This window comes from Stigmatopora nigra, chromosome 22 (assembly GCF_051989575.1).
Source record: "Stigmatopora nigra isolate UIUO_SnigA chromosome 22, RoL_Snig_1.1, whole genome shotgun sequence".
Lineage (NCBI taxonomy): Eukaryota > Metazoa > Chordata > Actinopteri > Syngnathiformes > Syngnathidae > Stigmatopora > Stigmatopora nigra.
In genome coordinates, this window is record NC_135529.1 from 7,266,328 (window position 1) to 8,409,911 (window position 1,143,584).

At 38.7% G+C, this 1,143,584-nt stretch overlaps 79 protein-coding genes and 9 long non-coding RNA genes across 142 annotated transcripts in view; 41 read left to right on the top strand and 47 right to left on the bottom strand.

Annotated features, from left to right (window-relative positions):
• Positions 1-5,785: 5,785 nt before the first annotated feature.
• LOC144215953 (LIM/homeobox protein Lhx2-like) lies at positions 5,786-13,291 on the bottom strand. Its single transcript, XM_077745186.1, has 5 exons — positions 13,047-13,291; positions 12,032-12,234; positions 11,018-11,388; positions 8,824-9,029; positions 5,786-6,514 (listed from the first exon to the last, which is right to left on the bottom strand). Exons 1-5 carry the CDS (start codon positions 13,227-13,229, stop codon positions 6,224-6,226), a joined length of 1,254 nt encoding a protein of 417 aa, XP_077601312.1. The 5' UTR covers positions 13,230-13,291; the 3' UTR covers positions 5,786-6,223.
• An 18,154-nt stretch (positions 13,292-31,445) lies between these two features.
• LOC144215954 (uncharacterized) lies at positions 31,446-57,917 on the bottom strand. The gene is made up of 4 exons (XR_013330533.1): positions 57,688-57,917; positions 41,603-41,695; positions 36,908-36,980; positions 31,446-32,006 (listed from the first exon to the last, which is right to left on the bottom strand). It is a non-coding gene; the product is annotated as an uncharacterized LOC144215954 (long non-coding RNA).
• Positions 57,918-63,000: 5,083 nt separating this feature from the next.
• LOC144215845 (protein crumbs homolog 1-like) lies at positions 63,001-78,036 on the bottom strand. Its single transcript, XM_077745018.1, has 13 exons — positions 77,760-78,036; positions 74,412-75,107; positions 73,887-74,082; positions 73,157-73,296; positions 72,206-72,391; positions 72,024-72,137; positions 68,377-69,330; positions 67,741-68,282; positions 67,382-67,547; positions 66,406-67,267; positions 66,142-66,258; positions 65,737-65,863; positions 63,001-65,506 (listed from the first exon to the last, which is right to left on the bottom strand). The coding sequence occupies exons 1-13, from the start codon at positions 77,827-77,829 to the stop codon at positions 65,285-65,287; spliced, it is 4,392 nt and encodes a 1,463-aa protein (XP_077601144.1). The 5' UTR covers positions 77,830-78,036; the 3' UTR covers positions 63,001-65,284.
• Positions 78,037-83,856: 5,820 nt separating this feature from the next.
• Positions 83,857-85,255, top strand: LOC144215393 (Golgi-associated plant pathogenesis-related protein 1-like). The gene is made up of 4 exons (XM_077744280.1): positions 83,857-84,022; positions 84,117-84,326; positions 84,516-84,593; positions 84,729-85,255. Exons 1-4 carry the CDS (start codon positions 84,016-84,018, stop codon positions 84,887-84,889), a joined length of 456 nt encoding a protein of 151 aa, XP_077600406.1. The 5' UTR covers positions 83,857-84,015; the 3' UTR covers positions 84,890-85,255.
• A 530-nt stretch (positions 85,256-85,785) lies between these two features.
• On the bottom strand, positions 85,786-91,877 carry LOC144215394 (uncharacterized). The gene is made up of 2 exons (XR_013330420.1): positions 91,819-91,877; positions 85,786-88,506 (listed from the first exon to the last, which is right to left on the bottom strand). It is a non-coding gene; the product is annotated as an uncharacterized LOC144215394 (long non-coding RNA).
• On the top strand, positions 88,567-91,106 carry LOC144215392 (tubulin beta-1 chain-like). Its single transcript, XM_077744279.1, has 4 exons — positions 88,567-88,720; positions 89,497-89,605; positions 89,678-89,788; positions 89,933-91,106. Exons 1-4 carry the CDS (start codon positions 88,664-88,666, stop codon positions 90,994-90,996), a joined length of 1,341 nt encoding a protein of 446 aa, XP_077600405.1. The 5' UTR covers positions 88,567-88,663; the 3' UTR covers positions 90,997-91,106.
• Positions 91,878-92,475: 598 nt separating the features above from the next.
• LOC144215670 (tubulin beta-4B chain-like) lies at positions 92,476-95,201 on the top strand. Its single transcript, XM_077744747.1, has 4 exons — positions 92,476-92,647; positions 93,537-93,645; positions 93,717-93,827; positions 93,909-95,201. Exons 1-4 carry the CDS (start codon positions 92,591-92,593, stop codon positions 94,967-94,969), a joined length of 1,338 nt encoding a protein of 445 aa, XP_077600873.1. The 5' UTR covers positions 92,476-92,590; the 3' UTR covers positions 94,970-95,201.
• On the bottom strand, positions 95,150-96,736 carry LOC144215671 (apoptosis regulator R11-like). Its single transcript, XM_077744748.1, has 2 exons — positions 96,090-96,736; positions 95,150-95,515 (listed from the first exon to the last, which is right to left on the bottom strand). The coding sequence occupies exons 1-2, from the start codon at positions 96,570-96,572 to the stop codon at positions 95,372-95,374; spliced, it is 627 nt and encodes a 208-aa protein (XP_077600874.1). The 5' UTR covers positions 96,573-96,736; the 3' UTR covers positions 95,150-95,371.
• A 13,711-nt stretch (positions 96,737-110,447) lies between these two features.
• Positions 110,448-114,743, bottom strand: LOC144215967 (LIM domain transcription factor LMO4.1-like). Its single transcript, XM_077745199.1, has 5 exons — positions 114,369-114,743; positions 113,303-113,534; positions 113,113-113,209; positions 112,581-112,739; positions 110,448-111,692 (listed from the first exon to the last, which is right to left on the bottom strand). The coding sequence occupies exons 2-5, from the start codon at positions 113,515-113,517 to the stop codon at positions 111,684-111,686; spliced, it is 480 nt and encodes a 159-aa protein (XP_077601325.1). The 5' UTR covers positions 113,518-113,534; positions 114,369-114,743; the 3' UTR covers positions 110,448-111,683.
• Positions 114,744-116,856: 2,113 nt separating this feature from the next.
• Positions 116,857-120,003, bottom strand: LOC144215869 (CCN family member 1-like). Its single transcript, XM_077745055.1, has 5 exons — positions 119,145-120,003; positions 118,849-119,065; positions 118,390-118,752; positions 117,806-117,999; positions 116,857-117,722 (listed from the first exon to the last, which is right to left on the bottom strand). Exons 1-5 carry the CDS (start codon positions 119,214-119,216, stop codon positions 117,423-117,425), a joined length of 1,146 nt encoding a protein of 381 aa, XP_077601181.1. The 5' UTR covers positions 119,217-120,003; the 3' UTR covers positions 116,857-117,422.
• Positions 119,586-125,669, top strand: LOC144215870 (leukocyte surface antigen CD53-like). 5 transcript variants are annotated; one of them, XM_077745056.1, is made up of 9 exons: positions 119,586-119,667; positions 119,746-119,975; positions 124,179-124,253; positions 124,329-124,517; positions 124,616-124,690; positions 124,769-124,870; positions 124,951-125,043; positions 125,137-125,220; positions 125,407-125,669. In XM_077745056.1, exons 2-9 carry the CDS (start codon positions 119,871-119,873, stop codon positions 125,476-125,478), a joined length of 795 nt encoding a protein of 264 aa, XP_077601182.1. In that variant the 5' UTR covers positions 119,586-119,667; positions 119,746-119,870; the 3' UTR covers positions 125,479-125,669. The 5 variants fall into 5 exon arrangements, with proteins under 5 accessions (XP_077601182.1, XP_077601184.1, XP_077601186.1 ...); XM_077745058.1 differs by lacking the exon at positions 119,746-119,975 and having other exon boundaries at positions 119,646-119,667; XM_077745060.1 differs by lacking the exons at positions 119,586-119,667; positions 119,746-119,975 and adding an exon at positions 120,546-120,567.
• LOC144215866 (serine/threonine-protein kinase A-Raf-like) lies at positions 125,666-134,748 on the bottom strand. The gene is made up of 16 exons (XM_077745050.1): positions 134,667-134,748; positions 133,714-133,909; positions 133,003-133,106; positions 132,492-132,594; positions 132,091-132,248; positions 131,840-131,926; positions 131,609-131,753; positions 131,490-131,517; positions 131,290-131,417; positions 131,001-131,203; positions 130,724-130,900; positions 130,532-130,578; positions 130,168-130,286; positions 129,953-130,084; positions 129,663-129,797; positions 125,666-129,236 (listed from the first exon to the last, which is right to left on the bottom strand). The coding sequence occupies exons 2-16, from the start codon at positions 133,819-133,821 to the stop codon at positions 129,096-129,098; spliced, it is 1,815 nt and encodes a 604-aa protein (XP_077601176.1). The 5' UTR covers positions 133,822-133,909; positions 134,667-134,748; the 3' UTR covers positions 125,666-129,095.
• A 280-nt stretch (positions 134,749-135,028) lies between these two features.
• On the bottom strand, positions 135,029-137,714 carry LOC144215600 (U3 small nucleolar ribonucleoprotein IMP4-like). The gene is made up of 9 exons (XM_077744649.1): positions 137,595-137,714; positions 137,268-137,376; positions 137,104-137,187; positions 136,909-137,018; positions 136,660-136,792; positions 136,200-136,354; positions 136,014-136,108; positions 135,829-135,902; positions 135,029-135,386 (listed from the first exon to the last, which is right to left on the bottom strand). The coding sequence occupies exons 1-9, from the start codon at positions 137,595-137,597 to the stop codon at positions 135,274-135,276; spliced, it is 876 nt and encodes a 291-aa protein (XP_077600775.1). The 5' UTR covers positions 137,598-137,714; the 3' UTR covers positions 135,029-135,273.
• A 291-nt stretch (positions 137,715-138,005) lies between these two features.
• On the bottom strand, positions 138,006-146,189 carry LOC144215865 (rab-like protein 6). Of its 3 annotated transcripts, none has more exons than XM_077745047.1 (16): positions 145,929-146,189; positions 144,891-145,250; positions 144,521-144,655; positions 144,149-144,196; positions 143,956-143,985; positions 143,538-143,590; positions 143,288-143,376; positions 142,933-143,073; positions 142,604-142,709; positions 142,405-142,508; positions 141,797-142,327; positions 141,508-141,711; positions 141,061-141,313; positions 140,739-140,922; positions 140,521-140,576; positions 138,006-140,320 (listed from the first exon to the last, which is right to left on the bottom strand). In XM_077745047.1, exons 2-16 carry the CDS (start codon positions 145,018-145,020, stop codon positions 140,132-140,134), a joined length of 2,253 nt encoding a protein of 750 aa, XP_077601173.1. In that variant the 5' UTR covers positions 145,021-145,250; positions 145,929-146,189; the 3' UTR covers positions 138,006-140,131. The 3 variants fall into 3 exon arrangements, with proteins under 3 accessions (XP_077601173.1, XP_077601174.1, XP_077601175.1); XM_077745048.1 differs by lacking the exon at positions 145,929-146,189 and adding an exon at positions 145,766-145,859; XM_077745049.1 differs by lacking the exon at positions 143,956-143,985 and having other exon boundaries at positions 145,929-146,170.
• Positions 146,190-146,303: 114 nt separating this feature from the next.
• LOC144215868 (TNF receptor-associated factor 2-like) lies at positions 146,304-153,031 on the top strand. 3 transcript variants are annotated; one of them, XM_077745051.1, is made up of 10 exons: positions 146,304-146,700; positions 147,337-147,415; positions 147,629-147,727; positions 147,815-147,976; positions 148,163-148,237; positions 148,371-148,445; positions 149,679-150,164; positions 150,259-150,436; positions 150,521-150,669; positions 150,866-153,031. In XM_077745051.1, the coding sequence occupies exons 1-10, from the start codon at positions 146,513-146,515 to the stop codon at positions 151,082-151,084; spliced, it is 1,710 nt and encodes a 569-aa protein (XP_077601177.1). In that variant the 5' UTR covers positions 146,304-146,512; the 3' UTR covers positions 151,085-153,031. The 3 variants fall into 3 exon arrangements, with proteins under 3 accessions (XP_077601177.1, XP_077601178.1, XP_077601179.1); XM_077745052.1 differs by lacking the exon at positions 148,371-148,445; XM_077745053.1 differs by lacking the exons at positions 148,163-148,237; positions 148,371-148,445.
• A 1,503-nt stretch (positions 153,032-154,534) lies between these two features.
• On the bottom strand, positions 154,535-198,277 carry LOC144215395 (tenascin-like). Of its 4 annotated transcripts, XM_077744282.1 has the most exons (24): positions 198,118-198,277; positions 197,695-197,847; positions 170,793-171,347; positions 168,896-170,116; positions 168,448-168,711; positions 168,237-168,352; positions 167,908-168,061; positions 167,015-167,284; positions 166,577-166,762; positions 165,058-165,147; positions 164,066-164,329; positions 161,591-161,866; positions 160,086-160,358; positions 159,002-159,124; positions 158,590-158,733; positions 158,267-158,386; positions 157,965-158,108; positions 157,715-157,845; positions 157,479-157,611; positions 157,094-157,245; positions 156,695-156,791; positions 156,419-156,580; positions 156,166-156,329; positions 154,535-156,040 (listed from the first exon to the last, which is right to left on the bottom strand). In XM_077744282.1, exons 3-24 carry the CDS (start codon positions 171,277-171,279, stop codon positions 155,930-155,932), a joined length of 5,082 nt encoding a protein of 1,693 aa, XP_077600408.1. In that variant the 5' UTR covers positions 171,280-171,347; positions 197,695-197,847; positions 198,118-198,277; the 3' UTR covers positions 154,535-155,929. The 4 variants fall into 4 exon arrangements, with proteins under 4 accessions (XP_077600408.1, XP_077600407.1, XP_077600409.1 ...); XM_077744281.1 differs by lacking the exons at positions 197,695-197,847; positions 198,118-198,277 and adding an exon at positions 179,228-179,436; XM_077744283.1 differs by lacking the exons at positions 160,086-160,358; positions 197,695-197,847; positions 198,118-198,277 and adding an exon at positions 179,228-179,435 and having other exon boundaries at positions 154,536-156,040.
• Positions 155,946-223,342, top strand: LOC144215398 (dual specificity testis-specific protein kinase 1-like). Its single transcript, XM_077744286.1, has 11 exons — positions 155,946-156,078; positions 211,847-212,113; positions 212,602-212,670; positions 217,053-217,243; positions 217,904-218,025; positions 218,180-218,228; positions 218,421-218,570; positions 221,382-221,555; positions 221,638-221,721; positions 221,993-222,079; positions 222,206-223,342. The coding sequence occupies exons 3-11, from the start codon at positions 212,640-212,642 to the stop codon at positions 222,308-222,310; spliced, it is 993 nt and encodes a 330-aa protein (XP_077600412.1). The 5' UTR covers positions 155,946-156,078; positions 211,847-212,113; positions 212,602-212,639; the 3' UTR covers positions 222,311-223,342.
• Positions 223,343-223,900: 558 nt separating this feature from the next.
• Positions 223,901-228,010, bottom strand: LOC144215397 (mRNA export factor GLE1-like). The gene is made up of 15 exons (XM_077744285.1): positions 227,826-228,010; positions 227,431-227,652; positions 227,175-227,306; positions 226,928-227,076; positions 226,787-226,847; positions 226,441-226,686; positions 226,114-226,333; positions 225,891-226,003; positions 225,589-225,801; positions 225,316-225,506; positions 225,106-225,235; positions 224,830-224,934; positions 224,647-224,729; positions 224,513-224,576; positions 223,901-224,317 (listed from the first exon to the last, which is right to left on the bottom strand). The coding sequence occupies exons 1-15, from the start codon at positions 227,922-227,924 to the stop codon at positions 224,249-224,251; spliced, it is 2,097 nt and encodes a 698-aa protein (XP_077600411.1). The 5' UTR covers positions 227,925-228,010; the 3' UTR covers positions 223,901-224,248.
• A 2,501-nt stretch (positions 228,011-230,511) lies between these two features.
• Positions 230,512-246,457, bottom strand: LOC144215951 (NMDA receptor synaptonuclear signaling and neuronal migration factor-like). Of its 2 annotated transcripts, XM_077745180.1 has the most exons (15): positions 246,177-246,457; positions 241,874-241,935; positions 240,905-241,639; positions 240,393-240,465; positions 238,919-238,987; positions 237,551-237,603; positions 236,991-237,080; positions 236,250-236,377; positions 235,945-236,028; positions 235,826-235,859; positions 235,575-235,645; positions 235,207-235,286; positions 234,858-234,960; positions 233,505-233,580; positions 230,512-232,987 (listed from the first exon to the last, which is right to left on the bottom strand). In XM_077745180.1, exons 1-15 carry the CDS (start codon positions 246,284-246,286, stop codon positions 232,890-232,892), a joined length of 1,866 nt encoding a protein of 621 aa, XP_077601306.1. In that variant the 5' UTR covers positions 246,287-246,457; the 3' UTR covers positions 230,512-232,889. The 2 variants fall into 2 exon arrangements, with proteins under 2 accessions (XP_077601306.1, XP_077601307.1); XM_077745181.1 differs by lacking the exon at positions 238,919-238,987.
• Positions 246,458-249,000: 2,543 nt separating this feature from the next.
• LOC144215677 (leukocyte surface antigen CD53-like) lies at positions 249,001-254,467 on the bottom strand. 3 transcript variants are annotated; one of them, XM_077744759.1, is made up of 8 exons: positions 254,239-254,467; positions 253,974-254,162; positions 253,820-253,894; positions 253,493-253,603; positions 253,204-253,311; positions 252,864-252,947; positions 252,255-252,368; positions 249,001-249,247 (listed from the first exon to the last, which is right to left on the bottom strand). In XM_077744759.1, the coding sequence occupies exons 1-7, from the start codon at positions 254,299-254,301 to the stop codon at positions 252,300-252,302; spliced, it is 699 nt and encodes a 232-aa protein (XP_077600885.1). In that variant the 5' UTR covers positions 254,302-254,467; the 3' UTR covers positions 249,001-249,247; positions 252,255-252,299. The 3 variants fall into 3 exon arrangements, with proteins under 3 accessions (XP_077600885.1, XP_077600884.1, XP_077600883.1); XM_077744758.1 differs by lacking the exon at positions 249,001-249,247 and adding an exon at positions 249,347-249,691; XM_077744757.1 differs by lacking the exon at positions 249,001-249,247 and having other exon boundaries at positions 252,005-252,368.
• A 118-nt stretch (positions 254,468-254,585) lies between these two features.
• Positions 254,586-259,091, bottom strand: LOC144215676 (VIP36-like protein). The gene is made up of 8 exons (XM_077744756.1): positions 258,804-259,091; positions 258,022-258,140; positions 257,733-257,850; positions 257,522-257,604; positions 256,591-256,752; positions 256,308-256,419; positions 256,109-256,219; positions 254,586-256,005 (listed from the first exon to the last, which is right to left on the bottom strand). Exons 1-8 carry the CDS (start codon positions 258,940-258,942, stop codon positions 255,863-255,865), a joined length of 987 nt encoding a protein of 328 aa, XP_077600882.1. The 5' UTR covers positions 258,943-259,091; the 3' UTR covers positions 254,586-255,862.
• Positions 259,092-259,455: 364 nt separating this feature from the next.
• On the top strand, positions 259,456-261,693 carry LOC144215679 (TM2 domain-containing protein 2-like). Its single transcript, XM_077744760.1, has 4 exons — positions 259,456-259,847; positions 259,974-260,061; positions 260,315-260,430; positions 260,833-261,693. Exons 1-4 carry the CDS (start codon positions 259,582-259,584, stop codon positions 261,044-261,046), a joined length of 684 nt encoding a protein of 227 aa, XP_077600886.1. The 5' UTR covers positions 259,456-259,581; the 3' UTR covers positions 261,047-261,693.
• Positions 261,694-289,129: 27,436 nt separating this feature from the next.
• On the top strand, positions 289,130-291,810 carry LOC144215781 (uncharacterized). The gene is made up of 3 exons (XR_013330502.1): positions 289,130-289,263; positions 290,838-290,905; positions 291,435-291,810. It is a non-coding gene; the product is annotated as an uncharacterized LOC144215781 (long non-coding RNA).
• A 15,372-nt stretch (positions 291,811-307,182) lies between these two features.
• On the top strand, positions 307,183-381,049 carry LOC144215797 (netrin receptor UNC5D-like). The gene is made up of 17 exons (XM_077744941.1): positions 307,183-307,516; positions 342,487-342,702; positions 349,971-350,114; positions 350,878-350,981; positions 355,099-355,279; positions 355,912-356,079; positions 356,368-356,532; positions 356,942-356,974; positions 357,742-357,927; positions 360,825-361,184; positions 363,021-363,105; positions 366,785-366,956; positions 372,412-372,642; positions 374,920-375,069; positions 377,192-377,356; positions 378,112-378,290; positions 380,555-381,049. Exons 1-17 carry the CDS (start codon positions 307,432-307,434, stop codon positions 380,766-380,768), a joined length of 2,838 nt encoding a protein of 945 aa, XP_077601067.1. The 5' UTR covers positions 307,183-307,431; the 3' UTR covers positions 380,769-381,049.
• A 4,300-nt stretch (positions 381,050-385,349) lies between these two features.
• On the top strand, positions 385,350-390,903 carry LOC144215412 (uncharacterized). 5 transcript variants are annotated; one of them, XM_077744322.1, is made up of 10 exons: positions 385,350-385,441; positions 386,668-386,818; positions 386,966-387,094; positions 387,195-387,306; positions 387,388-387,539; positions 387,658-387,747; positions 387,998-388,026; positions 388,118-388,345; positions 388,990-389,026; positions 389,717-390,903. In XM_077744322.1, the coding sequence occupies exons 1-10, from the start codon at positions 385,418-385,420 to the stop codon at positions 390,010-390,012; spliced, it is 1,248 nt and encodes a 415-aa protein (XP_077600448.1). In that variant the 5' UTR covers positions 385,350-385,417; the 3' UTR covers positions 390,013-390,903. The 5 variants fall into 5 exon arrangements, with proteins under 5 accessions (XP_077600448.1, XP_077600450.1, XP_077600452.1 ...); XM_077744324.1 differs by having other exon boundaries at positions 388,993-389,026; XM_077744326.1 differs by having other exon boundaries at positions 388,118-388,180.
• A 2,373-nt stretch (positions 390,904-393,276) lies between these two features.
• LOC144215413 (lysosomal membrane ascorbate-dependent ferrireductase CYB561A3-like) lies at positions 393,277-397,059 on the top strand. The gene is made up of 7 exons (XM_077744328.1): positions 393,277-393,419; positions 393,567-393,797; positions 394,163-394,367; positions 395,482-395,690; positions 395,919-396,073; positions 396,156-396,324; positions 396,412-397,059. The coding sequence occupies exons 3-7, from the start codon at positions 394,181-394,183 to the stop codon at positions 396,436-396,438; spliced, it is 747 nt and encodes a 248-aa protein (XP_077600454.1). The 5' UTR covers positions 393,277-393,419; positions 393,567-393,797; positions 394,163-394,180; the 3' UTR covers positions 396,439-397,059.
• Positions 397,060-397,128: 69 nt separating this feature from the next.
• Positions 397,129-410,573, top strand: LOC144215411 (lysyl oxidase homolog 2B-like). Its single transcript, XM_077744321.1, has 14 exons — positions 397,129-397,664; positions 398,954-399,298; positions 399,462-399,637; positions 403,983-404,194; positions 404,644-404,860; positions 405,044-405,227; positions 406,550-406,701; positions 407,106-407,273; positions 407,519-407,684; positions 407,931-408,171; positions 408,441-408,556; positions 408,891-409,027; positions 409,111-409,222; positions 409,754-410,573. Exons 2-14 carry the CDS (start codon positions 398,965-398,967, stop codon positions 409,822-409,824), a joined length of 2,286 nt encoding a protein of 761 aa, XP_077600447.1. The 5' UTR covers positions 397,129-397,664; positions 398,954-398,964; the 3' UTR covers positions 409,825-410,573.
• An 820-nt stretch (positions 410,574-411,393) lies between these two features.
• LOC144215414 (golgin subfamily A member 7-like) lies at positions 411,394-442,349 on the bottom strand. The gene is made up of 8 exons (XM_077744329.1): positions 442,297-442,349; positions 419,930-420,033; positions 418,084-418,153; positions 417,568-417,693; positions 416,385-416,537; positions 415,663-415,764; positions 414,623-414,676; positions 411,394-412,836 (listed from the first exon to the last, which is right to left on the bottom strand). The coding sequence occupies exons 3-7, from the start codon at positions 418,090-418,092 to the stop codon at positions 414,635-414,637; spliced, it is 432 nt and encodes a 143-aa protein (XP_077600455.1). The 5' UTR covers positions 418,093-418,153; positions 419,930-420,033; positions 442,297-442,349; the 3' UTR covers positions 411,394-412,836; positions 414,623-414,634.
• Positions 427,184-434,916, top strand: LOC144215960 (secreted frizzled-related protein 1-like). Its single transcript, XM_077745193.1, has 3 exons — positions 427,184-427,896; positions 430,413-430,493; positions 433,870-434,916. The coding sequence occupies exons 1-3, from the start codon at positions 427,380-427,382 to the stop codon at positions 434,193-434,195; spliced, it is 924 nt and encodes a 307-aa protein (XP_077601319.1). The 5' UTR covers positions 427,184-427,379; the 3' UTR covers positions 434,196-434,916.
• Positions 442,350-447,304: 4,955 nt separating the features above from the next.
• On the top strand, positions 447,305-470,634 carry LOC144215386 (zinc finger matrin-type protein 4-like). The gene is made up of 7 exons (XM_077744274.1): positions 447,305-447,430; positions 452,097-452,198; positions 456,342-456,431; positions 460,731-460,887; positions 463,376-463,597; positions 467,074-467,170; positions 468,394-470,634. The coding sequence occupies exons 1-7, from the start codon at positions 447,344-447,346 to the stop codon at positions 468,419-468,421; spliced, it is 783 nt and encodes a 260-aa protein (XP_077600400.1). The 5' UTR covers positions 447,305-447,343; the 3' UTR covers positions 468,422-470,634.
• LOC144215387 (uncharacterized) lies at positions 461,379-503,419 on the bottom strand. Its single transcript, XR_013330418.1, has 4 exons — positions 502,900-503,419; positions 499,042-499,115; positions 478,983-479,070; positions 461,379-461,617 (listed from the first exon to the last, which is right to left on the bottom strand). It is a non-coding gene; the product is annotated as an uncharacterized LOC144215387 (long non-coding RNA).
• LOC144215639 (transcriptional and immune response regulator-like) lies at positions 488,230-489,153 on the bottom strand. The gene has a single exon (XM_077744695.1). The coding sequence runs from the start codon at positions 489,059-489,061 to the stop codon at positions 488,759-488,761; it is 303 nt and encodes a 100-aa protein (XP_077600821.1). The 5' UTR covers positions 489,062-489,153; the 3' UTR covers positions 488,230-488,758.
• Positions 497,726-506,924, top strand: LOC144215384 (zinc metalloproteinase-disintegrin-like MTP4). The gene is made up of 22 exons (XM_077744270.1): positions 497,726-497,881; positions 499,050-499,138; positions 499,427-499,503; positions 499,795-499,873; positions 499,978-500,054; positions 500,304-500,487; positions 500,716-500,778; positions 500,849-500,920; positions 501,062-501,231; positions 501,379-501,460; positions 501,860-501,993; positions 502,056-502,233; positions 503,670-503,759; positions 504,092-504,287; positions 504,417-504,522; positions 504,612-504,768; positions 504,849-504,929; positions 505,375-505,468; positions 505,548-505,653; positions 505,818-505,911; positions 506,001-506,078; positions 506,196-506,924. Exons 1-22 carry the CDS (start codon positions 497,824-497,826, stop codon positions 506,226-506,228), a joined length of 2,298 nt encoding a protein of 765 aa, XP_077600396.1. The 5' UTR covers positions 497,726-497,823; the 3' UTR covers positions 506,229-506,924.
• A 252-nt stretch (positions 506,925-507,176) lies between these two features.
• On the bottom strand, positions 507,177-523,180 carry ppp3cca (protein phosphatase 3, catalytic subunit, gamma isozyme, a). 3 transcript variants are annotated; one of them, XM_077744271.1, is made up of 14 exons: positions 522,489-523,180; positions 518,681-518,878; positions 517,838-517,962; positions 516,391-516,502; positions 514,374-514,519; positions 514,148-514,287; positions 513,877-513,954; positions 513,684-513,778; positions 513,476-513,601; positions 513,277-513,354; positions 512,989-513,073; positions 512,541-512,638; positions 510,864-510,890; positions 507,177-509,409 (listed from the first exon to the last, which is right to left on the bottom strand). In XM_077744271.1, the coding sequence occupies exons 1-14, from the start codon at positions 522,547-522,549 to the stop codon at positions 509,243-509,245; spliced, it is 1,536 nt and encodes a 511-aa protein (XP_077600397.1). In that variant the 5' UTR covers positions 522,550-523,180; the 3' UTR covers positions 507,177-509,242. The 3 variants fall into 3 exon arrangements, with proteins under 3 accessions (XP_077600397.1, XP_077600398.1, XP_077600399.1); XM_077744272.1 differs by having other exon boundaries at positions 507,177-509,400; positions 522,489-523,179; XM_077744273.1 differs by lacking the exon at positions 510,864-510,890.
• Positions 523,181-523,806: 626 nt separating this feature from the next.
• On the bottom strand, positions 523,807-531,846 carry LOC144215711 (vacuolar protein sorting-associated protein 37B-like). 2 transcript variants are annotated; one of them, XM_077744806.1, is made up of 5 exons: positions 531,462-531,845; positions 529,475-529,646; positions 526,441-526,523; positions 526,129-526,281; positions 523,807-526,032 (listed from the first exon to the last, which is right to left on the bottom strand). In XM_077744806.1, exons 1-5 carry the CDS (start codon positions 531,564-531,566, stop codon positions 525,790-525,792), a joined length of 756 nt encoding a protein of 251 aa, XP_077600932.1. In that variant the 5' UTR covers positions 531,567-531,845; the 3' UTR covers positions 523,807-525,789. The 2 variants fall into 2 exon arrangements, with proteins under 2 accessions (XP_077600932.1, XP_077600931.1); XM_077744805.1 differs by having other exon boundaries at positions 523,807-526,281; positions 531,462-531,846.
• Positions 531,847-532,520: 674 nt separating this feature from the next.
• LOC144215708 (ABC-type oligopeptide transporter ABCB9-like) lies at positions 532,521-537,145 on the bottom strand. Its single transcript, XM_077744802.1, has 11 exons — positions 535,926-537,145; positions 535,604-535,718; positions 535,310-535,440; positions 535,033-535,238; positions 534,750-534,947; positions 534,535-534,663; positions 534,239-534,427; positions 533,973-534,146; positions 533,721-533,880; positions 533,359-533,495; positions 532,521-532,993 (listed from the first exon to the last, which is right to left on the bottom strand). Exons 1-11 carry the CDS (start codon positions 536,569-536,571, stop codon positions 532,679-532,681), a joined length of 2,400 nt encoding a protein of 799 aa, XP_077600928.1. The 5' UTR covers positions 536,572-537,145; the 3' UTR covers positions 532,521-532,678.
• A 362-nt stretch (positions 537,146-537,507) lies between these two features.
• LOC144215709 (gypsy retrotransposon integrase-like protein 1) lies at positions 537,508-540,792 on the bottom strand. Its single transcript, XM_077744803.1, has 8 exons — positions 540,361-540,792; positions 539,795-539,988; positions 539,598-539,709; positions 539,381-539,519; positions 539,063-539,117; positions 538,701-538,958; positions 538,500-538,616; positions 537,508-538,236 (listed from the first exon to the last, which is right to left on the bottom strand). The coding sequence occupies exons 1-8, from the start codon at positions 540,578-540,580 to the stop codon at positions 537,979-537,981; spliced, it is 1,353 nt and encodes a 450-aa protein (XP_077600929.1). The 5' UTR covers positions 540,581-540,792; the 3' UTR covers positions 537,508-537,978.
• Positions 540,793-540,958: 166 nt separating this feature from the next.
• LOC144215710 (2-oxoglutarate and iron-dependent oxygenase domain-containing protein 2-like) lies at positions 540,959-543,316 on the top strand. The gene is made up of 7 exons (XM_077744804.1): positions 540,959-541,157; positions 541,232-541,288; positions 541,387-541,497; positions 541,569-541,668; positions 541,730-541,854; positions 541,953-542,210; positions 542,543-543,316. Exons 1-7 carry the CDS (start codon positions 540,999-541,001, stop codon positions 542,807-542,809), a joined length of 1,077 nt encoding a protein of 358 aa, XP_077600930.1. The 5' UTR covers positions 540,959-540,998; the 3' UTR covers positions 542,810-543,316.
• Positions 543,317-543,729: 413 nt separating this feature from the next.
• On the bottom strand, positions 543,730-561,768 carry slc4a5a (solute carrier family 4 member 5a). Of its 5 annotated transcripts, none has more exons than XM_077744799.1 (26): positions 561,570-561,768; positions 559,214-559,272; positions 558,892-559,110; positions 557,959-558,088; positions 557,652-557,812; positions 556,914-557,069; positions 556,477-556,587; positions 555,959-556,014; positions 554,160-554,317; positions 553,989-554,076; positions 553,202-553,356; positions 552,991-553,119; positions 552,411-552,585; positions 552,133-552,266; positions 551,324-551,595; positions 550,390-550,424; positions 549,933-550,124; positions 549,499-549,612; positions 548,798-548,959; positions 548,271-548,449; positions 548,062-548,134; positions 547,592-547,660; positions 547,004-547,177; positions 546,584-546,751; positions 546,451-546,509; positions 543,731-544,587 (listed from the first exon to the last, which is right to left on the bottom strand). In XM_077744799.1, exons 2-26 carry the CDS (start codon positions 559,269-559,271, stop codon positions 544,410-544,412), a joined length of 3,405 nt encoding a protein of 1,134 aa, XP_077600925.1. In that variant the 5' UTR covers position 559,272; positions 561,570-561,768; the 3' UTR covers positions 543,731-544,409. The 5 variants fall into 5 exon arrangements, with proteins under 5 accessions (XP_077600927.1, XP_077600925.1, XP_077600923.1 ...); XM_077744797.1 differs by having other exon boundaries at positions 546,572-546,751; XM_077744798.1 differs by having other exon boundaries at positions 555,959-556,017.
• A 1,830-nt stretch (positions 561,769-563,598) lies between these two features.
• Positions 563,599-569,698, bottom strand: LOC144180882 (tetraspanin-15). Its single transcript, XM_077709031.1, has 8 exons — positions 569,391-569,698; positions 567,577-567,762; positions 567,236-567,310; positions 567,033-567,128; positions 566,678-566,794; positions 565,777-565,827; positions 565,437-565,553; positions 563,599-564,797 (listed from the first exon to the last, which is right to left on the bottom strand). Exons 1-8 carry the CDS (start codon positions 569,475-569,477, stop codon positions 564,462-564,464), a joined length of 1,065 nt encoding a protein of 354 aa, XP_077565157.1. The 5' UTR covers positions 569,478-569,698; the 3' UTR covers positions 563,599-564,461.
• Positions 569,699-573,590: 3,892 nt separating this feature from the next.
• tacr1a (tachykinin receptor 1a) lies at positions 573,591-589,743 on the top strand. The gene is made up of 5 exons (XM_077745066.1): positions 573,591-574,266; positions 579,572-579,766; positions 583,558-583,708; positions 584,323-584,519; positions 586,303-589,743. Exons 1-5 carry the CDS (start codon positions 573,872-573,874, stop codon positions 586,694-586,696), a joined length of 1,332 nt encoding a protein of 443 aa, XP_077601192.1. The 5' UTR covers positions 573,591-573,871; the 3' UTR covers positions 586,697-589,743.
• An 8,696-nt stretch (positions 589,744-598,439) lies between these two features.
• LOC144215591 (condensin complex subunit 2-like) lies at positions 598,440-604,214 on the top strand. The gene is made up of 18 exons (XM_077744630.1): positions 598,440-598,573; positions 599,089-599,303; positions 599,387-599,477; positions 599,568-599,660; positions 599,779-599,896; positions 599,998-600,128; positions 600,311-600,500; positions 600,633-600,715; positions 601,185-601,369; positions 601,447-601,592; positions 601,730-601,836; positions 601,906-602,025; positions 602,216-602,323; positions 602,383-602,523; positions 602,640-602,750; positions 602,876-602,952; positions 603,220-603,295; positions 603,374-604,214. The coding sequence occupies exons 1-18, from the start codon at positions 598,571-598,573 to the stop codon at positions 603,431-603,433; spliced, it is 2,055 nt and encodes a 684-aa protein (XP_077600756.1). The 5' UTR covers positions 598,440-598,570; the 3' UTR covers positions 603,434-604,214.
• Positions 604,215-604,503: 289 nt separating this feature from the next.
• On the top strand, positions 604,504-607,938 carry LOC144215975 (vesicle-associated membrane protein 8-like). The gene is made up of 3 exons (XM_077745218.1): positions 604,504-604,756; positions 606,300-606,467; positions 606,862-607,938. The coding sequence occupies exons 1-3, from the start codon at positions 604,742-604,744 to the stop codon at positions 607,045-607,047; spliced, it is 369 nt and encodes a 122-aa protein (XP_077601344.1). The 5' UTR covers positions 604,504-604,741; the 3' UTR covers positions 607,048-607,938.
• Positions 607,939-610,276: 2,338 nt separating this feature from the next.
• vamp5 (vesicle-associated membrane protein 5) lies at positions 610,277-614,918 on the top strand. Of its 2 annotated transcripts, none has more exons than XM_077744474.1 (3): positions 610,277-610,755; positions 613,057-613,200; positions 614,006-614,918. In XM_077744474.1, the coding sequence occupies exons 1-3, from the start codon at positions 610,753-610,755 to the stop codon at positions 614,147-614,149; spliced, it is 291 nt and encodes a 96-aa protein (XP_077600600.1). In that variant the 5' UTR covers positions 610,277-610,752; the 3' UTR covers positions 614,150-614,918. The 2 variants fall into 2 exon arrangements, with proteins under 2 accessions (XP_077600600.1, XP_077600601.1); XM_077744475.1 differs by having other exon boundaries at positions 613,060-613,200.
• A 189-nt stretch (positions 614,919-615,107) lies between these two features.
• Positions 615,108-634,088, top strand: LOC144215499 (stalled ribosome sensor GCN1-like). Its single transcript, XM_077744473.1, has 57 exons — positions 615,108-615,156; positions 615,804-615,906; positions 616,013-616,076; positions 616,160-616,291; positions 616,383-616,491; positions 617,034-617,132; positions 617,207-617,341; positions 617,429-617,606; positions 617,696-617,770; positions 617,882-618,010; positions 618,067-618,117; positions 618,193-618,291; positions 618,661-618,834; positions 618,941-619,093; positions 619,197-619,289; positions 619,367-619,442; positions 620,082-620,241; positions 620,318-620,507; positions 620,600-620,724; positions 621,211-621,389; positions 621,465-621,558; positions 621,626-621,739; positions 621,833-622,031; positions 622,143-622,295; positions 622,757-622,935; positions 623,034-623,114; positions 623,307-623,450; positions 623,584-623,708; positions 623,801-623,990; positions 624,189-624,259; positions 624,371-624,536; positions 624,944-625,138; positions 625,241-625,487; positions 625,576-625,697; positions 625,797-625,911; positions 626,005-626,184; positions 626,274-626,494; positions 626,573-626,641; positions 626,726-626,864; positions 626,971-627,167; positions 627,313-627,455; positions 627,545-627,662; positions 627,729-627,944; positions 628,033-628,197; positions 628,284-628,445; positions 628,537-628,629; positions 628,695-628,838; positions 628,983-629,252; positions 629,337-629,450; positions 629,996-630,226; positions 630,304-630,497; positions 631,015-631,129; positions 631,454-631,550; positions 631,880-632,028; positions 632,484-632,594; positions 632,764-632,985; positions 633,076-634,088. Exons 1-57 carry the CDS (start codon positions 615,139-615,141, stop codon positions 633,199-633,201), a joined length of 8,013 nt encoding a protein of 2,670 aa, XP_077600599.1. The 5' UTR covers positions 615,108-615,138; the 3' UTR covers positions 633,202-634,088.
• Positions 634,089-634,538: 450 nt separating this feature from the next.
• On the top strand, positions 634,539-640,391 carry LOC144215842 (ras-related protein Rab-35-like). 2 transcript variants are annotated; one of them, XM_077745013.1, is made up of 7 exons: positions 634,539-634,719; positions 634,798-634,905; positions 637,208-637,258; positions 637,492-637,615; positions 638,476-638,600; positions 638,799-638,923; positions 639,005-640,391. In XM_077745013.1, exons 2-7 carry the CDS (start codon positions 634,854-634,856, stop codon positions 639,131-639,133), a joined length of 606 nt encoding a protein of 201 aa, XP_077601139.1. In that variant the 5' UTR covers positions 634,539-634,719; positions 634,798-634,853; the 3' UTR covers positions 639,134-640,391. The 2 variants fall into 2 exon arrangements, with proteins under 2 accessions (XP_077601139.1, XP_077601140.1); XM_077745014.1 differs by lacking the exon at positions 638,799-638,923 and having other exon boundaries at positions 634,539-634,905.
• A 234-nt stretch (positions 640,392-640,625) lies between these two features.
• LOC144215879 (uncharacterized) lies at positions 640,626-659,563 on the top strand. The gene is made up of 4 exons (XR_013330521.1): positions 640,626-640,754; positions 641,650-641,706; positions 657,999-658,059; positions 659,264-659,563. It is a non-coding gene; the product is annotated as an uncharacterized LOC144215879 (long non-coding RNA).
• On the bottom strand, positions 641,409-661,570 carry LOC144215878 (BICD family-like cargo adapter 1). 3 transcript variants are annotated; one of them, XR_013330520.1, is made up of 11 exons: positions 660,786-661,570; positions 659,190-659,405; positions 655,933-656,049; positions 654,521-654,667; positions 653,550-653,729; positions 653,270-653,488; positions 652,951-653,094; positions 652,466-652,596; positions 652,249-652,369; positions 651,714-651,831; positions 643,565-643,713 (listed from the first exon to the last, which is right to left on the bottom strand). XR_013330520.1 is itself a non-coding variant. In XM_077745071.1 (10 exons), the coding sequence occupies exons 1-10, from the start codon at positions 661,155-661,157 to the stop codon at positions 643,537-643,539; spliced, it is 1,824 nt and encodes a 607-aa protein (XP_077601197.1). In that variant the 5' UTR covers positions 661,158-661,570; the 3' UTR covers positions 641,409-643,536. The 3 variants fall into 3 exon arrangements, 2 of the variants coding, with proteins under 2 accessions (XP_077601197.1, XP_077601198.1); XM_077745071.1 differs by lacking the exon at positions 651,714-651,831 and having other exon boundaries at positions 641,409-643,713; XM_077745072.1 differs by lacking the exon at positions 643,565-643,713 and having other exon boundaries at positions 651,602-651,831.
• A 4,167-nt stretch (positions 661,571-665,737) lies between these two features.
• On the top strand, positions 665,738-700,204 carry LOC144215438 (citron Rho-interacting kinase-like). 2 transcript variants are annotated; one of them, XM_077744368.1, is made up of 40 exons: positions 665,738-665,952; positions 676,631-676,725; positions 676,957-677,100; positions 677,493-677,612; positions 680,533-680,703; positions 680,857-680,910; positions 681,075-681,128; positions 681,261-681,401; positions 681,570-681,695; positions 681,946-682,041; positions 682,185-682,301; positions 682,448-682,557; positions 682,676-682,850; positions 683,300-683,497; positions 683,749-683,802; positions 684,596-684,793; positions 687,005-687,198; positions 687,767-687,902; positions 687,990-688,094; positions 688,289-688,429; positions 689,503-689,622; positions 690,087-690,324; positions 690,674-690,832; positions 691,037-691,060; positions 691,846-692,001; positions 692,470-692,650; positions 692,775-692,863; positions 692,949-693,053; positions 693,126-693,295; positions 693,386-693,466; positions 693,559-693,694; positions 693,773-693,912; positions 693,993-694,085; positions 694,385-694,493; positions 694,710-694,838; positions 694,921-695,001; positions 695,079-695,157; positions 695,237-695,410; positions 698,652-698,931; positions 698,992-700,204. In XM_077744368.1, exons 2-40 carry the CDS (start codon positions 676,717-676,719, stop codon positions 699,013-699,015), a joined length of 4,911 nt encoding a protein of 1,636 aa, XP_077600494.1. In that variant the 5' UTR covers positions 665,738-665,952; positions 676,631-676,716; the 3' UTR covers positions 699,016-700,204. The 2 variants fall into 2 exon arrangements, with proteins under 2 accessions (XP_077600494.1, XP_077600495.1); XM_077744369.1 differs by lacking the exon at positions 691,037-691,060.
• An 89-nt stretch (positions 700,205-700,293) lies between these two features.
• LOC144215439 (phosphatidylinositol-3,5-bisphosphate 3-phosphatase MTMR3-like) lies at positions 700,294-714,085 on the bottom strand. 3 transcript variants are annotated; one of them, XM_077744372.1, is made up of 21 exons: positions 713,871-714,085; positions 712,352-712,420; positions 712,165-712,224; positions 710,798-710,887; positions 710,564-710,680; positions 708,357-708,439; positions 707,948-708,114; positions 707,769-707,865; positions 707,394-707,507; positions 707,067-707,257; positions 706,496-706,627; positions 706,303-706,414; positions 706,013-706,208; positions 705,694-705,879; positions 705,346-705,516; positions 705,034-705,179; positions 703,278-704,805; positions 703,106-703,216; positions 702,795-702,883; positions 702,019-702,045; positions 700,294-701,043 (listed from the first exon to the last, which is right to left on the bottom strand). In XM_077744372.1, exons 3-21 carry the CDS (start codon positions 712,165-712,167, stop codon positions 700,884-700,886), a joined length of 3,720 nt encoding a protein of 1,239 aa, XP_077600498.1. In that variant the 5' UTR covers positions 712,168-712,224; positions 712,352-712,420; positions 713,871-714,085; the 3' UTR covers positions 700,294-700,883. The 3 variants fall into 3 exon arrangements, with proteins under 3 accessions (XP_077600498.1, XP_077600497.1, XP_077600499.1); XM_077744371.1 differs by lacking the exon at positions 702,019-702,045 and having other exon boundaries at positions 700,294-701,127; XM_077744373.1 differs by lacking the exon at positions 702,019-702,045 and having other exon boundaries at positions 713,871-714,084.
• A 1,103-nt stretch (positions 714,086-715,188) lies between these two features.
• LOC144215741 (homeobox protein cut-like 2) lies at positions 715,189-798,561 on the bottom strand. Of its 3 annotated transcripts, XM_077744855.1 has the most exons (22): positions 798,181-798,561; positions 765,298-765,408; positions 763,980-764,027; positions 742,801-742,879; positions 732,580-732,696; positions 732,137-732,290; positions 731,648-731,724; positions 731,074-731,140; positions 727,935-727,983; positions 727,048-727,155; positions 726,014-726,205; positions 725,881-725,939; positions 725,751-725,799; positions 725,547-725,646; positions 724,803-725,426; positions 723,408-723,509; positions 721,828-722,660; positions 720,863-721,016; positions 720,485-720,790; positions 719,930-720,118; positions 719,560-719,836; positions 715,189-719,013 (listed from the first exon to the last, which is right to left on the bottom strand). In XM_077744855.1, exons 1-22 carry the CDS (start codon positions 798,241-798,243, stop codon positions 718,236-718,238), a joined length of 4,536 nt encoding a protein of 1,511 aa, XP_077600981.1. In that variant the 5' UTR covers positions 798,244-798,561; the 3' UTR covers positions 715,189-718,235. The 3 variants fall into 3 exon arrangements, with proteins under 3 accessions (XP_077600981.1, XP_077600980.1, XP_077600982.1); XM_077744854.1 differs by having other exon boundaries at positions 720,485-721,016; XM_077744856.1 differs by lacking the exon at positions 798,181-798,561 and adding an exon at positions 797,830-798,141 and having other exon boundaries at positions 720,485-721,016.
• A 2,230-nt stretch (positions 798,562-800,791) lies between these two features.
• On the top strand, positions 800,792-803,430 carry LOC144215424 (serine/threonine-protein phosphatase PP1-gamma catalytic subunit A). Its single transcript, XM_077744349.1, has 7 exons — positions 800,792-801,125; positions 801,246-801,377; positions 801,492-801,722; positions 802,052-802,156; positions 802,248-802,471; positions 802,560-802,694; positions 802,798-803,430. The coding sequence occupies exons 1-7, from the start codon at positions 801,071-801,073 to the stop codon at positions 802,885-802,887; spliced, it is 972 nt and encodes a 323-aa protein (XP_077600475.1). The 5' UTR covers positions 800,792-801,070; the 3' UTR covers positions 802,888-803,430.
• A 303-nt stretch (positions 803,431-803,733) lies between these two features.
• Positions 803,734-809,429, top strand: LOC144215425 (protein phosphatase PTC7 homolog). The gene is made up of 6 exons (XM_077744350.1): positions 803,734-804,541; positions 805,450-805,629; positions 806,270-806,468; positions 807,364-807,487; positions 807,567-807,696; positions 808,007-809,429. Exons 1-6 carry the CDS (start codon positions 804,340-804,342, stop codon positions 808,063-808,065), a joined length of 894 nt encoding a protein of 297 aa, XP_077600476.1. The 5' UTR covers positions 803,734-804,339; the 3' UTR covers positions 808,066-809,429.
• Positions 809,246-812,465, bottom strand: LOC144215426 (cell cycle checkpoint control protein RAD9B-like). The gene is made up of 11 exons (XM_077744351.1): positions 812,343-812,465; positions 812,041-812,111; positions 811,828-811,959; positions 811,640-811,754; positions 811,440-811,539; positions 811,031-811,147; positions 810,844-810,937; positions 810,687-810,751; positions 810,245-810,367; positions 809,745-809,922; positions 809,246-809,572 (listed from the first exon to the last, which is right to left on the bottom strand). Exons 1-11 carry the CDS (start codon positions 812,374-812,376, stop codon positions 809,432-809,434), a joined length of 1,170 nt encoding a protein of 389 aa, XP_077600477.1. The 5' UTR covers positions 812,377-812,465; the 3' UTR covers positions 809,246-809,431.
• Positions 812,466-812,800: 335 nt separating this feature from the next.
• LOC144215847 (ubiquitin-conjugating enzyme E2 G1-like) lies at positions 812,801-817,003 on the bottom strand. Its single transcript, XM_077745020.1, has 6 exons — positions 816,791-817,003; positions 815,595-815,697; positions 815,221-815,318; positions 814,865-815,043; positions 814,672-814,778; positions 812,801-814,360 (listed from the first exon to the last, which is right to left on the bottom strand). The coding sequence occupies exons 1-5, from the start codon at positions 816,831-816,833 to the stop codon at positions 814,692-814,694; spliced, it is 510 nt and encodes a 169-aa protein (XP_077601146.1). The 5' UTR covers positions 816,834-817,003; the 3' UTR covers positions 812,801-814,360; positions 814,672-814,691.
• A 284-nt stretch (positions 817,004-817,287) lies between these two features.
• LOC144215410 (anaphase-promoting complex subunit 7) lies at positions 817,288-820,921 on the top strand. Its single transcript, XM_077744320.1, has 11 exons — positions 817,288-817,496; positions 817,965-818,145; positions 818,221-818,340; positions 818,479-818,590; positions 818,653-818,806; positions 818,909-819,051; positions 819,132-819,249; positions 819,312-819,508; positions 819,569-819,793; positions 819,878-820,028; positions 820,106-820,921. The coding sequence occupies exons 1-11, from the start codon at positions 817,396-817,398 to the stop codon at positions 820,293-820,295; spliced, it is 1,692 nt and encodes a 563-aa protein (XP_077600446.1). The 5' UTR covers positions 817,288-817,395; the 3' UTR covers positions 820,296-820,921.
• A 38-nt stretch (positions 820,922-820,959) lies between these two features.
• Positions 820,960-837,565, bottom strand: LOC144215408 (sarcoplasmic/endoplasmic reticulum calcium ATPase 2-like). Of its 3 annotated transcripts, none has more exons than XM_077744319.1 (20): positions 836,980-837,565; positions 836,026-836,043; positions 835,853-835,935; positions 833,767-833,871; positions 833,512-833,650; positions 829,152-829,232; positions 828,848-828,933; positions 827,626-828,090; positions 826,617-826,705; positions 826,434-826,536; positions 825,958-826,089; positions 825,459-825,875; positions 825,050-825,385; positions 824,712-824,932; positions 824,432-824,634; positions 824,262-824,347; positions 824,040-824,173; positions 823,850-823,967; positions 823,230-823,350; positions 820,960-821,467 (listed from the first exon to the last, which is right to left on the bottom strand). In XM_077744319.1, exons 1-20 carry the CDS (start codon positions 837,095-837,097, stop codon positions 821,454-821,456), a joined length of 3,069 nt encoding a protein of 1,022 aa, XP_077600445.1. In that variant the 5' UTR covers positions 837,098-837,565; the 3' UTR covers positions 820,960-821,453. The 3 variants fall into 3 exon arrangements, with proteins under 3 accessions (XP_077600445.1, XP_077600444.1, XP_077600443.1); XM_077744318.1 differs by having other exon boundaries at positions 820,960-823,350; positions 825,459-825,677; positions 825,756-825,875; positions 836,980-837,564; XM_077744317.1 differs by having other exon boundaries at positions 820,960-823,350.
• Positions 837,566-838,547: 982 nt separating this feature from the next.
• On the bottom strand, positions 838,548-848,834 carry LOC144180890 (intraflagellar transport protein 81 homolog). The gene is made up of 18 exons (XM_077709043.1): positions 848,203-848,834; positions 848,025-848,128; positions 847,779-847,959; positions 847,617-847,706; positions 847,410-847,475; positions 846,989-847,099; positions 846,301-846,385; positions 845,859-846,022; positions 845,699-845,794; positions 845,460-845,606; positions 842,544-842,693; positions 841,475-841,603; positions 841,242-841,331; positions 840,672-840,758; positions 840,481-840,552; positions 840,131-840,216; positions 839,412-839,457; positions 838,548-839,302 (listed from the first exon to the last, which is right to left on the bottom strand). The coding sequence occupies exons 1-18, from the start codon at positions 848,344-848,346 to the stop codon at positions 839,120-839,122; spliced, it is 2,031 nt and encodes a 676-aa protein (XP_077565169.1). The 5' UTR covers positions 848,347-848,834; the 3' UTR covers positions 838,548-839,119.
• A 667-nt stretch (positions 848,835-849,501) lies between these two features.
• On the top strand, positions 849,502-880,593 carry LOC144215423 (breakpoint cluster region protein-like). Of its 2 annotated transcripts, XM_077744347.1 has the most exons (23): positions 849,502-851,122; positions 859,690-859,850; positions 860,380-860,484; positions 860,641-860,826; positions 862,501-862,608; positions 862,809-862,869; positions 862,957-863,009; positions 863,077-863,217; positions 865,350-865,471; positions 865,623-865,788; positions 874,043-874,162; positions 874,324-874,399; positions 874,474-874,578; positions 874,656-874,730; positions 875,421-875,518; positions 875,603-875,734; positions 877,946-878,005; positions 878,083-878,192; positions 878,282-878,421; positions 878,519-878,653; positions 878,733-878,838; positions 879,423-879,585; positions 879,667-880,593. In XM_077744347.1, the coding sequence occupies exons 1-23, from the start codon at positions 849,808-849,810 to the stop codon at positions 879,754-879,756; spliced, it is 3,828 nt and encodes a 1,275-aa protein (XP_077600473.1). In that variant the 5' UTR covers positions 849,502-849,807; the 3' UTR covers positions 879,757-880,593. The 2 variants fall into 2 exon arrangements, with proteins under 2 accessions (XP_077600473.1, XP_077600474.1); XM_077744348.1 differs by lacking the exons at positions 849,502-851,122; positions 859,690-859,850; positions 860,380-860,484; ... (11 more) ...; positions 875,421-875,518; positions 875,603-875,734 and adding an exon at positions 876,970-877,783.
• An 843-nt stretch (positions 880,594-881,436) lies between these two features.
• On the top strand, positions 881,437-894,994 carry specc1la (sperm antigen with calponin homology and coiled-coil domains 1-like a). The gene is made up of 16 exons (XM_077745019.1): positions 881,437-881,615; positions 886,065-886,233; positions 886,309-886,447; positions 886,926-888,550; positions 889,062-889,269; positions 890,105-890,178; positions 890,287-890,462; positions 890,591-890,757; positions 891,251-891,372; positions 891,472-891,562; positions 891,639-891,728; positions 891,817-891,976; positions 892,088-892,190; positions 893,043-893,159; positions 893,261-893,320; positions 893,849-894,994. Exons 2-16 carry the CDS (start codon positions 886,102-886,104, stop codon positions 893,936-893,938), a joined length of 3,354 nt encoding a protein of 1,117 aa, XP_077601145.1. The 5' UTR covers positions 881,437-881,615; positions 886,065-886,101; the 3' UTR covers positions 893,939-894,994.
• Positions 894,995-896,778: 1,784 nt separating this feature from the next.
• On the top strand, positions 896,779-901,755 carry LOC144215490 (adenosine receptor A2a-like). Of its 2 annotated transcripts, XM_077744459.1 has the most exons (4): positions 896,779-897,028; positions 898,027-898,282; positions 898,425-898,652; positions 899,220-901,755. In XM_077744459.1, exons 3-4 carry the CDS (start codon positions 898,618-898,620, stop codon positions 900,043-900,045), a joined length of 861 nt encoding a protein of 286 aa, XP_077600585.1. In that variant the 5' UTR covers positions 896,779-897,028; positions 898,027-898,282; positions 898,425-898,617; the 3' UTR covers positions 900,046-901,755. The 2 variants fall into 2 exon arrangements, with proteins under 2 accessions (XP_077600585.1, XP_077600584.1); XM_077744458.1 differs by having other exon boundaries at positions 898,027-898,652.
• Positions 901,756-902,560: 805 nt separating this feature from the next.
• Positions 902,561-905,280, top strand: c8h22orf15 (chromosome 8 C22orf15 homolog). 2 transcript variants are annotated; one of them, XM_077744464.1, is made up of 6 exons: positions 902,561-903,140; positions 903,302-903,584; positions 903,811-903,897; positions 904,260-904,382; positions 904,835-904,909; positions 905,017-905,280. In XM_077744464.1, the coding sequence occupies exons 3-6, from the start codon at positions 903,819-903,821 to the stop codon at positions 905,142-905,144; spliced, it is 405 nt and encodes a 134-aa protein (XP_077600590.1). In that variant the 5' UTR covers positions 902,561-903,140; positions 903,302-903,584; positions 903,811-903,818; the 3' UTR covers positions 905,145-905,280. The 2 variants fall into 2 exon arrangements, with proteins under 2 accessions (XP_077600590.1, XP_077600589.1); XM_077744463.1 differs by having other exon boundaries at positions 902,565-903,140; positions 903,302-903,677.
• Positions 905,281-905,421: 141 nt separating this feature from the next.
• Positions 905,422-908,821, top strand: LOC144215491 (beta-ureidopropionase-like). The gene is made up of 10 exons (XM_077744460.1): positions 905,422-905,708; positions 906,410-906,581; positions 906,654-906,741; positions 906,809-906,903; positions 907,017-907,175; positions 907,256-907,425; positions 907,667-907,748; positions 907,816-907,858; positions 908,226-908,380; positions 908,453-908,821. The coding sequence occupies exons 1-10, from the start codon at positions 905,605-905,607 to the stop codon at positions 908,534-908,536; spliced, it is 1,152 nt and encodes a 383-aa protein (XP_077600586.1). The 5' UTR covers positions 905,422-905,604; the 3' UTR covers positions 908,537-908,821.
• gucd1 (guanylyl cyclase domain containing 1) lies at positions 908,548-911,344 on the bottom strand. The gene is made up of 6 exons (XM_077744461.1): positions 910,957-911,344; positions 910,771-910,855; positions 910,129-910,294; positions 909,973-910,064; positions 909,655-909,896; positions 908,548-909,208 (listed from the first exon to the last, which is right to left on the bottom strand). The coding sequence occupies exons 1-6, from the start codon at positions 910,961-910,963 to the stop codon at positions 909,117-909,119; spliced, it is 684 nt and encodes a 227-aa protein (XP_077600587.1). The 5' UTR covers positions 910,964-911,344; the 3' UTR covers positions 908,548-909,116.
• Positions 911,345-912,054: 710 nt separating this feature from the next.
• LOC144215488 (zinc finger and BTB domain-containing protein 26-like) lies at positions 912,055-914,300 on the bottom strand. Its single transcript, XM_077744457.1, has 2 exons — positions 914,212-914,300; positions 912,055-913,567 (listed from the first exon to the last, which is right to left on the bottom strand). Exon 2 carries the CDS (start codon positions 913,548-913,550, stop codon positions 912,381-912,383), a length of 1,170 nt encoding a protein of 389 aa, XP_077600583.1. The 5' UTR covers positions 913,551-913,567; positions 914,212-914,300; the 3' UTR covers positions 912,055-912,380.
• Positions 914,301-914,421: 121 nt separating this feature from the next.
• Positions 914,422-921,422, bottom strand: susd1 (sushi domain containing 1). 4 transcript variants are annotated; one of them, XM_077745077.1, is made up of 18 exons: positions 921,376-921,422; positions 920,936-921,015; positions 920,714-920,854; positions 919,982-920,137; positions 919,758-919,910; positions 919,517-919,696; positions 918,813-918,992; positions 918,555-918,734; positions 918,279-918,458; positions 917,911-918,090; positions 917,431-917,595; positions 917,253-917,347; positions 916,986-917,172; positions 916,319-916,412; positions 915,977-916,232; positions 915,864-915,903; positions 915,552-915,645; positions 914,422-914,659 (listed from the first exon to the last, which is right to left on the bottom strand). In XM_077745077.1, exons 2-18 carry the CDS (start codon positions 920,982-920,984, stop codon positions 914,641-914,643), a joined length of 2,349 nt encoding a protein of 782 aa, XP_077601203.1. In that variant the 5' UTR covers positions 920,985-921,015; positions 921,376-921,422; the 3' UTR covers positions 914,422-914,640. The 4 variants fall into 4 exon arrangements, with proteins under 4 accessions (XP_077601203.1, XP_077601202.1, XP_077601201.1 ...); XM_077745076.1 differs by having other exon boundaries at positions 920,936-921,090; positions 921,376-921,420; XM_077745075.1 differs by lacking the exon at positions 921,376-921,422 and having other exon boundaries at positions 920,936-921,210.
• Positions 921,423-923,902: 2,480 nt separating this feature from the next.
• LOC144215886 (uncharacterized) lies at positions 923,903-926,181 on the bottom strand. 2 transcript variants are annotated; one of them, XM_077745085.1, is made up of 5 exons: positions 925,907-926,181; positions 925,670-925,833; positions 924,909-925,151; positions 924,629-924,835; positions 923,903-924,553 (listed from the first exon to the last, which is right to left on the bottom strand). In XM_077745085.1, exons 1-5 carry the CDS (start codon positions 926,152-926,154, stop codon positions 924,372-924,374), a joined length of 1,044 nt encoding a protein of 347 aa, XP_077601211.1. In that variant the 5' UTR covers positions 926,155-926,181; the 3' UTR covers positions 923,903-924,371. The 2 variants fall into 2 exon arrangements, with proteins under 2 accessions (XP_077601211.1, XP_077601210.1); XM_077745084.1 differs by having other exon boundaries at positions 924,629-924,838.
• On the top strand, positions 924,938-928,191 carry LOC144215888 (uncharacterized). The gene is made up of 2 exons (XR_013330522.1): positions 924,938-925,081; positions 927,329-928,191. It is a non-coding gene; the product is annotated as an uncharacterized LOC144215888 (long non-coding RNA).
• On the bottom strand, positions 926,340-926,997 carry LOC144215715 (immediate early response 3-interacting protein 1). The gene is made up of 3 exons (XM_077744811.1): positions 926,830-926,997; positions 926,561-926,662; positions 926,340-926,495 (listed from the first exon to the last, which is right to left on the bottom strand). Exons 1-3 carry the CDS (start codon positions 926,918-926,920, stop codon positions 926,440-926,442), a joined length of 249 nt encoding a protein of 82 aa, XP_077600937.1. The 5' UTR covers positions 926,921-926,997; the 3' UTR covers positions 926,340-926,439.
• LOC144215884 (mothers against decapentaplegic homolog 2) lies at positions 927,534-932,967 on the bottom strand. 2 transcript variants are annotated; one of them, XM_077745081.1, is made up of 11 exons: positions 932,768-932,967; positions 931,724-931,973; positions 931,242-931,331; positions 930,902-931,095; positions 930,520-930,654; positions 930,258-930,332; positions 929,988-930,041; positions 929,693-929,905; positions 929,440-929,577; positions 929,135-929,279; positions 927,534-928,967 (listed from the first exon to the last, which is right to left on the bottom strand). In XM_077745081.1, exons 2-11 carry the CDS (start codon positions 931,957-931,959, stop codon positions 928,844-928,846), a joined length of 1,404 nt encoding a protein of 467 aa, XP_077601207.1. In that variant the 5' UTR covers positions 931,960-931,973; positions 932,768-932,967; the 3' UTR covers positions 927,534-928,843. The 2 variants fall into 2 exon arrangements, with proteins under 2 accessions (XP_077601207.1, XP_077601206.1); XM_077745080.1 differs by having other exon boundaries at positions 931,724-932,077; positions 932,768-932,966.
• Positions 932,968-933,409: 442 nt separating this feature from the next.
• On the top strand, positions 933,410-939,964 carry LOC144215881 (low-density lipoprotein receptor-related protein 2-like). Its single transcript, XM_077745074.1, has 21 exons — positions 933,410-933,557; positions 933,647-933,793; positions 934,230-934,442; positions 934,518-934,712; positions 934,981-935,196; positions 935,279-935,505; positions 935,575-935,707; positions 935,786-935,976; positions 936,080-936,266; positions 936,475-936,684; positions 936,801-936,972; positions 937,061-937,262; positions 937,386-937,550; positions 937,650-937,850; positions 937,948-938,497; positions 938,581-938,700; positions 938,804-938,911; positions 938,986-939,219; positions 939,304-939,658; positions 939,749-939,854; positions 939,919-939,964. Exons 1-21 carry the CDS (start codon positions 933,497-933,499, stop codon positions 939,937-939,939), a joined length of 4,014 nt encoding a protein of 1,337 aa, XP_077601200.1. The 5' UTR covers positions 933,410-933,496; the 3' UTR covers positions 939,940-939,964.
• Positions 939,965-940,385: 421 nt separating this feature from the next.
• Positions 940,386-942,921, bottom strand: LOC144215887 (RING finger and CHY zinc finger domain-containing protein 1-like). Its single transcript, XM_077745086.1, has 9 exons — positions 942,638-942,921; positions 942,121-942,240; positions 941,911-942,026; positions 941,741-941,819; positions 941,599-941,643; positions 941,450-941,508; positions 941,345-941,374; positions 941,094-941,214; positions 940,386-940,968 (listed from the first exon to the last, which is right to left on the bottom strand). The coding sequence occupies exons 1-9, from the start codon at positions 942,686-942,688 to the stop codon at positions 940,780-940,782; spliced, it is 810 nt and encodes a 269-aa protein (XP_077601212.1). The 5' UTR covers positions 942,689-942,921; the 3' UTR covers positions 940,386-940,779.
• Positions 942,922-943,142: 221 nt separating this feature from the next.
• On the top strand, positions 943,143-949,463 carry LOC144215885 (cytotoxic granule associated RNA binding protein TIA1-like). Of its 2 annotated transcripts, XM_077745083.1 has the most exons (13): positions 943,143-943,266; positions 943,341-943,397; positions 944,071-944,167; positions 944,354-944,452; positions 944,879-944,933; positions 945,060-945,147; positions 945,323-945,398; positions 945,913-946,021; positions 946,104-946,202; positions 946,392-946,476; positions 946,635-946,773; positions 946,959-947,107; positions 948,317-949,463. In XM_077745083.1, exons 2-13 carry the CDS (start codon positions 943,369-943,371, stop codon positions 948,453-948,455), a joined length of 1,164 nt encoding a protein of 387 aa, XP_077601209.1. In that variant the 5' UTR covers positions 943,143-943,266; positions 943,341-943,368; the 3' UTR covers positions 948,456-949,463. The 2 variants fall into 2 exon arrangements, with proteins under 2 accessions (XP_077601209.1, XP_077601208.1); XM_077745082.1 differs by having other exon boundaries at positions 943,153-943,397; positions 948,317-949,461.
• Positions 949,464-979,634: 30,171 nt separating this feature from the next.
• On the top strand, positions 979,635-1,012,116 carry LOC144180918 (uncharacterized). The gene is made up of 3 exons (XR_013324565.1): positions 979,635-979,785; positions 1,003,840-1,003,904; positions 1,011,992-1,012,116. It is a non-coding gene; the product is annotated as an uncharacterized LOC144180918 (long non-coding RNA).
• Positions 1,012,117-1,034,297: 22,181 nt separating this feature from the next.
• On the top strand, positions 1,034,298-1,037,284 carry LOC144215991 (zinc finger protein 703-like). The gene is made up of 2 exons (XM_077745266.1): positions 1,034,298-1,034,868; positions 1,035,156-1,037,284. Exons 1-2 carry the CDS (start codon positions 1,034,617-1,034,619, stop codon positions 1,036,626-1,036,628), a joined length of 1,725 nt encoding a protein of 574 aa, XP_077601392.1. The 5' UTR covers positions 1,034,298-1,034,616; the 3' UTR covers positions 1,036,629-1,037,284.
• Positions 1,037,285-1,052,482: 15,198 nt separating this feature from the next.
• On the top strand, positions 1,052,483-1,062,445 carry LOC144215784 (erlin-2-like). Its single transcript, XM_077744922.1, has 12 exons — positions 1,052,483-1,052,621; positions 1,053,413-1,053,579; positions 1,054,048-1,054,129; positions 1,054,271-1,054,317; positions 1,054,416-1,054,477; positions 1,054,552-1,054,677; positions 1,054,938-1,055,011; positions 1,057,057-1,057,115; positions 1,059,218-1,059,309; positions 1,059,395-1,059,484; positions 1,060,117-1,060,196; positions 1,061,172-1,062,445. Exons 2-12 carry the CDS (start codon positions 1,053,473-1,053,475, stop codon positions 1,061,325-1,061,327), a joined length of 975 nt encoding a protein of 324 aa, XP_077601048.1. The 5' UTR covers positions 1,052,483-1,052,621; positions 1,053,413-1,053,472; the 3' UTR covers positions 1,061,328-1,062,445.
• Positions 1,062,446-1,062,571: 126 nt separating this feature from the next.
• Positions 1,062,572-1,065,552, top strand: LOC144215786 (cholesterol 25-hydroxylase-like protein). Its single transcript, XM_077744923.1, has 2 exons — positions 1,062,572-1,063,609; positions 1,064,845-1,065,552. Exons 1-2 carry the CDS (start codon positions 1,063,170-1,063,172, stop codon positions 1,065,197-1,065,199), a joined length of 795 nt encoding a protein of 264 aa, XP_077601049.1. The 5' UTR covers positions 1,062,572-1,063,169; the 3' UTR covers positions 1,065,200-1,065,552.
• Positions 1,065,553-1,066,190: 638 nt separating this feature from the next.
• LOC144215636 (uncharacterized) lies at positions 1,066,191-1,091,020 on the top strand. 2 transcript variants are annotated; one of them, XR_013330461.1, is made up of 4 exons: positions 1,066,191-1,066,335; positions 1,068,084-1,068,237; positions 1,073,683-1,073,847; positions 1,090,733-1,091,020. It is a non-coding gene; the product is annotated as an uncharacterized LOC144215636 (long non-coding RNA). The 2 variants fall into 2 exon arrangements; XR_013330462.1 differs by lacking the exon at positions 1,090,733-1,091,020 and having other exon boundaries at positions 1,073,683-1,073,949.
• LOC144215682 (bone morphogenetic protein 10-like) lies at positions 1,070,542-1,072,529 on the bottom strand. The gene is made up of 2 exons (XM_077744764.1): positions 1,072,067-1,072,529; positions 1,070,542-1,071,572 (listed from the first exon to the last, which is right to left on the bottom strand). The coding sequence occupies exons 1-2, from the start codon at positions 1,072,464-1,072,466 to the stop codon at positions 1,070,542-1,070,544; spliced, it is 1,431 nt and encodes a 476-aa protein (XP_077600890.1). The 5' UTR covers positions 1,072,467-1,072,529.
• Positions 1,074,619-1,090,940, bottom strand: LOC144215635 (rho GTPase-activating protein 25-like). The gene is made up of 11 exons (XM_077744692.1): positions 1,090,786-1,090,940; positions 1,079,309-1,079,517; positions 1,078,879-1,078,996; positions 1,078,594-1,078,698; positions 1,078,108-1,078,312; positions 1,077,149-1,077,281; positions 1,076,998-1,077,071; positions 1,076,762-1,076,883; positions 1,076,482-1,076,636; positions 1,075,669-1,076,165; positions 1,074,619-1,075,416 (listed from the first exon to the last, which is right to left on the bottom strand). The coding sequence occupies exons 1-11, from the start codon at positions 1,090,847-1,090,849 to the stop codon at positions 1,075,236-1,075,238; spliced, it is 1,863 nt and encodes a 620-aa protein (XP_077600818.1). The 5' UTR covers positions 1,090,850-1,090,940; the 3' UTR covers positions 1,074,619-1,075,235.
• A 298-nt stretch (positions 1,091,021-1,091,318) lies between the features above and the next one.
• Positions 1,091,319-1,099,950, bottom strand: LOC144215792 (phosphatidate cytidylyltransferase 2-like). The gene is made up of 13 exons (XM_077744932.1): positions 1,099,732-1,099,950; positions 1,097,518-1,097,660; positions 1,097,233-1,097,329; positions 1,096,745-1,096,842; positions 1,096,162-1,096,301; positions 1,095,782-1,095,840; positions 1,095,426-1,095,508; positions 1,095,197-1,095,284; positions 1,095,050-1,095,118; positions 1,094,779-1,094,931; positions 1,094,388-1,094,507; positions 1,093,533-1,093,636; positions 1,091,319-1,093,468 (listed from the first exon to the last, which is right to left on the bottom strand). The coding sequence occupies exons 1-13, from the start codon at positions 1,099,801-1,099,803 to the stop codon at positions 1,093,333-1,093,335; spliced, it is 1,362 nt and encodes a 453-aa protein (XP_077601058.1). The 5' UTR covers positions 1,099,804-1,099,950; the 3' UTR covers positions 1,091,319-1,093,332.
• A 1,872-nt stretch (positions 1,099,951-1,101,822) lies between these two features.
• LOC144215538 (low molecular weight neuronal intermediate filament-like) lies at positions 1,101,823-1,111,833 on the bottom strand. Its single transcript, XM_077744554.1, has 8 exons — positions 1,111,686-1,111,833; positions 1,109,063-1,109,151; positions 1,108,369-1,108,468; positions 1,107,167-1,107,201; positions 1,105,866-1,106,873; positions 1,104,252-1,104,569; positions 1,104,042-1,104,166; positions 1,101,823-1,103,350 (listed from the first exon to the last, which is right to left on the bottom strand). The coding sequence occupies exons 5-8, from the start codon at positions 1,106,865-1,106,867 to the stop codon at positions 1,103,023-1,103,025; spliced, it is 1,773 nt and encodes a 590-aa protein (XP_077600680.1). The 5' UTR covers positions 1,106,868-1,106,873; positions 1,107,167-1,107,201; positions 1,108,369-1,108,468; positions 1,109,063-1,109,151; positions 1,111,686-1,111,833; the 3' UTR covers positions 1,101,823-1,103,022.
• LOC144215540 (max dimerization protein 1-like) lies at positions 1,109,253-1,118,658 on the bottom strand. 3 transcript variants are annotated; one of them, XM_077744557.1, is made up of 7 exons: positions 1,118,390-1,118,658; positions 1,117,470-1,118,275; positions 1,116,783-1,116,882; positions 1,114,812-1,114,841; positions 1,113,380-1,113,494; positions 1,112,827-1,112,983; positions 1,109,253-1,112,729 (listed from the first exon to the last, which is right to left on the bottom strand). In XM_077744557.1, exons 2-7 carry the CDS (start codon positions 1,117,534-1,117,536, stop codon positions 1,112,533-1,112,535), a joined length of 666 nt encoding a protein of 221 aa, XP_077600683.1. In that variant the 5' UTR covers positions 1,117,537-1,118,275; positions 1,118,390-1,118,658; the 3' UTR covers positions 1,109,253-1,112,532. The 3 variants fall into 3 exon arrangements, with proteins under 3 accessions (XP_077600683.1, XP_077600682.1, XP_077600681.1); XM_077744556.1 differs by having other exon boundaries at positions 1,118,358-1,118,658; XM_077744555.1 differs by having other exon boundaries at positions 1,117,470-1,118,658.
• Positions 1,118,659-1,118,997: 339 nt separating this feature from the next.
• Positions 1,118,998-1,121,558, bottom strand: LOC144215543 (U4/U6.U5 small nuclear ribonucleoprotein 27 kDa protein-like). The gene is made up of 6 exons (XM_077744559.1): positions 1,121,367-1,121,558; positions 1,120,634-1,120,754; positions 1,119,976-1,120,079; positions 1,119,707-1,119,786; positions 1,119,498-1,119,562; positions 1,118,998-1,119,293 (listed from the first exon to the last, which is right to left on the bottom strand). The coding sequence occupies exons 1-6, from the start codon at positions 1,121,401-1,121,403 to the stop codon at positions 1,119,239-1,119,241; spliced, it is 462 nt and encodes a 153-aa protein (XP_077600685.1). The 5' UTR covers positions 1,121,404-1,121,558; the 3' UTR covers positions 1,118,998-1,119,238.
• Positions 1,121,559-1,121,770: 212 nt separating this feature from the next.
• Positions 1,121,771-1,130,741, bottom strand: LOC144215537 (beta-adducin-like). Of its 5 annotated transcripts, none has more exons than XM_077744553.1 (16): positions 1,130,403-1,130,741; positions 1,128,499-1,128,689; positions 1,128,015-1,128,156; positions 1,127,495-1,127,646; positions 1,127,260-1,127,340; positions 1,126,704-1,126,853; positions 1,126,370-1,126,513; positions 1,126,147-1,126,245; positions 1,125,879-1,126,055; positions 1,125,474-1,125,722; positions 1,124,965-1,125,081; positions 1,124,800-1,124,886; positions 1,124,501-1,124,627; positions 1,124,059-1,124,136; positions 1,123,005-1,123,038; positions 1,122,685-1,122,831 (listed from the first exon to the last, which is right to left on the bottom strand). In XM_077744553.1, coding segments are annotated over exons 2-16 (1,785 nt in total). In that variant the 5' UTR covers positions 1,128,646-1,128,689; positions 1,130,403-1,130,741; the 3' UTR covers positions 1,122,685-1,122,830. The 5 variants fall into 5 exon arrangements, with proteins under 5 accessions (XP_077600674.1, XP_077600676.1, XP_077600677.1 ...); XM_077744552.1 differs by having other exon boundaries at positions 1,124,059-1,124,139; XM_077744548.1 differs by lacking the exon at positions 1,123,005-1,123,038 and having other exon boundaries at positions 1,121,771-1,122,831; positions 1,124,059-1,124,139.
• Positions 1,130,742-1,131,519: 778 nt separating this feature from the next.
• On the bottom strand, positions 1,131,520-1,135,077 carry LOC144215541 (factor in the germline alpha-like). The gene is made up of 5 exons (XM_077744558.1): positions 1,134,662-1,135,077; positions 1,133,907-1,134,053; positions 1,133,740-1,133,829; positions 1,133,341-1,133,496; positions 1,131,520-1,131,849 (listed from the first exon to the last, which is right to left on the bottom strand). The coding sequence occupies exons 1-5, from the start codon at positions 1,134,845-1,134,847 to the stop codon at positions 1,131,835-1,131,837; spliced, it is 594 nt and encodes a 197-aa protein (XP_077600684.1). The 5' UTR covers positions 1,134,848-1,135,077; the 3' UTR covers positions 1,131,520-1,131,834.
• LOC144215536 (hexokinase-2-like) overlaps positions 1,134,942-1,143,584 on the top strand; it is an 11,755-nt gene continuing 3,112 nt past the window's right edge. Inside the window, exons 1-14 of one of the 2 annotated variants that reach the window (XM_077744546.1) lie at positions 1,134,942-1,135,356; positions 1,135,900-1,136,062; positions 1,136,766-1,136,914; positions 1,137,287-1,137,406; positions 1,137,645-1,137,740; positions 1,138,063-1,138,162; positions 1,138,603-1,138,786; positions 1,138,892-1,139,053; positions 1,139,587-1,139,820; positions 1,140,255-1,140,559; positions 1,140,703-1,140,848; positions 1,141,634-1,141,753; positions 1,141,876-1,141,971; positions 1,142,405-1,142,504. In XM_077744546.1, coding sequence (XP_077600672.1) covers positions 1,135,297-1,135,356; positions 1,135,900-1,136,062; positions 1,136,766-1,136,914; positions 1,137,287-1,137,406; positions 1,137,645-1,137,740; positions 1,138,063-1,138,162; positions 1,138,603-1,138,786; positions 1,138,892-1,139,053; positions 1,139,587-1,139,820; positions 1,140,255-1,140,559; positions 1,140,703-1,140,848; positions 1,141,634-1,141,753; positions 1,141,876-1,141,971; positions 1,142,405-1,142,504 — 2,035 coding nt within the window. In that variant the 5' untranslated portion in view covers positions 1,134,942-1,135,296. The remainder of the gene's footprint in view (positions 1,135,357-1,135,899; positions 1,136,063-1,136,765; positions 1,136,915-1,137,286; positions 1,137,407-1,137,644; positions 1,137,741-1,138,062; positions 1,138,163-1,138,602; positions 1,138,787-1,138,891; positions 1,139,054-1,139,586; positions 1,139,821-1,140,254; positions 1,140,560-1,140,702; positions 1,140,849-1,141,633; positions 1,141,754-1,141,875; positions 1,141,972-1,142,404; positions 1,142,505-1,143,584) is intronic. The other variant, XM_077744547.1, reaches the window with a different exon arrangement.
• LOC144215544 (uncharacterized) lies at positions 1,137,130-1,141,903 on the bottom strand. 2 transcript variants are annotated; one of them, XR_013330447.1, is made up of 6 exons: positions 1,141,873-1,141,903; positions 1,141,704-1,141,785; positions 1,138,861-1,138,943; positions 1,138,644-1,138,727; positions 1,137,634-1,137,723; positions 1,137,130-1,137,220 (listed from the first exon to the last, which is right to left on the bottom strand). It is a non-coding gene; the product is annotated as an uncharacterized LOC144215544 (long non-coding RNA). The 2 variants fall into 2 exon arrangements; XR_013330446.1 differs by having other exon boundaries at positions 1,137,634-1,137,758.

Consider the following 1,143,584-nt stretch of genomic DNA (forward strand, 5'->3'; position numbering starts at 1 on the left):
CCTCTTTCAGAAAAAAATGAAATGATTGACGAATTGAAGCATCTGTTTGTTTGTACACTATATTCTTTCGTTGAGTGAAGCAAGAATGCGGCGCAAAGATCCCACTCAGTAAACATGTGAATCATTATCCATTCATCAGGATGTATTGTTTGTTTACTGTGGCCCCATTTCCAGAGAGGCAGAAACCATGCCTAGTGGAGAGGGAAGCCCTGAACAAAGGCTTTTCTTTCCCGCCCGCCTGGGCCTCAGTGACGCTCCCCACTCAGCCAGCAGCGAGCCTTTCACCAAGCTTTTGGCCGCACATGAGTGACAGCTGAATCACCGACAACTCTTCTCAAGTACAGGAATTGGTTGGTTACACTGTAAAATGTGTTTGCGGAATACATTTTTACATCGAAGTTCACGTTTTGTAAAGTGTCTTAATACTGAAAGTTTTTTTTTCAATTTATACATGTTTCGTTTTTTTTTCTGTTCATTACAAACACATCGTTTTGAGTGCAGTAACAACATTTTTTCTGTATCTACATCCCTATTCAACTTACGGGACGCCATCAAAACCTGTTAGCACTGTTTATCATGTTCATCTTAAAAACAAAGGTTACAAGGGTACGATGACGATACATTTTACAATGCATGAATGAACTTGGTGGTATGGAGAGCTGAGTCCAGCTGCTTTGCTGGGAGGTCTGCCTATTGTTGGAACCTCATAAAGGCAGGACAAGTTGGGAACAAGGCTTTTCAACTGAGCTTGCCTCGGCTGCTTTCAGAATGCCTCCACTCACTGACCAAACCATTGAAACATCAAGACAAGTAGCGCGATGCTCTTTGTGACACAAATCTATTAGAAGCACAGCAGAATCTCGGCACTGAAAAATTCACCGAATTCAACTTTTGCACAATAGTGTTCACATGTACATTACTTCCGAACGTAACGAGAAATAAATCCATTTTGCAGGGATTACAGTATGACAGACTCCTAGTGATTGTTTGTGTTAACCTCACACTAACTGATTCATTGCTTTTGTGTATTCAAAAACTCTTTAACAATAGATGTCTGGAGTATGTTATGCCTCAAAGAAGCCTCTGAAAAACATGTTCACCTTCTTCTGACCAGGTGGGAATAATGCTGATGGATAAAAGAATCCTAGGACTGTCAATCATTCTTTGTTCACTCTCACTGAAATGTGTAAGCTTTCCAAAACACTATCCTAATCGTTGGGACACGCTAAATAAAGCACAAAGAATAGAAAGCAATTAAGATATTGTTAAAATTATTTTGCTTTCAGAAAAGTAAGAGTGCGATAGCATTTGCACAACAGAATTTTAATCTTAAAAGAATGGCAATTCCAACAGAAGTTGCGTTTCATAAATTGATGAATAAATAAATTGTTCGCTTGTAAAGTTAAGCTTGGAAGGGGAAAAGACATCTTGAGATTTGTCCTATATGTATTTGGTATATGTCATATTATTGTCTCTGCACTCACAACTGCTTAGGTGATTCATGTGGCTTGTATCACATGGCCTGCTTTCTGACCTGAATGTACAAACACAATGGATCAGCGTAGCGCTAATAACGGGATCCTTTGCCTGTGGCCTTTACATTTTGCACAGAATAAAGTTCAGGTGTCAGTAGTTCAACTGATTTATAATGGTGAAGAGCCTGTGATTAAGCTCTGGTGTCATAGGATTCCTCACCACTCATTTGGGGAATCAAGTAGTTTGTATCCAAACAAGATAAATGGCCCACTGGCTGCTTGTAACCTTTCTTATGCGCACTTTCCCTCCAATCATGTGCCACTGCTCCCTGGCTCCATGACTAACTTTATTTATAATGAGACCCTTTCGACATATGTTGATGATTTTGTGCATGCTTTGCATCTGTGCCTTGGAAATGTGATTTCACAGTTTTTTTTCGTTCTTTTTTTGCATCTGTGCTGCAGAATCTGTGTTACACCCTATCCTGGAGACCCAAATAATGAAGAGGAAAAATAGTATTTTTGTTAGATGGACTGTCGATAGTCTTTAACGGTTGTGCGTGTGGTGCTCTTCTTTCGAATGGACTAAATACGTTTTGTAAAACCAGTTGAAGGTACAATATAATGAGGATTTTCGCAATGCATCCAAATATAATGTCAATCTGACATATTTTTTAATGTTGTCAAGTTATTGTATTCTCCTCCACATATAGATGTATGACAAGGAACTGCTACATTGACAAAACACTGATATGCTGTGTTTAAAAATAGAGCTTCTTCCATTGCAAATGTTAACATCTCCAATTTCACTCAACTAGCTTGCTTGTTAGTTGAAACACATGTCCAGAAGAGCTGAGCTCGTCCAAGAAAGCTATAACATTTGCTGACATTCATTAAACATTATCCTATTTTTAATAAATCAAAGTTTTGAAATTTTGTACGATATTTCACATGTATTTGAACCTCATGTGTACCAATAATGGTCATACAGTCATGAATCATCTTCATGTTTTTTTCTTTTTAAATGAACATTTAGTTACTTGTCAATGCAATACTTTAACACAACTTGTGGGTGGATGTGAGGAAAAAATGTTCGCTTACTGTTTTCTTTGCATGTGTCATAGTTGGTCACATGACCAGGTGGTTGCCCACATGCTAGAGGTCTTCAATTACACAGGTTATGTTACACTTCCTCACTAAGTGTCTCAGGCAAGTTTTCACATTACCAGGTGAATCAAAATGCCAGTGACACCTATCCTGGGCTCAGATGTCATGGTTGAGAAAACAGGGTGTCAGTCTGGCTGTTCTCCTGCTGCCTGCAGACAGCCTCTGTCAGTGTCAGACCAGGAAATGCCACCTCTCTGCTGACAGCTGTCTGTGCTGCATTCCCACTGACATCCAGGGGGAGAACCTGGCGAGTTCCCACATCCACTCTGTGAGCTGCCATGCAAAGTTCACATCCTCAAACTTGCTTCGCACAGCTGTGCAGCTCACATTCTGTCCTGACAGCACTACGTTTTGCCATAGACCAAGAGAAAAAGGCCTGGTCCTGGAAAACTTTTACATTCTGCTCCATTCAGAGAGGATTTGTCGCTTAGAGAGCAGGATAATAAAGCTGTGTTTCTTCTCGGGTTGCTCAAGGCGATCTTTCCAGCAGACATTGGGATAGCTGCATTGGATTAAATGAGCTCTCTTCCTTGTCTGTCAAGGTGAGAAAAGATGAGGATTGGGAAAATGTAAGTTTTGTGCTGGGGGTATTTTAAATGAGAGGACATGTAGGGTTAGAAAATCGATTGCTTCATTTTCTAATCCTTCATGTAGATTTTCTCCAGGAAAACAGATTTACCTTTTCATACCTTTTCCCTAAAATGGAAATTGTGGATGGTTGTTTGTCCCTTTGATTGACTGCCAATCAGTTGAGAGTCCAGCTCACCTTCTTTGCTCATTCACCCCCAAGAACTCCATGAAGATAGGACCTACAGCAAAAAAATAAATGCACAAACATTAACAAAGCACAATTTATACAGTTGTGTGTGTGTGAAGTAAATAAAAAATGTGATCAAATTTCTTATGTTGACATCTTTTCTGGCCAGGAAAACATTGCACACATTTTAACATAAACGCAAATTAATGGCGACCCTTTTCTTTACATCTATAACAAGCCAAGTGTCTTCCGATAAATGTTCCTGAATGAAGACACATCAACAAATCCGTCATGTATTTATGTATGTCTTTTCAATGCTAGTTACTCCCACTAATTGGTCTTAATTGTTGGTAATACCCCCACGTCAATCTCCTTTAGGTCACTCGGCATGCTGCTAAGGAGATGCCTTTTTTATTGATGTGACAGCGTTAAATTGAGAACCTTTGGCGGTATGTCAAAGCCTAATTAATCACTCTAATTTCATCTCTCCATGCTTCCTCGGCCATTGAGTGAATGTGATCAGAGAGAGAGGCATCACTGTGTTAGCTAAGCCTCCTCATGCTAATTAGTTTGTAGCCCAGAGATGAAGAGGCCCTACGGGTGAAAGGCGAGATGCTAAAGCTGGCCTAAATGGCCATATAATGACCAAGGGAACAGTAATCGGAAGCCAGCTCGTTTTCATTACATATTACATTCAAGTTCTTCACCCTTTTCACCCCCACCCGTCTCCATTAAATGGCACAAGTTTCTGAGATGATCCAAGGATAATTTGGTCGTCTGATCCGTCCCTCATCGGGCATACTATGTCTGAAGTTCCAGACATTTCCTTACTGAACCATCATGTTACTCCAACAATGGTCTTCATGAAGGAGGACTGGAATGGTGAACTCATAGAAGTTCTTCATATTAAATACTAATGTGAACATCTACTGTAGCCTCTTTGGAAATATTGAGGTGGCCTACATTTACATACAGTTTAAATGATTTGACGAAGAAAGTCAGATCCGAGTCGCCTTCAACAAAGAAGGATTCCGGAAGCAAATTTTGATGAACTCTTCTGCAAGATGGTGAATCAGAAAGATTGAAAAAAATCTTTCGATTGATTTCAAAATCAATGATGATCTATGATCTTTTGAAAACCAGCTCTCTCTAGGAAATGCATGCAATCTTACCTTAGTTCCTTAATTTGCTAAATTCCAACCTGTGCGATATTGTTAAATGAATTAAACAACAAGGATAATCATCAATCTTTGTCATTGCACCGGAATGTATTCCACAAATTAAAACATGGCGATATTATAAAATGTGAAGTCTGATAATTCTTCTATTTTTTTTACGTTTTACCATTTGGAAAATGTGCGAAATTCCTTTTTAATAAATTATGCAGAACCCCTTTTTTTTATAATGCCTATCCTTCCGGATCCTCTCTATTAAAACCTTCAGCAAACCCCTTTTTATGTGACTGTGGGTACATCCGGCTAATGTATTTGTCATTTAATGATTCTGTCTGAGATTGCAGGAGAGCTAACCGTTCTCTAAGTCAAGCTATGCCTGGTAGCAGAAACATGGCAGAACCAGCTGCTGATAGGAACTTGCAGGATAAAATTTGTGTTTTTTAATGGCAAATTGCTGCAATCACAGACGTACATAGTTTACTGTAAACTTGAGTCCCCATTTTAGTTGGTAAGTTAAACGTGCTCTGCATTTGATTTGAAGTCTGTTCACATTTTATTCAGTCATATACGTAATACAAACCAAAACAGGCTTTGGCCCACAGACTGTTTGAGGAAATCTGCATACAGTTGACCCCTTCAATGTGAAAACAAATCTTACAGATGCATGTTTTGTTTGTGTAGATATTATTTTTATACAGTACATAATTTTAACTTTCATGGACCGTAAAAGAGGATCAAAAATAAATTTTGGATTTGATATCATCAAAACTCCAATGCTTCAACCGCTAAATATTCCTTTTTTGGGTTTATTCTAACTCTGTCTCGTATTGGAAATGTCCATCACTCAAGACTGTTCGGATAGTGTTTGTATTCACAATTAATAGCATTTTATTTTATTGATGCTGAAATCTCTGAGATGGGTCCGTTGTCAATATTTGGTTGAAAACTAGTTTTGCTACATATATGCACATGAGGGCAACTTTGGGATTTAGTGAAAGCTCTAATGTCAGAAAAGTAGAAAGAATACTAGGTTAGTCAATTTTCCATGATGTGTATTTCTGTAACTAATAATGGAAAACAAGCACAGGTAAATGTTGGAAATGCGCCCAAGCACACATTACACATAAACCACAGAGGCCATTTTCTCTCCTGACACGAATCAGTCATGTGAGATTTTGTGCTTCCGTTAGAGAAAATAGACTATAGGCATATTGCAGTGAGAGGGTACTGTAACCTGTGTTTAATCTCAGATTTTCCCAAAGAAAACAAAAATTACAATCCATCTAACAATGACTCTTTTACAACAACATAAATACTGTGTTGGAAAAAATGTATTCCAAAAATTAAGCAGTTTTTACTCCCCTTCGTCACTTTCTGTAAACATTGAAAAATGCAAATCAAGTCTTTTCAGTTCTTAACAAGACAACAACATCTAAATAACAACAACAGTTCCATCTGTGAGGCTTGACTTCTTCATTATGCCAAGTATCCAATAGGCTCAGATAAAAAATGGAACCTTTTTCTTCTTTGTGTGTGTGTGTTTCTTTTTCTTTCATTTTTCTACTCTTAATGTTCAAAGGAGTCAAGTTTGTTTTAAGATTCAGCAGGGCGTAGCGGAGGGAGTGTGCTTGTGGTCAAACAACTGTCCATCAGAAAAGGCTAGTCAGTGTGGTCTGTGATGGGCTCCTACACTCATGGACATCCATGCCGCCCCCGACTGAGGTGAGCACAGAGGTGACTGTGGGCATTGTAGGGTTAGTTAAGTCTGTGAGGGTGGTGGGGGTGCTGGAAGGGCTCATGGAGGCATTTGATATTTCAGAGGCTGGCCCTGACGGCGTGCCACCCTGCAGTGTGGATCCGTCGGACGTCTTGTCTCCACCAGTGCTTTCTTGTCTCAAAAGATTCCTTCTGAATTTGGCCCGAGCATTTTGGAACCACACCTGCCAAGAAATAATATGATATTGTTCAATAAAATAAATTGATGAACAGCCCAATGTATAGGATGTATATGTTAACTGTTCTCACATAGATTGTTGTCAATATTCTCATAGAACTACTAATAATTTTTATATACTTTATTTTTCTGACTCTAGGTCTCACCAGCCAAGGAATAAACAATAAAGAGGAAAAATCATTATATAAGTCGCACTGGAGTATAAATCGCAATTTTGTTTTTCTGATCAGAAACGAAAACCAAACATACGCTAAAGTATCAACAGACTAAATAGGCATCTGTTAACATAACAGCTTTTCAAAAAACTATAGTCTAAAAAAAACAGCCTATCAGTGGTGAGTGAGGAAAAAATACATATATTTGTTTGCATGTTTTGATTTTGAATCTTTTTGTACAGCAAATATAATTAATGTTCAGCACAAGTGGAAACCAGGTTTGATGAATCAAAAAATAACCTTGATAACTGCAAGTAGTGAATAAAAAAATAGTGATTTAGCCTTTTTATCTGGTGTAGCTTTCTTTCAAACGAAGACAATTAAGATAAAAATACATTCATACTTTTGAAATGGGGAAACTAATGAATGAAGTCTCTATAATAAAGGTTGTAAAGCAAATGGGTTGTTTAATTAAGTATGAAAATGACATTCTTTTCAAAAATGCTAACCCATTATTGCATGTTCAAATTTTGATTACTCATCAACCTAGTCACTAAGCAAAATAATTCAAATCTCTTCAAAGAGAAAACAACATGTCATTGCACAAATTTTCCAGGTCATCCGATTGTCAGAAAAATAGTCTTTGTAACTGTTTCTCAAAAACAAATGTATACCCTTTAATAACAAAGAATGGATGGCTTAAAATCTCTTTAAGTATACACAGTGGAAATATGAAACTGTCAAATAAAGGTTTGTCTGCATCAAGCGGAAATCCGTTTTGAGACCTCTGGCGATTCTCTGTTGTGCAGTTCTTTGAAATTTTAATTCACTAACACGACTCTGTTGCCCATTTTGATACACTAAATAAAAAATTAAAAAATATATATGAAGAGTGTTGACTTGATTAAAGACAGCAATTATAACTTGTGATAAACAAGTGGATCTCAATGTCATTTAATCATACACAGCCACTATGGTCAGTTTAAATTTAAAACAACCAACATATTCACTAATTTTACTGAACAAATTTAACAAAAACTAGGTATATTGTTTATTATTTGACTGATTATTGTGTTCATAATCATTTGTTGGTGAAACTGTAATCAGGCCACCTTTATTATGGACATTGCCTTCTAAGCGAAATGATGCCGGTCTTTTCCATAAATAAAAGGAAGAGATCTTTCCTACATTTTATTCTTTTCCTGAAAGTAAATTCCGCCTGTTCCTATATTCCAAAGTCTACTTGGGGAGGCATCAGCCTGCGCGTCGCTGAGTGCATGTGATGGAATCATGTATGCAGCCGTGGGAAACGAGCAGGGGGAGCCACACATCAGCTGGAATAGCAGGCGTGAAAACTGGAAAGCATCAAAGCAAAACGACTGCTTTGTCTTCGCCAAGCGTTAATTAAAACAGTCGGTTGGATTGTCAAATTGTCTCGTCCCCATGATGATTTTCCTTCTCGTCTGTGGAATTCTGTTGTAATCTCTCTCTTCTGTTACATTAAACAGCTTTTGTTTTTCATCCCTCTTTTCTCATCATATCACTTATTCCCTTGATATATTTCATGATTTCCCTTTCAGATAAATTCTAATTTATACTGCAGTCTCACTTCATTTTAAGTTATTATTATTATTATTAAGAGGAGATGCAAAACATAAATATTTCAGAGTGCCGTTTCTCCCAAAAGATTATGAATACAAAGCACTTATTCCACCCACTTCTGTGTTATACAATTAAATCCAAAATTGTTTTAATTGATGCATGATTCTAATATTTCTTTTACATAATCCCACAATGGATTTAGATGAAATAGAACCATTAAGAAGTCATTGAAGTCAACACGTGTGGTTAAAATTTGAGAGTAATTACGAAGAACATGGAATTCATAGGTTTTAAATTATAAACAAAACTTAAAAAATACCTAATTTTAATATTCGACTAGAATGCATAGACATCAGCAATTTGTAAGATTCGACCTTTTGACACCATCTTATTTCTATTAATCTCTAGTCACTTTTGGTATTAATAAGTGAACAGCAAGAATTATTCATTGGAAGGAGATTTGACATCTGATGTTGTTATATAAAGCCAAGCAGATTGGTTTTCTATTTCTGTGAATTAATTGAGAATGTGTGTTTACCTGTAAAACCCGCTTGGTGAGGCCTGTCTTCTGAGCAAGCTGTTTGAGGTCCTTGGCGTCTGGGTTGTGGTTGATGGCAAAGTAGGACTTCATGGTTCTCAGCTGGTGGTGCTTGAAGGACGTCCTCATTCGCTTAGTCTTCTGACTGCTGCTATATTGGGAGTCCCTGTCCATGGACTCGCTGTCATTCTCATTGCAACTCAGTGCTACGGGCCAGCAGGGAACAAGAGGAAGATATGATTACACAGCGGCAACAGTCATCTGATCATTAATCATCATCATTTAGAGTTTATTTTTCGATTCCTTTCACATTACATTTTCGGTTTAATTGCAACTACAGCAACAACACTCTTATTTCCATCAATGAGTGTTTTGAGTATTTATTTATCAATTATCCTCTTGAGCTGGGCACATCAATCAATCTTCATGTAAATGTGAGCCGGAACAACCCTGTAATTTCCCCATTTCAAGGAATTGCCATTAAATGACTGTTATTTAAAGAATAAAAACAATCAGATCAAACTCGACAGTGACGATAACGTTTGTTATAGGCTCCCTTGTCAACCTTGCTGATATCTGTCTTTACCAGGAAGAGGTGCTTGCCAGGCTTTTTAGTACGTACACACACGTATGTGTGTGTACTTATCCTAGTCTGCAAATCTCTTGGCAATGGCAAAAGTGTTGCTGCGTTCATAACAGTTCGCGTTCAATATCACAACGCTGCAAATATTGAATATCAAGTGAGTGATAGGCATCAGAATAACACTTCTCTTAATTACTGCATACAAAGCACACAGAACAAATGCTGCTTTTGAGAAATAGCATATGCTGCAATATTTTTTTTGACCAAGACACAATCTGTGAATGTGCTGTCTTTGTCCTGCCACCGTGAGCCTCGTCTACAGTGAAGAATTTCATCCATACACATTGCTCTGTCCCAAAATATGCTCCACAGGTGAAGTTGGCTGCGATTTCTGGTTGAAAACAGAAGAGGGCGCGCTGCATCTTTACTGTCCTCCTATTGTATAGTAGTTTCTTTCCAGCATATGCTTGAGTTTTTCCCTACCTTTTGTGGGTCTGATTTAAATCTAAGTATTCAATCAGAATCTCAATTACAGTATGAGGAATCATGACTACTTATTCAGTAATGGTATACATGTTTACATAAATATATGTGTTATTTTAGGTTCTGTTTTAAACAAAAAAGGTAAAAACTTTAAAGCCCTAAGCAAAAAGAAAAAAAACGGTGAACTTGTTCTCTTGTCCAGTGAACACAACACACACACACACACACACACACACACACACACACACACACACACAATGATCTTTCTGGGAGTTTGGCCCCTTCCCAATGCACCAGGGTCTTCAGTAATGTGTGTGATGTGTGTGTGTGTGTGTGTGTGTGTGTGTGTGTGTGTGTGTGTGTGTGTGTGTGTGTGTGTGTCTGCCTGTGAGTGTGTGTGAGTGTGTGAGTGAGTGTGTGAGTGAGTGTGTGAGTGTGGGTGTATGTGTGTGTGTGTGGGGGGGGGGGGGGGGGGTGCATAAGGGAGGTAGGGGGTCTGCAGATGTCGATAGAGCCAGACAAGTGGAAAGGGTGAAAACTGGCGGAACATCAAAAAAAGTTCCATTTATAATACCAAAGACGACAGGTTAACGCTCTAACAACCTAAAGAAGATTTTCCATTGTGCAGAAGTGGATTTAGACTTTGCTTCACCATTAAAATTTCATGTTACTAAAGCTTGTATGTGTGTAAGTTTTTGTCACGTGAACTTTGGAGGACTGTTTTACACACGCTGACATTTATTCTGTAGACTGATTCTATTGGTGGTTATTCATTTCATTCTTATAGAAAAAAACTGCGAAAGAGGTCCATTATGACTCTTCTAAGAATGTATATTTTTTCGATCATTTTGAAGGCAGACGACTGTTCTATCCAGGGAACCATCAATAATACGTTTTTTAAAACACATTATACAATGAACAATACAAATTATACTAGAATAAGCGTAGTATTTCCTTTTTCCCTGCATCTGCACACGAATATAATTAAAACAATGAATTAACACTCGTTAAATAATAACAAAAATAATGATGATAACATAATAAAACAAAAATATGTTATTTAAAACATGGAATTAACGTGTTATCTCAAGGAATGTTATTTCATTTTATTGTATTTATTTATTTTACCTGCATTATAAGCTGCCAGCTCTGCTCCAGGTCCAGGGCTCTTCCTCTTCCTTGGCCGGCCTTTCTGCACTGTTCCTACCCCGTTAAAGTAGGATAGTCCGAGCGTGTTGGCCGGGCTCAGGCCTTTGTTCAGCACCACATCTGCGTGGTTAAAATGTGTCTGATAGTCCCCTTGGATGAGCGTCTCAAAGTGCAGCCGACAGTACACCAGATTGTCCTTCATGCCAAAGTGGTCCCCGGTGGTCAGCATCTTGCTGCAAGTAGTGCAGGTGAAGCAGTTGAGGTGGTAGACCAGGTCCCGGGCTCGCATCACCATCTCCGAGGCAGAAATACCGAGATGGCACCTTGCGCATCTCTGCACCGAAAATCTTCTGCGGGCAACACATAACCCCATCAGCGGCTGGACACACACTCACACACTCGAGGCATCCCCCTCACAGCTCTAAACACAACTCTATGCAACTATACAATCGACGCAGACCAAAGTTTCTTGCGCTATACGTTCTACTAAAAATCAACACTCAATTAAAAATACATATGTACAATACACAGGCACACTGGCTGTGTCCATAAATATGTCTGTTATGAGCAAATATTTTCCCCATTTCCTAAAAATAATAATTTTAGTCCCATTTATTGTGTACAAATTGGCTAATCACATTAGTATACACACACTCACACACTCATTATATATATATATATATATATATATATATATATATATATATATATATATATATATATATATATATATATATATATATATATATATATATATATATATATATATATATATATATATATATATATATATATATATATATATATATATATATATATATATATATATATATATATATATATATATATATATATATATATAAATAAAACATTTCACAATGTATTCTCTCTAACATAAGACTGAAGATGGTCCACAACAGTATGAATTTTCTTTCTTCAATCCAGATTAAGTGCATCTTTTGTGAGTGTATGGAGCTTCTGTGGGCCTCCTACCTGTAATAGTCCTCCTTGCAGTAGATGCTGCCATCTTTGCTGAAGCAGGTGAGTTCAGACTCCAGGTTGAGTTTGCACTCACAGCACTTGAGACAGCGCATATGCCACTGCTTGTCCACGGCCAGCAGGTAGTAGCGGTCGGCGATCTTTCTCCCGCAGCCTGCGCACAAGGCCACGCGCTCGGTTGTTATGCACGGCATGGCCTGCAGTCACACGGGGGAAAAGACACGAGGACACGGTCAGCATACAGTCAAGGGTTTGCAAAATCCACAAAAGGCAACCATGGTCATATTTTCGTTCGAGATTTCTTAAAAAATTCCAACTCTGATCTTAAATACTGTAAACATTAAAGCTGTCACTAGACTCACATACCTAGAGTTGATATGTACTACTTTTGTGATGAAAATAATCATTTTATTGTCGTGATCATTTAATATTGAAACAGTACACGTGTGGAAACAATAGAAAAAAAAGGTTATTTAGAATTTGGAGGCACAGTTAAATTCAATGATATTTATACTCATTATAAATAATTTGCATTTAAGTTGTGAATTGTCCATGTGTTCTGAAAGAAAAAAATATGTTTTTACGGTTGTTATTTAAACATATCACCGATTACAGTTTTTTATTGTTTTCTTTTTAAAATTGGAGCTTGAAAGACCTTTCAAGCATTTCAACCCTTTGCAAAATTCAAATATATGCACATTCTATTTTTCATAATTGATCTATTTTTATTACTATCATTCTAATTACTATTACTACTATATATATTGACAATTTGCATTACTTCGTTGGCCAAACCTAAGATTGAAGTGAATAAATTATACTTTTTGCCTTTCCTTTCCTGAATCTAAAGTTTGATGCTTTTAAAGCCAGCACTTCTCCACACAGCAACAATAATTTCATACTCCCCTTATGCACTGAAATCAAGTACGAATCCCGGGTACCACACATCCCCAGGCCGCTATACAGTGTTCCCTAACAAGCCAAATAGAATGAAATAGATGACCCTCACCGTCTCCGACTCGCCCATATCGATGGCTGAACTGATGGCCGCTGATTCGCTCTTTCCTCTGCGGTCCATTTCTTCCACCACGCCGTGCACGTCGCCTCCGGGGAGGCCGTGGAAAAGCATGGTTGCAGCCGATGGGAGAATATTATAACTATTCTCTTCAGATCTAAAAGCCAAGATGTCCATCAGAAGAAAAACTCGGCTCAAAAAAAAAAACACTCGCAGTTCAGGTCCTTTCTTTTCTTGTTTTTGTTTTTTCTTGTTTTTGTTTCCTCGTTTACGTGAGAAGTTAAAAAAAAATCCAGATCAGGATGGAAAAAAAATTGAGGGAGGAATTGGACACGTGTTCTCCTCAGTATATCATCTGCCAATGGTAACACTTTCCCGGATACCATTCATTCTCTGACAGATGAATAATTCGAAATGAGAAGTGAATATGGAGAATTTTGTCTTCGAGATGATATCTATATTTCTATGAGAAATGTCAAAAAATAATTCTGCCATGAAATAAACATACCACACAACAGGGTTATGTAGCTCTCTTGATCCCGATGTCCCTTCCAAGACAGTCTTTCAAAATTTCTCCCCTTCTCTCCAGGTTATAAAAAAACTGTATGCAGGTGAAAAATGAGAAGTGGAGACTCCCTGCATCTCCCTATTAAAAAAAAAACCCCAACAACAAATAATCAAAGAATAATTCAAAAAGAAAATAAACAATCCAAATGATATGACAACGTTCGTCCTTTTCTCTCCTTCAGCTTCAACAGTCCAGACTGTTATGTCAAACGACATATAGTTGACACATTGAAAAATGAAATATTTTGCATCATAGAGTCCCTTCTTCCCTTCACGGTTGTCTGTTTACGTCTCCTGCCAGTGAGGCCGCATACCATGTGCGCACGAGAGGAAGAAGAGGAGGAGGAGGTGTCTGTGCGCGTTCCTCAGCCCCCCCACCCCCAACTAACCGCCGAGCCTCCTTCTCACGTCCACTTTGGACTCCCTGCTCCTTATCAACGAGGCCCGGTTGCGTCACAACGCAGGGGTCGTGTTCATTGGCTGGGCTGCCGTCATCCAAGCGCTCCTAGTTTGAGGAATGAGCGCTCCGAGCCGTATGAGCCGCATGTCTCCAACCCCACACACACCGCCAACTGTAGCTCCAAATAAAAGTCTCAGCAAAGACTGTTGGGACCTTTTTGGAGTCGTGACGCACATCAGCCAGAGAAAGTTTCACCAAGCAACCTCACTATGGCAGCAATACTTGCTGGATGATTAATTCATCCTGCTTTTCTTTCATTAAAAACCCCACCCACTCCCTATTTCTTTTAAATTTCATTTCAGGATTTGTTTTATTTTAGTTTCTATGGCAAAAATTATACACTATTGAAGAGTTTAGCCTTTAAAAACAAATTAAAACTGACCCATTGTTTTATTTTTAATAAGAACTAAAAGAATATGAATAATAATCATCTTCATAATGATAATCATTATAATTACATCAATATAAAATTGAATGGTATGAAGAATGTTTTAATTCAATGTCACACAACCAACTTTAGTCACTAAAACACACATAAATATAGTGTGTATATATATATATTTATATATATATATATATATATATATATATATATATATATATATATATATATATATATATATATATATATATATATATATATATATATATATATATATATATATATATATATATATATATATATATATATATATATATATATATATATATATATATATATATATATATATATATATATATATATATATATATATATATATATATATATATATATATATATATATATATATATATATATATATATATATATCTATATATCTATATATCTATCTATATATATATATATATATATATATATATATATATATATATATATATATATATATATATATATATATATATATATATATATATATATATATATATATATATATATATATATATATATATATATATATATATATATATATATAATTGTCATCTGTTCATATGAAAGTAGACATTAAGCAATTGTTTTAGCAACAGGAACTTCAAAGTTCAAATTGGCAGACCCACTCCTTCTAATTAGCTCTCTGCTCTTAATTGGGCGGGGACAAGTGGACCTGGTCATCAGTACTGACACAGAGAGCTTTGAACAAGTACGCATAAATGATAGGTTATCGCATCACCGCTTGGCCTTTTGTTCTTCACAAGTAAAATCTGTAAGTAATCTTGTAATAGGTCATTTGAATTCAGCCAGTCAACTTTAATGATAGTGTGTGTTTGCTGCACATTTATGGGTTAAAACAGTGTAATAACTCACAGTTGTGTGTTTCAAATCCTTTTCTGCTCCTGGCCTTTTTTTTGAAAAATACTTGCTGTCACCCCCTCCTCACATAAAAGCTCGCATTTAGGCTATTGTGAGGTAGTACAAATATGATGTTAAGCTCCTAAATCCTTATGCAAACCACCAGGTCTAATACCCCTAATTGAATACATGCATATTTATCGTCTGAAATTTCTAGCTGCTATAGGGCTGGCTTTATACATTAAACATAGCGGGAGAGGGCATGTCTGCAGGCGTGTATGAAATATGATATTGAATGGCGCTTGAAGAATTTTAAGGATGAGGGCCATTTGCTCGTGTCATCAGTCAGGTTTTGAGAATACGTATATCTGAAGGTTGAGAGTTCATTTTGCGAGGAATTTTACTTGAAAATAGGAAACTTGTTTCTATGTGATATAAATCCAACTGAAAGTTAAACCAGGTTTTGTAATCTCTCTCTCTCTCACTCTCTCTCTCTCCCTTTCACTCTTTCTCTCTCACTCTCACTCTCTTTCTCTTTCACTCTCTCTCACTCTCTCTCTCTCTCTCTCTCTCTCTCTCTCTCTCTCTCTCTCTCTCTCTCTCTCTCTCTCTCTCTCTCCCTCTCTCTCACACTCCTCTCTCGCTCTACTCTGTGCAGATAAGGGAAAGGAAACAGCTCTTCTCTTTTTTTGCGTTCAATATCAATTAATCATAAACCTACATGTCTTATTTTAAAATATTATACATAAAATGTTGAATGGCTATGAAAATTAATCTGAAATCTAATCAGTGAAGCTGGTAAAAGTCTGAAAGATTCATTCATCATTTTACATATTATGTTTAGGATTCTAAAATGGATATTAGAACAGAATTTTAATCCTGTAACTTTCTTGAATGATACAATATAATGAATTAGTTAAGATGACAATTTCTGGAAAACTGTTGGAGTCTTTTGCACTGCAGAATTAGACAAAACTGGGAGAAAAAAGCGAATTTCTGATAAAGATCAGCTCTATTCATTTAGAGTCTCTAAATTTATATATTAGTTATATTGATAATAATACACAAGCAAAATTTTGCACGTGCTGACCCATGAAGGACAGCGCTTCATTCAATTATGAGCCGATTTCCTAAAAGTTTCAAAAAAGATGATCAGATATTGCTGGTGTTTAGTGGACTGCAACACTGTTTAATTGGCTAAATCTACAAACAACATGCCAGTGAAGACCAGCTCTAATGACCACTGTGAAACTAATAAACTAACAACGTGAACAACTATCTGAAAACACTTTGAGGAAAAGTGTGTCTGTGTGTGTGTTTGGGCTTGTCAACGACTAAAATGCTGATGCTGCTTATTAAGCCCTGTCCCATAATGATTTACAAACAAGGCAACCATCAATAGCACAAATCTGCATCTCTCAGAAAAGCATCACCCTCGTCAAGCTCCTGGCATCTTTTTGATCTCGCCCACATTTTTAATTGTATTTTGCATGAAGGTGGTAAGCTATCGGGTGTGTGGCCTTAATGGGATGCTGCTGTGGAAGTGGGGGAGAAGGTTACAAGCTCTCTGAGGAGAGCTCCGTCGTAATTAAGAAGGGGAACAAAGCAGACAAGACTAAAAACACATGAAAGGGAAGAAGTAGATCACCTAATCGGTGTACGTACACAATCCACCCAGCCTCATAAACTTTGAATACATGCATTAGAAGTAAGCTCTCACAAGGATACAAAAACAGAAGTTTAAACATCACACCTGCATCCCTTAGATATCAGCCTCCACTGTTTGAGAGCAGTAGTGCTTCTTATCAGAAGCCTGAAGTGGAAATGACTGAGAAATTCATTTTCAATGTCTTTTGTACAGATTTAGTGGCAGGTATCTAGACATAATGTTATTCCCTGTGTTCCTATTTGTGGGAAGTTTTATACCAACTCTTATCCATCATTTGGGGAAAACAAGCATTCAGGTTTATTAAATGGTCGCCTTATCTTTAGTTGTGATTTAGTGGCATAACAATTAATTACTGTTGTGGTCAAGATCAAAATATGCCCTAGACCAAACCTCACTTCAAACCATGACTTTTAGGAATCGAGTTTGAGTTAGAAAATAAATAAACAACACAATGTTTCAATCATGATGGAAGTACAAAAAGCTCCCACAAGAAACAAAAGAGGAAAGAATGTGCATATTTCAGTGGGAAGGTGATAGGCGAAATGGGTTGCCCAATTTTAACAAAAAACTAATTGGGATTTCACAACATTCTTGCATAAATTACTGTATGTTGACAATTTTGAGCACGCATGTTAGATCACGTGTGTTGCAGTGGCTACTGTGGCATGTGGTTCAATAATAGCTGTAAACTCTTGATGATTCAGAGCATCACAAACGTTGTATTAGAGGTGGATTACACGGGTGAATTCATAAGAACATGAATGGCTTAGGTTTCATTTCATATTTCCCACTTTAATTGATATTATTACAACACCTCATGTTAACAATCAACACACTTCCGTGGATACAGCTGCATCCCATAAAGAAATGGTAATAGATAAATAGCCCTAAACGTTTGGCATTGTCTATTTGTTGCTGTTAAGTAGTGCAGCACTGGGTTTTTTTGCCTATTTTGTTTTGGACGAAGCTCCCATGCTAGTCCCTGCAATCAGACCCAGACTGAGAGATTACAAAAGAAACTCATTCTGCCACAGGAGCCCCTCTTTGGAGAGTAATTCTAAAACTTACATGCCTCTTATTTGTTGGGTCAAAGGTTAAATTGCTGACCCTCCCCTCCATTCCTCCCTCTCACTCTCCTCACCACGACCAAGCTGTACCCTGAGTCTTATATTTACATGGATTAGAGTCCTTTCACACTGAAGAAAGGAGCTGGTTCACAGTCAAAGCCCGAGGAGCAGTCCATGCTGCCCGAGTGGCCACATTATTCACTGCTAGACAATGACCATATTGTAGTTATGTGAAAAAGGAGGGGGTAGGAGGAAAGAGAAATCCCCCACTTTGCCATGGCAAAGTCCTACACTTGTGCCACAGAGAGGGGGGCTGAGCCCCGGTGGCTTTTTCAAGCAGAACAAACAAAGGCTGCCCACTGTGAACAAGATGAAGATGTCAAAAGCTTTTAGGCTGGGGGGTGAGATGGGGTTTAGGGGATAAACCAACAAAACAAGTGAAAAGGTCTTTTCTCAAATAGATAATTCCAACTAAGTCTACATTTCCACATCAGATTTACACTCTCCTGAACGCCATTTCTCCTCCCATTCTCAATTGCCCCGGCCTGAGAAACTATATTGATCAGGTAGGAAGGCATTTGAGTTTTAAATGAGGATTTTTGCGTATATATGTCAATTGAAGAAGAAAAAAAAACTTCATGTCAGGTCTTTACATTTCCAAAACCCATCTCACAATTAGAAGTACAATGCAGGTAGATTGAAAAATGATATTGAAATGAAAATAATGTCTAAATGATACACTCAAGATGTGTAATGTTTGTACATGCTTAGTCTGTTTCATGTATTGGGTTTTCCCTCACATATATTTCTCCATAAACCAAACCCGGCACCTATGGCAGTATAACACCTAAGAGGACCTCGGCCTGAGGCATGGCAGACTGAATGACATAAAGAGACCTGGTATAGAGCCACAACCAATTCATATGCAAATGGTTTGCAGTGCACTGACTCTGATTAACTCCCAGTGAGTTCGTAGTTTCTCCGTTAACAAAGATTTAGCTCCTTTTGAGTGAAGTAGTATATTAAGGGGGAAGAGAAAGAGGGAAGGGAACTGCTGCAAACCTTACAGTAAAGCCCCCTCACGACATAATGCAACCTCCATCCCAACGTCCTAATCTGTTTTACAGATGCAGGATAGATTCAGACAGGGTACAAGGAAGGAAAGAAAGGAGACAAAAGAAGGCAGCAGTCTTATTCCTAATGCAATCCCAGCAGCAAAAGTCCTCCAAAACCCCATGACTGAATTGAATGAATGACTTGGGTTTGAGCCAGTCAAGAGCTGTGTGCCCAGTCGACCTTATGAATAAGAATGACTGAAGCTGCGAGAGAGAACTGCCTGGATATACTTTGCAGGATCATATAAAGTATACTGTATATACAGTATGAAACTCACCCGTTCTTATAGTCATCCGTGTGTGATCTTCACCATGCCTTATGATCACCTGTCCCGATTTCGCTTCCCACACCTGTCGTGTACTCTTCATGGCCGCGTGCTTAAACGTTGTAATGTCCTGTAAAGAAATTAATCCAATTTAATGCTGCATTGGAGAAGAACACTGCTGAAACAACAGTAAGTTCACTTGGAAAAATCATTATTTCATTTTTTTCTCTTTGCAAGTCCCAGTAATAACATGTCGTTTCAGCATTAACACTTAAATAGAGACAATTAGAAACAATATTTTGTATTAATTAAATGAAGAAAAATGATAATACATTTAAAAAATGGCAAATTCACAACTATATTGTACTTTATTAATACTATTATCTCTCATCTCATTTTCTGAACTGATTTATCCTCCTTGGGGTCGTGGTACAATAATTATGCCATTTATTAAAAGCATTTTTTTTGGTATGCAAACTTGTATGATCTTTAGGAATACTTAAATCTGTCTAAATGTTGTTGCACATTCATTGGGATATTTAAAAAAAATCGTCGTCAATTTTTGAATGATCTTCTTTAGAGGTTCCACCAATAATTCCAGATTCATGGAGCGGGCCAATGGCATGCGTGGATGTTGAGCCAAATTTATCTCAATATACCTCCTTTTTTATATTCCACCAAGTCGTAAAAATGACAGTCGCTTTCCTGAAAGATAACTTCATCGGCAGAACAAACGGAATAAACTATGCCAGAGATGCGAATAGGAGGGCCCCCAGAGGTTTATAAAACGAAATAGCTTTGAATGTGACTTTATGCCTTTTGTACAGCTTTGCTACAACAGGCTGGTCGCTAAGCCACCCTTAACACTAGCAGGAGCACCTTGCTTGCTAGTTCTCTACTGGTGTGAAACCAGGAGAATGGCCTTTGTTAAGGTGCAGTCGCTTCAATTCTCACTCATCTCCCCTGGTATTGGGGTGTTAAATTATATGCGCCAGAGGACTTCAATAATATATTTTTAGGCAAACGGATTCTGAACATCTCCCCTGCCATGACAGTTTTCACAGTCAGGGATTTCGACCTTTATTCCTATCCAAGTACCGCCTGCTCTCTCCTTTGCACCCTTTGCGACACACAGAGGCTCATGTCTACCCCCCATCATCTTTCACCAATTCCTGCTCTCTCGAGCTCATCGAAAGCCTCTAAGTCGATGGCTGGGTGTGATCACAGTATAGTTGCTGCGGGTGTAAGACACCAGGCATCACAGGGCTTTGACAGCACAGCCTTTGGCTCCCTCAACTCTCAGATGGCTTTCCTCTGGCCTCTGCTACCAATCTAAGGAACATTCATTCAATCGCCATACTGTCGGCGCCTTTTCTAACATTGCATATCAATCAATGCTGATCCTTGTACGTGTTGTCATTTTACCTTTCGACCTTAATTGTCAAGGTTGTTCTTTTTTTTTTTTGCAGTTGCCCTATTTGCATTGTCTTGAACTGCATGTGTTGACATTCATACATTTTCTAAACAGTTTATAATAATTGGGTCCAGGGGTAATAGTATGCTATACTTTGGGGAAGAACCAGAGTATATTCTATATTTCAAATATCATTTGAGTGTCACACTTTATGTATTTTACTGTCATGAGTGTTGACATATGTGTTGATTTAAAATAGTTATATCATGTTTATAAAAGGGGTTCATTTTTCACTGCTAAATGAGGTTATTTTTCATGTAGACAATGTGGGTTTGATCCGCAGACGGTGCCGTGATACCAAAGCTTGGCTGGCTGAGCCCCGGATAAAGAAGGTGTGGGTTGAGTCAGGAAGGGCATCTGGTGTAGAAAGCAAATATGTGCCAAAAGTTACAGGGTGGAAAAGGAACTTTAATTCGACTCTAGCAAGTAAATTTCTAAATAAAATACAGGATACTATAATTGTATATATGTTTCGGAGGATTTAGGCACCAAGTTTGTTGCAAATTTGAGGGTTTGCATTTCAAAACTTAAACTTTCCTTAATGGTGTAAACCTATATATTAATATATACATGCCCTTAAACACACACATTTTTTAGGTGAGTGAATTTTTTTAAATTTTGAGTACAGGAAGTACACATTCTGTCTTTCATGTGAGTACTCTATAGGGGGGATTTGTGTCCTTGACATCCAACTTTAAAGCATCAAAAATGCAGAAAAGTCAAACTAATTGATGGCACATCTGATTAAAACTAGCAGCTAATGAGAATCGAGCCGTGAATAATCGGAGAGGAACTCTCTTTAAAATAAACTTTTAACCTTTCTGTTGGAGGGCAAACCACTTTGATGTTCTGCAGTCTTTTCATCATGGAGCTTTTTTTTGGTTATGAAATTCCATTCTCAAAGCATGAAAACAAGGTTCACATTTGTAATTTGTCACCTCTTCAAGAACAAATGTATGTCTGAAACACAGTTTAGTTGGCAGAGGGCAACTTCCAATAAAACTGCGAAAAATAATTAATCACTGTTCAGCCTGACTTTGTACTTTATCTGCATGCTTTCATTAATATTAGACAGAGACTGGCAAATAATCAAGACTGTCCATATACTTTTTCATATTACCAGAAGTAATAACGTGCATGCATACATATACTTATTTTTTTGTCTTTCATTTACTATTCTTTACAGATTTCCACTTTATGCCACTATGACATATATATAACAAACAAACTCAAACTGCTAAATATCATTTTGCCATTTTAAACCATACAAGAAAATTAATCAAATGTTTTCTTGCAGTTCACATTGGGCTTGTCTGGGCATGGCAGATGTCAGAAACACTGCTCTGCTCTGAATTGAGGGCTTCATTTCAAAGGCCTGTTTACTTCGCAGCCTTAATAGGAAGTGATTGTAAAGTGTTCTTTTAAAGATTTTGGTTCCTAAAGATGTAATATTCTTTCGGGATGGTTGCTATGTCGAATAAAATCAACAACAAAACAACACAAATCCAATCGAAAATCAGTTTCTTATTTTTCTTCTTGGCTTCTTGGCCTTTTTCTTATTAATATTATCACTATTATTTATGGCACTTAATACAGGTTTACAAGTCAGAAGTTATTACACAGTAAAAATATATATGATACGTATATATAATGCCATTTTATCCCCTATTGGACTGTTTATGAGTGTGTCCACGTGCTGATGAATGTTTCTGAGAGCAAATACACAAGGACACAACAGCAGTATTTGATACAGGACTAGAGAGTGATGGATTGGTACCCACATGTCTCTTGTGTGTTCATTTTCAGCGTCCAGCCGGTGGCTCAGGTCATCTCAGGGATCAAAGGGTATGAGTCGATCACAACAGCATCCCTCCCTCTGGTCCATGGCTTTGCAGACTTCAGCTCTCTCTTGGAATGAAGACAAATAGAAATACATATAAAGCAATATATATAGTCTACTGTTTGGAAGCCTATTCATTGTGGAGTAACCATTACGTTTGGAGCCACCAAATTCTTATTAATAAAATTTACCAAATGACAAAACCGAGCATATTTCCTAAATGCTTTGGTGTTTCAAAAAATTCAAATATTCTATTTAAAGTACCAGGACATGCTCTCTTTATGATACAGTTCTGATCAGGTCTGATTTAGTAGCCTAAATTAAGTTCAGGGTTGTGCCCAAGGCCCTCAAACTATCAGAGCTATGCGCCTAAAGGTAGTACGGTTCGAAGCACTTTACAATATGCAATTTTGTTGAGAGATTAAACTCTATAGGAGTTCAACAATCGTTGGGAACTTTCCCATCAATACCCTTGTTTATTGCAATCTCTTTCTCCTTTTGCCAAGTAGGGTATGAGAGGGGATAGATACTGGGGATAAGCTCTGCAGGCTAAAACTCCATGAAATGGTGCAATGGGATTTAAAGTCTATGTATAAGTCCCAGACATTCCACTCTTAAAAGATTTGTCTTTAATCAATACCCGGCTTGATCTCTATGTGTTCTCTTGATATTTTCTTAAATGCACCAAATTATCAAATCAAACAAAATTTGACTCTCTCGTCTTTTTAATTTTATTTTCATTTTGCAAAATGAACACTTAAGTATTACACAGAAGGCTGCCTTTTTTTATTCATTTATATTTATGCAGTGGTAGTGTGGCAAGTTTGAGTATGCAAAGGCAGAGATTTGAGATTGCCTTAATATTAACTTTAACCCTGCAAAAAAAAAAATTAAATCCCCTTAAACCTGACCTTTTTTTAGAACAGTTCAATTACTTTTAAATTCAAGTATTGAAAACACCTGGTTAATATGAACCATTAAGATCATATTGGAGCATAAATTAAAGCAAAAGGCATGCCTATTCTCTGCTTCGCAACATAGTCCAGGTAAAGCACAAAGAAGTGAAAAGACAACATAAGCCAAGGTCAAAGCATTCAAGACAATCAAAGTCCAACGTTGTGCTGTTCTCATGAATCAATCTGAGGGGTATCATCCAATGAGAAGAATAAAAATGATAATTTTTTAATAAGACTGGGAAAATTTAGCAAAAACGGGTGAAAGTTGTAATTTGGATTTTAAATACTTATTTGTGAAACCATTCCTGGAACTTTCCTGAGCCATCTCACAGTTGACCCTTATGAAATACACACAAGTTCCAGACAGTCTTCTTCACAGCATGATACTGTTTAAGTCTCCAAGCTAGCAGCCCTATATCCTATCTTTAAATTGAAATATTGTGATTATTCCCTTGGTTCAGGGGTGGATAGCAGTAATCACCAGACAAATGATGCAGAAAACCAATAAAAGGCCACTCCCTGGAGACTCTTCTGGCCGAGTGACACGGGCTATGATAAATAATAGCAGGCGATTCGTCTATGGAGAGTGATCCAAGTCGGAGCAAAGCACTGCCTCACAGTCATAGATCTTTGCCGCTTAAATGGGATTTGACTAAACAAATGGCAGCATATGGTAGATGAGAGAGAGTGGCAAGTGAAGAGAGGATGAGGTAGCATTGTTGTCAAAGAGTAAAGAGAGAGAGAGAGGGGCGGGGTGCAGGGGGTCCAGGGTCCTGCCTCACCTCCCCTCTTCAATCTTTCATTATGTTGTCACACTCTAGCTGCGTGATTCCAGTAACACTTTAATTAGCCTCCACGAGTTTAATTGTGCATATATGTCTGCCAGCTTGTTGTGCTGCGTAAATCTGTCTTGTTTGTTTTTCATTTTTACCCGCTCAGTGTTCCACTGCTGCCGCTGAGGGGAAGATATTCAACTGTTAATTTTAGCCAGATTTATTGTATGTTTTTTTTATAACTGCTATTGTTTCATAGCTCCTCATAAAGAACTGTGCCTTTCACTTGTAGTATGTGTAACTCAAGAATGAAAGGTCATTAGGCCATAACAAGTGTTCCATTGTGATCGCTAACTGACCCCTATGTCAAAGTTTTACCGTTAACGGCTGTTTGACTTGAGCACATTTTCATTCGGGTTACCACAGTCGTAAAAATTGAAAATATAAATACTAAGTGTTTTGAAAGGTCCTGGTAATATCCTCTTTTCTTTTTGTGCATGTCTATGTATATCTATATATCTTCCAAAATGAAAGGTATACTCATTTAAGGATGTAAGCTTGCAGGTCCTCATAGTGCTGTGTAAATAAATAAATAAAAGCCAACCTCTCTCTATTATTATTACCAATGAGTTAGTTCATTTGAGGCACTTCCCTTAAAGCCATTGTCTGTCTTTTATCCTAGTAGGACTGTCTCATAAAAACACCATAATACCTTCAGCTGAGTGCAAGACTGTGCTTAAACATCGTAATGAAAGGGGGGCAAAAGCGATCAAAGGGACTCCGGAAGTCTTCTATTTTCCTCCTCTGTCCTTCTTTATTCTTTGTGGGAATATAAGGAGTTGGCAGTTTTCTAGCAATGAGTGCATTTAGCAGCCTGGAGACCACTGTTGTGTGTTAGGATTTGCTGTGTATGTGTGTAGAGCTACTGTTGTTATCGCTGGTGCTGCTACTACTTGCCTCTGTCTCCTCGCTTATCATGCCTAATCAACAAAACAGCCTCAGCTGCCCCTTCGGATCCCCTGCCAGGGTCCCTATCATCCTCTGATCAAATATTAATGTGTGATACTCAGCTTGCTCACTAATCCAAAGCCAATTAATATTATCTGTCAATTATTTACAGATCCTGAGGTGCAAAGCCAGATCCCTGAGGACTACATCGGCCAGGTTCAGAATACATAATTGACTTCCTTTTTCTGTACCAATCATCCCTTCACTGCACCCTCCCCTTATCTTCACCTCCCTTCATTCTTTCTTTTTTCTCACCATTTTGCTTTTTGTCACTCTCCTTGGTCTGGTTTCATGGCACCCTTTCTTCGTGTGTCTTAAACGGATATCTTTTTATCGGATGAGTACGAGAGGAACGGGGTGATGTCGATGTATCGGATGTTATGGTGTGTGTCGGTGGGATTCTGGCTCGTATACTGTGTATAATGACGTCACAGATGTGCAAAAATGGCAGTTCTAGTACTCTCATGGAGTAATTTGGATTGGCAGCAACAATCATTTGCATTATTATGCAATTTGATAGTCTGCTTTTGCTATATCACTGTTTTTTTTTAAATAATTTTTCATCATGTTTTCAAACAAAATCTGAAGAATTTAAAATTATAACCACAAAATAATGTAAATGTTTCTCACAAGTTTTTTTTTTCTACTTAGCAATGTTTTTTTTAAAATTAACATCCTTATTCAGCATGTGGGAGTATCATTCAGGTATCATTATGGTACACCTGTTACACAATGGACCTTGAGTTCAGGAAATTAAAGTGTTTGCAGTCTGTTAGTGTAATGCTGTGCGCAGGGGGTGATGGTGGAGGGGTGTGGTTGAGGGAAGGAGCGATGGTGGCGGGGTGGAGGCCAGACTGGCATCTGAGGAGAAATAATGACGGCCGCTCGAGTGAATCCCTTAAGCTACAAAGCTCGCTCCTCTCGCGCTACAGCAGAAAGAAGAAAGGCGATGGAAGAAAGGAACGATGAAAGAAGAGGGAGTCCGTCTCAGTGTGTTTGTACCGCTTCTAAACTCCCACCACCTCCCATAATGCACTTTGACCCAGGGACTCTAATTGGCTGGCTCAATAAGAGCTAGAACTATTTTATCTGTTTATCTGGTTTGCCATTTTGTCATCATATCATTGTTTTTTTTTTGTGTCAAAATCTAACATGAGATTTTGTGTCTCTATAGCTTTCCATCAAACTTGAGAAGGAAGCCTTTTTTTTAATAAGTATACCTTTACAAGTCAGAGTTCACTTTCAATTTTACCAGAGATGTAAATGTCGGGTTTGGTAAAAAGCAAATGTCTAACCAGAAAAGACTACTGAGTCTTTCTGTCTTACTTGCACATGTAACAACAAAGCTTGTTTTGGCTTCCTTTTTGTCTGCGCTCTTTCTTTCACAGTCTGACGTCCTTTCCTCATCTCACTATCTTTTTCCCTGCACCCTGTTTATATGATCTTCGATTGACGCCACCGCAGCTCAATCTTAACTTTTAAATGTTTTATCCTCTACATATTTGGTTGCTGCGGATTTTGTCACAGCTGCCACTCTAACATACTGTATGTTTGTAAAATTTGCGATAGGCTGTATGAAGCCACACTCTTTTGAAGTGGTGTATGTGAGACTGTTTTAACTGTTGGGTAAAAAGAAGACGAAAGACCGTTATGGTGTCGTATTCAAATAACTGACCTCTAGAATGAAAGACCCAAGGCACCTTGAATTGAATAAATGATATGCTTTGTCCAGGGTGTTGATATAAAACCAGCTATTTGGAAATTAGACTTGAGTAGTGAAAAGATGAACTGTTGGAGATGAATGAGTTCTTATTGCGACTAAAAGACAGTGAATGTTTGTTGTAAATATATTTGGCAAACACTAAACTCGAAGGATGAGATCAATGAGCTGGTTATCAAAGGGAAAAGCACTTAACAGTGATCCTTCTATTCTCCCATTAGACTATAGTGACAATATTGACTTGATATTATTTCATTACTACTCATTCATTATGCCATTTCTGTTTTTCCACACTGATTAAAATATAAATGTATTTGCATATGAAAATCCATTAATAGTTATTATAATGCTTGTTTTGAGTGGGGAACTACTTGCAGCAATAATTGCACAGCCACAGAAAAAAAAGTGTATCAGCTTATTGTGGGTCAGTACACAACAGATAAAATAATAGCTTACACAGCCATTTTTATGGGGTTGGGAAATGCTGTCGCACGCTGAAAATGCGAAAATTGGCGCATATATTTCAGCGTCGCCAAAGCTATACTTGTTGAGTAAGCATTTCAGAAGCTAACAAGAAAATATTCATTCAAAACACGTGCCATAGCACGTAGTATGGCTCAAAACCTTGATGACATCAAGCTGGCATTGACAGGTTATCTGCCCTTGTATACTGCACTTGCATAGGCAGATTAAGTGATGCATTTTGCGTATTTACCTATACACCTGTATGCAATCTGATACAAGGTCAGGGCACCAAAACTTTTGGCCCTGGAGAACTCGTGGGGAGGCTTGTGGTTGGCCTTCTACTAGGCCGAGCTTTATTACAGGAAGCCCACATTACATAAATATAATATGAAGGAGAGGAAAAAATCATCAAATTGACTGGACCAGCCCTATAATCAGGAACTAAGTATTTTTTTAGCAGAGGTAACAAAATCAACATATCTGAATTGGATCTACACATTTAAAATACAATACCAATATGCATTACACAAGATTAAAACAGATGAGCACATGACCCAAAAATTCTCGCTTCTTTGATATTGCACATTCAACTTCTGTGCACCGCTATGTTGACTTGATATTCTCCTAATTAATTTGTCTGCAATCGGGCTACCTTGATGAAAGATTGCATTCGGTGGGAGATAACACCTGGTAACATATGCTGCAGGGACTGATTGCAGGCAACTGAGCGCCAGCTGCAGCTAACAGCCAGTACGATTCAGCAGATTGTGGATATGTTTTGAAAAGAGGACACACGCACACACTTGGACATACACACCATCTAGGATCTTAGAAGTGTTTGGGCTTGACATCCTTCATATTTAGCAGCATTAGGTATTGAGTAAACTATCGGGGAAGTTGCGGCCAAAGATAATGACCACAACCGCTCGGCCTATGGTTCAATATTCTTTACTTGATGCTTGACGTCAATTAGCAGCAATATGTTTAAGATTCAAAGGTTGTTGACATTTAATCTAAAATACCAAATGTGGACTTTTGAAAAATAACTGGGTTCAAATATATATGTAAATGTATGAATCTATCATTCTTGTATTTGCTATTTTTCCTCTTATGTAAGAAGCCATTGTTATACAGAGTGCAATACGAAAGCAAGCCTTTCGTTCGTCATTCTCAAATCCATACATTATTGGACAAACTACTGTAATTCCGCACATATCAAAAGACAAGAGTATTGATTACACTTGAGTGGTGAACATTCACAGTTAGATTTGTGTCAGCACACTATTGAGCAATAAGATGGAGCTCGACTGGGGTCTGACGCCAAATCCCACTATGTGTTACAGATCCTGTGAGGAGTGCCCCAGCAGCTGCCTTCCTTCATGCCTGTTTGTCAGGAGTTGTCAATAAGTCCTGCACTCGCTCCACGATAAAAGGGAGGGGATGTAACGGCTGAAATAGGATGCTTCCTGCCCTTTAACATGCCAGAGGCTTCGTTAAGGGAACCTGCGAAATCAGTTTAATAGGCTGACATCACCCCTGGGCCTCAGTGACCTGGCTCTCTTGAGACCCCGTTCTCCTTTTCTTAGACTTTCTTTGCTCCTCAACCAACTTCTCTTCCTCATTTCACTCTGTTATTGATTGTCCCCCTCATTTCTTTCCCATTCTAATTGAGCTTCCCATTTTTTACTTCAGCATTTAAGTGTATCGTTGTTAGCCACTTCTAATCGTTATTATATATTTTTTACTTTCTTCTCAACTCCTTCCCTAAGATCTTCCTCATTAAACATTTTTGCATCCACAGTAACTGTGTTTTAGCCAGTCCAACTGTGAAGTAACTCATTTTTCATCGAGATGACCTGGATGAAATAGAAGATCAGGCTGGTTTCATGAACGACCCTGAAACGCCTGAACTCACCTGACATTAGTGAATAAAATATAGCATGGGCCTTCCGTTATGTATAGCGAGTGCAAGTGAGCTCACTCCACCTTTCATTTATTCTCTTTACCTACTTCTTCAGACACTAATACCGGAAATGTGACATTAATGTGCCTACTGGCTTTTTGAATAGTTGAGCACAGGTCAGCCACTTAAATAGAGCGGTTCATACCTCTCTCAAAGAGATTGCAGCCCGACGCCTCCATTAATGTAGAGTAGAATTGTAGCCATAAAACAGCACTTCCTCATGTAAGTCTGACCTGGAAGGTGTTGGGTCCATGGTTTGCTATCCTTTATCCTTCCAGAATTATTGCGACTCCAAAAAAAACCTTCCCAACTGTAGTATTTGTTGGTTTTGTCTTACTTTCTTCTTCTAGGCTTATTGTGACTATATATGTGTTGTGAATAGTTGATCCTATGGATACGGTATAAGGGGTGCATTTAAATGTCACACAAGCACTGGGGTCCCGACACTGCCTGGATGATCATGGTTGCCCATGACTGTGGGCGAGCCTTGGGGGTTTCAGACTCACTCCTGTTGGAGATAAAAGCAGGAGGCATCTGGCTGAAGCAGCGCTCCAAAAACCTAAAGTAGGCAAAGATCCCCCTCTCCTAGTTTAGCCAAACAAGCTGGACTAATCCCAACTATCAGGGGATGCACTGTCAAAACAAGCAGCAGGGCCCTAAGGCAGGCCCATCCACTGAGCAGTGAAGGGCCGGGCAGACAGGAAGGAAGCCCCCCCCTTATTAGCATAATGCCTCTCGGTAGTGAGTTGGTGTGCTGGCCTGACAGTCTGAGCACAGGGCACAGCATCTTACCGTGAGTTGGAGCTCAGAAACGGGGCAGAGGGGGCAGCAGTAGAGATGTGGGAACTCTCTGGTTGAAATCAGCAAGGGTCAAAACCCAGGCTGGCAGCGCCTCCTCTTTTTCTTTCACAGTTTCAGTGATTTCTGTTTATTTTTAGCAGCCTTCATCCTCCAAAAAACAGGTTGAGTCCTCTTCTGTCTGAATATGTAGTCTTATGCCCTGGGCTCACGTTCACTCATCCTATTCACCAGCTGGATCACCACTGTGCAAAGCTATTCTCATACTCCTTTCCCTGGCTTGTATACATTTTGGTGGATTTTTCCAAAATGGGTGGGATTTGATTAAAAAGTAATACATTCGATACTTCTAATTAATTGTTCTTGATTAATTGGATAGCAATACTTGATATAAACCATATTCTTGTGCCTTGACAAATTTGATTCAAAATTGTGGAAAATGCCCAGTATTCATGGAGTTATCTTGTAAAAAATGGCTGGGATTGAACGAGTTAATGACGTCACTGAAGTAAATTGTAGAATAATGAAGTGAGGCAACACTCTGTCTTCTTTTGTCACCATCCAGTGTCATTTAAATTTTAAATTCTTTATGTAGAACGGCCAAATGAAACAAATGAGGTTGCTGTTTATGTTATTGCCTCTAATGGGAACATAATGGGGTTGGCTAAGGTCACTTAATAATGACTATCAATATGAGCCGGTCTTTTTATTAAAGCATTGCATCATCTCTCTGACAATGGAGCTTGAAAGTGAGTTGAAGGCAGTGTGGGGTACACTGTAGTTCGATACTTTGCTGCTACACACTGGAGCAAGTATACTACATATTGTTTATGTTTACTGTTGGGCTACAATTCATTCTAATAACTTCCAATGGGGTGAATGTTTTCACCATTTTTTTGTTATTTTCTTTTCTTAAATCCGTGCAATGATCAGCCCTTTCAGTTGTTAATATTGATGACTCGTAGTTGTTGGCGACTCCGACACAAAAGTGCTATTAAAAGTAGGAAATCAGCATTGTCTGCCTGGTGTCCAGCTGGTCCTGCTGGGATTGTATTTGGACTATATCCAGTTGATTATCATTTTAACTCACTGTCACTCATAGTGAAGCTAGTTCCCGGGCCCAATTATCTTTGAAAACACAACCACACAGTCTGGATGTGATCAATGAGGCCGATGCCAGCGTCAATATGCTGCGAGTCAAGCTTATTGATTAGTGGATGTGTATAGACAGATGTTGTGAGCTGTATAATGTCAGAAGGCTGGTGGGAGTGAGGCTGAGGAGAGAAGTGGAGAGAAAGTGCGCTAAAAGGGGTGGAGTTGGAAGGCGCTTGACGGGGGTTGGGGGCTGGATGCAACGGGCGAGAGTGCCAGGAGTCTCAGGTGTGCGTCGTCAAGAGGAAGAGGTGACTGTTTGCTGGGGTGGCGTGCCCCTTGGGAGAGGATCAGGACCTGCCCTGACTCCCAGGCTCCCAGCTCACGACAGCAGGGTGACGAGGCGCCCCGGTGGCCCCTCCTCCAACTGATACTGCAATTAAAAGTCTGGCTCAGTTGCTGGCCAAAGCACAATAAAATACCGAGCACAACAACCTTCTCACCTTACGCTCTGGGACTGGGACACACACACACACACATAGACTTTGAAGCATGAGGTGCACACACACACACACACACGCACACACTTGATTCTGTGAATGACTCAGATTTGCTCTAAATCAACTTCTATTTTATCTCTTGAGTGGTTCTTTCAAACTGTATACAGAAAGCCAGCAGCTAAATACAGTATCTCCTTCTGTAGTCCGTAGTAAACCTTGAGAATGACATCAAAACTACGAATAAAACAACTTATTTTGATGACATACACATCGCATCAAAAATGGCTGCACAATTGTCTATCCAAAATGTATACCTACATAACAAAATATTAAATAACTGTACTGCCTAATTGTGAGCCTTTTTCTTTTTTTGTCCAAGATTATTTAAAAACTTTGGAATTCTATCCTTCGAGACTGCAGTTTTCTTGTTCTCAGGTGTCTGTTTTTAACACTATTAAAACATGCAAAGCCGCTTAATTGAAGACTTGAATATTAGAAAAATTTAAAATTGTTAGGATGAATGTTGAGTCTATCAAATTGAAGAGAACAATTTGTCTTTGGCTTGGGCTGATGTCTCACATTTATAATTTAGAAAGCACTAACTCTGACAATTGATTATTTGTTTCCCTCCTCTTTCGCTAAAATTCCTCACGAAATAGAGTAATGGATTATGGACTAGTTCAAAATAAAGGGCTGGTTATTCCAATTAAGTAACCTTTCTACAGATTCCTTTTAAGGTGAAATCACTGATGAGTTTTATACAAGCGACTGGAATTTCGATAGTTTCATAAAGATGATATAACGGTGGTCAACCTAATTCTGTAGAGCCAAAGTGAGATAAATGATGCCCCTTTAAGGGAGGCATTATGTATTTTTACACGAGCTCGTTCCCCTGTGTCTTGATTAAAGTTCTCGGACATTATTCCATCTAAAATAGAAGAGTTAAACCTTTTGATTAGCTATCAAAGCATACCCGCTAATTCCAGCATAATACTATATTCGTTTCACAATTTATTTTATGTGAAATGAACATAGAATTCAGCAACTTGTTCTTTTATTATAAATGTGTACATTTAATGTGATTCTGCTTTTCATTATTTTCATCAAAAAAAATCCTTTGCATCTAATTCCATCAGCCAATAGTTACTGCACACTGTTTAATATCAAATAAAATTCACAGCAACTTACACATGTTGTTTTTAAGAGGATGACAACAAGAAATAGTTGGGCTACCTGTGATTTTATAGGGAAATTCCACCTCGGAGCGTTGGCATGACGTCTATTGTCTCAGAGAAGATGGATGATTGAGGAAAAGGGAAAACCTAATTTTTACTTTTACTTTACTAGAAGAAGACAGGTGGTACTCACTTTTAGCCCCAGGAAAAGCAGCTTAATGTTAGCCAAGGCTGCTTTCACGGCCCCAGGCTAAAAAGAGGGACAGAGATGGAGCAAGCAGCAGGTATTTGCCTCCATGGGGAAGATTTAACGCTTGTGTTAAGTCTTCGATTTGGTTTACTCACACACACACACACACACACGCAAGCACAACCCAAACAAGGACCATAAGCTTTAATTTGATCAGAACAGACAACACAAGTAGAGTTTTAGAGATCATTAGATTAAGATGAAACTTCAGTTAGCAGGCTTGGCAGGTGGCCAGTGTAGGCAGCTAAAGATACCATTGTACTGAAGCTGCATATGTTACTTGCACAGTATGAAATGTTCTTGGTGGATGTGCCACGTAGTTGACTGGCAACCGATCTGGGTAACGCTGCCATAAAATCTGCAGCCGCACTTCCTTATTAAAGTGCTTTGTGTGTGTTAAATTTCTGCATTCTTCTACCTCACATTGAGAAACATTAGTGCACTTCTCTGTCACTGCTTTAAAAGGAATGAGGAGACAAGCAAAGATTGCCTGTGAATGGAATCAGTGTACAGTATATATCTAACAATCCCACAAATATTATGTTAATAAGATGAAGCAACCTTTGAATTGGAATGTCTGAAAAAGTAATGTGTCAGCTCCTGTGTATATTTTCTTTTGGTGTGCAGAATTGTACCTGTTTTTGGAAAAGTGTAGGCTTCATTCGCTATGCAATGTGGTCAATTTAACACGCAAGTGGAATGAGTTTGGCCTTGCCACTTTGCACTTACACTGTGTTGTCATGGATTCCGTGATGACTCTTTCCTTTCCGTTTTATTGGGCAAGTACATCAGTTGTGGATGATTATACGTGTGCGCATGTGATCGTTTTTACCTTTGTCATGACTGTTTTGTGAGTGGATTGCTTTTCGTTCTCATTTTCCTTAGTGTATTGTAAAAGTGTGTGTATGTGTTTGTGTGTGTGTGTGTGTTGTCTTTGTTGTGTGCGTCTAATCCCCAAGTCCCCAGGGCTCCAGAGGAACAGCTGAAGCAGGGGCAGTGGTGGCTTGTCAACGTGGAGCTCCCGCTGTTTCCCTCCCTTTCACTGCTCCCCATATGGTCCTGCAGCACCGGATCCCCAGGGGCCTGTTAACGCCGCACCACCCAGGCCCGAGCGCTGCCACCAGGTCTCTCGCACCTCCTGTCTCACCCCTGCCCCGGGGCTCATCGTCACCCCGATGTCCCCTCCACCCTATGCCCCTACGGCCTCCATCTTTTTTATTCCGTGGTGTTAACCATAATTTGCTCTCTATTTCTGTTGAGCCATGTTAAACGGGCATACCGCTACCTCTATATTTTTTCCTTTTCACCTTTGCATTGACATTTCTCATCCCCATAACCCATTTTCACAAGACTAGAATGTTTTACTCAATCAATTTCTTTCCACCATTTAAATTTTTTTCAACAAACTCACCATTCTACCTGAACAGCGGCTTGGCATGTTCTTGGGGTCTGACCACAGCATGGTCTGACTGCCAACCCAGTGGCTCCCAGTGACGCCAATTCTCGCTGTCTCTTTAAAGAGTGATTTAAACTCCATAGACCCTCGGCAGACCTTGCTGCTCGAAAGTACTTCAGTTTATCTTCACCATCGGAGCCCCAAGCGTCTCTAAATCAGCTGTCACTACCTCTCAGGGATTAGCGGGGATTTATAAGTGAACGGGGAATGCTGTTTCACACAAGTTATCAAACAGATCATAAACCACCATCGTTGGGATTTGACTATTTGGTTACACATGTTGGAGCTGTGCCTTATGGTAATGCTCGTAGGTTTGCTGAGTGTTTGCACTAGAGTGAATGTCTGATGTTTTCTCCTTTTTTTTTTGTCTTTTGCAATTGTGTCTATTAATGCATACTTAACAACATTCCGTTGACAGCTTGTTTAAGTAATACACAAAAAGAACAGTGCAGTTATTTTATGCATTCACACTATAAAACATCATTTTAAAACACAGTTGAATCATTATATAGGAGTTGCACAATTAAATGTGACATTCATTTTTGAATGGTGAATATTTAGTTTTAAAAATAGTATGTCAATTGGGGTTTTAACTAAGCCACATACTACATCTTAGCGCCCTCTATTGACAGTATATGGGAACATTTTCCACAATGCACGGTCAAATTTGAACGACTAGACACAGTTCATGTAGGCCACAATATTTGCAGTACAATAGGCTGAATGCATGGCCTACATGACCAAAAATGTGTTGTCCAAGGGCGTGTCTCAGATATAATTAAATATCTGTGAGAATACATATGGGAAAATATCATTGTTAATAAAAGAAAAACTCATAACTTTAAAAGGACATACTTTGGCTATCATTTTTAAAACAAGGAAAGAAAAAGATGCAGTGTACCTGTACATTCTCCAACGATAGATTATCTGATACCAAAAAAAATCATTTTTGATTAGGAATATCTATATTTACGTGTTTCAGAATTTTTGAGTCATGTGGGGGCGGGGGGATGCTGGAACTGTACACAAATAGAGTGAGGAAGGAAATTCTCCTGCAAGACTTTGAAACTCAATCCCTTCGATTTGCGTGTTGTGTCTCGGGGTGCAATATCCTCTGCTGCTCTCTTGCTGTCATCAGCTGCCTTTCTCTGCTGCTCCCATTCCGTGTTTCTACTTCCATCCACTTCAACAAAACCCCTCTACACCCCACCCCTTGGCCCCAACGTACAGGAGCCTAGTGGAGCCTGCAGCTGGCCAATGCCTCCCATCCTCCGGGTCACTGCCTCGGCAGGAGGTTGGGGATCTGGATCTATCTTAGAGTAAAGCAGAAAGATCAAGGACAAGACTATGATTCGCCATCTAAACACTTCTTGTTTAATTCTGTTTAATAGTGTACTTTGGCATTTCAATTATTTGTCATACCATAATCTGGACACAAAGACTGATGTTAGCCTTTTTATTAATCTATATCTGAGGATCTCATGCTCTGTTTTGCTTCCTGTGTCTGTTTTTTACCGATTGAAACTGATAAAGTTATCTTTTCCAACTGTTCTTGTCAGGCACATTCCTTCAGTCTTGCTCCGATTACTTTTCTGTCATTTTCCCCAATTCCTGTCCAGTTTTCTTCATGGTGAGTGTATTTAAATGTATATGACACTTACACCAAAGTGAGTGTTTCGGCATCTGACCTTGCAATTTGGCAGAGTGACTTCCTATTTAAAGCAACAGCTGGCTGACTACACTAAGGGAATATTAGGTGAAAGAAAGGTAATCAAAATTGTCAGAAATTAGCACTGGTTGACACCGTTATCAGCATTGAACACTAATTATCAACAAACCCTTAATTGTGTGGCAATGTTGAGGGCACTAGAGTTTGACAGTGTTATTCTGGTAAATTGTGATTAAGTGATGACTGCATTGTTAAAAACACGAACTGGGCTTCATACACTTTACCTGCCACATGCTGTCATGGTAACAGAAACTTTTCTCAGGATTAGCGATTCAATAAGGAGGCATGGTGGTTTTTCTGCATGAGAGAGAAGCAAGAAGAAAAATGCCATTTTATAGAGGGGCTGTTTATAATGAGGTCAATACTACTAACAACCATAAATCATCTTTAAATTCTGACATGTTATGCACTATTTTTATTTTCACTTCAGACCAATCCTTGAGTTAATGTACTTTAGCAAAACCACCACTTAAACTAAAATCAACATAAAGATTAAGATTTAAAAACAAATCTTGTGACTCGTCATGCGATACTTTTAGTATCCAAAGCGAACACATTCACCTTCACAAATCACAAATGTATCCATTTATTTTGGTATATTTGTAGTACTTTTTCTGTGTAATCAGGTGTATGTGCTGTACACGTGTGTGACTTTCCCTAGCGACGAATGTCTTTCTACTCCGCCCCTTTCACTCTCTAGCTTCCATACATTTTCCATTTTTTCACTCTGTTCCTCTTTGGGCCACATTCTCTTATGTTTCCTTCGCTCCTTTTCTTTATCTGTTTTATTTGCAAGGTGTGATATTGCTTTAATTGAGCAGAAACATGTGGAAAGATCAGACATATCTCGGGGGATTAGAGGAAAAGCTCAGAGTTTGTGCGACTGGCAGCCTGTGTTTGGAGCAAGGGGTCTGCTGGGAATGAATGTAGTTAGTGTGACCCTTGACCCTGCGAGCTGTTGACGTGGAAGCTGGCCAAGAGAGGTCCAACAGAACGCTTTTGTTAATCTCATTCAGGGTTCCCTGTGAACTATGGGCAGGGGGAAAGCTGGCAGCTCAGCCCTGTGGAATGTAGAGCTCTTTATTCCCATGCTTTGGAAACAGAGGTGGGCCCTGGAACTAGCAAGGCTCCTTCAGCAAGACCTCTTCCACTCAGCTCAATCGACACTGACAGTTTCCTGGGTTAGACTTGCCAACTGGCAGTGCAGCAGTGCAGGGGGGACAAATGCACCTCACTAGGGCTGCAGGACAGAACTTCCATCATGCTGCTTCAGCATAAGATACAATCAATGTCATTTCCTTAGCCAGATTAGACAGGAATACATCAAAATCCATCCGCTTGGAAGACAACAAAACAATGTGTGATACCAATGAATGTGATGGTAAGGTACCGCTAAATCAACCCAGATTGGAAAGACTATCAGGACACATAGTGCCCATCAACAGTATGATAAAACTGCAGTTATCCAGTCCAGCAAAGTACTTTATTTTCCCAATCCAGACACACTGCTCAGGTGATGTGAGAAACCAGATAACCTCATAGTACTGATGTCTTGCATGTTTAAATTTCAAGTGAAGAAAGGTTGTTCTTAAAGTTAATTGCACTGAAGATAAGAATGCTTTTCTCAACTAAATTTGCACAACATGAATATAAAACTTCTCGGGTAATTAATTCTATGATTATATGTCGCCTAATAAAATTTTTGCCCCCAGGAGAAGTATTTTGGTCCAGTAGTTGATTGCTGAATGGTGACATGTATCAACAGCATTTTCAGATTATGTCACAAATGTTTGGTCGGATGTAGTTTACTGTAGCTGGCTGGTGGATGAAAATGCCACTTTAAGATATCACAATTCTTTGTTTTGACAGATTCTTGAGTGTATTTAGATGTTTATTTTGGCTCATTATCTCATGGGGGGACCCATTAAGTGTGATTGGAAGCAAGCCTTTTGAGGCTGGGCAGCCAAGTTGTCTCTCTGCCTTTTAATGGTCCAAACATTTAATTGTCCCCTACACAGATTCAAGGCTGTGTCATACTGTATGTCAGATGCAGAAATGCCCAAGAACATACATAGATGTATTTTCTTCATTGAGTTAAATGTTATTTTGTTTTATTTTTTTAAACATAGCAAAACAACAAACATGTATTAAAAGGAAAGGCCACAATTACCACTGAATGAATGTATTGGATACAATGGAAAGTTGACAAAATTCATAATTACAAACTACAAACTTTCTTAAACTGGAAACACCTTACTGGGAATGTTGTGCCAGTTAATCAGTATATGCTGTCCATGCCTGCAACTAATCGTAATTTGCATAAGTGATTAATCAGCCTTTTTCTTCCACTTTCATGAAATTTCCTTCCATAAGCTCTAATGAAATGGGTCACTGAGATAAAAATACTACAACCAAAGTACACGGTGAAGCTGTCATCCTTAAGAAAAAATAAATAAGTGCAACGTCAATGATGCAACTGATATATCAAGACAGATTATTCTTATTTCCTGAGTTAGGAAAAAAAGATACTATGTATACTAATTATAATATAGTTATTCAAATGACTAAAGGCAAGCCACAGAGTTGTTGCAATGAGAAACAAAAGTTTTCCAGAAGACATAATGCTATACCTTCCTCTTTATATTGTTGACTGATAAACAGGAAGTAATGAGTCAGCTTGAACTGTTCTTTCTCCCACAGCATTTTCATTCAACTGAATCCACTGCTCAGTGGCTACGGGAAATACCTGCTGTTCTGCACAATGGTGCCGCTGGGATTACATGCCCCTACGCTGGTGAGCAGACTGGCACTGTGGGATGCTAAAAGAGGATGGAGGATTGTGCACGTTAGCTGAGCCTTTCTAGATATGGGACTCATTGTTTCTGTGGGAAATGTTTGATTCATTGCGAGTGTCATCACATTGAAGTGGACTTTCCAGAACATTACTGTGTCCCATGAAACAGAGCCGGCTACCAACACACTCAGGCAAAACTGGCCCCATCTTTTATGTTGCCTCCTTGCTGTTTGTCTCATACACACACAAGCCTTTTACGCGCCCCATATGGTGAGGAATGGGTCATAAAAAGCTTCTAAATGTGACAGCGGTTGTAACAGCAGCCTAGGCCTCCGTGCTGTTTATAGCACAGAGCCAAGCAGTGTTGCCTTCACGCTGTAGCAGCTACTCTACATCTGTTTGATCGAAAACTGCTGCAATTAAACAAAAATCTGATGTGAGACTGCAGAGGCCTTAGCTGGATTCATTTTGAATATCTCTCCATAACAAAAGGTAACATAAAGTAAGGTTTTATAAGTGGTATCAGACAGATGTATGAAAAAGTGAAGGTGGTGTTGCTCAACTCTAGTTTGCAGCCCTCGGTTCGTTAGTTTTATTTATTTTTTGTGGGGGGGGAAAGAAACTAGTGATGCCATTTCAACTAATTCAATACCAATGTTTATACCTTTCGGTTGTAAGTATTTGGCTACTCAGAGAAATTTTGCAAGAAAGAAAGTATGGATATAATATATTTACAGTAAAGTCCAATGTAGTGCTGAAATTGCCAGACATATTCTGCATGGTCCTAGTTGAAGGAAAAGGTCTGTCCACTTTTAAGTCCTTGCACTGATCAAACCCACCTGCCGGATATCACAACTAAACCTTTTATCCCATGTGCTCAAAGTTGGAAGCCACCGCGACACCCCCAGCACTGACCACGGAGCAAGCCAGCACTATGTTTCCTTTGTTTAACCCCTGACCTGAGAAAACACTCCAAGATTCGGACTTCTGAGAAGGCCAAGGGAAACAGGAAGTCTTTGGTTACAAATTAAATATATGTGTGTCTTGAGTCATAAATCGGAAAGCCTGACAACAGTGCTGCTACTGAAATAGCATGTGGTACCAAGACGCTCACCATAAACATTTAAAACCTGACTGCAGCCCTTGCTTTTCAAAGGCTAACTGGATGCCTGGACTAAAATGGAGATAGATGCCTTGCCCATGTGTCTGGCATAGAAGAAAAAAGGAAGGCATGCATGCAGTACAGTTTTAGGCACAACTGTATGTAATGACAGAAAATAAGGAGCTTCAAATCACAAATGTATCCGACAGCTTGATGAAGACAGGAAAATTATTCTAATTTAAATCATACATAAAGTATGCAGCATTTTTTATTTTGCAATAATGTAAAATTATGTTATAGTCAACTTAATCAATGGGAGTTGGTTAAAAAGAATTATCAAATTGATTAGAGCTTGTGATTAATCATATTCAATTACGCTTGAATCAATTAACAGCAGTTGACCCAAAAATCTACTTTTTCTGTTTGAAGACCAGAAGGCCAAACACAAAGAACTGGCAGATAGAACAAAACTTTCTTCTTTAAGAAACATAAATGCCTTTTTGAGAGGGAATTTTCAGAAGGTCTTGCCAAATAAATGAGTTCTTCATAGACCACTTTTATGAAGATATTTTTTTTGGTGTACAATAAATAATCTTAAAAAATGTATATAAACAACTTGACCAATAACTTATTATATCTTATGGGTAAATGGCATGTGGCTTTGTGTCACTTTGGAACAGACAGCTGTCAGCTCCTGAGTAATCCCACAGCTTTGGACCTGTTGACAACTGAACAACACAGCTTGTGTCATACAATGATGACTGATATCATTTCTGAAAACATGTTGCTGTTGGGACTCAATCTAATACTCTTTATCTCACCCTGATTGATGTGGGTTATAGTAGTGCATCACCATGAATAAATACTGTATCGCTGTACTGTTTTTTCAAAAAACATTTAATGTTTTGTCTTCAGCTGTTATTGTTTTTTTTTGCTGCTGATTAATGATGATGTTTCAATCTTTAGTGCAAACAAACCAATAAACCAGTAACAAATTGCTTCAAACAGTGCTAAAAACACTACCTTCTGGGTTATGTGTTGAGTGACACAGATCAGGTGTGTGTTGTCCAGTCTCTAATGTGTTTGTATGAGGCGGGAGGGGAAAGCAGGGGGTTCCTGGGGAAACAAGGTCATTCTTGTGTTGGTGCAGCAGTCACAATCTCCCCCTTGGGACGAGTAGTGATACACACGGGCTTGAATTACTCAGTAAAGAATTTTTGCAGGTATTCAAGAATTACTGTGTATTCTATACTTGTTTGATGCTTGTTGCACATGGTTAACCAATTACCAGAGGGTAAAAATATTTGTTTAAACATGTTACTGTAATCCTAAAATCATTTAGGATTATTACACAAGCAAACACATCCACAGCCTATTCTTTCAATTTTACAAATTGTCGGCTCACAGTTTTCTAGTAGTATAAAAACTTTTAATCCACCTCTTCAAGTTTTTTTATTTTTTTTTTCAGAGTGCCTCAATTTATTTTACCACGGAGCCTATCCTTTAAGAAGTGCATGCTTCACAGACTTGTCTTTGAATATGTGGAAAATGAAAGTGAAAACAGGATTATACACTAATCCTCTTGAATGTTTGTGACTCTGATTGAGTTCCGCTTTTAAGAAAGACAAGGAGCGAGAGAATTATAGAGACACGGAGAGTTCAGAGACTGATATGGTGATAGAAAGAAAGAGATTTTGCTTGTTGCTCTCCAGTAATGAGCTCCAGGAGAGGGATAGAAAAAAAAACATGGATTTATTCATGGACAATTGAAGCCAGCAATTAAGGACGAAAGAAGCTAGCTTCAGTTGCTCACTTTGGATCTTTTAAATCTACGGTAAATACGAACGTTTCTCGAAAAGTGAAGTGTGAGATATTCCAAATGAAATCCCTTCTCACTAATGAGGTTGTTGTGATATTTCTATAGCAAGTATCTCTGCGGTACCCAGTAGGCAGTTCTTTCTCTTGTTGAAATGTTTTAATCAGGTTGAAGGAACTGGGATTATGATATAACAGTGTTGGTGGAGACTCGTCTTCCTCTGTTTCCCACATCAAAATAGTAGTAGTGTTTGATCTGCTTAGGAATGTATACCACTGTGGCTGTCTTAATTAGCTAAGTGTGTGTAGACAATATATCATAGGTAGCAAATTGCTGCCGTTGAAATGTCAAGGGGTAATATCGGAGAATCGGCTCCAATTAGTAATGCACAAAACACGTCTAAAATACAATTAAACCTCATTGTTGTATTCAAAGATGATTTTGATAAAGCAAAGAAACTGGATAAAAAAAAACAACAACAAAATTTTTATAGTTCTGTTCATAAAATGTCCTCAAAATTGTAAATTGTTGCTTTGAATGATGCTTTTTTGAGGGAGAGCAGTGGAACTTTGTTTCATCCCATCTGATGAGGCTTGATCACTTTTTGGCCACACATACTCTTGTAGAAATAGGTCAGACAACAGTAAGTTTTGTGAGGCAGAAGCTCAATCCTTTCAATGCCCTGGACTAAACAACATTTTGACTCACAATATTGTTTTGGTGTTTGTTTAGGGGGAGTTACAGGGTGTTTTCTTGACACTGAACAATCTCCAATGAGCTGTTTAATATATGGGAATGCACCACGACTGGACATGAAACAAAGAGGTTGGTTTGAAGTTGCAGGGGATCCTTGTGGCTAAAACTCAGTGGTTTCATCCATTTGCACTGGATAGAGAATTTCTCTATGGCCTTAAGTGGAGGCAGTAATTAGCCATTATTTGTACTGCCACAGAAATGCATCCAATTATCGCCATTTAAGTGGCTATTTTTGACAAGTAATAGCTAAGTGGGTATTATTGTCCGTTGATCTATTGGGCAGGGCAACAGCACATGAATGCCGATTGGAGCCTTGAGTTATGTCGGATAGTGTATGGCGGTGTGTGTGTGTTGTGTGTGTGTGCACGTGTGTTCGTGTGAGTGTGTATGTGCAAAGGAGCACTTTTGTGATGTTCTTGGTGAATGGGTCAGTTCCTCCCTGTTTCGCAAAAGAAAGATCAAACCTTTTGAGTTTTGGTCTTGACGGTGTAATAATGGTAAGTGATATTATAAGTGTATTTGTTATTAAAATAAATAAATAAAACTCATAGTACTCTTAAGGATATAATACAAAAGGCATGATGCTATGCCGTCTTGAGAAATATTTCCTCCAGTGTCTCTACTCTCATCCCAACACATGATCTGGGATCTTATTACTTCTATGAATTTTTACGTATACAACATTTCATTTGAGCTCACCAGGCGGAAAATAAATCATTTCTAAGTGATCAAAAATAAGATCATGTCAACAAAAGACAGATATTGATCTTCCACTGCAACTTTATTGTACTTCTGGAATCCTTTGAAAACCACAATCCTCACCTGGCAGCTGGAAGTAAATTCCTTAATCTCTGTCTCTCTCATTTTCTCTCTGATCCAAGGTTTTGTTTTACTTCTAGAGTGATGCAAGATGAGCGTGTGTGAGTGAAACTGCCAGTTCTCTCAGAGGACCGTGCGGAAGCGGAGGCTGTGTTTGCGCTTGCTGCAGCTGGTGGCATTAGGTGTCAAGGTCGCTCCATAATGCAACCTGCTCCCGAGCCTCTTGAGAGTTACACTGCAGTGACTTCACTTAGAGACTGATGCCATAGACACTTTTTAGACTAGCGCTCATCATGCATTGCGTCTTAATAACCACTCAGAGCAGTTTGCCTTATATAGCATTTCCTTCAGTTCACTTCAGGTCATTTATTTCTCTTGAAAGATTGCCATCCATTGTGCCACTTTCCAATAGAACATTAAGTTGGGCTCTCAAAGGTGGCCATGTTAGAGAGCAACGGTCACATAGTACGTCCATCTTATCCTCGGACCTCACCACTCGCTAAGCTGATGCCGGCAGACAGGAAACAGTTGTCGGCCCCTGCCGGGTCAGCAGCGACTTCAGATGATGACCCATTCTATTAGGCTGAAAGTCTGAGGGGGCCGTCTGAGCATCACTAGTCCCTCCCCCAGCACCCTTTCCTCCCAAAAGTCAATGTGCCTCCTCTGGGCTTTTGTTGCATGATGGGATATGCTCAGCTGCTTCGTCCGGCTGGTCTGGAGGAATGCTGCGGGAGCCCCCCTTTCCATGGATTGGTCAGTGGAGCGGAGACGGATATCAAAGCTCAGTCAAGGAGGGGGCGGGATGTGGGCTGAAAGGGTCATGTCTCATTGGGCAGAGAAAGGGGGGTGCTGAGCCCGTCACATGCTTGATGGCTGATTTACCACTCCACTGGAGAGGTGAGGCCTCAGAAGCCACCTCTCCTTGCCCACTAAGGACGTGTGTACACTCTTCATTGACAGATAGTCTTTGCTGCTCTGGAGGTTTAAATTGTTTTAACAACCTTCAACATCTATTTGCTTTCTGTACAGGTCAGGGAAAACTAGACTTTGCAGTGTCATTTATATCTGATGTACAAGGAGAAAATGCATTACATGGAAAACAGCATTATTTAACTCTTCAGTGTAGGGCCTGTTTACTGCAAAATTGCTATCCATTATTCACACCATTCACTCTTAAAATTACACCGTCCCTGAGTAGGAACCCAAGGTCCATGCCAGAAAAATGTAACATTATGCCTTTGGTTATTCAATTTATATTACAATTATTTGAATATTCACATAAAACGGACAGTTATTGCAGGCCTTTCAGTATCTTTACAAAACTCAAAATATTTGTGAAAATAAATTTGTTCCAGAAATCCAAAATATTAGAATATACAGGAGACCCATTCATCAAACCTAAGATTTTGTTGTGCTCTATGAATTCGTAATAGTAATTTTCAAGAATTCAATGCATTTCCACAAGATCCATGATTCTGAAAACATAAAAGCTTAATTAATATATTATTGTTTTTTTCCTTGCTTTTTATTCTTGCAATCTACCTTCTACAGTTTAACAGTCATCTATTCACTACCATACCACATACGTTTTGAATTTGGCATGTGACTATGGGCTGTCGAAGAAAAAAAAATGGGGCCTTTTAGAGATAAAAGAATACTCCTCTTTCTCTCTGTCAACATGTAAGTCTTAAATGGAGCTGAATGCTAGCTGGGATTCCTGTCTGGTATCCTGTCTGACATGAAAGACTGCTCACTGGGACAGAAGAAGGAACTCACAGAGAAGTATTCCCGCTGGACCCTCCAGCAGATGGAACAAGAACACCTTGAAGGAAGGGAGTGTCGCTGAGCCCAAGTATTTTTTCTTTTTTTCATATTTTTTTTCTCCCACGCTGATGAAACGTAATCTGGGGCTGCCTCAAATCTCAGGATTTGTGTGTAAGTGAGTGACACAGAGAAAGCACCTGGATCTACAGTGGAGGCAAGTGACAGAATAGTTTACCAGATAGAATCATTGAAATGGAGCAATAATTCAATAACCAGATAAGTCCTCAACCAGAGAGAATTGTCTCGTGGCATCGTTTATGAATGACTAGATGTGTTTTTCAATATTTATCTGGTAAATAAATATTTGTGACACCCTTCTTAAAGATGAAATAAGAGCCAAGTCTGATTCATGACATGTTGGATTGAAAAGAAATTAACACAATGAGAGCATTTTTACGTTCAAAAGCAAATCATTGAACTGTTCTGCTTGTAGTCTTGTCTTTAGAGTATTCTTGCCAGTTCCTTGTAGACAAGTCAGATCACAGTGACAAACTAGACAGGGGAGTTTGCGGTAAATCTTTTGTATGCAGAGATGTGTCTTTTGTCTGTTTCCACTTAAAGGCCCTTGGAGGGGTTTTTTTTTCTGCTCAGCCACCTTCTCTGACCTGTCACTCACTCTTCTGACAGCTGCGAAGACACTCTCCTCCCTTTCCTCTATTTTGCTCCTTCAGCCTTTCGGTCCTCCGCGTCTAACCCCGATATTCCTGCATGTGAATTGTTGGTCTCATTTTCGTATGTCAGGAGCACCAGTCAGTGTGACAGCTCCCTGTCTGACTGTCTCATTAGAAACAGCCAGCTTGGTTTGTGAAGCAGCAGCAGGAGAAGTTCTCCTCTACCAAGCCATGAAAATGTGAGATCAGTACTGTTACCATTTGTCAACTGGCTCATGATTGGTCACAATGTCGGCTACACGTATCCACAAATTCATTAATTCAAATCTTGGTTTAGCCATGAGTATAACTACTTTAATTGTTGCAATGTCCTTGGTATAGATGGATCTGTAACTTCAGAACCCATATAACAACAGAGTTATGAAAAAATAAATCAACTACGGGTGTAGTAATGTTGCTTTTGTCAAGGGATGACTCTTGATCAATAGAAACAAAGGTGTTTACTTTTTAGACTTGCATATCAAATGGCCTTGAAGGGTAAATTTATGTTTGGAAAAAAAAACCTTATACATCAGAACTCCATAATTTCCACTGCTTTATTGTTTGTCCTTGAGTACTAATTGTCAACACATAGAGGCAACCATTAAGCAGGCTGGCGTTTGATGTTTTTGATGCGTAGATGTGAGATGGTGAATGGTTGAATTATAATTGCATGTGTGTCGTTATTTTTTTTGGGTATGCTTAGTGCTCCTGCCTTTTAATGAATGTAATGTGGCTATCTAGGAGAAGAAAGAGTAGATATTTTTTAGTTAATAATGAACTGTGAATGTACTTTGAATATGTATGAGGATGTAAGACCCAAGGCATAATGTACGCAAGCTCCCCTGATGGGCATGAAGTTGATCATATCATTTCCTTCCAGAGAAGTAAAACACGACTAATAGAGTATAAAACCTGGGATCATTGTAATGTTTCCTTCCTTTGAAAAATAAATTAAGTACAAAGAAGCATAGCAACATGATGAGAACAATTAGTTTTAATCTAGAGTCAACAATAAGCTTGTTTGAATATTACTTTGCATTTATTAAGATTTTATTTGTTTTACATTGACTATTCTGCCTATGAAAAAACTTTATCCCACCCGTAACAGTTGCTTCAACAAAAGAATAAATAGAATTACACGTTGATTTACAATATCAATCAGATCAATAGAACACTGCTCAACATCAGGACCACTTCATCACCCACAATTTAGCATGCAATGGTGTGGTGATCTTCCAATTCTCTAAGTGATGAACCTTCCACCTACAACATTTAAACCCTTGACATCTCCCTTGAGAATAACGTGTTCTTTAAGAATGCCCTCCAATTTAAAACCCATATGAAAAGGTAATCAGAGCTCTATCATCACCCTAGAGAAGAGAGCGTTTGATTGACCCAATGCAGCTCCTGTTTTTGACGGCTTCCTCTCTCTTGCCAGCAGGTGTCCTCTGCCAAACAGAATGGGCTTTACATGTGTAATTAACACATTGCCGCATTCACTGCCTCCAACCTGAACTCTCTGTAACATTTTACTTCATCTTTTCTTTCATCTTTTTTTCCAAGTATATTTTTTGACCAATTTTTCTCTCTTTTATTAAAAGTCGTCATGCTTCTAGACTGCTTTTTATGCTTAATATTGGCAATAGAAAACAACAATCGGAAAGTTGGAAATGTATAGATGAGCTGTTTTAAAAAAAATGGTTCTTTATGCGCACTGACATGGATGGAGTTAACAGCTTGCTGCGTAGGCCAGCTAATGCCTTAAACCCACCCCCACACCATGAAACCTGTAATTACCAGGGCTTTGTTAATTAAGAATGAAACAGAGGAGATGCAGCGGGCTAATTGGGGCCGACATGCTCTGTAATTAGAGTAAGTCACACATTGGGATTTTATGAATGAATGACTTGGATGTCAGTCTTTTTACAGCAGTTCATTACATTGGTCAGTCCTATAATACGACTTATTTATTTCAAATGTATACAAAGGAAACAATATGTTACAGTTGTTTTTATTTATTTATTTTCTTTAACAAACTATAGTTTTTCTCTTTGGGCGTGGGGCATTATTAATTGTGCCGGTGAACGATGGTTAGGGGGCTGGGGGGTAAGAAACATGGGGGTTGGGGAAGTCCAATTATTTTTCTCTTCTTCTCTTTTTCCGCCCCCAACCTTTTTTTCACCATGTGCTGCTAGCTGCTGGGGGATGGAGGTAGATTTCTGTCTCTCATTTGCAGAATGTGGCAGGAGTTAATCATTTGGTAAGTCGTAAACATAGACATGACCTATTTCTGTGATGCCGCTGGCAAAAGTAACAAGTAGTTTAAAGCTATGAACATTTTTTTCTATACTATTTCTTTTCATATACTTTACAACTGACAGGAAAAGCAACTTTGGGATTGAGAAGTTACCCGTTCATTAAGAAGGTGACTGATTGCCGATGTGGTGTTCAGTTCAAACATCTACACTGGAAACATCTTAGTAGTTTTCTGCCCAATTCACTTGCAGCAGTTTTGGAAAAGTGAGACAAATCTCTTGTTAATTTCATTCACACGTGTCACATTTATTTTTATCATGGGCCAAGGTCTGGGCTGTTGTGGACTTTTGTGCTTTGACTATCATTGTGTTTTTGATTCGGTTTTGTTTCATATCAATGGGAAGTTTGTGTTATCCTGTGTTCTGTATGTACCTTTCTTTTCTGCTCACTGGTCTTTATGATCACTTAAAGTATGGATAATGGATAGTTTTTTAAAAATGCATTTATAATATAGTTTAATTTCAACGTCTTTCCTTCAATCAAGACAGTAGCAGGATTAAAATCTGCACAACTAGGTGAGTATTTTCATGAAATGTTCTTCTCTTTTCTGTAACACATCTACTGACTAGAGTGAAGAGAGAATTTTGACACCTCACCACAGTTTGGATCCTTTCCTGTGAAGAGGGGAAAGGCCAGAATATTGATTAATGGAAGCCATCACAGGAACAGGTCTACTACCTGTGGCTGATGTATTTGCCTTTTTATTGCCTCATTACCTCATTTGTCTTGGTGTGACACTCTGAAACCTCATAAAACCAATCAAGAGATACTCAACACATCCTACAGTTTGTGTTTCCTTATGTGTGATATCTTCACTTGTGTGCATTGATCTCCAGCTTATTTAGAGATGTGAAAATATTCACCCTCTATGCTAATTCCTTATTGAATGTTGAAAAAACATAATAATAAAATAAATAATCTTACAACTCACAACTCTACACGACAGTCATACACATGTAACTTTGTAGCGTTGGTAAGAAAATCATGTAATTGTTCATTAGCAATGGCAAATGAATGAACATATCAAGTTATTGTCAATGAAATTATTTTTTCACCCAAAGAAATGGATTTGGATCATTTACGGCGACATACCTGATGATCTCTTATTGCACACGGATGCCATGGAAGAAGACAAGGCAGGCCGGCCTGGACCTTGGCTTCAGAGTACACCATGATTTGGTCGCAAACCCCCTCTATCATACATTTTTTGTTATTCCCTATGTGAATAGGCAGGCTGATGCCAGCTCACAAGTTAACACTGAATACCCGTGTGGCTTACACTAAAATGGAAATTTCCAATGCAGCTGCTCTAGAGCCACACTAACATCAGCAAATATGGCCTTGCTACAGAAAGAAACACAGCCTTTTCATTCATATCAGATTCAAAGAGAGACACTTGCTGAATATGGAAAATCATATGCAATGCAAGTAAAATGATCAAATATGTGGATTAATGCGTGATTTAATAAATATAGCAAAGTTGTTGGGAAACATATAAAATGTATTAGAAATCAGCACACAGCATGTACTGTCATAGGTGTGACTGCTATAAACATGTAAAACACTCCAGCAATCATTGTCCGCTGCAGGAGTCCTGTTAGAATTCATTCCCAGCATGGACTCTGATCTCAAATGTCAAATCATATTCTTTGCTGTCTTCAGCAGTTTTGATTTAATATGCTACCTCCTCTCTTATTAGGGTCAAGTTCAAAGACAGTATAGCAACATGTATTTTGTGTGGCCTGCAAAACAAACAAATTGATTCTTTTCACATTCATTTATTTCTAGGCAGCGTACAGATTCAATTCTGGGAAGGCTTCCTAAATATGTCCCACTCCCCCCCCCTTTTTTTTTGTTTGTCTGTGTTTTTCTGTTTCCATTCCATGCTTTCAGTGGTCAATATCCTCCTTAAGACTCTGACTATTATGACTTTCATCTTTGCTGTTTCATTTACTGGAGTGTTTTCAGCTATTTACACATCACTGGCTTGTGTTTTTCCTTAAATGGATGAGACGCACTCTTGTTTTCCCTCTTTTGTCTGTGTGATAACACAAGAGGAAACTGGCTTTGAATACACTTCACTGTGTAGTTTTGGGCCATGCTTATCAGTGCCACCTGTTCTTGGAGTAGCCTCTTAATAAGGTGATCAAAGCCTGTGAAAAGGTGCTAAGTGGTCCGAAGCTGCACTGGCACGCTACTAGCCTTTGATCCAACCAAAACCCCTCTGCCTGAATCAATTTGGATATGGTTAGAAACCTGTTTTGGACTTCAGCACTTTACCTTTCAAATAACATTTTCAGTTATTGCATTCTGTTTGATGTGAGCGACGGGTTATGTTTGACAAAAGGCAGCCGTTATTTACCTACAGACACACATGGTTTCATGCATAAGATAGGTCACTACAATCATTGAACATGTATCTAGAGTACGTTCTTCACCAAAAATGAACCAAGAGCAGTGAGTCTGGGTATGAAAAATGAATAGATTGTATTCCAAAATTAAAATTGAAAGTGCTCAATTCACCCATTGCTTCCAGTAATACAAAAATGCAACCAGCACATTGAAGAAAAACAAAGCACTAGGATCCCAGTCCTCTTCCTGACTTTAACTTTTGCAAGGTAAAAACTGTCCTCCTCTGTGCACAGCTCATCATCACAAACTTTTAACCTACCACAAAATCTTATAGGATTCAATGGTCACAGTGTAGGCCTGAAATTGTTATAATGTGGCTCCGGGGTTCCTTAGACCTGGTCAACGAGAAACAAATCTGCCACGAAATAGGTTTGGGACCGCTGTCTGAGAGTAAACACAAAACTTCATGCTTTGTAGGATGCAGACACCGTGCATTGTCTTCTGTATGAACGTGCTAAATCTGGTCTAGTCAGCCTTGTGAGTGCCAGAGCACCTCTGTCTTGTATTAAACCAGAGACTGTTTATGAGAGGACCACGCAGACTTAGCTAAAACAGTCAGAGTCTTGTGTCACCAGATGTTTTATAGGGTCGGCGGCATGGCAGAGGCACATATTAAACACGGAGGCAGAGGGGTGCCGGCGCTGACTGGGCCAGCCGTCAGGTGCTCTGCGTTCCCCTTTATGACCCGGTCCACTAATGAAAGTAAGGTTCGGGGACCACTGTGGAACATCAGAGGCCACTCTACACTGCCAGACCCGCACCTCCATCTATACAGGAATGTCATAAAGCTTTAAGAGAGCCCTCCTTTTCATTATTGACTTCCGTCTCCGTTTCCACTTAGCTTGCCTGTCTACTGATTGATTGGTTTTCATTTCTTGTCATGTTCTTAGGTGGCTGTTAAGGTGTTTCCTCGGCTTCATTGGCTTGACACAGGATGGAAGCAATAAGTTATGATGTAGAAAATGAAGTGTGAGAAAGCCCAGTCACAGTTGTTTGATAAGAGAGGTGAGCTGCACAACTCTTAACAGAGCTTGGCATATGGTCGTGTTGAGAGGCAGCAGACACATGTGGAACAAATAAGGAGAGGTTTTCTGTAGACAGATGAGCTCTTGACACTGAAGAAATGTTCTTTGTTACAAATCATGGAATGAATCTTTACTCCCCACCATGATCATCAGAAATGCTCACTTTATCCACCATCTTTAGTGTCTCTTTACCCCAAACACACGCACACACACAGACACACACACTTGCCCCAACACTGTTCTGTGTAAGTGTGCTCAGGGGCAGTGGGTGTTGAGACCGAGGGAGGGGAAGAAGGGATTGGCTCGGCATTGCTAGGTCGGTCATGCGAGAGCAGCTGGAGTGCTTGTGGTCATTATCAGAGCAAGTCTCTCTATGTTGCTGCACCAATTAGTTTTGACCCAGAAGGAACATTCTGTAGAGCAGAGTCAAGCAACGTTTCATCTTTACCACATCCGGATGGACATAAACATATGTACTATCCATACATGACAACGAAACGTCACTCGATACAAAGAATATGTGCATACTGAATACGTATCACCATTTGTAGTGACATTGTGTTCCTTCTTACAGATCTTGCCCTGCGCATATACATCACACAAAATGCATCTTACCTAATCCCTATGCTATATAAATTTACCACTATAAATGTGATCTATTATAAGTATAATGTATAGTTTACTCAATACAATATTCTGCAGACTAAACCATAGCCCCCAAAAATGAAACAACAGGAAATTGGAAAACAATTCTCAAAAGCAGAGTAAACTTGAGTTATGAAACACTTCCCTTGATAGTAGAAGTTCATTGCATCACTTTTGGCCAATGAGGTCTGATCCTTTCCCCCAAATACAGACTCCAAATGCCAAATCAGCCAACGAGCACGCGTGTAGTGTAGTTTCATAGGTGGCATTGCTTATCAACACAGTAATTCTCATCCTTACTCCTGATATCTCTCATGGCTGCTAGTTTGGCCCAGGAAAACTCCTCTCTGATTTGTTAAGGTAATGATCTAATCTGTGGTCATTAGGGAGCTCAGCCTTTAGTGTTTAATGTGTGGCCAGGTGGTCTTGCTGCCAAGCTCCACATATTAAAGGTCCCAGGCTCGGCAGTAATGAGTAATGAGTTGCATTTAAAGATGCCTTACCTGAACCTGCTTCAATATGGCCTGGTTAAAAGGAACAACTTGTCTACTTTTCCATTTCCCAAGATGTGAAAAGAGACAGCTTCCATAAATGAAACATAAAAACCAGATACAACAATGTACGTGAAAAGTAAATAATAGATGGTTGGAAATCTTCCGTTCTTTAATTTCAAAAGGATATAAAATAACTATTTAAAAAAAACTCTTACTTTTACTATCACCCGAGTGTAATCTCATCAACTGTAACGGTACTCTTCGTTGAGTAGATTATTTTTTAAGTGGTTACTCTTTCCGACCCTGCCACTAGAGGAGAATAGTTGAATTTTGTCAGTGTCTGTGCCCTTTCAGGACATGGTTTGAACTCTACAGCGATTTCAGGCATGTACAGTTGAGAGCTGTCATGAAGCAATGTGATATGAATATTCAGATGACTGTTTTAATTGAAGAGAACAAGCGTTCACACATGGCAGTACTGGCAATGTTGTTGAGTGCCTGAGGCCTTCTCCCCGAGTGGCCGAGACCCATCTGATCACAGCTCAATGGAGCCCACGAGCCCACCAACACTACGGCAAAACCCTGGCTCCTTTCAATACCCCCAGGCTTCTCGCACGTTCACATTGCCCTGCACTCACGCACACACCTGCACAGCGGAGGGAGGGAGGGTGTCAGATGAATGAAATTTGTGTAAAGATCATTTAATACAACAAATATATTATACATGCACAACATCTATCTAGCTGCCTGTCTGGGTGAATGTACTACGCTCCATTCGATGTAACAATTTATTAATACGGTAATTAAAAGCGATTGTTATTCTATGAACACTGCTCAATGGATGTCTAGGCTAGCAATTTTCCAGACTTTAATCAATTCCTGTTCCTTTAATTAAAACTTCCGCTGTCACCTTATGGGGTACTTTAACTTGAAGGATTGGACTTTACTGAGAGACAATAGTTAGTCCTTTTTTTAACTAAATAAATGGAAAAAAACGGGTTTCATCCCTATTTGAATCTTCTGCAGTTGGAAGAATTGTATAAAAGTGCTATAACATGAAAACTGCGGATATACATTTTCGTTCAACCAAGAGGTGAGAGCCTATTGGATTGGGCACATCAAGAAAGGGCACAGGACAAAGTAAGTATTCTATCAATCAATAAATTTTTGAACCACTAATCCTAATTCTGTCAAGGACATTGTGATACCAGTCTGGACTCACAATATATTTAAGAAACCGGGTGGCCGTAATTCCATTTTTTTTTCCAATTCAGCTGAAAACATGGCAGAGCTGAGACTGATATAAAAAAAAGCTATGTAAATAAATAAAATGGTGTATTTAAAGGGATGTGGGGGGGTTGTTATAAGGAAAGAACCAAATGATACTTCTTTCTTCCGACCTCATCACCCCCACTCCTCCGTGGGTGCTCAGGCACCTCTTGTCCGCTACGAATCACCCCTCCTCAACTGCATTAATTGGCTGTCAAAATGTGCTGAATTAACAAATTAATGAGCTTGGAGTTGAATCTTAAATTTGGCAAAAGCGGGACTGTATCCATGTTGTGGCACAGGCTATAGCCGTGCTTCCCTTTTTTCGTGTGCGTAGGCCTGTTACAGATATGCATCCAGGACATTTGAGCGGATTGCATTTCATTAGTTTGATTTGAGCGGACAGCACTAAGCTGCTGAGGGCTCTGCACTGACAGCTAATTACAGGAATCAGCCCTGTCCACTGATAGAGAACAATGGCTTGGGATGAGCTTGCCTAGCCAGGAGGACTGGCCCCGCATACAACAACAGTGTTTGCCTAATAAAGTCTGCACAATGGAGAACCATTACTCATTTTAAAAAGCAATGGAAACATTAATTGACTGTTTACCTGCCTCATCACCTTCAACTTTGGACGTGAAGCGGAAAGAAAAAATATCTTTTAAGTCCACCTGATGTAGTAGCCTGCTTCCCATTACTCACAGCAGTTTACATTCTTTTAACCCACGCCTGCACACAGAATGGTTATAGTATCTGTCTGCTATGAGGCTGTCCATATTAAAATCATCTACTTTAAAATAAGCAGCTCGCTCATGTGGACGCTTTCCCCTGAAAAGAAAATTAAGTGGATTAGGGGAAACGTCAGTAAATTTAGCAGTGCATTATCCAAGCAACATTTGACAAATGACAGATCACAGTACAAGATTATTTGAGGTTTTGCATCCTTCTCTGTGTGTTTACATATATTTATGATGATGCACTAAATTTCTTTTTTAATAATGTAAAAAATAAGTGCTTTTGGAACAACATTTTGTTTCACAGAATTAATTTATTTCAAAGTATATACTTTTGTATATATTATATATTTCTCTGTTGTTCAGCCATCTTTGCAAGTGTTTATGTTGTTTAATTTTTAATCTCCAATTTTTCTTCCACTGTGTTTCCCAAGTTACTTTTATGAGGACACAAAAAAAAAAAGATTTTTGACAGGATTGGTTTTGCTCTTGTTTGTCGCCGTTGATTTGGCCAGTGGCTAGTGGCCAGGTGCGCTGACATTTTTAGGAACTATAGCACCATCTCAAAGCTTTTTGTGCCATTTCCAGGTCAGACCTTCAGGTCATTTTCTACGACTAGTTTTTACCAGTCATTTTTTTTCTACCCGGCTGATGGAAGATAATGACTTTGGCTGTGTCTTCATGTGGCTGTGTCATCTCAACTCAATGACAGGAAATGTGGTGGTCGGCGTATGCCGCCAGGAAACAGGCAGCGGCCCAATACGTGGTGCGGGGGTCAATGTGAGGTGGCCTCTGCACTGACTGGCAGGATAACATGGTTTGTTAGGGAGATTTGTCCCTGCATCAGATCTCCTGTCTGCCTGGCTGTGGCACTCGTGTCAATTTGCACCCATGCACATCCCTAGTCCGGCTGACAGGTGAGCAATAGAATGGCGCTCTCTACCCCCCTAATTGTACCCCGCAGTCTAGCTTCTATAGTATACGAATACGGTGTTAGCGCCCTGCCGACCCTACCGGCCAGGCCCAGAGCAGCCTCATCAGCATGGGAGTAATGCAAGGTGAGGGTATGTCGCTCTGTCAGCTGCTTGTCTCCATAGAGTGGAGAATGATGGGCAACAGAAGCAGATATGTTTTCCAAGCTTTCTGTCTGCACGTGATGGTATGTACAGCTAACATACATAATATACATGTAAACAGAAACACCCACGCATAACACATGCAAACAATAAATCAAACTGCATTTCCATGAACTCTACAGAGAGGTACATAGATATACATATGCATTTATGCCACGAAAGCTCTATTCTTAAGGGAATTGGATGCTCCGCTTCAGCATGCGTGTGTGTTGGTGTGGGGGTAATTGTCAAATTGTCCATCACTGAATTCCCCATAGAATTGTTTATGTAAATATGGTCCACACAATTTTTAAACTGTATGCATGATGAATGGACAAATAGAAATGCCACGGAATACTGGAAATGACAAAATGTGGCAAAACCCTAATTCAACAAACAATTCCCCAAACAAAATAGCTACAATGTCTGTATCACGATCGATGTTGATGAACTTGTGTGTGCATGTGTGTGCATGTGTGTGCAAGTGTGTGTGCAAGTGTGTGTGCAAGTGTGTGTGCAAGAGTGTGTGCAAGAGTGTGTGCAAGTGTATGTGCAAGTGTGTGTGCAAGTGTGTGTGCAAGTGTGTGTGCAAGTGTGTGTGCAAGTGTGTGTGTGCAAGTGTGTGTGTGCAAGTGTGTGTGTGTGCAAGTGTGTGTGTGCAAGTGTGTGTGTGCAAGTGTGTGTGTGCAAGTGTGTGTGTGCAAGTGTGTGTGTGCAAGTGTGTGTGTGCAAGTGTGTGTGTGCAAGTGTGTGTGTGCAAGTGTGTGTGTGCAAGTGTGTGTGTGCAAGTGTGTGTGTGCAAGTGTGTGTGTGCAAGTGTGTGTGTGCAAGTGTGTGTTTGCAAGTGTGTGTGCAAGTGTGTGTGCGTGGGCATGTGTGTGTTTGTGGAGGGGGGGATTGAGGTGTGCCATTTCCTGGCTCATGGAGGCCTTGGTGCCAGATGCATGGGGCTGGTGCCGCTTCCTGCGGGCAGATGCCTGCAGTGTTGCCTCCATGATCCCAGCTCTGTTCCTGTACCAGCCCCTCAGTCTGCTTCATGCCTCTGGGGGGTATGGTGTCATGGGCAGAAGGATGAATAAAGGGAGGGGGTATCCAATAATATACTACTCATGAACACAGACCTATCCGATGTCTCATACACATAGCACATAGAATTACACGATCGAAAATTGTAATTATACACATTAATATAAACACATCTGAGGCTGTATTTTTTTTATATATACTCACAGTTTTCAGTCCAGGCTGTCAAGAATAGTTCATCCTTCACATGTATATTAGAATATTAAGGAGGATTAAGGAGATACAGTTAGGATCACCAAAAGAGAAGTAAAGTTGGCCATTTCGTTCTTAACATCAGCTCTTTCTCAATCCAGGCCTAACAGCTGCCATTCAACGTTCTCACTCGCACACATCTACCCTACCTGCCTATTTTCTAGCACCAGACTGGCACCCAGAGATCACTATGAGTACTGCACAAGAGCAGAGGCAAACTGGCAACCATATATCTACCAGTGCAGTCGTCTCATAGAGACAGACTAATTAACTACAGCAGAGCACATTCAGACTTCTTTGGAGAAGGAGAGTGTATCTTTTCCTCAAGTTGCACTTTACAAAACCTGGTGATAATTAGAGCTGTCTTCACTTCACATTAACCAAGTAGCAACCAATTACTGTTGAAATGAAGAGTTGGTGTCCACCTCAATTCTGTGTAAATTGAGGAGAATCTTTATTTATTTTATTTATTTTTTCTGGTTGCTTATTTTTCACTTCCAAATACAATGGGGGCCCAGTGGAAAGCATTGTTAACACTTCACAGTTCTGAAAATCAAGGGTTAAATCCCGGGTGGGTTCCAACCTTTTCTCTCCCTGTGCCAGCGTGGGTTTTCCATTGGTACTCTGGTTCCTTCCCATTATCCCAACAAAATGCATGGTAGACTGGTTGAACACTAAAAAATTGTAAAATAAATAAAAATAGAGGAAAATAAATAAAAACACCTGCTGCCACTACAAATAAACAAGGTACAATATTCAAATGATCATCTGTTAATTGAACCATTTTGTCCAGATATCAAACTTCATATTCTCTTTGATTAGTTTTTTAAAAATTAAATTAAAAAAACAAACAGTTGCTGAGTAATAAGAAATGAACAATTAAAATGAATTCCTTTATGTTAAGTGGTTACATGGTAAAATATTTGTCAGCAATGGGGCAGTTTGCTGAGGACTGTGGCGGCTGTCTGAACGCGTTTGCCCATGTGAGTTGAGATGCTCGTGATGAAGTGATTTCCAATAGGTCTTCACCTCCTCTGCTGTTGTTGGCCTGCGGCTCCTTCCGCTTTCTCCTTCTCGGAGTTCAATCAATTGACTAATGCTGCTGACCAGCTCCCACAGCACACTGCCAAGGGAGAGATGTTATTGGATTCGTGTGTATGTGTTAAAGTCCATAGATTATCTCCAATGGGGAAATCTCAACCATTAGACAGGAAAATATACAATGAATTTCAATTTTTATATCATCATATTATTCATTTACGACAAGAATAAAAACATTCACACCTATGGGAAATTATTTAAGTCTCACCAATTAACTTATCATTTGCATTTAGCTAGTATATGCAAGTGGAAATACTGCATAAACACAAAACCAATATGAAAACCCTTCTCATGAAGAGCTGAATAGGATTTGACTGGAAAGCCAAAGTGTGATTTCTCAGAGTTTTAGAGGAACTTTTTCTTTCTGACAAATATGCTATAATAAGTCACCTACACAGGACCCTGCAGAGACAATTACCCACCTGAAGGACGCTCTTGGTTTGAATATTTTTAGCAAATTTACAATGAGTGGGATTTGGCTGCTTTAGACAAGGACTGCATCTTTATTATTCAGTGTTGAATTGCACACTAAGGCTGTGTATCATTCAACAATTCAACTATGTCAAGGAGGTTGTGTGTGAGCGAGCGCATATGCGTGGGTGCGTGTGTATGTCAGTATCTTAAACCTCCCCTTTTGACAGTGCTCACAGTTGAACTTGGTCTCGCTCTCATTGATGTTTTCAAATGTGCACTCTCTGAGTGTTCTTGAAAAGAATATCCCTGTTTTCTTTTTGTGAAGGAGATTTGGAGATTTTTTTCTTTTTATTTATTTCTTTTTATTGTTTCTCTGCTGTCAGGTCCATTAGTGAGTTAGGGAAGCTGTTGATAGCAGGTGCGTGAAAGCAAATCCCGTCTTTGGAGAGCACAAGGTGCCTGCTGTCATGGCCACTAGTACAGGTGGGTGTTAATGTGTAGTCTCTACCCACGGGAGCCCATCAGATGGTGTTTGATACTGAAGATTACATATCTTAATCAGGTAGTCAGACTGCGGGCTTTGGATTCACCATACACATGCATTCACACACTTATTTTTGCCCGGTTACCTGGGCATCCACACTTGGGAAAATTATGAACGCATGATGAACAGGTGAAGTTTTGCAGGCCCATACATGCCATGAGCTCCCTACCTGACACTATTGTCAGGTCATAGGGGACTGTCATTGTAAGAAAAAAAAGTTTGTACAACAAAATGAAGCTCTTTGCACCAATGTCAAAACAAAGGTGTCACACCCTCTGGAGTCCATGTGTTTACTTTACTATATTTATTTTAAAAATAAATAAATAAGTTGTTAATATTTACTTAAAGAAGTATAAATAAACTCTTACCCCAGAGACCTTCCCTTCTAGGTTTACATCTTTTGCAATCAGACTTATAATTATAAGCATTACCACCTAACACGTTAAAATTTAACTATGAACATTTGTCTCCCTAAATGTCTTAAGAACACACCCAATAGGTGTGTATGTCCTCTACTGTCTAACTCCAACCTAGAGGCAACATTAAGTCCGCTAATAATTATTTAAGTTGCTGACAAAAGTTGAAGTCGGGCTACAGGAATCAAGTGGACAAATGCAATACTCTGGGCAGTAGTCTAATGGTGCCAATTGTCCTTAATTGAATGATTAACTTGAAATTGAATGCAGATGGCAACAGAAATGACAATATGTGTATCAGTTTGATAGCAATGAGTGTCAGATCCAAGTGTTTGCAATTTTATTTTGAATTTTTTTAAAGATTTGATCGCGTGTCATTACAGTTGTCAACGTTGAAGGTGAATGGTACTTAATCTCATCATTATCAAGTTTCAGTTTATTGTCTAAACTCAAGAATTGCCTTGCTTGTCATTTTGTTGAAGGCTTTCTTTCACGTTCACGTTTCATTTTTTAAAACTTCCTTTATCTTTGTTCCTACCATCTTCCTAGATGTAGGAAGTGTGAACATTTTATGTATGTGGAGGTCAGTACGACTGGCAGAAAAGACCATTTTCTTCTGGTCTTAATTGAAACATACTGTCAGAGTGACAAAAACATTTGCATACCTTGTGTTTTTCAGTATGCGCCTTAGTCGGATGTTCTACACTCTGTTAATAAGCTCCACAGCTCTCAAGCGAAACATTCACACACATATACACAAACCCTCAAAAATAACTGCATAATGAGCTGTTAAGATTTCTTGTCCGTCCAGACTATGACAGAAAAAAAATATAAAAGAGCCAAATGAAGGGAATGTATATGCAAGCATTGGCCTGATATATTAACTTTTGAAAACTATCTTTCAACATATAGTAGTCTCCAGCCTATATTGTCACAACAGTTCAGGGCTGTACCAGACCAATTTGCTACTATGGGCAACATAAATTGACACTGCAATAATCTAATTAACAATTGGATATCAGTTTGTGTTTCTCTTGAGACCTTGTAGCTATTGACATTTTGTTTTTAAAATCTAGGTTGTCCACAAGTGAGAGAAACAGTAGAGTTTTTATCAAGAAAGTGACGTGGAGGCTGAGAATGTCAGTAAATGTCAACCTAAATATCCATCATTCATTTTGTCGCTTCTGACCAGTGGTTAGTGAGTCGCCCTCACAGCTCTGGGGTCCTGGGTTCAAATCCACCTGTGTGGAGTTTGCATGTTCTCCTTGGGCCTGCGTGGCTTTTCTCCAGGTACTCCGGTTTCCTCCCACATTCCAAAAACATCCATGGTAGACTAATTGGACCTTCCGTCTCCTTGTGCCCAGCGATTGGCTGGCCACCAATTCAGGGTGTCTCTGGCCTGGAGACAGATGGGATTGGCTCCAGGACCCTGTGACCCTAATGAGGATAAAGCGGCTCAGAAAATGAGCTAAGAGATGAGATGGCTGTGGGGAAAAGGCTTATGGCTGACCTCTGGTGGTATTATTGAGAACTGTACCTTGTGATTGAAAAAGAAATTGTATATGATTTTTAACTGCAAATATTAATTGGTGGCCATCCACCAAACTGACCAAGGAAAACTGACAGTGCTGTATAACTGAATGTTATCCTCAGTATGGAGAACATTTGAATTGTTATCGTGTGAGATGAGATACAAGCATTTCCTAATTCAATCAACGTCAGGCCCAGTCGAGTGACTTTTGATGAAAGCCCAACTTGTTAAATGATGTTGTTGTCAGGGATTAGTCTGCTGTCTGATAGCACGTACTTCAGTGCAGACAAATCTCAAGAGCGCACCTCTAAATCCCTCCAACGATACCACCAAAATGACAACCTGCACAAATATTCAACTCTTGAGAGGCCTATTGCAAGAGCATTTTTTTCTCTGACATTATTTTACTTTCTTAAACCTCTTTCTCTCCCTCTCTCTGTGTCTCCTGATGTTCTACCCATCCCATCTTGATCTTGTCTCCTCAGAAGCCATGGCAGCCGGATCATCTCTGTCTCTTAGTGTCAATTAAAAGTGAAATATCTGCATTTGTCAACATATCATTTGTGCGTGTGTGGTTGTGGGGGTATCTGTGATGCACTGCTGATTTGTCGGCCAATCCCTGACACAGGGGAGTGAGTGCTTAGGCAGCCGTCTACCTCATTAGACCCGGATCTGGCACTATGATGGCTGACGCCACTGGGAGATTTTGCTCCTCCCTGACATGATACAAACTCGTGTACAGGCCTCATCTGTCAGTCCTCTCACTTGCCAGCCAGCCAGCCATCCAGTCAGGGGGAACGAGAGGTACATGGTTGGAGGAGGAGGTACAAGAAGGTCATTGGGGTGCTCTCAAAGCATGGAAGGTTGAGAATATAATTACGTTTAGTTCAACACACTGCCACTACATTTCACTGCATTTGATGGTGGGCAATTTTTTGTGATGACAGTTGAGCATACGATATGCCGCTTGCTTTCTGACACATGGTCACGAAATGGCAGTGGTTATTAGCACATGTGACTACACAGAAAGAAATAAGCCTGTTTTAATACAGTAAAGTTTGCTAAATTTGTTTGGTGTTCTAAAATTTACTATCACCATAAAATGGAAAAAAAAACAATTCTCCCCTTATCTCCCTTTTATTCAGGAGAGAATATTCCTACTGTTTCTCCTACTTCACACACACAATATTATGTGAATCACTATTTATTCATTTATCAATTTTTCAAAACTGTATTATAAAAATACATTTCATCTTGTTCACAAGGGGCAACAATTCCAAATATACATATGACATGTGTAACTATCTATTTTTGACCATTTCTGACAGCCCGTAATGACATTTTCTGAATTCTAAAAGCTTTCTTACCCAGTACACACTTTCACTTTTTGAAATGTTTAATCTGAAGGAAAGCAGAACTAGAAACAGATTAGTTTTCCCATCTACTTAATGTGAATCTGAAACTACAATTTGCAGTACAAATTTACAAGTCATACAAAATGAAATCATAATACTTTGGATTACCACTTCCAATTTTAACCTGTAATTTGGTGCAACAGTGACAAGACAACTCCAGTGGGACATCACTACCGTATTGTGCACATAAAACACAATTAGATTTTCTTGTATTGCCTAGAACAGTGTTTGACTGTTTGAAAACAATAACATTTAAAAATGCTATGTCTATAGGTTGAGTCTGTTGTACTTTGTTGAGTTGTAGAGGAATAAATACCCCTAACCCACCCCCAAAAAAGTCCTTATCACAGGAAGTTCCAAAACATCAAGGCACAACTTGCATCTCATCATAAACAAGAGATGTGCAGTCCTTTAGACATTTCACAAGGGCAATAAGCTGTATGAATACCTTCAAAGAGATACCTTCACAAAATCAATAGGAGTAAACATCAAATATAGGAAAAGCACCAGTATAATGGATCATTGCATAATGGGCAAAGGGATAGGTAAAGAAAGACAGAGTACCCAACACATACTGTCTGCACAATGATTGTTAAAAACATACTTTTGAATGCATATCTTTCGTATTCAATTGCACAAAGAAAAGTTTATGAAAATACTGTAAGTTGATCTTTCTAAACACAACTCTTTAGCCCATGAAGTTGTTCCCCTAAAAACCAAACTAATCTTTGTGCATTTAAAATTCTCCTTCATAAATTTCAAAAACTTCATTTTAATGACACATTAGAAAATAAAAATTAACAAATTCTGTTCTCAGGATCAGTTTGGAGGTTTAAATAAAGTACAGGTAAAACAATTTAGACAATATGTAAATTGTCTGTCATTTGGAGCAGTAGTTTGAAGAAAAACACCCTTTTTGTTGGATGGGGCCTTTTTTAACATGTAAATAAAAATGAATGGAAGGGAAACCTGCAATCTGCATCTGTATAAAAAATGTTATCAATGAGTATAATGGAAAACAAATAATGCCAGTTTGGCTGTGATGACCGCTAAAACTACTACAAATCCTTGCTCATTGTTGACAGAAATACAAAAATGTTATGTTAGTAAACACAAACCAACAGTCCAGTGTACCTTACGTTGTAATTTAAACAAATGCTCTGTTTAGACCTAGCATAGTAATTATGCGTCCTGAGTGATCCGATCTCAAATGAAATTTTCATATCAACTTGTGAATGGCTAAAAAAAAAATATGACATTGTTTCTTTGTAATGTCACAAACTAATGGTACTAATTTAAAACACAATCATTTCATAATGCATTTGTCATAGTGCATATATACAGAGTACTTCATATGTGCCTCATAGAAGCAATAATGTGTCCATTCAGTGCTTAGAGAAGAAATAAAAGGATCCATTGTTGGTTTAATACCAAAAATACATAATAGTGATTACTGTGAAGCAACAAAATGATTTTAAAGGTGCTTGAGATAAATCATCAAAGTTACCATTTAATACTTTGTGGTTAAATCTAACACAAAAATGCTGTCAGAAAAAAAGACAAAGTATTATAGAACTTGTATGATTTGCAAATAATCACAGTACAGTGTTTTGGCCCTAGATGGAAAAAATTATAGAACTTGTGAATGCTAACATAGTATATGCAATATATATATTTTTTTTTTATTCTAAAAACATTGTAACATCAGCATTTCCAACATTGTTTAATAAATAAAGATAGTTCTGTTCACTTGTGATCGGATTGGTCAGGACACATTTTTTTTCAACCAAATGTAAACATACAGTGATACTTGGAAGCAATTCATTCTCTCCGGCAACAGGACAGTGTTCCAAATTTCAGTCCAATTCTTTCAAACACTGAGATTGTCTTTGCGACTTTTTCCCATCTTACCAAATGAATCTTTGTCACTTCTTCTCGTCTGACCTATTTGAGTTTATTCAGCTCTGAAGCTTCAAACGTCAGTAGTTTTCCCAAAGTGGAGCATTGTTCATTTAAAGATTCATTTCTCTCTCCACCATATTGGGGCTTGGGGTCAAGTGGGGCACAGCCCTATACTTGGTTTTGCTCTTAACTTTTTTTCCAGACACCTTCTAAGGTGAAGCTGCAAGTCTCAGATTAACCTCTCCTCAGGGGGCACTTTGAGTACACTTCCCATTTCCATCCTGGCTCCAGCCACCTCCTGTGAGCTAGGACTGTAGGTGCCCTCTGATTGACGCTTCTTACGGGCCGTCATGATGAGGAAAAAGATAACTAGGATACCTATCAATACACATAATGTAATGAGGGGGATGGTCACCACCAGCCAAGGAACCCGCTCCTTTTGCTCCTTTTTCTGCAAGGGAATGTGAGAACAACTATTATTTCAAAACAAATAAATTTGAGAGGAACACATTAACATCATGTCAGTTTTTTTTTATCACATTAAGCTGTATTGTGATGCTCACCAATCACTTATATATAGCAATTATTTTGAATACATAGATACATACTATGTCAAGAGGAAAGTTTTCTATGTTTTTTTCAAATTAAGGAGATGGTGTAAAAGATTTTAGTATCACTTACATTGGTCTCACATAGTGTGCCACTATAGCCTGGAACACATACACACTGAAAGTGGTTGAGTCTGTCTAGACAGGTGGCCCCATTAAGACAAGGGCTAGAATCACATTCGTCTATTTCGGTCTCACACCTGAAAGACATCAGCAGGGCTTTAATAGAACACCAAGTGACACACACCTTCACCAACAGCGCTCATAAGCCAACACTTTCCTCTCCTGAGATAAAGCAAAAGCCTTTCTCAACAGAATGTTTGGAGAGGTGAGGTTTAGTAGTCAACTTAGATTTGGAAATAGTCAAGAATTTGATCTTTTAATGAAGTCGGAATTGAAACTATTAGAAGAAAGGCAAAATGCTACTAGAATCCCCATTTACTGTAGATATTTTTAAGGTGGTGTGATAGAAACTCACCTGCCACCGGTATATCCTGGCTTGCAGGTGCAATTCCCACCAGTTTCGCCTCCAATGCAAACTCCTCCATTAAGGCACTCTGTTCTGGTGTCACATGCCACAGGGGGGAATCGCCGCCTATTAGGAACAGAAATCAAATGCAAATGCAGTACATTCAAGGTTAGTGAAACTTTATCCCTGGAATGGAATTCAATATCCATAATTCTTTTCTGCAAAAAATATTTTACAGTAGTCAATGTCAAAAATAAAAAGTGAACATCTTACTGGCAGCGTTTTCCCACGTATCCAGGAAGACATATGCAGGTACGAGTTGTCTCTGTTTCCACACAGATTCCTTCATTCAAGCAGCCAAATTCCAAACAGTTGTCCACTTCTTCCTGACAGTTCCTTCCTATATATCCTGCCTCACAGTCACAATGGTAGTCTGCCAGAAGGTCTGTACATGTCCCATAGATACACGGTCCAGAAGAGCACTCATTTATCTGAGCCTCACATAGTTCTCCTTCCCATCCTGGGTTGCAGCTGCAGTTAAACTCATTAAAATGGTCCTGGCACACACCTCCGTTGGTACATGGCTGAGAGTCACAAACTGGAGCACCCTGGCAACCCAACTGTGGCTCATCCCCACTCAGTCTGGAGAAATAACTTGTCTGAGGAGCATCTGGCACACTGAAAATAGGTAGGTAGGTTCCACCGATTCGCACTTCCCCCAAACATCCAGCGAATTTCTCCGCTAACCAAATATTGGAATCATTAAGGAAGTTAAGGTTACCACCCACTCCAAGGCTAGAACCCGCTGTCTGACCATCTACAATGAGACGCCATCGGGACTCTGACTGCGCAGGGTCGATCATTGTCAAATAGATGCGATGCCACGCGCCGTCTGCGATGATCTTGTCGCTGGTAAAGGCTAGCAGTTCCGCACTTGTTCCGGTGTCCATTTTGACCAGAAGTGTGGAGTTCAGGAGGCCCAAACAGAATATCTCAGGTCGATTTTCGGCCCTCAACAAAATACCATTTTCCTCCCGAGTTCTAATGTCTATTGTAATGTTTGTTACTGGACTCAAAAGGGAGCTGTTGGCAAAATACTCTAGAGCATTGTCCTGAAACATGGCTTCAGTCAAACCTGTGAGAAATAAAGATATAGAGCTTTAGATGCCTGGAAATAAATGCATTTTTCTATGTGAGAAAATGTCATATTCCTCTTCTGCATATAATTGGTAAAGAGAGGGTTACTCACACTCATAACCATCCCAAAGGTCGACACATTTTCCTCCTTCGAAGCAAGGGTTTTCGACACACCACATACGTTTCTCACACAGTCGACCAGAGAAATTAATCGAGCAGTCGCACATGAAATCATTCCAGGTGATTTGACACTTGCCACCATTGGCACAAGGCTCATTCTGTGTACAGACAAACACAAGTGTGTGGATTAGACTCTCACTTGTAAAATCTCTAACCCAAGATGACTGTTGAGGTTCAGAAAAAGCTGCAGAGAAGATTAGGAGTCAACAAACAGGTCAATGCCAGTTAGGTTGAAGACCAACCGTTGGCATGCACGAAAACATTGTGGTGTAAATACAAATGCAACCCTACCTTGCATGTATTGTCACTTTGACATCCTGGGAGAATGTTCTTCTCTGCAGTCGCCGGGTAAATGTCCACATCTTCTTTGTAGTTCACAAAAGACAAATGCTTGTCATCCAGTCGGATGTCTTGTAGACAGCCCTTGAATTTCCCTCCCCAGTCATTTTCATTCTCACTTTCAGGGAGTCCTCCAACATACACAACATCTCCCGCCTCTATGCTTACATTCCCCAGGGCCCGATAGTTCCCCGCTATGGGGAAGAATACATGGCCGTATCTTACTTTGAGGGTCACTAAATTACTTTTACCATCTGATACAAACTTAGCCTCTGACAATAATGTTGTGTGGGGGCTGTAGACGGCGACAGAGGCTTCTTTCAGGTAGACTGTCAAGTAGGACTTTTCCTCTCGGCGAAACTGCAGAAGAAGACCACTTTTTTTAAGAGACCGCATTATGAAGGAGAGGGTGAAATTTTCTCCGTGGGTTTCTGTGATGTCAAAGGCAGCATAGCTTGTGGTGTTTTCATGACCAAAGGTCCAGGATGGGTATTCTGCAAAGACAATGAAGGACACATGCATACATTGTCTGATTGACTTGAATTCCTTCTAGATCTGGTGTTTCAATTCTATTCTTATAAATCTTACCTCTGTCACATCTTTCTCCAAAGTACGGTCGGTGGCATTGGCATTTGGCCACAACCCACATGTCTACACAAAAGCCAAATTGTTTACAAGGGTCGTCATGGCACAAATCCTCTTTGAGACATCCCAATTCCAAGCCTGTGTTCTCCTCTCTCAGAAGATCCTGAGGTAGTAGCAGTTTATGGTCAACTCTGAGGTCTTCCATGCAGCCAATGTAATTCTTCCCACTTAACGTCAATGTCAAATATTCCTTTGGAACTCCTCCCACGTACAGCTGCTGAAAGGAATTTGACCGGAAGAATATCAGATGGTTGTACACTTCATTTTTCACTCGACATCCTCCCTTACAGCCAGGTCCCTCAATAACCATGATCAGTCTTTCATCCATCGTCACAGTAACTCGGTACCATTCTCCGTCGTTGACCTGACCTGGATAGGTGACCTCAATCAATCTCCCGGATTTTAACTTTGCCTGGAGAGACCCTCCCACCAATTCCAGAGAGATAAAGTTTTCCAAGGTACCACGATGGTACAGCAACATGTCAGGCAAAGTGCTCCTGAATCTTAGCTGCATATGGAGTCCAAAGTTGTACTCATCAGTGCCTTGCCTTGCTCTGTTTTTAGAAATGGGCAACTGCATGTGGACATAACCCTCTGAGTTGAAGGAAAAAGTGGTCGAGGTGTTACAAAGTTCTCCCGTCCAGCCTGATCCACATTGACACGTGTAGCTGTGCTCGTCATACGCAGTCAGTAGAGGAATGCAGATGCCATCATGTTGACATTGGTGCTGCTGGCAGCCAATCAGGAGAACATCACAGTTGCGCCCACCCAGTGGCTCACTACCCAGTTCTGGTGCAGGACAGTGACATATATAAGAGTTGGCAGAATCGACACATGTGGCACCATTTTGGCAGGGATCACTATCGCACTCATTTATGTCCACTTCACAATGCACACCTGGAAAGAAACCATAATTTCATCAGCATTCATCATAAAGCACTGATCTGGCATCAGATTCTCTTATAATCCTCACATTGGACACTATAATACACATCCAATGTTGCATTACATTTTCACCATGATCTTGCCTTAATTATAGTGGAGTCAAACCGCTGTTTCTATTTATATTATTAATTTTCATAATATAATATTTGAATTTATTTCTCAATCCATCCACCCATTTTCCGCTTATCTGAGGTCAGGTCACGGACGCTGCAGCTTAAGCAGGGAAGCCATCCCTATCATTTATATATATATACATATAAAATATGTAATATATTCATTAGTACTTCGTTTTCACAAAGGTCACAAGGTGCTGGTGCCAAACCAGCCAATTACAGGGGACAAGGTGAGAAACAACCGTGCACGCACACACACTCATACCTATGGGCAGCTTTGAGTGGTTAATCAGCCTAACACGGATGTTTTTGGCGTGTGGGAGGACACCGGAGTAGGCGAAGAAAATCCCAGCAGGCACTTGGAGAACATGAAAACTCGACAAAGGAAGGTGGCAACCCACTATGGTTTTATTTTTTGATCACAGCACTGTGAATCAAAGGTGCTAACCACTCCTCCACTGGTTTTGGGAGTTACATTTTTCGAAATTGTATATAAGCATGAGCACGTTCATAATCAAACTTTTTCCCGTGTATTGGAAATGAACCCTGACTGATGAACCCTTCATAATTAGAGCCGGAAACAAGCTTTCCTGCATGCAGCCTTCCAAACAAATTTGATTAACGCAGTGTAATTGTTCATTTTCACATGAAGAAGCTTGGAAAGGAAAAAATAATCAGATAGGTCCAATGTAGAATATTGCTCAACCCATGAATTAGAAGGAAGGCCAATGATTTTGTTGGAAATAAAATTTGCAACACTTTCAACTCTACTAACAAGATAAATTAATGTTTTTCTCAAAATCCACTTAAAGCTATTCTAACTGTCGAATACCCTAAGGTTATGTCTTCTAATACAAGCACAGGTGATTCTTGCTATATTTCATGTGTTAAAAGCACTGTACCATGCTGTACCTGTCAGCCGCCATTGCCCGGAGCAGTAATACAGCAGTAGGAGCAGCAGTAACCTCCTTCCTCTCATGTTCCAACGAGTTAACAGGCAATACAATCTCTCTGACACAAGTGGCACAACTGTGTCTTCTCTTTCTTGTTACTCCTTAAACTTAAAAAAAAAATCACAAGTGTGTCTATTCCTTCACTATGGTCCATGCAGAGACCGGAGTGATTATCAGGCAGTCCTTCCCACCTTTTCTGTCTTCCCCTCCTCCATCCCTCTATCCCTAACCTCCCTCCCTCCCTCACTCACTCACACCCTGTGCTCCTAACTGGCTACAGCCCATCCTGAGCAGAGTAATAAGCCTCCAGCTGGCTTCTGTCAGTATTTGACAACAGGAATGCATTCCTGATCCCTGCACTGGCCTGTGGGTGCAATATACTAGTGGCAGGTGTTTCTGAAGTCGACCTGCAGGAGGCACTAAAGCCCAATGGCTTCATGTAACCATTCATTTGAGGCCCTCTCTAATTCAACAAACATCATTGATTGTACAGTGCTGCAATTAAAAACATGTCTTCTGGAAAAGAACACCCCCTCCAATATCTCATATTATTTAGTATTGATTATGGGCTTTTTTGAGGTATGGATTTGAAGATTTGGAACTCCTTTTTCTTTTACAGGTAAGCAAAAGTGTGGCTTTATCATTGCAAGAACAAAGGTGAACTTTACACTATACTTCATCTTGGCTCATTCATAATTGTAATCAATTTGAATTCCTTTCGGACGGAGCGTAAAATGAAACATTATATTGCTATTATGCATTGATGAACAGAGATATTGAATGTGTTGGTTATTGGAGACAAAATTATAAAGCACAGCTTATTTGGCATGGATGGATGGGTTGGAAGTATACCTCCTGCACATGCACCTCTTGCACTTGGGGGGGTCAACCAAACACACACGCATATGGAATGCAATAGGATTAAGTATAGTTCGATATGGAGTTTCCTATTAAATTTTATTAAAACTGAATGAATGAGCAATGTAGAGTTTTAAGGGTGTTATGTTGAAAAGAAAAGTTATATATATATAAACATTAGTATAAAGGCCAGATTTTATTTGCACATACACGGTGTTACCCTTTTGTTTTTCGTCAGATTTGAAATAGGCTTTTAAGCAGCTTTATCATAATCTCTTCTCCCTTCCAACAATTTGTAGACTTCGTTTAATACCCAAGATGAACATATGGGACCTTTTATTGGCTTTGTTCTTTTCTGCTACCCTTCTGTAAACCATATGTATCCCCTTCTGTTTGTTGTGGCCCATGTGTCCTGCTGAGGAGTAAGATTCTTATTTACATAGCACACTTGCTGTTGTCAAATTTTCTTCTTATGCTGTCGAATTATGAGCTTGGTGTGAAAATTTGACATTTCAATTTTGGTCCACGGAATCAAAGTTATTTTTTGGACACCCTCTGCCATATTTTTTAGATCTGGTACTCTATCACACACTGTGTAAAGTGTTTTTATATTTTATGTAGAGACCAATATTTGGTCAACACATTGCGGTGCAGGCAATGTACCGTTTGATGTAGACTGTGGGTGTGGGTTTAGGTAGTGGGTCAGTGGGGGTGGTCCTACCTGTGAAGCCATCCGCACACAAACATTGATACGAGTTGATTGAATCCTGGCAGCTTCCTCCATATTGGCACGGAGCAGACACACACTCATCCACATCGAGAGAGCAATTTTCTCCTGTAACAGCAACATTTGTGTCAATTTACTGATTAGTCAATGTTTTAAAAATAATAATAAATGGTTACCTGTGAATCCAGGTTGACAATGACAGATGAATCCAGCTGCTTCCTCGTAGGAAAAATTTGCTGTACTGAGTTCAGGGAGAACTCCATAGTTCTCAATATCTGAGCGCTGGAAACATTCACCGCCATTTTCACATGGGTATTGCTCACACTCGTCTTCATCCACTTGACAATTCTCGCCGTTGTAACCTAAAACCCAAAGCATTGTAACCTAAACTCTAGCCATGTAGCACCATTACAGAACATAATTCTTGCATATTATTTGAGTGTTATTGGGCAAATAGGATACAATTTTTCATTATGTTACTGTTTTTCAAGCTTCTGGTCTTGGATATTCCAAATTAAAGTTTCCATAGTTAGACCAAGCAGATCAAAACTTAAGCTATTTAATTTTAATTGCCTGTTTTCATAATTTTAACTAGCAAAAGAAGTGCTCTGTTATGATTTCCACACAATTACAGAGCCCGGCTATTATGACCTCATCTGAACCAAAAGTATAATTCTATTGTTGATTTTGATTTGGCCGTGGGAAATAGTAAATAGTCTGCAGAGGAATTAAGCCACATTAGCCAAGATCCTTTAATTCGCATGCCATATTGCACCTTATTAGAACAGATTGATGGTGACTTCTATAGTCCCAACCTAATATGTCATTAAAAATTAGAGATCTGCTATTTGTTTTATTTAAATTCAGTTATCTTTTGTGCCGCTCATCCTCATGATGGCCATGGGGGTGCTAGAGCCTATCCCAGGTAACTATGAGTAGTAAGTAGGATACACCCTGAATGATTGCCAGCCAATAACCAGGCAGAATAAGACAAACAATAATTCAAGCAAAACCACAGGAGCACAGGATTGTATCCTCGATCTCAGAACATACTAACGCAAACGACTTAACTACCATAACATGTTTTATTAACATGATCTAAGTAAATACCAGGGAAAGTTGTTTACCTGTCCAACAAAGGCATTTGTACTGGTTGATCCCTTCCAAGCAAGTGCCTCCATGTTGACATGGACCTGAATCACATTCTGGAATATCCTTCTCACAGTTGTCACCTTCAAATCCTGTCCCCTCACAGTCACACATATATCTAAGGAAAGACAGAGCCATGTGTTGATATTGTAGGTGGGATCTGGTACAACTCATACACTTTATACGTATGATGTTATGTACTCACACCGTTTAAATATTTCATTTGTGTTTGGTTGCAGTAGATAAAAACATAGTATGATATTGCATACATAGGAAAGGGGAAAGAAAAGTGTTTTAAATTCATTGATTAGTGTGGCCTCACTTGCACTTTGAATGACCCTCATCTTTCTCAGTCACCCATAGATCTCTGTTAGCTATTTCCAGCACCGCTTTTCATCCAATGACTCATTAAAATGGCGGGGAGAAAGTGGGTTAATTCTTATCCCTAATGAACTGTAGACAGTAGCCCGTGCAGAACCACAATGATATTTGAATGGCATGAAATGGGGAGCATGTGTCAAAATTTGAGCAACATGTAAAGGAGATTGCGCATTAAGATTGGCCATTGACTTGGTGAAGATAAAAATATATAGTTTGTTTTTCTAAGGTGTAAAACCCAGATGTCTATTTTATAGAAACACTCCGTAAAAAAGTTTAAAACCATCTGCCTGCCAAATGGAAGATTAACATAAGAAAATGGAAGCCTACCTGTTGACCCCATCAATGCAACGGCCATCATTTAGACATGGCATGCTGGCACATTCATCAATGTTGACCTCACAGTCTTCACCCCGGAAGCCATCCATACACTCACATGTGTACATGGCAACATAGTCTCTGCAGGTACCACCATTCTGGCAGGGTTGTACTTCGCACTCATCAATCTCTACTTCACAGTTAATCCCTACAGGGGTGACAGTAGGCCAAGATTTGAAATTGGTACACAGACATTAAATACAAACAAAACAGGAGCGGTTGAGATTGATACAACCACCTCAAGTGTGTTTACACAAAATAATTGCAGCAAAAAATTACATTAGAACCCAATATAGAAAAATAAAATTAACTGTATTTTCCAGACTTCAAATCACACTTTGATTTATCCATGGGTTTCTTTTTTCATTTGAGAAATGCTCCCTCGGCTTGCTTTCTACTTTTTAGGTTTTAGGAATTGTTCAACAATGATACTGAAGATGAATACTTATTGAAGAGTTATTGTAATTTTGATCCTACCTTTGAAGCCTTCAACACAATCACAACTGTAATTGTCCACTTCATCCAAACATGTACCATTGTTTTGACAGGGTTGGGAGGCACACTCATTTATGTCCAAGTCACAGTGGAAGCCTTGAAATCCAGGTACACAGAAACACTGGTAGCCATTGGTGCCATCTTTACAGATGGCACCGTTTTGACAGGGTGCAGATTCACATTCATTAATGTTTTCTTCGCAGTTGGCCCCTTGGAATCCAGCTTCACACTGACAATAGTGTCCTATGTCAGGAATGTCCATACAGGTCCCACTATTGTGGCATGTTTCTTCTGAGCAAGTGGTGACACTGGACTCACAGTTTTCATCTCCAAATCCATACGGGCAGTGGCATGAATAAGCCCCGATACTGTTGATACAGTTTGACTTGATACCTTTGCAGGGGTTGCTCTCACACTCATCTACATCTTGGGTACAGTTGGTGCCAGTGAATCCGTCCGGACAGTGGCACGTGAAGATGTCCGTTCCGGGATTGCTTGTGCAATTGGTGCAGGGTGCCAAGATACAAGCATCATACAGCTCATCACAGTTATTGCCCATGTACCAGACCGGTCCTTTGGGACAAAGGCACATGTAGTTGCCAAGGTGTTCCAAACATGTGGCACCATTGTTGCAGGGTGATGATAGACACTTGTCTGCCGCTGCTGTACACAGAAGACCTGAAAATGAAATTGCAAACATATTGAGTGTATCAATGGAATATTATGCAAAATACGGGATAATAGACAATAACTAACTTTTAATGAGCTTTTAATGAGTTCAAAAATTGAAGGTTTTGCCGTAAGTGAAGATCTTAGCTTTCAGTGTAGACATCTTTCACTCATAAGCTTCCTAGCTGTATTACTTTGTGGCTTATGGGGGGCTACCTGTAACTCTGACCTTTCAAAGTGCTTAGGAACCAATCTGATAATGAAAAGTAAAAAGCCAATCTTTCTTTCGGACTTAGGGTCAACACAGATGGTGTCAAACATATGAGATAACTACTTTAGGAACTGTCAGTTTCCTATGAAAGTTACACAAGCGAAATGTGTTAATTATCTTGTAGTTTAGGTATTAAGATAGCTTATGTTTCCCCTCTTATCTCAGTTTGAAGCTTAAGATGTGTTATTTCATTTGTCTTGCATCATCTCCTCACATCCTACTGAGCCTCCCATTGACCGGAGGAAGAAACGCATCTTTAAATCATTCTAAGGACCACCCTGCGTACTTGTACAACAGAAATCCCGTGGAGAAACATACTTCTAAATGCTCAACTTGTAATGTCATTCATCTTCAAGGGCTGAAAGCTGACAGCAGCTACAAGGATCTCATCAGTCTACACCCCTCTATCCAGACTCCGTCAAGCCCTCACACATTCCAAGGAGATGATAAGAGCACCTCCTAAACATAGCCCAACCCCCAGAATCACAGTGCATGCTGTAGATCATGGTTATGGTGACACAAGCTTGATCCTTGGCACTGACTGGTACGGCTACGTCAACACAGTGATAACACTCAGCAGAGTTGGTCAGTGCTTGCAGGTAGAAGTTGGCGGCAAGTGACGCTATCCAGACTTTTCCATGTCCTTGCTAGAGATTCACATTATGCACATATAACTTCTTACTCATGTGTACAATGGATCTGTTTATCAGATTCAGGTGTATTGGCAGGTTAAGCAAAAGTCTTGGTCCGTAATGATGAACCATATAGTCTAAATAAAAAAATGGCGTGTTGATACAAGAAGGCCAGAATGGTCCAGTTGGATGTCTCAAAATATCTTATTCTCTCTTTTAATTTTTTTTTTTAAATATAACCATTAAAGTGAATGTTTTGCCTTAAAAAAAGGTTGAATATCCCATTTTGGTGAGGAAGTGCTCAATTTCAGACATCTTTACAATTTTTTTCTACTGATAACTGAAGAATGGTAAGACATTTTCTTCTGGTGAGAGAAATTAGTATCCTTTTATTTAATAGTTTCTCTGCATATGCATGTTGCATATCATGATAGAACCGTATATAACAAATAAAAACTCACTACATTACATTAAAGAACAACAGCAACCTGTGTCTTGAAACAAGTAAATAACATATAGACTTACATATAAACCAATAAATAGATTAAAATTTCTGGTCAGTACCCAGTCACAGACTGTGACTCACAGCCAAAAAAATTGCGCTCCGAGCCATTTTGTAGACCATCAGACACTGGCAGGTCTTTTGGGTTCAGCTTTATGCCTCACAGCGGGTGGTTGCTTTGCTTTATACAAAAATGCACAAATCCTCTGAATCAGTCACAGTTACACATTGAGTCAGACAGTGGCATGCACGCTTTTGTCCCTTGTATAAACGGCATTGTCTGTGTAATTCCATATCTAGATTGTGGAAAAAGTTCAAAAGTCATGGCAAAACAGTTTTAGTTTCATGATTAAAGTTGAATATGCACTTCATATTTATTACTGTGGGCATATATTTTCACCTAAAACAATGTGTTGTGTATGCCAATTTTTTTCAGCAGACATTCTACTTGTATTAGTCAGAGTTTTACACAGAAAGATTTGATGCACCTGCTCTTGACTGAGTCATCTGCAGTGAGCAACTGCAAAAGGATTGAAAAGTTATCTAGTTTGTTAGAAAAGAAATGTTTTCTGTTAATGAAGTATTATTATTTTTTATATCTCAACTTTTTCTGTTATTTCCTTCACAGTGCAGTCTACAAGTGCATTAATCATGGGTCTTAATTCTCAACACCACCTCCATTTACACCGAGATTAAAAAAAAATGTGCAGCCGGACGCTCAACTCGTTACCATGGCGATCCTTAACAATGCCACCCAGCCTGCCCCTGCCTTCGATTCGCCAGCGTTTAAATGAGCTTCAGACGTTGCACACAAATAAGGGTCATGGGGAAAATGGGTCAGCGTAGTTTTCAAAAGGTGGAGGGGTCGCCCCACAAAGTCCCACCACCAACCCCCGCTCACACCATGGGACTCGTGGTGGTAGTCTAGAGGGAAATATTACTTTACTTAAGAGTTTTATTAGTAAACTAATTTAACACATCTGAGATAGTTTGTATTAATAATAAAAGACCGACAAGTGTATGTGTTGCAGTCACAAATGAAATAATTTACAGTGCTAATATAGTTGTGTGATGCTAAAAAGGATGAAGACTGTGCATCAATAGCATCCATGATGCCTAAATACACTTTATTTGTTTTTGTAATGCATCTGCAAGTACCAATGCTCTATTCATGTGTTTTAATTATGAAAAATCCTATATAGTTACTCATAAAATTTAATAAGCACGTGTTTTGAAAGTCTTAAATGCAGCCTTACCCAGTTTGAACATCATCATAGTCATCAGCAGTGTCCTCTGATGTCTGGACCAAACTTTTCCAAACTCCATGGCAATGCAGGATGCACAAGTTTCCAATCAGTGTCGCACTATGCTGTCATTCCTCAAGTTCTCCATCCAGCACAATGAAGAAATCCATCCAAGATGCTCAAAGTAGACTCAGAGGGTAAAACAGCCCTCCATGACCGACCACATTGGGCACTTTGTTGTGTTTGTTTGAGCAATTGGCATGTGCGCACGAGTAGTATCTCTGGGGAACAAACTGGGACAGAGTAAATCAGAATAATCACCCCAGCAGAGAGTGGCTAGAGGAAAACGTGAACTGGAGCTTAGGACTGAACTCCACCCACACCGGGTTCAATAAATACAACTTCCGTCACTATTTCTTGGGCAACTTTAGATTCAAAGCATTTCACTTTCAAACAATCCAAAAATATGATATAAATGTCATTCTCACCATTAAATTTCAAAGATATCCAACACAAATGTCTTTTGAAGAACACATAACATTTTACCAGCATCAAGCTGTTTCCCAAATAGTTATCGGTACGCACTTCGGGCAGGATTTTCAAGTGATGTGTGTTCACTGATGTCCACATGGTACATTTATTCTGGTGCGGCAGCTTCCAAAAGGACCTGGGCCTCCAGCCCACTTCAATATTTTCACTGTAGGAGTGTGAATCTTAGATCAATGGATCATTGCACCCTAGTCTACATCACCTCCGACACACAAACGCACACATCCCTTTAGAAGAGGGTGGAAGGGTTTATTTGGTGGAACCCACTCACACCTACCCCCAAGCCCAGATCTTAAGCCCAGCATTAGACTTAACTCCACCCTGCCGCGTTCCTGACAACAAAAAAGTTAATTAAACATTGAGCGAGAAGTGGGCGCTAGGCATCCCTACTTCAGTGCCTCCAACAAGCGACATGGCAGACAGTTGGGTCACAGCAGCTCCACATTCCTGAGGGAAAGGCTGCCGCGTTCTATAAAGCTGTTACACAATAGAGAAATAGGCCGGCGGACGTGTTGTCTCAGCCAGGTTGGCAGCAGGACTAAGAAGCTTGATTGGGACAATGCGCACACACACAAATGTGCTAGACACACATCATTCTTTTCATTTCAAATGCAATAGCATTTTTATTCGGATTCTTCAGTGTCATTCCTCATCAAATACATTCTGATTCAGAATAATCAATACAAAAAAATCTGTTTTATTCACTTCACATTCATTTTAATAATTACAACCACCACCAGCGAAATAGACTTTATTTATCAAATGATTGGTCTGTGCCCAAAATGTTCTTTGTATTCTAAAGAGCTACAAAAACTTCAGACTTTTATCAACAGCTTGTCTTCAATAGACACCCAGCCATAAACTTTCTTTAGATTTTTCTAGTTTTCTTTCTTAGGTTCAAATACTTTCTTTGTTGACACTTTTACACCAAATCGACATTCCGCGACCCACCAGTAGTAAAACGGGATGACGTCTTTGTGAATTAATGTCCCATTCTTCGAGGTGTGCTCTTTGTCATTAAGCCCGTACCCCAAAAGAGCAAGTTCTTTTTTTCTAAAACAACTGACGCAATCCCATAGTATGACTTAAACTGACTTGCCACTGGCAACAATGAAAGGATGTTGCTTTTATCTTGAGTGTGACAAAAAGATGGTCCTTCAAAAGAGAACTTTGAGTTTGCAGAGTCAGTTTCTATTTAAATATCATATTCTGGATGAACACGTCACTACAACTCCATTTGCATCCTAATTGTACATGGTATTTAAATATAAAAGGTATATAAAAAATCATTAATAGGCCAATAACAAACAACAAAAGTGCAATACTACAAATAATGTATTTTTTTCTTCAATCCAGCAGTCGCAGGATTATTTATTTTGACCACCAAATATTTTAAATGCTTGTCCTTTAGATGGCAGTGTGCAGAAAATGGATTTTTATGACATAGATTAGGACAAATTATTTGTAATGTAATATATTCAACTGGACTCAATAAAGGTTAAAGTAAACTGCATTATAGGGTACCAAAAATACATTTGAGCTGTTTTTTTTACAAGTCCATCCATGCAATAAACTCCATTGGAGGTCTTTTACTAGTTGTGTGAAGCGTAGTAACTGGCTGCTAATGGGCAGCTGACGTTAATCCATCTATTGAATGGTAATTGGGTTTATGGCAGTCAGTTATCGCCCACTGAATTGTGTCTGTTCACATGCTATCCTTACTGTCAAAGCCCTTTGAAAATTCAAAATACAGCATCTAATATAAAAATGACATTAAATAGCCTGAATTTAAGTGTTTGATTTGTTGCTGTGGCTGCTCCATCTCAACATTTTCTTTCTTTCACTTAATCTCTCCCCCGTGTTCCGACACACACACTCTTACCCTCCCTTCCACATCTTCACATTCATTCCTGTCTGGGCTTTCTACAACAATGACTTTACAAAAGAGCTCCAAATGCCTTGTGACCCCTAAACTTCACCACTCCTCCTCCTTTATGAAAAAGAGGGGGAAAAGAAAAAAGACCAGCAAGAAGTGCTTCCAGAGCTGAAATGTTGACATATAACTCTGGCTAACAATTTAGTAAAGTCATAATTATATTAGCTCATTGGCGATACATCCAATCTGAAGTGGCCCTTGAGCATTCATTAGTTTGCTGCCAAGTCTCCCAGTTCAAATTGACGGGGCATCCACTAGTGACACAGTCAATTAAAAATTCTCAGCAGAAAGAACAAAAGAGGCACATGGTTGGATGCCCATATTGTGAATAGCAGAGAAGGTGTTAATGGAACAGGAAGGCTATACCATAAATCAGGGATAGGGAACCTATGGCCTATTTTAGGCTGGTGTTCTCTATTTTATTATTGTTACATAAACACACAATTGTTCTTGGTTTCTGATCAAATAAAAAAAAATGATGGAGACGGAGAGCGTGTGCAAAACCATGTTAAAGCAATGACATGGCAGTTGAAGCCAAAATAAAATTGGATGTCTATTACTGGACTTTGCGTTATGATTGACTGGCAGGGTTGTCTGCCATTCGCCCCAAGTCAGGTGGAATAGGATCTAGCACCCCGCACATGGACAAGTGGTGTTAAAATTGAATGAATATTAATGTACAGTAGTAGTACCTCCATTGGGGAGATTAGTGTTGGTAGTAGGAGTTCCACTAAGAGGATTTTTCATCCTAAAGAGAATAGGAAGAAGATACATGATCCCTGAGGTTTCTCATTCACAATGACATTACCTTGCTGTTGCTCTCCTAAATAAATCTCTTTTGTGACTTGACTAATTGCCATGGCTGTCTCTAATACCTGATTAGCACAATAAAGTGATTTGGGTACCAACTGGAGCCTTTGTCACTAAATGTGTTCGTCTACATGGAAGTATTGTCTGTGAATCCATTGCTCGCTTGATGGTACAAAGTGAAAAACAACTTACATTGCTCTTGTTCGTGTTTACAAAAAGGCAGAGCATACACAACTAAGGCTCTACTGGAGACCGTCTGTACTTCTGCTAAGCATCTACCCTCTTATCCAGTCATTGTTTTTCTCTCTCTCTCTCTCCGTTTAAAGAGATTGTCAGACCTCAATCTGTCGGCCAATTCTGCAGCCTCCTGTTCGATGTAATCTTGATGAAGGGTTAATAAGCCAGGGAGACAGCAAGCCCCAGCAGTGCCCCCAAGAGGGCCCCAAGACCTTCAAAAACTCACTTAACCCTTCATTGCCTCTTCCAAAATGTTCCCAACCTGCCCTGAAGGATGGCCGCTCAAATACTCAAGTAATGAAATGGATTTGGGCAGAGCCTTAAGGGATCAAAGCAAACTTCCCCTAGTAATATTTGGAAAGTAAATCTAATAGTAAAACAATGCATCCCGTTGAGCCTTTCAGATTGGGTCTGTCTGTCAGCTAAGCTTTGACATTACTAAGAGAACTCACAGCAGGAGATACAAGACGTCCCAGACAGCAAAATGTTTTGACCTTTTTATGGTGGAACAACCCTACACACCCTTTGATTTCTTACTGCACCTTCCTCAAATATGCCCATGTATTTTACTTTGTATTTAAACTTGATCCTGCATATTCACGGCATATTCACGGGGGTTAGGTAACCAAGCACTCCATTTGGGAACATATGTGCTTTTGCAATATAATGGACTCTGAAGTCCGACTAGCCAACTTAGTTATTTCTGTTGTGTACACAAATGATCAAGCAATTGTATATAAAAACAGCCACGCACAAATGCATGCGGATGTTGCAGTTACCTACAAAATGCACAGGAAGGTGGTTGGTTGTATCCTTGAAACTGAATTGGTGCATGTTCAAGACAGGCTTGCAAAATCATGAACATTCTACAGACTTATACAGGCTCATTTCTGAGAGGTGTGGTTTTCAAAATGGTTCAATTGTTGGAGGCTGCAACATTTACAACACTGTATCGTTTTGCAAAAGGGTTCAAAAAATGTGCAAACTTTTGATCCACCAAGCAAATGTCTACTTTTCTTTTCATACTTACTTCTTCCACTGGAGGGCACCGTAGATTCCACATTGGGACCAATGCTGCAACATAAGTGTATCCAAGAGATGGTAGCATTCCCTGTTTTAAACATATTTGCAATGTTAATTTGACCACGCGTGCAGGAAAGGGGGATCTCCAAATTAAGTCTTTGCATTTTTACAGTAGATGCAAAATAAGAACACAAGCTTGCTTTCAGGGGTGTCAGTTCCCAAGTGTGTTTTATTTGCTAAATTATCATAGCTCATCAAACTCACTTGCTCAGATGTTCCAAGAAAGGTGTTGTTGTTCTCTCTTTTTTTTGCCAGTGAGTTACACTCCAACAATGGTCTAGACTAGTGCGTCGCCTATCGAGGAAACGAGAGTATTGCAGGGGAAAGGGAAATGAATTAGTTCATTGATATTTAGTACTATAATTTGGGCTAGATGGTGCCACTGAAAGTGGATAGGTTTAAAATTTAGAAAATAAACCAGCATTTTCACGTTGTTATACTTTTGTCAAATTACTGAGATACTTTAGAATCATGCCACATGTTCAAACCCACTGTTAAATACTTTGTTGACATGTACAGACAACTCAGTGCGCACAGGCTTCTGCCTGTGTTTATTGCTCTTTAATGTTTTCTCGGGGTATTTGCCCAAACACACTAACCCTAACCCCAGACACATTTTTGTAAAATCCTAATCTCCTTTGTTGTAAATGACTGTAGTAATTGTGGACTCCACTTATGTCATTTCTTGTTTTTATTAGAAAAATTCGAACCACTAATAGTAGACAATCAAGATCAAGCAATCCTAATTTTGCTTGATTATCAAACCCAAATCTTAGACCTTCTCAAATATTTTATTGAATGTAGGTTAATCTTTTGCAATGCTGGAAACTACTATATAAGACAAATGCCATAACCTATCCTTCCAATTAAATTAGGAGAGTTAAAGGTCATAATACAAATGCACCAGTGGATTTAAATCTTGAAGAAAATTATTCCTGAGTTCATGGCCATTTCAGGAAAGTTCTATTGTAGGTTGAAGTACTTAGGGAGTATTGTGAATTCAAGCATAAAGTACAGGGGTGCATGTTTTAAAATGATTTATTGAGGTCCAATTAACTTGGAATGTTCTGCATGCAAGTTAATAATCAGAACTTTGCATTTTATACCAAAAACTTAACAACTGCTCTGGGATTACAGGAAGTATTAACTTCCTTTTTTGTTGCAGGGCTTGTTGCAATGTCTCAATTACATAAATGCTCCAGTCAAAAAGCAAATGAAGCCGTTTAACTTGTCTTAATTACATGTAAAAGGTAGGCAAAGTAGTCTGGCTCATTCCATTCCTTTTCTATTTTCTGTTTTTAGATGAAAAATAGACAATCTACATAGAGATGTTCATGGGTTCGTTTCTGTAGTTGCAAGTGCAAAATAATTTGCTTGAGAGTACAGAAAGCGCAAAAAAAAAAAAAATATGTAAAAGAGGCAGCTGTATGATCCTGGTGAGGTAGTCACAAGCAAAGGCTGGCTGTCCGTCTCCGCCTCCCCATCTCAAACACATAAATATCATCAAGACAGACAAGTTCATTTGTACGTTGGCGGTTTGACAGGCTAACGTCTCAAACGCTGTTTTCTCGTTCCTTCTGCATTTTATTTTTGTCACGTTGCTGTGTCGTTTGGTTTTGAACTGTTTTGTTTTTCATCCTAACATCAGACACAATGGCAGGTGAGTGAGTGCATCCGTTTTTCCAGAATGATTTCTGCAGCCTCTGTAAAAGAGCTTTTTTAAACACAATGATAATTTATGATTTCATCTGCAGATGCCAGCTTTCAAAATGAGTTCTTGGATACTCACAACACCTACAGAGCACAGCACAATGCTCCACCTATGACACTTAGCAGTGAGCTGAATGTTAAGGCTCAGAAATGGGCAGATCACTTGCTGGCTTTGGGTGCTCTAAAGCACAGTGACAGCAAAGATGGCGAGAATATTTTTCACAAGTGGAGCTCGGCACCCGTTAAATTAACAGGTGTATTTCCAATTCCGAACATTCTATTGGGTTTTTATACAAGAACCAAGTATTGCTGTCTCATTTATGACCCTAATGCAAATTGTTGAATAATACAAGATCATGTGAAATATTTTATATGTCTCGCTGTCTTTTATGCGCACAATGTTTACAGTGAAATGTGTAATGAAAAAGTCTGTCTTGTTTTAGGAAAAGAAGCAGTAGATTCATGGTACAGTGAAGTCAAACAATACAACTGGAAAAGCCCAGGCTATCAAAGCAAAACAGGTAAACGCAAAGAAATTGGCAAAACAACTCAGATTCACATAAATGTACATAAAAGCTTACTAGTGCATACAAAATCCTGATTCAAATTTTGTCTAGTTATATATGTATGTACTGTACCCATGTTTTGTCTTGCAGGTCATTTTACTCAGGTGGTATGGAAAGAAAGCATGCAGCTTGGCGTCGGTTTGGCCACTGATGGCAATACAGTTGTTGTTGTTGGGCAATATCGTCCAGCAGGTAACATCAATGTGGAGCAGTACTTCATTGAAAATGTCCAACAAGGTAGTAACCTATGAGTGACCCACTTATTGTTTAGTTCAGAAACCTGCATATTGTGGTTTATTATTATTTTTTTTTTTTTACTAACAATAGTGACATTGTGGTCTGGGAAATAATCTAGCTCCAGGGTTTGGTGATAAAAAATTAATAAGTGTATTATTAAAACAATGTATCAGTCTATTTAGAAAATATATTCAGTCCTAACATGACATGGTTTAATTGTGACAATATGCTGCACTGTTAAAAAATGCATTAAAACTTCTTATGTTGTTGTATTTACTCAATATAGAGTTATATTGATTTACACAAGATGTATGGGATGTTGTTTATCTGTATGGTATACAAAATGTTGTATGAATAAATTCTTGCTTTAATTCCAAGCAGTCTATGATTGTGGTATGCTCTATTTTCAGATTTCTGAAATGGGGGTTGACTCATTTAGGTTTTGACGAGTCACCTAATTCTATGGAATATTACATTTTCGGATTTCTGAAATGGGGGTTGACTGATTTAGAATTTGACGAGTCACCTAATTCTTTGGAATATTACAATTGTTTGGAAATGCAATATTGATATGATTGACATTCATGATTGAAATATATTACTTCAGGTATACTTACATTACTCAATCTGTTATTACATGTCAAAAACACAGTAAACAGCATTCAGATTACTTATAAAATTCAAGAATTCTCTCAAAATTTGATTATTTTTGTCCTAATCTATTCAGTCTTGAGATGTCCTCTTCTGTGTTTAGTTCATCTGGTAACATTCAAGCAGAGGAAATCAAAGTTTAGAGAAATGCATCGAGAAGAACAATTCCTGAGCCAAAGCATACACCACATCAATCACTATTTATAAAGCTGTTCAGCATCGGACTAATACCAAAAACTTGAATAAAGAGAATGTCATATGCAATTAATTACTTTATTTGAAGAGGATCTGAACACAAACATTACGTTACAAAGTTATTTTCACAATAAAAGCAGTATCAACAGACACATACTGTGTAAGGAGACAAAAAAATGACCACAGTTAAACTGTGAAAATACTTCAGCAGGAGTGGTCAGCATATCCACAAAGTCTGCATATTTTGATTCGAATTGATCAACAGGACAGGGCGCCAATGTCTGCAGCTTTCAGCCTGCATTATTTTAGTCCAGCAGTACAAATACAGCATTTTTTCGCAGACCCACCATTTTCAAGCGGTTGATTTGTCCTTGGGGCCATGTGAGGCCCCAGTGCAATGCTTCCACTGCAGTTCACTGCTCAATGCCTCATTGTAATGCTAAATAGTGCCACCCTGTTTTCAAATGGATGTATCACAGCCAATGCCATTCATTTTGTGGGGTAATGTATACAGGGCAGTAACAATTGGGCCATATAGGAGTATTTTCCATCATTTGGTATCATACTTTTCAAGCACATTAATAAACACAAGGCGTAGGAGTAAGACGGTGACGTTGCCCCCTATCATGATTCAGTTATCACGCTGTGTAACTTGATATCCAGAGCTTCCTGCTCTGACAAGATGCATTGTGGACTTTCTTGGCATCGGGCTTATCATTTGTTACGTATTTTAGAATGGAGTTGTGTTTGTAGATTTCAAGATGGATGTCTAAATTACTTCCAAATATGTTGACTAGCTGACTCATTTTTTTGGGCTGAGATCATTTTGCTTATACACTTTGTTTGTAAAATTTTAACATTAGTAAGTAATCATAAAAATGGTTAATTTATTTTTAGGGAGTTAGGTAGACAGGAAGCCGTGGAAGTATATGTGTGTGGGGGCTGTACTCGCCTGTTGACGTGGTAACACAAAAATTGGTTCCAATTACTTCTACCAAAAAATTCACAAAACCATATGTATACTTAGGGCCTGTTATATAGGGCATCTGATTTGAATGCTATCTTGTTTCTTCTTACAGAGCATCAGTTTGTCAGATTTTACAATACACTAGGTTTGGGTGTAACCTCTTTTCAACAAAAAAGCATTCCCTGACATCCTGACACACTTTAATGGGATCTTTGCTTACTTGTGGGTGTGCGATTGTCCGCAACAGAATGTGGGCCTGGCTCAATGCTGCTGAATTATGGAAACTGTAATATGATCTGAGTGAATCACTGGTTCTCTCAGCTGGCATACTGTTCATAAGCCCAGCTGTTCCATTCCAAAAACCCGTCCTTCCTATAACTGGTCCCATACATTTGATTCCTTGCCTTGCAATGTTCACATTAAATAGAGATCACACAAATTAGTAAAGAAGTCTGTTGAGGCCAAATATTTAGTGATGTTAGACGACAGAAGGACCATATGTTTTTTTTTTTTTTTTTTGTTTTGCTATACATATTGTATTATTGGTGTAACAACATTAGCTCCGCTGTGCAGCATCAATTCAGGGTGTGTCCACGCCAGCCGGGCTGGCATCTGCTTCCTCTCCAATATTGATCTGACTGCCGGGGAATGACTACTGCAGTACTCTGAGAGATGCTGAGTCACAAAAAGAACCACCAGATCTATACGGCAGTGTTAAAGGAGCCTTATGTAAGATCGGAAGCAAAAATTGGTACTAAAATCTATGTCTACAAATATTGTGAAGAACCTTTGGGTTACCAGAAGAGCACTTCTCAATCTATTAGTTTCTGCAAGGACTTGTATGTTGTTGTAAACGTTTTGGCCATCTTACCCAGCTTTGGAATTGATTTTTTTGTTAATTGTGTTAATTGATGTTTGGTCTTATTTATTTTGAGCAAGACTACAGAATTTGAGAGGGTTATATGTACTGCTTCAGAATTTGACTAGCAATATGACAAAAGGAGTCTTTCAATGAAACATGTATATTTGGATTTGATCTTAATCCATTCTCTCTGTGATTGTCATCAAGAACACAGATATCTTTTGTGTCACCGCCTGGAGAAGGAAGAAAAGGGCGACCTATATAGCCTACCGTATAAAACAGGTGGTGTCTGCAGAGAAACGCCCCAACATAGACTGAGAGAACATTTTAATTATTTATTCGGTGTATACCGAGTCAGTCAGTGTTTAATAATTCGACTCACCACTTCACAAGAGATCAGCTGCTAGAAATGCATGTCATGCATGAATACTGTTGTTCCAAATCACTGTGAGATCCATACAAAGCTTGTATACTGCGTTTTTTTATGCATAGAATTCTTCCAGCCCCTTGTGAAGGGATTCATTGTCATAGCGACAACCTCAGAGAAATGTACTCCCATCCCCCCAGGTCCTTGCAAACAAGACCATAGAAACTGCAACATAAGTAAACGCCGCATATTTTGCATAAAATCACATGATCGATTTAAAACCCAATCTTAATGTGAACGTTTTACACTGCAAATGTTGTATTTTGGGTCGTGTGCTCCAGACTTTTGTTTAGTCATCGCCATATTTTAATGAGTTGTATCAGTGAATTAATACCAAGATGATATTAAGCACAAACTTAAATCATATATGTAGGTATCATTTGTCGTTTCTTTTTTTTCTTCAATTTCGCCATCTCATCATGGATGAGGTCTCCTGACTTTCCATGCCGGCCGGTCAAACGGTAAGAATGATTGGCAGAGATCTGACCAATAGTGTGAAGCCAATGTAAGATCTTATTGGTTGAGTTTCCTGTGCATCAAAATTGTGTTAGACTCGTCCAATGACCCGTCGAATATGGAGAGAAAAGGCGGGTCGTTGTCTAATAAATATGGTTGTCCCGCCATTGTGAGCGCACTTCCAGCAAACCAAAGAACCAGTAGGACTTGTGGTCGTTTTATCTGACAAAATGAGGGAAATCGTGCATCTTCAAGCCGGCCAGTGTGGAAACCAGATTGGTGCTAAGGTTAGTGAGCATTTCCTGTGGTCAAAAACTGAAGTTTTATTTCCTATTTGCCCTTAAAACCGAGCTTCTAACCAAGTAGTCTGCTTTGTGCCTGTTGGTGTCCTAGAAACCACACCCTAGGATTACCAACGTGTCCTACTTAAGACTATTTCGATATAACGGTACAATTACTTACCTTTAGGTGAAGCCTATCTTCATATTGTATATATATTGTCAAATAAAATCAATTTGGACAGTTTTTTTTCAAATAAGAAGGAGGGGTTTTTTTTAGGTCCTAAAATCAAATCAGGTCGATTTTTGGTTTTTAGTATGTACAATCAACGTAGACTGTTGTATTTTTCATTGGAACGTTTTAATTTTTTTTGTGAAATTTGACACAACTTGGTGTACAATAGATTTGAGGAATGGTGTCAGATTACATGAGCCACTGCGTTTTTGATCGGTAAATATTGTTGACTGACCTTTGCATTTAGTCCTTATGGGTTATAATTATATAAAAATAGCCTGATTTCCCTTCGAAACTCGATGAGGCCTACACCGCATTGCGTCTGTGACTGAGCCCGGCCTTTTTTTCCCGCGAGAGGGCCGCCCTGGCGGTTGATGACGTATGAGTACGTGTTCAAAATGGGGTCTCAGCCAATAAGGGCCCAGGGCGCGCGCGCCCGATTTGCCTGTTTGAATTTAAAACACGTTGAGTTATATATAAGGATTAAGTCATTTTGAGTAAAATCTCATATCTGCCCAGGCAATTTACTAAACTTACATTTCTTTTATAGTTCTGGGAGGTCATTAGTGACGAACATGGCATTGACCCAACTGGCACATACCATGGTGACAGTGACCTGCAGCTGGACAGGATCAATGTCTACTACAATGAAGCCTCTGGTAAGTTGTAATTTTATAATTTTATCAATTATTTAAATATGTAAAATGACTAAATGTGATCTCTTTCCATAGGTGGCAAATATGTCCCCAGGGCTGTTCTGGTCGACTTGGAACCAGGCACCATGGACTCTGTAAGGTCTGGACCTTTTGGCCAGGTCTTCAGGCCCGATAACTTTGTCTTTGGTGAGTTGATTTGAAATATTTTTTGTCGAAGATTACTGCATTTTGACAGGATGGCAGTTTTTTCCCCCCAGCCAAAATGAGTTGGATGCCATCATCGTCTGCCAATGCATAAGAATTAATGTTAAATCTTGATCTGTTTTACAGGCCAGAGTGGGGCTGGAAACAACTGGGCTAAGGGCCATTACACAGAGGGTGCAGAGTTGGTCGACTCTGTCTTGGATGTAGTGAGGAAGGAGGCAGAGAGCTGTGATTGCCTCCAGGGCTTCCAGCTCACACACTCTCTAGGTGGTGGTACCGGCTCTGGAATGGGCACCCTTCTCATTAGCAAAATCCGTGAAGAATACCCAGATCGCATCATGAACACCTTCAGCGTGGTGCCTTCACCCAAAGTCTCAGACACTGTTGTTGAGCCCTACAACGCCACACTATCGGTCCACCAGCTGGTCGAGAACACCGACGAGACCTACTGCATTGACAACGAAGCTCTGTACGATATCTGCTTCCGCACCCTGAAGCTCACCACTCCCTCATATGGTGACCTGAACCACCTGGTCTCTGCCACCATGAGCGGTGTCACCACCTGCCTCAGGTTCCCCGGACAGCTGAACGCAGATTTGCGTAAACTGGCTGTCAACATGGTGCCCTTCCCCCGTCTGCATTTCTTCATGCCCGGCTTCGCCCCCCTCACAAGCCGAGGCAGCCAGCAGTACAGGTCCCTCACTGTGCCCGAGCTCACTCAGCAGATGTTCGATGCCAAGAACATGATGGCTGCCTGCGACCCACGCCACGGGCGCTACCTGACCGTGGCTGCTATCTTCCGTGGCCGCATGTCCATGAAGGAGGTTGATGAGCAGATGCTCAATGTGCAGAACAAGAACAGCAGCTACTTTGTGGAATGGATCCCCAACAATGTCAAGACCGCCGTGTGTGACATTCCTCCTCGTGGTCTCAAGATGGCCGCCACCTTCATCGGCAACAGCACTGCCATCCAAGAGCTGTTCAAGCGCATCTCCGAGCAATTCACAGCCATGTTCAGGCGCAAAGCTTTCCTCCACTGGTACACTGGTGAGGGCATGGATGAGATGGAGTTCACTGAGGCAGAGAGCAACATGAATGACCTGGTGTCCGAGTACCAGCAGTACCAGGACGCCACGACCGAAGAGGAGGGTGAATTTGGGGAGGATGAAGAAGAGGAAGAGATGGCCTAATTGTTTTCACTCTGTCAGTCTTTACCTGAATTTCCAATTCCTACCGTTCTCAAGTCTCTTCCAGGTTTAAATGTTGTCTGCTGTTGTCAAATAAAAGTTCTTGTGCACAATTGCTGTCATTGGTGTCTTTGATTTAATTTAGCTTTAGTCATGAGTTCATAGTGATAAAATGACTTAGGAGTTTGAAACATTTAAAAGGCCAGCAGAATCCTATGCCTGAATTTTAATTTAAAATATACACATTCTACAAATAGTGTGGCATGTTTCCTCACTTGAATTTTGAGGGTGCCATATATTATAAAATGGCAGCAACCACAACTGCACTGCTTCCACTAGATGGCAGTTGTATGCTGGTAAAGTGCTTTTCATTCAATATTCACTTAAAATACATTCTTAATGGTATAGGAACACATTTTCTATGAATGTTATTTAGCTGTTTTGTTAAAACTTACCACTGATGTTTCCATCTTCGCCAATTAATGTTTCCCAAGAGGACCCTAGTTTCTCCCCTTAATACAAGTGACAAGCTAAGCTCTATGACATAATAAAAGAAAAAGGACGTCTGTCTGCAGGCATCATGTGGTGTAAATTTAACTAATACACTGTGATATGTTTACAGATTGAGAAATGGTTGTTTTTCCCTTCAATCAAAAGTTCACATCGATTAATAGACCTTTAAAAATATCTGTTGGGAGGGCACAATTTCACTGTCCGACTGCTCCATGGAAACAAGCTCTATTTTTGCACTTCAAGGCTTTAGAATAATGTAAAAATATATCAAATGTTTGATATGCCAAGAAAGCTGGACTAAAAATACAGTACCTTTTTACTTGAGGTTTAACAGAGTTCAGTTCTCTGCTGGTGATCTGACAGGAGTTGTCCTACTTTCATGAAAGCATTTTGAAGTGCCATCATAAAAGCTACTCATTTTTTTTTCTCCTAAAAAACGTCACACCACTGCAACCCTAGTGTGCGTCAGACAGTGACAGATCATAGGCAATAGTTAAAAGGAAAGGTTATTTTTTAAATATTAAAAAAAATAAAAAGAGGCCTTTAATTGCCAATACATTAAATGTGCCATTTTTATTACAGTGAAATATCTGATATTCAGTTTATTTTATGCAAATGTTTGGACTCATCTTTATCTTTATATTCATGGTATCTCAAAGAGCTTCAAAAAGCAGCATAACCAAAGATAAACCATTACTGTTAAACTATTTGATTAGTGTACATGGGTCTAAACAAGAACAAAATTGCCGATTTGAATTAAAACCATGGTGGGGAAAGAGAAGCAAAATTAAGTAAAAGTTTAATCACAGTAATAATGAAGATGAAAGAATGCAGACTACCTTTATTATAAGAATGCCTGCTCAAATAAACATTTTTTTCAAGATGTAAATGTATCACCACTTGGGGGCAGTCATGCGGCGATAACAGACAAACAACTACAGAGAGAAAAGCGAAGAAGAAAAAGACGCTCATTTGGAGAAAGGGGCGGTAGATTCGCTCACATTCAGACGGTGCACACTTACAAGCATCCACTCTTAGAATTCCTTCAACTTTTGCCGCACGTTTTTATTTGACAAGCCAGAAAATGAGAGAAATTGTGCATCTACAAGCTGGCCAGTGTGGAAACCAAATTGGTGCCAAGGTAGGTACCTTGTTGACTTTATCCTGGTTTTATGATGTTTTATTTGTTATTTGAGCACGGGTATCTTTAGTTAAAAGTACTTGGCATTATCTTTGGAAAAAAAACTGTTATGACTTTTCCTGTTTTGTAACAGGTGCCTTTTTTTTTACAATTTAATATCAGTTTATAGATGTAACAGAGCGTGTGTATCTAAAGACAAAAGGTTGCCCATTTCGTGATTATAATACAGACAATTGAATTCATATTAAAAAGGAAATATATAACAATAATTCGGTATATTGGTAATTTCTTTCATGGTTTTGTTCAGAATTTGAATTAAGTTTGAAGTTCAATTTTAAAGGCATCCTCGTCATCTACAAATTTCGTGCACGTCTTTTGTAGGGAAATTTGGAGGAACAGTTCAACATTTTATTTGGAAGTTTACACTAACTCATCACTTGAAACGGTTGGCCTTATTAAATGCTTTAATAGATAAACTGTAGACTTTTTTTTAAAACATAAAACCTGGTAGATTGTTCGATGTCTTTGAGGGTTTGCGAAACGTTGTGATGTTCTTTGCGAAAAGTTGTCATGTACTTTGCGAATGTTTACATGTTGCGTTCATGCGCACAATGTTTTGATATATAAAAGTTTCAAGGTTGTGTTATATGACGCCAACATTTGGGGCATTAAAAAAAAACATTACCTTCTCACTTTGAAGAAAAGTACATATCTATGTGATATCACTTATATTGGGTAATTTTCTCTAAAAGTTGGACCTTCCATTTTATGGAGAAAAAAAAAGCACATTGTAGAAAAATTGTGATGCAGATGTTGTTTTTCCATATTTTTTTCTTAATAGATCATTTGACATGTTTTACTTTTTATTTACACTTTGGTTTGTCTCAAGTTTTGGGAGGTGATTAGTGACGAGCATGCCATCGACCCAACTGGGACATACCATGGTGACAGTGATCTACAACTGGATAGGATCAATGTTTACTACAATGAAGCTTCAGGTAACATACAATAAATATATGAAAAGACTTGTGATTACATTATTACAATATCTACTGACACCCCATACTAGGTGGAAAATATGTTCCCCGTGCTGTATTAGTTGATCTGGAGCCAGGCACAATGGATTCTGTGCGTTCTGGACCTTTTGGTCAGGTCTTTAGACCAGACAACTTTGTTTTTGGTGAGCTATTTTTGTTGACTTTATTATCAGTATTATTGTTTTTATTCAAATACAGCAGCTAAATCCTCAACTTTTTGACAGGCCAAAGCGGTGCAGGTAATAACTGGGCTAAAGGTCATTACACTGAAGGTGCAGAGTTGGTGGACTCTGTCTTGGATGTAGTGAGGAAGGAGGCTGAGAGCTGTGACTGCCTCCAGGGGTTTCAGCTCACACAATCTCTGGGTGGTGGCACCGGCTCAGGAATGGGCACCCTTCTCATCAGCAAAATCCGAGAAGAGTACCCAGATCGCATCATGAACACCTTCAGCGTGGTGCCTTCCCCCAAAGTCTCCGACACTGTGGTCGAGCCCTACAATGCCACACTCTCGGTCCACCAGCTGGTCGAGAACACAGACGAGACCTACTGCATTGACAACGAAGCTCTGTACGATATCTGCTTCCGCACCCTGAAGCTCACCACTCCCTCATATGGCGACCTTAACCACCTGGTCTCAGTCACCATGAGCGGTGTCACCACCTGCCTCAGGTTCCCCGGGCAGCTGAACGCAGACCTGCGCAAACTGGCTGTCAACATGGTGCCTTTCCCCCGTCTGCACTTCTTCATGCCGGGCTTTGCCCCCCTCACAAGCAGAGGTAGCCAGCAGTACAGAGCCCTCACTGTGCCCGAGCTCACTCAGCAGATGTTTGATGCCAAGAACATGATGGCCGCCTGTGACCCACGTCAAGGCCGCTACCTGACCGTGGCCACCATCTTCCGTGGCCGCATGTCCATGAAGGAGGTGGATGAGCAGATGCTTAATGTGCAGAACAAGAATAGCAGCTACTTTGTGGAATGGATCCCCAACAATGTCAAGACGGCCGTGTGTGATATTCCTCCTCGCGGTCTCAAGATGTCTGCCACATTCATTGGCAATACTACAGCCATCCAAGAGCTGTTCAAGCGCATTTCTGAGCAATTCACAGCCATGTTCAGGCGCAAAGCTTTTCTTCACTGGTACACCGGTGAGGGAATGGATGAGATGGAGTTCACTGAGGCGGAAAGCAACATGAATGACCTGGTGTCAGAGTACCAACAATACCAAGATGCCACTGCTGAGGATGAGGGAGAATATGGTGAAGATGACGACGAAGATATGGCCTAAATCTCCTCCTCCAACACGTTCAAGAAATAAGTTCCAAGTCTTCCAAGTTTCAGTGCCTTCGGGTAAAATCCAAAGTTTTGTGCCAGTCCACATTTTCTGTCTCTTTAAAACCAAAGCTTAAAAAGTAGTGAGTCAAGTGTAGCTACTAAAATACAAAAAATTAAACATTCAGGTTTTTTTGCAACTGATTTGTAATTGTAATGGTGTTTTCCCGAATAAAACATCGATGAAATATTTTGTAAAGCGTGCTTCTTGGGTGATTGGCAGATAGTCATAGGCAATGATAAAAAATCTACTTGCATTATATACATTTAGTGGAGCAAATAAACTTGAAATATAGTGATAATTTAAGATAGTACATTGACAGCAAATACTTATACCTAAAAACGCTGGTTATGGTCACTAGATGGCAATGTTGGCAAAAACTTTTCTCCACAAGAAGTAAATGAGGACGCTTGAGGTAAAAGCCAGCAAAGTCCAGCAGCATACTTCTTTCACCTGAGCCTCCAGGGTCTTTTTTTCTCCAAAGCGTGATACAAAACCTTCCTGGCAAATGAATAACACAATTGTACCATTAAGACATTTACATTCGGATAATAATACATACCTCCTAATAAATCATAATAATGTGCCTTTTTAGATTTCACCTTTTAAAACACTTGAAATTTTAAAGGTCATGCAGACAAAAAGGTAAAAAAATAGCAATGTTGTTTGAGTCATTAAGGTTTTTTCCTGTTAAAGTGAGTGTGTTTAACATTAATATGATTAACATACTGGAATTCTCATCTATAACCAGTAATTTGGGTTGCGACAAATGTTTTTGCTAATGGGTTTGAAATGAAATATTCTATGGTTTGGGAATATAAGTGCATAAAATTTTATGTAAGGTGTATCAACATTTGGAAATTTCAAGCAGTATTGTGTAGTCTTGTTTATTTGAGGGCAGGCACATAAATTAAAGTAATCATAATGAATGGAAAAAGTCTGCTTAACATAAAATACCAGACAAACTATGTATGACATGCTTTGCTTCATCTGAGCTTGGCCACAAATCCAGGAATTTCCCAAATTCTAAAAAAAATGGTCCACATAGACTATTTTCCACATTGTAAATACATACCCATCCTCCATGATCTGTGATATCAGGGCAGATGACTCTCTCCACATAAGCACCCACGCACTCCTTCAGCTGAGGCATCACTGCCGACATCCCATTCTCGTGGCAATGCACGGCCATCTGGCCAGCAAGAATATAAACCGACAATACTGCGCTCCATGCCAGTTCCCGTCGTCGCCCCCTTGGGACGTTTGGAAAGAAATGATCATCCAGGATCCTCACAAGTGTTGGACAAGCTGTATTCTCCGTCACATCCTTGAAGACACGTGGCCAGCGCCTGAAGAAGATGGGGAACCTAGAAAGAAGAACTTCTCCAGCGTAACGGAGTGCCGCGGCACTGGCAGTCGGCGCTGGACCCATTTTGCCGTCAATCCCCCCAGCGATCACATAGTCTATGTAATCATGGGCCATCAGGAAGGCCTCTCTCACAAGAGGGTCAGAATTGCTCAAACCCGTTCTGGGCTCTGGTACCCCTGCCTGGCACATGCGGTAGTTTCCTTGGAATTTTGCTTTACTTGTCACACTGCGGATGTTCTTCAAGTACCTTTTGAAAAGTCATGCCTTCTTAAGGAAGACTTAAAACTCACCTTCTATGAGTGGGGTAGAGTACACACAAAAAAGATTCATCCAACAGGTGAAAATACAGTCCAGTGTCGAGTACGAATGTGTGTTTGTGTTGTAGTTAAGTCCAGTCATCCAGTGTCTCTGATTGCTAAATATAGAGCTCTTCCCGACATGCATCACAAATGTCATGTCCAAAATGTTTCACCTCTTTATTCTCACACTCAGACGTACTATGAGCAGACATTTTTCCCTCTATTTACTTACTTTAGGGCAGTCATTATTAAAAATTGGACAAAGTTTTGGGCAAAACTCAATGAATATTTGTTTTAAAATCTTGTCAATTGCCATTTTTACCATTTTTATATTAAAACAAACTTAAGTTTGGCTAAAGTACTGAATCTGGAACATTCAGACTTACATTTGTTTAGCCGTCATTCAAACTTAGTTTGTTAGTTCATGCCAGTCACCTTATTGTGTTAACAAAAACAACTTTTTGTTACCTCCAGGTTGGTTGCCCTTTATATTGGTGAACACATAATTAATTATGTTTCCACCATTTGCTATGGTGCAATAAAAACTTATAGATGCTAAAAATGAAAACATTTACCTCACAAATCAAAAATTCTTACGGACAGCTGCAATTTGATCTCTTTATAAACAAACAAGACGTACTTCCAAACATGAAAGCTGTCATAAATTGGGAATAATGCCTGTGAGATTTCCCTTCTTGGCCATCAATCAGGCACGCACGGATAAATCCACAAGGTCCTCTTGAGTGCTTCCTCTCTTTTGGTGAAATTGCATTATGTGTCACACGGGGATCAATCAAACTGTATGTATGACATGTGTTCATTGTTAATATACTGATTTATAGCACAACCCGGACATGATCAAGTGGTGCTATTAGCGGCTATGTGTTCTGCGGCCATCTGGTGCAGCATACATTGTGAGTGTGCATGAAGATAAGACTAACCATCCAGAAAGGAGCCCCTCCCCATCTCCTTTATGCCCACTTCCCCCCTACACAAACACACCCACAGTCTTGCATATATGTGACTTGGTAATTTTAATTTACATAGCTTTACCTGTACTTATTTTTTTTTCTTAAACACATATGATGTGTTTCTGAAATGAAGTACTTCATTTTGCATGTCATTTTGATATTATGATAAGAACAATTTCCACATAAAAGGATGGCAAAAGCTCATTTATTTCAGCCTATTCATATGTAGGAAATGCTTAGAATTTTGTGGAGACTCTGTTTTACTTGGATGTATAAGTCATAGAGCAGCATCGATTTTATGATTTAAGGCCCAATGCATTCCTGTTTAGGGATATTGATTCCTTAAATGACACTTGATGTAAATATAGAGGGTTTTGAAAAGTTTTGACTTTTGCATTGGAACTGAGCACGTGTCCCAATATCCGTCGCAAATGTGTACCACGTCCATGCTTGGGGAACAAAGGAAGTGAAATGGTTGATAGCGGCGCCTATCAGTCCGCTCATACGTTCATGTTGCAACATGTGCAAGATCGAGGTGACTTCCCTTTCGTCAGCAGAAAGGTTTCTGATGTGTAGATTGCTGCAGTGGAATGGAAGGTGCAAGTTTGAGGGGAAACAGATGATATCTCCTTGTTTGCTTCTCTTTGACGACAATTTGCAAAGAAAACACTTGACACACTTGCTTTAACTTTGCATACAGACTTAAATAATTCCTCAAATATTTACTGTACTCGCCAAATGCGTAAATCAATTCAATTTACACATGTATATCAATACACCTGATATGTACATTTCTTAGTACTTCAAATCACTAAGCATTCTGCACGTTTGTCCGACTTGTGTAACATCCCATCTCACACTCATGGAGTAGTTTGTTGAAATGGAGGTGCATTTTTGCAACCATTGAGAAAAAAAGTGGACTCCAAGCTGCAAGGTGACAGGGAAAGGTTGAACAAGGCAGATGGATGAAAAGTGACCCCCTCCCCGGCCCTCCCCAGTAAGCCACAGTCAAACAATCGCGATCTCCATGCCTCTTTGTTCAAGCCTCCCATCAGCCTCTCTGTTGGCGGTGTGGTCAGAAAGAGGAGGAAATTGCTTTGAATTTGCGGGTAATTGAAAACACCTATACCCCCCGTTTCTTCTTGCTGTAAAAACCTCCATAACCCATTCTCCTCCCAATCACCCACCGTGTATGCCAATGCACTCCTAATGGCACCCCTTCCCCATCGTGTCCTCTATCTCCCACTGGTCTCAATTGATGCAAACAATTGCGCACCCATTTAGTGTCTAGTGGAGAGCTGACCCACTTGTGTGATTGTGCTCGCCGTCCGTCTCTGCTGTTCCACCTTCTCCCAATTGCAGGTATTGATGCCTCGCCATTGTTTCCCTCTGCCTAGGGGGTGGAGTGGTTTGTTGGAAAATTGGGGGACCCCCCTAGGTGTTTGACGGTGTTTATCGATTCATGCCAGGCTCTTATAAACCCGCTGCTTCAAGCTTTTGAGATATCGAGCAATATCTGCGGATACTGAGGGATTGAAGATGAGTGCAATTGTTATAGCAATGTTTAATGCAATGGCGGAGAAGAGAAAGGAAACATTTGTATTTTTTTTCCATCTTTCTCAAATGCTTTTATCAACAAAATATGTCAGATCCCAGAAACTAATATTTTTTATTGAAAGTTTTTATTTTGGGATATTACTGCTGCTTTTTAAAAAGCTATTTGGATCAAAATTTAATACTGAATGCAGCTAAACATTCTGTCGTCATCTTAAGAATTTAGCTCGTTCTACTGTATTGTAAATATGCTACATACAGGATAATTTTCAAAAGATTCATCAAAAATTCCCAGAAATAAATTCAATTTAATGCAAAACGGGGTTATATTGACAAAAATATTTTTTGGGGTGTATGTTGTTGGTGCGCAAAAGCATAAAATCTGCAATAAATGGAAAATCCAGGATTCATTCAGGGTCACCTTAACATAAAGACAGACACTATAAAATCATCATTTGCACACATATTTCTTCCTACTTCAATAATTGTAAATATCCAGGTTTGTATTTTTTGCATAGGGTTACCAAGCACAATTATACAGTGAATGTGTGAAGAGGCTTTGTTTTGTGATATTCACTGAGGTTAAAAAAAAGAGTATAAGTAATGACATAGTACATTTTTGGTGACAATCAATAGTCGTTTTCAAACATAAGAAGTTACAGGGTTTGCCGCTGCACCAGACACACTCACAGCTGTGGCACTTAAAGAAATCAGACATGCTCACTGGTCTTTGGAATGTGCAAGAGAAAACTTGAGAAAGGTGTGCTTAGCAGCAAACAAACTGAAAATGGAAAATAAGGAGTTACAGATAATGCCTGTTATAAAACTGAACGGGTATGAAATTACTTTCTCTAAGCACTTTGCCACCTGTCACTCTCACAGAGACGGTGGGGGGGATCTTCTCTTCCACTCCATCTTATTTGTTTTGAAACTATATATATATGAAAGAATTGACTGAAAGAGAAATTGTGTACCGTTGTGATTAAGATGACATCTAATTAGAGGCATTGTAAACTGGTCTCATTTAATTATGCCTTTGTGTGAAATAACATCTTATCGGAAGTCCAATTCCAAGAAATACTATTCTCCAATGTTGATGGAGAGGCTGGGCCCACTCCACGGTTGGGATATTTTATTTTGCGTGTGGATAATGTATTGAATTGTATTGTATTGTATTGGTATCGGTGTTGGAAAGCAAGCTGTGCAAACAAAATGCGCTGCGATTGAACTGAGGCTAAAAGGTGGTGCCAACAGGTCTGGACCCCACAGTGTGGAACCAATCAAATGTACCTCTATTTGAATAAAAACTGAACAAATGTTATGAGTTTGTGACCTTAGGAATAAACTTTCCAATATAGTAGAAAGTTTGGGGAATAAAATTGCCCCTAACTGCAAATGTGCATTAACATCCACTCTGCACTGTAATTGATTTTTATAATAGCTCAAATTTTCTGCCTCACATGAATACATAATAGATAAATAATAGTAAAACATAATAACTATAATACAATAGAGCTTAAGAGCATTTTGCTTTTTATTGCATGCATCCTAATTCCTTCACTTTATACATAGTGTAGAAAGAATGTTAGTGTTTTTGTGTCAAGCAAGACACCCTGAACTTTCCTTATTATCACTTGCACTCTTAATAAACCATGTCTTTGATTAACAAAGTGTCATGTCACGTGGCTGGAGTTAAGATGCAATAATTGGCCTCTATTTCCTGTGTGCATACCTTTACTAATGTAATGGCTGGAAAAACAGCTGGAACGCTTGTTCTAGGCTGCTAAAAATCCCCCTAAAAGTTGCCGGTTGTGCGGTAACATTGTCAACTCCTTAAGTCCCCGGGGGCCCAAAGTTTTTTTCTTTCTTTTGTTCTTTTTTTTTTTAATAAGCCCCTAATAAAGGAAGACTTTGGAACACATTGCAGTGGAGGTGTAGTTTAGGTTTCATGTTATGAGTTCCTCTATGGTGGTCTTCGGCTTGGGGAGCTTACTTATTAGGGAAGTGTTACCCTGCTACCTCCCTGAACAGCAAATTCAACCATATGGGCTCGTTTATAGCCTATTAGCACTGTGCTCTGAAAAGAACACTACTGATTCACCTGGCACTAGGTTGCCCACAGATTTTATCCGGCTCAAGAGAAAGTACTGCTAAATTGGAGGTTTGGGGGAAGGGCGTTTGAACTTAAAATTGTCTGTTATTTAACATTAAAAAAGAGATTGGAGTATACTTAAAAATGTTTGCCATGAAAATTTAGATTTGACATCGCACAAGGATAACAAAAAAAGTCAAAAACGTATTTTCCCTCAGCCGACTAGTTGTTATTGTTCTGGAAAAATGAGTGTGCCATTCCTAAAAGTGGAATTGAATCTCAAGAATGCTGCCTTTGCCTCCTTTCCTACCCTTCCCTCTTTTTGCCCTCGTCTAATCGTTCCTTCCATCACTTATTTGGCCTTTATGTGAATTTCTGTGATGGTCCACTTCACTAAACTCATAAACAATACACTCAGTCCCACCTCCACACCTTCGTATTTATGTCTGCTTACGGGCAGAGTGCCTGGCTTACCTACGAGTCATATTAGACCATTTGAGAGTAATTAGTTGAGGGGCTGCAGCACAGCAGGCTATTTTCCTCATCCATGCCAATCATAGGTAGAGAGCTATGATTGAAGTACATATGCTAAATAATAATACACTCCAGTTTTTCATCACCTCATTTTCCTGTTAGCAGTCCACTAATATATGTACAATAACTAACACAGCATTTAAAATGTGCCAGATCGGTGGAGCCAATGTGAGGAGTTCATATTAACACGCCATGTTTTGTTGTGACATGCAGAACATATCGTCATTCTCATGTGTTGTTAAAGTTTAGGAAAGATTTAGATGGAGGCTGATGGTATTCTTAAAGGAACAAACAGGTTACAGTTATACGGAGCACCCACCCAACTGCAACGCGACTTCTACAATTTGTATTTATACTCGCAGTTTGGTGGAACGGTATGTCCCACAGGTCATTCACCAATGATGGCATAGCCTCTTGAAGAAACTCTTACTTCTAATTGTGTTTACAGTCCTTATCAACACTACCAATCCCAACTAGAGCGGAAATACAGAGCGATTTTCCCATTACAGCGGGAGTAGAAAATGAAGGAGAGACAGGGAGGTGAGGGAGCTCTGTTTCTCCAGAGAGAAGGGCAGATGGCTTCATCCGCGAGTTCAAAAACACAGGCAGGAGGGATGGGTGAGGGGCACAGCACACTCGCAAATACTAGATGATATTGTCCTTCCACAGTCGACAATTGCTGCACTTTGACAAAAGGCGGTCTATTAGCTTTAACTGCCTTTCTGGAGGATTTCAATGCCACGCTTACACAGAGCAGTGCCATGGAAGATTTATTTAAATATTTGATCTACTCCAAACTTAAGATGACACTCGGAAAACATTCACTTATCCCAATTATCTATCCCAATGTGAGGGTTTACATTAGAGCAGAGGTATCCAAAATCCGTCCCAGTTATAATTAAAAAATCAGGAAACTGTTATTTTTGAGGCCCGCACAAGAAACTCCAATCCAATCTACATTTTTTTGCACTTTAATGGAACAATTGCTGCCATCCCTCCTCGTCAACAGCAGTCAATGACCCGTCAAATTCAAATACATTTTAAAACCCCTGCATTAAAGGGCCATTGCACTGAACCACCCTTCACTTTGGCACTTATTTTATAGTAGTACTAGACTTAAATGCCCCCCACCCCACTGTGTTGCTTTGACTAACTAAACTGTGGGCCCTACAGGCCATTTAATGCCTGAGCTTAGAACCACGAGAATGCTGTGTCTGTGTGGTTCAGTGCTCGACAAATGCCGCTCTGATTAAAATCTCACAGATCAGAACTCAACTTAAGCTTTACCGGCATCCCAGGCAGACAGGATCAATTTGTCTGCTGCCTCTCTTGAATAAAGAAATGATAAAAAACTCATACAGTCCCAAAGATCCTCCAAAACGTAACACAATAAGGATACAGCGAGGGTTTCATTCTGTGAGTGAGGTTGATTATCCAAAACTCTCCCGTTATCACTGCAGACATCTTTTAAGTGTCTGCCGTCTGGCTCCAGTTGGCTTATCGGTTCGCAATGGTTTACGCAATTACAGAAAATACAAGTGCTTAAATATATCCTTGTGCTTTCATGATTTCTCATGCAAATAATGCAGAAAAAATGAACAATTTGCAGCCCTAATTCAGATTCACTTACCTCATAATTAAACGCTGTTCGAGAAGCGAACGGTAGTTGTTTGTCCTCAGTTTATTCTACGAAACTACTGTTTGTAGTCAAAAAAATAATAAAACTATGATTGAATTTCACCTACTCCTTCCAGCACACACTCAACTTGTGGTGGCAGTTGACCAGCCAATCACCTTTACTAACCTCCAAGTGGAATGGACAATTCCAATTCAGAACAAGATATAGTCAAAGTCTTGTCACCCCTTGAACTACGAAGTTGAATAAAATGTAGTCTTCACACCACTTCCTCCCTCCATGTCCTTGCATTTGTTTTCCACCAACCCAACGACCACCTCAGTAACACATCATCGCTCGTCTTTTGTGTTTCCTACGCAGGTGCATGGGTGCTGATAAGAAGCACATGCCCCCACGTGATTCATTGAGGTGAGCCCGGAATGGGCGCCATCTGCCCTCAGCCCCGCACTGGCATTTCCAAAAGGCCCAAGTTTTTTCCGAGGAGGGCAGAGGCGCCAGTGCTTATCAAACTGGGAAACCACAACCAGACACCTGGCAAAGCCACAGGGACCCCCGCCCCAACTCCCCCATCATCTCTGCTAATATCGTCTCATGGCAGGGTGCAGGGTGAGTCAGGAAAACCACAAGCTGCCACTGTTTGAAAGAGGCCGAAGAACCCTCGCTTTCTGCGAAGGTGCACTGTGCACCTCTCACCCTCTGCAATGATATCTCTGTCTGAAATGCCAAACCACACTCTCTCGGTTGCTCTCACACTCGTGCACACACAAGTAGACGCACACACACAAACGCGTGCACACACAAACCATCTGGCATTTCAGCTAGACGTCGACCAATGAGCACATTCCCGCTCATGCACTTGTCTCATGAAGGCCGTCTATGTTTGAGTGGGTTTTGTTTGCGTGAAGAGCAGAGTGGCTTTTGAATGAATGAATTAATAACAAAAGGAGAATATGACATAACCATTGTCGTCAGTCTGACTTTAATTGTAAAATATGGTTTTCAAGGAAATATTTTCAAGTTCTTTCAGATGAAAATCCGGTATAATAACCGACATTTTCAAACTGACTGTTTATCTTCTAGGCTTCATGATGTAACAATACTAAAACATCACCAATCCACAGAAATTTACATCAGTCACTTACAAAGCCCATAATAAAAAAGCTCATCCATAGACTGCCCTCTTCTGAGTGCATTTTTATGCAATGTCCCTGACTCGGGATTAAAAAACATCATACTTTTTGAGGCAAAGCTGTACATGCATTTGGATAACGTCATCTTTGGTCATCAGTAGTGATGGGGTCTATATATTTGGTACTTCATATAATCAGACAGATAAAAACTGTTGTACACAAAAGAGGATAAGATATAGTTCACTGTATAAATGCTGGGCTTTTTCGCTAGAACGAATGGCTAAATATTACACAAAACAAAATATTTCAAAATTAATTTAAGTCCCAGTCATATGAATTATAACACACGTAAATGTTAATAGCTGTACTGTATGTTTATAGGGCACAACGAGCATGTACTTTATTGTCAAAGCCAAGTAATTCAGATTGATAAAGCGTGAACTGGACCAAAAATTGCACCTTTTACTGATCCCTACAGCTTGCTTACATCTACTTCCTGCCAGACCAAAATAGTCTGACATAAGGGGAATGATATATGATCCTAGTCATTCATCTAAATTGGACAAATGAGGCCCACACATCTGAGCTGTGAACGACGCTGTCCCGATAGCGCAAAATGAATGGGCCACAATGTAGACGGTTGGGATTGTGCATGAATTTAGATACACATTTGCATTTCCACCATGAATTTCCTCATGGTTTTGGTTCAAATGTGTAGCATTTTCATAATGTATGTCGATCTGCCTAATTTTGGTATGTGTGGGTGCGTGTGTGTGTGTGGGAGCGCGTGAAAGACGGGGGTAACGTGAGAGGTGGCGTTGGTGCATCTGCTCCTCATTAAAGGGCGCTAATGAACGCACGTGTGTTCCACCTGGTTTGATGGAGTGGGGGGTTGACGGGGCCCTGGCCTTTAGCAGCTTTCACCAAAATTGTCCCAAGACAAACAGGGCAGCTCCATCCCCAGACGCTCATCTGACAACATTTTGTCGGTTGCTCCTCTAATGATGGAGGTGATGCTTGCCAACAGCCCCCACTGAGCCAGATACAAGCTCTCATGGAAGCGAGAGGAGGACAACCAAAATGCATTGGCAACGCAATCATGGGTTCAATAGATGAAACGAAAGAACATGGCTTTGATTTTAAAGCGTTGTGCAAGGATTACGGCATATTTCCCCGCCTCTTTTGTGACATATGGATACTCCCATCTCATGCAAATAAGCCACTGGTTACCACATGCGCTTCTACTGGAAGTGAAAAAGTCTTGCCAATTTTGAGACTTTGACCTGGTGTTCACATAGCGAGTACTCTGACCCCTCGAGGAATTCAGAGCAGGGGTTGAAGTTAAGGGAGTGAGGGAGGGGGCAGCTGCACCCGGGTGCCGGCCTCTAGGGGGCCTGGTTTTTGGGGGTAAAGAGACCGTATAAAAGCATATGTAAAATGATGTTCAGAGCAATACTTGTGTTTTTCAGTGGGAAAATATCCTCACAATGAGTGACTAGTGTTAATTAGTTGGAAAACAGGCATAATTGCATAGATAAATAGGAGCTCTCCATTTGCTAGAATTATAGTAACTATCTCTCTCCCTTATTTTTTTTCATTTTAGCTATTTTGTACATCTGTAGGTAGTCAATACTATTCAAAGATCAAATATTACATGACTCAATGACCAATCTCTTTTGTTAGACTCTAAATGCGATTAAATTCCCTTTTTTAAAACCATAAATACACATTGAGTACTATAATAGTTGGTGGTTGTGAAGTTGGTGTTTCCATTTGTTTTCCAATGCGTCAAATGGCTTAAATTGCTATCATTGAACCCAAAGGAAGAAACAGATATGGACAAAATGATAAAAGCAACAGAATATAAATCATAATCCAATAAAAATAAAGGGCAAATAGTGTGACAATCAGAGGGATGATAGCAATCAATCAAGCATAAATTTCAGGGGAGTCACTGGAGGTGGCATATTGTTTCTTTTTTACACAGATCTGAGATCTGCCTTGTGGATCTTTTGTTTTGACACACATTTGGTGGATTTCATCAACATTTATTGACTTTATTACTGCAGTGACAGAATGGAAGTCATTCAGTTATTGTATTACAATGTTGGATGTTGTTCCACCAAAGCTGCCTGTGGTGAGAAGGCTTCCCTCGGGCTTCTTCTGAACCCTGCCAGATTTGACATTCATACAACTCCCAAGCATAGACATCATGTGGGCATGCAACCTTTTCAGTGTCCCCGTGTAGCCTGACCTCTTGAAGAGACACAAAATGATCGTTTTTTTTTAAATTTTTATACGAATTAGCCTCTTCAAAATCATTTGGATGGCACACAAATTGTCGTTTTCTTTGCATGCTGTGATAGTCTACAAAAAGATTAACCATACAAGCCAAGGCAGTTGTATATTGTGCAATTGCTGGATTTAAGTTCACATTGTTTAGCTTCTAATTCAATGTTGACAAGCCTAATTTCCAAAATTGCTTGAATTGTAAATTTTCAAAGTGATCCTTGAATTGAGTATATGTGAATATAGTATTAATTTAAAATTTTCTATACATTTTTTTACTCTTAACCTATACTTCTTTATTCTACTGACAAACTATTGTGGAGATAAGAAACGTTATTCAGCAAGATGGATATGTATTTAATAATAATATCATTTTTGCATATGCATATTAGCCAAAATAATTTTGCTGTTACCATCACTTCTGTGCATCTCTGCATCTCAGTGTTTTTGACAATGAATGCCAGTTATAATGACAGTTGAATACTTGTTCACTCCTGATTTACAGTTTATTCAGAACTTATAAGAGCTTCTAAATTTAATATGCGAACAAATTAAATTATCACCTGTCAATCTAAAACTGTTTTAATAAACAAAAGGGGAGGCCACATCTGCTTCCACAAAGCGCTAAAGAAAGTTTGGCTGATGACAACATAAGAATTAAGTTTTAGAGAATTATCGCTGCAAAGACAAACACACGGATTAATTTGAACAAACCTGATTGGATTTGTACAGGCACAGTTGTGCTATTATCTCCCCGCAATCCCCAAAACTCTCAATGGATGACCTAAGCTCAACCTTTGCCCGTATGACCAGCATCGTCTGCTCGCAGTAAGGTGAGCTTGTTATTGGGAGTGGTGGGGGGTTGTATTCTAGGCAGTGTTAAGTGAAGCAGGAACCCTCAATGTTGCTAATTTATTTACAGATTTAATTAGATGGATAGAGCCCTCACAGATATAAGAAAGAGAGGAGATGTTGCCAGCGTTACAGCACTTTAATTATGGTAGCAGGCTCCTGATCCCTGCGCTCCACTGTCTAGGGAGCCAGTTAATTAAAATCCTCATTATTTTACTTTTAATTAGTTCCCCCCTCTTTTGTTTCCTTTCACCATATGGCCGTGTTCCGTGGTCAAATTAACGTAATTGAGCTAATTAAGCCGATCACTTTAATTATTCAAAGCGTTCCGATTGGCCGGGAGAACTTCCCTCGCTCTCCCATTACTGACATTCCTGCAAGACGCCGGGAGTTGTAGACTCTTTGTCATTACCCGCTTCTACTCCCATGCGGAAGCGGTGAGTTATGGCTCCAGCATGCTTGGCTTCCTCCATGTTCTAGCAAAGTCTCATGTTTCAACGGCGTACATTGCTGCAAAGGACAGCTCGGCCACTTCAAAGTCAGCTCTCTCACAAAATGTCTGCTCGTTTAACACTCCGACGTTATGACAAATTAGGTCCTGTTGATTGTTGTGGTGGAGCAGGATCTGAGTGGTAGAAGTCCTCTGGTGTTGCATACTTACTGTAGCTCTGCCAACCCAGGTGGCTTTGGCGAGGACATTGAAACAGAGTAGACTTTGCATTTCAGGCTTTAGAAAAAGAAGAAAGAAAAAAAATCATGAGAACCAGATGGCAGTTTTACTACAAACATACTTTTGTTGAGCCTCGACTGTGGACGTGATTTGTCACTCAGAAATGAGATTCACTGCTAACTGCACATAAATATTGGAACAGTTGGTAGCTTATCTCACCAGGTTTTCTTTATTACTAGTTGTATGAAGGGTTAGGGTTAAGGTTACATCTGGTAAAATATAGATGTTGGATCATTCAAATGGTAGGACACAAATTTCATATCACACTATAAGGCAAGGTATACACTTTTATACCATATGAGAGCAAAGACAAACTACACATTATAAGATGAATACATCTTTAGTACCAAATGATCCTCTGGCAACCTGTTGAAAAGGGGTTGATTTTTTAAAATTTATTTTTTCATCCAAAGATTTGGAATAAGCATGGGTTGATCGGAGAAAAACAGAAAAACCAAGAAAGGGAAGCACATTAAAAAAAAGGAATGGAAAAAACAGTTTTAAGAAATTACCAAGAGAAAGAAATTGATAGTGAAAAACAAGTCAGCTGCAATTATTTTTATTAAGCACATTGTCAAAGTAAAATACAAAAATTAATGAAGATTTTTCTTTTAACTGAAAGACTATTTCATAATATGCTACATGTCTTGTGGAAATCCAATTACATTTTGGTAAGATAGAAATAGATTTTTTTAACAATCACACATCTCCTAACCTAGTTGAATAATGCATCTCAAAATACAAATTTAAGGAATTGTAAGAATTTGGTATCATCAAGTCACAAATCCAAACTCTCTCTCTCTACCAATTGGTGGCCGACATCAGGGAGCTCAAATCGAGAGCGGCACGTGACCGATTCTTAATGCCTGTCCCCAAAGAACGACTTCCCAATTGATAGGGAATCATTTAAATGACATCTTGGCTTGGTGTCACAAGAATATCTGTGTGAGAGGACGACTTTTCATCATGTAAAAATATCCCAGGCATCATCTTGTGCCTTTACACAGTGTGCGGCAGTGGAGCTCAGGCAATTACTCTCATCTCCATGTGTTAATATGATTAATTAGCAGGAATAAACACTTTCCTATGACATAGGCTACATGGTGAGCCACACACCTGCAGAAGCTCTGATAAAAGACAACGCCTCGTGGCGTAGAGTCTTTTCTTGAGACCTGCTAATTGGCATCTGAAAACGTTCTGGCTAATTAGAAAGAAGCAGATGAGGCTTGATTAGTTCGAATGCAAAGTGTAACTTGTGGTGCAATGGGAGTGGAGAATGTGCCGAGGTTTTCGTTCTTTGCCATCACGATACCGAGATAATTGTAATTGTGATCATTTGCATACGTTAATGAATTTGCGTGACGCCCCTTGATCAGACGTGGAATAAATAATTGATGCCGCATCAGCACCTACCGTGACAAGTGGGACATTTTGGGAGAACTAAGCGCATTAAGGTGCAAGTTTGATGGCTGCCCTGCTCCCAGGCAAGGTGCAAAAGTAGAGCAGATGCTATCTTCTGCTAGTTGTTAAGATTATTCCCAACCCTCGCATGGAGTGCCACTTCGAATTTTTACATTAGCCTTCTCAAGAAGGGATCCAGACTTCAAGTTTGAGACATAACCTAATACTAAAAGTACTATGTATTTAACAGCATCTCCCAAAGAGCCAGATGCAGCGTGATAATCAGTAAATATGAAATACATATTTAAGTAAATATCTCAAATTCCTCAATCTAGAAGCTATCACACCTCTTTAATTAGACGGCTTTCATATTAGGCTTTATTAGCGGCAGGCAGCCAGCCAAGGAGCGGGCGAGCCACAGGATATGCCCCAAGTTCAGCCTCCCAAGAGCTCCGCCAGCACAGATACAGGGCTCATGTTTAATTGCTTCTGTAAATGGTCAAAGCTCAAGCCCCCTAATTCCATTCCCCGGGGTAATCAGCCATGTGTTAACCATACAGGGCTAACAAGAGTGAGAGAGAGAGGGAAAGAGTGCTTCAGAAGCTACCAGGAAGTACAGTGCAACATTTGTACTGTTTGGGGGCTCTCATAGTGACGCTAACTCATACAGAAAAATCAGTTTAATTGGATTTTTTTTTCTTCAATAAATTCATCATTTGCTTAAACACATTGACAAATACGGTACATTTCATTATGGAAATTACAGGCATTGACAGTGACAGATTTCTGTTTTTAATAATGTTTAACTCATTTTCTGCCGAACATTTTTGAGCATTTTTACTTATTTTTTATTCAATTAAATGAATAGATTTATTCATAACCCCCAACTGAACACTGTGTTCTATGACTAGGCATACAGTGGACTCCCACATATCACAATTTAGGACCCACAAACCTCTCAATATGTCACTCGAGTTAGTCACATTACGCATTGCCGCATTACATGACCGATTGTGCATCAGCAAAGTGGTATTTGAACTTCATATTTACTGTGTAGTTGGAGTAGAACCTACTTCACCATCAACCCAAATTATGAAAAGTATGATTTGTCAGTACTTTAAATGTTTGGCATTTTACTGACAAGTATATTTTACAATGACAGGAATAGGATAAAAAAAATGCATGAATTATAAATTCAGTTTTGGGAAGAATGAATAGATTTTACAACTGAAACATAGATGTTACTTCAAAGCCCATCTATAATTTCATGATTGAACCCCTGGAGTACAAGGTTTCACATGGACACAAAAGAGAGAAACATCTGAGGTCATTCAAAACGTTGACACTTAAGGAAAATATTGTCACTTGTCACAAGACATCGACAGTCGTTTTACAGCAGTCCATCAAACTCAATCACGCATCTTTTCAATCCTCCCATTGATGACGATTGTAGTTTTTAGGCTTTCTCAGAGGCCAGAAGAGTTTCTGTGAGTGTCATCAAGTAAGCATCTTCCACTTTCATACTAAACACCCTTATGGAGGAGAAATATGATGACATTTCTTAGGATCTTAAAAGACCCTTAGAAAATAGGACTTTTCATTTGTGGCAGTGTTCTGAGGGTCTTGAAGATTGCTTTTCCCCCCCCAGGCATTCCAAATACCTGGTAGCATCAGTGCTCAATACTACATAAATGTGATTTTTAGATGAAGGGTCATGTATTCTCTGCAAGTAAACTGCCCGTCGAGGGAGGCAAGTACGATGGTGACCGGAACTCAGAATGGCAACAGTAGCAAGAGAAAAGACTGAAAGCTTCAGCACACCTATAATGACAGGAAAAGAGACGTATAATTACCTTGAGCTCAATTATACTGTAATTACAAAAGTGCTCATCACACAAAGTGTTAGTTAGTGAGGACAATGTGGCCTTCATTACATTTACATTCAAGGATATCTCCTAAATGAGCTCAGTGAAATTAGAACTTTGAAATAACATAGTATAGGAAACCATTAGTAATTGCCTGATAAATGTGGGACTTTAAATAATTTAAATAAAATATTCTACTTTATAATGTTGACTTGTACGAGTATTATTGAATTCTGGGAATGTTGTGGGACCACATTCCAAATATATATAATTCTATGTACAAAGGTGGTTATGAGATCACCTTCATATTGCAAATAAATAATTAATTTTAACCCCATCACTTGTTTTCAGTTCCAATTATTTCACTGTCAAGAATTAAGATATTTTGATTGGAAAAAGGTGTGTTTGAGGTGTGTTGGAATGCAAACAAAATACTACTCATATATATTTCTCATTTTAGTTATGTCACTATAAGACTTCAGCACACATTGTAAATGCATCTTGTTTTTATGTTTAATCTATAACATCTCATTGTAGACTATTTGGCATTCTAGTGACTATTTATTTCTCATTTGAAGAAGGCAAAATAAAATTTCAATTTAAAAAAAAAAATCTCATTGGTGTGGTACACAGTCCAATCCATCTCTGGCGCAATCAAAATAACCATAAGCCTCCAGGAATAAATATCTCCTCTGCAGACTTGTGGCCAAGACAGAAATGAGTTGGACCAGCAGTTTTTCACCATCAGAGAATTAGCCTTGAAATAACTAAAGGTTTATGGCATGCATGTATTTAATATATTTTGATATTGACCATTAAAAAACCCAAACACGCAACGATTTACCTTCTGATCGGTCAGCACAGAGTTACTTTGAAGCTGTGGCAGGTGGCTGCTGAGCAGGGCGGCACCAGGTCTGTCATGCTCACAAAAGATAGCACCATTCAGATAATGGAAGCGATCTCCAGGCATGAGTCTATTCCTGCACGTGGCGCAGCTAAAACACTAGAAAAATTTAAAAAAATCAGGTCAATAAATAAATCATCAATATCAATATCACCCCGATATAAGCGATTGAATGGTGAACACATAAAAACGATGACCCGGAAGGCAACACTATGTAAATAGTATATACTTTAAATCAAATTTCAGTGTAAAGTGCATCACACCACGTTTTACAGCGCATATTACTAAAAGTGAGTATACTAATCTTTACAAGGCAGAGTTTTTGATTCAGCTTTAGGTTTTATAGAATTGGGCAAAAGATTACTCAAGTCTAAATTTGAGTATTGCGGAGAGAAGCAATGTCCCCAGATGTTCCTGTCAAACACGCAGCAGGAGGAGGAGGAGTACACTGAAGTGGGAGCTGGGGACTTACTTTGAGGTGGTAAACATTTCCCTGTGCCCTCATCACCATCTCATTGGCTGGGATTGACTGACCACAGGCGCTACATGCCCCGCTGTGCCCAAACAGCCTGCAAATTCAAAAAGAAATAATGAAATCCAGCCTCCATATGCTGAAATGGAACCACTTCCTCTTCCGTCTTGCTCGCCACACACGATCTCACCTAATGTAATCACTGCGACACAAAATCATGCCTCCTTTGCTGTAGCAGGTGGTACCAATGTCGCCCAGCTGGGCTTGGCAGCAGGAGCACTTGAGGCAGCGAGTGTGCCAGTAGCGCTCCATGGAGAAGAGCAGGAAACGGTCAGCGATCTTCCCCCCACATCCTGCACATGACCTCAGGGCCGGAGTTACGCCTGACGCTTGGCTGTTCACCATACTGATGTGGTTCCTTGCTGGACACAATACACGTAGGAACAATAAGTAGGAAAAGTGGAAATTGCTCACTACTGGAATAACACACCCTTTATGGCGGAATGTATTGTTTTGAATCATGACGTATGTACATGTACATTAGAGGTGCAATGATAATTGATAACTCAAATTAATCGACAGCTATTTTGCAAATTGAGTAATCGTTTGAAGAAGATTGAAATTGTCCAATTCCTCCAAAAATTCAATCTCCCATCAAGATAACTCAAATTTATGTTGTCCTTTGGTAAAGCAAACAGATTTTATCTTTTTTTCTTTCTTTTACAGATTCACTGATTAATCTGATCACACAATAACACATTTATGTTACTTTATATACACTATATATGCAGATATACAGGTACAGTATACTTATTTAGATATACTGAGGACATAGGTGGGTACTACAGATAAAAAATGCATAATTTCAAATCCATGAGGGATAAATGATGAACAGTTTAGCAACTTTTAATAAAACTTGACCATTCTGCCTAAGAAATGTGGTATCACTTATGATTTTTTTAGGTGGTGCTTTCAGGGAAAAAAAGGCAATCATTTTAAGCAGTGACAATCTGCTCACTGGTGAATTTTTTGAAGTTAGAAGGAAAGCAGAAAAGTCGCCAAATGGGATTTTTGGAAGTGTGCCAGCTTTCAAACGGAAAGTATTCATGTCAAAGCCTTTCTTTGTGAATCTGTTCTTAATTACGTATAAAACATATGGTCTCAGGGTGAACAAAGCGCTTCTAATGGAAACGCACAAGTTTCATGAAAGCATCGCTTGCGGAAAGGAAAGCAAAGAAAGGAAACAGGCGTCTTACCTTATCGAACCAAACGTTTCCCTCCTACGTTCAAGTCTAAACGAAGGAAATACTTCTCGCCAGAAAATGGATACGTTTACGCCTGCGAAACTGGACTTGATCGTGAGCATATTTGCAGATCCATAGCTTTATAGAGGTGCACGTCAAAAAGAAGAGTAAAATCCCAGGCCAGAATGGCGCGCGGACTGCAAATAGTTTGAGGAAAGTCTCCCACTTGGAGCTCTGATCATTAAAAAAAAATGGTGTGGAGGGGGGTGGACTACTACTGGAAGTCTCGAGGAGGAGACAAGTCGCTTTTTTCTTTATTTCCCACTCGCTCATCCAGCTGTCCTCCTGATTACACGCCTTCCACTGTTTCTGACGCTTATGACAGCGACGTTATTCATCAAATTGCGCAAGAGTCTATTTAAATTGCCGAGCGACGTAAAACAGGAGGCGACCAATAGGTGAGCAGTGGGCGTGGTCATAAGTCACATTGATTTATGAATTTCAACTCACTGATTATACAGGTTGATTTTTACACTTAGAATAAAGTGTAACCTAATAAAGACAGAGTATTGAGAATATATGAATATATACCCTGCAACCATTGTGAAGTGGTTCCGAAAATGAATAAATGAATGGATGTTTTGATACTTTCCCGAACGTTCAGCTCAGTTTTAGTTCCAAATGTAGCCGCTAGAGGGCAGTGCAAACACGTGCTTTGTTTGTGGCGCTGTCCATTCAACAGCAGTAACGCACTCATGCAGTATTGTACTCCTTCCTGTGTGACAAATCATTCTCCTGGTAATATCCACACATATAATACTTTATTTAACTTTGCAACTCATGCTTTTCCGTTTAGATTGACGCATTGTTACTTTCATACTGACTAATATATTCTAATATTGTCCTATGTTGCATTTTAGGTACCTCATTTAAGTCTTGTCTAAAGTCAGCTGGGATAGCTCCAATCCACCCACAAACCAAATGAGGATGATGAAGTCATGTATGTTCATTTTACTATATATACACACAAAAGTCTTCTGTTATAATGAGTGTTGCTGTTTTTTAATGCTACATTTATAATTAGGAAAATGCATTGTGTATAACCCTATTAGATAGCCATTGCAAGTGTTATGTTAAGAGTTGCCATTTTAATTTTAAGGGAACAAAAAAACGGTGATGAGGTACATGATCTCAGAGAAGCTGGTGTGGCAGCAAGACTACTTCTAACATCCTGAGAGGAGCTGTGTATACCTGACATATTTCCTCTTCCACTGTCAATGCCTTGCTGAAAGTCACAGTTCTCTGTGAGGCTGAACAACACCTGCAACTTCCAGTCTGCGATCCCCGCCAATACAAACTGTCTACAGAGCATCACAATGTAGTGGATTTCCAAATCCATCAGATCCATCAGACTCTGAGGTGAGGAGAGGTTATTTAGGGTCAGACCGCTTATCTTTCTTCATGACTGCAAGCACATGACATGACCGTCTTTGAGTTCTGACAACTGGAAATATTGTTTTTTTTTTAATCCAGAGAATGAAACATTTCTATTTAATGTACATTGCAAAGCAATTAGTATCTTAGTTTATGAGTATGTTGTCACAAAACTGCCTGAATATTTTTTGTCTCAGGGTGCTTGAAGTACCAGCAAGTGTTGGACAAACAAGTGAAAGGTCAGTTGTTGCCTGTGGACACCAGTTTTTGCGTACAAAAACTCAAATGACACGTTAAGTTGTTTGAATTGACACCAAACAAATAGTGCACAGACATTGCAATATGGTTAGGTATATTAGGCCACTGCAAACTGGGAATGACGTACACAAACGCACAATCCGTTTCCATGGTGCAATGGTTGCATTATGCTTTTTCATTTCTTTCATTTGATGGTGACCAGGGTTCTAAAATCTACTCATTTAAAGTCACTGGGAAGCTGGACTCATAAAAATTGGGGTCAAGCAGAAATTTAGAACATTTTCAAGGATTGGTGAAATGTGTTAAAGGTATTGAAGGTTTGTCATTAATTATACATTAGTATTCTCTATGGCCAGTTGTTAACATTTCGAGAGTCAAAATGCAATCGTTGGTAGAGGTGAACTTTCACGATTGCTTGAATGAAAGTCATCAAGTTAGAGAGTTCGTCCATTATCACAGCAGACGAGAGAAGGCGGGGATGAGGAATTTCGTGTTCCGACGTAATGTTTGAGCTTTTGAGCAAGCCGGCATGTCGTGCAAATCCATTTGAGGGGGAAAGCGCCATGACTTATTTACTGATATTTTTCGACTCATTGGGGCAGATGATCAGTGACAGATGCAACAAAAGAATTGTCCTCTTGTTTTTTGTTTTTTTTATAACGTGACTCATCTAAAATGTTTTTTTATTATCTTTTAGATTTATTCTTTCTGTCTACAATTAGAAGTACTGTTTGAATCTGGAATCCGGAATATTTCATCAATAGACAGATGAAAATGTTAATTTTAAAGCTAAACAAGTTATATGTCATCTTTTTGACTTTTTATTTGATATACAGGTAAGGACAGACCAAAAGTGTGTCTTAAAATTTGCATAATTCTTAATGAATAAAGTACATTGTGGTCTATCTCAACACAAAATATCACACCCCAAAAAACGAGGTCATACTGAAAAATTGCACTCCACAAATAAACAGTAAGTGAAGTCTAAATTAAGCCATGTCAGAATCAATGCTTTAGATTAGAAGGAATATGATGAAATTCACGGAATGACCTTACAGTCTGATGGAAAAACAAATGCTGCAATCTGTGAGAATGGCAATTATCTTAGCATCTGTGTAAATCGAGCAAAAATGTACAAATAAATAAGAAAACAAAGTCTCAGTATGAGCATTCTCCCAAGTGTACAAGAGCTACAAAACATTTTTCTTTTCTGAGCTGCTCTGGTGGTTGAGAGATTAAATACTTCTACTGAAAAGGCGGACAAACTGGTGTCATTGTATCAGGCGTCTTAAAGTGCAAGCAAGTATATTGGGGATTGTTAAGGTTATAGGGGGTTTGTGCAAAGTCTGATGGGCCACAGTTGCCGAGTGAGACTCAGCGCCTGAATGTGTGAATGTCATTGTGGAAACTAAGCAAAGGGCTTGAGTGTCTTCTATGTGGTGGGCATCTTTTACTGCAGCTGCAGCGTTGGATCCACATCATATTTCGGGAGAAGCTCTCGCCATCAGGGCACCGGAAACGCAGCTGGACAGTACGGCTGACAGAGGGCTGACAGCAGCGGCCGTCCGTGCAAGATCCGCAGGTGCGGGGGCGATAGTGCTGTTCGGTGAGGCAACCAGCAAAAGCGATCTGGACCGGTTCCTGCGGGCGAACTGTTTTTTGGCACTTCTTACCCTGGGGGAAAATGTATACTATTAGGTACTTTTTAAAATCAGCATTATGGTGAGTTGTTATATGATTTGATTCGTTTGCAATACCTTCTTGGCTAGAGGAAGTGCCAAGTCACATGTTCGTATCATGCAAAGCCTGGTTTCTCTAATCAGCTGACAGTCTGGTTTATTATTAGTGATTCGACTTGAAATTCCCATCCCGCATGAGGTGGAGCATTCTGTCCAGTCAGTGGTTTGGGGAAGACACCTGGATTCCAGTATCACATCAGACATTGGGATAGCTGTTTTTTTTTAGGTAAGAGATGAAGATCATTAAAATTTCCCACCGAGTCATTAAACGTATGACAAGCAAAAACTGAAAACAAAAGGATAGGGGTTTGCCCTTTGTTTTGTTCACCAATTACTAATTCATTCACAAATAAATCACTTCAGTGAACCACCGATGGATCATGTGCAATGATCCAAAGACATTTAAGACCAAAAAGAAAAAGGCAAGAGTCAGAAAACATTATGTATAAGTTTGCAAACCCTGGCTTTTAAATGTCAAAATATGCCCCCAATATTTTTTGCTCCTGACTGCATTGAAATGTTTTTTTTTACTAAGCCAAAATTCCCTGCATAGATCATGTCCATGCCCAAAAAAAGACATGAAAGAAGACTGTAAACTCTACCTCTGGACGATGTCCCACCAGTGGCAGCTGGTTGGCGAGACTGCGAATAAGATGGCAGCAAAGCACTGATGTGGTTTGGAAGAAGCTGACTCTTTGATAGAGTGGTGCGTGTCAGTTCTACAGGCTCTACTCTGATGTGGTTGTCTTCATCACAAACCCACTCCTCGCAACAGCCGTTTTCCAGCCGTACCAACCGCGGCTGTGAGCAGTGCGACTTGGGCAAGGATACTTGATGAGGACATAGGGGCATGCAGCCCACCACTCCATCAATACAGGTGCATTGATGCATGCAGCTGGGCTGAAAGTTTTCACCATGCTGGTACAACTGTCCATTGAATTCGCAGGGGAGCCCATGAACCTCAGCTGGCATCAAATAACACAAAATACGAAAAAGCATCAGCATAAGTTTAAATAACTGAATGACTACTGATACTACGACCTACGAGTACACACTCGAACCTCGGCATAATCCTCTTTCCGGGTCTCCTCTGACTCCTAGATGACAGCGAAGCCCCTTGATGTGATCGCAGGGCTGAGTAGTGCTGCAGTCTTCATTGAATTGCCTGGCGCATATCTTACAACAGCCACAGTGGTCGGTCACCCAGCTGACACCCGCTGGACACACCGGAGATGAGGCAGCACAAGAGGAGCACACGGGTGGGCATTCATCATCTGCCTAAGGAGCAGCGACAACAGTTAGCCCAAAATCTACACAAAACCCCAATAAATATGGATTGCAGAGCACAATAACTCACCATCACCACAGCACTCCAGACCACAAACAAGGTGGAAAAGATTTGGGTTGGAGTGACAACAAACTGAAGCATCCTTGCTGCAGAGTTGGTGCAAAATTGGAGAATAAAGAAAGCTGTGCCCAAGGTGGTTTCTTGTATTGTTTAGCAGCTTTGGATTTACACATCCACAGGATCCTTATAGTGAAGTACACACCTCAGCTCTTCCATGGGTCTGTCTCACTGTGAGCTCAGCTCTAGCTCATGAAGAGGTTTCCCTCAACAGGGCCTGTACTTATACACACACACACATGGCCACACCTCTTTCTGTGATGTCGCCGCGGCAACAGAGGTAGAGGGTTGGACTGAAAATAATGTGTTCAATCACTGCATACAGCTTCAAAACCACTTGGTTGAACTTAATTAATTAGATGTAAAAAAAAAAAAATCAAACTGTCAAATTAGTCTCTTAATTCAAGTAACCCTCATTTTCCCACAATAACTTTTGAGTGGACAGGTCTAGTCATATTTGACTGAAGTCATGAAGGTAAGAAAAACAACAGGTGTAGTAATGGAAACACTGAAATAGGAAAACATATTCCATCGTGTTGACGTCTCTTAATAGGGGATAGAGTGAATTGGAGAAAGTCCCAGTGAACAATATTGCACTGTGCTGTGGCACATTTCAGCTCAGGACATCCTGTATTTCCCTCCATCCGTCTTCCGAATAGGCCACATTCCAGGAAATCAATGCTTAATCTCAGGTTCTCAAGAGTGGCAGAAAAACAAATCAGCATTCCCTTTGTCATCCATTGTGCAAGTATTAGTTGGAAAGCAGAAAATTCATCACTTCAGGTAAAAGATCTATCTTTACCTACTTGGGGGTCCAGACACACGTCAAGTAAGATTACTTTGATTTCTGTGCAGGTTTTTGTTCTGACCGATCCAATGCAAACAGTTTAACCAATCAGGTTTCCGATGAAACAATAAGCACCTGACTGCAATCACTGATTGCACTTCTAAGATACCATTTTGGTGGAAAGGTTATTATAGGTTGGAACAAAAATTCGCACCCACAGTAGAACTTTCTGGAATAGTTTAACCACCCCTATCTTAGGGGGTCATCAGCAAATCACTTTTCCACAAAGAGGTAAGGTAGCTCTCCATTTGTGTGGCTCTGAAATCTATTTTTAACTCTTCATTTTTCAGTATGCTTTGTTGTCTAGTGCATTGTGGGATCCAAAAAATGTGCATAATAAAGTCATCATGTGATTGGTTCTTGCTAAATCGGCAAGTAGACTGATTTTTTTTCAGCAATCATGTTTCATGCACTTATTTTCAATCAGATATATTTAAAAGAAAATCATCAAAGTAAATTTACCACACTGTTGAAATGTTTTCTTTTGGACTTCGATGCAGTACTTGACTAATACAACTCCCTACTAAGGTCAGTTTTTGGCCATCGTGGACAAAACACCAAATGTACATTTGCACATGAAAAGATGCCAGAACTGTACATCCATTAAGGTACACATGTAGTTGAACCTGTGGTTAGAAAAAATGGAAACCATTACATACAATTCGCCTTCCAAGAGCAGGTGCTGTCACTCAAGTCTAAAGCAACGGTGTCATCATGTGGGCATGTGGGAAGACACAAGCCACAGAGCACAAACTTTGACACTCATGTTGGAGGTTATATGCCTAGGGGCAAAGGAGGTGAGGGCTGTTGGCCAGCACCTTGATGGGCGAGAGTAGAGAGAAAGGCAGCAGTCTAAATTCTACAAATTCCTGGCTCACAAAGGGAGGATGTGTGCGCAGGCCATGCTGCGTCACAGGGAGGAGGGGAGCTCTAAAGAAAATGAGGTCTGTCAATTTGGCAATGTGCCAACCATTGTTTATGAGCTAAAAAAACATGCTAAATACATGGAGGTCAGAGATAGTCTGTAATGTATACCATATATTACAGCAGAAGATCACAAAGTGATTTCAATTTTAATATCTAATGTGTTGTGATCCATGTGAGGCTTGTACACTGTCAGGATGTCAACGTCACGATTTACGTCTCAGGCAAATTCCTCATGCTAGTGTCCTTACAAAGCCTTGGTACAGTCCAGTCATCACTCATACCAACTGTAACCTGAAAGGACTCGGTTTTCCCTCTGTGCACGTACTGTTCAAACTGGGCAGCTGAGTCTGAGTTGATCACCAGTAGTGTATTAGATTTCATAGACGGGTGTGAGTATATTATTTCATGAGTTGTGCAGAACAATTTTTTTTTAGGAAAAGGAAAATGTAAGGGAAAAAGTGGGATAGACATCCTGTTGCTTGGAGGGGGCAAGCAGGTGTTGCAGTAGGCTGCTCTCCAAGAAACAGGCGTAGTTGCTAGTCGTTTGCTTGCACATTCCTTGACTGCATTTAATTGGAGTGATGACAGCAAAGAGAATAGAACACCAGTATGTTCCCACAACGACAGTTAAATGACCTACAATGGCAAATGCATGTCAAAGATGGGTCACGTTAGTGATGGGAACTGCTGCTCCCTTCAAATAACGCTTGGCTTTGTGCTTTAAAAAGTACACACAAAGCAAAATTATTCAAATTGATCACATGTGAAGTCCATTTAATTAAAAAAAATAATCATAAAAAAATGGAATAGGTAAAGCCAGCTATATTAATGCATCCTTTTCCTCCACTGAATCAGAGGTTTCCTGAATGGTAACCAGCATATTTAGTGCTGTCAAGTAAACAAACTGCAATTTCAAAGGGACTTTAGTGTGGGAGTTGCCAGTATTACTGAATGACACAGAGAGCGCCCTGTTTACGGCGGAGGAAAGGTGGCATAACTACACAGCCTTGCCTGTGATTCAGCGAGGAAAATGTTATCACGGTAAACGCGTAAACAGAAAATGTTCCTGGGCTATCCTTTGGGAAATAGGACACAAACACATAAAAGCTCACTGTACTTGAGGTGACTGGAAAGCGGGTCTTGGTATATAAAAACCAAGTCACATTGGGTTGCAGTACCAATTTTGGCCACCAGTTTTACGTGTTGCTCTTTTAAAGCCTACTGACATATTATGTTACGCATAATACACATGATACCAAGAGCGTGCACAACCTAGAACTGACGGCATGTAATGAGGTTAATCCGTTTTTCAAAAAGTTATAAAATTCATTAAAAACAGTTGAGTACTGTTAATCGTTTGAATTATTAATTTGAAGATTAACGGTTGTATTGTGTTTGACTTTTTTGGTGTCTTTTCTTTGTTCCCAATCCACATCACTGTCTTATGAATCAGCTCTTCATCTGATGTCATAGTGCAAAGAATGAAATAAGTATCCAAACTGTTACTGTGTGTAAAAACAAAAGCAAAACAAATATCTCCATTGTTATGCTTCTGTTTATGTTTATTGTGATGTAGCAGGGCCATTGTGCAACAAATTTGGACTTCGTGAAATACACAAAATGTGTTACTTCATTGAACTGCTGCTTTGTTGTCAAAGTTAAACAGTTGTGGCTTACCATGTGTCTTAGTTTGAGAGATCTGCTTCATACAGGAAGGATGTGGAGTAAAATGATGCTACACAAAACTAATACAAGCATAAGGGAGAGTATTGAACATAAGCAGAGTTGTTGGTGCAGAATGCCATCTGATTTTATGGAGTTCTTCTTTTGCCTGACTTTTGTGTGGAAAGCGATCAATCCCCACTCGATTGTGGTATGATTGTGGGTGTGAATAGTAGCCTGTGTCTACGTGTGCCCTAAGACTGACTGGCGACCAATCAAGGGTGTGATATAGTGACTGAACATTAGTGGTCCCTGGTTTGACCCCTGTGGAAGTCCACAGACATTTACCGATTTCAATAAAACACTCAAGATATGAGAACTTGAACCAGTTTAGAGCAGGAGTAAAGAATCGCAGCCAGTATTTTAAGCTCTGTAAGGAGATGCACCTGTGTTCAGGCAGAGCGCTGTCTACATATCATAGTGGGCTCTTCAGATGGCCAGACGATGCCTAAAAATAAAACTAGTCTGGTGTTATTTAGGTTTATTCCTTGCTGAACTTTCTCAGTCACATATTTTCCACCCAATATAAAGAGGAAGTAAGATTGAGCTGAACGCCCAGTTAAGTGCGACGCACTGTTCAGTGTGAAAAGAAAGGGAAGTGTAAGAAGAGCAGAGGTCGCCAAAAAGAAAAGAAAAGAACATTTTAATTTTAAATTGTCTTCAACTGGTAAGAACTTTAGCACTCTTAGTCTTTATTCTTGTAAAATAGATTCTATGGACCCCTGGATGCCAAGGTAAAAAAAAAAATAATAAAAGCTAATCTGTACCCACAGTTGATAGTTTACTAATCTGTCGGAGCAGATTATTTATTTAAAAATATCATCATATTATTTGTTAGAGGCTAATAAATTAGACCTCTTCACCCAATATACATTAAACTTGTATATTAAAGTGTGTTTGTTTTATGTAATGTACAGCCTGTATTGTTTCTAAAGTAAAATATGACTTGCATAGTAAAAGTTCACGCATTAGCCTGTAAAGATATTGTTCCAAAATAAGTGATGTAGTATCAGATGTGAACTGTTACCAGAATTTTCTTTGAACTCGAGCACTGGGTTCAACAGACCGGTATTTGTCAAAGATATAATACGGTATTTTAATTACAATATAATATAACATTGACATTGGATAAATTTTCAAGCAGATTTTCTGGTAGTTTTAAACACAGTCCAGTAAGTAAAATCTCATCTCATTTTCTGACCCGCTTTATACTCATTAGGGTGGCAAGGGGGTGCTGGAGCCTATCCCAGCTGACTCCGGGCGAGTCCGATGCGCTAAACACTTGCCCCTCAAAATGTCAAATCTATTTGAAAGATATTTTCTATTTGTAAATTTGAACGCAAAGACAGGAAACAAAGTGAGTCAGAATCACTTCCTCATGTGTAACTGTTGATTCGTCAAGAGGTCGGTGATTAACCACAATATGAATTTTAAAAAGCCCCTCAGTGTTTGGATTTCCTTTTCCATTATTATGTGACATGTCTTGACAGAGCCATCTCAAGATGACCCACGCGTGCCTCAAGTGTTTGAAGTACACCATGTGTGTCGCCAACTTCCTTTGTTTTGTATGTGTCACAATGGTCAGAACTGCACAGTACATGTGTACACTGCATTCTAAAGTCATTTTTCTTTGGTGTCAGTTATCTGGCGTGGCAGTGCTGGGCTTTGGCGCATATATGATGGTGAACTTCAAATGGGCCGCACTTACACCTTCCCTGGACAAGCTCAATTTAGCCACCATGTTGCTGATCAGTGGTATCATCATCTCGTTTATTTCCTTCCTGGGCTTCCTGGGAGCTCTGAATGAGAACCGCTGCCTTCTGCTGACGGTACAATACAGAATTTTTGATTCGCCTATGCATTTTCTTTTAACTTCCAACAGCAGAGGAGTGACATTAACATAAGACATATTTATATCTGGTGTCAGTTTTTCCTGTTGCTTTTCTTTTTGCTGCTGGTGGAATTGACTGCTGCATGCTTGTTTCTCCTCTACGAAAAACATGTAAGGCTACATTTACAGGTCTTATGATGCACCAACAGTTGTTACGGCAATAATCCACAGTGCTTCTCTCCCCAATAGATTTCTACTTGGGTGGAGAAGGATCTAAACAATGGTTTGGAGAATGCAAAAGGGAACAAATCAAAAGAGGTCTACAATGAATGGGATCTTGTACAGGAAACTGTGAGATTACAATGCAGGAAAAGTAATGATTTTCTGTTTTAATGTTCTGGTACCATTGAATTTGCAACTTTTTCTTTCAGTTTGATTGTTGTGGGGTGCGCAATGTGTCAGACTGGGGAAGTCAAGTGCCTAATTCTTGCATTGACCCACAGACCAAACAGAACAGATTAAAGGTACAGTCGGCCCGCCAAAGATTCATGATCAGAATAAGTCACTGTGTGTTCTTCCAGTTCAGTCCATTTGGTTCCATTCTTTTTGGTTTACAGGGTTGTTTAGACAAGCTGCAGGATTGGTTTGACAAACATTTTCTAACCACTGGGATCTCTGTTATTTTTCTCTGCATGATTGAGGTAAATATATTTATGTATATTGCCCTAATAAAGTAGGAAGGCACTGTCAGGCCTAAATCAAATGGCTACATGGATTTAAGATGCAACAAAGCACACATTTTATGTATTAATGAAGGCTGTCTGTTATCAAATTGAACACTTTTTAACTAGATTAACATTTTTTTTTTTTTTAACTTTTTTTGACAGGTCTTAGGGATGTGTTTTGCCATGACATTGTTCTGCTACATCAGCAGATCCGGACTGGGCTACAAGTTATAAAAGAGACAGTACCATGTTTTTTTTCATTTGTTCAGTTGTGTTCTTTAAAATTCTGATGACCTGGCTAAACAATATTTTTGCTCCATTTTATTTTTGGAAATCTGACATTTCTTTCCTTTAACTGTGTGGAACTTTCTTGAATCAATAGTTATGTTATTAAATTAACAGAGAATAAAAGAAACACACACACATTGTACATATATTTTATTTTAAGAATGAATCCTTGAAAAACCCTAAGATTTCTTATACACTTTACAATAATTTTGTTCTTTTTGAAACCATCACACAAAAATAAAAACAAGTAAAATTTTTGCAATTAAAAAATAAAACCAACAATGAAAACAAATGTCTCTGTACACAGCAGAACATACCACTTATTGCAAACTGAACACCCCGCTCGCCCAAAATTTTATTATTGCAATTCACCTACAGATATGGGGGGGAAACTAGTATTTTGATCCTACCCTCCTTTTCCCTTGCACTCTCGTGTTTTTCCTCATTAAGAGTCCCCTACTGTATACAAATAACTGTTAAATTTCATATAAAACATCGACTGACATTGCTATAGTAAAGCGTTACTCATCTTGCAAATGTTCCAATGCAGCCACTTGAACTCTTACCATTATTGACTAAGATGACACTTTAAAATGTATCTCAAAATTATGCTATTGATGATATCTAGTGAGAAGTCACAAACATGTCAGGTTTACTACATGCCCTACGATTTCAAATTGATAGTAGGGACCAACCGTACCAAGAATCTTCAAGAGTATTTTGTTTTTTTAGGTTGTTGAGTGATCAACATAGCAATAATCAAAGAAATATGTCAATAACTTAAGTTAAAACCGGGATTGTTTTTAACAGTTGAACCCTAAATTCACTGTAAAATGATCTAATATGTATAAGGGTATGTATGTGTTTTAACATGGATTCTGACCTTTAAAGTCTTTACTAACATTTGAAGTGGGCGATTTCTTACTTTACGTACAGGAGTACTAAGTATATATACATTTGTATTTAGTTTACCTAAAAAGCTGTACGCACAAAACAGCAATTTCCAAGTGATTAATAAATAAAATACAGTCCGTCCAAACCATGGTAAAAAAAAAAAATACCCATCTCAACATATTAAATATCATTTCTCAACCCCAACCACGACTCCCCCTATTTAAGTGGAATGAGTAAGAACATAGGGTACCCAGCCCCTAACTGCAATGTAAATATACTGTAGCTCCAGATGCTCAATTGCAATATGCTACCTCTCTTAAATGTACAAAAAAAATCTAAGCACATTGAGAGAAAGGTAAACCCCATGTCAAGTTTATGGTTCAATCAATGTCAAGTTCAACAATTAATTATAGCTATCTTGTTTTAACCCCATCTATGAAACCACTATTACTACTACCAAAACATCAGAATTGAAAGCTAAAGCAAAAAAAAAAAAAAAAAACACAGACCAATCACCATCTAAACACTGCTCTCCTCATACTATTTTCACATTTGCTTTGATAAACAGTATTGTCTCAAGAGAAATTGTTTTCTAAAATTGACACTTTTCCACTCACCCCAAATTATCAAGTGACACTGCACGAGATAATTAAAAAATGGACTACTCAATCACTTTAAAAAATTAACGACGTGATCTACCCAGTATTTTTACAATGTAGTTGTCTTCAATGTGCTACACTAAAGCCAAAATAGATTTTAGACCGAATACACTAAGACATTCTGAACTATAAGATGGTTTGGAGACAGGTGGTATGGATGGACGGACAAGGGGAGGGAAGGGGTGACAATGGGAAAGTTTTAAAGTATTTTTCTGTGTTCTCAACATTTCAATTACACCAGCACAACTTCTAGGCTAGATCATTCTGTCAAACTGTCAATTTAAAATGACTACTTTTGCTGGAGTTAACACGTACGACTAATGAGCACTAAATGGGAATGCCATAAACTCCCCCTTTCCTGAAGAATAATCATTCTAGTTTAATTTTCTTTTTACTTTAAAAACTAATTGCTGTTTAACGCTCATTAAAGAAATTGCTTGATTATTAATGAATGACTTTTATAATTAATTTCAAGCAATACATGTGCACAAAGGAAATTAGGTAAATCTATCATTGTTAGACATTTACAAGTACCAAGTGCTTTGGAAAAAAGTTGTACTGTAACTTTAGTATGATGATAGATGCGGTCTCATCACAAATTTATATATCGTACTTTCTCCATTGTAACGTCCTGTCATATTTTCAGTGTGACACGAGTAGTAATGTCCATGTTCAATTTTGGTGATGATTGTTTTCAGACATTTAGGCATTTTACAGTAACGTAGCATTTCTCAAAACATACGCACAAAGGGGGATTCAAAGTGCGGATTAAAAATTTGAAAAATTAGAGTAATAATGCTGTTCTTACAAGAAACATAAGAGGCAATCCGTATACTCAATTTATTGACAACAATACGCAGCTTGCAATGTTGCAAATAGTACCGGAGAATCACAAACAATACAAGCGCACACTCACACACTTTGCCGTTGTCACTTTTGAGTCGATTAGATATTAGGCATTTGTTATTGAGAAAAGCTTTGTGGCCTTAGGTCTGAAAACAATAATCACCAAACGTTGTGGACAAATGTGTCAAGCTCTCAAAAATGTAGAAAGACTCCTTTGTTATTTTTGATTTTGTGGAGGTATAAAAATATTCTGCTTTTTGATCATCTTTCCCACATGATTGAACAACGAGGGCTCATAAATAGCAGCACTTGGCATGAGAATATGATTAAAAACAAAACAAAACAATTTTTCGGGGCGGGGACAAAAATACGATCCAGATGTTAGCATACTTATTTCCTTTTTAGCAACAAATTGTAATAGAGAAAATATTAAATTATTATTTAGCAAAACGAGTTAAAATTTAAGTAACATGGATAATTGCCGACTCTTAAATATCAGCAACATTTCTCAATCTATTATTTTTCAAAAGGCGCTAATCACAATGTGTGTGGTAGAATCATAAAAGTGTGCATTGCGCTCGCATAGTCAATTTCTCGAGGCTTTGAATGGTTTTAAGTTGGGTCAAATCAATAAAATGCATGGACTGTGCTGTAAAATTAATGTTCTGTACTACTATGAGCAATTTGATACATACTTAAGGAGGTTTAGTGTAGAGTAAAAATGCTTATATGCAATTGTCAAAGCGCTACATTAATAGAATGGCCATTTTGATGTGATCTACTCACAAGAATCCTTTTAAAATCTAAGAATTTATAAGACAATGCAGCGTTTGAATTCCATAAAACAATGGACACTCAATAAGTATCTAATGCCCATTTGAAAGATACTCTCAAACAAACATGAACACGACTGACGATAAAAGTTGGTAAATCCGCTCCCTAAACGAGCTGTCATTTTAAGAAGGAAAAAAAATGAAACTAAAGAGCTAAAGATTATTCCTGCAGTGAGTTATTGAGCACTGGAGCTCGAAGGCTCTGAAAAGTTGGCGATGACGTTCTGCTACAATAGCAGATGAAGCCTTTCAGAGGCACAGGAATGCTCAGTCTTTTTTTTTTTATATGTATAAAAGGGATACATCCTTTTAACCTAGTGCAGTTGGAATCTTAGAGGGGTACCAGCCTAGTGGTGTTGAACAGGAGAGGGTTCAGGTCTTCAGCATGGACGGCCCGATGGAGAGAGGGCTCAGAGCGACTCCGCTCAATTTTGGGCAGCAGATCCTGGACCTGCTCAATGGCTACCAGGATCTGACAGGGGAAAGGAAAATGTAAAATAGTAGCATCAAAAGGGTCTTCTAGAAGTTAAATTTACAGCTAAATAGTAAGACTATAGATCATGTTAGGGCAATCAGATAGGTAATGGACTTTTGCATATAGAAGTTTCGTTTTGGATATTTCTTGAAGAAATTCTGTTCCTTGAGAGCTTTAATGTTCCCGAGTGAGAGCATGTCACAAAATAAACAGTCACTCCCTATTGTATCAGCATAAGATCCGATAAATGATTGCAACTGCTTCTTAAAGAAGATCTATGAGCACTACATAGTGGTAAGTAGTGGAATCACAGGGAGGAATGCAAACTACAACCATAGATTTTCATTTCACATTTTGGTCGCCGGTTGAGACAATATTACTTTTGTGGATGATATTTTTGTAATGGAAAACATAGATTATTACCTGCGGGAACAAAAGCCTCTCATCACGTTTGAATTTTAGGCAGTCGATGATTAGCCTTTTCATTGACTTGGGAGAGGTACTGTAGAGCTTACTGAGGTCTGGGGACAAGTAACCACGTCCCACCATGAATATGATCTGGAGAAGTAAAATAAAAACTGTAAAGAATTACTGAAATACCAAATGTTGTGCAAAAGAAACGAAGAAAAAAATACAGAAAATGCAACAAATGGACGACTTTTTCCCACTTGGCTCAAAATATTTTAAAGACCTCAAATAAAGTGTGGTTTAACCTGATCTCTGTTGTTAATGTTGGAGTAAGGTAGAGTCCCTGACATCAGCTCAAACAGCACTACTCCATAGCCATATACATCAGACTGGAAAGTATATGGGTTGCTGTCTTGCATTCTGATCACCTCTGGCGCCTTAAAAGAGATGAAAATGTCATGTTGTCTATTAATCATTTGTGCAATTAAAAGCAGTGAGATGCAATTGAATAAAATGATACCATCCAAAGGATCGATCCACTTGGCTGCTCCATTTGTTGAGAGCCACTCCACCTAGACTTCACTGTCGCAAGACCAAAGTCCCCTATCTTAACAGTCCACCCTTCGTGGAGAAAGATATCTAGAAATCAAACTCAGGAAATACTGTTGCCGATAACTAGGTCAAATTTGATTATATGTGCAAGGTGATGAGCAAAGCCGTTTTGTTTCGTAGTGATGTTCAGGAAATTGTGCAAAATGGACAAAGCGTGATTTAGGTTCATACTAGTTTAAATATAAGTCTATGGTCCAGCTATAAGACGAACAGCTGGAATCACAATTCAAACTTAATAGTTGCTGCTTGAGGACGGGACAGGAAAAGGATACTGTTTGATTTCAGGTCGCGATGAATAATATTCTTTGCATGAAGGTAACTGAAAGAGAAAAGTGCATTTAGTTTATTCCTTACTATTCTTGTATGGGTAAGTATATGAGGTACGTTTTATAATAATCAGATGTTGTACTCAAGGAGCACCATAAACTACTTAAGTAGTAAGTAAATGCTGAAAAAGATCTTACTCCATGCCCTGTGCTGTTTGTCTGGCCACATCAATCCGCCTCATAGTGTCAAATTTGGTTTCAGAGACATGCAGATGTCGGTACAAGCTACTGCCTTCACACCACTGCGTGATGATAGCGAAATTGGGCTTTGTCATGTAGCCCATGAACAACAAGATGTTGACATGGCGGGTTTTCCTGGGAAAAGGAAAATCATATTAAAAAAAAAAATCAAAAACAGCACATTAGATTTTGCCTGAATCATTTAACTAAAAACAATAATATAAAAAAAACATACCGTAAGACTTGCATTTCATTTTTAAAGGCTTGCAATTGTTCAGGCGTTGGCTCGGTGACTTTCAGGATCTTAATAGCGACATCCCCATGCCACTTGCCCTTGAACACTGTTCCAAAGGAGCCAGCTCCTATTCTCTTCTGGATTGTGACTTCTCGGGAGTGGACCTCCCAGTAGTAACTAGAGTCTCTGTAACCCCCTCGATGCTAAAACACATCCAAGTTGATAATTTAACCTTTTGTCTACGAAAAGCTCCAATGACACACAATACTGAAAAAAAAACATTACGTACTACTTTCTTTTTATCTTCTGAAGAGGAAAGCTTTCTTTCTTTGTGCTCTGAAGGGGACTTGGGCGGTCTTCTCCCAGGTGAGCCTAAAGAAGGTGGGCTGGTAGATGGCTTTGGCGATGGTTCAGGACCTGGAGATATACATTTTGGAATCTTACACATGCAAAATGAACACCAACTACCTTTATAAAAAAGCAACATACCTATCGTGTTGATAGATTTCACTGCTTCCTATAAAAGACAAGGGGTGCAAAAAAATAAAATAAATCCACCTTAAACTCCTCATGGATTTTCATGATAATGTATTTTAAATGAAACTTGCCTCGATAATGCTGGCAGCAGCTGGGTTCACTGAGGTGACCATATGAACATTAGGTGTCGAGGTGGAACGATGCCTTTGGAGAGACTGCCCATCTCCAGTGGGGATGGGGAAGTGAAAGGCTGATGTTGGAGACAGGAGATCCATCCTGAGAGGGCACAATTAAAGTCATCAAATCTATTGAAACAGTAGTTTCAGTTATATTGATAATGGACTGTTGGTATCCAAACTTACCTAGCAGGCTCTGGGGTTAAGGCAATATTACTCCGAGATGGTGAATTTTCTGGTAGAAGTATCTGAGGATACTCATCTGTGCAGGGACTTGGATAACACCCAGTCAAACATAATTTCAAATGTATGAGGAAAAACAAAGACAACAACGTTAAACCGTAACAAGTTTTAATTTATTTATGATTAATTTTGGCCAAACTGATAATTTGAAGGAACTACTTCATCCTTCATCCTATACTGTACATTCAACTCACCGTTGTTTGCTTACTGTGTCCATATCAACACAAACAGTAGGTACTTTGCTACTGCAGTGTTGATGAAATTTGTAGCAACATGTCTGACACCTGAAGCCATTAAATAAAAATTTGTGGCAAAAATCACAGTAGGCCAGCTTGAAAAAGGTTTTCCGTACCTGCATAGATTAAAATGAAACTGTTATTTCACCATTAATTGCGCATTTAAAAATGTAAAAAGAACCTTAAAGTGGCGCTGAAATGTAATTTTTTTTATTCCAATTATTTATTTTAAATAACCTTAGATACAATTTTACTAGGTTTGAACAACAACTTGAGTAGAAATCCACTCCTATTTGGACCTTGAGAAAATTACTTTAGTACCTCTTCAAGAAATAAAACCTGGTTTTGATCCTACTTACAAAGTTGTGCATGGTTAAAGGAATATCATCCAAAACCTCAACTAATAGCTCCTCTCCAACCAATGGGGTGATGTCCGTTTCCCAGTCTGTCAATCTCTTACGACTGTGGGAGAAATTAAAAGACAAAGACTTTTAATTAAAATGAAGCCAAAATATGGGTGTGGTGGAAAATAGTTCAGGTTCAAGAAATACTTCATAGAAAAAACATTTAGATGTTTGAATGAAGCCAATGCAGAGGTGTTCTGGGCTTGCATGTGACAACATTCTTGGGTCCTGGCCCACACTGAAAAACTGCTGACCCAACTTACAATCTGCTGTGTGTGCCAAGCTTTGTAGAGTACTCATTCTTGCAGTCATTAAATCTCATACTCGAGTCTAAAATTGTGTCTGTCTGAAAGATCACATTCTCTCATGACATAGAAGAACTTATAACCTTTTACAAACTCATCATCTCATTATTGTCAAAATGAAACAAATGTACTGTGCACATCCAATAAAATTGTAAGCTTACCCTTCCAGGAGGCGGAATACAGCACAGCAATCTTGACTTAAGCCTCTGACTTTCAGTGCTTTATCTAAACTTTCATAAACTGTCTGTCCTTGGCGAACATTCACCTGTAAAAAATAGAAAAATTGACAGGCAATGAATATACCAATGAAATGCTAGGATGAAAATTGCATTTTTTAAATGACTTTTGTAAGTGGGGTAAAATAAAATATCCATCAACATATACATTTACTCCACTACTATCCCCTTTACACAAAGAGGCAAAGGCATTCAGAATCACACACACACACACACACCACTTGTCAGTCTCCAATTAATCCAAGGTGGTAGAAAGCCAGGGTAGTGAAATCCGTGAAGAATGCAAGAATATGCAAACTCTACACAAGAGTGTAATCACCCAGATTCACGCTCACAACTTCTTAGCTACATGTGGAATATTTGTCACCAATAACCACCACAAAACCAAGCTGCTTTCTATTCCTTAATAAATGCAACAGGCTATGATGAATCTGACTTGAATTATAACACAGACGCAGGGAGGATGATGGAACGCTCCATCTGCCAACCCAAATGTTAATTTTCACACTTGGTGACAAAGTGAGAAAGAAGTCAAATCTGGCTTTAGAATGTACTGTCACAGAGAACCAGAACCCATAAATCTGCCACGTAAAAGATGATCACTTATTAGAGGGAGAATTTAGCCACTTTTCTCACCACAGTCCTCTGCTTGTTGGGGAGGTAGACACGGATGGTGCCCCCACCTCGGGGTACATCCTCTGGGCTAGTTTCTCCCGAGGAGGAGTAGGAGGAGGTGGAGGACATGATGAAAGGAAGCAGGAGAGGGACGCTATACTTGTCACCAAAGCCTCAGGAGATTCATTGGTGTTGGATCCTAATGTTTACTTACAACCTGCAACCAAATAAACCATTTTAATTCAGGGGTATATGCAAAGCAAATTAGATGGTGTCATTGGCATCTTTGGATTCCAGAACAGCAATTGCATTCATAAATATGGCATAAATGGTGTATATTAATTAGGCAAGACAAAAAAAGTGTGCAAATCAACAAAATTTTAATTTATACAAGGAAATCGAAGACCCCACCACAATGGAAAAAAAGAGGCAAAGTTAGAAGACAAGAGTTGAGTGATGCTAATGCTATTTAGCTTGGCGTGGGATTTATCTACTGTATTTGACATTTAGAATGGTTGGAAGCCATGTTACCCTTCGCTGTGCCACTTTTAGTGACTTCAATGTACCTGATTAACTAGTTTAAGAGGTAAGAGCAATCAAATGCTCAATGACATGTTAATTCCATTATAGACAAGTGATTCAAACTTAAACTCGATTGGAAAATGCAGTTGCTGCCGGGATCAGCTTTACTCGTAGTGGAAGAGATTATGTAGCAAGTCCGTGCTGACGTACTTTTCAGCTATTCGCAGGCAACTCAGTTGACAACGTTAGCGAACTTTCGGGGGTTTTACCAGCGCGTCGGATCTTGAACTATTGCTGGGCTTTTCTCCGCTTTATCAGCGTCGACTTGTTACTTTACTACCCAAATGGACGCACGGCGCAATGTTGCGTTCCGTTTATTTCTAGACCGATCCGATCGCTCTAACATCGCCATATAGGTTTATTGCCGTCTAAATATAAATTAAAACTCTTACCTGTGGCAGCCATCTTGAACTCCCTCAATCTAAAGTCGAATCTGTCAAGAAGTTCAGGGAAAGCGGAAAACCTCAGACATGCTATTTTTTCATTGGCCACTTCCCGTAACTGCCATTTCTCATTGGACGACGCAGAGATGGGCGTCGCCTCGCTTCTGTCATGTAAATGAACGTTTACAGTATGCCCTGGCTTGTTATCTGTCCCGATTTTAAAATGACAACCAAGTATATAAACTGCAAAACTATCACCAAAACTAGAAGTAAACATGTAAAATCCTCCATTCAGACTGCATGTGTTTTAACCGATTTAACATCTTGATGCTATCGTTGTTATTTGAGGGGAAAAAAAAGGTAGATACAAATCAGGCAAGGCATTTTATTAAAAAAAACAACAACAAAATGGCCATCAGAAAATACAACTGGTGTATGTCAACATCGATAACTTGAATAACAATACTGACATCTCCAATGGACACTTTGCCACTGTATTGTAGTATTGTATTATAAAGCTCATCAGGGAAACAAACTTATAACAATAAATTCATTCTTTGTGATACAACTGTCTTAAAAACTGTCCAAGCATTTGATTTTAGTAAATATTAATAAACTATTGAACACTGAGGAATCTTCTTTTCTTTGACGTGTTCGTATACACATGGTGTCGCCACTCGACATCTGCCGTCTTCTCGTTCTCCAGAGTACCCAGTTTGATCATGTATACTGGAAAGAGAAAATAAGATTTCATAAATGCAAGTTTGGAGATTATTTTACACCACCTATAAGTGACAAAAGACAAAAAAAAATATCAACACTTATAATACACAAGTTGTAAATTTCCATTGCTAAATTAGTCATTACCACGTGTTGGTGCATGCTTGCTTTTGTACTAATAACTGAGATTTGTACTGCATTTAAGTGGTGTTCAGATGAGTAGCCTCAGAACATGGAACTTAACTATGGTTCATTGGTTTGTCATCTACAATGGGTCTATTTTTTTGTCTGTTGAAAAAGGTTGTTGTGCCATTAATGAAAGAGCACTTATTTTTTCACAAATGTAGAACATATTTCATACACTCCTCAAAACACTAGTTAGAAAAATGTGCTCTATTAGTAAGGATTAGTTTCTTCGCAGAATTCTAAATTTGGCTCAATTCATACTTACACTTCATTTCAAATCTGGGCCCAACTTCTGTCAATTGTACATTCCTGTGGTCGGGTTTGCTGTAGTTGTGATGTCTAAAAACATTCAAATGACACATGAGTACAAAGAAAACATAGGAACACTATCTTTTTTTGTATCTCATCTGAAATATGTTGTGTTCCTTAAAAGGATAACATGGTACTGACCGAAAAGAAATGTAGTCTTCTTGGTTGGCAAAAGTTATAACTCGCTTACTGTCATCTTTTGGCACTGGAAAAAGATACTTGAGGATATTGGATACCTGTGCGGGCAGGATTAATTAGGTGAGCTAACAAACAAATGGTGAAAGACTGTCTCAACGGCATGCGAGAAGGGCACGGTTGAGTACTCACCCGCTTGCCAAGCCGTGAGGTGAAGTTGTGAAAGATGAGATGTGGGGAGGCTTCAGACATGGTGCCTATGTCCGGGACATCATGCCTCATTACCACATTATACAGCGTGAAATAAGCTGTGGGTCCAAATGGCAGGTGGCACACCACTAAGCCATCTGTAGAAATTGATGAATAAACAATTTTGGACCGTTCTTTTCATTCACACAATTTTGTTAATATCCTTATTCATTTTTACAAATTTGATTCTTTTAAACCATGTTTCTACCAAACGGTATGGTACAGGTCAGGTAGTATCTTAGTTGTGAAAGCTATATTATCGTGATACGATAGTTTATCCTATGCACCACTGGCCATAGTTGGAACTTTGGAAAGAAGATTGCATCACTGATTAAACTTAAGGGCAGTGATGCTGTCCCTTAAAATTCTGACACACTTTATTTTGTACAATTGATATACCAACCTGGCTGTCCTCTGGTTTCATGAATGATGACGAGGTCAGAAACGTTGTTAGCTTTGCATGCTTGCACCAGAGCAGGAATCTCATGGTTTCCCCTGTTCATGCGTTGAGCCCCGGGAAACAACAGCTTTACCTCCTGCGGAAGGCATTTTCCCCCCAATTGACATATGTCGCATAGTCTTTTTTTCATATTGAAGGATACAGATTTTTGTATTGATGATTGGAGTTTGAATGTTCTCCCTTTAGCCTAACCTTTGCAAACATTCTGAGTCTGGAACTTGGGTCTCTGGATGTGGTCACCATCAGTTTTGGATCTTCAACTCCAGCCCATTTGTATTCATCATCCATGTGTGAGCTGACGCCTGGAAGGGAGACACATTTGTGATTAAGGAGATCAATATTGAGCAAGCATGAGTATTTGATTATTAGAAATCCCATAACACTAACCTTCTCCACCCTCATCATCATATTCCAAGAGTCTCTGCAGCTCCAATGCATCTTTGCGTACCTCAGAAGGAAGCAAAACGTTTTCTATAGTGAAGAGGGAAAATAATAATGTTAATGTCAGACATCCAGATGTACTGTTTACATAAAGAGCGTGGCATACATACCTTCGAGTGCTCCCTTCAGCTTCTGTTTCTTGTCCTCAATCGTTCGGAGCCTATCTTCTTGTGACTTTCTGTACAAATACTCCCGTCTCAGTCTGACCTCCCGACGAAGCTAACAATAAAAAATCAAGGAAAAACAACAACATTTTAGCAGTACGTTCAAACATCCTGTTTAATATTTATTTGTTCACGATCTACATTTGATGACAGATTTACACTGGCCCATAACGCCATTTCACGAAATATTTTTTACTGAGAATTGGGAACTCGTTCTTATTCGACAATACAGTTTTTTTACCTACTAAATATAAGCGGATCAGAAAAGCTTACCATATTTATACGTTAGGTAGCAGCAGGCTAACAGCAGCTAGTTTCCACATGGAAATAAGTCTTGCGTCGAAGGGTGCTCTTGATTGGCCAATATGGTGGCCAATGGGAGCGCTTAATACTAACCCATTGGAAAAGGATTTCAAAATAAGAGCCAATAAATATCAGAAAAACGCATTCAAATTTGCATGCACACTCAAATAAAGCTCAATTTGTACAAGTTTAATTAATTTTGATTGACTGGGCACATCGATACAGCCAAATATAATACATTTGATAACAAACTTTGACTTTGTAGGTCTGTTACTTCTAAATGGTGGATGAGAGGCATAACATCTCATCTTTTCCAGGGGTAATAAGCCCTAGCTTTCACACATGAAACCAATATTACAAGAAAAAAAGAGAAAGGGAGTGTAATATTAAGAAATATGTTTGTATTTATTGGATAGATCAAACATCATCCAACACACAGTGTAAAGATGGGAAATGTCACAGAGTAGGGAGAAATGATGATATTAATTTCACACCGTTATAACGTATAACCATTTGGAAGAAACCTGATACCTGAAAATGATAAATTCAAAGTGCATGTCAATTCTACAACATACTACTTATGATGCCATGACAAATTATCTACCTAGCATCCTTCCAGTCATGGAAAATCCATTACTCTCACATTTTAAAATAATTTATATTCTTTCCTTGCTGTACATACATTTTCCAAGCTTTTTTATTATCAAATTAGATGGAAAGGAGTAGGGGGGTTTCTAGTAGGTCAATGATGTACAGTTTTGGGTTAGGGTTGCCTAAACCTACCCCAACCCTCAGCGTAACAGCCTTAGCAGATCAAGAGTGTATAAACTGGGAGTGTGGCATTTACTTAAAATATCGGTATGTTGAAAACAGTCTTATCATGATGATAGATTTAATTAAATTAATGGCCTGAAACATACAGTAAAGCATAACATTGTACAGTTTCTTAAAACAAGTGGAAAAAAACCATATAACAGGAGATAAATAATGCACTGTTAATGGCAATTTTGATGAGTTGCATTGCATTTTTAACAAAAATGTACACCAACACAACCATGCCATTCTGTAACACAACTGTAAAAACAAAAGCAAATCATTCAAAATATAAATGTTGTAACATGCAGTCAGATGAACACAAACACACAAAAAAGGGTTTCATTTGTTGTTATTGCAATCTTAAAATAGGGTTTGTGCATTTGAGTCTCAAAAGAAAAAACAGTATTCTGATTGGAAATCTAAGACTAAAGGGACAAATAAACACTTAAAGAGGTCCAAGATACCAGTACACCAGTATTGTTCTACTCTTAAGGCTTAAAAAAACATGTTCAGATATGGACAATACAAGGGAGAAAAGATGGAGTTGGACTTTTTGTTTGTTTTTCAATGACTCTGCAAGAGGCTTCAACACATCATAGAAGCACACAGAATCAAACAGCTGCACTTTTGCTACATCTGCAAATGAGCCAATCTTAAGATTTATGACCAGACATGATGTTGATCTACATTCCAGTCTAAATAAGAATATGCTGCAGAAAGGTCTAAATAGTGTCTGGTAAATCATCTATAAGATGAAAGACACAAGCTAAGTAACACAGATAAGTTGTAACAAAAACGTGTAAAGTCTGACTTTTAGCCCAAGCTGCTTTAAACCGACAGAATTGAAGTGATTAAAAATCTAAAGGAATGAACTATGACATTCAAAACCGACATAATTTTTTGGGGTCTATTAATCTCCATCAAAGATTGATAAAATAGATCATATTGTTGCTCCAACTAAAATGAATGTAAAGTGACAAGACAAACACGAGCTGGAATAGCATGAGGGAAAGTGCTTTTTTTTAAAGACAGAAGAAAAACTTCAATCCATTTAGTAGTCTCCTAATTGTTACTTATCTTATTCCAAAGGCAGGAAGAAAAAGATTGCTGGGCATTCGAATGTAAAATACAGTTTCACTCCAACAAACCTTGAGTTATTTACTCTAGGTTACCTATTAAGATGTAAACCTCGGTATAAATGTACCACCACATGATAAAGCAAAACTATATACAAAGACAGACAGATAACGGGAGGAGTTTGGGAATCTTTCGCATGCAAGCAAACATTATTCCAACTACACAAAGACTGAGACAGAATGGTACAGAGATTCTAATTATAGAAATTATTTGAAGGTGAATCTCTTGGAGAATGTCCAACGTTCACAAATGACCAATCACATAAAAGAAAAAGAAATGACAGCTACTTTGTTGTCTCTCAACAGGTTCTAATTGAAATTAATGACAGTCATCGTACAAGTAAACTTAAAAATAAATCGATTAGACCAGAAGAAACAAACTGGCCAACATCCAGAGTGTCTGGCTTTACCTGGTGGTTGTTGGTGGCCGAGTATATTGCGCTTTGTATGGCTTGGGATAGAACTTTGTGCACATACAAGTCAGGGAACCAGGTAGTGATCTCATTCCTTGCCACAGGTGTCCCCAGATTCAGTTTACAAAATAAAAGGAATATTTTATAGTTCTTCATAATCGCCATCATCTCTTTTGGTGGAACTTGATCCACCTAGAAAGTCTTCCAGCTCATCTACTTCTGTTTTCTTGGTCCTGGATTTTTTCTTCTTTTTTTCTTTATCTTCAACAGCTTCATCTTTTTCCTTTTTCTTTTGTTTACTTGTATTTTTCTTCCTTGTCTTTTCATCCTCCTTAAAAGAGAATAGTGTTAGGAGAGATGACTAGATGGTCTTAACTCAAACACAAACAATCTGAATTTTCATCAGTTTGAAAATGAAGCTAATTGTCTTTCTTGGTTAATCAAATACACTATGTTGAAAAAGATTTGCAAATCATTATATAAAAATGTGTCATGTATAATAATTCAGGAAAAAAATATTGAATAATACACCTCTTTGCTTTTCTTCTTTTTCTTCTTCTTCTCCTTGGAGTGTTTGCTTTCTTTTTCTGTTAATAAAGCAAACACATTATTATTTCTTTTTTGCATTCTTTGACAGATAATCCCTGAGTATAAACTAATGCATGTTTACTTTGTCAATTGTTAAAAGTTGCTAAGATCGCTGAAAAAGATCACATTGAAAAACTAACTATATGTTCTCAATAGCTTGCCTTCTTGCTCCTCGCTGCTCTCTTTGGTCGCTGAGTGTTCTTGTATGCCGAGGCCAAAAAGGTCCGAGACATCCTTTTGTTTAAAGGAGATCACAGTGGGTTTCACAGCTTTTGGTGTCTTGACTGACAGGATGTCATCGTCTGAGAGGTCAGATAGAAGTTCCTCCCTGGCCGGGAATGTACTCTGTGGACAAAAGAACAGAATTAGTCATATTAAATGGCAGATAGTCGTTTTAACTGATATTCTTCTTCTCCTGCACAGGAATAATACAATCTCTGGAGATGCATGCTGAACCTTTAAGTTTTGACCCTTTGAGTTTACCTTTGTTATTTTGGGTGTATCTGATGCTTCAGACTCAAAGTCAGGATCATCCATAACAAAAGAAAGCATCTGTTGGGCCACAGGGACCTCAGGATCAGTATCAGAGTCCCCATGAATGGCTGCGACACCTTTCTTTTTTCCTTGCTGCTGAATGGGCTGTTCTACAGTTGGAATTAAAGTGAGGAGGATGGGAGCTGCTGACTGCTCTCTGGGATCTGGTGCTTTGGATGCCACCTTTGGTTTCGTGATGTAGCTGAAACACAGACATTTGGGAAGATTGATATTAACGATCCCATCATCTTCAATATCTCCCTTATACAATAATTGCAAAAATAGGCGCTCCCACTAACAACTGTTGTAATGTAGTAATAGTGAACCAACAGTAATAATAAGGCAACCTACACAAGCAAGGACAACATGTACTCACAGACAGCCATTTAAACTTACTTTTTCAGTTCTGGTTCACTATCCACATCCTGGTTATTTTGCACCGAAGGTGCTACTAATGTTTGCTCCTCCTCATCACTGGTCAGAGAGAAATCTTTACTGGGAGGCAGCAATTTGGGCTGTGGAACAATGGGCGCCGTGTCATCAGGATCAAGCTCATCTTGGAAGCGAGACACCATGGGGTTTCCCCTGTCTTCAAAATCACTAGGATAGGGAAATAATAAAAAAATAAATCACTGCCACCATCATTCTCAAAATATGGAGAAAAAATATTATACAAAGGGCCCACCTGTCACTGTCCATTGCTGGTGCTGATTGAGACACCTTTGTTTTTGAAGGCAAACTGTCCTCTAGGAAACTCTTGTCCAGTCTATCATCTGGCACAAAGTCATCCAGACTTCTTACTTGAGCAGGACACACTTGTGCAGGCAATTCCTCTGAAGAAACAGAAGCTTCAGGGACAGGTGATGAGCCAAACCATCGTGACATGAAGCCACGTTTCTGGGGGGCTGATGCTTGTGTGGTGACGGAGGACTGAAGGTGCTCTGGTGATTGAGCTGAAAACTTCAATTCAGCTGAAGGCGAGGCTGCTCTGCCCACAGCTTCAGCGACAGCAGGAGCGTTGGGAGCCGATACAGAAGGTGACTGTGGGAGTGGCTGTGAAGGGATTGGCGGGTGAGGTGTGCTGGGGCTAGAGCTTCCTGTAGAAGCCCCACTGGGAGGAACAATGGGGGACTGGGAGCCTGAGGAGGGACTCTGACCGTTGGCTGGACCCGGTGAACCGTAGCCCTTAGTACGGGACTCTAGATTCTCCAGGAAACTAAAAAGTAGAATAAGTTATAAAGAGGATAATAATGGTGAGAAGAACATAAGATGAGTGTGGAAAAGGTACTGTACATTTCATAATTCTGATCTTCTGTCTCCTGCTGCACACAAAGCTCTTCTAGAGTGGCATCCATGTCCAGCTGGTTAGTCTCCAGTTGCCTCAGAAGGGTCTCTCTCTGCACAAACAAAGTTTTACAATGTTTAAAATCTGGAACTAAAAGAATGATCAAATGATTCAGACAAAAAACAGTCAGTAAGGAATGAAGATGACCTGTAGTTGTAAGAAGGGGATGTTGAAAAATCTGTGAAGGTATTTTAAACCAAAACCATTCTTCATGGATGATTCAGCATAGTGGATGTAAGATGATCCTGTTGGTCTGGAAAACACAAGAATTATGAGTTGTATTTTGAATTTTCAAATTCCTAAATGGACAACAAAATGCAGTACTGCATACTTTAGTCTATAATCCTTATAAAGTATGATTTATGTGTGTGTGTGGGTATGTTAAGATTCTCTCGCTATGTTTGTCCAAACCGTGCAATCTGTTTAAACTGTGTATTGATTTAATTTTAGCACTCCTGGTATCCCTTGATATTTACCTGTTTAATCCAGCGATTAGCTCTCTTATGTCATCAGGTAGAATGACCCGATGCTCTCCCATGTCTCTGTGATTTCCCAACACACAGACTGGTACATGAGTGGGCACTTTAGGAAGTTCCCTTAAGATGTAGTTAAACGTCCTGAAAATATATCCATGACAACTCTTAATATATTTAAACAATTTAAACAAAATTCATCAATCACACTAATTCAAAAAATCCCTGGGAATAAAACCTACAGAGCAAAATGAAAACTTCACAACAGTGAAACCTAATGAGTCCACCTCCATGCATAATGTAGCAATTGTGTGTGTTTATGCAACAGATGAATCTACACAGTGAAGAGTATTCTTACCACTGCTTAGTAATGTCAAACATCATGATAACGCCATTGCAATTCTTGTACACATCTAAAAATTCTGCATCAAGGGCCACCTCATCTGACTGCAACACAACATTGACAAAATTATAACAACACATCTATAAAATGCTTCTTTTTGAAACTGATAACAACACACTCAGTATCCCCCTCCCACATCAGTGACCCACATTCTTTGACTAAGCTATTTGTTCTTCACACATGAGAATCATGTGATTGATATTACCTCTTGTGGCTCATTCTCTAGTTTCAAATTGTCGCCACGCTTTTTTCCTTTGCCTGAAAGACCAAGAAATCAGAAGCATTAGTACACATGAAATAACAGGTATTCTTCTACTGTCGTCAGTCCGATGCCTTTTTTGTTAGTTCATGGAAGGGGCAAGCATTGTAGCACTTAGACTCACTATCCTCACGGATGCATTTCAACAAAGGCAACGCTTCAAGTAAATGAACATTGCTGTCAGTAAGCTTGTTCAGTGTGTAGATGATCAGGGTTACTCACTAAACACAGTAAAACAGCCAAACTTAAGTGTAGCCAAACAGCAAAACTTGAGAATTATCATTCTCAAACTAGCATAAAAGACGGTGTGGCATACAGCTGCACACAGTGGCATTACATTTCTACATACTACAGTGGCGCTCACCTACACCATCAGGAAGAGGATATTTTTGGCCTGAGATGAGTGCAAGGGGTTCAGAAAAGAAATAATGAGTAAGGACAAGAAACAAGAAAACAACCAAGCATGGAATCATGAGATTTAGCACATTGATCTGTGGTGATGAGATCAGATTTAACAGAAGCTTAATAGTATGACAGACTTCAGAAACACAATTCACCTTTGTCGACCACGTCCCAGACCTCGACCTTGACCACATCATCAGTAGCTGAAAGACAAAAACCCCAAAAGTGGTTTAATTAGGCAAGTGCTGCACTGCAGTTGAAATTTGTACTAACACACAGATTCTGATGATACTCTCACACAGATTCAGTTACTGTTGTATTATTTACTACGCTACAAGTAGAACAAGAGCTTGGCCAGGGACGAAAGGGCGAATATTCAACAGGTACCAGACTCAAGCTAAATCTAACTAGATTAGGTTACCTTGATATGGAGCCACTGGGATGAATAAAAAGGCAATGGTACAAGTACTGTAAATGTGTGTTGTGGAATAAATTAGAGACATTTTTGATTTCAAAAGACGACCTACTTTTGTAATTCCAATGGATACTTGTAGCTTGGATCTCCTGGGTGGGGATGTACTCCTCCAAAAACTTCTTGCCCTGCAGTCGATACCATAAAGTACTCTTTCCAGTGTTTCTATCACCACGTATGACGATTTTCACTTGAGTGTGGGGATTGAGGGGAAAGAACAAACCCATTAGAATTTACATTTATCTAAAGAATTACAACATTAACTAAATAGACATTTTTATTTTTAATAGGAATTACATGTCATCATTAAACTTTTAAAAGATGAGGAAATATATGGAAAAATGATACAATTCAGTACACATTAGTATATCCAAATCACATAGGAGGTTTATACGTTATAAAAGGTAATTTGTTTGAATACTTACTATTATATTGGACCCCTTTAGCAAAGCGCCTTTGCAAACTTTGATTCATGGACTGCAGGCCAGCAGGAATGTTCTTGTCCCTGAACTGGCCAGGCTCAGACCCAACCAACTTTTTCAATGCTGAAAACATGTTTATAATTTATGACTCAAACTGTCACTGAGGTGGACAGTGGGATCTTCCAGAATCAATTAATCACACAAGAAACTGAAGCCAATTTGCATCGGTGTCTGCTAAAAAGCAACTAAATTTAATTTCCCAGGCTCTAATTTGGTATGATCTGCAATACTATAGTCGAGTTGTTGTGTTTTCCATCCAGTTAGAAATAGAAGACGTCATCGTCATCATTTTTACAGTGTCATCTGTGAAGGAGAGGAAAAAAAACAACCAAAAAACATTAGCAGCAATGCTTTTCACTTGAAGGCTAAAATTATTTAAAGACAATAGTACAAATAAAAAGGAAGAGGTAGAGATGAGAGAGATAAAGATAGAAAGAGACAGACAAAGAGACTCACTTCTAAGATTTGAACGGATGATAAGCTTTTATTATTTTGTTAAAACACAAGATTCATTGAAAGGGCTCCAGTGGTGCATCAAGATATTAACTGTGACATCATCAGAGATGTCAATATGAATAATATGTGGGTGCCGTACACAGACGCGCATTGACAACATGACTACATTAAGAATGGGAAATTATGCTCCTTTATTTAAAAAGATCATGCTATTCTAAAAGTCCAGAAAGCTGCAGATGCCTATATCAACGTAAGCAGCTAACATTAGCTTTCCGGACTGTAATCTTGAACATGTCACGATCACAAAATGTCATGAATGTAAAGAAAATGCCAGGATTCTCAAAATCAAGACATTGACTGACCTGTTAGAAAAGATCTTGTTATTCGTAGTTTCCTTTTGCAACAAATATTAGCGACACAGTGCGCACTAGCTTAGCTTTGCCATATGCGGATATATTTATATAAATATATATGCACCCACCTTGGATGACGCCCCCTTTTTGACAATGGGAAAAATATACTCACGGTTGTCAAGAAAGTGTTTTTCCAACATCTTGATACGATCAGACAGCCATTACTAAAGCAATATTGCAGCTACATTCCTCTGCAAGGATAGTATATGTCGGGTTTGTACCAAAAACCGCGATTAAAATGTATTGTTGTTCCTTTTACTCTTTCACAATAAAACTAGATCTTGTGATGCTTAAGTAGCGTTTGTACCTTCCATTTCCAAAAAAAATACTTCCTTTCCAAACTAACTAGTAATTCAAATTCATTTTAGCATTTTCAAATTTAGTTTTTGATGGCACAAATCTCATAAAAAAAGAACGCTCTCAACTCCTCTTTTTGCGCTTAAGCGCGCCCTCTGCGGGTAGCAAAACAGAATGCATCAATGACCACAGCATCCACTGGCTTTTACTTTTACCACATGACAGGGCGGCCACATATTCTGTATAGTGACCGTTTTCCCTATTATTTTAGACTACACGCAAGTAGAAATGACATTTTACTGGTTTATCGCCAAATCGACTATTCGCTATGTTTGCTACCTTGCTTTCTTGAACATACCCAAGTGAGCGAGTACCCCGATATTGTTCAAGGGGAAAATAATGGCTGCTCAAGAGCCGTCTCCACCATCTTCCCTGGAAGGAAATAAACCAGGCTTCCCCAAGAAAATTTTGGCCAACAGCCTCGAGGACAAGCATTTGTGTAATTCTTGCCTGAAAATCCTTCGAAGGCCCCTACAGGCTCAGTGTGGTCACCGTTTTTGTTCGTTTTGTTTCAACAAAATAGTGAGGTGGGTACAGTGTACTAGTTGCTAACGAGCTAGCTATATTCATTTAGAGATGATATCAAAGCTCTCTTAAAACCTGATTGTAACGTTTTTGTGTGTATTGTCACAGTTTAGAAACTAGAGGTTTCATTAAAGCATTCACAGTGCAAAAAGACACGAAATTCAAATTGTACGGATTTGTTGTTGATCGAAAATCAAAGAAGATAAAACGACAATAACAAACGTTGCTGTGTTCATTTACTGAACATCTTGTTGGATCAGCAATCAAAACACAAAAAATGTTTTTTTCCCCTGATTGTCAAGATTTACACGTTCTTAGCTGAGTCAAAGATTGTGATTTTATCATAAGAAAATAAGATTAACACCCCTTTCTTATTTCCATATAATAAAAATTTACACTATAAAGCACTTTAAAGAGGTCCTTTAACAACTCCATATTATCACTTCAATAATTCGTTGTAACCTTATTACACTATGATATTTGTCAAATTAATGCATTTGTCACTATATGCATATGATGTATATGATTGATACAGATTTATTGCTTATATTATGCAACATTACACCATCGGCAAAACATATACAAAATATAGCACAAAATATTTATTTGTGCAATACTAATAATGTGTTGTCATTTAGTTCTGGACCTGAGAAATGTGATGCTTGCATCAAAGAAGATTTATTTGAGGAACCAACGTCGATTCTCAAACAAGGAGGTGTAAGTACATTTTTACTTCCAATTGATACTGTGGTATAGAAAAAAACATGCAATTAAATGATATGAATAAAATAGTCGTTCAGTTATACTGTGAATTTAAAGTCTGATTGGCCCCAAAAAACAATCTGGATTAGACAATGTTTCTCAAAACTCTTCTTAATGCAGCCCAAAACATACGTGTTTATTGAAAGGATTCATTGCTCTCCTTTCCAGGCTTTCCCAGACAATGCAGCTCGGAGAGAAGTGGAAGCCATGGCAGCTGTTTGCCCCAATGAAGGATGCACATGGACAGGGACTGTCAAAGATTTTGAGGTGTCTATTAATCCACAGAGTGCGACTAACTAATGCCTGTAGTTTGGTTGACATCAAAACACATTTTTTTTTGCTTATTCACTGCAGCTTAGCCATGAGGGCAACTGTGACTTTGCCATCATCTTATGCCCTTCCTGCAAAGAATTGATGAGAGCCAACGAACAAGAACGCCATGATGAGCGAGAATGTCCAGAGAGGACACTCAACTGCAAATACTGCAAAGAACCATTCCTTTTAAAGAACATCAAGGTAAGATGCTATCAAAAGTGTTCTAATATTTTAAGAGGAAGCTCCCAATCTGATCGTATAAGAGGTTTGTCAATAATTGAGGTTGAGTTGACTAGTCAAGGCATCCACTTTATGAATCATATCATTTTACCGATCATAGCCTAAAGACCAAAATTCACACTTTTTTTGTGTAATTTGTTTTTTTAGGCTCATGATGAAATATGCCCGAAGTATCCAATGATCTGTGAAGGTTGTGCAAAGAAAAAGATACCCAGAGAAAAGGTATCCCACATATGGTCCTTAAACCACTTTTTTAATATAAGAGAAACCTGTCATTTGCTCTCATTTAGCTGGGGTTCTAACACCATTAAATAAACTGTAGATCATTAGCTTCTTTAATTTGTTTGTTTTGCAGTATGTGGACCATATTAAGTTCTGCAGTAAATTTAAAGCACCATGCAGATTTCATGTTGTTGGCTGCGATACGTCTGTAAGTAGACATTTTCATCATAATTTGCTCTGTGTGAAACTAGTTAACTGCTCACTCAATTTTAACTTAAACCCATAAAATTAGTTTTTTATCATATGAACACACTAGTGGAAAGAATTTCATAAACGTCTTACATACATCCAAGATGGTTATTTTTTTTATCAGTATACGGTGTATATATTCTTTGTTAATTTATTAGTTTAACACTAATAATAGATAGTAATTTTACTACTTCCGAAGTTGTTAAAACGGCACTCAGAACCTTTGCTAAACTCTGTGAATAAACTCTGTGAACTCACAGCCAACCTTTTCTGTTTAACTGGATTTAAATACATGTTTTTGCAGATTTTTTTAGGGGTGGGGGTTGTTAAATTCTGGGCAGAATTTGTACTGCGTGGGAGGTTTTGTGCTTTTCACCTATTGGATGGGCCTTTTGAGCACAAGGTTTTTTTTTCTTTTACAGCAATACATACATTATAAATATATTTGAACATAAAATGATACAAATATGATGAATTCATGGTTTTGCATGTTGTATGCTTAAGGCTTCCATTATTTATTTGCTGTGTGTTTATTTTTTGGCTTACATTATGTGCATTATATTTTTGCTAGGCTCATGTATTCTAGTGGGCCACCAACATAAATGTAGGTTAATTGTGAGGGTACAATTTGATTTTCCATGAATATTTTTGATGTGATGATTTTAATAATGTGAACATTTGCTGAGATTTATAGAAATTAAGTCAGAGATCAAGACAGCCCATAGATGAGAGGAATTTTACCCTTAAAATTTCACACAGTGGTAGTAAGTTTTTCATCTACTTGTGCATATGCAACCAGTATATTAGCTAATATAAATAATAATTTGGCCAAACCTACAGTTTCATCCAACATCCAAAACATACTTGGTAAGTTATTTGAATACTCAAAATTGGCTGTAGCTATGAGTGTGTGTGTGCGTTTTTTTTTTTTTTTTTTTGTCTCCATGTCCCCTACTCACCTGATTGGCTGGTAGCCAACTCAGGATCTACCCTGTCTACAGTCTATTGTTGGCTGGGATATGCTACAGCGCTCCCTGCGAACCTTAATTCTCAATTTGTAGAACAGTGGGAATGTGACCTACAATGTTCCAATTTTTTTTTCACTTTTGAAAAGATTGGTGACCCCAGTTTTCTTTGAAAAGGCGGTACTACTTTATTTTAAAAACATTTGATTTTCTTCTTCAACAACCAGGTGGAGAAGGAGCAGATCTATGACCACGAGCGTCAATGTTCATACGAACACCTCAACCTACTTCTGCATTTCATCATGGGAATCAAGGTGAGCCTGGAGAGCCTGCAGCCTCAGAGCATGGATATCGCTGGACACAAGTTGCATGAACTCCACCAGTCCCTCAGAGACTTAGAACTCAAGATGAGTCAACTTGGTGGAGGTGGCACCGCAATGTCCATTCAGAGTGCATGTGCGCCAACGCTCACCACCTCGTTCACGCCGCTACCGAGCGCTCTGGGAGCCGCCCTGGAACTCCAACTCCAAAGTGAAAAAACCAAGGTGGTCGAGTTGAGTCGACGCTACCAAGAGCTGGACCTGAAAGTGAATACATTCGAGAACATTGTTTGTGTCCTCAATCGGGAGATGGAGCGCTCCTGTACCACGATGGAAGCCTACAATCGGCAACATCGACTGGACCAAGATAAAATTGAGATCCTCAATAACAAGGTGATTAACGTTCATTCATTCATTTTCCCCAATAATAAGATCCTTTCAACAATAATATATATTTTCCTTTGTTTTACAAATTATTATTTTTAAGGTTCGCCAGTTGGAGAGAACTGTAAGCCTACGGGACTTGTCCATTGTCGAAATGGAGGGAAAGATAAGGGAGATGTCAGCAGCTACTTATGATGGAACATTTGTGTGGAAGATCTCTGATTTTACAAAGAAGAGGCAAGATGCTGTCGCTGGCCGAGCACCTGCTATGTTCTCTCCTGGTAATTATATGATGATGAAACTTGAATTATAATGCTGACGATTATTTCTTGCTATACATTAATGCAAATCCTCATGTTTTCTAGCCTTTTATACGAGTAAATACGGCTACAAGATGTGCTTGCGTATCTACCTAAATGGAGATGGGACAGGAAGGGGAACTCATTTATCTCTCTTCTTTGTTGTGATGAGAGGACACAGCGACGCACTCCTTAAATGGCCTTTTAATCAAAAGGTAAGTGTCACTACAACACAATAAAAAATGAGGACTCACAAGGAGTTATATATTATAAACTTATAATTCATAGTTTCACTTACCAAAAGCACATTTCTACCTGAACCAACTATGGCTCTATTAAATACTTTCAATTTTATGGAAATCCATTTTATAGTCGCCCTCTTTTACAAAAGATTGCTACATTTATACCCAGGTCACCTTAATGCTGCTCGACCAGAACAACAGGGAGCACATAATTGATGCTTTCCGGCCTGATATCTCATCCTCATCCTTCCAGAGGCCTGTCAGTGATATGAACATTGCCAGTGGCTGCCCACTCTTCTGTCCACTCGCCAAACTAGACACTAAAAACTCTTACATTCGTGATGATACTATCTTCATCAAGGCCACTGTTGACCTCACAGGCCTCTAGACTTAAATTTGGCTTTTATTTTTTCACTACTAACTGCCATTTTATTTTAGGTCCTGTCACATGGCTTTGTCATTGGCAATATGCAATCGTTGGAACCTTTTTATCTAGTTTACTAATCAAAGACAATGTTTTTAAACATATGATCACAAATATTTATTTTCCATTTACACAAATGGCTGAGTATTCCAGTATTTATCTGGAATGGGTATTGTGCTTTTTATATATTTTTTATTTGTATTTTTTTGAGCGAACAATTGATTAACAAGGTAACTAGAAAAGAACAGTAACATTGTGCCTGCTTCTTGTATCAGCTGACACTTGTAATGTTAGTAAAATTTAAAATAAGATTCATCATAGGTCATATCAAAGCATTTTTTTGCCTTACATATCATGCACAATAATTTCGAATGGGAAGACAAAAACAATCAACTCATTGAATGCAGTTTATTTTATCCTCACTTTCAAAAGAATATATTTTATCAAAATTAACTTTGAGAACGATATAATAACACCGTTTAGCTTTTTGAACATTTAAATGCAGTGATCAGCAGTAAATATTACTTGAATTCCATGAATTCTAAATGCATTTCCTAAATCATGAAAATTGTATAGTTGTTCGTCTGTGTATCTGAATTGATGGGTATCTTATTTTCTTATTATGTAACAATAGTACACAACAGCAATTGTCAAATTTCACCAGATTACCAGAATTTTTAGACTATAAAAGGCAACTAACTATAAGCCGCACCCACCAAATCTGACAAGAGAACTGTGTTTGTCCATATTTAGCACACATTTTGACTATAAACCAAAAAGTTTCTAACTTGCATTATGGAATATTTACATGTTAAGCTTTCTGAAATTATCCAGGCTAATATTAACTATAATTAGTTCAGTTTAAAGATGTCTTCATGGCAAAGTAACTAATATACTAACTGCAAAACCATTAGAAAACTTTGAAGTGGGATGCTGTTTTTGTCTTTTATCAACACTAAAAAAATAGTGAAGGTCCAGACTGCGTAATATTATCACAAATATCATTATATATTGTTGGTATGTATATATTAACAGAAAATAACCAAATATTTGTAATATTTTTCTTTAACAATTTTTTTATGTGTTTTCTGTCCCTCAAAATTTAACCAATGGTTAAAACAATTTAACAAGTCAGCTTTGATAGTTTCTGAAACATTACCATTAACTGGTCAAAGATGGATTGTCACTGATATATATTCCTGATTTGGTTATTGTATTAAAATGTTAGATTGTAATGTGGATAATGTATCAAAAATGGCGAGCTGGCTAGATGAAGGTGCATACTACTAAATCTGATATGGTATATGTTGTAGTAATCACATCATTCTGAATGTGTACGTTTATGTTGAGGGTTCAAAATGAATGATGATAACGCACATATCCAGGTGTATTTTACCCATATCTATTGTGGTTGTATTTGTGTTGTGGCATGAACCAGACCTGTCTAATCTTGATACTTGTCATAATTGATCATACAGGGTCTATATTTACATGTTACTGGCACATCTGTAACATTACTTTGCAAGTAAGAGTTTTTATTTATTTATTTATTGACACTATTTATCACTCCCTTGCTTACATTTTCAAATGCATTTACTATTTCTTGCCTCTGCTTCATGCACAAACATGAAGGTATAAATTCTAGAAGAAATAGGAGTGATGATAGAGGTGATCAGAGAGAAAAAAAACATATGTTTATGGAGTATTTTTCTGTCTTTGTGACTTTAATGATCTACTATTTGCTTAAAAAGTGCCTGTATATTTTGTTTAATGTTCCATGAACTCACTGAATTGTGAATGTGCTTTTATAACAAATCAATTTTGAACTTGTTTTTGTGTATTTTCAATGATCATTGTTTACTCTTTTTTTTTTGCTGAAGTATCAGTAACAAGCATTTTATTTTTCCAATTTTCAATTCCAAACTTGAAACATGAATGTAATGGAATTAAAGTGAGTTATTTCCATATCAAAAACACTTTGAAATATTTAAAATATTTGTCCTCAAGAGTTAAAATATAACAACTTTTCACTTTTCATACCAACTAGTCAAAACAGACACGCCATTGAGTATTTGTTCCATGCATATTGAACTGTTAAAAATATTTGGTACATCATTTTGGTAAAAAAATTGTAGAAGCCAAATATTATTTATGCTTGTACTTCTAGGCGTTTGACAAAAAAAATAGTATTGCAGTACAAAGTGTGTCCACAGGAGGGCAATACAAGCTCAATGAAAAGAGGAAGTTGACGTCATCACTCAATTGATTTCCACATGCTTTGGGGACATGTGATGTGTTTGTCTGATCTTATTGAAAGCTGGTAAGTACAAAAACTCACTTTAAGACATGTAGTTTTAGAGAAAAAGGTCAAAGCATATATCAACACCAGATTGGAATTTTCAACGGTGCTGTGCCAAAGTATTTGGCCACATAAGTGTGAAAGATTGTGTTTAAATTCAGATCATCTTGCAAGCACAGAAAGGTCTTGCAGGTCACAAAACTTACTTACCCTTGGGTTCTTCAAGCTGATGTCTGTGATTAGAGCTTGTGCATTTTCCATCTACTATGGTCTGGGCTGCGTGTGCATTTTTATCCAGTAGTCATTAAAAATGGGCAATTTTGGCCATTGCTTTAAATTATATGTGCCAACCTAAAACCGACCTTTCCATGGCCTAAAGAAACAGAGTCCCACGCACAAATACATTTATTTTTTTTGTTCCTGATTTCCAGATTTCTATCATGATGGTGGCTTGTGCACCGTTTTTATTTATTTATCATGCTTTCCCTTCAAAGAAGGCGGTCACTTTTGCAGCTGCTCTTTTGCAGATTTTTTTGAAAACCATTTCATAAGATGGAAGGTTGGGCCTGGGTGAATTCGTAAGTGTTTTGGGTAATCAGCTCCAATTCAGATGATAGGCTTTTTGCACAGAATGAAGTGAGGTCATGTCAGATGCAGATTTTGCTCTTTAACAGGTTTTACTTTTCCTCCCCTTTTGATGCTCATCATTTTTGGGTTTTCAATTGATTTCGATGCTTCTTTATGAAGTTGTTTTGTTCCAAAAGCATCATTCTAGAGACCATAACTCATAACTCAAATAATTAACTTGATTGTGATTGAAAAAAAACTAAATTGAGGTCCAAATTTTAGTGTCTCACCTGCCATTTTCTAGTCTCGGAATAAAAATCAAAAAATTCTAAATCATATCTCAATGCTCTTGTCAATAATATCGCTAAGCCTTTAAGGGAGCTTTATTGATCTCTACATTCTTTAGAAGTTGTTTCTAATTCTATAATGAGTAAGATTTTTCTGTACTACAAAATAAATATACACCTTTTAAAACAAACAGTTTTATTGTAATACAGTTTACAGAGAAACACCTGTTGTTCATCCAGTTATAAACAAACAATTAAATCAATAAGAACAAAACAAATTTACACAGGCATTCTTATGATGGTCAGTGGTTTAGTATCCTGCCGTGGTGGGAAACATGGGCTGGAAAACATTTACTGGATTTCTAGTTGGCTCATCCGAAAAGGTTTGAAACAACAAATTGAGCTGACTATTTTTTTTTCTTTTCCCTTTTTTTTTTTTCATATTTCGAGCATTCAACTCTTTCATGTCACAATACATCAATCTTCTTTTCTGAACTAAATCTAGTTATTTGCATTTTTCCAAGTATGAAAAAAATATATATAATCAATAAAAGGTCCTGCCTTGGTTTCATCAAACACATAATGTGAAGGAGTATGTTAGTGTTTTTAAAGGGGAAATATGGGAAACTGCTTGTATGTATACAAGTATTTTGTAGTTAGGTCATTCAGTGACCATCGGGTATAATATTAATAAAAGCAAGTCATTAATTTTGCACTGCCCATTTATGAAAATTCATCTTTGAGGAAGCAGTTTTAAATTTTATCTTCCTGTGACCTAAACATAGGACTAAAACACATCTCCACGGGAATATTTGAAATATATAACTTTTATTTGTACATGTGTATTTGGACCAAGGGACCTTTTAATTTTTTTTATTTTATCAAGCCACAGTTTTAAATTCAGAAGAAAAAAAATCCAAAATATGTCTCCTTTAATGCACAACACTGGCTCGTGACTGTCAGAATGAGTGGAAAGCATTGCAACCAATGTTTTTTTTTTTCTTTTCTTTTTTCATACCTATCCTACCACTGATCAACTTGTGTAAAGGGACATGAGGAAACCAGGGAAGGATAAAGTGGCACTGAGACAACAAGTTTAGTCACACAAAGACCAACAAATGGCAATTTATACGGGAAGTGGGAAAGGGGGACCTTAGGGCCTGTTTTTTATTTGACTTGTGCTATCTCTTTTCCGACGTAATCATCGTTGTTCTTTGCCCGTCGTTAACCTAATTACCAACTGTGAAATCCTCAAGCTTAACATGTCTTGGCTTGTGAGAGGGGTCAATAATTACCGTACATACTGTAATTCCCAAGATGCACACATGCCTCATGACAAATGCCACAAACACAAGAGATTTGGATTATCATGTCTCATATTCTTCAGTTCTCTTTGGTGTGTTACTCAAAATCTGTCTGGGCTTCTCTTAAGTCCAGTTTGCAACATGCATATACATTTTGGCCCAGGCAGCAAGGGATATAGGCAGCCTGAAAGAGAACTTTTAGAGTGTGTTTATCTGCATGGAAGCAGCAAGGGTCTTGGCAGTGGCTTTGGTTGGTGCATGACGAGGGAAGAGGTTTAGGTCTGGGTCGAGATGTTTGTTGGGGAATCCGTGAAGAATAGTAGCAATGTTTTCCTTGCTGAAGGCGATGCATTTAAGAGCGTTTCCTCCGTCCTTCTAGGTTTCTGAAGTTGGATGGCCTGATTTTCATCTCTGCAAACTCAATGGAGTGCTCATGGCCCTTCCAGTGGAACCAATTGACGCCCTGAGGATGAAGAAATACAATCCAAAGTTGAGAAATAGGTAGGCATTCAACATTTTAGTGCGACACTGTAATTGTGTCTTTTCTTCAGCCTCCCACAAAACAAACAAACAGTAAATTAAGTCTACCTTGCTGTGACTGTTATCACCATATCTTCCCATGAGATTGACACGGTGACAGTTTTTATACCAGAAAGCGCCCTTGTATGAAAGAGCACAGTTGGTAACGGCGATGTCATTGTCATGGTCGAAAGTGGAGAATGGACGACCATGGTGATATGTCATTGAGTCACCTTCAAATATAGAAATTTTAAGTCAGTGGGGACTTTTTGAGTAGTGCTTTGTTACATTATGCTAGACTTTTCCGTTGATTTGTTCTTACCTGCCGTTCCACTGTATCCACCCACATGGACTTTGTAGCGCGTCCTGGGTTCAGAGACAGAAAACTTGTCGTAATGAGCATAGGCTGTTTCTCCTTTGTCTCTAAGGTCCACCCGCAGCTCATACTGACCCCCAGCTGTGAGTTTATGTAGGTTGGACAAACCTGAGAAACAAAAAAAAATCTTAATGTGAAAACTTCTCCATATTCAAAGTGATAGGAAAGTAGTCTTCCTAAAACAGAAACTTGTTTGCTTTATCATTATTAGCTCGTATGTACCCAGCCAGAATTCATCATTCATGTCCCCAAAGCCAGCTGTGTAATTCTTCCAGTTTCGGAAAAATTCTAGCCTTCCACTTTGGCGTTTAAGGAAAATCTGTCATAGAAAAATAAAGAAAGAATTAATTTAGCAGGACTTCTGTTATTTTAAAGCTTTTATAGCAACAATAAATCATTTCATATTTATAGAAAATGAAAATATGAATTCCTTCCTGTAAGGCAGTGCTGGTAATGAGATAAATCTGTCATAATTTCATTATAATGAAAGTGAGGTGTATTACTGTGTATAGTCATGATAGAAATAGTTATAAAAGGTCACTGATATAAGTTTTACTAAAAATTCTTTCACTTCAAAGAATGAATAGCAACATATTGTTTGGCAAGGATTATAGTACATACAATCCATCCGCCTCCATCAGTGGTCATGTCACAGTAAACCTGAATAGGTTGGCTCTCATCTCCAGCCAGATAGATGGTGTACAGACCAGATGTGGTATCACCATTTAGCAATGCCTGGGAGCAATCCCTGGGGTATTTGTAGAGTACACCAGCTAAAAAACATGGGTACAAAAACTTATCATGGTATCCGTATGGTTAACAATAAATCAAGTCATTCTAATAACATATCATTTGTAATACAGTTCAATACATTATCCTATTGAGACATTTTAAGCTTGTTTTAGCATTTTCCGAGGTCATTATTGAAAATAATGAATACAGATGTAGTATTCCCCCCCCCCCCCCCCCCCCCAACATTGCTGTGGTCATGAGCTCATCCACTTACTTGTGGTGAAGGCAGTGCTGATAACTCTGCTTCTCTTTGGCCCGGCTATGGCCTGCAGCCTAACTGAGTATTCTGTTGAAGCACTGAGCTGAACCATATTGTAGGAAACTGCATTGGGACTGAGAACCACTTCCTAATATTGGGAGAAAAATATGTTGTGTTAGTGAGTATATTCAATTTTGCAACAAAATGGCAGTGTGTCCTTAAAAAGAAAAACATTTGATGTGTCTATTTACCCGAATGACGCCATCAGTAGACTCAAAACTGAGAATGTACCCAGTAATATCAGCACGTGGTGGCTTCCAGGTTAGTAATCCTGACTCTGTCTGGATGTTGCTGGCTGCCAAGTCATGAGGTGCATCCACATCTAAAAATAGAGTTTTTAGCACTATGGGATTGCAACATTCTTGTCTAATGGATTACAATTTGTTATTTATTAATGTGTTGTAGAAAAAAAACAGATTCTTGTCGAGGAAAAAAACCCACCCGTGACAAATTCAGTTGTTGTTACTGCGCTTTTGGCCAAATCCCTAATGGCATAAACCTTTACAGTATATCGAGTTGCTGGCACCAGTGTGGTCATCACAAACTCTACCACATTTCCTGACACGCGCTCCATCACTGGAGCCACTGGGGAAACAAATGGCAAAAATAAACACCGTGCAGGATGAATATGGCTACGTGGAGTAGTAAATATATTGTATAAAATAGCACTAACTCGGCTAAATCGCAAAAATGCCGTGGTTGGTAGAAGACCAAGTGTGACCTTTCACGCAACGATTTCTTACCTGAGTCTGCACTGTACGTGATAACGTAGCCATCTACAGTAGCGATAGCGGGCTGCCAGAGAAGTAGAGCTTCACTGTCTGTAATATTCACTGCAGTCAGACCACGTGGTTTATCTAAAGCTGCAACATAAAAAGCATGGGTGTGAAAGTCTGGAGGATGTTGAATAAAGACTCAACAGGCCCTATTATGAATGACTTTGCTGTGTAATGGCATACAGTTTGCAGTATTAATGTTTTGGACCTGTATTTAATTCGAATGTACGTGTACCAACTTGCAATTGCTCAAAACTGCGTGTTTATTTTTTCTGCGTAATATATCTTACCAGTAGTAACGCTGTCAGAACCAGGCTCGCTCTCCCTCTGCGCCTTGAGTGCAATGACAGTAACCTCGTAGGTAACACCCGGTATCAAGTTGGGTAGTACAATCTGTGAGCTTGATCCATCCACAGTCAGAGACTTGGCATTTCCTGAGTGCCCAAACAATATGGTGTTACTTGAGAAATATTACTGATATTTCATATAAAGAGTTGACATGAACAATGGCCTTACACACACAAAACGTACCTAGAAGCAAGCACTCAATATCAAATTTATTACTTGGTATAGTTGGTAGAATACAGTAGTTAGAGTACGAGCTGGTAAAATGATTCAGATTTTTTTTTTTTTAATATAATTTCCGACTTTGTGTGTGTGTGTGTGTGATCTTAATGTTGATCGAAAATATATAACACTGACCTCCATGAGCAGGCACATATGTGACCCTGTAGTTGTCCACACGGGCTCTTGGCATAACCCAGTGGACAGTAGCAGATGAATCAGTGACATCAGAGAAACGTATGCCTTTGGGTGGACCCAGATCTGGCAGAAATTTCACATTGGACACACACAAAAAAAAAAACAACAGAAATCAACATAAGGTTGTGAGTCAATATGGTCTTTGCGTTCTCACACTGGTGAGTACTACAGAGCAGAAAGACAAAGTACGTGGGCAAATGGACAACTAATTACGCATGAGATGAAGCATTTTAGCATTAGAACACATTGTTAAAGCAGTAAAAGGATTGCAGCTTGAACACAGTCCTTCTCTAAAAGGCACAAAGTCAGAGGCAAAGAGAGAGTTTGTGAAGTGATGTAGACAGACAAAGGAGACCAGTGGAAGCCAGTGCTGCCACAAGGAACTTCCCAGTAGTGGCCAGTAGTAACAGTATCTTGCGTGACAGACCTGAGGAGATTAACTTGTCCCCATTTCATCCCGAGACAATACATCCGCCACGCAACCCAGGAGTAAAGCCTTAGCCCCAGGGAACAAAAAGGACACCACCATAGACACCAGTTCTATATGACAGAGACAGTAGCCCCACCTCCTTCCATTAAAAAAAGAAGCAAAGACATTTCTGGTAGGAAAACCAGACACAAGAAAGCTCAGTAAAAGACTTAAGTGGTAGCCAACTGACATGTCTAACTCTGAAATATTTAGGATCAAATTTTGGACAGACATTTCAATTCTTCCTTTTTCCAGTGACTACTGCAGTTGACTTAAACCACTGAGGATTATGACACACCAAGCCACAGACATAAGACAAAGCAAACACATCTGAAGTGGTTTCTAAATGAAAACGTATTTAGATTTCAGAGATATTGTTGCACCAAATGGCTTGCACGCGTACTGTTCAACGCCTGGTTAGTAAACAAATAATAAAACATTGACCTTCTTCCATGCTTTTGACGGCATAGGGGAAAAACATTGACCACGAGACAAATACAAATGAAAATCCATTCCCGGATTTTCATTTCTTGACACTACCCTTTCGAGCTGTACCTGTTCTCACCCCCTCGATTATAGACTTGGATCGTCTTCCCAAAATTAGTCCAAATATTTCAATTTGGTACTGTGTGTCTTCGTTGAGGTTTGACACTTGTGCGCTCCTGTCTTCGCCACCCAACACCAGCTCTTGTGGTTGGTCTGGACTCTCAGCCTGGCTCACCATTATGACAAAGGTGTCGAAGGCATCTTCTTCTGCTGTCCAGACCAATCTAAAGCTCTCAGGAGTGATGTCAGATAGTTGGAGAGCCTGCACCTGTGGTTCAGTCTCTGAGTGACAAGGGAAAGTAAGTTTTGCTCTTCTGTGAAACTCAAGAATGCTTTGACATTGAGCAACAAAAAAAGTCAGAAAATTAAGTTTAGCAATGCCAATTTTGAGAGTTTCAAGGGTTTGCCCCAAGCCATTTCTAATAAGCAAAAAAATATCTTGTGGGAGCGCTCACTCATTGTTGCTTTTATTTGGCCAGTGCAACAAAGGGAGGATCACATCTATCTTCATATAAGCACAAACTTGCTACTGATGTCATCTTCTCAACACTGCTACATCCACTTTGTTTCTGTCTTCACACTCCGGTCCATACCGAAGGGGAAGAAAAGCCCCATTCACAAAAGGGACCTTGTTATTGGATGAGGCTATGCACCAGCAACTGCTATAACAAGGGTTTTCAAAGAGAAACTGCTTGCAGTTCCATGTGTCAACTTAACTAGCAGCCTGTGATCATATACTGTAAATCGCTAGTGTTTCAAACTAATACGTCTTGCTGTCTGCAGCAGTTTATGGTTGCGATGGTCATTTGTTACATAAAACTATTCGGCTAATCAAAGATTCCCCGCATAATGTTTTTCATTTAGAAGACTTAATCTCCCTTGTAATGTCTTTCTCCACTTGACTAGTGTTGACTACTGTGCACGACATAATTAAGTTAGTCAGTGCCTGCATTCAGTACTTGGAATGTTAAATTCTCTTGGAAAAATAGATGGTTTGATCAACCATTACATGCAGACAATAGACTGTTGAGTGTATGCCATATTCTGCATGGCCTCGGAAGCCCCTGGCACCCAAGCATTAGAGACTAGAGGCAATGGCAGCCTGAGAATGAAGAGCGGCCCACTCTTCCGAGGACTCGAGATGCATACAGACGAGCAGTCTCATACAAATTGACAAAAGCCTTTGAGTTTTAATTTAATTCCTGTCAGTTCTGCTTGTTTTTCCCCCTGAACAATCATTATCTTTAAAATGTTAACGGATGATTAAAGGTGGATTGACACACTCAAAATTATGAAAATTTGTAAAGAAAAAGTATACGTTGATGTAATTTCCTTTACTGGATTTCCTGAAGAAATAAGTTCTCTCTAAAATCAGAAAGAAAATTATAAAACACTCAACTAACTCATTTGCAAAGTCCCCTGAGAAAATCCCTTGCATAGTCTGAGGCAGCAAGAGAGCTATTAAGGGAGGGAAAGAGTCAGGCCCCAGCATTGACTGTGTTTATTATTTATACCTGTGATGGTGTCTGCAAATACAGGATCTAAGAAGAGGCCCCCGTAGACCCCGTACAGATTGGCTCTGTACCAGGTAGCGGGAGTTAGGCCAGAGATGACAATACTGCGAGCATCGGCTGACACAGTTTGATTTTGCCACTCAGCACCCGTTTCTGCATCTGTAATCTCGATCAGAAACGCTTCAAAGGCCCCTTCCTCTGCAGACCAGGACAGGAGGAAGCTGTCCCATGACACATCGCTGACAGTGAAATTACCCACAATGGGTTTCTCCTCCGCTGGGTGATGAAACACATACCGAAATGGAGTTACAAGGATGGTGACACACAAACAATGAACTATTTAGACGAGTGGTCCGCAGAAACAAAGGCTGCAAATGTGTCATAGTGATGCACCCTACTAAGGGGTCCAATTCACACTTTGTGAAGCTCTGGTTTAAAGAAGTGACAATGTATTATTGAAAGAAGATATTATAGGTTTAACCTTTGCCATATAAACAAAGCATTCATATACTGCAGTGCACATCTTGAACATCCAAACAATGAGTGGAGTATGTGATCGGCATAAAATTGGTCTTGACACTAATTATACCACATTTGTATTTCAGCCAAATACTATTCCTCTAGTTTCACTACAAAAGATAAGGCTGAACAATGCGCCTCAATATTGATAGCTGACTAAAGCCATACTCTTTATTATCATATGAGATAGACGTCTCGTAGATTGAAAGCATAAGGCTTTATACGCAATGCAGCCTCTGCCCATTAATGAACAAGAATTGGCTATCAACATTTGAAGCTGCAGAGTAGCTCTGCCAGGAAGGTAGAAAAGTACCTGACCCATTTCAACCCCATGTGCAAGTATAGAAACACATTGTGTGGGAAAGCATTCCGAGAATTCAAATCAGACTAAAAACATCATCTCAACACCTCATAGTTAATGCACAGTAGATTTCATGAAAGACAAATGAGTGAGTATGAGTGATGGGTTAGATTATGACTGCTGAAGAATTGTTTTTTTTTACACCATTATTTACTTGAAGGGGACCTACTTTGCAAAATTGACTTTCTAATTGTTTGCATACACAAGGCTTATAATTGGCCATACATGACAACACAATTTCATTGTCTCCCCAATAATGTAATACTATTCAAGCATCTGTTACTAAAAACAGTGGCCGTGGAGTACAGGGTGATTTAAAAGTATTTCCCTGTTTTTAAGTACTAGTAATTTATGATTATTAATGAAATGCTAGTGTTGTTTAGTCTTTCTCATGGTGTGTTTCATTTGGCTAGACAGCTTTTTCTGACATATTCGGAAGGTTCTGGAGGCTTGATGATAGGGTTTGCCATCTCTTAACATCATACGATGCAAATACACAAGCCACCAATGGATTAAAAAAAGAATAGCAAAGTGACACATCAAACAAAGGTCAGGAGATCACATGCTGCAACAGAGGGTGGCAGCATTAAAGCTGTAGCAAATTAGAAGTAGTAAAAATGAACTAAACCAACTGGACTGTTCATTTATATTCATTCAGATCAATGCAGAATCAATATATGGTGTCCTCTAATTGGCAAGTCTGCAGTATGTAGAGCCCCGAAACATTGGTCTAACTCCCATCTCCCCACCTCCTTTCTCCAATTCCTCCTGTAAAATGAAACCAATCGATGTTCATGTCTAGAGATGATAAAGGCTGCACAGATCAGCACAGGCTGTGGATTAGATGGCTGCTGATTTTAGAGACAATGTTTTAACAGGAATCCCAGCATGTGGCCTTTTATCTGACAGAGCCAGAGTTCATCGTGGTCAAATCGCACAAAACCAGAGGGGACCAAGGCTCACGTCAACAATTACCACATGAATGAACATTGTTCAATGCTCCCCCTCACCACCATTGCCATGACCCTGCTCATTATACTTAAGGGTAGTCTCCCAAAATATATAATGAACCATTATTTGCAAGCTTTCTAAGGCAGAACTTTTTATATTTTCCCACAAATATTTTTATTGATGTCCACAAACAGCCCAGAGGCTATTTGAGCACTGAGATAAGTGTGAAAGAGCATCTTTATTGGTATTTAAACTACTATGAAAAAAAATTTAGGGAACTTTTTTTTTTTAGAGAATAAAAAGCTTTGTTCTGTAACAATCTTTTTGTCTAAAATGTCTGGAACACAGTTTTCCGTTCTATTAAACATAAACAGCAAAGTCTAAAACAGAAATGGCGAGTCAGAATATTAAATAGATAGAGATAGTCAAATAGGCGTATAACTAAATAGAATGGAGATGAAATCTTAGAATTTGCTGGTTGAATCCTTCATTGGTGTAAAAAAAATCACATTAAATGTGAAATGAAAAAAATCCTAAAATTAGGAAATAGATAATCCTCCAGATAAATAACCAAGGAATAAAAGTGAGGCTGAACCCCTCTTCATTCCTTTGTATTAGTCCTAAAACATTGCTGAGTTACTAACCTGTCGGTGCCGAGATGGTGGTTGCTGCACTTGTCCTGCGGCCCCTCTCGGCGGTGATGCTGATGGTATAGAGCATGCCTGCTGTCAGGCCTCTCAATGTGTAAGACTCAGAAACTCCAGGAACCACCTCCTCTGCTCTTTGACCATCAGCGGAAACATAGACAAGTCGGTAGGAGTCCAGCTTGGCCAGTGGGCGTCTCCACTCCATCATCATTGTTGTTTCTGTCACCTCAATAACAGTTAGGTCCTTTGGAGCATCCAGTGCTGAAATAGAGGGGAAGAGAGTTCATAAATTGGAATTCAATATTCTCTTCAGAGGACATAATGTGGAGGTGAATTATTCACAAAAGTGTAAGTAAAAGTAAAGGTTAGATTTGAAATGGCAAATTTGAATAATCAACATGACTTGATTTGAACCATTTTCAATAGTCTTTTCAATGCTATACACCCAGCAAATTGAATGCTAGAGCTGAACACCAATCGATGGCAATTTAAGTTTTGAGTAGGTGTAGAAAAGCGATCAGAATTCTAATCTCGCATGAGAATGTGTCTTGCATCCGAATATTGTTGTGGCTGTCAATGAATGCAAGTAATTCTTTTAAGAATTTTAATCATCTAAGTCATGGTTTTAAAAATGTATGAGGGGCATTTCATTGCAGTCCAAAATCATTTGCAACTGGCAACTGGAATATCGAATTGGGATATAAGGCACGAGTCTGTGCTTTGTGGCATGCCAAACCAAATGGACGTTAAACTGTTAACTAAAAATGTGAGAGCATTTGTGACAATTTTGGTGTAACCTGAAAAGATTTAAAGAGTTAAAAGTCACTCAAAAAATGAATATGAATACAATTATAGCACCGTCATATGAAGCACAAACTTTATTATAATTGTTAAATTAAAAATTACCACTGCAGTATAATTATGTACACAGACTGCTAATCTACCGGTTAATGTGCTATTGTACTGAAAGACAAGTGAGAGCTTCGTACCGGTCACAGCATTGGTGGTCGTGGGCAGACTCTCCCGTTCATCTTTTACTGCTGTCACTCCCATTCCATACTCTGTGCCTGGTCTCAGACCTAGACAGCCAAGTAAAATACTGCATTTTACACTCAAGAGTTTAAAAAAAATGTCATGAATTGTTTGCTCAAGTCCTGCATTTTTTCACCAGTTGAATAGTTAAGAGGCTGTATCGTCAAGTGGCCAGCTGTTTTCTGCTAATGGTTTTTGGTGGCTGTGGCAGACACAAAAACACTTTCGTGTGGCGTGATAGCACAATAGGTTGCAGCCAAATTGCATTTCATGGTAAGCTTGAGCTCATAGTAGAACACGGCTGGTGTATTTGCATTGATGGATCTATAGGGCCCTTGTCGTGCAGCCGAAACACTACACCCAATGATACAGCTGGCTGTGGAAAGCCTTTGGTTTTCACAATTAAGCCCTCTCTAGGCCCGATCGCCTTTAATTCCTTTATTAACTCCCACAGAGGTCATCACACACAGAGTTCTGCAGCATGAAATTACACCTAATACCCAGGAAACTCATTATCAATAAAATCACGAGCGTGAAGGCAATTACAGATAATAACTGTGTGAAAGCACTACTGAGGTGCGTTTGGAGAAGAGGGGGACGTCTGCTGAATGGACACAATGCTTTATTTCCATGAGATGGGCCTCCCAAGGACAAAGAACTGCGCCAGACAAAGACACTATTAGACAAAGTTTTTCCTCCTTCTTATTGTATTTAATCTAGAAACAAACAGGAAAAAAAAACAAGGCTCAAAGCGTTGCTTTATGATGTCAACAGCATTGATAGATGAAAACATGTCTACTCTTACTTGAGTAAGCGCTCAAAGAGAAGCTGCAGTGTGATTCAATTTAAAATGTGAATGCCAAATCCCCCTGGGTGGTTTTCTCATAAAATGGGACTATTGTAGTTGGGCAAACATTTCATGATACAAAACAAAGGCAAACCATTGTAGAAATGAGATTGTGGAAAATAACACTTCATTAGATCACATGACAAATACTTGTCCAACTAAATTTAAGGGTAGCCATTTTATAGTGTCAATGTTTATTTCTCACTACTCCCTATAACGTAAGGCTGATGTAGGTACCAAATAAAAAAAGAAATGGGAAAACTTTGCTTGCATGATCGGGGCCAATACCTATTTATTAGGTCTAAGATAAAACTGTGTAAGCTATTCTTGTGAAATATCATCATCTTCTGGATTTTCTTTTAGCAGTTTACATTATCAATGATCCTCCCTTATCTTATCATATATGAATTATATTTTCTTTCTCACATGCCTACTTGACTTATGAATTCAATCATATTCCTTATCCATTGATTTTTTTTTGCTTTTGAGCTTTCCATTATGCTTGTGGTCTTTGGGTTTTAGAGACTAACCATGAATAGCAATATTCAAGTAATTTCTTACTGAAAGGTTACAGAAATCTTACTTTGGCTTTGCAATGTGTAATTGATAAATTGTGATAGTGTGTGTACCAATGATCTTGGCGTGAGTTGTGTCTTTGGGTCCGGCTGGGAAGAGCAGTTCCCTGTGTTCACCTCCAGAGAGAGGTCCATACTTGATGCGGTAGTTTTCCACCTTCGCTTGACTATTTTTCCACTCAAGAGTGATGCTTTCATCAGTCAGCTCCAACTTCTCAAGTTCCCTGGGGGCATCCAAGTCTAACATATACAGAAGTTAATTTCATCTGTACACTTATCAATCAAAAAGTTGTTTCCATTAGGTCAAGTAACTAAAACTTCCTAACACAGAAAATATGTATTCATCTCCATTCTGAATTTATGGTATCTGATCCTTTAAAAAGCAACCATAATGAAACCCGCCTCAGTAGGAAACATCCCTCTCTCCCTACTGTAACTAGTACATAATAATACAACAGAGTCTAATCCCGATATTGTCTGGGAGGTTCTCACCTGTGAGGAATGATTCATAGACAGGGACACTAGACCGGTCTCCCCGCCGGGCTGTCAGAGACACTTCATACTGGGTGTCTGGCATGAGTCCTCCGAGGTGGTATTGAGTGTCTGTGGAGGAAAGCTCAACCATGCTGCGATCAGCAGGGCTGGAACTAGGCCCAAAAGAGATGCTGATCCCATCCACATTGGCCACAGGCTGGAACCACGTCACCAACGCTGTTGTGTCCGTCACGTCACGGATGTTCACTTGGAGTGGTGCGTCTATCCCTAAATTAGTAATAAACACAGAAGCAGATAATGTTGTTGTGCTTGTAAAAAATATATGGCTAGATGTAGCACGGGTCATTAACAACTCAATGCTCAACTTTTCCATCTCCTCAGGTTTTACAGTTTTAATGCTCAGCCACATCAGAGAAGGTTAATTGCCTCTGTATGTGTGCATAAAACCTTTGAGCTTTTCTAACTCATGCAACAACTTGCACTTCAATATTTCATTTACTAAACCCAATCCGATTATTTATTTTCTCAAATAATAATGATAATAATAATTAAGGTTAACATGCATTAGTATGAAAGAAATAAAGATCCTACTGTTTTCCATTCAAAGAAGACCCGTCACACATTTTCCTCTCACAATTTAAAACATTTCCCCGGTGTCATGATGACATATGTGACACTTTCAGAAATAAACAACAAAGATCAAGGTCTTATTTGAGGTTCAATGAACCCAGACAGTTTTCAGAAGTCTTTCCTGTGATGGGTCAAAAGGGTAAAACCCTCAAGCCAATGTGTTGGGTATAAATAACTCTCTATTGGCTCATTCCCTATTGGATAAACTGCTAGGTTACTTTTAAGCCCACAGTTTTGAGAGTGTGAATATGTACACTTACTTGTGACAACATTCTTGGAGGCAGGTGGTCCGCGCTTCTTATTTTTAACAACTTCCAGTTTCACTTCATATTCTTGGCCTGGGCCCAAGCCAGACTGTTCAAAGGTTGTGTCTGGACGGCCGAGGGAGCTCAAAATTTCGCCGTCTTCCTCTTTCTGGGAGAGTAGCAAAATAGCATAGAAAAACATTGGCATTAAGCCATTTAAGATTTTTGTTATGGTTGGCTTCTTAACAATTTGCATCATATGAAAAAAAATAGTCCTGTTCTAATACAATGGAACGTTCTGAAAGCGACTGCAGCCTGTAATGGAGGTTTGTCAAAAGACCCACAGTGTTTCTGAAGATGAGGTTCCAGCCATCAAAGGGGATATCCAGAGGGTCCCATTGTACTTCCACGGATGTCTCGCGCACTGCTTTGAATTTCAGTCCCTCAGGCTCAGGAAGGTCTGTAATGTTAGAAACTATTAACTTACACCATTTTAGATAGTGAGACTGTTGATGACACAGTTTTATGATCATTTATAAATTAGAATATTCATACGTGTTGCCACCCTCGCGGTAACAGGAATGCTTTTCTTGTTGTTGAGAATAGCATAAACGCTGATCAGATACTCAATGCCTGGTTCAAGCTCTCTAACTGTGGCTTTCTTCTGGTCCCCCGGAACCCGCACATCAAGCTCCAAACCTCCAGGGGAGGTAGGAACGTAGGTGATGAGGTATTCTGTCACACGCATCTCATTATTCCAAGACAAATCCACCGTCTCAGGTGTGACCTCTTCAACAGTTAGGTCCTTTGGTGGGGAAACTTGTCAAAAACCAAATAAGCCATGTTTAGGAAAGTCATTCTAATCCTACAGAGATCATAGTGTACAAATTATATTTATCCATTTTTGATTAAGTGTTTATCCCTAATCAGCTCTTAGTTAGAAAAGGTTTACAATTACAACAATATTTGAAAGAGGAAGTGAGGATTCCCCCATTGTCCTTACCTGCTGAGCAGTCCTCCCCAACGAAACCTTCATTGCAGATACAAACACCATTATCACATAGTCCCTGGTTCTGGCAGTCTCCAGGGCAGGTTATGATGGCACAATCAATCCCAGTGAAGCCTTCATAGCATACGCAGAGGCCATCATTGCAATATCCTCTGTCCAAACAGTTTTTAGGACATGTCTTCTCACTGCAGTCCTCACCAGTGAAACCCTTGTGACAAACACATTGGCCATTCACACAGTGGCCACGGCCCAGACAGTCATTGGGGCATGTTAGCTCACCGCAGCCTTTGCCAGTGAAACCAACGAAGCACACACACTTGCCATCCACACACTCCCCACGGCCCAAGCAGTCTTTAGGACAGGTCTTGATGCTGCAGTCCTCCCCAGTGAATCCTTTATCGCATATACACTGACCGTTAACACAACGCCCACGATCTAGGCAGTTGTTGGGGCAGGTAAGCTCGCTGCAGTCCTCTCCTTGGTATCCTTCATCACACATACACTCTCCATTTACACACTGGCCTTTGTTGCTGCAATTTTCAGGGCATGATAGAACAGAACAATCTTCACCCTCAAATCCTGGGTCACAGATGCATTTGCCGTTGAAGCAATGGCCTCGCTGATTGCAGTTTTGCGGACAAGTGAGCTTGGAGCAATCTTCGCCAATATAGCCGCTCTGACACACACACATTCCCTTCACACACATGCCACGGTTGTTACATTGTCCTGGACAAGTGACTTCACCGCAGTCTTCTCCAGTGAAACCCTCCTCACAGAAGCAAGTGCCGTTGACACAGCGTCCACGGTCATAGCAGTCGTTTGGACAGATAAGCTCGGAGCAGTCATAGCCCGTCCACGGCTCATCGCAGACGCAATCGTCATCGATGCAACGTCCACGACCCAGACAGTTGTTGAGGCAGTTTGTCTGGGAGCATTCCTCGCCAAAGAAGCCGTCCTCGCAGAGGCAAGTTCCTTCAACACAATGACCGTAATCACCACAGTCCGGGAGGCATAGCTCAATGCCACAGTCATGACCGGTGAAGCCTTCGAAGCATTCACATTTCCCATCCACACAGCGGCCCTGGTCTTGGCAGTCATTGGTACATTCGGGATCTGTGCAGTTGGAACCTTTCCACCCTGGCTCACATACACAGCTGCAGGTGTCAGCGCTCCAGTTTCCACGGCCATTACAATAGGGTTTGGTGGCGACTTCTCCTGATAAAATAAAATAAGCAATATTTTATTTTTATTCTGTGTACATATATGATCATTGTTGTGGATGTAGTTTACTACTGTATCTTATTATATACAGCATTGTCAAAAATTAATACAACTGCCAACCACAATGGAAAAAAAACAAAATCTTTTGTTAAATTAGATTAGATTAGAACTTTATTTCATACTAATGAGTAAATTTTGAATGAATTTGTTTCACACGGTACTTTTACTGGATTACTGTAAGTTAAATAGTACAATAGTAGCCAACGTAAAATGTACGGGTATATCCAAATACAATTTTTAAGAGAAGGAACTCTCAGTTTTCATTTCCATATTGTAAGTTGCAGACATGGTGTTGCTTCAAAGCACATGCTGTCACCATTTGTATGTGAAACAAAAAGATTGATCGTTTTTTTTTGCCGATGGACAAAAGTGACACACCGAGAAATAAAAGCGTGCCACTGAGCTTTTGATTTTCAATTTCTACAGTGAGAGTTGTTTGACGACTAACAATCATATAAGATTTTGAAATGATAGAATTGCTGGAACAGTTGTGATGGATTTGCTGTTCTTTCTTTTCCATGAATGCCTCTGGGGAATTCTTTTATAACAGACTCATTTACATTATATGAACCACACCAAAGCCATTACACAGTGTGTTATATGAACCTACCCGTAACTTGAGATCCACAGCAACCTGCCCCACTGCCACATTGCTCTCTCAGACTGGAAAGTTCCGTCTCCAACATCTCCAGTCTGTTTAGGATTTCTTTTAGATCAGGTGCCTGGTTGTTGCAGCCACACGCCTGCTTAGGGATATTTATCCGGTGGGTGAAGACGATCTGATTGTCACCATCCACCGTGTGCTCCATATGCTCAGTATTCCGCATATCCAATGCGCCATTGTTGTGATTGGGCACAGTGCCACCCGGTGAATCAAGGTCTACAGAACAGAGTGATGTGGAGGGAACATTGATGTTGTAGACATGGTTGAAGACAACTGGCTGGTCAGGGTTTGGCAGGGTGAGATTCTCTTGATTCTTTTTAGGAATTAAAGCCTCTCTGCGATGTCGTATAACTTTCTTTACCAGTCCACTGGCAGAGGGCTTGAGGACCATGGACAATAACACGCAGCACAAGATGAGGCCTTTCATCCCCATGTTGACCTTTCACTAGCACAGAGTGGAGTAGAAGTTGTCTATTTTTCCTCCAATTGTCCTTATGTGACCTTTCATCAAACACAATCAAAACAAAGGGAAGAAGAGTGTGATTTACTCATTTGTTGACTATCATGTCATATCAATATTAACATCATAAAGGCAGTAAATTTTACATACTCTATGTGGAGTAAAACCATTAAATTAGCATTAAAATCATTGTTTAAGTCAGAAATACCTACTGCCCCTAATTAGTAAATGCAATATTTTTTTCAACAAATCTTCACTATTTCCAATTTCCTGACCCTTTTCTGATATGTTTGACAAATTTGCTGTTTTCCATGATAGAATTTCTAGTATATGGACTCTCCGTGAACATGGAGGTCTGAAAAGGTCTTTTTTGACCATGTTAACTTATAAAGAGAATCTTTTTACAGCCCTACAACATCTGCATGGTGGAGAGCAGACTGTTATTGCCTCTGGGGATAAAAGCTGACATAGTATAGTTGTTAAACCATATGTGGGCTGTCTCTAAAACACACTCATCTGCTACCTAGAAAACAGCAGGTCAGCATTCCCAATCAGCTTTTCCGGCAACCATTAAGGCTTGTTTCAGCCGTGTAACATGATTCTTATCTTTCCTAAACCTCTCCATGACATGATTTGTTTAAAAGGTCTGATGAAAAATTTAGCTTTGCTTGTGTCTTCGAGGCCAACTTTAACTCTCTATGCTTAGTGATTCTGTGTTGGTTATTTATCATACACGTTCTAGATTATTAACGGTATTTTTGTGTTGACTCGTTACTTCGCAAAATCTATAGAGATTATTTAAATTCAAGAATTTACTGCAATACTCAGTGTAAGAGACTAATCGTAGCCATCACAAAGCAAGCCATTTTTGAAAAGACTACATATGTGACAGTGAAACAGGGTGGTCAGGGCATCACACTTTGCTACCTCAGAACCTAGACAGATTGCTATCATCATCATCTGAAAATTGGATTCACAAGTGTATCAAGCCATTTGACAGGACCACCTCTCAGCCAAGTGAAGTTTTAAAAGGATGGGTGTTGAAACAGTGCAAAACGGACAGAAGCCGACAAAATGGCTTTAACATAAGAACATGTCTTCTGGGAGGGCTCCAAGAAAGTGAACACCATGAGACGCCACACGAGGAATTCTCAATTTTATACAGCGGCTAATAAAAAAGAAATGACAGTTTAAAAAATAAAAAGTCAGATTTGAAAACATAGCACACTGGGATTGTCGTTATTGTTGCCATAGAAGGGCCAACCAGATGCTGAATCCCACAGCTTTTACACATGCATGAGAGAGACACCCACGTACATAAAAAAGAGAAACATATTGGATGCTGTGTGTGTCAGTATTTGCCTTTTGGGGAAGTAGCAAAAACATGAGGAATTTTCTCCAGTCTGTATGTGTTAAGACACAGCAGGTGCTGGTCCTGGGAGACATGTTCAGTCTTCTAGTCTCTCGGTGTGACGGGGCAACCTGACAGATGAGCTCTGTGCAAAAGGATCTCATGCCTTCACCCGCAAATCTCCTGATTAGGCCAATAGAGATGAGCGCCTTCATGTTTGGTAACTGTAAATGCGATAATGTAGCTTGCTGCTGGGAATGATGAAGATCCGGACCCAGGGGGGCACCGAAAACCTGTCAGCGTCTCCAAACGCTTGTGCTCATTGGTGCATGCACACCATCACAGTAACACAGACAAAACCAAGCAACTTAAAGTAGGGATAAAAATGGAGAAAAAAAAGAAAGAAAATTGCTTTGAGTTGCTGCTCAGGCCTTAGTTGTGGATGGATGGTTGGCTTTCTCACTTTAGATCCTGGCCACTTTCCACATGGAGCCTTAAACAAGGATAACTGGACAGACCAAAGTAGCTTTGTTGCAAATTTGGCTAGGGCAAGATACTGCTTTATTTAGAAATAGATTAAACGAACAAATTCTGAGCCCCATGTTTATTGTTATTCCACTCCTCACTGCTAGGTAATGAAAGGCATTCTGAATTAAAAACAAGCCTTTATTTAGATATTTGGGGCAGAGGAAAGGAAAGTGTGTTTTGAGACTGGATGGGAAAAGATTAAAAACTAAAAAGTGTATAAATGTGTACTGCGGAAATTAAATGGCAGCCAGAGAGGTTAATTGCTATAGTGGGCCACTCTTGCCACCTTAACTACATTCAAATCAATGATCTATTTTTTTTTTTTACATAAACTAATTCTAGCAAATGTCAATATATTTCTACTATGAGATGATGATAATTCCATTAAGGTGATGTGAATCTCAAACACATTTTCATTATCTGTGTATCCTTGATGAAACATCTATTTTTTATTGAATCATAATGACTACAGTAATATATTTTCTTGCGCTCACCTGAGATATTAATAAAATAGCACATATCAGTCAATGTAAATTCAGGATTAATTCAATTTCCTTTTTTTGCTACCTGAACCTAGTTTATTTTGGATTCCTTAACATTTTTGTGAACAAATTCCATCTCGTATCTGAACTCCTAAAGTCAACCAAAACAGGATGTTCACATTTTTAAAAATTATACTTTCAACAGCAAAAATTTGGAAAATGATGATACATTTGCAAACTATCTGCAGTCACCCAACACAGCACAGCATCTGCCTGATTTCTTGACAACAAACAAACTGAATAATAGAGTAACACAACCTACTTGGTGTGTCAGAGCGCTAAATATTTCGTGAATTCAACAGCAACCATTCTCCTGGGATGGATGGTTGAAAGATCTGATGCAATGCACAATTTCTTTTAATTTGTGAAGAATTTGTCAAGCATGTCTTGTTTTGTAGGTCACCCATGACAAAAACTCAACTGCCTTCAATTGTGCAGAATCCAAATCTGGGTCATAGTAAGGCCTGAAAGTGTAATTAATGTCTGGAAATCCTTTCACCTTGAGATCAGGGGTGGACAATGGACGCTTGAATCATCCAATGCATTTTCGCTTCTCATCATAACTTAGAGAACGTTGCCTTTCCACTCAAAATACAGATTTTCTGATCAATATAGCTTCCATGCCTGGAAGGTGAAAGAAATCTAGAGCAGGTGGGTATTGATTTGGATTCTGCATCTCCACCAAGGTCATAGCGGTAGAAGTAGTGAGTTGCTGAGGACAGCATTTCAACTGTGAGTTATAATAATCAAACACAGAAATTTATTTCCAGGAAGAGAACTATTGCTCGAGTCGACGGTTCCGTTGGGATTGATGACTGAGTTTTATGCCGCTTCTCAGAAAAGGTTTTTAACATTTTATCACCGCACGGTCTGGAGGGCACATGCCATTTTCTCTTTCTGCCTCTTATGATTGATGTGGATGTCCCTGTTGTGCTGAACTACCAGAATCGTTGACACCTGAACAAAAAGATATCTGGTGTGCTCGTGGACAAAGAAATGCATTGTTGGAAAATCTGACATTGTGCAGTTTCATTGAAAAGGAAATTAACAGGGAAGATAAGAAATAGCTGCTCACTGCTTGTCTTTCCAATAGTAGAGATAAAAAAAAACATGAAATCATTCACAGTGGTCATAGTTTCCTTGAGGGATGTTCTTCATCACCTTCAGAAACTGGAAATCTTTTCATCTTTAATATCTGTCTGGCCTAAATATATAATACACTTTTGCTATCATGTTTCCTCTCATGATACACATTATCAATCGTTTGACCTGCCAAATAGATGATGAGATGAAAGAGAATGGTCTTGGCGGATCCCATCGAACTGACACTACTCTCAGTTTTGACCCCATTGGGTGTGATGGCACAGATAACAAGGGAGTAGTGGGGGTTGGTGTGTTTTTAGCTGATAAGAACCCAACACAGAGGAATATCTTAGATACCGTGCAGGAGAAACACTATTATGGAAAGTCACTGCCAAGACTGAGCCCTAATCGGCCTAGCTGAGCTACTGGAGTGATGTAGAAATTCACTTAACTTGGCCGACTGATACATCCACCCCAAACTGTTTCTTCGGGCAAAACCAATTTTCGACTTCGACAATAAGATATGGAGAAAGAGTTTGTTGAGCGGATGGCAGTGCTCACCAGGTCAACTGTGCGGCAGTCAGAGCTCAAACCCCTTTGTATTGTTATGTTATTTGGAAGCATTCTCCCTGTGAGGTACATCATAAATATTCTTTATAGCTCATCCCCTGCAGTGCCTCTGTCTTCCGCTTCTGTTCTCCGTGGGTCCAGATGGAGCACTGCACGCAAGCCGTTGTTCATCAGCCCTTTAACAGTTGAGGATCCTGCTTCATTAGTCTATCCCGTGTGTGGTATGTGGACTTGGCAACTTTTGTGGAGCATTTACTCATCCACCTGCTGTTTGGGCCAAATACTGGCAAATCTTTGTTGTTCTATCCACTCCTTCTTCCACAGAAACTATAATTGTACTTGTCTGCGTATTGTATAGAACTAATAAGGTAAATTTAGTATGCTGTTTGCCTATCCTAATTGACCCTGGGGGTTTCGTCACACAGTAAATGGGCTACATTAATCTCCGAGAAGTTATTTGGCATATGTGACTTGGACTTTTACAAGCTTTTAATCACACACAAGTGTATTAAGGGCGTGAGAGGCCCAAACATACTAAAGATTTGTGCGAGAAGATACGGTGGTATTTCACAAATGAACCATTTTATCATCCTAACTGCTTTCCAAAAGAACAACGGCAAAAGGAAATGTCACTCCCTACGCCAATTAAATGATATGGATGATGAAAACACTGGGGAGATTTCAGAATTACATATTGAATGGCTATTCATTACTTCAATTCTAACTAGATAGCAGGAGTATTTTACCCCCTCTAGGAAGGCAATGAGTGAGTTGGCAGTGATACTAGGACATCTGTTAGTCCTTGTCGAGATGAAAGCCAGAAGCGTGTTGTGTCCCACTTGGGAGTGTCATGCATTCAGACACTTGTATGAGTCTAATGACCGTAGTGCCTCAGGTCGGCTACTCATTGGCTTTCATTGTTTTTTTTTTGTTTTTTGTCCAACAGTTTTTCCAATGGAAGTTACTATCTTCCCCTTTTCAAAAGGAAGAGTGCCATCCTTTTCCAAGACCCCTACAGTGTATATATATATTCTAATGTGTGAGGTCATTGATGGAAGCCCAGTATTACAGGCAACACATGTGTTGAACTGTTGGCTGCCTCCAATGGTGGGCTTACCAATACAAAAGCCATCTGAAGGCTTCAATGCCTCAAGACATCCACTTTTTTTTCTCTTCAAACATTAGCATTAGAGAAACATTGTAGGCCATCTGGGATAGTTTAAACACCGAGATACATTTTTGAATAGCGAAGGGCAATCTGTGAGATTTCGTCTGGAAATGTAGTTGCACTCCCTTTTTCTTCTCTCATTTTCTGAACCGCTTTATCCTCATTAGAATGCAGGGCTTTTTTCTTTTAAATCCTAAATCAAAAAATAATTAAATTTGGGGTAAAATTAACTGGGATTCATGAACCAATAATCTGTCAACTGTTCTGCCTCAAAGAACATAAATCTCATTATACTTGTATAATGAAAATAAAAGCATTCAATTAAATTCAATATTTGTGATAGCCTGGCCCATCTTTTTAAAAAATGTCTTTCGAGAGGTTGTAGCAATAATGTATTTTTACATGCACATTTTCCTTTGGAAGTGCTTGTGGTACAAGAATATAGAACAATAAAACAAACATAAGAAAACATAGTGGATATATTTCAGTGTTTCATAGTCTCATTCCAGTAAATTATTCCTAGCTATTTGAAATGCAGAATATATACATACTAAAGAAATAACTGACAGATTCTCCCCACTGTAAAATAGATATTATCTCATTGTATAGTATGACTGAAAGAAAAAATAATTTAGGCTGCACTATGAACATTTCATCTTAGCATTACAGTTGTTTTTGTCTTCTGGCATTCAATTTCTCTGATACCATCTGGCTTGCTAGTGATCCTATTTACAGCTACAGTATAGTCCAGGTGAAATTATCCAAATCGCCATAAATTGCCTCAAGTTAGATTGCATATTAAAGTATGCATCTCTGAATGTGTATGAAAATCCATGGATTTTCCCAATCAATTTGATTCAATCTCATCACTCCTGAGTCTTTCCAAAAATGTATGTCCATGAACATCGACAATTACTGTTTGTGCTCAATCACCAGTCAAGGAGCTAAGTGGGGTTAAAACTGCCCTCTCATCGAGCTTTGTAGGGCACGGGGCATAGGGAGCTAACAGCTGTCCAAACAATGGACCATTTCCCACTCGTCGTTACGCTGAGTATCACAGTCTGACAGTGGGTACTCATGTGTAGCTAAACAATCCTCAAAGACCACCTATGAATGGACAACGTAAGTTGTCCTAAAATTATGACGACATACGGAGACACCTCAGTCAGTATTACATAAAAAATGATATAGCAAAGTTCTGAAAGATATTTTTGGGGGTAGAACAGATTTATAAAAGCCTCATTGAACATCGTAGATGACGAACACTGAGATGCTCCTTTTCTTGGAGTTAGATCTTCTCGTCATACATGATTAGCATGCAGCAGACAATGCCCTGGTATCCTTTTGGGTCTCTTCCATCACTTCCCACTGCTTATTATTGTAAGCCTTCTCACAGTGGCTCACACTTTTTACAATCTTTCGTTTATTTTCTTATTTTCTTCAAACAACGTCAGTGCAGTGAAAGCTACACTCAAGAATGTGTATAATGCTTAGATAGAACTTGTCTAAAATGTCTAACTATTAAGGATATTGTCCACAGTAGATAAAAGTGCATTCATGCAAAATGTAATGGTTTATTTTGTCGTTCATGATCAGTAAACTTAACACATTGGCACCCTCATTAGCATTCAGCACCAGCTCAAGATTCTCTCAACCACAGCAGAACATTCTCTGCCAATTTATAGAAGTACAAAAGTGTACATGCATGTGAATTCTAAACATTTAAAATATAAAACACAAAAAAATACTGAAAGACAACCTGATGCACTCAACCAGAGAGAATATCTTCTGACAAATACCCATACTTTGCTAACCAATTCAAATATCATTTTTTGTCTAACTGATGATGCTGGTGCAGAAATTGATGATACAGAACCACACAGAAAAGGCAGTCAGTAATTGTGTCTGTGTGTATGTAAAGCTGCTGGTTTCCAGCCTGCAGTGTCTACGCTGGAGATCCGAGAGACGGCAGCATCTAATGTAAAGCAGCTGTCTGTTTCCTGGGTTACACAAGCTTACTGTCTGCTGCCATGTACCATAAAGTATACATCTGGACCTACTCTGGCTTGCAGAACACACAATTGGCCATGCACGCAAATCCCACACCTACAGTAGCACTCTGATGTTTCACCAAACCACAACCCATTTGCCTCATTTAAAGTATTGCAATAACATGACTTTGTTAATTCATGTTGGCATACATCAACTTTGAAAGCTTTTTTTGACAATGTAACATGAACAGGTTGATAAAAAAACAGTCCTCACTTACCTATAAAGTAAAATTAAAAATAAGGATCAGACCAAAGCATAGTTTTCCAAGCAATTCACTCCACATCCGATAGTTATGGTTACAAGATAGTCAAAGTGGCTAATTAACTTGTCATTGACAGAAAATATAATCATCCTCTAATTTAATACTACATCAATCCATGTGTGATTGTTAACGAGATCACCGCCAATGAGAAAGATTACACTCTTTGAAAGCAAGCAAGCAAATTGCCCAATCAGAGAATTCCAAAAAAAATGGCAAGATTTTTTCATATTAACCCAGACGAGATTGAAAACAGAAATATGTCAAAAGTTTCCAAATATATTTAAAATATCCTGATCAACCTATCCATCAATTTGCTACATTTTTTTTCATTTCATGGTTGCATCCAGGTAAGGAAGGTAACTTACCTCGGGCACAATGGCCACTCACTTCTCTCTGCTCTGTGAATCTTTACCCAAAAAAGATTGAACAGAAACTAAGCCTATTATCAGCAGTCTGCACGTCTCAGACCACTGACACCTTTGTCATCTTCTTGCTTCTCTCTCCTCTCTTTAAGTGTTTACTAGAGTCTACCTAGAGAGCTGGCTGATGTTGTGCAGGCAGTGAGAAAAGAGAGAGAGGGTGAGAGAGCTAGAGAATGTGGGTCTGAATGAGAAAGAGTGAGCAAGAGAGAGAAAGAGAGACCATATAAAAGACAGAATTCCCTTTCTCTTAAACAGTGGACCCTCTGCGGTCAGACTCCACTCCCACTTACTGCTTTCCTAACGCCCCCCACCCATTCACCCTCTTCACAGCATTGTGACTGAAAGCGAAAGAGCTGAAACGGGATGCCTCAAGGCTGGAGAGAGAGAGAGAGAGAAAGAGAGAGAGAGGGAGAGAGAGAGATTGAGAAAGGGTTTGTTGGGAGGAAAGGGGTGGAGATGGATGGGGTGGCTGGGTGTCAGTGGTCCATTAGCTGCTAATTGTAGCAGCGAGCCAATCGTAAGTGAGATGACAATGAATACGCACCCAACATTAACATAGGGTTTAAGAACAAGAGAGCATTGAGTGCAATGGAGCGGCCTCGGCGCAATTTAACAGGGTGTGTGTGTTAAAGGGCGGCTTTCCCTTGGTTGATGTAATGATCACAAATACACTAGCGAAGGAATAAAAAGTTAAATAAAGATTAGGCTTTTTAGTCTGGTTTCATCAGGAACTGACCCTGTAAAGCTGACTCTCAAATGACTACTAACTGAGGATGGGATAGCCCGTAGTTGATTCTTCTGATTTGTAGGACTGTTCAGGCACTTTGAATTGGTTTTATGTTTATCGTCATCTTGCCCTTTGCATTTGAAACTTGCCAATGCTTCATATCAATTTAAAGCTATCGCAATAATTGTTCTTCCAATCGGCTTTCGTAATTTCCAATGTCCATTGCAGCATGTTGATACATGCTGGTGCAACATGAGTGATGATCCGTGCTGAATGTCAGAATGCATGCATGTGTGTGTATTTATGTGTGTGTGTGTGTGTGTGTGTGAGATGACGATTCCATCCTGGTTGAGTAGAGCTTTTCTCAGCAGGGGAAATGATTGTTATCTAGTTGCTGAGAGCCGCTGCAGCCAGGCAGAAGGATCCTCTCTTATACTATATGGCACACGATCGTACATATGAAGCTTGGCATTTTGGTGATTAAAAAAGAGAAAATCAATGATTTAAAGGGGTGCTAAATTCCTTTTGACCCAAGCCCGCAAGGCAACAAAGATATATATATAACCAGTGGGGAATATAATTTTTAATGACTTTTGGTTATGATGATTATTTGAAATGATGGTTTGAAAGCTTGTCGATCACGCAAACCTGTTTGAAAAGAGTGTCGGAGTAGAGCCGTGCATCCCACCATCTGTTCCTCTTCTCACCTTCCTGATATGCTCTGTCTTTCCTTCACTGCGTTGCAAAGCCTAATGGGGAATTGCTGTTTGTCAAAGCGTACCTACAGATTTATTTTCAACTGAAGTGCGTGGGTTTGATTCCCCACATGACAGCTCCGAATACACACAAAGCCAGTCATCAGATTTCTTTAAAGGAACCCATTTTTATAATTCAAATAAGGCATGACAACGCTCAGTTTACAAGTGTCATTCAACGAACAGAGACTCAAGTGACAGAAATAATCTAGAATAAAATAAACATTTGCATCAGCGCCACACTGAAATTATTGATGTAACTTTTTGTTTTGCTTCAGGATTATGAAATATTCAAGATGGTACAATCTACAAATAAAACCCACCATTCTGGGGAAAAATCCTCATTAAAAACGGAATTGCAGAATTTCTGGATCTGTAAATGTAACCAATCACAAATTACAAATAAAAGTAAAGACTTATGTATAAATTTAATGACTAATAAAGAGACTGTGCATTCATAAACATCCCTCAGAATCCTTGGTGTTTTAGAAAACAAGCAACCGTATCCCAAGTATAAAAAAAAGAACTAAACAGTGGAATTGGATTCACAGTTTTTTACTTGAATTTAATCCGCAGTATAAATATAGGAAAACTTGTGTAGGTTGCCTGCAGCAGCAAGAAGGTTTTCTTGGCTCAGTATAATTGGTAGTGTCTATCCTGAAGCAGAGAGATTGTGAGAAGTGAGACAAGATCTTTCAGTGACAGTGCGACCCAATTATGCTATAGAGTCCCTGTAGCCATAGAGGATGTAGAGGATGCCATAGTGGGCAGTAATAAGGCAGTGGTGAAAACACACCACCCGACTGGGCTATGTGTGAGCTTGCAGGTGACCTGCAAAGACCTGTTTACCTCATTAAAAATGAATCACAAGGTAATAAGGGCCCGGCTCTTATACTCTTCCTTCCACTGCCTGTCCTTCATCCATTATGTAGCAGTGAGGAGGGACGGTGTGGGTTAAGTCCTCAGGGAGGGTCACTTGGACGACCACCCAGACTAAATTCTCCTCTCGGAGCTCCAGCCTTTCTGATGTTTTAATGAGACAATAGCAAAGGGATAGGATGTATAATAATGGTGATGAAAACTCAGGATAGAAGCACAGACATCAGCATATAAGCTATTCACACTCTTAAATTAGACATGGAAAAAGTCTATTGAGCTTTTAGAATTTATTTCAATGGGTTTATAACCCCCAGTAACTTTCAGATATAGGAAATTGAGAGAATTGAGTGATTTTCCCTTCCACATTTCTTCACAAGGGTTTTGGGGGGCGCTAGAGCTTATTCCAGACAGTCTTAACCAGTCTACCTCGCATGATTTTGGAAGGAAACTAGAGTAACCGGACATAACCCACAGAAGCATGCAGAGGGCATGCAAATTCCACACAGGATGGTCCAAGAGGGTATTGAACCCTCAATCTCATAACTGTGAGGCAGGCACGCAAAACCACTCAGCCAATTAATAATAATTAATTGGAGGTCTCATGGGTGAAGAAAACTGCCAGCTGATAATGCCCTTTCCATTCTTGATAAATGTCAATGGCGTTCATGGCACTGACAAAGAAGGATGTTATTTATTTGTTGCTGAATAGTCTCATTCTCAAAACAACACAAATGCCTAAGAGTAGACATCACATTTGTCAAATATCAGGTAAAATCCTTGTTACAATGTACAACCCTAATTTAAATTTGCCTACACGTCTCAATTATTTGAGGAGCACCTATCAGCACACTTTGTTAAAAAAATATTAATATGTCCCCATCGCCTCCGGAAACACTGTGCTTATCTTTTCTATTTTCAGCTTTGCTGAGCATCGCCTATATAGAACGTTATGGCAGATCCCACCCGTTGTCTCCTAGCTGAACCAGAGCTCACATTTAGCATCAAACAGGTGGAGACAGATACAACACTCTATATGTCAGGCTTTCTTGCCTTGTAGATTAAAATGTCAGCGAGTTCAGAACAAGCCTGTGAAGTCGGAGATACATTAACATAGCAGAAGTTTTAAATAGGATGTAATTTTTGCCCCAAAACATAACAGAAGTATAAGCTGAAGGAGTCACTTTTACTCATCAGAAGCAGGGTGCTCTCCCGCAGAGGGAAAATTAAAGTAGCGCATGAAGCAGCTTGTTGAGTGACAGCTGGTCTTAACCTTCGAATAAATGCAGAAATCAATTCACTGAACATATAATTGGTTTTATCATCTTCCCATTTTCTTCCCACTGGCTGCAAAGACTTGAAAAGATACTCAGACTGTCATTACAAAATAAATTAAAATATAATAAAAATGACATCCATCTTAACACGAGCAAATCAAAGCGTGTTGAGATGGATGTAATATAGTATTAGTTTATATAACTATTGATTACCCTGGCATTATTTCATTACCCTCGCAATTAAGGAAAGACAAGACAAAGAGGCTACAGTTTAAGGCTGTCAGGACTGCGTCACTATGCAGTTCCATTCAAGTCCAGCATCTCTTTATGGTCGTTTTACCACAGACTGTCTGGGCAAAGGGTTCAGGCTTGTGTCTTTTCCTCTTTTGTCTACTTTCGTAGAGGACATAAATGGAAGGTTGGGGCACAAACAAAAGGCAGATCATGGGTCTATTGACGGGGACAAATGAGCTTAGTTTGGGTAATGTCAGCCCAAAGGAAAGGGAGGTCTGAGGCTCACCTAGAACCGGAACGGGAGGGGAGAAGAGTTCTTTAGGGTGAACAGCTGAGATCCTCCTTCCACATGCTCTGTCACTATCTGACAATGACAGACTCATAGTGTTTATGGGTGGAGGAAGGGAGAACGCTGAAGGCTGTTGAAAGCGAGTAGAACACCAGCTGATTGGATGTTTCTCTATGGCAACCACAAGCTGTGATCAGGAGTTAAAATGGGTCAAAGGAGCTAGAACCGTAAGCTGCACGTAATGATAATTACCCCGAATCTTACTACACTGGCGTTGTTTCTTCTACACTTGGTTTGGGTTCAGTTCCTGGACAGCGCTTCAGATCTCAGAAATTGCAGTTGATAGATGGTGATTGTTATACGTTTACTAGTGGCTTGACCAATCCACAATTTTACGATCACAAATTTACTGATGCGTTCAATGCCTTTTTACAGAAATCAAAACAGTTCATGGATTAAAGGCCGATGTGCTGAACACTAAATTTTACCTGTAGTTTTCCCAACGGCCTCACCTGCCACATAGGAAATAAATGGCACACAATTTCCCAGCAGTCAGGAGTAATGTTTTTAAAAGAAGTGGAAAATATTTACTGATTCTAGTTTTCTTTTCCCCCCGCTTAATGCAATGTACTTTTCCTGAGTCTCGGCTTATGCCCTCAAGTTATTTTCTGCACCATACTGTAGACCTATGTTTCGAATAAATTGAAATAATGAATAAAATTACATATTTTGCTCATTTGCTTCATAAATGGTCATTAGAGGTTGTTTTATTTTTAGTTTCTCGAGGACAAACAACTTTCAAGAATAGTTTGGTGCACAATCAATAATAATCGGACACATTTTTATTGTATTATATTATTATCAAGATTGTTTTCTGGAATCAATGCCTTTTTTTGCCACATTCTTGGGGCTATGGGGAGAGATTTATTTATTTTTTCAGCACTTTTTGCCATGACTAAAGGCTCCTTCCCAGAACCGATGCAGTTTGCGCCATTAACATAATAATATGGCTGGCATCTACAGTGCAACAATTGCTTTTCAACACAAATGAGTGTGGACAAGTGTTTAACAATGTGGTTGTATCTGCCTGCATTGCGCTTCCCATGTTTTAAACTGTTAAACATTGTCTTTATGGATGACACATGCCACTTATGGTGTAGTGGTCATTTACCTGACTTCACTGTGGCCAATGTGGGGTCAATTCCCATTTGCTGGTGATGTAAATGTGAGTGCAAATAGTTGTTTGTCTCTGTGTGCCTTGCAACTAACTAGCTACCAGTTTAGGTTCACCGCTGTTCATGGTGAAAGAATAGATGACACATATTTCTGGAGTTCTTTGTTCTGTGATTGACTGTGATATGGTTATGTTCTGAGGTGTACCGTTTGTCTGTTGCTCCTAAATTTCATTGTTAGTCAAAATGTCTGTGCTGTGACAAACAGCTATTGTACATCAGGCCCTAGCCAAACACACACAAAACCAATCGGCATTACTCCCACCTTCGATCTGTAAGGGGAACCTCTTTTGGGATGATCAAAACACTCAATCCATCAACTGCTGAGGAAGTCATCTAAGTCTAGCACCTTACTCCAGTTGCAGCCTATTGATTTGAACAAACTGTGTGTCTCCATAATGTATAAAATCTTATCTTATCGTTGACCTTCCACGCCCGGCAATAAGAATCTATTTTATCATGAGGTTTAATATTTTTCTGTTAAACAATGAATAAACATGTACAGTTGCCAGAGACACTGATCCTGCTCATTCTGCTCAGCCTCATTGAGCTATTTTTGGATACTTTGAAATCGATCTTGTGTGCTACTCATGTCCGGTTTCAGATGTTATAACTTGAATTATCTGGCAGCTTATTCTTTCTGTTCTACTCTTAGCTCTAAATGATTCCAAGCACACTCCTCTCACTATTGTAAGATTTTAATTGCAATATCTGTGCGTGTGGTTTTAATTAATCGTTCAAATATATTGAATAAATGAAAATGGCAGTATGACAAGAGGAGAAGGATGAAATAGTTGATTTGGGAATGCACTTTCAGGCCCTTGCCTTGATTTGGTTGTAGAGTTTTTTGCTTGTGAATCATTCCTTCCAACTTCATCAATTCCTACTCAGTGAAGGTGTGATTGTGTGTACAAATAGTTGTCCTTATCCGTGTGTGCTCTACTACTGAGGCAGCCAGTTTAGGATGTAGCTCCCCCCTCAAATGTAATGGGCTTCAGCACCTCAGGACCCTGACAAGTGTATGCGGTGTTGAAAGGATGAATGATTTGCTATTGGATACTTGTGCCTTTGTGTTCTACATAAGAATGAGGTTTCAATTGTAAGGCTGTTTTCAAGGACAATTCGAAAAACATATGCTTGTCGCATAATAATGAGATTGCTACAGGTGCGATGCTGACTGTGATGTGACAGACTTAGAGGTGAGTCCAAGGAAATGTGGTGCTGAATAATGGAACTTTTTTGAGGATATCTGCTCTGAGAAGGCATAGCAGGCAGAGTAGTTCAAGCGCCCATGACTGATGGCCCGATAGATTGGTGATGGTGTTCTTGAATGGGAATGAAATGCCCCTCTTGTTTCAGTCATGTCACAATTTCACAGTCTGGCAATCTTTTCCCTTTCAAGTATAGACAAATACAATGACATTTTCAACAAATTAATTTTATCTCAGTGTTGGAGATTGCTCAGCATACCGTGTTTCGTCCATTTCGGACTGAGTCCAAGGAACAAAGTAATGATTTTATAACCATGCAATTAGGTTCGAGGCACAATACATTTATTCTAAATATTACTTCAATAGTGCATTGGCTTTCCAATATTATTTATCAATCGTCTTTGATATTAGGATTTAAAAGGAGCAATTTGTTGGTTTGAATCCAGCTCATTCCAAAGAAAAGAGCCTCTAAAAAAAACAAAAAAAATACAACAACAATCTACGATACACTGATGGCTGTTGTGATGAATAGAGGTTAAGGTTAAGAGTAGAGAGGTCAGTGGAGAGCAGAAGGTCCAATAGATAATAAAGTGAGGAATGCAACGTTAAGAGGTTGCATTGGTCAAATCACATTAAGCAGCCATGAAATAGTGCAAGTGATACTGCACTTACTTGCAATCCATTAGTTTTTTTTTGTCAGCTTCAAGGATGAACCATTAGCAAACACACGGTGTGTCAAGGTTGTACTAAATACTGAAAGAAATAGAATGATGACTTTGCTTTGGAGAAGGTATATTATTCATGGTTCACAGTAATGTTAGGCTGAGTATTGATGATATTTCTGGGGCAATTACAGTTTTTCTAAGATTAAATATATATCTATAGTGGACTAGCCCATAGACACAGAAAATGCCTCCATTGCTTTAAAAAAAAGTTCACTTTTCATCTACAAAGTATGTCTTCATTTAGTTGGCAGAGGGGAATCGTAATTGCAGTAAGCACTAAGTAATGATAAACAAGCAACTCCAAAGGTCCTCATGTCTTCTATATTTATTAACACAGCCTGGCATCTTTAAGGGAATATACTTCATATGCTTCATTATAAGATCTCAAAAAAGGCTTACAATTCACTCAATTTGGCCATGCAGATTATCTGATCAGAAAAAAACAAAGATTTGGTGGAACTGATCAAGAGTTTTGCTATAATGCAGGCTAACCTGGGCCTCAATGTCACAGTACTCCTGTTTAGCTAATCACATTCACCTCATACTGTGATTATAAATCAACACTTGATTGTGTGGCTATAACAGAAGCCAGCAGGACCTGATGACCTGAAATGACATTAATTGGTCCAGAGAAATGATGCAGACCTTTTGCAGGAAATAAAAAAACTGTGAAAACACTGATTGATGTTTTCTTACTAGTGGTCTTTGTCTTGCCCAGTGCCAACTCTGATAGTTTACAGCTCACCATAACTCAGTGCAGGCTAAGGCTAGCCTTCAAATGATAGGTGGAGCCACCGGCGGTGTTTGCCCATATGTTTTTCATTCATTTAGTCAATACTCACTCTATGAGAGAAGGACATTGTTGGAGCCAACAACAAAGGACCCTATTTTCATAGGCAGAGCAGGTGCACTCGGGCGTAAAAAAAACTGCATACATTGATTTTCTTGTCAACGCAAAGGTCTCGGAATGTGTTTTGAAAGTTGACAGATTTTTACACTGCAAGATATGTATGCTGGCACAGCAAGAGTGTGTTCTTAGAGTCACGCATGATGTATGTTACAATTTGATGGAGAAAAACCCCACTTGCATTATTATCGAAACAAATGGTCTACATTCCAAAGGTTTAAACCAAGTTTGTAAGCTTGCGATTGAGGTGCTGGTCAATCTCACAGGTCCTAAATTAGGGAGGTGCACAAAATGCTGCCATAATGAAGGCTACTAAGCGTTGACAATGTTAGAGTTCCTCACATATATCTGCTGCAAAAGCAATTGCTATGCATCACCTACTGTGTCAGTACAGCAATTTTTCACATTCTGCCTACTGGTAAAGAAAACATTAGCACTTTCTCTATCCCGCTTATCCTTTTCAGAGGTGCATGGTGCTGAATGTTCACCAGTCAGTTTTAAGGCAAATAATTGACAGACAACCTTACGGACTCACGTCCTCCTTGTCACTCAGTATGAACTAAATCCCTCTTTGGTGCAAGACAGTCAGGAACCATCAAGCCAATGAACTATCAGTGACTGATATTGTTTTGTCCCCACTATCTTTAACTCATCTTTGTTGAAAAATACAAATCGGCAGTCAAGTTTTACATTTGTATGCCACCTGCTCACCAGCCAGAAACTGCACAAAATGCTGCCTTAAAGGAAGAGAGGTTGCTTGAGGCTCTGCCTCTTCAGGAAAATAATTCTACACTGCAAAAATATACTTAGTAAAACAGTAGCACAGGAATGTAATTGTTTCCTTGGACTTTATGCTTTCATGTACAAAATTGGCCATATATAAAGACTCCTCAAACCATCAGCTTCCTCCTCACACCATCAGCAGCCAAGCTGTTACATCTGTGTTCTCTATGCATATATTCACACCTCCTAAACACAGTGTTTACTACTTACATGTATAGGTATGCTGTGTACGTGTGTTCTATAAATTCCTTAGCTGTGTGCATTGACGCATGGGCATCTAAGCATGCATGTTCATGTTGCTTACACAAGTCTGGTCCGCTGAGAGGACAAGCTATAGACCCTGTACCAGAAGCATATAATTACAGAGGCAGTTTTGAGAAGATAGCAGAGTGCCTGCTGGGTAATTGCTCCTAAGAGTGCAGAAGGAAGTATGGCTCTTTTATTTTCAGCACTTATTCAAGTCGATCAACTCAAGCAATCGAGTCAAAAAGAAAACTGTATGTGGTGAATATCACCACAGATCTTTTTTGTTGTTAGAAAAACATGGCACCTGTATATAGTGGATATGTAATAATAATCATCTCCTGTTCATGTTTTTAAATAGCACATTGATAGATGTTGACAAAATGGAGTTCAAATTCATACCAATCTTCTTTTTCCTAGTTTTAAAATTGAAAAAGCTTTAAAGGATAACTGCTATTTTCACACACAAACATCTTGTAGTCTGCAATATAGAATAGTCTGGCTACAGATGGGAAGGTAGAAAATTCACTGTAAAATACGTCATTAATAAATGTAGTCGGAAAATGTGATTTCCTTCACAACTTAGTACCCAGAAACTAGAAAAACGTCTGTATTTTTAATCAGACTTAAAAAAAATCAACAAATACAAATCTTGGGCTTCAATGATGATTCAATTTCATTAATATCGAGTATTTCTTTTTACACCAGTCAACTAGTAAGTTACTTTTTTCACTTTTCAGGCATCTGTCTGTTGATACACTTACTGTCAAGTTTAAAGACATTGCATCTCTTCTTTCTGTCTCTCTTCCTTTTTTCCCCGATCATGAATGATCCCTGCCATCCATCCCAGTCAAAATGGACATATAGAATGCCAAAGTAACACATATCAATCCACCTTTTCCCATCTGGTCTGGCCTCTTCAAAGCACCAAGTAATTATAGCCCAAAATCTTTAAGCTTTTGCACTAACACACATGCCTTAGCTAGTCAGAAAAATCTGAAAAATCCCTCAACATCTCCTCAGAAGAAAGTCTTGCCGTTGACACATCTAGGCAAAATTTTCTAGTATAAATTTTATGGATCAGGGTACCGATTCAAATATATTTAAATTCTATTTTCGTGCATGGGAACCTAGGAGTTAGTAGGTCTGCGGATTAGCTGGTTGAAATACTGTGGATTAATTTTGGAGGAAAATGTTTGGAAAAAATATTTGCTCTTCTCTAAATGAATGTTGTAAGAACTCGGACTGGAAAAAAAAGGACTAAAGCCTACTGGTGTCAGAGTGTCAATCAATATGTGTACAACTCATGCTGGGATTGTGAAGAGGGCTTGAGATCGGGAGAAGTACAACTAAATTGGATATAGCATGAACCCAGCAGGGGATTATTGAATATTTTCAAGAGTTCATGTTGGCAAACTCAGCCTGCAGTGGCTTTGGAGTCTTGCAGTGTGATCTCACCCCAGTGGGCTGAAGCAAAAATTTAAAAGTGTAAACTTGTGAAAACTTTGAACAAACAACACAGGATACAGAATACCTCAAAACAATCTTCTATCTGAACTAACCTGACGTATGCCTTGATCTGATCTGAGGTGTAGTTTTACATTCTTTAGCTTTGAATTTACAGTAATTTTGTTTGTGCTTTTCATCATTCCAAGCCCATAAGATTGATATAGTGCTGTGCTTCTTGGGTGATTGACAAGCCCTTTTGTTTTGACAATCTTACTGCATGGATGACTGGGTGAGTGTGTGGTATGAATAAAACCTTTACATGGGGTTATGGACAGAGTCCTTGGCTTGAATAGACCTGTGCTTTCCTCAAGGTGATTTCCACTTCTTTTTTCCCTAAGCTAGAGTATACACAATCAGGCAAGTGCTTGTCGAGTAGTGATACAAAGAGCTCAGTGTGTGAACGTATGGCTGAAGAAAAGAGTGACTGGAACTATATGTTTATCCACTAGTTCTATATCTAGCCAAACACAGACACTAAGACTCCTGGCTTAACAGATGGGGAAAAGACCTCTCAATATGTCATGTCGGCGCACTGGATTTCAAAGTTTTAGTCGGATTTAGAGAACGCAGACTTGGTTATTAGTTGCATTTGAGTTGTTGCATAACTCAAGCTTGGGGGAAGCTGAAAATCAGCATCTCAGTTTTACTGACAAACTATTGATGAATATACTGATGATTTGCTTGATGAACAAGAACAAAAAAAATAGAGTCCAACGAATCTTGATTCAAATCGAATTGTCACACTAACTTGAGTGCCTGATATTGTCAAAATTAATGTTTGATATGTGTTTCATAGTACAAAATGGTTAATATTCCCAAAGTCAAATCTCCAAATTAAAATGTGTTATATAAAATTGTACCGTATAATCACTAGTTCAATTTAAGCCTGGTTTTGAACACCGAGTTAATTTGAGCACCGCCTAATTCACTAGAGCCTTTGCTCTCCTCACAAATTCATGCGGATAGAAAAAAAATCATTTGATTAAAATGAAATGAGTGGACGCCAGTGCCAGCATTATATTGTTGTGAGCACTGAGCCATAGACTGATTGAGGTCTTCTACCCAGACGCTGTGATGACACGTCAACCAAAGCCTGGATTGATCACACGGTTGCTTCGCTGCAGCGTTCGCTCGCACCATCTGTTTAAAGCCCCTATCTCAAGCAATTTCCCTTCATTGGAAAATGACTTTTTAAGATTTGTGGTACAGTCTTGAAATATTGTCCTCTACATATTGTTACAATGTTCATTACATGCCTTCATACGGTATCTTCTTCTGCTCGTCATGAAAACGAGAAAGGTGATAAAAGTTTCACCTTACAATGACCTTACTTTGTCTGGAGATATGTATTTTTTTATCTTGACCAGATAAATTAGCAATTTTCTTTTGTTAGATGAAAAAGCAGTGTCAGCTGCTATTGAATTTTTATATCTTGAGCACAAAACAGACTGTAAGTCAACTAATAAATCTCTGGACTATTTCTTTAATGATAAGCTTTTGCCTCTCCGGTATCCTGATCTACCACTAGAGTCATGCTAAATTTAGAAATAAAACAGGGACATTGGCAACCAATGAAAACAAACCTTTTTGACCCACAGTCAACATTTGTGGAGTGCATGTTACATTATAACCTCTTTAGTATTCATCAGTGCTGGTGCTCTAAAATTTACGACCAGTTCACTTCAATAACTACCTTTGTAAGTGATACCTCTAGAAAGGGTGGAGGTGTATTACAAGAAAATGACCAGTAACAGATCTATTGTAAAAGCACCTGCAGTCTATAAACATACTGTCTTTAGTTGGGATTTTCCCTGAGGGGGTGCTGTAAATTATCTTTACAACTACCTGGAGTCAGAATGCAGATATTGGAGCTATTTTTTTTTTACTGTGGTGATATTACACATATTACATTACTTAAGGACTTAAAAAATGAATACATGTTTTGATCCAGAAATATAATGCGGATTGAATGTGGATTATTCATTTTATCTTTACACCGAATATGGTGTCACCTTTTACTCAGTTTATTAGCAGTTATGATGTGAGTTAATAACAAATGGACATATGTACAGGATTTGAAACACAATACAACATGACAAATACCACACACGATTTAAATGTTGGTAGAAAAGCCTCAGCAAGCATTTTGACATCAAGCAGGAGGCAGGTTGGTAGGTTGCATTGACATACTGGTTCACTGGCATAGAAACCTGCAGTATGACCTTCAACACATCATCATTTGGCCATTAACCAGGCTGGAGGGAAGGAGGGATGCATTTTAACTGCTACTTACTCAGGCTGTGTTTCAGAGCCAAGTCTGCTCACTCTCACCAAGACTCATTCTCTTTCTCATTCTTTGCTGCTTGAATGTGTATCATGATCACTTGATCACAAATCTATTTGTAAATGTCACCAATTCCACTGAGACCAGAGGCTTCTTGAACAATGTCAAAATGAGAAATGATACCTGGTAAAGTTTGGTTTTTATCAAGACAGTATTTTTTTTTTTCAAAATGTATGATTAAAATTTTCACTCGGAATCTTTCACTTGAAAATTTGCATTTTAAAGTTGTTTCTGAGTATGGTGTTTATAGCAGTGTAAAAAAAACCAAAAGATGCATATTCCCTGCTCATTGTAATACCGCAAGTGACAGGAGGATGGCCACTAGTGATTAAAAATAGTACCTAAACCCTCTTAGTATTTGGAGAAAACAGTAGCTGGACTCCCATTGCAACCAATATGATTCAGGTTTTATCTACAAGATGTACTACATAATCATGACTGCACATCAGTAAGTGTCATTGAAAACATCAACTCTGATAGAATAAAATAAATAAAAGTCATCTAAGATGAACACGTTGCTTATGAGCGCTTTGTAGTGTTTGCCAGAAAAGCGGTGCCCTGAAAAAGACTATTAAAAGGATATAGATCTAACTTGGGCAGTAAACATGTCGCTTCACAAGTCTGTCACTCAGCTGCTTGGAAGTGCCGTTTTCGAACGATGGCAGGCGAAATAATGCAGCCGTTTGTTCTTTGTGAATGAGAAGGAGCTGGCAAGGCTTTAGTTCTTCTGGCAGACTATCCTATGGCACGGTGCCACATTCTCTCTGGGGGATTGAAAAGGGTGGAAAAAAGTTATGTGAAACAGTCTTCTTTCTGGGAACAACTAGAGAAAGGGGGTTAAAAGAATTCATTCAGTCCATTTAGCTTACAATATTTGCTGACAGATAAAATCATCCGACAAGTTGTGTTTAAATTAAGAGCAGACCCAAGCTGTGGTGTGGTCAGCGCTTTCGATTAAAATCAGGTCTTTAGCGCTATAGTGCTTTTGGAAAAATAGTCCGACAGAAGAACGTCAAGGTGTTTTTTCTTTTTCTTCTTCTTCTTCTCATTTTCCACCTACTAGTACAAAAATCAATGCCAAAGGCAACTGGCTGCAATAAGTTAGAGTCACAGTTTTGCCCACCCAGCAGGAGCCGGTGGCCAAATGAGATATGCGTTTTGGCGGCTTTCACTGCCAAAATGCCAGAGACCAAGAACACGGATGCTGCACTTAGGTTGCCATTATAGATCAAACAAGGCTGACTTTAGCCCCGAAGAACTTTTTGACTTCCTTCAGAGGAAATCCCTTTTTAGAGCAAATCAAGGAAAACTTTGGATACTCCCAAGGCCAGTCAGTGTTGACGAAGATTGGAGTCTGCGGGTCTTCTAACTAGGTCACTAGATTAGGTCGAGCGAGAGTCAGGAAGCAAGAGATGACTCAATGCAGCACCAGAAACTCCTCACCCATGGCACGCTCAACCGTTAACACACATGCACGCAGACACGAACACACCTTAGGGGATCTTAAGGGGTGGCACAGAAAACTCAAAGGAAATCGTCAATCAAGCACCCCCGGCTAATTTAAAACATATGCAGTGGGTAATGTGCAATTCATTAGACACACTAGTCAACTTTGGGTAGTGAGACAGTCCTCGACATTGCTACACAAACAGTGTTAAAATGTTCTTTAACTAATTACAGAATTACATTTCTGTTTGGGTGCAGATAAAGTACTTTTTATAGGATTCTAAAGCCTTAAAAATATATTTAATTCTCAGGGTTCTATTTCTGTAGTGCAGCTGCTCATAAGCATAAAAAATGTTTATCTTAATTTTCATGTACATGCGTTAATCTGAAGGCTAAAAGTCATTATGATTTTATGCACCTATAAAGCCGGGTGGGCCATGGTTTGGCACAAGGTTTGAGTACCATGAGGATAAGCATTGTAAAAGATGAATGGTTTCTGAATATTGATGTATTGTGTGGTTTTCTGGTCATGTCGTCACTGTTGGAGTTCTTCATTGGTTTGCAAGGTGATTTAATGCTTTTCGTTATGGATTATTGGATCTCAAAGAGTCATAAGGGTCTTCAGTAACCTTAAAGTCTGCCAATAAAAACAATTGTCATAGCCATTTGCGGCAATGGAAGATTTTTGTCATATCCTGGAAAATACTTCCACCTCCACTAAGCGTATAACCAGAGACATTTGTATCTTGGAATAAGACTTTCCTTGAAAGTTCACCCCAAAACTCATTATTATTTTACTGTTGCAGCACATTGTCTGTGATAATACGGCCCTGTATGTTCATTACAAGGATCCATTATGTATTTTATATTATTATTTATATGTTCACGATGCAAAATTCCCCTTAATCAGTCTACAGATTCCTTTCAGCCTGACTAAGATCAAAGCAGGCTTGATGGAAAGCAGAGCTTAGAACTTATGCTGTATCCTCTAAAGACCCTCGCGGATGCTGCTGTCTACTGAGCCAATACCTTCAGCCCCTAGGCCACCTATCCTTAAGTGGAGCAGAGCCTGAAGGCGTGCAAAGGTAACGCGTGTATGGAAAGATGGTTGCCAATCAACTACCGTAGCTGCGAGGGCCTGGCACTTCTACATGGCCATGGTTTCCTCCACCCGAAGCTATTTCTCAAGCTTTGTTGTGCCCCTTATCTTTAGCTGCAGATAATCCTGTATTTGCTGCATAGATCACAGCTGCTTTGCCAGCAATCTACCACCAGCTCAGTATGCATGTTAAACTCATTACATATTCAAAAGGAAACTAAATCTCCTGCATATCTCGTCGCTGAAGGGGCGTGTGCATAAATGTTTGCCAGTGTGTGTGTGTATGTGTGTAAGAGTACTTTGGTCTACTTCATTTTCAAATTGGCTAAGCTACCATTTTCAACCCACATTTTTTTTCTGATATTCCGCTTACTTTTGATCACCACGGAAAAACAGATTGGCCCCCAAATTTGTTTTTCCAGTTGATTGTTGATTGAATAGCTGTAACATAGCAACACAAATTAGAATGGATACAGATGTTTCTCTTGACATAGCAAACATTGTACAGACACCAAGTATGAAGCAGATATGATTTTTTTAAAGTTTCTAAGACTTGGGTCACTCAAGATATATCCCAACTCAAAGCAGTTGTGAAGCAGCCACAAGTTGACTCATAGCAACACAGTAGCAAAATGTCTTAAAAACAATCATTTGTTCTCATAACAAAAATCAGATAGGAACATCCCGGGTAACTATCCCATCTTATTATACTAAAACAGTTTCTCTTAAACATTACATATTTATATTTTTGTGTGTGGATGACATGTATAGTCATATATAGCCTACATGTTGCCAGCATGAATAAATCATATTGTTTCTTTACTGAATATATAAAGCTCTAGATTTTTTTTTAATAATACAGTAGACCGTACTAAGTGATATGTAGCGTTAAGTGGTCCTCTTGATAATGCGCTTGTTTGCATGAATGGCTCAGGCAGTGTCTGTTGATCTAACAGCAAGTCCTCACCTCCACAGCCCCCTTAATCCTGTCCCCAGACAGACTGATGCCAGATCAGCTCGATTCAGGCTGGTAGGACCCCTGTCTTAACAAAAACTATAATACACCTCCCTAGTAGATCAACTATACCTTAAACTACAGCATTTTTTTTCTGCAAAGTCAAGAGAAATATGTTCAGGAATTCTGGCCTCTATCTTATTGCAGGTTCTAAATATTTGAATTGTATTCAATATGAATATTGTTGGAATTCACCCAACAACAAAAAATAATTTATCAATTCATTTTGGGTGAGTTTCCCATTGAGATTCGTCTTAAAATTGCAGTATTTATTAGTTCAACGAGAATGTACACCAGAAACACATAATAAATATTCACTTCTTACATAAATGACATAAACTGCACCATAGATGTTATTGAATTGAATGAATGAGGAATTTTACAGATTTTCAATTAGGATTTCTTAGGCTTCTGAATTATGTCTTCATAGTACATGAAAAAAGCACCGTTCCTTTTCAAAAAGTAAGGATCAAAATTTAAGTATTCTCCTTTGATCTGACACCAGCATATTTTAAATTGTCTCCATGCCCACAGCTTTTTCAGCAGGGCTACATTTCATTGATGTTTGAACAATTCAACTCCCTTCCATCAAAGCGCAAACACACAAAGCACTTTATAACATAGGACCAATTTCACCTTCTGACCTTTGTTATTTACAGGTGCTTAATGGAAACACAGAGAAGCCTAGATTCTGTGTGGGTTTAACAAAAAAGATTGCATGATCAGAATAAAATGATTTGCAGAACATTGCTTGAGAATAAGACATTATCCCAACACTTCATTTAGTTCTATTCACAGTGTTTTTCCAATTGCTATTTTTATGCTTGGCTGATATTTCAAGGTACTTGAAATCCAAATCATAAAGGTTGCCCATTTGCTCTTTTGGGGTTGACTAAATTTGACATGGAACACTTCCCGCTATTGTTTTTTCCGTGGAGTTTTGAAATAGGTCAGATCCAAAGTGATGGGATTCTCTGGCACTCCTGTGACTTGTGCAGAATCCCTATCAGGTACTCTTAGAATCTGGACCCTCCCCTTTTGTGCCCCATGTTACATATTAGAACAACTCCCTCAACACCCCTCCTGCCACCCTCACACATTTTTTTGTATCATTCATTGTCTTATTACAAACGGGTGTAGCTGTAAGGAGCTCTAGGGGTTTGATGTCTCAAAAAGCAAGACATTCTGATGTGAATGCCCATTAGAGTTACAAAAATAGTCTGGATCTGTTACAGTTGCTCAGTGCATGTCAGCATGAAGTGAGGGGGTCCACAAAGCCTTTGATTGCACTACAAAGTCTTTTCTAAATGCACTTGGGTCAATAGAAGGCAAACTTGGATCAATGGTACGCCTGAATCAACAGCCTTGAGGGTTTGTCAACTTGATTAGATTCGGAAGGAAAGTGGGTTGATGAGTAAACATGACAGCATCAATATTACATGAGGGCGAGCATCCAACGATTTCTTTCTTTAATGTCTCTAAGAGATCTGGGTCGAATCTTCTTAATACTCTGCACGAAAACCTCTTTTTTTCATGCCTTAATCTACATTGAGAATCACAAAATATAACAGGGAAAGTTTCAAGTTGAGAGACATATTATTTCAGAAAGAAAAAGCAATTTCTAGTTCACACCACCACCCGGTAACTCCATGAAACATTTTTATCAACCGATAAAACATCATGAAATGCATTCTTTTTCCCCATGGGAACCCCAAAACTGAAGCAAGAAGATGTCTACCTTGTTTATACAGTCAGGGAACTCCAGTTGCAAAGTCAGAGCTGTAGTTGCAGGGTTCTTGTGTTTCCACAAGCAGATGTCACCACAGACACCTGCTCTGGCTCAACCTCCTCCAACGTTGCCTCCACGGCCTGGGCGTCGGGGGTCGCTGCCCTGCCCCAAATTACACCCATCTTTCAGCCCCCTCGCATGCTATTGTCTTAAGCACTACAGCGGATTTATGCACTCATTAATACTTTTCCACACATTTGTCAGCTTTTACACGATCTGAACAGAATGCAGTCACGGGAATTACATCTGCTGACTTAATGCAAAGACATTCAGCATGTAGGTAGAAAAATAATTGCTATGGTAGCTTTGATAGAAGAAACTAAATTAGTGATAAGCACAAAAAAAAAATCTAAGAAGCTTACAGTCTCTTACCAAGTGAGTACACCCAGGCTGGAAGGGGGTGCACGCATGCGGGATAGTAGTGGCTGGCCATCTGTTTGTGATGTTTAACAACGGGCTCGCATCAACGCCTATATGATTGACTGACAGTTGGGGAATCCAATCTCTAATGTTAGAACCGGTAGAGAGTCAGGAACAGCAGCAATGGAGGAAACTGAATCTTGGAGTCTTAACTAGAGAAACAACACCAAATGTTGTATACGTAACTTGCTTGTGGCAGGTTCCTCCTTTAATCAGGCACGAGGAACGCCGACCTACATTCATCTGAATGACAGATGTCCCCAGTGTCTTTGCCACCGAGTAGTAGTATGTGCTGAGTCTTTAATGATTACTGTCGCACGCCATGTGGCTCAAGTATTCACAGCTTCCACAGCAGGAAAGAAAGTGAACGAGGCATTGATGTAATCTAAAATGATACTTTGCATGGAAACGAATGGACTGCGCACGATTTGGCCTCAATTTTTAGAAGAAATCCGGGTATCACATATTGATTTAAGCCATATCACTACCCAAAATATGACAAAGATTAGTCATTATTTTTTTTACAACAAAATTTCAATTAGTAGTGATTTAACAAAATATATCTTTTTACATATGTAGCTAGAGCACTGTTATAAGCTCAAAAAGTACCGGATGTACTTTTGTTGTCTTTCCCTAACCTCTGTTGATCTGACAGTGGATCATATTTAATCCCATAGTCTTTTTATTTGAACATGACAGATGATGAATGCACGTAATTCGTCTTTACACTTCAACAGTGATCTGGCTGTCAAACATCTGGCTGATATATCGGCGTCTGAGGGAAAGGGATACCATTGATCATGTTACACATGTGTAAAGCTGTTCTTTACAATAATGGCAAGGTCAGATTTCATTGTGCGGCGTGCACACACTAAATCAGTTAACAAAACCAGTCACCTAAGACTTGTTCGGTCTTGAACAATTGTTTTTTTTATGTTTGCCGTGTTTAATTTCAAACCATTCAGCACCATTCTCCTCACATGTAGCTGGCTTTGTAATGTAGCATGTACAAATACCAGTTTATACACTGCATATATATTTTCTTTTCTGAACAAATAAAATGTAAATGAATAAGCCATTAAACCATGATGGGCCCAGATGCTGGGGTCTTCTATGTTAAGGGGTTGTGTCAATGCCACTAGCAACAGTAGGTTGAACTTCATTTGTGGCCCAACTAAAGCCACAAAGGAAACACACACTGATATTGGAGCAGCATATGCTGCATTCATGCATATTTTAACGACCGAAAGCTCAACCATATTCTGACACATTTTAATGGAAAACATAAGGATTGAAAGACTTGCTTTCCTGACATTCTGATTCATGTCCATTGCAGAATGTGATAATGAAGCAGGCATTATTGCAAACCGCACCATTTGTCCCTCCCCAAGGAGAAATAGTATTAAATTACGTACACCTGCAAGTAAAACTATGTCCTTTGCTGTTTTTAATTACTATGAATGCAACAACTCGGTAACAAAAAAGACCTAAAAAACGGTACATTGCTAGACACTGTTTTATTATTAATGATACGGAAAATTATACGGAAAATTCACAAGATTTGCTAAATATTAACACTGTGATAACTGGTGTCTTCTAACAAAAACCCTAGAAAAAATAAAATAAAATATATGGCATACCGTAACACGCATCACCTAGACTGGGAATGCATGAAATGGCTTTGCTTCTGGGTTTATGAGCCTCTGGGGTATTTATAGAGGATGTTTGCTGCTGACAGGAAAATCTTGGTCCAAACATGTCACTCATCATATTGAAATAATAATAAAGGGTCAGTTGAAAGTCAGCTTTTTTTTATGCTGGATGAAGTTTTCAATTTTTGGACCAATTTTACTTTGATTTCCAAGGGGAAACTTAATGATGGATGTCCGGGCGGTAGCCTCAAATCCAGACACATCATCACTCTAAGCAATTGAGTTTTGTAGTTGATTTCCATCGTAGGAGTCTCACTTTCATAAACTGGATGGGTGACAAAGGGCAACCTTGGTAGAATTCATTTATTTTGAGGTGAAAAAGCAACATTGATTAGCGCAAAACCTCCCTTGCTATGCAAAGAATGCCTGAGGATATACAATATTTAGATTTTCTTTTGTGTTGAGTTAATTGTTTTTTTTTTAATAGAATCGTCGTTACTCGTGTTATCTTGCAACCCATTTGACACTCGGAATAGAAAGTAGGTTTTTGTAGTGGGGGTGGATCCATTCATTAATGCAAATGGATGTGAATACAGTCTAATTATAGTGTAATACTTTAAAAAGCAAATTTAGGTTACTAGGACACAGGATACTGTCTTGTCTTCATTGACGTCTCTTGGTGGTTGTCTGTTTAACATGAAAGTGATGGAATCTGGGGCTTTAGAAGAAAGAGCTTTTATCCGTTTTATTTTTTTTAAGGGACTCCAATTCTGAGCGTTCTGAAATAGATCATAGCGAAAGTAAACATGACTACAATGATGGCAAAAAGGTATAGTGAAAGTTCCATTAAAAAAAAAACATGTCAGTGTCGATAGATGTAAAGAATGCCCAAACAAAGTATTACTATGGGAACAGTACTGCACAGTATAATGTTATGTTACAAAACAATAAAGGAATGAAAGACAATTTTGGAAACAGGAAAGTGTGGGATTATTTTCCCTAATTTCATCTTTCAACCACTGAACTAGAGCTTGATGGATTTCCATCCGTAGTTCAATGTTTCCTGATGCGCTGTCTTGAACAGTTCTCCTGTAATTCTGCTTAGTGACGCTCTTGTACATCAAGATGACTGCACCATCTGACTCACAAAGAGTTCCAACCACAGACACGTCTTATGTTTCATAGTACATCGTAAATTTCCATTAAAGCGCATCCGTGCTGATACATCGTCCTTACAATTAAAGGTCAGACCTTTTAACGTGTGCTCTGCTTGTATCCTGCCATTATTGCATCTTTTATTTCGTATCCTTCTTCCTGTTAAACATAAATCACTATTTTTAATTCACATACTTTTGCCAGCAAGCACATTTTTTATATTACTATATATTATCTAGTAATGTAAATATTCCCTTTCTACACATGGGCTGTAAATGAGACTCATATATATGCTTTAGCAGAGACCATGAGATGTTTCAAACATTTCACAGCTCAGCACATCTTTTTCTACACATGTGTAAAATGGATGTATTGTTTTTCCACTGCATGATGTTAATCTGCTTTTCATACACCTTTGTTTGATTGAATATAAACCTAAGATTTTCATCAGAATGACACTGCCTGAAAAATAATATTACATAAAGAAAAACATGGTGTGGAAAAGCAATATATCTCTTGTCTGTTCAGTCAAATTTGCAAAGCTGACAAAAAGTCAACAGTATTAATAAATGAGAAAAACGGCATGCACAGTGAAAAATACAGTTGTTTTTCAGACACATTTCTTGTATTTATATTTAGAAATGTATGTTTTATTATTTATTCTTGCTCTGTCTGAAATCACGTTTTGCTCTACTGCATTTTTTTTTATTGTGAGGTAATAGCATGGTAGTGTGAGTGCATGTGGTCAGAATGCCAGAAGGTGGTTCTGGGTTCAAATTTTCACCCAGACAGCTCTGTGTGGTCTTTATGTTTTCTCCACGCGTGAGAAGGGTTTACTGTGGGTACTCCTGTTTTGTCCTATGCATTTTCGGTTCATTGAGCCTTCTTAATTGTCCATAGGTGTCAGTAGTTGGAGTCCATATGTGGCCTGGGACTGACTGGCGACCAGGCCAATGTGAATAGCACACGACCTGTGAAAAATACCTACAAATAGGATTGTGAGCAACATTCATCTCTTTTATTTTTTTTTAAAGGTTAAGAGTTGTGCTCATATCAGCACATCTGTCTTTTAGTCAGATGTTTTTATCATTAAATACAACTTCCTCCATGATATAATGGAAAACTCAAGAAAGGAGTACTGAGGCCTTAGGGAGCGCAACATTCTCAGGTTACCAGGTTGACCGTAACTCATTTTGGACAAAGCGAGGCTTAGGTCAGAGTAGGAAAGACAGAAAGAAACACTTAGTTAACCACTTAATGATTTAAGAAATATAACAATAGCACAATTTGAGCATCCTTTAGAGTACACTTCCATTATCTCCCATTATACATTCTTTACAACTTATTTGATATCCACATTTTTACATCCTGTATCCAAGCCTCAAAATGTCTAAGGCATGACACTTAATCCGTCATCTTTAAGATTTTAAAGCTTTTGTCTTTCAACTAAGCTTTTATTTAGCATTCTGATACACTGTTGAGGGATTAACATAAACCGATTACTTACTTGTCCTGGATCTCAGAGTGAGGTTTTTAATTTACACAATGCTAAGTTTGTAATTAATATGCCATGCCTTCACGAAGGTTTTTACGAAGTTATTGCCATCAAGGAAAGTAAAAAGTTAAAGCTCTACTGTGCAATACCAATACTCTTATCAAAGACAGTTTAAACCTTTTAACCAATAGAATCCAATTGTTTTTAGTGTGTTTTTGAATCACCCATGCCATGTTGAACAAATAATGGAAATCTATGAGGAAACTCCTTAAGATACACATCTTATAGATGCTACACTACACATATTTGTCTTGCTTAAGAAGTCTCCATAGTCAGTTCCCGAGAAGGGATCGTAATGCCGTTGCTATGGCAACGTCATCCTTTAGAGCAAACACGCTATACGATGTGTAAAGACTTGTATCATACTTTTATTTGTTTTGGCTGGAAAATGAATAATCACTTGAAATGTAATTGTACAGTAGAATTTCTTCAGGGTGTACATTTTGGTGACATTTTAGGAGCTGGCCCAGTTTTGGCTTTTCTTTTTTAATCATCTATTGAACTTGCCCTGGGGAACGACCTAATTCTCAATGACCATTGTGTCACTGTGTCACAGCACAAACTCTTGCTTGCCTAAACACATCCTTGCTAACCCCCCACTCCCCCAAAAGAAAAACATTCAAGTGAGAAAGACAAAGAAGCCTTAAAAGGTAGTAGTCACATAATCAAAGCAGGGGAGTGGACTCATTTGACCAATATATACAAGGATTACTGGGGTGCTGGAGCCTATTCCAACATAAACCAGGCAGAAGGAAGGGTATACTCTGAATTGGTTTTCAGGGAACATGAAGACTATCAACTGCATACTCTTACCTAAAGAATGTTTGGAATGTTCAATCCATTTTGAAATGTGGAACGAAACCGCAGTACACGGAGAAAACCCACGCAACCACGGGGAGAACATGCAAACTCCGCACGGGAATGCCAGAATGCTCTAATATAAGAAAGAAATGTAATAAAAAAGAATGTAATTCATACTGTGCGACTGGTATCCTGTTTTGGATTGTTTGAAGGCTTATCATCCCCTTGTCATACAGCAATATCAATGATGAATCACCTACACTATATACTCGTTGAACACTCAGTGAGTAATGATAAGATAAATTATTAAGGCTCCAGGCAACAGCCTACCTTTCCTATGACTTGTCATTGGGAATAATCCTCTGTCATCAGTGGACTAGCGTAATGGACTGAAATCCTCTGAAGCGTTACATGAAGCAATAGTCTCAGTGATGAGACCATCTTCAAAGAGGAACTCGACACCACAAATCCTCATCCTTTTTTTCACCATCAATCATACTATTCCTCTGACTGTAGTCTCGGTTCTTTTAGAGGAGTCTGGGGAGACAATATCAACTGCCGCTGACAAAGTGGGTGTCAAATTTGGTTGAAAATCTTTGCATAATGGTATACTCAAGGAGCTCACTCATGATAATCCTATGATAGCTGTAATCACATTAGCCATGGGTATGTCATTTGAAATAAAACAGGTGATGTTATTGCTGTGATCTGGCATACCTGACTGTTGACACTACTACAATCAAAAGTTAGATATACCGCTATTCACTATCCTAATAATCCGATGTAACACGATTTTATTTATTCAAATGTACACTAACTGCCAGTCAAGTGGTTATTTCACAATAGTGATTTTTTTCTTTTTTTTCTGTGTAAGGGAAGAGCATTATATTCATTAGTAGGTTTCTTCTTCCCGTACTTAGCTTTATTTTGAAATGTTCTGTCATCCTTTTCATGGTTTCCTTATCCCTTCCACCTCAATCTGTTATTTAGTTTGTCCTTGCATGGATATGGGCTTTACACCTTGGGATGTCGTTAAATTTGTGATCTGTGAGCCTGTGAGAACCACTGAGACACTTTGGTGATTAAGAGCTAATCAAATAAACTTGACTTGACACACCATATCGATCAAAAGTCTGCCAACCAGACCACCTTGTTGGCCAATTAGCTGTCTTGTTGCCCAGTTTTCTTCCTATTTTTCTTCTTCTTTTGAACATCTCTTGTTAGGCTCATGGAGAAAGATACTTTTGAGTGTCTTGAAAGGCTGAAACTCTTTTAATGTGCCACATGGAAACTTGGTGTATTCTCATTTTGGTTGTTTATAAAAAGTCACTTCCTAAATCAGATTTGGACTCGAATCCTGATTGCCTGTTTGTTTTTCCACTTAGTGTGCGAACATATTAATCATCAGTCTTTTCAATCTGATGCTTCCCAACCCCAAGCAAATCATCTTTTTACAACATTGTAATATTTCCAATTTACTTCATCTCATATGCTAAAAATACTGCTTGAACACCTAATTCACTTTTTCAGTTGCAACACACACAACTACTTAGCATTTTCAATCTAAAATTACTGCCTAAGGTAAACAAAATGTGTATAATATGCCTGAATGCCTGTTTTTGATTCTGGAGTCTCAATATAGCACAACTGCGCATGATGTCCTTGAAATTAGATGACTGATTTCCACTTTGCCATCTGTGCTGTGTGGCTTCTTGCCAAATCTTTATCAGCTTTAACAAAATTTGAGCTACCCATGTGGCATGTCCTGCAGAAGGTCCCTTGCATAACAGAGGTAACTCATTTGGTGGCTGTCCATCATTTTTATTTATTTAAGCTCAGATACATTGCAATGTCAAGCAATATATGCCCCTAACTCCCATCTGACACACAAAAAAACTTTGTTTATTAGTTTATTCTCGAAAAAAAAAAAACTTTTGAGTTTCTTTGTTCCCCCTGGCCATGAGAATGGAGAGTGAACACCCCCCACGAGACTGACTAGATGCCCCGTACAGTTTCTCTTAACAAAAATGTACGTGTCTGGCAAAGAAAGAATGGCAAATATTGTAGCAAAAATAAGCAGATATGACACTGGGAATAAGATATGTTTCCACCCACACTTTCTTTCTTTCTTTGTCAGCCATCCAGCACCACAGATGGTTTTGTTCCACAACCTTAAACTGCTGTAAACCCAGGGCTTCCCCATATCTAATGACATCATTACTTCATAAATAGTAAAAAAAGAGGACGAAAAGAATCGTCTATTCATGAACTATGAATGAATGGCAGAATACCATTGCGTTAGTTATTTCTGCTGGACATTGTCTTTAAAAAAACATTGAAATGGAAGCCAAACCTTAAAGAAACAACTGGAATAGGAACTTCTTCCGAAAATGAGCTACACACGCTTAACTCTCTACTCAACAGAGACCAGATCTATGTGTATTATTTTGACATTTGAAATAGCACGACCAATTCTTTTTCGCAGAAGCCAAACAATATTCAGGTGTGAGGTCAGAAAATGACCTCGACACAGCATTCCACTTTCGGTTTGCCAATAGAACGTCTCACTGACAGATATACAGTATTTTTGTGACGTCAATAATTACGCTGCATGACCATTTGTGGTTTTCTGCTTTATTCATTATGTAAAAAAAAGGGTTTTTTCAACTCTTAACTTCAGTTTTGATATATGAGTATGCTACTTTAAATGCCACCATATTTGTTGCACTACTCAAGTGAGACTTTTTTTTGTTTTTTAATAGTCATGGTATATATTTTCCAGTCATAAGTCAGTTGGATAACTGTTTAGCATACCTCCTATATGTCTGGAAACCACACCTGGGTTTTGTTGAGTAGTTATCCACCTGCTTCCTGGAGTAACTCGAAATGCTTCCTGGCCTTTTCAGATGTTTGAACTAAAGTTTTGCACGTCAGAGTTAAGGGGTGTTGTTGAGGCCTGTTGACAGACATTAAGCAGAGAAAGATGGAAGCTGGTATACTCAAGGTTAAAGGCAGTGCTCATAGAGATACCATCTAGAAGGCTTTTTACACAACAACAAAAATAACGTTCATACCCATTGGGAAAAGAGAGGAGTTCTGTTCATTTCAAGCTAATTCAACATGGGGAATGGGAGGGTTAAGTAATCAATAAATCCTATATGCCCTTCCACTGCAAGATACAGTGAGCAGTAATGATACATCTTGGGATTTCTACCAACGGTGGCAAGTTTCCTAACAGAACCAGGATTATTTTATTGTCATTGGGCAGGAGGAATAGTCTAGCCAGGTCCAATACAACCTACTGATATTATTATACAGTATACACTAAACTCCCAAGCAGCCGTATTGTGAAATTTCCTGGAAGTACCCACCAATGAGGAGTTTCAGACTCACGGCAAGACATCCAAGCGCCCATGCCTGTAGTTATTTCATATTATTTCTGGAGCTGGACAGCGGGAGAAAGGAAAAGGAAAGAAAAGTTCACTCCCTGCTGTCACATTTTTGCACATACTTGTGCGTCAGCATCTTCTGGTAAAATCATTGGGGGGCATTGGTGGTCAAGGAAAGCAAAACTAAAACATCAGTCGTTACAGGTGTGTGGAGACTCTCGGCAACACAGGGTGTAAAAGCCGGAGCAAGAGAGTATTATTGTTTTTCAATTCTGCTCCGTTATGCAAGGGATGAGATTTTATTCTGACTGATGCTGGCAATTAAAGGGATAAAAGAGTCGGACGCCCAATGAATCTTTCAGTCATTGGTCTCAAGGGGAGTGTGAAGCCTTGAAACTGGTCCCAATGTCTGGTGTCTCTAATTTGATAGCATAAATCTCTACAGAGGCTTAAATCAGGCTTTAGTCCTGTTAAATCTTGCAATCACTAATGGCCAATGCGGAATGCTGTCAAGCCCCTTCCCAATTAGTTCTTTTTAATGGGAATTCTAATCTGTAATAATTGCCATATGTTGTTTTGTCTTTTTTTGTCTCATTATTCGACTACTGCAAGTTACATTGCTGACACCATATATAGATGTTCAATTGTGACTGACAAAAAACAAGTGGTTGGAAATGGGAAAAAAAAAGCAAAGGAAGAACCTCCATAAAACCATAGAGAGAATTTACATCTCCCTTGGGGGCTCTTGATGGCTTGAAATATGTTTATAATACAGTGTCAGGACAAATGTGTCACCCATGACAGTAAAGAGGATATATACTTTATGGAATATGCTTGTGTATTTTATTTTACATTCATATTTTGTCTGTCATATCATGTCTCAATAGAGCGATCAATCAAACAGTAGTTACTTTGTCCCCAACTCAACCACAACCCTCAAAAGAATGATAGCAGAAATCGAATTAAGAAATGAATAGCGACATCATTATCAGCAATATCATCATAGTTGTTGAGTAAAAATAAACGTTCCAAGGCTGATTTTCTGGCCAGGGGGGGATTTGGTAGATTACAGTTCAGAATAATGCGTTTCTTAGGACAATTAATTATTTCTCCTGAAGTAGGTTATTTGGAATTGGATCAAGAGGTTGAAAGTGTATAATATCAAGACTTGAGAAACAGTGGAGCAGTGTTTGGCCCACTACATTTGCTCTAAAAGGATCCAATTCATAGAATACACAAAGAGTCTTCACACTGCAGACCTCAAAGCTCTGCGGCGTTCTTCTCAAAAATGTGTTCCCCCCTGAAATTCAGTGTACATATGTTTATGGAGCGCAATGTGCCATCAAACACTGAACCATAAATCTTTTCCATACGTAAGCTTGAGTTTGACCCTCAGCTATGCGCTACCTTGATTCCAAGGGAGAAAACTAAGATCAAGAGAGACAGAAAATATTATTTTTATCCTATTATTCTCCCCACTGTCCTTGGCTAAAACAAGTTACTTTTGAAATGTATCCTGAATTATTATCTGATACCGTGGCAAAGTAAACCAAATAGTTCCCTAACTCGTGCACATTTCTCTTAATGATTAGATTTATTTCTTTATGTATTTTTATTTCATCATATTCCCCTGCCATTGTACTTGCAGCGAGACCCCCTGACTTAGTACAATCTGTTCAATTTTTTTCATGCCTCCACCAAAACGACCCTTGACAGAGCAACTTATATTTTAAATTCTGATACTTCATCAAGGCTCAGCATTTCTATTGATATGTCAATCTAAACCCACAACTTCCTCACCTCCATTTTGGAATTACACGCTCAGCTCTTCTGTGGTTTAAATCTTATCTCTCAGCAAGGATGCACTGTTTAAATCGTGGCAATGTGACCTCTGATTATTATAATGTCACTTGCACAGTCACACACAGGGATCAGAACTTGGCCCTTACTGCAACACTCTGTCCATTTCACATAACTTTTTGTCACTTTCACAACATAATTGAAAGTTGTAAACCCAGTGGAGCTTCAGGTGAAAGTACATGTCATTCTTTGAAAATAAAAGATAAAAGCCTTTGTGGGAGGTAGTGAAATGCCACACTTTGTACTGCTGGATGTCCAAAAATAAGCAGTACTATTAGACCATATACATTGTAGAAGGCATACATAATATCTCTTCAATTTTTTTTTTTTGCTGAAAGGCCACAACTCAAGTGTGACTTTTAAAGTGGGTGTTTAATGGATAGGAAACATTTCCTTGAAATTCTTATCAGTCGTTTTGGCAAACTTAAACTTAGATTTTTCTGTTCAAGTATTTATAATGGTGAAAAACAGTGAACCACAAACCATGTGTTCTCACCTAATCAATTATGGTGAAAACCGCTGGATTTGCAAACTGTATTTAACTTGGCTGTTTTATTGTTTGGTCTGGTATTCCAAATGTTTTGAATGATGATTTCCTTTACTTTATGATCAAAGCATAGAAAACTCAAATGAAATGTGTAATGTCATGCAATGTTTATTTAAATAATACACAGATTAGTGCCATTTTTGTAGTTAAACATAACAAACATTTATTCTTATCCTGGGATAAATAGACTGAAAACAAATTTGGACAAAAAAGTCTGTTTTTTCCTTCAAGATTTGAGCTACTAAAGATTAACTAAGGCGAATTAAGAAAGCTTACCATTGTTACAACAACAACAACAACAAGGACTAATTCTAAAAACTTTTGTTAAAGTTTATTGCTGGATAATTCAGGAAAAAAGGAACAAACAGTTGACCAGTTTTGTTTTGGGTCATTTTCAACTGGATGCATGGACATGGTAGAGCAAAATGAGGCTAATGAAGTGAACTTCTGTTCCTGCAAACAATCCCTCAGTAAACCTTTGAGGATTAAACCTTTATGGGGATATTTGATTTTACTGCAAAACAAAACATTGTTAAAGCATAAAACAACACACTTATTCTCAAAGTAATATTAGCACTCTGCCTTTACAAGACTACCCATTTCCTCCAATGGCATAGTTTAGAAAAAAAAGAAAAGAAAAAGTGTAAAAAAATTAAAGTAAACAGGGAATAATTTGAGTGAAGAAACACTGTTCATGTAAATACTTCCACTACATATTTTTCAAAAATACTTCCAAATCTTCTCTCAAAAAAGAAAAATTATTGCGATCCGCATTGCAGAGGTGAAAACCCATAAATGAATATGAAAAGGAAGAGGGATCTCTTTTCAAGTTTTCACATTTCTGCAGGGGTGGCTCGGTGGAGCGAGTGATTAGCGTGTCGGCCTCACAGCTCTAGGGTCCTGTGTACAAATCCAGGTCTTGCCACCAGTGTGGAGTTTGCATGTTCTCCCAGGGGCTACGTGGGTTTCCACTGGGTACTCCGGTGTCTTCCGACATTCCAAAAACATGCATGATAGGCTGATTGGACACCTAAATTGCTCCTAGGTATAGGTGTGAGTGTGCATAGTGGTCTGTCCCCAGCCTCAGTGTCAGCTGGGTTATGCTCCAGCACCCCTGGCGATCCTAATGAGGATGAAGCTGTTCAAAAAAATGAGATGAGATGAGACATTTCTGCAGTGATGCGACAATTACCATTCACGAGGATTTGCTGCCACCTCCTGGTCTTTTTACACTCAATTCTTTAGACAATGAAGGAACAGAATATCAACCTGAACAAGATACATTAACGGCAATGAAATTAATTCTGTATCGATCCACTATATTGTGGAATTGATATCGCTCAAATGCACACGACATGCATTTATTTATCAACAGATTATACTTGGAAGTGATTGTGGCAAGTGTCAAGGTCATGTATGTGAGAATGATGACTCCAAGTGGAGGCACAATAATACTACAGGCCCAAAGTATCATTTTATACATTAATTTTGAGCAAAGGGATGTTTATTTTTATTTTCCCCTGATAAAACTGATGTACTTTATAAATATGATACACATTTATGATAAATTATAATTGATATTTAGCTGGATTTCTTTTCCTGAGGGACTATAAAGGCTCAGCATCTCAAAAAAATTCTAATGTATAATCAATTTTTGAGTGGTTTGGACTTTAAAGCGTTAAAATGGCAACAGCAGACTTTTCTTAATAAAAATGGTTGCCATTTCAACTAATGAAAAGAATAGAAAAAGAAGTTCTTCCGAACCAATTAAATAGTATTTATGGTGAACTAACATCATAGTTGGCTGGGCTCCAGCACCCCCTGCAATTCTTGTCAGGATAAGCGCTACGGAAAATTAAGTAATGCATCCTAAGCCAAATCTGAGTGATAGAAAGGAATGTCCAATGAAGCATGTGCATATCCGGTTCACATTCACATAACAAAAATTCCAAGAGTACCAACGAGCACCTCCACATCCATTGATGTCACACTACGTCACAGGAATATAAACAGCGAGAACATTTTCCTTTTGAGATAAGATAACACTATGAAATCAAACCTGACATTTAAAAGCAACTTTAATGATCATCTGGATCCATGTACAGTAAATCCATTTACAAAGTGTTCCCATTTCCTCACAAATCTCAAAACTGACATTTTTTTAACTACTTTTGCCCCAAAACCATGTTCTCCCTAGGCTTGCATGGGTTTTCTCTGGGGTTTTTTCCCTACATCCCCAAAACATGCATGCTCAGATAATTGAACACTGTTCAAACAAGCTGTTGTCAATTTGCAATTTGTTTTTTTTTTTTTAAAGGCATGCAAACAAATGCACCAGTTTATGCTGGTATAAAATACTCAAGCTGTAAACAATTCACTCAAACAACTCAGCATTTGCATGGTTTTTATGTGCTTTGTATTTGAGTCTATTAATTTCCCACACACTCTGAGTAGGAGTTAATGCTTTAGGCCAGAGCTCCTCATTGTTCTTCACAAATACAAACCTCCCCCACGAGTGTAATGTATTGTGTCTGGATACATTTCATCAACACGTATGTTCCTCGGTGAGTGCAATTCAGTTTAGATAGCTGTCGTAAAAATAGATCTTTGGCGGCATAAATAAAATCCCCATGGCCACGGCTTGTGAAAATGTGCATCCATCCAACCCTGAGCTTTTTTTAAAGCAAAAGTCCAGTCCATTTACTCTGCTTCTCCCCTTCAGCCTCCCTTCCCGTGGGTGGAGTTTCATCCACCGACGCACGGCTGGAAGAGCTGGTTCCTAAGACAACCCATGAAACATGCATCCCACTAGTGAGACTGCTTTCACAGCAGCTGCGGGAAACCAAATCTACCACTTAGAACCTGCAAGAGAGAGAGAGAGAGACAATCTAGCTTCACTTCCTGTTGTGAGAGCAAACATGAGAGGATATATGAGGCAGAAACCTGCCACATAAACCTGGCCTAAATTTTGCAGCTGAGAATCATTAAGGTAAGTTTTTATTTGTTTTCATACAAATAGTTTAATGGTGTGGACGTGTGCAGTGGTTCCGAATAATAAATCCAAGCATCAAAATGGCTGTCTTAAACTAATGAACTGCTTGGAGTTCCTCGTTTACAACTCTGGATAACTTTAGTATGGTAAGAGAAACTCCCTTATAGTTTTTTTTACTATTATGGTGGAAGTTGGTGATGCATTGAACCGCTAAAGGACTTTTTGGGACTACAAAGGGGAGATACAAAGCTGCAAAGTTGAGCAAAGACAATGAAAAAAGATCAATGTGCTGTGGTAATGAACCAACCATAGATGTGTCTGCATGTTCCTAATCATAATCATCAAACTAATTGGTGTTTAACCTTGAACCCTGTGAATTCATGTCTACCAATGTCTCAGTTGCCATTGTTTTTAATGTTGCTTGTAATGTTGAACCCTGTGAGTGTTTTGCTCATTTTTCTTGCATGTGTGTGGTTCCTCCTCAGTTTCTGCAGATTTCTGGGTTTGTTCCAGTTACCCCAAGATGCAAATGAATAGTTTACTCAATCAATTCAGTAAGTATGATGGGATGAATGTAGATGTTCAATTTTTAAAAGGAATTGCCTATTAAAATTTTACAGCTAGATATAATGGTCTTTGAGGGCCATCTGATGCCAGAAAACCCCATATTGATGACCTTTGCCATAATGAATTGGCCAGTGAAAAGAAAAATCTATACTAACTGACACAGTATACACAAACAAATTGATATTAGCCAGCAATTAAATGGATAGTTCACCTTAGAAATACATAAATATGTTTTTTAAAAATCTTAATACAACATATTTAGTGTCTTTATGTTTAGAAAACCTCTGTTTAGATGGCTTGCATAGCCCTACTTTTAGCCACTATGTACTATATAACCAGAAATTTAGCAATTTAATATATTTAATGAGTCAATTCAGGAGTGGCCAATAGCAATGTGTCCTAAACATCATATGAGCCTGCCAGTTTGATCTCATTATCAATGGCCAGCCATTAAGCCGGATAAATACCGACCTGGCGGAAGTCATAATTCGATTCGAAGTGTAATGACGGTCGCTTCCTCCCATTTCAAACAGATTGGATCTCTGTCACTGTCAATTGCAGCCATTGTGTTTTGAGTTTGTAGTTTAAAAAGGAAAAGGCTTCTTCCCATGTGGATGTATATTGGCTCGAAATTCTTGTTTTAAATTCAAAAAATTGTCAGAAACAAACAAGCATTGTCAATTAATGCATGAGAAATACCACGTTTAATCATTTCCCAAATACTTTGGCTTTTAATTCCGTTAAAAAAACGAAACCTGCACTCAATTAACTGAGCCCTTTTTTAAAGTCCATTTTTACTACATATTTTATGATTCATGTCGTCTTTGGCCTTGTTTTCATTGTACGTTTTGTTACCCAAATTACAGGGTTTCTTGCGGTGCTCACATAAAACCTGTAATTTTAGTTATAATGAGCAGGCAGTGATTGCATTATCCTTGAACATGTATCATACCTCTTTAATTATCTGGCATTAAGATATACCCTGACATAAAATATGTATGCTTGCATGTGACAATCTTCCACATTACTATCAATCTGGGTTTATTGCTCACCATGTGCATTTGCAGGTCAATATTTTTTTAGTCTGGATTGGATTTAAAGTCATTGATCTCTTTCGGAAGCGTCTATGGATGCTGACATAGTTATGGCATCAATGATAAAGCATGAGGATGCCAATTTTAGATACATTGACTCCACTTAGTGGTAGAGTTTCTTTCTCATTACGTCACTTTAGTAGTGTGGCTCATCATTTGACCTCTTCATTATGTCATGTCATTGATATCCAGAGTAGCTTGTTGAATGGTGCAACACACACATAAGAAAATGCATGATGTTGCAACTTTTTTTTATTAATATACAGGTTTACGGATAGTGGTATAGTATCTGTCTACATATTGCTGCACGTATTTAGATATGTTGCATGAACGGAAAACGGTTTCGCATTTTTTGCGGTACACCACAAAAAAACCTGTCACCGTTAAACACTGTAAAACGTTTAAGTTATATGCGGCAAACCATTGCCACATATTAAAATATTTTTCTTTAAGGATTAAAACATTCTCCCAGTTAAAAAACTTGGGACCTCAAACCTTATTTTACAGCTAAAATATTAAATTCTAAATGCACGTGGGAAAACGTGTTGAGGATTAATATTACGAAGATTGAATCTTTCGACAGTCATCCAAAAATTATGTTCAGCACTACATTGATCATCATCAAAAAAAAATGTTATTTGGGGTTCATTAGAGGCATATTTCAAAAGTTTTCTGTGTAGGGCAAATTGGGAAGCATCTTTTCAACATGGTCTTGAAATCCATCATCACTGACTCTGCTTGCAAAGCGTAATTGAGTCTCTTTGTTTTGGCTGTGATCAAGTACTCCTCATGCTTAAAAAAATGGTTTGCTGTACTTGAAACTTGGCCATTGCATATTTATGTCGTATTCAATGTAATAAGGCACCAAGAATTGCTTAAAAACAAACAAAAAAAGGTGCACACGCAGTAAAACCAGAGCTGAGAGGCACCAAATCACTGTGCTGTGGAAAAGGCACAGATGAATTAAGATGAATGAGATCTCTACTGATTAAATGTTCCGCTTTAATACATTGGTCAGTAAAAAATGCCATGACCATAAATCATTTTTGCGGTAGATAAACTATGTTATGGTTTAGTTCTCCCTTTTGACTACACTGTAAAACACTGTACCAAACCCAGACTTGGTTATGTCTTTTTGTGTGGGTCTAATGTGGTGTCAAAGGCATTAAGGTATTATCCTCCTGTTTGGGTTTGATATTTATATAAATGGTCCTAAAGTAAAATGTTGCTTATTCACGATGGAGAAAAACTAAAGTGTGGGAGTGAAAAATACTGCTTGTATGTGAACTAGGTTTTACTGCAAGCAACATTCCACATGGACAAGAAGTACGTCAGAATGGGGATCGTCAGTTATAATAGTGGCGTTGCAGGGCTGTCATAGGTTAAAATCACAGTTGCTTGTGATCCTCTTTTCTCCCGTTTGCATACGTTGTATTTCCGCTCTCATGTCTTTTCGACGTTCACAAGGTGTTAGGTTGTCAAAAAAAAGTGGAAACTGGGGCAAATATGGCCGTTTAATGGCGTGGTGATATTATTAAATTGCCTGTAATTCAAGAAGAGTGGTAAACCCAAAAACACTACCTTCAGAAAGTTGCACCATGATGTCACTAATGTGTTGTATGCATTTTTCCACAGTTTGTGGTCACTGTTTAGTGAGCTGGCTTAACCAAAACCCACAGTGGAGTGACATAAAAATGCTGCCAAAGACAGTAAGCAGAGTTAACACACACACACTCTGAAGTAAAGAATGGATGTTTTTGTGTAGAGTCTAAAACCATTTAGATATTGAAAGAGTTTAAATTCGTGTTTAAAACCAAATGTTGTATTTTAGTACAAAAAATATTTAAAGTTTCTTTTCAGGATTGATTGAATTCATGGAATTCCTTCTTTTTAAGACCAAGAAATAAAAGAAACAGTCCAATTGTGACAATACAGCGAGTGAGATGATAATGCTTCACTTGTAAGTGTCTCAACGTAGAGTGTGACAATTGTTTAAGGGCCGAATGAACAAAAGCAGCATGAAAAGTGGGTCTGAGTATACACAGTTTGGTGAGAAAAAGCTTTGCCAATTGTGTTAGCGTGTCAGTGTGTGCTTTCCACCGGCATCATCGTGAACACTCTTGTCAAACGAGTCCAACTTTCATGTTGTTACACCAACCTTTGCAGTGGAACCACTTTAGAATTTTATTCTAGCAGCTCTGGAGCGCTTAATATTTTTATTCTTAAAAATACTCTGACTTTTCTTTTTTCTTGAATATTGTTATCGTGTAGAGAATGTGAAGGATGTCATTCACATTCAAGCATATATCCATTTGGATTAAACCTGTATTTACCAATGAAACATTCATGTTGTCAGCATTGCTATTAGTGCATTGGATAATTTAATTAAGTAATTGAAGTCAAAATGCCATGCAAAAAACTCTCTGGGATTGCTACAAAGGTCATGTGATGTGTTGCACTACGTCAGCCAATGTACTGGCCTTCTAAAGCTTATCTATAAAAATGACAATTTATTTTCTGTTCTGCTTATCTTTGCAGGGGTTTTGTGCTTGAATTTTATTTCTTTTAAAAATATTTTTACAGCAAAGTGGCAAGAAAATACTCAATGAATCACATTTACTGTTACAAATACATTTAATGTATCCCCAGGATTAAATAAGATGACATGTTTTTTTTTTGTTGAATGACCGAATGTGTTATCCATTAGCAGAGCCTCTATTTTTGTCCTCGCATTATTCAATGTCTTTGTTTCAAGCTGAATTGCATAACGTTATTTCACCCATTTGAGTTCAGTGTGTGGAACTGTGGTCCCTTTTATGAGCCTCTCTTTAATTCAAGAGACGTCCTGATTATTCAAATGTGTAATTTGCCCTTTTCAATTCCATTTACTCGGTTGCTTGTAACCATTGACAACAAATGTCACTTGGGCTTATTTATCATTTTAACATTTAATATTAATACACCACACAGATAAATGTTTGCATAAGCTCCACTTCTAAATCTACACACACACAAAATAGACCAAACAATACAAAGGCTAAAAATGCACTGATCTCAATGTATAGTGGAATATTGAGATCTATGTTGATGGGAATTGTGGTGCTGAATTAGGACATGACTTGGGTTTTTCTGTCAATTTTTTTTTACCTTTTGTATTGACAATAGTGGGACTTTATGGATATAGTCAAGAATATGATCAAGTCTAATAGACCACGCTGTTCCCATCTAGAAAAACACATCTTGCCCAATAATAACATTATTCGTGTCTTCCTCAGCGAGCATCTCCAGTATGTGTGATGTGGATGTCTCCGAGCCCACCAGTCCCACCCTGTACGGAGAATCTTCAGACAAGTACTACAACGTGGACCGTTGGCAGAAGCTACGCACCGCTGTGCGCAAACTGGAGTTCTGGGAAAATTTTACAGCTGACTTAATCGGAAGTGGCTTCTTCTCCAAGGTTTATAAGGTATGCATTTGAATGTTCATCCCCATTTTTCTTTTTTGTCTGCCATGTACCAGCCTACATGTGAGCTGCCATCAAAGCATGCTTTGTTTCAGCCATTAATTGGGACATTTCTACCATTCCACGATTGGCCCACGAGCTTCAGAACATTGTGGAGGCACAATAACAGCCTCAAGTGAGATATTATGTAATGCTTATTGGGAAACCAGTGCAGCAACAGGGAAACCAAGATTTTCTGAGTTTGAAGGCAAGGAAAAGATCTGGATGATCTTCAAGGAATTGCAACATGCAAATCACACATTTCTTAGAATTATAGTAGGGAAACATCTTCATTTGTAGAACAGTGGAATAAAGATGAGAAAAATCATCACAGGCTATGTTAATTTACACTTTTTGGTGACATATACTTTCTCCTTTTTCCATCTTGGATGCAGACCAATGATGTTTCATATTTTGGGTTTGGCCAGTTGGAACTTTTATCCTTAAATGCAATATATTTGATCACAACTTGCTGTTTAAATTCTTAATTGAGAAGCCCAGAAATATATAACAGGGATATTAGAAAAATATGGCTGTGCATCTACTTATCATGAGGATCGCAGAGCTTTTTTTTAAAAAAATTTTTAGTCTTAGTTCAGCTAAAATGATCACTTTTGTCTTCAGGTGGTACATACTACTAGCCGCAAGGTCATGGTTGTGAAGATATACAAAAATGATGTGGACCAAGACAGCATTGTACGTGAAATCAGCCTTCTTCAAAAATTATCCCATCCCAATATTGTCAGGTAAAAGTCGTGGCTTTTCTCACTTCACTCATAGAAAGTAATCATAAAGATTTTTCCAGTTTATACACTGCCCAATAATGTGAACTTTGCACTATTACAGGTACTTTTTCCATTTATGGCATTTGAACTGACATGCATATTGTCTATTTTCTAGATATCTGGGAATATGTGTTAAAGAAGACAAGCTCTACCCAATTTTAGAGGTGGGTCCAAAAGAGTTTTGTGAAGTGTAAGAGGTCTTTGCTCAACTGACTGCCATGTGGAAAGGTGTTGTTTGAATCTCAGTTGGGAAACATTTCCCCTTAGTTGTTTCTATGTATTTGTTTTGACTCAAGTCATGTAAAACTTGCAAAGTAAATTGCTAAAGATACCTTTTCATTTTTGGCCCATGTTAGTACGTGAATGGTGGCTGTCTGGACGAGCTTCTGGCCAAAAAAGATGTTCCTCTTTGCTGGAGAGAGAAGGTGGACCTGGCCTGTGATATCAGCAGAGGGATGATCTACCTGCATTACAAGAATATTCACCACAGGGATCTCAACTCAAAAGTAAGAAAATTTCATTAAATCTTCATTACAGGTATGATATTGCATACAAAAAAACCCTCACTTTTCTACCAAAGAGATTACATTTTTTTAATAAATAAAAAAAAAACACTAATATTCACCGGCCATTGATTGTTTACATTTTCCAAATAAGGATCAAGTTTTTTGTATTTACATTTATCAGAAAAAAACAGTGCTCTAGAAATAATTTTCAACTCATTGGCTGACATTGATAGCAATGAATATTTAATCTATTTTGAATGGGATGGCCAGGCAGCTATCGATCGCCCTGTATGAGGAAAGCTTTAGTCTCATTTTTCTGAGGCTCTCCCACCTGGAGTTGAATTATTTAGAGGGCAGGAAACTGGCTGACACTACACAAACTTGGTGATCGATAAAATGAAAGACAAATCTATTTGAATGGCACAAAACAATGGATAACATATTCTAGGGAATACTGGACAGATGTAACGATAGTTCACTTAGTTGTTTCTGTGTACTCCTTGTCAAGACACTCAAATGATGACAATAGAAAGTGTAGTCACTTGGTGGCGCAGGGGTTTGTTCACTGGACTCCTGCCTGGGAGACCTGGGTTCAAGTTCTGGTTGGGACACTTTTTCACTTAGTTCTTTCTGTGGACTTCTTCTCAAGAGACTCAAATGATTACAATGGAAACTGTGGTCACTTGGTGGTGTAGTGGTTAGCTCACCTGCCTTCCGTCTGGGAGACCTGGGTTCAATTCCCAGTTGGGACACTTTTTCACTTTGTTGTTTCTGTGTACTTCTTGTCAAGACACTCAAATGATTACATAGAAAAGTGTAGCAAAATTGTGGCCTAGTGGCTAACTCACTTGTCTCTAGTCGGGGAGACCTGGGTTCGAATCCCGGTTCTGACATAGTTTTAATTAGTTCTATCTGTGTACTTCTTGGAAAGACACTCAAATGATTACCAAGGAAAGTGTAGTCACTTGGTTGGCGCAGAGGTTGGTTCACTGGACTCCCGTCTGGGGGACCTGGGTTCGATTCCCGGTCAGTACACATTTTCACGTAGTTGTTTCTGTGTACTTCTTGGAAAGACACTCAAATGATTACTAAGAGAAGTGTAGTCACTTGGTTGGCGCAGAGGTTAGATCACTGGACTCCCGTCTGGGAGACCTGGGTTCGATTCCCGCTGCCGTCGTTTGGCTGAAAATACTTGGAAAGAAGAATTGGTCAATGGAATAAGAAGAAGGGAAAAAAAAAAGAAAAAACTTTTTAATTTATATTAAACACTTAGTCATATTTTTCAGCAAAAGGTTATATTCCGAACTGCCTTCGGCAGTTCGGAAGAATGTTGAAGGACCTGTCTGTGCGAAAGGCGTTCTCGGGTCGGCCTCCGGCCGACCCTCGACCGCTTGCTTGGTCAGTGAACCGCCGACACCGGGGAGCGAACTCACGTTCTCTCCGTGCAAAGGCGAGTGTGCAAGAAAGGCGTTCTCGGGTCGGCCTCCGGCCGACCCTCGACCGCTTGCTTGGTCAGTGAACCGCCGACACCGGGAAGCGAACTCACGTTCTCTCCGTGCAAAGGCGAGTGTGCAACCCACTACACCAACTCGTGCCCCACTTATACATGGGTGTTGAAACGTTTTATCCAAGGTAATGGGGTGAAACACTTAGTCATTTTTTTGTTAAAATGCTTCATTCAACCACTGAATACTTATACTTATACACTTAAACACTTAGACATTTTAACTTATTCTTTTAACTGAATATTTAGAAAATATTTGCCGGCATTGGGAATTGAACCCAGGACCACACCGGTGGCAGACTGATGACTTAGCCACTGGGCTACCAACCTGTGGGAGAAAGAAGTAGCACTTATACTTTTATCCAAGGAAATGGGTTAAACACTCAGTCATTTTTTTGGCAAAATGCTTCATCCACCACTGAAGACTTATTCAGTTAGACACTTAGACATAAATACTTATTCTTTTACCTGAACAATTGTGGGAAAATCTTTGCATGCACTGGGAATTGAACCAAGGACCAAAGAGTTGGCAGACTGATGACTTAGCCACTGGGCCACCACCCTCACACATATACATGGTTGTTGAAACGTATTAACCAAGGAAACTGGGTGAAACACTTAGTTATTTTTTTTTCACAAAATGCTTCATCCACCACTGTATACTTATGCAGTTAAACACTTAGCCATTAGAACTTATTTTTTTACTGAATAATATTGGGAAAATTTGTGCTTGCACTCGTATTTGGATTTGAACCCAGGACCACAGCAATGAGAGACTGATGACTTATCCACTGGGCCACCACCCTGTGAGAGAAAGCAGTAGTACTTGTTTTATCTAAGGAAACTGGGTGAAACACTTAGTCCTTTTTTTCACAAAATGATTCATCCACCACTGAATATTTATTCAGTTAAACACTTAGCCATTAGAACTTATTCTTTTAACTGAATAATATTGGGAAAACTTTTACTTGCACTTGGATTTGAACCGAGGACCACAGAGATGAGAGACAGATGACTTATCCACTGGGCCACCACCCTGTGAGAGAAAGCAGTAGTACTTGTAAAGTTATCTCATTCATTTACCTGAGTAATATTGGGAATATCTTTGCATGTGCTTGCATTTGAACCCAAGACCAAAGAAGCAGGAAACTGATGACTTATCCACTGGACCACCACTCTCCAATATTAGACAGGAGTATTTGTTGTTAACCGCGATGACCGAGGGAACACTGTATACTGTACATGTTTGAATGCCTATCAGAGTCTGCCCTCTTCTGGCCGAATGTCATAACATTGTTTCTCGGCAGAATTGTCTGATCCGCATCACGTCTCGAGGTCGAGAGGCCTTGGTGACAGACTTTGGTCTGGCTAGAGAGGTGGTGGAACTTCCAGTCAAAGACCTGGGAAGAAAACTCTCATTGGTTGGCTCTGCTTTTTGGATGGCCCCGGAGATGTTGCGAGGGGAGCCATACGACCGCAAGGTATCAGATAAACTCTTAGATTCTAATTTAATCTTAATTATTAGATCTCAATAATATTGGGGGATAATTTTTCCTCTCTTAGGTAGATGTTTTCTCCTTTGGAATAGTGCTTTGTGAAATCTTGGCTAGGGTGCCTGCTGACCCTGAGATACTACCGAGAACTCAGGTAGGTTTCATTTATCAGGAATACGCATTGATTTTTGTTCAGACAAAAGGCAGAAAAACATACTGAAAGATTTTGTGAATGTTTTTTTATAGGATTTACAGGTGATGTTGATAGTATGTATAAAAATGTTAAAGTCAGACCCAATATTCTGTTAATTTTTCATTTAGTCTAGAAATGGCTTCTTGTTGTGATCACCACTCAATGATAAAAGTTGAATCTAGTCAAATTGCTCAATTTTCAGAATCTTGTCAAATGCATATTGATATTTTAGGACTACGGGTTGGATAAGACAGCATTCAAGGAGATGGTGACCGACTGTCCTCAGCATCTTTTGGAACTGGCAGCCAGCTGCTGTATGGTAAGTATCTAAGAATATGGTCATCTACCTACATCGCCAATAAAATACATGGGGTCTCTAATTCATGCTATCAAAAAAAGTTTCTCAGAAGTTACCCCAGATAACAGCTGTTTCTTTGTCCGTCAGGTGGAGTCCTTCAGACGTCCAGCATTCACAGAGCTCTTAGATGATTTAGGAGAATTTGCAGAGAGTTTGGAGCCACTGCCAAAAAACGAACTGGCCTTGACCTGACTTGTTGAGGGGAAGAAACAATGGAGGCACGGAAAACAACATCAAGCTGATTGAGACATATTTCACCCAAAACTGCTCAACTGAAGCGGCGCAAACGTACACATTTGCTATTTTCTATGGGAGGAAAAAATGTCTTGTCATGTACATTTTTTTAATGTACTTCATTTATAATATTTGGTGGCATTCAAAGGGGAATACTTTACCCAGATGCCCTTTTCATTTATTTGCTAATGACTAAGGGTTTGCCATGTAACCATATGGACAATCATGTCTGAAGATGCTGGTTCTTCCTTCAGCGATACTTTTTTTTTTTTAATTCAGGATACGTTTGACGACCGAGCGATTTGTTTTCTACTGAAATCAGAACAGCAAAGAGGACAGTTGTACAAATTTCCTTAAAAAAACATCTCTTGAATACAAATGCAACACAGCTTTTCAATCTGAAGATCGTACGTTTGACTTTGCAGACTTTTTGACTTGTCTAAGGAAATGCACTGATTAATTGCTCATCTCACCAGTATACATCATTCAGTGAAACATTCCCAAAAGTGTTCTTTTGACAAAGTCATGTGAAAAACACTTTTTTTCCAGAATAACCTCAAACAGACTACAACAAAACCTTTACTTCACACTAATGACAACAAAAACTTGGTAGAAATTAATGCATTTTATGACAAACAAGAATTTAAATAGTGATCTGGGGATTACATAATTGTTTTGGACTATTATGGGCGGAATAAAGTACAGGGTGTTCTAAAATGTTTGACCCCATTTCACAGTCCAATAATTTTGACAATTTTTGTTGGAATGACCTCAAATTGAGAAACGTTTCAAGTTTTTGTTTATAACGTTTATGGTTCACTTTTAGCTTCCCAAACAAGTGTTAAAATGAGAAATATACCTTGAATAGTTCCATAAAATAAAACTGTAATTGTTTTAAAATCTTTGGCACTTATATCATATCATGAAACTGTAAATATTGTCTATTCGTCATTTTTTAATCGTCTGTTTAGTAATATTTTTATAGTAATAGGTCTTTTGTTCAGATTGGTACAAATAAAAGCTTCTACTTAAACGACATGGCTCTGCAAATTCTTATTAACATAATCCATCGCTCCTCAAGGATCATTAAAAATAAATTAGGCACAAATAGGGCTCTTACTGTGGGGTAATCTATTTAAGAAATAATTTGTTAGATTAACACAGTAAGGTAATGGCATTGCAGGTGGACCAAAATTACAAAAACGCATTTCTACGACACATTTGGCTAAAAAGATGGGTGACATAAATTAAAGTTAAACGAGCATATAGCCCCAAAAGCCACCCAAAACCAAAGGTAACATGATAGTGTGCTAATTGTGTCCATCTTGTGACAAGGTGTGATCTGAGTGAGAATAAGAGTCTGAAATTGAGTTTTGCATGCCATGATTAGACACACTTAATGTAGTTTTGATGACTCTTTTGTTCCAGACTATTAACTTCACTCTAATCATGGAATGGAAGAGAGCTACTCTTTCCAAGTTTTGTTGTTTGCCAACAAAAGAGGATAAGACAAATTTCTGCAGGAATAACAACATGAAGTCAACAGTATTTAAAAAAAAGCACATTTAATGTACTTTAAGACATTCCAAACGCTACACAGTATTGTTTCTGAATGAATGTTTCATAGTATTTCTTTAGTGTATAAAAATAACCTGTCTTTACATGATTGATGTTATAAAAAATGATGGTGAAAAATCCATTGATGAAAGGTCAGGGGAAAAAAGAAAGCACTGTATTTAATTACTTTCAAGTAATCTCCTTTGCGTTGGATGTCTACAACTGAGCATAGCAAATCCATACACCGTGTGAAAGGTGACATTGTGTCTTTGACATTTGTTTTTGTTTTTTGTCTCTTTCACCCTCTTCTAAAACAATCAGGTTCATCCAATGTCAACCTCATGACCTCCAGAACATGGGCATTAGTTCGCCCTTAGGGGGACGAATCTGGCGTTCTCGCAGCACTTTCTGCGTGGACACAACAAAGTATCACATTTACTCTTTCTTCAATGGCAAACTTTATGGTCTGGCGACATATCAGAATGAGTTGTACGCAGTCACTTGCTGTTGCCAATTTTTTTTCCTCGTTTTGAATTATACTAAACAAATCTCTTTAGAGTCAGCCATAGAAGGGGAGATAAATTGGAGCATTGTGTCTCTTACCTCTATGAATACTCTGAGTCTGGAGACCGAGCCCATCTGATCACTGCTGGTCACCGCTTCAATTCTATAATGAAATTCACATGATATTTACAATGCAGCTGAAGATAAACTCAACTATCAACTTGTGTGAGTACCTGGGTAAGTATTGCTCTTTTAGAAGCAAAAAGATTTTCCAAAACTGGCCCTGGTAGCTTTTTAACAAAGCATGACCGCAAACCTGAAGAAATCAAGTGTGTGAATACAAGAAGTGGTAATAGTCCAAAGTACAGATCTCAGCTTTGCTTTTCATCATTGCACTCTTAATCGGTCGGACTCACCTCAAGAAAGTCCAACAGTAGCGTTGCAGTAATGTCTGCAATAGGCTCCATGTTAAGCATCTGAGCCAACCACCGCCAGCCATTACTCAGACCGTGAGCAGGCAACTGAAACATGAATATTAATGTTATGCTATGTCTGCATCCACCTAGATAAAATAGATGCAAGCAACTTTAAACAGAAACAAACTAAAATTAAAAAAACACCTGATATCAATGTAATTGTAGTCTATGTAGTGTTAGTACAAAGACATGTTTGACAAATTAACCAGTTCCTACCCCTTGTTTGGAGTCGAAAGGCCACCTCTGTTGGATGATGGCAGCGTAGAGGCGGATCATGCCGGACATCCTTTTCAGGAAACAGTCTTGGTCTTCAACCCCAGCGTCGGTTACACGGTAACCAAGAGTTCTGTTGAGTTAACACATGACTGCACTCACATTCTATCTCTTGCCCATGTCATCAAAATGAATGTTTTGTGGCAGACCTACCTCTGGTAATCCTCCACAGAAGTGCCATGCTTCATTTGAGGATAATGAGGGACCGCGTAAGGACAATTTTTGTGGAGGTGGCCCAGGAGGAGTTTCCCCAATCGGGGGTGAAGTTGCCAGATACCCGAGGCCGCCATGCCAATGGGGAAGGCCGACTCATGATGTGAAGATACCGCTTCGTCACCTTGTTTCTATAAGAAGACACATTTTAAAGTGTGATCTTCTCAATGTCACAGGCTTCCTAACAGACTAGTCTGCTGACTTGCCACTTACCACAAACCTCTCGGCCACTTTGTAAAAAACAAAATCCGAGCCTTGTGGATGATGGGAGGAGCAAATAGATCTCCCCCCCGACACTATCGCCCCTCCGGAGAGCAGCTTGTCGAGCTGTTCAAAAATTTCTCGAAGCTGAATTCCTGAATTGGTGGAGATTTGATTGATGGGTATGATGGCTGCTTTCTGGAGCTCCAGCCTCAGTCTCTTTGCCTACATAAACAGAAATGTCAATATCGATGATTTATCACATAGCTTTTTTAGACAGTGCCGCGGTCCTGAAATGAACTCCTCCAACTAACCTGGGCGTCTTTTGACGATTTGAGTTCTTCAACAGACTGAGCACACTGGGAGAGATGCTCCTGCAACTCCTTGTACCATTTTAACGTGGTCTCGTCTGCATTGTTCCGCAGACCTGTCAATGGACAAATACACGAGTGTTAAACATTCTGCTCATGGGTGATATTTCGGGTTGAGTTCATTTTAATATTTTTCCTTACACAGCTGTGTGGTGTTTTTTCTCACCTTGCTTTTTTGCTCGCTCTTTGGCAAGCTGCTCTGCCTTCTTTTGTGATTCCTGTTGCGTCTTCAACTCTGCTTGTTTTCTATTGGACTCTTCCAACTCTTTTTTCTTCTCCTCCTCCTGAGCTTTGGCTATCTCTTCTTGCATCAAGCGGATCAGATTCCTCATTTCATGTAGGGAGCGCTCTGCCACATTCATGTCTTCCGTGCTGGGATACTGTCCCTGTGCCAATAAATATTTCTTTAGCTTGTTAGAACACAGGAAAACAAAAGAGGAAGGCATAATACGCCTGTTTTTTTTTGGGTTAAAATCTGAAAAAGGACACTAACATCTGCTGTCTTTCGAACAACTTCTGACACCTGGGAACACAGTTGGTTCCCACGTGTACTGTAGCTGCCATTAGTTGCTGAAGGACCCTGGGTTGAGGGCTCCAGTAGCTGATTGAGCTGCAGGATCTCCTCCTGAATAGAGTTGAGGTTCCGTAGCCTTTCTTTGCCTTCAACCAGCCGCAATCGCTCCATCTCCGCTTCCTTGAGACGCTGTTGCTCCACCTCCCTCAGACGGAGATTCTGAATCTGAGGTGAGGACGACAAACCGTCAGGGAAGATTTATTCTCTAATTTAAATGACGAGTGGAGACGCTTTGCTTGGGTTAATCGTCAAACTGTGAGAATACCTTTAATCTGTGGCGCTGTTCTTCCTTCAGCTTTTCTTGACGTCCAATGCTCTCTTTGGTTCTACAGTTGAGGAATTTAAGGAAGATATTGAAAAAAGCACAACAGGCACACATGTTTGACCGTTTCTCAAGTACTCTTACTCTCTGTCCATCATATCCCGCATGCTTTGGTACTCTTGTCTTTGCTTCAGCTCCAGTAACTCCTCGAAGCGCTTTAGCTGCTCAGACTCGGTGCTCGCCACCACCATCACCAGCTTCTCTTGCCGCTCCTGACGATCTTCGAACGCCGTCTGTGTCACACACGAATAACACCCAAAATAAGGACTGCATCAGAATAAATATCTTGCAAATTAATTTTTGAGGGGGGAAAACATAGTCGGCTTCAGACCTTTGCCTTTTGACATGTCTCCTCTTCAAACATGATAATACGTCCTGCCTTCGCCATGGCTTCGGGGGAAAGCAGGGAAAATGTCGGCGAGGGCAGGGGACTGCAGATTTCATCATCAACATTTTCTGGGTCCTGGTCATTTACAATATTGGTAAAAATTATTTTGGAAGGAATAAATACACTTTGAAAAAATGTAATGCATTGTCAAAGAATATGATTCTATAATGACTTCATTTCCTAGCTCTTTTTTACTTGCCTGTTCCTGCTTCAGTTCCAATGATGGTGTTTCATTAGTTGTGTTGGTCCTAGCACAACTCAATCCAGTAGGGGAACTAGAAACAGTGAGACCAGGACTGGACTGACCCGATCCGAAACCCAAACCGACCACATTTGGTGTTATTTTGGAGTTGAGTTGTTCCAATATGACTCCGGACTGCGATGACAAGCTCAATGTCTCTTGATAACCTGCCAAAATGTCCTACGGAATACAAAATCTCTTAGAAAAGACACAAACCCAGAAACTATTAAACGGTACCAATATAAACCTGTAATCCCCGGATACAGATATGATCATCATTATACAGAGATAGGAAAAACAGTTGATCTAAAGACTAAACTAAGGTAAAAAATAAAGGGAAAAAAGACACTTACTTCACCTCTCTCAGACCAGTATGGATCGTATGTGATCCTTGCCTTTGGCGAGTTTTTTAGAAACTCTAATGTTTCCCAACGCAGATTGTCACTGGGCATTTTGAGAGAAAGCAATTCAAATAAAGTTAGAAAGATTGTAAACAGAGCAATGTTGATTTTAAGCCGTTAATCTTCTTCGAGGGTTTTGTAGGTCTTCTTCGTATGATTCATTAGCGTTTAAACTAGCGTTTAAATGATTTACCGTCACCTGCTGGAAAGGAGTATGTATAGGTAGAAAGGCAAAATAGCCTGTTGATGAGTTATTTGTTTAATTATTGTGTTTTGTCTAGTGCTTATTTAAATGTGTAATTTAAAAATAATTATTTTAAACCATTCCAAACGTTTTTATTCTCTCAAATATAAACCAAATTGGCACACATGCATTTTACCTCTAATTTCATGACTCGTGGAATCCCAAATACATTCCAACATATATCTTATTACTGTAAAGGTACATTCCCATATTTTACCCACAGGCTTTTCTAGATATTTGCTACATCAAAATTTACCAGGCAAAACAATTAATACTCTTGATGCTTTAACAAAGTACATGTCCTGTCCTGTTAGGGAAATAGAGCATGAAGGTCAGTTGTGGTTCAAGCCTTTTTTGGATCAATAATTATATGTAAAGTGATGGGCTGTCAGAAGATGACCTCATGGTCCCTAGCTAAGTGAACTGTCGGATGTTGGCTTGGATTGATTGCTTGTGTGTTGAGGGTGACACTATTTTTAACCAGGCACTTCAGTTGATTGGTCCTTCAATATTGATTGGTCATCTGAAAAACAATTCTTCTGTACTTCAAAGAAACATTTCTGGTTATTTCACTATTTCATGTGTCAATGACAAAACATTCATGGCCTTCTGGAGTAAGAGAATACCAATGTCATTGTGGATGTGCAGAGATGGATTGAGTGCAAAATATCATTTGGGAAAGCAGATGGAGAACGGGCACATTTAGGAGTGATTTGGGCCAATCATGAGGTCCCATTGTAAATTTTATATTCAACCCCAATCCCCTACAAGACCTACTTAACAATAGCGTCATCAGTATTCTATGAAAGCCTTCAGCCTGTATGTGAGCTCTTTTATGTAAATGAACAGCTTCTAGAATTTTGGCCAATGTAAAGTGTGGGAAGGTGTTGCAATCAAAGCAAATAAGGATTCGGGTCATACAGAAGAATATATTGTACATTTTAGTTTTTCCCATGTGATCCTTTTAGTTATGAAGATTTTATTTGTATATCAGCTATCACTTTGCAAAAGTTCTACTAAGGGAAGGTGTTTAAATTGAGTGGGTTAAATTAAACGACCCACATGATTTAAGCTTGTGAGCAAGCAAATAAAAATAAACTTTCGAATCAACTAAATATCGAATAATTAATCATTTTTACTGGAAAATGCAAGTTGAAATGGATTAACTCGTGGTTAGCAATGACCATTAGGTTAGTTGTGCACATCCTACATAGTTGGAGGATTTGTACAGATTGATTATTGCTGTAATGTGAAAGGTCATAGTCTATTTGCGATACTTAAAATCATGTGACATATCTCATTCTTATTATATGGCCAATAAGGGTTTGGCCAAAATGATTTCTGAAAGATAGATGATGATAATTGAGACATTGCCAGCATCTTAATCTGATTTATGACTACTAGCAAGAGAAATGCAATTTAAAAAAAGATTTGCCTGGAAGTAACATTGTTTATATTGATCGATACAGAAATATTGTTTTTCATATTGTGGTGATATTGTTACAAGATTTAATGTGAAAAGAATGAGCCAATATCAGTTATCTGTTCAATGTAGTGAAAGATATCTTAATTTTACATGGAATTTTATGATGTGAGATATAATCCTAAAATTACATTAATTGGAAATGATCAAGTACTTTTTTTGCTGCTATATTTTAAATACTAGTGTGTTGGCAGTAAACAGCTGATGATCATATAGAAGTCAAACAAAGGTCGATATTAATGATGAAGTGCGTTAATGATGCTGAGACGCCAGATGAAAGGAGGAGGATGAAGCTCGTCTAGAAAGTAATTATGACCTTGGTAAAACTGCTGTAGTCAGGAATATTTTGAGCGCTGTGTTGATCATTTGCTGCACAACAATATCAGATGACTAAGAAGAATAAGACCCAGGAGCGTTTTTTGGGTCGTTAGGCTTTAAATGTGTGTTCATCTACAAAAGAAAAACTATTCTATTTCCAGTTAAACATTGAGAGCCCTGACATCTGGCTAATATAACACAACATTAAATTTTCTAGCTAGGTATTTTATTTAAAGCATTAGTATTTAAATTCTCAAAGTGCATTGTAGCCGCTGAATATTGACATGCTAGACATAAGATGACGAATATAACAAATATATTTTTAGAACCCTATAATTAATTTCTCATTAATAGCACCTATTTTACCTAATGTAACATTGAAATAAGTAGCTGTCATTGGGACAGATTAAAAAAATTATACTGTTTGTTAAACCATTATCACTGCATAATCACAGAAAAGACATTTGCAACACTTCATGTTGCTCAAAAATGTGTGAAAACAGCATACCATAGCAAGATAAATTTTATTTTTTTCCACTTTTCTCTCTTTCTGCATTAATCTTATCACTTCATGGACAAGACAACACAACAAATGTTGTTGAATGTAAGTTTAATGACCAGAAGTTTAAAAACCAAACAATTATTTCTTTCACATGGAATCACCAGAAATACATTTCTCAATGCATTATTGCTTTGCTACTAGTTCAGATACAATATATAGACGACCTAATCAAAATAGGAATCTGAATATTAAATTGAACTACCAATATTCTGCAAACCAGTATCAATATTCAAACAATTCACAATACTGTGTCTACCTATACCTACCTATTGTGTCCCCACACCTTTTAATAAAAAGGGGTGCCTTAACCTACATATTTTTCAATATAACTAACAATCAATCTCCTATACCCTTAGTAATATCACGACCAAAGTATTTGTTTATTTTAATGTAAGCATAATATGATAAAGGTGTTTAAAGGTCAGTCTCTAGATTGCTCTATTGGAGTGAGGCCAAATTGATTTACATTTTCATCTACTACTGTGTCCTCAGTGTCACTTGACATTGAAATCTGCAGTATTGTGCATACGGTTTATGACACTTTGCTTGTCTATTGGAGAAAAGATGCCAGTATACATTACATTTTGTACACAAATCAGCTAAAATGTTCTTACGGACATTTTTGACTCAACAAAAAAAAAACCTGCAGTGACATTAAAGTACAGTTGTCACAAATGAGATTTTTTTGGGAAAACAAGTGAACAATAACAACTTGTGAGTTTTATCTTCAACATGTGTATCACTTGAAAAACACAACTGGCTATTTAAAGAATCAGTTGTGGACAGTATGGATGTTTTTTTGAAGAAAATACAATTACTGTTTGTGCTGTGGACACTTACACACTTTGTGGGAACTCAGTCCTATGTTTTGATTTATTTGCCATTGAACAAATATTAGAAGATGATGCAAAATACTATAAATGACCTCAGTTGACACAGCACCAAGTCTGATAATACCAGTTTTGCTACACATCAATGCACTTTTTTCCTTACTGTACTGTATTTTTCTAAATAAATAAATCAATTATATTTAATCCTGAAATAGCACTTGAACAACTATTTGAGCTGTACACAAGGCTTTGCCTGGTAAAACAGATTCAATTAAATATGTACAGTACACCGTAAATAAAACAAGTACGATCATAATTAGCTACAAGCCTAAGTGCAACCAGATGGTTTCTCCAAAAACAGTGCTACTTTGAGCTTGCCCAAATGAATAATCTTAATGAATTATGTCGGCTTGATAAATCATCAAATCTCTCCCATGTAAATTATGTAATATGAATGATGCATGACTATACTTATTTGCTTTAGAACTGTTAAATAAATGAACCTCCTCCCCTAATAGCACAAGCTGATGCCTCCCTTTAATAATGGGAATACAAATCACCGAGGTAATTTGACTTTGCTGACTTGATATAATTGCTCTCAATACATTGTAAATAAGAAGGAAGATAGTTTTCATTTTGAGAGTATCATAAATGTATAAATAATAATAACAATAAAACACTGAAAAACCTGTTCTACACCAGAACAGTTAAAAATATCAGTGTGATGTTCTACTAATATTAAGTTGCTTATGTACTGTGCTGCAGAGTAGTTCAACACACAATGACAATTCCAGTAAAACTGGGCTTGTGCTGTTGCAGCAGGTGAAATAGTACGAGATTTGTGTAATGCTACACAAAATACAGGGCTACAGCTGTCTGTGGTCCAAAAGTATTGCAAACACATTACCAAACCAGAGGAGTAAAATCCTGTCTTCAATCACAACCTAATGTTGCGATAAAAACAGTGAATTTACAGCAATTCTTAATATCAAACACTGGCTTTATCCTGAGTTAATACAACAGTCAGTTCTACTAAAAGACATACGCAAAGTTCTTCAAGTGAAAACTGTTAAATAGAACTCTAATTTGTTAATAAGACTACATGTTATTTTATTTAGAATTCTCGCCGAAAGATGCTCAAAGTCTATTCTTGAGAGCTTCAAAGAAAGAAACAAGTTTCCTCCTGAAAGGAGGAAGGTGAATCAATACGTTCACCTTCAAGAACTGAAGTTCTCCTTTTCGTACACTCAGAAAGCTAACTGCAGTTATCATTTAGAATAAAGATAAAAAGTCATTTTCCTCCATCCTTTTTCCTGTCTGCGCCGACCTAGTTTCTCTGAGTGATTAGCAGGAAGGTAACATTTCTAGAGGTGAGATGGTACACCGGTACATCCATATCTACTCAGCCACTTTCACTTCAGGAGAGAGAGAGAGCATTGTATACCAGGCGAGCTGGTGCCGCTTCCACGACTCACTCTACCTGCGTGCTACTCCGAGGGCTTTTTCATAGCCTCCCTCACAGCACATAGGCTAAGGTATGAGATAATTGGCCTTCAAGCCAGAAAATTGAACTTGAACGTCACAGCATGTCATCATAGTCCAGCATTTTGGAGTGCTGACGGCTTTTCCACAGACGAAATAAGCGGAAGTTAAAGTATGTCTCAATCATTTCTTTACCTGGAGAGACACAATAAAATAGAATGTAGAACTACATCACTACATCACTATTGAGGCTGTGCTTGCAAATTGGCATGCAAATATGAACTGATGACAGTCTCATGCAGCTGAATACAATCTGGTCAATGATCATTTCCTTAAACAGACCTGGCTTGAGAAAACACTAATGGGTTTATGGCTCTTTTGGGAAATAAATTAGAAGAGCATGAAGACCCGGGAGGAAAATGACGGATGAGGGATGCACACACAGCGCAGCACAATTCACAAGGATGTGAGCTCACTTTACTTGATGCGATTTATAGTGAAAAGGTTTGCTGACAGGGACGAATGTCATCGATTAACATACGCAGCTTGTGTATTTTAAATGTGTTTGCTATGGTGCTGTGGTATAGGAATGTTTTTTGTCATAAAGAGTGAATGATTGATGGTTGATCTCAAGATGGGGAAGAAAATATGACAAATGGATGCATGCATACAGTTTATAAACTAGTTGTTTGGGAGAGTAAAGTGATCTCACCCTGTGCAGACAGCTCTAGTGGGGATTTGAATTCAACAGAGGAAGGTCTCATCAGTCTCTTCAGAGTATGAATCAACTGTAAGAAAAGGGAGAGACAGAAAAATTACATTTTAGACATAAACAACATACACAAATGAAATTGAATGCATTTTCAAACATACCATCCAAACCATTTAAGGATGATGGATCTCAAAATGTTAATACGCCAAAGGATAAACATAATTTTTCCTTGTTTTCTATCACAGATGTATTAATTTACAAATTGAGATTGGTTTGTATGCAGAAAATACAGCTTTACACTTGCACTCATACTATGAAAATATTTGCACAACATCTGTAAGTGGAGAGGATGAAACAACATTTGATTGTGTGTGGGCACGTGCTTATGTGATGTGTGTGAGCATATTGTGAGTGTGCGTTTGACTGTGTGGGGGTGGAAGGGTTGTAGCACGGGCTCTGAACGAGGTAGGTCTCTAAGCAAATGTGGTAGCACGCAATAACAACAAAGGTCACTAAGTCCTTATGTGAAGTGAGTGGGCGTGAAGGAGTTTATTTTCCTGTCATGCCGTACTGTGTTGTATCTTTGTGTGAAAGAGTCTTCCTCTTTTTTTTTTTTGTTGTCCTCCCCTGTGTGTGCTGGGCGGCAGCCTAACAGCAGGATAAGAGCAGTTACCAGGAAGCCAAGGTGCTAAAAAGGTCACCATTTACATCAGTGCACTTACTCACTCAGTGTTTTTTCACTGATTTCAAAGATGCACAGGTACATTTTGACTACATTCGTCTAGTGCAAAGGTGTGAAAGTGTTGGCCTGGGGGCCAAATCTGGCCCGCCTCGTCATTTTGTGTGACCCGGGAAAGCAAATCATGAGTGGCGACTTTATTTTAGGAATAAATTAAAATGAAAGAGTATAGATGTATATTAAATTCCCGGATTTTCCCTCTTTAAAATCAATATTCTTAAATTTTTTAATCATTTTTTTCAATATTTTTATTCAAAAATCTTTTTGTAAAATCTAAAAATATATTTTTAAAAAGTTAAAACAAAGATTGGCTATAAAATATACTGTCTCTGCTTTAAGGAAATATCTATGGTTGATTATTCCATTTAGACCGCCTCTTAAAAAGCTGCCTGTCAACTGATATTCTTCACACTGCTGTTCACACCATAAGGCAGCATTTAACATGTTCATCATGTGTACATACTCACAGTTACACTGACTGACTAAGGATGCTATGTATGCAAGCACTCATGGCGGGATATTTTAGGTGTTGTGTTTTTCTTGAGAGGTAAACAAATTGCATGTAGGAGTTCAATGATTGCGAGTCCTGAAGACAACATTCCAAGGCTGACTACCTTTTCTCCATTTGCACTCCCGAGTACATAGCAGCCCATAATGTGGATAAGATTAGGTTCAGGGTTCAGTTTACTCATCAGTCTGCCCAGCTGCCGCCAGAACCTGAGCAGAGGAGAGATGTTATGAAATCAACAAAAATGGGGTTGAAAGTATATGAGGAAATTGTTGGGTATTGTCAAACTGTTCTTTGAGATTGTAAATGATTTCAATGGACAAAGGCACTTCCAAAAGGGAGGGTGTGTTTAAATGGGATGTTGTCACAAAATGATCATACAAGAGAAATTTAGCTTTACAGATTAAATTTATATTTTGATCTAGAAATGGTAAAAACATTGCAAAAAAACCTACTGGATCATATCTTCTTCCTTTTCCACTTTGGCAAAAGTGGCCACTTTATTCTTCAAAAGATACAGATGGCCTGGTCCTCCCTATGGAAAGATAAACTTCCATGTTTATGCCATAGAGACAGTTTAACATGATTATTTTTAATGCAACCCAAGAGAAGAATACAACAAATACTTTCTTTTGGAACCATTTACAACTTATTTTGACAAGGACAAAATATACTACAACCTTTTGGTAGTGAGCTGCTAAATATGTTATTTGATTTCATAGGCCTATCATAGCTATGGTGACTTAAGCGTATATGTTACAGGAAATATGTAACAACCAGAACAAACACAATATGGCTGAATTGCTGCCAATTAGAAACTCACCTGGCAGAAAATAAGCATGTTCCAAATTTTACAGCCTTTTCTGTAGGCGGTCAGCTTCTTCTTGATCTCCTCTGAGAGACAAAGTGTGGGGGAGAAAGAGAGAGAGAGAGGGGTGTCATTTTCACCACTTGAATGATGAAACACATACGTAGTCTGTCCCTTGACAGTATCATACAATGAATCATCACTGCGTCTCAAACACTGCAAATGTGCCACCTTATTTTTCTCAACTTTGTACATGTCATACTCACCAAGGATTTCGTCAAATGTAGCATGTTCATGGTCCTGAACAAAGGGGATCATATACAGTTTTTTAATACAAATGAACAGAAAATTGCAAATCATTAATTAATGTATTTCTTCTACTCACATAAAGGATCGGAATGATGGATGGGTCATCTCTACGAATTATGTTCGGGAGATATTCAGCTTTTGGCACCTTGGAGGATATAAGCTGTGGGAGGTAAAAAATAAATAGATAAATAAAATAAAATGCACAGACTAAGAGCAAGTGAGAAATCATTAGTTCCGTCTACATTTTACCAACAAAATGTCATATATTGTAGAATATTAATTTATTCATTCATTTTCTGAACTGCTTATCCTCACAAGGGTTGCCAACACAGACAATAACATGAACCCTATATTAAATGAAAAGTGATTTATGATCCTTACAATGATTTTAGGTGGGATGAAGTCATCTCCTTCGCAGGCTACTCTCTCCATCTCTTTTTCATCTCCCCAGTCAGCATCCTCGTCCAACCCTTCATTGAGGGTGCCTGACGAGGTCTGGATATCGCCACCTGGCTCACAGGCACAAACAAACATCTGTGTGAACAAAGGTTGAGATGAAAGGATAACACACACAGGATTAAAGAGTACGTGCATCATTTTCCAGTGCTGCTACACCTGAAATCAGATTCTGCGAAGAATAGGGTTTACAAAAACCTCACACAGATGTAAAGATCTGCAATTCAGATGAAACACGTGCAATAAATATTGACAAATTGAAACAAAATTGTATATTAGGGATGTAATAATGATAAATCACATCATTTGATAGCATCCCCGTAGCAACAATATTGTAGGAAAGCTCACAAAATCCGCATCAAGTTTTAAAGTAGAGAGGCACATGTCATGACAGTCAAGTTTAGTTCGTTGGGCAGCATTTTAAATAAACTATTAATTATGTAAAGCACATTAGACCCCTTGTGCATCTATGCTCCATTTAAATAAAACAGCCTTGCCCTTTTTTTTAGTGTTAGCTGGCTGTATCTTGCAGGATTTGTGTAAGCACATTTTCATCGTCCTTGTGAAATATTTAAATATATTCTCGTGGTGTGAGCATGTAGCAAACAATAACAGTGTTTTTTTGCCAGCCTATTGGGGGGTGTGATGGAGAGGGTGCTGACTCACCATCTCTGGAGTCATGCAGTGAGTCAGGCTTGACAGGGGTGGGGTCACTCCACGAACGGTTAAAACTCTTGGCCCGCCGCTCAGCATAGGCTGATAATGACAAGGAGAAGACAGTTATTCACACGTAATTTCACACTCATTTGAGAGCATTAGGAGCTCAGATCCTAAGTCTGTTTTTGGCTAACATTATATAGTAATCCATCCATTTTGTTGCGTATTGATGAAAGATTTACTTTTATGGAGTATGACATTGGTAAGTTAATGCAAAGAACATTACCGGTCAAAAAGGTAATATACTTTTGTCCTTTTGTCCCAGCAGTGATTTAATATGGAGTTCTAGTGCTGCCAAAATACTGTAAGATAAACCAGGGCACGGTCATTGCAGTGTTTGCACTGTGAATGCAGCAGCAGGTATTGTACCTTTGAAGAGCATTAACATATTTTTTTATTCTTCTTTTTTATCTAAATTTATAAAGAATTTTAACCCTGGCAGGAATAGTTCATTGTCAAATTTCTGCACCACTTAGCCATTCAAGCTCGTAATTACATTAATTACTTACTCTGAACTTTGATTTTCCGGCTGCCCACCATCCGAAGGTGTTTGCGAAAGTTTCTATCATGGAAACAGAAAACCAGGAAATACTGTATATTAGCAAGATGCAGCATGAACAATGACACAGATGTACTGTAAACACGTTTATAAAAAAATACAGTTGAATGCACAGGTAATGATCAGGCATTATGATGTAGCTGCTGATACGTCCACAAAAAAAAGAGGGTTACAATGACAATGACCTATTGTAGCTGTACTTTAATATGTGAATGTAGATCCTGATTGCAATGTCTGTGAACTTTTTTTTCACCAAAAGTAATCTTTCAAACAAGCAAAAAAAAAACTGGACCCAAGGGCCTGCCTTACGAGGTTTGTAAAATGAACAATGTAGAGCCTGAAAGTGCTTTATTATTCATCATGACCGCAAGTGTAAGTCCTAGTATTTGTTGATTCTTGGGCAGACAAGCTCTTTGACTAAATAGTCAAAGGCACTCTAGTGCTGGTTGCGGGAGTCTCGGCCTAAAATAGCGGGATGACTCAGAGAAGAGGAGGTTTGATCCGTCATCAGTCAGTTTATAACGGAGTGACAAGATTTTTTTTAAAATAAATCCACAACCACACACCAAATCAAACATAAGCCAAAGCACGTGCAACATATTGGCCCAAACCTTCACCCTGACCCTTGGAAATTAAGAAATAAAACTTGCATATTCACACTGACTGAGAAGCACCTTTCTATTAGAAGCAGAGTGTATTTTCAAGTCTCAACAGGTAGTCTTTTTCACGTCTCTGGTGTGAACCAATTTAAAGGCAACTCCTTGACATAGACACACTCACTCACAAACAGACAGCGACAACCAAGGTACTGAGTCCCTTTAAAACACATCCTTAGTTCAGCTTGTCAAGATACTACATCCTTATCCGTCTTTAAGTAATAGCGGCATATATATTGGACAGTTAGTTCCAAGTATGTAGCCAAGTCAATGGCCTGATCTCAACAAAAAAGAGGGTTTTATTGTTTGTTTTTCTGCCAGAAAGACAAACCGATTTATTGGAGACATTATACATTTTTCTAGAATATGTATATGAAAGCGCGAGCCTATCACGTTGACCGCGACCAATTCCAAAACCTGTTGTTTGACAGACAAATTCACATGCAAACGCAAATGCGATCAACTAAAACACTACTAGACAGATAACGATAACACACTTCAACCCAAAGACACCACCATTTCCACTGTACATATTCTATTGATAAAACAATTACAATTGGGGAAAACGATATTGTTTTCATCTTGGATGCTTCCATTGCTGTGCAATTTAACAGACGGTTTGGCACTACACAGGACACGACAGTTAAGCCAGGATATGGTACCTCTCAATCATGGTGGCTGCATCCTGCTCTCTTTTCCGTCTCTTTTTCTCGGCAATGCCCCGGAAAGCCCTGCCAGAATGTCAAAATGTTATGTCGGGGTTCAAAGTCTATTTCAACTGGCCCTGAACAGGTTTGATTGTCTGAACCCAATCGAAACCAAAGGTTAAAAAACGTCAAGACACTGAGCAGAGTAAGCCCTTTGACTCTAGTTGGATTTGGGCATAAATGAGGGGAAAAAGCCAGCTAGCTATGCTGAGGTAAAGTTTCAAAAGGGGTGTATTGGGTAGAGGTAGACTGGGATCGGGACAAGTTATTAAAAAAATACATATATGCATACTGTATATGCACACACACGCACACACACCAGGAACACAATACAAAACTGAAAAGAAAGTGATATATTGGTAACTAAAATGCTGAATTTTGACATTAGTATTCAAGAAAAAGAGCTTTTTTAAACTAGATTGACTATTTTTGATTGACTGACAAGAGTTATGGACAAATCATAATGAAAGTAAATCTTTTCATTGACTCGGCTAATAAATGCTGTCATTCTATCTTAAAGAAATGGCACTTATATGTCAGCCATAATAATACTCGTGATATAGTGTCTCAAATATAAATATATACCCTGCTCTTGCTTGATGACAGAGCACATAACTATTACTAATGGACTTGTGAAGGACAAGAAATACATGTCTATACAATAAATGTTATGATGGCACATTTGCTTTTTAATTGTCATACACAGACTGGTAAACAATGTGACTAATGAGAACACACTAGAGTGACTAACACAGAAGCACGTGAGGAAAAGATGGAGAGGAAAAAAAAAAAGATGTGTTGCTTGACTTGAAAAGAAACAAACTGGAAGCCAAATACACAGAGTGTAGGTGGTTACTCACGATATTCTAGAGTCGTGATTTGGAAATTCGCCACCGGGGGAGGAGTGGAAGAAAACAGAATAAAAGTCAAGTCACCAGCATGGTCAGACAAATACTGAATACTAGATGTTAGTTTAACTGCAATAATCAAGGTTACAGGTGCATTATCTAGTTTCTAGAAACGTACAAAATTATACAAGTGATGTCAATAACCATAACTTCCTAATCGACATACAAAATGTAATACAAAGAGAGTAAAATTGCGTTAAAGCCTTTTAGTCTGGCTTGCCCGAGGCACACCTGAACAATAAATGTGTTACACTAAGTGAGTTCAGTGTTGCATTTAAATTATATATAAATTATTGATATAGATATATCAATTATATATATAGGACTTTTGATGCGGTTATTGCTTTAGATATCTACACAGTAACAGAACAGTAGTAAGACAATAAAACAAAACAAGGATAAGGACTAACTTAATGATTATAATGTTTGGCTTTATCTTTCGACATTGCATATTGATAAGAACCAGATAAAGAATTACACATGTGGAGGAAAAAGAAATGGAGATTCTGTGCTGTACTTACGCCTGCATTGTGGTAGTTGCTGTCTGAAAGCTGAACATATTCTCTTTGGGGAACCAGCTGTTAGAATTGTCTTCTGTAATGGAGAAGAAATGGAGTTTTACACAAGTGCATGAGGCTCAACAATACACTAGGCATATTTTTTTCCCTAATAGTTTATCTTGAGTACCGTTTCTGATATCTACTACATATCATAATATATTGTCTTGAACATGTATATCTAATCATCCACACAGTCTTGGTTAACCACTTTCTGCATGTCGTGTGTGAGATGTGGATTATGTCAGTTCACATTGGGACAGTGGTGGAACATACATAAAATATAACCCCAGATGAAAAAAAAATGGTTATGCTGCTGCAACAACTAAAACAAAATGCAGGTGTTGGCTGTAAAGAATTATAGTATTTTCAAATTTTAAAATACACATTATGATAATCTAATATTTTTTTATACATAAACCGTAAGGATGTCTATCTACAATTCTGGCGACCTTTTATCATTTCTAATGCCTCACCTTTGTCATCGGTAGAAGTTTTATCCTCACTGTGCATCCTTTGCAATTTCTTACGCTGCTTGCCCCCATCCCTTGATGACATGTCCAGATCTAAAGAGCGTTGGCTTTGACAGGGAGCACGAATGCAAGCCACGCAGTCTCCAGTGCTGTCACCCCTTGAACTTCCTTTCCTCATGCCCCAGTCTCGGATGTTACTGGCACTGTCGGAACTTTGAAGTGACTGAGATGATGACAAAGGACCCCCACGCTTCTGGTGGGCATGGCAATGGTTACTACGGTGATGACTGCTACGGAACTGGCTACCACGGGTAGAGGCAGATGATTGCTGGTCCACGGTAGACGAGTTGTGGCAGAGTGGCTCAACCTTGCTTCCCTGCAGCACTTCCAGCTCTAGGCTTTCCTCACTGTCTTGGCCCAAAGTCATCCCTACCTCTCTTGTGATTGTATACACCCGAGCTGGTTTTGCTGACACACTCCCTTGCCAGTCTCTGGCACTTGGTGAATTTTCTGTGGAGAGCCTGCGCTCAGTAGAGAGCCTACGTTTAGATGGTGCCTGGGCTTTGAGAGAGTTAGCCCGAAGCTGGACTTGGATCTGACCACTAGGTTTGGACTGCCCAGTCTTGTGGGACTTTGTTATGGGAGAAGAGGGAGGCTGTGGTGGCAGATTTTGCTTGTGTTGACTGACGTCTTGGGAGTCACAGCCTTGGCCAGAGTATGTGTCAGACAACAGATGATCTACAGATAAGATTAAATGGAGAAAGGGCTAATTGTGATGACATTTTCCGAGTAAAATTTGAAGACAATGGAGTTTGTGGATATTTTTGTCAAAGTGCATTGTATTTGCAAACTAAAATGGTTTGAAAATAGCTCCAGGATTACATGCTTCATAGAGTTGCATGAATGTTTATTTCATACTTGTGCAATGTGAGACATGTCAAAATGAGGTAAATTCAAAATGACTTTACCTACCTGCTCTGTTGCGGTTCTCGGAATTTGTAGAGGACAAGTAATCTCCAAATGCTCTAGCTGCCCTGTTAGGACAAAATAAGCAGAAAACACGAACAAAATCAAAACATGAAAAAAATCATTTAACACAAAACAAAATTTCCTTACATTGAAAAATTACATATCAACAAGATGACAATCCACAACAAACAGTTGGAGAGTGCTTTCTAACTGAAAAATGTTTTTTTTACGTCTATTCAAGTAAAGGCTGTGTTTAAACATTGTTTTACCAGGACATAAAAATTAACATTCACTTTTATTGCCTCCCTACTGATGATGATAAAACCAATGTGCTGTGTCTCTGTTTCTGGCGCCAATCTTGAATTATTTAAATACTGGACATCAAATTCATTTGGACCTTCTATTGCATATTCTTTGGGTTTATTTTCTACTGTTTAGCAGGAATTTCCCAAATGTTAACAATGACTTTGGCCTTGATTGCAATGTCAGATTTTTTTAACAACCGTGTATACAAAGAAACACTTAAACCAAGTTCTATTCTGGCTTGAGTGGTACAGGTCCAGATTTTAACCAGAAAAAAACTGTTCTACCATAAGATCATCCGTATTTCATTTAAAATGTCCTCAATTTAAAGACTTGGCAACAATTTGTAAAGTTGTTAAATGGCACCAATTTTATATCGTGCACAAAAGGATTCCTCTTGCGAATATGAACAGCTGTTATAGCTTGTGGGGAAGTTTAGGATGTCAAGTTGTCCTTGAATACATCTCCGAGCTGTCCTAGGTTATGGAGGAATTATAAGAATGGGGAGAATTTGAAGTATTTCACTTGAGCTTGGAAAATTTGATGCTCAGCCTGCCATGAGTTCTAAATTCATGCTAAAATATTTATTACTGCATTGCTCAGCAAGCATGTCGCATTTCTGCATACTATGAAGCGTTTTTGTTACTTTATGCAAACAAAACAAACAGAAATTGAACTTCTTAAAGTGAAGAAGATGCGAGTTAATTTGCACCACTAAAATTTTGACAATGTGCTCACTCTAATGTTTTCTATTTGGAATTTGTTGGAGGTTCCCCCAGGGATTCAAAATTAATTCCCAATTTGTTTTTATCTTGCCTGTCTAGTTAACCTACATACCATGGATTCAGTCGAGGTCAATGGCTGCAAATGGGGAAAGAACCAGAGATGTACAAAATCATCTGACAACACAAGTGGGATATTTATAGGTCGATTTTTGCATAGTTGCATTGAAGGGCAGACATAAAAATAAATAGGTTACACTTCTACTGTACTAAAAGACTACAAAGATAAATCTCCTGGGGCTTGAGTCAAATGAAATAGCTGTGTTGATGCTGCCTATATGCCTTCTCACTATGACACTCTAAGTAATTAAATATGAGGCTGCACGTGCAGTGGCGGCATTTCCTGTGAAAGTCCCCTCCCATCTTGGATGAATTGAGGAGGAGATGGGGAAGAGGAAGGAAATGCAATCATCCCTAATCTATCTGCATGACTCAGTGCACTTCTTATAAAAAAATCTATACACTACATTCGAAGAGAGTGATGTCAACATGCTTACAGCCCAGGACATGTGATGTTTAGAGTTTTGACTTTGTCTTCTCGCTGTTCCACAGGACACTTTCAAATGTGAATACCAATGGAAATGATAGGATTATTCATTGTAGAGTAATTACTTTGGTTTCATCTCTTTATTGTATCTTGTAAAATGAGCCATGAAAAATACAGTAGTCAACTCTGTTTGAACTACAAGCTCATCTTTACTACTTATTCCGTAAAATTGAATCACATGGTTGTGAATTTGCCATCCTTTTTAGTCCATGGTGAAAGGCACACATAAAAATGAAAAAATACCATCGATATAATCGTGTGATGAAGCTGTCCGGTTGTGGCTGACTAGCTCATTGCAGCTGCACTATATCACCAGCTCTGCCATGTGCTTTTGGATTTTTTTTCTACTGCATGTTTTCAGCCATGTGACATAAAGGAGGGGGGGGAGGGAGCACAAGAAATACGACGACAAGCATCTATAAGACCAAAATAGAAAGTAAGCACAGAGTGGGAAGTAGGATGATGATGGGCAAAATAAGATAGGAATGTGTATTAAACAAGTATAGAGAGGGTATAGAAGAAGAAATGATCCAGAAAGGGGATTATATTATCTGCTTGGGAGAGGTTCAAAGAGGCACACACACATACACATACACATCATTACTTCCCCGCTGGAAAGGTTAGTAAATGTATATGCTGAATAGAGTCATGTATGGATGCCTCCTGGTGAAAAACATTAGGGAGCTATAGCAAAGAGATGAAGTGATGAGTAAAGTAGTAGTATGATAGGATAGGCATTTTTTGTTGCTTTTATGAAGAATACTACTTTGCATTTGTATTAGGGGAAGAGCTCTACTTTCATCCAATTAAACTGTACAGCATTCCTAAATTCACACAGTTTGTTATCCTTTTCTCCGCTCTGCTGTTAACTAAACTTAATGATGTCATGTAACAAACTTGGCAAATGGATTCAGGTCAGGTCAGATTTCTGGGCACGTATGCAACAAGTATCGTTTTTTTTTTCTATGCGATGTGGGCAGTCCAATACTTTTTTTCCCCCAAATCTGACCTGGTCTTCGTTTGTATGTGGATGTGAATCAGATAGCTATCCGATGCCTCAGGAGTATAAATGGCATCTGTCGGCATTTGATGTAAATGTGACGCGATAATGTGTGTATGCGCACCTGAAGTAGTAATGACCTCAATTTCCCAAAATAATGTGCTTTACAAACATACTTCACACAAGTTACATAAAAATCGGTCAATATTGCAATTTCTTTTTCATTCAACATTCGTTTTTTCTTCACCTTTTTCTTTCAGAGCTCCATAGTCTTTTATCATTAGTATTTGACCCTACCTTGATTTTAACAGAACATTTTACTAAAATTAGAACGTGCATAATTGACAGTGTAGCACTCCATGTACAGATTTATGTGGAAAAATGCTGATCTACTGCAAGTGGTATTGAACGTAATGAAGCAACGTGGACCATAAACCATTTAGAAAGATTAAATTGACAAATGGTTGGCATGTCATTTGCTATGGACTAAATGGTAAAATGTGTGCACTTACATAGATAGTATTTTATCTCCATCACCACAGTGCCCAAAGCACTTTACAGAGGTTAACATTCATCCTTTCACACGCACATGCATCAAAGGGCAGTTGCTTCCATGCACAGCTCTACCAGTCACACGAGGAGCACTTTAGGCTTCGGTGCCTTCCGCAAGGACACTTTGACAGTGGACAGTCAGCATCGGGATTTGAACCTCCAGCCTTTGAGTCAATGTGACAGCAGTTCTTTCTAAACAAGTCGACTTGTAAAAAAAAGTATAAGGAGAAAAAATGTGGGGAAAAATATTTAAAACGTGTTTGGCAGATTCTCCAGCATTTACATTATATATTAAGTGTTAAATCCTTGTGTTATTTTATAATAATCAAAAGTGCTGGGAAAATGCATGTACGGATTCCAAACTCAAACAAATGCCACTAGAACACATCATAGGCCCCCTGAGGTCGGTTGTGTGTCCACAAAATCAAAAAGAATTAGAAACAGCTTTGGAAGGGAGTATACACGGATGTGACACCATGACCTTTTGTTGCAGGCTACCTCACTTCAATGACAAATCTCATTTTTTTCTATCTCCTTTTCTGAACCGCTTTATCTTCACTAGGGTCGCACGGGGTGCTGGAGCCCTGAGAAAACATGCAAAATCCATACAGGTGGACCGATCTGGATTTGGACCCAGGTCCCCCACCGCGAGGCCGACGCGTTAACCACTCATCCAGCCGGGCCGCCCCCAATAAGAAATGTCATCTCAATTAGTTAATGTCGAGATCAATTGAAGGTCATTCTATTTGTCAGTAAAGTCCAAGTCGCACACTTCTATAATTTATATGAAACTTCAACAACAAAAATGTAACTTTAAATTGTATTTATAAAGGTAATTTGGTTCTTTCTGTCGCCTGGCTCCAATAATCCAGATACATAAAATTCCTGATATACAGTGTGTTGGGGTGCACTTCTTTATTAGTATATATAATAAAATAATAGGGTCCTTGTACTTTGTAAAATCTAAGACAAAAGTACATAACTATTATTATAATTATCATTATTAGTAGTAGTAAAGTTAAGGTCATATATTTCAAGCATCAATAAATAAATGAATACTACATCAAACTCAAGCCCTGCACATTATGTTAAACATAAAGAATAATATTATAAAGGACTCACCGAACTTTAGCGGTCACGGAAGATATAGCGTCACTCTTGTGATTCTTCCTTTTGGACGCCGCAGTTCCCATGCTGAAGTGGACCCGACCTTTGGAGAAAGCGCGGACCATTCCACAATGAGCAACGAAAGAAAAGAAACCGATCAAAGAATAACTGAAAAGGGGCAAAGAAAATCATGAGCCAGCCATGAGTTAAAAGTTGGACTTTTCTTCCTGGATCAACGAAGTGACGTCAAAAGTCCGCAGCTGCTAAGATGCGAACTGAGAGAGACGCGATGATCAGATGCGTCTTCATCCGACGGAAAGAAGGAAGCGAAGACCATATATGGTCGAGGAACCCGCCCACCTCGTACACACGTGCGCAGGTTTGGCGTGGGCACAGAAGCGCAAGTCAAGAGGATGCAAAACCAACGGCATGCCTTGATTTACGAGTTTTATTCCTTCGCTGACGGAACGAAAAAGTAACCGGTGCACTTTTCATTTTTATCTCAGATAACATGATTTCCATCACATATTATAGAGAATCTACAATTCGTGATTAAAATAATGTGTGCATAGCTGTCTCCCTGTGTCCATAGTTGACTGGGATAGGCTCCAGCACCCCCTGAAACCCAAGTGAGAATAAGTGGTAGTACAGAAAATGAATGGACAAACTTTCACATTTAAATTCCCCTTCTACATGGGCAATATTTGTGAAAAGTATTCCAAATATGAACTTTTTAGTCATGGATATATAGAACGCAACATTCAGTACACAACAGAATTCCAAGTGAAAAAGTAACTCAGTATATAAAGTTCCAAGAAGTTTCTTGCTGCTGCTGTTATTAAATAATTAATTTGGGTAAGGTTGCACATCCATAATGCTTTCATTAACATTTCAATGTATGGTAAAACGCCATCCCCAGATCCAGAAAGTAGACACTGAACCTATGCAGAATTAGGATTAATCTCAATAACTTCTAAAAGTGTGCACAAGAAAGAGTCTCATTCTAAACCCCTGCTATGATTTCATCTTTTCTCAATTCTTTTCCACTTCTCACTGCTGCTTTATTTTCACTCTTCCCCTCCAGCATGGGTGGCCAGTCAGCAAGCATAAAAACAAATCGACTGTATGAATATTTAAGCACCCATCTGTTTTCCTCTGTCTCAACGTGGCACTCATATCTTACTACTTACCAGTTGTTATTACCGAGCATGTACGCTCACACTCAAATATGTTTATTCTTACCGAAAATGCTGAGCCATTATAAGAAGTGGTAACTTACGCCCCACAAGATGGGGATGGATTTAACTGGTATGCACGCAGCTACAGTTAAAATACATACACAGCATGTTTGGCAGTGCCTGAGGCACAGATAAAACACGTGAGTCAATGAGAGTGCAGATCACATTGACAGTAAATTGACCTCTATAATGCGAAAGTTTAAATCTCTCATTGGCTGAGATGGCAATTAAATCGTTAGCGTTCCCATCTCATATACACAACAACAAATTCCGGGTTAAACTCTCAATTGCTGTCCATGGTACTGAAACCAAGCTAAAGTAGATTTTTTTTAAAACTTGTTGCAGTATTTTTTTTATATTTACAAGCATTCATTATGATTCATTTGAAGTGAACAAAGTCCTTTAAGCCCGCGACCCTTGTGAGGATAAGCTGTACAGAAAATGAATGAATGAATTTTTCTATAACCGCAAATACTAGATTTTTGTGCTAGGCTTAATATTGATAAGAATTTGAAGAAAATGACCTTCTAATTATTGATATTTTGGTCTCGGCCTGGTCTTGGCTGGATGTTAATTATGAGTTATGGTTTACAGTTTTGATTCAATCATTTAAAACACGTTATAGTGATACATAAAGGAAAAATCTTAAAGTGGTCAATGTTCATTTATTTGTGAGCTTGAAATTTGGGAGTGACCTTGTTTTGAGTGGATAAACCAAGACAGGATTAATAGCAGAGCAAATGAATTGATTGAAATGATGTAATTGCAATAAATTCAAAGTTATCATTCAGAGTACACAGGAACACTGGAACAAACGTAGACTCTTGACTTTCAAAATTTAGTAAAATGTTTCACTCTGTTCATCTGAGTCTGGGTCACTCTGACCATTTATCAGCGTAAAGCAGACACTTGTCGTACAATATCAAAGTGTGATGACACCTTCTTGATGAAATGTGTGTATTTAGCCAGCCAAAAAATACATTTTCTTCATGATTTATATGTAAACTCCCACCTCATAAAGTATCACATCAAGGTTTGCATACTGAAGTTTTGTTCCATCCCGAATATTGAGAAACTGATTTATTTATTAATATTTTTCTTTTAAAGCATTTGTTTAAAAGTCTCGGAGGCTAAATGCACCTCAGGCCAGAGGGAATTGATGGTTAGAAGTCAGTTTATTTAAATAAAAATGAAAAACATAATAATTTTGCTTAATTTTTGTATTCATTATTCTACTTTATGTTTAAATTATGATAACAATAGTGACCTCGGTCAAGGAGATGAGATCCAATCCAATCTCCATAAATCAATCATGTGTGGCCAATTAGAAACAAGTGCTAGAGCCTTTGTCTTCTCAAACATACCAAACTATTATATTCCGGACAATCATGATGATAGACTACATCATATGACAGATTGATGTTATAATTTGAACAAGGACAATGTTTAGGAGAACATAATATAATAAGATGGATATGTGTTGACATTTTGGACACCGCCCATGATAGGAGACACCCATGATTAGAAGCCCTTCAGTTTAAATATATGCAAAAGTGAGTGCAAATGAATGTATGGCCGTCCACAAACATGCAAATATCCTTTCCTAGGTTCTATCATCAGGTTAAGTCCCTGAAAATGTTAAACTTGTATCACAACATGATTCCTATTTTCAATGTTACTAGTTCAACTGCACTGCTTGCCTTATATTTGTCAAATAAATGAGGTACACCTCCAGTGAGTGTGTGCTGATCGTCCTAGGAAACGTGCAACGGATGATCTTGACCTAAATAACATGCTGTCGTGTTGCAGTTCGCCGGAGGAGAGTAGCTTGGGAAATGCTGAGGATTACTGGCAGAGAAGCATACGGGAAATGACACGATAGCATAATATTTCCATTTCATGGAAACATATGTGCAATCTCATTAGTGATTGTTCTTATCACTATAAAATGTCGCAAAGGGGCTGTCTTTTGGGGAAATTAGTATGTATATTTTTCTATTCTTACATACAACTCAAAAGCATCAATTCCAAAACACCTTGAAGGGGAGAAGATTTGAAGATTTTTTTTAAAACGGGTGACACTGAGGTCGTGCATTAATTCTTAAGAAGTTTAAGCCTACTGCTTGAAGGTGTAAATTTTCTACATTTGACATAGCAGTCAAGGTGTGATATTTGGCTGTCTGTGGAGCTGTCAGTGGTCATAAGGGCTTTTGGAGCTGTTTTTAGATGTCTGACGAAGAGGTGACGCACAATCACTTTGCACACCATCACTGTCCAAACACTTGAAAATCACTGCAAAAATAGCCACGCCATTACGTCTTTAAACCTTTTTCTGTATTTCTCAAAATAGTGGATAGAATGACACCATAGCTATACTTGCCCAATCCATTTAAAAAGTCAATGTTTTATTGCTTTGAGTTTAAATATGAAATTCGTAAAAATGACAGACAAATAATGTTTTTTTTCTTCCCCTGTTCTTTACACTGTTGGATTTCCTGTCATTTCTTGTTAGAATTTGTACTTTTTATTCTCGCCATTTCAAATTTTATGTAAGAATGTTCAGCAAGTGATTAGTGTACTTTTACGAGAAGAAAATCACTTTTTATATGTATTTTGATTCTTCAAATGGTCTGCCTTTTAGCAATCTAGAGTGGACCATCGATTTGAATTGTCCTCTGTGTGCGATATAGAGGCGTCTGCCGGTCGTCCAATTTGTGGATTTTTGCTCATTAACACTCTCAGGGGAGCCCATGGATTCAAGTAGGAAAGTCAGTTTAGCATCTCACATTCGTGCTAATCTGACAGACCAACTGATGTCACAGATGTCCATCACCAGTATGTTGAGCTTCATCCCAGTGAACAGAATTTAATTACATCGGACAAATGTCTGGAAGCAAAATGCCACCCACAAGTGCAAGGATTTAATTATTTGACTTGCGGATAATGGCTGAAATGCAAGCACATTGCCGTACAGTTCTGCGTTCAGGGGCTTTTCCAATTAAAACTGTTAGTGGATTGTTTCTGGGTGCGTATTTTCTCTAGATTTACTGAAGTGTCTTTAGGAATTTTTGCCTCAGGGAATCACAAACAATGGAAATGTGCTTTTTAAAAAAATGACTCAGAAGTGTAACATAATTGCTTCATGAGACAAATAGTTAGAATCACAATGACCTCTAGCATATTGCTATTATGTGATAATCTTGCTTTCTTAGCTACTGCCACAAACGATCTGTTTTTGCAGCAGCAGCAAAAGCCGCTTTTAACCGTTAGATTTACAGTGCATTCCCATTTTCACTTTCTCCTAGCCCTGTGAATTCCCATAAAGTCAAATATAAAAAATCCCAATGCAGTCATGAACTAACCACAATTTATCATTTCAATGCTTTCCTAATTTATTATGCATAGAGCTGGCACTCATTTGGGACTGTTTTTATCGAGTGTTTAGCAAAGAGTACATATTATTTTACATTCATTTTAAATGGTCTTTTGGCTATTTGGAATAAGAGCAAGTAGCTCAGCTGTACATTCATTATCGGGGAAAGTCTAAAAGATGATTGGAGCCCACTTATGATGCAGCCCTACTAATTACATGCAGCATATATCGAACGTTCTGCACTATATTGCACACAGTGGAATTCCTGACGTTAACATTTTGTCATGAGGAGAATTTATGTACTTGCTAGTGCAACACAGCTGCCAAATGCTTTACAATAATCAAAACAAAAGACAGACAAAAGAGGACATGAACTGAGTGCAAAAGATGGAATGATGGATATGGACAAATTATAGAACATAAAATTCGGGGCCACTTTGCGAGGGAGAACGAACAGGTCAGTTGGCCCTTTGATTGAGTCCCTGCAGAAAAACGTGCCTTGTCGCCACATGTTTGATTTCCTGGCAGTGGAGAATACGTGAGCATGTGGCGCAGCCAGAGGGAATCGAAACTTGTGCTGTGAAATGACCCACTTACCTGGTTGACCCGTTTTTATTATACATTGAAAATGGATGGCACAAAGGGCCAGAGACGCTCAGAGGACAGCTAAGATGTGCCAAGATAAGATGACAATAAAATATTACTTTGAAATACAATGAAGCAGACCTGTGACACAGACTGAATTTGAAATTTAGCCAAGGGCAAGTTGGATTAAAAGTTTTGTGAGCATTTGGACAATGATAGAGCTTCTATGAATTTGTGTTCATCAACTTTTTGTATTTACCTTTGTAAAGGCAACACACTTAAAGGTCTTTATTTTAAAGATGCACTAAAATCTTTGAATAGTATTTATCTTGATTACCTGCCCCGGATGTTTGTTCGGATGATTGCTGATTTTGAATATATCAACATAACACTGATGAGTAAGTGAAGGTTGTTTATGAGATCTCATATAGAAAAACATAGAAAACAGGTATTGCAATTAACATTTTAAACCTTTGGTAAAATATTTGCTTCATCATAACTGCTTATTATTTTTAAAGTTATTTAATTTTATATATTTTTAGCTTGGTGCTTATGGAAAACAATGCAAGGAACAGCAAAACATCTGAATGTCACCTCAAATATATACTTTAAAATATAATAGAATATATATGTACTACTGAAACAAATACAATTATTTATTTTTTATTGATTGAAAATCTATAATCAAATAATTTTGTTAAAGCATACAAACAGTTAAAGAGCTAAGTATGCTAAAGTAGAGATTACGGGGGAATGAATAAAAATATACATGTGAAAAAAACGAACCATACGATAAGATAAAATATACATTTAAATAAAGAAATAGATTTTTGATCGCTTCCTACCATAATAATGAAAAGTGTCTGAATGTAATATTTTGGGGAAAAAGAGACTAACTTGATAAGTAGCAGAGGGTCACTGTGACTTTAGTATCGTGTCCTTTCATAAGTAGCCCAGTCCATTTCGACAAAAGTGGCAAAACAGCGGGATGTTGAAGCATAGACAAGCAAACTGCAAAAAAAAAGAAACACAAGACCCTCAATTAATTAAACAAAAAACAAAATTACCCATTTTTTTAAAGCTATCAGTTCAATATAAACAGTACCCATAGCATTTTACATAAAAACGGTATATTTAAAAAAATCTGATTAATAAAATAAAAATACAACTACCTAGCTATTGTAATTCAATTAAGACAAATGTAATGTATTCATAATGAGAAAATGGATCTCTTTTTACCACTATTGTGTAAAACTTAACAGTTAATTCCCTTAACAACATACAGTAAAATGACACAGTTAAACTATATTGACATGAGCATCTTGGATATTTTGTTGTTACCAGCACACTAAATAAAATCAGGCCACTATTAAGATGCTGGACTTCATTGACTTTGAACAATGACAATGAGGTGAACTCTAATCTCCGCTGAGTCCTACACGTTCTCTTTTTCTTTGACAATAAGTGGAATTTCTAGCTGTAAATATAGATCTTAAGTCACTTGACCTGGATGATGAAGAGCGTGACAACGCCTGCCCCGGTGCTCCGATAATTCCGTGCAAACCAGTTTCTCAGTTTCAAGTGACAACCCTGAAATAAAAGGTGAGAGCAAAAGCAATGTTAATAAGGTGTAGTGCGGAATTAGCACAAACCACCTGTTAATAGTAGATGATCCTTTTTAAGCTTTGTGGTTGCTATTTCTGGCATGAATGGTTTTATCTACCATTATCCGGTTGTTAAGCATGTCTAATAAGAAGCAAACATCATGTTTTTTGTGAATTTTATGGGACTCTGGAATGTAGATGATTTAAATTATTTAAAAAATACGTCTTTGTGAGTGACTAACCTCTTGCCAGTTGCTGTGGTTGAGAGAGTTGCAGGGATCCTCGACACAACAGGAGATAGGAACTTTACCCAACCAGTCTTTCTCGCCATTTACTCCACAACACCTAAACTGAACAGTAGGGAGAAAAAAAAGTCAAAATTGATTGTGAAACAAGACAATTGATTTTGTCAATAGAAAATGTATCCATATAAAGTATTATATTTCAACATTCAGGTGTCTTCAGAACATGTTCCCAACTACTGTCTATTAAAATATCTCATTATATGAATATATTGAGTTTATCATTTACCAGGTTCTGGACGGCATCAAAATCATCTTTAATGATCTGGTTCTCTCCATGACCGGAAAATAGGTAGATCTGCAAGCTTTGACTCAGGTCTTTCTCAAAAAATGTGTCAATCTGCACAGCATACATAGAAATTTTGTTATTTGCTGTGCCACTTCGACATTGAATAGACTGACAGGCACCAGCATGAGAAAAAAATGCTACCTAACACAAGACAATAAATGATGTGTCTGATTTAGCTGTCCATGGTAACTAGTTATTAATTAATGAATTAGTTCATAAAGCTGTTGGTGTGATTGTTTTTAGAAGTGGGTATAAATTCTTTACTACCATTCCGCCATAAACCAGGAACACACAGGCCATTGCCAACTCTACCAACATCAGGATAAAGAGCAGGGTGAAAAACTGCAATGGGGGAAATAACATTTTAATACAGGTAGTGTGAGTATTATCGTGAATGGCAAATCTATGTAATCAGACTCACAGTAATAAGAAGGCAGCGATTCTCCTTCATTGCTCCGAGCACACCCAGATAACAGACGCAGGTAACAATTGTACCAGTGACCACCAAAGTGTTGGCAGGGTAGATGGGCCAGAAAGTTGGGACCAGAGACTCAAACTTTGAGTGTATGACCTGAAATACCCCAAAGCCAACGACGAACGCACCACATAACTGAAACAAAGATGGAAAACAAGGCATGCTATTATTATGACTTCCCTCATTTGCCATTTGCCATTTTAGTACTCACCCAGCATAGGATGTTAAGAAATACCATCAGGCTTTTCAAGCAATTTACACAGGAGCGATCCATTTTTTTGCTGTGGAATTGCAAACAACTTGTATTAACGTAGACCTATTGAGGTCTGTTTGACAAAATAAGAGTGCTCCTTTTGGTAAACTGTGTTTACACCACAAAGGTGTTTGATATGGTGACAGCAAGCCACAAGCACAATGAGCATGTGACCTATTTGGAATTTATTTCAACATTATGGGTGGTGTTTATGGGCTCAATTCCATGCAAGGCTATATTTAAAGCAGGTTCATTGTTCAAATAGACACTTATATGGACTGTAAACAAGGAATGAAACTAAATAGTTGAATTGAACTAAACAGTGTCTGCTTTCTTTATTATTGCTCAACATTTGACATGGCAGAGATTAGACAGTGTCATTTACAAGGAGGACATAAAATTGGCCGTGTAGTACTTACAAGAGGACTACAATATTGAATTGACAATAGAAATACTAATGAGATTTAAGACCTAAAAGGTGTTTAGTTCCCACAGAACACTAACAAAATCATTGATTCCTACTGACTCTAGAATCAAGCAGGTATTGCTTCTCATTAACCGTATAGATTGGGGTAATGGTGCAGAAATGGGTTGCAGTTTCCCAGGGGAACTTCATGAATGCAAATGATTGCACTTGTCCACATGTGTTGTAACTTGCGCACAACTTTAACATCAACCCTCGGTTCTTCCGTCTGATCCCATTAAAAAAATGTACAATTTCAACTAAGATAAGTACACAAAAGCACCAACAGTCGTTTAAAAAGAGGCAGATTCCGTCCATATTTGAAGTAGCCATTGAAAGACAATACATCTACAATTGCTTGTGATATATTTCTGGTGTGCAGTCAGAAGCAAATTGGCATTTCCCCAGTGCAACAATGGCTCATATTTAGCAGCCACACCAAAGCACAGCAGTCACAGTAACAAAATACATTCGAAAAGGGTGCCTCTGGTTTTTGATTAACGTTTCAAGATAATCAAAAAAGCCTGAGTCATCTATTTTTGTGTGTAAACATGTTTCGTTTTAAACAAACATTTAAGTTATGCCACCAAACTCTTCTTCCGTCACAATAAAAATGACATTATTTTATGATTCAACTCCAATTACATGTGATTTGAGCATGACTCAAGCTTTATATCAGTGCATTTTCACAAAAACCTTCTGAATGCACAAACACTAAGTGCATCAATTTTCTGACAATTAATTTCTTTGACGAAAACATCTAAAATTTTACAAAGATTTGATGACAGCGACATCCACTGGCTACTAGCGGTAAGGATCATTCCAAGGTGAATACTGTGCGAAATTTCACCTGTGGTGATTCTTCATTTTGCATATTTCTGAAGTTGGAAATGCCACCACACCCAATATCACAGTGTCCGTGCTATCAATGTTATTTCTTCAATTAAGTAGCTTTATGTCCTTGCAATTCACAATAATTCTTTTCACATAGGTTGCTCACTAGTTCACCTGTCTGTCACCTGTTAATAGCTACAGTGTTGAGTCATTTTTCATTAGATTGTAAACTTATGGCTGTTCTGTATTGTGGATTCTCTCCACCATTTGCACTTAAAAATTTCATCAATAGAAACGTTTGCGTTTGTTCTGCTTCCAACGTCCATACAAAACCAACCCAACCACTGCCAGCACAGCCAGGCCCAAGATGGCGACCAGAAGGCCGAAGAACATCTGGACCGCACTCATCTGCTCGGTTTCAATTTCCACTGCAGAGAAAATTAGATTACTTATCGGACTTATTGTAGCAGTGGCATTAAGTTGTTTTACAAAAAGCTAAATTTGGGACGGAGCAAAGCTTGAATTCTCTACCTTGGAATTGCCCCATATCATCAACCCTAGGGATGGATGGCTCCTCACGGGGTTCATCTTCATCCTCCCCAGTCAGCTCGTACAACTTCATTGAGATGATGTCATGGTTATCTGTAGCAATAGGCATGTCAACAGCTAGGACTGATTCTATAGGGGTTCAGTATATTCTCATTATTTCATTTTTTCTCTCCTTATATACCTGAGAGGTCTCCAGTGGCAGACGAGGCCCCCAGGTAATATCCTCGAGGCAAATGTAGACCTCGGATACTAGTGCAGTCTTTCCACGTCTGTTGGCCCTCATCAAACATAACCTATACGGGGAGAAAGGGAATCTTCTGTAGGAATCATGGACAAGTGATGATGAGGAAAGGATCAAGTTGGCTTCATTTTTAATTTTGACATGAAGGTACTTTGTCAATATGAATATTCATTATGCATATGAGAATATGTATATAAAACTGTTCTACAAAAGGATTTCCTACCATCAATGTGTTTTTGGAGTATCTGATGAGAAGAAATGTCTCATGTTTCGAATTACGAGCCAGTGCTGGGCAGCCTCCAAGCTCAGTGGGTATTCCATCAAGATTGTGGTCATAAGAAAGGGTCCCATTCCCTAACATCACTGATATATAAGGGAAGGCCCTCTGTAAGTAAGGAAGAGATGGGCTACGTCAAACTGAAACCGAGTCTTTAGATGAAAACATCTCAAGAAGTAACCTCATGTTATGCACGTTTGCCGTTTTGTCTGCACAAAGGCAATAAGGCCAGAAAACAAGTACATGAGTATAAATAAAGGAACTAAAAGTCTTAGATTCGGCTGAATTTATTCCTTGGACAGAAGCGAAAGTGATGTTGTGCATCACTCACCAATAAAGTTGAAGTATATTCTCATGTCCCTTTTAAATAAATGATCACTGACTCGTGAACAGTTCTTGAAAGGTTTAAATGCCGAGTCGACATCTGTGGATCTGCGAATGATCCCAAGCAGCCAGCCTAAGTGGTATTTCTGAACTGGAACTGCTGACTGACACGCATCATAATACTGCAATGATTATTTGTTTGTTTGTTTGTTTTTTCCGCATTTCTCAAGTTCTCTGGTTTAGGGGAAAATCAATATCAATTATTATTCAATTTTAAACTTTCATGTAGGGCTTGTTAGAGGAAAAACAAAACCTAATGAACATACTGGTGAGTACAACACATTATCTATTAAATATGTCAACATCATTAAAGAATATATCTTTGAGAATACTATGGAATACATTATTATGCATTTTTACTAAGGACTTTGGAACAAATGTGTACTAAATTTGCAACTACACAACTTTTTATTTTTATTTTTGTAAACAAAAAACAATGTTTTGTGATTTCCACGTTTATTGATATGATAAGGATGGAAAGAGAAGTACTCACATCTGCCTTCTTTTGAGAATTGAGATAAGTATCCACAAATATTCCCAGACCAATGAACTCGTTTTTGCTCCCGAAAACAGGACCTGAAAGCAAATAGGGACAGTTTATAATAAAAAAAAAATAATCTGCTGCATTATCCTCACTACTACTACTACACCAACTCTTGTATAGATGGGCAGCCCTACAGGGGAGTATATTGTTCATCTCTTACCATCCTGCATGCGATCTTTGGTTAACCAGATGGCAAGACCATCGCCACTCATGTAACTCCTTGCTTGCCCGTGGATTTTAAAGTGCACTTTGAGCTCCCATTGACTTAACACCAAAGGCTATTGAGACAACAACAAAAAGGACCAGGTTAGTCATGTTACTCACAAAAATTGAAGTCATTGATTACAATGTTGTTTGAAACAGGATACTATACTTGTCTTTTTGTTTGAAATCAAAGATAAGGCTGCCACTGTATGTTAATTAATTCAGAGTCGGTGAAGCACACTTACAATTCGACTCCAAACAGCTCCCTGTCTTGCAGGCTGGTCAGGCGTGAGCCTCAGATAATCATTTGTTAACATAGCGGTACCCATCAGATCCCATGTTGGAGAGTTTGAGAAGCCTAGACCTGCAAGGAAAAGGTAAAAAGTAGAGGATGAATAAAAACAGCTGACTCGCAAACAACTGTACCTACAAATAAGTTAGATGTGTCCGCAGTTTGTTTTGGCCTGGAAAAAGACCCTAAGTGTTGTCAAATCCCATCAAACATTATTGGAATTGAATTTTATGTTTGTTAATGCCATCGAATAAATGGCAAAATATTCATTTTGCATGAAAATAAGACTGAAACTTCTGTCTCCTTGTATTATATATTTAAATGATTAAATTAAAACAAACAAAAAATTAAGCCAATGTATTGGAGAAAAATATTTAAAACGCAAAGAAGGCTGCTTATAGTTGCCCTTTACGAGAGGAGGCGGTTGACTTGAAATATGTGACTTGTCCAGTAAAACAAGCGAACCAGTATAACAAGCAAACCAGAACATAAGTTTGGCCAAAATCAAAGACTTGCTTGACCCTGAGTTGACCTTTATACAAAGCAGTCACCCATCTAGCCAGTTTTTTTTTTTAATGTACAATCCAGTTAGTTATTCAATCACTTCTCATCGCAAAAGTCTTCATTACTAATTTCAGATGTTTTTCCCTAGTCAGTAGTAATAAACTGAATAAATCGCAACAGGTGATAGGTACACTGTACACCTGTTTGTTTGGTATAGTGTAGTAAACTCACCAGAATAAGGCTTGGCCAATGAATATTCCCGTTTGAAAAACTCCTCCACAAATTCGTTGTCTTCGGCCCTCGACAGGCTTGGAGTGCGAAGCAAAGTCAACAAACATATTAAGTGGCAAGTGTTTTTTAAAAGATACATCGAGTTAGTAGTTCATTCAACGTCAAAGAGATGATGTTTTGATTTGCGACGGAGGAAGCGATCTATGAATGTCCGTATGTAGTTGTAGTATGAGGACTTTCCAGTTCTTCTTTAGTGGAAGTAAAACGTTGGGGCGAATTATCGCCGTCTATTGGGCTGGAATGTTTCTGCTTCTTAAGACGTTTGGCACCCAAAATAGTGCTGGACTCAATTCAATAAATAACAACTTTGATTTTTAATTTTGAGTCAGATGGGATAGGCTCCAGCACCCCCGCGAACCTTGTGATCATAAGCAGTAAATGAATGAATGAACTTCCTAAATTGCACGTTGAAATGTGCACTCTGATACAGTTATTTCCATTGACACGCGTTTATTTTTACGTTTAATAATATATATAAATGATACAATTAATGATTCAATACTATATAATGAAATATAATACGTACTAATGTAACAGTATATTGTGTTTGTTGCAAAGACATTGTAACATTTTCTGAGAACTACAATTCCCGTCTTGCTCAAGGGCGGAACAGCAAAAATTACACGGCAACACTAAAACTGTCTAACTTGCTAAAGATGGTGTCTTTTGCCCTGTCTCAAATTGTGATCCGGGGTGATGTTTTGCTCTGACGACGATCATGATTTCCGTAAGCTACATCTTGCTCTGCGGACAGTTACTTTTGCTACTTACTGTCATTTTTTTACAATGTTTGGATGGGATCCATTCCCAAAACTCGTCGGCCACTGAAGCAGCTACTGCTGTACCTGGATCTGGTTCGACAGTCCTGCCATTCTCTGAGCAGACGCCCGAAACGGTCAAATATGATGTTCCAGATGAAAATATGAATTATACAGAAGTGTTTGAGTACAACGCTCTATCGCCGGTCGTCCTCTGCAGTTATTTGTAAGTAGATGGATTGTGCGAAATGCTAACAACACGGCTAACGATAGCAAAACAATGACACTATTTCTCTCTAATTAGTCTAATTCAGTCCTCACAATATAATTCCATGTTTTTTTTACTCACCAGGCCAGAGGCGTTCATCTACTGTCAGGATCCAGTAGATCATGCTGGGAATAACAGCGCCTTTTTGGAGATGGGCCACGGTTGTGTAGGGGTAAGTGTACCTTGCCATAACCCATATTGTATTGTTGTGATCACAGGTCTGTATATATTACTTCCCTCAAGAATCTCATATTTTTTTCTTGCCATTCTAGTTAGAAAATGACACCAGTCTATTTTGTGACGACTTTAAGATCTAATTTTCCAAATTTATAGAACATGCCTGCTCAATAACTATAGCGAATCAACAAACAGCCATAAATCTGCTTTGATTCAATAAGTTCCTGATTCAATGTTTTTGTGCATAGTGGGGAGGCCAGACTGACAAAGAAGTCAACCACACTCCAGTTGTCTGCACTGCACTCGATGACATTGAATGCGCTGGACCCAGAGAATTCCTGAGAGGGCGTGTACCCTGCATCAAGTAAGATGGTGAACTAACAAGTGCATACTCGTGTCTTAGATTAAATTGATAGATGGAGTTGAGAAAACCCCACCGATTTTCATAGATGAATGAAATCCACAAACATTAACTATAAATCTGACTATTCTGAGTAATTCTTGAGAAGAAAGGATGCTTCAGTGGCCATACATTGTCTTATTGTTCAGAAAAGGTCATGTAAAAAGTGCTTCCCAGACTGTCCTTTACATTTTCGTATTTTCACCACTAGAGGGCAATGTTGACAAAAGTATTTAGCACTTCACTTTGTTTTAGTTGAACTCAGTCGCACCACTTTAACATACTGACTAACATACTAAGATGCAATGCTTGACATTTTTTTTGGGCTGTGAAAGCATTTCTAAATGGCATTAATTGTTTCCACAGATATACAGGACACTATTTCATCACCACTCTACTGTACTCTTTCTTCCTTGGATGTTTCGGTGTTGATCGTTTCTGCCTGGGACACACGGGTACAGCAGTCGGAAAGTTGCTCACACTTGGAGGCCTGGGAATCTGGTGGTTCGTTGACTTGATCCTGCTTATTACTGGGGGCCTGATGCCCAGTGATTATAGTAACTGGTGCACATACTACTGACCAGAAGAGGAAGGAATGCCTTAACTCTGTAAAACCCAAACCACTAAATAATTGACTGAAAATTCCAATTCTTTGAACTTGAAGACTTTACTGGTCCTTCAGACAAACAAACAAAAACATAAATACAACTTCATACATTTGTATCGTTTTTTTGGTACATCAGGTCATTGTTCAGAGATATTTTTTTCTTGTTGAGTATTTGTGCAATAGTATCTGATTGTATAAAGTTTTTCGGGGGAACAGATAATACATTGCTCATTTGGAGGGCTAAAAAAACTCATGTAGCAAATGTAATACGTTTGGAGTTCTTGGTTCAGTTGGACATATATAATTTCTGTATGGTTTGTAGAACTTTAAAAAGGTAACTTTGGGCAAAAGTATTCAGCATTTATCTGGTTAAATCATTATAATATTGGATGTATGACATGGAATTTTCTTATAAAAAAAAACAATGTTAAAAAACAACACTTTGAATTTATCCTGAATTCAAATTATTTAATTTGTAAATTTGTCAATCATTTCTGGTAACACTGACTTAATACATTGTAAAGTTGTGCTTTTCAAGCATAGCATAGATCTCCATTTGATGTTGCAAGTTGTTAAATTTCCTCTAATTTCCAGTCAAATAAAAAAGACCTTCAACTGCACCAGTTTCTACAAGTAAATTGATTCTCATTGCTTCAAGAGCCTTCAAACCGTAGACGCCAGAAAAATGTTTGACATTGAAAATTCACATCTTTAAATGAAATGACATAATGTTTCTCAGATAGAGTAAAAAACACCTGGGTAAAATACTTCACGTAGCCAACTTTACAATTTAAATAGCTTGCCTGAAAATTGCCAACTTCTCTTATTGAATAGTTCAATTTCATCTTTTTTTTTTGTTTAAATCCTTGTACTTATTTTTGTTCCTGCCACACCTATCTTGAATGCTGAGTGCTTTTTCTTTTTGTTGGAATAGAAAACACTGTTACGAACTCTATGGAAACCCTTGGAAGATACTGTACAATTTTTCTCTTGTTGTACCTGACCGGTTTTATGAATGTTATTTTTTTGTAAAGATTGACTTGTTACACATTTGCATGTTGTTGTTGTGGTTGAATCAGCTATAATACTACTTTAAAATTTAACCATATGTCTCAAATACAGTTCTATCTGTTGTCTTATTTATCATGAGAAAATATATTGTTTGCAGAATGTATGTAAATATACTGAGTAAACTTGCTATCTGTTCATCAGTGGATGTTGACTCAAAGTTTCAAACTAAGATATATGTAGCTCTTTACAAATGTACATAAATTGACCTAAAATCATCTGAGTTTGTGTTCAATCAGAGTTAAAATACTTAAAAAGATGCATCACAGCGTCTTGCTTCACGTGCTATGATTTGTTGGTCCAAATTGCACTGGACTGGAAATCCATTTGAAACTACTAAAAAACAGACTCACTTTCCATATATCTAATAATTCTGTGTTCAGTTTACTGACAAAAAGCTAATCTTCTACTGAGAAATTGACTCTGACATTTAACTCTCCTATTTTGTCTTTTTCTGTTTGCATTCCCATGACCAAGTCAATAATTTTCTGTATTTACAATACCCTGGATACATCTCAAAGGGGACAACTTTATAAAATGAAATGAGCTGATTAAAACATATGATGGACCTATCCATTTAAAGAGGTAATAATCAAGAAGACATTAGCTTTAAAGTAATGATAATGGCATTACAAACTGCCATAAAGGGCTCAATTAAATAGTTTTATGTGTAAACTACCTTTCAATGCGAGTTCATTAAGAGAAGGATACCGATCCATAACAATTTTATGTTTATATTTTACCATGCAATTAGAGTACTTTTGTCCTGTGATAGATTTTTCGATGGAATGACGATGACATCAATCTGCAACCCATAACATTAACCCAATTCGTGAAAGGTGTTAACATGTTTTGCAGTAATGAGACACAAAGTAATTTGAACTGGACTGCACACCTCAGGCAATGTTTCTCCCTGAATAATAGCTACAGTGAAACCAAGTCATGGCAGACTTGGGAATTCCATTTCCGATAGTTTTGTTATGTCTGTAATTACACTAGTGATCATATAATGGATCACTTCAACCAAAGAACCCTTATATAAGAGGCAAAAGAAATGTTCATATTTAGTGGCTGTCATTTCATGTGCTCTCCGGCCTACAAATCCATTATTTCCCTGGGAAAACTCATAATTCATAATCTCATTAGAAAGGGTATGAATTAAAGAGGCTGTGCACATCCGCTGCAATTTCCTGATCAGTAGTGGCCTAGTTTTGAAAGTCAAGAACTGTCTCAAAAGCACTTTTAACTTTCACAAATAAACTCAGTGACTTCTTGAAAAAGAGTTTTTTTCCAAGACTTTTCAATGGATTCTTCCTCGCCACTCTTTCGGGGCTGTGTAGACCACCGTTCGCGAGGGTGCTGGAGACTTTTTGCCTTAATTGTTGAATCTGCTGGGTTTAGTAATTGGCCAACAGGGGGCAGAAGTATTCTCTTGATAATCTGGTTCCAGCAATCTAAATCCGGGCAGCACCAGGAGGAAAAAATACCCTGCTTCGTCTGTAGACCCAGATGCACACAGTGAATTCTGCTGCTCCCAAGGTCAGCTATCTGAGGACCAGTCCTGACCGCAGCTGCTCTCCTCTTTCAATGATGACCGCTCAACTAATTGCCTTTAGGTTGCCTCTGTGACGCCACAATTGAAAGTGAGACAAAATGACAAGCCCTGTAGACAGTCAAAGATCCAGCTTTTTAAAAGGTCCCATACCATATGACAATTGCCAGAGTTGTGGCTGTTTGAGGTCAACTCTCCATATCATGTTATATTAGCCTTGTTTCCTGTAATAGATGAGATGTAATGTGGTAGTGAAGTGGATATTGAAACCGCCTCATTTGTGGTTGCCATCACATTTCATTAAGGGGAAATAGGATTAGTTTTGAGGTCGCTTTTCTTTATGTTGTCACTGATGGAGCGTAATGTATGAAGAGGATTTAGACTTATGTTTGAAATTGAGGTCATGCATTAAAAGTACTAGAAGAAGAAAGCATTTTTCGCTGCTGTGCTGAGAATAAATCTGCTCTTACTCGATGTAGATATTAGTTTCTCTGGTTCGGGAAAAAACTGGTTTTGAGGTAGAATCAACTCGTCTGTGTGTATGTGTGTGTGTGCTGTACATATGACTTTTTATCACAAGTGGACTATTAAACTGAATGTGGCAATGTGGCAATGTATCTAAAGTTTTGCCTTCTATAGTGTAATAACACAAACCTTGAAATCCACTGGTCATTTTTTTTGGTTTGTTGATAGATTACATAAAATTAAACCTATAATCTTGTAAATGCATTACTGAGAATGAAATCCCATTTTGTACTCTAGAAAAAAAAGGATTCAGATCTTTTAATACGTTTCAGCAAATAATGTGTAGCCTGAGTTTCTAAACCTGGGCTTTTCAATTTCTTTTCTGCCTGATCCTTCAGATTGGATATATTGGAAGAACTTTAGGCTATTGAAATGTGAATTATTAAAAGACAAAATGAGTTATTGCAAACGATTTAGGCAACCTTTCGCGAACTTGGATGCTATGAAAGCCTTCATTTTGTTTATCATGTGCAATCATGATTGCATTTGTCACTATTTTTACATTCTAATCCATTATCACTTTATTAAATCTTTGATATTGAATCGTCCATTCAGACGTTGTCATATATTTTTCTAATTAACTTTTTCAATAACCCTGTGAACACATCTTCAGGATGATGATGTTTTACAATTTAATCACAGCAATACAATGAAATATACATGGTACTAAAAAAAATAATAATAAAACAGTTTCCCAGTTAATACCAGGACAGAATTTATATTTGTAAATACACAAATTAAAACATCAACAGGTTCTTATTTAGTTGCCAACATAAACTTTATATTGCGATGATAAAGAGCACAACAAATAAATGACGCTCAAGTATGAAGATCTGTGGGCGGCAATTCTAAATACACACTCCCTCAATAACACTTTAAATAAAACTTTTTGTGGAAAAAAATCTCAAATGGTCAAAACTACTGCACCCAAACCCTAACCCTAACCCACATGACTTCTTCATATGACATGTATGTGGGTACACTAACACTGTGAATAAGTTTAGGGAAACTTTTTCTTTTTGTAGAGTTGCCAAGGGCAATTGGTGTGCATTAAATAGGCTCTCGGAAGCAACGGGCACACCGTGCAGATGGCACAATGCCAATGGTGCCCTCGTGTGCACCGAGCATAAATGCCTTTTCAGACGGGCAATAGCAGCGGGCAGCTTGCTGCACCTAAATCCATTCATTGTTTATGTTGGAGGGGCTGTTTCATAAATGTGTTTTATTGAGCCATACTCAAAAAGTGTCTCTCAGACCTCCCAAGTTTTCACTGAAACTAGAATAGCCGTTTTCATCATAAAAGTCAATTTTTTTTCTCTCTTGTGTAACCATGAAAAACAACTGCATTTGTGCTTTTGACTTTGTTTTTACTTGCCACGGCCAGGTCGGATTTTTTGAAGTCCTAAGCACGAATGCATTTATTTTTTATTGTTGCACAAGATAGCTGTGACTTTTATTATTTCAAGGAGGAAGGTAAGATAGAACAGCTGTGAAAAAAGACAATTTAAGCTTTGTCATCAATTCATCAGTGTAACGTATACAATTTTCTCTAGGAGAACCTAAGGTGGTACTTCTCTTAGAATATGAGAGAATAAATGTTTTCTTCTAAATATGTCATAAAACGATTTTGCATGGTGCAAAAACCCCCTTTGAGGTGTCCAGATGTCAGCTCACTTCCCTCTAAGCTCCCGAAAGCAATTCACACAGTTTTATACACCCTCTAAGAGACAGGCCTTTGACGAGGGTTTACGGTGAGTTCTAGTCTTGTATCGTGCCAATCATTTTATAAATAATCAAGAATAAGAGCTGACTTTCAGGTAATTTATATCTGAATTCAACTTCAAGACTTGATTCATCTGGGTAACAATATATATTGGATTTCTGTCAAGTTTAAAGTGTATTTATGACGGATGAAGTATTATGAGTAATCAGCTTACCTGTCAAGATGATACACTTTTAACAGCGTAGAAGGCAGACTATTTATGTCAAGTGAAGATACAGTAAATGTCAGGGAAGTAGAAGCAGCCCATTCAAGTAGAGCTGAATTAATTCATTTTTTTCTGTTTCCGACCACGTTTTCCATCGTTCCAATTTTCAAAGGACTTGTCAATCATATCATCTTATATTTTCAACATAATACTGTGTCTTCATTTCAAATACATATCATTTATTCATTCATGATATATGCATTAATGTAATGTATTTTGTAAAGGTGCTTTGTACTGTACACATGTATTATTTTGGATGTTTTTAGTCACTTTTCTTGTTCTTTTCGCTGCTATTTGCCAATCTTTGAATCTCCAAAACATCACATTTTTATGAACCTTCCCTTTTTTACACTGCCTTCTGCAGTCCATTTGTCACAGTAAATCACATTCTGACCTTAAGTGCATTGCCTTTAACTCTGATACTTAAAACTATACTTTAATAAGACAAGAGTCCTTGTAAATATCCTATAAAATCTCCAAACTGAAACTTGACTTGAACTCCTTCTGATGTGCTTTGCAGTAGCTACTCTGAATATTGATACATTGCAAGACTTTGCTACTATCATGATGTAGTATCTCACATTTTTTTTAAAAACCTACAGTAGCCTCTCCTTGGCTTGAATACTGAAGGTCAGAGAAGTAAACACGCTTACTGAAAACTTCAGTTGTAACATAAAAATATCATCAATGAACATAGTGAGACCTGGAAGCCATTTTCAAAAATATTTGATTTTGATTTTTACAATGATTTCCACAAATTGGACTCATGCTACCTCGACCTTTTCTGAAAGGACACTCCAAAAAATTCCCAAATAAAAAGATTTGCTCCACTACAGAATGTCCCCCATGACAAAAATCACATGAAATGGAGGAGATCAGATTACTGTAATCAGTAGTAGAGAAGAGCATTTAAAATCAGAGCAGCACATTTATTTTAAGGGTTGCCTGAATCCTCTAGTGTCTGCCACGAGACTTGGGACTGCATCTACTTGGAGCACAACACACTGTGAGGGGTCTCACTGCGGCTACACTTTCATGAATATTTCATATTTCTACCTTTACTGTGGAACCAGACTGTTACATTCCCTTTGCCAAATCCAAAGTGGAAGTACACAAGAGGGAGGCTTTTTTTGACAGTTGGTTTGTAAAGGGACATCATAAGGACAATCCAGCTTGCCCCCAGCATGACTGTAATGTTTGAAAACCATGGTTATGGCATTGTGCAGGGATAGGGATTCCAGCTGGTTGGCATGATGTTTATCAGCAATATAAAGCAAACTATGAAAGTCCCAGACAGCTAGTCATAGAACACAAACAGATGCTGTACGGACAAAACATTCATTTATTCTTGACTTCACCCTTCTAGTTTTCTCAGTGTGTGTGTGTAGGAAGGTAAGAAGAGAGAAAGTTAACATGCTGAGCGCAGCAGGGGTACAACAAGAACTTCTAAGGATGTGACTTGCCTCCTTCAAAACAAACCTATTAGAAAAAAAATGCATAAAAGCTCACTTGCACTCATCATGGGTTTAATTTGCATGATCTTAGGGGGTGATTTACATAGAGACCCGGGCAGGAATTTGCAATGACAGGGTTGCAAATTGAGCCTCTTGTTAAAATGGCGATAGTGTTTTGGGGTGCAACATCAAACTTTTCTGGACTGTGGACGCCATGATGGAGATGTTGCAGTTCTTTTTTTTAACTAAAACTGGTGATTTCGTAGGTGACCTTCTTAATTTAGAGCAATGTTAGTCAAAAATGTCCAATTATGAAATGAATGAGTCCATTTTAAAATGTGACGTCGTTAGTAAAGAAAATTTAATAGGTCGACATTAGTGATTTTTAAAGTTTGAATGAATTAATAACTTGACAAATACTTCACAACTGCAAATAATAAAGACTCATCAATTAAACTAATATGTATGCCCAGGGGAGAAAACATTAAAAGGCATGGAGAGAACATGCCAACTCTAAACGGGAAGGCGTAATAAATAAATATTTAAAGATCACCCTTGTGTCTACTTTAATAAAAAAGAAGAAATAGGCTATGTTTTACCATTGGGCACAGTCTCTAATGAAGTCTGCAGATTTAATTTTGTTGGCTTGGTGTTGAAGTGCCTGCTAAGTTTTCTCTCCCAAAAGTCCCATTAAAAGCTTGCCAAGTGAGAAATGAGCTGTGGGAGATGAAGGAAGAAAAAAAAACACTTTTCATTTTAAGTGGAAAAAAGCTTTGTTTTAAAATGAAGCCAACTTACTAATGATTACTTCTAAATCAAAGTGACGTGCACACATACACATTCAACAAGTGATCTCGGTTCTCAACTGCGAAGGTAATTATCAAATGATTACATTGAGTTAAACTCTAATGCAAGCGGTATTTGAATATCACATTACTAGTTTATTCTTCAATATTAGATGATGATACACAAACAGTTCTGTTCTGCACGCAGGCAGAACAATAAACGCTTGACTGACAGATCAGATTGTTTCAGCGCTCTGCCTTAATGTATTACACGGTCAATAAGAGAAATGGAATAGAAAGTGCTTGGAATAGCTGGGTAAATTTGCTTTTTGGTGTATAGTTAAGTAAAAGATATTACAATTACAGCAGTAGCAAAATGGGTCATTGAAGTATTTTTCATCACCAGAAAAGGTGTTTGAAATCAGCCAGAAAGGAGCTTTTTCTGCGCATAATGGAGACCATTTATTATTTATTTGACATTATTTTTGATGTCGTGCTATCTGGTTTGCAGAGAGAATTTGCATTGGAAAATGGAAAAAATGTCCAATTTCTAGCTATATTACTTAGTCATTTTTGCCTCTGCAAACAAATAAAGTCTCAGTAATATGTCGCTGACTGGGCTTTCATTCATTTCATCACGACTTGTCTGAACATTGGCATAAACAAACAAACTAAAAAGTCGGAGTTAAAGAAAGAAATGGGTACTGCCATGAATATAAACTTCTCATAAACCACTACAAATGTATTCAATTATATATGTACTATATTTGGATAGCTTGTTGTGGCTCTGTCAGAGAACCGAGTTTTACACAGATGGTGTAGATCGGGGGAGGTAAACTCCCTGAAAAGTAGATCTTTGAGCAAAGAAAGTTTCATAACGCTGTCATAAAGGCTGTGTTGAGTGTGATGTGGTGGTGTGATATCACACCTTCACTAAAATCAGCAAAGCAATTACAATTAAATCAAAAATCATTCAAGTCATGCGTTCATTTTGACCTATCATATGCATGCAAAATGATTAAAAAAACGAAATACAATGCAGGATCTACTTTAAAAGGTCAAAACCACACAGAATGGAAAAATTCCAATTTACATTGCTCTGCATGGACTTGGTTGACAAAAGACGGCGATTCTTCTTTGAAGTTGAAAGAAAGGAAATCTTGATAGATGCTGTAGGACAAAGTCCTATGTTGTACCTTCAAAGTAAAAGCACTGTAATTACCGCACATCAGATTTATGGGGATCAAACAATAAAACATTTGCATATCATCCTTCTTGAGATTCTTGAAATGGTTTGGGATAAATCAAAAACGCTTTCTCCAGGGAATGAAATGACTTGACACATTTCTCAGTGCTTTATTATATCATATTTCATAATGGTCGAAGCAGTTTATATGTAAATTGTATTGTAACACTTGCACTAGACTCTCAATCTCAGTTATTAGCAGAATGATACAGTTTGTAATTGAGAAAGTGTCTTTTACAATCTTAAAATGCTGACTTTTTTGTTTTACTACAGTGAGTTTTAGAATAAATCATTTATTACTGTCAATGGAGGGTTAATTCTTATTTATTGGATTACTGAACTGAGCTCAGGATTATCCTGAATAAATTACACAATGAACCATATTTATTGAAATAATTCATGGTATTATTTACAGCGGGAGACTTGGAGTATATATCTGCCATGATAACCACTTTCCGGAACAAGGCACTAAACAGCAGATGAACAGATGTTGTATCTTCTGCACATATCTGTTTGGGTGGCTCCCTTGTGAACGATTACACGGTGATGGTGAGCATGGCCCTCATCTAGAGACGAATAGTCAAAGTAACAGCTTGTGATTGATGGGTGCCATGTATACTGAGATGTGGGTGGAAGAGACTGTCAGAGCAGATGGTATGTGGTATCAGAGTCAGAAAGGTTAATTAGCCTGATAATGGAAAATGCTTTAGACTTGGCTTGGCATTTTTCCTACAACTGCTTGGCAACTCCTTAGGCTTTGCGTATTACCACAAGTGTCACGTCAAGATGAAAAGCGCCATTGCGTGAACTCATTTTCTTCTAATTTCAACATTAAAAACTGCAATGATCAATTCTGCAAGTAAAAAAAAAAGTTGTTAGTTATTGGAGGAACTATGTTCATTCATTTTCATGCTTATCCTCGCAAAGGGTGGTGGGGGTGCTGGAGCCAAATGGGGATTGAGAAGTTTTTGTTTTGTTTAGGACAGAGAAATCCAAAAGTGGGTAATATTTTCTAAGAAATGCTATGATTGGGCCTCTGAGAATCTAATTATTTAACGTATTAAGTGTGTTAGGATCCATGTTGTCTGTGCTATTGCGAATTCGTCTTCCTCTCCGCTATCAACTACGGCTTTTGTCCGTTAGCTTCTCTTTTCATCCAACAGAAGAGCTTTGAACATGTTTGTCAAAGGTGAGCAATCAGCATTAAATGATGATTTGACCCTCTTTGTCTGAATAGTGCAAAGCTTTATGCAATCTGTGATGGCAAGCAGAAGCTTTTTCATTAAGATGTGCTTATTTTCCTAATACCTACTGACTGTGTGGTCTCATCCCTTTCCAATTTGCATATAAATGTATTCTATTTTACTCATGTATTTTGTGAAGGATTTATTTTAAGTGGTGCAGAATACAGATTGAAACTGGTTCACTTCATAATAGGTATAGCTTTCATCCAAGATGGATCTCTTAACCACTAAAACCCAAACACAGACTTTAAGTACAGATTAACTAACTTGGTGTTGATGTCACAGGCAGACATTTTTACATTTCTCATAGAAATGAAATTCTATTGTGCGCAAATCTTTTTATGAGGCCGAATAAGTCAAGGTGCCGAGACGAATCACAAATTCCTACTAAACCGAAGCACATTCTGCATTTCCTCAGAAGCAAGTCCTATTTTTCAAATTGGTTTCTCAAGAATCACCAATACAGTATGTATAATTATATAAAGTGCTTTTTGATACTTTTGACATTTGCTGTTTTTGATTGTTTTGCTATTTAACCATAATATTACAAGATCCAGTACCTTTCTATCTTGCTGAGTAAGTAGTACTCTGTATTTTATGCTTCATTCTAAGCCTTTTAGTGACTCCAATAGCTAGAATATGTAAAAGAGCAAGTTCTCAGGCATTCCTTTGGGCTAGAGAAAGCACAAGTGTCCAAAACCTGCGGAAATTAAATACTCACCTTTGTGAAAAAGAATATTCTCAATTCAGGGCATTGGATTCTGCATTGATTGAACAGGACAGCACCAATTCCCAGAGTTCACAACATTGCTTCATTTCATTAAATGGACTCACCTGCTTTTTGAACAACAAATAACATCTCATCCCAATTAATGAACCACTTTATCCTCACTAGGGTCAGTGGGGTGCTATAGCCTATCCCAGCTGACTTCAAGCCAGGGGCACCAGATATCCTGATTTGGTAGCCAGCTAATCACAGGGTATTCATACCTAGGGGCAATTCAGAGTGTCCAATAAGCCTTGAAAACCCACTCAGGCATGGTGAACTCAACACAGATGGAAATACCTGGATTTGAACCCAGGTCTCCCACTGTGAGGCCGACACACAAACCACTCAACCACCAGGCCACGACAAATAACACTGTAAAGCATTTATCTATCTAATTGTGTGGTTTGTTGAGCCCCCTTGTTATCCTTGAAAGGGGATTACTCCAACTGTTTCTTTTTTTTCCACCCAAAAAATATTTCTTGTGAAGTTCTTTTTGACCTGAGTGGATTGGTTAGAACAGAAGATAACTTTGATCTGAGAGCAGCCTTTTAAGATTCTTTTATGATTGAAAGCTTTATGACTAAACTCTACTTGCAGTTCAAACAGTTGAAAATGAACTGGCTTGTGAAGAATCAGGCAATTTTATTTCTTCCACTTTTTGTGCCATAACCTAACAAAATGAGACCCTGACATGTTTTGCACACTTTAAGAGAAGCATTGTTTTTGTGTGTTGGCAGTGTGTGCGATATTTTCTAAAGGGGATGAAACGGGCAAACTCTCCTTGACAAGTACAAGTTACAAGTTGTTGTGTTGTTTTGAACTCTGAGCTCAAAGTGTTCGGCTACTGACAGTGCTCGCGATCATTTGAATTATTTATCCCGAAGGGCGATACGATATGCTCTTATGATCCTGCTTGTGTTCTTTTTTTTCCCTGTCTTTTTTCGTAACAAATAACAATTTGTCCTGATCATTATTTTATGGAAAAGCAAAAAGCATCCTATATCTGAACTGCACCAGATGTTTTGCCTCCTGACAATTTTCTAGCCATGATGTATGTAGCTTTGGAGATATTGTATTGCTCAAATTCAAACTGAAATACCAATTACATGATACAATCTTGAATTATTTTGAATTCCTTCATTAACTTAAGATTATCTTACTATATATTCAATTTCCAACAATATATTTTGCTAATCAGTTGATAAGCAATTATATATTGATGTCACCTTGTTTATGGGGCTTTAATTTGTTTATGTACATTCAGCACCACCATTAAAAATAATCTGACTTATAACAATATGGAGTTAAAAAATAAAAGAATAGACAAAGGGTAAAGGCTTGACTGGAGGGCTACACTTCAACTTTCGTTCACACAAAGACAGTCTTGGCCGAGTTAAAGAAATCCCTCAGGATAAATGCTTTGTATGCCAAGGATCTGGCGTTTAACCGGCCAATTTTGGCTGGAGCTGATGGCACCGACTTGGCTTCATGTTCCCCATAACGATCGTACAATGATTTAAATCCTTCTCATTACTCTTGCTCGCATAAATTAGTATATTTTCTCAATTTGATGTTTTCTTTTCCTTTTACAGTTACAGCATTCTATATAAAATGTATTAAATAATAAAATACAAAGAATTATGAGCTAAAACTGACAATCTAAAAGTAGGAAATAAGCATATTTAACCAAGTACTATTAAGAAAAGGCAAGATTAGGAAAATCTATACGCAAGTTACATTTTTGTTTAGCCTGGTTCCATCTCAAAATAAAAAAGGCCTCATTACTCAAGCTAGTTTGTAAAGTAGATGATGAGTTATAATGATTAGCATCTGAAGATGGAGTCCTATGTGACAAGTAGTGCTAAAAAAGGGCAAATTTTAATCTTTACAATGTTTTCAAATGTGGAAATGCTACTTACAAGTTCTATCTGAGTGAACTTCAGTGAAATTCTCCTAAGCGTTGCACTCATTCTCTCTGCAGCGCTTCTGTGACAGGACGTATCATCTAAATGTCGCCCGGTGGGAAAATGATATTCTTGTGCACAAGGCCGGGTCATGGATCAATACCATTGCATGAAACAGCAGCAGCTCTCTGCATGGTATTCTCTTGCCCAGCATGGCTATCTCTGATGGTGATGAGCATGGACATGGATTCATTGCGCTTTTAGGTCATGAGCCACGGGAGGTAAAAGGCCGTCCTCAGGTTCAGGCTGAGAGTCCCGCTCTACAAGATGTAGGTATTCTATCATATTCATCTTGCACCCATCTCTACTTTTTTTTTCTTTGGTGTACCACAGTGACACAAAAGGTGTGTGGGTGTTAAAAGGCGCTTAGTCAACCAACAATATGTGTCGGATTTTGTATTCCAATAAGAGTACTATGTTTTGAAACTAGCCTTTAAACACTCTTGGACACAAAAGGTACTTTTATATACTTGTGATGGAGCTGTGATGCTCATCAAAAACATTTAATTTTCATGTTATATTATTTTAGGTTTAGTTATGTGACTTTTTGTGTTCCCTCCATTTATTGTCTTTATTTCGTGTTTTAATTATTTGAGTTTTTAACTGTCTTCATTAAATTTAATGTGACTGATGTATTATTTTATTTTTGTTTCTATTCCCCAAGTGTGTCCTGCTGAGTTTCATTATGGATATAATAACAATAGAACTTCCAGATTACATTTTAAAGGATGTTATTATATTTGACTGTGGAGTGAACAAGAACTTTTGTAGGCTAACACTTTCATATTTCCACGGATCGAAAATATACATTTCATTCTCCATATTTTTAACTGCCTTTCCATTGGATAGCCAGGGGCAGATGATAAAAAATTTAACTGTCAGAGCTTGATAGACTTCATCTATGCAGTAGCAATGCTCTAAAAAGGACAGTTGTCTGTATAATAATGGAAAAAAACAGAAGTTGGCAATAAAATGAACATTTATCAACAACAGCAAAACACTGCTTTACAAACCTGAATTTATTCTGTATACTATTTTCCTAAACTGTTAATGAAGTATGATTCAACTGAACATTAAAGTAATTTTACACTTTCTAAGTAACGACATACACACACAGTTATTGGTAAAGGAAAAACCCCAAATTATGGTGGAGATAACTTTAAACCAAAAGTGTCTAGAGGTAATTTAAACCAGCCCCATCGGAGTAAACTGATCTAGGTAGATGTTCAATATTTAGATTAGGATCAGGACTCGACATGATAGTCAACAGAACAGTCTAATAGCTGGTTCGCAAGCCATTTGTGGAGACTTGAATGCATTTCATGTTTACTATGTTTTCACTTTCAAGTTTTTTGAATAAATATAGGTTTTATTTCTTGTTTTTTTTTCTCAGAAGGGTACCATTTCTAACATTTTATTTTGTGTGTACTTTCCCCGGACTAAAATTTCTAAGTACCAAAATGCATTTGGGAAATTATCTTTTGTTGTTGGACAGTGTACACAGGTGTGGCTTTTATTGAGGGCTATCAGCTGAATTCAATGGGTGGTGATGTGTGTTCTGTGAAGTATCTTACATTAAAGCACTTTGTGGAATAAAGGTTGCCAATACAAAAACAAATGTAACATATTCATCCATCCATTCCCAAGCCTCACGTTGCAACAAGATTTTGCTGTCAAAGGATGCAGATATAGTATACAAAATATATGCATAACACTAATTAAAGTAGATGTTTTTTATTCTGGAACAAATCAGTCCCCTGTGGCAAACCCCAAATATTGACTTTGGATGTATTCATTTGTGAATTTTATTTGTGCAACACAATACTTTAACACATAAATAGAAATTTAGTTTTGGGACTACTTTGACTAATATATGAATTTCTCCTTCAGTGCTGAAAGGAGTAATGTTTACTTCTAATTAGTGAAGTGTTCATTAGCAGCACAAACCGTGGTTTTAATAATATCACATGTGCTAAGTGTCATAACAACTCACTTCTCTTATTCCAATTTAAAGAGAGATGAAGCGTTTTATCTTATTAATCTCAGCGGTCCTGGATAGGCCAAATACAACATTTATTCACGTCCTCAGTTATCCAACATTCTAAAAATCTATTTAAAAGGTGATGTAACCCATCTGTAATCTGAGACTGTCCCAGCTCTTTTAAAACGTACTACAGCCATAAAATCATAAGTGAATGATTATCTGCTCAAATACTACTAGAGTACAGTCATTAGCTGAGATAGGCTCCAGCACCCCGGACGCTTATAAGGACACGTGGTTTGAAAAATGAATGAATAACAAAAAAATACAACCGTATATAGGTAGAAAAACCTCAGGTAATATGATGCACAAGGCATTAACCCTGCCCACCCAGTTCACTTGGGAGCTGAAATGATGGGGAAAACTGAGAACACACACATAAAGATATAACACTTAAATTTGGCATAGAACTAGAATTCATTAAATTTTGAAATAACTTGCCTGCAACCCAGCCCTGAAGAGCTCTACGAGTGATTACTACTGCCGTCCGTGTAGGACGGGTATCTACTGCAGCTGCTTGACATGTGACCCACGCAGCATGAATTTAGGAGATCAGGTAATTCCCTCTAGGCTGAATTCACTCCTGATTTCATATCATGTTCTTCTACTCAAGAACAAATTGATCTCACAATTGCTACTTGTATGCATTTATTTCATTATTATTCCTTTTAATCTCTCAGCAATACTCAGACTTTCAACAAGTGCGTGAATTTAGATAAATAGCAAGAGAAAAAGAATAATAATGTACCCCCCCTCTCCCCCAAAGGCTGTTGATAGAAGATCAATCTTTCCTCTTTCTCACCAGCAGCTGCCAAGAAAGAATTGACCAAGCAGGGGAATTTGTTATTTTCTAATGTTTAATATTTGCAATTTCCTATGTCCTGACATGCAAGTTAATAGCAATGACACATTCACTGATGTAAAATTTAATAGGATGCTGCCAGAAGATGGGAAACATTGTCTCTGATATAATACAAACGTTTTCCTCTTTCTATTATCTTTAAACATTACTCAGAACAGATAGATGTGGCATACTTGCTTGTTTGAATCATCGTCTGCGTTCTTATGCTGCTTTCCCCCCATCAGACATATATAACAACAAGGCCCTTATATTTTATCATCTAGAAGTAAAAAAAAAAGTCAATTTTCTGAATTTTCTTATTTTCTTACCTTATCAGCATCAGCTGACAAAAGCATTTAAATGTGCAATAAACAGTTTTTTTCTGCATTTTATGACAGTATTTTGCTTCGAGGGTGTTTTTTATTATTACTTTAATTCTTATTTTATTACACAAAAAATCTATGTATGACTTCAATAGAAACATCGCAAATCTTTTGAGGTTCGGCTTTTTGGGGCTCTGCTACCACAATATAAATGGATTTTCTTCATATCATGGGTTGGTATACTGTGAAACCAAAGTAAATACTGAGGGCTTTGTAGTGACATTTAAGGTACATATGAGACCTAACGTGAATGTCCTTTTAAGGATTATTTTAAGGCTGATAAGCCACGAGAGGATCAAGGCATCTGGAGGTCAGTTTTAGCCAAGGACAGGTAACCTATTAGACATTTTGAATTTTTGAGGAGAAAAAATGAGCAGTTTGATATTTTTATGAATTTCTTATGTATTTAACTTCATTTTACATGCACAACTGTGAGCGTTAAATTATAGTAAAGTCCCTCTGGGGTTTCTGGCTCATCTGAAGAGCAACCAGGGACATTTGAGGAGCAGTCAGGAGGCGTAAAACCATCAATTTTTCCTGAGAGAGCAATAGAAATGGATGAGCAAACTCACGGCATCATTATTTTGTCAAAAAAAGAGAAAGGCAAAACCTTGGGTCAGAATGGCAACAACAATAAAGAAAAAGATGGCTACACCATAACATCAGGTATTTAAGATATGTCCATTGCGCACCAGGTAAATATATTTTTAAATTCTCAACTCATCATGTCATGTTGAATAAGGAGTGATTGAGATTCAATTTCTATTTGGAGTTGAAATAGGCAGAATGGAAATTTGTTATGTGAAATACTGGTTGGGCTTATTTGAATCAAATCCTGTGTTGTCATTTAAAGTTGACCCAGGTGGTGACCTAGTATATTCTTGAAGATACAGTTTTATGATATTCATCATGTGCTTATGCTTGCAATGAATTTAAAAAAAGAAACAGACAAATAACTTAACTACATGGACAAGGGTTAATGAGACATAGGGAACAGGTGGGTGACACTCAAAGCAGCGGATAGGCTGAGACACATGGGAATGTGACAACAGGTGAAAACAATGAACAATCACAATGACGGGACAGGCAGAAATGTGAACAAGAAAAAAAACAACATGAGGGATGGAAATGTATAGAAAATTCAATCTTGCTTGATCGTAAAAAAGTTTTTTGCAGAATATACACACTCACAGGAAAAGTAAAAAAAGCAGGAAATATGGTACATGGTGTGTCTTTCCGATGCTGACACAAACAATCATGCCTAACCTTAAAACATATTGGTTTCTTTCTATGACCCTCTCATGTCACTGGCTGACTCAATCTAGACAACATCTGTAAACTTTGGAAATTCCACATAAGTCCAGGTACTATAAGAAAAGAGGTTGACATTTTAAACAGATTGCCACCTAATCTCTCTAGTAGGGGAGTCGTGTGATAGGTGAACTTCGAACTTGGAGGGAGATAGCTTTGAAATGTCACAAGCAATGAAAAATAACACAAGCCTTCCCTGATAAAGAGAAATCTCTCCCCGTGTGCCTGATGTAAAAATCACTGGCTGCCTGCCCCTCAAATGTGTGACATTAAAGACTCACAATCAGATTGGTTGACTAGTTTTAAATAAAAGTATAAATATTATGCTGCTCCCTTCATTGATTGTAACATAATGTACTTCTGCATTTGAAAGGTTATGAAAATCAGTATTTTTTTTATGTTTCAACAGCTCTATTCAATTTGCAGAGTTATGTTTTCTCATAACAATTGATAGTAATAGAAATGAATAGTTAGTAAAAGTGGTTATACTGGAGAACATTCATGTATGGAACATTTTTTTTGGGTGGAGAAATGTTCATTTTGTTGTTGTTGTTGCAAGCAACAACATCAGCCTGGATTTGCAAAAGCGGGATGCGGATATTTTACTAAACAGAAGACACCGAAGCAACTGGTTGACTTACAGAGGGATAGGAAACCCGCTGTGTTAAAAGCAGGGACAAAAATCTCATCCCAATGTGCAAACTTTAACATTTTATTTTCTCGGGTCGAACGCAGAGCTCCAGGCAATGCCTGGAGAAATAAAATCTTCATAGAGTCTGATCCAATTTGTGGATGCCATGTTACTGAATTCGCCAAAAAAAACAAAATAGTTTTAGAATTGACATTCTTCAAGGTGCTCTTTGAGTGGATGGATGGGTAGCAATGCCTTTAGGGGCCGGATGGTGTATTTTCTTCCTTTTCTTTTTTTCTTCTTCTTATTTCTTTTTCTTGGAGAACATGAGACACGGCCCCACATGTCAAGTCCTTTAGAATTGCATTTGAATATGATGAAACCTAACATTCCAATCCAGTAACTCAAAATGTGGCTTCCACATGTCAGAAATGTTATGTACTCCTCCAGTAATTGGGATAAAAACATGAGGTTTGGGTAGTGCATATTAATATGTGGTGGGTTGACCTTGAAGATTAAAACTGCGGTCTGCTTTTAAAACCAAGAAATTCTCATTCTTTCCGATTTCTTTGAATCTTTGAAGCTAAACCTACGTCAAATAAGTCATTATTTCAAACTCATGAAGCTTCTGTATGTTTTTGGCATTCCAGTGTCTTCCTGCAAAGCACAGATATTTTTAGCTGTAGGTTTAGCAAACTTTAACATTTTATCAAGGTAACGGACAAACAACACACAGCAGAAGTAGAAAATTAAATATTTTTTGACCCATTTTATCATTAATGGACTTTTAAGGCAGCGTGCAATTTTTTAAAAAAAATCAACAAACATTGCTTTTACCGTAAAGGTGCTATTTAATCATTACTTACTTTTTTGTTTTCTAAATGATAAAAAGACAACAACTGTCTACAAATTCATTAAACGCTCACTCCAATATTGCAAAAACATCTGCAGTGGTGTTAATAGCATGAACATCTCCCGACCATTTTTTTCTATCTACCATGACAACTTTTCTTTCTAACCAGCAGCAACAATGTCACTCTTTTCTGCCTCCTCTGCAAAATACTTGGCTGGATTTTTTTTTATTTTTCATCACTGCCACTTTTTGACTCTTCATGATGATGGAAGCTTCAATCAATACTTTGCAGTCAACCTCAAAAAAGGTGATGGTGGTGTAGCAATAAAAATGTCCATAACATACTCAGAATATAGTGTGCAACCAATTCCTAATGCAAATATGAAGTCACAATTAATAATATATATTTTGTTGTCCTTGAATATTCTAGTATTAACCACATGATTTCTAGCAGTATTCAATGGTGGAATTCATATAAAATATGAAGGCTGTATTCCACTAAGGTTTTCATGTGAGTTAATTGGCATGGTTATAAAAAAAGGGGGGGGTCAGACATTTTTTTTTCAGTTCATATCTCCTTAATGTAACGGTCAACATTTTGAGCTCAGATTGATGTAAAATGAACGACGTATGCTTGTTCAGGATAAGAAAACTTAATAATAAAACAGGATCTTCAAACAAAGGCTATTATTGCTCAAAGATAACTCATGTAAACATGATGTCTTGTTTTAAAATAGTGATTTTATTCTCTCTTTTTTCCATTTGGGAATATATATTCAAGAATGAAAGCTACATGGCCTTGCATGAAAAAGTAATTGCCCTCACAACCCTAAGCTCCAACTGCATTTTCTATAACTGGCAATAAGTCTATCACAACTCAGCAAAGACATTTTTGGCCCTTTTTTTTATCTAAGCAACTTTGGAGGCTTTTCATGATTGGACTTTTTCCCACAGCATCCTAATATAGTGAAATGATCTTTTTTTTATTGTACAACAGATGTTTAAATGCAAGGTCTGTTTAAATGTGCCCTTATCCAGTTACATATGTACCATGATTTCTTATCCAAAAGTGTTTTTGTTGTTGTTGCGTTTCTTTTTGGCTTGCAGTTATTGCATGCTAAATTATTCCTTTCCTACTGGTCACAGCATTCAAGCATACACACTTTCCGTGCACAAGAGAGCTACAATTGAGATTCACTCTATTCATTCAAACTGTGAAATTATTGTAAGTGGGCACAATTTCTATTGCATTGCCTTTTTTAAGGGGAAAAATTAACAATGGAAAAACGGATGACAAAAAAAAAACATTTGGGTGAGTGGCTGACTCTGGAACCCATTTCATTTCAACAATGATAATTGGTGTGAAACACACACACAACAAACACATGCACTCATTGGTGAAATGGTGAAAGATTGATGTTTGTCAAAAGCAGCCTGTTGGTTATCCAAATCAATTCCAAGCAACATGGTTTTTAACAGACTCCCATATGATACCATTGATTGCTCCTTCCCAAATAAACAGTGTTGGTTAGCGCTACATGCAATTACTAAGCATAAAACACCCATGACTCCCTCCTAATTATTAGCCCTTGTGACTAATCGCAGCGTACTGCAATTAATGGAGCAACACTTCAACAGGAACAGAGATAGAGCTACTGCTTACTGCGATAACTTCTAATTTAGCAGGTTTCATCATGCACATCTATTCTGTTTAATTAGACTTATGAAATATGGCTGACCTTCTGATGGCACAGAGGCAGACCCTGATTGCAAATCTTTGTTGGTTTTATCTAGCGGAAAATGCCATCAATCTATTCGTCATCTTTACTTTTAATTTTTTTTTTTTTTACCCGCAAATCAAAATTGAACGTTTGTATGTATGCAGAGTGTGTGTGTGCTCATTTCAATCACTTGGTGTGTGTGTTTGGAGGAGCTTAAATGCTTAAAGAGTGAGGTTGCTAATGGAAAAATGATGAAGCAAAGCCACACAATTTGTTCAAAGTCAGAATCTAAAGAAGATGCTTGCCTTGGTACCAAAGCATAGTAATGTCTGCTTTTGTTACACTTGGATAGTTTTATTGAGTGTCAGGCTAAATATTCGTCAAACATCTGAATAATCATAACAGCATAGAGCAACAGTGGGAGGTCGGCCATGGTTTTTCTCCAGCACACAGAGATCAGAGGCCCTCCTGAATAGGTAGGAGTATCAAATAACAAAGAAACAGGCAGACTTCCAATTATTGGTTCTGTCTTGCTTGGAAAAAAAAACAGCATGGAATACCTTTCTTTTAAAAGTTTGACATGCAGAGAAAGCATTCTTTCCATTTTTGGGGGGCTGTGGCAAACCCTAAAAATAAATAAATGCATACAAATGCATATAAGATGAAAAAACAACAACATGCAATTTAATTATTTTTAAGTGAAAGTGTTTCCTTCAAGTTTTTGTACTAAAATATCTCCAAAAGCTACATATGTTATGGTCAAAGGAAATAAAAAAATGGATATCTAGTCATTGAAATTTAAGATCTAATCCAAAAGTCAAGGCTTTGAATTCAGCTTTTTTTCCATTGAAATCCTGAGGTGTTGAGTGAGAGTGTCCGTGACTTCAAATTGAATCGCACTTCAATTCTGCAGCAGAACAAGAGCCCAAATAGACCAATGCCAACTTTTGAAAATGAAATATAGTTTTTGAATGGGCCTTGTCATATTAGGGTTAGCAATAACCTTCAACTAAAGTTAGTAATAATCAGTTGGCATACATGTTAGAAAAGAGAGGAATCAAAACAAATGAATAATAATAAGAATATTTAAAAGAAAATATTGCAACTGATTTAAATTACAGACACTTTAGACCTTTCAGTCATTAACAAATCTCATATCAAAAGTTTCAATCAAAAATGCTTCTTCAACTTGTTGATATTCTAAGTCATTTGCCTTGTGCTGCTTTCGAAAATGTAACCCAAACACGAGTGCTAATAAACCATCTTTTGGCCTCGTGAATCAAACACACATGACATTGTGCTATGTGGCAAGCTGTTCAAAAAGCAGGATATTCCATGTTTTCTTTACTTTAAATTCAGGAGCGTCTTTAGATTTGCATGCCTTGTCACCGAGGCCACATGGAGGAAAGCCTCGGAGCGTGCGGCAGCAGCCGGCAGCTCCACCAAAGACTGCAGAAACAGCTGTTTTCCTGGATGCTTCCTACTAATGTGCTTCTAAACTTGATGGGCTCGAACAGCTTGCGCTTGTTACATTCTGTTCAGCTGACTATTACCAGACTGTGTCACAAACTGAACATCTACAGCAGGAAGCTGCCAGCCATCTTTAACATGCTTTCTAGCAGAATGATAGGAGGAGAAACCCACTAGAGACAAGGATGGCAGGAGACAGGAACGTCATGACTAGTTGCTATTCTCTTCATTATTACCACACACCTTTCATCTAAAGCAAATAGCATTTTACGATGATGTTTTGTTATTTTCTGGAGTGTTCCGTCATTCCAATGGCAAAGAAAAGCAGTTGAGGATTGTATGAGAGGAATTTAATGCCCAGGTTTAAATGAGTATATTAGTATTGTAATGGGTTATATAAAATACATCGAGGCGAGCTACTCCAGTAAGACCCAGTGTTCAAGCCTGTGAGCTTGTCAAGGACAGGGCCAAATGGATGATTAATTTTAAATATGCTGCCTGTCATATATATTCACAACGAATGACAAAAAAGAAGGGCAGTGTAGTGATCATTACTATTATCTTGGGCACAGTCATGTAATTTGTTCATCTTTAGCGTTGACATTAGGACAATACTTACCAGAATTCCAGTTTTTCCATCACCTTAACTACTCACTCAAGATGGCCCATCATTTTGTTCCTCTGAGCTTGTAGTTCTCGAGAATGAATAGGATAATTTCCTAGAACTCACAATGGGTTGGAATAAGACATATAATATAAATCATTTGTAACTATATGTTTTCTCATTTAATGGTAAATTTAACCATTAGTTTGTCATCAGCTTTCTGGAGGTAAACATTTTGTCCACTGCAAAAAACAAAAAACATTCTGTTTATAATTAATTTCGTCTGATAATTCTCTTGCTTTTTTATTATGATGCTGTACTAGTTGACTGTGCAGGCCTTGTAGGTTCTTATACATATTTCTTATTCAAAACATTTTGATTTTAGTATTTTGGGTTATATAAACATTGAAGGCTTGGACCTAAAATGTCCTCCAAATGTTGAATGCCCCAGCTACTGTTTGGTTCTACAACATTTGAGATGAACCGATTGAGTGCACAGAGACAACTATATACAATTCTTCTCCTGAGGCAAATTGATTAATATTCCAATGTTGAACTATATTGTGCAAGGATGTCACAAACAGTATTTGCACCGTGTATAATGTTGTGTTTTGCCTCACTCGGCAAGGACTAAACAAAATCATTTTTTATTATATCACCAGAGTTCAAGATGCCTGTTTATTGAAAAACAGTCTCAAATAATGATGCAAAACTATGAGATTAAATCCCCTCCCTCAACATTTAAAGACAGCTTTATACAGTCCAGACAATGTCACTTTTCTCATCCTCCTTTTATTAAGAAGTGCTTAATATGAAGAATCATTCTTCCCCTCTGTCACATTGCCATCCATCAGCCACACGAGCACAAGCGTATCAATCATTCAGACGCGATCTCTAATCCTATCTGACATCGCAATCTGTGTTCTGATGGTCTGCAAACTCAAGATTAACAATTGCCAATCAGATTAGAGCTGCACAGCCCCACATGGAGTGGATCTCAGCGGTAGGAACAGCAGTTTCCAAAATGTCTGCATCACTACTTCAGAGACATCAATCAAACCTCGGATTAACATTGTAAAGACAAACCCGAAGAGGACCACTTCCTCGTAGGCATTGCTGTGGACAATTCTGCATCGACCAACGCGGAAGGTTCCTGAGGAAAACAAGATCCCTGCGGGTATTTACCTGCGGCCGTTAGAACAAACTCTCAGAAACTAACATTGTAAAGTACCACATGTGATAACGCTCCTTGACACAACCCCAGGGGCAGATCTTAAGAAGGTGAGGGGTGAGATTCCTAGGGGTGCATCTATGCCCAAGTCCAAGGGAGCCCAGTGGAGGACAAAAAAAAAAGATATATATATGTATATATATATATATATATGTATATATATATATATATATATATATATATATATATATATATATATATATATATATATATATATATATATATGTATATGTATATATATATATATATATATATATATATATATATATATATATATATATATATATATATATATATATATATATATATATATATATATATATATATATATATATATATATATATATATATATATATATATATATGTATATGTATATATATATATATATATATATATATATATATATATATATATATATATATATATATATATATATATATATATATATATATATATATATATATATATATATATATATATGTGTGTGTGTGTGTATACATACATACATATATATATATATATATACATGTATACATACATACATATACATATATATGTATATATGTATATACCATGACTCTGATCATATGTATTCTACTGCCATAGATGAGAACCCATCAAAGTTCTACATATGACTGAGTAGTTCAATCTGCTCAGGATGTGACTCAGTGCCGTTGCCTTGGTAATGCATGCCAATGATTTCACAGGGGCAGAGCTTTGGGGGAGCACTGATGGGAAGGATGCGCTTGTTTTGGGAGTTTGATTTGATCACTAACAAGCTGTCTCCACAACTGTTCCTTAGTACTTGAGTTCATTATTCACTGTATCTTTGAATGGATTTCCATTTGAGCAGTGCATCTCTAGCAACAAAATATGCATCAAATGCTGACTCTGAATATCATTCATTCATTTTCTGTACCGCTTATCCTCACAAGGGTCATGAAGGTGCAATAATCCAATCCCAGCCAAGTATGGCGGACAATTCTAACTTGGTTATGCTAACAACTGGAAGAATCAGTTAAACATGTTTTATAATTACATTTCTTCCATTTATTTATGTAGAATTATTTGGCCCGGAATGTTCCTGCATAATTATATGCATAAACTCAGGAACGCACTATGCTCATTAATTTTGCAGTTTTTGCTTGGCACAGCTGGATTTACACATGTGCATGGTGAATTTCAGAGAGTATATTTTCATACTGACCATATGGCTCTGTCAAGCCCTCCACCTGTGTTTAGTACACACCTTCTACTACTTTGTCCCTTTGTGTGTTTACTTTAGATTCATATGTGTGGGAGTGGGGCGACCATCTGTCAGCCATCACCATGGTTTTCCTTCGCTTAAAATGTCTGCTCCTCTCATCCACAATGCCTGGAAAATAACAATTTTTCCTCCTTTTTTTTTAATATCTGCTCATAGTGCCATCCTAGCATTCTGGGGAATCATTAAGCTGTTTTGACTATAGCAGTTTACACTTTCAGCAGCAGAATCCCGGATTTCAAATTAGGTCTCACAGTTTATAACTACTGGATATGGACTAAAAAAGGCATCTGCACATTCTAATCTGGCTAATATTCTACTGAAACAAACTATGTTAATATTGATATTATATCAATATTATGATGAGACATAAACATATGATATATTATGCTTAAACATAAAATCTGTGCATGGCTGTGTGAATACATAATTATTTACTTCATTTTTTGTTGTTGTATGTGGGTCTCATTGGCCACTTTTTAAATGAGTAAATCTAACATAGAATGCAGCATTATAGTATCTTAAAAATGATATAAAATGAGCATTAAATAAGTAAATCAATTTAATTTGTTGACAGGTTTTTATTGCAGATTATACATGACCAAGATAATATCATAGCTCCATCTTTCTTATATCAGCGGGGGCATTTTTTATGTTATTTCTACAACATTGCTAATTAAAATCCATACAAAATCAATAGCACTAATGAGTTTTAGCATCGCTGTTGGTTGTCATGATTACTTAAGATAAGAGTAGTAAATTGAAGCTCTTTTAATTAAGTGTAAGATTTACTGCAGTTTATGTTGAAGGGGATTTATATTGATTTTCTTTTGGTGTTTGCTCCAGCTACCCGAACATGTATTCTCAGGATTTAAAGACCAAATTTGTTGTTTGAGTTTTTGTTTTGTCATGCTGCACGGGTCTTCAATTATTTGGGAACAAGACTGGAAAGGACCTTTGCATTCTACTTGGGACAAATAGTGAATGGAAGTATTTTATTTCAGTCAAGCGAGGTCCGTTGAACAAGCAACTGAGGGCATAGTCACACTTGGTCCAGTAATCACTGTGTTGATGCTCGATTATTTTCTTCCCCACTGGCCTGCTAAGGACTATTGAGTCTAGCAAAATATGACTTTGACTTTGACCTTCTCCACAATTTCCACGACATTGTTATCCACCACCGTATTGCTGCTTCAGTGCGAACATGGGTTAGTTTAACTTATATTATTTATTTTGTGGGGTCAAATACAGAAAAAATGATGATAGTATCGAAATATAAAGAGTATATACTAGGTGTATTTTAATCATTCATTCACATTTTGCCGACTTTACGACACTCTTCTCTGTTGTGCGTGTTAAATTTACAAGAAGTTGTTTGCCAATTTATGTAGTGTTTAAGGCAATTGCTTGTTTAGAAGAACATTGTCTCCATTTGTCTGCCACCCTCAAGAAATTTATGTTCGACTACCCAGACATTCAGAAGCAGGGCACCATCACGGACATAGCTCAAGTCCAATTTTATCATCAATTAGCAGTAGTTGTCATGTATGGTTAAAAACAATGACAGGACCCTTTACTGGCAGTTATGAGGCACTAGACAGTAGACATTTTGTCTTCCCAATGAGAAAAATATGAAGTTTGTTATGAGCAGTCAAAATCTTTAATGCCATGCAGGACTCATAATATAATTTTCTGGGTTGACCACAGCTGATCATCAAAGTCACAACGCTAAAAATAAGACAATTTGACTTTAAATAAGTCAAACTAACCAGAAAAGGATGAAAGTTCACTTTTTGTTTTTTCACTTTTGAACTGTAGTTAGTAGGAGAATAAATGCATTGCCTTTCAAACTTGCACAACAAGGTTTTACCTGGAGAGATGCTAACTACCCTGATAAATCTCTTTTCCCATTAATGAATAGTAGCAGTCATTCTTCATTCGTAACTTACAAATCACAATCTTCAACATGTTGAATACATTCATATTTAGTATTTCACATAATGAAAAATACATTACAGTCACACAATTGAAGATACATGGCACTTTCACACCAAGCCCAAGGCAACGATGTGAATTCTTACAACAGTAGATGGAAAAGCGACATGAGACCCCTCTGACATGCTATAATAAATAAAATGGAAGGGGAAGTTACTGTCTCCACAATGCACCAAGATTAACGACCAAAACACTACATAAAGTGACCGGGTTTACCTCAAGACTAACAACACGAAACTTGTAAACAAGACTGTCATTATTCTTTCGAGCACTCTACGGCCATTCAGCCACGTTCTATTCAGCAACTTAAACTGAAAGAAAAGCTCTAGAGATGCTTCCACATGACTCGTGTTTAGAATATTGCAATGTATTTGTGTTGTGTACTGGCCTTCTCACTAATAATTAAATGCCAGGTTTTTGTGTTATTAGAAAAAAAGAAGCCATGACCAACATTGGCTTGTGGGAATTATAAAATGCCTCCAAATTGCCACTAGAACATTTGAACTGACTGTATTTGGGGTTAATTAAAGGCACTTTTAAACACCACATAATAACATCCCCTGTTAACAGGGTATTAGACAATATTAGGTCCAGTTGTTTAAATGATTTAGTTTGATATTAAGTTATTATAGAATGCAAAAATCTAGCATTTGAACAGGCATTTGCAGATATTTCATATCAACTGTGTAGTGTGCTGAACATCTTTTATAATGCTTTCAAGGCCTCATAAATGCAGGATGACATTCTTTCCACCCAATAGGCAAAGACCCATTTTTTATGTTGGATAATTGAAACCTTGACAATTTTCATTGAAACTAAGAAACATTTCTTAGCATTTACCAAGAAATGTTGCCAGAAATCTGTCCCTGATGCATTTTCAGTGAAGTGCACTGACTCATCTTTCACACCGTCCATTTTCAAAAGGGTTGCAGGGGTTGCTTGAGCTTAACCCAACTGTCTTCAGGCAGGTACATGGAGCTGTGGCTCCACCCCTGTGGCAAAGCCCTGCCCAGGCCAACACAGCTGAGACAACTTCCCAATCATCCCTCCTCCAATCAAGATTCACTTCCTTCCCTTATTTAAACCCTTTTCTTTTGGCACTTTTGGCTGACTTGCTGGCTTGATTCCTGACTAACTCTCTTGGCTGCCTATGAGTATAACTGCTGAGGCAGTAGAGTCCTTTCTTTCCTTAGAGAACACATGGTTTAGTGCAAAGTAAAGTTTGATTGTCCCAGCTTCACCTGGTAATGTGAGTACGTTACTCCTTGTTATATTTAGTATTTATGTTGGCAAAGTTAAAGTTTTTGGGTTTCATAGGGGGACTTGAGATAAGTTTAGACACCCCGTGGTATACATATAGTTTGTGCATTTAGACACAGTAATTTCCCTATCTAGACTTTGATTACATCCGTTCTGACAGTGGCACCCTTCAGGGAACACATTGTACTGGTTTCTGGTCAATAGTGGGGCACACATTGCCAGAGTGCCATTCAAACTTATATCCCTAACATGCATAATTTAGCAATTCAGGAAGGCCAGTATGATTTATAAGTCCTTGTAGCAATTTATCCAAGATACTGACGGCATGCCATGCATTTCAAAATCTATGACTGTTTATTGACTACTAATCTGGAATTCTTAATGCAAACCATGCCCTCACTTTATCTTTTGGAATTTATTTTTGAGCAGTTTAATAACTAAACTACAGGCTGTTGAAATGATTCCCCGAACTCTCAATTAGAGAGAATATGGAATGAGTATTCAACAAGAAGACTGCCACTATTCAGATGGGCGAAGTTAGATTCCATATTTTATTTTGAATCCTAACATTTACTAATGAATTGTATGTCATCAAATTCATGTTTTCATGCCCAGAACTCACACATACACACCCACATGATAGAGGGGATGGAAATTCTGATGTTCTAATCATCATGCTTACATCTTTATGAGACACTTTATACATACACTCGCATTGAAAAAGACTGATGTATATGATTGACATGTCTTCAATTATTTGACACATGCAAATGATTATAAGTCGTTGACATTCTGAGAGAAAAGAGCCAAGCCAAGGAATGTGACCTGCCTGAAACACCTTTAGATTGTTCATTTTACGCAAGCTCCTATGCCACCTGTGCATCAGCCAAATGCCAAAAAGGTCGAATTGACAGGCTGAGTCAACATTTATAGAGACCATGCCATCTTTGAAGTGCACTTCCTTTTATAATAAATGGGTGTCTGAGTCCCCCATCTTGTCTATGCAGCTGCAAATGTAACACTTAGCAAAGCAATCTATAGCAAGTGGCAGAGGCCACATCAGTCATACAGCTCACGTTATTATTATTCACACTTTTTTTTCACAACTGGCTTTCTGAGACCTAGGACGTCTTGAGTGATATTACTTTGGCAAGCAGAACTATATATATATATTCACACTTATTTTCCAAACTACTTACCCAGAGAAAACCCACACTCGCCAGAGGAGAACAACCTGGGATCAAACCCTCCACCCCAGAACAGTGAGGGGTTTGTGCTAAACCAGGCTGCATATGCATGTCTATATAGTGAAATATTTTTTTAAATTTAAAGGTTTTGGGCTCTCAGTCAAAAAAGTTCATAACTCCTTCTCTCGTGAAAATTAAATGTGCTTTTGATAAATTTGCTGCTAAGGCTAGAACCACACTTATCTCTTTACCCAGTCGGATTTGTACAGAATGAAATTGTTTTATGCCTTACTTGGTGCCTCCTATGGTTAACTTGTTCAGTTACAACCGTAAATATGAGAATCAAACAGTGTTGTAATGACTTTTTTTTTTTTAGATTGAAGCAGCATGAAGCACAAAGCAATTAACCGATTATACATGAAGACCAACTTTTCTCACTGCCAGGCACGTCCATTTTGGAATGAACCATATTGTAATGCTGGCATGTAATTTATTAACTCTAAGCATCATCTGTCAAAACACACTGTTTTTCAGTCACAAAGATTAGGAAAGCGTTTGATATGCTTATTTGTCATGCGTTAGTTTAAAATTCAGCCTATTACAACGACTTGAGCCTGATTGCTTGCTCTATTGTATATTTTAAAAGTCTAAGTACTGTAAAATCCATCCTATAGATGCAGAGCCTAATCCTGAATGACAAATGCAAATTATAGCGATGAAAGAATGTCATTTTTTTCTCTTTTCAACAATATCAAGACATTTGTTTTTTGTACTTCTTAGCAAGACCGACTCATTATTTCACATCTTATTTTGGTATATTTTTGGGACGTTTTTAAAACGGAGCTCGAGGGTATTTAGCAGATTAACATAGCTTTCTGAATTTATTTTAATTTTTCAGGAATTATTGTGTAACTTTTACAAACAGCATTAAACATATCTGGTGTCCTAACTTAGCTCATTTTACCTCAGCCAGGGATTGGAACAGACTTCCGGCAAAATCACCAGTGATGGATTTTCCATGGAAAAGGGGACAGATTGTGATAGATGGGTATGTCCCACAACTATTTCTCAGATGTCTACACCACCTGGGCTATGCTGAGCTAAGTGTGATGCTTTTTTGTTGTTCAGAAAACACATGGGTTGTCTAGTTCGAACCAAAGTCATCACTTAACATAAGTCAAACTTTAGAAGAAAAACATGCATGTGCAGAGATTTGTCAGGTTTGGGTTCTTTTGAGGTTTTGATAATTATCTTATATTTGCCTGCAGCTAGTTCTTATGATTTCCATTAATTTCACTCGTTCTGAATGCCTTTTCTCTCAACCAATCCACTCCTCATGTCACCCACCTGTTTTTATTTTCCCACACTAACAATATAGTGCCAATATAATAATACTTTCATTCTGTAAAGTAAGCAAAATAGTTCTGTCCATTTTGTATGGAAATGGCTAATCAAAAACAGACAGATCTTTTTATGTTACCTTGTAAAATTCTACTTCCATCTTATTTAAACATGCATTTTGCTTGAAAAATTGTACTGTTTAGAGTCGCTATCTCATCGTAACATGTTGCCTGGAAACAGTAAGTGCATACATACATGAATGTATTTTAGGTCCTGTTGCCTTAAGAATTCAATAGGTTTAAATTACAAGGAATGACAGAACCTCAAAAAAACATTGTGTGTCATTCACAATTTTAGAGGTCTTTTAAAATCAATTAACAAGGTGAGAGTCTTCAAATCCACTCTATACCTTTCAATTTTACTATTATAGTCTATTGGTCTCATGCGCTCAATGTCTGGATCAAGATTATGAAAGAAATATTACCAAGCAATGGCCCATCGATCATCAAAGCTGTCTCAGCCTCAAACTAGTCTGGCCCTACCAACAAAGACTCCTTCATATCTTAGATATTGGACCTTAGACTTGTGTGCTTATCACCTATATTTGGGGACACTTCTGCATATGATTCATGAGTTTTACTGATAGACTATGCTGAATAAATATACCTGAGTAATTTGGTTTTCTTTCTCACTCCGGTGGCGCTAAAACACTTTTTTTTTCTCATGTGCTTTCTTGGCTGTTGCTGTGCTTATGCAATAGGTTTTGTGAGTGGTCTCATAATCAGGTGGAGTGTTGCCCAATTGTGAATACGCCCGCATTAGCATTGTGATATATCAAAACAGCACCATCAGGCTTCCCACGTAGATTTTGTATTTCACTTTATATAAAATATATTGTTCAAAAAAAGATGTTTCAGTCGTATGGATATTGTTTCTTTATCATAATTCAATCAGTTTGATTTCTGACTGTCTTTATTTATGATCCTTGGAAATTAAATCAGCACTTACGGAACTTATTTGATGTGGCAGAAGTATGTGTGGGATTTTTAACGGAAAAAAAATATATATATTTTTGGGGGAATAAATGTGTTGATTTTTTGTTTAACGGAACAATTCATAGTTATTTTTCCCACTCAACACCTTTACATGAAGACATGGCATTGCTGGATGAATGTTTATTTAAAAAAAACATTAATTTATTATTTTAAGTAAATAAATTAGTATATTTTTGTAGATTAAAGCATCAGTTGTAAAGACCCATAAACATGAAAAATGCACACAGGGACTGCAAAGACATGACTTACACCCACAAATATACTGTCAATCAAAATAAAATTAATTCTTAATAATAACTTAATAAAGGTAAACTGAACAAGGTTGATACTTAAGATGTATATATCAAATTGATAGCATTACACATTAGGCAGTACCCCAGAAACAGAGCTCACTTTCAACAAAGGTTGCCTAACCCCCCAAAGAGCGAGACAGTCAGACACAAACACACACACACATATACACACACAGACACGCACACACACTCAAACAAACAGAGAGAAAGAGACTTTTCATGTTCATTTGTCTGATCTACACAATCTGTGACAGCACATTCCTTACACACACTGTGCAACAGCCACCCTCAGTAATCTAGTAGCGATGAATAAATTCCACCTGGCAGGCCAATATAACTCAGATTAGTTTCTCAGTAAAGGTACATTGGTGCAGCAGTCGGTAGGCACGTTAAGAGAAAATTAGCATATCCTTCTCGGGCTACTCAATGCTTTTTCAGTCAGGTTCACTACCGTCTCCATTACAGGCAATTCAGTGAAGAACAATGATTTGGTTAGTGAGTATGCAGTTAGAAGTACTGGGTTGTCTTGTGATTTCATCAACGGTCGCATTTGAAGTGAAAAGAGGTTTTAATGACTAAGTCATATCTTCGCAAAGCACATCCTTAATGGATATTGAGTCTTTCTATAGAAGCTTGGTCTTCCAGGAGGGGCTGGAATTAGAGCTATTCTGCTCCTCCACTGGGAGTGGAGTCAGAGGAAGTGTCCAGTAGGCATCTGATGTACTGGACACTTCCCTGGTGGAGCATTCTGGCTTATGCCAACACTTCCTTTGGGAGTTACAACATATTCACTGAATATATATGTACGTTTTAAGGAAACTATTTTGTGCACTGGTATATTCATTGATGACAACTTTCAAATTTAGTCTAGAGTATGACGTGAATTAAAAAAGAAAAATAATGTAAACAAGGACTACATCCAACTGAGTACCAGGACTTGCAGTTCTTTCCAGTCTTTTTAAAAGTGATGTTAGCCTTGCATGTTGCAATGTAATTAAGTGTAAATGGGTGAGAAACATTTTCTTGATTTGGATGCATTATTTATGAAGGCACCTCTGAACGAACATTTGGTTGTTGTGCGCACAACACAGAACGGATATTGTTTAGAATCTGTTGAAATCTTCCATGCAATTATGTGTTATTACTCCATTTATTGAATGCAAAAAAAGGCTTTTTATTTTGCTCTTTGTTGTTCAGAAAGTTCCAATAAATGAAAAATCTACCTAGGGAGGTTAATTCTCCAAATCAAGATATAAACGTAACAATCTGTGTCATAAAGTGTTCCTGCTGGGTTAGTGTTGTCATCGGGTCCCATTTTCCTGTGGACTAGCAACTAAGCAACAAAAAAATACCGCTTTTTCATGGTCCCTCATACCTACTTTCCATTATTAAACATTGAGCCTCAAGGTCTGCTCTATATTCATGACATAAATGTTACTCATACCTGAATATTTGTGAATAGTCCCCACAATGCTGCAGTAAACAGAGACTGCACTACAGGAGCAACACTTGCAACTTTATTGAGCTCCGCGCAATAAAAGAGCACAAAAAGTACGTCTGGAAATGAAATTTTTATACGACAGAATTATGCCGACTGAAATTGCATTACCTTGGCACATTCATAAGTTTTTTTTTTCTTTAACTGAGTTAGGAATTAAATCTGTTCCTGAGGGGGTTGGTGGTACTCACGGATGTTATCTGTAATGTTTGGTAAGCAGAAGATTATGGTGTCCCCACATAATGTATATACGTACAATATATAAATATACATACACATATATATAGGTTAAATGCATATTTTGCTATTTTTTGGCAAAGAATATTGAATAGGTTTGCAGAAAATAAATCCTCCTTAATTTATCCAGAGCTCGTCTAAAGTCTGTGCCAATGTGACCATAAACAAATTAAATTGCAGACTGCATGTAATGCTAATAATTGGCCAGTTATGGCTCTCATGCTCATGTCCCAGTGGTTAATTCAGCATAACGATGTTCAACAAATACAGCAGTAAATTTAGGCTTTGTAACTTAAGTCTCCACAGGGAATTTGGAGTCACATTAACAGAGAGCAGGACTGGCACACAACTCATTCAATAACACTGTACTTTATTACAGACTTTTCCCAGAAAAAAACATGTGCTGGATAGGGTCACTTGCTTCCAGAACTCCTTGCAGGTTATTAAAGACATAGAAAATTGGTCCTAAATTAGAACCCTGCTCAGTCAATATGTGCCTGTGTGTGGCACAATCCACCGGAGAGTCATCCCTCTGCAATATCCGTCAGAGAGTATCTGTCCTGCAATTTCCTCCTGAGGATTGATATTATTGATAATCAAAGCTCAAATCAATTACTATACTGTTATTTCACTCCTGGATCCACAATTGAAATACCATATATTTTTATTTTCAATTCGCCATATTATAAGGGCTTAGTGGCCTGATATACGCATACTATTTTAGCTTTAGTGTAAAAATGAAATATGTTAACACTTCTTTTACACTTTGCTGTATTCAGCGAGGCAGGCAGTTAGTTTGAGGCTCTGTCTAGATCTTTATCTTGTGATAGAAAGGGAACTTGAAATGTAGCAGCCATATATAAATATAGAACTCAGTTTTTTAGGCTTCAGTCACCATGCAATGCCTTAAAGAAGATAATATATTCATCGGAAATGGGGATATACCTATACTGCTGCATCAGAATAAAGGAAAGGAGTGTATTATTGTGTGTAGTGTATAATTAGTGTCAAAACTTGAATGCTAGTTATAGCACAGGTTATATATTTTCACATTTAACAAACAAAAAATAACAGGTTGCCAAATATATACAGACAAGATGTTGACTAATGTAAAGTGGGTTTTCTGTAATTTAAGAAGAGAATAACATTAAACATATTTGAGCAAATTAATGATTTATTTTGATACCACAAGTTGCTTCTCTGCAGTGTCTGCAAACCAACTCAAGTGTGAAATTAACAACGACGTAGATATTTTTTGCTGAATGTCTGTTTCTGAAATGAGCCATTGTGAATTTTCTAAATTGTGTCATCACATTTCTGCTAACTTACATAATAGCAATCAAGTTTTTTCGTAAATATGACTTGGCTTTATAACCTTCTGTGGGGTTAAAGACAGGGATGTAGTGGTGATCATCCATTTTGTTTAAAACTTATCCTAAAGGTCACAGGGGTGCTAGATCCTATCGCAAAAAGTATGGGCAGTAGAGCCTGATTTAGTTCTATATGCAGCACAAAGTGCCACTTAATTTTTTGTTTTGTTTTTTATTTCAACTGGCTACTGAGAAACTTCCATTCTATAAAAAAAATCCAAATTATTCAAAACCTGCTGCTTTGAAACAACTTTGCTGTCCATGATTATTGCAAAGTATTACATTCCCAGCACTGACAAATTGAAGCGCTTCAATGATAAAAAGATTATTCCTCACTTTTCTAAGACTCACGCTCCTTTTTTTTTTGTTTGGTAACTTTTCCACCATCTACTTTTTTTTGGAAATAACACTGAGCAAACCTTCGTAACGGCTATTGTGCAAAAAAAATGTTTTCGTGTTATTATTATTTTTGTATTTTATTTCAACCTTGAAGCCACTGGGCTAAAATGGCCAGTTTTCAAACCAGAAGTGAAAAGTTCAAATGTGATCCATGAAGGAAGAAAATTCCTATCAGATAAGCATCCCCATGCAAAGGGTACTGGGTCATGTTTGTGCTAATGGTTTCTATGGGGAATTAGGCCTGTGATGATCAAGTATCTTCACTTTAAACCCGACAACAACGGATAGGGGCAATTGTCTATGCAGGTATCCCAACAGCCTGTGACTCCTCCTTTTATTAGTTATTATTGCTGGGGTATGCCCTGTTCTAGCCTTCAACATCCAATCTGTTCTCTCAGTCGCCACACAGTGCAACTGGATTAAAGATGCATGAGATTATCCACATGTCCAGCGGTGTGCAATGAGGGGAGATCATTTTGAGCACTTTGGCCTTGTACTACTTATTTTCCAGCCTTTCACCTTTGCAGAGGGATTCTGTTCAACATTGCATGAGACTACTTCATTAGTATCCAATGGACGCTGCCAATTCTATGTGCATTTAAAGAGGAAGCGTCTCATTGCCCGGTCCTCCATTGATTTGATTGTTTCGAGTCATCTCGGTTCACTCTTCTCAGAACTATTTTACTGCTTCTTAATATTTTTGGAATGGGTTTGGCATCCTCAACCCTCATGAGGATGAGTGGATGGAAAAATGAATGAATGAAAGGGTTTGCATAAAAAATGTACAACGTTATTATTATAACATATATTCTTTTCTTATATGATTGTGTTAATAGTTCATGTAATGTCAATATGACATAAAAAATGCTGCTTTGAGTATTTGTTCTTCACTTAGTTATATTTTGATGAGGAGCTTAAAGTATCAACATCTTTTATACATTTGATTCTTATCAAGGATACCAGTATGAAAGATTTAAATGAGTGTGATAGAAAATTCAAAGCATTCTTATAACAATCACTGAAGTATTTTTTTACAGATGAACCATTTGATGGTTTCTTTTAATACATATTTTTGAATTTTTTTGAAAATGAAGGTAAAACAAGCAATTATTTACATCGAGAACATTTCCCAAAATACATCATCTCATTTAAGCAGGAATTGAACCAGCCAATGACAGAAAATCCCTTTTCAGTGATCTATGAGCTTTGTTACATTTTCTGCAACAAGCTCGCATCCGTACTGTTCTACAGCATTCTTCCTTACCTGTGGCATTTTTTGTGTCATTTACGTCTTTGTCCATTTGTTCTGAAGTATTTCCTATTTGTAAACAGGCTGTTCTACCAAGAAAGCATTACAACAAATAAGCCAAAAAAGAGAGGTACGAATGAAAGAACACAAAGCATTGAGGGGGTGGTGGCATGTGTAGGGGTTTTGTCGCAACTGTGAAGAATGCCTAAGCTCACTTTTAAGCATGGTCCTTCGTACAATGAATTCTAAAAAAAATAAAATCATCACAATAGGTTCCAGTACACCCTAATGAGACTCTTTTTGTGTCTGAAACAATGTAATACTTTCACAAAAGAGACATAGGACGCCTATTGTCCAATTTACAAATTCCGTCTCCTGTCCAAAATATTAGAAATACAAGGTAACAATTAATTAAAATGTTTTGCGTCTGCTAATACCATTGTACAATTCCTTTTTGTGGTCATGAAGCCATAATATAAATAAAAATTGTACTATCAAATAATTTTTTAGTTTCCAAAATGAGTTGGCATTTGTGTTGATGCACAATTCCATAATTGTGTGAACGTATTCTGTTATGGTCATGTCATTCAAACTATAAAAACCTCTTTATTAGTCTTGCTTTGATGAAAGAATAATGGTAAGGCAATTCTTTCTATTTTGGCACCTGAATTTGAAGTCACGTGTGCAGCAGCAAAGCTTTCAGTAGCAGTGGATTACTGTAGAGATCTCATCTATCATTTATGCCTTGTTCTCCATTTCAGGTTCATTTGAATGGAGTTAGTATAACCCTCCCGTTTTGAGCTGCAAAGGTCAGTGATTGAATATATTCCTCATGCACAGAGTAACCTAATTTCGCTTTCATAGCTGTGCAGTAATACCCAGGCTGGCGCAGTAAACAACAGCGCAGCCTTGGTACGACTCCAAACCTGAGCATTCATCTATTGCTAGAATTGGTGGGATTACTCTCTGCCAATTTATGCTTTGACATTGTGTTTATTATTCCAAATATGAGCTGTTGTTCTACTCTGTATATTTTGGTGCTTAGTTGATCTGCCCTCACTGATCCACAACTTTGATGATGGTGGTTAAAGCATTAGGTGGCCAGCTGGTGAAGTGGGATTGACTCTGAAGTGCAGTGATCATCCTGTGGTTTTATGCACCTGCCTAAGGGGTTGAAATTAGTCTTTTAAACTACGTTTAAACAAATTTCTCCAGAACTTCCACAGAAGGTGGTGGGGGAGCTCAATGGACTGCAGTTGTCTCCAGCTGGAGGAAGTACTTTTCACAAGTGTCTTACCATCTTATGCCATTAGCAGAGTAATGCCGTCTCAACTTTCCAACAAAATTATGGAGTGTGAAAGTGGAGATTGAGGCCTCGAGCCTCCTTTTGATTTATGATGATCCTTTAAATGGTATATCCTATACTGTTTATGCCTGCTAGTATTAGAGAGCAGATTACGGTGCATTTCACTAACTCCAAAATCCATTTATAACATTAACAATAGTGAAATGAAGTGGAATTTATTGGCAAAAAGAAATGATTAAAAAAATGCCACTTACTTGTTTTGACGACTATTGACTATCACGATTTTATATTGTTTAATACCTTAAAACTGTTTTTCTGTTTCACTTTAGCTGCTACGCTGACAGTGTCATTGCCATGACTTATTTTTGACAATCTAAAAGTCAAGTGACATTCAACCACGTCATTCGCAGCCTTTGAGCTTTGGCAAATCCGTCACCCCGCATCATTTGATTTCCATCCCATTTCCCCCACTGTGGCCTGAAACGTGATTGCCATGCTAGAAAGATGGTAAATATATCTTAACTTTGGTGTCAGCGACTTAATGTCTCCAGCACCATGGTCAGCGACTTAGTGTCGCTGACCATGGTGCTAGAGACCTGAATTACTCTGCGGCATTTTCCCCTCACTACTGCCCTCTGTTGTTAAATATTGATAGACTGCTAGCAGAGAGAATTACAGACGAGTGATGAATTCAACATTGAGAAGACTGAATTTTGTTACTACAACATCTCTGCACATGAAATTGGTTGATTATCCATACCTAGGGAAAGATAGAACTTACTCTATGGTGATTTGGTCATCCTTTCAACCACCCAGACATATTCACAGATCTGTATATTGGCTAAATCCAACCTCATCTTCACTCTCCGCTTACCTTGAATACCAATATCTCCATGTACCATTCCCGCAGAATTACTAACATTTTTATGACCGAAATCAACCATATCTTTTCTGGCCCAAAATGACTGCAATGCTCTACAAGAAATAATAAAACTACTCTCATTCATCCCAGTATCACAAATTAAATAGTTACTTAGGTACCGTCTTTTAACCTGATATGAACAGCTTGTTTATCATATTTCTATTATATACTATGTAAATATCTAAATAGTTAATAATAATAATTATATTTATATAGAATGGCTCGCATTTTTTTCTTCTTTTCTGAGTCTTATTCTCGTCACTTCATCTGTCAGCTGTTTGCAGGTATGTTAATGTAAATCAATCAATAAAATTGCGTTCTTGTGACTGCTTCTACAGTCCAATTTGCTAAGGTTCCATCATTGACCGTGAATTGTCGAGAAGTGAGGGACTGTGTTCAATAATTGATAAATCGTTGCACCTCTATTGCCTGCCAAGAGCAACCTACAATAATGGTTGATTAGAATATCTACAAAAAAGGATGTACTAAAACTCATATGATTGGTTACTTTAACACATTTGGAAAAAAATAATTAAGCAAACAAACAAATTGTACAATCCAGTTATGTCATTCAGTCAAATCACAACGCTGACATGACTTTCAAGACAGTAGAATTGAGTCCTGGCTTTTTTTGTTCCAATTCAAGCCTACTGATTTGCATACTGTTACAACCTACGTGAAATATTATTCAAGGGACTTGGTTGCCATTCTTCCTTCATGCCCTTCACAGAACATCAGGGAATTTAAAAGGTGTAATGAATCTGTCTTAAAGCGGATGTATAGAGGAGCTTAAAAATGCATATGAAGCGAGACTTATTATCATGTAAATGTCGACTATTCCTTTGACATCAAAGTACTGTAATTACCAAACGGCATCAAAGTATATTTATCAGCGTATCGATCACCTGTTTTGAACATACAGCCTTAAGATATTAACCAACTAAATCATTAACACTTCAAAAGCTTTTCATACATTTCCTGCGAAGAAATCCATCCCACTATATTTCAAAATTCACTTTCAATACCCCTATGAGCCTTTAATCTAGTTCTACTTCAAATCAAGTTGTAGGAAGCAGTACCTTTGTTTATGGTCTAAGTACTTGGGAAATATTATTACATTACATTATCGGTTCCAGTTGTCTTAATTTCATACTGCTCGGAACAATAATGAGTATACTAGTATGTAAAATATATATTTTTAATAGCTACAAACATTAGGAATAATTATTATGCAATGAATCATGGTTTGGATGGTTTTTACGCCATCAAAAATGGGTTTACTACTACATCTCTCTTTTCTGGCATACTCTCTTCTTCCTATCTTCTTTGGGGTAAAAGAGCCACAGCTTTAGTTGCCAAGGCCACACACACTGCTGTCGAGCTTCCATTTGATCTTGCTGATAAAGGCAGAGACAACATTTTAAGAAAGATATGACTTTTACTCAGGAAGCATGATTGAATGTGTTAGTGAGGCTTCATTTGAGTGGTTTATAGGTGGCTTTGGTGGTGAGTCCTCTCTTGATTTGCCATTTAATCCTAGAAGAAAAAAAAACTTTATTGAAAGATTGCTGTGATAAAGGGGATTTGATGTATTCACACTCCCAGATGTTTGTCTGGAAGCAAATAATTACCAATGAACACTTTTCACGATGCCAAACCTGAGGGAGGCTAAGCCTAAAGGAGGGTATCACATTTGGAAGAGGAAAACAAAAAGCAAGGGAGCCTTTGATGGGATTAGAGTGATGAGACACAAAAATGAAACCCTGAAAGGATTTATCGTTTTGTTTTTTTTCTCAGTTCTCAGTCCACTCTGTACACCTTGCATTTCCCCTATTTTAAAACCACAATCAACACAAATCATAGCAAGCTTTGCATCCTCACATACTATCTATTGCAGATATAGTCCTATAAATCCAATCTCAAGTATTACGTGAAGATTCTCGTCAGAATATATTTAAATTCTATTAACCCAAATCACATATCTGGGCTCAGAATTGTTGAAATGAAAAGGAAGAAGGCTGGATCAATATTAGCTCCAAAGCAAGTCAGTCAGAGTTGGGGAATTAAGCCTAGGCGTCTGAGCCAAACCCATTTAGACGAGTGCCAGCTATCTTCTCTGTTCTCCCCAAATATAGACGGGGGCAGTGCAGAACAAAAACTGACTCTGATATCATGGTCACCCTGCTGTGCCGTCGATGGTCTATTCTGACAGACCCCCAGCTGTCTCCCTCGGTTGATCTGAGCCTCCCAGCTGGGCTGACCACCGGGCTGCCGGTATCAAAGCGGCTTGATGTGAGGCATAGTCACGACTATTAAAGCGCCTTTTATGAATATTTCTCTTCAGTCCTCATTTGCATTAGATGTGCAGCAGCCATGAATTTATTTTTTTTCCATTCATCTGGTCCCATAATGCTAACTCGATGTAGCAATTCTGGAGCTAGACTGTCATTGTACTTATCATTAATGAGCTCTGGGAGCTCCAATGAAATGTTGCAAAGAAAGCTCAATGTTATTGTGCTTTTTTGTCACATTTTGGATCAAATCATCAGGTTTTTATCAGGCTTCTGCCAAATTTATCGATAGCTTGATCTTTTAATTCTGGCATGTTAGAGATAGGATGCCTTGGAATCAGGTCGGATAGCCACACTTGAGAAGCTGACTTATTGAACCCTTTTTCTAGGATTTCTTGGAATATGAATGAATCAATAACTCTAAAATCTCAAAAATAGTCCTACTGCTTCATTTCTGCTTCACTTCATGCTTAGATTTTATTTTTCACATGGACCATAATTTGCTAATCAATTCACAGCATTACTTGCAAATGCACTTAATCACTCTTCAACATTTAAAATTTGAAGTATACTAAATTACCACTATAATTTCTGCCCCTTGTTAAGATTTTTGTTGAGGTGCTGGTAATATCCCTGCTGTGGATATTGTTTTAGCATGTTTTATGAAAATACCTGACCTATATATTGTACACAGACGATATTTCTGGGCCGCAGCAGCTCAAGGCCATTATTCCCGCACCGTAAGAGTCATCTCCTGCTCCAGCGGCGCAGATCCTCCAGCTGCCACCTGACCCTTCTCCGGTGGTGGATACCCTCCTGCCTCATTATTATGCTATCAATACAGGTTTTGGAAGGGAGTATGGTGTGGGTGAAACTGTCTGTTCCATATTTTCATCGTACATACACCAAAGTAAACTGAAAAAAAGACAGCAACAGTGTATGAAATGGAAAACACAGTCCAAATGTTCATGCATTAATTCTTGTCCTGTGAAAATAACAAATACACTGTTACTCACAAAAATTGGATGAGTTTTAATAAATCATTTTGATTTAATAGGAAAGTCAAATCCAAGAGATCTACTCAATTTAACAACATGTGTCATGTATAGCACTGAGTTATTCATCTGTTAGACATTCTCCAGGGGGACTGACATTAATCTTTCTATATTCAAATTGACTTTCAAATACACTCCCTGCTAGTTTATTTGTGAATTTTCAGCATTTTTCCTTTAATAATTATAGAGTTTATCCCCAAAGGAGGCTTCAATCTACTAAATACTCAGTACTTTTTCAGAATAAAGTGAGGGGAGTGGCTTCATATTTTCATTCTTAATTAATCATTTTGTATTTTATTATAAATTAATGGCATAAAATCTTTGATGAACCAAGAACTAGTAAGTAGTAAAACTGGGTCATTTTCCACACAGGAGGAAATGACAGCTCAAGCAATGCATTCAGTCACTAGAATACTTTCATAGCAAACACGTCTTGTGGTTGCGTTCTTCAAATACCTGTCCATCATGGATTTTTAAAAAAAATCTTTAAAGAAGTCCAAGGTCTTGTCTTTTGATATGCCTACTTTCATTTAGTGAGACATTTTTGAGGGTTTCATTAAGCTTGAGCAATGATTTGCATAGAACTCTCCATTGACTACCTGTTGCGATGAATGTATAATACCAGTAGAACTCTTGTTTTTTTTGGGGTATTTTCACGTCGATCATAACAGGTATGAGTTCTAAATCATTGATTCATATCAGTGGTTGTGTAAAAAATGCTAGGGTTTAAACATAAAAATACAAATGTAAAGAAGTTAACTTTTGGACGACAATGCTGAAGAGGGTTACCAGCTTCAAACAATGAAGGAGTGGGTTAATTAGTTCAAATCCCTCTTCTGTCAAGAATAATTGAACCAATTGTTTGTGTGTTTGTGTTTTTTTTCCCAAAGCATTAACCATCCATAAAAAAACAAAGAGCTGACCACATACTTATATTGATTGGACTCTCAATCACCCTGAATAAAAGGTAAAGCATTTCAAGTACTGTATTGTCTGTAAGTGCACCTGAGCACTACAGAATAATGGCTTGGGACTGTCACTATGGTTAATAGAGGTTTATTTTTATTCGATTATTATTGCCAAACCGTTATCTCGCTGGCTTATTAAATAGGCATGCAATTATGTTTAAACATATTATTTTTGAGGTAACAGCATAACCAGTTGGTTTTCTGATAGCTATACATATTACTCCTATGCACGTACCCAGTTGCTAACATAAGCAAGCATTTTTGCATTTTCAGATAATAAGAAGTAGTCCTTCTGTGCAATAGAACTGGAAGACAAAAGGAGAATTTATAGGGAAATGAGGTTTCAGTATTTTTGTGCATCGAAGCTAGGCAAGCATGCCATTTGAATCTTCACTCTAAAGGGCAAGAGTGTGAGTTGGGCTTTTTATTGGGGCACACTCTTCACCGTTGAACCTGTGTAGAATCAAATGATGCAGACTTGTTCTTTGGTAGATATGCAGACAAACAAACATAAACCGATCAATCAATCTTGGGCTAATAGGACCAGTGATGTAAATATTTGGGGTGCACAAAAGTAACACAGTGAGGAAGGAACAAATGTTCAACTAATTTATGGAAATAAAAGTATCATCTATCATCATCAAATGTTTTGCCTTGGGAACCAATTGGTTATGTATGGCCCCGACAAGCAATTGTACTTACAAATTTGAACGGTTCTACCACGATTATGGGATCTGAAAGGAACAAGGATTCTAACTTTGATCAGGACAACAGTCGCCTGTGGTGATGTATTTGTTTTATAGCATAACAAATTACAGACAGCAGCTACAGATATATAGTTTGTCTTTGTTGGCAATCTGACCATATCAAAATTGCCTTTGCATTGGTATTCATCCACCATTCCCACATTGTATGACATCACATTAAGGCACAGCTTACTGTTTCAGGACTGTATTGACAATTTCTGAAAGCTGAAACCATTCTTAGCAGATTTGCAGTAGATAGTCACTAGAGTGAGCACAAAGATGGATTATATTAAAACCTCGTAAGAGGCCAGTTTATTTCTAGTTCACCGTTGTAATTGCAATGAGCAAGGCACTAAACCCAGCATGCACTTGGGTGCAATGCAATGGCAAGGTCCCAACTCTGACGACTGACTCCTAAAAGTGGAAATTGAATTCGCCCATGTGGTATAATCAAGAGATTAAATTTTTAGTGGAACAAAACAATGTTGGCAACCAAATGTTCAGTGATGGAGAACGGATCAGTTTGCAAAAACTGCATTATGGGATCAAAGCATGGAGACGGTGTGGTGAACACTATGCCCATTGTTGCACAGATCTTGGAATGACATTTCGGAGCCAGCAGCGATTCAATATCTCCTGAGTCTGGGATATCTATCTATCCCTGAGGATCACAACACCGTCCCACACAAGCCAGGATAATCAGAGTATTTCCCAAATTTGGATTTAGAGAGGACAGAACAGCCCGCTCCGAGAACACACGTCAACCCAATTGAACACTTGTGGGATTAGTGTGGACATGGAGGCTGCTCCAGTGGGACCAACCCAACAGCGTGAGTTGACTTCCAACAACACTCCAGGTTGAGAAATTAAGCGTTAAGAAAACCGGATTTATTTGAGAAAATGCTTTTCACAAAGCTGATGGTGAATTTGGCGCTGAGCAATTCTCTTCTAATGATTGGCTAAGACATATAATCAATTTTTCTTCCTCTTTAGGCTGCATTTCATCTATCCTGATTTTGATTCTGACTCATGGCCCAAAATCCAGCTGCCAAACCAAGATAAAATATGGGTGAGTTTCATCAGAAAGTACATCCACTGTGAAAACTGTCCAAAAATCAACCCACTCACAAACTTACAGAAGAGGATTAGGCTCATCGAAGAAAAGAAAGTGGCCAGATTTCTGACTTTATAGTCTGAATTGTGTTTCTATATCCAGAATTTTAAATTAAAACCAACCTTGTTCTTCAGTGCCCCTATTCCTTTTTTAAATAAATAAAAAGTTTATCAATTTATTTTTCAAGGAAAGTATAAACCGTTTAAGGCAGGGATCAGGAACCTTTTTGACGGAAATAACCAAAAACACTTCATATTTTCAAATATTATTCCTTGAGAGCCATACTCAGAATTTAAGAATATAAATATATGACAATATGTGCATTTTTTTTAGTCATTTGACCACTTTTAAAGTAAGAAAAAGTCTCTGAATTATTTTGGACAACATTTTTATGCTGTTCCTAATTAACGAAATTATGTATGCAAAATCTAATGAAAAATGTCAATGCCACTGAACTGTACAGGGCAGTTTTACTATGTTATCTCACAGGTTTGCAGAGAGCCATATGCACCAATTAGAAGAGCCACATATGGCTCCCGAACCATAGGTTTCCTACCCCTGTTTTAAAGGAATATATGTGGTGCTATATTTTCGAAAAAATTCTGCCCACTGAGCAAAATTAGCCAGAATCGCCTCTGTTCCAAATGTATGACTACAAGACACTTTTTTTCATGTATATTTTGAAGCCATTAATTAGCCACTGTTGAGTCCCATTTCCCAAACGACGAACAGCCTTGAGACTTTTCCCTGCTGTGATGGCTTATTGATTAGGACCACTTGTCGAACTGTCTCCTCCTCCTTGTCTCCCTTAGTTGCCATTGGTTAAGCGTGAAACGGGTTCCTGGATGCTTAAGCCTGTTTAGGGGGGGCACTTCAGGCGCACGCCGAGTGGACGCGCTCGAACACGCCACGTTCGAACACGCTGCCGAAAAGAAGAGAAGATGCTTGTTCTCTTTCCTTCAGCTGTTCAGCCCTCCAGCTCACGTCTCTCCTCTTCACTTTCAAAGACTATTCTTGCCGTCTACGCGGAAGGAACTTGCCGTGCCTGGACTGGTCCAGCACGGAAGAAGCGTCAAGAGTCGGGAGCAGTCAGTCTCGTTTAAACGGGGAACAACTACGCGTCGGTATGGGCGCACCGAAGAGAGGACGCTTTGCTTATACGACGGCTTTTCTACTTTTTGCGTGTTGCACGTCATCTGTCATCTCCAAAGGTAAGCAGGATTTCTCCTAGTACTTGTACAAGCACTTTTGGATGAATGTTTGGCACGCGGTACAACATCTCAGTGAAAAATGTTGCGATGTGGGATGCTGCAAACACGCTTTCCAATAGGAGGGGACATTTCTCTTTTTGGGTTGCCTTTTCATCTCCTTATCTAGGATTTTTTTTGTATCAGTTTAAGTTTTTTTTTTTTGATGTGCAGAAGAGGTTAAGGTTACCCCTGCGCATTTACTGGTTCCTGTACCAGTACACCCAGTATCCATCAGAACCTTACTGGTACTAAAACATCATATATTGGATTAAAAAAATGTCTACACCAGATCTAAACAAGTTAGCAAAGTTCTCATATTTGCATGGTATTCATATTTTACTTTAGATTTTAAATCCAGTTATATTCGGCCACCATTTTTTCTTCTTATAAAAGAGGTTTTCTATCTGTAATATTCCTGTCTATAGTGCATGCAGCTTCATTCACAAGTCCTGAAATTAATTTTAGAGGGCATAAATGTACGTTAAGAAAAATACATACAAAACAAAATAACCTGTTACATTACATGCTGGTGTAATTAATGGCTGGTTTCATGGTCTCAACCCGCGCCAATGTTTTTCTTACTGTCAAAGTACAATGACTATTCAACTGAAAAAAAGATTTCAGTATAAACATGAACAGTGTCAACATTGTATATTTTATATGTTTATACTTTTGCGCAAAAAATGATACTAAAATTTTTTATTGAACCTCCTTTTTTTTTCTTGATAAATAATGTACTGGACAGGCAGCTGCATTTTTTGCTTCCCAATTGTTTCTTGTTGCATTGGTTAGTTATAGTAAATAATAATAATAATAATAATCCTCCACAAATCTCCACTGCTAGATTTGTGTTTTTGTTGTGGATATTGCAATACACACTATTAGAGGTGCTAAGAACATGAACATATACCTGCAGTTGTCTAAAGGTTAGGATGAAAACCACCTTTGCACAAACATTTGGCATAACCAATACAACCATTTGAAATTCTGAGCAAGAACCGTTGTTGCACTAGGAAAAACATCCAGAAGGGAAAAAGAATTGTCTAGAACGTCAACCCAATTACAGATAGTACTACACTAAAAGATTAGCTAGTGCACTAGGCGATGCAAATCACCCATTACTTTACCCAATATAAACACGGAGGTTTGACTTACATTTGCCAAAAAGAATATAGGGCATCTTAAACAATTAGGAACAAGGTTTTGTGGAACGAAACCTAGATTAACCTTTACACTTATCTTGCAAAAGCTTCATTTCTGAAGGAAAAATGATTTTGCTCCAATTTTCTAACAGTTCATCTCTGAAAGTCGGTGGACGTAATGCCGTGGATTTGGAAGGTTTTTCTGGTAGGTTCTCACTAATCTTTGAGGAACAGAAGCAAAATGAAGTTGTCTACAGAAACAATTACAAGAAAGATATTAAATATATCTATTGGGGACTAGATATAGTACTCATATGACCAATAATTAGTCCTGTAATCCTGTGGTACAAGAAAGTGTATTGATTACCGCCATACTAATTCAAATACTGGACTGTGTTGATTCCCGTTATTTGTCCCAGTTTGATGCTTTTATTTGTTGGAACAACAGGACACAACTTAGGGCGGGCGGTCATCAAGCTGCAGCCGAGTTGATCATTTATCATCACGCTATCACAGCTCCGTATCACTGTAGTCATTAAACCGTTTTTATGTCACTGGAGAATTGTGAAAGAAATACGAGCCTAGTGCAATAGTGCTGCTGTGAATGTTTCACTTTCGCCTTGTATGAAAATCAATACCAACCCTAAACACACAGTCTCAAAAAAAAAGAACAGACACTAAAATCATTGTTTAAAAAGAGTTGCATTTAAAACCAGCCTTAGGCTATTTTTATTCAGACACATACACTATCTAAAAAATCAAACTATATTTCCACCCCTGTAGTTTTAATGGTTAAACGATCTGCCCAAATATGCCGCCTGCTGACAAATGATTATTATAAATGATTGCATATTTTACACAAAAATCCATGAAGCCCTCATTCACGACACTGGAAGATCAGCAGTGATTTTTTTTTTTTTTTTTAGCCTCTCTCTTTTCAACATTGTCATCATGCTGATAAGCGGAATCAATTATTTTGGTCACCATGATAGCAATATGCCATTTTCATGCCGCCTCTTTATGAACAACAGGTGTCACACAAACATTTTCCAAACAAAGAACACAGCAGCATGGCTGTAATGGGACTTGCACAGCTCGCCTCCACAAGCTCTTAAAGATCAATGGTGATGTTTGCATGCAAGGGGGCTCCTCCTGTGTAACACGAGGAAACACGGAAATGCTTTCTAATGGCTCACTGCATTTTTTTTTGGTTAGAAAGGCGCAGCCAATACAGGCCAAATGATTTGATTTGGTTGGAGATGGAGTCTTTGGTGGTTGAATGTTGGTTCATGCATGTTATATTTAGTGAAAGCTTAGTTGTGTGTACAGAGTAAGAAAACATTAAAATAGCAGGGCTACGGATGAGTTCATATTTGATTAAGGATTATTCAAATTAGTTGCAATTGGCAGTGATGCTTTGCAGGCTATTGCAAATATGTTATACTCGGTTGAATGGCACAGAGTGATTAAAACAGCTGCCCTGGGGAATATGTGAGCATTTTCACAAGGATTTATTTTTTGGAAATATTGCATGATGGTGGCAGGTCTTAAGTGAAGAATAAACATCATATTGCACTTTGGATGTTCTGTTAGAATTTATTTGGTAACATGTTTATTGTCATTCTTTATTTTCTTCAGCTTCAAAATGTATCAGGAAAAAAAAAAATCCAAATGTTTCAACAGGGTTCATCTCCAATGAACAGGAGAGAGTTGATCCATTATTTCCCATCATAGTGAAATAGAAAGTGAAAGGGTTCATATGATTTCCATACTGTTGGCAAGAGGAATAATCATCATCATCATCATCATGGTGTCATTTGTGACAATGTGAACAGTTGAGTGCCCAGATTTACATTTAAATTAAACCAAATGGCCTTCCATTCGAAAATGATATACAGTAATAATGGTTGTAATAGGAGTAAAGAACTCCTATGTAGTGGGCTTGTTGTAATGTGGCATTGCTGTCATTCTGGGCTTGTAAAGTCTTTGCAATCTTAAAGCTCATTGCTAATTAAGTCTGTACTCTTTACATCTCAATAAGTGTATTAATCCATTCGCATCCCAAGAGTCCAAATATAGTCCTCACTTAATTTTATTCTCCTGACAATGTGAATTTAAGGTCTTGAAGTGGATATACAGTAAAATTGAGCAACTAGCAGCATTTTTGTCATGATGAATTATTTAAAATCAAATCACAATTGATGTCCCACAACTAGTATTATTGTAAAAGTGTATTATATATACCCACTAAACATCATACAGATTTAGCCATTTATAATTTAAAGAAAGCAAATTAGCTCAAACCCAAACTTAGAGTTATTGTATTTAACTGTCTATTATTAAGATATTTGGGTTGTGGCCATTTTTGTCATGATAATAATTGCCGCTGAGATTTTTGCTTTGGAAAAAAAAATATTTTTTCCTCTTTGAAAGCCTTGAACAGGGCCGAATGCCTGTGTCACTAGATGGAAGTAATGCCTGTCATCTACTCGACGTCCAGAAACACTAGACACACAGAACTGAATATAGCACTGTACCAGGGCAAGGCTGAACAATCTGTCTGACTTTTTCAATTGAAAATGCTATTATGTGAAAGCCTATACTGTTTCACCACTCTTAAAAAACACCTCTATATCTACTGGAAACCAATTTTTCAATTCCCCACTTTGCCCAAATGTACATTTTGCATGCAGAATTATTACTCCCAACTAAATTCAAGGTGCTCTTGTACGTCACCTGGTTGTGAATAAAACAGACCGAGTAAACCGTGATATAATGTAATTTTCACCATTGCTCTTTCACGGTTTGCAGGGGGAATACATATATTTTTTTTAAAGCAGCAATGTTTTAACATACACCTGTATTATATGTGTGTGTGTACATGTATACATAACCATGTGTGTGTATATATAAGAAATTATTTAATTCATTTGGTCAAATTTCTTGTTGTTGATAAATCTGTACTTCACTGATATTCGCATTTAATTAAAAAAGATTTCTCCACATATTAGGGATTGTTAAATGTCCTCCGGATCGAGCATTCCCAGGGACTGTAATAAATAACATTTAGTTCTCAGTGGAGCTTTTATTCTCAAACAACACCAGGCAGAACATTCTGCAGTAGAAAGCATCACTAATATGTGTTTTCCCACAGTAATTGAGCCTTTTCCATGAATCAAATGGGGGCACTGCATGATTACACAAGCTTCAACTGCTTCATATCTGTAGTTACTGACAAATGGACCAGATGCTGTATTTTATTAGAAGAATTTATCATAGACATTCCTCTAACACCCACTTTCTCACTGCCTTAAGGCCTGTGAGAAAGTGTGCCCTCAAGTAAATGCATACTAGTAAACACACATTTTGCATTTTCACGATGTGTAGTTCATTATGATAGCATCTATCTAGGTCTGCACTTTCATTAATGGAAATGCAAGAGTCCATCTCTTATCAAGCCAGCGACAAAGCAATATTTTTATCCAAGAACATGTCTTTGTAACATATCAGTCGTGGGTGCAATCTTTATCAGACCAATCTCAAGTAAATGACCTTTTAAATGACACTCATTTTTGACAGATGAGCTTTGACCAGCAATCATTTGTGTATGGATTCGTCATTGTAACACCTTGTCTGATACGTAGATCTCTAGTTTGCCTTTTTCCTTCTTGGTGCACAGTTTGCCGACTCAATTGGTTGCCTGCTATTTCTATACTGAGTCTCATGGCCTTGGGATAGCTGTTCAAACCATGTCCTGCCTTCATCCATGGTGCACTAGCACACCCACTGGGACAGAACAGTGCTTCAGGACAAGTTGTGATGAATGGACTGTCCAGCTCCACTTCCAGCTTGCAGTGTCTTGCCCTATGTAAAAGGACTCATAGCTTTGCTAGCGGGTAGATGTTAGTCATTGGCCTGTGCTATTTGTGACCATACCTTGACATACAGGGGTGCAACAGAGCACAAAAGGATTAACCACAAGTTTATTTTACAAATATGTAAGCTGCTCTTATGGGAAATGCATACGCTTACTCAGGTGTTTAGGATACAGTCTGTGTAATCCATAGGTCTGTTATTGTGGTTATACTGTTGGTGTGTAAATATGATCTATTTTTATGGCGGATAAATCAATTGTAGCATGTTGATATTGTTCATCTGTGGGCTAGTTTTTTTTGCGTAATGCCTGTTAGTTGTTTAAAAAATGTTTCTAGTTTTGCTAGTGCTCCTTTCCATATTTGTCTCGACTACAATATTTCCAAGCAAAGGATTATTTGAGGCAATTTTGTTGTTCAGTGCAGCACAAAATATCATGCTTTTTTTTCGGTTGGATTTATTATATGTCGCCATCTCTGGGCCGACTTTACACTTTGGACCACAAATAGAAATGTTCTAGTGGTCTTAGAAGGCATTTCTTCTCTCAGCTAAGTAGATTTCATCAGTTCATGCAACAAGGCTAATGCCCTGAAAATTAAATGACCTGGAGGAATGGGAAAATTCGCCACGATACGCCATGGATTTTTTTCCCTAGTCAATCACAGGGCAAATACATAAAGACGAAGATTTGCGTTTATGCAATCATTGAGCAGAAAAAGATCCTGCATGACAGATTCTGTGAATGACTGCCTACCAATTTTGCTGTATTCATGTGACAAAACAAACCTATTCATGTCATCAGTCTAGCACAAAGCAATATTCTTCAATTAATTCATCTTATTGTGGCTTGTGTTTGGAAAAGTTATGTGGTTTCTGGTTTGAGTTTGTGTTTTTAGGGTATGAATTGTGGTCAGCCCTTTTACATTCTCAGTGCAATAATAAAGAAATCTTTTAGTATTTTTGGTGTGCAGGTCTAGCTGTAGTCAGCTCAACTAATCATTAGAAAGCTGGTCAGCTCTATGTCACCTTGTCTTTATGTTTGGCCTTGCTGTACTTGCACTTTTCTTACAAGATGGATTCATGCAATTTCAAAACAGGTCAATGTTTTAAAAAATGAAAGTATCTTTGGCACAAAGGCAGAAAAAATGAATATATATAATCAAATGTGTCTTTCCTTCAGACCACAGTTTACACAATTGCAATTTTTTTTAGAATTATTGGTCATTCAGTTATTCACATAGCTAACAATTTACAGTTGAATACAGGCCGCTTTCAAGGAATATATAAGGAGACACTGTGAAGCCTCAATTGAAATACCTCCAAAGGTAAATCAAGTTCAAAATCAAACATGCTGAGTTTTCATTATTACGTTTATTACTCTAGCCCATATTCCGATGGGATAGCCTCCAGCACCTCCAGAAGACTCGTGAGATTAAGCGATAGCACTAATGAATTATGTCGTTCATTTGGTTAAAATTCATCAAGTCTGTAACCCCAAAATCCAAAAAGTCAAACAAGTATTAGAGTGACCTTTTAATCAGTTAATCTATTATGTTTTTGTCTATGCATTGTGAATATGCAAAAATTATGTAAATTCCAAGTTGTGGTCGTGTTGTTAAAATTTGACTTTATTTTTGCTATTCATGGTTTGTTAGTGTTCAGGCAGTCTTTTGGTCAAGCACATTCTTTTCAAGTTTTTAGTTAAGCCATCAAAAGCAAAATGGGTCATTGTCTCAGCTTTGACGATTTGGATTGTAGTTTTGACAAAGTTAAGAAGACTCATTGCTTGCATCTTTCTTGTTTATAACCTTAGACCTTTTGTTCATTTGAGATGCCCATATACAGGAATAATAATCACACTCTTCTTTGCTCATTCCATAAGCAGCATATACTGCATTTGATGTTTATCAAGTGTTTATTGTGTGTATTGTGATACAGAGAAAATAATGCAACTGAAGCGATTATGCAGTATAAAGGGACAGTAGGACAGAATTCTGATAAACAACTCCTATGTAAAACATGTGACATAGTATGCACAAAGAGATGGGATATCTTTGATTGGCTATACAGGTCAATTGTTTAAAAAGTTGATGAGAGAGGGGAGAAAAACTGTAAGGATTGGAATGGTATGGCATTGCCTCTTACCAAAAGGTATTTTTGAAATATTCTGCTGATATAGATAAGTCAGTTTGTTGAATCCACTCCCAGTATGACGCAGGGTGGTTCTCAAATACTGTTAACAGTTACAGAGATAAACATTGCATTAATGCTTTTTTAATGATTCCCATTTAATTCGGCAGCTGAATAATAATGAGGGTTAATTACATTATGCGTGTGCTGGGACGAGTCATTCAATCATTTTCAGTTGGTTGTTAATGCAGTTTTGTCAGCGTCTAAGCTCAGACCAAACCGTGCCGCCCTGATCACATTAGTCTTACTCTAGAATAGGTAGTCAAACTTCTCCTTTGCAAGCTTTGCACAAATCTCATGTTTTCTAATCACGCCTCATGTCAGGGTGTTGATTAATGAATTAAAACATGTTTTTATTCTAACGGGAGACATGACAAACGGCAAAGAAAGTAAGCAAAGCAAAGCTATTTATGAGAGCTGTAATCTTAAATTTAGCACCATTGCGCCTTGACAGAGGCCTCCAATCATTTACACCAGGGTTGTTTAATGGTTGCTCATATTTGACTACAGTGTTAAAATTCTGCACATCATACTTTTATTTTTATATTTTCGGTAGCTCTCATCTTTGAATTCCCGCTCAAGGGCACGTTACTAACTGCCTTTCTTTCTTATAGCCTATTTGAATTTGACAGTCTGTTCTCACACTCGAATGGCCAAGTCTCACATATAACGTAACTCACTCAAAGCATCAATGTGGATTCACAAATAATCTAAATCATCCTTTCAAAAGTTGCAGCCACTGTGAAACTGGGGAGAAGCTATTCACGCCTGTCACTTAAGGAGAGACATCAGGTGTTAGGTTACAGTGCTGGTGGTGGGTTTCAGCATATTTCAAGATGGGGTTTGGAACATATCTATATTGTCTATATTATTTATATATTTTATATATATATATATAGATTCATATCATATATCTGTCATATAGTATATCTGTCATGTAGTATATATAATGAATTATACACCACTTTGCTTTGTCTTGGTGGGATGCTTTTGTAACTCATCAGTTCCTGATGTGCCCAAGGCAAACTCCCACTGCTTTCTTTTTATGCTTTAAAATCTCTCTGTTGAAAGTCCTCTTGGCTTTTGATACAATCTCAAAGTTCTTCAGGGTCAGCACTACAGTGGATTGCTTTCCCTTCTTTGGAAACCGATGTTTACTCATCTCAACCTTGTGGGCAAAGCGGGCTCTTTTACTGATTTGCCATGGTTTGTGCCCACACACCGTGGCTCTTTTGTTGCTTTTGTGTTTGACTTTTTTAAACTGCCTATGCCTTCGATTAAAATTTACAGCAGTTATGAAACAATATGCTCTGCAATGGGTTATTGGCCTCAAGCTGCTGCTTGTTTAGTAACCACTTGGATGGGTGTCATTGTCTAATTTTGTCAATTTTCCTATGATTTATGATGTTAAAATAAACAATTGATACTCTGTAGTATTAGCTTGAACAAGCACGGGCGGAGCTTTGGGGTGGATTGCGGATGCATCTGAGCCCACCCTCTAGGGGGGCCGGTTTGGAGCGTAACAGGGCCCTGATTCATTCACATAATCGAAATTTTATCTTTTGTACTCCCATTTTTAGCTGCGCTTTTTTGAGGCTGCTCCTTGGTTTGATAAAGTGTCCGTTCACACTTGCAGAATTTAAGTCTAAGGTGTGTCACGTTTTGTTTATAAATAGTATGTGTACTTACAAAAAATGGAATAATAGTTGCACTTGAAAGTCCATGTAAGAACACTTTTTTTGGGGGTTTAAGACATGCAATTTAATCTTGAGTTCTCACCAGAGGGATGCACACGGAGTGAAAGCTTTTCTCACAATACCCCCTCTCAACTCGGGCCATGTAAAATCCATTTTGGGGCTACAACCCAAAGAGCCCCTGCTAAGTAAGAAAAATCACCTCCCTACAGTAAAATGCTTTTAACTTCACTCAACTACAGATCAGGTGCACTCCATCACTGGAGAGTATGGAGAAAACCTTAACAATGGGTCAGAAATAATTTTACGTAAAATAATTAGGTTCATCATTATGTAGCATTTAATATTTTTTTCTAATATTCTCTATTTTGAATCAAATTAGGTATATCAAAACCATTCATTCATTAATTTTCTGAGCTTTTTTATCCTTACAACATCACGGGGGGTGCTGGAGCCTATCCCAGACAACCATTCATGTTCAACACTCATACCTAGAGGCCATTTACACTGCTCAACCAGTGTTTATGGGATGTGGGAAGAAACCGGAGTACCCGAAGAGAACCCACGCAAGCTGGGGAGAACATGCAAACTCCACACAGTGAGGAATAACCTGAAATCGACCCCATAACTTTTAAGCTGACGCGCTAACCACTCTCCACCAGGCCTGCCATTAAAACTATGAAAATACAAGATTAAGACATCAAGTGAATAAATGATGTGTGTACCTTTTGATGTTTCTTACCATAAATTGTGCTCTAACGTAGAAAAAAAGCTAAGTTGTAGTGCACCAGTAGCATTGGCAATGAGCTTCTTTGCTCAATGGACTGATTCTGTACGGTTGGGCAGATTGAATAGAACAAATTGAAGCCATTCATCAGTACTGCTAGTGTGTCAGTAATGAGTAGCCATCGAGGCTTTATGTTAAGTAGAATAGGAATTCAAGATGAAAAGCATTTCTATGTATTCTTGTTGATTTCAAATGGCATTAGGACATTGAATTGAAAGTTACATTATTTTCTTATACTCCTAATTATTATTCTTTCTTCTTGAAATCCTAATATCTTTAAGTTTAAGCTAAAATGTTAACAGTTAAGTGTCCACAGTGGGATTCAAACTAAATGAGCAATAGTTATTACATGACTCACTTCATAAGTAGTACAAAGCCAAACTTTATTTTTTTTAAACTGACAGTACACAGACTTTAATGAATATTTACAAAATTATTAACATTCTGTTACATGTAAATACTATCATTAGAGAATCTAGAAAGAAGTGTAGTTGATTTCTTTTTCTGAAAAAATATTCCTCCATTATGCTTTAAGTAACTTGCAAATTATTTTTTATGTGGTTTGCCTATACTTGGAAGGAAATTTAGATATATTACACCCTTAATAATATATTTATCTTTTTGTAATACAGATTGTTATAATTAACTATTTGGCATTTATAACTATAATGTGATAAATGTTATTTTAGTTGGAATAGTCACCGGTCAAATGCCTCTTTTAAATGCCATGTTTGTCATAATAAGGTCTTTTCTTCTAAATGTACTGAACCATGCTCAGTGGAGAAGACAAGAGCTTAAATGTCACCAGCATCCTGGATATGAAGCCTCTGCAGTTTTGCAAGGGCATCTTGTGTGGCTCTTTTTGAGAGGCGACAACTTCGAGTGGTAATTGCTTTTTAGTGTCTCGGAGGTTCGAAGCCAAAGCGAATGTAAATATGATCAAATGGGATTCTGATGGTCGCCTTATTGGTGGTTAGAGTGAAACATAATGTGGCAAAATGGCATCACAGGGGACAACAAAATGCAGCAATTCCATTCATTTCAATTGGTCTACTACTTGAGCAATGGATGGAAATGAATACTAAGCTTTCTGTTTTTTTGTGGTAGGTCACATCATTCAGAGACCAAAAGGAAAATCTTCTCAGAATCATATTTGTCTGTAAACAAAAAAAAAAAAAAAAAACCTTCCTTTGTAAGGTCCTTGTTCATTTGGACGCAATAGATTTGCAAAATCGCAGCAATTTTGGCTGAGTCGTAGCCAACTCTAATTCAAACATTTTACTCTATGCCTGCAGAGATTTTCAGCTACTAAAGAAAATTACCTTTTTTTTGTACTCAACTCTGTTCATATACTGTGCCTATGTGTCTATACACAATCATGCATCGAGTCTGTGCTGTGAGATGGCTGGGAAGTAATATATGTCGTCAAAACAAAAAACAAAAAACACGAATGTAAATTGCCATAACAGGAACACCAATTGTAAACGCTTTGCAACACATAAAAAACACGGATATAAATTGCCCACAGCACAAGCGCGAATTGCAAACGCTTTGAAAAGGAAAAAAATATACAAATGCAAATTGCCACAACACGAATACCAATTGGAAACACTTTGCAAAAGAAAAAAAAGCTAAAATGCAAATTGACCCAAACAAATAGCCACAACATGAATGCGAACACTCACTAGATGAAGCCCAATTGCCACAGCGCCAACCCCAATTGCAACAAAACTAATGCAAATCGGCAATGGCACAAATGCAAGTACCCACAAGCCACATTTTGATGCAAAAAGACGACGTCGAAGTTGACTAAATTCCACTGATGTAGACATTAGGACGACAACTAGGGCAGTGGTTGATAAGTAATACGTAAATTAATCGCACTGTTAACATACACACAAACTTGCAGACATGTTTACAGTAATCCCTCGTATATCGTAGTTAATGTAGGCCAGACATGGTCGCGATAATTGAAAAAGCGTGAAGTAGGGGCACCTCTATTATAACTACCTTTTTTCAGTGCTGAGACCTAGTAACAAGTGGCTTCCGCTTACGAGTTTCAGCGTGGATTTTTACATTTTTTTTTATAAACTTTAAAAAATGTATAATTAATAGCAGAAAAAATTTGCAAAGAAGTGAATTCGTGATTAGTGAAGTCGCGATAATTGAGGGAAGACTGTATATGGAACTCACAGTTTTGGTATCTGGAAGATTAATCAACTCTACTAATTTGTGTGCAAAAACTGATTGTCTAATGGGATGCATGGACCAAGAGTCCCAATATCTCCTCAGGAGGTTAACTAATCAACAGTATTTTTCAGAACTTGGCTTGAGACATGGCTGATGTCAGCATTACCTTGAGCTATCTGCTATGTTTTTGAACACATATCAAGATGGCCTGGTGTCCTAGTGTGCGCAATCTATTCCGTATTGGCTTGCATTGGCTTACTGGGCTTGGCTGACTGCTGCTGTCAGCAATTGAGTTCACATGGTTTGAAGCTGTGCTTCACATTTACTCTGCCTCGCCTCCATCGAGGTAAATAAGATGCATTACATGATACTCTACTGTCATTATAGAAGGAAGAAAAAAGCTACTTAATGGAAGGCAGGCAGCACAACCCAACTGGGAGGGAGTGACAAATAAAGGCATCGCTGAGCCTTTGGGTCTGCTTTATTGTTTTGCATGCTGTATTTCATTTCGTGACGTCGTGTTTTGTAACATTCGATACCGGCCAGCACGGAAAATGGGACTGTAGCCAGGGCAGAAATAAGCTTTTCATTACCCTAATATTACTCGCGTGTATTCGCTGCTTTGTTATGGCTCTGATTTTCTTCATTTATTTTTTTACTGGATTTACAGATGTGGCAACTCAATTAGTAATTCATTTGGTGCGGCAATGGTCAATGACTTTTGTAATATTGACTGTTTAAAAAAAAAATCTAACTGCACATTTACTTGTGTGCAATGCTGTTAAGTGCAATTTGAATACCATTTCGTTAAAACATAGCAGTATGTGTCGATTTGACATGTTCCTTTGGTTTTTAGTTCCTAGTTAAATCATTTTGGTAATCGTAAGAACAATAGCTATGAGTTCAACTTGAGTTTTTGACCACTCGAATGCACTTTAGTTGAATAAATGCCCTACATAGTATTTATATATTTAATCATTATTATTCACTTTGGCAGTATAGATTTCTCACAATTGCAAAGTTAGCAAAATTCGCACTGCAATTCCAAGAATGTTTTGACTTTGTCTGTAGTTCCAGGTGACATGTTAACAAAAAAAAAGACTTTGTGAAATTAATTACTGTGAGAATCACCTTGACGTGGTTCGGTCGTATGCCCTTTACTTTTAGAGCAACCTTGCGATTAATATTTAGTCCTCCAACCGACCTTTGCATGCAAGCACATGCAGAATTCATCACTTTTGGAGATAGCGAATATCATTTCAAAGTGGCACATATATAGGCGATAGAGGCAATGCATATGCTTTAGTTGAACTTCAGGATTTTATTCTTGGTAAGATAAATTCATTCACACTCCATTTCACGTAGAGGTTATAGAACAAGTATTGCGATTTTGAACATCTATCTTAAAGGCATAAAGAAATACAGCAAATTGTAGTTTGCTTTGAGAGAAACAAGAGTTTTGTGGTAAAATTGCAATTAATGCAAAAATGTATTATTGTTTTTCCCAAAACACTGCAAGGTGATAGAAAAATATTGTTCCATATACATATATATATATATATATATATATATATATATATATATATATATATATATATATATATATATATATATATATATATATATATATATATATATATATATATATATATATATATATATATATATATATATATATATATATATATATATATATATATATATATCATACCTATTGACATTATTTTTAGTTGCATGATAATTAAAAATTGTTTTAGATGCCATATTTTTGTTCAGTATGCATAATAAGAGCTATAGATAATCATTCCTTTTTACTACAGATTATTTAACTTTAGTGGTAAAGCGACTACTATTTTATGTACTTTTATTGCAATGTAACATTGAATAATTTCTCGACATACCCAAGAAGTCAATATAGGCAATTGTCTAGTTTTCAGATTAAAGGTTCTCTTTTTTGTGGTGTAATAAATGAGCTTCTTTTCTAAAGGATTGTACCAATTACCCTTCAAAGGCAGATTAGGCAAATAAAAAAATCATTGAGGATGTTTTTTTCTCCAAATTTTAAAACCCTGATGATTTCTGAGCAGTCTCTGTGAATTTTCAACGTGTCGCATTAACAAGATTTGCTAGGTCTGAAGAAATTAACCCTTTGGGCCTAATTAACATTTCCCCGATTTGACATATTTTCCACAGTGATGTCACCTCCTATCTGGCACCTTTTCACAGCAACACTTCAAAGCAATTGGTTTGAAGATATCCCAAATTTCCCAATTTCTCTGAACAGATGTGATGCTAAAAATGTCACCGAAATGTAGAGGAGTTCCCAGAAGAACCTGCATTAGAAGATGATTACTTAAATGAAAGAGAGTCGAGAGCATGCGGTGCCATTATCCCTCAACCACTGTTAAGACCAAAGAGTTAATATTTCAGACCTTACCATTTCTCCTCTGGGGTCAGCAGGCGGTCTGTGCTCCTTCCGGGGTTTATTCAATTTTGACAGTACAATGAGGTCTGGTGTCACGTCTTCATCAAATTATTCTGCTAAAAGTGGGGATAAATGACACACATTGTACAAAGTGCCTTTTGTCATGATTAAGTCTTTTAGGAAAGAATCTTGGCAGAACAAACCATTGACACAAAAAAGAGAGTTAGAAAAATGTAGCTCAGTCAAAAAGTAAATGTGAAAATAAGATATTTTACACATATTGAAAGATATGTGGTACATATAATAGAGTAGCCATTCTAACGATCCCTGTAGAAAATATTTAAAAAATAGTCCAAAGGGGTTTAAAATTCACAATAACAAGCATCAATAAACCACAAACCATAATTTCTAAACCATCATTCATTTTCTTAGCAACTCACAAGGGTCACTGGGGTGCCGGAGCTTATCCTAGCTAACAACGGGCAGTAGACGAGGTACACCCAATAACAAGGCACAAGGAAACGACCACACACAATTCTGAGTGATAAATCAGCCTACAATGCATGTTTTTAGATGTGGGAAGAAACCGGAGTACCCGGAGAAAACCCTCACGAGCAAAGGGAGAACATGCAAACTCAACACAGGCTGGAACGCACCAAAGAATTGAATCCATGAACTCAAAACTGTAAGGCAGGCTTGCAAATCACGCAATCATTGTTCCACCAATCCCTAAACAAGTTCATAATATTTCCCAAATGATCTTAACATTATAGATGATTGGATTTCAGAGGAAATAAATGACCTATTCTCTCGTATGTTCTTCTGCCTCCAATTGCAAATTCACTGTGCTTTGCAGTACTTTTTGCCGTAATCATCTCTACTGAGAATACGAGTTGCTTTCTCTTCCAGGTACATGACTGATGTTCTTAAAATGGACTAGCAAAATACCCACCATGTTTTTGAATGGTGTTGGCTGAGAAAATGAAAATATACATTAAAAAAATTCTCTTATGATTTATTTCTGAACGGAAACATTGTTGTCGGAAGGTTTGGTAAGGGCTAAAAACACAAAGGCCTCAACATAATGAAAAAATTGCCCAATTAAACACTTGAACTGAAAGCTTTTGGCCTGTCCTTGGCTAGATTTAACTCTGCAAATTATGGATTACGTCAATGAACAGCACAAATGCACTACCGTTTAACAGGAATAATCAATCATCAGATTTGCAAAGGAAATCATTCCATCTGAAGAAAATTGCTCACATAATAGTCCCTTGCGCTCCATTTCCTAAATTAGATTTTACATTTTATTAATTTATTATAATGCTTAGAAGACTGCAGTTTCCTCATGTTTAGTTTGGCAAATACTGAACCGTTTCAGAGCGAACGTGTTAAATATAGCCTTTTTACGAACACATTTCGGGGACTTTCGAGCACTAATTAATTCTCTAGAATTCTCTGCTTTGTTTTCTTTGATTGCACTCAATGCCGAAAATTTAGTCAACTTCCCTTGTATGCAGGGAAAGAGGACTACTTCAGACAAATGTTTTGTGTTAGGTGCATTTGGCACCTAACTCAGCCAGCAGATAAACCTATAGCTATTACTCTCGTACTGGAGAAAATCAATTATATGATCAGCAAGATCAATCCACGTTTGCTTTTTTGATGTTTGCATTTAAAACAACCAAGGGTGATGGATGAGTTTTAGCCTCAGGGTTTCAAATTCAGCTTTTTTTCCTGTATAGGCTAGTCAATATTTTCTCGGCAGTCACTGTTCATTATAGGTGGGTTTACATGGTGGCAAGGAAGATTGTGATGGGAAAACGATTGGAATCAAAACAGCATGTGTTTGAGGAGATGTAGAGCACAGCTTTTTTTTGTGCTCACAGTATTCTTTTCTAATTAGTTTTCATTTGTGCCAAGATATTGTGTATGGATCAAATATTGTCACTTGGTGTAGTATTATGCTGGACATAGGTGCTATATTTTAATGGATACAATGAGTAAATGATTTGAACAGATTATTCACACTATATTTTGTTAAGCATCCGAATGGGATCTGTATTTGTATTTTGTCATCAGTATCTTCTGCTATGTTTTCAGCAGAACTGTGCACTAAATCAATGTTGCTATATTCAGTTTACCAGACCGGCCAGCCCCAATCACACTAGCAATAACAGTTATTTATATTTGTTTGGTTGTCCCCATCCAGTTTTCTGGCGCAGTGAACCAGAACTGAGCTAATATGCTCCACAGCCAAACAACACAGATTCTTTTTTTATTCATTTTTTTTTACTTTATCTTAATTCAAGATGACTAGGCATTGGAGATCATTCTTTCTTAGAGCAGTGCAACCTATGTATGGTTTTGTAGTTAGGTCATTCCACCATGGGGTGTATAATGAAAATATTTATTCTAGGATATTTCAATTTATCTGGCTCTGCAGGTAAATAGTTTAGTTTTTTTTCACTGTAAAATATGGTTCTCTTTTATACCCACTAAATAGGTTGTTTTGATTATTGGTTACTTTTTGATTGCATATACCACAATTTTGCAGCAACATGCAGTTTTGCCATCATAGTAGTATTAAACCTATTTTTTTTTAACAAACATTTCAATTACACCATTTTTGTGCCACACATTGATGGAGCTTTTATCAGAATAGTGAAATAAGAGATGCGCAGATGAGCAAAATGTGTCCCTTTTTTATGTTTTGAATTGGCAACTAGTAGTTATGCTCTATTGACCCCCTTTAGGCTTTCAGCAAAGAAATATCACGCTGGGACTTCGTTTGTAGGCTGCAAATGGAAGTGTTGGACCCGGCTTACCTTGGTTGATGGATCTCTGTTCAAATGGGATATTGTGATAAAGGTGTTTCATGTTTGAAGTCTGATATTACTGATGTCAGTTGTTGTTTTTAAGGTGGTCATGGATGAATTGATTTTTAATGGGTTATTTGAATATTGTGCGCAATGAAACAGTTGTAGTCTGCTCTCTATTCCAGTTTTGTGATTCTGAGAGAGCTGACTGATTATAACCAACCTGATAAGGCAAACGTTTAGATAAGATAAGACATGTTCTCATTTGCAAACAACTCAATGCAAACATTTGCAACATTTGTTTTTAGAACCTGTCATCTGCAGTGAGGTTGACACTTTATCACTAATCGGATCAACTAGAAAGAAAACCATATATTTCACATAAAATATAACTTTTATGGAAAATACCTATTACAGTCAGAACATATATATTTGCAGACCAGATTTCGTCTGCATCAGTTCTACTGTCTCATCCGTTTGACTTGAAAATCCATTGATAGTTTGTGCCTGTAATCCATTTGAGGAGGCAGGAATTGCCTCCCACAGCTACTATTTGGAGTATACTACTGTCCATCCTCATAAATCTAGCCTTTAATGATGCTCTATGGGTGCTGTTATAGAATACTATGTGCGTTTGAGATGAAGGGAATTCTACCTGATTGAGATGCAGCATTTCATTGTGAATATTGTTTTGGTAGCAAAAAAAGACTACAGTTAATCATGCTCATTCTGATTTAAAAACTGTGTCTTTTTATAGCTGTGAGAGAACCTGCTCTCTGCCCCAAATACTACTATGGATCACACATAATTGTATTTTTTTTCAGTCCAACTTTATTATAAGGTTCTGTAGTCACTGCATCACAACTACTTTATACTCATATATAGCTTAGGTTATAAAATGTCATCTCTGCAGGCTGAGGTGGAACTTTCTAATTAAACAAATTAACTGAGTTGAGAATTTGCACACTTCATACATTGTTCGATATATTATTCATGTAATGTACATTTTTAATCAGTCTGCTGAAATGCCAATGACAAAATGGTTATTCAATTCAGAAAACTGTAGATTAAGTCCTCCTTCATTGAGGTTCATTTTGATGAAGTATTTCTCTTCTCCACTTATGAACACAAGCTATAATGGACACATGACCGAATATCATTTATTCCACCAGCCATTGCTTGTGTGAAATATTTTGTTTAAGGTATTTTGTGTTTAATTTTTAAATTTTAATTCCCATGTTTGTCGCTGAACAATTCCGACACAGATTACACATTCTATATTTAACATGAACATGAGAAATTAACACACTAACAGTGTTAACTTTAAAAGCCACAGGGCCCTGTCACTTTACTTCCACGATAATGCATTCAAAAGTATCTTGCTAATTAGATATGCTTATTTTAAACTCCTATGTTACACATTTGTTGGATTGGACCATGTCAACTGGCAATAATACTGATAATGGTTCATTAAAACACTATCCTGTAAAAGAGGATATGACTGGCAGATATCTAATTCACTCGAAGGCTTAACGGAAGAATTAATCACAGTGCGTTTTCTGTATGCAAGCTTATGATGCCTTACTGGTTAAGTCAAAACAATCGGATAAATTCGTTTCTGCTACATTTTCACAAATTAGTAATCAGCAAACATGAGAGACAATAGGCACAATTTTAGATACATCTCTTCAGATTTCTGACAGATTGGATAAAATAATAATGAACAAAAAGGAGCAAAACACAGGTAATTATTTAGAGCATCCATTTGGTGAATTACATCTGCTGTTCACTCTTCCCATAATAACGGCTGCTGATGAAGCAGTTTTTTGTCTATATTTTGGTGCCTGCCCTTAATCTCCCTTGATCAGTAACAGCAAAAACTTGCATACCTATGCATGTTTTCTGAGAATACAGCAGGATGGTCCAGGATATGGCTTGTAAATCTGATGGTAAAGGCCTGAGATAGGAGGAAAAAAAAGCCAAGCGGGAAAGCAATTATATGCAGGCATCTGGATTAGTCTTCAAAATACGTAGTTAATTTTGTTCCATAACATTTCAGCTCCTGTTTTGTAAAACCTCACTGACCCTGGTTAAAGAAAGTATTTGTTCTATTTACTTCATATGACGACATTTGCCCTTAGAGTTAGCGCTCATTTACTTTCGACTGTGACATACAGCAACTGTTCAAAGTCAATTGAGTTTCTTCGGACAAATTTGGCCACTCCTGCTCCCAGCTCAATCTCTAGGCTATTTTTATCTGTCCAACTGACAGATCAAGTGGCACTGATCAGCACACCTGCTTCTTTGTGCTGGGGGTGTGGGGGCAAAAACTGGAGCTCATACATCAATATGTCACTTGCCAGCAGACCCTTGGGACCACGTTTCCCCCTCTAGGTCCTGACCGGAGTCCACCTTGAAGTTTCATGTTCATATTGTTAAACTATAGGGTCCCTTATCCATCCATCTATCACTTCCCAAAATCATGGATTGATTACGGTTCCAAAAGGAGCTAAACCCCATCTGATTTGTAGCTAATCTCGGGGTTGTTGTGCCGCATGCATGTTTCTCATTCCTGGCTTTGCTTACCTGCTCCTAATTACTTCATGTATACTTATAATTTATGTTTTTATCTCGTTTCAATATTTCCTTGTTTTTGCCACTAAATCATAATAAGATTTTGTAATGATAAGACCTTCCCATTTGACGTCAGAATTGAATTGTTATTCTATCTTCCACTATTTTAGTTATTAATTCCTGGAATAAAGTGTGACTTTAAAACCATAGTCCTGAGAAATTTAAGTTGTGCCATCCCTATTTCAAATAACGCTCCTGCCCATCACTGATAGAATGTGTTGGGACAGTAAATGCCTTTTCCATGAAACAGTGAGATTGGTGGCCTCCCTAAAGTGCAGATAACCTATCAAGCCAGTGAAAACCATCGGAGGATGAGGTTATCAAGAAGTGGTAATGCCATCCATGAATGGTTCTCAAGACTTTTATGACAGTGGCAGTGTGTAGGTCTGACAGATGGAGACTTCTGAGTCTCTTAAACTACTGGCCAGAAAAATCATGTAATTGGAATTGCAGCAGAGACAGTTTGCAGACCACCAAAGGCCCCATCACACAACACTTAGGAAGTGAGTATGGACGTATGACAACTGGCAGAAGAAAATCTAGCCCTTTTTAAAGGCCACGCTATTCAAAAATCTTTTAATGACTCACTTTAAGGTTACAAAGTAATATCCATTGTCTAGATTGAGGATTTTTATCCCCACATCAAACACTTTTCAACGAATCTATCATCTACAATGGAAGCTGAAGCGAGTGCCATCTGTTTTAAGGTAGGATAGTGGTGATGTCTAATTTTTTGGGGGGTATTTATTCTGCCAATTTTCCCTTTTCTTTAGTAGATCAGATCAGCCTGATTTCTTTTTTCCTAATTTGATAGACTTGGATTATGGATCTTAAATGTAGTAGTTTTTTTTTGAAAACGAGACGTCCTGTTTTGGACTATGTTACTTATTAATCTTCCTTGATGATAAAAAAGCTATATAGCTCTCTTTGTGTAAATTAAAACAGTAGTTCACACACTATTTTAATATATATATATATTTTAAACATGTCTTTTCATTTTAAAACATGCTGTTACTTTGTTTGCCATAGGCAAGATAGGGGCAATATTCCTCACAGGAATTTTCATGTTAAACTATCGCTAAGGTAAAGATCACAGTTTCCACTTTCATCTTTTCCCCGTACAAAGCAAGCAATGCATAATATTTGGAAACCCAAGATTTTGACAGGTTCAATCTGTTTGCGATACATGCACTGGCGATTACTGCAGGCAGATAAGGTCAAGCTCTTTTCATGCAACCCGATCCTTACTCAAACAAACTTCACTATATAGAGTTCTAAAGCCTCTCCTGGGTCAACCTTCCCCTGTTGTCATTCCACTTGTTCACTGTGATGTACTGGCCTAATAATCAAAGCCACCAACCTAAAAACATAATGTAAGACACCTTGCAGTGTCCCAAGGGGAATCCACTTTATAGTGGTAAGACAATTTCACGATTCCAAGAAATCGCACAAGTCTTTTTTTCTTTATGTGCTTCCAACCAGTGCAAATCAGATGTCTTAATGTTGTTAACCTTTTGATTCCTTGTACTAGTTCACCAAGAACTGTTGTGGTTGATTATATGATTCTTTACTACTTTTTTTTATCTCTCATTTCATCTTGTTTGCTGAACAGCTTAATCTTCATTAGGGTCGCGGGGGGTGTTGGAGCCTTAGGTCAATGACAACCATAAATTGGATGATAACCCCCCTGAATACTTGGACTCATGTTGTTTCTATGCAGAAGTGTATTATTGCCTGACAGTTCTTTGCAATAAGTTGCCAATCTGCCACCACAAACACCAGAAAAGATTTCCGATTAAGCTGTGAGAACGGAGCAGCATATTGGCATTTTACCACATCGAGGGCTTTGGGTGGCTGAGACTGGTTGATGAATGCCTTGACACATCTGTGGCTATTATTTCAGAATACTCCACCAAAATCAATACTTTTTCTCTGGCTGCCTCAAGCAATGATATTCATGAATGCTTTATTTGCCTCTTTGTGCGTGAACATTCGAAGCGCTATTCACTGTTGACTAATGGATTAACTGGCCTGCCAAATACTGAGTATGGTACAAAATAGTATCTAATCACCTCCAAATGTCACGCTGACTTTTGCACATTAATATTCCATTCACCTCAACTTCATCAATAATGTGCAAGGTTTGAGCTCCACAATGACGAAATGGGAAATGCGTGATGCTGTGCTTCCATCAGGGGCCAAGAGACTTTGAGGCTTGGATGGTCACTATTTTTCAGAGCTTGTTTCTTCAAGCTAATGAGGCAGATGTCAGTCAGGGCAAATGAGGTACTCCTCGGTGCCTTGTGTTCCCAACCAAATCAGGGCGCACCTTTATAATTGGCACCTGATGTGTCTGATGGGTTCGGTGCGCTGACATTCATTACACTTAATAATGCACTCCAGGCACCTTGTGCTGCTCCCTAACCAGCTGTCTGCTCGCAACTCTAATGCCATTAAGCATCGAAGTGATTACGTCAAGTTTTTGACGCTACTTCTCTGTGATAGTGGACCATGCAAGTGTATGCTGTTGGTGCTTGTCCATCAGTTGGTTGACATGGTATGAGTGGTGTTCCACTGAAGAATACTCCCTCAAGGCTGAACTTGTGTAAAACTCCAGATAAAGGCAGCATTAAAAAAAACTAAAGAAAAAGAAAATGTTTGAGCTAGCTGACGTGGACAGCATCAAGACAGTCTTATCTGCCAAACCTTTCCTGTCGTTGGGCGAGCGAGCCATGCTGAGTTCTGCTGCCAGTCAAAGCCCATCGGACTGATACCCCCGCCAGGACGCTGTTGCATATGCCGAATCCAAAACATTCTGCTAGCACAGTGGACAAGCCTTTCCTCTATATTCTGGCTTGAGTTTGCCAGTAATGCTGTGTGCGCACAAGGCATTTCCAGGGAGAGTAAAGCTCCTTCAGCTCAAGGATCACAGATCTACTCTGCTGGAAATAAATAAATAAAGTAAAAAAAATCACCCCCAGCTGTCTCAGATTCAGCTACTTGCACACTGCATGTATGCAGCGTGGATTCTTTGCTGATAATGGTAAATTATGTTTCACGCATTACATACATGGTTAAAATACTTTGAAAAAGTTTTATATATGTAGATTGTACTGATTTCATAAGAGCTCAGGTTGGCAGTAACATTACAACAGTAATAATAAAGTAGCTACTTTATATCAACAAATTTATGTACAGCCAATAGCTTGTGTTGGGAATGCAGAAGGAAACAAAAGTGTGCTTTAAATTATAAAAAAGGAAAGTGGTTGAAAGGATTATGCAAGTGCAATGCATTAAATGGCCGATGAGGGATCTGAATCAGTAAAGAGAGAATTTTTTCATTTCAGTGAACATTTGTAACTTTACAGCAGTAATAGCAAAGCCTTTCAGATTGATTTTATAGAATTAGATTTGTGTAAAAAAAATGCATATTTCTTGACACAAACGAAATTTCCAAATTGGAGATTTTTCTTTCTTCCTCCAAAATACATATAAAACTAGTAGCCCGTCACTTTAAGTAAAAACACGGGGGTTGCTGTCACAAATGAGAAAACAAAACATTCTGCACTAACGTTTTTCACAGTGACCATGTTTGATGTAGCTACTGATGTGCTGTTATTTATGCAGAGCAAGTCCACAGAGACCACAAGCACAGCGCTGTGTGACCCACATTCAGCTTGGACATGAAAGTGATGCATGTTGCCAAGTTTAACACAGGGCAAAAGTAGACAGCATTCCTAATTCATTCCAAATGCACGGCCTCTGCCGCATGTTGATTTTTGCAATAGAAAAAATATATATACACACGGCTCATTCTAGAAGCCTATCTATGTCAGTACTATACAACATTTAGAAACGATTGTTCCACGGTTGCAGAGTTAGATGTCAAACAAAACTCTTTTTCATTGACAACTGTTCAGACAGAGAAGACAAAGGTGGAGCATTGTCGAGATTTGGATTCTTTCATTTCTTTTTTGAATTTTCAGGCCGTACAAACGCCATTGCTGTGTAAACGATTGGGCTCTCTGGTAAAGTTTTTACGTTCAATCTTACCTTTGTCGTGTAGTGGCCTTAACTGCTGAATCATTCAACCTGGTGTATTCTTGTTAATTGGATGTCTTTATTAATGCAACAGAACCACTTTTTCAAAGTAGGATAAGAACCATTGTCAATCAAAATGCGTACTTTATTGATTTAATAATAATAGCTAGTGTTCCTTACATTGTCTGAGAAGATTTACATTAAAACTTTGAAACAAAAATGGACTTGTGGCAAGAACAAAAATCCTTGTCTATTCTCACAATTCAAAGTGCATTTTGTTGTGCAGTCCTTACATTTAATATTTTTTTCATCCCCAAGAGAAAAAAAATAGCAATATTAACACATACTAACGTGGCCACTGTTGTCAAGGAAACAATGCCTCGTTTCTCATAGTTGCAAAGACGTTATGACCTTGAATCCAAACAACAACAACAAGCACATTCCTGAAACTCTGAAATGGCACTACAGGATTCCTTTCAACTATATAAATTAACATTTTGTGTCTGCATTCATTTGTTAGTGAGTATTCTAAATCTATATTGCGTACCATCCAAGCAAAGGGGGAAAGCTGTCAGTCATCACTATCTTTAAATCGAAGTCTAAATCATGTTGCTCTTGAGAAATTTGGACATTCAGCTTTGACAGAATACAGTATGATAAGAGAAAAATGTGGATTCCCGTTGCCAGGTGACAACATTTTTCCTTTGAGTTGTGCTCACAGTCTGCTCCCTTCATACTGTAACAGTTTGCTATTATGGAAAAATAATCACAAACATATTACATGTACAGAAAGAAGTACTTATGTTGTTTTTTTTGTATCGTCTCATGGTTTGGTTTTGATGGAAACAAATTTACATTTAGTGGTACATTTTGTCCATCCATCTGATGAAGGAATATTATTACTTTAAGGGATGCATGTCCAACCGGCTAAAATATGTATTTTTACAGGCTGATAAGATCCCATAATACAAAATGGACAGCTGCGGGTTCTAATTGAACGCGGTTTAAATATGAAGTCCAAAAAAAAAGGTAATTGCTATTTTTAACACACAGAAAACAAACAAATATTTATTTAATATTTCTCAAGCCAGATTATTAAATTTTTATCATCCAAAGAGCAAAGACGATGGTCCTAGTTGAGACTGAATTACAAAATGTATAAAAAGAGGAAAACAAACAATGAATATCGAAGGCAAAAGAGGGATTTCAAACTCTTTTCCAACGCTACATTGATTTATTGCTATGCCCCTGTCTGTAGTGTCACTCATTCCCTCTTTTGGGTTTTAATTAAATCCATGAGTGAGTTTTGTTCAGAATTTCGGATTCCTTCCCTTTTAATCTATATAGGAGCAAAGTGCTCAAAAGAGATGGCTCATTCAATAAGTCCATTTCAACAATGCTTCAAGGCTTGTGCCCTTGCAAAGGGAATCGGCTCCACTACTATGGATGTCAGATGAAATATCTGCCCCCTTGTAATCAACCATCTTGTATAATTCTTTTTTCCCCTCTTGCCTTCTCGAGATATGATCTCATTTTACCAAATTATAATGTGAGGCTTCTCCTAATGGATTGTAATAAAGTTCAAATTATTCTCATTTTAATGAACATGAAAGCGGTGAGGCCTATATCACATATTCCCCCCCTGCATATTTCATCATTGCATATCATTTACATTTATTTCATATATGAGAGATTCATTGCTTGATACAACGTACAACTTAGTTATCCATAGCACACTTTGTACTGTTGGTAACTGTGATCGTTTTTTTCCCTGTATGCATGTTATATAATTTTTATGCACCATAGTGGCCTTTATACAACACATGATGTACTTTATACTGTGTGCCACTTTGCATTAAGAAGGTTTCTTACTAATTGATATCAAGACCAAGTGCAATGCTATTTTCAGTTTATTATACATCTCTTGCTTTTTTTCTTTTTCTTCCATCTGTAATGAAATGGAGAGGAGCAAAACGGCATTCATTTCAGTCAACTGTCAAAGACGATAAACTCCAATTTGGTAATGTGTCATGTGAAATATAACAGGGGCCTCTGGCAATACCATCAATCAATTAAATTATATTGTCAGGTATCAGTGTGATGAAGCTCGCAGATGAAAGATGAAATGCTAATTAGCAAAAGATTGACATATTGACACCCTTGAGTAAAATCATACTATTTCTTCATGTCTATCATTGTTTAATTTTCCTGTATTCTATTGATGAATGTGATGCTACTATGGCTTTTGTACTTAATTATGACTTTCTGTCAAGATCCTACAAAGCACTTGACTAAAATATAGAAGGAAGAAATTCTATCATAGCCGTTATTGTGAGGGACGACCCCCTTGCACAAGTAAAATATTCATATCTTTTGTTTTGACACCTTGAATTGGATTGTCATACTTCATTTTCTTGCAGTCCACTTTGAATTATTGTATTACCCAAAGCTCTGTGAAAGATCTCATGTGACACAAACAATAGTGTGAGGAAAAAGTAGCTGTGTGAAAAGGTCAAGGTCATTTTTTTAGGCGGGCCATAGATCTCCCAAATCAAATAAATTGAGTAATTATATTCTGTGAGGGACTTGAAGCAAATTATTTGTAGCTAGAGCAGTTGAGAAATTCTCATTTTAACCCATCACTTTTAACACAGAAGGTGCAAATTGGAGGTGGACAGTTGAGGCAAATAGTAACTAAAAACGTGTCTACTCGAAAGATAACATTTTGCTTCATTGTTTGGCCCTTCAATTACGTTCTCATCTGGTCTGAACTGTACAATGCTATGTGGCAGGTTCTGGTTGCCCACCGCTCTTTTATATTCAAATACAAATGGAATGTAACAGCATTTGGAAGTAAAATATTATGGTTTATGGTCTGAAAATTACTTTAAATTTAAATGAGAAAAAAAATACCAAACATATCTCAACAAATTCTGATTTCAAAAGTAATGCCATTTTGAAAAGCTTATTACAAGCATAAATGGACAAAAGGCTAGTGTTAGTGAATGGTAAGTGTGATATGTGGTTTACCTGTGTGAGCCTGGAGAGCAGTGTGGCGAAAAAGGCTTCGGTTTTCCTTTACACCATGAAGGGTTAAATCAGTTTCATCTGGTCTGCTTCACTTTCGGTTTAGAGGTCATTCCGTCCGTCTGATTCCTATTGTAGACTCTGTATGTCCGCTGTCATTTAGTTTCTGCATAAATCAACTCCTGATGGTTGGTGGTCGTCTTTTAAGATTTAATTTACTTCGCAACCACTGAGCTACATTGCACTTTGCTCACGTCAGGAGTCAGCAATGAGTGGGATCATTCCCATTTAAAAGATGGGGAGGTGGGGTATATTGTGGTAGATGTCTGCGGGGCTCTGTTTCAAAATGAGCTGGTGTTACAGCTGTCTCAGAGTGAGTTTGTAATTAGTTTCTGGTCTCTAATGGAATGTGTAAGAAATTATGCAGGTATGACGTGTTATGTTTGCCTGCTCTGAAGGTCAAAATCGGTCATTTGAATCGCGCCAATTAAGCTTCTTGAGGTAGAAGCCGCGGTAATACCTGTTTGGATGTCCATTTTTATTTAAATATCAATTGTCACTGCTACATATATATACCTAAAGCAACATTTAGCACAATTGAGGAGTTCAGTTTTACAGTTCCCAGCTATGTGTTTTTGTTGTTACAACCATTGCATTGAAATGTTCAAATTCATTGTTCTGAATGGTATACATTCATAGTATGAAATAACACAGGAATGTATACTATGTATTCTTCTGGGTTCACTTTTGCCCTTCAAGTCACTTGTTTGTGGTTTGCATGCAACACATTATGTCACTTTGAGGTGATTCACACTAGTCTTGTACATGTTTTAGATGGAGTGTATGGAAAAAACTATTTTCCTGACACTTTTAATGTTTTTGTGAGTAGATAAATCTCTCTTTTTTTCATTTAAAGAAAATAAGTGCTATTGTGAAGATCCAAAACACCTACACACAGCTCACTTTTGTATCTTTGCCCTTGCAGATTGTTCGATAAGCCTTTCTTACACAAATCTTTGCTTCAAATGTGTCAGCTTGTCAAAACAGTGTGCATTCAACCATAATGTAAATTGGAATATTTCCAGAAGCTCGGCACAAACACCTAATTTAAGACCAAAAATAGTTTATTTTTTAATTGAAAGAATGGTACATTAGCAATATGTGAGTTGGTTAACTGAGATACGAACTGATGTCGATGATGATGGATTTTGCTGTAATATGTAAAACAGTGTCATCAGTATTTCCGCAAAGAACATCGACTCACCAACTTGAAGCCTAATAAAGGGCAGATTGATTTAGCAGTGCTGTGAGGATTAAGCGAGCAGACACATCATGTTTATGCATGAGCAAAATGTAATGCTGATGAGTCTGCAGCTCACTGACAAAACCATTGGAATGCATTATAACTACGAACATTAACAGACAATTCTTCTGAAGAATGTCATTAAAGCACATTTTAGTAGTCAGAAACAATTGTTCTGTGACATAGTCAGAAACAGAAACACAAGACGTCACCTTCTTTCTGTGCATCTTACTCTCATTAGAATCACTGAGCTGGTGCCTTATGCCATCTGACTTCCCCAAGCCTGTTGCTCGCCAACCACAGGGCTCAATTGGACAAACAAACAAACTGATAATTGACATGCCAATGCACAGAGATAAAGTAAACTAAAATGCTTCTGGAATTTGAAACTGCTAAAGCATTGGGTGAGTTTGCAAACTCCAGAGACCCATGACTTAAGAAAGTAGATCATAGAGCAAAAGATAATCTCTACAAATGGTTAATAAAACTGAGCAATCACACTTTTTTTTAAAAACATTGACTCTTTTATATTCAGCATCTACAGCATTTACAAATGTGTATAATGGCAGTCATTCGTTGACTATTTACTATAAATGTGAACATAATTTCATTCTCTTTGCCCTTTTAATTCCTCTCAGTATAAGAATGGATAGCGAGTTAAAATCAGGTCCACCATTTCAGTGATGTGAAGCCAAAAGTGAAACAAATATGCTCTTAATTTTCCAGTTTACTGTCTTCTGAGAGATGGCTGCCCAGGGAGACATTAAAATAAAATTTCCTGGGGACATACATTGGTTCTGCCTAGACTTTCACTAATAAAGCCCGGGGATTCTCTTACAGGGGTTGAGCAAAGGCCAAAACATAACCTGATGCAACCAGTCAGCCCATTCACAGGCCATGAGGCTATCTCTGAGTGAGGCTTCCATGTCCCAATTAAGAGCCTCTCAAATCTGATTGCACTTTAGGTTATAAACTGTAGTGTGTTGAATTTTTTATTTATTTTTTTACTCCCACGGGCATGATTACTGTCATCAATGTTCAGAGGTGAAGTGCAGATTGTCTGAGGAGGAGACAGAAATTGTGCAAAAAAGAGCCAATCACATGGTACATTGAGACGAACAAGACATTCAGACTCATACCTTCATTTAAATAGAGTGTTGAACCAGCCTGTCCTACTTGTTTTTGGGATGTAGGAGGAAGCCAGAGTGACCAGAGAAAACCCAAGCAGGACCAGGGCAACATGCAAACTCCAAACAAGAAGATTGGAAGATTTTTTTTTTTACACCAGTTAAACATGATTGGCATGGCTTTGACTTGCAGACTGCAGACCCAATAACAAAAGGCTATAGAATGTGCAAAAATAAACAGCATACAGTAGACTTAATATAATTAAAATTTCAATTGTCATTGTACAAATCATGCAATGAAATTAGATTTGCAATTCAACCTTTCTTTAAAAAAGGAGGCATTTTAAGAATAAGAGACTTTTGCATATAACAGGTTGAATTAACGTACCAATTCTCAACATTAACCCACATTAATTTGAACCACAAAGTAGAAAATATAATAGAAAACACTAACTAATGTAAGTATGAAGATACTTAGGAAAAATAGGGTAACTCTGAGTTGACAAATTGGGAATTCTTCTTTAATTACCCTCTCTCGTTTGCCCTTTGTGGGAAGTACAGCAGCTTGTCAATAGCTGTCAGATGCTGTCTTTGTCAATCAGCCCTATAAGGCTGCTGGGGCTTCAGCAGTAACAAGAAGATCTCACAGAAACAACCTATAACTGACACAGTTCTAGATCTCTGCTCTGTAATCACTGGGGAGCCCAGCTCTCAAACTGCAGCCCCGCCACAACGGACAGATGCCCCGTGTAATTGCTTCCCATACCGCTCAACCTTTTAAAATTGATCACAGTCCATGTAAGAGGCTTAACTGCAGTGCCGATTTGGCGAGTTAGAATATTGCTTGCCAATATCGTGTTACAAAATTGTACACAGTATGTCAACCTCCTGTAATCCAATGAGCCTTGACCCATCATCACCAGGCCATTGGTTAAAAGTGTTTCTCAAACAATAGCATTTTCAGCTATATATTGCTTGATCCTATAGAAACAGCAGTTTGAACGACACACAAACGCCATTTTTGGTTTGACCTTCTTCATGAAAATTACAGACTACCCTTTCCTTCTTAGAAAAACTGCATTGTCCCTGCCATATCATCGACACAAAGACAAATAATAAAAACAAGACTTGGGTTCAAATCCAGGTTGGTCCACCTGTGTGGAATTTGCATGTTCTCCCCGGGTCTGCGTAGGTTTTCTCTGGGCACTCTGGTTTCCTACCACGTTCCAAAGACATGCATGGTAGGCTCATTGGACACTCTAAATTGCCCCTAGGTACGAGTGTAAGCGTGAATGGTTGTTTGTCTCCTTGTGCCTTGCGATTGGATAGCCATTTTCCATCTATCTAGCATTTCAAAATGCGGTCATTTAAAAGTAAATACAACATTTTTATCAAGAAAGGGTAATTTGAGGTTACTACAAAACTAAAATAGAGCCATTTAAGTTGGACGATGGTGTGTCAGACATCAGACTGAAATACAGAGCTGGATTTACTTTTAAACCTGTTTGTAAACGTGTGTATTTTGCAGTGATTGTACAAAAAAATAGGACAGGTTGTGTGTGTGTTGTGTGATTATTATTCAGAGCTTCATCTGTCTGCCTCAGGTATATTCTGGGGTTCACTGAGAGGCCGGTGGTGTACAGAGCTTTTTGCTGCACTTTTGCTCAGCTGCTCTCTCTACTTCAGTGTCAAGGATTAGTCTGACATCTCCTGACTCTGCCTTTCAAATACGGTGGAGTCCTGCTGAAATGCTGAAAGGGTGCTCATCATGTAAAGCCAATACTCATACTGCTGATGCTCCCCATCCTTGCCTTCTGCCTATTTCAGCTCCAGTAAAAAATCCATGAGTTATCCCTTGTGGTTTTGTGGATTTGAGAGAAGGAATGTGTGGTTTTAAAGGACTACGGCTGTTGGCAGCTCTATGAAATAGTAATGGTCAGGACCATTGGAGAGAGTGGTTAGATAAGGAGTATTGTGCCATCAACTGAAATTTTCAAAAGCTTGACCAGTGTCTGTTTTTGCTAAGAGTTTGAAAGCAAGTAATGCTCTAACTCGTTCTCAATCTCAATGTGATTGCTTTGGACGCATTTTAGTGCCAGATGGTTACTCACTTCATTGACTTCATGGTTGTTGGCACCTTTACTGACTTCATATTCCAAAGGGCATCTTAATACCGAATAAATAAAATGTCCATTATTATTTATTCTCTTTTTTGTGTCAACATCGACACATCTTGGAAGTTGAACCACAAGATAGAATGTTAATAGGAAATAGAAAAAACATTTTACCTTGAGCATAAATCAATCTAAAAAAATGACTGAACAGCAGAGCGAACCTGTTTCTTAACATATCAGACTATTCTACATTTATTGGTGATAAATTTGCTTCTGACAGAAGAGTACAGTTTTTCTCAAAAATCTGTACAACAATACCAGAGAAGCTGTATTTAATTAGTAGTCCTTGAGTGTTGCTAATGCAACTAAGTATTTTTTTCCGTATTGTTTTCACCCATTCACTGACTCACATCTTACTGATATTTGGTAAAAATGATACCTTAAGTGAACCTTGCCATCACAATAAATTCCAGATATATTTCTTGAAAGCTCTATGAGTACACACTCCATCAGTACAATAAGTACCGGCTAAGCCTATGTTGTCCTAACATGATAAATGACTTGATTTGAATCAGTTTTGTTTCTACGTGGTCCCCTGACTCTAGGCTTTGTCAGCCACTTGCTATGTCGCCTGTATGCAGATTTAAACATGGTGCATTCATCAGCTGCAGGTCGACTGCACGCACTCCTGTGTTAAGTCAGGTGGAAACCTTCGACTTGAGCTTGATAGGGTAGGGGAGCATTTTAGGGCCAGTGTTAAAATTAATCAGTGTAATGAGGAAATAAGTGAGTTATTGGTGCCACAATCTCTTCCTTCATTAAGAGTGATATTTATGACTATCCAAGCAGCCAAGAGGACATTGCTGGTTTATGGAGCGTAGTTTGCCACCTTGTTCCAATTATCCTCTACATTTGAATGTGACAGGACGCGGTGCATCAATAGTTGTTGTTCAATCCGGAGAAAAGGGCAGAATGTGCAGTGGGGGCTTGGCCATGTCACACCTGTTTTGCCATTCATCACAAAAGCAATTTGTTAATTGTGCAATGAAAACACACTGGGAAAACGTGTTTTCATGTTATTACTCCAACAATAGCTGGACTGCTTAAAATGTATCACAATTCATCGAGGGAGGAATAATTTCACTTTACACGGAGCCCTAATGGATTTGTGATGACAATAAAAGAAGCAGTTGTGAATAATTAACATCTTTCCTTTGTTTTGATGATGGTGTCAGAGAATTGTACGTAATATGTAGCCTCAGATGGACAGAAAAATGTAGTCACAACAAAAAACTAATTTAATACTATGACATAAGCAAAGACTTTTCTTCAATTAAAAATAATTGTAGTAGTTTTCCTTTTGTATTTCATTTTTTCCAATTTAATATGTAAACTTGATTATTAAACAAAAAAATAATTGATGCTATACAAACTCAAATAATTACAAAGAATATGGTAATTTCAAATGATAGAATATTTTTTTGTCAACAATGCAGTCAGGAACAACGTTCTTTACAATAACATTGATATGCATCGAGTGTTACCCATGTTATGAATTTGAATTGCAGATTACAAAATGTAATTTCCTGGAGGGGATGAAATGATGGAAAAGGAAATAAATGTGTTAAAATAAAGGAAACACCTATCAAAAAATAAACTATTGAATTATGAAATTACTTCTCACTTAGATGATGCCTAACATGTTTTTCATTAAAGGTTTAAAATGGAATACTTAATCCAAATGTTATTATAGTGATTTCAGTCATAACAATGCACTTCTACCTGGATGGCTTGAATGGGGTGCAGTTTAATGACAAGCATCATACTTGATTATGTAGAATTTATAAGCTCCTTATGCCATCTGGATATATGCCATCATGTAAAGTGCTACAAAATTAGATAACGTAGCTGTCAGGATCAAATTTCAATGCATTGAAAGTCTTTTATGACTCATTGAGCAATATGGATCTTGGCAAAGTGAGTACATGTGCCTGCCCTCACCTCCACATTGCCTACTTTCTGTATTCTTCGCCTGCTGCCTTCCCATAAAATGTATAGCATCATGACCCTGGACACTTCCCTTTAGACTATGTTCAGATCCCAGGTTTTAATGCACACATTTAATCTCTTGTTTTATCTGAGCTTTTTTGGTGACTGTTAACACTGCTTTTTTCCTTGAAACCCATTCAAGTATCATCCATGTGCACTATACTATATATGAAGGGAAGTAAAGTAATATTAAATTGGATAGTAATTTAAATGAAAAAAAAATCTAATCGGGGTGTTTCAGCAGTATGTAATTATGAGCTAAATTCCTATTTTTTGAAAAGATCATTTTAGAGTGTTCTTTAATCTAGTTCAGCCATTTCTGCTGAAAAATTATCTGTCCATAACACCCCCCCCACACTTTTTTTTTTAATCAGTGTGATCGAGTATTTGACCACACCTCAGCACATAGCAAGGACCTGAAGTCTTAGATTTATATCAGACATCCGAACAACTCTTGTTCAGGAGCTGAGTACTGCATATGACCATAAAAGTCTTACTGTCTCTGTCTGGTTTTATGAAAGTTTCCCAATCATTTACCAGATTAATACATGTATAATAGTGTAGCTCTGATTGCAAATGCACCAACTGGAAAAAAAACATTTGTTCTTTGCAAAATCACCTAGGGTAACATTGAAATTTTGTAATATTTAATTTTAAACAGACCTTTTTATTGGTCTAAGGGACAAAAGCTAATATCCAAATTAAGGACTCCAAATTACAGCCTGTTAATTTTTTTTTTATTAAAGTTGTTTTTCTCTATCAGTTACTAAAATTTAGAATCTAGTGAGCATTGTTGGAAGCACTTATTGTTGTGTTTTACACATTTAGAGGACAGTACATGTTGATGAGAAATATTTGCAATATGAATGGATTCCATTGATCTTCAATAGTTTTCTTTAGAATGTGTATCTAGGGTAGTTTTGCAAGTGTGTTGAGCTAAAAGGTGCGGTAACTACTGAAATGTCAACCTCAGCTTCCATTTGGTCCTACGATTCTATCTGTCACCTTGTTTTTGCTGTGCTAGCTCTCAAGGACAACATTGACTGAGAGATGGTGAGGAGGTCAATTTGATTTTAAAGGTCACAATTGGATTCCGTGGTGAGACATAATCACTTTCAAGGTTGTTTATGCCATTGAAGAGCTTAGCTGGAGCTGTTTTCAAGTGGTTTATATTGATATATACGCACACATAGAGATATATTCTGATATACTACCAAAAATATTTTGCTACCTATTGCAATGTGACGTCAATTGGATGCATATAAATTTTACAATTGTTTGGGGAAATTTTACTTCTGACAAATACCATTTTATGTGCTCATTAAAGTATCTTCACCACAAAAAAAGCTATTTGATGATGAAAACCGGGGAAGATACAAACACACTATGAGGAAATGTAAAGTATAGTCTATTTGACAAACAGCCTATTTTTACATTTGATTGTTTCCAATATGTCGTTACAGGTATCCATTCCCCTTAAGTCAATTATCTTAACAACTGAGGCGTTTACTTGCAGGTGCTACGGGGGATGTTCTGCCAGGTGCCCAACCCGCAGTGCAGGGCACCCTGCCGCACTTCATTCAGGAGCCAGAGGATGCATACATCGTCAAGAGCAATCCCATTAAACTGCGCTGTCGAGCCACACCTGCCTTGCAGATTTTCTTTAAATGCAATGGAGAATGGGTTCATCAGAATGATCACTTCTCCCATGAGTATAAGGACCTCAACAGTGGTAAGTAAGATTGAGCTGTGTGATTTCATTACAACCCCCGTAACCCTGACTGTGACTGCACAATACAAGTTGGAAAGAGAACTGCTACTCACATACCTGCAACACATTTTAAATACTAACATTTTAAATATATTACTGTGTAAACATATATTATTAGTTGGAATCATTTTTTTACATACAGTTGTAAGGATGTCATGAGATTATGATGAATGTAATTGTATTCATCTGAAACACCTTGACTGAGGCCTTGTGCAGCGATTTCTGGTATTTCTTTTTGTTATGATATTCGTTCAAAAGATAAAACATACAGGAGTATACGTTCATACATAAACAACACCAAAGTGAATACATTTTTCTGTAGCACATTTTTTACTCTACTACCCGCAATTTATCCGGACAAAATGATGTTTAAAAAGGGGGTAGGAAGCAGGGAAACAACGAAATTAATTCAGATGTTAAGCCCTGAGGTAAGTTTGTTCTCTGTTTGGAAGCTGTGAGGAAGCCCTCTGTCTGGTACTCATGAAGTTTGCTCCATAGGAAAGTAGCTTAATTGCATCTGAAGGTTGAAGGTTTCTTGCTCTGTGTTTGTTGTGGTGTGAAATTGTTATAAGCCTGATCATAGTAAATGTGAATCTTACACTCTTTCAGTTTGAATGTGGGGGAACCTAAACTATAATTCCAGTGTATGACTGCAGTCTAGACACTAAACAGTATGTATAATAATGTATGTGTGATAATTTCAATTATATTGCAGAATCACTGAATCATTGAAAAAAACATTCCTATTGCATGTCTTATGCATTGATGAAATGATGTCTTCATCGAATAATGTGCATTAATTGACTGTGCTTCTCCAATCTTGTCCTATTCTGAATATTCTCACCATAAAGTAAAGATGAAACATGATACATTCCTTAATCTAAAGCTGCCAAGAAAACACTTAAGTGCATGCGGCGCAGTGATGTTGTTGGAGATTCCTTTATCAGCCTGTCCAAGCGAACTAAAAATTTAGGCAGCCAGGGAATGTCCTCACCATGTAGTATCTGTTTGGCATCAGCTCGCCTTATATCAGTAGAAAACACAAGACCAAAGATAAGGATAGTTTTCAGTCCAATGCTTTGTTCTAACTTAATACCCGTCAGCAACATTGCGTATTGGATTTTTCCAGCTAATCAGAGGTGGGGATCAGTGAACAATTGGAATGTTATTGATTTTAACATTGGGCCTCAATGCAACCACCAACACCTGATAGTATCTCTTATTTACCAACTAGCCTGATGACTCACTGACTACTGATAAACGGACAATGACCTTGACATATGAATATTGTGCAATCCAGTAATTATATATTTTGAACCAAAAGAATCCTACTGTGTTCTAAAAGTGTCAGGCAAAGTACAAATGCTTTTATAAATAGAAAAGCAAAAATGAAAATGGGTCTCTTCTTTTTTGCATAGCAATTTTGTTCTAAAAAAAAATCTCAAAGCCCTCCTCAACCCTCTTTCAAGTCATCATATGAAACATGTAGAAATTGATTTATCCTCTAAAATGTAACTGATCTAATATAACATTAATTTGATTTTGCCTTTATGCATGCAGCGTGAATACAATTTAGTTGAGATTTTAGCTGCCCGCAAATTGTGAGATAACTTAGCGGATATATGCAGAGGATAAAACTAATAATCATTAAACTTTCATTTAGTCTCTAGGCTTGATGCCCAGCAAGCCCGCAGTATTATTATAATAATACCCTGCTGGAGTCTAAAGAATAATTTGAATGTCTATTTGAAACTGAAATATGCTTCATTCATCCATTTTAATGTGTCTTCATCCAATTAAAAGTGGTTGCAATGTGAAATGTGAGGTGAAAAGAAAATTAAATCACATATATAACCCACAATGTTTTTTTTTTTTACAAATGATGATAGTGATGCACTGCCCAATAAACAAATTATTTGTGATTTACATTTTCACTGAACCGTCCATCACAAATAAGTGACATTATTTCAAATAAACCAATAGGTGCAATTTATATGAACAGGAATATTACTCTTTCACAAGAAGAGTGAGTGTTAATGTGAAGCAATATTTCTCTCAATGTGTCTTGCGATTGTCTGGCAACCGGTTCAGGGTGTTCTTCACCTCATGCTTACAATTGACTGGCATAGGCTCCTGCACCCCCGCCACCCTTGTGATGATAACCAGGAAAATACACACAGAAAGATCCCGATTACCGCACCTTTACAGATTTGTGTCACATTGCGGATGTTTCATGTCACATAGATAAACGAGATAAAATACATGAACATTTTCCCACGGAAATAAATTCCATCCCATTTTTTTTTTTTTGTCATTTTTTTGGACAGTTCCAAGCACGGTTATCGTAAAACCATCCATGTTTCACTTACTTAGAGAGGCTCAACGGGACATCAAGTGGGAAAGCCGACTGATCCCCAATGTGCTGGGTATACACTGACCTCCTCCCACTCAGCTGTCATTCATATGTGACACCTCTCCTGGAACTCTCCTTAATTGTTATCATCAACTCCAACTTGGGAGTGTGAGAAAAAATCAGCTTCCACGTGGCTCTATCTAGGGAAAACCCTATCCTTGTTTGTTCTAAAAGAGAAGACGGCCATGCCATTAGGACTCTTAACACTCTCCTTTATGTGGCTTTAATTGAGGTAGTTAAGCCTCCCTTTGAGTAATGTAGCTATTTAACACTTAGAGCAAACAAACATCTTTCTCCATGGAATATTATTGTTCACTATTGCCCATAGAGCATAAGGGAAGAAAAAGGGCGGGGAGGGCTTTGACCTTTCTTTCCGGCTTCTGTAGACTGTGAATGTTATCATCTGTGAACAGCAAGCAGACACAGCATCCACCTTCACAGGCTTCATCATTCTCCACATATGTGAAGGAGCTGTTGCTTTGCATAGTGTATTTAAAATATGTGTACATTGTCACACGGGGCAACTGATGACGTGAAAAACTAATGTGCATTATGCCCTGCCATCTGGCATTTTTTGAATGTTTGTATATCTTGCATGTTTGGTTTTGTAGCTTTATTGAAGAGGCTGAATTTATGCACCTACTGTGTAACATAAATACAGTATTTTTATAGTAAACATCTAGAAATAGGGTCTGTGTGTGTGTAATGATGACTCAACTGACAGAGAGATACACAACCTTCAGCCTGAGGAATTTAAAGGAACATATTTTGTTTGCACAGGCAAAGTTGGAGCTTGACAGTTGGATTTGACAAACGGGCGGCGACACCTTACCACCTTTTTAGTGACTTTGCTGCCACCACTGTTCAACTCACTTTTCCGGCAGGGCATGTACTGTATACTTCTGGCTGATACATAATGGTCTCTAAAGCCAGAATTGATGTTATCGTTGCTCTAGGGTTGCTTTGCGAGCCAGTTAATGGGGTTGTTAACCGAATATGGCCCCGACAATGCACCTCACATACGTACACAGTCCCTCATACCTCTGCTGTATACTGCTTGGAGAAATGAAGGGGTGATAAAGTGGCTTAGTTCCAGAGGTTTCATTTGGCCTGACCATAGGTTTTCTGCCAGGGATGAAGATTAGACTTAAGATATTGTTTTATTTCATTTGGTTTGATTTTATTTCGTGATTTCAGAAAGAAATGTCAGCTAGGGAAGTCTTAGTCCTTTGGTAATATTCTAGCTGTATTAAATTTTAACATTCTACTATTAGTTTTTGCAGGAAACACATCATTTAAAATCTTTGGGAACGGTAGTATACATAGCTCAGCTGTCTTTCAGTGCTATTGAACAGGTGGCATTGTAACTAGATGTACGACATCCAAACACAACCTTGAAGCATTTTTACAAAAGAGTGTTCTTTCAAAAATATTTTTGACGGAGAACTAGTGTTTGAAATTCAATAAGGCCAATGCACAATCAGCCTTGGTTACTTCAATGTTGGCAGTTTTAAATTCTGGACCAAAAGAAAAAGAAACATTTCAATAACCAATGTACAAATATTAATGAATGACTATCCAAAGTGCCAATACACACCGCAGTTTTAGAGAAATTGTTTTTCTTGAAGAGGCAGTCCACTTTTATTAGCAACATCTGCCCTTAACAAATCCTATTTCAATAATCAATGTCCCCTTGCATTCTAATTGCAGTTAGCGTGTGCGAGATAGTGGCACCAATTCAAGGTGTTCCCGGGCCTGGTGCTCATTTTTGACTGGGAAAGGCCATGAGCAATACCCCCCACGCCACCCTTGAGGTGGGCAACAGACAATCCGTTCAATACATTTAAAACATGCAATAGCAGACAGACATTCAGACTCTGATTACACTTCCTGCACTGTAATCAGGCAAATGCACACTGCATTGTCAATGAGTCATTAAAATAAATAGAAATATCTCCCTAAAAAAACATTTACTCACATAACATGCATCTTGATTTTAAGCCGAGTATTATTTAGTAGCATGCCGCAATCTCAGAACATTTCCTGGAGGAGTCGGTATGCTTGTCATCATAATGAGCCTTGTTGGTGTGCTGGTACACAGTGAGCCTCTTATGGAAGAAGATGCTAATGTAACATTAACAACTTTTTATGAAATTTAAATATTCAACAAATGTGTCCTCTAAAAGAAATGTAATCATGTAAACACACACATACATGCATATTGATACATATGTATATACCATGCATTCATTGATATATATATATTTTTAAACAACATTGACATTAGTGCTAGAGCACTAAAGATTTTTCAAAGGAACCACAAAGATTGTGACTTTCACGAACAAGCAGAGTTGATGTCCCTTCAACCAGAATCCGATTTATATTCATAATGCACACTCCACTATCGACAGAGGAATCAAAAGTCTTAAGGTCCATGTACTAAGTTAACCTGCAGTAGAATCACGACCAAAGTGAACACACAAGTTGAGAGAACCCGAAATTCAACTCATCTATATTTTTCTTAACACACCAAAGGAGATTGAACGGTTTAATTACTGATACCAACTGATTATGCCACACAGAGACAACAAACACCTTTTTTTTTAGTTCTAGTTTTGCCAATCAACTCAGGCCGAATATAAATGGTGTTATTTCCGTTTTCAAAATATATCTTTGTTGTAGGGTGTAAATGAAATGTTTAATAAGATTCGAGTTGTTCACCACCAGCAGACAAACTCATTTTCGCAAAATTATATAATTAGTATTGTATTATTATGAAATTATATTGTTCTTGAATTTTACAGCAATTATATTGAAGTTATGTCTAAACTTTCCAAAGATGGACATTTTTCAAAAACACTTGTTACCTTTAACCTTCAATGATGGCATTGTGGCATTTGAAATATTAATTAACATCAATTATTTTGCTTTACCATTATTCTCGCAACACCATTATCCTCAACTCATCTACTGCAGTCCATGTTTTTCATATAATGAACACCTTTGAGACCATTGCAACGTAATGAAATCATTTCCATTACCTTGTAATCAGAAAGTCAATGCATGAATGTACTAATTCATTCATATTCCGTACCGCGCATCATTGTACGGATTGCGGGGGTTGCTGGAGCCTGTCCCAGACTACATAAAGTGTACAATGCTATATATTACATAGTATGGAGTATTATAATCTATTTTACTAAACGCTAACTTTATTTTTTCCGTCATGGTAGAAAGTTCCTTTGACGCTAATTTCCCTTCCTTTTAATGGCTTGTTTCACTACTCCTAGAATAGCTTTTGTTAACAGAGTGGTTAAGTTTATCTACGTCTTGACTCATATCAATGAATTTTATTGCTCGTTCACTAACCTCCATAAATGGTCTCAAATCTCCACTGCCTAAGTGCCGTTCTATCAAATTACCATTATTAAATGCTCCTTTTGTAACAATGTATAGTTAATTCAGCAAGAGTCTATTTTATCATGTTTTCTTAATATATTAGACATGTTTCCTGCTTCATACACAATCTCAATGTAGAAATCTGATTACCCACCTATGGATTTATCCCTTTGCCAAAGTCCATTGGTAACTTAAACAGGGAAGCCAAAAGTATTCCCAACCAGGAGAACAAAGTGAAGCAAAGGATGTCTTCCAATGTTCTCTCATGCATTTGTCAGGATGCCATTTGTCACACCTGCTCAATATTTCTGACATTCAAGAGGCTTTTCCATGTGAATACTCCCACAGGACTCCGTTTCCACACATTAGTGCTTAGATTACGCTATTAATACATCTTATTTAAAAAAAAATGATAAAAGTTAACCAATCTTAGATGTTATTGGTTAGAATTAGTAAAATAAGATAATTTGGGGATGTTATAAATGAACACGTCAAGTAGTTACTCTAATGAGCATTGTCAACACTGTTCTGACAATAAACAAATATGGATGACAGACGCCACAATAGCAGCACTCAGCTTTGTATTTCCCAAAAGCCACCTGTCAACACACATCGTTTCAACTTAAGGCATATGTTGATGCGTTTCAAAGCTTGCTGCCTCTCTCTCCCACAATGCCGTCAGTGTTTCCTTTCACTCTTTATTATCTTAAATAGAGGTTTGGGCTTTTACTCCATCATTGAAAGTCATTAATTATATTCTCTACTGCCTCTCTACCCACACATAGACACTGTCACTTGTTACCTTTCTCCTGCTGCTTGAAAAATTAGGAATTATGTTTTATGTCTACTTCTGTACTTGGGCTGTGGCAGCCACAACTAGATAAAAAAAAAGTATGGCGCCTTGATGAATATGATGTTTTATACAATGATATACATGCAACATCAATAATTTGAGTACTTTCATGACATTCAGGGCATCATTTCCTATACTTATGCAAATAACTGTCTTCATTAAATAATGACATACATCTCAAAGTCGTAAATGTTTCACATTCAGAAAGCCAACTTTAAAAGGTGATTGTAGCCTATTCCTGCCAATTATGGGCCCTAAATTGTTTTTTTAAACAAAGTTTTGTCTTGCGTTTTTAAAATATTTGCCATGTCTCTGACTATAAAGACATAGTCAGCACATACGTATACTTTTTGATAAGATAAGATGTTCAAATATTTCACTGGATGAAGAAGTATAGTCTTTGAAGTCTTGCAGTCCACATTTTTATCAAAATAATATTTTAATGGTAAATTTAAGCTCACTATTGAGAACTCATCTCACCTTCTTGATAAACGACAACTCTGCCAGCAGCAACTGGAAGAAAAACTGAAACGATTTGCCAATCCAATTCTCTTCTTTTCACAGGTCTAAAGGTGCGGGAGGTGATGATCAACGTGTCTCGACAGCAAGTAGAGGATTTTCATGGCCCAGAGGACTACTGGTGTCTTTGTGTGGCCTGGAGTCACTTGGGTACCTCCAAAAGTCGCAAGGCTGCTGTCCGCATCGCATGTAAGTATTGATTGCTATTTGATTCCTATGTTGCAACTATACTGCATTACTTAATAGAAATACGTGTAAATAATTCCTTTTTCTAAAACCATCTTGTTGAGGGCAGGCAGCAAGAATATGTTTTACTCAGAGTTCGCCTTTCAACTAACTACTCCTGACAACCAGTTCCTTTTGGTATTAATAAGTTATATGTATTCCTTCTCATCCATATTAATCCACTTGTTTATCTGTGCATCACTTAACACCCATGTTTGTAGCAGTTTTTGTTATTTTAATGTTTTGGAGTATTTTCTTCGAACAGGGATTTTGGGGGGGAACAAGCTCAACCTAGTTTTTAAAAGAGAGTTATGTGTTTTCACACTAATGTTTTTTTAATTAAATTTTATGAAATGTAATCTTAGAATGCCTGTTCGGGTTTTTGTTATTATTGTCTTTGGTCTTAGTCACTTTTGAAAATATGAAACTGCATGAATGCCTTTAAAAAAAGTATTTGGTGCTGAAAGTTAGTTTGCAAATGCAGGCTTTTCTTTAAGTTTGAGTAAAAAGTTATTTTGGATTATTCTATCCATTGTGTCCTTTAAGCAACCTTGTAAACAGATCTCCTAGTTCAAGGTCATGGAATTAACTACTACATATACATAGGTTTTGAAGGTCAGAGCATGCAAGAACAGACAAACGGCGACCATTTTGAGCCGGACAGGATTGATGCAAAGATGACGGTCACACTTGACACCTGACAGTCTCATCTTATCTTTCCTCACAGACCTGAGAAAAAACTTTGAGCAGGACCCCCAGGGGAAGGAAGTGCCAATCAATTGGATGATCGTTCTGCACTGTCGCCCTCCGGAGGGAGTGCCTGTGGCAGAGGTATTGTGGACACTCCTCTTTCCTTCTCCTGAAAAACGAGAAGCAAATACTCCCTCAGAGCATGATGATGTGAATAAAGTGGCTTGCGTTATTCATCATGATTAAACTCCGAAAGCCGGACAGTCGATGGCAACGTCTTTTCTACTTCCGCTGACCTTTAGGAGATTGATATGTTTGTTTGAAACCACTGACACCAGCACTTTAAATAAAAGGGTTTGTTCCATATAGCATTGAGTAAGTAAAGATAACGGAATGATGGTCCAGTTTTGAATAAGTTTACTAATAATTTTGTTATTTTTTTATTTATATCTTTATTACTTTATTTTAATAACCCTTGATGTTCTTTTATAATCTGGACCTAATTTGATTTGGAAATGCCAAGGATGCTCTTTATCAACCTATTCTAGTTGGTCATAAAAGTCTGGCAGTTTAGACGAATGAATCCGAGATGTGAATAAGCTTTGCTCTATACATATGGATTGAAAACAGACTAAAACCGATAGCTGTTAACAAATAGTATCAAAATGAGAAAAAATGTCCTTACTCTTCTTTTTCCATGGTTTGTCAGCGCTACTCATCAAATATTATGCCAATTTTTGTGACAAAAGTATTATAGTAAACCCCAACAAAGGTATGCATTGCTAGCATGTATTTCTATCTATTCTTTGGGACTTGACAATTTTCGGTCAGGAACAAGTAAATGTGCACTCTGTGTACTTTTGGACAGTCAGTCTGAGAAAAAAATGAGCTTAAATTTGGTCAAAACCTGCTATTTCCTCCAGAATAAGATGAAGGAATTTCTAACCTCGTCTGGTTTTGACTGACTTTGGCATTATTACTGTGCATGTCTTGAATGTACCAATGAGCAACATCGTCACCTCTCCTCACATTAGTCTAAAACATAAATGCAATGCCATTTTTTTATATTGATGTTTGTCCTCGACACTACCTTGTATAAATGATTTAACATGGAAATTACCAAATCCACTGTGTGGACAAAAATAGATTAGATTCCTATAGAGCACAATCACAACCTCATATGCAAGCCCAATACAAGTCTGTCCAGCCACAAGAGATAGGAGTGAATAATGTAAAGTCCAATATTCTCAGGCCAGTCAATTTTAGCGCAACTGGTTCCATTAAATATTGAGATGGTGATGAGTGTGGTAGTATCAGGCTAGATTGCTGCTACAGGGGGACAGCTACACAACAGAGATACAATACAAATAAAACTTGTGGTTAGGAAATTAGGAGCTTTTGTCATGAAAGCTCTTCTACATTCTAAATGGTGTCAGGGTAAACAATTCACTTTTCCAGCATATTTTTTTGTTAGAGAACTGAAACGCAACCCTCTAACCCAACCCTCACTCCAGAAGGAAGTCAGGCACAACTCAAAGCATATCTTTTAGCTTTTGGAGAAAGGAGTACACTGCAAACCAATATAATGAGATTCCTTTGAGGTGTAGCTCTGAAAATAAGTGTGAACTGAACACCTAAATGAGAATTTTTTTTTTTTTTTTAATCCAAGATGAATCCTCATCTTCGGAAGTTTCTCTGCCCCAGAATTGGCGCCAAGAAAAATCAAATGCACAATCCTGATCTCTGGCATACACTGTTGTTTGTTAAATTTGGCAAATAAATTGCCATGATCGTCCCAAATAGTTTGTTGAAATACATCATAGTGTCCCTTATGACATCTACCTCACTCTGGCGCAATCATTTTCCCTCAATTTTTATAATTATCTTGTTATTTGCCCATTATTGGCTCCATCGATAATACTAGCCATTCTTGCAATTGGAGGATCAGACCAAGCAAACAGTACAAATCCTCCACTCTGGGATTCTTGTTTTTTAGCGCTGGTGAGATACAATGAGGGAGCAATGTAGTTTGCCATGCCTCAGAAGGGAGGAGAACTGACATTGGGAAACCATCAGGGGAGCCGGATCGCTGATGCAAGCCGACTTTGTGTTTCTCTCCATATCCATTCTGATTAACCCCAAGAATGCAGTGGCACCACTGAGGCACAGATAGCTCCAGTGACGCTATACATGCCGCTATCTGGCTTAGTGCTTATACGCTGAGCCATAAAGCACCTGCAAGCCTTTCTGTGTTTGTGAACTCAATGGCTATACATGTTGACTGGGTTCTGGGAAAATCCACCAAGTGGATTAGATCTGTATCCTCAGGTTTGCTACCCAAAAGGCATCATTAACATTTTCTCCTCCTCAGAGAATTCTGGATGGAGACGTGTAATTCATGAAATGGTGTCAGCAATTACCGTTAACTACAGAGGAATGAGAGTTTCTGCCAGAGGGGAGGCATTCATGCGTCATAAATTGTAACACTTAGCTTAGCATGACTCAGCAGATTTTTCTAATTATATAAAAATTATGGACCTCTGCCTGAGCTTGGTCCCTTTGACTTGAAATGGACATTTGGATTGGAAAAAGCAAAACCTAGGAGGGGGGGGGAGGAGAAAGTCTCCGCTGGCAAGGTCTTAATCACCACCTTAATAAATGGCTGGTGTTTCTCATAAGACTGCACTTCTGTCCTCTAATTTCTCTCTAGCCAACATATTTCACAGCATAGTATAATCATCAGCAAATGTTATGTCGTTGAACCGGGGTGTATCTGCTTTACAAAAAACAATGGGTGGGGTCTAGTCCTGGAGAAGGCCAGAAAGAAGTCACCTTCAAGGGAAGCATGGGTAATAAAATCACAAAGTAGATGCTTTGATGTAATACACCCCTCGTCGAAATGTTGCTGTCAAGGTTGACACTGAAGACCGTATCCAAACTAATACAAATGTGCCAATCAGGCATTCTTTTCTCTTGTTCTCTCTCTCTCTTTCTTAATCCCGTGACTCTACGTACCTGACTGTCTTAGATTTAACCATTTGCTAAAGCAAACAAATGATGTAACCTCCAACACAGTGAGGAACCACTGGTGTGGTTTGGTAATTGCTTCTTTGAAAATGCGAGTCAACAGAAATTAAAACGTACAATAGAAATTGGCTAGTCTGTGGGATGCCACTGCTGGGAACATCTTTTCAGTGACTGATGACTTTAATCACAAAGTAATTAGGTATCGTCACAGCACATGTTTTATTTATTTTTTCTAATCTACTGGTAAGGATAAAGGATTTGCTGCCAATGTATACCGTGTGGAGAAGCTTTTGTTAATTGTCAGGAACACAATATTGTTTGAAAGACAGAGTTTCGCAAAGACAAATATGAAGTACTAGCTGTTTGTTGAGGAAAATGAATGTGTCTCACCACAGCTGTTTATAGAAAGACTCAAGGATGGGCAAAATACAGGAATGTGGCAAATGGTACCAATGTTATGATTTGTTTTACCGTTTTACTCATGTCCATAAATATTGCAATCCATCATGCATATATGTCATTTCTATTTATTCAAGCTTTGCATGCCCACAAGCACTTATATTTACATTCATAAATAATTTGAAAGGTACCCACGCATTTTTTATAAATCCATCAGCCCTGCCTGTTGTGACACATTGTGAAGTCAATTTGCAAATGCAATGATGCAACTATTTTCTCACGCTACAATCTGCAGAGCATCACTGAATTTGCTATTTCTTTGGAGTAAACCACTTTCTTGCTGGTTATTTAGTAAAATATTTCTCTTGAATGCTTAATTGCTTAAATATCATGTTTGGACAATAAGTTGCCCCAACCCAAAAAATGCAATAATGTCAACACAGAAATGTAAACACATAATCGACCATTCCTCATGACCCTACTTTACCTTTGAGCAAAGTCTGTGACAAATTCCATGGCATCAGCGTTATCGACATCTTGGCAAAGAAGTTCACTGATGTGTTCGAGTGAGAGTTCCAAGCACACCAAGACCAACGTAATTCCCGCAACAACTGTGGGAGCACAAGCTCCATTTAATTGAGAGCCAAAATCTAACCCACTCCAAAGTGCTTCAAAAAGAAAAAAACAATGTTTTACAGGCCTGATTTGGAGAGAACATTGTGCAACATTTCTGCACTTTTCGATTTCTATTTTTAGTTTCCACAAAACCCAGATAACGAATATTTCCTTTGTTGCTGCTATTTAGAATGTGTTTTTCATCTCCTTTACACAGGTAGAATGGCTGAAGAATGAAGAGTTGATCAGTTCTCAATCTGATGGCAACATTGACACCAGGGCAGACCACAACCTCATCATAAATGAAGCACGTCTGTCTGACTCGGGAAATTACACCTGTATGGCCAGCAACATTGTGGCCCGGAGACGCAGTGCTACAGCCACTGTGATAGTCTTTGGTATGTTTTATGTTTCTTATAGTGGTCTTCAATGGCTGGTTACCACATGTGCGCTTATTTTGGTATATCACATCATCTTTTTAATACCCATCGTAGTACACCACTTTATTGGCTAAGTTGATGTATTATTTTAAAATATATATATTTTACTTGATATTTTCAAACAATGTGAAGTCACTGAAAGGAAATAATGATTATGAGCCACTTTTCTTATAAATCTAAACTAAATGTGATTTGACCTTTTGCCCTTCTACAAAAATGGACTCACTATTTTCAATCGCACTAAAATTTAATACCACACCGCAGTGTGACTGCTTTTGTTCCAGCGGGTAGTGGTCAACTCCAAGCTGTCGGCTACAATAAATCAATGTTTTCATAAAAAGGAGTTCAATTAAATTATTGAGGCAGTAATTAAATTAAATTTCAAAGCTAGGAATTGAGGGGGCAATTAGGACAACAGGAGCTCCCGCGTCCAACATGCTCACTTAGTTTTTGCCATTTTATAAATTTTTTAATTACTTTCTACTGGTTGCATTGGCAATATTAAAGCTGGTTTATTTAAGGCATTGTTAAATCCCAGTGGTCTACCTGAGTAATAGTTGTTGCCGTCTGCGTTGTTAAACTTTCTTCAGTGAACGGCGGCTGGTCCCTCTGGACAGAGTGGTCAACTTGCAATGTACCATGTGGGCGAGGCGTGCGGAAAAGATCCCGAACCTGTACGAACCCAGCGCCGCTGAATGGTGGAGCTTTCTGTGAGGGCATGTCTGTGGAGAAGATATCGTGCAATGCCCCATGTCCAAGTCAGTACACACATATTGCCATAATTGGGTTTCCACAAGAAAAATGCCTGTCCTGTCTGGTTGCATTGATGTTCATATTATGGGCATAACTTAGTTTAATAGTTTTATTTATTATCAAAAACCTTGAAACCCAGTCCATGCATATAAATTCAGCTGTCATGGGCCATAAACTAGACACATACAATCACCCTTCTAGTGAGGGGGGGGGGATTAATCCTTCTTGCTATGAAATAAAACTTGTATTTTCAGCTGTTGTGATGATTTGATCTTTGCATATTTGCATTGTAGTCGATGGAGGCTGGGATGAATGGAGTGAATGGACCAATTGCAGCAGCCAGTGTGAAAGACAGCGAAGTCGGGAGTGTAACTCCCCAGCACCCAAACACAGAGGCAAGATGTGTGAGGGGGGCTCAGAGGCCTCGGAAAACTGCACTGATGGACATTGTACCGAAAGTATGTTTTTTTTCCCCGATTACTACATGATCAAATGTTGTTTTCAATCATCTCTTCGGTCATCATCATCATCTTCTTACATAGTCTTGGTCAACATTCAGGCTTTTTGGAGATGTGTCTTTGGGAGCAATATCAATGTCCAGGGCATGATAATATCTGCACTTATGGTGTAGGCTGTTTGTTTCTTACTAAATACAATCTAAGTGGTGTCCAACACCAGATAACGTGTCCCACATATTGATGATATTGTACAGTGACTGAATGGGTTGCACCACTTTGAGGCAAGCGTTTGTCTAATCGATGAGCACAGACATTATAGTATTTTCACTATCGTACATTAAATCAAAACATGGACTTAAATCACCACTTTCCCTCTTCTTCATCTTATTCTACCTTTCTGTCTTTACAGATCGAAAGCTGCTACATGATGTTAAACCTCAAAGTGAGTTCCCTGTGGATTTTTTTTAATCTTTGCAACTTCCAACTGAATTTTCTGAATTCACAGGCTAGTGCCAAAACATTTCCCTGTACACTATTTACGTGGTGATGGAAAAACTCCACAAATTACCACCAATCAGTTCACCTTGATCTAAGCTCCTTAGTTCAATCCCAGCAGGTGTTAATTACACATTCCATCATTTTTCAGTGCTCTAACTTTATGACAGCCACACCATCACAGCTGTGTTTCTACTTTGAGCTAGGAGATATATTAGTTGTGACAAGTGGACATGTGTTATGTTGTAGTGGATTAATAGCCTTTAATTTTTTTGCAAACTAGCTAAATTGACCAATTTGCAGGTTTGTCCTTTTTCCCTGTGGCTTTCAATCAGTTGCAGGAGTTTAGGGACTGTCGGGCATTAGCTTGGCTCATTTTATTATCGTGCCATATAAAAATACAAGTTCTGAAAACTTATTTTTGAAATGACTACTTGATAGTTTAATGTATACCATATAAACAGGTTTTCTGCCCAATACTCGCGTTTTAGGTGTATTATTTTCCATGCTAGCAGGTTAAGTATGAAATGCAAGAAGTTAAATTATAACAAGCTGTGCTGCAAAATCCAATGAGACTGTTGGATCATTTCATTCTTTTCCCATTCTGTGTAATTTTTTAATATGTATATCTCTTATTTTATTTGCTGTGGTTTACTCTCAAATGTTCCCATGAGAATAAACTGTGTCTACTCTGCTATAATGTGTGTGTTTTAGGTATGGACAGTTCCAATGATGTTGCGCTGTACTCTGGCTTGGGAGCTGGTATTATTGCAGTGGGTATACTGGTAGTGGCAATCATGCTGTACAGGAAGAACCAGAGTGAATATGGTGTAGATGTCATTGAATCCTCTGCGCTTGCTGGAGGGTTTCAGTCTTTCAACTTCAAGACCACCCGACAAGGTGAGAAAAAACCCTCTAAAAAGTGTATCTGTTGCCTATAGCTCTCTTTATATAGAGGTTTATGTTATTGGGTGGTAAAAGTAGAATTCACAAGAATACATTTTAAGGGAATTGTAGGATGAGTAGTCCATAGTAACTTCTAAAGGGAATGTTTTATTTTATTTTCTTAAGTGTATCTTATTATTGCTCTCACGTGACTTGGTTGTTTCAAGGCCAAAACTTCTGAAATGTATCTTCCTATCAGTTTTGGATTTACTGTATACTTTCATAAGTGGTAAAAAAAAAGCTGTCATTATTTTTCAGTATACAGTTTCTCCTCCCTTGTTATCCAGCAATGGGAGGCAAATCAATTTCAGTGAGAGGCACGCACCACACCAAACTGTGCCACACAGAACAATCGACTGGCTGGAAGACAACCAATTTCTCACATGAAAATTGCATTGAGCCAAACTATTGATGGATACGTGTAGCATTTGAAGCAGTTGTCATTGGATGAAGTATTTTTCCTGTGCAGTGCAAATACGTATGGTAGAGAAGTAACTACTAATGCTCAAGCAGTCCTTGATAAGACATCCATGTTGCGGTCAGGACATTGAATCGATTTCAAGACTTAGACGGTGTTTTGCCTCAGGCTTCATCAGTTCATTCGCATAGGCTAACATATGTTAGTTCTGGCCTCATGTTCACGTGGAAGCCCACCTTTAAGTCTCATGGGTGTGATTAAAATCACACACTAGTCATGAATGATTTCATCCTTTTGCTCACTGAATAGTATATTATTATTAACATATATAATGTGAAAGCAACCAGAGGAGCCCTGTTGTATTCAGTGTGAATAATGACATGGATGATTGAAGATATTCACAGGCATACTGTACAGTACACCTCTGGCCTATGGCTTGTAGTATGAAATGGACAATACACAATCTATGCAATCACCAAGATCTGAGAGGAGAAGTGAGCTTGGTGTGGCAGGTGATGTGAGTCAGGTCCACATTCAGCAGGTCATCAATCCTATTTAAATAGGTCAGCTCCCCCTGAACATGCCTGCTGTGCCCTCCACTGGCCACAATCACTCCATTCCATTTTCTACTCCATCAGCCAGGCGAAATGTGGAATCCTTCCACGTTTTCTTTTAATAAAGCCCAAGTTTGCACAGGAGAACACTGGTAATGCATTTCCTAATAGCCTCGTTCTGCTGTCAAAACGGACATTGCTTATGAAAATCATAAACTCAAGCACCATTAATTAAATGGCGACCGGGGGCTTTATTTCAAAGCTAAAATAGTCTTTAAGAGTCCCTAAATGCTTTCGGATGGTTCTCTGCTATCAGAGCAAATATAAGGCTGAGTGCTGAATGAGTCTTTGCACCTAAATCTGTCTCTGCACATTACTTCTCCCTGTGAGTGATTTTTAATCAGAGGCCCAATTCCTAACCTATCCCTCAAGGTATTCAACCTGAGGTACATTTCATTTACCCCTCGCGCCTCACCGCTGCCATTCCATTTTCGTTGCACCATTCTTAAAGATGCACACCCCAGCGATAATCAGATTGGTCTCCACTCGACCGGAGGGGAGAAATTCAGCAGTGATCCAATGTCAGCTGCAGAAGGCTAATGTCGACTTGGCTCCAGCTCTGACTGAGAAGGTACAATATTCCGCTGCTAGGTTTGTTGACACTTATTGACTTCTCATGCATCTTTTATGTTTGTATGAGCCATCAGTCTTTTACTGAAGAAAAAAAACAACAGAATATATTCGTCTATGCAATATTGCCTTACTCTCGAAACCACACCCCATTAAATTTCTACTGTAAAGAAGTAGTAGTAATATAAATCCAATACAATGGTACCTCTACCTACAAAATTAATTTGTTACTGAAGTGGTTATCTAACTACAATTATTTTTAAGTGAAGACACCTTTTGTTAATATAAAAGCAGTAATTCCTTCCAATAATGCCAACTACACACTTTAAAAACGATAGAAGCATACAAATTTTGTATAAAATGAAACACTGTGTTAGAACTTTGTTACGACAAACGATAGTCAAAGGCACACAGAAAGCATCATGAATATTCCTAGGCAATGGGAGGGTAGTGGGGTGTTAGGAGACGGCCTACATAAATTACATTCAAATTGATGTCTTCTGTTAGGGTTACTGTCATTTGTTTAGCAATTTTGTTTTTTTTCAGTCGTTATAGGTAAAACACTCCATAAATCACTACTCACAAATCATGCTTCCAGTAATTGATCATTTCCATGGAAATAAAGCAACATTAGCCACCCACTTTTCACCCCTAACCAGGGAACAGCTGGGCATCAAGGACAGCAACTTCACAGTTATTTTGGCAGGGGGCACGGGCAGCTCTTGTCTGACTCTGCCAGATCGATGGGGTGCACTCCACACCTTGTTTGGTAGCATCGTCACATTTAATGACCAGATGAAGACTGCTCTGTGGGCTCTTGGGTGCGCCCCGGGAGCTCCCCTCGTTTAAATAGCAGTCACCTAGACCCCTTCCTGGCCCGTTCCCCCCGTCCTTCACTAGGTCAGGTGGGTGTCCAGAAGAGCTGGCTGCAGCAGATGGATTATGGAGATCAAGCTGTGTATGCTAGGTAATTAAATTTTACACTGTAGCTGTGGCTCAGACCTCAAGACTTTCTATCCAGGTTGTCTTCCCTTACCTCAGATGTTCCTTGCATGGACGTTTGATTTTAATTTGTGCTGACGGTTGACTAAACTACAGAGCATGTTTTGGCACGATATGAAGCAGAATATATTAGGCCAAAAGCTTGGTAAGAGGTCACTCTATTTAAAGTTTTGATCCAATTTAGATGTTGTTGTTTCTTGTACCCTCATAACAAAATGTTGGCATGTCTCTGATTTCCATTTGTGTAGGAAACCCCCTACTTCTCAACTCTTCAATTCCGCCAGACTTAACCGTGGGGCGCACCTATAGCACTCCCCTGTGCTTCCAGGATGGTGCAGACAAAGAGCTTTTTGACCCCTTGCCAGACATCAAGGTGAAAGTGCAGAGCTCATTCATGGTCTACGGTGTTGCAGAGCGGGCTGAGTTCCATGCCAAAGCCCCTGTTGAGACCTTCCCACAGGACCTAGGCCAGGATTACCGCAGCTCAATGGACAAACACAAAAAAGGTCTGCTCACCTTCAATGGACCTTTGAGCACTAGTAAAGAGCAGCTGAGGACCACTGGTGTGTTTGGTCAGCATGGAGGACGACTGGTGCTGCCGAACACTGGTGAGTAAACAAGTTTTTAACTTGAAGAACACGATACAACTGAAATTTTTGTATTTGTCTTTGGTAATTACATATAATATAAACACATACTAATGCGGGCTTAAAGATAGCAAGTTAAATGTCCTCTATAGAGGCCTGCTTTATTTAGTTGGAACATTTTAGTCACTCAGTAACTGGGAATTCAAATGCCAGTATTTGAGATGGATTTTCATCAATGTTACACAGGCAGAGTGGCAGACTAAAAAAATCTTGATAAATGAGATACAGTTTCAGTTTCAATTTGAATGACTGGGTTTATTTAGATTTTAAAGAACTTCACAAGGTTTAAATTTAGTGCTAGCATTATGTGATTTTGGTGCCCTGTTGTGCAAATGCAATTCTTTTTGGCAATCCTTGTCTGAATCGCGGTCCTTGACGTGGAGAGAGGACAGGTGAAATCAACTTTCCTCAATGGCCTCTCAAGCAGAGTGGTCTGAGTGGAGGAGTCACTAATGTCAAGTGTACTGCTCGCTTAGTCTACTTGTGCGCTAAGGTTTTTTTTTATTTTTGTTCTTTCTATTTTTTCTTTCTTTTTCTAAATGGAGTAGCAAGCCATACGGACCAGCTGAAAAGTGAAGCTTCTTGAGTACTCTTTTCATTTAGATCCAATATTACAGCACTCTTTTTTTTAATGCATTTGCAGTGGGACAAAAGTGACAAAAATCGGAAACAGAAAAATGAAAGAAAAGGAACAGTCACTATGGTTTAACTTTGGTCGCAATAAGCCTTCCCACAAGATCTTAGATTTTGTACTTCAATGTCTTAGTAAGCAAAAATAATTTACATGCCACATAAATTGCTTTTAGTAAGACCGATAGTATACCAAAACATTGTCACAATTCTCAAACTTGCCAAATGACAGTCAAAATTATGGTTTATGGCATACATTTTTTTCATCTTTAACTCAATATAAATGTACGCTAACTTGTTAGAAATCTACCTTCATATGATCATGTAGAGCCATTAATTTTGTAAACTCCATTAGGACTTTCCTTTATTGTTTCACTCTGTGCCTGTTTTGGCAATTCAGGTCTGTAATGTGTTTTTATCTCTCAATATGGACATATTTCCAACAGTATCATAGCTTTTAGAGTTCATTATGTGTGGTGGCAGTACTGTGTTGTCCATTATAGAGTTGTTGCATAACCAGGATCGCTTGGGGGAATCACTCTCATGGAGGATCAAAGTTACTGCTAATAACATCTTTAGACACTGTCTGATACAGACAGACAATGTTTGCTGCGACGGGGAAGATTTTATTTATATTTAAAATGTGTTTGCCATTATTCGATGTGTCTTCTATATCAAAATACGCCTCCGTCAAACCTCCAAACTTTTTAAGACAGACATCAATGACCAGCTTGATATTTTTAGTTTTAATGTTGAACATTAACCTTTCTTTTTGAATTTAAAAAGGTCATCCTAGTTGCCTCGAATGAATATGCTTTGACATGTAATCTGTTGATTTTTAATTAACAATACAGAAAATAAATTCAAAAATGACATTTTGGTATTTGTAGATAGTAACACAGATTTTATAGCATTGAACCGACAGACCATTTGACTGTTTAAATAACACACAATTTAAAAAAAAAGAAAATCTGGTTTAAAATGTAATTACCAGGTTTTGCATTTGCATTTTATCCGAAGTTATTTTGTTTAAATGCCATGCTTATATAGCCCTTGAACTTTACTTGTGCTTCCATTCAACAATCTGTAATGTTTTATCTTGCCCTACACTGACAGTCTAGTGGAGTTATTGCTTTTTTTTTTTAACTCATGCATGTTTTTTTTCAGGAGTCAGCCTCCTGGTGCCTCATGGAGCCGTGCCTGAAAATATGTCCTGGGAAATGTACGTGGTGATCAATCTGGGAGAAGCAAGGTGAGATCAACCAAACTTTTTTCCAGCATTTTTCTTTTGTGTTTGTCACAGTGTCTATACAATCCCTATCAGACATTTATCCCTCAAGCTCTTTGGCCACCCATATAAAGTATTTATGTATTCACTGATCTTTTAGTTTAGTAATTTAGTCACAGAAAACCATCAGATGCATGAATGAGGTGCAATGCTGATGTGCAGGGTGTTTTGGAACATTGTATTTGGCCTGAAACTGCCCAAAGTACTTTGGACATGTATCAATAACTAGTGATATTACTGGTATTTTGGGTAAACACTTCAAACGGAAAAGTGTTTGACCTTCCCCTTGGCAGGCCTCACATTTCTGTGTTTATGGGCTGCAAGGGTGCATGACAGATGGACCCAGCAAGCGCTCCACCCTCCCTCCTCTCCCGTTCCCTATAGGAGTGTGAATATGCAAACAAATTTGACGAAGCCCTTCACAGGTGGTGCCTTACACATTGATGTAGCGGCTGCTTTTGTGAAACTTCTCGATTGCATTTTTTTGTTCATCCAATGAACTCTGAAGAAGCAAAATCAAACCATCGATCCGCCAAATGGGATTCTCTTCCGACCTAATTGGCTGTCAATATGTAGTTGCATCCATTTTCAGGGTGCTGCAGCTTATCCCAACTAACTTTATCTCCAAATATATTTTGAATATTTGTCGATATTCACTCTAAAATCACATACAAGCTCAGCATTTTTCCCTTCAAGGCATTGTTTTTAAAATATATGGTACACAGAGTAGTAGAGCTTTTACATGTCTCCCATCCGGTGGATATGAAAGTGTATCATCTGGCCGTTCCCTCTTCACTTCTGTGACACAAAATATTTTGGGCACCCGTATGAACAATATTCTGTTTCAGCCCTGAACGCACGTTACACGTTCTTATTTTCCTGTCACCGCAAGAGAAGAAAAATGTTTAGTGGAGCTGTCCATGTGGTCTGTTTTGGACTTTTCATTTGACCGGCTGTCAATCACGTTTGTACATTCTCCCAAGCAACCCCTCGAGAGAATTGCTTCACTTTTGTGTCGGACTCCTATCTCTGCGCAACTGACTTCTCCACATAGACAGGTTCCTATTAAGGCATTTTTTTTCGCCCCAAAAAGTATTCCCAAAGCTTTTCAAAGGCTGTTCTAAACCTTTTGAAGATGCAGTTTTGCTTAGGTCAGACATACTTCCCTTGCAGCCAAGGTTTTATAAATGCATTGTATTGTAAAATAAATCTGTCAAACTACTGAAGCAGAAAACGCTTTGTTCTGGCCAGGAAAGAGCTTCAGAAGAGGATTTCTGTGAGTATTTCTTTTTTCATCTAAAGTGTTTTTTATGTATTTTTATCTTCTTACCTTTTGGTCTAACAAAATATCAATGTTAAACTGAAATATGTCTATAATCAAATGCGCCCTGGTCTATTGTGTTGCTACATAACATGGACTGTCATTTTCACACATGTTCTGTAAATGACTGTTTGTTTTTTGTTCGTTTATACAAATTAGTGGGTGGCCTTCAGTCACTGTTGAACAAAAAGTTATTGTTTTGAGAGGAACAAAGGGCACATTTTGTGTTCTTTTTCAGGAAATCATGCTGTTTTTGTCATTTTTTTTCCTCCTGTTTCCTTAAATTCAATTTAACATGCAGAGGATTTAGATTCTAAAAGAGACTAATTTTACCCTTCGAGGTTTTATTCATATTCTGCGCATATAGATTTGATTCATACTTAGAAGTCAGTTTGTCAGTTTTTCCATTGATATTAAAGTCATGACTCGGCCACTCCTGAACCCCCAAACCTGTGTATTAGGGCTCCAAATAGCTTTTGACATCACATGTTTCATCTACAAAGATCAATCCAAAGGAACCAAAGGAAGCTTCATCTCCTCTATCCATAAAACTTTGTCCCTGAATTTCTGTTCTCTGTACTTTCCAGAAATTGTATCCAAGGCTTCATTCTATTGATGCTTGAAGTGCTCGTAAAGTTTTCTGAAAGCAGTAGATTATAACAACTTGCCTTCCAAGGTTTTTGATAATGTTCCAAGCATTGTTTTTTTTTTTTTTTTGGACCTTCTCTTAAAATATCCGTCATCAACATGTTTGGTTTTATGTGCTATTCTACGTTCTGGCTATTTTATTAATTAGGTTGTCTAAATGCTTCACTTCAAGATGTCTGTTTGATTAATGTAGCAGCTTTCTGGATAGGATGCATTCATCTTAAAAATACACCAAAGCAAACAGGACTAATAGGTTGGGTGGACTGCACGACATTTTAAGTGAGGCTAATGGAATCTGTTGTGTCCTCTTCCGCCCTAGTCCAATTCTTAACATGCCTCTCAGATCCCTGGAGACTGAGTCACTGTTCCCTTTCAATAATGCAGCTCATCTAAGAGCTCAATAAGCTGGCCTTCATCAGGAGGACAAGTGGACTTGAGAAAAGACATAGCAAGCCTGGGGCACTATAACAAGTGGGCTAGAGGAAGCAAGTTATTTAGGGGGCAAGTAGTATTCTCATAAGGGTCTGCCAAGGACATAATTGAAGGGTACAACACTACTCAAACGGTGAAATACACAAGTAATGCCGTTTTAAAAATACTAGTTCAATAATCTGTACACACAACTCACTTTTTAACATTGAAAGTATCTCAGGAGTTTGAATAAGAGAGAGAATTTAGATTGTCCAATCACCCTACCCGGAGGACAACATGCAAACTCCACTCATGTAGACCGACCTGGACTTGAACCTAGGACCCCAGAGCTGCAAGGCTGACACGCTAACCACACGCTCCATCGAGCCGCAATTCCTTAACTGTTGTTTCTTTTAAAATCCAAACAATGTTCCGAGACTTAAGACAGTGCAACTCACCAGCAGATCACCGTGACTTTTTCACCTGGGCAAGAAAAAATGGAGCAGCTTGGCTACGCAGCAATAAACACTGGAGAGCGAACATTCGTGCTTGCGAAGAGTCAAGCCCGAAGGCATGCTTTGTTTGCTGCCCACCTGTTTGCATAAGCTCCTCTCATTACTATGTTATTTTTTGTTTGTTAGTATAGGGGTGTTAAACAGATCGGTTTCTAAAAGAGCAAATAAAATGCAAATTATTTAACAACACTAGGCTGGGCACGTTAACGAATAAACTGATAGTTTAATAGAATTTTTTTAATGCAGTTATTTCTTTTAATCACACATTATTACTACCATTGCTTTTGTCTGATTTTTACAAATCTGCTTATGACTAGATTTAGTTGAGAATACTCTGACTTATTTATATATATTTCCGTGAGCCATGATTCCATTAAAATAACAAAAAAATAAAAGCCTGCATTCTCTCTTGTCATGCTGTGCAGATGTCAGGAGCTCTATAGTACGGTCAATTTCACTTTCGCTTCAGGTCACAGTGACCTGGGTGGAGGATGGGCACGCAAGTCTTTTACAGCCTAATGTGGCATGGATGTTGTTATTGCATCCTCTACTCTGGCTGCAGGCAACGTCTTTCCAAGCGTAATGCAATAGTAAAGTCTTATTATGTGGTCATCTTGTGTGGTAAATCTAAAAGTCAGCAATATCTAACAAGCAGCATTGAACGTGAATTACATAAAACTGACCCACTGCAGTCATCAAGCCTCAAAACTCATGAACATGATGTTTTGTTTTTTTTTTTACTCTCTAGTTTCGATACACTGGAAGACTGTGAAATCCTCCTGAGCCCTGAGGTGATGTATGGCCCTGCCGCTCTGGACCTGTCTTGCCCAGTGGCCATGACTATGGCTCACTGTGCCGAGGTGGACTCTGAGAATTGGAACATCCAGCTCAAGAGAAGAACCCAAAACAATAAATGGGAGGTAAGAGCTGCAGGCACACACTGGTTGAATCAACAATGGCGTTCTGAGATCTTTGCCCTGGCACAGAAATTACATTTGGCTCTTTTGTCTTTTTCCCTTCGTGTTCTTTATTTTGCTACGAAATGTCACAACAGCACCTTATATTTGGAGGGATTAAGCCCAGTGTCAGATTGAAAAGGTTACAATAATGACATTGAAAACAATATTATTGTATACACGCTATACATCCAGACAACACTTGATTTTCTTTTACTACGGCACGTCCTTGTCCTTGCATCGCCCACCGAAAACCAAAGAAATTATGCTGACAAGAAATAAAAACAAATTAAGCAACAGCTGCTGATGTTTTCACACCTCGCCATAATGATATCTGTTCGGCTTTATTTCAGACAATGAAGTCCATCTGTTTTTGCAGCCCTTGCAACTATAGAAAATATCTCTACCAGCCGAATGCATATTTTAAAAGTTTTTTTAGAACATATAAGCTAACACCCACATGACCTTGACTAAAGGTTGTTTTTTTTGTTAGTTTTTTTCTTTTGTTTTTTTTATGCGAAATATGTTGCTCATTATGCAAAGTCTGCATACTGTATTTTAAATTGAAACTCAGATCAGGCTTGAGGAAAAGGCTTTTTTTTGTAGTTAGGAGTCCTTCTGTCCGACCGTCAGGAGGTTTTTTGACAGACTAATTTAATGATTCAATATTGTCAAGTAAAGAGGCAGTGTGAGCTTGTTTTGGTTCCATTAACATTGGATCTCAGGTGCCTACCAAATGATAAATATCTTGGATGTACGCCTCTTGACGAAGTATGCAAATGATTGCCAACATAATAACTTTGTTATCTTAAATTATTAGGGCAGGAATGTTTTTTCTGGTAATGCCTCTAGCTTCCTGGCAAATCGAAAAATTTAAATAGTTCAACGCTTTATTATTATTATTTTTTACAAAGAATAAGTCTACAGGTTGTTGCTTAGTGTTGCCCAATCTGGTCAACACATTCTAGTACCCCCTGAGATTATAGCGGAATTTCAGATTAAAGCTCCAAGGCAACATCCTCAAAGTTATGGAAGTACAATAGCTGAGCTATTGACCAAAGGCGGTGAAAATATTGGTCTTCACACCCCAAAATCAGGAAACCCTTCACAATAGTAAATTCCCCCACAGCATTAATAAAAGGTGTCTGTCTATATGTTGGGCCATTTATGTTTCTGTCCACTTTTCTAGATGTTTTTTTTCTTTTTCCATAGGTAACAAAAATGTACAGCATTAATCTGAACATGTTCAAAGCTTCATGCAACATGTGCAGTCCACAGAAATAATTTGAGTAAAGTAGTATAACTCTTTCACCATTGTATAGGGCAGATTTAAAGACATTTTCTAGCTAACATATATTGCTATAAATTTTCTATAGTTGTGAGTGTGATTGACCGTTTGTCTTAGGAGCCTGACAGTTGTCTGCCGAGGACAGTAAAGTATAACCAGCTTCTCACCCAACAACTTTTGGGATCTGAACTATGAGCTGTATATACAATCCAAGCTTTAGTTGATGATTTATGTGCAAGACATAAAGATGAACCATTGTGTGAGAGCAGAGTTATCCTGCCTTATGTTTTCTGTGTCTAGAGGGTGACATCAAACCACATAAAGGTAAAACCGCAGCAGGAGTAAAATAAAGAAACCATTATAGCCAGTAATAGGTAAGGAGAGGCATGGCTGCTGTCAGTCAGTGCGGGTAACGGTAAGGGAATTACAATAGAGCACATAAGGGTCTGTTAGACAAGGAACATATTGATTTGTGGATCAAGAAAGATCTTGCACAATGATTTTAGACATTGGCAAAGCAGCCAGAAAGTACTGGGCTTGTTTATGTGCTCTCAGCCCTTGCTTTCATGCAATATATTATCCCAGTCCACAAGCAATGCAGGGGTCCTAGCTGATATATCAGATAGACAAACTCTGAAATCAGTATACAGAATCTCAGAATCACTTTAATAGTTGGGAAAAAAATAGCTATATCTGGTTTCTGGTTAAGGTTACATAACATTCATTCGTTTTCCAAACCGCTTAGGGTTGTGGGCGTGTTGGAGCTTAGCTAGTAACTATGGCCACCAGGCTGGGGACACCTTGAATCGCAGGGCCGCTTCAATGATTATTAAAACCTGCAGTATGTGTATATAATATGAAATGGTAAAAGGTGAATTGGCTACTAAGGCAATGGTCTGCGCTCTGAGTGCTTCTCTATTTTATGTTTTCAATTAGATATAATAACATTTAATTCCAAATCATAACAAACGATGTCCTTTTGTGACCATGGACTATTTTGTTTTTTCTGTTGGTACTATAAGTGTGATGACAAGTTTGGATTGGAATGAAAATAATGAGGAGAAAAATTCAGTCAGACAGTCATGTAAATGTAAATAGGACAAAAAGTTTTAGCAAGCCACACACGGGTCAGAATAATGAATACCACAGGTTTGCCTTTGGCTGTTGTGGTGGTTGTCAGCACTTAAAAGAGCTTGTTATTTAGAGCAAGGCTGCTCTCACCATTTTCTTTTCTTTCTGGCACATTATTATTCTCTGAAAGAGGGAATGGAAGCTGCATGAAATGTTTAAGAGCAGTTGAAACTCTTTTGTCTATCTTCCTCAAATGTAAATGTCTTAAGACACTTCTAGCTTTGATTGTTTTATCCGGTTTTACTGAACAGTAGGCATTAGGACATTGTCAGATAGATTTAGTATAAGTAGGCAGGATTGTGCAAGGGAAAAAAAAAAGAAACATTCACAGAACCTTATTATGACTTTATACAATGAAGGCGGCAAAGTGGCTGACTGGTTAGTATGATGTCTCACAGGGCTTCAGTTCAAACATTAGCCTGTGTGGGATTTTTATTGCTCTCTTCACAACTACCCTGAAATCGGCTAATATGACAGTGTTTAAGTGCTTCACATTATCTGCTGTTTTACTTTTCCCTGACTATGATGTAGTATAGTCGCATTTCTGGATCATTTGTGGGGGCATAATTCAGTTTTAGGTGCCCAGGTTTAAGTCCACTGGCATATTTAATGTCATTTAAGGGGAGAACACATACAATCAAGATGGCAAAGTGAAAAGAGAATAAAAGTCAGACAGAAAACATTCTTTTTTATTTTAATATTGATTGTGGGCAGCACAGAGATCATGAAATTTTTCTGATTTGTAATAATATAATAATCCCCTACGGACAGAAATACAGGAGAAAGAAAAGAAAGGACTATTACACCCACAAATACTTGGCACTATTCAAGTTCATGCTTTGTTAAACTACACAGTACCCACAGAGGACCTCTGAGCTCCTGCAGCATTATCATAATATTCATTCATATTTCAGTGTGTTAAAATGCGTATATGAGGGAGGCTGGAAAGAAATTAACATAACATGTGCACAAGAGGAATCTGCTTTACATGAACATCAGTGAATCAAGTAGTTACATTATTCAGACTCATTTTTTTTTGTACCGTACCTTATCTTTCTCGGCAAAAACCAAGTTGTCTCTATTTGTTATTTTGCCAAGAATTCGTATGACTTTGGCTCAAGAAAACTGCAAAATATGAATATATTTTAGGTGAATTTTTAAGAACTGTTAGACGTGTATAGGTAAACTTAACCGTAACTATTCGTTTCTTGCAAGAAAAAGCTTTTCTGTTTACTCAATGTATGAGCTTTTGACCAAATGCACCATATTTCATTTGTTAGATACTGTTTTATAGGATATAATAAAACTAACACTAATAATGCAACTCTATGTCTAGTTGTTTTGTCAATGGGAAAACTTTAATGACATCAAGTGCATGATAAAATAACACCTCGTAAAAGACACTTCTTTAGATAACAAGCTCAGGTCAGGTACCAGCACCAAGTGAGCAGTACAGGTACGAGTTGTTGGTTCGATTTGTGGCTGCTAGTAAGACTGTAGATGGCTACTTACTTCTTATCATTTTATTAGAAGAAAATATTGCTTCTCCGGCATCAACCTAGGGCACATTGTTTTTTTCTCACTGCACCTGTTATGTTTATGATCACACATATTTTACATTGTACTGCACCACACTTGGGTGCTATAAAAATCTATTGATGGTCAGGATTTGAGGATGATAAGAGGCTGTTTTGAAATGTGCATGAGATTTTTTTTTGGTTGTTGTTGTTGTTTGTAGTGAATTATTTTCATTACCATTTCATTTTTTTGGTTTCTGTCGTACCTCATGACATTTATTTGTTTTCAGTGTGCACATGAAAACAAATGCCGAATATAGGTAATGTGAGAATGAAAATGAGAGGGTAAGCCAGGTGTAAACAATTTTTCTTCAGTTGGAACAAAATGAAGTGCTTAGAATGCTGTTGTTTCATGAATAAAAATAAGTGTGTTTTGATCATAATAACTATATATTTGTGTGACCATCTGGTATTGGTATTCTGCTATCTGCCAACATCTTTACTTTCAGAGGGAATGATTATTTTTTTGTCTGCCACAGAATTGTCACCTAGTGTATAGAATGTATTGTTATATTTAAACCTATGTTATGTGGCTCCTATCATGAATATTTGATGTTGTTTTGCTTTTTTAAATTCGATAAAAGATCAATGTAAGTGTGTAAGCTGTGTATTATAAAGCAAGTGTCAGCATTGAGGAAGAAAAATATCAATGTATTTCTTCATATAAGATGTTTTATAGCTCTTTTTTTATCTCTTTAACCTGTATGGGTATAAGTCTTCATGACAAAATTATTATCTTTTTTATGTATGTATCATTACAAATGACATTGAGGCATGGAATGTTGTAATAGAAGTGGCATCAGTGCATCAATGCAGCTGGTTGTTTGTAGTGTTTGTCCAAGCATGGCTGGCTGTATGCAAATGTAACTAGTGTTTATTTCAAAACACAACATTATATAAACTCAATTGGCTTTGTGGTCACGTTTAGATACATTGATCTGTGAGTTATATGTTGTGGCTTTTAAGTGAGTTCTAGCACTGGAGCAAAGACGCTTTTATCGTCCAATTATAATTCCTGCTGTGTTACTGAAGATGTAGTAATTATCCAAAAGAAAAGCATTACCAAAATTAATAAACAGACCTTTTTAATTTGGTCTGTTCCCTACAAACATGTAGGAATTTATTTTTGGAATGAAAAATCCCAGTACAATTTAGGACTGTTACATTATTTTCCCACACTAATCCCAGTATATGTCTGGAGAATTGACGCTTCTTGAATATTATTGTTGTTTGATTTAGATGAACAAATTGAAATTCAAGGCACAATCATGTTAGTGTCTAAGGAAAAAGTGTGAGTTTTAAAAGTATGATTAAAGTTTATGGCGCTTTATATAGGATGGGAAAAGTTTCATGAAGTTATCACTGGGAACATTGTGACATTTGTTCAATAGGGTAAAATGTACACCTTTGTTTTATGATGTAGGAGGTGATGATGGTGGAGGATGAGTCGACTTCTTGTTACTGCCTAATGGACTCGACAAGCTGCCACCTGCTGCTCGACCAGCCAGGTTCATATGCCCTTGTGGGTGAGCCCCTGACACAGGCTGCCATCAAGAGGTTGAAACTAGCGGTGTTCGGGAGCATGGAGGGCACTACTACCATGAACTACAGTCTGCGGGTGTACTGCGTGGATGATACGCCAAATGCCTTTCAGGTAGGGAAACACAATTTCATCCTAATGGTACTTATCCATAAAACAAAGAGAACAGGAACTTTAGATTTACTATTTGTCTCCTGGCTTTGTTTTTTTTAGAGACTTGTGTAGATTGTTCGGATCTTTTCAAAAAAACATTTTTATGTTAATGTTCTCTTTATTTTCATAGAATATAGTGACGATTGCGACATGTTGTGTTTTACAATGGTAGTAAAAAGAGATGAAATATTGTAACGTTTTAATGTATTCACTGTGTATATAGCGGTTATTAAACCAGGAGATTTGTTAGGGAATTTTCCCTCATAAATGCCAAGACGCAAACTTGTATATTTTAGGACTAACTTTTCAAATTTATTCCCTGTTCTATAGCTAGTCATCATATATGAACGTCTTTATTGATGATTCGCAATTTCGAAAAAAATGTGTAGAAGTTGAAAACCAAGATAAATTATAGTTTCACTTATTGTACAACAATAAGACACTGACAAAGTGCTCTTATAATCAATGCCACTCAAATGTTAATCGATAGGCTTTTGTTATCATCACGAGTTGATTTGTCTTTCGACAGCCAGATTAGAGGGGTTCTATGTGTTGAGATCCCTTAAGTGAACATCTGGGAAATCAGATTCCTTGTGATCCCTTATGAGGCCCGACTAAATTGGAGATCTCGGTGTTGTGACGTTATCTTCTCTGCGACCACCATTTTGTCATATAAAGGCTGGCTTTGGAAATTGAAATTTCCAATTCTTGGGGTTTTGTCTGCTCACACTACATCTTTGTTGTGTTTTTCCTAATAATCAGTTTTTTTCTGGTTCTGCATGATGCTCCATTCAACAAAAAGACCTGTGTCTAAATCTCTAATGAACTAAGGTTAATGCAGTTTATATCATAATTAAGTACCCCTCTTTAGAATTTAGTTTTATGAGGTATCTGTCAGGAAAAAAAAAATGGAATGCTGTTGGACGATTAATCAAAAAAGCCCAATTACCAGACAAAGGACAGTTTAATTGCATTTTTTTTTAGTTAAACTATGTTTAATCACATTTCAGAGAACATTTGTAAAAACCTGGCTTCAAAAAACTATAAATATGTCACACAAACCAGAATGCTTAACGTCCTTGTAAATTTTTTCTTGTGCAAACTATGTTGGGTTACGCTTTGCTTTTATACAAAAAATGCTTTGAAAAATACCAAGTGTATCCTGCTGAATGGGCTGCTGTAGTGCATAGTCAACAAAATGGCAACAGTGGTCAAGAAATCATTATCTCAAAATATACTGTTGGTATCTTTTTCTCCAATAATTGTGTGCCAGTGAGATTAAACATTTGTCTTTTGTAGCAGTCAATAAACTGGACACATTCCTAGTCAGTCAATGTAGCGTATAAGGAGAATTAAAGCCATCTTTAGCATTTCCATTCTTTGTGCGGCCATGAGAAATAGAATAATCAACGTGATTTACGTTGTAGGAGTCAAGGGACTTTCCCAAGAGCAGATGAGGGGGCTGTGAACTCTACATTTCCTTTGTGTCACCTTGACATTGTTAGATCTCTTCAAATAAGTCAACACACAAAGTATGCAGCAAGACATGATATGGAAAATGTGACCATTCTTAAATCTAGATAGAAATGAAGGATGAGACCACCTAGTATATTTCAGATTGCTCACAGTCACTTTTCTGTTCCAAATCACATTTGTCATCATGTATTTTCATGCACAGTGAAATTACAAAATACAATTTGGCCAAGCACATTACTTAAAACAAATAGGTACACATGGATATCCCATTGTGTATGTGTTACTTTCAATCCAAGTGACCTTAAATCAGATACACTTGCAATGATTAGGATGCACTAAGAGAGACAGGCCAGACGTAATACCATCCCACTGGGAAACTCAACAGTGATGACAAACAATCACCTGCAAGCAACAACACAAGTGCTCTTTCATCATCACAAATTCAATTTGGGAGAAAGACGTTTATCACTGACACACGCACACACATGCACACACACAAACATGATTCAAATTGTTTTTTTTTCATACTGCCATGTGGAATCTAGGAAATGTGATGCTAATGGAAGCACAGGAGGAGGCTTTATTAAAGTGGAAACAAGTCATTCACTTTGTCGCAAACATTTTAACATTTAGATTTGGGAAGGAAAAAAATAGTATTGCAACAGGTGCTTGTCTTGGTATGCAGAAATATCAACTATTTTCTTCAAGCCTTTTTAATTATAAGGCTTTTCATTTTAATCTTTTCTACTATTTTTCACACAGGGGGTGGTGGCAGCAGAGAAGGGTAGAGGGGGTCAGCTCCTCGAGGAGCCAAAGATGTTGCCTTTTCGAGCCAACACCTTCAACCTACAGGTGTCTATCCAAGATGTGCCCCAATTCCTGTGGAGCATCAAACCCTTTACCACCTGCCAGGTAAAGCTTAGTTTAATGTCTAATTAGTATTCATGAAATTGCTTAATAGGTCCCTTTTACTTCTACTACTAAGCACAATATTCCATTATAAACCTTTACAAATATGGTTATTTTGTGGGCTTGTGGTGATCTGATCCATCTAATTCAGTTTGTATGTATTGTCAAGTGGCAGAAATGATCATTTTCTTATTTGAATGTAAAAAGACACCTTAGATGAAGTCCCTCGCCGCAGTGGTCTGACCAAGAAGAAACGATTGCTTTTATACACATACTCACTCAGTCTCATCTTTTTATCAGCAATTTTCTCAGCACTTCCTAGTGTGCAACCTCGGCCTGAATGTAATCACAGTCAATACCATCAAAGAAAGCAAACTAGGAAACAAAACTGTGCAAGATAAAGACTTGGCAACATCGACAGTGGGTTTAAACAACTAACGCTCGTTAAAAGACTAACATCTTGGCAATTTGTTTGTGGAGAAATGCGGCATGGACTTCTCTGTTGATGTGCCCTTTAGCACGGCACTACCAAACCTGAATTTTGCCTTTTGTGCTGGCCGGTTCTACTGTGGACACATAGAAAAGAGATAATGTGTAATTTGGTAGCATTTAAAACAAATTTTTCGAGAAATGTGATTGAACCTTGTTCCAACCTTCCTTTCCTCTTTGAGGAACAAAAACGTTGTATGTAGTAAGTCGGACAGAATGATACACAGTTGATCACTAATGTTTTATTTATACCTTTTTTTTAAACTGTGGAGGAAATTTCCTGCGCTGCTGAGCTGTGTCCTGACTATACGGTGAATGCAGGGCAAAATCTCCGATCCTCAAAGTCATCCACCTTCTCAACAGCCTTATTTATGGGAGCCTCGGGACAGCAGGCACGCCTCGGTTAGGTGGAGCAGGTGTAGAATAATAGCCGAGCATTGTAGCATACATCAAGTCAGCTTTCAGTGCTAAAGAGCTTCCAAGCTTTTCGCCGTTATGTCACACCACCCCTTCCTCCATCCCTAATTCTTTCGGACTATTATTTTCTCATTTGTGCTGTGCCATGTAGTCGAGATCAAAATCACAAGGGTCAGGTCTTCAGCAGGAAGGTAGGTCACTGCTTAAAAAAAATAAAAAAAACACTGACAGGTCACATATTAATATGCAGATTTGGCAGCAATGGAATGCAGAAAAGGTCAAAGACATTCAAAAGATGTGCTGGGTCTTCAGAAACTAAAGAGATTAAATTAATCTTTCAACACTCGTGTAAAACTGAACAAAATGGCACGTGTAAACGCGGCGGCTGAAGCTATCAGCTTTCTGTTTGTTTTTTGTTTTTTTTTCTTGTCCTTTTTCCGGTCATTGGAAGCATTTACTCTGTATGACTATGAAGAATTGGACAGTTGACCGCCAATGGATAAATTTGGCATTATCAGGGAAAGCTGGCAGAGAAGCCTGGTGGAGCTAATAGGCAGTTTGTCGTGACAAACAAAAAACTCTCACTCAAAGTGCACAACTTGAATGTTTCATTAGGAAGTAAAAAATTAATAAGGATAACCTGTTAATCCAAAATATTTACATCAATGGGAAATATGACAGTAACATTGATCCAGCATATCACTCATTAACAATTAGTGCATACAGGGGAACCCTGTCAATGGCTTGAGGTTGATACAACTGAGATGAAATGGGTGTAATACAAGACATAAATATTATAAGACTAGATATATATCAAGCTGTACAACATTGGAACCTTTTTTTTTTAGCCGACCCCCTATGTTATCATACTTTTGTTATTTTCTATACCAGATGTCCTCATTAGGTGAGGAGTACAATGTGGGAGGAAGCACGGAGAAAGCATGAAACTTAACATAAGGAGTTGACATTTAATACTGAACTGTAAAGCAATTCAGTCAACTTTTTTTTTATTTTTATCCTGTTATTTTTTATCAAATGATTAAATGTTCAAATATATTGAAACATTTTTGGACAACTCATATTTCTCAGGGTTTTTTTTGTTTTTTTGTGCTGATATAGTAAGCGTGGGTACTTCTGGGCTCTGATAGCTGAGTCATTTTTTTTTATTTTTTTTTTACCAAGCCACTTTAGTAATGTGCTATGTCACTGTTTCCTGCAGGAATTCTCATTTCCCCAAGTGTGGTGCAGCAACCAGCAGCCTCTGCACTGTGCCTTTTCTCTGGAGAGATACAGCCCAGCCACCACCCAACTCTCCTGCAAAATCAGCGTGCGGCAGGTCAAAGGCCATGAAGAGATTCTGCAGGTTTACACAGCTGTTGGCAAGGTCAGCCACTTGGGTTGCGGCTGGGAGACTGATGGGACGCTCCACTTTTTTTTTTGCTCAACCTTTATGTAACCTTCCTGCAGTGTGTCCACTGTCAGCAGGCCCAGCCGGGCCCTCCTGAGCAAGGATTGTGTTAATAGATTAAACACACCACTATAATTTTCCTCCCTTAAATTATATAGTAAACAAATAATAGCAGTCAAACTATTTTCTGATCTTTATTCAGAGAGACACTTTGTCTACAAAATGATTTACGACACATAGTCACACGCTTATGAGCACCTGGGAGCTTTTCGGAGTAACAAGAGTCTTCTGTCAGGAGCAGAACAGTTTTGCTGGAGCAGCTTGGAGTTTGAAATGCTTAGTCAAGAGCACCTTGACAAGTGGCTGTTTCGACTGAAAAGAGGGATACCTGTCTGCTTTTTTTTTTTTTTTATACACGGTCACTTGCATACTTATCTTGCCTTCTTAAGCGTTCATCTTCCTGTCTACACGGCTTTTCTGTTTTGTCTAGCATTAGTATAACGCCCAGAATTCCAATTCTCAACCAAAATATGTTGTTTTTTTCAGACCAGGAGAGTAATTGATTTACATGGTCAGTTTAGTGTTTATAATTGTTATTGCAGCTCCATTTTGATTTTCACGTATAAAGAAGTAGAAAGGGCAGGAATATGTGTATATAATGTATTGTATAAATAACACACCTGTTTGTGTTGTTGCTTAAACCTGTTTGAACCTTTTTTGTTCTTCTACAGACTGAAAAGGAATCGGTTCCAATTTTCATGCAGACAGACTGCACCATCACCTCACAGACAGGACCCAAGGCTTTTAAAATCCCCTTATCCATCCGCCGGAGGATTTGTGCCACCTTCGACACTGCCAACGCCAAGGGCAAGGACTGGCAACTCTTAGCCCACAAACTTCACTTAGATCGGTGAGCCACGAGCCTCTCTTGCATTTGAATGCCCCTTTTTTCTGAGATTCTGGCACAGTTGTTATGCTGTGTTTTTAATATAAAAGCAATTAAAAGGTAACTAAAATGAAATTTAAAGTGATTTTTAAAAACTAATCAGAACTAACTCAAGTCAAAGCAAAATAATCAAGTCCCATAATGAAAATGTTAAATCTAATGAAACCATTTGTGTCAATATTCAGAGTTGAATCAAAAAGTCAGCTACAATAAGTTCAAGCCCAAATTAAAGGATAAATTAAAAAGGAATAAATTCATGGATCTTTGTTGATGAAACACAACAAAGGCCATCATACGAGATATTTCCAAAATTAATTAACTCCCAAAATCCAGTTTCCATTTTAATATTGTACCAATGATGCATTTACAACATGATTCTGTCCACTTCTAAATGGCTGCAAAGTCTATTAACAATATGAAGAAATTATTATATTAATGCATAATAACTAACTAGCATCCTAAAAACAAAATATTTAATTCTATAATATGTTTCCCTGCTAAAGTATTAAGTAAGCGTAATTAAAAAGTACAGAAATAGATGGGGGAGCCCTCACCGTGATGGTCATTTAGATACTAAATGTTTTTGGCAGGGTTTTGGATTATGGTAGCTATAATCTGCTCAGCGGATAGTTTGTGAGGGTTTGTTATCTTGGAGTCCTTTGGGCTTCCAAATGATCTCGATAAGATTTCTTCTGTGCATTTGGGGGTGGCTTTGGATCTCACCTGATCAAACCAAAAGCTGCAAGGCTTTTAAGTTACTCAATGCCATTGTCCCTGGAGAGTTCTAAAAAGCTGCAGTGAAACACTGACCCCCACTGGGCTATCTCCACATGACAAACTCATTGGCATGGCAACAAGCTCATTGAAATTTTTCTTGGGTTAAGACTATGGAAGCTAAGCAGCTTTAAGCCTCCTTTTGAGTTATCTTTTGGGATGCTACCAACATATTCTTGGTTATGTTTTTTTTTTTAACACTGGTGTCAATCGGATTGTCATGCTTTATGAAAGGTACACCATTTTTTTTGTTCGTTTAACTATTATACAGTACAAGATCATGAGTAAAGTCTGGGTTATTTGGAATGAATTTTTAGAAACAGATATTTGGGATATTCTGGAATATGCTTCTGTTTATTTTTTTAAGATCCAGAAGACTGAAAGGGATCATCCTGACTCATATTTTGCTGTAATTATTTGCTCTGCATCTTTAGTACAACATATATCCTGGTTGCAGTACATCATGGGGGAAATTGATGTATGCCCAACCAATTAAAAAAAAAAGAAAAATCTTGCGACTGTGGTACATTTGGGCTTGTACATTGGACTTGACCATTTTGACTGGAGGGGCCTTTTAAATGATGTTGTTTCCTTGCAAAGTCTGCTCCTTAGAGGTCTCAACCAACAACTTTTAGCACAGCTTCTCATGATCTCATGAGTGATGTAGCGTGTGAATTTAGCCTTCTGGGGCATTGGGGCTTTCATTCTTTTTGTATCAAAATTGATCTGAAGCTTTGAGGCTTCACTGCCAGAAGTAACAGTGAGATTTCGAACAGAGAAAGAACAGCCACGTCTGGATTGACTGACGTATTAACTCTGATAACTGAATTCAAGCAATCAGAAATTGGAAACAAATCAAGTCATTTCCTTTACAATTATTTACTCAATATAGGTTGGAATAATTGAGTTTGCTGTACTATAGACTTTGTTTCTAAGAACTAAGCTTGACATTGAATTGCCGCATTCCTAATGCATTTGCACGTATGGCTTTTGTGCTTTATAGCTACTTTTTAAACACACTGCAACACAACCGTGCGTTATAAGATTGGGCAGCTAATCAATAACTGTGCACCTCATCTGCCAAAGCAGGGAGAGAATGCCTGCTCCTTCTGCCAGTCACTACAGTGCAGAAAATACATTCCAAGTGTACTAACAAAGCCATGAAAGTATCTGTCCTATCACTATCAAGCCATTAAACATTAGCATGAATAATGAGGATGATGTGGGATTGCCACCACTGCAGCAATCTGTCATACCCAATAAATATGAAGAAATCTAATGAGAATATATTTAGCAGTGGAAAAAGCACACTAGGAAACTCCCTTTTTTTCCCTTCCACTTTAATTTCAGTGTGTGGATTTTCCAATATTTTGTTCCATGAATATTTAGGCACATTTTTTTCATACTGGTGTCTATTAAATGATATTCTATCTTTTATTTGTATACCTTCACAGAAACCTTGGTTATTTTGCAAAGCAGCAGAGTCCCTCAGCCATCATACTGTGCCTATGGGAGGCTCGCCACCAGGACACTGCTGACCTTGACTCTCTTGCCAGTGCACTTGAGGAAATTGGCAAGATCCACCCCAAAAGTTCTCCCGAGGACCGTGAAGAGCGGGAAGAGCAGGAGACGGACTTGAATGAAATACATGCATGCAGTCTGAGATGAATAGGCGCACTCGTAAGGAAGATTTGTCCATGCCATGATATCCAGACGGAGAGAAGAACATCCTGCAGGTTGTGTTGGTCTGCTGCAAATTTTTAATGTAGACAAAACCATCCCAAATGGGAGAAGTTAAGCTTTGCCCACTATGGATTCTTCTACTTCTGTAATTTCTCGTCTTCAACGACAGACCCCTTACCAGCTTCTTAATTTTAGTTTTTTTTCCTCTGTTTCTAATTTAATTGTCTTTGTCTGTACCTCATCTTAGTAAATTGGTGTTTGGGGAATATATTGTGTTACAGTAGTTTCTGAAGTGGCATGAGACCAAGAGAGAATCTACCGTCTCCTGTGGATGGCACAGTAATGGGAGAAAAGGCTAATTGTTTATGTTAATGTTGTATTTGTGAAAATGCAAGGGATTAGGCTGTATACATCTCTGAAAACATAGTTATACAGGATCTATTATAAATATTGTATCCTAAAATTCTGCCCGACAATAACCTGTTTGCAGAGTGATTGGCACATATGGTCAGAAACTATTGGGATAATGATGCTATACTGCTGTTTTAAAGCTGATAACAGTTGTTTTTTTTCCTTGACAGAAATGGAAGTTAATTTCCTAAAGCTGTCAGGGGGTTGTATGACTGTGGTTTATCAAAGAGTTACACTAGTAAGAGCTGTCATGTTGACTCCGCATGAGCTCATCTAATGAAATTCTAACTTCATTTCAACTGGATGAGCAGAATAATACATGTACAATGCACTTTTTTCAGGAACCTTTTGACCCTGAGGTCAGAGGTGATGTAAAAAGTTATTGATGTCAAAGTTTATGGGTCAATTTTTTATGAGTTCCTTCCGGTCACACGGGTGGGGTGTGTGTGTTTTATTACACCATCTTGGATCTGGAGCGTGTCACTTTTTGATCTAGCTGTCAATGGTGTATTAAGGTGTATATTTTAAGGGCTGATTTTTTATGTAAAAAGTTATAGAGAGGGTTAGGGGGTCAGATGTTTATCGAGGTCCATTCGATGTCATGGGTGATAGTGTGTGTGTTATTTTTATTACCCTAAAAGGTGCGGGGGGGGGGGGTGTTTTATTACACCATCCTGGATCTGGAGTGTGTGGCTTGATGATCTAGCTGTCAAAGATGTATATTTAAGGGCGGGTGTTTACGTAAAAAAGTTTTTGATGTCAGAGTTCGAAGGCAGTTGCTTAGTGGGGTACATCCTGTCTCAAGGGTGGGGAATCATGGTTTATCACGCCGGCCGTGCTGATTGTTGTTGTAGATGTCTCATCACATCTCACCTCATCTCATTTTCTGAACCGCTTTCTCCTCATTAAGGTCGCGGGGGGAGCTAGAGCCAATCCCAGCTGAGGCAGGGGACACCCCGAATCAGAGGACAGCCGATCGCAGGATGGACCCGATAAACACCTGACCCTTTACCCTCTCTATAACTTTTTACATATACCCTTAAATATATACACCTTTATACACCTTTGACTGCTAGATCAAAAAGTGACATGCTCCCGATCCGGGACCCCACCCGTGTGACTGAAAGGAAATCATAAAAAGGATGACCCATAAACTTTGACATCAATAACTTTTTGCATCACTTCTGACCTCAGAGTCAAAAGGTCACATTTCTGAAAAAGTGCCTTGTACATTTATTCAGAATGTTTTCCAAATTGTAAGTAAAATATCTTGATCATGTATTTTGACATTGCTTGGATTTTAGGATCTTCAACATTGAGTTACTTTTATGATACATTAGTCAAAACCAAAGTAAATCACAACAATTAACATATTTTCCTAAAGTTGATTATCTCATTTCCTTTTCTCTCATCTCATCCCATTTTCTGATCCGCTTTATCCTCACTAGGGTCGCGGGTGGTGCAGGAGCATATCTCAGATGACTTCGGGCCAGAGATGAGGGACACTCTGAATTGGTGACCAGCCAATCACAGGGCACAAACAATCATTCACGCTGACACTCATATAATACCTAAGGGCAATTGAGAGTGTCCAATCAGCCTACCATGTATCTATTTGGAATGTGGGAGGAAACCGGAATACCTGGAGAAAACCCACAAACGCACAGGGAGAACATGCAAACTCCACACAGGTGGACCGACCAGGATTTGAACCATGGTCCTCCACTGTGATGTAGATGCGCTAACCACTCAGCCGCCAGGCCACCTAAAATTGATTAGTAGAATGATTTAAATATTTCCAGATTGCACGGGGACTGCCTTACTTGAATGTAAAACCATGCAATGGGATAGAATACACAATCTGCCATTGTCTAAAATGTACTATACATAAATATGAACTCCTTTCAGAGCTATGACAAATATGAAGAAATTAAAACAATCACTGTACTTGTGGCCATATGAAAATATGCTGGCACAATTAAGATGAATACACGAATACAAGGCAATTTATAAGATACATTGTTTTGATTTTGCTCACAATTGACAAAAATGTGAGCTACAACTTTTTTTTATTTGGGGGTTGGGGGTGCTCTAACAATTATGTGGTGTGTTGTAAACAAGCATCATTTAGTTAGCTTTAAACATAAGATATGTCAAATATGTGTTGACACTTGCAAGAATTTGATTCCTAACATGTAAGCCAACTTATGGTTGATACTTTGGTGGGTATTTTTAGGAATATTAAATATTTTTGTTCATGTTTTTCAGTGGTTTATCATGGTGTGACTTCTAATAGAATGCTTTGTATGAATAATGACTTTCATCTGGAGAGGTTCATTCATCTTCATATGCAGTTCCAATAAAAAAAAAATGATTATTTTATTTTAATTAATTTAACCACTTTGTAATGTCTGTGACTGTGGGGAAAAAAATGCTTCACTTTTATTTGCCTCAACTAAAAACTGCCAAAATGAGGGGAAAAATCGGTGGCGTATGTTGCACTTAGAGCATCCAGCCTGTGTTCCTCTGCATTTAATTTGATTTGAAATGTGTTTCCTATGTCAACTGAGTCTTTTTTGGTTTATTAAATGTGAAATCGAACATGCAAAATCACGTGTCCTCACTATATCCGTATAATGCTTTGTACTAAAACTTAAGCGTGTTTACGAAGCAAACATTTGAAGTTGTGAAAATGATTTCCTTTGACCAAAGTAGGTCTTTCTGTCGTATATTTTTAAATGTATTTATTTATCTTTATTTTTATTTTTTTGCTGCACGCATGGCCTGTGGCTTCATATCACTATTCTTGTGCCTTGTTTAAACTACTGTAAATGGTGAATGTCGTAAAGTTCACATGGGATTGGGGGGAGGGGGGGGAGGGGGATAACGCCGATAAACATTTAAAGGTCTTAGTTCAATTGTATTTAAACTATAACAGTGAATAGGCTACAGAGCTTTTCTAGTGCTAAACATCAAACGTTTGGTAATGCCTGGGCAGCTTTGTGGTATATTGGATCTTGAATTATGGACATTTTGGATGTTTTCTGTACAGTAGGATTTGCAAATGTATATGGCACCTTTTGGAAATAAATGTAAAATAAATAAAACGGACCCGTTTTTTTTTTTTTTTTGACAAATTGACTTTGTTTGTCCGTTGAGTTACAGTTTTCTGTCATACCACTTGCCTTATCACTTTAAAACACTGGCTCAACTTGCCCATGAGTAAACTGTGCAAGGAAAAAAAATGAAAACAGGAAAAGATGCAGTGGTGCAGCATGGATCGAAAGATTATTTAATAGCAGTGCCATTATGGTATTTTCATAAATATATTAACTTGTACATATAGTCTCAGGTTACCAAATAGGGTGTGAATACCTTCAGTCCCATTGGTCACAGCCTGGTTCTTTAAGATACACTCCATGTTTACAACGCAAATCATGGAATCATTCATACAGAGTAGCCAACACCCAACAACTTTATTTCAGGTTGCGCAAAAGGTGGCCTCTTTAGTCCGCCCTTTCCTTTTTTGGTCACATATCTGGTCGCTGCAGGCAACCGCTCCACAGATAATATTAGCTGGCACATGAGAATGTTATTTTTCAAAACCTAACATTAAGTTGGTTATGTTTTTGAGTCTACACTGCGACTATGCGTTTATCAGAAGATAAATTCAAGAAATTCAGAAATACAATTTACTTTTCACAAGAGTTGTTCTTTAGGCCTAGAATTTGAAAGTCTTTGTTGGTTTTAATGAGAAGTTATGATTTCCATAGAGCATTTAATGGGCCTTAAACAGTATTCATTCATTCAAAATCTCAAGGGTTTTCACAATGTTCTTTGAGGGGGTGCTGTACCCTATCCACGCTGAGAGAGGTAGGATTCCCAGTCAATCGCATAACCAATTTTTAAATTTAATTTTAACTCATATTCTAATTCAGTGTAGATTCATAAAAAATATATAAATATTTTACAATTTATTCACCAAATATACTCACTTGCCTTATAAATGTTAAGCAGATATAGTTATAGCTCACAAGTGTGTAATGTCTGTTAAAATTCTAGTTTTCCATTTTTATGGCCCCGCCCATTATGACGCAAGCAAGTTAATTCATATCCCACCTGTTGACTTCCGGTTTAACAGTCTAAAGAAAGTTTTCGAGCTTGGCGGTTCTCTTGGCGGTTCTCTGTGTCTTCTGGATTCTAAATTGAAAAATAAGCAAAGTATGAAAAAGGCCTTGTCATTTATGGTAAGTTTTATTTGCATCTTCTTTAGAGCAACATCTTATAATTCCTATTGTTGAGTATTACTCGGATTTTTACTGTACTATCTTAGATTGTCGTTATCAAAAAACAACGTCACGTCCATGCTTATTTTAATATTATGAATGATGCCTGCGATTGTGACAAAAGAGAAAATCGACTCTTTTTTGTAGGTGTTTCACGCTGTAGATAGAAAATATGGTGAAACACAGACTTGTCTCCAAGTCTTTGGGACTTTCCAGAAAGTTTGTTTGCGGCTCAATGCCAAATTTTCTACCCGATCACGACTTGCTAAATTCCTCACTCCTTCGCAAAAGTCATTTCATTCATTTACCCATAAAATAAGATAAAATAAAATAAACGTCGTGAATGTTATAGGTTCCCATTATACAAGTTCTTCACCAAATCCTAGAAGTCGTGAATTTTTGGCTTTGCGCGTGTTTTTGAGTAAATTGATCGTTACATCAATTCCAGCATTTTATATTGTATCTACCATCAGTTCCTGACGGTTATTTTCAAAAGTATTCAGTCCAAATCCATGTAATTTAAATCTTAAATTGATTGCTGCAACATTTTTTGGAAGTTTATCAAGCCAATATCCATAACCCACACAACACACTTAAAACCACTTCATTTGGCCAACTTTTTATTACAAATCCAAACTCAAAGCTTATCTGTATAAGTGATCATTCCCAATTTTTAGATCTACCATTGTTAGACTTTCCTGATGAGCAGGTGTTAAACCAACAGGAAGATAAGGCATGATTCATGCGCCACTCAATGCACCCTGCCATAAAATGCACCCTGCTATAAAATGCATTACAAAATTTGCCAAATATGGAGTGTAATGGCTAGAAATCAGTTCCTTGGAAATGTTTGACATCCGTTGTCATAGATTGTCACAGTTGTCACCAATTTAGGGAACATAACATTAAACTAAACATGTATTCAATCATTTAAAAGTTTAATTTTCTAGCAAAAACTGTTTACATTATTTACTGAAAATCCCCATGTTTACCAGAACTTTTTGCTTAGTTACGGCTCACAATCAGAATTCCAATATTGATTGAAAATCTTGATTATCACTTGGAAGATAATTGTACACCCCTAATCCACTGTAGTCTGTTTCTCTATGGTCAGTGTATGTTGTTGAGAGGTACAGGGTACAATTACCTGGTTCAATGACTAAACAGGCACTCTCATTTTCTTGCAGGTGATTCGTGTCTTCATTTTGTCTTTTGTGTTTACTGTCCCATTCCCGTCTACTGGCCTTGATTTGGGAGACATCAGAAGCTGGCAGGAAGTAATCTGTAAAGATGGGGAGTACTGGAGCAACAACATCTGCTGCAAAAATTGCCCAGCTGGTAAGGCAAATGAAAGCTCAACTGTGTTAGCACACTGACACTGTTGGTGTTTCTCACGCAAATAACAAGTCTTTCACCTAAGTGCAGAGGGACATGTTTTCCCTTAAAAGGAAATTGACTTGGACGCTTGGTTACTATTTATTTCAGGTACCCATTTGAAATCAGCCTGTACCGTGCCAGGTGAAAGGGGGCAGTGCGAACAATGTGAAGATGAAACTTACACAGAGCATGCCAATCATCTTCATCGATGTATTGGTTGCAAAAAGTGTCGTCCAGGTACTTCTTTTTTGGTGTATTTTTACTGTTGAAAAGAATGATTCGGAAACTAAAATACGCACTCAAACTTTTACAAATGATTATTATTTTGGTGTCGCAGATCAAGAAATTGTCCAGGCTTGCAGCCATACTCAAAATTATCTTTGCCAGTGCAAAGAAGGAGGCTTCTGTACTCCTGAACAAGCATGTGAGATGTGCAAGAAGTGTTCAAGGTAACCTGTCTACTCTTTATTCACTATTGAGAGATACAAGTCATTGGAATTTATTGCCGATTTTGCCTGTTTTTGCATTAGGTGTGATCCGGATGAAAAGGCCGTTCGGAACTGCACAGCTACCTCAAACACAGAGTGCAAGAAAATCTATTTGCCTTCTGAGTGGTCGCCAGGTAAAGGCAAATTTGATTTAAAATCGCCTCTGTGGAAACAACATAAATATGCAATATATGGTGAATATAAAGTACATTTTGTGCCCATTTCAAATTCTGATATTTGCTGATCAAACTCTTGATGAGTCATGAATAGTCACTCATTGAATTATGGTGCTTATGTGGTTCTCTCTTCCAGTTGCCATTGCTGTCCCAGTCATCATCAGTGTTTTATTACTAGTAGTTGGGGCCGTATATATATACATCCGGAAAAAGAAACAAGCAGGAGGTATGTCAAATGAAATCCTATCTTTGTTTCAAAATGGCATTTCTCGGTGAAAAAAAGCTACAGAAAATAATTACATTCAAAGGAACAAAACAACTCTCACTTATGAAGTGTCAATTTGACACTCACTTTTAAAGTTATAATCCTCTTACATATAAATCAAAATGCTTCCCTTTACATTTTTAAACATTTCATTTTCCTTACAAAGCAATGCAAAAATTTGGCTGATCATAATTGTTGGTATTCTTCCTAGGGTCTGAAGATATTGGGCTAAAAATTGAGGTGCGTTTCTTTTCTCGTCACAATTAACGTCAGAGTCATTTAGAGTTTAATATACTTCGAGGCACACATTTAATGCCAGTTTTGTCTGCAGGAGGGGAAGACTGAACACACTCACAGGATGGGAGGCCTCAGTTTGATCTTTAGTCCGCCGCGGGTGAGCGTTCAGAGTTCAGCTGCTAAAGAGGATGAGTGTCAGGCGCTGTGTGAAAGCCTCAACAGCTCTGCCAGCAACTCACAGCACAATCTAACCGCCCTGCCCCTTGCCTATTCTGAACCTGCTCAACAAGCCCACCTGAAAGCCAGTCAGCCCATTTTGAGGGTGAGAGCCACTAACACAGCACTGCTCCTGCTCCATCTTGCCTTTCCCAATGTCTCTTTGCACTTCACTAAGCCTTTTCTTCTTCCTTTTCCTTAGAAATCCTTTTTTGATGTTTACTTTTAATGCTCCTGTTGCTTTTTCAAATTGAGTAGTTGCGCTTTCTACTTCAAATACATCTAATTCTTCCTTCATTATGTTGTGTTTTTGTCACTTTAAGTGGCCTTTTAAACTGCACACTTTAAAGACTCCTGTGAGAAATGGGATGCCTGCTGAGTGCTTATCTGTGTGCGTATACGTGTAGGTATGTACCTTTTTATTAGTTTGGAAGTGTTGAGTTCCTACTACAACGTGGAGTAGGCACTGAGCTGTCAATCAGAATGAAGCTCCCCATTTTTCGATGGGGATTCTAGAAGTAGGTACTTTTCTAGATAAGGTCCTATACATACTGTTAGGTTTTGGGTTAGATGTGTTCTGCGGGTTCCTAGGCTGAATACTTTTCTCCATATATTTTCTGTGTTTGGAATGGTTCTCCTTTCTTAGCTATTAACTTTTCTTTTTCAACCTGCTTGATAAACAAATGTTGGCAATTACTTCACTAAGCAACATAATTGACACTCATAATGTGTCATGTGTTGTCTTTTTAGCAGTACGAGCCATTCCCCGAGCTAATTCCTGTAAAGGGTGAGTTTTAACAATTAATTTGTACTAATCTAAATGGAATGTTATTGTGGATTGCAGATTTTGGACAGTTCTTTATTCTTAAACCTGTTAGTTCAGTATGCTCTAAGAGAAATGGAATGAATATAACTGATTAGATCTTTATAAATAACATATTGTGATCCAATTTTAAATCATTTTCTAATGGAAAAACTAAAGTACTGACATTTAAAAAGGGAAAAGACAATATTTGTGTAGATATTAGTTGTTTTATCCAAATTCTAGCCAATTGCTTATGATCTGTCATGGATTCAGTTGAAAAGAGAATTAATGGCTTGGATTGTCGTTGTGTATTTATTTAAGTTTATATAAGTATTTCATGAAGTCTTTCAAATTTGCTGCCTATGCCTGACCAAACCATTGTAAGGTGATATTGTTTTTTATAGAACACTATGAAACAGCAATACACATCACTTCATGAATATTCTTTGCTCAAATAAGCTAATGCAATAGAGTTAAAGCTTAAACCTAAATTATTAAAGACATCATACTCTTTTGATGTCTTTCTTTCATCTCTCTAAATTACTATTTTCTTTTAGGAATAATGTACACCAACAAATACAAAACCTACCAAATGTTAAACAGATTAGTAAAGTAAATGTGTTGATTTCAATGTCAGATATTTTAATTTGCATGTTTTAACTTTACTCGCAGGCGAACAGTCTCTCAGGAGCTGCTTCCACTATTTCGAGGAGATCAGCTCCTATCATCACAAGAGATTCTTCCGTGAACTAAACTTGAGCAACAACGTTATCCAGAATTGTGAGCATATGCAATATGAAGATCGGATTGACCATTTACTTGGCATTTGGTATGAGAAAGTGGGCAAATGTGCAAATTTAAATGACCTCCTCAAAGCCTTACTTGACCTTGACCAAAGGCACACAGCCGAGTCCATCCAAGAGAAAGCCTTGGCAGATGGGCATTACGTTTTACAGGAGTCATTATAGTTTAGACTCCAAAATGTAGATTAATTTTGTAAATATGTTGGGACAATAGTTCTCAACCAGTGAAGCCATGTTATGTTATTTATGCTACACCGAACACATTTTTAGGGAGTGTTGTGGTTTCATAACAATGAGAAATCGAACAAAGATATGGTCGTTACAATAACTTGAATTTCAATGGCTGTTGAAAGCATTTCATTTAACTATCAAGAATTTTGTTCAATTTATTTTAGAGTTACAGTGGCAAGTACCCTGTGCTCTTTATTATGCCTCAGGAATGATTTTATTTATTTTTCTCGGGCAAAATGGACAATGGAAATGGTGAAGTTAATAATAATTGTCCTTTTTACTTGATAGTTCTTGAATGCCACAGTTTCAAGTCTGTCTTGGACAATTTCGTTGGTTTTGTAGAGTTTTGGCTTTTCTAACTTTGTGATTTGCATACAGTGTCTTAATGAAAACTACTATGTATGGATCTTTCACTAAAATGTGACAAATGGCCATTATACCATTCACCATAATTGTTAATGTTATGCCTATGTTGAAAAGAAGTATTTGCATTAACTTTTCAATACATACAGGCAATTGTTATTTTATTTTATGTAACTTATTTTGTGTATTACTTATTTCATCCGTTTGAAATTTGGGAATTATTTCATAGAATGAAGGAGAAAAGTTATCAAGGCATTTTGGTTAACAATTTAAGTTATACGATGTTGTTACTGCTCGGGTTGCCATGGAAGTGGAAGGTAATCATATGATTTGGCACTTGTCTAATCTATTGACCATTTAACACTGGATTGTATACATTTCTTACTGCTTGATGTCTTCCAAACGCTGCTGTTAAAATTTGTCCAAGTATCAATTGAATAATAAAAGTTCCATGAGCTTGAACTGTGGTGGGATTGTACATTTGCAAGAATCCTTATGCAAACTTTACACCTAACAAATTGATAAAGACTTGAAACACTAACTTGAACGTGCCACTAAAAGTGAGTGTATCTTTATAACCGGTGTTGAGTCATAAGGGAACGGCACGCTGCCACATTCTTTCTCGACTATCTAATTGGTTCAACAGGTCTCTGGGTAATTTTCCATGTTGATGTGGTGCAATACCTGATTGTTTTTTTTTTTTTGTTTTTTACTCCAAAACTTTTTTTTACTCGATTTTATCTGACCAAGAGTGAACATGACAACTATATCCTTTGTATCCTGGGATTTTCATTAGACTCACAGATATTGATAACGGCTCCCAGATATCCTGGATTTATTTTTATTTTTTGTCTATTGAAGGGAGTGTTTTTCTTTTATCGCTGTTTGGCGTGGGCGGCCCGTTATTAGTTCTATGAATATTTCCCTAAATTGAGTTTTGGGAAGTTGTGATGTCTGTAATACTACAATTTGTCTGCAACTTGAATCATGCCATTGCTCTGCTGCACTCTTGATACTAGATGTGTGAAATTGTGTTGATAGTGATACATGTTTGAATTAGGTTCAATTACAGCCTTTGACAGTTGAATAATCTCATTTATGACACGTATATCATTAACAAAGAGAGTGTTTATTGGTGTTGCTCATCAAATGACTCCAAATATTATCTCATAAAATGACTGGATTGGCGCTTGCTTAATATATACTATCTAACAAAAAGGTGGTGTTTGCCAAGATTTGTCTTTTGTTCACAGAGAAAACAGGTGCAAGGAAGTATGACTCATATCCACCCTTTTTCTGTTTTGTTTACTTAAAATGAAAGTTGTGATTTGTACGTTGCACTCATGCATTTGTTGCCAATGAGAATTTCTGCAAGTCATGCAAGCACAGCAATAGCAGACACCAGATTATTATATGACTTTTCAGCATGATCAATACATTTTCTACACTATATTCCCATTTCCCTGTTGTACTTTGCACTTTGTTTTTACTTGAAAAAAAAACTATTTTATCTTCTCTACCCTTTGTAGAGTTTGCCAATTATTATTTGTTTGTTAGTTGCATTCTTTCCGCAGTGGTCACATTCACAGCTTTAATTCCAGCCCGTGACACGTATTTTGTTTCCAGGTTCTGAGTTTGTGCTCACGGCTTTTAAAATATTGAATACATTCCGGAACAAGGGTGATTATTATTTTTTTTTGTCTTTTGTGCTTGGATTCTTTTTTTTTTTGTCTTTGTTTTTCAAGTTTATGCTGCAACTCAGTTCATTCCATTTGGTTTGATTGTTCAGTCTTTGTGAAGTCTTAACAGGGGTTCATATTGGTCTAATCTTCCTGTCAAAAAAAAGGGAATATAAAGGAAATCTTAGTTGAACTGCAGTCATGATTGGCTTGTTTTTTTATTTTATTTCTGGAAATATGAGCTGTAAGTTCACTGCCACTTTCTATCCATGGATTCCTTTTGTGTCCACCATTACAAATGAAAAAATGCACCATTCCAATGTCTGCTATGCACAGGGAAATAATAATAACTGAAATGACATCACAACTCTATTATATCCAATTCACTGACTGTAGGCAGTGCTGCTTCAAAATCATGGGTTTTGATTGAAGGAGGCCTGATTTTTATTGAAGGCCATGATTACCATGCCATTCAAATCAAGCCTGTAGCTTTTATTTCTCATGTCAAAGGTTCAATTATTCAAAAAATAGGCTTGCATCTACATCTTTATGGTTCTTTGAATTGTTTCTTATATATTATATATATATCTCTCATTTTCTGAACCTTTTTAGAATCCATGATAGTTTTGCTTGAGGAAAGATTTATTGAAGTAAAAACTATTCAAAATTATATTTTTAAGACTATAAATCTGGTATTGTGTTTCCATTACAACAGTTTTTGATCACCTTCCACTAGTTATTGGTAGAGAACTTACAAAAGTCGTCTCTAGGTGGCGCTGACTGATAACACCTTGTAGCTACGTGTACTTTGGCCCTGTATGAACATGTATTTAGCTACTATTTAAGATACTGATGTTATGATATATTTTAAAAAAATAATGATTATAATAATAATAACAACCCATCTCTTTGGCTGGGAGAGGCTGGCTCCTCCCAGTTAAAATAGAATGGACGTCTAGATACGTCAATGGCAAGAGATCAGTATTCAGTAGTACTCCTCAGACTTCACAAATTAATTGGACGTCAATGCAATTTTATTAATTTCTATCTGCTAATGTAATAGCAAAATCGCCCCTGTTTTGGGCCGTAATTCTTATCAAAATGACGCACGATGATGATAGTGTGTCGCCTGACTCAATGTGCTTATCTCCGGACCAGCAGGCATTGCGCGAGTGGCAGGAAGTACCGAAGAAGTCAATAAGGAAATGACATTTGCCCTACAAGAAACACATGCAAACATTTCCCTACTAAAATACACTCAATACATATTTGTCATCTACGATTCTTATATCGACAAAGGTAACCGATCGATTTGTTTCATAGTACTGTGTTTAAATCATTCTACGATTTGATTTGTGTAATTTGGCCTGGCACATTGAGGAGGTGGTTTGTTTACTTGTTTTAAGCACTTCCCCCTTCTTGTCTGATTATGGTTTTTGGTTGCAGGTGCAGAAAGTTGATGCAACTCCTTCTAAATCGGATGTTTTTCGATTTGGCGTCTTTTATACACAACATCGTGAAAAACCGAAACTACAACTCCTAGTAAAAGTGAAGTGAGAGCAAACATGTTGGTCAAACATCAACCAGTGATCATGAGTGCAGGAAATGATTAGCGATCTTTAAAAAGTTGTGCAGAGTAGCAGGTTCGATCGCCCTTTCAAAGCTTCTGCTTACAAGGTAAGGATCATTTTATGAATAAACCATCAAATTAATAAAATATATATTGTGATTTAGATAAGTTTGTCAAATGAAGTTAATCTTAATAAAAAACGTTTTCTTGTTATTTTACACGATTTTGATGAATTAAACTGAAAACCCAGGTTGATGCAATTGTATTTATTTTTACATAGCCTTTAAATTCTATTTAAAACAATATAAAGTTTGTCCAACATATTAACTCTGAGCCTTTATCAAGTATTTTTGATCTTATTCGGTGCCATTGATGGTGATGCAGATCAAATGATGTTTACGTGATATTTAGTCAAACAGAGATGCAATGTTTGCATAAACTTCACAATACTATTCTTCCCGTTTCATCTCAGTCTGCAAGTTTCTCCAAGATGACATCCACTTCCCGCTTTTACGTGTGGCACGGTCTGTGCATGTGCTTGGGTTTGGCCTGCGTGGTGACTGTATCCATTTGGAACAGCCAGTGCCGAGGCGGTTTTGCCTGGGATGGTTCTTCCCTTCAGTTCAACTGGCACCCAGTCCTGATGACAACAGGCATGCTGGTGCTCTACGGGAATGGTCAGTGTTTTTTTTATTTTTTGGGTTTGATTTCAATTTGGCTGCAAACAGTATTTAACTTTTTTCACAACTCTTGTCTTCACTCGGACTACAGTGCATTTAGAATTAGCATAATATAGTCTTCCATATTATAGGCACTTATTTAACTTATGATGATGAGGATGTGAGACATGGCTGATATCTCTGCTAAATAATTTAGTTTTACTATGTGAGGCAAACTGTGGTCACACTAGCTACTGACGTTTTTTTAATTTTTTTTAAATTTTGCTTACAGTGAGTCCTGCATACACAAAAGTAATGAACATTGTCTTCCTATTATGAAAAAAAGAGACCAAAAGGGAGAACTTATCCATCAATTGTTTTGTTCAAATTAGAAAAAAAACAGACCAAGTACCAGGAAAATGTATTTATTTTCTGTTCCAAGAAAGTGCTTCATAATGTGACTAATTCACTTGAGAGCAACATCACCATTAGCAGACACCTGCTGCTCTGGTGATGCTCTTTAAGGTTACGATCGCTAATATGCCAATATTCGCACACAACTGCAACGATGCCCTGCAGACATCTCTCTACCCATTTTTAATGCCGCTAATCATGCAAAACAGAATCCCCGATGCTAAATTGTGGCCTTAATTATGCAGAGTATACTGCAGGGAGCAGCTTCCAAAATTAACCAACAATCTTTTCTGTGACTCTGGTTGACTTCAATTTTCACAAAACATTCTTCACTTAGGGATCAATTATTTCAATTGAAGTTATCATTTTCAGAGTTGGATTGGCAGGCTCTTACAACCTACATTTAAATACTCAATATTTGTAACTCAATCACTGCAGTGGACTGCAATACATAGAATAGAATAGTACAGTAATCCCTCGATTATTGCATATTCACTACATCACATTTTTCCCGCTATTAATATATATATATTTATATATGTATATTTATTTATTTATTTTAAGTTCATAAAAATGGGAAAATCCATGTTGAAACTCACAAATGGAAACCACTTTGAACTGGAAGAAGCCAGCAGTGATCATTTACTGTCAAAAAATGTTCAAGCTGTTTCTGTTTGTGTGTGTTTGAAACACAAAACAATGTTTTTTCCCCCCACAGGAGCTGTGTTGTACAGAGTTCCCCTGACTTGGGGACAAAATAAACTTCCTTGGAAGATGCTGCATGCCATGCTGATGCTGCTTTCACTAATCCTTTCAGTGATTGGACTTTGTGCTGTTTTTGGCAATCACAATGCAGCAAACATCCCAAATTTATACTCACTGCACAGCTGGATTGGAATCACAACTGTAGTTCTCTTCGCAACACAGGTAAAATTCTAAGACTATACTAAACTCCCATGTGGCACATCATGAGAGTTTCACCCTTTAAATAGACTCGGATTTACCATTTTTAGTATAAACAGCATAACGGGACAGTATTTTTTTTTTAAATTAATGAAAAAATATTTCTCTTAAATGGAAAAGACAAGAATAATTTGCGAAAAATCGTATTTAAACAAGTTTTAACGCAATTTTTGATTATTTGTCTTTATCTAGTGGGCTGCAGGGATGGTTGTCTTCCTCTTGCCCTGTTCCTCGGGTCCATTGCGTAAACTCCTGAAACCTCAACATGTGTGGATTGGAGGGTGCTTACTGACCCTTAGCATTGCAGCCTGTATCTCTGGCATCAATGAAAAACTATTCTTTGTTCTGTACGTACACCTCGCCTCCTTTAGTTGCCCGTATCATATCCGTGAGAGTTGATGGTTTGAATGTTTTTAAACCACTTTATAGGAAAGGAAATACCAATGGGTCCAAGCCATATTCTCAGCTTCCTGCTGAGGCTTTGTTGGGAAATTCATTAGGAGTCTTAATTATTGCTTTCGGGTTAGTTGTCTTCAAGATTTTGAGCAATCGTGAGTGGCAGCGGCCGGAAAATGACTCTGCAGATGTGTTCTACACGGTGAGCTTAACATCGCAGGTTATTCACTTAAAAAAAAAATCTTTGATTTTGTAAACGTCTGATCTGTGTTCTATCATTTTTCTACAGCCGTTGCTTGAAGAAGATAATCAATGATGGAAAAGCGGTCTGTTGTGATCAAAGTTAAATCAGGGAATTCAATACAACCAAAGCATATGAGCTTTATAAATGGGTTTGGTTCAAGAATGTACAAACAAGGAGCACTTTGTGATAAATTGAGAAGTAGACTATATGAACATTTGAGTCATTGTGTGTATAAATTAGTGTTTCTTGAGGTTAGTCTCCCTAATCATCTGAAAACAAATATTGTACAGTCATTTAAATTGAGTACAATTGAATTTAGTTACATTTTTTCCTGGAATCACTCCGGATTGCCATAGTTTTACACAAGGTGGAAGCAAAGATACACATTGATTCTAGTTGGTGTCCTTTCTCGTTGTTCTTGTGGCATTCTCATCCGCCATCGAAATACTTGCGAATCTTTTTTCTCCCTAAATTTTGTTTTTTAAATACATTTTGAATCCATCATTCCAAGTTATGCTCAAGATTAGAAGTAATGAAATAGTATGATTTTTCTGTAGACATTGCCTCTCTACAATTCCCATATCAGTCTCACTATTTGTGTTGCATCAATGATGGAGAAAAAGAACACCAGACATCTGTTAATGTTTATGTAAGTTTGTTTTTGGAATAAAATTAGAAGTCTGATGAATGTAACTAGCATGGAGGAATGTGGTATTAGTAGTAACAGTAGTAGCAGTAGTTGTAGTTTTTGAGATGTAAACGGTCCAATTTCATAACTATGAATGCATCATCCTGCATCTGGTCATATTACCGTACCAACTACTGTAGACACGCACTTTTTTTCTGTCCACATCTCGGGTTTTGAAAGCGAATTATTATCATCATCACCCAAGTTAACAACAGCAATGGGTGAGAATAATTTTGTGTCTAGCAGTGCTGTCCTGGGATTGAGTCTCCTATTGGTGTAAAAGAGGTAGCCGATGTAGTTTTAATGTTGTTCCCGGAAAACTTGGTATTTTCCTGACGGCCTTTGAAGGCACCATTGCTGCGTTCACTGTGCTGCTCCGCTTTTGTTGAATCTTGCGTCTCCGTGCGCTCTTTCACGTCCCGGGCCATCATCAGCGAGGTCATTGTAAAGTTAACTGTCAGTGGGTGCGGGTCCGGGTTAAAGCCTGGAACTTGCATCAGAGAAGGGGACTAAAAGTGTAGAGGACAAGAAGATACTTTTTCACAGATTTTTTTCCACACTGGGCTTCTTCTGACCGCACGCAGCCTGCTCAACTTGGACAGGTCGCAAAGTAAGTTTACCTGAGTCTGTCAATAGACATAAGGAGGTAAATGGAATGCTGCATTTATGATAGATATTCAGATGTGTCATTTGGGGTTTATTTAATGCATTTGATTCTAGGAGTCTAATAGAACCAACTCTTTTTGATTGCTTTTACTAAAATGCCTGGTTTTAGTTTATTCATATTCTTTTCTTCTACCAACATGGATTATTCCCTTAGTTATCCAAGCTCTTTTTTTCACATGGATTTTAGGTTTTGTATTTAACACATTCGCCCTATTAATGATGATGATGATGATAATTATTGTTTGTTACTAAACTGGCTGACATTGACACTTGGTTTAGATTTTCAAATATTGGCCGAAAAAAATAATAGTAAAAAGAAGAGAGCAAACAGCTGACACCCTAATGCAATGTACTTTTGACCCTCCTATATATAATCTATTATGGAGACTTCTGGCTCATGGAGAACAATGCTTTCGTAACATTGATGGTTTTATTCCAGGTTTTGGAGTGGGGTGTGGCCATAACACTTATCTATATGTTTCCTCCCAAAATGTTGCAAATTATTGGAAAATAGATAGCTTCCATCTGTTTACTGTTAAATGTTTCTTTCCACTTGTGCATCCAACCACTGCCACGTTACACTGAAGCAAAATAGAAACCCTGAAGCTGTTGAGCTTTTGTGTCAACTTATTGGAATGTGAAATCTGAGGTTATAACGTCATAGTAGTTTTTTTTTTGTTTTTTAATGACCATTCCTTTGCACAGTGGCTGAACAAATCTGAGTGAGGAGGGGGGGGGGTAACAAATATAACTGGGCCCCCCTATTTTTTTTTTATTGCTGATCTAGAAGTGCACTAGTCTTGTCAAAAAGTAGTGCTGAAGAGTGAAAGAGTGCAAAGTTTTCCGAGCTAAATATGTTTTTTTACATCCGTAAAAATTACAGGGTACAAGGTTCCTTTGCAGGGATCTAGAAAAGTTCAAATATCTTAAATGAAATGCTTGCCTGCATGGAAACATACTCAGTGCATGTTCTGCTTTTCAATAGTGGAAAAGCCTTGTAATTTTCTTATCATCAGTCCAGCTTTAGGTAATCTTAGAAAGTTCAGCTTTAGAAGCAAACCAGAGACAGAAAAAAGTCACAAGATGCGAGTAAACAAAACCCAAAAAAGCAATGCCTGTACGTACTAAAACATGAAATTGTTTTGTGCTTCACCAATGTAGAACTAATATTGAAAATTTTCACCCAAACAATCCATTCGAATAAAATATCCCTTTTTTTTTCTTCCTCTTCAGGTCTGACCAAAATGATGCGCTCTCAGTATCTGTCCTGCTGCGCCCTAATAGCGCTACTAAAACTGGTCGTAGCCCAGTATGAGCACCTCGGGTACCCACCCGGACCAGAGCAGGAGTTGTACTCTGCTCCTCAGCTAACACCTGACACACCCAGAATTCAGCTCCGGCTGGCAGGAGACAAGAGGAAACACAACGAGGGTCGTGTCGAGGTTTTCTACAACAACCAATGGGGGACGGTCTGCGATGACGACTTTACGATCCACGCTGCACAAGTCGTCTGCCGGGAACTGGGGTACTTGGAAGCTGTTTCATGGTCACCCTCTGCAAAATATGGGAAAGGAGAAGGTATTTCATTGTGAAGATAGTGGAATGTATTGAGAATATTTCCTGGATTCGAAATCTGTGCATGTGTTTCATAAATTTCGGGGGGACTTTCCATTTTCCATTCGTTCTTTCACACACACACATCCAAGGTGACACTAATGAATATTTATTTTGATCCCATCAGGGGCCATCTGGTTTGACAATCTCCACTGCACTGGCAAAGAAAAAACTTTGGCAATGTGCCCCTCCAATGGGATCGGTGTTTCCGACTGTAAACACAGTGAGGATGTTGGAGTCATGTGCAGCGACAAGAGGATCCCTGGATTCAAATTTATCAACATTCTTCCTAATCATGTGGAGGTACAGCTTGATCATTATTTCAAAGAATTCTTGATGTCATGTGATGAAATCTTTTATTTTATGTATATATAGGGAGAGATTTAAAAAAGGACTTATGAATAACCTGGCAGTGACTGGATGGCCAATTAGTTAGGCTTGAGATCACATTTAAGTAAACATTTAAATTGTTTAGGTCTGTGAAGAAGACATTTTGAAAGTATTGAAGACATCTATCCCCCTCTTAGATGAGTGGGCTGATGTGGAAAATTTAAATACATGCGCAGGTCATCGTCTTTTGCCTTTTAAACAGCTCTGAACACTTGAGGTCAATTGGAAAACCCTGACTCGCAGTTTTAATAACAGTAATTTCTACATGGTTGACAGGCGAGTGTATCAGTGAAAGTCATGTTTAGCTTGTAATTGTTAGGTGTTGGCACATGTCACTGTCAAGAGTTGTCCTGCTGATTTCTGAGCTAAACAATAAGCAGGAAAGAAAATATCTTTCTCTTCACTGTACATGACTCATGAATGCAGACTGTGATGTCAAGATGAAAAAATGCAGCTGGGGCTTCCTATGTGAATGTTAGTATTTATGCCTTTCTTCCATCATTGACCATAATACTTGGTGGGAAGGTTTTACTGCATTTTAGAAATAAGTATACTTCTATCTTAAATGTAGAGAGGTTGACGTAATGGTTTCCCAAGAGGTTTACATGTCTGAAGTCAAGCTGGGTGGTGGTGAAAGTCTTATTCAGCGTTTCCATTATTTCACACATCTGGGCCCCATGCACATTGCATTATCATCTGCAAGCTGTATCCTGGTGAGCCACCCAGCTATACTCTGGAGTGTAATGGTGGTGGGATGGTATAGTAATTGTGGGTTTTTGTGGAATCAGATGATCAGTGGACTCCTGGAGCATGTCAAGGAACCGCAGTCTTTTCTAAAAAAGGGTTTATCTCAGTATTGTTGCTAGAAAATGAGAGAAAACAAGGAAAATACTGTGATAATGAGCTAAAAGGAAAGTGAAACGTGAATCCTTGCATACATGTATTGCTGACCTTTCACTAATGCGGTCAGATTCTTCAGTGTTAGCCTTTAGTTTTTCAATTTGCTTAGGTGGTGTTGAATCTTGAACCTCTGTAAGAATTGGTTGTTGTGTTGCTACACAAAAGTTTCCCATGTAAGACACTGGGTGTGTTTATCACAGGAAAAACCAACAGTAAATAACCGACAGTCAGTGTTTACTGTCTCTGGAGTATTCATCTTTTGGTGCGTGTTTATTTATGTTGCAGCTTAACATGATGCATAATTGGTCAATGGGAACTTTCGTGAGCACGCATTCCATTCTATTTCCAAAGATTTCCCAACATCTAGAAATTCCTGAGTTTATGAAACGTGTTTGGCAGTGCTGTCTTTCATGCAGCATGAAAACCATTCAATTTTGTCTGAAAACATGAATAGTATTATTTATTTTGGTTAGATTCCTCATCGTAGGTCACTCTATTTAACTTTTAACTGTGGAAATGACCCAAAAAAGTGTGTTTAGATTTCCAATGGATGGAAAAGTGATGTATGAAGTGTTGATGGTCTTCTTGGATTTGAATCATTGCATGCAAATATTGTATTATTGAAGTTATACTTTGACCAGTTTGCTATGTTTAGTCCATCGTTTGAACAGTATATAAAATATTTTGACATTTGACAAAGTAAAATGTTAATCTAAATTACAACACAGGCATTATTTTTATTAAACACGACAGTAGTAAATATTATGTAATACACAAAAAATTACATAAAATATTGTAAAAATGCCTTTTCTGGACACCTTTTGATTGGCCAAACAAAGATCAGCGAAAATATATCACATTACTATAACCTGCCAAACATTTATACATTTTGCAAACAGTGAAAAATAAATAAGGTTAAGGAATCATAAGGCAACCACAATTGATTTATGTTTTTTTTTTTTTCGTTTGTCAGCAGTTTTTCCTTATCCTCCCACGCACACACACACTTTATGGGAAAATTACACAGTCACCTCATGGTGTGTACGGACCTCACTTTTTCCTGCCTTAGGTCATTTTCTCCTGAGGACATAAATCCAAATATTCCACTTTACTCCCTGCAAACCTAACCAACTATGTTTGGTTTTAGCTTTAAAAAATGATTGTCTTTTTGGTCCTACTATTTCTATGGATCAAATTTAAACTGAGCCACTGCCTTCAAAATACAGTTTACATATAATGTCAATATTTCTTAGTTCATATGTTCATATAAGCAATGTGGAAAAAAAACCATTTGACGTAGGTACAGTAGCTGTGGCTTTTAATGTCGATAAAGAAAACAATTTCCGTTGTTTATAAGATGTAGTTTACATTGGTGAAGGCTTTTGGAAACATCTGTTTCCACTTTGCCAACATATTGGTTTTTCAAACGGGTTGCTAGCAGTCCATTCAGAAACAAAACAACTACAAATAAATCATAACTTTGCATTGCATCTACAGTAAAAAATACATACACATATGATTGTTTTTTTAATTTTTTTTATGTGAAGGCACACTGGTATCAATTTACAATCAAGAGTTACAAACCTAAAGGCATTTACTTTGGGGTGGCTTCCCATTAATAGCATGCCATTTTTCCTACTTATGAGTTTATTCTGCTGTTTTTGAGAGCTGCTGAAGCCCATTATTGGAAACACATGTTCACGAGCGGCATGTTCTGTTTTTGCTGGCAAATACTCATCTTCTGCACAAGAGTTATGGACGGAAGGTGCGTCACCATCAAAAACTTGAACACCAACAATATTTCACAGTGAAAAATTCAGGCTGTCGTGTTGCCGTGGCATGTGACGTCCAAGAACATTTATTGTCCGAACAAAGATGATGCCCCATACTACAGCTACACCTCCATGTAACATATAGTACTCTGGAGACATATCCATTTTTTTGCTAAGTTACACCCCTGTAGTGACCTGCGCTAAAATGGAAAACAGATTTTACCAGTTGAAGATTATTCATAGAACTATTTTTACTTATACTTGCCTACATCACATGCATGCAGCAGTATTACGTTTGAAAAAAATATTTTATTAAAAGTCTACCGGCAGGTTTAACAAGTTTATTTTCGAGAACATGTCATTTTCTTGAGGCGGTCTTTGCAATCAAAATAGTTTCATCTGGTTAATCAGTTCAACTGGATTTAAAAATTCATTAAGTGAGGAACACTGCTTGTTGTAAGAATGGCTAAAGAGGATATGATTTTCCACCCCCAGAGTGGTCATTTCCCCATCTTGTAATAACATCAACTATGTCGCGTTTAATGTTACATTGTACATTTGTATTTCATTGCTTTTGACTGTAATTGCTTCTGTAAAACTTAAGTATAGTTAACCAAAATGACCACTTTTCATCTTGGAAAACAATCTAGAAATGGCTGAAGAACAATTTGATTGTTGGGAAATTCCAGTTAGTTACAGCTTGTTTAAGCATTACCTTTTTTTCATCCTATGCCGTCATGGCTACAAGCAGTCATTCTTGTGAAGGATATCTTATCCCCACAAGCTGTGAGATATGTGGTGTGTGTGGTAGAAAGCATTCAGTCGGGTCATATTTTCCCCCTTTGCACGCCTACTGTAAAATTAGCCATTTTCAATTCTTTGTTTGAACATTTTTAGCTTCTGTTCTCTTATTCATTGGAAAATTGTCCACCTTATGTACCAGAATTTGGGACATGGTCACATGTAAGAGAGGTAGTAATAGGGATTGTGTGATATATTTTCAGTTTCTTTTCCTGATAAACTATGTAAGTTCTTAGTATATTTTGGTGGGTTAGTTTAACAGTATTATGTTCTACAAGGTGGAGAACCTTCACATCATTTCATCCCTGAAATGGCTTTTCCATCTGTGCTAGTTTCTCCTAAAACAAGACACAGGAAAGGCCCTTATCCCTGGAGAGTGGCTGAACAAAACAAGGCACACGTGTTTGTAATTCTTTTCTTTTTTTGGGTGGCTAAATGTCTCATTTTTGGGCGTAGGAGAACATCTGAGAAATCTGATTTCCACACTGCAAAAGAGTTGTAGTTTTAGGGCATCCAGCGGTAATGCTACCTCGGGAATTGCAACAAGGTGTTTTACTTGGAAAATGTTTGAACATGTTGTGCTGGGAGGGCATAGCTGAGGTGTTATATAGGAAATAGGGTGTTTTATTGTGTATTATGTAAAACGGCAGACAAGGTCATGTGTGATGTCCATATGTTTATGTTCTATAATTCTTCTCCTCATGAAGGGTGTGGATGAGTTTGAGTTAGGTGGGAGACTTTTAGTCACTTGGTCCTCTTTAATATGTTTTTCATATTCTTTGCAGAACCTGGATATCCAAGTGGAGGATGTGCGTATTCGAGCCATTTTGTCATCATTACGCAAGAGGATCCCTGTGACTGAGGGCTATGTGGAGGTGAAAGATGGTGGTAAATGGAAGCAGATCTGCAACACGGAGTGGAGCCAGTTAAACAGCAGGGTCATATGTGGCATGTTTGGCTTCCCTGGAGAGAGGAAATACAATGCCAGAGTCTACAAGTGAGTACGTGGGTGTGTGTGTATCCCTCAGGTGCAAGAACCAAACCACTCTTGGCTATTTCTACGACAAGTAATCATTTTGAAATACACTTTTCTTGTGCAAGAACAACCCCCCTTCTTTATTTTCTTTCAAAACACAGAGATGTTCATAATAATCATAATCTGTTATAACTCCTTGTGTTCTTTAGCGGGCCAATGAAAATACAAACTCAACTGGACCATTGATAGCCAAATGCATATTTACAATTCTACCCTAAAAAAGTGTACATCAAATAAGTTGTTTTGTTTATATAACGTTACATGCAAATTGACATTTGACAAGCAATTCCTTGTTGTAACTTTGTGGATGAAGATTTTTCAGTTTCGGCAAATGATGTTTTGAAAAGGAATATGGGATATAAATGTGTTCAAGCCATCTAGAACTAATGCCTGTGCTTCTCCGTGTCCAGGATGTTTGCCCGCAGGAGAAAGCCCACATACTGGGAATTTGCTGTCAACTGCACGGGTACCGAGGCTCATTTGTCCAGCTGTAAACTCGGCAGGGACGAATCCGCCGGGTCCAACGAAACCTGCGCTGAAGGCTTGCCCGTGGTGGTGAGCTGTGTCCCCGGCAGAGCTTTCGCGCCATCGTCTACGACCGGATTCCGGAAGGCCTTCAAACAAGAGGTACAATCTCAATTCACTCATCAAAATGCTACAGGCTCTTTTGTGTCACCACTGATGTAGTGTGTGTTTGACAGTGCTGTGCTCGTGTTTACTTGTACAATTAAATCCAACTCTGTCTTAGTCAGTGTTTTTTTTTTTCAGTAAGATGGTTGCATCTTTTGAAAGAATGTTTCTCTGTTTTAGCAACCCATAGTTCGTGTGCGTGGCGGCGCCATAGTAGGCGAGGGCCGTGTGGAAGTGTTGAAAAATGGAGAGTGGGGCACCATATGTGATGACAAATGGAACCTGCAGTCTGCTACAGTTGTGTGTCGAGAGCTGGGCTTCGGGACAGCCATCGAGGCCCTTTCTGGTGGTCGCCTCGGGCAAGGTACGTTGTTTTTCAGGACCATAGAACATACATACTCATGCACTCCTGTGAACAAGGTTACAACTATGACTGATAAAAGAAATGAAAATGTGAATACATTTTAATCAACTCCACACAATTGCATGTCGCCCAGCACAATTACTAACTTCTGTTAAACTAAATATTCCTCGATATTGGCCAAGTATATTATAACTTACAATTCTTCAGTGGTTTTTTTTCCCCAAACTGGCAGAAACACTTTAAATTTTCCCTAGATATGAATGTGAACCTGAAAGGTTGTTCCCCTCTCCTTGTGCCTGGCGATTGGCTGCCAACCAATTTAGGGTGCCCCCCATCTGCTGCCTATACTTAACTGGGATAGCATCCAGCACCCCTTCCACCCTTGCGAGGATAAGCAGTACAGAAAATGAATGACTAAACAAAACTGGCTGAGATACAATTTGGAAAAGTATTGCTGAAGATGAGTTAAATGTTTATTAATAGTTTGAAACCCTAATTCCCTTTTAAACGCTAGTTTGACGGCCAAAATCCCCAAAAGCATAGCCTGCCACTGGTATAACATATACGGACGGCATAATCAGATCACCACAGCCAGCTGGCGGAAAAAAAGAACGCCTAAAAGACATATTCCATAATCTACGTGAGTAACCCACCACTTCTGTAATCATGGCTTCCAATGAAAGACTTCCTTTCCAGACACCAAAATGTTTCAACCGCTTGGTATATCAAGTGTGTTCTGGCGTCTCAAAGCCGCCCACTTACACCATGGAAAAATGTAAATGTGCCCCTGACCCCATATCATTTTCCAACTCAGCACATATGGTTTATAGACTCTAATATTACCTGTCATGAGAATTCCAAATAAAATATTAGATTTGAAAAGTAATACAAAGTTAAAGTGTTCAATTGTGCTGGCTGCTGAAATTTGGGTTGTTCTAAACAGGAACATTTTCTTTTGGTGTGTTAATTATATATTAAGGTGATATCTAAAAAAACTAAAAACAGATGAATCCATGTGTGAAATGGTTTCATTACATATACTGTATTTTCACGACTATAAGGCGCACTTAAAAGTCTTAATTTTTCTCCAAAATAGACAGGGTGCCTTATAATCCAGTGTGCTTTATATATGGAAAAAAAAATTAAATGTGTCATTCATTGAGGTTGCGCCTTATGATGCAGTGCGCCTTTTAATGTGGTGCACCTTGTAGTCGTGAAAATATGGTATGTTGAATTATACACTGGAAATAGACTGTTTTGTAATGAAATGTAAAGAAATATTCACTTTTTTAAAACATTGTTTTTATGTTGTTGTTTACAAGGTATGGGCCCAGTACATATGAATGAAGTGGAGTGTACCGGGTTTGAGAAGTCTATTACTGAGTGTTCATTCAACAAGGAGTCTGTGGACTGCAGCCATGAAGAAGATGCAGCTGTCAGATGTAATGTTCCCGCTATGGGTTTTCAGGAAAGGGTGAGTCTCACATTTTATTTCAATATCGTTCACTGACTTGTTATACAAAAGGGATTTGAAGCCGCCACTGTTACCCGGGGCTCGTTTCTAAAAATAGCTCGCCGGTGAGGGGGATGTTGTATTTTCCTAGGGGTGTTTTAGAAGTATTTGAAAATGATATTGATGTTTATCCATCTGGCGAGCATTTACGGTTTAGCTTTTGCTCAAAGTCAGCAGGGATAGGCTTCGGCACCCCTCGGGCCTGACAAGGATAAGCGGTATTAAGAATGAATGAATGTTAAGTGTTTCATCCCTTGTTTAAATCATTGTAAAAACAAAAATTGAAATGATTTTAATCTTTGTGGTTATGGTGCAATTTCAATACTAAAACATGACACTTTGTCGCTCTTCTTTTGTGATTTTAGTTGCGTTTGAGTGGCGGTCGAAACCCTTTTGAGGGTCGTGTGGAGGTGATGGTGGAGAAGAACGGCTCGCTCGTGTGGGGCACCGTTTGCAGCGAGGGATGGGGAACCATGGAGGCCATGGTTGTCTGCCGACAGCTGGGCTTGGGATTTGCTAGCAATGTTTTACAGGTAAGGTCAAAAGAGTTGGAGAAACAAGGACATTGTTATCACAAGAGAAGTTTACTTCACCTAAAATAAGTTTTCAAAAATTTAAATCTGACTCTGGAAATAATTTAAATCTGTTACTAGGTTGAAAATGTGGTTTTGTCATATTGACCTGCAATTTAGTTAATCACAGAAAAATGTCAAAGCCAAAGCTGAATGTGATGTGTTTTTATGAACCTTTATTTTTTCCACCACTGTTGCCTCAACAGGAGAATTCGTACTGGCAAGGCGGTGTGAGTTCGGACAACGTGGTCATGAGTGGAGTCCGCTGCTCTGGTACCGAGATGTCTTTGTCCCACTGCCTGCACCACGGAGCCCACCTGAGCTGCTCCAACGAAAATGGACGCAATGCCGCTGGAATTTCATGCTCGGAGAGTAAGACGGACAATTGTTTTGCTTTACTGCGTTGGTTAGTTTTTTGGTTAGTTTGTTAGTACATTTCAGTTGATTGACTATTTGCAACCATTCCCATATACATATTTAGTTTTTTTAAAATGTTTTACAGCTTTACACTCAGACCTTTTCTGTCAGAACAGTGATCTCTGCCATCGTTTGATACGTCATGTGTATCAGATCACATGTAATGATGCTCTTTTGTGTACATTTTTTTTGTCTCACCAGCGGCCCCTGACCTGGTACTGAACCCTCAGGTGGTGGAGCAGACCACCTACATAGAGGACCGTCCCATGTTCATGCTGCAGTGCGCATTTGAAGAGGAGTGCCTGTCCTCCACCTCGAAAGACATGCCTGCCAACTCCTACCGCCGACTGCTGCGCTTCTCCTCCCAAATCCACAACAACGGCCAGTCCGACTTCCGACCCAAAGCTGGACGACACGCTTGGGTGTGGCACGACTGTCATAGGTCAGTTCCCAATGACCGGTCAGAGTTTACTTGATGTGGCTAAAGAATAGGAATTTTCTCCGATACTCTTTTCGTGCTCAAACAGTAAATCTTCATGTTTTTAAATATTTAACCTAAAACGATTTTACAATATATGCAGTATGATTGTTAGTGATTTCCAAGTTTTAAATTGAGTTTTTATATTCTTGAAGGCTATCATCCAAAATAGGTGTGGGATTTGTTTTTTGTACCCATGGTTATTTTGATTATATTTTTTGTGTGTTGCTTAGGCATTATCACAGCATGGAGGTTTTTACCATCTATGACTTGTTCAGTCTGAATGGAACCAAAGTGGCACAAGGACACAAAGCAAGTTTTTGTCTGGAGGATTCAGAGTGTGATGAAGGTAAGAATGAAAATTTATCAATCTTTATTTAAGATCGGTACTTTTCTGACACAATTCACCAGCCCAAACAGTTCAAAATGTGGCTCGAAGGGAGATGCTGCCTCCAAGTGGCCAAAATTAATGCTTCCTGGCTAATTCTTAAAACTAACTGTAAATGCATTTCAAGTGGAAAACATATAAATGACACTATTTTTGTGTAAATAATTCATTTAGCTTTCGAATTGTTGTTGTTGCTCTTGTGAATATTATATATGATGTCCTCTGTTATTTGTAAACTTGTTGTCTTGAAACTTGGTGGCTAGGCAGCATAATTATTTATTTTATGTTGTTGCAGGCATCGAAAAGAGATATGAATGTGACAATTTTGGAGAGCAGGGTATCACTGTCGGCTGTTGGGATACGTATCGGCATGACATTGACTGCCAGTGGATCGACATCACCGACCTTAAACCGGGAGATTATGTTTTCCAGGTGATTTTTACAGATCATTTTTGCGTGTCATGTAATTTTGTTGTAATGTAAAAAAACATTTTTCTTCTATCTCATTTTTTCAGATAATAATCAATCCAAACTATGAGGTACCTGAGACTGATTACACCAATAACATCATGAAGTGTAGACTTCGATATGACGGTCATCGCGTGTGGATGTACAGCTGTCACAATGGTAAATATGAAGAATCCTATTGTAAAATATTCCAGGATTATATTTTATATATATTCTATTCCCGTACAAAGATAGCCCCAAGAACTTTAGGATTTTTAATAACAATGTGCTTTATTATGGTTTCATGTTAACTAAGTTAACTTTTCCCCTCTGGTTATTGTAAATAAACCACAAACTCGTAAAGTTTAATACTGGAAAAAAATACATGGTCAACATAATACCATTGTGCAATATGAAATAAATGCACAATACTGAATTTTGATGACAAACTGGGTGTCATTTTCAAATCATACACAAGTGGTATATTTGAGCCGTTAGAGGGTTCCTGTGTACTACTGACTCAATAATATAGAATAAACAAATGTAATCAGTTTTAAACACTAATGTTTAACTTAGCTCACAAAGTAAATTACCCGCATGCCATGCGAGAGATAGTCGGATTGAATATATATCGGCCTATAAAATGGGGTCAAAATACTCACTGTATTCTAATGAAGAAAGTTGATGTTGGTATCTTTGCTTCCATTCTAGGTGGCTCATTAAGCACAGAGACAGAGCAAACGTTCCCGGGCCTCCTCAATAATCAGGTCACTCACAGGTAAAAAGCCCTCGAGCCATGCAGCCTCCACCGGGGAGAACCACAGAAAGCCCACTGCCACCACAAGTCTCCATCTGTGGTGCGTCCCTCCTGCCAGCCTTGTCCTTCATGTCTTCTTGTTACCATCCTGCCCGCAAGAGCCATTTAACACTAAATGACAGAATTTGATTAGAAGTTCCAAGGGTTTAACTAACATCAGGGTGTCTCTTCTTGAACGTACGGATCTGAAAGAAAAAGAGCAACACCTCCACGGTAGTGTGTCATTTAAACAAGAAGGCTAAGGCGACAGAGTCTTTCCGGCCTGCTGTGCCTCTGTCTACACACTCAAAAAAAAGGTTTTTTTTCTACACTGAAGGGACTGCGGATAATTAGGCAAAAATGATTAGTACATTCAATTGTCAAAGGAAATATATCTTAGATGGAATAGAATTATTCTATTTAATTGTAATTTGACAGTGTGCATATTTTACAAAGCTGGGGTAGAACATCATTGTGGACTGTAGTGTGTCAAATGATACAATAGAATCCACTCTCTCCCTATATAAAGACTCTTTTTAAATTGTTGTTCGTTTTGTACAATGCTGTGTGAATTTCATGTATTATGGTGCTATCAAACTGGCCCTCTATTTTCTGAGGGTACAGTACCTGTTTTACAAGCTACATTTTGTATACTAACCATATACTTGAACCAGGCATAGAAATATTTGCAATACTTGTTCCATTTTCATGAAGATAAAGAGCAAACTCAAATTTGATGTTCTCTCTTAACTGATTGTCACATTTTTCTGGGATCAATTGCTTAAGTTTAAATGAAAAACTGTGAAAAAACGGGGTTTTACTGTGAAAATATAATCACAGTAGTCCCCCCGAAGTTCGCTGTGACCAACAAAAACCGCGAAAGGCTAAAAACCGCGATCGATTGAAAATCGCGAAAAAACGGGGTTTTACTGTGAAAATATAATCGCAGTAGTCCCCCCGAAGTTCGCTGTGACCAACAAAAACCGCGAAAGGCTAAAAACCGCGATCGATTGAAAATCGCGAAAAAACGGGGTTTTACTGTGAAAATATAATCGCAGTAGTCCCCCCGAAGTTCGCTGTGACCAACAAAAACCGCGAAAGGCTAAAAACCGCGATCGATTAAAAATCGCGAAAAAACGGGGTTTTACTGTGGAAAATATAATCGCAGTAGTCCCCCCGAAGTTCGCTGTGACCAACAAAAACCGCGAAAGGCTAAAAACCGCGATCGATTGAAAATCGCGAAAAAGCGGGGTTTTACTGATTTTTTTTTTTTTTTTTTTTTTTTTTACGGTAATCCCTCGTTTTTTCGCTGTGTACAGTAAAATCCACAAAAGACCAAAAACCGCGATATACTTAAAAAATAGCAAAAACAGGGGTTGATACAGTGAACAATATATCCATAACTTATCCCCTGTTGTAAGACTTAAAAAAAGACTATTTAGAGTTAATGGCTGTTTTTGTTCTAAAGAAAAAAGTAGGTTGAGTTCAATTAAATCTACCTTCAAACAAATCTCTACTTACTCTGTACATTCCCTGCAAGAAATAAACATTGTAATACAGGTGTACATTTATTCAAGCAACAATTTTAAAAATAAAACAACAAACAGACATTTCTCTTCACTTTACATCCATTCTAACAGTAATACTTGAAACCAAGAGCATTAACTATTCACATAAAAGGCCACAACCAATGACTTTGAATCATCTCTGAAAGTAATAAAAACTGATCAGGAAAACATGTTATCACTGCAAAATTGCAGGAATCCCACAACATTTGGTAAGTTCTTAAAACTACAACAGTTGTGGCTTTGTTATGGGTCTGTAAATAGGAATAATGTGGCAAATTAACAAAAAGGAGAAAGTATGGAGGGCGCATGAGGAGTGCACGCCTGACAATCACTTGAAAAAAGAACATTACTGCAGTCAGGAATAAAACATACCACAAAGAACACATTCACCACCTTATACTTTAAAAATGTGCTCAGAAAAGCAACCTAGTTTCAGATTGAATACTGTGAAATATGCATATTTTTTACATCCATTTTATAATTGTCTTGCATAAATGGATGTAATAAAATGCAATCTCAAGATGCGAATAGTCAAATTCTTGATTTTTCACAATAACACTGCATTTCCAATGTAATTGTCAAAACGCTACGTACTGGATGGATCAACTCCCAATTGCAATGAAACCACTGTGCTTGCAGTAGTACTAAGATGATTGGGGTACATTAATAATGATTTGAATCAAACAGGCACAAAAATATCTATTATACGCTTCTTCCAGTTCAAACAAAGCATATCCAACGATAAACGAATAAGTAATGCTTATATCACCAAACATTACCCAGCAAGGCACAGTAAACATGAGCGCTTAAATACAAGTGAATACATATTATGAAGAACACAGAAGCACTGCATGCGTAGAGAGCAAATACTTATAAACCAAGGCATTAATAAAGACAAAAATATGACCACAAACTACGGCGATGTGGCTGGAATGTCCGAATCTGACAACAATCAGCTGTCGGTTACCTTTGGAGCAATTCCAATAAAAACAAGCACAAAATGTTAACCAATAAAACATGGATCACAGACTCACAGAGCCGCTGCAAAGGAGGGGGGAACAAAATAGAATTAACACTGTATTTCGGCTTTTGTGATTGCACAGTTCTATTAAAGAATAGAAATAAAAATCACACAAAAGGTCATTTGTCATGCCTTGAGGAGATTTTCTGTAAATTAGGGGATATTTAGTAGTGTAACAGTTTGTAAACAAGGCAATTTTGAGTGGTGTTGACTACTAAACAAGCAAAGAATAATGACTATGAGACGTATTTAAGCGTTGATTTCTGCACGGTTATTGACAAAAGAGATTGTTGAGACGCAGTAGAGTACAAGAGGACAGGTTCTTTTGGGTGGCGGGGCGAGTACACGTCGAAGTAGGGCCAGAGCAATGGTGCTCTGGCATAAAAAGCTCTGCCCGATCAAGCAGCACCTACAAATGAACAATAGGTGAGTGACGTCATGGAAAAAAATGCACTTCACTGCAAAGATTAAAACCTCCTTTGATGATGAGGCCATAAATAACTTTAGTTCTGCTACACGAGAACTGCATGCAAAATCATTTGTTGTAAATATAATAATAGATGATCATTTCTAATTTCTAAATTAAATTGGTGTTTTCTAACATGAATACGGCCTATTTTATACATGCCAACTGTTGCTTACACTTGTTTACCCCATGTATGTTGCAACATGCTCTTTTCTCAAAAGATTCTAATCAAAGTGCATGGCTGACATTCTTTGAATGAACACATTTATAATCCCTTCATTTGTTTGTTCATCTCATGGAACAAAGTTTATCCATCTTCGGAGATTTGAGGTTTCAAAAAATTATTTTTTAAATACATTTACTAGCATAATAAATACCAAAGTCTTAGGACGGTGCTACCGTGTGAGTGGCCTTTGTGTTCCCTAGGTAGGTTTTTGATCCTGTTCAAAGCCTAAAGGAGGGACAAAATCATTTTGTTGTGGGAAATATGGAATCTATTTAAAACATACAATGCACTCTTGAGGGAAAACACATGGCGGCAAATTGAAAGATCAGTAGATATTGAAAAGCCACATGTGTTTGGAGGGGAAAAAAACACTTGGTTGTTGTTGCCAGTTTTTTGCCATGCAAACAAACAATAAGGTTGCAAGTGTCACTGATAAAAGACGTGATACAAAATGAGCGTGCCTTTAAAAAACGAAACGAGGGTTGGAATATTATTTCTCAGCCTCCCTATTTGCAAAAATCATCGCATTCATCAAATCGACAAGCTTTCATGTGGGAAAACCACACGTCAAATCACACCATAACACAGGTTTAAAGCTTAGTTAACATATTTCAAACGGCCGACCGCTAACAAAGCACATTTCCTTATATAAATTACATATAAGAAAAGTGGTGCGATAAACTATGGCATGAAATAACACCGAAAACAAATAAGCCTAAATGGTCGAACCCTTTCTAAAAAATCTGATAATTGATTGACCTTGGCCCAGTGGTCAATAAGTACGGGGCGAATCTGCGCGTGTTGATGGAACGTTTCATCGCTTTTTGGGTTGAGCTGCTTGGTTTGGCTCATGTTTTGAGAGTGCGGTCCTCTCGGTGAACTACATTTGCATTTACAGTACATTTAAAATCCTCAATAAAGTGACAAGCCAGTGAACAGCAGCCATGTGATTGTCATAAACTAGCTTGAATATCCTTTAATGCGTTATGGAAGCTAACCCCATGATTAAAAAGCAGTTCACTAGGAGTACAACCAGCTGAGGGGACTTAAGGAGAAATGCGTGCGGCTGCAGACAGGGGGTGACGGACCTGCTCTTGATCACTGAACCAGGATTTACATGAACCTGTTAAGCCAGATTCATTTCATAAATCCATCTGGGAAAGATTTGATGCCTCTTTTGCAAGAGCCATTAAAAGATCATTCGATGGCTTCCAGACCTTCCTTGTTCAAATGGATTGGACGTCTAAGACCCTCAAAATTATAATTATTTTTAAACTAAAAACATGTTTTTAAAATGTATACTAATATTAATAATTATATTCATAATTATATTAAATATATTGATATAATACCATACAAAAACAAACAAAAAAGAAAAAATATAAACATAAACTAATGTTTTTAAATGTATATTAATATTAAAAACTGTATTTATAATTATAATAAATATATTGATACTACAATACAAAACATACAAAAATATATTCATAAATTTAAACTTACTTTCGGAAGCTTCTATCTGGTCAAGCTTCGCTCTTCAAAGATGGTGACCTCAATCTTGAAGGAAATCAGTTAAGGAACCACATTAGTCGACATTTGGCTTGAATTCTATCACATGAAATCAAATATCTGACACTTGAAAATGTCTCCACTTGCAACAACATTGCACAAGTTCATTTTCAGCAAAGATCTTCTTTGCACTGTTACTTTTGGTGCGAAAATCTTTTCTTGGGCGCTCATGGGCCTCCCGTGACGGCAGTTGACTGACATTTGAGATTTGTGATGTTGCGAGATGATGAGCTGGCAATTGGGTTGCTGATGTTGAAATAAGTGCTCAGGTGATACATTCCTGTCACTCCCACATGCCTAGCTTTGCCAAATACAGCACAGCGGCTTCCCAGTGTTGGCTTAAATCCTCCAAAAGACTGTCAGCCCAATTAAATCGGGAGGCAAGGCTAGTTAGAAAGCTCAGCTGTGAACAATTTCACTCATATTTTTGTTATCCCTGATCTCCTTTTGCCGCTGAGCACCATTTCATTAGAAAAGTTGCGTCAGTCTGTAACTTCCCAACACATGCTGGTAAAGCCAATAATTTTATGCAGCTGCAATGGACTACCAACAAATTTGGATTCCTTACTCTTACTTAAGAAAACCTTTATACTGCGCTCTATTTTTTTTCATTAGGAATTTGCAATCACTGAAGCCTTTATTCTTCATATTCAATTGAAAAAAAATGTCATATTCATAAGTAACTGCAGCTTGAAAGAAAATAAAAACAACTGTTTGAAATTTCTGTTTCATTTTTTTCCTCCATTTCTATTGGAGGTTTACTACTAATATATTCGCATTAATATCTTTTCATCTAAAAATACATGAGCCCATTGTGTTTAAATTAACAGAACTATTGTTTCCCACTGAGGAATGTATGTGTTTGTTCATTGTTGGCTAAAGTTTGTAAGTGGTTAAACATGGCCCAAAAGAAAGAAAGGCTTCATCTGAAGAAGAGAAAGTGGAGTATTCCATCTCAACTTTTATAAGGATACAACCCGAAGGCCTCTTTCGATGGGGTCGGTGAGCAAGAGACCCCTGGGTGCGTAGATCTTGTCATTTTGCTCCTGCACGTACTTGGCGATCTTTTTTAAAACCTAAAAGGGAATACAGAAAGTCATTTAAAACACAGCTTATTTAAGACAAGACATGCAGACAATTAAAAATACGATTAATATTTTTGTGAAATTGTATCGTTTTAAGACAGATTTTTTTTAATTTTTCCGCAGTTTTAGCTTTCGCACTTTTAAAAAAGCTTTCACTGAGTTAAAAGTGCTGCTCCACATACTACAAAGTAACGATGATCAAAATTTGCATTGATTTTTCAACACGACAATAATAAAAATGGTCTTCTTTTGAAGGTTGTTATATAACATTCCTAGGACCAGAGTTGGCAAAAATAAAAAGATTAAAGTACTGAAAATACAAGATTGTTTCCAGCCTTTCATTTTTCCTCAGCTTTTTGTCTGGCACTTTTTTTTATGTCGAATCCATCACCCCTTGCGCTTGCTTCCACCTCTATTAACACCCTTTTAATTAAACCTTACACAGACGTCTAACTTCTGGATATTTAGTATGCTCTTAATGGCAAAATGGATATGAAAATGGCATGCTTTATTGTCCTTTCCCATTTTTAATACCATGTCAGCAAATGTCAACTTCAATAACTTAATAATTCAGGATAGATTGCTTCCGCTTCCACACACGTTTGACTCACCTTCTCATAATGCGTCTCCATACACAAGAATACGGTATAAGCTGTAAGGCAGGCCAAACATCCTTCAATATAAGAGTGGCTTCCAAGTTTCTCAGCCTCAGCATATAAATTATTTAGGATCCGCACCGTCTCTTCAAACTGCTGTTTGTCGACCTTTAAGCAACAAAAAAATAGGATAAATCATTGAGAAAAGCATATATCGAGCATGAATACATTAAGCATCTCTATTTATTATTAAAAATTGCAGCATGTCCTTCAGATTAATTGTCCTCCAAATCCACCAATGCAATAGTAACTTTGTATTAGTACTTGGATTTTTAACTACAAAGTACATCTCTGATGATTATAACAAGGTTGAGATGCCCTTAAAAATTGTCCTTTGAATGTCCTCACCTTAAAAAAATTATGGCAGAATAAAAAGTGGAATGATCCTGATATAAAAGGCGCCTAAAATGTGTACTTGCAGGCCTTGACTAAGACAGATAGCTCGAAAGATTCCAACTCTCAGCGGCTCTGAAACTCAGCCATGAATAGCTGATACAGTATTTGAATAGGCTGCTTGACAAGGATGTCAATATTAGACTAATGTGAGATTTGGTAAACGCTCATGTGATACTGGAGAGAGGAAAGAAAGAACCTTCAGAGCAGACACGCAGGCATCTGAAGGCGTCTTGTATTTCTGAAAACTTTCCAAATTTCTGCTCCCGGATTGCAGCAACTGACTCCAAAGATCAGCGCTCTCCGACACATTCGGGATACACTTTGTTCTACATTTGTCTGCCAGGGCATCCGTCCATGACATTGGACCTAATATCTAACACGCCTCCAAGTGAGGAGGACATTCTCTCTATTATAACAGTCAAGAAAACAACTTGTGACTTAAAGCTAATTAGACTAAAGCCGTGATTTAATTTTATGGTATATTGTTTAAAATTGTGAGTGCTGCAATTTAGCTGTCAAGATAAAATGTGCAGTTTAATGCATCATAGCTCCTGTTCAGTCACAAGGACCCTTTTAAGTAGTGGGTGCCTAAATGTACAAGCAAATCGACTGTTTTGTTGTGCTGACATTAAATATTTTTGAATGGAACAGTTCATGGAGATACCCTATACCAGACATGAATACAATTTCCTTTATACAAATGACAGGAGGACGCTAGGAAACATCATTTAAGTTATCTTACCCTGTCCTCCAGCTCAGAAGGGAACTTGATTTGAAATTGGCACACAGTGCCATTGGAATAATCTCTCTGGATGAAGACTTTGGCAGCCACGGATGCCTGCTGCCTAATGGGATGCAAACTATGAGTCTGTAAATAAACAAGACACCAAATGACCAATACGGCACATTTGCAGCATTCAAATTTTGTTGCAGAAACAGATTGATCACGTAGAAAAATACAATTTCAGTCACAACTTTGTCCAACTGCCATACATGCAAAATACCAACATTCCTTTGACGGGGGATACATTGATTTCTAAAAAAAAATCAGTTTGGATATTAGTACTTCATTCAATTCAAAATGATCAGTTACTAGCACATCGCCCGTTAATGGAAACAATTGTGCATGTTTACGTCGTGTAATCAGGGGCCAGATTTATTATTTAACACTAAAACACGTGCAGCGCAGTTGTCGTTGAAATACTACACATCAATAATGCATAAAAATCTATACAAATGTAAGCATGATCGCACTTACCTCTGCCATATTGGCTGACACCTGGCTTTCTGTGTATTTTTCTTCCGGTTGCTCCTCTGCGGTAGGTCCACTTGATAGAGAATTCCGTGCGGGAACATTTGCAACAAAAGAAAGGTTCCGAGCCAAAAGCCCTGGGGTTAATATCAAAATAAAATATTAAAACCTCTTGAAAATTAGATGCAATTAAAAGGAAAAGTGACTACTAATATTTGTGCATATATGATGTGCATGTATATATACACCTATATACACATTCTAAATATAATTTATATATATATTTATATATACAATCTTACATATTTATATATATATATATGTTAATTAACATGTTAATATTAAATAAATAAACTCAAAACATTTAACCTTTTTCAAGAAAACTGATTGCACACAGTCTGAGCTGATGTTAATGTCAGAAAAGCTCCGAAACTCTGCTACCACTTTAGCAAAATGTATAGTTAATAGTGTAACATCCATGAGGAATTTCACTTACGTATGTGTTGTATTCTTGGCAGCCTATTATATAATAATGTTTGAATGAGGTCTTTTGAATAAACATTTGAAGATTTTTCACACTGACGGCATGCTGAGGTGCTTGTGTGTCTACATTTGTCAAAATGGGACTAAATGAACCATCAAAGTTTAATTGTCATGCGTTATTAAGCAGAATGAGAAAATAAAATACAACCATTTGGTTAGGTAGAGATACAATAGCAACATCGTAAGCGAAAAATGATACAATAATGAATAATAGCGTGTGTGCAGGCCAGGTAGAAATTAGAGATTTAAAAAAATGTGAAATCTTTTTCTAACTCTTCTATGGAGATTTGCAGGCAAAGGACAGGCCTTGGAAGAACTCCCCTATGAAGGGTGTGGGGGAGCGACCACTAATGAGTGCCATTTGGGTCCTTCATTTACAACAAACATTGGGGGGGTTACGACAATAGTTTTACTGCTGTACTCTTGCTGAAGAGAAGTTGTTCTCTCAGGGGACGAATGAAAGACACCGCAGTTTGATAAGTCATCTAAGTGAATTGTGTTTATTACACGCCTTGTTAATCCTAAACAGTACTTTAGTACTGTTCTGAAGATAATTGAGAATAATGTGTCCAAATAATTCCCCTTCTGGTACAAGTTCTTTCAGTTTTCACATAGAAAAGACTGATTCTGGAATCTCCACCATTGGAAAATAAAATATGAATAGAATTAAAAAATCCAACTAGTGTCAGTATGCAAAAAAATAATCTCAGAAACAAATGCTTTGTAATTTACATATAATTATTACACAATTAAGGTAAAAGGAACTCTATAGCCATATCAGTTTCTTTGGGTTATATTTCATAACTGACTTGAAAAGGATGGTAAATTTGAGCCAATCACAGTCAACTACGGGCACCAGGTGGATGACACCTGAATTTGTGGCCAGCCAACTACAGGGCCTACACAGAATAGATAAGAGTATATGATAAAGCTAGACATTTTGGGTGAATTGGTTACTAATGTTACCGATCTGTAACAGTCACAGACGTCATCACTAGCCAACGTATTTTTATGATAAGTGGCAATGACTCGTAATCATTTTAATGGTCTATAAATGCTATTGCCAGTTTTCGGTCACCATGAATGGAGCACTGTGGAAATCATCTGTATTTGATGGAGAAGGGTGCCAGTCACACATGAGTTTTGTGTAGCGCTCACTAATCCATGCCAACCCAAATTACATCTGTAATGCCATAATGTTATGACCTCACATTCATGTGGCAGTCAAAGCATGCATTCATTTCAAGTGCATATGGACATTTGAACAACTATATTACATCAAAATGCCAGAGAAGGAAATCATACATACCTGTAAATGTTTATTAGCTGTTTAATATCCTGTTAAGGGTGCCTTTTGTCAGTGTAGTCAACTCCATCAATTGACAACTTCCAGTAGGTACTATTTTCCTACATCTTTAAAAAACAAACAAAAAAAACAGTCTTTTGTAAGTATTGATTTTACAGGTCCTTGTGAAGATTTGTCAAAACACCCATTTCAGATGATAAACAGATTGTGAATGTTTGTCATTTGCTTGTTAAAGCTACTATTAAACTTTAAAAAGTGTGCACTTTATCACTTGAATATGTCTGCACGTCTTGTCTCATTACAGCTCAATGACTGGGAGAGACGGCATTTTAACTCAATGATTGCTATTGACTCCGAGTCTGCTAAGACAAACTCATTTAAATTCACAAAACAATGATGGAGAGCCGGACGATTGGAAGCCAGTGAGTTAAATATGTCACGGCTGTTCATCAAAATCTGCTTTAAATCATTCGATATCAATATTCATGCTCAATAATGTGCCCAACTTAAAATAAATCAAAACTACAGAAAAAAACAATTCATCCAATCAGGACATGGCCTCAGTCCTGGGCATGTTTCGACGTCAATTGGTTGAGTTAGATCACCTCATATTTCACTCAGCAGTTTGCAGGGTATTAATCATGTCATTTAAATGAAGACAGTTTTACTGTGTTGTGAGTTGGAGAGAGTACTTATGACCCACATAACTGGATTGCTGACTCAAGACCAATGAATCCAAATGTCCAATTTAACAACCCAAATCTTTGCAGCTGGGCATTCCTTCACAGTCCCAATGACCAAAATGTTCCTCACTAACTCAGCAGGCATTCTGGCTAAGAGTCACTTCAACTGAGGTCTCAACCTCCCACACACACACATGCACGCACACACTATATAAAAATATAAATATTAATACAAAAAACACTTTAGCTCACTCTTTGCCTTGCATGACAGACTGACGCAAAGTCCACATCACTGTGCCTGATGCACTAATCTGCTTGTCAATCTGCTACTCCATTCTTTCCAACATACGTGATTATATCAGCTCTGATACTTTGTTTTCTACATTTTTATGATTTTACAATCCAACCACCATGATTGCAAAAGAGGGTATTTTTCTTAGTTTAGTTGAGGCCCTCAAGTACTTTGCTTTTGCAGCATGTCCAAAACCATTGGCTGGCTAAATTGTCTAACACTTGTGTACAATCTGCTTTAATCATGTACACTAGATGTAGTAGTGTACGTGATTAAAGCATAAGCAGTGTAGATTTCAAAATGATTAAGAAAAATCTCTGGAAATATGTAATGCATCACCACGAGTAAAATGTCGTAACATAATACTACATATATGGAGTAGCGGTGTCCAAGTTTGGTTCAGTTGGTAATTGCAGCACGCAAATCGTTTCCTACGCCCTGCCCTTTACTACAGTTGAAACATAATCGAGAGTTAAACAAGAAATCCAGGCTGTGCTTACATTCAAATGTCAAAATCGGATTTTTTTTTCCTTGCCAAGAAGTTTAGTTGCAATAAACAGTACTATGTGGTAAAAAATATTGTTTTCTGACTAGTGGAAGGCCTATAAGTAGGTGCAATGTTGATTAAAAATGCTTTGATACACATTTTGGCTTACTCACCAATCCCTTTTCAAGCGGACATTATTCAATGACACATGATTTGCAATAAGATATAGTTCATAAAACATTTTTTGGGGGAGAAACTGCTTAATCAGACCAAATATCGAATACCCTCAAACCATATTTTTGTTTCTTTAGATATAATGGCCATGTATTCTTATACTTGTGGTATATTGTATATTGCAAGAGAGAATTCTAATTCTACAACAAACTCTCCCAATGGTCTTTCAGTGTCTACAGATGTTTGCAGGTGAAATAGTAGTATCTCAGTGGCCAGTGCGAGGGAGAAAGGTCCCAATGATCGGTCAATAGTAATGGAAATACCATGTACAATGACCCTGAGATCAGCCCCCAAACAAATCTATGGGTTCTGCTCATGTGGAGCTGCATAGAGGGCAGGAGAGCAGGGGGGCAGAGGAGGGGGGGAGCCATATCCATGTGAAACCAGCCCAAACAAAGACTCCCTGTTTCTAGGGCCAGACAACCCCCAACTCTTCAAGCAAGATAAATAAATAAATACAAATGGAAAAAGAAACCATATACGCCCACTGAAAAGGCCTGTAAGAGAGTGACTGACAGACAATTGAAAAGACAAATTGTTACATTGTCTTAGGTGGGGGTGGCCCAAAAAGTTGATGCGCAAAGGTAATTACAAGAATACGTGAACTAGGGGGTCAGGGGTCAGCCTACATGTCGGTCAGGGGTCAGCCTACATGTCTGACCCCACGTTTTAGGCCAACACTTGAGAATAAAGAAGTTCTGAATTGGGCCAATGTGTCTCCGACCCATTTGCTAACACCCACATTGGTTACCCACTGGAAACAAAATGCCCAAGCTGTCTTTTTCTTTTTTTTTTTTTTCTTCCCTCACTTTCAATACTTCGTCTTTCAATGCCAGCCCTCACGGCAAAAAAAAAAAAATCTTCGAGCTGTTTTTTTTCTCCTTTTTTTTCTCAGTGAGCTGCAAAACGCTGACTAGGCATTTGTCCTGCAGCTACTCACCCATGTTTGATTTAATTGCATTTCCAACCCTCCGCGCAGCAGCACTGCTCTGTCAGGCAGTGCTGGATGCCTAAGGGGAAGGTACTGTTACTTTGACAGTCAGGCAAGGAGACAAGCTTGACCTGACCCACACTCTCTCGGGCTGGCTTTCCCATGGTGCTCGGGCAGCTGGGAACAAAATTTCTGGGAATCACTCCAGCCCCACTCGTCTTACTCTCTGACTTGATTTATCATGATGTCTAGATTTAAAATGCTCTTACGTGCTTATGATATATCATACCCCATGAGAGATCAGCTCTGCCGGCCTCACCAGTTAACCACCAATACATACTGCCTGCCGTTTTGGAAAGGCGGAAGTCTGGTTAAACTCAAGTTCTGAAAAAGAAATGACTAAAATGATAACAGCAAGAAAGCCTACTACTGCTGGATCATTTTTTTCTGTTCACAGTCACAAAAATGTATCGTATTTTCCAGACTGGAATGGTCTAGGTAAATCCACTACCAGGTTTTTCTTGAAACTGATCCAGCAAAGACTGTTTAACCAAAGAGACTTCTTCTCAAACAAGCTGCACCAGCCTGTAAAGAACTGATTACAGTTTTAGGGGATTTTTAGCTGTGTAACCTATTCTGAATTGCAATTAGGAAACTAAATTGACGCTTAGCCAAATTGTGCGATGGTTGATTTTCATGCAGTCACTGGAGGATCAATTACAATTATGTGGGCATAATTGCCAACCAATCGTGGGACACAAAGGGACAATCAACCAATCACAGTTAAAATTCAAATTGGGAGTATTCAGTCAACCAAACATACACATTTTGCGGAAATAAGAGGAACTATTTAAACATTCTTGATTTCACAGGCATGGAATACTCAACAGAAATCCATTATCTGGCATGAGCGTCATCGGATTCAAATTTAGATGATCAATAAATTTCATCCAACAGTGAGTGCTATGTGAAGAGAGCTACATTAATGTCAATTCATAATGTTGTCAAAGAAATGAAAGGATTGAACTCTAAAGATGTCATGTAAAAAAAACAACCCTAGATCAATCTCTCCTTTGGAATTATATGAAGTGATTCAAATTCCACTCACCATGTGCTGCTTTTACTTGAATTATGATCTGTTACTTTTGGGTAGATTTTCTGAGTTTTTTTTTTTTTAGTTCTTTAATGATTTCCTTCTGTTTTTAGGGTTAGATCATTACTTTTGTCTGCATCATATCGTCTCACAATTATTTACGCAAATCAGCTTGGCACATTCATTAGAATAGCTGTCATTTCTGTCTTATCATCGATATTAATTTTTTGACAGATTGTTTTTTTTCTTTTATTCATGATTGAGGATAAACGGGATGGAAAATGAATAAATGGTCTAATTTTTCTATTTTATTGGTTTCAGATTGTTCTTACTTCTATCTCATGACTTGCTGAGACTAGTTTATTTGAATGAAAACATAAAATAGGGCCAATTCAATTCATTTTGTATAGAACTAATAGCAAGCTATTTGTTGGCATGTGATGTTTACATGCATTCCTTCATCATAACAAAAATTGAGTCAAAATAGCTGTTAACATTCTATGGTGAATATAAAACCGGACAGCTTAAAAACGATATAAAGATAACTATTTGATCCATCATAACATGTTCCATTCAAATAAAATATGATAAACTATTTTTGAAATTAAACAACTGACAGTGCTCTATATGTGAAGCCTTTGTATTAAAATTTAACCAATCACATCCAGAAGGTCAATAATTAATGAAAATATGAAAATCTGTGATATTTGAGGGATTACTGCACTTGCTTAAGCCACAGTTCTCCTGCTTTTTTTTTTAACCTTCTAGCTCTAAAATATGACTACATATACATACAAAAAAGTTTTGGAATCATGTAGCTTGTTCTAATTTCATTTTGCAAAAACTGGACATTTTTCCACATGGTTGTGTAGTGTCATGTCCATGTAAATTCTGGAAGATCTGTTTCAAGAAAAGTTTGGACTTTTTTCTCCTCTCTGGCGTTACGTGACAAAAAGCAGGTGTGCTTGTTATTTTTATACTTCGCATTGGTTATAACAGCGCTTTCATTCGTTGGTGACGTCATGTTCTGAGACAGCGCCAGTGTTTACCCAGTGCTCGGTGGTGCTCGGTGATGACAGAGTCCTATGTCACTTCTGCCAAAATGCCCATTTGGCTTTAATCTATTACTTATAGTGGATACAACGTAGATCAGGTGTGTCAAACATATGGCCCGAGGGCTTAAAGCTGCCAACAAGAGGGTCCAATACGGACCATTGGGTTGTTAAGCCTGACAAAAACTTAGTAGTATCGTGTTCATACTGTAATGGGCGTTGTGAAAGCAGAACTTTGCCCAATTTGCTATCTATTATTATTAAAATTCCCCAAAATCAACAGGAATAACCCAGAAATATCAAAAAATCATCAAAAAGCAACCACTTAAAAGGAAGAAAATTCCTCATTTCTCAATGCAATTCACTGATGGCCAATAAGTAAACTTTTATGGCCAAAAATAAACGGGTCCAAACTGAACTGGACACCCCTGCCGTGAACCCTCGCCATTCCCAAACACATTATATTATCTTTGAAAAATATGTAGTGTCTTCCAGTGTATCTTTTTTCGCCAAAGTCTTTTAATAACATTTTGAAATTAAACACCCTGATAGGGGGAGATATCTGAGGCAACTTGATCTTATCGGAATTTTAAACCTAGCTTTCCTAATGTTGTAAATCTAGAAATAAACCAAGCACAGACTTATCACTGGAAAGGCTTTTTGTGGCTGGACTTGCTCGTTACTGTCTTCAAATATGTTTGAAGCAGCCCTTCAACTCCAAACAGGCAGTCCATTTGAGGAAAGCCAGGCTTGACCTAGAGGTGAAACCGTCGTCTGTTCTGGACATTAGTGGTTTGGCGATAGCAACCATCAGTTTGATGCACAGCTAATGCTTATTAAACCATCATTGTACATTTAAAATGTGCGCTAAAGAATTCACAGGAATGCATTGGCCTCCGTATCAAAATACATCACAGCTTAGGCATGTGGAATCCTCGTTGGCGAGTTATTTGACTGACAAGACATTTGAGCTACAATATTTAGCCCATTTTCAAACATCTTTTCTGAATTTAAGAAGAATTTCTAAACAATTTAAGGTTATTTTGACATTTACTTTCTGTACCTAGTAGCAAACTATAGTTACTCTCTTGCTAGAGTATTGTCATATTTCACCGTGCTCATTCATGACATAATGTGCTTAAAATGCACTCTCCTACCGAGCTTTATCTGGAAAAAAATGAAAAAAATCAGGGTGAGTGTGGTAGCTGTAAAGTGTATTCATTAGATAAAGACATTAAGCAAATCTATTATTCTACAAATTTTGTGTTTGCTAGGCCTACACTTAAAATCTCATTAAAAGCTTTGTTTTGTTGGCAGCACAAATTACAAACATTTCCACATTTAAATTGAGGTATTTCTCACCTTGTAGTCTTATCATGGGACTAAGCAAAGCTTTGAGGAGATAGACACTGATAGATAGCCAGCAAATTGACTTTAGTCTTTGGTTTGTAATTAGCATGGACAAATAGTAGTACTTGAGCAATGTGGCAGCCAGCTGATTATATTAACTACTTTGGATTTAATTGAATGTACATAGCCAAGAAATTTTAGTATCTGTTTATCATTTAAAGGGCACGGCTCAACTTTATTGCAACCTTGAGATTTTTGTTTGCGATCCAACATTATAAAATGTTATCATTATCAACATCTGTGTCTTGGCTTCTAGTCAGCGTAGTGATTTACACTTCCATAATAGTTTTTAATATATCAACCTATTTTGAACAGGTTTACAAGAGTCTCTGGTCATAAATTTCAAATTAAAATGTTTCCTGTGGGAAAAAACGTTTTTTTAAGAGAGGAGTTTGTTTTGAATTGAAAGAAAATTCAAATTCAATTTAATCCATTTTGTGAATCGCTAAATGATCCTTTTCCACCCACTGTAAATATTAATCTCATTGCAAACTGCAGAGGGAGTACTGTATCAATCTATATTCCATGACAAAACAGTTTTGACATGCAAATGCATACATGTCACTTGAATTGCCAGCCCGGCTGAGCTTTTAACAGGTTTAACCCCGTAAAGCCCAAACTATTAAATAATTGACAGAATGTTGATATTCTTTGTACAATATACTTGAATCTGGAGCCTTTCATATCCCCCGGCACAAGAAATCCTCTCAGAAAGACTGAAGTGTCTAAAATGTGGAAACCACATGAAAATCCTGTTTCCCATGCAAAAGCTTACTCAATAGAAGTTTAAAAAGCATATTAACGTACAATCACTCAAAAACCAATATAAAATGTCCCACTTCAAGACATGTTTCTTGAGTCACAACAACAAACACACCCTTCCCTTACCACAGTGAGATTTATATGGGCATTTCTATTCTGCGTTTTTTTTGTTGCTTTGACAAAGGATCTACAAGCAGAGGAAGAAAAGAAAAGAAAGCAAAGCAAAGGCTCCCGTTTCTTTTTCTTTTTTTTAAAACATATTGGGCAATTAACTGCTTTGACTGACAGCACCAGGCTGAGAGACGCTCTCTTATTGGCCGAGGCGCACTTTACAATGCGCACTTGTGTCCGAACTGCTAACTAGTTGAGCACCAAAGTAATGCAAGCAAGCAGCACGCTCTAAAGGAGCGCAACACGCAGAGGACTCGGAACCGAAGCGTACCCTGCGCGAGTCACCCTATTTCTTTTCTATTTATTTTCTATATTTTGCCAGCAAAAGCCAAAACAAAATGAGAACTGCTTCTCAGGCGATCGCCTTGGCCGCGACGGCGGCGATACTCCTGGCGTCATGCGGAGGAGCCTCCGAGTACGAGTACCTGAGCTGGAAGCAAGACTCGTACAACGGCGGTCGCAGTTACGGGAAGCCCCCGCAGTGCGTGGACATCCCGGAGGACCTGCGCCTGTGCCACAACGTAGGCTACGGGCAGATGCTGCTGCCCAATCTGCTGGAGCATGAAACCATGGCAGAAGCCAAGCAGCAGGCCGGCAGCTGGGTGCCCCTGGTGCACAAAAACTGCCACCCGGGTACGCAGGTATTCCTCTGCTCGCTATTCGCCCCCGTGTGCCTGGAGAGGCCCATCTACCCGTGCCGATGGTTGTGCGAAGCCGTGCGGGACGGCTGCACCCCTATCATGGAGGCGTTCGGCTTCCCCTGGCCGGAGATGCTCACCTGCGACAAGTTCCCTCAAGACGATGTGTGCATCGCCATGACGCAACCCAATGCCACTGACTCCACAACGGAGACAGGTACGACCTTCCTCCATATCGCTTTCCTAACATATAAAGTGTGTTTGATTTTCTTTTGCCAAGCTAAAGTGGCTCGCTGTAATGATGCAAAAAATAAAATTAAAATAGATCAGGTGAAAAAAATGTAACTTTATCCTTACAAATTTGATTTACTCGTTCACACTGTAAATGTGGACCATAAGCAGACTCACTCTGGTTTTGATTTGGAACTTTTGATAAGAGATAGGACTATGCTCGGTCAAAAAAAAAATGAACCTCATGAAGGAGCAGCGTCCACATATTTGCACAAATATTTGCACAACATGACCCAAAATGTCATGTCCATGTACTATGTGGATGCCAATTCAAAATTAAAATGTTGTGTTGTTATTATTTGTTAATTAATGTTATATCATATACTAATATAATTATACATATTAATAAATAACACTATGATTAAAAACAAATAAACTCTATTTATCTAATGACTATTTTATTTTCCTAATTGTATAAATTTGTCTGTCATCGACAACAATAAACGTCCAATTCATTTAAATAGGGACAATTAGCTGTAAATGCACATCTTGCAGTGTCATTGACGGCTATAGACGTCCAAGCCATGTTGATGGGAGCGGGCGGCAATTATTCTCAACTTAGTCCAAATAAATTGGACGCCTGGAAGCGTCAATAGCTTCCAATGAGTTAAAAGTGTGCTCTACCAAGAGTTAAATCCCCATTACCTTTAACAGCAATCCTAACTGTGTAAGCATGACGTGACTAACATTAAAATAACTCAAGTGCCCTGCTGAAAAAACAAACAGCCAACACGCTTGCCACCTTGTAAAATGTGACAGTCCTGCTGCAGATAAATTGCCTTGAAAATGTTATTTCAGCAGTGTAGGTGCGAATATGTAAATCCTTACCCAAACAAAGCAAGCACAACCTATTGGAAAAGCGCATTCTGCTTTGCAATACCAAACCAACATCTAACATGCGTGCATTTTCTTCTTCAATAAAGTCATTTGGAGCCCTGACCTTACTAAGCTGTCTGCCTGCTATTTACTTAGTGTGATTGATCACTGGATAGTAACACGGGACAATGCTGGTTTGAAAGCCCATGAAAAATAAACTCACAAAATAAAAAAAAAATCAGTCTATTAGGGCAAATAACTGTTGCATGACAAATCAAATAAAAGGGGGGAAGATGTACATCTTAATTCAATAATGCAAGGAAGAGAATTTGAGGCTAAACCCCACCAACCATCCACCTCTCCCTTTTGACCCCCCCTGAAGCCATCATCCATTACTAATGGCTCTCTAGCTGCTCATTCCCCAAACCTGCAGAGACTCTTAGTGTGAGGCTGACTCACACACCTCACACAGAATCAATGAAGGGGAGGGAAAGGAGTTCTGTTCCCACTCGGAGCCAAGCTGACAAATACCAGAGGAACCTTGAAAGATGGCCAAAACCAGCAAGTCTGGGGGAAAGACAAAGTGTGGGTTGATTATAGAAGCAAGCTTTCTGTTGTGTTCCTGTGTGCCCTCGCCACATGCCTCAAGTGAGGTCTCCACTTGGGTCGGGAATGCACAGCCATCGCTTTTATTTTCAACTTTAAAATGGGGGGATTGTAAGGGGGGGTTCCATCATCACATCATCAACTCACTTAGATTTCCATTTGACGCTTTAACGACACCACTTGAAGCCTTTTTGACACTACGTGTGAGCTATAAATGGGGCGACTGTGCATCTTCCAGCAATTACACAGCGCTCACTGTATCTGAAGAGAGGACACGGCTTGTGTGTCTGTGTCGGGGGGGAGGGGGGGGGTGTTATTGACTGACACGTTGGTATGGATAGAGGCCTGTTTTTTTTTTTTCTAGAGAGAAAAACCCTCCCCATTTCAAGTTTCAGGGGACCACACAGATGTCCTTACTTTACAGACATCACCTGTTTTCATTTGTTGCCACTGGGGAGAATTAATATGGGATAACCCAATGGTTTTCCTTTTTTTTAGTTGTTAGCGGAGGTCAGCTAAAAGTGATTTCCACTCTCCTGTTGTTACATACAATTTGGTGATAATTGTTTTAAAAGGAGAAAACATCTCATCAACAAAGAGACCGTGGGACTCTGTAAACAGTGTTTGTTTTCACAAGCTCTTTACACCAGGGTGTCACTTTGACAAACTTTTGTTAAACACATGTAATGGACAACTGGTGGTGGAGAGGAAACTATTTGTTTACCCTCCATTTTACCCCGGTGCGATTGTGAAATCCTGCCAGTGGTTTGGTTAAACGGAAAGCACACATTTAACCACATGCAATCAGAATGTAGGAAACATTGCTTTCTGCCTCTTTAAGTTACTGCTGGCAGTAAAAGTTGAAAACATTCCGAGCTGGGGTCATTTTAGAAGGGCTCACTAAGCATAAAAGACAAAGGAGTAGGGAGTTTAGTACACACGATTTGATCTGGACATGCAGCCAAAATACTGTTTAATGTTTGAATGGTACTTCAACTCTGTCCCCTCATTTCTCTACAGGTTACTCTCCAATTTGCCCTCCTTGTGACAATGAAATGCAAACAGATGCCATGTTGGAGCATATGTGTGCCAGTGAGTTTGGTAAGTTTTCCCAATTTTATGCACATTTCTACAGCATAAACTATAGGAACCAATGTTGTAACCAGTGAGGTACATTTATTGATATTCTTCCATCTGTCTTAAAACAATTCCTAACCACTTTGTATAAACTTTGTTTCAGTCGTTCAAGTAACATTTTAAAGTGTGACCGACTGCTTTAGGTTAATATGACCTTTCTACACTTCAGTCTTTTTCAATTTGACTCAAACAAGCTCTCAGGTTTTATCTTCTGGTCACAAGTCACAGTTTGTCTGGATTGCAAGAGGATTTTGTTCAGTGGCTAATGAAGCGGGGTCATTAAAGTGTTTATGTGACAGCTCCATACAGCAGTAAAGTTGAGTGTTTGTTTTGCTGTCTGGCCCAGCTGTCGTTGACTATCTCCCAATTTACCAAGACTTCCGAGCAAAATTAAATAGCTGGAAGTTGTACAAAGTAAATGACATTTAATTCGTGATCAAAACAGTCTTGTTAAAATATTCGTAAATTACAGTTTTTGGGGGACAAGTTTCAATAACAAAAGAGAAAAATACAACAAACTCACAACTAAACATATTCGTGATATATGTAATTAAAGAAACTATCATATAGATGAATATATACATGTAAATTTGTTTTTATTTGTAGCTAGGACTTGTGAAATACCAGCAGTCAAATATAATGGAATGTTTAATGATACTACCCTTTTTGTTACTCACTATGAATCAGAGTGTGTTGGTATTTGCGATTTATGCAAATCCTGATCATTCGTCACCAAATTGTACAATTCCACATGTATTCATCCTCACTTCAACTTCAAAAGATCAGAACGGCCTTTTAAAAAATTGGATGGACATAAATGTTCTCCCATGGGACAGCAAAAGGTCCTAATATCTGAAAACAGCAATCCAGAATACATGCAGATATATGCTCTATAACTTATGTCAATTTCAACCTCCAAGATAAGACCAATAACTTGCATTGATTAGAGAAAAGTAAATGCAGACTGATGGGCAAACAGACTGACTGACTTTTTTCAAATTAAGATTTATGGATGATCAACTTGTTTGTCAATTGAGAAAACCCTGGAAAGAGCCATTTTATTGCCGAGGATGCAAGCAATGTATACATCCATTGAATTCAAGGGGCAGCTGCCTAACTAAAATGGAAACCAGATGGACTACAACACAAACAAACCATTCCGAAAAGGAAGTTGAAAGAAAGTACTATTAGATTTCAATTTGACAAAGCATCTACCAAAACGTGTATATTTTATTTACTAGCAGCTGTAAAATACCTGGCAAGCTGACTCTCATCATCCCTGACGAGCTAAGGCATATTGAAAACATGCCTTCATCTTGGTGCTATCCCTGCTTGAGAGTGATTGTTTTAGGTTTCCCCTTCTTGTTTGTAACTGAGGTGTTGAGTCGGAACTTCCTGGCCGCTTACTAAACGGATGGTGGTGCATTAGTTCTTGGTTTAATCCTGTATTTGCTTCCTAGTTAAAGTTGTCATAAGAGCTAACACGGACAAATGACCTGGATGAAAGACTCCGAATTTCTGTAAACAAAGCAACTATCCTTTTTGGATGTTTTGTAATCCTACTGCAATCCCACTATAGCATGTGTTAATAGCAGATAGCATTTTTTTGCGGCATCCCGGCCAAACATCTGTTTCTTCTTCCAGCTGGCCAACTGAGAGAGTTTCTCGTAGGACGAGCAAAGTGCAAAATATTTCCACCGGCGTGCAAAGCCAAGCATTACTTCACGGCATGTATTCGGGAAACCAATTAAATCCACACAAATTCCAAAAGACCCACACCGAGATGATGTTTTTCCCACCTATGGCATGATTTGTTCTGAAATTCGACTTGACAGCACAGAATGAGTGACGACAACAGGATTTGGGAGTAAGTTTACAAGCTGACTTTACAGAGAGGCTTGTCTATTTTCCTTGAAGTGGACTATAAAAATGAATGTGTTTGAAAGACTTCCTGTTATTTATTTTGTGCAACAATCCCATGAATAAGCATGGTGGGCATTAAGGAATGAGTCATTGACTTTTTTGCAGAAATGCTTATTAAATATACCCAATTTGGCAGCAGATTGCCTGTCCACTGAAAACCATAGTTACTGGAAGTGGTTGAAAATCTGTTCTCATTTAGAGGTAGAGGTTAAATTGTTGTTGCTTTCTTTCTGCTGTCGTTTCAACATGTTTACACATCCACAGTAATGATTCCAACTTAATGCATAAGCACGTTTCCGCGTGGTAAAAGCAGAACATAACAGAGCCAAGTCAGCTTTTGATTAAAAGTCGCTGAATGTATGGAAGGACTCTGTGATGCCAATAGATCAGAATGGCTGTTGAAAAAGTAACACTTTCTTTTAAGTCATCCCTCAACACGATACCACTCTCTAATGTCTCGGGGATTCTGATGAATTTCCCTCTGTCAAACACAAATCCACGCTGCTCTCAGCTCGTAAGAGATTTACAGCCTGTCCCACTCCACACTTTGTTCCCACCGCAATTTATCTCTCCACGCTTTGGGTTTTATGGAACTTCATTGCCCCCAAAACTCCCAACACCCTTCAATTAAATCCCTCCTGTGCTTTGGACATCTTACTTTGTTGTCATTGCCAAATTGCTTTTCCCCCTTTGGTAAAATAGTGAAAAATGGGGCAGTCTCATATTAAATGACTGATCGCTTAATCCATTTAGATTTGCAGTTTTGCCATTTTGTCAATGGGGAAACAGCATGTAACGTTATGTTGGTTTTATGGCCGTCTAGATTGAATTACCCCCCAAAAAACTAGGTGCCAGATAGCACCAAACAATAATATTAATGGTGAGAGAAATATCCAGAGAGAGTTTTTCAATTGTGGATTAGATAATCTCATATTATAATTTTCTGAGTTCAAAGTTGGACTCTTTAGGTACATGCCTTTCCCAATTTGATCCATTACTTCATTACCCATACCACTCTTCTGGAGCCAAATAACAATATAAGTACTAATCTTAATGTTTACCCAAGAGATTTAGTTATCGACCAGCTAGGTGCAAAGAAAGTTCGAAATGTTAAAGGATTAACAAGCCAAAGTATTTCTCAGGACCAAGTTCTTCAGAGGTGGGCTGGGCTCTATTCCATGACTCTAATTCTCAACATGGTCCATTTTGATTCCACTGAACACTAAGCCTTCTCAGAGATCATTTCACAGACCAAGGATAAGCATCCTAAATCCCAACCATGTGCACTCCTAATACTGGGAGTGGAGTTGGAGTGGATGGGTGTTATATGTTTTTTTTCCATCATCTTTTTCAACCACAACACAAAAATCTTTCAATCTTTTAACTGCAACGTTTAATTTTTCTGTCCTGTCTCTAGCGTTTAAGACCAAGATCAAGGAGGTGAAGCGAGAAAACTTGGACCGAAAGGTGAGTTTCCAGAAGAGAAAGAAGATGCTTAAAGCAGGCACTCTGAAGAAGAAAGATATGAAGAAATTGGTGATGTATCTGAAGAATGGAGCAGACTGTCCATGTCAGCAGCTGGACAACTTGGGGAACCAATATCTCATCATGGGACGCAAGGTTGATAAGCAGTTCCTACTCACGGGCATCCACAAGTGGGACAAGTCCAGCAAAGAGTTCAAAAAGGCCATCAAGAAACTCAAGACACACAAATGTCCTGCCTTCGAGAATGTCTTCAAATAAGATAAAACATCCCTTCAACTGGTCCGTTCCACCGTCATATACGAACTTGCACAAGCATTAAACTCTGAAACTTTAGCTTTTTTTTGTCTTGTTTATATCTATGTATCTTTCTATGTTTTCTTATAAAATATCTCTTTTACAGTTTTGAGTGAGTGATGGCATCAGAGTTGGAAAAGTTGCATTTATTTTTCCATTTGAGAAGCCCTCCTAGTTTCCTGTATTCCAATTTTCATTTTTAGAAATGTTATGAAATTTTAATATCTTTGAAGTAAGATCATTTCAATTATTTTTTTTCTTCAATCTTTGTCATGAGCTATGTAACAATCACGCTCAGGTGATAAATTGTTTCTCGTTCATTTCTACATTTCCTTCCAGATTATTCCAAATAAACTGCTAAAATTTGAATGACGTTTATGATAATATTTGAGTTTTAAGGATTGAACACAAAAGATAACTCGTTTTTAAATGTCTTGCTATTTGCAGTCTCACTATCACAAATCCTCCAGCATCGTTGAGTATTTTTATTATTTTATGTGCATTTGCAGTACTCATTATTAAGCTCAATTGAAATTGTTTTCAGTTTAACATTTTTTAAATCAAAATGTCAAACTATTCTTCTGAGTGTTTTGCTTGATATTTCTGGTCTTTTAGCACTGTTTTGTGTGCATTTTTGACTATTATGTGTACATATAAATTTGACATAAATGAGGGGAAAAATCAAACTAAATTGTGTTGTGTTTTATTTAATTTTAGCTCAGGCTACATCTCTCTGATTTCTGTTGTCCCAGACAAGCAAGCTACTGATAAATATTCAAACTAAATTTGTTTCTGTCCACCGTTACTATACAACAATACAACCACAAACATTTTGAAAACCTAAGGCCCTTATTGTACAAATCAGATCAACTCTTGGCAATGTTTTATCCTTTAAAAGCCAGAAAACCTCTTTCAGATGTGGACTACTTTCCTTATGAATCATCACTTCAAGTTTCTTCAAAAAGAAGTCAAAAAGCAGCAGTCAAAATCCACATTTGTTCAATTAACAAATGATCTGCAAAAAAAGCATCTGGTCGGATTTATGCCTTACTCATTCAAGTCACACATGAACACGCACACCCCCCCACATGTTGAACCCTAAAATGCTCCATTTAAAATGTGTCCACCATTGTTTTGTGTATTAATATGAAGGGAAACAGCTCCAAATGACTCACAGAAATCCTTCCTCACCCCTGTCCTATTGCCACGCCCATCATAGTGAGTTGTTCACCCCCATTTTATCATTTCTATGCTCCTATTCGACTAGAATAGGCTCCAGCACCCTCTTAATTGTATAAAAAAGTGACAAGATCCTAATATCAGACGACAAGCTCCACTGCATTCTAAACAACCTCGTTCTTCAAAGATTTATAGCTGTGATACTTGACTGAACCAAAAAAAATACATCTTAATCCAATTTTCCAATTTGTTTTTGACATCAATACCAAATAAGAAAGACACTTTAGGCTTTAAATACAGTGACGTCTTTCTTTTCCCTTTCAATGCAATAAACCATCCAGTTTTATAGCTTACCATTGGTAGCCAACAACTATGAACTGCTATTTTGGATAGTCTTTTGCGGTTGTAGGTCCAGAATGTGTATATATAAATTACTCGACCACTTACTGTTATGATTGAAATATAGAGTACATTAGTTAGACTCATTATTGACATTACTTATGTAAGGTTAGTGGTAATGATCTATTCGATTCTTGGATATTGTTTGCCCAATCAGATGTCAGCCCTTCCGTCCTGTCTATTGATTGAAATTTATGCTATATTAGCAAGGAGAAGAATTATTACAAACCAATTGGATTTCAAACACCTCAAAGTCATTCATACATTTAATTTTATATTTTTTGAGAGCACATTGTATGACGAATAAATTCAACGCAGGTTTCACTGAAATTCTGGGCATGGAATCAATTATTTTAGGCATATCAAAGTGTTAAGTAGTCAGACTCACAATGTGTAATTGGAACAGGTCTATGAGTCACTAAAATAGGACATTAAAGAGAATAAAAAATGAGAAACAATCATTTTCTTTGTCAGACTCAAGGGAGCGAAAGATGTTACGTCAAATACATGGGCATCTATTCTATTTTCTTTTTTATATTGGCCTTTAAAAGGATGAAATCATTGTAGCCGTGTTATTCCAGTAATTTTATCATGTCTGCGTTGGATCAGATTCTGAATTGACACCTGCAAGGCATAGTTTTGCATTTTTATTGGAGATGGTAGAATTTACTTTGTAAAATTAAAAGTAACGTTAAGCATAATTTTAAGATTTCTGGTGGTCACTAAAATATGTATAGGTGAGAATATCACATAGAAGGCGATTTAAAAAAACACTTAAAAAACACTAAATCCAGATAATGTAGAAATATTTTGGTATATACTAGATCCCTATAGTAATACAATTGACGACAGATGTCATTATGAATACAAATCAAAATAAACTTCAACTTGTGGTAAAAAAATAAACAATTTGGAGCAAGCCCATCCTGTCTCTTTATTTATACAACCCTTAATCTCAACAATGTCTTAAAAGGCCTCATAGAAAAGATGTATGAATGGAATGACTTCCTTTTCAGTCAGCTACTTATGAATTGTATTCATTTATTTATTTTTAAGTGTGTTTTCATGACTTGGAATGTAATCAAATCAAGTGGAAGCGGTAAAACTACTGTACGTCCAAATTATAAGCACTTCATAGTAAAAATTCACCTATATAAGGAGTAATTTGCCACTGAAATAAACAGGCTTCATTTTGTGGACAAAAACAAGCAATTTAGAATGTTTGAAAGACAAAAGCGTAAAATGTTCAGCAGTTTTTTCCATACACGTGTACTATCTTGCCCCAAAGTTCTATTACCTTTTTTTCTGTTTTTACTCCCTGTAGTGTTTCTTAGTAGCATCACCATTATAGTAACGTGACGCATTTACACAATAAAGCCCTCTTTATTTTACGGGGAATTTCCACCTGAGTCAACTTTTAATTTTACTTTCCTGGCAGAGTATCCATTGGAAAAGCGATTCTAGTAATTACTGAAAAGAACACTTATATTTTCAAACTATAATCGGCATATGTAATAAATTTTAATATAGACAGCAGAGGAAATTATGCATGTAAATATTGGACCAAAAAAATTGACCATATGCTGATAGACTTAATTTGAAATTTTTGAAATTGCTTGTTGCTTTTCACCCAGTAGACGCAAAAATTTAACTATATTACATTATTTTGGATACAAAATTTAAACTGTAGCATGAGGTTAAGGTCAGAGTGTAACACAAAGTAAAAAGCAGCAATTTTATGGGTCTTAATTCACATTCGGGCACAATTATATTGTCTGTATTTTTCCACAAATTCAGAAGAATACACTTATACAAAATGCCATTGTAATTGCTTGTTCTGAATCTGTCTGCCCAAAGGGCCAAATTTGGTGTTACTTTAGGGATCAACTTGAAGGGTTCTTATTCTATTTATTTCTCTGTAAATTCCTAAGAAGTATCTTCACTGGAATTTTTCTGTCGTCTTTGCAATACACTGGACCAAAAAAAAAAAAAAAAAACGGTTTGTTCTCCGCCAACTAAAACCGCAAGTGAAAGGGAATTCCACCCACCACCTGAGGCTTGTCAGCACCCTGGGATGGCTACATTGGTGCGATCAAGTCTGTGCTTGGCTTTAAATAGCACTTAACAACTAAGTCGACAGCATTTTGCTCAGTGATGATTAAAAAAGCTTAAATTACAAGCTGGGAAAAGACTCATTTGTGTCATTTTTTAATCCATTCCGTTCCGGTTATATAAAAAAAAAAAAACTTTCCCTTGTTTCCTTTGCAGACACAGTGGCACTCAAAGTTATGCATTGTCGACGCAAGTTACGACAGCGTACACTCAACACACACTTTCTCTGATCTCTTGATCATTTATTAGTTTATTAATATCATTTTAAGTGTATTTATTATTTTGGCAGATTTACTGAAACTATCAATTTAGCAGAGTAGCAAAAAAGTGGTGTTTTTTGACTATGTTTGTGTACATTTTTTGGAAGGTGACGTATTGATTAGAGAATTGATAAAGCAATTTTCAAAAGAGCGGATTAGATTAAAGCGTAGCAATATTTAACTGCATCCATAAACTTCTATGTGAAACTGACATATGAGTTTCATTTCATTTTGACAAACAAAAAACAAAAGGGCTGCCTTCAACAAGCAATAAACACTTTGGAATGTCAAAGAAAAGTCAGGAAAAAGAAATCCAATGACCAAAAACAGGAAAATACTGGAGTTGTCCAATTTAATGGACAGTTGAAAGGAAATGGTTGCATCATGTTGTTTTTTTCTCTTCAAAAATGATTGTTTTCAAACATCATTTCGCAAATTGTTTTAGACAATGTTAAGCCATTTTAGCATGTAACTCAATAACTCTCCAATCCTTCACCAGTTATGACTTCAAAAGTCCATAACAGCCTAATTACTTCAGTGAAATTCACCACAATAGACAATTGTGAATAAATAAATAAAAGATGAAACCCAAATATTATTCTAGAGAATTTACATATAATTCTAAAATGCCAAAATACCAGATTTAACAATAGCAATGATTTCTCACAGGGATTACTGGATTTAAATATGACAATGTTCAAATCATCAAACTTTCAAACAACAATTTATCCATAGCAAAAATGACTTGCATTTTAATGGGGATTTCCCATTTATTTTTCAATAAAGAAAAAACCCATAAACAAGCAGCAATCAAATGCGACTACAATGAAGGCCAATTCTTAAGGTCTTTGTAAAAAAGTCATCCTTGGATGTACTTTTTCAACCATGCAAACTACAAAATGAAAGACAGATAATACCGGACTGCTGAATCATTACTAATAATTCATCTCACTGCATATTCTTATGAGCACCGCTCCTAGCAAATCATTTTTCAAAGGTCGTCGTTCCCCTAAAAGATACTTCACACTTTGATGTACCAAGTAGACAAAAACAAGGGAAACTCCACCTAAAAGGACTGTTCTGAACTTGAAGACAATGATAACTCTTAATTATGGAAAAGCCTGCACAAATCATAGTAAGATGAGTCAGAGAATTGCCGCTTATCTAAGGGGATTTTTATCAAATGGAAAATATCAGCATGCAAAAAGCTTTAAAATCAGACTGGAAAACACCTTTCAACATTCAGTTTTATGCTCCCATATTTTTCAGTAGTCTACAATAATGACTTATAAATCCATTTTGCTAAAATTAAAACAACCTCGACAACATTTATAAGGATATAATCCTACTTTCACTCCATTTCTTTCTCTAGTGGAGGAAATACCGTACATTAACTGAATTTACTGGTGGATGTCCATCCACATTCGAGTGTAATTTAACCATAAAAAGCTTTTCATGTCAGGGTTAAATGGTGAGGAAATCAAAAAGTGAAATCAAGCAACGACTGCATAATAACATGTTAACATCACATTAGTTATGCTACATAGATGGGCAGCGTCCTCTAGTGTATTTCATCAAATCTGCACGGACTATACACCCTCTCGTTCGTTCCTTTGAAAAGAATACCATACCACCCATGTATGTATAGTTTGCAACATATTAACTTAAAAATCGTGTCCCTATAGCATGTATTTTTATGTTTATTATCAAAAATATACTATAGAGAATAAAGATGTTAAGCCAAAGGAGAATCTGATTGCCACAAAGACATCCAACCTACATTTCTGACACACCAATGTCAAACCAACAAGCAAAATATCCATCATATTAAAGTGAAATATTGTCACATACTTCCCTAACCAATGCATACAACAGCATGACTTGAGATAGTGTTTCCTTATTAGTGTGATATCCAATCCCTACCTAAAAGAAATGGAGGCTCATTATTTTTACCATGCCAAGTCTAACAGGCAGCAAAGCTTGGCAGGCGTCCATCTCAAACCAGCAATCTCCCACTATTTTTCTCTGCAGCCTACACAGAGATAGCGGCCTTTTAGATTCCTACTCTGCCCGATTTGGCTTTGCTACAATACATCTTTTTCTTTTTTAGTTCCTAGAATGGCACAACATGATAACAGTTAGTTAAGATTCTTAAAAATATTCCTATAGGCTCCCACAAAGGCCTGCTACCTTTATATAATGACAACCATATTCATAAAAGATGGATTAAATAATCATCGGTATGCTACAGACACTGTCAAATAAATAAATAAAACTATACATTGAAACATATGATCATAAAATGAAATAACCCATAAATTCATCCATTCATCAATAAATCCCTCATAAAAATAAATAACCTTTGACCACTATTACTGGCAGACACAATTCAAATTGTCCACTGGACATTTTTTTGTCTTTTGCCTCAGGAGGGCGCTGCTATACAGCACTTTTAAAGTATCACACAAAGTATACTGCAGTACTCCTACCTATATAAATAAAAAGTCCACGTGGACTTGAAAATGAGCAACACGATAGTTAACTGCTTGAGGTTTCATCAGAGACTCCCGAGAGTCATAGTTTATTCATTATTTCAAATGAGGTGGGTGATCGTGTAGTCTCACGAGTTGCTGTGATTGATGGCTACTTTAAATTTAGCCATCCATCACTTTAGTACATGCAAATGAAGAATGTTCCTTTTCTCGCACTTCAACTGTTGCATGTACAGCCTTACATTTTCAATATGAAACGTTGCTATAATGTAGCATAGTTTTTTTTAGATTTAATTGTTCAAATAAGTGATTTTGTAAAGAATTCAGTAATAAAAGAGGGTTGGGGTTAGGGTGAAACGTGACTACAGCAGCAGTTTGCCCCCACGCTATGGCCTTAATCAGGAAAATTAATGGGCCAAGTTGCTGATAAGGGAAAACCAGCCTTTTGTAATGGCTGGAAGCTATGAAATTGTCCCGCTTGTCTGCAATTGAGGTTAACATGAGGTTAGCGAATGCTACATTTTGAGAAATACTGCCATTGCACAAATCCTGAGCTTTTAGTTCTTTTGTAAAATGAAAATACAAACTCCAATTCCGGTTAAGTTGAAGATGTTATGTAAAAAGAAATCACAATCTTCCAACTATGTACAGTGCAAAAGCTTTGTCTTCTACTAGTGAATGGGGCTTGAGGACAAACTAAAAATGCTTACTGCCGAGGTATTCTTGAGCAAAGTAAACACAAGTCGGGACATAACTCTAACCTTGCCTGTAAAATTTAATATTTAGCACTTTTGAATTGGACCCATAAGGTCAGCACAAAAGTAATGTTAGCACTTTCTACATTGGCATAAATAGTATGGAGTTTACAGTCATTTTTTTGCAATGTTTTGGCCTGAGAGGTGACAGTGTTGTTTAAGATATTTTCCAAATCCACAAAAAAACTAAAAACTGTGGGCATTCAAAAATCATGGTCTGCAAACATGAAATGGAGCGAGTTAAATTAAGATAAAATGAGGCGAAAAAGCCATCTCGGCACTGTTAGACAACACTCCAGATGTCACCTGCTAAATATTTGTCACACATGACATGTTTCTTCCAAAAATGTTGGCTTGAAACAAGTCTGTAAACGTCAAGCAAAGCTTTGTTTCATAAAGCGTAAAGATGCCGCCACTGCACTACATTTAGTCAGTTGCATGCAATCTGTTAGCAGCAAGATGCTGAAACGGGAATAGAGGGAGGGAAACATATGTTTCAGATAAGTGCATCGGGTGTGCAGATTGAGTCTTGCTGAATACAGGATGTCAAAGACTGTTCTGTAAATTTTCCCTTGGGCAGCTAGCTGAGTCTTAGGAGTGATGTAAGAGATTAACTGACATTAAAGTGCATTTAATTGCCTCATTAATGCATAAATTACATCCCAATACATGGACATTGTCTATGAAATTGTAGTTTACAATGATAAATAGCCTATTTGCGCCCGTTCTTTAAGAAATGATAAGAAGCTCAGCCATGTGTGCTTGTATTTAATCCCTTTCTACACTTTGGGGGGAAAGAAAGGTCTTTATCACACAAGATGGCACTCTACCGCTAACATAAGTGGAATAAATAGAGGCAAAAACTCACCAAAACTGCTCCATATGAACGGCCTCATACATCCCAAATGCTCAGTAGATATTTTTCTTGTGTAATCTTGGAGTAGCCTAAAAAGAACAGATAGGAGAATGTAATCTGATCGGTTTAAAAGGAGAACATAAATCATACATCATCTGCTATTAATGACTGCTTTACGGCTATTAAATCGAGCCAAATTTTCGAATTGAGAAATAGGACGGATCAAAATTAAAGCAGAAAGATTGTAGATGCCAGAGGAAAACAGCTGTTTAAACATAAATGAAGTCAAACTGTGACATGTTGCCAAACACTCTTCCATCAGTGGCTTGTTGACATTAAACGAGGAGGTGACATTAACCTCTACCCACAGTCAGAAATAACCTTCTTTAACAGAATGGTGCTATTTCCAATGGATTCAAATAAATTGGAATTAAAAAAAAATCAAATATAGAAGACAGGACTAAAAAAAATAACAATTTAGAAATTTTGGCCAATTTATCTATCTTCCTTATGACAATTTCACCAAACCTACACACTAATAAAAATTTTATTTTGATGGGTTTTTCAAAACAACTTTAGGATGCAAACCTTGATACAAAGTTTCTACAGTGAGAGTTATGTTTTTGTATGTATTTAATCAGGAAATACACATCAGTATCTCTCTCTTTCAACGTGTCTGGTTTCAGTGGAATGGTCGATATTGTATGTGATGCCAAAAGCTAACCACGTGGTGACTTGAAATCACAGGTTTTACTTCAGGGTGATGATTGGAATGTCAACTGACATCCATCATGAAGTTTGAGTTTAATTCAAACCGGGAATAGCCATTTCCCACTTTTCTTCAGCCAGCTCTCTATATGTCCGTCCTATTATATTTGTGCTCTGCAGCTCACAATTCCCCCCTCTCGAAAAATCCTCTCTTTTTCTCTAGTACAGAGACACTTGGTTATATAGATTACAGCTCTCGTGAAACCAAGATGAGGCCCAAAGTGACAAGTAGAACTCAAGTATTTTACTTGGAGTCTAACATTGTTTTTTTGCAGAAATCCCATAGCAACTTTCCATAAGAATTTTTGCCAATGAAGAAAATAAAACCAGCAGAAACACGTACTAAGACGGTCATGTTTTTAACAAGTAAAAAGGTACAAGCAAGCATCAATGCAGAACACAAGGACAATTTACCGAGTACTCAGCATGATGAGTTTTGACCGTGGGGAAGAAAAATGGCCACAACATGCATTGGATCCTTGACTCAAAGCTTCTTTTAGGGCTTAAAATGCATAGTACAAGATAATGGCCTAAGTGTAACTAGTGCGTGCATAACAGCAAAAAATCTTAATGGCATCTAGCAATGACATACAAAGCTTTCTTTGTCATTTTTTTGTAGACAATTCAGACATTAATATTGAAAAAAATATTTTAAGAACACAGTGTGAATGGAAAAATGGGTTTATCTGACCATAACACAGTAGAGAATGTTAATAAAGATTGAAATGTGTCGCTATTATCAAATATTTGAAGTCATTACGCTTCTTTTGTTGTCAACGATCAATGTTGCCTTTTGGGCAACTGCACTTTGTCACTTTATCACCTGTTAGTAATTGCCTCCGCCATGCACCAAATATTTTCAATGACACATTTAACAATGGAGAGCTTGGCCATGCCCAGTCATCATCTCTGTCTGCTGAATATATCTAGCCATTCAATTCAAGGCTTTGTGGGGAATTCTTAAATAATATGCTCCATAGTCCAAGGTCAAAACTTTCCTAATAAAGGCGCCGCGTGGCAACATATCATCGCCATTTTTTGAATACTATTTCTTTAAAGATTATTAGACTTATTTGAAGCCAATATCAAAACACACGGACTACTAACGTCAACCTAGCTCACATACTGATTTTTTTCAATTTTATGCATGCAGCTATGGAAATAACATTGTAATTCAGTGGAATATTCCCTTGAAGTGATAGATTTATTTGTTTTAATATTTGCTAGGATATAGAAAAGGTCAGAATCAAATGAAGAGGAGGCAACATGTACATTGTACAATCCTATGTGGTAGGCGTGTTTGTTCATTTATGTGTATGGGGGTCTAGGGGTATGTGTGTAAGCCTTAATAGCTTATTGCCCTGCTTCCTGCATCAGTGAAAGTCATATTTCACCTGTCACTATATACCGTCTTTATCGCTGTGATGCTCCCCTGCGTTGTGTGCTTTCGGTTAGATGTACGATTTTTCATGTTGCTTAACGCAAAGCTACTCTTTCCACTTTTTTTGTATATAAAATGTTACAACAAAGAAATTCAGCATTGAAATGTTTTGTTATATTGGTTGGCTTTCATCCATTTTCCAAACTAGGGGTTGTCTTTAATTATGATATGTTCTCAAAATGATCATTCTCTATCATCTATCAAAATGTAAAATTTTATTCACTTGAAAAATGGGTTGCTTTGTCAGCATTAAGTTAAAAGCAATTATAATGTTTGATGTTATTTCTATGACATATCTATGGCTACACATAATTCTAGGAATGGCTGTCTTTGTAAAAGCAATTACAGGCACTAATTTGCAACTTCATAAATTCAGAATATACATATAAACAATCACATCCAACTTAATGCAACACATAAACTCTGTCTGATTAACCAAACACTCACATTCATCAATCCCTTGCAGAGAAAGTGAGCCAGTACCATTCATCTTTTGTAAACTGACAATTTTCTAAACAAATAAAATGTGGTTGAACTTTCCTCTCAGGAAAAAAAAGACAGTTTGAAGGCTGTGGTGTTTGTACGCTGCTACAGGCAACAAAGGAAGATTGACTGATGCTGGCGCTTTGTGTGTCAGCTCAAACTGGGGAGGGGGTTTGAAGACAAAATAGCTTGGCAGACAGGGAGGCACGTATGCCGCATGTCAGCATGGAGGGTCCCTGCAAACAAATTGGACTCTTATGGAAGAGATCTTTGCTGCCTGCAGGGATCAGAATGAATGTCTCCATTAGGCTGAACTCTAGGTGAGGATTCATTGTCCATGGAGAAATCTTCCCTGCAGTGATGCTTAGGGAGCACAGTAGAATTATATTCTTACCAGAGGCAGGGATTTCACCCATAAATCCACAACCTTTAGGAATGTCTTCCATTTTATTCTCCTTCTGTTTCTCACTGCTCTTTTTTTTCTCCATTGTGCATTCCTCATCTGCCAAGTGCAATAGCATTTTACAAAACTTGTTAAAATGGCACTGTAAATTCGATCATGCAGCCGATAGAATGTTTAAATCACGGTCAGCCGACATTCCTTTCTGGGCAATGACCTCTTTTTATCGATGCAGTATGGTGGTATATCTGGCACAACTGTAATGGCATTCAAAAGGAAACTACAAATAGATGTATCTAGAGCGGACGCACCGTCTCCTCCTCATTTTTATGTATTTGCAAGAAAATCTCCGCATGAGCTCAGCATGTTGCTGAGGCAGACTTCCAAGTCAGAGTATAACTGGGTAAGAGTTTTTTAGTTCAAGCCAAATTCTAGACTACACACTTCACTATTGGATAAGATGTAAATAACATTGCACAAAAGCTATCAGGTACTTGTAGTCTACATCTTTTGGGTATCTTCTACAGAAGTGGAGGGCCACGGCTGCAGTGAGGATGGGCAATGAAAAGACATTTGCAGTGACATTTACAGATTTTCCATCTCCCTCCCAATGAGATTGACCTGGAATTGTGACCTAGTTGGAATAGTCAGGAGTGAGAGCGAGTGATTTCTCTAATTATCATAGCCGATAAATAATACAAGTGTTGCACTGCAGTCTGACACACGTTACTTCTTCTAGGGCAAGACCTTAAATGATGATAATTGTGCTCCCTGTTCTCGGATTCCAACACACACACATGCGTTTAATGACTTTCTACCTCACCCTGTTCTGATTTGATTGGGGTGATGAGACAGCTTTTAGATTGCTTTCACCCCTCACGCACCACCAATGATTGTAACACAGTGGGGCTTTTAGTGCCGGAGGGTTTCCTAACTTCGGAGTTATTTGGTAACAAATACCTAATATTCTAATTTCTTTGAAGGGGAAAAGGTCAATGACAACTCATCATGGTCCGTCAAAAGCTTGCTACTATCATTAAATGTAAATGTCAACGTACTATAGAAAAACTATTTACTGTTGCATATTTGTCAGCAGACTCTTATTGCAAGGTTACAGCTCAGCTTAGCTCTTGTGTGCTCTTAACCGATATTCATAGATCCCTCTACAAAAACAACACAAGAACACTGATTAAACAGAGCTGGTTGATTTCTACAACACTGTCTCAAAGTAATTTCATAAGAGGCTATATTCCCTCCTAATACACTACACAAATCCTTTAAAATGAAATAATTAAAACACTATGTGCCTCTAGAAGGGTTGAGGGTCATTCCTTAATTCCTAAAAAGCCATTTTGTAGTCTTGTAAAGGAATTTAGGTGAAATAAATTAAAAATGTAAAGAAGATAATAGAAAAAAATAACAATAAAGTTCATTTTCAGCAATTTTAAGCCTTAATCCCTTTAGGAAGAGAGGTCCGCTATTCAAAATATAAGAACTTTAACCCTTCATAAGGCAAGAATCTTGTTCATTTTATCACTAACGATTATTGCAGTTATATATTCATATGATCAAAATACATTCATAAATACATGCAAAGGTAATGCAAGATAAATAGGTAACATTAGACATAACACTAAGGTAGATTTCTTCAATTCATTTAAAGTGGTAGAACTGGTTGTCAATGCTCAGAAGGCTGTCAAAATATATTGGACGTCTACCACAGTCAATGGCAGCTTATGGTTAAAAAGTCCCAATTTTCTCATGAATTGGCTAACGTCCCCTCAATTACCCTAAAAGCAAGGTGAAAGACTCATTCGCATCGTGTTTTGCGCGTGTTGATCAACACATGCAGCCAATAGGAGAACAGGTGGGCGTGGCCTAACGCCAGATTGTACTATATTGTAGTACGGCTGCCAGAAAAAGACGCATCTGCGCTCACTCAGTCGCCATCCTGGCGGCTCTGGTTCATGGATCGGATACTTTCCATTCAAGTAAGACATCAGCTGGTGGTGTTTCCGACGCATTTTTGTCAGAGTTACATCCTAGAGTTACAGGTACTGTTTTTTTTTTCGTTCTTTTTCGATGTAGTCATCTTTTGGCATCAGTCACGGGGGGCGTGCATAAGAGCGAGTGGGACTGATGGGAGAGGGGAGACAACCGCAGGCATGTCTATCCTCTTGTATGTTTATCTTCTTCCACGGCGTGATTCTTGGTGCGTGGTGCGGAGATTTAGAGGCGTTTTTTTGTGTGGGGCAACACGCGCGCAATGAGAGTAGTCACACTTGTTTTGTTTTGCAAAGTATAAGAAGATCAGGTGGAGGTTGCTTGCTTGACACAAGTATGAACCATCTATCACTTCTTGGAGGGTCACTACATTTCTTTAATTGGCCAGGAAAGGCTGTTAAATAGTATTATGGGACAGACTTCTTTTTAAATATGATGGTGTTGAAATGGGAAACAATAGGATGATGTAAGGGAAGAAGTGTTGAAGTGTTTTCAACACCTATTTGTAAGTGGATGGTAACATGGTTGTCTCAAGGTGACATTTAAAAGGTTGTGAGTGAGGTTGCACCTCGCTCACCTTTGGGGCAGGCTTGCAGATGGTAACAGTTCAGCGATATTTGAGTCGGGCCGGTCGATGTTTGGATTTAAAGTCTTTTTTTTTTTAAAGTGGCATGCTGAGAATAGACATAGCAACATATTTTATTATGAAGCATCTGTGGTACATTGTGTTAATAAGTAGTGAATAAAAAGGGGAACTAACATACCATTAAAACCCACAAATTGGACAGAATATAGAGAAAAACACTGATCATTTTAACTCTAATAAATAAATATAAAATGAGATAACCTCCTATCACACAGCATCGGTATAATATATCTAACTTCCTTTAATAAACTTGTCCAATTACAATTCAGTGAACATTTCACTCCCACGTCAACAGAACTCATTTGCCACTAAAACATTTACAGTGTTGTTTCCACCTCTGTTAAGTCCTGCTTAACCGGCTAAAGCCCTAAATCCATCCCCTGAATGTTTTATTTTGCTTTTTTGGGTGTCAATTTCAACGTCTGCCATTTACATCACTCACGCAAGATCCAACCAAAAGTGGACAGCTCTAAGTGCATCATTTTATTCTGCTATCATGATGTGTCTGTCATTATCACTTGATTTCAATTTTATTTCATTGCACTTTGGTTTAACAGAGCCAGAATGGGCGTCACTGAGCGCTGAGCAGTTAACGTACAAATTGCATTGCTCTCCATTTAGATCAGATCTTCTCATACTTATTCCGCAGTGTTGAAAAGAAACATAAAACATGGCATTTTATAGGCCATGAATTCTCAGTTTTGATAGTAAAAGTCACTGTAGTATCTCAGATGATGCAGTCTCATCAACAACTACTTTTACAAACCACAAGAGGGCCCTATCTCGGTTCAACTGATCTTTTTTAAGGACTCAATTCATCTTTACTTATCTGTATTTACAGGTTATTAAACTAAATGTTAAATATAAGCAGTGTGAGCCATTTTAATGACTTTACGTAAACATTTTTTTCATTTTTCTAAAATATTTTGAAACTTCTCAGCATCTGCATTCTGCTTAAATAAGAAAATATTCAATTTTCCTAAATCATTCAGGTAAAGGTAGAATACTACATACATGTATATCTCCTAGGAGTATTTCCATCTCTCACTTCTCTTTAATTTGGTTGTCTGAGATGGATCACAGCATTTTTCTCAACTGTCTGAGCTGAGCTGGCGTCATGTCGTCTCTTTTCGAGAATAGCTAAGCAAAGTCTGATGGATCAAGAAGAAATTGGGTGTTTTGTAAAGGTCATGGATGTTTCCAAACCTTTCCCCCCCAAAAAAGATAGCAGTTGCAAGAGCAATAGCAAACTGCACACTGACTGACAAGTGGAAATTAGGTTTTGGCGCTATAATAGAGTTTATATTGTCTTATGCAAGTGAGATTACAATTCAAGTTATTGGCACACTGCACATTTTGCCATATTAAAAATATGATGGTGATTCCTGTTTTTAACTATCCTCGAAGTTTAGCACGATGGCATACCCTGGTGTGACTTGGAAGACATTAACTTTACAGAGATATCAATTTATGAAAATTGTTGAGAGTGAGACAATGTGTGTGCACTTTTGTGTAATGTTTTCTCTCGGAATATTTTCAGATATAAATACATGTAAATATATTTTAGATGATTAAAAATGAATGTATTTTACAGACAAGTAGTATAATAAAAATGGTTTACATATAAACACAATATTTTAATTAATATAAGTATTTTGTATTTATTAATTCAATCAGATAAGATTACTTGGTTAAATAATCAACAATTAAAAGCTGGTTGATTCCAAATGTCTACTTTGCACTGTCCTTTTCCTATGAATTACCAGTCTCTCCTTTTCCCAACTGTGTTTAGTTTCAACTTTTTTTTTATAAAGTTATGTAAGCAAAAAGCCTCCAAGTAGAGCATCTGCTCCAAAAATGCAATGTTCTTTTCCCTGACTAAGAAGATTTTGAGTTCGCACTTACACTGGCCAACATTAACCTCATTAGGCTGACTTGTGTCACAATTCTGGTGTTGCACGCTCTCAACATTTATCCAAATTGCCCCCAATGGCTTACGAGCAAGTTGATTATTGTACTCGAGTAATAGGCAGACCCCCCCCCCTTCTCTGTTGAACATTTTCATTCAGCACATTTGAGCAGATTTGTAGACAGTGTATGGGACAGCCGACAAGGGAACTAGTGTCAAGTTTAAGAACAAACATAACACAAATGGAAAGATGAGTGCACAAAGCTCTTTAGATGAGATTTGTCATGGGAACATAAATACTGCTCGGATGTGTTATTTTCCACCTGATGCTAGGTAGACTTTCCCTAGTCTCAAATATGTCAATGAATTTTAAAATCATTACAGTTACTGGAAAATGTTCATTATTCTCCACATTTATATTCATGAAATGTGAACATTTTCACTTCCGCATTTACTATTTGCTCTTCCATTTTGCTGTACTTCACATGGTTTGCTGGGGTGCTGGAGCTTAGCTCAGCTGACAATGACCAGTAGGGGGGTGCATCCTCATACTGCCCATTATTGTCATGCTAACGATATGCCATGATAAAATACTATACTAAAAGATGACAATCCTTTCCCCAGTTATGTTATTTCAAACAGACCTGACACAAATGTACTTACTATCTACTGCAATTATCTAACATCTGGCTTCAAATATTTTTCCACGTAGGCATAGGTCTTAATCTTAATTATGTCAATGCCTGGGTGGATATGGCTTTAACTCCAAAGATGAAGTTATGAGAGGAGGCTGGTATACCGACAAGATATATTGAAGAGAAAATAGGTCTTTGTTAACTGGCTTCCTTGGTGTCAAAGTCAGTGGTTTTGCCTCACAACAAAACCACAGACCCGTGAAGCCAGTAATTTGAACTAAGAGCCAGAGGCACACCTTTTACAAAAGACTGGTCAAGCTCAGTTTGTCCCGTTGAATGGATTACAAGTGATCGTTCACTGCTTCAACATCTACTGGGCAATTGCCACTGCGACCTCGGCACCCTTCTACAGCCCCCAGCGATTCTATGTCGTGCATCTTGACTCATTTGCCTGCTGATGAGGGTTCTGGGAATATGCTAAACATTGTTGACTAGGTGTGACATTCAAAGTGGCTTGCTGCTAATTTGAGTGTCAATTTGAGGAGTGTTGCCCTGATTCCTCGATGCTTCCATTGTCCCATCATTCTCATTCATTAAAATGTATGGCCAATGGGATTAGCGAGTTTTGCTAACTTCTATGACTGCATAATCGAAATATTGGTTGCATTTAAACATGGCGGCTGACATGGGTACTTAAATCTAGCAGCAATTCTTAAATTGGCAACAGGTTACAAATGCAAACCCCACAAAAACTAAAAAGATTGACCTCAACATGCTTGGGAATTTCTTCCAAAATAAGTTCCCCCGGCTCCTGTTTTTGTTTGTGCGGGTCGTTTTGCTGCTGCTGCTTAACATCTGGGATTATTAATAATTTATTTCTAACATATGTATAGCCTTTGGCTGTGAAAGGCAACAAAAGCTGGTCATTTGTTTGTATCCCGTAGCGATAATTAAGTATTTCCAAATCGTTCATTTGATGTTCTGAAACGCTTTAAAACGGGAAAACGCTTTTACAGGGGCAAATCTATTTAAAGCGGAATTTAATGGGAACATTTAAAAACTATATACATTTATGAAAGCATGTGTTCTATTTAGGTCATTTTTAAATCATTTTACAATATATTTTAATCATTTTAAATCTACTCTGTGATGATCGACTTATACCGTAAAATCTGTTATTGGATGAGAGGGGGAAAACAGAACTTTAACTCTTAAGAAGCTCCTCAGTAACTCATACAAACCTAAATATTGGATGCAATGAAATATTAAGATCCATGAAATTATAAAACAAGATTATTGTTTGCTTAGGGTGTTAAAAATGGGCTGGTTTGAGGATCCCGCATAGAAAAAGATTAATTTCTCTTGAAATGAAGGTGAAAAAGAACTAAGACCTGGTGGAATGTACCACAATAAATCATTAAAAAATAATACAATAGTTGTTGTTGTGTCAAATCGCTTTGAGTGCCTTTAAGGTTGAAAAACAAGTCGATTCATCATTTAACCTAACATTTGGTATCTTTCAACAGATGAAGTCTACAGAAGTGGACCAAGGGCTATTCACAGACAGCTACTGCAGGGTGTGCAGTGCTCAGCTCATCTCCGAGTCCCAGAGGGTCGCCCATTATGAGGTAAGGAAGACCACTTGGCCTACGTGAACGCAATGAAAACTTTATGATTGTTTTTCACTACTAAAAAAAAATCCTTTACCTTAGATTTTCCTATAAACCATTCATGGCTCCCTCGTTATTATATAGGAAAACATTCCACCGACAGAACATGACATTTGAAGAGGTCCACTGTAATATCATGGCATTATTCACAACAGCACATTTCCTGTAAATTTCAATCTTAATGCAGTCTATTGGAAGCCTTCCTTTCTGAAACGTAATACCTCGTCTATGTTTCGTGTTAAAGGAATTCATTCAATGCATCTGCAATGATATCGAACATTCCATTGGTTTCTCTCTGCCTCAATCAGATTTCAGCTTTACTCCAATTGTGGGTTTACTGGAAAGACTGAGGGATATTGCACTGTCAGAGCAGTTCAAATGGCTTTTTTCCCCAGATGTTATCTCACTACTGTATGTACAAAAAAAAAACATTCATCTAAGAGTACCGTAAGATTAAAGATTGTTAGTGTAGATACAGTAAAAATACATTGAAGGTCTGAAGGGTTAGAGTCTGGTCAGTGAGATTGGGGAACAAATATTTGTTATGTTTTTAGAAAGTCAGTTTTGTTTGTTGCATTCTGAATCAACTTGCTTATTATTATTATTATTAGTTGATGGCCACTGTGATGTACATGGTCATAGTAGCTAAATATAAAGTAGAGTCACCTAAAATGTCCCATGATCACGGGAGAACTGCTTTGTTTTTTGGGGACTTTGCAGGAGGCGGCTGTACCATTTCAAATCAAATATTAATTTTGTTATTGTGTGGTGAATTCTAAGCAGGGGGCCCTTTGCCACCTGGAACAGAGGCAATTTCACATTCTGTTTTTAGCGCAGCAGTTTGGGTTTAGCCGAGTGCATCTTGACATGTTTTGTACATGCTACTGATAAGAGCAAAAAAGGGATGAACAAATCTGCTAATGCATCATTTTTAGTCAGATAATGGTGGCAAACCATCTAACAAATATGTTGAAATATCTGAACAAAGTAGTAATATTCCTAATTATATCTGTCAAAGACATTGTTGCTGACAATTGAGTTAATTGCCCAACGGCGCTCCATCCATGGCACACTATGACAAAACAGTTGAATGATTTGATTAGTCAATCAACTAGTCTTGTGCTAGGATGGTTAAATATCCCAAAGCAATGTTTTTATGTTCACACTTTCTATGTCATTTGAAGCTTCAAATGAATCAATCAAACACAACTTTGAGATTTGACTGGACAGTCATTTGTTAAATGCAACTTGGCCAAAACCTGTTTTCTTTGGATGTTCCAAGTGAATTATTTTACACTTCATGTGATTTTACATCCCTAAAATCTGGTCATTGCAGCAGCTCGCTACTCATCAGCACAATGGAAGATGTGGCAGAGATCGTGTCAGAGCATGTCAGCAACTCGACAAACGAATCTGTATTTCCACGACCGCTCTCTTTGACCTTTAAACATATTGATTTGTGTTGGAGAGGATTAGTGAGTCACACTAGGTTTTACTACACCAACTACTATTCCCTTTAGGCATTATTGCATCGGAGTTCAGACAGTGGGTGCGGTGAGTGTTAAAAAGTGGCTTTGGTTTATATTTGATTGCTTTCTCCATTCGCAGTAGAGCGAATACATCTGGTAATTCATTTGAATAATTATAATCCCTAAAGGGGGAACTTCAGAAATACATTTTACCATTACCGCACGCATGCAAATTGAATACATCCAACTCAAAAGTAATAGCTTCTAGAATCTAGAATTACATCCTTGTCTGGCAATGAGATCTCTCACCCAATTATTTCCCATGGCTCATTAGCTCTTTGAGTATTCCTAATATTTACAACAAGACAAAGTGCAAAACATAACGTATATACTTATTTTACAACAGTTTAAATGATGTCAACACTGTTACTACTGGTATTAATCATTTGCCATCCGTTTGGATAGCTTTAGAGTTAATGGACAGTAAAAAATAGTCTAGCAAATACTGTTGACACAAATCTACTGCGGCAAAAAGTGCAATTATAATGCGGCATGATCAAAAGTAAAGCGACACTGGCGCTTTTCGAACATTTTGCTCAGTTGATCAAAATGAAAAAAGATAAACAACTGACCCCTTGAGGTAACTTTGCGCTAATGAGCAGACTGGTGGAGCTATTTCAAACAATTTGTTGATATATATATATATTAAAAAAACATCCCTCTAACTATAGCTGCTTAAGCAAGTGTGCATGAATGCGACAATTTACACACATTATTTCTCTGTAAGAGCTTTTTACTCAAAAGAAATGAAGCACTAACTAGGCTTTCTAATTTACATTTTCTTTGCGGAGAAATTGTTTTGCTAAACAAGGTCAGGCCAATTTTCTATCAAGATGCCTTTGGTGATTTTGTATTTTTTTTTTTGTTATTGCCCCAAACCAATTTCTCCAAATTGGATGGTAATAAATAAAATATTAGTTTTTAGCTCAGACTCCTCTTTAGTTTGCAATGCGCATCTCTTTAATCCAACTATCTTACTTTTGAGAAACCAGCAAAGAGAGTCAATGATTCCAAGGAACAAAAGCGTTTCAACATTTTAGGGGTACAAATGAATTATAATATTACGAGCTGTCAAAAAGAAAACTCGGTGGAAGAAAAAGTCCTCAGGCTTATCACGGTGACATGAAGATTCTCTCACAGAAATATAATACATTTACGCAACATTAATTTCTCAGTGTTTCTTTGAACTACTCAGCAAAGCTCTAGCTACCATAAAAAAAAAGACTTGGAAAGAAAGTTAGGCTTGCCTGAGTGCACGGTAAGAGTTAGTATTCTCTTACCTTAACTTTAAATCATCAGTCATACATAAGCAGAATAAGAGCATGTCCCGTAAAGACAAAAAATGGCAGGTAAATCGTATAAAGAACTGGCGACCGATCAATAAAGCAATATGCTACATTCCCTAGGCTGGTACTTTTACTGCTTTATTCTTATAATAGAAAAAAACTCTCGTTACGCAGAGCAGTAAACGCGACAAAACCTGATAAAAATCTCTACGTCCTTGCCATCGTTATTTCCTCGATAATCATGTTGGCAATCAAAATTTCATTCTCGAGTTTCTCCTTTACAACAGGATGACAATATCACAACTCTGATTTCAAGTCTGTTTCTTGTAAACTCATTTTATCCCTGAAATATTTCCCCTGATGTGTCTCCAAGAACAGAGCCACAATCAATACAAAGCTTGTAAGAAGACACCTACTAAACCCTTATTGAACTAGCCTCTAATTATCAATTCAATGTTGTTTCAGGCCAGGAATGGGAGGGAGAAAGTACATTTATTTGACTTCCGTTTTAATGAAGCCGATCAAAAAACCAATAGATGTGAATGTGGAAGGGGCAGCAGGGCTCTCCTTTTAACCTCCATAATGATATACTGTACCACAATTGGTAGTATCACTGTGCAGGGTAACAATGTACTGATGAAATTAGACAATAAGGAGCTTAGGGTCAGATGGTGAAGAGGATCAAGTAAACAGTAACTGCTACTAAATAATAGACTATGAAATATAAATAACGTCAACACAATCCACTCTAGTCTGCAGGTTGCCTTTGAGATTTGCCACATTTTATATGATCAAAAATAGAAATTAATCTGTTCTATAGTCAGACTGTCACCATCACAACATTTTTTTGTCGTGTGAAAATAGGTAAAGAAAAGACTGGATTATCCTGAAAAAATTCAAACTTTGACTCGGAGAGATTTAAAGTTTTAGCTTTGAAAAATGCTAATTGTTAACTTCAACTTCTAATTCCATGGGCTCTGTTGATTAAGATTTTCCGCAAATCACCCTTTAAAATCATTCTTCTCTTTTATAATCCCCCTACTTTAACACTAGCCTGACAGGCGTGACTGCCCCATTTTTACACACCCATTCTTGTGAGGCCTCTTGGGTAATGCATTAGGAAATGGCAAGGTGAAATAAAAGGAAGGCACCTTGAAAGATACAACATATTGAAAATGTACATGCGTACATAGGCTATACTGTTTACAGCACTCTGTCTACATAATTAAAAGGAATTTGGCTGCCTTGAGTTACTTTATTCATAACATTTTCCTTTTATCTTCCAGAGTCGAAAACATGCCAATAAAGTACGACTATATTACATGTTACATCCTGTGGATGGAGGCTGCCCTGCCAAGAAGCTCAGAACAGACAATGTAAGTTATTTATGACATATACATGATGTCCGTTGTCTGAACTCACTGAGAAACATGTGTCTTCTGTCGGATCTTAGCCGGCAGATTCACGTTGAGAGCTTTATTGTTAATGGATTTTTGAAGAACCTCCCTTAGTGACTGAATAGCTGAAAGGCTGAGGCCACTATTTTAGTGCCATGAATGTGGTGGCGTCGAGCCGCTAGTTGGATACAAAGCCATAGTCATTTCTCTGCTATCCGAAATATGTAAGCAAAAATGTATTCAATATAAACAATTTTTAAACTATTCGGGTATTCTCATACAATCTTATATTCACTTGCGCTTAATTTAATTGCCATAAAATGTTCTTGGATTTACCTGAAATGTAGGCTGTAATAATTAGAAGTTCGAAAAGTGAGCACACCATGCCTTAAATATAAGTACGCTTTTGCATGAGTGCTGAGCTCCATCACCCCCGCGGCCCTCCTGAGAATAAGCGTCTTGTAAGATGAGTGAACGACTGTAACTGTCTCTCAGTATAAAATCTTATTGTTTTTAAGCATGGCTACTACGTTGTGTCAAAATGTAACATCAAGCCAGGCACAAGAACATCTTTTGGCCTCCTTTGTCACTCTGCATTTGCGTTTTTTTCCCCCAATCTGACCCTTGTTAAAAAGGGGCACATTTCCCGTTGGGAGGGGCATTCTTTGTAAAACTACACAGATTTGAAGTGACCAGGCGGTGCTCATAAGGTGGCACTGTCTAAAAATACACACAGCAGCACTGCCTCCAGAGACTGAGACAGTGCGTACATTGGGGCATAGCCCAGCGTCTGGACTTTTTGGAATTGATTGTATGTGACAACTGTACATGCTGCTGGTCATTCTAGTTGCTGTGATAACTTTTTTTCATCCAGATTGAGTGGGAATGTCGGTCAACCCGTACAGTTACAAGGTTTTACGGGTTGGCTGGTGGCCAGGTTTTGCTTGTTTTTTTTTTTTTTCTTGGCTCATTATGGTCCCGTGTTTCTTGTTCTCGCCTAGTCTTTGTAGTTCCCCATTAGTTTTGCAAATTATTAACCTACTGCCACTCAGTATGATCAATGTCTCGACTTTTTTTTTTTTTTAAATTTCAGGATATGTCTACACTGCAGGTCAATTCCAGTTTCTTTGCCCAAATGCGACACATATTTGATTCAATATTTGATTTGAGCATGGCCTGATTTGTGTGTGGCTAAGAATGAGATGCTCTTGTCTGACAGCTACAAACACATACGCTTGAGTGCGACTCATACGTTATACAAAATTCCAACAGACGCCAACGAGTCATATGAAGGCACAGAAAATACATTTTCTAACTTGTTATGGCACGTGAAATGATCCAGTTTAAAAAATGCGAGTCGCATATGTCCTTGCAATAAGAACGACTACGGAAAAGATTGGAATTATCTGTCAAAATTGAAATTGGGGTCAAGTCCTCTACTGTGAAGGTGGTCTTTGTTTCCTTTGTGACCTTGACAGGCTATTCGTAATAATTTGTTTTTTCAGGAATAAAGTTAGTTTGGATCTGTCTCTTCTACTTGCATTTGGGTCCAGCACCCCCCCCCCCTCGCTCCTTGCTCACCCCCCCTCCCATATGTGAGAGAAATGGATGAGGTCATACGAAGAAAAATATGCCTCAAGAGTTGCAATAAACTTATATCACAATGAATAAATTTACTGAAGCACATTCAAAGTTGTAGAAAATTTTCAATTCGCAAGGCAACATAAATTTCTTTTGCCTCCCGAGGCTCTCATTTATTATTGACCTGTAATCCCCTGCCACAAGACTTAGTAATGCCTTAGTGTTTCTTTGCTTTTACCGCTTGCATTGTCTATTGGTGTATTGGACTGTAATAATCTCATCTCATTTTCTGAACCGCTTTATCCTCATCAAGGTTGCGAGGGGGTGCTGGAGCCAATCCCAGCTGGTCTCTGGACACCCTGGATCGGTGGCCAGCCAATCGCAGGGAACAAGGAGACAAAGGACAACCATGCACACACACCCATACCTAGGGGCAATTTAGAGTGTCCAATCAGCCTACCATGCATGTTTTTGGAATGTGGGGAAAAATGGAGTACCCGGAAGAAACCCACATAGGCCCAGGAAAACATGCAAACTCCACACAGATGGACATGACCTGGATTTGAACCCAGGACACCAAAGCTGTGAGGCCGACGTGCTAGCCACTCGTGCCGCCGGGCCGCCATTACTGTAATAATAAGTACTCTAAAATCCTACGTGCAGAGAGATTATCTTCCTGTCACTTTCTGCATCTGCCGCCTTCCGTTAAATGAAGCTTTCAGTGTTGCCACTGGAAATGTTGGAGGGGAGACAAAGCAGTCATCCTGGAGAAGGCACAGGTGTCTGACACTGCCTTGACGGAACAAGAAGTGACTGAATTCTTGTGCTTCATTGCCCTAACCTTTCTTGGAGCTATTGCAAATTGCAGCAGATTGCACATTTGACGCTCACATTGGTATGAGGTGATCCCATTTCATTTCAACATTTCAAGAAGTGATACATAATTTATGAGAATAATAATAACAACATAAGGTGGGTTGGCTCTCAAATCTTATATCTGGTGCCATCATGGCAGGTTTAAATTACTCTCTGGACGGCTTATTTCAGCTCCAGCAAAAAATATCCGCTTCTTTAAGAAGCGGCAGTAATGACGCAAACTCAATTTTATACTTGACGCAAACATTCTCCGAGTCTTGTAAAAGTTTGAAAGCAGAGACTACAATACAATCAATTATTTCTCAAATTTGACTGATATCCTGTATATTTCAATGATGAGCTGTATTCAAACTGAAAACCCTCTCGACCTACTTAACTACAACGGCTCACAAATTTGGTGGTAAACATGTTAGTTTTCATAAGGTTCATCAGAAGAGCTGAGCATGCAATTATCACAGATGTACATTTTGCTGACTCAGCGTAATTGATCAGAATATCCCACAAATCCTTCAACTGGGTCATCTAGCAGAAGGCTGCCATTCAATATCTTATTCCACATTAAACTATGGCTATAAAGAAGAGCAAACAGGAGAAATGGGAGTTCTCAGATCAATAAGAACAGATTTTTATATATTCCAGGAACTATCGGTTTCGAGCATTTATGTGTGAATTTGGGATGTAGAGTCCAGACTTAGCTCTACTCTGCCCTCCTCTCAGTGAACAGAAATAGACTGCTTTGTCTGCTCAGACCAAGTCCCTTTATCCTTTCTTCGTAGGGGATACCCTTGTACTTAACTGCCCTATTTCTTGTGCATGTGCCGCGGGGGAGATGCACTTGAGTAGACCGTCTTTCCTGGCCCTAAAATAAGGCAAGCTTTATGCTGTGTAAAAAGTCCAGCTTGGATTAACCCCATCCAGACAATCTGTGGCACTAAGATGTCACTTCACAGAGCAGTTCGGCTCTTTGACTTCAACACTAGGCAGATGGCGTTATTTTCAAGACAAACTTCTATGAATCCAATGCAGCCGCAATTAGAAAGAAAAATACTAATTACATTCTCTTATGGTACTTAGCTGCTCATTCAGCCAATGTTTCAAATCATTAACTTTCTGGGATGGACTGCTGACATAGCATGCATGAGCTGTTTTTTTTAATTATTATTATTTGAATCATTTCTGAGATGGTTGATAGTCTGTTCTTGCTTTTGTCACTAAGGGAAGGTTGCTAGGATGTGTGCGATTAGCGCAAATGAAGGACAGCCAAGGACAGAAGGATGGGTGGTGTGTGTTTGTGCGTGGAAGGGGGTTGGGGGTGTCAGAGTGAGTCACAGCAAACCACACACTGTCGAAGGATGAGTCGGGTGCATATCTTCTTGCAAACATTCAATATACTGTAAACGTACAACGTCCGTAATTATGACGTGTGAATTTAGGATATATTTTTTGTTGTTGTAAATACTCAATTCTCCCATACATTATTTATAGGTGTGTTGTATTAAAGCGCAAACTATACCCTCTCAATCATCATCAGCAGGCATCTCTCTTTCTTCCTACCTTCATCAGTTCACTCAGCAGCCTAATTAGTGAAGTATCACTTGACCTCCTACTGATATTACTCGCTACCTAATGGTGCGGAAACACAGGCCAGCTGGAGAAATCAATCTATTGAATTGTTGATTAAAAATTGAGATCATCCTCAGAAGGCTTTTACATAAGCTGTTGTTCTGTCCATTTTTTTCAGGAAAACATATGAAGCAACGTTTATATTTCTTGTCTTTTTTTTGGTTTTGTTTCCTAATTGCATATTGCTTTGTGTTTCAGGGCAGCGATGAAGGGGATGTGGATAAGAATAAATGTTGCACGCTATGTAACATGTCTTTCACATCAGCAGTGGTTGCAGAGTCACACTACCAGGGTAAAATACATGCTAAGAGGCTAAAACTGCTACTTGGAGATCAGCCTTCGCTCACGACCAAAGGTAATGCCCTTTTTGAAAAAACTGAGGGAATGTTTTACATCGAAATAAATGAAAACTATGGATGTGCGATAATCACCCAAAAAACGGTGAAACTTGAAGTCTTACTTAAGACATTCTGTTGTCCCTTTCATTCTACACCGACATTGCCCAGCCAAGCCTTTTGTTCCTTCCACATTCAACCTTAACATCACTGAAGGTGTTCATTTTAATGCCTCAATAAACTCTAATGAGACAACCCTGCTTCTACTGGCTTGGAAGAGCTTCAATAAAATGTAGTTTATGCCTCTTTTCCACAGGACAGATGGTCTACACCATAATTTGGGGGACACACTACCCACTAAGATTTAGTAGATTTTAGACATGAGTCTGTAATTAATAGGATAACCAATTTATATTTTGGGACATCTCATCTGCTAGAACACTTCATGCAGTTTTGCTAAATAAAAATATAAGCCGACTTACTCAGGCGCTTTGAAGGCATTGGTCTGACTTTGAAGGCGCTGGTCTGACCTTGAAGGCATCGTTCTGACCTTGAAGGCATTGGTCTGACCGTGAAGGCATTGGTCTGACCTTGAAGGCATTGGTCTGACCTTGAAGGCATTGGTCTGACCTTGAAGGCAGTGGTCTGACCTTGAAGGCATTGGTCTGACCTTGAAGGCATTGGTCTGACCTTGAAGGCATTGATCTGACCTTGAAGGCATTGTTCTGACCTTGAAGGCGCTGGTCTGACCTATAAAGGGGGAAAGAAAATTCAACATAAGGTTTTTTGGTTGAATTTTAAATTGCTATGATGCAAAGATTTTCATCTAAATAAGTTAATATTTTTAGGTCGGGTCAATAAAAAAATAATTCATTATTATCTAACGATGTTGATGGAATGGTGGCCTTGTATATTTTGATTTCTTCAATGTGGAGTGAAATTACACGTTTTGGCCTGGTTTCAAATGTCCAGGCTGTAGGCACAACGGCTCCCACGAATGTCACTTCCTTCAACATCCTCAATTTTGCTTGGGGAAATGGTTCCCTAGCGTTCATTTAAAAGGAAGTGATTCAGAGAATTTGATTCCAAAAATGTCCTAAAGCCTCTTTTTTGCTTCATATTTTTGGAACTATTACGTGTGCGTGACTCAATGTTTCATCATATGAGGAAGGAGGCAAAGTAATTGTAGACATATATTTTTGAAATGACTTCCATCTGCTTAACTGCTATTTCAAGATGTACCAAAAGTGCTGACAATAATATAGCATTATTATCTTATGTTGCAATTTGGCAATTCATTGATAGTCCAACTTTTTCCTGCGGCATTCGAGTTACAATTGGCAAATGACCTTTCCTGTTTCTGTATTCTCACCCTCATGCTACTGTGACAGTGAAATTCCCCGAATAAATAGGCCATTAACAGACTGTCGCTAGCTGACTTTTGACCCATCTACACGGCGAAAATTAAATAAATTCTGACATCCTGCAGCGCAGTTAAATAGCTCAGTGTTTTTGCCAAAGTCTTTGATTCAAATCCACATAATAGCTACAGTTACAACCAGGGTTTTGAGGTCTTCATTCGCAATTATTGAGCTTGTGATACCGTAAGACAACAGTAATTGATTCAAGTCAGGCGCATTGTCTCAGACACAGTTAAAGGAATTACGCTAACAGCTCTGTTATGCACTGCGGAACACTATGGCAAAACAATAGATGTTCTGGTTGGCCGCAGTGGTACACATGCATTAAGAACTTAAGTGGGTAGCAACAGGATGAGCAGGCTCATTGTTCCATTTGTCAGGTAGAATTCTTTGGCTCCGTTTTAAGGCATTTAATGATGATAACAGCTTTTTTTCCCCACATGACTGCTGGGGGAGGGCTCTGCTTGGTTAATGGGTATTGTTATTTTGCAGTTGATGATGGTTTAAAGCTCTTATACTGCTCTGTCAGTTGCATACTGCTGCCTTTCTTGCACTTGAATAGGCAATCTTGTCTTTATAGCCTATGCTGCATTTAGTCTTGCAAACATCAGTCACTTTTAAAAAGCTATATATCTGACGGAGGGTTTTTTCTTATCTCATCAGAGAATTAACTTGTAGAGTTTTAAGAGTGAGACTAAATGTGTATGGGGAGGTTGTGTGTAGTGTTTTTTCTAGGATTTGTTCCATCAGGGGGAGTAAAATACATTTTGAAATAATTCTAAATGTATATTATTAATAGACATAATTATATATTTATATATATTTTATAAATCGCCATTTTCTGTACCGATACTCCTCACAGGGGTCACGGGGGTGCTGCAGCCCATCCCAGCTAACTATGGGCACTCAGCAGATGTTGCCAGCCAAGAAGACGGATAACCATTCATGCTCACACTCATACTTTGAATGCATTTCTACAAGAATTGAACGAAAACAAACCTGAGATCTATACGATATGCGATATTCAATTTTCCCCACAACTCCAACACAAAGCACAGAACAATATTTAGGTGTTTTATCTCCCCAGAGGCATCTCCCAGTCCTATAAAGAACTCTCCAGAAACATCTCCCATGACCTCTCCTCGACACCGACGTGACTCAGATCGCTACTGCCAACTATGCAACGCTTGGTTCAACAACCCCGGCATGGCTCAACAGCATTATGATGGTAAAAAGCACAAGAAGAATGCTGGCCGAGCAGACTTACTGGAACAACTGGGCAAGACTCTGGACATGGGAGATATGAACGGTATGGAAGCTTTACTCAAAATGAATAATAATGTTGAACAAAAAAAACATAGTGGAAGGTCACCTTTACCAAGTGAGAATAAAACTCTCAGGGGATAAGCTCTTTGTTATCTATATAGAAAAAAGTCATTGTAGCTTGATGAGACCTGTCAGGCAGCCTTATGTCTGGTCCATCCCATACAAGCCCGCGAGCTTGGTAATATGCCCCAACTGGTTTGGACTATGTTTGGCAATGTCATGTAGTACCATATGGGCATAAAAATAGGTCACCTGAAGACTTAACTATAAAACATCTGCCTCACAGTTCTGTTGTGTGGGTTTGGGAATCTCAGTTGTGGCCCCCTTTGCGTCGAGAGAGTGGATTTGTGTTATATGGATGCAGGCTTTTTCTTTTTTTCATGCAACATTTTGAAGCTAGGCGCACGCTCCAATTGACTTATATGTCACAATCTGTTACTTTTACAGGAGAGAAGACAATGTCGCTCATGTCACAATATGTCAATAACAATTACACAATATCTTCCCAGCTGGTGGTCCACTGGCTGCCAGAATACCAGAAGCACCCTAGAGGTGTTAAAGGGCATTCAGATGGAGCTACACTGAATGAGAATGACAATTTGGTACGGATCAGTGCACATGGTCTTCTATACCTCGGCCACATTTAATGCTTTAGCTTAGTTTTTTTCTATTGAAACATTATTAAGGATATATATGCGTGTATAAATATGGAATTTGTTGTTTTTCCTCTCATTGCTTATCAAAATAGCATAATTTATGGAAGAATTATGTATGCAGATGAGGATGCTACTCCTGACAAAGCAATTTTCTTCACGTTTGTTCATCTCTTTGCGACTTTTATCTATTTTGTACTTTATCTGATCTCGCTCTTCCCTCTATGTGACCCATAGCATCATCCTTTCAATCTGCTCAGCCTGATAAAATGTGCAACCTGACTCTGTAGATGTACACGGTATGAAATATTCAGCAGCTCCTATGAAAGAAGTTTCATTACGCTAGAACATGCATTGTTTTAGAATTGGATCTATACATGTAAAGCTGGACAGGTGAAATGAGAAAGGTTAAAGGTATAGTGAGCCTAATGCCACACATTGGTTTAAACACTACAGTTTTCTTTAACAGAATTTCTAAAACTACAGTATTTTTTTATGGAACAGGTGTCACTTCAGAACAGAACCTTTTTTTCACAATTAGGTGAATTCTATGAGACAAGCTTTACGAATACTCCTAGTTATGATTTCCATCCAAACAGTGCTTTGCTGTCATCGAAAGAGAGGTTATAGAAAGACAGAGTAAAATCCATTGACAATTACATTCACAACTAAGTTCATTGTAGAATTTCCAAAGAGTACGGAGAGAAAAGCCATTTCAACAGAACATTCAAGCGCTACACAGAAAAGCCTCTTGACCCCATTATCCGTTTCCAATAAAGAATTGAATTCTAAATCGTTACTTCCAAATAGCCTGTACTTTCCAATGACAATGGTAAAAAGAACAAAAAACATGCATTTTTATCCATCCATTGTACAATATTCCAACAGACTTGACAATAAAGCTGTTGCTTGATGGATGGATGAATGTCTAAATCAAATAGGCTTGCATAATATACTTGAGAGGGGAAGTTTTTTTGACAGATGAATTATTTTATTCACTTGCACGTTGCTATTTCCATTATTTTTCATTTGATTTGTCCATGTTGTATGGTCGGTATCAGGACAATTGGGTTAAACTGTAGCCGTAAGTGGTCAAATTCGTTTACCTTTTTCATGTATTTCTCTATACGTCGTCATGAAGGGGAAAAGGGGAGCGCTTGAGTGAAGTCTAAAGAAATAGGTTATCTTATATTGCAGATTTTACATACAGTTATGGTTCTAGTAATACATATATATTCAGTTTCTGTTAGAAAAATGGGGAAAGGAGAGCTACCACTACAGAGTACTTTTGGGCTGCGCTCTCTATTGATACTGCTTATGATGAATTTAACCAATGCTGTTAGGTTTTGTGTATAGAAATAATACAAGCCCAATAAGGTGAGAGCATGGTAAGGCCAGGTGTCTTCTCGGACAAAAACAGGCGAGAAGAGCCACAGGTGGCTGGAATCGATTGCTACTGAGGCAACTGTATAATCTCATATCCTTTCAAAGATAGTTTTAGAAGCAAGCAGTCAAGGGCCACCGCAGAGCAGATCATCTCCGCTTGCTGCATAAGTCAGGATATAGCAGCTGCGCTGTGTCTGATGAGGTGCATGCAATATTGATAACGTACAGTATATTGGTCGGAAGAATCGTTTTATCCAAGACTCATGCACTCTAGTATCACTCTTGAAATATTCATGAAAAGTAAACAGCTGTTTAAATAATGTTGTTCATGTTGTATGGTGAAAGTAAGTTTTACATGTATATACATACCTATATATAAATGTGTATATATATGTATATATATATATATATATATATATATATATATATATATATATATATATATATATATATATATATATATATATATATATATATATATATATATATATATATATATATATATATATATATATATATATATATATATATATGTATATACATGTATATATGTATAAATGTGTATATATATATATATATATATATATGTATGTACACACATTGTACTTAATTGATTTTCCAATGGAGGGCTCTTCCCATACAGAAACTATATTTTCTCCTTTTATATACAGCGAGCACACCTAGAAAACTCCTTTTGGAGAAGTCAGCACCAGTTGTCAGCATATGCTACTTTGTAAAACAACCCAGAAAGAGAAAATGCATGACTCTTTCTTGCCGGTCAGTCCTCATCCAATGCAGAAGCTCCATTAAAAAAAGTGCAGGATATACAGTATTTTATGGTCCTTTTGTTTATGGTGCTTTAGATACGATAACACGAGCAGAAAGTTCTCGTTGCTGGCCCCCATTTTGCCTGTATCAAGATGCCATCACTTTGCTGGTGTGCATCAACCTTGCGGGTGTAGAATTTTAAGGTGCAAATTCGCCAATTGCAATCACCTCACGTCCAATAAATAACGTGGCGCCTGCTAAATTAAAGAATTTGCATATACACGGCCCAGTGTGTGAGTGGTTAGAGCTTCAGGCTCACGAGGGTACGATCCCAGGTGGGTCCTCACTGTGTGGAGTTAGCATGTTCTTCCCAGACTTGCGTGGGTTATCTCCAGGGGCTCCGGTTTTCCGCCCACATTCATTTGGACCCCGATTAGCTGGCCACCAATTCGGGCTGTCCCCTGCCTGGTGGCCGTAGTTAGCTGGGATAATCTCCAGCACGACCCTTGTAAGGACAAGCGTTTCGGAAAATAAATGAATTCTTATACGCGTCCCTGAACATGGACAAAATAACAGAGTTGATTCAGCAAAAACGCTGCAAGTGAAGAGAAAAGCTGCCTTTTAAATGGATCCACTGTTTGTTTACTTCCAGGTCTGAAACGAAAGCATACCTGCGACGTGTGTAGCGTGACTTTGAACTCGGTGGCACAGTACCACGCGCATCTGCAAGGCTCAAAGCACCAAAACAAGTGAGTGGATCACGCTACTGCGGGCTCCAAAAGTAGAGCTCATTTGCACGTTTAAAGTATTGATGTTGAAGCACGTAATGCTAAATGCTACTTTTCATTTTTATGTGGAGAAAATGCTCTCGTTGGCTTTCATTGGTGCCCTTGAAATCTCCTGCTCCTAGAGCATAGAGAAGGCCTGTGCATTTTAGATACAGGGCATTTCACTCTGTATGCATAAATTACGAGAGACTATTGTGGAACGGGGCATTGCTGAGACTGAAATTTTATAGATGGCTTTATTTGGCTGGGGGCACCCTTGTGGACTTCACTCTCTTTAAAGATTGTATGTTCTATTTTTGGGGCAAAAAAAAACTACATTTTGCTTGCAGTTGACCAAAAGTGATTGAAATTAGTCACATTTGCATTCTGGCAAAAAAGTAGGTCACATTTTACTGAGTCTGAAAAAAGTATTTGTGCATGTCTATTGAATTTCTTCTATTTCCAGTTATTCTAGTATCCCTTCCACCTGTCTTCACTCTCTTTGTTCCAAACATTCATTCCAATGCTCATCAGCCACTTGTCTCAGTGGGTCATTAGCCTTTCCGCTCTCTATGCACCTGACTGAATGGATGGTTGAGCAAGTGATTGATTAAAAAAAAAAAAAAAAAATACTCCAGCTTGGTGACTGGCGGTGCATTGCAGACTTTTCAGTTTCATCACTGGATGGCTTATTTATCCTTCTAGAGCAGGCAGTATAGTTGGAATACAAGTAAAATAGACCACAATTGTATGCCCGTGCATTTAGAGTATAAAATTACTAGGGTTTTCTTTTTGACAAACATCAACATGTAAATTCTACCAGTGAGCATTTACCATATCAGATGTCCTCAATAGGCAGATTGCATTACAGATCTGGACATAGATGGCTTTTTTTTAATCTATTATTATTAGAATATTTTGACTAGGCCGTTTAATTCGACCAGTCCCTTTTTGGGGATTTAAAAGTATAAATATATCCAGTTGTGTAGTTATATAGAATGATTTTAAGAACATTTATCTTTACCCAAGTCCGTGTTTTCTGGAGTTTCCATTTTTAAACTTCATCAAATGCATAAAAGTATGTATTGATGTATTGTTTTTTATTTTTTTAATAAATAATGCCGTAATATACTTGCATTAATAGATTTCTTAATCAAGACCAATATAAATCATGTTTTTTTCTGTTTTTTGGTGCCTTTCAACAGCATGAAGAATCAGATTTGCGTCCAGTGAGCGCAAGAAAAACTAACTACACTCGATTGATGTCAGACAAGCTGTGGTCAGCCCTGCCCTGTTTTTTTTTTCTTCTGCCTCTGCTCTGCAAACTGTCCTCATTCCCTTGTCTGTCTTTCACAATCGGTTTGGCCTCGCCTGGAAAATGAAGGATTTTTGTTTTTGGGTTTTTTTTGGAGGGAGTGGCATTTTTCCTACGGCAACACTGCATCATTTATCTCACCTCGGAGAAATGGAGCTAAGGGACGAACAACTAACTGCAAAACATTGAAAAGATAACCTTTGCATGGTTGGGCACTCAGTGATGTGACACATCACATCAATTGTCATTCACTACACCTCGTCAAAGATAGTTCAGATCTGTTGGTGAATCGCAGCATTTATACGTGATATTAATTTTAAATGGTTGTTTGAGAGACAAAAGCGGTAGCGTCTCTGACTTCTTGACAATAAACAGATTTTATTAAGTTCTAAAATACATGTGGTTTAGCTTTATAGTATTGAATTCAATGGAATTGCATTAAATAGCAATAAGTATTTTGAACTAACAGATATTATTGAATTATGGTTGCATACTACTGTCTATGCAACATTAAATTAAATGACTACAATTGTGAAATGGAGAAATTATTACTGAATGAATTTCTGGTTCATACCAGCTATTATTTTGTGTTAGAAAGTGTCTAGTGTTTACTTGTTGTTAAATCAAAAAATTAAAGGGGTGTGGATGGGATTGTCTTACTCTCTAACTTCTTCCCACATTCACAAAACTACTTGTTAGGTGATCGACAAAAGATTATCACAGCTAAGTTCCCAAATTGTAAGTTGAAATGAAGTTATAATAGATGACAAATCTCTTTATTTAGATGTTTTCTCTTTGAACTATAAGATTTTCAATTCATTAGCTGACTTTTAAATACGTCAATTAATGGGTGTGGCTTTAAAATAGTTCCTCTGGTCAGGACGACTTCTGTCTAGTGTTGTCTTCGTCTCAGGGAGATGTTTTGTACTGTTAAGTGGTAACAGTGGCTGCTACACTATGTACACTTGTAGAATGTGCGGATTAAAGTAACTAAATAGAAAGACCTCACTAAAGAATATCAGATATTGTGTCATATATATACATATTTGAATCAATTATACATTGCTATGATTATAAATATACTGTTCACTAAATTCAAACTGGTATTTCATTGGGTTTTGGAAAATCTATCCAGGAATGCAAATTTTCGGCATTGAATCAGAACAATTTGCGTGTCTGAGGGTGAGCTCGTGTGTTTATGTACTGTACGTGGGGGGTGTGCATGCGGCATGTTTTAGCGTTTAATAGTTTCACATCATAGTTTTAAATTCGACTTAAATACTATGACAATTGTATTCCATTATAATAATTTGTCAAGTCGTCGGATGAAGCGGCGTTGTGTCAATGCGTCTTTTGGTACTTTGCTGCTGGCCTTTCACTCTGTCATGGTAACAGACGACATACACTAAAGAATTCAGTCAAGCCAATGTTCACTTAAATTGAAGCTCTCAGCCATTGAGGATGGGTTAAAACCTAATATGGCTTCTATCACTTGGCACATGAGGTACAGGTACCATTGTTTTTGGGGAAAAAAGGGGGTTTTCTGTAGTTCAAAGATTCTGGTAAAATGTGCTCTTATTCAAAAGATAGTATTCAAATAAGGGGGGCTTTGTGCAATGCTCTGGCCTTGTTCTTATGTAGCATTTCTTTTCAAATTTTATGTTAGATAATGTCATCAGATATTATTTAAGCGATCAATGTCACAATGTTTTCACTCATGCAAATTCTCAATCTAGGTGCTGGATGGTCTGCTATACTATTTGCATTTGTTTAGCTATTCATTTTTTTAAATTACATTAACTGGCAACTGCGATCATTTAAAGCTGAACACATGGGAGTGAAAAGGAAAGACTGCAATGATAACAAAAAGTGTCGCGAGTAAGATGCCATTGCCACTAAACTAAACTATCAAAACATCCTTTTAAATTGTTAAGAACAAGTGCATGTATGACTTAAATTGCAAGTCAGGAAAAAATAATATTTACTTTGAGCAAGAATAATGACTTTCAACAAGTATTATTCAACTGTCACTTATGTGTCCACATCTTTCACCCTCTAGCCCCCCTTGTGCTTTGGGAAATGTGCATTATTGTGTCCGAGGAATCCAAAATAAATGACATTTGCAACCATACAGACTCCGAGCACTTTGTATTGTCTGGTTTACAAGATATATAACCTCTGGATTTCATTGCTATAAGTCGAAAGTTAAGATTGAATGATAAAATATCCCAAAAATGTGTTCTGGCTGCCAATGACAGCAACAGACATTGCCAATATTGTATTTTGAATACACAAATATTCCTTCTTTTGAGATGTACCACAACACAAACGAAAAATATACAGGAATTTAAGGTGGCATTTGAAGTAGAGAAATAAAAATGTTGATTCCTTGACAACTTTAAAGGGCTTTTCTCATTGGAATTTTGACATTTTCAATGTGTTAGCATATTCCCTGTGCAACCCTGTCTTATTTGATCTTACTGGATGGCTGAATTACATCAAGCACCTAAGTAGCCTTATCCTTTTGATATTGAGAAAGATGGTTTCCAGAGATGATATCATTTTGAAAAACTGTATATAGGCTGAGCAAGACAGGAACTATGAAGAGTTGGGACCTTGCGGCTGGAGAACATCTGAGCCAGGGAAATCTGTGGGGGGTTGCTACATTTCTCACTGCCTTTGAAGAGGAAAACCACGAGTATATTTCAAGAATCAGCTCTGAGAGGTAAGTATGGAGATTTTTTTTGTTCCCTGGCGTTTTTCTCCGCTCACGTTGGCGAGGGCGTTCAAAAAATAATGATTTCAAAAAGGCCATTAAGCATATGCTTGCAAAGAATAACTCTAATTGCTTTTTTTCCCCATGATTGAATATTAGCTTACATAAAGTATATTAAGAGGATTGGCAAACTAAGCACTATTTTTTTTTAATCTTCACTTTAAATTTCAAGTGAAGCATTCCATTCAGGGAGCAATTCAAATGTAGCATATCAGCCTTCGTCTCAAATATGAATAAAACGCGGTAATTCACTTGTCTTTCTGTGCAAAACTACATCATCAAGCCGTCTTTGTTCCCAAATGCTTGACTGAAACCAATGTGAGGCCAAATAAAGCGCCTATTTTTGTGATTTCCAAATTTAGAACGAGTGTAATTAAGTCTTTTGTGGCTTTAATCCATCCCCTGATCTATCTCGTTTCACAGAGCCTGTAATGCCTATTCATGAAGGAAAGGGAATATTCTCTTTGCATACAAAGTGGCTCAAAGTTATCTGGGAAAGAACATTAATACATATTTAATGTCATGTTAACAGAATATTTCTAGCATCCCAATTTCCTTTGGGGAAAACGCAGTGATCACTTTATACTACTTTTTCTCATACCCTATCCTTGAAGTACAGTTTTAGTAACGTGTCAATATGCACATATATGATGAGTAAGCCTAACATAAGTCTTTTCATCCCAGGTTTTACTAGATAGCTATAAATTTAGCATTTTTATTTCATGGTCATATGGGCTTTTTTTTCAAGCAACATCCAATCTAATAAAAAAAGATAAAGCATCTAATGGGACAAGCGTTTGATTTATTAATGTGCAAACAAAATCCAGCAAAAATGTATTGAATTATTAACTCTTTCCTAAATGCTACAAAAAGGACACTGATTTCTTTCTATTTATCTTGATTTATTTAGTGCCAAACATCCTCCTGTGTTTTAGTGAGATTTATAGTTCTTTTGAATTAGATTTAACAATGAATACCCAAATATTTTTGCAGATGTCCTTCAAATAAAGTTCATTGTTTATATCGAACTAAGCCTTGAGCAAATGTGAGTGATGTCATGCACAATAAGTATCTGACATCTATGATTGGTTTGATGCTTGCAAGCAATTAAGGCTTTCCAATTCGATGTTTTACTTTGTTTGAGAACTTTAACGCAGCAAAAGTTTTGCCTTTCGAACATTCAGAAAAATGCTGCAGATATTTTGTCCTAATTCGAGTAACAATTTGTTTACAAGATGTCAACTCTTCAACTTCATGCTTTTTCAGTGGGTGTATGTTAAGCGAGTTGTATGTTAAGCAAGTTGTATGAGATTATCCTCAGCTGCATGTTGTACATGATGAGAAGCAAACAATAGCCAGGAGCATCTTTGTCATATGAAATAATGTATGCAAACATGCAGTCCTCGGCATGAGCCAATAATGCATATTTTAATATACATCCCATTATTACTTTTTTTTTATGTGCGCTTGTGGGTGTTGAGATGAAGAATTTTTGCATTATGCCTTTTTTTTTAAGTGTGACTTTCAAGGACAAAAAGACCAGCGTGGAAAGAGGAAACTATTATTAACATAGAAAGTATGGTCATGGTGTATTTTGTTTGTATTGAAATGTGATAGGATTGTAAAATAAAATGCTTTTGTTCTACTGCGGCAACATTGAGAGCAACCTGACCAACAGCATAACAATGAAGATCATTGGCAGCCCTGCAATCTCTTTTCAAGGCTCTATAGCCCCCCGATTCTCCCACACAGCACTCAGCCTTTGAGCCAGCCCACCTCTTTTCCCTCCTACCAACAGGTAAAATATCTAATATCCAAGTCTAAAGGCTCACTCAAAAATGAACTTGCACTGTATTTCATTCATTCCTCTAAAAAAAATCTCAAACATAAATTAAAGTGAACGTTGAACAGTGACAAAATTTGAATAAACACCAGCAAAAGTGGACATAATCACATAAGCAAACAAATTATACATGCCTCTGCTGCTTATCTAAAAATGAATCTGCAGAATGAGTGAGTTCTAATTAGCAATTCATATTAGGTGCACTTGTCTGCCATAGATAATTAGATTAAATTGATATTTGCTTCATTCCATCCATTAGTAATTTGCCTTAAAGACCTTCAAGTTTGTTTTCCACTTGCTAATCAGTATTCCCTTCAATACTGCAACAAAATCATATAAAGTTATGGGAAAATTATGTATTTTTATTTTATATTCAGCCACTTTAACTCATTCAGTGTTCTGCAACTATTTATACTTTATTGTGACCTAAATAAATATTCATTAATGACATAGTAAGTCCCATAAAGTAGGTATTTTAACCATTTTCTTCCAAAGTGAGCCCCTTGCATATATTTAGATTTGTATTGATTTTATAACTTTTAATATTGTTCAATACAAAATGGGTAGGTAATTAAGTTTGGGATTGCCGATCATTGTAAAGGAGGAAAATAGTTTGCAACATTTGTATGAAAATCACACCATCCCAATGACTTTGCCTGCAGGTAAAACTATATAATCATAACACAATGTCATTCTTGGTCATTCGGCAAACGTTAACAAAACCCTGAGGGTTTACTGCACTATCAAAATATCCAATAACTAATATGCGCCTCGATGAAGGTCAGCATGGAAATTTGCTATGTATGATAACGACGATTGAAGGATACCCATTTCAAATCGAGTGTTTAGTTTTAACACAACGCCTCTCCTGAAGGACAAGGTGGCAATATATATTTCCCAGTGGACATTACGGAAAAGGTCTACATTTTTATATCATGTTTTGACCTGTAAATGACAAACTCTGACTGTCATGTGTAATAATTAAGGTAGTTAATGCTTTGAAATTCAATCTTCCTACTAATAATTGAGTTTGTAGACAAGTATTATGAAAAAAGATTCTTAAGAAATAAAATATTGCCTATCTGGATGTTGGTCATCTCCCCAAAAAGTGACGTTAACAAGCTGCAACTGAATCAAGGCTGCTTACACGAGAACCAGACAAGAAATTGCCTCCGCTCAATGAGTTATGGGGGTCGTATTGATTTGTGTTCCAAGACCGCTTTTTACATCAGTCCTATTTGTTTGGAAGTAATTGAACCTGTCCTGTTGTTACAAGTAGCCATTTCAATGTCAGTCTGTTCATTTCTATCTTTTTTTAACATGCCATGTTCTGCAAAGGGCAAAATTCCATAAATATATTGACATTTGTTAACTTGAGGTCGCGTTAATATGACTGAAAGAACAGCTTTGTGAATAAAGACGCATAATGAACGTAGATATGATTCAACAATGAACCGTAGAAATGGCAAAGAATGCCTAGTCAGCAAAATGACTATACTCTTCATTTGCACATTCATTCATACATCCATCTTTCATGCCGCTTCGACTGTATTTAATTAAGTACTTTGATGAGTCGATTAATTATTTTACAATGACATTTCAAGACGTATTCCAAGCATAATCGGTTAACAGAAGGCGATTAATTACTCTGTCACTATACTCAGATGATAAATGGATATATTAAAGATTAAGGATCTGAAAATGGAGAACCACAAATATTTTACTGGTCTTATCTCCTTAGTTTTCACTTTTAAGTGCAAAAAAAAACAGGGCAGCAGATGGTTATGCATTTTTTGGCAATTTCCCTGACTGGAGCTTTAGCGATTACCCTCTCAAACGATAATGAAAAGACGACAAAAAAAAATAAGAACGTTGGCACTGATGGCTATGTAGATAGCCGCTTTTATTGGAGACGAAAGCGACAGCATTTTTCCCAGTGGTGCTTTAAACACGGATGACCCTGAGAAAAGGCAGGATAGATTAAGACCAGCTTGGGGAGGACTGACACCTTGACTGGATTTTCTACGAGTTCTTTGGACCTTACATGAGAATTGTTGCTATTGTGATTCCAAAATGGCTCTCAATGGACATCAGCATTATTTAAACAAACCCCAGAAAGTCATTTGAATTCCAGAAGAATTATTTAGGTATTAAAATCAGCTAATAGGCAATAGAATATATTCAAATTGGGTTAAAATCTATTTGAATACGGAACCAGGCAATGTATGATAAATATAGTGAGTATTTGAGGAAGGGAATTGAGTCTGGACAATTTGTGCTGAAATTGGAAACCGTTCAGGCATTTCTTTAGGTTTTTTTTGTATTTAATGTTGTTTTTATTGCCAGTTAGGTGATAAGCGAACCCACTGTTTGTCTTGTCAATGTAATGACGTTGTTGTATCGCTCAGTGCTGGGGCCACTTGTTCAAAATGATACAGATCAGTAAGGTTGTTATCTTCCATCACACTAATGCCACCATCCAGGTACACGGATGGGGAAAGGGGGGGAAAGCCCTCAAATGAACCTTTTCAAGCATGAACTACACATTAGGTCCTTTAGGGCTTCATTTCATTCCTTTCGGGAAAATAGTATACATTTGTATAGGACTGCATACACGAGTATGAAGATGAATATTTCATGACAACACACGGAAAGATTACCATTCTGAATGTAGTATATGGTATGCGTAACATCTTATTTAAGAATTGAATAAGAATGGATCAGGCCGTCGTTGCTTTCATCCTACGGATGAACGCACAAGATCAACAATGTGCTGCCGAGTGGGGAAAAATGCTCAGACCGCTTTGTGACCGTATGGAATTCGAGACTATCGTTGCGAAAGGGAAAGTACAAAGAAAATTGAATTCACTTATAAGAATGAGCCATAGATTGCAGAATAGGGCACAGCTGAACAACTCTGTGCAGCTTAATCAACTTTACATTTCCACTCAGCAGAATCTTTTCATCTGTGGGAAATGCGAATGAAATCTTAAGGAGAAGTATTTACTTTATCCAGATATAACAAAGTAATCCCTCACCATTTCACGGTTCAACTTTTGCGGCTTCACTACTTTGCAGATTTTTTTTCGGGGGAAATTATTTTTTATTTTTATTAAATTTTAATTTCATAAAAAAACAGAAGCGACTCTTGCCACGAAGACTCAGCAATAAAGAAATTCTATATTATTTATTTTATATAGGGGTGACCCTACTTCACGGTTTTCCGATTATTGCAGCCTTGTCTTGTTCACATTAACCGGGATATTTGATGGATTGAAGTATACAATTATATTAGGTACAATTATTTAATTATTAGCATTCATAGAGTATGAAAACAAGAGACTGAAAAAGAGGAAAAACTGGGATGACACTGAATACTTCTTTTCCTAAGCACCCATTATAATTGTAGCCAACAGGAGACAACCATTGCGTTTTCATAGTGCGATCAACCAGAAAAGACTTCTGCGGGTGGCCCCTGAACAATTGACTTTGGGAATAAGAAAATATTCTGTCATTCAGGTAGGAAGGAGCATGTGTTGGGGTAGAAAAGCCTTTGTGCAAAGAGGAGAGAGAGAGAGATGTACTATATAGGGAGTAACGTGCAGTATTTCAAACAGGGCGGCAAGTCATTCCATTAAGATGGCTGTTCCTCCAACAATAATAACTCACTGTGCTTGTGCTCACTTTGTATTCTGTGCATTCTTCTCTATTTGTCCTGACCTCAAATGACATGTTGTTTAGCCAGTGTTAAGAGCTGTGCATAATTCGTTCAAATTCTAGACAGTGGGGTAGGTTATGCTTCTTCCCTGGCATTAACTCTTTGGCAGCATTGTCATTGGGTGTGTCTTTCTTTCTTTCTTCCTTTCTTTCTATGACTTCAAAAAATACAGTGGCTCATTATATATTGAGCATTCCTGAAAGCACACAAGCCGCCACGTTCCCGGCTTGGCAGCATGAGTCCTCTTTGCCCCCGGTTGTTGTCATTTCAGGAAGCCCCGGTGGGAATTGGCCACTCTCCGCTATGCACTTCCTCTCCTACGCCAGTGTCTCTCCCCGTCAAAGGACGATGAGTGACAAGGAGATCCTGCGAGGTGCCTTGAGGCGGCACATCTAAAGATTTCGTTCTAATTCCATTATGCATCTCCACCATGCTGTAAACGGCAAGGAGAGCTTATCATCCATGTGAAACATTGTTTCGCACCAGCCAAATAAGCCAATCAAGCCCAGCCAAAGTGAGTTTGACCAGTACCGGGACATGTGTTGAGGAAAAATCTCTGATGCGTGAAGTTCATTAACCACCTACATATCCTGTGCATTAACAGCTGCTTGTTTTGGCCTTATGGGATGCCCCCGACTAATGTTTTCTGCGACTTTGAGCTACACTCTGATCACCCTAATAGGGTCGGACAGCAGCACTGCAGGATGTCAAGCCATGTAATGTCCTTTGAATAAAATCAGAGGACAAATGAGACTAGCCATCAGGTCATTAGGCATCGTGCCAAGTATGTCGTATGCTAAATACGTATTCGGGGGAACTGTGAAGCCTGAGATGATGAACAAACATCATCACACAAGCCTCCAGTTTTGCATGGCAAACGTTTATGAGTCACACATTTCACAATGGGTCAGAGATTTGGTCAAAGTAAAGGCTTAATTTGAACTGACTTGTGCTCATTGAAAAAAAATATACCTTATTTTCCTATTGCTTAAGGGTATTTGTTCTATACTTGATAAATGATGATGATGACAACAATGTTCATTTCTATATCAGACCTTAAATCTAAAATGTATCAAGGGCTCCAATAAAATCTAAAGTTGACCACCCACCCCTACAATATTTAAATTCAAAATTCAATTCTATTCACAAACATAGTGTGTGTACATGATTAAACGCAGTTACCTTCACGGTATATTAACATCATCTTAAAATGCTAATGGCACTTTCTAGGAAAAGGCTCCCTTGCTGAGTTAAGAAATAAAGAATGGTCTTCAGGCATCGCAACAAATCCTTTTGATGTGTCTCCATGTGTTATGCGTGGTGGCGGCGACTGTGTAACTACAGCTTTGCTGTCTTCCTAAAAGTCTGTGTTCAAGCGTTACTGTTGATGCCTTAGCTCATCCTAGCTTGGATTGACTCATGTGTACCCAGCCTCTCTCAGTCTCTCACACACTCACACATGCGCACACGCACATGCACAAACACACACACACAATTACAGGACTGCCAAAGGTGATGCTGGCATCCAAATAGCAATTACGGGGGAAATGGCCATGTCAAATCCGACAGCCACAACAATTTCCGTTTGTCTAGATAATTACAAGCATCTCGATCGTGGCACTCAGCTGTGGCAGAAAAGATACAATGCATGGCGAGATTTACCATATAGAACTATAGATATCTATATAGGATATTTCCAGAATACGGGATGGATAAAGTTATCCAATCCAATATACCCACCCCATGAATACATGGCGTCCACATCAACGTATTTTCAAAATAATCCAAAATTTGACATAAATGGACATTATTATTTTGAAATTATTCACCATTAATGTATTTTTAAATTATTTGTGTGTTTTTAATCAATACATAAAACTACATTCATGAAAACTGAACAAAAACAAACACCCCCACTGAGAAGGTTAAGCATCCAATTCAATTAAACTGGGAGGACTGGCATTGTCAATGGCCAATAAGTTTAATGTGGGCTTTATTAAGGGTTAACACTGCCTAAGTAAGAGACCTGTCAGTCTCCGGTACCTGCTATTTTAAATCATTTCCAAGCACAATAAAATAATGTAAATTTCCCTCCACACAGTATTTTCTCTAAAAAAAAGTGTTTGGCAAACAAATTCTTACCTGTTCCAAAGATTCAATTCCTCCAATTCCTCAAGAGAACTTCTTAAACAGTCCTTTGCATTCTTCAATTATGTTTAGGCATTCCATTCTGTTGAGGAAAAATAGCAAATGTGTTATGTTGTAAATTTTCCACATAGGGAATTCCCTATCAAGCAATAACTGATAAGCTTATGTTTGTTTGGGGCAATGCTCCCTTCCTTTGGCAAACAATTGTGGTATTAACTTGGCAAAACAATGAGTTTTGCAATCCATACAAAGCACAATGTAAATAATCTGCATTCCACTGGATAGAAAATAGCTACTGCCATCTGGGTGTGAGGAAATGGAATCCTATTGTTTGAAAAAGAAAGAAAGAAAGAAAGGTAATGCCTCTTTGTATTGTGCTTCATTTCAATATTGTGTCTCTCTTTGCATCCAAATTGCTGTCAAGCAACCAGATTTCAAAGTACTAGTACATAAAATATAGGCTGCGGTGGTAAATTGCATGTATCTATAAGTACCACTAGATGACAGTCTTTTCCTACATGTGATATGTGAGGGCCGCATAGTCCATGCTTCAAATTTTGATATTTTAACATGGTTTTTATCAAATCTGGTAGAACTTTATTTCAAAGAATTTATGGTCATTGTATATATTTTTAGTTAATAGGTTAGAATAAACATTTTAATTGGAGATAATAAACCTTAAAGCACCATTAAGGTGAAATATAACAGAAAGTGTAATTAGATACTGTGCAATATATGAGATGATGTTCTTAGGAGATAGGTTGAAAAAATTAACATTAATATATTAACATAATTTTTATGCTTTAATAAAAAGGGTGGTATTGTTCTAACACCAGATGGCAGCCTTTCTTTAGAAAAGTGCTTAGCCTGTTTGATCACATTTCGATTAGCAATGATCCAAGCTTTCTCCAAGACGTCATAAAGAATGTCATTATTTAGCTGAAACACCAAAAAAGACAAATTTTTATGTAAGGATTTGACAAGGGTGATGTAAATTGATAATTTACCATTTGATAGAAAAAATAAATAAATTAGGTAATCAGAAAAGAAAACAAACCATTAATTTATACTTTGGGGTCATTTTGACTTGTTTGATGGATAAAGTCAATACACAAGACTTTACCCTTTGAAACTTTGGCGCATATTCCTAAAGCATCACACTTACTACATGATCTACTATCTACCAAATCTGCAAAAATCAAAGGAAAATTAAGCAGGAAGAAGTGAATTTTCACAAATTGATACAAGGTTGGGTTAACTCTGACATATCATGCAAATAATTTTTGCATGCAGACATTTTGAACTGCCAATTTAACAAAAAGCTGACCTCCAGTGTGGTTACTTACAGAGCTATAGCATGGCTGAATGTACAGTACGTCTCATAATTGAAGGGATTAACAAGATTAGTCATTTGTAAAACCTTTGCAGAACCCGTCAATTCTCATTCTTTTGTTTGAATGCCCATAATTTCTCAAATTTCTGCAGTTTGTGGGGAATGTGTTAGTTTTGGTCTGAATACACTCAATTTGTTTGAAGAGATTTAAATTTAACACCTGTTTTTAACTTTTTGGGCACATAATCCCAAACTGGACACATTTCTATCATGTAAACATTTAGAACAATAGAATCCATCTTTTCTACACAGTGCTTATTATATTTTGTTAAATCAAACATTGACAAAATGTGAAAAATGAAAACAATAGGCCTATCCACAATGTTTATCAAACAATATGTTTGTATTTATAATTGTGTGCATTTAATCAGAAGAAAGTCAAGAGAAAACTGACAGCTAATTTTAGAATAAGCCAGCAAATTTGAATTTGAAAAAATGGTGTTTTTTTTTTTTACTAAAATTCAAATGTAAACAAGAATCTACTCCTGCCACTAAAAAAGCAAGTCTCATTATGGGGGATGTTGCCGTTTCAGCGTCTGCAATTGCTCGTCTGTTGTTGCCGCCTGACAGATGATCTGCTTATAGGCTTTACTGTAAGGTGCCGGGCTGCCCGGATAAAATTGTGGTGCGCTCTGCTACTCTCTCCAGCTCTCTCCGACTTGACCCCTAAGGTTAATCTCAACTGGTTCCAACCCAGTTGTGAAGGACATGTACTGTAAACAGTCCAAAAATGCCTACAAACATTGAATATTTTCCTTTTTTCATTCCATTACCAGATTCCCACTGAAAAACATGGGACTGAATGATATTCCAGTGCCATTGCCAGCACTAAACGTCAAATTAATTCATATTTTAAAGTGACATGTAAAGTGCTTTGGTTTAACAGTAAATTGCATAAAAGGTCATACGAATATGGTCCATGTTTGAATGAAGTGAACATCTGTAAAACACATTGATACCTCATGCGCATCACCGACATTGAAGCCGGATCTTGGGCCGCATATCCCCCCCCACTCCACCTTCCTGGCAGCGTATGCCTGACGTTAGCCCACCCCGATATGGATCAGCTGTAGAGCAATTGAGCCTTATCAGTTTCCTTTTTCTTTATCGGGTTCCTGTCTTTGCTGATGAGTGATAGGCAGGCAGGTTCATGTGTTTGGATGTTGCTATTGTTTGGAGCTCACAGATTTATCGGGGAATCACATCTAAAAGGGGTCTTGACTGTAAACAGAGGGCATGTCGCTTTGTTTAGTTTGATTGAGTTTGTGAAGTCGCATCTGCGGGATGAAAGTTCATGGGGTTTTTGTCTTTTTTAAAATAGAAAATTAACACAGTAAAGATGGCTTGTAATTACTACACTTTTTACAATAAGTGATAAGGGAATTCCGTCAGCTTTTTAGGGAGGATAATTCTATTGTTACTCTTGGGTCTACATTTTTTTCATGTATTGTTAAATACTTACTTACCATTAAGTTATTAATACCATTAATTATAACATCATTGAACAAATAACTTCAAAAACAAGGCCTCTCTGTCCTTAAAAGTCATCTAAAATGCTGTTTCATTTTCATTCTAACTCATTTCTATATTCCTGATAAACAATTCCATGAAAGCAAGTGAGCGACTTGAAAATTGCTTTGTAGGAATTTAAAAAATAGAACATGCACCCCCCCCCCCCTAAGTGCAACACAAAAACAAACCATTGATCTTAACTGTACAAAGAGGAATCAATTCTAGTTCAAAAATGACCAATTACCGATTTCGAAATACGCAGTTTCTGGGTATGATGACAATTAGGCTTTTGTTGTTGATGACAAAGCCTATGTCCGATTATTAAATGACATTTCTTCTCAGTACAGACCTAACATGCACTCATTACCCTTCCTTCAAGACATAAGAGGTTCAGCCCATTCCACGTAACAGAGGAAGACCTTTTATCTGATTATAATATTGACGTGTTTATCTTTTATCTTTATACACACTATTTACGAGACCCTAAAACACACTATCAACAACACAGTCCACTTCATTTGCACATGTGTCAGTCATGGTTGTCACGGCCAATATCCGCTCATTACATCATACCCTTTATCTGCTCCGCTTGAGATGATGTGTTGGTCTAAAAAATGTAATTAGTTGACTCACTTGCTGTCAATGCCCCAAAAAGGAGATATTGGATTTCAACCGGCAAATTCAGACCAACAATAAACCGCCACCCAACCTCTTGGGTGCTCAGATGTTTGGTCGCTGGTCTTTTGGTCGCTAGTCTTTGGGGTCACTGGTCTTTTGGTCGCTGGTCTTTTGGTCGGTGACAGAAAGTTTACTGTTGAAGCCAGCTCTCATAATTATATTCATAAGAGAGAGTTTCATATCTAAGAGAGAGAGTTTAATATCTAAGAATGAGAGTTTAATATCTAAGAATGAGAGTTTAATATCCAAGTACTGTTTAATATCCAAGTACTGTTTAATATCTAAGTACTGTTTAATATCTAAGTACTGTTTAATATCTAAGTACATTTGACCGGCGACCAAAAGACCGGCAACCAAAAGGCCAGCGACCAAAAGACCAGCGACCAAAAGACCAGCGACCAAAAGACCAGCGACCAAAAGACCAGCGACCAAAATACCAGCGACCAAAAGACCAGCGACCAAAAGACCAGCGACCAAAAGACCGGCGACCAAAGGTCCGGCGACCAAACGTCCGGTCACAAACTTCTATGGCAACACGAGTCCATCTGGACTTGAATAAGACGGAGCGTTGGTCCTTTCAAAGTATGACGAGCGATATGAATAATTATAAAATAATGGCGTGTCTATATAAATAGTAGGCCATGTCTGTTCCAACAGTGGCACTGCCTCAATGCCTGAATCAGCTGCAGCTGTGTGTAGGCGTGTGCGCGCAAACTGCACAGGACAAAGGGAGCGAACGGGGAACAATGGTAAGGCCTTGTGGTGGAACTGAGGCGAGACAGTATGTCTGCGGAGCCGTCAGCCGCCGAGTCTTAGGAGGAACCTCTAGCGCCACACAGGAAAGCTCTTTCTCCAGAGCTGCCGAAAACACACACACACACACACACACACACACTTGCAGGCACACGCAAAGGCACACTGATATACAGACAATGGTGAATAAAAGAGGCCCCCCATCCTGGCCAAGCCCTGGACTTGTCTGGACGGTAACTCCAGGGACTCATCTCACTTCAAGTCAGAACACAGCGGCCGGGCAGACCTACGCACCCAAAGGTCAGAACATTCATGGAAGATTTGACAGATTGAGAGATGTACATTGTCTGCTTACGCAGCAATTTACGGTCAAGGTCTCGGAAAAGGCCAATTACTGTCACCTATTGACCTTTTGTGTCAGTAGCTTTCCTGCTCCATTAAAACTTATACACCCTATTGTTTTTCTCCTATTGGTACTGTACTGTAAAACTAATAAAACATGGAAGAATAACTAGAGTTTTAATTTATTTGTTGGCATTGGGTTTAACTGAACTGGGAAGACTGTTTGATGACTGCCAACCTTCCCAGTTAAAAATGGACTGGACCATTGCCATTTTCATTGATGGTGATGCACTAACAGAGGTTGAAATATATGTGGATCGGGATTAGTGAAATCAAAATTATTCTAAACACAAAACATAACTGACCATTGTGATAGATAGCGAGTTGTTAAGATTGAATTTATGCTTACAATGCTACGGAAACAAAATTGTCAAATATATCAAAAGTGTGTATGTTTTCATTACTTTCGGGAAATCGAATGAGTAGATTAGGTTAGATAACGTTATTCATCCTGTAATCGGGAAATTTCAGTGTCACAGACACGGGAAAAGGCATTTTAGACATAAATAAATTGGTAATAAATTTGTTCATAAATAAATAAGCGTGTTGTTGAAATATATACATACATATATAAATATAAATAAAAAATGTATCCTATTGTACTGTAATGATTATTAAATGTGTGCATTATCTATAAGTAGATTGTTCAAAGACCCATGAATCCAATCAAATCAGATTGTGCAGACTTTGACTAGAAAGTGGTCCAAAGAATGGAAATTGTATCATCCTGTATGTAATTGACGATTTACAGATAAAGGAATGGCATTTTGTTGAGTGTTTACCACGCAGTGGCTTTTGCATGAGACATCATGATAAGAGCAAGTGTTAACAGTTAGAATTTTTATAACTGTTTGCCTCATTTAATTACTGTCTTAAAGTGCGCTGAGGAAGGTAGATCCGCTTTTACAGTCGAACAAGCATCAGCGTATATAGATGTTCCACTACTAAATAAATGTATTGTCATCACTCTTGTAGTGATGTAGCCAGCGATTCTCTAAGGACGAAAAAAACTCTATAAAGTGACATTCCTTGCAAATTTGTGCCATTGTCAACAGTCATTGTTACGCAAAGCAAAATCCATGATGCAGAAGCCCTTTAGAAATTCGCACTTAGGATGTGACGAAAACGACACGGTCCCACAGCGAGTGGCGCACAGGTGACAAATCACGTCACTGGAAAAGCAGACAAATGAAATTCCAGAGTACAATTCGTACAACAGCAAGGGGCATACGCAAACTGAGCCAACAAAAAAAAATCCAGCTGACTGCGAGTGCAACAGCGCCTGCAGGGAGAACATCTGCATAAAAAACACTTGGACAGAACAGTTGGATTGAATGCCAGGAATCCATCTTTGACGCTGCGGAATTGTGTTCCCGTCATGAGCCAATCCGGATGCGGGGGGTAAAAAAACAGTGAGTCAGACAGCCTGGCGCGCTAGCACGACAAGTATACCCCGTTCTTTTTCCTGCACTCATCCTTTGCAAACATAGCATCTTCCTGTAGAAACACAGTTGACATCACTGGAGCTGTCTGACCTTTCCTCTGGATTGACCACTCGGCCTGCCAGCCGCTAGTGACACGTGCCACAGAAAATAGGCCAGCGTTTTGGCTTGAATGATCAAACGCGCTCAAGGGGCATCAACTTTGTCAGTCAGGGTTAAGTAGGAGGCTGCTCGAGGATTAACATGAAACCAAAATGTGACACAGCAAGCAGGCATGTAGGACAGTGTTAGGATCTTTGGCTATTTGGTAGATAGCAAAAGTGAAATGCATCTTCAATCATATTGGGGAAAAATTAGCTATGCTTTACCGGTTAAAAAAAAAACTAAATAATATTGCATTACATGGGTGATTTTTTTAAATGCAAATGCATATGAAAAGATGATTCAAATAGTGATATATTCCTAAAGAAGTTGTTTTTATGGCGCAGCCATTGGCGAAAATGCTGACTAATCTGCAACAACAGCATGTCTTGCTCAGTTCCTCATGCAAGAGCTCAGTTTGAACCAGTTTGCTCTGGAAACGAGTTGCCTACCACTCCCTGCACTGTAATCATTGATATAGCGTTTCTATGCGTCACCCGATTCGTCGGCTTCTGCTACTTCTATTCTTGAAGGGAGAAAAACAAGTTTTGTCTTTGTTCATATATGGAACATATCACTTTGTGAGGGGAAAGAAATTACATGTTTGTTTCCATTATATACCCTGAAGGAAAACTGCATTTTTTTTATCAATTCATTAAAACCATTTAGAAGTTAATTTAAATTAAGATTTTCGAAAAATCAAAAAAATGCAATATTTTCATCTTTTCAATGATTATCAACTAAGTTTATGCTAGAATAAATGGGAGCAAAATCTCGACACATTATTTGAGCTCAAAATTACATTATTAAAATTGTCACACAATAAGATAAATGTAATCTCCCATTTTATAATGAAACCAGTAAGTTGCATGTAATATTTATGAAATTTGTTAAGAAATTTAAGTTTGTTTATGCCATACAGGTAGTTCAAAATAAATGAGGACATTTTACATCAGAAATCATTACATAACATGATTTTTAACACTGTGCCATTTATTATACAAGATAATGGAACCTACAATTGATAAACGAAGTGCAGATTGAACATTTTCTACAATCCAAATGTCAAGTTAGAAAATTTGACCTAGTGAAACATTATTTATGGCTTGTTATCTCAGAATCTATCTCTGATCATTCCCATTTAGAGTTTTTTTTAATTATTTGATTTTATTCGTCTTATTATTTGATATTATTTCTAGCTATTGCACCAACACTTGATTTTAAAGCAGATTCTAATCTTGTGTATCTAAAAGGTTTGTTATTTATAGACTTGTGTTATGGTTAGCATTTCACATTGCCATAGTTGTGATGTAGCCTCTCCCTCCCTACACCCACACCTTTACCCTCTGCCTTCCTCTAACTGACGTCCAGGTCCGAAGGCTGTCCGCCACACTGTCTGTTGACATGAAAGCGGTTGCTGTTTCTAGGGTTGATGAAAGGCAGGAAAAGGGTGGGGAGGACTGAACCAAGTCCAGAACGGCACACCGCAGCCAACACCACACAGACAATTGCTTTGAATATTTAGCTTTCTATTCCTCAACAATTGAATGGCCATAAAAGGTTAGTGGGGGGAATAAAACATCTGTCCCTGAAGTACTTGAGCCAAAAAAATGAGACAATTGAGAGATTGAAGTGTAAAATTAGACAATTGTCAGAGTGAAAAACTGTTAGGTGAGTGATGTGTAGCTAAATTGAGAAATGATAAATAATGTCTAATGACAATGAAAGCATATATACAGATATATGCATATAGATATTCATATCTTTATATGGTTATATATAGATACACCTATACATAACATATACACCTATATACACACGTGTGTGCAGAGTGGGGAGGGTCATTTTAACATATAGTGAGTTACAAGGGATAGCAATGTGTCAAAGGAGAGAGTAGTCACATTTGACCCAAGGGGTGATGTGTATTTCGGCTTAACACTCTATACAGTATGCCACGGCACGTGACAGATACACCAGAGCGGTGGCGTCATGCGAACAACCCAAGAAACTGGTTTGAGCTGGTCGAGTGACTGCTAAAGCAAACAGATTAGGAGCATCCACTCCAACCATGTCATCAGCAAAGCCTTGTGCAGGCAGCACCAGTTACCCGTGAATAAAAAGCCTTAAAAACACACCCCGAATCAACTCGTAAAATTGAAGATTTACAATACGAGGATGATGATTTGAGTAGGCATTGACTAGTGATTTCTGATTTCTGTGGAGAGGGATCAAGCTGAAGTTAAAGACGCAAAGCCTGGCTACGTCTAAAGCTTGTAATGCTACTTTAGCAGGTTCTTATCTAGAGTAAAGGGATGATTAAAAAGACTCCGGCACAAACACAGCGCAGCAGAAGCACCCCACCCTCCCCAGCCTGAGCTGAACTGGTTCTCGCCGGTCTGATGTGGTGTATGGCTGTATGAGGGAAACCCAGGGAGGCTTAATCACATCCTTCTCTGACTAATATTCACCCTCCAATGGGCTCGTCACGTTAGAACAAAGAGAAGAGGGCAAACAAGAAATATGCTAAACCCATGCTTTATGAAGAACAAAAATTGGGCAAAGTTACATGACTCATGACTATCAGGAGCACCAAGCATGCCTCTAATTAACTGTCAATATGCTGACTGTAATATTTCTATGGCAACCTCTGATGAGTAGACTAATAATGACAAATAGTTACTACTATCAGTCATTTTTATGCCCCTATACTTTTGGTGTAATTGCCAATAATTCTATATTCATCAAAATAAACTGCTGATGCGTTTATTTTGTATTTTCTTTGTAGTATTTAGGCTTCTCAAATGAACTTCTTGGCTTTTTTCCCAAAAAATGTTTTGATACATATTGATAAGAGTATTTTGGAGTCAAGTCCACATAGAAACAAGTGGGCAGTGATGCATAAAGAGAACAAAGCAGAAGGTAACTTTTGTAAACAAAGGTATTTATTCAAAAAGGACAAAGATCAGGACATCATTGATGAAAATCATTGTGCTATTTGACACAAGAGTAACATTAGGAGCCACTACAGTGACAATGTTCATGTAGAAAAAAGAAGGCATGTGTATAGGACAGGCATCCATGAAGGTTCTTCTTCTGGCACTAGAAATGTCACATTGTTGCAGTTTTCCACCAGCTCCTCTTTGTCTGCTGCTGCTGCTGCTTTGCAGTGGAGCGTCCACTCGAGTGAATTCGAGTCTCAAGAAAACATTCTGTCCATTATTTCATCAGGTAGCTTTTCTGCTCGCATCCAGTCACGGCGAGATTCTCCATCACCGCGTTGCCGCGAGCTGGCCTCGCCATCAGCATCTTGCTGGCATACGGCCATCGCTCTCGCGGCCATCGGCGTTCGAGTCCCATTGGAAGAGCAGTCGAACGGGTCCAGGGCGGCTACAAGTCGAGCCAAGTGAGAGAGGACCGCGGCGGCTATCGCCGCGCCGAATGACGGCCCGTCAGCGGAATTTCAGCATCTGCCTGAGCATACCGGCGATCTGGAGGAACTTGTCCTTCTTCCTCTGCTTTAGAGCCATCAACGCCCGGGCCGTCTCCTCGGGGTCGTGCGAGTAGGAGAAGATGCTCCTGACCCGTTCCTCGGCCTTCATGTCGCCGGTCTTCTGGAAAAGTCTGGTCAGGGCGTCCTGACTGACATTGTCGAAAATGTTGGCTACAGCTTTCTTGCGGTGAGCCGTGGCAAACTTGTTGCCGTGGACGGAAGGACTGACGCGGCGGCAGTCCGAAGACACGTAGGTGGACATCTCGTCTCTGGCTTTGCGGGGCTCTGAGGCTGAGACGAAGGCTGAGCGAGCTCTCCCGAGCGGCTTGTGAGGCTGAGTGAGTGAAGGAGAGCGGAGGCTGCGTGTATTTATGCTGCTGAGGTGGGAGGATCTCTCCGCCAGCCCGCCACTGGTGACATCAGCAGTTGTGAAGCAGAGACAGGTCGCTTTCCCCCTCTTGTAAAATGAGCGATACGCCTGCCAGCTGGCTTTGTTGTTGTTGTTGTTGAAAATGCGAACCGACCCTACTTTTTACTTGCATGTAAATGAACAATCACTCCAAAATACCAGAAATCCCAACAGTTGCAGGAGTTTAAAACAAAAATCATTTCATCTTTGGAAAAACTGTCTAGGTAGGAGATAGAAATAAAAGATCACGGATCTGTGATGTGATATTTTCCATAACGCTGTAGCTATGAAAGCCTGCTATGTGCAAAAAGGTGTGGGGTTTCAGAATCAAATCACACCACGACAATGTGGTCGCTTTCCCTCACATTACAGAATGCACCTCGATTTGCTTTTAACAAGCCCGAGACCACCTTTCTAGCCTCGGAACAGGTATTTACTCCACACTGCAGTTCGCCAAGTAGTCACGGCAATGTAAAAAAGACAAACTTTTTGTCATGACTCTGGAGCCAACAGTACTGGTATGAATCCATTACAAGATACTGAATCCTAAATTGCTCTTTTCACAAGATATGCATTGTTTTTGTGCTATCTATGAAAAATCTATTTCAAAAACAGATGACGACCACAACATATTACACATGGTTTACCCTAAACTCTGGACTTGTTTATCCATTTAGTTTACCAAAAATGACAGTCTGAAATGAATCAGCATTTCTGGAAACCTTTAGTGAATTTGGACTACAACTTATTTTCTTCAACAAGCAGGGTCTTGAGTGGTATTTCCAACCAACATTGACCTGGGGGCATGCTAACTCCCAGATCTTATCTGCTTAAGTAGAAAAGCCAAATTGTCCAATAAATAGTGAAGGTATGAAGCTGGAAAAACCGTTGCTTACACATACCTTTGCATACTAACATCCTGACTACCTTATATGGCAAAAGAAAGTAGTCTATACCAATGGTGATAAGTGGCACAGGAAGTTTATTTTTTCCTGTGAAGGCAGCACATTGAAGGTCATACACAGTATGCCCGGCATGTGGCATTGACTGCCCTGCAAAACAATGAGCCAGGAATCCTTGTTGGTGAACTAGGATTCTGGTCTTCCTGCCAAACATGCTCCCCAAGTCTGTGCGAACAATGCGTCGCCGCAGGATATCTGTCTGCCTACAGGTGGCATGGCTCGACACGGAATGTCAATGCGCTTTTACAGAAAAAAGAAAAACGTTGGCTGCATATTTATGTCTTCGGGCATAAGGCAAGGGCAAGGTACAATGAGACTACAACAGTAAGACGGAAGCCAGAGCCTTGAGCTGTTCAGGCCATCCTCCCGTGTAGACCAAGAAGTCGCACATTATCTTAACAAAAGCGCCATTCAGTTTACACAAGTATTGAGGCTGTGTATTTGTTGGCCCAGAAGAAGGCGTATTCTACTGGGAAAAGCGTAAACATCTTTAAATTTAGCTATTATTGCATAAATAATGTTGGCAGCTATCTCTAAAATAGACAGCAGGTCAAGGAAAATATGAGAGCCCAAACATAACATTTAGTTTACCTATTTACATTATCTTATCCTCTTATTAATGGTAGAAATAGATGAGAAATCAACAGCTGTGAACTCCGAGCCTAGAGAGGTCTGCAATTTGAGCGTGGACTTCATTTGATAAGATTGCGATGCTCTAAATGGACTGTGAGGCCTGAACCTGCCATTTGGGAATCAACTCAAAGCTTATGTAACACAGAGGTTACGAACATTTTTATAGTGGTCGATAAGGAGCCTAGTTCGTTCACCCCAGTGCTCTGGCTAGACAGGCATGAGTATACTGACTAAATAAAAGCAAAATCAAGTCATTTATTTCAGGAAGTACTCCCTTTCCTAATTAGTTTTGACACTTTAGAGCAACCTACTGGATTTTAAAATTTAAACTTTTATTCCAATGCTGGTGGCCTATAAAATCATTTTTTGCCAAGTGATCCTTGGTAGCCAGATACAAAATGCTTACGAATGACTACAACAGTCTTATGCACAGCACGGTGGGCTACTTGCATTATTTATGCTCAATAAATTAAAGGCCACCACAACTAGTGCCTGAGCCAGTACGCACTATCGGTCTCTGAGACCAACATGGCCATTTTAGGAATATCGGACAGTATCGGATTTTGGTCATAACCAATCCCAGCCAGTATTGAAGTATGTTTTAATCCTTGTTGCACATTTCGGCTCCTGTAAATCAAACCACTAGGCAAACATGTCCTCTGTGTTCGACTACCTATAGATACTACAAACCCAAAGACTAAAAGACCATGAATTATTTGCACCAGAGTAATTCTTGACGAGGTACCAGCAGAGGCAAAACTATATGATTTAAAAAACATATATTTGTTTCCATTGCTTAAAATGATAGGCACGAATTGATATTGGAAAACCGTGCCTTGAAATAAAAATGAAAACCAACGTCAAAACATTGGTGTATTCTCGGAAAACTTATTTTTCAGTTGGCGGCTCTCGGTGGAAAACATTTGGGACACACGCACTCTTAGGGGATGCTGCATCACTTGAACTAACGTAACTGATGACTCCCAGCGGGCACTGGGGTTAAAGGAAAAGAATGTTTGGCCAGTGTTGATACAGTAAGTGAACATCAAGGCCTAACTAGGATATGTAACACGCAACCAACACCCAGTGGTGTGGGTTTGGCCTACAATCGCTTATGCAACTGTGTCAGAGGAAATGAAGGGCATTTGGTGCAGGAGTCACTTCCATCATGTCTATTGTGACTCTTAATTTCAGAACCATTGTGTTGATGTATACATGCAAACACTGTACAAACAACGGCTGATAAAACAACTGTCAATGTTGTTGGAACTATTTGTAAGGGTAAAGTTATATATTTTTTTGTATGCTGATGCTCCAGAGTGGTTAGAGAGTCGGCCTCACACTAGGGGTCCACCTGGGTGGAGTTTGCCTGTTCTCCTCGGGCCTACGTGGGTTTTCTCCAGGTACTCTGGTTTCCTCCCACATTCCCGAAAACATGCATGGTAGACTGAATGGACACTAAATTGCCACTAGGTACGAGTGTGGTCGAGAATGGTTATTTCTGTCCTCGTGCCCTGCGATTGGCTGGCCACCAGTCCAGGGTGTCCCCCACCTCTGGCCCAAAGTCAGCTGGAATAGGCTACAGCACCCCACCGCAACCCTAGTGAGGATAAAGCAGTTCAGAAAATGTAAGCGAGAGAGAGTGCTGATGCTCCATGTCATGAGATAGGCAATGTTAGTTTCTATTAGGTCACCGAAACCCTAAACTAAACCAACATAGTAATGTTTGTTATTTTCTTTTTCGATTTGACTGGTCTCAGAAAATCTCCAGGTTCAAATGCACCGTATTGGAAAGAGAGCCCAGCTCACAGCGGCAAGTGGTCCTTACAACAACTAGCAAACGGAATAGAGTTCACATTTCCTGGGTTCTCATATGGTCTTTGGTTCACTCTATCTAGCAGCAGCCCTGGAGGGACCGACCTGTGCATGCAGATTAAATGACAGAGCATTGAGCCCCCACGTACAAGCAGGCAACGCCGGGCATTATCATGCTGAACCGGCTGAATCCGGCTACCACTCGCTTCCCGGTTGGCTGCACCGCAGGAGCCTGAGGTCAAATGTACGGTTTGTCTGTCCACGCAACGGATCCCTCACCGCGGCCGAATCTACGGTTCTCTCTCAATCAGGTGGATCATATTAAGGTCACTGTTGTACAAGATTCACTTGTAGCCTCCATTGCAGCACCCTCGTTTTATGATATCCATCTCATGAATGCATTTACGACTCCTTCATTGTTTAAAAAAAATTAAAAAACCAAGCACAAAACATTTTAAACAACTAAATACTGGCTTGTGTTTTAGCCTTGCACCCCAAAAAAAACACAAAAATGGGCCAAACTGTTGTTTTAGCAGCGGATGTAAAAAAGAAAAATCTACATTAACATGTAATTAGAAGAACTGCTAAATACTAAGTATGACTTAAAAAAAAAAAAAAAAGGATAACAATTGTAAGTAGATTCAGGTAACTGATGGAGTTTGTTTCACTATTTTTGAGCAAATAAGGTACAGTTATGCCACATATCCTTACTCTGGGCGAATTTTAAGTGCTAGCTATGTACCCAATTTGTGAAAATGTTCACTTTACAAAAGTTATGCACTGCACAAATACACATTTCCAATCCACTACCAGTCAAAGTGGATCTTTCTTTCCACGTGTGGGTCATTTCACTCATGTGTTTGGAAGATTTCCTGCCACCCCTCTACCTGTAATTGCTTTTCAGCCATTCGGAAAGCCTTACGAGACTGGAGCCCTGGGAAGGCGGTGTTACAATCTGGGCCATGTCTCCAAAGGATGATGTGTACAATATCCACACAAAGACAACATAATACAAAAGAAGCACAAAGTGATGAGGCCTGGTCAGGCGCCAAGCGAAGGAAAGTGCTGTAACAGCCCTATTGTTCATCGTGGCAGGAGGGCTAGGTCACACAAGGATGAAAATGATCATTACCAAGTCATCAGCGGTTCTTTCTTGGATACCAAAGCAATGCACACCTTTGTTTGGCTTGATAATTAAAATGTTCAACAGCCTTCCCTGTCCAAAGGTGAAAACTTCTTTTGGTTACATGATATTTGGACGAGCGTTGTTTCTGTTATTTATTTAACAAGGTCAGGATAGCCACCAATTAATTTTGTTATATAAACAGGTATATGAAAAGTGACAAGAAAACAATAGATTACATATCTATTCTTCCCAGCAGATCAGTGACTGTTTAGTAAGGATTTATAAATAGGCTTAGGCTAAAAAAACAACTGGAAAGTAATCATTAATTTCTCAACAAAAGGTTTGAAAATGTCCCGGAATGAATACTGTAACCAAAGTCTACACAAGCACAATTATTCATAACCTATAAATGTTATGTAAAACATGTTATTATTTCTTATTTGGCATAAATATCTCTAAAAACGTATAAAATGGGGAAATAAAATGTGTGACTGTCTATTGTTCTGAAACTAAAGTGTCTAAAAGGAAGTCTAGCAGCTGTTCTTTTAGGAAATTCTAACAGCTCAGAAAGGTTTAGCAGTGCTTATGTGGTGACTTGGAGGTGGAACTGAGAATCCCAGCTAGCCTCAGATTGAGGCTGGTTTAAACCGGTATGCTGGGGAGAGAAACGAGCCTTAAGAGCATGCAAGACAAAGAAAGGCCCTTTCGGTCAGGTGTCGTTGAGACATGAGACACGCTGCGTGCAGACTTGTCCAGTATTTGTCAAAGTAAACAAGTCAACTTTTGCTTTCTGCTCGGGCCTCCAAACACACAATAATTGACAACAAGAGATAGGCGCGTGGCAGAGAAAAAGAGACAAGGGAGTGAGAGATAAGGAAGAAACATTGTAATGAGGTCAACAGTCACTCTGTGCACTGTGCAATACTAACAAGATGTGAAGATGAGAATTTAGCAAGTAATTCCATGCTTTTCATGTTTACCCCCGCCCCCCGGCCCCAGATTGATGCAGCAGCACGTGGCCTATTAAAAAACATCCACATGTGCGGCGTCATTTCAGCCAGAACCATTTTCTCTTGTTATATTCCTTGACATTAAACACATGGATTGATTCCTAACAACATTAATAAGTCATAATCAGAACTGATAGATAATACAGTGGATTATTAAAGAAAATACTGCGTTTTATACGTCAGTGCACGATAGATAAAAAAAATAAAGGATCAAATGATGAATCAGAAGATGATGATTTCAACCTGATCAAGACAGTGACAGTCTTTTTCCACTTCAAGTTGGACGCAATGTAAAGAAAACATCATTGTTCGCAAAGTGATCATCATTAATAAAGAGAATCCCTCCACAATGCAAACATATCTGACTGCCTCAAAAATTGTTTCACTTTTCAATATAACATAGTTGACAACATGGTTAATAATATCCCGAAACATTTATTTTTACTGATAAACCATGTGCCATAAAAGAGTAGTAAACTAAAATCTAAAAATTGAAATTGAGATCAAAGTATGTACATGAATCATTCCAACACTAATAGCCCATGGCCATTTGCCATTGTCCGTTAATGACGTCAATGGAAAACAATCAATGAGACTTGCCCTCATTGTTAATAACTTCACTACTGCAAATGTCCCCTAATTTTGTTGTGTTCGATTCTAAAAAATATTTCAGAAAGAATAACAATACAAAAAAATGCCATATAAATGTTTACAAGTTTGATTACAGATCAGAAATTTCACCATAATGACGAATTTGATATGGATCAATGCCTGCAGCTAAACCCGCCCATCGAACCCACAAATGTACTTCCCCATTCACCATTGCACATTAGGTCAAACCAATTGTGAAACAACTTGTACTATCCCCAGTGGAAATCTATTTTAACATGTTTACTTCACTCCAGAGGTACTACTGGTCTAGATATTTGGGGCCCCTTCAAAGAAAATATCAATTTGGATCCTACCACAACAGCAATACTCCTTTCTAGGACCCTAACAAAAGTTATCACTTTACTTTCCGGGTTATATTGACCTATCTTTTTCATTGAATTTGCACGGCAAGGTTTCCTAAAAAGTTGGGTCATTTCAAACCGCTATCTCCTCGGGCAGATAGAGCAGACGTCAATCAAGCGTCAATGCGCCTGCTGTCTCTTTGAACTGGAACAACTCCAAGTTCGCCCTAGCGGTCCATCTTTAAAATCTGAAAATAGATAAACACCGCTTCCTGGTGGTGGTATTTTTTATTGCAGACTAGTTTACGTCAAAATTTCTGAGTGCGGAGTTGACGTACCGTAAAACGAGGGAAAAAAGCACAATGAGGGCAAGACAGAATCAAACTACATCAAGGGTGTCCAATATACAGCTTGTGACATCTTTGCAGCTCATTTTCCATTTTTGGGAGGGCCCGTACCCTCCATTTATTTATTTCAACGATCCTGAGACATCCCCAGGCCACCCAAGAGCTGTTACCTGTTCCTTGCAGAACATTTCCGCAAAGAACTAAAGAAATTGCTTCATAAGAATGAAGAATAGCCTATCAGAATCTGATATTGTCTACACACTATGTACGCTGCTCTCGGAAGACTAGGTTTGCAAAACCGTGAACTGGTGGGATTTACAGCATAACAGCAACACTGGAACGTGACACTCGAGATAAACACAGAGTAATGTTTGACACAGCACATGATAAAAGGCAAGGGAAGCACTATCTGTTCTTCCAGTTTAATTATCATTGTATCACATTCCACCTGCAGGATGAAAACAATGGTGAGAGGAAGCCTGACAGGGAGCCAGATGACAACAGTTATGCTAACAGTACCATGTCCTTAATAATTGAAGGAATATACATAGCTTGATGTAAGAACAATATCTCATCTTGAACTGATATTTGTCATTTGGTAGGGTTTCCACTGAACTGGGAGGTTTTTAATGGTGTGATTGGGTCTTGGGATTGTCTATCTGATCTGGCAACTCTTCACTAATTAGACAGTATGCCTAAAGATGACACGAGTTAATCGAAACCAAATGAGCAGCATCAAACAGATTATGACTGCTCCATCACAGCAGGGTCATTGTTCCACTCGGTTAACATCAGAGAAGAAACATTCGCTATTAAACCTATGCTTTTTTATGATTGTGTACACACGCATGCGCCTTAAAAACAACCGATAAAACCACTCTTAGATACTATCATAAACCAGGCCCGTGAGGCGATGTCTCTTGGACCTTTGAAGTTTTCTATTTGCCTGTGCTTGTATTCTTTGGGCAAGTCAGCAATATCAATATTTTCAGTGCAAACATACTGGACTGAAATTCCTGCGTCCGTCTGAAAATTGCAGAATCTGATTATAGGTGCAACCCTCACTTTGAAACGATTGGTCAAAGATAAAAGCAGCACTCCATGCCATGCAACTTGCCCCACAAACACTGACCCAATGTTCTGGTTTATCTAGGACTGCCGCAGAGGTAGCAGACACATTGGCCTTATTATCTTCTGTCCTCTTTTTGTACAGTCTGCAAGCATGCATGTAGTGGGTGCAAGACAGAACACGGGGAAGGAGCATATCTGACTAAGGTCACACGCAATCACACTCTACCGAAACTCGGGAACTCGATGACGCGACAGATGCTAAAATAGGAAATTACTCTATGGCGTAAGTTTTCTGAATCCTGTTGCGTCCATTAGTCAGCCGCAATGCTGAAATAGGTAGCCTGGTGCCTTTCAAGTTTCACACACAAAGAAAGAGAAGTGGTGCACATTCTACCTCAATGACAAAGTTGAAGATTTCCTACTAATAAAACTCCCAACTTGATTCCAATCTCTCTAAAAGTACACACTATAAAAGATGTTTGCCATCCAGAAAAGCACAAGTCTTCCTGCATTCCTGAAGCATAGCAGAGGCGTGCACAGACCCGTTGTGAGCACTAAGAATTTATTTGTCAAAATGAGGAAGTAAGCTGTGACGGGGCGATAACGGCGGATGAGGCGTGGCCTCGGCAATACAAAACGCAGGTGGAGAGGATAAAACTTGATCGGTGAGATTTTCTGAGCACCTATAGTTCACTACAATGACACTTAAACTTCTTTTCTGGATATTCGTTCTAGATGTTTTCCTCAAGCTTTCAGGTAAGTCACATTCTCCTTACCTTGATAGTGGATGGGCTAATTAGTAACTAAATTCTGCAATGTTTGTCTAATGGTTTCCAAATGTAAACTGTCACGTATTTCTAAAACTTGTGAAAATACAAAGAAATTGGTCTTGTATCTGACATTGCATTGAACTGATAACTGATGTCATGAGAAATTGGACTGGTGATCAAACTAAAATAACTATTGAAATCTATCCATCATATATTCTGCTTATCTTCACAAGGGTTGCTAAGATATTGTGGCCCATTGAGGGAAATGATAGGCAGGAGGTACAGTAACCCTAATTTAGTTCCTGCAGGTCTAGTATAGTTCTAGAAATATTTCAAAATTGAAATACTAAGAATATAGTGTCTATATATCAATGTCGACAGAATTGTTGTCCTTTCAATGAAGATAAACCGAATTTTGACGGATGGTAAAAACATCCTTTTTCAAGCATAGATGCTAACCCCCCCCCCCCCCCCCAAAAAAAAATTACTGAGTGTTACAACATTATGAACATTTTAGGTGAGGTTCTGAATTTAATAGGGCCCAAATATTAAGGATGGTGTTTTTAAATATTATGTTTTAAGAAATCAAGGGTTCTATTGTTCAAAGACTTGGCATTTTATAAGAACTATTGCTATGATTACCAATATTATAATTACTATTATTGCAAGAGGCTCTTTCAGCAATAGACTACTGCACCCCCTTTGCAGGAAGGAGCGCTTCCGCAGATCCTTCCTCCCATCAGCTGTCAGGCTTTTTAACAAAATAAATGGCTGAATGTTATGTGTATGTATATGTATGAATGTGTATGAGTGTGTATGTGTGTGTATGAGTGTGTATGAGTGTGTATGTGTGTGTATGAGTGTGTATGTATGTGTATGTATGTGTATGTATGTGTATGTATGTTGACAAAGTAAGCATTATAGTTTAAATACTGCACTATTGACTTTGCACATTTGGTGACTGAATATAGTAATGACTTTCATTTCATCTATTTGATAATATATATCATACTATACTGCATGTCCTACAGTGGCCTTTCGAGCATTTGCTTTGTGCATGTGCACATTTTAAAACCAAACATTTTTGTATTGTATATTGCAAAATATTCAGACTTAATGTAAATGATAAAAGTGAACATGTTTTACCTGAACAGACAGCCACGCTCTTGCTTTTGAAGAAGGAAAGGACTATGAACTTGTTCGAACTGTCAGACTTCATTCTGTCAAAAGAAGAGAAACCGGGGTGAGCAAAGATTTTAAAATGCTAGGCTTAGTCATTTAATTTACTTGTTTCATGTTATAATAATGATAGGTGTGTATAATTATTCCTCAGTCTGAAGTGCTAGTTTTGTTAAAATGAATTAATTGACTATACAGCATGTCCCCATTTTACTTAACTTTTTTATGACTAAGTGCAAATGACCAAGATCGTCACATGACCTGAAGTTTAGGTTTATCAAAAAAATAAAAATTAAAAGAGCAAATAGCAAATTGCTTTTATGAAGCAATCTTTTTTTATCTTCCTCTGCAGAACAACAGACCGGACACCATTAAGTACGCGATGACAGTAGGAGGAAAAGACATTGTAATGCACCTACAAAAAAACAAGTAAGTGCTTATTTCGACATAAAATTGGCAAGGATTAATGTATCGTTTAAAATGAATTTTTCAGCTAAATTAAAATGCCATTGGAATTATTTCCATGTCTTTTTTTCTATGAGAAACTTCCTTTCTTCGTCAATGCTTTGACACATTTGCATGTCTGGACCACATTTGCCTTTGGTCAGCACAGATTGTATTTTCTCACACGTATTACTCATGTTACTTCTATTATTTCACACCAAAATGTGCGGTTATTACCATATGACAGATATCGTCATGTTTTTATTTCTATCACAGTGACTTACTCACCACAGACTACACAGAGACATTTTACCAAGAAGACGGCACGCAAGTCACCACTTCTCCAAATGACATAGTATAACATTTTTCTTATTCAGATGTATATAATACATAGACATTGTAACCAGCTGTATGTATAGGTAGCTTTTAAAAGTATGCATAATCATATCTTTTTTGCAGGATCACTGCTACTATCACGGCAAGATTGTGAATGAAAGTGGGTCGACGGCTAGCATCAGCACTTGTGACGGACTTCGGTAAGGCCTGCAATCATCATTTAGTAAATCATCTTTAAAAACATACAATGGCCATTACATTTCTAGACAATGGAATTACCGAAAGTTTACTTTGGTTCATAGCATGTCTGTAAAGGGCCGATAAACCCATTGCCACCCATTGACGATGACAGAACTCCAATTAATAAATAAGCAGAAAAGAATGGCTGTCGTCAATGGTAGCCAACACGTCAGCTAAAAAGATGTGTTTTTTCTTTTTGTCCATTTTAGGGGTTATTTCAGGACATCAGCCCAAAAGTACTTAATCGAACCTCTCTCGGGTGTTGATGAGGGCGACCACGCTGTAATGAAGTTTACTGAGCAGGACAACACACCCGCTGTGTGCGGCGTCACCAACACTACATGGAACACAGATTTCGAACCACCGACAAGCCACTCTCGCTCCAGATCAGCGGTTCGACAAAACACATCTCTGACACTCTTACATATGTGCTTAAAAACCACAAATTGGGAAACTTAAAAACAGCCAACTTCCACCTAAGCAACCATATTCAAACCTTTGCCATATTTCAGTACTATGCACTTCAATACTCATCATTGCACCTACCTTAAAAATCTGAGTTGAACCAATCTACAGACTTGAACACTAACTGTCAGACTTTTTTTGTTAATCATCTTTCAGGGCATTTCTATAGTTCAACAACAGAAATACATTGAGCTCTACCTTGTTGCTGATAACCGTGAGGTAATATATACATTTCCACTTCTTCAAAAATTTGGATTTACCCTGCAGTAAAATGATTCTGTGGTTTCAGTATGTGAAGATGAAGCGGGATCAGACAGAGCTGAGAAAGAGGATATTTGAAATTGTTAACTTTGTCAACATGGTGAGTCAAATGAGTGTGTTTTTGTTGACATAGTATCACAGTTTATTGCCTTGTCTGGATACAAAGGTCTCATGGGGTTCACGTTTATGAACAAGTGTGCTATTGGTTATTTCGCTGACCTGGATATGTTGTTCTTTGCAGGTATACAAGCCCCTGAGAACATTCATTGCTCTTGTAGGGCTGGAAATCTGGTCTAATGGTGACTTGATCTCCATCACTCCTCCAGCAGGAGCTAATCTTAATGCTTTTATGACATGGAGGAATTCTGTGCTGGCCAAGAGAAAAAAACATGACAATGCACATCTTATCAGGTCTGAATAAACTAATAACAATCTGGTCATGAAAGTAAATGAACATTTTCATGAATTATTGGAGGAACAGACCTGGGAAATTAGAATGGATTTTTTTTCAGTTCTATTTTAGTTTTTTTTTTTTAAATGTTTGTGTTTGCCATTTAGTGGAATCGACTTTGAGGGAGCAACAGTTGGACTGGCCTACATCGGGACTCTCTGTTCTGCTCATTCAGTTGGGGTAGTGCAGGTAAGCCTTTGTTAAAGCATTAAACTAGTCTAGTTAGCATTTGGTTGCAAACAGTTTGCAGTACATTACTTGAACATTAAATACAACAGAACTGCACTTAAATGCACCTAAAACTGGAAAATACTTTAACACCATGTACACACAGAAATTAGGTTATGTATATCACAATGTGGTGCTTGTACCACACATTTAGAATCATAAATTGAGAGGCAAGAAACTATTGAAACATTTTCTCCAAAGAACTTTTGTTATTGAGACAATCAATGAAGGTCCTTATAAAATAGTATGTAGGGGAGATGAATATTACTCACAATTTTCTCAAAATCAAAGTAAAAATGATTTTTTGGGGGTAAATCTCATGATGTTGAGAAAGTTCAAATTAAATGAAGTGTCTGACAGGACCACAATGATCGCGCCATTGCCGTGGGGGCCACGTTGGCTCATGAAATGGGCCATAATCTCGGCATGAATCACGACGACTCCAGCGCTTGCGCCTGCACCGGTGACAGCTGCATCATGGCTGCAGCCCTCAGGTAAGGCGCCCCTTAAACATGGCTCAAATCATCAGGTGAATATTTGCCTTCCACCCCACCAGCTGGGACACGCCTCGAGCTTTCAGTAGCTGCAGCAGCAGTCACTACGAGAACTACTTAAACAGCCGTAACCCGAGCTGTATGCTGGATAAGCCGGATTTCAGGAGCCTGGTGCTTCCATCCGTCTGTGGAAATGGTTTTGTGGAGCAAGGCGAGCAGTGTGACTGCGGTACTGTGGAGGTAAATTCACACGCAAGCTTGGAAAGAAAACAGCAAGGTGTATTATTTATTTTCTCGCCATCAGAAAAGATGTGATTTAACTAACCCAGCCATTACATTTGAAGTTGTACCACTTGAGAGGGAAAAATACATTAGGGCTGTATTGCTTGAATTGTGCAGGGCGAGTCCAGCTTTTGGGTCATTAGGTTCTCCAAATAGATTCGGGGAGCTTCTCTGTGGGAGATTTTCTGAGTGTTTTTCTGTTGAACTCTACCTCAGGGATATTATTTTTTGACAAAATAGTGGATTACATCACCTCTCTTGGCTGGATGTTTGCCTTGGGTTTTTGCCCAAATGCAACATCAGGAATTTGACATGAACAAAAAACATTTACAGTTAGATGCTATCAGTGGTTTGTCATTTAGTAACTGCAAAGACCGGTGGTTTTGACACTTGTTGCAAAATTAGGTAACTGTTTTCTTGTTTTTAACCAGTTTAATGGCAGGTAAATATACCAACATTATAACAGATAATAGATTATAGATTTATTGCAAAACGTGCGCACTTCTCAAGTGATGGAAATTGTGTTAAGTCTCATGGGCGAGGCATACCTTTGCAGCTTTTTCCAATAATGCAGCAATCGCGATATTTCTAATATATAGTACATCATGATAATAGGTGACTTACCTTGACTTTGCCAAACATTGATTGGTGGTCCGATCATTTTAAAGTCAGAGTGGAAATGCCCTCCTCTTGTGTGCCCACTCGATACCAAAACTCAATATTCAACACTTCATCCATCTATGAGGCTTCTTTATCTTTCCGATCCGCAAATATTTCCACGTAAATTCATGTTTTTGTGGTCACTTTAGACATCGATTCAAATGTTTTGTCGTAGCTCGCGTGGCAATGCAAACATTTCATGATGGTAATGACCAGCTGTCGTGGACGACTGCAATCAAATATTCGTTTACGATTTTGACGTACGTTTGTAATTTTGTAAAAATGTTTTGAAATAAATCAGTACATTTAAACTAATTTGAATTGAAATAAAATGACTCACTTTAGATTTAAAAAAACGCACTTCTCAGAATCAATTAATGAATAGAATTGCTGCTTAACGGATAGTTTATATATGACAAACCTAAGGGTAACATGTTGCCACTTGGTTGTCTGGTTTGAATAAAAAAAGAAAAAGAGAAAAGGGAGCATAAATAATATATGAAGAAAATCTATCCATACCTGTACATTCCAATGAAATTTATGGGAATCTTTAGACGTGTTGTGATGCGTTCAATGTACCTTGACAAAAAGTAGGTCACGTTCAACAGAAAGGACGACCACGAACTTATTTCTTTCCTCTGAAAACAGCACGTTCTGCCATTATGTCTGCTCTTTACTTTTGAACAGAACATATTGTATCATATCATAATAATTGGAGCAATGTCTTTTCATAGGAGTGCACCAATCCATGCTGTAATGCTACCACTTGCAACCTCAGTGAAGGGTCCCAGTGTGCAGCAGGGGAATGCTGTAACAAATGCAAGGTCAGAATCATTTTTAGTCAAAAAACATGCATTGTAAATTAATCATGTGATGTAGTGTAGCCATCTAGTGGGATAAAATGAAAATGCTACGGAACTCTTGGTTTCAAAGGCTATTGTATAAAAGAGTATACACTTATTCTGACATCCACTACATATATTTCACATAAAATCAATAATAGACTTTCAGATTATATAGATAGGATATAAGTATCCTTTCCAACCCATTTCTCAACTAAACAATACCGTTTAGCAAATAAATTAACAGTAGAATCTTACTGGTAATGCTTAAAAAAAAAAAAAAAAAAAAAAAATCAGCTTTCTTCTCTTTGCAGTTACAACCACGATCTCACGAGTGCCGTAGTAAGCAAGATGAGTGTGATCTTGCAGAATACTGTGATGGAATGACTTCCACTTGTCCCGAAGACGTATTCGGTGTCAATGGCATACCGTGCGACAATGGGGCCGGTTATTGTTATAACGGCCAATGTCCACAAAGATCAGACCAGTGTATCAAAATGTATGGCGCAAGTAAGTTTCAAAGTTCCTTGAGTTGAAAGGAATTTGCACTCCAACGTGCATTTGCCAACTGAGGTCAAATTCCAGTTCAATTTCCAGAAGCCCAAACTTAAAAGTGACAATATTTGATTATGTTATTAGGTGCGATTGAGGCCCGGGCTTTCTGCTACGAACAGAATGCTAGAGGAACATACTACGCCTTCTGCAAACGCCCCTCAAATGATGTCTTCATTCCCTGCCAAAAAGAGTAAACGTTTATCCATCTTTGGCACAATCAAATTTGGCAAAGCCAAGTCAGTGCTTACATTTTCTTTGAAACTGTTGCATTCATTGCAGAGATGTGCTTTGTGGGAAGCTCTTCTGTCAAAATGGAAAGAACAGCCCAAACTACGGTCGCATGGTGAAGTTTGGCGATTGCAAAGCGGCTTTCTTTGCAGATTACACCAACGACTTTGGCCAGGTGGACACTGGAACCAAATGTGGGGCAGGAAAGGTAATGAATGGCTCTATATTTGTCCACAAACTCATTTTTAACACATTCAATCTCTAAAATATGATGGTCGTGTTTTGTAGGTGTGCAGTGAGAATCAGTGTGTGACTCTTCCAACTGCTTACAGAAGCGTCAATTGTTCCAGAAAATGTCCTGGCCATTCAGTAAGTACTTTAAAGTTCACATAATGTACCTTTTTGCTGCTTCCAAAATCTCAACGATTTTGTGTCGACCACAACTTTTTGTAAAAAAAAAAACTGCGTTTTTGGATGCTACTTGACATACATCAATCATGTAGTACAGTTAGCAAGGTAAAAAAGAAACTGGCATACTAAGCTATCCAATCACATGGAAGCTGGCCGTTGCCAGAGCAACGTAGCCTTGAGTTTGACTTGCACAATAATGAGAGGCATTTAAGCGTAGGTGCTTTTTCACAATTAACACTTGACTTCTACAGTGTCAGAACATAAATGTGCCTAACAGGCAAGAATTCATATTGGAAAGATAATGTAGTTACATGAATGGCAGATATGGACTCTACTCCCTGTAGGGTACTCTTATTTCTTCCATTTGTAGATAATATTGACTTTTTTTTTTCACATTACTCAGGTGTGTAACCACAGAAGTGAATGTCAGTGTGAGCCTGGATGGTTGCCTCCTTCATGCAGTTCCAAGGACAACCAGTTTAATAGTCTTTCAAAAGGTAATTTTAGTCATTTATGAGGAAAAACCTGGCCTATAAAAACCCCTGAGAAAATCAATGTATGTTTTTGTAATTGTAGGAGAAACTGCGGCCATCGCGGTGACAATTTCACTCGTGATTCTGGGAATTATTATTGCCGTTATAGCTGTTTTGTGGAAAAAACACCGGAGCTCCATGTTACCAACGTGAGAACCCTTCCATTGAGTATATAAGTACACTTGTGCAGTATTTCCTGACTTCCTTTAAGAAAAAAAAACAGGATTGGTAAATCAGGGTTATTAAAAACATGTACACCGGCCATATCCAAAAAAAAAAAACAGTCTAAACTATATATTTTTTTCCAAAACAGTCCACGGAAAGAAAGAACCCGAGTAGAAGTAGACAGCTCCGCTTTCCGTGCAAACAAAGCACTGGTTCCCGGCCCACCCATGCAAGTGCCGCAGGTAACATTAAATTCTACTCCTTAATAAACTCCCAAATGTTGTGTAACATACCACTCTCTGTTCCCTAACATCATCTCTGATAATTGTAGGTGGGAAGGCCAAAACCCAAAGGAGCTCCACCTCCACCTCCAACAGCAGGAAACCCAAATTACATTGGAGTCCGCCAGGTAAAAAAAAAAAAAAAATCACATTCTTCCATTCCAAAGCTTCTTAATCCATAAATCCTGTATAATTCAGATAGCAGAATATGTGAAGATTCATTGTTTGTTTGTTTTTTTAAATAGGCACTCCGGCCTGTTCCTCCTCCAAAGGTTTAAGCCTGACATGGCAATATTTCCAGCAAGTGTAAACCTATAAGAAAAGCCCACCTTTCCCTGAGAACGGAGTTATTTGTTATGCAGGTTCTCACTGCACTGCATTGCGGTCGAAGGGAGGCACAGAGGAGCTAAATGGACTGGATTGAAGCAAGCCCTGAGGACAAGAAAGACTTTTTTTTAAAGGAAACCAGCTCTTAAATGTCAGTGATTGTACTGATTAGTAGTCATGGCCAATATTTTTCAAGTATTTAGGGTTTCTGGATTTTCATTCATTGGAATTGTTATGTCATGGTCTTAATTTCAAAAACTGAACTCAGCATGACATAAATATAGGTTTTTTTTGCTGTCTCAGGATCATTTGTGTGGTATTATCGGTAATGCAATTATCAGGCACCAGTTTTTGAGGAAAAGCAAGCTCACAAATGGTGTCATTAACATTCAGATCACTCCAAGCTGCTTGGAAGAAACATTCCAATTTTTGGGGTCATGTGTTTACAGTTTTTATGGTAGCATACGTCCTACATGAATGGCAGATAGCAGGACTGCAGTCAGTTACATCTGTATTGTGTTGAATGGAAAAAAAGACTTGTAATTTATATAAAGTGTAAATAATGACAATGAGTGCTCTGTGAGTGCACTTTACAGATTTTCGGGTAATATATACATTGCATTAAAAGAAGATGGAAATAAAAATGTTGTTTCTATTTTCTTTTGGGTCTGTTAGGATGTCAACAAACATACATTATTCACAACCTAAGTACAGTTAAATATTTTTTTGTTTTTTTTAAAGAATGGCAAACAAAAAAATCTCACCAAAAAGTCCTTAAATTGCCCTAAAAGTAACAGGAACCATCAGAAAAGTGACCTGCAAGGGTCCTAAAACCCTGAAATGCATCATCAGTATAGAATTGTCATTTCCAATTTATTTAATAAGAACTAACAGACAAATGAAATAAAACACTGGATTTTAATTTTCTTTCAAGTGATACATCTATGTATAAGATTTCATGGCCTTGCATGATACGTACGGTACACTTTCACCATTAAAAGATTCTGCAGTTTTTCTTGTTTTGACATTCTGCAAAGTGCAGCAGATGACCTAAAAAGGTCACACTATACTGTGCGGGTCAACCAATAATGCCTTATCTTTAAAAAACAAAACAAAAAAGAAAGCATAAAAAAACAAAACAAAAAATCTTTATAATTTACAAGATTAACTTGTTAGGACCGAATGAATTAACATACCTCAATACTTGGGGGTTTTACTGAATTGCGTACAATACTCCACTTGGGAAGTCAGTAGCAAAAAGTGTCGTGTGGCTTGACTCTGTTTACCTTCCACACACAACCAGATCTTCAAGTGTGTCCAGAGTGGCATGGCACGAGTGCAAACATCTTATCAAATGAAATAAAAGAACATTTTTTTAACACAAAGATAGCACATTTCTTTTCCATTGAAGCTTCATTTTTTTTACTCCTATGCCTTATTAAGTGCCCAAAACCAAGCATTAGGTAAATGACAGCACCAGTTGAAATATGAGAGGAGGTCCTGGGCCACATATGAACAGAACGCCCAAAAAAATAGTTAAGCATTGTAGAAATGTTCCTAAAATCAGGATTGAGTTTTTCCTTTTTTTAAAAAAAAAGAACACACAGAAAAACAAAAAAAATATTGCACATATAAATGGCCCAACTCCTCCTCCCTTGTTGCTCTAGTCGAAGATAAAAAGCAAGTCTTAAAGGGTGTCGGTTGCCAATGAATAGAAGTGAAGGTGGTCAGAGCAAAAGTGAGGCAAGCCACAGGAAAAAGTTCACAAACGTCAGGAAATCACATCGACTATAAACGCGGCTCGCTCGCACAGCGGCATGTAAAAAAAAATCAAATCAAATCAAATATTGAGCGGAGCGAGCCAGTAAATGATTACAGTACTGCTAAAGCTTCATCCTCCGTCTATTGTGTCTCCATACAACATATTGCGATCATTTAGAAGCCTTATCTAACAGAGTTGTCACAATTTTTTTTTCTTTAAGCATGCGCGCACACATCTGCATACTGTATATTTAACAATAGATGGAGACACTTAAACAGCCTTAATAAAGCAACAATAGGATTTCAAATGTGTTTTAACATTAACGCAGCAGGTTTAAACTGCTGAATTTCCTTTAGTAAATACTGAAGCATTGCAACCATGAATCAAAGTCCGTTTTTTTTTCTTTCTAGAATGCGAGTTTGTCTGCAACTTGGGCAAAATATGTCCTCTTTTGTTGAAATGGGTTTACGTATCTTCTAAAGCTTTCTTGATGTGCTTCCATCCAAGACGTGGAAAAAAAATAGTACTGCGTATTACTGTACTCTACTTGACATCCCATCATTTGATTTGGGTGAGCTCAAATGTACTAGCTGCCGTCGTATTGAACAACTACCGGGCCTACAGCACAAAAAGCATTGTTATCTTCATTTTAAAATGATTTCATTCACAAATGATAATACAGGATAGCGTTACTCTGATAGAACAAAATACTCGAGAAAATCTTCCCATAACCTTTGGGCTTCATCAAAATGTTTTCATGAACATTTCATAAATAAGACATCGCATTTCTGTTCAAAGTATAAAATAGTACTTTTCCCCGCCCCAACTATACTATAAGCAGTAAACCCCATTTGATATCCTGGCGAAAAACCTCCAATTGAAGCTGCAAAGGCTGCAAGCTTTATCGCAACAAATTCAACATATAAATTTGCTTATATTTCATCTTAGCTTTTCTAACTTTGACATAACTGCAACGTAAAGCAAAATGACCATCACCGGATGCTATTAAATATATCTAATAAATCCCTTTTGATGAATAAGATTCCCCGACTATTGTATGCGGCCTCCTTTTGTTTCCCACCACTAATGTGTCTGCTTGGTTTTGTCCCACCTGATGACATGATGCAGATGATGGACGGGAAAAGGAAAGTGAGGTGAAGCGGGCGGGATGAGTCAGGGATGGAAAAAAACTGCTTCCCAAGCCTATCCATCAGTGCCGTTTTTGTTGGGCGCGTTGCTATTGATGTTCCCGCCGTCCGGCTGCTGCTGCTGGCCATCTTTACGAGGCGGCATCCTCTCGTTTATCCTGTCCAGTCCACGGGCTTCCTCGAAATTACGAATTTTCCTCGTGGGAGAGAAGCCTTGAATGGCTAAAAGGGGAAAAAAAGCAGAGATGAAATTACTTAAGGCTGCAAACGATGAGTTGCTGCAGTCTCTGTTCTGTTCTAAAAGTATCAACAAAAGTATTTTGGCCTGCCGCGGCACAGATGGGGAGTGAATACGGGTTACACATGCACAATAACTTGGACGGGTACAAATACTAGAGGGACGGGCTAATACAATCAAACACCTCATGCTCGTTGGACTTACAATTGTGTTCCGGAACAGCCATGGAAAGCAGGCAGAGAAGGTGAGCAAATGAAAAGAAAAACTTGTGAGGCAAATTACTCAGTCATTGGCACAGTAGCAAGTTAAACAGACAAACATTTAAGGGTAGCATATCTAAAAATCGTACCGAGGATTTTTATTTAACAGTTCTCTTGCACAATCAGGTATTTTGTGGCAATATTCAGCATTTAATGTTCACCATTACGGTCATACTCTATCAGATTTTCAAAATGTAGGATCCAGGCAAGGAAGATGATCTTTAAAACCTCCAGACTACTGAGGGACTGTGCAGTAACCTCAGTCAAAGTCTGCAGAAGGTCCCCACTTTGTGGACTTCCTGAGTGTGGCTCCAGTTTTTTAACTAGGTCTACAATGTCTTGTGTGTCTTATGTCAAGGAACCAAGAAATTTCCCAAAAACGGGATGAAATAAAGTTCTAATTTAAAATCAATGACCTATAATGTACATAAACACATTAATCCCTATATAATCCAGACTGCATTTGTTACAGTATTATTGTATATTGTATAATGTTTATTTTATAAAGTTATAATTTAATAGGCTCAACTAGAACATCAGCGTGTATGTATTTGATTGGGAAACCCTCAAATGAAATGAAAGATGGCTACCATCTCTAGCACGATAGTTTAGTCTGTGTATTGTATTGGCCAAGCAGGGAATGTGGCTTGTTACCCCACAAAGCAAGAGCAATTGGCAGACAATCGATTAACACCCAGATAGTGTAACGGGATTAGCTGCTGAAAATATCCCAGGAAGGGATGTCCCAGGTCTTAGCTCGTTCTTAACAGGCTTTTCTCTGGGTTGGGAGCCACTATTGGCAAGAAAAACCCATGTGAAAACAACAGCAGTAGTTTTACAACAGTACCACCCACAACTACATTAAAAAGATCTCTTATAATTAAAACTAATCATTCCTATACACTATTTGCAATGTTAGCATTTCCCGAGAATGTTATTAAATCTTTTATGTCGGTAGATGACTTTAGGTGATAAAAGTGCTGCTCTGGAATTGCAGTAGTGTAACTATAGTTTGCGTAAGTGTTAAATTACAAAAGTACAAGTCACAAGACACTGATAATGCAAGAGTATCCAGTACATACAGTCAAATGAATAATTCAATAGTATGTGGAACTGCAGATGTGAATCAAATAGAGGGAATACAAACATAAGAAGGGGAAACCAAAAGCCATGCGTACCTTTTGCTTTAGCTGCTTCAATAGTAGCTACGTTAAAATGGAATTTGGGGAAAGAAGGCAAAAAGGGACACGTTAAAATACAGCAAATACAAGAGCAAGCAAATACTTCATTCAAATCAAGCCTCAAATTCATTAACAATTGTCATCTGACGGTGACAGTAACTGTAAAAAAGGTCCAAAAATATGTCGCAGTCAATTTACATGCCAATTCCCAGCAACTGGCTATCAACATTAGAACATCTAGTTGAGTGTTTGGGTGCGAATGAGAAAGTTGGTGCTGCTTGGAGATCTAAGATGCGACTGCCAGTGTCAAAGGGTCATGAGGACTTAGGAATGGAGAGCAAGGGGGGATTTGGCAGAGCAATAAGGGCCTGATTTACAAGATACCAAACAGAGGGCATTCAATTGTACTGTTTGCAGACACTGCATGTAAAAAGTTGCACAAAACTGACAGGATTGAATGTGTTAGTGGAAGACAGGTATTCAGGAATAGAAATCTGTTGCTCTGCTAAATATTGGGAAGCAAGAAACGGTTGAGTGCAGTTCATCACGCTCTTAGAATGTGTGAATTTGATGGATCTGGTGGTCCTGCTGTCAAAGCACACTAAAATCAAATGACACAGATGCAATGAAATGCAGAATTGGAAGTGTTGTTGTCAGACAGTGAGTGACGAGGCGTGTCCCTGATTCCAAGTCAGCCCTGAGCTAAATAATAAGCTTCAAAAGTGACAGAAGTAAATTTGCATTAGTCCCTCCCAAAATGGGCATAAAACCATGCAAAAGAGTGCAATTGGCAGACACCATCTTGGTTGCTTCCCTGTCTAGATCAGTCAGCATGAGCAATTGATTTTGCACATTTTTAGTAAGTCAGGCCCCAAGAGGGAGACTGGGAAATGCACAACAGTGACAAAGCTGGATGACACATTTGGATGCCACGTAGTCCCCGAAAAAAAAAAAGAACTGCAGCACACCTGCTGTCCTAGATTTGTTTAGACATGTAAACACACTCTGTATTTTCTCATTGACAGCTATTGTTATTCCAATTAAACTACAAACATATACTTATATCATTCTGCGTTTTGCTTGCCAATTTTGTCAAAATTGTTTTCACCATGTTAAGGTTGACAGAAATAGTCTTTTTTAATGTGTTAATCATATGGCTTATCGCGAATAATGATCACTATTAGGTGTGTTTATCATTAAAGATGGTGCTGATTTGAATGATAAAAATTCCCATGTAAATGGATTTGTCCACATTGGAGCCCAGAAAATGTGGCAAAAGAAGTCAATGTGAACAATGGCATTCTCCTAAAGGTCATTACATGTGGTCTCTCTCCTAAAGGCTCCACAACTTCTGTAAGCCTCCAGTGTGGCACAGCGTGACACCTGACATGTTCTCTGGGGGAAGAAGGTAAGCGCTAACCTTTAGATCAGAAGGGTCAGCAGCCTTTTGTAGGTGATAGGCTAACCTCTCAAACAGTTTGGGCTACAAATTCAGGGGTTTCTTCTTGGGAGGAGCATGCTGCCATTGATCGAAAGCCCTTTAAAGCTACTACCGGCAAACAGGGGAGCTTTGATGACCTCACTCATGATCTGTACCTCAATGCACGAATCGTCAAACACAATCTTGGTGATACGGATACAAAACAGGCAGACTGTAGATAAAAGCAAACTTACCAGTCTGTAATGTCTGCTTTCCACCTGATAGCACGCCCACTGGAAGTGTTCCAGTTGGGGTCAGGCCTTTGAGAGTTAATACACTCTCACTCTCCTCCCTGGTCCATGAAAACAAAGCGTATATGATGGCACATCTACTTAATGATTTCAATTTATCTTCAAACTAAGAGGTAAAATGTGTAAAAACATTTGGATGCAGCGTTATAACTATGGCGTGACACCTGTCATGAACATCAACGAATGGTTATGACACATGTCATAAGTGTCCTAACCTCAAGTCTAACCTTTAACTTTGCATCAAAATGTGCATAATTTATGTACAGATTGACACTTTTGAGATTGTCAGAAAACGCCTTCACAATAAAGTGCAACCAAACGGTTTTACTAGTCAGCTGTTCATTGGAATCTATTTCACATATATTAGAAAAAAAAAATCACCGACTCATACCTAAGGACTGAGAAGACTCGGGCCATTTTGCCAACTGCACGAATCTTGTTACGAATGACCTCCTTTCGCATCGCTGTGGTACCACCTGGGCAACAAGAAATATAACTCAAAAAGCAAGTATTGACTGAATCGGTGGCTAAATTAAAGTACCACTAATTGTCTTTGTGAGGGAATGACTGCATGTGGCTAAATATACCCCAGTAGCATACAGAAAATCAATGGAAAAGTAGAATATGAAATTACTGGGGTAGAAAATTGTTGATTATCACGTAGTAGCAGCAACCTTACCTTCATACAGATCATCTCCCTCTGACATAAGTTCATCATCGGAGCAAATATTGAGCACATTCACCAACATCTCAGTCACTGCAGAAGGAGAAAAGTTAAGGGTAGCTTAATTGTGTGCTAACTTATGGCTGTAAACTCAACCATGCATTTAATAGCAATTATGAAAGCACACAGTATCGATTATATTTTCCCAGCATACCTTTTTCGCCAACAAATGGCAAAGACCATGTAAAGACATCCATAAAGTTGGGTAACCAATAAGGATGAGGGGAACAGTTGAACTGTCGGATATTCATCACATTGTTCTCATATTTTAGCACAGCAGCTGGAACAAAACAAAATGAATATGAGGATTAATATCTAATACAAATAAATAAACTATTAAATATGATTGAAGAGCAACTGACCTTTGTTGTTGTACACGTCAAGATAATTTGGCGCTGAAAAGATTGTAATTAATGAAGGAAAGCCCGTAGTTTGACTTTTTCTGTACATCCGATAGCTATTTAGCAAAAAAAAAAAAAAAAACACAAAAACAATCAGACACCAGACAAATATATTATCAATTTTTTTTTTTTTTTTTAAATCAAGCCTACTTACCCTGCATCTTGGGCTTCATGGGCTCTAATTACTGACAACAAGTTATTATTTACCAAAAAGTCACAAACTGCAGAGTAACTGCAAAGAGATTCACAAGAAAAAGTGTTAAAACCTGAGAAAAGTACTAGACTTTTTAATATGAAATGTGGCAGCCTTCCACACCTTGTTTTTTGTGTTACATAAGCCATTACTACTAAAGAACAATTCCTTTTTCGAGGACTCTTATTATACCAAAAAAAACATCACTACCAAGAAGATTTAATAGAAACACCTGAAAAAGTAGGAACAGCCTCTGACAGAGTTATGGTTGAAGTGTTCCGTTGTTTTTTCGCTCCCGTAGTCTTCACCAGGGTCGGCCCAAATGAGGTCACACATTGGCCCAAATGCTGGAGGCTCTTTAAATCTATCTAACTGTCAGAAAAGACAAAATTAAGTAGTGTAAGTATATTTTCATGACAATCTATGACTCATGAGCCGATTCAAAGCGTGGGACTTACTTTCCTTATGTCGTCAAGGCAGTTAATTTCTGGTGAGAGTCCACCATGTACACACAGGAACTGTTGATTAAGCAGGGCAGCAAGGGGCAGGCAGTCAAACGCCTCCATACAGGCATCATAGACCCTTTCTGAGTACTTAATTTTACCTGTCACAGACATGGAGAAACAAAGTTCTATTGTTATATGATGCTATCATCAATCTTCCATGGTAGGTTAGTTACACCATGAATTTTAGCATTAAGGTTTTGACTTAAATGTTATGCCTTTATTATAATTACACAAGTCCAATGAGACTTTAAGTTTCACCTTAAAGAGTAGACCTAATAAGTAGGAACAAAGAAAAAATTGTATATACTATAGAAATAAAATGAGGTAGGAAACTAAAATGTTTAGCAGTACGTGATAGAGGTCACTATGTTTTTTTATGCAATTAACCAAAGTACACGACAAAAATTTGCAGCGCTAAGACTAAAGTAAAAATCGGAGAACATTGCTTATTGATATGCATCTGGCAATATGATGCCATTTTATCCTTCAGTGGCAGTTCTTAATTGAGTATGGATTAGTTCCTTCGTCCTTCCTTTAGTCCAACGTATCCATTAATGTGGATAACAAACACACAAATCATTGGCACAATCAACAGCGTTTAAGCCGAGGAGATGCTGTGACTGATTTCTGTGGCTCCTTAGCCAAGAGTCACAATATATCTTCCACAGTGTCACTTGTACAGCAGTGCAAATCAGATTGAGGTCAGGGAAAGCAAACTCATTTCAGTCTGGAGCAGACAGGACAACGCCAAAACAGCACAACACCGCACAGATTGTGCCTATTTTCAGTAAGAAAAGAACCTCACTGCAAGCCTGTAACCTATATACCAAATACAGTATAGAAAATATCCATGCAGTATTGTGCATGTGCTTTACACGGACAAATAATATATAAGGTACAGTGAACACCCATGAAACAACTAGCTACTAGTTCTCTTGGCAATGATTTTAAAAAGAGAAAAATGTGATAAATCAATCATTCAGAATGAACTAACATTGGTGAGAATGTTACATCACACATTCAAAGATGTGTATAGGGTGTAAAGATAACAGTTTTGTGCCTGCAAATGAGGTTGCATGTGGGTAGAGGTGAAGATGTTTTGAATGTATTCAATAGGTACTTGGCAAGGTTGTCTATGTGCTGTCCCATAAAGCCACGCATAGACACAAAAATACATAGAAACGCCAACGCAGGCTACAACCGCCATCCTGTTTAATTGTGTGAAATGGATCAACAACACGCCAGACAGCACTCATCACTCTGGCAGTTTGTCATCTGCATCATTGCAATAAAAAGCCTCCTTTGGCTATGTGGCGTCTCTTATGCAGATAAAGTGTTAGGCTGATCTCACCGACACTTTCTGTCAAAGACAGCCAGGGACACTGGACAATTTATGAAGTGGAGTCTGTAACCATGCATTTGCAGACGGTGGAAATGAAACTCATATTCAAACATTTCAGTTCCACTTGAATGCATTTTTGCCAAAATAGTAAACTACTGAACAATATACACATCTAACCAAAAAGCATGTTGTCAATCCCTTTATTTCTACTACAGAATAAAAAAATGAAAATAAAAAACATTATTTATTGTTGCTTATCTTCTGTGTTTCATATGTTAGTGGGACCCAATATTTGAAATTTGGTGTGGGGAAAGTCTGTTTATATGATTATAGCTGTAATATTTAATAAATTTAACCTATTGGATAATTGTACTTTTGTGCTAATATTTTTGTATATGCGCGAAAACATTATATGTATTGTAGTAGTTCTAATGAGGGTGATCCTACTTTGCAGTTTTTCGTTTATCGCGGCCATCTCTGGTCTAAATTAACCACGATATTCGAGGGATTACTGTATTTCCATAACATACATTCATTATTATATGACAGCATTAGTAACAGAAAAAGATAGAAAGTGGACATGCAGGAAACTGGCATTGATATAGCTGAAAGAGCTGTAGTACTTACATTCCTGTTTGAAGGTGAAGTACTCTGTGAGGTGCCGGCACTCATGGTTCCCTCGCAGGAGGAAGAGTGTGTTGGGATGGTTGATCTTGAGAGACCAGAGGTAGAGAACACACTGCAAAGACAGATAAAGTGACAGGTGGAAATTGGAGAATTGACTGATTTGTGATGCACAAAGCTCGCTGTATATACATGGAAAGTGTTTATCTAACTGTATAAAGGAAGCCAGAAGTCAAATGAAGGGGAGGAAAATATACATCTGCACTCTCCTCTAAATCAGACCAAGGCTAAACGATAAATGCCTTCATCTCATAGTTGCAACACAGTGCAGATATGGGCACATAATAGGATTATGGTGTCAATTATGAATCAAAGAAACATGTAATTGCTACGTCGGTAAAGTAGCTGGACTACTCGCTTGCCCTGAAAGGCTTTTCTAAAAAGGTATAACACTACTTCAAGGAGCACTTTATGTTCCCTAGGCAACCATATCCTTGTATTCAATTTTATGTAGACCAATCACTCATTTTGGGAAGAGCTGTGTTGCCTTTTGTTTAAAAAAAATAAAATTTAATAAAAAGTTGTTATTTAGATTACAAATGATAAAAAGATGGTGATGCATGTGCATATCTAATCTAACTTTCAAATTAATGAGAGATAACGAACACATTTTATCCTCACAATGGTTGCCTGGGGTGCTGGAGCATATCCAAGTTGACTACCAGCACCAGCAAGCATATTTTTGGGATGTCGGAGGTCAACAGGAAACGTAAGACATTACGAAAATGTACTGATTAGTACAATTACCTAACATACAAGATGTCAATATTTATTGATGAAAAAAAGAATCTCGCCGTGAAATGTTCGAGTTTTTTTTAACCATTGCATGCCTAATGATTAGTCATGATCTAACAACTTGTAATTATAATGTTGTCCTAAATTGTATGTAGCTGCCAAGTTTATAAGTACTTTCAGAAATTCCAAAATATATTTTGAAAAACCCATATAATAATAATAACAGGTGGGAGCTCCCAAACATTGCATCACAAATGCATAGGAGAGCAGAAGGATAGTTCAGGGATATTTTGAGACGCTTCTATACATGCTTTGAGATCCTTTTACTCATGAAAGTGGGTCATCATTGCAGCTATAATGAATCCAAGCTTAGTCTAGTTGCCACCCTCCAGCTATAACTCTCACCAAGGCCACTGCAGACCACTTGGTACAGCCGCTCTACAGGCGTCTAGTCCAAATGTGCATCTTATTTTTAACCATTCCAATCACCATGGATGAACCGTGCCCTTTGGAATTGGCACTCTAACAGAAATTTAGCCCAGAAGCACATGGACCATACATTGAAGGCAGCACAGAACAATACTATATACTGAGTGTGTATCATTAAACAGTCCAAACTAAAAGTAATGTAGTTAAAAAAAAATTAAAAACTTACCTCAATACTGAAGTATCCTCGATCTACGTAGTCTCCGAGGAAGAGATACCTCGTATTACTAGGTGATCCTCCCACTTCAAATAACTTCATGAGGTCAAAGAATTGACCGTGGACATCACCACATACTGGTAAAACAAAATCAAGGCCGTTTTTTAAGCAAGTAGCTTGTGTAAAAGGTGGAAAAAGTAAAACTGTCCGTATTGGCAATTCAGCAAGCTGCCTGCCTTGTCTTCCTCCAATTTAAGTGACGTTATAATTTTTTCGGTTTGGCTGTAACTGGAAAATGCATTTTGTGTTTTACAATTTCAATAGAGAAACCTTTTACTTGTTCTCATCGCAGCTTTCAACCTCATTATCAATCTCTGCCAACTTTATATATTTATATATTTATTTATGTATTAATATATATTTTTATATTTATATATTTTGTGTTTATATATAAGCCAGAAGATCTTGAACTTACAATTCTAATCTCATCACCAACTGACTCCAAGTTAGCTGACTCCTAACTCTCAGTTGCTCTTGGAGAAGTCATTAGCCTAGGGGCTACACATACTGTATGTTCTTTCCTTAATGGGTTTCTTTCCACCCTGCATTGTGAGTGCTGTACGCGATTCAGGCCAATAATACAGAATGGCTTTTGTCCACTGTTGTGACTGATGAAAATCAATTTTAAGCGTGTTAAATTGTATAAAGGGAACACATGGGTTGTGTGTCACACTAAAGTGGCTTTGTCAAACACTGTTGAAGAGTTAGCTTCAAACATTACAAAAGATGATTGAAAAAAAATCATTAACAATCAACAAAATGGCATGTTAAAGAAAAGTTGTTTCACAAACATACCTGTAATAGGTGCCTCCACCTCCAACATGCATTTCTCTTGCCGAAGGATGTTGGCTCCATCGTTGATGATCTTAAGCGCTACATCTTCTTCCACCCTGCCCTCTTTGACAAGATGGTTACGTAGCAGCTCAGCGTTGGGTTTGCTATCTTCAAATAGCTCTTTTATAGTCAATTTATGTTGTGGGGGGTATGGCACAGCTGTTGAATAGGAAAACAGTGGATTATTTAGGCGAAAAATGTCTGTAAAAGCACAAGTCACTACACAAATTGAAACTATTTGCATATTCCCAAGCATTTTCAGTATGTAGATTTGGCATGTGAAGTGTTACAAGCTCAACGATGACAGGAAAAGCATAGCCATTGGGAACTGATTTTGAGTGAAAATGAAATCCTAGAAGGAGAGGAGGTACACTCATGAATCTGCATGTCGCCGAGGTACGTAATATGCAAGATGAGGCTGTGCACCTTAACACGACTTGTCTTCCTCCAACAAACTGCTCCGCACCACCCACACAATCCTTTTAGTGATCAGCAAAAAAGGTCAGCTCAATGCGTTTGAGGCCACTACCTGAGAGCTTCATGATTAAAATCCACTTAAAAGCCCATTTGTTCTCACAGTCTAATTTAGCAAAAATATAGTGCCGCAAGGAAGACAACCAACACAACTGCATCTGAAATAAGGAAGATACTACCATAGTGTAAGTATAATCCACTATGGAAAATAAATACAAGTAAAATTGCCAGTCAGTCATTTCACATATATATAAAACTATGAAAAAAATGCAGTATGCATGTAGTCTGGAAAATATGGTAGTTCTCTTGATAAAATAATGGGTGTGGCTTATATTTAGGAGTACCGTCAAGTTGGAAAATTCCATTTTTCTAAAACAAAATAGAGTAAATTTTTGTCATGACTCTTGTAACAATCACATTACAGGGCACTTATTATAGCATGGGACTTGTTTATACACATGTTGAACATTTTTCTATGAAAAATGCATTGACTGCTGCGGTATAAATAACCAATAAGTGCACCTCAGCCTTCAAGGCACGGCCGTGAAGAGAGCCGTAAGCTGAGGTGGTGCAAGCTTTAAGAACAGATTAGGTAAAGCCTCTATTAGCAAGGGCTTCCAGATTCAGGGGCTGTTTACTTAAAAGCCCTGACACACTCGCGACAGCTCTGGTAAGGAACAAAGCAGGTTTTTGAAACTAAAAACAATATTGATGACCTATCAAAAAAAAAGAAAAAGAAAAAATCCTAGCACCACAACCACATTTAATGGCTTCTCCAAATACCACCTTAAAAAAAACAAAGCGACCTGCAATTGATGAAACAGATATCATTCAATGCATAGAAAAATCTAGTCTAGCAAATTAAACTGACAAGTAAGACTCTGACTAGAAGGAAACAAATACGACCACAAAACTTGTGAGCTATTGACCATGAGGAATACATAAGCACGCAGTTCTAAACAGCAATTCATAAAGATAAATGCATCCAAATGTGGTCTGTACAAACTGTTCAAATACAGATAGGGAAGTAGCACTGTCTGTCATTGAACAGTGGCACTTCATTCAAACAGAGTACAGGGAAATAAAACGAGCACAAATGTTTGTTCTCTCAACGAGGTGAAGTAGGCTTTTACAGGCAAGTGAGGAAAAATGTTTTGTTCAAAATAAATAGGTCCCAACGCCCTGCACTGGGATTTTTTTTTTATTAGAGGGATTAATTAGCATTAATGTTTGATGAACTCTTCTTGAAAATGACAGACACACATTGGGCTATTGCTGCACTGCATCAACACCCACGCCGTCTGGCACGACAACAAACGCCTCAAGAAACAAAGGCACTACTATTTACCATCCCGCCCACTCTAGATTGTGTTTGGCCAGTGATATGGTCCAGTACCTAGAATATGTTTGCTATTGTTTTGAAATCAATACGATATAGACATAATTGAATGATAAAGATGTGGCTGAATAGAGATGAATGGCACAGACTGGCTGACTGAATTATAAAACCCTCTTCAGATTGCTCTAATTATCAGTGAATGCATTAATTATCCTTGCATGTTAATCAGAAAATCCTTGAGTTTATTCCTCATTGCCATCAGTCAAAGTGGCTTTGACGGTAGCTTGCAAAATTGGCTTATATAGTCCACTTTTGCTTCATTTTAAAAAGCGGAAATGTCCTTTCGAGCTGTCACAATAGCTAACAAGGGGTTCAAGAAATTGATGGCTAATTATTTGGAATTTCAAACTGTTGTTTAAGTCATTTCCAGACCTAGAATTCTGTTAGTTAGTCAATCACAGGGCACACTGGGGCGAACAACCATTGACCATATCGATAATATTGTAGATATTGTCCAATAATGTGTGTTGTTGAACAAGAATGCTGTTATATACTAAACCCAATGAAACATTGTTGTTTCTTACATGCTTTGTGGTCTTCTTCTTTAGTCTTGAATGGTTTAAACATGCAAGGTTTTGCTGGGTAGTGCCGCTAGGATAATTGACTCAAAGAAGACGGGTGTTGTTTGGGCACAGTCATTGAAGACGCCTACAGCGTTTCAGAACTAACAGGCCAAGCATTTTTCTTCATTTTCAAAGCTTAATTACATACAATAATGAGTGTATTACACGCTTAAGGCATTTTGATTCATCCAAATCTGGCAGGCTTGGTAACAGTCTTTACTTTTGCCCAAGAAAATAATTAAATATTTCCTTCTTGGACTGCCACTCACATACAAGTAGGAATACAGCTAAATGTTGGTTTGTTTGCTTGATTTCTGTTGGAAATAGTAGCTTAATATCTAGGGAAATATAAACTAGGTCAGGGTTCACTCTTCTAATGTGGACCTTGGAGAATGAAACTTTAATGCATGGTGGACTTAAATACACCAGTTACCCCAGAGATGCCATGCTTCCGAAATATGTGGCACAGATTACATTGTATCACAATGGGTGTAATGACTATCCCACTTTAATTAAACATATTAGTTTCGGGCTTTCCCTTAATGACGATTGACTCCTAAGTAGTGTTGTCCTTTTGTTCCTTCTCCGGTTCCTGTTCTCTCTCTGACCAGCATGTGGCTGGCCATGTTGGGAAGATCACTGGGGAGATTCTTTCCACAATTACCTCCCTCACTCTCCACTGGCTCACACTTCAGCATTCCAGTCCCCTGGCAGGACACACTCCGAGTGCCCTTGCCGACAGACATAGGCGTGGGTTTTGCTTGCTTTAAGTAGTCGTACAGTTGGTTTGTATTTGGTTGCGTTGGGTTATGGTTTCGGTTGGGTTGGGTTGGGTTTTGGCTTGGGTTTCCCCAGGGATTGCCTCAACCCTTGCCTTGCCAGTTCACTGGTAGACTAGACACAACAAGTGGTGTCCTGTCTGCTCTACGAAGCAGTGAGACCTCAGGGTGAAAGAATCCATCTTGTCTTATTCTGCTAGCAACCCGATCGGACCTCGGCTATTCCCGCGAGTGAGCCCGACCGACCCTGAAGAATTAGGTATTCCACTGTCCTAAATGTCAAGGACAGTCAGCACCAAGATAGGACTATGACTCTCCTTTGATTTACACTGAAATGCCACATACATAAACAAAATAACTGCAGTGTAGATGATGTACCTATTAAGTTACCAGACATGTATTTGTGGAACAGGTGATTAACAGGTTATGTACAATTGCTCATGCATTCATTTACACAGAGTCAATTTAGATCTGCAAAAGAGGGAGCGGCTCAGATTCAGAATGAAAAATAATAAAATAAAATAAAAAAAACATAAGTGAAGGCCATCGCTCACCTTTAATGAGCCGTTCCGTTGTGGACTGTTTCTCTTGTTTGTCTTTATCCTTTCCTGACATCCTTGCTTCGTTTGTTATTAGTTGTTAAAATGTGGTGCTGCTCTCCTCCACGTTAGCTTGGGACAAAGTAGCGCATCGGTTTCGTGCTCTTGACTTTGGGGTTTAATATTGATTTTACCAACATACAGTGGAGTGTCGGCGGGGGTGGAATAAGAAAAAAATAAGGCTATGCAAGGAGCTGCAGCTCTTTGTGCTGTGCTAGCTTACTTGCAGCAACATTAATGCTGGAAGAAATTTTTCGAAATGTGCAAAATGAAAAAGGGGACTTCCTTTGTTTTGGAGAACGATGTCACTCCCAGCCAATGTGCAAATACCTGAATAATAGCTAGAGCCCAGGGTGGCGTTCCGAGATAATCCGATTGAGTTAGTACTCTATTTTTCGCTAGTTAGCCAGCTAACATATTGAATGTAGTGGCAAGTGGGCGAAGAGGAAAAAATGGCAAATGAAGACTGATCGTTCATCTTCGAGGTACAAGACGCTCCGGGAAGAAGAAGAAGAAGAAAAAAGGACGGCGTTGAATTAACGGGTAAAGTCGTTCCAAGAGACAGAGCAGGTCTTGACAGTGAATCCGTCCTCCTCCTCCTCAGATTAAAGTGTAATCTGACAGTGTGAAGAGGCAACGGTGGATTTCCTACAACATGGTGGAGCCGCCGTGACGTGACTATGGAAACGTGACACGTGGGTTGGGGCTGCGTTCACAAACACTGGGCGAAAATGTCACTTCATACATAATTGTGGATTAACAATTTCACAAATTAGCATTAGAAAGAAAAATAAATCGAGTTGATTGACTGTCATAAAAGTTTACTGAATATTGGTTTGGTAATGACAAAAATAAAAAATAAATTAATAACTATAGATTATGCATCTATAATGGACTATAATGGACTTCATTGAAACCACAAACGCAAGTGTGGTAAATAAATATAGATTATTATTATTTTTGCAAATCTTTTAGAAATATATTCAATTGAAAAAATGTCCACCTAATGGTGCAGTCCCAGCCAATCTGGGTTCGAATCCCACCGGGTGGTGCGAGTGGTTATGTCTGTGTTTGGCTGAGATAGGCTTCACACTATTTAAATAAGTAATACATAATAAGTTTCTAGAAATAGAAACAACACAAATTCATGCATTATCCATCAGAATACACTAGATGGCCATCTTGTTCAATGTGTAGAAAACAAATTCACCCTGATAGGATCAACATGAAGTCAGTACTGAGCACATTATGAAAAGAAACTTAATACAAACACTGATAGAAAAATTCGAGATTTATTTAACTTGAAAATAACATAAAATTCCACCTAAACATACAGAATAAGTAAACACCTAAACAGTACATTGAAAATATCACCAACCACATAAAACCATGGCTACAGGTATCAGGTCAGCTCAACAGCAGCTAAAAAAAAAAAAAAAAAAGTTTTATTTTTCTTTTTTTTCCCAAACTAAGTACATACGCCATGCACAAAATAATTATCCTTTCATCTTTAGAAATGCTTTTTTTCCGTCAAGTCATTTACGATTTATCTTCCAATTCTGACTACTTAAAACTCTTATCTTGAGGCCTGACGCAACTGTGAAAAAGATTAGGTCATTTCCTTTCACGCGTTGTTTGAAAATAAAATAAAAAATTCGCACATGCAAAAATATTCTGTCACGCCACGCACACCTTAGAACAATGAAGGAAGGACTTTTAGGGAAATCACAAGCACCAGTAGGCAGAAAGCCTGATGATGTCACCCTGGCACATGCTCAATGGTCTGGCCTTCTGCCTCTCTCATGTTGAGAGCAGATGATAACAAACTCGACAGTCGCAAGCTGCTCATTTCAGAAGAACAAATCATCACATTTCCCAAACCGGAACAAAGTCTGTGAGCAAAATAGAAGAAATGGAGCAGTCAGTAGGAAGTGGTCGACGCCACTATTCGTGTAGGCACTCGCGGTTCTTAAACAGTGCACAGCAACAGCAGTTAAGGGTGAAAAGTGATGTTTTAGTTACAACACAAAAAATGTTATTTCCAACTTGTGGCTTGTTAAATAAGTTCCTATGAAAAAATCTGCTTTGAACATGTGCAAATGCATTTTGGAATCACATAATACACATTGCAGACAATCCAACTGAAGACACAGTAACACAGAACTTTGAAACAGTGATGCATAAAGCCTTTGGTGCTCAGAAAGATAAAACACGCATATTTTTTTGAGGACAAAAAGTATTGAAGATTGTTGGAAGAAGCCCCAGACCAAACAAAGGGCGCTTAAGACAAAAAGATACACAAAGCGCGGCACAAAAACGTAATTCTAAAGACACGCAAACAAATTGTACTGTATGGCAATATTCAAATCCTTCATCTGGGCTTTAAAAGGCTGAAATAATCGAAAATAATTCAGCCCGCCATCTTTTCCAGTCCCTTTTGACATATTGGACTAAGTGCAAAAGTAAAGCCCTCTTTGAACAAGGCGGTTGTGGACCCTCTGAAACCCCTTTGCATTTTGATTCACCAACCAAAAGATATCCTATTCATGAGTTATCAGTCTAGATTGTTTATCAGACACATATCTAAGTCCTATTCAACAGAATGATGCAGAAATGATGTTATTTTCTATGTACCATATGAATGTGGATAGTAAATAAAATCACAGCGTAGATGCTTTTCCCCCCTGAATATATTTCGGGAAATGATATTTTTGTCATAACACAGTAATTATGGTCTCTGTGCTTGCATACACATAACCAGTAATATATATATTAGTATGATGCAAGTGGAAAACAATGAAGAAGTAAACCTAGTTTCCCCTTGAGTTCCATTGACGTTTAGGGAATAAGTCCGTAGAGTGGAGGGATCAAAAACTAATGGGCTTACAAAGGTGAGGGCACTGAACATAGACAAAATGCTAATAGATGACAACCTCAACAAGCCACACACTGCAGCTTATCGTGATAGGCTTCACCGAGTGCTTTCCTTTGTGGAGATTTGGGCCGGGCTGGTCGTGCCATTTTTGTTGTTGTTGTTGTTGTTGGGAGTGTGAGGTGCGAACAAATCCCCACAATTACAGATCAACTTCAGCTTAAACGTCACCATTGCAGACGGTGCCGTGCTGACCTCTGGTTTGTCTGGGAATTGGTCATAATCGAAACGACGAAAGCCAGAGAAAATAGTTCTCAAAAGAGTTCCAGTGGTGAAGAGTCCTTGGCACACACTGCTAACTCTTTGGGTGGTAATGGCCTTGATTCATTGAATCATGAAGCCAGGTTGCGGGGCCACACGAGAAGGGGGTTTCCTCGGCAAAGCGGAAGGGTACTGTGCTAGGAAAGGATAGCCTGACGAAACATTCGGGTAAGGTTGACCCGTTCGAGGAGGAATTGGTGGATACGGTGACACGGCGTACAAGGTCGAAGGCGCAGGGTCGGCTGTTGGAACTGGATGTAGCAGCGGGGCCGGCTGGGACGGGGGAGCTGGAGGCTTCCTTCTAGGCTGAAGAAGAGGGGATGAGTCACTGCCTGCTTCCGTGAGGAAGGAGACCGAGGGTCGAGCTCCTATTGATATATCCTGAGATCGGGAGTTAGATACCGATGCCTGTGGAAGCTGATGACCCTTGAGCACCATCTCTTGCAGCTTCTCGATCTTCACTCTTCTCAAGTGCGCCAGCTTCCTCTGGTTCTGGTAGGAATCAATAAAGGCTTCTAAGGTCACGTCGCCATCCAAGAAAGAATCGGCCATGTTCTGGGGAAGGAAATCATGTGCAACACATCAGTACATTACAAGAGAGCATGCAATGACAACAAGTACTCAGTCAATGGGTTTATAATGACGGCCTGGTAGGTATATTGAATCCGTACAGATTTGCAGGAAACAGATTTTTGGAGACAGCAATGTCATTACCTCCGTTTCCTCTTCTACTTTGGCTCCCTCTGCTTGTAGTAGAGCCAACAGAATGTCCAGAGACGAGTTGCCAGTTTTCTGATCTAAAACAACAAATAAAGTATGCCCAATTAAATGAGAACGAGTGCTAGGAGACACAGAACAGATTTACATTTATCAAACTATAGTTTTTTCTGAATCAATGAAAGACTTATTAAGGTTGTTTACTTGTCAAATCAAACATTTCATCAGACAACACATCTAGGTATGGAAACACATGATTTTCACAGAGGAAGTCATAAAAGAAAAAAAAAGTGCCATCAGCATATCTAACAACCCCAATTGCTTTCTGTTTGTGCATAACTTCTTCAAATGAAGTGATCACGTTACCCCTTAATCTCTAAGGTTTCGGTTTTGTTTGAGGTCCTATGCAAGTCTGGAAGTGAACACCAGGAATTACTTTGTATCAACACCAGACACCAAAGAGTTAATTAATCGGCCAGGTCCTGTACGTGACACATTTCCTCTTCCAAATGTCCAGTTCACATAAAATAATGGCAAAGATTCAATGAAATATTATGGTACAACTAATAATGAGTCTTCCCCCATTAACCCCAAATGTATTATATCTTAGGTCACCCAGATTCACATCCTTAACAGTCCATGTACATATACTATGCATACATTTTCATACTGGGGCTACAATGTTTATTTTGGGCAGTTGGAATGTGAAATGCCAGAACATATGGTATCTTATTTTACTATCTCCTCTACTGATGCCCCTGAGAGCCTGAACGGTTCATAAATATTTGCCCTAAGTAAGCATAAAGACTCGTAGTGGACAACGTCCTAGTAAACTGGATCAATTCCACAACACTGCACACAGTGCACATCCTTCACCGATTAAACTACCACTTCCAGTAGCCATCCCAAAAAAAAGGTCATCTCAACAAAGGGATAAAGCTCTGACATTGTGTAGAATTGTCTTCAATCCAATGCAGAAGAATCTCCGGTGTATGGATAGCAGAATAAGGAAGTCCAGAAACCAACTGGTGTGTGTGTGTGTGTGTGTGTGTGAACAGTATTTCATCATCATGAAAGATAAACAAATACTGGAAATGTGAGACTTATCCTGTGACTGCCAGCAGCTACAGTCAAACGAGGAATTATAAAGGGAAATGCTATCAAAACCTACTTTATATCAGTAGCATGATAATAAAATTCCAGGAAGAACAAAGCATCTTGGCCTAAAAATTCTGCCTATGGTGATGTAGGGAAAAGAGACAAATGTAATTAATTTTATTTGTTATTTCTATATATGAAGGTAAGATTTGATTTTTTTTTAAACTTTCCCTGTATAAAACGTTTCATAGTTTCTACAAACAGCAATATCCTTTGCAGTCTCATTTCAGGAAATACAATGAATCCATAGACACCATCATTTCAGAACTAAAAAGCCAGTACTGTCCAGTGGAAAACAGACAAAAAAAAGTCAGGCTCAGTCATCCACCATTCGCTCTGCCCACTGCTTATGTTTCCCATCAGGCTTTGGCAGTACAATGGTCCACTGTGCTACAACCTCCAACAAGGTAACGCAGTGCTGTGGCATTGGACAAGGTTTGCCCTTACAGTTTATCTCAATCAAACAAGCATTTTTTTCCGTACCTTTAGATAATAAATACGGCTAAACAGCTAGATTTGGTGCACAAAATGTCAACACAATTTTTCATTTTATTTTTTTAAGGAGCGGTATGCCCACTAGTGTAGACTTGCCACTGCTGGCTTAATGGTGATATGATACTGAAAAAATGTTGCATTAATAGAACAATAAAAACAGGTAAAAAGAAGGTGAAGCAACTCAAAATGTAGAGCTAGAAATTGTGAAACCTCATTTCAAACTAATAATGACTCTTTGACCAGCATAGGTGAAAGGGGAAAATATACAATTCTAGCAAACAGCAATACTTTCTATTTTGCTGCTATTGTTATAAATAAAGCGTCTGGCTGATGATTGAAAGTTTGCATGCCTCCACACCCAAAGCACACAAGTAGTGCATGGTTTGAGTCTAATGCAGCTAAAGTGAAACTTTTGTCACGATAATCTATGGTGAAGAGCTCAAGCTATTTTGAGATAGTTGCTGAGCAACCACTGCGTCAACACAATACGAGTATGGCGACATCGTGGTCGGAAAGCAGTGTGAAGGAGCGTCAGCAATAATGAGACTGCATCAGACTCCATTTAGATTTGTGAGATTTCACTATCTAAAATAAAAGCAGACAAATCAGCACCTGGTGATGTAACAACTTCTCGAAATAAGATATTAGCAACGCCTAAAAGGGAAATAGCCAAACTGGAAAAACAAGTTTGAGAGGACAGTGTTTGTCCAAAAGAACAGCAATACCACAACCAGCATGAGAAATGCATGTTCAAATTAATTTACACTCAATTTGAAATTGAGGAACCCTGCAGCCTATCCCAGACAACTTTGCGGCAGATTGTGAGCAATAACCTGAATTGCTGGTCAGCCAAACACAGGGCACAATGAGACAAACGACCATTCACCCACACACTCATACCAAGGGAAAAAGAGTGTTCAACCGTAACATTTTTTCACTTCTGTATATATATATATGTATTACTAGGTTTAACATGACTTGTAAACATTAACCTCGTAAGACCCAGACTCTTGCAAGGCATGCATTTTTATTTCCCCTTCGATATTTAGGCTAGTTGGAGCCCGATGAGCATAATAACAAAGAATTATAATTTTACATGATGAGTTTCCGAGAAAAATGGTCATAATGATGATCATAAGTGGACGCCAAGACATTGTAGTCCAAAATTTAACATTGTAGTCTTTGACAAACATAAAAAACATGACGTCCACATGTGTGGTAGTACATTTCTCTTCCATAAAAATTGTCCTGGAAAAAAATACATAATGAGTTTATGCATGATAAGATTGGCTCTTGTGATTTTATCTGCTTCAATAAAAGAATGCCAACATCAAGGTTGGACTGTGTTACAGTAGGCATAATAAATGGGCTTTTATACCTAGAGTGGACTTGCGTAGCTGATAAGCTTCAAAGCTTTCTTGAAGGCAGCCATATTTCTTTGTGAGAGTCTCCTTCTTGAGCTCAAGGCCAGGTTGGAGGGCAAGGTTTTTCTCTGCCTGGGTTCTGTTGTTAACAAGTGTTGTCTCTTTGCTCTGCTGGACATCCTGCATCTGGGAAAACATGTCAGCAATATATTAAAGCAAAAGAAAATGAATCAACCCTGCACTTAAGATATGACAAATTAACCATACAAACAATAGAATGCGTTAAAGAGTGACTCACTTAAACACTCAAACTTTGTTCTGTTTCTACACCGAGCAAAGGAAAAACATGTTATACTGGAAAAGTAGCTAAATATATAAAATACCATTGTCTCAAGTAACCAGCTTGCGCTATCATAGAAGATACAAATTTTTCATCAAATTGATAAAAACAATTTGTAATCATTGACAATTTTTGAAGTGAATTGAATTTGATTGTTGTCACAAGCTACAATTACATTATTAATTATTTTAGCGCCAACAAGAATGATGACACGAGTTTTACACAAAACAACAAGCAGATACCAAAAAGTTATTTCTATGGCTAACCATGCTTTGACATTGCAGGCTAGGTATTGGATTCATATAGCACATTACAGTGTAGTGGATCTCTTCATGCTAAAGTTTCAGTCGCTGACCCGTGACACCCACCGTCTTTGTTTACAGTCTTTTTTTGTTTGAGAACTACCCAGAAAACCTTTTCGCCTCTTTGCTCGGCTTCTTTTCTTCTCAAGAATCAAGTCAACAAAAGTATTGTTGTTCGAGCAAATAAGCCCATCCCACTTAGCGGCTTATAGAAAGAGAACCCCATGGAGATTGGCAGACTGACAAGGTGTGGATCAAAAACAGAAACACTGACTCACAACACAGTCAATACTCACCCAATTTCGGGAAGATGAAACCGGTTTAAGTCCTCTACCTTTTATAACACGTTATTGTTTAATTCACATTACAATATCAACACTTTCCACCTTAAGATGTCCAAGAATGTGGCTTTCATCGTTCTACTTATGTCTTTATCACTAGTAGACTTTTAATTCATTTGAACTGGGAAGTTGACTGTAGGTTCAAATGGATAAAACGTCTATTGCTGTCAATGGCAGCCAATGAGTTACCAGGAATCAAAGAATGAAAGTAACAATGAACTTCTGTCTAGTAATTATTTCTATTCACTCAATTTATAACGTATCTAAATAGCTTTAGCGCACAAAGTAAAAACAAAAACAAGTGCAATAAGAAAATAACTAACCGACTGAGCTAATAATAGTGAAGTCGCTATTTTTGGATCAGATTCAAGTATTTTAACACAAAATTCCGGGATCTAAATAAAATATAGTATACCTAGTGAGGCAGCATTTCGCAATCTGGTTTAATGGAAAATACTGCTTTCTGAAAATAGGAAAAATTGTTGTGTGGTAAATGAGACAATGGCAATACTATGTGGACAAGTTAAAATCATAATTAGCATTTTGAGCCTTGCGGTATGTCGAGACGACACGTAAGTGTCGTAGCTAGGAAACTTCTTGGCATGTTTTCTTTCGCGTGACTCACCATGACAGTGCTTTCTTAATGAGGATAGTTCAGTTTTCGCACCGATCCCAAAAGTATTTCAAGTTATAAAAGATCTCCACCACTTACCAACTGTTTTATTTCAGTATAACAAGCATTTACCTAAACGCAAAACATCCCATATGGAACAATGTCGTATACAAGACCAGACTTTGAAACGCTTTACCCATTTGCTTGTCAAGGTTATCAACGTGTACGTTGATCAACAACAAACTAAAATGCATTTAGTTTTGTAATTGTGTTATACAACATAATGACAAATGTTTAAACAGTGTTGATGGGCGTTTAGTAGAAAAACAAAACAAAGGCTTCAGGAAAGGCGAACGACAAGAAGCCAGTAGCTAGCAACTATCGACTAGCAAGACTTAAACATACCTCGTCCATTTCGCCAATTATTTTGGTAAGTTTTTCGTCGTCTTCTAGAAATTCGTTGAGCTGATGCAATGTGTACTCGCTAAACTTGCTAGAAAAGGTCGACATTTCTGCTGCCGTCGTGTATTTTCTCCTCGTCGACAGACACTCGTCTCGCCTCGGTTTGTGACAGCTGACTGAGCTTCTCTTACAGGAAGTACAAGTATACAGGCCCAATGTTGCCTTCAAGTTCCGTCGGAAATAATTAACCAGAATACTAATTTGGGTTCGTAGCAAATTGAGGGATGGTGTTAAATTTAAGTAATTACTTTTTCATTGTATGATCGTATTTTTTCCAAAGGTTAAATTATTTACATGAAGTGTAATCCTGGCCATCAAAGCAACCACATCAGCTCTAACGAATCAAAGCTGTATAAAATATACAAAAGCTCAATTTGTTATTATATAAATACGTCTTAAAGGGTTTATGGGCGGTGGAAATAGCGTAATAAAAAATTAATAAAAGAGAGGGAAAAATATTATTCGTGGTTAATTTTTAACCACATCAAAATTGAAACCAAATAATTGGAAAATGTCCAATTATTCATGAAAGCAGCATTTGGCCTTAATCCAGAGGTATTATACAGGCTCAATGTTTAAATATAAAAAAAAACGGACACACAAATTCCAGATTTCGATAGATAAAAGGTTCTCATTGAAAGTCATTTATAGTGTATTTGTTTAGAGCAGACCAGTGCATAACTGTGGGTCACAAATATTTTGGGGGTAGATCTTTTCACCTGAGGCAGGTGTGATGACACAAAATATATAAATCAAAATATAGTCCATAGAAATGAACACAGAGGTTGAACGAGTTGCTCAGGAAAAGAAAATAGTACTTGCACATTAAAATATCAAAGCTTTTAACCATCTAACTTACACATATTAAACAAGTCCGCATTCTACCACCTGGTTTTAAAAAAGTTTTAAAATTGCCTCATGCAAACAAGAAAGCATTAATGAACTGGCCTTACTGAACAAAGTACTTCACATTAGTAAGAAAATAGCCTTGGTCTGTGCGTGTTTCAAGAAAATAGCTTTGTAGATTTTTTTCTCTTTGATACATATTTTCATTTCAAAACGGTGTCTTTCATGGTAGGAGCCATCGCTGTCATTGATAACATGACATACATATTTGGTAAAAGATTCAACAACAAAACACACATTTGCATCATTTATTTTTAATAGCGAGGATTATACCCTTCCTCACTAGCACTACTGCTATGTCTGCTTCGTTGGTGTCCTCCATCAGGGTTCCAGGAGGAATTATCTGGAAGGTTTAGTACTTCATCCCCAGTCTCAATGCCTAGAACTTGTCGCTGGACCAATTTGTAGTACAGCCCCCCGCTGGCCATCAGCTGAGCGTGAGATCCCTGTTCAGCTACACGGCCTTTATCAATCACTATGATGCTGTTTGCCCTCTCCACAGTGCTGAGCCGATGGGCAACCACTAACACAGTGTGCTCCTTCATGATGTTGTTTAGAGCTTGCTGAACCTGTAACAACCACAAGAGAGTTAAGCAGTTAAAATACGCCTACATTTAACTACCCTAAACCCTCATTTGATTCATTGGCTGCCACTAAAACAGCTAGACGCCATGAGAATATGAGCAATTAAAGTCAGTCATCCTTGTTAAAACAAATGTATTTAAATTTCTTCTTGTTTAATTTGGACTTAAGTGTATAAAAAAATGTTGAACAAAAAAACCCCAAGTAAAATTCAAATGTAAAACTCTTAAGTGTGACTGAAATTTCCACTCCGGGATACTCTGGTTGAACTCCCCAAATGTAGTACTTTTTTTGATGAGTTATGAAATTGCATCATCCATTTTTCATCAGGTAAAAGCAGGCTCTAACTTACAATGTGTTCACTCTCAGCATCCAAAGCACTGGTCGCCTCATCCAGTATGAGAACGCGAGGATGTCGGACAAGAGCTCTTGCAATAGCCACTCTTTGTTTTTGTCCACCTGATAATTGTGCACCTTTTTCTCCAACACCTGCCGAAAAGGAAGATTAAGCGGACAACAGAGCGGGAACAGTTTAACTCATGTTGATATAGAGTAGAACGACATCCTGCAATCTGGTTTTGTAGCACCCTTGTCATACATAGAGTATAAATGACCTACAATGTTCCCGTCAAGCAGAACAACCTCGTGTTCGCCCATTTGACACCACTGATTTAAAATAGATGTGCGAGAGAAAAAAAGATATACAATATTAACTTGTGAGATAGCCATGAGGGAGAGCGGTGATAAAATCATGAGCGTTCGCTTTCATTGCCGACTGTGCGACAGCATCCACGGGGACATCCGTGAGACCGTAAGTGATGTTCTCCTCAATGGTTCGGGCGAAAAGCACCGGTTCTTGGCCCACAAGCGCCACCTGCATGATTCAACATTGTCATATTTTGGTTCATTAGAAATAATCATTAAGGTATCACTGCTATTGTCTGCATACAAATTTAATTTACTGACCTGAGAATGAAGGTCTTCATGCTTGAAGGTGTTCACAGGCTTTCCATCCAGCAGGACATGACCCTGCTGGGGAAGATAGAAATTTTCCAATAGGTTGACACAGGAGCTCTTTCCACTCCCTGAAGGTCCCACCAGAGCAGTCACTTCACCAGGTTTAAGTGTGAATGATACTCCCTGCATCAGAACATGAACAAATAATAATAATAAAACAACTTGAGTCATATAGGATTTGTACATGCATAATTTAAGTTATTATGAATTAAAACCTTAAGAATTTCAATTTCTGGCCGAGTAGGGTAAGAAAATGTGATATCTTGAAACTCCACCAGACCACTGAACGTCTCCAGAGTTTCTGTCCCATCTATTGGATGTTCAGGTTTTCTGTCCAAGTACTCAAAGACCTTTTCAGCAGCTCCAACACCCTGCATAAGGCCTGAGTAAACTGATGCAATGTTCTGTAAAAAAAAAAAAAATGGATTCCACGTGCAATTAGTAACAGATTCTAGACCTGGTCAATGATTTACTGCATACAAACACAATGAGAAAAAAATAGATGAAATACCGCTAAACATTCGCCCATTTCAAGCATGTATATGAAAAATGATAACAACTGGCTGCTTTCCATCTGACCGGTAACCACCAAGTGGCCACCGTAGGTGAGGATGGTGACCTCTAGAGCAAGCTCAGAAATCTGGAAAATAGAAAGAATCCAGATGAAGACCAAGAGCAATCATTTTGGTAAGTGGCATAATGATTGACACATTGTCAGATACCTACACAACTAGACCACATATAGCAAGCATATGCCAGGGCTTGTTTCTTGTTCAGATGGTACATGACAATGAGTTTTTCGTAGTACGAGTCAGCCTCTCGATCCTCATTGGCAAAACTTCTCACCGTCTTCATGGAAGAAATGGTTTCTTCTGCCACTTTGTTCGCCCTTGCAAGAGTTGTTTGCACCTCTTTAGTGAGTTTCTAAAAGTCATTTTAAATGTTTAAATGAAGCAAACTTCCATCCATGTTCAAATACAATAACAATATAGACTTATTGAGAGGTTACCTTGTAGTAATTGCCATAATACTCTGAAATAAGGGCAATAAAGGGAAGTCCCATCATGTTCACTAATGTTAGTTTCCAGGACATTCCAAACATGAATATAAGAAAGCCAACAGCCTTGATGGTGCTCCTCAAGAGCACGTTAATGTTCTGGGAGATGAGGTCACTCACTTGGGTTGTGTCAGCTGACAGGCGAGAAGTGATGTCACCTGAAGAAGGCAAAAAACATGACAACATTCAAGTGCCTCGTTTCACTATTGTGATGACGCTGATGACTTACCTGTGTGGTTTTCATCAAAAAAGCCAATATCCTGCTTCATTAGGGTTCTGAAGAGGTGATTCCTGAACCGAAGATTCAATCGTGCAAATGTCAGCGTGAATACTCCTCCACGCACTCCAACTGCAATTGAACTAAATGGGGTGGAAAATACATTTAAAGCCATTTATTAAGAGATTTTAAATGCAGTCTTGCAAAAAGGCACACTCTCACAATGAAATACAATGCAAGAAGTTTGTTCACATATTGACCATAACATGTTATCAAGCTGAATCTAAAAGGTAACCAAAAACACACCTGGTGAAGGCCAGGACTGCAAGTGTGATGGCAGGTTTAGCAAAGTATTCCATACTCTGGTGAACCACTATGTTATCTATGGCCTTCCCATAGTAGTAAGGTATGAATGCTTCACCTGGAAATGGAAAAACAGAAGCAAAGATTCAAGAATCAAGAAATATTTGAATATACAATAGTCATTGAGCATCCGTGTATTTGGACATCACATATTGAGTCATGTCATAACCAAGGTTGCCTCCATGACCCAAAATGTGATGTCCATGTCAAGTCTTTAGCCACATGGAGAAGAGACCAAACTAATAATCTAACTAGAAATACTCACACACAGCAGAGATGACAAGGAATAAAACAGCGACAGTTAACAGTCCACCATCTTTTTTGGTGTAGCTCAGCAGACGCCCTAGTGTAGCTCCTGTGGTGGTGGACTTTGTTTCCTTTTCACATGGGCTCTCCTTTTCACCGTAATCTGCACTATCTTCTCCTTCTTCACAATCACGTTTAATCAAGTGCTCATTGTCATGAGAATCACCCGATGGACTCGTGCTATTTTCCAACCCGAGTAACCACCACGACACTACAAGTCCCAGTGAGGAGAAACAGGTCCAGCAAATCAGACTTAAGGACCAGGGACGATGAGATAGGGGTTCAAGTTCACTCAGCATCAACAGTTTGGCCAAAGTATACGTTATAATGGACTGGCAGACTAATAGGACAAGGGTGGTGAGTTTAGCTACCCTGGGTGGACCCTCTTCTACATTCAAACATACTCCAATGGAGGCACCGAGGAGAAGGGAAGCTCGAATAAGGACGGTCGCCCAAATATCCAAGGTGGACTTCAGAATGCTGAACTTCACGCTTTCCTCCACAAAGATGTTCCAATGTGTCCCACTTATAAATAACACTGTGGTGATGATGATATCCAGTAAAATGTATGAAATAGTGACACTCACGTTAATTGTGATACCCATGCTTATTTCTTTTCAGGCACACAAAAAGGAAACGGTTATCGTGTATTATTTGGGGATTCAGGACACAAGTTCTGTCAATGGAGTGAATTTCTGACTCAATTCAGTTTTGTAAACAAAATAAATAATAATTGACAGTTCGGATAATTGTTTGACGAATTGTTACCAGCACAATGTCAAAATAGCTTAAAGCAAGCAGGCAAAGTTGAGGTCTTCCCGTTGTTTCAAATCACGACAGGCCCGTGATTAAGTCCCAAAAAGGCTTACCGGTAATTAAGTCACACATTTGCAAACAATTTCCTGTAGTCAAAGCGCTGCGTTAACCTTTACAGGTGCACTCGCAATGTCAAGTCCGGTTCGTTTACTTCGGCGAAAAGAGCTTTCATTACGACTTAGCTTAGCCGTCGTCTAAGCCCTACTTGGAAACGAATTTTGGAAGTATTTGGGCTTCTTGCCGGGTGTCCCCATTCCTCCTAGCGTGGGCAGACTGGCAAAGACACCTGGCCCCGAATGAACATTTCTGCGACGGAAGAAGAGTGTGAAGCTCCGCCCACCGTCTGTCGTCCCGTTCTGGCTCGTTCAAGAACACAAATAGCGGATTTTAAAGAAGACGTCAAGTGATGCAATGAATCGTTACTCTATGATGAAACCTTTTGAAATCATTTACGGCATAGTTTGAAAAAGATGAACTGATAAGTTGCGCTCCTTTCAGTCTCTTATTTTGGGACTAGTCGGATGTGGAAGTGGAGAAACCGGTGGGTGTTTTTGCAATCATTTGCAAGCCACTCAAACTTTTTTGTTGTAAAATTAATCATTCATATTGAAAGTGACCTTTTGCCCATTTGAAACATTTTGCCACGAAATCACACTATGAACATTATTTTAAATGTATCAAATGTTTTTTTTAAATAAATGAATAAAAACCAATCAATTAATCAATTTTATCAAACAATTGAACAAATGTTTTATTTTTTATGGCAGTTTGTACTATATTGGTATTGTTCACACCGCCTTTCAACTTTAATACAAGCCATATATTACATAATGTTTTTATTCACATGTTCTTAAATTGTATAAAAAATCTTGGAACTCTATTGTAACCTAACTTTTATTTTTACATGAAACATTTAGGTGTTGCATACATAACAAACTCAAGGAAGTGTATACACATAAGTCCACTTTGTATACAAAGTGTAACAACAGCTAAGGTAATATACAAAAAATATATAAATAGTATATAAAACGGGCAACACGGTGGAGCAAGTGGTTATTCTGGCAGCCTATTAAGGTATGACATGATTACAACCCCTTTAGTATGTGAGATGGCGTTAACTTAAAAAATATTTCCATCCATAACTTCAGAAATTTGCAATATGCTCTCCTTAATTCGATTATCAAAGTCATTAATCCTCAGTGGACATCAGATTCTTCCAAATGATATGTTAATTCATTTTTTATAACCACTGAGCTGCTTTGCTCCGTAGCCAGCACCGTCTCCACAGGCAAAGATAAATATATACCCTCTTCTTTAATTTTTTTAGAGGAAGAGGGATCTCCCGCGCAAATGAATGGCTTTGTTGTTTTAAAAGTCATTGAGGAATTGTTGGGTGCTTTTCTCTTCATGCTCTTTTGTTCCTGTTTGTAGGCTGCTTTCATGTTGGCAATCACCTAAGAGGACGCACAATGGGAATAAAAATAGAAAAAGGAAAATAATCGGAATTTTTCCATCTGACCTCATCACAACAGTGTTTTTTTTTGTTTTGTACTATTGTGGTATTCACTTGATATTTAAAAGGGCATGAGGAAATGAAAATGCTTAATTTCTACTAAAATATTTTCTTGCAAATACTTAGCATGTAAACAGTCTAAACTATAAAGGTATCAACCCGAGTCCTTTTTGAAAATACTATATAATAAAAAGAAACAATTACCAGCTGCTTTACTGTGTTCTGCTGTTCCTGCATTATGGTCATGTAAGTAGAAGCCTTTTCTTTCACAGGATACACATCCTGCTCCTCCTCATCATATCCAAGTGGGTCATGTATGGCCTCCAAAAAAAAAAGGAAAGGGAAATTACAGGGAACAGAAAAAAACATTGTTCTTTTTTTATAGGTATTTTGCACCTGTCATACCTGGTTTAAAGTGTTGACTTTCCGGTTAAACATGAGACAATAAGGAGAGAACTTGGTGGTGGGGTTTATGGATGTTCTAAAAAGGAACAGTACAGGGTCCAGAAAATCATCCCAGTCTGTCTGCTTTTCCGTCACCATCTGCTTTACGGCCTCCTTCAGCAATGGACCGGTGCAATCGTGTAGTGGGTTAAGCTGAGGCTGAGCTAAGGGAGAGACTTTCTGCAAGATGCCCCATCTGTTGCTCAGCAGATTTGTAACCTACGCAAAAGAGAACCCACAAGACACTGACCCACCAAAGTTCCATATTTTCTCATCTTTCTGTTGTTCAGCTCATTTGAGTTATTTTTTGACTTACATCTCACCTCATCACAGAAGACTGGGCTCTGTGTGCACACAATTGTTTTGGGGGCACCAAACCTGAAATTACAGTCAAAATATGATTCAGAAAAAGTACATTTCCAAATTTTAAAAGGGATCATTGTTACATATTAAATCAACAATAATGAGAAACTTGGTGCTTAAATATGTTAATTTTTAGATATGTTTTTCTTCAATAAGGACTTCAATTTATTAAGGAGTTACCAGAGCCACATTTAAGTCCCTTCAAGCAAGTATAAAATATCTGCCAATCCAGAACAAAGTTAAAGACAAAATTTCACTCTCAAAATGCGTGCTTTTACCTGGACATACATTTGGAAATACACCTTGCTACGGATACAGCATCCGTCTTCTGCACCGGAAATGCCTCGGGCCATTTACTAAAGTAATCGATGAGAACTATAGCATGTGTGTTGCGTTGCTGGGTCTCTGGGAAAGGCCCTAGGGAACAAAAATAAAATCAAAATTCTAAATACACACAGTATGGTTCATTCCAAACAAATAAAATGAGGCAAAAACCTATGATGTCAATTCCCACTATATCCCATGGAGCATCCACTTTGATGGGTCGCACTGTTCTTGCCAGATTTTTATTCCTCTCTGCATGTTGACATGTTTCACATACTTTAATCTGAAAAGTGAGATGATAAAAATCATTGATTTTGCACATCATTTTTAAAAAAGAGAAAATTCCTCATAAGGATAGAAAATAATACCCAGTCCACCACATCCTTGATGATGCCCAGCCAGTAGTATTTGCTCTGAATTCGGTGGACGGTCTTCTTCTGACCTAAATGATGTCCGATGTCATTAAAATGACAGTCGAGAAAAATTTGTCTCTTTCTTTCCGCCTCAATGACAACCTCCCTCTTTTCGTCTTTTTTTGGTCCCACATAGTAGAGTTTTCCATCTTGAGGGGGGGAAAAAAGAAGAAAATAAACAAACAATGTGCAGTCAAGAACATTAACATGTTAGGTTACAAAATAATTGCAAAAGTCAATGCAAATTCTGTGAAAACACTTTTTTGATGTCCCATTGGTGCCATTTCAAAATGAAAAGACAATAATCACGTTTTAATGCTTGAGGGTTATTATTTATTATACAAATTAAACAGGTTTGAATGAATGGGTAATATGCAGTGCATTATGATATTAAAGACGGTATGGTATGCCCTTGAAAGCAAGGGTGATTTTAAATAAACAAGTTTGGAAAACAGTAAGAGTTTTTTGAGAACACACTTGCAAATTTAATGGAATTAAAAGGATATTGGATCAAACCTTACCATCGATGATGAATTTCTGTGCATATCTTTTGAGATTCTTCTTCCTTAAGGTATTCATAGACTGAGGAAAGCATCCCTTGGCTACAAAAGTGTAAATGTCGCCGAGTTTATTGGAGCTGGAGTCAACCACCTCCTCTTCTGCTACCTGCAAAGCGTCCACACTTAACATTTCAGCAAAGTCTTTTTGACAACGGGATAAAAAACAAACATCAGAAAACATCTAAATACATGTTCAGCTAATGCTAAAACATGCGATTGGAGGAGTCTCTTCTTCATTAATGAGGAAAATTGCAAAGTGGATCATTATCGCCACCAACTGTTTCGTAATGCAAACAAGTGAAGCGCACATAGCCAGTATACATTGCTAAATATTATGTGACTTCCTAATTGTTATTGAAATTGAACATGTCCAACGCTTGAGCAGTATTTAATGTTATTGTCATGAAAAGTTGTTTATTTCACTGGAAGCCTTAAAGACAAAAAAATCTACTCCGCTCCGATTTTTATATCATGACTCTGATGCAAGATGGCTTTCCCCATCAGCGCACATTGCAAATCGGACATCTAGCCTAGTATTTTATACACGTGATATCTGTGTTTTGAGCGTCATCTGTTTACGTTTTTGACAGCCAATTATTATGAGTATTTTTATGCGCAATGAGACCACTATGGCATACGAGGGAAATTCGCAGTTTTATATCTGTAGTTGTTTCATGACAGATAACATGTTCCTCGAGGAATACAAGCTTCACGTTCGCTTTAAGAGCGAGAAGCAGTTCAGAGAAGACTATGAAACAGTGAGTTTAGTTGCTCTTTTTAATCTGAAATATTAATTTAAAATATTTTCATTTAAGTGACACTTATATTTTAGATCCTGAAGAGACTTGGCTGCGTCACGGAGGAAGAGTTTAATGATATCTTCAAAAAGGTAAGTTTCTTAAGACAAAATATGTAGTTAATTCATACATGACAGTCTGTCAGTCATCTATAACAGTGTTTTTACTATGTGTGATTTTTTTCAATTAGGTTTCCCAGGAAGTGGACAGACGAATACGTCTTTCTTTGACATCGGCTGACAGAATTGCAGTTATAAAAAAGACATACCAACCTCTTCATCCTCATGTCTACAATCTGCAGGTGTCGTACTTGCTCTTCAAGGTATTATCATCATGTGTCATAATCATTTTTTGGGGTGAAACATGTTTCAGGAGACATTCCTTGCACCAGAATTCAAGAATTTGGTCAATTACTGTCAGAGTCACAACATCACAATTCAAAATCTTTCTGCCATGTTGGAAGAAGAAAAAAGTAAGCTAAAAAAGTGTTGAACATTTCCACTGAATTTATTACTACACTATTCTTTTAAAAGCACCCAGAGTTTATCGCTTTCCAGTCTTTAACAAGAGCTTCTGCGAGGCGCTGATGGATGAACTTGAGCACTTTGAGCGTTCTGCAGCACCAAAAGGTCGACCTAACACAATGAACAACTATGGGGTAATACATTAATTCATTCTTTTCTGGCTGCAATCATGCTCAGTAGTTGTTTCTTAAATTTTAATTTCTTGAAATACCCACAACTGTTTTCGTCTTAGATCCTCCTCAATGAACTTGGTTTTGATGAGAGCTTCATCACGCCTCTTCGTGAGAAGTACCTCCACCCACTCACATCTTTGCTCTATCCAGACTGTGGAGGGCAGTGTCTGGACAGTCACAAGGCCTTTGTTGTCAAATATGACATAAAAGAAGACCTGGACTTGAGCTACCATTACGATAACGCTGAGGTCACACTCAACGTTTCCTTGGGAAAAGATTTCACGGACGGAAACCTTTACTTTGGCGCTATGAGACAGGTGATTGTGTTCACTATCACCAAAGGAGTACTTTGCATTATTAAATACCATATTTTCTCGCATCTAAGCCGTATCTGTAAAAAAAAAAGATGACTGGATCCAGGGTAGGGCTTATATGCGGACAAAACTTGCTATACTCTTTTTTTTTTAACCAATAGAACCAAATTAACATTTACTTTTGTTGGTTATTTTCTGTTTTGCAGTAAGAAAACAACCATTACTAGATGAATTAGTATAAAACAGTTTTTTTTCCCTGTATGTATCCATATTTTATTTCCTCAGTTATGCAAGTGAAAGTAGTCAAAACAAACCATCCCATTGTTTTGTTGCAGGTGCCTTTAAGTGAGACTGAATGTTCAGAGATTGAGCACAGAGTGGGGGAGGGCCTTCTCCACAGGGGTCAACACATGCACGGGGCCCTTCCCATTTCTTCCGGCCAACGATGGAACCTCATCATCTGGATGCGATCTTCCAAGGAGCGCAATCAACTTTGCCCCATGTGCAACACGAAGCCAGCACTCATGGAAGGGGAAGGTTTTGCGGACGGATTCACAAAACACTCCAGTCCACTCGTCGATGCCAAATGTGTGCTCACCTGACGTACTGATAAGAGGCTTATAACAGACAGTGCCTTGCTTGTAATTACTTTTTCATGTTATGACTGTCATAAGATGATTATGTTGCCACTTACAAGAGAACAAAGTATTGGCAAGTCGATTGTGTTTGTGTGTAAGTGGTGGCAAGATGAAGAATGACATTTTTTTTTTTTAAATCTAATTTATTCTCTAGACGTGTTCTGCAAACAGCTATGCAAAATATTGGGTGTCATCTAGTCTACTGTATGTACTTTGTTTTGCATCATTGTCCATAAGGGAATAATTCTTGACATTAAAACACCATTATTAGATCCCAGGGGATCATTAATCTTTTCTAACGACATGGTACAAAATCATCTAACGTGACATGGAAGATTTACATTAAATGATGCAAGTATACATTTGTATACGACTAAGAAGTAAAATTATTTCACATTGATGTTCAAGTTTTGATGGAGAACTAAAAAAAGTGCTGGAAATAAATGACAATAAAAGTAAACTGGAATTATATTGCAACTCAATGTCTTTACTCAACTGGATTTAAATTATGTGGGTGTGGGGTAACTCAAATTGTTTAAAGTGATCAAAATGCAAAAATGTACAAACTTACCAACACTCTAGGATCACACCAAACGTTGATGAAGACACAACAAGAAATGAACAAAGGGAGCTTAATTCTCAGGGATGGGAAACGGGTGGCTGACAAAGGAGGCAGCGGATAGGCTGAGCCATCTAGGGGAGGCAACAACAGGTGTAAACAATGGACAATCACATGGAAGGCAGAAAAACAACACAAAACATGACAAATTTAAGTCCATATATAATCAACTACATTGAAAGAGGATTCAAACTTGAGTTATCTATACCACAGTGCAACACGTACACACCGTTCACACCATTGAACATATCAAGATGAATGGTCATGGATTAACCTGGAATTTTGACACATTAACATACAAAACAGTGTATTTTATAATACAGTATTTTAATAATAGCATATTAGGTAGAGCAACTGGTGGGCATTTTGACACATTTGCCAAAAGGCATACTCCTTAATTTGTTAATCTTTCATTCATGAATTTGCACACCAGAACTGTACAATATGCAAATTAAAACCATAACAACATCAAGACATTTTGGTTGTTTCTTTTTGTTCCAGGTAAATGCCCAGTAAGTTCAACTGACAAGCTTGGGAGAACAACAAATAATAGAAAGAAAACTATTTAAAATGCACAAATAACTTTACAATATTATGCAAATACTCTGTAATATTAAATACATCTCTGAACTGTTGGCCTATTACAATAGCAGAACAATTTATGTCACGGGAAATAATCATTCATTCATTTTCTGAACCGCTTAATCTCACAAGGGGTGCCGGAGCCTATCCCAGCTAACTACAGGCACCAGGCGGGGGACACACCCTGAATCGGTGGCCACCCAATCACAGGTCAAATAACACAGCACGATTATATTTGGCAATATGTAAATACATACAATTTCTATACATTTGTGAGAGTTCAAATGTTTCCAGGGAGTTTCAGAGGGAGTCTGGGCCTCCTTCAGTTTGCTTCACAAACATCAAGAAATCCACTTGGCGATTTCACAAGGTGGTCTCGCTGCTCACATCTCGCGGCCTGCGGTGGTCCGTATCCGAGTCGTCGTCGTCGTCATCTTCGGACTCCATCTCTATCTTGACCTGCGGGACGGGGCAGGTCATTCCTCGCCCCATTGGCATGGCCGGAGATGACGGACAGGAGATCTTCAGGTGGAGAGTAATGCTGAAGGAAGGGCAAGCGCCGATTACCTCACACGCACTCGGGCAAAACCGGGACGAGGGAAGACGCCGAGGGATGAAAAAGATGTATCGAGTGAAATTGTAATGTCCAATTTGCTTTCTTTCCAAACCATGCCTCTTTCAAAGCAATGCAGACACACTAGGCCATTTGCACACAAGGAAAGGGAGATATGTATTGAGAGAAAATGACCATATGGATCATTGGAAATAAATTGGCTGCAAAAGAAACTTTTAGAGAGGAACTTGAAGATAATATGAGGTTGTATAAATAGAAATTGTAGCCATAATTGTGGATTTGGAGTACTGCATTTCACTGGTAGTTGCAGAATTAGAACTTGTACTTGTAGAATTTAGCCACTAGAAGTCACTTGGGTTCTTCTTTGAGTTTATATAGTTGTATTAAATATATTTCTTGTCAAACTACAAGTTGGTCTTCCTAGTACATTTTTTTTCCTCCAACTGAAAGTGAAATTTTGCACTAATTTCACTTCCATTTCCAAGTCAGTTTTTCCCTCTCTCGCCAAACGTAAGCTACTTTTGCAGAAAATTCACCTCCATTATGATCCACTGTACTCTTACTAGGGGAAACAGAAGTGACTAAAGTACCCACAGGATCCACTAAAATTGCTGATTTGGAACATAGATGGAAAAAAAAGAAACAACCAAAATACTCTTTTCCTTACATAGGGTCTAAAATTATATAAGCTAAAAATCTTCATTAACTTCATCTATTTTCATCACTCCAAAACACAAAAGAGTTAAAATTAACATCCTGACAGCAGATATACACCAAACATTGATATATTTACACAGTTTATATCACATCAAACGCAACACTAAGGAAAAATACAATGTCCACAAAATGAATCCCCGTGCACATTTGATGAAACATTCACTAAAAACTAAAGCAAAGGGAGAAAAGGAGCAAACATTACACAGAAAATTGGATTAAAATGATCTGCATTGCCTTAAATTGCATGGAGAGGACATTGAATGCAAGAGAAATGTACAGAGAATTTCTCTTATAGTCGTGTCTTCATGTCTTTGTTATTTACATCTTCAAATACTACAAAAAATATCTTTGCAGGCCATCCAATACTACAAGAATGATTAGAGTATATTATATAATATGATCCAGAACCTTGACTAGAGACACATTTTATCTTTAATTATTACACTCAAATTGGATTTTGGCAACTGAAGTGAATATAAATCGGTAATAATTATATTTGAGGTATTATCCAGTACTTTGCGCCATTTGTAGAGAAATTAGCTAATGTCATGTTATACTTTTTTCAGTCTTTTTCAATTCTTTCAGTAGCATAAATACATTTACTTACTTACTATGTTTTACAATCCAAAAAATATTAATTAATTCTCCCTCAATATGTATTGAATCACTTTTGAAAGTGTTAAATGTGTTAAAAAGTAATGTTGCGGTATTTGAAGTTTAACACACAACAAGATATTCCACACTATTGAGTTGAAAGCAATGTTGTGGTCGAATCAATGTTATTTATGTCTTTAATTGAATTTATTTTAATTCAAATCATTTGATTGGGGGAAAGGCCTTGTCTGCTCACAGCTAATATAACCCTTTTTTTAATCACAGGAGAGAATATTGACCCAAATGAATGCAATAATACATTTCATGTGTATATATGTGTGTGTGTGTGTGTGTGTGTGTGTGTGTGTGTGTGTGTGTGTGTGTGTGTGTGTGTGTGTGTATGTATGTTAAAGAGCATGAGGTGTGGCAGAAGGCTGGCAGTATGCCCCCCACTCAGACTGTGCAACATCAGGATACACCAAATCTTTGTAGGGGATGTGCAGTTTGAGGACACAGTACCTGCGATCCAAGTCTGAATCGGAACTTGGCGAGTGGTTGGAGTAAGGGCTGTACTTTTCCTGAAAATTGCCACACACATAAAATATCAGTGCCTGGCCTGCAGGGAGTAGCAAAATCTCACCTTTCTCCTTACCTCGTCTGCACTGGCTTCTAATTTGGACTTTTTCTTGTCTTTTCCTCCTTTCTTATCATCGTCTTTCTTCTTCTTCTCTTTCTCGGGCAGGAGATCATCCAGCCAAGCCAGGTCGTGCTGGGAGAAGACCATGTCCAGAATTTTGCGGATGAGCATCAGGCCCAGGATCTGAAATTTGGTGCGATATTTTGAAATTCGCGCCAGGATTAGTCTTAAAATTATGTACTTGAATGGCATTTTAAAAACGGCATTAACATGATTCAATTTTATACTCCATATATGTCGCTGGTTGAGTCACGGTACTTCTAAAGCAGGATTAGATTGGACGTCCTTCGCCCTCAGTTGTAGGCGATTAATTATTTGAATAATAAAACGAAAACGCGGAACGCCCAAAAAGTGACTGTAATGATTGTTACCTACCATAACTGGAAAGATGATTGCTAAAAACGTAGATTTGAGCGTCCAAAGTACAGCCAGGCATATAATCTGAACCAAAGTGAACAGGTGGACTCTTCTCAGAGGAACATGGCGCAGATAGGACAGGTCTGGTTGATGCTTGGACGGCATCATGTACAATTTGATCCGGTCCCAGAACTACGAATGGCGATGGGGAAGAAGTGGTATCAGTTTGCAAAAAAAGTTATCTCGGGTCACTTGTTATACAGGCTCAGATGGAATGCAATTTAACAGATTGAATTATTTAAGCATGTGGCTAAAGGGTGAAGAAGTTAATCGAATGGAGACTTCTAAAATGAATGAGCAATCACTGACTATTATGGGCTTTTGCTGTAACAGCTCACACCGGCGTAATCGAATCATCTACAATAAAAGAGCTATGAGGCTGTCCCAATTGACTTATCTTGATTGAGGGTCTTGATGACTTAGATTTCATTTATCAAAAGGAATACATTTCCAATGGTGGACCTGATTGTTATTTGGTTTGTGACTTAATTTTCTGCTTTCCATCAATTAGCAAAAGGAATATAAATGTGTTGATGTGTGGAATACCTGAATTCCGCTGAGGGAAGCTACTCCCATGTAGAGGAAGACACCGTACAACACAGGCATGGGGATGAACTAAAGAAAGGAAGGACAATTGGGTGAGAGTATAAAAAGGTTATAAGATGATGTACAAAGCTAGAATGCAGTGTTTCAATGTTAAATGATGTGTTTGCACCCCCTCCACAAAATTATGTATTGACGGGCTTTCAATAAGAATCAAATAATAAATAGGAAGTTAACAAAATGATTCCCTAATAATCTATGAGATCTGAGCGGCGCCATATTGGGCATTTTGAACTTGAATTGATGTCAAAATGGCCAAACTTCACGAGATCAATGATTCTGTTTATTATTTACTTGACAAACATGTTATAGTCACTCTTTTATTATTAATGTTAGGTGTGGTGTTATAAAATCAAAATATACAACCAGAACTTCACTTTTTTCATTAATTTCCAGTAGTTTTTTTTAAATACCTTTAGAATAGGAGCAAGAAAGATGGAGACTCCAGTCAGAACAAAAACCAGAATTCCCGTCACTCGCTGTTCTCTGCAAAATTAAAATAATCGGCAAACACAGACGAGTCAAAATATGTTCTTTCTCCCCTGATATTAACTTCTTGGCAAAAGAATTCACTCCGCGGGTATATAACTCAGACTTCCAAGTGTTTTTCACGGTTGCTGACCTGACCCCGAGAAACTGAGGCTGCTCTCCGGGGGCGCTGGATTCGCTTTCCATCTTCAAGGAGTCAATGTGAGCGATGGAAATGACGGTGGCAGCTACGTACCAAGGCAGACCCAAGAAAGAGCAAGTGGCCATCAGGACACCCACCCAGAAGAGATCCAAATGGTAGCCGCATCCTTTCTGTCAGGTGTAATAATAATACGGAATTAGTTAAATTCCTGCGGACTATGGAAGGTCTAGTACAGGGGTGTGTAAACTTTTGGGCCTGGGGGCCACATTGACTTTGACAGATGGGCCGGGTCAGGACAAGATAAGATACATATAAAAAAGTGCATCCGTTAACAGTACATATGAAACATAAACAGAAAAAAAGGACTAAAGTATTAACATACTCATCACTCCTCATTAAAGTAAAAAGTATAGTACAAAGTAAAGTAAAAAGGAATGTATTAAGAAATATTAAAATGTCATTTAAAAAAAGATGGTCTAGTACTAGAGTAAAACTCCAGGGTCCAGAAGTACACTTACTTTCAGTTTGTTCTCCTTGCGGTTGACAATGACAGCACTAATTTGCTGGTCCATGAAGATGAGGATGGTGACAAGGAGAGCTGGAACAAAACTGCCCAAGTAAACCCACCATGGGTTCTTCCCAAACGGCAACACAATCCAGCCGCGATCCGGACGAGTAGGCTATTTAGAAAAAAACACAAGCCTTTTCATTTAAGAAATACATTATTCATTAAATATTAAAGCACTGCTCCACTGTGCAAATCAAATGTGGAAACAATTTTACTGATCGATAATGACCAGTAGATGGCAAAGATGATTTATACAGGCATCAATGGAGTACTAAAGGGCATTTAGAAATGAGATATGTATCTGTGAGATTACTAAAAACTGTCCGTTTTATTTTTTCTTGGTGAAATAAGATGATTTATTTGACCCTTTCGTGCGATGAATTACGATTTAATTGAAAACTCCATTCAAGTTATTCATTTAGATGTCTATTTTCACAGTAGTATTTTATAAATAGAGTACCTGAGTCCTTACACTGATGTCATCAATCTTTGAATGTTTCTTCTGTTTAGAAAATGATTTGCAGATTCAAGTTTATGCACTATTTTTTTTTTCATGTATGATCAAATGAAGCTATGCAAAAAACTAACTATTTAAGATAACTGTTATTTATTCAATCTCTTTAAACCAATGTTAAAAACTTAAGAGTGTACCTTGAATTCCGTTGGCACAATTAACTTGGGAGTTTTGAGGCCTATAAGCATGTCAAGGCCCACAAAGGTCATAATTGACATGAAGATAGAAAAGTCACTGATAAGTTTCCTCAGCTGAAACAAAAGACAAAAATAAACAAACAATATTACTAACCACATGCTTAAAAAAAACAATATACAACTGGAACAACTAGACAAAGTTGACAAGATATCATTTAAACAGGGAAAATAGCAACTAAAAAACAAATATTCTTTCCCTGCCCTCCTCTTAGTTCAAACAGTTTGGACATCTACTCATCATAAACTCAATTAAATAGATGTCTATCACTGTCAAAGGTGGTGAAAGAGCTTACAAACACTGTTTATGAGAATAGACGGTAGATATTTTTAATTAAATGAAGGTTGAGGTGGATATTTGTGGATGGCATGATCACCTTGGTGGGAAAGTAGCGACTAAACTTGAATTTCTTGAGGGTGACGGTCATGGAATACGTTCCGAAGAAGAGGATGAAGGACATGAGAGCCAAATCTGGGACATACTTGCAGGAATTGCCCACCAAAGAGCCCCCATACTTCACACACTCCTTCTTACTCAGCTGGCTCCAGTCCAGAGCTGTCACATTTAACTATTGAGTGGTAGTGGTACATAGAAAAAGACAGGGTGGGGGGGGGGGGAAAGGAAGATAACAGTATGAATTTTTTTTGCCTTTGTAATTTCTAAAAGCTTATTTATCAAAAAAGATGTGACATTGCAATCCACACAAGACATTGGCAGTGTGAGCATGATGGGAAGGATGGTAAAAAAGGAAAGGAAATACTTGAATTAAAGGAATGTCTGTAAAACAAAAAAAAGAAGTAAATGATGATAACCCATTGAAAAGACTCACTTACCCCAGAGACACTAGAGCTGTTATCTGGCATGGGAACTAAACCAGTGAAGATGATTTGCAGCCACTGTTTTGAGGCCGAGTGTTTAAGGAGACATCAAAAAGAAGATGAGGAGGGAAACAGAAGGGAATAGAGAAGAAATAATGCACATAATGAGAATGCTGCAAAATGCGGGGCATGCCGTTCAATTAAAAAAGAAAAGGGGGTGGACTCACTTTGAAGAGATAGCAGCCATATTTGATAAGCATGGCAAAACAAATGAGGGACAAATCAGTTACAGAAATCAATGTTTGTTAAAATCACAACATGCTTTATACTTACTCATGCTGTATCATTTACATTTATTTTGAATTTCAAATATCATTTGTGACACTCATCTTTGCTTTTTGTTGTTGTTTTGAGAGCAAATTGTAAGAAAATAGAGTCAAAACCATGCTTGACTTTTTTTAAAATTATTATTAGCATACCAACTATGTGGAGAACTCTTTAAAAGGCAGTTTTTACTCTTATCCCACCTTCCCAGTGACCACATATTTTATTATTATAGATATTTTTACTCTCTATTGTAACTGTAAAATTTGCTACATATGAATCATCACCTATTTATCATAGAAGAAGGAGAGGAGAACAATAATATGCAGAACTTGACATTATAAGACAGTTTTTTGAAGGCTGACTAGGGCAAATTCATGTCCTTGCTTTTATTTTATAGTACTTTTCTAAAAAAAAAAAAGTTAGCCTTGAATGAATATCTCACTCTACCTTGTTCAAAACCTGTTTAACATATGATCTGAATCAGAAACACATCCTTGAAAGAATTTCCATACTTATTTACATAGAAGTTTGTTTTCTTGCTGAGCAGTAAGTTTCTCTTATACTTAATGTGTCAACTTTATGATCAGTGTATACTCTTGCCTAAATGAAGGGATAAACTCACCCGGGTCCGGCGCCAAGCACTCGCACTTGTAAGCGGTGACATAGTCTGGCTTGAAGTTGGTGTTGATGGGGTAGTATTTGAAAGAGCCCACCATCTTCTTGATGGCGTCCGAGATGAAGATGAATGAAATGAGACTGGAGAAGCCCTCTTCCGTGAAACGTGTCATGTACTTGATAATATAACTGGCGTCGGTTGCCACCAGGAGGAAACACTGCAAGCATGAGTGGATGCCGATCCACAAGCGCAGCTCCATGTAATCGATGTTGTTATTCCTTGAGGATGGAGAAATCAGAGGATAAAATCATGCTCAAGGGTGTCAGACTCGGGATGGTTCGCAGGCTCAATTTCACATGCAAAAAAATTACAATTATTGATTTAAAAAGGGGGAAATCAGGAAATTTAATATACATCTATACTCTTACTTTGAATTTGATCCTAAAACAGAAAGTCTGCAGTCATGATTTACTTTCTAGGGCCGGACAAAATGATGCGGTGGGCCAAATTTGGCCCCCGGGCCCCCACTTTGACACCTGTGCTCTAAAATATCAAATAGTGAAGACCCAAAAGTCCGCCAAGGAGAAGGAATATCTTAAGCAGTTCAAGGAATATCTTTTCTTTCAAGAACAAGGATCATCATACTGTAAACAGTTCATTTTTCCTAAATGATCAATTTCAAGCTTGTTCAGATTCAAACGAACCGTTTTATAATTAAAATTTGAAAACAGCATCGGTGTGCTACCACCCATTATACGAGACATCCCATTCATTCAAATCTACTGCAGTGTCTTTAGTTGGCAAACAAGACTCACTTGCTGAATTCAAAAAGGAGCTTTTCAAAGATGAGGATGGGTCCAGTTGAGCTGAGAATGATGAGGGGCTGACCCGCCAGCAGACAAAACACAGACCCAGCAAGAGCTGTACCCAAAAAACTTTCCATCACACCCTGTGAAGGATGAGAGAGACAAACGTGGGTAAAATTGCAAGAGGATGAGTCGACGCCTGAGCCTTTATTTCATTGTTAAATGGGAATCCACAGGAGTTAAGTCTTGATATTTATGCGGCAAAACAAAAAGAATGACTCTCTCACCTGATAGTTGTCTGTGGCGTCACCCAGCAGGCCGCCAAAGGTGATGGCGTTGGTGATGCATCCCAAATAGATGAAAAGTACAGCAGAGATGGATTGAATGTGGAAACCTTCGTAGAAATCGCTTGGCAGGAATGGCAATTTACGCTTGATATCCAGATACAAGCCACCACAGAAGCTAACACAAAAACAAGGCACACAATTTAATGAGCTAAATTGTGAGATGTGGTTGTCTACTAGCGACAAACTCGTGGAAATTCACAGCACACGGATGATTGGACGCCACACGATCATCTTGGGTAGGCACCTTATATCTAAGTACTCTGTAATATGTACCTGTGATGTCATTATAGTATTGGTACTCGCACTAATTTGAAGAGAGTCGTTTATTTTGTGTTAAACTAGTACATCTGCTCTCAAATTATGAGGCAGCGCTTTATTGGTCAACATCTTTTCTAGCTCTGAGGAATGCACGCTTCTTTTAGTGGGTTGTAATTGCAAAACAAATAAATACGGCCCCTCGGGGAAGCCTAAAAAATACAAAAAGGATGACTGAACAGTCATAATGTGTTTGGAAACCCACCGTCCAGTGAATGCCAGTTCCTCTCCCAGTTCATGTTGTGCTGGCATTTCCTCATCCTCAGCCAGTCCTCCGCCTCCACCAGCTGTCCCATTCATTTGCCCCAGTTCGTTTAAAGAGAAAACTGACTTCCTAAAGGAGTCAAAATGAAATACTTTTTCGTAAATCTGTTCAAATTTGTGCACTTCTCAGGGTGAGTCAAAATAAGTCTTACCTTTTGTCGGCAGATGGAATTTTCTTAGGCGGCTCAATACGGATTTTAGGATCCCATTCCCCAGGTGGAAGCACAATCACCTCATCCAAAAACTCATCTATTCCCGCAATGAGGTCTTCTCGGTCTCGGGCTTTGTACGCTACATCGCTAAAGAGCTAAAGTAGGAATACATTATTTCACTTTTTTATATGGTCATTTTCCTAGGGTCAAATAATATAATAAAGAATGAATTATTTGAACTTTTTAGGTAGCCTAGGTCTACAATGTCTTCTGTGTCTGTGCTTACTACTGTCTTGCAACCATACAAATTTCCCACATACGGGATGAAATAAAGTTCTAGTCTAATCTAAAAAGCAAATGTTAACAATATTTTGGAGCTTCAATTCAATCTCACCCGCACAAAACGTGATAATTACATCATAAATGATCATTAATGAACATTGAAAATCATTTGGGTTGGGTCATTAACCTTTAAAGCTATTGAAATCCCTTTTTAAACTATTCAAACTTTAAATAAAGTCATTTAAAATGTTATCACTTTAAGGTAGTGATACTACACATTTAAACATTGATATAGAATGAATATCGGTTTCAGATAGTTGACATACTGCAGGTCATATCCATTTTATCATGTATATTGCCATCTGTAAAACATTATTTTTCTAATATGAACTAAAAAAAAATACACAGGCTTTTACAAACAACACAACCTTGGCATCCTCTTCAGTTTTTGGTTTTCCAGGAGATCATATCAGATTGAATGTCAAAATAACTTGAAATGACTCACATCATCGACCATCAACGTTGCTATGGCTCGGCCTATCTCATTATACGACTTGGCCTTTCCTTGCGGTCCCAAGAGAATGAACAGAAATCTGTGTGGTGATGAGACAAATATGAGCAACCTGCATTGGGACACATTTGCTACGTGACATCGGCACAATATGAGCCATTTCACCTGGTGGGTACGGGCACCTCCGTCAGACCCCCGAGTGTTGTGGCTTGAGACAGGCGAACAAAGGCAACAAAGGGTTTATTGAGGAAATCCACCTCTCCCACCAGCACGTTGGAGGCCTCAGCATCTCTGGGGATTTTCTTCATGAATTTGTTTCTCAACTAAGGAAGGCAGAGGCATAGTGTTGAGACAGTGTTCCATATACGCAAGAGGAATTTTTGATTTTGTTTCAACAAAGACACAGATGGCAAGTAAAGTATGCCTGAGTGACAATATTACACCTTTAAAAATGCCTCCTCACAGTAAAAAAACAACAACAATTTAGCTGAAATCACTTTAACTTCAGTCCCATTTTCACCAAGCGGTACACTTCTCTCACTTACATGACTTTTGGGCATTTTATTTATGTATTTTTACTCTGACTTACATTCATCAGCATGGCATGTAATAGAAAGTTGTCAACTGTATACTCAAAGGTGATTTGTCCTAATGATGGTTTTTCCAAAAAGACTTTACTGACGCTGTTTGGGCACTTACTCCATCACATTCCAATCTGACCTATCATCCCTCTTTTTGTGCATTGCTACCCACTCCCCACAAGTTCTCCCTTTGGTAAAAATATGAATCTGGACATAGTAATACTACTTACATTCCGTGCTATATACAATATTCAATGATGATGATTAAAACCAACAATTATAGTTATGTATCCAACTTTCCTGGTGCAGTAAAGTTGTTTAACAATGGTGCATCTGCGCAGGTGCTTTAACGATTTGCCAGCACAATAGAATTCAATATCACGAGAGCTTTGCCAATAACCCACAGCCTGATTTAGTAGTGCCATGTGAGGACTGAACACGTGTACAATATTCTTCTTTTTTTTAAAGCAGATCAATACTGACACAGACCATGCAGCTAACTATTCCGTTTCCATTGTCACGCAGGGGCGGAGCTTAAGGGGGTGATGGAATAGCATTTACAATTCATGCATTTTCCTCACAAAGGTCCTAAAAAGCCTATTACAGCCAATTTTGGGCAGAAAGGGGAGATACACCCTGAATTGGTAGTCAGCCAATTGCAGGGTACATGCCAAACAAAGTTATTCTAATTTGTTGCTGGCATGTCAACATCTATTCTTGAGCTACTTTTGAAAAAAAGGATAAGTGGAAGGAGTAAGCAGCACATCCGTCCAAACCTCAATGAGTTTAATAAGACACACTGTGTAAGGCCTGGAAATAAATGTGTTATGAGTGTGCGCACTTCCTCTATCACCGGCTGGCTGTCACCTTCAAACAGTGATGGTACTCAGCCTATGAAGCATCAATTCAACACCACAGTGAACTATTAGAGCTCATCTCAACAATAATTCAAAGCTTCAAAAAAGGAAATGAATGTTACAGTGATACGCTTCCAGGCAGAAAATAGATGTTACGAGACTGTAAAGGAGAAAAAAATGAATTTAGGCATCACTCATCATGGGGGATAAAAGGATAGTTTCTATGCTTCAAGGAACTGAAAAAAAGAAGAGCTTGTTTTAGTTCTGTTTGTTAATCTCCTTTATGTCTCGGAAATAGTCTTTGGGGTTGTTGATCAATAATTTTATAAAAATAGGATATTCATATTTTGGCCTATAATTTTATATTTGCTGTTATTACAGTCTGCCAATTGTTTTTGATTCAAGGACCTTACATAGATTTCATATGTATATTATGTCATTAAAGTCAACATGCTTTTGTGGTGAAGATTGATTTCAGTAGCAAAAACATTTACAAATTACAAATATAATGATGTTGAAGATTTACCTGATCTGAGCTGGGAGTATCTGCAATGTCATTCATACTTCGACTTTGAGCATGACCTGCTGGGCGACAACAAAAAATCTCAAGTAATTCCTGAACCGCCAGCTATGTACAAATATCAGCAATCTACTGGATGTGCATTCGCATAACCTAAAACCAAACATTTCATCTGACTACAATTTTTTCATTTAAAGCTTAGCATAAAACACTTCGCCCATGCTAGATATGCAGGACTTCACTGCATAGTATACTTTCAAATATCTATCTAGTACAGGGTTCGCCAACTCCAGTCCTCAAGGGCTGCTATCCAGTCTGTTTTCCATATCTTCCCCTGAATCAAATTATCAACTCAACAGCAAGCATTCCAGAAGCCTTGATAACGATGCTGATTATTTCTTTAGGTGTATTCGAGAAGGGAGATGAAGGAAATGGTTCGATGGTGCCCTTGAGGAGCGGAGTTGGTGACTCCTGATCGAGTAGATCATTCAGAGTGAAGTAACAAGTCGATATTTGACACTCACGCAAGCGGCCGTAGTTCCCGGATTGCTGTTTAACTCGGAGGTCCTCCGTGGATCGATTATAATTGGCCGCCGGCACTGGACCAGGTGCGCCTTTGGGCCCTGCTGGACGAGCTGATAGGCAAGAGACATGTATAAAAACAAAGATACTGTCTAATAGCTTCCACCTTGGATGCTATATATAGAAAACTGATGGCACCTCATCACACATTAAGACATTCACTGTGGGTACCTTGGATTTCACAAATGGAGAAAGGTTGGAATGATAATCAGGTGTCAACATATTCACATTGAAACAAACCCAGTGGAGGGAGAAGAAATAGGAAGGCTTGTTTTGCCTGTAATGGCTTGGTTTATTATGGGAGGTGGAGTAATGAAGCAATTTCAATTCAATTCTCGGGTAACAAGGTTTTTAATGTGAGCATTACTGCAGTACTCACAGGTGGTGGAGGAACTTGACTTTCCCATGTCTGCTATGGAACGATGGATTGGCTTCTTGGTCTGGTGTCGATGTTTTCTTAGCAGAACAAAACTGATTTTGTCTCTCAGCTCAGGCAAAATCATGCCTTCGTCTATCTGTCTTTCAATGATGTCGTCTATAAAAACAGAGATGCTCTGAATATTAAGCAGACAGGAATACATAAACACAAATAGATTTTCATATTAACACGTACACTAAAGTCATACACTTGAGAATGCAAATCTCACATCTATCTATCCAGACTGTGTTAGGCTACTTTCCACAATGTGGCTGATTGGTATTTCTTTATTGTCTGTAATACTAGATAGAGATTGCCATTTAGCAAAACACTTTTACACTCGTAAATTGGTGTGAAATGTCCCTTTAATCACTCTGTTTGAAATATTTGCTGTGTGATGTCAGCATACCCACTAGAACCCATTGAACATGTCTCATAAATTCTACTGCTGTAGCTTCATTCTTCGGGTTAATTCAACTTTTTAAGCAAATTACGCCAAACCAATTCCAATCAGTCAATTAGCGACAGGTGCTGCTTCTTTCACCAAAAAAAAAAATCATTGGTTAAACTGTCTGTTGAAACAAAAAAACTGCACTTTCTTGACCCTTTGTGGACTTGGTCAGACATTTTAAGCTATGACTATGTGCACCCAACAGGTTGAATCCCAATCTACTTCCATCTGAATCATGAATAGCTCACCAACAATTTGAGGCAAAGAATAACCATCCAGGTCCAGAAGAATGGTTCCAGTCTGAAGACATGTCCTAAGTTCAAACAGACTATGCAAGGACAGCGTGGACACGTGTGGTTTGCTCCATCTTTCGCCTCCTTCCTCAACTTTCTCCTCAAACTTCACCCATCTAAACAGCAAAAAACAAGAGAAATATACATGAAAAAATATAAAAGCCTCTCATGTTAACAGAATTTTGTATTTCCAATGGTCAAACATGCTTGCATCCGATTGCAGACAGCCACACAGTAAGTATGCAGTGTTTCGATGATTCACCTTGCAGACTCCTTCCACTCCAACTCGTCCCCTTCTCGCTGTAGAGTGTCCATTTCGGTGAAGAGTGTCGGCGTCGGCATGTCATCATCTTCACTCAGGATGTAGCGAAGCCTCTCGGCTGCCGGAGACACTTGATGGAAATGAGAGAAAAACTAGTAGAACCATCATTGATATCTTTCTGCATACTCCAGCTTTCATCCATTTCCACATAACTACATCCAACACTAACTATTAGGCTTATGAGTGTAGACACTACAAGTGTGACATGTAAAATACACATCAAACTGTTCAGTATTTCATGGTAGAATCATGTCAATTCATGGTAGGAAAAAAAATACTATTCTGCTAATAGTTTGACATGATGATCCATTTTTATTCAGTCATAATTGTGGTGACATCACTGAGTTCCTTTTCCTATTCACCCATCTAGATAGCAGCTTGCCTAAAATTTGGGCTGTCTAGGATGTGCTTTAGCTGACCTTTGACCCAGAAGTGGTAAATATTGGATGGTCTGATGTGTTGCCTGTGTTGAATCTCTTCCCCAAATGGCAATGACAACAAAACTAAAGCACATGCGCACAAAGTCATAACTACATCAGCATTATGGATATTCAATCATGTGACCTCTGAATGTGCAATACAATCCAGTCAATGTTCTATCCTATACGTAAGGCATAATATATAAGCATACCACTAGTGCTATAGGGTAAGAAGCTATATAAAGACATATAGGCAGATGTAAACGCAATACACGTGTTGTCATCAGCTATCAATAATATTGATGCTTGCTTGACAGCAACCTAAGGCTGATTCCATTCATGTTTTTTTTCCTGTATTGATAAATATGTTCCTAATACATAGATATATTAAAATACAGAATATAGACAGCCAACTATAATAGAGCACTTGGAAATATGTAGACTAGTAACTTACTTGTGCGGTTTATGTCTTGGAGACTCTGTTCCCGCGAATCCATGAGTCCTTCCTCCATGTCTATGTCTCTATACTGGTTATACTGGTCAGGCTCATGGTGTCTGTGACGGCTGTAGCGTCTTTCTCTGTCCGTGTTGCTGTCGTGACTTGAACGCCTTCGTCTGCGCTTACGCCGATATCCTCGAGGAACTGGGACGCCAATGTAGATGGACTGATGATCTAATGGGAAAAAATGAAATGTGGCGGATTATATCCATTATTGTTTGTTCATTTATTTTTCAAAAAGGTCCATTGAAATTTCAGATTTTTCTTGATGGCTTACCTTCTTGTTCATCATAGCGTAGGTGCGAGACTCCTGACCCTCTGTCTCCATGCTGCATCCTTTTAATGTAGGTAAGAGTGAGTTAGTAATCATAAAGCTCACATAGGTTTTAAAGTCAGTTGTTCGTTTATGTTTTAGAAAATTTGAAATGGTTTTATAAGTAGGCAAATGCAGTCTTTTTGTTGTATTTGTGACTGAGGCTGCTTCACATTAAATTGCATGTAGAGAATATTTTCCAACAAAGGTTTTATGATAAAAAATACTTTTTTAGTACATAGTCGAATAAAGTTAATCTAAGTGATATCCTGAATCGATAACAAAATGGTTTGTGTTCTTCCTTTTGAGGTCTTATTATTGAATATACTGTGTTTATGCCATTAAACATGTAAATACATAGGTTAATGTGTTGTAAGTGTTTTCTTTGTGTGTTTGTTCTATTGAATGAGAGTCAAACAAGAGCAACAGTGGTAGGGGATCTTGTACACTGACCTGCCTGTTGGCTTAGGCAGTAAATCAATGGGGAAATAATTAAAAAGCCAGGCATAGTCAATGGAAATTTACATGATTGGAACTAACGTGAGTAACCAGAAAAGTAAAAGGCCAACATGTTTCTACTAGGCAGAGCTTAACTACAATGACAAATAGATATGCATCTTATTTACGGTTTACCACAAGCACATTTAGAGCATTAATGATTTTGTGGAACATGTTAATTACCCAATTTTTTTAAAACAATAACAACATAAAAATGTAAATTAATGAGTGTATAGACACATTTCTGGTCATTTGCATGAATTATTTTTTAAATCATTAAAGACAACATCACTGGAATAGGCTCCAGCACCACCTGCGACCCTTGTAAGGATAAGTGCTTTAAGTAAATGAATGAATGACAGTGCCCTTTATATTGTGAACCTACCAGAGGGAATTGACGTGCAAAAAAAGATATGATGTGGTGTAATTTTGGCCTGGCATGGCCTGGGTTGAGTTACATTTTGCCAATGTTTACACTGGTGGCTCCCTGCCTCAATAATTAGTGCTGTCACATCAGTGTCCTTCACACTCAGTAGGCAGAGTGGATCAATGCCATCATCCTGTCAACACTAAACGTGAGCCTCAGTCAAGCTCGCATGTGCATGGGATAGGGTTTTCGTGTGCTAGGATGGCATTCACTATGGCAGGGGTTGGGAACCTTTTTGACAGGGAGAGCCATCAAAAAAAAAAAAACATTTTTACTAATGTTATTTCTTAAGAGCCCTTCTCAGAATTGAAAAGTAAAAATGCACGAAAATGTGTCAATTTTTTGTCATTTGACCTTTTTTAAAGTATAAAAAGTCCCTGAATTCTTTTGAGAACGTTGTTATGCTGTTGCTAATAAATCAGTGTCAATGATATCATGGATGGGGAAAAGTAATCAAACACAAATTTATGCTTAATGCTGTTTAGAGAAGGTTTTCTATTAAATACCTTCAGGCTGGAAGTTGTGAAGTCAAGATTTGACAGAAAATTGTCAACTTTAAAGGAATATGTAAATACATTTGCAATAAGGGGAACTATTTACAGGAGATGTCAATTTTGTGTTATATTGGAAGGTCATTAGTTTGTCAGATTGGAAGGTTAATTAATGGGGTGAAAACTCCTGGGGAAAGCATGTCAGACCAGCTGAAAATGATGCCGCTCATTAGAGAAGAGCTCAAATCTTCAAGATGGTTGACTATTTATTGACTTAATCTCTCAAAAGGAGAATAAGACACTTTTTTAAAAACATTTTTTCCTCATTTTTCACAAATACCAGCTATTTTATCCATGTATTGCCACGGAATTTAAGGCTTTTTACAATTGTGGACTTAAATGACTTAAAGGTTCCTAAACTTTACCAGGAAATTTCAGTTTTAGATATATAGAAAATATGTATAATTAGATATTTTAGGTGACATATATATTGTTCTATATCTGTAATATGTGTGACTAGTTTATTAAATAATAGTGTACAATTAATTAAAATGCCTGTTGTTATTTAGTTTAATAAAAAAGAAAATACACCAACAAAAACAGCAGCATGACATAATAACATAGAAAATTAGAGTATTGTATACATTCAAAAATAGAGAACAAATGGGCACAAATTGCAGAAAGAAATCTAATGGATAAAAATAACAACTAACAATATGGAACGCATTTTTTGTTCTTAGTTTTATGTGAATCAGTTGTTTTTAACTCATTTTGGGGGGCCGGATACAAAACTGATCTGTTTTTCTGGATAACATCAAGTTTTCAAACTGAAGCATCACAATAGTAAAATAACTATAAATATGTAAACATGAATAAAAGAATAAGTATAATATTAAATTCCTACCTGTTTTCGTTTGTCAAGCCAGATGAAGCAAAAGTGAAGAGGAAATGACCTTTACAGCTTGTTTGCTCACATCAGTAAAAACATACTAGTGGAATACCTGCAAATTTATGAATAAGATCAACAAAACAAAGAGGAAAAAACTCCATTCTGCTTGCTTCCTATCATTTTGGTTGTCAAACTGTCTCTCCTTTCCTCTCTGTGTCTGTCTGTTTGTCTTATGTTGATTCAATAACGGGTAAAGTAGGACTGGCAAAGACCCCCAGGCAGGAAGTTATGTCAAAACATGCTGTACACTTGACATCAGCTCGTCATAGGAAATCTCTCAATGTATGCCACCAGCAGGTCAATATACACTTATGTCACTTTATTTGGTAAACCCGAACAATTAAATTAGCCCCCACACAGTAGTTCAACAAAAAAAAACAAAAAAAAGCCCTTTACAACGACCATCATTTTATTTTTGGGCGATTTTGTAGTCAACTGCAGTGGTGTTCCGATACCTTCATACTATTTTTATTTTTATTTGCTTGTGTTATATATTGAGGAAACCATATTCTTAAATAAATTAGGACAACATTTGACTGGATCTCCAAACCTAGGGATTTAAAAGTAAATATCGTTAATAAACAATCCCACTTGTGGTATTTATAGTTAAAATAGTGGTGATCCTACTTTGTGGTTTTTCGATCATCGAGGACATGTTGGTCTACTTATGCACGATATTCGAGGGAATACTGTACTTTGAGTTGTTGTTGTTAAGAACTACATATACCAGGTAGTACGATATATAAAAAAAATCCACTTGTTTTGGAATTGTTTAGTTTGTTTTCAACAAATTATGGACATTTTTGGGTGTAGAACCCAAGCAGATCAACCTCAATTCCCATTTTTAAAACCCACTTGACTCCAATAGCACAAACCAGTCAAACTAAATCAATTGATAGTAAATCACTAAAATCGAATAGTTATCAATTGAGAAGTAATGGTCTAGGACTTTTCATGTACAGTGAGCTATCTTTTAGATGAAGATGCAAATGAAGTATGTCATTTCATTTACACAAGGTCTGCTGTCTTAATATTCAGCAGAACCTTCTGACTAAAAAAGTGAACTGGTCTTTAGACATCTTGGCATATGAGGCATTCAGTGTGAAATTAACTGCAGATTGCTTCATCAACTTTCCCCCACCACATAATGCAAGATCATTCAAAGGTGCTCAAACATGGAAAATTGTCGGCTGCAGCCATATTAAAAAAAATGGAAATTAAAGTTTGCGTTAACTGAGACACGTTACTTATTGCGGTAGTGGGTGACAGACAGCGTATGCTATATTAGATTAGAATTTTATTTCATATTTGGGAAATTTCCTTAGTTGCAGTAGCAAGCACAGACACAGAAGACATTGTAGACCTAGTTAAAAAAATAGAGCCACACAGGAAGTCCAAAAGGTGGATTGAGACTGAGGTGAAATATGCAGAATCACTTTTTCAAGCTGAACCACTCATAATTAGCCTGTGCATGCATCAGAACTAAATTCTCTAAAATAAAATGATAAAGTATCCACAGGGCACTTTTTCCACATTAGCCAATAGTTGTTGACAACTTGCACTGTTTTCTGCCACACTGACAGCTTGAAATATATCTAGCAATTTTCCTAAACAGACCGAAAATTGCATTTCATTATATTCACTCAACACTATCCCAATTTTCACAGCGTGGGCTGCCATGGCATCTGCATATTTTCTCCTGTGATGGCAGCAATTCATGCCAAGATCGGGATGGAAGATATTTGTTTAGGCGACACAAACCAGACTGCAGATATAAATACTAATATGAAATATTTTGCTTTTCATTTTGATGAATTATTTCAGACATTCAATCCAAAATTCTCCTTTTTTTTGAAAATAAATACTTCAATGCAAGTATTTATTTAAAAGAAAACACTACCAAGGGCTTCACCATTAGAAACTTCCACTATTTTGCCTATTATTTTCAAAAAGTCACAATGAATAGAAAATATCAGGGCACAAAAAGCAGTAGACAAATTCCTGTTTATTAACAAGAGCAGTAGTGTTGGTACAAGGCAGGAGATGGAGGGAAGCTTAGAACACTGGTCCGATATTAACGCAGTCCAACGTCTGTTTTTTTTAACAGTCGTTTCCTGTATTATCCCTTTCGTTGTCCTTTTAAATGATGTAAAGAAGTCCAAAAAAAATATGAAAAAACTGAAGCATTCCCTTTGAAAGCTTAAGATGTAAACTGAGAATTATATTACAAATAATTTAATTCATACACAGTACAAAACATGCATTCCATATTATTCCACAACTATCAGTTTTACAGTGTACACCGACTGCACAAATCCAACTGCGATCCAACTAAAAAAGTAACAAACAAAAAAACCCAATTACACCTGTACACATCCGTCACAAATGTTGCACGCATTACATACGGGCTAGTCCTATATGTTCTACACTGAAAAAAAAAACTTCTATTCGTCCACAATTAATTTGTACACAAGATTCATCCTCATCGCTTTTGGGCTGTCTTTGAAACAACCTGAGGTAAGCATCAACACAATAAGTAGCTCGATTTGGAATTAAAACGCTAGATAATGCCACAAATCCTGAAATACGAAACACCAGAAACAAGATGAAATTAAATATAGAAAATAAAAAATTAAATCAAAAAGCTGACGCACGCCGCAGGTTGTTTGTTCTGACAATTTCTGGTAAACAGTACACTCAAAAGTGACATTTTGGATGCCATTGGCTGACCAAATTCCCTAAATCCATCAGTAGAGGTTCAACCGTGACGTAGTGCAACGCAAATGAAAGAAAAATAAACCGATCGGCACGTGGCAAGGGGAATGCAAAAAGGGCCAACGAGGCCTCTTAGTATTCCCTTTTCAGCTTACGGCCCACGTCGACTTCGTCCAGCCCAATGGCCGATCTGGACTGCTGGAGTTCTCGGAGCTGAGCGTGAGTACGGGTCGGCTGCTTCTTCAGTTTCCGCAGATGAATGTCAATGGGATCCAGCTCGGGTTCGGAAGCCGGGACGGGCAGGTAGCCGCCGTCCCTGGGCAGGCACATGCACCAGCCGGCACCGGCCAGGTCCAGCTCGCTATACTGGAATTCCAGCTTCTTCAGCCTGAAGTCCACCATGTCCACAGATTGGCTCATTTCAACCAGAAGGTTCCAGAAGACGCAGCTCAAGATGATGCCAAGTAGCTGACGAATGACACGCACACTTGATCAACCAATATCTCACTCTACTTCATGCAAGCCATTTATGCATGTGATGGGAATAAGCCAATGATTTCATCTGATTTATCTGATGACATAAACCAGGAGCTCCTATCCTTGAGGAAAAAGTGAACACGAGTACAAATTTTGCACTCAACACCTGAACTTCAGGGAACAATAATAGCTATTTGAACTTAGTAATAGCAACATTTTGAGTAATGCGCGTGGAAAGATGTGATTATATAATGGCATTGTTGCAGAGAATGCTCCCAGAGATGAACAATGTAATGTAGCTCTAGTGTCTCTGACTAGGCATTAAAAATGGAATAAACTGCAATCTCATCTGCGTGATTTAGCTGAGGTCCTGCTGTCCGTGTGAAATGAGAGTGGCGCAACCGAGAAAGATAACAGTTCCTAAGAGCAATTCCCCAGGACCATCCAGGCACAACCAGGTTACATTTTTAATGCAAATGTGTAGTTAATCTAACAACATTTGAGTTTCACGGGACCCCGGGGCAATGAAAAGTGACATTTTCCAGCATACATATATACAAAGTTGGTCACCCCTACTGTACACATTAGTCATGTTCCAGAATGGTATTGACGCCTTGACTTTGAACTTACCTGTGGCAATCCTATGGCACAGCACAGCGCGACCGTTATTCCAATGTTGTCACTCATCCAAAGGTTGACGGCGTGAATGCACCCTCGCACGTGGATATCCTCTTGCAGGATTTCACGCTGATGCAGAGAAAAAAGACGTCATTTTTGGCTCGCCATTTCCCATGACGATTCATTTCAAAACGCAACGTCATGTTCTAAATTACCATTCCACGTCATCAAAACGTTCAACTATTTAGAAAATTAACTAGCATGCTCACTTCCTTTTAAAACGACATGTCTACAAATTCCTTAATGGCAACCACACAATAGTCTTTCCAGAAATGACTCCAATTCCACATACCTGTCTATCCAGAGCCTTGGATCCACACAGGGTGTTAATGACCTCTCCTACCTATGGGAAGAGCGACTTTAAAACCAGATACAAAATGTGGTGATATAACGTTTCGGATGCATGCTCCGTTAATGGAGGAACGGTGAAAATTAGCGTGAGGGTGGGTGTCCGTGCCACCCGCCAGCCAGAACATGAACTTTTGTGCTGGAAAACGACAAGCGGTCGTGATATCTGGGAACTGATAATGGCGACAATCTGGCCCGTGTTCTGCCTGGCTAATAAACTCCTACATAGCGCTAGCGAGTGTCAGCCAGGGCAAGCATTCATTATTGCTCTGGCAGAGTTGTAATGCTTCCAGGGACCATATCAGCACTTTGGGGTGGAAGGACAAGGATGATAGCAGTCAATGGGACCTCGGTGCTAGTCTTCAAGGACTGCCATTTCATTTAAAGAGTGAAACGGCAACTATAGGGCGGAAAAAGACTGTCTGTGTGATATAGACTGGGAAATAATTAGAGTCTCCTTCTGCAGTGATAAGGTAACAGACATTTATTATTTTCTACACCATTGGGAAATAAAATGGGAAAAAGTCCCAACCAATAAGGCTAATCCTGCTGTCTATAAGTCCCTTTGGATGTGAAAGTTTTGGCACACTGAAGTTGAACTTTATTATCATTTAGTTGAACTTTACCAGGAAAAATGATTGCAGTATCTGTGCTTAACATGTTGTTAAGTTAGTCTAACTATGCTGCGTTTACATTCACTTCAATGTTTCTCCTCTGTATAAACAGGGACTCACTGGGAGTTAATCTTTTGGATACTCCAAAAACTGAAGCCTTATGGAATGTGATGATGTTTTGTGGGACTTCAGATGCATTTTTTTTTTTAAATTATATAAAGTGACACTCACCTCACGGCGGATACAGCAGGTATATGGAACCCCACATGCGAGTGGGCCAGTACCATTGCAGAAATGGTATTGGTTGACCCCCCAGTCCTTATATTCATCCCCTCCACAACAGGAAAACTAGGTGAAAGGTAAAAAATTAAAAATAAATGTTTAGGCTGAATGTTTTGTATATTGCATGCACTAAAATGATGTAAAATATGTACAAAAAAATTTCATTTTGAAAATTTAAGATGATCAATGCCCTCAGATTTTTGTCTATTGATCAAATGTTAAAATCCGACATTATTTTTGAAATCGGTCTTAAATAAATCATAATTGGTGCATAAAACAGTTCGACTCAATCTGGATGAAATACCTTTTCCTGCACATAATCCAAGATGTTCTTGAAGTCCAAGTCGTCGTAATAGTGTTTGATTCCCTCTCTGATGCTGCTTTGAAACAAGGAAGACGTCTGGAACCAATGGTAACGTGAAAAGGTCAGTAAATAATAAAGAACCCTGGCAAACAAAGACCTATTGTGATGACAGGTGACAATCGGGCTCACTGCCCCGTGTTTACCTTCTTCTCAAAGATGAGAGCTATAACCAAGGCGATAGCCTGGAGAAGAAGCAAGACGCAGAGAACACAGAGAAACTGTGGAGGAACAGAATAAACATTAATACACGGAACATCACTTCACATTTCTCCACCAAAATCTTAGGAGATCAGAGACTGAAGCAGTTCACTATCAGCTAATACGTACTGCAATTTATTGTGAAGCTCATCTTAAATTGCAACATATGGCACATTTTAAATGTTGTGAATGTGGACAATTCATAATTCTAGTTGTGTTGAAAGCTCCAAACTTTTGACTCCGATTGCAAATGAAAAGGAAAAAAGGCTTCTTTTAACATTCTTACCATGTGCAGCAAGGTTTTGTTATCTCGGAGCGAGCCAACCATGCCCACAAGTGACACTGTGAACATTACCAGACCCAGCAGGATAAGCACCACTGCAGGAGCCAGGAAGAGACCCTCCAGGGTTCGATTTTTCTGTCTTTCCACTTCGGCATAAACCCCCACGCAGAGCACACAAAGACCCACCAGCTGGACAAAGAGAATACGATGTTTAGCCTCCCCGCAAATTGTTGCAAAGAATAAAAAATGTGCTATTATATTATGATGAAAACTTCTTGGAAAAATATCTAAAATGTCACGGAATCATTTAGAAAAAGAGGTTGGGGGAGTTTTTATGTTGTTGATAACTTTTACTTTTTCAGAAAAGTGTGTTTTCACAAGAAAACATTGGTATAAAAGGGTAGTTGATTTTTTTTGCAACTTGTGTAGGGTGTGGTCGACCTTTTGCTTCCAATTTCTCATGAACAACGATAATATAAATGCAAGAAACCGACCGTAGACACCTTTCAAAAGTGTAATTATACCGCTTCAACTTTCTTTTATTTCTAAATTGCAATACACTGTCCTCTTTCATGCTTGATTTATAATTATATACTTGGTTGCTTCTGCGGTTGATGTAGAAGTGCAATTTGAGAAATACTGACAACCTTGCAGCAGAATGGGAAAAAAACATTTTTCCTTCTCAAAATGTAAGTTTCTTTTTAAATTATATAGGTACTATCTTTAATTGAAGGAGGGAATATAAATCACATGGACAGCTCTGTTGGATGAAGAGCAGTTAATTAACACTACCAATACACTAGACTCTATATTGTGGACATGTAAATGAAAATGTTTTTATCATATTTATACCATCACAAACAGAAATCTCCTTTTTTATTTTATTTTTATTACCTTGGTTCTGAGGTCTCCCAATACTGTGGCCTGCGAGATGAATTTCATGCAATCTATTTCACATGTCACACAGTGATAGTAAAATTAAAGCTGACTAAGGCATGTTGCAGTTTTGCAAACCATGACAGCTAATAATCTATTAATATAAATTGGTTAGTGGAAAAGCCTGCTTGGGCATGAATGAGCGTGAGTCATTTTGTGTCGGCAAAACGAGAATGATGGTTGCCTTTAAGGGGTCCAACGCCCTGCACCACGGTGCTGATGATTAGCCGGCGAAAGGATGTGTTAAGCTCCCATACCAAATCCCACGCTATACCTTTAATTATTATCATCACTTTACATTCTCCCTCTAATTATATACACATTTCAACCTGTTTCAATAAACACGGAGGATGCTGTGGGTGTATTATTCATAAAAATCAATGTTTTAGCTGCTAGCTAAAATCCTCAGTACAAAACCCCGTTAGCAAATATGGCAATTTAATATAACACCTCCATAGAGTGAATACACATAACATATATGATACAAATATATTCGCTTTACAGTGTCAAGGCGCATGATAATAATTGTTAATACAGACAAATGCTTTAATTGCAACCATTGCTTTTTTGTAGTATTTAAATCATCACACAGTGAAGGCACCGATTCAGGGACTGTAGTCTTTGGTTCAATAAGAATCAGACACAATTTAGAATTATGGCTAAAGCCAAAGACTTCATAATTAATGATGTATATGGAATATTATGTTGACACAAACTGGTGGTTTATAAGGCCAAACATGAGGTTTAAAAAGCACAAGTGTACTGATAAAGACTGGAGTTTAAATACAATTATTCGAAAGTGGAGTCTTGCTATGACGTTTCCAATCCATCGCCATTATATCATCAATTGCAGGTTATTAAATACAATACACAGAACTTACCGAAAAGAGCATTGAATAGACATTGAGGGTAAATTTGATGAAATAATAGAAGTGGTTGGTTTTCCTCATATCAGAATAGGGAGGCATGGCCGCTTGTGGTGTTGAGCCTTGCTAGGCAGCTGGCTTTTTCTACGCTTGCTCCCCCCTTTACTTTCCCAGTATTATAAACTAGAAATAAAAAGGACACCGTTGTAGCATTTCTCATCGATTTAACCGTCCTTTTCTGTTTTCAACATAGATCACGCTGCACTCGATGGGAACAAAAACACTTCCGTGCAGCCGGCTGGTATACGCTTTGTTTTGACTTCTTCCTTAAAGGGCCAGTGCACTAGATTTCCACTGATGAGAAGTCTAGTCATTTGAATTTAATAGATTAAATTGTTGTTGTTTAATAAAATAGTCACTTGAAATGTATATATCTTCTCAACTTGTACACAAAAGTAATCCCTGGCTCTTGCTTCAGGTTGCACCATTTGTTGCCACCACTTGTTGGATATATATTCCAAATATATCATGACTGACGTGTGCACAAATGGGTTTAGGCCACTACCACAAAGCTGCACAGGTGTCAAATTCACCCCAAGAGATTATCAGTGACTGTTTGTTTACTTTTGGGATTTTTTTTCTCCTTTAGTCTTTATTTTCTAGTTGGATTTAATTATCATTATTCAGAATTAACATCTACAACCAGTGCTGTGCAATGATACAGTCGGAACATTTAAATGTGACATGCAATTTATCCACAGGCCGACTAGCATGTTCGGTGGAGACATTAGTTCATTAAATCCCTACTTAAAGGCTACATTAAACCAATTGCAACAGCAAAGTCATCAATTTCAGATCTTACATCGTTTGAAAGGGAAAGAAAAAACCTCTTAGAAGTGAAAAATGAGGATGTTTGTCTGTTTTTCTGACCTACAGTAATGCTGAAAATAATATTTAAACCCCAAAAATCTATTAATTTATAGCTGCAGCCCTTTTGGGACATGCTTCTACTTTAAACCAGTTTAAACCAGTATAACTAAATTACTATCACGTCCTATAACAGAAGAAATGGAAAATAAATTAGCATAACTGTAGACTCTTAGCTCACTTTTATCTCAAAAGTAAGTATAATTTTAAAAAAAATAATTTAAAGGCAAGAAAGCCTAAAGGGAAGGTTTCTGTTTTTACGAGCTGGTTGAAGATCCACCATTTTAATTAAGATTTTCATTAAAACACATTTTTTTATATTAACGGTACATATAAATGATCAAATTGAGAGCATAGCATCTGTGCTTATTCGCCTACATTTCTGCTTAGAACTTTATGCCTTTGGCTTTTGTTTCATACAAAGTATTTTGGTGTCTGTCAAAACACACCCTCACCACAGGTCCAATTTTTTTCTCATATACCGACTATTGTGCCACTATCAACCACAGAGCCTGGGGCATTAGCAAGAAACCAAGTTGGATGTTTGATCGATGGAAGCGCCTGCCAGAAGAATGTGCTTTCCAATCAAATTGTCTGTGGGTGATAATCCAACTTTTAAGGAGTCCCAAATTGTTGGTGCATTAGGAAAGTTCTGTCTCAATCCATTTAAATCCTCCTGTGAATGGAATTTTGTGGCACTAACAACATAAGTCTGTATCCTTGCTGTTGTAGATGGAATAAAAATAAGGTGAAAACAGTTTAAAGATGAAAGTGAAGACTTGATTTGGTTATGAGAATTCAAAACAATGCTATTGTTGTTAATCCTTTCGCCATCTTTTAATAGCATAAAAATGTAGATATCCAAATTAGTAGTACATTTTATAATATATCATTGCAAATATCTTTTAATTCAAAGTAAAATGAGCTTCACAAAAATAAATATTGTAGCTTAATAATAAAAGTCTGTTTTAAGCACCTAATATAATCATGATTTTGTTTGACTTTGAATGATTTCTGCCTGAACACAAAACTTATTAATGCCACAAGTTTTATATTTCAAGCAAACTCTGTGCATGCTGACTTAGATTGTTAATATCTCATGTGTGCTTTGGTGAGAACAAATACAAAGAGAAGAATAATTAGGTTTCCCTTGGAGTGATTATTATGAGTAGACACAGCTATTTTTATTAAGCCAGGCATAAAAATATTTGGGGAAAATCAAGTGTGAAGTGAGTGAGGGGTTATGAGAAGCAGAGTAAACAAAACAGATCATAAATTAGAGTCAATAAGCTATTTCAGAGGCAGTAAGGGACATTTCAGTCTATCTGAAAAATGACCCAAATCAAAAATGCATCATACTAATACCGATAAACACTTTTATTTAAAAGGCCATCCTTCATACAATGTAAAGTTTGTGATTTTTCAATATAGGCTTTTATAAATCGTGTCTACACAAACACTTGGGCAGATAAAAAAAAGGAAAAAATGTCTCCGGAGCTTAATTACAGTTCATAAAATGAATTCAATCTCGGCCCATTCACTTTTGCAATTGAAGGAAATCCCCAAAGGAAAAATCTGCCACTTACATTTTCACTTTACTTTCATTCTAACGTGTCTACTTGCGAGCTTCTCATAAATTAATTTTAAAGTAGTTTCCTCATTCCTAATGAACATGTTATTGTGTTCCTCTATGGACAGATAAAATGAATTATACTTCAATGTTGCTCATATTGCCTGTCAGTGAGACTTTGTTCAATTACTCTAGTACTGCAAAAACGTGTCTTATTTTATATTGAAAAAGAATGAGTCATTTCCTAAATGTGAACCTTTTGACGGCAAAATGTGGTGCTGCACAGAACAAATATAGCATTTTTAATCACCCACAAATACATATAATAACATTCTTTAAACATGCCAGCAAAGGTTAAAAGTGATTGTTATTTTTTTTTAACTTGATAGTACTTGTTAGCTCATTAATCAAATCATTCTGGATGTGGGAAAAAAAACTTCTTGAAGGACTTATGATGCTCAGTGTAGATGATATTGAAAAAAAATATGATTCTACTCTGCACAAATTGTACATCAAATCCTGTGCAGACAACCATGGTGAACCCCAGGGCACCCTGTCCTGGAGGAAGGAATAATTCAACATTTCACATAAAGTCAGACTCTACACACCTTGCTAAAAGTCCATTTTTCCACTGCTTTGGGATTTCCTTTGTGCATAATTTACATTTCGCTGCTGTATGCGTAAACGTCCCCCAACCTGTCCTTTTTATGAAGATAAATAGAGTCTGACATTAGGTGTCATGAGGGTTTGTCTTATTACCTGAGACGTACATCCTCCTGGGCTTTTCAACCTCAGCGATACACTATTTAAAAAAGATTTTATATAATGTTACTATAGAGTTACTTTGAAGGTTATCTGTGTTTGTCATTTAGATAATGAAGTTGTTTATTTGAAAACCAAAAACATCTGTGCCCATGACATCTATTATGACAGTGATTTGTAAATAAGCTGACATGAGGCAATCATCTTGTTCATGATTGTAAATCACCACATTTTCATTTAATGGTTAAACTATCAACTATTAAATGTGTTCAGATTCATTTTCAAAATGTGCTGGCTTTACTATAACTATCTTGGAAGACATGGTGTCATTAAAAATCTGATTAATAAACACTTGTAAAGCATAAGGAGATGGACAATCAGTCACACTCATACCAAATGGCAATTTAGAGAGTCCAATCAGCCTACCATGCATGTTTTTGGAATGTGGGAGATCACCAAAATAATCAGAGAATACCCACACAAACCCAATGTGAAAATGCAAACTCCATACAGATGGACCACCTGGGATTTGAACCCAAGACCCCAGAGCTGTTATGCCAACATGCTTACCACTCAACGACCAGGCAATTGGATGATATCCTGGCTTTTAAATTTGATCAAAAATATGTATACCGGTGTGCTACTTCTATTTCTACTTGATGATCTATGTTGCATTTAACATTTGTTACATGTCAGTTTAATGCCAAAACCAAACCAGTCTTTTAACCAAATAAGGTCAAATGTGTCAATATCGTGATGTAAAATGACTCATATCGTGATATCCCAAATCATACAACACTACGGATGGTTTTGTGAGCGCAATACCCAGTGCCACAAACAAAAATAATAATTTACAAGGGGCAGAAAAATCTTATGGTGGTACCACAGGGGGCAGTAGGAGGCAGGTTATAAATGTACGTGATCTGATTTTCTCCCGTGTGCGTGCGCGTGTGTGCGCGTGCATTTGTGTGTGCGCATGTGTGTGTGTGTGAGAGAGAGAGGAAGACGTAGCATGACAGCTCAGAAATGAAGGAGCAGTGGGAAGAACTCCTCACATGAAGGAGACCATAGTCCGCATCCCCATTGAAACGTGCGTAAAATACGCATAGCTTTTTTTAAACGCACCCTGCAAAAAGATGTCACCCTCTCCATTGCACACTACTTCAACCTTGCATACTTTTACTCGGATGCCAAACTTCTGCACCAGACTAAATTAGAATACTAGTTTTAAAAAAAAATGGACCCGATATTTGACAACGCCGACGAAGTCAACGCTGCCCACAACACGAGCAACCAGACGGGCTACGGGAACCAGTTTGTGCAGCCCCCCTGGAGAATCTTCCTTTGGGCTGTCGCCTACTGTTGCATCGTGGTCGTGTCGGTGGTTGGCAACGTGACGGTGGTTTGGATCATCGTGGCGCACAAACGTATGAGAACGGTCACCAACTATTTCCTGCTCAATTTGGCGTTGGCTGAAGCTTCCATGAGCGTCTTCAATACGGTTATCAACTTCATCTACGCGGTACACAACGACTGGTACTTCGGATTGATCTACTGCCGATTCCACAACTTCTTGCCAATTGCGGCCGTTTTTGCCAGCATTTATTCCATGACTGCCATCGCCCTGGACAGGTAAATGGCGACCATTCATTTTGCCTTTTGTGGACTTTTATGGACTTGATCATATCTCGTTGTGACTTTTTTCAACCCTAAAAAAGCCAGAACAGGTTAATTAAAAAGAAAAAAATCTACATACACAATATTAAAATAGCAATATGTCATTTTTTAAAGTTTAAACCTCATAGGTTCTTTATCCAGATTGCTATTTCTCCATTAACCAAACGATTCATTCATTTTCTGAACCACTTATCCTCACAAGGGTCGCAAGGGGTGCTGGAGCCAGACACCTTGAATCGGTGGCCAGCCGATCAAAAGGTACAATGAGACAAACAACCATTCATAAACATACCTAAGCGCAATTTAGAGTTTTTCTCCATTTTTTTCACATTATCTACACATACGTGAATCAAAGTGGCGGCCCGGGGGCCAAATCTGGCCCACCGCATCATTTATCTGCGGCCAGAGAAAGTAAATCATGAGTGTCGACTTTCTGTTTTAGGACCAAATTAAAATGAAGCGTATACATATATTAAATTTCCTGACAACCTTAATCTACAGCATCTTCAAGACCAAAAATGAGTGTCGCAGTGTGATATTATATTCACATGATAAAAAAAAAGTCTTCAACACTATTCCCAACAGCTGGCCTGGTCTCTGTAGTGGAAACATTATACTCTACTATACTGTTATCTCTGTCAGGAGCATTGACTGAATACTATTTATTTCCGATACAGGTACAATAACTCAGGGTTACATTTTACCTTTGCGACCATGGGCTGACGATGAATAACATTGCTTATTTGCCAAGGGAAATAAAGTCTCTCGGTAACTGTAAACTTTGATGTTGTTATGAGCTAAATGAGAAGGCTGTTTGTTTGTTATTCGCTCATATCTTAGAATAACATACGACATCAAGCGTAGTACGTAAATCATTGAAAATATCATCCTTGCCTCCTGACTTTATTGTCTTTTTCTATTTCGTACCCTTCTACCTCTTTATCCTCTGTGTGTTTTTCCCAGAAGGATCATGATACATTATCATAAAATGATATTCTGGCGCCTGACATCTCTGCACATCACATCTCTTTTTTTCCAAAGATGAATCTTCCTGTTGAAATTATTCCACCTGCCTCACTCTAATGGCATAAATAAAGTGCATTGTTTGAAACCTGACAGTACTTCTGAATACTAAAAGCATGATTGTAATTAAAGGGGTCTTATATTACTATGATATTGTCTAAATGTGTAAGGCTGACATTCACACACTATTAAATTTTATTTGTCTATGATTACAAGTCTGAATGGTACTATCAATACCTTTTTAATTACATTCCAGTACTTGTAATGGATCTTGAATAGATAGCCTTGACTGGTCGCGTGAGGTAATTTGATTTCCTTAAAAAAAGGGCATTAGTGCATCAGTCTAAATCTATTAGAGTCAATGTCAAACACTTGGATATGTTGACACAGCTGCCTTGAAGCCATGTCACCTCAAAGTAAATCAAAATCAGGCCAATTAACAGCTCGTTTTAATTGTAAACACAGTTCTGAAGAGATTGTAGTAAGAAAAAAGCATGGAAACTGGTCAATGCATGTTTCTATCGTTGAAAAAATGTTAATTGTACAGCACATTTGTTTATATTTGACCAATTTTGATGTTGTATGTTTACAACTTGATGACAGATTAAAAACTGGGATTAAGAACGATAAATGTTTAGTCCACGTGTGTCAAAATGGCGGCCCGGGGGCCAAATCTGGCCCGCCGAATCATTTTGTGTGGCCCGGGAAAGAAAATCATGAGTGCTGACTTTCTGTTTTAGGATCAAATTAAAATGAAGAGTATAGATGTATATTAAATTTCCTGTCTGACACCCTTGAATTAGTCGATTCATCAAATATTGACAATTCTGACGATTGCGTCTGATTGTTTTTTATTGAAAGTGGAAAGTGGCTGCAACTCACAGTGGTATCGTAGACTAAATTTTACCTAGATTATTATTCTGCCCAGACATCTTCCCGACATGCAACAGGAGAACGATTTTATAAGAGGATTTTATCCCCAAAAATGTACGAAAAGTTTTACAGTGAATAGCTGAAGACCGGTCTCGAAAAATACCACCACTCAATTCCAAATGTAGAATTATTCGCATAAAAGCAGGAGGAGTGGGGAGAGGTTAGTGAAATTGATTTCGCAGCCTAGTGCAGGAGGGTCTGCTAGTGATTGATGAGCTCAGAAAAAGACGGATCGTATAAAAAATATATATGCTCGAAGTGTCTCATGACAATGTCACGTACAGACTCAGCCATATTCTTGATGGGAATTTCACATTACCTGCTGTAAAAGACACCAAAATCCTGCCAAAAAAGGCCAATAAAGCAGTGAAAACTCATGCTTGATCAAATTGCTGCAAATTTAATTTGTGGAAATAAGAGAAAAAGGAAACTGTGAGGCATTAGGTCGAAGTCTGTGCTGGATTTATTTAGTGGATTGCCTTTTAATCACAGCACACTGGAGGAATTCAGGATGGCAGCTTCATGGTGTTTATATTGAACCACTGTTGTGCCATTGTGGGTTAGGTGAACAACTTTGTTAATTGAATGCGGATATTGGCTTCACTATCAAGCTGACCACACTTGACAATCTTGTGAAAAATGTGAAACCATTTTCTATTTTTGTATCATTGATTAATAAGTAAAATAATAATACATGTAAATAATAAATATAACAATAAAAATAAATAATATATATTTTTAAATCAAGATATAAATAAGTACATTTTCTAATATTGCATTATTGAGGAATACGTATAATCAATATAAATAATACCTATAATAATAAAAAATAAATAATTAATACTTTTTTAAAGAATGTAAAAATATATAGATGATAAATAAATAAATGATTAATATTTTTACATAATGCAAAAATATATATAAATAAATAATAATAAGTGTTTCATCAGAAAAAGTCTAATTCGTTTCTATCTGATTTCGTCTTTTAGTAATAGTCAGTTAAATTTAAGGTTTTCAGCCAAATCAGATACTTTCACTGAAAAAATAGCTCTTTTTATGAACCACAAATGTTTCCATCACCGAGACTCGAACACAGACAAGGACAAGCTTAATCGTAGAATAGCTTGTAAACCAGTAAGAGCGGCGCTCGGTCAGCTTTTGTACAAATGTCGTGGATCAATGCTGCTCGCCGAGGTCAGCCCTCTGCCAGCTGTGCATTTCATTGTGACATCCACAACCCCAACAAAGAAAAGTCCCATGGCTTCCAGAGCTGTTTGAAGTCAGCACTAAGTCAATTTCTCTTTTCCATTTTTTTATACCCTCCTGCAAGATTTCAAAGGATTCAAATCTCTGAAGCAATTAATGTGAAAGGCTAATTAGCCTAATCTTTGGGTCATTAGCAGGATTAAGTTTTCAATTAGACCTCAATGGTTATTCTGAAGGAAAAAAAACTAAAAACACACATTTTCCTAAAGCAATAATGTGAATGCAGTTAATAACCTTCAATTAAAGTATACTGTATTATTTTCTTAAATAATGTGCTGTCTTCCAACAATAAAGCGACACAGTCAGCAAGGATAATAAAATCTCATATTACGTTATAATGTATCATTAGACACAATGAATCATATGTACCGGACAGCCTCATTTATTTTGGTTCCACCAAAGGGCAATCGATTATTCCAACAAAAGTGTTTCAAATGAATTTGTTTTACTAAGAGGCATAGCACTAATCATGTACCAGGTTTTTTCATTTAAGTGGTTGTCTTCTGACTAGGAAATATGATTATGATACACACAATTATTTATCAATGGGTAAGGTTAATTGTCTTGCTTCATATATTTTATGTGGGATTTTTTGTGATCTTTGATATGAAAAATGGTTGGTTTATAAAAGAAATGTTGCTTTGCTTTGTTAGTCAACACCCAAACTATTCAGTGTCATCTTGTCATCTTTTAGTATGATTGCTGTGTAGTTATATTTACCTCACACAGGAGATGATGTGTGTATGTACAAAGAAGAGCTGACTTGTCATAGGAGAACCTAATAATAAAAGGTGATAACATTAATAATATGAACACAGCTACAGTGACTGATGGATGACAAGGAACTGAAAGTCACTAGATGTTTTTTTTGCTTAAGAATCAAACACTTTTACTTTTTTAGCCGTGTTTCAATGCCATTTCTAAACTTCTCAGCAACAAATATCAATATTTCCTGGGAGGACGCTGTGACTAGTCTTGGCTAACATTGTAAAATTTGTCGGAGGAGTCGATAGCGGACAATATTTATAATTGCGTGAACTCTTTGCCCTTGAATTACCAACCAAGCAACACCAGATGGATTGTTTTAATACTGGAGGTCAAGGATTCCTCTATAAATCTCGGCAATGACATTGTTTGGATAACTTAAAAATAGGAACATTGGCCAAATGTTGTTCGCCTCCTTTCGTAAAGACCTATCGGATCATCGAAGAGACGTAAGAATATTACATTACACAGTTAGTGTAAATATTGAATCCTTGGAGGTTTTGTGAACAGCGTCGCAACAAGTGAGGTTTTCGGTCGCCATATTTGTTTCCATATTCTGTCTATCTTGTTGTTAATTTCTCTTCATTTTAACGGCAACAAAGTAATGTGTTAAGCTTCTTAAAATGGCTCTGGATTTTCACTAATCCATGTGCTTTCCAAGGTTGGTGACCCACATAATCCGTAAACATTCTATTTTGTCTAACTTTTACTTTTTACGTGGCCATTTGATGCTTGCCACATCCAAAGTAATCGAGTGCAACTCACAATAAATGGAAGGAATATCAGAAAAACTGCAATACATGCCACAACATATTCTCCTGTTTGGCACATTTTGAGAGGCAAAATTTCAACCATACATGAATGAGCTTTTAAGATATTTTATTAGTCCATTTAAAACTTTCTAAATTTTCCGATGTTGCTTCAAAATGTGATTCACCCAATAAAATGAACACCTTTTCTGCCAGGCGACACGGATCCTGGTTCAAATCCAAGTCGCTCCATCAATGTGGAGTTTGCATGTTCTACTCTGGCCTGCGTGGCTTTTCTCTGGGTACTCCAGTTATTTCCCACATTCCAAAAACATGTATGTCTAAATCAGCTGGAATAGGTTCTGGCACCCCCTGCGATCCTTGTAAGGATAAAGTTGTCCCGAAAATGAACATTTTCTGCCCATTTCTATACAACACAATATCTTATTTGTTATTCAGCAATAAACCTTAAGCAAGAATGACTTTTTAAAAATGTATTTTTCAATTTTTTTTATCCATGGCAGGTACATGGCCATCATCCATCCATTGCAGCAGCGCATGTCATCCACGGAGACCAAAGTCGTGGTCGGAGTGATCTGGATCCTGGCTCTACTTTTGGCATTTCCTCAGTACTACTACTCCAACATAGACCAGCTCCCCGGCCGCGTGGTCTGCTACATCGACTGGCCCGAATACACAATCTGCGATTTCGATAAAATGTGAGTCTTTGTGCAAGTATTTGGCATGAAGTGTTTATTATTTCGAAAGCAGCGTGAATAACGTCAACTGTTATTATAAACTTGTCAGGTTAACCAAATAATTTAGTGACAATCTTGGTTGGTTAGTGCCCTATTTCCCTAGATATCATATATTTCCACAGGTTGCTACAAATAGAACCAAGTGTTGTCCTGTCACAGCCGGTGAAATATTTAAGGCCGAGAATGTGTGTCTTTTGCCGAAAAGATAAAACTAATAAATCTGACATTGCTCTGAAAAGCACACCGGTTGCATCTTACCTTGTCACCATGATCAATGTTCTGATGGAGAGAAGGGGAAATGTGTAATCACGCTGTGTGACTGACGAACCTCTGTAGGTTATCACTGAAATACATGATAGATGCCGCAATCTAGGAAGTGATTCAAGTTGTACCGCCCCTGTAACCTTTCTGTTTCTTTCATTTGTATTTCTCTAATCTGCTGTTCTCAGCATTCCCAGGTTGCGGCCACTTTCCACACAAATAAATTTTAAAAGAGAACGTACAGGGAGCCAATGATGTGCAAACAGTAGTATTTTCCTCTTCACAGTTCTGTCTATGGAGTGTTTTATAAGATTATTCGATAGCTTTATGTCTGAGGTGTGTTCAGAATCTATTTGTCCTGACATGAAAGTCCCAAACGGGTTCGGGCTTGCAACCTTATTGATCGTATTCAATATTTAGGACACAAAAACGTCTCGTGTGCAGGGAAAGATTATTTCTATCGAGGAAAGATTCTAAGAAATGGCAAGTAGTCAAATATTGGAGTAAAATTACAGTAATCCCTCAAATATCGCGGCTTCTCTACATCGCTTTTTTAAAATTAAATGTTGATTTTGTAAGTTCATAAATATGTAAAAATACACGCTGAAACTCGTAAGTGGAAGCCACTCCCCTGTTCTCAGCTTGCCACTAGAACTCAACACTGAAGTGAAAAAAAATAATTGTATTTATTTATGGGGTGACCCTACTTTGCGGTTTTTCGTTTATGGCGGCCATGTCTGGTCTAAATTAACCGCAATATTCGAGGGATTACTGTAATATAAAAACAAGAATATCTTACATAAAAGGGGAAACTGGGTTTATGATAGCAAAATGGGCTGCATTTTCATATGTATGGCCATTACCTCTGTGTTGGAGCGTTTTCTATTTTCTTCAAAATCCCTTTGTTAAATGAACCCAGTAGAATGAACTCCATCCAAAACAAGCCAGAGGGGACTATAGAGCATGCTTGTGCACTTTAGCACATGACACTAAATTGTCCCTTGTTGAATTGCTGGTTGCTTTAAAGTGGTTGCTTGGCCTGTTTGGATATCCCCTTGCTGCTGACTAACAATTTTACTCACTTAGGAAAAGATTTATAAGAACAAAGTGAATCAATGCAATGTTAAAGAAAGCCAGAAAAGCAGCATACTTAGTTACTGTTAACTAAATGGTGGACAATGTATTGAAATCTTAGCTTTAAGTCCTTCATTTCTATGAATTCTCACCATTAATTTAGGTTTTCTACAATACTATCAGGAAGCCAGCAGAGATCCTGTTTTTTAAATGTTTTTGTTCCCTTGATTTTAAAGCAACTGCCTCTCTTTCAAATTCAAACACCTCCTAATTATGCAAACTGATACAATCACATTCATGTTTGAATAACCATATTAGCATATTAACCATGCATATAAATGTGTCCCCACATCACTTAATGTTAACATAATAACTGGGCCAACTGGGAAGTAGTATCCATACAGGAAAAACTGGAATAAAATGTGTTTTCCAAGGATACTTTTCCATATTCCAAAAATGTAATTTTCCAGTGGTTACGGGTATGCACTGACCAGGTTTTTATTGATTCCGCTTGTGTGATAGTAAGGGCAAATAGTGCATTTTTTTGCTGTTATGAAGAATCATCCATCAGTCAAAGTAGGGGATGTGCTGAGCCTCCCTGAAGGAGACCACTGTCTTTTTCTTTGTACAAGGTCATATCTCACTTCAAGTAATCTCAGTTCAAAATAGAGTACTGATTTTCCTCAAATGGGTGCTTTTCTCTCTTTCTATTCGCTCTGCTGGTTTAACATCAGTAATTATTTCGTTTTACAGTCAAGACTTACAAATCAGAACCTCTTATGAGATCGTCATAATGACACAGGAGGGAAAAAAATGGAGGATTGAACAATTTTCCTTACACTTAGACACAAGTGTTTTTGGTAAGGTATTATAACATGGAGAATATTTACTTTGAAAGCTTTTTCAACATTATTGAAAAAAGAAATCAGGAAAACCTGTCGGTTTGTAGAAAGAAAAGCACAATAGTGACATTTTCTTCTTGCTAGAAACCCGTCATTGAACTAGATTAGTGTTTACCCATCCGTCTTTCTCACAAAGTTAGAAAAAATTGGCCTCCTGGAAGAAAAACAGCATACAAAATAGATGGATAGTTTAGTGTGCCGCTTAACCACATTTTCATTTTAAAATAAAACATTCACATCAGAGACTCAATGGTCTTTTTTAAGGTCGAAAACCTAAGCCGTTTCTTCCATAAATTCACACTCCTTTTTTTTGGTTAAACAAAATGCTAATTCAATTGCTATTTCCCAAATTATTTTGCAATGTATGCACAGTGTACCTTGACTATATAGTATGTCTGCGTGCATGGAGATTTTCACCCTGATGAAAGCCACAGGGAATTTCAGAGGATTTAACATAATTGTACTTAATAGCCACGGAAATGGCCTGTGAGGCTCTTCTGCAACATTTACTGAGGCAAAAACAGGTCATGGTTCTTTATATACGCTTTCTCAACATGTTGATACAAACATTTTTACAATATTTGAAGGATTTTTAATACTGTACTGTTTTTGCATCGATAAAATTCAGACAGATTTACATGCAAACGTGGCACAATCACACGTCTATTATTTCCCGACATGACCATGATAAATGACATGTATCTACGTATAATGAATTATGCACAGAAAATGCTAATCGGTGTCGCTGTCACATTTGATTATATCGTTAAGGCTTTAAAATCACTGGACAGTTACTTGAAGAAAGGTTAATATCATACCTCAATTTTAATGACAGTGTAAAACTGCATTTTAAGAAGATTGAAGTAAAAGTGTGGGTAAATTCTGGCAAGCAAAAACAAACCAACAAAGGACAGCCTAACTGATTTTGGATTGAATATCATTATACAAGTATAATGATATTGAAAGCTTCAAAACAAAGTGCACAGATAACAACAACATACAGATAAATAAATAAAATTAAATAATAAATATATAACAAATAAATAAATAAGTAGTCAACGTAATAAGTAGTCAAAAAACAACATGTAGCTTCAAAATATATATATTTTTTGACAAATGATGCCTTATCCATACCTTAAATAATAGTTTTGGTTACCTTTGTTTCTAAATGAGGGTTTTCCATTCAAAATGTTAACAAACTAAAAGTGTACCCTAAATTAAATCTGTTTTTCTTTTATTTTGTAGCAAATCTCCCTCCTGTTTGCGACACTCTCAAAAGCAAATTCTCGCGTTTCTGCAACCTTCAATCACACCCATTCTAGCGAACTTTTTTTTTTACGATGTTCATTTTACTTTCCACATAAGGCCAAGCTTAATGAGTCACCCTTCTGACCTCTTCCACTTCAAGCTGGGTGGCATTCTTATAAACAGTAGACGCCAACCAGTATGCTGCAATGATGAATTAATATCTGATATATCCTTGCTCATTGAAAATTGCCTGTGTTCCTTCCACAGGTATTATGTTTGCGTGGCCATCCTGATCTACTTCCTTCCTCTGTTGGTGATGGGTTGTGCTTATCTAGTGGTGGGACTAACCTTGTGGGCCAGCGAAATCCCAGGAGACTCTTCTGATCGTTACAAAGAGCAACTGAATGCCAAACGCAAGGTAAACTCATTTATTCCATTTAAATGAGTGTTTTCCTTCAGTTGGTTTTCTCTGTTCAAATGGATTGGACGCCCATTGCCATCAATGGCGTTGAAGGAGACAAACATCCTCGTAATTGTCATAATTATTTAGACATAAGGTATATTTCTTAAGTGACGGTACTTGATGAACTTAGCGGAATAATACACTGTGTTGTATCATATAATATTTATTTCTAACCTCGCTGCGCTTGCAATTTGTGTTGTAATTAATTGATAAAGTTGTTCTTCCCGTGCATATTAGATGTGGTACTTAAGTTGACATCTTGCTTTTCTTCTGGTTGATATCCACACGGTTTAAATATTTAATGAAAAGATGCATTATAATGAATTTATTCATTTATTGAATCACAACATAGACACATTGTGAAATATAGATGAAGACAGGTGCAGGCAATTTCAAATCGAATTGCGGAAATAGATGAGAATAATTCATTCATTCATTTTCTGCACCGCTTGACCTCACCAGGGTTTATATTAAGATTAGAATTTGATTTTTTTTTTAAATGCACACAATACCAATTTTGGATGGATTTTGGTGAGAAAGAACAAGACGGTGGTTAATCTGTGTTGCAGGTGGTGAAAATGATGATTGTGGTGGTGTGTACTTTTGCCATTTGCTGGCTTCCCTACCATGTCTACTTCCTGCTATACCAGTTCTTTCCTGACTGGTTTGAGAAAACATATATCCAACAGGTCTACTTGGGCATCATGTGGTTGGCCATGAGTTCCACCATGTACAACCCCATCATCTACTGTTGTCTGAATGACAGGTAAGCAGGTCAACTTAAAACTCATCCCTAATTTTAGGCAGTCTATGAGAGTATATTCTGAAAAAAATAATTAAGGTGATCTTCACTACTATAGTCTAGTTACGTCATTTTTGTCAAAAGTTTACCCGACTAGGTCCATTATATTGCACTTTGTACAAATATTTTCATCATTAGCAAAATTAATGTGTCTAATATAACTTGACTGCACACTGGATGTATTTTTCACATGTTAAATTTACATTTAATTGATATTTCATTGTCAGTCTTGGAGTCTATTCAGCTATGTTGTTACCAGGTTATCAGCCAATGAGAGTAATTAATTGTAATTAAATCCAGTCAAAGATGTCTTAATTTTTGATCAGGCCTGTAATTCAATGAATGCCTCTTTTTTCCTGCTCGAACAAAAAAAATAGACGGTAATTTTGATGACCCTACACAGACATGAGCATGAATTTACAGTAAAAGGTTCAAGTGACATAATCGTAATGTTTCTGCAAATGACAATGTAACATAATTTTTATGTTCCTGCAAGTGACAACGTTCAGAATGAACTCTTTATTTCATGTTTAATTTAAAACAATCGAGGCGACAGTTTGACTTGGGTCTGAACATAGTGTGTGAATATCTTTATCTCTTTTCTCCCTTGGTTTTATGACGTTAAGCTTCGTTTCCATGGTATTTTATATTCTTCGGGCTGAATTTTGAAGACCCAGCTTTCTTCTTTGAAGCCATAATATGCTAAAAGGACAGCAAAAAAAAGGCAAATGTATTCATTAAATCGGAAGTCCAGGACATCGTAACCTGAGGACATTCCTGCATTAAATTTGTGTCTGGTGTGTAATTTCAAATGTTATCATGGATTGCTTTGGAGTTGAGCTGTTGCAAATGTTGTAAATTGGCCGTGTTAAACAAGTAACCCCGTTTGAACTGCAGTGCTAATCAAAACAAAAGCACTTACCTTACCTAAGCACAGATGAATTAAAGTGTGACTGACAATCCGTTGTCATAAACAACATCCTTGCCAGGATTAAATATCTTTAAAGTTATGCAAGTCTTTAAATGTTCGCTTTGAAAAAGTGTCATCACATTTCTAATTTGTCATTTATATGATCGAAAAAGGAATTATTTGTCAGGTTTATTTTTTTCTGTACAAGAATTGTGTGTCACTTATATTGCTTCACTTGACATGTTTAAAGACTGAATATTTCGACTTGGCTCAATGTATCACATGCCAAAATTGAACATTTAAGGTAAAATATAAGAAAACTTCTGGAATATTTGTGTTTTGCTTGAAAAAAAACAGTCTTTTTAGGCTAAAAAAGACCAGTTGGCTGACACTTTCTGATTGAGTTTCGCACCATGGCAAAAACCGTGAAGCCTTTCACGTGGATTTTGTTTGATTACAAACAACACATGGTGTTGGTAGATACAATCAATTCTCTAACATTGCCTTTCTTCCACCTGTTAATTGCTTGCCCTGTCCAAAAAAAGGTGATTTTTTTCACAGTCAGTCTGTTGTTTTGTCATTTGAAATGTGAGCTTTTGAGCCAAGGTTCAGTTTTTCTTCTTAAGACAATAAATAACTTCTATAATTAAAAACAAATGGCACCAAAGCTGGAAGATTGCAGTAACAAAAGAGACACAAGACACACAAGACAATGTAGACCTAGTTAAAAGGATTACCAGGGACGCCATTCCTCTGTCAAGAATTTCGGAGACTGCTTCTGTAAAACTCTTGAAATTTAAATATATTCTATTTAAATTATGTCTACGTTCTCATCAGGTTCCGTGCCGGTTTCAGACGAGCTTTCCGCTGCTGCCCATGTGTCTCGCAAAGCACTTACGAAGGCCTGGAACTCAAGTCTACTCGCTTCTTTCAAACTCAGACCAGCATGTTCAAGGCAAGCCGGATGGAGTCCACTTTGTCAACCGTAGCCCAGGTGGGAGATGAAATGGAACAGTCCAAAGCCAAAGCTAAAGTCGGTCTGGGGCCTGTTGGAGCAGGTAACACAGCGGGAACACAACATTTTTCAATGGAGCCCACTTCAAATGGTCCTTCGTCCCGAAACGTCTGCAAAACCACGTCTGAAGCGTCGGCTTTCTTCTCGCATATGGAACTCCAAGAACAGACATTGTTGAATTCAAACACATTTTTGGTTAGTCAGGATGGAATGTGAGAGAACAGCTGGCAAAACAAACATCATTTGCCTTGAATGTGCGAGTAACTGTGAACAAAGCAGCGTGTCATCGCTGTGAATTCTTGTTTACCGAGTATTCTCATGTAAAGGACTTGTGCTATTCGTCGTTAGTGTTCCGTCCAGTGCCGAAAAAGGAAGGATGAACATAAGATTTCATTCCACTTCAAAGCTGCAGATTTGAGCAGACGCAGTGCCTCGATTTTTCACAGTTTCTGCTTGTCACGTATTGAGAAGGGAACGATGATGACACGTTCTCGACCCCATTTGCTTCATGACTTGACACAGTCTATTTTGGCCATAAAATAGGAGACCGGCATGCCGAATTTCACAAAGCAAATCAGCCAACCGGGAACAATCCAGCTCAGTATCGTGAAGAAGAAAAATGTTCATTTCAGCTCGCTGATCAGATTGCAATTGTCCCCAAACTGGAATTTCCATGTTCTCACTTCAAAAATGAGTGCTTGTCTTTTAGGTTCAAGAGACCTCCAAGAGCCCCCACTGAATGTTCTGCAGAGCTGCCAACCTCTGTCGACCCCATTTCAGCAGTAAAATTGTTCCATTTCTGGAGTTTATCCGGAGTGAATGCAATTCACGCAAAAACGATATACGCTGAAGTTGCACATTACCAAATTTAAATTCCAGTAAATTCCAGTTTACAGTGCAGTTGAATCAAGATGGCGGAAGCTGTAGCCTTGGTGTGAATTTCCAGGCATTTCAATTGGAAATTTGGTACTTTCCCAGAAAATGGTTGACCATTTTTGGGAATTTCCAGAGTTTAGTGAACTAGAACGGAGTAGGCTTTGTATTTCCGGGTAAACTTCTGAAATTCCGGAGTAGTTGGCAGCTCTGGTTCTGCCAATGACATGCCTCACTATCATTCATGGTCATGTTTCACCAGGTTGAAGTTTGATTTGGAAGAGGTCCCCTCTAGTTAGACAAGGCGAACCTGGAGCGCAAAGAACAAACATCAAGCTTAGTCTCAATAAGTAAACTTTTATTCTGATTGAAAACAGCACAGTTTAACGGCCAACAGTATTTATTTTATTTCCTGTTAATGAATCGCATGTTTTTCTTCTTTCCGACTGTGTTCTCTATTGTTTTTTCTCCTTTGAGCCCCATCCAGCCTTCAAGGTAATATCAGTCCAGGCCCTCGCTAGATAAATGTGGCATTATGAACATTTCTACATGCGTCTTTTTTCTATTTGAGGATATAATGTACAGCGATGCGCCACGCTGCTTAGCTTAATGACTGTAAAAGGACAACGGAAGCAGTAAGGCAGCTCGCTCTGCTGGAGTCCGGGAAAAGGACAGTTAGATGACGTGGGTTGCAGAATCCCACCAGGATAATTTTGCATCTTGTCGGTTTGAGTACACATGAGTATTTGTGTGAAATGACAAGCTATGTACCTTGCTCATGCAAATTTATTACGCTAAATATATACAAGAGGTTTTGTGGTTTCGCTCCTCTTGACCGTTTATGTATACAAACAAGCGCCATAGTAGCCAGAAATTCAATCCATCCAGTTTTAGTTTAGTTGGAAAAAGTCCATTAGGCTGAGAGACAATATTTAGGCATCATTTGCAAAGCTGATTTGGCAGCAAGCCTGGTCAGTACCAGACGAGTCCAAAAACAGGGATAGGGGAAAACAAGAGCGTAACGGGTGTTGCTATTGGAATGATCTGATTAGACTCTGAATCCAAAACTCCCCCTTGATACCTTCTTTGCTGAGGATTTGGATTATGAGTTGATTTGCCTGTTGGTTGCTAAGCAGATTGCGGAACCAAGTGGCGGCTCATTAAATTGAAGATCGTTGTTGAAAGTGGAGGATTTTTATTCAACCTCAATCAGTTCTCTTTAAATGAAAAGGAGTAAATTGTAAGGTTTGAACTTCCAAATTATATAATAACCCAAATTTTTCAGTAGGAATGTGGGATTTTGTGAACTTTAATATTTTTGATCCTCTTTGCAGTGCCATTTTTGGCCATCAATCTTACATAATGCTCATTAAATAATGAAAACACTTTGTATGGTTCTGATTGTAACTCTTCTTAAAAATTCATGTCAATATTACTTCAAAAAAACAAAATTCCCAATATTTTAAGAATATTTGAAATCCAGATAGCTTTTTTTTAAAAACTAGCTTTTGCAGTTGTTGTTTTTTCTGCAGTGCAAATATAAAATACTCATATGGTTAAATTTTGTTATTCATTTTGTTTACCCAGTGATAATGCTGAATGTTTCTAATAGCTGTAAAAGTCAAAAACATTACTCAACAATCGTTATTTCAAAGTGGCATTTGGACGCGAACACACCCAACCAAACTAAGTTGTCGGTGCACATTAGACCTAATTCGATTTACTGCAATTCCATCATTTATAGCAGTGTAACCACTGAGAAAACACTGCAAATGAAAGAATAAAAAACATATTTCATAGTTCACAAAAGCCATTTCTTATCTGCAGCCTTGTCAACCCACCGAGAAAAGCACAATTGAATCCGCCATGCGTTCTCCTGCTGTCGCATGCGCGGGTCAAGTGATACAGGTGAAGATGCTAGAGATTGAATGAATGTTTAATCAACTTTGTCCACGGGTGCAGTCTAAATGAGCCTCCGTGCACACGCTGTCGATTAAGGCTGTTGTTTATTGTGGAGAGGCGCCAAGCAGGCTACACTGCAGGGTGTGTGCTCTCATCAGTGTCGTATCTGCATGGCTTTCTATCCATCCCTTGACATCCAATTAAGCTAATTAATCCTGAGAAGACACGTGTAGAGAGACTGTAAACATACACGGGGACTTTTCCGCACTCTACATGGTGTGTGTGTGTGCGCACTTCAATGTAACCAATGTGTAGTATTTCAATCTGGAATAATAAGGGGGAAAATTCCAAAAAGTAAGTGTGCAAATGCTGTCTGCAAGTGAGTGATTTTTTTTTTCAATTTGAAGAATTGATCCTTGCTCCCATCAGCTGTCAGGCTCTTTAACAAAAAAAATGGCTGAATGTTAAGATCAACCGTATGTATACATGTACGTACATCTGTGTATGTATGTAAATGCATATTTCTACATGTACATCTGTGTATGTATGTAAATGCATATTTCTACATGTACATCTGTGTATGTGTGTATATGCATAGTTATACATATATATGCATATATATATATGCATATATATATATGCATATATATATATGCATATATATATATATATATATATATATATATATATATATATATATATATATATATATATATATATATATATATATATATATATATATATATATATATATATATATATATATATATATATATATATATATATATATATATATATATATATATATATAAAACACATTTATTTTTAGGTATTTATTTATTTATTAACTTATTTATTACCTATTTATTTATGTCTAAAATGTCTTTTTCTGTGTCTGTATTCTCACCCTCTTGCTACTGTGACAGTGAAATTATTTAATCTAATCTGAGAAAGCAATGTACAGATGCAGGCAAAGAGTAAAGTCAAGGGTTGTGAAAACACTCCAATTATCGCTTGTTACACCCATTTATTTCGGGATTCACATTTCGAAATGTGAAAAGTTGCTCACGTTGTGTTAAGTAACATTGATATTTGAACTAGAGAAAATTATGTATTGCAGTGAATCATTGGTATTGACTGGAACATCGACATAATATCTATATGAATACTTGGGAATAGATATTTTCTATTATTTTGACTTTACATTTAGCCCATTTGCGACAAGCTCCAATTGAATCTTATTTTGAAATCCTAGATTTCCAAGCTGCAAGTTTACACTTTTTAACCAAATCATGCCTCTTGTGCTGATTCTTTAGAAGAATGTATAGTATACATGTGAACGTGCGGTAAATGTCAAACCTTGCTGAGTAAAGATAGTATGCTTTTTCGACACTGCATGTTGACAAAATTCGCCGTGACTCTGTAACTGTACATTGTGTCTTCTGTGTATTGCAGCTTTTTTACCATCAAAGCAGTTTAGCAAGTTATTAAAAAAGTTTCATTCTTTTGTCATTAGCTTTCTGCTAAGCCAGACTTGTTGTGCTCATGAATTTAAATATTATGTCAACCCTCTGTACGATCACTAATTTAAAATGTGTTTTGCATCTATTCTCGTCTTTGCTCTTATCTGCCGTTTACTGTGCAGTAACTGTATTAGATATTTGTTGCCAAAATACCGCAGGATAAATGTATTACTGTACTGAACTAATTTGAAATGAAGTGATTACAGTTTTCATTCGGTGATCTGATTTGTCTTTGCATTGCTTTATTTGACAAACTTTTATCTAAATTCAATGTACTGTATGAACAGAACAAAAAGCTACTAAAATGTGGATGAAGAAAACCAATACAGTGTATGATGATGTTGCACTTAGAGAGTGGAGGAGGTTTCAATCCTTCATGTTGCTTCACAGTATAGTACTAATGTCTATTATTTCATGTCTCTGTGATCCGGAGTGAGGTTGTAATCACATAGTAGACAGTAGCCACCGACCCCTGCTTCTTTATAACAATGCCAGTCACACAAACATGGTTTTTAGACCACCAGAGGGGGAGGTCTCATGATCTCACTCACTTTATTCTTCTTGTTCTGCTTGCTGAGGATACTCACAAAAATTGTACCAATCAGAAATTTGGTAGCGAAGGGAAATCTTTTTTAAAACCCAGTATTAATGATGAAAAATGAAATTTGGGAATAGAGTTGTTATGCGGGAATGAACACCCACAGAACTTTGAGAAGTATAAGGAGTTAACAGGTGATTTATAATACAGGGTTACTAGAATAGATATATAATAGGAATGGTTATGCATTGACAGTTTTTGTCCCAGTTTTTTGTCACCTGCCAGACTTTATATCATCTGTTAATGTTTGCAGAAAGATGAGCTTGTGATGAGTTAGAAAAGGGAGTCAGTCATATAGTATGTGCATTTATATCTAATACTTTACCTTGGAAATTTCTCATTTGAAGCAGTCCACAAAATGTGAAGCCAGAAAGAGTAGCAAAAGATTGAAATCCTCTCAGTATGAGGATGAAACCCTCAGGCTTGCTTGAATGCTGCATAGATAAAGTCCTAAGTGGATATGTTCACCCCTAGGAATGGATTATTTCATTTTATCGGTAGATTATTATTGTGATCATTTTAGAATTATTCATGAGAATACACAATAACATGTTAAGCAGAATTTAATGGCAGTGCTTGCAGTCGGGCATATGATACTTTAATAGCAGTGGTACTATATAATATGGACTTGGTCTTTAAAAAAAAAACAGGTCTGACTCAATCTCAAAGTCTATATTTTCCTAGATCCGGCGAAACCAATCGCTCCATTTTTCATTGTGAAGGACAAAGTGCAACAATAGAAACAACTTGTTTGAGTGTGAAAACTCTACTGACAGAGTTTTCGACATTGATTTGTGTAGCGTGCCGAGTCATGACTATTAAGTTAGAGGATTCCCCTGGAGAAATGGGGGAGAACTAATAGAGGACAGCGCTAAATGTCAGCAAGACAAACGGCCATGCACTCAGGGGCACTCCTGAATCCGTTATTAATATGGTGGGAGCACAAATACTGACCACTTTAAACATAAAGTCTATCCAAAATAAACCCCTGTTATTATCAGTTTACTGTGAAATGATGGTTGGAGAACCAACACGACACATCCATAGAACTGGCCTCATTTGTATGCCTATGTCCTGTAATATTTCATATTATTTTTTAAATAATGAGACAAAAAAGTTATTCAAAATGATTGGACCCCACCATCTTTAGATTTTAGATTAGATTAGATAACTTTATTCATCCCGTATTTGTTAAATTTAACTGTCGCAGTAGCAAGTGGGTGAGAATACAGACACAGTAAAAGACATTTTAGACATAAATAAATAGGTAATACATATGTTAATAAATAAATGTACAAGATAATCTAATGGTTGGATTAACCATTCTCGCTCACATACGATGTAGATCACGTGAGGTTTTATACAATTTGATTATGTAAATCTCTTCTTTGAGTTTGTGTGTGTGTGTTTGTGTGTGTGTGTGTTTGTGTGTGTGTTTAATGTGGTTGAGGTAAACATGTGTAAATAACAATGGATGTTAAAAAAGCTATTAAAAGATCACCTTGTGTGGCACATATTCTTGTCACATCTCTTTTGAAAGACACTGCTCACAAGTAGTAAGGGGGTACTTACAAGTTATTATCTCATCAATCAATTCCATTAACCACAGGCCCGAGTACATCACTTTCCCAATTGAAATTCTCCTCCTTAAGGTCTGTGTTAATTGAAATCCTGCTTGGAATTAGGAATTTATAAAAATTTAAAATCCCTTTTAGATATGTTTAATCGTAGTATTTTAAATAAGCATTCTGTATCTATTCTAATGGGTATGATCTATGCATATATGTAGTATATCTTTGAGTAGCCTCATTCTGGAGCAGAATGGTGCTATCACTGTAGTAATCTATCATTTCCTGCTTTATTGCTTCAGCAACTCACTTGGACGACCGACGGTGGAAACTGGCTAGTCGCCTCTATCATTAAACACACCAATATATTTTTGCAACAACTGAGGGTGATTAAAACAAAACAAATGAGGGTCATTGAGTACTGGAAGATTGCATGCTGAAAGGGTCAAACAGCTTTAGGTGACTTTTAACAATTCACATTTAATAGCCATAGTTAGTGAGGATGAGATATAGATTTTTTTTAAAATGGTCTTCTCAGCTCAAAAATGATGTTTACAGATGGTAACTTTTAATTGAGTTGTTCATTTGAATGTCCTTCTTAATGTCTTAGCTGGTGTTTCAGACATTTATGTTCATTTTTGCTGTTAACATATGAACCCATTTATAATAATGTTGATTTAAGGATTTTTTTCTCACGGCACATTATGACGTCCATTTTAATGGCTCCCCAATATATCACTGCTGTGTTTTTTGATCAGTGCTTCTTAATATTTGAGGTCTTGGCCAGCTGCAAGCAAATCACTAGTGTAGGAGCTGTAAATTTAATGTTTTGCCGCTGTGCTCCCTAAAAAAATGATCTATAGCTCTTACTTCCTTACCTTCTGCTATTCCTTCTATTAATATAGTACTTACAAACAATGATAATGAGGTTCTCTCTAACAACATGACTATAACACGTCACAATCAATTAAGACATTGGCTGCCATTGACGTCAGGTGAATTGAACATTCATCCAAAATTCAATTGGTGGTTTGCTTGCCACAAAAATACAAAACACTGTTTAAATTCAATAGCTTGAGGGACAGTCAATGAAAACGTAATGAGAAAATAAATCATATGTTTGTAAAAGAGCCTTCTGCACATCCGGCTGTTAAATATTTTACTCCTGCTCTAATTTCTAGTTTACTCGTCAAAGATGTTTTCGATTTGGTGTTAGTGCACTGACTCGGATTGTTCATCAATACTTTGATACACAATGTCAATTCATAGTATGTGGAGTTCACGTATTATCCCCGAGCTTGCATGGTTGAACACTCTAAATTGCCCTTAAATATGAGTGTGAGCATGAATGGTTGTCTGCCTCCTTGTGCCATGCCATTGGCTGCCCACCATTTCAATGACACCATAGCCCGGGCTCTAAAAATACTACCTGAACAAGTGCGGGCTTTTTGGTTTACAACATTGCCTCCAAACATGGCAGGTCACATTGGGACAGGTCACACACCATTAAACTCACGCCTAAATAGACCTTGAGGCCAGAACGCGCCGTTGTTTTCATCTTCTCTCCAGCACCAAATGAAAAGCACCTTGCCGTGACAAATGAAAACAATTTCTATGTTTAGGAATATAAATATGCCATTAAGCATTTACGACAAAGTCTGATAGTTAGTACAGTTGTACCTCAACTTACGAAATTAATTGGTTCCAAAACTTTTTTCGTGACTTGAAAATTCCGTAAGTAGAAGTGTACTTTATATGTAAATTGTCTTAACTGTCAACTAAACTCTTTAAAATTGGTCAAAATTTTTAATGAAACCTGAAGAAACACACAAAAAATAGAGAAATAATGTTGTGTGCATAGTGTGTGTGTGATACATTGCATTTGTAGTATTTAATCACTTGATGTCAACTGTAATACCTTAATGCATTTATTATAGTTCTTTTTTTTTGTTTTTTTACGTGTACCCAATATTTTTGCATTGGAACCCATAAACCGCAGGGGAGCCCAACACTAAGCACCTTACCTGCACTATATTTTATTTTAAGTATCTTAGTGAAAGCCCAAATCAGGGTCATAAAGTTGGACAAGCATAATCACACTCGCAGTGGGACAACTGGTACATAAAGTTTTCTTTTTCTAATAGCCATGAATAATCAAAATGGACCAATTCTCTTCCCAGTGAGCTTTATATTTCATATAGCCATTGCGAGCAAAATAAGTGTTATTAGTTGGTACAAGCAGTGACTTTTATAGAGCTTTATTCTGAGAGAGGAGAGAAGGCTGGCTTGATGGATTATGGTTTGGTTTTTCGCAAAGCCCTCTAAATGTCAAAGCGCTTGACTGGAATGGAGAATAACTTCATCAACAAAACCCCTAAGAAGAGCAAATTGTCAAAAAAATAATTAAAGGTAAGGCCAGTAAGAGAAATGAGATGGATCAACAATTCATTATTTTCCACTTGAGGCTCTATTTCACTGTTTTTCAGAAGCGATGGTCCTGAAAGCAAAGCGCTAATAGAAAACCTAAGAAGAAATCATTTAACCAACCCCCAAATTAATTTTATCTACTAAATCCAGTTCATTAATTAAGTGTTTCATGAGCAAATGAGGGCAGGTAAAACATGTAAATTGTTCATGAATACTCAATTAATGTTGTAAATGGAGTCTAGTTGTGTATCGTGTTTGTCTGATGTTGTTTACGATGTGATGCGATTAGCTGGATTTGGAGATTTGTAGAAAATTTGGCGTCAAATTTATTCCTGTCTAGACATGACTATGAAAAGTATACACTGTTTACAGTAGCATTTATTTCAATGTATCTTGTCAAGCCACATTACAAGCACACACTACCAAATGAGTGCCGATTGGAAATGATGTCTGCTTAACAGGTGCTGTTTATACAACGTTGTAAAAATGAAAAGGCAATACGCACTCATCCTTCCTTTTTCGGAGATACCCGGAACGTGATGGTGCTGGAAAAATAACCACACCGTTTTTTTCTTCCAAAAAAAAAGACAGAACAGAAAAACTCAGGGTGGGGGGAAAAATAGAGGGGAATGAAAAGCAGCAGGTCTTTTTGGAATAAATCTCTTTTTCAGAGCTCCTTTACAGGCATAGACAAATACCAAAGTGGGAAATGGACATTGTCAAAGTTAACAAATCAGTGTATGTTAAGTTAACTCACAGTGTATGTTAAGTTAACTCACAGTGTATGTTAAGTTAACTCACAGTGTATGTTAAGTTAACTCACAGTGTATGTTAAGTTAACTCACAGTGTATGTTAAGTTAAATCACAGTGTATGTTAAGTTAACTCACAGTGTATGTGAAGTTAACGTTCAGTATATGTTAAGTTAACTTTCAGTGTATGCTAAGTTAACTTGATGACTCATTGCACGTGTACAGTTAGACAGTGAGTCATATTTAAACTCAGGGGGGCTTCTTCTAGTTTATTCTACTAATCGACGCAATGTGAGATTTGAATCGAAACCTGTAGTCTTTTTGTCGATTTTTGGTTTTTTTTTTTTTTTTTTTTTTTACCCGACAGGAACACATTACTAGGCATCTCAGTCCTTGGGGGCGTTAATAATTTAGACATTTATAGTTTATGACCTGAATAGGATTAGAACATGTCCCTATGGTGGTAGGCTGCACATAAAATATGCTGTAATTTTTTTTATTCTTTACGTATCAACGTCATTATATCCAAGACATAACTATAGCTTTACATCTTTTCCCAGATATTGGCCTGTGACTGTCATTATTATTATTTCAATCTTTTCTGGCACTATGAAACACATGTTGTATTATAACATACAATCCTTTCAAAATGTTATAGTCAAAAAGAAAGAAAGATTAAAGCATCTCTAGACGTAGTATCTCATCCCTGTCACCAGCGGTTTCCTTATCTTAGCTCACAGGTTAGCGTAGAGCCGTATGCACCCATCAAAAGACCCAAACGTGGCTCCCGAGCCATAGGTTCCCTACCTCTGGGCTAAACAATGCAACAAGGGCACGTAATGGATTCCAACAGTGCATCTGGAGTACCAATGAGGTAAGGTCGTTTGAAAACAAGGCGTCTGTCCACCAAGGTTGTAAATGAAATGAAAATGATTTTGCAGCTTTTTGGAAAATCATCAATGATTTTGCACTAAACAGCAGATGAAGGAATCCGATCAATATTTGGAATTCTGCCACCTGTTTCATGGGTATGAGCCATCTGTATTCATGGCATCACTGGGGCGTTAAGATGGAGGTGAATTAGTACACTGGGTGCATAAAATAGTTATAAAATCCAGTGTGTGTATTCTCAACATCATGTGGGCAAGTGACAGACACTCACCAAAATACATTTTATCTTTCAGCCAACTTTTTGATCTTTCAGGTCAGTCAAAAGTTTTGTTGGGTGCTGGAGAATCTGCAATTATAAGAAGGTGCTAATGAGAACGATCCATTTAAAATATATACATTTTTTGGGTGATATGGATGGGAAAAGTGCACCAAAACATATGAGGACCATTTAGGGAATAATTGAAGTGGAAACCTTGCACACTGCTCCTTTAATTAGGTAGATTACTTTTTAAACACAAAGGTATTCACGGACAATGTAATTACAGAATTACTGTGCAGGAAGGGAGTGAGATTTCTCTCAAGGGATGTTTTAAAGACTTTTCTATTGAGTGGATATCGACTTCACATTCATCAGTGGGGGAGAAACACATGGCTTAAATGCATGTGCCATATTATTCTTCCAGTAGTATGTAAAGTATTTTCAGTCACCATCAGTTTTCTGCAAATTCCCAAAATAATAATAATGAGTATACTCGAGTCAAATAGGTTGTATCTACAGTAAAACACATTTGACACATTCATTCAAAGTGATAACTAGTATTCAAATTATACAGCATACAAATTATGGTCTCCAATCCGGGAAAATATTCATTGAAAGTTACATGAATACTTTATGTTAACAGTTGTCTAAAATGAATCTAAAAAATACAAAACTGTCAGAAAAGAGTAATAGTGCAAATGTAACAGGCTTACAGTACTGAAAACACTTTATTGTAGGCTAGAATAGATAAAGCACAAATAATAATTGAAAACAAATGAAATAATTATAATAATTTGGAGAGTAGATCAACTCTGGTACTGTTGAATGCTTGTGGGAATTTAGTTTAGTGTACTCTAGATTTTCTTTTTTAGTACTAGTTATTTATCCTCTTTCTCCACCTAGCGGGGTAATTTACAAGATTGCCCTCAGAAATAATAATTATAATCGTAATTTCAGTTTATATCTTGTTTTACAAATATCAAAGATCACAAGGCTTGGAATAACATTTACATTCAAGATACAATTCTGCAATTGACCATATTGTTTGTTTATCGTAGGTCTCTTTTGGGTCATAGAAGGAATAACCCATCTAGCGCTTTATATATGATATTCTATCTTGCAGACGGATCTGACGTCGATACCTGTTTCCCCCGTCGCATAAACGGTTCGGCGCCGGATTCAAACGCTTGACAGGAAAGTTTCGCACGTCTTTTTTTATTCATTTTTATATTTTGTCTCATAAACAAGCTCTGGGTTTTATACATTTCAACATACTTTCAGAAAGACTAACACATTTGATGGTAAGTAGTATGCAAAAATGTAACACTATCAACTAGGCAGCCATAAAAGACTATGCGTCCGTGGTTACAGTGCTAAACTTTAGCATTGTTATGCTAACGCTTTGTCCATGATTATTTGGTTTATTTCGTTGTGGCTTCCCCTTTTACTGTTTAAAATAACACCTTACTTGCCTTTGGTAATCCCGTCTGACAATATTTTCCTCTCTTTAATCAAAGGGAATTAATACATTGTGAAATGTTTAAAAAAAAATCCGTTTTAATTTTTTAACTGGTGTTTTAATCCTGAAAATGGGTTTACAACTTGCATTAGTAGTTTCTAATAAAAGGTGATTTTTTTTCTTTGAATATGTTGTCAACCAAGGTTAACAGATATGACCTTAGTGGAAATGAGAAAAACAAACCCAACAAAACATAATAGTACCTTTACAATTAATGTACTATCCTAAGAAATATACAATCATTAATCATTTGACTTTGCTGTGTAAATGTTAATGGTTGTTCTGCTTTCCGATAAGATGAGCGCGCCCTCCACTCCCGTCTCCCGTATAAGCCAAGCATGGATGTCATCTCTGAGGAACAAGGCGATGTCACCAGCAGCGTGTAGCACGCCGCTCCTTGCAGCCTTCCCCGGCAATGACGATGAAAAGGAGCGACGTCAGCGCAGACGCTCAAGAGTAGTTGACCTTCAAACCGCTACGGAATCCTCTGTGAACGAATCTGGAACTCACAGGTATAAGATTGTATATTTTGATCGACAATTGTCCAAATAAATGTGTCAATTATACAAATTGAAGCGATTTAAATTGCATCTAGTGCTGCAGGGACGCCGGCTGCTGTGCCTAAATTGTCCAATGCTCAAATCTCTGAGCATTACTCCACATGCATCAAACTCTCCACTGAGAATGTAAGTATGTGTAGACTTTTTCCAGAGGTCAAAGAATGACTGAATATTAATGTCAACATATCTTACAGTGTTTTATTCTCTTTTTGATAGAAAATTACAACACAAAATGCCTTCGGACTCCATCTTATTGATTTCATGGCTGATATTCTTAAACAAAAAGATTCGGAACTCACAAATTTCAAGGTGTAGTATCTTTGACATGTGCAATCTTGCTTGTGTTTATCATTTATTCAAAAAAATATTGTTAGGAGTATATTTGTATCCATTTTGTTAACATGTTTTTCTGAAATTCTATATACAGGTGGCAGCTGGGACACTAGATGCCTGTACCAAGATCTATGCTGTCCGGGTGGATGCAGTTCATGCTGATGCCTACAGGGTACTTGGTGGTCTTGGCGCGGAAACCAAACCAGGAGAAGGTCGGAATTTAATTACTGGGACGCATTTATTTTGAATTATTTATAACCACTGACTAGCAATTTGACAAATCTCTCTCAATGTATTTTAACTAATACTGTAGATCGAGTAAAAGATGAAGATGAGGAGGCTGAGGTGACTGCCAAGCAGCCAAAGAAGAAAAGACCTCCAAAAAAGACTGTGGAGCAGAACCTGAGCAACTTAAATTGTGCCGACTCTGAGAGGAAATGTGAAGTACGGTGTCATTTCTATCAAATCCTGCATCGACATGTTCAAATATATTTAAATCAGGAGATTTCACTTAACTTGTGAGCCTATCAATGAATGCAGTTTCCCCTCTACATTATTTCATTTAAAGAAATGCCATTTCACAACTGACATTGTCTCAAAAAACTTGGCTTTTCTTCCCACGCCAGGTGGACCCCATGTTTCATCGCATGGCGTCATCTTTTGACGAGAGCAGCACGACCGGGGTCTTCTTGTCTGTCCTCTTCAGTGAAAACAGCCGTTGTGAGCTGCTCTTTCCATCAAGCATGGTCCTTCTGGAGTCCAAGCCCTCGTACTCTCCCCCACCCGCGACCACGGTCCCCGCATCGCCATTCATTGGTAAGCTAGAAGAAAAGGGGTCCGCGAATACGGCGAAAAGTGACTTTGTTTTTTTTTTTGCGCGTGCAAGATGTTTTCCACGTTTATAATGTCATAGATCCGGCGTTTGACCATGTGTTGTTATTTTGACAGCTGGACTGCAGCGATCTCAGGACAAAAGCGACATCTGCCCCTCTCTGAAGGACTTTTCCTTCACCAGCTGGAAACCCGACCAGGTAAGCAAACTTATTGGATTTGTTTAAATTTATATTTGTTTTCGTAGTTCCTAATGAAGTTCGAAGTCAAAACATCATAAAAAGTGCTGTAGAAACAAAGACATTTTTTTCTAAATTTTTCATCATCTCTTTGTTGCATCTTTCCGTACCATTGGCCAGTTGACGTCCAATCGCATGGCTTGAAATGATTTTGTCACTAGTAGACGTCTAATCCATTTGAAACTGGAGATTTGGCAGAATTTGTTTGTAATCAAGAATGATTACATTTTGAGATGTTGAGGTCCTCTAATTTGATGACCTATATTGAGCTAAAATGAGTCTACGTATATAATGTTGCTTAAATGGCTTCTGATTTTTATATATTATAAATCATGTGAAATTGGTGTGATAAAATTATGTTTGAATGCTAATTTGACACCTCGTATATGTCATCTTGGTCTGAACATTGCTGGGACGTATCCACTTTCAGACAATGAACCAACTTTTGGAGAAAATGAAGCAGGGCGAACACGTTTTTGACATCAATGCTGAGCCTGAAGTGGAAGAAGAGGATTACCCGGAATTTGATGGCGACTACCAGGAAGGCCAGGGTGACGAAGAGGGACACGAGGAACTTAAAGACGCTTGTCAAGCTTCAGGCTCTGGAAGAGGACGGTAAGAAAAATATTGGTCTTCTACTCTACTGTGAGATATTTAGGTTTATTAACCAACTTTTTTCTACAATGATCTAGTGATGTGATAGCCATTGGAAAAGGAGATATCACAACCATGTGTCTGCAGCTGTCCTCTGAGCCCAGAGAGTACTCGTACTTTAGTCCCAAGACAATGGCCACGTGGGCTGGACCGGGCTACTGGCAGTTCAAGCCAAAACACAAGTGTAAGTGAAATATAAAAAAATGTGCTCATCATCAAATCAGTGTTTCATTTTAGCCAGAGTTATTTACCTTAAATTTGGAGATGGCAAGTTTAATTTCCATCCATGACTATACTGTATTTTTTTATTCTTCCCTTCAGTGGATCATTTGCCCAACAAGGAGACCCGAAAAAAGAAGCCCAAAAAGACATTCGAAATAGACTTCAGCGCTGATGTCAACTTTGACACCTTCTTCCGTTCCACCAAAGTAACTTTTTTTTTTAATCATTTAAAAGGCTACAGTGTCTCATTGTTTTTTTATTTTTTATTTTTGTAGGCTGGCACCACTCTGAGCAAGTCGAGCCAACGTTCCGGCAACAAGAATACAATTCTACCAGCAGACTTCCAGTTTTCCCCAGAAAATCTCTCCCAGCTTAGCCTTAAACCATCCGTGTCGGTGAGACTACTACATTGCATGTGCCAGCCATCGATTGATTTTGGATAATATTCAATAACTGCAAGTTCAGTTGTTTTTGCCAAACCTAATGTTATTCATATGCAATTTCTCATATTTATCCATTGTCATGATACTGAAAGAAAATCATCACTGTTTTAACTTAAACGCTTTTTTTGTTGTTTTCCTTTAGTTATGTCAGGAAGCAAAGAAGAGGCTATCTGGAGAGCTCGGGGAAGGCATCGGCGACTACGATTACAACAACGCCAACGATACGAACAACTTTTGTCCGGGTCTTGAGGTGGGAATTTCCTTTTTTGCAGCGAATGAAGACCAGTCTTAACCACTGGTTCTCTTCAGGCTGCCGACAGCGACGATGACATGGAAGGAGGCTTTCCTGAATCTGAGGAGACACAAGCTCCAGGCGGAAGCTTGCTCCCGCCCTCAGACGAAGGCGTCTCAACTTATGGTGACGAGGATCTCGTACCCGAGCCATTCAGGGTGGGTTTCTCGGTCGCCTAGAGTTTTTAATACCAAAAGCGTGGGGGCTGATTTCATGAGGAAGATTGTTGAATTCCAAAAAGGATGTTGGTAACTACATTTCTTTGTTCGTAAAGGTCAGCAAAATAGAGATCAACTATGCCAAGACGGCCAAGAAAATGGACATGAAGAGACTTAAGAGCAGCATGTGGACTCTTCTGACTGAAAGTGAAGAGAAATCCACAACGGTAACTCATTCTAGCAGATTACCTGGAGTTCAACTGCAAATTTAGTATTTGTAGCAGTGTTTTTTAACTCTAAATGCTTTTCATCATGTCTGCTTAAATGTTTATTTCAATGATTTTCAATCTAGGAGGCGGAAGTTACGGAAGACCCTGAGGTTTGTGGCGACAAAGTCTTCAGCCAGACCACCAAGACGTTACTTCAAAGGTGGAAGACTTATTATAGTTCACTTGCATTGAGAGAAATTACTAAGTGCCCGTCGTCAAAAGCCATTCTTTTTCCCGCACAGACTTTACGTCGCCAAAAAGCTTTTTTTTTGTGCTTGGATTTAAAGCACTGTTGTAATGGGTTAATGACACTTTTTGTTTATAACTGCAAAAGTTGCAGCATTGCATTGCTTTCCAAAGTAATTTACTATGGAATTTTCATTTTACATGTCCAATTAATAAAAACATGAAAATTCTGTCACCCTAGACTTCCCAACACAATGGCTCAGAACCTGTCAGTACCTTTGGCGTTTGTTGCTTTGCTCCATCTTGCAAATGAAAAGGTGAGTGGTCTTATATATAAATATATATCATGGGGGCATTCCAATTTTCATGTTTATCTGTATGTTGTGTGTTTTTAGAATTTGGAGTTAATGAAGGTTGATGACATGTCGGACATCATCATCAGACAAGGCCAGTGAAAAGAAAAATATTTGCATATACAAATTGTTATCTTCTGTTTTATTCTCAATGATCTTTTATGTGTATATATATTGTCTCTTAGCAGCAGTCTTGAATTTCAAAAAAATGAGACATCAGATGAGATGGCATGTTGCAATTTGTGGATGTGTGTTTTCCTCGCACAAAACCTGACCAATACCGTTCGTTCCATGTTGCATGCTTCTCGCTTTCTTGCATAATTTGTGGTAGCTAAAACCATACACGCTCTGGTATGGCCGATATCTTAAAACAACCAAGTTTTGTACAGTTAAATGTTCTTAATGTGTTTTTGAAGTTGCTTTTTATTGCAAATCTGAGGTGCTGTCTCGTACATTTACTTGTATGTAACGGGAACAATTCTTATAAAAATGTTTAGATTTAGATGTATTTATATAGCAATATATATATACAATAACAATTGTGTTTTATTTATATATTTAGCCTATTTCAGAACAGAGCGGCCTACATCAGTACTAATGCTCGGCCAGCATTTTCCTAATATGAAGAACCAGTTTTTCTGGGCAGGGTAGAATGTGAAAAGACGTCACTTTTCACAATAAGAAGGGAGTCATACAGTTTCACCTAAGTCAGGTATTCAACAAGACAAAGATTATTGTTTGAGGCAAATAATTATCATTAGTTTATTTTTTAGTTATATCATACTTGAATGTTTGTCCTCAAATTGGGTTGCATTTTGACACCACTGGCCTTAAATTGTCATATAAGCACCCTTTTAATGGGACTTGCGATTCTACTTGTTTTTTATACCTATGGTTATCACGCAGGTGGAAAAAGATGGTCATTACGTCATCAGACCGCACCACTGACGTCAGGTTAAATAAACAAGGCCTTCAAGATTTAAAAAAAAATATAAATAAGTTTTTAAAACTACAAATAAAAATTAGTTATTTAAACCTGGACCCATATAGATGAATTCATCACATTGTAAAAGTTAAAGTACAACAAGAAGACAACAGCATTTTCTCAGTTTGTTTTGCACACACACTAGTAGTATTTCGATTCAGGTGCACATTGACTAAAGTGGAATTTGACAGTTATTTTATCCTGCAAACGGCAAAGAAATCAATGATATCAGTGACGGGTGTAGTCAAAAGAATTTTGAAGTTTGAAGGTTAGGGGAGGAAAAAAAATAACGCGGAAGTTGAACAAGAGGAAGCGCACTATTCTTCCGTGCCGTATTCAATTCCTCCCGTACAAGAAATACAGCTTGAGAAGACTGCATTAACTTCGAATAAACGTTAAAAATCGCCTGTGTTTTTTTCCACAAGATGGACTATGACCCGGTAAGTTTTATTTGACTCTTGGGTTCTGTTTTAGTCATTAGACGCTTAACGTTTCATATTTGTGTATTCAACTCGCGAATATAAAACATTGTATGCTTGGTTTTAAAAAACCAATATATGTTGTTTCGTTTCCATACTAGTTGAAATATGGGCTGATTGTTTATGAACTTTTACAAGAAAGTACGCGTCAGCTCCTGTTAAACGTCACGACTTCGCCTCCTTGTCGAAAACAGCCATTTTATATCGCTAAACTCACATTGAAGTCGTTTTTAATGCATACCTGTCAACTGGTACGTTCTCGCCGTAATTGGTACAACTGAAAGCCCATTTTTATATTGGTACGCTGTACACATGAAAATGGTACGCTAAACGGTGATTTTGAGAAAAAAAAATAAATTAAGGCACTTTCTAGCCATTTTTCACCATCCGCCATTGTTTCTTCCCGGAAACGCATGTCTGCCAAGTGATATATGTACCGGCGCCTCTGATTGGCTAAAAAAAAAAGATCATGATAAACATTTCGTTTTGTAACACTTTCACCATGTGATTTCCGTTTCCTGTTCCCTTGTTTATGTTTACTTTCATTTTCTACTTGTTGTTCGTGATTTTTTACAAAAAAGTAAAGTGGTAAGATTTTCCATGTATTTATACATATATGTAAGGGCGAAAACAAAATTTGGTAAGATCACAAATGGTTCGAGGTTGACAGGTATGTTAATGTGTTTAAATATTATTGCCTGAGTTTAAACGCCCCATGTGCGTAAACAATCCTATTTTTAACACATTTGAATAGGGGGAAACGTTCACGTAGATTGGACGTCTATTGTCGTCATTGGCACGGAAGTCTGAGCATATTAGCAGTTAGCCACGTACATTTGGAATGAAAATATTGTAAATAAAGTCAAATCATTCTGTCATGGTAATTTCTCTATATATGTATACATATCCTAAGTGACACCTCTTCAATGTCGACTTTTTTTTTAAATATTAGTGCCAAATGACAAACAGATAACATTACATTTTTTTCTCTCATAACCGACCTTAAATCTCGCAGTACTAGCATTTTTCTTTCGGAATATTACAATGTAGGATGTCTGTAGAAGACAGAAAATGATAACAAAACCTGTTTCTTCTAGACAAGAGGTATTATGTTTACATTCTAGTGGAGACTCATGAGACTCCAGGTCCCAGTAATGTGTATTCAGGAACACGGCTATCATATTTCTGCCATGTAATAATTCCACAGTTGCGTGAGGTCACCGATGACCTGCAGTCAGCTGATCCTAACATGGCAAACCAGACTCAAACGCAGGTCTGCAAGCAACCAAAAGGCCCGTCAGAGACGACAACAGCGAATAATATATGCAAATGTTTTCCACATTCCAGAAAGTTCCAGTTGAAATCGTACCGGCGTAAAGTGTAAAAATGCTACCGCTTCAAATTAGGATAGACTTTGCCAACTTGTGTTTAGTAATGTTTCTATATGATTTATATACCATTTGAGTAAATAAACAATGTTTTTCTTTTTTTTCCCATGGTGTAGGAGTTGGGGGGTGCGGCTGGAAATCCAGAGCAAATCGATAAAGTGCAGTCCTTGAAGAGTGAAGTCGATGGCGTGAAACACATCATGACGCAAAATGTGGACCGAATCCTGGCCCGTGGGGAGAGGTTGGATGATCTGATGGACAAGTCAGAGGGTCTGCAAGATGGGGTCAGTATTTTTATCACTCTCATCTGAAAATAAGTTCGATTTAATTTAAATCCAAAGACAGTGCGGATAGAACACGGGTGTCAAAGTGGCGGCCCGGGGGCCAAATCTGGCCCGCCGCGGCATTTTGTGCGGCCCGAGAAAGTAAATCATCAGTGCAGACTTTCTGTTTTAGGATCATATTAAAATGAAGAGTATAGATGTATATTAAATGTCCAGATTTCCCCCCTTTAAATCAATAATTGTCCTTTTTAAAATCTTTTTACAGTTAAAAAAGGATATAGAATAAATATATATTTAAAAAGCTAAAATAAGCATTGTTTTAGCACAAGTATTATTTTAAGGCAGTATTATTTTGGTGGTCTGCTGACAGATGTTACCCACCACTTCTGTCTAGGCCAAACACTTCAAACACACGTCACAAAAAGTGGCTCGCTCCTATTGGTGGAAAAATGTCAAGCTGGTCGTTGTCATCGTGGTGGTGGTCCTCATCATCGTGCTCATCATTATCCTGCTGGCCACTGGTGTCATTCCTGTTAGCGCCCCCTTGCCGCCCATTGTGGAGCCCACCACCAGCCCTTAAAAAAACGCATCAATTTATATTGTACATACACACCTAATTTAATCATTCCCTTGCACAGTTACCAAATTTTGGGATATGTTAAGATGCCGTCCCATTATTTTCTTTTTTTTTTAGGCTAAAATGATAATGGTTACATTCAGTTTTAAGTATTTTTTATGATTCGGTGTGAGTAACTTCTACAAAAGTCGTTGGTTCAATTTAAATGTCCATTTAAATTGTTTTTACGTCGTTTGTAAGATCATGTTTTATTAATGTTAGAATTAGATTAGCAAGTTATGTGATTCAAAATTGTTGTTTAACTGTGTAACTTGTTACTTTTTCTGCAAAATTCTATTTGTTACGATTACAGTAAGAGTAAAAGTTTTCCCTTGTAAAATTTAGTTCGACAATGTTAGTCGATAGGCACTCTTATTTTGAAGGTCAATTTAATTCCCTTTAACTTGTAAATAGTTTAAATTTTTGCTGTTTATCTGTGTACAACATATATGACTGTCTTTCAGCTTTGTGTTAGTGAATGTCTGTGATTTAGGCGTATTTATTACATAGGTTCTGTTGCACGGTGGCTTTTTAAAAATCAATTTTGATCAGAGTTTGTCACAAAAAGATTTAGGAACAGGCAGCATGTGGATTCTTTGAGGAGAGAAAACCTTACATGCTTTCCAAAAATGTTTCTATTTTACCCTTTGCATGTTCCTGGTGTCCATTTGTGATTATTCTTTGATTTTTATTTATTTTTTTCTTCTCACGGATTCAGCCCGTCGTTACTGTCATAATGACCGACTGAGCCTTGAACATCTAACTTGTGATCTAACTTTTTCTAACTGAAAATCAATTGTCGTATCTTATTTTTTATGTAGTTTTCTTAGATTAAATAAAATGCATTTACTTCTCTTTTTTTATGTCTTCATTTACTACCAACCACTTTTGAGATTGCAGGAAAAAGTCCAGTGTTTTGAAACGCCTTAGTCAAATTGGACTTGCCACACAAAGGTTACATAATTCAGGTCAACAACTAAAAAATTACAGCAGATTGTTTTTTTCTTTTTTTTCAGCACGCTGTCAACTTTCTTTGAAATTATTCTTTATGAATAGCAGCAGTGTTGAAAAAAAACAAGTCATTACATTTTGTTTGCCACTTTTTCACAGTAAGAGCCAGTGATTTTCCCTCTACTTTTTTTTAACCTGACCTGTACTCGTGTCGTGGGAAACAAATTGTACCACATCAGGCTAAAAGAGATTATTTTCACCCCAGCATATATACATTGGGTGAAAAAAACGGGTACAACAACAATATACTGCGTCTAGTGTGTAGTGTTCAAATGCAAGTGAGAAGTCTTGTTCACAATTGCCAATGATGTAATTCTATTGTTTGGACATGTTGAAATGTAGCATTTTTTTGTCCATTAATATTTAAATTTTAAAATTTTCATACACACCCCTGTTTTGATGTCAGGTTTTGGTTTCACAAAATAGACCAGCATCTTTATTTATTTTTTATTGGGGATATCCTCATTTGTGATTCATGTTTATCCAGGAAGTTATTGAAATCATGCAAAAATTATGCGTTATCTGTGTTGGCACAAGATGGAGTCTGAGTCCAACTGAAAAATGTCAGCCAACCAGGAAGGAAATCTAAGAGCAATATTTCACAAGTTCAGTTATCTGCCTATTATGGTGCAAAAACAAAGCCATTAAAGATTAAATTTTTTTTTTTAAATGGCAAAAAATACAAATTAAGAAATGTTGGGGAAAATAACGGTTAATCTAAATTAAATTTTAACATGAACAAACAATTATTAAGCCAGTTGGCTGGTCTATCCCACAAAGAGGTAGAGCTTAAGGTTTTAGCTCATGAAAAATGAGTTTGGGGAATAACGCTTACTTTTAGATGGGGGAAAAAAAGCTCTTTTGTTTGTGAGCACGCTCAGACTGTCATGCGGATGCCAGTCAACTAGCCATGGATGACAATTAGACAATTATGGGAAAACATGGTGCTTGCAATGGTGACTACGGCCTTTGTATCTCTGTCCATTTTCCCAGAACAAGCCTTTTGTTTTCTTCGTCTTTGACCTGGTCAGTTGTAGACAGACTCAGTCTCTTCTGTTTGAATAAAAAAAATCAGCCGCCGCTTATATAAAATGATAACTACGGAATATTGTCCATCTGTTTACATGACAATGACTTAAGAAAGGTGATAATGCATTTTTCTCCATGATAGTAATATGTCAAGTGATTATATGACTTGAGTTCACTATTGTTATTCTGCAATATCAATTGTGTAATATGTTTTTTTTTCATTATGATGTATCTATAACAGCACCAAATACTATGTTCTTCAAAACATGTGTTTTTGCTTATTTGGCAGGCCATATTGGATGAATCAAAGACATCAGGAAATAATTGACATTTTTTATACGTTGCCAGCCCTTTAAAGCGACTTGAAGAAAATCTCCTTTGGGCAACTTCCATTTTGAAAATGTGATACTATATGTACTAATACCTCACATTCCACGCCCTCACCCCAGGTTGAGGTGAGATTAGATGTATCCTTTTTTTCCCTGATAAATTCTCCACACTTATTGATTTCTGTATGCGTGAAAAGTAAAGCATTGTAAATGAAGTCATAATTTCTCTAACATTGACACAGTGGGTGTTTATATTGGGATATTATATGACTGGAGGGAGGGGTCGCAACCCCCTTTTGGCATGTTTGCACCGCACATAAACTGGGGAACACCCATTAGTGGTCAAATGTCATGTAACATTATGCGAGAAGATACAAAACTATGTTTGTAGCCAAAAAATGCATAAGCAAACATGTAGTGTATTAAAAACCCTCACAGCAAAAAGTTCATAATATTGATCAAAATTTAATGCTAAACTAGATGACATTATAGGCATTGGGCCACTATAATGTTTATGTTTATACTTGAAACAAAAAAACCCGCCATATATTATATTTATTTATTTAATGAGTGACAATACCACCTGCATTTCATTTAATGTAGAAAGAAAACAAGAAAATATTATGTTGCGTGTCATCTTGACTTTGAAAGACGACACGTGCCAGAAGAATGTCAGAGTGATGCATTGGAGTTCCCCAGGAAATTCCACAGTCAACATTTGCTTTCGTTTAACAGTCACTTTAGGCTTTGGAGGGGTAGATAATTGCCACCCACCCATTTCTCTGACGTGTTCAGCTGCTTAAATTGCGATTTTATGGCGTTTGTGGCATCACTAAGTCGTCACGCATGCAACACAATACATCTGCTCTCCCGGGTTGCCAGAACGGACTATATATTTACAAACGCATTTTAAAACGGACTGACAGTTTTGAAAAAAATCCTTTTGTTCAAAACCAAACTAGATTAACTTTCTTCCGCCGCACCTGAAACTACAAACAAGGAATTGGTTGATTATTTACAAGTCGTCACACGAGTAAAGTCTCTTTCCCTGCGCCCATCGAACGCATCTTTTAAAGGAAGACCGACTTGTGGAAGAGACGCGAACAAAGTAAAAGCTGAAAACTCGCAAGAAAAGTCAAGCGATTGTGACCAAGTCAAAGCTTGCGCGACCTTTTGCGGGAGGCGAAGGTTTGTGCGTTGCTTCCGGTTGCCAGGGTTCTTATAAAGTGGCTCGCCACTTGTGCATGCAGTCGGTGGATCCGGTGACAGCTGCCGCACTAGAACACACATCCAGGCCGAAATGGTGAGTAGTTCACGGACAAACTCGGAGACTACCAAACTCTCTTTATTTTATTTAAAACATGCTTTTTGACAGTCATAAAAGGTCACCAAAATGACTCTTTAAGTGTTATAATGCTCTTTTAATGTGGGTTCCCAAAGTCACGTAAGTAGTTATCTTTTAAAACTATGGTTGTCAACTTTATAAATAAGTAACACCGTGAAATACTAAAGTTGACTACTACTATTATCGTGGAAAATGCATAAATACAGTAATGTAGACCTAAGTGCAAGGTTTTTATTTTTTATATTCATTAGTGTAAGTCACTGTAACTATTATGCTTATCTAAATATAGCAAAAAATAGTTTGTAAATAGTTCAATTTCAATGTTTGGAATGAAAAATACTGGTCAAAGATTAGATTTAGATGTGTTATAATGTATTTGTAATGCACTTAAAGCTCACTAGAGCACACTACAAAATAGGGAACAAAAATATTAACACATGTTTTGAAATAAAATAAAATTGCATTCTGTATTCATAGCCCAAAGCATTATTTACATTTAATCGATTGTATTTTAAATTTCAATTCCTACTTTTTGTAATGACTAATTCATTGGTGAAGTGGGTAGCACGTATGCTTCGCAATACTGAGATCAACGTTTGAATCCGTTCCGGCCTTTCTGTGGGAAATTTGCATGTTCCTATTGTGTAGGTTTTCTCAGGGTACTATAGATGTCTCCCACATTCCTAAAATATGCATGATAATCTCATTGAGCATGAATGAATGGTTGTCCGTATATCTGGCTGGCGACCAATTAAAGGTGTCCCCACCTACTGTGCATAATTGGGATGAAAGATGACTGAATGAATGAATTCATTGAGTCAGAATTACACTTAAGGCTTGACTCATTTAATTATATTGTGCACTTATTTCCTAGAAATGGGAATGCTATATAAATACTTTTTTACAGTACTAAGTGGTGCTGCAAAGACTAATTGACAAATTATTGATTATCAAACTATGTTTTGCTAGTTCATCACAACCCGATATCTTCATTTTACGTTAATAAATGAGGAATTTAGTGTGTCTTGACCTTGTAGCGCCTTATCAAAATGGCATTGTATATCATGAACACTAAAAATTCCTTCATGTTACTTTTTAACTTCTACATAATTGCACAATTGACTTAAGTTAGTGAGAGCCTTTAAGCAACAGTTATTACCAATGATATAAATGATATACATTGTGCTAGGATTGTAAAAATTCCATAATGACCTGGGCATGCAATAACATGATGTGGGTGTGGTTTCCCCGGATACAGATCTCCATGTCAGGTAACGTTGTTGGGCAATGGGACGAAGGGAGGGAAGAAAGGAAGGAAGCATGGAAGGGAACTGGACTGGCCACTCATTCCTAGGTTAAGAAGTTGCCAGTTTCAATTAAAACAGCCTATTGTTCTTTTATTACCACCATTTGGCAGCCATCACAACATACAAAGAAATGGCACGATTTAGGCGTCGATTTACTTCATCCTGACTTTTATAAGCGTCAGGTTTCCCTATGTTGTTGATTCCATTTTTTTTTTAGCAGGAAATGACATTGAATTATGAAGTGTTTTTGCTTCTCTGGTTTCCTGTGACTGTCAACTTCTAAGATGTGGGCTTCCTCTCTTTCGCACAATGCAAATGTCAAAGGGTCATCATGCTAATTGCACTCTCGGTGCTTCCATCTCAGGTTTTTGGGAAAACACCTCTCTTGTTGACACCATGTTGGAGGAGTAGTGTTGTGAGAAAACCAGTTTGGCTTCATTTTGACAACTTCCAAAACAATGTGACACTTTGTCTTGAAAGGTGTAGCCGTCAATTGAAAGTCCCGAGAAATATTGACCATGTCGAAGTGAAAACGACTGCACAAATGTGTCATTTTACATGTAGAAAAAAAAGAAATTGTATTCAGATCTTGCTGTCTTTTACCTTTTCATAGTTATTTCATCCAAAACAATACACCAGGGAATGGGCAGGTTTTTAATTGGTTTAGTTTTTTTTTTTTGCAGTTCTGTTTTTTCAACCAAAAATCATGCCTAGCTTTCCATTCCTTCACTAGTTATTACGATCAAGTTTCAACAGCGGAATCGAAAGTCCACAGTTAGCAAAAAATCTGCACTTCGTAATGGTTATGACACTTTCAATTTTCGCGGCCATGTCTGGTCTACATTAACCGCGATAATTGAGGAATTACTGTAAACTCCCTTTGGGGTTTGGATAGAATTTTGTGGCTATGTTGCTTATGTATGTTGGATCTCGATTGTGTTTGTTGTGACAGCAGAATGGGAAAAGCCGATTACAGCAGGCCCAAGACGATGCGGAGGAGGTAAAGGACATCATGTTGGAGAATTTGAACAAGGCGGAGGAGCGAACTGGAAAACTGGGTGACCTGGAAGACAGAGCTGATGAGCTGTTAAGAAAGGTTGGCAGGCACATTGCAAAAACGTCCTCCTCATTCATCTTTCTTCTCCAATTTTCTCTTCTCTGGCCTAATGAGTCACTTCCATAGGCATTCACACATCCAAAACGGACATGTCAAATTGATTATTTATAAATAAACCTTAGGTGGAGCTAGAGAGGAAAACAAATGTACAATTTACATCCTGATTGTGTTTTATGGTGCTATTTTTGGAGCGGTATTTCCTTTTGTTTCCCTAAGATGAATGAAGTAAGCGGGTGTCCCTGGGTATAACCGAGCGACTTCAGGACATGCCATGAGGCCAGTGTTTGTCCGGGGGTCAACCTAAGGGTCACGACGTTCCCACATCGGCCTGATGGACGGTGTTATATCACTATATAGGACGGGGTAGATCAAGTTTTAGTTTAAAGATTGTTTTGGATTATAAGAATCTTTGCTCCTGGGGTTCAAGTTAGTTTTTTCTAAACTCCCTTCTTGAGTGGTTCCAATTTCTCTTGTTGATGAGTCATATTGCCTTACAATAATCACAGAAACCTGAACGTGTTCCAACAGCATGAATGTTTTTAACAGTGCTGTCATTGTCAAAAGTCAATACATTATTTAAGGGGATTGATTTTTTTTTTGAATGGTGGTTCTTTTACAGCAAGTACATTTACAAAAGAATACTTTGTCTGAGCTGTTTTTGATAAGCTGACAAACTTGGGCGCTTATGCAACAGTTCCAAGACTAATTGTTCATTCCTCATGGTGAATCCAATGCAGTATATCTACTAACATTGCTCCATTTTGCTTTTTTCTGTCTTCTATAGAGTAAAGCCTTTGAAAAGAAATCCAACCAAGTAAAGGAAAAAACAAGATGGAAGAATAAGAAGATGAAAATTGTTTTAATTGGAGTCGCAGTCGTCGTGGCAATCATCGTAATTGGACTCATCATCTTTTTCATGGCAACATAGCAAAGTTAAAAAGTCACATTTTTGGACTGTACAACCTCTTAAAAGAAAAAGATCCAGGAATATTTTTCCCTGGGTAGTGAAATCTGAATTTCGTTATATTTATGGGACTATTTTTCAGTCTCACGTTTTTGTGTGAGATTATGGTACCTTCAATAGCTGCTTTTTCTCTTTTTCCACATTTTTTTTCATCCAGCCCACATAGGAAATATATTTCTTTGGTGTGTGTTGTTTTTTTTTTTTACTTTGCCAATACTTAATTGGTCAATTTTCACAGTTTGTTATAGACCTCAATGAATTGTCCACATCTATGAAGGAAAATTGTCTCGTTTTCAACACGTTTTATTGAAATTTTAGTAATTTATCGTATAAATTGCTGTATGAATTGTTGATACGGACTCCTAGCACTGTTTAGTTTTTCTTTTTACCCCCAAATTGTGCTCGTTTAGGATTTTTGAGAAGTCAAGTCACATTTTTGCAGCGTCCTCTGCTGGTTGATAATCATTCTACAATCTACAGGGATTGACGTCATTTTTTTTCCCCGGAATAAAACGAGACTGGCTGTATCTGCTGCTCACAAGGCTTTTAGGAGAAGTGTTTTTTTTTTTTTAAAACTACATACGTCATTTAAAAGAAAGTAGTTTTATCTGCATCTTCTTTGATGTTCCTTATGTAAGAATAAATTATGATTTGTGCTGATGCAAGCCAAGATATTCACTCCATACCTGGCCTTGTATTTGAATAAAAGATGTATTTTTAAATATTTACTCAAGGGATAATGAATCAGAATGTGTTTTCCTTCAAAGAGTAAATAAAGTACCGCTAAAGATGCCTGGGATAAAATGGGCGTGTCTCACGCTGTTTCAGAAGCCAATTAGTTTGCAGAAAAGCGTATCCTGCAGCCAATCAAATTTTAGCAAGGTCCTTCTCACCAAGTGGAGTCGTTCCCCAGAAATGACGTGACAAGTATTTCCGGGGGTAGGACCGGCAACATGGCAGCCGACATGCAGGTTTGTGTGGCTGACTTGCTGCCTTTACGCAACACCATTTTCCTCATTCCGTAATTCTATAAAGTAGTTAATCCTTCATATTTGACGTTTTCCAGATGTTGTAAACGATCCTTTGACTTGATCTGTTCCCACTCAATATGAGACACGTTGACAGTTAGCCTAATTGCTAATTGCTATGTGCTACGTTGCCTGTGAATGTCTTAAATCAACATCTGTTTTTGTGACTAACAATGGGAAAGCAATGTAAACATCGGGAACTATTTTTCAATTAAATGACGGTGGATTTAATCAATTATTAGTTCAGGATTGTGAGTTTGATTCATTAGGAAGTAAACACCAGTTAGCGGATTTTGTCTTCACAGACTTAAAATCTTACGCCCAGATGAAAAATGGCTAGAATTATCATTTTTTTCCAATTCGAATCTGATTGAGGTTTTAAGCAAAGCTACGATCAGAAAATGCACGAAGAGTGACTGGCAAAAAGCAATGCATCGAAAACAACTAAACTGAAATATTTTATTGTAATCTGATTGTTTTATTACGACTTGCTATATGTACATCTACACTAGTATCAATAATACATTTATAACATTTCCCAGTGAAACTTATGCAAACACTATTTGATAATACAAATATTTGGAATGCAGGTTTCTGAGACCCTGAAGAAATTTGCTTTAAAAGTGACCACAGCCAGTGTGAAAGAGCGCAAGGAGATTTTTGGAGAACTAAAACAATGTTTAAAGGGCAAAGGTGAGTCGGTGGCAGATATTTTTTGCGTAATTTTTGAGGGCATTCCTTTAAAATCCATATCCACTTTCCCTTCATACTTTGTTATTTTGGCTAATATTTATTTTAGAGTTACCAGAGCCTGCCATCAAAGGCCTTTGCAAGCTCTTCTGCCTGACCCCTCACAGATACAGGTATGGTAAAAAAAATGGCTACATACTCCTTTTAATGTATCCTATCATTTTCCTATTAAGATTCCAATGTTGGTATTTTTCAGGGATGCTGCATCTCGCAGGGAAATTCTCTCTGCCATTGCACAGTTGGCTGAACGCCAGCCCGATGTTCTGGTGATGAGCCTTCTCCACTGCCTTCTCAACAGTGGACTTGTCAATAAAAATGGAGAGCCAGGGTGTGTATTTTCCACATAATTGATATTTTTTCCCCCTCTCCATTTTGTATTCCTTGGCTAGTGCGACTTATAGTCCGCTTGTATTTTTCAGGAAAAGCACAGGCTCGGCTGCCTTCATTGGCCTGTCTTGGACCTGCCTTTTAGTCCCTGCTGTCTTTTCTTCCTCTGAGAAAAGACAAGGACCAACCTGGACTAAAATGGTTAGTATGTACAAAAACGTCATTTTTATTTTGTTAATTTTTATACAAATTTATTACATATTATTGCCCATAGGAGTACATTTCAGACCCAAATACACATACCCAAATTCTAAATAGGTAATAACAAGCATAATTATCAAACATACATAATGTTTGTAATGTGAAAAACATTCAGTTTTGGGATAATGAGGTTAAATATAATGTCAATTAGAACTCATATAAACTTTATTTAAATAGTCTGTGTGCGACATGACTGATTTGAGAATTTTATATATAAAAACAAAAAATTAAACACAGTTTATTTATTTTAACCAATAAATGTCTCCTAACTTACTGCTAACATACATTGTGATACACCAATGGTATTTCTTTTAAGTAGAACAAAATGTGCAGTACAAAAAGCATGAACCAGCTGGTAGTGCCTGTAATACCTCAGTAGCCCAAGTAGTGTGTCAATGGACAGCAAAAGTTTACTATGATGGATAAGTATTGAATTGCCATGCACACATTCTCCACACGAGTTGTTTTGGCTGTTCACCCAGGTTCAGGTTCAGAGTGTGCTTGTGGCAGAGGTTGTGGGTGGAGCCAAATCCACTGCTCAAAAGTCAAGCCTGAAGAATCTGACTCATCTTTGTGAGGAAGTGAGTTCAATGATATCTAACAATGTTTACGCCCAGAGTTTTTGGAGCGGTCTGATATTTGGCTTCTTTCCCAGAATCCGGGTTTAGTTGATCAGTACATCAGCTCCCTGTTGAGCCTTGAGCCGAGCCCTACAACGTTGGCCATGTTGGGTGTCTGTCTAGACTTTTGCACAGCTCAGAAGGACAAAGCCACAATTGAAAAGCATAAGGTCAGTTGTTTGGATTGACATTTCCACTGCTCATACTTTGCTAGGTACAAAAAAATCCAAATCTGGACTCCTTTCTGTTTATTCTAGAAATCAATGTTAGAACTCTACACAAAGTCAGTGCTTATGAGCAAGACTAAAGCACATCAGCATATTCTGGATAAAAGTGGATCCCTGCTCCGCCACGTTTCTCACTCGGAGTTCCAGGAGCTGCTTCTTCCTACCATGCAAAAGACGATGCTGCGAAGTCCAGAAAATGCCATGCGAGGTGAGATGAGTTTTTTTTTGTGTTATCTTAGGAATAAGCAAAATGTTATCAATTAATAACAACATTTCTGTAAATGAACCACTCCCCAGCAATTTCCTGCTTGCTCTCAGCACTGACTATTGACCTTAGTCAGTATGCCATGGATATTGGAAAGACTATAGCAAGTAAGGGATTTTAAAATGTGTATATTTTTAGCTCATTTTTCTGTTTAACGTATCAGAGCTCGAAAAGAAGGTTGACGTTCATCTCTAGTAAATATTTTCCATCTGCTTTAGGCCAACTGAAAGCCAACAATGGGCAGTTAACCGAAGAAGCAGTCCAGGCCTTGCAGAACTTGGCCCGACAGTGCAGCGATCCCACTGCAGTGCAGGACATAGTCACTCATCTTTTCAAGATTCTTGGAGGTGAACTAGATATTTGCTATGTAGACAGTGCTTTATTTAACTGTAAACGTTTTCAGGGTCTGAAGGAAAACTCACAGTTGTCACCCAAAAGATGAGTGTTTTGTCAGGTATGGAAGTTCAATCATTGAAAAGTTCCATTGGTTGGATTAACGACCAGGGTTGTAAATGTTCCTGATTTTTAGGCATTGGCAGCTGCAGTCATCATGCAGTGTCAGGAAGCTCAAGCCAAACGCTGAGCTCTGCAGTCACAATGATGTTCGTCCCCTTTTTACAACAGGAAGGTATGTGGGTCATTTTTTTCTACTCTTTTCATTAAATTACTTGATTTCAAAGTCTAGCTCACTTACTCAATCTTTCCCTTTTTTAATTTTAGACACATTATAGAATGTCATTAAAAATATCAAAACTATTTGGACAATGTGGAATGGTTTTGTGATTGAATTTATTGTTAATTAAGTTTCCAATAGATTTGAGTTTGGCACAAGGCAATTATGAATGACTATTGGGAGGAACATAAAGTTGTTCTGATTAAAAGTATTTATAAGTCTGGTTGGCCTAGATAGATGAACAATGATACTATGTTATTACTTTGTTTTAGGGAGTACTATATAATTTTAAATGAACACATTTTTGATCCCTCCCAAATTTAGTTCACGAGGGCACCTTGGTGCATGGAGTGTCAGTGCTTTCTCAGTGGAGCAGTCGCCTTACCATTCAGATTCCGACTGCTCTGTTAGAATGGATCAAAAAGGCCTTCACCCTCAAAACCTCCACCTCTCTGGTTCGCCACGCTTACATTCAGGTCATGTTGGGGGCCTTCAAAGGTCAGTTCACACCATGGAAAATCATTTTTATTATATTGATTGCGGTATCACCATTTCAGTCTTCAATAAATCTTTCTTCTTGTCCCTGCTTTCACTCATCTTGAAGGTGATACTCTGGAACAGGCGTCAGGGCTCGTACCTCTTTTGCTTCAAACTTTGGAAAAAGCTGCAGCACAAAGCTCCCACTATCCTTTGCTTTCTGAAGGCGTGGCAGCTTCGGTTCTTTTGAGTCGATTGTCCCAGCTTGAAACAATGACAGGTAATTATCAATATTAGAGTGTCTCAATACTATGGCTGGAAGATGAACTTGTTCGCTATTAATGGCAATGTGTTAAGAGTCGATATCCGTTTATTAATCACAGAGGCAAAGTTGTCCAGCTTTTGGATCTTGATCTTGGATGAGAAGAAGCCACTTTTCACAACAGAAAAGTTTGTCGCCACGGCCAGCGAAGAAAGTGAGAAGACGAATTCTTGTCAGTCAATGTCATGTAAAGTTTACAAAAAAACCCCCGTTTCTTTTACTGTTTTTTAGCTCAGCTGACTGTACTGCTACTCTGCGAAAGACTTTTCTTGGACCATGCCCATCGGCTTAACAACAGCAAATCTCAGTAAGTTTTTCAATAATTTTGGTCTTGTTTGTCCGTGTGATTGTGAGATTAAATGTCTTTTAATGTTTTTTAACATGAGATTTAGGCATAAGTAGTGACTATCTTTCAATTATTGCCATCGTCAATGATTCTGACATTAGCAAACACTTAAAATATATATATATATATATATATATATATATATATATATATATATATATATATATATATATATATATATATATATATATATATATATATATATATATATATATATATATATATATATATGTAATGTCTCTATGTCTATGTCTATATACCTATGCCTATATATCTGTCTATATGTCTATAATGTCTGTCTATATACCTATGCCTATATGTCTGTCTATATGTCTATAATGTATATATGTCTATAATGTATATGTCTATAATGTCTATATGTCTGTCTATATATCTATGTCTATATCTGTTTATATATCTATGTCTATATCTGTTTATATATCTATGTCTATATCTGTTTATATATCTATGTCTATATCTGTTTATATATCTATGTCTATATCTGTTTATATATCTATGTCTAAATCTGTTTATGTATCTATGTCTATGTCTATATATCTCTATATCTATCACTAAGTCTGCATGAAATTGCTCCTGCAGGATGTACCACAGTGCCACTGTGGCGGTGCTGTTGTCTCAGAGCTGGCGTGTTAGGAAGCGGGCAAAACAGATCGTCAGGAAGCTGCTCTCCTCCTTGGATGGTTTCAACCTTGCTAACGGCCTTCTTGGGGAACTCCGAGCTGCCATCAACAAACACAAAGTGCGAGGCCGAATTTGAGAACTTTGTTTCAGTGTCTGGAAAAGGGTGTGACATTCTCCTGGTTGTGTTTTGTCAGGTCATGCCCCAGAATGCTTTGGTGTTGGAGTCTGGAGAGCTGAGTGAACTTGGTCGTAACTATACGCGCCCGCGAGTGCTGCTGGACGCGCTGCATGTCATTTGCGCCTCGGCCAATCAATGGAATGATTCAAATGAATCCGAAAACTTGGCCATGAAAATCCTCGTTCTTGCTCATCATCCATCATTAGGTACAGGAGGGAGCACTTTTGGATTATTTCAACTGCTGTTTGCTAATTTTCATGTTTTACATCCCTTTTGTTTTATATTCATCCCTTTTAAGTTGAAGTTCGGAGTGGTTTGTGGCCTTTCCTTCTCTCCACCATGAATATAAAAGCTGAAGAATTCATAGAAAATAATCTGGAAGCTATTCTGCCCTATCTGTTGGAGGTCAACACTGATAATCAGGTAAAGTCTATTTTTTTGTTTGAGAATTTTTTGTTATTTCAACACATTAGGCAGAAAAACTACAAATCCAAAAGTCAATGTCGTACAAGTTAAAAATGAAAGTACAGAAACTTTCTCTCATGTATCATACAGATATAAAAGTATCATAAATATCGAACAGTCAAAATACCTCATCTTGACAATACATGCAGTTAGCTAATATTTCGTACTACATTGAAAAATGCGATTTATTAAATTGATATTTTCATGAATATACAAATGATCAAGCTAAATATATTGTATTTTATATCAACTCAAATTCCACCTTTTTATGACCCCTATTCCAACACTTTTTGGTTTCTTAATACAAACATCCTCCATCTGATTGTCCTCTTTTGACTTTAACCAATGTGTCATTTGGTGGGATATGTTTGCCCCTAATTTCATAAATAATAAATTCCCATTTCTAAACTCTAACCCTATCGGAATTGTCTCATTTTTCTACAGGCAGTGAGAAATGCTGTGGGTGCCCTCTGTGCACTCTCCCCTGACAAACTGTTACCACGCATAATCAGTCACATAACAAAGGAGCTCTCCCAACCTGCTTTACATACTGCCACTAAGGAGGAGTGTGCTATTATGTTGACACCTGAGGGTGAACTTTATGACAACTCCATCATTCAAAGGTAGAATAAAATCTTCCTGGTGTTCCTTCATGTCTTTTGCCTATGATGTTTAACACATCTGCTTTTTTTTCGCAGTGCACTTAAAGAACACGGCAAGAAAGGCAATATCAAGAAAGAGAACAAGGCCTATTCCTACAAAGAACAGATATTTGAACTTGAGCTACAAGCGGTAATTTAAATCAAATGCTGTTTTTAAATACTGCAGGTGTATTTGAATTTTTACTTGGATTTCACAGGAAATCAAAAAGAAAAGAGGCATCAAAGAGGAAGTGCAGCTCACCAGTAAACAGAAGGAAATGATTGAGATGCAACGCGAGAAGGAGGAAACTATTCGGAAAAGACTTCAAGGGGTAATGAAGAAAACATCTTTCTCGGACAATGTCTTTTTTATTTCTCCTACCGTTCAACTTATGGACTGATTATTCGCTTCTTATTTTTCCTAGCTCGATGTCAAGCTACAAAGTGTAATGGGTCTCCTAACAGCTGTTGTCAAAGAGAGACCAGGACAAATTACTAGAGAGCTACCATCGGTCCTCCAGGTTCTCTTGCCACTTTTGCATTCGCCTTTGGCGGCTCCACGTATTCAGCAGATTTTCTTGGACATCGGACTGTTCCTCCTACCCCAACACCTCCAACATCTCGGTACCTAACATGTTTTATTTTATTTTTTTATATACATCCGCAATGGTCAGTTTGACATGTAGATGTTCATTTCAAACCGAGAGTAGATTTGAATAGATTTCTGTTTTCCAGGTGCTCTCGTGGGACATGTCACTTTACGGTTGTTGAAGCCCGAGTGTACCTTGGATGCAGCCTGGGAGCAGGAGGATCTGGACAAGGCAGTGGACCGTACTGTGCAACTCTTGCATAACTATACTGTCCCTCAGAGAGAGGGCAAGACAAGTGGTAAGGACAGGCAGAAGCATCATCTGTCAAATGATTTTTTTTTAGTATATTACTTATTAACGGTGTCCTCATTTCATAGTCGGTTTTGGTATAAGATACTGTATCTGATCCAACTTCAGTAGTAGCAGTGCAACTGCAGCCAATGAGTTAAATACAGTGATATTGAAATTAATAAATCAACCTAAACTGTGATTGGGCACCATCTTCTCAGGGTATTTTTTTTTAATTCGTTTTTATTTTTTTGATGAATAAAACAAAAGATAAAAATGACATATTCTTTAGTACTATTACTATTTAGACATTTTAACAGTTTATTTCATATTTTAAATGGCCATGGGGGGAATGACAAGAGCCCTTTATGCATAACCAAGATGGCTGTTTCTTGTAAAATGAACTCACCAATACTCGATTATTTTGCCATTTTTTTTTTGGTGTTAATTGCATTATTTATTTTTTTCCAGGTGTGACCCCACTATCTGCCCCTGCCTTTTGCTTCTGCTTTCCTTTCCTCAATGCCACACTCAAGCAGTCCTCAGGCAGTACAGAGGAAACTGAGAATTTAATGACTAGATCTTTGCAAGTCATCCATGAGCACTGTAAGCTTCGTACTCAGACAGATGAGGCCATTATCATTGATGAGGTACAGTTTGTTTTTCATACTTAAGTCCCATCCATTATTCACTATGGCCCTTCTGTATTATAAATGTATGTCATTATTTTTTTCTGTCATTCTTTCAGAACGGCCCTGAGCTGCTTCCTCGTGTCAGCATGCTACTGCTACTCACCAGAATTATTTCCACAGCTACGCCTAGACTTCAGGTGACTTTCCCAATCCAAGCATTTTCATGCCAGATCGAATATAATACTTTAATAATACAGTTTTTAGGTTATAAGAACCAAAATTAAGTCATGATCTGGATCTGTTTTTTACTCAAGTTGCCTTAGTTTTTTCTGACTCTTGTGCCATGTGAGCAGTACTTATTTGTGACATCCCGATTCAACTCTCGTCAGGTGTTGGCGTCTGAGTGTCTAACAGCGCTGTGTAACAGTGCCGGAGGAGGTGAGGGCTGCACTGTGGCAGAGCAGCCAGAGATAGATGTCCTTCTCAATGCCCTCCTGTCTCCTTGCTTCTCTGTCCGTGATGCTGCTCTGAGAGTGAGTTTTTTTTCTACCTGAATGCCCTTTTTTTTAGCCATTTCCAGAAAAGACACCAATAATTGGGGGAAAATATCAATGAATCAATAAAGTTGAGCTCTATATGATCTTTTTTTTTCAACTCTGTGTGCAGGGTTTGATGGAGATGGAGTTTGCTTTGCCGACAGACAGTACAGAACAAACTGGCCTGAGTTTGCTTCGTAGGCTCTGGGTGGCAAAGTTTGATGTCGAAGAAGAGGGACGAGCTTTCGCTGAGAAGTATGTGCTTGGTTTTATTACTTTTTTGAATAAATGTTCAATAAGTTCAGCATTGTTTTCAATGGGGAATTTGTCATTTTTGCTGCTCTTAGACTTTGGCTGTCTCTTGATCTGGAGTTGGTTCCAGAGCTTTGCTCCCTGCTGATTGGAGATATCACTCACCATGAAGCCGCTATTCGTTCTGCTGCCGCCGAGGCACTGTCAAGTGCAGTTTCTCAGTATAAGGAACAATCTGCTCCAGTCCTTGGACAACTTTTTGAACTCTACCACAAAAAACTTTTTGTAAGATCCAACGCTATATCCATTTTTAAGCCACCGGTGTTAAACACAGGGCCAGATATGGCCTCACACATATTTTCCATTAGGTGCTTTGACTTCATGTTTGGTAGATATAATAATAAACTACAATGTGGTCCAAGTGGGTTATTATTAGTCAATGCATTTCAACTAGTAAACTGTTATTGTCAATTTTCATTGAAGAGACCACCTCCTGTGCTGGACACCTTGGGAAGGGTCATTTCGGAATCACCGCCAGATCAATGGGAATCAAGGTAAGAGAGAAGAAGGAAAAAAAATCATGCATTATTGTGTTTCATGTGTTCAAGGTGAAATGTCCAACTCACATTCATGCAATTTGCACTTTTGGATTTTCCCCACTGTAGGTGTGGCATTGCACTAACTCTGAACAAGCTATCCCAGTATTTGGACGAATCCCAGGTGACGCCCCTCTTCCTCTTCTTTGTTCCCGATGCTCTGAACGACCGTCACTCGGACGTACGGCGTTGCATGTTGGAGGCAGCCCTCTCAGCCCTCAACACTCACGGAAAGGTGGGATTTGCATTTTAATTTCACTACGTCCTAATGCATAACTGCAGAAAATAAAGGTTATTACAGTAATCCCTCGAATATCGCGGTTCATGTAGCCCAAACACGACCGCGATAATTGAAAAATCGCAAAGTAGAGTCACCCCTAAAAATGACTACCCTTTTTTACCCCTTCTTCAGAGATGAGTCTTAGTAGCGTGGATTTTCACGTTTTTATGAACTCAATTTATTTTGGAAAATAATTAATAGATGAAAAAATTGCAAAGAAGTGAATTTGCAATAAGCAAAGTCGCGATAATCGAGGGAAGGCTGTACTAGCCATGCTAACTTATGAATCCATGCTCATAATTAGCTAGTCAATACTGTGAACGTTACTTAATAACAAACTTTATTTATGCTATCTGTTCCAGGACAATGTTAGCAGCCTGCTACCTGTGTTTGAGGAGTTCCTAAAAAATGCTCCCCAGGATGCAAGCTATGACTCTGTCCGTCAGAGTGTTGTCATTCTTATGGGCTCCTTGGCTAAACATTTGGACAAAAACGACCCTAAGGTCAAACCTATTGTGGCCAAGCTTATCACAGCCCTTTCTACGCCATCTCAGCAGGTAAGAAACCACAAATCCACAAAGTCAACATTTTCCTCAAGAAAATATTCATTGGGACATTGATATATAACGGCAATGTTTTGTTGCCTTTTTCTTGTGGAGGTTCAAGAGTCTGTGGCCAGTTGTTTACCGCCACTAGTGCCTGCTATCAAAGAAGATGCCGCAGGGATCGTCCGGAATCTGCTGCAGCTGCTTCTAGAAAGTGACAAGTATGCTGAGAGGAAGGGCGCCGCCTATGGATTGGCTGGCCTGGTCAAAGGACTCGGTATACTGGCTCTGAAACAGCAGGAAATCATGGCAACGTTGACTGACGCCATTCAGGATAAGAAAAACTTCAGAAGAAGGGAAGGTGAGTTCAACAAGATAAACTTCCTTCTGGTGGTTCAAACTTGAAATGACTAACCACTTATTAATTTTTTAATATGTATCTCTTCCAGGAGCACTTTTTGCTTTTGAGATGCTCTGCAACATGCTGGGCAAACTTTTTGAGCCATATGTGGTCCATGTGTTGCCACATCTCCTGCTTTGCTTTGGAGATGGAAATCAGTATGTGAGAGAGGTGAGTAAGAAAATCAAATCTCACTTGTGATTTTCACCCAGAAGTCAACTCGACAATGCCAAGAACTTAAGTGAATATTCCTTTGTCCCACTCCATTAGGCAGCTGATGACTGTGCTAAAGCAGTGATGAGGAACTTGAGTGCTCATGGAGTGAAATTAGTTCTTCCTTCTTTGCTGGTGGCCTTGGAAGAGGAGTCGTGGCGGACTAAAGCAGGTCTGCACAGACAATAATACACCAAACCAAGCCAGAATTATACATAAGGAAAACAATTTCACATATCTTATCGTCCCTGCTCTTCTTTTCTAGGCTCTGTCGAATTGCTGGGTGCCATGGCTTTCTGCGCACCAAAGCAGTTATCTTCTTGTCTACCAAGTATTGTTCCCAAATTGGCTGAAGTGTTGACGGACTCCCACGTGAAGGTGCAGAAAGCTGGTCAGCAGGCTCTCAGGCAAATTGGTTCAGTCATCCGAAATCCTGAAATTCTTGGTAAGGTTTTAAAACAATGTCACATTTGAGGGTCGAAGTTTTTTGGGCTACATAGCAAGGGTTCATCATTGTGAACATTCTCTTCCCAGCTATAACTCCTGTACTGCTGGATGCTCTTACTGATCCTTCCCGGAGAACACAAACATGTCTTCAAACTCTTCTGGACACCAAATTTGTGCACTTTATTGATGCTCCTTCCCTGGCCCTTATCATGCCTATCGTCCAAAGAGCCTTCCAGGATCGTTCTACTGACACACGCAAGATGGCCGCTCAAATTATTGGCAATATGTACTCCCTTACTGACCAGAAGGTAGGATTATTTCGAATTAAATCAGTGTTTGTGTATAATATTTTATTGAAGGGGTACTAATTATGTATTCTGTAATAGGATCTGTCACCATACCTGCCCAGTGTCATTCCTGGACTAAAGACTTCTTTGTTGGACCCTGTGCCTGAGGTGAGATCATTGGTAGACAAGTACAGCTGTGGTCATTGGTGTGTCCATGCGTCTGAGGCTGATGGTGTAGCTTCCTCTCTCCAGGTTCGGACGGTTTCAGCTAAAGCCCTGGGCGCAATGGTGAAAGGAATGGGCGAGGCTTGCTTTGATGACCTTCTGCCATGGCTCATGGAGACAATGGCCTCTGAGCTGAGCTCAGTGGATCGTTCTGGGGCTGCTCAAGGTCGCTAACATAGCTCATCATATCTGCTGTTTATTAGAAAATACTAATAATCTTTTTTTTTTAAAAAAGACTGAAAATTCTGACCTCACTTTTTCAATGATTTCAGGCCTGGCTGAGGTGATGGCTGGCCTTGGCGTTGAGAAACTGGACAAATTGATGCCAGATGTGGTCCAAACTGCAAGTAAAGTGGACATAGCTTCCCATGTTAGAGATGGCTACATCATGATGTTTATCTACCTGCCTCTCACATTTGGAGACAAATTTACTCCCTATGTTGGGCCCATTATCCCCTGCATTCTGAAGGTATTTACTTTGCTGGTTTGACATTTGGTCATTAGATGTACCTATCTGAATTCACTAACACTTTACAATTGTAAACCACCCACCAAAAGCCATTTACCATTCTTATTTCATAAATTATCCTGACATTTTTGGTCTGCTTTTCCAGGCACTGGCTGACGAAAATGAGTATGTACGAGACACGGCGTTACGAGCCGGTCAACGTATCATCAGCATGTATGCAGAGACTGCTATTGCACTCTTGCTTCCTGAACTCGAGCAGGGCCTGTTTGACGACCTCTGGAGAATCAGGTAAGCCACACTTGCCATTTAGCTTGTTTCAGTTTGCCGTTGCTTCAACATCGACTTCATTGTGGATACGTGTTTGTGGTGTTTTATAGATTCAGTTCTGTCCAGCTGCTTGGAGATTTGTTGTTCCATATTTCTGGAGTGACAGGAAAGATGACCACAGAGACCGCATCGGAGGATGATAATTTTGGAACTGCTGCCTCAAATAAAGTAAAAATATTTTTTGTTTTGGATCAATTTTAAGATCGAACTGATCTCAATTGTCTCCCTTTTTAGGCCATTATATCAGCTCTCGGGGGTGAACGGCGTAATCGTGTACTTTCTGGCCTTTATATGGGACGTTCAGACACCCAGCTGGTAGTTCGCCAGGCATCTCTTCATGTATGGAAGATAGTGGTGTCCAACACGCCACGAACCCTTCGAGAAATCCTCCCAACACTCTTCAGTCTCCTACTCGGCTTCTTGGCTTCTACCTGCCCCGATAAGAGAACTGTACATATAATTTTTTATGCCATTTCCCTCACTTTTGCACTTGAACGGGGATCTATTTTTTTTTAAAAATATTTCTATGTGTCTCCAGATCGCTGCCCGGACTCTGGGTGACCTAGTCAGAAAGCTAGGTGAGAGGATTCTTCCAGAAATTATTCCCATCCTTGAGCAAGGCCTACGTTCTGACAAGAGCGATGAAAGACAGGGCGTGTGCATCGGCCTCAGTGAGATCATGAAGTCCACCAGCAAAGATGCGGTTAGTTCACAGCAGTCCGACACGTATCCTTTTCGGTCAACCTCGTTGATACTAAACCCATTTGACTCCATATTATTGTTCCATAGGTGCTAGTCTTCTCTGAGTCTCTGGTCCCCACAGTGAGGAAAGCTCTATGTGACCCTCTAGAAGAAGTCAGAGAGGCTGCAGCCAAAACCTTTGAGCAGCTGCATGTAACCATTGGTCACCAGGCACTTGATGACATTCTACCTATGTTGCTGAAACAGCTTGTAAGTCTAAAAAAAAAAGTAACAATTCCAAACAATATTCACAGTTAATTTTCTTTGAGCTGATAGCATGCTGTGCTAAATCTTTTAACAGGACGATGTGGACACAGCAGATTTTGCTTTAGATGGACTTAAGCAAGTGATGGCAGTGAAGAGTCGATCGGTGCTGCCCTATTTGGTGCCAAAGGTAAGCCGTTGATGATGTTAGCAATTGTAACAAAAAAATAAATAACTTTATTTTGTGGATTTTAGCTGACAGCTCCTCCTGTGAATACTCGTGTGTTGGCCTTCCTCTCTGCTGTGGCCGGTGATGCCTTAACCCGCCATCTCGGCGTTATTCTACCAGCCCTTCTTTCCTCACTTAAAGGAAAATTAGGAACAGATGATGAATCTGAGGTAATACCTCATCAGTAATTTATGTATATATGTGTTCTGAAAATCTGATTTTGGATAGGCAGGACGTGAAGGAGACACAATAGCTCATTTTCTGATGTCTGTTTATTTTTGCCGTACTGATGCATGTTGTTCAATTTGTAATAGGAGTTATGCAGTTGTCAAACTGTAATCCTCTCCGTGGATGATGAAGTGGGCCAGCGTATCATCATAGATGATCTATTGGAGGCAACTCGAAGCTCAGATTCCGGCCTCAGGCAGGCTGGCGTCACCATCCTCAATGCCTACTTTGCCCGTACACGCCTGGACTACAGTGCTCATACGCGCAACCTCCTGTCTGGCCTCATCCGCCTCCTCAGTGACACCAACACGGCCATTCTATTTCAAAGCTGGGACACTATCAATTCCATCACTAAGGTAGGTTCATGTCATCCAAGGATTGCAATATATAGCTTCTGGTTCCTGGCTCATATGTGGACTTTACTGTTTGTTTGTGCTAAGAAACTCGATGCAAGCAGCCAGCTGGCGCTGATTGATGATCTTCATCGAGACATTAGATCAGCTGTGGCAGATGCAAGGGGAGAATTCTTACCTGGTTTCTGTCTGCCCAAAAAGGTAAGACTCATTCTCTTTGTTCTATATTAAATCTGTAAATATGATTTTATATATATATACACACCTTAGGGCTACCACAATTAATCGACTATCAAATTGAATGACGATTGTTTTGTTAGTTGAGCAATCGTTTTTTTCTTTTAGTTATCAAATTCTCTTTTAATAAATGAATAAAAAAGACAGTTTTTTTTATTTTTGAATGCAAAGTGCAAATATACTTTTATCCTTGAAATTTTAAACATTATTGGTAAATTATCTTTTTTGTTTATTTTTATTTAAATTCCAATACAAAATGTACTTTTTGGATTTAAAAAAAATACAAGAAAAACCGTAAACATAGTTCTATAGTACTTGAATCATTTATCTCAATAAAAAACTCAAGATATCTGAAAAAAAAAACAATTCCCGAGTAGTCGACTCTCCAAATAATCAATTTTAGAACCCACTGCAATGCTATACATTCAGCCAAATGCTACTGTCTATACATTTTGTTCTCAAACATTTAACCTAAGCACACTATATAACTTCTTCTTTTCGGCTCTTAGGGTGTCACTTGCATTCTTCCTGTCCTGAGGGAAGGCGTCCTTACCGGCAGTCCCGAGCAAAAGGAAGAAGCCGCCAAAGCATTGGGCGGGGTCATTAAATTGACCTCCCCCGAGGCACTGCGGCTCTCCGTGGTCAACATCACCGGGCCCCTTATTCGTATCTTGGGTGACCGCTTTGCTTGGACAGTGAAGACGGCTCTGCTGGAGACTCTTACTCTTCTGTTAGCAAAGGTCTGTTTTAATGGTTCTCTTGGAATCGCCGATTCATGGAACCGAGTTGCAGAGCTCCATCTTGTTCCCTATTGCAGGTGGGTATCGCGCTGAAGCCCTTCCTGCCACAGCTGCAGACCACCTTCTTAAAGGCCCTGCAAGACTCCAGCCGTGCAGTCCGGTTGAGGGCTGCTGAAGCTCTGGGTCAACTGGTTTCTATTCACAGCAAGGTCGACCCACTCTTTACAGAGCAACTCTCTGCTATTCGCAATGCTGAAGACTCTGGAGTCAGGTGTGTGCACTTTTTGGCGAGTTGGTATGGAGACTAAAGTATTTTATAGCACTTGATGTGAAAAGAGTCATTGATGCCAAGAAACATTCTAGGATACACATTTCCCAACGTCCCCACCAGAGGGCACAGCTCCACTCTTCAGACCTCTTATTTTGTAGAAAGTAAATAACGAAACCTTGCCTACAAGTAAAATTAAATATAGTAGTCTTATAGCCAAAAACGAATGCTAAAAATGTCATTCTCTTCTTTTTCGAGTTCAAATGGAATGAACTTTTATCTCCACCTTTGGCATTAAAACAATATTAAATGACGTTCCTTCCAGCTTTGCTGATTTTGGACATTTAGATTTATCATTAAGCGTCAATCGAGCTAAGTGAATGTATGTTTTCCTCCAAAAGTTTGTTTTGGGGAATGCTGCATTCCTCATACAGGAATTCCAACTCATCCTTAAAATTTGGATTTACTATATAATTTGTTGGTTGTATTATTCACTTTTGTCTCACTTTGTCTTTAATAGGGAGACAATGCTACAAGCTCTAAGGTTTGTCATCCAAGGGGCCGGGTCCAAGGTGGATCCAAACATCCGCAAGAACATTACCACCACATTACTAGGCATGCTGGGACATGATGAGGTATGAGGCATTGGGAAGAGATAACTTGAAACAGAAAACAAGGTTGGCAGCATTCATTTGATGTTGTGAAAAACCTCAAAAGTAAATGTAGAAGCATTTTTGAACTTTTTCGTGGGTTTGGCCCTTTTTTTGTCAGCATTGTGATAAAGCGGAAGTCAGTGAGACGGGATGTGGTTTGCAACCAAGTTGATTTTAAGTCACTTTGTCAGTAATTGTGTATCTTATCCGCAAAGATTTGGGATTATCAAAATTCCTTGATAGTGAATGAGTTCAAAATTCAAAGTCAATAGATTCTCAAGTCTTTTTACTTGTCTGCTCTTCTAGGATGCCACTCGAATGGCTTCTGCCGGCTGTATAGGTGAGCTCTGCCCATTTTTAACAGAGGAGGAGTTGAAGACTGTCTTGCTTCAGCACATCTTAGGTTAGTATGCGGCTGAACTCAGCGCTGCTGTGAATATTTATTCATTGTTTGGGTTCCACAGGGAGAAAAAAAAATGCTATTTTGGTCACAAATTGGCATGGCATTCACTTTGTTTTCGCTGGTGGTTCTTAAACATTTTTTTAGGAAGTATATCAAAACGCAAATTCCTTTTGGCCTCTGATAGTGGAAGAAATAATGTATATACCCCAAAAATGACATCTGTTACAAGACCACTTGGTATTTTTGGTTATGCCCATTTGGCCAGCATCTTCCGGGAAATATTTAACTAGCAAACTGTAATTGATTAAGAGCTGTTTCTCTGCTTTCAGCGGATATGTCAGGGGTGGATTGGATGGTACGACATGGACGTAGCTTGGCTTTAGCTATAGCTGTCAAATGCGCGCCCGAAAAGCTCTGCGGAAAGGAATACCGCGACACAGTGACGGAGACCATTTTGACCAATGCTACTGCTGACAGGGTAAGCTAAATTTTCGAGTAATGGGGTCCGTGCCTATGGTTTCTGTTTGTTTCTAAATAATTCACCATTGAAAATGTCTTTAGAACAATTTTCATTGTTGTAGCCTACTTCCTACTTTTGTCCTCGCTTAAATGCTTCTGTGTAAAGCAACATCAATTATGCTAAATAAATGATTCATGATAAAAGAACACTGGATTTAAAAAAAAGATGATTTTTAAGAAAGCCAGTGTTTTTTAGGGTAATTTTTCTACCCCGCAATTTATACTATCATTATATTGGAGATGACTAATGTTTTGTATTATGATACCTTTTCATCATTTTACTGTTACAGACATTGCCTTTTTTTTGCATCAATGGCTTGACGTTTGATAGTTAGTACATTTTTAAAAATGTACAATCTAATGACTACACCCAATATGAGCTGTTTTTACGTAGATGATTTGATTCTTCTACAGCTTCCAATTGCCACTAGTGGAATCCGAGGGATGGGATTCCTGATGCGATATCAACTGAGTGTGGATGGAGGCACCAATGTTTCTCAGCGCTACATCACACAGTTTGTCAAGGTTTGTTTTTGCTGTCGTCAATAATTATGCGAAAGACAGGACTTGAGAGACATATTTATGTTAGAATATAACCAAAAGGAGCCTTTTCAATGTCCATTGTTAGAAATATGAAGAAGAATGTAGTGGATGGAGAATTTTTTTGACACTTGCTTTCTGTGGCACCTCGCAGTGTCTTCAGAACCAGTCAAGTGACATCAGGCTGGTGTCAGAGAGGGTGATCTGGTGGGTCTTTAAAGAGCCGGCAGCACCTACCATGGATGCCAATCTCATCAAGCCTTTGTTGAAGACTCTGTTGGACAATACCAAAGACAAGAACACCAGTGTCAGAGCTCAGAGCGACCACACCATTGTCAACTTATTACGACTCCGCCAGGGAGATGAGTGCATGCAGGTCGGACAGTTTATGAAGAGAATATTGCGATTTACATAGATTTTTTATTTATTTTTTGCCTCGACACTCATGACATTTTTTCCGTTACAGACCATTTCGGCCATTCTGGACTCTGCGAGTAACGACCTCCTGTCAGATTGTCACCGCCGCTCTTTGAAGAAGATCGCCGGTCAACTAGACTCCAATGAAGAGATAGATGACACCATATTAACGTGATTGAACTGGACTGACCTGTTTGATAACGTCAGCCAAAACATTGGTCGGCAGATGTGACCTGTTTTGAGAACTTCAGACATTTGATCATGTTGCTCTGTTTTACAGCACAGGAACTCCAAATATCTGCAAGACCAGACGTGTAATTCACCTTCTCAAATTTTTATCTCCGCACCCCTTGTCAGCAGAGTCACAATATGAGAATATTATTCTGCTTTAACTACAGTTATTAATTCTATTTCAAATTCCTATTTGGATGTTTTCTAGTTTGGCATACTCTGCATTTTCATTTCACTTATTCTTTTACAGAGAATAATACCTGACCTGGAATTATTTTTCAGCTCCCTAAATGGTAGAAAATGACTAGTCTTTAAATGTGCCACAAGTTCCTATGCTCAAGAATAACAATTAAGCGGTTCAATAATTCCAAACCTGAATTTCTCTTTATTTCATCCTTTTAGCGGCCTTTCACCCCAAAATATATAGTCAGGGAGCCTTTATATTAAATTGTTTCTTTATCCCTATTCCCCAATTTGGTCCACCTTAGCCATTTTCTATCCAGTTGCATTTTAGAATGAACAACATAATATTAAACAACCAAAAAAAGGAGTACTCCAAACCACACGGTGGCACATTAGAATACAAGCTGGACATGAAAATTAAAAAGGAAAAAAAAAAATGTATTTTACTGGTTATTTGCCCAGTTTTAATGACTGCTATGAGGCCAATTCTTTTCAGAATTTGTTTTTGTTTTTTTACCAAATATTTGGAATCCCACCATAATGCGCACATCTCTTGATTTGGTTGGGGTGCCCACATCAGTAAAGGAGCTTAACCTATTGATGTGATTGTAAAAAGCCAATACAAAATGAAAAAGAATGCATTTCATACAGTAGTGTGAATTATTTTTGAAGTATTTAAACTCAAAGGAATATCTGGGTTTCACATTGTTTTTTAATTGTTCTCGGTCATTTTGCTTTGGAATGACCATGACAAGTGCCACAGAATGTAGTCTTATAAATTAAGCTTATTGTGTGGGCCCTTTCAATGCAATTTTTCTAATTGACCATGAGGCACAGTTTGGACATCCTAGTGTATGCCAATGTGTGTGGACTGTGAGAGTAAGATATTTTTTATGTACATGACAACTTTACAATACTTTACTATATATTTACAATTTTTTAAACCAATATTTAAGTATAAAGAGAGTGCTTTTTACATCTCTTTAGTGTAATCATTTTATTGGCCATGATCACCCATTGAAACACTTGCCTCCATCAAACTATTTCGTTAAATGTGAAGTTGGAGGGTTGTTTAAGTTGTCCCAAAAGTTTGTGGCATTTACAGGGCGGCTAGACTGCTGGAGCCTGCGCAGTGTGCACTTTAGCCGGTTCGCGGGCGCAGGAGACTCGGCTGCAGTTCCACCACCAGAGGAGGAAGCCGAGTTTCCGGCCGCTGGCAGCAGAGGGAGAAAACTCACTACTAACCCCCGAGAAAAACGACGCCGGCTCGGGGCAAACGGTTTCTACTGCCGGTAGTCGGGGGGTCTGGGGTTCAGTTTATTTCTTTTTTTATTTTTTTTTGTTAACGAGGGACTAGAACCACAGACGGTCAAAGAAGCGGCACAAGGTGGGGGTGAGCCACGATCCACCGGCATGGCCAGGGACTACGATTACCTCTTCAAGCTGCTCATCATCGGTGACAGCGGTAAGTCAAGGCCGGGGATGTGGCACGGGAAGTGGGCCTGTCATGTTTTTGCACATGGGTAAATTGATAAATACACTACGGATGTGCTGTGCTATCACGTTATGTGTTTTATAGTTTCTATATCACTTGGGAACTTAATTTTGTTTCTGGTTGTGCAATCTGCCGCCATAATGCCGCGTTTATTGATAGGGCGGAGGTGGTGGTGTCCGGGCTGGGCATGGGTGTCGCTGAGGCCGGATATCGCCTCTGCAACAGCCGAGTTTTCCCCTCAAATATGTTTCATATTTTCGTCATGTAGTCACCAAGATATTCTTCTCATCTTCGGCCAAACACACGTGAAGGTGGAAATATCACAAGAGTGACTTCGATCCCTTTAGCTTGTTTTATGTGTCATTAGCCGCTGCTACTAGCATGAAATTCGTCTAGCTTCATTTTGCCTTGGTCATGAAGCTGTGGGGCTAGCTGCAGGCTAAAATGATTTTATTACAAGGTTAGGACACTTAGCACAACGCTGAACAATTAAACGTACATGTTTTATTATTCCTCTGAATAACAAGTTCTGTTGACTGGGCTGAAAAAAAATGTCGTTTTATGAAGTAAAGCAATGCTGCAGTGCAGTCTGATAAACATCTCAAGGCAGTCACGTTTAAATGAAGTGAGACTATCATGATTGTGTCAAGTAAAGTGTAACTCCGAGAAATTGCCTGCCAAGCCACAAAGTCCAATCACTACTTTCTTTGTAATGTTATATTCATTTAGTCCAGAAAATGTTTTTTTTAAATGTAGCAGTGACTTGAAGTTGAATGAATTTGCCTTTCTATTGGACCCACAGTACTGTAGTGCTCTCTGGGGTTTGTCCATCCAGATAATGGCACAAGGACCATCAATATCCATGGCACACTGATGCCAGTGTTTTCTTCAGCTGTTCTGTGAATTGTGGAAATACTACTGACTCAAATAACAAGTCCCAGATGTAATGACTGCTGCCTATTTTGCTTGATAAATGTGCTTCTAACCGGCCCGGTGGGGCGAGTGGTTAGCACGTCGGCCTCACAGCTCTGGGGTCCTGGGTTCAAATCCAGGTCACCATCTTTTTGGCTCCAGCACCCCCTGCGACCCTAATGAGGATAAAGCGGTTCAGAAAATGAGATGAGAACATTTGCTTCTCTGAATTCACATCTTGGCCTCAGATTCTAATTAACTTACTTGTCCATCTTCTAACTATCCGCAGATTTTGGACATTAAGCAGAGTGCAGGTTGCTATTCAATAATAGTTTTTATTTTTTTTATTAATAGTCTGAATGTTACGGGTTTTGTGTACTTCACATTGAATTCTGTAGAAAATGTACTACTGTTTTTGGCAGATTTTGGCATGCCTACATTTAGTTGGAAAACATTGAGGTTGGTAAATGCAGACTATGATCTCATTTCCCCATTTTTTGTCCGTTATTCTTTATTGTGAAATATTAGAGCATTCAAAAAATGAGATGATGAGAAACCATGCAAATTATCCTGTACTGTGGGACTAGTGCTACTTAATTGTTGTATGTGTTGGGAGTTTAGTGACTTTTTTTTGTAGGTTTGATTCGCTAAAGTACATCACTTCAAGGAACAAAATGAGCCATCAGGCTTTGTTGCGGCTTAATCACCACCTAAATACACAAGCTTATTAATATATGTATAAGAATATATAAAAAGAAGATTAAACATAGGTGTCTGCTTTTACTGTTTGTATTCACTTCATTTGTGATAAGCTTGTTATGTGCATTGCGGGCGTATTCCGATCAGTCACAGCATGATGAATTGACATTTTTTAAGCAAATTGAATTGAAGATTAACTATTACTTTTGGGTCCTATTAGTCAAAATGGATCTTGTCAGTTGACACTAAATAAACCTTAACTCCCACGTGCTTAAAGTGGTGGTTAAATTTAGGATATGTGTATCATTGAAAACAGGCCAACCATTTCAGACTTTTGGAGCATCTGAACATATTTTGCCACTTAGAAACTGGTATTGTTCCTATTAAATCATGGGAGAGGTCATTGTAAACAGATAGCTTTTAAGTTTGGAGCAATGAAACACTGATGTCTTTTTACGGCTGGCAATTTCATTTTCCTCACTCTTCTTTCTCACCTATACCCTACTTTTTCTTCTCGTTCATGGTTTTAACATATCAGGACTTCACTGTATGAATGTCAATACTGTAATGCATTGGTTTCACATTTTATTCCCAAGCTTGTAAATAAATATGTGGTTGTTGACCGTTAAAGCTTACATTATTCCTATGTTTTTTTTGACAGGAGTGGGGAAGAGCAGTCTCCTGCTTCGTTTTGCTGATAACACATTTTCAGGTGAGTGTAGGCCTGAAGAGCAGCAAACTCTGCTTGGACTTTTTCATTGAAATGGATTATAATAATAATTAGAAAAAATAATTTCAATGTTTTTCCCTTTTCAAAGTATTTGACAACAATACAGTTTGATTACAGTAAAATACAAAAATATGCCCTGGAACCTGGTTTTTATCATTTATTATATTAATCATGCAATGCATTAAATCAAATGGGCCCATTTTCTTTTTTTGCAGGCAGTTATATCACCACCATTGGAGTTGACTTCAAGATCCGAACAGTGGAGATCAATGGGGAGAAGGTGAAGTTGCAAATCTGGGATACAGCAGGACAGGAGCGCTTTCGGACCATCACCTCCACGTAAGTTAACCTGTGTGTGGATTCGCAGTAAGACTCTTGTTTTGAATACCAAACCAAGAAATAGGCCTTTGTTTGCAGCTTGTGATTCCTGTAGGAGGGAGTTCCCAATTCAAATCTCTTATCTTCTGCAATACGTCAACATTATATATGATGGCCCTGAGCTCTTGACTCCTCTTTCGGAATTCTTCCATTCATATAAAAAAGAAACAACAGGCGTTGAAAATAGAATTTTTGCTACACATTAGCTTTAGCAATATTCCCGCAGCTCTGGACTTGCTGACAAAAAAAAAAAAATAAAGTCTACCGGTCCTTTGCGGTGGTGTTCAGCACGCCAGCTGTACATGTTCAGACACCACCGCTGACACGCCGCACACATGCACACAAACATCGAGTCGGGATGACGGACAAAAGGTGCTTTGTGTTTGTTTGGCACTGCTCAGCTGCACTGAGGCCAGCTCGCCGTTTGAAGCTCCGGCCGCAGGTTTACTTTCCACTCGTCGCGTCTGCTATGGATGACAGATGCAGTTCAAAAAGGTTTCATGCAGGGGGATCAAATATAATCTTTGTCGCTTGCATCATGTTCGTTAAATTAGGCTGTCAGGATTAATACATTAGAAAATAAACCAAATACTTTTTAAGATCAGAGATTGTTGACTTAAACAATTCATCTTTTTCCTCTTCTTTTTTTAATGTATTTGTTTATTTTTTAATTAAAAAGAAATAAACTGTCATTTTCATTTTAGTAGGAACATCAATTAAATTCAATGCATGCGATTTATTTTTGACAGTGGGTTCTGTTTTTCTCCTGTCAACCTTTTACTATAATTACAAACAGTATGTCTCCTTGTCTTCCTGCTCAGGTATTACAGAGGAACGCATGGGGTCATCGTGGTATACGACGTCACTAGCGCAGAATCCTTTGTCAACGTCAAACGATGGTTACATGAAATCAACCAGAATTGCGACGATGTGTGTCGAATATTAGGTGAGTTTTTTCCTGGAACCGGGTCAGACTTCCATTGCTGTCCATTGGTGTTTTCAATCAATTAAATTATTATTATTATTATTTTTACTAACTCCTACATCACATACTCTGTCACCTGAGTTGAATTAAACCCAATAGAGGTCTGCAACAAAAATATGAACCGCACACCAAACATAGTTTTTTTTCTGTTGTTTATAGTGGGAAACAAAAATGACGACCCCAACTCCAAAGTGGTGGAGACCACCGACGCGCAGAAGTTTGCCGAACAAATGGGCATCAACCTGTTTGAGACCAGCGCAAAAGAGAATCTCAATGTGGAAGAGGTAAACAAACGCCACTGGGAATGGAAAATGGGTCCGAAACGACAGTGCCTTAAAGCATTTTGTTTGCCCGTGGCGGCGCAGATGTTCAACTGCATCACAGAGCTGGTGCTCCGAGCCAAGAAAGAAGTAATGGCCAAACAACAGCAACAGCAACAAAACGACGTGGTCAAACTCACCCGGAACAGCAAACGGAAGAAAAAGTGCTGCTAGCGAGCGGCGAATCATCGGGGGGCCGGCGTCCCGCAAAAAAAAAAAAGCGGATGGGACTCCGAAAGTCTAAATTAAAAGAGCAGATAAAGATTTACGAAATATACGCTAAAGTTTAAAGACAAATCCGCGTCCCCTTTGGACAAAGTAATCACCAAGAAATATATGTACAGATTTTATTATCAAACGTCTGATCGAAAAAGTCTTATTTGGAATTCAAGCGGAGGCTCCTCCTTTTCACAAAGGATCTGCAAAGTGACCACCCAACTGCCAGAACTATCTTGTAATCCCGCCATTGTCACATACGCGCATCTCATCCTTCCTCTTCCTCACCCTGCACAGGACATTCGGCACTCAATGAGGAGAGGGAGGGGCCTTTCTTTCTTGTCTTGTGTATGTAAGTATGTATGTATGTATGTGTGTTTTTTTTCCCCCAGTGTTGTATTCTTTTGGGCTGTGGGAAGGGGAGTAACATAATTTACCGCAGCTCACGCCAAGAGATCACCTTTACATAGCAAAGTGTTTTTTTTTTTCAATCCGATGGGGTGCCGAAGAACCATTAAACGGATGGGCTGATTTCATTTTTCTTTACTTTTGCCAAGCTTTCTTCTAACCTTCATTATTGCAAAGCCAAAAATCATTTGATCCATTTTTTTCGGTATTTTATTTCAATTGCGGCAGTCTTAATTAGGTGTCCCTTTTTATTTTTGTTAATTTTTTTTCCTTCTTTTTTTTTAAGTCATAGCGGAGAGGGTTCCCCTGAAAGGTGATGTCTATCAGGGGGTCCCTACTTATACCTTGTGAGCCCCCCCAGAGATGGACTGAGGTGCAGCCATCACATTAGATTAGATTTATCTTCCACAATCATTGGCCTTGTTGACCTTAGCGGTAAAAAAAACAAACCATTTTTATCAAACCCCCACACTAACTATTATTACCACTTCATTAAGGATATGTGTTTATGAATATTTGTGTTTCTACTCAACACATCACCGATACGGGATAACCCGTGCCCGTGTTTGTTGTTATTGAACGCGTTCATCCAATGTGGTTCGCTGTACACTGGAGAAATTAAAAAAGAAAAAGAAATGTAATATTCCGTTTAACCCGCAATGAATTTAATCCATAATAACCATTTTTGAAAAGAATAAATATTGGACGCGTAGTGACTGAGCTCATTTGTCAGTGACTTGTAGCCTGACTTCATTTTAAACCTGTGTCTATTTTTGGAATCTGTGAATAAAGTGTGGGAGAAAGTGTATACTGGGCTCATGGAAAGAGTGTTTTGTTTTTAACAATGACAGATCATTTTTAGCTATTTGGTCAGTATTTTTATATTAATTTTTTTTTCATTCTAATATGTATTTGAACCATCAGAAAATGCATTTTTTCAAACCAAATTATTTTAAAAATAATGACAGTTCATACTAAGGATGCTTAATCAAATGTTTGCATTATTATGTGATATTTGTGCTAAGATGTCAAAGGGCATTCAGGAGATGGCGCTGCTGAGCTCCATTTGAAGAAAATAGAGAAGAAGTACTACACCTAATCACACCTGGTTAATCAGTTTGGCAGTTAAAGCAAAACAAAAGAAAACATCAACACAATGACTTCTTTTCAGGTAAGACTATAATCTTTTATATATTTAATGTTATTAATTGATCTTTTTTTTTAAATTCACAGTCATGATTAGTTGATTATCTTCAAATCCCTGATTATCATTACATTTATTTGATAACAAAATGACTAAAAGTTTGTTTGGGGATCTTTTGACTGCTTATCCCATCTCACATTGTTTGTGCTTAAGCTGTAAATTATTTTGTGACATATCATTTAGTGTTTGTCAGAAACAGATGGGGACATTTTGTTAAGAAGAGATTTCTCTGAAAAGGGAATGACAAATATTTGCCATGGTTGGAAGTCTCTTATTACTGAAACTAATGCTGTTAGTGGAGGTGAATTGAAACCCTCACAAGGAGCACAATAGACTCACTAAAAACTGCAATCTTACACAAGCAGTAAACAAAAAATACTTAGTGAATGGTTTGTTTTGTATCACGGCCACCCACACATACACAGGCACTCCCAATTTCCCATTAGTTAGTAATGACTCAGTAGAAACAGCCTTGTAAATACTTCCAAACATCTTGTAAACAACGCAAAGAAAAATAGCCATGTCTAATTGACTGGCATTTACTTATTTTTTTTATAATCTTTCACCCAATTTCTTTACTTCAACATATTGTAACACACACAGGCCCATCCAGAAGTGTATTTTTTTATTTTATTTTGATTTCAATAAGGCACTCTTCATAAAGAGTCTTCATGAATGGCTTTCTCATTTTGAGCAGACAAAATGTATTCCATGTGGTCATTTGGAACTACTAACATGACGTCACAAAAAAACAGTAAAACTAAAACATATAGAAAGCAACAAAAAAAAATACAAAGCTTCATACAAAAAAAAAACAGATGTAGAAATACAACAAAATTAACATTTTTCTCATTTTTTACAGCGTCTTGCCTTCAATGCTTATTAAGATCCAAAGAAGTCGACAACCATCTTTTTTTGAGTAAGTCAATAAGCTTCATATGAAATGTTATGACTTGTCCAAAAAATATGCAACAACAAAAAAGCCATGTAAAAACAAAGCAAACAACAAATTAATGACTAAACAAAAAAGTATGGACTTTCTCTTTTATATAAATATATTCACTTCATCCTGACCTCCTAGGCTTGCATTTTTTATATGTAAAAGAAAATAATTCTTTGGGTTTTTTCCCTTCGAATAATGAGCTTAGATGACCTCTGCATAGGTTTTGCGCAAATCAAACACGCTGAGACGTAAACACGCATCCAAAAATGGACCAACAAGTGCCATCATAACTTAAAGTGCTCGTGAATTACCGAAGCAGTGAGAATGGAGGTAGACCCCCGCGCTAAAAAAAATAGTACTATATACTAACTTCATGATATGAAATTGAACATTTGATGTCCTCCTTCTCACGCTTGTGTAAACATTGGAAGAATTTGGTTAGCTAGGAAAATGTTTCAAATAATAAAGGAGTTTTTTTTCATATGTTGGCCATCAACATGAAGGCCAGGAAAGGATTTAAAGTCAAAGAAAAGATAAAGTGCTGAAGAATACTCGGTTATTGGAAGTCCTCTTGTAGGTTTACACAAGGAAAGTTTTCTGTTAGGATTTGGAATACAGTGAACCCCCATTAAATCTTTCTTTTGGAGTGTTTATATTAGGGCTGCATAATTCAAGGGAATATTTAGTTTTATAAATGTTATATTGGTTGGCGTTGACCATGTGAGGCGACCAATCCATTGTGAATAGGAGAGGCTGGTGGAAAATTGAATTGGACTTGTACAGCTGAAAATGATTTAAATATTGTGAAATTGAATCAATATTTGTGTTATTTGAGACCAATGTTTTCAGTCTGTATTCATTTTCTTAGTATTTTTGTTAATAAATGTTGTATTGATTTAAAAATGTATTTATCCATTTCAAAATAATACAAGAAATCCAATTATGATCAATTATATAAACCCCATTTTAGCAAGGTCATGATTAAGTAAAGCTCCTCCCCTCATTTCAACATAGTTGCTTAGCACTATAAAGCCACAAGATGGGGCAAAAGCAATATTAGTTTTAACCCTAGCTCAAAAGTAGCAAGTAGTTTTTAAACCTACAGCAAGAATAGGCTCCACCCTTTTTTGTGCAAATAGACAGGGGTTCACTGCATTTTTCAGTTTGGTGATGTCCTATGGCATTGTTGTGACGTTAAATTAGAAATAGGTGCAGCTTCAAAAATGTAAACTCTCCCAAACAATTTTAGTGAGCATTGTGTTTTCTGTCCCGCGGCCAATCGTATTCCAATCACGCTATTCTTGTAGAGTTAAGTGTCCTTAGCCTGGCACGAGGGATGCTAACGGAAAGCATTGGTAGCTTGGCAGTGGACAGAAGCCAATCGGGTCTTAGGCACAACAAGAAAACCTTTCTCGGTCGGAGTAAACGCGTGGACCCTGATCGTGTCCTACAATTTGGGTTTTAAGAGAGGATCCATGTCGTATCGGCACCGAATTGAACGAGGAGTGTCAGGACAGATAAAGTGCAAAGTTCGAGCCCCCCAAACTTCAGTGTAAGCAAAACTATTTGAGCATTTATTCCATTGACTTGATATTCGACGAAAGGACTTTTTACGGACGTTTTTCTTTACTTGCTACTTAAACCTTTGTAGTATTTAGTAAGATGGAATTTTTACGTCGGATATCAAGGACACGGAATAAAGGCTCTAGAGTTTATCGTGCCGCGGTCTGTCTTCTTTGGCTACGTCGTTTCCATCATTGATGCGATTGTATTTCCTTCCTCGGCGGCCGCTCGTGTCTGGTGCAGTCAGTTCTTTTTGAAAAAGGAGAAAAGTTTTCGGTCCCGCTCCGATAGGCGGAGTGCCCGTCTAGACGACGGGGCGCCGGAGGCTCTCGACGACCTGGACGTGGAGGAGGGGCTGGAACGCCACTCGTCCTGGTGCTTGTCCATTAACTGCTGGTCAATCACTCGGTGCATGTCATCCTGAAAACAAACCCAAAAAAGAGCCACTGAGAGAGTAATATTGGCTTTCATGTGCTATCCACGAAAAGGGAATTAAGTTCGACCTTTAAATATGACCAGCATCAGCCATTTTGACTGTCATTGTTGGGTTTATTCTGTTTTATTATTATAATAGTTATATTAATTCATTTCTTTATTAAATCAATCTCTTTCTTTTCTTTGTATTAATTCATTACTTTGTTAAATCATTCTCTTTCTGTTTTTCAAAAGTCTTGAGGTCACACCAAGTCATCTTTAACCTAGACAGCCTGTTCCAGGATGGTTATACAAACAATCCACCCAATCTGGGTCCTTGAGATTTGGTGGGCCCTTGGTGACGAGGACAGGGCTATTCGGACAATAACAAGAATATTGTTATCGTTATGTAACCGTACACTTCGGGTTTTTCTGTATGTAACGATTATATGATTATGATTATATTATATGATTCTTAGGTCAAGGAGGTTGTATAATTACTCTAATCTAAATGTTGTTAGGTCTAGTCCCTGTTTTTGTTATTAGTAAAATACCTTGATTGTTATTGTAGTCCCAGATGTTGTTTTTACTCATACGTGATGGAATGATCAACAACTCTGTAACTTGTGACCATAAGAATAGGACGAAAATGTCTATTCGAGGAGACGTTCGGAAGTCGTACGGTGACGCTTGCTGTAACTCTCCCTCCGGAGGCTATCTGTTGTATCCATTTCTATTTAATTAAATGTCAATAATTGAATAAGATGTCTTCCTGCAGTTATTGATAATTACGGACGAAGGTAATTATTAATGAACCTGACATTTTGGTCCTTCTGAGCCATGGAGGTCAATATACCGGAGCGAGAACCCAGGCGCTGCTGTTCGACATCTGGTAAGTGACCGTGCGCACGGCGTCTTCAAAACCCTTGGTGGGCCGGAGTTTTTCGACGGGGGCGCCTGGATTCTCGGCGGTTGAAGACTTTTCCTGCTGGAGGGAGACATCTGATGGATCTCGGGTAAGTCCACATTAATGTCTGCATGTTGTGAAGGTGTTTACAAATGCGTTAAAGGGACATTGTATGTGAGGCCCATTGTTGGGCTGGTTTCGCGTCCTGGGTGACGGCGATAAAACCCTGTGTTTATACTAGTCAATGGCAGGTACGGTGGGGCACTTTGCTGGAAAGTGTCCTGTGTCTCAGGGGTAGGCACGAATGTATTGTACTAGAGGTACAATATTGGGGCCGGGGAGTGTCCTGTGTCTAAAGGGTAGGCACGAATATACGTTGTATGTTGTTTGTGTGGTTTCTGCAGTAAAATTAAGATAAGCCTAGGAAATACAGTCGAAGGAGTGATAATAATAAAAATAGATATAATAAAGTTAACTCTGTGAGGCACACGAACTCACTACAAAAAAGTAAAATATGGGAAACACGTGTTGTAAGGCGGGTTTGGATGACGTTCCAAAAAATACGTCTAACTTGTAGGGATTTGAAAAAAAAAATTGGTAAGACAAAGCGCTTTAAAAATATTACACAGCTATATTTATGGATAAATAAATATGGGTTTGCTGGCCAGCTTAAAATGCATAAAATGCAGGATAATATATGCACTAATGCATAGAGGTAATATACATATATAAATAATATGTGAGTGGATAAAAGTGTAACAGCTTGTTCCACAGACACTAATGGAGGTAATATACATATATAAATAATATGTGAGTGGATAAAAGTGTAACAGCTTGTTCCACAGACACTAATGGCGAAATAAGGCCGGGGAGAAGTTAAAAAATACTATTTTGGGAAAATAGTGGGGGCTCCCTCGGATAACGGGGATATATTTAAGACCGTGGCGGCGGGAAAGTACTGTTTGGTAAGGAAAAAATAGCGGGGCCTCCTCGGCTGACGGGGAAAATATTTACCGAGATAGGTGACGGGCGCGGAGGAAGTTTAACAAAAATAAAGGGAGCTAGAAAATTAATGGGGACACTGGTATTTGATTTGGTTAATCCGGGTATGACGTTTTGTGATTACAATAAATTGGGTTTTTTTGTGATGCTTGGGCTTGTATAACAACAATTAGAATGGTTATTTCCAAGTGCTGGTGGTGCTTTGTTAATATAACCTATATGTACTGTCAATTTACAGCAATGTGATGGCTTATTGCAGCTTGGTTTTTGATCCCGTCCGCTAACGGGAAGATGGTGTTTAAAAAGACAAAAGAATATATACAAAATGATCATTTAAATTTTAGCAGGGAATGTCACCTGTGTTTTTATTATGCTCTAGACTTGCCAAAAAATGTGTCAACTGCGGGGGAAGCGTTTCTGGTGCAGCGGCTGCTGATTAGATGGGAGTGAAACATGTGGGCCGCGGGGCAGACGATTTAACTGTGTTGGGCTTTCGGGAGCGTTCGGACCGTGTAAACGACAAAAATTTTGTGATCCCTTCCGTGAAGACATTATAATAATAATAATTGGCCTTGGGGGTGCTGAAGCAAACTTGAGGGCAGAAAATGGGTTTTTGCCATATTGTTGTGCTTGCAGCATACATATTCTGGATATATGGGGTCTTGGAAAAAATATTGTTATGTAGTTGAATATCGGAAGAGGGGTTAATTTGACGTTTTAATGGTTGTCTTCTCTAAAAAGCGTTGTATTTGGGCACAGGGAAAAGCTGGTTTGTAAACATAAGATAACAATGCTGTTTTCGCAGCAAGAGTGGAGGTCATAGTTAACGGCTAATTGCGTTTTCTGTTTGGACTTTTCAGAATAAGAACAATACATGGGCTGCAAGAAATGCAAGGTTATGCGAATGCTTTCGAATTGATATTTTGGGTTTTAAAATGAAATGAAAAATCTGTTCAGTAAAAGGTTGATTTGGTAAAAAGCTTTGGATTTGGGAAATAGACCAAAATAGTCATTTTTGAGCAATTGTGGATTTCAAAGGGCTCTTAGTTAAAGGAAACTAGCTTTTGGAGGATAAAATAATATTAATACTATTTCAGAATTTTTTGATTATTCAAAATACTTTAATCCAGGAGGTTGGCTGTTTAAAAGAATAAAAGGCCAGGATGACAAAATTTACAATATTATGGTATATTGGTGACGATAAGGTTTTTAAAACATTAAAGTTTGTAATTAGGAATTGTCTAACAAAAGGTTGATTTGTCTCATTTAATTGTTGTAGATTTTTGTTTTGGTAACAGGCTATGGGAAATGACTCGTGTCTTAAGTAAACATCATATGAGGTGATTTACAAAGTATAGTAGGTATTGAATTATTTGGCTGATTAACGACATCAGATGGGAAATTTACAATGCAATAGTGGCATGATAAAATTCATGGCATTCATCCAAATAATTAGGTGAATTGTAAATAAAATAATTGGTTTAGGATGAGCATATTTTCCCTAAGAATGGAGTAACATGGAATGTTTTTCAAAGTGCACTTGAAAGAACATTGTCTGTTGTCCTGGCGGGAGGAAATATGCTTTGTCACAGGTCATATTGATGACTTTAAGGATATTACGGATTGGATAAGCATTGGTCAATTGATACAACCAAATAACGTTGCTTTTACGGCTTTAAGGGCATGCAAATTGGTTAGAACTTTAGCAACGATGGGGTTAATACGCCTGAATGTTACAGTGATATCGAGTGACAATAACAAGCTTAGATAAGGGAGGGAAAGGAGAAATTCTCCAAATTCCAGAATCTGGCTTAGAAACAGGTTATGTTAGTCGTTTTGGGTTTTTGACAGGATGTGGTAGTACAGTAATTCTGGGAAATTTTGGGAAATTGGGGACCCCATATCTAAAACAAGTTTGAGACAAATGTGTAAATAGGCTATATTTGGCGCTGGATGCACGAATTCTAGTGGGGCCTTTCATGTTTTGAAACAAGTGACGCTTTAGGTAGATGGGTTGTCTATGAACAAAATGGGATGGGGGAAATTCGCTTACAAATTAGGCGTGTTATCTTGGTTCATAGAATTTGGAGTCAAGGCGACGTAATAAAGGCCATAGGCGTCATGTTGTATAAAATAGGCGTGGATGAATTAGTTTTACAAATGGGGGAGATTATCTTATCACCTGAAACAAGTAGAAACAAAATTGGATGGCCGCATTAAAAGGTGATTGGCATGCTATTAAAGGGAATTGGGATTTTCAAAAAACCTGATAGGGGGCCATTAGGTCATGGCGGCTGTAAAAAATAAAAACTTTAGATGTGAAACTATTCCCACCTCAATTCGGGGAACAAACAGGTAAACGGATAGCATTAAAAAGGATATAACTTTGTGTGAAACTTGAAGGAAATTTTTTACAAACGGTTAAAAGGCTAGAGTGGGGGTGTGTATATTAAAGGATCTACTAATGAATGCGGGGTGGATCCAGACCTTCCGGAATGTGGGGTATTCATGGCGTCCTCGAGAATTTGTGGATTTTCTCCGGGTACTCCAGTTTACTCCCACAAAATGAAATTATGGATGCTAGACTGGTTGAACACACTAAATTCTTCTGTTTATGAGTGTGAGCGTGAATGATAGTTTGTCTTTTTGTGTTTTTTGATTGGCAGACCACCGAGACATAATCTATCAATAAAAGATCAATAAAGAAAATAATTTGGGCTTGAGTCAAGGGAAGACCTATGTCTCGACAAGGGGGAGGTGGCCTTGCTACAACGACACTACAAGGCTTAGGGTTTAAATCTATATGCATACCCACATATCCATTTCAAAAAATACATATAGATTTATTTTATTTTTATTAGATCATATGGATATCATTCCACGATATGGAATTCCAGAAACTATTTATAGTGATAATGGCTCCCATTTTGTTAATATAATAGTTGTCTACCATCCACAATTGGCGGACCTTATATGAAGTCCTGTTTGGTAGACCTTACAAATTGTTATTATTCACCACACAATGACAATTGGATGATGAGGCGAATCTATCAGAGAAAAAAACGCACACACCAAATTTAGACTATCAGAGGGAGATTTTGCTTCTTAACAGGAAACGGACGAAGCGACGGTGATTCTTGAAGACTGGATGCTGATAAGCAGCATAAAAGAAGAAACATCGGAGCAACGCAAAGTGGGAGGGTCCTTGTTACTGAAAGGGGACACGGATGCACCTTTCCCACAGTAAGAAGGTTGTCTAAATTGAAACGTTTCAAGAGGAAAACTCCCTAAACAAAGACAAAAAGTCATGTTGAAAACAATTATTGCTTTTGGGGCAATGAGATTAATGATGATTGTGATTCTATTCCTTTCCACAGTAGGGTTGTTTTCTCCAGTTGGAGAAAAAGGCGGAGGCGTTTCAATTGAGGATACACCTTCTTACGGGAGGGTAAACCGAGAAACATACACATTTACATTTAATTAACATTACCTACTAAATCAAATTTCCACATTGAAAATATATATTTGGACTCGGCGACGTCCCGGTTGCCATACAAAAAGAGATGGTGGGAAATATGTGTGGTACATTAACAGCAAAAAATTAAAGATTGGGAAAAGCCTTGTTGCAGAAATTGGTCAAGATTGGAAAGCTTGGACTGACATATTAACCTGTGAAATTTATTTCTGAAACAGGGATTTCCCAAACGGGGGATAATTGGGCGCTGTTAATGGAGTGTAAAGAAGGCAAGCACTATGTGGAGCTACTTTGGTAAAAGGGTGGTCTCAATTGAAACATTGAGGGGACGGGTAAGATAAACTTTCTGACTTAATAAGATACGGGAAACACCAATATTAATTGAAAAGATTATTGCTCAGCAAGCAATACCATAAAACTATAGGGAACTCTTTTATATTGGGTTTGACGTCTCCATATGGTTTCAATTGAGACTAAACCATCTTACAAAGGATTAGGATAACCTACCAGACAAGGGAAAATACGATGGGGTCTAACAACTCCCTCAATCACCATTCATTTGGGGAAAAGTGTTTTTACAAATGAAAAAACGTGTCCTACTTGGCAAGAAAAAATATTGAAGCAGTGTTTATCCTGTTACGCGGTAAATAGGAAGTCAATTTTTCCACTGTTTAATCATTTTACCTGCTTAAACCTTACAGGGCATGGTCTGAAGCTGGGGGCGATAAATGAGACGTGGTGTACCGGCGTTCTAAAACAAACTACACCCCTGATACCACGTTCTGGCCTATGGTGGCGGGGTGGTAGATAAATTATACGACTCCTGCCGAAACGCGGCAGGACTAGGTACTTTGGTCTCACTGCTCTTACCGGTGTCTGTTTTTCCATCCACAGTGGAGGAGATACAATTGGCGGCTCATAATTCGGAGGTGAAGGGTCGACCCTCCCGACATCGTCGAGAGGCATGGAGGGAAGGAGATCCAACATACATTGATGCGATTGGCATCCCCCGGGGCGTACCAGATGAGTATAAGCTGGCTAATCAGATCGCAGCAGGTTGGGAGTCTATCTTCCTTCTAATCACCCCAAACAAAAATGTGGATAGAATAAATTACTTACATTACAATGTTCAAAACTTGGAAATTATACTGAACAGGGATTTGTGGCCATGAAGGAACAACTGGCAGCTACCAGTCTGATGGCGTTCCAGAATCGCATAGCGGTGGATATGATCCTTGAAACAGGGGGCGTGTGTGCAATGTTTGGAAAACAATGTTGCACCTTCATACCGAACAACGCGTCACCCAGTGGATCTCTCACCAGGGCCATTACTGGCCTGCAAACACTGAACCGCAATATGCAAGAGCACTCTGGAGTAGATACGTCCGCATTGTCAGATTGGTGGGATAAGACCTTTGGAAAATCTAAAGATTTGGACTATAGGCACAATTACCGCTATCCTAACATTGTGTGGGTGATGTAGTATCCCCTGTTTGCGCTCCTTGCTAAGCCGACTTATAACTACTGCAATGGCCCCTACAAATTCTAAAGTACATGAGTTGTATCTTATGGGACGGTTTGGGGAAAGCAGTGAGGTCCAGGAGTACGGTAAATCCGAGGACCAATTGGACGAATATAATTATGTTTTTTCTCTTTCAGACCAGCCATGGGAGTAAGGAGTAGGCGGGAAAAATCACAGTCACCCGACATTACCATTTAGTGATTACTAAGAAATGACTAATAACATACATATTATAAAAACGGGGGAATGTTGGGTTTATTCTGTTTTATTATTATAATAGTTATATTAATTCATTTCTTTATTAAATCAATCTCTTTCTTTTCTTTGTATTAATTCATTACTTTGTTAAATCATTCTCTTTCTGTTTTTCAAAAGTCTTGAGGTCACACCAAGTCATCTTTAACCTAGACAGCCTGTTCCAGGATGGTTATACAAACAATCCACCCAATCTGGGTCCTTGAGATTTGGTGGGCCCTTGGTGACGAGGACAGGGCTATTCGGACAATAACAAGAATATTGTTATCGTTATGTAACCGTACACTTCGGGTTTTTCTGTATGTAACGATTATATGATTATGATTATATTATATGATTCTTAGGTCAAGGAGGTTGTATAATTACTCTAATCTAAATGTTGTTAGGTCTAGTCCCTGTTTTTGTTATTAGTAAAATACCTTGATTGTTATTGTAGTCCCAGATGTTGTTTTTACTCATACGTGATGGAATGATCAACAACTCTGTAACTTGTGACCATAAGAATAGGACGAAAATGTCTATTCGAGGAGACGTTCGGAAGTCGTACGGTGACGCTTGCTGTAACTCTCCCTCCGGAGGCTATCTGTTGTATCCATTTCTATTTAATTAAATGTCAATAATTGAATAAGATGTCTTCCTGCAGTTATTGATAATTACGGACGAAGGTAATTATTAATGAACCTGACAGTCATATATATATTTTTAGAAGCATGAGTCATTATTTTCTGCATTTTTGCGAGTCATGGTAAAAGTTGTAGTTTAACGTGAATGATTTGAGGTAAAAGAGGAGGGTGGGGTTGGGTTGGTTTGGTTATTGGTGTGATGGGATGGTGCATCTGGCTCACCTCTAAGGCAGGAGGGGAGGGTGCCACAAGGGAGAAGAGAGAGTGGTACGGAGGCTGAGAAAGGCCACTAGATCAGAAACCACAAGAGCCAAACTGTAAAGAGCCCTGAGGATGCAAACTGGGTGCAGGGAGAAGAGAGAGGAAAGAGCCACTAGTTAAGGAAAGGGGGTGCCTGGGAGGTGCGGGGGGAGATGCTAACTGTGCTTCTTAAGCAGGGGACACACATTGATTGGTTCCTGATTTCAAAATCTAACAACCATATTGCATTTTCTAAACTTTTGTGGTCGTTGGGTATTAAAATGCAGAAAGTTGTAGAGTATTGTCTCATTTGATGACTTCTATTGTTAGGTTAAGTATTTAAATGGGCATCATTAATGTTCATTTACATTTCTCGGATGTGTGTTCCCGGTTTAAGTGATTTCCCACATTATGATTTTGTTAAAAGAGGGACAGGATTGGTGGAGGGAAAAAAATAAGCCTAAACGTTTGACATCGCCTTCTTGAAGGCGGAAACCTTTCTATTGTGACAACCCACCTGCCAGGCCTCCAGCTGCTGTGACAGATTGAGCTTTTGCTGGATGGCATCCAGAAGCTGACTATTTAAAGACATGATGTCTATTTTACACTTGGCTAGCTCCAGCTCCACTGCCTTCTTCCTAGAAGAAGCAAAGCGAGAAGATTGCAATTAGGTCTGGAGCATTATAATCCATCAAAGAATCATCTCTGTTGTCATGCTTTTGTTGGGGTCCTACTTGGATATGGCGTCATCTCTGTCTTTAATGGCACTCTGAAGCTGCTCGCTGGGTTCTCGGACGGCAGCCATGTTCCTCGTCCTTTCCGTCTCTTCTTGGAGTGAACACATTTCGATCGAGAGCATCGCCATCTGTAGGTTGGATGGTAAATAACATGGACATTAGTAGAACTACTATTAGTAGTTTATTGAACAATCAATGACATCTCATTTTTTGAACCACTAGGGTCCCGGGGGGTGCTGGAGGCTATGCCATTCACGCCCACACTCATACCTAGGGGCAATTTAGTGTCCAATCAGCCATGCATGTCTTAGGAATGTGGGAGGAAACTGGAGTACCCGGAGAAAACCCACACAGGCCCGAGGAGAACATGCAAACTCCACACAGGTGGACTGACCTGGATTTGAACCCAGGCCCCCCATGAATGAAGATATTTTTGCAGGATTGCAGATAACTCCAAACGAGTAATAGAAGCAAATTGTTACCTGATTGTGTAGCTGTAGCAACTCTTCTTTACTGTTGTGTGTTTTGTTCTGCTCGGCTTCATACAACTCCCTGACATCTCTCAGCTCTTCTCCCAGCTTCTTCACTTGTTCCTCCAGAGCTTCCTCGTCACTTCGACGAGAACCCTTTCAAAAGCAAATGCCACAAAAATTACAGTTTTAAACCTCTGCCGTTATTTTCCTTCACGGACGGGCTTGGAATCTCATTGGAAGGGACTTTTGACATTTTCTTATTTGGGTGTCGGAGCGTGGATGTGACTGTAAATGGATGAATGTGGATTTGCATCATCTCCATTCATACCGTCGACTCGTTGCCGTCAAGAAGGTTTTGCGTTAGCCTGCGTAGTTCTAGCATGCTAGCGCGAAGGCTCCCCGTTGGTACGTCCTTGGCTGAGGACGTCTCCGAGGACTTGTCCATGGAAGAGTCTGTGGATAGCGCGGAATCCGTCACGTCGTTCCCTCGTAGATGGGAGCACAGCGAGCGTACTTCACAGTAGGCTTCCCACAGCTGTAGACGCAGCTATGGACGCAGAGACAAAATCAGGACTGGACTTTTTGTATGGCTCACCTGCTGGACTTACCTGTTCTCTTTCCTGTTCTTGCTCCTCTTGCTCCATGCTTTGCTCGATCTCGCACATTAGGCTGGACTGGTGAGGGGTGAGGCTATGTAGGCTAGTTTCTTCCGTTAGCTCCTCCAGACGTGCCGTTAGCTGCCTGTGGGACAACTGGACTTCATGAAGCTCCACTTGATTCTGACGCAACTAGACAAAACACAACCAAAAACGACCTTGAAGACGTTCTTGTTTTGAGAGAATCTATCTCAAAGACTGGTTTACATCCATTTACTGTATTTCTCAGGTTATGGAACTTTGGAATTGAAGTCGTAGAAGTGAATAAATGTGACGTGACAATGAAAAACGTTACAGCAGTGCAGACTTCTCCACCTCTCGTAGTGTACGCAGATTTTAGCGCATGGTTTTGGATAATACTTGGCCCACTGACGGTTCTTTAGCTTAGCCTACTCTGCATTAGCTCTAGGCTTATCATGCAACTTGCCTCCAATGCATTCATGTTCGTGCCTGGATGCTACCCAGAGATTTAATCTTTGTTCTCTCAGTTTCAGAGACAATTTTTGACTGTCCTGATTTCAGTAGTCACCATGTGTAGCAAGACAAACTGTCTTAGACGAGTTATCAAAAACAAGTGCACAGTGTCTCCAAAACACTGGATTTTTTTCTTTTTTCAATTGCGTACCGACAGATACCAGTACGTGGAAGTGCAAGGTGTCTCCAAAACACTGGATTTTTTTCTTTTTTTAAGTTCGTACCGACAGATACGAGTATGTGGGAGCACTGCTACTATTGCCTTGACAGAGATTGTATTCTGCCATGCTAGTAACCATGGTGAAATCAGGATCAACAGCTGATATTAACAATGCATTCGTACAGGCGGTAGCCATTTAAAAAAAAGCTGAGAGTTCCATTATTGTACCTTTTTAAAATGACTATCAGTAAAATATTTCTATGACTTTTTTTCCATTCATGCTTTGTACCTGAATGTCCTTCTCTTGACACTGCTTCTCCAGAACCAGCGTCCTATCTTTAAGATCTTCCACAGTATTCTTGAGTACTTCGTTCTCCTCCAGCATGACATGCACCCTCCGTTCCAGCTCCATCTTCCTCTCTGACAGCATCTTAATCTAACACGTTCCGCGTGGGCGAGAGAAAATGACACCCCATTAAAATAGGAACTCGCAGGGCAACTGTGTTGATTTTCAAACTGACTTGATTAAAGGCTAAATTTTATGCCGTGGCGTCTTCTCTCAGGGCGAACTGGGTTCTTACACTAGATTAAAAAAACGACTCCCACTGGCTTTAAGAATGTCGGTTGCTTAGCAGAAGCGTGGGCGGTCGTAGCCACCCTCGTCTTAGGAATGTCTCGGTGATACGGTAGTACCCACACAAAGCCCGATATTAGCTTACTCAGCAATTGACGACCTTCGACTACCCTTATCATATGTTTTCTTCACGTTTCTTCTTCCTAAAGTAGCATTGTTGTTGCCTGAGTATATTTACGCATGAACTTAACAACCCAATGCGTCTTTTTATAGCTACTAGATTTGATCTACTTCTGATAACCTAATTTACACTGCAGTAAATTAGATGTGAATCTGTTGCACATGAGAAGAATGCACTTTAAGGGCCACAGTCTTTTTTTCCCACACTGGGAAAACAATCAGACGAGTCATGTAAAAATCAAAGTATATGAATAGAGGAACGCAACATTGCAGGATATCTTCAGCTAAAAATAAACCATGCTCTATTTCTCAATTATAGGGCCATTGCAGGGTGTTTTCCCTCCAATCACATGAAAGTAAGAAAAAGGGGCTGCAGACAAACATAAACACATGACTTGCATTACAATGTCTCATGCGTTTTTTTTATTTTCAAACATCTGACCTTTCTGAAAACTGTCATTGCCTTTAAAAAAGAATTTTCATGCATGAGGGAGGTGGAATGCATTTTGCATTCCGTTTTTTTTTTGCTGTTTACTTTTTTTTGAACCAATAATCCAAGATTTATATCTAAAAAGCTTCATGCAGCATGCAAGAAGGCTAGAAAATTGTCGCCAATCACTCACTTCGAATACTTGCTGCTCCAATCAGGGAGGAGAAAAAAGAAGTGAACAAAATAGAGGAAAATGAAAGAATGACAATATGACTATAGTCAGTGTTGTGATAAATCCAATAACATTGCAGAAATCCCAGTTTAATGCCATTTACTTTATTGTACGAACTGAAAACAAAACTGTAAATCCAGTTTTGTGTTTTTTACAAAATTCTGGTCAGACCAACAAAAGATATAGTTTTCTAACTGACCAATGTTCAGTTTGTTGTTTCTATTTAAAAAATCTAGATGCTCCAAATCACATTTTAGTATAAAATCAACTGTGTAGCAAACTCACTTCAGCCTGTAGCGTCTCAAGACGTGTCATGTGCTGGCTTGTGGACGTACTCTTCTCCCTGAAGTCGTCCCGTAACGAATGGACCTGAGTGGACAGCTGCCTCTCCACCTCTGCAGCCTGAATGAGGTGTTAAATCGTCATTGGAATGAGGAAAAATGAGAAAAAAAATGGGAAAAACCACACACACACACACACACACACATACACGGTAACCGTGTACTACTCACATTGACATAGAGGGAGACAAAGCACTGTAATCAACCTCTTAATGGGGAAATTCAGCGGCCTTGTTTATATTGAGTGTCAATCCTCCCACCTAATTCTGTTCCCGTAAATGATAAAATAACAGTTTTCCAGTAAACCAACCATTTGCCTACATTTCAGGCTTTCTTCCAGAGGCGCTAAATAAAGAATTTACGCTTGTGTGCAATCCAGTGCGGGAGCGTCCGTGCTTGCCTCAGCAAATTTTATGGGATCAGGCCACCTGGCACCTGACCGGCCTTGATTAGCGTAGCGCTGTTCTTAGGAAGTTGCCAGTTACAGTATATGATGATCATTGGCATACATAGTATTTGACATTTAAAGAGAGGGGTAACACTTTAAAATATGAGGAGCTGAGATAGCAATTTTGCGCTTAAGCAGCCAAATTTTAAGCAAATATCTGAACTTCATATCAGTAACACAGCAAATTTCACTTCATAGATGAGTCTGTTCTAGGTATGGCAAAATTCCTTTATGACAACTGTGGCAAATGTTTTGTTCAATTTTCATTTTTTATTTCCATCAAAATTTTTGTGCCAAAAAATAACTGTATGATCTGTATTTTTAATTTTCTGATTGAATAAGGGGGAAAATGTTTGATTTGGTTAACATTTTAAAGAGACAAATATACATACTTTTATATAGAAAAATAAAAATACAAATTTGATTTTAGCCGTCCTTTATCAGTTATTGAGGTCTACAAAAATGTAATAAAACCAAGAAATTTCCCAAATACAGGATGAGATAAAGTTCTAATCTAATCTAATCTAACTCTCTGCCCAGATCTGGCCTTGGGCCTTGAGTTTGACAACAAGTACAAGACTCAATAAAGTTGCATTATTTACGTAATAGACACGATGACAATATTGAGATTGTTTCATCAATCGATGGTTGCTACCTGCTGTGAGCAATTATCTTGAGTGAGGGGCTACCGTGTTTTGGTTCCTGTTTCAATGCATATGGCCAGGCTATTACCCTGGATTACAGCCTAATCCCATCTGTGCTGCATTTTACATCACTTCCTCTCAAGGGCCCTGATTCTAAAGCCATCATTTTTATAGCCAATTCAAAAATGCTGATAAGATAACATTCCTGAGGCCCCTTCCATTCCTTAGTTGTTTTCCAATACATCTAAAATCTGTGTTTTTTCTTCATTTTTTCTATTTTATAATACTTTGTAAGACTAAAAGCTGGATTTGAAGTCTCGTCATGATAATTAATGGTAATATTAGGGAAACCAATGCCTATTTTAATAATCGCCATAAATAAATATGAACAACCCCCAAAAACGGTTGCTCTTCTCACAGAAACGGCAAACTTTCCACTCCTAGTAGTGGTTAAGTGTAACAGCACTCTCTATTTTCCCCCTGTGAAATGTTTCCCACTCTTGTTTCCTTCTCATTAGATACTAATCACATGTTTTTAATTCACAAGTCAACAATTACAATTAGAGGATTGTTAGAACGAATGGAAATAGCACACCTCTGTTCAGCATTTCCCTCCAGGGACTTTATGTTCGCACCATCCCATCAAAATTGTAAACATTTGACATCACTTAGTGACAACCCATTGCTTGGTAATGAATAGCGGAGCGTAAATGGGCAAGCCAATTAGAAAAGGGGTGGAACAAACAACCAAGCACTGTGATTGACCCCATTTGTTCTATTATGCAAGTTTCCCATCTTGTAGAGCAAAGGAAATGAGTCGTAAAATCTGTGTCGACACTTAAGAATGTCGCACAATAACATTATACACAAGTTTCCCCTGCCTGTGAATATTTACACTTTCCCGCTTTTGTTTTACAGATGCTTTGACGGAATCCCCGGGCCAGGATGCAGGCTAAAACATGAAAAAGAACAAGTGCAGGTTGGTGTTCTCTTAACATTTACGACCCCCCAGAAGCCTCTTTTCTCAAACAGCGGATCAATGCTCTCACGATGTTGTCCGCACTATTGCAAAAGGGGGATTAAAATGTTTAGCGTTTGAGTACAAGACTCCGGGGCATTCTGCCATGTGCCATTTGTATCCTTTCCTGGCCTCTTTGCTGTGGAGGCTTGGCAATAGCGAGCAAGCATCAAAGCGTCGGCAAATAGTCGGTGCAAAAATGGTGCCCGATCCATCATGCGTGTGATTTGCCATAGCGTTTCCTGACTGACAAATACTGCTAGTTACTAATTATGAGCGTGAAAAGTCTTGCTGGATGAAAGTTAAACTGTACATTTTGGTGTGATTTGTATTATGGCAAAGTTTATTTTACTGATTTAGTTATTCCCAGCCAATTGGAAGGAGTTATTCCCTGCAAAGCATGCTTGAAGTGTCCAAGATCAAGGTGTCAATGCATGAGTTGCAGTTCACAGCTTGTTTACATCAAGCAAGGCAGCAAAACTAGCCAGTGATTTGAGTTTTGATTTTGAGAAAACAAAAGGTAAATGGAGGACCAAGTTAAATACCAATATGATTTGGTTTAGTTTAATGAATTAGACTTTAAAAAAATATATATATATTCCTATCAAATGCTGTTCGTAATAATATTAACATGAAATTTAGGTCTCGTTACCAATCGCAATTTGGAAGCAATCCTTACTAATGATGATCAAAATAATTCCTTTGAAATACCCTTTAATATTGTGAAAGGTATTGCTGCAATCGCTCTAAATTATTCAACGAACTGAGCTTCAGAAGCACACCTTTCACACTGATGAACTGCAGTGAAAATGCCCGACAAGCCGAGGGCCGGCGGATCCTCTCGTGCACCTGGCTGCGCCTCTTCCCTTACGAGAGACTCTCGCCACCAACGTGGGAAGAAATTAACATGTGAGCTTTGCTTGCGTGGGGTTCTCTGTAGCGTGGAGCAGCACTTAAGGCCATGTGACACAAAGCCCAGACTAATTAAATCCTCCATGCTATCTGAAGCTTTACATCGCAAGTACACACACACACACACACACACACACACACACACACACACACACACACACAGACACTTTATTTCTTACCCTACGAAGTTGTTCCAGCAGTCGATGGTTTTGTTCGGATAGCTCACTGATGGCCTTGGTTTTGTCCCTGTCAGCCTCTCTCAGCTGGACCTGGTGTTGCTCCAGTTCTCCCTGCAGCTGCTGGACATCCGTCTCCAGCTCGGCCACCCGGCCCTCCCACTCCCCCTCTCGATTCTCCAGACGCCAACGCAATTCATGCTTCTCCTGCTCCAAGTGCTGCCAGAAGAGACATGGTACAAATTACTCTCACCAGTTACAACAACATACACGAAAACATACATTATTAAATAGGGGACATTAGTTCTATAGCGAAAAATTCAGCGTGACCCCATATTAAAAAAAATGTTCCAAATTGTCTTTGCATACTTGTCAACTTATAAATTTTTCCCATATTTGTATGCGTTTTGATCATTTTAAATTCTGTACGCCATGTAACTTCAGCCGAGTATTTTTTAAAGTACATTTTTTTGTAAAACTGATCTTGTTTTACCTATTTCGGTTCTAATCCAGATCGTATCGGTCACTGGTAGCAGACAAAAAACGTAATCGTCGACTGCACCTCGTCCACTTTGGAGACATTTTTAGACTTTAGTGTGCCTCATGTGAGTAAACATGTGCCACATTTTATTTGTTAATTTTTTTACTGCTTAATAAAGTGAATTGCAATCATTAATAAGGGCAGCAATTGGCTGAAGTTGACAGACATGTAGCTGTGAATATTGAAAGAAGTTGACAGACATGTAGCTGTGAATATTGAAATTCATTGACGTAGGCCCTAGGTGGTAACTCCAGATGTCCCCATGTAGATTTCCATTTTATTAACGTATGGGCTGATCTGATGCCGGTATTTTTAGCCCCTGTGAATATCTAGCAGTAGTTGATTTACAGCAGCCTGAAATGCATCATGGTACAAAAAAAAAACATGCGACTACTGGACCAGATCTGATCTTGTATGTACTGCCTAGTACTTCCAACAATAGATATATCGGACTGTATCAGATTGGGTAACGTGTACGTTTGCAACAACGGCAACGCTCTTCTTAAAAAGAAGGTAAACAAAGAAGTTCAAATTGGGAGCGACAAAACAGTTTAACATCCAAAACATCAATGGGTCTTATATTAAGAAGCGGATTACTTTTCTGAGCTGCATTATTAGGATGAATATGGATCAAAGGGCTGACTGAACAGATGTACAGTAGATTGAGTGAGCCGGGTACGGTGAGAGGATTAGTCTCGTGTTGTTTCTGAGGGCATGTTGGTTAGTGTGAAGGATTTCAAAAACAAGAACAAAAAGCCACACGGTGCTCATTTCAAACACAACAGTCATTCCTCACAACAGTTTGACCAAAGTAATCAGGATTTCTTCTCTACACTAGTTGGCCTACTAATAAATCAAGGCCACCTCTCTTAAAGCAAGCCATAAAAGTGCCTGTAACTTTTCTTGGGGACATATGGTTATGATCCACTCCAATGAAAAATGACAAGCATAAACCCTTAAAAGAAGAAAGCTTGTTGAATATTTCCACAAAATGTTTTGGCATGTGCGAAAATCAAAATCTAAGAGAATCGTCGACCCATGGTTATTCGCTTGATTACCTCCAATTTGTCATTGAGGTCTTTGTGCATTTTCTCATATTGCTTGGTCAAATCCTGGTTCCTCTCCAGTAAAGCTTTGCCAAGTTTGGCAGCTAAGAGTAAATCCTTTTCCTTTTGGCGAAAGAGCGACAGCAAGTCGACGTTAGCGTCCACCGGGAGTTCTCCGGCTCCTTCGTCCCGTTCCTCGCCGAGCATGGCCAGCTCTTCCTCCAATGCCACACCGAGGCCTCCGGAGCCGGTGGAGCCGCCTACAGAGCCTCCCGAGCCGGCGTGGCGCAGCGAATGAGCCGCCGGGCAGCCTCCGGGCTCCGCTGTGTCGCTGTCCAGTTCTAGCGGTGCTGAACCGGCGCTCGGCAGGCAGAACGCGGACATAGTTGGTCTCCTCGGGCCGACGAAGAACGAGCCGACTGGCCCTAGTTTCCCTGCCCCTTTCCCCCTCTCTCGCACCCGTTTTTAGTTGTTTTTTTTATGCCGAATGATCCCACCCTGCGCGGACTGGGTTGGGCTGACCGAAGTGGCCTGTCATGAAGAATTCATCCATTCTAGTTGTAGCTTATTTTCCTTCTTCTGCGACTTCCGTCCTCCGCTGTACTCGTCGTTAACTTATCGCCAGCGAACGACACACCGGCAGGGAGATGACAAACAAGGGCTTTCTCGTGAGATAATCCAGCACGATGCAGTCGGCGACAAGCACGTCGTCGCGGGGCTCTCGGGGTCCCTCATTACTGTAAGCCGGTTCCTCGTGAGATGGTGCGCGCGACCTGCACAATCTCGTCGCTTGCTTGCCTGCCCTTCTTCAATGCGCGCTCCCGCCTGACTCGTGACGTCAGATGCAACCTGTTACAAGCGGGGATCTCATTGGCTGGCTAGGGTAACGCCATATTTTGGCGCTTCGCTCACAGCTGTGTGTTTTGTTTGTTTTGTTTTTGCACTACAAGCGCCTGAGGATTGCCCTCAGATAGCGCTAGAGCTGCCACTGGAACGCGGTTTATTTCATCCGGGGGGTAGTCGGAGGTGAGGGGCAGTCAAATGTCTCCGGCTGGATGAAAAACGTAGGGTGCCACGGTCCTTGTTGGCAGCTCTGAGTGGTATTTGTTGGAATTCGCAGGCCGCAGCGAGCGGCCTCTCAGGAGACACCACGTGAAGGTTTCCAACTTTGTCTCCCACAGCTGTGTGACCTCTGTTTATGAGCACGAGGAAGTGTCATGTCAGCGTGGTAGATCCATTATGGGAGGGAGAGTAGATACATTTTGTTAGGAAAAGGCCAAAACATGAAGGTGGTAGATCGCATGTCCAGGTTAAACTGGGAAGGACTGATAACCAGTCAGTTTTCCCAATTCAGATGGATTGCACATCTACTAGAGATCTTGATTTCATTTAAATTGTTTGCAGAATGAAGAAATTATCCACATGATTAGATGTCCATCAATAGCAAGGAAAGAGATCATTTCAGGTAAAAGAATCCTCCTTTCTATATAGTGTCCTCCACACCATTATTGTCGTCAATGAAGTTAGGGTATATTATTTGGAATGGAACATCATGTTTAAATAAAAACTTTTAAATGGAAATATGCCTCTATTTACATTGTATACTTTGGTCCATACATTCATGAACAGTGTTTCGTGGACAAGGATAGATCTGTAGTTTGTCTAAACTGGGGGGAATGCCTGTAAATACTCATTTTATTCTCACGGTCAAAATGGATTGGACGTCTCAGGCAGTTAAATTATTTTGTATGCTTCCATTTATTTCTGAATATGTTGTAGACATTCTGAAAATAAGGATGGGTTGCCAATAATGGTGAGCAGGACTTAAAACGTCTACAAATCTGTCTTTATACCCTGCTTCTGAATGCTTTTTACTGCTAGAAAGTTTGTTTCTGAGTAGACAATTGCTTGCTTTAACCAGGACTCATAACATTTTATTGCCAAAAATCTATTCATTGGTTTGTTGTTGTTTCATAATATGTCAATCTTGGTGGATTGGTTGTGCAGCAAAGTTGCTTGAGGTGAAATTCTGCTTAAAGTTGATTCCATATTGCATTCAATCAATTGAAAGACTTTTACTCTTATTGAATTCGTATGTCTGTATTTAAGGAATTCTGAATTGTGTCAGAATAACAGAGAGATTAATAATGAACCCGTTATATGTTACATAAATAGACACTACTTTGTTCATTGCGAGAAAATTGATGAAGAAAACAAAACGCCAATGCATCAGTCTGATGCGAGTTTACTCTATGGATGAGGTTGGAAAAATTTACTGATGAATGATTCTAAACAAAGCCTCTTTAGCAGATGAAGATGGCACAAAAGAAGTGGGTCACTGCCTGCTGCTGTCCCGTGGGGGGGGGGGGGGGGCCCATATAACGGGTGCTTTCCTCTGCGCTCATCTGAAGCCCACATTATCCTCATTAGTTGATGCCGTATGTGTTATGGTGATCAAATTTAAAGAGAGGACTATAAATGCCACATGTTATTGTTATTGATTTCCAATGCTATGTTATATCGTCGTATGCAGTATATCTTTACTAAAACTGTTTTTTAGGCAAATGTTTTGTCTCCCAAATATTTTGGTTGGTCTGTTGTGTTTGCTGTTATTTTGACAAATAATTACAAACAGAGTTTATAATTTGTCACCCATTTAAACATGATATATTGTATCTGTATTGCTAAGTGGTCCCAAATCAGAGAATAGACAATTTTGCCTTTGGTTTTAGAAATCAAGGTCCCAAAATCTGGAGTGAAATCACAAAGAAAAACAATGGGATTTTGAGTTGACACTTGGCAATGTTGGTTTTGTTTTAATTTGTGTTACTGGCATTTTGATCAAAATTGGAAGTAACAAAGGCTTGAAACATGTCATTTTGTGCGTAGACATTTATTTTTGGAAACAAGATATTGAAATAAATAGATTTAACTGATATTCAACATTTAGGGGCACACTGTTTTGTAACTGACAGATAAGATCATATGGACTCTAGCTCCCCCTATGGAAAGAACAGGCATTACACTCCAAAACTGCCATAATAATCGCCAAATCTCTAAAAAGTTAAGTCCTAAGTATAAAATGGGAATATTTGAGCTCAAAATTTGCATGTATACATATATTTTACGGTGGATGTGTGTAAAATACTCACTTAATTTCACAAAAAACTGTCTTATCATGTTTGCTGACTTCAATATCAAAATACATTTTCAAAAGGCTATGTGATGTATACCTATTTAATTGGTAGCCCCTAAAACACAAAGAATATCTCAAAATCAGAATACCCATTATTGTAAATGTACATGTATGTCAGTAATATACCGCTAGGCAGCAGTGTTTCCATATTAGTACTTTTTGTGTGTGTAGATTACAGTAGTATATTATATTGCCAAATTGGACTATAGATAGTATTTGTCAAAATGGAGACCATTAATCCCCTAGATGAAACATTCAAAATGATTGATTGGTGACTTATCTTCTCACTGTATATATACAACTAAAAATAGATATAATAAAATTAAAGCTGACCACTTAAACCTATTGCTAAATAATACATGAATCCTCAAATTGAGGCAAATTGGTCATCGGCATTTGACAGGAGGTTCCAAAAGGGAAACCCATTAATAAAAAGGAGTCAGAAAATGAAGAGAAAGCGCAGCATGATATATTTGACATGCACTTTTCTTTTTGTTAACACAATCTGTTAAGTCAATAAAGTCAGGGATAAGAATCTCTTGAGCAGTAAGAGCCCATCATTTCTTGACTAATTACAGTATCTACATGACAGCTTATGTGAACACGTGTTCAAGTCTTCAAGTGGGCGGCGGCAGTGTGTGTGTGTGTGTGTGTGTGTGTGTGTGTGTGTGTGTGTGTGTGTGTGTGTGAGTCAACAATGACTGACAATTCTATCATATAATCCTTGTTTTTGTTTGATACAAATGACGTGTGCATGTGTTTGTGTATAGCCTTGCAAAACCAGGAAACATTTTGAATCTAAACACAAAGTCCCATCTCTCTTTGTACAAATCAATTTAACAAAAAAATCTGGATCTGGAATAAAGGATGATCATTGTTGTAAATAACTTGAAAAATTGCTATGTTTATATGCAACTAGCTCAAAAATGGCACACATTCATTAAGGCAAACATTTGTATTTCTCTATTTGTTTTGTAACTATTTATTCACACAATTTTGTACAATGGGGACAAAATGAAAATACACAAGCCTGTATTTAACTGAATTTTCTTTTGCAGAAAACAAAAATCTGAGTTGAAAAAGTCAGACCAGGGATGCTGCGACAAGTTTTCAAAGCCCACCAATGGCCGCCTCTCAAAATATCAAGGTAATTGCACTACTCGCTTCCTTCTAATATAGAAATAACTCTCCATTACCTTCTTGATTTTGGACATGACGTGAGCCAGTTTTCAGTTTTAGTGATGCTTCTGGGTCATCAATATCTAGTAGTGCTATTTTTTTGTACATCTTTGAGGGTTCTGATAAGCCCGAATTTATGTTAATGATCGGCAATAGTTATCAAATCCAAATCAAAAGCCTTTATTGTCATCAAACACAGCTGCATATAACACAATTGGTGGTGCTACTCCACAAAGTGCATTTCCCAGTAAAACAAACCATAAATAAGTCATATAAAAATATATATAGTCACATCCCGGCAAGGTAAATTCAAAAATATTGCACATTGTTATTGCACACCCCAAATTTATTACACAGAAGGGATTCTGTGTCGTGCTAACGTAAGTTCCGAGTCCTGATAGCGACTTTAGCTTGGTCTCTTTGAATTTCAAACTGCATACATGAATGTGATTATTGACAGCTGCTGCTGCTGCTGCGTGGAGAGCAAGCAAATAGTTAGACGGGGAGGTGCATGGGAGGTGGGAAAAGCTTAGCTTTTAAGTGGAGAGAGAAATAGAGCGAGAGAAAATGAGAGAGAGAAAGAAAGAGACCTCTGTACGATCTGCTACATTTCTATGCCATCCCCTTCTTCTCTCTCTCTTATCTCCCCTTAACCAGGATGTCATGCACAAATGTGATGAACCAGCGAAGCTCTCAGTCTAGCTGGCAGCTCCCGACCCAGACCCCACATGCGAGCCGGACCAGGGGGTGCCGTGTTTGAGGAGCTTTGGGGGATCTCTGCCCTATTCGGCTGCATCGGTTTGAGTAAGTACCTCATTTGTTCGACTTAAAAAAAAAAAAAAGCATGATGCACTCGTCGAATTGAGCTGCAGAGCATGGCGTCTCGCATTTCCTAGCGATGGAGGGGAACACTTTGAGGATGGGATCGCGTTATCGTGGTTATCTTCTGCTGCCGTTTGAAGAGCGAGCAGCATTTTTTTTTTTTTTGTCACGACAGAGACGCCTTGTCTCGCGGCGCTGGGCTCGCCGTTGCGTACTCTTCTGCCGCGCCGTCGGTGGAATTTCAAATGATGTCCGTCAATGTCAAAGTGGTAAAAGTTTTGACAGGGAGCGAATGCCGTCTCTCGGCCTATCGCCTTCCAAATAAGTCTTAGGGTATGTACGGTCCAGGCTGGAAAAGTCAGAAGGGAAAAAAGTGATAAGCGGAAGATTGGTTGGAGGAAAGTATCTCTATGGTAACAGTGGGATGGGGAATGATAGTGGAGGGCTCGCTCCGGCTTTCTCTTGTGCTTATTCAGCTTTATTGCAAATTATTGTATCAATTAGATTTTTTATAACAGAATTAATTTCTGGGGAAAGAAGAAATTAAACTTTTGTTGGTGGAGTGGTGTGATGATATGGCGCAATTCAGACGTTGATTGTGTATTGTTTACGTTCTTTCATTCCTTATTATAATTATGTAGAGACGTGGTGGATATTATGTTTGGAGTGGAAGGAATAATTCTATTTTTCTTATGTTGGGAAAGTACAATTATGATTGATGGTTTAATAATAATGTTCCATTTTTAATTGATGTTATTGAAATCTAGTGGCGGTCTTTGAATTTCCTAGCCACGCCTTCAGCTGTCGGAATCAATCTAATCCTCCAAAATTATTTTATGGCTATAAAACCTCTACTGCAGCTACAGCTGCAGCACAAAAAAATCATCAATAATACCCTCATACAATTGAAATATTTAGGAATATAGCCATATTTTACTCACCAAAAATCATTTTTAACTGTACACAATATCCATCCTCCTTTCTTTCCTCCTCCTCCTATTACCTACACTACACCATCACATTACAGGGCCTCAGAGGTAACAGTTGGAAAAAATATATTCTCTAAAAACAGGTCTAATTAAGGACTTTGGGGAGGAGGGGATAGTTTAATCATACATTTATTCATATCCCCAAAAATGTGGCCATTATGCATTGACGCCACATGCCTCCTGGCATAATGCGACTGAGGTTATTTGTTTGTTGGAGTATTTGTTTTAGTAATGCAGGACTAGGGCTACATAGCATAAATGGACAAAACCCTATTTTTCATCTGCACTTTATGCCTCTTGTCCATCTCTGACTCACACGCCAACACATGATTAAATCCATGGAGAAGACCTCCTCGATGGTGGTCAAGTGGAATGTTGTTATAGTCTTTGTTGATCACATCTCTGTGAATACACAATGTTTGCCGAGCTGTAGTTATATTGAGTTACGTGTTTTAGTAAGAGAATCCATTGGTCTTGGTGGCCAGAGAAAATGTTTACAGAATTCTTTTGGTCAAATCTATCATTTCACTTGTTTCAAACAGGCTAAACATCAATTCTGTGGTTTTGGGTCATTGACCATTTTAACCATTTTACCGTGAAAATAGTAAGTATAAATAGGAGTACAAAAGTGGCTATATAGTATTTGATGTGGACCCCAATTGAAGCAACTCGACCCCTCAATCGTTGGGTAATATATTATTCAATCAATATAAAACCAAGTGAGTATTACTTCAAATTTTGATAGTCGATTCATCATTTGATGTACTGTGGCATTTAGTGACCCTGTAAACTTAAACATATTAAAAATTATTTTGGTATGGGAACAGTAAATATAGTTTGTTTTTTAATAAATAAAGCAAGTATTATCATCATTACAGTAAATAAAAAATCTCAAGTGGCTAAATAAGAAAAAAAAGATTTTTTCAGTGGAAAAAGATGTTTTTTTTTTAAATTCAACACAAAACAAAAAGTAAAGGTTAAAATTGTCAGGTTTAGAACCATATACATTCAATAATTCGGATCAGAGGTAGCACACGCAGAGTCGGCTTGATGAGATTTTCAAAGACATCAGCTGAGGGAGGGGTCGGGAGGTGCAAGCGCTTGGAGACGAGTCCATCTCCTTGCCTGACCAGTTCCAATCCCTCCCTCCCTCCAACAGTTGAGCTGGTTTTATTAACAAAGGGTCATGTGACCTAGGTACAAACATAAGGCGGGAAGAAGTAGACAAAGAAGTGGGTGTCGTGAAAGATGACACCCCCTTAACTAAAAGGTGTCATGATGGAAGTTTCCACTGGGTCATGCAAAATTCTATTCTAGTTACTACACTATATAAACCAAAAGACATAATAATAAGCATAAAATACATTCATACTTCACATTTCCCCCCTTTAGTAACTTTGAAAGAATTTTCATTAAACATCAAGTTATATCCCTCCTATCTAGGTATTAGAATACAAACATCATCAGCAGGTACTTATCAAAAAGTATGGAAAACAATAAAGTCATTTGTGAAGGCAAAGGTGAAAAACGTGAGATAGTTTTAAGGTTATATAGGAAAACAATAAAATCATTTGTGAAGGCGCAGCTGAAAAACGTGAGGTAGCTTTAAGGTTATATAAGAAAATCCCTCTGTGTCCCTCTTTATGAGCGAACACAGTTTTGAAGTTAAGACATGTACAATTACCCGGATGACTCGACATACTCGTCGCATTTCAAAATGGTGGGAGAATCTTCATTGCGGCATGTCATGCGGTGATACTGTATGTCACTGTAAGCTACCAGCGTATGCTGGATAGTATTTCAAACCATAGCTTTCATGCAAGGGATTATACACATTGAGAAAATACAGAAGAGTAACATAATTGCAAGTAACGGCGTTAAAAATTTAACCAGGATCGCGAACCACGACCCGGATATTCACCACGACCAAAGTGATGCACCTATAGCTGAGTGATCCTGGGCCATGGCGTTGGCCAAGGCTTTCATTTCAGCTATTGCACGAATAATGTTACCTACGTCACCGATTTCATCTGGGATGAAAATACAACCGTGTTCTCCGACCATGGCGCACACACCTCCATCCTTGGCTGTTATCAAATCCAAGACCATATGGTCTTGGCGCTCCATTTCTCTAAGGGCTTGTAATTCATCTGCTATGCCCTGTAGAGCCTTGAAAGTTTGGTTAATGAACAGTCCCATACGATAATTCAATGTCTCCACTCGGAGCATAACTTTACCAATTCCAAGCTGAGGAAGTAGTGACAGTATGAATTTCTTTGGGGGGTGGACCATAGTTTATGGTCATCAGGAACATCACTGCCCCAAATTGAGTCATATGGTATGAATTGCACTGATCTCTTATCCCTTGCCTTTACTCCCCTTAGAAGGAAGGCATCCTGGACCATCTGCACCATTGCACACCGACCTGTCCATGCTGTGGGCAAACTCAAAAACACTGTATGGCCGCATAGCCAATACCCATCATCTTGAGGATTAGTGCCCATTACATCAGGGAGAGTGTAATAATCCCTGCAGGTGGCACCCGGGGGCGCTCCTGTGGCATTGAACTGGTCTTTGTTAGTGGTGTTTCGCGTGCACGGGGTAATTACCGGACTGCAGCACTTCATGGGGACTTCCCCCAACGGCATGGAGTGGCCAAAAAGGGACATGATACTGGCAAAACACACGGCTTTAAAACCACGTGGGTATGGGACGTCGTTCAACATAGCAAGATCTGTCCAATTGTATTTTAGGAGTCTTGTAAAATGTCTACCCGCCAAATGTGGTACAGTCGGATTAATTTGGGGAACTGTAGCTCTAATTGCAGCTTCTAGGTACCATGGAGGTGTGTTGGTGTCATAGTCGTAGGGATTAATTGGCTTAGGATAAACTGGCGGGGTGCCTGTGGAAATAGGTATACGACTACACACAACAATTTTCATTCACACCGGACAATTTCTTCTGAAACATCATGAAATTATACCACACATTTTCTTCATAATAATTCTTTTGATCACTCTTTTCATACCACCTCAGTCTTTTTTGCGACAGTAGCATGGGACCATCTCGATTTCCTGCTCGAGTCTCAGTGGGCAGGGCATCCAGCCACGCCCAAGTTGCGGCTGATAGTAGAGTCGCTGTGATGAGGGTGGCGGCAGCTTTCATTTTGGTTTCTGCGCGGGAATGCAAAGTCTACGAAATGTCAAAGTTAAAACGGGGGGCGTTTGGGGCAGGTGAGCAGACGTCTGATGGTGTTCCACGGACAAGGGTTTTGGTACCGTCCGGCTTGCAGTCTACTCACAGTCCCCTATGTTTCGAACCACCTTGACCTGAGATTGGTGAATCTACGTATACCTCTCAGCAATCTTTGCAGCAGTGGAGGTTGGTGAGTTGGGCCACGAATGGGTCTTCCCATCGTGGAGAGAACCAGGACTTCCTTTTTATGACTGGGATCAGCATCCAGTCACCTGGCTTCACCACCTCCTGCAAAGTAGACAAAAGGGGATCACGGCAGCTTGCATGTTCTTTGGACAAGTTTCTCCAGACATGTTACCATCCATTCTGTGATTAGGTCTGCCTTGCCCTTAGCCTTTTGTCATGTTTCACCTTCCCATAGAGGATGTTGAAATGGTCTTCCATGAACATTTGTTTGCTCTACCAGTCCCACACTCTTTGGACGTTGTCCTCGTTTGGGCCTGAGGTTGCCTTGCACACCAGGTCTGCAACAAATCAAACGGTTCCTACAAAAAATTTAAAAGTAGGTATTTAGACCTCTGGGACATGGAACACACGCTGTACCATGTCCATCATCCCCCCTGTTGAGACATGGTTCAATCCATGGCTCAATTTTGGAATAATTTTTGGGAGGCACGCTAGGCCTTTAGCTGTGTACAGGTCTTCTGCAGACTGTTCTGTGTTCTTTTTGTATAGATGCATCTCTACCTTCTGTGATGCAATGTTTTGCATATTAATTAATACTGTTTTCGACTCAGTTTTTGTTGTTGTGAATACTGTGCAGTAAGTGTTTGCGCTGCTGCTTTAGCTGCTGTCGTCTTTAGCGCGTGCTCAACACCTGCATACGGCCACTTGGTTGGGCTTAATTCTCAAATGAACAAAAATCACAACAATCTTACTTATTCAATCACTTTGTTTGCGAAAATCTAAATGTCTTATCATTCAAAAGTAGATATACTAGCTGTTATTCTATTGTGATTGCTGCTTCCTTGTTAAGATCAAAAACTATATTTGATTTTTCCTTTCCTGCAATTACACAAATTAACTAATCATGCTAAAAATATGAAGAATACATAGAGCAAACCAGGCTGCCTTCTCCTCAGGAAAACAGCTTTCCCGCTCTCTGTAACAGTTACATTGACATCAATTAATATCCAGAAACAAATGTATACATTTATAATTCTGAAAAGAATTGAACCTACTAAAATGTAACCACCCCTTGTTTATTAGGGTTAATATTTTCTAGCATAATTGTCTTTTAGGGCAATTAAAATTCATTACTTATAAAAAGCTTAGTAATCAAGTCCCAATTCAATTAACAATGTGTATCGCGTTGCATATTAGACTCAATTATTTGAAATTCAAAATATCCCAAACTAGTAGTATTTTTTATCAAATGTAACATTCCATTGTCTTTGGAGTTTGCCAATCATCTCCTTTAAAACTTTCTTAATCAACATTTTCCAATAGTCTGGCATAAAATCAAAATTTAGTTACATATCTATCCATTGTAGTCTCTTTTTCTCTCTAATTGTTTACTTTAAAAATCTGTAAGAAGGTTTGTTCTCAATTGAAACGCTTTCACTCTTTTATGGAGACAATAAAACCAATATAAAAAGTTCCTTATGGTTTATGGCATTGCTCCTCGAGCAATAATCTTTCCAATCAATATTGGATGCTTTCCATTACGTCTGATCACGTCAATAAGCTTATCTTACCTGTCTCCTCAAACGTTTCAACTGAGAGAACCTCCTTACAGTGCAAAGATGGATCTGCATCCTCCGCTATTTTCATGTCTGCTGTTTGGTCAGCAAGAGTTGTACGGACGTTCTCATTTTGGGTTGCTCGTGCGTCTTCTCCATGTTTCCTGTTGAAAAACACAGTCTTCTTCTGCTAACTCAAAATTAGTGTGTTTCTTTTCTTTAAAGTTTTTCTTTTATACAGATAGCCAGATTAGAGTCATCCTTCAGCTCCAATCGTGTAGTGAATAATGGCGTTTGGTATGGTAACGAAATATGGAACATTTTGTCAATTCAGTCAATTAATCTGTTAACACAATTTGGATGCCATTATCCCTATACATCAATGGTACTTTGGAATTTCATATGATGCACTGTTTTTGTTTTTCTCAGTGCTTCAAATTTTCGCATTGCAGATTTGTTCCTCCAATCCAATGCATTATCATCAAAAAAAAAATTCTTTGGACTAAACTATTTTCCTTGATTTTTCATCGCCATCCAAAAAAAACTTATTGGCGATTTCAGAAATTGATTTCAAATTTCCAATCCTTCGCTGCCATCCCTGAAAAGGGCTTATTGGCAGTTTCAGAAATTGATTCCAATTTGCTAAATCCTTTTCCACCTTGATATCTAAGGGATCAATTATATCTTGGTGGATGGCCAATCAAAAACACAAAAAGACAAACAACCATTCACGCTCACAGACATCAGTGGTCTGTAATTTTTTCACTAGTGGAGAGCGCCATCCCTGAAAAGGGCTTATTGGCAGCTAACCACCTTTTTCTGTCCTATCAGCACTAGTCATTCTCAAAAGAACTAGGTTAATAGTCATTAATATGACTCACACTAAAGCATATTTCATCTAGTGATGGAAAAACAATGAATCATATTTCGTGCACTAAACATGATTCATCTTATTCCATCCTATAGAAATCATGCTTATCCTAAATTAATTATTTTATCTAAACTTGTCAGGTACAATTTAATAATTTGGATCAATGCCATTTCTGCATTGTAAACTTCTCGTTTGATATCATTAACAATTTGGATGAATGCCATTTCTGTCTCCTCTGCCTCTAAATTCTTATCTCCCTCTGCTCTTACTTGGTGCGGAGGTAATTTGAGACGTCTCTGGCCTGGCATTCCAGGAGCCCCCGCAAACCCCCTGGTGTGGTGTGTTTGTAAAAAGGTGCCTGGAATGTTGGGTGAGGAGTGTCTGCATCTGTGAAGGGGGGCTGGTCGTAAAGTGGGCTTCTTGCTGTTGTTTCTTCAACGGGCCCAACAACCACGGCGGCCTTTGTTCAGCCCTTTTAACTTTCTTCTCAAATCTTTGTTCTTCTCGTTTAGTAGCTTGTTCTATCCAAACTTTAATATCGTCTAGCTGCTTACATATTTTTCCTTGCTTTTTTCCTTTGTTTACAGCTTTTTTTTCTTCTAAATTCCTTTGAATAGTTTGCAAAGGTTCCACTAACAATTTCCCCCAAACCATGTGCTTTGTTTTTGAACTTTTTCCAAACAATGGTCAAATGTTACTCTATTAATATATTTCTTTAGGATTTTTTAGGGACGTCCCAACTAATTTATTATCTTATTTACCCGCCTAGATAGTCGTTTATACTCTTATTTTGCGCGGCAATCATCGAGATTTATGACTGCGTCACGGCATATTTCAGGTTCATATATATATATATATCCTTTCGGTTGATATATATATATATATATACTTCATATGAAGATTACTTTTATCAAGCGCTTTTACTCATCAGGTGCTGTATTTTTGGAAGGTTTCCCTTATTTTTAACAATCTCCAAAAATCCTTTACGAGGGATTCTTTCACCCTCTAGTCTAAACCGCGTCACCAGTTTTCCTTACGAATGTCACCTATGGCCGAAGTGTACATTCGCCGCATATCTTGTGTATTCCCTTTATTTATTTTTTTTTGACATACATACTCCCCAACGATATGCAAATATTTCCTATTTATGGAACGTTTTTCTTCGACTTTTTCACGAGAGGAAAAACGGGATTTTCACCAGCCTTGTTATATATAAATTTTAAACAGCCCTACCGTCTCTTGTGCGTGCATCCTCTCTCCGGCCGGGTTCCTTCTTCAAACGGGCCGCGATCGACCGATAAGCCCCCTCTTTCAAAGTAAGAGGGCTGACGTCAGTAATTCTTGGCCTTCAGTCCACCGCGGTCCGAGAAATTCAGAAATGAATTCCCGGGTTTTTCGGCACCAGAAAATGTCAGGTTTAGAACCATATACATTCAATAATTCGGATCAGAGGTAGCACACGCAGAGTCGGCTTGATGAGATTTTCAAAGACATCAGCTGAGGGAGGGGTCGGGAGGTGCAAGCGCTTGGAGACGAGTCCATCTCCTTGCCTGACCAGTTCCAATCCCTCCCTCCCTCCAACAGTTGAGCTGGTTTTATTAACAAAGGGTCATGTGACCTAGGTACAAACATAAGGCGGGAAGAAGTAGACAAAGAAGTGGGTGTCGTGAAAGATGACACCCCCTTAACTAAAAGGTGTCATGATGGAAGTTTCCACTGGGTCATGCAAAATTCTATTCTAGTTACTACACTATATAAACCAAAAGACATAATAATAAGCATAAAATACATTCATACTTCACAAAAATATTTTGATTGCTGTTCTCCTCAATCATAATTTAACTTTCCTAAGTGCGTCATTTATGTTTCCGATGCACAAAAATTAGAAAAAAAATGAGATTGGGGTAGTAAAATAGCAGATAACATGATCTATATTTGAACCAATGAGTCAACTAATCCCCAAATATGATCAGTGGTTACTTAACTATCAAACTCAGTATTTAAAGAAAACCCAGTTATGTGATTTATATATCACAAAAAGTATATTAATGTATTTTTTCTCCCCTTCAAAGCGCATGTACTGTAGTCTTAAATCACTGCCTGTGATCTTTCTGCGATGGGTCTCATTTATCTCCCGCTGCTCACAGACGGCACACAGAAGACGGGACACATGGACCAAAAGAACGCAGTCCATTGCTATGAAACTGTCAGTAACAGCAGCAAAGTGGGCTACACTTTATTTCCACAAAACAAGGAAGGCGCCTGTACTTGAGACTGAGACGAAGGAACGTGTAACTGTAGAGAGAAGTGTACACTTTTAACACCCTGTTCATCACCATCTTTATTTCCCTTCCCTCTACATCACGTCGCCAGCTAAATATATCCAGCGGTGGTGTGAAACGCTGTAATATCAACAGCAGCAACCTATTTCCAGCAATTCCGAGCTAAAAATAGGAACTGCTTTGTTTTGCCAACTCAACAAGGATCTCCTGAAGCACAAAAAGCTATCATTATATATATAAATATATATTATTATAGCTATTGAGTTGTTGTTGTTTGGAATGATTTTATTGTTGACTAATTATCACGACTAAATAACATGTTTTTAGGAAATGGAGAGTAATTAGTTGACTGAGCCTTTTAATTTTTACAGCGATTTTTCTAAATTCTATTAGCAAAGTAGATATTTTCTTAGCCATATTTTGCCACTTTTCTAGGAAAAAAGATTCCACTTTTGTAAGATTTCCAGGATAATTATTCCACTTTGAGCAAATATTCATTTTCAATTGGGTTTAGGTCTGGATTTTGGCAACATTATGCAGAAATGTCCATCAGAATCTGGACGTTCTTGTCAATATGTTTTAGCCAATCAAATGTGAGCATCATAAATAGCTTTTTTTTTACACAATCACATGTACATGTGCTCGAATCTATCAGTGGTTTTGTTCCGATATGTAACTAAACATAACTTTGTAGTGCAAATTTTATTCAATTGGTCAATTTGGTGAAAAATCGAACAAACTGAGGACTCGGGTTAGGTCACATGATTAAGTTTTTTGCTCTCTCTGCTCTGTAATTATTCATGCCGTGGCGCTGCAAACAAGATGGGAGACTGGAGGGGCTATGCTCAGATGTTGGAATAATTCAGCTCTTTAGAGAGACAAACTCAGCTTTGAGGAAGTACTTTTTCATATTTCTAGCAAGGTTGGATTATGTTTTTAGTGGGGAACAGTGTAAACCTTGCTCGCAAGGCCGTCTTAGTCATACATTATTTGTATTGCAGTCTGTTTTCTTGTCATTATTGAGTAATCTGTCCATTCTTAAGTTTATTTTTTTATTAGCATTATTTTAAAGAAATGGACTGAAAGACCCTAGTTTATTTGGTAAAAGGTGTACAATGCCTTAAATGGCCACATTGGAATATGTAATGTCAAAATGGTAAAAGTGTAGCCATAACCATGTAGCAGAATATCCTTTTTTATTTTATATATCCGAGATTGCCGTTATGTTTACTTGGTTTCATCCACTTATGTAAATCTGGACTTGGGTCACGTGCGCACTGCAGACGCTTAACCACCATTGCTGATACATGCAAATATCAACTGGCTTGGAATTCTAAAAACAGAAAACTAAGTTCTTTGTTATCAACTGGGATGCAAAGCTGAAAAGTTTTCTTATGTTTCCAATCATTTTTTCTTCCCATTATCAGCTTGTCTGAAATCTGACTTGTAGAAAAACAAAGGCAAAAGCAAACCAGCTAAAACTTGGGTAGAAAAAGATAAATTCCTTTTAAAATTGACACGATCGATTAACAACTATGTTTCTTCTTCATGAGTAAAATGGATCTCTTTTTCCTCCATCAGAACAGAAGCCACAACCATCAATTCCTTTGTAATAACAACTGGCTTTGGGTGCATCTCAATCTCCGCCTCTTCCAATTGCTAGACACATGTCACAGGTGCAGTATTATTCCCTTGCTATATTAGAAAAATGTGAAAAACATCTATCATTTATAACCTGGGGGGTTTAACACTGTAGTTTTCCCTATAAATGAACATTATCGTCTTGATTTGACTGAAATTGAAGCATTTTTTTCTTTTATTGTCTCTGTAATGTCGTCATAGAGAGCCTAAAATGCTCTAATGCTGTAAAATGGTTGTGTTATTGGGATTTTCTTTTTAATTTCCAGGTAGAACAGGAAATCTTACTTGTACAAAAAAAGATGTCGGACTTGGAATCGGTATTGCAGCAGAAGGACATTGAGTTGAAAGCATCAGAGACTCAGAGGACCATCCTTGAACAGGACCTGGCAACCTACGTTACAGAATGCAGTGTATGTACAAAAGTCGATAATAATACAGAACACAGAAAAGCCTCAAATTCAGCATAATGTGAATAATGAACAGGATGCATCTTGGAAATTCTGGCAAAACCAAGAGAAAATGATCCAAAATGTACAGGAATTGACTCGAAAGTACCCTCAAATGACAAAAGATTGACGCAAAATGAACTCATTAGCTGTTATTGACCCTCCCAGTCCAAATGGATTGGACATCCAGCACCGTCAATGAAGGTTAACTATTCTGGGCAAAAATTAAAGTGGTCTGTCCCTCATGAGTTTGAGTTGGCCCGCAAAATAAACCGAGTTTGACACCCCTGCTGAATAATGTACAATATGCGGCTATTGTTTGTCTTTATGGCGATACTGTTTTATGTGGATTTCAGACTTTGAAGCGGAGTTTAGAACAAGCTCGTACTGAAGTAACGCAGGAAGATGACAAAGCATTGCAGCTCCTCCACGACATCCGTGAGCAGAGTAACAAGTTACAGGAAATCAAAGAACAGGTCAGAATATTCATCATAATATGTAGCCTGTTTATTTTCTAAGGCTATTCATGTAGTATGGTTCACAAGTAATTAGGAGATTATAATTTTTATTTCATTTTACTAAGTTACCCGACCCATATTTGTCTGATTATCAGTTTGAAATATTAGCTTTGATGATTCAATCCAAGGCAAGAAAACTCCACCTTCTTACATTTGCTATCATTGGAAAAAAATCCAACAATATTTGTATGCATAGCCGGTGGAGTGAGTGGTTAGCACGTCGGCCACACAGCTCTGGGGTCCTGGGTTCAAATCCAGGGCATGTCCACCTGTGTGGAGTTTGCATGTTCTCCCTGGGCCTGTGTGGGTTTCTTCTGGGTACTCCAGTTTCCTCCCACGTTGCAAAAACATGCATGGTAGGCTTATTGGACACTCTAAATTGCCCTTTGTTATTAGTGAGATGGTTAATTGGTTGTTTGTCTCCTTGTGCTTTGCGATTGGCTGGCCACTGATTCAGGGTGTCCCCCGCCTCTGACCCGAACACAGCTGGGATTGGCTCCAGCACCCCCGCGACCCTAAAAAAGGGGTTTAGAAAATGAGATGAGATATTTAAGCTTTACATTTTTTCCCATTAGGTCAAATCAATGACTTTAATGATTTTTTTTCACTCTATTTTTAAAAGGTGAAATAGAATCTACCCTCGTATACACTTTTCCCCTACAACTGCTCCTCTACCACCCAAAACATCAACTATTCAAACTCAGTTGTTGTTTCTCTGTTGGTGTAGTTGTCACATTGTCACAATAACAAGATAGGAACATCCCCACTCTTTTATTTTTTATTAAAAGAGTCAACAGTTTTAGAAAAAAAAATAAAAAGCATTTTTTTTGTCAACTGTGGCGCCGGTTACCAAGCAGTGAATACATTGTGCAATGGTTGCTATGGTGACGAAAGAGAGAGAGAGAGCTCTATACCTATGAGCGAAAAGAGCTCTGATGCAGTGGGCAGGCTGGTCGTGATTAGATGCTCAGAGAGTTCGTACTGTTTCTGGAAGATAATTTTCCTCCGCGTTTTGTCCAGAAATCAGCAAAGAGAGCATTTTGTTCTCTGATTAGATTGGAAAAGTACTGCTTTGTGATGTGAAGATAGCACCAGATGATGAACTGCCATCACTATTTGCAGCCTTCATCTTCCTTTGAGTTGGCGGGTGACACATTTACTTGGAGTCTTGTCAAAATGAGTCCATGGTGAAACTAATTGCAATTTTAATCCGTTATATGTAACACAAAAAGATTGAAACATTGCATTCTGTTTATTCAACTAATGTCAGGTTACAAAAAAACAGAAAATACATTCAGAATAGGCTAAAACTTAAGGATTTATTTGGTTATTTGTCATTTAAAATAGTGGGATTTTGTTTTAAGGATGCATCTGACCAGCTTTGTTGGAATTTAAATGCACAAGTCTGTTATTTACCTTAGTTCAAACGGTACCTTGCTCTGTGTATCCACTGGTGGCTCTTTGATGGGTATTTCTGCCAGCTAAATCCAGCATTTCATCTTGAGAAGCATCTGTCTCCCACGCACGTCATTTGACTGCAGAGTTGGGCATTTTCATGCTCAATCCGTGCAGTGTGGGATCGACAAGTAGTAAACAGTGAAGACTGATTCAGTGGCAAAAAATAGCGGCATTTTCCAAGGCCGTCATTATCTTTAACATTCCAGTTACGTATTGGTCTCATCCTCTTCACATTTGTACCCAATCACATACTTAATATTAATTAAGATGCCAATGCTAATTAAACGCTACCACAATTAGCCCAAAAGAATGAAAGCGCTCTAATGTTGTCGAGTATCGGATAGTAAAAAATGGCTGCCGATGCGACCTTTAAAGGTTAACAATGTTAATGAAACGAATAAGAATACATTTCCTCTCTTCTCTTTCCATGAAGCTTCAAAGTTAGGAGATGCTACTTTTTATTAGCGCTATATCATCTGATAAGAAGGAAGCCGTGTAATTAGATCAAGGCTGTGATGCATGACCACTTTTTGACAGACACGGCAATGCTTTGACGACGGCGCTTGGTAATTAATACGACATTCCTCGCTACTAAAGTGTCTGACAGAAACAGTTTGGAGTTGAAAGATTTTTCTACTGTCTGTATTTCTTTTTTTATTCCCGTCATATCCATCCAGTTGGAGCGCCGTTAGCTGCATCACTTATGGATGAATCTGCTTACTGAAAGATGCAGTAGCTTCTAACAAGAATGTTTTTTTCCAGACGGATTTAGGTCGTACATTTAGACTAGAGGTAGGGAACCGATGGCTCGGGAGCCATATATGGGTCTTTCCATGGGTGCATATGGCTCTCCACTAACCTGAGAGGTAAAATATGTAACTCACTGGTGAGAGAACTTAGTCCCGAACGCACCAATAGTAGCGATACTGGCGTTGATATACCTCTAGCACCATTTTAATCATAATTTATTTTTTCATTACTCTTCTGCATACATAATCTCATTGATACTGATTAATTAGCAACAGCATAAGAATGTTTTCAAAAGAATTCGGAGACTTTTTGTACTTTAAAAGTGGTGAAATGACCAAAAAAATCACACATTTCCATCTATTGTTACTTTTCAATTCTGAGAATGGCTCTCAAGAAATCACATTTGTAAAATGTGAATTGTTTATGGCTCTCTCTGTCAAAAAGGTTCCCGACCCTTAATTTAGACAAACAGTAACCCTTTTCCCGATTCCATTTCGTCAAATTATATTTTTTAATGATGGTCATTTGTGAGATTTCCTATGCAATCTTGACTAGACTGCGAAATTGCGGATGCGCTGCTGTGTAGCGTCATCTTATAATTTGACATCCGCCTCTCTTTTTGGGTTATTTACTACTCTTTCTAGCACTTATTTTGGTCTATTCAATTCAGGAATATCATGCCCAACTGGAAGAGATGCGAGTTTCAATTCGCCAACTGGAGGAGGACTTGTCAGCCGCCCGTCGCCGTAGCGACCTGTACGAAGCCGAGTTGAAGGAGTCTCGGCAGGCTAGCGAGGAACTGAAGAGGAAGGCTAGTGACTATCAGCATCGATTGCAAAAGGTGTTACACTTTCAATTTTGGGCCTCTCATTTCGCCAGGCTGAAAACGCTATTCCAACTTTCACTTTTTTTTTTCCTCTCAGTGGTAGTTGTTCTTTGAGAGGAAAGCCAATCACTCACACTCACTTGACTTTTTCTTTTTTATTTGAAATAGGCCAAAGAGCATGGAAAAGCAGAGGCAGATGAGAACATCTCCAAGCTGGAAAAGGTACTACTTCAGAGTCTATTTCCTTGACTACTTTTGAACTAATTCAGGCTTGTTAGCTGGGACGTCCTTCAGCGCCCCCACTTAAGATGATAAGCAGAAGGGGAAATATATGAATGAATTTAGGTCAAAGTTACAGCCGGCAAACTGTGATTTTTGTTTTCTAGACCAATTCAGAGCAGCAGATGAAGCTCCATGATCTTCAAGACAAGCTTACCAAGGTTTCCTTGTTTTAGAAATGAAGTTTTTATGTTTTGTGATTGAAAGTCATCATAGAAATGTGTTTAAATTGTCCAAAGTGAAGGACTTGTATATAAATGTTGAGTTGAATGGGATATGATCTCAATTGGCAGGCATTAAAATCCAGTTCTGAAGCTACAGACCATCTTCAGAGCATGAAGATGGCCAAAGAGCGAATGGAGCGAGACCTAGAAAGGCTCCAAAACAAAGAAGACTCCAGTGACAGTCTTCGAAGACGACTCCGTGAGACCGAGGTGCGTAAAGTTTGTATCATGTTCTCTGCAGAAAAATATATGAACGAACCGCAAAGTTTAATTTTCCTAGCTACAAATAAACAATGCATCAAAATAGGAAAAACTGTCCAAACTGTCAAAATGTGATGACCCTACAATGTTTGCATATGTGTGGATATGTATGTATAGGATGGTAGAAAGACACTGGAGAACCAAGTGAAAAGACTGGAGATTGTTGAGCGACGGGAAACCAAAATGAAGGACGACATTCATAGCAAAGGCCAGCAGATTCAGCAAATGGCAGATAAAATTTTGGTAAACTTCCTTTTTATATCTAAAATAATCCAAACATTTCTTCAAAAAAGGTCAAGGCTTACATTGAATTCCTCATCTTCTCAAAAAGAAGGAACAACTGCTTGTCTATGTTTGCCCTGTCACTCTGAGGTTAATTGAAAATCTCGGGAATGGATAAAATACTCATTCGGTCTCACTATCTCTTGACAGTACAAAATGAGTTAGTCTTTGACCTGTGTTTTTCCGACGGGGTGCTCTGCTTCCTTTGTAGGAACTTGAAGAAAACCTGCGAGATTCCCAAGCAACAGCCCAACGAATGGAAACGCATCTGAGGCAGAAAGAGAAGCTGTATGAAGATAAAATTAAGGTTAAATGAGACCTTATTTGCTCACTCACTGGTGCAATGTTTACCAAAAATCCAGCGATTGTGTTGGAGTCGATCTGTAGCTTTACGCCTCTTTCTCTATTATGCCGTTAAATGATATCCTTCTTTTGTGGGTTGCATGGCAGGTGCTGGAATCGCAGATGAAGGCGGACATGGCCGATAAAGAAATGTTGGAGTCCAGTCAAAGTAAATTTGAGGAGGAGGTGAGGGAGAAATGCAGCATCATCAGTGACCAGAAGGCGGTAAGGCCTGACTATGTACTTTTGGAAGTGGCACTATTCCGGGCATATTTTCACATGTATCACACTGACACAGATTTCCTCTTTAGAATATATGGTTTTGCTATTATTTGTCAAAATTGTTCTACTACTTATCCTTTTTCATCTAGACTATAAATGCAATGGAATCCAAGATGAACAGTCTGGAGCAAAGAATTGCCGAGTTGTCTGAGGCTAACAAATTAGCGGCTAATAGCAGCATCTACACTCAGAAAAATATGTAGGTAGTCATCACTGTATATTTCAAGTGTACTTTTTAATACGATGATCTGATGTGAACTCAAATCTATAGAAAACTTAACTTTTACTAAGCATTTTCCACATGTCAACACGCCCAGGAAAGCCCAGGAAGAGATGATCTCGGAGCTTCGCCAACAGAAATTCTACTTGGAGTCTCAGGCTGGGAAGTTGGAAGCCCAAAATGCCAAACTTGAAGAACATCTGGAGAAAACCAGTCATCAGGAGCACACCCACAAAAGTCGAGTCTTAGAGTTGGAAACCAGACTCAGAGAGGTTCGTATATTACAGATTGGTTGATGTTTACAGGACTACCTCGCCACTTCATGGATTCACCTTGAATCCCTTAATTTGTATCTATGAAAAGGTTATAGTGTACGAACAATAATACAATCATGGGGAAAAAGGGCAGTCACAATTTTCTCCAGATTCAAAGTAATACATTTGTACTCTCTATTAAAACCCTAAATTTGGAGGGGAAAATTGTGAATCAGGGGGCTTATACGAGAGAAATCGTAAAATTCAACGATTTTAAGGCAATTTTAAGGGTACGTTCTACAACAAGGGTTTCAAAAGACCAAATAATACTTTATAGAAACCATGAAAACACTTCCTCAATTGCGGTTAATCACCTGTTGCAGCAGGTTTTGGAACCTATTAACCATGATAAATGAGGTATTACTGTGATATTCTTTTAAATGGTAATGTGGATTCTGTCTTCTTAGATTGGACTGGAGCACGAGGAACAGAAGCTGGAAATCAAGCGACAGGTGACAGAGGTAACGCTGTCGTTGCAGGAGCGCGAAGCCCAGATCAACAACCTGCAGGCGGCGCGCCGGGCCGTGGAAAACCAGCTGCAGCATGCCAAAACTGAGCTAGAAGAGACAACCGCTGAGGCTGAAGAGGAGATTACTGTGCTCAGAGTGAGAAGCTAACAGAAAAAAAGGAGATTTGCTAGAAAAAGGGGGCTCTATTTTTGGAGGCGGCTCATCATGGTTTGGAAACCTGACCGCCGCTACTGTACTGTGAGAATTCAGCACTTTGGCGTTGCCAGGGAGTGCCACCGACAACCATCTTGGCCTGTCACGAAAATAAAGCCTTAGATATTGTTTGATGCCATATTACACTGATATGAGATTGTGATTGTCTGATATGAGATTGTTAAACTTTTCAGGCACACAGAGATGAGATACAAAGGAAATACGATGCTTTGAGAGACAGCTGTGCGGTAAGCAGCATAGAATATTTTATATATAAATTTTTTTACAAAAATATACTAGCTGTATGCTAGAAAACAAGGGTACTGGCTTTAGTGTATCCTCTGTATACACTAAATCCCTAATGTCATTAGGTACTCGGACGTTTGGTCGCCCGGACGTTTGGTCGCCCGAACGTTTGGTCGCCCGGACGTTTGGTCGCCCGGACATTTGACAATACGACAGAGAGTTTACCGTTGAAATCAGCTCTCAAAATTGTATTCAGCCGGGCATGTCATTATCATGCAACAAAAGTGTTGAAGTCGTAATTCTAGTCTAATATTGTGAACAAGGTGATTGGACACCCAAACTTAGGTACCTTGTCTTTATTCTTTGTAAATTAGTTTCCAGAAACAATGGCCTAAAAGTCCACCTCTCCAACATTTATTCTCGGTGCTTTCGCATCTCATTTAATGTACACTACGTAATTTTCATGGCAAGAAATTTTGTAAGACAGACATGTGGAAGCAGCATTCAACCCACTGTTGACTTCTGCACCTGCACTCAAGATACTGCCGCCATTCTCCCGCCTCGGGGGAAAAAGACGTACTGAATCAAAACGCTTTTATACACATATAAGATCTGCTTCTCCCGCACCCTTGACGATATGCACGGTACAAGCTCCCCGCCGAGCTAACAGCGGGGGGCCCAGTTAGCATACCACCTCATCAGACTCAAACTGCGTGGAGAGCAAGCGTCGTGAGCGCGGATGATTAAGGTGGAATGAAAGGGTTGACTTTGGGACTTTTTCGTTACTCGGTGCAGGTAATCACGGACCTGGAAGAACAGCTGACCTCGCTGACCCAGGAAAACGCCGAGCTCAACCGCCAGAACTTCTACCTGTCCAAGCAGCTGGATGAAGCTTCAGACGAGAGGGAGGACCGGCTGCAGCTCAGTCAGGATGTGGACCAGCTGCGGCGAGAGGTGGCTGACAGGGAGATGCATCTTAACAATCAAAAACAGGTAGGCTAACAGCTGTACTGTTTTGACAGGTGGCGGATGTGGGATGCTTGCCAAAGTTTTGGAGTACAATTAATATAATTTTTTGGGGGGTTAAACAAATATGCAGAGCTGGAGTACATTTTGCTTTGAAAATTCTACAAAAATGAGCCTTATTTTCTGATTTTCTTCTTACATATAGATTAGATAACTTTATTCATCCCGTATTTGGGAAAATTCATTCACAGTAGCAAGAGGGTGAGAATACAGACACAGCAAAATACATTTTAGACATAAATGAATAGGTAATACATTAATTAAGTAATACATAAATATTCATATGTTCATCAGTTTGAATGCGACATTCAATCTGGTTTATTTTGTACATGTATGGAAGAAAAAAAGAAGGCAATGGCAAATTTGCTCAAGCCATTCTTTTGGAAAATTGACAAATTCTGTCTTAACAAACTATCTGAATTTTTGTTTTAAGTCATGTGATTTGGCTCTTAGGAAGAGGAATTGGCATATCAGAGAGGTCAATAGATTCATTTAAAATATATATTCATCCATATATTTTTAGAATTAGTTGAAAGACAAATTGACTTTGAATTTAATCATCTTAAGTGTGGGTGTACAACGGCCTCCAATTATGGAATGGCCAAAATGTTAGAATAATTGGTCAAGCAGAATTGAAGTCTGCATATTTTGAATCATCTCCAACGAATTGCCCTATAACGTTCCCATGTATTTATATCAGCCACCAATGTTTTTTTCTTTCTTCTTTTCCGTGCCGTCTGCTTTCCCTTTCCACCTCCCACTCATAGTCAGTCAGACGGCCAGATTTCACTAACATACATTATGTGATAACTCCACAACCTGTGACAGAAGACCAAGACATCACTCCTCACTCTGACAGCGCAAAGTAGGAATAGGCAGAGTTCTCCATGTTGTAATCTGTTTGGCGGCGACGAGGAGGCCGCGCATTGCGCGTGCCTCTCCGGTGGGAGGACGCGCGTGGGCGTCCACTCGCGCGCTCGGTCCTGCCGGTTGTGTAACCGGCAATGGAAGGCATAGACGAGGGATAGGGTGGTGTGTGGGAGGGAGGAATGTGTCATCGCATCACTCCCAGGTCGTGTCAGCTGCGGAAGCGTTGGACTTCAGAGCTTCGGTTAGGCTGTGCAAGACCGGCACCGGCTATATTTATCCCCCAACACTTGAAAACGGCTCTTTGCGTAGGCCAGGCCGGTGATGCAATTTCTCTCTGTCAAAATTGGGTATTTAGCAGGGGTGCCGTCAACAGGAGCCATTGAGTTGACAAGGAAGACATGTATCCCAAACGATAATATTTCCAGTAACCATTTAGTGCTGTCAACAACAGTGTAAAAGAATCCACCCTTAGCATAAACTCAGCTAACCTGACCAAAATTATATTCATGAGAGAGAGTTTAATATCTAAGAGAGAAAGTTTAATATTTTAAGTACTGTTTAATATTTTAAGTACTGTTTAATATTTTAAGTACTGTTTAATATCTAAGTACTGTTTAATATCTAAGCACTGTTTAATATCTAACTACTGTTTAATATCTAAGTACTGTTTCATATCTAAGCACTGTTTAAAATCTAAGTACTGTTTCATATCTAAGCACTGTTTAAAATCTAAGTACAGTTTAATAACTAAGTACTGTTTAATATCTAAGTACTGTTTAATTTCTAAGTACTAATTAATATCTAAGTACTTTTTAAATATCTAAGTACTGTTAAAACCAGCTCTCAAAATATATATATTTAAGAGAGATAGTTTAATATCTAAATATCTACTGTTTTTAACTAGATATTAAACAGTACTTAGATATTAAACTCTCTCTCTTGGATATTAAACTCTCATGAATATCATTTTGAGAGCTGGTTTCAACAGTAAACTCTCTGTCACCATTTGTCCGGCGACCAAACGTCTTAGCACCCTTCCTCATTCGCCTATGCCCAGGCCCGGCTCAGTCTCTAGCCTTATTGATAGCATCTATTCCCCCTCCTTTCTGAAAATGTGACCAATTAGTTGTGATACACTTCTGGAATTCCCTTAGAAAGCATGAAGAAAACATTCATGCCAGCATGCGCTAATTAGCAGTTATGAAGGCTGATTCCACTCCATTATTTCCCCCCTGCAGTTCATTTATAACCTCATTCTACAAATGGGATACTATTCTCTAAATCTACCAAAATGTGTGTTTTCAACAGAATCTGGAGACACTAAAGACCACGTGCACCATGTTGGAAGAGCAAGTTATGGAACTCGAGACGTTAAATGATGAGCTTGTAGAAAAGGAGCGGCAGTGGGACGCCTGGAGGGCAACACTTGACGAGGAGAAGAGCCAGGCGGAGAGGAGGACCAGAGAGGTCCAACGGATGCTGGAAACAGAAAAACAGAACCGGTTAATACCCGTCTTTTTTTCCCCCTAAAGCACATCCATACTTGTGGACTGCAACCATTACTTAGAAATATTGTTTTGACAGTAGTTTTGACAGAAAGCCCATATTCAGTAGGCCTGGCTCTAATCTAATCTAATCTAATCTAATCTAATCTAATCTAATCTAATCTAATCTAATCTAATCTAATCTAATCTAATCTAATCTAATCTAATCTAATCTAATCTAATCTAATCCCAAAACCTGTTGTTTATTTGGAAAGAATAGTAAGTGGCCTTCTCTTTATCGGTAGCTATTGTTTGTTATTAATGTGATTGCCTGCCTCCACCTACACTCGATGAATGCAAATGGATGATTCGCTTAAGGGTTCGTCTCTTTGTGTTCTGGATCAGTTTATTTCGAAAAACAGAGACTGTCAAGGCCAGGAAAATCTGATGTAGAAAACAAAATTCACTTTTAGAAAGTCAGAATAGAGATCCTCGTGATACCGTGATGTGTGTTTTAACATGGAGCATTTTTCGATGGCGTTTTTTATTCTAATGAGCGTTCCTTGCGTATTATTTCGTCTTTTAGGCTCCGCGCCGAACAGCGCGGCTCTGAGTCCCGTCAGGCCGTGGAACTGGCCGTAAAGGAGCACAAAGCCGAGATGTTGGCCCTGCAGCAGATTCTCAAAGACCAGAGACTCAAAGCCGAGAGCTTGGCGGACACCGTGAGTCTTTCCTGCACGAAACAATTGGCGTTCGTCGCCATGTGCGTTCAACTCGGTTTTAAACGACCGGCTCTTGTTTCCCTTTAGTTGAACGATTTGGAGAAAAAGCACGCCATGTTGGAGATGAATGCACGTAGTTTGCAGCAAAAGCTGGAGAGTGAACGAGATCTGAAACAGCGGCTGTTGGAGGAGGTTTATTCAATATTTTCACACATTCTCATGACAGATTTCTCTCAAAAAAACATATTTTGTCTGCCTAGCGCGTGGCCTTGGATTTTTTTCCGCATGGCAACCGTCAGAATGAACACAACACACACTTTTGTCTCTTTGTGGTAGATGTCAAACACGCAAAAAGACTTCATAATGTGACATTTTCTGCTTTATAGCAAGAAAAGCTTCAGCAGCAAATGGATGCCCAGAAAGCCCATATTTTCCGCCTGACCCAAGGCCTTCAAGATGCCCTGGACCAGAGTGACCTGCTAAAAACTGAAAGAACGGACCTGGAATATCAACTGGAAAATATCCAGGTGCTAAAATGAACATCTTATTTTCCAATGTTATTCCTTATGAGCCATACTACAAATTTAAAAGTCAAAATACATACATGTAAACGATCAATTTAGTTTTGTAATTTCACCACTTTTAAAGTGGAAAAAAAATCAATATTTTTAAAATATATTCTTATGCTTTTGCTCATCAATGAGGATGCTTTCCAGAATTGTCTACTGCAAAAAAATGGAGATTAAAACAGTTCTAGATGTAATATCACAATTCTGTCATCAGCAGTTTCCATATTTTAGCTCACAGGTTAGCAAAGAGCCAGATGCACTCATCAAAAGAGCCACATGTGGCTCCTGAGCCATAGGTTCCCTACCCCTGTTATAAAGTATGTATAGTATACACATGTTGTATTTTTTAGGTTATAAATCACACACTGAAGGCCATTTTTATTTGATCCTGAACAAGTTTTTTTTGGTTCACAGATAGAAATGCCACATTAACATTTCCATATTATTGCAATACAGAGCAACAATTGAGTCATTCTTTCGGAAGCCCAACATTAATTCTTATTTTCCCACACCTATTATTTTATATCTTACTCTAGGTGACTCACTTGAATGGTAGCTGGCTATTAAGCATCCATCACTGTTTTTTTTAGGTTTTTTTTTCCAAATCATGATTGTCAACAAGAGCTATTTCCGACAGCATAGGTTAATGGATTGTTACTATTGTATATTATCACTTACGATCCAGTGTTTGTCTTCACCCTCTGTCAGCTTTTTATTAAATTCAGAGCTGCCAACCTCCATCCACCCTATTTAAGTACACTAAGTAACATGTGATGGTGTGAATTTTGAGCCATTTTAATTGCAAATTTGGTACTTTTTCGAAATGGTTGCTCCTAAAAAAACAAATTTTGTTGACAATTTTTGGGGGATTTACGGAGTTTTAGGAGGTTGTCAGGACTCCATTGACTTGCTTGTTCGGAGCAAACTCCTGAAATTCCGGAGAAGTCGGCAGGTTTATGTATACGTATTGTGCTCTGTGAAAAACTTGGTATTTGAGGATGAAATTGACGGCAGTGGTTATGTTCACTTAGCTCCACCTGCAGGCTGTATACTCCCATGAGAAGGTGAAAATGGAGGGCACCATAACCCAGCAGACCAAGCTCATAGACTTCCTTCAAGCTCAGGCCCATGGTGGTTCAAAGAAGAAAAAGGTCAGCTGACAATCATGTCTATGCCATAAATGTGCATGTTGCAAGACAGTCTGCCCTTTTATGATAATAAGACAAAAAAAGAAACACACTGGACATTCTGCAATGGATAATTTAGAAATATACACATTTAATAAGATTTTTAAAGATTTTTTACAGATTTTTTAAAAATATATTCATCTTTTTTTAAGAAATCTTTTTAAATAAGTGATTTAAAAATATTTTATTTTATATCTGGCTGTGTTCAAGAAAATCACTTAGATAAAAATTGCTAATGACTTGATTTTAAAGGTGAAATCCGGGGCAGCCAAGGATGAGTCACTTCTTGCATAAATTCTTATTAAAGCTCCTACTAACTTTTCAACACACTCCTAATGAATTATTCTTTCAATCAAAAGCTTGACCCTAACCTCCGCTTCTTCTCTGCCCTCATTTTTCCCCACATACCCTCTACCTCTATCCTCCAGGGTCTTTTTGGACGCCGACGTGAGGACCTTCTGGCTGCCATGGCTGCTCAGGCCCAGGCTCAGGCCCAAGCCCAGGGGCAGAGTCAAGGCCAGGTCTCGCCTGTATCCTCCATCCAGCCTGTTCCCCTGCAACACAGCGACATGAAGATGGCGCTGGACAAAGAGCGATCTCGCTGTTCTGAGCTTGAGGACGCTCTTCAGAAAATGAGAGCAGAACTACGATCCCTCAGAGAGGAAGGTGAGACCAATTCACATTTGCAGCTCCACCACTATCCCAGTTAGTGTATATAACCAAATTAAATACCATTTATATACATAATTAGGGAGATATGATCATTTCAAAAAACTATGTTTTATGGCCACTTTTAAAGTCGAAAAACCGAAAAAATGACACAAAATCGGATGTTCAGCTCGCTGTGAGCTTCAATCTGTTGCCATAGTAACTAAACCTGAAATGGGGTGTGGCCACACAAGCTCCGCCCCTGACTTGAGTAACGAGGCAGGTCAACCCCAAGAAAATGGAGGCCTATTTACTGAATGGCAAGATTTTAAGCGAGATTTTGACCCAAAATGGATTTTCATCCTAGCGCTGCAATACAAGGACCACAGCAGCTCCACCAATCCAGCAATAGCACGGCAGCAGATGATCATGTCCGCCATGGTGAAGTCTCCCGAGCACCAGCAGGCCCCGCCCAGCTTGGCGCCATCCAACTCGGGCCGCAGGAAGGACGTTGCCACACCCGAGGGTGAGTGACATTGTTGTTGACATTTTCACTCAAAAAGCCAATGACGTGTGATAACGCCCATTTTGCTCCTCACTTGCCCGCAATGTGGAAACATGGACGAAATTTTGGCCATATAGAAAAACAAACCAACAAAAAAAACACATGAAAAAAAACATAGCAAAGGATGCTCTCTTATTGCCCTTTTTTCTTTCACACAACTTTCAGAGAGAAGGAGGGTCACTTTTGAAAGTAAGTTTCCCCAAATTCCCAATTCCTGCAGTTTTCTCCCTCATTCCTTCCCCAAACAGCCAGATTTTTCCAAGTTGTGCATGTCGACACAAGTATTTCAGAGATCATGTCATTTCCGGATAAAGTGACTTTTTCTGGGACCAAATCTAGAAAAAAATGACAATTTCTATATAATTCTTCAATGAAAAAACATTGAAATTATATCTAACTTCGGTTATATACATTTTTAGCTCTGCAGTGCACAGCTTTAAAAATCTGAAGCATTTTTCTCTTGGTTGCTCAAGCTTAGTCCCTCTGATTTGCAGAACTCCACATTGTTTATCTGCCCATCGCATTTCCAATCCAGTTACTCTTCACTTCAACACAGGTCCAACTGGTTGCTAAACGCTGCAATGCGCAAAAGACTCTCATGAATCTCATGAATAATCCCAATCTCAAGGTATTATTCAGTCACGCCGGTTAGAAAAATTGCATCGATGAGGATGTGGCTGTCAGAATTTTCTCGCCAATACAAGAACCCAAGATTTAGAAAAAAAGAGGAGTAAAAGCATGCAGTGAAATAGTAGTTTTTTGGTGACCAAAATATGGCCACTACAACAACCTTTGAAATTCTAAGTGACTGCATGATGCCTTTAAACACACAGCGAGCAAAGGGTCAATTTCCCTTTTTTCCCCACCTCGATCTTGACCATTTTTTTGGAAACGACTTCATGCAACACTGTACATATAGTGAGACGTAACAAAAGCCCCTGTCCTCACGGTGACCCTTCTCTGGTTGTGTTCAGAATATAGCCGTCGCCTGAAAGACAGTCAGAGGGAGAGGGAGAGGGTGCACCACCACACTGCACACCGCTTCACCGTGGGACTCAACATGCGCGCCGCCAAATGTACCGTGTGCTTGGATACGGTGCACTTTGGTCGACAAGCCGCCACCTGTCTCGGTGAGTGACAAAATTCTTCCCGGCAGCAAATGAACAGATATTGTCAATGCCAGCTAATGAGTTCATTTTGGACCATTTCAGGTTATTTACTGTTGACACTGTTCTAATAGATTGTGGTAGTTTTAGTAGTAGTAGGAGTAGTTGTAGTAGTAGTAGTTGTTGTAGTAGTAGTAGTAGTAGTAGTAGGAGTTGTGGTAGTAGTAGGTGAAAGGTCGATTGAGTTAAATGTTCAAACAACCTTATTCTTCAACCACTGCACTGCATTAACAACTGTATTTTTTCTAACTTTTTTTTTTTTTTTTTTTTTTTTTTTTTTTTTTACATTTTGGCAATGTTATACTATGACTTGGTGACAAATGTTGGTGGCCCACTCTTTCAAAAGACACATTTGGCAAGAAAATTAACGTTGTGCTCAGTACATGTTCTCATGGCATTTGTGCTTTTGTGCTATTTTGTCCCCGTCGTCAGAATGTCACGCCCTCTGCCATCCCAAATGCTCGCCGTCCCTTTCGGCAACGTGCGGCATGTCCAGCGACTGCTCCCTGCATTTGTCCGATGGCTCGTGTCGGGAGAAAGGCAACTCCTCGTCGAGCCAGCACAAAGACGCCAACGGTCACCCGCATATGGAGGGATGGATGAAGCAGCCCAGGTTAGAAAGGAGAACACAACAAATGAATGGAAACATTTAACTAACATAAAAGCTTCCATGTAACATGGTGTTTGATCTCTTGGAGCTGATTTTAAAATGAAAATTGATGCTTCTTCCTTTACAGAAACGGAAAGCGAGGCCAAAGCTGGGAAAGGAAATACATGGTCCTGGATGGAACAAAAGTCTCAGTCTATGAGCTAGAACCCAGAGAAGGTTACTTCTAATTTAAAACCTCAATACCTTTTGGATGACTCTTTCACTGTGCTTGATTTTGGCGCCTTAACTTATCTTAACTCAGATTCCCTCAAACCTCTGGAGGAGTTTGACTTGTGCATGTCTGATGGCGAAGTCGAGATTCACGGAGCCGTTGGAGCCACGGAGCTACCCAACACAGCCAAATCGGGTATGCACTATAGAGTGTTTACCTGGGAAGGATTTATCCAATTAAAACCAAGTTGTCATCTTTCCTTAATAGATGTTCCATATGTACTGAAGTTGGAGTCTCGTTGCCACAGTCCTTGCTGGCCTGGCCAATCCATTTATTTCATGGCTCCCAGTTTTCCAGAGAAGCAGCGTTGGGTAGCACTCATGGAATCAGTTGTGGCTGCGGGTCGAGTCTCTCGAGAGAAGGCAGAGGCCGACGCAGTGAGTATTTCTCGTCTTTGGTCTGATTGTTGACACAATTTGTCGTTGTGATCTTTTCCATCTCTCACGATCTAATGCTAATTGCTTTAGAAACTCTTGGGAAACTCTCTTTTGAAGCTCGAAGGCGACGACAGACTTGATATCAACTGTACTCTTCCGCTAACAGATCAGGTAAGCTAATGACCTTACATTTTGATTCTACTTCCTCAAAATTTGGATGAAAATCTCGCAAGGTGATAGCACGCTCTTGCCTGGGGTTCTAGATAGTTCTGGTGGGCTCTGAGGAGGGCTTGTATGCCCTCAATGTGGTCAAGAACTCCTTGACTCACATTCCTGGCCTGGGATCAGTCTTTCAGATCACCATCATTAAGGAGATGGAGAAATTGCTGATGATTGCCGGTGAGAACCCGCCAAGGTGTTTGGAAATTTTCAAATTTTGGCATTTTAGCTTGACACGCACCCGTTTTTCCACGTCAGGAGACGAAAGAGCGTTGTGCCTGGTGGAAATCAAGAGGGTGAAGCAGTCCTTGGCTCAATGCCACCTGCCCAACCAGTCCGAACTGGTGCCGTACATCTTCGAGACGGTGAAAGGATGCCATCTGTTTGCTGCCGGCAAAGTAAGATTTTATGGTAAAGTGAGCCAACTGGAGAATTGCCGCTGGAAAGTCGGGCGAGTGCCTTTTGGTCGTTTTCGCAGATAGACAACGGTTCCTGTATTTGTGCCGCAATGCCCAACAAGATCACCATTCTGCGCTACAATGACAACCTCGGCAAATACTGCATTCGCAAGGTGATACACGATACCTCACATGGATGGAAATTCCTCCTTTTGGTTTTTCCGTGGTTTGATCCGGAACAAAATAAAACCGATTTTTCTGTATGTGGTTATTTATCACATCCCAATTTTTTTGCAAGAATCCCATGATTGGATAACAAACACACACATGGGTGAAGGTTGTTCAATCATTTTACATCTAAATGATTTTTTTTATTCTTTTAAGTACTCAACTGGCACTTAGTTGAGGACACATATTTTAGTGATGAGCTTCAAAACTGCTTTTAAAGTCTAAAATTGTGATTGTTTCATAGGAAATTGAAACTCTGGAGCCGTGTAGCTGCATCCACCTAACGAGCTACAGCATCATCCTCGGGACTAATAAGTTTTATGAGATTGAGATGAAACAGTTTGTACTCGAAGGTACAGTTTTCAACTACTATGTCGTTTTTTAAAAGGAAAAAGCCTTAGTGTACATGATCATTTTTAATGAAAAAAATTCTTACTATACATTGTCATTTTTAAAGAACAAAAACATTACTATACAACATTATGGTCTTGGCCTCTATCATAGTTTCTGGGTTCAAAATAGGGGTTGTCGCATTTTTCAATCTGTGCCGTGTGTCGTCTTTCCATCAGAGTTCCTGGACAAGAACGACATGTCGCTGGCCTCTGCCGTGTTCGCCGCCTCCTCCCACAGCTTCCCCATCGCCATCACGCAAGTTGCCAGTGGCGTGCAGAAGGAGGAGTACCTCTTGTGTTTTCACGGTGCGTTAGTCCACACAAATCTCCTTTCTGAGAAGATAAACTTGGAGTCAAGTAGAGTCTTTCCAATGATCTCGTCTGGCAGAGTTCGGTGTGTTCGTGGATACTTACGGACGGAGGAGCCGAACTGACGACATCAAGTGGAGCCGCCTGCCTTTGTCCTTTGGTGAATATTCTGGAAATATTAGTTATGGTTCATCTTATCTGGAAATTGCTCTGATTTTGGCCTTTTTTGTACTAAAGCGTACAGGGAGCCTTACCTTTTTGTCACCTACTTCAACTCACTGGACGTCATCGAGGTTCAGGGACACTCCGGTTTGGGGTGAGCCACCTTTTTGATTGATTTTCAAAGTGGATGTAGGACTTCGATTTCACACACGTGCTGTCGCTCGTCACCGCAGTCCTTTGGTGTTGGCCCACCTGGATATTCCCAGCCCTCGCTATCTGGGCCCCGCTATCTCTTCCGGGGCCATTTACCTGGCTTCGTCTTACCAGAACAAACTGCGGGTCATCTGTTGTAAGGGCAGTTTGATCCGGGAGTCGGGGGAGCTGCAGAGGACCGGCTCCAGCAGAGGGTGAGTCAGCTTGAATTCTGTCAAATTTGGCGAAAACACAAAAAGAGCCTCGTTTTTTGAAGAAAAAAGCCTTACTATACTGTCGTTTTTTCTAAAAAAAAAAGCCTTACTATACTGTCATTTTTGAAAGGAAAAAGCCTTACTATACTATGTCATTTTTTAGTGGAAAAAGCCTTACTATACTATGTCGTTTTTTCGAAGAAAAAAAGCCATACTATACTATGTCGTTTTTTGAGTAAAAAAAGTCTTACTATACTATGTCGTTTTTTGAAGAAAAAAGCCTTACTATACTATGTCGTTTTTTGAAGAAAAAAGCCGTACTATACTATGTCGTTTTTTGAAGAAAAAAGCCTTACTATACTATGTCGTTTTTTTGAAGAAAAAAGCCTTACTATACTATGTCGTTTTTTGAAGAAAAAAGCCTTACTATACTATGTCGTTTTTTCAAAGAAAAAAGCCTTACTATACTATGTCGTTTTTTTTAAGAAAAAAGCCTTACTATACTATGTCGTTTTTTGAAGAAAAAAGCCTTACTATACTATGTCGTTTTTTGAAGAAAAAAGCCTTACTATACTATGTCGTTTTTTTGAAAAAAAAGCCTTACTATACTATGTCGTTTTTTTGAAGAAAAAAGCCTTACTATACTATGTCGTTTTTTGAAGAAAAAAGCCTTACTATACTATGTCGTTTTTTGAAGAAAAAAGCCTTACTATACTATGTCGTTTTTTGAAGAAAAAAGCCTTACTATACTATGTCGTTTTTTTGAAGAAAAAAGCCTTACTATACTATGTCGTTTTTTGAAGAAAAAAGCCTTACTATACTATGTCGTTTTTTGAAGAAAAAAGCCTTACTATACTATGTCGTTTTTTCGAAGAAAAAAGCCTTACTATACTATGTCGTTTTTTTTAAGAAAAAAGCCTTACTATACTATGTCGTTTTTTGAAGAAAAAAGCCTTACTATACTATGTCGTTTTTTCGAAGAAAAAAGCCTTACTATACTATGTCGTTTTTTTGAAGAAAAAAGCCTTACTATACTATGTCGTTTTTTGAAGAAAAAAGCCTTACTATACTATGTCGTTTTTTGAAGAAAAAAGCCTTACTATACTATGTCGTTTTTTGAAGAAAAAAGCCTTACTATACTATGTCGTTTTTTGAAGAAAAAAGCCTTACTATACTATGTCGTTTTTTGAAGAAAAAAGCCTTACTATACTATGTCGTTTTTTTAAAGAAAAAATCCTTACTATACTATGTCGTTTTTTCGAAGAAAAAAGCCTTACTATACTATGTCGTTTTTTCGAAGAAAAAAGCCTTACTATACTATGTCGTTTTTTTGAAGAAAAAAGCCTTACTATACTATGTCGTTTTTTGAAGAAAAAAGCCTTACTATACTATGTCGTTTTTTCGAAGAAAAAAGCCTTACTATACTATGTCGTTTTTTTTTAAGAAAAAAGCCTTACTATACTATGTCGTTTTTTGAAGAAAAAAGCCTTACTATACTATGTCGTTTTTTGAAGAAAAAAGCCTTACTATACTATGTCGTTTTTTTAAAGAAAAAATCCTTACTATACTATGTCGTTTTTTTTAAGAAAAAAGCCTTACTATACTATGTCGTTTTTTGAAGAAAAAAGCCTTACTATACTATGTCGTTTTTTGAAGAAAAAAGCCTTACTATACTATGTCGTTTTTTTGAAAAAAAAAAGCCTTACTATACTATGTCGTTTTTTTGAAGAAAAAAGCCTTACTATACTATGTCGTTTTTTGAAGAAAAAAGCCTTACTATACTATGTCGTTTTTTGAAGAAAAAAGCCTTACTATACTATGTCGTTTTTTGAAGAAAAAAGCCTTACTATACTATGTCGTTTTTTCGAAGAAAAAAGCCTTACTATACTATGTCGTTTTTTGAAGAAAAAAGCCTTGCTATACTTTGTCGTTTTTTGAAGAAAAAAGCCTTACTATACTATGTCGTTTTTTGAAGAAAAAAGCCTTACTATACTATGTCGTTTTTTCGAAGAAAAAAGCCTTACTATACTATGTCGTTTTTTCGAAGAAAAAAGCCTTGCTATACTTTGTCGTTTTTTGAAGAAAAAAGCCTTACTATACTATGTCGTTTTTTCGAAGAAAAAAGCCTTACTATACTATGTCGTTTTTTCGAAGAAAAAAGCCTTACTATACTATGTCGTTTTTTTAAGAAAAAAGCCTTACTATACTATGTCGTTTTTTGAAGAAAAAAGCCTTACTATACTATGTCGTTTTTTGAAGAAAAAAGCCTTACTATACTATGTCGTTTTTTTTAAGAAAAAAGCCTTACTATACTATGTCGTTTTTTGAAGAAAAAAGCCTTACTATACTATGTCGTTTTTTGAAGAAAAAAGCCTTACTATACTATGTCGTTTTTTTGAAAAAAAAAAGCCTTACTATACTATGTCGTTTTTTTGAAGAAAAAAGCCTTACTATACTATGTCGTTTTTTGAAGAAAAAAGCCTTACTATACTATGTCGTTTTTTGAAGAAAAAAGCCTTACTATACTATGTCGTTTTTTGAAGAAAAAAGCCTTACTATACTATGTCGTTTTTTCGAAGAAAAAAGCCTTACTATACTATGTCGTTTTTTGAAGAAAAAAGCCTTGCTATACTTTGTCGTTTTTTGAAGAAAAAAGCCTTACTATACTATGTCGTTTTTTGAAGAAAAAAGCCTTACTATACTATGTCGTTTTTTCGAAGAAAAAAGCCTTACTATACTATGTCGTTTTTTCGAAGAAAAAAGCCTTACTATACTATGTCGTTTTTTGAAGAAAAAAGCCTTGCTATACTTTGTCGTTTTTTGAAGAAAAAAGCCTTACTATACTATGTCGTTTTTTTGAAGAAAAAAGCCTTACTATACTATGTCGTTTTTTGAAGAAAAAAGCCTTACTATACTATGTCGTTTTTTCGAAGAAAAAAGCCTTACTATACTATGTCGTTTTTTCGAAGAAAAAAGCCTTACTATATTATGTCGTTTTTTGAAGAAAAAAGCCTTGCTATACTTTGTCGTTTTTTGAAGAAAAAAGCCTTACTATACTATGTCGTTTTTTTGAAGAAAAAAGCCTTACTATACTATGTCGTTTTTTGAAGAAAAAAGCCTTACTATACTATGTCATTTTTTGAAGAAAAAAGCCTTACTATACTATGTCATTTTTGAGGTGAGCAAGATCGCCATCTGCTGGCAAGACTATGCTAACTCTGTCTCTGTTGTCATTTTTCAGGAGTCCCAGCAAACGTGGTCCTCCAACCTACTCGGAGCACATCACCAAGCGCTTGAGCTCTGGTCACGAGGGACTGCACCGGGAACCAAGCACCCCCCACCGCTACCGAGAGGGACGTACCGAGTTCCGACGAGACAAGTCGCCGTCCCGCCCTTTGGACCGGGAGAAGTCGCCGGGCAGGGTACTTGACAGCCGCAGGGAAAGGTCGCCCGGACGATTCGGAGACAACAATCGACTGGCAGCCGGTTCCGTTCGAACGCAGTTGGCTCCCGTTAACAAGGTACCGCTGTCTTCCCTTACCTTCGAGGTGTATCCATCTTCCACTGTGTTTGTCTCGCAGGTGTGGGACCAGTCGTCGGTGTGATTGGTCGCCGATTTCCACCCGATTGGTACTCGGCTGTTGATGCCCGTAAACGTTCACGCGTCATCATTGGATCACAAATTTGTGTGCTTTTGGATGGCAGGGAACCCGCAAAGAGCATCTATTTTATGATAGGTCGTCGGCGCTAGTGTAAATAGTACGGTGAGTTTTTATAAAAAGGAAACCGTCGGCCAGTAAAGTCTATTTTTTTGTAAAACGAGAGTTTGTAAAGATGTTGCTACGTGGACATCTGAAATGATTTTTTTTGTGAGAAGCAGGTTGGAAGACTTTGCACATATACAAGTATTGTCAAAAACTTGATTTTTTTTGTTTACGCCACTATGAGAACATTAACCGCTGTTGTTTTCCAAGCTCCAAGTGCTGCCTGATCTTCTCTTGTAGGTCCACAGCATCCCGCGTGTGTGCAGTGACACGTATTAGACGTCAAAAGGTGTCGTTTCGCTAGTGCCTGGTCAACCACCTCATCGAAACAGCATGACGTACGGTATTTCAAGCAATCCTTTTTGCTTACTTTCTGTCAAACTTGTGTTCAGTAACTAAACATAGATGTTAACGCTAACACTTGTTGAATTTTCGATATCAGCACATTATTAAAACCTGCTTGAAAGCAGCTTACCTTGTCTTTTCAGAAAATGTTCACACCAAGTTTTTTGTCTAGTTTATTTTTCCTTAAATTCTACAACAAAGTCCTCTTCAAAGCAAATTCTTAAAAAAAAAATCCAACTTACCAAGGAGCAATTTGTCATGACAGGAAACAGCTACACATTGGTTGTACAGCTTGCAAGTGCTTCAACAGGAGGGATTTCCAACTAAAACACAGGTCATCCATCCCCTTTGTGAGATATCAGAACAGAAAGAGCTTTGCATCCTTCTCCCCAGATCCGAGCACAAATCCGAGTACTTTTGTCGATGAGCGAGAAGGTCTTGATTGGGAAACAAGGCGCAGGTGAGAAAGGGAACCCTGAAAGCCAAAAAATCTCAAAGCAACTATACACAAGTGTACTTAATATGTTAGTAGAGGTAGTGTTGAAAAGGTGAGTGGAGAAAGCCTGCCAAATTCCTTGATTATCATGTGGTAGCTGAATTGTTAAGAATTTAAAGAAACTCCTTGAAATGAAATAAATAAATCAAAAAGAAGAACTAGGGCTTCCAATTCTACAGCATCCAAGCAGGACACTTTGCATGTCTATACTTAAAAAAAAAAAGTAGTAATTAACATGGAAAATAGAAGTACATTTCCCCCCCCAAAAAAACCAAACATTTTGCGTGACTAATTTAATGAGACACTAGTCTTAGCTTCTATACACTTTGTACTTAAATGCTATAGTTGTATCTGAATATATTATAGTACTCTTCTATTTTACAAAATAACCACCACGTGCGCGAGGTGGTTAACGAATTAGCCGTCTGGCCTTTCTGGGGAAGTCCAAAAATAGAAGGGGGGAATCCAAACGGCGTCTCTATTGCAAGGTGCACAAAAACAAGCAATCGGGTTTGAAGGCCAAGAAGCCATTTCCCACGCTCTTCTTCCACGTCCTTCCTCTTCCACATCGCCGCTGTCTTTAAAGGGCCAGTTTTGGCCAGATGACGGGACGGGAGATGACTTTTAAAGTTGTTTGTGGGCCTTAACCTCCACTCGGAAGTCAGACATCCCCAACTTTTGATCACGTTTCCTGCCAATCCACACAGCATTCGTCCTTCTTGAGCTTCTGGATGAAAGCAGACCAAGTGGCAGGACTCCCTCGTCCCATCTCCGCCATCCGAGTGACGCTTTGGAGTCTGCTTGTGCGGGCCATACACACACAGTCACACACAGTCAGTCTTTAGGGACATTCTGGCCGCAGTGGGTCTCAGTTGGAGCTGGCCGCGATGGGTTTGTCCAGGGGCGATGGGACCAGCCGGAGGTTTCCGTAGCAACCCTTGCAGACGCGGGTGGGCTCGAACAGCTGCTGGCTGGGCACCGGGATCTTTTGGTCGCAGCAGCTGCCGCAGAAGACGTTACCGCAGTTCCTGTGGGGAGACACGCAAGAGGTCACTGGAGACTTCTCGGCGCGTGGCAACATCGGACACCTCGGCTCTCGACAAGATGCCAAGCTGTAAATGACAACAGGTTAACGCCATTAGGTTGAAGTGCAAAGTGTTAAAACAAGCCTACTAAAAACATTACATGGCTCTAACAAGGCAGTTTTATAGCTCTATATATATATTCAAACTATAATAATAATCTGAAAATTGAAATAGTGACTTTGGACCAATATTATTGATCGGTGTTAGTAATCACAAAATCACTTAGCTAATAATTTACAAGTGAGGCAAAATGTTAACATAGTACTTCCAATATAGTTGGGAAAATGAACACCGATACTAATTTTCTCCCAAATTCCAGTTCCGGTTGAATGGTGAGAGGCTAGGTGGGGGGGGGGGGCGGCATGCTGCCAGGTATGGTGGGGTGACGATGAGGACAATGAGGGTTCAATGGCAGCCCTCAGCCAAATCACGGCAAAATTGCTTCCAGCCAACAAATGGAGAAGATTTCAGCGCAACACTCACACGTAAGTTCATCTTCAATCTCAAGTGGAATTTTTCTCAGGACTTGCACACAAGGGAAGAACAAACAGATGCAGTGAGGGGTGAATTGGCACCACAGTGAACCCCTGCTAGATTGCACTTCACCTGATTACTTCCTACGTTGGACTGGATGATTGCCAATTTGAGTGAGTATTTTGCACAATATCTTATATAATAAATTACTTTTCAAACAAGTGAAAGTCGGGTAATATGTATATCAATGGGTTTGTAGCATGTTGGACAGATAACTTTTTTTTCTTTCAAGTTTTGGGGTCAGAAACGTATGCCCTGCTCTAAATGGGGGTTCACTGTAGAGGGAGGGAGGGAACAATGCCAGGCTAGGGTGGGTTGGGGTAAGGCATGTACATGTGTGTGTGTGTGTGTGTGTGTGTGGTAGGCAGAGGAGCCGGATCTCACCAGACCTCCGGGACGGGCTGCCTGCCACTGTAGAGGAGAGGGGCAGACAATAGAGAAGAGCTGCCTCAACAGGAAGGACAACAACATGGTAACACTAAAATGAACAACTTGACCCATGTATCGCTCATGCGTCACAGCCACTCTCGCACAATGTGGAACAAACACCACACACACACACACAGACATTTGAAAGCAATGCCAGTGTTGCCAGCAAAATGTGCACGGCGGAAAAACACCACTGAAGGATCACAAGCGCTATCCATGGAAATCACAACACCACAAGAATAAACTGAGTGGGCCCAAATAGAAAAAAAATTAAACACCTTTCACCTTATTCTTCCAAAAGGCCGCTCAACATTTTCACAAGGAGTGTTAAAATGTGAGCTTATTAATAGGACTGACTTGATTTAGCTTTTAAAAAAAAATGTCTGTATTGGCCATTTGATCGTATATTGAAAAAAACACTACAATTACATGCTTGCTTGCTTATATATGTAAAAAAGTTAACTGTATACTATATGTAGATATTTACAGTTCTACATATATATTTTTAAAATAGTTTTTGGCAATTTTCCCCCATATGGGGAAAAATAAGCCAGCTACATTGAAGTAGCTGACAAAGCTGCCTGAACTAAATCTAGTCTCATCCTGCATATCAGTGGTTGCACAGGAAATGGTCAAGCTGAGAAGCCAGTGTGCCACCTCCCGCCTTGCCCGCCACAGACGGCGCCAATGAACCAATCAAGTGGAGCGGCTTAACGCTTCCGGCTGTTTACCTGCAGTGATGCTTCCTGGTGGCCAGCCAGAACCTGCTCTCGCAGCCGTAACACTGGGCAGCCAAATGGTCAGGGTACCAGCGGGTGACCTTAAAAGAGGCCCACAGAGAGTAGCCATTTTAGCCACAAGATAAGATCATAGATCGGCTTGTAAAGCTTTACAAGGAGGTACAACGAGCGTGTTCTACAAATGATTTTTGCCTACTGATTAACAAACTTGTAAGTGTGCCTTGACTTTGAAAAGTTGAAATAAAAAGCACCAGAAAAACACAAGCGTGAGGGAATTCTTTCAAAACATGCATGTAGCCCACCTCAGTGTCCTGCTTGTCCACTTGCTCCCAACTGGCTTCGGAGAACAGTTCCGTACTGCACCGTGACAGACAGTTGGGGTCCATGTTATACTCCGAGTCGGTCATCAAAGTCTGCCAGAAAGAGGAGACGGTCAATTTCCTTTGGTTTTAACCATTTAATTTATCATCTTACCAATTCGTCTCCTCCATTTCCATTGACCCGATGGGAACCGCCATGCTGCTGGTTTTCCAGGCGACTCCACAGCTCCTGCACCTGCTTCTTCAGAGTCTCCACCTCCATCTGATGCCCGGCTTCGATCTGCCTCAGCCTTTGCTGGATGGCGTCCGTGTGCAGCATCAGCCCGTCGTCGTCCAAGTGGCAGCGCGACGGCTGCTCGGGGCTGACGGCGGCGCGTGCCGTTTGGGCGTGGCACCGGCGTGGTTGCGAGCAGCTGCCTCGGTGGTGCAGGATGAGCGAATTGCAGCTGGCAAGAGACGCCTGGCGGCTCAACGGGGCCCGCTCGCCCTCGGCCCTGATCCACTGAGGACCTCCTCCGCAAGGTTCTCCGTCAGAACTGTCGCTGTGACAGAGTCCGTCGCGGGCCAGATCGCCGCTCGCCGACTGGAAGGCACTGACGCAGGGTCGCCTGCCGACCCCGTTGAACGTCGGGAAAAAGACGTGTTCGTCGCTCTCGACCGTTTTCTCTCTCCTGGAAGAGGGCGGTTGGCCTTGGCCGTTGCCGTGGGCATGGCGGTTAGGGCAGACCGTAGGCGGGACGGGGAGTTCTAACCGGCTGCACACTTCCTCCGTCAACGTCTCCGTCGAGCTTTCCATAAGTGAGACCCTTTTCTCGACATCTGTCAAGACTGGGTCCGGGTCGGAAGTGACCGCCGTCTTTTCATCCACGTGGTTTTCCTCGGGTGACCTGTGAGCAAAGCCGTTCAGAGTCCTTTGAGGTAGAGGTGCCTCTGGCTCAGCTGACTCCACATTTTCATGAGCGTACTCTAGTTGTCCAGAGCCATTCTCCCGAACTTGCTTCTCCTCATGCGCAAACATTTGGACTTGTTCGTCGCTCGGACCCTCCAAATCCAAGACAATCTGCGCAGGCGTAGGAACGGCGTCAAGATTTCCGTTGACTTCTGCAAAACCATTTTCTGGATGGTGACCATTGGGAAACATTTCTGGAATCTGGATTGTGTGGAGAGACTGCTCTTCCTCCTCGTCTTCCTTGTCTTCATCAGTTCTTGAGACCTTTGCCTCCGCCTCCATAGCAGCTCTGTTAATAACATGGGTGAGAGCAGCCCTCACAACCTTCTGAGCATCTGTTCCCATGTCCTCATTAGTAGCTTCTTGAAGAATGTTCTCCATCTGCCCCTCGGCCACGCCCACGGCCACAGACAGTTCCGCCGCCTGGGCTTCTTCCCGACACGACGCAACGGCGCGCATGGAGACGCCCTCTTCCGAATCAGAAATCGGGTGCTGGTCGTCATCCAGCTCGGAGTCCGCTCTGTTCGGGTAATGGCTCAATCCGTTGCACTGCATCTCGTCTTCCCGGTCCCCCTCTTCGTCCGGATCGACTGCCATGTTGAGATCCAGAGAGCGTCGGTGATCCTGCCACTTCTCATTGAGATTTGGGTCACTAGAGCGCCGATTGGGAGCTAGTGCGTTTCCCAGCTCGCAAGCGCTCGGCAAATTGTCAAAGGAACGCGTCTTCGTACATCTAAAATGGAAAAAAAGACAAAGAACTTTAGACTTTAAACCTTACGTGCACCTTTCATAATCAGACCTTTGTCTCATGTCAAGAGACGAGTACTAATATTGTGTGGCTACGAGGGCCCAAGGAGAGCAAGATGCGCAAGGAGAGTCGGGGTCGGGAACCTTCAACCGGAGTTTGTCTTACATTTGCGTACGAATTGGGGGGAGTTCTGTGCCAACGTGCCAGGCTCACCTGCCCAGAGGCGCCTCCTCGGAGTTGTTGCCAGGCAAAGGATAGGGAGCACAAGACTCGTCAGAGGGAGTTGTAGGAGAGGAGCTGGGCAGATACACTGCAGTCCACAACATCAAATTGCGCACGTGGCACACGGGGTGGAGAACCTGCGACAAACCATGAATAGTTACATTGACCGAAAATCACACCGTTAAGTCACTGTATTAACAAAGTGTATTTATCTAACTAGCCATGCTCTACGAGTCTACGTCATGAAATTCAAGAGACGGCGCCACTCTATTCCCTAAGGGCCTGGCCCAAGTGTGTACATACAATCTCAGAGTGCGAAGAGTACAGCATGTTCCTCAGTGTGCGGTTGGCGGGTCTCAGCAGGGACCACACCGAGCAGGTCCTCTCTTGAACGTGTCGGTCTTCCCTCTCTTTGCCGCTGTTACACAGGAAGGTGCCGAACAGACAGGAGTAAGCGTGTTGCACCAGCTTTACCTGCGAAAACAACCATAGAGAAACATGTTGAGGCTCGCCAACTCACAGCTGAAATGATAAGCACCAAGGCCACAGTCATGTGACTCTAAGTCTGCCGAATTATTACGACTACTAAAAACTCAAAAGATATGGTCACTTTAAAAAGTAAGGAATAATTTCATTTGACACAATACTTACCAGGAAGGCCTCATTAAACTCAAAGGAGCATGGAAACTGCCTCTGCAGCTGGTGAACACAGTCCAGCCATTGCAGGAAAACGGGGCAGCGTTCATTGACGTCCTCAGAGTTCTCGCCGTGGCCACATCGGTCAGCAAACTTGTGGCCAAAGTCTAACCAGTCCGTCTCCACCAAAACTTGGAAGCCCTACACAAAAGATACCCAATGCATTTACTCAATTACAATATTGCCCTAGCAGTCATATCAAAAACAGCAGTCGACTTAAACCACAGTCCTTTTTTTATATGTTAAATAGAAGGCACCATCTTGGTAGACATACCTCGATAGTGCGGTAATATGGGTCAAGCAGCAACTTGGACAAAGCGACAATTTGAGGTGTCCGATCCCAGCCGTCTGAGCAATGCACCAAAACGGGTCTCTGGTCCCTGTCCACGGCGTTGACGACTAACAGGGCCGACTTCAACAGCAAAGACAGGTGCTGCAACCATTTGGTGCTTTCCAGTGCAGAAAGCCAGCTTTGGGGAAACAGAAAAAGAGCAAAATGTGATAGGACATGTCACAACCATAATACTTAAAACTCCAATAAATACAACACAAAGAAAGCCATACTTTGCTGGATCGGGCATCTGCGTGCAGAGAAAACGTAGAGACTGGAAACTCTTGCGTATGGAGTGAATGTTGGCCATTCCCATGAATACCACCTCACAGTTGGGGTAGTATTCTAGAAGAGACAAAAAAAAGTCAGTTGAAATTGAATGCAAGCTGAGCTACAAAGCACACAAGAAATAAAGGCAAAGCCTACCAGGACATTCACAGCCTCCACCTTTCGCCCTGTTGGCCACAGCAGCTGCATAGGACCTGGCATCCAGAATCAGTAACTTGTGAGGCTGGATTGCCAATGTCTCCACCTCTGAGCTGTTGGTCATTGCAGACTCTGATGCAGTTAGAAAGATCTGAGTTACATATAAATTGAGATTACTGCGGATCCAAGTAGCGTGCTTGCTTCTTTTTCTTATAGGGGTCTGTTAGCTATGTCCACAAAACAAAAATGTGAAAAATGGTTGATCTGCCCTCTGCTTTTTTAAAATTTCACTGCAAAAATTAACCATTAAAAAAGGAAACTACATGAAAAGTATTAGATAATTACATAATACATGGAGCTTTATTTTTGTACGTGGCACAGGTAAAAGCCACAATAAAAAAATTGTCAGGCCCAGACAGGTAGGATTGCACCACCTCATCATCATCATCGTCTACGAACTCACTGACTTCAAAGCTCGAAGAACAATCTGCATCTGCTTGGATGAAAGCCAACGTGTGATTTTTGCGTCTAATCTGGAAGTGTGCGTAGTCAAGCCTGTGCGAGCGCTCACCAAAATCACTATCAGGCAGGTCGGAGCCGTTGGTGTAGTTCCCATTGGACAGGTGTTTGTGAGAACTGCTGTCCACAGCACAAGCCTTGGCAATAGACTGAACCAAGTGTTCATCATCTGCATTCCTCCATCCCCACCAACTGACCTCTGGCTGGCCGCAACGGGCAATCACAGCTCCTGTGCTTACGTGTCTGAAAGTACAAATACAAAAAGTTATTAAACAGACAATAAACTGGATCACAAACTCAATAATGCTGACCGAAACGAATAAGTGGTCAAACATGTTCACCTATAATCGAAAGGAATTATGAAACCAAACCACCTGACCTGTATACCACAGCAGGGAACCTCTTCCAGGACCGGAAAGCTGCCACATTTTCCAGTTCTTTGTCGGTAATCCATGCTGGTACGAGAAGCTGCTGGGGATAGCTGGGACACAACCTGCTAACACAGAGGTAGCAGAGAGAGAGAAGGCATAACAGAAGCCATCAGATCTGACCGACTGAATTAGTGAAAGCTCAACAAAAGTCTCTGTCGGCAGACATTTAAGCCTGGGCTTGCACTTTTTTTTCCCCGCAGCACCAACAGAGTACAAAACAACAAGGCTAAAATGTCTCTCGCATGCTGATTTGTGCACTCAATGCCAATGAAAGCAAAGGTCGCAATCGCTTAGGTACCGACAGGGCGGAATGGAATCTTCACCTAAACTTGCTGTTGATGTCAGATATCCTCCAAGCATTTTGGGTGTCAAAGCCCATCCTCTCGACTTCATTCTTAAACCAGGAGGTCACATGTTCACCTAAAGACCAGAAAAATAGGATATGACCAGATGGCCCCTAGACTGATACTTTGTGGGTGTTTGAATCAGAAAATGGAAGTACCTGGTCTGCAAAGCTCTCCGTGCTGCTCCTTCTCACCAGCGTACACATCCATGCACCAAGCGTGGAAGGCGAATGAGAAGAGATCCTCTAAACGAGAGGGCGGCCGCACCACGGCATTGAGACGCTTGAGCCATTCTTGACATTGCTCGAAGGTAGAAAACTGACACCTGGGATTTCAAGAACAGTAAAACAATGTTTTTTGTTGTTGTGCTCTTTCTGGAAACTACATAAAAAATATTGGCTGCTCCAGATTTCTTCAGAATAACAGTACACCACATTGGTGTCAAATGTGCGGTCCCCGGGCCGCAAATGGCCCGTGAGGGGGTCTGATCCGGCCCGCAAAGTTGTTTTGATGGGCACTTTGTTTGTAGCTCCTATCATATGCTGGGTGTGTTGTCTTTTATCCTACCTGACGACTTTGCAGTCCTTACAGGTGACAAGCAACTGGAACATATCACGACACTCCACATTCTCAATGAGCTGTAGGGGCACCTGTAAAACAAGTGTAGTCAGAATAAGTACACACAAAAGATTAGAATACCTTCAAGATAAACATTAGCAGAGCTCAGGGCAGAAAAACATATTCATGCTAAGACTGGGCAAATGTAATAGCGACATTTATTTAACGTAAAACTCGGTGACTAAAATTGGCAGATTTAATGACTGTTACGCATATGCAAATGCAAAGGGAATAATTTGGGAGATTCTATATGCAAAACATGAAAACAGAGTCCAATGTTGATTATTTGCAAGCAGTTGATGACACTCCAAGTGAGGTCATTTGCTAAGCTAAACAAACATGACAAAAGTATAAAATGTATACTATGTTTCATTTTTCAGGCAAAACTATCTTAATATTAATGTACAATGGCAGATATCATTTTATAAGAAAAATCAATAAAAAAATAAGACAAACCAAGTTAACAAAATGGAAAAGTTTGGATTGAATGGGGAAAAAAAATAAAGATTATTTTTTTTCGTGCCCTATTTCATGCAAAAATAAAAACCTTTAACAGATTAGTTTAAATTATTTAGATGACTTGTTAGTAAAAATGTCCATTTTTTTCATATAACATTTCCTAAACGGCTGTGCTAATATACACAAACAGGATTTTCACTTTAGCTTCAAGTTTTCTACCGAATTAAATCCGATTAGAAGGCGAAACAATTTAATAAGTGCAGTGACTGTAGCGCATGCTTGCAATACTTTATGGAAATACCTAACCTGCTTTAATATAAGCTTTGCTAATTAAACCAAAGTACAGTGCACACTATGCTTGGGCTTCTGTTTGCATGCAGTCTGAATTCATGCATGATTGACATGCACTCATCAGTAGGCTAAATTTTTGTGCCTGAGTGAGCCTTTGTATAGTTAAATGCTTTGTTTGAGTAAGGCGTGGTTAGTCTTCCCACACATCAATTTCCTCGTAGCTCCTGAGAAAGTTGTCTAGGTAGCAATTACATTTCATAAAAAGGCACTCAAAAAATGACAACCATCCCACGCCGTGCATCACTGTTTGATACTTACTGACACCTCACAAGAACAACTCTGATCCAAGACAAGAGAGAAAGAAAATAAGTGCTTAATAAATCTGACCGGGTGTTATTCACTATCTACAAAAGGGCTGTAATCATGTCACATTCCGGATGTCCTTGAATCACGAAGCCTCAATTTGATTGTCGCTATGTAATCTAAATCGCTAATCTGTACGTCAACAAGATTCCGAGGTTACTTGCACTTCCCGGCGAAAACTGCCAAACTGATGTTCACATTTTGTCAACTTGACCAAATATGCGAGAACTTTGGCGGTCTGATTTGGGCAAAGCTAATAAACAGCAATTTCAAAACACACCGATGAATATTGTAGCTTCTGGAAAAAAACTCCAACTAGCACAAATTCAGAAAATCAATAGGGCTGGCGACAAAAAAAATGTTTTGTTTTTGTTGTTGTTTCATAGTGTTGCATTTGTTTTTGCAACTACAACAGCATTTTTGGAGGGAACAGTTGGGAAAAAAATTTACAATGTTTTTTATGCTAAATAACTACAAAAATAGCTGTCAACAGATTCATTTTGACAATTTTGGGGGTTGAATGCATGTCTCTATATTGGTAGCCTGCAGTATAGTATAACAGTTCAAGCTAATGTTTTACACTCTTACATAAAAGTGAAACAAAAACCAGTCATCCCATCTGAATACTAATAAAGGAACCAATTGTAGAGTAATTGAGCACGACAACTTCTTGTGTCTTTCAGTCTTTTCAAAAACGAGCCCACGTGACTAAAAGAGAGGAAGAAGTGAAATTGTCGCAACAGAACTTCCCTGCTGTAACAAGTTGGCTTATCTGACCAGAGCAAGTTTTCTTATCTTGTCTGTTCACTTGCTTCACACTACACAAGCATTGAGGATATATATAGTGTCTTCTAAGTGCTGCCAGAGAAGCTCCTGACAGTCACATTGCACAATCAGTGAGTCTTTAAAAACATCAAAACTCAAATTAATAAAAGGGCAAAAATAAAGCCTTTTAAAAGAGTTTGGGGACATGATGCACCATAGCGCTTTTGTTTTAACCAAGTTAAAATGCAGTTTTCATGGCAAAAAAAAAAAGTACTTACATTGACGACAGTCACTTTGAACTTGATGTGCAGACGGTAGTTGGAAATTGCAATGATGGCGTCCTCTGCCCGTCCCACATACTCGGTAAACTCCCCATGCAGCTCAGGAAAGGGCACCTAGCAACAGAAAGATAGAGTTGACTGCAGCCAAAGCACATGCAGGCAGCATTGGTGGATCTTAATTGGGGGTTATCAATTAGTAATATTAATTATTGCGAGCTAAGGACTCCTCACCTGCATGTTTTCCTCCTCCAGGACAGGGGCTTTCTTAGGGAAAATTTGATTGGCCTGGATGCACTCTGAGCTCTTTTGCCCCTCCTCCTCCTGCATGTAAAAAGACCCGCTAAGCATGACGAACTTCCGACAATTCAAAAACCACAAACTTCATTCTTGTATTTAAAAGGATTTGACTTGGTTTTAAATGCTTGGCATGTAACACTCGGTAGACAATAAATTCACAAATGGTTTGAATAAAATTTTTAGGGGGGTCGTAAGGTTCACTCAAGATGTCTCTGGACATATGAATTAGAAACATTTTGTCTTTTGTTTGTGTTTTACAAGACAGCTTAATGTGTTTAAGTACTTTGTGGTTTGACACAAGCCAAGTTTTTTTCTGAACATCAGCAGTTTTTTCCAAAATTGTATTTATAACTGCTTTTAGTGTCTAAATATAAGCAACTAAAGATTTTTTATACATGAGAAAAACAAAAAAACTGATCTGAACTGAACATTGTGCAGGTTAAATGCATTTGTTATATAACAGAATCTGTAAAGACGTGTTAATCTGGAAGAAAAATATTTTTTTACGGCACACAAATAATGCACAATGTTTTTCCCCTTTGTTTGCTGCCTCAGCGCAAATTTTATACCCACTGAAAGGATTAAGCCAGCTGAAAACAAAAGTCCGAGTAGCCACCCAAACAGTTTATCACGTTGTGGCGGTCACGACTGACGTGACCCAACAGGAAAGCAAATGTGTGCAATAAAAACTCAAAGTTGCCCTGCTTGGTTCGACAGCAGCCCGAGGCAATCTTTGACAGACTAGTCGCTGACATAACTGTCTGCTTCCTGGTTAGCGGCAGATAAAGATTTGAAATCAATACAGAGTTTCCAATGCTACTGACTGCATGCCATGCAGGATCTAGTGCATGCGTGTCCAAACTACGGCCCGCGGCCCACATACGGCCCCGCTAGGCTTTTTAAGCCGGCCCAACGATGTTGTCCAATTTATTTTTTTACCCAAAGATGGCGCCGTCACGCGGAAGCCAGTGGCAGTAGCTCTTTCTACTCTTATTTATTTTCTTGTCTTACAGTCCCTCTATCTTTTTTTAAATGACATTTTAATATTTCTTAATACATTCCTTTTTACTATACTTTGTACTTTATACTTTTGACTTTAATGATGAGTGATGAGTATGTTAATACTTTAGTCCTTTTTTCCTGTTTATGCTTTATATGTACTGTTAACGGATGTACTTTTTTATATGTATCGTATCTTGTGCTGACCCGGCCCATCTGTCAAATTTTTAAAGTCAATGTGACCCCCGGGCCGAAAAGTTTGCCCACCCCTGATCTAGTGAAAAGCAGAGAAAATAGTGTACCATGGCTCCTGTGAAGGAGTGTGGCTCAGGCGAATAGTAGGAAGCCTGGCTGGCAGCAGCCTGTGTAAAGAGAATTCATAATTAATAATCCAACAATGTATATATCACAAACGTTTTCGTTATTGTTGCAGAGGTGAACACAATTCGTTTTAAACTAGACAGAGTGATGAAAATTGTAAAGTCTTACCCCCAGACAATCGATGACAAGCAATGACTAGTCCAGATAATCAGCAGTTCCCGAGTAAGACATGGAAATCTATGGAAATACATGCAAACATTGAGTTGGATTAGAATGAATCATTAATAATGTATCACTGTTATATTATTCATTAAGAGCATGTACATTACAAAGGAAGGATTCTTGTTATGATGAATTGGAAAAATAAAACGGTACTTGAGGGTTGGGAGTGTGCAAATTAAATGTTACTAGAGTACTCGAAGTTGTAGGCCTTTCAAATGACCAGTTATAGTTTTGGGCGTCCCTTTTAACCATTTAAATGCCACTTCAACATCAGATCACATTCCAGAGACATGCATGGTAGGCTGATTGGACACTACATTGCCCCTATGTACGAGTGAATTGTTGTTTTTCTCGTTGTGCCCTGCGATTGGCTAGCTACCAGTTCAGGGTATCCCCACATCAGCTGGGATAGGCTCCAGCACCCCCTGCGACCCTAGTGAGATAAAGCAGTTCAGAAAATGAGACGAGATAATAACACTGCGTCTAATTATTTTTCAAACAAGTCCACCCCTTGTTAAAGACTATATCAGGACACACATTGAGCAGCAAATTTTCTCATCATCCTTGTGGTGGTGGTAATGTGAGGTGGCTAATACAGGTCGGCCGGTACTGCTGGTGCACCCTGATAAAGCCTATCTGTCCATCCCAAAGCACACGACTTTGTTTACCGCGTGGGCCCGTGACCCGTGGCTGCGGCTCAGCGTGGTCGGAGTTCAGTCACCCAGCTAAGCCCCTTAGAGCCTTAACGGTACTGCTGTCCCGTGACATGCCACAGTGCATCACAGACTGGAACATTAGCCAACAAACAGGCCCAACATCCGAACTTTCAAAGAACCGGGATTTGCATTGCAACGTTGACATATTGCTAAATCAACCCCGATGCTAGTCTAATAGAACCAGCAAAAGATCAAATTGCAGAACAACAAAATAATTGGCTATTAAAGTAACTTGAGAAGGGGTAAACAAACAATTATTGAGGCAAAAACATGTCGCCGCTTCGGTTCTTGCGGTAACAGGTTGTGCTACCAGTTCGGCCCCAAGACTTTATGTAAATGGTAAAAATACATAAAATTTAAACAAAAACAACGTTCAGATCGGTGCATATCTTCGCACTCGTCCACGTTGAAAATATTGCAAGGAAAGTGGCCATCGGCGGGCAACGTCTGTAAAATTGTTCATGCTAACGTGCTAATGCTAACACCGATCCTAATGGCTGGGTTAGAATAAGACGATCGGCAGAGAGAAGTTTACGATCGCGATGAGCTTCTTGATTGCCGGTACTTGTGTCTGCTAACCCGTGGCTGGTAGGCTCCTTAGCCCCCGGTTCGCGAGGTGGGCTAACGCATCTGCGTGGACGTGTGTGCAACTGTTTTTGTTGTTGTGAGATGGAGGGCGGACCCCAAAGCGGGCCGAGGCCTCTGTCAAAACACTCGGCGGCGGTGCGATCGCAAGCCGGCAGGCTCACCCGTCAAACGAAGCGTCGAGACGCCAAAATCCAGCGTATCATCCGAACGGCGTGCAGTCGACGATCACAAAACGACCCCGCGGAGGCAGAAGCATCAGTCATATTCCAAGCCGAGGCTGGCTGGACTGTGGCCCTTTCCTGCGCCGAGTCGCCGTCGCCATTATCGCAAATTCTCCGAGCCCAACTTTACGTGTTTGTGACGTCACACGCCAAAGCAATGGGAATGGGCGGAGTTGAGGCTCTCACCCCACGTGGTGCAACCATGTAAACACTCCCCACATTCTGCCTCAAACGCAACACATCATTGGCGGTACCTTTTAATTAACATTGGAATAGCTTGTTTATTTGTTTTTAGATTCATGCATTGCATTTGTTGCCTTTTGTAGGACAGGTCACTACTTTTAGTAATTGCTTAAATTTAATCCTGAAACAAGAATATGACAAATACATGATATCCGCAAATGGAGATGCCAGATTTACAATACAATTGTGCAGATAATTTTATCATCATTGTATTTTTGAATATAACACGATGTGTTTTCAATGATTGAATTTAAATGAATAAATTAAAAACAAATTTCCATCCTGGTTGTGGCACAATAGCACTGCTGAGTAATTTTCTCTAAATAATGTCTTTATATTTACACACTGCCTTTCATTGACAATGATAGATGTTCAATGAATTTAAACTAATAAATTAGTTAAATGCATGCTATATAATGGGGTTAACTTGCATTGTTTTCAACCAAGGACAAAGCTGAGGGAATTAAAATACCTGCTTGGAGTGTTCCAACCGCTAGAGGGCAGTCAAAACAATATCAAAGAAACCTACAGCCACTGTGGTAATATTTTTTAAAATAAATTCTACATTTTACGTATGTTAAAGATTTAATTCAACCACATAGCCCCACAATGAGGTTACACCAAGAATTTGCTTTAGGCCTAAATGATAATGTTCACTATTGCACTTTGTTTATGTACATCATATTCATAATGTTTTTTTTAAATTATTTGCACTTATAATCTCTTAAATTCTAACAATTAATCGAACAAAATTTACCTCTCTTGACCCACTCTCACTTCTACCACTAATTCAATACAGTCTACTCTAACATAAGCTGAGTGACAAAGATGGAGTGAAATGACCACAATAACAGAAACAATGACTAACAGTAAAAAAAAACTGTCAAAAAAACAAAATGAAAAACATGGACTTACATGTAAATGAAGTTAAAGACTGAACATATCTTCTTTCATTCTGATGAGATGGACATCTGATTCTGCTTTTCTGAACAGAAATAAAAACACAACATAGCAATGTCTTTAAACAATTATGTATTGAATGATGGCTTACAACCTAATTTGCAAGAAGGTACGCCGTCCACTCTGACATTTAATTGCGTGGCACGAGTTTTCGACTCATTGTTGACTTCCAAAAGATTTTGCAACCAACTTCAGAGTCTTGTCATAACCATCTCCATATCCACGGCTGAGTGAAAATTACATTTTTGAGGACCAATGACCTGTTTCTTTAGTGACTAATGTCAGTTATCATAGTAAAAAAAACACCATGAATAAGCTTTACTTCACAAAAAGCTTTGCTTTTGCAAATAATACGATGAGAAAACCCATACTCTTGAATAACATCATAAACAATGCAAAACTCCTTTAAGGATAATGCATGGTGTATATGATATATCACCCCCAAACTCTATATTTATATGACAGAAATGTTAACTGGGTTGCTAATGGCTTCTCATTAGAGTGAATTTATGAAGAAATGATCAGTCTGATGTTTAAGCTGCACCATGCATGGACTTCACTATGATAAAAAAGTTGATAGAACAACACAAAAACACTGTCTACCCCTTGTCATGTGATCTAAATGAATCATTTGCATGCAAAACAATGAGATTTTTCATGAGTTGCTAAATACAATTATCTGCCACTTGCCCATGGTTCACCAGAAAAATCCCTCACATCATTTTATGCACCAAAAACAGAAAATGTACGGACGGCTCTAAGAAAAACAAAGTAGAGAGCAAATTCTACCGTTTTTTTCCCCAAAAAAAATTCACCCTATTGGCTTCACACTGGTAGTTTCAGTATCCAATCTTTGACACAATGCTATACAGAATTTAACGGCAACAACTGCTTCCTGAGAAAGTTGCCAAGTTTGCAAAACTCCATCAGGTCAGATTATATCTGAGTTATTGGCTAAAACATCTCAGTGCCACTGAGGAAATAGAGGAAAGACTACCCTGAGAATGTCTTAAATACGGGCAAGCTTGTTCAACCAGCACAAATGGGTTGGGATGATTAAATCTGTGCACTCTATTTCATTAGAACCAGCACATTATATTCAAAAATTGAAGGTGTTATTTCGAGTAACTGCGTAATATAATTCTACATAGTACAATCCCAGTCTTCGGAAACTATCTGAAGACATGTGCAAGTGTTTACTAACAACTTCAACGATTCAGTCGAGGCAAAGACTTGTGGACACTACGGATATTGTTGATATTTTTCTCAAAATCCTCACAGTCGACAAAATTTAAGTGCTGTAAGTAGTTCATACACAAGGTCATGGATATCTAATGATGTTTTTTTTTTTCTTCCGAGTATACAAAAGAAGCAAAATACATAAAAAATAACATCTTATGCAAGCATGACAAAATATTAGGACACACAAAACACAGGTGGTCAAATATAACATATGTGGGGGGTTCGGGATAGGAATAACCGTCTGTCCTGGAATTAAATGTCTATTTTTTTTCTTCTTCTTCTTTTCCAAACCAGGCTAATGAGGTCATAGGGAAAAAAATGATCATGCTGCCTGTGGTGTCATAACATGCGTTAAATCACAAGGTCAATGCTTAAGAGGTTGAGGTGTTTCATCAAGTATACATTATTTTAGCTACAGTACAAGATCCATTTTTAAGAAAGTGCACTCAGTCAGGTGTTGGCTGTGAGGAGGACCTCCCTTCAAATAAAAATAATAATGAAAATAAAACAAAACAAACTTGCTTTCACTGAACAGACATGTTGACATTTTTGCTAAATCACAGTCTGTGTTTTAAGTATGAACTGATTTCTTGGAATCACCAGTTTTGGAGCCTTTTTTATACAAGAAATAAACATTTCAATGTCATTGACCGTGATGTACCCCCAATAACATAGCGGTTTTCTTACTTGTTCAATTTTAAGGACTTTAGAGGTTTTGGAGCCTTTTTTTAGAGGTTTTGGAGCCTTTTTTATACAAGAGATAAACATTTCAATGTCATTGACTGTGATGTTACCCCACTGTTTTCTTACTTGGTCAATTTTAAGGACTTTAGAGGTCCAATCCATTTGAATGGATGTTCATTTGTTGTCAACCCTCCAATAGATTGGGCATCTATGGCCGTCATTGATAGCCAATGAGTTAAACTAATAGTTGGGTCAAACTTGTCTTGTGTGTCTTGGTCACTCTCCATCTGAGAAAGAAGAAACTGTTTGGGTGTGAAGAATTCTATTGGCTAGCAGCGAGCCTAAACACAAAGGTATTCAAGGGTAATTATTTGTTCAAGGAAAGAGGAAAAGAAACTTGTCAAAAGTACTCCACTTATTATATTTCCTTTTTTTTGTGTGTGTGAGGTTTTTCAACATTTTTTTTTTTGTTTATCTGGTTTTCACTCAAGTATTTAGCACGGGAGACTAACTACAGAGGATAAACAGGGTCAAGTGAGTACCATGCTACATCAGGTTTCCAGAAGGCTATTGCAGACAACTCTACAACATGTACAACCACATTTTTATACATTTGAGTTACAAATAGTTTTAAAACATATCACCAAGGAGTTCATTAACAAGATGTTGAATATTTAGAGTCTTATTGGGACTATTTCTCTTGTCGGTGAAAGGATTACATATCACTTGACTTATCAGTCCGGTGGTCTCAAAGACAAAATCTGAAAAATTGCTATTCAAAAAGTAGCAAATTTGGTCAACGTCCCTTTCAAATAGTTCTAGTAGTGCTTTTTAATGGCTTTAAGACAAGGGTCTTTTTTTTAATCTCACCCAGTGGCAATCTACAGGATTTCAGTGTACATTTTTATGACACCATAGCTGCAAAAGTCTCCTCGTCAAGTCCAAATAGGTAAAAGGACAGTTTGCTGCCGTCATACATACAGTAGCTCAAAGTCCTACGCGATAAAAAAGAAGAAAACAAACGTACATTTAGAAACTTTTCAGTTTTTGTGGCAAGGCGACCGACCCTATCTTTTACTCCACAAGTTTTCATCTTTCAAGGCCAGGCCTTTTTTCCAGGAAGCTTTTTTTCTTTGCGACGCCTCGGTACGCTAAAAAGTTTGCCGACGGGGGTACTTAAAACTCCCATTCCAGTGTTTCTTCACGATTGGCAGCTCGCTCCAACCTGTGGATGATATTATTGAGGTTTGCCATTTTCTCATTGCGTCTCTGACTGCTTCTATTGAGCTTCGGGCTTTGGAATGGAGGGGGTGCATTGGGGTCCAGGTTATGATTGGACGGGTTCGGAGGCGAGGGGGATATGGGAGCAGAACAAGAGGGTACGGGAGAGACTGACATCATGAGACCTGGGGAAGATGCAGCGGAAGGAGAGTTAAGGGAGATCTCTAAACTACTTCGGCAAGCTTCTGACGAGGCCTTGAAGCTGAGGGGGTCCACGGGCGACTTTCTGGAGTCTTCCCCTTCATGCCTGGACTTATTCACTCTCTGGGGGGCATCCATAGATGTGTTGTTATTGTAAACAGCCAGCTGACTGCTTACTCCCTCTCCCTGGCCAATCGAGAGGGGTTCCCCGCAGTTGGTGGCAGGGTCCTGGCGCTCGTTTTTACAAGGTGGGAATTGCACTGCGGTGGAAAAACATTGAGCTCTGGTAAGTCTGGCCGAGTCCTCCATTTCCCCTCCGTTTTCTCCGTCCGCTTCCTCTTGTTTGACGAAAGGAAACACGACATTGCCGGGAGGAAGGCTGGAGCGGTTGTGTCCCGAAGGGGGCTGAAGCCTTCTCTCTTCTACGTCAGAGTGGGGGCTCCTCGTCAATGGAGGCGAGTAGCCGAGGTGCTCCACGTCCGTGTCGTTGTCGGGCAGACCTTCTGTCAGTACTTCGCGACGCATCCTGGACCTGTATGGAAGAAAAAAATCATGTTAGACCAGTGGCGGAACTAATGTGAATAGGGGCTGGGGGCAATGAGTGTCAAGGGGTCCTTGAATATTGGTCCTAGCCAACTGATTTCTGTCTAAGATATTTCCACACTGAAAGACAATTGCTCTATAAATCATCTTACAATAATTTTAGACTCTCCTTACCCAACCACGTTAGCTAATTTGGTGATTAACATCACAGGTTTTGCATTTATGGGAATAACTAAGACTTTTTGTGTTTGGTTTGTGACATTCATGATCCATTTGTGATTCTAAATTTGGTCGACAGCAGAGGATAATATAAGACGAATAGGCAACTCAATATCATTTAAAATACAGTGCGGCTGCTCATGAAATAAAAATATATTTTGCATTCAGTTTCAGTCTGAAAACATTAGCTGAATACTTTTCCATCTGTGGACAAAATGACCAAAAACATGTCAAAACTACATTTTTTTTTGTTATTTGTTCCTGTACAGAATCACAACGTGTAAAAATCATCAGTAAGAGTTATATCCAGACTAGCCTGTAGTTGTGGAACCAGTTGATAACCGTGTTGGTTTTGAGGCGTAGCTGGGCTGCGAGCATCTCAATGGTATTCTGAGAAGGGTACGGTTCCAAGAGGTAAACCTTCCTCAGGGCTTCTTTCTCCTCCGCTCCCAGAACCACTCGAGGTTTCTTGGCCTGACCGTACGAGCACAGGTCCAGCGAGGCTAAGGCTGGACTCACGCACTCGGATCGAGTGCTGGGCGAGTCACTGTCCGAGCCTGTGCTCAGGAGTCCGTAACGCCGCTTCAGGTAGGCTGGGATGTGTTTAGTTGGCAAAAAAAGAAAAACAAACAAACACGGTCATTTTGGTGGCCACATTAAGAAAACATAAGGGGCGAAAAGTGTACCTTTCTTTTCCATCTTTTTCATGGCCCTTAGCTTTTCCACATTGTGAGGATCATTAAGCCACAACTGCATACGGACAAATGGCTCCCTGCCTTTAAGGCTAAGTTTGTGCCAAGGTTTGGGCCGAGACAGCAAGTCGGAAACTGAGCCTTGCGTCAGACCCAAAATGGTCTCTCCAAACAAACGCTGTCCTGTGGGTGGGGGAAACAAAATATACACTTGATTCTTAGGGCTTTATGTGAGGTGGTTATAAACACGGGGGTTTAAATAGACAGACAATGGTTGATTACAAAGAACACAACTGATCACACAAGGGAAGAGTAACCATGAGGGACAGAATAGGCAAAAAGCAAATAAACTGTTAGGTTTATCACTATTATAAATTTGCTTGAAATATAATCATATTTGGATATTAAACATTACATATATGAACGCCAAGACCAAAACCAAGACTCCAACTAACCCTAACACTTTTAATTCCATTATTCTCAATTACTGGGTCAGGACCAAAAGTCATTTTTTTGGTGGATCGACCAGCTTTTAAATAATAAACCCACCTAGATTATTGTCGGTCAACACTTCTTTGACTTTTTTAGTGATGACATAGGTGTCGAGCTCAGATGACATGGCTACCAGCTCCTGGATGCCAAGCGGGTTAGTGGGGTGATGTAGGCCTATGAGATTGGCTGTTGACTTGACTCCCTCAGGCTGGGGAGGGAGGCCCAAGACCAGGTTCTCAGGTTGCTGATTCTCTTTGCTGCTCTCCAGGGAGAGGCTCACCGGCTCCACCAGGGGACTCGGCTGACCCTCTGCCGGACTCAGTGGTGGTGACGGGGACGACTGCGTTGGAACTGGACTCTTATCTGGAAGCAAAAATAGTCGATTAGAGAAGGCGATCAAACACATGAGAGGAGTTCTTGTGAAAGCATACTGACCATGGTGGGGGGCCTGATTGAGGGTCTGGCCTAGTTGATCAAGTAACCAGAGCTGCATGCGGATGAAGGGTTCCCTGCCTTTCTGGGTCAGTTTGCTCCAGGGTTTGGGCCGTGAAAGCATATCACTTACACTCCCCTGAGAAAGACCAAGCACCTGCATAACAAACAATTGTAAGATGTATGATATGACACATTTAATAAGATCAGATAAGAAGATAAAGAAATGAATGGTCGTTGAAAAATAAAGCAGTTCAATAAACAGCCACTAGATGAAGCACCACACCGTAAATATGAGAGGAAAATTTCATTTTACAGTAATTAGGCCATTTGGCAGCGACACAGAAGGAAGGTGGGACGCTTCTTTTTTTTTAATATCACTATAAAAGATTTGAAATGAGAGCAACATGAAAGGACTGACAGACTAAATTCGATCAGAGTTGGAGTGAGCTTTTCTCATGATAGTAATTGTCTTTTAGTTTAGTTTTTTTTTTACATATGGGAGGGATTAAAATGACTATCTGAAATTTGATCAATTTCCGTTGATAGTCCGTAAAGTACACAAAAAGAGACATCTCCTAGTCCATTTTTATGGCAATGAATGTTTTTGAATTGCAAGTGTTGAATTTCCCTATCATTTGAGATCAGTAAATTGAACCAAAAATACTGTAAAAAAAACGTGTTTTAAAGCTGATGGCAGTAAAACTACTTTTGCTGTGGTATGACGAACTGAATTGCCTTTATAAAGGATTCTGGGCCAAGAGTTAACATATATATATTTTTAGACATAGTCACACTAGCCAATTTTGGGGAATTTTATCATAACAAAATAATAGTTATTTAGGTGCCTTTGGCCTAATCACCACAACACAAATTGATTACCACTAAAGAATAACTTTGCCAACTATTGAAGTTAGAGTGAAACAAATATGTAAGTTGAATAATGCAAAAAAAGTATGGATATTTACCTTTTCACCAAAAATCCTCTGGCAGATTCCATTTTTTGCCAGTTTTTCCTTCACTTGCCTCGTCAACTCAATGGTATCCACCTCTCGGTACATATACAACTCGTACTGCTCGGGAGTCAGAGGCGGGACGGTGGGCTTCAAAGCCCTGGGAATGTACGCCGGATAATAAGAAAGCCGGCCAGGACTCGGTCCCGGGGACTCGCCGCTGACCGAGGTATCCGACTCCACCTTGACCTCCGCGGGCCTCCCCGGTCCCAGCTCTTCTTCGGCGGCGGACGCCTCTTCGCTGAGACATTCGCCGTTCTCCAGGCGAGGCCAAGGGCGGCTCAACGCCGAGGGACCCGAAGACGAGGAAGACACGGCAGGGGAAACGGAATTAAAGGGCTGGGAGCCCCCCACTCCACACAACCCCACGGAGCCTCGCTCCTGAGACCAGTGCTGGTCGAAATAAGTGCCGACCTCCCCGATCTCCGATTTGACTTTGCGGATGATATTCTGAACGAAGGCTGCTGGGGAAAGGACGCTGAGGGGCGTCTGGGGGCCGCTGATGGAATTGGCCACACAGACAGTGACGCAGCCACCCTCTTCTTGCTTAATGGAGATGGGCAAAGGGAGGCCCCTTGAACGATCGTGGGGCCCCAGAAGTTCCACTTGGGCTGTGGTGCCAGCTGTGGAGGGTCTTCCGCTGCCCTCCAGATCCATCAAGACTTGTTGCTGGGATTCCATTTCCCGCCTGGCTTGCTGTAGGATGTTCTTAATGGTTTCGTCAGAGCTGTTGCTTGCCCCATTGCTGCTTCTGCCAAAGGTGGTGGTCACGGGAGTCTTGCAGTCTCCTAAACAAGACAATTGTGTATCTTTAGACCACATGTGTCAAAGTGGAAGCCAGGGGGCCAAATCTGGCCAGCCGCATCATTTTGGGTGGCCCGGGAAAGTAACTCATGAGTGCCGACTTTCTGTTTTAGGATCAAATTAAAGTGAAGAGTATAGATGTAAATTAAATTTTCTGATTTTCCCCCTTTTAAATTAATAATTGTCATTTTTTAATCCATTGTTTCTGTGTTTTTGGTTCGAAAATCATTTTGTAAACTCTAAAAATATTTTAAAAAGCTAAAATAAACATTGTTTTGGATCTATAAAAACAGAATATTCGGGGATTTTAATCCCGTTCTTTTAATCCATTTATAATTTTAAAAAATCAAAATATTATATCTAAAATGGTCCGGCCCACGTGAAATCAAGTTGACGTTAAAGCGACCCGCAAACCAACCCGAGTCTGACACCCTTGATTTATACCATGTCGTAGACCCCAATCAGCGCTAGAAAAAAATCAAAACTAGGCAGAGTTTGCCTGATCTTAATTCTTATTTTTTTCAACTCCGAACTTATGTTGATTTTTTCAAGTCATAGTATCTCCAGAATGGGATCCACCAATATACAATAGCACTAAGATAGCAGACTTGAATGAATACTGCACCACTGACCCAATCGAATCAGATCTAACTAGTTAGACCCTCAGAATCGGGCGAAGTAAACGATGTGACGAGGACCTCTCTATTTAAATGTGTTGACTCTAGACTCACCACCCCTCTGGGACTGAATCTCCTTCTTGGCTTGCTCCAGGATATTCCTGATGGCGTCGTCTGACCCAGTTTCTGGAGTTCGGATGCGTGGAGTGATGCTCCCTGCCACGGAAAGACAGACAGAGAGCAGAGATGGCGGGGGGGGGGGGGGGGGGTGAGTGGGATGGTTGATCAGAGAGCAGTTTCAAGGCTTTACTTTTGACTGCTAGATCAATGGCTGCCTTTGAGTGTGTGTTGTCTGAGGTTGCCGTATACGGGAAGCTCAACTTTCAAAAGCTGTGAATCTAGGGAGAAAACAAAGTTGAAAAGCAAGACTACAAACATGCCACAGGAAAGTGTGCAGGGAGAAGAAGTCAAGGATGAGGCCCAAGTTCCTTTTTGTCCAGCAAATACAGAGAAGGAACGTCATTGGGACCTTTCTGCTTTCACTTTGGTGTTGCAGTTGGAAGTAAGCATGGACATTTGTTATAAATACAGAGTTTGGGGCTCAGGTGGTCCTCTGATTGAATGACCGAGGGTTGGAATTCTGCCTAGCACTTGTGGATATTGACTTTATGTCCATAGGTAGGACATTGTACTAAACTTGCCTCTGTCCAAGTCACTTGAAAGTGAGCAGGTGGTGGTCAGTAGAGCCAATGCTACAAAAATGGTTGCTTCACTTTTGTCAGTTTGCCTCAAAGCAGCTTTGGCTACAATAGGAGGTTATTGCTAGTAAGTGTGGAGTGAAAAATGTTGATATAGATGGTCTTATTAGTGTCATGAAAAACTACAGTTGTCCAAAAGTATGTAAGAGTATTGTTGACGTATGTTGAGAGAAAAAGGAAAAGACAATCAAGTAGTAATCAAGTATTCAACTGGTCGCATTGCCTTTTAATGGACTTTCTGATCGTGATTGGGAGGAGACGTTAATGCTTGACTTGTATGTATTATATTCACTATTCAAACAATGAATAGTGCACTTCATCCACTTGGCACTTCAGAGCACACAGGCCATTGAACCTATGAACCACAGGTGTCAAAGTGGCGGCGTTGGGGGCCAAATTTGACCCGCTGCATCATTTTATGTGGCTCGGGAAAGTAAATCATGAGTGCTGACTTTCTGTTTTAGGATCAAATTAAAATGAAGAGTATAGATGTATATTAAATTTCCTGATTTTCCCCCTTTTAAATCAATAATAATAATTTTTTAATCAGTTTTTTCTGTTTTTAGTTTAAAAATCTTTTTGTAAAATATAAAATTATATTTAAAAAAAACTAAACTAAACATTGTTTTAGATCTATAAAAAACTGAATATTCAGGGCCTTTAATCTTGTTAATTTAATCAATTTATTAAAAAAAACTACTAAATATGTCTTGCTATAAACTGTAAGCGTTGTGTCCTGTGTTCCACTCACCTCTTTGACGGACCTGAATCGTCCTGAGGGCCAAGATGTTTTGCTCATCCGAGAGAAACTGCTTCATTTTAATGAAAGGCTCTTTCCCTTTCACAGTCAACTTCCTCCAAGGTTTGGGCCTGGCCAAGATCTCACTGACCGAGCCTTGGGATAAGCCCAAAACGTAGTGGCCGAAAACTCGCTGTCCGATGTTATGTTTCAGCAGCTGCTCCTTCACCTGAAAGGCGATCTCCGCCGTGTCCACTTGGTCGTCATCGCCCGCAATTGAGCCTCCGCTTTCCGATTGGTCGCTGGGCAATCCTGCGTCGCTACCTCCCGAACCTTGAGTGGCGGACATGAGAGCCGCTTTGGCGGCGTAGAGTGCGGTGGGGAAAGCCATGTGGCCCTCTTTTTTAAAGTGGGGGGAGAGTAGATGCTTGTGGAGGAGATGGTCCCCGGATAGTCGGTCGCCGGAACACGGCGAAACGGAGAAGGGACGGGCGAGATCGTGACTGGAGGACGAGCCGTCTAGCGTCGGAGGACCGGGACTGGGGGAAGTGTGACCGGTCTCCACTTGAGAGGACGATGAGTTGGAGCCTGGTGGTCTATTCGTTTCTCTTCCTCCATCCTCTGACTGGTCGTCATCTGTTTTCATTAAAAAACACAAAAAAATCCTGAAAAGGATCTATTTTTAAAAACTAATACAACCTGCAAGAAATCATAAGACTGTAAAACGGACTGTAAGAAAATAACAAGGTATGTTACCAGTACTGTGCAATATCCTGGCCTTTTCCATTAAGTATTTGTGAGATGGAAGAAATGCGTCTTTATCCAGTAGGAGGGCCTCGGTGGCTTTTGCAGAATCCTGTACACGTAAAAACTATATTTAGAAGGAATAAGGTACAGACTATTTTAAAAAAAAAATACTTTTTGGTCATTTCGGCTAGTTTTGAGGAAAAGAATGCATACCTGGGATGAGCTGCCATTTGCAGAGGCTAGCTTCATTACTTTTAAGATACTAAAGATAGATAGACATAAAAAACAACATTATTTATCTTGACTTGAATAAACATCTATGATAAATCTGCACAACAATCACCTGAGTTCAGTTTTAATCTCTTCGTAATCCATTTGGGATTTCAGTTTGGCTTCTAATCTCTAAAAACGAGGTAAAAAAAAACATTAAATGCAAATCATGAGTGATCTTCAGTTATAATATTAGTGGCGCAAACCTCAATAGCTTCTGTTTTGTAGGTCAACTGTCGTTCTAGCTCCATGATCTGATTGGCCGAGGTCTCTTGCACTTCCTGTAGTGTGAACTGAAGCCGCTGAATGTTTTCAAGAAGGCGGAGGATTTCACGGTCTTTTGCGAGGAGAGTGGCCTCCAGTGTAGAGCGCGCAGCCTCGCCATTCTCATTATTCTCCTGAAAATGTGAAGGCAGATGAAAAAAAAAATAGAGATGAAGGGTGGGCGGGTATACATAAGATTAATAAGCTCATTAGTAGAACATTTCCATGGCATTGTGAACAAAACACAGTTTAAGAACAGTGATTAGCACATCCGCCTCACAGTTCTAAGATCAAGGGTTGAAACCCAAACTCTGGCCTTCCTGTACGGAGTTTGCATGTACTCCCCGTGTCTGGGTGACTTTTCTTCGGGTACTCCACTTTCCTCCAACACCCCCAAAAGCTGCCTAGGGGGCTGATTGACCACTCTAATTTGCCCATTGGTATGACTGTGTGCTTGTGCCCTGCGATTGGCTGGCAATCAATTTAGGGCAGATGTGGGCAAACTACGGCCCGCGGGCCACATCCGGCCAGCTAGGCCTTTTAATCCGGCCCGCCGACATTGTCCAAATAATGTTTTTTTTTTTCCAAAATAGCGCCATGGCAGTAGCTCTGTCCAATCTTTTTTGTTTTTCGGTTTTACAGCCCCTCTATCTTTTTTAAAACGACATTTTAATATTTCTTAATACATTCCTTTTTACTTTACTTTGTAATTCATACTTTTTACTTTAATGATGCGTGATGAATATGTCAATACTTTAGTCCTTTTTTCTGTTTATGTTTCGTATGTACTGTTAACGGATGCACTTTTTTTTATGTATCCTATCTTGTGCTGACCCGGCCCATCTGGGATAGGATCTAGCACCCTTGTGGCTCTCGTGGGGATAATTAACATGGAAAAGGAATGAAAGAATGGATTCTAGAGGGCACCATGAAGTAAAATATGTAACGTGGCTGACAAACAAGACGCCATTCTTACCTTGCCGGCGTCCTCGACGAATTGACAGTCAACAGCAGAGGCGCTGCTGGCCCCATTGACGAGCTGCTCTTTTAGCCTCTGCACTTCCTTCTGGGCTATTTCTGCTCTCTGTGAAAAAAAGTGCCTTGATTACAATTGTGAGGATGATAGAAATATGATAAAGGAGGTGAAAAAAAGAGAAAAGCCATCTGCTGAAATGACTGCCAAGAAAAGCACAGTGTAACCATTGGTTGATTCTGCCAACGCAGCTGTTGAGTCAGCTGACTATTTCCCAAAGTACCTGCTTTGTCACACCCTTCTAATTATTGATTCATTTTGCGAACACAATAAGTAAAGACTTGCAATAGAAGACCACAAAGCACCAAGGCAAGTAAACACAGTATTATCATTCCACAATTACAAACACAATACAGACACAAAATGCTAAAGTTTCTACAAAAGTTTCCTAATACTCCTCAAAACACAAAATATTTCAAAAGAATACTATATTTTAAAATACCAATCACACCTTCAATACCTAAAAAGACATTTTCATCTCATCCCGTAAAGCCAAATCATAGTCAAAACACATTAAATGTCATTTTCATGATATTTGAATGATTGCTGTCCTTAATATAAACTTAATATTTCCTTTTTGAGGAATGCCATTCCCACATAACACGCACAAAATCACTCACACACACACACATACACGTACACACATACATACACACACACACACACATACACGTACACACACATACACACACATACACACACAAATAGAGGAAGGGCGGGGATTGGGGGGCATTACGGTGTGTGTCTTAATTAAAGCCGAGGCGTGATTACAGAAGAGATTACCCTAACAAAGGAACATCTCAATCAGGAATACACACAAAAAATCTCACCTGGTTCGCCTTCTCAAGTTTAGCCATGATAACGCCAACTTCTTCTACCCTGATGAACACATGAACAAACACAATTAATAGAGCAAAACACACAAATTACCCAAATATTTGGCGATAAAAGTCAGGTTGAATTGTGTGATCCAAAGTTGCCATACAATATTAGGATAATGTAATAACTGTTCTCCTTATGGGGAATTAATAATGTCGTTTTGAGCTTGTTTGTCTAAAAAGAAAAAAAATGGCAAAATTGTTGGTGAGAATGTGATCAGTAAGAGAAGTCTTTGTAATTGGGTTTTTAACATGACTACATTTCACGGTCTTATTAGGGCATGGAATAGACTAATGAATGAAGGATTTTCTTATCTTTACTAGTCACGTGTGATTAGAGTCATTTTAATTGGATGTTAGACAAAATTTAACCAGCGTCTTTCTTGTCTGCGTATATATGATTATTAGGCTAATTTAAACAGATTCTCAGCAGGATTATTCATGAGGTTTGTTTGAAGCTGAACGATTTCTTTTGCAACATGAGACCTGATTTCAAAAGGTAGATAAGGAAGGACTAATAACCAAGACCCTGTGAGGGAATAAAATATGCACATTGCTGGGTTTGTTCAAAGACAGTCTTTTAACTGTCCTGCAATGTTTTTTCTTTGGCAAAACATTTGCCCAGTTCAATGTTATTATCCAAATTTAAGACTGTAATTGCTAATAAAAACACATCACAGTCATTAGCTGGAAATAAAACTGGGCAATATGGGGAAAAATGACCATTTTTATGTCCTGATAACCTGAATATAGTTTTTTTTAAATTACTTGTTGATATATTACAAACAGGCTTGTCATAAGTGTGAAATGCATCTGCAAAAAAAAAGTATCCAATGTGGCACAGTGGTAAAAAAATACTTTTGCACAAGGATGATGATATTTAAGTGTCCACTAGAACGTTTGACTCTATTTAGATAGCATAAAATATTAGATTAGATAATTTTATAACAGGAAAATATGTTAAACATAAATAAATAGGTAAAAAATGATTATATATATATATATATATATATATATATATATATATATATATATATATATATATATATATATATATATATATATATATATATATATATATATATATATATATATATATATATATATATATATATATATATAAATATATATATATATATATAAATATATATATATATAGAAAATATGTTAAACATAAATAAATAGGTAAAAAATGATTATATATATATATATATATATATATATATATATATATATATATATATATATATATATATATATATATATATATATATATATATATATATATATATATATATATATATATATATATATATATATATATAAATATATATATATATATAGAAATATACATATATAGACAAACACATAAATACATACACATACAGTGAACAATGAAGTGCAGACATTGGTATATCATTAATAATGCAATGAATTAGTTTGCCTATGTTCCATGGGTTACATGACTTGCTCTTTTATATCGAACAGTTGTTTCTCCGAATGCTTTGAATGCATCACTCACTGCAGGCGTTGGAAGGCGTAGCGAGCTAGATAGAACTCACACAGTATTTCCCAGCCAGCTTTGCAAAATGTTATCAACTACTCCATGACTATAATTGTTAAAAGTCGCTCTGTGTGTTCAACTCCCCTCATAACTGCTCAATTCTCACCTGTATTTTATTTATTCACCATGAAATTTTCTCCTATGTTACCTAATGAAATCTCCATTTTTTAAAAACGCAAAATTCACTATTATTGAAACTTTCCATCTTAAAAAATGAGTCCTGCTGGGCATCAATTAGTCTAAGAAAAAGGTAAGAATAGATAGCGCTTTAGCTGATAGAAGACACTAACAGGTGTCAGCTACACATTTAATGCACTTACGCAGTACAGAAAATGTTTTGTATCGATTACACCCTCAATGACTCAAGTCGGCGCGGACAGATAGTCTTTGTACGTACATTAAGGAAGTATACTAGCCGTGAGAATAATGGCGGCGGGGCCAGAGTTCAGAGTCTGCGGGTCACCAAGGCGAACTGGCGCCGTGGGTCAGTGAAGCGGTAGTCATCTAAAAGAATGTCGAGCTGGGATAACAGGCGCACTATGAACGTGCACATAAAATTCTAGCCATGAAAAAGCATCCCGTCCCAGCAAAATGCATGGCGGCGGATCTGGAAACATCAGTACAATTGTAGCATGGATTAAGCCTTGGAGAAAATCCATTAGCAGTGGCTGGCCGCGCTCTGGAGCACAACCTGAACAAAAGAGTGTTTACTTTGAATGTCTATCGACATCTTTCATACGGGCCTCCGATGCTTTTCAGGCACGCGCTGTATACGTAGCATTCAAAAAATCAGGACATTGGAGCGCTTTTCTGAGGCAATCTTTAAATGGAGCAATTCTTCTTGATGGCTGTCAAGGCTCAAACTGCCAGTGAAGGCAAACAACGAGCTCTTTCATCGACCTGGCTTAATGGCTGAGTCACTCTCTTGCCCCGCCGTTACAATGGCATTCCTGGGCTTTACACAACACATGAATTGATGTCGACAAAATCAAGTGAAACCGTTTCAGCGCTCACGTTGTCTCAACCACGAGGGGTCACCAAGGCCAAGGATGGCAGTTTGGTGGCCACACGGGTGCCCGTTTCAAAGGAGTTTCTAGATCAGGGGAGTTAAACTCTGTTTGGTTCGCGGGCCAAATTACAGTAATCCCTCCAATATCGCGGTTTCACTACATCGCAGTTTTTTTCGCTAATTAATTTTTGTTGTTTTAAATGCATAAAAATGTAAAAATCCACGCTTAAACTTGTAAGCAGAAGCCCCTCCCCTGTCTTTCACTTGCTACTAGGACTAAAAAAAATGATGATTTTTTTTTTAAAAAGGGGTGACCCTACTTTGCATTTTTTTGTTTATCACGGCCATGTTTGGTCTGCATTTACCCCAATAATCAAGGAATTACTGTAATGCCAACTAGGTGTAATGTGCTAGCAGACAGAAAAACCAAATCGGACGCCCTAGCAGACCACTCCCGGCCCGTGAGCCGCACTTTTGACACCTTTGTTCTAGATGTATGGGCAGCAAAATGTACTTACTTGTTTGTCATTTCCTGGCTATATTTACACCGCAGGTCGAGCAGTTCTCTCTGTGAAGTATCCAAAGCTGTTTGGAGAAAATACAAAATATACATTAGATTGTAAAATATCTAGTCATTGTTTGAACTAGAAAATATTTTTTCTAAGAAAAGTAAACTAGAACTAAACCAGTGGAATCTGTAACATACCCAATGGATTATTTTTTTTTGTATATTGATAAAACTCCCAGTTTATGTTGTTATTTTCACTATGCAGGACAAGCTTCCCAAGCAAGTTTCTCATTATTCACAAGACAGACTTAATCAGTTCACATTGCAACTAGCCAAATATTAAACATAACTAAATAATGACCTCATTGAAAGCCAAATATAAAATGATCATTATCCATGTCAAGAGATTGACAAAGAATTATTATTTTTTTTGGTGCCTGTTAAGCATAATTACTATACTTTCTATTTGAATGACTATTTTTAATGAGTCCTTGCACACCTTTAAATAATTCAACATGTGCACCATTAGTATTTCATAAGATGTTATCAAGTTAGGAGTAGATATCAATGTTTCAGATACTCACATGAATGCAAAATCTTGATTTTCTCTTCAGCCTCTGACAGTTTGTCAGCCAAACTAAGCTCAACATTTTCTTCCTCCCTAGGAAGAAACCATTTCAGTTTTACACCCTATCACTTTTGCTCATGTACACAACTTTATGCCTTGACAGGTAAAATGCTCGTCTCAGTGTAGCCGGCCCCAAAGCGTTCGCAGACAAATGGAGTTTAAGTACCGTTGGAGCTTTTTACGAGAATCTTTGAAGAACCATCTCGGCCAATTTATTTGTGATTTGATTTAACATGCGATGCACTTTGATTTTCTCTGCTAAAAGGGCCTCCTCTCCTCTACTCCACACTGGGAATACCAGCATTAATACTAATATAAGCTTTCCTGGGTATTAGAAATACAAAGCGCCATCTTTATAAAAATCCCTGATGACATTTTGGTGGCGGGGTAGATTAAGGATCAATAGGAGGAGTATAGAGAGCTGGTGAACAAGTTTAACCCGTACCCTTGTCGCTCAGTTTGGTCCTGGTAGATCTCCTGTGGAGAGCCTGGGGCTCCGGGAGTTGGCGTGCTGTTGGGGGTCATATTGGGGGCTGGAGAGCTCCGCTCACGGGGGTCTCCAGGTTCTGTTGTGTCTGTGAAGCCGTTGTCTGTGGGTCCTTTCAAGGAAAGAACAGATATTAAGAAAATGGGAATTATTCACTCGTAATAGAAATCTAAAATATAGTTAATGTTGGCTTATTTTTGAGCATTTCCACTTTGTGCATTGAATGTTTTAACTATTTAAGTCAATGTCGTCTTTGTACAAAAATTACAATAATACCTCGTCGCAATGCGGCGAGGTATTATTGTAAAGGTAAAATGCTTGGTCAGAAAAGTTGCAATTAGATTCTAAAATCTTTGTGCGCTAGTAAGTACATGTCAAAACGAGCATGCAGGAAGTCGGACCTGTCTTTTCGATGCGCTCCAAGTGTTTCTTCCGGTGCCCGCTGTTTGGAACTTCGGTCTGAAGCTCCTGCAGCCTCTCCTCCAGTGTGCGTGAGGCCTCCAGTACAGGCGCCGGATCTACAAAGAAATAAAAATAAAACACAAACTTTCTTAAAGTGTTTTTTTCCAGCGAGGATCGAACGTTGAACTTTCCGCACTCAGACACCTTTGAAAAACGCCAACTTCCATCGACCCAGTTGAATCAAGATGGCGGCAGCCGTAGCCATGGTGTGAATTTCTAGGCATTTCAATTCAAAATTTGGTACTTTTTCAAAATGGTTGCTTCCAAAAAACATTACTGTATTTTCATGACTATACGGCGCATCATATTTTTAGCCGTAGTGTCAGTGACGAGTGCTATTTCAGGCTTCGCCAGGCCACGATACATTGGGTGTATTGACAAAAGAACTAAAAATTCAATCACAATAACAGCGCAGTACTTTTTCTACGGGGAAATAGTACAGTCGGGGGCTACTTGCCATAGTTGTGAGAGCTATAGGAGGATAGTGTACCCTATCGACTGATTTATTTCATTTTATCGTGATAACAATTTTAGTATTGGTCCATATATAAAGCGCACTGGACTATAAGGCGCCCTGTCTATTTTGGAGAAAATGTAAGACTTTTATGTGTGCCTTATAGTCGTGAAAATACAGTAAGTAACACTTTTTTGGGATTTACATAGTTTAAGAAAGTTGTCCAGAGTTTGCCTTGGGTAAACTCCTGAAATTCCAGATTAGTTGGCGGCTCTGTAACGACTGTCCACTTCTTTCTAAAGAGTATATTCTCAACCACTTATGAACGATACGAAAAACCGAAAAGATTATGGTGAAAACAGTGACAGTGTTTAGTGCCAAATATATACATACACCTAAACAAAGTGCAAAGGATGTAAAAAGAAAGAAAGAGGGGTAAAAAAAAAAAAAGCGGATTCTTAGCACAACAGAGGAGCTATTTTGCAATGCATGCGCGGCAGGCAGCATGGGGCCCATGGGGCCAACTAGGAGGCTGCTTCTCAGCTAACAAGTCTCCTCTGTATCATTTGATCATTTAAATTATTATGCCAGGAATTCTCAAGAGGCAGCTCGGCACTCCACATCACAGAGCTGTTTTTAATCTTCGCCTTCTCTTTCTTCCCGTCCCGAAAAGTTCAACGGCTCAGAGAGAGTGAGTCGCTCTTGTTGTGTACCTGCCTGACGAACACCAAAGGAGGTGACTTCTAGTGCCAAAGCGCCGAGAAGGGAAGCTCATGGGAACGCCTTGACAAGCACTTGAAAAACTCTAAAAGAGGAAAATGGCTTCTTTGCTCTACACAAACTTTTTCTCCCTCCACACCAAGCTTTCATGCACGTCTATGTATGGACAATTTCGCTACTTTACCGCCAACAACCGGCGAAAATAAACAGTCTGAATTTCTGCGCAGTGCAATTCGTTGAAATCCTGCTTGGGTCTTTTCATCAGACAAACATTTTGCCCCGTTTAATTGATTGGGCTGTTTTTTTTTTTTTTTTTTTTTGTAGGACCGTTTACAGTCAAGCATTGTCTGCGTTCATTGTTGCGCCGACTGTAGAGATGTTGCATCAGTCACAAGGGACGTCACTATTAAAAGGAAAGGCTCTTCTAAGACAAACAGGAAGAATTGTTATTCCATCCAAGCGCTGTCACAGAAAGACTTTTTTTTTTTTTTTTTAGGTCTTTTCCTATTCATCCTTTTCAACTTTTAGCGTTCAAAGGACAGAGATGAAACTCAGTCGGGGATTATCAATCAGTGCCAGGAGAGTTAGTCCAATCAAAGTTGTGCACAAAAGTTAACCTTTTCAGCAAAAGTGGAAAATAAAGACTTGCAATTTGCACCAGTTTTAGATGAGTGCACAAATACATCATTTTTAAGTGAGGTCCAAAAAATAGAAGCTACACAAGTACAAGCTACAACATTGTATGTATATACATATTTCAGCAACATGTGTATTTAATTATGTATATATATTTTTTAATTAACTTATTTATTTATGTATTTTCAATATTAATATGTGTTTTTTCTTAATTTTTTCTTCAATTATTTATTATTTCTTTATGATTTAAACAAATGTGTATTTATTTATTTATGTATTTATGTATTTAAGTATTTGTTTATTTATTTATGTCACTATGTATTTATTTTTCATATGCATTTACTTATTTCATTAATTTATTTATGTAGTTATGTATTTATTTTTTAAATGTATTTACTTATTTTATTTATCTATTTATTAACTTATTTATTACTTATTTATTTATGTCTACAATGTCTTGTGCTGTGTCTGTATTCTCTTGTTACTGTGACAATGAAATTTCCCAAATACGGGATGAATAAAGTTATCTAATCTAATCTAATTTAAGCACACTAATAATAAATAATATTTCATTTGGTACTCCTTTGACAGAATCCAAAAAGACAATTTTATCCAGTTCAATTACCGACAAATAGTATGTGTGCCCCTTTACACCTGAAAACAGACATCTAGCGTTATAAATGGCAGCCAGTGAGGTAATTGATTCCCTGTACGGGTAAAAACAATTTTTAAAAATCACAACTCGTGCATAAATCGGTGAAAGTAGCGACAAGTGGATTCTCTCAAAGGACAGAGAGCGCTACACATATTGAGGAAGAGTCCAGAAAGTCAGCAGATAATTTTGCAAAATGAGCCTACTAATTGGTGGTATTTATGAGTAACAATATGGCTTCTGACGGTAAAAACCTTCACATTAAAACAAGCTCACAGCTTGCATTTCCATTAATGAACCCCACCAAGCCCTTTAAAGTGTGATATACTCTTTAAAAGAGGATAAACAGTCTTTCTAACTACACCCTTATCTTAGCTTAGTTTGTATAAATTTACACTAAAAGAAAGGAACAGGAATGAATCAAAAATGAACAGAAATGAACCAAATATGAACAGAAAAGAACCAAAAATGAAAAGAAATGAACCAAAAACGAACAAAAATGAACTAGAATGAACAGAAATAAACCAAAAATGACAAGAAATGATCCAAAAATGAACAGAAAAGAACCAAAAATGAAAAGAAATGAACCAAAAATTAACAGAAATGAGCCACAAATGAACAGAAACCTACTCAGAATTGCCCCAAAACTGCCAGAAGTCCAAAAACGGCAAATGCAAAAATATCAACAAAAAGTGACTTGAAATGTCCCTAAAAAATGTCTACCAAAAAAACTAAATCCACAGCATGAAAACATTGGTAAAGTTGCATTCATTAGTCATTAACAATGAATCGTTCAGAAAATTCAAATTACATGAGATGTACCTGAGTGGATAAGCCCAAGGTCCACTAAACTAAAAAGTGTTTTGATCTTGACAAATTGATATCAAAGCCCAAACATTGGTTTTGTTTGTGTCTAAACTCTTAAAAACGTAGCAATGTAAATTATTGCAAGGGACCTTCAAGTCAACTGTGTCTGTATTTGTATTATTTCCACAGAGCTTCAAGCTTGTGTAGGTACTGACTTTTTTTTTTAATGATGTTTTTGCACAACTGCAGTGATGCAGAGTTTCATCATTTTGGCTGTGCAATAATGAGGATGCTTCGGTGTAGTGCTTGCTTCCCCGTGGTCACCCAGTTGCTTTTACTGGCCGATGGATGTGTCAAAAGAAAAACGCATTGCGACTTTTGGGGAAGGAGAGGCCCAAATTAGACAGGTACTTGGAAATTTGGTGGAATGTGTGTGTGTTTGAATGGGCAAATGCGCCGCAGGGGTTTCAAACTTATTTATGTCGTGGGCCACATTGCTGTTAGAGTTAGCTAACTAGGCTATCAAAAGTAATGGTCATTGGAATTGATCATTTCTAAATAATTCCTCTTTAAATTAATTTCAAAAAAAAAAAAAAATTCTGGCCCTGTAATTAGCTGGCCACCTTTTCAAATTCTGTCTATTTTTACTATTGAATAAAAAGGCATTGTGGTAAATATTATTATTTACATTTTAAACGTTATTGGTTATATTTCCAATATAATTTAAAGATATTTTCCATTAAAATGTGGAGGAAAACCCTCATTTTAATAAGTGTTCATTTCAACTTTTTTTTCTAAGGCAAACTACTAAATGAAAACATTAAACATTTCCTATTTTATACTTTTCATTTCTAAATAATAATACTTAACTTAGTAAATATATTTACTTGCATCAAAACACTAGAAATCAGGAAATATGTTTCATTATCTATCATCTTCATATATATGTTTGCATAAAAGATGACGTCAACACTTTCTCTCATCTCATCTCATTTTCTGAACTGCTCATTTAGGGTCACGGAGGGTGCTGGAGCCTATCTCATCTGACTCCAGTGGCCAACCAATCACAGAGCACAAAGAAACAGACAGCCAATCATACCTAGGGGCAATGTAGTGTCCAATCAGCCTACCATGCATATTTTTGGAATGTGGGAAGAAAACCGGAGTACCCGGAAAAAACCTACGCATTCCTGGGGAGAACATGCAAACTCCACACAGATAGACGTGACCTGGATTTGAACCCAATACCCCAGAACTGTGACACCGACGTGCTAACCACTCGCTCCCATCAACACTTTCTCGGGCCTAAAAAAAAAAAGACACGTCGGGCCGGACCTGGCCCCCGGACTGCCGCTTTGACACCTGTGTGCACTACGGTCTGGTGTTGCAAGACAAGCAGGTGCGTGGGTTTGGTCCGTCTTTGCCATGTCAGCGATACGCCATCATTAGGGTGGCGTGGGCACAGTGGGGTGCACCATTAAGTCTCTCTGGGCACTGTGTAATTACGCTCTGACATAATTAACCCACCAAGCCCATTAGCCAAGCAGTAGCTGGCTGGAGTGAGAAAGAAAAAAAAAGCTATAATTATTTGTTGTGCACATGTTAATGAGGCCAGCTGTGTTCTCATCACACGACACGAACAAATTAATTTACAAGCTCGAGGGTTTTCTCTTTTCATTCAAAACAGCCTTGTTTTTTTTTTTCCGTCTCGGACTTCAAGGTCCGTAAACACGTTCCGCCGCAACATATAGCAAGCGTGTTGTAATCATACCGTCAAGGACCAAAAGTAGGTTTACGCCATTTGTAAGATGGCTTTTTAACCTTGGTGAATGCAAATGTTAAGCATTTACAATAATGACCACCAGGGCTTAAAAAAAAACCCAAACAGTACGATGTCTTTTGTCTTCTATGGCGGGCGCTCATTTTAAACGAGAAATAAAGTTACCAGGCAAAGCCAAGTTGACGGAAATGGAGACAAACACGGCCTTTGATTGGTATCCGCGCAGCGCGGCGTGATGTCACCAAGAATTAGCGTCATCTAATCCTTTTGTCTACGCGTTTTTTTTTGGAAGCGGCATTCCGACACGCGCCGACTCTCCCCCTCCGGTCCCTCGGAGGTGTCCAACTCCACAGGGAGCGGTTGAGGAGGAGGCCCGGTTCTTTTATGAACATAATGCATTATTAAGCACCTCAAACATCTCCTGGGCTTTTGTTTATTACTGCTCTTATTAATCACTTGTGCATAATCAGGTCCCACCCATCGAGCTTTCATTCCCCATCAGCTTTTATATGGCTTTATTTTCCAAGAGAGTGCCACAAACATTTATGGCGTTTCCTCTTTCTTTCTCTGGCTACTCAGCTGCACAATTACAATAAAGGCGGCTGGCCGTTGCCTCCCAGCTTGTTCGTGTGTGGGTGGGGGTTGAACCACGGTCTTCTTACCGTCGTTCACCATGTATTTGAATGGTACGGAAACACTGAGGTCAGTGCTTTCTGATTTGAGGATTTTGTCGCTTAAGGGAACGTTGGTTGTGAATGGGGAAGATGTTTTGCGGAATAAAATAGCACGCAACAGAGCTGAGATGACTCAGGGAAGTACTTTGGGTTATTCCATAATTGAAGGATATTTTACATTTCCAGCCTTCATTTTTCAAATAATCCACATACCAAAATACTACTAACATTTTTTTTATGAGCAACTGGAAAAAAAAATAATGGAAAGTAATCCTTGAAAATTCATTCATTCATATTATTTTCTGCTTATCCTCACAGGGCTCACAAGGGTGTTGGAGTCTATCCCAGCCAACAATGGGCAAAGTGTTTTGTGTATCGAAATGCCCACCTGGATCCTTTTTATTGACAGTAATAATTATTATTCACAAATGAACTGTCCTCATCATGTATGAAGCGCATCCGCCTCAGAGTTCTGAGATCGAGGGTTCAATCCCACTTTTCTGTGTGGGTGGCATTTGCATGTTCTCCCCATGCCCTGTGGGTTTTCTACTTAAGCACCAGTTTTCTCCAACATCCCCAAAAAATGTATGGGATGGTACCCTGCCTCTTGCCACTACTTGGTCAGGATAGGCTCCAGCACCCTTGTGGCCCTTTGTGAAGATGGTGAGTCAACCGAGCTATTCGAGTCATCCGACGAAAAAACCTTCCCATTTTAGTACGAAAACATATGGCAACCCTAAAAAAAATTGCAGTAGTTATTTTCCAATCTTGTCCATCCCTAATTCAAAGCCCCCATTAACATCCAAATTCTCCTTAAAGGCCCATAAAGTGAAATTCTACTCTTCCTCTGCACAGTAGTACCACCAGTCGCCACTAGCAAGCACTGTTGCCATTACATTTTCAACTGGCATCCGCACAAACACATACACGCATTTACACACTTATTGGGGAGTATTCAGAACAGAATCTTCACAAAGTCTGATGAGCTCCCCGCTCAGATGAAAGCATCTCTGTTCTAAAAGAGAGAGGGAGTGGGCTAGACCCTCAGGGAGGAGGCGGCGGCGGCGGCAGTGCGTCTATGCGTGTTTATACGTATGTGAGTGTGTGTACATGTGTGTGTGTGTGGTGAGAGGCGGCGAGGAAGAGCAAACACCTGGAGCGTCGGTCTCTGGGCTACGCCCCTGGCGACAGGGCCTCGCTGATCTCACAGAGGCGGCAACAAACGCTGACGTTCAAACAACTCGCGCACATTCCAGGAGGGAAGCGCAGAATGAGACGACGAAGAGTCGAGCTCGAAAAAGACGTGGGAAAAGTTGAGACGCCTCTCTGGGAAGCCGTGAACTCCGGCTGAAGCTGCCATGACTTTTTATCCGACGTGGGGTGATCGCGCCGTGTTTATCGGGGCTGATCAAAACGATGCGGAGGTGATATAAACATTGTTTGGGAAACACTGTTAACAGGAGGCTTTCAAGCCTCGCGCCGGGTTAGCGTACGCAACATGAGAAGATGTCACGGGTATGTCAAAATAGAGCACGTTAATGAAACGCTCCGGTTGGATTGACGTCTATGCTTTGTGGGTCTTTTTGAAAGAGACAACAAAAAACACCCATTTAATAACTTTTTTTTTTTTACAATAAGTTTTGACTTCAAAAGTCGAATGCCATTGCCACGAAATGATAGTAGGCCATATTTTGGACGCAAATCCAGGGTGATGTAAATGTGTTAATTAAAAAAATTGGACCTAATTAGTCGTCTTTGTGACCTCCACCTTGCCGGCAAAAAAAAAATCTCCAAAGATAATATCAAACCTAGAATGAGTTGAGGATTTTTGCACTCAGCTAGCACGCTATTTCTGTGGAGCACTTGAAATGTAAACACAATCATCTATTCTGGTTGTGATGTCACAACCAGAATGTGATGTCACAACCAGAATGTGATGTCACAACCAGAATGTGATGTCACAACCAGAATGTGATGTCACAACCAGAATCGCCCGAAAACATGCAAACTCGGAAGCTCGGAACCCAACGGGAATTGACTCAGGATCTCAAAACGTGGCAAGTACTTGTCCAACGTGCCACTAAAAAACCCTTTTCACAATAAATAAATAACTACTGGCACAAGATGGGTATTCTGTAGCCTCAAAATCAAGTCAACCGAACTATGTTGTGAAAAAAGAATGTGATCTGGACCACCTGACTATATTCAACGTGTGGTTGAAGCCAATAATTTTCCCGCTCGTACCAAATAAGGGCATGAGATGGGTAATGAACGCGAACAAAACGTATAACTGATGTGACCAGATGTTAATGATAGCCACATGCAACAGGTCACATATCGAACGGATGTTGTGCCCCACCTCCACGTTGTTCATTAACTGGAGCAAAAACACTCTAGGGGAGAGACACTGTCAAATAAAATAACAAGAAAAGGGGGGAAAACATCCAGCGATGAATAGTAATAACTGCATTAAGATTAACGAGCGGGTGGAGAAAAGAATGATGGCGGCTGTCAAAGGATCCAAAATACGCGGACGTAAGAAAAACGGGGGTCGGCTTGCGTTGTTTTTGAAAAACAGAGGGGAACCAAGTGGGGTTGTAGCCAAATGACCGCCCCCGCATTCCACCCGCAGTCATCTGTTCTCAAATCGGAAGGGAGTCGTGACCTTGGGTAACTGCCGCAAGATATACAATGACAACCTGGCACAGAGTAAACTGCGCGCTTTGAAAACAGGAAATCTTTTGGACAAACCAGCCAATTTGGCTTCTGGTTGGCTACTGTATTTTTCTGTTTAATATACACCCCCTCTTATTTAATATACCCAGGTATATCAAATGGCATGGGCATATGAAATGGAAGGGGTATATGAAATGGAAGGGGTATATTAAATGGCGCACAAACAGGAGGCTCAAAAAAGCAAAAATCATTTAATACTATACTATATTAAACACCAAATTACGGTAGCTAATGGGATGCCACATTTAAAAAAAGTGCTATGATTACCAAAATACTTTTTTTTTCCAGATCATAACGCCAACTTTAATAAATATGGTAACCCTTTCATGTTATTATTGTTATCTCTGATCTCCCACTTAACCAATTTTACGCCTAGTTTTGTCAAATATTCTAAATTAAGGTACTTTGACAGGTATAATTCTATAGACTTCAATGGATGGAGGCATTTTGAGGGGAAAAACTAAACATTAAGTTAGGCAAATGGCTTAGGAAGGACATTTGTAAAGTGTCTTTGGATGGAGAGAAAGAGCTTGTAGGAAACTTCAAGGCAAAAAAAAATCTTTAAAAAAAACTGCTGCAGACTTTTATGTATCTTGCATTCGTTGCATTAGTCGACGGCTTTTTCTACTCCTCCCAAACGTATTTCTCTGATCTAAAATCAGATCGGGTCAAACTTTCTTACAATCTCCTGCAATAGTGTCAGGCGAAGAAACGCGACAAGAGGAAAAACACTTCTCTCGCTCTGTAGCAAAAATCAGGCTGGTTTCCCACGTGAAATCCGACTTCAACGGGGATTTTAATTGGCTCTTTACAATCAACAGCCAGAATCTCCTGGAGGAGCCACGTTGAGCAGTCTCAAGGACCGAGCCCGGGTTTTTGAAGTGGCCTCACGCGGAGTTCTGGATACCACTCCGATCACGCACTTTTAAAAAATAGATACAAACCACGGGGAGCGAAGCTTTATGAATTTCAATTTCAATGCGGGAAAGCAATATTTTTGGATGTGTCCATGAGATGATGTGTCTCCTTGTAAACGTAATGGACAGTAGAAATGGGACTCATGCTACGATAGATTGGTCTGGAAATCATTTCATAGTATTCAATGAACAAATAATAATAACCCGGAAATATGCTATTTTCATGATTCTGCCTGTGGACTGAGGTAATAGATGTCCAATCCATTTGAAAAAGGGAAGGTAGCAGCGAATGAACCCATTTTAAACGGATTGGCCGTTAAATTTAGGGCCATTTGGGTCATTTTCTGTTTATTTTTTGGTCACTTTCTGTTGATTTTAGGGTATGTACAGGTCACTTCTTATTTATCTTATGTTAATGAATAGGAAGCAACCCAGAAATGTGCCAAGAATAGACTCAAAATCAACTGTAAATGGCCTCAAACCCAGAAAGACTGGCTTTGAATCCTTTCATAAACACTAGAAAATGTTGCTAGCAACCTGTTGATTGTTATAGTTGTTATTTTCTTAAATAGTGACATCTGTTAAAACGAATATATCGATTTTTGGTGGGATAATAAGAACATATTGTCACATTCCCAGTGGAGTGACGGCCATATTTGGTATAACAGATGAGAAATGAATTGATGGACACAGAAGAAGAACTTATTTGCAGAATGGAACTACTACCTTTTCTGCTGGTATTGTTGGAGAAGATAAACATCTACAGTTTTAGAAGGAAACACACCTGGGGCTTCAATAAGCTGTTTGTAGATTCCTAGGAATGCAGACTCAGCCTCTTTACTCCGCTTGTTCAGAGCGACCACCTGCAGGGACAAAAAAAAATGCCATTAAGGTAAGCACTTGAGTACTACATTCACAAAGCATCATTAATCGGCATTTGGGGTCTTGAAACACTTTTGCACAAGAATGAAGGGCAAAGTTATGGGATGCACATACACAACTTTTCAAGTCACCTTTTGGAATCACCGCAAAATTTACAAGGCTCCAAAAAAATGAAAAAAATATCAGCTCAGGAACACTCAAATGTCATTGGTTTAACCGGTTTGGTTTAATGCAAGTGCCTGTTCAATGCTATTGGCGGCGATCAATGACCAATTCAATAGAACTGGGTATGCTGGTAATGAATGATTAATGGTAAAATGCAAATGCGTTAAAGGTACAGAAAAAAAATCTGCAAAGAACCCTGCAGAAAGTATCTAATAAAATAAATCCAGGATTTCCAGAGTGAGTCTGACCTCAATGTGGCAAAAATGTGATCAATGCTGCTATCGTTTTTACCAATCACATGATAGTATCTCATAGGAGTTCGAGCCTAAAATTATATATGTACGTGGGTAAAACTGATGGAAAAAAATGGCTACGGTAGTAAGTGGACTTGAACGGTTTAAACTGGATTGTTTCCATGAATGGAGGTCTAAGATTAAACCGTTTGAGGGACCATTTTGAAGGTCATTGATACTAGGTGTCTGTCCCTTTCAATGTCCGTCTAGCACAGTGAACGACTTGAGCGAAGGTGCCATTTGGCCCGCCGACTGTCGACCGAGGCCTCGCTCGGGAGTGACACGGTCCCCGGCAGCACCTGCTATCCTCAGTGGGTGACGCCAAGCAATTAACAATTCATTAGGAGGGACAAAGAAAGTGAATTAGCTGCCACCTGGCTCTTCGGACAGAGCACCTGCCCCAGTGGATATCTAGGTTACATTGGTTCTCCCACCCGCGTGGACCTCAACCCGTGAGTGAAGGGCGAAACGTGCTTCTCAACACCCTCAATTTAAATGATGATTGTCCATAAAGTATTTGCCATTTGGCTACTGATTACAACCCGTCTGAAAATCATTAGGGTCAAGTTTGGCGAGGTCACAAATACGATGTGTGAGGGTAAATATGGCATTGTTACTGAAAGAGGAACCATATTTTCATGGTTTCCCAAAGAATTACACTACGTTTCTTTCTTTTTGGGATGTTAGGTAAAAGTTCCCAACATGTAGCTGTCTCTAAACTAGGGGTGGGCAAACTTTTGGGCCCGTGGGCAACATTGACTTTAAAAATTTGACAGATGGGCGGGGTCAGCACAAGATACGATACATATGAAAAAGTGCATCCGTTAACAGTACATATGAAACATAAACAGAGAAAAAGGACTAAAGTATTAACATACTCATCATTAAAGTAAAAAGTATAAAGTACAAAGTAAAGTAAAAGGAATGTATTAAGAAATATTAAAAATATAAACAAATAAGAGTGGACAGAGCTACTGCCACTGGCTTCCGCTAGACGGCGCCATCTTGGAAAAAAAACATTATTTGGACAACGTTGGCGGGCCGGATTAAAAAGCCTAGCGGGCCGGATGTGGCCCGCGGGCCGTAGTTTGCCCATGTTCAAAACTCATCGCCGATCCTCCCCACGTCAGGGACATCCTTACTTGAAGAATAAACATCGTGACAGCGACATTCCCGAATGCATTTAAAAAAAAAAAAAGCAGAAGAACATGTGACGGCAACAACTAGACCTCAGGCCCTCCATCATCCTTTAACAAGAGAACACAGAGATTACCCCAGCAATCACACCATTAACCTGCCTAGAGAAGCAAGCAGGCACATCAATCACACGCACACACACACGTAAGCACCCGCTAAGCGTATGGATACCCCACCCTTGCCATCATCAAAGCGGCCCGGGAGGTGGTGGTGCGTAAAATACGGGTTGATCGGGAGTCCTGGCCGTTTTTCTCTTCGATAATCCACCGCTTGCCAAACGTGTGGTGTTCCCAAAACCAGAAGTCTCCTACTGGCAGATTACTAAAAGCACATATGTTTGTTGTGGGTAGAGGCGAAGCTCCAGGACCTCCAATGTTGGCAAAGCTTCTTTGCTATTTTGGCGTTGTGATACGCTCAGAGCACATTCTTTGTTTTTCCACCCGTTTTGTGATAAAGGATAGGGCCACCGCGGGAATGGGCTTGGCTACATTGCGGGTTTACAAGCGAGAGTGAAGCCTGGGGTAGCAGAATGAGAAAGAGAGAGAGAGAGAGCCAGAGAGAGTCAAAGGAAACCTGTTAGCACGCCTCCATAACTCTTCACACGGCTACCAAGTGGACCACATTGCTGTCTTTGGGAGAAAACTGCTAGGAAATAGTAGCAACCTTTGAGAATATCACCCTTAAATTGAGTTTCTGGGCGTTCCTTTCTGTCTTTGTGTGCACCTCAGCGAAAAGATGGTGAGAATTACTGGATTTGCCGGACTATAAATTGCACTTTTTCATAGTTTGGGTGGATTTGCGATTTATACTTGGGTGGAAACTATTTTTTTTCTATTTTTATTCTCCATACAGACAACAACGAAAAACCCACTCGACTTCCAGAATCAGTTGGAATTGGTACTTAAGATGAAGACTGACGAAAGCCAGAGCACCCGGAGAAAACCCACGCAAGGCCCGTTGAGAAACTAAGCAGGGGATGGAAGTCTCTATATCAAAACGGTGTGACTGACTTCCAGTGAATGTATGACTGAATTTGTTTGTTTTTGTTCTGTTATGAAATAAACCCGCTTCAAAATTGGGACTCTGATTTAGTTTTTTCTTCTTGTTTTTTTTTGGGCTGGTGCGATTTACACAGGGTGACCCAAAAAAACAGGCCCCAAATTTGGATAGGCATCATCATATCTTGATTTTTCAACAAAAAAAGACTGTGCTGTATTTTTCTCATCACACATCATATTAAAAATAAACTACTTTTAGCTACAGTCTCTTTATATTCTAAAGGGAGAACAAGAAATAATATGGATCCAAATCCAAGGCCTGTTTCATGTGGGTCACCTTGTATACTCAGGTGTAACTTATAGTCCGAAAAATACAATTTGAACATCTGCTTTGTAAAGATCTGAGAAAACCACCACAACGCAATTATGCAGTCATCAATTACAATCATCCCAAATGATGATTATGCAATTATCATTTTAAATCATCTCCCTCTGCCTTACCACTTTGCCACCTCGGTGATTTGCTTGCGCGAGTCTGAAGGCAATTATTACGACCGGAGCCTTGTCAGGACCAAAAACTTTCCCTGTCATACAGAATGCAAGCTTGGAACATTTTTTTTATTAGCCACAGTGAAAAGAATAAGGGCTTTGGCTCCGGCTTTCCATTTCGCTGCATGTGTGTATACACACACTACGCCTCAAGGTGAATGCGCCTGGTGTTATGGACGAAAGGGGACCGCAATTGTACAGTTCCTTATTCCCTAAGGTCTTGAAATTACCTGTCATCTTCCCCATGATGCAAAGGTCAGTGCACAATCATGGGGAGTCCATCCTACTGTGGAGCTTAAAGAGTGCTGGACCAACCCGCAGGCTGACAGGATGTCACAACAAGCCCTGTCGCACTCTGTGCTTATTAGGCAAAAACTGGATGAAGTGTACTACGAGGCCTTGTCAAAACATCTTAGCAAGAGTCAACTGGATCATTGCACTGGCGCAATGTATGCTTTAGTTTGTATAAGAGGAGAAGCTTTCCAATAGAATTGCTTCTTGTAGACGAGACCATGTATCGTGTTTTCTGGTGTTTGCGGTTCAATCGGGCGCTTCTTTTTGACGGTGGGTTTAAAAGTGATGGATGTGTTTGGTGTGAATGGAGAAAAAAAGCTAGTGGTCAACGCTACTGGAACATATAGTAGTCTAGACGGGGAGGGACTAAGCGCCCACACTTGAACCGGGTCGAAATATACTCCCACGCAATCCACCAATTGAGATTTAATCATGGTGACGTGCATCTCGGAGCAGTCGTGGCAACATGGCGCTAGCTGTGGCCGTCTGGGGGTGCAAAGTGAGATGAGCAGTCAGCACACTGACATACATCTCGTCACCGCGTCAATTCGGATCAGCGCTGCCTGTCAGTCAAAGCTCTGCTCTCACAAATGCCGGATGCCACTTCTACTCATTCACGTGAGAACGGCCCCTCAAACTAAGGGTTGCTATTCGTAGATTGAACGATAGTCATCCACTCCAGTGCAAATGCACAACGCAAAACCACAGCTTCTTTTTTGTAACGACTCCGTCGCTCCTCTGTTGATTTCAGCGGAATATTGTCGATGAGTCGTGAGGAATGCCAGAGAGCCGAAAAGGTCATCTTTTCGCGGAGACGGCAATTAAAGATGATATCGCAGTAGGCAGGTCTAAACTTTGGCACCTATGATCTGAATACTCCTGCAATACAGTAGCTTGAGAACAATTTCCAGGTTTTAGTCAAAGCCCTGACAAGTGAGATTTTACAATGGTACCAATTAGCATTTGGGAATTTAGTAAAAATGATATGGAAATTTATCAGTGGGAGTCAGTATGCTTTTTTTTTCCAGAACTCTTGTCTCTATTTCTATCTCATCAAGCAAAGGAGGTTTTTAGGTAGCAATTTTTCAAATGGAAAGACTGCTGATGTGGTGTGATACGCCCACCAAAGTCAAAGCAAAGTCAACAGCTGAGACGAGACAAACTGAGGGAGTCAAAAATATTTGCAGTCTTTTCTGACTGTCTTTCGAGTTGAAAAGAGACAAAAGTTGTGATTTTTTTTTTAGTGCAGGCTTTCAAGTACTGGCCTTATGCAGCAAATGACCTATACCTTGAGGAAAGTGTGTCTTTCATGCATATCCCTCAGGCGGCGTGTAAAAGGAATAAGGCTGGCTGAAACTGAGGTAAACACAGAAGCTGATGAGCCGAAACAGAGCATACTGACAAGTACAGAAGTGAGAACTTCTGGACTAGATGTTAGTACTAGGAATGTCATTCATTAGAATTGGTGGTACATGGTTACTATTTTCTCCATACTAGTTGCATTCATGAATATTTTCAAAGTGTATTCAAATTCAATAAAGATTCACACTGATCCAAAACTATTGAAATTGTGCAATAAAAAACATTTTCATTGAAAATCATGATGTCATCAAAGCCAAGGATTCAGTCTGAATCAATAGAAATCGGTAGTTGAGACTCAATGAGTGATGTGATGAGTCGTAACAAAAAATTGAAAGTCGGCCAGTAAAGAAGGAAGGAAATTGCGAACAACATGATTCCGGGAAGATTTTACTATATAAGTACACACTGGTGTCATACTACTGATTCATAAACAGTTTAGGGTGTACTTCTACGTGTGCTTCCATTAAAATTGGGTCATATGTGCCTACTGGATGGTAAACATCTCACAATTCCACTTTTCAACTCTCCATAGCTAGTGGAAAACGATTCATTTCTCTTCAGAAAATATGCTAACCCCAATTTTTTACCGGTGCCCTTTTAGCAATGCCGGGCCAACAACGCTGGCAAAAGCTTTGTTGTTCCACTTGCCATGACGTTGCTAATAACTCTTAACTCAACCTACAGCAGATGGGATGTCACAGATAACCATGCCAGTGAGACTCCAAACCCTCCAGAAAGATTGAACTCTGGCAAGCGTAGATCCATATCTGACCTACAGACATGTGTTGACATGGCTTCTCGAGTTCTTCTCCGTACTAGTCAAGGTGAGACAGCGTGATACAAGAAAGGGAGAAAGAGGGGGCAGCACAATGATGGATAACGCTCTCCATCCTCTTTTCCTTGAGCTCATTGGCAAAAGGCTGGTGACTTTCCAGTGAAGCAATTATCATTGTGGAATGCATAATAGCCTAATTAATTACAGGTGTCAGGACTGCCTTTGTTCCTTTGGAGGAAGAACATCACTCTGAAGACAAGCACGTGAAACAGAACAGCGCCGACCAACGATTCTTTAACCGTAAATGGAACGCGGCATCTGCCAAACCAACGGCATTTGACGTCATAACCAGGTCAATAATTTGCTTGATAAACACATTCTTGTCAAATGCAATACTTGGAGTTAAGCCTCCTTTTGTGTCAAGCCGTCTTGACAGGAACATCAACTACTACGTTGCCTTTCTGACAAAAACGGGATATCATTCGTACTGTCAGATTTGCCGATTTTCATTCGTCGTGAAGCAGGAGAATCGGAAACAATTGCCAAGGAAAAAGGTTTTTTTTTTAAAGAAAGGCAAGTGAATGATGGGCTAACCGGGGAGGATAGACAGCAGATATTTCTGTTATTCTTCCACTCAGGAAAAAGACAAGCATGCATTGTGGAGTACCCAGTACAACATTATATTAGGAGTATACGTGTGTACTATTCAGTGTGTCGAGTGCTGAAAGGGGGGTGCTGGGGTCATGGCGGTAGGTTGATAATCCCTTGGCGCCTCCGGGCAGTGGGGCCCCGTTGTAGAGTACATTGAGTCTAATAAGAACAGGCGCCAAAGTCGTGTGCAGCTCTGCCTTCTCCGACTGCGAGGAGTGTTTTACATAATTAATGACTGTTGATGTTTCCCAGGTAGTCGCCCGGCAAATTTACTACAGACTTGGCTGCCACCGTCGAGGCCTCAGCGGAGAATGAGCGACGCAGGAACAGACATCTTACATTAAAAACATGAATAAAGCAATTTTGTAGTGTCCTGAGACGTTACTATGAGAGGGGATTCAGGGCCGATGAATTCAAACGCGTTGGGAAAAATGCTCAGAAAGAGCTTTTTTGTGTCTCTGAGTCTACAGAGACGTTGCTCTTGATAAGTGTTAGAACAGATTCTTGAATGTTAAGTGTGTTCTTCGAAACGGAATCAAGGGTTTTTGTCGGGGGCGCTCAAAGTGCGCTATGAGGAGCAACAGAAATAGTTATGTTCCAAGCCGATACTCAGTAATGGTATTGCGATCGGTATGGCTATTTTTAGACTATTGGACAGAAACTGGATTGGTCACAAGACCATTTGGCAATCACGTGTGTTTTCTGACCTAGGTGCTTTTTAACTATTGTAAATTAAACCACCAGGCAAACACATTGTATTTACTCGCATATAAGCCCCCTCCGAGTATAAGCCGCCTTCTTAAAATTGCCTAAAAATTGCCTAATTTTATGATTTCTCTCATACAAGACGCCCTCTGATTGACAATTTTAACCTGCAAATTCATGGTTTTAACATGGAGTGCAAATGTGATACTTAAGAAAAAAATCATCGCACATGGTATTTCTGAGATACTGTATAAATCGAAAGGATCATCTGCTGTATTGCATATTCCAACAGGGTGTTACCTACACGTAGACAAATTAAAAAAGGAAGTCACTTGACCAGTAGAACCAGGAAGTTGGTCCGTAACAGTCTAGTTTTGTTACACCATCCCAAATCACCACCAAGTGTCTGGATGCAATAATAGCATGAGATACACATTATACAGGTATCAAGGCTGATATTTTAATGATCGACCACAAGACCTTCGATCAGCCTTAACAACTATTGAGATATGCTGACATAATAAACACTACCAACAAATGTATCAAGGCTACCTGCGTCTTGCCAGTCAGGGCACGTTTTACCACATTAAGATGGCGGTGCCCTGAGCAGGCAATGGCAGGAACAACTAAGTGAGTTTTTGCACGTTTTATGCAAGATACAGTTTATTTTTTCTTGAATTTCATTTTTAAACGTCAAAATACATTTTGTTCAGCGTTTTGTCTGTTTATCTTTTTTTCCATTTTGAAATAAATGACCGTATTTACCAAATTGTTGTTTTGTCTTTGTCACCTTGTAGTTTTGTGCATGGTAAGTCTAATTTGTGCGCATATAAGACGGTATATATGCAAGAAAGAACAGTATATGTCGCACTCCACTAAAATTTTAACTTATTGCCTGCCATTGATGGTAGTAAACGTCTCGTTCAATTTGACTTGGTGGTCTAGTAATAATGATTCGCTAGACAGCTAAATATTTCAGGTGGTGCTTGCTCTAAAATACGGAAGAACCATTGGTCTACGTGCTTTCAAAATAAAAGCTGACGGCTCCGTATGAATATTCTCATCGGAATGAATCAAGATGTCGATTTTAATGAGTGAACTCGGTGGGCTGGTTTGAAATGTTCGGGAGAGCTGACAGTCTAGTTAGACTTTGGGGCCGAGAGTATTGCTGGGAGGCAGTCCATATTTATACTAGAGCGTGTTAAATTAAACATTTAAACAGAGCAGCAAGGGAAGGCTATTTTTTACTGCTCTTAGCCCACTACTCATTATTAATTTGTAATAACCTTTAAGGCTTTTTGATGTCATGTATATTTTACAGAACGATATCGCTCCCAGTCAAACTCAGAGCAGAATTGTCAATGACAGGTCTTGGATGCTCGTAAAAATTATCCATTAGATGAACAGGTGAGGGAAAAGGACCGTTTCTAGAGTTTGAATGTTCTCGCTGTGTCTGTGTGGGTTTTTTCCAGGTACTCTGGGGTCCTCTCACATCCCAAAAATATCTATGCTAGACCGGTTCAACTTTTTAAATTGTCCCTAAGGAAAAATTGTGTCGAAAATCAACAAATGAAATAGTACTTAGTTGGAAGGTAGCCATCTTGATGTTGTCCACAATCATATAACCCTCGAACTGCCACTACCTCAAAATTTGAATGACTTAGTGACTTCATTTTTTTCAGTTAAAAAGCGCTGTTGTTGGGTTTATTCTGTTTTACTATTATAATAGTTATATTAATTCATTTCTTTATTAAATCATTCTCTTTCTTTTCTCTGTATTAATTCATTACTTTGTTAAATCATTCTCTTTCTGTTTTTCAAAAGTGTTGAGGTCACACCAAGTCATCTTTAACCTAGACAGCCTGTTCCAGGATGGTTATACAAACAATCCACCCAATCTGGGTCCTTGAGATTTGGTGGGCCCTTGGTGACGAGGACAGGGCTATTCGGACAATAACAAGAATATTGTTATCGTTATGTAACCGTACACTTCGGGTTTTTCTGTATGTAACGATTATATGATTATGATTATATTATATGATTCTTAGGTCAAGGAGGTTGTATAATTACTCTAATCTAAATGTTGTTAGGTCTAGTCCCTGTTTTTGTTATTAGTAAAATACTTTGATTGTTATTGTAGTCCCAGATGTTGTTTTTACTCATACGTGATGGAATGATCAACAACTCTGTAACTTGTGACCATAAGAATGGGACGAAAACGTCTATTCGGGGAGACGTTCGGAAGTTGTAAGGGACACTTGCTGTAATGCTCCCCTCCGGAGGCTTTTACCTGTTGTATCCATTTCTATTTAATTAAATGTCAATAATTGAATAAGATGTCTTCCTGCAGTTATTGATAATTACGGACGAAGGTAATTATTAATGAACCTGACAGCTGTATTATATATATATACGATTAAAATTTCTGTTCAAATGAATTGGGGACATCCCATACTGGAAAGGCCTTATTCCTCTCTTAGAGGGCTAGCCAAGGCCCATCTTGATATCCAGTCTGATGGGAGGCCTTCCATCCCTGCTGGATGCCAGCCTAAAGCTCATGTACACTGGTGCCAACACACCACTAGAGCTGTAAAACAAATGAGATCTGTTTGGTTAATGTACACTGATTGACCCCCGCTGCCAGGCATTTCCTAACAAGTCCTTGTGATCATTCCAAAATATGACAGATGTGGGTGGGAGGTCATTTTAATTGGAGTAAGGGGTTAATGGATTCTGTTGGGACAATACGATGGACTCTTCTTCCAATGTCAGATTCTTTTACAAATCTAAGGACCACAACTACTCAAATAGTAAAATGTAAATCAGATATAATTTCTCCAAAATCCATCCTCCCATCATCGTAAAGCTTCTGTTTTCGTAACAAAACAACTTTTAAGCAAGCTTTATATACAAATATATAGGACCCGACTTCAATGGCGGCCTACAGTTACGTAAGCCACCATATGCACAGAGTGTAGGACAATTCCATGCGGGTTATAAATAAAGAAACCTGACGCACTGCTGCAGCCACTCAGGTTCGGGCAACGTCTCACTTGGGATGTCATGGTTCTGCAGCGCTATCGCTCGTGCTATTTAAAGGCTCTACCTCGTTAGAACATCCGTTGCGAGGAAGTGGGTAAAAGAAAAAAAATAACAAATGACATTTCCTTGACCAAGTGTGAAAAGAACGTTCAATTGGGGACATTCTATTGTTGACCTAAATCCAATGCAATAACAATTTCAGGGGGGGTGAAACAAGTACATATTATTCCATGGCTACCTTTGCCGGTAGTGCGGATTGTGCAATTTTGTACAGAGAGCCTTCCTACAATACACTACCGGGCTGATTTAGTTAGGGGATAGATGCCTGTCCCTCAGATGAATGGGCTGAGATTGGTCTCAATATTAGATGTAATAAAACAAGCCCATCGCTGGATCTCATTGAACCTTCATTTGTCCTTCATGTGTCCCCCAAGAAGAAGTACTTGTATGTTCTCGAATACATGCACAAAAGAACTCAAGGACGGGTATTCTTTTACAAAAACTAAATATCACGTAGTTATATACATTGAGTGGTGATTAGCTATTAAGTATACACTGGGTATAGATTTGATGCTTAATATGCTAGTCGCAAATGTTAGGAATTTCAGGCAGGCATAAAATGCACTGTAATGTTTACGTATTTGAATTTTTCGGGATTTTCAGTGTTTTAGGACATCTGTAAAAAGTATTTTAGGTTGAGAATTGTATTTTTTTGCCCCATCTTTAAATTTCAGTATCCCTTTCTTGAATTTAATTCATGTTTAAGCCGTATAAAGTGGCAGTCTGAGTGTAATAGAAACTGAAATTTTCATAGTTGGCAGTCACGGTATGATTTGCGACAAGAGACATGAGGGACGGAGAGAGATCACAAGAGGGGCAGATTTAAGAAATGTGGAGCCTCGGGGAAGGAAAGCTTTTGGAGTGAGAGGACAACGCACAAATATACTAAAAACATGGGTTTGAAATTTCTGGATTTTTGTCTGTATCTCCAAAGCAAATAGTTCACTTCACTACACTTTGACTTGACTTTGTACTTTATACTTTTTACTTTAATGATGAGTGATGAGTATGTTAATACTTTAGTCCTTTTTCTCTGTTTATGTTTCATATGTACTGTTAACGGATGCACTTTTTTATATGTATCGTATCTTGTGCTGACCCGGCCCATCTGTCCAATTTTTAAAGTCAATGTGGCCCCCAGGTCGAAAAGATTGCCCACCCCTGCTATAGACTATTATTTATGTCACTGGATATACATATTTCCAAACCCCTTCCTGCTCACTAAACACCAAAATTAATTCCCAATTGCCATTTTTCCATCCACCAACTTCTACTACAACTGAAAGCGTCCCCCAGACGAAAAAGTTCGGACACCCCAGTTTTCCAATCTTATCAGTACCATCATAAGAAGTTTCAATGCCAATTAGAATCCATTGAAGAACTAACACGATTTCGTCCATTTCCCTCGTTGTCTTGTTTGGCTATATGGTCGCTCTTCCACGCTAACTGCTAGCATCGGGACAGTGAAGAAGAGCCACCCAAAAAAAAAAAAAAAAAAAAGGTCCTTCAGATGAAGAGCCGCGACCCTTCCGCCAAATCCAGCGAGACCCAATTACAAGGATCTGGGCGAACACAGATGTAAAGTTATGGCTTTAATTGAGGATGTGTTTAACACTCTCCTCAGGCCACTGTGGTCACTTTACAGCCGTGATAAAACAGAGAACTCAGCGTTGGGACTTATAACACACATGTTTGTGACCAAAGCAGAGCTCACTCTGATCGTTGCCTTCACATCTTAAAGGCTAGCAGATGTGATTAGTCCAAGATAAAATGCCCAAATAACAAGATGATGTCTTCAAAATGTTCCAAACTTCAATAAAAAGAATATGTCGCTAAAGTTTCTTCTTCTGAAGACAAAAAAAAGAAAAACATTTCTCCCTCTTGCAGCATCTCATTCCAACAAAGCCACGTGTTAATTAAAATAGTGCTTAATCCCATATTTGAAGCGTTGGCAAGGTGTCAAGTCATATTATAAACAATCGGTCCTAATGTTTGGGGTGCTGGTGACATTTGGAGGCGCTATTTCTTCAAGCAAAAATGTTCCCTTGGTAGTAATTGGCCTACTTTATGATGTTATTCTTTGACTACTCAGTTTCTTCATTATTTAAGATATTTGCCTGGACAAGCATTATTCCCAAGGAGCGAGAACTCACCGAGGAGGGAAGTAGCGTCTCACTTTTGCAAGGTAACAGCAAAAAAAACAACAAAAAAAACAGCAGGACCCACCTTCACGGCCCCGTGAATACAATTTAAAAGAAGAACAAAAGTTCAAAGACTACGCCCGCAGCTAACTTTTCTTCCTTGCATTATTTAAGATAGCTCCATTATTTTTATCAATTCATCGATCACCCTCCAGAAAGATGAAAATGTAAAAATAATGAGGCCGATGAATTGCGCTGCAAAAACACAGATGTGCAAAATTAAATTATCTATCCGAGAAGAGGGAGGGGGAAGAAAAAAAATGCAGACTGTTTTCTAAAACAAAAAGAAAGAGAAAGGGAGCAGTTAATTTCACTGGCTGCATATTTTTAATTACCAGATCAATCATAACTACATACTGCAGCTCAGCAAAGGGAGAAAAAAAAAGTGCAAGTCTGAATGAAAGACAATAGATTGTCTTTAAACTCGTTCTATTGAAGTCTAAATTAAAATGCCAGGTAATTTTAGCAATACTTTTCTTCAGAACGTTCGGTGATTTAATTAGCATGTGGAGATTTTACCTGAATGAAACTTCATAGGCGAGACTCCACGAAAAAGGAACAAAAAATAGGTGGTATTTCCAATTTGAATCGCAGACAAAATTACTTTCTACATCGATCGAGTCATTCCAGATATGGAGGACATTTTACATCCCATAATGTTAAAATTTGAAATGATGGAAATGCAAAATACCCCCCAAAAAATCTAAAAAATGTAAACAAAAATGAGATAAAAGCGCTTGAAACTATTTTAAGTAGAACCGAATCAATCTGGTTTAAAATGCCATGTTTCCATTGGTCAATCCCAATGACCAACTGGAATTTTAAATAAAACTTTTTTAAATAAAAGTTTTTCCCTAATGCAGAGGTTATGGGTTTGATTCCCTGCCCTGGTAACCTCGTCTAAGTGCTCTTAAATGTTGAGATTCTGAACCTCAGGTTGCTCTTGAATGGTGTTTCATTGGTAGGTAAATAAAAGTATAGTTTCTAAATATGTTGACTTAAAAAGAGGAATTGGGGGTAATTTTACAAAGCAAAATGTCGCCCAATTCCGAATGGCTTTCACACATAGAACTTAGTGCCCATCCCCACTGAAACACCAAATAAATGCGCCCATTTGCTTGGAATTCTGCAAAAAAAATGGTGTCTGTGTCTGTTCTATCCGTTCCTCCTCGCGTGCATTTTCCCTGATTCCCAAAACAGTGATTTGACTTCTTCTGGCATCACCAGGCCAGCAATTTCACACATTTTTCAATGTCTAATCCGACTACGACCGACGTGACAAGCACCTTCGGCGGACAGAGCTTCTCCACTAGGCGTAGGTGAAGAAATGCCGAGGAGATTCGTTACCGTCTGATGTCTGCGGGTGTTTTGGTGAGAGTTCAGGAGACGGGAGGCCATGGCCTGTCTCTCCAGGTGACCAGAGTTTAGGGAAACAGATGTAAAACAAAGCCGATAGCCAATAGAGGCGGGGCAGCCGGCGCCATGCGTGCGTTCGTCCTTAAACACGGCTAACATTTGCACAGCGGCGGCAGTCAGGCGTGACGTCTCCGGGCTCTGAGGTTTGTGCTGTCAGGTCGCTAGAAATTAAACCTGGCACTGTGGAGCACAATGTGCTGAAACTCATCAATTCCGCATGGCTTGAGAGCCAAATGCCTATTTATATCAACCCCCCCTCCCCGCTTTTTTTTTTACCTGGCGCGCAACCTCAACTCTAAACAGGCATCCATAATGATCAACACACCAACGGGGGCATCGCTCAGGACGGAAAAATAGAACAATATAGACATACGCAAATGCACCATCAGATCACAGTCAAGCAGAGAAAGAGTAAATCCATACTAGGGAAAGAGGGCGTAAATGTTGAGGAATCTTTGCATAAACCCCGCCCACTTTCAGCTATATGACAATCACAACATGGAAACAAGTTTCATGTCAATATGATACTTTTTCAGACTATAAGTCGCACCTGAGTACAAGTCGTACCTGAGTATAAGTCGCACCTGAGTATATGTCGGACCTGAGTATATGTCGGACCTGAGTATAAGTCGCTGAAGACAAACAATTCATAATAAAAGGGAAAAAAATATGTGTATATTGCATTTTTGAAACATTTCAGAAACCAAATGTCAAAGTAACAATAGTGAAATGGAGAAAAACAGGCTAAATACGCATCTGTTAACATGTGATTTTCAGATAACTATAGAATCCTCCCCCAAAAAAACGACGTAAAAAATACATATATAAGTCGCACTTGAGTATTAGTTGCAGGCCATGCCAAACTATGAAAAAGTTCTGCTTATAGTCCAGAAAATATGTGACCGCTATTCTCACCTTGTTTAAAAAGTCTCAGTAAAATATAAAATATGTCAGGTTAGTACACAGTTGAGGTGCTATGACCCTGGACAACCGTTCCATTTTCTCAAAAGGCCCCTCGGGGAAATTAATGACCTACTCCGGGCCTTTCAGAAGCATTGCACACACAAAAAACAAATCCGGCCTCACCTGAATTTTACACAGCTTGAAGTGGTGGGGCGTGATACATTTCAGCCAAGTGAATTTGTTTCATCAGAATCTTTCGAATAAATATAACTGAAAAGACATTGAATTTGGGGGGGGGGGGGGGGGAGTAGCTTTCAGTGCAAGTTAATAACAGATGAAGACATGGACCCTCTGGAGAAGATGTAAACGGCTCAAGGAAGGTATTATCTAAAGTCCAATTACCCTCCTTTGCCCTGTCTCTCTCTGTCTTTCTCTCTCTCTCTTCGCAGTCCTTTCTATGAAGAGGACGCTAGTGATAAAGCTGGTGCGGAGAGACCTCGGTTTACATGGCCCGGGAGCCCATTATGTAGCCCACAATGGGCTGGAAGCGCGACGTGCTTTGATTATGTAATGAGCTCAAGGGCCTGGAAGTGAGTGGCGGCTTCTGCTTCTGCGGCTGCTTGAGCACAAACGGCCAAGATGCAGAGCGTTAGCAAGACTCCTACCCTAGTTGAACTCTCTAAATTAGGACTGTGATTGGTTGTCAGTCTGGCCCTACCATTAGCTGGCCACCAAGTCAAGGTGTACCCCGCCTGGTGCTCCTAGTGAGCTGGTGATAGGCTACAACATACATTCATTCGTTTTATGAACCGCGTCATCCTCACAAGGTTCAGAGGGGGTCCTGGGGCTTATCCCAGCTGACTCCGGGGCATAGGCAGGAGACACCTGAATCGGTGGCCAGCCAATCGCAGGGCACGAGGACACAGACAAATTAAAAACCCTCAAACTCGTACCTTGGGGCAATTTAGAGTGTCCAACCAGCCTACCATGCATGTCTTTGGAATGTGGGAGGAAACTGGAGTACCCAAAGGAAACCCATGCAGGCCCAGAGAAACTCCACACAGGTAGACCAACCTGGATTTGAACCCAGGACCCTAGAACTGTGAGGCCGTCGTATTATTCACTGCTGGGCTTAGATTCCAGCACCCCATGCTAAACTCTTGTTGGAAATGAATGTTTAATTCAGGAGAGTTATTGGAAGGTAAAATACTCCCAGTCAAAATGGGAGACTTGATCGACTTGCTAGTGTAAGAAGATAAAATAGTACATTAAATGGCGCCCTTAAAGGATGCAATGGCATGACTAAAATACTAAAAAGATGTGGTTTAGTGGCAGCAAAATCTGGCTTTGAGGAAATCCAGTGAAAGCAGCGCTTTGAAATGGCTGTTGACGCTCGTTGGACCCGAGCCTTCCCGCCTTGCCGTCTTCCCAAGTTAGCCATCCACTTGAGCAATCTGTAGCTAATAACCGCAATGTTTAGCCCATAATGAAGATCTGTCTTCATTGAGCTGGAAAAGCTGGTGCACGGCCAAGCGTTTTACCCACCGGCGCAGTCCCTCATCTATGAAAGTGCCATAGAGCCCCTCAGACAATTAGGCGTGGAAAAGCTTTATGACCGTTGGACTCAGTGAGCGAGCGGCGCTCTCACCGCCAGCGTCGCCGTGAGCGTTGGCTTGTGCAGAAAGGTAATTACGAAGCCTCTCATAATGACACAGAGGAAGCTTGCGTCATAACACCCACAGCCTTTTATCACAGGGCTGTAATTAATTATCATTCCTCTACACTTGGATTCATTCCACCACTCATAACGTATTCATACATTCAAGAGAAATGTTCATTTCCTTCAGGAATTCATCAAAAAAGGAGGACCGAGTGTTCATCTGGCAATAGATGATCAAAGAGGGCGTTTTTCTACCTCGCCACAAGAATCAGACCAACGCCAAGCCGCTCTACGAAAACACTTTCCGACATCTAGACTCGGGTCAGGTCAATAACCTGCACTTTCCATAACGGGAATCATCCATCAGCCGTCCATTTTCTAGGCTGTTTCTATCAAGGTTCGGGTCATGTGGAAAACTGCAGTCTTTCCCGATTGGGCGTCCCGGCACTGATCGGCGGGCAATTGCAGGGTAGAGGGTGATTACACAATAGCTTTTTGGTGGAAAAGTGATTTTTTTTTCGTTTTTTAGTGACGGGGTAATGGCATTTGGGGCCTGGAAACGTAAGCGTTTGAAAAGAGGTTTTTTGAAAAGGAGAGCAATGCTGTTTGTATTGACAAATGTGTATGGCGAGAAAGAAAGTGGGTGGAAAAAGTATGTCAAGGTTTTGAAATTCAGAGATTTCAGCGCCTCGCAGGAACATTCGGCATATTTTGTCGAGAACATTTGCAACTCAATCCAAACAAACCTGCCAATGGGAAGATTTTCTCAGTTGCAAATGACAAACTACGGATTGTTTTGATTTCATTATGCAGCGAGTTTCTGCAAAAAAAACGTCTAAAACCTTCCTTAATCCAACCACATGATCAGAAATCAGTTTTCAAACCACCAGAATCAATTTAAAAAGATTATCTTTAAAATATAGTTGACTTCTGTCCATTTTCACATAGATGTAATACTACCCCAATTCTTGCTACTATAGTTTTCCTCCAATTGAATCATTTATTGCAACGGATTACAACATAAAACAAATACATTCAAACAAGGACTGTAAATTACAACGTCTCTTACATACACGGAATCACAAAATGTAATCCTTAGAATAGTGCAAAAACCCCAAACTATCCCAAATTAGGCACACAAGTCATTTAAGAAAGTTGCTCGGCGACAAACTAACAACAACAAAGTACGAAACCCCCCCCTCCCAATAACTCCGCAACCCCAGGGGAAGCAATGGCACAGTTAGATTCATCAACAGGTGTCCACCGCCCCCCCTCACCGCCAGTCGCCGAGTTTTAATAGCGCTTTGATGCTTTTGATGTGTACTCAGCTCCAGTGTACCTTGCGAGGAGATAATGAGGGCCAATAATGATTCCTGAGCTTGAGGGGTTAATGTAATGTAACCAATAGTGTTGCTAATTACATGCTGCAAACTATTTGTCAGGCTTTCCATCTGTTCGATTCGAAATTATGGTGGAAAAGCGGCTTTTTTTGTAATCAATTCTTTCAGTGTCATTGACCTCCAATCGTTTGGCTTTTTTTGGACCTACTAGTTCAAATGGATTGGACAACTAATGCAGTCAATGAGTTAAATAAAGTCCATAAATAATTATGATGAATATCTTTTATCATTCAGATATCTTTAGTAATCAAACCTCAATATTCAGACAAAAACTGTCCACAAAAAGAAAAAAAATGGACGCCCAAGTTGCGCTATTATGAAAATCAAGTCAACAAAAAGGTCATTCTATTATAAGATCAAAGTTGTGATATTATAAGATTAAAGTCATCATATCATGAGAATTAAGTTGTTTTTTTTATGTTCTTGTAAACCAAAAATGGTTTGATTCCATTGGCTGAGACAGTCATCGACATATTAACACCTAAAAGATAAGTGCGAACACAAAAATGGCATTTGGCGATGCTTTGTCGTGCGTTAAAACATGGCCAGTCTGAGCGCAACATTCCATCCATTGACAGGAAAACAAAAAAATGAGTTAACATGAAGCAAATATGAAAGTGTTGGCGACAAAAGAAAGCAACAAGCGAGAAATATGACATTGTTCCGTTTCTACACCTTACAAAAGGTTTTACCCAAAGGGACTTTACACTTGAAAGTGTGAGAAGAGTGCAAATTGCATAGAGTCGCGTGAAACTCGTGTGAACCAACCTCCCGCCTTCTAGCGGGTTCGAATCTCCATCCATGGGTTATTTGAGAAATAACCGTCATATCCCATAGCCCCCAAAGGCACCCCCCAAGACTAGAGAGACCAGAGTGTGGTACTCTTCTTCTCCGTGGATTTTGATTCAACTTACCTTAATTCAAAAACAGTGTTCATTATAAATCCAGAAACGCCGGTCTCCGAGGGCCCGGTGGATTAATAAGGACAGCGATGTATTTTAAGCCGTAAACTCAGTTCCTCACTGTCCTTAATCTCCTTCCTACTTCACAAGGCCAAATTAACACCTCTCCTCAGCTCTGACGGGACCTCATTAGCAAACTTCCAGGGAAAGAAAGAAAGAAGCGCCGAGCGAAAAGAGGAGAAAAAGAAGGGGAAGCGACCAATGACAGTCACCAGCTCTGGGATTAACCCTTTCTCCTCCTTTGCAGGCAAAAAAAAAAAAAAAACTAGGTCGGGTTTCTAATCAGTCGCCTGGTTAGCGATAATTAGACGGCGCGATTGGACCAGAAAGTGGGTGGAGGGGAGGAAGGAGGGTGCTGAAGCTGAAATGAAATGAATAAGAAAAGAGAGAGAAACCTGTCATGTCGCAAACACTTCAAAGGACTTGGCTTTTCCTTCAGAAGTGGCGTGATGAGGGTCCAAACACCACGGGGCGTTCCTTCGGGGTCTCTACACTGGGATGGGCTGAAAAGGGCGGTGGAAGCCAGGAGTGGCTTATTCCCTTATTCTCCCACGAAAACACTCCCGGACTTTTATGTCCTGAACCACCTGTACGGCGCATCTGGCGGTAAGCGTCAGTCCATCCCAAAGCTCCACCCCGGTCGCCAGTTTTCATCTGAAGTAGGAAAACTACCGCTGGTTAAAGTTCAGCGACCTCTGTAAGCCGTTCATGAGCAATAAGGTCAAAAGTGGAGCCGGCAAACAGCATGAGAGAAGAAGCTAGCGGGAAATCATCATGAAAATAATGGCTGAAAATGTCTCTGTCAACAAACTAGTGGAAGTTACACAAGAGAGGCAGAAAAGGTACCCGAGGAGGCTTCCAGCGAAAGAGCAAAAAATAAAAAAACAAGGAAATCATGGCTCATTATCAGCCATCTATTTTATCTACTGTGGAACATCTCTGGGCTCCCAGTTGTCAGACATCAATGGGGCTTAAATTAATCCTGTGGGTTCCTGTTTGCACAATAAAGATACGGAAGGCCGCTTCTGATATTTGTGCAACTTTACAGTCGGAGTAATTGAATTAGCACACAAATCAGCCGACATGGCAGAGTAGTGTATTGAACCCCGTCGCCCCGTTGCCAGGGAACGTATATTGGCTTGGATGTAGTCAATTATAAAGAATTAAAAAGAAGCTGCCAATAATCACTTCCGAGAGAGGCCAACGATCCATGCGGAATGTTCCGGGTTGGAGTTTTTCAACGGGGGAGGGGCCGGGAAACATATTTGCCGTATCGTTTCCAGAAGTGTCTGCGTTGCGGACTCGAACGCAACAACGCAAATGTGATTTATGACCTTGGTTTAATGGCTAGAGGCAGAGACGTGGTAGGTATCAGATGACTTTTTCAATATGGCGCCGTCAAACGGGGGGCTCAGCCAATGCGCCATCACAACAGGAAATGAGGGCTTGTCTCGGCAAGAAAATATGAGAAGCCAGATATCTGATCATCTAATGGCAGATAGATGCTACTTCACTTTGACGCCAAAGGCATCAGTCAATAAGCTCACAATGAAAAATATGCCATGGATTCCTTCATTGTAGCACGTGTGATATCATTGGTCGAAAGAAACGCAGCGGTCTTGGCTGATGACATAGTCAGAATCAATCCGTGTTTCCCGAAAGACATCAAACAAATGGGTCGTCCCAGAATTGGAGAACGTTTTAGGTCCTCCCTTGAAATGTATCAATAATCCACATTTACAAATAAAACTACAAATACTAAAACATGATGTTTTTAGGTCAATTTACTATTACCAAGACTGGAAAAACCTCGAAATAAGTCTGGAGTGGCCCTTAAAATGCCATTTTCCTCTCTAAACAAAATGCTCGCAATGATCTGATCAAAGTTGTAGAAACAAAATTCCCGTTAGTCCAACTCCTATGTTACACCTACTCCTATGTTACTCCTACTCCTATGTTACTCCTACTCCTATGCTACTCCTACTCCTATGTTACTCCTACTCCTATGTTACTCCTACTCCTGTTATTCTTCCTCCTAAGTTACTCCTCCTCCTATGTTACTCCTATTCCTATGTTACACCTACTCCTATGTTACCCCTACTCCTATGTTACTCCTACTCCCTTGTTACACCTACTCCTATGTTACCCCTACTCCTATGTTACTCCTTCCAAATTCTTCAAAACGTTTTTGCCTTTAAAACAAAATCAAAGGTTTTCTTCTGGGAAAAAAAATCAATAAAGATTTCCAACAATTTCAAACGAACACTGACTGACAAGTAAGTACACGTTTTAGACAATCCATATTTGGGGTTATCAAATCATGTCCGAATGTTTTCCTTTGGCATTTTGGTCTGGTCAGATGAAAACTAGAAATGGTCTACTTGAATTTATATTTCTAACTTGGACATTTGTTTTGTAACACAAAAAACAAACAAGTCAAGAACTCACCTGGGCTTGAAAACTCTTGAGAACTGGTGCCACCATCTCCCGGACCTCCTACATGGAAGGAACAAATAAACCATGGTAAATAAATGGCGTATGTTCTTGTTCTGGATATTTCACCTGGCAACATGCGCGATCACGGCGTGGGCATTTACGGCTAAACCGACAGGGTTTTCTGCAGGCGTGTTTGAAAAGTGGGGCTTTCCAGTAGCCCGCGTTAAAGCTCAGGATCCAGACTGTGAGCTCCCACAGCCCCAGGTAAGGGGATTGGGCTGCCACTGATGACAGCCTGATCCCGTCTTAAATGCCTGTATTTTACTGACAAGATTACCAAGCGACACTGCCTGCGTATTTGGGCTGGAAAAGGCGAATGCACCGGAGCGCAGCCGAGGCATATGGCGGCAAAGGTGCGTTTATTTAAAGAAGAAAGCAATAACCATTGTTAATATTTTTATTATGTCATTAAGATTCTTCTCTTTTATTGTTGACTGTAAGTCGCAACAGTCAAGAATGCACAATGAAGAAGGGAAAAATTGATAAGTCGCATCAATGATAGGAAATTGGTTTTAATTTTTCATAAACGAATAACTAACATACGTTAAAGTAACGGTAGCAAAATGGCATTTGTTAAAATAACAGTTTTTCGGGTAACTATAACCTAAAAAAAATGAAACGTGACAGTGGTCAGAGAAAAAATGAAAATATATGTGAGTTGTAGTTAGAAAAATACGATATTTGGTTGTATTTTCTTTTCTTCGCTCTTTGGTTATAGTTTTTTTTAGAATATGTTACATTAGCAGACATAATTTTATCCCAATTCCCTCCATTTTATTGTTATCACTACACTGTATAGTTTGTTTTTGGTCTCTGTTCAAATAGTCTTCACTCACAGACTATTCTATATAATATTTTTGTTCCACTTCATTTTTTAACACATAAATAACAGTTACCTCAAATCTGACTCATATACGATTTTTCCCCCCAAAATCTTGCCTCATTAGCCATCACGACTGTGTAGTTGATCTCAAAATGACCTATTTTTAAATCCTAAAAACGAACCTATCCATCATACCACTTCAACACAGAACCCAAGGAAACATAACACCTTCCCTACTCTTCTAAAATCTTTACATAAAAGCTAAAATCCATATTTTTTGTCTTAACAATAACAATTCAAGGCACGATGAGGCTCATTTTGACCCACAGCACCCAAAAATATCACTACCTGCCAATATCTACAGTACTAATGCACCATACACAAAGGAACACAGCGCTAAATGGTGTGAATGGCACCTACTTTTGTAAATGAGTATGTGTATCTCACCTCTGGTACATTTCTCCTGAACTCCCTGCTCAGTTCTAGCAGATGCTTATGAGAATGTTCACTTTCCTCTTGTCGACCCGCCAGTTCAGATGCTACAGAGTTGAGTTCCCTCTGCAAACAGACAAAAAGACAAACACCATAGTGAGCGGACCCAAGTGAAAAAAAGACAGAGCAATTTACCCTGCCAAAATAAAGCAAGCATAAATCCACCTTGCAATTTAAAAGAAAGGGAATCTTATTATTATTATTATTGCCATAATGATAGTCTAGCAGTACAGATACTTACAGGCAGTGTTTGCCTATAAATAATTAACTCAAATAAATCCGATGCCTACAGTAGCACAAGGCCTTTTAGATAATCAGTATTTGAAATAATCAATATACTTTCAACCGCTATAGCGCCAGTGAGAGGCTGGCCAGTCACGTGTAGAAAACCCAATAACCCAACAAATAATCTTATCCATTAATAAAGCTTCTTCTTAATTGAAGGACTGTTTCAAAGTCTAAACCAGATCTAATAATTTAAGCAATACACCCATAGCCCAATAATTTAAAAAAAAAACACAATACCAATATAAATGCACATTTATTTTCATCCATCGTTATACTGATTGGGAAGAAGTATTCAATAGTGAGTAGCCACTCCCATTGCGTTAGCCCTTCAGCTACAATTGCCCTTGCCTTGTTGACTGCGTAACGTTTGCTTACATGTCAACGCGATAGGAAATGAGAGCTCCACCCAGTCGACATGTCTGAAGCACTATTCAGAGCTGTCCATGCAACGGGGCCTTTTATCAGAACCTGGCATTCATGCCGTACGCCATCCCAAAATCCAATATTATCGATCCCTCATCCAATTCCCGGCTCTTTCAGCAAAGTACAAAAAAAAAAAAAAAAAAAAACGAAAGGCAATTCTAGAATCTACTCACCTACACTGACTATTGAGTGACCAGACAGCTGTATGCTCACATTTTTCATTTAAAACTGTGATTCATTATAACTAAGAAGCTTTTTTAGGGGTATTTTAAAGTACAATGGGAAAAAAAGTGCTAAGGATTATATTAAAAAGGGAGTGTATTTATGAAGGCGGGAAATAAATGGACTGTGTTTTAATTAAAATACATTAGCAGGCTTACTTAAAAGGCAATTTGATAAATCCTTACACACATGAATTCAACTTTAGAGGCCTGGTGGGATAGTAGCAGGTTGTCGGTCAGAGCCGTTAATTGAAGGGCTATAGGTTCAAGTCCCTGGACTGACAAGTCACTGAGCAAATTGAAGGTATAAAAATCTGCAATACTTTATGCCACAGCACTGTATTTTACTCAAGTTGTCACTTTTACAAGTTGTCGAATGGGTTTTTCAGGCCTCCAGCCATGGCGGCCGTGTACATACAAAACCAGTTTGTAGATTTTACGGCATTAAATTGTTTCAGATGAGGTGATGCCAAAAAGCGTAACGCTATATTTGTGAGTGTGAAAATGGAATGGTCACTGCAGATTTTAAGAGTGACGTCAAGTGAATTGAAACTTAAATGTTATGGATGGTAATTTAGCCAAAACAAAAATCTGTGGAAAAATATAGAATGTATGAAGTCTGTCCCGTACTGAAGCAATCAATCGATCGCCTTTCAAAATGATTTTGGATCAATACGTCGTCCAGAAAAGCAAGCTCACCAAGTCCAGATCGATAATGTCGCAGCGTAAGAATATGAATCCATACGTCGATATATTCGATGAGTCATTACATTCCATCCCTAGTGAATGGCTAGACTGTAAAGGCAAAGAAACTCTATACATAATGATAATACAAACAACGGTTGTTTGGGAAGGTGTATTTAGTGTTGTTGATCATTAAAAAGGGATTAAAGTCAGTAAAATAACAACAATCCATCAAATGAAACCTCTGTTACAATGATAACTTGGAAAAAAACTGTCTATTTTAAGAATTACATTGTAAATATACAATGAGTAGTTGTAGCACTGAGGTGATAATCTGTAAAATAAAATAAATAAACGTGAAGGTACTATGTTGACACTATGAAAGAGAGTATTTTCTTTTTGTCACTACACATTTGGATAAATATTGATCTATGCTGTTGAGAAATAACACTACATTTACCTTAAATAAAGTACATTTCTCTAAAGTGTTCATGAAAAATGAATTGAAAACACGCTGTAAAAAATACCACAAAAAATATATATAGACTTGGTCTTTGATCATTTGACAGGTTTTTAAAAAGGGCATGAGGGAGCAAATTTAAAGTGTGTGGCAGTCGGGTCAATACAGAGATCCTGTCATTAAGCTTGTGCCAGTCAAACATCCCGCTATAATTGATGAATGTCCCCTTGGGAGAGAAAAGCTGTCAACGGGGCCCAAGCCAAAGGGAATTTGTGCACAAATTCGCCGCTCATGTCCTCAAGTCAATCAGAGTTGGGATAGCTCACTGACTTCTGACTCGGAAACAAAGACCAAGAAGCCACAAGCTTATTGGCTTTAGTAAGATAGACCTGTAGCGCCTTGGAAGTCCAGAAATGGCTCTGAAAGCAATGTGTATGTCGCTGGAAAGCAATACGTTTGTTTACCCGTGTCTATTTTGTCTTAAAAAGGTAGGTGGGATGTTTTCTGTCCATGTTCTTGTAAGTCTGGACTCGAACTTTACAACATCAACATGGACATCATCAGACAGCGATGCTAGGCACCATGGAAAGGAAAATCATCTATCGCAAATAGGAGCATTTCTAAATCCCAATTACAGTCTGCCATTATTTAGTATGTTGTTAATTATTTATACAAAGGCTATCACATCATTTCCACCCCCTCCCTTCACTTGGAAATGAGATTAAAAAACTTTCCTTAAATGTGAAATAGAAAATGGATTTATCCAATTGAAATAGTAGAGGCAAATTAGCATGTGTTCCTTGTTATGAAATCTTTCTTTTAATCCAATATATATAATATTTCGCCAATATTATTGGGGAAGTTTTCATTAAATGTATGGGCTGACCAAAAAAATATCTGTTATGAGCCATAAGAGTTCAAAATACTCACATATGGTATACTCAGTGATCAAAATAACTACTTACATATATGGTATATTAAGTTGAGTTCATACTTGGAGTGCTTTTAAAATTTAAGACTACATGAAGAGAGTATGATATTTAATAAATGGATTTTTTTCCTGTATATTCTCTATGGAGCATATGGTTTGCTCTAATTTGGTGAACACTGCTGTTTATAATTCCTTTCCATGCATCACTTATTGAATCCCAAATAGTAAGAGTGTATGAGAATTTGTGTTTTATTTTTTTTGTTGAAAACGATGCCCGGGCATGCCTTGCATTGGCATTTTGTAAAACATTATTCATAATTATCTATGTATTTTATTCCCTCTTGTTGGCTAATTCTTTCTCACTGTAGTAGTAGTAGTAGTCCCATTGCGTGTGTTAACTCACCTCATAATTTATTAAGTTTCAATAACTAACATACATACCATATTTTCTACTATATTGACCACTTCCGTGTATAAGCCGTACCCTTAAGATTGCCTCAAAATCGTTGAATTGTATGAGTGTCAATGTTTGAAGGAAAAATCTTGATAAAAAATCATCGCACATGGTATTTCTGAGATAATGTATGAATTGTACGTAGTTTTCACTTAGTCTGGGCGCAATAATCGCATGAGATACACAATACGTAGTTACCAAGGCTGATATTTTAATGATCGACCGCTAGACCTTTGATCAGCCTTAACAACTATTGGGATGTTGTAAACACGGTAAACACTACAAAAACATGTATTAAAGCTTCTCGCATCTAGCCACTCAGAGTACGTTTAAGTATGGTAAAATAGCGGCAATGGAGTTTTTTTATATTTATTTTCTTGAATTTCAGTCATAGAAGTCCAGATAAATTTAGTTTAGTCTAATTTGTGCATATATAAGGCATATCCTTGATTCGGTCATTATTTTTTTAGTTATAAATACGGCTTATATGCGAGAAAATACGGTATATATACGCAAAATAGTGCACAGTCAATAACAAACAGTCATTGTTGCAATTATAGTGATTATAAGAGTTAATTCTAAACATTTTTTTGCGATATATATCATCCATTGAAAGAAAACGCAAGAGTTGATAAATGTGGGGTGTGGTTGCTGATTATATTGAGTAGACCATAAACAAAGGTCCCTCTCTCTCTCTCTATTGTTTGGGGCCCCGCCTTATATGAGAAAGATCAAGTTCGATAGATTATGACATCAGACGATGGTATCGAGTGTAATAAATTTCCCTGGCATGATGGATAAAGGTGTTTTTTTTAGATATTTCTATTCATAAATGTGCAGGGAAGAGGGGTAGAGTTTTCTGCAAGAGGAAGTTTTTAAGCTAAGGTGCTAATGAATTGCATAGCGAAGGTTTGACAGTGATTCATTAAAAAAGGTTCGCCTTGATTACATCTGTAGTAGTAAGCTTTCTTGGGGCTGCTGGCAAAGATAAAGCAGGGTGGAAAATGTTGACAAGTGAGGAGGAATAAAAAAAAAAAAAATCTGCCAAAAGTACCGCACTAAGGTGGCTTGAGTTAAAATCACTATTGTACGCATGGCTTGGACGGCATAAATTAAATGTGGGAAAAAAAAGGGGAGGAGGAGAAAAGAGGCAAAGGCAGATGGGGTATTATTTTTTCTTTTTGTATCCCAACTAATTGCAATCATAGGCAGATGTTGGAAAGTGTGACAGCATCAGCAGAATTGCTGCTGAGAGCACAGAATCTTTGTCTAAAAATAATCAGACATTCTGTGTGCTGCTGTTTGTTATAATGGTAATCGATGCTGGAGGCTTTGAATTCCATCAATTTATAGATCCACTCTGTTCTGCCTGGCGACCGTACGGCTTCACCACCCCCACCGCGTCCACACTGAACACAGAATCGTGCACAGCTCCGAATCAGGGTATTTTATTTTCTATTTATTTATTTTTTTTGCACAAAACAGCGTCCGGCCACTCCGTCTCCGCCTAGCCTGGCGTTTAGATAAGTGTGGTTCCCTTTCATAAAGAGCCTTATCGCCACCTGTCCTCTGTCAGACGTAGCATTGTTCCATAGCTTCCCCAGATTAGCTTTGCATCTCAGATGCCAATTTTAGGAGGACGAATGATCAATAAATCAAACGTCCCCGATCGATGGCCCCAATCATTGCAGTCTAGTCCGTCCTTAACGTTATTACCGCCTCCTGCCGCGGGCATCGGGTCGGGTGGTGAAAGTGTGTGTGTGTGAGGGGGGGCGAATTTTGCGAGCTTTGTAGAAAAGCAAATACATTTTGCAGCCATGTGACGGCCGTAATTTACTCTTATCAGTACTCCTTGGCAGGAATAACTGCTCAAATGTGTACGCGTGGGTCTGTAAACAAGGAAGGGGAGGCTTTGACCTGCTTGACCCGGTGGTCCAATTGCCAGCCGAGAATCGGGGGGGCATTTCTCTTGGTCTGTTTAAGCTATAGCGACCATTCTTTCAATTCCAGTCTGTCAATTTGTTCCAAAACTTGCATTAACACAAGTTTTTTTTATTTCTGTTGTTGATGGAAGTTAAGCAGAGGAAGCAATATAAATCTATAGATGTCCAGACAGAATAAAAAGACCCCAGGGGAGGGTTGACTAAAGACCATGCCACTGTGATGCACCACACTACCTACTGTAGGTCAAATACTATTGACTTACTGTATATTTCCAACACCAATAAAATTCTGCAATTAACAGGGAATGACTTTGTGGTATCTTACTAGATTTGACGGAGTAAAAGTCAATTTTTACCTAAAGAAAATTGGGCTGGTTTAGTCCGGTTTATCATCTTTGGATAAGATGGAATGTTCTCCAGATAAATTCGGGAAAGATGGAGGTGATTATCTTTGGGCCTAAAAAATGGAAGATCGGGACTGCTATAAATCAAGCCAGAAATCTTGTCATAATTTTTAAACTTCGACAGTTCATCACTAAATCTGGCCACCTAAGAGACTTAGCCACTACCAATAGGAAAATAATTACCGTATTTTCACGACTATGAGGCGCACCACATTATAAGGCGCACCGTCAATGAATGACACTTTTTTTGTCCATATATAAAGCACACTGGATTATAAGTCGCCCTGTCTATTTTGGAGAAAATTGAAGACTTTTAAGTGCGCCTTAGTCATGAAAATATGGAAAATCATTTTTTTTTACAATCAAAAACACAAAGAATCCCTGAACTCCATTTTTTTAAAAAGCTCAAATTCAATAAAATATCCTGTTTTTCACCAAACCTAGAAGTTGTGGCAAGTGTCAAAAACACAGTGATACACTGAGATGCTAAGGACTTACCCAGAGTTAAATTCCATTTCATTCTGACACCTCTTTAAACTCGGGACTGCTACGGCTGATAAAATATCCAAAATAATTAATCCCCAGTATGTCAGACTGTCTTCAAACAGGAAGCTAAATCTCACCGAAAAGAAAAAAAAAAGAAAGAAATGACTACGAATGTTGTGAAAATCAGCAAAGGTGTGACCAGTCAGCCATTATTCGTCATATTATTTACACTTTTTGGCACTCCATGTGGAAGAGGACGGCCTACTTGTCAACGTGTCTCCTATTTTCATATATAAGAAAACATAATTACACTTATTTCTTCTAACTCAATGTTGTCTGCAGTCAAAACACTCGCGAATTTTCCGCTTATCTTCGATGAGGCAAATATTGTTAAAATAAATATCGTACATGGAAATATCCTCCGATTAGAAATAGTGTGAACTCGATACAATTTATCAGGTGAATCCTCCAAATGGAGATCTTAAAGAAGACCTTATTTATCATCATTAAGGACGGCCATTGTTCTGCTTCTTTTTTACAACAGTGTAGTTACAATCAGCATGGCTATTTTCATTGTGCAGTACATTCTTTCGGACTAATGACACAGTTGTGTGATTCATTAGCACGCAAGTAGGGTGAAACCAGAAGAAGAGATGATTAACTCATGTGGTAGATGCTGTCTAAGCTGTCTTCAATATAATTGTTTATAATGTTGTAGCAAGTTAAAAATAGAAAAAAACTACCTATCTTAAATAGTCAAGAAATAAATAAGGTCTGAGAATTAAATAGGTTCATCGATATATTTTTCTTGTCTGATTTATAGCGTAGATAGGCACCATTGGTATTTTTATAGAAAGCTAAAGACCTAAACAAAATGTTGTTAAGTTTCTTAACTAACCTCGAATGTTGCATTCAGGCGAGTCTCGTTTTTTGCGGCGCTCAAACTACGCTTGTCGACAAAAAAATTGTAGTCTGCCTGCTGCAAAACAACTTCTGGTTCATGTAAAAATATATTATATCAGACTAATACCTCACTATTTTTCTAATATTACTTTAATCTCTTAACATCACGCCAAAAGCTTTTTGATGAGATAACACCAAAATTCTCAGCTCAATAAAAGAAACATAAGCAATAAAAGGGCATTCATCTCGTAATAAGAATATATTGGTATATAGTACATGTATATGATTTCATTTTCGGGCTATTTGTGGAATTGTTTTGGGACTGCTGTTCTAATATTTTGACAATTGTATTAGTCTGATCATTTTCTTTTTGTCTTTCTTTGGACTTTTGTTGACAGGACCACAAAGTCACATGAATGAGAACGCCTACTTGATTGGCTGATTCTTCATGGACGATTAAGTTGATTTTGTATGGAAAACACAGCCGGTCCGGACATTGCGTAGGGGCCTAATATGTAGCGAATTGGAAGTTGGAGAAGCTCCAAAGAAACGACAACAGAACCACTAGCTTTAGATAGAAAGTTCTCCACTTGAACAAATAAATAAAAGACAAGTTTAGTTTTCCAATTTCCTTTAAAAGTAGGGGGTGGTAAATTGGAGTCGGTTTCTCTCTAAAGCTCCACCATTCAGGTCAGTTGGTATAGGAGAGGCTGTACGAAATGCAGTTGTCGCCGCGATGGCCCACTTTTACCAGAAACGGTGAGTCGGAGCAACGCAAGGCAACGCAAGGCAACGCAAGGCATGGCAGCGAACCTGCAATTGTTTATTCTCTCTTAAGAGATGTCAATCTGTTGGCTCTCAGGTGTGCTGCTCTTCCTCTTGTTTTTGTTGTTTTCTCCCCCGTACTCTTTCACCGTTCCCCCGTCGATTGCGGGGAGATCAAAGCTCGGCTGCTGGAAGAATCTGAATATTTCAGGTACGGGATAAGGCGGCCACGTTTCGCACCACCTGCGAAGCGCCGAGAGAGGTCCCTCCTCTCGCTCAGGCTCCGTTGCGGGACCCTGGGGGCCCGGCGACATAAAACCGAGACCACCTGTCTAAGAGAGAGAGAGAGAAAGAGAGGGAATGCTACTTTACCCTCCTTCTCTCTGCGGTGCTTTCATTTTACAGCATTTGAACCAAAAATAAAATGAATCTAAATAGAGCGGTGAGAGTGGGAATAAAACTAGTGCTGACAACAAGCAGCTCGCCGCTTTTGAGTTCTGTCACAAAGGCACCGAGATCTGTACTCGTGCAGCAGAATGGGAGCAGACACTTAAAAGGGCAGTTTATACATGAATCATTTTGGAATGTGCCATCTTCTGTGGCAAAGGGTAACACTGTATATATTAAAAATTAGCCTGGGCGGGGAGAGAGAAGTATGTTATACGTAAATTGTTAGTTTTTTTAAGGCAGTGTGTGGTTATAGTCAGTTGTAATATATATAGTTGAGAGCTAATGAATTTAATTACAATGATAATTGGGCTGCTATAATGAAATGAGCAAATGAGTCTGATTTTTGGCCATTTTTACGCTTTGAATGTGGTCTCTGTTGCGCACTTTTAATCAAGCGCTTGTTTTAACTAGTGATTAGCCAAACTCAAAGATTTAGGTCGATTGGTAGAACCGGTATGCTGGCAAGATTAGATTAGATTAGAATTTTCAGGAAATGTCTTAGTTGCAAGACAGACACAAGACACACAAGACATTGTAGAACTAGTTAAAAAACCTGGAGCCACACAAGTAATTCATAATCGACCAATTAACAATTATTCTCTTGTTTATCCAACTAATCAGTTCATGTATAAATCATGTGATTTAACAAGTATCATTTACGGACCAGTGCTAAGTGGTTAGCATGTCGGCCTCACAGTTCTGCGGTCGAGGGTTCGATCCCAGGTCGTTCCTTACTGAGGGGAGTTGGCATATTCTCAGAAAATGAACAAATAAATTGCTTTTTCACTGAAAACAATTTTCTTATCCTCTATTCCCAACCAAATATAAATATACTATATATCTGCAACACATCAACACACACCCAGCAGGGCTAGTGAAAATACTTTCCTCTATTTTGCACACACACACCGTGTGTGTGTGTGTGTGTACATGTGCAAATGGACCGTGTACGTAAATGTTGAGTGCGAGACACTGTAAATACAGAGGATGCATACACGTATGAGCTGAGGGGTGTTACTGGTACACGTTCCACGCTAGCGCTTCCTCGCGTTGTCTCTCAAAAGGCCCGTTAAGTCTTAACGGCAAATTCCTTACATTCATCTGTGTCAGGGCACTCGGCGCACATTAGGCGTTTACACGAGAGGAAACAAAATCTATTTGATGCTACACTGCCCACGCGTTGACTCCCCTCCTCCCCATGCAGGAGATCCAGTGTTTAACTTTCATTTCATATTCTGAACAAGCGAGTGGACAGACAAGAGGCTGGAGCCATTGGACTCCATTACACTGTAAATCAGCTTTTTAAAAACTGGGCCTTTCCAAAGCCATAGACCAGCAGAAAGTCTCAAGATATTTGTTTTGATTGGCTTTGGAACGTGCCATTGATTTTTTTTTGCCGTTCCTCCGAATGATCTGCGAACTGCAGAGTAGAAAAAGTCACACTTGATATTTTTTTTGTCGCCAACTCTGACCGCTCCCCATCTCTTACAATCAGTGGTGCTTAAGGAGAACAAGTTGGGGTTAATCTGGAGCAGGTCATTGGCGCTCTGCACATTGGAAATGTCAGCAGAGATATGCAGGCCTTTCTTAATATTCCGCACTAAACCAGCTAAGGTGACGCCACTGAGATGAATGGCCGACCGGGAGGTGTCCTACTCGCCAAAATCACCCCAGCGAGGGAAAAAAATATATCAATCAATTGATTTATAGCCATAAATCAGGTCAGGGTTTGATTGTATCAGCAAGTCATATGACCAATCAATTAATCCAGACCTAGAGGCCCGGTTTTCCACAAGAAAGATTCATTTGGGTGACCGTTTACCCATCAAACGAGGATTGTGTGAAGTCCAGGACCAAAAAAGCATATTTTTATCAATTTCCACTGATTAAACTCAGGTGGGAATCAAAGGACACTTAACTGAGAAGGAATAATTGTCCCGTACTCTCCTTTGATCGTCAAGCTTATATCAGCAAAAGCAAGTACAGTACATAAGTACTTCTAGATCCGTCTTTGACTGAACAAGCAGGATGAGAAGTAGCGACTATACTTCTAAAAAAAAGAGCACCCAGTCTAAGAAAAAAAGGGAGTCACGCGGAACAAATAGCAGACTATTACGAGCCACCCGCAGTCAGGTTTTGGTGATGAGACAAGCGGGACAAAGCCGGGGAAACAGCTGGGTGAACAAACTGTGAAAAAGCATACACGTGGCGGGCGTATTTGTTTGGTATTTCGTCCCAATTGTGAATTCCAATCCGCGTTGTGACACCGGCTTTCTCGGTCCGATGCTTCCCATCTGTAACTCTGGTGTCAGGGTGTCTCCCAGGACGAGCTTGGAGACTATGGGGACGGCGGAAAGCGTCAGGAGCAAGTAGAGCACGACAGAGTGTGCTGCCAGAGTCTTTGCCTGCTTTTAAACGTGGCAGAAGGTTGGAGTGAGGCAGTCGTGCATCCAAAACGAATGAGAAATGTTTCCTAAGGAGAACATTTCTGCTGGGATTACAAACCGACGTCTGCGTCAAAACCTTCATGCCTTCCTCAATTACAGCTAGAATAATGCCGGAAACTGCGTCAAATCTGGCATTCCGTATTTTACGAATTATAAATGCCACTTTTTCACATGGTGTGGCTGGCTTTGCAATTTATATTTTTCAAATATTATACGATATTGTCTGAAATGATAGTTAACACCAGCCGATCATGGAATAACGTCAACTTGATTCCCGGTGGGCCAGACCATTTTAGATATATTTAGATTTTTTTTCATAAATGGATTAAAATAACTGGATTAAACGCCTTGAAAATTCAGTTTTTGATTGATCTAAAACAATGTTTATTTTAGCTTTTTTTCAATATATTTTTAGATTTTACAAAATGATTTTTGAACTAAAAAACTGAAAAAAAGGATTAAAGAATTACAATTATTGATTTATAAGGGAGAAAATCAGGAAATTTAATATACATCTACACTCTTCATTTTAATTTCATCCTAAAACAGAAAGTCAGCACTCATGATTTTCATTTCCAGGCCACACAAAGTGATGTGGCGGGCCAGATTTGGCCCCCAGCCCGCCACTTTGACACATGTGGCTTAGAGTGTACCTTTGAACTGATAATCGATGAATTACTGTATGTTAGTAGGCTGCTAGGAAATGCATGCACACAAAATGATAGTTTTGCTAGTATACAACAATACTTGAAGTGCAGGTAATGTAACAAGGGAATAATCTGCTCTCAAACTCCATCTGAGCCAGTAAAAAGAGAATGTGTAGAAAAGCAGAGGCGGGAATCAACCATATTCAAGACACACACAATTATACTACAGTGGGGATCCATTATTCATCTCAGAAACATTTTTCATTTAAGTGTGGGCCGAATATGAGCAATGATGAATGCATCGCCCAGAATGCAATTTGTATGTAAAATAACAAAAGATTACAGGCTGCTATGTTTTTAAAGCCGATGGAGTTTGTTTGCCATCTAAGTATAAAATACTTTCCTCCAAAAGACAATGAGAACTGAGCTTCTTGAAATCACTTAGCCCTTAGCTATGTAGCTTCCTAGTTATTACGGAAAGGTCAGAATAAAAGGCTCGAGTGACGAATGAGCAGAACAAAAATAAGTATTTCCATTTGGTAGCCATTTGTAAAAGTGAAAAACGGGCGAAAAACAAGCCAAAATGCCCGAACATTTCTCTCATTTGTAGCCAATCAGCAAAGAGTCTCGAAGAATCAGATCCTGCAGACCAATCAACGAGTTCCGTCACTCCGTACTGCCCGTTTCAGTTGGTTGACTTTCAAGGCCTACAAAGTACCTTCCCCTTTCCCATCTATTCATAGCACCAAGATTGAACACTGCTTCCTAACACCAGACATTCCCACCACAGAGCGTGTAATACAACTCATTACTGGGCTTGGAGGTTGCAGAGGGCTCTGATAGGAGTGACAAGTACAACAGACAGAGCATGGAGGGAGGGGGGCTGCTACACAAACATCTCAATCATTCCTACCAGACGGTACCGCTTTAAAAAAAAACAGCTTTAACACTAAAGCAAAGCAATTGATTTCGGAGGTTGGGCTTATAAATCCTTTTAGAATGAAAGAGAAAACAAAATAAAACAGCACCGATGCCGCCATTTCATAGCAAATGGTTCTCCCCACTTATAATGTCTTCTGGAGTCGTTAGCTTACGAGCAAATTGTGGCAAATCGCTAAGACGAGCGCGGCCGATGTATCTGGGTCAAATGCATTGATCTCGGCGCCCGACCTCGCTTTGTGCAGATTTCAAGTGACCAACGGCTTCGATTTGGTTCTGGAGGAAGCAGAGGGTAGGGGTCCGCCAATGTCTGCTAAGGGGGAAGAAATAGGCCAGGAAATATAAGAGCTAACGACCTTATGAACGTTTCCCAACTTCGGGGCAATTGCATCACTAAAGGCAAAGCGATTCACATATTAAAAAGGCAAAAACTTTAAAAAGGGTTGCCGTTTTTAAGCATGCCACCAGAAGGCCAAGGGTGTTGACAAAGAGTTCACTTTTGGTGAACTTTTGCTGGTAATGCAAAGAATTGAACCTCATTTGGTTATGTTTTTGAAAAAGCAAGATTAGAAACAAAAATTTGAGGATATTATTTATCAATTTTCTCTCAAATTGACTTGTAATGACCCTTTGTTAACATAGCATGGTTTTACAGTTCAAATCATTGGCTGAAATATACCTTGAATCCTGTTTTTTTGTTTAAGGGCATTTTTAAACAAATATTTATACTAGTATTGGGCATTGATAGAAAGAATAATCATCTTTAATTATACAAAAAAAGTGAATGACTTTGGTCAAAAGTTGCCATTTGTTCTTCCAACGTATGTTTCAATACATCCGTTTTAAATGTCAACAAACAGTGGCGCAAAAACAATGAAAAACACTGAATACAAGTTTTAAGACAGCTTGAGAGATGAGCTAAAACAAACAAACAAATAAAAAAAATGGAAGTGTCAGGAGATTGGGAAAGGATGTGAGAAGTTGTCAACATCTCCCATTCTGTTGCTACGTTTCAGACGGAGGGGAGCAAATGGGCCTAATTCACACAGGCTGCGTTACGAGCGTCTCTGCTGTCGAGCAGTGTGAGCGGGAATTAGATCTGTGGTTTGCAGCCTTCATCCCTTCCCAGACAGACTTGTTCCGGCTCAGAGGCGCTGGCTAATCCGTAGCCCTCTCCCGCTCGCGCTCCCGGAAAATGACTTCACACAGCCGCCTCAAACGCTGCGCTGCGATTCTCGACTGACTGACTCAACCCTTTGAGAGGGGAAAAAAAAAAAAAACCTCAGCAGGGCCTTTCCTAGCTCATTTAACATCCCAATTCCTCCCCAAAAGCTTACCCCGAGAGATGAAAACAACAAGGAAAACAACTACAGCCCCCACTTGATGATTTAAGGGCCCTTTTCCTCCGGAGAGGTGTCAAAACCAGCAGCGTACAGTAAAGAGGAATTCAAAGAACGAGGAGTTTGTTTGGTGCTAAGTGGTGCTTTTCAGTCCAAATATCACTACGCAGGTATGACATGAGCAAAACTAGTGTATGACATTTGGGTTTGGGTGCTTTTCGGGCATCCAATTGCATTGAATGTCAGTTCATACCAAGGCTATTTGGTCTTCAGGATATAACTATGCATGGAAGAAGGCTTCATCTGGGGTTATCTTGCCTTTTTTTGGGGGTGAAGGAGGTTAATTTCTTGGAATAGGGTGGTCACTTCCTATGGGATTAAGGGAGGAGTAGTGAAGGTCAGTTAAAACGAGATTTAGACGTGGACAAGAAATGTGGGGGGTCTGGGTGTTGGGGTTGCTCAAGCCAGTGGGCAAACAATGACGTTGTAGGTTTACAGCAGAGGTAAGCATTATGTGCTAAATAATAGAACAAAAACAAGTCAAATTTAGTACTCTAGAAATCCACTGATTGTTAGAATTGCACCCTTGTGAGAACTGGACTAGAATATGATTCCAATCCCAGTTGAGAGGGAGAAAACCAAAATAAAATCCAGTATCGTCAGCGGTGCTCGGACGTTTGGTCGCTGGTCTTTTGGTTGTCGGTCATTTAGTCCCTTTTGGTCGCCGGTCAAATGGTGAAAGAGAGTTTACTGTTGAAGTCAGCTCTAAAAAATTATATTCATGAGAGAGAGTTTAATATCTAAGAAAGAGAGTTCAATATCCAAGTACTGTTTATTATCTAAGTACATTTGACTGGCGACCAAAAGACCAGCGACCAAACGTCCGGTTAAGGTCGTCACACCATAAACGCTATGGATCGCAGACCAAAAATCATCCAAAATCTACCATTAAATGCATTTTCACACTCCGTTTTTTTAACATCTATTTCACAGTTTTCCAGTTGTTTTGCCGGCAGAATTCTGGCAGTCACACTACGAGCCTTTCACCATAACCGGCTTTAAAAATACATGCGATTAAAAGAACATCTACCAGACTGTCTTCCCCAATTGAAACATTCCTAACCAGTGAACTGACACCACAACTTCCGAGCAAGTTGTTGGGGCAATTGAGAAAAACCAAACCGACATCACCAGTAAAAAAAATAATAGAAAAATAAAGCCTAATATGGAACAGTACAGCAAGCGAGGAGAAAAAATGTGATTTATCCCTTCACGGCCTTTTGCCGCTAAATTAAACTGTTGAGTCCATTCCCCCCACCCCTGCGCCAGCTAGTTATCTTTCCAGGCTAATTTAACACTATAATTTACATTCCATATAAAATACATGGTGATGTGAAGCTGTCAAGGCTGTACATCATTTGCAGAGCATGCTCCACTTTCAGAGAAAAGGACGGAATTAGATCATATTCATGATGCAATTAAACACTTCAGTGGGAATCGATGTAAAACCGATGAGCCCTGAAAACAATGCATATGGCAGAGAACATTAGAAGACATTACCTAGCCTGGGTGCAATTTTCCAATCCTCCACTCTACTCTCCGCGTTCTCCAGCCACATTCATAACACATGGCGATAATAAAATCATTTTTCAGAGAATTATTCAACTACTAAATTGCCCGTGGTAAGCGAGTAGTATCAGATGAATGTGATGTGAATTATTAAGTAGGGAAACTGTTTGTTCTCACCACGGGTGTAGTAATTGGCCAAATGAGGAGTAGGGTACAAGAGGGCCAGGTTACCAGAGAAAAACAGATCACACATTAAACGTTGGCGTTGATGTACAAACGTCAAAACTCCATCAGACGTTCAAGCCTCCAGCTGAGTTGATGCTATCGACCACTTTCCCGAGAGTGGGGATTTCTTATGGGTTACAAATGAGAAGCTTCTATTTTTCTTTGCGGAATATTCACGTGATGTAACCTGGCGCCGGGTGTGTTTGGAAAAACGGGGCGCTGTGAGGGCAAAGCGATACAACGCCACCTCATTGCGTTTTACATAATCCAAAAGACAGCCGAGTAGACCACATACAGACGACTTCAACTACCTGTCACTGTCGTCTACGCAGCCATCAGACTTAATTCTGACTGGCTTACAGATATGGCTTCAGAGAAGGCTGATGTACAACAAGCAAAGTAAAGCAAAAAAAGGTCTATTTCAAGCCCAATTTCTATCCAAACGGATGTGAAAAGACAGGACATAAGCAATATTCAAACCGTACAACCGTCACTTCTTATAACTTGTAATGTAAAGAATGAACCTCTCCAACTAAGACAGTAACAATGCTTAAATCCGGTACGAGTTGAATACATATACCATATTTTTACGACTATAAGGCGCACTGCATTATAAGGCGCACCCTTAATCAATGACACATTTTAAAAAAAAGTTTCCATATGTAAAGCACACTGGATTATAAGGCGCCCTTGTCTATTTTGGAGAAAATTTTAGACTTTTTAAGTGCGCCTTAATTCACTTAGTGAATTAAACATAATGAAAAACCTGTTCTATTAATACAAAAACTTCCACTACCAATTCGAAATAATATCCTGAAGAATGTTCTGGTTCTAAATCAGATTCCTTGATCGATTATCACAATAATCGTAGCCTTTTCGTCCGGAAATTCCCAGTTGTAAAGGGAAAGGATACAGAGCCTGAGCCAAAACAAGTGAGAACAAATGCCACCTTTGTGTATCCAGAGTCATTTGTACTCAGCTCAGGCAATTCCAGAAGCTAGCAGATAAAAGTCCTGACCCCCCCACACCCCCTTCATCCCCAGTTACCCATCTCCCGTATTTCTTCTCACTGACAAACATTCTCCTTCCCCCTTTTTATAGGCCAGAGAGAGAGAGAGATGAGGGTAGTGTTAAAACAACTCTTGTTGTTCTTCCCTCTGCCGTCAACACTCGTCCCTCCCAGACGTTCCCCCCACCTAGCCACGTCGATACGGAGAAGTGACTGCCGTTTGCTTTACGATTGTCTCGTTTTATTCCGTTAGCCGCGCTTTTTCTCCTTTCTCGGCTCTAACCAGTCGGCCCAGCTACGACAACAGAGCCATTGTCTCCTTAAACGGAATAGACGGAGGACGGCGATTTACCCAATTCCTTGGCTTTTCGTCACTTTATTAGCCTAGCGCCACATTAGCGTTTCTACTAGCCGGCATTGTGTGTTTGCTGGGAACAATTAGAATATGACAAATGATCCGTCACCGCCATCTATCAGGTCCGAGTTGACAGGAATCCTATAGACGGGGCAGCCATTGGTCCCCCGCTCCCCATCTCTGGGGTCCCGTGCTTTGGTATCCATGACAACGCACAAGCCACTTGCCACGCTTGCCACTTCACAGTGAGAGATGAGCGCCCGTGAGTGGCTTTGAAAATTAGCCTTTGACACAGTGTTCCTCTGCTCTTCCGCCCTCCGTGCCTACGGCGCGGCCCCTTCGGGGGCCCGCCGAACATTCGCTGCCCTTTTACGCATTCTGGCCAACACAAACACAAAAGCCACACAGCCAGACTCTTGCATAAACAGAAGTTTCTACCATGCCTGAATATTGGAGCTCAGCTAGACCACATTTTCAGCATTAAAGTCACCCGGTTACTGTATTTTCTCGGCTATTGACCGACTCTGCGTATAAGCCGCGTCCTTAAAATGGCCTTTAAATCGTTGAATTTTACGAAAAATCGTCGCATGCTGTATTTTTTTTGTAAAAAACGCGGCTTATATGCAAGAAAATATGGTACCTATCCAATCCAGGAGAAGAATCACCACTTTATAAAGTAGGAGGGTTAATAATTGGACAAAAAAGAAAGAGAAAGCCACAATAACACATTTGTGAAGCAGACTCAACCATGAATTTTCTACTAAACTGAAAATTATTATCATATTTTGCCTTACTGGCTGTATGTATTGAATGACTTTTTACTATTCACGCAACTCAGAATGTGAATACTGCTACAAATGAGCATGTGCAAAAATAAATAAATAACCAAGTTAAATAAACCAAAGCGCTTAGATATTCAATTTGATTGTTTTTAACGTGAACTCAGACACACCTCTTTAAGACGATGCATTTAGCAAAAACTGCACTTGGCAGCTTTGAATCCTGATCGGAACACACAAAGCTGTGAAAATGCACTACTCTTGTCAGAAGCAATGCTTGTACAGTGTATGATTAATCATATTTGGAGAAACATTAAAGGGAAAGGAGGTAAGAGTGTCAACTGATATAACCCGCCACTGACATCAAGCAGAGGCAGCTAGCTCATTGATGTGGCAGCGTCTCATTTTCACCAAGCAGACAGTTTTGCAGCGCCTTGCGGTTCTTAATTATCTCCCGACTTTGTCTAATTCAATCAACACAACTCAGATCTGGGTGCGAAATGGCACTCGCATCCCCTCAAGCTCAGCAAGTCAAAAAAAAAAGAGAAAAAAAAAAGAAAAACACTGAATAAGTGGAACAGGCAAAGTGACAAAATGGCATAGCACATGAGAAATTTGAGTTATTTTACCTCCCGGGCTGAGACCTCATCCGAGGGGAAGGGGAGCTTGACAGAGGGACCAATCAGCTTTTTGTTTTAAGTTGCAAAACCGCATTCAGCGGGAGACGTGGGAGTCAAACGCTTTGATGGGACTGCACATGCTGCCATATTGTGGTGCGTGAGGTCACTTGGCCGCCGTTGGCTAACGGCATGGGATTGTACGGTCTCACGTCGGCCGCTGAACATTTTGAACAAACGGCGATGGGAGACTAAACGTCAAGCCATGGCGTGTGCATATGGGCCGCTCGCGTGCAGTGAATTTAAAAGGTCTTTGGTGATTAAAGTAGCTGGCAAAAAGTAAGTGAGTCAATGAGGAGAGTCGGCCTACCACTCATTGGCCTGTGACTCAATTTGAGAGTGCTCGGACGTTTGGTCGCTGGTCTTTTGGTTGCTGGTCTTTTGGTTGCTGGTCTTTTGGTTGCTGGTCTTTTGGTCGCCGGTCTTTTTGTCCCTTTTGGTTGCTGGTCTTTTGGTCCCTGGTCTTTTGGTCCCTTTTGGTCGCCGGTCAAATGGTGACAGAGAGTTTACTGTTGAAACCAGCTCTCAAAATGATATTCATGAGAGAGAGTTTACTATCTAAGAGAGAGTTTAACATCTAAGAGAGAGAGTTTAACATCTAAGAGAGAGAGTTTAATATCTAAGAGAGAGTTTAATATCTAAGTACTGTTTAATATCCAAGTACATTTGACCGGCGACCAAACGTCCGTTCACGAATTTGAGAGATACCGCAATATGATCATTCCATTTCAAGAATATTCTCTCAAACAGCAGATGAGGCCCAGTGTCATTCTAAAGCATTTACTTGACAATTAAGTGCCAAATGTGTTTTGCACTTGCTCCACACTGCCAAAGCTAACAATGGCAGATTAGCGAAGCCCGTCTCATGTTGCGGCGGAGGTTAATGTAAAGTGACGGGGCTAAGTCGGCTACAATTATGTATGCATAGAACGATATTGTGGCACTTTGTTACATCAGATCACGATTGGATTAAACTGTTTCCACAACAATGGAAGTTTGATTCCATTTTCAGCTGTGGGAAGATAGCAATCCTTGTCAGAACAAAGGCAGTTTACAATTCCTTTTTGTTTTTGCTCTTCCCATTGATATTAATGGGGCATGGCATAGTACATGCTCACGGAGGATGTCAACAATGTAATACAAAGCCTCCAAAGCTCCACAGTATGTTCACGAAGCTCGCCTTGATCGACGGTGGGCTCGTAGCAGATCCCTCAACCAGAAGGTCACGATATCTGACCAATAATCTGCTATTAATCCTCCCACGGTCATCTATTAACCCATCCCATTCTTATCACCCTTGTTTTTTTCTTAACGGGACAAACGAATCAAGTGTCTTTATCTAACTGAGATATAGACTTCCATATCAAGGCCCCATGACGTGAACTTCTCGGAGAATCTGTAGCAAATGTGCCAGTCTCGTGGGGTATTCCCCACCGTCCCGTTACCTTCGATAAATCTCAGCGCTTTACGATTGGGTACATAAAATGAGTCATAGATCTAGACGGTAAATAAGAGCTTGTCAAAGTGGCTGACGCCAGGTCTGAAATCCCTCCCCCTTTCCTTTTGCCAGATAGTCCCTCTGTACACTGACCATCAGACTGCTGCTATTGAACTTGGGCTAAAAAGGTTCTCATAAATAACAGTAATATTTCCCTCAGGGCATGTATGGTACTACGCGGAGTCATGCTTGCATCAGCCTATCAAAGAAATGCTGCAGAATAAGAGCAATAGTGTCAGAGTCCAAATATTTTGTAAATCCAATTTGTTTTATTTTCAAAACTCCTGTTCCCAATCACATTTTTCCGACAAGAAAGAGAAGACGTTACAAAATCCATCCATCTTACGTAACTTCAAACTCTCCGCTGTACTCCAAGACAACATTGATGTCTTTTAATGGACCTTCAATCCATAGTTGCAAATGAAGCATGCAAAACGTCCCATTAAGTAACTCCACTTACAGTGTATTTACTCTGGTTGTTGTTTGGGTTGTTTTTTTAGAAGCAGTCCTCTGCTCGACTCAAAGACGGCAACGGGGGAAAATTCGGCCCGTCTGGGGGATCGGAGGGGGCGGATCTTCTCCAAATGTACTAACAAAATGATGGAGCGTTGCTCGGCAGCCCAGCTAATGATTGCAGCCGTTTGGTTTACACTGGTCCGGATTACTCCCTGAATGACCGCCTTTGCATATTAAACAGACAGCCAGGGCACAACCGGTTAGAGGGCAAGACAGTCACGACACACCGGCAGTGTCACTAGTTTATGCTAAAATGGCTAAAAAGGTACAAACGAAAATGCAGCTAGTAGCCAATTGTTCATTTAAAAGGTGACATATCTGCTTGACATATGCCAACACAAATAAAAGTAGATTTCAATTTTCAATTAATTATTATTAATTAATTAATTAATTATAATTAATTAATTAATTAATTAATTAAGGCAATAATAATAATAAAATAAAATAATTTATCTTGCTTGGTTTGTGTTTTTGCTGCTTTTCTGTCTTTTTTTTATTGCATTTTGGTATTTCGTTTTTTTACCTAAGTCTACAATGTCTATAATGTGTGTCTATAAATAAAGTTTTATCCTACCCTAATTATGAGTAACAACTTCATGTTTCTTGTTAAAATGCCAATTTTAGTGATTATCACAATTAAAAAACATTAAGAAATTGCTAGATTTTTTGTTATCAGTCCCTGTTTTAAAATAAATGGAATAAAGTCATTTTACTGACTTCGTATCTCAAAATTATCATTCAATTTCTTTTGAGGCAATCGGATTGATTCGTATTGACCCTCGAAGTTAACAAGAACTACATAAATAAGTCAAAAGGTATTCAAATACAGCAACTCGTGGTAACAAAAAGTACATTTTAGCAAAATCTGTTTTTGGATTGCATTTTTTAAAGAGAAATTGGCAGTTGGGAATTCAAATCCTGATCATCAATCAGACACGGACACTTAAGTCAAAAGTTACCTCAAATGTAAATCAGGTTGACTCTATTTACACTCCTTGATTTATTGAAGTCACACTGAGTTTCTTTTGTGTGGACTTCCCAACAAAGTCTATTCAGCTTTTAATGCTATTCTAGTTTTTCTTTCTTCTTACACAATCCTGATGAACAGCAATCCACAATAGCTCAACTTAGTTTACCATTTGAGTCTCCCCCAATAATACTTTTGGGGTTAGTTTTAGACATGTGTCCGACAAAGAAATCATTTTAAATAGCATGGCTTTTTCTTTGGACGCAATGTGTTGTTGTTGTTATGTGTTGTGATATTATCGATCTATTCTTTTGACTTTGATAAATGATTTACTCCCATCAGGACAGAACAGTATTGATTTTACAGCACGTTGCATTATTTGACCTTGCTTACTAAAACATATTATTACTTAAAAAGGACACCGTTTTATTTACATATAATGTAAAGGTGGCATATATGGATGTCTGGTTAATTAGGCTCCGCCTTTTTTATTATTTGCTGTAGTGACATGCAGGTGGTCCTAAAACTAAACGGAAATTTTAATGTTATGTGTCATGTCTGTAAATAGAATTGTCACAACATCGTGAGATATGTTTAATAAATCAGAGTATAAGTTACAACTATTCAGCAACCGAAAACTGTTGTTCGATGGCGCATGTTTGTTTTGACTGAAAAAAATGTTGAGAAATGAAAGAACATACTCCAACTCACCAGTATCAAAGTGGCGGACCCTGGGCCAACTTTGGCCCGCTGCATCATTTTGCGTGGCCCGGGAACGTAAATCATGAGTGCCGACTTTCTGTTTTAGGATCAAATTAAAATGAAAAGTATAGATGTATATTAAATTTCCTGATTTTCCCTCTTTTAAATCAATAATTGTAATTTTTTAAGCATTTTTTTCTGTGTTTTTAGTTCAAAAATCATTTTGTAAAATCTAAAAATATATTTTAAAAAAGCTAAAATAAACATTGTTTTAAATCTATAAAAAAAAGAATATTCAGGGCTTTTAATCCAGTTCTTTTAATCAATTTATTAAAAAAATCTAAATATTATATCTAAAATGGTCCGGCCCACGTGAGATCAAGTTGACGTTAAAGCGGCCCGCGAACCAACCCGAGTTTGACACCCTTGCCCTAACTAGTCAAATGTCATCATCACACAAAGTAAAAAAAAAAAGAAGGCACCTAACCCAACAACAAATGAAAGACTTCATTAGTCTAAGCATTCTTAGGCTTGTCCCATTAAAAAAGAAGGCAAACATTCCTCCAAATAAAGACAGCTGTCCAGCAACTGTCTTCCCATCCACGATAGTATTGACCATAGTCAGATGCTCCGCTGATTAAAAATTGATCCATTTTGAAAAATCTAATCAACCGAATAGGATTGTTTCGGACGCAAGGAGGGGCCGGCTGGGCGCGTCGTCGGAGGTGGTGTTTGGGGGGGTGGGTTTGAGCAGCTACTGACAGACCTGTTATTAACCCCTGCACCCCAGTTCACCTCCCCCTGTGCCCCGGGACGAGACAGTGCCCAGACGTTGTGAATTATTCAGCAGTCTGAAAGATGCTCCGGCCACTTGGCCTATTAAAGCCCGCGGCGGAGGCTAGTGGCTCTAATGGACGGTCCAGAGAAGCCCCGTCTCCCTGCGGACAGGCGGAGCTTGTGTGGCTAGACTGCAGGGGATGCTAGAGCCAATTGGACAGAGGTAGAGGTCACGGCAGGTTAATGATAGCGCACGTCTAGACGGACGCTGGACGCACAGCCGTGGCCGTGTGGCCATTGGGGGATTGCAATATCAATTCCGAGTGAGAAGGGGCTCTCGATTATTATGTTTGGGGGGAGTTATCAGAGATTCTTGGTGTTATTGTGTTTAAGCATGTATGGTATGGATGCTATGTCGTGAGAAGAGAATGTTTGTTGATTATATGGTGGTTGATTAGAAAATGGTTGATTAGAAAATGGCGTGCTGCTTTTTTTGCTTTTTTACCTAAATGTTTTCCTAAATGTTTTTCTAGTTTAAAAATGAATTAAACCAAACAAACACTATTGCTTTTGAATGACAAGACATTTTTTTCCTTAAAAGGTATATAGCGGAACTATCAAAATTAAAGGGTCATCTTCATCTAAGCATAATTCAGGGTCATTTCAGTCATATTTGCTTTAAAATTCTTAAAATATAGACCTTCATTTTTATTGCTATATAATAGGTGATAAACAATAAAAGCATTGATTATCTCATCCTACTGATCACTGATTTTAGTTTTATTCCATGATTATTTTTTATGCATTTAAAATATTTAGCATCATGACAATAGCAAAGTTGCAAATTCAAACTGATGTTAGCATTTACTTTGGAGTACCAGTTTATCTTCATAACTGCAGACTAAAATGACAGAAGGAAAAATACCAGTCCTCTTATTGGAACGTATTACATGAGGCATAGTGAGACATTTAATCAAGGTTAACTGTTAGATTTAGCCTCTAAATTTGCTCATAAACTGCTTTTTTAGGACCTTTAATGTGTACTATTTAAAATCTGAAGGGTAGGATGTAAAATATCACCCACTTCTGGAAGGAGCCTCAAATAAATATCCTCTTGCAACAAAATAACATTATTCCAGAAGAATGAAATATTCGTCAATTTGTCATCATTGCAGCAAAACAGCAACAAGCCAAACAGCTGGGGAGGGGGGGGACCCTCAACCCCAGTACAAAGTCACTCAATAATCAGGGCATCTCCCCCAGAGAGCCAACGAGATCGGGGGGGATACGAATCGAGGATGGAACTCATTTGGGAGCAGCTCAGTTACCATGTGTTCAATCGCCGTGGTGATGATGCGCATCCGTGCGAGGTCTCCGAGTAACGATGTAAACGCCACAGGAAACAAACAGAGGAGGGAATATGAGACCCAGGAGTTAGCACCATTTAGTCCACAAAAGCATCTCTATACCTGAAGAGTTAAGTCCAAGTGGACCAGATTGTTGTGACCAGACAACGGTTGACTTGTTTTGAAGCATAGGCTCGATAAGTTTGAGGATTGGGATTGAGTTTAGCCTTCGATAAATATAATCTATGCCGGACTGGGCTAGCACGCTCCTCCTTATCCGTGATCTGATGCCAAGTACATTTACTCTTGAGGTCAAAAAAACACTGGCGTGATTGAACTAAATCAAGGACATCCCGTAGAAGGCCGTCGAGGGGACGCAGACACGCCCCAAACCTTTCACACAAATGTAATCTGTGCAGCTACGGTAACTCAAGGTGACCACGGGCATAATTCACAGATCGTCATAATAAGACAACGTTTGGCGGGTTTCAAAAGGTAGCCCACCAAACTGTCCAAAACTCCACGTATTTTTGCCTGTGTATCCAAAAGAAATACAGTAATCCCTCGAATATCGCAGCTTCAAACTTCACTACATCACGGATTCTTTTTTCTCAGGATTTTTTGTAATTATATTTTTTTAGTGTATGTTCATAAAAATGTGAAAATCCACACTGAAACTCGCAAGCGGAAGCCACTCCCCTTTCCCCCATTTGCTAATAGGACTTAGCACAGAAGTAAAAAATATATATATCTTTTTTGACCCTACTTTGCGGTTTTTCATTTATCTCGGCCATGTCTGGTCTACATTAACCGCAATAATCGAGGAATTACTGTACTGTACTGTAGCTTAAATATGACCTTTCCATGAATTTGCCATTTCCCAAACAACTTTAGCTAATTTCTCTCCAATTCTATATTCAGGACTACAAATACATGGCCCGTGGTTTATCTTTTCCGTTGACCCCCCACTCCACCCTCCAAATTCCAGTTCCTCAAGGCGTTCTGCCGCAAGCCTGGAGCAATGTTTAGCTAAACCTGCTGGTCTATGTAGGCAGCGAGAGTCCCCAGAGGGCTGAACAATCAGACAATTTCAAGATCATGAAGCATTAAACCAATCCCGGCAGGGTACACTAATTAAACAGCCGAGCCCGGCACATCCAACCAATCCCCACAGAGCAATTAAATCCATCCCCTCTAAAACACTGTGGAACCTGTCAGGGGAAAACTGCTGAGGAGTGAGCGCAAGAAATGGAAAAGCGGGAGACAGGAGGAAAATATACTGTAAAATTCATCTGGAAAAGACACTACAGTCAGTATTGCAGTCAGAGGCTAACAAGGGAAATTGAAAGAAAAAAAATGGAGGCTACTTCCATTCACGTCTTTGTTCCCTTTTCACCTATTGACGTACAAATAGACCACATGTCATAATGTTTATGTGTATTATCGCCATTGTGGATGGTAACCTCAACTACTACATTTAAAAGATAAAAATAGTGACCTGCTTACAGTTTTCAGCTGCATATAATTAAGCTTACAAGGTCTTGAAAGCACTCGAGAGACTGGGAAGAAATGCAGAATAGCCTCGAGGACTATATTACACGCTAGCAAAGCTAACCGTTTCAAACTGTAGTCGATACCCCATTGCTTTCCACTACTACATGTGTTTTTTTCATGTCTGAAGTAAAGATTTTATCCCTTCACTACCAAACTGAACAAATATGTGACAAAGGACGTTACATTGTCGTTTCCAGAAACTGAGAAGAGCACTTTAGTATCTACCAGAATTCTCAATACCAACGTTGTGGTACATTTTGGAGTACATAAAAGTACCACCCCCAGGGCTACCATTAACTCATTTGCCGTCTCTGTTGGCATCAGGCGTCCAATCCCATTTGAATGGGAGAGGATAGCAATAAAATAATAGCTGCCAGCTCTTCCAAAATGTTCTGGAAACTGGAAAATACCTGATTTTAGGAATTTTTATAAGCCAGAGTTTGAACATTAACATCTTACTTTGAGTTCAGACAAAAATAATAATGAAAGAGTAACATATTCAAGGTCATACCTTGACATTGTGGGTAAATATTTGAAAAGAAACAGGCGAGGGAAAGACAACACCTACTTGGAATAATAAGTTTAAAAATCGTGAATTTCTTCAAACCAAAAAGAACGAAATTACGAAGTTTAAGGGAACAGCCATTTTGGGATACAAGTGAGAGACCCCATGTGAGTTGGCAATGGCCTCAAAATGCTATATTTTATTTTATTTCCCTTATTATTGCACATTGGGAAAAATTCAATTGAATATTTTTTTAAAGTTTATAATACTATAATTTTTCGGATTACAAATCGTACTCGAGTATAAGCCGCACAACCCAAAGAATGCAAAATGAATATGAAAATATTCATAAATAATTAGCATTTTCAGGCAGGCATTTTTTTAACTTTATCAGGAATCAAGAAAAATCCTATGTTAAAGTAACAAAAGTAAAATGGTAAAATAACGTTTTTTTCTGACAGGCTAAACTAAACAACATAACAGAAGGGTGGAAAAAAAGTATATGGCACTTAAGTACTGTACATAAAAATTTCCGCACAGCCTTCAAAGAACTTGTAACAAAAAGGTAGACGTTTCAAGCCAAACTTAAAGGTGTAGAGTCAAGAATGTAAAAGGACTAAGATTGGAGTAGGAGTGTCTCATAACAGACTGTAAGAAAGTGCGATAGTGTGGACTTGCTCTTTTCTTCCCCCAGAATGAGTCGACATAAATCACATAGGCCAGCTTCACATCTTTACTTCCTCTTCCTCTCCATTAAAAATGATAAACTATACCTCTTGAAGCCACTCGCTCGCTTTAGGGCCCCAGTCTGCACCTTTCTGGTGAAGCAGCACGAGTGCGTGACTCGGATTTATTCCGCGCCCTCACGTTGTTGGGGATGAATAAGGCCGTAATTAGCTATGTTCTACTGGAAAGAACAAAAAAAAAAGAACCTGACATGCAGACCAATCTATCAGCTTTACGCCACTACATACTTTATGTATAATACAGTAGCGCTTTGTAAAAAATAATAACAAGTCGACCACACTCCAAAGACCACCGTGAAGCAAGCCAACAGCTGTCTGGGAAACAGTCGCCAAGCCACAATGTGTAACGAGAACAGCCGAGTTCCCCAAAGAAGGAGAAGCATTGATCTCGGGGGTACCTCATCACATGTTACATGGCCAACAACATAGGACCTACCGTATGCATGCATGTACATCTATGTGTATGTATATATGTGCTTATATATATGTATGTTTATGTGCTTATATCTTATATATGTATGTGTATGTATATATGTGATTATATATATGTATGTGCATATATATATATATATATATATATATATATATATATATATATATATATATATATAGTAGTAAGTATGTGTATGTATATATGTATGTGTATGTATGTTTATATATATATATCTATGTGTATATTTTTTTTTCAGCAACACGCTTATTTATTTATATAGTAATTCATGTATTTATCTAATAACTTACTTATTAACTATCTATTTATGTCTAAAATGCCTTTCCTATTTCTGCATCCTCACCCTTTTGCTACTGTGACAACGAAATTTCAACGAAATTTCCCAAATACGGGATGAATAAAGTTATCCAATCCAATCCAATGCAATCCAAGAACCACACATACAGTCGGAAAGAAAATACAAAGCGCAACATGCGTTCGGCCAGGTGGGGCACGGTAAGTCGAGACTGGGGCTCGTACAATGTGTGTCGGGGTGGCCTTTCACCGGAAATGCTATGATATGAACAAGAAAGGACCGCTGCTCAATATGTGTGCAGTGGCGTCAGCTGGTAAAAACAAATAAAGCCAAGGCCGCGGTGGGGAAACACAGCTCGATATGAACTGGCTGGGTAGAGGGTGGGGTGTGTGTGTGTGTGTGTGTGTGGTGGGGGGGGGGGGGGGGGGCTGTCAACAGGGGAGAGAGGCCACAGCTTTATACTAATGCCGATGAGCCATTGCCTGGCTGCCGATGCTTCCTGAGCGTGAAGGAAGAAGAGGCTGCCCTACAACTAGCAAGCAGTCCTCCCACAGACTAATGTGTCCCTTAAGTTTTGTTAAAGCTGGTTATTTACTCCTGCCGAGCAATTGCTTCAGCCTCGGGGCAGAAGAAGACTGCTGTAAAAAAAGAAAAAAAACATAAAAATAAAAATTAGGCATCTCTGTGAAGCATCTTCATCTAGCAAGGGTGCACTTGGACCAAAAAGGAAAGCTGTCCTAAAAATGGCTACTGCTTTGAGATATCTCATCTCATTTTTGGGTCTTGGGTCGCGGAGGGTGCTGGAGCCTATCCCATCTGACTTCAGGCCAGAGGTGGGGGACACCCTGAATTGGGGACCACCCAATCACAAGGAGACAAACAACCATTCATGCTCACACTCACCACTAGGGGCAATTTAGAGTGTCCAATCAGCTTACCATGCATGTTTTTTTGAATGTGCGAGTAAACCGGAGTAGCCAGAGGAAACCCACGCAGGCCCAAGGAGAAAATGCAAACTCCACACAGACCTGGATTCAAACCCACGACCCCGTAAAACTGTGAAGCCAACACACCAACCACTTACCCACCGAGCCACCCATGTCAGTTATTATTATTATTAGGGATGTTCTGATGCTCATTTTTTGACTTGCTGAAACCAATCCGATTCCTATCCTATAATTTTAAACCAGCAAAAATAATGTTAAAATGTTTTACAAATTCTGCGCCAAGCTTCATCTTTCAGTTTGAACCATTAATATATAGCTACACTAATTATCATCTAATTATCCCCACAGGGGTCACCACAGCAAAACCAAGAAAAACAAAGTGTTCCGATTACACATCCATCCGCTCCGCGATTTTGTACTTTAAAAAATGTGCGTCACGGTTATAAAAGACACGCGTTTGACTTTTACAAAAAAAAACTGATCATGATTCGAGTCGACAGAAAGTACACTGAAGTACAAACATACTAATGAATGGGAAACAGATTTGTAAGCGTGACTTTGAGCACATACGTGTGCGTCGGCGGCGTTAAGTTAGTGAGTGAAGCCCATCACAACGCAGCTTATCAAAACGCGGGCGCATTCGTCGGCGTGAAGACAGGAGCACAAGCGCGGCAAAAATGATTGGATAGGTATGGAAATCTACTTGAAGGAAGGTCAGAGTGATTAAGCTGACATTAATGACAGGCCTAGTCTTCAAGTGTGAATGCTGAACGTAGCGCTCTCTAAACCCATTTGTCATTCGTCTTCCGCCGCTCAAGCATCTGCTTTGAAGTCTCTACCACTAATGCTACACACTGAGGTTAAACAGCTTAACGCTAAAGTCTTTTTCACTCCTCTCACGCTCTAATGTTTTTTTTTTTTTTTGCCGTTTATATACCAGGGGGTTATTGCTCCGGGATTTCACATCTCAATTTACCCCAGATGCTTGTGTAAAACTACTTTTTCTCATTTTTGTTGTTGTTTTTTGTTGCTACTGTCCAAAGGATGCCAGATTGTAGCAGACATGGCCCTCCTTAGGAGTCAAGTAGCGGTAGTATACGTCCTTTTACGTTTGGGAAAGGGCTGCCGACCCGTGAAACAAGTTTCCAAAAAAAAAAAAAAAAATGTAATCAATCATGAACCCTGCAGTACAGTATCCAGAGTGAAGGGCAAGTTTAAAGTCTCGCTGCCAACTGGGCTTTGGACTGAAAGCATGTAGTCATTAGGATAAATACTACAGGATCGGGGGCGCTCAGACAGCTTTAGTCTCCGCTACAATGAGATTAGAACCGAGACATGTGACATTAACAGTAGCAGCAAATAAATATAAAAAGCATGAATGAATGAGAGACAGCACAATTTTCACAGCCAATTTGAGATTGGATGGTTCAAGCGCTTGGAAATGTGTTTGTGTGTGTTTGTGTGGGTGCGCGGAAGCTACTGGCAAACTACGCACTTAGCGCGCTGCCAGCCGAGGCATCCGGCCTGCAAAGCAATTTCACTGTTTGGCAATACTGTTGTCTCTGTGTGTGGATTAGAGATGACACCAGAGCAACTGAGTCATGGCGAATGCAGCGCCGCTTTTGTTCGCCATGGAGAAAAAAAAAGCCTTGCTGCTTCTTACGTTGGGGTGGAAGAGAAGAGCGGGGGAACGGGGTCAAGGAAATGATAAATCATCCAGGCATTATTTCACCAAATGAGCACAGCGTTGCAACATCGTAGGAAACAAGCGGCGTTCTGGATTTAAGACAGCGCCTTTTTTTAGGTTTGGGTAGATATACATTGCGTTTTGACAAATTCTTGGACATGGAAGAGAATGCTAAGCAATTGGACGTAGACGAGACAAAAAAAGCGAAGTGTGATGTATTGGTAAAAATGAAATGAATAAAAAGAGGCGGTCCCCAGGTGCCATGTTGGCCCGGGGTTGTTGGTGACGTCTGGCAGGCGAGACCCTGACCCGTCCTTTTCGCGCCCGCCCACAGAAATGCCATCTGGCCGGTGTGAATGATTACCACAGCAACGGCCGTGTGACCTGCAGCCAGCAGGAAGCAAGGTCACCCCACCTCAGCACCTCACACTCTTTGTGCCCTCTGTTCATCAGCCTGCAGGTGAATTATTTATCCTAGACAACTCCGACATGCAACTCTACTGCGCTAACACTTTGATTTTAGTTACATTGCTGCTTGTATAAATGGCACTTTTTTGTCATACAAATGCAAAAGTGAAATTTACCTGAGAAACTTTATCATGAAAAGGGTGATGCTTACTTTCAATAGGTTGAATTCAAGTATAGTAAAAATAGTGACTAGTCAATTGGAGTATCAAATGGACGACATCAGTGATTAATGATCAACTTTTCAACCACAACAACGGCAAATTCATCAATAATTTGCAAATCTAGATTCAACTTTTGCACTATGAAGTTACCAGACACTTGATTGGTCTTCTCTTTCCAAATTTTGTGAATCACCTCAATTTACCGTGTCAAACAAAACATGCGCTTCGGGATTGTTATCCGCAGAATTCACTCTTTTTATAGTCGTCAATGGTGTTCAAAAAGTCTGTACATTTCTACATTCCCAACTGATTTTTTTTTAAATGACAGGGATAAAGTCAAACATGTTTTCTATATAAGTACAGCCATCCACAATGTAATGATGTCAAGATTAGAATTGGATGCTTTCCACTGTCTGGTATTGCTAATCACAGTCCATCATCTCAAATGCAAACGATGGGTGCCTTCCTATTCAATCCCAACACAATGTACTACTACTACTGTAAAATACTGTGGGAATAACATTAAGAGTCACATATTTAAGCAAGACTGTGCACTGACGAATAGGGCAATTGAGAAGATCTCTACCAATCGCCTCGGTTGAATTTGCTTGAAATGTTCCCCCTCGTGCGATGCTGGTCCCGGGCGGACGCCAGCCAGCAAGACGGGGCGGTCCAGCGGCCAGGAGCCGCAATAACACTCGACACAGCAGATGTGATTGTCCCTGCTCGGTTAGGAGGGCTGGGGGGCTGGTGGTGGTGGTGGGGGGCGCTTGGGCTGCCATGCTCCTGTCATTTGTCATGATGCACGACATCAGTCAGACGGCGGAGATGGTGCCCTTGTGCCGGCCGAGGCTGATTTACAAACATTAGCGGGGAATACAATTACACAGCCCCTCGCCACTGCCGCCACTGCCGCCGCCCCCCACGGTCGAGTCGCCCTATGCGGCTTCGATGAGAGAGAGGGTGGGGAGCCCGAAACGACCATCGCCGCTGCTTTTTTTCCCCTCCAAATACAAAAGAAAAGAACAATAACATAAAGCGATCTTCGCTTTTGTGGATCGCCCGTTCAACTTTGCGGAAAACGGTGCGGTCAAGCCGGGAAGGGGGGGTCGAACAGACAGACACAATGTGCCGTCGCCGTTAGTGGATGAAAAGCAAAGTGCTCGCTCACCTGCCACATTCCTTCCTTCCTTCCTTCTTTCCTCTCGCTAGCCTGCAAGCCACAAAAGTCCAGGTAATAATCGCAGATCTCCCCCGAAGACAAACAAACGTGGATGAACACGGACGACCCTTTTTTTAAATCAACGCTCAAACGTGGAATTCACCGACAACACTTGCACAAACAAACCCAAGCATCCCCCCAAAAAAACTTGCCTTGAAATACTGTCGCTCCGAAAAAAAACAGACATGAAATGAACATTTAAGGCTACCGTCGACACCAAACGATATAAAAAAAGTGAAAAGTTACCGTTGGAGAAGCAAAAGCTGACGGCGTATTAAAAGTTTCCGTGCGGGCGAACTAAGGAGATTGAAGCCGGTGAAAAAGTCCCCCCTCCCAGTTAAAAAAAAAAGCGGTGCTGTCCACGGTGCTGATCCCAGATCGGTGTAGCTAGCGGAGCCTGCGCTGTTCCGCGCTCGCTGATCGATGATTGAACCGAACAAAGGCAGAACACGGATCAATTTCTAATAAGTAGCCATGCAAAGCACGCCGCCTTCACTCTCACGCGCAGCCGAAAAAGAACCGAGACCCCCTCCCCGGAAGACAAGACGAAATCCAGCCTGTTCGAAATCCAGCAAGAGAAGAGAGAATAGCACTAACCTGAAGCCGCCGTAGATCAAATTTCTTCCAATATTGAAACATCGATCCTACATCGGCGGCCATCTTGGGGGATATTGAGGAGATTTTTTTTTCTTCCCGTGGCTGCAATAAATATGTGGGCTGGATTCACCCCCACAGTTAAAGAGCCTTCCTGGTCACGGGAGCCACTTGGACAAAAAAGCGTTTTGTTGACATCGCTCCTCGTTGGAATTTTTTTTTGGGGGTGTGGGGAAGTAGCCAAAAGAGGGGTTTTGGGGGTGGGAGGTGTGGGTCTGAGGACTGACTGGGTCCCAATCTCAAAGTGGGCAATCGCACTTGATTTGGCGTCGGCAAAGTTATCAATACTGACGTCAAGCCCGTGGCTAATCGATGGCGTCTGAAAAAAAAGAGAGAGAAGGGGGTGAGTAGATCAGTGCAGTTTAGGGAATTTAGCCAAGCCCACTTACTCCTTTCTCGAGGAACCCACTTTCCACCAATAAAAGACATTATAGACTCCTGATTCTTTTGAACCAATAATAATCATAAAATATGTCATTTACATCTGAATTATTTTCCTCCATGAACAGAATTTCTGGTTAGTAATAGGACAAAAATGTTGATGGCAATGTATGTCAATTTGTTAATGGCTTGCAAAAATCTCTTCTAATGCAAGTGACTCTTTCTGTTAGTTAAAAAACTGATATTTATCAATTATTATTTATTATTGTATTATTAAATCATTTATATATATTTGTACACAAAACGTATACATCAAAAGTTGCTAAATATAACTATTAAAAAGAAAAAAAACACCTGAAATACACTGATTATGCCCCCCAATGACAATAAAGTTGATTTTAAAGTTTGTTAAAGTTGATTTGTTGTTATAGAACATATACATACATGTGTGTGAATATAAATATACAAAAAATAAAAAAATAATAGCAAAAAGAAAAACACTAGTTATATCCCCCCCTAAAAGTGAAATTATTTATCAATTTATTCCATAACATTTAATTAATTAACTGCCATTAACAACAATAAACATCAATTTTAAATAGAATAGCCAGCACTGAATAAGCATCTCGCATAACGACACTAGATGTCCATTTTATTTTGATTGGGAAGGCTGGCTGCAAAAAAATGGACATCTAGTGAGCAGCCGATGAGTTTCTCATAGCATTTCTGCAACAACATTTCTGATGACCAAAGCGGGACACTTTGACAAACTACTGGAGAGACTCCCAAATTGTTCCTCCACGACGAGTGTGAGGTGCTCGCTCTCCCTGTTGATACCGCAAGGTTAAAGGCAAGGTAATGCCTCAAGAGGTTGAGGGTCAGCTGATTCATTAAAACTTCAAGAGAATATTCCCGCTGAAGTCGCTGGTATTGATTTACACTTCCTTCCTGTTCTGATCACCAGCCTCACAGTTAACCCTCAGCTTTTGCTTGATGTTCTATTTGAAAATAATGTCTTTGCGAGTCATAGTTTAACACCTCAAGGGACTTGAGATCAAATATTCTGCTACATACAACACATCGGGCAAAAGTCAGAGTAAATGATGACGTTTTATCGTTATTTTTTATGACTCGGGTGAAGCTAGAGAAGAAAATTTAAAACAAATAAGTCATTGATTCACCGATGAGGCTTATATTAGTCATATAGTAAATGACTGTCAGCAATTTGGCAAAGAGGATTAGTGAATTATTCATGCTTTCTGTAGTATATTTTTGAATGTTTTTTTTCTGGAAACAGCTGTCATTCAGAATTAAGCATGTATATCAATTGTCATTTCAGGTAATGATGTTTACAGCGTTTCTTTATGAATATTCTATAAGTGGAGGTAGTGCAAAACATCAATTCATCAGGGATAAAGAGTCTAGAACATTCCGTTCTGACTCCTCACCTTGTTTCTTCTAAGGACACACAAAACATCCTCTTGAGATAAGAGGCTGTTGTTGCCAACATTTATTCATACCTCATAAGAAGAATCTGTTTTAGAAGGAGGCCATTGCGTAAGCACCATTGACACAAAGCAATGCAACTATGCATTATTACTCTATTATTGTATTGTATTCTGCAAAGTGATGAAGTTGCCTGCTGTAATGGGGTGTCGGGTTTGGTTTGAATCATTAATATCTGCGTGGCTATACATGCAAGATGATTGTTTGTATATTACAATATACATAATAGACTGAACTCCCTACAGTATTTGTTAATATTTGTGCATTTGTGACAAGTGATTGTCTTGGTAATACCAAAAACTTCACATGATTAATTTATTCATGATTTCATCATCTGTGTCATCCATCCTCATGAGGGTGCTGGAGACAATTAACTAGGGAGAGTAACTAAGGTACACTTTGAATTGGTTGCCAATTTTTGCATAGCAAACATCATTGTATGTGAATGAATGTATGCTTTTTTCAAGCTTTAATAAGGAAATTGTGTTGGAAATTTATTAGTTGGCAACTCTTGATCAACTTGTTCTGAATTTTGTTGACTAGTGCTATCTAGTGGACACTAGAGTTAAATACATTTAGTTGTAAGTCATAAATGAACTGGATACTTGGGACTGCTGTGAACCTCCATGCCAGAAGAGGGCAGTAGCGTAACGGCTCCGCCCTCTTTTTTTGGACAAGGTGCGGCAGAAAAAAAAAGCAAAAGGGGATCTTTGTGTTCCGTATGACCGCTCACGGTGATCCACTTTTCCGAGTCGAATTCAAGACTTTAATGTAGACCATTTTAAGGCTAAGTCTATCGATAATGTTTTCCGTTTTTTAAGAGGCTTTCCATCAAAACAATTGTCCAGTACCGGAAAAGCGGAGTAACATTGGGGTGCTAATGCTACAAGAGCTAGCAGCCGAGACCTAGATTCGACGACGTTGATATTTTTACAGCAACACCGCGATGGCCGATGTCGACAAACTTAACATTGACAGCATAATTCAACGTCTCCTAGAAGGTAAATGTAGTTTACTCTTCTCGACTATATCTAACACAGTCATCTGTTTGTGTTTGACTTGTGAATATTGTAACGCGATCGCTTGGAAATGACGATTGTGATGTATTCTTAACTTACTAGTGAGAGGAGCGAAACCTGGCAAGAATGTCCAACTCCAAGAGAATGAGATCCGTGGTTTATGCTTAAAATCCAGGGAAATTTTCCTAAGTCAACCCATTCTTCTAGAACTGGAAGCACCTCTCAAGATCTGTGGTGAGAAAATCAAATCATTAATTGCTAGAAACAGCCGTGGTGTTACCACGTCAAGTGAGAACAGCTTGCTTGTTAAGTTTCAGTTAATTTTCACGTTTTCTGTTTTTCTGTCAGGCGATATCCACGGGCAATACTACGATCTACTGAGGCTGTTTGAGTACGGGGGCTTCCCTCCAGAGAGCAACTACCTATTTTTGGGAGATTATGTGGACCGGGGGAAGCAATCTCTGGAAACTATCTGTCTTCTGCTGGCTTACAAAATCAAATACCCTGAAAACTTCTTTCTCTTGAGGGGCAACCACGAGTGTGCTTCCATCAACAGAATATATGGATTTTACGATGAGTGTAAGTCATCGTGTCGTCCAGGGAGTGTCCAAACTTTTGTCTCCCAGTGGCCATCTTGAAATTCTTCACTTAATTTGAGAGAAGGGAAAGTGAACTGGTAAAAACTTTACCACATTAATTGGAAATACTTGTTTGATTGACTACCCTATTAAAGTTGAGGAATGCAACACAATGTAGGTTGGATTTGAGATTCTTTTGTGGGCCATATTCAATGACAATTCCATGAGAAGGCCCACTGGCCCTAGTTTGGACACCCAAAGTTCTCATTTTAAGAGTGAATGCTCAATTTTGTTTTAAATTGATTATTAAATTGTTTTTTCATGTTCTAGGTAAACGGAGGTACAACATTAAGCTCTGGAAGACCTTCACAGACTGCTTTAATTGCCTCCCAATTGCCGCCATTGTTGATGAAAAGATCTTTTGTTGTCATGGAGGTGATTTTTTTGTGTCTTTAAGTTATTAAGCCAAATTGAAAAAGCAGTACCAAGAAAGCTGTGACAACAATAAGTATTTTTTTTTGGACAGGCCTTTCTCCTGACCTGCAGTCCATGGAGCAAATCAGGCGCATCATGCGACCCACAGACGTCCCCGACCAGGGCCTGCTCTGTGATTTGCTATGGTCCGATCCCGACAAAGACGTGTTAGGCTGGGGGGAGAACGACCGAGGTGTCTCATTTACCTTTGGCTCGGAGGTGGTGGCCAAGTTTCTGCATAAGCACGACCTGGATCTGATCTGTCGTGCACATCAGGTCATTTTAACGCAATAGAAATACTCCATGATCGGGACTGTGTGTTTTGAAGGAGTTCAGCATTTGACATTTTCTTTCTTTCTCACAGGTTGTCGAGGACGGCTACGAGTTTTTCGCAAAAAGGCAGCTGGTCACTCTGTTCTCCGCACCGAATTATTGTGGGGAGTTTGACAATGCTGGTGCCATGATGAGTGTAGATGAGACCCTCATGTGTTCTTTTCAGGTAAGATTTTGTAATTAGTTTTGCATTTTATAGCCAAAAATAACAGTTTTTTTTTTATCTCAGTCCAATGATTAACTAACTCATCTCCTTCATCTTTTTGTAGATTTTGAAACCGGCCGAGAAGAAGAAGCCCAACGGCAGCCGTCCCGTCACCCCTCCTCGCAATATGGTTACCAAGCAAGCAAAGAAATAAAGGTCGTGGCGGCCACTGCTCTTCTTTAGTCTGTTTCACGTCTGAGGGATTGGTTAACCTTAATGTTGCCAGTACTGAAAAGATGTCTACATCCACCTTATGAAAGCAAAATATGTTGTTTTATCCACCAGGGTCAATTGATACATTACCATGAAAACCTCAGGTGTTTTGCACTCCATTTTGCAGCTACACTTTGCCACATACGACTGTTCTATCATTAACAAATGTTACAATAATGCTTTTTATGCACAGGAATGCCTTGTTTATATAGCTGTGCACAATTTTAGCAGTTTTTCTCCCCCCTCCCACATCATGTTTCATCATTCTTTGCCAATAATGGCTATTAATGAACATATACAAATGAGGTCATCATAAATACCACTTTACTGTAAAGCTATTCAGTCTATTCAAAGTCAAACAACATTTGATCATTGTATTGCCTATACACATTTTTATTCATGTATTGTGCTTTAGGAAATGATCTAACAAGCTCTCTTTTAATGTTTAAATCTTTCTAATAAACTTTGAGTGTATTTAAGGGGATATGGAGATGATTATTTTGTTTCGGAAAAAGTTCCAATACTACTATTTTGAAGTGTCAATGAATGAGTAATAATAACTTTCCTTATCTGAACACCTTTTAAAAGAAATATCAATATTAATACGCCAACTTATTTTTGCATTGCAAAGTATAACAGTATTTTCCGCCTGAATAAATGAACTTGGCACTTGGCCGGCCCGGGGTTGCCATGCTCAAAAAGTAAGGCGTTTGTAATGACTCCTTATATGGCATGGAAGCTTGCGTAAGGACGATGACGTCAAAGCGGTCACAAGACCAAGCGAGCTGATCTGTTAGCGAACGCCTCGGCGAAGGCTACAAAGCAGCTGCTCACAAGCACACGCTAAACGTCTTCAAAGGCTCCGGGTAACAACACTATGGCGGCGACGATTGCGACTAATGCGGCGAAGGCGACCGGGGGGGAGACAAAGTTGGAAACCTTCACGTGGTGTCTCCTGAGAGGCCGCTCGCCGCGGCCTGCGAATTCCAACTAATACCACTCAGAGCTGCCAACAAGGACCGTGGCACCCTACGTTTTTCATCCAGCCGGAGACATTTGACTGCCCCCACCTCCGACTACCCCCCGGATGAAATAATCCGCGTTCCAGTGGCAGCTCTAGCGCTATCTGAGGGCAATCCTCAGGCGCTTGTAGTGCAAAACAAACAAACAAACAAGGCGACCGGGACACGGCGGCACATAGGCGGCGATTCCCCGTCCTCCTCCTCGCATTGATCGTGGTGCCAAAGGAGAGCGTCCCCCAAAGCTCAACTCCTAACCCCGCGCACGCTTTTTTACTCATCCGTCATCTCCAGTCCGACCGACATTTGAGAGCCGACCCTGACCGGGAGGCGTCGGCCATCGGCCGCTCGGCTAGGGTGAGCAGAGGGGGGCAATGCTGTCCGTGTTGTCGTACGGTCGACTGGTCGCCAGAGCTGTCATCGGCGGCCTCTCTCAGACGGATGGTCGAGACTATAGCCTGGTGACGGCGAGCTGTGGCTTTGGCAAGGATTTTCGGAAAGGCATTCTGAAGAAAGGGATGTGCTATGGGGACGACGCATGCTTCATCGCCCGGCATAAATGTGCCGATGTTTTGGGTGAGCTCCGCTTTGTTCTTTCGACGAGCCGGCCGGGGATCGCGGTGTGCAGCGAGTAGCACGATTAAGGCCAAATCTGCCGCAAAGAGTACGATTTAGCTTGCAATTGACTTAGATAAAACATTTGCTTATTTGTGTCAGATTTGTCAGATAACACGGGTTGTTATATTACGGTGTAACTAACACTTTTTGAGGTAAAGTGGTCAAGTCAACACTTGTTTTCTATTCTATGTAGGTTAATAAAATGATTGTAATTCCTAATTTAATCCTAGTCCTGGTTTTCATGATGATTGAGTTGGCTAAAATGTAGATCTACATGTTTGCTTATTATTGTTACATGATACATGAAAGGTTAAATTGAAAGTAAATAGTATATGTATGTCAGAAGCCTCACATATTAGAGGCTTTGGACAACAATATCTTTTTTTCCTCTTGATTGTTTAAAAGCAGACAATGTTGGCCCATCAAACAAAACAATGGGAGTCTAAATTGTTCCTTCACATTGTTTGTATTCACAAGAGTGTGTATTGCCAAGTAAATTAATAGTAACCACCTTTTTTAAACCGTTGTTTTAACTTTAAAATTCTCTGGCCTGCAAATCTCTTGTGTGCTCAAACAATTGGAGTTGTTCACTAAACAAGTCAAGTCGGAAATCAGGAGATCCTCTCAGCAAGACATGTTATTTTTGGACGCTTAGTGTAAAGCCGGCCGGCCAAACATTGGCTGTTTGTGGCCAAGGCTGGAGAGACCTTGGGACTCACCATTTATGGTCAGCAATGTCACTTTTAAGAAGAACCAGACTTTTGCCGTCCTTGGCCGAGATTCATTTCTTAAACGCTGTGAATTGCAATGAGTCTATTTGTAAGCATAACATGGTGGCGTAACCTTTGGCTTTTTTGGTTTTGCAGGTGTGGCAGACGGAGTAGGAGGATGGCGAGATTACGGCGTGGACCCTTCCCAATTTTCCAGCACGCTAATGAAGACTTGCGAGCGCTTGGTGAAGGAAGGGCGCTTTGTTCCCAGCAACCCTGTTGGCATCCTCACCGCTAGCTATTATGAGCTATTGCAGAACAAAGTGCCGCTGCTGGGTATGTAAAGTTTCCTCAAATTTGTTGAAGAAAACATTGGCATTTACTATTTAGCTTGCATGATCTGGCCTAGAGCTTGGTCATTCTCGCCATATTCAGTTTTCATCTGAAATGGCCATTAAAAACCTAAATATGCCACAGTTTCTGTTCAAAACTTGCTTCCAGACAACCATGAGATGCTGAGTAGCAGTACTTTTCCACCCCTTAATCACGTGTAGTCGAGCAAACAACAATGTGCTGTATTGTACTCGACCTTCACATCAAAATGAATGTTCATCTGGGCGGCATTGAACGTTGTATTGTGGTTGGACAGGGAATGCGGCAGGCAGGGAGTGAATGAGTCATAAGCGGGGCTTTCGGAAGGCCGCTCGGTCTCACAGAAAACATTTTAGTTCATCAAGTGAGTCACCAGAAGGGTGTGGCTAACTGCCTGGCGTCTGTCTATACCACGAACTCCTTTTATTGGACTTTTAGAATAATGGAGAACCACATTCTCGGGGCTGTTTGGCCTTTGGAAAGTACATTCCAGCTAATTATGTTTTATCAAATAAAAGGGGAAAGCACTGTAAATTGATCTAACTCAGGCAGGAAACTTTGCAGGGGAAATACTAGTAGTTATGATTTCTTTCTGTTCCTACAGGCAGTAGCACAGCTTGCATTGTGGTGTTGGACCGGCAAAGTCACCAACTGCACACGGCCAATTTGGGGGATTCTGGTTTCCTGGTGGTCCGCGGGGGCGAGGTGGTTCACCGTTCCGATGAGCAGCAACATTACTTCAACACGCCCTTCCAACTCTCCATAGCTCCGCCCGAGGCCGAGGGGGCCGTCCTTAGCGACAGGTGAGTCACCGGACTTAGCGGTGCCATCTCGTATATACTTGCAACTCCACGTCGATTATCTGTACGCCTTCCGATTCCCCTTGAACACTATTGTTGCCAATTATACCGAATTGGTCTGTCCTGGCAATAAGCAGTGCCCACGCAAGAGAGTGGGTTCCAAGAAAAACATTCCACTGAGGGTGCTGAGAGTAACACGTTTGTTTCTCTCCCCATGTTTTGTCTATGTAGAGAGTGCCCAGGAACGCACTGTCAGGTCCACGTGCTGCTCTGTGCCAAGCAGCAGCAATAGCGTACAGACATATTGTACTGTCAGAGCGGCCTGTGGATGCAGGCCAAGCATTCCCTCTCACCCTAGCAAAGTCTGTGCCACTGCAGGCTGATGGGCCAAGTCCACTAGTAGTCCCGCCATCAATTGGGCTCGCTGTTAAAGAGACTGCCACAATTATGGTTGTTTTTACCAAGCGAGTTTTAAATTCAGCCAATGATGGAATGTGGAATTGACAGAGCCTTAGGAGTTACAAAAATAAAATCTATATAATTTGTTGCATGAAAGGGCCAAGTGCCCTTGATTGAGGATGTTCCTTTTCCTTTATATCAACTTAGAATCTAAACACAAAGGCCGGCACATCTTAAAATAACGTCGCTTTGAGACTTTTATGTCACTTTGATTGCATTCCCAAGAGACAAGTTGCATAGTGCAATTATAATAAGATACAGATTGTTCTGATCTTAAAAAACAAGTTTTGTTTCTGATCTCACGTCCAATATATATTTTTTAATGGCACACATGAAGATTTGCAGGCCTGCCCGGTTATAAACCACCGATGGAAACGCGCATCTAAAGCGTAAGAAGATTTGCTCACCTCTCTGACACTGTCTTCGTACGATTTTTCAGCCCAGACGCCGCCGACAGCTCTTCTTTTGACGTCCAGCTGGGTGACATCATCCTCACCGCCACTGATGGATTGTTTGACAACATGCCAGACTACATGATCCTCCAGGAACTGAAGAAACTCAAGGTGAGAAGCCAGAAGATGCAGTGTCATATCACAATAAGAACCAGACGCTGTCACATACCTCGTTTGTCTTTCTGTACAGAGTGCCAACTACGAGAGCATTCAGAAGACTGCCCGCAGTATTGCCGAGCAGGCCCACGATCTGGCCTACGACCCCAATTACATGTCACCTTTCGCTCAGTTTGCTTGTGACAACGGACTCAATGTTCGAGGTGACTGCATCTCCAACTAAATAAGAACACAAGACAAGATTTGAGCATGCTAAAATGCGTTTTTTTTGTAGTATCCATGCATGACGTGATAATAACCAAGTAAAGTGTTAGAGTTATAAAAATGGACCTGTTTAATGTTAATTAGGATTGGCATTTAGGCATGTTGATTTCAACAATAGGTAAAGTGAACATGGAAAAAAGGCATTGGTGTACTAATGTTAAATATTAAAATAGAAGTTAGTTGCTGTTTAGCTTGCTGTTTCTGCTGACCCAAAGCACAAACTTAAAAATATTTCTATTTTATTTCCAGGAGGGAAACCTGATGACATCACAGTGCTGTTGTCCATAGTAGCAGAATACACTGACTAAGGTCTGGACTGTGGCCGGATGGACTGCTCTGACTCCTGCTGGACAGGATGAATGACTGAGGATCACATCAATTGTTGTATTTTTTTTCCTCTCCTGCCTGCATGTCACACTTGTACTTGACCCCAAACCTCAAATGGATGTAAAAGCTGCAGGAGGCTCTAAAAAGCAGCAATGTGCAGAGCTCCTTGGATAAAGGACATACCTGGCATGGAAGATGTTGCAGGATGAAGCTTTTTGGAGGGTTTGTGTCCCCTCAGGTGAATTCTTGGAGTAGCCAACATAGGGAAAGGAGCTTATGCAGGATGGGTCGTCCTTGTGGCTGGATAAACAAAGATGTTAGGTTGTTTTTTTTTAACAGTGGTTATTGGTAAATTTTGTATATGGATGCAGGGAGATGTTTTATAATGTGTTGTATTTTCTAAGAAAACCCCTCAAAACGATCTGATTTCGTGAAGGCATCATTTTAAATACCACAAGACTCATGCAAGTCAATTCCATCAAACAGATGGCCTCCCTTTAATCTTACTGCTGCGTGATGGTGACATATGGTTTCTTTGTTTCATGAGGAATTGTGATAAATGTGTATGCAATGGAAGAAAAAGCTCAAGGCGCCATACGGACAAAAACTTTAAAACGCACAAAGCTGAAAAAGCTAATGGGAAAGCGCAAGAATATTTTTCTATGTTGTCAGAGCAGTTGGTTGACTTTAATTGAACGTAAAACATTGTAATCGGCTAACTTTCAATTTTACATTGTTACTGATTTTGCATTATGAATTTACGGCACTTTTTTAAGTCCATTTTTGTGTAGTGTTAATGACGTGCCTTGTATCAAATGATGATACTGGCAAATCCAAGCCTCAAATTGCAAATAGCCGTGGTCTACATGGTCAAATGTTCTTTTCATCCAGTAGTTATGAAGCCATTAGCTAAAATGACACTTTACAAGATTGCACTAAAAAGACAAAGGGAGATTAAAGTAAAGCAATTCCAACTACTACTTTGAAGCATTTTAGCATGTCTGCAGGGCAACTAGTAGCTTCATCATGATCAAGCAAGTCTCTTTTGGATAATATGGCTAGCATTAACACTTTGCGCCCAGAAGAACATCATTTCCCTCCTCTAAACAAATTATGAAATATTTTTAGATGTACACATCAATGCTGATCTGCTGTACGCTATTTAAATAAAGATGATAGTATTTATTATCTTGTGAGGTATGACTGATGTGATTCCAGTTACATACACTGTCATTAAACATTTCACTTTGAGATTGTATGGATTCAATGGGATAATTTGTCAGGGCTGTTAATAACACGCCTTACGAAAATCATTAAATATAATAAATACTTGTATGGAACAGTTTTTCAACTTTGGGGACTTGATAATTTGGCGATTCCTCCCGGGTCTTCATCCTCCTCCACTTCAGTATCAAAAGCCAGAACAGAGGCGGCGCAGTTGTCATCATCTCGCTGTGATGACGTAGCTCGAAACAGGAGGGAACAGATCTTTGGGAGCAAAACGATAGGACTATAAAAAAACAATAAAATATTTTTCCTCCAAAACTATGTTCTAATCACTGCACACGTTACCACAGACTACCAATCAAAGGACATGTGCCATTACAATTGAGAGGTAAAATATACCATATATTGAACATGTCCTATTTGGAAGGTTTACCATGGAGGAAGCAGGACTACTACTGGTCACATCGGTGGTGCAAACTTGAAGAAGTTTGCTATTATAAAGCAGCAAAAGAGATTCTGGAGGGTCATTGGGGCTGTTCTGGCTGGATGGGACCACCTCCATGTCAGCTCTTTCACTGGAAAGGTCGTCTCTGGCCGTAGTATCTGCACATCTGCAAAACACAAAAGAGAAGCGAGGAATAAAATATCCTCACTTGGAATTCAAATCCAGGCTGTGTTCATCAGTTTTTGAACCTTACATTCTCTAAAGTGCCCTACTTTTGCGTCACAGATTCAAGTCTGGCTGTAACAGTACACCCACGTGAGATTCTAAAAGCAGCCAGTGATAGCCAAGCAGCATGACTCAGTGCCAGAAGAGAGGCTCAGGTGGGAAGAGTCAATTAAACTAGCTAATTCGCGTTCATGCCGAAACCCAGACTGTACGGGTGTTATATCCGGGAATTTCACCGCCCTTGCAAAGTGAGTGCGCCGTACCGAGACATCGTTGGTCCTAGCGTCTTTGTCGGTAGGGGTGGTCCTCCGCTGTCATAGTCATTCAAACTCGCCAGCACCACAGTGACCTCCAGGACGGTGTCCTCCACAGAAAAGCACAGGGGCCTACAACAGACAAAAATGACGACCTGGTCATGTTCACAGTCCTTCCTATGGCAATATAAATGACAGATATCACAATCTATGCAAATGTGGAAAATATTGGAAAAGACCTGCTACGATCTGATACCCCAAAATTAGTCATATACCAATACTGAAATTTTAAAAGCTGTACTAAAGTTTTGTTAGTTAGTTTTGATTCTAGGAGCAATTTGTTCCACTTGCTATTACTGCCACTTTTTTAGAACAATATTTATTTTAATATATTATCACAAGACATTTATCGCTTTTTGGATACATTTACGTCTTTGCCAAGGAGACTCACTTTCCTGCAGCACCAAATTGGAGAGAGATCATTAGACAGAGTGACTCCGCAAAGGACAGCAATGCCTTCAAATGACAGAAATACACTGTGTTATAGCATTGAAGGTGTGACGCTACATATAAAGAGTGCAAATCAAAAAACAGACATGATTAATTACCTTCAGCTCCTTCAGGCAGAAGGTTATGGCTGAGTCGCCCCCAGACTGAAAAAAGTCAAATTCATCGGGGTGTAAGGTGTATCTCGGTGTACATCTTCACGTGCTCTGTGACAGATAACGGCACGCTTCTAATTAAAAATAATTGTTTTTAAATATGAGCGATTGAGAGGTGAAGATAGAATGTAACTTAAGCTCACCATTTCGTCCTTCACTGAAATTCCTCAAACTTACTCGCTGAGGAGATATCGATAGGGTGACTTCCTCCTGATATCTTTGAAAATGCATCACCATATTCGCAAGAAGTCTGCACAGAACAGAAGACAATATTTTTTTAAATACTTTTTGTCCAAAACCTTATTTTGTAATACTCATTTAACCAATTGGCTGCCCTTAATAGCACTGGAACATTCTCAACCAGTCCTCCCAGTTTTGGCATTTGTATATTATTAGTAAATAAATGTTATTGTATCCATACATAAATATACATGTATACCATAACATAATTTTAATTCCCTTTTGTTTGTTTTTTTAACTTAAAAAATGGTCATTTGTTGTTGCTAAATTGAAGACACTACGTAAAAAGGAGGAATACTTGCCTGGCTGGACCTTTGAGCACATTAGGGCAGAAATGGGAATCAAACACAGCCTGCAGAGGAGTGCTCTCCTGGTAACACAGGTTGTGGGTTTTTGTGATGCCTAGATGGGGATGTGGGCGGAGTTAAATCATGCAATGTACAATCACCGCCACCCCGTGGTTATATTTTGTACTGTCGCTGTAGAAGAAACGCTAACCTACCGTGCCGACAGAAAAACTGAACCTTGACTCTATCAGTTGGATTGTCCACAGATATTTGACAACGCTCCACATTTCGCTCGTTGGTAATAGAAGATCGAAAAAGTGGCAGCAAAGACTGAAAAGCAAATTGAAAAAGTCTTGGAGCGATATATATTGGTTTTCTTGTAAAGTTGAGATATTATACCGACCTTCATGGGAAGCTTGCATCGAATGGGTTTAGTGGCTTGGTCTGATGCCAAGCTGTAGTTGTGGAAGAACATTGGCGAGAAGGAGAAGCAGGCATATGCGGTCTCAGACGAATTCACTGACCTCAGGGCCAACTGTTACCATTCGAAAGTGAAACATTAATAATGGAGGAAAATAGCAGTACAAAACAACTATTATTATGAAGACCAGCTCACCCCTTTGACTGTGGGATCAAACCACAGCTCATCTCCAATTCTCGAAAGTGCATGAATAGCCTTTCCAAAAGCTGAAAATATTCGCAGTCACATATTTTAATAAGAAGTGTCATGTATAACGTACTAGTTAACTCTACAACAGCAAAGATATTCGAGTGAAAACGTCTTCCCTTGCCAACCTGTGAGTCGCTAGCACAATATTATAGACACGAGTAGCTACTTTTTCAATTAAAATACGCAAGAAACCGTGGTTTTGGCAAGTGTAGTTTGAAATTCACTTGGCATTGTTATTTTTTGTTTACCTTTTAAGCAGTTTCCTTCAAGAGCACAGTTCATTTTCAGCGAATTAAGGGATGCTAACTATCGGTGGAAGTCAAGCTAACATTGAATGGAACGTCCAATTAATTAGCTTAGACCTACACCTGGGTTCAACTATCGTCAGCATATTTGTTTTCTTTTGAAACATTGAGTATTTATGTCATTCAAAAGAAACGTACCTTATGTATTCATATATATTATATACTATTTTTAAAAAATATGTTTCATTTTTTAATAAATGCATGCAATGTTACTAACAATGGAATCATAATGAATAAAAACAAATACACTTTGGTTGTTTCAATGACTATATTTTTTTAAATTTTATGAATTAATAAAAAGTTTAAAAACCATATAAATTAAAAAAGAGGAATAATCTTAGTTATGGCTCTCAACCAGAAGGCATTCATTAAAAAAAATACATGCAGATAAAAAAAAAGGCTACTTATTTTATACACTTTATTGAGCATCATGTCCAATATACATTGCGCTGAAACAAAATGGAAAACAAAACTGGTGGCAACATCGTAGTAGTAGAATAGGCAAGATTACCCGGACACCATTTTCAGAGTGTATTGCTTAATGAAGTTTGAAAAATGCACTGAATCAGTGCAAATACAGTGAACACCGGTCAGAAGGTCATGATAGAAAATTCTGACGTAAATCGTTGACAGCATTGACGTGATCAAGTTTCCACATGTCTATTAAAGACTATACATAACATTTGCCCAGGATTGTACAATGTAAATAGTATCCTTTAACTTATTCAACTCTTGATTGCATGCGCCAAAAAAATGGTTTATTTTGTGATCAGTCAGTATGGAGAAAGATGGCATGATTTAATCATTACCAAGTCAAATCTTTATAAAGGACTTATTTTCTGACCAGTGTACGTTTTTTGATGTAAAAGTATATGCAGGATTGTATCTTGGGCCAATACTACGTTTAAAAATAAGGATATCGGGAAGTTATTGTGATATATGATAGCTAAATGTGTACCAGGAACACAAAAAAACAAATGAAATTGACCTTTCAACCTACCTACCATCCTTAGCATCTGCACCCAAAACAAAATGTGAAACTTATGACCTACAGAGACATCGCAATGTGCAACAAAATACTGACATCTAGTCCAGTTCTACAACAAAGCCCCCCCCCCCAAAGCATCCCCAGAACTCAACAACTACATTGAGGTAAATTCAGATGCCACAGCAGTCAGTACACACTCCACACCCAGAATGATCACAGTTTGCAGACTTTTCTCCCCACACATCCATTTTTGGTTGTGGCAGCAGACCAAGTCTTCCCACCCCGGGCGCTAATTGCGACATTAAAATCGAATCCTGAGAAATTGGCACAAACCTACTGTTAACGTTAGCCATGCATGTGCAATTCAATACTCGGCCCTTCCTTCGCCGACGACAAATAGCCACAAGATGCGAGAGTTTGATGGGATCATGCATGATGGAGTCGTTGCTATACTTGGATAGCGGATGTGGGTTGCCATTTAGAGGGCGTAAAAGCGCCTGAGCTTTCCGTTTCTGAAACATAAGCGGTGACAAAGCGAAGCCCGTAAAAGGCAACGTTGAGTGAATGACTGTTGAAAAAAATCACATGGTTTTTGACAGGTATGACGGACTGATGTGTGATGTATGAAATTGAAGACAGGGGGATGATGTCAAGGCTTTCATTTGTTCGACTCACTCTTGACCACTAAATTGCATAAGAAACCTGGTAGTATAAAGTAGAAACTGTTCAGCAGCAGATAAAAAAGCAAGTTAATTTACAGTAGTGACATATTTTACATCATTAGTTTTCCAAAATAAATAAAATTAAATATACAATTCCAGGAAGGAAGGAAGTGAATTTCGCTGGTAGTGTTCTGAAATTTGCTCTTCTCGTGACATGTGACAACCGCTCGCAGGAGCCAAGTTGAAAAATTCCTTTTATCTTGCAAAACGAAGGGCACAAAAGTCGGAACGTTTCCCTCTGGAGGCATTTCCTAAAAAGGAGAAGATCAATTCCATGCTCAAGTAACATTGCACAAGTGATGAGAAATAACAAACATAAGTATAGGATTAATTTAAGATTGATTGGTAGACTATACTATCTTTTTTTTACATTACACAGCAAAAGTTGCTGGATTTGGGAGAGAACCACTGTCTTCCCTTCATTGTAAATTATTTTTAAAAATGATCTTTTTTTAAGTTCATAAAAATGTGAAAATCAGCTAAGGACTTGTTATGCTCAAACCTTGTTGAAGGCATTACAGTGATATATTGTAGTCTAAAAAGTGACTGCTTAAATACTCACCCTGGAATTCACAATACGCTCTAGTCAAAAGCCATCTCTTGACTTTTTCTTACACAACGAGCCACTTTCCGCTTAAATTCGCCGTTGGGGTCCTCCCTCCACTCTTTCTGTAAAAGAAACTCGCTTTTTAGTGACCTCGCCCTCGTCACAAGGACAGATTGAGACAAAGTGTTCGGTCCACATTCCAACTCACAGCAGCGTCTACGTTAGCCGGTGAATCACTGTTGGGGTCCGCCAACATGGAGATGACACTAATCATGATTGTCTCGACTGTGTGGATGGGCAGCCAGCGCTCTTCGGGCTTCTCATAACCAAACTTGTCCTCTCCGGGCTCGTGCAGGATGGAGATGCACACATCCCCATTTTTTGCCACTGCATACACACAATGAAACAATCTTCAGAACTCGGCGGACTAAGTCAATTCAAAGTTTTCCTAACAAAATATGTGAATGAGGATTGTATGGTGGATCTGTCATTTGATATAGTGTAACCATAAAAGTGAACATTACTAAACAATAGTTGATGGAAGGAGGCCCTACGTGAGCTTACCGTTTGGGTGCCAGATTTCGGTTATGAACTTCATCTTTGGAGGCCGAAGAGGATAATCGTATGGGAACGTTAAGTATGCTTTAAAAAACCCTCCTTCACTGCAATAAAGATGTCAAAGTTAAAGGGTTGGACAACTGGTGGAAAAAAATAACACTTTATTAGAATGTATGACAGCGTCATGAATGTCAATCTGACATTTGAAACAGTGTCAAGTTTGCATCACAAGAGACATAATTTACTGAATGACACTTAACCATTTGGTTGCCAATGACAGCAATATATATGTGCTTCCATTCCCTTCCAGTTGAAATGGATTGGACCTCAACCATAAGAAACTTTTAAATAAAGAAAGTGAGCTAACTTAGATAACTTACAAAAGGGTGTCTTGGGGGCCGATGATCACGACTTCCCATTTATAAATATCGTCATCATCTATGAGACCTGCCGAAAAGCCCTCCACAGGGTTCTTGTTGAGCTCTGAAAAATAAGAGTGACATTGTTTTTTCCTGAAGATTAAACTTCACAAAACTTCATAGATATATCGAGAGGGGGAAAAACAACAAATGTCTCTTCTATCCCAAGATTATAGCCACATAAAGGGTTTCCTTCATGTCCAAGATTAGATTTTTTATATACTACCAGTATATAGACGTTCATAAATTCAGCAATTCATTCATCGTCTGTTTTCCCATAAAGGTCATGCAGGGTGCAGCTCGAAACCAAAATGATAACTCAAAGCAAAAAAATACTTTTTCTATCCATGAATTATTAAATGGATGAGCTCGCCTCCAAACACGAACGACGAGACAGCTATTTTTCTCCAGCTTGAATTGCTAATGTCGCGTTTATTTGACGTCTGGTGGGAAAAAACAAGTGAAATTTAGGGGTGGGAAAAAGTGACTTCACATTTTTCCTTTTCTAAAAGGTAAATGGACTGTCTGGGATGTCATTTCGTATCGTGTGTCTTCCTCGATGAGTGGGGGGCTAGAATTTGTGGGGGCAGCATGATGAATGCTGTCTGTCTTTCTGTTCATTGCTGTTGTCAAAGAATGCCACCTGGACAACAATTAGTTTGCAATTTAGAGTCAGCAACAACGACCTGCGATTGTCCACAGAAAGCAAAACTCGCCACAATGAATAGAATAACGCCAAGAAATAACAAGTTCATTAGCCATTTAACACAGCAAAAATATCACATCTAGAAATGATCTGTGTCTATTGAACACTGATTTGAACATCGATATTCTTATGTAAACGCCGTTAAAAGCTGATGGTCTCTGTATTGATAATTCCTTTGTTCTGTCAGCTAACTAGTGATGAACTCGCTAGCACGTTAGCAAGGGAATGTTGGTTTTCTGTTATCTGTTATTGGGGTGTTATTTATGCCCTGTTGTACGGTCTGTGAATTTCTTATTATCGCCAGAAGTCAGAAGTTCTGACTGCGCGTTAGCACCATGTTAAGTGGACGTTCCTGTTTTGAAGCGCTAGCTTCAAGTGGCTACATTAGCAGCTAGCTACGTAAACTTTACATTGGATTATTTCCCACCGGAGAGAGTGAATTTCATTTTACCTGCAAGTTGTTTTCGGAGAAGCAACGCTGATTGTTCGGTCATGGTATGTGCACGTGATTGTAAAATGTGGTTTTAGAAATACTCCAAGCGAAATGAAAGCTCGCCCAGATTCGCTGCGTTGCGTCCTGCTTGCCTGCCGTTTTCCCTCTTGTGTTTTGACACAAGCTTCAGCTGCTGGTTTGGAAGCTGCACTGCGCATGCGTACGTGTGATTGACAGCTTCTGAATGTATTGCCTTGCGTTCTTCCTTCACGTCCGCGTAATTGGCTGCTGATTTTAGTGACTTTTTGCAATTTTCACGCTTTTTATGTAACGAAATTGAGAATACATTTGACTCGTGTTGTGAATCAACCGACTACAATTCACATACATCCCCAATCATTGTTCCCATTAATACAAACTGTAGTGTATGTAACTGATGTTTTTCCCTTTTTAATTGCCGTAGTTTTGCTATCTAAACTGCGCATACTCCGCCAAGTGGTCATCGGGCGCCATATTTAATACAGCAAAACTCTGCTAGCAGGTTAGCATTATCTTGTTAGAAGCTAAAACTTTAAAACGCAATCTCCAGGTCAAAATCCAGCCTTAGATTTTAGCCCCACAAAATGAACGTAGTAGATTATGTACGCGATATGGCCGCCGCCGGTCTCCACTCCAACGTCCGGATGATGAGCAGCTTGTTGTTGACAATGAGTAATAACAATCCGTAAGTATATCATATCCACACAGGATCCTTCTAATTGCTGATGTGCAAAACATCATATTTCGATTTTCGTTTCTTCAATTTTAATGCACCGATCTTTGCTTGGCTAAACACATAACCTATAGGGTGTTAATATAACATGTTGATGCAAGATGATTTTATTATAAGTGTTCTATTACGACTCTCAATGCGAGCACTGCGTATACATTTTCCTCACTGACAACTTGACATAATTTAGCTGAATTTCTTTTACGTTCATTTAATGACTATTACGAATTGCATATGCACATAGTAAATGTTACAATTTTTACGCAAACTTATTTTATGGCGCAGCAAGATGGCTTAGATCTGTCTTTTTTGTACTGCTATAGTACTTCAAAAGGACATTATATGACCAGTGGATACTCAGAATTGTAAAAAAAAAAAAACAATCTTTGACCATTGTTTTTCCCATTTTTTTTCTGTTTCCAGAGAGCTATTTTCGCCTGCTCAAAAGTACCAACTATTGGTTTACCATGCCGATGCCATCTTCCACGATAAAGAGTATCGCAACGCTGCCTGTAAATACAGCATGGCACTGCAACAGAAAAAAGTGCTGAGCAAAACATCCAAGGTTCGAACTTCGGCTGGCGGAGCTGCGGCCAACCTTCAGGTACGAGTATGAATTTGCACTTTGTTTGTTTGCAACTCCACCATAATAACTTAAACCCTACATATTGTTTTTCAGAGTCTTCCTTCTGAGATTGAAGTAAAGTACAAAATAGCAGAATGTTACACTATTTTGAAACTGGAAAAAGATGCCATTGCAGTACTTGATGGGATTCCTTCTCGTCAGAGGACTCCTAAGGTAGGTCCTTTAATTTATATATATAAAGCATTTGATGTTTGTTAGGTCACCAATCATATTCTGCTACAATTCCATCTAACTGAAGGATGCCAAACAGGGTTCTAGTACAGAATCTGGTCTGTTTACTTTTGTCCAAAGATCAACATGATGCTCGCCAACCTGTACAAGAAAGCTGGCCAAGAACGCTCTGCAGTGACCAGCTACAAAGAAGTCCTCAGACAGTGCCCCCTAGCCTTGGACGCAATTATTGGTACAAATTTCGCAACATAAAACGCCGAACGTCAAATTTCATGCGTCCAAATCTCTCCGCAGGACTTTTGTCTTTATCAGTCAAAGGAGCAGAAGTGGCGTCCATGACTATGGATGTTATCCAGAGTGTCCCTAACCTAGATTGGCTCTCTGTTTGGATAAAGGCATATGCTTTTATACATGCGGGAGACAATCAAAGGGCTATTAATACCATCTGGTAAGTTACTTTGGTTGGATACGTTTTGGAAGTTCAGCTAATTCCGAGACGCTGTTGCGCATAGCCAATGTTAAAACTTACCGCTGCCGGATTTCCTGTCAGTTCATTAGAGAAGAAGTCTCTGTTGCGGGACAACGTGGACCTCCTGGTGAGCCTGGCAGATGTCTACTTCAGGGCCGGAGACACCAAGAACGCCATCCTCAAATTTGAACAAGCCCAGATGTTGGACCCCTATCTCATCAAGGGTATGGACAACAACAATCGGGGCACTGCCCAATCGAGTCCTGCCTGAAAAAGAACATTTGTGCTTTTTACCCACATTTAGGAATGGATGTATACGGCTACCTTTGGGCCCGAGAGGGACACTTGGAGGACGTGGAGGTCCTCGGCGGACGACTGTTCAATATCTCTGACCAACACGCCGAACCTTGGGTTATTTCTGGGTAAGTGTACGTGCGATCTGAGCAAATGTATTTTTCTACTGACCTAAATGCCCGCGTTTCAGTTGTCACAGCTTCTACAGTAAGCGTTACTCCAGAGCTCTATACTTGGGCGCCAAGGCCATACAGTTGAACAGCAACAGCGTGCAGGCGCTCCTCCTGAAGGGGGCGGCCTTGAGAAACATGGGCCGTATCCAGGAAGCCATCATTCATTTTCGGGAAGCCATGCGCTTGGCGCCTTGTCGCCTTGACTGCTACGAAGGTAAGTCTTCGGCCTTCCCGCCTCGGCTGTCCTGGTGGTTAAAACGACACCTGATCCCAGGTCTGATTGACTGCTACCTGGCGTCCAATGGGATCAGAGAGGCCATGGGGATGGCCAATAACATCTACAAGACACTGGGAGCCAACGCGCAGACGCTGACCATTCTGGCCACTGTGTGCCTGGAGGACCCAGTGACGCAGGAAAAAGCTAAAACGTTGCTGGACAAAGCGTTGGCTCAAAGGCCCGACTACACCAAGGCGGTGGTCAAAAAGGCGGAGCTACTGAGTAAGTTTGAAGGCACGGTGACCTCATAACTCGAGGATGTCGGATTATTATCTAGTTTGTGACGAGTGTCCAATTTGGCAAAAGGTCGTGAGCAGAAACACGAGGAAGGAATTGCGCTACTTCGGAATGCCCTGGCCAATCAGAGTGACTGCATGCTGCACAGGATGCTGGGAGATTTCCTGGTGGCTGTCAACGACTATCAAGAGGCTATGGATCAGTACAGCATTGCGCTCAGGTGAGCAAATTGGCGGGTTTTGGTTTGAAGGTGCATTTTAAAAATGCTGTCGTGTCTCTTTCATATTCTCCCAACAGTCTGGACCCCAATGACCAGAAGTCTTTAGAAGGCATGCAGAAGATGGAGAAGGAAGAGAGTCCCACGGACGCCACTGTGGAGCTGGACGGCGACGACATGGAAGGCAGTGGCGAAGACGGAGACCTGGAGGGCAGTGATAGCGAGGCTGCTCAGTGGGCTGACCAGGAGCAGTGGTTCGGAATGCAGTAGGCGGGGCCAGGAGGAGGCGGGGTCTTTTTAAGGACCGCCCTGGTCACGCTTGTTCAGAGGGATCCAATCCCTATCGCCTCAAGCCTAAACTGACCTCAGCGTTGGCAATTTTTCGTCCATTCTTTGTTTTGACCTGAAAAAGTTGCAACCTATTAATTAGTGTTTAATTGTGAGTGGGAAGTTCGCCATGGAAATTGGCTTTATGGCAGACTGAGGGAAGAGTACAGGGTGACAGAAAAGCAAAAACTTTTTAACAATAAAACTCAGAATGATGAAAGACTGCTATTTTATTCTTAGAGTGAAAGTTAAAACAGGCCATTTAAGAGAATAATGAAATTGTCAAGTTTTTGTTTTTTCAAAATCTCCAATCTTTTTTAAGGGTCACCCTGTTTTTTCAATTGGTGATTTACTAAATCAACTCATTGGTGTCCAATTCAAATGATTGGACGTCTAATCACTAACTCATTGGAAATGACAGCAAAACGTTGTTTGTTTGACTATCTTTGTTTTGATGTTGTCTAGAAAAAAGAGCCTGTTTTCTATCGCATTGCTAAATGTTCAAACTGTTTATATTGTATTTTGTAAATATTTTTTAAAGGTATCATTAAACTTGAAATGCTTGTGGATGCAGTCTAAATTCTGTCAGGCTCACAGACACTTGTAGTAGAGCACTTAGTAAATGTCATTTTATTCACCTGAATTCAACGTCCATGTGACATAACGAACAATCCGACAAACTAGGCACGGAACAGAACGTCACTACATCCGCTCTAAATTCCTACTTGATCATCCCATCAAAGCATTTCCTTAGGAAAAAAAAAACAAATCAACTCCTTGTAGCTTATGGAACACTTGATCAGGTGACTAACCTTGAAGCACTTTCTTGACATTGTCTATGACACAAATCAGCAGCCGTAGCAAACATGCACCGAATGAATGAATGGATGAATGTACACGAGAGAAATAGAATCTTCGGGTAGAAGGAGCTATGATTGAGTACTTGGATTTATGGCCGTTTTGTCAAAACAAGTCTTGTCTTCACTTTTTCCGTCATGCAGCTCTTCGACTGGAAGTGTGCTGCCGCAAACGCACGACAAAAAGAAAAAAAAAAGAAGAAAAAAAACAAAGCCAAGTGATTCGGAGACGACTCCCGCCTGTTTATACGGCCTTTGCTGGGAAGAGAAGAAAAAAAAGTGGCCTATTAAATCAGGTTGCCGGTAATGGCATCCTCTTATAAGCGTTTACTACATTGAGTTTTATATACAGGCAAGTTAAGTGCAGAACTATAATTTGAAGTTAATGAGCTGAAAACTAGACTTGTAGTTCTTTCACACCCTCAAAAAGTTGACCATCAGGTATAAACTGATTTTTTTTTTACATGGTACTATTACGTTTGAATGTGATCATCAGGTAAATACATGAAGAGTATCACAGAAAAATCTGGAAATGAGCATTATCACGGATAAAATCTTAAATATGTCAATCATGACGCTTTTACGTAATAAACAAACAATCATGTAAAAAGGCAATCGTTTAAAAATGCCATATACGTACATTGTAAGAATCGGTGATCATAATTATCATGTTTTAATAAGTGATAAGTCTAATATTTTAGCATGAAAACATGATTATGATCCCATTTTTAAATCTCATCTCATTTTCTGAACCGCTTTATCTTTGTCGGGGGTGCTGGAGCCAATCCCAGTTGATTTACGTGATTATGACAAAATGTGATACAGTGTAATGAATTATCTCAATTTTATATTCGATTGTGTCATGTAAAATCCTCATAAGTATCATGTATAGAAAAATATATGTAAAAACGAGATACTTTATGAGTGGTTGATCATCATCACATAATCGTAATCATGTTAAAGGGGATATTCAACTTTTTTAGGGTGTGTCAACGATCCGCTTATACGACAAAATAATTTAACGTCTTCAGCTCGAGTACCGTTATAACTATATATTACTATACAAGACACGGCACAAAAAAAGGCAAGCGGTTACTGTCATGCGGGTCAAAAGTGGACTCACTCTGCAGGCAAAATTTAGAAAGGCCTTGACGGAAAAGCCCAACGGCACTCAGTGGCGAAAAAAAAAAAGCACTTTTGTCACATATTTTGACAGCAACCATAAAATGGCGAGCTACTACTTTCCGCACATGTTATGTACACAAACACCCTCCCCCGAGCTTCTGCGGATGAAAAGCCAGCCTTTCGTGCCAAGTATACAGTATATTCAAGTACAGTATGTGCACAATTATACTCTATGTTATAAATATTATTTGTTTAAATAATCAACAAATGAAGCGCACGGAAGTCCTCCAAAAAAAAAAAAAGTGTATGAAGGCTTTGGGTGCTTCAAATCATGGAGACAGGAGAAGAAAAAAAAAGTGGTAATGGTTACGGAACAGCGATGAGGTAGCTGTGCAGGAAATAGTCAACTAGGTTGGAAATTAGCATTCTTCCCGTCTCCGAATCTCCCCAAAAACTCTTTATAAAAATGGTGTCAATTTTCTCCTTCGAGCGACACACGATGTATAATAATATAAAAACGCCGACAAAATAAAAATATGGCACTCAAACAAGGACCCCGCAAACACCCACCCAACCACACACACACACACACTAACAAAAGAAGCGCTACTTTTAAAAAATGTCTTAAAAACAAAAACGCATCTGTGGTGGGAGTTTTGACCGGACGGTTTGTGTTAGATGTGCGCGCATACGAGTCCGGTGCCTGCCCGGGAGTGGGGATGGGTCAGTCAGGGCCACAACACGGCAGCCACGTTAGTGTCGGCGCTGTAGATCCACAGCACCAGAGGCAGGCAGACGGCCACGAAAGGCCAGGAGATGCCCTCGGCGCATGCGGACAGAGGGCGCCCTTTGCGACCCGCCGCCGTGGCCGTCGCCGCCTTCTCTGGTCGTTTACCCAAGTCCAGGTGGTGCCTGGCCGTAAACTTGAGCAGCTCGTCCAGCAGGATAACCGGCATGGAGATTTTCAGCACCATCATCCACTGGGTGGCGTCCAGGGGGGTGATCTGGAAAATGACCTGGGGAGAAAAGAGGGAGCCACGCATGTCTGTGTGAAGTTTGAAGACTCAATATTATTTTCAGTTAAAAAATACATATATACATTTGTAGAATCTTTTAAAAAGGCCTCGATCTTTAATAAATACAAACCAAACTAACAAAATTCTCTCTTTTTTGCCAACTCATTGGTTAGCATTCCCAAGTCCAAATTCTATTCTATCAGACTTTCCCACATACCATATTTTCTCACATATAAGCCGCACCTGCATATAAGCCACACCCTTAAAATTGCCCTAAAATCATTGTATTTTACAATTTCCTACAAGTGAGGTTTTTTTCACGTTTTTTTGCAAGATATTGTTGATTTTCAAAATAAATTTCTCGTGCATTATGGCGTTTCGTCCTTGTAGTTCCGTGCATGTCAAGTTTAATTTGTGCGCATATGAGCCATACCCTAGATTCAGTCAGCATTTAAAGCCCAAACGTCCCCAATTTAGAAAAATGAGGTTTTAGACTTACTGGAAGAGGCTCCACGTAGAGGATTAAAAAGTGGAGGGACATGGAGAGGCAAATGGCCCCCAAAAGCCAAATGTTCTCCCAAGGAGGCATTCGAAGCAGGGACTGGTTCTCTGACAAACTTTGTTGAAAAGACAAACGATAAGAAGCTCACTCATTGAGCGCAAACGTTGCTATTAGGAAGCTTTTCTACCTGTTGAGGGCGTTGCACATCTCGATGGTGACGAGCACCGACAGAGCCATCGTCATTGGGTACGGGGACTCAAACACCTCGCAGTCCAGGCCGTCAAAGTCCGGGTTGTCGTCGCTGCACTGGAGGAAGTGACTCTGCGGAGAAAGGCGCTCAATGAATTGTTTTTTCGACCCACACATTAAAACAAAAAAGGTGTCCGGCTGCATTAGCGCATCCACCTACCAGCTGGTACGAGGTGATCTGAGGTCCGTCGTCCGAGACCGTGAACCACCAGGCCGCGGCTCCCACCGTGGCAGCGCCGACGTAACCTGGAAGCAGAGACGTCAGAAGCTCACACTCGGGCGCCTCCCCAAATATCCCGGGGAAAGCTCTCGCCGACGAAGAGTCCTCACCGCCAATAGCCAGATAACGAAAGAAGAGCCATCCGGAAATGAGCGGTTCTTTGGCATTGCGGGGTGGCTTCTCCATGATGTCCAGGTCTGGGGGGTTGAAGCCCAACGCGGTCGCGGGAAGACCGTCCGTCACCAAGTTGACCCACAACAACTGAACCGGGATCAGCGCTTCGGGAAAACCCAGTGCCGCGGTAAGAAAGATACTGTTGGGAAAGACATGCAACATCAATACCATTAAATAAAGACTCCAAAAAGGTGGAATAGGACGTTGCTAACTTACCAGACGACTTCCCCTACATTGGAAGATATAAGGTATCGGATAAACTGTTTCATATTGTTGTAAATAGCTCGGCCTTCTTCCACGGCCGCCACAATAGAAGAGAAGTTGTCATCGGCGAGGACCATCTCCGAGGCCGACTTGGCCACGGCGGTGCCAGAGCCCATCGCAATTCCTATCTCTGCCTTCTTTAGGGCAGGGGCATCGTTCACGCCGTCTCCTGTCTGAAGAACACGAGATCTTTCCATCATTATTACGTATATTTATTCCAGCAGTGCACAAAAATAATTTTATCCGTGGCTCCCAACGCTGGTTTAGAGATAAGACCATAAGTGACCTACCATAGCTGTGATCTCGTCAAATCCTTGCAGGAACTCCACAATTTTGGACTTGTGTGAGGGCTCCACACGTGCAAAGCAACGCGCGGTGATGACAGCGTGACGCTGGGTGTCTGGCGCCAGCTCATCAAACTCTCTCCCGGTGAAAGCCATCTGGTCCACATTGTCGTCCTCGGAGAAGATGCCGATTCGGCGGCAGATCGCCACGGCCGTGCCCTTGTTGTCCCCGGTGATCATGATGACGCGGATGCCGGCCTGGCGACACAACTTGATGGAAGCCGCCACCTCTTGTCTGGGAGGATCCAGCATGCCCACGCAGCCGACGAAGGTCAGGTCCGACTGGACAAAAGGGGACCACAACATTTGTACTGCGCGGCTCTTAAATGAATCTAAAGCTAGAGCGAGCGGTCACCTCGTAAATTCCGAATTTGCCGGGGTCAGATAGTATCATGTCCTCCATCTTGGGTGGGCTGTCTCGTGTGGCCAGAGCCAGACACCTCAGAGTATCTCGACCGGTTCCATATTCACGAATCACAGACATGATCTTTTCCTTGATACTTTTGGTCAATGGAACTTTGCTGTTACCCACTCTGACATGGGTGCACCTCTCGATAACGCCTTCTGGTGCTCCCTGCGATAAAGAGGATGGAATATCTGTCACGCAAACGAAGATGAGGCTGGTTATTTGCATTGTTATGTCCGAGTATACCTTAACAAACATTTTTCCCAAGGAAGAACGGGACTTATTAGGTGTGCAGTAGACTGACATGGACTTTCTGTCTCTGGAGAACTCCAGAGTGCACTCTTTCTTCATCAGCTGTTTGATAACCTGAAGTCCAACCAAAAATAAAGGTGAGCACATCCGTTTTAGACAGGCGAGACGAACAAGAAGGAAATTGGTGTCACTCAACGGAGTTGCAGGCGTTAGCTCTGTCAATCTTGGACAGGCTGTCGACTTCTGTGTCAAAGACGTTCATTTTCTCTACAAGACAGGTCAGAGCAGTCTCTGTCGCCTCGCCCACCTTTTCATACACTCCTTTCACCTGAAACAGATTTCATATTTTAATGATTTAGCATTGAGCATTTTCGAGACCAAATGTTAACTATATATACCAATGGATTGGATGGCGTAGCATCAGAATTGGTTTCTAATTGAGCGAAATATGCCACAAAATAAAAGCTTTTTTATCCTCCTTATTGTGCATTCATTGGATGGTCCAACTTAGTCTATAAAACAGTGTGTTAAAGACACCAATTGTCTGTTTCACATCTCCCTTCTGCCAATGTGTGTGTGATTCTATAACACACTTCAGATCACAGTGACACGAATAAAAATAGCAGTGTGTATACTACCATCTGAAAAAAGTGTATTGGATGCAGTACAAACCTCATTGAAGTCCAGCGACGAGTCATTACACAGTGCACAGATGGTGGCCAATTCCACCAGAGCATCATACTGCGAGGGTTTCACTTTTTTACCGTCCTGGAATCTGTGGATAATTACAGTGAGTCTATCATTGTTGGGCATCCAATTGACTGCCTCTACCACAAATGAAAAGCAATTACTCACACGTCGCCTTCTGGTGCGTAAGTAGAACCTGTGATGGTAAACTCGGACAGAGAACAGTTCTCGCCATCTGCCTTGTTGATAATGAACATCTAGAAATTAAAAAGGACTGCATTAGCAGGGCAAAAATCACATTCGCTAAAATCAGATTTCAAAGACACAGCAGGTGGCAGTAGAAGCCACAGAAATCCCCAGTGGACCTAAGAAGTCTCTTCTTTGAGCCTGTTTTTCACTTTTTTTTTAGATGGTGGCTTTCTGCCTTACATGTACATAGCCTTATGGCAGGGGGTGCATAGAAGAAGAAATAGCCTGAAGAAAGTGCAGGCCAAAAGCTGCATCACACAGGGAGATGTTTTATTCTCCCACTCACATAGACGTTATACAAACCCCCAGGGTGACAAGAAACTGATTATGGCCATAAACTAGTTCACATCTACCATGGCAACTGGGAAACACACTCGTTAGCACACACAAGGAGTATTGAATAGAGATACTCATGGAAAATGCTATGTGTTGGTAAGTTTTTCACATTTTCAGTTAGCTTAGCGTAAGAATGTGGAATAACTTTAAGGGAAGCCTTTGTAGATATTTAACAAATTAAATTTTTTGTGGATCAAAGAAGTAGAACAAGTTCTAATGAACACATTTAAGCTCAAGTAGGTTACCGAGCAGGGAACTAAAGTGTTTTACACTATAATTAATCAGTCTTGACATTGGATGCTTTTCCCAAAGAAACAACGGAAGCACTGTTTGTTTGGCTCTTTTTCAAGATTGATGACGCAAGGTCAGTTATATAAGAGAAGCGAGTCACCCGACGGTTTAATGTAGGCAAGACAAGTGCCAGCATGTTGCCTTGTGGCTTCAAACCCTGATCACAAAGGGAAGAGTATTTGCAAAGTGCTACTTTCGCAAGGCATCGCGGTGAGCCAACTGAGCCAACGTCTTATACAAACACCAGAGGACAAAACACTGACGCCCCATGAACCAAGTTACAAAGTGTATAACGACTTACTCTGCAGACGGACATTTGATTGGTAGTCAACGTCCCCGTCTTGTCAGAACAAATGACAGAAGTGCAACCCAGAGTCTCCACGGACGGCAGACTGCGGACGATGGCGTTCTTCTTGGCCATTCGGCGGGTCCCGAGAGCCAAACAGGTGGTGATGACGGCAGGCAAACCTTCGGGGATGGCGGCCACAGCCAGTGCCACTGCGATTTTGAAGTAGTACACAGCACCACGGATCCAGGAACCTCCATGAACGGGGTCATTGAAGTGGCCGATGTTTATGATCCACACAGCAATGCAGATGAGGGAAATGACCTTCGAGAGTTGTTCGCCAAACTCATCCAGTTTCTGTTGCAGGGGTGTCTTCTCCTGCTCTGTGGCTGCCATCTCATCACGGATTTTACCAATCTCTGTGTTAACCCCGGTGGCCACCACTACACCCACAGCCTTCCCGGATGCAATGTTGGTACCCTGAAATAGTTGGAAATATTCGGTCAAATATTGTGGCCCACATGTGAATCCCAGGTCTTTATGGGATCACTTTTTTGTATGTTTTTAAATTCTGATGTTTGTTAGCCGAAGTGAAGTTAGCAAAAGTCACAGAGTAATACAGGGAGGAAAAATAGGATAGCCCATCACTCTGTTGTATCTTTCTAACTTGACACATTTCAAGAAAATATGTGTATTACAGTACTATGTATCCAAAAAGATGGTGTCAAAGCTCAAGAATGAGGAAGAACCGTACATGTTCTCAACTGTTGAGAAGAATGGATTAACTGAATATTACAGTAATCCCTCAAATATCATGGTTAATGTGGACCAGACATGGCCGCGATAATTGATAAATTGCGAAGTAGGGTCATCCCTATTTAACTTTTTTTTCCTCCCATTGCTGAGTCCTAGTAGCAAGAGTGGCTTCTGCTTACGAGTTTCAGCATGGATTTTCACATTTTTAAGAACTTCCAAAGAAGTATCAATTTTCTAGTAGCAAACAGAAGACAGGAGAGTGACTTCTGCTAGCGAGTTTCAGCATGGACTTTCACTTTTTTTTAAAATAACTAATAGCAGAAAAAAATTGCGAAGAAGTGAATTTGCGATAGTCGAGGGAAGACCGTACTCAACCAGAACCACTCTAGCAGCCCCCAGATGAATTGAGTTTCAAACCGGAGACCCAGAACACTGACATTCAATCAAGAATTTTTTTCACGATTGGCGCTAAATAACTTACAGAGAATAGCATGTTCTTCTTGTCTTGATTGACAGCACGAGGGTCAGGTACCGGGTCTGTATGTTTAATGACAGAGACGGACTCTCCTGCAAGCCAAATACAGTTTTTATTAAGACACCGTTTTTTATTTGAATTCCAAGTCATGCTCATTGTTTAAGAGAGAAAATTAGAGCCTCAAGTCAAGCCTTTAAATTTTAAAAGATTTAATCAGATCAGTGAACTAAAAAAAGAAGCTAAAGGCTTATATGCACATTTTCAGTCCTCCTTTGACAAATGGCTGGATTCAAGTAGTTTATCAACTTACCGGTAAGAATAGACTGGTCCACTCTCAAAGTTGTGGATTTGATTGAGCATATACGAATATCAGCAGGCACTTTGTCTCCAACTGAAAATGTATTAAACATATTTTCATTAGCATGAAAAATACTAGTGACACTGCCACTCTTCATTGTGCGACTTATAGTCTGAAAAATACACAAGTCAGCAGGCCTTTGTACACCAAAGTGTTGCTTTCATAAATCTCGTTCACCGTAATCTACGTGTGCTAACATGCTGGTCATGTAATTGTGATGGAGGTAGCAGAGTGAGCTAATTGTAGAGGGTTGTCACAAGGCCACTGGGCAGTGTTGCAGGGGAAAAAAAGAAAAAGATCCCAAGAATGAAGGAAATGGAGGACTTAAGAGCCATAAATGGCTTCTCTCAAAGGAATAGACCGATTTGGGAGTGCGGCGACCTAATTCATCTTAATGCTGCATAACATGAAACTGGGGAAATGCTATAGGTTCAAACTATCTTCACTCTTAACCAGATCTGGCCCATCTTTAAACAACAAACCCTATTGGTAAAAAGAAAAAATATACAAAACTATATGTATATAATAAAGGCAATACAAGGTAAGCGCTATTGTAATACAAAACCCAAGTGACCTTTGTCATAGAGAAGGGTCGCCAACAATGCACAACGCCAAAAATGGAAAAACTATTCCAATATCTTCCCCAATGCTCTGATCAAGTTTAAATGTGGCCTTATGATAGCAGCTGTCTCCACATCGCATCATTGTGACAACACAAGAAGAGACAAAAGGGCAAGCCTTGCTACTAGATACTGTACTTAGAATACAAATCATCATAATCCATTTCCATTAAGGGGGTCGCTCAGTGTCAGTTTCACTGTCTGTTGTCATTGTCTGTTTTCAGACGTTTTACAGTTGCATGCACTTGGACACGTGGCATTTTTGCTTGAGTTATGATCCTTGGAGAAAGTAGATGCTAACTGGCAACTCATTAGGTGCCGCCAGTAAGGTTGATCTGTCAGCAGCAGCTATTGTCCAATCCTGACAAACAGCATTTCTCAGAAATGACGTTTAACACAGTAGCATCCTAACCTGAGCCGCTGAAACAATAAAAGTTTGACTTCTGAGAAGGTCACCAATACAGGGCTACCACTAGGCCTGGCTCCTTCATGACCAACCCTCATGTGGATAATAATCCATGCACAAAAGTCTCACAAACAATGTCACACAGGAACTAAATTGCTTCCTTGCATGATTATTTTGTGTGTGTGTGTCTATCCACCGTAGTTATGCAACACTTCCTGTCTTCAAGTCATTGCTTTTGACAAAAGCCTGACTTTGCAACAAGGTCGCGTCCAGAGGAATTTTGTGTTTTTAAGAAATACTGGGATTGTCCCGGAGGGGTTTTGTGACACCACAGGCCTGTTCTGAGTGCGTGTGTGCGTAAATCAGCTGTCACTTTATGTCAACATCCTGCTTGGTACCGATCCAAGCCTCTCATCAGCCGTCCGCACTTTTGCATCTCTGTGTTGGCCAACAGGTGATGCGGTCCACAGAGCTCAAACTCGGTGATACATTGTGCCCAGTATGACTCACAGAGGTGCCTTTTAAATAGACCTTTCAACAGCAAGAAAAGCAGTGGCATGGCATAAGCTGGCAGCTTTGACTGGCACCTGCCCTTGCCGTGTGTTTGGGTACAGCATGGGGTTTAGCCGGCCGGCCAGAAGGGTCCATGTGCTGATGGCAGCAGCACAAAAGGTTGACATTCTATCAAGTCAAGAAGGCCATTTCCTAAGAATCGGCTTGACAGCTCTCCAAAGCAGCCTTCCCTAACAGCCACCTCAATACAAACTGTCTCTAAATCAACTGCTAACTACCTGCAGTTTAATTTCCCATCTAAGCAGGTTTAATAAAAAAAAAAGGACAAATGTTTACACACAAGGACTCTGCAAATCCGTAGCTGTATGCTAGCATAAGAGAACCCCTGAAAATTGTAAAATCCACTCATACTGTAGCTGGTATGTAGCTTTTTTGCTATTAATGCTGAATTCCAAGCAGCGCATGTACCCCAAATATTTAGTTATAATAAGCAATTTTCTTTATACATCGAGTGGCCATAAGTTTTGACAGGACAGTCCTTCATTTATCTTCCAGGTACAGTCTCCTGAAAATCCACGAGCAGGAAGGACACTTGTCTGTTTTCTCTTTTGAAGTTGCATTAAATCGCAACACACTCCAGTTTGTTCACGACTGATATCCTGTCAACTCAACTTGCAGATGCCATTACCACAGATGAGTCACTTTTCATTGTCAAAAAACTTATTAATAGAGATACTTGGTAAGTTTAACTAAATGGTTGCTGTTTATGTTTCCTAGTTTAGTTACCTAGAAGGGCACTTATCAGTAATTGGTGGTGCTAAATTTGTCTATTGTAAATAGTTATTTTACATTTATATGCATGTGTTCCATCTACCCCAAATAGTTCCATTAAGAACTGCTATTTTAGCATGAATTGTCATGGAAATTTAGTTTGTACATTACCAGAGGGTGCTTTGACATAACAAAATACTGAGAACAAATACTGTCCACCTTTTCCCAAAATGTTTCCCTCTATTCAGTTAGGGTATTTTAGCTAAATTAATTTGTACACAGTATTATGATACAATTGTTATCATAGAAAATGGCATTGTTGTGAAGATTGATGAACTCATCTTAACACATTAGACAGAATGAATGAAACCCCCCAAAATATCTTCAGTAAACCCTGTTGTTTGTGTGCAGTTGACAATATGGTTGGACTCACATTCACAAAGCTAAGGGACTGATGATCTGGCTTCTGTTATGCAATACTACCAGCGTCTCCTTGAAAAGCTCCGCTTTGCCTTTTGCTGTTATGAATCTCAAGCAGCCACCAGCTCAGCCTCACACATTACATGAAGCTGTGTTGCGGTTCCCATGGCAACAAAATCTAGAAGCCCACAAGCTTGGATCAAGTATCCAAAATTGTAAAATAGTTGCACAAAGGACGTCTAATAATCAAATTCGACATTGTAACTTTAAGGGACTTCAAACAAGTCCCCGCAATACTCCCACTGTATAAAAACCCAAATGACTGAGGTTTATGGCATAGATTTATGGCACAAAATAAACCTTCTAGCTAAAGTGAGATCTGATCTATAATCCTGCTGCTAGTATCACACATAACCCATAAATAATGAGCTCATTACAGATATACAGTAATTGCTATCACCATTAGCAAATTGTTTTTAAAGGAAAGCTACATATAAAATACAACTTTCTAACACAGGCAGTCTGTAATCAAGACGAGAGCATTTATTATATGTCAGTCTTGCTGACAAGTCATGAACCTCGGCCAAAAAACAGCCCCTGGGTGATACTGGACGCTTGGCAGACCCTATGAAATGCCACATATTATACACGGTGTCTGGAATCCTAGGGGAGGGTGCAAAGCTGATGGGTAGGGTCACTGTGCATTGAGCTTGGTGGGCTAGGCTTAACCACAAAGTGCTTCCCTATAAGGCCATCTCTCTTGGACACAATAGGAACAGATGGAAGGAAGCCTCCCCTTTGCGAGCCTTCTCACGAGGCTGCACCACACACTGGCCCAACAGGCTCATGGTCAGCGCAGGACAAACCCGCTGAGATCTGTTGCTCTCTGAAGGGACAGCCAGATGCAACAAACAATGTACTTAATGATCTCTATGTGAGTGTACCAAAGGTTTTTGGCTTCGGCTAAAGGCCAAATAGGATAGCAGAATAAATAAATAGTTTGATCTAATACTGAGTTTCAATTGGTAATTACTCGAGGCAAACATATGTTTTCCTACACACAATTGAAAAATAAACTGTATCGTATTAGTCAGGAAACATATGCCCTTTGCAAGGTCAATAGAGATTCCTGTACCGCACCATGTGTGCTAAAATTTAAACTGAACAGCATATAGTACACGGTTGGGACCAGGCACCTGTTATCTTCTCCATTGCCTGATATAAATACTGCATTCCATAATCCAAAGCACCTATGACGAGCTATAAATAAAATGAAGCACTACACCGAGAAAGATTCTGCATAACTTCCGAGGCTAAGGGTTAAACAGTTGCAAGATATCATGCAAGAGTTCAAAGACTCCTGCATTCCACAAACACGTTAAACAACACAATGAATGAGTGCAAATTCAAATGTAGCAGATGGAGTAAATCCTGTGAAGCTGCTGTCAACATGTCATGAACTCTACAGTCGTGAGTCTCGGGAGCCAAAACTTAAAGATGGATTTCAGCATATTAGCCACACTATGTCGAAAAAAATTAAACCGCAATCGGCCATATGTAAACATAGTGTTGGTTTTCCTACCGGCAATTTCAACAATGTCCCCAGGAACAATGTCTCTGGCCTTGATCCTTTGGACTGTTTTTCTGTCCTGGCGGTACACTTTTCCCATTTCCGGCTCATACTCCTTCAGTGCCTCAATAGCATCCTCAGCGTTACGCTCCTAAAATAATAATCAAGTCAATTCAGTGCACAAACACCGTTCATAATAACACCATTACAATAAAATGGGGCAATCGTGTAACGTGCTTCGAAATTGAATGTATGATGACCACTCACCTGCCATACGCCAACGATGGCATTGGCAATGAGAATGAGTAAAATGACAAAAGGTTCCACAAAGGCAGTAATAGTTTCTTCGCCTTCCTCAAACCAGGCCAGGACCTAAAACATACACACAAAAACATTACTTTTAAAATGACAGGTAACAACCACAGCAGGAACCAAAGGTTTGCTAGTAGAGTGACTGTGAATTGAACCCTTATATAAATGAGTCAGCTAAAAATTTCACTATAAACCCTAAAACAAAACATTCTCACTTTCTCGTTTTTCATGCAAAACCTCAATTAAGTATTCAACATCCCCTTGGCAATTAATTAATATCCAATAACACATTAAACAGCCAGATTGTATATAACAGTGCAACTTGGGCAACTTCAGTTGGGTAATTGCAAATTATTTCCATAGAGCTCATCTACTTTTTATTTTAAACATTCAAATGGGTAAGCTCCCAAATTTGGTCTTGCATGGGGTTCTGTTCCCTTGTCAGACATCAACCACTGACACCTCCCTATCACCTGACTGGCTACTGCAGACTGCATACCACACACATGGCCTGCGGACTAGATCGAAACTAGACTCAATCCTATGCATGGAGTATTCCATTAAATTGTTCATTTCATGTAACTATGACTACCACATCCACATGAGTCCCAATGATGTTTAACTCCCCCCCCAAAAAAATATTAAAAGCCCTATAATAGGTATTCTAGGCACTAGGTTGCGATGCTATTTTAAACACCTTAATGCAGGCACTCTGACTGATTGTCACAGATGTTATCAGAACCGGTCTTTTGACTTCATCTTGTCTAGCTATATAGTAGCTATAGAACTACCGCCAAATGAAAGGCAAAGTTCCCAACAGGGAGGAGTATGATGAAATGAGCGTGGCAAGAAGACACTTTCTTTAACCTTAGTTAACACTCCAATAAACACTGCTTGATGAATGTGATGTCAACCCAAAGCAGTGTGTGAGCAAACTGGTGGAAAGCAGGCCAGGTCTTTGTGGTTGAGTCAATATGTTGTTGAATTGTGTCTTGTTTCTTCAATCATTTAAACCTAATGTCTAACAAGAGTCAGTTCTAACAGTAAAATAAGATGTTTGGCATTTCAAATTTGTTCATAGTTAAAACCCACATATGAAGTAATGCTGCTCATTCCCCAAACACATGTTCCTAATAAATAATAATGTTAATTTAATGGTTTAAGAATTATTGTTGCAACAAAACTACCACATATTACTGTCTTTCCTTTGGAGAGTGTAAGTATGTTGCAGTATAATTTGCTGGAAAAGCAGCAGTGTAATTGCCCGAAATTGAGGTTTTGAAATGTCATCGTCATTTTTTTTTTCTTTAGTGACAATCACAACAATCCTTTTTAAACCACTTCCCAAAGGTTTCCTATTCCAGGCTCCAAAGGTATGTTTTGGGGTAAATGGACTGCTAAAAATAGGTCCATTGTTTTCAGTTAAAACCAGTCTTATAAGTAAGCTACCTCTGAGAGCTTTTAATGTAAATATTACTTAAAGGAGATGGTCACACACATTTACGACACAATCCTAAAACAGATAAAGGAAGCCTTTCCAAAATTACTCACAAAAAGAATGCAAATATATATTTATATCCGATTTAGATTTAAACCATCATTGCAATGAGACCAACACCCGACATTCGGGCATAATAATATTTTTTAAATTATAAATACGAACAATTCTAAACGTCTATATCTTGAGATTCATGTTTTCAATGGTGGAGTTAACTCAGCCATAACTCAGCTGCTGTTGTCACCATTCCTCAGAAGGCTCTTGAAACCTTATTAACTCCTCGACATGTGCATGTAACTTCAGACGACCTAAACAAACCGAAGACGTTCACACTTCAGCACGTTGCGTTGCTTCAACATAACCTAGCCATTCATCACATTGGGCTCAACTCTAATACCGTCCACAGCTTTCAAAAGACATAAAAAGAAACACATATTTTCAAGATGCCTGGCTGCTCCAAGTACTCAGACTAGAAATGTGTTAACAACAGGGTAAGGTTACAATGACAAACATAAGAGGCAATGGGAAATAATGAATACTTACAAAAGAAATACAGGCAGCCAACAGAAGAATTCTTACAAGTAGGTCTTCAAACTGTTCAAGAACAAGTTCCCATAAAGATTTCCCTAGAGAAGAGACAGAGTTAATGAACTTTTTTTTTAAAGAGAGGCATTCATATGCCGTAAGAGAACAGTATAGAATGTGAAAGAAATTACCTTCTTCTGCTGGTAATTCTATTCGTCAGGGGGAGCATTTCAAGGATGGGATAGGACATAGAAATAAAAAAGAATGAAGAAATATATCAGCTAGACAGACTAAATTAGTTTTTCTCAAGAAAACATGGAAACAAAAGGAAGCAGTTCAGGGTCAGATTAACATATGACACAGTAATGATGACTAATGCAACTGTCAAAAATTTCTTTATACTACTTCCTGACTTAAGTGTGCATTTGTTAAAACTCAAATTTTATACATTACTGTTTCAGCAATCTTTCAAAACACTGCAAAAAAATCCAACCAGGGATGGCCAAAGTGATTTAATGTCACCTAATTTGCATAATATTAACATTAACTAATCCAATACTTTAGTGGCAGGGCTTTAAATGCTCTTCTTGCTTGGGACACCAACTAAAAATATATACTACTCCATTATTCGTGGTCAAATCAGAATAAAATTTGATTTTATAATAGATCCCAATTTTTTTCTGTCAGTAGGTTCCCAGTTAGCTCTTCTGGTGTAATTAGCATGTACTATCAGGACTCATGATACGTTCAGGGAACTTGGCCGTCGTAGTTTTTTAGAACTTTTTCATTACATTTGTCAACTTTCACCAAGTGCCTTACTCGGAAAAATGCTTACAATTATACCTTATCTGGCAATGATGGAGTTAACAGTAGTAATAGAGTAAGTAATGCAGAACGTAGACTGTCAAATACATACGCGCACGTGGTCGATCTAGTATTTGCAAGTTGCTATGGAAAACCTCAGCCAAAACTTGACAATATTATACATTTTATTACGCAGACGATGTATGATATCATAACATTGAACAGACAAGTTCCAGAGCAGTTGTTACTAATTAAGGAGCGGTAACATGACAAGTCATCGTTGATTAGTGATTACGTGGTTCATTACTTGGGATGGATATTTAAAGTTTCAAATGGCGTACCGTTCAGGCCGTATTTCTCCCGTTGTCGTTTCACCTCATCCAGAGAAAGTCCCGTGCTTTCATTGACGGAGAAAAAAGTGTAAACTTCCTCCACACTCTTCGTGTGAGCGTTCTCCATGACGGACAGGCGTGCGGACGGCTCCTTTCAGTGCAGCTTCACGCTTCACGCCGCCGTAAGGTGTCCGCGTGGTCTCAGAGATCGCAAATAATACAATTAGGAGTCTTGTTATTGTTGTTCTTGTTATTGTTTTAAATGAAGTCTTATGCTGAAGAACCGTATTCGCCCCTTTGCCCTTGAAGTTGTACTAATCAGTCAGGAAAATGGTTACAGTGAGCCAAATTGTCGTTGCTCCGGCCGGATGAAGATTAATCTGAGAGTCCTGTTAGGTCCAAAAATGGTGGGAGTCTGTCGATTTTAGTGTCCTGTGTATGGAACTGCATTCGTCCAGACTGGTCCAGAGTGTTTTGGGGCTGGTTCCCACCTCAGCTCGGCGCAGTTTTTTGTGGGTGAAAGTGAGCCATTGCGTCGATGACAGCCTGCCTTTATCAAAGCGCTGCTCCGGGGTTCTGCATGTGGACTCGTCTGATTGGACGAATGGTGTCACCTGACCACAAACCAGGGAAACTCAAATAACCGGAAATGTTGTTAAAAAATTATATTATTGTTTTTAATGTAACATCATTCATGCATTTAAATCTCATATTTGCATAAAGACAATAAAATAATTCAATTTCTTTCAAATGTCATGTATTCATTAATAGTTACTATACATCAATTACGGTGTGTTGTTAATAATATTTATGGGAATAAATGTCCAAATGTATAATGTGTAATAACTTGCATCTAAATTGATCTATTTTTGTATTTAATATAACTTTTACAAAACAAATACAATTGATTACACTCCCATAACACTGGCCCTCTCCCAGTCAAAAACGATTGGACGTCTAACACCGCCATTAGCAGCAGTCACTGAGTTCAATGAGTGACGTAGAAAGGGTTAAACAAAGCAGTATTGCTGATTGACATTTAGATAACCTTTTGCCCCAGGCGTGCTCTTCAAGGGCTATCATTGCATGTAACTTGACAGGGATGACGTGCAGCGTCTGTTGTCACAGCCTAGTAAGGCCCTTAGACGAAGATGCTTTAAAAATAACGCCATACTCCACAGTTGGATATCCATGTGTACGAAGGCTGTTTGGCACAAGACCCTCATACATTGACTGTCATCAGAAGATTAGAAAAAGGATATTCCAAAACCGCCATTATACTTGGAATATGAAACATGAGAAGTCAAAATGGGAACAATCAAGTTACAAGCACCTGAATTTTAAAATAATAGGCATGAACATCAGTATCAAAATATGTCTGTTTACATAACTTTGAGGAAGATAATTTGGCTGAGTCAGCTGTTCTTAACAAGTTTTTAAATGCAGATTTCAAAGCGGTTCTCAATTTTTCTGGTTCAGGGCAAGTTTTTTTAATGTACTTTATATGCGTGTCTGTTTTATCAAAATAATAATAAAACATCCACATTTAAGGTAGTAAAATACAAAAGAAACAGGCAATGAGTGCAATATTTATTTACTACTATTATTTTAGTAAGTTTTAGTAATCAGTTAAGATGTGGAGAAAAAACTTGACATGATAGAGGAAAAACTCAAGTCCGTTTTGGATTCCACAGCATATATTAATCATAAAAGGCCGTCAGAACTAAAAAAAATGTTTTTCCATCTTTCCAAATAAGCATGGCCAGCTAAAACTTTCAACAAACACTATGCATACCTCAAAAATACATAAATTCTATCCAATTGTATTCACGACTCCAGTTATCTCCAAAATTGGTGAGAAACGGAGTCCAAGGTCACTTATTCCTGCTATAAATAGTTGATCGTGTCCAACAGTATGTGTGCCGCTATCACTGGACACTTGGATTTAAGTATATTAAAGATAAGAACGTATATAAATATATATACATCTAGTGAGACACTTAAAAAAAAGTCTTCTTAAACCTTATTACAAAATATACTGCTGAGCTCACAATTCCAGTCTCGATTTCCCAATGAAAGATGCTAATAAGGCCTTCTGATTCCACATATAAAATAGATTCATGTGTATGTATAAAAGTCAGATCAGTCCTCACAGCACGAGCCGATCCTCTCCTCCTTCTTGGATGACCTGACCAACAGATGCTTCATTCTGCACTCTTATGAAGCACTGTCTCTTGCATTCCATCAGTTGCTCCAAATCTTGCCACATTTTCATCTGCTCCATGTTAGCACTGTGGCTTTCCCTCACCAGCTTCTGCTTCTCACGTAACTTCTGCGGTCCACATTGAGGCAAAAGGTTCATTTGTCATTTTAAACATTGATTCCATATCTCCCCACTGCAAAAAAATGTTCTGTAGAAATTGACAAAATAAATAGCTCACCTTGCCCAGTAGCTCTTGCTCTGCAATGTTCTTCATGTATGTTTCCCTACAAACAACAAAAATTCACATACAGATCAAAACACACTTAAGAGTAAAAGCAATGTTTTGTGTGTGTCAAAGTGGCGGTCCGGGGGCCAAATTTGGTCCGCCGCATCAGTTTGTGTGGCCCGGGAAAGTAAATCATGAGTGCCGACTTTCTGTTTTAGGACCAAATTAAAATGAAGAGTATAGATGTATTTTAAATTTACTTGATTTTCCTCCTTTTAAATCAATAATTGTATTTTTTAAATCAATTTTTCTGCGTTTTTAGTTAAAAAATCATTTCGTAAAATCTAAAAATATATTTTAAAAAGGCTAAAATAAACAGATTTATAAAAAATTGAATATTCAGGGCTTTTAATCAAGTTATTTTAATCCATTTATTAAAAACCCCTAACCCTAACCCTAACCCTAACCCTAACCCTAAACATGAGAACTAAAATGGTCCGGCCCACATCAAATCGAGTTGACGTTAACACGGCCCGCGAGTCTGACACCCTGGCCGTAAATCATATTTTAGTAAGCATCATGAGCGCTAAGAAATTTCTCATCTATCTATCTGGAATAAAATAATGAACTGGCAGAAGCTCAACTGATTGTGAAGTAAGATGAGCTCTATGAAGGGACAAAAGGTTATTCTTCTTGCAACCCCATTGGTCGGTTTGACACAACATCCTCACCTGATGGCTTTTTTTCTCTCCTGAAGATCAGAGGACACGTAGGCCTTCATCTCCTCTGCCGCCCGCTGGATTTGCATTTGAATAATCTGTGAAAAACAGATGTAAAGTCAGAAGCTCTTTCCTATTTGCGGTTAAACGCTGTGGAAACACTTTCCTAAATTCCTTTTAACCCATCATAAAATGTTTTTGGAGGGTGTATTTGAGGCATCGTAGTCGCCAAAGTGTGCAAGCATTTTGAAAGATTCATTGAAATTCATTTGTACGGTAGGTTAGTGCTGTAAATGTTGTCATTTTATGTTAATATGTTCATATTTATACTGCATTTTCTCATTTGGGCTTCTTATTCTTGCCTCTGACTTGCAGTTGATGGAATGATATCTGTTTTCTTCCTGTGCTGTTTCCTCTCTCAATGCTTTTACTTCCTGAGAAGAGGAATAAAAATAAATATTACTGTCAGACAATCTGAAATTTTTAAGGAAAAAAAATGAGCTAAAATGAGGTCAAATGACCATTTTTGGTACAATATACAACAAAACTATACCTGCTCCAATTTCGATCTGTTACTCTCTAGACCAGCAGCACAACTTTCATACTGGGATTTCTTTTCTTCATATTCCTGATTTAACACCTGGTCAATATGAAGAAAAAAAAATAGGACGTCACATATTTCACCCAAAAAAAGAACAAGATGATTCAAACACCCTGCAATAATAGTACCCCTGAAAACTGAGAATTACTTTAAGCAACTTGACCAACAATGTCCTCTTACAAAGTTTATTTCTGTCCTCAGGTTGCAGAATTTGATTGGTTGACTAGTCAAGCGGAAGATGGAACACATGTAGGAAAATTTAATCCCCAGCCTTTAGCCCAGCAATGCGGGTGGGTCTTTCCCATCATGCATTTTTATTTCTGGATCATGTAAATGATTGTTAAAGTGGCCCGTCAAAGTAATAGACAAAAAATGATTTAAAAAGCTCGGACAAGTCTATAATCGTGAAACATTTTGATTCATAACAAGACTCTTTTTTGGGGCATTTTGTGAGCATTATCTTCATCCAAATATTTTTACAATGGACACCAAGTACAATATTTTCTGAGAAGTTCCGCTCACCTGACACTGCTGCCTCAGTGACCTCAGCTCTTTTATAATTGGAGCAACAGCCGACTTCTTCTCCGCTATCATTGAATTTAATTGTTTCACCTATTAAAACAAAGTCAGAATATTTTCAAAAAATGCTCAAATTAATATGACAAACAGTAAATGTATATAATTATAGTATATGCAATCAAACAATGTCATAAATGCATTCCTCGGGTTGCTTTATTCCAGCTTTAATAACTGACCATTTCAGACATATCATCCAATGTCCGTCCCTTCTTTTCATCTAATTCACTCTTGATGGCTGACACTCTCTCAAGTTCCTCCTGAGTGTTACTGTAGCCAGATATTCCCTTCTCTGCTTCCACAATTTGCTAAAACAATAAAAGAGATCAACATGTAAACAAAGGAATGACAAAAAAAAGGCCTGAAAAGGCAGAAACTGCACAATTTTACGATTGCGCTTTGTATCTTTCCTAGGACTCATAACCTATTTTTACACCGCATCTATTCAGAATCAATTTCCTGAAATTTAGCACAGAGATCAGTAGGAAGACCACATGGAAGAAATGGTGTTTTGACTACAGCTTTTGAGTCTAATAAACATTGGAAATTCTTATAAAAAAAAACAGAAAAGTCAGTCTTATCTTTCACAAGTGCTCTCTGTTGAAAAATAATATAAAGTCAACTTGTATGGTTATATATTTGTGAGTTATTATTTCTGTTTTGGTTAGATTTCATTTTGGATAGCAATAAAGGTGACGATGAACATCATAATTTCATTTTGACTACAGTATTCCCCCGTTTTATGCGTTTTTTTTCCTCAGTTTTCATATATCACGTGGTGATGAGGTTTTCAACCATTTTTCCACAGGCACTCAAATCAGGCCTTGGGTCTTGTCGTCCTCCTACAGAACAAGTGTGCTACTAACTCGTCACATCCAAATGATGTGACTAAAAAGTGTCATAGCTTAACAACTCCCAATGAGGGATGCCGAAAGAGCAGAGGTAGCAGATGCAGCTGTCGCAAATAGCAGTTCTGCATGACTTCTTTCGGGCAGCCTATCAACAAGTCAGGCGCTGGGACCACAAAGAGGTGTGAAGCAATTTCCAGGAAGCTTCCAGCACGCCAATGTTAACACGGGCAGCGTGAACGGGGAGATCAAATGAAGACTGAGGGAGTCAATGTGTAGCGCTCAGTGTACAGTAATTCAGGAGTGCCTTGCTCAAGAGAAATTTGTCTGAGATACAATGCAAGAAAATGTGGGAGTGATTAAAAAAATGTTGAGTAAATGTTGTCTTATTTGTAGTTACCAGTTTTTCTTGGACCACCTCATTCCTTTGCTTGATAATTTCCTCAGTCCGTTGAAGAACGCCATATTCTGCTTTCAATTCGGCGATTTCTTGGCGTTTCTTCTTGTACACCGTACCCTTGCTTCGCAGTTTTGCCACCAAACGTTTTAACTATAGGGGGAAAAAGAAGTCAATACATTTGATACCAGTCAGCGGTCACTATTGGGTCATTACAGAAATGGAGGACATTTTAAATAAAATCTAAATACAAAACCGTGTAGTTTCTGAGTAAAAAAAACAGATCAGCACTGCTCAAGATAAAAACTCTATCTTAGTTTTTGAATTTAAAACCCTGTTACTAGGTCCAATATTGTAAACATAATATTAAATAATGTCTTAAAAATGACACCATTACCTTGTAAACTGGGTTAATCAACAATAGTGGTACTAAAAGTAGTGCGTCTTCCAAGTCTGGAATGACCTTAATAGCTCCAAAATCATTGTTTATAATTCATCTCTCAACTGGATATAACTGTTCAACGCCTAGATAAAGGTTATGAAAGGAAAGGGTTTAAAAAAAAAACAGCAGACGAGGACCCTAGGGCCCATGCCCTAATCTGGAATTGTCACTCGATCTGTCGGGCTCCGTCCGACAAATAACTCCATCTGACAGAATCACTGCTGCAAGTGAATGTTCAATTGGGCCCCACACAGAGTGTCTGTGTCTACCGGGACACAGTGAAGCTCCTCCACAATGAAGAGCAGCTATAAATGAACAAGGACACAGGAGAACAGTCCCAGAAAACACAGAATGTGCTTCATGTCCTTTGGGGACCCGAGAAGCTTCATGCGAGAGAGAAAGAGAGTGGGTGGGGGTGATGGTTCAGAGAGTATATTCTATGTGTATTTTAGGACATCAAGGACAGTCGTGGCTGAGAGAGGTCTTAACAGGGCAGAATAATACTGCATAGTGTGTGTGCATGACAGCGTGTTCCCAAAAGGTATGCTGTTCCCAAACGGGCGACTCACCCGTCGCACTTTTGACCACTTGGAAATGAAGAGAAGGATGAATCTTTCAAATAAATGCAGTGTATATATAAGCACTGTGGTTTCGCGCTCAATTTTGGGATCGACAACCAGCCCGGACTAGATGCAGTTGTTCTTTCTGCAGTTGGAAGGGTGGGTGGGAGGTGATGACACAAGCAAGAGGATGGAAAATACCACTGATAAAATGGTCATCTCCACTGTGGCTGATGGCCTCAACTATGGGAGAGTCTGATAAGAAGATTTTCCATTAACTTTAGCAACCTAGAGAATCAAGGACCCTCTTTGTTAGGACAAGTAATTGCTCATCATCGCTTTAGAAATGAACAAGAGGTTGTCACGAACTGGTCAACAATTGAAAAACTAATTACTCTGAACAATTAGTGAAATTCTATAGCTTCAATATTTGTGCATGGACAATTAAAATGCATTTGAAAACTTACATGGATTCGGTAATGATTGTAAGATAAGCTGACAAAGTTGCTTTTACAGACTCAACAATGATTTGAGGAGAAATCAAGAGTTTTCAAGTTATGTTGTGTTGTTTAGGCTTTTGTGATCTGAATTACAATTTTTAAGGCATGTTAAAAAGAAAAACTATTAACCTGTTGTTATCCGTTTATTTGTTATTATAGTAATGAGCAATCCAATTCAAATGGAGTTGTATATTTGTTTGAGGCAGGAAGAATAGCTGTTTTCTTCCTAATGCGAAAGCAATCTGATGTTTTAATCAAATTGACGGAATGCCTAAGAAAATGCAAAAAAATGCACGTTTAGCCCAAAATAAGCTGTCTATTTGCTTCGTCTTAAAACTGATCCCAGATGCTACATTGAAATGTCTACAATGCAGAACGAATCAAAGAAACGTTGTCCCTTTTCTGGCCCAGTAGCAGATCAGACGAGTCAAGTGTCAAAGCAAAGAGTGCATAAAAATGTGCATGGTCAACAAATAATAACAGCATCCTCTTAGGGCAAGGATTTGTGGACTTTCTGAAGAAAAAAAATAGCCATTTTGGGCCTTACAGATCAGAGAAAATGTGTTGCCATTAAAGACAGGCTGTAAAATTGCCTGCAACATTTTGGCTTCAGTAGCATTTTCATGTTGGGACTGTGGCTATAAATAACGCTATTAATAGAGTTGATAGATATGTCAAAGCTGTCATAATGTATAAAACCCAATTATCTGGGGTTGATTAGCAGCCAGTTCCCTGTACTAAAGGACTAAGACGATGAGGATGCTGCAATATAGCGCGCGTGGGTTTGACTGAGGGTTTCATGTTGAGATCAAATTGGGCTTCACGCTGTGTACATGCCAAGTCAAACTGAACCTTTATATTTTCTGTAAGCTGACAAATCGACAAAATGCTTTCGTTTCCCTGTCAGTGTAACCCAAAAACTATTCATAAAGAAGACATTACGGCCTTAAGATTGGAAATTCGCTGTCATGGAATAAAATAAAGAACAAACTTTATAGCCCTACAAGTTTATTTAAAGTAGTTGGTTGACATAAGCGAGTAAACTAAAGATTTAGGGAAAGTGCGACTTCCAGGCTTTTTTTTTCCAGTAGAGTTTCTTGTTCTGGATTTTCTCAGTTGGATTCTATTTAAAGATTTTTATGGGAATGTGGGGGAGAGTAGGGAAAAGGGATGAGTTCTGTTAAGACACTGAGCAGTCCAAGTTTGGACACAAATAGAAGTTGATTTTTTTTGTTTCTATTCTGTGGTTGAACTATATACACACACAAAACAAAGTAATAATATTATTCCATTCAAAAAGGAAGAAACGGAATAGTTGATTCCAACTCATCTATAAATAGTGTTTGACCTATTTTTTTTTTTAATAAATCTTCCTATTTAAATGTGGCTGTTGTAAACAAATGCAAAAATAAGGTACCTCGTCACCCCGGATGACCTGTTCCCCATTGGAGGTCATTGCCTGGTTGGTTTTCTGTTTCACCTCCCGCTCCGCTGTTGCTAACTCCTCCCTCGCTTCCTGTAGTTCTTCAGCTTTTGCTTCTTTCTTACGAATGATGATAGAGGCCTAAGGGAGTTGTAATCAGTTAGAGTCTAATTTTCCAGGATCAGTCCACACTACAAAGGCTACACAAATTTAGGAAAATCCTAAACAGGCACCTGCTGCCTATAGAGTGTCAACTTGTCATCTATAGGGTCACTTCTCATCATCTTCTTCTCAATCAGCTGGTTTATCTGAGAGTCCACTTCTTTAATCTGCCAAAAATAAGAGTGAACTAAGGTAAAAAAAACAAAATCAAACTTCACGGGGCAGCCTGACCTTCTCCCCCAGCTCCAGTAGATCACCATGACCCATAGCGGGTTCTGAAGCCACTTTCTGAAGATACTGAACAGTACGCCTGAGAACTTCCAATTCTTTAGGAAGTTTCTCCGAAACCATGTAGGAATTGATCTTGATCTCCTCTTCAAGCCTCTTCATTAAGCCTAGAAAAAAGCATTGTTTCTCAAATTGGGAAAACTTAGTAATACCAATCAAATATAAGTGGAATATACTGGACATTAGAAAGTTCCTTTTTTTGGCACTACACACCAGTGTTAGCGGGGCAAAAATAAGCGTGAACTTAGGTCACCCTTGTGAAAGAGATCTTGATGTCAATGGGTTTTAACTGGTTAAATAAAGGTTTAATACATTTTATAGGAGTTCTATTAATAACCCCATAAAACTGCAGTGTAGCCCCACAACAGTACAGGGAAATACTTACTATCTGGACTGGCATCAGCTGCAGCCTGTCTCATGTCCTTTAACTGTTGTTGCAACCTCTGCAGCCTTTGCTCTGCCTGAAAAAGCTGAAAAAAGTGGACCATTTTTACTATCTATGAGAGTATTTGATTTTAATGGTGTTGAACGCATACAAAATAATATTCACTATTAAAGAATAAAGTGTCTTGGTGGTTATTTAAAAAATAAGATGGATTAAGTATAGAGCCAAATATATTGAGGCTGTGAGTAGAATTTAATTATCTAATATTAGAGAATTGGCATATAGTTACATAACATTTCAAGAAATGTAACATTAAATATGAATGTTTGTAAAATGGGTGTAACTAATCAATTTTGAGAACATATTAAAAAATAATTTAAATGTTAAGAAACTTTGCACAAGCAGTTTTTAAGAAAAATATTTGTACACACGCCTGTACAACCCTAAAGCTATTTAATTAACAATTATAATTTCTGTAAAACAGTCAACCTAACAGTCAAAACGTTTTGATGTGCTCGAGTCTCTCTTTTTCCTTCTTTTTTACTTTATAACAAACATTCTAGTTTACATATTCTAACACTATAATTGATTCCTGAAGTGAGTTAAAGTAACAGAAGTAGTTCATACAAAACATTGCAGCATTTGCTTCAATATGAAGGGTTTGAAATTAAAACTGCTAAAGTTTTACTTGGTTCTTCTGTTCTTGCTTCTGGTTGGCCAAATTCTCTTCTCTCTTCTTTTCAACTCTCAACTGTCTGGCTTGCTCCAGCATTTGTTGATGGTTGGACACTGACTCCACCTAGAGGAGAGACAAATCCACTTTAGGGATAGTATCTGTAAGGACCCCTTCCTATCTGAAGGTGGACAGCAGCTCCTAAAAATAAACTTGCAACATTCTCATAGATCAGATTCGACCTTTTGGAATGACTTGGATGTAAGTAAGATCAACAGCTCATTACTAAAGCAACTTTACAAGCTGTCACATCCCTGTCAAGATTTACTAAAGAGGCTAGTAATATATGACAAGGATTAGGATTTAATTCCTCCTAGATTCCTAAAGCCTTATGAGCATTACGAGAAGCAATAGCCCATTGGGAGAGTTGACTCACCCTCTTCTTCAACCTTTCCACACGTTTAATTAATGGGCCCTTCTCCTCCTCCATTGCACTTATGTCCTGTTAAGAAACAACAAAAATACTCATATGGTGTCCTTACCAAAAATGTGTTGTGGACGCCAAGTCATAGGAGGTTAACAATAATGGTGATGAAAAAATTGATCACAATTTCAAGCCAATTTCATTCAAAGTTGAACTTACCCTTCTGATTTCTGCAGTGAAAAAGCCTGATGTTCTGAGGACCTCACATTCCTTATGACTGGTCTTAAATCCTTCCACCAGTTCTTCATACTAGGAACATACATCTTTGTGTTAGTTGCATTGACTTTTCATGCATTTATGGTGAGTTTGGGTGATGAAAACCTGGTGATATGTATCACTAATAACGTCATCTGCCAGGAACTCTGCAGGAACATCAAGTTTTACAAGAAAGCGAGCCAAGTAAGCTCTCTTCTTAAGTTCTGGGACCTTCTGCAGAAGCCAGTGCAGGATGGGATGGACTGCAGGTTTGCTGCCTACCACGAGACCCTGTCTGAAACTGCTCCTAATGTGGAACATGGTACAAATCATGAATCTGAAAAATTTAATTGTGCATTAATAAAAACTTACAAGTCTGACTGGTTGCCAGGTGGTTTGTATTTCAGCATCCCAAGGAGAGAACACATTCTCTTGGCAGTTTGTTCGGGCATTTCTTCACGAATATCAACAGCTTGCTGAAAATAAGACTGGTTTAGGAATTGCAAACTGGCATGGTTTAAAAACAGGTTATAAAAGGCATATTGCTTACCTTAGCGTCTATTTCAGCTAAAACGTCATTTAAGATCTGGAGCAGCTGCATTGGTTCCAGTGAGTCAAATGTGATCAGATTAAAGTTTTTCCTGAACGGATCTTTGTTCAATTGTTCAACAATAAATTTGAGTTGCTCGCTCATCGTGTTTTGATTCCGGGCGACTTTATAAAGTCGCTATAAACCTTTTTGCAATGTTTGCTTCTGTCGTTGGCTAAGCTAAGCTACTCTGCTACGTTCCTGCCTCGAATTGCAAATGGTGCGTTCAAATGAAATAACGTTGTTGGAAATTCTATAACTTCAATATGTAGGGCTATTATTTTTGTCTTCACAGGCGTCTTTAACGCTTAACACCATGCATACCACTCCATGTATTAAATCACAAGTGCTGGCACCTCCAAAAAAAAAGGGTTTATGAAAACGAGGCTTGACACCGGACTAACAAACGCATCAATAAGATGGTTAACATATCCATAAAACGTCCTGCGTATTAAAAAATATACCATAGCTCTAGAAAATTTAGAAAATCACAGAGTGTCCCATAAAGGGTCTGATTTCACTGTTAGAGCAACCAATTCACCCATGTATCTCTATCCCCTCCTATTATCTGGGTTGTAGCTGAAAATCCTGACTTTCCAGTGAAACTAGAATGCACCAACATCATTCCGCGTTAGTACTGTTGCCATGGATACTAGAAAAGTGTTCTGGGTTGGTAGCCAATCGGATCAATGCGTTGCAGCAGTTCATAAATGATGCATAAAGCGCTTTCCCTCTCTCAACTCACAAAAATATATATAAACATATTTCTATTTTACATAAAATGAAATAAAACCCGATGCACAACAGCCAATTTATCTCACATTTGAGTGAACAAAAATCGTTATGTGAGTCAACTTTTGAACGTAAGGTGGCGACGTCAAAGCCTGTATTAGATTGAAACATTTTGGGAGTTTTAAATCCGCACACTGCGTTATGTTGTTCCCCAATCACGTGGAGGGGCTTACAGACTTTATTGTGGCGAAAGAGAAGGTGAATAAAAGTTCTCCATGCTAAAACTGTTAATGCTATTAACACTGTCTCCAACAATATCAAAGGTACGCAACTTCTAAAAAAAATGTCTTTTCACCCACCATGTTGCTAGAAAAAACGCGTGATTCCCTCCCAGTTGCAATTGTTAAATAAAGTAAGCTTTGAACCATAGTCTTTTTAACTTTGTTGCGTGTTTTTGCGTGTATAATTCACATAAGGATGCCCCGCCTCTTAGGCTGCTGCTTTTTCGACGTGTGGCCAAAACAGCAGCTCAGCGATTCAGTCTGACAGCAAACACAGACGACGAAGGATCTCTCGTGAATGATCAGTTGCACAAAAGAGCCAAAGAAAAGCTTCATTTTTCTCCAACTCGCCATTACGGAGTAAAGGAATGTAACCAGTAACCGTAAGTAAAGACTGGGCATCTTATGCATGTGGATCCATAATTTCCCTTCCTTTCCCATCGCACCATGGAGATATTGGGAAATGAAAAGCTAAGTTCATTCTATCCTTTTTCGACCCTTTTTGTCTTTAATCTGTTCTCCACGAGTGTTTGTCTGCAGTAGAAATAGAACTATGGTTGAACCATTGGGGTTTGTGGAAGCTTGGAGAACCCAGTTTCCTGAGTCGGATCCACCATCCATGGAGTTGAATTCTATGGGAGACATTGAACAAGAGCTGGACAAATGTAAGACATCCATCAAAGATTTGGAGAAGGAAGTCAACAAAGAGCGGTTTAGGATGATCTACCTGCAGACTCTATTGGCAAAAGAGAGAAAGTCTTATGACGGTCAACGTTGGGGCTTTAAAAGGATTCCTCAGGCAAGTGATGGAGACCTTCCCTGCGAGCCAAACAGCCCGATGTCTCACAAAGAGGAATTATTAGCAGTACAGCCACAGTCAGCACCTGGGAAGACGGGAAAATGGTCCCCTCATACAGAAGGGGAGGTTGAAGTTGCCAAACATAAGGTTGGAGAGACCGACTTATCCGATTTTCCGGTGGGACCGGGTTCTGTGGCGGCTTTGAGGTCCAACTTTGAGCGTATCCGGAGAGCGAATTCCCACACGGTTGGTGATAGCAGAGGTTTGTCGGTGATCGGAGGGCCAGACAAACCTTTTTATGTCAATATGGAATACCATTACGAGCGAGGACTGGTCAAAGTTAACGACAAGGACGTGTCTGAGAAAATTAGCACGCTGGGAAGTCAAGCCATGCAGATGGAGCGCAAGAGGAGTCTTTATTCCGTACCTGGGAATTTGTCAGCAACCACGGGGGACCTGAACATGAACAAGTGCATTCAGAGGGGCCGGTCCACCGAGGGGAACTGTGGTTTTAACGGGTGCTATGACGAACCAGACGTTAGCCAGCACTTCCTGAAAGATGGTTCCATTGGAGGAAAATCTGAACTACAGTCGGTTGAGTGTCAACCTTACGCCAGTGTGTTCGTCGGTGGGATGATGACTGAGGGGGACACTCGAGTCATCCACATTAGAGACCATAGCGTAGAGGAGAACACTCACCTAACTTGGCCTCGGCGTTCTTGCTCACCTAGCGGTTTCGAAGACGACGGTGGAGGAGGATACACTCCAGACTGCAGCTCCAATGAGAACTTAACCTCAAGTGAGGAAGACTTTTCCTCTAGCCAGTCCAGCCATATATCTCCCAGTCCCACCACCTATCCCATGTTCCGAGACAAAAGTCGCTCACCTTCGCAGCAGTCGTTTGACAGCAGCAGCCCACCTACACCTGTCTCCCAAAAACGTCTGAAACAGCAAGTGGGGGTGATTGAACAGACCAGAGGACATAAAGCAGGCCACCTATGGCCTAGTGATGGGGAGTCCACCACATCAAGTAGGACGTCCCACGACAACAGTGTTCAAGGCGATCTGGGTAAGTCTACTGTAAAGGTCCACATTTGGGGGGTTTCTCAACAAAAAATAAGAAAAATAAACACACAAATAACCCAGAAATAGGTCAACAAGATTACCGTGAAAGCCCCAATGAATAGCAACACAATGGCTTGAAAACAGGATAGTTGATGCTGGTCTTTCAGTTTTGTTTATAAATCACGCCACAAGGCCTAAACGTAAACTTTAGACGCTTTTTGGTGACTAAAGATCTGGAAGTCAGTTTATTTATTTGCCATGCACCCAAGTAAGTATGAAGTAAAGTGCTTTGGATTCCGAATGCGGAAGTACTAGGTTGCATTTATAGCCTATGGACACAATGTCTTTGGCTATGTTCAGCATGATTGCCTTCGACTGCCTTTCCATAGCCCTTCACTCGTTATAGGCAAAATAATGTGAAAATAATCCTACTCACGTTGTTTGTTTTAGAAAAAAAATGGGTGTTCTTTGGAAGAAGATGCAAAATACAGATCTAAAAGCTAAAAAAAGAAGAGATCGATAAGCACTCGGCGCCCCAGAAATAGCAATAGTCAACAAAATTGTGATATCGATGCAAAAACCTACAGAATTCCTGGGTTCTAAGATTTAAAATATAGAATTATAATAATATAGAATATGGTTAAAAACAATAGAATATCAAATCAAACAGTATTAATGGGTTAGTTAAAGTTTCACTTCAGACTTTCTGCCTTTGCTCTAGAATGAGATAACATTACTGCATTCTTTTGAATTAAATTACTGCCTAATATGCTAAATATAGCTCCAAATGTTTTCAGGCTAAGATTATTATGTAGTTATTTATTTATTATCAACCTGGTGAGAAGAAAACTCTTAATGAGATGACCTACAAAATGCTTGATGAAATGCATATTCTTCGCAGCATAATGAGCAAGCAATAAGACACGTTCTCCCCAAAGCCTGGTCATGAATGTTAAGCTCTAATCAGCTTTTGCTCCAAACAATACAACAGTGGGAAGAGATTTTGACTAAGTCACTGTTCATAAAAAAAAAACTTTGATGGACATTCATTGATACAGTAATGTATGTATTTTTTTAAGGTGACCCACACTATTGGTTTTCTATCCACTTTTGTTTTTGTGGCCCATTGAGTGATAGAATGCACTTAGAAAAAGGCCATGACATCGGCTCAATCTGCCCCCAGGCTTCCCAGTCACTTCAACTTGGTCCACTCTCGTGTTTCTGTGTCAGCACACATCAGTGTTGTTGTCCTTCGTGCCGAGTCGTTAACTTAAAGGGGTTTGTCTAGCGTGATAAATTTAGGGAGTCTCTTTTGTAGCGGTAGGTCGGAATGGAAAATCCCTGACAACTCGTTCAAAAAGGGGATTGACTGGCTTAAAATGTCACACAACTTCCAATCGAAATGCTCGAAATCGGGGCTTCCTGTTGTTATGCGTGAACATTTGGGATTGTGAGAAAGTACTGGCTTGGTAACAATATAACAATGTTAAGGGGGATATGGAAAGTTGTTTGGCCAATTGGGGGATCTCATTGGGAAAAGTTGGGAGATGTTTCTTATCTTAATTCGCCGTGTATCAAGAGTGAAGGGGCAAAAATTCTGGGGAAAATTGGGATTGGACTACAGGAAATTGTTTTTCTCGGGCTCTCAAAAATCATCCAGTGTGGGTTGGATTAAAGCAGATGCACAGAATGTGTTGTTATATAAAGTGATCCAGTCCAAAGCTCTTGGACACAAAGCATGTGACAAACAAGCAGATCATCATGCGTGATCTAATCGGCGTGAAGTGTAAGCTAGCACGCCTCTGGGACCATTGCAATGCACAATCCGGCCATCGTAGATGTCCAAGTAGTTTGAGTTCGGAGAGTTGGCAGGGAGTGAAGTTTCAATCAAAGTCAAAGGAGTCTTTTGTTACACAATAAATGTATGTTACACTGTGGAAAGTTGTTGGCAGTTTAGTTTTTATTGTTTTTAAATAGAAATAGCGACTTTTAATATTCTTCTTTTCTGCATTGTTGGTGAATAAGGGATTTCCTTTGAAAAATAATTTGTCTTAACCTAACTATTATTAGTTATCAATTTGGTATATCAAGCTATTTTAAAAATGTGGAAAAAAATCATGCAGAAGGTAAACCTGTTTTTATAGTGTGTATATACTAATTTGTATACAATTGGGTCAAGTATAATTAGCATTTTTTTTCTTTCTTTAAACCAAATGAATAATTTTTCCTTCCTTGCTTTCCCAAACTGTTTACCCATATAGTTCTACCAATTCTTTGATACTTTACACAGTACTGTAAATTGTTTTTGAACACAACAGTATTACACAATTGCCCCTAAGAAAATGAATTGCTAATCTACACTTTAAAAAGCATTACGTCTTACATTTTACTTAAGGCACCATGTTGCCTAATTGCCACACCGCCTTAAAAAAATGTTTTATAGTCATGCCCTAAGTTTTTTTCCCCTAAATTTGCAGCCTTCAAGTCAGGGCAAGTCTTATTACATCACTCAAGACTGTGTTTGTTTATAATTGGTGCTTTAAAAAGGGCCCACCTTCTTGCTTTGGGGTGTTCTTCTGGATTCATGCCCACTGGACTTTTGAGTGTTTTATTTGTGCACAAACTTTTTCCAGGTTGGAAAGCAATTCAACCTTTTCCTGTTTCAAATTTAAACAGTGCAGCCCTTGTAATGTTGATCCTGACCTTGATGTGTAAAATTAATGGAGTGTCCCCGGCCGGCTAATGCACACGACAAAATGCTGGAAATGTTAACGCTACTGTTCTCCGTGGTTGCACCCTGCTTCGTCCAAATAAGAATTAGTGCTGACAAAAAGGCGCAGCTGTTTCACGTGAGCTTTCTATAATGAATTACCAGATGTCTGGTTTCACTGATGTTGTAATAGCATTTATGCGCACGTTGCCGGATTAAGAGTTACTGCTTATTTCCAATAAACTGGCCTTTGTTGTGGTTAGGAACTCGTGGGGGCCACACAAAAGGATGTAGCGGGCCAGATTTGGCCCCCGGCCCGCCACTTTGACACATGGAGGATAGGCTATCCATTTCTTCTGTCTACAAGTACTAATGTTTTTTTTGTTCTCACTATGAACTGCGTTGCTCTGGTATCCTGAACTAAGAGGGATGGTTGTCCCCTGGTTTGTGGTTATCTAGGCCAATTGTCTGGCTGTATAGGGGGACGTTTCTGATTGGCTTAGGCACGGTTTAAGGAGGGCAGTTCTCTGGTGGGCCAATATTGCCATAATTAATCATCATTATGACTTCTAACTGGCAACGAGAGAAGTTGTATTGAAAGCGGCTTGAAGATATATCTGGTTCTTAGGACTGTAGTGAGGCTCAAAGTTTATGCAATTGTGTCAATATACTTTAAGTGCAAAATGGAAGGAATAGTTTTCACTTTTTTATATCTAGGACATACAATTGCAGTTGTATGCACTGCATTACTTGAGAATGTCACTGATTATGTACTTCGTTTGGCTCCTATTCTTTATCATTTGCTGAAAAATGCATATAAAATACATGTTTTTGTGCTAAGGTCAAAGCAGGTTATTTGCTGTTTCCTACAATGTAATATGTTAAACAAAAATATTGTATTGTTTTTAATGGCATCAGATAGAAATTCACTGAGAAGTACTAATATTTTTTTGCCCCCCTAAAAATAGCTATGGAGATAGTAAATTTGAACATCAAACAGCATGATATATGGACATTGGAAGACATCTTTGGCTTCAATGTGTCTCAAGGGAGTTGTTGTCTGTAGGAATTTACAGCGGATTGTTTCCAAATGATATCAGACGGCAAACACCAGGGTTTTCCCTTTACGTATTCGGGTTTTACCGTTGAGCCTTAATACTAGTCTGACTGTCAGCTGATTACAACGTCCTTGTACTTGGAGACATTGATTAAGGCATTGTTAAAGTTTCCTAAACTGTACTTAAATGAAGTCAGAGTCAAAAGTTAATAGCCCAACTTGACAAAAGCCATCATTTAAATCAGTCTTGCGACACGTTCCACTGTCATCCTGCATTCCAGTACTGACACTTTTCTTGACTGTCAAATTTTTGTGTTAATGCCACTTCTGTCTTGCCGTGATTGCTCACTGCATCAACCGGTTTTACACCTAGTCCTTATATGCAGTCACTTAGAGGACTATTTGCTATTTAGGGTCCCTCATGATAGTCCAGACAGACCAATCATTGTACGGAAACAGCAACACCTGAAGCTCAGTGCTTATTGACGCTAAAGAATGCAGCCTCACCCTTTCCGAGCGTAAACTTTAACCCACCGGAGGAAGTTGTGTTGGCAGTTCTGCCTCAGTGTGGAAGTGCGATACACCTGTTCTTCTGTGCAGTGTACAGTGCACACTAGTCAAAAACTGGCAGGCCATCATGACAGCAGGTCCAGCATCGCCAGCTGCTCTCACAGTAAAACCTCTGAATGGGCTCCTTTGTTTTGCCTTATCTTGAAACAAGGGGGAAAAAGTTGTTTAAGATATAAACCAGACTAGACCTCACATTGCTCACGAGCTCTCCCTGTTAGCTTGTTTACACAGACGCTCTGCTGTAGATAATTGGAAAAAATCTTTGGCATGTTTATCAACTTCTGGACCTCCCCTCGGGTTGCTGGTCCTCCCTTTAGCGTCTCTGCTCTTGCTGTCTCAGCTCCCCTCCTTCCTTGGTCACGGTCAAAGAGGCCTCTGTTGCTGGCTGGCAGGCAAGTGCGAAGGAATGTCTCAGCTGCTTGTAGGGGTGTGCAGGGAAACTGTAATAATGAAATGCTAAGTGTCTTACGAGTTCACCTCGCTCTTAACAACCTGACCTGTGGAGCTCCTCGCCTTAGTAGTCAACATAGTTTGTTTTAGACAAACTTGACACCGTTTGCTCAAGTCATGTCTTTTTAGTGCATTGACATTTTACCAATGGCAGTACTTGTAAAGCCAAGAAAATGTAAGTATTCCAGATTGCCCACCTTGAATACACACTGCTTTATGCACCTGTGTTCTAGTCTTTTAGTGTTTATACATGTTAGTTTAATTATGCTGATGTCATGAAATTGCTGCGATTTTACAGACTAACAGCAACAGAATCATAATTAGTAATATTAAAAAAATATATATCACAAAAGAACTGTCCATATTGTAGGCCACAGGTGTCAAAATCCGAGGTGTTGGTAAATGTTCGAAAATAAAAGCATTTACTGTTTTTTCACTAATTCAAAAAGAGGATTTTGAATTCTTTCAAGGCAAATTTTCTAATCTTTTAGCTGGTATTTCTGTTTAGCAGACATAAACAACCTCAGACTGACAAGATTGACACCTCTGCAGTAGGTCTACTGCAATGTAATAATCATATTGGTCTTGAACAAAGTATTTTTTTAAAAAGTGTCCGTATTGCCAATGTTTTTACAGATTGAAACTACTGTGCTTTATTTCTTTTACGAAGCATCTCAAGCCGTAGTCTCACCACCCTGAGCTATTTCGACTCTCTGATGAGTAGGTGCATTGGGTTGGGCAAGCCTACTTACTAACCCATACTATTCACCGACTGGCACTAATTTTAGGCTGGCCTACAGCAGATCAGAGGCACGTGCGGGTGGCCCTCGCCACTTCTAGAAGCCGTCCGACCAATGAATATTTTTACAGTTTGTGACCACAAAGATTGGATTAACCACTTTGTTTCTGTAAAATTCAATACAACTACTATATAATACCAATTTATATGCATTTGTTCTCAACAAATATTCTTTAATTTTCCGAACTGCTTATCCACAGGGGTCGTGGGGGGTGCTGGAGCCTATCCCTGCCTAACTACTGAGACACCCTGAATTGGGGATCAGCCAATTGCATGGCACAAGGAAACCATTCATGTATACTTTGGGGAAATTTTAGTGTTCAACCAGCTAGGCTAGCAAACCAGAGTACCCTGAGAAAACCCATGTTCTCAAATCGCCAGACGTTTAATTTTGAATGCGTGCGAGAAGCAGAAGCCCTTCCCGGAGGTCTAAACACACCAATCAATGACCTGTCAGGCGCACTGGCCTTGGCTTTAGCCCACCAGGCATACACAGGATTATGGATGCCACTATCCAGCTGCCGAATTCAAATCAATAAACCTCTTTGCTATGTTTCATATCGGTTGAATCCTAAAAATAGGTGATCGTAATCTTCGGGGCAATGTTTCTGTTATCAGAGTACACAATTTGTGAAAACTGATGTTCAAATTTGATCAAATGATGATGATGTCGGACATTTTCGCATGAAAAAATAAAACCGAATGATTATCTGAGCGAGTGACTCACTGATTTTGTAACAGTCTCAGATGTACATCTGTCACTGCCTGATACCGTCGTTTATCTCTGTGGATTAGGATTAAGGATTTATGATGTCTTTGCTTTGTCATCAATAGCATCATCAAGAAATCGCCCTTCATTTCTGTCTTTTACAAGCAAAACAAAACTGGTTCAATCTTGCTGTCTTTTTCATGGCATCCTCAAGATGAGTGTGAATTTTAAAAAAAAACACCAAAATCTAAGTGTAGCACCAAAAAAAAAAAAAAAAAACTGGAATAATCGTGAACTAATTGCAGTCATATGAAATTCTTGAAAAACACCAAATTACAGAGTTCAGTTCCAGTCCGAGTCAAATACGGCATCCCGTCGATCCACAGCTGGAGGGTGCAGCACTTATGTAAGGTCATTAGAGAGTATTTGTTTCAGCTTTACTGCACGCTTGAAACAATTTTTTGCAGCTTTAGAAAGACACTCACTGGTTGGAAATGGAACCTTCTCTATCCAGCTGCACTAGATTTTCCCAATACTCTCACTGGGAGATTTTTTTTTTCATTGTGATGTCTGAAAGACATCAAACATCAGTGATTTATGCAGTCCGTCTTGGTAAAGAACCCACAATATTTTAATCGTATGTGGGAACTAAATTCATGCGGGATGGATAACTGTCTATGGAAGGCAGGTGTGGCAAAATTTGTTGCGGAAGTTAAAAATGGAGTTACAGTAAGAATAAAAAATAGAAGACAAGGATATATTATGGGAAAACGAAACTGCTGTCAAATTTTGTACAACAAATTACAATGACCTTATGCAGAAGGTCTGTTTCCGCTTTGATGCCTAAAATGACTGCCTGAATTTCCCGGATAGAACTGCCTGGACACTTCCTCTGTCCCTATTCTTGTTATTTTGACATTTATTTGATATGCCTTTCCTCACCCGAATACAACAAAAACATGTTTACTCGTATCTCAAATCACCGTTTCCCATAGAAATGAACTAAATACAAATTAATTCATTTTGGACCCAGTCTTTCCTTTAATTCTGCACTGACTAACGCAAAACAACACGGAAAAAATGCAATTCTCCGCCTAGTACTCGTAGAGATCTTTGCACAGATAAGATGCGGCGAGAAAAACATTGCGATAAAATCATAAGCAGCCTCTCGTTGTCTCGTATCCTCGCATCTCCAAATTTGTCTATCTCAAGGTAAATATTTGCTCAGAATTTTACTCTTATCTCAAACTCCTTGTATGTCGTGGTACTTGTATGTCAAGGTATTACTCTATTGGAATTTCTGACTTGTAAATGTCAAATTGATGCTGGTGGATGGGTTCATGTATGTAGGAGATAGTGGATGGCACTGAAGTTTCTGATTGCTGGAGGATGTGTTATTCATCCTTTGGCAGACTTGATGGATAATCTCTGTGAAACACAGAGTGGCCTTTCACACAGGACTTCCCCTGTGTACCAGTCCTCGCTGTTTGGACTCTCTCTTACACACACAGACACACATAGACAGAGTCAATACACATCTCTCTCTCTCTCTCTATTTGTCGGACTCCATTGTCAGAGAGCCACTGTGGATGTCACTTTGTTAAATGTGCCTTGGTTTCCCATGGCTCTTGAGAGCAACACCGTTTTATCCTCCCTTCCTTTCCGGAATCCTCTCTTTCCTGTTTGCAAGCTCTTTATGAGCTGCTCTTGGCAGGCCTGTCATTCTAGAGGATGCCTGCTAGTTTTTTTTCTTTTTGAGTTCCAGTCGTAGGCACATTTACGAGAAAATTGATCATTCTGATAAGTGGTAAAGACTTGGTGAGTCATAGACAAATGGCCATAATTACAGGATGCACGGTTCTACATATTGGAGTGCAGTAAATACTACTATTCAGAATTTTCGACTTGTAAGTGTGCATTTTTGCCTTTCAATTCCGATCACAGTAAATATGCATTTTTTAATTGAATAATATAGGGAACGTGCTTATTTATTTATTCATTTAATTATTTATTAACTATTTATCTATGTCTACAATGTATTTTTCTGTGTCTGTATTCTCACCCTCTTGCTACTGTGAGAGAGAAATTTCCCGAATGAAGGATTAATAAAGTTATCTAATCTAATCTTTATACTACAGATAATAACACATATAATAGGCACATTTACTTTGAACTAAACTGTTACCATTTGTGATATGAGGGGTTTTCATACATTTTTACTAGACTGTTGATTTAGAGCCAACTTTAAATATGATATCTGCTCCTATTTTTGACAGATACTGAAGCCTCTCCATCATTTAATTCTTCTGACTTGGAACAGTGTTGTCACGATGCGCTCTCCCTCATCGGCTCTCCTCCTTCCTCGCCTAAACTCCGATCAAAAAGTCGATGCAGCCAAGACACGCACTCGTCTGGTTCCCTGGAGTCTTCTCTATCGGTACTGTAGCTGTACTCTACCCCCTTTTTTGTTTGTTTGTTTTTAAATAAATCAATTTTGACCTCATTTTACTGCCACTTTGAACTGAAAGTTTAAAAATGATGTTTAGAAATGATATAAAAAATCACACAAGTTAAAATAATGTCTAAGGCTTGTTCAATTTCTGGACTGGAAACAAAAGTACCGTATTTTCACGACTAAGGCGCACTGAAAAATCTGAAATTTTCTCCAAAATAGACAGGGCGCCTTATAATCCAGTCTGCTTTATATATGGAAAAAAAATAAAATGCGTCATTCGTTGACGGTGCGCCTTATAGTGTGGTGCGCCTTATAATGTGGTGCGCCTTATAGTCGTGAAAATACGGTATCTTCTTTAAGATGTCACAATGACTTAACACTTGGAATGAGAACTGCTACTAAGTGTAATAAAATGTGTTTTCTCATGTAACACTAATATTTCTAGCAATAATTGTGCAATCAATTTGACAGTTTACACATCCATCAACTGTCATATCTATCTTTATGTCAGGTTGAACTGGATCAGGAAAAAGGTGTGGCGATGAGAAAGTGGGTCCTCTCTGGAATCCTGGCTAGCGAGGAGACCTACCTCAACCACCTTGAAGCACTTTTAATTGTATGTTGAACACACATGCTTTTTCTCTTTATAGTTTCAGCTTTAGATTCAAAGATAATGTTAAAAAAAACACATTTAAAAAAAAAAAAAAGACTGAATTTCTGATTGACATGTGACCTTATATCCTTCATAACATCATATATTTTCTTTTCAAAGCCCATGAAGCCCCTCCGGGCGGCAGCCACGACATCCCAACCGATGCTGAGCATCCAACAAATCGAGACCATTTTTTTTAAAGTGCCAGAGCTTCACGAAATCCACAAAGATTTCTACGACGCCCTCCTCCCTCGCGTGCAAGACTGGAGCATCCAACAATGTGTGGGAGACCTTTTCCAGAAACTGGTATGATATCATTTCAAGCTTTCCCATCTTTCCCTCCCCACCGATTGACTTCAATGACTGACTGAATTGTCCATATAAACAAAGGGAATCATAGTATGAACATTTTAGGAGATTACCAAAGAAAAAGAGTCAGGGTAAAAACATGTTCAGGCTCATTAGCTGTAATTTGGCCCTTTTTTTCTATGATGTCACAGGCGGGTGTGGAAGTTGAAAATTAGGGTTCATTTTGTGCTTCGTCTGAACGAAATGAGAAGAATGAAATTTTTTGTCACGGCCTTTTTTGTTGACTTTTACGTAGACTTTTTTTTGGTTTTTCCAGTGCTTGTGAGTTTAGACTGCCTGGAGTCATTTTTTTTTCAGACTCATAAAAGCATTGCCTCACCACATGACAAGCAGTAAAGAAAAGAGAAAAGGTTCTATAGGAGGTTGCTGGAAAAGAGCTTATTTCATGTTGGCAAGTGATGAAAAAAGACATTCATGGATGGATTTTTATATATACACACAAAACAAATCAGGTCTTTCTAGCTTTGCCTCTATTTTTTTTTTCAATTTGGTTGGAACGACATACACAGCAAATTTCCAATGGTTATCAGCAAGTTTTTATTTTTAACTATTTGACAAGAAGGCCTTTGACCTCAGTGAGGACGTCAAATGTCAAAAATAAAAAGGATGAAGAACAAAATGAGAAATTAAATTGGACTCTCATTCGCTGATCCCTTATGAAGGGTCAGGACCTAGTAGTTTATTTATGGCATGCTTTTTAATTTAATCCTTAATAATCCCTGTTGTCCCTGAATTTGACTTCTCTTCCTTTTTAGAATACAGCAATTGCATTGTGCCTCCCTAATGTTTAGGTTCTTATAAAGGAGCTGATTGGATGCCATTGACGGTGACAGACATGCTTTCCATTTTGACTGGATTGGGCGTCTGTCATCTTTAATTGGTGTTTTGAATGTAAATGTATGGTAGGTCTGCACAAAATATATTGTTTGAACATCGCAAATTTTAGTTTTTCCTCATAAAAGCCCTCATAAAATCCCTTTTATGTATACTAGGCAATCACCATATTCTGAGATGAACTCCCTTAGCCAAGATTAAACGGTTTTATATGAATAGAATGTGGTCGCGGTGAGTTAACCCTAACAGAGCTATTCCATTCATCTGGTGAAAAAAAGTTTCCATTTTTTAATAAGTCACGAGTCACTTTTATATTTCATTATCGTTATTGTTTTACTTAGTACATACACTGTGACAGTCAATAAGGTTAATAGCTTGGTCATTAAATGATCATTCAAGAATTTATAAGAACATAGTCTTGAATGACCGTTCATTTATGAGCAGCTGACTAGTCTTCCTTCGATTATCGCGACTTCATCCATCTCAAATTCATTTATTCACGCTTATTTTCTGCTATTATTTATGTTTTTAAGTGAAAACCCATGCTTAAACTTGTAAGTGGAAGCCACTCTTGCTACTAGTACTAGGAAAAAAAAAATCTTATGATAGGGGTGACTCTCCTTGGCGATTTTCCGATTATTGCGGCTAAGTCTGGTCTACATGAACCGCAATATTTGAGGGATTACTGTACTTTAGATGGGCCATGCAATACACTGAATTTTGATTCTTTTGGTGTCCTGCAATGAATCTCATTTGGAATCTCACCATGTCTTGCAGGCCAGCCAACTCGGAGTCTATCGGGCATTTGTGGACAACTACACGGTTGCCGTGGAGACGGCAGACAAGTGCTGCCAGGCCAACACGCAGTTTGCACAGATATCCGAGGTATGTAATAACAGCACGCACAGCGGGATCTTGCACAACTTGAGCGTTTGATACCGCCTAGCCGCTTGGGACAACTGATGACGAAGCACTTTGTTGTTAAAAGCCACAAAAGCTCTTTGCCACAGCGCTGATTGTTTTAATTATACAATGCTTCGGGGCATTGCCTCCTATTTGATGGTACCATTATGTCTTCCTGACAGAATCTCAAGGTGAAAAGCACAAAGGAGAGCAAAGACCAGTCAGCCAAGAAATCTCTTGAGAGTGAGTATTTTAGTCAAATGACCACCATTCAGTATTTTGAGTCAGACCACTTTTTTTTGCTGACTCCGCCTCCTCTTCTGTCCACAGCTCTTCTCTACAAGCCCGTAGACCGGGTGACACGCAGCACACTTGTCCTGCATGTAAGTCGAGCAGCGTTAATGCTTGCATGGTTGTTTTTGGGATTAAAAATGTCTTGTTTTGGTTTAGGATTTATTGAAGCACACTCCCTCCAGTCATCCCGACTATCCACTGCTGCAGGATGCCTTGCGTATCTCGCAGAACTTCCTGTCTAGTATTAATGAAGAAATCACGCCGAGAAGGCAGTCAATGACAGTAAAGAAGGGCGAGGTTAGTTCATCACCAACTATGGAAATTAATAAGAAATCAAAATGGAGAATCAACACAATCAATAACAGAGAATCCATTTTTACTGGGATAGATACCATGGTAATACTGCACTGTATAATGCCCTAATAATTGAATTTTATAGTTTTTTTTGCAATAATAACCAGTCTAATTTCAGTTTTTGTCACATTATTGACATTCATTGAATTATTGTTGGCAGTAATTGAATTTAGTTTATTGCACAACAAGTAATGTATAAATTGATTTGTTTTGGAATGACTCAAGAAATATTTGGCCAGATTTACAGTCATAAATTCTGGGTTCGATTCTTAACTCAATATGTCATTCTAAATATATTTTAAAAAGTATTATTCAATTATACTCATTTAGTTGTTTTTTAACTATGTGCTAATGTTATTTAAACAAGTGTGCAGCAGGAGAATGCACCTACAAATATACAAGTATTTATATAATTATGTTGTTATAATCATTACTATGAGGTAAAAAAAAACATACAGAACAGCTGGCTATTGCAAACAACGTTTCAGCCACTCGTTTTTTATATTCCAACTGATTTAGAACCTTTTTAATGTGCTCCTTGCTTCAATCAAGCTTTCTATGTGATTATTAAACTATCAAATAGTAGCAAAAGGCCAACCTTAAAAGGAAAAATACAGCCTATTCTGCCAAAACTCCAAATTGAAACAGTGTTGCTTTATTCACTCTTCCTAATGTCAACCTGACATTCCACTAAACGCCAATTCTCCAGCTTGTTTATGGACAAAGGCTTCAGGTAAAATGACCTTACAAAATTCTTCCGTTCTTCCACTTCATGGTGGGTGTTGACGGTAAATTGGTTGAAAGTACAAGGTGTCCGGAAGCTCAAAAAAAAAAGCCACTGACTCATCCAACTGAGTCGGTCTGGTCTGTTTAGTTGTGAAGGAAATGGAGCAAAAAGGAAGCTTATGACTAACCAATGCAAACACAGGAGGCCAGGGTCTCTCAAATGAGGAAGGCCTGTTGATTAGCCATGAGTTTCCTCCCATCCTTCCCAAAATCACTAGTCCAACCCCCCCAAAAATAACCTGAAAAGCCACTTATTATTACTGAGTCGTATTTCTGACTAAATTCGCCTAATGCATATAAACCAGTAGAGTTTAAAGTCCACATTGAATAGCACTCATTTCTCAATGTCACTGTAACCAATGAGTAAAAACAAAAGGGGGCACTAACAGCTGTTTTTTCCATTGGATTATTGAGCATTTGCCGTCCCCGTTGTGTCATCAAAGCAATAAACGGATGTAATCCAACCAAGGTTTTAAAGCAGGGTAGAGTAGGGGTGCCTTCTTGTCTGTCCTGCATGGATTTCCCTTGTTTTTTTTTGTCAGTGCAGTTAGTGTTTGGCAACATGGCCGGCCTCCTCACACGGGCAGTGGTGTCACAATGTAAACAGCCTCCACCCAGAGGTTAAAGTGCGGAGAGCTTGGAGCTGACCGAGAATGCGTCAAACAAGAGTAGCAGAGTCTGATTATAAGATTCAGTACTTAAGCAGAGCCAACATTTTGGGGGTATTTAAAAAATGGAAGGATTCGATTGTGGTAGTAATCCGTTTATATAAACTTGCTCAGTCTCTTTTTTTATGTCAATTTTGTTAGTTTGTCGGTTTGATTTTTTTTTGGTTCCTTTTAGATATATTGACATTCGTGTTGTAAAAATTAATCGGCGTGGAGGTATACATTGATTTGTTACACACAATTAGTAGTGACATAATTTCAGTTTGTTTTGAAGAATGGTTTCCATTGAACCACAAGTGTCAAAGTGCCGGTCCGGGGCCAAATCTGTCCCGCTGCATCATTTTGTGCGGCCCGAGAAAGTAAATAATGGGTTTCTATTTTAGGATCAAATTCAAATGATGATAAATGTACATGATTAAAAGACATTTTCCAATACTAAGAAAAACAAGCTCAAATAAAAATTGCTTTTGATCTATAAAAACGGACTATTACTACGGGCTTTTGATCCAGTTCTTTTAATCCAATTTTAAAAAATAAAAAAAATCTAGATATTAGATCCCATTTCATTGTTAGTAGTGACATAACTTGTGTAGTTTCTGTAAAACTGTTTTTTTTTGTCAGAATCGTCAACTTCTGCGGGACCGCTTCATGGTGGAACTGGTTGAAGGTTCCAGGAAACTCCGTCATGTCTTCCTCTTTACTGACCTGCTATTGTGCACCAAGCTGAAGAAACAGGCCGCCGGGTGAGTGAGTCCCTCCAACTCAAAGCCTCCATGTCATTTGAATATTCCACTGGGTCGCATTCTACGTAAAACTCCCTTCTCTTTCAAGCTGCTTACATTTCACAAAACAAACACGTGGCGTCAACTGAATTCCCAATTTGTTCCATTAAAGGAAAGGACAACAGTATGAGTGCAAATGGTACATTCCATTAGTGGACCTGACTTTTCAGACCATTGAGGACTGCGAATCGACACCGATCCCTTTGGTTCAGGATGAGGAAATTGATGCCATGAAGATTAAACTATCCCAAATTAAGAATGACATCCAAAGAGAAAAGGCAAGTCAGCTTTTAATGCTTTCATTTTAAATAATTGTCAGGTTCATTAATAATTACCTTCGTCCGTAATTATCAATAACTGCAGGAAGACATCTTATTCAATTATTGACATTTAATTAAATAGAAATGGATACAACAGGTAAAAGCCTCCGGAAGGGAGAGTTACGGCAAGCGTCACCGTACGACTTCCGAACGTCTCCTCGAATAGACGTTTTCGTCCCATTCTTATGGTCACAAGTTACAGAGTTGTTGATCATTCCATCACGTATGAGTAAAAACAACATCTGGGACTACAATAACAATCAGAGTATTTTACTAATAACAAAAACAGGGACTAGACCTAACAACATTTAGATTAGAGTAATTATACAACCTCCTTGACCTAAGAATCATATAATATAATCATAATCATATAATCGTTACATACAGAAAAACCCGAAGTGTACGGTTACATAACGATAACAATATGCTTGTTATTGTCCGAATAGCCCTGTCCTCGTCACCAAGGGCCCACCAAATCTCAAGGACCCAGATTGGGTGGATTGTTTGTATAACCATCCTGGAACAGGCTGTCTAGGTTAAAGATGACTTGGTGTGACCTCAAGACTTTTGAAAAACAGAAAGAGAATGATTTAACAAAGTAATGAATTAATACAGAGAAAAGAAAGAGAATGATTTAATAAAGAAATGAATTAATATAACTATTATAATAGTAAAACAGAATAAACCCAACATTCCCCCGTTTTTATAATATGTATGTTATTAGTCATTTCTTAGTAATCACTAAATGGAAATGTCGGTGACTGTGATTTTATCCGCCTACTCCTTACTCCCATGGCTGGTCTGAAAGAGAAAAAACATAATTATATTCGTCCAATTGGTCCTCGGATTTACCGTACTCCTGGACCTCACTGCTTTCCCCAAACCGTCCCATAAGATACAACTCATGTACTTTAGAATTTGTAGGGGCAATTTCAGTAGTTATAAGTCGGCTTAGCAAGGAGCGCAAACAGGGGATACTACATCACCCACACAATGTTAGGATAGCGGTAATTGTGCCTATAGTCCAAATCTTTAGATTTTCCAAAGGTCTTATCCCACCAATCTGACAATGCGGACGTATCTACTCCAGAGTGCTCTTGCATATTGCGGTTCAGTGTTTGCAGGCCAGTAATGGCCCTGGTGAGAGATCCACTGGGTGACGCGTTGTTCGGTATGAAGGTGCAACATTGTTTTCCAAACATTGCACACACGCCCCCTGTTTCAAGGATCATATCCACCGCTATGCGATTCTGGAACGCCATCAGACTGGTAGCTGCCAGTTGTTCCTTCATGGCCACAAATCCCTGTTCAGTATAATTTCCAAGTTTTGAACATTGTAATGTAAGTAATTTATTCTATCCACATTTTTGTTTGGGGTGATTAGAAGGAAGATAGACTCCCAACCTGCTGCGATCTGATTAGCCAGCTTATACTCATCTGGTACGCCCCGGGGGATGCCAATCGCATCAATGTATGTTGGATCTCCTTCCCTCCATGCCTCTCGACGATGTCGGGAGGGTCGACCCTTCACCTCCGAATTATGAGCCGCCAATTGTATCTCCTCCACTGTGGATGGAAAAACAGACACCGGTAAGAGCAGTGAGACCAAAGTACCTAGTCCTGCCGCGTTTCGGCAGGAGTCGTATAATTTATCTACCACCCCGCCACCATAGGCCAGAACGTGGTATCAGGGGTGTAGTTTGTTTTAGAACGCCGGTACACCACGTCTCATTTATCGCCCCCAGCTTCAGACCATGCCCTGTAAGGTTTAAGCAGGTAAAATGATTAAACAGTGGAAAAATTGACTTCCTATTTACCGCGTAACAGGATAAACACTGCTTCAATATTTTTTCTTGCCAAGTAGGACACGTTTTTTCATTTGTAAAAACACTTTTCCCCAAATGAATGGTGATTGAGGGAGTTGTTAGATCCCATCGTATTTTCCCTTGTCTGGTAGTTTATCCTAATCTTTTGTAAGATGGTTTAGTCTCAATTGAAACCATATGGAGACGTCAAACCCAATTTAAAAGAGTTCCCTATAGTTTTATGGTATTGCTTGCTGAGCAATAATCTTTTCAATTAATATTGGTGTTTCCCGTATTTTATTAAGTCAGAAAGTTTATCTTCCCCGTCCCCTCAATGTTTCAATTGAGACCACCCTTTTACCAAAGTAGCTCCACATAGTGCTTGCCTTCTTTACACTCCATTAACAGCGCCCAATTATCCCCCGTTTGGGAAATCCCTGTTTCAGAAATAAATTTCACAGGTTAATATGTCAGTCCAAGCTTTCCAATCTTGACCAATTTCTGCAACAAGGCTTTTCCCAATCTTTAATTTTTTTGCTGTTAATGTACCACACATATTTCCCACCATCTCTTTTTGTATGGCAACCGGGACGTCGCCGAGTCCAAATATATATTTTCAATGTGGAAATTTGATTTAGTAGGTAATGTTAATTAAATGTAAATGTGTATGTTTCTCGGTTTACCCTCCCGTAAGAAGGTGTATCCTCAATTGAAACGCCTCCGCCTTTTTCTCCAACTGGAGAAAACAACCCTACTGTGGAAAGGAATAGAATCACAATCATCATTAATCTCATTGCCCCAAAAGCAATAATTGTTTTCAACATGACTTTTTGTCTTTGTTTAGGGAGTTTTCCTCTTGAAACGTTTCAATTTAGACAACCTTCTTACTGTGGGAAAGGTGCATCCGTGTCCCCTTTCAGTAACAAGGACCCTCCCACTTTGCGTTGCTCCGATGTTTCTTCTTTTATGCTGCTTATCAGCATCCAGTCTTCAAGAATCACCGTCGCTTCGTCCGTTTCCTGTTGAGAAGCAAAATCTCCCTCTGATAGTCTAAATTTGGTGTGTGCGTTTTTTTTTTTTCTCTGATAGATTCGCCTCATCATCCAATTGTCATTGTGTAGTGAATAATAACAATTTGTAAGGTCTACCAAACAGGACTTCATATAAGGTCCGCCAATTGTGGATGGTAGACAACTATTATATTAACAAAATGGGAGCCATTATCACTATAAATAGTTTCTGGAATTCCATATCGTGGAATGATATCCATATGATCTAATAAAAATAAAATAAAATCTATATGTATTTTTTGAAATGGATATGTGGGTATGCATATAGATTTAAACCCTAAGCCTTGTAGTGCCGTTGTAGCAAGGCCACCTCCCCCTTGTCGAGACATAGGTCTTCCCTTGACTCAAGCCCAAATTATTTTCTTTATTGATCTTTTATTGATAGATTATGTCTCGGTGGTCTGCCAATCAAAAAACACAAAAAGACAAACTATCATTCACGCTCACACTCATAAACAGAAGAATTTAGTGTGTTCAACCAGTCTAGCATCCATAATTTCATTTTGTGGGAGTAAACTGGAGTACCCGGAGAAAATCCACAAATTCTCGAGGACGCCATGAATACCCCACATTCCGGAAGGTCTGGATCCACCCCGCATTCATTAGTAGATCCTTTAATATACACACCCCCACTCTAGCATTTTAACCGTTTGTAAAAAATTACCTTCAAGTTTCACACAAAGTTATATCCTTTTTAATGCTATCAGTTTACCTGTTTGTTCCCCGAATTGAGGTGGGAATAGTTTCACATCTAAAGTTTTTATTTTTTACAGCCGCCATGACCTAATGGCCCCCTATCAGGTTTTTTGAAAATCCCAATTCCCTTTAATAGCATGCCAATCACCTTTTAATGCGGCCATCCAATTTTGTTTCTACTTGTTTCAGGTGATAAGATAATCTCCCCCATTTGTAAAACAAATTCATCCACGCCTAATTTATACAACATGACGCCTATGGCCTTTATTACGTCGCCTTGACTCCAAATTCTATGAACCAAGATAACACGCCGAATTTGTAAGCGAATTTCCCCCATCCCATTTTGTTCATAGACAACCCATCTACCTAAAGCGTCACTTGTTTCAAAACATGAAAGGCCCCACTAGAATTCGTGCATCCAGCGCCAAATAGAGCCTATTTACACATTTGTCTCAAACTTGTTTTAGATATGGGGTCCCCAATTTCCCAAAATTTCCCAGAATTTATGTACTACCACATCCTGTCAAAAACCCAAAACGACTAACATAACCTGTTTCTAAGCCAGATTCTGGAATTTGGAGAATTTCTCCTTTCCCTCCCTTATCTAAGCTTGTTATTGTCACTCGTTATCACTGTAACATTCAGGCGTATTAACCCCATCGTTGCTAAAGTTCTCACCAATTTGCATGCCCTTAATGCCGTAAAAGCAACATTATTTGGTTGTATCAATTGACCAATGCTTATCCAATCCGTAATATCCTTAAAGTCATCAATATGACCTGTGACAAAGCATATTTCCTCCTGCCAGGACAACAGACAATGTTCTTTCAAGTGCACTTTGAAAAACATTCCATGTTACTCCATTCTTAGGGAAAATATGCTCATCCTAAACCAATTATTTTATTTACAATTCACCTAATTATTTGGATGAATGCCATGAATTTTATCATGCCACTATTGCATTGTAAATTTCCCATCTGATGTCGTTAACAGCCAAATAATTCAATACCTACTATACTTTGTAAATCACCTCATATGATGTTTACTTAAGACACGAGTCATTTCCCATAGCCTGTTACCAAAACAAAAATCTACAACAATTAAATGAGAGAAATCAACCTTTTGTTAGACAATTCCTAATTACAAACTTTAATGTTTTAAAAACCTTATCGTCACCAATATACCATAATATTGTAAATTTTGTCATCCTGGCCTTTTTTTCTTTTAAACAGCCAACCTCCTGGATTAAAGTATTTTGAATAATCAAAAAATTCTGAAATAGTATTAATATTATTTTATCCTCCAAAAGCTAGTTTCCTTTAACTAAGAGCCCTTTGAAATCCACAATTGCTCAAAAATGACTATTTTGGTCTATTTCCCAAATCCAAAGCTTTTTACCAAATCAACCTTTTACTGAACAGATTTTTTCTATCCTCTTAATACATTTCATTTTAAAACCCAAAATATCAATGCGAAAGCATTCGCATAACCTTGCATTTCTTGCAGCCCATGTATTGTTCTTATTCTGAAAAGTCCAAACAGAAAACGCAATTAGCCGTTAACTATGACCTCCACTCTTGCTGCGAAAACAGCATTGTTATCTTATGTTTACAAACCAGCTTTTTCCCTGTGCCCAAATACAACGCTTTTTAGAGAAGACAACCATTAAAACGTCAAATTAACCCCTCTTCCGATATTCAACTACATAACAATATTTTTCCAAGACCCCATATATCCAGAATATGTATGCTGCAAGCACAACAATATGGCAAAAACCCATTTTCTGCCCTCAAGTTTGCTTCAGCACCCCCAAGGCCAATTATTATTATTATAATGTCTTCACGGAAAGGATCACAAAATTTTAGTCGTTTACACGGTCCGAACGCTCCCGAAAGCCCAACACAGTTAAATCGTCTGCCCCGCGGCCCACATGTTTCACTCCCATCTAATCAGCAGCCGCTGCACCAGAAACGCTTCCCCCGCAGTTGACACATTTTTTGGCAAGTCTAGAGCATAATAAAAACACAGGTGACATTCCCTGCTAAACATTTAAATGATCATTTTGTATATATTCTTTTGTCTTTTTTTTAAACACCATCTTCCCGTTAGCGGACGGGATCAAAAACCAAGCTGCAATAAGCCATCACATTGCTGTAAATTGACAGTACATATAGGTTATATTAACAAAGCACCACCAGCACTTGGAAATAACCATTCTAATTGTTGTTATACAAGCCCAAGCATCACAAAAAAACCCAATTTATTGTAATCACAAAACGTCATACCCGGATTAACCAAATTAAATACCAGTGTCTCCATTAATTTTCTAGCTCCCTTTATTTTTGTTAAACTTCCTCCGCGCCCGTCACCTATCTCGGTAAATATTTTCCCCGTCAGCCGAGGAGGCCCCGCTATTTTTTCCTTACCAAACAGTACTTTCCCGCCGCCACGGTCTTAAATATATCCCCGTTATCCGAGGGAGCCCCCACTATTTTCCCAAAATAGTATTTTTAACTTCTCCCCGGCCTTATTTCGCCATTAGTGTCTGTGGAACAAGCTGTTACACTTTTATCCACTCACATATTATTTATATATGTATATTACCTCTATGCATTAGTGCATATATTATCCTGCATTTTATGCATTTTAAGCTGGCCAGCAAACCCATATTTATTTATCCATAAATATAGCTGTGTAATAATTTTAAAGCGCTTTGTCTTTCCAATTTTTTCCAATCCTTACAAGTTAGACGTATTTTTTGGATCGTCATCCAAACCCGCCTTACAACACGTGTTTCCCATATTTTACTTTTTTGTAGTGAGTTCGTGTGCCTCACACAGTTAACTTTATTATATCTATTTTTATTATTATCACTCCTTCGACTGTATTTCCTAGGCTTATCTTAATTTTACTGCAGAAACCACACAAACAACATACAACGTATATTCGTGCCTACCCTTTAGACACAGGACACTCCCCGGCCCCAATATTGTACCTCTAGTACAATACATTCGTGCCTACCCCTGAGACACAGGACACTTTCCAGCAAAGTGCCCCACCGTACCTGCCATTGACTAGTATAAACACAGGGTTTTATCGCCGTCACCCAGGACGCGAAACCAGCCCAACAATGGGCCTCACATACAATGTCCCTTTAACGCATTTGTAAACACCTTCACAACATGCAGACATTAATGTGGACTTACCCGAGATCCATCAGATGTCTCCCTCCAGCAGGAAAAGTCTTCAACCGCCGAGAATCCAGGCGCCCCCGTCGAAAAACTCCGGCCCACCAAGGGTTTTGAAGACGCCGTGCGCACGGTCACTTACCAGATGTCGAACAGCAGCGCCTGGGTTCTCGCTCCGGTATATTGACCTCCATGGCTCAGAAGGACCAAAATGTCAGGTTCATTAATAATTACCTTCGTCCGTAATTATCAATAACTGCAGGAAGACATCTTATTCAATTATTGACATTTAATTAAATAGAAATGGATACAACAGGTAAAAGCCTCCGGAAGGGAGAGTTACAGCAAGCGTCACCGTACGACTTCCGAACGTCTCCTCGAATAGACGTTTTCGTCCCATTCTTATGGTCACAAGTTACAGAGTTGTTGATCATTCCATCACGTATGAGTAAAAACAACATCTGGGACTACAATAACAATCAGAGTATTTTACTAATAACAAAAACAGGGACTAGACCTAACAACATTTAGATTAGAGTAATTATACAACCTCCTTGACCTAAGAATCATATAATATAATCATAATCATATAATCGTTACATACAGAAAAACCCGAAGTGTACGGTTACATAACGATAACAATATGCTTGTTATTGTCCGAATAGCCCTGTCCTCGTCACCAAGGGCCCACCAAATCTCAAGGACCCAGATTGGGTGGATTGTTTGTATAACCATCCTGGAACAGGCTGTCTAGGTTAAAGATGACTTGGTGTGACCTCAAGACTTTTGAAAAACAGAAAGAGAATGATTTAACAAAGTAATGAATTAATACAGAGAAAAGAAAGAGAATGATTTAATAAAGAAATGAATTAATATAACTATTATAATAGTAAAACAGAATAAACCCAACAATAATCCACCTGTCAAATATGAAAACATGTCATTTATTTGTATATTCAACTGTCCTCAAGGAAAAAATGAATGAATACTTGAAAACATATATTTTTTTTAAGGGATGAGCCTGATTTTATCATACAATTGGAAATTAGTTCTGGTAAAAATAGGTGGCCAATCCATTTTATATGGAAGGGTTGACAGCCAAATGGATTGAACATCTTTTTCCGTCAATGGAAGTGAAACATGATGACTCAATGTTAATCTTGGGTTTCAACAACATAATCCAGGTCTTCTATTATTGTTATTTTAAAAAAAGTTTCATCATAGACCTGTAAAAATAGATCTATTTTTATTGATATATAAAATCATAATTTGTTGTTTTGGAACTGTTTTGCTTGTTCAGAAACCAACAAGTGCTGAATTTTCCTACAGCAATATAACAGAGAATTAATTTTTCTTAATGTATTTCATTTTTCTCAAATTTTGACGCCCCAGTTTGATGAATTATGGATGTAAACTCTCTTAAAATGTATCTAATTCTTCTGTTCATCTCCAGAGAACCACCAAAGGACCCAAAGTGATGGAGAGGCTGAGGAAGAGGTTATCAGAGCAGGAGTCTCTGCTTCTCCTCATGTCACCCAACATGGCTTTCAGGGTGGCCAACAGAAATGGCAAGGTCTGTAATCGGCCTCATTTTATTTTGAAATCCAAAAGCCTTTTTGGAATGTTTTGATTTAGCAGCTCAAATATTGCTACTCTTGAATTTATGTGATGCTGTCATCTGCTGTTGAGAGCTTGTCATTGCAGTACTTGACCACTTTTTTTGTACCATTTCAGGGTTTCACATTTCTGATCTCCTCCGACTATGAACGTGCCGAATGGAGGGAAACCATTCGTGAGCAGCAAAAGAAATGCAAGTTATTGTACTTAAGTATTTATAGAATGATCCTTTTTACTCGTTTAACTCAAGTTGTCTCACTTTTCTAGGTTTTAAGAGCTTCTCTCTAACATCTCTAGAACTTCAGATGCTCACCAACTCATGCGTAAAACTCCAAACTGTCCACACTATTCCACTAACCATGTGCAAAGAAGGTGAGGTCTACCTTTTCAACAAACTAGCACTTGACTAGTTTTGAAGTAAAGCTCAAAATGTGTGTTTCCCGACACAGATGACGAATCATCCGGACTGTGCGGCTTCTTGAATGTGATTGTGCACTCTGCATCGGGTCTCAAACAAACCTCAAGTGAGTGAAATGTTTTTTCTTCGTCCTGCAGTTAATTCCTCCTACGTCTACCAGGCTTGTCAACTGGAAGAACAGCTGCAGGGAAAAGTCGGATTAGTCAGGAACACTGCGTACACATTCTTTAAGCTTCTCTCACTCTTTGCGTCAACTCCAAGAGAGAGCCTTGACATAACATAAGAAAATTTAAATGAACTATGATTACGATGCAGAAACACTCAAAAATAAATTGTATCTAACCTTATACTAAACTTAATTCAAATTTTGGTTTACATTTTGATACCTTTTTCCTCTCCCGGGTTGGCTCTATTGGCCCCGCCTCCTCCCTTAATTTCAGATGCAACCTATCGAGGGTTTTTGCTTTTATTTTCCTTTCAAAATTTTCAGAAAATGATGCACACAAATGTCCTCAAAATCGGATAACGCACGACCACTTGCCATTAAGAAGTAGTCTATACTCCTCTCGTATTAGCGATTGCTCCGCCATTCGCACTAACGGGAAAAACACTGAAATTTTTGTTACTCGTATCTCAAATTGCTCGTATGTCAAGGTATTACTGGAGTTGAAACGTTATGAGGAGAATTTTCATAACATTTATGTACACAAAGCACCTCTTAGCTACATAAAATAGCAAGACCAGTTAGCATTGTTTTGCATTATTAATACCTCTCTAATTTTATTGTATCTATCAGACCTTTACTGCTCTCTTGAGGTGGATTCTTTTGGCTACTTTGTCAACAAAGCCAAAACGCGTGTGTACAGGGACTCGACTGAGCCTAGCTGGAATGAGGTGAGACTTTTAGAGGGAGACAGGATCTTTTGGTTGTGGACTGTTTTTTGACCATTCTGGGCTGTCTGCTGGTTTCTTTGCAAGGAGTTTGAGATTGAGCTGGAAGGCTCCCAGATGCTCAGGCTGCTCTGCTACGAAAAGTCTTGCAGCAAGGCCAAGCAGAGTAAAGAAGATGGAGAGATGACGGACAAGATTATAGTTAAAGGACAGATTAAGGTAGGTTGTCTAAGTTTGTCCACTTAAATATGTGGAGACCTATCATCGTGTATGGATTTGTTGTTTTTAACATTTATTTTCAAGATGCAATGACGCTTGATTGGACAATAATTTTGGGAGCAAAAGGAAAACCAGAAAAAAATCTGAAACTGTCATTTTATTAATAATTAGTTATCAAAAAAAAAGAGTAAAATTAAGTAAAATAGGTTCGTTATTGTCATTTCTATGACTTCTAGCTGTTGGTTGTTTGCAGTGGTGATTGGTCATATTTGTCATGGTTGGTTTTTACATCGTTCTAAAAATGGGGAATAATTCAGTAAGTAAACTGTTTTTTTTTAATCAAAACAAGCACAAATTATGTACAGATTTTTTTAAACAGGGATTCTGCAGTTCAAAAACTTGACGTAATACCAAAAAAAATGGAAATCATTAGACTCCCCACCCCAAAAAATCTGTTACCAACAGCTGTCAGACCTAAAACTACAAAAAAAAGTGTTCATTTGTAATTTAGCATGCTGCCTTATTCAGAAAATGTCACAAATAAAAAAAAAATGTATATTTGGACCACCAAATGTGCAGTTTAAATAGTACTATAAAACTAAAGCACATTGTGAAATCGCCCCTTTTTTGTGGAATAGCTTCACTGTGGCGATTGATCTGCTTTGCTGACCCCAAGCTTTTTTTTTTTTTTTGTCTAATCATGCCTGTGGGTCTCTTGGCCATTGAAAAAGAAGCGACGTGTGTGTGTTAGCTGGTGGGTCACATCGGATTGACCTTTAATAGAATGTTGTGACAGAGGGTGGATTAGACTTTGGCTTGACCAAATGTAGCCGTTGGCATTGGTCCAGACAGAGAATGCCGCAGGGGAGGAAGACACAAAGCCCCCTTTGATCCACTGGTCAAGGGATTTCCCAGTTGTACCATGAGATGGTGGGTTACAACTTTGTCTGCTTTGGAGGAAAACAAGTTTTGTTTTCTTACAAATGGGAAATGAGCACAATAAAATCAAACTCTGTTTTGATGAGTGCATTTTAAAGGGATTTCTTGGCATGGTGCTCAATACATTGATCGCTAAGGTACTATTGGTAGATTGCATTATAGTGAGTTTTGATCCAAGGATTGGATTTGTTAGTAAAATTTGATATTGGACTTTGCTGGGAACAGCGCCACCGTGAGTTCGAGCATGATTACTACCTACACCAAGCATATCATCAGTATACATAACTGCTGTGCTCTGGAAAAAAAAGGGGAGATGGCGCAAAGTTGGCTCCTTGAAAAGTAGATTTCATCTAATTTTCAGAACCAGTTTATCCTCATTAGGGTAGTGGGGGTACTGGAGCCAATCCCAGCTGTCTCTGGAACACCCAGAATTAGTGGCCAGCCAATCGCAGGAGACAAACAACCATTCACGCTTAAACTCACCACTAGGGGCAATTTAAAGTGTCCAATCTGGGGAAAACATGCAAACTCGGCACAGGTGGATTCCAGAGTTGTGAGATCTTTGAGCACTTTGGGCGTAGAGCGTCCATTTGCTTTCCATCGCCAGATTGCCATTGAACACTTGTGACAGTGAGAAGCAACAGCGGGCGTGAGCATGCCGATAATGAGGGTAGGAGGGGATTCGGAAGTAATCTCTCCAATCCAAGTACAAGTAGAACAACACAAAGGCACTGTGGCTCTATTCCTTTTTTCAATCCTGCTGGAATAAGCACTGACTGCCTCACAATGATTTTAGAAAGTCGAGTAAACGTCGATCTGGGCTTCTTTTGATGAAGTTTTTTGACAAGTCATGCAAGATGGACATGTTTGGGACTTTGGTTTTTAGTGCAGGCTCGTTGTTGTTTTGCTTTAGGATAGATAGATGCAAGGACATTTTGGAAAGTTGACAGATTCATGCCAGGAAGGATGAGCGAGTGTTGTCCCGTTGAGGAAAGTGTTTGTCAGATTGTCTCTGGATTGGAGGAAGAGGTCGATATGGCACCCGGGAAACCCGCGAGTACTGGAAGCCGTCTTTGGGACAGAGTCTGTAGTAGTCTGCTTAGACCCAAGGTAAACACACATGGTCCAAATCCATGGATTTGCATAACATACGTTTGTGTCCTTCCATTGTAATTCACTAAATACCTTCAAAATCACTATAATTTGCTGAATGTTAATTTTTCATCAACTATTTTGAAATAAAAAGGACACTGTATTGTTGTATTTTCACAGTTGGATCCCCAAAACTTGCAAAACAAAGATTGGCAGAGGACAGTCCTGGCTACGAATGGGGTAAGTCAGACAAGACAAAGTGGCTTAAATTTAATCTGTTGTCATGTTTAGAAGATATGTTTCAATCTTTCTTTTAGGTTGAAGTAAAACTTTCAATGAAGTTTACCAGCAGAGAGTTCAGTCTCAAGCGGATGCCTTCACGGAAACAGTCTGGCGTCTTTGGGGTGAAAATTAATACTGTGACCAAGTAAGTTATTCATTTATCACACGCAAATGTCGTCGGTTAGCCTGTTGAATTCGGTTTGCTAAGAGTTTTTTTTTCCTGTTCTGTTGCAGGAGGGAACGCTCCAAGGTTCCCCTCATCGTGAGACAGTGCGTCGAGGAGATTGAGCGTCGAGGAATGGACGAAGTGGGCATCTATAGGGTATCGGGTGTGGCCACTGAGATCCAAGCTCTGAAGGGGGCCTTTAATATGAGTGGGTTTCACTTCAATATGGCTTGAACATAAATTGCATCTGATCTGATGACATTTGCGCTGTAGATTTTTACTCCCTTTTTCTGTCCTCCTCACAGACAACAAGGACGTATCCGTCATGATGAGGGACATGGACGTAAACGCCATCGCCGGCACGCTCAAGTTGTATTTCCGCGAGCTGCCCGAGCCTCTTTTCACGGATGAGTTGTACCCCAACTTTTCTGGAGGCATAGGTCTGTCCATTACTAATTCAACTTGATTATTAAGCACTTTTTTGTGTGGGTTTTAAAGAAGTATTATGTCATTCTGCAGCACTTTCTGACAGCGTAGCCAAGGAGAGCTGCATGCTCAACCTGCTGCTCTCTCTGCCTGAACCCAATCTGGTCACTTTTCTCTTTCTGCTTGATCACCTGAAAAGGTAAAACTAACATATGGTGTGTTCTGGAAATAGATGAACGGTTATGTGACTGATTTTCTGTGGAGGGTGTACAGCAAGGATGTCAGATTCAATTTTGGCGCGGTCCATGTCGTCCTTGCGGTTTATTTAATGGAAAAACGTGCCAGTTTTTATCTAAAAAATGCAAATATTATATTTTCTTTACATTTTTACACTATTTACAATAAGAATAGAGGAAAAAGTGAGCTTTTTAAAAAAAATTCAAATCAAACATTATTTTTGGATTGGAAAAAAAAAGGAAAAATGCGTTCCAATGTTTGTTTTTAAATGTATTTTTATTTTTTCACGCCTGTTTCCAAAGAAGTGTAAAACTTTAAACATGGTCTTTTTATTTGTCATTTTTTTTCATTTAAACACATTATTTTGAATTAAAAGCTTACGTTTTAGGGAAATAAAAACATGATTTTCCAAACCGACGTGCCGGGCCGTATCTGGCCCTCAATCCGCCTGTTTAACACCTCTATTGTACATTTAGAAACAAAAAAAATTAACATCCAACAGCAACCAAAAGATTTAACCCCAAATCCTTTATGTCCTCCAAAAAGGGTTTCTGACAATGAGAGTTGTAACAAGATGTCCCTGCACAACCTGGCCACAGTTTTTGGCCCCACTTTGCTCCGTCCATCCGAAAAAGACAGCAAAATCACCGTTAACAGTTCCCAGCCCATTTCCATGAACGACAGCTGGTCTCTAGAGGTCATGGCTCAGGTAGCGTACACTCGGCAGCCGGCCAACTTGGAGTGAAAAGCCAACTGCTCACCCCCATCTTTGTCCATTGATCTTCTTTAGGTTCAAGTCTTACTCTACTTTCTTCAACTGGAAAGCATTCCGACACCTGACAGCAAACGGCAAAGCCTTCTTTTCTCTTCCGAAGTATAGCCATTATTTTTTTTAGGTGGGATGACTGATGCACAATTTTGCCACTAAGTGGAGCCGTCACTTCACCAGTCCAAGAATGCAACATACTGGTTTTATCACTAGATTGTATCTTTTTAATGCATTCAATATTTTTTTTTTATATTTTATGTTTATTGACACAATTCATCCTTCATCCGCTATCTACATATTGTGGATTTGTAACATTGTCGTTGCTTTAATAATCTGCCATGGTGGAATAGTGGGATATAATTGGATGGCAGTATTTGGCTCATAAATATTCGTGCCACAGATTCCTGCTGATAACCAATGAAGCAATCATTTAATTTTGTTTTTATGTCAACTTTATTAGAGTTTAAGTTGGAGATGGAAATGTGTAGTTAGCACTACAACATGCAGGCATGTTGACAACAACTGAACTGGAAGAGATTAGATTTATTTGTCATATTTAGATAGTATATTTTAGTTATGTCTTGCTAAAATGCTTGAATTATTTTTTTTAATTATTATTAGTTGTCTGTGTTTTTTAAGCCTTTTTAGTCAGTTCATTTTTTTGTTGTTGTCCGTAATGTAATTGGTAGTTTTCATTCCACTTTTTGGAAATCTTAGCAAATGTTCTCATATTCAACAACACTACTACTAACAGGCCAATTCCAGTATTCATTTGAAAAATGTATGACAATATACAGTGTTAAAATGAGTACCAAATCATTCCAAGTACTTTAACATCTGTTTGCAGAAATGTTTTATTTTTTATTCCGTGGATGTTTAAGACTGCTTCTAGTGAACACTGACTAAACTGTAACATTTCTGTAAATAAAGAATTACTTGACAACCGGATTTCATTGTAAATAGTATCTTTTTTAATAAAATTGATGGAATTCAACTTGCATGTAAAAGGCAATTTAATCCAGAATTAATTGCACGTGTAAAACACAACGTGGCCTTCTCATTTAAATCTTTGGTGGTCCAATCACTCTTGTCATGTGACCTTTCATCTTTTAATCCACAAATTCCTGGGAATATAGTACAGTATAAAAAAAAAAAAAGATTAAAAGCCAGAAGGTTCAATAAATAGAGCCAAAAGTAAAGTTTAAATGAGCTCAATGTCATGATTAAACAATAAATTGTGCTATATTCGTATTGTTTTATTCTTTGTATGTTAAAATGTCAATGATATCAAAATTATCAATACCAGTCACATTGGGATTGGACGTTTAAAACAGTCAATGGCACTTTATGATCATTCAATGCCAGCTTTCTAACTTCAAATATTATATCTAACATCTATTGCATAACTATTAATAACTACATATACTACTCCTCTTACTAACAACCACAACACACACTTCTATAACCTCAGTTAACATAATTGTAACATTTGACTATGAATGAATCCTGAACAACTACAATACCTTTTAAAAGGCAATTTTTGGCCTTTTTAAAAACGCTAATTATGTCATAAACGCACTCACATTACATTGACAGCAATGATAAATGAAATACCAGTAGTAAGAGACAAAGTTTTCATGGGAAAATGGTATTTCAAATTGATTTTCCCCATTTTTGCACGCAAATAGTCGGTTTAGTTCGATTATTTTAGTTTTGCGCAAGACTTTTTGGCTTTTGTGCAATGCAGTGGCGAGTCCGATGTGCGGCGTGATGCTGAGGTGATGCAGATGAAACCAGAAGAGGGTGCGCACGATCATCGAGCTGCTGTCAGCACAAGCGATCTGACTTCCAAAAACTGATGCTGCCCTCCTGCTTTCTCGCGGTGGGATTAACAACCGGCGGGCAGCCGCTGTCGCGCTTCCGTCAGACATTCAGCAATCCACCCAACTGGAAAAGTAGAGGCCATGCAGGTATGTGCGTCGTTTCTCTTATTGCGGACACTGCTGCTTGTTTGCCGGCTATGCTAGCATGGTTAGCTTCGCGATTGCTTTACTAGCGTTAGCATTGTCCTTCTTCCATGAGCAATTAAAGTCAAATTAATGACAGATCGGACTATTTCAATTTGTGTTTTGATTGGTGGTATAAGGCGGATATTTGTGATGTTTGCGATGTTCGTTTAGACAATGTTAAAGTAGTTTTTTCTGCAACATTTATTTAGGTTTGGAGTTTAGCTTGAGAGAATAGCTTGCATATGTCCTGAAAATTATTTCAAAATAAGTTACTCAACAATCATGCACAACTAGTAATCGAAATAGATTTGTATAAAGTTGTTTTTTTAGATCATTTTATATAATTGATGGATTTATCATGACTCAAATGTAATTCATTTAGACTTTAAACTATTGAACTATTTTTTGGAGCCAGGTTTATGTCATTGTCAGGTGGACTCAAATATTTCAAACTAAATTTGTACTACGAAATTACTTCAATTACTCATACCTGTCAACTGGTACGTTCTCGCCGTAATTGGTACAACTGAAAGCCCATTTTTATATTGGTACGCTGTACACATGAAAATGGTACGCTAAACGGTGATTTTGAGAAAAAAAAATAAATTAAGGCACTTTCTAGCCATTTTTCACCATCCGCCATTGTTTCTTCCCGGAAACGCATGTCTGCCAAGTGATATATGTACCGGCGCCTCTGATTGGCTAAAAAAAAAAGATCATGATAAACATTTCGTTTTGTAACACTTTCACCATGTGATTTCCGTTTCCTGTTCCCTTGTTTATGTTTACTTTCATTTGATCAGCTGTTTCTGGTCTGTTTACAAGTCAAGAATGTTCGTGATTTTTTACAAAAAAGTAAAGTGGTAAGATTTTCCATGTATTTATACATATATGTAAGGGCGAAAACAAAATTTGGTAAGATCACAAATGGTTCGAGGTTGACAGGTATGAATTACTACACATTTAGATTGACACTTTTACTGCTGAACTTCTTGTAGTTATTTATTTTTTGTATTTATAACTTTAACCAGTTTGAGTCAGTTCAGATCCATCCAACGTTTTTTTGGATATTCAATCAGGTTTCTATTAAAAAGTTGTGGGAGGTAATTAGACTTGGTTGCTTTTGTTTTGAAAGCCATTGTCTAAACAGGAAGCTAAATTACTGAAATTCCCTGCATGCCTGACCCTGTAGCTAACTCGCTTGATGGCGTTCCCACTTGGCTTTATATGGTCATTTGGCTTGAAACTAAACTTTTGAATACTGTGTTTTATTGTAAAGCAATAGTTATTAAAGAAATACATTTAAGGGTTTCAATTACACGTCACTGCCAAGGGCGTTAACTGTGATGCTAATGTTGTGGTTGTGGGTGTGTACATGAATAAAATGTCTACTTGTGTCCCACATAAAACAGCAGGAAACCAATGTTCCTCGGCTTTCTGAACTCTTCTGATAATAGAAAGAATGTTTATGTCACTCACTGTTTATTAGTCTTTCTCCTACTTCTGAGAATATGCATTTTCAGAATTATACTTCCCGGCCGCTTGCACAATGTGTGTTGTTCTCCAGAGACAAATATTCAAATGTTATTTCCAGACAACAATAAGTTTTTTTTGGCAAACCGAAAGACAAATATGTCCGCCTACTGACTGCTTCATACAAACTAATGATAGTAACAGAGCATTGTGCCATATTTATCAACAAAATCTTTTTGAGGAGGTACCTTTTTAATGCAAAAATTATGACACATCATTTACCAGTGACTTTTTAAAACAATATTCTTCTCATTTTCTCTCCTTTTCTGAACCGCTTTATCCTCATTAGGGTTGCGGGGGTGCTGGAGCCTATCCCAGCTGACTGGTAGCCAGCCAATCGCAGGCCACAAAGAGACAAACAACCATTCACTCTCAAACTCACCACTAGGGGCAATTTAGAGTCTCCAATCAGCTTACAATGCATGTTTTTGGAATGTGGGAGGAAACCGGAGTACCCAGAGAAAACCCATACAGGCCCAGGGAGAACATGCAAACTCCACACTAAAAAATGTGACCTGGATTTGAAACCAGAACCCCAGAGCTGGAAGCCCGACACACTAACCACTTGCTCCACTGGCATTATTCTCACTGACAAAAAAAATGGTATTGGTATCGACGAAACATTTAAAAAAAATAAAATCTGCATTAGGACATCCTTATTTAAGCACTAATATTTCAATTCTATTTATAGTGCAAGACTCCCAATGAATTTTGACTGGGAGGGCTGGCAACAATCATTCCCCTTTTGAATCACATGAATTTCAGTCATGTATAAGTTGATGCTTACATTTGGTGCTTTGTGGTAGTTGAGCAGATTTTAGCAGATGACTGAAAGCTTTAATAGTTAGTGTGTGTTCTCTCCCAAGCAGTTCACGAGCAAAGTCTGCCTTGTAGGGTTGTTGCTTTGGAGACGCCATCACAGGAAGCTGTTGTTATGGCGAGGAAGTGCCTCCCCGTGGTTGAAGCTTCAATAAAGAAAAAACACAGCAGAGGGATCTTTATGAGCCATTAGCAGTATACTATCATCAGATCCTCATTTTTTCACACACATTTTCAAGTCAACTCCCAAATTTATGATCCAGCCAACCATGACCACATTTTGTTTTATATGAATCTATAATATAGCCCCCTTTAATTAAAAACATATTTTTGTCAACTTTTTAACACACATCCCACTTTTGATCCATATTTGTTAAGCTTTAAAATCTGAAAACTTCCTTTGTACATGATATAATTAAAATGTCGGTTACAGTCCAAAACTGTTCGACTACAGTATGAATGTCACATCGGGTAGAAAATGAAAAGCAGTTGAGAAATAGTCCGTCCCCAGAGCTCACAAGGATTATTCCCTGTGTTCGCACTGTAATCCCACACTGGCTTGTCAACAATATGGAGCTGTGTGACTTTCAAAAGTATTGTGTCAGCAAGAGTTGAACAATGTTTCCAATGCTTGATAATTTAAACATACTAATTTTTTTCTCTATGTTCATTCTCTTTCCCCCAAATGTGAAGACCGTCTTTATCCATGAATACTCTTTTGTTCTTTTGATTTACAATTTTGTTTCATTTACAACGACTCTAGTAGGCCAGCTTCCAGTCAGCGAGTCTTCTACTTACCGTTTATTAAACAGTTCAAGCTGGTGGCGTTGTCTTCTTTACAAAAAACATATTCTACTAAAACAACCGACCAGAGTCGGAGATTGATTGTTGAAGGGCTTCCTGTGTAATATAAATCATTTAGACGCACTTTTTCCCCCCTTTCAAGAAGCTTTGTGCAAAAAAACACATCCAAGTCTGTGCTAAACTACTTACATTCTGCTTCCAGCTGTGTCCCAAATAATTTTTTGGCTCTCACGACATCAAGTAAGGTTCTTCTCAGACCAGGATGGAATCCTTCCTTACAAAACAGTCTTTATTTTTCCTGTCCGACTAACTAACATGTGTAGTTTGTTGGACTGCGCATTATTTGCTGGAATTTGTCATAGTTAAACATGAAATGCTTCCTCTAGATCAGACTCGGGTTGGTTCTTGTGCCACTTTAATGTCAACTGGATTTCACGTGGGCCGGACCATTTTAGATATAATATTTAGTTATTTTTTTAAATAAATGAATTAAAAGAACTGGATTAAAGGGCCTAAATATTCTGTTTTTTTATAGATCTAAAACAATGTCTATTTTAGCTCTTTTTAATATATTTTTAGATTTTACAAAATGATTTTTGAACTAAAAACAAAGAAAAAATGATTTAAAAAATCTACAATTATTGATTTAAAAGGGGGGGAAATCAGGAAATTTAATGTACATCTATACTCTTCATTTTAATTTGACCCTAAAACAGAAAGTCGGCACTCATGATTTACTTTCCTGGGCCACACAAAATATTGCGGTGGGCCAGATTTGGCCCCCGGGCCGTCACTTTGACACCTGTGCTCCAGACCAAACACATACAATACAATGCATTCGTTATTTCCGTCAGGGAAGGTTGTGTACTTGTCTATCGGAACCAGCTGACTTTGCAAGTCCTTTTTACTCTCAAGCTAGTTTGTGATTAGGCCTGTTTCCAATCCAAATCCACCATTGTTTCTTTTCGTCTTTTGAATCCCAAAACACATTTAGATCTGCTTTTTTTTATAGACCTTTTGAGTTTTAATAATCGTTTCAGTTAGTCTCTTCAAAAAGAAGAACAACAACTTTTATACCTTCCCCCGGGCAGCCTGACAAAAGAGAACATATATTCCTCCCGCCGTCAGTTTTTTTTATAATAATACCTTATTTCATAGGAACATCTTGGAAAGAATTCCCCTCCTATAGAAATTGTTGCGATAACCCTATATTCTGACTTGCAATCCCTTTTATCCTTTCTACCGTGTGCACAGACTGAGACGTAAATGTTTCGGCACCAGAGAACTCAGTATGAAGAAGTCAGCCCGGCCTGCGGTGAGTAAGGCCAGTGCTGATCGAGCGAAGGCCGACGCCGCCGCCGCCACCGCCGCCGGAACTGGAAAACCTGCAGCCAATACCCGCAGTTCTGCACAGCTACTCAAGGTATCTAAGACAGTTACAGTCATGGAAACACAACTTTTAAAAAATGGTTTATTCCATTTCTATTTTCTTTTTTAGGTGAAGAGCAATGACGATCTTTTAGCCGCAACAACTGGCGCCAATCCTGTTTCAAGTAATGCTGTCAGCAAAACGAAGAGAACTGCCTCCATCGGGACTACTGCGAGCACAGGGGATAACAAGCAAAAGGCAGCAGCAGGTGTGTGTGTGTGTCAGCATTTCGAGCGGCTAACACTTCTGCATGTTGCATTTCAATTGCCACTTCAATTGTTTGGTTCAATTTATTTTGTTTGGATTGAGACTCAAGAACGAAGGTCCTCAACCTATTTTCTCACCAAGGACCAGTCAAGGTCTTTCTATTTTCTTGCGGACCAGCTAATGGGGAGGGTGACAATTTAAGACACGGGTGTCAAAGTGGCGGCCCGGGGGCCAAATCTGGCCCACCGCATCATTTTGTGCGGCCCGGGAAAGTAAATCATGAGTGCCGAATTTCTGTTTTAGAATCATATTAAAATGATGGATATAGCTGTATACTATATTTCCTGGTTTTCCCCCTTTGAAATCAATAATTGCATTTTTTTAATATTCCAGCATATTCCAACATTATTGATATCACTACAATTTGCCCATTTTGATTAAAAAAATCCAAATGTATTATGCATTTGTTTCTGGATAAGGTTCTTCAAGCAGGCGCATGACATCCTCAACAACGAAAGACCCCAATTCTTCTCGGGATCGTCTTCGGACATCCAGGACGTCAGCTAACAGAAAGCAGCTGTCCTCAGGGACGGCGGCAGGCGACGCGGCCTCGACCAAGCGCTCTCGTGGCCAGGTCTCCACAGAGTCTGAGAGCCGTATGAATAAGTCCAAATCCGATGGGCAGATCAGCGACAAGGTGGCACTGGAGACAAAAGTCAATGACCTGCTAGGTCTTGCCAAAAGCAAAGACGTGGAGATTTTACATCTTCGCAGTGAACTGAGAGACATGAGGGTCCAGCTGGGCATGGATGGAAAGGACTCGCCCCCGCGGCAAGACCCCGACGAGGCCGAAAAGCTGCCCGTCTCGGCCATTACGGCCGCCGACGTGGAGTCCACATTGCTTTTGCTACAAGAGCAGAACCAGGCCATTAGGGAGGAGCTTAACTTGTTAAAAAGCGAGAATCGAATGCTCAAAGATCGCCTCAACGCGTTAGGGTTCTCTCTGGAGCAGAGGCTCGACGCTTCTGACAAACTGTTCAATTACACGTCTACCAGCCCGGATTTGGCGGCATGTAGCGGTACCAGCGAGGGCGGAGCCACCCTGACGTCCTCCGTGGAGGGATCGGCTCCCGGTTCCTTAGAAGATCTCCTCAGCGCTCACCAGCACAGTGGATCAGTGGACAATCTTGACAGCGAATCGAGCGAGGTCTATCAGGCCGTCACTTCGAGCGACGACGCCCTGGACGCACCATCCGGAGCGTCGTCGTCGTCAGAGTGCGAGTCGGCCCCCAGTGGGGAGCGTTCTCGGAGGGGTAGCAGTGGGACCGCCAGCGAGGTTTCGGTGGCTTGTCTTACGGAACGCATCCATCAGATGGAGGAGAACCAGCATAGTACCTCTGAAGAACTGCAGGCCACATTGCAGGAGCTGGCCGACTTGCAGCAGATCACGCAAGAGTTGAACGGGGAGAACGAACGACTAGGCGAGGAGAAGGTCATCCTCATGGACTCGTTGTGCCAACAGAGCGACAAACTGGAGCTGTACGGACGACAGATTGAGTATCTTCGCTCTACTCTGGACGAGCATCACGTCTCTTACGTGCTCGAGGAGGACATCAAGAGTGGGCGTTACATGGAGTTGGAGCAGCGCTACTCCGACTTGGCGGATAACGCACGGTTCGAGAGGGAACAGCTCCTGGGGGTGCAACAGCACCTGTCCAACACGTTGAAGATGGCGGAGCAGGACAACGCCGAGGCTCAAGAGATGATCGGAGCTTTGAAGGAGAGGAATCACCAAATGGAGCGCGTCATGGACTCGGTGAGGCAAGAGCGAGCGGACATGGCGGCAGCCCTCGACGAATACAAGGCTGCCGTGAGCAGCGACCAGGCGGATTTGAGTCGTTGTCGATCCCAGTTGGACCAAGAGAGGCAGAGGGTCGCCGAGCTCTTGTCTCTTCACATAGCGGGCGACAAAAATGATATCCGTCAGCTTCTGGAAGGGGCGCGACTGGGGAAGGAAGAAGCCGAGGCCAAGGCCGCCAAGTCGCAGGATGAACTGGAACAGGCGCAAAATGATCTGGCCCTGCTGCAGGACACTCTCAGTAAGGTTAGTGGATGCTAATGCTTGATTTCATTGGCTATCATTGATGGCGTTACACCAACAGGATGCAGAAACTTTGCAACATTAGCATCACAAACAGAAACGGACTTTGCATTGTTCTTTGAACTACTTTAATGTTATTTCTAATCATATCGGTTAATTGTTATACACACGAATCAATAACAAATTGAAAAGTACATACATACACACTGGCCAAATGAAGTCATAATGGGCTTATAAGGCTATTTATAGCTGGGTAGCATATATAGTAGTATACATTGAATTTTGGTGCTCGCACTTGCCAAAACATGGTACACTGATAAATATTATGTTCATTTACTTAGGGCAGTGGCGGTCCGTGAATTTCCTAGTGATGCCTTCAGCTATCGGAATCAATCCAACCCACAAAAAATATGTTATGGCTATAAAACCTCTACAATTGAAATATTATTTAGCAATATAGCCATATTTTAATTTCTATTTCAATACCTGGATTCCATTCTTTTGTGCAATCCAGCTCGATGGCGAATATCGAGACTACCAGCAGCAGGCGCAACAACAGATGACTGAGCAAGCACACATGCTGGAGAAGCAGCGTGAGGAGCTGCAAGAGAAAGAAACGGAGATCGTCGATATGAAAGAAACCATCTTTGAGCTGGAAGACGAAGTAGAACAGCACCGAGCTCTAAAGCTGCATGATAACCTCATCATCACCGATCTTGAGAGTAAGTGACAAACATTTTTCTCATTGCAGCGGTCTGTTTACCAAGTTTTAAAATCAAATGTCACTCAATTCTGACAAGTTTCTGAAGTCGCCAAGTTTAAAAAAAATAATAATAATAATAAAAACATTTTCTATCAACACACCCCATGAACGGATTAGTTAAAATTATAAAACCCTACTTTAATTGTCCCAAAATTGCACTTTAGGGCATTGAATATAACCAATCATTTTGCACAATACAGGCTTTTGTATGTCTCCAATGGCTAAATATTAATTATCATATATACTTAACAATTTTGAATACAAACCAAATGGCAATTTTTATTTTTTGTAAGACTTAAATTTGCTCAATAAGCACTTCTATCTGCAACAATGAGGGGTAAAAAAAATCGAGATGTAATTAACTCACATTTTATAATGACTATTGTAAAAAGCAGCTGGTAGAATGCGCTAAACAGAACACTCAGCAAAAATACTTGATTGTTTTTGCTGTCTTATTGTCTTTAAAATTTTGACCAAACTGCAAATGAACACACTCTGAAAAGCTCTTTCCTCTCGAGCAGTTTAGCATTTATTTGACAAATACTTCTAAGTGTACACACACTCCACTGTGACATTCACTGCCAGCAGGTTACACTCATACTGGGCAACATTCACACATACAAGTTAAAAGTTCTATAAATAAATGAGTGTGTCTTGCCTGCTGCAGTGTCATGAATAATTAAAATAGGCTCCCATGTTATAAGACTGTTATAATGACATATTTATATCTGTTAGACTTTTTTAAGAGCTGTATTATGTGATAATCTCATAAAGGGTCACCACTTTTTTTACAGACTCTGTAAAAAAGCACCAGGATCAGAAACATGACATGGAACGAGAGATAAAGATCCTACATCGCAGACTCAGGGTAAGTGAAAAAAAATCTAAACTATAATGAAAAATTAAATAGCTTTGTTATGCAGGTATAGCTGCTTTAATGTGGCTAAATGATCTGAATTGTCCCTTGCCGACACAGGAGGAGTCGATGGAGTGGCGTCAGTTTCAAGCCGACTTGCAGACGGCCGTAGTCATCGCCAATGACATCAAGTCCGAAGCGCAAGAAGAGATCGGAGATCTACGGCGCCGTCTACAGGAGGCTTTGGAGAAGAATGACAAGCTGGGCAAAGAGCTAGACGAAGTCAAAAGCCGCAAGTATGCTACACAAACTGGATGTTTTTTTTTTTTTGTTGCTCATCAACATATGCAGGGGAGGGGACACCATTTGTTTGAAGAATTTGTCTATTTTGTTGATATTAAGTAGTGCGTATTCCTACTTCCAGGCAAGATGAGGAGAGAGGCCGAGTGTACAACTACATGAACGCAGTGGAAAGGGACCTGGCTGCTCTCAGGCAGGGGATGGGGCTCAGTCGTCGATCTTCCACTTCCTCGGAGCCTTCGCCAACTGTCAAAACACTCATCAAGAGCTTTGACAATGCCTCCTCGCAAGGTACTCTATACGCTACAATTTGCTTTGTAGTCTTACTCCTTTTTTTCAACAAAAAGAAATGTAGTACTGCTTCAAAAAAAATCATCTTGACGTTTCAATAGAACCAACTTCAATTATGGACACTATGAACTCAATGTTCTGAGTGAATGAGACTTCAGTGAAATTACACAAAGTCCTCAGGTTACGAAATCTTGTAACTACCACTTTATGACACCCACTCGTCTGTTCCCAAAGAAGAAAGCGGGGTTTTCTAGGCTAGGTTCGGCCAAAAGAATCGTAATATCCTTGGAAATGTGGCTTAACATCATAAAAAGAACGAGGAAACAAAAAAAATATAATGGCTAAAGATATCCTCCCTTCAGACCCAAGTTAAAAAGTCAAACAATTGCATTTTGGCTCCATGTTGCAATCTTTCTGCACATTATGCTGTCTTTTCCGACTACTAACTCCACCATTGTGCCTTCATAACATACTTTCTTGTTATAATTTCCAGCTCCACCGGCAACCAGCACCGCCACCGTGACTCCAACAACCCCGGCCACGCCTCTCCCACGCACCCCTCTCAGCCCCAGTCCAATGAAAACACCCCCAGCTGCCGCCGTATCGCCAATCCAGGTACAAAAGGCGCTTTATTTTCTCTAAATAAAATAAAAGACTGTCACAAATGGACTTCACTCATCTCACCACCTTTTTTGGGTGTCCTTTCTCTTTCAGAGGCACTCTGTATCCACATCTCTATCATCCACCAAGCCTCTCTCCTCCCTCACTGACAAAAGAACCAGCTATTCAGACATCTCCATGTCAGGTAAGTTTTCCTTGAAATATCTTTTATTTGTCCAATTTTTTAACGGCGTGTTACTTCAATAATTATGCACTTCCAGCCGAGCACCTTCTCCGAGGAGCCCCAAACAGTCGACCGCCATCTGTCCTCCAGAGGGTCTCCAATATGGACTCCAGCAAGTCCATTTCAGGTTGGCTAATCAATTCGAATGGCACGTTTTATGACGATGACCCAAATGAGTACAGTCTACGTTATTCCTCAAATCAATGTGGCTGTAGTTTCCCGCCGAAGTAGCGAAGAAATGAAGAGAGACATTGGAGCTCAAGATGGAGCCTCGTCATCCTCGCTATTGGCCATGAGCGCCGCTTCCTCGCCGCTCTCGATGTCCTCCTCTTCGCCCACGGCCTCCGTCACGCCCACGGCACGTAGCCGTTTAAGGTATGGCGGATCAAAGTGCGACGGGAGATGATTGTGACCGCGTTAGGCAAAGGAAAAGGTTACCGAGCAAGCACAAAAACATCTTTGTTGTTGTTTATTTTTCTCTCCAAGAGAGGAACGGAAGGACCCTCTATCCGCATTGGCTCGAGAGTACGGAGGCTCCAAGAGAAATGCTCTCCTCAAGTGGTGCCAGAAGAAAACAGAGGGTTATCAAGTAGGTTATCGTCCTGAAACCACACCATGTGTGATTGATGGATTCATATTTTGGGGTTTTCTAAATCTTACCATGGGAAAGAAATGCAAAAAAAACTTTAAAATGTGTCCCTGGGAGTCGATGGTTGACTTATTTATTTCAACCTTAAGGCCAACGGACTGTATGTCGCCATTGAGATGGTGCTTAAATATTACCATAGCCACAAAGATGCTATCTAGGGAGTAGGTGACATTGAACAAAATGAAAAACATGTGCTATGAGCGGACACAGTCAAATACTGTAAGGAAGTATTTGTGTGATGATTTTAATTTTTTTCCTGTAAGACACATTATATATAGATTTTTTTTTTTTTTTATATATAGATTTTTTTTCATTTTAGCCCCCTTTGACAATATTTTGCAGCCTTCATTTGACATAAAATTGTAGTAGTGTTGCTCGAACATATTTTTTAATGGGCAATAAAAGATTAAAATTCATTATTTTAAGAGGTTATAGTGTGGGTTTTTTTTTTTCCAGGTACTTCCATTTGAGCTTTGAAAGAGAAACCCAAACAATGTGACTAAAAGCCTTTTTTTAATCTTTCTATGCCACACCCTTATATTTCTGGTTTTAATAAAGGAATGTTGTCTGGCACATAAAAACACTTTTTTTATGGTTCCATCCCCACAAATCTCTAAACTGCTTTTTGCTTGGGAAAGAAGGAATTTTATTTTACGAGGCTATATTCTTCTAATGCCATAAGAGTAGTAGTTCACCTTGTAAATGTGGCTCTGAAAAAAAGTTCTCTTGTTTATATTTTGGAAATACTTTTTTCATTTTTTTTTTTTGCTGATCTTTTGGCATCTGTTCCAGAACATTGACATCACCAATTTCAGCAGTAGCTGGAATGATGGTCTGGCATTCTGCGCTGTGCTCCACACCTACTTGCCGGCACACATCCCTTATCAAGAGCTGAGCAGCCAAGACAAGGCGAGTACAGATTTGGGAGGGAAAGTCCAAACTTGAAATGTTGAAATAAAAATACTTGGCCTTACTGTTTTTTTCTTCTTTTTTTTCCTTTTTTTTCGCAGAGGAGAAACTTCACTTTAGCGTTCCAGGCTGCAGAAAGTGTCGGGATCAAATGCACTTTAGTAAGCATTCATATCAAAATACATGGATGTTTTTGGACCACATGTGTCAAAGTGGCGGCCCGGGGGCCAACTGTGGCCCGTCGCATCATTTTGTGTGGCCCGAAAAAGTGAATCATGGCTTTCTACTTTCTGTTTTAGGATCAAATTAAAAGGAAGAGTATAGATGTATATTAAATTTCCTGATTTTCCCCTTTTAAATTAATAATTGTCATTTTTTAATCCATTGTTTCTGTGTTTTTGGTTCAAAAATCATTTTGTAAAATCTAAAAATATATTTTAAAAAAATCTCAAATAAACATTGTTTTAGATCTATAAAAATATGAATAGTCAGGGCTTTTAATCCAGTTCTTTTAATCCATTTATAATAAAAGAAATCTTAATATTATATCTAATATGGTCCAGCCCACCCCTGTTTTGTACTAGGCATATTATTTTCTCTCAAAAAAAGTCTTTATCACATAATTATTGTACCAGCCTCAGAAAAACAAAGTTAAATGAACATCCAACTCCATTTTCTCTCCCTTTCAGGACCTTAACGAGATGGTGCACACCGAACGTCCAGACTGGCAAAGCGTCATGACTTACGTCACGGCCATTTACAAATACTTTGAGACCTGACCAGGGTCCAGCCCTACCGTTTGACCCCCAACATTACAACCCATACCTCACTGGATACTTTGGCCAACCCTCGCGTAGCACATTCAACATCTTCACAGTAGTTTGCGACAACGAAACTGAGCCTCCATTTTTTTGAAGAAAGAACCCCCAAATATTGCCAATATGCAGTTTTTCCCAATAGAGCCTTGAAGAAGTGAACCAAGTATGGACTGAAGAAACGTGCCTCAGTGCCTTTTTTTTCTTTTTGCAAGACATTTTCAAGACTTTGGCTGCTCAATTAGCAAAAAGTACAAGGCCCAAGCTACTCTTAGTAAACACACACTACAAATATATAACATATCAGTCCCCTTAGAATTCTTTTGTGTAGAACTCAAGGCAGTTTTTTTGCAGTATTCCAGATGTTCATATATGCTTTGGATTCTTATCTTTGAAAGGATAAAGTGCCTGTTTGATGATGGATTCCCCAAAAGCCAAAATCTGTGTTTTTTCACGACAGCACAAAATCAAGAGTTGAAAAATATTGACAAATATTATAGATTATTTTTTTCTTTGTTTGTTTATAAACTCAAATAAGCTATTTGCTGTGTCGGACATGTTTTTTCATCAGACTTTTCATTTTGAAACAGCTAAAACTAAAGTAGGGTTGACTTCTAAAAAAATTGCATTGTGTCTGAATAGGGCTTAAAGCTTTTATTTTGAAGGTTTTGGTCAAATCACACAGCTAATGTTATTTGAGCTCATTAATAATCCGAAGTAGGCCTCATTTTGTTGGAAGCTCCATAAAAAATGGCTTATTCACAAATACTCTCTTTGTATATTAGAGAAAATTTGCCTTTTTTTTCTTCTACATGTTAAACTTCCTACTGTGACTTCACATTATTGTACAGATGCCGAAAATATATACATTGAGGAGACATTTGTATCAGTCCTACTAGCAACATGGCGGATACTTTATGTCAATTGTGCCTCCATTTAACTGGTCAATATTTATTTGGATATTTCTTATCACTGTATTATGATTTTTGCTTGCAAGTACAAATTTGTTACAAAAAAACCCATAAAATTCCTGGACTAGAGTAGCAACAAAATGACAATTTAGCCTTTTGTGAGTGTGAAACTTGCAGTTTTTTCTTTTCGTGTGGAAAAAATGGATGATATTTTGCCTCTTGAGAAACACTAATAAGGCCTTTTGATAAGATCAGTGCGTCTGGTGCGCATTACTGTATGCTGATTTTTTTTTTTGCCTTAGAGGAGGCAGCCAGCTGGTATCGATAGCAATGGCGTCCATTTCGCAAAACTCGCCGTCACCATCACCGCCATCTGCGCAGCTGCGTTTGACATTCAGTGATTTAGCACCAGAAACTTTGGTGTCTGTATAAATGTGTAGTATTTAAGTGCATTTGGGGGTTAGGAAGCCTAAAGACTTGCTTGAAATCCATTGCCAGAACTATTTGTCTTATTATTCCCGGGAGTGACGGGAACAATTGGATTCTTGGCTCCTGGGGGGGAATATGTTTGAAATGGTGAACGCCTTGGTGTCTTTTTAAGTAAAAGACGTTACACAGCAAGGCCTTGAACATACAGCATTTTTTTTTGTTTCTTTACCAAGTCTGTGTTATGTTTTGCTTGCCTTGGTTTACTTGAAAATTATCCAAGAATTCCACTGAACCTACTTGTTTTTTTTTTATTTTTATTATTATTATTTTTTTTTTGACTGCTTGTTGCCTATAAATAATACAATTTTTTTTTCAGGTTCAAACCGAGTGTGGATTTTTTTGTTTTTGTCCTTGTTTTTATGACATTTCATAGAGTGCCTAAGTGAAAGAATACAAAACACCTTGCATTGATTGATTTTTTTTTTTATCATGATTTATTGTTATTATATTCAAACAGACGTTTTGTTCATGTTTTTTGAGACAATTTAATGCCCCTGAGATTCTTGTGAGGAGTAGTGTTTTTGATGGCCAATGCCAAGTTATATTTGTGTATAGTATCACAATTCAATAAGGTAATTCAAAGTGCTTTATAGTATATTCAGTCATTGGGTGCCATTTTTAATTTACAAAATAACATTAAACAACAACAAAACAAAAGAAAAGACCAAAACTGAACCGCCTATTCAAATAGAAAATCAAAATAAAACACAAAAGTAGTCATACATCATCTTTTTATCAGTACAGTATTTTTTAATACTTAAATGATACTCAGAAGCACAACTCAATTTCACCAAATAGAGAAAAAAATCCATATTTTTATTCGTACAGTATTTTTAATACTTAAATGCTACTTAGAAGCCCAACTCAATTTCGCTAAAACAGAAATAAAATCATTTGCTAGATTAAAAATATACAATAACTATGAAATTAATTTCACAGCATGTTTAGGTCATCTGTACTATGCATGTTTTTATTAATATATATATATATATATATATATATATATATATATATATATATATATATATATATATATATATATATATATATATATATATATATATATATATATATATATATATATATATATATATATATATATATATATATATATATATATATATATATATATATATATATATATATATATATATATATATATAATTTAGCCTTCAACTCCATAAAGTACACTCAATAAAAAAAATATAAATTTCTCAAGACAGAACACATTCATATTTTCTTTCATCTTTGATTGAGAAGTCCATTAAAAGTCTTGTAATCCATTTAAAAGGGAATAAAAACCCTTGTAAACACTCCAAATGCCAAATGTTCTATCTTCTGTTTTGCCATCTGCATGAATAGCCATTGGCCCATCTCAGGTGTCCCAATCTAATGTGTGTCATCAAGAGATAGGCCCACATCTGTCCACATAGCAAGCTTTCAGCTGCTCCTTCACTGGACGGCATAAAGCCACACACTGTATGCAGAGAGGGTGTGCCTCTTCTCCCTGAGTCATAAAAAAAAACAAAGAAAAGCTGCAGTTATCGATCAGTAATATTCCCACAGAGCATGCAAGCTGAGATAAAGCATGGAAGAGATAGATAAAGCATGGTAGCACACGTCACTGATTGCTGATGAACAACAGAAAAATCAGGTAAGTTGTTTTTTTATGGCTCTAAATGACCAATTGGCACCAAATGTCTTTTTAGATGTATTACTGTGAGTGATAAATCAGTGTATAGTTGCAGTAGTGTATTTTCCCCATACACAAAATGATTGTTACTCAAATGTTTGTTGTTGTGGGAAAGTTCTGAGTTCTATGAGGATATAAATGGACTTCATGAAAAAGGGTTGCTCAAAAATAGTTGTTTGCAATTAATAATCAATGCAAATAGTTTATAAGTGCAGCCATTTTTTTAAAAAATGTTTGTTAAACCAAAAGAGTCAATCACAGGTGCAACTAATGAGGAGTATTGACAATCCTCAAGGCAGGTGCTGCAAATTGCAGAAATCTAATAGAAATGACCTCATTAATACGCACTCGTATTGTTTTAATGGAGAAGTATTTTTACAGTTATTTAAATTTCATTTGAGCATGAGGTTTTTTTTTAATTAAAGTGCCTGCCTCCATGCCAGCTGGAGACTTCCCGTAAATACAGTTCATTTATTTATTTTTTTATTTAGCCTCCGTTATTTCAATAAAAATGATGCTTTTCTTTAAGATGCACATTATTAGTTGTATTTATTATGCCCATTTTTTTGGTATGCTTGCAGCAGTTTTCCTGAGTAAGTAGTATTTGTATTTGCACACACGGTATGCTATTATTGACATCATTTTATATCAATACTGTTTGAAAAAGCTTTTTTTAGGGAGAAAACTGAATAAAAAAAGATTACTCTGGAAAAATGCATTGAATTGCATTACAATACAAAACCGTATTTGGAAAAAAACAAATCTTATGTTAAAACTTAGCACACCACAAATCAATCTGTGATTTTCCATCAATTTGAAGCAATTCTTCCGGCAAAACCAACGAGGAACATATTAAAAAATGCAAAAAGTCAGCCTGCTCGCGTAATACGCTTAAAAGGCGAGACTACATTGCACACTTCCTCCATTGTAAGATCATTTCCTCTTTTTCGACTGTGAAGACGAGTCAGCGTTCCATTGGCGCTCCTCGCCGGTATCGTCGCACGCCCTCCAGAGCTCCATGGGAAAACTCCGCCAAGGGGAAGGCTCTGCAGGGATCTGCTAGGAGACAGATTCCCTGACTCTGTCCCGTCACCAGAGACTTGGACTCATTCTGCTTTTCACTGGAGCTTCTCATCATCCGAAAACCCTCCACCGGGTTCCTAAGCGAGGTCCTGGGGCCAAGATGCTGACCTGGCCGTAACCATGGCGGTCGAGGTGAGGCCTCGTCGCTCCAAATCCCCTCCATCATGCTGGAAGAACCCGCTATCGCTGCCCCTTACATGGCGGTGGAGCTTCTAATTGCCGCCTTCTCCGTGCTGGGCAACGTCCTGGTTTGCTGGGCCGTGTTTATCAACAGCAACCTGCAAAACAACACTAACTTCTTCGTGGTGTCGTTGGCCGTAGCCGACATTGCGGTGGGGGTCCTGGCTATCCCCTTTGCCATTGTCATCAGCGTGGGTTTTTGCTCCAAGTTCTATGGATGTCTCTTCATCGCCTGCTTCGTCCTCATCCTCACCCAGAGCTCCATTTTTAGTCTACTGGCCATCGCCATGGACCGCTACATTGCCATCAAGATGCCGCTAAGGTCAGTCATCTCCATCTTGATTCATGCTTTAGAAAATGTCGTCCTTCATGGAGGTCTTTTCCAATTTTGAGTAGGAATGAGAACACTCCGAACCATTTCTTTTGAATTGGGCAAGCGTCGATTATTTTTTATTTTTTATCATATCTCATAGCTTAACCTCCGAGACCGTGTTGCGTTTCCTGTTTACAAATTGACACATTTCACACGTGACGGGAGGAAGGCCGTTGTTGTTGTTGCGACCATGACCTTTGCACTTTGACATCTGCAGAATGGGATCGAAGCAAATGGGGCCTTTCAGCTGCTCTCCCACACTGTGCAACAGTCACCCTGAAAATAGCTTTACAAGGACTTGTTTGTTTATCCTTTTCCCCTCTCCTCAAGACCGGGGGGGAGACCTTCTTCTTGTCCAGAGTAAACTTAAGACCTTTTGGAATGACATTTTCACCGCTTATGTCTCCTTCTCATTGGCAACCCAAACAGACCTTTCGGAAGACAATTCCACTCAAAAAATCTCAGAATTAAAGTTGAACGAATATCTTCAATGTTCTTAACATTCTCCCTCTCAAGGTACAACAGCCTGGTGACGGGCCAACGCGCCCAATGCATCATCGCCATCTGCTGGGTTCTCTCCATCCTCATTGGCCTCACCCCGATGATGGGCTGGCACAAGTCATCCCCAAGAGAAAGCGACGACTGCCCACCAGGCTTGATGACCTGCCTCTTTGAAGAAGTAGTGGTCATGGATTACATGGTGTACTTCAACTTTTTGGCCTGTGTCATGATCCCCCTGCTGCTCATGCTAGCCATCTACTTGTGCATCTTCATGGCGGCCCGTCGGCAACTCAAGCTGATGGAGGTCAAGGCGGCCCATGGGGAAAAGTCCCGTTCCACCCTCCAGAAGGAAGTCCAGGCCGCCAAATCCCTGGCCATCATTGTAGGACTCTTTGCCGTCTGCTGGCTGCCCTTACACATCATCAACTGCTTCACCCTCTTCTGTCCCGAGTGCCAGCGTCCGCCTCTCTCCGTCTTGTACGTTGCCATCATCCTATCACACGGCAATTCTGTAGTCAACCCTTTCATTTACGCCTACCGAATCCGCGAATTCCGCCAGACCTTCCGGAAAATCATCCGCCGCCATATTTTAGGCCGGCGGGAGCCATCAACGGGAAAGGGTGGTCGTCGCGACACGCTTCGCGCTAGCTTTGCCGACTCCATCCGGCTGGAGTCTGATGGCCAGAAGCCCTCTGGCGTCTCCCCCGTGGGAGGTGGTCTGCTGGCGGCGTCCCAAACCCCCCTGTCGCTTGGCATTGCTAGCGGTCCCACAATGGATGCTGTCAGGCTGATTGAAACACCCGTCGGTCATGGTGGACGGAATTTGCTGGCGCCAAGGTAAATAATCTGGAGAACCAGTGTGCCGTTGCCGAGGACCAATCACAGTTAAGCAGGAAAAGCATCTTGAGGGAGTTATCTTGACATGTCAGGAAGTCCTCAACCACTGGTCAAAATGTCTTCAATAGTCCAAAAAAAGCATTCGTGCATGGCGCATTCCAGTATGTGTGGTTCCAGTTTTATCTAGATCTACATTGTCTGTTACTGTGTCTGTGCTCGCCACCGCTACAAACTGAATTGACCCAAATACGGATGAATAAAGGTTCATCTAAAAAGTTTTCTCCCTTTCTTTTATATTTTGTGGTATGGAGTGAGACTTTGTATGTCTAAAATTTGCCTCGGTTTAGTAAAGGTCAGAAAATACTGCTGTATACTGCGAGTTAAACTAAATGATTAAGCGTAAGATTTGGACTGGTGATGACTTTGTGTGGCCACCAGAGAAAATGAAGTGTGGTGCCTCGTGTCTTTTTGCTAATATCAAAATAAGCCCTTTGGGAATAAAAAGATATTTGGCTCCTACTATTTTAGTGCAACCACTTGAAAATCCCATTTTGGTCAGTCATCTGTCCCGAAAAGGATCTTTTACATATTTACAACTGTTCAACATATGTTTCCAACGATTTTTAATATTTGCAAACATACAATTATCAGTTTGTTTCATTCCAATTTCAAAATTGCTAATATGCCTTTTGAACAAAGGCCTTCCTTTCAGCCAACTCTCAATTTCTGTATCTAATTAAATGTGGTTTTTGGGATGTTTGCCTATGAGCAATGCATAATAATTGTCTCTAAAATTGATCACACTGATATCTAGGGCAAAAAAACATTGTTTTATACATCATATTCATTTACAGTATACCTTAAGTTATTAAAAAATGCCTTTTAATATTCATTTTTGACTTTTATGTTCAGCCTATCCTCGCCAGGGTACGTTTAAATAAACACGGAATAATTTAATGACTATTTTATTGAAGGGTTCACATTTCGTAGTATCAAAATGTGTTATTGTTGACTTTACTTCTATTATGTTTAGCTTTATATTTTTTTTCATATTGCTTTGAGAGTTTTTCTTTCCACCTGTCCTCATTTTAGTCTTTCCCATCTGTTTGAGTAATTATTTCTTTCACTTTGTTTATTTTTGTTGATGCTGTTGTCCCTAGTAACCACATCTCATCTTTCTTTCGTACGTGTGTGTTCTACTTTTGCTTTTGTGGATTAAAAACTCACAAAATAGTTTCCCAAATCAGGAAAAGTAGTTCCAACATTGACCCTGTCCTATTTGGATCCCTTTCCCAATTTAGATGTACAATTGCTACGGAAGATCTGGATCAGTCATCCTGGGAAAAAAAGGCATATTTAATTAGCCAGACTATCTTTGGAGTTCTTTATTTTCCCAGCGTTACTTTTAGTTCCCCTGTGATTTGTTCAGGTTAGAAGAGTCAGGGCCTACTTCTTGTTTGAAGTGTTCTCTGGGGGTCTCAAGTACTTTTTAAGACATTCACCCTGAGACCACCAAGGGCCACAGTTACTATTCTGAGTGGACTAAATGGCTAAAATTCCTCTTCTAATGCAAATGTCGAAAATAAAGACATTTTATCCTCGTTTATTGATTGAAATGCCATTGACTTCTGTCTTTTGAATTCAAGCAGTCATGTTTTTTGGGTTTTCAGGTAAATTCAGGTTTCAGGACTGCCTTTCATCATGTTTTTTTTTTAGACTGTACTTTTGTGAATGTGAACAATGAGTGTGTTGTAGCCTGGCCTGTTGTAACTCCCTGTTGACTTCAACTATTCCATGAGAAAGGAAAAAAAAAACTAAACAAAACTCAATAACAAGAACATGCAGTCAAGGATCTCACAATACTGACGCTTGCTGGCTTTTCATCCACACTACATTTTATCATTTGACATTTTATTCATTCATTCATTCATTCTTTGAAGCTCTTATTAGATTAGATTTTATTAGACTTTATTTCATCCCGTATTCAGGACATTTCTTGGTTGTAGTAGCAAGGAAGACATAAGACATAGAAGACATTGTAGACCTAGTTAAAAAAACTCGAGACACACACACTGAAGGTCCACAAGGATTGCAGGGGGTGCTGGAGCCTATCTCGGCTAACTACAATCACCAGGCAGGAAACATGATAAATTGGTTGCCAGCCAATTGCAAGGCAGAATGAAACTGAAAAAAAAACACTGACGCTTGCAAGCACAGCCACCAAGTGGGAATCGAACCCAGATTGCCTGCAGTGAAGTCATGCGGAAGAACCACTGCACCATCATATTTTTCTATTTATAACTGTAAAAAAAACCTTATTTATCAAGTTACATAGATGGCTGCATAATAATAATAAATACCAATATATATTATAAAGAGCAAAAGTATATAGTATAAAGGTCGCCTATAGTAGCCACAAAAATAGCCTAAACACATCAAAGCTTTATTTATAATTTGTCATCTGCTCTAAAGTCTTTTACTTAATTGCCTTTCATTTCATTTTGGTTGTGCTTCCTTCTCCAATGTATGTTTCATACAAAGTTGATTTGTCATCCGCCATCTGGTAAAAAAATGCCATTGCCGTCTAGACCAGTTCTAGAGGAGTTTGTCCATCACCCCCCTTGGTGGAAAACTCCTCTTCCTCTGAGATTTCCGGGATATGAAGCGTCCCCATTTGGTCTCGTGCGTTCCTGCATCTCATTTGCTTCCTTTCCATTGACATCTCCATTTCGGCTTAAGGCGGATCCGCTAAAAAAAATAAAACTATGCGGGTATTAAGTAATCATGGTGACAAAGGAATCAAAGCCAACAAAGGGCCTACTTGCTTGCCCCTTTCTTACCTCTGTCACCTTTATGAAATGTACTAGAAGTGCTTGTTTATTATCTTTGGGTGCTTTTTGCTTTGCTCTAATGTTGTTTGTATCATTTTGTATCCAATGTGGAGATGTTTAGAGGCCAAAAGATAAGAAATGAGTCTATGTGACAATTTTTATGGACCCTATTGTGTGTAATATACATTTTTCAACTTTTTGCGAGTAGTGGGCATTGATTCCAGTTCCAGTTCAACTCCTATATGGACTGAGATGACCGATTTATAAGGTAAGTTCAACCACGAATGTAATTGTGAGCGGTTATGCAAAAACTAGACAATTGTCGCTTAATGTTGTGTTTAGTTTAAAGCCCTTTAAAAGGATTTTTTGTTGTCTTGTTTCTTAATAAGTAAAAATTCAGAACTCTAACCAAAACTTTCTCTGTTGCAGGCCATTAAAATAGATTCCTTCTCAGAGGCCAGAGTTCCTTTGTGTCTATGTGTGGAAAATCCATGGAGACCCCCTTTTCACACATTTACCGGAGCTAGATTTTACAGGATGCCATCTCGTGTGTGTGTGTGTGTGCCATTTCCAGCATCTCATTCACAAAGTGTCGCCCTGCAAGCCAAGTTCTTTGTGTAGAGCACAAAACTAAATGAGCCGCCTCCATTTTGGATCCCCACGTGTCAGCGACTCCTCGAGATCTTTGGCATAAACACAAGGACGAGGCGAGGCAAGAACTCAAGTGAAAAACTGAGGAAAACCAGCTTTTTATTATTATTTTTTTTAAAACAAGGAAAAATGTTTATCACCGTCCTGTTTGGAGGTTTGGAATATTCATATTGTGTACAATATTATTTATGAAGTTACATGTCGAATAACTGTTGATGGTTTTGTGGCATGGCCGAGCTTGTGCCAATTGTAATATACTCAGTTATTTTTGTTTTGTTTTTTTACAGAAAGCAAAATGGAAATGTTCAACATCAATTGTAAATTGATACATTTTGTCCAAAATTTAAAGGAACGTTGTGGCGTCGACTTAAAAGGTACTTCACCCTCTTTTTTTCTATAAAGTCATCTATAGTTTTTCTATAAAGTCATCTATAATTTTTCATCTAAATGCAACTAAACTCCCTTTTTGAGCTTTGGCCATGATACATTATTATCTTCATTTTTTTTAAATGAAAAAACAAGGTTACAACAAATAAGATTTTTAATTTCACATCTGTGCTGCTGGATTAGAAAAGCAAAATCCATTTTTTTAAATATATGTATTTTATTTTTGAAAAGTATTTTATTTGTATTATTTTTTCCCCATTTTATTTTCCATTTATTATGATTAATTTTCTTGTATTTCTTTATTAATTAAAAAAAATCTATCCTTACAAACTGCATTTGTATCTTCCAGACAGCGTGGACTTGATGAATCGCAATGGGACGCTGGTCAATTTAGAAAGCAATCAGCTGCGCGTGGATATGGCCAGCAGCCTATTGGCAGAAAGGCAACTCTATGTCCTTCTTCAAGTGTGCCGTGAGTTCACTTCTCTATCTACAAAACCTATGTAGACATGAATAATTACAATATCCCATAATCCCATTGCAACTACAACCATGGACAGAAATAGGACTGCAACCAGGATCAAAACTATAATGTACAATAGGGGTGCTCCACTCCAGTCAGATAAGTGATTGGCAATGGACAATCATTATAGACATGATCCTACCCATGATGCATTTCAAGTAGAAACGAGAAAATGGCTTACTTTGTTGTGCTGGTCGGTATTCAATTCGTAGTTCCGGGACACATACTTGTAGTACAGGTACTACTTGTAAAGGCAAGTACTTGTAGTACAAGTTATTGTAGGGAAAGAACACAAACCTGAATCACAAGTACTATGTAACTTGTAGCACAAGAACAAGTGTATGACGTACTATATGCATGTATGAGAGGATTAAAATCGTCTTTTTTCTTTTGTTTTTTAGGAAATGATAATGACGAAGGCCTGAAGTATATTTCCCTTTTACAAAATGTTAGCCAGTGTCATCCAGAATTTACAGGTAAACTCACCTGACAAGTAAACTATAAGAGAAAAATATATATCATGGAAAAATCTCTCAGAAATATGAAATTGTGTTGTTTTTTTCCAATTTTTTGACTGGAGCAGAACCCCTGAGGAAAGTGTGCAACCCAGGCGAAGAGCAAGAAAAGAAAGTCAGCTCAGTGCGGAAAAGTCGAGTGAAAACAAAGACTGTTACCAGCAAAAACTTGAGCAAAAGCGACTGTCCAAAGTGATGGTACCTCTTACAATGCAAGTGTCATATCCTAGGCTATCTGGGAACACCATCATGATGTCCTTGTTTTTTTTTCAGAAAATAGCAAAATGTCAGATTATCAACTGTTTTTAAAATGTCCCTGTGGCAAGAAAGCATTTCTCGTCAGTAATTCTTATTTTTTTTACCCTTTCATCAATCCCATCATTTTCAAAGGGACGAAATTGAATGGAAAAGTCAAGTTTTTAAAGCATATTCATTTATTTTTAAGTATATTGACAACAGCAAGCATCCTAATTATTTTATTCCAGCTATTTGCTTAAAAACATCCTTCCCCAAGGCAGGTAATAGCAAACTTAGCAAAGAATATTAAGAAGGTGGGCGAGAGGGTTGGACAGCGTGACGCAACGCTTGACGGTCATTCAACTAAAAGCAAAAGTTTTGGTTGTGCTGAATCTTAAAAGCTGGACGAATCGGCAAAAATGTCCGCCGGCCAATTTGAATCGTTGGAGACGACTTTGGAGACGTACATTCCCATAGATTACCTGGACGATGTCAAACGCATCTTGTATGGCAACGAGACCAAGTGAGTAGAAATTCAATTCACTTTCTAATTTTTTGTTCTTCTGCCTCCTACTACGTTCATGGTCAATAATTGATCCAGATGAGTCAAGCGGACTTTGGACACAGAGACACAAACTGTGATCTTTGCACCCCATTTTGCAGAATGCAAACACAGCCTATTTAAAAAAAAAATACAATTTATTTGTTGTTGGATTCCATTTATATAGAAACTCAATTACTATCAAATTAATGACTTGCAGCACACAAACATTGAAATATTTTGAATATTTTGAATATTTTCAGCCAATTTTTCAAAGATTTTTTTGGATAAATTCATTATACATCAAGGGAATTCATTTAAAGTTGTTGTTTTTTATAATCTGAATGCCTATTTATAAATTTGCAGCCTTTTTTTGAATAAACTGTTTAGAAAACAAACAAATCAATATTGTTTATAGATATTTAAATGCTAAATTGAAGTGTCTCTGGAATTAGAAAAGAAAATTTATTTTAAACTCTGGTGTTTTTCTTTTCCTTTTTACAATAGCCCTCTCCTATGGGGTTTAGGTCGGGGGAATTTGTTAACCAATTAAAGGGAACCATTTTTTCCAGGAAATTAGCTGAGTCAGCAATCTTCTGTAATGGTGAAGCTTACTGAACCCGATTAAGAGACCATTCAAGGGCCTAAGAAACATTTTTATCTAATGTTCTCCACATTTTCAGGTTGCTAGACCTTCCATCTGGTGCAGTGGAGGCCGCACAAGAAGCTGACTTTGAGCTGAAAGGCTACAGGTTCGAAGCTAACGAGGAGCAGCTCAGGCTTCCCAGAAGAATCCGAGTGGGACTTATCCAGAACCGGATTGTTCTGCCCACTGATGCGCCCATCCTAGACCAGGTCAGGGAATAAAAAGTAGAGAACCAGACTAAAATCACTTAAATGACCCAGAAAACTCTTCCGTCCTAACAGGTCAAAGCCATGCACAAGCGGATCGGGCAAATTGTGGAAGTGGCGGCCAAATGTGGCGTGAATATCGTCTGCTTTCAGGAAACTTGGAGTAAGTTTTGATCAGGAATTTATATGTCTTGATTGTTGTTTTTTAATTGAATTAATGTCATTGGCAGCCATGCCTTTTGCTTTTTGCACCCGTGAGAAAGAACCGTGGACAGAATTTGCAGAGTCTGCTGAAAATGGAAATACCACACATTTCTGCCAGGAGGTGAGCAAAACAAATTTATCACATATGTATGTCCCAAAAGTATTGGGACAGAAAACAGAAATCCAATGCTACAAGTCATGCTTAATGAAGAATGGTTGGACTCTTCTTTCCAGTTGGCCCAAAAATACAACATGGTGATTATTTCTCCAATTCTGGAACGCGATGAATTGAATGACACTCTGTGGAACTCGGCGGTGGTGGTCTCCAACTCTGGAAAAGTGCTCGGAAAGAGCCGCAAGAATCACATCCCTACAATTGGAGACTTCAATGAGGTTGGTCTACTCTTTCTATTCTACATTCGCATCTCCAATGCATACTTTTGGGAAAAAAAAAGTCCTTTTTTTGCCCTTAGTCAACATATTACATGGAAGGCGACACCGGTCACACGGTATTCCAGACACAATTTGGGAAGATAGCTGTCAATATCTGCTATGGGCGCCATCATCCCCTGAACTGGTTTATGTACAGTATGAATGGAGCGGAGATTATCTTCAACCCTTCTGCTACGGTTGGTGCCCTAAGGTAGGCAATAGAAAAAGAAGAATATCAATTACAAATGTTCCTATTCGATAATGTTATACTTAATCTAGTAGTCGAGACAAGAAGCTTTGGTTCTAGATCCTAGAACCAGAGGCTACAATAACCAGTGTCACTGTAGAATTGAAAGTTATATTTGTTATCGTAGTTTACTAAATTGCCACAGTGTCAAAACTGTTAATAATATTAGTGTATATATATATATATATTTTTTTTTTAATTCTAGTGAGCCCATGTGGTCTATTGAGGCCAGGAATGCAGCCATTGCCAACCACTGTTTTACCTGCGCTATCAATCGAGTTGGCACAGTAAGTGAGCACGACAAGGTAACTTTGTTTGGGGTTGATATGTGTTGACACACTTTGTCTTATGCAGGAACATTTCAAAAGTGAATTTACATCTGGAGATGGACAAAAAGGTACATTTAAAAGTTCTATTTTCAACATTATGCGGAAAATTTGAGATTGTAAAGGAGTTCAAACTACGAATACATCTTTTTATACTCTTACAAGTAAACAAATGTCATTGGAATTATGATTATTGTGTTTTTCTATAGTCTTGGATCATATACACAACAGTGTTTGACAGTTAATACTTAGACTGTACTGTTAATTTCTTTATATTTCCCCCATCATTTCTTTCCAACATTGTGATTTTGTCGATCAACCAAGCGGTTTTCAGTCTTTTTAGTCTTTAGATTGTCGAACTGTGAAGTGACTCTGTAAAATTAATTGTCTGAATTCACATCTTAACGAATGTATTTTGTTTTTGGTTGGTGTCTCCAGCTCACCACGACTTTGGCCACTTCTACGGATCGAGTTACGTAGCCGCTCCCGACGGAAGCCGCACACCTGGACTTTCTAGAACTCGGGATGGACTGCTGGTGGTGGACTTGGACCTCAACCTAAACCGTCAAATTAGTGACAAGTGGAGTTTTAAGGCAAAAGACTGCAAATTGGTGAGTAGCCATTGATAGAAAATGATTTTTACCCTTGTTTTTTTTGTTCTGTAGATGACTGGGCGTTACCCTGAGTATGCCGAAGCGCTCAGCAAGGCTGTAAAACACGATTTCCAGCCTCAAATAGTCAAGGAATAGACGAGACAAAATATGGGAGTCATCATTTTTTATGTTGCAACTCAAATTTACATAACCGTAATGAAAAAAAACCCATTAAATTAATACATATATGACAGCATCCATAAAAACTGCTTATTATCATTATAAGGCAAAATTGAATTACCTGAGACTTTCAAAGCTCAACTAGTTTCCCTGTTGCAATAATCACGTTACCAAAATGTGACATTTTGCAAAAAAACAAAAACTGTTGACTTGAAAAAACAAAAAATGAATAAAATTACATTACTTCCTGAAAACACCTCATCTAGGTCTGGTTTAACCACAGAGGGTGTTTTATTATTATTATTTTTATTTCATACTTCTCTCAAGTTCATCAAAAGTTATTCTTTAAAAAAAAAAATCTGAGTGTATGTCCATAGTAAAATGTTCTTCTGGTCTCAAAAAACAAAGCATTAAAAATGGAAAAAGTTGTTTTCACGTGAGCAGCTCAACTCATTAGCACCAACGGGAGTGAGGGGATGGCGATATGGATCACATCAAGTCTTCTTATTTAATTGTGATAGTGTTCATTCTTCAAAGTAAAGTCCAAAAGTGTCTCTCAGCTGCTCTTAAAGATGAAGAGGATGTCCTCGTCTGTCCCGTAGCTCCGCCGAGCCTCTTCAAAGTTACCGACGGTGGTGCAGCACACCCCTGCAGGAGAAAACACACAACATAAGGTTGGTCCTCCAATAATGACGTATTTTGGACACTGCTAATGTTAGCTTCTTTTATCTTAGCAAGATGCTTGAAAAATTGCAAAACGTATCATGCTGCACATGTTCCATTCAGTTCTAATGCTAATGTTAGCTTTAACGTCAACTCTATTTTAAGGCCGGACCATTTTAGATATAATAAGATTTTTTTTATAAATGGCTTAAAAGAATTGGATCAAAAGCCCTGAATATATTTTATAGATCTAAAACTGTTTATTTTAGCTTTTTAAAATATATTTTTGGATTTTACAATGATTTTTGAACTAAAAACACAGAAAAAATGGATTAAAAAAATATAATTATTGATATAAAAGGGGGGAAATCAGGAAATTTAATATACAGATTTGCATGTAATTGCAAATACAAAAGTATCACATTACTCACGGTCAGAATATGCAGGGTTGTTGTAGAGAATGCATCCGGTGGTCCTGTTGAAGCCACGTAGAACCACAAAATGTCCCTGATACTCTGGTTTCCGGCAGAAACACTTCTGACCCACGGGAAGGAAGCAGCAGTATTTGACGGGTGCGGAACAAAGTTCACACGCCAAGATGACGGCGTTAACCAGCACGATGGCTACGTGGCTCTCCTCCAGGTGAGACTCGATTTCCTCAATGCTCACAGAGCTGCGGGATTAGAAAGCTCTGCAGTGATTTGTGACAGTCGGCCATTTGTTTGTTTTTTATATTCATTAGTGCCCACCATTTCTTAACCACCACACCGTTGTTCTCCGCCTTGAGGAAAAGATCGTTGACTCGGTCTTCTTCGCTATCAAAGTGCTTCTTATAAAAGGACTGCGAGGGAGAGCGGAAACATCAGGTATGGAAATGATGGGAAATGTCATAGTTGAAATGGTACCTGACTCCGAAAGCCCTTATCGACTCCCAGCGTCTGTGTGTAAAAGCAATGCTTGATTCCTAGATGGCACATGAGGTAGGCCAGGTCAATCGTCCAGACGCTTTCAGTCATTTTCAGCTCCCAGCATGCTCTCTGAAAATGCTCGTCACTGATTGGGTGCAAGTACCTGCCAGGCCAAAAATGCACTTGCTCTGTTATACACGTAATGAAACTACAATTGGAATACTAATACCTAGTACCCACCGATTATTGGATGCATTTTACTACACTGGTTACAGTTCAGTGATAAATTTGTATAGATTAATACACGTGAGTACAGATTTTTTTTACCATTGGCTCGATATGATAGGCATGCTTTTTCATAGTTTTTTAAAATAGAATTGAGAATGCCGTTGCTAAAAAAAATCTAACAGAGAAAAACTACAACTAGTTTTGAATTCTTCACCCTAAACTTGATCAATCTGATGATTTATGAATGAATCAATTTGTTTGTTTCATGTAATTTAGTTAAAACAGCTGACAGACCTAACGCAACAGTAAGTATATTACAATAACACTGTATAATAGTATTGCAGTACTACTAAAAACGTTTTCCTCATTTCACTAACATAATATATACACTTAATTTAATATAATGCTTACTTGAGTACCATCCTGGAGCATGCTAAACCACAATCCCAGTGGTACAACTGCTGAATGACAGGCACATTCAATAGGACGGCATCATCTGGTAGGAAGAAAACATACTATAGTATAGTACATACGTTGTGCCCCATATTGGGGGTCGTCGTCGTCGCCGGTTTGTTGACATCTTTCGATGTCACTCACCTGTCATTCTGCTGACGTCCCCCGAATGCAAGCCACCAACTAGCTTCCCAGATTCAAGATTTGTTCTTTACAATTGCATTTTAACCGCTGGATTTTTCCATTTTGGAATTCTTCTCAAAAGAAGAATCCTCCTCGAGCGAGATTATATGGAGCAGCAGCCCAATATAGTATTAAAATCGTTGTTCTCAAAATGTAAACTGATTTTAACGCTAACTTATGGGCTTGTAATAATGATTCAATATACAAAATAGAAAAACACGAAAACACGCATGTACCACGCAAAAAAATGGAAAAATTGGAGCGACGATTCCTGAATTGGGAGTTTTCGGACTTTCCGTAGCGTTTCTTGTTCGGTTTCTCTTAAGTAGTGACAAGCAAAGGCTATGCACATACCGCCACCTAGTGAGCCACTGTGGTACGGATATACGTTTTACACTAGACAAAAATATACAGAAACGTAATATATTATGATTTTAACGGTAACAAATCGCAAGTAATTGTCATTAAATTCGTAGCTTCTGTGAAATTGCATTATTTTTAAAAAGCATGAGCGCATTTTCCTATCAAAAATCACAATTCACACAAAAGGTCTGGCATTCCATTCATTAAATTTAAGAGAGGCATTTGGTATTTGTTTTCACATATATTTGTATACACATTAAAGGAAAAAGAGAAAGGGTGTATAAATACAGTGTATATATAATATACATAATGGCACAATAATGTTTCTGTGTTAGATATGATCGCTAAAATTTACATTGCGGCACTGAGTGCAAAATGATGGCATCAACAATATGATGAAATTAACAATATACAAAGAGTTTAAGAGCTGGGAGGTTTTTTTAAAACATACAGTACCATTTTGAACCCCGATAAACAGGCGTTAAAATGTAAAACTACGGTACAATGGACGATAGCCAAAGTCCCTTTATATAAGTTCAATGTTGTATGTTTGGGAATATACAGTTTGTTTCGCTTCGATTGGCATTATAGGCACATTCAAAAATAATTAGTAGAGGTTTTGTAAGAAGAAATGGCGAATCACATTCATATTTTTTAACAAAGTTTTTTTTTAAATCAAGTTGGTTAACCAATGTGAAAAATTGAGGCATATTAGTTGTAATTTTCTTGACTTTTTTGCTACCTATGTACATTTCTGTTTCAGTAGTGTAAATATCAATTACATCCAAAAGAAATACTGAATGTACATTTTTCCTGCAATATCCTTGTCGCTTTCAAATCCTTCACTGCCATTAACATCAATTCAATTATAACAGGGAATGCTTGAATTGAGGATCATATCTCACTGCCAGTGACGGTGACAGCTGACAACCCAACCATCAAATTGGATTAAACGTCTATCAGCGACGCCGTTTTTCGTCTCCTAAACCTTAAAAAAGTCAATTTCCCATAGTACTTCTCCTTCAAGTCTGTCTCGAAATTATTGGAGTGGAGCAAAAATCGTGCTGGCTTCCCTCATTGGCGTTTTCCAAGCTGTTCTTGCCATGGATCTGTTTGAGATGCTTGCGTAGCACGGGCTTGTGTGCAAACATCATGTCGCAGTAGTTACAACGATGAGGCTTGTCTCCACTGTGAAGGTTGAGATGATCCAGCAAGGAGCACTTCTGTGTGAAGGTCTTGCCACAGATCTTGCAATGGAAGGGTTTGATACCCGCATGGACGCGCATGTGTCGGTGCAGGTTACCCTTCTGTGTGAAGGTCTTGCCACACAGGAGGCACATGAATAGCTTATGCATCTTCAAGTGGTTGGCGTATTTTTCCAGTTGACGGAAGACTCGGCTGCATTTGGGACACTGGTGGTACCACTGGAGGGGTTTGTCGTAGTTGCGCTGGTGCACGCTGGGTTTCACAGGGTCGGCCAAGTCGTCTTGCAACTTTAGGGGCGCGCAGGTTTCGCTCCCGCGACTGTCTACGGTTGAATTAATAAGGGAGTGTTGGGGTTCGGGTGAGTGGAGGGCGGCTGGAGGGCTGCCGGGAAATTTGGCGTCTACGGTTTCCACTTTCACGGTGCTTATGTTGTTATGGACTGGTTGGGCGTCCAGGATCTGTGGCGGGGATTTAGGTTGGATGAGGACGTCGTAGTCGTCGCTGCTGATGCTGATATCTTCCCCGACGGCCGATTGGACGCCGCACAGCTCTCTCGGAGTGTCCTCTCTGTCAACTTCTAGTTTGTGAGGAGCCTGTGGCTTGATGAATTTGTTGAGTGCCTCCGTGCACTGTTCAACAATGTGGTCCATTTGGAGGAAGCTGGCAACAGTCAGGTAATTGACTAGTTCCAGTTCAGGAAATTCCAGTTGGCCTGTGTAGCAGGAGAGTAGCAGATGCTGGCCTACTTTGGCTTCCTGGATCATGGAGATCTGGACTTCTGTGGAGTCCTGCTGTAGGGTGAACTGGTCTCTGAGGAAGGATGATCCTGCGGCAAATACCACTTTGTGACCGGGGACAGTCAGCTGGTTGATGCGGATGGTGACGTCGCAGAAACGGCGTTGATGTCGAAGGAGATTCATTTTTTGTAGCATGGAGTCTCCAAATGTGGCAAAGTGGAACTGCAGGATCACCTGGTTTTGGTCCATTGTGAACAACAGTGGACCTGTTGGAGATAACAGTCATTCTTTTTGGTTTTCCGATTGCAAATTATGAATAGAGGTATTAGACAGAGACAACAGTAGTAAACTGTTGAATTCATTTTAACTGAGGCTGCGAGCATCTATTGTCGTCAATGGCAACAATCAAAGACAGTCCTCCATGCTTTATTTCTTTCGAAGTAAGTGTTTTTTTTATTATGAAATGTACAAATCTGGCAAAAAAGAGTCAAACTCTTGCGATCCTTCATTTTCAGCAGTTTTATTATGTACATTCTGTGAATCTGATTAATTTATTGACTGTTTATTTCAATAAATTTGCTATTTTTGTCATTGGAATTTTTTTTTGTATTGGAAAAAGCCCATTTTCCGTTAGAAGTAAACTTGCTTTGTAAAGAAAAAGAAATATTAGGGACACCTAAATTATACATTAAATAGACGATGTTTAATGAACATGTCTACAGGCTTATAAACGTGTATATAACGACTTGCAATAATTGACAGCGCAATCACAAAAGACCAATTCAGGCTATATGCTAACGATGAGTTCCGTGCGCGGTTCTTTATCCGTTTATCCGAAACTACTGTTTTTACAGCACACTGCCTTTCTCGTTAGTAATGTGTTGGATATTTGAATTATGGAGACACTCACTGTGGTATTTTAGGATTGTAGCCTCGTAAACACAATGCTGTTCCAAGCCCCGTTTCCACTGTTATTACGGCAAATTTTGGGGGTCAATGTTTACTGACCACAGCGCCCCCGTCTGCATTGGAGTAAAATAGCCAAAAAAAGCAGTTTATGTCGGTTTATTGAGTATTGATTGTTTATGAACAATGACAGTTTATTGATTTTAAATAAGAATTACGACAGTTACAAGTTTCATTGATAAATAGAAAATAATATGAATTCATGTATTTTTCCCATTCATTTCCCCTTCCAAGATATTTTTATTGTCAACTTTGATATCAAATGGATGCTCCAGAGTACAGTCAGAGAAAATATTACAACAATATGGATGAAAGGTAGTTCAATGAGATATAATTGATGATGAATTCATTTCTAAAGTGTACAAAATGAGAGTCACGTTTTCTTGAAAAACCTGGAAAAAATAATAAAAATAGATTAAGTTTGCATATGAAAGTCCAGCAAAATAAACAAAAGTACACACAACTAACTTGATTTCAACTCACTAACAAAAGTCAATATCAGAACCTTAGCTATTACCAACGTTCCCTCTAAGTGGCGCAACTGCAAATGCGCAATTACGCACTGGTCGCACACTTTCTGCGCACAAGAAAACATATCCAGCGCAGGTGTCCAGTCCATCATTGCACACAATGCAATCACTCTTAGCCAATCAAAGCATTGAGCGTACTTGCGCATGTGGCAAAATCTAACTCACCTACGTCATCATCACGTCGACTCCCCAAACCAGCGTTAAATACAACTGTGCATATTTTTAAGTCCAAATATCTTCTGGAATATGTGCAAATAGAAGAACAAGCGTTGAAACTGCGGGACATCTATTTTTTTTCGAGTAAGAAAGTTCTGTTCTGCATAACATGCAGTGAATGTAAAGTTGTGAACGAATTTTCCAATGGAAAAACAGGGACTCATTGGAGCCATACTACTAAAGACAGACGTGGAAGAATAGGGTAAGTCAAATTTGTGCAAATTCTAGTGCCATTTATTAAGATGTTTTATGTATGGGTATTAATAAGTAAATGTTATGGCTAGATCATTTATGGGTAGGAAAAATACAACTGGTGATGGCAGCAGTGATACTGGTTGTATGTGGATATAGTGGGCACTTCTGATGGTATTCACACTGGTTAGTGTACTCAGGTAGGTTATGTGTATACCTAGTTACTTCAATAATTAGAGGGAACATTGGCTATTACTGTAAAAAATAAATAAACCTTAAAAGACACACCTCAGAATTCTACATAAATACTTGAGTAAATATGTCATCTTAAATCAAATTATCTTACCGAGTGTAAGCCAGTCCAAGCAATACTATTAATGCAATTAGTCCTACTGAGGCAGCAGCACACAGCGATGAAATCGTCACAAAGTAGGATGTACCTAAAAAAATTTTTAAAAATACAAAATTATTCAAAACTAAATGATAGACAACTATAACAACTCTCATGCGTACTTTGCTACTTTTCCATCGCCTATCTGTGACTCTTTCAAATTATTTCATTTAATTAAAATACTAATATTATATAACCCTAACCCTAACAATAAAAACATGCATAGTATCTATAAACATTGCATAATTTTAGCAAAGTAGTAAATACCTGTTACTTTAGCCCAGAGGACGCACAAGCTCTTTGAGTCCTACAAGAAAAAAAAAGGATTAATTTTGAGTCTAAATCCACACAATTCTATTTTATTTTATAGTTCCATTTACCTTTTTCCACTGACTCACAGCCCTCAGGATGACATAGTAGTTCCTGCCTTTCTCAAGAGGAGCATTAAAAAAGCCTCCATAATGGAAACCATCTCCCACGGTAAACTCTATCTCGGGTCCTACATGGCTAACTCGCATCTGGGCTACAATTTGTCCCTGCGAGGATGCACTTTTGCCCAAAGACTCCTCATTCATAGGAGAGGAACAGTCAAACACCGTCATTTGCTCGACAGGGAGTACAAAAACTTGGTAGAAACTATCAAGAGAGAAAAAAAAGAACAACAGTTTCCATATCCAGTTTTCCAAAAGCCGCCAAATATTATAGCTCAGGTCGGTTATTACCATATTGGGTCAAGAGTATTTGCTATTCTCTTCAACCTCAGAGTTGGTACTGAAGTGTCATATTCTCTGTAGTGGACATCTGGTACCGCAGGTACTGTCAAATGGTGACATAATGCAGTGTCGGAATAAATTTGTAGAGTATGAGATGAGTGTAAATGGGCCTCTGAGAGGCCATTAATCCACCATGACAGTCTCTTCAATTGTAAATGAAAAATTCTGTTGGAGTTGGACCAATGTGAGGTCATGAATAACCTACAGATCATTCATTTTCTGAAACATTTATCCTCACAAGAGGTGCTAGAGTCTATCCCAGCTAATTACGAGCACTAGGCGGAGGACACGTTGAATCGGTGACCAGCCAATCGCAGGGCACAAGGAGATGGAGAACCAATCATACCTTGGGGCAATCTAGAGTGTCCAACCAGCCTACAATCATAGTTTAGGGATGTGGGGAGGGATCCGGAGTACCCAGAGAAAACCCACGCAAGCCTAGGGAGAACATGTAAACTCCACACAGTGAAGATCCGCCTGGGATTGAACACTAGACCCAAAAACTGTGAGCTAAACGCACTAACCAGTTGGTCCGCTAATCACATCCATGTTTTTTGGGGGGGTTTAAATCTGAAACTCCTACTTTCAGTTTTGCTGATCAACCAATCAGTGATACCTGTCAAACTGGTGTTAATGGTAGTGATGACTGTGAATCCAGAAGACAACGCGGTGATGGAGACGCTGTAGTTTGTGGCTGGAAGCAGTTTCAGGCAGACCTCCAATGAGTCTGCCTTGGAGCTCACCATTTGTCTCCTTTTTTCAAGGAAAGTCTTTTGATAGTCTCTATATCCAGTGTAGATAACCTAAGGTTACCAAAATAAAAAATCCCAATTCATTCTCTTTGGAGGTGGGGTCGGTTTCCTTTTGGATTTTTTTGTATTACCCTGTACATTTCTGTTTCCTCTTCATACTTTTCTACTCTCCACTGCAAACATTTTTCATTTGAAACAAGGAGGTGATGAATGGGCGGCTTGGATTCTAAAAGCAATATGATCACTTTTTGAATCTCTGCGACAATGCAATCATTTATGGAGATTTTATAGCCAATTTCCAGGACTCACCAATGCATTTGAGCGTAGCTAACCGCCACACACCAGAGCTTCCACATACGGAGACGTTGCCACCCCTCCGCCAATGATAGCCGTTGACACAACGATAAGTCACCACGCTTCCCTTTTGCCAGGCAATTTCGGAGTGGGCGAGGAGCGGAGCCGGGCCACAAATTGCTGGGAAAACAATAACAGATAACAGAACAAGTTTGCCAAATTTTATATTCTGAAGCCAATCCTAATTGAAAAAATGTCAAAATTAAATATTTTTTGGTCTAATACTTACCATTAAATAGTTTACATGTGAAAAGTGAATTATTAGAACTACTCCGAATGCAGTACATTTCACTTTAATAGTATGAAACACATAACATGAACATTAAATTATGAACTGAGTCCTAGAATAAAAACTGTAGCCTACATAGTATTACTTTGTGTTATTTTTTTTTTTGTATTTGATTAGAAAAGAGCATGGATGTGAGTAAATGATACCTTGGCAGTTTAATGACACGTTTTCCCATTTGCCTGATGTTAGACATGTAGAAATATTATCTCCACCATCCTGGTAAAATCCATCCATGCACTCATACAGCACGACACTGCCAGGTTTAGTAGAGTTGTTCCACAGGAGGTTAGTATATGGGAGGTTTTGTGGGGGTCCACATGTTATTTCTGAGGAATTAGTCAAGACAAAAGCATATTAAGCAAAAAGTCCCTAATCTGCATTCAAGTCATGTATTGTAATCCCAGAGAATATAATGATATGCAGTTATGTTGTCATTTTTGTCCAAATTAAAGTGACGTATATTGTGAAATTTGACACTACTGTACAAATACTAGGTTCACTTTAAGTGTTGCACCTTCACACCAAAGATCAATTTCCTCCCAAAGTCCATTCTTTCCACACACTGAGAAGTTCCTTCCGCTCCTTGCGTAATATCCTTCATTACATTCGTAAATAACCGCACTGCCAACATGTGACGTGCCATCCCATCGCCTTTGAGTATTTGGGATGAAAACAGGATCCTGACATTGCATTTCTATAACAAAAAAACAGCAAAAACATCAAATCCCACCAATTACGCCAAAAACGACTAATTTCGAATTATTTCGATCCTTTCCTACAAGATTATCACCTTGACAGAGAAAAGATGGCGTATCCCAGTCCCCATTGTCGCCGCATACAGTTTTATTCCTTTTTCCCACACCGTAATATCCAGATTGGCATTGATAAACAACCTGAGAGCCAACCGTGGTGATGTGATCCCACAACAAGATGGCGTGGGAGATCACAGGCGGAGAACCACAGTCAATTTCTACACAAATGGACAAGATTATTTGACATCATCTGGCAAAGTTGAGGACCAAAGTCCATCTCTGTGGACTGTCATTACCTTTGCAGGAAATGTTTGTCTCTGTCCAGTTACCATCAAGTTTGCACCTTGATACGCCATTGCCCTCGCTTTGATTAAATCCGGGTTTACAATAATAGTTAACCACACTTCCAGGAGTGGAAATGCCATTCCAAATATGTCCAGTGTATGGCACTTTATGAGGATTTCCACATAATATTTCTAGGAAGTTACACACACACACAAAAATGCTTTGAAAAGTAAATGTACTGCACCATACAATTGTATAAAAGCTATATTTGCATGAGTAATTGGCGTCATTTTCAGTTCAAGGGTGCTATAAAGACACTAAAAAGCAACAAAGCCAAAATTGGTAGAAATATGGATTCTCAAAAGAAGTATTTAAAGATAGAAATTAGCCCATGGCTACAATCTCGCATATTTACACGTTAATTAGCATAAATTTGAATATGTTCATTAATGTGCTGTCCCGTATTAAATAAACAAACCCTAAAATCTTACATTTAATCTACAGTAAACGCACAACATGAATTGCAATCACAATCATCGAAAAAATTCAAAGCCAAACTTTGACCGCAAGCCATGTTTTTGTTAGCATTTGTTAGCAAAGTGGCTAGTCCTTGTTTCAAACACACATCAGCGTTAAATATTCAGTCCAACGACTCAAATTTCTTTCCATCTCACTTACATTCTCACTTTAAAAAAAAAAAAAAGTATATTCTTACCATCACAGATCATGGTGGTCCTACTCCAAAGCCCATCAGCCCCACAGTGCGAGGTGTTGGTTCCACTCCTCCACCGAAATCCTTGGTCACACTCAAACACTGCCATGCTTCCAAATACCGTCCCCGTTGTGGATCGCAGAACCGAGTGCTGCTGCGAAGTGGGCTGGCCACAGTCCACCACTAAATCGGGAAAAACCATTAAAACTTTCCCCACCACTTAAGTTCAGATCACGCGTCCCACCTTGACAAGACGTCTGGTCTTTCCCGGGTCGAAAAGGCTCCGTCCCATTCTGGACTCGATACCCCAGATGACAGCTACAATCAAAACTGCCATCTAGATTCCTGCATTGGCCTCCTTCGCCGCAAAGACCCTCAACCAAACACTCGTCAATATCTGTAGGACAAAAACTATCAAATTGTATGTACATTTAGTCAACATCTCGCTGTTTCTGAGAAGAAACTGACCTTGGCAGTGGGTTCCATCATTTGGAATAAAAACAGGCATATTGTTGGACGCCATATATCCAATCAGACAGTTGCAGTAGTAGCTGCCATATGTATTGTGGCATGTGGTGTGTTGCCCACAGATCTTGGTGGCTCCTATCTGGCACTCATCTTTATCTAGATGTAATAAAAATATTTTTTTATGAACTGCTAATCTTCACGGGGGTGTCGGAGCCTATTCCAGCTAACCAGGGAGGGGACACCCTGAATCGGTGGCCAGCCAATCACAGGGCATGAGGAGATGAAGGGCAACCAATCATACCTAGGGGAAATTTAGAGTGTCTCACTAGCCTACATGCATGTTTTTAGGATGTGGGGAGGAAACCGGAGTACCCGGAGAAAACCCATGCAAGCCTGGGTAGAACATGCAAACTCTACATAGTGAGGACCCACCTGGGATCCAAACCCTCGACCCCAGAATAGTTTGAGGTATTCAGGCACCAATACTTACTTTACTAAAATTATTACCTACACAATAAAGATGACTTACAATAGATCATACATTTTATGCCTTTTTATGCCTTGTAAACTATGACAGTTAACTTCTAATTTGGTTAATATTTAAATATAAACATATTGTATTTAGCAATAACGAAAATAAGCAATATTTTTCAAGCTAACACCGGGGTTTTTACATTTTTAGGGCAAACAGTTAAATGAAATGTATAATTTCTTAGGAGTCATATTCTGTACCTTGGCAAAATGTTCTTCCATTTCCAACATAACCATATTTGCAATTACAAACTTTTCCAGAGTTATCAGGTTTGTCATCGCATGTGGCATTGTCGTGGCAGCTGGCGCACACGTCCATAATATTTGCAAAAACAGGCGTTACTGCGAGAAAAAAGCACTTTGCATACATATAAAAAAAGGACTTTGTATGATAAATAAACATTTTTGTCTCCAAATACTTACCTGAAGCCAAACAAAAAATAAGAACCACAAACACCCGCGTTCCATCCATCTTCTTCTTAACCTCCTTACTCTTGTTTTCACTGCGTGGGAAAGTCACCGTTACCTCAACTTCTTCTTTTACTTCCAACCTTAACGTTGACAGCACTCTAAGGAAACTAATATGCATATTTAAGATAACTAAAGCTGAGATCATGCTAAGAGGAAAAAATTTTCAAATGTCACCAGTATTATTTTAGCTTTGTGGTTTCATGTGAAATGCTGATAAATTCTGTCACCCTTTCACATGGAGGATTCTCGCTATGTGGCAACGTATTACATCATTTTGTATTATTGTGACAGACCTGTGAAACTAAAAAATGATTTCCCTTTTTTGTTAAAAATCAAACATGTTCAAAATCAAAGGAAATAACCAAATAGAAGAATAAATTAGTGAACTTTACCTGATAATTTTGGGAATCAAACACACGTCCAGCAGCCGTCACCCACTTTACATTTTAGCTAATGGGTGTGTTAAGAAAACAGGCTTTGCCATTGTGACAGGGTTTGGGGGGGCTTGGCGGGGGTCCGTTAATGTACAGTGGGAAGGGGAGATAAGTCATATCGACTCTTATCTCTCAATTCAGTTGAGTTGGCCTAACTGGTGTCTGTCACTCAAATTAGTTGCTCAATGCCTACAACAGGGTCGCCTGCTTTAGAATGATAAACGATGCTATCAAGAAAATTCTACAAATACATAAACAAGACTGACAAGATTTATTTACAGCTGTGTAGTTGACCTTTTGAAATGGAATCATAACCTGGGATGTTCAAAATTGACTTGAATATGTATATAGGAATACATATTTTAATAATTGGAGTGAAAAAAGTCTATGTAAAAGTGTGTTTTTCAACTGAGGGCCTAATTTTATACACCACTTAGTTAAAAAAATTCTGTATCATATAGTACAATAATCGAATGATAAGGCCAAGAAACTATATGATGATTAATTTTCATTTTCAGGGACAAGGTGGTCCATAATTCAACTCAAAAACAGTAATTTAGAATGATTAACATAGCATATGGTTGAATTAAATACATAATATCAACATTCTAATGACCAAAACCAAATTATTGAATTTTTTTCAGGGGAAAAAAAAATCCTAATGCATTTTCTATTAAAATAAATAGGCAATTATTTTTTAAAAATCACTGTATATGTTGAAGATATCCCAAAACACACCAGTGGGAATCGAACCCAGACCTCACGCATTAAAGTTAAGAACCGCATACATAAAAAAAATGACCTTTAAAAAAAAAAAAGACTCAGAAATGCCCTTTTATGGACTTTAGTCCTATTTTCCCCCAAATTCAAGGTACCAAGGACAGTTCCACGACACCCCTCCTAATTCTGTTGATTATAGAATAGAGCAAGTGCAACACTGTTTATCTCCAGAAGGGCGCTCAAACTCGGGTCCCTGACCGTCCGGTTGCGAAAATCCCCCCTTACAGTCATACGTCGAGACCCTTGAAGTGGAAAGCAATCTTCCACAAACCAGATCCGCGGCGTTCCCGTCCATGACCGTCAAATTATGGACTGTTTTCTCTCGGAGGGACATGTCGCCATCCTCCTCGTCATCGATCAGTACAAAATCTTTCAAATAAACCATTGTTGTCCCGTGGACATTGTGACACTCTCTTGGTTCCCGCAAGGCGTGCCCGTCGCCATAGTTCAGCGTTGAGGTATCTGTTGGGGTCTCTGGGCGGTCTATGGAGTGGTCTTCTAGACCTGAGTAGGCCTGGGTGCTAGAATCAATGGTCCATAAGGAGAGTCTTTGGGTACTGGAATCTCTCATAGTGAACTTGAGATCAATGCTGTTGCATGATGACGTGTCTTTGAGGGTGAACTGCTCCTTGGTGGTGTCTTTGGCGTGGAAATTTTCCGGGTGCATCTTGAAAGACACTTTCGAGAGCCGTCCTTTTCTAGCGTATTCATCTACTTGATGCTCCAGAAAGAAAAATCAAGTTGAAATTAGTTATGATGTTGTTTGGTGTGGTTGTAAAGAGAAATTGAGCAGGCGGAAGAAAAATGTCCTCATTTGGACAATAGTAAGTTGTGTGACAGAGCACAAGACTGACCTTCTTTCACTTGACTGACTCGTACGTAGTAAGCATGACAGAATCAGGACTCTATGAATAAATGATGGAGAACATGTACATGTTCAAGCTTGCTCATCCAATGTGCTTTTGGCTGAAAAGCAATGGGAACAATACAATAGATTTCAACACTAAGTCTCCTTTGTCTTACAATTCATGGCAAGTAGCTCGCTGCTTAAGTCAGAAAACTTTGTGAGGATATTTATCATTTGGAGCACAACAAAAAATCTTGCAGTTAAAAAACAAGGTCTTATTCACAATAAAATATTTCTAAATTCTTTCAAAAATGATAGACGAGGAAGTTATTGTCTCCAATCTCAATTGTACAACTTCAATATCCAACGCACTATACATCACCAATACAGTATTCCATAGTATAATGATCTTTTGACATCTAGTTAAGAAACAACAATCAAAACAAAAACATGACATTTTCCCTTACCAGGATCTTCCCAGCAGCTTCTGTAGAACCCCTCCAAACCCCATAAAAAATAATCACATGGCATAGGAGGGAGAATATTGTGCGGCGCTTGAGGCAGATGAAAGATGAACATCACTTTGTAGTCCAGGCAACACTGATCCACTACTGTACCCGCCCTCACCACATCCCATTAAGACCCCCTTACCCCCCACACACACACACTGCTTAACTCCCTGGCATTGACCACATCAGTCTGTAATTAACATATATTTTTAGTTCTGTTATTATCAGAATTGCAGCTTTCTCTATACTATTTAAACAAGAAAATGTGTTCTTGTGGCAGTATGCAATAATTTCAGGAAATGTTAGAAAAGTGCAGGAAAGCATGAAAATCCATTTATTTCCCCTTCTACAGAGTGGAGGTGTTTCAATAAATAATCGTGTCTTACATACATGAAAAATGCAAACGGCATTATGTGAAGGATCAAATATTCAAATGCTTCCCGTCCAACACGAAATGAGCTCTATATTAAATTAGTCAAGCATGTCATGAAATGAGAACACTTTATTTGCTGTTATATTGTTTTTTTTTTAGAAGAAGTATTAATATTAGGGCAAAAAAACACCATGTCTGATATTGTAATTGGATATAATCATTGGGATTGTCGTTTTCAAGATGTGAAAGCCAAAACGTATATTTATTCTTTATGAGAAATGTAGAAGAGGAACTAATGACTAAGGCAATGAATCTGGAATGAGCTATTTTGTGTGGTTTTAAAGTTTTATTCTAAAGCAAAAGTCAGACCATTTTAGATATAATATTTAGATTTTTTTTAAATAAATGGCTTAAAAGAACTGGATTAAAATCCCTAACATTTCAATCAGGTCTTAGATATCATTCCCACTAAGTGAAACTGGCTGCCTCCAAATTTCTCCATCCGAAAGCCGAGATGTCCGTCCGAGGACGGACATCTCCAAAATGAAAGCGTCACTTTTCCCGGCGCCAACAAACGTTCCTTAAACTGGGCCGTGACATTCAGTGGGGCTGTAATGACTCCAACCCCTGTAGACATAAAAACAATGTCAGTAACAGAAGTGATGACAACTTAGCAACGTAACGGCAAGGCTCCAAAAGTACCATTGTGCTTTTCTATTTCTGCCAAGCAGACAGACAACATCCACAAACTTGAAATGGCTCGTAACTTGAAGCCAAAAAAACTGCTTGGCAGATAGAAAATCCAATGGAAGATCCAATGGTCCAAGAAGGACAAAGCACGAGGAGGGCCGGCACTTAATGGAACTCTGATCTCCACTTTTTTCACATTTTCCTCTTCATCCTTTAGACCTGCTAAACCATATCAGTGAAATTTAAAATGGAAATTCTCTTAATTTCTGTCGTGGATTGACGGAAAACTCACAATAATTTCCATTCTCTCCTTCAGACTTGACTGCACCTTGCTGATTATTTTCAGAGAGTAATGTCAGGGTACTCTCCCACACCAGGCTCTCAAACCGGGAAGTAGCAGACAGCAAAATGTCCACCTCCACGCCGACGTCCACCGTCCTGTACACGAGGACTTGAACTTGCAAGGTAAACGGCCCTTTCTTCAACTCGTCAATTGGCTGATGGGTTTTAATGCTCTGACGCACACAAACCAGACCTAGAGCGGTTTCCCATAAAACATATTGACTTTGAGAGCGAATGTTCATATTTCGGTGCCACTGACAGGGTTAGACGTCCAATCTATTTAACCCAATGGGTTGGACGTCTATCACTTTCAATGGCAGGTCATCCAAATTCTGTGATTAAAAACACAATGTAGGAAATGTAATCATTGCTCCAATGAGTTTATTAGGATTCATAAAGAGTGGTTAGTGTGTCGGGCTCGCAGCTTTGGGGTCCTGGGTTCAAATCCAGGTCAGTCTACCTGTTTAGAGTTTTCACGTTCCCTCCCCAGGCTTGCGTGGGTTTTCTCCGGGTACTCCGGTTACCTCCCACATTCCAAAAACATGCATGGTAGGCTGATTGGACACTCTAAATTGCCCCTAGGTATAAGTGTTAGCATGAATGGTTGGGTGTCCCCAGCTGGGATAGGCTCCAGCACCCCCTGCGACCCTAGTGAGGATAAAGCGGTTCAAAAATGAGAGATAAAGACTGGAATAATGAATTATTAATTACCAATTGGGCTCAGCTGGAAGTTGCGATCAGTAATGGTCATAAGCAGAAGAATATTGCAAAGATTCTCAGGGAAACAAAGAGGAATGTCTCTGTATTCGCTGTCTGGATAGTCCCAACCATAACCTGCAACACTGCAAAATTTCCTCAAAAGCTTTTTGTCCAACCTGTAAATGGGATGAAATCATTTTTTTTATCTTAGTTGTATACTGTTGTTATTTGTGGAACTGTAAATCTTACCTGCATCCGCTTAGGGCATAAATAACGTCGCATTGTTTCGTATATTGGGGTTTATATAGGCGTCCTTTTCTCCGACTAATAGCTTTGCTCATGTATTTCAGAAACAAATAGGAAATTCTAGGAAGTCTACCGAAGCTAAACTTTTTTCTTTGCAGTAATTTGTGAGAACAGTAGAAGTGAATGTATGTATAATATATGGAGACTAAAGACAGGGAAGTTAATACTATATAACTCTGAAAGTTTTTCATTGTTTTTCCACTTTTGCATTGTTTATATATGGCAATAGAGGAAGTAAGTTGGGTTCATTTACGGCAATTGTAAAGGGACAAACAACAAAATGCGAAAGGAAAATTAACTTTATTCGGAAATTTGAAAAGCAAAGAACTTAAAATCACAATTATGTCAAATGTAGTGTCAAAAAATAACTATAGACTTCTGTACAAAAAAACATTTTTATTATTCATTTGCAACGCCAATGTATATTACACGCATGTTGACACGTCACATCTTTTCCTCTTGGTCCTTTTCTTTTCTCATCCGAATAGCAGCAACAATACGATACAAACAGAATTTACTGCGATCAAAGGCACTGCAAGAAAGCAATAAAATATGTTATTGTTAGGGATGGAAGTGGTCAATAATGGCGAAGCTCACCTCTCATAACAGTCCGAACAGATCGAATCAAGTTCATCAGCTGAGCTTTGATCCCTGGTTCATCACCAAATCCGCCAACGCCCTGGTCCACTCCCCATCCAACTAAAAAACAAACATAAATCCACAGTAGTATCATCTTCGTATTTGAAAATATAACCAGGTCTAAATGCTAATTGTGTGGCAGCTAGCCACGTTGCTAACATTAGCAGAACAAACGACAAAACGTGATTTTTAGTGTCTAAATGCTACGTAAAGTCACCATGACATACTTCGACTTAGAAATCGTTCTTCGTGTAGTACAGCTACAGAATTCACGCATAAAATTGCGGCTTGAAGGAGTGTGTAGAGAGTAAAAGCCATGTTAACTCAATGTCTAGTTCGCAAGACTATTTACGTTTGACGTCTGCTATGGTAGCCGAGGCAGAAAAAAAATATTGCAAACCGCGTTATTAAAATGCTGTATATAGACAACTTCCTACTGTTCTAAGTTAACCAACATTTACTTCCACCACAGAAACATGAGTCATGAGATTAAAAACTTTATTATTAGTGTTTTATTAAGTCTGCATAATATCCCCCACGCCTGAGATGCTAATGATCATAGAAAAAAAATACTCTAAATACCGCCCCCTACTGGTAAGTACTGTAATGATTTTGGCAAAAAAAAAGAAAATTGTTAAATACACATACTGTATACTACTATCTTGTGATTTGTATGTATGGTCCACATCATCTTTAGTAATGAAGGGTTTCACAATCTTGTTGCAGGCCATAGATAAAATGATGTAACACCAGAACCTCCAAACAGATGGCGTATGTTCCCAAATTCAAATGTCACGAGGTATGTACACTTAAAATACAATCACTGGTGCCTCAAGGTGAATACTTTCACATCAAGGAGTTGCAGGTAAGGGGGACATGTTTAACTTGCACCGGTAACATATTCACGGACAATAAGGGAAGAGCAAATAAGTGTTGTATTACCATATTTTATAGACAGAACAAATACAATACATTTAACACCAACTGTCCCAGTGAGGGAGCACATTAGCACTTTTCTTGAAATAGGAAGAAGAGTTTATCTCCCATCTTTTTTAAAAACACTTTGAAAGCTAGCTGACGTAAAATCTTGACAAAGCACAGAGACTAGTAATGTGGTCCTTGTGTAGCGATGACAGAAGAGCCACAGTCAATTTCTATATATTTTTTCTTCTTTTAACTGATAAAAGCTGCAGATGAAAATTATTTCTACCCGAGCCTTTTGGGTCAGGTTGACAACTGTGGCTTGGAAAAAAACAACTTACTTTAATAGTGTGAATGACAGAACATTTTAAGTAGATTTATATATTTATATATATAAAAATACATGAGAATACAAAAAAAGTAGCAAAACAATTGGGATATAGGCTAAAACCAATGATGAATACTCATTGATACCTTCAATTAATGCTGACGAGACAATTACATGCCTCTCCTTGGAGAGTGTTGCTTCATATAGACAAAAGAAGCTCTTGCGAATAGTTAATACTCTAAAAGTCCCCATAAAGTCTAGTTTGTAAACCAGGCGATATTTTGGGACATGAGTCAACTTCACCATGGACACAAATACTGCCATATAATGACAAAGAAATTAACAAACATACTGAGCTTTCAGTTTGTTTAGGGTTTTTTGGATTTTTAAACCAACATTCCTATTTGTCAGTTAAGTAGTATGTCTTACAACGACACGAGTTTTTTTTTAAAATAATAAAAAAGGGTGGGGTGGGGAGTTCAAGTGTTGCATACAGTGAGTTTGATATCATATATTTTTTTAAAGAAACTGTCCACTCCATGGCCAACTTCACAAAGCTAACTGAACCCTGGTTAAAATTTGGGTAATATTTCTCTGAGAAATGAAAACATTAAATTCAGAACAATGATTGGCAGGGGCCACAACAAATTATTTTATAGATCACAAGCCATCAGTGAAGATATTTTTGGTATTTTCCCTACTTCTGGGGCTATTTTTTTTAAAGTTTTTAAAATTAGCTTATACCACAAATAGAATTATCTCAATAAATGATTTTGGGAATAGCAATTTAACAAGGTGCATGAGAAAAATGATGAACAAAGTGCCAATTTCTGTACTGTTTTTCAGAATGTGTGTTTTTGTTTTTAGGTCAGTGGAGCAAGATGGCATAAACTAGGAAATGGACAATTAGAATTTTGCTGTGATTTTCCTGATGGGACTGATTTTTCTTTGTAATTATTTTCTTTTGATGGAGTGTGAGGTTCCGTTGTCGTTTAGGACATACTGGAACAACGCGCAGATGGGGACCCCATCTGGGTCAGCACCTTGTCTAGCCATTGTAGAGGTCCATTCAAATGCAACTCGATCCAGCATGGAGTGCTTGTGACAGTCTGCCGTCTGTAATTAAAAAAAAAAAGCAAAGAAGACATTAGGAAAAAGTACAGTATATTTTTCAAAGATCAGTATACCGACAACAGGAACTCTGGTTACCAAAGATGGACGTAAGTATTGTGTCATTGACTATTGTAAGACTTCAATATTTGTCAATTAATTGATATGATCACCTGTATTCTGCTCCCCAGCCTTTGACAAAGCTCATGCGGATGGTGCACATCCTAGTGAGTTGGTACACTGCTTCGAAGCCTTGGTTAACAGACTGGGCCAACAGAGCAGCAAACTCTTGATTGTTAAAGATTTTTAAATTGCAACCTGTAAAGAAGCATGACAGAGTCAAGATTAATCATCAGGCATGTGGTAAGAACATTTGAGATTGTCAACCGTTACATATTGCACAACGCTGTTCTGCATTTTGACCAAACAGAAATAAATAGCAAGACCATGACAATGTGAGAGAGCTTTGGCTTGTTACCTGGCGGAATTTTACACACTGTTGCTGGATGCCATCCATATCGCTGATTACAGTTTGGACTCTGAACAAAGATGGCGCTATCACTTAGACATTCAGCAAACACTTCCCCGCCAATGTAGTACAATCTAACTCCTCTTCCTGTAAACACAAAATCAAAACTCTTAACCTATCCAATTTTACCAACCCAATCACATCACCTAATTTGCTCAATGTACCAAAAACTCAGCCATCATTCCAAAGCTAAAAGTCTTACCTATATGCCTCCGAGTCATCTCCACAGTGGCATTTCTGTTGACATTTGAGAGCAAACCCAAGCAGAATCGCTCCGAGTTTGAGGGGTCAGTGAACCCATCCACTGTCAACGAGGGCTGTGAGGCGTGGAACGTTTCTCCTACACGCTGATTGAGCTCGTAGTAGGCGATTGAGCACCAAAACGCCGGTTCTGAGTAAGTCACCGGTTGCAGGTCTATAAAGACAACGAGAGAAAAATGAATACTATAGTCCAATAAGTTGAAAAAGGATCATCTTTTAAGATATATCTCTCTTACCCATGCTGTGATTAACAGGTGACAGAGTACTAGGAGACATCTCTGCTGGTGAACCTGGACAAGAACACGAAATCTAAAGCAAGTTTCCACAAAGGCACTTAAAAGCAAGACCTCTGTTAATATCTGTGATGGAGAAAAAAACTCCTTGATTGACTACAAACATTAGAATCATGCTTTGCCAAAGATCCATTGTAGGATTTTCCATAGAATTGTAGTGAAATTTAAAAGGGAGAGAGCAAAAGAGTTCAAATAGAAAGTATGAAAACCTACCTGTATCCATGCTTTGATTCATCTGTTGATCACTGGTCTCTCCATCCTCACTGATGTAGCCAGGCGGAGGAGTTTCTGTTTAATGGGTGGGATGAAAGAACAATGAAAATGCATTGAAAAGCTACATATATTGACTTCAATTAGATTATTAGATAATGCATTTGAAATGACAGCAGTCCTTTGTATTTGTAGATCATACGGGTTTAGAGGGCATCTATGGTGGTAGTGATATATGTTTTTTATTTATTTTCTATACGCTCACCTGGTATATAGTTATTGGGAGGATCAATTCCTGCAGGAAAGTTTGTGTTCTCAGGTATGGAATGAGTATAGTCATCTAGAGGTGGCAACTCGGTCAAAATTTCAGAGTGTCTCGGCACAAGAACTGGAGGCAGAACTGTGGGAAAAGTTTAATCAAGGTTCAGTTATCTCCACTTTAAGAAACTACTTGAATAGCTATCAAATTATATATTTCAATAGCAAAAAATGCACTATTGTAATGTGGAAAAACGTATTAAAGTGGCATTTTCACTGAGTAAAAGAAAGTCGAATTAGTAAAACTAATAAAAAAAAGAAAAGAAAACCACATTGGTGTACAGTCTGTACTTTCGATGATAGCAATGAGATATACGAAGCCATCTTACCTGGCGTCTCGACCCTCTGATAATGGTAGGGGTTGATGCAGACCTCATCCTTCTTGAGGTGAAAGGCATACTCACAGGCTTCGATAGCACGCAGTTCGTGGTGGCTGTGAAGGTCTGGCCACCGCCACAAACGGCAATAGATAACATGGGGGAGTCCCTTCCTGTGGGAGACTTGTAAGCGGCCATCAATGGATCTAAAAGGATGGAAATGGACACCGACCGGGGAAGATATCACTAGACCCGATCCTTAAATCCTTTCATCGTGTGCCGTCTTCTCACGTATTGTGATAATTTAGTGGCAAATGTGCATACAGGGTCTTTAAGAGTTAAGAATATTTACCTCGTTTGGTCGGAATAGCTGTAAAGGCCTGAAGTATCCCACTGTTCTATCGTATTTGGTGTACTCAGTCCCCATATTTCGGAACAATTGCTGTGAATAGAAAAAAAACTTTTTTTTTAGTTATCAATATGTTTACTCATCCGGCTAGCCTCGTATTTGTAACACAGGAATTCTGCTGATGTTTGTAGTAAGCATTCTACCGCAAAAAAATCCATTCACGTCAAGACACTCGCTGTATTTCCAAAAAGATAAGAGTGAGGTCTTGAACAATTCTCAGGCGATAACCAAAGTGTTATCGAGAGACATACAAACATTTGAAATGCTCTTTGCCAGCCTATCAGTGTTCCCACTGAACATGGGTCGGGTCATCAAGGTTGCAGACCAATGCAAAGAACATCCTTAAACAATGCATATTCCCTTCCTTTACATCTTTACGCCATTTTAATGATGGGAGAAAGGCATTACATTAGTAGATATCATACCTGGGGATAGTGACACACTTGGTGTTACAGTTCTGTGTGGTGATGGCTTTCTCCAACTCGTCCAGCTGCCCAGTTTTCTTGAGCTTTTTGACTAAACTCTTCACAGCCTTCTCGCACCATTTCTCCTCCTGGCCATTCTGTTCGCCACCGCCGGCTCCTCCTGGTCCATTGGTTGATTTCTTCCAGCCCAAAAGCCTCTTGACCACAGGAGGCGTAAAAGGCAGGATGGAGGACATCTTGGCCGGACAACCTACAAGTCTCCAGAGGACTTAGTACACAAGATGTGGGGGACCTATTGCTACACTGTGGGCCCCTGCCCTCTAAAGATGAAAGTGTCACCAGATGAAGCCAGCTCTAGGGGGTAATGGGACATAAAAATGCGCATATTAATATGTAAAAGTGGATCAGTGAACAAAAAGTACAGTTGTTTTTAATGGAGATCGACCCAGAGCGAAAAACCAACTGGCTTTAATAGGCCGACATTTCGGCTACCTGGCGAGGGGAGGGGGGCGCTAGACTCCAAGAACAACATTAAACTCGACGCAAGCACAAACTGTGAAACGGTGAAAACTAGAGCAACCTTTGGCAAAAGAAAGAAAACGACAACTACACGTAGTCTTAGCATCGTTGTTAGCGGACTATTTTATATGGCGGATGGCATCTGGCTGGATGGGCTAATGTTAGCATAGCTACCAGCTTGTTATCAAAATCCTTTTGTTGTCATCCGCGGAAAACAAACTGCGCAGCGGTCCATTTCTTCGCTTCGAGTCCCTAAAGTCAATTGGGAAACTTCTTCTAAATGTAACGTGTTCGTTAATATAAAATATTGTGTGATCGACACTATAATAAAGTTTTAATTCAGGTAAGCAATCAAATGTTTAGGAGTATCGCTAAAGTAAGGAAACGGTCCCAAAACGGGTCATCCGCAAGAACGAACTATTGCAAACTGGGCTTTGGATCCCGCTGGCTAACAGAGCTATAGCGCCCACACAAAACAGCATCATTTAAAGCTGAGAAAACGTTGAAATAGCTACGGTCACTCACCAAGTGTAAAACTCCGACACCGCGCGGTAGTAGGCAAACGACACAAGGTCCAATAAACACCCAATGTGTTAAAATGTCTGGGTAATATGATCGCGGCGTTGTATTTGACTAAGCTTGACGGCTTTTCTCAAGTTGCTACCAGTGCTACTGGAGCGAGTTAGCCATGTTAGGTAGACCGGAAGAAGACAACACACATGATTGGTACACAAGGAACCTTAAAAGAGTACTGTTACGTGATTGGACGATCGCAAAATTGCGATATTTATCTTTAAAAAGTAAAATAGGTTTATATTGTGTCGTTTGGATTGGTTCAAAATTCCAATGGTTTAAGAACAATGTCAATTGGACCAATTTGCAAAGAGGTATCATCTGTAAAATTTAATGTGGAAAAGTTGGAGTGGGAGGCATTAGTACACGGAGGCCATCTTAGAGCAGTGGAGTTATCGGCTGGACGCTATTGCAATTCATCTAAAGTAAGTCATTTTCTCCACCTAAATACTCTGGAGCAATTATAAAATTGGTAGAAATGGATCAAGATAAATATTTGATCAAATTGGACTATTCTGTTATGTTTATCGAAGGAAACTGATACAAAAAGGGCGACAAGACATTTATTGGCTCCACCCACAACCCCACGTGGTCAATTAGGATTTATTGATAACACCTGAGAGATTCGAACACACGTTTTCTGCGCGGTGCTGTACGTGCCGCTTTATTTTAATTGTTGTTATGGCTGTATATTTGTGTCTTTTTGCAGTTTTGTTGCAGTTGACGGTCCCCTTGCTAGCAGGTAAATTGTGTATAGGATTATTCTAACATTTTCAAATCTTCATTTTGTATGTGTCATTGGTGCATATTTCTGACTTTGCTTGTTTTTAGCTGAAAACAATCCTGTGAAGTGCAGCCTTGGTGCCAGGCAATGCAAGGATGGTTTGGAATGTGTGCTCCACAGCCATGTATGCGATGGGGAACCTGACTGCAGTGATCAATCTGATGAAGAGGGTTGTGAAGTAGCTTGTGGTAAAGGTACTGGATCATTGAACTCAAATTAGTTGATTTATTAATTTTTGTAACTTTCAACCTGCAATGCATGGCTTTATTTTATTGTGCACGATCTTGCCCCTGCATAATTTAAGTTTTTAATCGTGTTATTTCATCCTTAGACATCTATTAATATCAGGTGTGCCAGGCAATTTGTGTAAAATGTCAGCTCAAATTATTTTGGCATCCACTGACTATTTTACTGAATCCAATTTAAATTCACAGGATAAAGATAAGTGACTTGATTGGATGTATATAGTCAATGGCATTGACTTATTATGGGCTGTTTCTATCATCATAAAGCAGGATTACTTTTTTTGTTGATTTGCATTCAATCATTTGACTTTTTGCAAACTCATGCATTCTCCATTCACCACATAATGAGGATACTAACTAATGTCAATGTGTTTCTTGTGTTCAGACCAATTTCAATGTGCCCATGGGAAAATGTGCATTAACAAGGATGAAGTGTGTGATGGTGTAGTTCAATGTCAAGACCGGTCAGATGAATTGCATTGTTCAAAACCAGAAGGTTGTGTTCATCTCTGTGACAATAACAACCGCTGCTTACCCGAAACGTTGCTGTGCGACGCAGAAAGAGACTGTTTAGACGGAACAGATGAGGAAAATTGTGGTAAGGTCAAACTGAATAATATCTGAAATGATTTTGTGGAACTTTTCTGATTGTGGCTATTGTCTGTGAAATCAGAAAATGGGAATGAAGAAACCAGTTTAACCACCATAATGCCAGACAAGTTTGTGTTTAAACCTCTCAAGTGCTCTTTGGGTGCACAAGCCTGCAAAGACAACAGTGAATGTGTCCTCTTTATCCATCTCTGTGATGGAGAAAATGACTGCACCGATGGTTCGGATGAAGAGGAATGTTCATCTACTTGTGAACACGGTCAGTTATTTTAAGCAGTACATGTATAGGGTCTATTCTTTTCATATTTTTGGCAGTATTTGGACTATTCCAATGGCCATGGTTTAACAATTAATTTTACAGCATTTCTTTGTCAACCCTTCCATATTGTTTTGGAAATAAGCTTTCCTTTAAAGACAGTTTGTCACGCATCATTGAAAACATTCATAAATGGAAATTATATATAATGCTCACACCCTTCTTTCAACTTGATTAGAACAGTGCAATTCTGATTGACTGTTATCTGCAGATCAGTTCCAGTGTGCCCATGGTAAAATGTGCATAGAAAAGAGTCAAGTGTGCGATGACGTGCCTCAGTGTCAGGACCGTTCTGACGAGCAGAAATGCAGTAAAAGTGACGAGGAGTGTGCACATTACTGTGATAGTGGAAACAGCTGCCTTCCGAAAAGTTTCCTTTGTGACGGGGAGATCGATTGTTATGATGGGACTGATGAGACAAACTGTGGTATGTTGTGTATAAGAAAAAAATTCTGTAGTGTTTTTATGGTGGTTTTAGATGACGAATGTCTTAATTGCCTCCTTTTTAGTTAAGGACTGCAGTCCAAGTGAGTTTAGGTGCTCCAGTGGTCAGTGTATATTAGCTACAATGCATTGCGACGGTCACCCAGACTGTTGGGATCAATCGGATGAAGAAAATTGTTTAAAAGCACCAGTCTGCATGACCAAGCACCGTTGTCCTCAGAGCAAGGAGTGCCTGGTGCAGGAGTGGCTCTGTGATGGGGAAAATGACTGCAAAGATGGCACAGATGAGAAGGTAACACGCACGATTGATTTTTGAATTCAAATTATCTAAAAGTGCCTGCTTAACCAAATGCTATTTCAGGATTGTCCTGATTTGGAACCACTGACTTGTGGGGATTTTCAATGGTCATGCCAATCGAAGACCATGTGTATCCCTCTTGCCTGGAGATGCGATGGCACAACAGATTGTCACGATGAAAGTGATGAGATGGACTGTGAGTAACTTACTCTGACAAAATTCATCTGTCTGTTTTGATGTTAGGGAATATATGTAACTTGTTTGTGCATACCAGGTGGATTGGCTGCATGTCTTCCTCATCAGTTCCAATGTGGCAGCCTTGACTGTGTGGATCCATCTGTCTTCTGCAACGGAATCAGAAATTGTAGAGACGGTTCAGATGAGGATGGAAGCTGCCAAATAAACTGTTCTGAAGCCGATATCAACCGCTGCTCCCAAGGTTGCTTCAGCACACCACTTGGTCCGGTAAGGAACGCCATATAAATGGCTTAGTTGCTAGAAAAATGTAGACTCCTGTTTTGGAGCATAATGGTCAACATCAAATAAACAAATGTCTTATTCTGTGCAGCGATGCCGCTGTTCAGTGGGTTACAGACTCTTAAAAGATGGAATGACTTGTGTAGATGTTAATGAGTGTGAAGACCACCGATCACCCGTTTGCAGTCAACTGTGTATAAATACTGAGGGCTCCTATAATTGTGACTGTCAAATCGGGTACATTATTGACGCAGATGGACACGGCTGCAAAATTAAGGGTAAGTTGATTTGTTGATTCTCGTGCAAATTTGAATGTTGTGCACAAATGGACTCGTCTTGCCTGTTCACTCCTTGCTTGGTCCGCATTAGAAAAAAATGTAAGACCTGTGATCTGTATGTTTGTGGTCTTGGTAGACTAACAAGAAGATGAATATGCTTGGGGCCATATTTTTGTTTCTTAAATATGACAAACCTATCATCCTACAGGGGAAGTGTTACTCTTGTTGTCAATCCAAACGGATCTGTTCCTGTATGGCTTGCGCAGTGGTCACTTGAATCTTTTGACTTCTGCCAAGAAGCCAATTTTATCCCTGGACTATGACTGGCATGAAAGGACAGTGTTTTGGGTCAGTCTTGAAAGTGACACCATCAGGTGGTCCTCCATGGATCAAAAGACCACTGGAACGCTAATTAAAGGTAAAGTAGCTCATCCTGAAGACATTCTGTACATTTCCAAAGAACAGATTACTGGATAAATTTAAATGAAATGCTGGATTTCAACCTATAAACCTCCTCCATTCTTGTGTTCCAAGATGTGCGGGCTGATTCTGTAGCCTTGGACTGGTTTGGGAGAAATTTATACTGGGTTGATGGTGTGGACAATCAAATTGTTGCCATTAAACTGTCTGGTGGTTCTCAATATTGCGTTATCCTTGATGAAGATTTGGATCAGCCTCGCTCCCTTGCACTCTTACCAGAAAAGGGGTAGGAAATCAGTAGTTCAATGAGAGAAACCTTGAAATATCATAAGATACTCAAATTTGGCTTTCGCTCACATATTTTTCTATAATAGATTGATGTTCTGGACGGACTTTGATAATGTACCCAAGATTGAGAGGGCTGGAATGGATGGCTCAGAGAGACGCTTGGTGGTTAATGCCAGTTTGGGCTGGCCTGGTGGAGTGGCAGTAGATGCCCTTACTGACAGAATCTACTGGACAGATGTGAAGCTAAAGGCAATAGGGTCTGCAACGCTTGATGGCCATAACATTCGGGTAAAATTTAATGGAAAAAGTCCAGATTTTTATTTTAATTATTATTATTTTTTTTTTTTTACATAACCCAGAGTTGGGTGCCCTTGCCCCCACAAAATACACTGTGTACAATTTCTATTCCAGATCTTACAGATGAAAGAGACTACCAACCCGTTCTCCCTGGCTGTGTTCAATGACATGCTCTACTGGTCTGATGCCAAGAGAAGAGTGGTTCTGGCTGCTCATAAAGTAACTGGCAAAAATGTTCATGTTCTATTGAAGAGACCAAGACAACCTTTTGCTGTTAAGGCAAGTCGGCAATGTACAACTTGTCATTCAAAGTAATTTGCCAATTGATAATGTTAATTTTAAATTGAGTTTTTTTCTTAATGTCTTATTCTGTTTTAGATTGTCCATCAAATATTACAGCAAACTAAAGGGAATCCCTGCAAGAAGATGGAATGTTCACACATGTGCGTTTTGGCCCCTGAACGCAAATCTGTGTGCAAGTGTCCCGCAGATCTTATACTTGCTGATGATGGTCTGACTTGCACCAACCTGGTTGATACAGCCTTCTTGTTGCTCTTATCTTCATCCACTGTCACCAAGGTTGTATTTTTTTGCCTCTGTTCTTCCTAAGTTTAAAAAAAAATCTAAAATGTTGTTAAATTGATATGGTGTGATTGAATGCTATCGTTTTTGGCAGCTATACCTGCAGGCCCGACACAATTCGGAAGTACTGAAAGGTTGGCCAGAACACAAAGTGCTGCAGATACCAAGTGTCAATGAGGCAACAATAATGGACTACAGTCTACATGAGCACACACTCTTCATAGCTGATGATGGCACAACTTCCATCAGCGCCTTCAAGCTGAAAGACTTCAATTTGATGTCTGAAGGCCAATTTTTTAAGCTCCTTGGAGACACAATCACTGCTATGGCCTTGGACTGGGTAACCTTCAATCTCTACTGGAGCAGCAACAAGCAACCTCGCCTGCATGTCACCTCCAGTGGTGGTGTATATACGGCTGTTTTGATAAATGACGGTATTGGCGCCATGGAATCCATTGCCCTCCACCCACCACGGGGCAGTGTTTGTTTCACCAATAAGGTTCTGCAGAATGCTAGCACTGTAGCTACTATTGAGTGTGCCAACATGGATGGTACTGAAAGAAGAGTCGTGTGGAAGAATGATGGCCGACCAAGCTCTCTGGTCTTTTCCAGTAATGGAGAAGCTATTCTCTGGGCTGACACTGGTAAGAATTGAATTTGTCTGAAGTTGTTTTTGTTCTGGATTTATTCAAATATAAATGACAGATTTAAAATGTTTTTTTTGTAGCTCGCAATTTGATTGGGTCTGTTCGACTTGATGGCTCTGAATACAAAGAACTGAAGGTAGCAGATGGCTTGGTTGCGATTGCGGTTAAAGACGATGCACTGCTCTGGATGACTGTCAGGGGTAATGACAACTGCTTCTACCCACATGGGAATCTCAAAGCAAGTTTGGAATTGCTCATGACTGCAAGATTCATTTTTTTTCTCTCCCCCATTTTATCACATAGATAAGACCAGACTCTGGTTCAGTGATGACCAGCAGAAAGACAAGTTGTGGTTTGAGGTTGGCACAGCAGTCATTAGCATTAAGGCAATTGGCAAATCTAGTGAGGCTGGTAGGTGCAAATTTGAAACAGTTTACTTTAACGTGATAGTAAGTTGGAATTTTAAGTATTTTTTTTTTTGACAGGTTCCAACCAGTGCAAAGTAAAGAATGGAAACTGCCAGCAGTTGTGCTTGGCCACTCCAGTCGGTCGGACATGTAAATGTGCTAATGACTACATCAATGTTAATGCGACCCATTGTTCCCCAGAGCACCGTTGTCCCGTCGGCAGTAGGTCTTGTTTGAATCAACTTTCATGTCTGGCAGAAGAAAAGTTCTGCAATGGACATGTGGACTGTTCAGACCATTCGGATGAGAACTGTAAGTACATTTTAGTTACTAACTTGTAACTTTGGCGTCCCTTTTTGACCGATTTCTAAAATAAGTATTCCATTTGTCCCCCAGGTAACTATATAAAACCCACGCCTGGTGTCAAGCTACCTGATCTTACAGCCTCACCAATCCCTTTCACTGTACCATCACTTCATACAGACTCAAATTTTTACACTACTTCAAAAGTCACTCCAAGCCTTTTAGATTTGAATGCCGAAACGTGTGGCAAAAGGCGTTGCAGTGGAAAAGGGTTGTGTGCGTACCAAAACAGCGAAACAACTTGCGTGTGTTCGTTGGGATACAGTGGTGATTCGTGCCAGGTTTACTCTCCCCCAGTTGCCATTTTATTTGCAGCATTTTTCTCAGTGTCAGTGGTCTTTATTGCTGTGATTGCATTGATAATCAAGTGGAAGAGATCCCGTGCAAGGTTTGATTTTTAGATTTGCATTGAAAAGATCATTGACCATAATGTTGAAACTTGGAACTCATTTCTATTGTACGTGCTTCTGTACTACAGGGTGGCTTATCCAGACGGCGAGAAAGAAACCAGTATGACTAACCTAAAGAGCAAAACTGCAGTGGCTCCCTCTACAGAGACCCCAGGGGGAAGCCAGGAGAATAAGGTAAGACAAGTATTAAAACATGTTTGCTAATGTCATGGTATAATTTTAACCTATTTTATTTCAGGATTCTACTACTGGGGACTAATTACAGTAAATGTTGAAAATAAAGTTCACTTCATGGTTTTCTATATTTGTTTGATTTTTTTTTCTTTATTTGATAGTCAAAATTCAGACCATTAAACAATGGTTGTAATGGCCAGCATATATATTTACGCCTTTTTTTAAAATTTGATCTTAAACCTGCAAGAATTACAAAACTGCTTCAATTGAGTTAACTCTAAAATTAGTGTGTACTAAAAACTTATTCTGACCAATATACAGGCCGCAAAGTCTCAGGACGTTATTGGTAACCCATGTGTACAGTAAAATTATTTACTTTAATTATACATTATCATAAAATAGTATAATAAAGATAAATCTGGTTAAGTTAATGTAATCTACCTGTTTGTTCCTCATTTTGAAGTAAATGTCCATTTCTATTGCATATAAAATTTCATTAATGCAATTAGTGTATCAAAACTTGATGCAATCCAAGTATTATAATTCTCTTTATTTATACATGCATGCTCTGTACAAATGTCTACTACAATCAATTATGTAAAATATAAAAACATCACTTCACAAGTCGATGGTAAATTAAGGACTGCAATCATTTCAAAACCATTTGTAAAAGTATGTTGATCAATTGTGTGACTAATTTTATTAAATCCTGTCAAAATTAAGTGGGGAACAAAATGTCCAACTACATATTTTACATTAATCCAATAGCCACCCTTTTTATGTCCATGACATTTAGGTCATTGGTGAGCTGGAGCTTTAGCAGTTGACTATTGATGCAAGGTCCCTATCCAATTGCATCTTTTAATTTGAAGTCAATGCAAGAAAAGTCCATGAATACATAAGAATCTGGCACATATCACTCTGTTTAATCAAATTGTTGCTGCTCAGCATCTGTCGCTGGCTCATTGTCATTGTCTGGCTCAGGCTGCTGCTGTTCAGGTTGCGGGATGAGACCTCCATCCTTTGCAGTATTATACGAGCCGCAATCCTTGCACTTCATCCCAAGGACATGGAAAGGCACCGTACAATGGGCTTGACAGTCATTGCACAAAATCTTTGACAAAAAAGAGAATACAGGAATTAATTTGAAACCAAATTGATTTTTTTACACAATGGTAAATACTCCATAGTCTATTTAATTTTTCTTACAAGTTCTTAATTACACAGGATGCAACTTACTTTGACTGTGGCGCCCTGGTATTCCGTTGGCATTGGTGACATAGCAATTTCTTTGTCAATTTGTTCCCAGTGATCGGTCATGTTCCAAACAGAGTGCATGCAAAGTGGGCAGCGGTAAGCACTACAACAAAGAGGGGGAAAACATATGTTTCTTCCATTTGTAGATAACTTTCCTTCAGAAATAATTGTAGAAAGCTTAGACTAAAGTCCCTTTTTTTCGTCTGTTCTATAATCTGAGTGTGTATACATACTTCGTTCTGACCATGTCGTCGAAACAGCTCCTGTAGAAACAAATATTATTTCGTAGTTTATAGCTAAAATTGCTGATAACTGAAGGTAAAATTTAAGAGCTATACTTATGGAGAAGATGTCCACAGGGAAGAACATGTGCTCCAATTCTAGATGTGTGGATATCCTGTATGTAGACACAATTTGCAGTGCGTAAATAAACATGGTAGCTATACGTACTATTTCTGCTCTTATTATAACCATTTTAAATCATTACCTCCATGCAAACTGGACAATTCTGCCTGGAAACATTCTCAACGCACTGAAAGTTGAAATATTGGGGAAAACTTAATATACAATTCCTCATCCTTGAAAGTATGTATTGTTTAAAATTTAAGATTATCAGATATAATACTCACTTTGTGGTTCCCTTGCAGGTCGAGTGCTAAACACAAATTGCACTTATCACAATGGAAATATTTCTCTTTTGGACCAATCCTGAATTGGTTAATAGTAAATTAATTAAAAACAAGATTGCAATTATACATTGCAGAAAAACAGAAACGTTTTGCCTTTTGTGTTAACTTACCTACAGATGCCACAAGGCTGACAGTGATATTGTTTCTTATCCTTATCAAACAAGTGGCAAATATTACAGTAATACTCCCCAAACTTCACATGGCACTGCTGACACGTCTGTTGTGCCTAAAAAGGATAATACGATCTTAGATGGTGATTAATTTTCTGATATTACAAGAATACTGTGATAAAAAAATATATATATCTTGAAATAACATACCTGCTGTAATGTTAGACACTCAGAGCATTGTATCGATTCCACTTTGAAGCGATCCATCTGGTGGTTCTCCTCTGCATCGTGGCATAGCCTACACACATACAGTTTACCACAGCATGGGGCCTGGATAACACAAATACATACATTATGATATTTTAAATATGATAGTTATATTTTGAGTGATTTAGATAGTTCCTGAAATCCGTATCAAACCCATTTCTTTTAGTTGTGGCCAACATTTGCGTACCATTTAATGCCAATCAGATTTAATGATTGCCATTAATTGATGATTAAATATCATGAGGGAAAAATTATGTATACACTACCACGCAACTCGGTTATTGCACCTGATTAATGAAACGTACAATAGTACATTACTCTCGGTCTAAATGCGTAGACTAGCAGACATAAGGGTTTGCATGTGTCCAACAGAAATAATTACTTAAATGACAGCATTCGTACATTTTAATGGTTTATAAACAATTTATGATCAATATAGCGATGACAAAAAATAACTCACTTTTAATAAGCAACTCCGCGCATAATGTTCACAACCCATACGTGCCGCCATGTTTTCTGCCACCCAAATGCTGTTTTCTTCTCCTCCAAGTAAATTGCGACAGTTTGCGACAATTTGCGACGCTTTCTTCTTTGTTTTTGCAGTTTTAAGTTATCCGGCAACTTTTATTTTATATCGCCTCCCATTGGATGTAGATATGCTACCCGCAACTGTAATATCCTCAAAAGTCACTATAAAAAATAATGTAAATATAAAAAATACATGTTGCAGTGACAAAAAAAGTCGAAAAATACATCTATAGAATGAACTAGCCCTATTGGTTAGCGGTGGTGTCAAGGCGTTGCAGGTAATCAAGGGTAATAAAAAAAAGAAAAATGCAATCTCCTATTAAATTACAGTTGCATTATTCCATCCAACATGTGGGCAATGAGCTTTTTATTGCACAGAAACGCTGGTTTTAATGTATTTTTTGTTTAAACGGGTGCGCTTGATTTTAATTCATTAGGGCGCGCAGGGTGACGCTGCTGACGCCGCTCTTCCGCCATCTTCAACTTCCTATTGTTTGCATCAGACGGAGTCTGTCTGAATGTCCTGTGTGTGCAAGCGGACTCAGCCACGGACGTTTTCGGGTAGTTTTGGCGCTCCAGACTATCCCCTTCCGTCGCCCAGGTCACAAAAACAATTTGTATGTCATTGATTTAAGGACCTCTCAGGACGCGACCACTACCTTGATGATGGACGACGACCAACCCCGAACACTGTAAGTGCAAATGGCCCCGTCTATCTCCTGGAATGGCAACGCTGCCTGCTATGGCGCTTCAGAAACATCCACGTTGTGACTTCGGAAAGATTTACCACGCGGATATTTAAACGCAGTTATTATTCTGCTTGTAATATATCCTCTCAGCGTGTACTCGTTGGCCGTGATAAATTATTCGTATGTGACGAAAAGGTTTTATTAAACCGCGCGAGGCACCGGAAACGAGGTTTTGTGCGTTATACCGAATGGCTAACCAATGCAAGTTTACGTAGTAAGTGTTGTATTTCGCATTCCAATAAGCCGTAATTATGATTTTTAATCGTGTTTTTACTTGGTTAAATTCAAAACATCTTTAATAGAAATGTTTGAATTAGATGAGCGCCTACCACGGTTGCCGTGGGACTTAGCACGAGGCCCGTTCAAGCCGGCGAGTGTTATCTAAAAGCCGAGCCACGTCAACACTTGTCGGGACAGCCTTAAACAACTTAAGTAAAGCGGCTTTTCCGTTTTTATGCTCGGGCTCGTATAAATCATCCCCTTTTACAATTTTTTTCTACCGTAAAATTGCAGTCGAATTCACCAAAAAAAAGCTAGCCCGGTCCCTCGCCTTTGTTTGCATGCTACTTCCTGTTTGGCCAAGCCTCGATTTCTCCACCTTTACCTTCTTTTGTAGGTACGTGGGGAATCTGTCCAGGGATGTTACGGAGCCCCTCATTCTACAAGTCTTCTCCCAGCTAGGACCCTGCAAAAGCTGTAAAATGATTTTTGATGTGAGTATATTCTCTCTGTAAGTATTGTTTTGACAATGGGATAGCAGGCCAGAACTAGGTATACTGTATGGGATGTGGTCTTCTTCCAATGGCCATCGTATCTTGTTGAATTGTGTATTGTTTCATCAAGAACGACATGGCATGATGGGTTTTGACTTAATGTCAGCCTTGTTTTCCGATCAACAGACAGCTGGAAATGATCCATACTGCTTTGTGGAGTTCTATGACCACAGGCATGCTGCTGCTTCTTTGGCAGCCATGAATGGAAGGAAAATAATGGGTAAGGTAAGCTATCGTAACTACAGGGTGAGTGGGGATGGGGTGGGCTTGGGTTTTCTAGGGTAGTTAGTTGTCTAATTTGGCCAATTTTATACACATACACAGGAATATTGGACTGGTTATGTGAGATTTTTTAAATGTGATGTGCCATTGTTGCCATGGAAACCAGTCCTAATACTTAAATGATGGGTGTTTGCCCCCAACCGATGAAATTCTAGTCACATATCATTTTCAATTACTGTAGACCAACATCACAGTATCTGAAATGTGTATTTTATGTCTGCCTTGAATTTAAAATCGTGAAAAATAATTTAATTTCTTATTTTTGGTCAATCCTTTACATCAATTGTCAGAACGTCAACTGGCGTGATCCGGTCACAGGTTTCTTGTTGTAAATCCCACCCCACCTGGCCTTTTTTTGTCTTTCTGCAGGAAGTTAAAGTCAACTGGGCCACAACGCCAACAAGCCAGAAAAAAGACACAAGTAGTAAGTATAAGTGATTGGTACTTGAAATTATTATGATTATTTTTTAACAGACGATTGCCAATTTGTGACCCCCGTCTTTTTGTGAACAATATTAATGTTGAACATAACTTTCTGGTTTTTGGAAAGATCACTTCCATGTCTTTGTTGGAGACCTCAGTCCAGAAATTACTACCGAAGACGTCAAAGTTGCCTTTGGGCCATTTGGCAGAATATCGTAAGTCATTTTTCATACAATGATTACAGTATTACATCCAATTATTGGCAAAAGGCAAAAACCATTCCGCTTAAGAGGGATCAGGCTATTTCCTCTTCAGTCTTGGAGCAATGAGTGATAGTTGCATTACATGTTGGTGTTCGTTTTTGTCAAGTTGTTCTTTTTCTCTCCACAGTGATGCACGTGTTGTGAAAGATATGGCAACAGGGAAATCTAAAGGCTATGGCTTTGTGTCTTTCTTCAACAAATGGGTATGTCCATTTTTTTTTTACTTAAATAAGACATAAATACTGAATGGGGATGCTCTTCGCCAATGGACATTTTGGCCCCAAAATGACAAACTGCAATTTATGATGTTTATAGTTGGCAGCGTTTAATTCTGTGAACAAAATATTAGTGTACCGTTCCAAAATTCCTACTTTTCAAGTGCCGATAGTTGGCCGACTCACTGAAGTCTTTTCCGGATAATATAAATACATATATTTTTTCACTTCTCTCCTTCAGCTCTGCAGGTTATTTTTTTCTTCTTTGTTTGGGTTATGTATAAGTTGAAGGTCACATTAATGATTCTTGTTTTATCTGGCCGGATGTTTTTTTTCTATTTCATCGCAAGAAATGTGATGTTAACAAGTTCTTGAAGTACTCTACACATAGTGATATGGCCAATTTTGTCCAAAGACTGAAGGCACCTATAAACTTGCTTGTTTTTATTTTCTAGTTAAATGAAGTGTGAAATTATGTCATTTGTTATCCTTTTTATTTCAGGAAGCGGAGAACGCCATTCAGCAGATGGGGGGTCAGTGGTTAGGAGGCAGGCAAATCCGAACTAATTGGGCTACACGAAAGCCCCCCGCACCAAAAAGCAACTATGAAAGTGTGTGATTGTAAATATCTGGCTGCCATTTCCACCCATGTTTGTAGATGAACTACAACACTTTTTATCCTCTGCCTTACAGCTGGGAACTCCAAGCACCTGTCGTTTGATGAAGTAGTCAACCAATCCAGCCCCAGTAATTGCACTGTGTACTGTGGCGGCGTCAGCACAGGACTGACAGGTGAAACATTTTTAGCATTTTTATCTTCTGTCTCTTTCCTTTTTGTTTCGGGAGGGTGCGTAATTAATATCAAATACCTAAAAAAATGCTTTAATTTTAAGGACAATCCATTTCTTGTTTGATTTGTAGATTTCTGGTCATTTTTTGGTTAAGTCCAAATTAACCTTACATTAAAATTTTGCTTTCCAGAGCAACTAATGCGGCAGACCTTTACACCTTTTGGACAAATTATGGAAATCAGAGTTTTCCCAGATAAAGGTTATTCATTCGTGAGGTATGTGAAAACGCTTCAATTGTGAATCATTCATATTTTATTTTTGGTGTGCTTCATCATAACATGACTTCAATCTATTACAGTGGAACATTCAAGTCTATGTTAAAGTGTTACGTTTGAATTACTTATCAATTCTGTCTTCTTTTTTTTATATTCAGGTTCAACGCACATGAGTCAGCAGCCCACGCCATTGTGTCTGTGAATGGGACTGCTTTAGAGGGTCACATAGTCAAGTGCTATTGGGGTAAAGAGAACCCAGAAATGATGAACCCGGTGCAACAAATGCCTGTGCCTCAGGTAAGTTTATCTTTTTTTAACAAAAATGTGGAATTATGTTAGAAACTGATATTATTACGCATTACAATTCTATAAAACTGCAAACGAACCATTCATTCCTTTTCTTAAATTTATCATCACCCATCAATCCAACTTTTTTTTTACTCTTTTACAACTTTACTTGAACTACTCATCCCTCCACATAGAACAAGATGAGCTTCCCCGCAGCTCAGGCCTACAACCAATGGGGCCAGTGGTATGGCAACGGGCCTCAGATCAACCAGTATGTCCCGAATGGGTGGCAGGTTCCCACCTACAGTGTCTACGGTCAGGCCTGGAACCAGCAGGGCTTCAAGTAAGTAGCACATCATGCGCAGGGCCCTCCTTCACCACCTACTGCTACTCAAGCACCCCCAAGATTGTGGCATCAAAGGCCAACTCTGGCTTGAGAAGGGGAGCGCTGACAATTCTAGCTCTCTCTCAACTCCACATCATCCACCTACTTTCCCACCAGCACCGCACCATGACCATCTAAACAAGATGTTTGTTTTTTTTTGTTGATTTTTTTTCTTACCCCCTGTGTGTTATACCTCCTCCGAGCATTTCACATCAGGGTTTTTCTGATGTTGAATTTCTGTTTTTGACACTTAAATTGTAACTTCAGTTTTCAGAGTTTCTAAACAATAAAATAAGTGATTTAAACAAAATTTAATTCTAAAAAGGAGTTTCATTCATTGTCCGGACCTAAAGGTCACAAATGTGCCACATGAAGAATAGCGAGACCTGGTGCATAATATCTGACTGGTGGTCATGTCTTCCTGGTACTTTACAAATTATAATTTACATTTAAAACTAAAAGTTATTTGAAAATTTCAGTTTCCAACAAACCCTGCTTTGCTTTGCCATCAACTCTACAATCCACAATATATTATTTTAATTTGTAATAAGTCACCCATACTGCATGTTTGGGCAGGTAGGTTTTATTTCAACATATCAGAATTGTGGTGGGTTTTTCTATCATCTATCAACACACATTTGATACTGTATGTTCATTTTCCAACACCGCCACAACGTGAAAATGTGTTTTATTTCATTACATGTATGTCCTCCCCATCCCTACAAATAAAGCATACATTTTTGTAAAGTATACACAGTATAAATTCTTGGTAACCATGGATTGAAAGGCTTTTTAGTAGAGCATAACAATAGAGTAGAATTACAGCTCCAAATTCTTCTAAAAAATGAAAATCCCTCCAAATTCATAATCACTGTTTTCAGTCATGTTTATGTTTTGGCCAAATAACGTTAACTTTCCAATTGAATGGCTCTGAATTGGTAATCCTTGCTGTGTTTATTAGCCTGTCTGCTCTTCAGTCAACATCTGTAATTAACTTCTTTTTTTTGCATTGTCTGACAAACTAATAACTTTGCTTTCCTAATTCTAGCCAATCTAATTTCTACTATCTCTAATGTGTATTCATGCTTTGGCTCCCTTTTTTCGCCTAATCACTTCTAACCTGCTTGCATTTTGTTTGTCTTTTCTCTCTACCTCCTTTTTTTGCAGTCACTTACCGGCCAATGCTGGATGGACTGGCATGAGCGCCATCAGTAACGGTGGGGTTATGGAGCCCACCCAGGGATTGAATGGGAGTATGCTAACCAACCAGCCTGGTATGGGAGCTGCAGGATACCCCACACACTGATAAAAGGGGAAAAAGTGCACGTGTTGACGTCAACAGTATGCCTTTTTTGGGGGGGCTTTAACTTTTGGGGGGCTGTGGGACAACACCTTGTTTTGGCAGGACTAAGACTTTTTACTGGAACGTGGATCTGATTGGAAGAATTCACCCCTGGCCTATGTAAATGGGGAGGGATTGCAGTCACGAGATTAAAGGTGGCGCTATTTGACCCAAGGCTGGTATTTTGCAGCCTGTGTGGAAGCCAAAACTGTCTTCAGATCCCCGAGCTCACCCCCCATTTTTTTTGTTGGTGAATTGTAAATGACAAAACTGTAAAGGATTTTTTTTCCCAGATTTTACAAAAGGCTTCCATTGTTGTTCCTCAAAATTAGGGATAGTTTTTTTTTGTTAATTATTTTTGCCAAAATATGGCTCCTTTTTTTGGAGGAAATGAAAACATGATTTGTACAAAAATTCTGATTTAATGCAGGGATTCATTTTCCAATGCAGCTTCTCTGCAGATTAAAATTGCACAATTCCCTGCCCAATTTATTTGGCAAAGCCTTTTTTTTGTTTGGACAGCCTGATCACTTTTAGCCACGTATAAGTATAATTCACCATTTGATATGCAAAAACTAAAAACTGTTAGCTGCGGGTGCTTGCTTTCATTTTTGCTTCAACAACCCTACAGTTAACTCTCAGAGTTGTACTGCCAAATGTGACACTGACTTTCATGCAGGGAAAAAGACAAAAGTTGGACACAATCCTGATGTAAAGAAATATTTGACATTTTTTTTAAAGATCTGTTGTGATGATTTTTTTTATATTTACAAAACTCTTGAGTGAATTCAACCTTTACACCTGCTCTGTTTGCCAGAGAAGGGGAGGCCTACATTGCTGTTGCCTTATAAAGCGCCTATGTTTTAACTGATAGGATTCTACTACTATTCCATTTTTAGGCAGTGCCTACAATTGCTTTCACACTTTTTTTTGTCTAGAGAGCTTTTAGCCCTGAGAAATAATGACTGCTACTGTAATCAATCTTTTCTTGCTTTTGTCCTATTAAAATGATCATGAAGAAAAAAACGACTGTTTTTATTATGGCGAAGTGTACACAAACAGTTAACCAGAAGTGACGTTTGCATCACAAGCTTTTTTAAAAAAACTTGTTTTGATCGTTTGTATAATTTTAGACACCAGGGGGCGCCATAAGCTCATTTCCCACACCTGCGATGGTGATTGTTATCCCTTGCTTCACCGGTTTAGGAATTTGAAGACTTTTTAATAAAAATATATATTTTATTGTAAGATACAAGAATTATTATTATTCACGTGATGTTTCAGGCAAACTACTGGGTATACACAGCGGTTTTGACCTTGCATATACGGCATTCGGTTTGAAATAGTCACGCAATCTGGCTGGCTCCTAAAAAAAAGAAGTTTGACAGGCTGATAAATGGTTTGTCTCTTGATAGCTTCTTAGCCAGGACTGGACTGAATCATGCTTGACTGACTCTGTCAGAGAGTGAAGGATGAGCACGTTATAAGTGGAATCCATTCAAGTGGTGAGGTTTGCTGTCTTTGTCTGACTTATGTCATCTCTGATCTCATCTGGGGAAAAAGAAACAACAACAACAAACATGACATTATCTCACAACTGCACAATTCCACTGCCTGAGTTCCCATTTACGAAATAAAAAGATCAATTGACAAGATTTGGATCATGCCTATATAAATAAAACCAGGAAGAGATCCTTTTTAATGTGTAATATAGTAAAAAAAAAAAAAACCGTCAATGAAAGCCGCACCCCTCTCGGAAGTGATCACAATTGTCCTAAACAGGTGTTTTTTCAAACAAATTATACACGTGCATTTTCGATCGTCCACGATTTCTCTTTATGAGTACCCATATTTATATAGATGCACGGGTTTTGTTTGTGAAAAAGATCCGTAAGTGCTCCTACTTATGTTTAATTGTTACATGCACAGATTTTACTTTAATACACGAGAAAGAGTTGGCTACAAACTTTTTGAGCCTTCAGAAGTCTCGAGTGTATATTCGGTCCATCTTTGGTCCAAAAATGTGAATCAACCTTCATATATGAGGAAAAAAATGTAAAAGGAACTCGACATCAAATCAGGTATGGTAACATTAAGTAGTACTTTTGGATTTTATTCATAATCTTTATAACTTGAAGTCTATCATGCTGTGCAATAACTCTGCCTCTCGTGAAATGCGCACAAACATCAGCATTTTTGTCATTCATATATGTAACTTTACGTAATATATTGATGTATGATAAACGATTTCTAATGTCACTTAGTCATTTTCATGGGGGATCTTTCCGATTGTCATTTACACTAACATAAATAAAACAACAGGCGACCTATGACCTTCAGTGATGAAATCATTTGGAAATATTACGGTATTTGGAGTTCTTGGTGAAATGGATAATAATAATTAAAACGTTTTTTGTATCAATGGCATCTGACTGAATGGAACAAGTACATTGATGGATGGAAATAGTATTGAAAATAGAGAGCTTTAGTAGCACAATGCATTGGGTACCCCATGAATTGCTAGTGTGTGTTTCCACATCGAGTGACAGCTCGCTACAGCAGTTGACAGCAAATATACATGTTCCAGTAATTAACCTTGACATACCCAATGTGGTGCCAACAGCAGAAACCTGCTAATGACACAATTAATCCATGATTAAGGCGTCCTGTCACATTAAAGCCACGCAGTCACTGAACATTTTGTGTGCACACGTCAGATGGGAGCATTTAAAAGATGTGAAAATGTGGGAAAGCCAAATAAATGTGACCTTAGAAAATTCTTCTGAGAATGAATGGACAAAAAAATATATCATTCTAAAATACACATTGACCAATTGCTTTTAAAACTTTACAAATTAGTGGAAACTCTGTTGGTTTGGTTTCATGATAATAATCCTCTTCTGACATGGGTGTCAAACCTAAGGAGTGTGGGCTGGAACTGTTTCACCATATTTGGTCAAATTCAATTTGTGATACTGATCAGTGGGTCAATTTTTGTGCAAATGTGATAGAAAATAGTTAGAAATGACTTGGAACATATTTTCATGGGTTCACAAGCCTGCATTGAATATTTTTGTTTAAATTAGGAACAACAATTGGTGTAAAAAAAACTGTCTAAAATATAACTATGGCAATTCTTGATAGGAAAACACTTTAAATAACTCAAACATGTCAAGATTTTAAATTCAGCATGTACATAATTGAGGACTTTGTGTATTTGTAGTAATACTCAAGTAATTTTGCAACCGTACTTTTACTTAATCATTGATTTTCTCTACGCCATTTCCTGATGAGGTTCACGGGTGGTGCTGGAGCTCAACAGAATGTCATTTCTCTACTTTGGCTTTCTGCGAGCATGAAATCCTTCACTGACAGACGTGCGTCAACTCATTATTGAAGCTGTCAGTGCTGAAGATGGACATGAGGAGATGAGTCTTTGATCAGGGAAGCTGCTAGGCTCCTCTTAAGCTAATATCACATCCTGTGTGCACAGATGCATACTTTGGAGTCTCTCAAAGAAGTCTTATGTAGGACAAAGGCAGCCTGCGGCTAACTCATCATATTACTACTGTCTGTAATGCTCCACATGGGAAAAAAATCCTCCATCTGACTTGAATCATCTCTCATCACTAGCACAGACTGAGGAGAGCTCTATGGATCAAAGACTGTGTGTCACATTCCCACCCTTCCCGAAATGGATGAAAAAAATTGCCAGAACCGGCCTTGTGTATTGGATGGGAGAAGCTTGCCAAGCTCCTTGACTTCAAGCATGTTTATGTACTTTGTCACTCAAGGAAATGAAATGTGTAAATCCAAATGTCAGCAAAGAAAAGGACGTTTTTGACAGGACAGGGTATTATGTTACCATTTTTTTTCTTCCCCCTCCAGTTTTATTTCTCTTAGTCCACATAAATATTGGTTTCCTGGCTTCACCATTGACAGATTTATGGCAAAAACAGAAGAGCTGAGCATTAAGGAAACGAAAAGAACGAAGGGTCACGCTTTGGAGAATAGATAGGCATTCAAATCTATAATGGACAACAAAAGGACGGCCATAAATGTGGATAACCAAACTGAGACTTTGCTGCAGTGAGCCAGTAATGGAGGGGAGGATATATGTATGTGGCCTGTGTGTTTTTATCTGTCACCAGCACTCAGTGGCTGTGCCATCCATTTGCGCATCCACAGAGTTGACAGCCCCCGCTTAAATATGTCACTCGACATTACAACACAGACAGATATTAGGGAAGGGCGGGATAGAGGGGAGGAAGGGCAACTGGCAAGCAAGCAAACGGCTAAGGAAATAAGTCAGGTCACTTGCTTATTCCAATATTCTATGGCATTAAGTACTTTAGCAAGGGAAATGAATTTATGGACTGTAAGCTTAAGTCATGTTTCATAGAAAAATGCACATGATGGAAATTACTGGGGAAAGGAGTCACCCTAGCTTTGTTATGTTCCAATGTCCAGAGTGTCAATCATTATGTTTTTATAGTTAAATTGGCTATTCAATGAGAAGTAATGACGGTAAACTGAAAATTTGGCATAATTGTTCACCTTATTACTTACCCATGATACAAAGTGTGTATATATAGTAGTAAATTTTAGGGTTGGGTGTTATGAATGATCATAATTCAGTTTTTGGCTTGGATAGTTCCCAAAAAACCAACAAACTGCACTAAACCGTTTTTTTAAAAACAGTATTAGAACCTCTAAAAAACGTATCCAGAGGATTGAATGACAATATTTATTGGAAATGATGATACTGCAATTGGTATTTTTATTTCAGTGTCTTAAGGGTTGGCACTCCTCTATTTTGAGGCAGATGGTTGTTCATTATTTATTTGTTAATAGTTTATAAAATGAATTACTATGTACTGTGTTTGACTTTGTGCCCTCTCATCCACTGTACAGATTTTTGTTGAAAATGTGAGTCATCTCTCAATTTTGCTCCCTCATCTCATGACAAGAGAAAAAAAAAATAAAGGTAAGATTGATTTTCTTTAGTTTTTTTGTTACAGGTTATTGAAACATACAGTTGAAGTTTAGTACATGTTGTATTATTCAAGGTAAGGACCACACGTCAAAACATCTTTCAACTTGCTCTAGGGCCTTGTAATAACAATAACTACTGCTTGGAAATCCAATCAGCACCATTCTTCTCTTGTCACTCAGTTCCAATCTAAAAGCACAATCAACAAGCCTTCCTCAATTTCCCAACAATGTGCATGCCTAACAGAAACTCAGCTATGCATAACAACGGGCAAACAAAAGCTTGTATCAGTCACCGGCAGTGACGCAAAACATGCGGTTACATATACTAGAACTTTTATTTTTATTTTTTTACCCCCTTGTGCCAATCAAATGAACAACATGTTTTTTCTTGGTAATTGTAGGTATAATCAACACAAATTTGGGTTTGTAATTAGTGGTACCTCCTGAATTTTCCAACATTTTTAATAAGGAATATCTCAACAATCACAAAACCGCACTGTTTAAAGTACCTCAGGATTGTCTACTATTGCTAAAAGTGTAGTTTTTGGATAATCTACATAGTCACGATCTTAGCAGGGCTCCAAAAATAGCGTTTTGGAGGTATAGCACCAAACCATCTATCAACCATTGTGCAATAACGTGAGCTTTCTTGTAATTATCGTACTGTCTTTAATATTGTGATGTCTTTAAACTGTGCTGTACAGATCCTGGGGGTATTGATCTACATAATATACATTTATATTACTGACCAATATCGTAAAAAAACTCAAACATGCATCCTCCCTACTAATTAGAACTGTGAAGTCTATTCCAGGTGATTTTGGCAAGAGGTAGAATACTGTACTTATTGCATTAGTTTCACAGTAGGTACATAAACAACAAGTTGCAATCACAGTCACACCTAAAACATTTCTGTTAGTCTAACATGGAGGTTTTTGGAATGTGGGAGAGGAAGCCAGTCTACCATGTTGTAGAGTGTGCATAACCCACATGGGAGGGTTCAGTCCAGATTCAAAACCACGCGCACACAACTGTGAGGCAGGTGGCTTACCACAAGGCCATGGTGCTTTCCTTAAATATGCATTTTATTCTTAAAAACTCAAAGACAGACTACTGCAGCAAAGTTCACCGCTTGTCACGTAACACATGCCTTTATGTTTTGAAAATTAACCTATATTCAGTTTTAATATTTGAAGTGATGTATTTTTGTGCCTTAATGCCTATTCGCAGGGCATATAAATGTTCAAAACACGTACTTGTTTTTGTTTCATCATTTGAGCCTGAGGCAAAAACACAACAGAAATCCCAAGGCATCATATTTTCTAATGAGGAAATGGTGTGTGTGGGGGTTTTTGGTTTGTAGTCATGCTTAAAAATATTTTCATTAAGGTTCAGAGTATATCAAAGCAGTTTTTGACCTCTATTTTTTGCTTCGTTTCAATGTACATTGTTCTGCTCCTTCTGGTGGGATTATTTAGTCAATCGAGTCGGTCACAGCTTTAAATATATTAGTTATTTTTCATGGCCCCCAAAAAAAAATCACATTACAATACATTTTTCTTCTTAGCTATAAAATCAAATGACTTTTCTATATGTCTATGTGGTCGTTAAATGTATAATTTTGTGTTTATAAGACTTCAAGTACTTGAAACAGAAACTGAATACGTTTAGTTTTACAGGCCAAATAGTAAAACTGCTTTTTTGGCAATAACTAAAGAATGTCATTAACATTGCCAAAGGTCGAGGAAAACCACTCCGATTAAAAATGCATGCGTTAATAGCACCGTGAGGCCATTTGGACACAAATGACAGATATTATGTTCCCGTTTCACAGGCTGCTCCTGATTAAACATTGTAAAATGTATACTTTGAGAGGAAATACTTCAACTTCCTTTGTGAAGGATGGAAGAGAGAAAATAAAGGGATGAATAGATACGTTTGATAGACGGCACATTAAGTGGATATTTGATAGCTCTTGGACTCCTTCGCGATGCCGAGGATTATAATGCGACGCGGAGCTACTTAGTGCTTCGTAAAACCACTGACTGGCACACGTCGGTGATATTTGAAGAGCCTCAACCATTACAAGTCAGATAAGTCAATCAGGCTGAGTGAAGAAACATGTGTCTGACACTGTCATCATGAATTTTGCATGAACCCTTCCTTGGTTGCAGTTGTAGGGGAAGTGCCATTTATTGACTCCTTTTAAAATGGCTCCAAAGTAGTGGTAAATAAAAATATCCGCATAGTCTTTTTATAAAAATAGTTTAGGGATAGTTGTGTATCTTGTTGATATCGACCAATCCAATAAGGGTTTTACGTTGGCCTGTCAGTATACTTTTTTTGTTCCTAATACTAATGTAGTGCAGTTTAAGGTTGAATTTATCATTCCGTCTTTTAAGTAGCATATTATGGAAAGAGCTACCTGAACAAAGCGAGCGAGGTTGACACATTCGACAAGCGCTTTGGTGATTTCACAAGACATGTCTGACGTCTGAGTATTATGGTGAAGAAGATGTCAGGTGTGCCGTGACTTTCCATTTTTTCTTTTACATCTTTTCAAGTCAAGCCTTGAATAGATGTAAGAATGTGCTCGTACATTTTCCTGCCTGCAATTGTATTCATTTCATTTTCAATAGATTGATTGATGTGACAAAGTGGTTGTAAAACTATTAACTGAGACATTATATCCACCTTTTGTAGTGTAATGGCTAACCCTTTTATTGTGAAGTGTATTCGATTACTTTAGAGAAAACTGCTTAATAACACATTTTGTTGTTTTCAAATATTTTTGGGGGACTTTTCAGGTGTGAGCTACATATGTATTTTTAGATCTGGCAGAGAGAGGCCTTTAAACTTGTTTGGCTGTTGTTTTTCTTGGGGAGGACACAAACCAAAATTGCTAGACTGTCCTTATTTGTTGACATATAAGAATGAATTTTGGTAGGTGTGTTTTAGGGATGTATATGCATTGATCCTTGGAGATGGATTTTTAAATTATTTTTGGTTAAGGATTAATTTGGGAGTTCAGAAAACTACTCTGGTGGAGTGAAGCAATTAGATGGAGAACTGGGCATTTTTAGTTCATCTTTAACATTGAAAGTCACTATTTCCTTTTGGTATAATATTATAATCTCTCACAGATGATGGCTTAACTTTTTGAACACAGTATCACAAAATAACTATCTATTTTTTTCTTGGAATAAAAAGAGACTAAGTGTGTTTAGCATTTGCACTGACTTTTGTGCAAGTGGCTTGGTTGTGATGACGGTTTAATTTTGTACTTCTCTTGACATATCTAGGCAAACTAGGTTTTAATCAGGGCTTTTTCAAAATGCGGATACAAATGTGATCTTGTCGAATCAATGGTCAAATCAGATACAGTGTAATCTATCAATGTGGGGCTGATGAAACATGGAATTGGCATATAAGCATTCACAGTAATATAGTTCCCAATTTGAAATAAACTGGTTCAAGTTAATCATGCAGACTGCAATTACTGGGTAATCACTTCTCTTAAGCATATCTAGAAAAGAAAGCTGAAAAGCAAACCTATTTGTAAAATACATCACTAATTTGCCATAAATCAACTCTATTACACCAGCTGCATACAAAACGTTGGAACGGACGGAAAAAAAAAACGTCATTTGATCACAGTAGATTGCACATTCACTCACCAAGCTTTTATTTTTAAGTCAATAGAACAAAACCCTGCACTTCATTTCATGTCTGCCAGTCTCATTCAAGTATTTTTTTCAACTACAAAACAAAAATCTGTCTGTTTATGTTTTTCCATCCACTGGATGTGATTTCACAGATATGTTTTCATGCATTACTCTCTGGTATGCTATGTTTGTGGATAAATTTCAATCCTAGTGATCCCATCTTAGCCAGACATAACATGAAAAAAACTGGCGCACTGTCATCATCATTGCTTGAAACATAGTCATAGGCCATTGTTACTCCATTGCACACATTTATACCAAATAATATGGCTTAGCTTACTGTTTTCCATCTTACTTTATTCAACCCCCAAAACCTCCTTTTTACTCTCTTTCTATTTCATCATTTCTGCCTGGTATTAATGTAGGAGTGATGGAAGAGGGCTGTATAAGAGGTCTGACAGTACTCATCTTTGGCCTATGATGCATTGCTTCCCTGGGCCTCCCTGTAGCCCCATTACACCCTGATTAATTGGGCCTGCTTAAGTCAATAACTCATCCGTTAAAAAACAAAAAGCTCCAGTGGCGAGCATGAGGAGGAAGATAGGAGGAGTTGAGAAGAGGCCGTGAAGGACATAGAATAAGGGCAAAAAAGAAAAAAAGAGAAATGGATGTGAAAACTATGAACCCAGGCAATATGAAAATGGGAAATTCTTGCTTTGCTTGTAAGTGTCTTGATAACACGTCTGTGGCATAGTCATGTGTCAAAGTGGTGGCCCGGGGGCCAAATCTGGCCCGCCGCATCATTTTGTGTGGCCCGGGAAAGTAAATCATGAGTGCTGACTTTGTGTTTTAGGATGAAATTAAAATGAAGAGTATAGATGTATATATACATTTCCTGGTTTTTCTCCCTTTTAAATTGATCATTGTCATTTTTTAATCATTTTTTTCCTGTTTTTAGTTAAAATATATATATAAAAAAGCTTAAATAACCATTGTTTTAGATCCATAAAAACAGAATATTCAGGGCTTTTAATTCATTTAAAAAAAAATTAAATATTATATCTAAAATGGTCCAGCCCACCTGAAATCAAGTTGACGTGAAAGCGGCCCGCGAACCAACCCGAGTCTGACACTCTTGATATAGTACATACGATTCAATGGTAACTAAGATAAACTACCACTATAGCAATTTTAAATATCACATTCAATAATACATGTTTTCATATTTTTCCCCCCCGGCTCCTGTTAAATTGTTTTGCTCCGCACAAAACGACGTCCCCTCAACAACACCTAGCGGGACATGAAAAGTAGATTATACCTAATAACTAAAGACACGTAAAGCATCACTCTAATCGTATAACAACTAAGATATGAACAACATTGGATTTGACAGCAGTCTTATCATTTTTAAGGTTTGAAGAGCTGACATATTTGACAGCAGCCACTGTCAGTCGCAGTGTTGTGACTTGTCTGAGCCACCGTGGAAAAAGGCCAACTAGGGTAGGCCTAACAGATAAGAAGGAATAAAAGCAATGAACTGTACGCCTTCATTGTCTGATAGCTGAAGAGGCTTTTATTCAGGGACGTCTCTGGATTTGTAGACTTGTGTGTGTGTGTACGTGCGCTTTACTGGATAAGAAAGGCAAAAATATGAGGGGCGATGGCAGGAAGATTTAACAAGTTAGCAGATCATCTTTCCATCATTTATTCTTCCTCCTTCAGGAGATAACATAGACTGTCTGGCTCCTTCCTGCTCTGCACTCAAATGGGTCTTATATCACAGTAGCGCACGCAGAGTGGCGCTGGAGCGGAGCTGTCAAAGCACACATATGAGTCTGGCCTGGCCTCAGAGGAAACACGGCCCAGCTCCAGTCATAAATAATAATGGGATTGGCTACATGACATGTTGAGTGATGGGGCCCCTCTCAGAACTCATTTACATGGCTTTGTGTAGCAATCATCGGCCCCCTAATGTAGCGCTAAGCAAATGAGCCTTTCAGAATATTGTGCAATTTATCGCAAGTCAACTGGCACCAGGCGGGCGCTCTATAAATCACACTGGAACACATGCCCTCAATGACAGCTAAATCAACATGGAGTAATTGCCTTGAAATGTGGAGGAAGTGAGCTGGCAGGCTGGATGAATCTGTGTGGTCAGACCGGGGTTATGGAGGCAACCTCATGGCCACTCTGGAAATGGAACACGTGCCTTTTTTTTAAGACTTTGGAAAAGGCAGGTGAAAGTACATCAGGAATAGAAATAGCATATTTTGTAAATCACAGACTTATCAACAAGATTTTTTTACATTGACCGCATAGTTGCTTAGTTTTAGACATACAGTAGATGTATAGAGAACTATTTCAGGGATGAACACTAGACAGTGTGAAAATATATTTAGTTTTTTGGGTCGGTTTGTCTTTACTTGCATGTTTGTGTGTGTGGGAGAGAGTGTGTGTGTGTGTGTGTGTGTGTGTGTGTGTGAGCGAGCAAACATAATCCTGTCCATCAGTGTCCATTAGCCTGACAGCAAGTGAGATTAATGATCACGGGGTCAGAGGCACACAACCCCACCCCATGAGAATACACAAATGCACACACATACACATATGAGCCATGGGTGTCAGTCATTCTCTTGTCTGCCTCTGTTCACACACACACACACACACACATTGAGTGAGTGACATTGCTCACCATTGCAAATAGCCCCAAATCATCCATTTTCAAAGCCCTTTTGAGAGATCACTTATATAACAGACTGCTAATATAACACTGTAAAGTCGTGGATAGAAAAAAAACTCTCTTTAAAAGAGCTGTGTGTAAGAATGACATCTAAATGGAAAATTAAATTGCCCTAATATTCAAATGTACATGAAAAAGACGTTTTGGGGATTTTTTTTTCATTTTAATAGTGGATATTCAGCCGTTTAGTTTTGATTTTGTGTTTACAGTCAGCCAATTACTAGATAAGTTCTTTGTTTTCGTTTAGGTTGCCAGAGTTCAGCAGCCTTTGTAAGATATGTGCATTTTTTTTGTACTTGTACTACTATTTGTAGTTAATTGCATCCCACCATTGCTACTTGTACTTTTAACACAAAACACACAAAACATTCCCTTTTTTATAACCCTTTCTTATATCAACGGTTTTTAACAGTATTGTACTATTACATTAAAAGTACACAACATAATGAACTTAGAATGACAAGGTTTAAAAAAAACAAGGTGGTAATAATACACATTCAAACAGAGATTCTCATAGAAACTTGAGTTTTTTCAATGGAAGATGAAAATTTTTTTGGCCAGACTTTAGTCACCAAAAAAGAAGAAGAAGAAGAAAAGGCTAAACGTCTCTGTTAATAATGACACGGGGCGCTCAGCTATCTTAATTCCATTTGCATAATGAGCCAGAGCTGATAAGTCACTCATCAGAGCTAATGGAGTGCCTTTGATTAATTAAAACATCTCATTCCCACTGCTGCTTTCATTACTCTGCCAGATGGTTGTCATTACGTTGCTGTTTGTCAGTCATGACACCACATATCATAAAGGCTTAGTTAACATCTGTAAAGTAGTTATGGGAGTGCTATGACTTTGCCTATGGGCAAACTTTACAGGAAGCTTAGCCTGATAAATTAACTCATTGGTGGCCAATACATTTTGACATCTTGATAAAATGAGCCAAAAATGATTCATTTATATATAAAAAAAAAAAATCAGAAAGTAAAACAAATGAAAAAAATATACCTATTTTTAAAAAAAGACGAAGTAGAATGAAAAAATAATTATATTATTTCATTTTCAAAAAGATTAGATGTGATTTTTCATTGCTATTCACATTTTTATTTCCAATTAACAAATCTGTCTTTGTTTTTCTAGCATTTCCCACTAAAAAAGATCAAAAAAGATAACCGTTGACTAGGGGCCATTGATCTTTAAGTTCTTATTGCTAGTTGGAATTAATGAGATACAATTTATGAGTTTGTGTAGAAGTAAGTCCACCATTTAACTTCCTGACTCGTTCAAATAGAACACACCAAATTCCATGTCATTTAAATGAATTCACACAGTTCATTTTGCACCATTCCTCAAAATATTGACCGCCAACCCCTGGTATTTAGTCTCCAACCGCCCTCATAATGAACAAACCCATAATTCACAACCTTAACAGCATTTTTTTCCCCATAAACTCAACACAACAACACTCTGTACTGATCCGAGCGGATTTGACTCCCCCTTTGGCCTACTCTCGCGATGCACGCGAACGATGCCGACGCTCCGAGGACGAGCGCCTCCAATTAGCCCGTAATGGGTCCTCTGCCCGCCCCGCTTTCCCCGCCTCCAGCGCCCCCTCTCTCTCCGGCGTCCCGACGCCCGAATCTGCTGTCACAGATAATCGAGCTGCTACCACCTCCCACCGCCACAGACAGGCCTTGTCACTGGCGCTCGCTCGGCAAAGGTCGCAGCGTGGCAATTAAAGCCACCCTCTAGGGAGTGAGAAAGGGGAAGCCCAGAATGGTGACGCTTGCCGAACTGCACTAACCTCCCAACATGATATCCAACGGGATTAGTGGTTGGCCGCTGAGATTTTGACATTAGAGCGCACGTGCTTGCCTATACAAAAAGTAGCGCTGTGCTTGGAAAATTCGGAAAGGCTCAAAATCGCATCACTTTGCCTTTTATACTGATTTTAGAGGACAATGTATATCTAGAGCATGTGTCAAAGTGGCGGCTCGGGGGCCAAATCTGGCCCCCGGCATAATTTTGTGTGGCCCGGGAAAGTAAATAGTGAGTGCAGACTTTCTGTTTTAGGATCAAATTAAAATGAGTATAGATGTATATTAAATTTCCTGATATTTTTATTCCCCTTTTAAATCGATAATTGCTATTTCTTAATCCATATTTTCTTTGTTTATAGTTCAAAAATCATTTTGTAAAATCTAAAAATGTTTTTAAAAAAAGCTAAAATAAACATCGTTTTAGATCTCTAAAAAACTGAATATTCAGGAACTTTAATCCAGCTCATTTAATCCATTTATTCAAAAAAAATCTAAATATATATATTATAAAGCGACTCGCGAACCAACCCGAGTCTAACACCCCTGATCTAAACAGTCTTGTTAAAATAAAATAGTTGGTCCTTTCTAAAATGCTCATCAAAATAAAAGTGCTAGAGCATCTCTGTGTTTTATAGTCCACAAACCTCTGTCCTTGTGCTTCTTACATTTTATTCTTCCTCTTGAAAAATATACTTTGCAACCCCCCCACGCCCTCCTCTAAGAGGTCCATCATTTCCAGCCACACTAATCTGTGCTCGTGGCCCCTCCTCTACCATCAGTCAGAGTCTTCACATTGTTTTGACGTCTAGTTAATTCTGGCCCGGATGATTTATCAAACTCTTATTACGGTCTGCTGAAAGCCTCATTTATTGTCCTGATGTATGGTAATGATAGCCTCGCTCCACCGCCTGCCCTGAATCTTAACCAAAACACTTTTGTCCTCTCTTCCTTTCTCGGCGGATCTTTTAACCCTCTCTGCAAATGAATGACGAATTAAAGGAAACGCCAATATTATTTTAGTAAGGTGTTGGGCCAGAAAGAAGTTGTTCTTCTAATAAGATCAATGTTTTAACACTGTGACCTCTTGTCGAGTCCTCATGGTTGGGTAATTCAGCTCCCCTCCAGTCCTCTTGGTGGCAGTAATGATCATTTAAAAACAAGGATGAACAAATTCAATTTAAAAAATTACATTAAAAATAAGAACTTCTCTCCTCACATTTTTTTGCTATTTTTAATACAAAATAAGTAATATAATGGGACAAAGATATGATTATTTTTTCTCTTAGCCACAAAATGTCAAATAATAAAACAATAACAAATAGATAAATTCAAAGAAAAACAACCAAACCCCAAATTTAAAAAAAATTAAACAAAACTTTGTCGTTTAATATATTTATAAGAAAATTACTTGGTATTGAGAGAGAAAAAATAACATTTAGAGATTCTTCTGAAACCATATTTTACTTGTCCGATCTAAAAAAAGAAAAAAATATGTTAGAGACTGTAACGAGACTAAATGCCTAGTAAAAAAAATCCAACCATTGCCCTTCCTAAACTTGATACCAACTCTCCATGAGCCGACACGAATCAGATTGATGGATATTGGAAAAAAGTCACATGGCTACCCTGAGAATAGGCCTTTTACTCCTGCTGCACATCATCAAATATCACCAATCTCAAGTTACTCCACAGCCTTGACATTAAAACAAAACGCTCTCCCTGAATAATTCAGGCTACGGTGGGATCCAAGGGGCTTTCGACATCAATGGAGCACAATAAAAGCTGGTGTCAAATCAATGGAGTCAGACTATAGCTATTGTCCACAGTGCAAAATCCATTCTGTGTTTTCTGATCGTTTAACTTGAAAGCTTGTCATTTATTATGCTATCCTTTTGACGTTTTACACCCTCGGGCCTAAGAAACAAGTTTATATTTCATCAATGACCCCTTTACAAATCCAAACGGAACAAAAGCATGCTTCGTTCCAAAGTAGCAGTTCGACATTTTTGCCAATGTGTGGATCAACCGTGTCATTCAAAATACTCCAAATGAACCTTGACTTTCTTTCTCCCTCCATCTTTGTAGCCTGCGGTATTCTTCGTCGTAAACCTTAAAACATTTGATTGACCTTTTGCATTAGCCAAGTGTCTGCTAGCATCTCATTCAAATGGCAACTAATGAGGAGTGAAAGCAGGTCATGTTCTGCTGCCCACAGCAATGCAAAAACACATGTGGCTCCAATATTTGCCTCAGGTGTGTTTGCTTGTGTGTACACGTTTGTCACTTCTTATAACGCTAGTGCGTAGTCCGGGTATTAGTGCAATTGAGTGTGTGTATGTAAGCATGTATATATGGCATTGCGTGTACCTACCAGGAACCTTGGTGAAGGTAATGATTCCTGACAAACTGAGGTGAATTTACCAGGAAATGGAGTTCTTACTGGCAAAATGATAGACTGGCTGTAGTAATGTGCTCATTATATGCACGGAGCAAACGTTTAACAGAGCGTGAGACACGTGTTTTGCATGTGCTGAAGGGCAACTACTGTACGAAGAATTGTTTTATTTCTGGTGGTAGGGTAGTAAAGCTCACCGATTGGCTAGGATTGGGGCTGAGTAATGGTGGAACATGCATGTTGGGGGCATGAATTCTTTCATTTTTCGTATTGCTTAGCACAGATATGGGCAAACTACGGCCCGCGGGCCATATACGGCCCGTTAGGCTTTTTAATCCGACCCGCCGACTTTGTCCAATTGTTTTTTTTTTACCCCAAGATGGCGTCATCATGTGGAAACCAGTGGCAGTAGCTTTGTCCACTCTTATTAGTTTATTGTTATACAGCCCCTCTATCTTTTTTTTAAATGATATTTTAATATTTCTTAAGACATTCCTTTTTACTTTGCTTTGTACTTTATACTTTTTACTGTAATGATGAATGATGAGTATGTTAATACTTTAGTCCTTTTTTTCTGTTTATGTTTCATATGTACTGTTAACGGATGCACTTTTTTATATGTATCATATCTTGTGCTGACCCGGTCCATCTGTCAAATATTTAAAGTCAATTTGGCCCCCGGGCCGAAAAGTTTGCTCACCCCTGGCTTAGCATCACAAGGGTTGGGGGGTGCTGGAGCCTGTCACAGCCAAGTCTGGGAGTAGGCTGGGGACACCATGAACTGGTTGCTCGCCAATCGCAAGACCGGATGAGACAAACAACCATAGCAAGTACAGACAATTTAGCGGGTTCAAGGATGTTTTTGGCGAGGTGGGAGGAAACCAGAAAACTCACGCAAGCCTTGAACTCTGAACTTTTTGTCGGATATGCACCGTCATACATTTTCTATCCGGCTTATCCTCACGATACCGCAATTTTTTAACTAGAATGATTATGCATTACCCCTAACCTCACCCAGACAGCAGCCACTGTCAAATGACGGCACTTTACTGATGACTTCATTAAAGAATATGTACAATGCCAGTTAGACGTCAATAGGTCACCTTTTGGAGTGTCTGGGCAATCCTCAACCCAATTCCCATTTCCACATGAATCCAATCAACGCTCTGATTCTTTTTCTGTCTTTATCCATTCTCCATCTTTCCTCCAAATCATCCAGCAGTCCTTCTTCATCCATTCCTTGACCTAATTAAACAAGACACCTGATCTTTCACCTATCCTCCGATGCATCTCGCCATCACTCTTTCTCCGTCTCCCACCTTCTCCCTTGTCTCCCCCCACCCCACCCCCGCCATCTTTTCTTTTCTGTGGAATTCACTGGTGCCTGCCCTGTCCATTTATCTTCCACGCTGCAATCCTCTCCCTCACCTTGCCCTCCTTCCCCTTCACTCCACTTCTCATCTCTGCTCTCCTCAGCTCCTTATTGCTCTATCAATCTCTCTGGCAGAAGATCGATATCAGCACGGCGGCTGCTTTTCTTCTCTTTGCTATTCTCACTTTCAGAGGCATCTCGTGGGCTTACTCGGATCCCTTTCAGAAGAAAATGCACCTTTCCATTAGCACGTTGGTGTACTACTATCTGCTATTAACCTCATTGTTCTGTCCGAGACCTGTTTAAGACTTTATCCACAGCTATGTTTCATTAAAAGGTCAATTATGTTTGCGATAACGTCTTATTACACCAATAAACACGTCTTATCTAATAATTTAACTGATCTTTTAATCTCGTGATTTTATAACGTTCATTTTATTAAAGCAAATATTATAATGGCGCACAGTAAATGTAGAGTTGGCATCTAGAAATAGAATTAAATCATATATAGCATTAGAAAAAATGAGTAGGTGTGGCTTAGTGTATTTTTTCCAAATCCTATGCTAATGTTGCCAAGTTAAAAGAATACTATTGACCTTGAAAACAAATTTTTTATCTGTTAAATTGACTTCATTTTTCTTTCATTTGGGTAATTTAACAAAATAATAACATGGAATTATTTCCACAATAAAAAATCAATTTTACTCCATAACAATTGGCCAGCTGTAACCACATTTTCCTGAATGTTTACTAAATGTACTACTTCTCATTCTACACTTTTTACAGTCCTTTTCCAAATTATAGTGTTTATATAGTGACCACAAGAAAACAAAACCCTCTGCAAGATTTTCCTCCATCTGGATGCCATGTTTTTATTCATTCCACGTGGAAGAAACCAGTCCAACATTTTTTTCCCCTTGATTGGACATCGGCATTCTGACACGAAAACGCTATTATTAAACCATTAAGTGCAGTGTACTACTTGTAGACCCATAGAATTAAAAATTTCAAAATGACTTAAAATAACTCCGAAATGAACTTTCCGACCGCAATCATCAAGGCTCTCGTTCGCAAATGTTCACAGCGTTTCATCTCATTAAAAACCTACCGGCTGCACCATAAGATCATTTCCTGCTCTCTCAAAGTTTACACGATTCACGTATTTAAACAAGTACCGCACTTCCATACATCAACACGGTGTAGCTCTTTCGCACTGTAGGTCATCGTCAATACGAGCCAGTACCCTTTACGGTAACCCGAGGGGTGCCGTGCTGTGTCCCAAACCCTAGAGACGGTTTCTCTGGCACGTGATGTCCATACCAAGTCTTGAGTCAATCGCCACCCTGCCAGTCTGTCCAATTACCCAGACATTAGCAAGCAGTGAGCGGCGGCTAATTTGACAAGAGGAGATGATGGCCATTCATATCCAGTCTGCTTCAGTGGCCCAGAGTAAATATTTCCCCAAGCTCAGTTTAAATAGAAAAACAATATTTGAACAGCTGAGAGTGGAGACAGAGAGTGATGAAGGAAAGAAGGTGGGGATCAACTCAAACTCTCAAGCCTTTATTATACATGTAATACATATTTATAAAGTAGCCCGTCCTTAAGGGTAAACTAGAGCAGGAAAGGAATGTTATTTGACATAACAGCCTTTTGGCTGTTGATGTTGGGTTAGATAGTAGTTTGGATTTTTTTTTTAGTAAATAGGCGCTTTCATCTTACATTTTTATTGAAGTGATGAAAAACATGGACTTGGTTTGACGACAATTTACTTTGTTTCTGTATTTCTTGGCAAAATTGTTTTCTTCACTTGCCAGAAAAGAAGAAGAATGTCTACCTTTTAATCTGATTGATAATAGTACTTTGGCTTTTGAGGGAGTCTTTGAAAAATTAGACGTTTTTACATGTATGTTTAGTTTGTATTTAAGGGGTAAGTCATCACTTTTATGACAATGCGATATAATATTTGTTTTTTGTGTAACGAGACAGTGTTGGCGGGTGCGATTTTGATTCAAGGGCTTTTGATCAGTTTAAAATGATATGTACTCATTTAAAAAATCAATTTTGACTCAACATTGGCATCAATGGCGGCCATTAAGTTAGCTTTTTATGGCCAAAAATAAACTGGTCAGACCCACATGAGATCTATTTGCTATGAATATAACCAATCTGAGTTTGACATCCCTGGTTTAGATGGAGATGTGAAAAAAACGTTTTTCACCGTAATGTCCGTATCAAAATACACCAAGATTTCCGCTATCAGGCAATGTCTCACAAAAGGCAAGTAGGAGGGAATACATGAGTGCAGAGCGAGTGGGTGAACGAGTGGGAAAGAGGCGAAAGGAGGAGGAGAAGACGTGAGTAGGAGTGTAGGACGAAATGAGTGGGATGGCAATGACAAAAGCACATTGGCTTGATGATTGATGGGTTAAATGGAAATGGAGGCTCACCTTGGAACGCATTCTCTTCTGAATCTCAATGCGTGTCCACTGAAACATATCATTCACATGATAGGCCCGATGACATGTGGAATAAGTCCTTATTTGTTCAGGATCTTTGAGACTAAATTTACATTGAAGGTTAAAGTCGGCAATTCTGATTTGGGCATTTACTCTTTCAGGTTTGTATGACTTGCTTTTGTCCCCAAAATGATGCCGATAAGACCAAGTTTATTCACATATAGAAGAAACCTGGTTCTTATCTGAAGATAAGAAGTGTCATTTCATACATCCTAAATGACTCATTACATTATCGTTGGTATTTTGCTGATTTACGTTGTTTTTGTAAGGATGTTAGGCATAAATATGCAAATCATAAATCCTAGAGAGCAGAAGAAGCAGATTATTTTCCTCCTTAGCTTTCTCACTCTTTCCATTACGACTTGTATTTCCCTCTCTTGGGTATTACAAATAGTCATCGTCATCTCATGGCAATTCGACCTGCAGGGTCAATAAATCAGACACTCAAGAAGTGGCTTCGTTCCACATGATGCTTTTTTCATGCTGATCAAAGTTTGGTTGTGGTTTCCATCACCAGCAAATATACTCTAATAGGTCTTGGTAATGGTAAAACAGCCAATGAGGAGATGAATGATGCTAGGCAACTTTAATTAAAGACGTATACTGTATCTTTTAAATGAAAACAGGTTGGAAGAATTCTGAAATATTCAGCGCGGTGGCTGTTGTGTGGATTGTGTCGGCTTTAGTTTTTCTCCACATACCCGCAAGCTAAATGAAGTAAAGTCTCTGAAACGATAGCACAAAAGGGCCGCCATTGAAGGTGTTTCTTGTACTTGATCCAGCTTGGATTGTTTAACCAATGAGGTTTCTTCTGAAACAAGCGGCGTCTTACTGTAATCAACTGATTATACTTTTTTTTTGAAAACTTGGACTCACTGCGACCCTGGTTTAGACACCCATTAGGCTCTAACCCAATTTTCCCCAAAAATATAAACTTATGTGAGAATGCTTGTTCTTTTTTCACCCAAATCAGCTCTGATAGGCTCACTTGGGGCTATATTGAGGACAAGCACCTCAGGATAGAGAAATAGTCCTGAAAACCGTCAACCAACGAGACTGGAATTGTTCCATCTAGACAGGAGTGGGCGACCAATCCATTGAACAATTGACTTTCCATTGGCTTACAGGACCACAATTATATAGTTTAACGTCAGCACAATTGACGAGTGTCAGCACAATCCCAAAACCCGGGAACAGAAACGGTCCGTGAATGAATGTCGCTCTCCCTCTATTGTTTCACAGATAAACAATATTTATGACAGGTCGCTCTGCTACTGAAGGCTGCGTACATGGCAGCTTGTCAAGCGAGCCCGTATTGGTCTTAAGCTCTCCAAACATTGTTTTGTTTGCTTTTTGCGATGAGCCGTTTCCACCAACCTTTTTCTCAGGATCGTACCAGGAAAGGAAAACTATCTCTTCAACTTGTTCCACTTTGACATGTTGAGACATTGACATTTGTTCTTATTTTTTTTACCTTTCCAATTGTTTCTGCTGGTTACTTGCCCAACCTTAAACTTAAAAAATATCCAGATATTCCCGATATGTTAAATGAGTACCATAACAGCTTAGGTGTTGATTTTCTGATCTATAAAAATTAACTATTCTACAAAAAAACCTACAGTCACTACTTTGTGATTTTTCTTTTCTGCTATTAATTATTGAACATTTTTTTAATAGTTCATAAAAACTCTGAAACTTGTAAGCAGAAGCCACCCTTGCTACTAATACTCAGCACTGAAGAAGAAAAAAAAGTATATATTTTTTAATAAAAAGCAGTGGCCCTACTTTGCGATTTTTCAATTCTCGCGGCTATGTTTGGTCTACATTAACCGCACTATTCGAGGGATTACTGTATTTGTAAAGCAGTAGAAAATGGATGGTAAATAGGTCACAAAATTGGAAAATTCCCTTTTACCCACTATGAAATCTGATTTTTTTTCCCCATTTGGCAGCTCTGGTATTCTCTTTGTCCAAGTTCCAAACTGTCGGTATCCAAATAGTCAATGTTAAGTATCCAAGCAGTAAGTTTAACATTAGCACACAGTGACAAGCCATTAGTCAGCCAGGCAGACAATGATGTGTTTTATAAGTGTGTGGTTTGAGCAGTGCATTTTAGTTCAAATGTACTCATGCACTGTCAGGATTGTAACGGATCCTAGCCCCAGTTGAGTCTAGAGTCTGTTGCCCGCGGCCCCCGCGATGGAAAGCAGCTGGCCGTTCATCTGACGGCAGCCTGCCGCAGTCCAGGAGAGGAAACTTCTCATTCGCCGTCATCCATCATCTCGCTGGGGTGGGGGACCAGGCACTTTTTGACACCCGGCGTCTGGCCTCTTTCAGACAACCTCACATGGCACATTCATGGCTTACACTCAAACACACGTGCACAAAAGCCTTGGCTTTACTTGGGCTACATACACACAAGCGTACGTGGACTCACTCACATCTGTAAGTGTACTCTGGCTTAGGTTCATGTGTCTTGCCTGTCTTTAGTTTTATTATTCTTTTTGCCATTTGAGCTATTGTGAAGCATGGATCTTAGAGAGAGCAGGAGCAATTGGGACCTTTCCCAATGTGTTAACATGGTATATATTTTGTGAATGTAAGAATAAGCAGACTATAATGAATTGTAAACTGTTTAATACTTTGATTTTTATATTACTCCCACTTTTTTCATAGATTGGCTATGTTATTTATATAGTTAAGTTGTTTTCTTGTGCTTTTTAAGCTACATTTTGCCAAATAACTGTTAATGACAGACAATAACAGACTATTTAGCTTTATATTACTTTAATTTATCATTTTTGTTCTTGGTTTTTAATGAAATTCCAGTTTAAAAAAGGCACCTTTTACTCTAATGCAACATTTTTTCCCCTCTTTATTGATTTTTGAATTTTTTTTTTTTACATTGCTTTATGCAACTTATACTCAGGTTTAACTTGTAGTCCAAAAAGTATGGAATATGACTTATGAAAGAAAAAAATACTTCCTGGAACCCCATTAAATTTATATGGAGCTACAGCTTGATCTGAAATAGGTCCATACCCCCATAAAATGTTATATAGTGCAAGTCAATTTTTCATTTGTTTGACCAGTCATTTTTCATATGAAAAAAATACCTATACTTTAACCCATATTATTCTCCAATATATATTTGTTTGTATCTAAGGATCTCTTTTAAATAAAACTCAGTTTTGAACTTGATGACAACTTTGCAAGTCAATTTGAATACATTAATAATAATAAAGAAATATAGGTCAGTTTAGGGGCTAAATAATAATAAATTAATAATAATAAAGAAATATAGGTCAGTTTCGGAGCTAAAAAAGTTGTTTTTGGTAACCTACCAAGCAAAAGTTTAGAGAACACTTGCCTTTTAAAAACTAGAACTAGTTTATTTGTGCTGTTTCTTTTTTCGTTAAAGGCTAATATTTTTCTTGGAGACATAGTCGCATCTTTGTATTTTTTTTGGTCGTTATGGTTTCCCTCTGATACTTCTCACGAGTGTCCGGATTTGGTCCGTGCTACTACCAGTTTTGAATTAGCAGGATTGGAAATGAAGAGAAAATGTCGGGTGGGAGTGAGAGCGTGACATGTACATGACAGCTGAGGATCATTAATCATGTCTGACCTGAAAGCAGATCAGTGAAGAGCAAAAGTAGGAGGGGGCAATGTTTAACATGCTAGGATGCACACACTGACTCTCCCGCTGCTTCACACATTCTTTCGGCCAGTGTCCCCCCCCCCCCCCCCTCCCCTCTCACTTTTCAAATTCAATTAAGCCTCTTGGGGAAGAACTTTTCTTCGCTAGGAAATAAGAATCCGATTGCTGAAGCCCAGTGATTGGCTGATTATCTTTCTGTAGTGGCCTCCACATGTCAACCTCAATCAGCTAGAATAGCCTTAAATCGGGGGTGTCGGACTCCTTTTTTTGCCATGGGCGACATTGCAGTTATGGTTTCCCTCAGTGGGCCAACTAGGGCTGCCATGATTAATCAACAATGAGTTGACTAGTGGCTAATTGTTGAAAGACAACAATGGATCAATGATGAGTTGACTATTGACTGATCGTTTAAAGGCAACAAAAACATTTTTGATGCCTTTTTAATAGAAATTAAATAAATACATTTTTGTTTTTTTCCCAATAAGAAACAGTGGGGGGAGTTAAAGTAGAGATCCCATCATTTATTTTTAGATTTTAGGATTTATATTACTATCTTTTGCCATTGTTGACTTTTTAATGAGGAAAAAAGGTAGAGTATTCTCTTTGTGTTTCAATTAAAAAATCAGGGGTTGGTTTTTATATCTATATTCATTTTTGCATGATTTGTTTCAGTCCTTAATTTGCTTTTGAGGACTACAGGAATACTATTCCTGTATTTTCCGGACTATAAATCACACCCTTTTTCATAGTTTGACTGGGCCTGTGAGTTAAATATCTTGATGTTTTTTAAGGACATAATTATCAGAAAAAAAATATCCATTGTTTTCTATTTTCTGATCATTACTTTTACACATGTTTATCCTTAGTTTCTGACAAAGTAAAAATTCCAAATATGCAAATCACATTTTTCCCCCTTTCCTTATGTATTCTTCATCTTGTGCCACTACTATACTTGTGTGCAATTTATTAAAATTATTAGATTTCAGCAAATATGAAATCCATAGAAATGACTGACTTTCGCGAGCCGCGCTAAATTTTGCGACTTTTAAGCCCATTGACGGAAACCCACGACAATCTCCTGATTGCAAAACTGGAATTTGATGCCATGCACTGGGCAAAACTACAAAAATAAGGAAAGGACAAGAATGAAGAAATGCTCGGTGATGGGCACACGGCTTCTCACCCGCACATGTATGAGCCAGTGACACTAATAGGGGCTGCCTAGGTTTTAACTCCACGCAGCGGGCCGCCAACGCGCAGCGGGGTCGTCTATTCACAGCCTGTCAGTCGGCACCGCTGCAAGAGGCCGCCACAAAGGGCAGCAGAATGTGGAGCGCACAAAGAAGATGACGGGAACACAGTGACTTCAAATCTCCCGCATGCTGTCCAAAATGCACGCACGCACACACACACACGCACATGCACACGTATTCTTGTCATCCTGTCTTTGCAGAAAGGACAGCAGCTGGTCTGTCCAATTGTCAGTCAGTCAGATGTGAGAACGTTGAGCTATTTGCCAGACAGCGTATCCTCCCACCATGTCAACCTACACAAACACGACCCAAACTGAGGCTTCACCAAAAACAGATTGACTCATCTTTCCTTGCTAAATCACAGTCAATGGAGGGTAAACATAGTATAAATAATAACTTTTCCTGTGTGAAGATTTTATATTTTCCCACTAGGGTCTTTCATTGACATTTAATGATTCGTTTTTGAGTAAATTTGCTTTGGATTGGATAACTTTATTCATCCCGTATTTGGGAAATTTCATTGTCACAGTAGCAAGACGGTGAGAATACAGACACAGTAAAATACATTTTAGACATAGTTATTTATTGGAAAGACTAAAAAATATAATATAAAATTAAAAACTATAGATCTAGTGAGAATTCAAATGACAAAAGGAATTTGATTGATAGCTACAATTGTGAACAGAAATCTTTGCAACAGAACTCCAAATATTATTTTTGGAGTTTGATGATTGGTGGGCGCCATTTTTTTGTTGTTGCAAGTCGTAACTTTGGTGAATGTAAACAAGGTTGTGTATTCCCACAGTCAGGAAGGGGATTTACTAGGGGAAACATGAGACCGCAAAGCCTCGCTACGCTAACTCTATCAGCTGAAAGCTCTCATCTAAGGTGGGAACCGGGAAGACCTTCACCTCTCATTGCGGTTAACACTCACTGGCTGAGACCAGCGCCACCTCCTTGGAGTGAAATTTTCATCGCCCCCCTTCTGCTCTTCCTTCTGTTTGCTCTTTGGCGCCTTTGGATCACAGCAGAAAAGTAGGCCCATCAAAGCGCTCTCAACAGGAGGGAAACCCAGGTCGACTCGTTGCTTCGCAAAACAGAAAATGTTTCCTCACCCAACCCGGGCTTTTTGTTTTTTTGTTTTTTCTGGCAGGCTCAGACTTGAGAGTCAGGCACAGCAAGGTGTCGGAATGAGAGTAACATAAGTAGTCTTCACTTTCCACCATTGCTTAAAAGAGACATGGGCAAACTACGGCTCGCGGACCACATCCGGCCCGCTAGGCCTCTTAATCCGGCCCGCCGATGTTGTACAAATATTTTTTTCCAAGATGGCGCCGTCACGCGGAAGCCAGTGGCAGTATCTCTGTCTACTCTTATTTGTTTTTCGTGTTTTACAGCCCCTCTATCTTTTTTAAATTAACTTTTAATATTTCTTATTACATGACTTTTTACTTTACTTTCTACTTTACTATACTTCTTACTTTAATGATGAGTATGTTAATACTTTAGTCCTTTTTTTCTGTTTATGTTTCATATGTATTGTTAACGGATGCACTTTTCTATATGTATCGCATCTTGTGCTGACCCGGCCCATCTGTCAAATATTTAAAGTCAATGTAGCCTCCGGGCTGAAAAGTTTGCCCACCCCTGGCTTAAACGCAATGATACGTGGCAGGGGAAAAAAAACGAAGAAAAAAAAACCTCGACTGAAGCAGACCTTCAACAACCGTGCTAAAACTGTTCTCAAACCGACCATGGATAGTTTTGTCAAGCGGCCCCCCCAAAAAAAGATTAGCGTGGCTTCTGCCTTCTTTACAGTGGATTACATTCCCGAGTGACAAGAAGCCCAAATGGGACCTGACAGACAGAACCTGATACTGTTGTATTGCTTTTTTTTGTCAAATAAAAGCTTTCAAGTGTTGTAATTGTTGTTCCTACCGAATACAAGTCCATAATTTACGTTCCTGGGCTTTACCTCGCCACATTTCTGATGTCTCTCTTGACAAAGTAATGACAGGGATTGTGGCAGCGCAAGGCAGTTCCTCGCGCTCTGTCCGATTTCATGCCGCGTTGCTATTTGAAGACCGCGGTCTCGAATAAAACCTAAGCTGCGGAGGTCTAGGCGATTGCCATAAAGATAGAAATAACATGGATAGTGAGCCAGGCCATAGACTATGGCAAACATTCTGGGTGGCAACGTTGATTCGACACCCCGGCGAGTCCCACTGCCGTATCCACTGGTTCCATTATGGTCTGGGTACAAATCATCCACATTTCCCCTCTCTTGGACTTTGCTCCCCACAAGCACATCAAATTAACCTTTCCCTGCTGATTTTGGCTAGAAGAGGGAGTTGGACTTCCAGTGAGGTGCATTGTGGGTGGTCAAAAGGGTGTATAAACCAATGCATGTAGATTCAAACACACTGAAATTGATTCTCTTTCAACAGGGTCAACCACAAAATTGCTAGACTTACTCCAATGCCACATTTGCAGATTTTCCTTTCAGCTGAATAAATTTTGAGTGATTTAGAATGGAACTGAGACTTGGCATTTCCCAAGTGTTTTTGTATGACCCACACGTTTTGTTACATCCGCCATCAAGTTCTTTTTGAAAGATTTGCTTGGGTTTGCTTCCTTACGAGTAGTTTTAACATTATTTCGGGAAGAACTGGAGTTGAAAGACAGTTTTTTATTGTAATATGTGAAGGCAGAAGTGGGCAAATTTCCCCAAATATTGTTGATCTCAACTTACCGCTGTTTTTCTTCTGTAATGTGTAAAGAGGCGCTCTATTATTTTCAGTTTGTTTTACTGTGACGGATCAGAGTGAATGTTCAATGTTTTTTGTGGATCAAATCCACTCGGGAGGATTTTGCCAGTGAAAACTTGAAAAGCCCTTGTGTGGATTGTGAAATCCACAAAGTAGCTCCAGTTCTTCAAAGAATAACTGACAAAAGGTTGCCTTAAATCCTGCAAAAAAATCTTTGGGTGTAACGAGAGCTAAAAGGACAAGCACCTGACTGATACTTCCAAGACAATCCAAATATAAGCATAAGGATTCTCAAATTTGTTTGTTTTTAGTCGTTTTTAAAAAAGTAAAATTCATTAATGGATTTATTATTGAAAGGGCCGATTTTGTAGTTTTTGAGAAACATTTAGCCAATAACAGAAACAAATTATGCATGTAGAGATCTTTTTTTAATCAGGTTTGATGTTTTTTAAGTTACTTTTAATTGATTTAATTTCATTTTCTGGCAGAACAGAATTATATTGGCTTGTTACAACAAAGTTTAACAAATAAACAATTTAATCTTATCATTATCACTCTAAATTTATGTACGTACATATTGTAAATGGCTGTAAAAACTACAAAAAAAGGAGTTAAAAGTAGGTTGTTGTTTTTGCAGGGATGGGCACAAACCGAGCTGTTAAAATATTCCCTGCCTATAATTATACCCTCCAAAAAGCAATATGATTTTTTTAAAATGTTATAATAGCCCATATTAATAGATTTAAACCATCAGTGCAGCACATTCCATGATTCAAAAACACTTAAATAAAGTTTCGGATACTTCAAACATTGCTGTTCTCCTTATAGATAGATACAGTATACAAAAAACCAATTACCCCGGGGTTGTATATCGGACGTGTTTACGATTTTGTTTCCCTGACAAACTTGCTGCCATTAAGTGTAGCTGAAGTCCCTTGCTTACTCGTTCGTACTTAACATAAAACAGATTTGTTTGAAGATCTCCGAAACTTGGTGAACTTTCTGTGGAACTCATAAAGTCCAGCAACTTGGCATTTCCACAATCCCGAACTTATACCATAAACGCTTACATTCTGAAGATTACTATAGTTTTCTCCCCAAACGCAGCTGTTCAAACATAACAAAGTGATAAAAATATTGCCTTATAACGACACTAATATACATTATAACGAGAGATATCTGGATGACATTTAAAGTATATCTATGTATGTTGAAGTTATCAACACTGGCATCCTTGGACAAACTATAAAACAAAAAAATCGGCGTCTTATACTCCAGAAAATCCGTATGTCAGTGTATATTTATTTAGATATAATATTTACATTTTTTTTAATAAATGAATTGAAAGAACTGGATCAAAAGCCCTCATTAGGTTCCATATTAAAGTGTAAAACAAAAATATTTTTATATATTTTTAGATTTTACAAAATGATTTTTGAACTAAAAACAGAAAAAAATGTTAAAAAATGACAATTATTGATTTAAAAGGGGCAAAATCAGGAATTTGAATATGCATCTATACTCATACATTTTAATTTGATCCTAAAATAGAAAGTCGGCACTCATGATTTTCTTTCCCGGGCCACACAAAATAATGCTGCGGACCAGTTTTGGCCCCCGGGCCACCACTTTGACTACCCATGTCTTAGACCTTACTCTTATTTTTCCTTGAACTTTAGACATTTTAACACAGCATATACACACACCGACAGAGGCGCTGTTGTTACCCTGTTGTTGCTTTGAGCAATTACACCTCCTTATCTAGGTGAGGATAATAAGGTTACACAGAGAGCAAATTCTATCTTGTCGGCATAATGAGATTTGGGCCCCGTGTCTTCCGTCCCGGGGTCGAAGACGGGGGAGGGCGAGGACCGAGAGAGACTCTGGTACACTCGCACACATGCACGCCGTTTCCTTATCTGCCCCACCTTGTGTCTCTCGCTGACATTCAGGGGAAATTGCTTTGGGTTCCCTGTGTGATGCTGCACATGAATGACAGAGTACCCCCCACTCTCCCCCTACTCCCCCATCCCCCTTGCTCCGCACACAGTCCTACAACACTCCCCCCTTCATGTATTTCAACAAGCCCAGCACCTCTCCTGACAGCCTGTTTGATTTATGACTCCAATTCCCCAGTGCAGACACATAGACTCTCAACTATATGTATGTATTTGAGCTCCCCAGAAGCCCCCCACTCTTTCCCTACTTAACCATACTTGCCCACCTCCCCCCTCTCTTTTCCCTTTCTTGCTCACACACACACACACAAACACACTTTTCTTGGGCCTGCTGAGGTGATTGATGATCCTGGCAGGACTGTCAAGTATTTTTTTGATCATTTTGAAATTTAATATCAGGGAGTAGAAAGGGGATATATCACACATACACACAAGCCAAGATTCTCTCGCACATGCACAACACGTACAGACATTAAAAGATGTTTTTCCACAGTGGGAAATCGTCATAAGTCTGTTGGTGTGCGCATTTGTGCATTTGTGCATTCCTGTCTATAAACACAAGTTCCTTGAGAATCGAATGGAGTATATATTATTTATCCATAATTACCCTCACGTCAGTTTGTCTCTCAGCAAGGGACCGACGGGCACAACAAAGCCACGCAGTCGGAGTGGATGCAATCGGCAACATTACAAGCACGGTCAATACTCACTACTGAGAAAGTGCTTTCCTATTTTTCTCTTGGGGAACATTAGATGGATGTCCAATTAGGGACGGATAAAGTGGCTGATATTAAAAGTGTAGGTTAGAGGTGTCGTAAATGGAGAATCATTAGAACATAAAACACATCAACAATGCTCAGGGCTGTTGTACTAAGCAACATTAATAATATTTTTTAATATGCATTTTATTTTCACTTTGAGATGAAACGATAATTTTGTTTTTGGAGGTTATGCAACATTATATTTGGGTAAAAAATGGGGAAATTATAGAGATTGATTGTGAGTGTGAATGGTTATATGTTTCTATAGGTGCGTTACGATAGACTGGCGACCAATCGGGGTTGGCTGCTGTGTGCATTTTGCCAGAATTTAGCGGGTATAATTTCCAGCGACCCCGGCTAGGATAAGCATTGTTGAAAATAAATAAAAAGTTAATTCATTTAGAACACGAATGTCAAAGTGGTGGCCCGGGGGCCCAAATCTGGCCCGCTGAATCATTTTGTGTGGCCCGAGAAAGTAAATCATGAGTGCCGACTTTCTGTTTTAGGATCAAATTTATATGAAGAGTATGGATGTATATATTACATTTCCTGATTCACCCCCTTTTAAATCAATAATTGTCATTTTTTTATCATTTTTTCTGTTTTTAGTTCAAAAATCATTTTGTAAAATCTAAAAAAATATTTAAAAAAGCTAAAACAAACATTGTTCTATAAAAAAACTGAAATATCAGGGCCTTAAATCCAGTTCATTTAATCCATTTGTTAAAAAAATCTAAATATTATATCTAAAATGGTCCGACCCACATAAAATGGAGTTGACATTAAAGCGGCCCGGGAACTAACCCGAGTCTGACACCCTTGATTTAGAGGGTCGGAGGCTCTAATTTGTCAACTGATGTCAAAATAAATGAGTAAGATGCAATTGACAGACTTAGTATTATGCGGTAGGAGGATTAGTCCAAAAGGGAGGTGACGTCACCTCAGTTCCTTTTTTGCAAAAAAAAAATCTAAGGCCTCTGAGATGAAAAAAAAAATGATTTTTTTTTACTAAACCTCAGCAACTCATTCACAGGCTTTGCACGTTTTCACTTTCTTCAAACGTATTTCATGTACAAATCATCCAAATGACTGCACAGTCCGTTTAAAGTCAAAATGTCCTCCCTTTTTCAAATGACCCATAAAAGCTGTTTCTTGAGTTTTGAACATTGAGATCTGGACTGTAGCCGCCTCTTCCTTTTTTAATGTTGACGCTCCCTTTCCCTTGCAGGTCCTCTCCTCCTCCTCCTCCTCCAGCTCTTCATCGCCGGTCATCCGTCAGCAAACATGGGCCAGTGTGTGGCAGCTCCATTGAAAGGGTAATCCAGGACTGATTAATGACCCAATAATCGGAGGGATCCTCAGATCAATCATGGCTGTGATCAATAACCGCTGGGTAAGGCAATCATTAGCTTGCTAGAGTGCATCCTCTCTTAGAGCTACGGGACAAAATAAAGCATGTAAAAGACAGCCAGTGTAAACTGAGATTGAAGAGTGGCCTGGAGGTGGGCTTTTGTAGTGAGTGCCACTGATAGAAGCACAAAAAGGGCAACAATAAGATCAAACAGGCAGTGGAGAAAGTGTTGACTAATCATTTTTTGTGTGTTCATAAATGGGGAAAATAACCTTATGTTTGGATTTTTCTGATTTCTGGACTTTTGTGCCAATTGTTTACTCTCCCATAGAAAATGAATGAAGCTCAGGTTCAGGTCTCATTTTAAAGGTTCGATCTCAAGTCTGGATTTTACAATGTCCCAAAACTGATAGAAAGTAACTTAGCCCAAAAGTACCTGAAGAAAGTAGCCTGGAAATCACCTTCTAATCAATAGAAAACCAAGTAACTTAGCCCAAAAGTACCTGAAGAAAGTAGCCTGGAAATCACCTTCTAATCAATAGAAAACCAAGTAACTTAGCCCAAAAGTACCTGACGAAAGTAACCCGAAAATCCACTTCAAATCAATAGAAAACCACGCAAAATTGACCTGAAAATACCCTAAAAACACAAGAAAGTGACACAAAATTGACTCCCATCCTGCCACTGACAACAATAGAGAACCAATTAAACTTAATCTGGCTTTGGATGCTAATTTTTCAGCCATTATTTTAGCTTTTTCTGGCCCAAAATACACACAACATCTAGTTGGCATGAATGTGGCCTGCCAACTAAACCGACATTGACACCCCTGATGTATAGAGTTCATATGTATGCAGTCATATATTATGTTTTTTTCTCTATATTTGCATGTATCCCAGTGGGAATACGTTTGTGTTGGCTGGCGCGTGCCTTTTGTGTGTTTGCTTGCGCTCTGCGATGCGGCAGCCCGGCGTACTCATTTTGGATAATGTATGCTTACGAGGGAGGATAAGCAGATGGTGTGTTAACATGGTAAAATATGATCTGATGCCAGACAATATGGTTAGACGCTGCTGTTTACAACACGCAAATTACACCTGAGACTACGCGACAGCTTGTCTTTTCCCCCAACATGGCTCTTCCTTTGAAACCAACCACCTATTATTAGGGTGAAATTACAGTTCACACTTTGTAAAATCAATTTGTCATCATGGACATTTTTCTTTGGCTGAAAAATACTCTTTTGTGTAAGGAAGGCTTGAATATTGCTTTCTAAAGACGTGAAAAATGACCTGGCGTGACCCCTGGTTCATTCCACCAGTCCTTTCACCTTCTGTTGAACCCACCCAGTGACCCCACGCCCCAGCTGGCCGTGACGAACGATGACAGAGGTGTGACAAAAGAAATCAAGCTACTGACTGATGAACAACCTGCGCACACACTGAATACTTCACGTTTAATTTAAGAGTTTTTAGCAAGTATTTCAGTGTAATGAGGTATTTCCCCAATAGCAACATGTTGGCTTTAAAGTCCTTTTGATTTTATTAGAAGTAAAATACGGTCGCATGAGGTCGAGGGGGCCATTGAACCAAAGCTATTTTATAAATTCATTAAAAAATAGAAGCGAGGACATATATTTGCTATACCCATTCTTTTTGAAAACTGTCTGATGACTTTTTTTAATGATAAAGAGGTTATGATAATACAGTGCTGTGCATGCTATGGGACATGTGTTCCAAGGATAACAATTAATAAATTTAATGTTTACCAAAGCAAATGTTAGCATGAGAAATACCAATAAACTCGATAACTATCATATCCCTACTCCAACCCCCCAAAAATTTAAAGTTCATTTTGGTTGATGAGTTCATAGAAAACCTGCGTTTTCGGGAGTACTCCAAACTCAATGAATATTTTAATTCTTTTATTCTTTATTTTTCTCATTTTTTCTAAATCTTGTTCTCAGGGAAAGCAAATTTCCTCATTCACTGCCCTATTTCATATTTTCTAAAATTTGAAAGGCAAAACCTCCTCCAATTGTCCAATGACGCCATTAATCTTCCAATAGGAACCCTCATATTCGCAACTTTTTACTTTTTTTGCTGAGCCTGCAACATAAACTCCTCGCCACACTTCTTCAAAATTCCCCCTCACCTCAAGTAACCTCACTTTCCCACCCCCCCACCCAATGGGGCCCAAAACTAGCTTGCCAGACGATGCCTGGTCATGAAGCTGTTTGTCTTAGGAAGTTAAGATTCCTTTATGTTCCATTGGTGCCAGGGAGCCAACAGGGGATGGATGGATGTTTACAGTGATTTAAACCTGAAACAAAAAATCCCAGCACGGCTACACAAGTTTGGTAGAGCTGCACAGGCCTCTATTGAGCAACACCAACCCAAAAAGCTCCCAGGGTCTGGATACTGTCAGCAAACACGCTGCCGGCGACACACAAGCAGTCACCACACGGTCTTGACCGATCTCACCCCATGTAGCATTTTACTGTGCAATCATCAAAGCACCATTAAATCAGAAGTGACTGCCAATAAAGGGAGGAAATTGCGGCCAGGGATTACGATGTTTGCATGATAAGGGCTTCGTGTGTGTCTCTGTGTGTATGTGTGTCGATGTGGGCCGGGCCGGGGATGTAATCGGGAGGGTGTCGGAAGATTTATGTAGCATTTACGGTGGAGCGAGTCGTAAAGCGTAATTATAGGAGGTGGGTGGGGGGGGGGGGGGGGAGATGTGCTTTCCGAGCTCCAAGTCGGCAGACTGGCAGGAAGGCAAAGAGTCAGTGATCGAGGTCTATTCGCTCACATGATGCACGTTTGGGTGTACTCAGGAAGTGGCTTGTGCTTCCGCCACCCCCCTCAAAATCAATTGATATCATACTATAAAATGTATATTAGGAGTGGGGCCGTGACTTGACTGTTTGGACTTTTGCTGGATGAACTAGCGTCTGCTTTTTGAATGGAAAACAAATTCCGATGGTGTATTTCTACTTGATTCAGAGGATTTAATTCACATGAATGATAGGGAGACACGGAGGTGGTGTTTGGAATGATAAGGAAATAAGTCAAGAAAGGTGGGATAGATTAGTGTGAGTTCAGGATCTTGTTTTGAATTAACAAACAAACAGAAAGGCAGAGAAATCACTTATTGTTGATTTTTTTCTTCTTCATGAACTGATTTAAGATGGGTTATCAAACTCATTTTTTGGTAACGGGCCACTTGGTAGTTTCAATTACCTCTGGAAGGTTGTTACGTCCTCCAACTAGGCTGCCAAAGTTAATCAATTAATGAATTGACAGCTTTCTCGATCGTGCTAATCGATATATCATTTTTGGACATTAAAATTACTACAAATTGTTTGCAATTATTGATTTAAAATGAGGAACAGGAAATTATCGACAATTTTCATATAAATGTCATCATAAAACAGAAAGTTGACACTCATCATTTACTTTCCCGGGCCATACAAAATGATCCGGAGGGCCAAATTTGGCCCGCGGGCCGCCACTTTGACACCTGTGATTTATGGTAACCATTGGGCCCACCATTTTGTCTCATTATATCCTCTTCTGAAAAAAAAAGACACCAGACGCCATCCAATTGTAAAAAAAAAAAAAAAAGATTTTTAGGATTCAAAACCGATTTATATTGAGACTATTTTTACTCTTTAAACTGAAGTATAACCATTCCAATTCTCAGGAGAATATCACTGCGTTGTTAGCATTACTACAGACAAACGATTTCCACAATCCCCAAATATCAAAGCAGTGCACTCTTCAACCTGCTGGGCCCCCGCTGAGTTCTTTGAGGTCACACAGAGATCAGAGGGGTTATCGCAAGGTCAGCTTCAGTTCAAAAATCTGTTGGGTCAGCCGTGGTCTTCTTCTTCCTCCTCCTCCTCCTCCTCCTCCTCCTCCTCCTCCTCCTCCTCCTCCTCTTCTTCCTCCTCCTCCTTCACTTCAGCACATGAATCATTTCTCTCCTCCCCTTGTCCTCCCTCTCCCAGGCCGTTTCAAGCTACACATGCTGTTTTTCTCAGTTTGCTGTCATCAGTCACACACAGACGCACAAACACGAGCACACTGGCACAATTGGCCCTGCTGTTCGGTAACGCCACAGATGTCAAGAAGCTTTCAACACACAACCATGCGTAGTTAGTGAGATAGACAGACTTTGCCCATTTTCTTTGTCTTCCTATTACTCTCTGGCTATCAATGACCTGCTCTGAACAACATTTCATCTGTACTTTCTCATGTTTTGGTCCATCCATTAGTCTATACACATTTTGTAATTGATGAGTCAGCTTGCAAAAAATAAATGAATGAAACGATACATAGTTTAGTTTAAAGTTGTAAATTCATCTTAGGTCAAGGGTGTCAAAATACGGTGTTGGTTCGCGGGCCGCTTTAACGTCAACTCGATTTTATGTGGGCGGCCCATTTTAGATATAATATTTAGATTTTTTTTAAATAAATGGATTAAATGAACTGGATTAAAGCCCTGAATATTCAGTTTTCATAGAACTAAAACGATGTTTATTTTAGCTTTTTTAAATATATTTTTAGATTTCAAAAAATGATTTTTTAACTAAAAACAAAGACAATATGGATAAAAAAATAGCAATTAAGGATTTAAAAGGGAAAATCAGGAAATTTAATATACATCTATACTCTACATTTTAATTTGATCCTAAAACAGAAATGATTTACTTTCCCGGGCCACACAAAATGATGTCAGATTTGGCCCCCGGGCCGCCACTTTCACACCTGTGCCTCAGGTGGTACTTTGGGGAATTCGATAAATTGGATTTTGCTTTGCCACAACCCATTCTTATTTTATTTTGGGTAAAATAAGCCATTTGGGACAATAGTAGCCAATCAAATGCTTGTATCCCACATTCATAACATCATTCATAATCATCGCACCTGTGCCGCGTTCCCACGCAAAGTCAAACCATCGCTAATTAAACCTCACGTGGCTCGTGCTACGCCCATCGGCAAAAAGCATTTTTGTGGTCGCTTATGACACTAAAAGTCAAAAACTGTAAAAGCAAAACATCCAGTTCACATGACATCTTTCACATATAAGTCAGTTATAGGTGTTGCTTGTCCCCTTTTCAACATTCTAAAATTATTTAGTCATGTGGTTTCAAACGGATGATCATTATTTCATTTTGTCATACACTTCCACTTCCCAAATTATTCCTCGCTTTCAATGCGGTCATCCGAAGCTGCAAATTGTCGTCAACACTTTATTTCCCGTTAAATTTATGAGCTGAGAGGAGGGAATTTAGAAGACACAAAGAGAGGTGGCAAAAGAGGGGATTTGTCACAGTAGACGTCAGTAAGTGTCACCTGCGTGCCGGGGGCTGAATTAATGAGAGCGTTCGTTAGCGCCTCGGCCCCCCTCTTCTATTCCGTCACCCCCCCTTTCTACTGGCTGGCTGTTCTGCATAACAATACCCAATGATACCACGCCCCGGTCTCAACCAATTACAGGGTCCAAATAGACTAACATTTATCAAATTTTGACGAGGACGGCAGGTTCAGAGGTATCGGATGACTGAAAGATACAAAACTAATACGTGGCCTTGCATTAAGGAGACGGGCGATCATCAGGGCGCATTACCGAGCCTCCTCTGGAAACTATTAGCACGACAGCGGGAGGTCCAACTTGGTCTTTGAGCCTTTTTATAGCAAATCTTGCATCCTTTCTCCACAGAACTCAAACAATGAGAAGTAAAGTAGGATAAATTAGAGTATGGGTGACAAAGTGGTGGCCCGGGGGCCAAATCTGGCCCGCCGTGTCATTTTGTGTGGCCCGGGAGAGTAAATCATGAGTGGTGACTCTGTTTTAGGATCAAATTAAAATGAAGAGTATACATGTATATTACATTTTCTAATTTTCCCCCTTTTTAAATCAATGATTGTAATATTTTTAATCATTTTTTTCTGTTGCAAGGTTAAAAAAATCATTTTGTAAAATCTTAAAATCTATTTTAAAAAAGCTAAAATAAACATTATTTTAGATCTATAAAAACTGAATATTCAGGGCCTTTAGTCCAGTTCATTTAATCCATTAATTAACAAAAATAGAAATAGAAACCCGAGTCTGACACCCTTGAATAGAATAAATAAATCACCAATGGATAACTTGAGGTGAACAGTGGCATAAGAGAAGAAGAAAACAGAGACTGTCTTTCAACCAGAGCTTTTCTCTCCCTTTAACATGGGATGCATTGAAGGACATTTTGTGCCAGCATACCCGCTTAAGTGTTGCCTTTCGCCCCCCCTCCAAACCCCCTTCAAGTTGGTCTGACCTCCTACGGCCTCGTGACCCTACAAAACGTATCTTTTTTTTTTCCCAGAGCTGGGCCGCAACGTCAAGACACGCCTGCAAAATGGCCTCATTAGAACAAATGATTCGAGCCGGGGCCGAAACGTGCTAAATGCCCGTGTCGGCGAAGTGGCCTTTAAATGGATATAAATAAACAAGAGTTATGCTGACAGTTTGGGTGTGCACCCTGGCAGCATAATAAATTACAGGGTAATGATATTAAAAGCACAGAGTCGTTAAGATGCCAAACGCAGACGCTATAAATCCAGACGCGAGCTTCCAACGGTTGTCCCCGCGCCGAGTAATTAAAGCAGATTTATGGGGCGCATTACATCATTGCCAGATAGTTCATATATCGGCCTCCTTTATTGGACAGTCTGACGGGCGCCCAAAAATATTGTTTGGTGTTCCCCGGCCCCCTCGCAGCCGAGAGGCCTCGCTTGGTACTCCATCTTTTGTTGTGTCAAGCCGGCGTTCTGGTGATGGATGAACCTATCCGCTCTCTCTCTCCTCTTTGGCTCGTTCATCCGCCGTCCTCCACGGGAGACTTGCGACGGTAGCAAATAGCTTCATCTTCACACGGTAGCTCTTTCCTTTGCCTCCCTCGTCTTCTCCTGACTTGGACAAAAACAAAGAGCATGACTTGAGCTAGCAGAATGATGTTTGTTTGCCATGAGGCTGTATTTATTTTTTTTTTTTTACATGGCAGAATTATTTGACATTGGCGAGTTTGGATTCAAAGTTTATGGTTTTGGGCTAATGGATGAAAATGGTAGTGATTTTAGGTTAGGTTAGAGCTTTATTTCATCCTGTGTTTGGGAAATGTCTTGGTTGCAGTAGCAAGACAGACATAAGACACAGAAGACATTGTAAACCTAGGTAAAAAAAAGTGGAGCCACACAAGGGAAGTCCAATACTGAGGTAGTCTGGAGGTTTTAAAGATCGTCTTCCTTGTCTAGATCGTCCTAAATTGTCCTATCACCTTTTGTGTTTGGGGTTGGAATTAGGTTTAAAGTATGGGGGTATTATCCAAAAGGTCAAAGGTCATGAATTGAATTAGAAATTAGTCATTTTTAAATGAGTTATGTTTATTTTTTTTTAAATTTGGAGGCTATTAAGGGGAATATTTTGAATATTTTTTTGTTTCATGTGTTTTCAAAAGGTTTGGTCTAAATTAGTTTCAAAGGAGTTTAGAGTTGGACTTTTTAAAATCAGAGGACGGAACCTTTTATGTTTCATAATTGTACCTAATTTGCAATTAAGATTATGAGTCAAGTATGAAAATACAGATTAAGAAATTGAGCATTTATTCTATAAATAGGTTTGAAAAATGTGGGAGTGGATGCGGTAAGAAAAACGTTATGACTGGGTGTAGAAATATTCAAATTATTTTAACTAAATATAGGATAGTGATTTGTTTTGGTTTATGTAATAAAAAAATGGAAATGTTATGTTTAAAAACAAACATTAAAATGATAAAACAAGGCCCTTACTTACTTAATAAAAGTAAATGAAACATTTTTCTGGGGCGTGGCTTTTTTGAGCCACAACCCACTTTGAATTAGAAATAAATAAATTAAAAGATCGAGGAAGCATAATAGTGACAATGACAAGCAGTGAACTTAACATAGGTATATAAGCCAAACTTTATGACTTATTTCCCATGCTCCCTCAAAAGATACTATACAAAAAAAAAGTATTTAAAACTTTGGCTTCAATTCAAACAGACTCCTGATGAACTGAATGGAAACATACCCAGAAAGCCAGACATCTTAGTAATAGTTTTGGGTGCTTGCAATTTTAGTAGCTCCTTTAATTAGCTTTCTTATTAAAAAAAAAATCTGCTCATAAATCATTTGAAACACTTCCGCACAGTTCCTCTCATTAAAATTCCGTTTTTTTTATGTACACCAGGGAACGTCATTTGCCAAAATTCTTGAAGAAAACCAGTTTCAAATATTTCCTGTTAGAGATTGCTACCCAAGTCTTTGCCGTACACGTTTATTCGAAACAAATGTTGACAGTTTCTTGTGCTCTCTTGTTAACACAACTTTTTTATTTAACAATACTACATACTGTTGTCATGACAACATTTCCGTACATCTCCTGCTCTAATTCAAATTTGCGTACACATTTTCCTGCTGTGTGTGCCCTTTACGTCACATATAATCCCCCTCAGTGTTTGTCACTATAGCCGCAAAACTGCTACTATTTTAAAAAACAACAACAACAACATGGCTCTCAATGTTATAACATTTGCCGGTTATTTTATTCGTCTTCTATTTTATTCTGAACATAATTTGGACATCCTATCATAATATTTTATTTTTACAGTTACGTTTTGGTGCGTTTTCATCTTCCAAAATGTAAAAAAACCCCATAATGTCCGTGTATATTGTAAACAAGGCACACCAAACCAAAACAATGTATAATTACACATTTTTCACTACACTACTACTATTGAGCCATCCATTTTGTTTCCCATTTGTCCTCATTAGGTATGTGGATGACTTATAGTTGGGTCTAGTACACCCAGGATTGGTCGCCAGCCAATATGTAGTCCCAGCTATTAATGGCTATAAAATGAAATATATAGATATTATTTACAAAGTAGAACAACAAGAAAAATGGTTGCATTTGTGTTAATGATGACAATCACAAAATGACCTCACTTGCATTTAATGAGCAAGAAACACAAACAACAAACGGTAGTCTTAAAGCAAGAACATTAAAAAAAAAAAAAAAAATTCCCCAAAACAAAGTGAATTAATGCATCAAACAATAGTTTGGCGTAATAAGAAAAATGCCAGTAATTTATGACTCCCTGCCCTGTTTTTTTTAGGTGGCCACAGTATACTTGCGGTTTAGTGCTTGTGCTTGACTTTTATTGCAGCCTATTGGTTTTGATAGGCTTCATTCATTTCACTCGATCTCAATAGTCATTGTAAAGCCAAGTGTTACGTACGGGTCATCATAATTCCTGGTTTTACCTTTTTTGCAGACCTTTCTATCCACATGACATAACGTCTCTCTCCACCTATCATTTTTCCTTTTTGTTGAGATTTTTCATGATTCTTTTGACATATCAGAAAGTTTAATTCTCTTTTTCTTGTTCAAAACATATCATGTCTTACTCTACTGTTTGTATACAGCAGTAGATGTCCATTTAGATGCTAATCCAGTAACGGTTGCTGTATTTTCTGGACTATAAATTACAAGCCGAGGGGCTTGCAACCAAAAATCAAGTGCAACTTATTTACATATTTTTCTTCTCTCACCACTTAAGGCCTGTTCTTGTTCATGGCATTTCATCTCTTACTGTGCTGTTTGTATACAGCAGTAGATGTCCATTTAGATGTTAATCCAGGAGCGGATGCCGTATTTTCTGGATTATAAATCACACTTTTTTCATAGTTTGGCTCGACTCAAGACTAAAAATCAAGTATTTTTCTTCTCTCACAACTTAAGGCCTGTTCTATTTTTTCCAGGTTGTAGTAGTTTGTAAAACTGTTATGATAACAGATACCTCTATAGCCTTTCCTCAATTTTGTTATTGTTACTTTGACGTATGTTTGTTCTCGGTTTCTTATCCAGATAATATTTTCCCTCCCAAAAATGTGATTTACAAACCAGTGCAAGTATTTTATTGTTTGTTCCCCTTTGCATTGTGCATTGTTTGGCTAGTGGGGCTTATAGTCTGAAAAATATTTACATTTTAAGGAACCACTGATAACATTTGAGTAGAGTTTTAAAGACGAGATACTCATCTAAAGCTTTTGACCGACATAAGAATGAAAGCAAATGTGGATATGCACCCAAGAGTAGTACGACCACTCCATCAGTGCGACAGGCCAGTCATCTCCCTTGCCTTCCACTCTATCTGCTTCTTGCACTTTCTGCTTTCCCTGCTTTAACTCCCAATGGTAGGCAGGGCTGTTTAGTTCACGCCCGTCTAATTTATCAGCCCTCTCCTCTCCTTCTCCCCTTCTGCCGCAGTGCTAGACGGTCATTACGCACACTGACACAGCAATCCGACTCACACCCTGCCTTCATTTATTGTCTTTTTTAGCTCTTAAATGGATTCAGGCCTAAATTCCAGGCCAGGGGATGGACCGACTGTACATAACAATGACAGTGAGTGCACTTATTAAAAGTGCAGGCCAAAGTGAAATGGAAGTATGATGCGAAACAAAGGTTTGAATTAAAAATAACCTCTAAAACTATTCAATTATTAAAGGTGACTTTCCACGGAATTCCATTTTCCGACCACTGTTTCATTTATATGAAAAATGTGACCGTGCGAGCTGAGCTGTAGTCTGTGATTAGATTGCCATCACTCATGGAAGTAATACCATTTTTCATTGGCGACAATGTGACGCCAGACCGCGTTTTATGATGCAAGTACCGGCCCACTTTGTGAGAAACCAGGTGTCCCAATGCAGCTTTTTTGACATGCAAAGCCAAAGTTAGAGTAGTTTATTTTGGAAGGAATCCCTAAGCATTTTGGAACCAGGATTATACTGTAATTAGGTCCATTTTGTAAGGCTTGATTGTGAAAAACGTGCTGGTTTTCTGGCATTCTGTTCCCAAGCCGCATTACGGCCAATACTGTGTACTTGGTCGCCAGACGTTTGGTCGCCGGGCGTTTGGTCGCCGGTCTTTTGGTCGCCGGTCTTTTGGTCGCCGGTCTTTTGGTCGCCGGTCTTTTGGTCGCCGCTCAAATGGTGACAGAGAGGTTACTTTTGAAACCAGCTCTCAAGATTATATTCATGAGAGAGAGTTTAATATCTAAGTACTGTTTAATATCTAAGTACCTTTTAATATCCAAAAACCAAAAGGGACCAAAAGACCGGCAACCAAACGTCCGGTCATGACAAATACAGTACTATATAGATGCCTGGTATTGGTTGTATAGCACATTTTTACCTATTTTATGTGTACTTCCACAAGCGGCAAGCTTTTGGATCGTGTTTATTTGATGCCTGCATTGTACGACATGTGACCTGTCGACCTTTGGTAAATTGCAACAGGTGCTGCAGGCTCTTTGTCCTTGTAAGGGAAAAGTCACTTTATGAAACAAACCACTCTGCTAGTCAAGCAGCTGTATTTCTGCCTTATAATAGTCTCATAAGTAGGCTGTAGACAGATATGGGTCCATTTTCTCCTGCTGCTAGTCCCAGCATGATTAATGAGCAGCATTTGGAATCGCACATGTTGTTGCCCCGAAGCTCTGACATGTATTTCTGGATCAGAAATTTCACATTCTGTGTGAAAAATGAGCTCCTCGGTCTCGTTCATTATGCCGTTCCACTGCCAGAATACTCCCATGCAGTTTGTGCACCAAGATTCTGTCGTGTTCGTACTGTATGTGGGTGTCCACGTCACTTTGCATCTAGCTCACTTATTGGGACAGCGATCCAATAAAATGCATGCAGAGCAATGACTCGAACGGAATGGGAGGATTATCATGAGACGAGTCCATAGAGTATAAGACCAGAGATCTGAACATTTCAGTACTGCAGCCGTGCACATCTTTGTTTTATTTGTTGCATTACCAGAATAAGAGTAATGATGAAAATGCTGTTCACTTGGCATCGTTGGCTTGTTTTTCAACTTGGAAGTAGTAACGCAAGTAACGGCAAAAATACCATGTGGTTTCCGTGGGATCGATTTGATTTTACATCCTGTGGAATAAGTATAATGACAGTGAATAATTAACGGATAACAAACATACCATAGTGTTTCCTGTTGTTGTTTGATGTTGAGTGCGTAGCAATGAGAGGCCAGTAAAGTGTTGGGATATCAACTCTATAATCATATTTTCCTCCAAAATACAGTATAGCAGAAGTGCATTTAGGTCTTTTTGAGATTTTGCATTTCGTAGCTTGGAATATCTTTCCTATCCCAAGACCAAATTCTCCCATTGAGGCTATTTCTAACCTAAATATTTCATAAATAGAGCTGCTCCTCTGTGCTTCATGTCTGTATTTTCCACCATATCAGCCCCAAACAATAAACCAAGGTAATCGCCCCGTCTCTCAATGAAGTAACTCCCATATTTTTGTCACCAAGACAGTATCTACTCAGCACAACCTTAGCATTGGCAGAAAATGAGTCAACAGCCTCTTCTGCACAAACATCAGAGTCGTAAAAGTGTTGTACACACAGATAAACACACTCTCTGCTATTGCACGCTCTCTCTCAAGGGCATGTTCCAATAAAGCGGAATTGGAAAACAGCCATCTGATAGATTGAACCAGAAGAAGGCAGTGCAGGCAAATCCCCTAATGTAGCATAAATAAAGCTGGCGCACTCCGATTGCTCTCCACAGACAATGTAAATTTTATTGACAGGCTCAGCCACTTCCTTTCCCGACGTGCCGCTAACAAGAGTAACCTGCCAGATCACAACAACTGGTAGGATAGGATAGGGAATGAAATAAAATGGCAGTCGACATACTCTGCCATCACAATCCACATGCGTACTGACGGCAGAATTCAAAGTCACATAAAGGCAGATTTCTATGTTTTGATTTCTATCCCCTACACTGAAACATCCTCCTCCAAGCTTTTTCCTCCTCTGTGGCTATCAGTGAAGGTCGATGTGACAGAACAGAAGAGAGGCACTACACACCAGTTCCCCCCCCTTCCAAATCTGCCTGAGGCACTGGGGATTCTCAGGGGGCACACAAACTCAACACTGAGGCCTTTGAATAATGTTAAGCACGATACGCTTGCTTCCATCACGTTCCCCCGGTCTGGCTTTGAAAAGCCGGGGAAGTGAATCGAAGCCAAGGATGGAGAGATTTCACATCAACCTTAACTGGAGCTTGGTGCTTTTTCTCTTCTCTTCACCAAACCGTCTTTTTAAGGGAAGCTTGGCTAACTTTGATGATTGGGGAGAGCCACAAATGGCTTCTCGTTTTGCAGCTTAAAGCGCTTTTCCAGACCACGTAAGATCTAGCTAACCTTGCCAAACTCCTTTCACAGAGAGGCTTTAATCTTGTGAAGGGCGGAGTTGAATCATTTGAGGGTTTTTTTAAACAAAAACTTCTGTAATTGTGTAGTCCAGTCAACACTCGTCCTTCAAGCGAAACGTTTTCCAGAATGATTGTTTTCCGTTTTAGTGGTTCAAATGAAGTCAATTGACATTGTTAAGAATTTTATTAGAGTAGAGACATTTAGGTTACAGAAAAAGTCAAGTGTTCTTTGCAAATAATGTTGAAATTTCACAAATAGCTGCTTTTGGATTGGATTGTATAACTTTATTCATCCCGTATTTGGGAAATTTTAAAGGGTAAGCCTTTGTGAATTTATTATATTTTACTGGAAATATGCATTAGCCAATAAATGTAGGAATATAAACTAAAAAATCTGGCACATTTTTGGAATTTTTGCAATTCCACAGTAGGACTAAGAAAAATAATAGTGAAAAAACAGGAGATCTATTTGACTTATACTATCTTAGATTTTTCACTATGATGTAATATTGTAATGCAATGTAGCACCTGGGGCAATGACATGTTACATTGATGCATCACATTTTTTCCCAACAACAAACAAGCAGCTTGCAGTACTTTTTCTTAGCTGGGGAGTTGCGATACCAAAAAAAAAAAAAAAATACTGTAAAAAATCGTTCTGTGTTGCGTGCATCACTAAGCAAACTGGATTGAGGGGTGGGAAGATTCACGGTGAGAGGTGTGAGTGCTTGTTCGTGTGGAAAGTGAACTGTTTGGTTTTGATTCCATCGACTGTAGCCCTTAGTAGTCACGATTTGGTGTTGTGGAATTTAATCAAACCTGAGAAAACTAGCTAAAGACCAATGTTTGGTTGGAGTTTACTGTCGAAAAAGGCTTTTCATGATGTTTTTTAATAAGGAAATGTTCTGAATTTCAAACTAAACTTGGGAAATGGAGCTACTTTGCACTTTGATATTATATCTAACCAGATACAGTTGCTCGCTGGTTATGTCTGCGAATCCTGCTTCTTTCTCCTGATTGGTTAATCCTCAGATGGCCAAAAATGGATTGACTGGATCAGATTTGTAGGGCTACCTCAGTGTATATTTGCTCTAAAATATTCTTGCAGAAACTGAGGTCAAGGAGGAGCAAATATATGTCGATAACAGATTAATATAGAGTTTTATTGACACCCAATTGCCTTCTTTTGACCAGCCGCCATTGCTTATATAATCTTCTCTGTTTGTCAAGTCTGAATACTTTCCCACCATGCCTTTTCTCCTCTGTCCCAGTATTAGTATTTCAATTATAGACTCCACAAACACGAAAAAGAATAATTGATCAAACTCCCTTTTCTGTTACTCGTACTCTCTTCCCGAATGTTTTGAGAAAAAATGTTTCCGTCACCTGACAGGCAGAATGGATGGGCTCCATTATGTTGGGTTACAAACACATTCCGCCGCAATGAAGGGCCAGTAAATTATCCCGCGAGTCAGCAACCCAGGCCACGGAAGGGCCAATAACCCTTCTTGTTTTTAATGGGGTCGGCCCTTCTACCGCTTGCACTGCATTGAATCACACCGCATTTTTTTTTTTTTTAGCCTGTATGCATCGTACATTACATGCAGAATATTAATGTATACTGAAAATAAAGGGAAAATTGAATTGTGGGTCAACATCAGAGAATTGTCTGAATAATAGATTTGTTCCCACACTGCTACTAGCTCCAACATTTTGATGCTAGAAGGCAAAACTATGGAAACATCAGAAGTATGTCAGGTCAAATCGAGTTCATGGGACGTAAATATTGTTGACAGTTTGAAAAAGCACTAAATAGGGAGAGACATTAGCCTAAGGATTTGTTAAATGTGTGCGTTATACATAAACGTTGACTGTAGAGTTTATGCAAATACTGAAAGGTTAGGCAACTGTGAGCTTTGAAAAAAGCAACAAATCATTTTTTTTCTTTGAATGGGCTGAGCTAGAACTATAAATCGTGTAAAAATATGAACTTTTCTAAAGAAATTAGACATCTTTTTGTCTGTTTGTATCTATGGCAGGAGTTCACTGATTACGGGTAACCTAAAGGCATGTTTCTTATGATTATCCGTTCCATAAAATATGGATTTCTGTGACTCTTCAGACTACAAAAGAGCCATTTAGTTTCAATCTGGATGGACTAAAAATCAGATTTTTTTAAATTTAGTTTTTATTATATTTTCCTTCTTTTTGAGTGTAACCCGGAATAAAAATATTTGGCAAACAAAAATCAGGAAAAACTACCAAGAGGGACCGAACTCTAAACTTCTGATTGAGATAGTGTCTCCGTCAATATACAGTAATATGATACTTATTTAAATAGCTATAGAGAACCCAGGTTGTCTTGAGGTCAGTGTAGTCAAACCTACGGCACGGGGGCTAGAAGTGGTCCCATCCCTGCGAACCAAATTGAGTTTGACACCACCACTATAGGTTATTCAGGCCTTGTCATTCCTTTATCACGACGGTGTACATTTACCTGTGAACTAAGACAGGTGGCCCTTTCCTCCTCACCCAGCGGCCTTCACCAAAGACGGCCAGCTGCAGGGTTTTGCCTGGGGTGGAATGCACCTTAGCGACCCTTCGCATTATACCTGAGTGCTGACAGGAGGGAGAGGGGTCAGCCATGCTGTCAGGGCCAAGAGGGAACACAGGAGGTGACAGTTATGGGAGGTGGAAGAATGGCTTCTCTTCATCAAGGCTTTTTTTTCCCTGAGTGACAGGCAGCACAGCTGAGCCACTTTGGGAGCGTAGCGGCACACGTGGGCTCGAATCCACGCCAGGCCGGGAAAATTGACCTCAGGAATGCAGTGTAGCGGAAATCGAAGTACAACTAGCTGTTTACTCATTATTTCTATTGGCCAAAATAGTCGTTTTCCCAACTTTTAGCTGGTGAAAAACTTTTAAAATGGATATTTTGTGAAATGATGTGCCATAAGCCATTGTATGAGTATTTAAAGGCCGTGTATCATAAGAATAAATAAACCGAAGCACAAGTAGCTGTTTACTCAGCATTTCCATTGGCCAAAATAGTCGTTTTCCCAACTATTAGCTGGTGAAAAAACGGGAAAAGTTTAGATTTTATGAAATCATAAGCCATTGTATGAGTATTTAAAGGCCGTGTATCAAAAGAATAAATAAATCATTTTTATGGTGCAATGACATTGAACAATACTCAATGACTGCATCCTTATCTAGTAAATTTAAGTGATATTTTATGGAAGGTCATTCGTGATTGCAAAAGGAAGTTTAAAAAAAGGCATTTGAACCTACTGATAGATGCACAGGAAACAAAAACAGACAATTTTCCTGTCTTTGAAAAGCAGGAAATTGTGATGAATCACAGTTGGTGCTTGCCGTTGGTCATCCTTGGATCTTTTCACCTATCGGTCATCAGTACTTCCTTTGGGAATGCATCAAATTCTATCTAACACGTGCATTCCTGCAAACAGGGACTAGGCCGACCTGACATTTTGTTCCACTTCACCGGTCATGGTAAAATGAGGATGAATAGCAAAAAAGAGGGGAAAACAATCATTCGTTCCAAGTACCAAAAAAAACAAAAAACAAATCCAAAACGCTTTTCATAGAATCAATTTTCCTAGTGTTTTTTTTCAAATAAACTCTAAAAAAAAGTATCTTTTGGGGAGGTTTTTATTTTCAAGATGAAGATATTCTTACCCTACATTAGAAACTACATGTTTATTGACTAAAATCATACTTGCTCCAATTTAAGGGACGATTTAGCTCAAAGTTACAGATGTTTTTGACTAATTCATCTGCAGCCAATGACTAGACACCCTCACATCCCCTTAAAATGTAGAGTTACAGTTACAGTGGGTAAAGTCAGATTTGATAGACTTTGAGGGATGAGGCTTACCAAATGTGCTGTGTTTTCTACATCATTTTGTGTATTTACAGAATGTAGTTCCTGAAAAAAAAGTATTTTCTCTCATTTTTAAAGCGATAGACGTAAGTGTATTTTGTGCATGCTAGGTGCCTTGTAGAATTGAGCTGATACAGATTTTTGCTGACTCTGTGACAGCCTGTGTATTGCCTATAGGACCTGATCCCCGCTTTCTGGAAATATGCCAGTACTAAACAAATGATTTTGACAGCAAAAATCACAACAAAAGCTCTGCGGGCTCTTTATCTTGATGACAGTTTGTACACAAAAAGTACACACGCATTTGCAGTATACACACAGGCTTTTGCTCAATGTCTGCTGGTTTGCTTCATCCATTTGTGACTACAGAAACACACACACTTGATTTGTTGAGCAAGACAGGATTTGTATCAAGTAGCCTGACTTCATTTATGGATATTTGGGCTCTTTTGATCTCTACTTAACAAAAACATCAATTTGATTCTCAGATAATTACATTTTGGAGGTTTTCCAACAAAGACAAAGAATTCATATTTTGTGCCTTCCCAGTATAATGTTGACTCATTTAATCAAAACATAATTAAAAATTCTAAATAAGCAGGAAGAGTAAGCAGATCCCCAAAAATGATTAAAAGGATAGACAGAATTTTGTCTCATAAATTAAAAAAAAGATCATTTTTCTGATGTGTACTAGTCGAGAAAAATGTCAATTAAAACTAATATTTCCCAGAATTTATCACGCAACATGGGGGCAGACATTGTCTCAGTGGGGTCCTTTTTTAACCAATCAAAGACGAGTATTCCATATTCCTCGCAGTGTCATTAATGCTCAATCTTATATAAAACTGTGTTGTTAATGGGTATAACTAATGGCATAAAATAGTTAATTTAACCTTTCAATGACTTTAAATGAACTTTATTACAACTGAGAATTTTTCTGGCAATATTGCTACTAAATATTTTATATAAAACTTGTAAAAATGTCATTTTTTTGGCATTTGCATGAGTTATTTATTAAAATTTCTACTTTTCCCTTCATCACATTTTTTTCCTTCATTCGTAAGTAGTGCCCTTTTGTGTTTGTGCAATTATTTTAATTATTTTTTTTTAAAAAAGCTATAAAATCCTATTTGATACTTCCCGGTGCACTTCACCATAGGCACGCCCAAATATGGTCAAACTTCCACCGTCACACACACACACATAAAGCAACCCGACAACATGACTCATAAGTATCACTCTTTCCTTTCTTTGTCAGTTGGGGTGTGTTTTCACCTGTGTATGTGTGTTTTTAGTACACAACTCAAGCCTGGAATCTATGGAGGCCATCACTCACACCTTAGCAAAAGAGTGGGTGTCGGACAGGTTTTATTAAAACTCTGTCAGAGGTTGTGTGTTGGCGTGCAGGTTATGTGTGGGTATGCATGTGCTTGGGTTTGCCCCAGGCTTAGAAGAGATATATCATCACTCCCTTGACTGCTTCTTTCATCTTACCTTTTATTTTTTTTTCCATTCGTTGACAGACACCAGTTTGGTTTCCAGTCATTGTTTTTTTATTTTATTTTTTTTAACTCAATCCTCCACATAATCCTTTTGTTTTATGTACTTCACTTGCAATAGTCTTCAACTTCTGAGTATGTGATTAAAATGCTGTAAACGGTAAACCGCAAATTGAGAGTGCATTTCGTAGAACGACTTGTTTTCTCAAATGTCATGAAAGCGAGTTAGTGGTTTTTTGTCATTAGCTATCAAGCTAAAAGTAGGTTGCAATATTAAAAAAACGTTTTTTTAATTAACTAGCAGTGATAACTTTCCGCATTTAATTGAAAATTTAGAACAAATCCGCATGTAAAAATATTCACTCTCAATGAAAAGCACCTAGAAGCCACATGTCAAACGTGTATCGATCAAAATACATCTTTTATTTCATCACAATCCATTCAAAAACACCTTATGCATGTAGTACCATGTATCACCACACGATAACCAGACACACTCACTCCTATCAATAGATCATATGATTTTAATCATGTCATAATGATTTATTTTAGCATCAGGCAATGCATCACCTCATTTCCTTTCATTTTTCAAACAGTTTGTGTTCTCTGGGAGATGATCGATTTATCTTTGGACAGCCCCAATAAGAGTAATGAACTCTGAAATATCAAAACCAGATGTCAGGCAGTCAGGAGATCCCAATCCATTCCCTTGCTTGTCCTCCAACCTGCTCCAATCTTTGGCCTTCTCCTTTTTTTTTACCCAAACCTCAGTGGGTGGGACCATCCTGATGAGAAGCACCACCTTGCAGCGGCTCATAAATCTCATCGTGTGAAGTTAACCTGCTCATGCCCTGTGTTTACCGCCTCATTCTCCACCCTTTTCCGTCTATCACTCGGCACCTTTGCCTGATTTATGATCTCTCTCTCTCTCCTCCCCCTTTGGAGAAGAACCAGCTTACTTATGGGACACTGTCCCTAAAATAGTTCAAAGGGGATGACAGGAAGTAACTTTACTGTATTTAAATGTATTATTTTTATTTTTTTTACATTTTCACTCTATTTTTTAAGGGAAAGAAACTGTGAAATGACAAAAGTAGAGTACAAAACTTTTTTTATTAGTAATATGTATGCCTGATTTTATTCTCCATCAAATTTCTATCATAGTTCTTACTTTTTTTATTAAATTATATTAAATTAGAAGCACATAACTGTTTTTTGTGGGCCAAAAGAATGATATGGTCGGCCCTAATTAGCCCCTGTGCCTTTAGTTTGACACCAGTGGTGCATGACCATATTTTTTTTGTATTCATTTTGCAATTTTTAATGATTATAGCAGCTCTATGCAACAACATAGTTTTACACCTAGCAAATTCTGTTTAAAAAAATCAAAGCAGAGCTCAAGTTGACAAAAAACTCCTGATTTTACTTCATTTTTTTCTCCCCCCCTGTACTAATCTTTGACAAATGTACTTCTCAGTGATTTATGTCACTCTTTATTTCCTCTTGATGTCAAAAATGTTTGGATAGGATGACTTAAGTGGGATCTGAATTTTCTTGCTCACATTCTGGCTCGCACAGCGATAATGTTTCATGCTGGATTTGTGGTGAGAACCTTGTGTCCCTGCAAAAAAAAAAGGCATCGAAAAAAGCACCCCCCCCCCCAAAAAAAGCAAAAAAAAAAATAGAAAAAAAGGGCCCCTGCAGGAACATTGCAGCCTTGACACTTTGACAGTTTGCCATGAGTGATGCCTGATCTGTACAAATTTCAGGACTAATAAATCTACCTGTCAGAGCTTGGGACTTGAAAGGGCCGCAGCCCTGCGGCACAGCTTTAACACAACTTGTGTTGATGAAATTCTGTAGGCTGGAGAATTATAGCTGTCAAAAAAACGCCCACATCAAACCTGAAGCCTTGGCGTGCCTTCTTTCCTCCCCTCCCCAGCCTTTCTCTGCTCTCTCAACACTCACATATTGCTCGCTCTTTGCCTTCCAGACGTCTCTTTCCTTCCTCCTGTTCTTTCACACTTCTTGGAAAATGAAACATAGCCAGCCTTTCATGGCCGGGCCCTCGTTACATCATTTTGACGCCCTTTAAACCTAAGAACCCCCCCCCCCCCCCCCCTGCCTGCTTCCAAAATGGCACCGTTGCAAAAGTAAGCCTTTTAGACCAGAGGTGTCAAACTCATCTTTGACGCGTGCCACATATCGTAATTTGGATTTCCTTTGGAGGGGCCATTATGGTTGCCGAGTAGAACTATTTTGACCATTTCTTGACCTATATACTGCAGAAAAATTTGTTGAATATGCTTTCACATTTCACATAGTATTCACATTTTTTTCTTCACTTTTTTTCTTATTTCATGTACTTATCTTAATAGATTTTTTCAGTATTTACCTTACATTTTCTACATATTTTTTATATAAAAAGAGACAACTAGGTGATAGTGTCAGAATTTAATTTTGAACATTTTTTTACTAAAAAGTTTCTAATTTCTAAGTATTTTTCAAAGTAATTTACAAATAAAAGAGATTTTTTTCTGCATTTACCTTAAATGCTGTAAATACTTATTTTTTAAATTAAAAAAGCGACAACTTGGTGATATTTACAGATTTTATTTCCCAAATAAATTCAAATTTCTATGTATTTTTCTTAGTAATTTACAAATTAATGTTTTTTAAATTATTTTATAAAATTTATTTATTAAATTATTTTATTTTAAACAAAAATACTTCAGTCGTCCCCAATCTTTCATGTGGACATCAGAAATAGCATCAGAATTTTTTCTTGACCAAAAACCACGTGCCGGATTAACTTTTCCGGGCCACCCAAACTGACTTGGCGGGCCACATCTGACCCCTCTCTCCTTAGGTTTGACACCCGTGCCAGCCAGGGGTTAAACGAAAGCAGCAACAAAGTTTCACAAGAAGGCTTGTGTTGTACGTGTGTGATTTAAATACCAAAAGGGCCATAAATCAAGGGAGTAGCACTCCCCTCTTTGCCTCCGCCTCCCTCTCTCCCTCCCTCCTATTTCCACATCCTTCCAGGCCCATTGCCCACTTCTCTCCCTCTCCTTTCAGCAGATTTATTTGTGTTTACCTTTGATCCAGACCAGTTTGCTCCTCATCTGCTTTTAACCCAGGCCGAAGGATCCTGAGGGTGATAAATCATCTGCAAGTGTTTAGACGCGCCACTGCTGCTGCTGCCGTCGTTGCCGCTGCCTTCCCCATAAACGTTTTAAGAGGGGTGGATCATATTTGCATTCTTCAAAGCACAGTTGTCAGTGTTAAAAGTTCACTGGAGTCCCCAGGACAAATTGCAGCTTGGCTTTATTGATTTGAATGTCAAAAGGTGTGTTGTTGTTGGTTTTTTTTATTTGGAAAAAATCCCGGTGTAGTAAAGTGGTCATTGAAACTTGACGTCTATTATTTTTCTATTGAAATGGTTGGGTCAGCAGTATTTATTTGGGTAGACTATCGAGAAAACACATTTAAAATTAACAAGAGGGGTTGTGACTTAACAACAATAGTGCTAAGGTCATTACACAATGGGAAGATCGTATTTTTTCGTTTTATAAGACGCACTTGAGTGTAAATCTTACCAGCTAAATATGCATTAAAGAGAGAAAAACAAATGTTAAAGTCGCACTGGAGTATAAGTCGCATTTTTGGGAGGGATTTTTTAGTTTTAGTTGAAACCAAGAACAAACAGAATTTAAAGCAACATTAAGAAAATGGAGTACAACCGGCATAACAGTTGTTTCTGATAACTATAGCCTAAAAAAAGCAACATCATAACAGGTTGTCGGTCACCAAAGAGAGAAAAAATACTTTAATTTTAGACACAGGCCCTGTCAAACTAGGAAAACAGGTTTGACTTATACTCCATATAATACGGTACATTTCAGCTTCAAAGGTTTTGAAAAATAAGCCTCTACTCTTTACATTTTTTGCCTCATTTAAAAAATTCTCACATAAAATGTCCTCTTATTCCTAAATAGACCAAGATCCCCCTCCTCCCATTTTTTTGTATTTTAAATTTTTTCAATGTCTTATTTCTTTTCCGTCTGCCTGTAAAAGACAATTTGCGGCCTTTGAAAAAAAAAATGAGGAAATGAAATCTCTTTGTTCATTAACCCCACGCTGAAATAGCAGGCGCCATCATTTCCACTCCACACAGCCCAAGTAGCAAAGTGTCAATCGGCGTGCTTGTCAATCACTCGGCGTCTCTGCGGGAAGGCACCTCTGACTGACAGCGCGTGTGATCTCTCCCAAGGGCTGGCATTCTGGCAACAAAAGGCCCGGCTGCTGTAATTGGCCAGATAAAGACATCCCACCAAGGCACCACTGTCACTCATTGGGTTCCACGCCGATGAAATTCGCGTGAAACACGCAATCGCGCCAAAGTGAAAGCGCCTGGTTGACTGTATAAAACGGTCATCCAATCAAAAGCTAGCTAGGGGTCACTTACCCTGTCGACTTAACTGAGCGTTGACCTGTTTAAACTAACACCCCCCTCGTCTTCTACCTTCCCTTCACCTTCTCACCTTTAACAAACCCCCCCTCGTCGCCACTGACCCCCGAGTGACCTGCTCACCTTTTGCTTAGGTCAGCTCTCGCCTGCCTCCCACTCTTATGTTTGTTGCTTTATTCTCATTCTTTACACACCTGGTTCTCATTTGATTTCACTTTCCATCGTCCAAGGACTTCTGTAACGGGGGCGCAGTGTTGTACCGTCACCGTGAAAACATAACTTTCTTTGCGAGATGTCATGTAAGGTGCAAGGAAAAAAAATAACAGCACGAAAAAGCATAGATGTGTTTTGAAGGGAAGCGGTGGAAAAGTTCTCATTGAAATTCTCACTGAAATTTCTCATGAAAGTTCTCACTAAAAGTTCTCATTGGAAAGTTATCATTGAAAGTTCTCATTGAAAAGTTCTCATTGAAAGTTCTCATTGAAAAGTTCTCATTGGAAAGTTCTCATTGAAAGTTCTCATTGAAAGTTCTCATTGAAAGTTCTCATTGAAAGTTCTCATTGAAAGTTCTCATTGAAAGTTCTCATTGAAAGTTCTCATTGAAAGTTCTCATTGAAAGTTCTCAGTTCTCGTTGAAAGTTTTCATTCTCATTGCTAAATAATGCCTAATGGTTTCTTTATATTTTATTATGTTATGTTTCATTACCATGGATGTAGTTTTTCTCATAAATATGGATTTTAAAATGATTGCAAATTGACAATCGAGCTTGTCGCACCGCCAAAAAACTGCCATTTACGGTGATAGATGTCCAATCTGTTTGACCTGGGAGGGTATGCAGAGGTCAAGTCAAAGCATGGGTCTTTTATAGCGGTTAACATGTTTTTCTTGTCCTTGCAGGGACAGTCTTTGCTACAATGGACCGCTAAAATCTTCAACTCTTATCGAGGGAATGAATATTTGGGGTAAGTTATCTTTTTTTAATTTTTTTCCACCTAATGAATTTAACCTATGGGCAATTGACTGTTTTTGGTCATTTATAAGAAAAATGAAATGCGTAAATTAGTATTTTTAGGAATGTTATTGTACTTTTTCTGAGGTTTTTCATAATATACATGTATCCAATGTTAAAAAAACGGATTCCTTTAAATCCAATAAATTAAACTAGAACTACACCAAGGTTAGGGGCACAAGTAACACTCAAAAGTGACCAATAATAATATTTAACTCATACTAACTATCCTTGCGTGGACAGTCAATGAGAAAAACTCCCAAGCCATGGTGAACAAACCTGACCATATAACATTTCCCCGATCTGAGAGCCATCAGTATTCTTTCCCAAACAATAATCTTTTTGCTTCCTGACATTCTACTGAGTTCCAGCGTCATTTACATCTTTAATAGATCTCCGTTCACCCCGAGAGGTCACGTACGCTATCTGTGTACTGTCACAGTGTGTGGCTTACCAGGTCTTCTGTTGCCCTGCGTCTGACCTCCCTCTCCGACCTCTCTCAATCACCCCTGTCTCCTCAGACACCTCTCCTCCTGCAGGATAGCTAACCGGGTTGGGTGGAGACCCCAAAGGGCCCCCCCTGTGCCGCATGTAAAAGCCTCTCTCTCATACATACACAAACACATACATAGTAGGGATCGCTGTCTGCCTGCCTTGTGCTTGACGGGATAGTCATTAGTCATCAGGCAGATCAAAGGACAACCACAGGAAGTGAAAGGACCCTGACAAGGGGGAGTCCATCTGTTTGGCAGCCCATCGCTCTTCCTCAACTGACAGTAGGGCTTCCTCTCCATCTCACTGCTGCTTCTGCTCAAGAATTGTGGATCTTTTGGACAACATCTAGAAAATCAGATGGTTGCATCATGATGTCAAGTGAGAAAAACCTTATCATAAGGCTCAACCCAACATATTTATTATTTAAAGGAGGGTAGCCAGATAGGAATAGAGCTCATTCACAATTAATTCAAATATGAGGCAAGATTAGGGGGGTCTGATATAGTATATATATCAACTTCATTTCATGTGGGCCGGACCATTTTAGATTTAATATTTAGATTTATTTATTTTTATAAAAAGGGGTTAAAAGAACTGGATTAAAAGCCGTAAATGTTCAGTTTTTTTTATAGATATCAAACTGTTTATTTGACCTTTTTGTCTAAGTAAGGAAAAACATCTAATGATCATTTGTTTATCATTTCAAAAGTAAACAATTTTTTAAAAATTCTATTCAATATTAAAGTGGAAAACCCAAAATATTTTTATATATTTTTAGATTTCAGAAAATACTTTTTGACTTAAAAACACTAAAAAATAATTTAAAAGATAGCAATTATTGATTTAAAAAGGGTAAAAAAATCAGGAAATCTATAATATACATCTATAATCTTCATTTAAATTTGATCCTATAACAGAAAGTTGGCACTCAATAATTTACTTACTCGGGCCGCACAAAATGATGCGGCGGGCCAGATATGGCCCCCGGGCCGCCACATTGAAACCAGTAACATATACGATATTATTTATTTTTTTTTTTTATTTTAACCTAGCCCCATACAATGAGAAAACAGCCCCTTTAATATAGTTTTTTTTTTTAAATACCAATTTCTAACAACTTGACATCAACTCATTCTTTCACTGGCCAACATGGACCCTCCCTCCTTTTACAGACTGACAAACCGACAAATTCTTCAGAATTTTAGCATGATCAATAAACATGTCAATGCCTTAAAGTTAAAGCTTTAACTACTTTAACAGCCCAAGTTTATGACAATACAGACAAGCATTCATAAGATACATTTGTCTTTCATTAGTTTGAATTACGAGCCTAATCTCAGTTTTACTCCACAATAAACCACAAATGTATTTTGACATTAGTGTAATGCACATAGCACTGTAGTAAAACTATCTGAAAATACCAAGAGAGACAATAAGGTCGTGGAGGTAGTTGAAACGTTCCAAACGTCACTCCGCATGATAAAATGCCCTCAACAGGTCAGTGAACAACCCCATCAGTCACAAGAGAATATTTGAACAGATGTTCCACCCGCCGAGTGTGTCATAAGCGATAATGTGCGTGTGATTATCCATTAGCTTTAAGTGATGGAATTTAAAGTATAGACAAAAAGCCCATCGCTCGGAGCAGCAAAACCGCTGCCAAAGCCACACCTGCCACAAGTGCGGCTTTTCCTTTTTGATTCAAACATTAGTCATACACAGCTGCAGATGCTGTTGCTCTCATGCCGTCTAATTCATTTTGACTTATAACCATCATAAAAAAATTACACTGCCTTCCAAGTGGTTAAAGCCTTTTTTTTGGTTGTTTTTTTGCCTACAAAATTTGGCGTTCCTATAACTTTTTCCCAGAACCGTATTGACGTCGCACCTCATTTGATACGTAAACGCGTAAAGTCTGGCATTTCTTGAAAGTGCATGTTTTTGGATTTAATTCTTTTCTTCTACCTCTAATTCCTCCATTTTTTTTTGGTTCGGTCTACACCATGACCCCTTCCCTCTCCTTGCCGCAAAGGAGGCATCAATTACAGGCCCCGGCTGTCCCAGTGTCACCGCTATGTAATTAATGGCCTCTCCCCCCGCATTGCGCCATGGGGCCTGGCCTCACCATGAACTCCTCAAGAATTCCGAAACAAACACACACTCAAAGTTATACACACATATGGCATGCCCTTACATGCTAAAATACGAATATAGAGAAACAGGCTGACACCTGTTGATTCGATTTCATCTCTTAAATTTAAACACTTAATTTTTACAGAAAAGTAGCTTCAAACATGGAGTCTATCAGCTCTTCATTCCTTTGTCAATCAAGCAGACAAACAGAAGTCCTCAGAGTTAAAAAGGTCACTGGATCTCATCAGTCTCGTCGAGATGGAACAATTGCACATAAAAATGCAGAAAACGCACACATTCTGGCTTTGGTGGGGAATCTTAACGTGCAATTCATTGGTATTATCAAGCGTATCAGTCTTTACATTCTTGCTGTCTGTCTTTTTAAGTCTTTGACTCCCTCCTTCTAAAGCCCTACGCCTGGAGCTGACACTGAGCATGACCCTGCCTTTATTGTTGCAAAGGGGCAGAGGCACAAATGCAGGGTAGGTAGGGGACTGTCACCCGGGTGATTAAAGAGCACATGTTTTCAGTCAAATGCTTCAGAAGGGGAGCCATCCCGCGGAGAATAGGAGGAAAAGGGCTAGTGCCATAACCTGAGCTAAGCAGCTAGATAAAGACGTTTATCTTGGCTTTCCTTTTTGTCACCAATGAAGAATACAAAAAGTACTTGTAAATTACTTCATGTGACAAACCGTTTCCGTGGCCCATTGTTGTTTAGCGTTATAAATCACGGGCAAGAAAATTCTAGACATTTCTCATTGGCGATTGAGGTGTTCTTATTTTATATTGTGTTGGGTCACCAGTTGCTTTGGCGTGCGGTAAAAAGGGTACAAAAAATACTTGTTTGGATGGAATTTATTTGACCCCTGTGTGTCAGATAGAGTATTTTAAAGATTCCATTGTATGTGGTACTTTATTTCAAGAGTATTTTAGGTGTTATTTGTGGATTCATTCCCCCACTAAAGCTGTAGATTGGGTTTTTAATGAAAGACAAGTTGTCTATCTGCAAAAAAATTTAATTTGGCTAAATCACAATGTGTTTTTAAGATTTCAAAGGCATTTTTATGCGGTGCATTTCTACATCATTGCTGCAAACTACAACTATTCCATTAAAAATGGTGTTATTACTTGATTCAACATGAATTAGAGACCATTTCACATTCAACTCTTCAAATTTAAAATAATCCACATCAATATGATTCAAACATAGAGCTTCTAAGTCAATGTACTCATAGTTAGACCAACTAAAACAATTCGTATTACCATAACTTTATTTTTCCATGTATATTTTATCTATTACCTAGCTAAAAAGCTAGTTTCTAGCTAACTTTAGTACAGTTATGCCTCCCTGTTACCCACAAATTTTACTCTGATTATACCGAATAAGTGCCGGGAAAAAAAAATTAAAAATATTACTACCAATCTGTAACTAAGCACTTATTTTCTAACCCAAAATGTCCTCCAATTCTGCAATAACACTGTTATTATTTGATACATTTTTTTTCTCATGGATCGCATTAGACTGTGAAAGTGAACAAGCACTTTCTACCTGGCAGTGTAGTTAATTTGTTGCTGTTGTCATTTCAGCTCTATATATTCCACCAGTGAGTCAAAGGTAGGACTAACTAAAAAAAGCTTTGTCCTTGGCAGCCGGGATGGAGGGAAGGAGGGAGGGAGGGAAGCAAATATAAGAGCAGCTTGTTGAGTTATGTCTGTGGCTCGGAAAAAGAAAGACTCATACATGTGACATTTTGACCATTAGACCTCCCTCTGCAAAATATTATTTTTATTAATGTGAACAGGAATCGGTTTCTCCTACAACACTCATGAGGATTAAAACAAATAGAGCCGTGAAAGAGCCAGGCAAGGGAATAAATAAATAAATAGCCCAGCTGCCTCCATATTTCTTTTTGCAGTCACCTCCGAGAGCTGTGAGACTCTGTGTTAGACTTCCAAGGTAAACACTTGCAAGTTTGCACAGTCATAAATTAACAGCTTGACAGTCAAAAGTCTTCAAAGTCATTTGTCAAATGTTGGCTCCTTTCTTTATTCTGCCATTTCAATACATCAGACTTTTTGTTGTAGTTGTTTTTGTTCGTTTTTTTTATGTTTCTATTTTCCACCAGTCTCCCGCGTTTCATTGGCTAGATCAGGGGTAGGGAACCTATGGCTCGGGAGTCACATGTGGCTCTTTTGATGAGTGTATCTGGCTCTTTGCTAACCTGTGAGCTAAAATATGGAAACTGCTGATGACAGAACTGAGATATTACATCTAGAACTGCTCTTTTGCTTCTATTTTCAATCGGTCTCCCACGTTTCAATGGCTAGATCAGGGGTAGGGAACCTATGGCTCAGGAGCCACATGTGGCTCTTTTGATGAGTGTATCTGGCTCTTTGCTAACCTGTGAGCTAAAATATGGAAACTGCTGATGACAGAACTGAGATATTACATCTAGAACTGCTCTTTTGCTTCTATTTTCAATCGGTCTCCCACGTTTCAATGGCTAGATCAGGGGTAGGGAACCTATGGCTCAGGAGCCACATGTGGCTCTTTTGATGAGTGCATCTGGCTCTTTGCTAACCTGTGAGCTAAAATATGGAAACTGCTGATGACAGAACTGAGATATTACATCTAGAACTGCTTTAATCTTCATATTTTTTGCAGTAGAATGCATCCTCATTGATTAGCAATAGCATAAGAATCTTTTAAAAAAATATTCATTTTTTTCCACTTTAAAAGTGGTGAAATTACAAAATAAATTGATAAGGCACTCGTTTACATGTATGTATTTTGACTTTTAAATTTGTAGCATGGCTCACAAGGAATAACATTGGAAAATATGAATTGAGATAGATGATTTTGTTACCCCAAAAGCTGGAATGAATTGCTTCTGGCTACTTTTCGTTCGCTGTTAGGCTTGGAAGGAACTCAAGCCATCTCATCAGACGTCATGGCTCATCAACTCGGCAACTATTTTTCTTAATTCATCTGTCATTTTTGGGGGATTGCTAGATAATTGCTATTGAAACGTTTTTCCAAACATGCCAGTACAGAGTAAACACAGATGATGGCTTTGGCAGAGAACTTCAAACAAATGTCAACCAACCAAGCAGGCCGGGTAGAAGGGTTGCATCAGGGACATACACCAAGTTCACTGTAACCTTTTCAGTAACTAATTGCGTCTGACATGACGCACGCACGAACATTCACTCAATTTGGTCTGGTTGAAACAGAGTATTTGAAGAATAAAATGTAGACTTAAAACCTACTGGAAAAGGTTACAAAATACTTTCTTTCTCAGAACGTCAGAGGGAGATTACGATATTATTTTGCGGAATGCTCCAAGTGAGGCTTTGTTAACTACTTAATTTTTATGATTGTACTTTTTTTCATAGCGTGGCATGTTTTGTTTTTCTTCCTTTCAATACAGAATTGCCAGAAGGACAGATTAGGCACACCTTTGACTTTCAGAGTTGGCAGAGTTGTTAAGAACTATTATTAAGACCTATTAAAAGTTAAATAGATTTTGTTTTTAATTGCCGTGAGATTGAGAAATCAGTTTTAATGTGTTGTTCAGGCAATAGTTACTGTGTTTTGATTTGAGGGGCATAAAAATAAATCAATATAAATGCTATTTTGCCATATAGGTCATTGTTATGCTCCACCAAGATTCATTTTTGTTTTCAAAAGATGTTCGATTAGATTAGATTAGAACTTTATTTCATCCCGTATTTAGGAAATTTCTTGTTTGCAGTAGCAAGAGGGTGAGAATACAGACAGCAAAATACTTTTTAGACATCAATAAGTTAATAAAATATAATATATATATACATATCTAAATAAATAAGCTTGTTGCTGATATATATATATATATATATATATATATATATATATATATATATATATATATATATATATATATATATATATATATATATATATATATATATATATATATATATATATATATATATATATATATATATATATATATATATATATATATATATATATATATATGCATACACATACATATACATGTACATACATACACATACATATACATGTACATACATACACATAGATGTACATGTATACATACATATGACAATACACCGAAGACATTATAGACCTAGCTAAAAAAAAATTTACTGTCAACACTAGCTGTTTCCTGGCAATATTTTCCTCTAGAAAATATATTTCTTATCCTTTGACTCTTATGAAGTGAAATTAATTTAAAATATGTATCCTAACATCCACAGTGCATGCAACATGTATCGTATTTTTTCATTTTCTGTCAATGGCACTGAAAAGTGAGCATCCACAGCCAGTTTAAGTAAATTGCACATCTATCATTACCAATTGCAGCTCATTTTGCATCACTCCTATTTACATTTTATTTGCATTTTAGACCCGTAGCGGGCCACCTCCTGCCCGCAGGCCGCACCTTGACATTCCTGGTTGAAGTCATCCGGTCCTTGACATGTGCCCTCATGGTGTCACATTAAGCCCATCCCCCCCATTCCCCCAGACTTGTGTGTGGTCCGTGGGATTGTGCAAAAAAAATGCTTGCATGCTGCACCCAAAGAGACAGACAGGCACACGAGCATGAAATCCACCAGGCTTCTCTAATTCTCTCTGTAATTTATGGCTCTCAGATACATGTCATGCTTGGGCTAAACAAACGCTCCTTTGTCACTGACACAAGCCTTTGATCAAGATGAATCGGATTCTCTCTCTCTCGCCCAATCTGCCCCGCGCCGTTGCCGCTTCTGCCGTCACCATCAGGATTTGTTCTCACTCAATTCCAACACACGTGTTCCCGACGTCTACCCGTCGTACCTTTAAGTCAAATGGCGGCTCTTCTCGTCGGTTTACTTTGAACTCGTGACCTCGGTTAACACCCACCGACACCCCCTTCGTTCTGTAGGATGTCTTTACAGCAGGTTTCTCTGCGTGATTGACAACCATGGGAGGAGTTATTGAGCAACAGGAGCAAGGAGAGGAAGGCAATAAGGTTAAAGATAGGAAAGTCAAAAGAAAATTTCACGATTAGTTACATGCATTTGATCAACAAATTCCACGTTGCCCTTTTAAAAGATTCCATAACCTTTAACTACGGATACAACTTGTTCATTAAAATCATTCTTATTTCTCTATTTTTTTGCCCCATAATATGAACACAACATTAACAGGGGGGGAGTTAATCCCAAGGTCCATATTTCAGATTAGTGGAATTCAATTTTTATTTTTCAAAATTTCAAAACAAACCACCAAATAATGTTCAAGGTTTGACCTTTCAACCTTTCTTTTCCAAATTGTCTTTATTTTTTTACTGGATCCTTCCATTGGTCCTGTAAACAATTTAACTTGTTCATTCATTAATTTTCTGAATTGTTTATCCTCTTAAGGATCTGGACTACCCGGAGAAAACCCACGCGAGCCCAAAAGAACATGCAAAACGCCACCCGTAATCAAACCCTCGATGCGCTAACCACTGGAAATCGATAACACTCCGCCTGCACCAAATTCAGGTAAATTAACTTTTTTGTTTTTGGTACTCCCCAATCATCACATTGTTTTGGTGCACAACACTAATGGAAAAAACATATATAAAATATAGATATATTTTTTTATGATCTTGTTGCCTTAACCAAAAGACTTTAAATTACATCCAATGGACGATTACTTGACATAGTATTTCAATTTCGAACATACGAAAACACTGCATCTTCTATCTAGCCTGCTCAGTGTCAACTTGGACTGCTTTTCAACACATTTGTTCACACTCACCTGTTGGAAGGCTCTCCACTCCCATTATAGTCTTCCACTCAAAAGGAAACAGATGCTTTTGGCTCGGATGTTTTGAAACGGGGGGTGGGATTCTATTTAGGCTGTCAGCCGGAGAAACATGCCCACGTTTGCGTGCGATAGAGAGAGAGAGAGAATGAAAAACGGTGTCGAGTGATTAAGCACGTCGTCGTTGGCCTGTGGGATTGACGGTAACGCCAAATGACTTGGACACACAGGGGAGGGAAGGCTGGGGGCACTTGTGTAACAGAGAGACACAGGCAGGTACTGTTCTCCTGCCGAGCTGGAAACAAACCGCTGTTGACATCCCTGTCACCAACACTCATTTCTAGCGTTCAATGAGATTAGTCTCAACTGCCGCCGGTGGAGACAGAGGCATCAAATTAAACGAAAGAAGCTGACAGTGAGCATGTTCAGCAGCCTTGACTTTCTGCGGGCTGTTTTCTTCCGCTTTGCTTCCCTTCAAATGTTATCTTTTCAGCCCGCCTTTCCAGCAGGAAGGGATCAAACGTTAAGTTCGGGGTAGATTCGGGGAGCCGTTTAAAGGTCGGCGGCGAGTACGGCAAAATCTTAAAGCCTGCCTTCAAAAACGGAGAAAGACGCGTTCAAAACGTGTCAAAAGTACAGCGATCTCATCAGTTGACTTCAACTTTTGACGACTCTGTTGTGATGACACAAGAATAATTCATCACCCGTCAGCTGTCAACGGGTTCCTCTGATATTCTCCGACGTATATCATGTTCTCCACCCACGTGGAGTATGAGACATTTTATCCCTCAAACGCAGCCCCGGTATGCGTGGTATATACTACCCGGCGTACTCACATATTGGCTTCTTGACAAAGTGATGATGTCAGGAATATGGAAAGGAAATGACAGAGTGCATATTTTCACAAATCTCTCCTCCTGGCACACTACATTCTGGCACATGAACTGTCAGTAGCCTGTCGCCTTAGTTTAGACAACCGTGTGTGAGTGCCAAGTACACACTTGTCCTTGGAGTCCTTAGGAGGTGGACAGTGACGAATGGTTCCAACCACAAAAAGCAAGTGAGATATACGCCTTTGCGACAATGTTCCAAAGATCTATGGCTCTAAAGGGGTCATTGTCAAGAAAAGACAGAGCAAGAAATCACAACTAGATATGGATCCAGTGTAAGCACAGCCCTGCCACACTCTAATCTGACCTATGTTATTGTTTACTAGCTGTATCCCCTTCCCATATTGTGTCTCCTTGAACGGTGTATTGTACTTTCTCGTATATAAATACTCACCGATGCGGTATTCACTGACTATATTTTCCTACGTGACCAGATATTTCGTTGCCAGACACTTCGTCCCCCGGACAGTTAGTCCCGGACAGTTAGTCCCAGACAGTTGATCCCCGGGCAGTTCGTAGACAGACAGTTCGTCCCCGGACATTTCGTAGACGGACATTTCCTAGACGGACATTTCGTCGCGGGTTAGAGGATATTGGTTAAGGTTAGGGTGTTTAAATTTTGAGAGAGAGAGATTACCTGGTTGATCGCTTTCAACAAATTATTTATGCAACAAAACAATCGTTCCCAAGGAAGCAAACTTTCGACAAAAACGCTCTTCGACTAAACATCCATTCGACATATCGTCCGGCGACGAATTGTCTGTCAACAAAATGTCCGGCCACAATATTCTTATATCCTCATATGCAGTACTAAATTGTCGGTATTTGCGCATTAAAAAACAAAGTCGTATCTGTATCTTATCTGATGTATACAGGTTTCTTGTATTTATTTTTTGCTAACATGGCCATGAGTCCAAACAGAAATAGATTTCTTTAATGCTAGCTCACGCACACGTTTTGTTGACATCGTTTTCCCCTCATTGACGATCCGGCGATCATTTGTCCGTGAGTAACTCGTTTCTCCGGGGCGCTACTGCCCAAAGACATATACAACGCTACACTCAACTAGCATGGAACAACACACACATTGCAAGCTCTGGCAAGGCAAGATGCAGTTAACATGTACTCCCTGGGCGGCGTGAGGTCACCCCGTTCTCTATTTCAAAGGAGACGGGTCGCCGTTGAGCCATCTGAGGCCCTCTGGAAGCAACCAGTCATGTGCGATTTTCCAGTCCAGTGCTCCGTGATGAGCAGCTCTGACTCTGGTTCGGCCCCGGGGGCCCAGCCCGAGAGAGGGGGTGGGTCGGGAAGGTACAGGGCTCGGCGCTTGCCCACCTTCCGCTACGCCCGTGTCGTATCATGGGGAAGCAAGACTCATCATCGCCTGCCGGCTCATGCCGCAGTCATCATCTGATGCATTCTTTGGCTCTCTGGGGCCCTGACTCAAGTAAATTATGCTTACCCACACCATTATTAGACTCATTATAGACCCATTTGAGTGGCTTTCAGCCTGTCATGGCTGCTCGACTATGTCTTTGCCTTGACTTGATTCCTTGTGACAGGCTTTTCTTGAACTAAAAGGCTAGGGGAGGGGAGATGGAGAGTTAGAAGAAAGAAGAAAATATATCTTGACGGAGTCAAGTGAGGGCTAATGTATGACATTGCTTTGCTTTTTTGATTAGGCAGACATTTCGGGTTATGGCGCTGCTTCCCATAAAATGATTTGCTAGTTGACTTTGAGATATATCTAAATGGTCTGTGCGGCTAGGATAATTGGCAGGTTGAGTCCGTCTTCCTGCTTGTTGACACATTTTTTAAACATGGTTGAGAAATGACCCTCGTTTCTGGAAAGCAAGCCGCATTTCATTTTATCGTGCTTGGCTGACCATTGCCACTCGTTCACATTCCCAGCGGCACCGGCGTCCAATCATTTTCCACGCTGTGTCCCCATCAAGTGCTCTTCTCCATTTTATTATTCCATCATCAGTAAAACGAGGGGAAAATCCCCAACTTGAGAAATGTTCAGGCAAAAAGTGCCTACCAACTCCCTTCCATGTTAAACCAGTACTCGGCCAAGATCAATTTGAAAAGGCTTGTTTGGAAATGTGGCCCTCAGCTTAAGTTATGAATGCCAAACATAATACTTCTTTTTCATTCCTGTCACTGGGTTATATAATTTTTTATTTTTTTTCCTCCTCTCGCCCTGTGAGTGCTGTAGTCTTTTGGACTTTATTTTTTCGTTCAAATTTCCTGTTCGACATTCCTGTGAAGTTCATTTGACTTTTTGGCTTGATTACAATAGGGAATCATTTGAAAAAAAAGTGTGTTGAGTGACACTAAAATGATGGCTTGGCAGTGAGTAAATGATGAAATGTTTCAGTGCTAATTGCTTAAATAGGGAGTTCCAATGGATTGGATATCAGCCAATGAGCTCAAGCTTTGATTTGCATGCTTTTTTTATTCGTCAGCTTACCCATTTACTATTTTCTTATTATTTTTGCACAACTCTAAAAATAATTTAGATGTTTCTTGCATACTTTATATCACGTGTGTCAAAGTGGCGGCCCATGGGCCAAATCTGGCCCGGCGCATCGTTTTGTGTGGCCCAAGAAAGTAAATCATAGTGCCGACTTTCTTTTTTAAGATCTAATTAAAATGAAGAGTTTAGATTTGTATTGAATTACCTGATTACCCCCTTTTAAATCAAATAATTATTTTTTTTCTGTTTTTTGTTCAAAAATCATTTTGTAAAGTCTAAAAATATATATAAAAAAGCTAAAATCCACATTATTTTAGATATATAAAATAACTGATTATATTTGGTCTTTTAATCCAGTTCTTTTAATCCATTTAATAAAACAAATCTAAACATTATATCTAAAATGGTCAAAATAATCATGACATATTTGCGAAAAACTGACATCAAATTTCTATTCCACACCTCCAAACAAATCCAAAACATCTGTCAACTTTCCGTCAACAAAAATCACATTCCCCGTCTTATTCCCTGTTATTCAACTGCACTTTCAATTCCCTTCAACACGATCATTCAATCCCCCCCACCCCCTAAAAAAAACACTTTCCTGATCCTTTTCCCCGTTAAATCCATCCCGTGTCCATTCGTCATTCCGCTAATTACTTTCTTCTGATGCTTCTTGAATTTTACCTCGAAGGCAACCGTCGTGAGTAACTGTGGGCGATACCATTGACATGTCAGCGCTCATTTACATCATTGGGATTGACAGTCGGACCCGGGCCAGCTTTGCGCCTGATAATGACTAATTTAATGCATACCACTGCTCACTTTCTCCCACTCAGCTTTTCTGTTCTTGGCATGGACGTCTCTCGACCTAAAAATGCTCCTTCTTTCACCCCCCCTTACATGTGTTTGCAATTTCCCTCCAGGGGGTTATGATTCAACAGCGGCATCATCTCAATTCGTCTCATAGAAAGTGGGAGACAAGGCGACCCTCTCAGCCTCGCCAACCATAAAAACCCCCCCTTCCACCCTTCTTTTTTTTCAAGGCGAGAGCCCGAGTGTGTTTAGCGGAGTTGGACGCCAGTCTTGCTCTTTTTGGGATGTGAGAGTTTCAGAAGAGAGTGGCACGCTGGCCTAATCACATTATGGGTGCCATATTACGTGTCAAGCTGTCACTTTCAATTTCAGCCACCACGTTGCCGCGCCGACCGTTTGCTTTTATTCATATTCCTGTTTTGATTGCGGCTCGATAGCGGCAGATCTTCCAAAAAAAGGGCCCCGTCGTATGTTTGCTATTAGTGTTGTTGGCGGCCCAGATGATTCCGTTGACCTATTCATACAATGTGTCACGTCTTCTTATTCCACGTCTCCCATTTTGAACCCATGTCACGTGTCTCATCATCCAATCTGTCACAGTCGTCAATATTGAAAGCATGTCCAAAGGCAAGGGGAAGGAAGGGGGAAGGATGATTGTGGGATTATGCCGCCGTCCAGGGGGTCTACAACTATTGGGTCGTGGAACAGTACCAGTAAAAGAGAGGTTTTTCTCACAAAAGTAGCGGGTCCATGGCCAAAAAAAAGGACCCTAGAATTCGGGACTTTTCCACTTGTTCATAGGCAGACTTAGTCTTTTATTTTATTTTTTTATTACTCTCCCTTAACAGCATACTGTATTTTCACGACTATAAGCGCACTGCACCCTCAATAAATGATAATTTTTTTTCCATATATAAGGCGCACTGGATTATAAGGCGCACTGTCTATTTTGGAGCAAATGTAAGACCTAAGTGCGCCTTATAGTTGTGAAACTACGGTAATGAAAAATATATATTATTCACTTAGAAAATTACCCTTATTCGAGAAGAAATTTTTGCAGCTTTTTTTCCAATGTTTCCATGACTTACCTTGAATTAGGATACAAATTAAATATCATTATTATTTCCTGACACTTGGCAGGCTCTCTTGTGAGGATGCATGGTACAAAAGATGAATAAAATATTATTTTTCTTACAACAGTACCCATTAAACACCAGAATTTGTAGTAATATGACAATAGCAAGCCTATATTTGAGTTTTTGATCAGTCTCATTGACCCATAAGGTCTGTCTGTATTGGTTATTACTGCTTATTCTGGATAAACAGAATATTCTAAAAAATCATCCTGCTTTTAAAATAAACATCCTACGGCATAAGAACCAGATAACCCCATAATCACTATCCAAGGAAGCTATCTTAGTCATCATGTTACGTGAGCATCTCATCTCATTTGATTTATTACACCTCGTTTGCATTTCATCTTCTGGAGGAGCTAATGGTCCGTCAAAGCTGCGTAGATAATGAGCATCGATTAAAGAGAAGTTATAGGCACTCGGAATCAATCCAAAAAAAACGGAGTGATCTGTTGTTGCAATAATTTGCATCATTAATTTCAAAGTCACAAAAACCACTCGGATGCTATTTTAACAATCACTTCTTATTCCTCTATAACGCATACAGTTACATTACATTAGTTTATTCCTTCAGGAATACATCTAAAGTTGACAAATAGGATATATTTTAATCTAGGCCCATTTCTCTTCATCCAAAATCCGAAATCTGGCGTTTAACCACTAGGAAATCGTAACATGTAAATTCTAGCCGACATAAATTATAATGGAGCATTTCAAAGTGTGAACAAGCTTAAATCTTTCCGGGTGCTAAAACTCACTCACCTGGACACCAAATCAAAGCCAAGGCAATTAAAATATCAGGCAAAGGAGGACATTCCCGTGGTGCGAAACATAATTACGACAATATCTAGAGGAGGCGACTGAAAATCAACACGCTGTTTTATGAACATACTCAGCAGCTCGCAGTACACGGAAGGGCTTTTAATATTTCACAGGGGAGAAAATGTTACCTACCCTAATAAATATGCACACATGTGCTGCTTGTGTAGAGTTATTGGCATTGGCAGGATACATTAATATGTCATATTAAAACAGACCGCCTGTTGACAAGCCCTGGGTGACCCTGTTAGGGTGTGGTGTAGGACCCCCACCCACCCTCCCGCATACACGTCTACTTGCCCCCTAGTAAAATGTTGTCCCGTATTTTCACGACTATAAGGCGCACTTAAAAGTCTTAAATTTTCTCCAAAATAGACAGTGCGCCTTATAATCCAGTGCGCCTTATATATGGAAAAAAGAGAAAACCAAAAACGAAAAAAAACACCACTGTCGGATATTAAAAAAACACAAACGCCTTAACTGAAACAATACTGTTGAATATGCAGATGCCATCTTAGTTTACAAAATCTTCCATCATATAGCTCCTCCCCCACTGCAAGATTTTATACAAAAAAATCCAAAACATCAACAATGGCTGGCTCTAGAGGTGACTGTGTAGTGAGTGCTTCATACCTGGAAGTCAATAGCAATTACCATATTTTCACCACTATAAGGTGCACTTAAAAGTCTTACATTTTCTCCAAAATAGACAGTGCGCCTTATAATACAGTGCGCCTTATATATGGAAAAATGTCATTCATTGAGGGTGCGCCTTATAATGCGGTGCGCCTTATAGTCGTGAAAATACGGTACTACCCAAACTTTTTTAATAGAAGGCAAGATGTTTGGAGTTTGAAGCCAGTAATGCAAAGCAGATTTTGATATGTGTCAAGCAAGCAGTGAGAGGAAATCACAAGCTTCAGAAAGAAGTGTAAGAAAAGAAATGGAGAAAGACATCAAAGAGAGTCAAAGAGTGTTTTCCATACTAGAGGGCAAGCAGGGTTTCAGATCAGACAAGATGGCTTCTGTAAACAAGCTGCTCAGATCCTGCCGGCAGGAGGTTCCTCTTCAGCGTGCTGCTGCTGCTTTGCCTATCAAAGTGGCTGCCAATGCTACTTGCCACTTGACTCCCTCCTGATAGAGAAAGACTCCTTCAAACACCAACACTGGAGTGAATCACAAAAAAAGAGTTGATTTTCTACTCCGCACCCCCCACCACCACCACTTTCACTTCTACTTACTCTTTCTTCTTTGTGTTATTTGCTCTTTTGGCCTGATTCTATTTCGGAATGATTCCTTCTGATTAGGGTTAGTCCTCAAAAATATTGAAATGTAAAAGTAGCAATGCACCTGAAGGTGTTTTATTGAGTTCTTTTTTTTTTGATTTTTGTGCTCCCTGGAAATTGATTGGCAAAATGATTAAGAGGGCCAGATTTGGCCCCCAGGCCAGCACTTTGACACCAGGAAGTACACCCAAATTAAAATTTGTATTAAGCACAAAAAATGCAGAATACAACCTTCAATTAAATACACTCCAAAGACAAAATATATAATCCTCAAACTGATAAAGCTATTTTTCCCTAGCGTCACTGGGGTGCTGTAGCCTATCCCAACAAACTATGGGCAGTAGACAAGTTACATTAACTTACAATTTTATGGCTGCAACACGTTCCAGAATAGCTGAAATGGGGTCATTTTTTACCAATACCACTGTATAACATCACTTTATTATTAACGAAGATAATTCAGAAGATTTACTTTTATTGCGAGCCACAAAAAATGACAAGTCAAACCAGGTCTAACTAAAGTATGTAAAATGTCTCTCCTCTTTTACAAGGTTTGCTAAATAGAATGTTTTTCTATCTACCTAACTATTGCTCAGCGATTTACATATTTGTGACTTACTCAAAAAGCTACTTTCAAGGCAAAGTCTTAGCATTTCAGCCCCATCCACAAAAAAAAACATCTGACTTCCGCCTTCCTCATAATTGCGTTCCTGACTTCCTTTTTGGTCCTCTCTCCTCTTTTCAGTAGCCTTTTCAAACACTTCCCTACTCTCATCCTCCAGTGATCAAAGCCTGCTAGCACAGATATATTTCCCCTCACAGACAATACCTCTTCTCAAGGTGCTGTCAGGTTCCCTTCTTTGCTTTAATTTCATCTCTTAAACTTTTTTTTTTTAATCCCCGGACCCCCTACCTCCCTTCCCCTCTCCTTCTTTTGTCAAGCCTGTCAGCCATGACAGTTTGTTGCCAGGAGGGACTTGTGGGAATCGAAGGTAGGTGCACTTTTACAAAGAGACGCCGCCCGGCTTCACCTCACTCACACTGTCACTCACAGTCGTCTGACTCGCCCCGACTCAAACACCCTCGCACGCAGACGTACTTACTCCCAGGCAGGGTGACACACCCGCCCGCCTTTCATCCACCGGCACCCCTGTAACAATGCCACGTTGCATTCACCCACTTACACAAGGCGCACACCTTGACCTTGTGTTTGTTGTGTCAAGTTAAGTACCGCGCCAAAGGGGGTTGAAGGGGGGGTTTGGCGGGTCAGCGTTTGGGCTGTCTGGGTGTCTCAGATCATAAGCCAGAAGGAAACACGGAGCGACAGAGCCGTGATGGAGCGCTGGCAGAACCGGCGCTGACGAGGCTTAGATGACAGACACGAGTTGACAGACGCTGACATGGCCCTGTCGCCCCGGGGAGACACCAAGCCCAGAGTGAAACCCGAGGAGTCCCGCTGGCAGACGTAACTACCAGCCAACCCTCGCAAAGCTAATCCCCCCTCAAAGTTCAGTAGAAGACACCCAGGTGACGGAGGGGAAGAAGCAAAAGGGGAAGTGGAGAGGAGTTTGCCCTAAAGGGAAAGAAAGGATTGAGTTTGTGAAACATTCATTAACCCTTTTTTTACGTCACCTTGTGGGAATCTGTTTTTTTTGGTTCGCTTGTGGAGGGGATGCTCAGAGGAAGGTCAGAACAGAGGGAGTGTTATAGAATTTGGGGGTAAACAAGACATTGCAAGATTTGATGTGATGCCCCAAACTATGTTTTTTATAAGTCTATCACCATTATGCTTAATTTATAAGAGTCATTCCAGAATTCCTACATATTTTGACCACAAATTTTAAACAATTTGAGCCTCAAATTGGTATTACATGTATTATTTCTGTGATTTATTTTCATTGTAGTAACTATGCGAACTGCTGTTTTGATAAACATGTTTCAAATATTAGATATTTTCAATATACTAATGTATTTAATTTTTTTTCTTTTCCTCACTTTTTACTCTAAGCTAATTTTTCCTCAATCAGCATTAACCTCCAGCTAAATAGATACCTTCTCCCCCTGAGAAATACCTCATGTTTAATATATTTAGTAGTATTTTGAACCCGCAATACTGTTTCTGTCATGATACTAAATATTGAAAATATCAAACAAAAATGATGACCTAATCAAGCCTTCAATAGCTAATGACTTAATATTAGCATAAAATCTGCAAACTAAAAGGCTCATTATGCAAAATTATCCCCCAATTCTGGAATGACACTCGACACCATTCAAAATATAAACTATAAAAAGAACAAATCAACAAAAGGAGAACATTTTTCTATGAGTCAATGACATTTGCAAATGGACCCGCATTGATGTGGATGGATTTTCATTCCACATGAGATCCCCCTCCATTGCCTTGGTCGACTCACTGGACGAGCGAGGCTAGCCATCGGGTGTAATAAAATCACCTCCAGCACTAGCAAGTTTCATGGCTTCAAGAGATGACTGTTCTGCCTTTTGATGAGCCTCCTCTCACACCTCCGTTTAAAACCTAAAGAGACAGCCACTCAGCTACTAAGAACAAGGATGTCGCCTTGTCAGTGGGGTGACAAGTTTAACACAAAGGGGGCATTTGGCAGGAACGGGTATATTGGCCCAGTCAAAAGGTCGGACCTCGCCAGTCACATGCCATTAATCTCATACCGGCCGGGGCGGGACATTTTACGGAGGAGGATTCAGAACCACAAGGAGGGTTTTGTTTTAGCTTTCTTCTACAAACTCTACTATATTAAGTACTTTCAAAAAGATCAAGTTCACCAGAAAGAAAGCTGTTTTTATCACTATTTTATATCATAATGTATATTTTTAGGGGCAATTTACTGAATTTGAGGTATTTTAATTCACTATAGCACAACCCATAGTCTTTTAACGATGTATTGATCTCTACTATGCAGAAGCAAACCGTGGAAAAGTTCTTTTTTGGCAAAATTTCAGTCATTTTGGATCAGTTCTAATCTCAATCATTTATTTTTGAATGCTATTTGACAATATTCAAGCTTTTTAATGAGAAAATCCATGATATTGCGACTTAAAACTTGATTTTTTTAGCTTTTTTTTTGCGAAATCTTGCAAAACACAATTTCATTGTAATTATGTAAGTATCTGGTAGTTGTTCTTTGTCCCAGTTCTTCCTTTGGCAGACAACACATAACACATGACTATGACTGACAACTCCAATCATTCCACTGTGTTTGCATGGCAATTTCAAAATGGATGTGTGAGTGACATTTGGCTCATTGAATTGCGGGGGAGGCAGGCCTGGAAGTGGGGGGGAGTAGGCATGAAATTAAACAGAAAACAAAATCCTTCTGAGCATGTCAACTCCCCCAACCCCGTCCGTGCCTTCTTCTTTGCTCCCGCCTCCACTTTGTTGCTTCCACTCCATCCTTCCTTCCCCTGTCTTGTCATTCCTTTCCACAGCCAAATCCGTTTTGATAGCAAATCTGCAAGGGCTTTCCAAATGACAGATAATCCTTCACAGTTTTATCACTAAACCCTGTTCTTCCCATTTTTTCTCGCAGCATGCAGAGTACGTACAGCTGCTGTTGTATGATACAATCGGCCAAGCTAATGCGGGTTGAAGCAAATTCCTCCGAGGAACAGAAAGCTTGCCTCACATATATTTTATCTTAATATTTTTTATCCGATTTTTGCTTTTTTTTGCTTTGATATTTCAACTTCTTACCAAAATCTAATTGATTAAACCACAAATTAAATTTCCTGAGAAATTAGACATGGTCAATAAATGGTTTTCCCCAAATTAAGTTCATTATTTTCCTTTTTTTGGCAAAAAATAATCCAATTTTGACACAAACGCATTCTTTTCTGGTGGCCCTATTCTCCATTCCCAAAAGGTCATTCACACTCATTCATTCCTATTGATTTTCATCTTGGACTATAAAAGAAATCTCCATTTTCCAATGTTTCCAATGACAGATATCTCTATCAATTTTAAAGCTACTCGAACCCACAAAAAAATCCCTATTGGGTCCCATTGCCAATAAAATAGGGGCCTCCAATTCAATAGCTGTTCCCTTTCATTGATTCCGAGACCCCCCCCCCCCCCCACCACCATCCCCAAAAAAAACTAACAGTAAATGTGTCAAGCGAGTCATCAAAACAAAAGTATACGACAACAAAGCATCATCATCAAGAGGTCAGTTGCTTTATCTTGACATTTATGTTTAAACTCTTTGAAAACTGCCCCCCACTCCCAAGTAAAAACCATCCTTCAGACTTTAATGCCGGTTTTAACGAAATTTCTGTTCTAAATTTACTCATTTAAGACCCAATTGACCATTTTTCAAGGTTAACATTTCGCATTTTCTTTAACTTTGAATACTTCCGCCACTGTAAAATGCCATTTAAATTACTATGTGAATGACACCTATGTAATTTACCTGTCAGTATCTTTTATTATAATTAAAAGCAGGATTATTGTCAGACACATCTCCATAATTAATGATCTCAAGTAACTAAGACTTTTTTTATTTTTGCTAGCGGGTATATTTCATGCAAAAAGAGGAACGCCTCAAACCACAATCAATGACACATACTTGTGTTGGGAAGCTAATGTGAGCAATTAACTTTGCTCATAAACGATGTACTGTACACCTGCAAAAGGGTGGGAAACCAAGATTGTTTGTACAGAAATAAAACCAGTTCTTGGTTAGGACTAATTCACATGCAAATGCTTCTTAAAGGGAAACCAAAGTTAAATTAAATGTAGGTTCTATATACTTCATTTTAATGAGTAAGTCTTCCGTAATATCCAATCTTTGAAAATTTAAAGTTTGATTAATCTGCATTTTTATGCTAACATTAAAATATCACATCTAGATTTAGAAAACTTTATTCATCCCGTATTTGAGAAATTACATTATAAGCGTTACAAGAGAATACAGACACAGCAAAATACATTTTAGACATAAATAAATAGGTACTAAATAAGTTAATAATGTACAATATATCTAAATGAATAAATAAGTGTGATGTTGCAATATATGTATGTATACACATACATATACATACATATATATAAATATACATGTATATACATACACATTGTACATGTATACATATGGTTGGTGTTATTATTCAGCCATTTTTTTTGTTAAAAACAGTTGACAGTTGATGGGAGGAAGGATCTGTGGACTAGAACTAACATGTTTAATAGTGGTGTGGAATAATTTTTAAAAAGTAGAAACTAGTTAGATTGGACTAACTAGACTATATTCATGTAAATAGAGTGGAAAAAACCGACTGCAAAGACTTCAACAGTTGGAAGCCGAGAATCATTTGACGTGAATTGTTTTTGGCACAAAATGAAAGGATGTGTCATATTTTAAGAGAAAGTTATTTGTGAGTGCCTGCTTTTGATCGATGTGGCGTTAAAGTGCAATATGAGTTTGGAGAAGAAGTCAGAGAAGAAGGGGGAGTTGTGTTGGAGCTGCAGGGAAACAAGATTTATAGGCTGGAACTTTGATCTTCTAAAAGTCTTTGAGCTTTTACACAACAATAATTCTACTTGGTCTCACTTTGAATAATGAAGTGCTAGTGGCAGTTATCCAGACAAGGTTTTAAATTACTCTTGGATATTGAAACAGATGAGGATAAAGGGGGATTTCTATACTATGTACAGTATTTCAAGCTCTTCTTTATAGTGATACAGTATTTACTGTACATCTATTTTACCTCTTGATCTATTAACGTATATTTAGCCCTAATAAATGCCATACTTTTGAAGAGCCTCCATTTATTTTAATTGTAACTATGTATATGTATGAGTGGAATCTGTTTTTTGAGCTTTAGTGATAAGTCTGGCCAATGGTGGCAAACTGGGGCATAATGTCAAATTGCAGTTTTTTGGATAAACTTCATATTTTATGTACAATGTGGATATGAGTGGAGATATCTCAATTTGAACCTGTCTGTCAAAGAAATTCATCACCTAGACATTCCAAGTGGACAGCAATGCTCTGTTCTTGCTATGATTTGGTTACAAAATTAAGCTGTTAATGAGACATCTGGCAAAGTCTAATCTGGGTTTTGTATTTGGGACTGTTTTCCATCAACAGGGAAGCAAGATTTGGTCGTTCGGATATTATCCAGCACTTTATCTGTTTTGCTGATCTTCCAGACATGTGAATGTAGTTCAGTTCATTTGCGCATTCCTTGCGGATTTGACTTTTCCCAGATTTGAATTCGCTCGCTGACCTATTGTATCATTACCAATTTGCCCAATTTGTTATGAATTTCAGACCAATCCATTCAGATAGTTCATGGAACTGCCATTTTACCCCTAAAATCAGCCACATTTATCTATTCAAATGAGCATTGTCAGTGAATTTTCTCAGTTTCACAAATACAAGAAGTGCCTATATATAAGTCTGTACACATTTATTATTTATTTTTATATATTGTATAAAGATGCAAGTAAATGTCCATTTTTAACTACTAATTCGATATATTTTTAAACATAATGGGGGTTTTACAAAACATAGATCTTGCAGATGGATATAATGGGTGCTCGGACGTTTGGTCGCCAGTCTATTGGTCGCCAGCTTTCCAAATTATATTCATGAGAGATAGTTTAATATGTAAGAGAAAGAGTTTCATATCTAAGAGAGCGAGTTTAATATCTAAGTACTGTTTACTATCTAAGTACATTTAACCGGCGACCAAAAGACCGGCGACCAAACGTCTGGCGACCAAACGTGCGGTCACGATATACTGTCCTTCCTTTTGTTCAGTCCCGTGCCAACAATGCTTTTGTTGTTGTTTTTGAAATTCAATTGTGTTGTAGTTTAAGGGCTTTTTGGAACAATAACATTTTTCACTGGAAATGGTTTTTCAGTTAGGTTTTTTTTGTTCATTTACACGGCCATTTGGAAGTCTGACCACACCCACATTTAGTACAATTCTGTACTAATGGATATACTATTGACGAATAAATGTACAGACCAGAGTGGACATTTAAATGTTTCCTGAGAGACACCTACCATAGGTGTTCATCACAACACTATTTAGCTGAAACAAACATCACTTTGGGGGGGTTCCTTGTGCTAAAGAACTTTCTGGTTTCTTTTTTCACAGGCAGCTGGAGATACTCAACTCCGAGTGAGTCCGACATGGAGCTTTGAAATAGCAATCAATGCCTTTATACTGCAGGGAGGACTCGTAAAAGTGTCGCTCGGAGGAATATACCAAGTCGTATTTCATCCTCCCCTCCCTATTTCCAAACACTGAGTTACGACTGTAGAAATGTGCACCCATTAAAGGTGATATGATGTATATTCTGCCTCCTTCGAAAAGTCATTCATCACTCTGAATGAAGAGGAAAACTGCACTTACTCTTTTGCTCCCTCTTCTTCCTCTCCAGGTCCTTCATCCTCATCCGGCTCCAAAAAACCTCACCCTCTAGTTCACAATGTCAAGCCAATACCGTTGCTATTGCAACCTTCTCACATAAAATGCTGCCATCTACTTTAGTTCACCGCTAATGTGACCATTTTGGCCGGGAGACAAAAATCTCAACAATGACAAAGGGTAGGGACTTTATTTATACTTTATATTGTCTGTTTTTCCTTGAGAATACAGTATGTGCACCCTATAATTATCCCCCCCAATGGACAAAAGGTGAACGGAGCTATGGCCGTCTATACATTCTATTGTTCATGGCCTTATTTTTATCTGCACTGATGAATGGCCCTTGTTGCTAAATCGTCCACATTGGCGCATCTGTTTTGGGGATTTATAGCAGGTCTCCTTTTCAAGGTAACAGTCGGTTTGTGAATTAGGTCAGCAAAAAGAACAAATGTCCTTCAACTGTTGCCGCCTATTTTCTTTACCCTTCCATGACCCGTTCGACTTTTGGCCTTGTACGTCAACCCTGGACCTTTTCTTTTGCCCCCCCCCCTAACCTTTGGGCCTACCCCTAAAAATATAATGTGCAAAAGGCCAAGGAGAGGCCACTTGGCAGCTTTAATGATAAATAGGTATGTAATACTGACTGGTGGATGCACTCTTATTTAATAACTCTTAAAATATTATTGGTATATATAATATTTGGTAGTTAGTGCAGGGTTTTCTGACCCAGATTTGGTTGTAATTGGCCAAAATGTGTGGGAAACTGACCCCCAATGAATTTTTTTTCGAGGAAAAAGTTAATATATTCAATCCCTAAAATTGATTTAATTAATTATGGTCATTTTCACAGATTTCGAAGATCTGTGCCCACCGAAAATGTTGAACCAAGTATTTTTCCATTCAAAAGTGAACACAAAGAGAACAAATACTGAAGTTGTCTTTTCGTTATTAAACATAAATTTCCAAGTTTGTTGGTTTTCTGAACCATAAAACTAAACTACATAGCATGTATTTTTCAGATTTTCAGTCATACCTGAATATAAGTCCCATCACCTGAAAAATGCACAATGCATAACAGAACATTAACATCACACTGGTGACTATATCACGTATTTGAGAGGCAATTTTACTTGATTATATATCAAGAAGACACATTCTAGTCGAACAAAATAACAGAAAACAACAGAATTTATAGATGGCTGTTAATATATTTACTGTCATACGCTATTGCCAAAGCAACGCAAAATAAAGTTGTTTAAGTTGTTTACCAAACTTTTGATCACTACCAAAGTCCTAATTTTCCGCTTTAACTCTTAACAACTTTACCAAATCTGGTACATTTAGACCTGCCCCCAATTTTAAGTGACAGACAAAACACTTATGACGTATTGTCCGAATTATCCAGTAATTCTTGTCATTTTCCGCTTTCCTACACTAGGGAAAAATCCTATTTGCATACGAGTATATATTTTCTGCTCTCTTCTGCCACACTTATCAAGTACTACTAAAATAAATCAGGACTAGATGCAATTATTAAAACAGCCTCCCCCGAAACCTGCTGTGCTTATAGTTTTCAGTCACCAGACATAGCATATTTGTAAGTGCGCGTGTGTTTGTTGACACAGTGAATTAATTTTGCTAGCACAGGCAGTAGCTAAGGTCAGCAAAGAAAATATTTCATAACTGTCAGCTTGGCGTATAGCCTGCACAACAATACACACTCGTATAACAAACAGCTGTATGTGACTTTGCTAGCTTGATACTTATGTGTATCTCAGGAGACTTGTTTGATGTATTACTTTGCTTTTATATATCCATCTGAACCGCTGAGTTACTGCCAGTAAGGTGCTTTGTCATCACAAAGACCCGGACGGTCCAGTCAGGCAAATATTTTGGCCACTCTGCGTAGAATACGTTATCCATGACTGCCAGTTCTTTAAGATGTAGAAACCGGATGGGTTTTTTTAAATGTAAAGTCTGAAGGTAGGCAACAAAAGAGCAGGCTTTAAGAAGGCGCTTCATGTGTTGTTTTTCATTTAGCGTGCGTGACAGGTTTATGTATGGCTTTTGTTGGGTTCACTGTATTTACTCTTTGGGAGGCTTTCGTACTCCCACGCAGAGATTAAGGACAATAGGTGGATGGTTTCCATAAATGTTTGTTTGGAGTGTCGGTTTTGAACGATTGGTTTGCGTTGATTTGTCTTTAATTGAGAGTATGGTCTCCCTGTAGACTGGGAGCTTACGTGGACTAGGTTCGATTCAGCCTGTTGATTTTTGACTGTTGTTGCCAAGGTACGACTCCTCCTCATCATGTTTGGCAGGAACTATGTAGATTCCACTACCTACTTTACCTTCTGTTGTAAATCTAGCAGGGTCATGAACCAATTGGATATTTTATGTTCCACCCTTCAAATTTGAAATAATCCATATACAGAATATGAAAATATGCAGTTTTACGAGTCCACTTATCCTGAGAACAAATCTAAAAATCGGAAAAAGTAGGGTTTCTCTTTCAAATACCAGATACATCTGGAAAATATAATCCTGTCTTATCATACTTTACTTAGTGAAAACGCCAATAAACTAGTTCAAATAAAATAATTATATTTTTTGTTGTTGTTGCCGTGTTTCCTGATTGTGAGAACATTTGTTTTTAAAAACAATGTTTCAAATATTTATTATAATTTGTGTCGCACATGATAGTGGACTTGGAAAAGTTAGATTTCTAAAAACTTCACCATAATTCCATCTTCTATTTTTAATAGCTACTATGTATGGTTCGCATTGATTGAATGTCTCACTTAACACCGTGCAACCCTCTTATGCATATTATCAGAATAAGAAATGTATGAATCATGTAATAAGATGTCTGCCTTTAACCTCCTAGGGTCTGGCCTCCACATGTGGACATCACATTTTTGGTTGTCACAAGACTACATCCTTAAATTTTGAACTACAAGGACCTGGTGTCCCCTTAAGATGTGGACATCATCTTCTCTCTCAGAAACTACATCAGGTAAGAAGATCCTTATTTGTATTTACACATCAATTAGCCGAAATATCAAAGATAAAGTAAAAATGCATGCCTTGCAAGAGTCTGGGTTCTTAGGAGGTTAATCTGAGGTTATTCCATTTTCAATAGTTTATTACTTATTGAATTCTATAAGAACTTTGAAGCCCAAAAGCCCTTCAATCTGGAATGACCCAGCTATCACCAGCATCGACTTTTTGTGCTATCTGAAATTTCACACGACAATATCGGACAATCTGATTAGAAACAGGCACTGTCTCGCAGAACAAGCCAACTCCCCCCTGCCCCCCTGTCTCTCTGTGCCTCTCAACGTAGTGGACAATCGCTCCTATTGTCGTCAACCATAGAGCGAGAGCGAATGTCTTGCAGGTGCAACAGACATACACAGTCAGAACTCCGTAGTAATCGGAAATAAAACTTGCATTCCTCGAACGTAGAAGGGAAGCTTTTGTCGCTGTTGTGATTGCATTGCAGACAGATAGACGACAGACAGGCAAGGTTGGATAAGAGCGTTAGCTTTTGAGACGTGACAAGCCGGCACGAAAGACTATCTCCTTTCTAAAGTGAGGCGATAAGGTTGTCAAGGTGTTTGTTACCCTGACACACACACATACACATGGATTAAGCTTACAGTATGAGCACAAAATGGTGCACATTGCTTAGCTCTTTTGTTTGTCAGCACATTACGTTCTATTACCGAATCGGCAACTATACACACGGAGACGAGCACACCCACGTAGGTGACGACGGGTAAACGCATAAAGTACACTGTGTAGATATTGTTTGTGGACCTTTTAGCTCAGGGAAAGCCTTGTTTCAACTGTCTGAGCTGGAATGTTGCCTGCAAGGCTCCTTTTAAGTGTTTGGGTCTAAATGCCATGTCTGCTACACCCCATGAAACTGTCTTAATCCACTTTTTCCCCTGGCTTTTATTGCTGCTGAAGAAAACATGAGGACTATAGCAGGGCCCCAGCCTCAGGCCTCCAACCCCATTCCACACACCCCATAAGTCAGTCACAGATAATTAAATAGGAGTTATTTACACTCGTTTTCCCTTCTTTTCCTCCCCTGGTGCTTTTATCGCTTCTCCCCCCTTTTTGCTTTGTACAGTATTATATTCAGAGTCTGACAGTGTCTGGCTGACACCAGCAAATGCCTCAAGAAGTGCAATAGGTTGTGAGGGACCCACTATTATGCGTTGGATGGGAAGTGTCCAGCATTTTGCAAATTCCTAATGCTTTGCAAAAGACAAAAAAAGACAAAAATGCCATTAACAGTGAAACAAACGCAAACAGCCACTAGAGAAATGCAGAATTGCCACTACAGAGGTAGACTTACAACAGACGTAGACTTAAAAGTTACAACAGTGGATAGATTAACGCTGTGTGACCATTTTTGCCTTGGGCTTTTCAGAAGTAGTCATTCAGAAGAGATCGTTGCAGGACATTAACTTCTAACACGAGTTAGTCAGATGTAAATTTATGCGTATATCCATTGTAAAGGGTTCCAACCAAAGTGTACTTGCACACGAACCCACGGTGACTAGTCAGTTGTACTACAATATCTACTGATCAAGCACACACTTAGCTCTAGTGGCTAGCAGCTAATGTTATACAAACCCCTTTATTGGCTAACTATTTCTGAAGATCAGGGGTCTCCAAACTATTCCAGAAAGGGCCACAGTGGTTTTGGTTCCAACCTGGAAACCTTTCCACCAATCTGGTATCTTCGAAGTGAAATCAGCGGATTGCAGTCAGGTGCTTCTTGTTTGATCAGAAACCTCATTGGTTAAACTGTTTGTTAGATTGGTTGGAATAAAAACCTGCACCCACCCTTGAGGACCACTTTGCAGACCCCTGGTTTAGACAGTCCCAAAGCAATATTGATTGATTTGTACCTAGTAGTCTTACTCTGCTTGCCCTGTATTTGTACTTCTACTGGAAGTCAACTTCTGTTTTGCATTGTTTTCGACATTTTCAACGTTTTTGTTCTCCTTTTGTGTTTGGAATTTGCGGAATGACTGACATTTTCCAGCCTAGAAAAATCTACTATGAACTAGTGTCATTGAACATGGTCTAATTGATCTACAGGTTTTGTTGAAAATATCTTGGCTCCTTCATTCTCAGAGACAGTCTGTTTTCCTAAGAAAGGCTAGAAGGATTCTGCTGCCTAATGTCAGTGTTACAAATATATACTGTGGAGTCAGGCAAACGGCAGCCTTTCAACACCAGGATGAATTAGGGCCCACCACAGAGCTACGACGTCCATTACAAGCCTCAGCAGCTCTATAAATCTCAGGATCACAGGCACACACTCATACACACACACACACAAACACAGTGTCCAGCCCTCCTCGCTCCTCCTGAGCCTCAATCAGCCTCTTCCTGGGGGCTTTGTTTGGTCTCCGTCCCTGGCCCAACGCATTGCTTTGATACGGCCCCCAGAAAAGCATGGAAATGGCCTCGAGGGCCGGCAAGGACCCGAACCTGCTGAGAATCCTCTTTACGTAAAAGTCTGCCCCCTTTTAAAATATCCACAACAGGAAACAGCCATCCGTCATCAACACGCCAAAACAGCTGTTACCGGCCCGTGTGGAGGGGCACTTGAAAGGATTTGCTCCCTGTTGTTCAAGCCCCCCCACCCATCTTTCATTCTCTTACTGCCTTTGTCTGGCTTTTCCCAATCCCCACTTCTTTTGGTCTACTTCAAGACACCCCCCTCTTGCCTTCCATGTGCAACCCCACCCACATGGCGACCACTCACCCTTTTAACAAGGTTGTGGCTACATGAATCGGAAAGCTCACACATGAACTGTCAGGCCTACGTTGTAAAAGAAAGGGGGAAGAAAACGTGTTTGAAATTCACAATGAGCTCTCAGGGTCACCTGTTTACTTGTCTCAACAAGGCAGTGACAGACAAATGTGCACGCTAAATCCAGCACGCACGTTTAGCGCTCGCCGTTTCTTGGATCTCGCCAGGCCGCCGAGGCGTGAGCGGCGACGTGTGGGTGATGAATGGAGGCTAAACCCTACGATGACAGGTCGAACAGTGACGCCGCTGAGTGACAAGCAAGTGACGCCGCCTCGCCTCTCAGCTGCCGATAAACAGTCACGGCGCTCGGAATAAAGAGCTCGTCTCGTACGGCGTTTGTGAACACTAGACTGTGAAATGTCAGAGTGGCTTACCTATTTGAATTCAAAACCCTTGTGATTCATAGCCCTACTTTAAGGAGCATATCCGGATCTGGAGGCAAAGAACATTTTTCAACAAGAATAGAAACTCATTAAATGAAATGCTTGTTTGTTGAGGAAAATGAATGAAGGCGGTTCTTTTGGTTTGATGATGACTTACTAAAAAGGCAGATTGAGCCAATAAAGCAAGACTAAATATGGGATTTGAAAGCAAGTAACAATTTGCTATCACAACAAAAAAAAGTTCTATCGTAAGGGATTAGTTGAAATGGATCCCATTTGATGAATTATAGGCGTGGAGTCACCTTATGATATTAATATCTTAGATTTGTCAGCATTAATAAACCTCAATTTATGAAGTCAAATGACGGAAATGGTATTTTAGCAATGAAGGAATTACACCAGAGAATTCTCTATGTAAATACATCATTAAATTAAGTCAGATAGAAATAATAAAATAAATGCCAACTTTATTATCCTTAATGTATTAATTTATCTCGTTTTTTTCATTATATATTTTACTAATTTCTCTAAATTTACGTATTACCTCTTTTTGAAATCTTCGCTGCATTTTCAACCTACTTTTAACTTATTTATAACTAAGTAGTATTAGAATTTAAAACATTTAATAAAAAGCTAATTCTAACATTCACTAATGATATCCCTTGATCTAAAAAGCCTGTGTGTAAATTAGGCATGCGGTTTTTGAGGACTCACATTTGTTTGCATTGAGGGTGTAGCTATGAGTTAAGCCACGCCCCTATCGAGGAAAAAAAGCCATGTGATTGGCCGACAACGGTCTGCTTGGAAAGAACAGCCCTCCCCTCAGAGATGTGCAAGAAGAAGGAAGGATCGAGCCAAAGCAGTCAGACGGAGACACGCACACCACAGCCAGCGCCTTTCTGCCTTCTCGGGAATATTCCTGACCCAAGTCCATCTTCGTACTGCTCTTCTATTTCGACACCCGGAGGAATACTCAAGCTATAGACACAGTGAAGAGCCTGTTAAAGGATGTCACTTATTTCTCGATAGACCCCGCGTGGTTCCGCACTGCGCACGAGCCATATTTGGATTATCCAACTCTCATCGGATGATTGCAATCATCATGAACCCATCTGGTGAATACATTTGAGTTTGGTGCCGGCTAATTGTTACCTTTTACGGGTTTGGAACCTGATGAGAGATCCCACTAGTGGCTCAAGATCGCCTTTACGCAGCCAGTTGTCGGATCGAATCGTCGCCAGGGTTGGGTGTCGGCGCACAGGAGTGGAAAAGCCGCCCGTGAGCAGAGCGGAATCTTGGTTGGATCCGTCACGTCAGGTCGAGAGGCTTCCCATCAGGATTGTAAAGATGTTGACGGCGCACGGCGGCCACTTGCTCCACCCGGAGTACCTTCAACCCCTTCAGTCCGCACCAGTCAGTATCGAGGTGAGAAGGAGAAAGAAAACTATACAAGAAACTTCATTTTCTATCGTCTATATATTCTATAAAAATCAATTTTAAGAAAAAACCCAACTGAAAAAACCTAAAATTCCTCTCTACTGTTTCCAGTTTGAGAGAAACTAAATGCAATATACATTTCCTTGATGTATTTTTGCATCATTTTCCAAAGCATTCTTACAAAATAAGGATCTGTTGACAACTTTTGTGTCATAGCATGATGACGTCAAAGTCCGACTATATTTCATCGTTCTGTCTGTATTTCTTCTTTGTAGCTGGACGCCAAAAAGAGTCCACTGGCTTTGCTGGCTCAGACATGTTCCCAAATCGGTAAACCGGACCCTCCCTCCGCTTCCAAGCTCGCCTCCCTTTCCTCGGGCAGTCTGGGAGACAAAGACTGCGGGGGCCGATCGTCAAAGTCGGCGGAGCAGCACCAGTCCTCGGAGGACAAGTCCAGCTTCAAACCTTACTCCAAATCCTCGGGCGAATGCCGTAAAGAAGTTCAAGGATCCAAGGGGTCTTCAGATAAAACTTTCCGAGTGTCCAACGGAAGCTCCGGCGGTGTTCCGTGTCCGTCTTTTCCACCTCATTCGAAATCTCCGAGCTCTCCTCAACGCCATACGCCGAGTCAGCCTCACGTACAAAGTCATTCCCCGTCAACCGCACACTCGCAGGCCTTGGACAACAAAGCTTCCAGTCTGGACCAACCCGGTTCGGACAATAACAACGGCAGTGACAAAAAAGACTCCGACACAGTGAAGTCTGCATTGGACGGGGCTCAACTAGCCAATTCCAGCCATGTACGCGCAAGCGCCAACTCCAGTAACGCTAGCTCCGCCAGCAGCCCACGGCCCGAAGGCAAGGCCGATACGCAAACCTCGCAGTCTAACCTGGTCTCAGGCCACATTGCCCCCGTGTCCCCATTCAAACCAGGACATTCGGTTTTCCCTCTGCCTCCTGCTTCAATGGGCTACCACGGCTCTATTGTCGGAGCCTACGCGGGCTACCCCTCGCAATTTGTTCCCGGTTTGGACCATACCAAGTCCAGTTTGGGCTTAGGACTTCCGACTAAACACCCTAGTTCCAGTCCACTGACCGGAGCCTCTCCTCCCTCCCTGATGCAAGGCTTATGCCGGGACCCTTATTGTTTGACTTACCCCAACGCGCACCATTTGGGAGGAAGTAACTGTTCCACTTGCGTCCATGACCCCTCCAGCCTCAAGTCTGGTTTCCCCTTGGTCTACCCTTCCCACCACCTGCACTCCTTACACTCCAGCGCCTTGTCTTCCAGTACCACGCCCTCCCTCTCGCACCCTCTTTACACTTACGGTTTCATGCTCCCCAACGAACCGTTACCCCACGCCTGTAATTGGGTGTCTGTCGGAGGACCCTGCGACAAGAGATTTGCCACGTCAGAGGAGCTCCTGGCACACTTGCGTACCCACACGGCTCTACCCGGCATGGTAGACAGCAAACTCTTGTCAGCGTACCCTTCGTCCATATCCTCCACGGCTTCGTGCCATCTTCATTTACCCCCCCACACCAGCCCGGGCTCGCTGCCCAGCTCCTTCTCTTTTCGAGGGTCCCCCGGCTTGGGCCTGGCCCGCTACCACCCTTATAGCAAATCCCACCTACCCGGAGCACCTGGACTCCCCATGCCATCCATACCATCATCATCGGCTTACTACTCCCCATATGCGCTCTATGGTCAGAGACTGGGCTCAGCCTCGGCGCTTGGATACCAGTGATGTCACATACTGGTATAAGTGACGTTGATCTGGCAGGCACCTGCTGAAGATAGACTACCCGGCGGGCATCATTCTATTAGCTTCAGAACTGGGACTGGTGCTCCAAATGGGGGAAAAATGTCTGTGAGATTTTCCAATCTGCACAGATTCAAAAGATTTGAAGCTATTAATGACACTGATAAGCAAAGCTTGAGAATTTGTTTTTTTTTCATCTGGATTTTTTTGTTTTGTTTTAATGCCAGACACAAATCAAAGTCTAGTATTTATTTTCACACATGCGCTTGCTTCAAAATCTGGGGGGTTTAATCCGTTTTTTTCTATTCAAAATAATCTGTTCATTGGAAATCCAATCTGATTTAAGTATTCTACGGTAATAACAATTACAACACACACACAAAAAAAATGGCTTTGCACCACCACACTAAAGATGGAATATGATGCTTTATTCAGACTGGAGAACTGCATGCCAGTGAGCATTATTTTTATTTGTAAATATGCAAAGATGTCATATTTTTTCAAGCCTATGTGTGGGGCATTGATTTGGGTTTACAAATGGTACAACTATAAAATGACAGAGGTCAAATCTGTTAGTAATGCTTGTAATATTCAACTTGGGAAAGCCTTATTTTATTAAATAAAAGATTGATTGAATTTGACTCATTTTCCCTCATTCTTCAGTATATGTTATACCCTGCCATTTTAACACCCAATCTTCTTTAATTGCACTATCTATAATTCCAATTGATCTGTGTAATATATCATGGCCGCTATCAGTTGACAGGCTTATCCCAGAGAGTGCATTGCGGGTCACATTAGGCCAGTTAGCTGGTTATTGAGGATTCCCACCAGCATTGCTTTCTTTGAGCCGACTGCAGCTTTTAATTGCCGATTCCTGTTTACGAGGCCTAAAAAGAGCCTTTTCAGCAAAAGGAATAGTAGTGTGAAGTAGCCACTGGGACTTCAATAATAGCCTGGACTCTGATGGATAGAGTTGCAACGCAAAAGGCCGTCGCTGACAAAGGGATGTCGTTATTAGAGAAATATTCGTCAAAGTCCTTGATGGCTCTCCTTGGGGAATTGGACCGACTTACTAGAACTTCATACATGGAGGCTTCCATCCTTGAAGACAAATTGTGCAAGCGTTTTTTTTTTTCCATTGGCGTTTTTTTCTGCTTTTCAGCAATACTGACTCTACTCTTGCAAAGACACTGATTTAACAGGAAAGAGCTAGTCCATTTTCTATTAGAGTATTTGGGGTTGCTGATAATGTATCTGGCTCTCCACTCTATTTGGCTGACACGCCATCGTTGGCACTGAGCAAAGAGTCTCCGAGGTGGCTATTGACCCCGACTCCCAGACTCCTCCACTCTCGCGGTTCATTAGCACTCCAGACAGGGAAAGGCAAGCACAGGTGTCACTTGACAGGACCATTAACAAAATGGATGACCCTCCCAAACCACATCAGGCTCCTGCTTCACACCGGCAAGGTCACAACGCCCTGATCGCCGGTCTGGTCCACACATTGGAACGCTACACTAATCATCCTTATTTACGAAAATGGAAAGAACTCCTCAAATTCAAAAGTATCTTATAGTTACTTTGTCTTTTGTGACGTGATCTTAACAAGCAATGAATGAAGCCATTACATGTGCTTTTACATTGTTCTTAGTCATAGTCATGCTACTAAAAAACATAGCATTCTGCTGCCCCCTTTAGTTCCGTTGAAGATGTACACCAACACGAAGCATGGATATGTACCCAAAAAAGTACAAGCGTATACATTGTTATGAAGATTTTTACAAAGGAATGTCATTCATTGCAGGTAGAGCTAAATGTTAGAGATGGTTAACTGGCAGAGGTCATACAGAGGGGAGAACTTTCAATCATGTCTGGAGGTGGAATTAATTTCACTCTTGCCAGTTTGCACTCGTTCATCAAATGCCTGACTATTCTCCCTATTCCCTTGCTCATCAGTCTTCGCCATCTATCTTCCCCCCCCCCCCCCCCCCACACACACACACACACTCTCTTGCAGCTGAGTCAACACCCACACACTCCATTTATGTAGCTTGTGTGGTGCTTGTGCAAGTATGTGTAATCAGCCGCAATCTTTTGTCCGCTCTGTATTCCAAACAAACCATTATTTGTTTTTGTGTTACAGTATTTTTACTTCAATCTGTCTCTATTTTTCCAAAACTGACTAAGAAATATCACCCAAAAAAAAATCCTCATCTCACTAAGGTCATACACATAATCGTTCAATAACCTCTACCTGATACAAATGATAGATGAACAACATGGCCACTGTCTGAAGAATAGATTGATAGTTGAAATCAAAGTAGCTGTGACAGATGGTGATGGAGAGGACTAATATTTTCCCCCCTGTGAGATGCAGAGTGCCACTGTGAGGTCTCGAGCAGCCGGTCGACAGCGCCGGTGATTAATGACGACAGGGTGTGGAGCTGCTCTTCAATTAGAGCCAACTCTTACTCAACTCACCAATGGCGTTGACAGCCAGGACATAGACAGAGACCGAGACAGAAACACAATCGAGAGCACTCTTTTTCTTACGATCTGTGTCTCTGAAACAAAACATTAACCTCGACTCCATGACTACCACCTCTGTGTTTAACATCAGGACTCGGTACAGAGCTTTTGGCATCAGACAGTGACCGCAGTGTTAAAGCAGGCCAGATGGCGTGAACACATCCCTCGTCAGGCTCTGTCACACAAAGTCTGTTCTGTCTCCGTGTCACTCTAAGACTGACCGACCGACTGTTTCAACTGCACTCGTGAAGTCTCATCAGACTCCTTTACTGCTGTCAAGTACTATTCGAGAATATGTGGCGTTCCCCTTCCGTTTAATATTCTTTATAATAACAAGCTTTGACATCTTTGACAGTTGTATTCATTTCTATCATAGTTAAATGAGTCAATTGAGGTGTTGGGGTTTTTTGGGTCACTTTTTTAAAGACGTCCAAGATGAATTTAAGACATGGGTCTTTGATGTTGTTTAGATTATGACAAATTTGACGTATGTAAGGTTTTGTTGAGAGATCAGACAAAATTTGTTGTGGGTGACCCTAACTCTGGACGAACTACAGTCTGCAAAAGAGACCAGTGTGTTTTGAGGCAGGCAACGTTCGTGTAGCTATACTTGGGTCCTCTGCAGGGCCCGACCTAAGGGGGGCACCGGCTTCTAGGGGGGGCTGGGTTGGCAGGCATGAAACGGGTGTGGTTGGGTGAGGTGTTTGTATAAAATTAGGGTGATGTGCAGAGAAATAACCTAGTGTTTTGTTGTTGAAATATGTCTGCCAGGATTTGAAATTTGAAATATATTTTATTTTAGATGACGGTAAAATTATTTCAATTCATAAAGCTATTTTTTAACTTTGGTTATGATAGTACAATAGTTGAAAGTGATGTTTTATAGCATCGAGCTAACCATAACTTCCCATTAAAAATTAGATATGGTATAATAACTGAGTTTTGAGTTGCGTTTGAAGTTCACAGAAATAAAACTATACGTTACAATTTTTTTTGACATTATTAAACGTATGCCATTAAGCCTACTGTAATTATTGTTGAGAAATTTGGACAGTTTAACTTATAAATAAAGGTTAAAAGAAGGATGCTTTTAATCATTTAGATTACAAATCGTCAGTGGCTTGCAATAGTGTTTCAATGAGAAAACTTTAATGTGCTACATTTTTAAAAATTAGAAGCAATCAGTTGTACAAAGTAAAGTTTAGATTAGAAGTCAGTTCAGTAAAAAAACAAAACAAAAATTGAAATAATTAAAACCAGCCTTTCTTCATCATGCAAAACCCAAATATTGTGGTTTTGTTGAAAACTGGAACAGCAGTTTTTGCGCAATAGTAACAGACTGCACCTGGTCTTGCCCGGCTCACCATCAGAGCACTGAAGTACTGTAAGTCTCCATCTGGATTCCATTTGTCTAAAGATTGCAGCAACGATGTCACAAGTCTTCGGAAACGAGCGTGCTTTTGCAGGAAATGAGTGGAAAGTTCTGCTCATTCTGATTGGTGCTCTGATTGACAACTTTGGCTTGCCCTTGTACTGCAGCCTATTTTATTCATGATTGGTCAAAAGTCTCTTTTAATTCTCTCCTGAGTAGATCAGTTGCTTGATTATGATTAGGATCATCTTTTCTGTTCTACTAGAGGACAGGACACTCAGGTTTTGAGCTTTATAATTCAATTAGTGCATGGCGTTAAAAGTGGATAACATCTGACAAGGTTTGATTGCCTCTTGTCCTGTTAGATTTGTTTCCCAGTGGTAAGATAATAGCTTACAAACATTACCAGTGAATGCCAGCTATGCCAGTCTTCTAATCTCACTGCTAGGAAATGAGTTCTGTAAATATGTGTCTTGTATTCCACAAGAACTTGTTGATTTGATCACTTATTGACAGCCATAGACGTCAAATCCATTTTTTTTAACTAAGAAGGACAGAAAATTGAGTGGAGAATAATTTTGGCTTTATTTAAATAGACTATACTCCAATTATATTGCAGTTTTATTTCATGAACCGTATTTTCCCGAGTATAAATGACACTTTTTTTCCAAAGTATGGCGACTAATACTGAAGTGCAACATCTATTTTTTTTCTCTCTGACCACCAAAAACCTGTTTTTTAGGCTATAATTATCCAAAAAAACCTGTAAATATTACATTTTAGCCTGTTTTCTCAGTATAGCTAAACTATTTTTTACTTTAAAGTATATTTTTAAGTAAAAAAATGCCCTCCATAAAATGCAACTTATACTCCAGTGCGTTATATATGTATGTACTATTTACCTTTTCAATATGCATTATTTGGCTGATGTAATTTTTAATTGCATGAGATTGATAGTCTGCAAAATACGATAATTGTTCCACAGAATTCTCTTTATAACTATTCACATTTGAGTGTTAGTGTTTGTTATCTACGATTCAGTGCAATCAACCAATCTCTTTGTTTAATTTATCTGAAGAGTGACTCACTAATATACACATTCACCCTCCAGTTTATATTAGCAAAGCACTTGCGGTTTCTAAAATGAGAGTGAGAGTCATTCCCAACAAACATTGTGATTATAATGAACCTTTTTTTTAATATAGAAAGACCCTCCTCACCTTTACAGTCTCTTGCTTCACCTTTCCTTCTATCATTTGTATGTTACCCACAAGCCGACACAGTAATTACGGCGCTTATACTATGGAAAAAAAAGAGAACATTCTGCATATAGAAGTAGAAGCCAAGAAGAGGGTGGGAAGGGAAGAGAGCTGATTATCCAAATACAGTCATTAAAGGGGAAATGTGTTTTTGAAGCTGTCAAGATGATTAATGGGCGAGAGCAAATCCTCACAAATGCTCTTGTTTAGTCTAACTGGCAGACACGATCCTGCCCATTGATTTATGGCAGGCCTGCTGTGTGAGACCACAGTGAGGTTAGAGGGTGTGAGTTTGGGAGTGTGTATCCAAATGGTATGTGTGTATGTGTGTGTCTTTTGAGAGTGCATGCATTCACGCTTGATTGTGTGCATATGTGTGGCTGCCTCTGCATGTAGTAGGTGCTGATGGTAAATTGTGGCTTTGTGCACAGGCATACGTTAGCATGTACAGTACTAGGTAAATGTCTGAGGTCAACATTAGCTTTGCTTCTATAATCACTCCTTTTTTGCAGCAGTTGGTATTAGTTTTAAAATATGTATTCAGGAAATAATGTTAAAAATGTGAAGATGAGTAGGAAGGTTGTTAATGTATTTGCTTAATTTTGTGGTTGCAAAAGGGAATGTGATAACCTTATTGATTGGTTATGATAAAAAGAGTATAGTTTAAGAAGAAAATCTGGTTTTTGTTAATATATAATAGGACACAGCAGGTTTAGGGGGATAAATACAGATGTAATAATTACAAAAGTACGATTTGGCTATTGTTTTTCAAATGTTTAGAGGTGACTCAATTTAGGGTGGATTTTTGGCGTATCTGGATTTTCATGGCAATAGTTTTATTTTTTGATGTTACGATAATCTTTGTAAGATTTGCAAAAAAGTGTGAGATGTCACATAGCGAGCCTAAACTGCTTAGATCTCACATCTATGATTTGCACTTATTTATGCATATTTATAATAAATGTACCACATATCATTTCCCCATAACTTGAATCCCTCATAACTGGAAAATCCATTAGAGTTGTTCAAGGAAACCATTTTCCATAAATTACGATGAAAAAACAGTTATTACTAGGCACATTAATGATGTAAGAATTACTCATCAGCAATATATCTTAATGACTTCATTAACCCTCATGACAATTTGGCCATAAATATAACGTTCACGTCGCTGTCTTCACACGCAAAAAAAAAAAGAAATGCTTCAGAAATGGTAATATTAATAGCTGTTCTCCGAAAGTAAGTTCCTCATCCCAAGAAGGTGTATATTTGATGGTAGAGCAGTCCAGTGAAGTGAAGCTCTCCTTGGCTGCTTTCAGATGGATGGTTAGCAGCTGTTGCCCCTCCGAACCCCCTCCCCCAGCACAACCATTAGGCCTATCTGTCTGCAATTTCCTCATTCTTCCTCAGTTCCCTCTGAAGTCCACTGTGATGGCTTTCCCACACCCACACAACACAAAATAACACTACACTGTAAATACACTCCAGCTAGATTCAGCCTCAGCAAACCAGAGCGCATTTACGGGAACAATTTTCACCCAGCCACACAAAAAAGCCCTTCTAATATTTCTACACAAGCTCGGGGGACCGCCGAAGCAAAAGACAATTGTTGAGCTATGAAAAATGGGTGTTCAACACATAAAAGATGGGTTTTACACACTTAGAGAAGGTGGAGAAATTCAATCACTCATCTATTAGTATCTGACAGCTGTTTCTGACCACCATAAAGAAATTCAACTCTCTATATTGCACGGTTTGGACAAACATAGCGAGAGAATGTTAACATACACACAAAAAGCATTACCAGGCAGAAGACATCATTAAGAGATGACCAAGATAGCTGAATTCATCACTTTGGATGGAACTATATTTAACTTATAAGTTTGCTTCATGCAAAAATATTTAAACATGATATTTTGTGCTACATAACTACTTTAGGGGCTTTCTCCAGGTACTCTGGTTTTCTCCCACATTCTAAAAACATGCATGGCAGGCTGATTGGATACTCTAAATTGCCCCTAGGCATGAGTGTTAGTGTGAATGGTTGTTAGTCTGTGATTGGCTGGCCACCAATTCAAGGTGTCCCCCGCCTCTGGCCCAAAGTAAGCTGGGATAGGCTCCAGCACCACCTGCGACCCGCGTGAGAGGTAAAGCGGTTCAGAAAATGAGAGAGAAAATAAGGTTACTTTGTTCTCCAAGTACCACTGTGATAATTAAAATGATGGCTTGTTTATTCAAACCATATTTTGCTTCAATGCTAAATTATAGCGTTGTGCTGTATTTGCTAGATTGATGGAGACCATCATGACCAACATGTAGATCTGCAAACAATCAGAGTTGTGTGCACGCCAGGTCATTTAGCAATATGATTATAATTAAAAATAAGTGAGTAATACCTCAAGCATGCACAAATGCTTTTAATCATCTCCATGCTTAGTATGAATGAAAGGAATTCTTGATTTCAAAAAAAAACTAAGAATTGTATGCTAAGCTTGATAATCTGTGGATGTTGACTCCATATTTACTTATAAGTTAAATTTTAAAAGCATCACATTAAGAAAAACATTACATTTTAAGGCAAATTAAGATTTCTTTCATTATAGAATCCATCTGTGGAAACTACACGTCAGTTTTTCTTTTTTTTAGGAGGCATTTCAGGACAACTGAGCATAAAAATTACATTTTAATTTAAGTAAAATATCTAAATTTGTGTCATATAATACATAGATAGATATGTGGTGCATCCCCCTGTTTTAATGACTATAGAATACAATTTAAATCAATTTCATATTAATTCATTATATATTAATACATCACCTGACCCAGATTGGCATTTTCTCAGTGTATTATAATCAAAATTTAACACCATGCGACCCACCTGCGAACTTCTCCGTGTTTATATTAAATATGTACACACCTGCATGTATAGAGGCCTATTATAAACATGATAGTCGGGTTCATTCCAGCCCCCCCTCCCTCGGCCGTGCCCCTAAGCACGTGTGTGTGTCAAAAAGGAATGATTGATGGCCCACACTCTTCAGCTTCCTTCCTTTCCGGTCCACTTGTGTCACACACATCAACACACGTCGGCGTAATGGATGGCAGCAGACAGCCTTTGCGGCTCCTGCTCAAGCTCAAGCATGCAAAATGTTCCTTAACTTCCCAAACATGCAAATACATTCACACAGTCATAACCTGAAACCATGTTGAAAGATTTTTGCACTTCTGTCAAGTTCAAAAATCATCCTATTTTCATCGTGACCTTGAATTGGAACCCTGGTCGTCGTTGTGTTACAATTGTCAATGTTTTGCATCAATGTCAGTAATAAATGTGTTTGGAATCATAGAGTAGCAGCTGAAAAAAATGTTGCCTATTTGCATTGAAAGGAAATGCATTGTTAGCCAAATTCGGGTTTAATCGGACTTTGACAACATAACTGCTTATAAAAGCTCGATTAGGAGTCAAAGTTATGTGCAAAAGTTTGGTAAACAACTTATACTGTTGTTTTTTTATGTACCCGTTATAGGAAAAACGCCTTTTCTCCATTTTGTTGTTTTTACTATAATGCATGTTTTTTCTTGGGCTTTGGTGAAATATAATTCAAGAAAATGCAACCTAAACTCCGGTATGGCTTAAGAATACTTTTCTTTTTCTCTTTATTTGAATTTATACTTTACTTTGTACTTTATACTTTTTGCTTCAATGATGAGTGATGAGCATGTTAATACTTTAGTCCTTTTTTTCTGTTTATGTTTCATATGTACTGTTAACGGATGCACTTTTTTATATGTATCATATCTTGTGCTCACCCGGCCCATCTGTCAAATTTTTCAAGTCAATATGGCTCCCGGGCTGAAAAGTTTGCCCACCCCTGGTATAGTAGTATATAGTAGTATTATTTTTTTGTATTTCTTGCATGTAAATGGAATTATTGTCCATTAATAACCTTTCTACGCCTTGTTTTTCAGATGACACAGTGGTGTTATAATCTTCCCTATCAAACTGCAATGAGAAGGAGCGATTTCAAAAGCAAACTTAGTCCCAACAAAGAAAAAGAATGGAGTGGGAAGATACATAAAGAGCAAAAGAGGGTGTCGAAAAAGGGAGGAAGAAAAGAGAGCCAATGCGCAAGCAAGTGGTGCATGTGTGTAAGTTCCCAGCCCTGTCAGGGCCCTGTCAGCCTGTGATTTATGGCACCGAGACTGGGAGCAGTCTTCGCTGCCAGCTCAGTATTGTTACAACTGACAGCTAATGAGGCCAGACTGGCTTTCAAGCACAGCACTTAACAGAGGCCTCCATCTTCTCCAGTCACCGGTATTCTCTCTTCTCTCTTTCTCCCGTCCATTGATTTTCTTCTTCCAGGATGGCGGCATGCAGCGTGCACAGCCAACGACAATGCTTCCGAGGGTCCGAGGAGAAACTTGTCAGGGAAACTTAGTGTCAGGAGTCGCTGGATCGCCTCTCCTGACATGACGTCACGGTAGTTATCAGCCGTGGCTAATTACGTGATTGGATTATTTTTGGTATTTAAGCATTGTGATTTTCGGTGGACGCCGTTGGATCGTCTGGTTTCGTCCTGGTGTAGTACTGGTTTAGTTCTGGTTTCTTTTCCTGTTAATCCACGTAGTCATTGCTGTTTCCATGACGCCCCGCCGCATGTTGTTTTCGTTTGTAATGAGTGGTCAAGCTAAGTTGTTGAAGTTATGTTACCCCGTTCAATAAATCAACCTACAAGAGCTACAGACCTGCCTCACCTTTCCATTCCTTCGGCGACTCTGCATCTGGGTACAACTTCCCCTCCGATCGCCTCGCATTACGCGGCGGCGATCGTAACAGCACGATCCAACCATTATGGACCCAGCGGAGCGCCACCCACGCTCGCGCCGACGCACTCGGCGACGCAAACCATCCACCTCGAAGACACCGGACTGTTTGGAATGTATAAGAAACCCCTCAGAATCGTTTAGGAATTTTGTAATGGACACACCGTGGTGCGGGGCTCTCAGGCACATCATCGCTAGAGATGAGCCACAGCTAGGAGGAGAGTTAGAGCCGCAGCGTACTCATACGCCCCACCACTGCTATGCACGCCGCCCTGGGAAGCCTTTACCGTTTCATCATGAGGCCCAGGTGCGTACAACCACCAGAGGCCGCCCAAGTTATCTTATGCCTATGCCCAGAGGTATTGATTCACCATGGAGGGAGCCTGAAGACTCTGGTGAGGAGGACATCATTGAGGAAATTGATTTTTTTGCTGGCGTTTCGGAATCCGATGATGAATTCTTTGACCAATTCGGACCCCGAAACCTTCCACTGGAGGAGGATTATCCCGATTGTTCCCCCGATAATTCCTATTACAAATACCCCGACCGGCAATTGCAGAGTGGGCTGGCCACCAATTGTGGGGCGCGGCGTGGTGGCGGGGGTGCTGTGCAGTCCTCCCAGAGGAGGCGCCGAGCGCCACGCCGTAGAGCGAAGCGAAAGCAATGCCTGGACACACTAACCACTGTCCAAGTTACGCGCCCGCCCACGTCCTTCCAAGCTCCTTTTCCGACCACGTCCCTCCAAGCTCCTTTTCCGACCACGTCCCTCCAAGCTCCTTTTCCGACCACGTCCCTCCAAGCTCCTTTTCCGACCACGTCCCTCCAAGCTCCTTTTCCGACCACGTCCCTCCAAGCTTCTTTTCCGACCACGTCCCTCCAAGCTCCTTTCCAAGTGCCCGAAGTTACTCGGCCGACCACGCCTTTCCAAGTGCCCGAAGTTACTCGGCCGACCACGCTTTTCCAAGTGCCCGAAGTTACTCGGCCGACCCCGCTGTACCAGCAGCTCCTAAGGACTATGCAGCCCTCCCCGTTCCAAGTGGCCGAAGACACTCGGCCGACCACGCCTTTCCAAGTGCCCGAAGTTACTCAGCCGACCCCGCTGTACCAGCAGCTCCTAAGGACTATGCAGCCCTCCCCGTTCCAAGTGCCCGAAGTCACTCGGCCGACCACGCCTGTCCAAGTGGCCGAAGTTACTCGGCCCAGCGCGCCGTTTCAAGTGCCCCAAGCTCCTGTGCCAAGGCCACGCAAATTACTCCCGTTGCCTTTGGGGTCGCCGGTCGCACCCGTACCGAAGCCACGGATCAGGTTTCTGGTGACGGACGGCCATTCTAACACCGCTCTCCCTAACACCGCTCTCCCTAGCACCGCTCTCCCTAGCACCGCTCTCCCAAGCACCGCTCTCCCATGCACCGCTCTACCAAGCACCGCTCTACCAAGCACCGCTCTACCAAGCACCGCTCTCCCAAGCACCGCTCTCCCAAGCACCGCTCTCCCAAGCACCGCTCTACCAAGCACCGCTCTCCCTAGCACCGCTCTCCCTAGCACCGCTCTCCCAAGCGCCTGCCCGTCCTGCGCCTGCCCGCCCAGAAGTGGCGACGATGCTCCGGCGCTCGATGAAGACGGGGCCGGCGACGTCGAGAATGGTATTTCGCCGGAGTCCCTGGAAGATGGGACTGGCGACATTGAGAGAGGCAATTCGCCGGAGTCCCTGGAGGAAGGGGCTGGCGACGTCGAGAGTGCCAAATCGCCGGTGCCCCTGGAGGAAGAAGCCGGTGACGTCGAGAGAGGCAATTCGCCGGAGTCCCTGGAGGAAGGGGTTGGCGATGACGAGAGTGCCAATTCGCCGGTGCCCCTGGAGGAAGAAGCCGGTGACGTCGAGAGAGGCAATTCGCCGGAGTCCCTGGAGGAAGGGGCTGGCGATGTCGAGAGTGCCAATTCGCCGGTGCCCCTGGAGGAAGAAGCCGGTGACGTCGAGAGTGGTAATTCGCTGGTGCCCCTGGAGGAGGAAGCCGGTGATGTCGAGAGTGGCAATGCGCCGGAGTCCCTGGCAGTAGGGGCTGGCGACGTAAAGAGTGGTAATGCGCCGGAGTCCCTGGCAGTAGGGGCTGGCGAGGTCAAGAGTGGTAATTCGCCGGAGTCCCTGGAAGAAGGGACTGGCGACGTCGAGAGAAGCAATTCGCCGGAGCCCCTGGAGGAAGGGGCTGGCGACGTCGAGAGTGCCAATTCGCCGGTGCTCCTGGAGGAAGAAGCCGGTGACGTCGAGAGTGGCAATTCGCCGGAGTCCCTGGATGAAGGGGTTGGCGACGTCGAGAGTGCCAATTTGCCGTTGCCCCTGGAGGAAGGGGCTGGCGACGTCAAGAGTGGTAATTCGCCGGTGCTCCTGGAGGAAGAAGCCGGCGACGTCCAGAGAAGCAATGATCCGGGTTCCTGGGAGAAGAGGGCTGTCCACCCCCCGAGCAAACAGGGTAAGGTGCCCGACCGTACTAAACTTCTAATATTTCCTGAAGGCAGGCAGTTTGGCAAAGACTTAAGGGTCCAACTGGGATGCCTGCCGGACCGACCACTGCCTCGTCTCGTTTCTGGCCGACGCGGACGCCCGCCGGATCGACCACTGCCTCGTCTCGTTTCTGGCCGGCGCGGACGCCCGCCGGATCGACCACTGCCTCGTCTCGTTTCTGGCCGGCGCGGACGCCCGCCGGATCGACCACTGCTTCGTCTCGTTTCTGGCCGGCGCGGACGCCCGCCGGATCGACCTCAGCCTCGTCTCGTTTCTGGCCGACGCGGACGCCCGCCGGACCGACCACTGCCTCGTCTCGTTTCTGGCCGGCGCGGACGCCCGCCGGATCGACCACTGCCTCGTCTCGTTTCTGGCCGGCGCGGACGCCCGCCGGATCGACCTCAGCCTAGTCTCGTTTCTGGCGGACGCCCGCCGGATCGACCACTGCCTCGTCTCGTTTCTGGCCGGCGCGGACGCCCGCCGGATCGACCACTGCCTCGTCTCGTTTCTGGCCGACGCGGACGCCCGCCGGACCGACCACTGCCTCGTCTCGTTTCTGGCCGGTGCGGACGCCCGCCGGATCGACCACTGCCTCGTCTCGTTTCTGGCCGGCGCGGACGCCCGCCGGACCGACCACAACCTCGTCTTGTTTCTGACCGGCACGGACGCCCGCCAAACTTGCCACTGCCCCGGCTTTTTTCTGGCCGACACGGACGCCCGCCAGACTTGTCTCTGCCCAGTCTTGTTTCTGACCGGCACGGACGCCCGCCAGACCTGCCACTGACTTGTCTCGTTTCTGGCTGGCGCGGACGCCCGCCGGAGCGACCTCTCCGTCTGTTCTTGGGTTGGTGTGGAAGACCACCGGACAATTCTAGATCTCCCCCCCACCCTCCCTGCTTGTTCCCGTTTCTCATGTTGTAATTGACCTTGGGACGTCTAGAATCCGTCCCTTAGAGGGGGTGTACTGTCAGGAGTCGCTGGATCGCCTCTCCTGACATGACGTCACGATAGTTATCAGCCGTGGCTAATTACGTGATTGGATTATTTTTGGTATTTAAGCATTGTGATTTTCGGTGGACGCCGTTGGATCGTCTGGTTTCGTCCTGGTGTAGTACTGGTTTAGTTCTGGTTTCTTTTCCTGTTAATCCACGTAGTCATTGCTGTTTCCATGACGCCCCGCCGCATGTTGTTTTCGTTTGTAATGAGTGGTCAAGCTAAGTTGTTGAAGTTATGTTACCCCGTTCAATAAATCAACCTACAAGAGCTACAGACCTGCCTCACCTTTCCATTCCTTCGGCGACTCTGCATCTGGGTACAACTTCCCCTCCGATCGCCTCGCATTACGCGGCGGCGATCGTAACACTTAGATCTATGAGCGGCACTGTGTAATTGCCATATTTTCCTTTTTCTTTTGTGCAGACTTTTAAGTAGGGGGCCCAGTGTTAAAATAAATGACTTAGGGATGACTGTATACTGTAAAACAAAGGAAGGGATGCTAAAGCGCTTCTGGTGTTTGACACCCCCCGACTGAGGGTGTGCACTACTGCACTACAGGGCCATCAAAACTCAATGAGTTAATATAAAGAGAGAAAAAAACTTAAAATGACCCGAAACCAACAGGATATTACCTGCAAATGCCAAAAAAAAAAAACTGTAATCGACCTGTGAGCACCCTAACTCATGGGTGTCAAAGTGGCGGCCCGGGGGCCAAATCTGGCCCGCCGCATCATTTTGTGTGGCCCGGGAAAGTAAATCATGAGTGCTGACTTTCTGTTTTAGGATCAAATTAAAATGAAGAGTATAGATGTATATTAAATGTCCTGATTTTCCCCCTTTAAAATCGATAATTGTAATTTTTTAATCATTTTTTGTTTTTAGTTCAAAAATCATTTTGTAAAATCTAAAAATATATTAAAAAAGCTAAAATAAAAAAACAGTGTTTTAGATCTATAAAAACGGAATATTCAGGGCTTTTAATCCAGTTATTTTAATCCATTTATGATTTTAAAAATTCTAAATATTATATCCAAAATGGTCCGGCCCACATGAAATCGAGTTGACCTTAAAGCGGCCCGTGAACCAACCCGAGTCTGACACCCTTGTCCTAAACTGAAGTGAGACAAAATAGTGCATATCCTACTGAGAACAATAGATATTCAATTCATCGAAACTGCCTATAGATACTCATCTTTCAATGCCATTAATGGCACTAGACGTCCAATCCATTTTGACATTTCGCACCATCCGTTAACGTTCACTTCCTGATTCGGCCTACCTGAGATCTAGTTGGCATTCATGTGACCCGCGAACCAAACAGATTTGGACGCCCCTGGTCTATGCGTAGGTTCCCCAAGTGTTCTAACATTTTTTGGGACTGCATGGGACCCTTTGCTATAATGACTAGCAGTCTCTGGCAGTCTCCCTCCCTCCCTGCGCCCCCTTCCACCGCCTCCCTCAGCCTCTAGTTTCTTGTCAGTCGTGATTAATGGCACTAGGGCCCCGGCGCGGCTTACGCTGCCAGTTCCAGCGATGTTCCCTTGATACTTAATGAACTCTGACAAACTTCTTTTCCCTTGCTCTGTTGTTCCCTTTCTCTCCCCCCAGTTCCTCCAACCTGTTTAAAATGCAAAGCACAGAGCTGCCATTGGCACACCTTTGGGTTCACTCTCCTCCTCAGTGAATTTCTCCAGCAGGCCAATGTCTAATAATAAGGTGCCACTGCCATTTGGAGTCAAGACCTGAAAGATTGCAGGTGATGAAGGGTATCTTTTATGTCTCTTTTTGAACATTTTGTTCCAAAAATTGAGTTTTTGTTCTCTTTTTACTTAGGTCTATGAATTTCTTCCCCTTTTGCAGATCTGATTCACATAGTGTGAACATTGGGAAAACAAGTATAGTTGGTAATTAATACTTTACTATATACTGATGCCAAGTTTTTGCTCTATACAGTAAGTATAGTCTTTGAACTGGAGCCACTTGACATAATTATTTTCTGGTCTTTGTCGCCGTCTGTTGTTCGTAAAGGGTAATGCATTTACAATGAGAGTTTTAGTAGATGGAAACTACTGTCACCACAAGTACGGTCATTTAAAAATAACTGACATGTTTGCATTTTCTGCTTTTTTTTAGATGACTACCCGTAATTGCAATTTGTATTACTTTAATATAAATAACGATATAATATAATATAACGTTGATAAAAGTTAAATGAATAAAAACAAAACGTCAGTATATTACGGCTTCAAATAACATACTTTAGTAGATATTTTCCATTCTGTTTAATAGATGACAGATGTCCTATTGATTTAAAGTGAGAGGACTAAAGATTGAATAAAAGTATATAAAATTGGAAAACAATATTAATACATGTCCCAAAATGGCCGCTAGGGTTCAGTAGTGATCCTATTTCCGGAGTAGAATGAAGGCGAAGAAGACACAATTGAGGATGTGATAGGTCTTTCGGTGTTTGTAGCATCGATCAAGATCAAATAAAGGTACGTTCTTCACTGAAAAAAAACGCAACGCGATGATGTTAACATGCTGTCAAACAAATGAGGTTATCACATCCAAGTCGATGACATTTTTTAAATATTTTTTAAACACTGCGTGTTCGTAGATGTGTTGCTACATTGTAGCGATCGCAAAGCTCAATGATCATTTAGCCACCTTTTTGTAGCAAAGGTGTCGCAAAACACAAGGTTGTGAATTAGGAAAAGATAATACGCACTAAACTTAATGTTTTTTATTTAGAAAATCACTCAAGCAACTTTCACCGAATTACAAGTACCTGATCATAAACTCGGATTTATTTTAATGGTGTTATTTTCCAGTGTAAATATTGAAAAATCATCACCTCAATTCATCATTATAATAACTTTAAATAAATGCATGTATTATGTGTTATGCGCATCTAAACTACCCAGTGGGCAAGCAGGGCCAATCCGTCCACATTTCTAAACAGTACATATAGAAAAAACACCTAATAAAAGCAGGTAAGAACAAAACCATTGCATCCACAAACACCGCAGCTAATGCATCAATAAGAATTCCCCTCAATTTTAGTGGATATTTTCCAAAACATGCCACCTATGTGCACATTTTCACACTTGAGGGGCAATCCTCTTTAAAGGTGAAAAGGTTATTCAGTCCCAGCTCATGACAAGATAAGCTGGATCTCAGTACACAAACATGAAGCCGATATGTTTTGTTACTACACATGTGGACTAACTTAATTTGGAACTATTAACTTAATACCAATCATCAGATTGTGGTCTTTTTTTTCCAGAATTCAGAGTTGAACCGGCCACTCTCATCACATGCTGTCTTCCCATTGGTTCATTGCACGATGGCACAATGGGGTGCCGTATTCTCTATTGCTGTGGCTCTTGTCGGAGCAGCACTTTTAGCTTCGATGCACAAGATCGATGAGGGACACACTGGAGTGTACTACAGGTTTGTTCTTAAGGTCTAATATATACACAAGTTAACCTCCTTAGCTGTAAAACAGCCACTTGATTCATACCTGTTGCCAAGGACGTCATAAACATAATGTGAATGACTGTTGAAATTCATCGTAGGAAAAAAAATGGACAAATAGCATCGGAATATTTCTGCACAAAGGTCAAGGAATGTCTTTCTGACCCAAGTGTTTCTTTTGAAATCACCAATAACTTATCAATTTTATATTTCAATTACTTTTTATAATCTTATCTTTGTTTTCCTGTTACATAATATATTCATGCCATAAAAAAATAAAAAGACAAGTTAATAAAATGAAATTTTGTACGCTTGTGAATATTAAACCTGCCCAACCATTCTCACAGCAATTTAGTTTTTTTCCCCAATCCCTAGGCTAGGCTGACAGAATAAATCTTAATAAATTTCCTGACTAAATGATTCCATGTTTGCCATATTGTACAGGGGAGGAGCCCTCTTAACCACCATAAGTGGACCAGGTTTCCATCTTATGCTTCCATTCATCACCTCCTACAAGTCTGTCCAGGTGATTCAAGTTCACACTGTCCTACTAAAATATGACTTTAAGTCAATTTCAGGCCCACCGGCCATATATTTCATACCCGTAATTTACATTTTATTTGTGGTAAGAGTCAGGAATTAATTAGTAATTATTATCTCCTTTTAGACGACACTGCAGACAGATGAAGTGAAAAATGTTCCTTGTGGCACCAGGTAGGGTATCTTCTCTTTTATTGGCTTTTAATCCATTGGCATCATTTTCATCAGGATGTTTCACTAAAAAAATGATTTTATTGTAATTTTTTTCCTAGTGGTGGTGTGATGATCTACTTTGATCGCATAGAGGTGGTGAACTACCTTGTTCCAGCAGCAGGTAACAATTGAAACAACTTAATGAGCCTTCAGAAATGGAAAAGTCTGATGCCATTTTTGTCTTTCCCTTTGCAGTGTTTGACATTGTGAAGAATTTCACCGCAGATTACGACAAAGCCTTAATATTTAACAAGGTTCACCATGAGCTCAACCAATTCTGCAGCGTTCACTCTCTGCAGGAAGTCTACATTGGCCTGTTTGGTAAGTACAAAAAAATCTAATTTAATCCTTATCACATATTAAAACTGTCATATTCTAAAAAAAAAAAGTGGAACAATCTACATATAGAAATTTAACCGGGCACTGTGTAAAATAATAAACAAATATAAAATAGTGAAATTGAATAAAAAAATGTTGCAAAGATGGCCAACGTATTTTGCATTGTTTTTGCTGTTGCAGCATAGTACTAGTTTCTCTGTTCATTTGTATTGTCATCTTCACACTCAATTTCTAACCCTCAGATCAAATCGATGAAAATCTGAAACTAACATTGCAAGAAGATCTAACAAGCATGGCACCAGGTCTCATCATACAGGTACAATGGGCTAACACAAACAACAATTTCTAACTGTCTCCAATAACAACAATGCCAAAAAAGTACAGTCTGTCTTTAAAATGGGAAAGAAAAAAGCTTCACAGAATGAATGAATTGCTACACAGTGTTTTTATTTCATATTTCAATGGTTGATTTTTTTAAAAAATGAGTTTTTTTTCGTTCATGCAAACACTGTATTTTTTAGCCAATGAGGTATACTTAAAAACATTTATTTTAAAAAGCCTTATTTATAAATGTAGTTGTGTTTAATGACCATATTTTATTGTATCTAAACTTTATTATACTGCTCCACTTAAGTACTCAGGACACTCTGATCCAACCATAAATAATAAAAAAAAATAATAATAATAATAATGTGAAAAGATAAAGAACAGATGGAAAATAGAGTATAGTGATGCTCTAACATGCCTTTTTATAGGAAAATAAACAGATTAATTGACAGGTCGGAAAAATAAAGTAGCTTGCGTGCCTCAACAAGTACAAGATCAGGTTTGGTGAGGGAAAATTAATATTTCCACTCAGCTCTACAGTTCTTGCTTAATTTAGTTTGTTAAGGATTTCAAATTCCTGTAATGTTTTTTTAATACTATACCTTCTGTATTTGTAACTTATATGTTTACCATGCAGGTTTTAAAAAATCACACGCTAATTAATTTTGAATGAAAGCAGTTATATAACAATTTGTGCAATATTACGAAAGCGCTTCTGGCACAACTCTTTGTAACGAAAGGTGACACCAAAGTCAATGTTATGTTTTTAGGCACTTGTCCAACTTCAAATGCAGTGAAAACTTAGGGTATCCAGAACCCTATTTGCCAGATGTTGGACAAAGTTTGACACTTTAAAATACACTGCTGGGAGCGACATTTCTATTCTATCCAGGCACCTACTCTCCTGATTCAAAGTTTTATGATAATGTTTAGAAATACGATGCAAACAACAGAAATCCATTTGTATATTTACTGCACATAAACCTCCGTGATAGTCGAGAAGCTTTAATTGAAGAAAAAATAAAGAATAAATAAATGAGCTCAACTTGTTTTTACAGTATCGTGGCCAACTGAACTAAGACAAATATTTATATAGTAACAAACTCTCAATTTTGTCTCAAATTTTCAGGCGCAGCTTAGGCAATATAAAGGTGCAAGTACATTATAGTCAATGCAGTATGAAATAGTGGAAAACTACAGTTTACAAGAACAGCACCCTTTGATAGGACAGCTTAGGAGGATCAAGGCAAGGAAGATGATCTTTAAAACCTTCAGACTACCAAGGGACTGTATGGTAACCCCAGTCTCAGTCTGCAAAAGGTCCCTACCTTGTGGACTTCCTTTGTGTGGCTCCAGTTTCTTAACTAGTTCTACAATGTCTTCTGTGTCTTGTGTCCGTCTTACTACTGCAACCAAGAAATTTCCCAAATACGGGATGAAATAAAGTTCTAAACTAAGTCAACTACTGCCACTTTATGTATTTCCAACTCTATATTAAAGCTACATAAACAACAAAACATCATAAAATTGCTATGAGAAATATAACTCAATTTAGTACAGTGTCTTGCGCAAAATATTTTAATCCTATGAACTTAAGGCTGTAAGGTTACACCACATACTTTGTGAAAATAACACAACCCCTCATGGGTTTCATGTCAGGTTAGTACAACATGGTATATTGTGTCACTAAAAGACCAAAAGGCATTTACAGTTAGCTTTCACAACCTCTGCATAGACCCTCATAGGATCCAATGTTTTTTTTCCTCCTCAAGGCAGGGGGTGCGTGATAAATTTCCCCCTTCAAACCCATAGATTAACACACATTTCATAGCAGAGTCTTCCATTCTCCCTTGGGTTTTATTAGCGAGGCCCAAAGCCTCCTATAAATAACTAGAAGCAGTTGAAATAACAATCTCTGTTCTTTCTTGAGAAACCCGCAATCTTGTCACATTGAGGATGTTGAGGTTTTACAACTGGGGTCTTGTCTTCAACTAACTGGTCTTTTCGGTCTGGTTTGACTTTTGTGCTCCACAGGCAGTACGTGTTACAAAGCCCAATATTCCCGAGACCATTCGCAGAAACTACGAGCTCATGTAAGTTGCCTTTGTTGTGTAAAAAAAAAAAAAAGGAATGTTCCCCTCCATGTTTTGTCTCAATCCAAAATGACTGTTCTTAGAAGTCACACTGCAAAAATATCATACAGGAAACCATCGTCTCGCAAAACTGATCTAAACATTATGGTCTACAACTTACGGTTGGCGGGCTAACTTGTGGCCCGCTGCTCCGTTTATATGGGCCCACAGCTAGTTATGAAAATATTGAATATGGCTAGCATCACAAGTTTAAATGTAGTCTGCATACTGTTGCACTTTTTAGCGTCTTTTTTAGCTGTTTCATATCAATAAAATATTTGACCAAAAAAATGCGATTCATCGAGCTAGCTTAGGTGCGATTTTCTTGCGTTTATTTTTTTTCTGTCAATGGAACATTTTCATTTAGTTTTTCAAGTACCGTATTTTCACGACTATAAGGCGCACTTAAAAGTCTTAAATTTTCTCCAAAATAGACAGTGCGCCTTATATATGGAAAAACAGAAAACCAAAAACGATAAACCACCACTGTGGGATATTAAAAAAAGCACAAACGCCTGAACTGAAACAATACTGTTGAATATGCAGATGCCATCTTAGTTTACAAAATCTTCCACCATATAACTCCTCCCCCACTGCAAGATTTTATACAAAAAAATCCAAAACATCAACAATGGCTGGCTCTAGAGGTGACTGTGTAGTGAGTGCTTCATACCTGGAAGTCAATAGCAATTACCGTATTTTCACCTCTATTAGGCGCACTTAAGTCTTAAATTTTCTCCAAAATTGACAGTGCGCCTTATATATGGAAAAAATGTCATTCATCGGGGGTGCGCCTTATAGTCATGAAAACACAGTACTTTAAGTAATAATGATATATTGCAATAGACTTATACTTTTCCTGACTCGTTTAATAACAATTATAGATGTCAAATCCATTTCAAGGTTGACCTTCAATGATCATGTATCACTGCCAGATGTCCAATTCAATTTGACTGATCCGCCTCATTCAAAACAGGTTGGACGTCACGCAATTAAACTTAACAAAGAATAGATTATAAAAGGCCAATCTTTTTTTCCGATGTTCTGTTGAATAAAAACGAAAGTGCAAGGTTTTCGAGTTGGCTCTTGCATCAGAAGATTTTTCCTGAAATTGGCCCTGCAGGCAGGGAAAAGTTTCAACACATGCCTGTTCTATAAACTCACACAGCTTTACATTATTGGCACACAATAATTGTCAACTTGGTGATTTGCTCTGTTTGGGCAGTGTTCCTAAATTCTCACTCTTTCCTCAACACGAAACATATCAAGCAAATCTTTCTGATGTTATTTGAAACTTTTGTTGACTATTGAAACCCCCATTTGAAGTTAGAATAGAAATGATTCACCTTTTGGAACATGCATGCTCACATCTGGTTAATTCTTTTCTTGCGTGTGAATTGTGGGGACAGAAGTATCTCCAAACATGTTGAATTCTGCTTTTTAATAAGTATGCTTATACAGTGTACATAACTTAATTAAAGTTTTTTTTCCAAAATGGGCCAAAATTAAAGGAATTGATGGCAGCCATCATTATTTGTCATGTTTAAGGAATTAATTCTTAATTTTAGAAATGTTGATGTTGGGCTTACATGTTCAGTTAAATAAGTTTAATATTATTTAGTTTGAAGTTTTTAGTTAATTTTGCCTGTCAGATGTTTTGTGCGTCAGACATCCACAACTTCTCACTTTTATATGAATACCAAGTTTAAACACTTTCCCTAAACATATAAAATGTAAAAGCTCTTCCTACAAAGGTAATCAAAATTAATTGCTGCGGCAGTTAAGTCTCTTGAAATTTAGGAACTGTCTTTAACAAACCATCGTGAAATTAACAAGGAAGCACACAAGACTGTGAATGGTCATAAAATGCTCATTTACATATTAGCCAGACCAAAACATGTGAGTTTACATAACAAGTAAGTATTTTTTTTAAATTTGGAAAGCAACCTTGTTATGAAGATGATGGATAATGTACTTTGAAGTGTGATGCAGGTGAAAATGATACTGGAGATAACAGTGGCACATGGATTTGAGGTATCATTTTTTTGTTTGTTTATTCTCAGGGAGAGTGAGAAGACAAAACTGCTGATAACACAACAGACTCAGAAAGTTGTGGAGAAAGAGGCAGAGACAGAAAGGATCAAAGCTGTGATTGGTAACATTCTTTTAAACATTCATGATATATCAAATTTACTTCAAGTTCAAATGAAAAGACTTAATTCATTCCATATTATTTTCAGAGGCTGAAAAACTGGCCCAAGTGGCACAAATCAAATTTGGACAGAAAGTCATGGAGAAAGAAACTGAGAAAAAGATCTCGCAAATTGAGGGTACGTATCCCAGGATGACATTTACATCATTCCCTTTATAAATTATGAGTTGGATATTTTTTTCATGGTAGCCTGGTAATAGCACTTTCTCTGTTAGCCCTTTGTGGGTTTTCTGCGGGTTTCCTCCCACCTCTCAAAACCTGAACCCTTGGTAGGAGTGTCTTTTTTTCTGCCCTGAAATTGCTTAGCAACCAATGTGCCCCTGCCTATTTTTTCCTGGAAATAGGCTCCAGCACCCCTGTGACCCTTGTGATCTCAGATAATGAATGTTTATTTATTTTATTTTTTGGGGGTAAGCAAAACATTTAGTCATTTAAATTTGCAATATTGGTAATGACTAATATCTAGCTAATATGATATGATTGACGTTCCATTCATAGATGTAATTCATGGAATGTCGCAATCTCTGACGTGTCAAGTCTTATTTTTTTTTTAGTTGAGGCAATTTCATTCACAGGTGTCCTGATTAAGTCATAAAAATATTTGCTTTTGTGGGGAGGGAAATTGAAACAGTCATAGCGTGTGAATACCTCAATCCTACTCACCTGTAAGCCATCTCAGTACCGGCACGCGATGGTAAGACCACCTTTTGTTTATCCTACTTTCACAATTCACTTTGTTTGATTATATAGATCAAGCGTTCTTGGCTCGGCAGAAGGCCAAAGCAGATGCAGAGTTTTACACGGCACTGAAAGCAGCAGAAGCCAACAAGGTAAGAAAAGAGCAAGTTAAGCCATGTGATCATGAATTTTAAAGTGAGCCAGGCTGCTGAGCACTACCAATTTGTGGAGAGCATAATTGTGATCATTGGAGTGCTACTCAAAGAGCTATTGTGTATAAACCACTGGTTTAAAGTAGTGTTACAATGACACCACACTAAAATATACATCATCAGGGAGTACTAAGACATATCGTCTACCGCTGACAATGAGGGAAAAATATCAAATGTGGTCTGCCTGTGGTTGGATACACCCTTTCAACAGTTAGCTTGTGAAGCAGGAGGGTGCCAGAAAATAAACAATCGTTTGTTCACAATCCAAATGTATTGACTGTCAATGGCAGTGTCTAACCAAGCCATAATCACAATTGCCGTCAAGTGAGTATTCAATTATTAAGTATGAAAATATTTTTGCCAAATAAAAATGACCAGGAAGCTATTGGGAGCAATTTTCCCTCTAATTTTTCATTGTTCTGGGCAGAAAGACAACCTCCCTGAGCACACAGAGTACCAGTGTGAGCGACATTATCATTGCTTGCTATGGGTACACCAGTATCACACCTGCCATAAGCAGGTGCATGTCAATGTTCTAATTTTTCATGTAAAACATGAAAAACATAAGAGTGGACAGAGCTACTGCCACTGGTTGCCTCTTAAACGGCGCCATTATGGGGAAAGGGGTAAAAAAGGAAAAGTTTGGATTTTATTTACTGCGCGCCATATGATTGCTGCTGCGCAAGGAAGTCGAGATTAGTTTAGATTTACAACTTTGAGGGAACATTGATTGGGAGCCCAAAAACTTAACGCTAAAGACAAACCCCTTGTCGACAACTTTTATTTCCAATGATTTTGATGTTACATTCCACGCTACAATAAATTTGTTACTATAAATCTCTTTAATTGATTGGAAAATGCACCAGATTTTTGTAAATTATCAGCCGACCAACCATTGTGTTTTGTCTCTTGCAGCTCAAGTTAACACCTGAATACTTGCAGCTGATGAAGTACAAATCTATCGCAGCCAACAGCAAAATCTACTTTGGGAACGACATCCCACAGATGTTCATGGACTCTGGGGGCAACCCACTGAAGGTTTCGGCAGCTGTGGATCTAAACGCGGATTAGACGAGAAGGTAACAGGGGACCTAGCGGGTGGTGGACTAGTTGCTGGAGGACAATAACTCCAATAGGTGGAAATATCCTCCAGCCCATAGACGCACACCCTGCTGACCAGGGTCAATGTTGACACCAAGTATCTCAGAATCACTGCTTTCAAAAACACTGTCAGTCTTTTTCACTGATTAAAAACTCTTATTATGAATTATGACCCTTTATGGCAGCCTAAACTCTTAACTATCACTTAAAGATAAAGATGTGGTAAAGTTTGATGTCAAATAGGAGTATTTTGAATTCAAAAATGTTTTGATTCGCTTAAATCCTAAGTCTTATCTTTAATTCGTCACCAAAATCCTTTTGTTTATTCATCATTTGACTTCTGATCAATCTTATGTTATGAAAATTAGTAACAATTCTTAAATCCCACCTATGGAAACACTTTTTTTCTGAAAAAATAGCCTCCAAAATGTAAACATGGACCAAAATATCACGTTTTATATTTTGTTTTTGACTTTTTTCACTGTTGCAACTCATTACTTTCACCCTTTTTTCTGGTTCAGTGAATTCCAAAGTGTGTTAAACGTAATTTTTTTTCACCGCCACCATCCCTGAACATAAACTTATCATGACATGTAGTTTTTGAGGTGATGATAGAGGCTACTCAGGAGTTTATCTTGAATCACTTTTGTTGATACATAACTCTATGCATACATGTGGGATCAGTCAATGGCACACAAAAATCCCCTTTTTTTTCTGTTCCAGTTCGGGCAGATAGAAAAAAAAAGCTTTGATGATAAAGCATGACTTAGAATGTAAGGCTTTAAAACTATAAAACTTGACTTCTGTTTATGGAATGTTTTGAGAATGTGTTTGTGGGTACATATTGGACTGTAAATATTTTTTTTTATTTTGAGCCGGGTTCAAATCAAAGTAGATTCAAGGAAAATTGGAGTTTTAATCTCGGGATGGTCATCAAGTGGGTATTTAACTCATTCACTGCCATTGGTAGCGACAGTTGGGCTGTTCGTTGCCATGGTAGCAAATGAGCTATTGACTAAGAAATTGTACTGTTAGGAAAAAATGCGGGAATATCATGTGGAAAATAAAGCACTGTGGATTTATTTGAATAGGCTTGTCTACTATGACTTGCATCATATTTTAAGATCATAGTTTGAATGACAGCCAAATTTCCAATTACAACTGTTTTCTAAATCATTCAACCTGCCTTATAATGTTAAAAAAACTAACTTTTATTTTTAGTCATTCAAAAAAATAATAATAAATCTAATACAAGGGTTGTTTGGACGAATGCAAATTTTCCCTTTTACAGGTCCTATTTTGGCAAGAATTTGGGTATGTACTCTCTACAAGTGTTAATTTGATTTTATTATGGTAAGTATGATGTTCTCACTGCTTTTTATTCAGCCTGAACTTTAGAACAATGCTTTATTCATTCCTCTTAAAACATTTCCTCTCCAGTTGCCGAATTACAACCTTCTGTCTATGCAATACTTTACTGCAAGTTTTTTTTAATGATTACAGGGTCTTTTTGTGGTGCCCCTCCTCCAATTGCGTAGGCTGTAAAACATGGGGGGAAGGGGGTCCAGCATCACTTTCCCTTTTAACCAGTGAATGCTGATGTTCGTAAAGGGAAACACCCTTTTTTTAATTTAATTTTTTATTTTTTTTTTTCTTTTAAAGGTAGGCTGACTTTTACTTTGAAGGTGTTGCATTTTCCAAGAAACGATCACTCGTGGATCCACGCGTGTACCTGTGACTCAGAAGTGGTAACGCAACCAACTTAAAAACTAGATCCGTGATGACAATGCCTTTTTACTTTGCCACCCCGTGATGAATGTAACTTCCACCCAGCGTGGAGTCCCGAGTACCCCAATTCTCCAAATCCTGTGGGACTACGTGAGGAGTGAACACGAGGGGGTCTTACTATCCCCTCACCTGCCAGTTATGTGCGCTTTCCTCACCCACGTCATCTTTTGCGCACCTTTTCTGCTCCTGGATCTGTTGTCCGGTTTTAGCCGGCGGCTTGCAACCTGGAGGATTTCAGCCAAAGAAAAGCCTCCCCCAGTGGGCGCGTGGTTCAGGTGTCTTCGGAAGGTGGCGCTCCGATACCTGATCGTCGTACTCCCGGTTTCAGCTTTATTCCAGATGGCGAGGAGCCCCCCTCGACTGCCCGAGTGGTCTCCGAGCAATTGGCAGCTTTTTGTGGATGTCTTCGCCTGTTTTCTGCTTTTTGATTCACTCTTTTTCTTCTGGCATCTTTGCATGCACAGGTCAGTAAACCTAGAAAATTGCATGCTTATTTCGTCCCCTTTATCTTAATTTTAACCTTTGTTATAGGCGAATATGTGGCTCTTGAGCCGCATTCGGCTCCCAGCCCAAGTGAATGCGGCTCTCCACTTCTCATATTTTGTATATAGTATACTGTGGCTCTATGCCTTGTATCATGTTTCTCTCAAATTCACCAGGGCCCATTAAAAACAAAAATATATATATTTAAAAAATCTTTTTGACATTCTTTATCACATGATAATGTTAGTTTATTTTATAGATTAAAATTTGCTGAGCCACAACCCATTTTTTTTTTGTAAATACGTTTTAATCTTATTTTACTGTTGGCCAGAAACTATAGTGATTCTGATTTTTTTAATTACTGTGGCGGACAGCTTTTAGTTTTTATTGTAAAAAAATTAACGTATTGGAAACACTGCTGGTGGAAGCCTCAATTTTTTTCCCCCATCCGTCCAAGCGGATTATATATAATTTGTGATGGAATTGCTATTCTTCAACTTGTTTACATTTTTCATGTCTGGATTTGAATCGGACACAACCACTCCATCCCATATAAATAAATGTTTACATTCTTTCAAGCAGAAAGCCAGCTGCCACATTGCTTCAGACTTTTTTTTTTAATGAGAAAAAGTCTTGTCGTTTTCCAAACATGCCCAAAATATCACGGAAGGGTTGAGGATGCGCATATCTGGCTCATAGTTTCACAAGTTATAGCCAATCTCCAAGTCCATAAAATCCCAGTTTTTACACACTATTTAAACGATAGAATCTTGTCAGCAATCAATTATCAAGGCACATACAGATCCATAACTTGAAATTATACAATAGAAATCATTTTTGTAACAGTTTGCCTCTGCATAGAAGAAACCAATGATGTCATGAAAGAAAAGGATTTCGGCTCATGGTAAATAATGTCAATGACAATCTTGCAAGTGAATCCCAATCTTCCGATTTCAGTCAAATACTTCCAGATAGTGTAACTTCAAATAATATAACTAGTGCCTTCCCACTGGTTAGCAACCAGTTTGAAGTACACTCCGCATCCTGGCTCTAGCTAGCTAAAGTAGCCCCCACAAGAACCCGAGGATAAGCAATAAAAACCAATGAGTATTCCAACTTGTTTCTAGAACTCACTTAACAATGCGATAACAGTGATTTTTTTAATCATAATTTCCACAAACTGAGTTTTTTCAACCAAAAATGTGCTTCCTTTCAGGATCCCTTGGTTGTACCGCAACGTCCACCAACAACACCATCAGCACCACGTACCCTTCGCTCTGCAAGCTCAAGATGCCAGCACCTCCGAACTGCTTTCCCTAATGTTCCTAGCCCGAATCAGTGCCCGCTTGGTCAACTGCCATCCCATGAGTGAGATCCTTTTCCACATCCTTAACACCTGGCTGGCAGTGGAGGACCACTGTGGCTATGATCTGCCCTGGGCTCTACATAGACTTGTGCCTTTTTTTGGTGGAGCTCCGCACCATCACGCTCACCACCGGCGGCACAATGTCAACTTTGCACCCTATTTTACCCACTGGGACCAACTTTTTGGGACATACAACGTGGGCTAAGTGACTAAAATGTGCTGATTTCTGTTATGTAACAAGAAGAAGAACAATTTCCATTCCTACAAGCCAAACTGACAGAAATTGGATTTAAAAAGTAACTTTGGCATCAAAGGCCAGCCAATGAATACAATATGAGCAGCAGGAGATGTTCATGCCAAATCATTGTTTTTATGTACTTTTCTTGGGCCAAGGATGCTTTGTTGAAAATGTAAAAAAAATGTATTTATTGTGCATATTTTATTTTCAGATCAATGTCAATAGTCAAAGTTCACTTTTTTTCAGGGATAGTACTTTTTTTTTACCTTCTGTTTTTACGTCATCCTGTTTTGGAATACATAAAGACAATATGGACTGAAGCTCACATTTTATTTTGCACTTCAGTATGAAATGTCTATGCCTCATTTGTCTTCTGATTGATTTAGAACGGAAAAGCACATGTTGGAAATGGAAAATCACCCGCTCTAAATAGATAAAGTAATAAATAACATGACCAAATACATTAAATGAAAAAATAAATAAATGAGTACATTACATAAATAAATAACTAAATTAGTACATTACATAAATAAATAAATAACTAAATAAATACATAAATGAGTACATTACATGAATAAATAACTAAATGAGTACATTACATAAATCACAAAATAAGTACATACATAAATGAACTGATAAATAACATAAATAAATTAGATGGAAAAAGTGAGTACATCAAATAAATAACTAAATAAATACATAGCTAAATACGTTACTAAATAAATAAATATCTAAATAAATACATTGCTAAATACATTATTAAATAAATATCTAAATAAATACATCGCTGTAAATAAACACTTAAAGAAAACTAACAACTAAATAAAAGAATAAACAAATAATGGAAAAAAAACTAAATAAAAAAATTAATACATAACTAAATAAACACAACACAAATCTGTTTTGACAAGGTTGTTTATAACATTCTTTTTGTATTTTGTCTTTTTTTAGTGTTCTTCATTGCTGGGTGTTGTGTGGTGTAACAATGCAAAGCCATTACCAACACCTGCAGCCTGTTAGGACCACACCTGGGACAATTAGCTGTTTTTTGCTTACCATGCCATGGATCAGACGTCTCCTTCAATTCCCCTACCTACTTTAAGGTTAGATATATATTCTTTGTCATTGTTTTTGAATTTTATGTCCTATTTATTCATAGCTTTTGCCTTGGTTCATGCTGTTGTTTTAATTCAACTGTTTTTATCCTCATAAATATCACTATACTGTACTATGTATTATATTCCACTGCATTCAATGGCTTGCTGTTTTAATAACAGCCATTACGTTTTGTTCCTGCAAATGTTTTTATACCAATTGGGGTTTTTTCCACATTAATTGCTACATCCAAACGTTTCACAATAGTACACACATCTGTTTTGTATTTGTAACTCATTCAGTAAGCTTCCCAACTTTTCACAATGCAGAGTCCATGGGAATTGTTTAAAGATGTCTGGATGTGTTGTACAGTCCTGCTTGCATAGTCAGCAAGTCCATGTTTTCTTTGGGGAAAAAAAAGGAAAAAGCTAGAGAAGAGTGCTGGGTGGCGTTGTGAGTGAGAGATGAGATGATAAAGCGGAAATGATCATTAGAGGCCCGACGTCAGAAGCAGGGCGAGCCGCGAAGCCGCAAAACTGCGGGACTCCAATGTTCTCTGTAGATACACGTCCACGGCCGGATGCCCGTTTAAAGACCTGCAACATTATGGGACATTAGACAGTGTACATTGCCTACTCCTCCCTTTGTTTACTCGCCGTAAGGTACAAATGGATCACGTAGGCCAGGGGTCGGGAACCTTTTTGACGAAGAGAGCCATAAACAATTCATAATTTCAAACATTATTCCTTGAGAGCAATACTCCAGAATTTAAAAGTAAAAATACATGAAAATGTGAGCATTTATCATTCATTTTAACCACTTTGAAAGTTTAAAAAAGTCTGAATTCTTTTGAGGAAATGATTTGACTGTTGCTAATCAATGAGTATCAATGAGTGCATGCAGAAGAGTATAATAAAAGAAAAAATATGATTTTAAAAATGTTATTCCTTGTGAGCCATACTACGAATTTAAAAGTCAAAATACATACATGTAATCGAGTGCCTTATCAATTTCTTTTGTAATTTCACCACTTTTAAAGTGAAAAAATGAATATTTTTCAAAATACTCTTATGCTGTTGCTAATCAATGAGAGGATGCATTCCAGATGAGTATACTGCAAAAAAAGGAAGATTAAAGCAGTTCTAGATGTAATATCTCACTTCTGTTGACAGTGATTTCCATATTTTAACTCACAGGTTAGCAAAGAGCCAAATGCACTCATTAAAAGAGCCACATGTGGCTCCTGAGCCATAATTTCCCTACCCCTAACGTGGGCTAAACTTTCCAAGGCGAAAAAGAAAGTGTCATAAAAATGTCAAGGGCTTGCCAGGGCTTGTTATCATTTGAGGAAATAAGAAACACTTTCCATTTCAATCTGGCATCTGTGAAAGTAGCTCTTCACTGACAAAGGCCAGATTCCATTTCAAACCACATTTTGTAAATATTCAATTAGGGAGCTTGCCTTATCTCTCTTCAGCCGTGTTAGAAATATTAACCTTCTGGTCTGCTACTATTTATAGCTTTTTTTCCAACGTCATTCCACACACTGAAAATAAATCTTTTTTATTTTAACTGATGAGGGTCATTCACTACTATGGCCCTCCAGATGAAATAGATTTGACGTTTATTGGCCACTTAGGATCAAGATTTAATACCATTTTGCATTGTTATGTTTGGGCTTTTTATTGGAAAAATGTTAAATGCCTGTTGTGAAGAAATTGTTCTAACACAAACATTGTTTTCTGTTTTTTTCCAGATCCAATCAAGATGGGAGCTGGGTTGATATGACACATAGAACAGGTGTGACCAAACTACGGCCTTCGGGCCAAGTCCGGACCACTAGGCCTTTTAATCCGGCCCGCCGACGTTGTCCAAATATTTTAATGACATAGAAGCAAGTTGTCCAGCCAGTAAGTAGTCTATTTTGTTGTTTTAATCCAAATATTTTCCTCTAAGTGACAATTGAAGTGTTTTTAATAATGACATGTGGTTAAAAAAAAACAATGGGCGTTTAATGTGTTGTTGCCCACGGCAACCAGTGAAAAAATCCATGGGAAATATTTTTAAATGATAAAATATTAGTTTGCCATTTTAATTTATTTTCAAATTGCACTCTTCTTATAGAAATTTGCTCTAATTGTAGGATAAATTTCCCCAGGTATGTACCATAAGATTAAGTTACTACTATAATTGACAGTACCACCTTGAAACCAGTAATTTGGAACTAATGTGAATGTTTATTTAGCTCTTTTGTACATAATTTCATTTATAATCAAGGGATATCCTTTCAGAATACTTTGAAAATCAATCATCTTAGAACTATGTTTAGTTTATTATAGGCAGAAAGGGATTTGGAAATAGCTGCTGTTTTACATTAGTCCAAACTTTTTATGGTCTGCTTTAATATGCTGCAGCTGCGACATTATTTCACCAAAAATCTTGAATATCTTTAATATATACTCTTTGAAGGCTCAATTTCATGGCGCTGTTTCGGACAATGGGCGGAGCTAGAAAAATATTTTTGGGATGGCGACATTCTATACTTGGACAGATTTGTCAGATTGAATGCACAAAGTGGATCACATCCTTTATTTACAACATTATTGTGCGTTTATAAAAGAGCAAGACAAAATTGCATTCTGTCCGGATTGGACAGATGTTTGACAGCAGAGCTTCATTTAAATCATTTGAACAACGTTTTCCATTCCATCATAGCATCACTATGAGCTGCATACAATTCATTTTTTTGCCATTAATAGTCTCCCTAATCGCTTTCCCATGCTTCTTTGTTTGGGATTCACGGGTGAACTTTGACCCTAACACGCAATTGGGAAGATTCTTTGCAATCAAATTGTCGAGCCTTATCTCCAGTGTGGAAATATAAATTAAATGACATATAAATACTCATTTAAATTGTAGGAATAATTAATTATTTACCTTTTGGGGTCCAAATGTCTTCTTACAAGCATCACACAGTCTTGTCACATACAACATAGAATATTTTTTACATAGAGTTGAGCCAAAAATCGAATTATATCTTGGAGAATTTGGATTTAAGCTGTTTATTTGTTGAATATTTTTATTGCAGTTAAACATGTAATTTTACTTCCCTCCTATAGAATATTTGAGGACCCTAAAATATTCCAAAATCAATAAACTTGACTTTATTATCAAAATCATGAATACATCTAAGATTTGGTCAAGTTTGCAAGAATAAGGTCAAAAAACATTTGTTATACTGTACATTTTACAAATAAAAAGTCCCTTTAACTTTAAATTTGTCTGTAGTGGTACGACTTAACTATTATGTATCTGTTTCATTAAAAAAATAAAATAAATTAGAACAATAAATAATGTATTTGTTACAAGCAGCAGAGGTATCGAAAGCCTTAATATCTATAGAACTTGGCTTCTCTTTGGTCCATACTTGATAAACATCCCACTAAGGAGACAATTTGAGTATAAAAGTGATGTATGACACAAATGAGGGGGCAGGAGGTGCCAGGTCACAAAGGTCAGACAGTTAATATTACGACTTGCCCAAGAATGCAGTCACCTTTAGCCCCTAGTTTGGTCTGGATCCCCCATCCCGCCATTCCAACAATGTCTGGAATGAGGTTGGTTTTTGATCGGTAGTGTTTCTCAGCCCTCGGACACCTTGCTATCACCACGGCTTATTTATGTGTGTTCATCCAGGGTGGAAAAGAAGCAAGTGGGAAACTGTGTTAGGCCAGATAACCTCAACCGGCTTGACTTTAGCGTGGTGCCTACGTATCAGTTGCCTGCAGGAGGCGAACCTGGAGAGTTCAAGTCTTGTCAGGTTGCCCGGAGAAGGTCATTTCGCTACGACGGGGCGCGTGAAGTGCTGATTAGTATTTGCGTCCAGAGAGGAGGCTCAAGATAAGTGGAGAGGAAAACACATGTCCGGCGTTGGGGGGTGGGGAAACCCTAGGCCCACTAGTTCCCACAGCCACTGCACAGTGTTTAGTTAGTGCTTCGTTTTTCGGAACTTGCGGCAATTTTAATCATGATCATCACCTCTGAAGTGTGGCCTGACCTAGCAGCTGCCGTGGGCTACTTCAAATCTGGGTCAAGCCATCGTCTTTTCTGGCAGACATGATAAATAGAAGCCAGATGCACTTCCATTCATAGGATCTCCTTCCAGGAGTCTATTTGTCAAAAGGTTTGAGCCCGATTTGGCGTCGATCTGTCAGTTATCGGCAGCCGCACTCAGCTACCACCATGCCTTCGTACTTGTGCTTATACGTAACCACGCCTGTGTCGTCTAGGTATAAGAGCGAGATGGGATCCAGTTTAGTGGGAACGCAACATGCTCGGGCTGTTTTGTGAGGACTGTTGATGTTTACTAGTGTTTGGACGATGGCGTGTTTGGTAGGCGTGACGTGTTTGGTTAACGGGTAGGTACAAATACCCGAGCACTCGTAGGCCTCGTAATCGCTCGGCGCCAGGATCCAGCTGTCCCATCCGATGTCTTTGAAGTCCACTCGTAGAGGTCGTCTCCCGCAGTGGTCACCTTTGACGTTCCTACGTATGCGAGATGATGTGTCGTAGATCAGGTTAGAACGCATCTGGATCAGGTCTTCTTCATCCGGCTCGGAGTATCCGTCGCCGCCAGACTCGCCCCGGGGGTCTTTTTCCAGATAATTTGAGAGGATGGCGTCCGAGGTTTCGTGCTCGATCATTTCGTTTAGCTCTTCCTTGTCGTCCCGATGGTCGCCGCTTTCATCATCGGAGAAAACGATCAGAAGGGGTTTATGTTTTTCCTTCGCGTTCGTGTCGATCTTCATGTCTTCGTCAAATATTCCGTTATGGTTCTCCGCGGAGACGTATTGAGCGTCGCCTTCCACGCTGTCAATGTGGACTTCTAACCGGCGTGTGCTGTCGTGCACAGATTTACGCCACCGCTGGACGGCGGTGGTGAGGTTGAACGCCTCCCAGCCGTTGTCGGTGCCGTATACTTGTCTGGAAGCCAACTCCAATATTTCCGTATGCTCCTTCCCGAACTCGGAGTTGTTGCTACCTTCCGAATTCTCGTTTTCGTCGCCGAGTAGTTCGTAAATTGTGACTTTGCGGTCGACGCCGGCGAAGAGGTGGCGGTCGGTCTGGACCAGCGTGTAGAGTCGGAGTTCGGCCGCAATAATGCGTTCGTGATGGGGTACCGAGACGTTGAACAGGAGTGGGTGGCGCCTTACTCCGCCAACGCCGACTGTGCTTGGAGAGGAGTCTGGGGAATAAAGAGAAAATTACATGAGATTTTTTTAAGGCTATGATGTATTGGCATTAGCAACACACGCTAAGTATAGTAGACAGGCGCGATGTTCTATCTTTTTGGTAATTTGAGGCTTTTTCTCTCAGTTCTTATCTAAATCTTTTTTACTAAGTCTGTTTGCTTAAGAATTTATAAGACAAAATTAGCAATAGTAAAACTGAAATGGGAGGAAGATATTATAGATAGTCTTAATGTGGAATATTTCAGTCTTTCTACAAAATTCTACTTAAGGTCTTGTCTGTTGTTCAAATTCCCCCAATTTTTCAATTTTTTTTAAAGATTTTCTTTCAAAGGATCATCGTTGACCTCATCAAATCACCTTTACATGATGTAACTTTTTATAGTAAATTTTATTGCTCAGGCATATGAATTCATCTCATCAAATAGTAAAATTAGGATTACCATGAAAAATGCACAAAACATAATGTTATCAAAAGCCATATCCATACCCTCATTCTTAAAACTGCGAATGATGCTGGCACTGGGCACAGAATTGCGATCATTAGCAAAGCGATTGTAGAGCTCCATCATGTATTCAGGTGGTTCCTCTCGTAAGATTCCAGGTAGCAGTGGAGGAGGACCCATAGCTGACAGATTGAACGTCTCCAGGTTCTGCTCTTTCAGGCTTTCCAGCTCCCCTTGCATGATTAGATTGTTCTCCAGCTCCAAATGGGACTGATCCACCGCCCTCCCAAGTCCGGGAATAGGTGGTGGAAGCCTCTGATCGGTGTTGGAGATGGGATTGCTCTGGCTGTAGAGTGGCCCCCAGAGCAACAATATCCAAAATAGCAAGAACAAAGTCTCAGTGCCGCAATTGGTTCCTGGTAGAGAAACCCAAATGCTCGCCATGGAGACAAAAATTGCAGGTATCCAATTTTTTTGGGCTGTCACAGTCCAGAAAAAAAAGGGTGTTCAAACTCTGTGAAAAGTGGGATCTTCTGTACTGAGACTTGCATAGGATTGAGTTTCATGCACACCTATTGGGCAGAAGGTCCATTGATGGTGGAATAGTGGCGTGTTACGGTCCTTCTTGTCATTAGCGTTGTGTTGTACTGGCTTTCTGTGCTTTGCGCTCCCTTCTGCGGTTTTTCTCCCGGCTTCTTATCAATGATATGGTGGGCTCTGATTTGTGTGTGTGTGGATGTGTGTGTGTGTATGGCTTCCACTTTGTGTGATGCTGAGCGCGTGTTATCACTCAACTTCCTTAATGAGGATTTTGTAAACACTGTCCTGCAGCTTCTTCCTTGTGGAAGTGATTTTTTGTTTGGGTGGGTGCACCAAAGTTGGGTTTTTTTGTTGTTGTTTATTTGCTTTGGAAGTAGAAGAGTTCTGTAGGCTGTTGTTGATGCGCTATTGACCATTTACTTTGGATAAAGTATGTCGGTTTGTTGATGTGACTGTGTATTATAGGATTTTAAAATGTTTGCCCGAATTGAATTGAAATGTAATGAGCTGTGAGGCTCAATGAGGGGGAAAGAATGATGTTGACTTTCTTTCTAACTGTGTAGAAGAATAAAAGTGTCAATTGTACTTTTTAACATCAGTAAAGGCTAAATGAATCGGAATAAAAAGATTAATAGCATACTGCCAGAGTTTAATGTGAGTTGCAAAACATTGAACTTCTCCCTCAACTTGCTACAGTTTAAAGCCCCTCTATCTTTTTTAAATGACATTTTAATATTTCTTAATACATTCCTTTTTACTTGACTTTGTACTTTATACTTTTTACTTTAATGATGAGTGATGAGCATGTTAATACTTTAGTCGTTTTTTTCAGTTTCTTTTTCATATGTACTGTTAACGGATGCACTTTTTTATATGTATCGTATCTTGTGCTGACCCGGCCCATCTGTCAAATTTTTTTAAGTCAATTTCGCCCCCGGGCCCAAAAGTTTGCCCACCCCTGGGCTATAAACTAGATCTTGAATGAACAATGTTTCCATGGAATACCAAGCAACTAAGATGTTTCCTTGTCAGATAATAGAATGTTTGCAGCATGGGGAAGAACATTCCTACTCACCATCTGAACACACATGCCAGCTCACAAGTGTCACTCTCATTCCAGAGCTACTTCGCGTGACCTGAAGATACACTGAGATGGGAAGCAATGAGGATTTCCCGCGCCTGCCATTCATCTGCCAGGCTGACACTTGACAGTCGCGCTCTTATCTGCGGAGCTCTCAAACTGCTGTTGCAGCCAACGTCGTACCTTCCTGATGACCCATTCAAGGTTTTTACTAGCAGCCACACACACATTCATACATTTTTTTCGAGTACTTTACCAAAACAAAACACAAAATCATCACAGTACAAGAAATCAAAGTGCACCTTTCTGGGTATCATTGAAATGTTGCTAGATGGCGTCCATTTTTCATCAAAAACAGTGTTTTTCTTTGTTCATTTCTGCTTGTCACAATTTCTAGAAAAACTTTTACAATTTTGAAATTGCAAATATAACCAGATTTATTGTCCACCATATTTAGAAATATACTTTACGATAACCCTCATTTTAATTTAACGTCCCTAATCCAATTGACATTGTCCAAGCTCGATGGTAAGGACGACCAGTGACTTTGCCAACGTCAACTTTGTTCACTTTATCTTCTCAGGCCTTTATCTTGTATTTTGTCCCTGACAGGAATGTCAGGATATTGCCTCACTGTTTTGTATTTTCTTCAAAAATCTTTTGCGTCACACTCAGACGGATCATTTGTGCCTAATGTTTGGACTGATAGGCGCTCAGTGACAGTAGGAGGCTAAAATAATAGCAAAAACACAACACTTACATTAGCGCTTGCGGTCTAATATGTTAGCACACCTCTGTTAAACCTAGTGATCACAGCAATGTACACACTCCCTACTGTGAGGCTTTTTAAACATTTTCTAGGCTAGTATTGCTGCATCTAGTCATGAGTCTCTGTAGAGTACAATTATGTCAAGACAAGCAGGGTGTTTCAGGAAAGAAAAAGCATTGCCCAGAGAATGAAACCGTGTAAAAATGTAGGCTAGGGATGTCAAATTCAGTTTATTTTTGACCCAAAAAGTTAACCTACTTGCCGACATTGACAGTGATGTCATTTTAGAGTAGTCACAGGTCAGTTCTGGTAAATTTTGGATCATTTACTATTGATTTTGAGGGACTTTGCTGGATAGTTTTTGTTCGTTTGGCGGTGACTGCTAATTTTTGGGCATTCCTGTTGCTTTTGCGGCAATTTAAGTTTTCTTATGAACTCATTAGCTGGCATTGAAGGCGTTGTTTTGACGGCAGGGAGCAAATGAACAAATGTAATTGCAGATTAGTGAGCAAAGATGATTGTGTTATCTACCCAAGATTTCATGTGAGACATTTCATAGAGCTACAGTAATAGCCCTGCTTCAGTTCCTCCTATCTGACAAGAGCCTTTATTTACACACTAGACGCAATATAATAGTTCTCTTGCTGCAGGAGAAACTTCATTACAAGAAATACTTCCTAAACATTTGAAAATATCAATATAGTTAACACCCTAATCCCAAAGAAGCCAACAAAAAAAAACGTCCCACTGGCCTCAGCAGCCACGAAGAAACAATTCACCGAGTCCATGACGAGATGTCGTATCTCCCAACTTTTCGACTCCTTTAACGGAGGAACGCCTGAATGTCCCGCTGCAGTTCTTCATTGCGTCGGTGAGCTTCATCCCGGCTACGCTCTGCGTTTCTCAGGCATATCTCCAAAGCTGACGCCCGCCGACGCTCCGTCTCTAGAGTAGACTGAAGCTCAACTACAGTAGCCCTTAGCTCCTTCAACTCCTGCTCAAAACTGCAAGAAGACACAACAAAAAGCTAGCTCAAATATCATCGATCCAAAAGCTCTTTTGTCCAATGATTGAACAACGTTTGCATTTACTGTCAAATGTGAAAAGAATCTTCATCAAACCAGGAATAAAAAGATCCATGGTATTATGGTCCAAACCAATGACAGTCAACTATGGACCTTCCTAGCCTGAATAGGCCATAAAATGGACTAAACTCTAGCAAATCAGTTAAACTGGAATATGGTTTGAATCCTCACCTGTCAACATTCTTCTGGCTGGACTTTTTCTTTTCAGTCTCCTGATTGAAACCATTTCCTATCAAGGCATCATCACTCCTTCCCGTCAAAGTAGGCTGGGAGTTCTTGTCAGTCTTTGGGGAGCTTGTAGCAATGGAGGCTCTGATTCGCTTTCCCCTTGTCTCTTGGATAGTTGTTGACGAACCTTTTAACAAAGATCCTGAACTGCGCAGATCCAGGATCTTGAAGATGTCCTCTGACAATGCCCCTCTCTCATCTTTTACGGATTCCTGGATACGACCCCAGCGGCTGATGGCGCCTGCCTTTGCCGCCATCCCCGTTAGGGGGCAGTTAAAGTTGGGAAGAGTTTGAGTGCGTTTGCGAGGGCTCCCGGACCAGTCGTCGGAAGATGACACGGAATCTTGCAAGACATCTGGAGTACTGCCGTTTCCTCTGAGAGGGCCTGGACTTTCATCTTTCTCCAAATCAGAAGACTCTGAGAAGGAGGTATCACTCATCTGGAACAGAATTAATCATTTTCCATACTGCTAACTAGGAACCTATCCCAGCTAACTCTTGGCACCTGACACCCTGATATGGTCGCCACATGCACGGTCAAATTCATATCCAAGGGAAATTTAGAGTGTCCAATCAGCCTACCATGCATTGCTTTGGGATACGGAAGGAAACTGGAGTACCCGGAGAAAATGCACACAAGCCCGGGTAGATCATGCAAACAAGGAAGGATCTCACCCCATTTTTTTCCATTCCGAAGTATTTTGTAAAGACAACAAAACTTAATCCCAATTTGTGACCATTCACAGGGTTAAGTACCTCAGTAGAACCCCATCCCACAAAATTGCGAGGAGAGTTCTTGTTGCTCTCTTGGTTGGTGGAGAGAGGCGAGGGAGGGTCATCGTTGCAAACAGGAAACAAATCCTCATGCTGACCAATCATTACTGTCATCAACTTCTGGATGTGAGGAGTTGCTGGGAAGAAAATCATGAAGGTCTCACTTATTGAATCAATTCCTTGAACATTCCTTCTGTATTTCACAAGCAAAATGAACGAACACAATGCCGGACAATGTGTGTTGGTCTACGAAAATTGGTACCCTTCATGACTGAAATGGGATCTTCCAATTGTGGTTTCAGCAGGTTGATCCCCATGACCGTAGCTAGGTTCTCCACGTTCATCTTGTTGATGTTGGAATTTAGCTGCACCTCAAATAGGAACCTGTACAACATGAATTGAAGTTATTTTTCCCAATTTCATTCTTATTCTTGTTCAAAGAATCTGGAGACTCGCAAGATTGAATGTCCTAGCAAAAAAAAAAAACCTTCAACTCACCGGCAGACATAACTTAGAAGATTATAGTTGACTCTAGGAAGGAGAGCAATCTGTTTCTCCAACTTCTCTCTACCCTGAAAGAACAGACTTTGTGTGAACAGCAAGGAATTGACAACAAATCTAAATATTACATCGTAAAGGCAACACAGACTTCTTTATTGCCAGAGTCCAACATGTTGGTGCAGTCCAGAAAGTCCTGGTACTGAGACCATGGAACAACAGGTTCAGGCAACTCGCGCAAATACAGCTTGAGCAGCGATGCCACAGTGTGGACATCCGTATCACTGTGGGGAAACCACACATAAAAAATGATTATCCACTTGTTAGGGCGTGAGTGACATACTTAATACCAGCTTTGGACCACATGTCTCATGAGATTGTGCAGTAAAGTTAGCATTCTAGGGCATCAAACATAACCGCACATAGAAAACCTTCATGTTACTCGTAGGAGCTGCGCAGAAAAACAAAGCTTATCATATTGGGTAAGACATGCGCGCATCCATCCTCTTGCGTACCCAACCAGAACAGGATGTGGTGTCATCTGGCTCTTCTGTTCTCACTACTTTCTTAAACAAGAGTTGTTGGTTTGATTTTGACTTTGACCAGCGTGTTTGCAAAGTTATTAGGAAGTGTGAAATGCTTAGTAGACTAAAAAAAATAGCTCTCGACATCAATTTGCTTTTCTTTCGGTATTAAGTATTTTTCTCTTGTTCATGCATTTTATTATAGTCAGTTGAGGTAGATTACTAGGATTGAGTCCTTATAATCATTGGAAGAAGCACAGTTTGATTACAGTGTATAGCAGGTGTGTCTAAGATATAGCTTTTCACATAAGGGTTAGGGTCTTATTTTAGGGCCTTTTAGAGTTCCAAATAAGGAGTTCAATGGAGGTTATCTTTTACTATTAGACATTTTGACTAGTATGTATAGTGCCAAACTAGAGTAGACCCCAAGGGTCTAAAGAAGGCCCGTTGCATTTTACAGCAGGACAATGACCTAGAGCAGACGTAAATACTAGTGCGTAAGGACTATTTAGGAAGAATTCTCCCTTTCAATGGAGTGACCAGGACTGTCACCAAATCCCTTATCAGATACACATATTTGTACGACCTGGGGAAAGCTGGCCTCTCTCCTGCATCGAAGGCATCTCTGAATTGTTTGACGGCGTTGTCTTGACCCGGCAGACGGAAGATTCCCTCCTCTTTGAGACCGTGATCTCTGATATATTCCACACACTTTTGGACCAGGATGGGCACCATCTGGGGCCCGAAACGTTGCTCATGGGTCACTGTCTCGCTGAGACTTTTTCCGAACACTGGAGGAGACAAAGGAAACGTTGAACATTGTAGACCAATAATCTCCATGTAGAATACTTATGGATCTCCACCTTTTTACCATGCCCGAAGCGCTTAAAATTCATTCATACACTAATGGAGCTGCCATGCAACCTATTGCCACAGGCAATCTTTCTGAAGACATTTTCTCACGATAATTTGTTCATACAAAACAATTTGAACTACAACAATGGAGCAGGCAGGATCAAGAAAACAACTGACTGCTTTACATTGACCGTAAAGTAATGTGATGTTACCCGACCTCCATTAGGAACGCCGATAGCCCTGCGTAGAGTCCGAAGCCACTCGTCCAATTCAGTTTGAGAACTGGCCATGAAGATGTGAGGACATCGCTCTTTGTCCCCACCTGTAGATGCTATTCATGAAGACGGAATGAATGTTCAAGACACAAGAGCAAGATGGAATAATCCCAATCTAACCGTTCATCTGGAGTTCGTTCAACAATTCTTGATGTATATCATGCTACAAATAGGAAGCCTAAAGGTCACCACCCTGATACGCAACTACAAATAATAAGTGAATGTACTTAAGAATACTTCCATGGTGACAATCTTACCTGGGATAATTTCAAAGATGTACTTTCCAGGATCATCTGAGTTTGAGAGGAGTTCGTTGATTTTACTGAACTGAAGCTGGATGAATCCCTGAAATCAAAATACTTACTATGACAGTAACGTGGACAAGTACTCATTGAATGTAAGAAAGCTCCAATAGCAGCAAATCTTTACAATACAATGAGATTTTCATTGTTTTGTATGGAAATGCTATGCCTTAAATCCCTTTTTTAAATGCAAGAGTCGCCAAGAGGCACAAAGTTGGCCAAGTTTGACACTTCTGATTTCTAAAAACGCATTTACGAGTTAGGCAAACATGTGTTTTCAAAAACCAATCCACCATCAATACTTGTAGACACAACAAACTGTCATGTTGTCAAACTCAAAAGCTTAAATTCTTACCAGGGCGGTGGTCTCTCGATCATCTTTGTGGTAAGATAGTGTTCTTCCCCTCAAAACAAGATAGCGCTGATGCCAGTTTTTCACCAGTGACTTTTGTTGTTTCTTAAGCCAGCCCGCCTTCAAAGGCTTCTCCATGGACTTGGGTGAGCGTCGTGAGCCCACAGTCGTACCTGGGCTTTGTTCGCCAGATAATGTACGCTTAGAGCGCACTGATGAAACGAGCAAAAACAGTTGAAGTAACTCATAACAGGAAAGAAACAAAAACAGCTGCGTTACTTCTTCTTTTTGTTGTGAATATGCATGAACCAGTCAGATTATCGGTTAAATTTGTTTCATCTCTTGTTTTTTTTAAATGAAAAATAGCCTTACTATACTTTTTATTGAATCAAATACAATTTTAAATTTGAAAAATTGCCTTACTATACATGGTTTACTTTTTTAAACTAAAAAAAGCCTTACTATACTATGTCGTTTTTTGAAGAAAAAAGCCTTACTATACTATGTCGTTTTTTGAAGAAAAAAGCCTTACTATACTATGTCATTTTTTGAAGAAAAAAGCCTTACTATACTATGTCGTTTTTTCGAAGAAAAAAGCCTTACTATACTATGTCGTTTTTTCGAAGAAAAAAGCCTTACTATACTATGTCGTTTTTTGAAGAAAAAAGCCTTACTATACTATGTCTTTTTTTCGAAGAAAAAAGCCTTACTATACTATGTTGTTTTTTGAAGAAAAAAGCCTTTCTATACTATGTCGTTTTTTGAAGAAAAAAGCCTTACTATACTGTCGTTTTTTGAAGAAAAAAGCCTTACTATACTATGTCGTTTTTTGAAGAAAAACGCCTTACTATACTATGTCGTTTTTTGAAGAAAAAAGCCTTACTATACTATGTCGTTTTTTGAAGAAAAAAAGCCTTACTATACTATGTCGTTTTTTGAAAAAAAAAGCCTTACTATACTATGTCGTTTTTTCGAAGAAAAAAGCCTATACTATGTCGTTTTTTCGAAGAAAAAAGCCTTTCTATACTATGTCGTTTTTTGAAGAAAAAAGCCTTACTATACTGTCGTTTTTTGAAGAAAAAAGCCTTACTATATTGTCGTTTTTTCGAAGAAAAAAGCCTTACTATACTATGTCGTTTTTTCGAAGAAAAAAGCCTTACTATACTATGTCGTTTTTTGAAGAAAAAAGCCTTACTATACTATGTCGTTTTTTGAAGAAAAAAGCCTTACTATACTATGTCGTTTTTTCGAAGAAAAAAGCCTTACTATACTATGTCGTTTTTTGAAGAAAAAAGCCTTACTATACTATGTCGTTTTTTGAAGAAAAAAGCCTTACTATACTATGTCATTTTTTGAAGAAAAAAGCCTTACTATACTATGTCTTTTTTTCGAAGAAAAAAGCCTTACTATACTATGTTGTTTTTTGAAGAAAAAAGCCTTACTATACTATGTCGTTTTTTGAAGAAAAAAGCCTTACTATACTATGTCGTTTTTTGAAGAAAAACGCCTTACTATACTATGTCGTTTTTTGAAGAAAAACGCCTTACTATACTATGTCGTTTTTTTGAAGAAAAACGCCTTACTATACTATGTCGTTTTTCGAAGAAAAAAGCCTTACTATACTATGTCGTTTTTTTTTGAAGTAAAAAGCCTTACTATATTATGTTGTTTTTCGAAGAAAAAAGCCTTACTATACTATGTCGTTTTTCGAAGAAAAAAGCCTTACTATACTATGTCGTTTTTCGAAGAAAAAAGCCTTACTATACTATGTCGTTTTTTGAAGAAAAAAGCCTTACTATACTATGTCGTTTTTTGAAGAAAATAGCCTTACTATACTATGTCGTTTTTTGAAGAAAAAAGCCTTACTATACTATGTCGTTTTTTGAAGAAAAAAGCCTTACTATACTATGTCGTTTTTTTGAAGAAAAAAGCCTTATTATACTATGTCGTTTTTTGAAGAAAAAAGCCTTACTATACTATGTCGTTTTTCGAAGAAAAAAGCCTTACTATACTATGTCGTTTTTCGAAGAAAAAAGCCTTACTATACTATGTCGTTTTTCGAAGAAAAAAGCCTTACTATACTATGTCGATTTTTTGAAGAAAAAAGCCTTATTATACTATGTCGTTTTTTGAAGAAAAAAGCCTTACTATACTATGTCGTTTTTCGAAGAAAAAAGCTTTACTATATTATGTCGTTTTTCGAAGAAAAAAGCCTTACTATACTATGTCGTTTTTTGAAGAAAAAAGCCTTACTATACTATGTCGTTTTTTCGAAGAAAAAAGCCTTACTATACTATGTCGTTTTTTGAAGAAAAAAGCCTTACTATACTATGTCGTTTTTTGAAGAAAAAAGCCTTACTATACTATGTCATTTTTTGAAGAAAAAAGCCTTACTATACTATGTCTTTTTTTCGAAGAAAAAAGCCTCACTATACTATGTTGTTTTTTGAAGAAAAAAGCCTTACTATACTATGTCGTTTTTTGAAGAAAAAAGCCTTACTATACTATGTCGTTTTTTGAAGAAAAACGCCTTACTATACTATGTCGTTTTTTGAAGAAAAACGCCTTACTATACTATGTCGTTTTTTTGAAGAAAAACGCCTTACTATACTATGTCGTTTTTCGAAGAAAAAAGCCTTACTATACTATGTCGTTTTTTTTGAAGTAAAAAGCCTTACTATATTATGTTGTTTTTCGAAGAAAAAAGCCTTACTATACTATGTCGTTTTTCGAAGAAAAAAGCCTTACTATACTATGTCGTTTTTCGAAGAAAAAAGCCTTACTATACTATGTCGTTTTTTGAAGAAAAAAGCCTTACTATACTATGTCGTTTTTTGAAGAAAATAGCCTTACTATACTATGTCGTTTTTTGAAGAAAAAAGCCTTACTATACTATGTCGTTTTTTGAAGAAAAAAGCCTTACTATACTATGTCGTTTTTTGAAGAAAAAAGCCTTACTATACCATGTCGTTTTTTGAAGAAAAAAGCCTTTCTATACTATGTCGTTTTTTGAACTAAAAGGCCTTACTATACTATGTCGTTTTTTGAAGAAAAAAGCCTTACTATACTATGTCGTTTTTTGAAGAAAAAAGCCTTACTATACTATGTCGTTTTTTGAAGAAAAAAGCCTTACTATACTATGTCGTTTTTTGAAGAAAAAAGCCTTACTATACTGTCGTTTTTTGAAGAAAAAAGCCTTGCTATACTATGTCGTTTTTTGAAGAAAAAAGCCTTACTATACTATGTCGTTTTTTGAAGAAAAAAGCCTTACTATACTATGTCGTTTTTTGAAGAAAAACGCCTTACTATACTATGTTGTTTTTTGAAGAAAAACGCCTTATTATACTATGTCGTTTTTTTGAAGAAAAAAGCCTTACTATACTATGTCGTTTTTTGAAGAAAAAAGCCTTACTATACTATGTCGTTTTTTCGAAGAAAAAAGCCTTACTATACTATGTCGTTTTTTGAAGAAAAAAGCCTTACTGTACTGTGTCATTTTTTGAAGAAAAAAACCTTACTATACTATGTCGTTTTTTGAAGAAAAAAGCCTTACTATACTATGTCGTTTTTTGAAGAAAAAAGCCTTACTATACTATGTCGTTTTTTGAAGAAAAAAGCCTTACTATACTATGTCGTTTTTTGAAGAAAAAAGCCTTACTATACTTTCGTTTTTTGAAGAAAAAAGCCTTGCTATACTATGTCGTTTTTTCGAAGAAAAAAGCCTTACTATACTATGTCGTTTTTTGAAGAAAAAAAGCCTTACTATACTATGTCGTTTTTTGAAGAAAAAAGCCTTACTATACTATGTCGTTTTTTGAAGAAAAAAAGCCTTACTATACTATGTCGTTTTTCGAAGAAAAAAGCCTTACTATACTATGTCGTTTTTTCGAAGAAAAAAGCCTTACTATACTATGTCGTTTTTGAAGAAAAAAGCCTTACTATACTATGTCGTTTTTTGAAGAAAAAAGCCTTACTATACTATGTCGTTTTTTGAAGAAAAAAGCCTTACTATACTATGTCGTTTTTTGAAGAAAAAAGCCTTATTATACTATGTCGTTTTTTGAAGAAAAAAGCCTTACTATACTATGTCGTTTTTCGAAGAAAAAAGCCTTACTATACTATGTCGATTTTTTGAAGAAAAAAGCCTTATTATACTATGTCGTTTTTTGAAGAAAAAAGCCTTACTATACTATGTCGTTTTTCGAAGAAAAAAGCCTTACTATATTATGTCGTTTTTCGAAGAAAAAAGCCTTACTATACTATGTCGTTTTTTGAAGAAAAAAGCCTTACTATACTATGTCGTTTTTTCGAAGAAAAAAGCCTTACTATACTATGTCGTTTTTTGAAGAAAAAAGCCTTACTATACTATGTCGTTTTTTGAAGAAAAAAGCCTTACTATACTATGTCATTTTTTGAAGAAAAAAGCCTTACTATACTATGTCTTTTTTTCGAAGAAAAAAGCCTTACTATACTATGTTGTTTTTTGAAGAAAAAAGCCTTACTATACTATGTCGTTTTTTGAAGAAAAAAGCCTTACTATACTATGTCGTTTTTTGAAGAAAAACGCCTTACTATACTATGTCGTTTTTTGAAGAAAAACGCCTTACTATACTATGTCGTTTTTTTGAAGAAAAACGCCTTACTATACTATGTCGTTTTTCGAAGAAAAAAGCCTTACTATACTATGTCGTTTTTTTTGAAGTAAAAAGCCTTACTATATTATGTTGTTTTTCGAAGAAAAAAGCCTTACTATACTATGTCGTTTTTTGAAGAAAAAAGCCTTACTATACTATGTCGTTTTTTGAAGAAAAAAGCCTTACTATACTATGTCATTTTTTGAAGAAAAAAGCCTTACTATACTATGTCTTTTTTTCGAAGAAAAAAGCCTTACTATACTATGTTGTTTTTTGAAGAAAAAAGCCTTACTATACTATGTCGTTTTTTGAAGAAAAAAGCCTTACTATACTATGTCGTTTTTTGAAGAAAAACGCCTTACTATACTATGTCGTTTTTTGAAGAAAAACGCCTTACTATACTATGTCGTTTTTTTGAAGAAAAACGCCTTACTATACTATGTCGTTTTTCGAAGAAAAAAGCCTTACTATACTATGTCGTTTTTTTTGAAGTAAAAAGCCTTACTATATTATGTTGTTTTTCGAAGAAAAAAGCCTTACTATACTATGTCGTTTTTCGAAGAAAAAAGCCTTACTATACTATGTCGTTTTTCGAAGAAAAAAGCCTTACTATACTATGTCGTTTTTTGAAGGAAAAAGCCTTACTATACTATGTCGTTTTTTGAAGAAAAAAGCCTTACTATACTATGTCGTTTTTTGAAGAAAAAAGCCTTACTATACTATGTCGTTTTTTGAAGAAAAAAGCCTTACTATACTATGTCGTTTTTTTGAAGAAAAAAGCCTTATTATACTATGTCGTTTTTTGAAGAAAAAAGCCTTACTATACTATGTCGTTTTTCGAAGAAAAAAGCCTTACTATACTATGTCGTTTTTCGAAGAAAAAAGCCTTACTATACTATGTCGTTTTTCGAAGAAAAAAGCCTTACTATACTATGTCGTTTTTTTAAGAAAAAAGCCTTATTATACTATGTCGTTTTTTGAAGAAAAAAGCCTTACTATACTATGTCGTTTTTCGAAGAAAAAAGCCTTACTATATTATGTCGTTTTTCGAAGAAAAAAGCCTTACTATACTATGTCGTTTTTTGAAGAAAAAAGCCTTACTATACTATGTCGTTTTTTGAAGAAAAAAGCCTTACTATACTATGTCGTTTTTTGAAGAAAAAAGCCTTACTATACTATGTCGTTTTTTGAAGAAAAAAGCCTTACTATACCATGTCAATTTTTGAAGAAAAAAGCCTTACTATACTAAGTCGTTTTTTGAACTAAAAGGTCTTACTATACTATGTCGTTTTTTGAAGAAAAAAGCCTTACTATACTATGTCGTTTTTTGAAGAAAAAAGCCTTACTATACTATGTCGTTTTTTGAAGAAAAAAGCCTTACTATACTATGTCGTTTTTTGAAGAAAAAAGCCTTACTATACTATGTCGTTTTTTGAAGAAAAAAGCCTTACTATACTATGTCGTTTTTTGAAGAAAAAAGCCTTACTATACTATGTCGTTTTTTGAAGAAAAAAGCCTTACTATACTATGTCGTTTTTTGAAGAAAAAAAGCCTTACTATACTATGTCGTTTTTTGAAGAAAAAAAGCCTTACTATACCATGTCGTTTTTTGAAGAAAAAAGCCTTACTATACTATGTCGTTTTTTGAACTAAAAGGCCTTACTATACTATGTCGTTTTTTGAAGAAAAAAGCCTTACTATACTATGTCGTTTTTTGAAGAAAAAAGCCTTACTATACTATGTCGTTTTTTGAAGAAAAAAGCCTTACTATACTATGTCGTTTTTTGAAGAAAAACGCCTTACTATACTATGTCGTTTTTTGAAGAAAAACGCCTTACTATACTATGTCGTTTTTTTGAAGAAAAAAGCCTTACTATACTATGTCGTTTTTTGAAGAAAAAAGCCTTACTATACTATGTCGTTTTTTCGAAGAAAAAAGCCTTACTATACTATGTCGTTTTTGAAGAAAAAAGCCTTACTATACTGTGTCGTTTTTTGAAGAAAAAAACCTTACTATACTATGTCGTTTTTTGAAGAAAAAAGCCTTACTATACTATGTCGTTTTTTGAAGAAAAAAGCCTTACTATACTATGTCGTTTTTTCGAAGAAAAAAGCCTTACTATACTATGTCGTTTTTTCGACGAAAAAAGCCTTACTATACTATGTCGTTTTTTGAAGAAAAAAGCCTTACTATACTATGTTGTTTTTTGAAGAAAAAAGCCTTACTATACTATGTCGTTTTTTCGAAGAAAAAAGCCTTACTATACTATGTCGTTTTTTGAAGAAAAAAGCCTTACTATACTATGTCGTTTTTTGAAGAAAAAAGCCTTACTATACTATGTCATTTTTTGAAGAAAAAAGCCTTACTATACTATGTCTTTTTTTCGAAGAAAAAAGCCTTACTATACTATGTCGTTTTTTGAAGAAAAAAGCCTTACTATACTATGTCGTTTTTTGAAGAAAAAAGCCTTACTATACTATGTCGTTTTTTCGAAGAAAAAAGCTTTACAATACTATGTCGTTTTTTCGAAGAAAAAAGCCTTACTATACTATGTCGTTTTTTGAAGAAAAAAGCCTTACTATACTATGTCGTTTTTTCAAAGAAAAAAGCCTTACTATACTATGTCGTTTTTTGAAGAAAAAAGCCTTACTATACTATGTCGTTTTTTGAAGAAAAAAGCCTTACTATACTATGTCGTTTTTTGAAGAAAAAAGCCTTACTATACTTTCGTTTTTTGAAGAAAAAAGCCTTGCTATACTATGTCGTTTTTTCGAAGAAAAAAGCCTTACTATACTATGTCGTTTTTTGAAGAAAAAAGCCTTACTATACTATGTCGTTTTTTGAAGAAAAAAAGCCTTACTATACTATGTCGTTTTTTGAAGAAAAAAGCCTTACTATACTATGTCGTTTTTTGAAGAAAAAAGCCTTACTATACTATGTCGTTTTTTGAAGAAAAAAGCCTTACTATACTATGTCGTTTTTTGAAGAAAAAAGCCTTACTATACTATGTTGTTTTTTGAAGAAAAAAGCCTTACTATACCATGTCGTTTTTTGAAGAAAAAAGCCTTACTATACTATGTCGTTTTTTGAACTAAAAGGCCTTACTATACTATGTCGTTTTTTGAAGAAAAAAGCCTTACTATACTATGTCGTTTTTTGAAGAAAAAAGCCTTACTATACTGTCGTTTTTTGAAGAAAAAAGCCTTACTATACTATGTCGTTTTTTGAAGAAAAAAGCCTTACTATACTATGTCGTTTTTTGAAGAAAAAAGCCTTACTATACTATGTCGTTTTTTGAAGAAAAACGCCTTACTATACTATGTTGTTTTTTGAAGAAAAACGCCTTACTATACTATGTCGTTTTTTTGAAGAAAAAAGCCTTACTATACTATGTCGTTTTTTGAAGAAAAAAGCCTTACTATACTATGTCGTTTTTTCGAAGAAAAAAGCCTTACTATACTATGTCGTTTTTTGAAGAAAAAAGCCTTACTGTACTGTGTCATTTTTTGAAGAAAAAAAACCTTACTATACTATGTCGTTTTTTGAAGAAAAAAGCCTTACTATACTATGTCGTTTTTTGAAGAAAAAAGCCTTACTATACTATGTCGTTTTTTGAAGAAAAAAGCCTTACTATACTTTCGTTTTTTGAAGAAAAAAGCCTTGCTATACTATGTCGTTTTTTCGAAGAAAAAAGCCTTACTATACTAAGTCGTTTTTTGAAGAAAAAAGCCTTACTATACTATGTCGTTTTTTGAAGAAAAAAAGCCTTACTATACTATGTCGTTTTTTGAAGAAAAAAGCCTTACTATACTATGTCGTTTTTTGAAGAAAAAAGCCTTACTATACTATGTCGTTTTTTGAAGAAAAAAGCCTTACTATACTATGTCGTTTTTTGAAGAAAAAAGCCTTACTATACTATGTTGTTTTTTGAAGAAAAAAGCCTTACTATACCATGTCGTTTTTTGAAGAAAAAAGCCTTACTATACTATGTCGTTTTTTGAACTAAAAGGCCTTACTATACTATGTCGTTTTTTGAAGAAAAAAGCCTTACTATACTATGTCGTTTTTTGAAGAAAAAAGCCTTACTATACTATGTCGTTTTTTGAAGAAAAAAGCCTTACTATACTATGTCGTTTTTTGAAGAAAAAAGCCTTACTATACTGTCGTTTTTTGAAGAAAAAAGCCTTACTATACTATGTCGTTTTTTGAAGAAAAAAGCCTTACTATACTATGTCGTTTTTTGAAGAAAAAAGCCTTACTATACTATGTCGTTTTTTGAAGAAAAACGCCTTACTATACTATGTTGTTTTTTGAAGAAAAACGCCTTACTATACTATGTCGTTTTTTTGAAGAAAAAAGCCTTACTATACTATGTCGTTTTTTGAAGAAAAAAGCCTTACTATACTATGTCGTTTTTTCGAAGAAAAAAGCCTTACTATACTATGTCGTTTTTTGAAGAAAAAAGCCTTACTGTACTGTGTCATTTTTTGAAGAAAAAAAACCTTACTATACTATGTCGTTTTTTGAAGAAAAAAGCCTTACTATACTATGTCGTTTTTTGAAGAAAAAAGCCTTACTATACTATGTCGTTTTTTGAAGAAAAAAGCCTTACTATACTTTCGTTTTTTGAAGAAAAAAGCCTTGCTATACTATGTCGTTTTTTCGAAGAAAAAAGCCTTACTATACTATGTCGTTTTTTGAAGAAAAAAGCCTTACTATACTATGTCGTTTTTTGAAGAAAAAAAGCCTTACTATACTATGTCGTTTTTTGAAGAAAAAAGCCTTACTATACTATGTCGTTTTTTGAAGAAAAAAGCCTTACTATACTATGTCGTTTTTTGAAGAAAAAAGCCTTATTATACTATGTCGTTTTTTGAAGAAAAAACCCTTACTATACTATGTCGTTTTTCGAAGAAAAAAGCCTTACTATACTATGTCGTTTTTCGAAGAAAAAAACCTTACTATATTGTCGTTTTTCGAAGAAAAAAGCCTTACTATACTATGTCGTTTTTCGAAGAAAAAAGCCTTACTATACTATGTCGTTTTTTGAAGAAAAAAGCCTTACTATACTATGTCGTTTTTTGAAGAAAAAAGCCTTACTATACCATGTCGTTTTTTGAAGAAAAAAGCCTTACTATACTATGTCGTTTTTTGAACTAAAAGGTCTTACTATACTATGTCGTTTTTTGAAAAAAAAGCCTTACTATACTATGTCGTTTTTTGAAGAAAAAAGCCTTACTATACTATGTCGTTTTTTTGAAGAAAAAAGCCTTACTATACTATGTCGTTTTTTGAAGAAAAAAGCCTTACTATACTATGTCGTTTTTTGAAGAAAAAAGCCTTACTATACTATGTCGTTTTTTGAAGAAAAAAGCCTTACTATACTATGTCGTTTTTTGAAGAAAAAAGCCTTACTATACTATGTCGTTTTTTGAAGAAAAAAGCCTTACTATACTATGTCGTTTTTTGAAGAAAAAAGCCTTACTATACTATGTCGTTTTTTGAAGAAAAAAGCCTTACTATACTATGTCGTTTTTTGAAGAAAAAAGCCTTACTATACCATGTCGTTTTTTGAAGAAAAAAGCCTTACTATACTATGTCGTTTTTTGAACTAAAAGGCCTTACTATACTATGTCGTTTTTTGAAGAAAAAAGCCTTACTATACTATGTCGTTTTTTGAAGAAAAAAGCCTTACTATACTATGTCGTTTTTTGAAGAAAAAAGCCTTACTATACTATGTCGTTTTTTGAAGAAAAAAGCCTTACTATACTATGTCGTTTTTTGAAGAAAAAAAGCCTTACTATACTATGTCGTTTTTTGAAGAAAAAAGCCTTACTATACTATGTCGTTTTTTGAAGAAAAAAGCCTTACTATACTATGTCGTTTTTTTGAAGAAAAAAGCCTTACTATACTATGTCGTTTTTTGAACTAAAAGGCCTTACTATACTATGTCGTTTTTTGAAGAAAAAAGCCTTACTATACTATGTCGTTTTTTGAAGAAAAAAGCCTTACTATACTATGTCGTTTTTTCGAAGAAAAAAGCCTTACTATACTATGTCGTTTTTTGAAGAAAAAAAGCCTTACTATACTATGTCGTTTTTTGAAGAAAAAAGCCTTACTATACTATGTCGTTTTTTGAAGAAAAAAGCCTTACTATACTATGTCGAGTATAATTATGTAAAATAGTTGAATTAAATTGTACGTTTTTTAAACAAATAAAAGCCTTACTATGTAAAAACTATGTTTAAATTGATTTTTAAAATGTTTTAAGGGAAAAAAAAGCCTAACTTTATATGGTGACGGCTCAGAGTGACAGTAACATTGTTATTCTGTCAACTTCCCCAATGCAAAGCAAATGAACATTCACACTCGCAGCCCTCTTAAAATACACTAAAACGCAATGTCTCTTTTTAAAATTCACACAGAAATGAAGACCAATCCAACACACAATTCACTCCAAGTCAGAGAACTAAGAGGTCACAGCATGTCACAAATAAAACATATTGCAAAATAGCCTGAGGCACCCAGGTGTCTAATCCTTTTATCGTCTTTATCATCTGATTTTACAACTGTCATGAAAATGTAAGGTCATAATAGTTAAACATGGAAAAAGTAGACGAATACAGTTTAGGTCATTACCATTTTACAATTCAACAATTTTTCCATGACTGTATTTCTATCTCCAGTTTAATTATATTACATTAAAACATTTTTGGGCAAATTTGAGGTTGTATTGTTTTACAACACCTGTATGATAGAAAATTATATATTTTTATTTTTTATTTTCCACAGCCCAAATGTGATATGTCCTACGATCAGTCAAGGCAGAATGGCCATCTTCTTACCAACGCGAGATGTCTCAACTCTGAAAGTGCTGAAATCCCAGTTGCAAGGTACTTTCAAAGACATTATGCCGTCTTCAATTCATCACTCAAGTTACTGTTTCATTTTACACACACACAATCACACGAGTCAGATAGCGCCAATCAAACTTCCTGCTTCCTGTATGTTGTTCTTTCTTTTTTTTTTTTCGCCCCAACTCAATTTTTCAAACCTTAATACTTCCTCAAAGTATTTTGCTTTCATGTTCGAACATGTTTTCTCTCAAATTCTTTCGAGGGAATCTACACAAAATGTTTAGGCATCTTGAAATGCTAAATGACACTTAAAACTTGTCATTGGATGCTAATTTGGTTCTCAAGTAAAACATTTTTTCAAGGTCATTTGAGTTTCAAGGTCAATTTTTTTTAAGGTCATTTGGGTCGTAACGTCAAAAAATGTTCAAGGTCTGATCGCCCGATTCCCTCGGCCAATCAGAAACAATAGCAAATTAACAGTAGACTCGAAGAAAATCACAACAACAACAAAAAACACCGACTGCTTTAATCTTTTTATATTTTGATAAGATAAAGTACAATTATCATAAAGAGCACAATACTTTTATAGACAAATATACAACACAGGGCACTCACTCCACTGCCTAGGGAAAATATAGCTTCGCTCAACTTTAATTATATTTAAAGTATGTTTTAATGTTTTAAAGTAGTTTTAATGTATAGTAGAATTGCCCTTCACTGCCTTGACAACCTGCCGATTCAAAAATTGGGACATTGAGTCAACAAAGTGTGTTAAAATGGGTATAAGTCTTAATTTGTCTTGAATTTACATGAGCAGAGCATGGGTGCTTCTCTCTGACCTCTAGTGGTCGCCTTTAACCAAAACATATTTGAATATACTCAAATTTGTGTAGAAATGTTTCAAGTTTTTGATTGTACATTTTGCCAATTCTATCTTTTCAGGTTAAGAAATGCTATTCAGTGACTGAAGGTAGGATGCCATAAGCCTACCTGGTCAACAGTTTTGAAGACACACGCTGGACTCACTATCTTCAGTGACTGAGCATATTCTAACAGGTAAAGTGCATTTTCTTTTCAAGCGAACAGCATATCTTAACCTGAGAAGATAGAAATACCAAACGTTACACACAAAAACTAGAAACGCTTCAAAACGAGCTGTGAAAATTTGAGGTTATTCCAATAAAAATTGTTAAAATTATAAGCCAATGAATTTTGGGACATTTTGTATTAGAAAATACAATCACAGTGACATACAGTAATAATTAAACAAAAAAAACCCAGCTTCTATTGGCACTGTGACAAAAAAAAGCACAAAAGTAGCAAGAAAAGAGCTAAAAAAACAGCTCATATGAGCTTTCTTGACTAAACAACAATATAGCTTGAAATAATCCCTCAGTCCAAAAATATGAAAGCACACCAAAATATCTCTAAAAACATCCACAGTTGATTTGCTTAAATAAACACTTTATGGATATGTAGTTAAATAAATGGCAACTATATCAATGTATCATTGACATCATAACATTCACATGATAATAGAACATTCTGCTAACTTTAAAAGTTTACTTTCAGGATTGAAAACATTGTGTACATGTTATGTCTACTATTAAATATATCTTTAAGGTGAAAATATTTGGAGAACATCATAGATTTAATAGATTTCTTGTCTGGGTCACATCCTGTTTGGTTACAACAGTTTTTAACTGATAAAGATTATTGAACCAACCAAAAATACATTGGAAAAGAAAATTAAGCTATGAATTATTAATTTGTACAATTGGCATATGTTACATTTTGTATAATTTATGAAATAAAAACATTTAAAATAAAGGCTTCACTTTTAACAGATAATCGACCCATGATAGTTTAAGAGAACTTTAAGATTAGACTTATAATATTTCATAGAACATAATGTCAATATCTTCTCTGCAAAGATTTAAACAGACGGAAGCAGATCACGACGACAGCGCTAACAGAATCCAAAAGTCCAACACAAGTGCACATAACAGTCAAAATAATAAAAAAACATCCGCACAATCCTAACTAAACGGATAATACTAACCAGCACAAAGTTAAATAGTGACCAAAACAATCCTATTTTGTTTCCATGACAGTAAAAATGCAAAGTGAGGCAAATATAAATGTTCATAAATTTCCCAGATACTGCAATAGAGCTGATATATATGTATATTTAAAAAAACAAACTATAAATATTAAAAACCACAACAAGACAACTCAAAAAGGGTTTACAATACAGTGAGTGACATTTATGAGCTTTAAAAAAAAATACTCCGTAAAATAATTCATAATCAACATCCTTATAAAATAAAACGTGTACAAGCGGAAATGAAAAAAAGGAACATGATAAGAAAAAAAGTATATACGAAAACTTAGAAATACGTGTAACGTGATTCACACACATAGTATGGAAAATGCACACCTACTTCATACCCAAATGAAATGGAAAGACACCTATTTCCTTTGTTGAGTTTAGCTTTTCTTATTTTTCAGGAGGGCAGTGGGCTCGAGGTAACTCTAGGCGGCCGCCTCATCCAACGCAGGCAGCAAGCCCTTGTCGATGAGGTGAGACTTTAAGGAATTGAAAATGAAGAGCTGCTGGTCGACGCGGAGGGCCAAGAGCTGTTGGATCACCTTGCTTGGGTTGGGGCCCCTGCCGAGAAAGGTAATTTACATACAATCCTGGTGGTCAGCATTTAATGTTTCACTGATTTTACCTGATGAAACTAGCAATGTAGACGTTTACAAAGGTGGCCATGAGGTATTGGCAGTCGAATCGGTCCATTATGCCACCGTGGCCAGGAATGGTGTTGGCAAAATCCTGAAATTCAGAACACAGTTTAAGGCACTTTGCCTTAAAAATAGCAGAAATATTGGAAATTTTCTTATAATTACTAAATGCATTTGGTCTTCTTGATAAAGTAGATTACATTTCAAATGCCAAACTATAAATTAACAACTTTATTGTAAACCTTTAAAAAAACATTGCTTGATTTTTTTAAATCTTTACTTTAATAGTTTTGACACAAAGTACTTGGGTCAAAACTGGAGTAGTTAACTACAGAGTACCACTTACCCATGTTGACTACTACTTGTACTACTTATTATGCTGACAATGTATTTATCTATTACTATGTATCAAATATTTATTTAAGATTACTATATATTGATTAAGTATGTTTGTTTGTTGTTGAGTCCATAGATCCAGCGAGTGGTGGACTCTCAACAACTTGATGCTGAAACCATGGAACTCACCCTAGACTTCAGACGGAACATATATTGTTAATTTGTGCACTACGTGGTGAAAGCTTTAACTCTCATTATACTTGTATAATGACATTAAAAAGCATTCTCTACATATGTTTGTAATACTACCAGATACAAATCGTCATATTAGGGAAAGAATTATGTTGAACGGATTAAAATCTAGTTCCAACTTATTTTGTTGCATATTTTTCTTCCTGCTCTGTTTGAGAGGTTAAGACTTTAGCACCAATACAACTAATTTTGGCTAAATATTCGGAAATTGAAGTAACGTCTAAATGCAGCATTAAAGAAAAGCAATAACTTACCTTTATCTTAAAGGCCCTCTTAAATCCACTTGCGAAGAATCCACCAAAGGGGCCGACGATTGAGGCAAATGAAGACAGTGCGATGCTGTGGATCTGGAACGGATAGAGACGGACTGTCCTCTGTGGAGAAAAACAGTAAAGAATTAGATGGAGAGAAAAAAGCCAAGAGTTTATTAAAGTAGCTTTCATCTAGCAACAGCGCCCCTTACTTTGTGGTGGCCAGATGGTGTAATTGCAGTGTAAATTGAGAACAATTTTATCCAAAGTTTTTAACATTATCATTAACAAATTTTATCTCACAATAACTATTATTGTTTTATCGCCCAGCGCTAACTTAACGCATTCAAAACTGCTCCACCTTAAACAACCACTCGGAACGTTGTGGACTCACCCATCCAGTCACTGATTGTAGGACGGCGGGCAGGATGTAGTCTTGAAGCTGGAAAATTTCAGGCGGCTCGCAGTCCACCTGGAAACTGTTGGAATCGTTGTTGAACTCTACTGGACATACGAAGTAACGGTAGCCAGCCATCACGTAGGAGAGCTGCCAACAAAAATCCAGACTTGGGGTTACTTGCTAATAAATGGACAAGACAAATTTAACAAACACCCTTCGGTGTTCCATAACAATTGGACGTTAAATGGCACAAATAAAGAATTACCATAATGCCAAACAAAATGGTAGCGAAGAATCCGCCGATAAATCCCTCCCACGTCTTCTTCGGTGATAGCTGTAAAAATAACAAAAAATAAAAAAACATTACATGTGGCGAGCAGCAAATTAAGACACAAAACAAAAGTCTACCGACCTTAATGAGAGGGGTGCGTCCAAAGAAGAAACCAAACATGTAGGCCATGATATCATTGCAAATCACACAGGAGATGGGGACGATGAACCTGTTGAGAAAAGAACAATGAAATCATATTAACATTGACATCTATTAGTCTTATCCCTTCAGGAATGACTAGAAACAGATTGCAAATCAAAGCAAAGCAGTTTCCGCCATGCAATTTTCTACTTGACAACTGTTTACATACCAGATCATCCCTTCAAACAGGTTGTGAATGATGAGGTGAGACTGAGTCACCACAATCAGCAGAGTCACATGAGTCCATCCAAACTGATGGCAAAAGAAAAGTGAAGAGCTTTGTTATATATACACACTACTTAACCACAATATAAATACACCCATCCAGTCTAAAGGATTACAGGAAATTGTACTTCAGTACTAAGGACAGACAATTTATAGTTCTTAGCAAGGACAGTCTGCCAATGATTTCTAGGACAAGCACTACTTCCCCAAGCCTGCAGAAACTGATTCCCTAATGCAGGCCTCATTAATAACCCAGCATCCCTGAGGATGTCGGCGAATAAGAAGCCGGATACGACTTACCATGTAGAACTGAAGGCGGTAGTGCTTCTTCACCAAACTCAGCACAAACATGCAAAAACCTGAAGTGGAAACACAACACCACAATACAATTCTCATGAGAAACGCATCAATTGAGATAGTATTTTAGGTCCTTTTTACACAAACTGACAAATTTCCATCAAGACCTTGCGACTCAAAGTCATACTTAACATGCAGTTGACTGTCTCAAGATGGCTAAGATCTATTAAAAGGACTGTGAAGGTGCCCTTGACGATCAGGAATAAATTGCTAACAAAAATTACTCGCTTCTTATTTGACTGCCATTAAACGAAGTCAATGTTTTTAAAGGTAATGTTATTTTTTCTATACTAAACTGTATTGTGGTAAGTCAGATGATTTACCTGTGAGGTAGAGGGCAAAGGAGATAAAGCGGTGGTATTTGCTGAGGATGCGAAGTGGCTCTTCCCTTTGCACTAACGTGAAGAAGTAATCTGTGACCGTCTCGCCATAGAAGAAGTAATTGACGCAGAGAAGGAAGTACCTGTCGGGCGGGAAAAGAGTTGACAGATTCATTTCACAAGCTTTATGGCGGCAATATGCTGGTGACTTATGTTTTTCATTTTTGGTTGCAAGGGATGATATCAAAGTATCTAATATATTACGAACACAGAGCTGCCAAAGGTCAAAAATCCTATTTCGTAGCGGATAAAGGTGATTTTCCGACTTTATGCTTAGCATTTTCCATGCCTACAAAAATAAAACCATTGGCAGGTCTTAGAACATCACAGGGAATACAAATGTTAACTATTAAGACTGCAGCTACTTTACGTGCTACTTCCAAACTACGTCTACATTAAACAATTAAACGGGTTCAGACAACGAACCTCAGCAAAAATCTGCAACGGAATGCGAGAGAATGAGAACAAATGAAAAGGTTTGATGCTGATGATGCAAAAATGTCATTTTGTTTGTGTGAGTTCTTACCAACTTAGTGTCCTGAACCATGGCAGATGGTACGAGTGGTAAACACTGTAACCAATGGTGATGATTTCTTGGAAGCATTTAATTTGAACACACAGGACCTTGACAAGAAAAAAAAACTTTGTTACAAAAGCATATGAAATGGATGAATTAAGGCCATAACGATATCGAAATCTTGGTTATTATTAAATTGACATAATTCATGACAGGTTTTTGAAATAAAAATAAATGGAACAAATTAAAGAATTTACATATAAAGTACACACTACTTACGAAGAAAAATTTCTGGAACCAATTAATTTTGTAAGTAGAGGAATGACTATTTGTTTTGTAACGAATTGTGGGTCAACAACAGTTTTTTTGTTGTTTAATTACAGCCCTAGTATTGACAATATATTGTTTTTTAAATTAGAAAATATAACATGAATTGGTATATGTGATTTAGATTCACGATATCAAAACAAGAAGGGCACGATTAGGGAACTACTCACAATCATCATAAGCACCATTGGGCCCAAATAGATGATGATAAAGAAGAAAGAAATCATGGCCAGTGTAAGGATCCCTCGAACCCACCAATTCTTCCATCTGAAAAAGAAAAAAACAAACATTTTGCCCTCTGATGGAACAGATGACATAGTTCCCAATGTTGTGTAATGTATATTCAATAAAAGGTGGAGGCAACCATTTTTCTCATTACATCGTTTGAAACTACTAGCACATACAGTACAAATGTTTCATATGTTATTTGACTACTTTAGCCATACTAAATGTACCTTGAGGAGAGTCCGGACAAAGCTTTATTTAACACTTCTGGAGTGTCATCAGGTGGCACTGGAACCTCGGGGACCCCAGAGTCCACTTTGGGGTCGCTGTCTGATCCGCCATCTTTTTCTGGCTTCAGCTCACTGTCTGATCCCTGGAAAATATACACACCAAGTTTTTAAACAATAACATTCAAGTACATTATAATATGAAAAACAATTATTTTAAAAATTAAAACACATTCTCATTTTACATAAATTAAAAATATATTCTATTTGAATATTGACATACGACAATGAAAGTGCCATCCATGACAGCAATGTTTTTTTTTTGTTTTTTTTACATGATTACATTTTTTACAAAGGATAAAGCGAGAGGAGAAAAAAATTGACGTGATATAAAAACTGCAAAATAAACTATGGACAACCATAAAAAAACTGATTTTTTAGAAAATTATTCGCCATTGTTATTAGCTACTATATGAACAAACCCTTGCATTTGACATCAGTACACTACATATTGAAGTACAATTATTGTTTCACTTAATCCTAAGAGGAATCTCAATTTTTTTTTCTAAAATCAACATAAAGCCATTTAACACTCAACCTAAGTAGACGCTTTTGGGGGAACATCAAATAATAACAAATAGATGACCATGCCTACTCTCCTTTATGGACACTTATATTTTCTATAACTTTGGAAAGAACATACTTTCATGTCATCAAGAATATCTTGTTCTCAGTTAAGAAATGCCTTCTGAACTCAAGCACGACACAGTAACACACAAAAAGAGCAAAGCGTTCCCACCCGGACTGACCTTCCAGCTACCCGTGACCAAATTAGGCATGGAATCGTCACCAGAGAACAGATGGTCCCCCGACAGACAGTATGTTTTGGAACAACCATCATAAATGGCCGGACTCGGCGGGTTCGTGTCACAATCCAATGATCACACATTTCATTCACATATCTACTAAAATAATAATGTCTAAGTGAGAGATTTCTGAGAATTTCCTTTGGATTCTAATAATAACTCTTCACAATATGGAGAAATACACACAAGCACATCCATTCTACACCTTTCGGTTTCCATGGAAACTCATTCAGGATGCTTGAGTTAAAAATAGTCCACCGACTCATATAGCCACGCCTCCCCTCACGCCCACTTGGTTTTTCCCGTTAGACCACAGGGAGATTGGAGCGCCTCTGTTTTTCGGTGTCAATTGTAAAGGCCATCTGTTTGACAGATGGTTGCAAATAAACATACTAATGATGCTTTAAAAGATGGAAGTGAGTCATGTCATTGGGAATTTAAATGACAATTCATACATTCCAAAATGTGATGAGCCTCAAGAGTTATTGAAACAGTCACAATTGGATCTTTTCCCAGAAGGAAATATTTCTTTGGCTAGAATATGGAAAAACACTCTTGCATGTCAAGTTACCAAATTTGGATTTCTTAAGAATAAATTTCTATGACTACTTTGGACTATCACTCTTTTAATTTCATTATAGTTATTTTTATGTAAAATAATTGCAAATAATGATTTTTTTTGTCCTATAACTTGTTTAAAGGTTTCATGCCCCAACATTTGAATATATAACATTGACTATTTTAGCTGGAAAGTGATTATCTTGGCAGTGAATATTTTAAATGTCTTCCCTATTATCTTCTATGCATCCCAAGCATCTTCATAGGCAGAAATGTTAACCGTGTTTTGATACATTACATTTGCAAAATAGCAAAGATAATACCCTTCGATTGCATTTATCTTAGAAAAGCAAGCCTTCATTTTGACATCGCACAAATACTTGACAGTCTGAACTAGGTAAACACCTATTAAAAATGGCGCATATTTTTTTCCTGAGACTTTTGCAAAGAAGCCTTTTAATGTAATGACAGCACCTGAACCCATGACTAGACCATGCCTCTTTCCACATCAACCCCCCCCAGTTCGACAACAACAAAAAACGCATTTCCTTCCTGTGTGCAACAACGCTACTTGAAATACGACATCGTGCATCGCAAAATCAAAACTAAACATATCAATCTCATCTCAAATGACCAATGAAAATCCAAAAACGTCCCATAAATGGTCAATATTATCTTGAACAAAAGCTTTCCTCAATGTACGCGTGACGAGCGATATCGATTAGGTATGCTAGGTAGCTAACGAGCGTTAGCATCACATTGAAAATACAGTGGCGTCTACAAGCGGACATACCTTGTCCTCGGATGGCTGCTCCTGTAATGTTGCTTCGGTTTCTTTGGCTCCACGGTGCCTTAGCTCGGCCATCTTAGCAAACCACGGCCGAGCAACGACGGCAAAGGTCCGATGATCCCGTAGCTCAAGGAGCGCCTGTGCTCTGGCAATAAAATTCGACAAGGTTTCAGTTCACATGCAAACCATGCCGAGTTAGGCGAGACTGAACTAGGAACGCAACTTCCGGTTTTCAAAATAAAAGGGCCTACTCCATTGGTTGGCAAATAACTGCGGACATGTTTGATTTGATTCATATATGATCACATAGCAAATTATATTTTATATCTTGAGCTTCCTTTGACAGCCAATCCTCCCAGTCACGATAGATTTGGCATCGATCCGCACCTAAGCACAAAAAATATTTAAGAATGTTGAATATAAGAAAGTGATGCCCTAAAATGAAGATGAACAAAAATATAATTCAAAGAAATTACAAAATATAATTAGTTCATAATCGTATCTGTAAATTGTTGTTATTCAATGTAGTTTTTTATTTTACCAGCAAGTGGCAGCAAGTCTTCGTTGAGTCCTGCAACAGAGTTTAGATGTGTTAGCAGCAGTTATAATTAGTACTTAATTTTTTTTAAACAAAAAATGAGCAGCAAGCGGAGTCCTGCAGAGCCAACAACAGTTCCATATCACCCAAAATTCCACAAAACAAAACAAAATATGATAACTACTTGCTCAGCAATCCATATGATAAAAGTGGTGGTTCAGTGATAATTTCTAAGTTTTTTTCTTTCAAATTCTCTTTGTAATCCGCAAATATTCCTAAAAAATCCCACCTGTTAAACATATCACAATATTTTCTAATCAAATGCACTCACTCACAGCCCCCCCCCCCTCATCCAATCCAGATATTTAAAGGGCCACAATAAACAAAAGTAACACTTAATTATCCCAACTGCAGCAACTCGTTTTTTTTTTTTTTTTACTGCAGTGTGATCTCTCCTTCTTCCATGTGCCCCTGACCATAGTTATATCCACCTCCTTCCACAATGAATTATCAAAACAATACATTTTTGGCACGGACTATTTAGCAGCTCAAATTCTGCAGGGCTGTGGGACATCTGCAATGCAGAAGTCTATATATAGCAGTGCATAGAGGTAGAGGGTGAGAGCATGGGAGACAGACAGAAGGGTAAAAGGGGTTTGCGGAAGAGAAAAGACACTTTAACAGAACAAAAGTATTTTTTTCAAGTAAATATGAACCCCATGAAAACTTTATAGAGGAAAAAAATGCCCAGTTTACAGGTCGGCATGCAAGAATACTGCAAGGTCACCGATCAGTAGAAGTAGATCTTAAAGTCACAAGAGGCTTATCCTTAATGTCATGTTTGGCATGTCCAATGTTGTTTTAAAGAGTAGAGGAGAGTCATTTGATTAGACATATTATATGATGCCCACGAGAAGAAATCTGCTGACTGCAGCAAACAAACGACAGCAGCGGATCAAGGGCAACGCTTCAGCAAGCAACACACGTCCACTCACGATACGGCATTGATCGGATCCCTGAATTCCTCATAAATCTGCTACCCTGACACTGTGTCCCTCAAATACACAGGCCACCCAATGTCCCATTACTTTCTGTGTCATGGACGAAAGGTTCATCATACTGACATTGGAGTTACACAACTTTTCAATACCGTCGAAACTGTAATGCTTGACATTTATGGAACATTCTAAAAACTAATATTTGCCACCCTTCAAAAAGTGATGCGATGTATCCATCACGGCAGAATGCCAAATTACGAGTCTGAAATTATCACTTATTTGGGTCTTTTGCTGGGAAAACGCACCTTATGGAGAAGCACTACCAATTTTGTCAAACGCAGTTTCTGGGTATGATGACAATTAAGCATTTATCGAGTCAATGATGATGACAAATCCTATGTCCGATTGTTATTATTATTACTATTATTATTATTATTATTGTTATTACTATTATGAAATTGCCAACCGTACAGTGTTAGTGACTGATTTTTAAGTTCCTTGTATATGTTTTTATTTTAAAATTATGGGGTGTTCTGAACAAACTTAGTCATAGACTACTTGGAGATAATAAATGACTTTATTTGGCTTTGAGAGAAAGTCACTGCTTTAGCTGGCAGCATGTACAGTCACAGTTATGAAGTAAGCAGATCCAATGAGAAAGTGTCTTTAAACCTCAACTACTCCAGCATTAATTATGACACTGGAGAGAACAGGTTATAATATTTTATAGCTTGAATTAGGCTTAAGGCAAGTTTAAATTGAAACCACAACAAGCAAATTATGATTTCCAACCACAACTATACAGTATTCAAGCTCTGAGAATCAGGCCATGCATTTGTGCCTCTTGTTTCATTCATTTGTCAAGGAGAAGGAAGGTCAAAAGATGTGGTTTGTGATGATAAGGGGATTCTTATTAACATCTCAAAGAAGAAGAAAAACAAGAGGTTGGCGTGAAAATAGCCCTTGTCATGAACCACCTGCCATTTGCAGTCGAAGTGGAGGGCTATCGATGTCATTGTCAGCTGCTTTCCACTCAGTCATGCACACACGCTACATTCAACCAACATTGGGAGGTGTTTTTATGAAAAAGATAGGTATAACATAGTGGGTTTTAGCCCCGCCCCCCTAAAAAAATCATTAACAAAAACACAGTGGAAATGAATCAAGGGAAGACTTTCCAAAATGTCATGTAATGATCAATTTGAAGCTGTTTGTGTTCTTTATTTCATTAAATAAAAACACGATGTCAATATACGCTTTTATAATTTATGAATTGGCGCCTTTTGTAGTGATTTGGCTTTTTTGGAGGTGGTAAAGGGCTACGAATGGATGATTGATTGATGGACAGTTCAGGCAAGGTTGGACTAAAATGGAAGTCATTCATTCTACTTTCCAGCCCAGTTTAAACAAGCTAATATTAGCAGTTAGGGCTATGATTAACAACAGAAAAAGTCTGCCAACTTTTAGCTTGAAAAAATCTTGTAGCACCATAAAAGTTGTGCTGGCTGTTTATGTCATGCATTGTGCATTCATCTGCATGTCTGTGAGCTAAATGTGCATTTAGTACTTTTAAATGACTCCTATTTGTCATGGTTGGCACATTCATTGCTTAGATTGAGGGGAGAAGAAGAAAAAAAAGATATTTAAAGTTGAACTAACCTCTTGATAATATTATGTGCGTATGTAATTGGTCATATAAGCAGGAGGAATGAGAAATGATGATGAGGATGATGATGATGATCAAGCAATGTGAAGAATTTAGTTCTTGCTGGTCTTCTCAGTAGGACTTTCCTTTTTCTTCTCTTTCTCATCCTTCCCCTTTGGCTTTTCTTCCTCTTCTTCTTCTTCCTCCTCTTCCTCCTCATCCTCACCTCCCTCCTGGTCGTCTCCTTCGTCTTCTTCCTCTTCTTCCTCGTTCTCTTCATCTTCCTTGTCTTCTTCTTCTTCTTCTTCCTCTGGTTTGGACTTCCTGTAGGCTCCCAAGGAGTAGGTGCGGGATGACATGTAGGAGTAGCCTGGGTAACCAGATTGCACCATGCCGCCACCGACTGTGCTGAGGCGGCATTCCTCGCCTTCCAGAAGTTTCCTGTGTAGGACAATTATTGATATTAATATTGTGAAACCAAAAAAAATGTGATTGCAATTGGAATTTCAAAAGAAAAGGGATTGGGAGTGGTTATTGTATTATTTTTTGTTTACTTTTGTATTACTATACTACTTTGATATATATTAATCTCACACACAATAAATGTTATGTATTGAATAAAACATAATAACAATGATAAAATGAGTTTATAAAAAAACAATAAAAAAACAAAGGATTTTAGAAAAAAATGTGAATTTAAGTCATTTTATTATAGTACTTGGAGTGTTTTTTGATTTTGGATTGAAATTAGGAATAAAAAATAAATTGAATTTAAATTGGAAATCAGTTCTTAACCAAATTAAATAAATGCGTATAATCCTTCAGTTTAGCCCCAAAAAGTATTGAACAGTCTTACATATTACTAAAAAAATGAATGTTGATCAGATCTACTTTGTTTGCCATAGTAATAGAAAAAAAATAGGAACCTATTATTGCAACATTTCAACAGTATTTTTTGGATAATTATAGCATAAAAACACAACCTAAAAATCTGTTGGCATTCAAAGTGAAACAAAAAAAACACTTTGCCGAACTACAAAAAGAGCGTGACTTATAGTCCGGAAAATACGATACTTGAATTTGAAAAAAAAATATTGCAGTAAAGTGCGGTCTTATATAGAATATTTCCAACCTGTAAGCAGCTATTTCAATGTCAAGCGCCATTTTGACATTGAGCAAATCTTGATATTCACGCAAGTGACGAGACATTTCTCCTTTGGTGCTGCGCAGTGCAGCTTCCAGCTGCTGAATAGTATCCTACCAAAATAAAAAATAAAATACAGCCAAGAATTACGTCCAATCATATGAACCATTTCACAAAAGTCCGTGCCTAATCACAAACCTGCATGTCTCCAACTTCATTGTTATGGCGATCCTCCATCTCAGCAATCTGCCGCTCCAGGGCCTCATTGTGTCCCCTGAGGGACTCGATTTCCAGGGTGCGGGCTTGCACCTGCCTACGGTACTCGGTCAGCTCCTCCTTTGAGTGTTTGATGGCATCCTGGTTGCGAGCCGCCGCCTCGGACACCGTGGCAAACTTGGAACGGTACCATTCCTCGGCTTGGGCCTGATTCCTGCACGAGAGGTTCTCGTACTGGGCCCTGATGTCCTTCAGGGCCGCGGCCAGGTCCGGTTTGCTCATGTCCATCTCCACTGAGACCTGTAAATGTGGGTTTACATTCAAATTTTAGTATTATGACTTGAAGGCATCATTTTGTTTAGTTTTTTGCTGCATTAAGTCCTCCAAAATAAGCATTTGTGCTCTGAAGCGATATGCTAATGAAGTGAATCGTAGTCAGCGATTGCAGAAGGACTGAGCGGAACGATTGGCTGCTGACTGGCGCTTCTGCCGGGTTGTCAATAGCTTACGTTGCAGGAAAATCTTTCAGAGGGAAGAGGCAAATACCCTTGAGAAATCCTCCTGGCAAGCATTTCTCAATATATTGATTCCACTTTAAGTTACTTTTTACTCAGCAACAAAGTCCTATGGTAGATGTGAAGGTAAGTTAACTGTTTGCTGTTGTTAAAATTGATTCGAATCAAAGAGTGGAGTTGCTGTCCTGAATACTGATCCTTAGGGAGACCACACCCTTAAATGATGCGCTATTTCTGCGCAGTGTTGCTGGTCCGTGACTCTGTAATTGCTTGTACATCAATTTAAATGACAATATAATTCTTTTTTACTTCATCTTGTATACATATAATACAAAATAATGCACCTTCATAACATTGCAGTTATGTCTCGGTATAAAAAAAAAAAACTTTTTTAGAATTTAGCTTGGGCTATAGGCAGACACCCAAAAGTTGATAGAAAGCAAACATGCTATTATATCATAAAAAGATTAGGCTTGAATAGAATCCTTTTCAAAAAGTGCATTTGAACTCCTAGAAATTTGAGTAAAGATCCATCAATGAAGGTAAGGAGGAGTTCTTTACAGCAACCTTAGTGAAACAAAAATCATCAATTCTTATCACATACTGCAGAATGAATAGAATATTGAACATTGGCAATCTCATATTGTGACATCCCTAATATAAGTACTATGCATATGCACAAACATATGCAATATTGCTTAAAAGAAAGTTTTCACCAGCCTTTAATAGCTTACTGCAAAAGGGTGTGGGACCACCAAGGTGGAGCACTGCAGTACTATAAATTGCCTTCGACATTAGATCTAAAAGGCAGTGAAAATGCAGCAAAAAATGCCTTTCCAAGCACTATACATCCAAACCACCATTGATTATCTTCCTATAGTCAAAACAGATTGGATGTCTGGCACCGCCAATGGCACTGAAATATGGGCAAACATAACCAGCCCTCCTCGTTTAAACGAATTGGACGTTAATACCCGATGGTATTGACGCTCCAATACCAATGCAGTGTTGTCTGCAGTACAAACGCATTCCACGGAGAACAATTGAGCTCGTAAAGTTTTGATTTTAAGGCGACACGTACCTGCGAGGCCTGCATGGACGACTGCAACTCCTGCAGCTCCTCCTCATGAACTTTCCTGAGGAAGGCGATCTCATCCAGCAGCGATTCCACCTTCTTCTCCAACTCCAGGCGAGCCAAGGTGGCGTCATCCACGTCCTTGCGGTAGCCCTTCAGGGTGTTCTCCGCTTCCTCCCTCAACCTACTCTCCTCATCCAGCTTGTCCCGCAGTCGTTCAAGCGCCTCATTCATCTGCACACAGTCCAACTGCACCTGGCTCTTCTCATGGGTCAGCTCTTCCACCCTAGCCCTCAGCTCACGAATCTCCTGCTCGTAGAGCTCGTGGAGTCGAGACGGCTCGCTGTTGCGTTGCCGCAGGAGTGTCACCTCTGCCTCTAGAACTTTATTCTGCTGCTCTAGGTGATGCACCTTCTCGATGAAGGACACAAAGCGGTCATTGAGACCTTGCAGTTGCTCTTTCTCATTGGTTCGGACAATCTTCAGCTCGTTGGTCACCGCCGTGGACTGGCTCAGATCCACTAGGGAGTCCTGCATTGAGGAGAAGGTGCGAGAGGGGCCACCGGAGGCAGCACTCCTGCGGTACCCGCCGGAGGAGATCACCGAGGGGGACCCATAAGTGCGGCTACGGTACCCGGAGGCATGCACGCGGGATGGGCTGCTGCTGCTCATACTGCCGCTGCTGATGCTGGTGACACCCACCCGGCCAGAGCGCGGGGTATCTCCAAAGATCTTCCGATAGGAGCTGCTGCTGTACATCTCGCTGGAGTAACTCATCTTTGCTTTTTTTCTGATTAACTTGAAGGAGTGCGGCTGTGCGTGTGTGGAGACGTGAGGTGGCTCGAATCCTGCACGCTTGACTTCCACGCAGGTGCTTTTATAGGGAGGGCTGCCTTGCGCATCATCTGACGCAGGGACAACGGGAGATGGGATGGGGGTGGGTGGGTTGATGGAGGGAGACTTGCTAACCCCACGCGGGATAGCCACGCCCCCCTTCCCCTGCTCCATCCGCGCCTGTTGGCGAGAAAGTCGACAAAAAAACAGCCTTTTATTACATGCCTTTCAACTTGGATTTTAAGTGTCCGTGATGATGCACAAAAAGAGTCTGCTTTTGACACTTGTTACCACCCCTGGCAAAGGGTATATATATGTAAATATATTTTTGTTTTGTTGCTGTTCTTGCACAAATGGGATCAATGTGGAGCGTGCAGTGCATCAGGGTGTGTTTTGTTACTGCAGTACTCCCAAAAAAAGAAAAATGCCACCCCACCCACTCCTTCCCCTCACTTTCTACGACTACTCCTCACCTCTGCATTGCACTTTTATTTCCTCTCGCACATCCCTGGAATGTAAAAAAAAAAAAAAAAAAAGTCAAATGTATGTAGCAGACGCTTGAGTTTTTAACATCACATTACAAGCCTTGACTTATTGCCAACCTTTGCAAACAATTTGCATCAAAATCATTTTAACTGGAAGGGCTGCAGGGGAATGTTTATACCTCAGTACCATTGACAGTTATGGACATCTAATGCATATTGACTGAAAAAGCTAGTTCATATGAAAGCAAAAATCCCAGCTATGAACACAATTGAATAAATAGTCAATGCAACTTGTTTCCAAATAAATGTAGAAACCATTTTCCAAAATAAAACCAATTAACAGTCTAAAAGCACATCTGTCTATAAACATTTTCTCCACTAGAAGGTAACAAAGTCTCATAAATCCATCATTGTTGCCTCATCCCACATCAGTAAACATATTGAAACACTCATTCATCTTTGCTTAATATGAAATTTACATTATTTATAAGCTCTTGCTATTCACGCACAAAAAAAAGAAAGGTTATTTTTAACTTTGGCTAAAAAGTCCCACCCCAAATGCAATGCTGCATTTTTTTGGATCATCTGCAGGGTGTGGTGGTGACAAACGCAATAAAAAAAATAAAAAAATAAAAAAACTGGGGTGGGGATCGAAGCTGTGTGGGGTGACAGTGACTCAGCAAGATGAGAAAGGTTGCTATTGGCTCTTGGTACATATTCACAGCCTCACGGACAGGGGCGGAGCTTAAGAAGGTGCGCCTTCAACGGGGCTCGGGCCTCAAGGAGGAACATGAAAAGGGGAGTCTTTAACAAACGTAGTACTATACTAAAAAAAGTAGTAATAAAACTAGCACCAAAAACTTCAACAAGCTAAAATCCAATATGCAATGCAGAAAAAAATGCAAATAATTGCAGAAAAAATGCTAATAATTAAGGGACTATACAGCAGCTGTGATCGCCCACCCCTGTTTTATATTACTAATATTGTTGAAATTGTTTTGTACAACTTACATTACTGTTTAAATATTACTCAGACAAACTAAAACAATGATTTTTTAATGGATTCAAATAGTAAAAGAATGAATATTTGTTAAGTCTTCACTGATCAATTGCACCACATTACAGTACTAAATATACGGTAGGAGTATATATTCTTGTTTAAATCCAGACATAAGAAATGTTATACCAACCTGAACCGCAAGATGATACTGTTCTCCCAGCGAAGAACTCCAATGGTCATGGCTTTTTAAAAATGGCACAGTTGTCAAAATACAGCAACTATAATACAAACTGGAATACAAAGAACAATGTGTAGTTTACAATTGAATAACATAGAAGACATTAAAGTCTGGACAAATACTACTTTAAAATTCATCCAGCCTATATATTGTATGCTTTACAGCAGTGGACTTCTCAAAATCTAATTCATCACAATGCAAAATCATCATTGATATTCATTAGAAATTGTTATCTCATCGATTAGTAATCAGTCTGCAGGGTGATGTGGTCAAGCTATTTTTTTTCCAGGTTGATTGTCAGATGGTATTGACTGGCTGCATGAATACGGGTTATTTGCATGAGTTTAGGCCTAAAATACTGATTATTTATTTAGGTTTGCATGTTTTTTTTCTGATACACAACAGGGCCTGATAGAACCAAATCATAAAATGACCAAATTTGAATTTCCACTTGAATGAAGACAAACATTAAGGAGTTCCTTACCATACATGGCTTAAAACAATGTTTTTATAGTGTACATTTGTGACACATTTTCAGTTCCAGAAGGTGTGTGTGTGTGTGTGTGTGTGTGGGGGGGGGGGGTCCTTTTAACATACCCACCCCCCACTTCCGTCGCATGTGTCAGATGGCAGTAATTACACAAACCTCATATCTGGCAAGTCGATGATTCTGAAAACAGTTTGGCATGTGTTGTCGAAAAAAACCTTCCAATTACTGCTCAAGTACAATCATACCTGCAACAAAAACATTGGTATTAGTATTTGCTGACATTTTTTGACAGTTTTCGGCATAGTGGGAAAATACAAAACCATCTCAAAGTACTCAGTCAATAAAGAAGGGTTTAAAAGTCATTTATTACTTCCAATGTCGAATAAAAATTGCTGCTGAACATCAGTTTGCTTCAGACTTCCAATTTTTCAAAATCAAGCGCACAAAATGTCCACCCTCGGCTTGATTTTATAGAACATACAGAATTAATGAGCCGCCTTAGAAGAAAAGAAGCATGGGATGATAAAGATATTTCTGGCGCAATGTTGATGCGGAGTGGAAATTTATGCTAATGCATGACAGCACGCCTCAAAACAATTGTCTTTACGATTCTATTCAAACATGTAGCACATTTCAGTTATTTTTTTTTTACATTTTAGGTCATTTTAAGGCAACACTAGCCACAAAAGTATGCACAAATCAAATAAGTACAAACACAAGAACCATCAGTGCTGAAACAACTGGTGGTCCTTAGAGACAGACCACCTGGTTCTCCATCAACAATCTAGTACTGCATGCTTACCCGGCCTAAAACCCCAAAGGATCAGGTGAGGGAGGGGTGGGGGGCATATCGGCAGAAGACAAGAGGTCATTTAATGGGAGAAATGGGGAAAAAATGCTAAGGTTAATATGATTTTTTTTCAATTTTTTAAAATTATACTGTACAACTACATACAGTGTTAAAACCTGCCTTTACAATACCTGTTTAATCCTCTTTGAAGATATGTCACGCAATTGGCCAATTGATTAATCATCTCAATAAAACATTCTACTCCATTCCTGCTTTTTGAGTATATTTCAAATGTTTGTAGTTTTATCATGATGCAAAATCAATTGTCCAAGTATTAAGATACACACACACGCTACATGCACATGTCAGTAAATACCCGCTTTTCTATACTTTTCCCTCCACATCTTCACTACTTGTCAAAGGGCTTTTTAAAATAAATTTAAAAATGCAGCATTCCACACTCACAAAACTAATATGTATTTATTTTTGTGTTTTTTTTTAAAATGTTTTTTGTCTATGGGTTGATTTTGGTGTACCATTATCATCCCAGAACTGAGAACAATAAGAGCTGTCATGTTGGCTGCTTTTAATATATAATAATTTTTCCATGTACACATTGTGTGTTATGGGTTCTTTGCACGAAAGCTGTCCTAAGATGGCTGCCTGTTCGCTTCAAGTCGTTTTATTTTAAACGCACTATTATTAACCAGCAAAGATGTACATATAGGTACTTTACAAAACCTTGTGCTGTACACCAAAGTAATTTAGAAAAGGTTTTAAACACTTGGATATTAAATTGTAGTTAATCTTCCCAACATTGTCACGCAACTGCCAACAGGGTCATAAACAATCTCAGTTAATGATAAAATATACACGTGGTACTATACTATTAATTGTACTTCATACGTGGTCGTCATTGGATTTGATTAATCTTTGCAATCCAAATACAAAGTTCTTTTACAGTTATGAGAACTCTCCATTGATCCTTTTTTGGATTTTTAAATTTCACAAATGAGTTTAACACAGCTAAGAAATCTGTGTTTTTGTAAAAAACTCATTGAATAGTGCACACGTTGGAACAAATCAATTAAATGCAGTTGTTCGTGCTGCTTTTGGAACAATAACAAAAAAAAAAACAAGTTCTACGACCGCTCGGCACCCTAAAAGTATCCTCAGTGAGCACAATTGAAAAGCACACATGCCGTCTACTGGGAAACACCAAACCTACAAGCACCGATAAATCTGCAGATTAGCCCCTGAGACCAAAACTATTACAAATCGGGCTCTGAGAATCAATAACCCATACACCGCTATACTATATCTATCAAATTGAATTGAGTTCTCTCCATAAATGAAGAACGAGTAGGCAATTTTAATTTGTATTTTAACCCCAAAACTTTTTACAGCCCTACCTTCGAGTGGGTTAAAACCAAAAATAATAAAGGCCAAAACTCAGCTGGATTTCAGAATGAAATTTGGAGGTAAATCTCCCGCATTCTGTGCAAAGAGCCCTTTAGAAGCCTGGTGGCCACCCTAATATTAACCACAAAGTAACATACCAAATTCAATGAGATCTGCTTTTAAACTTCCTAACAGACACAAAGCCTCGAGGCACAATAAACATTTCTAAATATTCTATGGATTGACTATTCTGTGCAAACAAACGACACACATGAAACTCTAAAAACTTCACGGGAACAAAGGCTATGCAGAACGAATTCAATATATTATATTCTTCTCTAGCTTTACCAGATCTAATAAATACTTCTGATAGACATAGGTATCTTTCTTTTAAAGCTATTTACAATAGATGTACATTTCTTCCAAAGCAATAAATAGCGATCAAGGCAAGTAAAGAGAGGGGTTTTTCTGGGATTAAAGCAGAATGGAGTCCACTCTTTTTTTTTTAGTTTTAGGATGACATTTTTGTAAATTCATGGCAGGAATAAAAAATAAAAGTAAAAATAAACGCTCTCAGACTTCACTTGCCTTTCTCTCTTTACACAGTGGAATGTTCTCCAGCCTGGATTCTCAGTAGGTAGACTTTTCATCCCAGGTAACACCTCAAGAGGTAATGGATAATAGTGCACCACCTGCTAAAACATTCCACAAATAGGCCAGGTAGCTGGTGATTAAAACTTACGTATAGTATCGACCTCCGCCAGATTCAGACCTAGACACACAAACATGTACTTAGAACTCACAAAAGAAATCCAAACCTCTGAAAATGTCAAGCCTTGGTTTAAGAGGCTCATATATTGCTGTTCCATGCCTTTGTAACGTTTGAAGCTCTTTCAAGATGACCTCTAGAGTACGAAAGGGGAGTGGTTGTATGGATATGTTATTAAAAAAACGCTAGGAACTTTTGAAGATGGCCATTTTGTACTAAAAAAAACAGAGCGATCTGTTGGGGAATGGTTGTCTGAATCTTTTGCGGTACACCATACGAGGCGACGCCATATGGATAGCGGGGAGAGAGCGACGACGGGGTATCTCGAGTCCGTGTGTGAAATCTCATAAGTGCTATCCAGATTTCTGGAGACGTTTTTAAAAAAGGAGGCAGTGGGATATTGTACGGTAACATTCTCTGGCTTAAAGTTGCATTTGTGATGGACGGAGGGACAAATAAGGGAGGACGTCATTAGGTAACAATCATTGACTGAGGGGGGGACGGGACGTTTGCTTTGCTCATGGGCAAAGAAAATCAACAAAAGGCTTGGCTGAGATGGGAAGCCTCGTGATTGGTTGAGTCCAGAAGGCAGAAGGGGATTTGAAGTGGGTACAAGACCATGGGTAGGGCAACACATTCTTCCAATGAGATTAAACCAGGGAGGTTTTATAGGCTGCAGGCCAGCTGCTGGGCCGTCTCCTGAGTGTCTTGCAGGCGCCGCAGACTGGCGCTGGCGTAGCCCTCATCGCTACAGCTGCTTCGCAGGCTGCCCCGCTCGTCCCCAGAGTCACTCACGCTGCTGGTACTCCACTCTAGATCACCCAGAAGGTAGTCGGTTCCTTCCACGTCCACATCCAGGTCCTCTGCGGACCGAAGAGAAGAAATGCAAATCATAAGAAGGAGGATGACATCATCAAGGAGCCACATTGGACATTTTATGAATAAGCACGGCCGACCTACCTTGGTCAGAGTCGGATTTGTCTGACACGGTTGAGCCAGTGCTGTCCATCCGGATTCTTTCCACACCGAGTTGCTCTAAGCGCCTTCTCAGATGTCTTTGCTCTCTCTGCAACTGTTCTAAAGTGTGCTGGGCTCTTCTGTCACTCTCCTCCAACTTCTACAGAGTACACAAAAATAAGATGCAGCTAGCAGTCAGTGTTGATATAGTATGACATTGTACACAGGTGGCGGAACTGCACGGAGGCCAAAAATCAACTGTGCCAATGTCATTTCATCTCATTTTTAGTGTCCAATCAGCCTAGTATGCATGTCTTTGGAATGTGGGAGGACACCGGAGTACCCGAAAAAAAAAAAAACACACAGGAGAACATGCAAATTCCACACGGGTGGACCGACCTGGATTTGAACCCAAGTCTCCCCACTGTGAGACTGACATGCTAACCACTCATCCACCGGGCCGACCCTTGTGCCCCTGCCATCTTTTTAATTTTTTTTTTAACAAAAAAAAAGTATTTTGAGATTGCCCCATGACTAAAATCTGATACCCACACACCTTGATATGATTCTTGGCTTTCATTAAGAGGCTCAGGGTGGTATGCCTGTTGGCGTCTGGACCTAACGGAACCATTGATTTCAGTCGTTCTAAACACAGTCGTAGGTGTGCCCGTCTAGAGGAAGAAGGGAACAAAACAGACACTTATACATTGTCCACATATGAACACTCACCATTCAACCCAATACATTTCAAAAAGAACTTGCAATAATACATACATATTTGTGACAACTACCATGATCATTCTGATGAAAGACATCCATTCCAACCATTCATATCTATCCCTTTTTTTTCTACATGGCTCCAAACTGACAGTTCTGTTGGTTGCTAAGGTCTGGTGGGTGTTTGAAACCAACTGACCCGGCTGTTATGCAACACACACCTCCATCTGCAGCCTCACAAAAACTGTGTATGTTCGAGTGCCAGTGTGTACGACACACATTCAAAAATTTAACTGTGAAAATCCTGCCTCCCGAGGTTGAACGAGCTCCCAGTTTAATATCAGTTTCAGTTAAATTCATACTGGTAAAGTATTATATCACTGAATACATAAAGGTAGGCGGAGCTTAAAGTCATACAAGTCCATCCATAACATTAAGTTCTTGGACAAACTGATGACTAAAGTAGTTGAACATGTTAAATTAAGACTTACAAAAAAGAACATACAAAGTAGTAAAGTAGAGCATTCCATGAATGAAAGGGAAAGTGTGTTTTACATGTGATTTGCAAAGTCCAAATGTCATTGAAGTAAGTCCTTACATAAGAAAGCCAATGGCCTAGTCTGCCTTGTGACATAACGTGCTGTAGTGAATGTATGTTAACAACCCCATTCAGACTCTTGTGGTCCAGGTAAATGAGGAAAAGAGGGGAGTGGCCGATTATTCTGGTTAAAGTGCAAAAGGGCACTGTGTCAATAGGGCAATATAAAATGACAAGACTCAAAATATAAAGGTTAACTCTTCCTTGCAATTTGGTTTCTTTTCAAGAGCATTTTCGATAATATTTAGAAAGGAAAAACTGTATTTTTCTCAGTGGAAGGCGCACTAAAGGACCTTTATTTTCCCCCAAACTGTCATTTATTGTTTTTTATGATTGTATTCAAATTGTTTTTAAAGACCCCTAAGTTATTATAAACAAGTAAAATTACTTTACAGTCTGAAAAATATTGAAAATTTTAAGTCTGCCTTAATTAGAGGGTTAGTTTACATTTAATACAATACATTAACTCTTAATACTGCTAATACTATTTTTCCCAGTTATTATGAACATGGCTGTCAGTATGGGTTTGTTTTAGAGTATTTAAAAATGGATTGCGCTTTGGAAGTATTTAAAAAAATATTTTGCATTTATCGCAACATCAGCAATTACAATTTTGCACAGATTAAATAATCAGTTTACAAAAACCAATTGAACAAGATTGACATTCACATACCTGTTCTTCTCCATCTCATTGTGCGTAGACCTGTGGAGATAAAGCCAGAACGTGAACAACCCCTTTTTCAGGTCATTAACACAGCCTATAACTGCTTTCTGTGGGGGTGTGCAAAAGAAATGGATTGAGCAAAACTGTGAGGGGGAAAATATAGCTGGCAGAGGCGGCTGTTTTTACTTTCAAAAGAAAATGAAGGGAAAGAAGACGGCTTTTATAAAGCCGGCAGGTCACTGACTCATGGAAACGTGTTCTTTTTAAGCACAGTGCATGTGAGGAGGTGGTGGCAGTAACCAGAAACATTTGCCTTAGACTTTGCCCCTGTATATAATATTTTCTCATTATTCACTCTAAAAGGAATACACTAGATTGGTAGTCAGAGGTAATGAGACGAATTGAGCCTGAAAATTGAATTCCAGTTTCTAGGGTTTTCAAAATAATTGACTTGAATTGGGGGAAATTCAATTGAATATTTTTTTCTGCTAATAATTTTTTTAAAACTTTAAATATTTGACAGATGGGCCGGGTCAGCACAAGATACGATAGATATAAAAAAGTGCATCCGTTAACAGTACATATGAAACATAAACAGAAAAAAAGGACTAAAGTATTAACATACTCATCACTCATAATTCAAGTAAAAAGTTTAAAGTACAAAGTAAAGTAAAAAGGAATGTATTAAGAAATATTCAGATGTAATTTACAAAAAAAAGGTAGAGGGGCTGCAAAAGAGAAAAAAAAAATAAGAGTGGACCGAGCTACTGCCACTGACTTTCTCGTGACGGCGCCATCTTGGGGAAAAAAAAACATTATTTGGACAACGTCAGCGGACCGGATATAAAAAATGCCAAACGGGCCAGATCTGGCCCGCGGGCCGTAGTTTGCTCTACTTTAAGCGCAATATTCGAGGGATTACCGCATTGCTGTGTTGTAATTCAGCACAAGAAAAAAAATGGCAATGTTTGTTACATCATAGAGGCAATTTAACAGACAGGATTACGAATTTCTCAGAATGACTAGACTTCATTTACCAGGACGAGGACGCACCATTTTTTTTTTTTACACATAACACAATACAGTCACAAAGAGAATATGAACATGAGGGCGGTGGGGGAGGAATTTCTTCATTTATGTAATAAAGGAGCTAATGCTCTCTCTTTCCGAGAGTGGGAACCTAGCAGGGAACACTCGAAAGAAGTGGGGGAGGTGAGGCGTTAACTGTCAGGAGGGAGAAAAAAAATGGTGTGTGAGTGAGAATGATGAGGAAAAAAAAAATAAGAGAGACATGACAATGGGGGCGGGGGTACTACTGATTCATGCACATACACACTATACCACCTCCACGCTCACATACCGTAACACCCACACACACATTGAGAAACAACAGGCAAACGAGGAGGCTGAGAAATTCTTAGTGAATCCAATTTTTCCACATTGTCTTTTCCATATTTCATAGAGTTGAATATAGCAAATATTCATCAAAAAAATCTCAGGATTGCAACAAATTCAGTAGTTACTATTGGTAGATGGTGTGGAAAATTAGTTCTAATGATCGAAACCACTACAAAACATCATGTGAATTCATCATTTGTAGTCATAGTGTAGTGGTTCATTGGCGTAATAACTTCAGTCTAGGCAGTGTGGCAGTGCCATTGTAAGTGTGAATGGTTGTTTGTCTCTGCGTGTGCCCTACGACTGACTGGCGACCAGTTAGGGCACGTGTGTCAAAGCGGCGGCCCGGGGGCCAAACTTGGCCCGCCGCATCATTTTGTGTGGCCCGGGAAAGTAAATCATGAGTGTCGACTTTCTGTTTTAGTATCAAATTAAAATGAAGAGTTATAAGGTTAAGCAGTGTAGAAAATTAATGAGTGGACTTTTTTAAAGACTAAATGTGAATGAATGTAACATAGTAGTATTTGTTTTGCATGTTGGTGAATTCAGATAAATCAATTTCCAGAGGAAATTCGGTTGTACCTGCTACTAATGTTTTTCTTGCTTTTGCTCTTCCTTTTCAAACTTTCTCTCTCTTGGCTGCTGATGAAAGGTGGTAGAGAAGCATAGCCATGCTCAGCTTCTGCAAAGCACATAAGTATACCCCAAAAAAAAATGAATACCACAATATGCTTTTCATATATTTAGCATTCAATGACCATTTTTGCAAACTTGGGTAAAAGCCCAGTTAGAGCATCCCCATTTTCTGCTGTATTTTTTCCTCTCTGCCTGGACAATGATGTCATCTTGAACTGGAATAAACCCCTCTAGAAAACCACAACAGCAGGAAAGGAGGAGCTATCTTTTTTTTTAAAAATAAAAAACAATGCCTGTGGGCACATCCCACTGAACCTTACATTATTAAAATAAAAATGGCAAACACCAGCAATTGCATTAGAGAGATTCCCCTTAGCTTTATGCATTCATTGAACGCATATCCATGGCTATAAACCCATTTTGGAGGTTAGTGGTACATTCCAGTGCAATGTTTTTCAAAATAAACATGTCGCGATTGGTGTCAACAATAATAAAAACGAGATCAGGGTCACGAATCGTCGTTGTTTTAACAGGATAAATGCACAAATACGACTCATAAAGGGGGATGGGTCTCACTGCATATTACCAATGCATAAAATCAATAACAAATGAGAATGAAATCATAATACTGACCTCGTTCTCGGCGATCAAGATACTCGGCAGCTTCGATGAGCATCTGGACCATTCCGATAGCCGTCATATTCAAGCAATATCACTGATATTTGAATAATCCGATGAGGAATCCCGTGGCTGTACACAACCTGCTCTTCGTCCACGCGCGCGCACACACACACAAGCACGCGCACAGACACACACGACAGCTTTCTGCTCTGACAGTGGCTGCTATTTTAAGGCTAGTGTGTGCGTGTCTCGACGACTAAGTATCAAAAGGGTTATAGAAAACTTCAATATGCCACGAAATAAGGCAAAAACACACTTTCCACCCTGATTATTTGTCGAAAATGCCAACTGAAGTGGTTCGGGTTAATATTGTAGCGTTTAGCTGCTCTGGTAAATACTGCTTTATAGAAAAGGGATGCTTTACTATTTTCGAGAAAACCTAGAAATGTACTTTACAGGCAGTTTTAAGTATTGTTTGACGCATGAAAAAATATTCTCGATCAATCTGGAAAACGAGGAGAAATCGAGTCGATGCTATCATCAACATAAGTTTGTTTACGAGTTCGTTGACGTCTAGCCGATGCTATTTCTGGGCCTATCGAGCACAAATATTGGCCTCGTTAAGTAAATTACGGGGAAATAAAGCAAGTTAGGCGTTTACCCGACGATGTCATCCAACCTTATGAGTTGAAGGATGTGTTGATAGCTTGTTCTTGTGCTAGTTCATCGCTGATCACGCGATTCGTGTCTGGTCAAACGTTTAAAGCCACAAATGTCAGCGAGCGTAAATCTAGCTGTCGCGTCCTGTATGCTGGTTTCTGTATAAAGCATAAACAGAAAACATTTAATTACTGTATTCCATGGTTCGATGTGATTGCTTATTGGAAATAGCACTGATACTTCTATTGGGCATTGAATTTGTCAATCATTACAGGTGGTCAGCGTCCACAGAAACTGATGTCCTTGTCGGCCATTTTGGTTCCGCACACGATAGCTTTGTTCGTTGGTGGAGCCACAATGAAGGCCGCAAAGCCGGACTACCATTGGTTGAATTATGTTAAATCCAGTTGATCATTTGCCAGCATTTTGACTCATACCGCCCCTTGGTAACGCCCATGGAGGCATGCTGTATCGCTGTGTAGCGTTGCGATTGGCTCTTGCAGTGTTGTCTTGGTTTGTGGTCCTGGATTTGTTCCATGCGCTCTTTAGTTTGCTCCTCCTGTAAATTCATTTGCGCATGCGCGTCACTCTTGGTTCCTAAGACTCACGTTTGCCGGAAATGACGTACCAAAGTCTTTACAACCAGAATGTATACCCACTGGTCTCAAACAACGTTATTACTGTTAAATATTTATACATTTAAAATGTACTTCACAGTACTTGAATGTTATGGAGATTATGTATGATGCAAGTAGTCATACTAACATTTATCATACAAAAAACATCATTTATCTAGGATAGTTTCATTATTTAATTTCTGAGTTGACTTTACTGCATGCAGATTTTTGTCAGACAACCGAAATTGCAACATGACCAGTAATTACTTTAAAACCGACTTATGTTTTATTTTAGTTGAATAACATAACTACACTTAGAACTCCAAAGCATCATAAGGCTTGACAAAAATCATGTTTATAATAAAACATGCACGGTGTAATAGAAGCACCAATAACTAACTTAAATTTCTTACAATTTCTGCATCCCACCTAACATAAGATTTCAAAATAAAACGAAAAAAAATCAACAAATGTATACTTCACGAAAACAGCGACAGCCGAGCTTCATGCGATGAAGTCCAGAGGTCTGTTAAACCCACCCTTCCTGTTCATGTATTGCCTAGAAAATAAATATCAAAGAAAAAAATACATTACATCACTGTTACCCTCGCAACACTCGCAGATGACATCATCGAGCACCAATAGGGGAGCTAGAATCTCTGCATAGAAACACCTGCAAAGGTGATTGGCTATATTGACAATAGCCGTAATAGTGCTTAAACTGTAATAACTCCCCTTTTTCAACAGGCATGTCATATCATACCTGTATTTTCTTTTCATGGTTGTATTGATGGCATAAGCATTGGTAGCTGAATCACTTTTCTTCCCCTGATTGAAAACAGAACATATCTTGTCCAAATCTGACATTTGATCTGAATTTAGCAGAAACTACTCATCATTATAATAAAGGAGAGGAACATGTGGACAAAATGTGTGTTAACTTCCTTGTGGTTTCACATCATAAAAACTCACCTTAGTAGAATCAAATGTTGAAAACCCCATTAGTTTCATCATCTCAATTTCTTCTTCAGTTTTGCCTTGCATGTCCTCAGCTGTTAAACACAATGTTTAATTATATAGAATGTCCGCAGTTTAAGTTTCATTTGCTTGAAAATTGATTACCTTGTAAAATACAACCGAATATATTATATAGTCAACAAAGGATTCATTCAAACCTGGAAAAACCAAACTATCCTGATCTTATTTCCTAAAGATATGCTCCACAATAATATTCTTTATACCTGAAATTTGAATAGGCTTGGATGACTTCTCTTTACGGTCATCATCACGCCTGTCTTTTTGCCTCATAGGAGAGAGGGAGTTGGAGCGAGGGCGTCGAGGTGACCTGAAAAGGAAATAAGACAGCTGCAGGAAGGGTTATCACAACTATTGACTGTAGAAATCAATGCAAATAATGAAAAGAAGAATAAAAATGCCACCGTTTGTGTTAAGATGGACGCTATGTCACAAAATACTCTGCAATCTATGACCCACCACCCATATGCTTTAAACGACATTAAAAAATATTTTATCTAGCGTGAGTGTGCCCCAGCGCACTACAGGCTGAAGGCTGTGCATGCATGACCTCTCCTGGCAAATTCCTAACCTACAGGAGGCAGCCCTCTACTGGCTATCTCCTAACTATAATTCTGCTATCAATGCCCCGATAAAAAAGAAATAAAGGTCTTCTAGGATTGATAGATACTGCTCCAGGGCTTCAATACAATTGGTTCACTAATGATGGAGGGTTAGGCCTTCAAAGTTGCCATACATAGGATTTTTGTTGTGAAATGAGGCGAATTTAATTTCTTGAAGGGCCACAATTAAAAAATGATGAAGTCATTTTGTGTTTTTAACATAAAAGTATTGAAAAAGGCAATTATACAAAAAAACCTTCACCTCGAACGCCGCCTGTGGGGAGATCGTGAGCGACTTCTCCGGCGTTCTCTGTCACGATCTCGTGAACGATCTCGCTCCCTTCTCCTTCTATCACGTTCTCGGGAAGTTGAACGTCTCCTCTCTGTAGACAAGAGAATTAAGTTTTACATAAAGATACAACTGTAGGCCTTCCTCACACAAAAGTGCAGAAAATTCAACACTGGAGTATTAAAAAGTCACAACCTTGAGATTGGTTATTGGTTATGCCTGAAGATTAGGGAATTTATGTTTTAAAAGAATATTAATTTCTGTGCGATGATTTTAAGTTTGGCTAAAGGTCACTTAAACCCAAACACAGTCTGGCTATCTATAAACACACGTATAGATGAAAGTAGCAGCATAGAAAAAGTAACAACTGAAATGTCATCTTGTTTTAAGTATACAATAAATTAATATAGTAACCATAGTTATTTGTAGATATATATTTTATATAGGTAGTTTGAAAACTACTTGTATTTACGTTTACTTACTTACAATTGCCAAAACACAGCACATCCGAACAACAGGAAGCCAATGTTAGAAAACGTGAATGTTTGATTTGAAAAAATAAATTCGGAAAAACGCATTAAATACACGGCATTATGTAGCATAAGTTAATATATAATCGTAATGTATATTAGCACGTTTCTAGCACCTTCCTCCTCAATCGACCAATGCAAAAAAAGGTACAAAATCATTACATTCAGATTCTTACCACGCCTTGGAGGAGTTCGACTCCTGCTTCTTCCCATTTTAACCAGTCAAATGTTTCGTCAAAATATAGCAAGAAAATATCGTAAAAGGAGCGGAAAGCCGCTAAATTCGATATTTATTTTGATGCTTTCTTACGTTCACCACCACCAGTGAGAAGGTTCCGCTTTAGCTTGTGACAACTTCCGTCTAGCATATTTAAGGAGAGCGCCCTCTGTCGACTCGGGGCGGACCTGCTTAACAACCACCGATGACGTCAGGACAGCAGTCAATATTCAGGATTAATTACTTACCTAAAACCTAAGTTTTAATAGGCATATTCCAGAATTATAAGACAAGAATTTCTTTTGAGTACCCACAATTTTGGTATGATTACCAAACTGAAAAGCAAAATAAGTGTTCCATTAGTTGACTTGAAATTAAACTTTAATGACATATATGGTAGACTTGCAACATTCACATAAATATTGTAATATAAATTAATCTAAATCATAAGTAAACTTCGCATCAGCATTCCCTTTGCATCAACTGATTTAAAACGTAAAGCAAGACTGGAGATCATTTGCATACACATACATGGAAAATGGGGAAAGTGGAATGTTTCAGTGCCTTCAGTGTTTTCACGATTCTTCGAGCTGCAATTACAAGCATATTAAATAGCCTCATTTGTATTCTTGCAAGACAGTATGACTTTACCCAGCTTCCCTTTTCTTCATTGTAATTCCTGCAGTTAAAACATTTAGTCCAAGATGTACAATAAACAGCATTCAGAGCACAATCAGTAGCTATCAGTATACACTTCTACATGTAATATAATACATGTGCTCACATATACAATACACCTGCAATATCAATGTGATGTTTAAAACTAAACCATTACAAGTTGTTGTGATAGATCCAAGTGCTTTTTCTGGGAATCCTAAAGGGGCAATTTATGAGATGTGAATCCAATTGAGAAAGTGTTAATAGTGGTTATAAATCAAATGTAGGTGAAAATACATGAATATAAAGTGTAATGAGTAGTAGAAGTAATGGGTTGGAGTCTACCCAATTATTCTTTAAAGCCAAAAAACGTAAGTGTTACCACAGTCAATATATCTGTCATTAGTTTGCTATTGACTGTGTTTACACCGATCTGCAGTGATCACTGTCTGTTACTGCATTATACACAAAAAGCATTTCACAGCAAAATACTATTGAGATCTGACAAGGACCAACTCAAGTTTCCACCTTTTCTTTCTGCTTCTTGCTCTTTTTCAGGAACGACGGCGGCTTGAACTTCTTTTTCTTCTTCGACGGGGACTTGCAGGGCGAACCTTCAGGTGTTTCTCCCTGTGGTTTGGCGGGTGTAGCGACCGGAGTGGAGGAATCGTTTGTGGAGAGAGCTTTCATCCCTTTTTCCAAATCTTCAGCCTGCTTCTCTTCTTCACCTCCATTCTGGATGACGGGTGATCCGGTCTTTGTGTCTCCTGCTCACAGGGTTGTTCCCCCCCAAAAAAATGCAAATAAAAAGAAAACATTTCCTTAATTAGTACAAAAGTCTGCAGTGGTGTTGAGGCAGCAAAGCATTAATTTACATCAGTATATCTGATTGCAGATGAGCATGCGCGCTTCGCGAGATGTGGACGGTTTCTGTACTTACTAGTGAGACAAGACCAGAGCACCACAGGAGTGCCCTATGAATCATTCGCAGAGTAACACAGAAAAGGACAGACAGACAGAGGAACACAAGTACAGGAGATACAGTGGGTACAGGGACAGATGGATCTCTATCAACACTGATGACTTTGTTAGCAGAACATTGGGGGCCTTAAGAGTTAATACGCAATCCGTCCGTGGCTCGAGTTGCTAAACTCAGACAGTTAACTATTATAACTTCCTTTGACTGTCAAAAATATGTGGGGAAAAAACACAAACAATGGCGGCATTGAGCTATTATGGTAAATTCATGCGATGAAAGAAATGATCACAGCGGGATTGAACGCTTGAAAGCGAGCAAAAACGTACGGCAGTGCCTTGAGATAAGTTTTGTGCTAAAAAAAAACAATGTTTGGCTGATTTGTGGGCTAAACTTAGCTATGTTCAGGCCATGACAGAAGATATATTTCTAAAAGGAAGGGAGTACGTTTTCTAATGCCAAATCTGGTTCAAATTCTCTTTCAAACCAAAATGTAGGACAAAGAAAAAAAACATTGGCATGCTCATTTTTGGACTGTTTTTAGTTCCGAGCATGGTGATCTCACAAATGAAAGCCATATCTCAAAGCTCCACCTTTTAAATCAAATGAACTTATCCTAAATTTAGTCGAATCTTTATAAAACGGGACAATGTTCTGCCTGTGGCCACTTTCACTTCACAAGGTCACCAATATTTAAGAATAAATGATTAGTTCTACTATAACTGTCTTCACTGTTTAAGAGTGGGAATCTACAGGTACTTGTGTATAAAGTTCTATCATACCTATTTTTTTTTAATGATCTTGCACTATAAGTAGGAACATCCCACTTTCCAAACAGTTGGTGACTACTTGGAGTAGTAACAAGCGCATCAGTGACCATTTAAAGCATGAGAATGTAAAAGCAGGAGAGCCGAATCGCTAAGAATTGCTCATGGAAGACTTCGGCAGGCAGCCGGGTCACGAAGCCACGTTGCATGGCATGCAAGGCAAGCAGTAGAATACAACTCCAAAGCCTCACCTGAGAGGGTGGAGTGGTTAGGCTGAGGGCCATTTGTGGGAGAGGTAGCAGGGGACACATCATTTGCCACCTCTTCCCCTACTTACACAAAGCACACATATAGTTACACGCTAGCTAACACTTCATTTCTCATTAGTGGAGAAACTCGGGCTGAGAGGCAAAGAAACGTATTTAAGACTGAAGAAAATGTCCGAAATAGTAATTATCAATACCGTGGTACTTGTATAGCGATACTCAGGGATTTGCTATCAAGTATAACCATGAACCTAATCTAAAATGTACGTATATCGGCAGGATATTTATCACAGTAGGCCATATTAAAAGGAACAGGGACATTCCAAAGAGGAATACATCAAGAATGATCCATTTGAGGAACCCACCAAAATGTCATAAGACTAAACATACTTTTATTAAGTGCAAATTCTAGTCGAATTAAACCTACCATCAGGCCCAATGTCTTGTTTCTTCTGCACCTCTATGCGGTAGTCCTCTAGCTCCTGGTCTGTCAGTTGATTAAAGGGGTTGGGCATTTCAGGCTCTAGTGGGAGTTCAGGTGGGCTGACTGGTGACTAATGCAGACAAAAATAAAATTCTACCTCTTAGCAGAAGGAAACCATGTTGCCCTCAGCGTAATAGCAATCCAATGCAACTAAGAACAATAATCACTCCCTTGGTGGATAAATGTTTTTAAACTGACTGATATTATTTAGAACACAACAGTAAGTATAAAAACTGCTTTACCGGAGGGCCATCATCCGTTGACACACTGGCAAGGACCTGAGACTGTGGCCCTGCTGTCTTTAAGTCTTGACGATTCTGCTGTCGGATCTGTGGCGGAAGCATAAGACAAATCAATAATGTCGAACTTAAGCACCGGCATGTGGTTCACAGTTAAACCATTTGTACCTTGTTCCGTGTCTCGATCACTTCTCGAGGGTTCGTAAAAAGAGGCACAAACTGGCTTGAGTTTTCTATCTTGATCGCTGTACTACCAGCTTGTGTCATTTCCTCTGTCTTCATCCACTGAAGGAAAGAAACAACACTTAAATAAAATTAACACATAAAAATCCAAACATTTTAACTTCATAAGAGTAGTGCTTCCATCGTGTATTTCATCTCCCCCCCCTTAAAAGTAGTGATATTTTCTGCCAGTAGAGGGCAAATTCTGGACTGCAGTAAATACTTGCTTCTCTGCATTGCAGTGTGGGAGAACTAGGGAGACCATTCAATTGCTCTTTTGCCTGACCTCGGGAAAAAGTCAACATGGGATTGATTCCCACTCTGTGTCAGTGAGAATGGTCGTCTGTCTCTAAGTGTGCCCTATGACTGACTGGCGACCAGTCTAAAGTGTCATCCACGACAAGGACGAGCAGAGTTGAAAATGAATGAATAAATAAATAAGACGTTAATCTTACTGTGGCACGCTGTCCAGGACTGGCCTGTTCTTGATTGATTTTCTGGTAGGAATTGGGGGTGTTGAGCCATCGAGTTCTTTCCTGCTGCTGACGGTGGGTAAAAGGGTGCTGCTTGAGACCTAGAGGGAGGCCGTCGTCGAAATGGTGGAAGGCGGTGGCAGTTGCAGGAACTTCTATATCCTTTCGTGTTTGTGACCGTGCTCTTTCCAGTAGCAATGGGAAACGGTAGGCATAGCCAGTACGGTAACCCTAGAGGGGAAAAAAGGGCAAAAGGTCACATTTCATAAATAGCTCACTAACCCCCAAGTCACAGCTAAAACAATAGATTTGATACATTAACAGGGTCAATGCATTTTCACTATTCATCACTGAATTGTGTGGCGTTTTTTTTAAAAAGGGACTCACCAAATTATCTAAAGTTCTCATCAGGGCTTCAAACTCTTGTTCTCCAATACGACACTTTTGCATCGGGCCAAACTTAGAGCCAGCCCATCCCACAGTGCCAGCATGACTGGCTTTATGGGTGGTCCGGTCTAGCAAAATCAGGTTCTGCTCCCCACCAGCACTGCATAATGCTGATACCTACAAAATAAAAGGGGATGCTGCTACATTAGTGATTTTATTAAGATTTTTTTTATTTTGGAATAGCATATATATACATGTTTGTGTGCACCTGTATTTGACAGGCAGCCTGAATGTGGTAGATTGCATGGAAGGTCTCTTCCACAGACTCCCCCAAGGCAACGATCCCATGATTTCTAAGCACCAGTACCTTGACATAATTGAAATGCACAGCACAGTGGGATTAAAACAGCATTCATTCGGAATTCATTCTTCGCACTCATGAGTTAATGTAGAATAAAGCAGTACATTGCAGTCTTTTGTAGTCTGCTAACCTTGCAAGTGGGGCCGAGGCTTTTCTGAAGCTCCACGCGGTCTTCCTCCACCTCCATTACTCCATTGTACTCATAATAGGCCACATCACCAACCAGCAGGGATTCATGGGACAATGGCAGCAGGCCACACTTCATTGCTGAGACCTAAAGACAGACATTCTTTGTTAATTATCAGAAACAAATACTCACTCTACACAATGTAGGGTCAAATGTTACTATTTACTATTTGCTACATTTGTTTACAAGCTTATTAAGCATTGCGTCAGGCTAAATGGTGACAGAAGGGATGCAATGTTTGATTTAAAGAGATATATACAGAAAGTCAACAACTTACTGCAGCGGTGGCTGGCGTGTGGAGGTGAAGTAAGCAGCGGGCATCCGGCCTGGCTGAATAGATGGCCGAGTGCAGGCTAAACTTCTCTTTGTCCACCCCAAGGTTGGTACTGCCCTTCTCCACCACTTCACCCAAGATATTCACCTTGACCTGAAAATGCCATCACCAACAATCTGCACTTAGACATGAATACATTCACTCTAGCTATGGTATCATTTCACTGCAGTTGAATTCTAACACTCAAAATTTTGAAAAATAACCAAAACATAACAAGTTAGTTCACCAAATTACACAAAAATATTACATCAATACAGTGTCGTCATCATTTGTCAACAAGGCAAGAAAGCATTTATGGTGAAAAGGAGCATATTATATCCAACTGACCTTAAAAAGGCTGGGTAATACAATACTATCAAAACAAAATAAAATACTACAATAGATGCTAGTAGCCTATTAATTAGCATTTCAACCAGAATGCTAAAAAGGCTAACACTAACCCAACTAAATAGATATTTGGACTATATCTGAAGCACGCATGCCTAATCTAATAACTAACCAGGCTTGATCCAGTAACTTCACTGTACGCCAAACCATCTGGTAGCATCAAGAAGTGTTCTTGTTCTTTGCTCACACGCAGCTGTCAAAAAAAAAGAAACACAGGTCTGAGTATTTAAATTAAACGCTTGTGTCCAAGTGTCAGATACCATAAGATCATCATAATTTAAATAGCAGCCATGGAAAACAGGTGCAAAGTATACAATATGTCAAGTAGTAACTAAAAGTAAACTAACAGTAAGACAGGTGTGACTGATCTGGGACCAGCCATAGAGATCAAAAAGTCGATGGACACTGGCGAGCTTGCATCGCATCAGTCGCTCTCCTTTCACCATGCTGCCTGAATCCCAGTTTTGGAGGTCATTAATGGGCGTAACCATCATCATATCTGTAAGCACATTCGGACAATTAAATAAAGTCAGTGAGACGCAAGGCCACATGATGGTCAAACTTTAATTTGATTTGTCTAGTGGGCGGGGCAGAGTAGACAATTCCTACAGTGCTGCAGCTCTGGAAATATGATCGTTTCAAATTGAATACATACTTGCAATCTACTTTAATCAAACAGATCATTTAGAGTGAATATTGAGTGCCTGCTATTAAACTGTTCAAAATCAATTCCCCCCTACTAAACATCTATGTGTTTGGATGTGTCCTCGGCGGGTAATAGGAGGCAAAACAAATGAGACGGAAAAACCAATGAGCACAATCCTAGTCTTTGCTGTATGTCCTTACTTATATATATTTTTTACTTACTAGATGGGGACACTTGTAGTGCTGCAGGTGAGCCATGCATGGCCATGTAGTCAGCCAATTGCCTGAGTGCCCAAAGGTTTGATGAACTGCCGCCCTTCTTCATCTGTTCCTGGATCAGTGAATCCAGCTCTTCTTTGAATGACTGAAAACACACAAAAAACATGTTCAGGGAGAAATGAAAAAGAAGATGCAATGTTCTAAGGTTTTCCTCTTTTAAATACGATTCAGTGATGCAGTTAATAATAACACTGGCTGCAATTGAACTATTCTTGTGGAGCATTGGCGTCAGTTTTACTTGCTCAATCACAATTTACAGTGCTGACTGACAAGAGTGCAACATCAGCACGAATATGATATTTGAGAACAAATTGATTTTCTGACAGAGGCAAGACCTCATCATTTTTTTTCCTTCTAGTGACGAGCCCCAAGGTGTACTTGCTTACATTTTATTATACTGTATTTGTGTAGAGTAGACCAATCTCACCGGACTCTGGAGAAGACTGGAAACGTGTTTCTTAAGTTGAGGTTCAGAGCCAGTAGTTGAATGCTGAGGAGACTGGAGACTCTCTGGGACCCCGTTACTGGGGCTTCGCAGCACTGGGGTTTCCATCGGGGTCGGCGATTTGCTCATGTTTCACAGTTGGTATGTCAAAACCACGGCTCAGATGAGGACAACTGTCGAATATTTATTCAGAAACATAACAGCATACATATAGTATAGTTAGTTCCATATAAGAAGACCACATGGAGTTTAAGACATCTGTCCACTGATTAAGTTGTAACCTATCCTATCTGTCAATGATAGTATATAGATATATTATACTCTGTTTTAACTAGATACAATATACTGCTTTACTTATAGTTAAGAAAATATTGGAAAGGTGAAATTTAATGGCACATAGAATATTTCCGTTCATTATTTTGCTTAGAATTTTTTGGGAATAGATCTGAAAATGCTGTATTTTTACTGGTTTACTTGTCAATATCATTAAAAGACTAATCTAAAAATATTGATGGTCAATATTGCAATGGCAAAAGGAAACAAGTGATTCAATTACATACAGACAAGTCCATAAGAACTATGAACATTAAGTAAAACTGCAAGTCAGCAAGAATTGCAAAAATAAACAAGAATTACCGTAAATATCTTTAGAATGGAGTGGAAGCCTCTTCTGAGTATACACACTAACTCACATAGTGCTGCAGAGAGTAGATAAGGTCCCAAGATACCCCACACCCACACTGACTTCATTACAGTAGACATAAAATAAGACAATACTGCGTTTTCATCAAAATTTCCCTTAAACTTGAAACATTGGTGGGTGATAAGAGCCCTGCAAAGGTCTACTAAAAACTAGCAGTGCATTACGTAGAACATCTAAAATCCCAGAAATCCTTTAAGATGCTTTAGCTTTACATGCACATGCATGTTGCCACTGTAAATGCATTCGTCTAGCCAACAGTCGTTTTGGGAGCACAAACAGCAAATGGAATAATTACCTAAAGTACTTTTATATTGATTTTCCTGGCCTCCGCTTTCATTAGACTAGAACCAGGATGGAGCCTTATCCTGAACTGCAAGTATAGTATATTACGTTTCTCACAATGTAATCTAATAGGTAATTCAATGAATGTCAAGGCAGGCAAATTAAGCAAGTATATTTTCTAATATGTTATTGCTCCATATAAAAAAATGCAGATGTAGTACGTACATCATTCCCTCATTAAAATAATAACAGTAGGGTATAAATACTTGAGCTTACAAAAATAATAAAACACAATGTTCAGTAGCACACCAGATACAATGCTTAACATGTTTACATAAATTGGTTTGATAGTCACGCAAGTATAAAAAAAAGGATCACCTCGGGGAGTAATATACCTAAAAAAAAAAAAACAATCTCATAGGCTTTATGGCAGCAGCATGATGGATGACTGGCTGCTTAGCAACAATCGCACGCAACGCAGCATCAGCACCAGCAGAACCAATGGCCATCTTAATGGACTCCCGCAATATGTGGAGGCCGATAGCCACGACCCATGCACAAAAACAGTCATTTCATGATCACAAAAACTGGATCGTGCTCACCTAAATGCGTGACAAATACAAGCACAGCACCCACGCAAAGACCTCTGACTGACTCCATCTCACAGTCACAATGCGAATACCCACGAAGGCCAAGCCGGCATCTCTATTTACACCACATAACACTACAAAATGCACGAACCTTGGAAGCCATATTTTTCTATTTGCTTGCTCTGTATCGCTCCCATTGTAAAACCAAAGGCGGACTACATACGCGCGTCAGGTTGCGTGAGGTACAACGCCCAAAAAACACAAACACAGATGTTGCACGCAGGAAAATAAGATAAGATAAGTGCACTGACCTCAGTGCCTGCAGAAGACGTCCTGACGACTTCCGCAGTCAAAGCAAGCAGATGTGCTCGGCTGCAAATCTGTTTGGGACAGCTAGGTTCCTTTGTCAGAGGACATGTAGCAAGCGAGCAAGTCAGTGGACCGTGATGCTTTTCATTGCCGAGTGCGTCGTGGACCAACCCACGGCCACGCCTGTTCTAACCAGACACGGTCGCACCAAAGTACCCGATTTGATGAAAGAAGAAAATAACATGCAGTTTATTTTTTGCCCGGTTAGGCTACCTACTAGATTTGCATCGCCTTGAGAAACAAGGTTGCTCAAAAACACAGAAAGGATCGATGAAATCAGACACTAATCAGACGCCCTCTAACGTTGGGATGTAGGTACTACAATTTAAAATACAGGGAATGCGTCATTAAATAGACCTAAGCTTTTGAGTTAATTGCAAAAGTGTAAATTATAAATAGAAATGTTGTTTTTTTTAAAAAAATAAATTTGATTGTATTTAACTCATTGGTTGCTATTGACAATGGGAGATGTCCAACTTAGTCAACTGGGAGGACTGGAAATGAATTTTCATCTTTGTGTGCCATTGTTAACCTGTTAAATATTTTAATTTTTAACAAACAATTTTCAGATAACTGGAGCATAAAAAACAGGCTGTTAGTCGTCATATTGAAAAAAAAATGAAGTTATAGTCTGGAAAATACAGTGTAATATATTAAATGACAGCATACACAGACTATATACTAGTGTTATCTTAATATTGCTGCAAGTACTCATACATTTGGATTTTGAACAGATACAATGTTTAAATATTAAATAGATAAAAATGCAAATACTAGTTTTGTAATTCTCACGACCAGTCTTGGTTTCAAGGCTACATTTTAAGGGTGTAGGAACGACTGCTACTGGAACAGCTTAACATGCGTAGCTTTGGTGCAAATGTTTTATCGATTCATTTTCAGCACTGTTTTCCCTCATCGGGGTCAAGGGAAGCTGGAGCCAATCCCAACTGACTTTGTGCAAAATCAATTACCTTTATGCATTCAGAAGAGAGAAAATCATTCACAAATATATATATATTATTTGTGAATGTTACGCAATAACACAACAGTACAGCAAACTCTCATAATGCCATTTAATGAACATTGTTTCAAAAAACAAAAGTGCACATATTTAATAATTCTTTCTATTGTGATTTTACAATAGCAGCGGAGCACTTCTGAAACAATGCCGTAATGAGGTAAAGGGAACTAAACAATTTTCTCAACTGAACAAAGTACGAGCTCAACGCTCCATTTAAATAAATTTGACTTATTTAACGCACATCCGCGTGAAACCAAGACTGTTTTCAATATAAATAAATACAAGTTATGTATCAAATAATATACTTTTTTGGTACCTTAGTCACCTTCTAGCATCTCCCCGAAAATCTCTCTTCATAGCAATGACCCCTAGAAAGAAAAGAAATATGGATTTGACTATTCATGAAAAAAAGAAGTATTTCAAGCATCAGAATTATTCATTTGCAAGACAAAATTGTAATAATTTTAAAAATTAACGCATTTTAAGCATGCGTTACATTACAGTGATACCTTGACATACGAGTACTCCAACATACAAGCAATTTGAGATGCGAGTAAACTTCCAAGCAAATATTTGCCTTGAGATAAGAGACAAATTTTGAGATACGAGCATACGAGACAGCCAGGTGGCCGAAATGCTAGCTGCTTATGATTTCTTTCTCGCCGCATTTCCCTCGTGCGAAGATATCTATGAGCTATTACAACCAATAAAAATGTTTTTCCATTGTAATATTGTACTTGGTGTTTCCTCTTCCCCCAGAGGGTGGGTATGATTTAATTTGTATTTAGTTCATTTCCATTGGAAACGTTGATTTGAGATACAAGTAAATCACCATACGAGATTGGTCCCGTAACGCATTGAGCTCTTATCTCAAGGTATGACTTTATACAGTACAAAAACGCAGAATTTGTTGAGTATGTATACGTTTGCATATATTGCGAATACTACTACGAAAGTTGTGTAAAGAACGAGTGAAACTGTTTTGAAGACTGGTTAACAAAAAAGTACTTTACCAGAAGAGGGCACTGTAACACTTCATTCATTCACTTTCATCATTCAGATAATTTTTGGACCCCCCCCAAAAACGATGACTCATGATTACTATTATATTATCAAGTATATATTAAGACATACTATATATTAATATTTTACTTGAAACTTATTTAAGTTGGTCTTATTTTTGCATTTAAATACTTGGCTAGAAAATGTTAATTGTACTGGCTAATCATAAATTAAATGGAATTATTTGTGTATGAAAATTGCCATTTAATAATTCAGGACGTATGAGCTCCAAGTTGAGCCTTTGGCAAAGGTTCAGGCATATCCCCGAATTAATCTCTCATCTTTCATTTCTAAATCAGTGAAGTGCTGAAAATTACCACGTTTGAAGCTGCCCCAATCACAACTACTTCACCTTCAATCATGTACTTCAAAAGAGGAAAAAAAGTGTGAGCGTGAATGCTTGTTTGTTTTCTCACACCCTGCTATTGACTGACAACACCCAGCTGCAGCCCATCGCTGGCTTCAGCTCACCCTTATTTTCCAATTTAATGTGCTGAAAACAACTTGAGCTCGAAAGGTTTTCTTTTCTCCCTTCTAAAACCCCAATCAAAGTTGCAAGAAATAGGTTTGACATTTTTAACACCATGTAATGTTTACTACACAAACCGCTTTGCTGTTTGACAGGAAATATAATTACATTTAACTTGAGGGCTGAACATTTCATGTAGATTTTACATTCAATTCACTTGCCTACCTTTTTGGGTAGAGTTGTTGCCTTATTTTTCCTCAAAATGAGTAACATATTCGCATATTTCCTATACTCTGGCATTTGATACAACAAAAAAGTGGTGTTTTACCTCGGATTGGTCAGGAGCTACTTGAATGAAGAACTGGTATGAAGGAATAGCACAGTGTTGTAGCAGCACTCTTGTAAAATCTCCTCCTTCCGTCCCGGGTTCTGATGGCATGGTGAAGCCATCATTGTTGGTTTGGTCCTCCGACATATTCAGAAACTATCGGTGAAAACAACAAACAAAGTCATTCATACCTTGCTTATCCGGATTTAGCATTCTGCATTGTTATATTGCTGAAGTGGCATTTTTTTAGGGTAAATATCCTTCGTTTTGAAAGATGTAAATACTAATAGCTACTGGTTTTGGTGCTACTGACATGTAGATTTTTAACTGCAAATAAGGACATAATGTTTAGTAGACCAAAATAGTTCAGATCGATAAAGAACAGTAAAATATACTTACATCTTCCAATCTCCAAAGGTCACTGTCGAAGCCCTCAGTCTGCCCATAGGCCATTGCATTATTCAGGAAATCGTTTTCTTTGGTCCTAGTCTAAGGAAAAAGTACTACTATTGCACAAAGATACTCGTAAAAAGAAAGAACATTTTGGAAGAGCATAGAGGTCGTACAGTGTCAGTATCTTGCAAAACTGCAAGAAGTAACCGTATGTACTCTGTTGCAGCTTTAAGGGTGTCTACTTTACTGGGCTTGCGGTCTGGTCGCATCAGTGGTACCATTCGCTTTAAGCGAGAGAACATGGTGTTAAGGTTGCGTATCTGCAAGTTGGAAAAAGAGCGACAATTACTGGGAGGTACCTTTCAGTAGGTGGTGAACTTGAGTCTTATGCCCTTAGGTAGGGACCAGCATAAATAACTATAATTCACCATGAAATCCAGTTTTACTGGTTAAACTAAAATGGACTTGACTTACATCGTCATTAATGGTTTGATGTTAACTTAAAAAAACCTACAACTGGATCAGTCTCTGCTTAAATTGATCAACAAAGAGACATTAAAAGCACAGCCAAAAAGTGCACATCCCCCCTACTGGCTCACTTGTAACTTGCAGGCAATACAGGCACCAGCAAGTCTGCAAATAACAAATACCCTAAAACAGGCACTTTGCAAGAGGGTTGTAATGACATTAAAACAGCTCCAAACAAACAAATGAAAAGAGAAAAAATGGTTTTGTCATGAAGAAAACAAGTCAGAATCACTGCACTGTTTAAATATTACGATCATGTGTTTAATTAGGAGGATGCAATTTTTATTTCCTTCCTTTTGCTAGGCCTAGTTAGTTTGCTGTGCTTTTTTGTGTATAGTTGTAATTGTTAAATAGAGTGGGGCTTGGCATCAGAATTGAAATTTCACGTTTATTCACTCACCCGAAGCCGTTCCTTGGCGTTCACCTGTTCTCGTTTTCTCACACTTTCGTGAAAATCCTCGGCCACTACATAGAAGCCATTTTTGAGTCGTTTAAATTTCTCTATGTTACTATAAACCGGCAGAGCAGATTCTCCGGTCAGACGCTTGAGAACGTCACTCATTAACACACCATCGGGTACTTTCATTTTATCGACTTATATTTGCAATAATTTGCAGTTCCCAGTTGAAGCAAACTATTAAAGTCTCAAGCCGGGCGATCAACGAGAACAAAGGCTATTATTGATGAGGTGGAAGTCGACACCTGTGCAATTACTGATGTAATTTTGCACTCAGCACGAAATCTTGGCGAAATTGCAGTAATAAATAGGAAACTCGGTCCCAATGGGGCGTGTCCTATCGACCTATTCATATCCCAAACCAGGAAGTTATTACTTTCTTCGTAGCCAATCAGCGAATTGACTTGACAGCACCAAGCCCACAAGTCCCGGAAGCTTGAACTTTTTTCCTGGATAATTTACAAAACCCCAACAAAGGCAATCGAGTTATATAAATCCACATATCAATTTTGCAATTTATAATTATTATCCATAGTTAATTCTTCAACAAAAGAAGAACGGCTAAATCAACATCAACTATGTGTTCTACTTTGCTTGGTAACTACTCTCCCGAAATCTCTGATGATCAAGGAAATAAAGTGAGTAACGATCCTAATATTTGTAAAAAATCTATTCAATATGAACATTAAAATGCTTTTATAGACGTGTGCTGAGTGCTCTGTAAGGTTTTACACCGCAAAGAGGGGTCAAACTGGTAACAAGGCTAGTACTTCGTCCCTTGTTGCGCAGAAAATAATAAAATATAAACGGGGCGCTATTCACTTGTAATAAAATAATAATATCACCCTATATTGGTGTGTAATACGCTATTTCCGTTTTTTTTCTCCTTAAATATTATCTCCCGTACAGAAACCGGTATATTTGTTTAAATATACTATTTGTTTAAAGACTGGACATTAAGAGATATTTCTGGTTGAGAAGACATTTTTTCAAAATAAAACCAGGGAACGCGCAATTTTGACGTCATTAGACGTCCAATTTACATTAACTTTTCATTTATTGTTTACCCTTATTTTTATGAACCATTCATTAGTAGGACAATTTCTCTTAATGCTGAAGATGACATTCTTACGATTGAAATGGGGATAGAAACCATGTGTAACATCTATTTTGGAGTTTAGTTGGAGAAGTACTTGGACAACCTTCATCTGGCTGATAAGACACTGATGGATATATCAATAAGATTTCGCCGAGAAATGGACAAAGGCCTTTGCAGAGATACTAACCCTACAGCAGCAGTACGGATGCTGCCAACTTATGTACTCTCAACACCAGATAGAACCGGTACTGCTTTTATTTTTATAAGTTGCCCAATATAATTCATCATTATTGCAAACGGATTGGACATTTCTCAATGCAGTGGACAAGACAGGATATGCAAATTAGCAATATCCTATTTGTCGAACTGATAAGAAGATTTTGATTGCGTATGCGTGTTAAGCCAACACATTTATATATTTACTCTGATTTTATATTGTGTAGCCGTGGCATATTTTGCAGGTGGTACAAATATTTGGTATTCAAAATCAAACAAATACGATTTGCAAACACAAAAGAGTATGACTAATAGCCTGGAGAAAAAAATACCCATCATAAGATAGCTTGATTGCATGTTTTATATATAATAATGAAACAATCAGTTCCTCAATTAACGTGATTGGAGAGTAAAGATGCTAATCTAATTCAATTGTTAGATATCATTTATAGCCTCACTCTGATAACTGTGTAGTGACGGATACGACCTGGAAAAACCCGAAGGCATCGTTTGACATGCCGGCTCGAGGGATTCTTAACTCTTGGTTTTAGAAATGTTTGGCCATGAGGGCATTCAAAGCTCTTCTCAGATGTGCTCCCTTGCTGTGTGCCTCAGGACATATATATGTTAGTCCTTTTTTGTTATAATTTGATCTGCTTTCTCTATTGGTTCACCACAGATATAACATTATGTAGTGTATTTTGAGTGTACTCTGTTTACCCTTCCATTTAGAACAAGGTGAATTTTTGGCACTGGACCTTGGTGGGTCCACCTTCCGAGTACTTCTTGTTACCGTTATGGCTAATGGTGAGCAAAAGGTGAACATGGAAAATCAGATTTATGATATTCCTGAACGTCTCAAGAGAGGCTCGGGTTCGGAGGTAGGATATAACTACACAATTCCTGTATGAATTTATATATAAAACAGAGCTTCTAATAAGAATACAGAAAGTTCGACACAATAGACAATAGATCGTTTCTTTGTGATCTGGCTTAAGTATTAGCTAAAAACACATCTTTGAATAATAATTGTACTTCCGTCAAAACACTATTGCAAGCTGTCTTTGAATATTTTATATTACCTGGTCTGTTAATTGTACCTGTGCTGTTGATCCATTCCCAAGTCTTCAATAATTCTTAAGTCTTCCCGTCAGTTTTAGAGGAAGGCAGATTACACCGCATTTTTCCTAGGAATGAAGACACAATACACTAATGTACACCTTCCTCCTTTTACCTTTCATTTCAATTTCCAGTTATTTGACTATATAGCTGAATGCCTGGCTAATTTCATGGAGAAGTTAGAAATAAAGGACAAAAGGCTCCCCCTAGGCTTCACCTTCTCGTTTCCTTGTCAACAGAGCAAGTTGGACGAGGTGGGTAATGTTCAAGTGTAAATTTAGTAGTCTAATTTGTGCTATGCCGAGAAGCGGCATGACTTCTTAACACCACAGATGAAAAGGCATGACCTTTACTTTTTTTACAATTACTGTTCATGGTAGATGTCACGCAGTCTGTGAAATTGTGTTTAATAAATGTGTAAAAGCACAATGTGTAGGCAGATGTTAAAATATACATTGTTTGTTGAAAAGCTTTATTATACCTGCTTTTTAGAGTATATTGCTCTCTTGGACAAAAGCCTTCAGGGCAACTGGAGTTGAAGGAAAAGATGTCGTCAAACTTCTGCAAAGTTCTGTAAACAAGCGAGGGGTGTGTATTCTGTAAAACCTAAGAATGAGATGGCCATGAACAAAGTAAGGCAATTAAATCTTTAAAAAAAAATGTAAGAAAAGGTTGGAATATATGCCAAAATAATATCTTAGATCACTTAATTTGCTTTTACTGATTGTTTAGCCTAATGTGAAACATCCTTCAGAATCATTTAGTACTTTTTTGCTTGATCTTAACAATTTATGATTTAATTCACCTTCAAGGTCTAATGTACCACCAATATCTAATTGCTATGTGCAACAGCTGCATGCTCTTTAATAACTGAAATTATATGTTAATTTTCTTTCTTATGCTATTGCAGGATATCAGTGTTGACATTATGGCTGTTATTAATGACACAGTGGGAGCTATGATGACCTGTGGCTATGATGATCATAATTGTGAAATTGGTCTCATTGTAGGTGGGTGTTTGTAAATATATTTAGAACAGGAACAGCTGAAAAAAACTTCAGTCCCATCCGTACCAAAAGCTACTGAATTGACATTTGTAATTACGGCGCACATTTTGAAGTGTCCAAGATCAATGTATCACTTAACGAGCAGCTGTCACAGATGTGCAAATTCTAATGTCATGATACAAAAGTGACATTGTTCAGGCCTAACGGATACCAAAGGACTGGGAAAAAAATCTTAATGTCATGTAATAATATCTTGGTGATTGGCTGGTAGATTGCTATTGACATATTGGGCACCCCTGATCTATATTTTTGGAATCATAAATAATTTTGCGTAGGGAAAATAAATGGAAAATGCATTGATTCAATGTGTGTGCTGTTCATAATATTTTGTCATGGATGAGGACACATTTCGCAAGATATTTAATCATTTTGTTTTGTAATAGGAACTGGAACAAATGCCTGTTATATGGAACAAATGAGGAACCTTGAGTTGTTAGATGGTGATGAAGGCCAGATGTGCGTCAACACAGAGTGGGGTGCTTTTGGAGATGACGGTGCCTTGGAAGACCTGCGAACACATTTTGACAAAGAAATAGATGCTGGCTCTCTAAACCCTGGCAAACAGCTGTGAATATATATACCTTTATGTTTCATATACACTTTTTAGACATACAGTGGAATTGCAGTGTTGACCTACTCACATTGATTGCCTTTTTATCTGTTGATTTCCAGTTTTGAGAAGATGATTAGTGGAATGTACATGGGGGAACTGGTACGTCTCATCCTTGTGAAAATGACAAAAGACAAGTTACTTTTCAACGGGAAAACGACAGCTAAACTCCTTATGACTGGAAAGTTCTCCACCAGCTATATATTTTCCATAGATATTGAAAAGTAAGTGGATTTTGCTTCTTTGAAAAACAGAACCATTTCTGCGAAGCAAAGACAATAATATAATAACGATTTCGTTTTTCTTTTTTTTTTTTTTGAGTACAATCATCTGAAATAAATGGCGATAAACACTAAGTACTACACCGACAGCGCGTCCTTGATGACCTTGCCGCCTATTCTTCGCATCATCCAGGAGCTCATTAGTTCTGGCGTGATTGTCGATACACAAACACGTTCGACTAAGTTGGAGCATATAGCACAACTCACTAAGAAGCAAGAGCTTCATAGTCTAATAAAGAAAGGTTTATCTTACAAAAAAAATGTAACCTAATCACAATGACAATTTTTGAGTACTCATTTTGGTAGCCCTATCTTGAAGTAATTCCCATGAATCACCAAAAATGTCTGTTATTAGATTTTTTATTCATTAACTTAAGTTTTTTTTTTAAATCGGGACTTTAACTTATTTCTGAAACAGCACCCCTTGTCGAATCAGTTTGACTTGATACTTGATTTCCCATTTGTTCCATACACAGCAAAGAAGAAGGTGTGTTAAGTGCTGAAAATGTGCTGAAAGGACTTGATTTGAACCCAACCTTAGAGGACTGCATAGCCACTCAGAGAGTATGTCAAATAGTCACTACACGGGCTGCACACTTGTGCGCTGCCACTTTAGTTGCAGTACTCAGACAGATTAGGGACAACAAAGCAGCTGAGAAGTTGCGAGCCACCATTGGAGTGGATGGCTCGGTATATAAAAATCATCATGAGTAAGTTATCCTTTCCACACAATGTGTGATTTAGTACAAACAAGGATGTGATTGGATTTTGGATCATTTTAGACAATTATTGTGATTTATTTATGTAAGTAGTTTGTAAATTCTAATTGTATGGTAGAAAACCACTTGGTCAAAAACCTTTTAGGGATGGGGATCCACTACTTACCCGTAGACCCAAACATTGATGACTGAAATCATATTTTCAGACTTAAACTGTTTTTATTTTAAAAGAGTTAACACCATTTTAGTTGGCTCTATAATTGTTTGACAATATGTCATTATAACAAAGTGGGTACGAACAATTTCTAAGTGAATGACTAATTAGATTTAATGGCTTTCTTATTTTTTCGATTAATTAGGGTTAGGGTTAACCATGAACTTGTTTTGACTTCTAATATTTTGTTTTGTTCCTTCCATTTGCCAAGGTTTTCCAGGCGACTGCACAAGATGGTACGGAGACTAGTGCCTGATTGTGACGTGCGTTTTTTGAGGTCGGAGGTGGGGAGTGGGAAAGGCGCCGCCATGGTAACGGCGGTAGCCTTGCGTCTTGCTGCTCAGAAAGCGGAGCGCCAGCAAATTCTTGATAGCCTCCATTTGAATGAAGAGCAACTGATGGAAGTGAAAAGGCTAATAAGTGAAAATATGGTCCGCGGCTTGTCAAAGAATGCCCGCAATCAAGCGAGCATCAAGATGCTTCCAACATTTGTTGGCTCTACTCCAGATGGATCAGGTAGTCCTGACATACCATTTCTGAATTCACTCCACAATAAAAGAGCACTTTATAACTCTGGATAATAGCTTTTATCTATGCATCGTTGTACCCAATGGGAGGTTATACAAGGTTTATTTTCACAATGTTATTTATGCTTTCAGAGCACGGAGAGTTCTTGGCTTTAGACCTTGGCGGCTCAAGTTTTAGGGTGTTGCTCGTGCGCGTTCAAGGTGACAAGAAGCACGTTGAAATGCACCATAAGAACTACATTATTCCACAGGAGACCATGCAAGGCACAGGAGAAGAGGTGGAGTATATGGATGGTTGCACATGCGGAAAAAAAACTAATATTGGGTGGGCAAACTATTATAAAAATTTGACAGATGGGCGGGGTCAGCACAAGATACGATACATATAGAAAAGTGCATCCGTTAACAGTACATATGAAACAATCAGAAAAAAAGGACTAAACTATTAACATACTCATCATTAAAGTAAAAAGTATCAAGTGCAAAGTAACGTAAAAAGGGATGGATTAAGATATATTAAGATATAATTTAAAAAAAGATAGTTTGTTTTAGGCAATGAATGCTAGATTGAATAGCATTGTAAGCCTTTGCCTTTCTAATTTGCTGATGGAATTTTTAAACATTTCACACCATGCTTCCAGAAAACCTTTTGGTAAATTGGATCGCTTGATCAAGGTCCTCCCACAATAGCTCATTGGGATGTGATTATTAGTTTAGATAAAATTCATTCAAAAAATAAATGAATCACATTTTAGATAAAAAAATCCAAGTATGTGAAAATAATAGCATTTCTAAACCGATCGGTATTAGACAAAAGCATACCACAGACACGGGGGGGGAAAAATAATGCCTCTTTTGAATATATTCGTTTTTAAAACAACTCCTACACTGTACCATGTTGTTTTTTTTATACATTATACCAAGTAGTCAATGTGAGTCAAAAGTTGAAGCATCAATAAAATAAACTTTTCTCTAAACACTCATTTAAACTAGTATAGTTACTTTTAATAATGATTTTATGCTACATTCATACTGATTTTTCATGTATATTTCTGGATGACAGCTTTTTAGATACATTGTTGATTGCATGGCCAACTTTTTGGAAAGGATGGGTTTGAGAGGAGCATCCTTACCTTTGGGATTTACATTTTCCTTCCCTTGTCACCAAACCAAACTGGATCAGGTGAGAGTGTGTCCAATCTTCCTTTGTTCCATCTAAACATAAAATATTATCCATCTGTTTAGTACATGTTGCATTTAAAGGGGAAATATCAACTTGAAAAACATGTCCTTTTTACCCACCAGGGAATTCTACTAAAGTGGACAAAGGGCTTCAAAGCTAGTGGTTGTGAAGGACATGATGTCGTTGCATTACTAAAGGATGCTGTGCGATGCCGTGGGGTCAGTAAACAAAGTATTTCTGTGGATTCTGAGAAGCTTTGGCATGTTTTATCCTTTACAAACTAATATTGAAATAATTTTCAGTTATTTGAGTGAATGTTAGGTTCTAATTTATTGAAAACCTTCTTTTTCAGTGTCACACAACCAAATATATATCTTATATTAATATATATACTCTATGTAACCAAATTGGCAGACTTTATTTCATTTCTTTTTCATGTCATGCTTTGCAAATGAGGTTGATAGACTTTGTTAATTCATTTAGTGCGTCATGAAAATGTTTTTTTCCCCAGAGGGAGATGAATACACTTTCTTTTTCTATTTTTTTTTTCATCTTCTAATTGAAATGACTATAGAAAACGACGGGATTTAATTATGAGACTTCATTTAAAACAACTGCGTACTCGAGGATTAGTGTTATCTCCCGTTGCAGGAATTTGACTTGAGCTTTGTAGCGGTAGTCAACGATACCGTAGGAACCATGATGACTTGTGGCTATGAGGACCCCGAGTGCGAGGTGGGAGTCATTGTTGGTAAGTGTCTTTCTCTTTTGTTATCATTATTCATATTATTCTTTTTAAATCTGAATTTTTGAAAAAAAAACAGTCATTACAGGAATTGTTTTTTTCGAGTTTGTTGTTTATCTTTCTGACCCCGACATACATTTTTCTACAATGTCATAGATTTTTTCCTTTTTCATAACTACCTTATTTTGCTTGTATACAAAAACAATTACATTTAAAACAGCACGCATTGGTACAATTTTCTTTCATTTCCATCAAGTCCTAAAACTCCTGCTATGAACGCCCACTGTTTCCTTTCCCTGATTGTTCTAACTACTCGACCTCCAAGTTGTCAATATTGTGAAGACCTGTAATTTGTTCGCATTGTATTGCCATTTTGAAAGGAACGAATGAATGTGTTATATTTCACATCGATGCTAAATTGAGACATGACATCAATTTCGTTTGGTCAAAATTGCCTTCTGCGTCATGGCCAATGTTCCCTCTAATATTTCGTTGGTCTGGGCAGAAAGACAACTTCCCTAAGCGCACCGAATACCAGTGTGAGCGACATCATTATTGTTCGCTATGGGCACACCAGTATCACACCTGCCATAAGCAGGTGCATGTCAATGTTCCCTCTAATTTTTCATGTAAAACATGCTGTAAGACACGAAAAACATAAGTGTGGACAGAGCTACTGTCAATGGCTGCCACGTAAACGGCGCCATCATGGGGAAAGGGGTAAAAAAATTATACCGTATTTTCACGACTATAAGGCGCACTGTATTATAAGGCACACTGTCTATTTTGGAGAAAATGTAAGACTTTTAAGTGCGCGTTATAGTGGTGAAAATACGGTAATTGCTATTGACTTCCAGGTATGAAGCACTCACTACACAGTCACCTCTAGAGCCAGCCATTGTTGAGGTTTTGGATTTTTTTTTGTATAAAATCTTGCAGTTGAAGAGGAGCTATATGATGGAAGATTTTGTAAACTAAGATGGCATCTGCATATTTGACAGTATTGTTTCAGTTCAGGCGTTTGTGTTTTTTTAATATCCGACAGTGGTGGTTTTTCCTTTTTGGTTTTCAGTTTTTTCCATATAT

Excerpts from the sequence above, each read along its gene's own strand:
- LOC144215600 (XM_077744649.1), bottom strand. Across the intron at positions 137,019-137,103 it reads TGATGATGAGGGTGGAGAAG|GCGTCAGCTCACACATGGAT; the intron begins GTTAGTGTTATG and ends TCTCCCTTCCAG. Across the intron at positions 136,109-136,199 it reads CCTCACGGCTTGGCAAGCGG|GTATCCAATATCCTCAAGTA; the intron begins GTGAGTACTCAA and ends CTGCCCGCACAG.
- LOC144215967 (XM_077745199.1), bottom strand. The coding sequence starts at position 113,517 with ATGGTGAACAGCCAAGCGTCAGGCGTAACTCCGGCCCTGAGGTCATGT. Across the intron at positions 113,210-113,302 it reads TGTCGCAGTGATTACATTAG|GCTGTTTGGGCACAGCGGGG; the intron begins GTGAGATCGTGT and ends TTGAATTTGCAG. Across the intron at positions 112,740-113,112 it reads GAAATGTTTACCACCTCAAA|TGTTTTAGCTGCGCCACGTG; the intron begins GTAAGTCCCCAG and ends AAATTTTTCTAG.
- LOC144215414 (XM_077744329.1), bottom strand. Across the intron at positions 416,538-417,567 it reads CTTCTGAGCTGGAGGACAGG|GTCGACAAACAGCAGTTTGA; the intron begins GTAAGATAACTT and ends TGTTGCTTAAAG. Across the intron at positions 415,765-416,384 it reads TGGAGACGCATTATGAGAAG|GTTTTAAAAAAGATCGCCAA; the intron begins GTGAGTCAAACG and ends ATTCCCTTTTAG.
- LOC144215412 (XM_077744322.1), top strand. The coding sequence starts at position 385,418 with ATGAAAAAGGCCTTGTCATTTATG. Across the intron at positions 386,819-386,965 it reads CTGCAAAAATTGCCCAGCTG|GTACCCATTTGAAATCAGCC; the intron begins GTAAGGCAAATG and ends TATTTATTTCAG. Across the intron at positions 387,307-387,387 it reads ATGTGCAAGAAGTGTTCAAG|GTGTGATCCGGATGAAAAGG; the intron begins GTAACCTGTCTA and ends TTTTTGCATTAG.
- LOC144215786 (XM_077744923.1), top strand. The coding sequence starts at position 1,063,170 with ATGAATGTAACTTCCACCCAGCGTGGAGTCCCGAGTACCCCAATTCTC. Across the intron at positions 1,063,610-1,064,844 it reads TGGCATCTTTGCATGCACAG|GATCCCTTGGTTGTACCGCA; the intron begins GTCAGTAAACCT and ends GCTTCCTTTCAG.
- LOC144215677 (XM_077744759.1), bottom strand. The coding sequence starts at position 254,301 with ATGGATCGCTCCTGTGTAAATTGCTTGAAAAGCCTGATGGTATTTCTT. Across the intron at positions 253,895-253,973 it reads ATCGCTGCCTTCTTATTACT|TTTTTCACCCTGCTCTTTAT; the intron begins GTGAGTCTGATT and ends CCCCCATTGCAG. Across the intron at positions 253,312-253,492 it reads TTGATGCCGTCCAGAACCTG|TTTAGGTGTTGTGGAGTAAA; the intron begins GTAAATGATAAA and ends CCTACTGTTCAG.
- LOC144215491 (XM_077744460.1), top strand. The coding sequence starts at position 905,605 with ATGTCCGCCGGCCAATTTGAATCGTTGGAGACGACTTTGGAGACGTAC. Across the intron at positions 905,709-906,409 it reads TTGTATGGCAACGAGACCAA|GTTGCTAGACCTTCCATCTG; the intron begins GTGAGTAGAAAT and ends CCACATTTTCAG. Across the intron at positions 908,381-908,452 it reads GTGACAAGTGGAGTTTTAAG|ATGACTGGGCGTTACCCTGA; the intron begins GCAAAAGACTGC and ends TTTGTTCTGTAG.
- LOC144215676 (XM_077744756.1), bottom strand. The coding sequence starts at position 258,942 with ATGTATCTTTTAAAAAACACTTGCCACTTAATATGTTTGTTGACTTTG. Across the intron at positions 257,851-258,021 it reads GAGCTGTTTGGAGTCGAATT|CCTTTGGTGTTAAGTCAATG; the intron begins GTAAGTGTGCTT and ends TTGTCTCAATAG. Across the intron at positions 256,220-256,307 it reads TGCCACTGGAGACCTCTCAG|ATAACCATGACATCATCTCA; the intron begins GTATATAAGGAG and ends CTATTGCTACAG.
- LOC144215708 (XM_077744802.1), bottom strand. The coding sequence starts at position 536,571 with ATGGGTATCACAATTAACGTGAGTGTCACTATTTCATACATTTTACTG. Across the intron at positions 535,719-535,925 it reads CCTTGTCATCTCTGCTGTGT|GTGAAGCATTCATACCTTAC; the intron begins GTGAGTATTTCT and ends TTCCATTTCCAG. Across the intron at positions 533,881-533,972 it reads ATGAAGACCTTCATTCTCAG|GTGGCGCTTGTGGGCCAAGA; the intron begins GTCAGTAAATTA and ends TGAATCATGCAG.
- LOC144215951 (XM_077745180.1), bottom strand. The coding sequence starts at position 246,286 with ATGGTCCGCGCTTTCTCCAAAGGTCGGGTCCACTTCAGCATGGGAACT. Across the intron at positions 241,640-241,873 it reads CGAGAACCGCAACAGAGCAG|ATCATCTGTTGTCTGACACA; the intron begins GTAGGTAAAGTC and ends TCTTATCTGTAG. Across the intron at positions 233,581-234,857 it reads GGAGTGCAAATGGAGAAAAG|TTGATTCATACTCTGAAGAG; the intron begins GTAGTCAGCCTT and ends CTTTTCTTACAG.
- LOC144215869 (XM_077745055.1), bottom strand. The coding sequence starts at position 119,216 with ATGCTTCAGTTTGTTGTCACTCCAACCCAAATCTTTTCCACCTTGTTT. Across the intron at positions 118,753-118,848 it reads GGAAAGAGGATTATGCCGAG|CTGAGGTTCATGGGCTCCCC; the intron begins GTTCGAGTGTGT and ends ATTTGATGCCAG. Across the intron at positions 117,723-117,805 it reads CACTTCCTCTAGCCAAGAAG|GGTAAGAAGTGCCAAAAAAC; the intron begins GTATTGCAAACG and ends ATTTTCCCCCAG.
- LOC144215408 (XM_077744317.1), bottom strand. The coding sequence starts at position 837,097 with ATGGAGAACGCTCACACGAAGAGTGTGGAGGAAGTTTACACTTTTTTC. Across the intron at positions 825,876-825,957 it reads GAGCTAACGCCTGCAACTCC|GTTATCAAACAGCTGATGAA; the intron begins GTTGAGTGACAC and ends GTTGGACTTCAG. Across the intron at positions 824,174-824,261 it reads AGATCACCTCGTACCAGCTG|AGTCACTTCCTCCAGTGCAG; the intron begins GTAGGTGGATGC and ends CTTTCTCCGCAG.
- LOC144215411 (XM_077744321.1), top strand. The coding sequence starts at position 398,965 with ATGATGCGCTCTCAGTATCTGTCCTGCTGCGCCCTAATAGCGCTACTA. Across the intron at positions 406,702-407,105 it reads CTATGGGTTTTCAGGAAAGG|TTGCGTTTGAGTGGCGGTCG; the intron begins GTGAGTCTCACA and ends TTGTGATTTTAG. Across the intron at positions 409,028-409,110 it reads CGGGAGATTATGTTTTCCAG|ATAATAATCAATCCAAACTA; the intron begins GTGATTTTTACA and ends TCATTTTTTCAG.
- LOC144215425 (XM_077744350.1), top strand. The coding sequence starts at position 804,340 with ATGCTGTCCGTGTTGTCGTACGGTCGACTGGTCGCCAGAGCTGTCATC. Across the intron at positions 806,469-807,363 it reads GGGGCCGTCCTTAGCGACAG|CCCAGACGCCGCCGACAGCT; the intron begins GTGAGTCACCGG and ends ACGATTTTTCAG. Across the intron at positions 807,697-808,006 it reads CAACGGACTCAATGTTCGAG|GAGGGAAACCTGATGACATC; the intron begins GTGACTGCATCT and ends TTTTATTTCCAG.
- vamp5 (XM_077744474.1), top strand. Across the intron at positions 613,201-614,005 it reads CTGATGAGCTGTTAAGAAAG|AGTAAAGCCTTTGAAAAGAA; the intron begins GTTGGCAGGCAC and ends TGTCTTCTATAG.
- LOC144215635 (XM_077744692.1), bottom strand. The coding sequence starts at position 1,090,849 with ATGTCTTTGAAAGTACCTTGCAACTGGGATTTCAGCACTTTCAGAGTT. Across the intron at positions 1,078,997-1,079,308 it reads ATCGAGAGACCACCGCCCTG|GGATTCATCCAGCTTCAGTT; the intron begins GTAAGAATTTAA and ends TTTTGATTTCAG. Across the intron at positions 1,076,884-1,076,997 it reads CTTCTAAGTTATGTCTGCCG|GTTCCTATTTGAGGTGCAGC; the intron begins GTGAGTTGAAGG and ends CATGTTGTACAG.
- LOC144215797 (XM_077744941.1), top strand. The coding sequence starts at position 307,432 with ATGGGCGCACCGAAGAGAGGACGCTTTGCTTATACGACGGCTTTTCTA. Across the intron at positions 356,975-357,741 it reads ACATGATGTTAAACCTCAAA|GTATGGACAGTTCCAATGAT; the intron begins GTGAGTTCCCTG and ends TGTGTGTTTTAG. Across the intron at positions 366,957-372,411 it reads CCCAAAACAATAAATGGGAG|GAGGTGATGATGGTGGAGGA; the intron begins GTAAGAGCTGCA and ends TTTATGATGTAG.
- LOC144215423 (XM_077744347.1), top strand. The coding sequence starts at position 849,808 with ATGGTTGAACCATTGGGGTTTGTGGAAGCTTGGAGAACCCAGTTTCCT. Across the intron at positions 859,851-860,379 it reads CCCTGGAGTCTTCTCTATCG|GTTGAACTGGATCAGGAAAA; the intron begins GTACTGTAGCTG and ends TCTTTATGTCAG. Across the intron at positions 874,731-875,420 it reads GGGTCTCAAACAAACCTCAA|ACCTTTACTGCTCTCTTGAG; the intron begins GTGAGTGAAATG and ends TGTATCTATCAG.
- LOC144215709 (XM_077744803.1), bottom strand. The coding sequence starts at position 540,580 with ATGTTTTCTGATGTTTGTTTTTTATCCCGTTGTCAAAAAGACTTTGCT. Across the intron at positions 539,710-539,794 it reads TCAAGGATGTGGTGGACTGG|ATTAAAGTATGTGAAACATG; the intron begins GTATTATTTTCT and ends CTCACTTTTCAG. Across the intron at positions 538,959-539,062 it reads GCCCAGTCTTCTGTGATGAG|GTTACAAATCTGCTGAGCAA; the intron begins GTGAGATGTAAG and ends TCTTTTGCGTAG.
- LOC144215410 (XM_077744320.1), top strand. The coding sequence starts at position 817,396 with ATGAACGTAGTAGATTATGTACGCGATATGGCCGCCGCCGGTCTCCAC. Across the intron at positions 818,591-818,652 it reads AGCCTTGGACGCAATTATTG|GACTTTTGTCTTTATCAGTC; the intron begins GTACAAATTTCG and ends ATCTCTCCGCAG. Across the intron at positions 819,052-819,131 it reads GGACCCCTATCTCATCAAGG|GAATGGATGTATACGGCTAC; the intron begins GTATGGACAACA and ends ACCCACATTTAG.
- LOC144215395 (XM_077744282.1), bottom strand. The coding sequence starts at position 171,279 with ATGGGGATGAAAGGCCTCATCTTGTGCTGCGTGTTATTGTCCATGGTC. Across the intron at positions 168,062-168,236 it reads ACCTCATCTTCAGAAACACT|AAAGAGGAAGACGGCGAAAT; the intron begins GTGGGTCTTTTG and ends CTACTCTCCCAG. Across the intron at positions 156,041-156,165 it reads GTGATAACAGTCACAGCAAG|GGCGTCAATTGGTTCCACTG; the intron begins GTAGACTTAATT and ends CTTCATCCTCAG.
- LOC144215866 (XM_077745050.1), bottom strand. The coding sequence starts at position 133,821 with ATGTCCTCCACCTCCTCCTACTCCTCCTCGGGAGAAACTAGCCCAGAG. Across the intron at positions 131,754-131,839 it reads TTAACCCCAGAGCCTGCTAG|GATGGATCTCCTGTCTCCAA; the intron begins GTAAGTTTGGAT and ends GTGCCCTCTCAG. Across the intron at positions 129,798-129,952 it reads ACATTAACAACAGAGATCAG|ATCATATTCATGGTGGGACG; the intron begins GTTAAACCACAC and ends TTACTTCTCCAG.
- LOC144215960 (XM_077745193.1), top strand. The coding sequence starts at position 427,380 with ATGAGAACTGCTTCTCAGGCGATCGCCTTGGCCGCGACGGCGGCGATA. Across the intron at positions 427,897-430,412 it reads TGACTCCACAACGGAGACAG|GTTACTCTCCAATTTGCCCT; the intron begins GTACGACCTTCC and ends ATTTCTCTACAG. Across the intron at positions 430,494-433,869 it reads TATGTGTGCCAGTGAGTTTG|CGTTTAAGACCAAGATCAAG; the intron begins GTAAGTTTTCCC and ends TCCTGTCTCTAG.
- LOC144215679 (XM_077744760.1), top strand. The coding sequence starts at position 259,582 with ATGATTTCCGTAAGCTACATCTTGCTCTGCGGACAGTTACTTTTGCTA. Across the intron at positions 260,062-260,314 it reads TGGGCCACGGTTGTGTAGGG|TGGGGAGGCCAGACTGACAA; the intron begins GTAAGTGTACCT and ends TTTTGTGCATAG. Across the intron at positions 260,431-260,832 it reads GGGCGTGTACCCTGCATCAA|ATATACAGGACACTATTTCA; the intron begins GTAAGATGGTGA and ends TTGTTTCCACAG.
- LOC144215392 (XM_077744279.1), top strand. The coding sequence starts at position 88,664 with ATGAGGGAAATCGTGCATCTTCAAGCCGGCCAGTGTGGAAACCAGATT. Across the intron at positions 89,606-89,677 it reads CTACTACAATGAAGCCTCTG|GTGGCAAATATGTCCCCAGG; the intron begins GTAAGTTGTAAT and ends CTCTTTCCATAG. Across the intron at positions 89,789-89,932 it reads GCCCGATAACTTTGTCTTTG|GCCAGAGTGGGGCTGGAAAC; the intron begins GTGAGTTGATTT and ends TCTGTTTTACAG.
- LOC144215881 (XM_077745074.1), top strand. The coding sequence starts at position 933,497 with ATGGCTGTATATTTGTGTCTTTTTGCAGTTTTGTTGCAGTTGACGGTC. Across the intron at positions 937,851-937,947 it reads CTTCATCCACTGTCACCAAG|CTATACCTGCAGGCCCGACA; the intron begins GTTGTATTTTTT and ends CGTTTTTGGCAG. Across the intron at positions 939,659-939,748 it reads TGGAAGAGATCCCGTGCAAG|GGTGGCTTATCCAGACGGCG; the intron begins GTTTGATTTTTA and ends TCTGTACTACAG.
- LOC144215393 (XM_077744280.1), top strand. Across the intron at positions 84,327-84,515 it reads GGCACCCGTTAAATTAACAG|GAAAAGAAGCAGTAGATTCA; the intron begins GTGTATTTCCAA and ends GTCTTGTTTTAG. Across the intron at positions 84,594-84,728 it reads AGGCTATCAAAGCAAAACAG|GTCATTTTACTCAGGTGGTA; the intron begins GTAAACGCAAAG and ends TTTGTCTTGCAG.
- specc1la (XM_077745019.1), top strand. The coding sequence starts at position 886,102 with ATGAAGAAGTCAGCCCGGCCTGCGGTGAGTAAGGCCAGTGCTGATCGA. Across the intron at positions 888,551-889,061 it reads TGCAGGACACTCTCAGTAAG|CTCGATGGCGAATATCGAGA; the intron begins GTTAGTGGATGC and ends TGTGCAATCCAG. Across the intron at positions 891,563-891,638 it reads TTCAGACATCTCCATGTCAG|CCGAGCACCTTCTCCGAGGA; the intron begins GTAAGTTTTCCT and ends ATGCACTTCCAG.
- LOC144215975 (XM_077745218.1), top strand. Across the intron at positions 606,468-606,861 it reads CAGAGGGTCTGCAAGATGGG|GCCAAACACTTCAAACACAC; the intron begins GTCAGTATTTTT and ends ACTTCTGTCTAG.
- LOC144215715 (XM_077744811.1), bottom strand. The coding sequence starts at position 926,920 with ATGGCTTTTACTCTCTACACACTCCTTCAAGCCGCAATTTTATGCGTG. Across the intron at positions 926,663-926,829 it reads AGAACGATTTCTAAGTCGAA|TTGGATGGGGAGTGGACCAG; the intron begins GTATGTCATGGT and ends TTTGTTTTTTAG. Across the intron at positions 926,496-926,560 it reads TGTTCGGACTGTTATGAGAG|TGCCTTTGATCGCAGTAAAT; the intron begins GTGAGCTTCGCC and ends GCTTTCTTGCAG.
- LOC144215710 (XM_077744804.1), top strand. The coding sequence starts at position 540,999 with ATGAGTATTTTTATGCGCAATGAGACCACTATGGCATACGAGGGAAAT. Across the intron at positions 541,855-541,952 it reads ACACAATGAACAACTATGGG|ATCCTCCTCAATGAACTTGG; the intron begins GTAATACATTAA and ends TTTTCGTCTTAG. Across the intron at positions 542,211-542,542 it reads ACTTTGGCGCTATGAGACAG|GTGCCTTTAAGTGAGACTGA; the intron begins GTGATTGTGTTC and ends GTTTTGTTGCAG.
- LOC144215711 (XM_077744805.1), bottom strand. The coding sequence starts at position 531,566 with ATGTCGACCTTTTCTAGCAAGTTTAGCGAGTACACATTGCATCAGCTC. Across the intron at positions 526,524-529,474 it reads GCTACGCAAGTCCACTCTAG|ATCAGAAAACTGGCAACTCG; the intron begins GTATAAAAGCCC and ends TTGTTGTTTTAG. Across the intron at positions 526,282-526,440 it reads AAGTAGAAGAGGAAACGGAG|AACATGGCCGATTCTTTCTT; the intron begins GTAATGACATTG and ends TTCCTTCCCCAG.
- LOC144215792 (XM_077744932.1), bottom strand. The coding sequence starts at position 1,099,803 with ATGGCCGAGCTAAGGCACCGTGGAGCCAAAGAAACCGAAGCAACATTA. Across the intron at positions 1,095,509-1,095,781 it reads ACCGCCTTCAGTTCTACATG|TTTGGATGGACTCATGTGAC; the intron begins GTAAGTCGTATC and ends TTTTGCCATCAG. Across the intron at positions 1,093,469-1,093,532 it reads TACATTGCTAGTTTCATCAG|GGGCCCCAACCCAAGCAAGG; the intron begins GTAAAATCAGTG and ends CTTTCTCGGCAG.
- c8h22orf15 (XM_077744463.1), top strand. The coding sequence starts at position 903,653 with ATGTTTATCACCGTCCTGTTTGGAG. Across the intron at positions 903,678-903,810 it reads TATCACCGTCCTGTTTGGAG|AAAGCAAAATGGAAATGTTC; the intron begins GTTTGGAATATT and ends GTTTTTTTACAG. Across the intron at positions 903,898-904,259 it reads TTGTGGCGTCGACTTAAAAG|ACAGCGTGGACTTGATGAAT; the intron begins GTACTTCACCCT and ends TGTATCTTCCAG.
- LOC144215870 (XM_077745056.1), top strand. The coding sequence starts at position 119,871 with ATGCTTAATCTCAGGTTCTCAAGAGTGGCAGAAAAACAAATCAGCATT. Across the intron at positions 125,044-125,136 it reads CCAAACAGAACAGATTAAAG|GGTTGTTTAGACAAGCTGCA; the intron begins GTACAGTCGGCC and ends TTTGGTTTACAG. Across the intron at positions 125,221-125,406 it reads TTTTTCTCTGCATGATTGAG|GTCTTAGGGATGTGTTTTGC; the intron begins GTAAATATATTT and ends TTTTTTTGACAG.
- LOC144215439 (XM_077744371.1), bottom strand. Across the intron at positions 707,508-707,768 it reads GACATCAACAGCAAGTTTAG|GTTGTGTCCCAGCTATCCCC; the intron begins GTGAAGATTCCA and ends CTGTGTTAGCAG. Across the intron at positions 701,128-702,794 it reads ACCAGGAAGCATCACTGCAG|CTTGGCATCTTGTCGAGAGC; the intron begins GTAAACAGCCGG and ends TGTCATTTACAG.
- susd1 (XM_077745075.1), bottom strand. The coding sequence starts at position 921,128 with ATGATCTCAGCTTTAGTTATCTTAAATATGCATATTAGTTTCCTTAGA. Across the intron at positions 919,697-919,757 it reads AGACCAGACGTCTTGTCAAG|TGGTGGACTGTGGCCAGCCC; the intron begins GTGGGACGCGTG and ends TTCCCGATTTAG. Across the intron at positions 915,904-915,976 it reads CTGTGAGTCAGTGGAAAAAG|GACTCAAAGAGCTTGTGCGT; the intron begins GTAAATGGAACT and ends TTTTTCTTGTAG.
- LOC144215991 (XM_077745266.1), top strand. The coding sequence starts at position 1,034,617 with ATGAGAGATCCCACTAGTGGCTCAAGATCGCCTTTACGCAGCCAGTTG. Across the intron at positions 1,034,869-1,035,155 it reads CCGCACCAGTCAGTATCGAG|CTGGACGCCAAAAAGAGTCC; the intron begins GTGAGAAGGAGA and ends TCTTCTTTGTAG.
- LOC144215671 (XM_077744748.1), bottom strand. The coding sequence starts at position 96,572 with ATGTGCCAGGCAGGGGTACCAGAGCCCAGAACGGGTTTGAGCAATTCT. Across the intron at positions 95,516-96,089 it reads TCACAGATCATGGAGGATGG|GAAGGTTTTGTATCACGCTT; the intron begins GTATGTATTTAC and ends TTCATTTGCCAG.
- LOC144215398 (XM_077744286.1), top strand. The coding sequence starts at position 212,640 with ATGCAAATGAATAGTTTACTCAATCAATTCA. Across the intron at positions 218,571-221,381 it reads ACAGGGATCTCAACTCAAAA|AATTGTCTGATCCGCATCAC; the intron begins GTAAGAAAATTT and ends GTTTCTCGGCAG. Across the intron at positions 221,722-221,992 it reads AGATACTACCGAGAACTCAG|GACTACGGGTTGGATAAGAC; the intron begins GTAGGTTTCATT and ends TTGATATTTTAG.
- LOC144215886 (XM_077745084.1), bottom strand. The coding sequence starts at position 926,154 with ATGAAAAACTTTCAGAGTTATATAGTATTAACTTCCCTGTCTTTAGTC. Across the intron at positions 925,834-925,906 it reads TATGCCCTAAGCGGATGCAG|GTTGGACAAAAAGCTTTTGA; the intron begins GTAAGATTTACA and ends TCCCATTTACAG. Across the intron at positions 924,839-924,908 it reads AGGAGAGAATGGAAATTATT|CAGGTCTAAAGGATGAAGAG; the intron begins GTGAGTTTTCCG and ends GATATGGTTTAG.
- LOC144215953 (XM_077745186.1), bottom strand. The coding sequence starts at position 13,229 with ATGGACATCTTGGCTTTTAGATCTGAAGAGAATAGTTATAATATTCTC. Across the intron at positions 12,235-13,046 it reads ATATGGGCGAGTCGGAGACG|GCCATGCCGTGCATAACAAC; the intron begins GTGAGGGTCATC and ends GTGTGACTGCAG. Across the intron at positions 6,515-8,823 it reads TCACCAAGCGGGTTTTACAG|GTGTGGTTCCAAAATGCTCG; the intron begins GTAAACACACAT and ends ATTTCTTGGCAG.
- LOC144215865 (XM_077745047.1), bottom strand. The coding sequence starts at position 145,020 with ATGTTTTCAGCATTGAAAAAGTTGGTTGGGTCTGAGCCTGGCCAGTTC. Across the intron at positions 142,328-142,404 it reads GAAGATCAGAATTATGAAAT|TTTCCTGGAGAATCTAGAGT; the intron begins GTACAGTACCTT and ends TCTACTTTTTAG. Across the intron at positions 141,314-141,507 it reads AGTGAACCAGAACTGAAAAA|CTACATCACGAAACCAAAGG; the intron begins GTAAGTTTAAAT and ends TCTGTGTTTCAG.
- LOC144215424 (XM_077744349.1), top strand. The coding sequence starts at position 801,071 with ATGGCCGATGTCGACAAACTTAACATTGACAGCATAATTCAACGTCTC. Across the intron at positions 801,723-802,051 it reads ATATGGATTTTACGATGAGT|GTAAACGGAGGTACAACATT; the intron begins GTAAGTCATCGT and ends TTCATGTTCTAG. Across the intron at positions 802,157-802,247 it reads GATCTTTTGTTGTCATGGAG|GCCTTTCTCCTGACCTGCAG; the intron begins GTGATTTTTTTG and ends TTTTTTGGACAG.
- LOC144215490 (XM_077744458.1), top strand. The coding sequence starts at position 898,315 with ATGCTGGAAGAACCCGCTATCGCTGCCCCTTACATGGCGGTGGAGCTT. Across the intron at positions 898,653-899,219 it reads GCCATCAAGATGCCGCTAAG|GTACAACAGCCTGGTGACGG; the intron begins GTCAGTCATCTC and ends CTCCCTCTCAAG.
- slc4a5a (XM_077744796.1), bottom strand. The coding sequence starts at position 559,271 with ATGCAGCATGGAGACAGAGGGTCAGGAGTCTCGCACCTACGCTATGAT. Across the intron at positions 557,813-557,958 it reads GAGTGGAAGGAGTCTGCAAG|ATGGGTGAAGTTTGAGGAGA; the intron begins GTGAATCATCGA and ends TTTGCTGTTTAG. Across the intron at positions 546,510-546,571 it reads CAGACGAGGTAAGGAGAAAG|GAAAAGTACAGCCCTTACTC; the intron begins GTGAGATTTTGC and ends GGCAATTTTCAG.
- LOC144215538 (XM_077744554.1), bottom strand. The coding sequence starts at position 1,106,867 with ATGGAGCAGGGGAAGGGGGGCGTGGCTATCCCGCGTGGGGTTAGCAAG. Across the intron at positions 1,104,167-1,104,251 it reads ATGAAGTTGGAGACATGCAG|GATACTATTCAGCAGCTGGA; the intron begins GTTTGTGATTAG and ends TTATTTTGGTAG. Across the intron at positions 1,103,351-1,104,041 it reads ATTGAAATAGCTGCTTACAG|GAAACTTCTGGAAGGCGAGG; the intron begins GTTGGAAATATT and ends TGTCCTACACAG.
- LOC144215488 (XM_077744457.1), bottom strand. The coding sequence starts at position 913,550 with ATGGACCAAAACCAGGTGATCCTGCAGTTCCACTTTGCCACATTTGGA.
- LOC144215541 (XM_077744558.1), bottom strand. The coding sequence starts at position 1,134,847 with ATGAAAGTACCCGATGGTGTGTTAATGAGTGACGTTCTCAAGCGTCTG. Across the intron at positions 1,134,054-1,134,661 it reads ACGCCAAGGAACGGCTTCGG|ATACGCAACCTTAACACCAT; the intron begins GTGAGTGAATAA and ends TCCAACTTGCAG. Across the intron at positions 1,133,497-1,133,739 it reads ACCTTTGGAGATTGGAAGAT|TTTCTGAATATGTCGGAGGA; the intron begins GTAAGTATATTT and ends TTTCACCGATAG.
- LOC144215842 (XM_077745013.1), top strand. The coding sequence starts at position 634,854 with ATGGCCAGGGACTACGATTACCTCTTCAAGCTGCTCATCATCGGTGAC. Across the intron at positions 637,259-637,491 it reads TGCTGATAACACATTTTCAG|GCAGTTATATCACCACCATT; the intron begins GTGAGTGTAGGC and ends CTTTTTTTGCAG. Across the intron at positions 638,601-638,798 it reads CGATGTGTGTCGAATATTAG|TGGGAAACAAAAATGACGAC; the intron begins GTGAGTTTTTTC and ends TGTTGTTTATAG.
- tacr1a (XM_077745066.1), top strand. The coding sequence starts at position 573,872 with ATGGACCCGATATTTGACAACGCCGACGAAGTCAACGCTGCCCACAAC. Across the intron at positions 583,709-584,322 it reads AACTGAATGCCAAACGCAAG|GTGGTGAAAATGATGATTGT; the intron begins GTAAACTCATTT and ends TCTGTGTTGCAG. Across the intron at positions 584,520-586,302 it reads TACTGTTGTCTGAATGACAG|GTTCCGTGCCGGTTTCAGAC; the intron begins GTAAGCAGGTCA and ends CGTTCTCATCAG.
- LOC144215537 (XM_077744548.1), bottom strand. The coding sequence starts at position 1,128,645 with ATGAGCAAATCGCCGACCCCGATGGAAACCCCAGTGCTGCGAAGCCCC. Across the intron at positions 1,125,082-1,125,473 it reads GTCCTGGACAGCGTGCCACA|TGGATGAAGACAGAGGAAAT; the intron begins GTAAGATTAACG and ends TCTTTCCTTCAG. Across the intron at positions 1,124,887-1,124,964 it reads TGATCGAGACACGGAACAAG|ATCCGACAGCAGAATCGTCA; the intron begins GTACAAATGGTT and ends CTTCCGCCACAG.
- LOC144215868 (XM_077745051.1), top strand. The coding sequence starts at position 146,513 with ATGGCTGCTCAAGAGCCGTCTCCACCATCTTCCCTGGAAGGAAATAAA. Across the intron at positions 148,446-149,678 it reads TTGTTGGCTGCGATACGTCT|GTGGAGAAGGAGCAGATCTA; the intron begins GTAAGTAGACAT and ends TTCAACAACCAG. Across the intron at positions 150,670-150,865 it reads AATGGCCTTTTAATCAAAAG|GTCACCTTAATGCTGCTCGA; the intron begins GTAAGTGTCACT and ends ATTTATACCCAG.
- LOC144215741 (XM_077744854.1), bottom strand. The coding sequence starts at position 798,243 with ATGGCCGCCGATGTAGGATCGATGTTTCAATATTGGAAGAAATTTGAT. Across the intron at positions 731,725-732,136 it reads GACCAAACTGAGCGACAAGG|GGAGGAAGAAAATGTTGAGC; the intron begins GTACGGGTTAAA and ends GTTTCTTCCTAG. Across the intron at positions 725,427-725,546 it reads CAGGATATTGCACAGTACTG|ATGACGACCAGTCAGAGGAT; the intron begins GTAACATACCTT and ends TAATGAAAACAG.
- LOC144215682 (XM_077744764.1), bottom strand. The coding sequence starts at position 1,072,466 with ATGGCGAGCATTTGGGTTTCTCTACCAGGAACCAATTGCGGCACTGAG. Across the intron at positions 1,071,573-1,072,066 it reads TCGCAGTTTTAAGAATGAGG|ACTCCTCTCCAAGCACAGTC; the intron begins GTATGGATATGG and ends TTTATTCCCCAG.
- LOC144215426 (XM_077744351.1), bottom strand. The coding sequence starts at position 812,376 with ATGAACTGTGCTCTTGAAGGAAACTGCTTAAAAG. Across the intron at positions 811,540-811,639 it reads TCAGTTTTTCTGTCGGCACG|GCATCACAAAAACCCACAAC; the intron begins GTAGGTTAGCGT and ends ATCCCCATCTAG. Across the intron at positions 809,573-809,744 it reads GTAGTCCTGCTTCCTCCATG|ATCTGTTCCCTCCTGTTTCG; the intron begins GTAAACCTTCCA and ends TTGCTCCCAAAG.
- LOC144215784 (XM_077744922.1), top strand. The coding sequence starts at position 1,053,473 with ATGGCACAATGGGGTGCCGTATTCTCTATTGCTGTGGCTCTTGTCGGA. Across the intron at positions 1,054,318-1,054,415 it reads AATGTTCCTTGTGGCACCAG|TGGTGGTGTGATGATCTACT; the intron begins GTAGGGTATCTT and ends TTTTTTTCCTAG. Across the intron at positions 1,054,478-1,054,551 it reads CTACCTTGTTCCAGCAGCAG|TGTTTGACATTGTGAAGAAT; the intron begins GTAACAATTGAA and ends TTCCCTTTGCAG.
- gucd1 (XM_077744461.1), bottom strand. Across the intron at positions 910,295-910,770 it reads TGCTCCAGGATGGTACTCAA|GTACTTGCACCCAATCAGTG; the intron begins GTAAGCATTATA and ends TTGGCCTGGCAG. Across the intron at positions 910,065-910,128 it reads ATAAGGGCTTTCGGAGTCAG|TCCTTTTATAAGAAGCACTT; the intron begins GTACCATTTCAA and ends TCTCCCTCGCAG.
- ppp3cca (XM_077744271.1), bottom strand. The coding sequence starts at position 522,549 with ATGTCAGGAAAGGATAAAGACAAACAAGAGAAACAGTCCACAACGGAA. Across the intron at positions 517,963-518,680 it reads GGTGGAGGCACCTATTACAG|TATGTGGTGATGTCCACGGT; the intron begins GTATGTTTGTGA and ends TTGTTTTACCAG. Across the intron at positions 513,355-513,475 it reads GCCATTTGTTGGCGAAAAAG|TGACTGAGATGTTGGTGAAT; the intron begins GTATGCTGGGAA and ends CTCCTTCTGCAG.
- LOC144215845 (XM_077745018.1), bottom strand. The coding sequence starts at position 77,829 with ATGGAGTTTGGAAAAGTTTGGTCCAGACATCAGAGGACACTGCTGATG. Across the intron at positions 74,083-74,411 it reads TTGTGTTGAAGGCTTCAAAG|GGATTAACTGTGAAGTAGAG; the intron begins GTAGGATCAAAA and ends TCACCCCTGTAG. Across the intron at positions 67,268-67,381 it reads CCTTTGGGATGGTTATGAGT|GTTTGACTGAAGCCATGTTT; the intron begins GTGAGTAACCCT and ends TATTTCTCACAG.
- LOC144180890 (XM_077709043.1), bottom strand. The coding sequence starts at position 848,346 with ATGAGCGAGCAACTCAAATTTATTGTTGAACAATTGAACAAAGATCCG. Across the intron at positions 841,604-842,543 it reads AGGTGGTCCAAGAAAAACTG|CAAATTGTGGAAGCAGAGAA; the intron begins GTAACTACAAAT and ends TTATTGTTTTAG. Across the intron at positions 840,217-840,480 it reads CCATCAACTGCAAGTCAGAG|ATTATTCAAATGCAAATCCA; the intron begins GCAAGAATAAGA and ends TGTTTTTCACAG.
- LOC144180882 (XM_077709031.1), bottom strand. The coding sequence starts at position 569,477 with ATGCCTCCCTATTCTGATATGAGGAAAACCAACCACTTCTATTATTTC. Across the intron at positions 567,311-567,576 it reads ACAAAACCTTGCTGCACATG|TTTCTCTGTGTTCTCTGCGT; the intron begins GTAAGAATGTTA and ends GTTCCTCCACAG. Across the intron at positions 566,795-567,032 it reads TGGATTATGTGCAGGAAAAG|TTTTCCTGTTGTGGAGGGGA; the intron begins GTATTTCATCCA and ends CCTTTCACCTAG.
- LOC144215878 (XM_077745071.1), bottom strand. The coding sequence starts at position 661,157 with ATGTCCGCGTTCTGCCTGCCGAGCGCCGGTTCAGCACCGCTAGAACTG. Across the intron at positions 652,597-652,950 it reads TGCTACAGCTACACAATCAG|ATGGCGATGCTCTCGATCGA; the intron begins GTAACAATTTGC and ends TCCAACCTACAG. Across the intron at positions 643,714-652,248 it reads AGCAGCTGGAGGCCTGGCAG|GATGACATGCACCGAGTGAT; the intron begins GTGGGTTGTCAC and ends GTTTGTTTTCAG.
- LOC144215543 (XM_077744559.1), bottom strand. The coding sequence starts at position 1,121,403 with ATGGGAAGAAGCAGGAGTCGAACTCCTCCAAGGCGTG. Across the intron at positions 1,119,787-1,119,975 it reads CAAGCCTATTCAAATTTCAG|CTGAGGACATGCAAGGCAAA; the intron begins GTATAAAGAATA and ends TGTGTTTAACAG. Across the intron at positions 1,119,563-1,119,706 it reads CAACATTTGATTCTACTAAG|GGGAAGAAAAGTGATTCAGC; the intron begins GTGAGTTTTTAT and ends GTTTTCAATCAG.
- LOC144215413 (XM_077744328.1), top strand. The coding sequence starts at position 394,181 with ATGACATCCACTTCCCGCTTTTACGTGTGGCACGGTCTGTGCATGTGC. Across the intron at positions 395,691-395,918 it reads TAGTTCTCTTCGCAACACAG|TGGGCTGCAGGGATGGTTGT; the intron begins GTAAAATTCTAA and ends GTCTTTATCTAG. Across the intron at positions 396,074-396,155 it reads GAAAAACTATTCTTTGTTCT|GAAAGGAAATACCAATGGGT; the intron begins GTACGTACACCT and ends ACCACTTTATAG.
- LOC144215670 (XM_077744747.1), top strand. The coding sequence starts at position 92,591 with ATGAGAGAAATTGTGCATCTACAAGCTGGCCAGTGTGGAAACCAAATT. Across the intron at positions 92,648-93,536 it reads GAAACCAAATTGGTGCCAAG|TTTTGGGAGGTGATTAGTGA; the intron begins GTAGGTACCTTG and ends GTTTGTCTCAAG. Across the intron at positions 93,828-93,908 it reads ACCAGACAACTTTGTTTTTG|GCCAAAGCGGTGCAGGTAAT; the intron begins GTGAGCTATTTT and ends ACTTTTTGACAG.
- LOC144215639 (XM_077744695.1), bottom strand. The coding sequence starts at position 489,061 with ATGTCCACCTACGTGTCTTCGGACTGCCGCCGCGTCAGTCCTTCCGTC.
- LOC144215386 (XM_077744274.1), top strand. The coding sequence starts at position 447,344 with ATGGATCGGATACTTTCCATTCAAGTAAGACATCAGCTGGTGGTGTTT. Across the intron at positions 447,431-452,096 it reads GTTACATCCTAGAGTTACAG|ATGAAGTCTACAGAAGTGGA; the intron begins GTACTGTTTTTT and ends ATCTTTCAACAG. Across the intron at positions 460,888-463,375 it reads GCCTTCGCTCACGACCAAAG|AGGCATCTCCCAGTCCTATA; the intron begins GTAATGCCCTTT and ends TTATCTCCCCAG.
- LOC144215885 (XM_077745083.1), top strand. The coding sequence starts at position 943,369 with ATGATGGACGACGACCAACCCCGAACACT. Across the intron at positions 944,453-944,878 it reads GAAGGAAAATAATGGGTAAG|GAAGTTAAAGTCAACTGGGC; the intron begins GTAAGCTATCGT and ends GTCTTTCTGCAG. Across the intron at positions 945,148-945,322 it reads GGGCCATTTGGCAGAATATC|TGATGCACGTGTTGTGAAAG; the intron begins GTAAGTCATTTT and ends TTCTCTCCACAG.
- LOC144215397 (XM_077744285.1), bottom strand. The coding sequence starts at position 227,924 with ATGCCCAGTGACAATCTGCGTTGGGAAACATTAGAGTTTCTAAAAAAC. Across the intron at positions 226,848-226,927 it reads CGGGATATGATGGACAGAGA|AACCAAAGAGAGCATTGGAC; the intron begins GTAAGAGTACTT and ends CCTCAACTGTAG. Across the intron at positions 225,802-225,890 it reads AATCGTCAAAAGACGCCCAG|GCAAAGAGACTGAGGCTGGA; the intron begins GTTAGTTGGAGG and ends CTGTTTATGTAG.
- LOC144215384 (XM_077744270.1), top strand. The coding sequence starts at position 497,824 with ATGACACTTAAACTTCTTTTCTGGATATTCGTTCTAGATGTTTTCCTC. Across the intron at positions 501,461-501,859 it reads ATTCAGTTGGGGTAGTGCAG|GACCACAATGATCGCGCCAT; the intron begins GTAAGCCTTTGT and ends AGTGTCTGACAG. Across the intron at positions 505,912-506,000 it reads CACCCATGCAAGTGCCGCAG|GTGGGAAGGCCAAAACCCAA; the intron begins GTAACATTAAAT and ends TGATAATTGTAG.
- LOC144215591 (XM_077744630.1), top strand. Across the intron at positions 601,370-601,446 it reads TCAGGCTCTGGAAGAGGACG|TGATGTGATAGCCATTGGAA; the intron begins GTAAGAAAAATA and ends ACAATGATCTAG. Across the intron at positions 603,296-603,373 it reads TCCATCTTGCAAATGAAAAG|AATTTGGAGTTAATGAAGGT; the intron begins GTGAGTGGTCTT and ends GTGTGTTTTTAG.
- LOC144215540 (XM_077744557.1), bottom strand. The coding sequence starts at position 1,117,536 with ATGACGGCTATCGGAATGGTCCAGATGCTCATCGAAGCTGCCGAGTAT. Across the intron at positions 1,116,883-1,117,469 it reads TCTTGATCGCCGAGAACGAG|AAGCTGAGCATGGCTATGCT; the intron begins GTCAGTATTATG and ends TGTGCTTTGCAG. Across the intron at positions 1,112,730-1,112,826 it reads CAAATCCGACTCTGACCAAG|AGGACCTGGATGTGGACGTG; the intron begins GTAGGTCGGCCG and ends TTCGGTCCGCAG.
- LOC144215847 (XM_077745020.1), bottom strand. The coding sequence starts at position 816,833 with ATGACCGAACAATCAGCGTTGCTTCTCCGAAAACAACTTGCAG. Across the intron at positions 815,044-815,220 it reads CGAAATCTGGCACCCAAACG|TGGCAAAAAATGGGGATGTG; the intron begins GTAAGCTCACGT and ends GTGTGTATGCAG. Across the intron at positions 814,779-814,864 it reads CGGCTAACGTAGACGCTGCT|AAAGAGTGGAGGGAGGACCC; the intron begins GTGAGTTGGAAT and ends TTTCTTTTACAG.
- LOC144215499 (XM_077744473.1), top strand. Across the intron at positions 625,488-625,575 it reads AAACTTCAGAAGAAGGGAAG|GAGCACTTTTTGCTTTTGAG; the intron begins GTGAGTTCAACA and ends TATCTCTTCCAG. Across the intron at positions 629,451-629,995 it reads GTTTCTGTCTGCCCAAAAAG|GGTGTCACTTGCATTCTTCC; the intron begins GTAAGACTCATT and ends TTCGGCTCTTAG.
- LOC144215438 (XM_077744368.1), top strand. Across the intron at positions 677,613-680,532 it reads TACAGGAAATCAAAGAACAG|GAATATCATGCCCAACTGGA; the intron begins GTCAGAATATTC and ends TATTCAATTCAG. Across the intron at positions 681,129-681,260 it reads TTCAAGACAAGCTTACCAAG|GCATTAAAATCCAGTTCTGA; the intron begins GTTTCCTTGTTT and ends CTCAATTGGCAG.
- LOC144215887 (XM_077745086.1), bottom strand. The coding sequence starts at position 942,688 with ATGGCGGCACGTATGGGTTGTGAACATTATGCGCGGAGTTGCTTATTA. Across the intron at positions 941,509-941,598 it reads ATTGTCCAGTTTGCATGGAG|GATATCCACACATCTAGAAT; the intron begins GTAATGATTTAA and ends GTCTACATACAG. Across the intron at positions 941,375-941,449 it reads TGTGGACATCTTCTCCATAA|GAGCTGTTTCGACGACATGG; the intron begins GTATAGCTCTTA and ends TTGTTTCTACAG.
- LOC144215884 (XM_077745081.1), bottom strand. The coding sequence starts at position 931,959 with ATGTCCTCCATCCTGCCTTTTACGCCTCCTGTGGTCAAGAGGCTTTTG. Across the intron at positions 930,655-930,901 it reads TCAGAGGGTCGAGACGCCAG|TTCTGCCTCCAGTTCTTGTG; the intron begins GTAAGATGGCTT and ends CTTTTCCCACAG. Across the intron at positions 929,578-929,692 it reads GATGACTCGGAGGCATATAG|GAAGAGGAGTTAGATTGTAC; the intron begins GTAAGACTTTTA and ends TTGTGTTTACAG.